General features: G+C 32.9%; 6 protein-coding genes and 2 long non-coding RNA genes across 10 annotated transcripts; 4 read left to right on the top strand and 4 right to left on the bottom strand.

Annotated features, from left to right (window-relative positions):
* Positions 1-245: 245 nt before the first annotated feature.
* Positions 246-484942, top strand: LOC126886960 (dentin sialophosphoprotein). 3 transcript variants are annotated; one of them, XM_050654147.1, is made up of 8 exons: positions 246-431; positions 38357-38619; positions 369491-369667; positions 373061-373118; positions 389552-389623; positions 425431-425546; positions 460750-460945; positions 484571-484942. In XM_050654147.1, exons 3-8 carry the CDS (start codon positions 369539-369541, stop codon positions 484783-484785), a joined length of 786 nt encoding a protein of 261 aa, XP_050510104.1. In that variant the 5' UTR covers positions 246-431; positions 38357-38619; positions 369491-369538; the 3' UTR covers positions 484786-484942. The 3 variants fall into 3 exon arrangements, 2 of the variants coding, with proteins under 2 accessions (XP_050510104.1, XP_050510105.1); XM_050654148.1 differs by having other exon boundaries at positions 251-376; XR_007698843.1 differs by lacking the exons at positions 246-431; positions 38357-38619; positions 369491-369667; ... (1 more) ...; positions 389552-389623; positions 425431-425546 and adding an exon at positions 443281-446474 and having other exon boundaries at positions 484571-484584.
* On the top strand, positions 227404-325780 carry LOC126886067 (triadin-like). Its single transcript, XM_050652909.1, has 3 exons — positions 227404-227616; positions 234720-235663; positions 325639-325780. Exons 1-3 carry the CDS (start codon positions 227404-227406, stop codon positions 325778-325780), a joined length of 1299 nt encoding a protein of 432 aa, XP_050508866.1.
* Positions 484943-594489: 109547 nt separating the features above from the next.
* On the bottom strand, positions 594490-776618 carry LOC126886957 (activin receptor type-2A). Its single transcript, XM_050654145.1, has 10 exons — positions 775671-776618; positions 745089-745285; positions 733396-733555; positions 726970-727106; positions 698411-698569; positions 691283-691505; positions 623940-624141; positions 618415-618670; positions 606845-607013; positions 594490-596826 (listed from the first exon to the last, which is right to left on the bottom strand). Exons 1-9 carry the CDS (start codon positions 775762-775764, stop codon positions 606852-606854), a joined length of 1590 nt encoding a protein of 529 aa, XP_050510102.1. The 5' UTR covers positions 775765-776618; the 3' UTR covers positions 594490-596826; positions 606845-606851.
* Positions 667596-669751, bottom strand: LOC126886956 (uncharacterized). Its single transcript, XM_050654144.1, has one exon. The coding sequence runs from the start codon at positions 669669-669671 to the stop codon at positions 667911-667913; it is 1761 nt and encodes a 586-aa protein (XP_050510101.1). The 5' UTR covers positions 669672-669751; the 3' UTR covers positions 667596-667910.
* Positions 683993-684689, top strand: LOC126886958 (uncharacterized). Its single transcript, XM_050654146.1, has 2 exons — positions 683993-684462; positions 684521-684689. The coding sequence occupies exons 1-2, from the start codon at positions 684211-684213 to the stop codon at positions 684671-684673; spliced, it is 405 nt and encodes a 134-aa protein (XP_050510103.1). The 5' UTR covers positions 683993-684210; the 3' UTR covers positions 684674-684689.
* Positions 776619-785117: 8499 nt separating the features above from the next.
* Positions 785118-787158, bottom strand: LOC126886959 (uncharacterized). Its single transcript, XR_007698842.1, has 2 exons — positions 786522-787158; positions 785118-785400 (listed from the first exon to the last, which is right to left on the bottom strand). It is a non-coding gene; the product is annotated as an uncharacterized LOC126886959 (long non-coding RNA).
* Positions 787159-806952: 19794 nt separating this feature from the next.
* On the bottom strand, positions 806953-920617 carry LOC126886954 (transmembrane and ubiquitin-like domain-containing protein 1). Its single transcript, XM_050654142.1, has 6 exons — positions 920312-920617; positions 903897-904028; positions 869356-869628; positions 847720-847948; positions 832466-832777; positions 806953-807271 (listed from the first exon to the last, which is right to left on the bottom strand). Exons 1-6 carry the CDS (start codon positions 920379-920381, stop codon positions 807109-807111), a joined length of 1179 nt encoding a protein of 392 aa, XP_050510099.1. The 5' UTR covers positions 920382-920617; the 3' UTR covers positions 806953-807108.
* LOC126886955 (uncharacterized) lies at positions 850921-852212 on the top strand. The gene is made up of 3 exons (XR_007698841.1): positions 850921-851133; positions 851232-851500; positions 851847-852212. It is a non-coding gene; the product is annotated as an uncharacterized LOC126886955 (long non-coding RNA).
* Positions 920618-920839: the final 222 nt, after the last annotated feature.

The following is a 920839-nucleotide window of genomic DNA, read 5'->3' as shown; positions in this document are numbered from 1 at the left end:
TAGTCTAGCCAAAATCTGCAAGCCAAATACTTTGTGTATAATATGTATGTAAATTCAGTGCGGAAAAGTAATGCGGAAAAGTTAAACTTTATAAACTAAAACGCGTGCGGAAAAGTAGACTTATTTGCACGCTCGTAGAAAAAAAACATACATATTTTGATATGGGTCACCTTTCTAAATAATTAAGAAGAAGATTATGACCATATTTCTTAGGCATTTTGACATTAATTATGTCATATTAGCTGTAGTCGAAATTTTTGTTAAACATTTTCCTTTTTGTTTTATAAAAATTCCAAATTGAACAAGTTTTTAAGAAAATTGGACATTAGTAGGAGACTTATCTGTGATTTCTGTGAAAAACATTGTAAAAAAACTGGTAGGTCTATGTTAAATAGTTCCATCAGCCTTTTTAAAAAACAAACAAAATTTAGGTAAGTACTTAACTTCCATTCTATGTGCAAAATTTTAAAATTATGGTTGGGGTCACTGTTTTATGTAATTTGATGATTGGTATATCTAAAATTAAGTCTTTTTTCCAACAAATTTAATGTCTTTAAATAGGTAGAAGATAGAAGGTTTTTTATCCGTCACTTCATACAGCATATTCAGTTTGCCGTTTACCACATCCCAGTCGCCATTCTTCTTTAGTGAGGTCTTTTTTTTTAATTGCTGTTTTTATTTGTTCATTCCGCTATAATCTAGGACGTCCTATTCTCCTCCTTCTATGTGTTTTTCATTTACATTTTACATAATTACATTTCTTCATACGTTTCTATCTTGGGTAATACCAATATCTGTTAATTCCCTTTCCCGAGAGGTCTTGCTTGATTGTCTCTCACTAGATTTTATTTGGTCTTCCTCACCTATTTACAGACATGTTCAAATCAGCACTTTGACATTGAACTTATTCCAACCATTATAACCTATGCTCTCTTATTCTGGCATCAATTTGTGCCACTCGTGTAAGCTTTCTGTTAGACACTAAACAGCAAAATTAACGCACCACCTTAAAAATGGGACATTTTTGATGTCTCGAACTTCCTAAACATATAAACATATTGTGCGATTTTAGTGATTTTTTTAGTATGTTATAGGGATAATAATATCGATGTAGCAATATTGTTGCTGAACAGGTAAATGTCATTGTATACCAGGTGTAACAATAATACTGTATTTTTCTTCAAAGTTCGAAACACCCTGTGGAATATTCTAGCATTTAAAAAATATTGAAATTATACATGATTGTAGCCTTAGGTTTTCTTAACATTATTTTTTTACTTATTCACTTATGTTGGAAAATAAAAAAGTTAGGTACGTTGACAACTAGCCATTTTATTTAATAATACTTGTGTTTAATAGCGTGACGTTTATAGCTTATGATCATTTAGGTATATTCTTCTTCTTGTCGGTTCAGAAGGAAGATAACTGTTGTCTAGGGGTTGTACCGTCGAGGAATCGACTGGCGCCCGTACTTTATGGTTTTCTTGAGGTCGTCTTAAGGCCCACGACCCATTGCGCTGCCTGACAAGGTAATAGCTGGCCGGTCACACCCCTTGTTACCCCATCCTGTGCGTTAGCTGAGGAGTGGGGGTAGGAGTATTTATTGCGCATTTTTGGACATACCATTAACTATTTTATATTTACCATTGGGGATCATACGGGTCATATTACCCGATCCTATTACCTGCATGCACGCCAATGGTGAATATAAAATTTTTAGTTGTATGTCAAGAAATGTGAAATAACTACCTCTTAAAACCCACCAAATTTCATTTGCACATTTAGCTATCGCCAGTTTATGAGAAAATTTTCAACACCCCTATCTCGGAAACGAGGAATTCACATGTCTTGGATCGCTAGTAAACTCAATAAACACGACAAGCGATGAAATAAAAAGACGCATAGCAATAGCAAAAAGAACTGTTCATGGTCTCCATAAACATTTAAAAAATAAAAATATAAAACGTGCAGTAAAGCTCAATATATACAAGACTTTAATAAGACCGGTTTTGATATATGAAGCTGAAACGTGGACCCTATCTCAAAGTGATGAAAGACTTCTTGGTATTTTTGAGAGAAAAATTCTTAGAAAGATTTTTGGGGCAGTAAATGAAAATGAGCTATGGCGTCGAAGATACAACTTTGAACTGTATCAGTTATACACCGATCCAGATATTGTGAAATTCGTTAAAGTGCAGAGACTTAGATGGGCTGGACACATTGCTACACCGAGAGAACAATTTGTTTTCTCCTAAAACACCGATTTCTTTGAGCAATATTTCTTAAACGTTAACATATCCTATTAACTTAAACATACCGGTTCACATATAAAGAAACGAGTTTTTTTAAACACAACTCAATAATTTCTTACAGATAATTTCTTCAATACTAAGAAATGCATTAATGGTTATATTTAATTTTCTTATCCTAAAGTTTTTATTTCTTAAATTGAAAACTACAAATATTTTGCAGTATAAGAAATATAATGTTAAGTTAATCCATATTTATATTTGTGAACAAGAAATTTTCTTACAATCAAATAAATCTTTTAAACCACAAAAAATAATCCTTCAGAAATACCCTCTGTAGTAGCTGTGGTTATAAAATAAAAACTTTGTCATTAATGCCGAAATGTTACTTGCAAAGAGATTTTCTTCCACAAAAGAATTGCGCAGATGCGCAGATTAACTATTTATGATTTAGTCGTCAGTGTTTGTCAAGATGGGGTGATAATATGTTCATGTTCATATAGATGGATTTTTGATTTATTGGTGTTCCTTAAAAATTAACGGATATTTTGAAGGTACGTACATATATAGGTATTAAATAAAAGTAAATTGAGTAATTTAAGATGTAATAATAATATTGTTGCGTATCCGAATGGTTAAAAAAGAAACATAATAGTATCTTTATATTATGCTTTTTAGGTATAATGATGGACGACTCTGAAATAAAGGAGCTTATTATTCTAACTGGGAAATATGCCACAATTCAAAGCAGGGACAGAATGATATTAATATATAGCTTCAGAGCTATTAATATATAGCTAACAATATTAAGAAAGGAGTTATTAACCAACTGCGGGGCCTTCCAGAAATGGTAGAACTTTATACATGTAAGTACCCTTTTAAAAATGTGTACCTATACTTATGTATCAACTATAATAGGTTTCTTGAATGTATCGTCTTCTATAAAAATATACAATACAACGCTATATCAAACATGGCGGGTGCAACGCTGAGGATGCTTTCTGTTAATTTATTTGAGATAAAGAAATCAGTTAGTCTAAAAGAAATATATGTTTATGGTTAAGAAATGTTATTGCCGAAAACCGTGAATTAGTTAATATATATTAAATGACTTAGATGTAAACTAATAATACTTTCCCGTAACAAAAATTTCTTAATGATTAGGTATGCTGCCTCTTTTAGATGATAAAAATTAAGAAAACTACATATTATTATGTCTGCTTCAATGTTTTCATTGGTTGTATTTTCCCTCTTGTTTTAGCTAAACAATGTTTATTGTGTGACTTAATATTATACAGATAAATAATTAATATTTCATTAACAAAAAGAAAAAAATAAACAAAGATGTGTAGGTTAAATAATGCCATATTTGAACTAAATATGATTGATTATTATTAGTATTAATAGTTCTTATGTGGGGCCGTGTATTTGTTTTTTTTGTATTCCCTAAATTTGTCAAAATAAATATCTATATCTTTATAAAAAAATTTTATTATAGTAAGTTTACTCTTTCTACATAACGATTTTGTTTTAGTGAATTGCTGATATACAAAGTGCTATTAACAAAAGAAAGAAAATTTGAGGAAGTTGGATTTGCCTCTCCATCCTTTTATTGTTGTGTAAAAGCCAGTGGTTTAAGAGTGGAGAAAATATTTGTATGTAATAATAACGTTTTATATATTGTTTTATTAATAAATAATGATTTTACCTTAACACAATGATTTATTTCGCCGTATATAATATCACTTTATTTTCAAGAAATATTAACTTAACTCTAAATATACGTTTATCTCTGCGAAATATATTTCTTAACATTAAATACATTAATTATTAATAGTAAAATAATAATATTCCTTACTAAGAAATATTATTGCTCGGAAAGAATAGTTTTGTAATGTGTAGAAAATATATTTTTATGGCTAATAAAATTAATTAACATCAAGTGTAATTTCTTTCTGATAAATGGGTTTGAAGTTTGCCAGAAAGTGATAGTTAAATCATGTTTAACATATATTTCTTTGGCTATAGTAGAATTTATTTGAAATATTTTAGAAAATTATATCTTACATACAAAGATATATTTCTTAGGCAATATGCCAAGTCGATCTTTCTTAAATATTAATAAAGTTTCTTTATGTCAAGAATTTTTTTCTCTCGGTGTAGGATGTCAGACCACGAATACACTAAGAGATTAACATTTTCAAAACCAGAGGGCACAAGAAGTAGAGGACGACCACGAAGAAGATGGATTGATGATGTTGAAGAAGACCTAAAAATTCTAGGGGTCAGAAGATGGAGGGAAGTTGCCAGGAATCGACAGCAGTGGCGACTTCTTTGTGAGCAGGCCAAGATCCACAACGGATTGTCGAGCCACTTATGATGATGATGATCTCGGAAACGAAGCATTTGCGGACATACGTTTATGAAACAAACTGTCTTTATTTTTTCATGAAGAATTACCCCCTAAAGTTTGTCGCACTTATTTAGAAAGAAACACCTTGTATTGATGAAGAACATGGCTAGTTGTCTAAGAACCTAACTTTTTTATTATCCAACATCAAGGGCGCCCATATAAAAATTTTTAGGGGGGGGCCAAACGTGAAGATGTTACACATTACATTTTGTATATTTCGGATGACAATATATACAGTAGACTCTCTCTATAACGAACACGGATATAACGGGGTTTCGCTTATAACGAGGTACATTAGGTGTCCCATGAAATTCCTATTGAACTATAACGCTCTATAACGAGGCATATTTGATTGCAACGAGGAAAATTGAAATCGAAGAATACGTGTTTTTACCTATTTTAGCGTTGTAATGGTCATAAATAAATAAATGCCCCAACTGCCTGTACATAGAAAAGCCCAACATCTGTATTATTATCGAGGCCAGTGCTGTAATAAACTCGGCCACCTGTAATAAACTTCTGCCTGTTTATCGACCGATATTGAATATTATAGGAAATTTACAATTTATGACGGCCAAGTCTCATTGTTCACTGTTCAGGTTGACCATCGACACCTAATAAACTACGTAAGAGGCATCAAAACATTTCAATATTATTGTTGTTTGATATAACGAGATCCGCTTATAACGAGATAATTAGTCCACCATTTCAGTTCTCATTATAGAGGGAGTCTACTGTAGTTTAAACCACCTAAAAAACCTAGTTTGAACCCTGTTGTGAGAAATTATTCATACATTTAAATACTAGACCAAGTTTTTAAATGGAAATGTCGTGGGTACCACAAAAGTTGCGCCTCTCTTTAAAACCCGTTTGAAAAGAATGCAATGCTTGCAAAGCCCTGCCTTCAACTTTGGCGAGTAGACTAACCATGAGTATGTGTCAAACCAAGTTTTTACTTTAAAATCTTAAAAAGGATCCCCTTTTATTTTTGCAGATTTAGAATCCTTATAAAAAATAAGTCACATATATTCCAAACATTTTTAGAATCGTTGATAGATGGGCGCAAATAAATCGCATTTTCCGATTATAGCGCCATCCTTCAACAATTCTAAAAAAAGTTTTGAATAAATGTTACTTATTTTTTGAGGAGGAAACTCAATCTGCAATAAAAAACGGGGGTTCCTATTTAAGATTTTAAAGTTAACTCTCACCCCACCTCCAGAGTGTGGAATGAAAAATCCTGTTTGGTGTCATTCTATAGATTTTTGAAAAATATTAAACACGTGTTTTTTAGTTTTTCATTTGGAAGTAGGTATATTTCTTGAGATATTAGACCGTTTCTATAATTTTGCTATAGTATCACAATATATCGTTTTTTCCGATTATAGCGCTATCTATCCACAATTCGCAAGATGGCTCGAATAAAATTTGCTTATTTTTACAAGGAAAATCCAAATCTGCAACAAAAATTAGGGATTCCATTTAAGATTTTAAATTTACTCCCCGCTCCACACACAGGGGTTGAAGTCGTGGACTTGTTTAGTGCCATCGCATAGATTTTTGAGAAATATTTAACACATATTTTTCAGTTTTTCGATCCGATGTTCATTTCGCGAATTATTCGACCTTTCCGCTACTTTTGGGACACCCTGTATATAACACTCATTCGTCATGAAAGATCACCTGTTTTTCATTTAAATAAAATTTTTCTGTTCATCATAATGTACACTTTAAAAATAATCTACTTACTAAAAAAATACTTTTGCAAACTAAAATTTGACTATGTTCAATAAATTTAAAAAATTATTTTTCAATATGAATTTATTTCTGCTTATGAAGATTGTTCTATTCCGTGTAACACACCACACTTAATATAGAAAACAAATATAATCACTTCACAGATTTTACACTTTATCTTTATAGTGCCAGTTCTCAAAGACAAATGACTCATTAGTGATTATCGGTCAGAGATCGGATTTCTTGCTGATATCAGTTTCTTTGCAGTATTATAAATGATTCATTTAATTTGTAATTTTGGGTGTCGATTACAGTATATATTATGTTCCCACTTCCCACGTTTCTAATCTCTTTCAATGTTTTCGTTAATAGCACACCGTGATTGTGCGAAATGTGTATTATGCACATTCCATATAGACCGCTGTCGCAGACATACAGACACACATATTTTCTGTTAAACTATTAATTACCCAATACGTGAATTTTTTTTATTAATAAATATGTTGTTTCCAATTTATCTCTTAAAATTATCCAATAATTTTTTGATAAAAATACGTTTATGTAATATAAATTAAATTTTTGTTATCAAGTATATTCAAATGGGAAATAAGCCACAATTTTACCTAAAAATGATTTTATTAACGTTTCGACGCCCAAGTCGGGTGTCGTTGTCAAAATACAAAATAATACTAAATAAACAAAAATGTTGTTGCTTAGTAAAAAATTCTTCTAATAATTTATTTAATCTGACTCATTTATATCGGCAATTCAGACACGTATTAATTTTAAAGTAGACGACTTTAAAATGATATTGCCAATATTGATGAGTTGCGTTCCTGGGACGACTTTACTAAAATATAGTTCATTCGATTACATGAAATCAATCCCAACTCAAGAATATCCGCCACAAAAATCATAGCATGTGATCTGTCTTTAAAAAGACAACCAAATGCAACGGTGGCACTGAAATTCTCGCGTTAGAGATTCCATAGTAAATCACAAGGGAAAACCAGGAAAAACCTCGTGATACTATCCCGACCTCGTAAGTATTTGGGTTTACATTTAGTTTACTCTCAAAACTAATACCAAATTCTGACTTGATATTTTAAATTTTAAATAATACTAAAATACTAAATATGTACTAACTCGATATGTTACTGATTTAATAATTGTGGTATTTTCTTTCTATTGACTTCCTCCTTTAATGTGGGTAACCACATCCTACTGCATTTTACCGAGGAATTTGCGACACAATTGGTTTCATTTAGCATAATTAGAGCCGCTTCTTTGATTTTTCTCTTTTTACTATCTGCTTCTTTTAGGACTATACTTGAATCTCTCCACTGAACTCTATGTTCATTATCCCATGCGTGTTGACATATTTGAGATCTATTAAATTCTCTATTTTTTATATAAGACTGATGTTCATTTACTCTAACGTCTAATGGTCTTGACGTTTCACCTATATAAAATTGTTCGCATTCACAAGGTATTTTATAAATACAATTCTTTGTTCTTGTTCACTGTTAGGTTTAGTTTTAGATAGAATAGATCTCAATGTGTTTGTTGTTTTGAATGTTGTTGATATGTTAAATTTATTTCCTATTGTTTTGAGTTTCTCGGATAGTCCTTTTATATATGGTATTGATATTTTCCTCGTATTAGTTATTGTGAATGTTGTAGGATCCCGTTCTAAGTTGTTCTGTTCCATTCGATCCAATCTTGACAATTCCTTATTTATAAACGATATGGGATAATCATTTTTTAATAAAACAGATGTTAACAATTGTTTTTCTTCTAAAAATGAATTTTCGTTAGAACAAGTAATTTTGGCTCTATCATATAAGGATTTAATGATTCCCTTTTTAACGTTGATGTTATGATTTGATTTGTAATTGAGATATCTGTTGGTGTGTGTTGGTTTTCTATACACTTGAGTCTCATATCCAGTATCCTTCTTTGAGACCAAAACATCGAGGAAAGGTAGGGTGTTATTGTATTCCTTTTCCATTGTAAACTTTATTGTCTCTTCTTGACCGTTTATAATATTCAGGAACATATCCAACAATTCCGATCTATGAGGCCATATGGAAAACACATCATCTACATATCTCCACCATACTGTCGGTTTTAAATTTTGTTTAGAAATGATATTAGTTTCGAAATCCTCCATAAATATATTAGCCAATAATGGAGATAAAGAAGAGCCCATTGCGAGACCAAAATTTTGTTTATAGAATTCATTATTTAGTTGAAAATAGGTATTATTAGTACATAATGTCAATAACTCCATTATAGCTGATACATTTAGTCTTGTCCTAGTTGTTAATGTATTATCATTTTAGATTTTATTAATTTCGTTTTGATTATGTTTAAAGTTTTATCTAATGGTACATTTGTAAATAAACTGTTGGATACGTTCCTGAATATTATAAACGGTCAAGAAGAGACAATAAAGTTTACAATGGAAAAGGAATACAATAACACCCTACCTTTCCTCGATGTTTTGGTCTCAAAGAAGGATACTGGAGTGTATACTCAAGTGTATAGAAAACCAACACACACCAACAGATATCTCAATTACAAATCAAATCATAACATCAACGTTAAAAAGGGAATCATTAAATCCTTATATGATAGAGCCAAAATTACTTGTTCTAACGAAAATTCATTTTTAGATGAAAAACAATTGTTAACATCTGTTTTATTAAAAAATGATTATCCCATATCGTTTATAAATAAGGAATTGTCAAGATTGGATCGAATGGAACAGAACAACTTAGAACGGGATCCTACAACATTCACAATAACTAATACGAGGAAAATATCAATACCATATATAAAAGGACTATCCGAGAAACTCAAAACAATAGGAAATAAATTCAACATATCAACAACATTCAAAACAACAAACACATTGAGATCTATTCTATCTAAAACTAAACCTAACAGTGAACAAGAAAGAACAAAGAATTGTATTTATAAAATACCTTGTGAATGCGAACAATTTTATATAGGTGAAACGTCAAGACCATTAGACGTTAGAGTAAATGAACATCAGTCTTATATAAAAAATAGAGAATTTGATAGCTCTCAAATATGTCAACACGCATGGGATAATGAACATAGAGTTCAGTGGAGAGATTCAAGTATAGTCCTAAAAGAAGCAGATAGTAAAAAGAGAAAAATCAAAGAAGCGGCTCTAATTATGCTAAATGAAACCAATTGTGTCGCAAATTCCTCGGTAGAATGCAGTAGGATGTGGTTACCCATATTAAAGGAGGAAGTCAACAGAAAGAAAATACCACAATTAGTAAATCAGTAACATATCGAGTTAGTACATATTTAGTATTTTATTATTATTTAAAATTTTAAATATCAAGTCAGAATTTGGTATAAGTTTTAAGAGTAAACTAAATGTAAACCCAAATACTTACGAGGTCGGGATAGTATCACGAGGTTTTTCCTGGTTTTCCCTCGTGATTTACTATGGAATCTCTAACGCGAGAATTTCAGTGCCACCGTTGCATTTGGTTGTCTTTTTAAAGACAGATCACATGCTATGATTTTTTGTGGCGGATATTCTTGAGTTGGGATTGATTTCATGTAATCGAATGAACTATCTTTTAGTAAAGTCGTCCCAGGAACGCAACTCATCAATATTGGCAATATCATTTTAAAGTCGTCTACTTTAAAATGTATAATACGTGTCTGAATTGCCGATATAAATGAGTCAGATTAAATAAACTATTAGAAGAATTTTTTACTAAGCAACAACATTTTTGTTTAGTTAGTATTATTTTGTATTTTGACAACGACACCCGACTTGGGCGTCGAAACGTTAATAAAATCATTTTTAGGTAAAATTGTGGCTTATTTCCCATTTGAATATACTTGATTATAAAAATGCCACAAGAAAATAGCTTCACAACAACATTAATTTTTGTTCTTTCCCGAAAAGCTAGGGGGGGGCACGGCCCCCCCTGTCCGTGTGTATGGGCGCCTATGTCCAACATAAGTGAATGAGTCAAAATGAGAATATTAAGAAAGCCTGAGGCTACAATTGAGTTTTAATTTCAATATTTTTTAAACGCTAAAATATTCCACAGGGTGTTCCGAACTTTGAGGAAAAAATACAGTATTATTGTTATACCCGGTATACAATGACATTAACCTGTTCAGTAAAAATATTACTACATCGATATTTTTAAAGAATAAGGTTATAACATACTAAAAAATTATTAACATCGGATAAGAGGTTTGGGAAATTCGAGACATCAAAAATGTCCCATTTTTAAGGTGGTGCGTTAATTTTGACTTTTAGTGTATAATTATTCTTAATTTTATTCTTTTTTATCAAAAATGAATAGCCATTTTCAATCCGTAGTAGCATCCGTATGGCTTGCAAATTGTAGAAGCCTCGGAGGTGTAACCAGAGATTGTTTTCATTCTGGTGGGATGTAGAATAGCATTATTAGTGGAGTCAATGAAGCTTTTCACCTCCGATTTCGTTGAACCTCCATCGATTTGCATGAAAATTGGTACGTATGTAGAGGATACCTCAAGAAAGAAAGGTGACATGGTGCCAACTTGCGCTTTTACCCTGGGGGTGGATGCCACCCCTTCTCGGGGGTGAAAATTATTTTATTAAAAATAATACCACTAATCGATAGAGGGATAAATTATAAGTAAAATTTGTTATATAAAGTTATTTCAGTAAATCAATAGGTTTTGAGTTATTAAAGATCAAAAGTTTTGATTTTTCCTGAAAAAATTCCATGTTTTAAAGCAGTTTTTCATAAATAACTCAAAACCAATAAGTTTCTTCAAAAAAGTTGTTGTTACCAAAATCGAAGATAATATAAAAATAAATAAGCTCCTTATTCGAAAAATCCTTTATTACATATACAAAGTGAGTTATATGCAATTGAATGTATATTTTTTTTCCGCGAGTACTCAAATCTTATTATTCAAGCTTAAATAACAGGAAAACGATGCACTTTGTTAAATAGAGATACTAAACATTTTAATAAAGTACTTAAAGGTAAGTATCAAAAAGCTATATAAGAAGTCGATAGCATCAAAATTAAGCAAGTTATGATGGAAATAAGAGGACCTTTTCAGATTTTTTAGGGAAGAATGAAAAATGAAACCTACGTCATTTCCACAAAAATTAAAATTTATAGTAACCCATATAAAACTTTATTTATTTTATAATGAGTAATAACTTCAACAATTTTGACCGGTTTAGAATGCATATTTTTGAAAAAAAATACGAATAAAAAAATTAGAATTTTTCAAATTTTCGTGAAGTTCATTTTCTTTTGATAATAACTCCAAAAATACTCGATATACTTAAAAAATGGTAGAGAACAAAATTTTAGTTTTAACTTTATTTAAGCTTTTTCTTTTTTTAATATTTTTTTATGACAAAAAATAACCCAGATAGAAATATTTAAAACGTAAATTTTACTGCGAGAACCATGTAACCGGGGCCCTTTCACCTTGTATTAAAAAAAAATAAAGGATTTACAAAATTATGTTTAATACAGTGTCATAGACCTTTCACTTAGCTTTGTAATGGTTTTTGGATAATTCTCATATTTCAAAAATTAACAAAGTTATTTAAAAAAAACCAATAACATTTTCTTTGAAAAAATTTTATAGCGGAGATTTTGTATGTATACAGGTTGTGGGAAGAAGTCCAATTAGTCGTTTGTTGTAGGAGATATAAAAAAAGTTTGTTTAGGTGAGATTGGGGCATATATAATATCAGAATTTAAATACATTTCCAAATATACAGGGCCACCCATATTGACAGGGTGAAACAAAATTATCTTTTGTTTAATGGAACAGCCTGTATATTTTTACATTTTTGGATTCTCCTTTATGTTTTATTTCTTAAAATATCAGGTTTTGTGATGTTATACGAAGTAGTTTAAAAGATAATTACGTTTTTTTTTCAAATTTCATAGCAATATTCACCCCCTGTATAATTGTAGTGATTTGATATCAGAAAATCAATTTATGTTCAAGTGATTTTTAATATGGTCTATTATTGTTAAAAATTATTAATCTAGCAAAACGTTTAATTTTAGGTAATGCAGGGTTGGTCGAAACTGAATGAGTGTTTTCTCAAAGTTTGAGAGTATGAGTTTTCTGAAACGGAGCAGCCTGTAATGCCTGTAATGTGCATTGTAATGAAATGCTATTGTATGGCACTTTATTATTTCCCACCCTGCCAATGAGAACTGAATTTATTTTTGAAATTCCTAACTTTATATCTTTAATTATTTTAAATATTGTAAACGATTAAAAAACTGAATTGAATGAAATATAATAATTGAAATGAATAACCAGTGTATATCTTCCACATTTACTTCATATTTAACGTAGCCTGTACCATAACATTGCACAGATTATTATCCCTGTATAGCAACGATATACCATGAATGTGAACTCATACTTGAGAAATGTCCTATATCCAGTCTCGCAAAAAAAGGGATTCCTCAAACATAATATATATGCAGACAAAATCAGCCAAAGTGATTTGCGATATCTAATGAAAGGTATGTTCCGTTTGTTTGTAGAATTTTATTTGATTGGCTTTAATTACTAAAATAAATAAATTTTCAATTATATTTTATGTATTTGTGGAAAAGGAAACCTAGCATTAGTGGCCACATTTCCATAACGGCCAATTGTTTTTTATTTTTAGTTGCCGTTATTGACAGGTTTTACTGTACCAATAATATTTTATTAAATTATGAAACATTATTTAAATAAAAAATTTATAAACTTGATAAAAGAAAGTTTGTTTAGAATTTACTCCTCTATCTAATTATGGGGTTATTTTTAATAAAATAGTGTTCACCCATGAGAAGGGGTAACATCCACCCCCAGGATAAAAACGCAAGTTGGTACCACATCACTTTTGTTTCTTGAGGTATGCTCTAACTACTTACCAATTTTCATTAAAATTGATGGAGGTTCAACGAAATCAGGGGTGAAAACCTTCAGCGACTGCCTTTTTGGAAATATAAAAGAATAATTTTTTTCGTGATTGTCAATTTGCTAATTTTCTGATTTTTGGTTCCTATAAGGTTTGAAAAATTAACAAAAATTATAAATCATGCACATAAATGTAAAGAAATATTTATTTTACTTAATTAAACGAGATTTCTTGAGCCAGAACGCTGAAATCTGCATTTTATCATTAAAAAAAAAAGGTAGATTTCACCCCTAAAATGCAGAAAGCGCAACTTGGTGCCATATCACTTTTGTTTTTTGAGGTATCCTCTAACTACTCAACAATTTTCATGAAAATCGATGAAGGTTCAAGGAAATCGTGGGTGAAAACATTCAGTGACTACACTTTCAGAAATATAGAAGAATAAGGTTTTCGTGATTTTCGACTTGTTAATTTTCGGAATTTTTGGTTGCTATAAGGTTCAAAAAATAAAAAAAAAATATAATTCATGCACATAATTATAAAAAAAATATTTATTTTTCTTAATTAAACGAGATTACTTGCGCCATAATGCGGAAATCTGTATTTTTTACAATTTAAAAATTAGGGGTGTATTGCACCCCTAAAAAGCAAAAGCGCAAGTTGATGCTATATAACTTTTATTTGTTGAGGTATCCTCTAACTACTTACCGATTTTCATGAAAATCGATGAAGGTTCAACGAAATAGGAAGTGAAAACTTACAGTGACTGCACTTTCAGAAATCTAAAAAATAATTTTAAAAATGGGGTGTATTTCACCCCTAAAATGCAAAAAGCGCAAGTTGGCACTATATCACCTTTGTTGCTTGAGGTATCGTTTAACCACTCACCAATTTTTATGAAAATCGATGGAGGTTCAACGAAATCTGAGGTAATAACTCATATCCACCTTCATTGACTCCACTATATGTTGTTTTATATGCCATTAGAGTGAAAACTCTTTTTTATCAGTTCACTCACCCACCATTTTCTTTTTCCATGAGGAAACCATCCTCATTTCTTTGTCTATCACAACTTCACAGGACCTAATCTTCACACTTAAACTTAACTTATTTTTTTTAGTTTTAGGGCCTAATCTTCACAACCTTAACTAACAGGTCCCCATAACGCTTTAGTAACTGCACATTTAACATCCAATGTTCCCCTACTATTGCTTTTAAATGAACACGAGACTAAAATTATCCCGAATAGAATACTGATGGTAGGGGAGCAAAGTATGCTAAATGTGCAGTCACTCGAGCGTTATGGGGACCTATTGGGTTGTGAAGAGTAGGTCCTAAAACCAAAAAAAGTTAAGTAAAGTTTTCCATTTTAGTGGGGATTTTCTATGTTTCATTTAATTTTCCATTTTCAACAATCGTTTTTTTTTTAGATTATAGCGCCATCTATCCATAATTCGAAAAAATATCTCGAATAAAACTTACTTATTTTTACGTAAGAAATCCAAATCTGCAATAAAAATGGGGCTCCCGTTTAAGATTTTAAAGTAACCCCCCACCCTATCTCCGTGGGGGCTCGTGTTTGGTGCCATTCGATAGATTTTTCAAAAATATTGAATAGGTGTATTTTTCAGTTTTTAGATCTGATGCTCATTTCGCGAAATATCGCGGGATTCGTATTTAAAATTTGAAGTTTACCCCCTACCCCTCTCTGTGGGAAGTCGTGTTTGGTATCATTCGATAGATTTTTGAAAATATTGAGCATGAATTTTTTAGTTTTTCGATCTGTCATTCATTTCGCGAAATATTCGCTATTGTTTTGTGAAACTCTTTGACTCCTATTTCCTGACTGATTTTCCTGACCTAACCTATTTCCTCAAATCGTCAGATTTTTGAAATATACTCGTTTTGTATGTACTTAACTTACCTTATCTTAATCTGACGATTTCGAGTTTTTCTAAGGATAGATATTTTTTTTTCGGGCCCCCCTTAACAGACTCCCCTAACAGTGTACAAGGTGTCTCCCCATGTAATAATCTGACGCGCTCGAGTAACTGCAAAAATCCCCGCTTGGGCTCCCCTTCCCCTACCATGATTATTAAGTGCAGGAAACGAAAATAAAAAATACGCATAATAACTGGGAGTGTTAACTAATCGCAATGAACGTTTGATAAATTGAAAGTATTCTCCCTGCAACACTCGGCTCAGCCGCCAAAAAGTTTGTTTAGAAGACGTTAATGCGACACGTGCAGCGCTTAGAAGGATTTGCGAACGATATCGGGAAATATAAAACCGCTAAGTGAAAATTACCAGTGGTTGGCTGTCTGTACTCCATAATATAATAATAAAATGAAGTATAAAAACTTCCTTTTTTGTAATTAATATATTTAAACGAACAATTATACAAAAGAATTAGAGCTACAGCTAGAGAGCTTTAGAGCTAATTAGAAATTAGAACTAAAGCTAGAGCTTTTTCCTAGAGCTAAATCTAGCTTTTTATGTAAGTTCTAATTGTTTCACTTAACAGCTCGTCCACATGAGCGCGGTTTGCCAACGTCGACGTCGCGGTTTACCTGTTTTCCTTGGTAACTTCAAAGGCGGCATTAGGATGTGATCAGGAAAAACAGGTAAAACGTGACATAACCGCTGACAAACCGCCCTCATATGTACAAAGCGTTAGGCTACCCAAGGTGCACGCTGGTTTTCGAAATCAGCACTGTTTCCGTGTGCGAATCCTTCGTATTTAAACGGGCCTGTCCAAAGTGCACCTGCACCATCCTGCACTCTGACAACTGAATATAAAACGTTATTTGCACACGGACTCAGCGCTGAGTCAGAAAACCAGCGTGTACCTTGTAGTGATGTTGATTATAGTTACTTTCGAGTATTCGTTACAAATCGTTACTTTTGTATAAAGTAATCATTTACATTATTAGTTACTTTGATTACTATGATTATTTTTGTTACTTTTGTATTTGAGTACCGGTAATCATATCTATCCCGGTGTGGGATGCGGGCCGCTTAGTAGAATACACCCACAGGATCTCCTACTAGTCGTAAGAGGCGATTACAGGAGCAGCTGACCGCTGTCCCTCCCTAACATTCCATCTCAACCTTACCCATTTTCTCTATCCTCAAACCTATCTCATCCACACCCCGAGTGACGGATGAGTCCTATTGACCGTGTTGGAGTGGGAGGGGTCCACTTTGCGTGGGGGGTGTGTATGGCATATTGTCGCACACCCTACACAAAAACTGCGTAACCTGCGCCTCTCCCCATTCAAACACTCCTAATTCCCCGCTACCAACCCGCACTGGCCAGCGTGGTAGTGAAATGGCTAATTTTCCCCCGTAAATGACATGACACAAACTAGAAAAAGGCCCTTAGTCCCCGGCGGCCCAACGGTCCCTGGTGACGGTAGCCACCAGATCGGGCCAAGGGCAGAGGGTGCAAAGAATCACCGGGATAGACACGGCTACCATGGACAACGAACATTGCATATTGCCACTTATAACGTAAGAACGCTTGCAACTGAAGATAAGCTCATTGAATTACAGGAAGAACTTAACTGCATAAAATGGGATGTACTGGGACTTTCCGAAATACGAAGAAAAGGAGAAAACCAATTAGTTTTAAAATCAGGGCATCTGTTACATTCCATTGGAGAAGACGATAAGGCAGTTGGCGGCGTAGGTTTTCTCGTCCACAAGAAACACCTAGATAAAATTATAAAAATAGATAGTGTAAGCTCAAGAGTTGTGTACCTCATACTAAAATTGAACAAGAGATGCTCTATTAAAATTATCCAAGTATATGCACCCACGACGAGTCATAACGATGAAGAAATAGAAAACTTTTATGAAGATATAAATAGAGCTATGGAAAAAGATAAAACCCACCACCTAATCTTAATGGGCGATTTTAAAGCTAAACTTGGATATAAAGAAGATAGCGCAGAAGTGGCTATGGGCTCATTTGGATATGGTGAGCGAAATGATAGAGGAGGTATGCTACTAAATTTTTTGTTGCATCATCGGCTATACGTGATGAACACATTTTTCAAAAAGAACCAACAACGTAAGTGGACGTGGGCTAGTCCAGATGGCATAACAAAAAACGAAATTGATTTCATCATCACAAACAGAAAAAATATTATCCAAGATGTTACAGTAATCAATAAAATCACGGTTTGGAGTGCCCATCGGTTGGTTAGAACAAAAATATTGATCAACATTAGACAAGAGAGGACAGCAATGATAACAGAGAGGCATTCTAATAAATGGGAATCGATAGAAGATAGTGTAGCTTATCAGAATCTCATAACTTCAGAATTGAAAGAAGTAGAATATCTAAATGAAAATGCATTAGATATAGAGGTGACAAACATGCGAATAAACAGTGCGATTCGAAACGCTCATAGCAAATATAAGGAAAAAAGAAAAACCAAGATAGATAAACTTACTCAAGCTGCTAAAGACCTTATAAACAAAAGAAGAGAATTGAAAAACAAATACACAGATAATTTTGCAGCACTTAGACAGTTAAACAAAGATATCACAAAATCCATTCGAAAAGATATCAGAAATTACAACACTGAACACATAACTCAAGCCATTGATAAAAATAAGAGTTTAAAGGTACTGCGCCGACAAATGACTGAAGGATCGAAAAATATTTGTAAACTTGTAAATAAAAAAGGAGAAATAACAACAAATAGGGAAGATATTTAAAAAATTGCTCAAGATTTTTACTCAGAATTGTATAAGCGAGAAGAACTTCCAGATCCTGATCAAAGTCAAATACCAAAAGTTCAAAATGTAGGCTCAGAAGACATCCCAGATATCACAACAGAGGAAATAAAATCAGCTCTCTCGGAGAAGAAAAACAATAAATCACCTGTAGAAGATGGGATAGTCATTGAACACATCAAATAAGGAGGAGAACCGTTAATAAATGTGTTGAAAAAGATGTTCAATGTTTGTTTGACAAGAGGCGTAACCCCCTCTCAGTGGCATAATGCAATAATAACCATAATGCATAAAAAAGGTGACATTTCAGATCTGAAGAACTACAGACCTATTAGTTTGCTCTCCCATACGTACAAACTATTCATGAAGATAATAACAAAACGGCTTGTGAACAAACTGGATAGTTACCAACCTTGTGAACAGGCTGGGTTCCGCTCCAGATACGGAACAAACGATCATCTACAAGTTATAAAAACGCTAATAGAAAAGTGCACAGAGTATAACAAGCCTATATTTCTTATATTCGTGGATTATGAAAAGGCGTTCGATACTATAGATTATCATAAAATGCTTCGAGCATTGGCGGACTGCCGCATTGACTACCGATATATCGCCTTGATTAAAAGTATCTACGAAACTGGTACAGCTTGTGTTCGACTTCATGAAGATACCAAGAAATTTAGAATAGAACGTGGAATTAGACAGGGTGATACTATCTCCCCGAAATTGTTTACAGCTGTTCTTGAATATATGTTCAAGCAAATGGAAGGAGAGGATAATATGGGAATCAATATAAACGGGGAGAATCTGAACCACCTAAGATTTGCCGATGACATCGTTTTAATATCTGATAGAGTTGATAAAGCTACAAAAATGCTGCACACGCTCTATAAAGTGTCAAAAACAATTGGTCTTAAAATTAACACCTCAAAGACAAAATTTATGACCAACCTTGTAGTCAGCGATAAAATTCAGATTGAGAGTCATAGCATCGACCAAGTAATAGCTTACAAATATCTAGGGCATGAGATTCGCTTAGGCCGAGATAACCAGACAACTGAAATACAAAGAAGGATAGGTCTCACATGGGCTGCCTTCGATAGATTAAATAACATTTTCAAGTCTAATATTCCAGTTTGTTTAAAAAGAAAGGTTTTTGACCAGTGTGTTTTGCCGGTTCTTACATATGGTGCAGAAACACTAACTCTGACAAAAAGAACAATAAATAAAATAAGAGTTACACAACGCGCTATGGAAAGATCAATGTTAGGTATTACCATCAGAGATAAAGTACCAAACCTAGAAATAAGAAGAAGAACAGGAGTCACGGAGGCAGTTGAAAGAATAGCCATGGCTAAATGGGCTTGGGCAGGACATGTTGCCAGACTGACGGATGACAGATGGACCAAAAAGATTCTGGAATGGCGACCAAGGCAGGAGGCATATCGAAGCAGAGGACGACCACCGACTAGATGGACGGATGATATCAAGCGCATCACCACAAATTGGATGCAAGAAGCTCAATATAGAAATAGGTGGAAATTTTTACGGGAGGCCTACGTTTAGCAGTGGACAAATATAGGCTAGTTGATGAATCATATCTAGAATCGTATTTCTCAGTAGGTAGGTATTCTGTATAGGTATTCCGATACAACAACGACCTTCGCCAATCTGTTTAAGGGATAAACATGATTTGATTACTATGATTACTTTTGTTACTTTTGCATTTGAGTACCGGTAATCATATCGAGAATTGTATTTCTCAGTAGGTAGGTATTTTGTATAGGTATTCCGATATAATAACGACCTTCACGAAGTACGAAGTAATCAGAGTAATCAAAGTAGATATAATAGTCGTTACTCGCTCTGATACGATTGGTACGAAGTAACGAAGTAATCAGAGTAATCAAAGTAATCAAAGTAGATGCAATAGTCGTTACTCGCTCTAATACGATTGGTATGAAGTAACGAAGTAATCAGAGTAATCAAAGTAATCAAAGTAGATACAATAGTCGTTACTAGCTTTGATACGATTGGTACGAAGTATCGAAGTAATCAGAGTAATCAAAGTAACGATTTGTCTCTCTGTATAGTAATCGTTACTTTCGGTATTCGTAAGTAATGAGTACTTTGTAACGAATAGTTACTTTTTCAACATCACTAGCACCTTGGACGTGCCCTAGGGATGCGTCCAAGGTACACGCTGGTCTCACAAGCCACAGAAGATGCGGATACACAAATCATCAATACCGCAATAAATGTTTTACCAGCATTCGATACCGTAATAGTGGTCGGCGAGATATAGATCTACTGATTCTTTTCACAGCTCTATGTACACGTACATTATCAAAAGTGTACTTCCTCAAACCAGGAAAATGACAATTTCCCAACAAATATATTCCACTGAAAGTTTCATACATAAAACAGCTGCAGATCATATTTTATTTTTGCCTGCCTTCATTGGCTGTGATACAACATGTGCACTCTTTAACCAAGGGAAAATGAAATTCATTAATGTACTCCGAAAAAACCCTGATTTGAACGAGGTTATTGAGGTATTTAAAAATCCAAACGTTCATCCGGAGGTCATTGCTAAATCAAGAAACGTTTCCCCATTCAATTATACGGTTACGGTGATGTCAAAAGTAAGAAAAACATGTCTTTAAATTAATATAGATATGTATGCTTTACAAAATCAGCAGGACCGTGTCGTGCTATGATGCGGTGAGGCAGTCGCATCAGGCGGCATTACAAGGGGGGCGGCATAATCAGTAAACTCAAAAAAAATTTGTCAGATTGTGTAAAAAATGTCAGAAACTATAGCAAAAATGAAAAGTTACAGACAATATGGCTAACAACCACATGAAAATTTAATGAAATTGCAGAAAATCTTAATATAAGTTCCCAATTTGCAGCTTAAAAAGAAAATTCGAGTCAGGAGAAAAAAGCGTTTATTTGATTACGAAAAATCTGTGGACGAGCTCTTAACAGATGAAACTAAACTTGTTACTAAACTTGAAACTAAACAAACATAAATTTGTTCATCTATATTTGAAGTCGGCCACTCACAGTACTGCGGTGTCGTTCGACAAAATCGTCAATGATATCAATTCTGCAATACTGCAGCAGACAGGCCGTGTGTCTGCGGTAAAATTGTACGTTTTTCAAGGATGCACAATTACGATTGTGCGGTGTGTTGGTACGATTAGGTCGAATTCGACAAAATTAAATGACACCGCAATATCGTGAGTGGCCGGCTTTAGACATTGCTGTTAAGTGGATAGGCGCAAAATTTGCTTGCTTACTTTACTTTTTCGTGTCTGGATCCGACTACAGTTTTTCTGCCCAATATCGGGCTACGTCTACACCCATATTTGCGAGCCATAAATCATCGAGGGTGCACTGTGATGGGCAAAGTCTGCATACTCTAAGATGCTCCACGCTCTGTAATTCCCCACACTCACAAAGTGCGTCGTTATCTGTCTTGATGCCCCATTTAATGAGGTTCTGTTTTACAGGGGCAACACCTGTACATATTCGGTTCAGTGTCCGCCAGGTTCTCCAGTCCAGGTTCATTTCATTAGGTCGTTCTGGATGTAGGGGGAACAGTTCGGGTGGTTCGACGCTGACATTTCTCATAAACCTTTTCCTTGATTTAAGTCGGCTGATTCCTGGCGGTTCATCAAACCCGTATAATTGGTGCCTTTCATCGAAAGTTTGCCTGAACTTCTCCACATATTGTGAGGCGCATCTACGGTCGTCTGGTGATGCGAATCCAGCTGCCCGGTACAGTAATGGTAGAGGGGTAGGCTTCATACAACCGGTAATTATTCTACATGTTTCATTTAACGCCGTGGTGACTTGTTGGGCGTGTCTAGATCTACCCCAGACGGGACAAGCATATTCCCCTGTTGAGAAACATAAGGCCTCAGCTGTTGTCTTTAAGACCTGGGGGTTTGCACCCCACTTGCTCCCTACGAGTTTCCGGAGAAGGTTGTTTCTCGTAGAAACCTTTTGTCTTGTGCTCTTTGCTTGCAATGTTTTTAAATGCATTCATTTTTTTCGAATCCTGAGAAAAATTTATTAGTATTTTTAAAAAATTTAAACGCAGAATAAAAGATTTCATTATTACCGAGGGCTACCGAGGGCTGAAAGTACATGAAAACCTCTATAATGTTTACTTGAATAAGTTAGAGGGGTAAAAAAAAAGAGAAAATTGAGTGTAATTTTTAATTTCACATATTTTATTCAAAATAAACCTTTTGTTTATTCTAAGGGACTTTCGGCCCTCGGTAATATTGTAATCTTTCAATCTGAGTTTAAATTTTTCAGAAATATTTATTAGCTTTTTCAGAATTAAAAAAAAAATGATTGCATTTAAAAAGCATTGCAAGCAAATTTGCGAATAAACTCTTAATTCTTTGATTTATCGATTTTCGCTTCTAGAAACTCATAGTCAAAATTTTAAATTTTTATGATGATATTTTTAAATTGACGGAAATAAATGGTAAAACACTAAAAAAAATATTGTATCAATCTTGATTCAATACTTTCAATAGAAAAAGAATCTGATATAGGTAGAGGCAAATGATCATCTGGAAGAATTGCGTGATATATCCCAAATCAAACCATTATCATACTCCATGAAACATTTAGAGGTTTTGAACTATTTGTGCCAAAATGACCCAATTTCTTTGTACCCAAATGTAGTTGTATTACTAAGAATTTTATTAACACTCCCTGTCTCGGTAGCTAGTGGGGGAAAAAGTTTTTCAAAATTAAAAAGTAATGAAAACTATTTACGAAGCTCCATAAGACAATCAAAACTAACAAATTTAGCACTTGTTTCAATAGAGTTCTCACTAGCTGCTACACCTACCTATCCCCACTAGATTACACCAATTTGATTGATGAGTTTGCCAAAATTAAAGTCAAAAGGGTACAATTATTTTTTTTTGTAAAAAATGTTACTTAATATAATGTGAATACATATTTCATTTAATTTAAGTGTTTGTAAAATAAAACCATTTAAAATAAAACGCCACTGAGATATTTCAAATTCAAAACAATTTTTGAATTCCTCGTTCAATTTGTGACAAAATATGTATCTTCCTTTTTTTTTCATATGATGCGACGTTTTCATGCAAAAAAGCATCTTAACGCTTACAAAGCATTCGATTTAAGTTTCTGCATGAATGATACAGAATCTTATCGTTTGTAAGAGTTGATATTGTTTGCATGAAAACGGTGCTTAGTATGAAAAAAAGGGAAGATATATTTTTCGTCACAAATTAAACAAGATATTCAAAAAATATTTTTAATTTGAAATATCCCAGTGGCATACTATTTTTTTCTATAAAAAAATTCAGGCCATTGCCCGTATGCACGCCAATGGTGGCTATAAAATTCTTAATTGTCTTAATTACCTCTTAAAATTTGTTATACTTATTTCGAAGACTTGCATCATATTGAGAAGATGTACAGCACGGCTCTGTAAAATCAGCATATAAAAGAAAATTTAATATAGCGTCGCTACCATCAACAGAAGCAGCAGCACGGCAACATTCATTCCGAACCTATCATCAGGTTCAGCAGTGGTACTAGAATGAAAAAAAAAATAATAAAAAATAAATGAAAAAAAAACAGAAATAAAAATGGACTAATTCCTACGATGCTCCAACCCCCGCTCCAGAATCGTTATTGAAACTTATTTCTTGTAAGAGTTAAAAAGAATGTCAGAAATCCTGTGGATGCAGAAAAGCTGGATTAAAATGCTCCGTTATATCATGTTATATGCACAAATTGTAGTGATATTTGTAATAATTCGCAAACTCATATAATTACGATGAACAAAAAGAAGAAACGGCGACTATTTTTAAAAAAACTTTTGATAAAATCGAAAACGAAGAGGCCTGTGATGAGTCTGAGAGTCACATCGCAGATAATGCGGACGAAATCTCGGTTTGCGATGTCTCGATTCATGCTAAGAACGAAGTTGTAGCACCTGGTCCATCAGAAACGGCAAAACGAAGAAGATTGCTCTAAATTTCTAAATTAATAAATGCATCATATGTGGATTGGGCCTACAAGGGAATCACAATAAAAAGAAAACCCCGCCTACTCTACCTCTAGGTGGTGTGGGAATGAGTTTTTTTAAACGTCTATGGAAATATACTTTGCAGCGCTCGTACGCCAAAAACGATTGATTTTGTGAAAAAAATAAATCGTACCAGTCATCGTAGTATTTATCAATCATTTCCTACATAAATTGTAGAAACTTTTTTCTAGTTAAATTTTATACTTAAATGTTTTTTTCGTAAAATGCGTCGGAAAGGAAATATTCTCAAAAAACTGTTATTAGGCGCCATTTGTTTTCAATATGGCGGCGCAATCGGCAAGATACGAGGTAGCAAAGTTGAAATTCGAAAAGAACATACAAAAATCCATAAAATTACCAATTTTCAAAACTCCCAGAAAACTTTCCAGGTAAAACTACCAAATGATTAGATTATTTAGATTTTAAGTAAAAATTAATTTGTGCTAAAATAGTATAATAATTAAAAAGTACGTTTGACTTTTGCTTTCTTTCTAATCATGTTAGATAATAATTGTATTATTACTAGCATTGTAAATATAATTACAATGTAAATTTCATTCAAAATATAGTTTGCATTTTCTAAATTCATATTATTATTTAGTTTAAATGTATCTGTGCCATCTAAGTTACAGACAGTATTAAGGAGATTAAGCTTTATATAATAGAATTACAGCGAATGTACTTATACAACTCCAAAGGAGAAACGTAATTTTAGAAGTAACTTTCTCCCTTAAGGTCAATATGTAGAGAAATACGGCGACCCAAACTTTCGTAGTCTCGCTAAAATCTTATTAGAAGACACATAAAAAAGAAATAAACCAAGTAAAAAAACAGTAGGTCAAATACAAATAATTTCATTTTCACAGATGAAACAATATTGAAATATAGAAAAACTATATCGCTAAAACGCTAATTATATTTTCTTATGATTTAATTTTCTAAAATCTAAAAACGATGAGTGACCAAAAAGCAATTGAATGTATCTGTAAACTTATTGGTCCAAAATTAACAAGTAGGTAGTAAATTATATTCATAGACGCAATACCTGCAAAAAACAGTGAGTAGTAAATTAAATTTATTAAGGCTCATAATGCAGGGCAAAATTAAGGGAAAAAGATCCATAGGTAGATGAAGGAATTTCCTGGCTGAGAAACTTAAGAGAGTGGTATAGTTGCAGTTCAGTAGATCTTTTCAGAGCCGCCGTCAATAAGGTATGGATAGCTGTGATGATAGCCAACCTCCGATAGGAACTACAAGAAGAAGAAGAAGTAGGTATATTAAAACCACATACATAATGGCTGCTAATCTAGTGGCTTCGATAAACTGTGATTGTAAAAATTAAACACATAATTAAATATATAAATATTTATTTATTTATAAATTCATGGATTTATTTATTTATATACAGGGTCTCCCAGACTAATTTATCCAGGCTATATCTCTTAAACGAATAGAGATTTTCGAATGGGACAAAAACAGGTCTATTCCATTTGTAATCCACTTTAATATGGCGTAGAAAAATCATCCCCTAAATATTAATCCCTTAGTTACAACTCCTAACTTTAATTTTTTTAATAGCACTCTGTACATTTTTTTATAATTTTGGATGTGGTCTTCTATCGTCTATTCAACAGATTCTTTAAAAATAAAATCGGTTCGTAAATAACCAAGTAAATATTAGTTTGTCCTTTTATTTTTGTTATGTGTCCCAGACTAATTTATCCAGGCTATATCTCTTAAACAAATAGAGATTTTCGAATGGGACAAAAATTGATAAATTCCATTTGTAATACACTTTAATATGGCGTAGAAAAAATCATCCCATATATATTTATCTCTTAGTTACAACCCCTAACTTTAATTTTTTAATAGCAACCTGTATATTATTTTATAGTTTAGGATGTGGTCTTCTATCGTCTATTCAACAGATTTTTTTAAAATAAAATCGGTTTGTAAGCAATCAACAAAATATCAATTTATCTTTTATTTTTGTTAATTATTATGGTATAGTTAATAAAAATTAAAGTTATGGGTTGTAACTAAGGGATGATAATTTAGACACCCATTCGAAAATCTCTATTCGTTTAAGAGATATAGTCTGGAAAAATTAGTCTGGGACATAACAAAAATAAAAAATAAACTGATATTTTCTTGATTATTTACAAACCGATTTTATTTTTAAATAAAAATCTGTTAAATAGACGATAGAAGATCACACCCAAAACAATAAAAAAATGTACAGGATGCTATAAAAAATTAAAGTTAGGGGTTGTAACTAAGGGATAAATATTTAGGGGATGATTTTTTCTACGCCATATTAAAGTGTATTACAAATGGAATAGACCAGTTTTTGTCCTGTTTGAAAATCTCTATTCGTTTAAGAGATATAGCCTGGATAAATTAGTCTGGGACACCCTGTATTGATAGGGATTAACATAATATGTTCTCTTCTTTGTTCACAAAAGAATTGCGAACAGAATTGTGTCAATAAACCAAATATCAACAAGGGTGGTCTACTTAAACATCAAAATGAGCACCAGATATATCCTAAAGTTCATTCAAGTATACGCACCTACTACAGGCCATTCAGATGAAGAAGTCCAAATATTCTACGAACAAATATCCTGTGCAATCAAGGAAAATCCTGGCCACTTCTTAATAATAGGCGGTGATTTCAACGCCAAAATAGGTACCAAGGAAGACCCCTCTGAAATAATATTGGGAAATTTTGGAAGCGAAGGCAGAAATGATAGAGGCAAACAACTGTTAACTTTTCTTTTGGAAAACAATCTCTATCAAATGAACAGCTTCTTTAAAAAGAAAAAACACAGAAGATGGACCTGGGAAAGTCCAGATGGAAAAACAAGGAACGAAATCGACTATTTCTTAACAAATAAAAAAGAATTATTTAAAGACGTAAATGTGTTAAACCAGTTCAGCACAAGCAGTGATCACAGGTTAGTAAGAGCTAAAATAACGATATCGATCGAAAAGGAAAGACTCAAAATGATAAATAAGAAACACACAAAGAAATGGGTAAAACCAACTAATATTCAGGAGTTCGAAAAATATATTAATGATACATTGAAAGATACAACAACAACAGACATTAATATACTGAACAAGCAAATAATCACCACAATACAACAGGCTCAAACTAAATACTGTCCAACAAACCAAAAAGATGAAAAACTAAGTCAACCTACTAAAACCCTTATAGAACTAAGACGACAGATGAAAGGAGATACAAGTTCCAGCAAAGAAGCGCTAAATCAAATAAATAAGACTATCACAAAGTCAATAAGAAAAGACATAAGAAACTACAATGTAGAAAAAACAAAACAAGCAATAGAGCAAAATAAGAACATGAAAGTTTTGAAGAACGTAAGCGTACAAAAAGGAAAAATAGAAATCAACAAACTAAGAAACAGAACTAGAAAAGAAACTACAAACAGAGATGAAATATTAACAATAGTCGAAGAGTTCTACACAGAGTTATACAAATCAAGAAAAAAAGATGACAATGCGCAACCTCCAATTACAGTAAAAACTGGGGTATTAAATCAAGGATCGGATTTAATGCCCGATATAACAAAATCAGAAATCAAAGAGGCTCTGAAGAAAATGAAAAATAATCGAACCCCAGGTGAAGATGGAATAGTATCAGAAGCACTAAAAATTGGAGGAAATATACTACTTGAAAAAATTAAACAACTTTTCAATATCTGCCTTCACAACGCCAATATTCCAACAGACTGGAACAACGCTACTATGATTCTATTACACAAAGCAGGAGACAAAGCCAATTTAGAGAATTACAGACCGATTAGCCTCCTCAGCCATTTATATAAGTTTATATAAGTTATTTACGCGAATAATAGTTAAGAGAATGGATAGAAAGTTAGAGACTTATCAACCAAGAGAACAGGCAGGATTCCGAAAAAATTACGGAACAAATGACCATCTACAAAGTATAAAAACCCTGATAGAGAAAGTAGTGGAATACAATAAGCCCCTAGTTCTACTTTTTATCGATTTTCATAAAGCCTTTGACACAGTTGAACTTAGCAAAATATTACAGGCGCTTAAAGAATGCAGGCTAGATTATAGGTATACAAAATTATTACACAAAATATACTTACAGGCAACAACCACTGTCAAATTACATACTAACAGTAATCGCATAAAAATAGAACGGGGGGTTAGACAAGGAGACCCAATGTCACCTAAACTTTTTAATACGGTCTTAGAACATGCTTTCAAGAGTTTGGATTGGATGACAAAGGGAATAAAAATAGATGGAGAATACCTAAACAACTTACGTTTCGCCGATGATATAGTCATAGTAGCTGAGGATCTAGGTATGGCAAGAGAGATGGTACAAGAACTCGTTGTAGCTACAGAAAATGTAGGTTTAAATATAAACATCTCGAAAACAAAAATAATGACAAATTTGGTACCCAACCAGAACATCAGTATTGGTGGGAAGGAAATAGAACTCGTAGATAGATATAAATATCTGGGACATGAAATTACGATTGGCAGGGATAACCAGACTCATGAGCTGAAGAGAAGAATCGGTCTTGGGTGGGCAGCATTTGGAAAACTGAGAGAAACTTTTAAAAGTGAGTTACCCACATGTCTAAAGAGAAAGGTATTCGATCAGTGCGTCCTCCCAGTCTTGACGTACGGATCAGAAACACTTACCTTAACTAAAGCCTCGGCTACTAAACTAAGATTCACGCAGAGAAGAATGGAGCGGTCAATGTTAGGAATAACTCTGCGAGACAAAATCAGAAACGAAGAAATCAGGAGAAGAACAAAGGTGACTGACGTCATCGAGAGGATAGCCAGGTTGAAGTGGAGATGGGCAGGACACGTAGCCAGAATGACAGATGGGCGATGGACGAAGAGGTTATTGGAATGGAGGCCAAGAGAAGACAAGAGAAGCGTCGGTCGACCGCCTACAAGATGGACTGACGACTTAAGAAAGGTAAATAAAAACTGGATGAGGGCGGCGCAGGATAGATGGGGTTGGAAACGAGGGGAGGAGGCCTATGTTCAGCAGTGGACTTTTGAGGCTGGATGATGATGATGATGAACATAATATGTTAATTATGTTATTTTAAATTAACACAGCTATTGGGTATGTCGATTTGGGTGCCTTTTACTTGATCCATAGGTTTTGTTATATTGTATTTGGCGCTTACTATATATACCCCAGGCTGTGGGTGAAAAAACGTGATATAACTCAGGAATTTTTGAAACATATCAGATGTTGTAAAGGACGATGCCAGGAATAACTTCTACTAAAATGTAACCAAAAATATTGTGCGCTTTTTTTTAATTGCGATTTTCATTTGTTAAATTTGCAATTTTTATTGATTTTTAATTTTGTAGCCTAGGATATTGATTTTAGAGAAAAACTTTTTAATAGAAAGTTGTAGTAAATTAAAAAACCTACAATTTGAGCTATGGTAACATGGTAAGTTTAATTTTGTTAATTGGTTATTGCAAAACAGCCTGCGAAAGGTCCAAAATGGCCGTTTTTTACAATTGCATTATTTATTGTACAAATAATTTTTTTTTATTTTTTGAAGCTTTAAAATGAAGATCTTTCAATTCCAAACATAAAAAATAATTGTAAGGCCAAATTAACGAATTTGTTGCTTAGATATTATCAATTGTTTATCCCAAGAGGTCAAAATGTCGAAGGCTATAACTTTTTAAAAAAAATCGTAGAAAGTTGGTGAAACATCACATCTCCTTCTAAAGAGTTATTTTTTCATATTCTGATGTAAATAAATGCGTAAATCATTTTTAAACCTCTAATTTTTGGATTTGAAAATAAGGGGGGCAAATTTTGTTATAAACATTTAGAACTGAAGCGGCCCTGTACATCCTATAAGTTTTTAACTTACATATTATTGTTGCTGAACATGAAACGAAGATTTATAAAAAAATAAAAAATTTCTACGACCAACTGAAGCCGAGATAATTTTTGGGTTTGAAAATAAGGGGGCAAATTTCGTTATAAACATTTAGAGCTCAAGCGGCCCTGTATATCCTATGAGTTTCTAACTTACAGATTATGGTTGCTAAAGACGAAACGAAGATTTATAAAAAAAAAATAAATTTTCTACAACCAACTGAAGCCGAGATAATCGTTTTTTTTTTCTTAAATCATAGTGCCGTCATTTATAATAATTAAGAAATTATTTTACAATCATTGACTAAAGAAAGACTTATATTATCTTAAAATAAAAATTGTTATAAAATATAATTATATTTAATTATTAAAAATTATTTTTTAAATCGGTGCTTTTGCAAGCGGCCGAATTTTGCAAATCGCCCGGCTCGCTTCAAATCCGCGCGCTCGGAAAATTTTTACGTAACTTGTATTAAATTTTGACAGAAAACAATTTAATAATATTACCATTATAATATACAGTCTATTTACCACTGTATTTGTTTTTCTTGATAAACTTTTATATGTGAAATCCAAAAAGAATAGTCACTACAAGAAGAAAAAGTTTTATATTGTATATTATAGTAAGAAGTAACATTATTATTATTATATTTATATAATAATGAAAAAATTGAAAATATAGTTATATATTTCATATATATGTATCATTTTTGTAATATTATTTCTTCAGAAATGAAATTTCACCTATAAAAGTTTATCAAGAAAAACAAATACAGTGGTAAATAGACTGTATATTATAATGGTAATATTATTAAATTGTTTTCTGTCAAAGTTTAATACAAGTTACGTAAAAATTTTCCGACTGCGCGGATTTGAAGCAAACCGGGCGATTTGCAAAATTCGGCCGCTCGCAAAAGCACCGATTTTAAAAATAATTTTTAATAATTAAATGTAATTATATTTTATAATAATTTTTATTTTAAGATAACATAAGTCTTTCTTTAGTCAATGACTGTAAAGTAATTTCTTAATTGTTATAAATAAAGGCACTACGACTTAAGAAAAAAAAAACAATTATCTCGGCTTCAGTTGGTCGTAGAAATTTTTTATTTTTTTTATAAATCTTTGTTTCATCTTCAGCAACAATAATCTGTAAGTTAAAAACTCATAGGATGTACAGGGCCGCTTCAGCTCTAAATGTTTATAACGAAATTTGCCCCCTTATTTTCAAACCCAAAAATTAGAGGTTTAAAAATGTTTTACGCATTTATTTACATCAGAATATGAAAGTATAACTCTTTAGAAGGAAACTAGATGTTTCACCAACTCTATACGATTTTTTTTCAAAAAGTTATAGCCTTCGACATTTGACCTCTTGGGATAAACAATTTATAATATCTAAGCAACAAATTCGTTAATCTGTCTTTACAATTTTTTTTTACGTTTGGAATTGAAAGATCTGCATTTTAAAGCTTTAAAAAATAAAAAATTATTTGTACAATAAATAATGCAATTGTAAAAAACGGCCATTTTGGACCTTTCGCAGGCTGTTTTGCAATAACCAATTAACAAAATTAAACATACCATAACTCAAATTGTAGGTTTTTTAATTTACTACAACTTTCTATTAAAAAGTTTTTTTCTAAAATCAATATCCTAAGCTACAAAATTAAAAATCAATAAAAATTGCAAATTTAACAAATGAAAATCGCAATTAAAAAAAAGCGCACAATATTTTTGGTTACATTTTAGTAGAAGTTATTCCTGGCATCGTCCTTTACAACACCTGATAGGATTCAAAAATTCCTGAATTATATCCTGAATAATTATTTATATGGGAAATAAGCCACAATTAAAATGAAAAAATAATTTTATTAACTTTGTATAATAATTTTATTAGCACCCGATTTGGGCGTCGAAACGTTAATAAAATTATTTTTTCATTTTAATTGTGGCTTATTTCCCATATAAATAATTAATCATAAAAATGCCACAAGGAAATAGCTTCAGAACAACATTATATCCTGAAATCGACCTATTTTTCACCCACAGCCTGGGGTAATAGAGCAAGGACGCTGTTTTTGTTACCCACTGGATTGTTATGAGTATATGATTCTGGGGCACAACAGTCCTTTCCCTCTCCTATATGTATAATAGGGAACTTGCATAAAATTTTAAATTCGAAAAAAAAATGTTATAAATAAATCACAGAATATAATTTAAAACATGTATCAAAGATAAAAAAGTTTTGTTTGTTTTTCGTTTGGCCCCTAAAGACGATTAAAAATTCAAATTATACGAGCCAGACCAAAACGCGTCGTGACGTCATCGGGGAATGTTTACATTCTGAACCAACAAAGTACACAAAATTGTATATAATTTTAAATTAGACATTATAAACGTCAGAAGAAAATACATTTATGTGACGTCACAAGTGTTTTTGATCGTTTGAACTATTCATAGAAAATTTGTACTTTTACAAAATGGTTTTATTTTCCATAGCAAACCTTCTTTCCTTTCCTTCAATAAATATATCAAACTCCAATCTCAACAAACTGGAATATACTCCATCTAATTTACTTACCGTTGCACGTCATCCGCGTCATAGCCCGTGACGTCACATGATACCAACACGAAATATTTAGGCGGTAGGTGTGTTCTTTTTTAGAATCACTTTGCCGAGTACAGTGGCATTACAGCCACTAGACATATTTTATTATATACGCGTAGAAATAATGATTAAAGATTTCTATTAATGTTAACTTAAAGAAATACACAATAATATGTTTAATTTAATTTGTATAAATAATGGATTATAAAGCGTTTTTATGAAGCACATTTGTTCGGAATACACTGTAACTATAATCGAACGAAGGTGATATTTTGGCATAAATTGGTAACATTTATTTTACAGTTGCGGTGATGACACTTCATATTTGTTTATATTCTTTACTATAAGAATTTGTTTCATTATATTTATTGTTTTTATTTCTAAAGTTTTTATTTATTTACATTGAATATTAATTTGTTTTGCTGTATAATTTACTTCCGCAAAAATTGTGTGATGTATTTGATTTAAAATGAATTCAAGAATCTTTTGTAATTGGGCAACAATGTCAGCTTAGATCTCTGACATAGATAATGACATGCAACGGTAACTAAATTAGACGGACTGTATATTGTTACAATGACATACGATAAATGTCATTAGAATATAAATATTTTTCCTTTATTCCGCGACGACGAGCTGGCCAAATACCCAAGTAGGTGGAGGCCAATAAACTAAAGAAGAAGCAGAAGAATATACCTAAATATAACCATACACGGAACAATATAGTTAAACTATGTGACGTCACGGATCGTTTGAACTATTTTAAAATACAGAAGACTTTAAATTTGTACTTCTAAGTTATTATGAGTTTTTAAAGGGTGAAATTTTGGAAATCTCATTTTTATACAAAACTAAACATTATTATGTAATAAAAAATGTGAAAGTTCCCTATTAAGTTAGCGAGCACAGAAAACTACACCTGCTTATTTTACGCCAATTGTAGGATAAAACACTCTTAAATTATAACAGAATCAGCGGATATTGATACAAACGGCGCCCGAATAGTAAAAATCGTCTACGAGGACGCTGCACGTCGCACATAAGCTATGGACGGCCGGAGTGATGACGTAGAAATGTCAATTTTTATTGACATATGCCATGTCAGATTTTTCCAAACCTTTCCAAACAAATGTTGTTTAATGTGGCAAATTTGTATTTTTTATTATTTTTTCAGTTTTTACAGAGAATATTTCCGTTTTTTACAATATGTAAGTATTGTTAGAGTTACTACAACAAGTTTACAAGGTTGTGTAAATAATAAAGCATGATGTTTTATATAAATAGCAATAAAATGTATGTATGGGTGAAATAAGGTTAGAATTTATTTGATTTTTAGAAATTTTAAATTTTATATTTCATTTTATTTTTTTTTTTAGATTTTATACTAATTAAAAAGTCTTGAGATTCGGTAAAACCTTACTTTTCAACGTGTTTACAATTTTTGTTTGGAAAGTGATCATAACACTGAATATAGCCGCAGTTGGCCATGACGTCACACTCCAGCCATCTAGAGTCAGGTGCGTTGGTATTTGATTATGTAGTACCTGATCTTTTTCACGTACCCATGTCAGAATTATCTGACGTTGCCTTAGAATATAAAATTAGAATATAAAATAAACGTTTATTTTATATTCTAAGAACGTTGCCGATCATGCAGTTACTCAAGCGCGTCATATTATTACATGGGGAGAAACATTGTTCCCTCAAAATGTACCTCTACCATATATTGGCTCTTAATGCAGGGGAGTTCGTAAAGAGGGGGCCGAAAAAAAAACCATCCTTAGAAAGACTCGAAATCGTCAGATTAAGATAAGGTACGTTAAGTACATGCAAAACAGTCTACATTTGCATGATATCAAACACGACTTTCCACGGAGAGGGGTGGAGGGCAAATTTAGTATTTTAAATACGAATCCCGCAATATTTCGCGAAATGAACTTCAGATCGAAAAACTGAAAAATACACTTATTCAATATTTTTCAAAAATCTATCGAATGGCACCAAACACGACCCCCCGCGAAGGTTACTGTAAAATCTTAAATGGGAGCCCCCATTTTTATTGCAGATTTGGATTCCTTACGTAAAAATAAGTAACTTTTATTCGAGACATTTTGTTGGAAATGGAAAATTCAATTAAAAAATGGAAAGTCCCCACTTAAATGGAAAACTTTACATAATTTTTTTGGTTTTAGGACCTACTCTTCATAACCCAATAGGTCCCCATAACGCTCGAGTGACTACACATTTAGCATACTATACTCCCCTACCATCAGGATTCTATTCGAGATAATTTTAGTCTCCCTAGAAGATAATTTGCTCCCCTACCATAAACAAGAAACTTATTTTCTTCCTACACTTCTACGGCCTTCCATTTTGCCTTTAAGATCAGTTGTAGTATTCTATATCAATTTGTAACATGCAAAAAATTTGATACCTGATACGAGTTGTAAATTGCAAAAACAATATTAGTCCAGGGCGGATCTGTTTTGAGATGGACGAACAGAGGTGACTTTAATTTTTTTGCAGAAATTGCTTCAGAAATTGCTTGGAATTAACTCATATAATAATAATTGAATTATCCTCCCACTCAAAAAGTTCCGGAACATTGTTTAAATAATCAAAATGTCAAAAAATGAAGGAAAAATTCGATTTTTTTCTTGGTTTTTTGATTATAACTTTAAAAGTATTAATTTTCGAGAAAAGTTGCACTACCATAAAAGTTGCGTAATTAAATTTCCTATAATACAGGATTGGTTGCAAATTTTAAAAATTGTCACTCTTGTTGCAAAATAGCAATAATTGCGAAAAAACATGAAAAAACAAGTATTCGCATTTTACGTTTTTTAACCCTTCCTGTTATACATAGGACCTTCATATTTCACCCAGAAAAACTATATGATATGATAAAATAATACTGTAAATTTAGTTAAGATCGGTTAAATAGATTTTGAAAACTAAATTTAGCAATCCAGCTTTCGCAAAAAAAAATAATTTTTTCAAAAAATGTTGCAGGACTGAAAATAAAGCAGATAGCCAGTTAAAATTTTTCTTACAAATAGAAGAATACTGTACCTTTCATTTGCAATTTACAAAATTAAAATCGGTTGACAACCGCGGCGTCAGGAATTTTTTTAAATAAACATTAATTTTTGGTGCTACGCGCAGGACAGCGGTGTTCGATTCACACAAGTTGATTTCCACCAAAATTTCTTCCAATGTTTATCTAATATATTATTTTCTTACTCTATATTTTGTTGTATGTTAATATTTTAATTCCACAAAAATCAAACTAATTTGATTATTGTTTGAGAAAAATTGTTTAAACAATGCATAGTATGCTTAAAAATTGCATATATGCACTTTTATTTTCTAAGTTAAAATATACGAACAAATAAAGTTTTTGCTAAGAAAAGTGTTATTTCAAAGGACAGAGTATGTGTTTTTATTTTGCAATAAACAAATTTATTTATTTATTTCGAAATGTACAATAAAATAAAATTTATCAATTATCAAAGTTCATTGGACCTAATCAGAGCGAACGTGTCCGCTCTCCTGCGCGTAGCACCAAAAATTATTGTTTTATTTAAAAAAATTCCTCTCGCCGTGGTAGTTAACCGATTTTAATTTTGCAAATTGCAAATGAAAGATACAGTATTCTTTTATATCTAAAAAAAATTCTTTGCTTTATTTTCAGTGCTGCAATATTTAAAAAAAAAATTAATTTTTTTGCGAAAGCTGGATTGCAAAATTTATTTTGCAAAATCTATTAAACCGATCTTGATGAAATTTACAGTATTGTTTTATCATATCATAATGTTTTTCTGGATGAAATATGAAGGTCCTAAGTCTAGCATAAATGGTTGAAAAACGTAACATGCGAATACTTGTTTTTTTATGGTTTTTTCGAAATTATTGCTATTTTGCAACAAGGGTGACAATTTTTAAAATTCTCAGTTAATCCGATATTGTAGGAAATTTAATTACGCAACTTTTATGTCGGTGCAACTTTTCTCGAAAATAATACTTTTAAAATTATAAACAAAAAACCAAGAAAAAAATCGAATTATTCCTTCATTTTTTGACATTTTGATTATTTAAACAATGTTCCGGACCTTTTTGAGTGGAAGGATAACTCAAATATTATTATATGAGTTTTTTTCAAGCAATTTCTGCAAACAAATATGAGTCACCTCTCAACATCCAAATGTACTAATATTTTTACAGATGCTCCCTCTATATACTCAGCTGATCTTTGCACCAATGAATCAACCAAATAGAGAATTTGGGAGCAAGTTCAAAAAAAATTTAGGGGAACATTTGGTAATAACACTGAACTTTGGTTAAAATTAACAAAAAAATTTAAGTGTAATTTTTTTATGGATAGATGCTGACAATTGCGCGTTGACCGGACCTGAAAGGAAAGATAAGATGATGAAGGGACTGGTTTAAATGTAGTTCAATAGAACTTTTGCGGGCAGAGATAGATACAACGAAGATAGCGATCATTATATCCAACCTTATAATATATCTATACTGATAAGTAAAAAGGTCTTAAGTCAAAAACTATCGATTTGGACTAAATTTTTTAGTAAATAAAAGAATCGATAAAAAGAGACGAAAAGCGATTGAATTTCAACGCTTTTTAACGCATTTTTTTTAATATTAAAATAGAGATGAAAATCATTCGCTTTTTATTACTTTTTATCGATTTTATTGAGTCATGACTACTATGGTTTCTTTTTAACCAGGAGGAGAAAACTAAAAAGACAGATTCACACCCAAGAAAGTCACTAGAAAAATCACCAGATACATCTTCTTTTTGGTTGATCATATCGGCCTTCGACGGTAATCCATACATATTATATTATATTAATACGTCGCTAAAGAGTTCTAGAAACAACTGTTTTTTATATAAAAGTAGACTAACAATCTAAAAATTAAAGGAATAACACACAAAAATCGCTGATATAACTTCATTAACCTATGAAATGCCACTAGTGTCAAAATTTCATAAATGTCATTAGTGTCAAAATTTTATAACAGTGGAGTAAACTTGCCTGAGGTTAGACTAATTACAAACAAGCATTACGGCGTGGTAAATTTGAATTACTCCTCTTGGTTTAAAAACAGACCATAGTTTTGAGTTAAGATCTTTATATTTTTCAGTATAGATTTAAGCTTTTACTTTCTGAACTTTAAATGGTGAGGCCCTCTTATGCTTTCTGTAGATGTTATATCATTTTTCTCATGTGCAAAGCTTTTCTCAATGTAATTTTTACACTTATTTTTCCTCTGATCTACTTCGATTATTACATTTTCCTAATTTTAAGTCAATATTCCAAATTTTCTGAGCTTAAATAAGTATAAGAACTTCTGGAATACTACACTTTTTTATGAATACAAAAGGAGTAATATCAAATTCAAATTACTAAGGTAGGTAGCTTCATTTCAAGTGATTGTATAAGAATGTAAATTCTGCCTTTCATTTCTTTTCCGATATTTTTAAACTAGTTTAAAACTTCTGGTTAATAGTAAATATTTACTCATAATTATTTCTCCTTGATGTTTCGTTGAATTTTGTACTCTTTTTTCTTAATTTTCTCATAGTTTTCATTTTTCCAGGAAAATCCTTACTACCCTGTACATGAAGAACCACAATCCATATCGATCTCGCGCTACTACCGGAGGCGGTATTTTGACGGCGGCGCTGCCACACGAAACACAAACGACCAACAAGAGCGCCGCGATGCCAGTAGACCTGTTGGCATAATCGCAACAACACGTTCGGACGCAATCACTTTAAGGCCTAAAGTTGACAGTTTACCGTTTTGTGCTCTTCGTTTTGGTATATTTACACCAGATCATCTTCGAATACATCTCAATAGGTGAGTAATTTTCACTTCATGGTAAAATAAATATTGATTTGCTACGGACCCGATTGCGGGTCATAAAATTTAGGGTTAGTGTTTTGTTTTCTTTTGGAAAATATGCATGCTCTAACGACTTCCTTATGGCTTTCGAGCACGGTTTCATTGAATGGTCAAAAGTACAGCGCAATAAAAACTTGTCTTGGAACTTTTAATGTAGATTATTTGTCTTGTTAAGTTGTACAACCACCAAGATGAAAGTTTAAATCAAATATTTATCTCAAAAATATATCGATATTTTTATTTACAAGTCTCTTTTAAGACAAACATATATTTTTTAATACTATCTTATGCCCATTATAATAAAATTCGAGACAGGTATCAAGGAAAAGAGTAACATTTCAGTGGTGTATTATGATAGTCTTCTTGAAATACGCACCAAAAAGACTATTCAATTCACGATTTTGATAATGCATGATAGCACTGTTTTCATGGCCTTTATTATGAACGATTCAAAACAAGTTTATAAATATCGCTACCTTTTTGTCTCAGTTTTGTACCACAATTTATAAAAATATTATGACTACCCCAACAAACTTCAAATAGAATACAACATAAAATGCAAATGCGAAATGCGATAAAAAGAGTGCTATCAATCATTTTCAAACGAAGCATAACTAACATATTAGGAAAATATGTCAAAAAATAAAATATTACCAGAGAACGGCAGTTCTCGCCAGTGGCATTATACATATATACGACACTATATATACGAAATTTTCGATTTTCTAAATCTGACGGAATTGAAAATTATACCAACTCCCATCTTAAAGATCAGGAAAAGCCTCATCCATTCATATATCAACCATCCATTTTGGTCCAAGGGTGTGGATTTTACGCCCCTTCCTATTTTGGGCCTGTTTTTCGTTCTCGTCCCCAAAACTCCCACAAACTTCGAAATTTTAAGTCCGACCTTATAGTACTGATCATTACCTTTCCAACGCATGTCTAATTGTGAAAATCGGTTATACCATTTAAAAGTTACCGAGCTCAGAAATATGACTCAATTTTTATTTAAAAATGGGCAAATGTTTGTGGATGTGTGGCTGGAAAAGTTAAACCGATCTGAATTTTTTTCTGTGTTTGTAGAGAGGGGTCCGCGCCGATTCAGAATCGGTGTAGTTTGTGACTTTTGACCACCCATAAGCCAGCTATAGGACTTGGTAGGTACAGAACGGCATATTTTTTGGGGGTATATATCTTCGGTTCAAGAAGAGACAGAAGAACAGTAAATACACCAAATCAATAGTGTTGAGTTAAGCTTTAAAGTAGTGTCTAAGCCGTTAGGATCAGACATACACACGGCTCAGTATAGCCGAAAAACTGAAAAACTAAACTTTGAAAATTTTGGTTTTTCGACAATTACTCAAAATTTCAACCTACGAAGTGCGCCAATAACTGAGCGTTTGTAGAAAGACTCGAGACGAATCTGACGGTGTATATCGGTGTATAAAATTTTTTGATAACATTCATTTTGAGACGATTAGCACTACTGATTTAGAAAAAGCGTTTTATAAATTGAAACCGAAAAGGTCTTCTGGCCCTGACAATATTCCTTGTTATATTTTTAAAGGATGCAGGGATTGTTTGATGTACCCATTGATGGTAATATTTAATAAATCATTAAGCTCCGGTGTTTATCCAAACGAATTTAAACAAACCAAGATTGCGCCAATATTTAAAAATGGTGATAAAAGATATGTCAAAAATTATAGACCAATTGCGGTCCTAAATTGTATAGCGAAAATTTTTGAATTCATTTTACATGATAAGTTGTACAACAGTTTTAAACATTTGATCTCAGCTGAACAACACGGCTTCTGTAAAAGGAGATCAGTTGAAACAAATCCCTTGACATTCGTTAATAAAGTAAGGGAGAATATAGACAATAAAATACAGGTAGATTGTATATATACAGACTTTGCAAAAGCTTTTGATAAAGTAAGTCACGAGAGTTTGTTATGTAAACTAAAGTACTATGGAATTAGCGAACATTTATTAAATTTTTTTATCTCGTATCTAAGATTACGAACTCAGGTAGTATCATATAAAAGTTAATTGTCACACATATTTTTAAGTGGATCAGGAGTTCCTCAGGGATCTAATTTGGGACCACTCCTTTTTTCAATATTTATAAACGATTTACCTTCACAAGTAACATCTGATTGCTTGTTATACGCAGACGACTTCAAACTATTTCGTAAAATTGAAAACATAAATGATTACTTAGAGCTTCAAAATGATATAGATAATATTTGTGAGTGGTCCTTACGGAATAAGTTGTTATTTAACTTATCAAAATGTAAAGTATTAAAATTTAACACAAATAAAAACCCTTATCATTATATATATTTTATGCAAAATTCACAGTTAGAAAGAGTGCTTTCTGTATGTGACCTCGGCATTTGTTTTCAAAATGATTTGAAATTTAATCAGCACATAAATAATATTGCTAAAAAATCGCACCAGTTACTAGGCTTTTTAAAGAGGACAACATATGCATTTACAAACACTGAACTAATACAATATTTATATTTTCTCTAGTGCGTAGTTAACTTTAATTTGCTAATGTAATATGGAATCCTACACAGCTAAATTTAAACCGTTCTTTAGAAGTAGTCCAAAACAAATTTTTAAAATATTTGTACTTTAAAAAACATAGAACCAATCTCGAATATGCTTCATATGATCCTATCAGAAAAGAATTTGGTATAATGAAACTTGAGTATAGAAGAAGAGTTTTTGCCATTACGTTTCTTTTTAAAATATTGAATTATTTAATCGATAGCTCCTATCTTATGTTTCAAATAAACCTTTATGTAAAACCACGTAGTATACGCCCTCGTCAACAGACTTTTTTGGTAAATGATGATAGACCGATAACTCGACTATGTCATATACACAATGACTTCTTTTTTTCTGTAAATATATTTGACACAAATCTACCAAAATTTAAGCGTGAAATCAAAGGGATATACACTAATGATTAAATGTTGTCGCATTAGTACCTCACTCTTAATATTATCACATGCTTATGTTGAATATTTTATTTTAAGTTTGTGTTAACATCTATATATACTTTCAAAAACAAAACATCAAAAACCAACCAAATATGTGGGTAAATACTTGCTGTCTTGGTGAGCTCCCTATGCACGAATAGGTATACGCAGGTTATTTCTGTTCTTGATATAAATGCACTTTTTTTTTCTTTTTTTTTATTATTAAACGTTTTTTTTGTTTTGTTTTTATATGTATACGTTTACACCTTATAATATTTATAATATTTAAGTTCTTTACGTTTTTTCTTTTTTTTTTGTTATTTGAATTCAATATAATCGTTGTAATAATGTATAGAAACATGTAATTAGGCTTTGCCTGTTTGTTTCTTAAATAAATAAATAAATAAATAAATAAATAAATAAATAAATAAATAAATAAATAAATAAATATCTCATATCCGGAAAAATTCGAATTTTTAAGTTATAGGCTTCATAAATATGATCAAATCTATTTCCTATGGGAAAAAGGGTTTTTCAAGCTCAATAATTCCTATAATAGCTTCAGTTATCATAATTGACCTTAGATGCATCAGATACAATTTGTCGATACGTTTCAAAATCATGTTTAGTGATCAAAATCGGTTAAGCCGTTTAGAAGTTATTAAGCTACAAAAGTATAATAAAATTAACGATTATTCCCGAAATGGTTTATGTAGTTGTAGTGGTTAAGACGTTAAATTTTATCTGGCAACGGGCAATCCGAGTTCATTAATCGGCCATCCCAATATGTTTTTATTCGATGGACACTAGATCATTTGGGAGATAATGCGACAAAGGTTACCATTTATAAAGCTTAAGGTGTAATCGAGAAAAATTGCATTCAACTTCATACATTTAATTTATAAAAAAAAACCTTGAAAAACTCCTGATACAAGAATAAAAAAACATTAATCGCCGTAAAAATGAGTGGCGCATACAATATTCCAGCTACAAAAGATCTGGTATTAATATTACATGGCGTGAAAATGTATTTTCATTTTGATGCAAAATAAAATTTTAGTTTTATTTAAAAGATTTTTCCATAATATTTGCTAAATTTGAAGTAAACGCGACACAAAAGAGTTTCAAAATTCAAACTGTATCAAAGTTACTCATTTGTGGCGCGTTTTAGTTCAAATTTAGCAAATATTATGGAAAAATCTCTTGAAAAAACTAAAATTTTATTTTGCATCAAAATGAAAACACATTTTCGCGCCACGTAATGTTTATATCAGATCTTTTGTAGCTGGAATATTGTATATGCCACTCATTTTTACGGCGTTTAGCGGTTTTTTACACTTGTTAATATATTCAGCAAATATAATTTCGTTAATATCATCATCCAGCGTTTTCTTCCAAAGTTAAATATAGGTTTCCCCTAATTTATTCCAGTTTTGTCAGTCTTGAGTCTTGGGATTCCTGGAGCAAATTTCCAGCGATTCTTTTGACGTCGTCTGTCTATGGTGTAGGTAGTCCACCTCTGCTTCTTTTGTCTACTCGTGGTATCCACACTGTACTTTTTTGGGTTTATCACCCATCATTCATTCTGGTCACATGGCCCGCCCATTTCCATTTCAGCCATGCTACAATTATTTGCTTAAATGTTCATTATGATATCTATCCATCGACGTCCATACAATTATAAAGATATGGTACGAAATGATGACAAATACTTTGAAGGATTTCAGTTGATAGTTCTTCCAATGAATTGGGATTGATATTATAAATATTGCTTTTTAAACAGCCACCCATAGGAATCCCTTATACCTTTATAATGGAAAGAAATCCAGTGGAGTTAAATCGTGGGATTTAACTGGCCACAATCTCTTTTGTAGACCTGTTGGCAAGACCGCAACAACACGTTCGGACGCAATCACTTTAAGGCCTAAAGTTGACAGTTTACCGTTTTGTGCTCTTCGTTTTGGTATATTTACAGCAGATCATCTTCGAATATATCTCAATAGGTGAGTAATTTTCGCTTCATGGTAAAATAAATATTGATTTGCTACGGACCCGATTGCGGGTGATAGAATTTAGGGTTAGTGTTTTGTTTTCTTTTGGGAAAATGCATGCTCTAACGACTTCCTTATGGCTTTCGAGCACGGTTTCATTGAATGGTCAAAAGTACAGCGCAATAAAAACTTGTCTTGGAACTTTTATTGTGCAATAGTTATCTTGTAAAGATGTAAAACCACTAAGATGAAAGTTTAAATTAAATATATTCCAAAAATATACTGAGATTTTTATTTAAAACTCTCTTTTAAGATAAATATACACTCGCAGTGTATATGAGCAGGCTCGTTGTATTCTATTTATTGTTCATTTTTTTTGCCTTAAATAAAGACGGCATATATGTGCAAGATCTGCCTGATCCATATAAGGTTATTAATCTTGCTTATAATAATCTTTGTCGTAAGTTCTATTGTTATTATTAGTGAGTTAAGCTTATTTCTCTATAATTCGAGGAAAGTTGCTTATTTCCCTGTACGATAACTTGGACATATGTGAGAGTATTAATATACTTTCAGAGTGTGTGGACTTTATTTAGGACTATTAGGTTCAGAATCCACAAGGAAAGAAAAGTTTTCCTGTAGTTGGCTGTATACCATCAATCACAAAAATTGGAATAAATCCTTTGTAAAAGGTATAAAATTTATTAAAATCCCTAAAGGGCTACATCAGAACAAAACGTTTTCGATTTTATTACAAAATCATCATCAGTGTAAGACCTAAAAGTAAGTATAACCTATTTTATGAATGTAAAATTGATATTTAAATTCTGACTAAGGTTTAAAACAAGTGGTTATACTCACAGTCTGGATGCTAGCTGAGCCACCAAAGAAATATAGGGGTAATAACCCTTCAAATATAAAATGTATGCTTTACAGATGCATATTTACTTAAAATGCCTTGTGATGGGCAAAAGGCAACAGGAATAATGCCCTAAGGTAAGGTATTTAAATTCCCAACATGTGGGATGCAAAAAAAATTTGAGTTTACATTTCGATGACTTTATGGCAACTGAACGAAAGTTGAGTGATGTTTCTGAAAGGTGTCAAAGAGCAAACCGAACAAAGTGACATAATGGTTACCATGTATTACCTCAGCCAATTGATTGTGATATGATATTTTTTAAAAAAATTTTCCAACAGTAATAACTAACATCAACAAAGATGTGGCTATAATAAAGTTTACCCCAATTTTGTAGGTTGTATTAAATGAATTTTATAATGTGGATGGAGCAGTAGCCAGATTGTATGCAACCAACTATACATAATAATAATGAAAATAAATAAATTAGCGGAAATGGATCCATTTATGTATAGGAACATCTGGGACCCAGTAATTAAGTGGGAAAATCTTTTGCTAAAATGTTTTATTTATGTGTAAAGGTTGATGATTGTGGTTCGAATTTAAAATGGAATCGAGTCCAAATGTGTTGATGAAAGTTGAGTTTACTATGAATGAAAAATGATTTAAATGTACTAATTGTAAGAGTAAATTGGGTAGTCTATTGTGTGTGGAGGTCTGATATCACAGTAGTGTTGAAATTATGATAAGTAGTATAATTTACAAGAGGAGATTGATATGATATAAAGATATGTAGGTTGGTTGGCTAAAGATAGGTGTGTGTATTAAATTGAAGTGAAAACAAGGTATCAATTGAACTCGTAACTTGGGTAGAAATGATAGGTCCTTTTATGTAACATAAACATCTAGGACTAAAAAAGTTTCAGAATTAGGGTATATTTTTAACAAGTTACTGAGTTAAATTGAAAAGGTTTAAAATTGGATGGATGTATGAGGGTGTTTTGGAATACAGCTGGCATTGTTGGTAAATATCAGTTAATAACTAATGAAAAATATATGGTTAGATATCAAAATTATTTACTGTAATGAGGTGTGATGAGAAAGGCTGGGAGACCCAGAGATCATACTTTAAACTCTAAGGGTAAAAGAGTGGAAGTATTATGATATGAACGAATTTTTTTGTTTCGAAGTTAAGTTGGACCTAGGGCGAAAACTTGAAACGAATGATGATATGTTGTGAAAATGGGGGGGGGGGGGAAGAAATCAAATAGTGTCAAAGTTGTGACTTGCAGATTTAACAAAACTGTGAGAAATAAAGTTGAAGTAGATTAATTTGGAAGGCTAGTAGAAAATAAGGGGTAATGAGTTAATGTTTTAAATGTCAATGTGAGACAAGTAGATATGGAGGAAAATTAATATAAATGAAAAAAGGATTTATAAACAGCAAAGAAGTTCAGAGATTTAAGTTAAGAAAAAAGTTGACGATGTAAGGGATTGAAGTCACGATTGAAGGACACATGGCGGTTGTCTCACTTGGACACACAACTATGGGAAGTTGTCTATCTCCTCTCTTAGCTGATATATTTATGGATCATTTAGAATCCACACACATTATGAAAAATCCTGAAATTCTACATTGGTTTCGATATGTAGATGATTGTTTAGTTTTCTTAACAGGACCTCCCACATCAGCTGATTTATTGCTTTCTAAAATTAATCAAATCCACCCCAACATTAAGTTCACTATGGAACTGGAATCGTCCAATTCAATTAACTTTCTCGACCTCACCATCACCAGATTAAATGACCACTTCGATTTTAGTATTTATAGGAAACCAACACAGACTGATCATGTCATATCCCTTTCTTCAAACCATCCAATCTCACACAAGTACTCAGCCTTCCACAGCTACATACACCGTCTAGAAACCATCCCCCTATCTCAATCCAACTACACAAAAGAACTCAACACTCTGAAACAAATTGCTTTCAATAGCGGTTATGAACCGAACCTTATAACCAAACTCCTCCATAAGAGACAACTGAAGGTTCTGAGGGAGGCTGCGTTTCCCAGGGACCTTACCACCAGACCCATTTATGTTTCATTGCCTTACCATCAAGAGAGCCTTTCCGGTGATATCAGTAATATTATCAAGAGATCAGTTGACAACATACACATCTCTTTTAAAGTTTCCAATAATTTAGGACAATGTCTTTCCAACTCCAAAGACCCTATTAACTACATGAATCGTAGTGGGGTTTACAAACTTCAATGCTCTGACTGTGATGCTACGTATATAGGAAGAACTTGTAGGTCACTAGCATCTCGTTCCCTTGAACACACAAAAAGAGAGAACACTTCCACCTTTTCTCAACATTTAAAACAAAACAGTCACACTCTTAACATTCCGGAAAATGTATCTCTAATTCACAACATACCACAAAAGAATTTTTTAAAACTGGATCTATACGAAGACTTGGAAATAATTAAAGAAAAGCAAAGAAGCCCTAATTGTGTCAACCACCATGTGTCCTTCAATCGTGACTTCAATCCCTTACATCGTCAACATTTTTCTTAACTTAAATCTCTGAACTTCTTTGCTGTTTATAAATCCTTTTTTCATTTATATTAATTTTCCTCCATATCTACTTGTCTCACATTGACATTTAAAACATTAACTCATTACCCCTTATTTTCTACTAGTCTTCCAAATTAATCTACTTCAATTTTGTTAAATCTGCAAGTCACAACTTTGACACTATTTGATTTCTTCCCCCCCCCCCCCATTCTCACAACATATCATCATTCGTTTCAAGTTTTCGCCCTAGGTCCAACTTAACTTCGAAACAAAAAAATTCGTTCATATCATAATACTTCCACTCTTTTACCCTTAGAGTTTAAAGTATGATCTCTGGGTCTCCCAGCCTTTCTCATCACACCTCATTACAGTAAATAATTTTGATATCTAACCATATATTTTTCATTAGTTATTAACTGATATTTACCAACAATGCCAGCTGTATTCCAAAACACCCTCATACATCTATCCAATTTTAAACCTTTTCAATTTAACTCAGTAACTGGTTAAAAATATACCCTAATTCTGAAACTTTTTTAGTCCTAGATGTTTATGTTACATAAAAGGACCTATCATTTCTACCCAAGTTACGAGTTCAATTGATACCTTGTTTTCACTTCAATTTAATACACACACCTATCTTTAGCCAACCAACCTACATATCTTTATATCATATCAATCTCCTCTTGTAAATTATACTACTTATCATAATTTCAACACTACTGTGATATCAGACCTCCACACACAATAGACTACCCAATTTACTCTTACAATTAGTACATTTAAATCATTTTTCATTCATAGTAAACTCAACTTTCATCAACACATTTGGACTCGATTCCATTTTAAATTCGAACCACAATCATCAACCTTTACACATAAATAAAACATTTTAGCAAAAGATTTTCCCACTTAATTACTGGGTCCCAGATGTTCCTATGCATAAATGGATCCATTTCCGCTAATTTATTTATTTTCATTATTATTATGTATAGTTGGTTGCATACAATCTGGCTACTGCTCCATCCACATTATAAAATTCATTTAATACAACCTACAAAATTGGGGTAAACTTTATTATAGCCACATCTTTGTTGATGTTAGTTATTACTATTGGAAATTTTTTTTAAAAAATATCATATCACAATCAGTTGGCTGAGGTAATACATGGTAACCATTATGTCACTTTGTTCGGTTTGCTCTTTGACACCTTTCAGAAACATCACTCAACTTTCGTTCAGTTGCCATAAAGTCATCGAAATGTAAACTCAAATTTTTTTTGCATCCCACATGTTGGGAATTTAAATACCTTACCTTAGGGCATTATTCCTGTTGCCTTTTGCCCATCACGAGGCATTTTAAGTAAATATGCATCTGTAAAGCATACATTTTATATTTGAAGGGTTATTACCCCTATATTTCTTTGGTGGCTCAGCTAGCATCCAGACTGTGAGTATAACCACTTGTTTTAAACCTTAGTCAGAATTTAAATATCAATTTTACATTAATAAAATAGGTTATACTTACTTTTAGGTCTTACACTGATGATGATTTTGTAATAAAATCGAAAACGTTTTGTTCTGATGTAGCCCTTTAGGGATTTTAATAAATTTTATACCTTTTACAAAGGATTTATTCCAATTTTATTAGGTTCAGGTTAAAGTGGGAGTATAAAGTATAAGGTTTTATACAGAAAATATTAATATGTGTATAAAGTCTTACCAAACTGTGAACGTTGTAGATCATTAGAGCCGTGGTCACACACGAATTGATTGTTCTCGTACCACGATTTGCGAAATCAGGTATGGCGTCACTCCCGAATTACTGTTCGGCACGTAACGTAACACGTATTATTGCTATTTCGTTTCAGCCCAAAAGGAAGGCTGGACCGTCCAGAGTGAAGAGATGAGCGGTACCGACTTTTCAGTGGAACCGCTGATGAGAGAGAGAGAGAGTTTCTTCTGTGCCGAATCCAAAATTGTCTGTCTGTATGGGTAAGGGTAAAATTGGGAGGGGATGAAATGGTACTATTTAACAGGGCTGGCTTGAAATTTATCTAAAATAAAGGTTGTACTAAGAGATTTAATGCAGTAAAAAATATAAGAATATTTTTTGCATGTGAAAATTGAACATTCCCTTTTTAAACATGAGTATTGTCACCATTCAATTGGGATTCGTTGTATGGTAAAATATTTTCTAAACTAATCCATTTGCTATATTAGTTTCTGTCCTTTATATTTTAGCAGTTCATTTGAAATTCCCTTCTACCCGAAGCTTTTTCTCTTCATTATTCTGGTGAGCTTGTTGTTTGGGCAAAACCAAACGGACCACTCTGTGGATCCACAGAGTGGGTGAAACAGACGATTTTCTAGAGCCAGATACTACGCTGCGAAGTGGATCATTTGGAAAGGTGCGGCGTTTAATGTAATGAGTGAGAAAAAAGTACAGTAGCAAAAATGAAAGAATACCCATGAACGAACATATAAAACACGCTGTATTTTCCTGTCACCGTGTCACACAAAAAATTGGCCAACGTAAGTACATGTAATAATTATTGTTACATGTACTTGCACTGGACAATTTTCTTTGTGACACGGTGACAGGAAAATACAGCGTGTTTTATATGTTCGTTCATGGGTATTCTTTCATTTTTCCGACTGTAAGTTTGTTCAAATGATTAAAAACTTGCCGGCTAATAATTCTTAAAAAAAGTGTGTTCGTAAAAGTCAGTGTTTGCAATGTCCATAGTTTTAAATATTTTATAAAATTTCAACCTTTTTGAAAAAATACCAATAAACTCCACAAATGGAATTAAGAAAAACCAGACAAAAGCAGCTATATCACAGAGAGAAGCACATAAAAAATCAACCAGTACATCTGGTATCCTTCTTCTTCTTCTTTAAGTACCGTGCCCAAATTTTTAGGCGTGGGTAGCTTCCATAACAATTTGCCGATATCGTTCTCGATCTTGTGCGGCATGTAACAATAATTGATCTGCTGATAAGCCAGTCCATTGAAGAAGGTTTCGGAGCCATGAATATGGCTCGGTTTTGGCTGGTATCCTACAGCCGTAAAATAAATTGATACAATTCAACACAAAAAACATACACAAATAGTAAGATTTCCAACATTACAACTGAGTGAACTAGGTCCATTTTCAAGGAGATGAACATTAAATAATATATCAAAACATGTTAACTTGCAACCCTCTTTTAAATGATATCTTATTTTGTTTTATTTTCTACAACAAACAATAAAACCTTTTTTGGCCTAGAATGGGATCCCACTATTTAACATATATAAACAAACAAGATTGTGAGTATTCCTTTTGTTCAGTTCAATGATGGATTCAGACGAGGAAGTTCTCCTTAATAATTCGAATAATTCAAAGATCTCGTCCCACGCTTTTCCTTTCAATGCCCAATAACTATACTCTCGGGTTCTTGGATCCCATATAGCCGGTCTGTTTTGGACATAAATTAAAAATCTTTCGGAATCAAAATTCATTTTACGTGCTCACCGTGTAAACTCTCGTCAATATCTGCGGCAGCTACAAAAGTGGTCCGTATAAATGGGTTTTGCGACTAGTGGACGCCACTAGCAGTGAGGCTCGGCGACTGTGGCTGGCCACAGTCGCTCGTCTGGGGTGTAACGTCCACTCCACATAAGAACTGTATTAACCCTTAAACGCCCAACCTTTTTTAGGTTCCATGTACGCCCAAGGGTGGGTAAAAAATGTCCACTTCGAAAATAGCTAATATATTTATTGAGAGTTGTTGGAAATGGATTAAACTTGAGAATATTATGCTTAATAAACACAGCATCTTCTAAAATATTAATATAAACAATTTACAAACCTTACAACAAAATTACAATGTACATCAAAATTAACATAACAGTAAAAGTCATTAATTCAGATTTGTCGATTTTCTCCACATTCTTCCGTTCAGCCTCGTCATTGGCGGGTAATTATGTCGATAATGTAATTAAACATCGATAATTATATGGATTGTGTTCCTACCAACGAGAAATTATAGAGAAACCTTTAGTAACAAGTTTTACCAAGGGTGTACTTTTTATGCCCACCCATATTTAACTCAAGATATTACTTTTATTTTCAATAATATCGGTAAAACCAAAATAACATTCGATAAAGGGCTGTACTTTTAACAATAAATAAATTTTCAAAAATTTTTAAACACATAATAAATATGTTACAAGGATATATGCATTAGGTGGACATTTTTTACCCACCCTTGGGCGTTTAAGGGTTAAAAGTTACTCTTGCTTTAAATCGATAAAATAAACTTTTTTTTTGAAATTTTTTTACAAATTTTTTTAAATTTAAAAAACCAAAAATTTTCAATAGGATTTTTCTAGAAAACGGTGCACCCAACCGACTTGACAAGAATACCTTTTAGTACTACAACAGAAATCTACCTTATAATTTAATAATCCAGTGTCAAAAAGTTAAATACAAAAAGTTATGCGATAAAATAACCGTTGCCCTATCCAAAACGGACGCCTGTGACCGATACTAGAAATTTGCAATTGATAGAGTCGATTTATCTCTGGAAGATACCAAGTTTCTGGAAGACGTACCAGTTTTCGTCTTTCTAAATAGAAACGTTCTGGAGCTGTTTAAAAAAAACTAATTACAAGGCGCCATCTTTGAAGAGCTTTAGCTCCCTTAGGAAACGTTTTCGTACTAGATGAGTTGGGTTAAATTATCTTAAAATTATCTAAGGATCTCCGGTCGACGTTTGCCGGGAGAGTTTCTGGACACCCTGTATATAATTGACATTATTAATTGAAGTCTTTAAATTATATATAGACATAATATATATTCGTAATATTTTTATTAACTTTCTTATGATCCAATAAAATTGTGTTTTGACTAAGAAAGTTTTGGGGTAGTTCTGATTTCTTTCATTATATATATGGATTTTGGGCTGCTGAATCCGAATATGAGGTTTGCGGACAAAATTTCTTGCCGGAACATTGAAAAAATCGCGAAAAAGGAGAAAAATTTCAGCTTTTTCCGCTTTTTTGCTCAAATCTTGAAAACTATTAACTTTTAGTAAATGGTCTGTTAACAGAAATTAAAGTACTTAAAATTATCTACAAATATCACTATTTACTTTCTTTTTCAGACGAACCGTTCGGTCTAAAGTACAAGTTGAAAATTGCCAATTTTTAACGGTCTCGGCAAAACCCACTTTTTACATTCCAAAACTTTATTTTTATTAGAATGCTGTCATTTGATAAATTTCTCCTAGTTTTCTGTACAAATAATAAATGTTAGTTCATAGGTATGGTATGTCTCTTGTGACAGCTTCAGAGTCACAGTTTCAGTTGGTTTGAACATTTCCTTCGGATCTGTTATCTTGATTTCTGATAAACCTTTAGGTTTCTCTTTTATCCGATGAATGGATTGCTTAGAAGCTACTGCATGTTTTGGTGTAATACAAGAAATGCCACATATGACGTGAAAAGTGTGGTATTCGTCGATTGTATGTACGTTAAAATCAGCGTTATCGTACACCTGCTGTGTAAAGCACGACAGGTCAATTTTCTGCGGATCCCCTGCGAATGCTGACACTTCCAGGCGAACAGCTTCTGTATAGGATGAACAAAACCCTAAAGAGGAAACTACATCAACCTATTTTCTTGAGCCGTAATTTTTGTAGAGAAAACGGCCAACCCTGCAAGGAATGGTGAGACCAACTATATGGGCCTTACTGCCGCTACAAGACTAAGCAAGCGTTGCTTATCTGGAAGTGTCAGCAATCCCAGGCGATCCGCAGAAAATTGACCAGCCGTGCTTTACACAACAGGTGTACGAAAACGGTGATTTCAACCCTTTCTATGCCAGGACTTAATTTGCATGTTGGTCCCTCAATCCCAAAGGTTTTTCATGCTTAGAGTCCCATTTCTTTATATATACGTCGCATATAAATAAACAAATAAATGACCAAAACATGTTTTTTGATGAGTTTTTTTAACCAACTTAAACGTTTTCTTTTCAAAAGTACTCATCAGAGAGCAAAACGAACTTGAAAAAATGTAACTAACTTAAAAATAATGTAATGTAAATTAACATTAAAAGTTTTCTTTTGTGTGGTACTCCTCAAAACATGACACTACGCAAAGGCCGACTCCGCAACTTGCACAACGCTTCACCTTCTAGCAGCTACCTATAAGCGTGCCACCAGTGCTACAATATAGCATATATCTAAAATATGTGAACAAATATATACGGCAATGGGTCCGCATGACCTGTCTTAGGTGCCAACATTTTGAGGCTTTGGGAACAATAATCTAACATTTTCGGACATATTTCTACGGCATTGGGACACCAATGAGTCTAAAATTGTATAAGCAACGCATATTTTTGGCTTTGGTAAATTGAGACCATAACGCCTTGAACGTATATATACGGCGGCTGGGAATACAGACCCACTTTTTCAAAAACATATTGTAACGGTCACGTTACGAAAGTAGCTCTTTAATAATTATTATTATTATTTTCCCTCGGTCTCTCATTTAAATTCTCGTATAGGACCACTGAGGTGACGTCATACCTCGGTGATGGAACGTACTCCACCTATCGAGAATTATTCGGGTTCTGAGAGAATTTGACGTTTACCTTGGCGGAGAAACGCCTCTCGTTCTTTACTTGACTGTGAGCTGTGGTGTCGAATAGATATACCATATAGAATGGCGGATGATTTCCTCCAACTTATTTTATCACATAAGAAATTTAACGTAAAGTAAAAAGTTACCACCAGGGATTGTCTGGAGTGAGGAGACATGTGGGTGACAACTCCTGTTGGAGTATAAATAGGAATCATTCGGTGAGATCTACTTTTTCATAGTAATTTTTTATGTATAGTCTTGGTTTTTGTGATGGAACCTTTGAGATATTAGGTTCATTGTTAAATTTCTTAGTCAACTCATTATTTGGATTTTATGTAGATTATTTCGATTATTGAATCTTCATTCAAGGAAAATTATATATTAATATATTTTTTGGTTAGACATAACCAAACATATGCAATTCTCAATTAATATTAGAAATAATTATCATTTCTCTGTAGGTTTTAAATTTATTGAACCTCCAATATTTTTATAAATTCTATATATTTTTACAGATATTCCCTCAGATAAATCATATTCAAATTTCACATTTATCATTATTTGTTCATGTGTTCACACTCAAAATAGTTCAAGGTTACCTGAGATTAGTTTTTGTTCCATCTTAATGATCGGTTTTTCTATGTTAATGCTTCTAAAAAGTTTCCTCAATTATTTCTTCTTCCCTTTACTTTTTGCTAATGTTTAAAATGGGAAATAAAACTGGGAATGTTTTTAGCCATTTGAGAGAAACCCTACCATGAAGTCCTAGACCTTATTTGACCACCTTGGGAAACCACTACAGCCACAGTCAAGTCATCATTGGGTAGTAATTTTGGGAACAAGCTATGGGAGCGTTCCAGCTCAATTTTCGTCTTGGCACCTGGGCCTACAGGAGTCATGGGGTCGCACCATCCTGGTGCATCATTTTCTAGGATGCAACCGCAACCTCGTTTGGGAACATTTAGTGAGGTGTTTTAGTAACTATTGGTTTTTTTATATTTCAGACTATCTGTTAAATACACTATGTTTTTTTCCAGATTTAGGTTACCTCTGGTTTTTTTTGACATATTTGTATATTAGATTATTTGGTTCCCAAACTTTGTATCTACGGTAACTTCTTGTGCACAGGAATAAGCCTAGAGAAAATTAGGTTTTTAATACTTTATTATTGCTTTGATATTGGTTTATGTAATTCGGTTAAATTTATTTTGTAATATTACTTGCTTGTTTCCCAAATATTTTACTGTTATTCGCTTTATTCCATTTGTTCGGTTAATTTAGGTCATCGTCAGTATTTATCTCAACTTCATTTCTACTTTAGTCAATTGTATATTTAACTTTATTTATTCATTATTGTATTTTCCCTTAGTGAGGCTTGGGCCTATTTATTTGTATTATTTTCATCTTTGTCGGTTTCAATTCAGTTGTACGTAGCAGGCGTACTATAACCATTTGGTAGAAGACTTATGTAATTTTGTACCCTATATGTAAGTAAGAGGTACTTATACCTGTAATTTTGTAACAGATAACATTATTGTTGTTATCTTAGATATAACTTTTTGTATAACTTATGTCATTTTAGTGTCACAGGATATACACTTTGTGTAACTCAGAGATTGTCAAAAATCTAGCAGTTATTTTTAATAAATATTTATTTATTTTGTATATCAGTTATTTTATTACTCCTTTATGTTCATTATTACAGGTTTGATATATTTAATATTTGACAGCAGTATAAGATACCTGGGAGAATGATCGAAGATCATTTTCATGGCGCCCATGATTTGTTAGTTTATTTATTTTGTTCGTCTTTAGTCATTAGTCATCTCCATTCATTTTCAGTACATTATTCTTATTTTATTATTTCATCTTTTAGTCATCATTACTATCTATATAGAGCTACTGTTCTTCGACAGGCATGCAAACGAGCCGTATCCATCCTTGAGTGTCAAGTGGTTTTCTTGCATCTCTTGCTAGCCAACTCTATTCAGTTTGCCTCTGTCTCTTCCCCCTCTCTCTTCCTTTTTATTACTTAGTTTTTTTTTCCTTTCTTCTGTTGGGAGTATATCTTTCTTTTTACTTTCACTCCAACAGAAGTTCTCTTATTTTTGTTACACTGGCGCCCAACGTGGGGCCAACCGTTTTATGGTTCTAAGACAGTAGTTCTTTTAGTTCAATTTTCTTTTATTGGAATTTTCTGTATTATTACCTTCTTGATATCTTTGTATACATGTTATTTCTGCTTTATTTTTGGTCTTTAAAATTTTATTAATACTAAACATGTAGACTTATACTGCTTTTGGTTTTGATTGGTTTATTTCGATACCTCATTTTTAGTTTTAGTGGTACAGCTCATATCTTAGTTTGGATTTTGTATTTTTATTGGAAACTTATTTGTGTATTTAGAATGAGTATACATGACTGACATTATGTTCTATTATTATGGATTTTTAGTCCTTCTACCAATGGTAGTATGTTTGCACGTACAATTAATTATTGAATATATGCATACATTTTTTTCTAGTATGGTTATATTTTATACATAACTAGAAATCATTTTCAGTATTTAGGTATTTTATTTACGCTATTGATTTGATTATTTTTATATATTTGCTGGCATTTTTTATTTGTTGGTGTGTCGCTAATATTTTCTCCATATGTATATTTGTCTTACAAACTTTAGATTATATTTTATATTTGTTATTTTTGATATTTGGATTGTTTGGTAAGACAGGCACACACCACAAAGCAATATCAGTCCAGAACATTAGCGTCTATACATGATACGTTGAATTCGCATGGTTCGGATGATTACAGATGGTCATCCAAATTATTTTTCTTTAATTGGTAGTGTTAAACATAACAATTATAATTATTGTATAGTAAAGTAGTTCCATTATCCATCTCAGTTTCTAGTTTTATTATTGTTGATAATAATATTATATCAATGTGGGTACCATAATGTACTTAATGCTTTTATAAATCAGATACTTTAGGTTGAGATTCAAATATAAATTCTTTATTAGTTAGGAAACATTGATACTATTTTTCTATTAAGTTTAGAACAATCCTCAGAGGAAGATTAACTTAACGGTGTCGTTCAAGCTAATCTCTTCTTCTGTTTGTCTTTAGCTTAGCTCAATCGTTAGTATGGTTAGAAATTTTAGTCTGATTTTTTTTTACCATCTGATAATGCAGGTACCTACATACATTGCTTGATTTCATCTTTGGCTTTGTTGTTGATGACTTTATTTATGAATTTATTACTTATTGGTTTAAGTATTATGTAGTACTTTATGTATGAGTTTATTTTTTTTTGGTATTATACATGATGCATTTTAATTATTATTATGAGTCAATATTATTAATTGCTAATCTTGTCAGTAGGATTATCCAATTAATAAAAACTTCACTTGTATTTTTGTCTAGTTTTTGCACACCTAACCCCTAAGTTAGAAGGGTTGTTGATTATTATGATATTTAGGTATATATTGGGATAGGTAAGCTCATACAAGTACTCTTGTTTGTAGCAGATGGATTTCTACTACAATATTTTATAAAAAATATCCATTAATTTTAATCCTATCCCAAGAAAAATATTAATTTTTCTAATATATTTTGCGAGTTTATATATCTTTAAAATTTCCAAGCCGCTCCTGTTCGCATTGTAAAGGTTAGGAAATTTCCTATTTATTTGTGTAGCAATAACCAACTACGTAGATTGTTATTGAAAACATCCATTATTCGAGAATGAATCCTCTAAAAGGTTCAGTGTTTTTCCTTTAAGTTTTGAGCGCTAAAAATCCCATGTTATTATTGGTCTGCATTTTGAAAGATCCTTGAGTTGTAGTTGACGATTGGTCAATACTTTTGGCGGAACGATCGAGAAGAAATGCATCGTTTGGACGCGAGAGAGACGTGACGATGTAAAGCCAGTTCTAAAAGTACATCACTTCAGTAAACATCTTTTTGTTAGAACTCAACCAACAGACTCGTAGAAAGTCGCACTTTGCCGGCAAAATGGTTTTATTTTTATGGTAAAAGAAGTGAAAGACTGGCAGTTTGCCCAGTAAATGTCAACGAATATAATGACAATAGTTTCACGGCATTTTAATGGATATATTATTGTGAAACAGTTCTATTGTTATGCAGTTAGATTTGCCGGTGGTATAAAAAAGAAGTGCGTGGTTTCCTGGTTCCTGTCCTTTATGTAGCTGTTGCTATTTTTATGATATATGGATTTGTTCATGTTCCAGTAAGAAATGCCCGGATGATATTATTTGGTATCGATTTTATCCAGTTTAGTAATGATTTGAATATCTTCCCTCCCTCCAATCTCGAATGGAAAGTTTTGAAGTTCCAAGTGTTGTGACATGGATTTTTGTTTTAAGAACAGAAGAAAATATAATGGCATAGAAGCCAATAATGATAAATAAGTAGCCCACTATAACCCCAACGAGGAATCTACGATGAATGTCCCCCAGTTGCTTTCCAGTAAGTACTCGATATGAGAATTTGAGGATTTTTCGAACGGCGTCCCAATTTGTTTAAATAGTAGGAAAGTCCTCAAGTCTGTGTAAGTATCCTTTGCTTATTTGGTTATGTAGTTAGTCTTCTTTAAACCCTCCTACCCCTCCCAACGAATCTACGACCCGCCACCGCACAAAAAAAATGAGCTGCCGTTCGCATGAAGGTTTGCGTGTCTGTTCCTTCTACTAGCCCCATTTCTACCCCACAGTATCTCTATAGATAGTCTTTCCTTGTCCCCATAGAGCAGACATGTAAAACGCTTCAACTGGCGCCCAACGTGGGGCTTAAAACGCATCAAATGCCGCCCAACGTGTGAGGCCGATTCATTTTTCTGCCTCCTTCAGTATCCAGTTGTTGTCTTGTCCAGTTGACCGCTTCAACTGTCGCCCTAGAACGTGGGGCATGTCTTTTTTGCCTCCCTCAGACCCCATTTGCATGTTCCCACTACCATGTCCTTTTAGCCTCCTTTCGGTCTCATTTGTACTACAACTGTTAGGCAGTGCCCGTCCCCTTGGGCAGCCGATCTCAGTTTGTGGTGCAGGTGTTTCCGATAACATGGAAGCTTGACTTTTGTCATATTTTGTGTACGCCCACTGTTACAAGTCTAGCTTGTAGACATGTTCAACTAGTAGTTAGCCTATCTACTAGTCCCCAATGTCTTTAGCCACCCCCCACTTAGTGTTACATTTGTAACATACACCCTGAAGTTTGACCTGAGTAAATATCGCCCCAGTCTTCCCCAGTAGTTTAGCCCAGATTCCTCTTGTCTTGCCCCCAGAAACTGTTTCATGTCTTCTAGTGCCCCCGAAACTGTTTCAGTCTGTTAGTCCCCATGAAAGAGCCCATTTTTGTAGTTTTTGTTGCAGAATGTTAATAATTTTTTCCGAAGAGGTATAAGTACGTACACATAGTATTGTGGTGTTGATTTGGTCGTACTGTTGTTTGTATAAGTATGTACCATTTCATACATCATAGTGTATTTACATTGTAACCCCATATTATGTAAACCGTAGTATACTGGTATTGTATTTTATGTATCGTACAACAGAATAGTATGCTAAATATTGTAGCGTACTTACTATATTGTATTGATATTGTACCCATGATGAAAGCATTGGTTAAATTTTTTGGAAAAAATTTGATGAATTTTATAGACAAACGGATGAGTAAAAAATAAAGTAAAGTAAAAATTTTTTTTAGAAAATTTTGGTATAAGTAACGTTGAGATTTTTTTTTGAAAATTTTGCTAAAAGTTACAATTAGAATGTTTTTAATATTGAATACACTTATAGAGTATAACAATATGTTGTATTTTTTTGCATGTATTCTTATAGATCAACAGTTTTTTTTACAGAATAAACGTTTTTTGTGATTATTGATTTGGTCGTTTGAGTAGATGTGTGATAATAGTTGGTATGGTCCGTGTATGAGCTAATTCGGTATGGTCTGTGTGTGTAAGTCCCGTGATTTTCCAGCGAAGCCTATCTATATTTGGGTATATTATTGCCACAGGTTAGTTGGAGAAGTCATCCTTGAAGAAGTAACCCCATGAAGAAGTGAAGAGGGAAACCGTGGCGAGGCCCCTCCACTTATTAATGAAGAAGTAGACCCCTTGTTTTTTCAAGCAGCCAGGAGAAAAGCTATCACTTTTTGATTTGAAGATAGCGTACTCTGTCGACACTGTTTTGAAAATAACCCTTGATATATGGATTTGTTCATGTTAGAAGTGAAGAAAAAGTAACCCCATGAAGAAGTGAAGAGGGAAACCGTGGCGAGGCCCCTCCACTTGTTCATGAAGAAGTGAAGAGGGAAACCGTGGCGAGGCCCCTCCACTTATTAATAAAATGATGTATGTTTTCTTGTATCTGGCATATCACAAGTGTAATACTCGTGATGAGGAAGTGTTGTTCAGTTGTCTGGGAATACTCCCATTAATAGTCGGAGCAAGAACAGTTTTATTTGTGTAAGCTCATATAAGAACCAAATTTCAATATTTATTTGTGTTTGTAAGCCCATGTATATGGAGTATGACTAAGAACCAAGTTTCAATATTATTTGTGTTTGTAAGCCCATGTATATGGAGTATGACTAAGAACCAAGTTTCAATATTATTTGTGTTTGTAAGCCCATGTATATGAAGAATGTCTAAATGTCTTATGAATCTGTTTGTTCCCTGCTTGTTTGTCTATCCCTGTTTAGTCTGGAAATTTTAGAGTCTGTTATCCCGTATTGTTCTGTTAGCCCCTGTCCATGATAGAGTTTGATTTTTTTGGCGAATAGTTCGTTGACCTCTCTTGTGTTTGTTTATTGAAAGTAGGCTAAGAGCAGAAGCTGTGACAAGGCTGGTGAGCTTAGGATCTGGCCGCGTTGAGTACAGGTGAAGTTTGCTTTCGGTGGATAAATGGAAGTGGTCGTTCGTCGGAACTGTCATTCTTTCCAATGTCCCTTAGGTCTTTCCCTTGTGTTTGCTTTCATCCCTGTTTTGAAAAAGTAGTCTAACCCCAGTTTGGAAGAGTGAAGTCTACTCATGTTTTGGAAAAATAAAGTCTACCCATTGTTTTGGAAAAGTAAGATCTACTCATGTTTTGGAAAAGTAAGATCATATCCCCGGTTTTGAAAAGTGAAGAATATCCCAGTTAGTGATTTGAAAATGAGAAAGTTGTCTGGTGAACTTTCATGAAAAGCTTTTATGTCCTAGATTGGACTTTGGATTGGAAACGTAATGATGTAGTATTTCCTATGTCATGTGTTACGTTATTTTTTTTTGATCTTATTAAATGGTTTGATATCCCGTTTGAATCCAGTATACTAGTTTTTTTTGGTCTTTTATGTTGTCACACGCATTCCCCCCTGTTTGGTCTTGTTTGAATGAGTTGTTGAGATAAGTTATTTGTGACATTTTATCTCAACGAGGTATTTAGAATGGATTGTCTAAATCCTCCTTTTGCAGAACCGTTGCCGAATGCCCCGTGAAAGTCGCTAGGTGTTTAGAGTTTAAGCAGATGCCTATCTGCTGAGCCAGAGCTCAGAAAGATTTTTTTAGTTTTTGAAAACCGCTCCCGGTTAGGCAACGAGGTGATGAGGCTGTGTCTGCCCTGCTATATGGTATATATTATATGGTATATATAGTATATATGTCACTTGTGTTACTGCAGTGGATGTCAGCGAGGTCCACACAGGGCACAAGATTATTTCTTTCCCAAGACACAGAAACTCTTATCACCTACAGTTCTTATTAGAGTCTTAACATTTAAGTCTACTCGACTTTAAAGAGTCTGGCGATTGATGGCACGCTAGCCCATTCCCTAATGATGTTTTGTTTTTGTTTAATCCCCATTAGCCATTATTTAAATATTTTGGTATTGTTGTCCTGTCACACCCAAGAAGTCAATGTTGGATTTTTGTAGTTATCGAAAACTGAATTGGTAATCCAGTTTCCTCTCTTCCGAGGAGGCTATTGTAGCAGATGGATTTCTACTACAATATTTTATAAAAAATATCCATTAATTTTAATCCTATCCCAAGAAAAATATTAATTTTTCTAATATATTTTGCGAGTTTATATATCTTTAAAATTTCCAAGCCGCTCCTGTTCGCATTGTAAAGGTTAGGAAATTTCCTATTTATTTGTGTAGCAATAACCAACTACGTAGATTGTTATTGAAAACATCCATTATTCGAGAATGAATCCTCTAAAAGGTTCAGTGTTTTTCCTTTAAGTTTTGAGCGCTAAAAATCCCATGTTATTATTGGTCTGCATTTTGAAAGATCCTTGAGTTGTAGTTGACGATTGGTCAATACTTTTGGCGGAACGATCGAGAAGAAATGCATCGTTTGGACGCGAGAGAGACGTGACGATGTAAAGCCAGTTCTAAAAGTACATCACTTCAGTAAACATCTTTTTGTTAGAACTCAACCAACAGACTCGTAGAAAGTCGCACTTTGCCGGCAAAATGGTTTTATTTTTATGGTAAAAGAAGTGAAAGACTGGCAGTTTGCCCAGTAAATGTCAACGAATATAATGACAATAGTTTCACGGCATTTTAATGGATATATTATTGTGAAACAGTTCTATTGTTATGCAGTTAGATTTGCCGGTGGTATAAAAAAGAAGTGCGTGGTTTCCTGGTTCCTGTCCTTTATGTAGCTGTTGCTATTTTTATGATATATGGATTTGTTCATGTTCCAGTAAGAAATGCCCGGATGATATTATTTGGTATCGATTTTATCCAGTTTAGTAATGATTTGAATATCTTCCCTCCCTCCAATCTCGAATGGAAAGTTTTGAAGTTCCAAGTGTTGTGACATGGATTTTTGTTTTAAGAACAGAAGAAAATATAATGGCATAGAAGCCAATAATGATAAATAAGTAGCCCACTATAACCCCAACGAGGAATCTACGATGAATGTCCCCCAGTTGCTTTCCAGTAAGTACTCGATATGAGAATTTGAGGATTTTTCGAACGGCGTCCCAATTTGTTTAAATAGTAGGAAAGTCCTCAAGTCTGTGTAAGTATCCTTTGCTTATTTGGTTATGTAGTTAGTCTTCTTTAAACCCTCCTACCCCTCCCAACGAATCTACGACCCGCCACCGCACAAAAAAAATGAGCTGCCGTTCGCATGAAGGTTTGCGTGTCTGTTCCTTCTACTAGCCCCATTTCTACCCCACAGTATCTCTATAGATAGTCTTTCCTTGTCCCCATAGAGCAGACATGTAAAACGCTTCATGTTTAATAATGGATATTATGATGGAACTATGTTAACTACCATATCTCAGGTTATATCATTTTGAATATTTGATTACTTACTAATTTTTTATTATTTTTATATCTTGTTATTGGATTTGCCATTTTAGAAAGATGGTGTATTTTTTAATTTGTTATTGGGTTACTCTATTGACATTTGTCTCCAATATCTTAAATGCTTTATAATAATTCAGATCCTTAGTTCCTACACAGTATGATTCTGGAATTAGTTTGGAATGTTGATGTATATGTGAATTCTTGAGTCTTCCATATTTCTACTTATGAATTAGTCTGTTGATACTCTGATTTGTGAATGCGTGGGTTCGAAGTTGTTGTTCGGTAACTGGCCAGTGCTGTTCGATTAAATTTCGTAATCTATGTCTTTCATGGCTGAGTATGCAGATGTTTATTTATCATAATATTTCTGGTCAGGAAATGTCTGCAACAGGTCCTAATCATTCTAGTGTTAGTCCAATTATTCCAGTTACATTTTTACCCTTTGATAGGGAAGTGTTTAGTTGATATTACGTCTCGTACTTCATAGTATGTCTGTTTGTTGACTATCCCTATACATCGTAGATCCCTTAATTTAGTATTTGAGGTGTTTAGACAAATGAGTTGTTCATTTGAGTATATTCCCATTTCTTTCCTTAGGCATTAGTTTTGTTATTTAGATTTTGGAACATTTCCTGAATAATTCCATGTATGTGAGAACGCATGAATCTGCAGTTTTATTTAAAACTTGTTGCTCGTTCTCATCAATTTTTTTTTCTTATCACTTATCCTATTTTTTTTTCCTATCCACCTATCACATATTTTTTTTGCCTATCACTTATCATAGTGTCATAGAACTTATGAGTTCATCATGTATTCTTTTTCTTTCTTACTTATTCTTACATTATTGGTACTTTATCTACGTCTGGTTATTCTCACATATCTGTTGTAGCAACATGCTATAGTTCGCGAATACCAGCACGAATTAGTTTATGTAGTTTCTATAATATTTTAGTCAATACACATTAGGTATTTATCTTACTTTTGATTTAGTTAGGTTACATCTCTGTTACTTAGTCTGTTAGCAATATTTATTCTGACTTATTTTGATTACTTAGTTTGGATAGGTTCATATTACCGGATGAGGGTGTATGTAGACCTAATTTATTTATTTTGTGCAGTATTAGTTACCATTGGATCCAATAATTTAGTTTATTTAGTATTAGTAAGAATTGGTCCATAAATTTGCCTGATCGTTCTTCTTTGGATATACTCTTATATAAATCTGGTGTCCATTGATAGTCCGATTCTGGATAAGTGTCCGATTCTTCATTTATTTTGTGTATTTGGTTGGATAGGTTCGTATCACCGGATGTGGGTGTACGTAGACCTGATCTGTTTATGTGGTTTAGTATTGGTGTGAATTGGTCCATAAATTTGCCTGGTCGTTCTTCTTTGGATATGCCTTTTATGAATCTGGTGTCCACTGATAGTCCGACTTTGGATTAAGTGTCCGATTCCACATTTATTTTGGTTATTGAGTTTTGGATTCCTTTGGTATGTTTATTATTGGTATTATTTGGCATTAGTGAGAGTTGTTCCATAAATCTTCCTGATTGTTCTTCTCTGGATATACTATTATGAATCTAGTGTCCATTGTTAGTTCAATTTTGGATTAAGTGTTCAATTCTTTACTTATTTTAGTTACTGATTTTTTTTATTCACTTTGGTACATTTACTTTTGATATGGTTCGAATTGGCTCACACCTTTTCCTGGTTGTTCCCTCCTTGGATATATCCTTTATAAATCTGATGTCCATGGATGGCTCAATTTTGGTTTTAGTGCCCAATTCGACACTTAGTTATTATTATGAACTTTAGTACAATATTTAGTTTGTTTGGTTTTTGAAGCAATATTAATATTGGTAACAGAGAGTAACATAGTAACATTTTAGTATGAATTTGAGTCATATATTTATTTTTCCTTGATCATTAGTTTATATTTAGAAGTAATCTTGCGAATCAACGTGGATTGTTAGACTATGTATTGCAAAGTTAGTTGTTATTATTTTGAAGTTTAGAAAAAAAAAAATTTATGGATAAAATTTTTTTTTCCCAAGTAGAAGGGGATTGTAACGGTCACGTTACGAAAGTAGCTCTTTAATAATTATTATTATTATTTTCCCTCGGTCTCTCATTTAAATTCTCGTATAGGACCACTGAGGTGACGTCATACCTCGGTGATGGAACGTACTCCACCTATCGAGAATTATTCGGGTTCTGAGAGAATTTGACGTTTACCTTGGCGGAGAAACGCCTCTCGTTCTTTACTTGACTGTGAGCTGTGGTGTCGAATAGATATACCATATAGAATGGCGGATGATTTCCTCCAACTTATTTTATCACATAAGAAATTTAACGTAAAGTAAAAAGTTACCACCAGGGATTGTCTGGAGTGAGGAGACATGTGGGTGACAACTCCTGTTGGAGTATAAATAGGAATCATTCGGTGAGATCTACTTTTTCATAGTAATTTTTTATGTATAGTCTTGGTTTTTGTGATGGAACCTTTGAGATATTAGGTTCATTGTTAAATTTCTTAGTCAACTCATTATTTGGATTTTATGTAGATTATTTCGATTATTAAATATTCATTCAAGGAAAATTATATATTAATATATTTTTTGGTTAGACATAACCAAACATATGCAATTCTCAATTAATATTAGAAATAATTATCATTTCTCTGTAGGTTTTAAATTTATTGAACCTCCAATATTTTTATAAATTCTATATATTTTTACAGATATTCCCTCAGATAAATCATATTCAAATTTCACATTTATCATTATTTGTTCATGTGTTCACACTCAAAATAGTTCAAGGTTACCTGAGATTAGTTTTTGTTCCATCTTAATGATCGGTTTTTCTATGTTAATGCTTCTAAAAAGTTTCCTCAATTATTTCTTCTTCCCTTTACTTTTTGCTAATGTTTAAAATGGGAAATAAAACTGGGAATGTTTTTAGCCATTTGGGAGAAACCCTACCATGAAGTCCTAGACCTTATTTGACCACCTTGGGAAACCACTACAGCCACAGTCAAGTCATCATTGGGTAGTAATTTTGGGAACAAGCTATGGGAGCGTTCCAGCTCAATTTTCGTCTTGGCACCTGGGCCTACAGAAGTCATGGGGTCGCACCATCCTGGTGCATCATTTTCTAGGATGCAACCGCAACCTCGTTTGGGAACATTTAGTGAGGTGTTTTAGTAACTATTGGTTTTTTTATATTTCAGACTATCTGTTAAATACACTATGTTTTTTTCCAGATTTAGGTTACCTCTGGTTTTTTTTTGACATATTTGTATATTAGATTATTTGGTTCCCAAACTTTGTATCTACGGTAACTTCTTGTGCACAGGAATAAGCCTAGAGAAAATTAGGTTTTTAATACTTTATTATTGCTTTGATATTGGTTTATGTAATTCGGTTAAATTTATTTTGTAATATTACTTGCTTGTTTCCCAAATATTTTACTGTTATTCGCTTTATTCCATTTGTTCGGTTAATTTAGGTCATCGTCAGTATTTATCTCAACTTCATTTCTACTTTAGTCAATTGTATATTTAACTTTATTTATTCATTATTGTATTTTCCCTTAGTGAGGCTTGGGCCTATTTATTTGTATTATTTTCATCTTTGTCGGTTTCAATTCAGTTGTACGTAGCAGGCGTACTATAACCATTTGGTAGAAGACTTATGTAATTTTGTACCCTATATGTAAGTAAGAGGTACTTATACCTGTAATTTTGTAACAGATAACATTATTGTTGTTATCTTAGATATAACTTTTTGTATAACTTATGTCATTTTAGAGTCACAGGATATACACTTTGTGTAACTCAGAGATTGTCAAAAATCTAGCAGTTATTTTTAATAAATATTTATTTATTTTGTATATCAGTTATTTTATTACTCCTTTATGTTCATTATTACAGGTTTGATATATTTAATATTTGACAACAGTATAAGATACCTGGGAGAATGATCGAAGATCATTTTCATGGCGCCCATGATTTGTTAGTTTATTTATTTTGTTCGTCTTTAGTCATTAGTCATCTCCATTCATTTTCAGTACATTATTCTTATTTTATTATTTCATCTTTTAGTCATCATTACTATCTATATAGAGCTACTGTTCTTCGACAGGCATGCAAACGAGCCGTATCCATCCTTGAGTGTCAAGTGGTTTTCTTGCATCTCTTGCTAGCCAACTCTATTCAGTTTGCCTCTGTCTCTTCCCCCTCTCTCTTCCTTTTTATTACTTAGTTTTTTTTTCCTTTCTTCTGTTGGGAGTATATCTTTCTTTTTACTTTCACTCCAACAGAAGTTCTCTTATTTTTGTTACAATATGCAGTGTTGGGACAGAAAGGGTTAACGTACATACAATCGACGGATACCACACTTTTTACGTCATGGGTGGCATTTCTTGTATTGCACCAAAACATGCAATAGCTCCTAACCAATCCATTCCTCGAGCATAACTCGGTTATTTTTAATGCTAAAACTTTTGTTAACAATTAAAACAAATATTTTTATAAACACTTTAAAAAAGTTTAAATGGGTTTTTCCCGAAAAGTGCTTAATTTTTCGGTGATTTCACCTTGAAATATTCGATTTGGAATTAGACGAATAAGAACGTATTTTTCATGAGATACAACTTTGTTTTTATTTGATTGATAGACTTTACTGATACACCGTTTTTTTGGGATTTTTATAAGCTACACTTTTGCTAAGGATATTTTTTTCGATTAAAATATTTACTTTTTGAGTTATTTGCGAAAAACCGTCTGAAAACGTAGTTTTGTTGTCGAAAAATCAACATTTTCAATGGCAAATAACTCGAAAAGTATTGACTTAAGTAAAAAACTCTATAGAACAAAAGTTGCTTAAAATCAGTCAATTTATCCACTTCCGGTCTCATCTTGAACGTATGTTTTTCACCCCGAGAAGGGGTGACTGTCACCCCCCAAGTAAAAGCAACCAACGGCACAATTTCAACTTTGAAGTGGAGGGAAAGTAGAACCTAAATTCAAATTTTCATGCAATTCGGAGTTGCCCCTGAAAATTACACGGTATCGCCGGATTTCCCGTTCATTTACTGGGCTATTAGACCGAACGGTTCGTCTGAAAAAAAAAAGTAAATAGTGATATTTGTAGATAATTTTAAATACTTTAATTTCTATTAACAGACCATTTACTAAAAGTTATTAGTTTTCGAGATATGAGCAAAAAATCGGAAAAAAGCTGAAATTTTTCGACTTTTTCGCGATTTTTTCAATGTTCCGGCAAGAAATTTTGTCCGCAAATCTCATATTCGGATTCAGCAGCCCAAAATCCATATATAATAAAAGAAATCAGGACTACCCCAAAACCTTCCCACTAGGGAGCTCGTAGAGTAAAAATACACTGATTCATTAATTTTAACTATTTTAGAATCATAAATATTATTGTACCCGTTTTCGTGAATATTTTTTTAAATGCCTCAAACTATAACAATAAATAGAAAGTTCATCTTCCTCAGTCAAACAGGTTTCGAATAATATTCTAAGAATGTTTAACCCTTGGATTAAATTTTCATTAGAGAAGTTTGGAACACCTTAATGTTTCTCAACTTTACAGGGATCCCTTTGAACGTATACGATTTGATCTAACAAGATATTTACTTTAAGGGTAAAATCGCTTTGAAAATTCCATAACAAGGTTACATACCAACGAATCAAAACTGAGAACAAACAGAATCCAATTCCTAAATCCCTTCAAATAGAAAATTGACCCACTTTTCTGTCTGGATATTAAATTGAAAGCTATATAGCCTACTGTTGCCGTTGTTTTTTTTATTTGTAAAATAATGAGAAGCAATATATATGTACTCAGAAACTGTTTCATGCACTTACTATTGAGACAGTTGTGTTAAATTTTGCCCTTGTGGTAAACTACCACCAAGGTATTCTGTGTTCTGGATAAAAGCTAGCAAGTTTCTTTTATGCTGGGACCACACTAGCGTCGAATGCCGTTAATTATCGCATTACATATTTGACATCATATCTCCAATGCAAACAGTACGATAATTAACGGTAATAAACGATAGTGTGGCCACAGTATTAGAGTTTAATAATTTTCTCTCTTTTCATTCCTATTTTATTACATATTGCCGTTTCTTTCGCTGTTTGAACTAACCTGTTCATTTAACAGTGTACAGTCAGTGTACAGTACTTAACAAGACATTGATTTTTTTTTTTTCATTATACTAAATTTACGATCAAGATGCAGTAGAAATAAACAAACCAAGACACGTTAAATGCTACTAGAAGCACTTCCGAATCATAATTTACACTGTATACACTTTGAAAAACATGATTTGGGATTTAGAATGTATATACATTGTAAATTATGATTCGGGAGTGCTCCTAGTATCATTTAACGTGTCTTGGTTGTTTATTTCTACTTGATTGTACATTTAGTATAAATTAATTTAAATTTTTATCCGAAAAAGTAACAAGCCCCAATTTCAGTTTAAAACAAGTTTATTTGACGTTTCGAATTCTGCTTCGGAAGTATTTTTTAAATTACAAAATTATTGTTTTGAAATTCACATTTTTTTAGTATATGAGATTTTTAGTATCACTTATAATTTTTAATTTATTTTGAAAAAAAAACGCATTTTTCCAAAATTATAAATAACTTTTACACTAAAACCTAATTTTTAAAAAATAAGCACTTTGAACCGTTGAAACTTTCAGATCATATAAAAAAATACCAAAGTAAAGCAACTTACTAATTTTTGTCTTACAGGAAAAATACAAATTTCGAAATATTCAGAAAAGTAAAACCTACATTTTTGTACAAATGAGCACTTTGAACTGATGCAACTTACAGTTTATATAAACTATACATAACCTGTGGGCCGAAATAAAGGAGTACATTTTTAGTTGAAAATATTTTTTTTGTTTTTCGGTCGACTTAATTTATATTTGCAGAGCTAATAGCCTAACATGTTCTCAATATGACTGCAAATTTGGAAGCAAAAATAGAGTACAGGGTCGGCCTTATAAAAAAATGTATGTAACGGTGCATTTGAGCTCGTTGCAAATGAAAACTCTCTCAGCTAAAATTAAACTGATATGATCTTTTGGTAGGTTAACTATCCAAGACACTTCAGTAAAAAGGAAATTTTTCAAAATTACCGGATTCGCGAAATATCATTTTTTTATTTAAAAATGTTCAGAACACGCCTTCGCCATAAAAAAATCCCGAATTTGTAAAATAATATCATTTTTTACTTAAATGAGGAAATCTTATTCGAGTACTTTTCTAATAGTTTTACCATAATGAAACCCTCTTAATACTTAATTACATCTTTTCCATCGTTTTTGCCTCATATTAGCAGTAATTTTTGTTACATGTCTCAGACATTTCAAACATCTCAGTCTCAGACAAGAATTTCTCAAACGCTTAAATATCTCAATCAGGGGCGGTTTCTCCATTGGTTCACTTGTGCAGTGAACACCCAATCAAATTTCATTAAAATACATATTTTTAAAAATCTTATAAATATCATTAAAATATTTTTTCTTAAATCTCATAAATATCATAGTATCATTAAAATATAACTGTATTTATTAATCACATAATTTGTTTGCACAACACCGCTACGCTAGATGCACGTGGTAAGTGCAGAATTCAAATTGAACCCAGCTATAGTATTTTTACTACAAAAACGTTATTACGTAGGTCAAAATTTTTGACGTAAGAGAACTGTCAAAACATTAGAATGTGACTTTTCATTATTGCTATGTTTATTATAAACACGGCAATAATAAAAAGTCACATTCTAATGTTTTGACAGTTCTCTTACGTCAAAAATTTTGACCTACGTAATAACGTTTTTGTAGTAAAAATACTATACTATACAGTAGCCCTATAGAAGAACGAGAGCTCTTAAATCCGTGAACCAGGGATTCTCCTATCTTAAAACATTGACAATTTGTGCACTGCACACAGAGACCGGGGCGAAGCGTTTCGATTCACAGTTTGGCATTTTCTGTTGTGGGATTTTATTAAATACAATATTGGTAGGTAGTTTTTTTAGGATGGTGGAGCCCTTATTCAGTGAAGTTTATAAAAGAAAATGCAAATAGTTTTGAAAATCGACTTCTTATAAAAGAATGGACTAACTTGGCCGGAGATAAACTTGGTACAAGAATGTGCAATAAGAAACAAAAAGTTTAAACATTGTTTTAAAGTTGAACAATATAGAAAAACTTAGTGATTATGTGGGTGTGATTAACTACATTCTTTATTTTGTTTTCCATGTTTAGTATTTTCAAAGAATAAAAATATAATTTCAATCTCGGTCTTTGGATACCGTTAAAATAAACGGATTTTTAAACAGTTTTGACAAAGCCATTTCATTATTCGTAACTTCTGCCTCCACCTTCACCACCGAAGAAGCGCCATCATTCAGTAGGTATCATATTCTGCACAAAACAAAAAAAGTGTGTGACATCCTGACTAATCGGGTCAAAGATAGGTTTCATTTTACAGAACATCTTTTGGCGAGGCCCCAAAAATTTTTCGCCTGCGGCGCGTATTCACCGTTCGTATAATTACATTCTTTAATTGAACACCCTCCTTAAATTACCACGAGCCGCCACTGATCTCAATTTTACTTAAGCCATGACTCCTTAGGTTGCCATGGAATTTGTTTGACATTTATAGTTAAATAAGTAAATTGGCCAGTTCATAATGCCATTTTTAAGCAAAGAGGATAGAATATTAATTAAATATTACCGTGGAAATTATAATTATGGTGCAAAAAAAATTGCAAATGCATTTCCGGAGAAGAATTGGCAAATTGGAACGATAGACAAGTTCTTAATATATAAGGGAAACCCATGGGTCTATTGAACGTAGAGGTAGAAGAGGAAGGAAGCGAAGCTCAAGAACTGAAGAAAATATTGCTAGAGTAAGGGTTTAGGAAATTTGCAACCCGGCCAATCTGTTGGAACCAGGAAAATCGCAAAAGAAACTTGGATTTCCCGCACACCAGTTCGAAGAATCATTAAAGAAGATTGCCATCTTAAAGTATTTAAAAAAGGTTACTATCAAAGACATACTGCCAATGTAAGAGAAAAATGACTGGAAATATGTAATTTGCTACTAAGAAAATTCAGCTCTCGTGGAGACATTAGAAAAATATGGTTTTCAGATGAAAACATGTTTTATTTACGGCCTCCTAAAAATACCCAAAATAATAGGGTGTATTCTGACGTACAGTTTAAGAGAGAAATTCCTCTAAAGCATCTTTTAATTGAAGAAAGTCATTTCTCAAAATGTGTAATGGTCTCTTTTGCAGTATCCATGTTGAGAAAATCTCGTGTGATTTTTGTTGATTCCGGGGTAAAACTTAATTCAGAAACATATCAAGAACATATCTTGCAGCACCTATTACCTGAAATTGAAAAAGTATGTGATGATTACACTTTCCAGCAGGATGGTGCTCCTTTTCACACTTCTCACAATACAATGATATTCTTGAGTGAAAATTGACCGGACTATATTGAGCCAGAGATGTGGCCACCTAACAGCTCAGAGTTAAGTCCGATTGACTATTCAATTTGGGGAATTTTCGAACAAAATTTATATGACGGGCAACAATTTAAAACAATCGAAAAGCTCAAAGAAAGAATGCAGTTTGTTTGGAACACTTTTGAACAGGGTGTAATAAATGGGGCTACCAATTTATGGCGCAGACGACTTCAAGAAGTGGTAAACAATAATGGTGGCCACATTCATAATATTTTAGTCTAAGTTTTAAAATTATTAAACTGTTTTCATAAATGTGTTATTTGTTAAAATGTTATATTTCCCTAATTTAATAAAAAGAATGATATTTTGCGAATCCGGTAATTTTAAAAAATGTCCTTTTTACCGAAGCTTTCTGGATACTTAACCTACCAAAGAAGCATATCAGTACCATTTTAGCTAAGACAGTTTGCATTTGCAACGAGCTCAGATGCACCGTTACATAATTTTTTTTATAAGTTTGACCCTGTATGTTATTTTCCTCCCAAATTCGCAGTAATGTTGAGGACATGTTAGGCTATTAGCCCTACAAAAAGAATTAAATTGCCCAAAAAACAAAAAAGTTATTTTCAACTAACATATATACTCCTTTATTTCGGCCCACAGTGTACATATCTAAGTAAAATATCTAAGTAATTTCATTTGGGATGCTAATTAAGGGGTGATTTTTACGATTTTTAAACCCAAAAAAAGTTGGTAACAAAAACGGATCAAGTTTATTTTGTCGTAACTTACTTAATTTTGGTGCTGGAAACTTAAAAAATAAATAAATAAAAAATTTTCAACATTTCCTCGAGATTTCCCCTAAAAGTGCATAATTTTTTGGTTATTTCACGTTGAAATATTAAATTTGGAATTTGACGAATAAGAACCTTTTTTTATTAGCTATAACTCTGCTTCTGCTAGGTCTACAGACTTCATATATACAACATTTTTTTCACTTTTTGATAAGCTACGTTTTTTTTTATGCAATATTTCCTTTTCGAGTTATTTGCTAAAAACCGTCTAAAATATGTTTTTTTTTTGTTGAAAATGAACATATTCCCTCGCAAGTAACCCTAAGTCTTAGAACTACTCAGTTTATCCAATTCCGGACTTATTTTGAACGTACAGATGATCCCAAATCCTTTTTTCAGTGGGTCATAGTTTGAATTCGCTCTAACGCAATAAGCTCAAAGTGACAGAAAAAAACGTACGTCCGTGATTATTATACATAGAACTTCGAAAATTATGTATTCGTTGAAGGATATTTCCATATTAGATGTATAATTGGTTGACAGTACTCTAAATAGATAACCAATCCATGATGCGAATAAAGATAATTTGAAACAAAAGTAATCTATTGTGACAGTAGGTTTCACAATTTTAACGGATAAAATGACAATTGTAATTCTAGGTTAAAAATTTGTCAACGACGTAGATATAAATATGTCATTGGTATATTCGGACATTGATAGTGAAATTTTATTCCATATTTATTTAAATGGCCACATTATCAGTTTTACTATACAGATGGACCCAAAGTACAAAACAAAGTAGGATGTGCAATAATCAATATTCAAAGTAGATTTAAAAAATTATTCAAATTGCCTCGTGAATCATCGATATACACCGCTGAAATGATAGCGATACTTTTTGCTTTAAGACACATATTTAGTAACGAACCCTATAGCTGCATAATATTTACAGACAGTAAGAGTGTCGTTGATAGACTAACTAACGTACATAAGTCCCAACAACTCGATCATATAGAACTAGAAATTATGACCCTTTATAATAAAATTGCAAATTTAGGAAAAAACATCATTATATCATGGATAAAGGGACACGCAGGCATTGGGGGTAACGAAATAGTAGACAGGCTAGCCAAATCCGCCCTAGAAATAGGCGAAGAACTTCCCATGAACTTACTACCCATTTCGGATATTGATATTATTAGTAGACGACACCAAAAAGAAAATTGGCAAAGGTATTATCGAAACACGAGAACTGGTAGTAATTACAAACAAATGCATCCTGAAATTCCCATTAAAAGATGGTTTCATTCTCTATCAAATCGCCATTTCATAAGAGTTATAAATAGATTGAGATGTAATCATGCTCTTACCCCCCTTCATATGTACAGTTTGGGTCTCACAGGGTCACCTAACTGTGAGTGTGGAAAAGAAGGTGATCTACTACATATTCTCCTCGAATGTTCACATCAATCAGTAAATATAAACAAATTTTATGATAATCTTAATATATTAAAAATTCCACTTCCCGTCTACCTGAACAATTTGATATTTTCTGAAGATATTAATACATTAAAAACAATTTACGAACATATCAAAAACTGTAAGTATAGATTGTAGCAAAAAAATTTACCCTGTATTTAACAAATTTTGTTAAAACAAAGCAGGCATGTTTGTTAAAACAAAACAAACATGTTTGTTTTGTTGTTATTTTTTTTAAACCCTGTAGATTTAGGTAATTATTGTATATTATATTTGAAAAAAGAAAAGAACAAAAAAGAGAAAAGGAAAAGCAAAAAAAAAGAAAAAAAAACAGAAAAAGCAAAAAAAAGCAAAAAAGAAAAAAAAACTAAGAAGATGTAAACCTCCGTGAGGTTGAATCGGGTTTACGTCTTAGCGTAGTAAAAAAAACAATTTATAAAAAATAACAATAAAAAAAATAATAAAAAACAAATTAACAATATAAAAAAATACAACAAAAAATACAAAAAAAAAGAAAAATTTACAAAAAAAAAATGAACAACCAAAACAGAGTATTATTTAGATAATAATTGTAGATTATAATGTTAGTTTGTTATGTATTTAGAGTTAGAAATACAGAAAAAATTCCTCTGATTGAAAAATCAAATTTGTTTGTTTTTAAAATAACAAAATGTCTGGCTAATTGGCTCGGCCAAGGCCATCAAATTCACACATATTTATTTATTTTTGCTTTAAAATGTTTTAAATATTAATATTCTGGCAACTATTTAATAATATTGATATTTATATAAACAGAAGTATAAATATTCTGACAACTGTCAGATTTAACTAAAATGTCATGCCTCTATTTGCGACAGTATTAAAATCTTATATGACGTCAAAATTAATGACACTGAAAAAAGGGTTTGGGATCATCTGTATGTCCTTTGGGTCGCCTGCAGTTTCTCAACTGTCATTAATACGCCTAACTTCACGCCTAACTTTAATACGAGAATTATAAAAAAAATATGCATTGAAATCCAGATCCCGTAAGTTTTTAAGCATTATAAAGTGAGTACAAAGACATACATTTTTTTGGAATTGCACCTTCAATTTACCGTGCACTTCTCGTAGACTCTACCCATAAGGTAGAGTCGTTTTGAGGAACTGCAGCGTGCCCATGTTTTTTCACCGCCGAGAAGGGGTGACACCAGGGACATGTTAACAATAGACCAGGCTAGTTATATGCCACTCAATGCATCGGGGTGTAACGCCAATATCAAGTACGATGGTCTAGATATCTTTGTCTGTCGTGCGAGTGTGAGCGTATCTACCAAGAGACCAAGATATGGGAGTAACGGAACGACACAAACACAGAGGCGGAGGCCATCATATGCTAGAGAGAGAAAGCTAAGCGCCGGTAGAGAGAGATAGATAGACCAACGACCCGAACTGCTCCGCGTTGCGCTATTTTTCGGAACTGGCCTAATCTACTTGTTATTATATGTATGGGTGACACTCATCCCCAGCGCAAAAGCACACATCGGCACAATATCACTTGTTTTTTTTTGACATAATTAGCTATATGTATGTCAAATTTACAGCAAAATCCGTGAGTAAATATACTAAGAGTTTAATTGGACAATTAAGTATAAGAACCGAAGCGAAATTTTATCAATTATACAAATACAGATATTAAATAACTCAATATAACGAGCGATCCACAATTATTGGGATCAAAGCTATCCATGCAAAAAATTACGTAGGTCTTGTTTTAATCTGAAAGACCGCCGGAGTGTGACGTCACGGCCAACTGCGGCTATGTTCAGTGTTGTTATGATCACTTTTCCAAATAAAGAATAAGATTGAAAACACGTTGAAAAGATACCAAATCTCAAGACCTTTTAATTCGTATAAAGTTAAAATTTGGCTTCCTCTGCTACTTTTTATGTTCAATTATAGTGTTTTTTAATTGACATATTGTACACTGACAAGTATTTGTCAAAGTTGACGTGAACTGAAATGTATATCTGAATTAATAATAGACCTGCACTGTATAGATATCTCTGTCGTTCAAAGCCACCTATGGTGACAATAATTTTGGATCCACGTTATTATTTTTGTTCTACTATTAATCTAAATGTCAAAGGTATTATTCCAGAAAGCAAAATGGGCATTTAAATTTACATACATTTAAGATCAGAATTCCTTTATAGACCCAAATCGTGTACGTCACGAGAAGAAAAATTATCCTCATTATATGCCAAATTCACCTTTAGCAGCGGTAAGCTGTCTACTCCAGAAGGATGAGGGTATTGGGATGCTTAGTACAGTTTCAGTAATAGATGGGTATTTCTTGTCAGCTCTTATTGATTTATGTTGCTGTAGCAAACATAAAATAATGCTTGAATATAAAAAGAGTTATGTTCTCTAACAAAGAATTTAAGTCAGTGGGGTAATATTATGAGGTATAAAAGCGTAGGCGCAAAATTTCGTTCCAATGCTTTTTAAATACATTCATTTTTTTTTCGAATCCTAAGAATACTAATAAATATGTTTGAAAAATTTAAACTCAGAATGAAAGATTGCATCATTACCGAGGGTAGAAAGTCCCTGAAAATTTGTATGTTTATTTTAATAAGTTACAGGGGTGAAAAAGAAGAGAAAACTGAGTGTGATTTTTAATTTCAAATATCTCATTCAAAATCATTTTTTTGTTTATTCTAAGGGACTTTCTACTCTTGCTAATAATGTAATCTTTCATTCTGCGTCTAAATTTTTGAAAAATATGTATTAGTTCTTCCAAAAAATCGTTTTGTGTTGTGGTTGGGGGGAGTACCCTATACACTCTAACCACGCTGACTGCCTATTTTATTTTATCTATTTTACTTTTTAGCTGATTTTATCCTTTATTTATTATTTTATCGGATTTTATTAATTAATCTATTTAATTTTATTTTTAACTCTTACCGTTCTTTAAACATATATATTTTCACTTTCCGCCTTTTCCTGTTCATATTTTCTATATTTTCTTTCTATTCTCTGTTTCTCTCCCTTTTATATTTTCTCTTCTTTTCTCTCTCTGCTCTTTTTCCTTTTCTCATCTCTTTTATTCTTCTTTTTTCTTTTATTTTATATTTGTCTGTATCGTTGTGGGGCAGTCGGTGGGGAAGGACCTTTTACATCCGACCTTCATATACCCCATATTAATATAAGAATGAATTGGTGGATAAGAAAGCGTGCATAGATGAAAGCATGAATGACTGGAGTTGCTCGTAACTGTCAACTAGCATTCTTTGGTTGGTTCCTGGAGTGCCGGAGACGAGTTTTGAGTAAGGTCGACGGGTCAGATAAGCTCGCTAAGAGCGGTTCCAGACCTGTCGGCTGGAGAAAGAGGGGGTGGGTTTAGTCAGTAGGCGGCCCGGCAAGATACAGATAGGACGGATTGAATCCGACACACCTGGGATACCTTCCCAGACGGTCTTAAGAAGATTCCCACCTCCAAAAAAAAAACAGTTTTTCCAGGATTCGAAAAAAATTAGCACCATGCTCATGGTGATATCGTGATATTCTCCAAATTAAAGATTCGCTATTTTTGTCATAAAGTGCACTCAGTCGAACAGAATGAGGCAAAAAAACAGTATTCTAAATGGGAAATAAGCCACAATTTAACTAAAAAAACGATTTTCTTAATGTTTCGACGTCCACATCGGACGTCGTTGTCTAAATACAAAATATTAATAAGTTGAACAAAAATGTTGTTGCTTAGTAAAATTTGCCGATATAAATGAGTCAGAATAAATTATTAGAAGATTTTTTTTAAGAATTTATTAATATTTTGTATTTTGACAACGACATCCGATGTGGACGTCGAAACGTTAATAAAATAATTTTTTTAGTTAAATTGTGTCTTATTTACCATTTATAATAGTTGATTACAACAATGCCACAAGGAAATAGATTCAGAACAACAAAAAGACAGTCACAAACAAGGCTACTAAATATTTGACACGGCTTCAGAAATATTTTGAGGTGTTTATCGAATAATACCTATTGATAGTGTATTTTCTTTTTTTTTTCTTTTTTTTTCGTTTTTTTTTCGTTTTTTTTTTCTTTTTTTTTAAGAAGAGGATATAGAATGGGAGAAAAGAAAATAAATATAATCTGCTACGCCGACGACGCCATAATAACAGCCGAAAATGAAGATGACCTAAAAAAATTACTCAACAGGGTTATCTCAACAGAGAAAACTAAATCGATAGTAATATCAGTGGAACCGAGACCATGTAAATTGGTCGTAAATAACAAAATAATGGAACAAGTTATGAAAACGAAATACTTTTGAATAAAACTGTCAAGATATGGAACAGTGGAAGAAGAAATACAAAAAGAAGTGAACATGGCGAACAGAGCAGCAGAATATCTCAACCACACAATCTGGAGAAACAAATACCTCACAATGGAAACGAAAGCCAGGATATATAAATCAACAATAAGACCGATAATGACGTACACAGCGGAAACAAGAGCAGATACGGCGAAAACACAAAGACTGCTGAAAACATGGAAACAGCAGAAATGAAAGTCTTACGAAAAATAACAAACCAAACTCTAAACTCTAAGAGACAGAGTAAGAAGTGAGGAAATACGAGCGGGATGTGGTATAGAAAAAATAAACATGTGGACCAAAAGAAGAAAAATAGAATGGAATCAACACTGAAAGAATAACAGAAAATAGAATAGTACGAATAGCAAGAGACAATTCGCCAAATGGAAGAAGATCATTGGGACGACCGAGGAAAAGATGGTTAGACAATGTCAATTGAGGATAACAATCGTAGTAAAACAGGCATTGAGCCTATTTATAAAGTGGGAAAAAGAAGAAGAAGATGGTGTATTTGATAAATAATTAATTTAAGACGAACTTGAAATTAATAAAAAATTATTAACTGTTTATTATTTATGAAAGATCCAAGCACAGAATACACCAGGGTTTCTGATGTGATCGAAGTACTTTTTTTGTTAAAGATGTTCAAAATTTATCTAAGCGTTCCATAGTAACAATATATTATTAAAATCACTTTATTATTTTTTCTCTTTTCTCGATTATTAGTTTTTATTGTATAGTATATAAATTATTGTAAGCATTGATCACATAGTTAGTGAAAAAAATTAAATTAAATTAATTAATAATTTAAGAAATTATATAAGTAACAGTTATCTGAGAACATTCAAAAACTGAACTAAATAGCCATCTCTATATAAATGATGACAATGTCAATGTCAACTAATGTTTACATCTCCATATCGGTGAGAATTTTACTACACGTAATTTGCCGTGTAAAGAAATAAAAAGTAGGGATAGCCGTAAAATATTTCTGCCTAGGCTCTTAATATTATACAAAACAACCATATAGTAGTTATATTTTCATAAAAAGGACCAGGATTAAATTTTGTCAATACTAAAGATATGTCACGACGAATCTCCGACGAATGTTGGTAGTATATGCTTTGAACATGATGCGAACATCATTGTTATATGGGAAGAGACTGGAGAGGACAAGTACAGGACCGCAAAAAGTGGAAGAAATTAGTCAAGACTATCGAAGCCAAGGGCCTCTAAGGCCTGTAGGGCTGTTATATATAAAGTGGAGTTGGGCAGGACACGTTGCCAGATTGTCAGACAACGGACGGATAAAACGTATTGCCGAGTGGAGGTCACAAGAAGAAGCACTACGGAGCAGAGGACACCCACCAACTAGATGGACTGACGACCTCAAGCACGATATCGGTAACTGGATGCAAGCCGCACAAAACAGAGATAGATGGAAAGAGCTGAGGGAGACCTAAGTTCAGCAGTGGACGCGTTTAGGTTGATGATAAAACATTTGGTGTTATGTACTGATTGTAACCTTATATTTATTTTATTTTTGTTTCCATCTGTTTCCCTCCAAAGCTATGTTTTCTGTTGGCAAATATAGTATTAATCTCCTTCTCACAGGCATTTTTCAGTGCCCAGTTTTTTTTATTTCTTTCTAACTCATTGAGTTGCAAGTGACAGAAAAAAGGGTACGTCCGTGATTAAAATCATTTATAACATTTATTCTAGTTGTTGATAGATGGCGCTATAATCGAACAAAAAATGATTTATATGATATATTATAATAATATTATTATCTATGCGCTGTGAGCTCGTACGTAGAGGGGATATTTACAAATTCGCGAGAGTCAGTAGTGGCAAGTCTGTAAACGTTTACCGGAAATTTGACATAAATGTCAAAGTGATTAATTTAAAATTAAAATTAAAAACATTAATTATAAAAAATATTAGTTGGTCAAAGCTGTGGTATATATTTTTACCTTAAATAAACTTACGTTTTAAATACTGAATTTAAGTTTTTTAATGTTCCGTAATATGTAATTATAATTTAATCTAAAAATTTTAGCGCCATCTACACGATAATTGTGAAAGTATCCGAAGTAAGAAATTCATATTTTATCAATAGAACGTCAAAATGATTAGCAAAATCTTAAAAAAATCGATTACAATTTAATTAATTTTTTGCGTTGTAAATGTTAAGCGATAACAATTAAATAATCAATTTAAAAATTACCGGTGAAAGTTGAATTAGTAATCCGCTAGGAGCGCCACCAGCGAAGCTCAGAGCGTATACGACTATAATCTGTACAATTTATAAGACTATACAAATCAAAGCACATGCTTTTTGTAAATAAAATAAAAACAATTGATTTGTTTTTATACCAAATTACGATTACGATTCTGACAAGTGTCAGATTTAACTAAAATGTCATGCAATGATTCTCTACATTCTTACAATCATAAATACGTCATTAATGACACACTGAAAGATTGAATAGTCGTATAGATATGTAATAGGTAAATAATGGGTAAATACCTAAATCATTTCTTTCCGATTATAGCGCCATCTATCAACAACTGGAATAAATGTGTATGTATCCCGGACGTGCCTTTTTTTCTGTCACTTGTGTCGCACTTAAAAATGCCTCTGAGAAGAACCATAATAGAAAATTTGATTAGGTGCAAGATTTGAATATTTTGTTACTAAACTCTCTTAAATCTGAAGCAACTAATATTGAAACTGATTAAGAATCTCCATAATTAAATTTAATTACTTCAAAAGTTCGAGAATTAATAGAAGTGGGAGATTCGCAGCATCTGATATCACATCACCCTCTAACTGAAGTTCGGAACTGATTTTCCAATTATAGTTTAACCTTTTTGTTATTCAAAATCTACTAATTGCATTAGATTCGATTTTCGTTGAGTTGCACTATCTTGTTTTAGGGTTTGTTTTAAGTAAACCTAGTTGAACTAAGTTTTATAGAAATGGTTAGGTACATTGGAAATAGCTGACGACGATAATTTGAATTTGGTAAATTTATTTTGTAATTAAAACATTGAAAATTACTATTTTTTAATAATTCTTGTAATATTTTTTGACAAAACATCACAAAGCTGATTGAATCCCTTTGTTAACTTAATGTTAACTGTTGCTGTCTATTGTTTGACGTTGCTTATTTTTAGGTCTTTGCATCCATTTTTTCCGATATATTATCAGTAGTGATTAAGTTGACAGTTTTATTTTGATGACCCGAAGGGGAGTGAAATTATGTCAAAGTGTCACGAGGGCAAACCAAATCGGTAATTTTTAAGAGCTCGAGAGTAATTTGGTCAGATTATTTCATGAGCAAAACTGTCTTTTTAAATCATTTTAACTAATATTTTATTGATATCTTCGCCTGAATATTTGCTAAACATGTTCATGGGGTTCTCTTTGACAAGTTATTAAACATGAATTGACATTAATGTCACTGAATGTTCATTTTTGCATAGGAACGAAGGGCGTTTGACATCATACTTGAGAACGGGAAATTATCGAAAAAAATACCGCTGTAATTTTTATTTTTGTAGCTTCCTATTGGTCAGAATCTCTATAAATGAAATAATCGGCATCTTCATTTTTATCTGCCTTGTCTCATTTCCCGAATATTGGGAATTATTCTGGCGTAGTTTTCTTACTTTTCGCAAGTTTGAAGAATTGGTCGACACTGTTCAGACACAAATGTTCTTCAACTATGTTACTTGTTTTCTACCAACTACACTTCGTCCTTCTATCTTGCCATTAATATTGTCCTCTATACCCATGATATCAGAATCCTTTTTCTGTAAACTGTCACTCTTCTATGACTTTTGGCTACATACTTTTAGAGTTCAAATTTTAGTACAATACCAGAGCGTTGAGCAAATAGTTAGAGCAAACAATATATGTCAAGTAGTTGGTAAGTCTATAGTCTATAGTGACACTACAATCTATGATTAATGTCTTCCGTTATAAAGTTGTCCTCTTTTTGTAATTAGCGTAGTAGCCGAGTTGTAATTAGCGTTGTAGTCTCCACGTCCCAAGAATCTATTTCCAAAAGATCTGAAGAACTAGACTAATTGTTGCTTCTTTATATTATTTGTGGTGAGCAGTAAAATAGTTTGTGGGTAGTTTATATTATATCTGGCTGTTATTGCTACTGGTTTTTTTTTCCAATTTTCAACTTTTACACTATCTTTAGCGCTACAGCCCAGGTAGTACCCTGGGCTCCCCCAATATCTTTCTCCAAGCATCGCTTTCCGTGGCTGTCCTCCTCCAGTTATCCACCCTCAATATCTCTTTAGCATTCTTTCTCACTTCATCTATCAACCTCTACCTTGGTATTCCTACTGATCGACGTCCCACCATAGTTCCACTTAGCGCCCTACTATGTGTTCTGTTATTATCCATTTTTACATGGTGACCTGCCCAGCGCAATATTTGTATTTTTGGATAATTTTCTATAGAAAGTTCTTTATAATATTGATATAACTCATAGTTAAACGTTATTCTTCCCAAATCAGGTCGCAGATGGGTTATAATATCCTTCTGAATATTCTTCTTTCAAAAGTATTAATGCAACTGACTGATCTTAAATGAAAATATGGGACATCTGCGCTGAGCATCTGCTCAGCGCTGAGCAGATGGGACGTGAATTATAAATTGTAAAATTCCCACATCTTCCTAAGTCTCAGCATCCGTATGGCTTGCAAATTGTAGAAGCCTCGGAGGTGTAACCAGAGAAGGTTCTCATTGTTTTCAGTCTGTTGGGATGTAGAGTAACATTATGTTGTTTTATATGCCATCAGAGTGAACATATGTGCCTCCTGATGAGAGACTAATTTTCGAAACCGGTAGAGGTGCTTGCTGCACTCTCTGATTGGACTAGAATATGGTGAGGCTCTATTTTCGTTTTGCAACGAAATTGAAAGTGGTTATTCATTTTTGATTTACATGTTTACTCTGATTGGAGTACGAAGGGAACCATTCTCGTTGGAACGTGAATTATAAATTGTAAAATTCCCTCATCTTCCTTAGTCTCAGCATCCGTATGGCTTGCAAAATTTAAACAATTGAATGAATCGCTTTGAAATTTTTATCACGTATTAAGCACCAAATAACCCTCATTTGTCAAAAATTTCAAAGCTGTACACTTATTTTTACAATAATTATTGCGAAATTAACTTTTTTGCAATTTCGACCTTCTTTCGCAATTATAATATTAACAATAAATGAGTATATCAAAATTTGTAATACGCCATTTTAAAGCTTTTTCAATTCTCTTGAAGATGCCTTTACTAAAAGAAAACCATAGTTCTTACTGTTTTCCATTAATTTGAAAAAAAATTCAAGCACTCGTGGGAGTGCCGACAGAAGTGAAAACTTCTTATAGCATATAAAATATGAGATCAATGCTTTTTCCCCATCCAAAAAGAAGTGTTATACCTCTATTATATACGAGTTTCGCACGTTCTATGCTACTTATGTATACATACACATGATACTATAAATAAGAAGAAAATATATTGCGCATCCTGAAGGGAGGGGGAGTCGAGACGCAACTGGAGACCGCACGTTCGTAATGGTTCGTAACGTCTGATTAGTTTGAATCTTTCGCGGTTGTAAGATAATTAAGTGTATTTTATATTTTATCTTTGTAAAAGTGAGAAGTCTTTTATAAACAAATAACACAGATAAGTCGTTTAATATTATTTTGCTAATTGAATAATTTCATGACAGAATGTCTACAAATCCCATTTAACTTTAACAAGAATTCAAATTCAAATTGGTCTCCAGTTACGTCATCATGCGCGAACTCGGACGTATTTGGGCTCCGGGAAGCTACTATCTGGTTATTTTTAATATCATGTACATACACCACATAATGCATATGAAGAGTACAGGGGAAAAACAAGGAATGTCACATTTTATACATATTGAGATAAACACCAGTAAAGGTTTAATTCTTATGATATCTTAAAACTACTTAAAAGATTCTTAGCAGAATTCTAGCAATTATTAGTCTATAATCTTAATGTAACATTAATCTATATTAACTTATTAATTTAATAATGCACAAAAAAACTGCTAATATTCCTTATTTTTGCCCAGTGGCGTGCGGACAATCCTGGTCCATGCATCGCCTGGATACAAATTCTTAAAAAATTTATACAGGGTGTTTCATTAATAATTGTCCATATAGTAACTGGAGAAACCTTAGCACAAAATACGAAGATTTAACCTAAAACACTTAAATAAAATGTAGTTCGTTACTGAGTTACGGAGTGTTTTATCTAAAAATTTAAAAACTATTTTTGTTCAGAATTTTAAAACTATTCGACGTATCCTTTTCATACTTAGCAGAAAGTATAAGTACTGTACAAACTACTAAATTACGTTAAACAAACGTTTCTGGCTATTACCAGAGGCGTACGACGGGGGAAAGCGAATGGTTGACCCTTTCCAAATTCTACGTTTACTATATACAAATTACTATTTTAGTTCAATTTTTGGATTCTCCAATACTTTCTATGAAAATAATATACTCTTCATTCGTAACGATAAAGTCATTAGTTTTCGAGATATTTGAAGTTAAAAATTAAACGACACGGTTATTTTGATTAATGTATTGTGTCGCTTCATTTTTAATTTCAAATATCTCGAAAACTAATAATTTTATCGTTACGAATGAAGAGTATATTATTTACATAAAAAGTATTGGAAAATCAAAAAATTACACTAACACAATTTCGTCAGTTGCGTAGAATTTGGGAAGGGTCAACCAGCCACTATCCCCTGTCGTACGCCTCTCGTAGTAGCTAGAAACGTTTATTTATCTTAATTTAGTAGGGTGTACAGTACCGACACTTTCTGCCAAGTATGATAAGAATACCCCAAATAGTTTTAAAGTACTGGGTACAAATAGATTTTAAATTTTAATCGTATGAATCATATCATAAATAATTAATCAAAATAACTGTGCCGTTTCATATTTAACTTCAAATATCTCGAAAACTAATAACTTTATCGTTACCAATGAAGAGTATATTATTTACGTAGAAAGTATTGGAGAATATAAAAATGGCACTAAAATAGTAATTCCTCCAGTGGCGTAGAATTTGAGAAGGATCAACCATTCACTATCCCCTGTCGTACGCCTCTGGTAGTAGCTAGAAACGTTTGTTTATCATAATTTAGTAGACTGTACAGTACCTATACTTCCTGGTAAGTATGAAAAGGATACGTAAAACAGTTTTAAAATGCTGAGCAAAAATAGTTTTTAAATTTTTAGATAAAACACCCTGTAACTCAGTAAGGAACCACATTTTATTTAAGTGTTTTAGGTTAAATCTTCGTATTTTGTGCTAAGGTTTCTCCAGTTATTATATGGACAATTATTAATGAAACACCCTGTATAGACTGATATTTCTGGTTATTGTTCTAAATCGATAGTCTAGTCGATAGTACTCCGTTTTCGCTACCACATGGCGAGAAAAGCCAAAATTCCAAAAAAAGCCAAAAAAAGCTTGTTTTTCCCCTGTACTCTTCATATACGTACGGAATTTAGTTCGGCAAAGTGATGACGGTCGCAAACTCAATATTTTTTCGTCATCTAAAAAGTGCACATCGTTCCTCAAGAAATTTTCATTTCAAAAATTTATTTTGCCGAAGCGATGACGGTCATTAATTCAACACTTTTTCCCCATCTAAAAAGTGTATAACGTCTCTAAAAAAGTTTCGCTTCAAAAATTTATTTAGTCGAAGCAATCACGGGCGATGACGAACGCTAATTCAATACTTTTTCTCCATCTAAAAAGGACCCAAGGTCCCTAAAGAAGTTTTGACTTCAAAAATTTATTTCGTTGAAGCAATGACGGTCGCTAATTTAATACTTTTTCCCCATCTAAAAAGGGCACAACGTCCCTAAAGAACTTTTCACTTCAAAAATTTATTTCGCCGAAGCGATGATGGTCGCTAATTCAACACTTTTCCCCCATCTAAAAAGTGCACAATGTTCTTAAACAAGTGTTCACTTCAACAATTTATTTCGCCGAAGCGATGACATTCGCGATGATGGTTGAATCAATCCTTTTTCCCATCCTAAAATAGGTTTTACATTTATTTTAAATTTAAATACCTTTACCGCGATGACGGTCGCAATGACGGTCGCGAATTCAATGCTTTTCCCCTATCCAAAAGTCGCGATGATGGTCGCGAATTCAATGCTTTTTCCTCTATCCAAAAATCGCACAACGTCCCTAAAGAAGTTTTCACTTCAAAAAAGGAAAAAAGGTCATTTTTGGCACTAAATTGTTTATAAATAAAAATGGCCGCCAGATCCTACGCAGGAAATAGTTACAATTTGTTCTTATAGGTACTACTACCTGTCGAAAAAAAAAACGCTTCAGTACCCTGGCTTTTGAAGTGTCACGAACAGGGTATATTTTTGTCTTATTACCCTGGCCTAATATCGTAACGCGAGTACTTAGATTAGCCTTAGTGTGTCTTTAAATAACAAAACAAGTGTTTTCAATCTATCTTTACAATATACAAACTTTTAAATAACTTTTAAAAACAAATTTTATAGAAAAATATTTCTCCAAACCAAGTATCGATCACTATGAGATCTTTCGCAGCTTTCGCGAGTTTTAAGGTCACGAAGAAAACTTCTAAGAATTAAGTAGCATTGGATTTATGAGATCCAATTAATTTGACTAATCCTTATGAGCTAATAATAGATCTATAGATACAGGATAATAATTTTCCTATTTTCTGTGATCTACTTTAGTGTACCCTCGAATAAAACCTGTCATAAAAGTTGTTTTTGTCTCAAATTTATTAGCCTGTGAGCAAAATAACAAGAACTGGATTAACAAAGCAAGAAACAAACCATTTTGATATCAAACTTGTGTTTGTTTTAAAAGCAATTAAATAACCATTTTATATTTTGTGATTTAATACTTTTTTCGGTATTTAATAGTTGTAGAAAATATCTAATTTAGTAATTTAATTATCAGAGAATGCGCTATGCTATTAATTACAAAAACTTTTCAAAATTATTGTAGGTACACTTGTCATAGGCGTAACCAGGATGATCCTAAGGGGGGGGTTACATCTACCTGAAAGGGGGGGGGGGGGTTACAACAACTGGAAATATCTGAGGGATATGATGTTAAGCGTATAGAGCTGAAAGTACATCCCAATGGGGGGGGGTTACAACCCCCAAACCCCCCCTGGTTACGCCTATGGGTACACTTGTTTAAAATGTTTTTGCGTTATTAGCCCGATCAATGAACAATCTGACCCAAACAAAATAAAGGAAGGATGGAAATTTGGGAATAGGTAGTTGAAATTGTCTATTATTATATAAGAAAAAGTTTACAATTCTATATCCCCCCATTTTACAAAAATGGAGGGGATTACCCCTTCTCGGAGGTGAAAAAATATACATTCAAAATAAGTTCGGAATTATATAAAATAACTAATTCTGAGCATTTGTTTTTTAAAAAAACTTTTATCATTAAAAGTAAGTGAGTTACGCTTAAAATATTGTTGGTCGCTTTTATTTTTTGGTAAAAAAATCGCGAAAATCATCCCCGAATTAGCATCCAAAATAAAATTAATCGTTACCGCCTCACAAGTTACTTTGCATATGTATTCTTTATATGATCTATAAGTTTCGTTGGTTAAAAGTGTTCATTTTTGAAAAAAAAAAATGGTTTTAAATAAATTACTTTTCTAATTTTGAAAAAAATTTCATTTTTTTTTCAAAATAACTTAAAAATTATTAGTAATACCAAAAATTTCAAAGAGTAATATAATGTACGTTTTGCATTTCTGAATATTTTGGATTTTTTGTTTTCCCGATAGACAAAAATTGGTTATGCTATGACTGTTCAAAATTTGCATACACTCTTGATTAGTGACTCGTTCAAGCCATTTTAACTACAGCCTTTTCAAACACACGCACTTTGAACCGATGAAACTTACAGATCATATAAAGAATTTATAAGCAAAGTAACTTGTGAGACAATAGCGATTAATTTTTATTTTAGATGCTAATTAGGGGGTGATTTTCGCGATTTTTTTACCAAAAAATAAAAGCGACCAAAAATATTTTGAGCGTAACAACTTACATTTAGTGGTACAAGTTTTTTAAAAAACAAAAATAAAACTTTTTTTAAGCACTTTAAAAAAGTTATAATGAGTTTTCCCAGGAAAGTGCTCCGTTTTTTTGTCATTTCACTTCGAAATATTCGATTTTGGAATTGACCGAATAAGAACCTACTTTTCATTAGCTATAACTCCGCTGCTGGTGGGTATGCAGACTTTACGTACGCATACACTATTTTTTTTCACATTTTTATGGGCTATATTTTTGCTAGGAATATTTTTTTCGATAATATCCTTACTTTTTGAGTTATTTGCGAAAAACAGTCCAAAAACATATTTTTTTTTGTTAAAAATGAACATATTCACTTGCAAATACATAACTCGAAAAATATTGAATTAGTGAAAAAACTCTATAGAACAAAAGTTGCTCAGAATTAGTCATTTTATCTAATTCCGAACTTATTTTGAATGTATATTTTTTCACTCCCGAGAAGGGGTAATTCCCTCAATTTTTGTAAAATCGAGGGGGTGTAGAATTGTAAACTTTCTCTTATATAATAATAGACAATTTCAACTACCAATTCCCAAATTTTCATACTTCCTTTATTTTTTTGGAGGTTTTCGTAAATGTATATTTCAAAAATCTGACGATTTGTAAGGAAATGGGTCGAGTCCCAAAGTTTCACAAGAAAAAAACGAATATTTCGCGAAATGAATGACAGATCGAAAAATTAAAAAAAAGTTCTCAATATTTTTCAAAAGTCTATCGAATGATACCAAATACGACTTCCCACGGAGAGGGGTGGGGAGTAAATTTAATATTTTAAATACGAATCCCGCGATATTTCGCGAAATGAACATCAGATCCAAAAACTGAAAAATACACTTATTCAATATTTTTAAAAAATCTATCGAATGTCACCAAACACTATCCCCCACGGAGTTGGGGTGGGGGTTACATTAAAATCTTAAATGGGAGCACCCCTTTTTGCAGATTTAGATTTAGACATTTTTTCGAATTATGGATAGATGGCGCTATAATCTAAAAAACTGGATTGTTGGAAATGGAAAATTAAATTAAAAATGGAAAGTCCCCACTAAATGGAAAACTTTACTTAACTTTTTTTGGTTTTAGGACCTACTCTTCACAACCCAATAGGTCCCCATAACGCTGGAGTGACTGCATTTAGCATACTTTGCTCCCCTACCATTATTAGCATATATAGTATGGGCAATATGTGTGGATTACCTCTAATTTGGTAGTCTTCGGCTTTTAGAGCAATCGCTTAAATGTAAATTTAGTTTTTAAATTCACTACATTCTAATAGAATTCAAAATAATTGGTCGAAAATATTATGACATCATCAAAATTTTTCTTGAAATCCATTTTATATTTTTAGATTGTGTGATTCTGTTTTTTTTTTCTTTACTGGCCTAACAGTTGTAAATTCTATGCAATTGCACATTAAAAGTTAAAAGCTCCTTTTATTTTTAAAAGCTTCGGCATCAAATTATCTTCGAAAAATGTAAAACATGGAGTACAGGAATGAATATAAAAAAATACGAATTAAATGTTTCAGAACATACTACGACTGAACATATTTCCAAACCGGATGAAAAATATACGAATGTAGAAAGTAAAAATATTTGAAACTGAATAAATTATATGAATAATTAAATTATTTTTGGAACAATGAACAAAGCAAACACCTCCGGATTTGAAATTGTTTTCAGAAAATATTTATATTACTGAAATGTCACATAAAAATCAGTTTTCGGGAAATATTCCCTTAGATTCTCATTAACAATAAAAAAAATAAACTACACTTCTAATAAAAAAATTAAGGACACTTACCCAGGAAGTAAACATTAATAGTAAAAAACGTTCATTCATAACAATAAAAAAGGTTCTTTTAATATAATATAAAGGATTTAAATGATCGCGTCACCATAGAATCAAAATTTTGGCATTTAGCAAAAAATTATATAGGCCTGGATCACGCGTACCAAAAAAAAGTTGATTGCTGAAAATTTGTTAATAGCTTACCGGTGTCTAGTCGGACAAACTTTGATGTACGGGAACACTGGAAGAGGGGAAGTTTTAATTGTGGAACAGGTTAAAAATTTGGAACGCCAGACTACGAAAACGTCCCATATATTTTGTCGGACAGAACTTCCAATTTATTTGTTACCTTTTCATTAAACTCTCATGCAAAAATCAGATTGCTATTTATCAGCTGTCATAATTCCTGTCATTTGACATGTTCTACGTGCCGGACTTATTAAAATTCTCAGTTGGTGATAAATACCAGTCTGATTTTTGCATGAGAGTTTAATGAAACAGTAGCAAATCAATTGAAAGTTCTGTCCGACAAAATACATAAGACGTTTTCGTAGTCTGATGTTCCAAATTTTTAACTTTTTCCACAATTAAAACTTACCCTGTTCCAGTGTTCCCATACATCAAAGTTTGTCCGACGAGACATCGTTAAGCTGTTAACAAATTTTCAGCTTGCTATTAATCAACTTTTTTTGGTACGCGGGATCCAGGCCTAATACTTTATCTTGTTTACTAGCAACACATTTTTTGCATTTTTAATTGCATTTACGATAAGTTCCACGTTTATTCTGATAAATTCAGATCACTATTCATTAGTGTTGTCAAATCATGTTAGTATGAAACACAAAATAATACAAAATAGTTGTGGCACTGTTGTTGCAAAATAGTGGTGGCGTAAAAGTTATGTCATTACATGTAGATGGTCGCAGTATACGTTATATTACACATCATTTGAATACTGCCAAATGTACCGTCCAAATAGACTAGACACTAGACTAAAAGACCAGGATCAGACAGAACAAGGTGCAAAGATAATCGTGATGAACGTTTTTTTAATATTTCCGTATTACGGAACCCATCTTTAACGTGAAATGTTTTGACTACTCGTTTGTTAGATGCTCGAGAAACTCATATTTCTGCACGAACTGTAAGAAGAGACCTGCATGAAAGTGGTTAAGTTCTCATAACCATGCCCTAAATTGACAGCAGCTCATCGAACTATCAGGCTACAAACACTGGACTGTTTAGCAATGGAGTGCTGTATTGCTTTCTGAAGGATCCCGTTTTTGCTTAAAATCTGCAGACGGACACGAACGTGTAGGGGAGACCGGGGCATATGAGACCCGCGGGACATATAGGAACATTGAGAGATTCAAATTATTAATTTGAATTTTGCGCTGAATTTGTTAACAAATTTGTTGGCAACAGTAAACCGTGCTTCAGCACAGAGTCAGTGGACGCAAGTAATGCAAAGTGTCAATTTTAGTGTCAAAAGAGATAATTTGATAATTTAAGGTAAGTTTTCTAATTTTTACTAATCTTTTATAGTCCGTTCTTTAACGGTAAAATATTGCAAAACCTCTAAATTTTAAAGAACCGCTTGGATTGACATGAAATTTGGCATACACATAGCTAACAAATCAAAGAAAAAAGTGGTATTGTGCCGATATGTGCTTTTGCCCTGGTGGTGGTTTTCACCCCCTCTTGGGGGTGAAAAAATATTCGTCCAAAGAAAGTCAGGAAATGGATAAACTAGCTAATTTTAAGTAACTTTTGTTCCATAGAGTTTTTTCACTAAGTCAATACTTTTCGAGTTATTTGGCAGTGAATATGTTCATTTTTTCAACAAAATAACCACGCTTTTAGACGGTTTTTTGCAAATAACTCAAATAGTAAGTATTTTGTCGAAAAAACATTCTTAGAAAAAATATAGCCTATAAAATATTTAAAAAAATGGTGTATATATCACGTCTCTACACTTAGTAGAAGCAGAGTTATACCTAATCAAAATTAGGTTCATATTCGTCAAATTCCAAATGGGATACTTCCAAACGTGAAATAACCAAAAATGAAGCACATTTCAGGGAAAACTTATTAAAACTTATTTAAAGTGTTTAAAAAAGCTTCATTTTTGTTTTATAAAAAAAAATTCTAGCATCAAAATTAAACAAGTTACGCTCAAAATAAAGTTAGTCCTTTTGGTTTTGGTAAAAAAATCGAGAAAATCACCCCCTAATTAGTATCTTAAATGAACTTAATCGTTACGACTTCACAAGTTTCTTGACTCCTGTATATATTGTTTATATGATCTGAAAGTTTGATCGGTTCAAAGTCCTGATTATTGAAAGGGCTGTAGTTAAAAGGGGTTGAACGAGTTACTGCTCACGAATGTATGCAAATTTAGAAACACCAAATCTCAATCAATTTTTGTCTAACAGAAAAACAAGAAAATACATGATATTCAGAAAAGCAAGTCTGACTTTTTTTATTTTTCCAGATTTTTAGCATCTCTAACAATTTTTAAGTTATTTTGAAAAAAAGCATATTTTCAAAATTTTAATTTTTCAAAATTTTACTTTGAAACCAAATTTTTTCAAAAATAAGCACTTTAAATCGATAAAACTTACAGATCATATAAACACAACATAATTAAAATAATTTGTGGAGCGCTAACGATTAATTTCATTTAAGTTGCTAATTAGGGGGTGGTCTTCTCGATTTTTTTTGCAAAAACAAAAGGGACCAACTTTATTTTGAGCGTAACTTGCTTAAATTTAATGCTAGAAACTTTTTGTAAAAACAGAAATAAAGCTTTTTTTAAACACTTTAAAAAAGTTATAATGGGTTTTTCCCAAAAAGTGCTAAATTTTTTGGATATTTCACGTCGAAATATTCTATTTGAAATTTGGTGAATATTAATCTATTTTTCATTGGCTATAACTCTGGTTCTACGAGAGCCACAAACCTAACGTGTACACCATTTTGTTTACTTTTTTATAGGCTATATTTTTGCTAAGTACGTTTTTTTCGACAAGATACTTACTTTTTGAGTTTTTGCGAAAAACCGTCTAAAAATGTGGTTATTTTGTTGAAAAATGAACATATTCACTCGCAAATAACTCGAAAAGTGTTGACTTGGCGAAAAAGCTCTATAGAACAAAAGTTACTTAAAATTAGTCAGTTTATCAATTTCCGGACTTATTTTGGACATATATTTTTTCACCCCCAAAAGTGGGTGAAAGTCACCCCCAGGGCAAAAGCACACATTAGCACAATATCACTTTTTTTCTTTGACATGTAAGCTATACGTATGCCAAATTTCATGTCAATCCAAGTGGTTCTTTAAAATTTAGAGCAACAACCGTGAAAGAATGGACTATTATATTTTATTACAAAATACACTATGCAACGTACACATCTCTCACCTTCATTTCAAACGTTAATCGTTAATTTACCTAAACTTTTTGCAATGTTATGCCTGATGTTTTTCGCATGAAATGGGGTAATGAAGACCACCGTTGGGACAAATAGGACCCCTGATCATATATGCCCCTGTACATTTAGCAAAATAATTGTTTAGTGTATGATATCTTCGAATTGCAACTGAAAAATTCAACATTCCAACAACCTGCTTGATACGAGGCTTAAAATTAGTAAGGGCTGACAACGGTTCCATTGAGGGGCCAATTGAATAAGCAGGCTGATGCAGATATCAATGTTAGTTCTTTCACAGACATACTTCAACTGCTATCTTCAAAACCTAGCCAACGTAAAAAAAGCACGAAATTAATACTAAAAATGAGATATAGAAAATTTTGACAAACACCCTAAATAAAGATGATCTCGAGAAACAAAATGAAATTAGGAAAATTAGAGGCAAGATAACAAAACCAAAACCACGCAAAGAATTGCAGAAACCTGCTCAAATTTTGAAGCTTTTGTAAAAAAAACAGCCAGTGAAGGATAGCGGTGACAGTAGTGAAGATTCAAATTCGGAATGTATCTATGAACCTTATAGCTGGAACAAGGAGGAATAGGGCTGGATAAAGTGTCAGCAATGCAATAAATGGGCACATGATGCATGTGCTGGTGTGGAAGGAGACATGTTTCTATGCGAATTTTGCATATACTAATAGACCAGGGCGGATCTGTAAAAATATTAGTACATTTGAACGTTGAGAGGTGACTCAAATTTTTTTGCAGAAATTGCTTGAAAATAAATCAAATAATAATATTTGAGTTATCCTCCCTCTCAAAAAGGTCCGGAACATTGTTTAAATAAACAAAATGTCAAAAAATTAAGGAAAAATTCGATTTTTTTCTTGGTTTTTTGATTATAACTTTAAAAGTATTCATTTCCGAGAAAAGTTGTACTGACATAAAAGTTGCGTAATTAAATTTCCTATAATATAGAATTAGTTAAAAATTTAAGAAATACTCACAATTGTTGCAAAATAGCAATAATTTTGAAAAACACATACAAAAACAAGTATTCGCATTTTACGTTTTTCAACCATTTATGCTACACTTAGGACCTTCATATTTCACCTTGAAAAATTTTATGATACAGTAAAACAATACTGTAAATTTCATTAAGATCGGTTCAATAGATTTTGCAAAATAAATTTTGCAATCCAGCTTTCGTAAAAAAAATTCATTTTTTCAAAATGTTACAGGACTGAAAATAAAGCAGATAGCAAGTTGAAAATTTTTTTGCACATAGAAGTGTACTGTACCATTCATTTGCAATTTTGCAAAATTAAAATCGCTTAACACCACGGCGTCAGGAATTTTTTTAAATAAGCATTAATTATTGGTGCTACGCGCAGGACAGCGGATAGGTTGCTCTGATTGGGCATTTCAATGACCTTTTATAATGATTGATACATTTTAATTTTTATGACATTTTGATATAAATAAATAAATTTGTTTATTGCAAAATAAAAACACATACTCTATCCTTTGAAATAACACTTTTATTAGCAAAAACTTTCTTTGTTCATATATTTTAACTTAAATAATAAAAGTTTATTATTTTTAAACATATTCAATTGTTTAAACAATATTTCACAAACAATAATAAAATTAGTTTGATTTTTGTGGAATTAAAATATTAAAATACAACAAAATATAGAGTAAGAAAGTAATATATTAGATAAAGATTAGAAGAAATTTTGGTGGAAATCAACCTGTGTGAATCGAACACAGCTGTCCTGCGCGTAGCACCAAAAATTATTGTTTATTTCAAAAATTTTCTGACGCCGTGGTAATTAATCGATTTTAATTTTGAAAATTGCAAATGAAAGGTAGAGTACATTTCTATAAGCAAAAAAAAATTCAACTTGCTATCTGCTTTACTTTCAGTCCTGTAACATTTTGAAAAAATGAATTTTTTTTGCGAAAGCTGTATTGCAAAATCTATTGAACCGATCTTAATGAAATTTACAGTATTGTTTTACTGTATCATAAAGTTTTTCAGTGAGAAATATGAATCTCCTAAGTGTAGCATAAATGGTTGAAAAACGTAAAATGCGAATACTTGTTTTTGTATGGTTTTTTCGCAATTATTGCTATTTTGCAACTAGGGTTACTATTTTTTAAATTTTTAACCAATTCTATATTGTAGTAAATTGAATTACGCAACTTTTATGTCAGTACAACTTTTCTCGGAAATGAATACTTTTAAAGTTATAATAAAAAAACAAAGAAAAAAATCGAATTTTTCCTTCAATTTTTGATATTTTGATTATTTAAACAATGTTCCGGACCTTTTTGAGAGGGAGGATAACTCAAATATTATTATTTGATTTATTTTCAAGCAATTTCTACAAAAAAATTTGAGTCACCTCTCAACGTCCATCTCAAAACAGATCCGCCCTGGACTATAACTGATGGTCCCGTTTGCCTCGCATACTGGGGTATATAGGATCGGACGCCACTTTCACTTTATGTTGTAGTTTTTTTTAACATGTTACTTTATTTGCATTTTTTTAAGCATTATAATAAAAAATATCTTTCAAAACTTTGGTTAGGGTGGTGTTTTCATTATTTCTTTCGTTTGGCAGATGCAAGTAAACCTTTTTGCCTCGGGTCATTTCTTTCAACGGACGCACCGAATTAATTTTCATCGAACATGTTACTCTAACAGAAGACAGATACAAACAACAGTTTCTGGAGGACAATGATGTCCCCTACGCCTCTATCTTTGGGGATAATAATTTCTGATTTATGCAGGATAATGCGCGAATCGTCATTAGTCCAGAAAGCCACTGCGCATCCGCTAGGAAAAATATTCTAATTCGGATTTTTTGCACAATCTTACTCAAAAAGGACCCCTTTTAACAAATTTGCATGTTGCCAGGACCAAAAGTTGGTCAAAAATTTTTTAAACGTTTTTTTTTTGTTTTTTTCCTAAAATTATTTTTTTTGCATGGAACAAAATTTTTTTAGGTTTTTTGGATCATTCCAAACAGAAAAGGTCTTTAGTGACTTTTCTCTAAAGTTGATAGTTTTTGACATATCAGCGATTAAAAATTGAAAAATTGCGAAATCGGCCATTTTTAACCCTCAAAAACTATGTGAAAAACTGAAAATTTGAATGTTGCCAAGGTAGGTAGATATTCTTTAAACATCGATTGATGAAATCCCGAAGAGTTTTTTGCAATACAATATTCAAAACTCCTTTGTTTCTTAATTTTTAATCAAGCGTGCGCGACACTATTTTCCACCGTTGCATGTGTATGCAGTGTAGTGCAAATGAAAGGAATAAATTCGTTATTTCGTAAACCGGCGACTTTAAGGGAAAATCCCGAGACAGGTCGATTTTTATTTTTAAGTTATGATATTGTGACATATATGGTATACTAGTGACGTCATCCATCTGGGCGTGATGACGTAATCGATGATTTTTTTAAATGAGAATAGGGGTCGTGTGCTAGCTCATTTGAAAGGTTCTTCAATTCTCTATTCATTAATATAAACATTTACATAATTATTTATACAGGGTGTCCAATAATTAAATTTTTTTGTCAATTTGCCAAATGATTTAATTTAATAAAAAAATTTTGGACACCCTGTATAAATAATTATGTACATGTTTATATTACTGAATAGAGAATTGAAGAACCTTTCAAATGAGCCAGCACACGACCCATATTCTCATTTAAAAAAATCATCGATTACGTCATCACGCCGAGATGGATGACGTCACTAGTATACTATATATGCCACAATATCATAACTTAAAAATAAAAATCGACCTGTTTTGGGATTTTTCCTTAAAGTCACCGGTTTACGAAATAACGAATTTATTCATTTATATTTAATACGGAAAATAGTGTCGCGCACGCTTGATTGGCAATTAAAAAGCAAAGGGGTTTTTGATATTGTATTGCAAAAAACTCTTCGGGATTTTATCAATCGATGTTTAATGAATATCTACCTACCTTGGCAACATTCAAATGTTCAGTTTTTCACATAGTTTTTGAGGGTTAAAAATGGCCGATTTCGCAATTTTTCAATTTTTAATCGCTTATATGTCAAAAACTATCAACTTTAGAGAAAAGTCACTAAACACCTTTTCTGTTTGGAATGATCCAAAAACCCTAAAAAAAATTTGTTCCATGCAAAAAAAAATAATTTTAGGAAAAAAACAAAAAAAAAACGTTTAAAAAATTTTTGACCAACTTTTGGTCCTGGCAACATGCAAATTTGTTAAAAGGGGTCCTTTTTGAGTAAGATTGTGCAAAAAATCCGAATTAGAATATTTTTCCTAGCGGATGCGCAGTGGCTTTCTGGACTACATGGACTACCTCTAAATGCTGCTGCAATTCTCGTTTTGAATTGGCCCGCTTGCAGTCTTGACATCAATTTAGTACAACATATATGAGATATGAGGAAAAACGATTAAAAGACGCAACCATTATCAGAAACGATTCAAGAGCTGAAAATAGCGTTGAATCAAGAATGAGAACACATACCGCAAAAATAGATTCATCAACTTATGGCATATAAAAATAGATTCATAAAGTCCATGCCATTAAAAAAAACAACTTATGGCAAGTACTACACTACTATACTTTCTACTATACTTCCTGTTGGGTTACTTATTATTTCTATTATTACATTCTAGTGTTTAAAAAACCGAATTCTATTATCAGTGTTTGCTTCCTTCCCATTTAAACCACTTAACACCTACAGAATTAAAAAAAAAATAATGTTTGTGTACTTTGTACGCACGTAAGAAGTTATACTTCTATTATTAAACTAATTATTAAACTAATTTTAATACTTACTAGTTTCGAAAAATTTTTATTAAAACAATACGAAAAATTAAAAAAAATAAAAGAATAAAACACATGCAAACACATTGAAAAATGAAACCAAAGAAATTATTTCTGAACAATTGTTGAGAAAAGGGTACCCCCCGTTAAGATACGCAAAATGCCCTCACTCTCAGAATTCAATCTTTTTAATTTTTTTAAGTTCTGTGCAATTAAAAAATGAGATAACGCGGATTTTTAGCTCGCCACCCCCTTACCCCTCCCCCCACAGCCTAAAACATCGATTTTTAGATTTAATTTTTTTTTAGTTGGGTTGCAATTGATTTAAAAATTTCAAAAAAATCACACGTATAACTGAGGCGTTTACAAAACATGTCCATTTTTTATGGACCCTTAGGTCGAGTGTACATAACCTCAAATTTTTTTTAACTATTTTAAAACCTATAACTTTTTTTTGGAGGTGGCTGCAGGTCCAATTTTTTTTTGCATTTTGTGTATTTTCTCAAAAGCTATCTCTCTGATTTTTTTCAGATTTTTCCGTCAGGTGCGCCATCTTGAAAAATCCAGAAAACTGTTTTTTAGGGGGTTTTTAGGGATTTTCTCCATTTTATAGACTGCAACATAGATCAACTCAAGGTTTTGTTAATAGATTATGTATAATTTGAAATAAATGAGTATTTTAGGATTATCAAAAATTGGGCAAAATACCTTTAAACCCCCCAAAAAACATGTTTTTTTAAGTTATGTAAGGGTTTTTGCGGGCTTAATGATATTTTTTGAGGTCGATAAAGCCTGAATATATTTTTTATTTTTTTACGTTCTATATGATTTTAAAAAAGTAGGACTCACCGCAATTTTAGCTCACTTCTCCTATTCCCCATCCCCCACAGCCAAAAATGTCAATTTTTCGATTTTATTTTTTTTTAAGTTGGTTTGCAATTAGATTAAAAATGTTCTGAAGCTATTTATTTGTGGCATTTTTGTAATTAACTATTCTAAATGGGAAATAACCAACAATTTAACTAAAAAATGATTTTATTTTCCATCTGCAATGCGATAGAGAGAATTCGATAATCTGTGACGCACTGAAAAAATGGTTTGGGACGATCTATATAAATAAGTCAGATTAAATTAAATTATTAGAAGATTTTTTTACCAAGCAACCTTTTTGTTTAATTTATTAATATTTTGTATTTTGACAACGACGTCCGTGGTGGACGTCGAAACGTTAATAAAATCATTTTTTAGTTAAATTGTGGCTTATGTCGCATTTATAATAGTTAGTACCTAATTATTAAATTATAAATTACAAAAAATTCACACGCAGAGCTGAGGCTGTTACAGAACGTCTATTTTAATGGACCCGAAGGTCGAGCGTACATATTATAACCTCATTTGTTTTGTTTTTAATAGGTACGTATAACTTTTTTTGGCGATGGGTGCTAATTGTTTTTTGTTTTTTGTGTATTTTACAAACCATCTACGTTTGACTCCTAATGCAAATAGTAAATTTGTTTTGGATTCTCTGGATCAAGCTGAGCAAAAAAGGTATCTTGTGATTTTTCTATAAAATTGACTGTTGTCGAGTTACATGCAATTTCAAATTTGAAAAACGCGAAAATGGCCATTTTCAAGGCTTAATAACTCGATTAAAAATTATTATTATGAAAGTCATAAAGTGACCAACTTAAAGTTTAAAGCCCCCCTGCAATAGCCTAAAGAAATTTTTGTCATTATTTTATTGCTAACTATTATTTTTAATAATTAAAAATGAGCGCTAAGCATGTATTGAAGCGGCCGTCCGCGAGAGAGAGATGTACAATATTCATTGGACGTTTTAAAAAAATATCGATTGGAAGTCAAAAATACGTTTTAAAAAAATAAAATAAAATAAAATAAAATAAAATAAAATAAAATAAAATAAAATAAAATAAAATAAAATAAAAAAAATAAAAAGGAATTTTGAGGTTATATGTATTGTACACTCGACCTACACGGGTCTATGGGCCATTCCACGAACATACGCCTGTTTTGGATTACCTCGACAACGAATATTTTACTGTGCAACATAAGAAGTACGAAAGTAAATGGCGCTAATAATTATTCCAAAAAACAACAATGTAATTTGCAATTTACTTTCGTTTTTCTTATTTTGCACAGTAAAATATTCGTTGTCGAAGTAATCTAAAACAGGCGTATGTTCGTGGAATAGGGTATATAAAAAATAGATATGATTTGTAGACGCCTCATAAAATTTTTAAATTAATTGCAACTTTAAACAAAAAAAAAATAGAAAAATTGACGTTTTTGTGGGGGCAGGGGCAACGTAAAAAAAATAAAAAAAAAATATTCAGGCTGTATCGATCTCAAGAAATAATATCATTAAGCCCGCAAAAACCCTTACATAACTTAAAAAAACATGGTTTTTGGGGGGTTTAAAGGTATTTTGCCCAATTTTTGATAATCCTAAAATACTCATTTATTTCAAATTATACATAATCTATTAACAAAACCTTGAGTTGATCTATGTTGCAGTCTATAAAATGGAGAAAATCCCTAAAAACCCCCTAAAAAACAGTTTTCTGGATTTTTCAAGATGGCGCACCTGACGGAAAAATCTGAAAAAAATCAGATTTTGAGAAAATACACAAAATGCAAAAAAAATTGGACCTGCAAAAAAAAGTTATAGGTTTTAAAAAAGTTAAAAAAAAATTTGAGGTTATGTACACTCGACCTAAGGGTCCATAAAAAATGGACATATTTTGTAAAAGCCTCAGTTACACGTGTGATTTTTTTGAAATTTTTAAATCAATTGCAACCCAACTAAAAAAAATTAAATCTAAAAATCGATATTTTAGGCTGTGGGGGGAGGGGTAAGGGGGTGGCGAGCTAAAAATCCGCGTTATCTCATTTTTTAATTGCACAGAACGTAAAAAAAATTAAAAAAATTGAATTCTGAGAGTGAGGGCATTTTGCCTACCTTAACGGGGGTACCCTTTTAACTAAATACGTATTTTCTGAAAAAAAATATAATAAATATACTTACAATCATAAAATGTATAAAAAAAAATTTAAAAATAAAAATTTTCATTGGGAATTGAACCTGCGTCTATCACGTTTAGATTATTTTGAACTCACCCCACGCAGAATTTAACTACCGAGACATTGTGAATGACGTGGGAAGATATACTTAGCAAGTAAACGTTTTAAATTTTTTTTTGACAGTTTGTTGCCTATTCTGTTAGTTTAATCAAATAAGTTTGATTTTTGTGGAATTAAAATACGACAAAATATAGACTAAAAAAGCAATATATTAGATGGAGATTTTTGTTGGTAATCAAATTATGTAAATCAAATCATTAACTATACTTGGTACATTTTCCAAATAGGTATTTACTTAATTTGTAATTTTTTATTACAATACTGAAACATTTAAAATAAGGTACGTACCTGTTCCTTTTAAAAACTATTTAAAAAGTCACTACAATAATTATAAACTTGCTTTTGTCTCTGTCATCACAACAATAAAAACTTATATACACAACATTTTGTTTATCCAGAATCTTTATTTGAACAATTATTGACAGATGATTTTAACACCCAATCAGATCCCGTATAACGTTTCATACCATACTGTCAGTGTGCGCATGCGCCCAGTAAAAATAAAAGTTTACCCTCGTGCCTAAAGAAGTACAACTTCAGAAAAAAAACATAAAAATTCAAATGATATATTTTTACCAGGACTGTATTTCAAATTCATTTATAAGATATAAATAGAGGGGAGTAAATACACGCTAGAATAAATATGAAAAGATGTTTTTCCCTAACTTTTTCATTTATTTCCAATAAAACCTTAAAAAATAATTAAGTGAGCAGATTGGAGTGTTTCAATTATTGTGTGTCTGTCGTTGCACAATTTCCTGTCCATGCCAACTCTAACATCGATTTAGAGAGAGAACAAACTCGAAATAAAGCCAAACAGATAGCTATTTGCTAAACCTGTATGAGCAGAAAGTAAACTAAGTTAAAAACAATTTAAATGTTAGACTTGAAGCGATTCATCGTTTTCTGTTACGTAAAGTGGCAGAGAAATTGGATGTTTTGTAGTTTTATTTTCTTTATGTTACCTGTATGAAAGCATTCATTAAACGATCGGTTTCCTTTATTATATTGTTCTGTTGGTTCAGAGAGTAAAGTATAGCACAACGTGGTTTAATGAACTCTATTTAACTTAAAAACTCACTTAATTATAAATATTACAATAGGGAACTTGCACTAAAAAATTTTTTTGCATAAAATTGTTAATTTATGTTTTAAAATGTTATATTCAAAATATTACGTCTTAACAATGAATAGTGTACATACAACATCTAATCAAAGTTTCGCGCCTAAAATTTCCGTTTTAAACAACTTCAAAAGCGAGACCTGGGGTCTGACGTCACAGACCACTCGTATCGTTTGCCCGTTCGGGGTGGGCTATTGCATTTAATGCAGTTTGCCCATAGATAAATAATATAGTTGAAATATCTTGTTTTACTCTGTGGCAAAAATGATTTTTTCTATGACAGGCAAAATATTAACATTTTATCTCTGTTGACATGTATCAAAAAGTTCTTTTTTATGAAATTACTTTTGTCGTTTCTTGTGTTGAAGAACAAAGAAATAAACAAGTAACTTAAAAATAAACAAAACTTTTAGTAATAAAAGTAAGAGTAACTAAAAAGTATTGGTGCTACTATAGTATGCGGTCTACAGTCGGGTTTCTACTATAGCTTGCGGTCTACCGAGGAATGCGGTGTAAGTATAAGCTGAGATGATAAAGATATTAACTTGTAAAATTACAATAATGATTCTAATTATTTATGCGTATTATTAACTTTGTAAAGAAGGATTTTGTTGGCTATGTACACGTTCTATCGGTACGTCTGCTAATCACCATAATCTTTTCTCAGAAGGCTTTGAACACAATAATGAAAGGCTCCAGTAGGTACTAATAAACATTACAATAAAATATAATCTTTATTATAATGCAAATTACACCGTAATTTTTCCAGGATATACGAAATCCTTCGATTAGAGGTAGGTAGATCAAACCCACGGGGTAAACCGTATACTATAATATAATGGTACCAAACTATTGTTATAAACGGTTTAAACATGCTTATTATTAACTCTTACTTATTTGCCTTGACACCTCGCATTTCTCCAATAGAATAGCTTTCACTACTTTCTATAAAAGTTGCCACGATGAAGACATCAACGGTAGGTAAGTTAGTCAGATTGACCTTTTGAAAAACCCTCGTCCGTCATATTTTGCGTTTTAAACTCTTTACAAAGTAGCACTCAACTTTATCAATTTCAGTTTAAAACTAAGCTAATTGGGGAACTACTTATTACAATATATAAGATGAACATAAATAATACCTAGGAATTTTCCATTAAAGACGATTAAAATGTAATATACCCGTGATACCTACCCTAATCGCGTTGTTTCCGACTAGCTAGCCCGGTTGACGGTGGCCCGTGACGTCGAACCAATAGAAGGACGTTCAAGAGCCTCCTAAGATATTTGAATTTTATAGCATTTTCAAAGCATCGTAATTAGCGTACGGGTTAAAAATATTTGTTTTTTTCGCATGCAAGCGTTTTAAGATCATGTTACTTTATGTTTTTTAATATCATTTTAATATTTAAAAATTTATGCAAGTTCCCTATTACTAATAATGACTATTATTATAATAAGAATTTTTTGTAATCTATTGTCAAAGATTCACATAATATCAGGAACAGATCCAGAACGACAAATGCCGATGTGGATGTCAAGCCCAAGAAACCATTCAATATCATACCGGGAGCTGCCAGGCGTTTGTCGGAACTGATTAGAAACAACGCCATTACTCAGTAGGAAAGATTGTCCAGTTTGGCCTAGGCCAAACTAGTTTGTCCTAAACGCGATAGGATAAACCAATTTGGCATAGGCCATACTAGTTTGTGCTAAACGCGATAGGATAAACTAGTTTAGCTTAGGTCAAACTAGTTTATCCTGATATTAATACGAACACTGCAGGATAAACTAGTACGGCCTAAGATAAACTTTATAGTATACCTACAAAGCCAAAATAAATATATAAACTGAATAAAATACTCTTTAATTGGAAAATGATTATTTTTATTAAAACGATGCCGATGATTCGTTGTTCAAACTAATGGACAATTGGTAACACAAACAATCATGTTATAAAAAATAATCAGTATTGTTTTTTATAAAAACAATAATTATACCTTAATTATAAAAATTATTATTGATTTTTCCATGGAATGCTTTGGTGACACTTAGAATCGCCGAGTATCATTACCTTCTTGCATTGCATTTTAAAGCCTTAGTTTATATCTGCTACCTCTAAAAAAGTTTGATGGCAAATAATGTCGAATTCTGATCTAGAAATAAAATTAAAAACGTATTAGAGACCTTAGTACCCCAAAAAGTTAGATAAATTATTAAGTAAAAAAAATAAAAACCCAGAATATAGATTTTGAAGCACCCCAAGTTTGTTACCAACTTTTTAAAATACTTCGTCATTTGTCTGAATAATAACTCAAATGATGTTTCTGAGATCACCTTTGCCTTTGTTAATGTCTGAAATAGGTGTATTCAACTTATCTACAATGTTGGGTGGTGGATGAGATTTGTCAGAAGTTGCTTTTATTTTGTTAGCCTATTTCACACAATTTTTGTCCACTATTCTTCTATATTTTTGAATATCATTGTCAGATAAAGAAAGTTTTTCTTGGTTACTAACTTCTCCAACGTTATCATCACTGTCTTCTCTTAGATTAACGTTGCAATTATTCTCTATTACCTTCCTTAATCTGGGTTTTATTTTTTCTTGCTTAATAATTTATCTAACGTTTTGGGGTATTAAGGTACCCAATAAGTTTTTAATTTTTTTTTCTAGATCCGAATTCGACATTTGCCATCAAATTTTTTAGAGGTAGTAGATACAAACTAAGGCATTAAAATGCAAGTGCAAGAAGGTAAATGATACTCCGCGATTCTAAGTTTTACCAAAGCACTCCATTGAAAAATCAATAATAATTTTTATAATAAGTATTGAGGTATAGTTATTGTCTCTATAAGAAACACTGATTAGTTTTTATAATATGATTGTTTGTACCAACAATTTTCCTTTAGTTTAAACAACGAATCACTATCGTTTAATAAAAATTATTATTTTCCAATTCCAGAGTATTTCATTCAGTTTATTTATTTTAGATTTGTAGGTATAATTATTATGTTTATCCTATGCTGTACTAGTTTATCCTGCAGTGTTTGTATTAATATCAGGATAAACTAGTTTGGCCTAGGCTAAACTAGTTTATCCTATCACGTTCAGGACAAACTAGTTTGGCCTAGGCCAAATAGGATTGAAATCGGGTTTGACCGATAACAATATATACATAGATGCTTAAGGAACTTTTCCAATGATTTATTTCGCGAGGCTACATTCCTGTTTAAACAACATCGACCTGCATCATGCTACAGTTGCAGTAACAAATAGAAAGGCAGAAAGCATTCGCATTTAAATAGTTAATTTCCTAACTAGTGCGGAAAGTGATACTTTCACGCACGAGACTGCCGTTGACCCGAACGACGCGATAGCGGAGTTCGGGCAAGCAGTCGAGTGCGGGGAAAACACTTTCCGCATGAGTTAGGAACAATATTTCTTCTAGGGCCACAAAAAATTGGAAAAAAAAAGCTACAAAAAATAGAGTTATATAAATTTTTATTTAGAAGTGAAAATACACAAATTAATTCTTTGACAAGGATGTCAAAACCAAACTTTCAATATAATGGGTTACCACGACGAAGATATTGGTTTCCATGACGACGATTTAAAACCATTGTAATTGTCTACTGATCTGACTTTTAAATATTATGTCAAAATAATTTTATTTTATCGAATTATCAGTAGTAATTGCACAAGAGCTCTAAAATTATTGAATTTTTCCCGAGTGTCACTTTGGCAGTTTTAATTTCACGAGCCGAAGGCGAGTGAAATTATGTCAAAGTGTCACGAGGGCAAAAATTCTATATTAATTTTAGAGTTCGAGTGCAATTTGTTGCGATTATTTCATGAATAAAACTGTTCAAAACCAAAATTTTATTGTAATTTATATATGTAAGTACCAATTAGTGAAATTAAACACACAGTTGTTATAAATATGTATTTGACGGTTGAAAGTCATCACTTTTATAATTTTTAAAATATTTGTCATTAATGTCACTGAATGTATTTTTTCGTAGCAACGAAGGGCATCTGACGTAATATGCTTAACGACGGGAGATTATCAAAAATTATCACCTTAATTTGCATGTCTGTAGCTTTCTATTGGTCAGAATCTCCTATGAATGAAATAATCAGTAGTAATTGCACAAGAGCTCTAAAATTATTGAATTTTTTACGAGTGACACTTTGACAGTTTTAATTTTACCAGCCGAAGGCGAGTGAAATTATGTTAAAGTGTCACGAGGGCAAAAATTCTATATTAATTTTAGAGATCGAGTGCAATTTGTTGCTATTATTTCATGAATAAAACTGTTCAAAACCAAAATTGTATTATAATTTATTTATGTAAGTACAAATTAGTATCTACAATTAAACACACAGTTGTTAAAAATATTTGACGGTTGAAAGTCATCACTTTTATAATTGTTAAAACATTAATTGACATTAATGTCGCTGAATGTATTTTTTCATAGCAACGAAGGGAATCTGACGTAATATACTTAACGACGGGAAATTATCAAAAATTATCAGTTTAATTTTTATTTCTGTAGTTTTCTATCGGTCAGAATCTCCTATGAATGAAATAATCGCGCTAATTTCATTAAAACATGAACACAATAAGATAAATTTGAAATAAATTAGTAAATAATATCTAAATATTAGTTTATTGCATGTATTATAATATATTATAATGCCATATTACAAGGTATTTTACTTTCACACACGCCGTGCGGGAAAGTGCAACTTTCGGAAACGAAATGCGTGCGTGAAAGTGGCTCTTTTAGCACAGCCGTAGAAAATAGTATATTGTACAACAAGAGAGAAAAAAGACATATTTCTCACGAGCGCAGAAGTTTGTTGGCTGCCGCAAATCAAGCGAGGGAGAAGTATGTCGTTTTCTCACGTGTTGTACACTGTACTTTTTCTATGGATGCGTTTTTGTCAAGAGTTCAAACTTCGAAATTAAATAATTTAGGTGCTTTTAGGTAGATTATTGCCAAAATTAAAATAAAATACATATTATACACATATTATGAAGATATTTAATATTCTTAATATTTATATACTTTTATTTATTTAAAATTATAGTTACCAGTTATATTTGAACAGTTTTTAAAGGTAATTCCTGGTAAGTTTTGATTTGACACATTTTATTTGACAAAAATATTTGTGTTTGTATTGTGCATGTTACCAAGGAAACCGCGATTCTACGTATAGAACCCGTGAGAAAAAATATTTCTCACTGCAATGGCCGACTTTTCTCACAGCCTGAGAAATTGTTCGTTTTGAATGTATGGTAAGTAGTGAGAGAAGTTGCACATTGTATAGCATCCATAGAAAAAATAAATATCGTCTAGTTTCAGCCTTATTTTAAAATAAATAAAATGTCAGAACGCGCGTTTGAAAATCGTTGATTCATTGGATTCGTAATTTTTTCTCAACTCAACGAGATACGACATAATTAATTTACTTCTTTTATTTGCATCGTACGAAGTACATGAGTTTGCATCAGGGAAAAGAATAAAAAGGTTCCTACTAGTAAAATGTATATTAAATTTTTTATTAAATGGATAACTACCAATAGAAAAAAAACGTTTTTTATTTAACTGTACAAATATATTTACTAGACTGATTCCTAAAAGTCTATCGTCTTTATATTATATAGTTGGTCTCTTTCTGGTATTTACAGAATCCATCAGAACCTATTTCGGTGTTAATGTTACAGTTCAAGTTGATTATCCAGTTGGAGTTGACTCCAACTAGTTGGAGTCAACTCTAACGGCTGGTTTCAGTAAAAGTTGATTATAAATATAAAATGAAGATTTATATTCAACATTTACTAGTAAAAGTAGACTCCAACTAGGAAAAGTATACTCTCCCCAATGCCATTTAGTAAAAGTTGATTCTGATTCACACAAACAGCCGATTCTAGAAATTAAATGTTACTGAATATGTTCAAATTAGTCTAGGCTGTATCGTCGCCCCCGTTAGGTAAATTACTCCGATTCAAATTTTTTGCACAAACTTACTCAAAAAGAGGCCCTTATAACAAATGTACTGGGTGCCAGGCAGTACCTTGATCGATAAATTGTTTAAACAATTTTTTTTAGACAAATTCACAAAAATAATTTTTTCACTTCGAACAATTTTTTTTAGATCATTTGGGTTATTCTGAGCAAAAAAGGTATTTTGTGATTTTTCTCTAAAATTGATTGTTGTCGAGATATACGCGATTTAAAATTTGAAAAATGCGAAAATATCCATTTTCAAGGCTTAATAACTCGGTTAAAATCCATTATTATGAAAGTCAGAAAGTTACCAAATTAAAGTTTATAGCCCCCTCTACAAGATGCAGCAGAAATTTTTGTCACTATTTTATTACCAAGCTTTATCTTTAATTATTAACAATGAGCGCTAAGTGCGTATTAGGCGGCCGTCAATGGTGAGTGCTAAAGAGATGCACCATTCCAGCCGTCCAATGGTGCATCTCACTCGCATTCACATTGACGGCCGCCTCAATACACGGTTAGCGCTCATTGTTGATAATTAAAAATAATATCGTATTAATGAAATAATGACAAAAATTTCTTCAGGATCTTATAGAGGTAGAATCTTTGATTTTTTTAGTTTCTGAGTTTCATAATATATAATATCGTATGGCATTTTTGCCTTTCGGACAGTTCCGGCGCCAATTACATCTTTAACCCTGTTTCAAGTAACTAGTGTCGATGTACCTACACTAGCCCAGGGGGACCGACGGCTTAACGTGCTCTCCGAGGCATGGTGAGACGGCTCGTGTCATTATTGAAAATGAAAATGGTTTGTCTTTGGCAGGGCTCAACTCGAACCCACGTGCACTGGCTTATGAGGCCAGCGATTATGCCGTTACTCCACGGCCGCTCGCTCGACTTTCACAATAATTATCTTTAACCGAGTTATTAAACCTTGAAAATGGTTATTTTGGCGTTTTTCAAATTTTAAGTCGCTAATAACTCGACAACAGTCAATTTTAGAGAAAAAAAGGCCCAACGGATCTAAAAAAAAAATTGGTACGAAGTGAAAAAATTATGTATTTTTGCGAATTTGTTTAAAATCATTGTTTATCGCCAAACTTCACTAAAATCATTCATTATTGTACTCATTTGCCCTCATTTTCGGCAGTAAAGTAACACTTTGTTGTATTGAAAGAAGAATGTTACTTTACCTGCCGCGATTATTAATCAAATTACCCGAGATTGAATGTAAGTGGTCAATGGCAGCACTCGATTATTTATTTGAGTGAAATTAAAATTTATTTACTTTAATTATTAAAAATATTGTATAAAATTTATCTTATTATTAATAAAATTTATGTCAAAAAGTAAAATTCTGTAGTGTTTCGCAATTATATTCATACAAAATAAATCAAAACTTTACAGATTTAGTAATTAGGTAGGTATACAATATTGATAACTATCGATTAAACATCAAAACCGGCCATCATGTAAAAGTCATCTGTCATTACTGTCATACGAATTTTTTATTTCGTCTAAAATTAAAAAAAAATCCTCAAAGTTGTAAGTAAGTGTTAATGTTTTTTATGATTGACGATACAATTTTGTACGCACCACCTCAATACTCTTTATCGAACGCGTCTGTTCCTCTGCTCGTAATATCAGACTCGTTCGATAAAGAGTCACTTTACTGACTGACTTTACTGTAATTGGTTAAACAATTTTTCGACCGCGGTACCGCCTGACACCCTGTGTATTTGTTATAAGGATTGTTATACGGATGTATTTCTTTGAGTAAGTTTGTGCAAAAAATCAAATCAGAATAATTTACCTAACGGGGGCGACGTTACAGACTATACTAATAAGTAGTTGAAACAGTCAAAACAAAGAAACGCACACTCATCAAAAATGCACTTGAGATTCTCATATAATCAACATTTACTGAATCGATCCAGGAAGAGTCAACTCCAACTAGTAAAAGTTGATTTAAATTTTTAAAATCAACTTTTACTGCTCGTTTCAGTTGGAGTTGACTCCAACTAGTTGGAGTCAACTCTAACTGAGAATCAACTTGAACTGTAACATTAACATCTTCTGCGAATCACCTAGTAAATTCTATCAGGGGCGTAGCAAGGCTTGTAAGACTGCTTAAAGACACTAAACACATTTAATATTTATAAATGTAGGTACAAGATAAATCATCTTTATTTATTAATTAATTAGCTTGGTCTACGATCCACTTCTCTATATTGTTAAATGCTTTTCATAGTCTACGAAGGCAAAAATACGGATAGTTCGTATTTATTTGCTCTCTTTATAATTTTCCTCATTGTTAGCAGATATTATGATGTACTAATAAAGCAATTCATAGATTTGTAATTATTATAAACTATTGGTTTAAAAACATGGCTAGTTGTTAAAGTACCTAACTTTTTTATTAAAAACCTGAGGCTATAGTTGGGTTTTATTTTCAGTATTTTATGAATCCTAGCATATTCCACAGGGTGTTACTAACTTTGAGAAAAAACACAGTTTGATTGGTACACCCGGTATACAATGACAATAATTTACCTGTCTAGCATTAATTTTATTAAAAGCTAAATAAGGATAACATATTAAAAAAAATCACTTAAATCGGACAACAGGTTTAGGAAATTCGAGACATCAAAAATAACCGATTTTTAAAGTGTTGCGTTAATTTCTTGGTGAAGTGTATTATTTGGTCATTAGCGAATTGCAATGTGGTATCCAATGATATGCGCATTCTGTGGCACCTTTTTTTCCAATTTGTGAATTCATATTGAACATACATTTTAAACATTTAAGCTGGCCATACACGGTACTGCGGAGCCGTTCAATTTTGTCGAATGCGACTAATTGGGAAATATTTTGATCATGTGTGAGCGTGCATCTAATAAAATCGTACAAATAATTGACCACAGAGGGACTGGCCTGTCTGCTGCAGTACTGCAGGATTGATCTCATCAAGGCCGTCGATAACAAGCCTCATCGCAGGCGGGCGCCGTTGTTTAGGGGGCGCCATGATGAGCTTTATCTGCTGGGGTTATACAATACACAAATTTTAAAAAACCGAAGGGCGCCTATGCTAATTTTGCAGGCGGGCATCTTATACCCTAGCACAGGTACTGGATCTCATCGACGATTTTGTCGAACGACACCGCAGTACCATAAGTGGCCGGCTGTAGTTGTGTGAAATATTTTTGTTGTCTTATTTTCAATTTTTGTTTTGATTGTTCTATTCTGATGTTGATTATTGCATATCTCCTTGACATATTTAATTAACCTCTGATTTCCATTGCATAATACTGCTTTCATATTATTGAAAGCGCTTCTGGCCATCTCAATGCAGTTTACAATCCCATTGTTCACTTATGTCACATCCCAGGTAATTGTATCTTTGTACCGGGTCTCCCAATAAGAATGGCCCTCGGCCATATCTCAGGAACCGTTTATAGCACAGCATTAAGAAAAAAATATTTATAACAAAAGTTGCCTTGGGAAAAGCCTAGAAATTATTTTCATAATTGTAGGTCCACCGCTAGAGGGCCTAATTGAATATCAAAAATTAAAAAATCAAAGTTTTAAAAAAATTTGCTTAATGACAGGGCACTAGAAATCCTATCATCGTATTCTTCATAAAATTCTGCTTATATTTAATTTCACAAATTTAAGTCTACCTTTGCTAATAAGAGGTGGGGTTGAGTGGGAACCTTCTTATATAAAAATGGCTGTAAGTCCGGGTCTGCTAAATCGAATTTTTCATACTTGGTCTTGTTAAAACGGCTCTTTTTCGTCAATGTAATTGTCTTATTTTTGAAATAGCCTAATAAGTAATATGCCTGCTAGGAGGCATTATTTAATTATTTTGGGAAATCTAGTTTTCTTTGGAAAATATTAAATACAAGTAGACATTTTTAATCCTGTATTACAGAATTAGACCAAATTATCAACAGAATATCGAAAACCGCATGTCGATACCTTTTTTGTATCTCGAGATATCTTAAGAAATGTGTAAATTTTAAACATAACTGTTACTCTCATCGGTAAACGAAGTTAAGGAAAAGTAGTATGCTATGGAAAAAACAAATAAACTTTTTCCAGATGTAAACGTATATAATTAATTAAAACAACAATAATACAAACAACACCACAAAATATAACAAAAAAAAAATAAAAGCAACTACTTACTTAGTGACGGCCTAAATGTTCAAATTGTTTTACTTCTTCAAGAGTAGATTGAACAGCAATAGATTTACCTGTTTTAGACTTTTATTTATGGGAAGGGATTAAAGACCTTGTTTTTGCCGCTAGGCCCACTACTCGAGAAAACATAATTTAGCTAGAGAATACGAAACGCCATTCAAAGCATTGCGTAAGCAGAAATTGAGACTTCTGTTCAAGCTGCTCTTGAAAGAGTAAATGCATCGAAAATGATGGGCAACAATTTGAACATTTAGGTCGTCACTAAGTAAGTAGTTGCTTTTACTTCTTTGTTATATTTTTTAGTGTTGTTTGTCTTATTGTTGTTTTAATTAATTATATACGCTTACATCTGGAAAATGTTTCTTTGTTTTTTCCATAGCATACTACTTTTCCTTAACTTCGTTTACCGGTGCCATTAACAGTTGTTTAAAATTTACACGTTTCTCAAGATGTCTCGAGATAGAAAAAAGGTATCGACATGCGGTTTTCGGTATTAATTTGCTAATTTGATCTAATTTTGTAATACAGGATTAAGAATGCATACTTGTATTTAATATTCTCCAAAGAAAACTAGATTTTCGAAAATAATTAAATAACGCCTACTAGCTGGCATATTACTTATTAGGCTATTTCGAAAATAAGATTCTTATATTGACGACGAAGAGCTGTTTTTAACCAGATTAAGTATGCAAAATTCGATTTAGCAGAACCGGACTTACAGTCATTTTTTCATATGAAGGTTCCCACTTACCTCCACCTCTTATTTGCAAAGGTAGACTTAAACTTGTGAAATCAAATATGCGCAGAATTTTATGAAGAATACGATGATCGGATTTCCAGTGCCCTTTCATTAGGTAAATTTTGTAAAATTTTGATTTTTTAATTTTTGATATTCAATTACGCCCTCCAGCGGTGGACCTACAATTATGAAAATAATTTCCAAGCTTTTCCCGAGGCAACTTTTGTTATAAATATTTTTTTCTCAAAGCTGTACTATAAACGGTTCCTGAGATATGGCCGAGGGCCATTCTTATTTGGACACCCGGTACTTTCTCTAAAGCTTTTCTTTTAATGTAGGTTCTTTCTTTCTAATGTATCTACTGGGATAAATAAAAATAAAGTTTTTTCTGATTTTTTAAATAAATGTATTGCAGATAAAATAAAGAACTACTTAAACACTCTCGTATTTTATTATACGTAGTAAAAGGAAACCAAAAGGTGTAATTGTCCTAAATGGAATAAAAGGCTTTAACGGTAAATAAGAGTACTACAACTGGAAATAGCACGTTTCTCTTTTATGGAACATATATATTATTAAAAAGTCATTTACTGTCCAAATATAATCTGCCAAAAGAATGTTTATTCGCTGAAAAACCCTTGTCAAGCAACTAATTTGAACATCAAAGTAGTCTCTTTGGTTATTTTGTATTCAGAGCATTTAAAAGTTTCATTGCTAAATAGATGAGAGGATAAAGCATTTCACGTAACGTACAAAGCATTTTTTATCTGTCGAATTAAATCTGAATTAACAGAACTCACATGAAAACTCGAGCTAAATTTTGTCCTGTTTTTAATTTCTCTTATAAGGATGTAGAGGTAAATTAAAAATCAAAGTTACAGTACAGACATTATATCGTTGCCTTAATACTACAGTCGAACCCGCTTATTGGAATAGCCGTCGTGCCAAGAAAAAGTATTCCTATAACAGGGATATTCTAATAACCGATCATATAAGCCTAGTAAAAACGTTTTGGGACCTCAAATTTCTATACCTTAAACCGGGATATTCCTTTAACCGGTATTCTAATAAGCGGGTTCGACTGTATAACTTTTTAAAGTTATGAACCATGATTTGGTAAATACGGAATTCACTCTGCAGCTCTAAAATACTGTTCCTTAACTTTTTGGCTACTGATCTATTTAGGAATACGGTGAAAATTTGTTTTCCAATATGGAAAATAACAGGAAAAATTAAAGTTATCAACTTTTAGCACTATTATAATGTTAACATTTGGTAATGTCGCATGTCGTGCCAAGTTGCATCTAAGTGAACCTTTTAACAAAACTAATATTTTAAGCATTATTTTGGTGAAAATGAGCCCTCTGTCATGGGGGTTGCCAGATCTGCTAACAGTTCTCGAATTTTTGCATTAACATGAATCGAATAAACAGATATAATAGCAATTACGTGGTAAGCTCAATTAGGGCTTACAATACCGGGATTTCGGGATACCGGACGATTTTTATCCGGTATTAAAAACCGGTATTTATCTAAAAACCTGATATTATATATATATATATATATATATATATATATATATATATATATATATATATATATATATATATATATATATATATATATATATATATATATATATAATATATATATTAGTACTATAACGAGTATTAGCCAATGATTTTGCTTATTTATTTTTATATTTGTACTCGATTATCCAACATCATTTTATATATATATATATATATATAATATATATATATATATATATATATATATATATATATATTTACAGATGTTTTCGACCGTACTGTGTTAAATTGTAGTTTTATATATCGGCAATTCGGTCTTCGAGAAATGAAACTCTATTTGTTATATCTCAATATTTCGTCACTCTTTTTGTGACTTCGTCAGGAGAAACTGTAAATTTATTATGATTAGAAACTAACAAAAGATTAAATATTTCGGTACTTACAACTATAAGAGAAATAATTTAGGTTTGGAACATATCATTATTCTTCTTCTTCTTGTGCCACTCCTATCGGAGATTGGAAATCATCAAGGTTACCCTGACTTTGTTTACAGCTGACCTAAAAAGTTCATTAGTGGTGCAGCCAAACCACTCTCTCAAATTCCGCATCCATGACATTCTTCTACGGCCTGGATTCCGTTGATCGGAACATATGGATCGGAATGTAACATATGTAACGTTGATCGGAATGTAACATATCATTACATTGACTTATAATAGTACATTATATACCGCGGGACTGAAGTAGTACATTTAATCCTGAAGGTAAAGTTTATGGCCCGACCGCAGGGAGGGCCATAATTTACCTGAAGGATTAAATGTACTTCAGTCGCAAGGTATATACGATACTTTTCGTACTTCCGGTATGATTTTATTAATTATTTCAATAATTTCAATCAGTTTTTTCTCTCTTCAACTCATTTAATAAACTGTCTTTAAAATAAGTTACCATAGTAACATTGCGTTGTGACAGTTATAATTTAGAAACATTGTCATTACTAGTGTCATTGTAAAGAAACATTGTTATTGATAATTATTGGTATCATGAGTGAAGAAGGTGTATCTGATATTGATAAAAGAGCAGCCGAAGTAGGTGAAGAATTGTTACCACCGAAATCTAGAAAACTATACGAGCAGCAGTACGATGCTTTTAAAAAGTGGTGCCGCTTAAAAAATGTGAGACAACCCCTTAAATTCGTTTGTTTGTGATTTAATCGTTCCGGGAGTTTCGTCAATATTTAATCCCGGAGGGATTAAATGTGACACTTTAGTACCTGTCACAAGGGAGTGAAGTTGTCACTTTAGGCCCGGAAGTACGAAAAATTATTTTATTTTATTTTGGCCATCGGTAATAATGCAATCTTTCATTCTGCGTTTAAATTTTTTCAAAAATATTTATTAGTTTTCTCAGGATTCGAAATAAATGAATACATTTAAAACACATTGAACATTTTGACCGGCGACATTTTGCGCCTATGCCCTTAATAAATTCAAAAGCAATACCCAATAAGATCATTGACACAAGTCAATTTATTACACAAACAAAAAAAAACAAATCACTTAGAGACATATCAATATTTCCCTATCTTGATAAATTAAACTGCGCAGCCCAAGTTAAATTAGCCGTAAGTAAATAAAAGCTAATACTTTACAGAAAATTAACAAAAATTTTATAATACTTTTATTGTACCGTTTGGTCTCAAAAATTTATGTAAATAAATAATAGTCTCCCGTTTTATAACGCTAACGCGGCTTTGGGATTATAGCTGGGTAGTCTGCTATATATAGGGTCTATGGCCTATGGTATACAAGGAAGGTAACAGGGCCAGTGCTATGCTTCAACCGCCTATTATTACCCCTTGGTTTACCCAAGGTACTCATTTTATTCAGGCTGAGTCGACCTGGGGCCTATAGACATTTTTAAAAATGTCTAGATATTTTCGCCGGCGCTGGTTCTCGAACCCCCGCCTACCAGCTTGCGAGTCAGACATCCTACCGCTGAGCTACGCCGGCCCTAAAAAAATTATGTCTTTGAAAGAATATTGTTCTCGAAAACCAGTTAAATTTCAATTATGTATTTCAATTCCAATGCCCATGGTTTCTTTACATATAGATTTTAAACATAGAAATGTTCTTTTATCATAATTCGCTAGCTAAAACTCCTTCCTTTGTTCTGCTTACACGAAATCTAGGTCAAATGCTTTAACAATCCTTCTTATCTCTTTAGACTGCCAAATTATACTTGTCTAAGGTTCTCCAGATAAATAATAACTTATTTGTAGTTACAAATATTAAAATACTGAAAACTTGTCCCAATCAGTAGGTACTCATAGGCCAGAACTGCTACCACTGTTTAACCTCTTACTCACAAGGTTACTTTTACACCATCCAAAAATTGCTGGCACTAATTCACTTATAAGAATTCGATGTTCTTCTTTTAAAGGTCAGGTAAAACATAAAATAGAAACGATTATTTAAAACCGACAGAAAATTTCAACCACATATTTTGTGTAGAGTTTCGGCTCAGTTTTAGGATCTATATCCGATATTAAAACACCAAATTAAAGATGAAACTTTATTTCTGTAACTACACTGTATACCCGGGAGACCTTAAATATCTACTTAATGACGTAGATTTACTGCCCGATTCGTTTGACGTTTGAATTGATAATTATTGATGATGCTACATGTTGATTGTTTGTAGTTAATCGAAGGAATGATTTAAAGCCACATGTGGACTATTTGAATTGACTCGAAAGAATGAAATTTAAAAGCACATCTTGACTGGTTGAAACGACTCGAATGAATGTTTTTTAAAACCACATCTTGACTCGTTGAATTTACTCGAAAGAATGTGTCTAATGTATACTCCTTATTAGCGGCAAGATGAATTGAGTCATAGCCCACGCGACTATCAAACAAAGGATTTTATTTAGTCATCAATTTAATGTGCAATTGCCCAAAAATATTGTTTATGCTTTGCAATTAGTTAACGAAATTAGTACCCCGCACATGTGTAAATATAATAACAAATTACGTTAGTGTGATATACGGGGTGATAAGTATATACTGTTTAATATCGAATCTGAAAATTTAATGTTTGAGATTAAACATTTTGCCATCCGTCAAAACAAAAAATATTGTTAGAAAACCAAAAAGTATACGATATTTGGTGTGGAGACTGTGACAAATCGTACATTAGACAGACCCATTAAAGAATCCACGTTAGACGAGAAGAGCATCGAAATGCCATCGAGAAGAGAGAAAATGTCGTAGCTTGTATATGCCTCAAATACACAACTTAAAATAAACCTGAACCAAACGACGATGCTACCTAAAAAATCCCAACAATATAAACCCAAGTCAGACCTGAAAATATTGTCTGGAATTTGATGTGTCTTTTTTATCAGTCTCATGCATAGCACAATTTTACACAAAATAAAGTGCAGTATTGTTTGTTATAGAATGTCCACTTAAACGATGTCTACATGCCAAACGGGAAACGCTTTAGGATCCGTTTATAAAATTGACATTATAGCCTAATAAATCCACCATAATTATTGCCACATACTACCTAATTTATACACTATCATAATAGTCCTAAGCCAAAATTAAATAGGTCAAAGGTATTGTCATAAAATAAACGCTGCAACGCTAGTACATTAGTCCTGGATCCCGCGTACCAAAAAAAGTTGATTAATAGCAAGCTGAAAATTTTTTAATAGCTTAACAGTGTCTTGTCGAACAAACTTTGATGTACGGGAACATTTAAACAGGAAAAGTTTTAATTGTGGAACAGTTTGAAAATTTGGAACGTCAGATTACGTCAGACTGGTGTTTATCACTAACTGGGCAGTTTAATGAGTGGAACACGAAGAACATGTCAAATGACAGGAATCATGTTGGTTAATAATAGCAGTCTGATTTTTGCATGAGAGTTTAATTAAAGGGTAACAAATTAATTGGATGTTCTGACCGACAAAATACATGGGACGTTTTCATAATCTGACGTTCCAAATTTTTAAACTGTTTCAATTAAACCTTCCCCTGTTTCAGTGTTCCCGTACATCAAAGTTTCTCCGACTTGACATCGTTAAGCTAAACAAAGTTTTAGCTTGCTATTAATCAACTTTTTTTTGGTACGCGGTGTCCAGGACTAAATCGCTTGTATTTGATTAGTATCCGTTAAACATAGTTTCCATTTTCCGTACCTATTTATGAACCTCATAAATGAAAATAACGAGAAAGTATTTTACATTTTTGTCGGGTAGTATATTTTAGGGTTAGAGCTGATAAATGAGGTCGCAATTTAATTAATGCTTCCTCGCATAAAATATGTAGTGGCAACCATTATTAGTTAGATACTGGTTGGCTAATTTGTTTTATTGTCAGCAATAATAAAAGACAAGGCGACTAAAATTTACTTATATGGGTGCCAATGATTAATCCTTGAAGATTAATATAACCTCAGATAAAATTTTAATTCTGTTTTTAATATGGCTTACAATTTTCAAAGGATATACAAATCCATGTATATTTGTACACAGCTCAACAAGCCTTAAAGACCCATAACTTGGAATTTTTCCACTGTTTTCCTCCACTTGTAGCCACTTTTTCCGTGGTCCTCTTCTTCTCTTCTTTCCTTCTCCTCTCAGCAACGAGTCTTCTGCCCAACTTCCGTCAATCATTCTTTTAAGATATCCTCACTATCTAAGTCTCTTTGTTCTGACCTCACGATCTGCCTAATTTCTGGTTTACGGTACAGCTGTATGACCTCTGCATTTGTTCATCTTCTCCAAGTCCAAACGTCTTCACCGACTTTAACTTTCCCGAATATCTTCCTTAGCACAATCTGCTCCCAGATGTTCAGCATATTTGCTTGATTTTTGTTTATAAGCCATGTTTGAATGTCATATAGGACTGTGGGCTGAATCACTGTTCTGTATAATCACAATTTTAGCCTCTCTGGAAATGTGTTTTGCTCTTAGTAGTTTCTGTGGGGTTCCGACAGTCTTCCTTGCTCTCGAAATTCGCTTCTTAATTTATTGGCTTTTTTTCCCTGTTGTTGTTAGGGTTACTTCTAGATACTCACTCTCACCAGGAGATACTCACCTTTTTGAAGCAACACTCTTTACTCTCCTTGTTTGTGGTATCCTTTAATTGTGTGTCTTCATAATATGTCATCATCATCATCATCAGCCTCTCTCAATACACTGCTGGACATAGGCCTCTCCTGTTTGTCTCCAAAATGTTCTATCTTGTGCTTTCTGCATCCAGTTTTTTGTTGTCTTTCGTAAGTCGTCTTGCCATCGTGTTAGTGGTCTTCCTCTGCTACGTTTATCGGCTCTTGGTCTCCATTTAACTAGTTTGCGAGTCCATCTTCCGTCCTTCATTCTGGCAATGCGTCCAGCCCATTTCAACTTTAAGTTACAGCTTCTTTCAATGTTCCTCAATTGAGTTCCTCAATCCTCCCACTCAAAAAGGTCCGAAACATTGTTTAAATAATTAAAATGTCAAAAAATGAAGGAAAAATTCGATTTTTTTCTTGGTTTTTTGATTATAACTTTAAAAGTATTCACTTCCGAGAAAAGCTGCATCGACATAAAAGTTTCGCAATTAAATTGCCTACAATATTAGCGTGGTTAAAAATTTTAAACATTGTCAGCCTTGTTGCAAAATAGCAATAATTTCAAAAAAACCATAAAAAAACAAGTATTCGCATTTTACGTTTTTCAACAATTTTTGCTACATGCAGGACCTTCATATTTTACCCAGAAAAAGCATATAATATATTAAAAGAATACAGTAAATTTTATTAAGATCGGTTTAATATATTTTGCAATCCAGCTTTAGCAAAAAAAAATTCTTTTTTCAAAATGTCGCAGGACTGAAAATAAAGCAGATAGCAAGTTGAAATTTGATTTTTTACATATAGAAGAATACTGTACCTTTCATTTGCAATTTGTAAAATTAAAATTGGATAACTAACACGGCGTCAGGAATTTTTTTAAATTAACATTAATTTTTGGTGCTATGCGCAGGACAGCGGTGTTCGATTCACACAAGTTGATTTCCACCAAAATGTCTTTCAATCTTTATCTAATATATTATTTTTTTACTCTATATTTTGTTATATTTTATTATTTTAATTCCACAAAAATCAAACTAATATGACTATTGTTTGTGATATATTGTTTAAACAATTGCATATGTTTAAAAATAATAATCTTTTATTCTCTAAGATAAAATATATGAACAAAGATAGTTTTTGCTAAAAAAAGTGTTATTTCAAAGGACAGAGTATGTGTTTTTTTCCAATAAACAAATTTATTTATTTATATCGAAATGTACTAAAAATAAAAATTTATCAATCATTATCAAAGGTCATTGGAATGCCCACTCAGAGTAAACGTATCCACTGTCCTGCGCGTAGCACCAAAAATTAATGTTCATTTAAAAAAATTCCTGACGCCGTGGTGGTAAACCGATTTTATTTTGCAAATTGCAAATAAAAGGTATAGTATTCTTCTATATGTGAAACAATTTCAACTTGCTATCTGCTTTATTTTCAGTCCTGCAACATTTTGAAAAAATGATTTTTTTTGCGAAAGCTGGATTGCAAAATTTATTCTGCAAAATCTATTAAACCGATTTTAAGTAAATTTACAGTTTTGTTTTATTATATCATATAGTTTTTCTGGATTAAATATGATGGTTTTAAGTTTAGCATAAATGGTTGAAAAACGTAAAATGCGAATACTTGTTATATTATGTTTTTTTTTGCAATTATTGCTATTTTGCTATATAGAACCAGCTATATAGAACCACTAAACGTCTTGCAAACAAGAACTTCAACAGTGACAAACCACTAAAAGACAAACAAGGACAACTGCTTACAACAACTGAAGAGCAAACACGAAGATGGCATGAGTACTATAGCGAGCTTATGACAGAAGAAGAAAATGAGCCGCCGTTCCAAGAGGGTAACGACGTAGAGCCAAATGAAAATTATCTAAGGATAAACAAGGAAATTCCAACGAAAAAAGAAATAGCTGAAGCAATCCGGCACCTGAGGAACAACAAAGCAGCGGCAATGGACGATATCCCAGCAGAACTGTGGAAAGCGGACACTGAGAGAACCGTGGACCTAATAGCACCATTATTAGCAGATGTATGGACTGGAGAAATCCTACCTAAGGAATGGAATAATGGAATTATAGTCAAGCTTCCAAAAAAAGGGGACGTACAGCTATGTGAAAACTGGAGAGGAATAACGCTGTTATGTTCCATAAATAAAATAGTAGCATTTATTGTTCATCAAAGAATCAACAATATAATAGACAAAACTCTCAGAAAAGAACAAGCGGGTTTCAGAAGGGGAAGATCCTGTATAGACCAAATCTCGACGGCAAGAATCATCATAGACGAAACTATAGAGAAGAACGCAGCCTTGATAATGGCCTTTATAGACTTTGCTAAAGCCTTCGACAGCATAAAACATACAGCCCTGTGGAAAATCTTAAGACTAAATAGATTACCTCCAAAGATCATTGGAATAATCAAAATGATGTATCAGCAAACAACATGTCAGGTATTGCATAAAGGGCAAATGACAGATAAAATACCAATTGAAGTAGGTTTAAAACAAGGTTGCATACTGTCACCTTTGCTCTTCAATATATGTCTTAATCATATACTGGAAAAACAATTGAAAGAAAAAATGGGATCCCTTGGAACTACCTTCAGAACAAGAAACTAGCAGATATGGAATACGCAGATAATATCTGTTTCGTAGCGAACACAATAGATGATATGAAGAACATGTTAAGGAAGCTAGAGGTGAAATCGGCAGAAGTGGGTCTTAAAATCAACACGAACAAGACAGTAGAGATGAGAATAGGGGTAACTAACTGTGACAAACTATACATCAACCAACAAGAAATAAAACAGGTTCAAGAATTTTGCTACCTAGGCAGTATAATCAGTGCAAAAGGGGGAGCTCAAGCAGATATTAAACAGAGAATACGAAAAGCACAACAAGCCTTTGGAACCCTCGCAAATATATGGAGATCAACACAGATCAGCCAAAATACTAAAATAAGGCTATTTAATAGTAACGTGAAAACTGTGCTACTTTATGGGAGTGAAACATGGGCAATAACTGATGGAAATGTAAATAAATCCAAGTTTTTGTAAATAGATGTCTACGTAAAATTCTAAAGGTATACTGGCCCAATATCATAACAAATGTAGCACTATGGAAAAAAACCAAACAAGAACCCATCAGAACAACAATAAAGAGGAAAAGATGGAACTGGCTGGGACACACACTGAGGAAAGAAAATGCAGACATAACAAAACAGGCACTCAAATGGAATGCAGTAGGACGAAGAAGCAGAGGACGCCCGACCAAAACATGGAGGAGTACCGTTGAAGAAGACCACAAAAGTATGAAGAAAACCTGGGGAGAAATAGCAACCATGGCCAGAAATAGAGGAGAATGGAGAAGTTTCGTGGATGCCCTATGCTCCTTCACGGAGTAACGGGATTGGATATATATATTGCTATTTTGCAACAAGGATGACCATTTTTAAAATGTTTAGCTGATCCTATATTGTAGGAAATTTAATTGCGCAACTTTTATGTTAGTACAAATTTTCTCGGAAATGACTACTTTTAAAGTTTTAATCAAAAAACGAAGATAAAAATCGAATTTTTCCTTAATTTTTTGACATTTTGATTATTTAAACAATGTTCCGGACCTTTTTGAGTGGGAGAATAATTTAATTATTATTATATGAGTTATTTTCAAGCATTTCTGCAAAAAAATATGAGTCACCTCTCAACATCCAAATGTACTAGTATTTTTACAGATGCCCTGTTCTACTAGAAGAGTGATAGTTTTCATTTTTTTTTCGTACCTATTTATGAGCCTCATAAATGAAAATAACGAGAAAATATTTTACGTTTTTGTCGGGTAGAATATTTTAGGATTAGAGCTGATAAATAAGGTCTCAAGTTAATTAATACTTTCTCACATAAAATACAGTAGGAAAAATGAAAGAATACCCATGAACGAACATATAAAACACGCTGTATTTTCCTGTCACCGTGTCACACAAAAAATTGGCCAGCGCAAGTACATGTAATAATTATTTTTACATGTACTTGCACTGGACAATTTTCTTTGTGACACGGTGACAGGAAAATACATCGTGTTTTATATGTTCGTTCATGGGTATTCTTTCATTTTTCCGACTGTATGTAGTGGCAATCAGGATCAGTTGGCTACTGGTTGACTAATTTGTTTTATTGTCTGCTATAATACAAGATATTATGGCGACTAAAATCTACTTATATGAGTGCCAATGATTAATCCTAGAAGAATGTAACGTCATATAAAATTTTATTTCTGTTTTTATTCTTGGTTACAATTTCCTACGATTTTATGAAGAAGTTTTTAGACGTATGAAATCGTGAACTTGTACTTAAAACGGAAAACATATTATCTTGGACATACTTATAATATTCTGACACGAGAGATATAACTTCCTTCAACTAATAATGAAAGAAAAATAGAAGAAAAGCGCATCCCAAGTTCTGTGAGCTAGTTACTTTAACTAGTTAAGTTCATTTCGACCTGAAACAAAACACTGCTGAATATTATGGTAACGGAACCCAAGCGGTGATTTTTGCAGTTACTCGAGCGCGTCAGATTATCACATGGGAAGAAACCTTGTACCCTGTAAATGTACCTGTACCATATCATCATCATCATGGCATCTACACTCCTAGCGGAGTGATTGCCGTCCTCTTTGGGCTCTTCCGATTCGTTTGTCGCGGTGAATCAATCCGCATTAACATTTTGGTTTTACAATTGGTTGTGTGACTTGGCATCTTCTACAATTTTCCTCCATTCGTTCCTGTTTTTGCTTCTGGTTACCCATTCTCTGACTCCCATCTTTTTAAGGTCCTCCACTATCTGGTTCTCCCGTCTAGTTTTGGGTCTTCCTCGTGATCTGCCTGATACAGGTCTCCATTTGGAAATTTTCTTGATAACGGCTTCTGGATTCCTCCTTTCTATATATCCCATCCATTAGAGTCTTTGTGCCTTGATAAATCTGACGATGTCTTCTTCTTTCAGAAGTTCTCTTACTTCGTGGTTCATGAGTTTTCTAAATTCATTATTACCTAAGTTTAGTGGTCCTGCTATCCTCCGAATTATTTTCCTTTCTAGGATCCTCAATCTGTCTTGCTCTTTCTGTGTCAGACACATTACTTCAGCACCATATGTGATTACTGGTCTAATTGCTGCTTTGTAAGTTTTCAGTTTTGTATTCTGCGTAAGTTTTTTATCTTTGAGGAAGTTACTGTATTTCCAGTAGGTTCTGTTTCCTGCCTGGATTTTTTCATTACACTCTTTTCATTACTCAAAACTCCAAGATTTTTAAAATGTTTTACCTTTTCAAATTCATATTCACCAATATTTAAGCTTATCATATTATTTTTAATTATCATTTATTTTTATTTCAATTATTCTAATTGTTTAAAAAGTAGTAAACTTTGTATCTGGGGCTTTTCGTTATTTTCCTCGTAATACGAGAGATGTCGCTAGATTGCGTCTCAAAAGGTGGGTTCATTGCATCGCGATGGTTTGCCTTAAAAGAGGCAAAATGTTTATATTCCCTTCAGAGTTGTGACTGCATAAACTTCACTGATGATGCATAAGAATGCTGAAATAGTTGCTATATGGAGATGGTAGTCCAACTCTGAATCGAATATAAACAAAACCTGCCTTGAACCCTTTTTTATCTTTTTCATTTTACTCAGTTTTTGAGTATTTAGAAACTGCCTTTCGGTCCTTTTCCTAGACGAAGAGAAGGTAAATGCGTGGCCTAAGTGTCCTCTATTTGCTTTCTCCTATTTTCGTCGTCTCTACGTGATTATATATTGTAAAATCCGGAGATATGGGATGCAGCCAGAAAGCAGTTTATTAACGAAAAGTCTTAGATTTAAAATATTGTTTATTATATTTTTATTTCAATTATTCTAATTGTTTAAAAAGTAGTAAACTTTGTATCTGGGGCTTTTCGTTGTTTTCCTCGTAATACGAGAGATGTCGCTAGATTGCGTCTCAAAAGGTGGGTTCATTGCATCGCGATGGTTTGCCTTAAAAGAGGCAGAATGTTTATATTCCCTTCAGAGTTGTGACTGCATAAACTTCACTGATGATGCATAAGGATGCTGAAATAGTTGCTATATGGAGATGGTAGTCCAACTCTGAATCGAATATAAACAAAACCTGCCTTGAACCCCTTTTTTATCTTATCATATTAACTGGGTTTTTTCTCGAGCATATTAGGTATTTTGTTTTATTTTGATTTATTTCTAAACCTCTTTTGGATGCTTCTTTGCATAACTTCGTAAATTCTTCCTTTAAACTGTTTAGGTTTCTGCTAATTAATGCTATGTCGTCAGCATACGCCACAAGTTGCGACGTCGATGTTATAATCGTACCTTTTATTTCTGTGGCTCTTATTGTTCCTTCTATAGCGACATTAAATAGTGACGTTGATAGAGAGTCGCCTTTTAAATTTAGCGTCCAAATCATGCACATCCAACGGGTTGTATAAATTCCACTGATGTAGAGTAAGAGTAAGAGATAGAATAGGATTTATTCGGTGAGACATTCTGTATAGTAACATCTGATGACATATTGATAATTTATTTACGGTACTACCGAAACTAATTACTTTCGTTTCCCGCAAAAAACAAACTGGTAATTTGTTTGTAATCCATAAACCTGTGTCTATTTACAATAACTCATGTACTAGACAGGAATATAAACTAATAGTGAATATGGAAATTTCAACGTTAGTAAGTAATCGTGGTAAAATTTTGCTCAAAGTGAACAGTTTTACTTTTTCTCACGATAAAGTACTAAAATCGGGAGAAACGTATTGGAGCTATACACAATGCTGCGCGTTTTGAATTTCCAAATGTGCACATTAAAGGGTGCCGTTTTCATCTTATGCAAGCTTGGTATCGTAATATCGGCAGTTGTGGCTTAATTCGGGAATATAAATTGGCAGACAGTGAAATATCTAAATGGCTGAAATATATTTTTGGGCTGCCATTTTTACCTCCCTCAGAAGTCGAAGAATCTTTCATATATGATTTTATGGCTATTCAACCAAAGGATGCAAAAATTGAAAAGTTTTCTGACTACTTATTGGACAACTACATTGGCGACCACGCAACATTTCCGCCGGAGATGTGGGCTACGATGAGTGAGAGTTTAGAATTAACAACTAATGCTTGTGAATCGTTCCACTCGCGTTTTAATGATAATTTTTACCATGCTCATCCAAATATTTTCCATTTTATTGATGTTTTAAAAAATTTTCAAACTGAAACTTACATTAAAAATTAATAGTGTCCATGAAAGTAACAGACTTAATGATCCAAAGAGTAGAAAAAAAATTATGTTCGTTAGAGATAGGACACATGAGTATTAAACTAACTGTATCGATCGATACCATTTCGTAATAGGTCTGGATCCCGCGTATGAAAAAAAAGTTGATTAATAGCAAGCTGAAAATTTGTTAATAGCTTAAGGGTGTCTAGTCGAATAAACTTTGATATGTGTGAACACTGGAACAGGGGTAGTTTTAATTGTGGAACAGGTTAAAAATTTTGAACGGTCACAGCACGAAAACGGCACATTTATTTTGTCCGACAGAACAGACTTAAACTCTTCGAACAGAGATTAAACTCTCATGCAAAAATCAGACTGCTATTTATCACCAAATGGGCGTTTTAATGAGTGGAACATGTAGAATATGTCAAATGACAGGAATTGTGACAGGTAATAAATAGCAGTCTGATTTTTTCATGAGAGTTTAATCTCTGTTCGGAGAGTTTAAGTCTGTTCTGTCGGACAAAATAAATGTGCCGTTTTCGTGCTGTGACCGTTCCAAATCTTTAACCTGTTCCATAATTAAAACTACCCCTGTTTCAGTGTTCCCATATATCAAAGTTTATTCGACTAGACACCCTTAAGCTATTAACAAATTTTCAGCTTGCTATTAATCAACTTTTTTTTCATACGCGGGATCCAGACCTATAAAATGTATGTCGTATTTATTTCAAAGTGACAAATAAACCTTATCAAGCTTAATCTCTAGAATTTTATTACCTGACTTTCCATTTACATTTCAATTAGACCCAGCGTCCAAATCATGTATGCAGAAACAGGTAATTTTATTTTTCAGCGTCGAATTTTAAATTTAGCGTCCAAATCATGCACGCCCGTCGTACTCCACTTTCTATTTCTATATTTTTGGTGATTCCGTTATCTGTAATTATTGCTGCAGTCGATCCTTTCATTGTCATTTTCGTAAGCTTTATAAGTTTCATTGGTATATTTAGGTTTTTCATGTCTTCTATTAGGTCAGGTCTTGTTAAGCTGTCAAAGGCTTGCTTGAAATTTATGAAAAGGATGTGTAAGTATCATGTTCGTAGCATTTCTCAATTGACTGTGTGATTATGTGAACCGCGTCTATTGTTGACCTTCCCTCTCTTGACCTGTACCATATATTGGCTCTTAATACAGGGGAGTTCTTTAAGGTATGTCCGAAAAAAACCCGTGTTGAGCTGCCCCCCCCCCCACTTGCAAAAACCAAAAAACAAATAGCCCTGATTTATGAGCTATTTATGAGCTCTCATATTCCGCAAACTAAAAATTTTGAGCTCGTTCCACTGAGCAGGAATTTGATACTTTAGTGGGGGGGCTGAGTCAGCCCCCCCCCATGTAGATCAATAAATTACAATTTATTTTGTATAGTGCAGTCACTGAAGGTAAAAATCAACGATTACCTTCAATTTCGGTGAACCTTCATCGATTTTCACGAAAATTGGTCAGTGGTTAGAGGATACGTCAAGAAACAAAGGTGACATGATACCACCTTGCGCCTTTACTCTGAGGGTGAATACCGCCCCTTCTCGGGGGTGAAAATTATTTTATTAAAAATAACTTCACAAATCAATAAAAGAACAAATTAAAAGCAACATTTATTATATAAAGTTAATAAAATAAGTCAGTACTTTTTAAGCTATTAAAGATCAAAGATTTTAATTATTCGTGAAAAAAATGCATGTAATGAAGCGGTTTTTCGTAAATCACTGAAAAACTGTAAGTTTTTACAAAAAAGGTTATAGTAGTTTAATTCGTAAAGCTTATATTCTAAGAATAAACTCTTAAATCACGCGCCTTTCGATTATAGAGTTACAACCCCTTCGCAAGAAAACCATCCCATATTCCCGGCTTAAGAGAGAGTTGTACTTAAAATAATTTAATTTAATTATTTGGAGACTACATATCGTTTAATAATTTATGAGCTTGCAAAATATACGCATGTCAATTATTGAATTGCCATTTTCTTTCTATAGTGCAGTCACTGAAGGTAAAAATCAACTACGACCTTCGATTTCGGTAAATCTCCATTCATTTTCACGAATTAACAATAACAACTTGGGGTTTTAACCTGGGGTATATGTCACCCCTTCTCGGGGGTGAAAATTACTTTATTAAAAATAACCCCAAAAATCGAGAGAGGGACAAATTGTAAGCAAAATTTGTTATATAATGTGATTAAAATAAATTAATACTTTTTGAGTTATTAAAGATCAGATATTTTAATTTTTGTGAAAGAAAATGCATGTTTTAAAGCGATTTTTCATAAATTACTCAAAAACTGTAAGTTTTTACAAAAAAGTGTTCATCACTAAAATTGAAGCCAATAAAAAATATAATAAATTCCTTACTTGAAAAACCCTTCAATGTTAATTTAAAGTAAGTTATTGGTAATTAAATGTATATTTTTTTCTGCGACTGTTCAAATCTAAGGATTCAAGCTTAAATAACGGGAAAGAGATGCATTTTATAACACTTAGGTACTAAATACTTATCAAAGTACTTAGAAATACCTATCCAAAATGAGCTCCAGAAAAAGTTTATAGCATCAAAATCCGCTCACCAATTTTGGTGAAAATGAATGCAGATTTGCCGAAATCGAAGGTCATAGTTAATTTTTACCTTCAGTGACTGCACTATAGAAAGAAAATAGCAATTCAATAATTGAGATGCGTATATTTTGCGAGCTCATAAATTATTAAACGATATCTAGTCGACAAATAATTAATTTAAATTATTTTAAGTACAACTCTCTCTCTTAAGCCGGGAATATGGGATGGTTTTCTTGCGAAGGGGTTGTATCTCAATAATCGAAAGGCGCGTGATTTAAGAGTTTATTCTTAGAATATAAGCTATACGCATAAAACTACTATTAACTTTTTTGTAAAAACTTACAGTTTTTCAGTGATTTACGAAAAACCGCTTCAAAACATGCATTTTTTTCACGAAAAATTAAAATTTTTGATCTTTAATAACTTAAAAAGTATTGACTTATTTTAATCACTTTATATAATACATTTTGCTTATAATTTTTTATAAAATAATTTTTCACCCCCGAGAAGGGGCGGTATCCACCCTCAGGGTAAAGGCGCAAGGTGGTATCATGTCACCTTTGTTTCTTGAGGTATTCTCTAACCACTGACCAATTTTCGTGAAAATCGATGAAGGTTCACCGAAATTGAAGGTAATCGTTGATTTTTACTTTCAGTGACTGCACTGTATAAAATAAATTGCAATTTACCGATTTAAATGCGCGTAATTTGAAAGCTTATAAATTATTAAATGATATGTAGTCGCCAAATAATTAATTTAATGCATTTCAAGTACAACTTTCTCTTAAGCCGGGAAGATAGGGTGGTTTTCTTGCGAAGGGGTTGTAGCTCAATAATCGAAATGCACGTGATTTAATAGTTTATTCTTAGAGTATATACGCTGTAGGAATTATATCCTCAATACGATATATTTTAAGTTTTCTCAGCATTTTTCTCTTAAGTTAAATCAATTAAAGGGTTGTTTGCCGCAAAAACCGATTCAATATTCCTATTTTTAAGTAGTGGGGGAGGGGGGGGGGCTTTTTTGTAAAAACTTACAGTTTTTCAGTGATTTACGAAAAACCGCTTCATTACATGCATTTTTTTCACGAATAATTAAAATCTTTGATCTTTAATAGCTTAAAAAGTACTGACTTATTTTATTAACTTTATATAATAAATGTTGCTTTTAATTTGTTCTTTTATTGATTTGTGAAGTTATTTTTAATAAAATAATTTTCACCCCCGAGAAGGGGCGGTATTCACCCTCAGAGTAAAGGCGCAAGGTGGTATCATGTCACCTTTGTTTCTTGACGTATCCTCTAACCACTGACCAATTTTCGTGAAAATCGATGAAGGTTCACCGAAATTGAAGGTAATCGTTGATTTTTACCTTCAGTGACTGCACTATACAAAATAAATTGTAATTTATTGATCTACATGGGGGGGGCTGACTCAGCCCCCCACTAAAGTATTAAATTCCTGCTCAGCAGAACGAGCTCAAAATTTTTAGTTTGCGGAATATGAGAGCTCATAAATAGCTCATAAATCAGGGCTATTCGTTTTTTAATTTTTGCAAGTGGGGGGGGGGGGGCAGCTCAACACGGGTCCGAAAAAAATCTATTCTTAGAAAAACTCGAAATCATCAGATTAAGATAAGGTAAGTTAAGTACATGCAGGACAGTATCTATTTAAAAAATCTGACGGTTTGAGCGGGGCGTAAGGAAATGGGTGAGTCACAAAGTTTCACAAGAAAAAAGCGAATATTTCTAGAAGTAAACGTCAGATCGAAAAACTGAAAAACACGTGTTCAATAGTTTTGAAAAATCTATCGAATGATGCCAAACACGAGCCACCACGGAGAGGGGTGGGGGTAAATTTAAAATTTTAAATAGGAACCCCGCAATATTTCGCGAAATGAACATCAGATTTTTCAAACATATATCGAGTGGCACCAAACACGACCCCACATGGGGTTGGGGTGGGGTGTTACTTTAAAATATTAAATAGGGGAGCCTGCAATTTTAATTGCAGATTTTAATTATTTACGTAAAAATAAGTAACTTTTATGTCGAGACATTTTTTTCGAAAAATAGATGGCGCTAGATGGATAGATGGCACTATAATCGTAAAAAACAATTGTTGGAAATGGAAAATTAAGTAAAAAATGGAAAGTTAGCACCACAATCTTTTACAGGTTTTAGGACCCAATCTTCACAACCCAAAACCCTCGAGAAACTGCAAATTTAGCATACTTTCCTCCCCTACTATTATATACGTTTCCGATTTAATTATTGATCAAATATCAGTTTTCATTTTTTTTGTCCTTTACTTACGTGTAATTATATTCTAATTACCGACTAACATTTTTGCACGAAAATAAAACACAAATATATTATGAACTCCTTTTTCGGTACGGATAAACATTAAAATATACTGCAGATATCTGAAACAAAGTAGGTGAAATAAAACATTTGGCAACGATACGTATGTATGTACATCCAAACTTACTTATTTTATTTTAGCTAAGTTTAAACTTTTTGACAGGAGAAGTCGGTATATCAACTTTGCAGAAAAGTTCAAGTGTATAGAGTAAATAGATATCGAAACAGTACGTGCAATAAAATGCATGTTTATCAAAAACTAGAAGCGAACAGAAAGTTATAAAAGTAATAATGAATTATTAAGTATGCGCCAAAAGCGAAGAAAAGTATCTGTGATAGACTGCGTCAAGAAAACTAGGCTGCAGGTGATATTTTATTGCCATATAAAGCATTATAAATGAATGCATAGTAAAGACCAAAGAAACGATTCGAAGCTTTAGAAAATAAAAATTTAACTTTATACAGTTGTTCCATTTTATCTTTGCTCATGAGTCATGATTCATTTTCAAAAAAATTAAATCAAAATATAATGTGAAACGTACGTCGATGTGTAGTATCATTGATTACTGTCAGTGGTAATAATAATTAGTAAATGGCTATTATCCCCTGGACGTATTTTATAAAGTTATTACTTGTATAAACATAAGCTATAACTAGCATAAACATAAATATCGAACGACAATAAACAATTTAAAAAAAAAAAGAATGTGTGTGTACTTTGTACGCACGTAAGAAGTTATACTTCTATTATAATATAATCTAACTTCATACCATGATTTTCACGAATTCAATATACCAAATCAACGAATAATATCAATATATATTATTGTGGATCAATCTATCAATCAAAGATAGAATAAAAAATTTATTTTTTTATATAACACGGGCACATAAATTTGATCCACCCTGTATATTGATTTGTAAATATTTATTAGAAGTTAGCTTGCATGTAAGTGGGTCTCTCCTTTAATGAGCTTTTCGATGAAGAATTAAAGACTTTTGTGAATAATTAAAGGGAAAGGAAGATTTGTTTAGGATCATAATGTAAAAAGATTGTTTATTACGGGAAAGGTAGAATCTACAGGTAGAGGTAATTATTAGTTTCTAGAAAAATAGTTTAAAAGAAAGTTTGGAATTTTAATCTCTTTTTGTTTAACCCCTAGTAAATGTTGTAAAATTCCCTGAAAGTAATTATTATGATGGTAGGAATATTTTTGAAAGAATGACTGTTTGTTTTCGAATGAAAAGAGAGGAAGGTGGGGAGATAAATGTTTCTGATTGGCTAGGCATTTTGGAATGGGGAAAGAGAGGCTTGAAAGTTGAGACAGTTTGAGAAAAAAAGATTATTATGTTATTGGCATCGCTGAAGAGCAGTCAACGTTTTCGTGGATAGTTAGATAGCAAGTACCAGTGGGTGTTTGATAATGGAGAACAGAGCTGAAAAGTGGAACGAGAGACAGATCAAATTGAGACGAAATACCTCTTTGATTCTGTATTATTGTGAGAAGGAGAGGAGAGAATTTTTGGAGTTTGTTTTTGTTGGAGAATTGGTGCTGGTGTGCTGCTAGATTGAAACTTGAGAACGGAGAGGGCTTTGATTGGTAGCCTAACATAGTCAACAAGGGAGAGCTGTTTTGGGTCAAGAGAAGACGTCAGAGTGAGTGAAGCAAAAGGTCAGTCAATTTATGTGAAAGATATTTTTATGTTCGGAAACTAAAATTTTGAGTAAAAGCATATGAATTAAGATTCCAATATTTCAAAACTTAAAGAGGAAGTATAAGTAATTTTGCGAATACCTAAATTTGTTTGTTTAGCTTGTTTTATCAAAGTCATCGGGACCAAACCGATAAATTGTTATTTGAACTAGAATAAATTTAAGTGGTAAAAATTTCATTCGGACAGCTGTGTCCACAGGTTTTAATTTGATCAATTTTTAGAGTATTGATTTTGATAATAAACGACAATTCTGTATGCTTATTTTATATTTCTATTTAATTCCTTTTCCAAATATTTTTTCCCGATTAGAACCCACTAAGAGATACTGAAACCACGAGAGAAGATAAGTATAACATAAGATAATTTAGATATTTTTTTTGTATTATAAAAAGGCACCCTGAGATTTATAATATTTAAGATCTTAATATTATATAGATTAAGATAATATTAAAGATCTTAATATTTTTGTATGATCTGTGACAATTGGATAATTGATTAAATAATTAATTGGAGTAATCAAATAAAGACTAATTGATATAAAAGTAATAAAAGGTAGATCATAACAATATAAACAGTTTTTTTGTATATTATTTAAATATTAGATAAACTAATTTTAGAAAGAACAAAAAGAATACCAAAAATTAAAAACTCTCGATCCCTAGGCGAATGCTCTACCGATCAGCTACCACCGCTTTTGTATTCAGTCGATCATTTCTCGGACATAATTGCAATCACGGTGACAGATACATTAATTGAAAATAAACATTTTCAATAATACTTATAAGGAGGAAGACAAATCCACAGACATAAAAATTATAATAAATATATTTACTAAAAACACTAATAATATATTCTTTTCACGCACACCTTATTTGCGCTACATAACTGAAAAGATGTAGCGACTAATACGATACTATCGGTGTGCGCATGCGCCAGGGAATGTAAAAATTCACCCTCGTGCCTAAAGAAGTATAACTTCAAAAAAAAAGTTAAACAGTAATTTCGAAAATAAAAAAACAAGTAAGTCGTAAGTTTCCATTCGACAGAACTATAGCCGCACTTATAAATTTACTGGTCACGTTTTAGGTAAAAAAGAAATAGGTACTTACCGGAAGTAATTAAATTAAGAGAGGACAGTATTTAGTCGTTCTAACAATAATTAATTAGGATTTAAAATTAAAAGTACAATAAACATACATATACAGAATAAAACTTAAACAATTTGAAAAACCAAATAAACAATAAATTCAAATAATATCCAACAAAGGGGAAGCTGTTACGCCACTGTGTTGATAAACAACGCAATTTTGAGTGCTCTGATATTTCATCCGAATTTCGGAAATATCGAGAATTAGAAATTGTAAGAGTGAACTGTGAGCAAATAATATACTACAACAAAGTGCTGAGAGTGTTAGTGACACAATAGGACTAATAATATTCGAGGTAGGCTGAAATCAAAATAACGTGGCGTCTTATCTGTTGGTAGCGATTTATCTATCCGCAAGGTTGAATTGTAGATGATCGTTGGCGCTAGCAGATAGGCAACACATATTACACATTCCATAGGCGTATCAGAGGAATACGGAATGGATGAAATGAGCGAGATGGTTAAAGAAGTAACAAACGGAATGAGAGAGATAGCAAATGAAATGAAAGAAATGAGAACTGAGCGTAAAGAATTAATAAAAATTGTCAAAGATTTAACAAGTGAATGGAAGCAGAGTTTGGAAGAAGTAAAAGAGATTAGAAGAGAAAATGAAGTAATGAAAACTAAAATCAGGGTGCTAGAATATAAACTTGAAGCTATGGAAAAGAAAGAACGTCGAAATAACATTATTATCACCGGATTTGAAACTGCTGGAGATACTATAGAGCTAAAAGAAGATATAGAGAATCAGTTGCAAACTTTTCTTGGAACAAAGTGTGAGATAAAAGAGATAACGAAACTGAATAAGAGAATGTGCAAGTTAGAATTGAGTACATATGGTGATAAAGCAGACATAATGAAAAATAAGAACAAGTTAAGACATATTAAAGGAAGAAAACTTTTTATTGATGATGACTATACGATCCAAGAAAGAGAGATTCAAAAACAACTAAGAGAATATGCAAATGAACAGAGGCAAAAAGGTAATGTTGTAAAAGTTAAATACCAGAAGATCATTATAAATGATGAAATATGGAAATGGAATATGGAAACTGGCACAATTGAAAAAGAGAGCAACAGAGCTAATCCAAAAAACTAATAAAAGCAGAGGCGGACAAAACGACGACAAATTCGGCAATGAAAACGGAAAAAGAAATGGAACTGAAAGTTATAGATAAGAAAGGAGAAGCATGGAGAACAGCGACATGGAATGTTAGAGGAATAAGTGGAAAAGAGTTAGAATTAGTAGAAACCCTTAGCAACACAAACTATGCTGCAATAGCCATCACTGAGACAAAAAAAAAGGGAGCTGGGACACAAATAATAGGAGATGGAAATCTATTAATATACAGTGGTGTAAAGGAAACTGAATGGGCCAGAGCAGGAGTAGCCTGTTTGATACCCAAAGATAAAGTAAAAGGTATAAGAAATTGGGAGTTCATCAATGAGAGACTATTGAAAGTATCAATGAATTGTAGTAAAAGCGATATTATAACTCTGATTGTAATATACGCACCTGGCGAAAGTGACAAAGCAAACGACAAAAATCAATTTTGGGAACAACTACAGCAGACAGTAGAAGATTATGAGGGAACACTCATAATATTGGGAGACTTCAATGCTAGAGTGGGAAACGAAAACATGAAATGGCAAGGAGCTATAGGTAGGCACGGAGAACACACAATTAATAAAAACGGGAAAAGATTGCTAGAGTTTTGTATAGATAATGATTTAGTTATAGCCAACACTTTCTTTGAATACAAGGAAATACACAAGATAACAAGAGCAATGCCCCAGCGAAATGAAAAATCAATAATAGACTTCATAATTGTTCCTCGGGAAAAAAGGAGTAAAGTTAAAGATGTCAGAGTGAAAAGAAGCTATGATATAGGTAGTGACCATTATCTACTAGAAGGAGTATTCAAGAATAACAACAAAGTCGAGGACCGAAAACAGATACAAAACAAAAACTATAGCGGAAGAATAAGAACCTATAAGCTGAGAAACTTGCAAACAAGAAATGAGTATATAGAAAAAACAGAAAAACAGTTTGCAAGGATTGAAAAGAGAAGACAAAGTAGAAATGTGGAAGAAAAGTGGATCAGATTTAAGGCAATACTATTAGAAACAGCAGGGCAAGTTTGCGGGTATACCAGAAGAAATAATCATAAAAAGCAGACAATCTGGTGGAACAACGATATTAAAAAAGAAGTCAGAGAAAAGAAAAGGCTATGGAAAATGTACATACAAAAAAGAAATCAAGAGGCATACGATAAATACAAGGAACAGCGCAACAAAGTTAAAGCAAGGATAAAACAAGAAAAGCAGAACGCCTGGGAAGAATTTGGAAGAACTATGGAAGAAAATAGTACCCAAAATACAAAATTATTTTATAGAGTATTAAAGAATATGAGAAGTAAAACGGAAATTAAACTACAGCAGATAAAAGATAGAAACGGAAATATAATAACTGAGGATGAGCCCATTATAGAAAGGTGGAGAGAATATTTCAAGGAGCTTTTAAACAATGAAAATACAACAGCAGAGAATTGCACACAGATAACAGACGAAACACCTGAAAGAGGGCAAGAAGACGTTTATGAAACTAAAATAAAGATGGAAGAAGTTGAAGATGCACTAGAAAAACTAAAAGTTGGTAAAGCAGCAGGGATCGACGGAATAGATGCTGAATTATTGAAATATCTTGGACAACAGGGTAAACAAGAATTACATGACCTACTAAATTTAGCGTGGACAAACAAAAAAATCCCAGAGGATTGGAACATTTCAATAATACTGCCTATACACAAAAAGGGAGACACGAAAGAGTGCAGTAATTATAGGGGTATATCACTTCTCTGCTCAGCGTTGAAAATCTACGAAATTATCCTAGAAAAGAAACTACGAGAAATAGTTGAGCCTCGACTGGCGGATATACAAAGTGGATTTAGACCATCACACAGCGTACAAGATCATATATTCACACTACAGCAAATTACTGAAAAAACACTGTTAAAAAATGATACACTGTACCTGGCGTTTTTAGATATGAAAAAGGCGTTTGACATGGTCAATAGAGAAGGAATATGGCAAAGCCGGATAAACAAGGAAGTAGATGAAGAACTTGTAAGTGTAATAAAAAGTTTGTATGTCAACACAAAAAACCAGGTCAGGACAAGTAACTTAATCTCCGGCGAATTCTCTAATAACGGGGGTTAGACAAGGTGGAGTGTTGAGCCCACTGTTATTTATTTCCGTTATGGATGAAGTTATTAAAAAGTGTTGGAAAAAAACTAAAAAATGCGCTATAGGGTATAGAAATTTGCAACAAATAAAAATTGAAGCCTGTGCATTTGCTGATGACATTGTATTAGTTGCAAGAACTGAAAAGGCTCTCGCAGATAACATTAGAATCTGGGCTGAAGAACTAAAAAACTACAACTTAATAATAAATATGGAGAAAACTAAAGTAATGACAATAGCCAACAAAGAAGCAACTGTAAATATTGAAATCGAAGGGCAAAAAATCGAGCAAGTAGACCTCTTTAAGTATTTGGGAATAATGTTAAACAACAAAGGTACACAAGAAGATGAAATTGGAAACAGAATAAAATTGGCAACGAGAACTTATTATTCACTGTATAAAAATTTCCTAAACAAAAAAGAAATATCGAGGAAAACCAAAATGACAGTATATAAAACTGTATATATGCCAATTACAATATATGGGGCAGAAAACTGGGTACTTAATGACAGACAAAGAAAAAGATTACAAGCTACAGAAATGAGATACTTAAGAAAAGTGGTGGGAGCAAGAAGATTAGACAAAAGAAGAAACGAAGATATAAGACATGAATTACAGGTAAAATCGCTCAACGAAAAAGTTGAAGAAAAGAAGTTAAAATGGGCTGGACACATGATAAGAATGAGTGGTGAGAGACAAGTAAAAATGACATGGGAGGCCAAAGCAGTGGGTAAAAGCAGGAGGGGCAAACCAAGGAAAAGCTGGAACACTAGTGTAAACGAAATACTCAAGAAAAGAGGAACATCGTGGCAAGAAGCAAAAGTTTTAGCAGCAGATAGGAAGAAGTGGCGTAAATTTGCAGAGAGTATTATATAAAGGAGGAATCCTCGACACCTAATGGTAAAAGAGGCAACCGATTATGTATGTATGTAATATCCAACAAAAATTGCTAATGTCACTGTAACTTAAAATCATAAACGTCAAAATTTATAGTAAACAAGGTATCAATGACATGCCATATTGTTTGTCCTTGTTTAACGTATTGTGGTTTCTATTGACAAGCGGCTTAATTTTGGATACTAGTTTCTGTGAGTAAAAAAGAGACCTAGTATAAAAAGTAATTCGTGAATAATTTCATGCATGGGAAAAGTTAGAGTGGAAGAAATATGGAAAAGACATCAATTTACTAAAAAACTTGTCATCATCATCATCGGTGACCGCTGACAGCCCATGGAGGGCCATGGTCGCCCGTTGGGGTTTCTAGGCTCTAAATTTTTACATGGTGTGGAGGCCAGCCACACGCATAACTCCTCAAAAGTTCTAAACGATATTTATCTAAAATATTACTTTCTTGTTTCTTTTTTTGAGGAGGTCTTTTCGGCGTTATGTGTGCTTTGCTTGTTTGACTATAGCTGCCCATGTTTTTCTTTCCTTTGCTTGTTTTTCCCATTCTCGTATTCCTAGGTCTTTTAAATCCTGGTTAATACCATCAATCCATCTCTTTCTAGGCCTACCTCTCGGTCTTTTCCCATTTAATTCTTTTCTAAGTACTTTTTTTGTATTTCTCTTATCATCCATCCTTTCTACGTGTCCTAACCAACTCAGTCGTTTACTTCGTATTTCTTTTGTGATAGTAGGTCTGTTAAACACTCTGTTTATTCCGTGGTTCATTCTTATACGCCATTCTCCATTCTCCTGTATAGGTCCATATATTTTCCTTAAGATTTTTCTTTCCCATCTAAGAAGTTGTTCCTCTTGTTCACTAGTCAAGGCCCATGTTTCTGATGCATACATTACTACAGGTCTCATTATTGTTGTGTATATTTTTACTTTTGAATTAATCGATACTGATTTTGACCTTATGATATTTTGTAGGCTGTAGAAGCATTTGTTTCCAAGCGAAATTCTTGCTGTTACCTCATCACTGTTTTTATTTCCTTCTGTTATTGTTGATCCTAAATATTTGAAACGGTCCACTCTTTCAAATATTTGCCCGCTCAGAGATATGTTGCCTTTCGTTTGTACTTTTTCCCGAGTTGTTATCATGTACTTTGTCTTTGAGACATTAACTTCTAGACCCATAGTCTGTGCCGCTTCTTTAAAATATGTATAAATTTTTTCTAGGTCTTTTAATGTCCAGCTGATTATGTCTATATCATCTGCGTAGGCAACGATCTGATTGAGCTTTGTAAATATTGTACCATCCCTATCTATAGGAGTTTTCCTGATTACTTGTTCCAACGCAAGATTAAAAAGTGTTGTTGACAGTGCATCCCCTTGTGTTAGACCTTCATTAATGTTAAATTCATCGGACAGTTGATTTTGGATCCTTACTTTTGCTTTGGTGTTGGTTAGGCATAGTTTTACTAATCTGATTAGTTTTTTTGGTACATTTAACTCTTGCATTGCGCTATATAATTCCTTTCTAATTATTGAGTCATACGCTTGTTTGAAATCTACAAATAGATGATGTAGTTCGGTATTCCGCTCGTAGAATTTTTCCAGCGTTTGCCTTACTGTAAATATTTGGTCTATAGTTGACCTGCCTTTCCTGAAACCTCCTTGATAATCCCCTGTTGTTTGTTCCATTATATTATTTAGTTTTAATTCCAATATTTTGCTAAATATTTTGTATCCAACATTTAGTAGTGATATTCCTCGGTGATTATTGCAATCTAACTTATCTCCCTTCTTATGTATAGGGCATATCACTGCAATTTTCCATTGTTCCGGCATTATTTCTGTGGTCCATATTTCTAGTATTAACTTTGATATTTCACTCTGTATTCTATGTCCTCCATATTTTAACATTTCTACAGTTATTGTGTCGCATCCTGGGGCTTTGTTATTTTTCATTTTTTTTATTACCTCTTTTATTTCTGCTTCTGTTGGTGCATATTGGTCTACTTCAATCTCTCCTACTAATCTTAGCTCTTCTGTTTCGTAACGTTGATTTGGTGATTCAACAGTTCATTAAAATGTTCTCTCCACCGTTTTAGCACTCCTTTTTCGTCTGCTATTAAGTCCCCATTTTTATCTTTGCATAATTTTGTTCTTGGTTGGAAACCTTTTTTTTCAAGATTTATTTCCTTATAAAATAGTTTTATTTCACGTTTTTGTTCATATTCTTCTAGCCTTTCAATCTTATCTTTATTGTGTTTCCTCTTTTTAAATCTTAGATGTTTTTTTAATTGTCGTCTTCTTGTAGTATATTCATATTTGGTTTCTTCCGTACTGTTGTTCAGCATTTTAAGCCTAGCTTGGTTTTTTTGTTCCATTAGTCTCTGGCAGTCTTTGTCATACCATCTTTTTTGGCTAGGTTCTTTGCTTTCCCCCACTACTTCTTTTGCAGCTGTTATCACTGCTTCTTTTAAGACCCTCCATTTATCTTCGATATTTCTGACCTGATTTTCATTTACTTGATCATATTGTTCAATTATGTTCTCTATTTTCGTTTCATATCTTGCTCTGTTTTCCTCATTAGAGGCCAATATATCTGAGGCGTATTTGATCTTTTTTTCACCTTCTTCTGTTTCTTTGGCAATAATTTTTTGTTTATATTTAATTAGCACAAGGTGGTGATCGGAGCTGCTGTTTGCCCCTCTATGACTTCTCACATCTGAAATGTCTGAAGCATGTATTGCTCCTATTAAGACGTGGTCGATCTGGTTTCTTGTTTTCATATCGGGAGAAACCCATGTTTCTTTGTGGATATTTTTATGTGGAAATTTTGTACTGCTTATCACCATTTTTTTGTCTGTTGCAAAATCTATAATTCTTTGCCCGTTGTCATTACTTATTTCGTGCAGGCTATGTGCACCTATTGTTCCCTGATATAATTCCTCTCTTCCTATTTTTGCGTTTAAATCTCCTAAAAGTATTTTAACGCTATAATTGTTTATATTTGACACTTCTTGGTCTAATCTGGCATAGAAATTTTCTTTTTCTTCTGCTTCTTTGTCCTCTGTAGGTGCGTGCACATTAATGAAATTAATATCAAAGAACTTGCCTTTCGTTTTCAGAATAGCTATCCTTTCGTTTATATTAGTAAAGCTTTTTACCGCATGTTTGTATCTTTCACTTATTATGAAGCCCATCCCACCTTGTCCACCTTTTGAATTACCATGACATATTAGATATTTTCCATATTCCCAGATATCTTCGTTCTTCCATCTCATTTCCTGCAACGCTAAAATATCTATTTTGTAGATTTCTATTTGTTCAATAAGGTTTTGTAGTTCTCCTATTTCTCCTAATGTTCTTATATTCCAAGTTCCAATTAAAATTTTTCCACTTTTCTTATTTTTCTTTTTCCTGTTGTACTTATTCACCTTTTTGTTTGTTTTATCCTGTTTTCTACTCTCTTCCGTACATTCAGTCTCTATGTCGCCATCGAGGCCACTTTTTATTTCAGCATTACTTGTATTTTGATTTTTTGCGTTAATTTGACTAGAGCTGGGAAAATCCCCCGATGTGCCCCCAGCGGTCAACCTATGATGACGGTCCTTTCCAATACTCTTTGCTCTATTATTGCCCTGACTTTCCCTAACATTACAAGTATGAGGAGTTATGTCTTGGTTTATTATTGCAGTTTGCTCGTTTTTCTGACCTACCTTTACAATTCTGTTATCTTTACCCCTATTCTTAAAATTAAAGTCTACGTCACTATTAAAAACAAAATCAAAATTATCAAATGTTCTCATAAAAAAATCATCATTTCTCTTATTGTACCTATAACTATTACTATTTTCACCCTCAATGCGGACGCCGTCGCCATAATAATAATTAATCACCTTAACATTACTGTTACTATTAAGTACGCTGCAGGCGTCCGCACCGACAGTGAGTATTTCTTTCTCTCTTCGGTTTTCGGTAGTGTCTTCTTCCATTGCTGTTTTCGTACTATTTTCTTTTTTTCTTTGTCTCCGTCCAACTTGCTTTAGTTACTTGTTTTTTGAGTACGCTGTTTTCGTTATTTTCGTTGATCTTTCTGTAGTAGAGCCCATTGATAACTCTTCCTCCGAGAGGGATCTATCACCATATTTTCTAGCTCTATTCGTCTTCTGGTCTTCTATTACTATAGCTTCATTTTCTTGTGATAAGGTTTGCAATTGACTCAAAGTGAATAATTCGCCATTTAGAAGCAATTTGTTATAACGGATACCTGCATTTTGACCTTTCTCTCTTGCTTCTTATTGATATTTGCGAAGTTCATTTCTTTGAATTTGTATGTGTTTTGGATAGTCTTCATTTATGAATATGTCTGTACCTTTTAATTTCTTTGTTTCTTTAAGGACCTCGTTTTTTTTACTCCAATTTTTGAATTCTATGAGGATCGGTCTTTTCTTATTAACAGTTTTGATACCAAGTCTTCGTATCTCTATAATATCCTGATCTGTATTTAGTTCTACTTGCAATTTTCTTGAAATTTCTGAAATCTTATGCTTGATTTGCGTTTCGTCTTCATTTTCGATCTCTTCTATTCCTTGGATGATCAGATTCTTTTTTCTTACTTCTCTTTCTAATACTTCTACCCTTCTTTCTTGAATTTGCAATATTGTTTGAAGTTCTTGATTCTTTTCTTTTAACTCTGTATTTTCTTCTGTTAGTTCTGCCAATTCTTTAGTGATTGTGTCGATTTTGTCTTCCATTCTCATGTTTTGTTTTTCCAGTAGGTCTAACTTTAGTAGTTTTTCAAGGATCGCATCAATTTTCTGTTCCATATTTTTTCTTCGGTAGATTTTAGTGTATGGTCACCTTTATTTTAGCTGACCGTAATTACTGTTTTGAACAAAAACGTTACTTAAAATGCAAAAAGTTAATGTATTAAAATTGGTTATACTAAAAACTTTTACTTTAATTTTAAGGAATAATTTACTAATTTTGAACTTTTCCTTTTATTAGAAGAATAGAATGATATTTTTTGAAATCTTTCTTCTCAAACTCTTCTTTGCATCTATTGGTATATGGTTGACAGTTCTTCAGTTTAAATATAAAGTGTACATACCCAAATTCACATTTTTTCCGAGAGAGCACTTTCAAACCGACTTGCTTGTAACAGGCGGCCACACACATTCCACTAAAAAACTTGTACTGGAACCAAAACGCCAGAGTTAGGATCGAAGGTTCCATATCCGCAGAAGTAGAAATTAGGAGCGGAGTTAGACAGCGATGTGTCCTGTCACCTCTGCTGTTTAATCTTTACTCTGAGTTTCTATTTAAAGAGGCACTGGAGGACTCCAAGAATGGAGTCAAGGTGAATGTCGTAAATATCAACAGCATCAGATACGCCGATAATACTGTGTTGATTGCGGATTCCGACTTGGGTCTACAACCACTCATCGACAAGACCAACTCGACCTGTGAGCAATTTGGTATGAAAATAAACATTAAAAAACCAAAGTGATGTCAATCCGAAAAAACCAAAACGTACCTCAACCTTGCACAATAAACGGGCACATTTTAGAACAAGTCAATAGGTTTAAGTACTTGAGATGTTGGATTGATAGCAGCCTAAATCCTAATCTAGAAATAAGATCGATAATAGAACAGAATCTTTCGAAAAAATCAAAAACTGCTTTGTGATTCTCGAATAAAACTTGAAATTCGACTACATTTATCCAAATTATACGTCTGGTCGACTCTTCTCTATGCAGTTGAGATATGGACCCTTAAAACATCAACCGTAAATAAGTTGGAGGCCTTTGAAATGTGGATCTACCGGAGAATCCTCAAAATTTCACGGACATCGCATACCTCAAACAAAGAAGGGCTGCATAGAATAGGCAAGGCAAGAGAACTTTTCAACACAGTGAAAGTTAGAAAAACATCATACCTAGGCCACATACTGAGAAATAATAAATACCAATATGCTCAACTTATAGTGAAAGGAAAAATCGAGGGAAGGAGCGGACTAGGAAGAAAAAGACTATCGTGGCTCAGAAACATCCGACAATGGACAGGGCTAAATTTTGAACAGCTAATAAGAACAGCTGAAGACAGAGAAGAGTTTGCAATTGAGCCAACCACTTTAAGGAGAAGAAGGAAGAAATATAATAACGTTATACCAATTAAAGGGTTTTCACCCAGATATTTTAGGTGACTCAAAGCATATATAAGGTCTGTAAGCAGGATTGATGATGGAATTATTATTCCGAAAACGTGCGGTGATGTAGCCGAAAAGGGTTTTTTCAATAAGTATACCTTTTATAAATGATTTTTAATTATTTTTTGTGATTTATGGTATACAGCCAACTACAGGAAATTCTTTTCCTTGTGGATTTTGTAGTGTTGGTGTTAAAAGACTGTAAATAAAAATTAGATACTGTAAATAAATAGTTATTTATGTACCAAGTCAGTAAAGTGGCTCTTTATCGAACGAGTCTGATATTACGAGCCGAGCGAGTGTTAGCGAGCGAGGCGAATAACAGATGAGTTCGATAAAGAGTCTTTACTGACGTGGTGCATACAAAATTTTATCGCCAATCATACAAAACATTAACACTTACTTAATTACATCCTAATGAAAAAAGAGTGTGTGTACTTGGTACGCACGTAAGACGCTACACTTCTATTATTATGATTTCAACGAAATAAATATATTTTAAACAGTTTAATCGTATTTTTATTTAAATATGAAACCAATTTTAGCACTTAATGTAACATACCAAAAATTAAAAATACCGTTAATAGTTACGTTATGTTTATGAAGTGTAGCCTCCCGCGGCGCAGTTGCTTTTTCCTTGATGAATAGTAGAAAATCTAAATAAATATATTTGCTAACAAATTAGCATTAATATCTGTCACCGTCCTATATTACAGATAATCGAATTAACAAAAACAAAATTTCATAATATACAATATTTATATTTGCATTAATACAAAACTTATAGTTATTAAGGTACCAAGGGTATTATAAGGATAATAACGCTTGAGGTTAATGGTGTATAGACCGAGGGCCTTCGGCCCGAGGTATATACGTTGACCGAAAGCGTTATTATTATAATACCCGTGGTGCCTTCAACGTTTAATGTCCGACTAAATTATTCTTTATATGCAAAAAATTTGAATGAATTTTGAAATAATTAGTTTTCAAATAAGTACATTTACCAGAAATAGTCGTTTTACTTAGGGTATTATTTGTCAACTTGTCAGTAGTTAACTCGTTATTTAAATTTAATAGGCCCTAGCGGGTTATTTTTCAATAACACGCCCTTGGGCGTTATATCGTACTTAATAGACTTCGAAATAATGTCATTATTTGTCAAATAATAGACCAGTCGGACATTAAAAGATTTAAGAATTTTATTAATTTTAGACGAAATAAAAATTTCGTATGACAGCAATGACGATGGCAGAAAGCTTTTGCATGATGGCCGATTTCGATGTTTAATCGATAGTTGTTGTTTTCCATATTGAATAAGTACCTAATTACTAAATCTGTAAAGTTTTTATTTATGTTTTATGAATATAATTGCAAAATACTACAGAATTTCACTTTCTGACATAAATTTAATTAATAATAACGTAAATTTTGTACAATATTTTTAATAATTAAAGTAAATAAATTTTAAGTTCACTCAAACAAATAATCGATTACTGCCATCGACCACTTACATTCAATCTCAGTTTATTTTGATTAATCGCGCCAGGTAAAGTAAAATTCTAATTTCAGTACAATAAAGTGTTACTTTACTGCCGCAAATGGCGTCAAATGAGTACAATAATGAATGACTTTAGTGACGGTTGGCGATAAATTAAATTAAAATAAAACACCACACTATATATTTTTATTACTTATAATTTACTGTTTTTTAATTCACATAGCATTTGCATCTTTTTTTTTTTATTAATAATCTTGTCTTTTGTTTCAGGGGTAAGTCTTTTATTATACAGTTCATGGTAAGAAAAAAATACGTACTTTTCTAGTGCTACAAGAAAATATTTATATGGTCTGGCATATAGTTTTTTAATAAAAAATATAGGAGTATAAAATCACAATATTCAAAAGTTTCTTGACGAAATTTGAATTCAATCAATATAGGGCAAAATTATTTTTGAAAATTTTAAAAATTCCAAAGTATATGACGAGTTGTGGTTGGAAAATCGACCACATAGCTGCCATGTTACTGAGTTTTGTTCTGTGGTGTTCATTTTGGGTAAAGTTTATTTACAAACAGTAAGTTTGCACTTCAGTTCAGAGACTGAACTTCAGTTCTGAGACTGGTTGTTTAATCAATAAAAACGTGACTAGCAGCATTAGGGATTGGGAATGTATCACCGAAAGGATCCTGAAAATAAGGATGACAACCGATGAGAACAAGCTAGTTAACATCTTTGTCATATACGGACCAAATGATACCGAAAGAGCGAACACCAAGGACATTTTTTGGGAAAAGGCGACAGAGATTATAGACAGCGCAGAAGGGAACACAATAGTAATGGGAGATCTTAATGGTAGAGTAGGCATAAAAGACAACGACTCCTCGGATGTACTAGGGCAATACGGAGAACTAACAAGAAATAATAATGGAGAACGTATTATAGACTTTTGCAGAGATAATGACCTTTTAATAATGAATTCGTTTTTTCAGCAGAAAGATGTGCATAAATTCACCAGAGAAGTTAAAAGCAAAGGAGCAAGATCTATTATTGACTATGTATTGGTGAACAGATCTTTAAGACAATATATTAAAGATGTCAGAGTGCGAAGGGGAGCAGAAATATATAGCGACCATTACTTGGTAGTATCCCGAACAAGTATAGGAAAGGAACAAAAACTAACACAAAGGAAACCGAGAAAAGAGATAAAACCCCAAAAAAACTCACAAACGTATCTATTAAGCCATATAAGCTAACAGATAAAAAAATAGCACAGAAATACAAAAACTATGTAAACAATAGTCTACAAAAGCACTTAAACCAGAACTATGACTTAGAAGAAACTTGGCAAAAACTTAAAGAAGCATTCCTAGATGGAGGCAATCTAAGTCGTTATTTAAATTTAATGCCCAAGGGCGTTACTTTTCAAAATATATCGTACTTAACAGACTTCGAGATAATGTCATTATTTGTCAAATAATATACCAGTCAGACATTAAGATAAATAATAACACAAAACATACACATACATACACAATAATACACATTCAATGATCAAAAATAATTTAAAAATATGGGCTTGTATATACTTGTGACGTAAAGTCAAAAATTTAAGTGTCACCACCACCGTCGGACAAGACAACCGTAGTTAAAAGTCTAACAACCGTGGGTAATACCAGCACAATGTAACCTTTTTCGTTTATGGCCAGTTGAAAATTATACATAAAGTGTTCTGATTTGCATATTTCACCAATTTATCTCCACGTAGATAAAAAGTACTTTTTATCGCTTGAGTTTAATTTTCCGTGAAACCATTTTAAATGAAAACCGATTGTTTATTCGAAAGGTTACGCTACTCAAAATAGCTTTCAGGAAGAGATGCATCAAACTGAATGCTAATAGTGACCTCCTATGAATTAACTGCAGGGTATAAAAGAGAACAATTAAGTTAAAAAAAAATAGTTACAGTGGAACCCCGATAAGTCGTCCTCTGATAACTCCTCTGATAAGTCCGGCTGACCCGTACGGATTTTCATCAGACAAAACAAACATTTTGTCACTTTGACTGAGTTTTTTACCAAGAAATAAACAATACTGTATACGAGGGGTCCCCAACCTTCTAGCAACTGCGTACCACCTGAAATATTTTGAAGATTTCAACGTACCACCAAACACCGTAGGGGGGAGAAGGGTATGAAATGGAAGGAAACTACCCCCCAATCATTATTTTTTAGAAATATTTCTACTAATTATTTCTAATTCTAATTCTTCTCGGTGTATGACACAATGTGTACTTCGGCATTCAGGAGCAATTTTCTTTATGTTTGCTGCTAGCTCTGTCAATTTACGTGACATATCAGTTCCTCTGTAGTGTTCAAGTAGTTTGCAGAACAAAATCTCTTATATAACTTCTTCATAAAAATCAAATTGTACAAATTCGAGTAGCTGTGCTATGTTCGTTATATCGGTGAGTTCCTCTACTTGAAGTGCAAAATGTTTGCATTCTTGAAGTTTTAAACAAGGTTGTTCTTCAATATTGAAAGATATATCACTAATTCGCCTTTTCACTATATTGTTTGACAATGGTATTTTTTTAAATTTCTTTGATTGCCTTTTCTCCTAACACGGTTTGGGCAATTTTCACAACGGCCGGTAATAAAAGGGTCTCACCTATTGTGTCAGGCTTTCCATCCTTTCCAATTCTACATCTAGCAAGGTAGGATACATTTATTAAGTTAGTATCTTATTTACAAAGCTAGTCATGAATTTATTTTCTTTCTTAAAAAAAGTAGATTTAAAAAAAAATCGATCAGCTTACCAACCACATCTGAGTGCTTTGTGTGTTGGTAACGCATCGGCAAAGAAGGCTTCATGCATTGGTTCGAAAGCGTTTCGAAACAAGCAACGCATTGAGCAATAGGATTGTCACTATTTTTTGTGCCAGACTTCACTATAAAACCACACTCTAAGTAGCTTTAGTGGTAGTTCCGATTGGCCTGCAGTTTCGGTTTTTAACACCATCCTTTGAAGTCCCAGGATTCACCAAAAACTTCTTCATAGCTTCATATGGAAGCATAATAACTTCGCTTGCACTTTCGCAGACAGAGTCTCAGCGTAATCGCTTGTTCCACCCACGTGACGCATACCACCTGAAATCTTCGCTCGTACCACCGGTTGGGAACCCCTGCTGTATAGAACTGTACGTAATTTAGATGTACTATGCCTATGTATTTCATGTTTTTGCAATTATAATGTGTATTTGTTTATTTATACAGAGTGAGTTTTATGTATGGAAACACTCAATTATCTGGGAAAGGGCTTACACAATTGTTATTGGTTTTGGTGGGTAAGGGTTTTCTAATGCGGCCTATATTATAGTGCTAATTACATTGTTGTCAGATATTCCGTTTTTCTGGAAATCTACTGAACTTTCTTATTTCAAATAGAACACCCTGTATATTTTTTTGCGTTTTGAAGTCCTAAAGAAATACTGACTATTTTTCATGTTATATTCCCTATACCTAAATGCCATAATTTCGGAGTTATTGCTACATTTATTTTAAAACACAATTTTAACAAATTATAAAAATCAATTTTTTGGCCCTGGTAAACATTATTTTAGATTATTTGGATCATTGTGAACAAAAAATATCTTTTGTAATTTTTCTCCAAGATTAATAGTTTCCGAGTTATAAACAATTTAAAACTGAAAAAAATCGAATAATGACGATAATCAAGGTTCCAAAACAGAAATAACAAATATTATTTTTGAAACTGCGAAGTACCCAAATTCAACTTCAATCTTTATTTTATTAGTTACCAATAAGTAATTTGAGCTTGTTTCATTTTAAAACAATGCTTTTTAATTGTTAATGCAGCCCGTCGTCTCATATGCAGTTCATTAACAATTAAAAAGCAATATTTTAGAATAAAACGAGCCAAAAAATCTTATAGCAAGCTATTAGAAGAAGAGTTGAGCTTGAATTTAGGTACTTCGTAATTTCAAAAATTGTATTTTTTACTTGTGTTTTTGAACCTTGAAAATCGTCATTATTAAATTTTTTTCAGTTTTAAATTGTTTATTACTCGAAAACGATTAACTTTAGAGAAAAATTACAAAAGACTTTTTTTGTTCCCAATGATCCAAAGGACGTAAAGTAATGTCTACTCGAGTCGAAAAAATTGATTTTCTATAATTTGTTTAAAATTTTTTTTTTAATACATGTAGCAATAACTCCGAAATTATTGCATTTACGTATAGGGAATATAGCATGAAAAATAATCAGTATTTCTTAAGGACTTCAAAACGTAAAAAATATACAGGGTATTCCATTTGAAATAATAAAATTTGTTAGATTTCCAGAAAAACGGAAAATCTGACAACAATGTAGTTAGCACTATTATGTCGGCCGTATTAGTAAACCCCGACCTGCCAAAATTTATAAACATCGTGCAGGCCGTTTTCGAGATAATAGAGTGTTTCCGTACATAAAACTCACTCTGTATGTATTTTATTAAGCTTTACCATCTTCTCTGGCTAACCCGGATTTTTGATAACCCGGATCGGCCGCTGTCCCGATTAATCCGACTTATCGAGGTTATACTGTATTACTATATTGATCTTCTTCTTCGTTCCATGGTTTAGGTATTTGTTGTCTGTTGTGCCACCAAACTTCACTCTATTTTTGAGAAGCGACCCAAGAAATGAGGATACACACTTCTTTCGCTTACTAATTATTTAATATTTGTTTATTCAGCCGATTTTCATCAATTCTGTTTAATATGTTGTTTACATGTTGTTCTTTTATTACCAATAGGAGATACGACCGTGTATACTCTTTTTTTTGCTGACGAGTAGGTTATTAGGTATAACAGCTCAACATGGCCTAGCAGTTGTAAGAAAAGTAGGCTCAATATGGCTTGCAAATTAATCTAGAAAAAACAGAACATTATGGTGATCGGTGATGAGCCAAATATATGATTTTCAATATTTATTACCTATATCAGATATATAAGGTGATATAGATGTATGTATGTATGTATGTATGTAGATAGGGGTGATAGGTACACTGCGACCCGTAGGATCTATTGTGTCCCCCTTGCTTGCCATGAGTCTGATGTTTTCTCAGACCTATAGCAGCTCTTCCAGTCCTATTTTCCTAAGAAAGATTAGGACATCGTCGGGCTTCAATTCAGGCAGGTTCTCCTCTTCTATTTCATGTGCCCCTAGGTATCTGGCCCTGGAGTTCTGCAATGCAGGACATTCTGAGAGTATGTGTATTGAGGTTTCGTCCTCTTCCTCACAGAAGGTGATATAGATTCTATACAGTATGTTATTTTGCCATATCTGTTATACTAGTGACGTCATCCATCTGGGCGTGACGACGTAATCGATGATTTTTTTAATGGGAATAGGGGTAATGTACTAGCTCATTTGAAAGATTATTCAATTCTCTATTCAGTTATATAAACACTAACATAATTATTTATACAGGGTATCCAAAAAAATGTTTTTAATTAAAATATATGAACAAAAAAAGAAGACTATATGTAATTTATTTAATTCCAATACATTTTACTGTTGCCTGAAAACAGAAAAAAAATTTATTTCACAAATAAACATTGCTTGTCTAGTAAATTCAATGATCAAGCCAGTTTCCGCGAGCCACTTGCTTCTTGGAAGTTTGAACATTTAATTTAAGCGAAAAGCAATGTTTATTTGTGAAATAAACATTTTTTTCAGATTTCTGACAGCAATAAAATGTATTTTTAGTTAAATAAATTACATACATTCTTCTTTTATTTGTTAAATTATTTAATTTCAAAAAAAATTTTGGACGCCCTGTAAATGGTTATATTACTGAATAAAGAATTAAATAACCTTTCAACCTAATAGAGCCTAGTGTCATTTAAAAAATCATCGATTACGTCATCACGTCCAGATGGATGACGTCACTAGTATGACATAATATACATATGCCAAAATATCATAATTTAAAAATAACAAGCTGAAAATGTGAGCATTATCATAACGAAAACTTTGTTTATTTACGTATTTAAATTCATCATATGGAAAATTTCTATTATGAAAAGTTGTTTAGTATTAAATGCTATGTTTTAATATGCAATTATATCCTAATTTAAATATTGTGAACTATAAAGGTACTCTACTCTCGAACGAAATTCATATTTTTTGACATACCTCGAATAAAATTGATAAAATTTGATATATGATGATTGCATCTTAGATTTTAGACCATGCAGATCTTTTTATGAAGAATAACTTTTCTTCGTAAAATTAATAATAAAAGAGTTATGAATGAAAATGATATTGGTATCCGTAATTTGAGAAAAATTTTCAAATATTTTTTTATCTTTAGAAGGATGTACAAGTAATTATTGCATATTAGAACATAGTTTTTAACTCCAAACAACTTTTTATAATAACACTTTTCAATATTGTGAAAAATAAAGATACTTCAGTCTTGATCGAACTTCATATTTTTTGACATACCTCGTATAATATAGATTTGATATCTAATAAAAATAAATAAATACCAAATAAACAGTTTTCTTTGAACATAGTGAACTGTAATTTAACATTACATTAACATAAATAAATAAAATTTGTTTATCTGACATTTCAATTTTTTTAAAGGAGGCTTGTGACGTCACAATGACGACTTTGAGGTCGGATATCTCGAAGATGGTTAGAGATAGCGAAATGCCGTTTTCAGAATTGGATTCAGAAGACAAAACTATATAGGAATCCATCGCTAGGTGGCCTCTAGATATTTCAGGAGCGGCAACGCAATAACACACACACTTTTGCGAATTTATAAACGAAAAGTTTTCGTTGAAAATCGATCTGTTTTGGGATGTTTCCTTAAAGTTTGGCTTACGAAATAACGAATTGATTCCTTTCATTTATACCTTTCCTTTCATTATACATGCCACATATTTATTACATGGCGTTCCTGTAAACTAATTGGAGAATCTTCTGTAAGGAACAAAGATGGCGGCACCAGCTTGGAAACGAAGACGGCGAAAACTGACCAGGACCCAGGAAGAATATAGGACCCCAACCCAGTGAAAAGACAAAGTGATAAAATGTAAGTAAGAAATTTAGTCTATCTTTATTGAAAATGCTTCCCTCGGTTTTTATATACATATTATTATTGAATATTGAATATTTATCTTTGCTGATTTTTGAATAATTTATGAAGTATCGATTTTTTTTAAGAATATCTATGAATTTTGAAACATGAAGTGATTTTTGAATTGAATATTTTTATCAAAGTTTATTATATATGCTATTCTTGAATTTTTATTGAATTTTGAATCTTTATTGAATTTATTTGAAAAATTTCTATCCGATTTCTATTTTTAGTACGGTTATTTTTGAATATTTTATGGAATATCGAATTTTTTTTTTAATTTCTATCGAATTTTGAGATATGAACTGATTTTGAATATTTTTATCTAACTTTTGCATATGCTATTGTGAATTTTTATTCAATTTTTGTCGAATATGTATACTATTATTGAATTTTTATTAGCCAGTTATTTTTATTATTGATATTTATTGATTCTATAGATACATTTTAATCGATTTTGTGTTAAATTTTGTATGATATGAACCTGAATTAATATTTTTGAGTGATAAATGATATTTTTTTAATAAATAATGATTAGTGATGACATACGATAAACATTGCTATAAGCAAGATATATATTTTTAACGAACCGACCTGATGCGTCGAGATAAGGAATTTGGAGAAGAACTATATAGATAAGAAGAAGAACTAACAATATTATAAGCTAAATATTGTGAGGCAACTTGAGACAATAAGAAACCCACGGCTCTTGTCAAATTAGGAAGGTACTAAGTGATTTATAGAAGCTTGAACGCTTATTAGAGACCCACTCTGTGTTTTGAAGGGTACCTATTTTATTCATGATTATTCGTGAATAAACAACGGCCTCAAAGCAAGGGATTGAAGTTGTGATATTTTTAGAAGAATTTTAACCGCATAAAATACCTATTTCGTGTTTTGAGTTAACTATACCACCTCAATGGTGCGCACAGATCAGGGCGAAAATTCGGGTTAATATTGGCGGAGAACTAAGACATCCGAGTGAAACCTCTTATTAAGGTAAAACGAAGGTATCGGAGCTAGTATATGAAGTGATGATTATGATGTTATATGAAATGATATATGAGATAATTGATATATGATTGTTATATGAAATATGTATATGAAGATGAATGAAGATGAATTATATACACTGTAGAAGTGCTATTATATGAAGAAAAATTAATTATATGAGTTGTAGTACCAGACAAGAAGAAAATAAAGAAAAAAGATAATTTTTAGTAAAATATGTGGGAAAATAAAAGAAGACACATAAAAATTGCAAGAAAAGAAGCAAAATTAAGAAGATACTAAGCAAATAAGTAGCTAATTATTGAAATATGTCTAAGAATTAAAGCTGTAAATTTTTTTCTCTAAAGTAACGTAAATTATAAATAACTTATTTTTAAATGTAGATAATGAATTCAGGTTAAATTTTCGCGGAAAATGGAAGTGTTTGAATTAAGGATAGACAATATCTTACAATAGTGTTAGTGGATAGTAAGCAAAGGGACACAAAAAGTGAAGTTCTTAGAGAGATTAAATCTTTATTATAGGTAAAAGAGAGTTATTAGAAGTTTTTTAGAGACACATTAGAAGTTTTTTAGAGAGATTACATTTTTATTATAGGTACAATATTTTAAAGTTAGTAAGGCGTATATAAATAAATCAAAATAAGACTGAAATAATAAGATGAAATAGTAAAGTAACGTTAAATTCTTTTTTTATATACCATTTAATAGAAGTTTAGGTAATATTTAGCTTAGCTTAGGAAGTATTAAATTCGAGATTTTATTACAATTAGATTAGTTACGGCTTATAGGCACTAAAAGACTATTTAAAAGTTAGGATCAATTTCATTCACTGTGGACACTGTTTTGATGAAGTGAATTAGTGAACGAAAAAAAAAGGACGAAAAGACACGACATGAAAGTACGTGAACTAGTGATAGGTTATAAAATACCAGTTTAGTATAGGGAAAATATAAACTTTTGTGTAGAATAGGATTTTTTTAACTATATAAGTAATATAAGGTCTATCTCCTAAAAGGCGATGATGGACAATCACTCTCATTTTAAAAATATGTAATTTTAACAAAACGGGGAGGTGTGGTATTATAATATCACCCTGTACAAAAGATGTTTGATTGAAAGTAAAGCATATCATAAATTGTCCGCCCTTGACCAAGGCCGACGCGTGAGGTTGCAAAGTTAAGTTCATTCTAATATATAAGTTAACGCTCGATGATATCATCATCATTATTATTTGTAGTAGTAATGTAAAGGTAGGTCGTTACTGTGATATGTAAACAATTTATTATGGTTAATCGTTGATGGAGTTAAAAGTAAATATAACGTATTTGAACCAAGAAGAGAGTTTTAATTAATTGAGACCTAGAAGGCAGTAACCACACACTTATTTACGACAGCACCATACTGTACTATATACAAAAACACAACCAAACTTATATGGAATTACCATGTATTTAAAACCAATATTTATTTCTTTTGAATAAACTTGTTATTATTGCGAAGAATAAAAGCTTTTGTTGAAAATAAACAAACCCATAAACTAACTTTTACTTTCAAAAACGAAAATATGCCCTCTGTTGGATTAACGCACGTACAAAAGGGAAATATTATTGGTCTTGTAAAGCAAGGAATGTCTAAGAGGAACATAGCTTCAGTTAGTGGTAAGTCTAACACAGGCTGCTATGTCAAAAACGTATGTTAGGTATCAGGAACTAGGAAAGCTTGCAAATAGACAACGACAAAGTCGCCAAAAAGTAACAACGGCTCGCCATGATAGTTTTATTGCCCGAGCAGCTAGAAATCACTCAACAATTTCTCATCTACAGCTCCAAAGGCAGCTTTTGGAAGCTACAGTTGTAACTGTTTCAGTGGAATCGACAAAAAAAATAGTTCGTGTGGACAGGACTATACAGCAGGACACAGTTACGGCTTCCCTAGTTATCAAGACAGCACAAGATTGATCGTCTAAATTGGTGTCTTTAACACCAAAACCAAAACTGAAACATTGGAAATTGAAAAAATTTGCTATATTCAGGCAAATTCAGAATTTTTGTAAAATCAGATAACCGACAAATTTGTGTACGTGGAGAATAAGGAAGACCAAAAAGAAAATTAACAGATCTGTTTACAAATATGAAGTAGGAGGTATCGTGTTCTGGGGAGGCATAGTGACCGTTAAAAAACTCATTTAATTTTTATCCAACCAGCTTTAACAGCTCGCAGGTTTTATTGATTTGGTTCTAGAACCTACAGTTAGGTACAGGAGAGAAAAAATGAAAGAAAATTTAATTTTTATGCATGATAATACACCTCCACATACGTGCAGAGTAACTACAGATTTTCGTGTTGAAGAAAATATCACTGTTCTGGAGTGGCCTGCTTGCTCACCCGACCTTAACCCTATAGAGCATTTATAAGATATGTTTAAAAGAATAACTAGAGCTCGGCGGGATAATCCACAAAATACTGCACGGCCAGTACAAGCTGCTCTTGAAGAATGAAATTATCTGCCACAACCAAATGTTGCCAATCTGATTAGGAGCATGCTCACGCAAATTGTAGCTTGGATAAGGTTCAGGGGCGGTTTACACTGACTACTAAAAAAACATAAATAAAAACAATTTAAACATTATTCGTTTTACATTGAAATTTTTCATGCTATTGACTTTAAAACAAGTAGTTTCAATTTGTTATTCCCAGACTTAGTGTTTGCTTTAATTTGTATACAGGGTGAGGCAAATAAAGGGCCTATTAGAAATATCTCGAGAACTAAAGGCAACAGAATCATGAAAATTGGAATAAAGGGGTTTTGAAGGATGATCTATCAAATGAAAATATTTTCATCTCTTTGAAACTTCCGGTTATACCGGAAGTTGCTTATAACTTCGTTTTTTTAAATGGGACACCCTGTATATTTTTACATTTTTGGATTCTCTTCAATGTCTTCTTTCTTAAAATATGAGGTTTTGTAATATTATACAGGGTATTTAAAAAGATTATTACGTTTTTTTATTAATTTCGTAGCAAAATTAACACCCTGTAGAATTGTAGTAGTTTGACATCTAAAACTCTACTTACGTTCAAATGATTTTTAATATACTCTACTATTGTTAAGAATCATTAGTATAGCTAAATTTTTAATTTTAGTATACAGGGTTGGTCGAAACTCGGAATGAGTATTTTCTGAGTTTTCTTAAATGGAACATATTGTATTTTAGTATTGTAATTAAATGATATTTTATGGTACTTTTTTATTTCTTAAACATTCTCTGTACCTAACTGCTTTAATTTGTGCTTAATTGTCAATCGCACCAACAATCTTAACTAAGTAGGTATTTCGATAGCTAAACCATTATTGGTAATTTTAAGGACCAGTCTGGATTAATATGTATTTAATTCTGAAAAATTATTTGGGATTGAGTATTTTCACGGCCAACCTAATAAAATTTTAGGTATTTTTTGTTGCAATTAATGTTTAGCTTGAATCACCAATAACTCACAAATTAAAGCAGTTAGGTATAGGGAATGCTTAAGAAATAAAAAAGTACTATAAAATATCATTTCACTACAAGACAAAAATACAAGGTGTTCCATTTAAGAAAACTCAGAAAATACTCATTCCGTGTTTCGGCCAACCCTGTATACTAAAATTAAAACTTTAGCTATACTAATGATTCTTAACAATAGTAGAGTATATTAAAAATCATTTGAACGTAAATAGAGTTTTAGACGTCAAACTACTAAAATTATACAGGGTGTGAATATTGCTACGAAATTAATAAAGAAACGTAATTATCTTTTAAAATACCCTGTATAATATTACAAAACCTTATATTTTAAGAAAGAAGACATCGAAGAGAATCCAAAAATGTAAAAATATACAGGGTGTCCCATTAAAAAAAACGAAGTTATAAGCAACTTCCGGTATAACCGGAAGTTGCAAAGAGATGAAAATATTTGCATTTAATAGATCATCCTTCAAAACCCCTTCATTCCAATTTTCATGATTCTGTTGCCTTTAGTTCTCGAGATATTTCTAATAGGCCAGTTATCTGCCTCACCCTATATATTGGGGATTAAATTGCTTTAAAATATTGTTTGACTTGATATCTTGCTTTTTTTAAATTCGCTTGAAATAAGAAATATCAGATGATTCCATATAACTTTGGTTGTGTGTATGTATATTATACACAGTGTATATCTAGTGTAATTTATCTTTACTACGTAATATAAACGTATATTTGTATCAAGTATTTCAACCTTATGACATGAGATTTAAGCTTTTGATTATTCCACCCCTAATTCAATTAAAAAGTTACCATTTCTAAAGGCTGGTTAACCATTAATATCACTTTTTTACAAAATTTCCATCATGTAATCTCATTCAGGCTTATGATGCTTTAAATGAAAAAAGCATAAAACTCGGTGTTTTTCCTTAGCTTGATAAATGATGACGGGCGGTTTAAACAAGACCTCAAGAAATCTCTGCCTCTGACGCGGTCAACGAAATATGGTGCGAAAATGGTCCATGACTTTTCATAAATTTCCACCAGCCCTAGCGCGCTCGGGCTCTTATTTGTTATTTATGAAGGTAATAGAAGTTTAACGATTTATCCAATTAGTTGTAAAATGAAACGTTTTTATCGAATTGATATTGGTAGGTACAATATATCTAGAAATATTATCAAGCATGGAATTTTGAGAATTATTTTGTTTAGGCATTTACGAACTATAAATAACTCAAAATAATGAGTAATACATATAAAAAGTATCATAGAAATATATTTTTTCTATGCAGCGTGCAAAAATGTCTACTTTTGCGCACGCGTTTTAGTTTAGAAAGTTGTACTTTTCCGCATTACTTTTCCGCACTACTTTTTCGCACTGAGTTTCGATATTTTAATATTATGGCCTTAAAATAATTATAATACATGCAATAAACTAATATTTAGATATTTTTTGCTAATTTATTTCAAATTTATCTTATTGTGTTCATGTTTTAATGAAATTAGCGCGACAATTCGATGAAATAAAATTATTTTGACATAATATTCGAAAGTCATATCAGTAGACAATAACAATAAGTAGTGGTTTTGAATCGTCGTCATGGAAACCAAGATCGTCGTCATGCTAACCAATTATGCTGAAAGTTTGGTTTTGACAACCTTGTCAAAGAATTAATTTGTGTATGTATTTCCATATTAGTTAAATTAATTGATTTGGATTAGGTCATTTTTTAAAGACTCGTAGAAAAAATATTTTTCCTAACTCTTGTAGAAAGTCTTTTTTTTTCTACAACCACTATTCAAAGTGCACTTTTCTGCACGGTTTTATGTTAGCAAACTTGATATTTTCTCACAGTATAAGATATTTGACATTAGTGTGCAGAAAAGTGACGTTTCTGTGCCGCAAAGTGACGTTTCTGTGCCGCAAAGTTCTTTTCTGCACAGTTGACTACCTCATTCTGAGTAACGTTATATTCTGTTTACATCCGTGGACTACCGCATTCTGAGTAACGTTATATTCTGTTTACATCCGTGGTTAAACTTTAGACAAATATATAACCTATAAGACAATTATTATATTTAACTATAGCATAGAAACTAAATTATGGAGGTTACAACTGTTTTATTTTACAATTTTATTCTTATTAAACATTTTATAATTATCAAATAACCAATAAGGATTTAGCAACCTGTGCAAGAGACGTCGAATGACGTAGGTTTTATGTAAATCCGTGACTGCATAAATATAATGTCAATAATGTGTAATAATTGTTTAAATTTAAACAAATTAAGGCAGTGCATTAATTTTTTAACTGATTTCTGTGCAATTTATTTAGGTATAAGGAATTTAAATTGATTAGTAGGTATTAATTAAATACAGTTTAAAATTTATCACATAGGTACCTATTGTAATTAATCGTCGTTTGGAAATTGTGATTTTTATTTTTAGGAAAAACTGTGCTTGTAGAAAAAGTATAGTGTGAAACACGTGCAGAAAGGTAATTTCTCACTCGTTTGAATTGCGGCACTCGCTTGCGCTCGTACCGCAACTTTTCAAACTCGTGAGAAATTAGTACCTTTCTGCACTTGTTGCACAATATACTATTCCGCACTCGACTGCTTTTTGAACTCCCGCTTCGCGTCGTTCGGCAAACTGCAGTTGCGTGCGGAAAAGTATGACTTTCTGCACTTGTTAGGAAATAGTTATTTTCCTAACTAGTGCGGAAAGTGATACTTTCACGCACGAGACTGCCGTTGACCCGAACGACGCGATAGCGGAGTTCGGGCAAGCAGTCGAGTGCGCGGAAGACACTTTCCGCATGAGTTAGGAACAATATTTTTTCTAGGGCCGTACCTTTGGAAAAAAGCCACAAAAAATAGAGTTATATCAATTTTTATTTAGAAGTGAAAATACACAAATTAATTCTTTGACAAGACTGTCAAAACCAAACTTTCAATATAATGGGTTACCACGATGACGACATTGGTTTCCATGACAACGATTTAAAACCATTGTAATTGTCTACTGATCTGACTTTTAAATATTATGTCAAAATAATTTTATTTCATCTAATTATCGCGCTAATTTCATTAAAACATGAACACAATAAGACAAATTTAAAATAAATTAGTAAATAATATCTAAATATTAGTTTATTGCATGTATTATAATATATTATAATGCCATATTAAAAGGTATTTTACTTTCCCGCACGCCGTGCGGGATAATTTACTTTCACGCACGCCGTGCGGGAAAGTGCAACTTTCGGAAACGAAATGCGTGCGTGAAAGTGGCTATTTTAGCACGGCCATAGAAAAATAGCTGTTGTATAATAGTACATATTATGATTCAGAGCTTTGGGTGATAAATAAAAATACGCATCCAAAATAAAGCAATGGAAATGAATTATTGGCGTAGATGTTACCATTTCACTAAAAGATATAGTAAGGCATTCTTAAATCAGAGAGGGTATGGGAATAGGCATTGATATCCTGGAAGCTATAGAATACAAAAAGTTGAAATGGTATGGAAATGTCGACAGGATGAATCAATAAAGATGACCAAAGAGAATGTTACAGTGAATCCTCACCAACCGCAAGTAAAATTGAAGACATAAAACATCGTGGAGACAAGAGAGAGGGATCCACAAGCAGTTGGCTGGAACAATCGCAGCGTTGGACGCTAAATATATTGTTACACTTCTTTTAAATTAATTAATTAAACACTGACAACTATAAACTTAAAAAATGAATTACAACTATTCTATAAACTGTTAATTATCTATGTTTATATACATTTTCTAACGTTCCAGACTTCACTAGACATTTCAGGATTTTTTGATGGCATCTCAAATATTCTCGAAATTTACTATTTCTTATTCTTCGTCAAAGGACTGTTTCTATGTGGGATCCTATCTTATGAAACTGTCTTAACACTACTCCCTCCTTTATAGTTATTCGCCTCGATTAACTGGTGTATTATGGACAGGTAGGCCGGTCAAGTAGTTTTTGAGTTATAATGTCTACAGTCTATGAAAAAATCAGTTTTGAGGAAAAAGCGTTTAAAGTATTGTCAACTTTTACTTTCAATTTCTGTTTTATTTTCAGTTTGTCTGTCAAATCGTAAAATGATGCACACCGGAATATCTTTTCGAATCGCGGAGTAATTTAAAAAAGAAAATGAGGACAGCTGTTGACCGTTGTTCATTACATTCAAGCGTGCTGACGCGAACCTGCTGCAAAGCAAATCGAAGATAGGGATATTTAACACTATCTTCCTACCTTCGACTCGCTTTGCAGCATCTTCGTGCCAGCGCGCTTGAGCGTAGTAAGAAACGTTCAACAGTTGTTCTCATTTTCTTTTGTAAATTACCCCACGATTCAAAAACATATTCTGGTGTGCATCACTTTACGATTTGAAAGACAAAAAAAAATTGAAAATAAAAGTTGACAGTACTTTAAAAGCGTTTTTCTCAAAACTACACAAAAACTACTTGACCAACTCACCTGGAATTTTGTACATATTTTCTTTAGACATTCCTTGAGGTAACACCACAGTATAAAGAGGTTCCAACCAGAGGTTGGAACCTCTTTATACTGTGGTAACACTGTCGAGATATTTTTTGTTTTATGCTTATATTTTATTTAACAATAATAAATATGTTGATTTTCACCATTTTTTCTGTAAAAAATTTCGTTGTTTCGACTTCTGAGTGTTACTAAAAAGTCAAAGATCATTAAAACTAAAAGAGACTTGACAGCGTTTATTACCTCGAGAAACTCATAAGCTAATAAAATCTTTTTGAATTTTTTATCTGCCATGATCCAATGATGAATTCTGATGTCCACCGCAAAAGTCATTGTTTTTTTGTATAAAACCGTAAAAAATAAAATAATTCTTTAATACTTGAAAAAAAATCACAATTATGTGCTTAAAATGTTGGTTTCAACCCCTACGGCTCCCCCTTAAGGATAGCTATGACACGATTTTGATAGGCAACCCATGCTAGTCGTGTTTGTCTATGTATGAAATTTAATAAAAAAAATGTTTCATCCGGCAACCAGATGGGTACATTTCGACCTCTTATTTGGATCCCGTACTATAACATCAGAAAATGTATACAGGGTGAGGCAGATAAAAGTCCTATTAGAAATATCTCGAGAACTAAAAGAAACAGAATCATGAAAATTGGAATGAAGGGGTTTTGAAGGGTGGTCTCTTTAATGAAAATATTTTCATCGATTTGCTACTTCCGGTTATACCGGAAGTGGCTTATAACTTCGTTTTTTTAAATGGAACATCCTGTATATTTTTACATTTTTGGATTCTCTTGGATGTCTTCTTTCTTAAAATATGAGGTTTTGTAATGTTATACAGGGTAGTTTAAGAGATAATTACGTTTCTTTTCTTAATTTCCTAGCAACATTCACACCCTGTAGAATTGTAGTAATTTGACATCAAAAACTCTATTTATGTTCAAATGATTTTTAATATAGTCTACTATTGTTAAAAATTGTTAGTATAGATAATGTTGAATTGTACTATACAGGGTTGGTCGAAACTCGGAAAGAGTATTTTCTGAGTTTTCTTAAATGGAACACCCTATATTTTATTATTGTAATGAAATGATATTTTATGCTACTTTTTTATTTCTTAAGCATTTCCTATACCTAACTGCTTTAATTTGTGAGTTATTGGTGATTCAAACCAAACATTAATTTCAACAAAAAATACGTGAAATTTTATTAGGTTGGCCGTGAAAATATTCATTCACAAATAATTTTTCGGAAATAAATACATATTAGTCTAGACTGATCTTTAAAATTGCCAATAATGGTTGAGCTATCAAAATACCTACGTAGTTAACATTCTTGGCGCGATTAACAATTAAGCACAAATGAAAGCATTTAGGTATAGGGAATGCTTAAGAAATAAAAAAGTACCATAAAATGTCTTTTCATTGCACTAAAATACAGGGTGTTCCATTTAAGAAAATTCAGAAAATCTTCATTCCGAGTTTCGACCAACCCTGTATAGTAAAATTTGACATTTAGCTATACTAATAATTTTTAATAATAGTAGGCTATATTAAAAATAAGTTTAACATAAATAGAGTTTTTGATATTTAACTACTACAATTCTACAGGGTGTGAAAGTTGCTACGAAATTAATAAAAAAACGTAATTAGCTTTTAAACTACCCTGTATAACATTACAAAATCGCATATTTTAAGAAAGAAGACATCGAGTAGAATCTAAAAATGTAAAAATATACAGGGTGTCTCATTTAAAAAAACGAAATTTTAAGCAACTTCCGGTATAACCGGAAGTGGCAAATTGATGAAAATATTTTCATTAAATAGATCACCCTTCAAAACCCCTTCATTCCAATTTTCATGATTCTGTTGCCTTTAGTTCTCTAAATATTTCTAATAGGCCAGTTATCTGCCTCACCCTATACAGGGTGTTTCATTAATAATTGTCCATATAGTAACTGGAGAAACCTTAATACAAAATAGGAAGATTTAACCTAAAACACTTAAATAAAATGTGGTTCCTTACTGAGTTACAGGGTGTTTTATCTAAAAATTTAAAAACTATTTTTGCTTAGTATTTTAAAACTAACCGACATATCCTTTTCATACTTGGCAGGAAGTATAGGTACTGTATAAGCTACTAAATTATGTTAAACAAACGTTTCTGGCTATTACCAGAGGCGTACGACGGGGGAAAGTGAATGGTTGACCCTTTCCAAATTCTACGCCACTGGCCGAATCGCTATTTTAGTTCAATTTTTGGATTCTCCAATACGTTCTATGAAAATAATATACTCTTCATTCGTCACGATAAAGTCATTAGTTTTCGAGATCTTTGAAGTTAAAAATGAAACGACACGGTTATGTTGACTAATGTATTGTGTCGCTTCATTTTTAATTTGAAATATCTCGAAAAATAATCATTTTATCGTTACGAATGAAGAGTATATTATTTACATAAAAAGTATTGAAAAATCAAAAAATTACACTAAAATAGCAATTTCGTCAGTGGCGTAGAATTTAGGAAGGGTCAACCAGCCACTATCCCCTGTCGTACGCCTCTGGTAGTAGCTAGAAACGTTTATTTATCTTAATTTATTAAGGTGTACAGTACCTACACTTTCTGCCAAGTAGGTAAGGATACACCAAATAGTTTTAAAGTGCTGGGTACAAATAATTTTTAAATTTTAATCACACGAATCATATCATACATTAATCAAAATAACTGTGCCGTTTCATATTTAACTTCAAATATCTCGAAAACTAATGACTTTATTGTTACCAATGAAGAGTATATTATTTACGTACGAAGTATTGGAGAATCTAAAAATGGCACTAAAATAGTAATTCCTCCAGTAGCGTAGAATTTGAGAAGGATCAACCATTCACTATCCCCTCTCGTACTCCTCTGGTAGTAGCTAAAAAGGTTCGTTTATCATAATTTAGTAGGGTGTATAGTAGTCACACTTTATGCCAAGTATGAAAAGGATATGTCGAATAGTTTTAAAATGCTGATCAAAAATAATATTTAAATTTTTAGATAAAACACCCTGTAACTCAGTAAGGAACCACATTTTATTTGTTTTTTAGGTTAAATCTTTGTATTTTGTGCTAAGGTTTCTCCAGTTACTATATGGACAATTATTAATGAAACACCCTGTATACAGGGTAGCGAGAATGTATGGAAACACGGTAATTTCTCGGAAACCGCTAGAACGATTTTTATATATTTTGGTGAGTAAGGGTCTTTTAATGCGGCCGATATTATATTAGTAATTACATTTTTTTCAAATCTTTCGTTTTTCTGGAAATCTAATGAACTTTGTTAATTTAAATAGAATACCCTGTATATTTTTTACGTTTTAAAGTTCCTAAGAAATACTGATTATTTTTCATGTCATATTACCTATACCTAAATGGTGTAACTTCGGAGTTATAACTACATTTATAAAAAAATGAAATAAATTTTAAAAATTAATTTGTTTGACCCGGGTAGCCATTATTTTTAGGTTCTTTGGATCATTGGAAACAAAAAAGGTCTTTTGTAATTTTCTTGTAAAGTTAATTGTTTCCAAATTATAAACAATTTAAAACTGAAAAAAAAATGAAAAATGACGATTTTCGAGGTTCAAAAACATAAGAAAAAAACATAATTTTTAAAATTACGAGGTACCTAAATTCAAGTTTAAACTTTCTTCTATCAGCTATCTATAAGAATTTTTGGCAAGTTTTATTCTAAAACAGTGTTTTTTTAATGGTTAATGAAGCGCATATGAGAAGACGGGCGATCGGGCTGCATTAACAACTATAAAACAAAAATACCAAGTTTCTTGTAAAAGGTATATATTAAAATACCCTAAATAAGGGTCACAATACAAAACGTTTTCGGATTAAGGAATCCATCATCAGTGTTTAAAAGCCCTAAAATTAAGTATAACCTAATTAAATGAGATAAAAGTTAAAATTGACAGAGGTTTTCAAGAACAAGAGGTCATACTTACAAAATTTGCATGCCTGAGCCACCAAAATGTATCGGGTAAAAACCCTTTAAATGTAAATAATAAGGATGTTTTACATATTTATATAAAATTCATTGGATGATATAGATAAACCTGGATGTTACCCAGGGCAACACAGGACTCTCCCCACGTGGTTGGAACTTTTTTTGGAGAAACCTCACATATTGGATTTCAATGGCCAACTGACAAGTGAATTCAAGAGCAACCCAAAATGACATCAAGAACTGTCAATGTAACCTAGTTGTAATATTACTTCAGCCACAACATTAAAGATTAATTTAAATGTTTTAAGATAAAAAACAGTGTCAAATTTACAAATAGTAAAAATAAAAGATGTTCACAAAATATGAAAGATTTTTTTTCTAAAAATAATGCATTAATTAAGTATTCAAAATAGGGAAATGAAATGTTTACGTTACAGGAAGTTATGCAGTCAACAATACCAATAGGTGTTGTATTAGTGGTATAAAATTGTCAATACGATTAGACAAATAATGGTAAAGGCCTTATACTAGGAACACAAAATAGTATGTAATGTGTACATATGTATACGATTTTAAGAGTATTGATGAAAAAAATGAATGAAAAAATGAATCTCCAAAAAAAGTTCCAACCACGTGGGGAGAGTCCTGTGTTGCCCTGGGTAACATCCAGGTTTATCTATATCATCCAATGAATTTTATATAAATATGTAAAACATCCTTATTATTTACATTTAAAGGGTTTTTACCCGATACATTTTGGTGGCTCAGGCATGCAAATTTTGTAAGTATGACCTCTTGTTCTTGAAAACCTCTGTCAATTTTAACTTTTATCTCATTTAATTAGGTTATACTTAATTTTAGGGCTTTTAAACACTGATGATGGATTCCTTAATCCGAAAACGTTTTGTATTGTGACCCTTATTTAGGGTATTTTAATATATACCTTTTACAAGAAACTTGGTATTTTTGTGATTTATGGTATACAGCCAGCTACAGGAAGTTTATTTTCCTCGTGGATTAACTATAAAACAATGTTTTAAAATGAAATAAGACCAAATGACTTATCGGTGTCTGATACAATAAGGTTTGTACTTAAATTTAGGCTCTTCGCAGTTTTAAAAATAATATTTTTTACTTGTGTTTTTGAACCTAGAGGATCGCCATTTTTCGATTTTTTTCAGTTTTAAATTGTTTATAACTCAGAAACGATTAACTTTAGAAGAAAATTATATAAGACCTTTTTTGTTCCCAATGATCCAAAGAACCTAAAATAATGTCCGAAAAAAATGAATTTTTATAGAATAGAAATATGCTTTATTGCCATGAAAAATTTTACAATTTTATCGACAAAGCTTATAAATAGTAAAAAAACAAAATAGTAACAATCCAATTTACTAAAATTACATAAATCGTCAATAAGTTAAATGAAATAAATAAATCGAAGTTAAAACAGAAATAATCAATTGCAAAAATTTAAATAAATTGCAAATTCATAGTCTACCTAATAATTAATAAAAAAGGTTTAAAAGTTAAAAAGTTAAGCTGCTGCATATGACACCCAAATATAGATAAAAAAAATAATAAAAATACTACTTGTGCAAAGGGTACTGTAATTTCTTAGTTATTGAATAAAATAATCTTCTACTGAATAATATGGTCTTTCAGACAGGTAGGCTTTTGTCAGTTTACGGAATTTGGGAAAAGATAATGCAGATTTTAGTTCTAATCGTCGGCAAATAGACGTCAAACGTAGAATTTCTCGTGAAGTAGTGATGATTAGGTCTTGGTGGAAAGACATGTAGATGTTTACGAATTAAGCAAACAGTTTCTAAAATATACAAAGATGGAAGGGTTAAAATTCCGTGATCTTTGAAGTAACTTCTGCAGTGTGTTGTTCTTCTGAGGCCAAACAGATATCTTATAGCTCTTTTTTGTAATTTGAAAATAACATCGCATTGGGCAGCTGTACCACAACCCCAAAAAGGAAGACCATAACGAAGATGTGACTCGAACAAAGAAAAATATGTTATTTTGGAAGATGCTAAATTGAGTTCATTCGAAACAGATCTTATAGCATAGCAGGCTGAAGAGAGTTTCTTCCGTAACAAATCGATATGGAGGGACCATTTAAGGTTGCTGTCTAAAAAAAATGCCAAGAAATTTTACAGAATCAACGGTACTGATCTGGCTGTTATTAAGAGGTAAGGGTTGAAGAGCTCCTTTATAAGACAATGCTACTGTTTTATCTACGTTAAACGAGAGTAAATTTGAGTCAGACCAGGTTTTTATTGTAAGTAGATCAGAAGTTATAGTAGCATGAAGAGTTGCAATATTTGAGTTGCTCCAAGTGATACTGGTATCATCAGCAAAAAGAAAGATGTTTCCATCGATTTTTAAATTAGTGATGTCATTAATAAAGATAAGGAAAAGTAGAGGACCCAATACTGAACCTTGAGGTATCCCACATACAATGTTTTTGAGACTAGAGTCTTTATCATTTGCTCTAACCAGTTGTTTCCTATCTTCCAAGTAAGATTGGAACAAATCTAAAGAAATGCCTCGAATTCCGTAGAAATTTAGTTTTTTTATCAAAATGTTGTGATTTACACAATCAAAAGCTTTGGCATAGTCAAAAAAAACGGTGGCCGTGTAAAGATTATTGTTCAGTGCTTGATAAACCTCATGTAGTACAGAAAACATGGCATCAGTGGTGCATTTATTATTTAAAAAGCCGAACTGATTTTGTGATAAAATGTTGTTTTCAACTAGAAAGGACATAAGTCGGGCTTTTATGAGTCTCTCAATAATTTTGGATAATTTATAATTTGTTTAAATTTTCTTTTTTAATAAATGTAGTAATAACTCCGAAACTACGGCAATTAGGTATAGGGAATATAACATGATAAATAAACAGTATTTCTTAAGAACTTCAAAACGTAAAAAATATATAGGGTGTTCTATTCAAAATAAGAAAGTTCATTAGATTTACAGAAAAACGGAAAATTTGACAACAATGTAATTACCACTATAATATCGACCGTATTAATAGACCCTTACCCACCAAAATCTATAAAAATCTTGTTAGCGGTTTCCGAGAAATTATCGTGTTTCCATACTTTCTCGCTACCCTGTATACATACATAATTAACAGTTTATAGAATAGTTGTAATTCATTTTTTGAAGTTTATAGTTGTCAGTGTTTAATCAATTGATTAAAAAAAAAGTGTAACAATATATAGCACTCTACGATTGTTTCAGTCATCTGCTTGTAGACCCCTTTCTCTATTGCACTATTTTCTTCTTGTCTCCACGATCTTCTAGGTCTTCAATTTTTCCTGCGGTCATTTAGACATTTAATGTTTAAATTTTAGTCACAATGCACAACCCGCCCTGCATATCATTAGACAATGGGAGCAGACAATTTTTAATGGTCTTTTTTATTCCCCATATGGACCTACATACGAGGTAGGTACAGTTCCTCATAACTCACCCTGTATGTATGTTTATCTTTTTGTTTGCTTATTAAAACGTCCTAATGGTAGGGGATTTTTGCAGTTACTCGAGCGCGTCAGATTATTAAATGAGGAGAAACCTTGTGCTCTGAAAATGTACCTCTACTGGGGCCGAAAAAAATCTATCTTTAGAAAAACTCGAAATCATCAGATTAAGTAAGTTAAGTATCTGCAAAACAGTGTATATTTAAAAAATCTGACGATTTGAGCGGGGCGTAAGGAAAAGGGTAAGTCCCAAGATTTCACAAGAAAAAAGCGAATATTTCGCGAAAAGAATAACAGATCGAAAAACTAAAAAAACGTGCTCAATAGTTTTTAAAAATTTATCGAATGATACCAAACACGATTTCCCACGGAGAGGAGTGGGGGAAAATTTAAAATTTTAAATACGAACCCTGCGATATTTCGCGAAATGAACATCAGATCGAAAAACTGAAAAAATACACTTATTCAATATTTTTGAAAAATCTATCGAATGGCACACCATACACGACCCTCCACGGATGTGGTGTGGGGGTTACTTTAAAATCTTAAATGGGAGCCCCCATATTTTATTGCAGATTTGGATTGCTTACATAAAAATAAGTAACTTTTATTCCAGACATTTTTTCGAATTATGGATTGATGGCGCTATAATCTAAAAAACGATTGTTGGAAATGGAAAATTAAATTAAAAATGGAAAGTCCCCACTAAAATGGAAAACTTTACTTAACTTTTTTTGGTTTTAGGACCTACTCTTCACAACCCAATAGGTCCCCAAAGCGCTCGGGTGACTGCACATTTAGCATACTTTGCTCCCTTATCATAAAAAATTTGCAAAATATTACTCTTGGCATTATTGAACCTACTTTTCACTGAATGCAAAATAAATTACTGATTTTCTTCTCACCAAAACTACTTCGTGTTTATTAACAACTTTTACTGAGAGCAAATTTAAATTTTAAATTACTTTAACAATTTAATCATACTGCTGGTAGCACTTAAAATCTAATTATGAACAAACATGTTTTGCTCATGTTAAACCTCTAAGGCCCTAAGGCACAATACTACTCCAGTTATGAAGTTTTCGAAAGCGTGGACAAAAAATAGTGTTTGTTGTGCTGTTGTGTAAAGCCTATTTGGAGTTCTAGTTTAGATCTCACAACTTCGTTATAATTTAGCGAAGATAAATGGTAATAAAGGATACAGACTACTAGCGAATTTTACATATTAAGGGCGTAGGCGCAAAATTTCACGTCGATGTGTTAAAATGCATTCATATTTTTCGAATCTTAAAAAAACTCATAAGTAGTTTTGAAAAATTTAAACGCAGAATGAAAGATTACATTATTGCCGAGGGCCGAAAGTCCCTAGAAACTTATATAATGTTTATTTTAATAAGTTACAGGGGTGAAAAAAACAGAAAATTTAGTGTGATTTTCAATGCCAAATATCTCATTCAAAAGAAACTTTGTGGTTATTCTAAGGGAGTCTTGGCCCTCGGTAATAATGTAATCTTTCATTCTGGGTGTAAATTTTTCAAAATTACGTATTACGGTAGGGAAGCCCAAGCGGGGATTTTTGCAGTTTCTCGAGCGCATCAGATTTTCATATGGGGAGAAACCTTGTACCCTGTAAATATACCTCTACCATATATTGGCTCTTAATACAGGGAAGTTCGTTAAGGGGGGCCTGAAAAAATCTATCCTTAGAAATACTCGAAATCGTCAGATTAAGATAAGGTAAATTAAGTACATGCAAAAGAATGTATATTTAAAAAATCTGACTATTTGAGCGGGGCGTAAGAAAATGGGTGACTCACAAAACACAATATTAAACTAAACTAAAAAGCTAAACTGAAAAATACAGGTTCAATATTTTTCAAAAATCTATCGAGTGTTGTTCTGAAGCTATTTCCTTGTGGCATTTTTATGATTAATTATTTATATGGGAAATAAGCCACAATTAAAATGAAAAAAATAATTTTATTAACGTTTCGACGCCCAAATCGGGTGCCGTTGTCAAAATACAAAATATTACTAAAATAAACTAAAGTGTTGTTGCTAAGCAAAAAAAATTCTTCTAATAATTTATTTAATCTCACTCATTTATATTGGCAATTCAGACATATATTATACATTTTAAAGTAGAAGACTTTAAAATGATATTGCCAATATTTATGAGTTGCGTTCCTGGGACGACTTACTGAAAGATAGTTCATTCGATTACATGAAATTAACCCCAACTCAAGAATATCCGTCATAAAAAATTATAGCATGTGATATGTCTTTAAAAAGACAACCAAATGCAACGACAGTAAAATTCTCGCGTTAGAGACTTCATAGTAAATCACAAGGGAAAACCAGGAAAAACCCTGTGATACTATCCCGACATCGTACTATACTGGTTATGTCATTGACTTACTAATCATGGTATTTTCTTTCTATTGACTTCCTCGTTTAGTATGAAGTAAAAGGCCTATAGAAGGATGTGGTTACCCATAATAAACGAGGAAGTGAATAGAAACAAAATACCACGATTTGTAAATCAAAAACATATCGAGGATAGTACTTCTTCTTCTACGGCACTACAGTCCAAATTGAGCCTTGGCCTCCTTTATTTTTTGCCTCTACTCTTGCTTGTCTGTGACTGCTCTTCTCCATACACGGACTCCTAAAAGGGCTTGTGGGTCGCTGTTTACTATGTCTTCCCAGTGCATTCTTGGCTTTCCAACCGGTCTCTTTACCTGCATTCTAGCATTCAGTGCTCTTTTTGGTAGCCTATCCTCTCCCATTCTTATCACATGTTCGGCCCATTGCAATCTTTGTATTCTAATGAAGTCTGACAGGGGTGCTTCCTTATAAAGTTGATAAAGTTCGTTGTTGTATCGACTTCTGAAGATTCCGTTTTTCCTCATAGGTCCTAGTATTCTCCTCAGTACTTTCCTTTCAAATGTGTCGAGTTTGTTTTTGGATGTTTCTTTCAGGACCCAGGCTTCACTGCCATAGCATGTTAATGGTCGAATTAAAGTTTTATAGATTCTCATCTTTGTATTTCGGTGGACACTTTTAGACCGAAATATATGGGAGAGGGTAAAATTTCTGTTTGCCTGCGTTATTCTCTCCGTATTTCACCATCTCCTGATCCGTCGGCATATATTTCTACTCCCAGGTATGTAAACTTTCCAACCGTTTCAATGCCATCCTCATGTATAATGTTTTGTGGGACTATATTTCTTCTCGTCTGAGGCATTATTTTTGTTTTTTCTGTGTTAATTTCCAGACCTGCTCCTGTTGATGTTCTACTCATAATATTAATATCATCGGCATAAGCGGCCAGTTGAACCGTTCGGTTGGTCAGTAGGTTTCCTCGTCCAGTTTGCATTTGCCTAACCGCATACTCCAGTGCCAGTGCCACACAATGTTGGCGCCAGCCCATCTCCCTGCTTTAGTCCCTGCGAAATTTTAAAAAAGTCTGTCCGGTGGTTTTGTATCCGTACACATGCCTGAGTTTCATCCATTGTGGCTTTAATGAGTCTTATTAGCTTGTGTGGTATTGCCAATTCAGCCAATATATCGAGGATAGTACAAAATTTATATTTTAGTATTATTTGTTATTAATATTATTTATAATTCAAATTAAAATATATAAAAAAACAAGATTTGGTGTTCATTTTTGAGAGTAAACTGAATGTAAGACCAAATACTTACCATGTCGAGATAGTATCATGAAGTTTTTTCCTGGTTTTTCCTCGTGAATTTTACTGTCACCGTTGCATGTGGTTGTCTTTTTAAAGGCATATCACACGCTATGATTTCTTTGTGACGGATATTCTTAAGTTGATTTCATTTAATCTAATGAAAGTCGTCCCAGGAACGCAACTCATAAATATTGGCAATATTGTTTTAAAGTCGTCTACTTTAAAATGTATAATATAATATGTCTGAATTGTCAGAATGAATGAGTCAGATTAAATTAAATTATTAGAAGAATTTTTTTTACCAAGCAACATAAATAAAATTGGTTTAATTTATTGATACACACACCGGCAAAATTAGCCGAACACTTTAAAAATGGGACATGTTTGATGTCACGAATTTCCTAAACCAGAGGTCCGATTTGAGTGACTCCTTTAGTATGTTATAGCCTTATTATTTAAGAATATCGTTGTAATAATATTGTTGCTAGACAGCTAAATATCATTTTATACCGGGTGTAACAATAAGACTGTGTTTTTTTCTTAAAGTTTGGAACACCCTGTGGAATATTCTAGCATATATAAAATATTGAACTTCAAACTCAATTATAGCCGTAGGCTTTCTTAACATTTTCATTTTTGATTCATTTGCTTATTTTGGAAAATTAAAAAGTTATGGGCTTTAACAACTAGCCATGTTTTTCATCGATAAATTCTCATAGTAGGGGAGGAAAGTATGCTAAATTTGCAGCTACTCTTGCGTTATGGGGACCTATTGGATTGTGAATAGTATGTGCTAAAACCAGAAAAAGGTTAAGTTAAGTTTTCTATATATTGGGGGACTTTTCATTTTTTAATTAATTTTTCATTTGAAACAATCGTTTTTTTTCGGATTATAGCGCCATTTATCCATAATTTACAAAAATGTTGCGAATAAAAGTTGCTTATTTTTACGTCAAGAATCCAAATCTTCAATAAAAATTGGGGGCTCCTATTTAAGATTTTAAAGTAGCCCGCCATCCCCACCTCCGTGGGGGGACGTGTTCGGTGCCATTCGATAGATTTTTGAAAAATATTGAATACGTGTATTTCGCAGATTTACGATCTGATGTTCATTTCGCGAAATACCGCATTTAAAATTTTTAATTTACCCCCACCCCTCTCCGTGGGGTGACGTGTTTAGTATTATTCGATAGATTTTTAAAAAATATTGAACACGTATTTTAGAGTTTTTCAAACTGACGTTTATTTCGTGAAATATTCGCTTTTTTTGTGAAACTTTGTGACTCACCCATTTTTTTACGCCCCGCTCAAATCGTCAGATTTTTTAAATATACACTGTTTTGCATGTACTTAACTTACCTAATCTTAATCTGACGATTTCGAGTTTTTCTACGAATAGATTTTTCTCGGTCCCCCTTAATGAATTCCCCGGTGTTAAGAACCAATATATGGTACCTATAGGTACATTTACAGGGTACAAGGTTTCTCCCCATGTGATAATCAGACGCGCTCGAGTAACTGAAAAAATTCCCGCCTGGGCTCCCTACCATCATTATCTGCTTAGTTTAATAAACAAGCTTAAAGTAATTCAATAGATGTATTAAATAAATAAATTAATAAGCGATGTCACAATGACGAACTCCCGTGGATTTCATCTGAACTAGCTGAACATCAGATCGAAAAACTGCAAAATACACGTATTCAATATTTTTGAAAAATCTATCGAATGACACCAAACACGTCCCCCCACGGAAGTGGGGTGGGGGATTTAATTTAAAATCTTAAATAGGAGCCCCCAATTTTTATTGCAGATTTGGATTCTTTACGTAAAAATAAACAACTTTTATTCGAAACATTTTTTCGAATTATGGATGGATCGCTCTATAATCGGAAAAAAACGATTGTTTCAAATGAAAAATAAATTAAAAAATGAAAAGTCCCCCAATATATGGAAAACTTAACTTAACCTTTTTCTGGATTTAGAACATACTATTCACAATCCAATAGGTCCCCATAACGCTCGAGTAACTGCAAATTTAGCATACTTTCCTCCCCTACTATGAGGATTTATCGATGAAAAACATGGCTAGTTGTTAAAGCCCATAACTTTTTTATTTTTCAACATAAGCAAATGAATCAAGAAACAAAATTTTAAGAAAGCCCAAGGTTATAACCGAGTTTTAATTTTAATATTTTATATATGCTAGAATAGTCCACAGGGTGTTCCAAACTTTAAGAAAAAAACACAGTATTATTGTTACACCCGGTATAAAATTATATTTAGTTGTCTAGCAATAATATTATTACAAAGATATTCTTAAATAATAAGGCTATAACATACTAAAAGAATCACTCAAATCGGACCACTGGTTTAGGAAATTCGTGACATCAAACATGTCCCATTTTTAAGGTGTTCGGCCAATTTTGCCGGTGTGTGTATTTTGTATTTTGATAACGACGTCCGAAGTGGAAATCGAAACGTCAATAAAATAATTTTTCAAGTTAAATTGTGACTTTTTTCCCAATTAGAAAAGTAAATCCTCATTGACTGCCCTAATAAAAATTTGTAGATATGTATATGTATATCGATTACAAACAACCGTCTTAAAATTGCTTTCAAACAAACATAAATCCAATTCTGTTAACAGATGGTCTTTTGCATCCACTTCCTCCAAGAACCTACTTTTGACATTCCCTTTAATTATGTCAGAGCTCGTAAGTTTATATCTGCCCTAGGATATGTCATCGTCGTCGCCAATTATAAAGGAGAAGCTAATTAAAACCCACTCATACACGAAAGTGACATTAATAAAGAAGAATTATGCCCTACGGCAGCCCCACGTGAACTAGACGAGTTGTTATTCAAAACAGCGTTCATTTTGGTTGTGTTTGATGATGCAAGTATTACGTATTTCAATAACATCTGGAACTGTAAAACGTTTAAATTAGCCTAGGCGCCTAATAGGTCTGGATCCCGCGTATGAAAAAAAGTTGATTAATAGCAAGCTGAAAATTTGTTAATAGCTTAAGGGTGTCTAGTCTGACAAACTTTGATATATGGGAACACTGGAACAGGGGAAGTTTTATTTGTGGAACAGGTTAAAAATTTGGAACGGTCAGACCACGAAAACGGCACATGTATTTTGTCCGACAGAACAGACTTAAACTCTCCGAACAGAGATTAAACTCTCATGCAAAAATCAGACTGCTATTTATCACCAAATGGGCGTTTTAATGAGTGGAACATGTAGAGTATGTCAAATGACAGGAATTATACAGGTGGTAAATAGCAGTCTGATTTTTACAAGAGAGTTTAATCTCTGTTCGAAGAGTTTAAGTCTGTTCTGTCGGACAAAATAAATGTGCCGTTTTCGTGGTCTGACCGTTCCAAATTTTTAACCTGTTCCACAATTAAAACTGCCCCTGTTCCAGTGTTCCCATATATCAAAGTTTATCCGACTAGACACCCTTAAGCTATTAACAAATTTTCAGCTTGCTATTAATCAACTTTTTTTCATACGCGGGATCCAGACCTATAATTCAGAACTAGCTTCCTAGCTTCAGAGCAATTATTATTTTTTATGTTATTTAATTACAAAAGATTATAATTAGGATTTTTAGTAAAAATGCTTATTTTAAAGATATGTTGCTTATCATTGTTTATTTTACTTCTTATGATAAACTATAGTGAAATTTCATGTTACTTCCTGTCTTAAGCAAAATTCTATGAAGTATACAGAGCTATAATAAAACTCTAATAATTCAATAAATCATAAGAATTTTAATCCCTTAGGCTTAGGAGATTAGCGGGAAAACCCATCCTTATACCTGCCATGTAATAAACTAATATTTGTCTGCAGAAAGCCCAAATTTATTATATCGTTGTAAAATAGTACCGGCACATTTGTCTAAATTTAAATACGCACCAATCACATCTGCAGATGTTCAAAGAACTTTTTCTACGTATACATAATATATTATGTATAAATAATAAATTTTTGCTCGATTCATTCTACGCCGTGTGCTCTTTACGACAATAAGATGAATACTGTCGTAAAGTGTGAAAGTCCGATGAGCACGACAAACGGTCGTACGACCGTTTGTCGTGACGACCAAAGTCGTAAAGTGATATAGGTCTAAGAGTCACAGTGGCTGTTTCAATTTTGATGGGTCCAACCGAGTTTTTTTATGTATTTTGTCTGCTAATTACGAATTTTGAGGGTGAATTTCGATCCGAACTTTAATCCAATAATTTGAACTCGAGATGTAAAATTAGTGCAAATGTTTGCAAATAAGTGTTTTTCGAAGTTTTTCAATCGGAACTCGGCTTTGACGCATGCAAATGAGCTTTACAAAGTTTAATTTTAATTTATATACTTTCAAACAAAATTGCTAATTTACTTTGTCTTAATTTGTATTAAAGTTATACTCCTTTAAGGCCATCGGTACATAATTCGCAAATATTTTACGGCTATCCCTACTTTTTCTGTCTTTACATGGCAAATTACGTGTAGTAAAATTCTCATTGGTATGGATATGTAACCATTAATACTTGACAATGTCATCATTAACTTTAAAGAGATGGCTTTTGAATGTTCTTGGATAACTACTGTTACTTGTATAATTGCAAATTATTAATTCAGTTAATAAATATTCAGTGATTGTAATAATTTATATACTGTACAACAAAAACTAATACTCAATCGAGAAAAGAGGAAAAGTATTAAAGTGATTTTTTAATAATATATTATTACTATGGAACTCTTACAATTTTCAACATCTTTAACAACAAAATACTTGGATCACAGAATATATTTTGGTCAATTATCTGCTTGGATCGTCCATAAATAACAAACAATTGACTTTTTATTAAGTTCGCGTCTTCAATTAAGTTCAATTATTTATCAATACACTATCAATATTATTAAATTAACAACTCAAAATATTCCCGATGCCATGTCATATATTTAAAATTGTCACAGTCGTGTCATCATATTCTATTTGACTAAGTGCGTTGTATGACAAAGATAGCGAATGTTCGATTTGGAAAATATCACCACGGACATGGTGTCCATTTTTCTTTAAATCCTGAAAAAACTAATAAATATTTTTAAAAAATTTATACGCAGAATGAAAGACTAAATTATTATCGAGGGCCGAAAGTCCCTTAGAATAAATAAATAGTTTCTTTTAAACGAGATATTTAAAAGTAAAAATCACACTACATTTTCTCTTAGTTTTTCACCCCTGTAACTTATTAAAATAAACATTACAGAAGTTTTCAGGGACTTTCGGCCCTCGGTAAGAACGTAATCTTTCATTCTGCGTTTAAATTTTTTAAAAATACTTATTAGTTTTCTCAGGATTTAAAAAAATAAATCCCATTTAAATAGCATTAGGCCGAAACTACGTACCCATTTCCTTAGAGGTGCAATTCTCAATTTTTAGCAATGAATATTTTAGGTATTTAATTTCAATTATAACTTGAATTAACAGTGAGGGTAGAAGAACTCAAAAGAAAAATGTTTTACGTTTGGGAAAATTTTCGTAAATTCATTTTTGGTCAAGGTATCGATATTTTAATAGAGGCCCAAGATCGGATCGCAGCGAAAAGGTATGCGCGCGAAACACTCGATACAGATATTATAGTTAGTTTATAAACGTTATCTTCACTTTTGAAAATGAATTTTCTCATATAATTCTTGTAATTAAATTAACATAAAGTAGATCCCTTTCATTCTATTTACTTTTTCTTAGATTTTTGGTACTAATTGAGATTGATCGTAGTTATCGATTCAAGCAAATCTTAAGCTAGCGGAAGAATGTTTGGTAAAGATTCTGAACATCTCGGAAAATGTGAAATGTTTTGACAAACTACGCTTTTGTTTATATAACCATGAAGGTGTTTCTCTTGTTGACGATATGCCACCAACCTCTAACTCAGTCTAATTACATATAAAACGAGCATTTTATATTGTGTAGCTACAATTTATTGATGTTTCTTGAAGGTGCTGCAAAAAACTCAATCCACTTTTATGTGGATCTCACTGTAACGGGTAGCTCTTCAGACAGACTCAGTAAAACACAGGTTAAAAATAAAATAAATGTACTTAAGATAATTATATACAGTTTAACATAAGTAAAATAAAATATAATTCTATCTATTGCAAAGGAAAAACAATATTATACTTGTCACTGCCATCCGAATATAATAGTAATTATTAAAATGATACGATAAACAACACAATATATACAATAACAATCTCGCTACGTTAAATCAACATAGCCATGCATTCGGACCCAGAGACACCGCAATTCAATTCAATGCTGCAAGGTTGAACAGCGACACGCAGTTACTCGTTCATCGTTACTACCGCCCACTGCGGTAACGGTCTCGGTAAGACGCCACGTCACTACTGAGGCGCCCACCTAGGCAAAGTACCGACTCAAAGAACGCCGCATTTTTGCCATCCAGCTATTGTTAATTCAACACGTTAGCAACAACTGATTTTCTCATTCTCCTGGCTCGTCTTAAATATGCTCTCGATGCCCTCTCCTTCGGTTTCCCCCAGCGGTAGTATGAAGAGGGGATGCGTCAACTCGGATACTCCTACGGTCGTCTCTGGTCGACCGGTCCATCGCCCGCTGTGGCGTCATATCATTACATCACATCGGTCACTTATATAGTCGATCTTGACCCGCTTCCAAGCAAGCAAGCAATTTGATTCAACCCGACCTGTGGGAGATGTCCACCCTATCGAAAAAGTACATTCGGGTGTAACAATTCATTGGGGCGAGGTGTTTTGACCCGAGTAAAACAGGGATCACCCCACCTCGCTCCAATGCCCCAGGCCATCCCTTCCCCCCCCCCCCCATAGCACGCTGATGCGCGATTGGGGCACAACTATCGTAGCCAAATGCCCTTTACAATGGAATCCTGGGTAATAAGATTCCATGTGGTACCCTAATCGAATGCAAAAAATACTAGGCCAGCGTGAAGCGCTCTATGCCTTTATCTTCTTAATTACTTATCCGCGGAACTAAAATTGCTTGCTTGGGCCCCAAGTCATTGTACCAAGCCCCATTAAGCTCAGTCCAATGGCTTGGAACTCAAGAATTTTATGATTTTTTTGTTTTTGTGATTTTTTTGGTGGCTTACGCCTTTTTTAAAAAAATTTTTATATCTGATTTACCTTAAAAGTGATCGTGGTATTGGACCTACGTGTGTTACGTTTTCTTCGGCACTTGTTTTCGAGCTACGAACCGTTCACTGTTTACACTATTTTATTTATTTATCCCACTTTACAATATTTGTTGTTTTGGACGTTTGTGCTTCCACCGATGGAAAGCGTCGTACCTTAACATCTCTCGCAGTATTGGGCTTGGATGGTGTTCCAGTTCTGCAAATTTTACCCTGGCCTTGTCTGTCATCATCTCCGTGACTCTTACTTGCTGTAGTTCTCTGAAGAGGAATCGTTCGGCTACGTATTTTGGGACTTTGGCTGCTTCTCTTAGGCTGTTGTTGTGGACTGCCGTATCTTCTTTTTTGTTGTATTACACACGTGTCCTTATGCGAGAGATGCGTACGTTAGTATCGGAACTATTATGCTATTTATGAGCCTTATTTTAGTCTTCAGTCTATTACGGTTGAAAATTTAGTAGTAACGTTTGTTGAGTTTTGGTTGTTTATAACCGATTATTTTGTCCTTGGAGGATGTATAATTTGTATGTTTGGATGTATATGCTTTTTGTGTGAGTCAGTGAGAGAAGATTTTTGTTGTAGAGTTTTTTGTTTTGAACGCCTTGTTAGCAAATCAACAACGTTCATTCTTTTCAATAAACATTTTTGAGAAAGCACTTGAAGCCTGGTCGGCGATTTGGATTCCCAGTTTTTTTAATTGAAATGGTACTTTTTCAATCCTTTGGTGGGATGTACTGGGAATTCTCTCATTGAGGTATCCGTTGGTGTGCTGGAAATTTGGGGCACGTAAAGATTTGTCTTGGAAAATCCTCTAGAGATTAATTCGATGTTTATTGATGGCCAGGCTGAGAGTCGTGTAATAGACCCTTTTGTATGTTAAAGGTAAGCTGAAGTCATTTTTGTTCAGTTTATTGGTTCTCAGTTTTAAGAAGTTAGTTCAGTTATTTTTATTTTCTTTTTCTTTTGCTAGGGTGTTCCGGTATTCAGTAATTGTATGTATTTATCGATCCTGAGGCTTTAAAGAAGTAATAGAAGTACATTTATTTACCAGATTTACATTTATTCAGTATATTGGAAATAATAAATTTGGCAGATTTATTTAGAAGTTCGATATTTGACGTGACATTTTGACAAAATTTAAGGAAGATTGCAGTGTGTTTCTCCAGGCAAATGATTTTTTTTTATTGAAGGAAATAAGGACGGTAATAGATTTTATTTTATTTTATGGGAGAAAACAAGAAAGAACAAGGTACAATTTAGATTGGGTTAAGGGGTCTAAAAAGGGGACTAAAATACAATGATTTTTATATTTATGTGAAGGAAACAGCTGGTTCTGGTTTATTTTTTTTTTAATTAATTACTTACTTTTGTTCTTATAAACTATTGAAATCAAAATTAATATTTGTATGTAAAAAGGGACTTAAAATTTTGTTGACATTATATTCTCTATAGTTATCTAGTGTTTTATTTGAACTGTCATGTCTCATGCTCATCTAAATCAAACCAACTAATTAAAAATAATAATTCCGACTGAGAAATAGCTGTGGTACATTTTTGGCGCCCAACGTGAGGCTTTTCAACCACCCGAGATTTTTATTTTTTTTTTTTTAGATAGTTCAAGTAAGACATAGGTTACGTAGAGTTACAGGAGTTGAAAATTAATAATCAAAAGTTAAATGTACTTTTATTTAAAGTGAGGTAGAGGTTTTCTTGTCTTATTTTTTTGTGTATTTTAATTTCTCTAAAAGAAAATGTCGTTTAAACTTGATGTTGACCGTTTGGTCAAAGACGAACTTGAAGTTGAGTTGCAAATGAGAGGTATTGTTTTGACTAATTGTAAGGTAGAAGAGTTAAAGAGTACTTTGCGTAGTTGCCTAGTTTTAGAAAAATCTGGCAAAATCCCTAACTTTGATTTACCCCCTGATATTCCTGCTGAGTTGACAAATTGTGAAAATAAATTAAAAGAGATTCAGGATGTTGTTAATGTTTTTACAGGTACTGCAAACCAAGTAAGAAGAATTGAGACTAAGTTTGCACATCTTTCTGGTAGATTGAACCGTATTCACAGTACAGGCACTGATGAAATGTCAAAGCGTTCTGCATTGTTAAAGAAATTGATGGATTTGATAGGTGAATATACTACTAAGTCTAATGTTTTGAAAACTAGTAATGTTGTTTCTGTAGAGATGCCTACTGATCCTAATTTTTATCGTCATATTGATTTATCAGGTCTTAATTTAAATGATCCTAATGGTAATTCTACCCCTACTCGAAATATTTCTGCACCGAATGTGAGTAACCAAACAAATCAAACTTCGAATTCAACAGTTAATCCCATTGTTTCCTTGTCATCTAATAATTTTCCTTCAGAACCTGTATATAAGTGGGGAATTAAGTATTCTGGTAAACCACAAAATTTTTCTGTTTTTCTTGAAGAAGTTGAGGAGTATTGTAGGTCACGTAATGTAAATAAAATTCAGTTATTTTCTTGTGCTAGAGATTTATTTACTGGTAACGCTTTAGGTTTTTATAAATTGTATAGGAACTATGCTAGCAACTGGGATAGTTTAGTGAGCTTAATGAAGGAAGAATTTACCCTTTCTGCAGATGAGATCTGGCAGGATATTCTTCATACTACTCAGGAATCTAACGAATCTATTGGTATGTTTGTTGCCAAGATGACCAGTAAGTTCGAACAAATGCCAACACCAGTTCCGGACAGTTTAAAAATGCAGGTGTTACTTAAAAACATTTTACCTTTTTATCAGGAAAGATTAACTTTAGTCGAAGTAAAGAGTCCTTTTGATTTAATTGACTTGTGTCGAAAAATTGAGCAAACTCGAATTAATATTGAGTCGTTTAAGCCTTCTTCTAGTAGTAGAGCTAATTCTTCTCGTCATCACGTTGTACAAGAAGTAGAGGCGTTTGTACCTAAATGCTGGCGCTGTAATGAGTATGGTCACGTGGTTAAGGACTGTAAGAGGCCAAAACGTGTGTTTAGATGCTTTGGTTGTAACAAGGAAGGTTTTACTAAAAATACTTGTCCTCAATGTAATTCACAGAATCGTAACAATAATAATTCTAGAACTGGAAACAATTCTGGAAATAATTCGGGAAACGGCAACCGGAGATAGTGGACGACCGGGCTATCTCGAATCGGAACGGACAGTTAACGGTCGATAAGGAAGAAGGTAATGATAATTTTTATTCATTTAAGTTAGTTTTAGATTATATTTTAGCACAGAGTAATGACAGTGAATGTCCTTATGTAGAAGTTGATATCTTAGGTAAGACAGTATTCGGTTTATTGGATTGTGGAGCCAATAAAGTTTTTGTAAATATGCCTACATGGGAGATTTTACGTAGTTTAGGTGTACATTTAAAAACTGTTCCAGATGGGTCTTGCAGAGTTGCGGATGGTAGTCAGAGTCCTTTATTAGGTGTAGCTTCGGTGCCTATAAAACTTCGTGATGTTGTTAAGGTAATTGATGTTTTCGTTTGGCCACAGTGTAGACACTCTTTAGTACTAGGTGTAGATTTCTGGGTGCGAATGGGTATTGTACCAGATTTACGAAAAGGAGAGTGGTTTTTCTCTTCGGAAGTTATGAGTGTTCCAGTGGTTAATTCGATACAATCGGAATCTGAACTTCTACCAGAGCAACGTAAACAGCTTAACGAACTCGTTGATTCTTATTTTTCTAGTATCGACCCAGACAAATTAACTTGTACTAATGTAGTTCAACACAAAATTGTAGTTAGTCAACAAGAACCAATCAAGCAGAGGTTTTATCCGGTATCACCAATTAAGCAGGATATGATCAACAAGGAGCTGGACAAAATGCTGAAGCTTGGTGTTGTCGAACAGTCACACAGCGGATGGTCTTCACCAGTGTTGCTGGTACCTAAAAAGAATGGGGAATGGCGTTTTTGCGTTGATTTTAGGAAAGTAAATCGTGTTACTGAGCGTGATGCTTATCCTTTACCCTATATAAATAGCATTTTAAGTAAGTTAGGTGGAGCTAGATATTTGTCAACAATGGACATTAAGAGTGCCTATTGGCAGGTGGGTCTTACTGAAGAGAGCAAGCAGTACACGGCGTTTACTGTGCCAGGGCGTGGACTTTTCCAGTATTGTCGTATGCCTTTCGGATTGCACAACGCTCCAGCTACGTTTCAAAGATTAGTAGATAATCTATTAGGTCCTGAACTCTCTGAGTATGTTTTTGTGTACTTAGATGATATATGTCTGGCTACGTCAACTTACGATAAACATGTCGAAGTCTTGACAGAAATCTTTGCCAGATTGAAAAAAGCCAATTTGACCCTTAATAAAGAAAAATGTTCTTTCTGTGTGTCAGAACTTAAATACTTGGGTTATGTTGTTAACTCTAGTGGTCTGTCTGTAGATCCGGCAAAAGTAGAGGCCATTGTGAATCTTCCACGACCCACCAATGTAACTGAAGTCAGAAGAGTCCTTGGAGTTATAGGATGGTATCGTAAGTTTGTAAATAGTTATTCAGATCTTATTTCACCTTTGTGTAGATTATTACAAAAGAACAAGAAGTTCGTTTGGGACAAAGCTTGTGAGGAAGCTTTTCAGAGTATTAAAGACGCTCTTGTCTCAGCACCTATTTTGTCTAGTCCTAATTTTGACAAACCTTTTTACGTACAAACTGATGCGTCAGCGTATGGTCTTGGAGCTGTCCTTACTCAAAAGTATGATGAAACTGAACATGTAATTTGTTATTTGTCTAGAACTCTAAATAGAGCCGAGAGAAACTATAGCAGTGTTGAGCGTGAATGCCTCTGTGTTTTGTGGGCGTGTGAAACTTTACGAGCTTATCTAGATGGTTATAAGTTCTACGTAATCACTGATTGCTACTCGTTGTTATGGTTGGACAATTTGAAGGACCCTCAAGGACGACTTGGTAGATGGGCCTTACGTCTGCAACAGTTTGACTATGAAGTACTGCATCGCAAAGGTAAGGATCACATAGTTCCTGACACCCTTTCGCGAGCTTTAGAACTCCCTGTTGATAGTGTACATATGATAAATTCTGTAGAAATAAGTAATGTTCAAGCAATAAACCCCGAATGTGACGAATATGATTTTTCTTCTACCAGTGATAAATGGTATAAGAAAATGTGTAATAATGTAAATAAAAATCCTTTAAAATTTGTCAGATGGAGACTAGCAAATAATAAGTTGTATAAATATATTGATCAAGATTTTCCGAGTTTAAGAGATAATTGTGAATATTGGAAACTTGTAGTTCCAAAAGATTTTCGAGATAAGATACTTCAGAGGTGTCATGATTCTTGTGTTTCAGGTCATTTAGGTATCTACAAAACATTTCATCGTGTATCTCGCCTTTTCTATTGGCCTTTTATGAAAATGGACATTACGAAATATATAAGGAAATGTGAGGTTTGTTTAAGGACAAAGCCTGAACAGAAAAGTCCTGCAGGACATATGGGACAGGCTGTCGAACCCACAAAACCTTGGGAGATTATCAGTATGGACTTATTTGGACCATTGCCCAGAAGTTCAGCTGGTAATACTTGGATTTTGGTAGTTACTGATAAGTTCAGTAAATTTCCTCTTTTATTCCCTCTGAGAAAGGCAACTGCCACTTCTATAAGTAAAATTTTAAAAGAAAATGTATTTCTTTTGTTTGGTGTTCCCAGAGTCTTAAAATGTGATAATGGAAGTCAGTTCAAAGGTAATATTTTAAGATCTTTTTGTCAAGAGTTTGGAATCAGATTTCTTTTTACTCCAAATTTTACCCCTCATCCAAACCCTACTGAACGAATTAATCGTATCATGAAAACCATGTTGATGGCTTATGTTAAAGATAATCATAGGTTGTGGGATGTTAATTTACCTGAACTAGGTTGTGCTATTAGAACTGCCAAACATGAGGTGACAGGTCAAACACCATACTTCATTAATTTTGGTTGTGAGATGATGACTCATGGAAGTGAATATCATCTAAAAATAGGGAATGAAGAAAATAAACAACGTGTGTATGATCGTTCTAAAAATATGAATAGGTTGAGAGACTGGGTTAAGAAGCGGATTGATAAAGCTTCAGATAACACCAGAGAAAGATATAATTTAAGAAGAAGGGATGTTCATTTTAAGGAAAATGATTTAGTTTGGAAAAAGAACTATGTTCTTTCTGATAAAGCTAATTATTTTACATCTAAGTTTGCTGATAGATTTGTTGGACCTTTTAGAGTAAAGCGTAAGGTTGGTTATTGTACATATGAATTAATAAATGATAATGGTAAGTCTATTGGTCACTGGCATGTGAAAGACTTGAAACCTCACCCACAGAACTCTGATAGCCACGTTGAATCGGATTCTGATGTAGATAGTGTAACATAGTATGTATTTTTAACAAGTTTCTTTGGGATTCAATTCAAAGAAACTTAATTTTCTTTCCGGAAGGAAAGGTGGAGTTATTACGGTTGAAAATTTAGTAGTAACGTTTGTTGAGTTTTGGTTGTTTATAACCGATTATTTTGTCCTTGGAGGATGTATAATTTGTATGTTTGGATGTATATGCTTTTTGTGTGAGTCAGTGAGAGAAGATTTTTGTTGTAGAGTTTTTTGTTTTGAACGCCTTGTTAGCAAATCAACAACGTTCATTCTTTTCAATAAACATTTTTGAGAAAGCACTTGAAGCCTGGTCGGCGATTTGGATTCCCAGTTTTTTTAATTGAAATGGTACTTTTTCAATCCTTTGGTGGGATGTACTGGGAATTCTCTCATTGAGGTATCCGTTGGTGTGCTGGAAATTTGGGGCACGTAAAGATTTGTCTTGGAAAATCCTCTAGAGATTAATTCGATGTTTATTGATGGCCAGGCTGAGAGTCGTGTAATAGACCCTTTTGTATGTTAAAGGTAAGCTGAAGTCATTTTTGTTCAGTTTATTGGTTCTCAGTTTTAAGAAGTTAGTTCAGTTATTTTTATTTTCTTTTTCTTTTGCTAGGGTGTTCCGGTATTCAGTAATTGTATGTATTTATCGATCCTGAGGCTTTAAAGAAGTAATAGAAGTACATTTATTTACCAGATTTACATTTATTCAGTATATTGGAAATAATAAATTTGGCAGATTTATTTAGAAGTTCGATATTTGACGTGACATTTTGACAAAATTTAAGGAAGATTGCAGTGTGTTTATCCAGGCAAATGATTTTTTTTTATTGAAGGAAATAAGGACGGTAATAGATTTTATTTTATTTTATGGGAGAAAACAAGAAAGAACAAGGTACAATTTAGATTGGGTTAAGGGGTCTAAAAAGGGGACTAAAATACAATGATTTTTATATTTATGTGAAGGAAACAGCTGGTTCTGGTTTATTTTTTTTTTTAATTAATTACTTACTTTTGTTCTTATAAACTATTGAAATCAAAATTAATATTTGTATGTAAAAAGGGACTTAAAATTTTGTTGACATTATATTCTCTATAGTTATCTAGTGTTTTATTTGAACTGTCATGTTGTAGCGTTCCGCTACGTTTACGAGTAGCCACTCCCGACAACCGTAATAATTAACATCGAATAACAAAAAGTTACCTTACGATCGAGGTAGGAAAATGAAAACAGAATTAGTGCTAGCTAACCAACGACTTAAGAAGGTCAAATACAGACAAATATGTGTTGGAGAAAAAACGGCAGATGTCATACATAAAAGAATAGGAGATATTCAATAAATCTATTTTGGAATTGCAATTACAAAGCAAGCTAAATATATCTGTAAAGATATAATATACCTAAAATGAACGTCTGGTAAGTGATTTTATTTTAAAAATTTCTTTTGGAAATTTAGGAAACACATATATCAAAATGAATAATTTTATACCTTAAAAAGTCAAATCTAGCAAAGCTACTTTTAGAAATATATTACTTAAGTAATAATGTAATTTCATTTTGGATAAATGACCTTCCCATTTATGTGGAAGAATATGTTCGGTTATCTTTTGTAACCGGTCTGTCTCACCTTGTATCCAGGAAAAAATTTCTAGATACCTAATGAGAACCTCTCTTTTTAGCCGTACCTAGAGAATTATAAAATAGAACCAAGCTTTTAATATCCCACAAAGACAACTTATATGGAAAATGCATTAAGAATAACATTCCTATTAATTATCTGGAACGTAAATCTTCCCTAAGATGTGTATACTCATAGAGCCGCTTACCGTCTGATAAACCGGCACGTCCATAAGCCAACACTTGGAATTAGAGCTGAAGGAATTTCATCTAGATTGGAACAAAGATAAGTGTACTTAATTAATGTTCTCATTTATAGACCGAATTGTGTTCCGCAATATATTATATATTTATTCTACATTTGTTGTTAAGCATTAGATTATTTTTTAACTTCCCTTATCATATCTTTTACTATCGGTTGTGTCTACACAACAAATAATATTTTGTCAATTTTTCATCTAAATCTCAATGCATGTAAGGGAACATAAGTACTTATAGACCTAGAGCATTGGTCTCTATAGGGTTCATTACATAATAACTTAGGTATTGTGGTAGATAATATACAAGTATATTAATACGGTATTATGAAGAATATCATCTGGTTCTGTTGACTAGCACTCACTATTGTTTTTCTGTCTCTTTATTGTTTGTATCTGAAAGAAACGTAAACTCATAGAAATCATTTAATAGTCGGAAACTTTTACGTTATCTGCTTATATCTTGGCAACCAAAATTTTAACATTACTCATATTCATTATTTATATTATTAATTAAATTTTACTATTATATATTCATCTTGCAAGCCAATGTTTTACATTATTATACATTATTTATATTTTTAGCTAGAAATTTTACATTATATATATATATATATATATATATATATATATATACATTAGTTACCAAAATCTTACTTTACATATATCTAGGTATTTTTTTTACACAATAAAAATAAGGTATACCTATTGGGTTTGTATCATTTCACCTGCACCTGATATCTCTCAACTATATGTGTTCATATAATATTTTATTTCAGGATTAAGTTATTTGGATTGTTTATATCTTTCTCCTTATTTCTCTCTCTCTCTTTCTCTCTCTCTCTCTCTTTCCCCCCCTCTCTCTCTCTCTCTATATCTCTCTCTCTCTATATATATATCTCTCTCTATATCTCTCTCTCTATATATCTCTCTCTCTATATCTCTCTCTCTCTTTTCTAGTCTCCCACACTGTTCTATCAACGAAGTAAAGGCTCTAAAAGGCATTTACTTCTGGCGCCCATCTTTGGTTTATTGATCATTGGTCAGTTCTTTTCTTTTAAGTATTTCATTACTTTTTAATTTTTCTGGTTTCTTCCTTTATCACTATCTCTTTCTCCCCTAAACAACAGCACGAAAATAAGCCGATCTCCACTTCCTGAGCTTTTACGTCTCATCCTCATCCTCATAATTAATTTGTTATCTTCATTCTAATTTTAACTTGTTAAGCCGTTTCTCACTACTCCTTTCTCTTCATCAATCAAATTTTTGTACCAAAAAAAATATAACCCTACTATAAGGGTTACAAAGTGGCGAGCCCATCGTGGAGCCGTTGTTTTCATTTAGGTGGTGATTTAGTGTTAGTTACACTACATTCTCTTATTCAATTTGGTTATTGCGAATTATCACTTACAGTTTGTTGTTGTTTTGGAAAAAAAAAAAGAAAAAGTTGATAGTAGCAGTGTATCATTTTGTTTTTTTTTTTGAGAGAGTATACAGGTGTAAGGGAAATTATTTTAGAATTGAGGATATAGCATGAATTGTTGGGTGGTATACGAACATAAGTTAAAAGGTAATATATAAATGTTTATTGAAGGTGACGTTAATATTTAATAAACTGAATTTTTACATTTTTATACGTTACATATTTTTTGGTATCTTATAATTATTATGATATCCTGTACTGGCACTTGTATCCACACAATTATATATTTTGGGTTATAGGTATATGTTTATTAGGTTCTGATTTCTATCTCAATTTTAGATTACTGTATGCGATTAAATTTGCGGGCTTTGTGCCAGTTGTAAAATTTTTTTTTATTGAGTTTATCTATCTAACCTTCATTGGGGTGTTTTGTCTTGATACTGAAAGTTTCTTTTTTAAAATGTCCACTTTTAAAGTTGATCATTTACTGGTAAAAGAGTTAGATTACGAGCTTAAAATCCGAAGTATTGATGTTACTGAATATCCTACCGTCGAGGCTAAACGCAAAATATTGCGTGGAGCTCTGCGACAGGAGAAGGAAAATAGGAGTTTTCGGCAAATTTCTTCCTCCTGTATTCCCTTTGACAAACATAAGGAGGAGATTGAGGACACACTGAAAGACCTTACCCAGAAAATCGGGATATTCAGGGGTACAATACTGGATCCTACCTTTGCTAGATTGTCGTCTAGAGTAGCTCATTTATCTGAACGAGTAAGTCGCTTAGAGTGTGATACCGATGAACAGGAATTATACCAGAAAACCGTCGCAGTCAAAATCTTGGATATTGAAGGTGACCTCGATGCTCGGGGAAACCCAGCTGCTACCTCCACTCCAAATGCACCCATACACAATGCGTCACCCTTCCCATTTTCTAAATCTGCCCAAGTTCATAAATGGGGTATTTCTTTTTCTGGTACAGGTGATCGTGATACTGTTGTCGCTTTCTTAGAGAAAGTTGAATGTTTGCGAATCTCTAGATGTATTCCAGAGGATGACTTATTTGCAGCCTCCGCTGAGTTGTTTACCGGTCCTGCGTTCACTTGGTTTATGAATAATCGCTCTAGCCTTTCTTGCTGGAAAGATCTGGTGCAAAAACTTAAAGCTGATTTCCTACCATATTCCTACCAAGATGATCTTTTGGATGACATTAAAAAGCGGAAACAACTCCAGAATGAACCCGTTACTATGTTTATCAACAACATCCTTGGGTTGTGTAGTCGTCTTGACATTCCTCTCACGGAATCCGAAAAGGTAAGAATCATCATGAAATCTTTGTTACCCTCATATCACTCTCAACTAGCTCTTGTAGAAATCCGTAGTATCGACGAACTTACGGAAAAATGTAAGCGGTTAGAAGAAACATTTTCTTGGTCTAATCAACCCTCAACTGTAGTTTCGTCTCGTCCTTTCCCGTCTTCTAGTCAGAATTCCTTTTCACGAAATCGATCATGGCAAAATAAAGTACCGAAACACAATGTATCTACCGTTACCTCCACGATCGTATGTTGGAATTGTTATACTCAGGGACATGCCTTCTCTGCATGCCCAAACCCCAGATTGCGTCCCTTTTGTTTTGGGTGTGGCCTTGAAAATACCACTAAACCCAGGTGTAGGAATTGTCAGGGAAACGGTCGTTTAGAGGATTGTACCCTGAGCCCTCCTCTGACAGTCTCTCCATCAGGGAATTCCGTAACTTCCATAAACAATACAGGACTCAACACGTCAAGCCCTCCCGTACCTTCTACCAGTCGAAAAGGGAAAGGTATTTCGTCCAAAAAGACAACAACTTCAAACAACAACCTATCTCAAGATTAAGTTATCTGAAGCAGACACCCTTTAATGTCGAATCAGATAATGATAGTGTTTCTTTCTCAGTATCTTCATTAAATCTCCCATCTCCTTGTCTCGAGCAAGAACTTAACTCTGCGTTAATTCCGTTACCTTTACCTTCTTCTTCCAGAAAAATTAAGGAAGGAGATACCTGTCTACCTTTATCTCAATTTTCTGGCAACACCATAGTGATTGATAAAACAACCTTAGATTTAAATTCTCTATTAGTTAGGAAACATAACGATAATCGTCCGTATCTCCCTATCGAAGTATTAGGTCAATCTTGTTTAGCACTTCTAGACAGTGGTTCAAACATATCTTTACTAGGTTCTTTATCTCTTCGTTTAATAGACAACGATAAAGTCAAAGTTAACCCGATTTCTTCTCTTCAAGTATCGACTGCTGATGGCACTGTACAACCCATCACGGGAAAATTCGTAACAAAAGTCTCTGTAGCGAATATACGCAGAAATGTTACTTTTTATGTTATCCCCTCAGTGCAAAATTCAGTTATCCTTGGAATGGACTTTCTTAATGTTTTTAATAGCACACTTAACTGCTCTGATTTTTCTATGTCTATATCTTCATTTAATATTTCGAGCTTGAATGCCGTACAAGATTTTTCTAGTTTATCAAATGAGGAACAAAATCAGTTACAAGAAACTATCTCCAAGTTTAATTCTATCTCCTCTACGGATAAGTTAGGCCGTACTACCTTGCTTTCCCATTCTATTGAAGTGAATAATCCCACACCATTTAGGCAATACCAATATCCGATACCCCAAGCGTGGCAAAAAGATTTAGACCAAGAGATTGATGAAATGCTTAAACTTAATATCATCGAACCGTCTACCTCTTCCTATAGTAGTCCATTATGGCTCACGAAAAAAAAGAATGGATCATTTAGGGTCTGTTTTGATGGACGTAAGTTAAACAGCATCACAGTAAATCGGGATGCTTACCCGATCCCTCGAATTGATATTATCTTGAGCAAACTTCAAAACTCGAAGTTCATATCGTCTATAGATCTTTCAAAAGCTTTTTTACAAATACCTCTTAGTACTGAAAGTAGGAAATATACCGCTTTTGCCGTCAATGGTAAAGGATTGTTTCAATTTGTAACAATGCCTTTTGGGTTAGTATCTGCTCCCCAAACTATGTGTCGTCTCATGGATATAGTAATAGGTCCTCAGTTAGAGCCCTACGTGTTTTATTATCTTGATGATATCTTGGTAGTCACCCCGGATTTTTCTACTCATATCGAAATTTTGAATAAATTATTTGTCCGGTTAAAAGAGGCCAATTTAACGGTTAATCTTGATAAATGTCAATTTTGTCGACCAAGTTTGAAGTTTTTAGGCTATATGGTTGATAACCAGGGTCTTAGGACAGACCCTGAAAAGGTCGCCGCTATAAGAGATTTTCCCATCCCAAAAACTACCACCCAAGTTCGCAGAATTTTAGGCATGTGTGGATATTATCGTCGGTTTGTTCCGTCTTATTCTACCTTACTATCACCCCTTACTGATCTTCTGAAGGATAGGAAAAAAGGCCAAACGATTATTTGGACTCCTGAGGCCGATGAAGCGTTTAGGCGCGTTAAAGATGCACTAACGAGCGCTCCAGTCATGATCTCACCTAATTTTAACGAACATTTTTATCTGATGACCGATTGTTCTAACACCGCTTCTGGTGGCGTGCTATTTCAGGTGAAAGATGGCTCTGAACACCCAATAGCTTATACAAGTAAGAAACTGAATAAGGCGCAGAAAAACTATTCGACTACGGAGAAAGAACTATTAGCTATTATTCAGGGTTTAGAAGCTTTTCGTTATTATTTAGAGGGTCGTAATTTCACGATAATTACGGACCATAGTTCTTTGGTATGGCTTCACAGCATGAAAAACCCTTCTCAGAGACTTTCCCGATGGATATGTAAACTGACTGCCTATTCGTATAAGATTGTCCATCGAAAGGCAGCCGGAGTAGTGGTTGCTGATGCTCTTTCCCGTGTTTTTGATATTAATGTTTTAGATCTATCTTCGTTAACTCCTGATGCGTGGTATCAAAATATGGTCGATAAGGTTACTCAAGACCCACAAAGATATCCCGATTTTAAGGTGGAGAACAATGTGCTGTACAAACACATTTTAAGTCCTGTTGAGGTATTATCGAATATGACCGAATGGAAAATAGTTGTACCTACGCCAAACAGGGAAAATATTTTGCGTATGTGTCATGACGAAGTTACTGCTGGCCATTTTGGTTTCTATAAAACTTACCACCGTATTGCTGAGTTATATTATTGGCCTGGCATGCGCAAATCCATTAAAAGGTACATCTCTAAATGCATAGTTTGTGCTACTTGTAAACCAAGTAACTTACCACAAGCTGGTCTTATGGGTTCTTTTAGAAATATTAATTTCCCTTGGCAGATGATTTCTCTCGATTTAATTGGTCCATACCCTCGTAGCTATACAGGAAATACTTATTGTCTCGTAGTAGTGGACTATTTCACCAAATTTCCTTTGGTTTGCCCTCTTCGGAAAGCCACAGTCCCAGCAATTATTAAGTATTTGGAAGAACAAGTATTTTTAGTATTTGGCGTTCCTCAAATTGTCTCCTGTGACAATGGGCCCCAATTTATCTCGAACGCTTTCAAGACTCTTATGTCCAAATATAGGGTGCAGAAGATTTTCTATAATGCTGCATATCACCCTCAAGCGAACCACTCAGAACGTGTAAATCGTAGTATTGTTACCGCTTTAAGGTCTTATACATTTGAGGACCATAGGTCGTGGGATCAATACATTCATTCTGTTGCCCAAGCCATAAGGACTTCCACTCACGAGGTCACTAAATGTTCTCCCGCGTATCTTAACTTTGGTCGAAATGTTCCTCTCTCAGGCGATTATTTTGGTTTAATTTCCGATAATGCAACTACTTTACCACAAGTTTCTGAGAATCTTCATCGACTAGAGGATCTCCAAAACCTACCCCCTATATTTGCCGATATTCGGAAGAGATTGAAATCTTCTTATTTACGTTCCCAGAAATATTATAATTTAAGGAAAAGACCGTTACGTTTTTATCCTGGAGACCGAGTCCTAAAACGAAATTTTGTGAAATCAAGTAAAAATGATGCCATAGCGGCGAAATTTTGTCAGAAGTATATTCAATGTACGGTTTTAAAAGTCATATCGCCTCTTGTCTATGAACTAAAAGACAATTCGTCCAATAAACGAATTGGTCGTTTTCATGTCAAAGATCTCCTACCTGATAAAACAGTCATGGATTCTGAGTCCTCGACCTCAGAGGATGATTAGGTATTAACTTGCGTTCTGCATTAATTTTGGAACCTTTTATCGCAGTCTGCAACTTGCTAGTTTCCTAAAAAAAAACTCTTATTTTTGCTGTTTGGTAATTATTATTTTTACCTCTGCTCTTGATTTTACCTTTAATAGTTAAGTTGTTCACATATATTATGGACTCAGCGTTTGCACAGGGAATGTCATAACATTTGTCTGGTGTAATAAATGCATTATACAGGGTATTCCATTATTATCACTTCTCAAAATATTAGACTGTTATAGGTAAATTTCTTTTAAATATTGTCCTTTCACTTTTATTAGTAAATTTTGTTGTATATGGGTATATAGGTGTATCTAAGCATAATACGTGGGTTCGAATTCGTTGATCAAATTCCGGACTAGATCGTTGGCGGATTTCGTAATCCATGCTATATTTTGTGATGGATGTACTTTTACCTGGAGTCGCTATGTGGCGAATATGGTCGTTGACCATCTTCGGTTCAGTAGCATAGGTTAAGTCTTCATCAAGTTATACAATGGATTTTTTTCTTGTACAAGGCGATAACCCAATATCTTTAATATTAATTTCGTTGATGGTTGTTATATCAATAATTTTGGAAAATACATTCATTAGCTGTTGTTTAGTGACTACTCTAATATTTGGTTTTCGTTTTCTTACGCATTGGTCCACTATAGTAGTCCAGTTCGGACCTCTTCTGTCATTAATTTTAGGAACTGATCTATAAATATACGGTTTCAGATGAAATTGTTTGATTTTGGTTCTTAAATTTTAGTTTTACCTTTGAGAAATTGTAGTTAAGAACTTACTTGTGTTGATGCTTATACATGTGTTAGTATAAAAATACACTGATTATCAAACGTTTTGGTATATCGTACACTGAAATCAGCTGTAGCCTTAGGCTATAGATTTATCGGATACAGATATTAAGTTAGGTTATCTTTAGGTTACCTTTCAATGATTATTACCTGTGATTATATTAAGTCAATTCGGGAATGGATTATGAATTATACTGACGGAACCATATTTGGATGGATACGATAATGGCTATCCATTTGTGGAACTGTTTTGTTTGTCCATTTTTTGTTTTGCTGTGCATTCTTAACTACCTGGTTTATATCTGCATTGGATATATAATATATTTAACTTAGCGTATCGTACTTCACTTTATCTTATCTTATCTTATCTTATCTTACCTAAGAGAGTTATGTTACATCTCTATTTCCTTACCTTAAGTTATCTTTGATACCATGTTTTGAATCGGTTGGAGAATATCCTGGTTACTCTCGGTTGAATATGTCAACAATAAATTTTGTGTTCATCTTTGGATTAACTTAGGTGCTAATATCCAAATCGATAGTGAGTCCGATAGTGAGTAAGGCCAAATTTAATGGTTCTTTATGTAGTTGGGTGGATACTTTGTTTTAGTCAGGAATATTTTTTTCTAGTACCTTTAGTTCACGTTGATCACAATTTGGGGTTACGTGTAATCTAAGCCTTTAATGTGAACGATTTAATAAGTTTAATTGATGTAAGTAATGGTACAACAAGAATAACTATTAGTAAACTTTAAGATACCTAGTATACGGTTCATTCGTAAATAAAGTCTGGATGCAGATCATCAGACTAGTCCTTGTCTACGTTAAGGAAGGAAAAGTTCCTTTCTCGCGATCTCCGTAAACCATACCGGTTCCGGAATCTTGGGAACTTACCTTGATGCACTCTTGTGTTGGATCCACACAAGTGTGTCATACTTTTGTGCCCGCACTCTTCCATGCTCGGAAGCATGAGAAGTGTTGCCTTTTATTTCCCTTGTGTAAATATGTGGTATAATGTGGATGTTTACCCACTTTGAGCCAAATTCAAAATTAATGTTTTAGGTTAGATTAGATTAGTTAGTTGATGTACTAATCCTATCTTTAACTTTGTGGAGTGGTTGTGACTGTAACTACAGCTACAACTGCTAGGAGCTACTACTCCTGACCCATATTAAAGTACTAACCCTGCCAAGAATAAACTTCGTTTTGGTTTTTGCCAGAATAATTTTCTGAAGGAAAATTATATCGAGTGGAGGGGGAATGTAGCGTTCCGCTACGTTTACGAGTAGCCACTCCCGACAACCGTAATAATTAACATCGAATAACAAAAAGTTACCTTACGATCGAGGTAGGAAAATGAAAACAGAATTAGTGCTAGCTAACCAACGACTTAAGAAGGTCAAATACAGACAAATATGTGTTGGAGAAAAAACGGCAGATGTCATACATAAAAGAATAGGAGATATTCAATAAATCTATTTTGGAATTGCAATTACAAAGCAAGCTAAATATATCTGTAAAGATATAATATACCTAAAATGAACGTCTGGTAAGTGATTTTATTTTAAAAATTTCTTTTGGAAATTTAGGAAACACATATATCAAAATGAATAATTTTATACCTTAAAAAGTCAAATCTAGCAAAGCTACTTTTAGAAATATATTACTTAAGTAATAATGTAATTTCATTTTGGATAAATGACCTTCCCATTTATGTGGAAGAATATGTTCGGTTATCTTTTGTAACCGGTCTGTCTCACCTTGTATCCAGGAAAAAATTTCTAGATACCTAATGAGAACCTCTCTTTTTAGCCGTACCTAGAGAATTATAAAATAGAACCAAGCTTTTAATATCCCACAAAGACAACTTATATGGAAAATGCATTAAGAATAACATTCCTATTAATTATCTGGAACGTAAATCTTCCCTAAGATGTGTATACTCATAGAGCCGCTTACCGTCTGATAAACCGGCACGTCCATAAGCCAACACTTGGAATTAGAGCTGAAGGAATTTCATCTAGATTGGAACAAAGATAAGTGTACTTAATTAATGTTCTCATTTATAGACCGAATTGTGTTCCGCAATATATTATATATTTATTCTACATTTGTTGTTAAGCATTAGATTATTTTTTAACTTCCCTTATCATATCTTTTACTATCGGTTGTGTCTACACAACAAATAATATTTTGTCAATTTTTCATCTAAATCTCAATGCATGTAAGGGAACATAAGTACTTATAGACCTAGAGCATTGGTCTCTATAGGGTTCATTACATAATAACTTAGGTATTGTGGTAGATAATATACAAGTATATTAATACGGTATTATGAAGAATATCATCTGGTTCTGTTGACTAGCACTCACTATTGTTTTTCTGTCTCTTTATTGTTTGTATCTGAAAGAAACGTAAACTCATAGAAATCATTTAATAGTCGGAAACTTTTACGTTATCTGCTTATATCTTGGCAACCAAAATTTTAACATTACTCATATTCATTATTTATATTATTAATTAAATTTTACTATTATATATTCATCTTGCAAGCCAATGTTTTACATTATTATACATTATTTATATTTTTAGCTAGAAATTTTACATTATATATATATATATATATATATATATATACATTAGTTACCAAAATCTTACTTTACATATATCTAGGTATTTTTTTTACACAATAAAAATAAGGTATACCTATTGGGTTTGTATCATTTCACCTGCACCTGATATCTCTCAACTATATGTGTTCATATAATATTTTATTTCAGGATTAAGTTATTTGGATTGTTTATATCTTTCTCCTTATTTCTCTCTCTCTCTTTCTCTCTCTCTCTCTTTCCCCCTCTCTCTCTCTCTCTATATCTCTCTCTCTCTATATATATATCTCTCTCTATATCTCTCTCTATATATCTCTCTCTCTATATCTCTCTCTCTCTTTTCTAGTCTCCCACACTGTTCTATCAACGAAGTAAAGGCTCTAAAAGGCATTTACTTCTGGCGCCCATCTTTGGTTTATTGATCATAGGTCAGTTCTTTTCTTTTAAGTATTTCATTACTTTTTAATTTTTCTGGTTTCTTCCTTTATCACTATCTCTTTCTCCCCTAAACAACAGCACGAAAATAAGCCGATCTCCACTTCCTGAGCTTTTACGTCTCATCCTCATCCTCATAATTAATTTGTTATCTTCATTCTAATTTTAACTTGTTAAGCCGTTTCTCACTACTCCTTTCTCTTCATCAATCAAATTTTTGTACCAAAAAAAATATAACCCTACTATAAGGGTTACAATGTCTCATGCTCATCTAAATCAAACCAACTAATTAAAAATAATAATTCCGACTGAGAAATAGCTGTGGTAAGTCTTAGTTTACTTCTCCTTCCTGTTAGTCCTCTTAGTGTTGCTCTTGCCATGTTGGTTTTTTGGACTGTGGCTTCTACGTGTTTCTTGAAGGTTAATCCTTTGTCCATGATGACTCCTAGATATTTGGCTTCGTCTTTCCACTCGATGGGGGTGTTCTGCACCGTCAGTTGTTCTTCTGGCTGTTGTCTTCCTTTCTTATATAGTACCGCTTGCGTTTTCTCGGAGTTGATAGCTATCTTCCACTTTATACTCCATTCTTCTATGTCTTCTAACGCTGTTTGCAGATTGGTCACTGCTATGTCTACGTTTCTATGTTTGGCCGCTATCGCTGTGTCGTCTGCGTAGAGGCTCATAATGGTACCCGGAGTTCTACGCCCGGAGTTCTAATGGTACGTCTGCGGTATATATTGTGTTTAATAGGGGTGACAGGACTACTCCCTGCGGTACCCCAGCTTCCGGGCTCCCGAGCTCGGACAGGACTTGTCCTATCCGAACTCTGAAGCTCCGGTCGCCCAAGTACGAAGAGATCAGCCTCGTCATCACCCCGCTGTACCCATAGCCTCGCATTTTATATATGAGCTCCTTATGCCATACTCTGTCGAAAGCTTTGCTTACGTTCAGGAATGCTGCTCCAGTGTACTGCTTGTCGTTGAACCCAGCTGCTATGTACTCAGTTAGTCTGAGTACTTGTAGCTCACTGGAGTGCTCTGCTCTGAATCCAAATTGAGCTTCTGGGATTATCTCTAGTCTGTTTGTTTCCGCTTGCAGTCTTCTGGGGATGATTCTTTCCACTATTTTGCTGATCGCTGGGAGTAAGCTGATTGGCCTGTAGTTCTGTGGGAACGTGTAGTTTTGGCCAGGTTTTGGGATCATGATGACATGGGCCTTTTTCCATCTGTTTGGGAATCTTTTGTATCTTAATATCCACAAGGATCAGTTTGTGGACCTATGTTCTGGGATGTAATGCTAGAGGAACTGTTGGAACAATTGACTATAGATCCTGAAGTACTTGGAAGCATAGCATATGCAGATGATTTGTTGTTGATCATAGATGCAAACTCAAGAAGAGAATTAGAAAATAAATCAAATGAAGTATTAATAAGAGTAAATGATTGGATGAATAAAGTAAAATTAACAATATCAGATTCAAAAACAACATATAGTTTAATAAAAGGAAATTTAGAAAGAGATCCAATTATAAAAATTAGAGGGAAAACAATAAAAAGAAAAATGGAAACAAGATATTTAGGTATTATAATAGACGAACAAAAATTATTTACAAAACACATGAATTGTGTCTGTGAAAAGGCAACAAAGATCATGCATAGCATTGCTAGTCTAGCACAGAAGGAATATAGAATTTCGTTCCGACAGATGAGAATATACCTAAGTACAATACTTGCATCAATTTTAGGGTACGGTTCAAGTGTATGGGCACATAGATTAATAAATAAAAAAAACGCAGAAAAATTAAATAGAGCTCAGAGAGGATTTCTTGTAAGAATGACGGGAGCATTTGGAACAACTGCAACACAGGCACTCACAGTTTTAACTGGAGTAATGCCAATGCATTTAGAAACACAAAAAAGAGCATGTAATTATTGGCTAAAAAAAGAAAAATATGAAAAAATAATACAAATAATAGGATTAGATATAAGAAATAAAAGAGAATTAAAAGAAATAATAAATAGAAAAAGACAAAATGAATGGGAAAATTCAACAAAATCTAGACGTTTATACAATTTTATACCAATATTAGAAAACATTCCAAATTATTTTAATCCAAAACAAGGTTTAATACACTTTTTAACAGGACATGGACCGTACCCAACATATTTGGAAAGATTTAACTTAAAAGATGATGCATATTGTGAATGTGGAGAACTAGGTACACCAGAACATATAGTGTTACATTGTGAAAATACTATAGAAAATGAAGAACACAGAGAAATGAGAAGAAGATTAGAAAGAATTGAAATAAGAGATATATTACAAAATGAAGAATATTTTGAAATATTAAACAATCTCACACAAATAATATCTAAAAAACAACAAGAAATCTATAATAATAGAAGAAGACAACCAATAATCCAACCCTGATGAAGTTGAGTAAGATAAAGTTAAAATAAATAAAATAAAATATAAATTCAAAAATAGATATTTACAATTATAATAATAATAATTAAATATAAAATAAATAAATAAAAATAATAATTCAATACATAATTCATAAAAATAAAAAAAAAAAAAAAAACTACCAACTCTCTTCTGAAAATAGAGGGACTGTCTTTATAACTTAGAAGGGAGTTGATAGTACCAAAAATATTTTAAATTGTTTATTTAAATTTGTTTGTTATACGTAATTAAGAGATTATGGCAAATTGTTATTGTTGAAATAGATTTAATAGTTGAGTAAAAAATGTAAAAATATAAAAAAAAATATCTGTAATCCCATCAGGAAAAAACGACCTGGATTAGTCACTAGAGGCCAGGTCATATGTATAAATAATAAATAAATAAATAAAAAATAAATAAATAAATGTATCTTAATATCGCATTCACTATGTTTGTAAAATACACTATAGCTCTTCTGGGAAGGTATTTTAGGGCTCTATTTGATATTTCGTCTAGACCAGGCGCTTTTCTCGGTGAACTGTTTCTTATGTGTTCGTTTATTTCTTCCGGTGATGTTGGGGGGATGATGTCTTCTGGACCCTCTGGTCTTTCTTCTTGCTCTTCGACTTCTTTTAAGAAGTCGTCGTCCTCGTCTTCATGGAAGTTTAGCCTGCATTCACTTTCGAGTGTGGATCTTATCGCCTCAGCTTCTTCTTCTATGGAGTATACCATGCCGTTTGCTCCATGTAATGGGGGGATAGGTTTTCTGTCGCCTCTTAGCATTTTCTGGAGCTTCCAGACGTTTTTCATGTTTTGACCCGCTTCCCCCGAATGGTTCCTGGCTCTTGCTATTGGCTCTGTACAGGTTGGAGGGTCAGGAGGGGTAAGACTCCTGATGTCGATGTCGTTGCCTGATTAATTTTGGTCTTTTTCTTCAGTTCCGTTTTCTATGTTTAGACTATGGTTTAGACAATTTTTTCTATTTTATCGATTCTCTGATTTCACTTTTTCTTCTGATTTCTGTGTTAGTCTCGTCTCTTGGTTCAGGATTATTACATATACTGTATTTGCGACATGTTGCACTCAGAGTGCTGAGAAAATACAAAATAAAAACGACATTTAACATGGACAGAAAAATCTCGACTATTTTACCAATAGCAAAAACCAAAATATCGTTAGAAAATCAAGAAGTATACGAGATTCCATGTGGAGATTGTGAAACCAACCAAAAAATCCATGTTGGACAAGGAAAACACCGAAGTTCCATCGAAAAGAGAGAAAAACGTCATCCCTTGCACAACACGTTGCAAATACAGGACATACAATAAACCTGAACCAAAAGACGATGCTAACTAACATAGAAATCAGAAACATAACACAGAAAAAGTGAAAGCAGAGAATCGATAGAAATAAAAAAAATCCCAACAGTCTAGGGATGGGAAAAACCTACCGGTTTAAACCTAAAACCGGTTTTTTACTTAGCAATAACCGGTTTTACCGGTTGTTTTTTTGTCCCGGTTATAACCGGTTTTTTCTTTTTAAGGTAAAAACCGGTTATTAGGTTTTTACGGTGATTAGGATTAGGTTATTTATTATTTTGGATCCCAATCATAATTATTATTATCAAGTAATTATTCCAAACAAAACCATAATTCAAATTATATTTTATAAATACAGAAGCAAACTGAAAGTGCAAACTCACATCAGCCAGAAACAGTCAAGTTTTATAATAATATTTCGTTGAAGAGGTATTTGTAATCATAATATTTACATAAGAAGTGATCTGGTCGAAGTAGACGCAAGCATCATCTATTTTTAACACTTGACTCTCGACATTGAAAGTGGGTGAATGACTTTTTCTGATTACCAAAATAATGTTCTGACTATGAATATTGAATTACCGATTACGAATTCGAATCTCCAAGGATTTCCCTACGTTTTCAAAACGATACACCCATACAGGAAGTATTAAATGAGTTAAAATGTACCTATTGTTTACAAATATACAAACTTGTTAAAAGATATAGATGATAATTTTTTTTGATGGTATAAAAATAAAAGATAAATTGCATTATCCCATTTATTTTTAAGTAAAATATTTATGTTGATATTATTTTTTTTAAATCCCATTTGAAAGAGTCTGGGAATTTTTTTTTGAAATGGTTATATATTGATCTTACGCTATATTATATTTAATAACAATATAATAATAAAATATAATAATTAATAGAATAAAGTGGTTTTATTAAAAATTGTGTTTTATTTATATTGATATTGATGTTCTTTCGATAGTACTAATTTTGATCACATTTATGTCGACTATCGAGTCGAGTGGAGTATCTCAAACTAAAGTGCATTGTAAATGTAACATTGTAACCTATTGGATTAAAAAAACCGAAAACCGGTTTTTTTGGCCGGTTATAAACGCCAGGTTAAACCGTAACAAAAAAAACCGGTATAACCGAAAACCGGTGTTTTGTCAAAAACCGCCATCCCTACAACAGTCTAAACCAAGATGACCCTTAATGGCTTAGCCCCCCCCCCTAATGTATAACAAGAATATTAATATTATCGCTTCTGAAGTTTTATTTTTAATAGCTCTATTTTCTGTAAATAACATTACCGTTTTCAAGTTATTCTCGTTGTCTTTTTCTCTATAAATAAGTATATGCTCAAAGTAAACAGATCCTTTGCTCTGCAATCTACATATTTGTACTATTCAATCACAGTAGGACAAATCGTAAATTATTGATCACGTATATTTCGTGAATTTGTTATCACGAAACATCATCTGATTTCTAATGAAATTTCATCACATTCGGCCAATATCGTATTCGTAGGCATGCATTGATTTGCTCCAATAAGTACATTTCTCAAACATTCGCATTGAATACGGTTTATAGATTTGACATTTACGTTGCTCGCAGATTCGTACAAAATGCATTTATAATCCAAAATGGAACATACAATACGCATTAGCTAAAAATGTATACTATGGTATAAAAGTCAGCCTACAGGAGTTTAATGAAAAATGAAACTGGAATTGGTACAATTTAGGAATTTTAAGAGCGTAGACGCAAATATTTTACGGCTATCCCTACTTTTTCTTTCTTGGCACGGCAAATTTAATTTAAAATTCTCACTCGTATGGAGATTAGTTGACAATGACATTGTCATCATTAACTTAGAGATGGCTTTTGAATGTTCTTGGATAACCGTTACTTATTTAAGTGCTTACACTATTAATTCAGTTAATTAATATGATCATTTTTTCACTAATTATGTATTACACCAATACTACACAATAAAAATTAATACTCGAGAAAAGAGACAAAGTTATTATTTACTAATATATATTGATACTATGGAACGCCTAGATAATTTTTGAGAACATCTTTAAAAACAAAATACTTGGATCACAGAATATATCCTGGTGTATTCTCTGCTTGGATCTTCCATAAATAATAAACAATAAATTTATTTTTATTCATTTCATGTTTTAAATCAATTATTTATCAAAAACACTATAAATATTATTTAATAAACAACTCAAAATATTCCTGTAGACGTGTCAAATATTTAGTGTTTGTCACTTTCTTGTCACCACATTCTGTTTGATTGAGTGCATTGTATGACAAAGACAGCGAATGTTCGCTTTGGAAAATATCACTACGGACATGGTATTCATTTTTTTTTAATCCTGAATAAACTAATAAATATTTTTGAAAAATTTAAACGCAGATTAAAGGTTTACATTGTTACCGAGGGTAGAAGGTCCCTTAGAATAAACAAATAGTTCTCTCTCTTCTTTTTTACCCCTATAACTTATTATGGTGTATTCCACGAATATACGACTGTTTTGGATTATCGCGACAACGAATATTTTAGTGTGCAACATAAGAAGTACGGAAGTATTTTGCTCTAATAATTACTCCAATAAACAACAATATAATTTGCAATTTACTTTCGTTATTCATATTTTGCACAGTAAAATGTTCGTTGTCGCGATAATCCAAGAGGGTCGTATATTCGTGGAATGGGGTAAAAATAAACATTATATAGAAATTTTCAGGGACTTACTACACTCAGCCATATCGTTATCTTTCATTCTGCGTTTAAATTTTTCAATAATAAAGGGTGATTCAGTGAAACGGTACGATTTGACAACGCTGCTAACGATAAAATAGAATAGCCGCGTGCTTGCGACGTAAACGTTGTAAATCTAGAGAGTGGGAAGTTTAGTTATCATGGAGACGTGGTCTGGTGAACAACGCGTATTTGCTGTGAAAGCTTATTACAAAAATGGTGAAAGTGTTGTGCGTGTACAACGAGGATTTCGTTAACACTACCATTTGCCGCCCTGTTCACAAGACCAAGTTACAAGACTTGGGTTAGGAACTTTGAAAGTAGTGGTTCAATATCACAAAAAAGAGGTGGCAGTGTCAGAACTGCTCGCACACCAAAGAATATTGAGGCGGTGCCAAATTCATTACAAGCGAGTCCTCGAAGATCCCTGCGACGACTCGCATGTAATGGATTTCGTACCGCTTTAATATTTTGTGGTGTGCGAGCAGTTTTAACACTCTTCTTATCTGTGATATTGAACCACTACTTTCAAAGTTTCCAACCCAAGTCTTAATAGCCATGTTAGACGGAACTGCAGCGCGGGGCGGCAAATGATAGTGTAAACGAAACGCTCGTTGCACACGCTTAAAACTTTCATCACTTTTTTAATAAGCTTTCACAGCAAATGCGCGTTGTTCACCCGACCACGTCTCCATGATAACTAAACTTTCCACTCTCTAGATTCACAATGTTTACGTCGCAAGTCTGCGGCTCCTCTATTTTATTGTCAGCAGAGTTGCCAAATCGTACCGTTTCACTGAATCACCTTGTACTTATTAGTTTTCTGAAGATTCGAAAAGTAATGAATGCATTTAAATAGCATTGGAGCAGAAATTTTGCACCTTTCCCTTAAATATATTATGTTTGAGACAGAGTAGGAATATTCGAAAATATTCTTGCCTAAGGTATTACACGAAAATGAAAATATGAATAACATTCGTTATGTCGACGATACAGTCAATATCGCTGAAAATGATAAAGAATTTGTGATACTTGTGATGGTTAGTTCTTCTAAGACGACAGACTCAATAAAACAAAGGTTAAAACAAAATAAATCTATTCAGTCTAATTATTTACAAAATAAATAAAAAATTATATCTCATTCTATTCGTCGCAGCGAAGTCCTCCTCCGGGTAGACTTCTGGAAAAGAAGAACTACTACTACATTGTTTGATTTGCTTGTCTAGAAAAATGCTTTAGAAGAAATGCGTACAATGTGTTTCCCTGTTTAGGATTTTGTCCTCTTCAGGGTTTGAGGTGAATGTTTAGTGTTGGCAGCAAAAGCAAACAGTCCGAAAAACACACTGGGGCAAGCGCCGTGTCCTGGTGTTCTTGGATCCTTGGTTATGCCGGACGGTGGTGTCCAGAAGGCTAAGAAGTCAACAGAGAAGAAAGTTTGATGGATTGTTGTTGGTTCCATAGACATTTACGTGTACTGTCCGTGCTTTGCTCTCGACCAGTCTCCCTAGAAACCATTGTACAACGACAGGCGAACCTGCGTCCCTCGTCGGCGGTCAGGAGGTGGCTTTGAGCGTAGCGTGGACAGTGAGCGTTCGAGTGGAGAAAATAGTTGCGGCTATTTTCTTGGGACGAACAGGTATAATTGTGCAATGAAGTTGGGAAACCGCAAAAAACCAACTTCTCCCTGTTCGGGGTAGGGAAGAGGAAATGTTAGAGGTGGGTACGGTAGGCTAACGGGGTAGCCTCAAGGATGTTTTCGTACTCCACCGGGAGTTCGTCAATGCATGTTTGCATTAGAGCGGACGGAACATGAATCTTTTTGCGTTTGGGCTTTCGGTGGAGTACGTGGCCGGAAGATGAACAGGAACATTTGAGAGATTCTTGTGTGTCGGAAGGGGGGCCGTTGATTACTTTGATTGTGAAGTTCCTGTTCAGAGAGTTTATTCTCTCGGTGATTTTGGGGGTGTTCGAGATGTTATGGATTTCGTTTGAGGGATATCGCCAGTGCTCATAGTTACATCTACGCAAGACTCTGCGCTCTGTCCTCAACAACCTCTCTTGTTTTCGTCTAGAGCAAAGAGAGTAGATACATGATTTGTACTCCATGACGGGTCGAATAAAGGTCTTGTAAGTGTGAATGAGAGTCTTCTTGTGTGTCTTGCCAATTTTTCCCGAGAGAGCGTTGAGAAGTCTGGCCCTGTTCCTTACCCTATCTAAAGTTGCCTTTAGATCTGCGTCCCAATTGAGAGTCCTGGTAAACAGTACTCCCAAATAGTTCACAGTCGGGCTAACAACAAGCCTTTCTCCCAACAGACTCAGAGGATGTTGGTCGTCATCATTGCAAATGATTCTATTTGACACAGAAGGGGCGCGAAACACAATTGTTGTTGTTTTGTTCGCATTCAGCGTGACTCTCCACTTACAACACCATTCGCCGACGCCGTCCAACAGAGCCTGGGCTCTTCTGAAGAGGAGTCTTGGGTTGTATCGAGAGGTAGTTGAGAGCAGAGTCGTGTCGTCCGCATAGAGAAACAGCCGAGTACCTGGGATATTTTGGTTAGTGATGTCGCTGTTGTAGATGATGTACAACAGCGGCGCTAGGACTGAACCCTGGGGAACTCCAGCTTGTGGAGTGAAGGGGGTGGACTTTTGATCGCCTATTTTAACTCTGACAGTACGGTTGTGGAGGTAGGAGTGTACAATTTTGGTAAATTGCAATGGTAGCCCGATGTCCAGAAGTTTCCGAACAAGCCCGTCGTGCCAGACCTGGTCGAAAGCCTTCTGCACATCCAGAAATGTGGCTATGGCGATTGAACCATCGTTGATGGTTTGAGTAACTTTGGTAGTGAAATCTATTAATGCATGTTTAGTAGATTTACCTGACTGGAATCCATATTGGAATTTTGGTATGATATTGTGGTTTTCGAGAAAGTTATTGAGCCTCTCTTTTAGGATTAGCTCAAGAACTTTACCCAGAGTATTGATTAATGAAATTGGTCTATAGGATTCCACGTCGGTTGGGGGTTTGCCTTTTTTCAAAAGCATGATGGTGTTGGCCACTTTCCAAGGAGTAGGAACAAAAAGAAGAACAAAATTAACAATGTTATATACGTTTATCGGGGGCCCGCCCTCTACACGGGCCTCCGTTTACTTATGAGCCGCAAATCACTTCACTACGGTGCGCCTTGCGGCTAGAGTTGGTCTGCCTAAGTTTGCGACTCACGTCAGTACGGTGCACCTCGCTACTCAGGTCGGCCTGCCTAGCTCACCTCGCATGGCTGGTATTTGGAGCCCAGAACGGTCGTTTCAGGATCTCTGCTTGCGGTCTCCTTAAAAATATCCGTGTGCCGGTGTTGTTTCGGAGGGTGGAACGGGGTGGGGGCATCTGCGCGGTTTGAGAGAATCGCACGGTTCCAAGTGTCGATGTGTGTTCCGCGTATCAGCGTATCATTACTACTGGGGAACAGTTTTGTTTTACAATTAACAAAAAGAAATCTAAAACCATGGTGATCAGTAAGAGGGGTGAAGTCATAACAAGGATCCAGATAATAAATGAAGATATCGAACAATTGGACAAAATGAAATACTTAGGTGTCTGGATTACGGAAGATCGAATCTCTGAGTAATCAAAGACTCAACCTGTAAATCCGATATCGGATTATAAAATGTTATATACACTATATAGGAGAATTTTGGAAATACCATGGACCGATCATATTACTTAGAAATGATAAGTACGGAAATGATAAGGCACATACTTAGAAATGATAAGTACGAGTTATTACAGCTGATTATGAAGGGTAAAATCCAAGGAAAAAGGGGTTCTCGTAGATGACAAATATCCTGGCTGAAAAACATTCGCCACTGGACCGGGTTAAACAAACGTTTAAGAACACAGTGTCCGGGTTAAACACACACACACGCTTTTAAGAAAAGTAGAGGATAGGGACGAATTTGCAATGGTTGTAGCATTTCATTAATGAAGTCGGCACTAGAAGAAGGAAAAAGGTGTTACATAATTCATTGCAGTGAAATGTATCTTCTCTATCCTGTCACTCTTCTTGGAGTACATATATGGTACTTTTGTGTTTTTATCAGAGCAGTTTAAGTTACACAGATAGTTCTGTCACTTCTGTGTAGCATGTTTATCGTCTTCTTCTTATTTATTTAGAAAATGTGTCTGTTAGTTATAAAGTTAGCAAACATCTAATTTGCCACTACAAGTGGCTTTGAGTGGATGGATGGTTGAATGGATAGTATGGTCGTTTTTGAATATGAATCATTTAACTCTTAAGGTAGACTTCCGCACCAAGCGACCGAGACAGGAGACCGCGACAGGCGACAGATAGGCGAGGTCTCCCCACGACTGCTCTCTATGCAATTATATCAGGGTAGTTCTGCAGCCTGCGACCGAGACCAGCGACCAACTATGGTCTATCGCGACCTATCTGTCGCCTGTCGCGGTCTCCTGTCTCGGTCGCTTGGTGCGGAAGTCTACCTTTAGGGTCGATTTCTCATACCTGCGTTAATCTATGGTTCAGTTGAACCAGGTTCACCGGTGATCTGTAGTTTTGTTTGGAATGTATTTCTCATTGCACGTTCATGTCAGCGCTCGTTCTACCGCTTTCGAGAAAGGCCAATAGATGGCAAAAGGTACAAAACTGTCGCCATTTTGAACTACCTTTTTTACGCTGTTCTTGAATAAAGTTAAATATAAGTATTTATAGTCAAATAGTCATTTTAATAATTATAAATAAATATTATACAAACAAAAATAATGTTATCGTTTATCGTTAGGCTTAATATAACAAAATAGGATATATTTATATTATGACAGCGTTTCGTGTTAATACAACGCATGCGTAGTCCATGAAATCATCTGAACTGAGTTCTGAAATCTTTGAACGGCCGAATTCCACCGTTCAAGCATCGTTCAAGTTTAAACTGCCATCGGTTGAACGTGCGAATTGAGAAAGACGATTTTGACTTTAAACTGACGTTTACTAGAAGTTCAGGTTAAACTGGAGTTGAACTCGATATGAGAAATTGGCCCTTAATCATGAAACTCTATATCTTCGAAAGACAGGGATGCGTGCTGTCGCCACAATTATTCAATGTGTACTCCCAACTAATATTTCAGGAAGCACTATGGGAAAGAACTGAAGGTGTAAGGATTGGAGGTAGCATCATTAATAACATAAGATTTGCAGACGATACCGCAATCATGGCAGAGAATATAGACGATTTACAAATTCTCCTAGACTCCTAGATATCATTAACAGAGAAATCAAGAAGATGGGACTAACAATGAATATAAATAAAACCAAATTCATGGTGATCTCAAAAAACCCTGTTGACAACATACATCTGACATTGGAGGAAAAACTGATAGAAAGGATCGAGAACTATAAATACCTAGGAGCAATTATAAACTCACAATTAGATCAAGATCAGGAGATAAAGGTCAGAATAGAAATAGCTCGAAAAGGATTTATAAAATTCAAGTCACTGTTTACAAAATAAGAAATTGAGTATGGACATTAGATTGAGGTTCGTCGAATGTTATGTTTGGTCGTAACTACTATATGGGGTAGAAGCTTGGGCTCTAAAAGCACAATCCGTAAAAAATTGGAGGCATTCGAAATGTGGCTATATAGGCGTATTCTGAAAATTCCTTGGACTGCAAAAGTCTCAAACGAAGAAGTGTTAAGAAGACTTGGACATGGCAGGAAGCTTATGAACACAATTAAAATAAGAAAAACATCGTATCTGGGCCACATACTTCGTAACGATAAATACTCTCTTCTACACGTCATCATACAAGGAAGAGTAGAGGGGAAGAAAGGTTTGGGAAGAAAGAAGAAATCCTGGCTGAGGAATATCAGAGATTGTACTAACCTCAGTTTTGAACAGATATTTCACGTTGCAAAAAACAGAGAAGCGTTTAAAAAAGTGATCGCCAACCTTCATTAGAAGACGGCATAAGAAGAAGAAGAAGTCGAATTTTCGAAATCGAAATCGAAAGCCAAATGCTGTATTGTGGATGTAACAAAAAGAAACTTCTGTTGGAATTTATGTAAAGGAAATGAGGTTGAAAAGTTGGTTGAAAAATAAACTCCAACAGAGGTAGGAATTAAAATAACTAATGTAGTAAAAAGAATGATGGACGGTGGGGCCGATGTAACACGATACTACTTTTGCAGTAGTATTATGTTTATATTTGAGGGGATTAGATTCTAAGGGGTACAAGTGATAAAATGGTTTATTTGAGAAAAACGAAGTCAAAGTTAAATATACATTACCAGAGAACGGTCCAATTTTGGTCCAAGGGTGTGGATTTTACGGCCCTTCCTATTTAGGGCCTGTTTTTCGTTCTCGTCCCCAAAACTCCCAAAAACTTCAAAAATTTAAGTCCGACCTTTGCGGCTTCTAATATTTAATCTTTGATCGTTACCTTTTTAACGCATGTCTAATTTTAAAAATCGGTTATACCATTCAAAAGTTACCGTGCTCAGAAATATGATTCAATTTCTATTTAAAAAAGGGAAAATGTTTGTCGATATGTATGTATGTATGTGGCTGGAAAAGTTAAGCCGATCTGATTTTTTTTTTCTGTGTTTGAAGAGGGGGTCAGGACCGATACAGAACCGGTGTAGTTTGTGACTTTTGACCACCCATAAGCCAGCTATAGGACTTGGTAGGTACAAAACGACATATTTTTTGGCGGGTTTCGGTTCAAGAAGAGACAGGAGAACCGCAAATACACCAAATCAATAGTGTTGAGTTAAGCTTCCAAATGGTGTTTAAGCCGTCAAGATCAGACATACACACGACTCAGTATCGCCAAAAAACTGGTTTTTCGACAATTACTCAAAATTTCAACCTACGAATTGCGCCAATAAGTGAACGTTTGTAGAAACACTCTAGACGAATCTGACGGTGTATACCTCATATCCGGGAAAATTCGAATTTTTAAGTTATAAGCTTCATAAGTATGATCAAATCTATTTCCTATGGGAAAAACGGTTTTTGAAGCTCAATAATTCCTGTAATAGCTTCAGTTATCATACTTGACCATAGATGCATCAGATGCTACTTGTCAATACGTTTCAAACTCATGTTTAGTGATCAAAATCGGTTAAGCCGTTTAGAAGTTATTAAGCTACAAAAGTATAATAGAATTAACGATTATTCCCGAAATGGTTTATGTAGTTGTAGTGGTTATGACGCTAAATTTGATCTGGCATTGGGCAATCCGAGTTCATTAACCGGCCATCCCAATAATTTTTTAAATCTCTTTCGAATAGAAAAAAATGTAGTGTACATTCGATGGATACAAGATCATTCGGGAGATAATGCGACAAAGGCGACCATTTATAAAGCTTAACGTGTAATCGAGAAAAATTGCATTCAACTTCATACATTTAATTTATAAAAAAAGCTTTGAAAAACTCCTGATACAAGAATAAAAAACCGCTAAACGCCGTAAAAAATGAGTGGCGCATACAATATTCCAGCTACAAAAGCTCTGATATGAATATTACGTGGCGCGAAATAGTTATTTTTCTACAACCACTATTCAAAGTGCACTTTTCTGCACGGTTTTATGTTAGCAAACTTGATATTTTCTCACAATATAAGATATTTGACATTAGTGTGCAGAAAAGTGACGTTTCTGTGCCGCAAAGTGACGTTTCTGTGCCGCAAAGTTCTTTTCTGCACAGTTGACTACCTCATTCTGAGTAACGTTATATTCTGTTTACATCCGTGGACTACCGCATTCTGAGTAACGTTATATTCTGTTTACATCCGTGGTTAAACTTTAGACAAATATATAACCTATAAGACAATTATTATATTTAACTATAGCATATAAACTAAATTATGGATGTTACAACTGTTTTATTTTACAATTTTATTCTTATTAAACATTTTATAATTATCAAATAACCAATAAGGATTTAGCAACCTGTGCAAGAGACGTCGAATGAAGTAGGTTTTGTGTAAATCCGTGACTGCATAAAAATATAACGTCAATAATGTGTAATAATTGTTTAAATTTAAACAAATTAAGGCAGTGCATTAATTTTTTAACTGATTTCTGTGCAATTTATTTAATTATAAGGAATTTAAATTGATTAGTAGGTATTAATTAAATACAGTTTAAAATTTATCACATAGGTACCTATTATAAATAATCGTCGTTTGGAAATTGTGATTTTTATTTTTAGGAAAAACTGTGCTTGTAGAAAAAGTATAGTGTGAAACACGTGCAGAAAGGTAATTTCTCACTCGTTTGAATTGCGGCACTCGCTTGCGCTCGTACCGCAACTTTTCAAACTCGTGAGAAATTAGTACCTTTCTGCACTTGTTGCACAATATACTATTTCCTAACTAGTGCGGAAAGTGATACTTTCACGCACGATACTGCCGTTGACCCGAACGACGCGATAGCAGAGTTCGGGCAAGCAGTCGAGTGCGGAAAAGACACTTTTCGCATGAGTTAGGAACAATATTTTTTCTAGGGCCGTACGTTTGAAAAAAAGCCACAAAAAATAGAGTTATACGTGAAAATACACAAATAAATTCTTTGACAAGGTTGTCAAAACCAAACTTTCAATATAATGAGTTACCACGACGACGATACTGGTTTCCATGACGACGATTAAAAACCATTGTAATTGTGACTTTTAAATATTATGTCAAAATAATTTTTTCTTCAAACGTCAAATAATGATGACATTACTTATCTAACTTGATCCTGTCAAAGTTTGATGTCTCCGCCGGCAGCAGTTTTTTTTCCCATTTCTTTACGGCGGAGGGAAAAATGTTGTCATGGCAACAATATGAAACATGTCACAAAGCAACAATACAAATGTCATTAACAACAATTAAACATCATTTTTATTTATAGTAATATCATGTAATATTAAAAGTACAATTAGTTAATGAGGCATTTTCAAAATTGAAACCGTGCAAAAATGTTCCCGACTCTTGATACGCATTGGTAATTGTTGATGATACTGATGGTCGAGCACAACTTTCAGCAGTCATTCCCGATGTTGGCGAATCATGAGGGTTTAAAATTTTTTTGAGCATTATCGTTCTTATTTCTTATTGAATCCTCTATATATCCTTGGACAACCGTGCTTGATTTCCAGCCCCCATGTCGTTTGAGACATTCTAGATTTTGCTACGTTTGAAGAAATAATAGTATACTTTATTCGGCAAAGAAGCGACTTTTCTTGACTTGCCCTGATCGGGCGCGTCAAGAAAAGTCATGCTTCTCCGCCTCATAAAGTAATATACTATTATTTCATCGAATTATCGCGCAAATTTCATTAAAACATGAACAAAATAAGATAAATTTGAAATAAATTAGTAAATAATATCTAAATATTAGTTTATTGCATGTATTATAATATATTACATATAATGCCATATTACAAGGTATTTTACTTTCAAGGTATTTCCCGCCGTACGGGAAAATTTACTTTCACGCACGCCGTGCGGGAAAGTGCAACTTTCGGAAAAGAAATGCGTGCGTGAAAGTGGCTCTTTTAGCACGGCCGTAGAAAGAAATAGCTATTTGTATAACAAGGGAGGAAAGTGCTACTTTTCCTCCCGAGAATGAAGTTTACTGCCCGACTCGTAGCGGAGGGCAGTAATCATTCAAGGGAGGAAAAGGCACTTTACTCCCATGTTATACATATGGTTTTTCCACCTTCCTCAAATTAATACCAAGTCATTTTTCATTTTTACTCAATTTATTTATGTGATTAACCAACAAAATTTATTAAAACTAAAACTAACAAGTAGGTACAATATAACTGTCAACTGTCAAATATAAGTCAAGTTTTATCAATATACTGTTTTTTACCATTCTGCAAAATACAGGTTGTTTTATAAATACACTTTAAAACGTATAGATACTTACGTAATAGAAAATAGATATTGTACAGGGCGTCAATAAGTTATATTTCATGAATGAAATACCATGACGTCACTTTTACTTTTCCTCCCTAGAGAGGAAAAATATTTTAGGAAAAGTACAACTCTGCTTCCTACAATCAAATCCGGAAAAATATACTTTCGGTAGAGGTAGGTGAAAAAAGTATTTTACATAATTTCCGTACGGAAATTGATTAATGTTTGTTCATATAAAAATGACTAGGGGGCGGTACACAATCGTTTGTCGACAAGTCGGTACGTAGTAGTTTGTGATTTTGAAGTAACGGTAATAAAGTAATTATGGTGCTTGTTCTATGACTCAGCTAAACCTCATAATTTATTAGTATTTTTTGCCAATATTGTATAATTATCATCAAGAACAAAAAGAGATAACAAAGAACCAGTGGTAAACATTTCTATTTTTAATTAATATTGGAAGTGATCAAGTTGATATCAAATTTTGTGTAGTTGCTTGTCATTTCCTAAAAACTTACTCGGATGTGAGGCAAAAGAGGCTAAAATAGCACTCGAAATATCTTTCACCATTTCTTCTTCAATTCTTAGGAGAAATTGAGATTTATCGTTAAACAGCATCCTGCCATTTGCATTCCAATTTTTAATACTTTACACGGAAAACCAATAAACATAAATCATCTTCTTCTTCTGGTTCCTATCCGATTCGGATGTTGGAAATTATATTGGCAATCATAACTTTGCTCGCTGCTGCCCAAAACAGTTCCATTGAGGTTGTCCTTAACCATGTTCTCAAATTCTACAGCCATGATATTCTCCTTCTACCGGGTCCTCGCTTACCTTTGACTTTACCTTGCTGTCCATGATATTCTCAATATTCTTTTAAAACTTCCAGATAAGCTCTCACATGATGTCATGCTTGTGAAAAACAATGCTCATGTTGTTAAAGTAGTGAAAGAAAATTAGAGTAGGGCGGATCTGTTTTGAGGTGGATGTGAGAGGTGGCATTCGGATTTTTGCAGATAAAGTTAGGTGACAACTTCAATAATTATAATTGACTTATTCTCATTCTCAAATATGCCCGGAACATTAATAAAAAAATTTAAATATTTAAAAATTTCGAAAAATATCGATTTTTTTCTACTTTCATTGCTTATAACTTTAAAACGATTCATTTTGGAAGAAAGTCGTAGGGAAAGAAAATAAAGATAATTGAATTTTGTATAATATACGGCTGTTTTAAAATATCTTAAATTATTACCCTTTCTGCAAAATAGCAATAAATAGAAAGTAAGGGAGCAAAAAAGACTGTTTTTATTCAATGTTTTTCAAGCACTTTGGTTGCACTTAGAACCTTCATAATTCTACCTTCATAATAATTTTGCAATCTAACTTTTTTTTAAGTTCAAATTTTTTATAAACTTTCTGAACAAAAAGTAGACCATTTAATAAGTTTGATAATTTTTTACATATAAAGAGGTTCTCTACCTATCTAATACACTTTATTACAGAATTAAAATCGGATTATTTAAGCGGCCTCAGCACTTTCTTAAAGTTATAAACAATGTTTTGGCTTATAAACAAATATAGTGAGGACGTTTGAGTTGGAATAAATTCATTTTCTTGAGAATGGGCGACTCTGGAGATAAGTCCCGAAACAGATCAATTTTTATTTTTAAATTATAATTTTTTGGCATAAATATCATACTAGTGACGTCATCCATCTGGGTGTGATGACGTAATCTAAATATTGGAATTAATTTAATTCAAAATTATTTTCAAACTCCGTATAAATAAATGTTAATGTTTATATTAGTGGATACAAAATTGAATAGCCTTTCGATTGAGCAATCACACAGCACCTATTCTCATTTTAAAAAATCATCAATTACGTCATCACGCCCAGATGGATGAAGTCGCTAGTATGATATATATACCAAAAATTTAGAATTTAAAAATAAAAATCGACTTGTTTCGAGATTTATCTTCAGAGACGCCTATTCTCGAGAAAATGAATTTATGCTAACTCAAACGTCCTCACTGTATTTGTTTATAAGCCGAAAAATTTATAATTTTAAAACAGTGCTGAGGCCGCTTAAATAATCCGATTTTAATTCTCTAAAGTGTATTAGATAGGTTAGTCGAGGAAATGAAGCCTTTTGGCTCGCAATTTTTTCGTCCAGCATGGATTTACTTGAAATTTTCACAGAAGGTAGGGAATAGTCCAAGGATCATTTTCTATATCATGCCGCTGTACGCTAAAACCTTGGGGGTGGTTGCCACCCCATCTCAGGGGCGGGAATTTTTTATTCCATTTTAACTATGTAAATCGATGTAAAAAGTGATTATAAGAAAAAAATGTTTTTTACATTTTCTTCGTAAAACTAATATTTTTCGAGTTATTCGCGCTTGAAAGTAACAGTTTTTCGATGAAAAGATCGACTTTTTTAGTGGGTTTTTTGAGAATACCTCGAAAAATACGCATTAAGTCAAAAAAACTGTAAGTTCCAAAATTGTGTCTTTTAGTAACACAAACCAAATTATTTTTCTGTAATATCGCTAAGACCAATACAAACCAAGATACGGCATGCTAAAAGTAAGCTTTTTTCGTCAAATGCATAATTTGAAATATTCAAAGTAAAATAACGGAAAAACTTTGCATTTTTCGAGGAAAACTTACACAATCTTTTTTCAAGTATACAGTTAGGCCTTTCAAATAAAATAATAAAAAGTTTCTAGTCTGAAAAGTAAGCGACTTATGATCAAAAAAATGTCGGCACCTGCTTTTCTCTATGAAAAAATCAGTGAAAACAACCCCCTAACTACCCTCCTGATTAAAAATTGGTCTTCACCTTTCTGTAATTCCTTTTATATTTATATTATCAATATATCCAAGAAGTTTGACCTATTTAAAAAGCCTAATTTTAGAAAAATTGGAGTTTAAAGAAAAATTAATTTTTTGGAATTTCCCTTTTTTAACCTTTTACTTCAAAATATCTCCAAAAATACTGGAGATACGAAAAAAATTATAGATCATTAAATTGCAGCCTCTTTAATAACTAAAATTCTGTTGTACATACGTTTTCATTACGTTAGCGAAATATAGCTGTTTAAATCCTTTACTTAAGAGCAAACACTCCCTTATTCAAACCCTTTAAACCCACCCTAATTAAAATCTGAGGGATCTTACGAAATTTAGTGTACACAGTCTTATAACTCTTTAAAAATCCTATAAAGTCATTTTTGAAAAATCTTTTTACCGCCAAAAATGAACAAGCTATGTTTATAAAACCAATTTTTTTTTCGAAAAATTCGAATAGTTCGCTTATGGATAATTTTCAATGTATGTATAATACCACAGAACCCGTTCGTATACTGGAAGATGACTAAAAAACTATTTTTATTTGTATTTGTACATACAGTGGAACCCCGATAAGTCGGCCCCCGATAACCCGGAAGTCCGGCTAACCCGGACCGATTTTCATCAGATAAACATTTTGATTTTCAATATTTTGTATTTTTCAATTTAATTGTGGCTATTTCCCATCAAAATAGTTAATTATCAGACAAACCTTTCAACAATAAAAATGTATGTAATATAATATTTGAGAGATAATGTGTATGTGTGTAATTTGAACTATACGATATTAAAAATGACTCATAGCACACGCCGCAGAAACAACAGCCACCTGTCTGTAGTAAAAATGCCTATTCCTTTTTATTTCAAACTGTCTTAGCATTGTTTAGGAAAGACTATTTAAAAAAATTCTTTTATAAACAATGATCTTTAGTTTTCACTGTTCTTAAATAACGTTACATCGTTGTGACTGTATTGTATTGTTCGCTTCCGTTTGCTTATGTTTGTGTTTGGTGTTTTTTTTAGTAATTTTAATGAGTAGGTACTGTGCATATTTATAAATATATTTCATGTTATTTCAATTCTAACGGAGTTTATCTGTAAGTATACCATATTTTATTAATTTTTACCATATTCTCCGGCTATCTCGGATTTTCGATAACCCGGATCGGCCGCGGTCCCGATTAATCCGAGTTATCGAGGTTCCACTGTACTTGTAAATTCATATTTTTGTGTAAATAAATCTTTTTGTAATTCTTTAATTCTACTTTTTTTTCTGTATAGACCTATTAAAATATCTACTTATAAAAACTGTAATGTTATTAAGGGTGGTTTTTAAGGGTTGAAATATTATGATATTAAATACTAAAGTATAAAAAAAATCATTATGTAACCAATCAAAACCAAATTTTACTTATATTAAAGTATACAATATTTTTATATAATTTTTGAAATTAGGGGTTGTTTACGCCCCTAAAAATAATCAACGCCCTTAAGCATGATATAGTTATATAGAATATAGAATATAAAGTACAGGGTGAGATGGTCCTAATCCCAAATTTTTATGTAAATCGACGCAAGCCGAAATTATTCTTTTAGGATAAGTAAATTTTTTTATATCTAGCTCCAACAAGGGTGGTTTTAAGGGTTGAAATATTATGATAGTATATCCTTAAGCATAAAACATTCATTATATAACTACTAAGAACCAAATGTTGACAATATTAAAGTTTAAAATGTTATTTTATAATTTTTTACAACTAGGGGTAGTTTTCACCCTTACAAAACCAAAAGCGTACAACGGCTCAATATAGAAAATTAACTAGAAGGTGTAATGAGCCTAATCCCAAATTTTTGTACAAATCTATGCTGGACGAAAAAAATGCGAGGTTTTGCCATTTTTTCAGCTTCATTTCTTCGACTAGGTAGAGAACCTCTTTATACGTAAAAAAATTAGCAAACTTCTAAATGGTCTACTTTTTCTTTAAAAAGTTTTTAAAAAATTTGAACTTCTTTAAAAAAATTTAGATTGCAAAATTATTCTGCAAAATCTATTAGGTCGATTTTAATGAAATTTGGCGAACGATTTATGTATGCTGTAAAAATTTCCCAAGCGAATTACGAAAGTTCTAAGTGCAACCAAAGTGGTTGAAACACATTAAATAAAAACAGGCTTATTTTGCCCCCTTATTTTGTATTTATTGTTATTTTGCAGAAAGGGTAATAATTTAAGACATTTTTGACCAGTCGTTTATCACACAAAATTCAATTATCTTTATTTTATTTCCCTACGACTTTGTTCCAAAATGAATCGTTTTGAAGTTATAAGCAAAGAAATATAGAAAAAAATCGATGTTTTTCGAAATTTTTAAATATATAAATTTTTTTATTAATGTTCCGGGCATATTTGAGAAGGAGCATAAGTCAATTATTATTGTTGAAGTTGTCACCTAACTTTATCTGCAAAAAACCGAATGCCACCTCGCATATCCAAAAATATACGTTTTTTCACAGATCCGCCCTGGTCTAAATCTACAACGAAAGAGATGGAGGATATTAGAGCATCCACCCTATAGTCCCGATTTATCGCCTTGTTATTTTCACATATTTACCGTAAAAGAATTCTTCAAGCAATAGCCACAATAATTCTTTAAGCAGAGTATACATTGGTTGGTGAAATAATGGGATATGCGCCTTAATAATTGTAGTGGTAATTAGTTGTAGATATGTTGCCAATAAATTTTTTCTGGGTCAAAGATGGGTTTCAATTGAACAAGCCTCGTAGTATTAAATTTTTATAAATTGCAAAGTCTTTGATTGCTGAAATTTACTGTTACTATCGTTTAGTAATTAAATTATTTTATGAGCACCATAACTCATCCGGTATTCAACTTTAATACACCTATATCTATGATCTCCTATCACCCAAAATTGTGCTCCAAATTTGGAGAACTGCCGAAACAATTCACGTGGATTTGAATGTCAGCCTAACCAAACTATAAATTTAAACGTGGGGTTGCAAGGCTTACGTTAGTTAATATTAACTTGATGAATTGCGCATAATGCTTAGGTAAAAGTTCATATAGTGAATATAATACGTGATTTTTGTGTTCAAATAGAAACTGTAATTTGGACCTAATGGCAGCAATGCGCCGCACGAACGAACTGAAAATAAATAATATATTCTTCAATCATAAACTGTAAATGATAAAGCGTAAATCCACATTTGAGTATACATGAGGACAAAGATCTGCTAGTATACATACGTATACAAATATATATATAGTATACATACGTATACAAATATATATAGTATACATACGTATACAATACGTACCTACCAAACAAATATTAGAATTAAGAATACCTTAAGTAAATGGAGGATTTGATCATTGCTTAGTAGTTGGCAATATCTTGATCATTATGTTATCAGAGAGATGTGTATACCCGCTAAGGCGGAAATTAAACAGGGTAAAACTAACATCAAACATATTAGAAACAGCTCACGAAGTATTGAAACCTAAATCAATATGCATAAATGTTAAAAATTAATTCAAAAAACGCATTTTTTTACAAAGTAGATACGTTAAAGAAACATGTCAGAAGAATAAAAACGCATTTCGAAAGTGCAGGGTATAAAAACCACGGAAGCTTAACTTATTAAATAATATGAAAACACAAAAGCAGCTCTCAAAAACAGTTATCTTCTTCTACTTCTTATACTTGTTGTATATCTGTTGATCTGTTAATTCCGACGTTGAAGTATTTCTTGAGAGGTAGACTGCCAGCTATCTCTTCATCTTTTTGGTGGTCTCTCCGGTGGACGCTTGTCTGCTGGTTTTACTTCTAGCGCAATTCTTGGTAGTCTGTGCTCCTCCATTCTTTTTACATGACTGAACCATGCTCTTCGTCTTTGCCTACCCCATCTTACTACATTTTGCACGTCACATTGTTCCCTGATGATGTTATTTCGTATTCTATCCCTTCTTGTCTTCCCTGCTATTGCTCTTAGTGTCTTCATTTCGTCTGTTCGTAGCATGCTGTTGGTTTTATTGATGTCTTCTCTTGATTCAATACCATACGTCATAACAGGTCTGATGCAAGTTTTATAAATTCTAACTTTGCTGTCCATTTTCTGTCCATAATAACTTGAAAAATCTACATCTAGATATTTGAACTAGTTTAGCTGTTCTATGGATTTCCCCTCTACCACGAGCTTGAATTTAGTTGGATTTTTCGCAGTGGTAATGCATTTTGTTTTCTGCGTGGATATGTTCATGTTGAGTCGTCAACATGTTGGTAGAATCGATAAAGTTGTCTTGGTAGGTCATCCTCATCCTCTGCAATCAGGACTGCATCATCTGCATGGCACACTGTACTGATTCTACTGTGACCGAGTCTGTATCCTAGTTGTAGCGATTCCACATCTTCTATTATTTCATCCATTAGCATATTGAATAGAAATGGGTTGAGACTGTCTTCCTGCCTGATTCCCCTTGGTGTTGTTATGTTGGTCGTAGTGGTGTCGTTTATTTAAATTTTTGTCGTGTTTTTATTGTTTATTTGTTTTATGACTTCCACATTGTTTGCCGGTATCCTTTTTTGCTTCATTTTCTGTTATATATCGCTATATGAAGCAAATATATTCAGGTTTGTTATATTCTATCGACTTCTCTTTCACTTGTTTCATGACAAATATTGCGTTCGTCGTCGACCTGTCTTTTCTGAATCCTTGCTGTTCTTCTCTGTTCTTTATCTGTGATTCCAATTTATCCTTGATTATGCCTGTGAATAACTTTATTGTCGTATTTAAGAGAGTTATTCCCCTGTGGATGTCCGGGACATGTTCTTTGTCCTTTCTCAAAACCGGTATTGTGGTATCTCTGCTCTGTCTAAGATTTTGTTAAACAATGTTGCCAGACAATTACTGAGTTCCTGACCGCCGTATTTCAGCAGTTCTTTCGGTATTCCATCAGTGCATGGCGATCGTCTATTATTTAAGATCTTCATTCTCGCTTCTACTTCAGTTTCCTTAGTGATATACCTGCCTTCTGTTTTCTAGTCGTAAAAACAGTTGTAAAAAGATTAAATCTGGATTTCTATAGTCAATAAAACAAATATGGAGTGAACTAAAGTGTGGAATTTACTTACCTACATTAAATAAGATGGATGAATTTGCTTTCTTACAAACTATATAGAGTTAAATGTAATCCCAGAACGTTTTTTAATATCAATGGCAATTATTCTGACCTTTCAGGTAGCTGCTTTGAGCTGCAACCAAACCATTCTCTCCAGTTCTTCAACGAGGAAACGAGTCTCCATCCTAGGCTTCTCCTACCCTCTATTTTTCCTTGAATTAAAAGTGTCTCAAGATATTGTATCTTTCGCCTCGCATCACATGTCCGAGCCATTGCAATTTCCTTTCTTTTATTGTGTATTCCATTTCCCCCTCTCTTAACACTTCTATATTCGTGACTCTATCTACCCATGAAATCCGCTGTTGGTTAAAATTACGCTGACTCTTATTTTTCAATAAAATAAAACTTATAACACTGAAAAAAAATGAATTCTGGGAGGAGGAAGGGTACTCTTTAATTTATTTATCCCGTCCATAAGTGGAGAGTTTGATACGCCACTGTCGACGAATGTGCCACTAAAAAGTGACAGCATAGTGCTCATATGTTTTCTTTTAAGTTCTGCTCATAAATATACTATATAATAACTCATATTATATTCTTATGGTGCCTAAAATGATTAGCAAATTTCACCTATCGGCTTTTATTGTATATGTTACGGTAAAAGTAGATAATTTAGTAATTGTACACAATTACCGGTAATTGTATACAATTACCAGAGTCGGCGGTAAATGTAGGAAATATTCTTTAAAAACCCATTATCTTCTACTTTTACCGGTAATTGTATACATTTCCCAGAGGATCTTGGTAAAAGTAGGAGATTTAAATTATAACGATCGACACGCAAGCGAAATACCTTAAACTTAACAAAATTTGTACAATTACGGCCGTTAAATCTAAACGTGCAGAAGAAAAATCATTAGTTCTTCTTGACATATTTTGTACCTTTGGAGCTCCTAGCATTCTTCAAAGCGACAATGGACGAGAATTATCCAACAGAATTATAGAAGAACTGTGTTCCACGTCGAAAGATTTGAAGATAGTGCACGGTAAGCCAAGACAGTCAGCCACAAGGATCTGTTGAACGTGCGAATAAAGACATTGAAAATATACTAAGTTCCTGGTTGGAATGCAACCAAACAAACAATTTGTCAGAGGGTCTTCGATCTGTACAATTAGCCAAGAACTGAGTTTACCCTTCTGGCATCCGTCAAGCCAAGTGCAGTCCGTATGAAGCTATGTTTGGGGTTACTTCCAAAATTGGTTTCAAAACTTCATCACTGCCAGAAGATTCTCTAGAAAATATTTCGACTGAAGAAGATTTGGAAGTAGAAGAACAAATAGAAGAAACCCAGTCAGGTCCTGATTCTGAACAACGTGAAGAAGCAGAAGTGGACGGACCAAATGAGCTTCTAATACCACAAGAACCAGAAAAACCTGAGCAACCATCAGTGAATGAATCTAATGCGAGATCCTGTTGCAATTAAACGAACACGTGCAAAGGAAGGTCTTCAAAAGCAAGCTAAGAAAATGCGTAAAACACCAAACTTGAAATTTCCCCCAGTAATGTCGGTGATACGGTAAAATTAAGAGTGCCAGATGTTGACAGGGCATGAAGTGATTCTAGAAAATGTTATGCTGTTTTTATGAGTCTTGAAAATTAATTATACCAATTGGGTACTAAAGAAGCGCGACTGCCACAGTTGTATAGCAGAAATCAATTTACCATCTACAAAGAATCATTCATTTCTCAGACATGGTTCCAAAACTAAACATTTCATTGCGCGAGTATGTTAGAAAAAGTCTTTGTCGGGTGAGCAAGGCTATCATATTAATTCAGTTCAATAAAAATCACACTTCTTGAATATAGCTGTTGGAATTTATTGCTATTTTTTCACCAATTTGCTTACTTTTACCGCTGCACCTTGGTAATTGTATACAATTACCGGTAAAAGTAGATAACTGAAAATAATTTCCAGCATTTACCGTCGACTCTAGTAATTGTATACAATTACCAATTATCTACTTTTACCGTAACATATAGATATTATAAAGCCGTATTTTTTAAAAATCTTTAGTCGAGATCTTTGAATAAATAAAAAAGGACCGTTAGAATAAGTATTATATAAATATAATTGTTGAAGAGGGTCTATTAACCCTGAAGGTTTTAGTATACACCTTAATTATTATTATTGATGTATTCTCGGTGTGACTGCCTGTTATTTCCCCTAAAGCCCTAAAAGATGGACTAAAGAAAACTTTTAAACAATTTAAGATCCTTTGAAAAATTAATTGCGATTTCTCTTTGACCCTTGACATTTGGATACCTATTTCCATTTTCCGACAGAGGAAATCCTTCGCTTCTAAAAATACCTTTTTCTTTGGAACGCTCTGATGTAAGGTATGATATTTTTTAAGATATAATTTTATTTTATAAGCATTTCCAATTTAAAAGTGTAAATGTGTCCTAGAAATAAAAGTAAACAATAAAAAATATTTATTTATTGTTTATACATATGACCTTTCCTCTAGTGACTAATCCAGGTCGTTTTTTCCTGATGGGATTACAGATTTTTTTTTATATTTTTACATTTTTTACTAAACTACTTAATCTATTTTTACAAGATACTAATTAATTTGCCATAATCTATTAATTACATTTAACAAATACATTTAACAAATTTAAACCATATACACCATAAAAAATAATAAGATATAGTTCAAAGGCATTAAAAATGCTGGAGTCGGGATAAGCCAGGCAACACATTTGCATTAAGAGAAAAAAATTGTAGCGCCAAAATGAATGTATTGGAAGAAATTACAAAAAGGGTTAAAAAAAAGGTTACTGTAAGTATTCAAATTGATGCCCAATTGATCAATGCATTTATTGCAACGTTTCGCAACGGACAGGCAGATCCAGCAAAGCACGTCAAGCTGTCAGCGGAAATTTTCAAATTCTTCTTCAATTGCAGTTCGGTGGTCGGGAAGGGTGGGCAGTCCTCTTGCAAAAACTCGGTTCTTGAGAAGACCCCACAGAAAGAAATCACATGGTGTCGGGTCACATGACCATGCGGGCCACTCAACGAATCCTCGTCTGCCTATCCATTCTACAAAATGAACAAAGAGCCCCCGCAAACTGCAGACTTTTTATCGGCCGATAGTTTGGTCGGGTTGGGCTGTTAGTGCGCATACCGAGCCAACTAAACAGTCGGGTTGGTGAAGGGGGCGCAGACTAGCAACAACTGTCGGCAAACTATACTCGAACGATTTACTAAAGTTCGTATTTGACTGTTGAAGTGAGTGGTTGCATAATGAAAAAAATCTCCAGAAATGTGATTATTGCTCTCATACAACGGAGGAGAAAACCAAGAAAAGATTCCGACAGTATTGGGTGCATCCAATTCTCAATGATAGATAATTGAGTGGAAAATTTTACACGATGCATACTAAATTACTTGTTTACCCAAAAAAGTTTTTCGCCTTTTATCGGAGTTAGGCAGGGATGTATTATGTCTCCATTACTCTTTAATGCATATATTAATGAAGCCATTTTTGAACAAGAATTACTATCTCAAAGTGAAGGAATAATAATTAACGGAAGATCTATTAACAGCATAAGATATGCAGATGACACTGTAATTATGGCAAGCTCTGCTGAACAACTCCAACTACTACTGAACAAAACAAACAGATTCTGTGAAGAATATGGACTAAAAATGAATATAAAAAAGACCAAATACATGATAATAACTAAGAATAAAACAAGCATACAAACAAGCATACATTTGGGAAATGGGCCGATAGAAAAGGTTGACAATACAAATACCTAGTAACCTGGATTTCAGGATTTCAGAGAAAAATGATCAGACAGAAATAAGGACCAGGATAGGAATACCAAGTAAAAATGAAAACAAATCTCTGCAACAAAGACTTTATATTAGAACTGAGAGTAAGAGCTTTGAGATGCTACGTGTTCTCGATACTGCAATATGGACTTGAATGCTGGACATTGAAGCAAGAACACATAAATAAGCTACAGTCATTTGAAATTAGGTGTCACAGAAGGATGCTTAGAATAGCATGAACACAGAAGAAAAGGAACACGGAAGTATTGCAAGAAATGGGCAAAGAATGCGAAATAATAAACACAATAAAAATAAGAAAGTTACAATATCTGGGACACGTAATGTGGGGACAGCGATATAAATGCTAAAACTGATAATAGAGGGAAATATAAGAGGCTGAGGAGTGTAGGAAGAAGTAGAGTGTCATGGTTGAAGAATTAAAGTGACTGGTTTAAATGCAGTTCTATAGAACTCTTTAGAGCAGCGGTAGATAGAGTAAAGATAGTAATGATGCTATCCAACCTCTGATTAGGAGACGGCACTTAAAGAAAAAGAAGGAGCCAACTTCGGTAGACCTACCGAAATTTCGGTATCCCTAAACTATATTTCTATTTTTTCTCTACAAAAATTTAATGGGAATTTTGGCGTGGAATCGTGGAAATACCAAATTATATTGTCAAAGCAAAAGACGCTAATATATTTTCTAAAGAAAGGCTACATTTTCTTATCCATTGCCTCTTTGTAGTCTGGGCTGATTATCGGAGAATAGGCCATTTTTGGGAAAAGTTATTTACCAGCAATTTTATTGCTTAAATCGAAGCTTATGATTATATATATTAATAATATAGGTATGCAAAGTCCGCAGATAGTGTGTTACTTTTTTTATAAACAAAATGGCGCCCGAAAATCGTGTTTTTTTCAATTATTGCTCTATAACTCCGAAGATTTTAACTTTACAACAAAAACACTCAAATAAAAATTCACCGCAATTAAATTCTGCATAGAGATATGTTTTTTCCGATCTGCTCCGACGAAAATTTTCCTCGAAAAATCCGGGTTTTCCCAACAAAATCTTTAATTATCAAATAAAGTTTTAGATAAGTAATTATCTACCAATAATTAAATAATTTGGTGACTTAAAAGCCTTCTTGGTTTGGATTATAGTTTCAGAAGCTGGTGAAAATTTAACGAATATTTTAGCAACAATTCAATTGTTAGTTAATAATTTACCGTCGCAATAATAACCAACATAATTATGATACACTGATCAAACTTTGAAATCTTATAAAGATGAAATGCCTTTTTAACATTTTGTCGACAAAATATAAATTTTTTATTTTTTTGCATAATCTTTAAATGTTTTAAAAAAATAGTTATAAACAAATTAACGTTTATCAGAAAGTTTTTATTATATTCTAATTTTAAAAAATGTTAAAATGCGTATTTCAAATATCTTGAAAATGAATGTTTTAAAACTTTTTTACAACCATTTGCAAAAAAGTTATGAACCAGCAAAGTAAACATACGATTAATGCGTTGTTTATAATTCTTTCAAAGCGTAAAAGTGGGTTTAAAGTACAAGCTAATTACTTTCAAAAAATAATGATTATTAGTTTAATGGTTATATTTTAATTAAAGATTTTAAATATTTTTTTTTTGTAATTTACACGCGCGAAAGTTGACTAATACAGTACCGTAGCTATGTATTATTAGTATTATACCCGTCCACATACACAACTCGCGCGAGTTTAAAGCGTGTCAGTCGCTTCGAGTGAAATCTCCGGCTCTGTATCAAGCCTCATTTCGCGCTAAAAATTACAAAAATAAGTATTTTTAATCTTTGATTAAAATAGAAACATTGAACTAATATGTGATTTTTTTGTGAGTAATTAGATTGTACCACAGACTTACTTTTAAGCTTCAAAACAATTAACACAAATTGAAACAAATTAAAACAATCGAGTATTGTTATTTCTATTTATATTGTTAACATACGTGACTTACAACAATGGAATAGATATGAGGATATTTACATTTTTGTTTACATTACTGTAGTTCTCTACTTATACTGAAAGGATAACAAAAGGGTACCTTCCTTCTTTGTCTTAAACATGACTGTATTCAAAAATTCAAACAGTCATTTACATTCCGAATCCGAAAATTGTTAGAGAATGCTCTACTGTCGGCCTACAATACAATCGTCCTGTGTGCGCACGGCGTAGTTAGCCAATACTGATTAAACAGTCGGCCGACTTTTTAGTTTGAATGCAATCGGGAAGCCCATCAATCTTTTTTATCGACCGAGACCGAACGGTGTAACGTGCGCATCCGCATACCTCTTTGTACTGATTAAGAAGTCGACCAAACTATCGGCCGATAAAAAGCCTGCAGTTTGCGGGAGCTCTAAAGGTACTCCCGCACACATGCCACGTAGCTCGACGCCCACGTCCAATCATGACACCGATACAACTGTATCTTCAGTCTGAAGCACGAACCTGCTTCATTTTAATCGTTTTCGATAGCTTTGCCAGACTTATGAGCGTTGCCGGACTTATGCAGATTTTTCGAGAGCGTTGCCCGACCCGTATGAAAGAAATATGAAGTATGAAGAAATGAAGTATGAAGGATGAATAACTCAATCAAGAAAAAACTTGAATGGGTAATAAAAAATATAGGTTAGGAAATTTATTCAGAAAAGTACATACAGTGCGGTGGAATAAGTGTTGCCCCCCCTGTTACTTGTTTATTTTAAGAACATAAGCAAAACGCTCGGACAGGTCGATTTTTAAACTAACCATAGTATATTATAGCATCAACGTGTCGAACTTTACGTGATCCCTCTTCAGGTGACAGCCATAACTTTAATTTTTTTAAATGGGAAAGTACATCATGTGACACCTCATTTAAAAGCTCTTAAAATACTGATTTCAAAAATGTAAGTGTACCTAATTTGGGCACTGCACCTATAATGGGCACCCCGTGAATATATTGATAAAATAACGTTACTGTGCTTTTAGTCACAAAAAAAGTAGTGCGGGAAGTAACCTTGAATCTTGGCTTGCCATTCATCTAAATACCGCCCTCAGTTTGACTGGGAATTTTGCCGTGTGTGGTTTGTTGTTAGCGGTTGTGAATTTACGCGCCAAAATAACCTCAAATTATGCGATTTACTAAGAGGTAAGTTTTTTTAATACTTATTTTTCATCAACTTTATTTAGTTTTGCATTGTGGTATTGGCTTTGTTTGTATACTTAATGTATAAAATTATTAAACACATCTCCAAGAATATAAAAAACATTATCTTATTGGTTTTGAACATGGGTGCCCAAATTAGGAACAAAAATTTTATCAATGTACCAATAATGGGCAGTGTGCCCAACTTGAGAAATGTGGTATAAGGTGGGATTGTGCTTGTATGTAAAAGTCCACTGGATATAAAATACATAGATACGGTCGTCAGTATCACATAAAAACTGGTTCCAATAATGGGCACCCATGCCCAATATAGGGACATTGCCAGTGCCCATCATAGGAACTCCAAATCATATTTTTATTTTGTCTTGCAACTTGTCTTATTTTGTTTCAGGATCACTATGTCGTACAAGAAGTACTCTGAAGATGTAACCAAATTAGCCATACAAGAAGTAAGGGAAGGAAATTCGATAAAATCAACGGCCAAGAAACATAATATATCACGTCCCATACTTCAACGGAGGTTAAAGACAGATGTTTTTGTGGCAACGCGCATGGGTCCCTCCACTGTTTTTTCTCTCGATAAGGAGCTAGTTTTTGTTCGCTGGATCAAGGAGATGGCTAACAAAGGTTTCCCAGTGACAAAAGACACATTTATGTTTAGCGTTGCTAAAACTGCAAAAGAATTAAATATCACTTTTGGAGATGGAAGCGGTGACCCTGGAAGGAAGTGGTATGAAGGGTTTATGAAGCGCCATCCTGACGTTTCCATTCGTACCAGTCAAAACTTAACAGTTCAGAGACGAGCAGCAACTCAGGCAGAAATAGAAAAATGGTTTCAGGAGGTGCAACAATATGTAACTGACAATAATTTGAGAGGAGCATTGGAAGATCCAAAAAGAGTTTTTAATTGTGACGAAACTGCATTTTATCTCAATCCGAAACCTGGAAAGGTTCTGGCCGCAAAGTTCTCTAAATCTGCATACACGGCATCCGGTGGCGATGAAAAATTAAATTTAACTGTGCTCCTTACAGCCAACGCAGCTGGAGAACTTGCTCCACCGATGATTGTGTATAGGTATGTAAGATTACCACAATTAATAGTTTCAGCCATGCCCCCCGAATGGCCCATTGGTAGGTCAGAAAATGGATGGATGACCAATGAGACATTCTATGAATACATAGTAAATTTTTTTCATCCTTGGCTGACAAATAACAACATCGCACGGCCCGTTTTACTTTTTATGGATGGTCACAAGTCCCACATCTCGATGCCATTGGCTACCTTTTGTGCAGCCAACGAAATTGAACTTATATTACTTTTACCAAATGCGACCCATGTACTACAACCTATGGACGTTGCTGTTTTCCATTCAATTAAGTTGAAATGGAGACAGGAAGTTGCTGATTGGCGCATGGCAAATGAAGGTCGGCAAGTAGAAAAGCATAATTTCCCGATTATTTTAAATAGCATATTACAAAAACTTGCACTCACAATCATTCAAAATGGTTTTAAGGCATGCGGTTTAGTACCTTGGCATCTAACGGTAGTTAAAATACCAGAAGTGTCAAAACATAAGGCCCAGCATCCATTTCAACAGTTGCAGTCTGTTGGTGTCCCTCATGATACTTTCCTTAAGACACTTGAGAAAAAAATAGGACTAGCTAAAATGCAAGAATTTGAAAAAAATGTAGGAGACTGGCGAGGTGATATAAGGGATTTTTCTTTATATCACTTGTGGCTTAATGAAAAACAATCTAACATTCAGAAATCTAGAGAATGTATGATGGTTCAAAATCCAGAACAGCAGGAGGAACTAAGGGGTCTTAGTGTTTCCCCAACTCAAGATGATCAGTTAGCGGGCCCTTCTACAGCACCATATTATGCACCAGATGCTTTGATTGATGCTGGTATGACTTCGTCACCTCCTCCACCCATTGGTCATTCATCTGGATCCAAAGTAGACCCAATGGTACCTTCTCCATTTAAAAGAACTCTGTTTTGGCCTGGTGAGACTTCAGAAGATAAAAAAAAACGATCAAAAAAAGAAAAGCTGCCAGCGGTAGTTACTTCTCCTCAAATGCTTGCCTATTTTGCAAAAAAGGATGAAGCTAAAAAAAGGTTAGAGGACGAGAAGCAAAGAAGAAAATTAATACGTGAAACCAAAAAGAAAGAAGCCGAAGAAAAGCGCAAATTAAAACAAAAGGTTGTAGTACATTCATCTCCATCTAGTTCTTCTTCTGAATCAATCATTTATGAAGAGTCAGGGATGTCTTCTTTTGATTCAGAAAGTAGTGAGGACGAAAATACTGAATTAGTCAGCCAGAGTACAATTAAGGAAGGAGACTTTATAATTGGCCAGTTTTTAATGGGTAAGAGGGAAACAGCTGTATACCAGTACTTATGCATAGTACAACAAAAAGGGCCTGAACCAGGAGAGTTTCTTGTCCAAGGCTTAAGGTATGTGGAAGAAACAAAAAAACTTTTTAAGGTTGTGGACAAAGACATTTCCTCGATTAATATTAATCAAATAATTAGAGTAATCTCTGCTCCTGATATTACTCATAAAGATAGTCATTTAATTTATAGTTTTAAGAAAAAAATAAGTGTATTGGAAAAATAACAAAATACTTAAATACCTTAAAATAAGTTCTGTTTTTATTATGTATTGTTTTTATTGTTATTTAACAATATTAAGTATGCAATTACTTAAATACTTACGAAGAAGTTAAAAATAAATCATTGTTCGATTATTAGGTTATACATATTTGTGTTTTAATACTTTATTTTCCTTGGTATTGATAACATATAAAATCATTTCCACCTTAAATTACATTTTATAGGTGTCCAATATAGGGGTGCCCAACATAGGGTGGTGTGAAAAATTGTGTGCCCATTACTGGGGCAATGAGGGCACCATATATAATTTTTTTTCTAAAATATATCAGACAATATTTTACCACCATAGTCACATAATACTTTAAAGTAAACATAATATAATAAAAAAATAAAACAATCGAGACCTCAATATTACCTGGAGGCGAGAAAAACAAGTTTGTTTGCTTAAGGTGCCCATTATTGGTACACTTACCTTATAATACTTTAATCCTGTTTGAGAGCGTAGGAGCAAAATTTCGGTCGAATTCTTTCTAAATGCAATAATTTTTTTCGAATCCTGAAAAAACTAATAAATATTTTTGAAAAAATGTAAACGCAGAATGAAATATTACAGTATTATCGATGGTCCAAAGTCCCTGAGAACTCCTATAATGTTTATTTTATTAGGTCACAGTGGTGAAAAAAAAAGAGAAAATTTAGTGTGATTTTTAATTTCAAATATATCATTCAAAAGAAACTTTTTGTTTATTCTATGGGACTGTCAGCCCTCGGTAATAATATAATCTTTCATTCTGCGTTTAAATTTTTCAAAAATACTTATTAGTTTTCTCAGAATTCGAAAAAAATAAATGCGTTTAAAAAGTGTTCGACCGAAATTTTGCGCCTACGATCTCAAAAAGGATTAAAGTATTATACATTTTTGAAATCAGTATTTCAAAAGCTGTTAAATGAGGTGTCACATGATGTACTTTACCATTTAAAAAAATCAAAGTTATGGCTGTCACCTGAAGAGGGATCGCGTAAAGTTCGAAACGTTGATGCTATAATATACTGTGATTAGTTTAAAAATCTACCTGGCCGAGCGTTTTGCTTATATTCTTAAAATAAACAAGTTAACAGGGGGGGGGGGGCAACACTTATTCCACCGCACTGTATAGTAACAAATGAGCCAAATTAAATTAACCAGAAACTTAAGGTAATAAAAAAAAATTTTGGTACAAAAATAAAAAAAAAACAAAGATAAAAAATGGTAAAAATTGAGATTTGATAAAAAAATATTAATTTTTGAGCGGTATCGAAAACCTCAGAACATTTTATATTTGAAAATTGTGGAAACTACATCCCTAAAATAAGTCGTAGAAACAGACGTTTTTATTTTTCGGATGTATTTCGGATATAAATTCAGGATGAAATATTTAATGTCTTTAGAAGTCTTATTTTTTGGACATGCCTATTTCCAACGTTCATGAAGTTTTGAAATATTACATTTTAAAATTCAACTATAAGGGAGGCCGCACACCAAAGAAACATGAAACATAATATATGAAAAGCGAAACACGTTTCATGAAAATAAGACACTGCTAAACAAATAGAAGTCCGCCTGCCAATGAAACGAGTGTGATTCATGCGCGTGAAACATTTTTATCTTCGAGAAGCCGCATACTAAGGCAGAGGCCGCACATCAAAGAAACATGAAACGTAAATTACGTTTCATGGAAATAAAACACTGCTAAACAAATATACGTCCGGCCATTTATGAAACTTTCCGAAAATAAAAATGTGTCATGAGCATGAATCACACTCGTTTCATTGGTAGGCGGACTTTGAAATTTGTTTAGCAGTGTTTTATTTTCATGAAACATGTTTCACGTTTCATGTTTTTCGTTTCATGTTTCTTTGGTGTGCGGCTTGCCTAAAGAAACATGAAACGTGAAACACTTTTCTTGAAGGTAAAACACTGCTAAATAAATAGGCGTCTGCCCTTCTAAGAAACGAGTGTGATTGATGCCCATGAAACATTTTTATCTTCTTGAAACGTGTTTCATGAAATAGGTCGTGTTCTATTTTTCGGTTTCAGTTTCATTGTTTTGGACAAATAATTACGTGCATAAAATGAGTGCCGACAAAGAATTTAATATTGTATTATTTCCTTCTGTGGTGAAGCAGAACGAAGAGTTATACAATTATATCCTGGAAAGGTACTCGAATAGACAATAACAAGAAAATACCTTTTTTATTTACACCAGGATCCACAATAAAACATAATGTAAATGTTATGTGAATACGCCTTCCTTTCTATAAAATAATTTAAATTTGGCAAGAAGAATATTTATTCGCTTGCAACCAAATATACGTACTATGGCTAAGATTTATATCATTGTATGGATCCCGCCAATAACGCTGTTTTATTTTTTTGTTTTTGGATAGAAATAAAAGAGTTGCCACAACAGCAACGACCTCGTCACTTTTCATTGTTGACTGTACAAATTTTATTTTTGATTCTTTGATTAGTATATAACATGAAAAGGTTTTTTGGTTTTTCACAATTTATTTGTATTATATTTCACGTTTCATGTTTTATGTTTCACGTTTCTTTGATGTGCGGCCTCCCTTAGAAAGTGGTAGTTGATACTGCTTAGTAACTGCCATAATTAGATGTAGCGCCCTAAATTAGTAAAACAAATTAATCATTAAAAACTCATTATCACGAAACTTAAATTTAGCCGCAAAAACAATCAAGGAACAGATAAGGAAATGTTTAACTAATTTTTAACAAGAACTGGAACGAGGAGCTAAAACTGGCGCTTGAAAATGTTGAGAAAAATTTCCAATTTAAAATAACAAAAAATTGATTTTAAAGTGTAAACTATTAAAATAATTAAATATAGGGGTTGATGGCTGAATTATCAGTCCCACGACAACGGTGTGTAGGTACTGATCTTGAAATGTGCCTTAGTAAGCACTGTACTTTATTGAAGTTATAGGTACTTCTTTAGGCACGAGAATGAATTTTTATTTTGCCGGGCGCATGCGCACACCGACAGTATGGTTTTAGTCGCTCAAACGTTATACGGGATCTGATTGAGTGTTAAAATCATCTGTCAATATTTGTTCAAATGGATATTATGCATAAACAAATGTTGTGTATATTAGTTTTTATTGTTGTGAGGACAGAGACGAAAAGCAAGTTTATAATTATTGTAGTGACTTTTTAAATAGTTTTTAAAAGTGACAGGTACGTAATAATTGTAAATGTTTCAGTATTCTAATAAAAAATTACAAATTAAATACCTATTTGGAAAATGTACCTACCTAGCTAACCTAGCTAGAATACAGTTGAGTCCGCGAGTCTTGATCCGTGCGTCATTAATACCTGGCGAGATAAAACATACTTTTTATTTAGCATCATTCTCTTCCACGCCTGAAATTAATGACAAACCAGCTGCCGCCTGTTATTAAGTAAAGACACATGTTATTTTTATGAACGATTTAGACTCAGTGCATTGAAAAGAGATAGGTACAAAGAGAGACGATTGGGGATGTCTTCACATATTTTAAGTAAAATACAATTTCTGACGTTTTGGTTTGTTTACTTTTGTGGCTGTCAATTTGTTGAATTTTTTGCTGATATTGCGTCGAATTTTTGCATTTTGAAGTTTTTTATAGTATACAAACAATTGTTTTCACAACTAATTTTATATTGGAGTTAGAAATTTTGTAATAAGTTTATGTTATTTTACGATAAATTTTGACAACGTACAAAGCTAACCTCATTGTTGACACAGTTGAATGCTTGTGTTTAAGGTTACGCCAAAGTGAATAAAATAACAAAAAAAAAATATGTTATCGAATTTTTTCATAAATTGTTTATTTATTTATTAATCAATGATAATAAAATAATTTATTAAGCTACTTCAAATGTAGCTGTAATTATGCACCAAAATTTTAAAGCAAAACTTAAATTTGACATTCCATTTATTTGATAACGTCAAATTTTATACTATAACCCGTGATCGGAATAATATCCACGTGCCGTTGCGTTTAGTAAATTTCCGACTTATTTCGTATGCTTTAAATGATGACGCACGGGTAAAGACTCGCGGACTCAACTGTACTTACCTACCTAGGTAATGCTTTGATTTACCAACAAAAATCTCCATCTAATATATATTTTTTTTAGTCTATATTTTGTTGTAATTTAATTCCACAAGAATCAAACTTATTTGATTAAACTAAGAGAATAAGCAACTGTCAAAAAATTTTAAAACATTTCGATGCTACATCTTCCCACTTCATTCACGTGTCTCGGTAGTTAAATTCTCCGTGGGGTGAGTTCAAAATAATCTAACAACCTGATAGACGCAGGTTCAATTCCCAATGCAAACTTTTACTTTTTTTATTTTTTTTATACATTTTATGATTGTAAGTGTATTTATTATATTTTTTTCAGAAAATACGTATTTAGTTAAAATTTTCTCAACAACTGTTCAGAAATAATTTCTTTGTTTCATGTTTCAATGTGTTTGCGTGTGTTTTATTCTTTTATTTTTTTAATTTTTGGTAGATATTGTTTTAATAAAAATTTTTGGAAAGCAGTAAGTATTAAAATTAGTTTAATATTTAAATAAAATATAAATAAACTGTTTAAAGTATATTGATTTCGTTGAAATCATATAATAGAAGTGTAACTTCTTACGTGCGTACAAATTACACACATATTCTTTTTTTAATATCACTGTAACGATATACATGTTATAGAAGACACACAAGATGAAGGATGACGATGGCCTATCTGGAGATGCAATACAATAATAGAAAAAATAGAGCAAAAAACGAAGAAATTTTCTTTTATAGAAACCAAAAAAACAAGGCAAAAATCATAAACAAGAGAAAAAACTTGAACACTGGTTAGATATTATGATTTAAAACTAATCAAAGTAAACACCGTCAATCAAAGTAAACAATTATTACACACAAAATAATATATCCTATTCCACGAATATACGACTGTGTTGGATTATTTCGACAACGAATATTTTATTGTGCAAAATATGAAGAACGAAAATAAATTGCAAATTACATTTAGTATAGTATAGTTGATCCAAAAGATGGCATAACCCAGACATCCAAAATGAAAGTTATCCTTTAACACCAAATTGTTCTATATGCTCCACACAATGTCCAGAAAAAAGTCACACCATTTTGAGCGTCGGGTTTGGGGGGGAGAGGGGGGAGAAATCGGTAAATTCGTAGTTTTTTAAGTTTTTCGCCAATATTTCTAAAACTATGCCGTTTAGCATGAACAAATTGTTCTACATTAAATTTGAAATAAAAAAGGCCCTATGCATAATCTTTCTAAAATGAATAATAATAATAATAATAATAATGTTTATTTACTTCTCATTATGCTCTCATATATAACAATATTATAATAGAATAATTCAATACTAACATAATTACAAATTAATTTTAAGTTAAATATTTTCACATATAAATAAATAGTAAATAAACCAAAAGAAGAAATTCCCTGAAGAACCAGAGGTTGTGCTCAGGGATTACATTATTCAAATATTAAACATTAACAATACAAAAACGCATACCAAATATTAAAAATTAACAATATATAACGCATAACAACTCATAATGCATAACAAATTATTATATATTAGTAGTTATATTATAAATTTAATTAAAGATCGCATTCAAAAATTCAGTTCCAGTGTTCTTAATAAATTTTTTAAAAATGGATTTAATCATGTTGAATGAGTTTATTTTTCTCAAATATATTTTATAAATTTCGGGTAAATAATTAAATATTTTAGGAATATAGTATGTGAAATTATGTTTACCAATTGATTTAAAATTACTAATAATTTTTACATAGTCATGAAGTTTTCTTCCAGTGTCGTAATTATGATCAATTGATTTCAATATTTGTTTATTTTTGTATGTATGCAAAATTATGTTTAATAAATATAATTGTCTAATTTTAAAAACACCAGCTTGCTGATAAAGAAGTTCTGATGAATATAAGCGAGTTTTTTTAACATTATTTTTAAAAATCTCCTTTGAAGTATTTCGAGTTTAATCAAATGTGAGGAATATGTTCCACCCCATGCTATAATGGCATATCTAAGACGTGATTCTATTAAGGAATAGTATACCATCTTTAAGAAAGATAAATCAAGAATGTTGCTGAGATATCTAAATCTGTATAGTATCATTCTTAGAGTTTTACATACCATATCAATATGTATATTCCATTTCAAGTGACAATCTATATAAACGCCTAAATATTTTATGTATTCTTTCCTATTTATTTTAATGTACGCCTTATTATAGTTTAGATTTAATTCCATGAATTCGGGTAAATTATTTTTATATATTGAAAATGGTATAAAGTAAGTTTTATCTGTATTAACTGTCAGTAGTTACCTACTTAGCCAATCTAGAACCTTTACAGTTTCTGTTTCTGCCAAAGTTTTAAGTTCATTCCAAGAATTACTAGTGTAAAGTATAACTGTGTCGTCAGCAAAACAAATAATCTTTCCATTTATTTTCATTGCCGCTAGATCATTTATATATATTGAAAACAATAAAGGGCCTAAAACAGTACCTTGAGGCACACCATACTCAATGCTTTTTTCAGTACTAAATTTGTTATTAATTTTGACAATTTGCAATCTATTTTTTAAATAACTTTGAAATAGTAAATATGGTATTTCTCTTATCCCAAGATCGTTCAAAGCACTTAATAACTGTTGATGACTAACAGTATCAAATGCTTTCGCTAAATCTAAAAATATTGCTAAAGTAGGAGAACCACTGTCCAGCATCTTATATAAATAATCAGTAGCAGATGTTATAGCATCTGAAGTGGAATATCCTTTTTTAAAACCAAATTGGTTTGTAGAAAGCAGGTTAAACTTTTTAAGATATTGATTAACTCGTTCGGCTGATGCCTTTTCAAAGATTTTTGCAAGGCTGGTAATAAGTGATATTGGACCATAATTTTGCACTAATTTTTTATCACCTTTTTTAAATATAGGTATAATTACAGCTTTTTTAAAATTGTCAGGACATGTACCTTGTTCAAATATTATATTTATTAAATTAGTTATTGGATCAACAACATAATGGGAAATTATCTTTAACAGATCAGCAGAAATGTTATCTATGCCAGGAGATTTTTTTGGTTTTAAAGAATGAATAATACACTGAATGGTTCCAAAGTTACGGAGGTAGTATAGTATAACTGGTCCAAAAAAAGGCCTAACCCAAACATCCAAAGTAAACGTTTTCCTCCAACACCAAAATGTGCTATATGGTCCACATATTGTTCAGTAAAAAGTTACACCATTTTGAGCGTCCGGTTTGGGAGGGAGATGGGAGAGAAGCCGGTAAATTAGTAGTTTTTTACGTTTTTCGTCAATATTTCTAAAGCTGTGCTTTAGTGTAAGCAACGTTATATACAAAAATGTTCTACATGAAATTTAAAACAAAAACTTATCTATACATAATTGTTATAAAATCAACGGTTCCAGAGTTACGGAGGGTGAAAGTCGAGGTTTTCGATACTTTTTATATTTTTTGGGCAATATTTATGATATAACTATACCAAAAACCCAGACATTCAAAGTGAAAGTTATCCTCCAACACCAAATTGTTCTAGATGGTCCAGATAATGTTCAGAAAAAAGTCACACCATTTTGAGCGTCGGGTTTGGGGGGGAGAGGGAGGAGAAATCGGTAATTATAAAAAGTATCGAAAACCTCCACTTTTCACCCTCCGTAACTCTTGACACCGTTGATTTTATAACAATTATGTATAGAACCTTTTTTGTTGTAAATTTAATGTAGAACATTTTTCTATAGAACATTTATTACGCTAAAGCACAGTTTTAGAAATATTGACGAAAAACTTTAAAAAACTACTAATTACCGACTTCTCCCCCATCTCCCCCCCAAACCGGACGCTTAAAATGGTGTAACTTTTTACTGAACAATATGTGGACCATATAGAACAATTTGGTGTTGAAGGAAAACTTTTACTTTGGATGTCTGGGTTAGGCCTTTTTTGGACCAATTATACTAAACTACCTCCGTAACTTTGGAACCGTTCATTTTAGAAGGGTTAGGCATAGGGTCTTTTTTATTTCAAATTTAATGTAGAACAATTTTGTGTGATGTGTAATGTAGAACAATTTTGGACCAATTGTACTATACTACCTCCGTAACTTTGGAACCGTTCATTTTAGAAGGGTTAGGCATAGGGTTTTTTTTATTTCAAATTTAATGTAGAACAATTTTGTGTAGAGGGTTGTTCATGCTAAACCGCTTAGTTTTAGAAATATTGACGAAAAACTTAAAAACTACGAATTTGCAGATTTCTCCCCCCTCTCCCCACCAAACCCGACGCTCAAAATGGTGTGACTTTTTTCTGAACATTATGTGGACCATTTAGAACAATTTGATGTTGGAGGATAACTTTCACTTTGGATGTCTGGGTTTGGGTCTAACTATATCATAATAATTGCTGTTTATTGGAATAATTATATTAGAGCCATTTACTTTCGTACTTCTTGTGTTGCACACTGAAATATTCGTTGTCGCGATAATCGAAAACAATCGTATGTTGGTGGAATGAACCATAGCTCACATTATATTATATTTAAGAATAGACTTGTTAATTATTATTGTACACAATCAAAACTAAACATCAAGTTATTGCAATGACGAAGAAGTTAAGTATGTATTTAGGTGTACGTTTTGATCAGAAACTAACCTGGAAAGTTCGCATTAAAGCGAAAAAACAAATAAAAACAATATAAAATGAGACAGTCGACGAAGTATCTTCGAATCCGTCAGGAAAAATATCCGGATTTCGTTTTTTACAAGCTTATTCAAAATACACCCCTTAATAAATTTGCATGTTGGCAGTCAGAAAAGTGGGCAAAAAATAATTTCAATAAAGTTTATAATAAATCTAAAAATACGTATTTTCGCCAGACATGTTTTTAGATTGTTTCGGTTATTTTCAACAAAAAAAGGTTCTTGTTATTTTCTTCTTCTTCTTAACGTGCCCTATCAAGTCCCCTTGACGTTGGCGATTAACATGGCGAAACTGTCTCTGTTTCGAGCTATTCTAACTAGGTGTTCTGCTTTCTTTATTCCTGTCCACTCCCGGATATTCTTCAACCAAGAGGCCTGCTTTCTACCAATTCCTCTGTGTCCTTCGATTTTACCCATCATAATAAGTTGAAGAATATTATACCGGTCTCCCCTTACTACGTGTCCAAAATAGGCCATCTTTCTATATTTGATGTTATCAAGCAGCTCGCGGGTAGCATTTGCTCTCTTAAGAACTGCCACATTTGTCAGCATAGCCGTCCATGGTATTTTCAGAATACGTCTGTGCAGCCACAGTTCAAAGGCCTCCAAACGGTTAATGGTGGATATTTTTAATGTCCATGCTTCGACGCCATACAAGAGGACTGACCAAATGTAACATTTAATCATGCGCTTTCGAAGTTGAAGTTGCAAGGTATCATTACAGAAGAATGACCTCATTTTTAAAAATGTCGTGCGAGCTATCTCGATTCTACATTTTATCTCTTTATCTGGATCTAGTTGTTCAGTAATATGGCAACCAAGATATTTAAAACTGGGTACTCTTTGAATTATATGACCGTCAACATATAACCGTGAATCTTGATGGGCCAAACGGCTAAATACCATGTATTTTGTTTTTGAACAGTTTATATTTAGGCCAAACTCTCTTCCCACTCTGTCAATGGCATTTAAAAGGTGTTGTAATCCATTCATATCATCACTTAAAATAATTGTATCGTCTGCATATCTGATTGTATTTATCACAATTCCATTAACCTTCACACCCCATTCCAAATTATGCAGCGCTTCCTTAAATATTCTATCTGAATACAAATTGAACAACAGTGGGGACAGTATACAACCCTGTCTAACGCCTCTTTGTATTTTGCATATTTCTGTTGATTTTCCATTTATGCAAGCTGTCGCTGTTTGACGCCAGTATAATTTTTCTATGATTCCTACATCTTGACTATCAACTCCTTTATCCTTTAGTATTTTAATTAATTTATGATGTTGTACTCGATCAAAGGCCTTCTCATAGTCAATAAATACAGCAAAGAAGTATTTCCTTTGATCACAGCATTTCTGCAATAACACATTTAGTGCAAAGAGTGCGCGTCCCGTGTTCCTAGTCCATTTCTGAAGCCAAATTGTGTTTCATCCTTGTTATTTTACAGTTGATAATTTTCAAGATAATAGTAGATATAGTATTCAACGAGCGTGTAATGATGGCTATTACTCACTATGATGAAGTTTGCGAGAAAAGCCGAATCATCAGAGTGAGTAATATCCATTACATGCTAGTAGAATACTATACTTTTTCTACTACCTTTTTTATTTTAATTATTAAAAAAATATATAATTATCATTATCAACTACTCGAGATTAAAATTATATTTACAAAAATAAATGTTGTTTACCAATAGTTCACGGCAGAATAATAGGTTGCCTACTATATAGTGGAACCCGCTTATTCGAATGCCGGTTAGAGGAATACCCTGTTTCAGGAATAGACATTTAAGGACCAGAAACGTTTTTACTAGCCACCAATGATCGGTTATTAGAATATCCCGGTTGCAGGAATACTTTTGCTTGGCACGAAGGCTATTCCAATACGCGGGTTCGAGTAAAAATACAACAAGAAATATCAAGTTTTATTCATTTCCGAAAAATTATAAGCACACATTTGTTCCTACTGTCAATGTAAAAAATAGGAAATAGCTATTATCGGTGGACCTATTTTATGAAGTTATAATGTACCTATATTTATATCTAAATATTATAATAACCTGTATAAATTATATAATAATATACAAAAAACCTAAATTACAGGGTGTAACAAAAATACAGGTTATAAATTTAATCACATATTCTGGGACCAAAAATAGTTCGATTGAACCTAACTTACCTTAGTACAAATGTGCACATACAAAAAGTTACAGCCATTTGAAGTTACAAAATGAAAATCGATTTTTTCGAATATATCGAAAACTATTAGAGATTTTTTATTGAAAATGGACATGTGGTATTCTTATGGCAGTAGTATCTTAAGAAAAAATTATAATGAAATTTGGACACCCCTTAAAAATTTTATGGGGGTTTTGTTCCTTTAAACCCCCCAAACTTTTGTGTACGTTCCAATTTAATTATTACTGTAGTACCATTAGTTAAACACAATGTTTTAAAAACTTCTTTGCCTCTTAGTACTTTTTCGAAAAGTCAGTTTTTATCGAGATATGTTGAATATTTGTCAAATCCACCACATATTTGTATATGGTTAAGTACGATTATGGAGACTTGGTAATACATAATATGAAAATTTATTTATGGTTTACATTTTTAGGTATATTTTGAACCATATTAAAAAAGAAGCCACATCTCGATAAAAGGTGCCTTATCGGAAAAATACAAAGAGGCAAAAAAGTTTTAAAAACACTGTGTTTAACTAACGGTACCGCAGTAATAGTTTAATTGGAACGTACACAAACATTTGGGGTGTTTAAAGGCACAAACCCCCATAAATTTTGTATGTAAACATAATAAAAAAGAAGTCGCATCTCGATAAAAACTGCCTTATCGAAAAAATACTAAGAGGCAAAAAAGTTTTGAAAACATTGAGTTTAACTAATGGTACCACAATAATAATTTATTTAGCACGTACACAAAAGTTTGGGGGGGTTTAAGGGAACAAAACCCCATAAAATTTTAGGGGGTGCACAAATTTCACTATAACGTTTCTTTAAGATGTTCCTGTCATAAGAATGCCACATGTCTATTTTCAATAAAAAATCTCTAATACTTTTCGATATATTCGAGAAAATCGATTTTCATTTTGTAACTTCAAAGGGCTGTAACTTTTTTTATGTGCATATTTGAACTAAGTTAAGTTAGGTTCATTCGAACTATTTTTGGTCCCAGAATATGTACTTTAATTTATGACCTGTATTTTTGTTACACCCTATAATAATAAAATAACCTGTTGTCCGATTTAAGTAATTTTTTAATATGTTATAAATTAATATGTTCTTAACAATATCGCTGTAATAATATTGTTGCTAAACAGGTAAATTTTCATTGTATACCAGGTGTACGAATCAAACTGTGTTATTTTCTTAAAGTTCACAACACCCTGTGGAATATTCTAGCATTTATAAAATATTGAAATTAAGACACAACTATATAAGTTTTCTTAACATTCTGTTTTTTTATTTATTCGCTTATGTTGGATAATACAAAAGTTAGGTACTTTAACAAATAGCCATGTTCTTCATCAGTACAGGGTGTTTCTAAATAAGTGCGGCAAACTTTAAGGGGTTCTGCATGAAAAAATAATGACCGTTTGCTTTATAAACATATGTCCGCAAATGCTTGGTTTCCGAGATACGGGATGTTGAATTTTTTCTTACAAACTGACGATTTATTTATTGCCCTAAAACCGGTTGAGATATGCAAATGAAATTTGGTAGGTTTTTAGAGATAGTTATTGCGCATTTTTTGACATGCAACTAAGAATTTTATTTTCACCATTGGCGCGCATACGGGTAATATAACTGATCATATTACCCGTATGTACGCCAATGGTGAATATAAAATTCCTAATTGTATGTCAAAAAATGTGCAATAACTACATCTTAAAACTCACCAAATTTCATTTGCATATCTCAACCGGCTTTAAAGTAATAAATAAATCGTCAGTTTGTTAGAAAAAATTTAACATCCCGTATCTGGGAAACGAAGCATTTGCTGACATACGATTACAAAGCAAACTTTCATTATTTTTTAATGCAGAATTACCCTTTAATGTTTGTCGCACTTATTTAGAAACACCCTGTACTGATGAAAAACATGGCTAGTTGTTAAAGTACCTATCTTTTGTATTAACCAACATAAGCGAATGAATCAAAAAACAAAATGTTAAGAAAACAACACAGTTCGTACTGTTGGATTTTTGCAACACCAAGGAAATAATTTTACACTGGTTTTACACTTCTGAAGCTAGGAATAACTAAAGACACTTTTCACAACTAATATTTTATTACAATAACACAAACTTTTGGTATTAAAGTAATTTTTTGTGTGGGATCGGACACACGCCCTACTTTCCCGTTTTTTATTATCTTATTATTCTATATAACAACACCTTGGCAACGAACTTTTTTTTTGAATATTGCGCCTTTGTGTACACTTTGAATTATAGAACATAAAAACATAGAAACATCTTTGTGAAGTGTACACAAGGCGCAAACCACTAAATAAAATATTGAAACAAAATATAGTTTTACTAAATATTAATGTTGGGAATTTATTTCTCCAACATGCTGGGGGGCCTTGGTTTTGATACCAAAACAATATATTCCACCCCTTTTTTTTACACATTTTTTAAAGAATTTATTGCTTATATAAGTATAAAACTTTTACAAAGTTTTAAATTTAAATAGAAATAGTTATAAAGTTAAATTTTATTTATTATTATAAATTGAAAAAAAAAAAAAAAAAAAAAAATAATTTAAATTTGTTCATCGTTAATTGGAAGAACAGCAATTTTTGTGACAGAACGTAAGTATGTTCCCTTTTTAGTTTTTACTTCCACCACTCTTACCTTTCCGTCTTTACCAGGAATAACTTTATTAATCCTTGCTATAGGCCACCCAAAAGAAGAAACATTGTCCTCCTTTACAAGCACAAGCATGCCTTCTTGTAAATTTGGCAACGATTTTCTCCATTTAGGTCTGTTTTGAAGTTGTGTTAGATAATCTTGGTACCACCTTTGCCAAAAATGCTGCTGCATTTGAACACACAACCTCCAAAATTTTAATCTATTTTCAGGAATCTCAGTTAAATTAGTTTCAGGGAAAGTTGTCAAAGGAGCACCTATTAGAAAATGACCTGGGGTCAAATATTCTAAGTCAGAGGAATCATTATTAATTGCCATAAGAGGCCTTGAATTTAATATTCCTTCAACTTGAGTAATCAAAGTATTAAACTCCTCATATGTTAAAATATTATTTCCCATCACCCTTTTTATATGATATTTAGCACTCTTCACCCCGGCCTCCCATAGACCCCCAAATACTGGAGAATAACTTGGGATGAAGCAAAATTCAATTTTATCATCAAGGCAAAAGTTGTTTAACTTAATGTTGTCGTTTAGAAGTTTTTGAAGTTGATTATTTGCTCCCTTGAATGTGGCACCATTGTCACAAAAGATCTTGGATGGTTTACCCCTTCTAGAAATGAATCTTTTTAATGAAGCTAAAAAAGTATCTGTTGTTAGATCAGAGAGTAACTCCATATGAATTGCCTTCACAGAAAAGCAAACAAACAATGCTATATATGCCTTTGTCGTTATAGACTTTCTAATCCGTGACTGTTTAATTTGGAAGGGACCACAGAAGTCTATACCAACATTCTGAAAGACCCTCGATGAACGTACCCTTTGTTCAGGAAGAGATCCCATTAACTGTTCACTGCACTTGGCCTTACATTTAAAACAGGTTACGCATTTGTGCAAAATCCTTTTAATTTCTTTAGTGGCACTAATAATCCAAAAATTTTGATTTAATGAACTTAAAACTTGTTTCGGACCTGCATGTAAAAGTCTTAAGTGCTCTCTGTGAATCAAAAGATCAGTGATATGATTGTTTTTGGGAACGATCAAAGGATGTTTTTTATTAAAAGAAATATCTTAGTTCTCCAGTCTACCACCAACTCTTAACAGTCCCTGAGAGTCCAAGAAAGGATATAAAGAATTTAAATTAGACTTAATTGCTGTGTTGTTGGTTAGACATTTTATTTCCTCAGAAAAATGAAAACTTTGTTCATACTTAATAATGGTTTTAAGGCTATTTTCTAGTTCTACAACTGTTAAACTTCCAGTAATCTTTTTATTTTTATTTTTTATATTATTTACAAATCGTAGGCAATAAGCCACTATTTTTTGAAGTTTTGTTAAGCTAGAGAATTTTATGAAAAAAGATTCTGGTTTGACCTTAGCTAAAGTGACAACTTTATATTCAGGCAAATGGTCTGGAGTAGAAAATGGAATTTCAAAGTGCAAGAATTCAATATTTGAAAGAATTTCAGGACCATTAAACCAAAGATTGTTTGAATTAATTTCATGAGGTTCAAGTCCACGAGAAAGACAATCTGCTGGATTTTCCTTAGTGTTTATATACAACCATTTAAATTCGGATGTCATTTCTTGAATTTTAATAATTCTATTGGCAACATAGGGATTCAATTTCAAAGGTTCGGATTTTATCCAAGCTAAGACAATGTTTGAATCTGAATATAAAAATACCTTACTGACTTTATCTTTTAACAGTTCAAAAACCTTGTGAGATAGTTTTGAAAGCAACAAAGCACTGTTCAGTTCAAGTCTTGGCATAGTTAGTTTTTTGTTTATAGGAACAATCCTAGATTTGGAACAAATCAAATTTACATGTACTTTATTTTCAAAAATAGTCCTCGCATAAATAACAGCTCCATATGCAATCAAGGAGGAGTCACAAAAGCCAACTATTTCAATATGAAGAGCACCAGTAAAATTTAAATTTCTTTGGACAGTCACTGTGGGCATGCTCATTAAGCTTTCAACAAAATTTTTCCAAGTGTCAAGTAACTCACTGGAAATTATAGCATCCCATTTGACCTTACTTAACCAAAGTTTTTGCATAATTACCTTAGCAGCTACTAAAACTGGGCCCACTAATCCCAAAGGATCATAAAATTTGGAAACAAAACTGAGAATCTGTCTTTTAGTTACACATTCATTTATATCAACTTTTGGACAACTAAATTTAAAATTATCTGTTTTTGTATCATAAGTCAATCCCAGAGTCTTTACCGTTAAATCGTTTTTGCTGATGTTAATTTCATCAAAATTTTGTTTATTTTTAGGAATATCATTTAAAATTTGTAAATTATTTGAGCACCATTTGTGCAACTCGAAGGACCTTAATTTGAGCAGCGAGATAAGTTCATTTTTTAGTTTTATCGTTTCTTCGATTGTGTCACACCCACACAAAATATCATCAACGTAGGTGTTATTAAGAAGAGCTTTAGAAGCCAAAGGATAGCGTTTACCTTCAGTTCGGGCTAATTCTACCAAACATCTGGTAGCTAAAAAGGAAGAACTTCTTAAACCATATGTTACAGTTTGAAGTTGAATACATTGTAAACTGCCATTTTTCTCTCGCCACAAAATATTTTGTAACTGGCAATGGTCTGGATGTACCAAAACCATTCTATACATTTGTTTAATATCTGTCAAAAGGACGTAATTATATTTTCTAAAAAGAACAAGAATATCGAAGAGCTCATTTTGAACTACAGCACCATTATAGAGATAATCATTGATGCATTTTTTCTTTTTTGATTTCATGCTGCCATCAAAGACTACTCTTAATTTTGTTGTTTTTTTGTCTTCACGTATCACTGGATGGTGAGCCATGAAGTATAAAGAACCACTATTTAAGTCATATGTACTAAGACTTACTATTTTTGCATGCTTTAGAGCTAAATATTCATCAATAAAACTTTTGTATTGAGAGTACAGCTCAGGATTGACTTTAAATCTTTTTTCTAGATTTTCAAAGCGTTTTAATGCTACAGAAAATGAATCTCCTAAATCCAAATCAGGTAGATTTTGTTTTAATGGTAATTTAACTTGGTATTTATTATTTATTACTTGCAAAGAATTTTCAAAATTAATCTCACAAGCTTCCTGCTCTGTCGAATATTCCGGAAAAATTTCTGGAACCTTCTCGGTTTCCCAAAATTGAGAAACAATATTTTCTAAATTATTTTTCATGCTTAAATGAAAAGCAGAAAAATTACAAATTTGTAGTGATGGAGCAGAACCACTAACTATGAACCCAAATAGAGTATTTTGTAATATAATCTGGTCTACTTGTATTTTATCGGAGAGCAAAATATGAAATGAAATATTTGCCCCAAACAATATATCAATTGTGCCAGATTTATTGAAGTCATCATCAGACAATTTAATATTTTTAGGAATATTTAAATTTGAAACATTGAAATTTGTTTGTGGTATATCACTAGTAATTTTATCAACCACAGAACATTTTATATTTGTGCTATAATCAAACACACATGACTCAATTTTTAAATTTACAGCCTTTTGCACATTGGTAATATTCTCAGAAATACCTAAGATATTGACATTATTATTAAATGTTTTTAAGTTTAATTTACTTACCAATCTACTTGTTACTAATGATATTTGAGATCCTGTATCCAGGAGACCTCTGGCAGTGATATAATCACCCCTTTTTGTTCTAATTTTTACCTTCACTGTTGGTAACAGAACATTATTAATGTTTTCATTTATTGAACCAAATGTAGTCACCCTATCGTCTGCATTACCACTGTTACCCTGTCCAGTGCTGTCTAATGGAGTTTGTCTGTCCACATGCAGAAGAGAATTATGTTCTTTTCGACAAACTGAACACCTGAAACTCATTTTACACCTACCAGGATGATTATTCAAACAAATTCGACAAGCCTTATGACTGTCTATAAAAGACACTCTATCATTTACTGAAACAGATTTGAAACTGGAACAATTATAAATTTTATGGCCTGAGGATGAACAAAAGCTACACCTGGTTTCTAATTTGACTTTACTTGTAGCCAAGTGAGTTTTTTGATACCTTTCTTTGTTAGTGCTACATTTTTTATCTGGAGTGGTTACAGTTTCTAAAGCTGTAGCCCTATTTTCAATATAAGATAAGAAATCTTTTAAATTTGGCAATTTTGAGTTGTCCCTATCAATTTGAAATGATCTATTAGTATAGTGATCTAGTTTTTTAGTTAAAATGCAAATAAGGATCATATCCCAACTTTCTACGGGTTGCTTTAAGTTTTTTAGTGCACCTAACTGCTGTCTCACTTTACTAATGAACTCACGTAAGGCGGTGGAAGTTCCTTTTTGAATGGAGGGAATGTCAAGTAGTGAATAAATGTGAGAATTTATTAATATTGTTTCATTGTTATAACGGTTATCTAACATTCTCAATGCATCATTATAAGAGTCATTTGTTAGAGGTAGATCATTTATTAGGCTTCTTGCCTCTCCTTCCAAATGATTCTTTAAATGAAAAAGTTTTTCAACATTTTGCAGTGACTTATTTCTATCAAAAACAGCTAGAAATAAATCTATAAAAGGTCTATAACTTGTTAAATCTTTGCCGTCATAACAAGGAATTTCTATTCGTGGAATATTTGAAGAATAAAAAGAATTATTTACATCTTGTGGATTAGTACTTACGCTCTGTATTACTGTTTTTGAGAGTTGACTATTAATTTTAGCTAATGTGTCAAAGTATTCCTCTCTAATATTATCAATGGAATCTGCATACCCCTGTTCACAACATAAAATTTCACAATGAAGATCTTGAAGTTTATTAAAATTTTCTATTAGTAAGTCTTTCCTAGTTTGTAATTGATTAATTATTAATTCAGAAATTTCTTTGTCCAAATGTTTTTCAACAAACCTTGTAATAGTTTTAATAGACTGAATTTCTTGAGATTTTTTAGTTTTTAGCATTTCACTATCCTTTTTAGCGGGCATTTTTTTTTTTTATATGAATCTACCTAAAACTTAAAAGGTAAAAAAAACTATTTTAAATATCAAAATAACAAAAATGTTGACGATTATTTACAAACCAAAACACAAACAGTCAATTTATTTAATTTTGTATTCACTGTCAATGTCAGTTTTCTGTCACTTCATGTATGATCGATTTCATAAAACATCGATTATTTCTCTCGATCGCTTGATAACCATTCGACGTCGGTCGTTCGCCCTCTTTTACATAGATGGCGCTATTGTATGAGCTTGACGTTTTACAAAATTAATTTTTTAATGATTTTTCTTTTTTGTAATTTCTTTTCTAATAATTTCTTTTTTGTTCAATAATTTCTTCTTTTTTTTTTATTAGGTGTGTTTCTTACCTTCTGGAAATTGAGTAATTCCTAGCTTCTTTTTATTTCCGGCTCGACTGGATCAAACTTGATGTTGGATTTTTGCAACACCAAGGAAATAATTTTACACTGGTTTTACACTTCTGAAGCTAGGAATAACTAAAGACACTTTTCACAACTAATATTTTATTACAATAACACAAACTTTTGGTATTAAAGTAATTTTTTGTGTGGGATCGGACACACGCCCTACTTTCCCGTTTTTTATTATCTTATTATTCTATATAACAACACCTTGGCAACGAACTTTTTTTTTGAATATTGCGCCTTTGTGTACACTTTGAATTATAGAACATAAAAACATAGAAACATCTTTGTGAAGTGTACACAAGGCGCAAACCACTAAATAAAATATTGAAACAAAATATAGTTTTACTAAATATTAATGTTGGGAATTTATTTCTCCAACACGTACACCTGGTATACAATGAAAATTTACCAGTTTAGCAACAATATTATTACAGCAATATCGTTAAAGAAAAAGGCTATAACATATTAAAAAAATAACTTAAATCGGACAACAGGTTTAGGAGATACGAGACATCAAAAATGACCAATTTTGTGGGAATCAGTGATAGTTTTGAAGAAACGCAAAATTGAGCATTTTCAATCTCGAAAATCAATGGATAAAGTACACAATTTTACAATTGGCAAATTTCATAAATATTGTTCAAATTTTCATTAACAGATTCCTAAAGCAGTTTAGGTGATAAGGTTATTACAGCCGGAAAAATGAAAGAATACCCACGAGCGAACATATAAAACACGGTGTATTTTCCTGTCACCGTGTCACAAAGAAAATTGCCCAGCGCAAGTACATGTAATAATAATTATTACATGTACTTGCGCTGGCCAATTTTTTGTATGACACGATGACAGGAAATTACAGCGTGTTTTATATGTTCGTTAATGGGTATTCTTTTATTTTTCCTACTGTATAAACCTTTGCTTTTTAATTGTTAATCAAGCGCGCGCTGGATGGTTATCAGCCGCCGCGCTTGATTAACAATTATAAAACAAAGGTTTATTCGCTGGAAGGGTTGACATGAAGGGGATATAATATTTCTACAGTGCTTCTCATGGAGGTGAAAATTTTACAAAATGGAGGACGGTCTTACGTACATTATAATAAGTTTATTTTTTTAAAATGACTTATCACGGCTCTTGTGTCGTTGTTAATTGTTTACTTACATGGAGAAATCATGGAGTTAAATTCTTTCATTTGATTGGGTCTACATCTAAAAGTAGGTTGGAACACAAAGAAAAACTGAGTTAAAGCTGTGTGCGATTGTGTGATTTCTTATTATAAAGCCCGGCTCGGCAAGCCGTCCCCAGATTGACGATTTGCTTGTAATAAGGAGCTATGGAATATTAGCCGATAGGCAACCAATTATACATATCCCGTATTCATTTGAACGGCAAGTCCGGCAGATACCAATCTGCCGATCGGTGATCTGCAAACGGCAGCAAGGCACGTACCTAGCCACGTACCTTGCTATTGCTCCCGGGATATTATGAAATAGGTAAGTAGTTTTATGTCGTTTAATTATTGATATTGTAATTTTTTTAAGTTGTCAGGAATTACCATTTAGGGGACAGAGTGAATCGGAGCATTCGTTAAATCAAGTTAATTATACAGAACAAATAAAATTGTTTAACAAATACGATCTGGAATTTTCTAATTTACTTTCTGACTCGAATACCTAAAACAGCACAGAATGAAAGAATCAATTAGTAGTTACATTTTGATCATTTTCGGTAGAAGTAGACGAAACTACTGATAGAGGTAACATGTCATTCACAGTTATCAATTGTTCTTCGATACGCGTTACGTCTAATATTTATGAGAGGTTTTTAGCTTTTCAGACGTAGGTAGAAGCCATAAGGCCGATGCCCCATTATGCGTTTTGACCGGATGCGTTGAAAACGCATCCGTTTCCACGCAACCGGACCGACCTGTCACACTATGCGTTTAGTCTGGTGCAGTTTGTAAGCGCGTACCGATGACTCAAAACGCATCCGTTTCCAACGCAACCGGACCGATCTGTCACACTATGCGTTTTCACCGGATGCGGCGGAAACGCATCCGGTCAAAACGCATAATGTGGCATCGGCCTAAGACAGAATATATTTTTGGAGCCTTAAAGGACAGATTAAAATGTTTTGATATAAAAAATAAATTGGTAAGACAAACTTATGACGGCGCTGCCTTGATGTCCGGTGAATTGTATGGTCTCTAGGCAAAATTTAAAACTATTGCACCCCCGCTTTATTTACAATGTCATAAGTTATTGTCATAAGTTATTGTCGTACTCAATGTCATAAGTTATTAACCTCTTTGACGATTCAAAATTTAAAAGTTACGCCAAAGAATTTTCAAAATATCTATTAGGCAAGTTCTTTAAAAATTATCCATAATTCTTTAATCAAATAAAATAAGAAAATGAATTAACAGTTTTATATGCTGATCCAAATATTTTCGGAAGGTGGGGTAAGTTACAATACAAAATATGTATAATTTTATTTACTGCAATTCATTAGATGCAACAAACTGTTCCCGAAATTAATAAATAATTATCGTGATCAAATGTGGACAAATTCTGCCTTAAATCAACGGGATTTCTCTTGTCTCAAAAGAGTCAAAACGTATTGTCGAAATACCATAAAACAAGAGAGAATAAAGCAATAATATATTTTACAATGACGTAATAACCCATTTTACTACTTCAAAACAACATAGACTAGAGTTAATTTATAAACAGGTTTAGGTTCTAAATTTAAAGGAAAAAACAAAAAAAAAATAACAAAAAAACAACAACCAAAAATCTCCTATGAAATTGAAGACTATTAATTAGATGGCATACCTACCTGAAGAGACAAAACCTTGCCGACCCTGTCTCTAACGCCACGAGCCGCCACTGGCAGCTGAGAAAGAGTGCGACGTGTTTGGAGAAATCTATCAACATTACCTTACACATCAACTCTCCCGCGCTATTACCTCACCAGTTTTGCCTCGCTGCATTGCTCAGTGTCGGCCTAGCATCCTTCGAAGATGGAGGTCCAGGTCGTTGTTATTACCAATGTGAAAATCATGCTGTGATACGCTTTTTAAATGCAAAATGGATTTCACCTATGACATTCATCGTCATTTCATATCTGCTCAACATGTTCGCAAATGGTGTAGGCCGAACAGAAATTCGCGATGAAGATCGGATTAACTCTGTTATCGTACATATAGTGCAGTCACTGAAAGTGGATATGAGTTATTACCTCCGATTTGTTGAACCTCCATCGATTTGCATGAAAATTGGTAAGTGGTTAGGGGATATTTCAACGTACAAAGGTGATATGGTGCCAACTTGCGCTTTCACCCTGGGGGGTGGATGCCGCCCCTTCTCGGGGGTAAAAATTATTTTCTTAAAAATAACCCCATACTTCGATAGAGGGACAAATTCTAAGCAAAATTAGTTATATAAAGTTATTAAAATAAATCAAAACTTTTTGAGTTATTAAAGATCAAAGATTTTAATTTTTTCGTGAGAAAAATGCATGTTTTTAATCGATTTTTGACAAATAACTCAAAAACTATAAGTTTTAACAAAAAAGTTATTTTTACCAAAATTGAAGCCAATAGAAAGTGAAATAAAATTCTTACCAGAAAAACCTTTTATTGTTAACTAAAAGTGAGTTATAGGTAATTTAATGTATATTTTTTTCGTCGAGTACCCAAATCTAAGTATTCAAGCTTAAATAACGGGAAAATGATGCATTTTATAACATAAACTTATTAAACATTTGTCAAAGTACTTAGAAATATCTATCAACTGAGCTCCCGAATAAGTTGATTGCATTAAAATTTATGCTCCAAAAATTTTTCAAAATGTATCTTTTAGACATTTTTCCAAAAAATGTTATTGTCTTTTTTTAAATAACTCCGTTAATGTTTACGCTATGCTATCAGGTTCACCTGAAAACTGTTTGAAAGATAATTCTAAGGGCGATTAAACCGCGTTGAACTTGATTTATAAAACCCTTTACTTTTTTAAAAATAAAAGGTTAAATGGCCCCGTTTACATGGTTCTCGCAGCAAAATATAAGCTTTAAACGTTTCTATCTCGGTTATTTTTTACACTACAGAAATAGTAAAACATGTAAAATATTTAATACAGAAAAAACTAAAATTTTGTTATATGTATATCATTTTTTATGTATATTGAGTATTTTTGGAGTTATTATTAAAAGAAAATGAAAATTAAGATAATTTGAAAAATTCTGATTTTTTTAAATTATAGGTACCTTTTTTTCAAAAATATACATTCTAAACCGGTCAAAATTGTTGAAGTCATTACATATTATGCTAATATAAAGAAATTATAGTAAGGATTACTATAAATTTTAATTTTTGTGGAAATGGCGTACGCTTTATTTTTCACTTTTTCCTAAAAAATTCGAAAGGTTTCTCTTATTTTCATCATAACTTGCGTAATTTTAATGCTATTAACTTCTTCTGGAGCTCATTTGATAGGTATTCCGAAGTACTTTGGCAAGTGTTTAATAGATGTATTTTATAAAATGCATAGTTTTCCCGTTATTTAAGATTGAATACTTAGATTTGAGTACTCGTCGAAAAAAATATACATTCAATTACCCGTAACTCACTTTGAATTAACATTAGTTTAGTTCTTCAAGTGAGAAGTGTATTAAATTTTTTAATATCTTCAATTTTGGTAATAATAACTTTTTTGTAAAGACATATAGTTTTTGAGTTATACGTGAAAAACAGCTTTAAAACATGAATTTTTTTACGAAAAAATAAAATCTTTGATCTTTAATACCTCAAAAAGTATTGATTTATATATAACAAATTTTGCTTATAATTTGTCCCTCTATCGATTAGTGGTATTATTTTAAATAAAATAATTTTCACCTTCGGGAAGGGGTGGCATCCACCCCCAGGGTAAAAGCGCAAGTTGGCATCATGTCACCTTTTTTCCTTGAGGTATCCTCTAAACTCTAACTACTCACCAATTTTCATAAAATTTGATGAAGGTCAACGAAATCGGAAACCGTGCAGTAACTGAAAACCTTCAGTTACTGCACTAATAAGGATGTCATGTCGGTGCGTAGTTCTGAATGATTCATGTTTATACTTTTTGCTGATTTGAAATATGAAAAAATACCAGACTGTGATACCTATGCAATATACAGAATGTAGCGGGGTAATTTTTCCTTATATACTTTTATATAATCATGTTGTATATTGGGCACAACTCTACGATATCGCATGATAAAATGCTAAATCCACAGTGTTCTACATGTCATGGAAGCCTGGACGCTGACAATTACCTCGTCACGACGCGACGCGACGCCTTCACATGTGGATATTTCGCCGCATTCTAAAAATTTCATGAACTGATCATATTAGAAATTAAGAAGTTTTATGACGTATTAATATAGATAGCGAACATAAAAAATTATTTAAAAAAACGAAAAACGTCTTGGACATATATTCAGACAGGAGACATACAGTCCCTGTCCATATTATTATGACCACCTACAATACCAATGAATTTTTATAAAATCAACTATTCCACTTAGTATGTACATAGGTACATTTTGTTTAAAAATCATTTCTGAATTTAATTTTGTTATGTAATATTAATGTTATTTATTAACTATAATATATTTAATATTAAACAGCAATAAAATATTTTAAAATATTACCTATTTTTATATTTTTTAATATTTTGTTGAATTCCTGACATTAATACTATAGAAAATATTTGAGAGCTTTTACAACGAGAAATTTCCAGTGAAAAGGTCACCAAAAAACTTATTTCGATTAAAGAACTAATATGTCATTGGAACCATAATGACAAATTGAATTAAAGTGAATTTAACTGCATTCAAAGTATTTCAAGACGAGTACTAGCAGTAATCAAAGTTAAAGGGGGTTTAACAAAATATTTTAAAAAATAAATATGTGATATTGTCAAATGTTTTATTGCTGTTTATTATTAAATATATTATATGTAGCAATAAAACAATTTTATCCCATATTTTTATATTTTTTAGTATTTTGTTGAGCCCCTTTAACTTAGTTTACCGCTAGTACCCTTCTTGGCATACTTTGAATGCAGTTAAATTAACTTTGTTTTAATTTGTCATTGTGGTCCCAATGATATATTAGTTCTTCAATCAAAACAATTTTGTTTGTGACCTTTTCATTGAAAAATCGTTTAAAAAGCTTCCAAATATTTTCTATGTGATTAAGATCAGGAATTACATAAAATATTAGGAAAAAAATATATAAATATGTAATATTTTCAAATATTTTATTGCTGTTTATTATTAAATACAGTCGGAAAAATGAAAGAATACCCATGAACGATAACATCAATCACATATTATTCAGATTATTAATAATCTATCTCTCTCGTTTGTTATTAAAATAAAAAAACAGCAAATACAAAATATGTGATTGATGTGATCGTTCATGGGTATTCTTTCATTTTTCCGACTGTATATTATAGTTAATGTATAACCATTGTTTATATAGGGACCTATATATAGGAACCCTATAATATAAACCATGGTGTAACATTAATATTACATAACAAAATTAAATTTAAAGATAATATTTAAACAAAATGTACTTAGTGGAATAGTTGATTTTTATAAAAATTCATAGGTGGTCATAATAATATGGCCAGGGACTGTAACTTCCTTCAAGTAATAATCGAAGGAAAAATATAAGGAAAGTGTGGTCCTGACAGAAAACAAATAACCAGGCCATCCCTAAGAGGTCTAAATAATCAGAACTTTGCTTAAGCTAACGGTTTTAGTACGTAATCACTTTGGAGGTATTGTCGCAAACAAAACTTAACAGCAAGTTGGTGAAAGCAGGTAGTTGAGTGATCCGTGAATAAATTATTTAACGGTAAGCGGTACAGAAGACAATCGTAAATTGATAAATCAAGGAATATTTAGATAAAAATTACACTGATCTACTGGATGTTTTACAAAATTTAGTAAAATAAACTAAAATTATACAAAATATAACGTTCGGCTTTTCAAGTCATTAGAGAGTTATTGCCACCGGCAAATAAAGGATCCTTTATTACAGGATACTTTAATAAAGGACAAATACAGGACGGGTCTAAAAGAGTGGTATTGCAAACGCAGTTAAAGAATCTTTTATTTTGACAAATGACATGAAATATTTTTGTAAATATAAAAATAACCTATAAAATTCCATTTGTCGATATAAATTAAAATAAGATAATTGAAGAGTAAAACGTTAAATTTAATTATTTTGTCATTTAAAGATGTTTACAGAACAACATAATATATCCCATAATACTCATCGTTCAATAATATGGAAGTGCAATAAATTGGAAATACTATTTTAGGAGTTTTTAAATACTTTTGCATTATGGGTATATGTAATGGGGAATTTTTGGAGAATATATTATTAGGGAATAGTGGATATCCATTCCTCAACTACAACTACCGAATGACACCATTCCAGAATTTTCAGACAGAAGTTGTGTTTTTATAATCCATCACAAATCCCTTCAAGAATTGTTATTGAAAAAACATTTGGTATTGTGAAGAGATTTCCCATTTTACCATATGTAATGAGATGCAAGTTACCTTTTATTCAAAGAATAATATCAGCTTGTTCAGTTTTACATATTGCAGTAGTACATAATAGAGAAAACGTTGAAATACTGGCAAATGAGTGTGCTGTTGATATTGATATAGAAGCTGTGGCAGTACATTTTCAACCAGGAGCTAATCTAATGCGACTAAATTGTGTGTGTGTTTGTTTAAAATTATTGTTCGCCATTTAAAGCTAGCGCTTAAACTAATTTTATTTTTATTGGACTGCAGTTTGTTAATAAATTTATAAATAAATATAAATATTATATTGGTGACTGATTTTAAGTATTTTATGATCATTAGCAGGTTTTAAATAATAAATTTATAAATATATACATACATGCTATTGGCGTTTGATCTTTTATCCATTATGGCCCTCTCTTTCTTTCTTTTCACCTCTGGATAACTAGTTATCAGGAAGTTTATCTGACAGATTAGATAATAATAGATATCTGACAGAGAAAAACTTCCCGTTAACTAGTTATCCGGAGCTGAAAAGACAGATACTAAGGATACTGTTATATAAACTTCCCAATAATTAGTTATCTGAAAATGAAAAGACCTCTAATCTTTCAGATAAACTTCCCGATATACAAAAAGATAATAGAAGAATTAAGCTTTATGCTGGTTTTTATTAATTTTTTTGGCAATGTTTAAATAAACAAATACTGATGGCATGAAATGGATCACGAACAAGGAGGAATGAAGAAGGAATTGGAGATTGTGTTTACCATTAAACGCATAAAACTGCAGTATCTGGGACACATATGATAAATCAGCACCGTTACTCCCTGCTGCAGTACATATTGCAAGGTACAGTCAAAGGTAAGCGAAGACCTGGTAGAGGGAGAATATCAATGGAACTGTTTCGAATCGCAGCTAGCAAGTTTACGATTGCTACATGATTTCCAACATTCGAAACGGATAAGAACCAAAAGAAGAAGATGGCATGAAAATGAAAGTGTATTAATACTTTTGATTAAAAACTTTATAAATTCTAATCTATAAAAGATTAAATTTTCAAAAATAAATACTTGAACCTTTGTTTTATTTTGTTAACCTGTTGTTATATATCTGTTGAATAGAACTCTATTTTGAATCTAGAATTTTAACAAATCCTAACTTTCATTAAAATTTATTGATCTTATATCTTCAATCTTTTATATCTTCAATCTCTTATATCTTCAATAAATATTTATTTCTATAGAAAAATGTAAAATATATTGAGTTTAATAAATGAGTTACTGATATTTTAAGTCTGATCATTGTAATTAGTAACAATTTAAAATTATTTACGTAATATTCCTTTTTATAACTTCTTGTAATAACTCAAGCTTCAATAAAATGTTCTTTTCTATATTCGTTTGGGTCAAAACATCAATAATCTATATCTCAGAATATTACTTAGAGTTGTTTTTAATAAATAAAACCCAACATACAACTTTAATGATGAAAGTTTAATCAAATATCAATCCCACAATACATAAATTATCAATCCAAAGAAGCGACAAGATAAATTCAAAATACAAGTGCAGTTAGAACTTTCTTCACATTTTTGACACGTTATGTCAAAATAAAGGAACTTTTATTAAAATAAAGGTATCCTCTAATTTTCCTTAAATACAGGCGGCCTGTATTTTATTAAAAGACAAAAATAAAAGACGCAATACTGCGCATGCTTATATGTCAAAATAAAGGATCTTTTATTACAGGTCGACTTAAAAGACGTTGGCAATAACTCTCTATTGCAAGATGAGAGGCATTCTCCCATCCAACCAACTAGGGACGCATCAAAAGAACTAGCTCTTGCGAGATTATTAGTATGTATCTATAAATAATATACACTCACGGACAAAAATTTTGCATATTTTGAAATTAACGTGTGAAATAAAATTTTTTGTACTGCCCCCAGTGTCATAGGAATATGATTTCTTTTCCGAATGTAATGGTTTTAAGTAGTGTTGCCCAAAATCGGTCTTGGTCTTGCAGTCTTGGTCTTGTTCTTGCGTTTTCACAAGACCAAGACCAAGACCAAGACCGCCTAATTTTAGCAAGACCAAGACCAAGACTTACCGTGCAAGACTTGAGCAAGAACATGACTAAGCCTGCGAGACTCTTGCGTCTTGCAGTTAGAACTGAGGGTCGTTTTAGGGAGTATGTAAGTTCGGCTATATTCTTAGATACTCTATGAGAAACAAAAAAAATTGTAACAAAAATTTTGAAAACTGGACTTATGCGCATTACGAACAATACCATAAACATACATAGCGAATCAAAATATCCATTAAAAGAACACTCGACACATTTGACATGTACCTACTCAGAGGTCATTATTATAATTAAAGACTGGATTATATGCAAAATGCATATGCATATATATGCTGCATATTTCTCATGTTTTTCATAAATGCATATGCCTTGCATATTTGGAGATTTAAGAGCATATAAATGCATATTTTGATGGGAATTTACTCTACCCCATTTAAAAATAAGGTATATATTAGTAACATCAACATCCATTAAAATAAAATGTGAAAGTAAATATTTTGCTGTTAAGCTCCTTTGTTGTTGTACCCATAAACATAATGGGCGTTATTTATAGCTGCAGGTATCATTATCCGGATATTTAAGATTTATAGACTTCTCAGAATTTACAAATTACCTAAGTAAATACCGATTATATTTTGAATAACATTACAAATATACCTGTACTTTCTGCTGGTGTCGGCCAACTATGAATTATTCTGGGAAAACCAACCAAAACGAAATTTTAAGCATTTTAAGGGTAGGATAGATTATTTTATTTTATGAATGGTTAGTCTTAAATCAATCGCCGATTATTCAACTTTTGTGATTGCAAGTTATTGACTATACTGTGTAAAAAAATCATTTTATTATTATTGTGAAAATGCCTAAAGTAGCAAGGGAAAAATCAAGTCTTCTCAGAAGTTGGATTGGAAGTAACAATCATCTAAAAGTTATCGACAGTGAAAGTATGTTTTGCACCATTTGTGATAAAAAGGTAAGTTCTCCACTTCAATAGATTTTTAAACTTATCAAACTTCTTTGCACATCTATGTGTCTGTCTATTCTAAAATGACAAACCGTCCCATTTCTTCAAAAACTGTTTTTTAAAGTTCGCAACGGTTTGGCTTATACAGAGCGAGGTGTTGAGAGTGGCCCACCCTGTATACTACGGTACACTGACTGTACTTTATTGTTTGACGATTTCAATTTCACTTTGAGAAATAAAAAAAAATTGGGGGAGGTTTAAAAAGTTTGATCATTTTAATGTAGGTATCTATTTACGAAAACATCTAAAACATCATTATCATTATATTCCAGATTCCATGTCAAAAGAAATTCCAAGTAGTTCAACACATAAAAACTTCACTTCACCAAACTAAGCTATCAAAAAATGATAATAAACCTCGCCAGCAGATTCTACAGAACAGTTTGCAGATTCAGAATACGTCAGTTGGGCAAGAAACCTTTGCAAAGGATTTATGCCATTTTTTTTTAACTGCAATATCCCTCTGCACAAGTTAGAACATAAATCGTGTCAAAACTTTTTAAAAACTTATTGCAAGATTAAAGATAAACCAGCTCAAATACCAAGTTCTTCAACTCTTCGGAAAAAATATGTCAGTGCATGTTACAAAGATGTGATGACGAGTATTAAAAATCAGTTAAAAGCCGAATATCTTTGGATTTCCGTCGACGAAACAACGGATACAAAGGGTCGACAAATTGCGAATCTAATTGTTGGAGTTCTTAACGACTCTGGCGATTTTAAAAACTCATACTTAATTAGTGTAAAATGTTTGGAAAAAACAAACTATGCTACAATAGCTAGATTTGTTAACGAATCCCTAACAAATTTTTTTTTACCTGATCAAGTACCATTTGAAAAAATATTATTAATGCTTAGTGATGCCGCCTCATATATGATGAAAGCTGCATCCAATCTTAAAATCTTTTTCCCTAATTTAATTCACTGTACATGTTTGGCGCACGGCCTAAACAGAGTTGCAGAGAAAGTTAGAATTGAATTTCCCAATGTAAACACCTTAATAAATAATGTAAAAAAAGTATTTCTGAAAGCACCACTACGTGTACAGGTATATAGGGAGATGCTTCCCGATATTCCTTTACCACCAGAACCAGTATTAACCAGATGGGGAACTTGGCTTAAAAGTGCTATATTTTTATCTGAACACTACGACGACATCAAAAGCGTTATTTCAAGTTTTGATCCGACTTGTACCGCTATTGATAACTGTCAAAATATTTTTAAAGAAAAGTCTATTAAAAATCAATTGTTGTATATAAAATCGAATTTCGATATCATTGAAAGTTCAATTACAAAATTAGAGGCTCAAAATTTATGTCTTCACAATAGTATGTCTATTGTTGATTCGGTTAAACAGAAAATAACAAATCTGAATGGGGAAATTGGAGTAAAAATTAAAGATAAACTTGATGACGTTTTAAACAAAAATGAGGGTTTCACTTTATTGCGTTCAATAAATAATATAATCAATTTTGGAAACTTCGATGAAAATATTAATATGGATCCGTCTCTAATAGCAAAGTTTAAATATGCCCCAATTACATCTTGTGACGTTGAGAGATCTTTTTCTGCCTATAAACAAATATTAACAGATAGAAGACATAATATTAGTTTAGAAAATATGAATCAATATATGATTATTTATTGTAACAATAAAAATATGTAAATTTGTTTTATTGTACTCTTTTTATAATATTAGTTTAGAAAATATGAATCAATATTGTAACAATAAAAATATGTACATTTATTTTATTGTACTCTTATTTATCTTGTGGTCAAAATAAAATATTTTGCCGTTTTATTTGTCACAAAACCTGAAGTTAAAAAAATATATTAAGAAATAATAATACAATTTGGTTTAAATTCAAACCTATTTATTTATTTTTATTATTTTTTATTTATTTATGTATTTAACGTAAACCATAAAATTATTCATATAAAAATAAGTGCATATATAAATGCATATTTGCATGTTAATTGTGCATATTCAGCTTGTTTTAAAATGCATATTGCATGCATATTTTAGACATTTTTTAGTGCATATTTTCCAGTCTCTAATTATAATGTAAAAATAAACTATTTTGTACATCCTTTCCCAGCAGCCGGCTTCGTTACTCTGAAATTAATTGTCCTGGTTTTGAGAATAGTCGTCGTCTAATCATATTCATATAACACAACATTCCTGCGTTCCGACGACTACAGTAATATCGAATATCGTATCCAAACTTTTTAAAAGTATGTCACCTTAGCACTTAAATAAATTAAATAATTAATTTTTTTCATTATTAGTTTTCTAGGAATCTAAACACCAGAAATCTTATCAGTATACATTATTATAGTAAGACTATTATGTATTGTTTCTGCTAAATGTGTCCTATGTTATGAGGTCACTCGGCTAAACAAAATTTGCCGAAATAGCGCGGCTATTATTTATATGTATCATAACCAGACAAAAGTATTACCGAAATATTATTTTAACGACATATACTTCTCCAAGAAATTAACGCACCACCTTAAAAACGGATCATTTTTAATGTCTCAAATTTTCTGAACCTGTTGTCCAATTTAAGTGATTTTTTTTTTAATATGTTTTCTTATTCTTTATAAATATCGCAGTAATAATAGATATTGTTGCTAGACAGGTCAATTATTGTCAGTGCATACCGGGTGTACCAATCAAACTGTGTTTTTTCTCACTCTGTGGAATATTCTAGCATTATGCAAACTTATTATTCTAGCATGCAATAGCATACTGAAATTAAAGCCCAACTATACCCTCATATTTACTTACCATTATGTTTTTTTATTCATTCACTTATATTGGATAATAAAAAAGTTAGGTACTCTTTTTACTAGCCATGTTTTTCATCAATACAGAATGTTTTTAAATAAGTGTGACAAACGTTAATGGGTAATTCTGCACGAGAAAGTAATAACAGTTTGCTTCATAAACGTTTACTTTATAAATGCTTTGTTTACCCAATAGGGGGGTTGAATTTTTTCTTACAAACTGACGATTTATTTATTGCTGTAAAACCGGTTGAGATATGCAAATAAATTTTTTTGAGTTCTAAGAGGTAGTTTTAACTTTAGTTAGTTAGAACATATGCAGGGATCACTTAGATCGTGAGTTCAAACCCCACCCGGTGTTAGTTGTTTAGATATTTATCAAGACCAAGACCAAGACCAGGTGTACTGGCCCAACGGCGCAAGACCAAGACCAAGACTGTCTAAGTCTCGTCTTGGTCTTGCATTTGGGCAACACTAGTTTTTAAGTATCATAAATGGTATAATCGGATTTCAATTTGATATAGGCTATATGGTGGCCAATATAATTTTTAGATTGAATCTCTTCAAGGTAAGTATTCAATATTCTACCGAGATGAAGACCTGCGTCATTGTGCAATAACACGAATTTGTTATCCAAGATGGCTGGCAAATGGCAAAACATGATCTAAAATGTTTTTCATGTTCATATCAGCTGTCATTCACCCAGTCACCTCCACAAGTTCGGTATCTCCTTTCCAAGAAATACCACTCCATAGCATTATGCCGCCTCCACCAAAACACTCTGTATGAGGTTACATCTGGCATAGCTTTCATCATATGGAAGCAATATTTATAAAACTTCGTCTACGGAAGAGTTATCGAACAGTATGTTAGTTGTAACCTCTTACAGAGCGTTAGTTTTGGTGGTGGCGGCATAATGCTACGTAGCGGTATTGCTTTGAAAGGACATACCGAACACGTGGATGTAGTTAGGCGAATGCCAACTGATGTGTACATTAAAAACATTTAAGAATATCATATTTTGCCGTTTAATAGCCACATTGGAGATGACATATTGGTTTTAGTGTATGTCTTCATGTCGCTAACATAGTGAAAACTTACCTTAATGAGATTCAGTTTAAAAATTATACTGGAAACATAAAGCCCAGATCAGATTTAAATCCGATTATAGCATTTATACTACGAAGAGTTATTTAAGGCGAGAGAAAGTTCTCTCGAATATACAGAGGATACAGACCTTGATGATGAAATTGAAATCGAAAAGCCGTCATATGAGGACTTTTTACGTGTGATAAGAAATCTAAAAAAAAAAGAAAGCAGCAGGCCCAGATGAAATCCCAAACGAGCTAATAAAACGAGGCGGAGAAGAACTACAATGGAAAATATACGAGCTAATAACAAGGATTTGGGAAGAAGAAAGAATGCCCGAAGAATGGAAAACTGGATGGATATTTGCGATTCTAAAGAAAGGTGACACTACAAAATGCAACAACTATAGAGGAGTAACACTGTTAAACAGCTGCTACAAAATATTGACAGCACTAATCAGACAAAAACTCTCAAAACACATTGAAACTAAAATAGGAGACTACCAGCACGGATTTAGAGAGGGAAGGTCAAAAATGGACGCAGTTCACATAATCACACAGTCAATTGAAAAATGTTACGAACATGATATCGACTTACACATCCTTTTCATAGATTTCAAGCAAGCCTTTGACAGCTTAACAAGACCCGACCTAATAGAAGACATGAAAAGCCTAGATATACCAATGAAACTTATCAAACTTATGAAAATGACAATGGAAGGATCGACTGCAGCAATAATTACAGATAACGGTATCACCAAAAATATAGAAATAGCAAGTGGAGTACGACAAGGTGACTCTCTATCAACGTCATTATAATGTCGCAATAGAAGGAACAATAAGAGCTACAGAAATAAAAGGTATAATATCGACGTCGCAACTTGTGGCGTATGCTGACGACATAGCATTAATTAGCAGAAACCTGAACAGGAAGAATTTACGAAGTTATGCAAGGAAGCATCCAAAAGGGGTTTAGAAATAAATCAAAACAAAACAAAATACCTAATACGCTCACAAAAAAATCCAGTTAATGTGACAAGTTTAAAGATTGGTCAATATGAGTTTGAAAAGGTAGAACACTTTAAATATCTTGGAGTCTCAGTTAATGAAACTAATGATAAAAGCTTCGTAATCAGTGAAAGAATCCAGGCAGGAAACAAAGCCTACTGGAAATACAATAAATTCCTCAAAGATAAGAAGCTTACTCAGAATACTAAACTGAAAATTTACAAAGCAGCAATTAGACCAGCAATCACATATGGTGCTGAAGTAATGTATCTGACCCAGAAAGAGGAAGAAAGATTGAGGATCCTAGAGAGGAAAATAATTCGGAGGATAGCAGGCCCACTAAACTTAGGTAATAATGAATTTAGAAAACTCATGAACCACGAAGTAAGAGGACTTCTGAAAGGAGAAGACATCGTCAGATTTATCAAGGCACAGAGACTCAGATGGATGGGACATATAAAAAGGAGAAATCCAAAATCCGTCATCAAGAAAATTTCCAAATGGAAACTTGTATCAGGCAGACAACGAGGAAGACCCAGAACTAGATGGGAGAACCAGATAGTCGAGGACCTTAAGAAGATGGGAGTCAGAGAATGGGTAACCATAAGCAAAAACAGGAACGAATGGAGAAAAATTGTAGAAGATGCCAAGTCACACAGCCAATTGTAAAACCAAAATGTTAATGCGGATTGATTCACCGCGACAAACGAAGCGGAAGAGCCCAAAGAGGGCGGCAATCACTCCGCTAGGAGTGTGGATGCCATAATGATGATACTTTTATTTATATGATACTTTTAAACATCGCATTCGGAAAAGAAATCCTATTTCTGAGATAAGGGGGCTAAGGATAACAGCACAAAAAATTTCATTCCACATGCATATGCAATATTTTTGTCCGTGAATATTGTAAATAATAGATAAATAGCAATAAAATTACCTGCAGACGCTACTAAACACAATTTATGATACTGGGCAATAGTTTGGTGTAACCATAAATATAAAGAAAACTAAGACCATGGTTATTAGTAAAAGGGGTAAACTCATAACAAAGATTCAGATAAAATATGAAGATATTGAACAAGTGGACAAAATGAAATACTTAGTGAGTCTGGATTACTGAAGATTAAATCCGGAATCAGAAATTCGATCAAGGATAAAACAGTCAAGAGAATACTTTTTGAAGATCAGGAAATTTCTGAATAACCAAGGACTCCATCTTCAAATCCGATATCGGATGGTAAAATATTATATCCACTCTATTTTTCTTTACGGTGCCGAAGCTAGGACTGTTAATGTTGACTTAATGAGAAGTCTGAAAGCTTTTGGGAGATGTGGCTTTTTAGGAGAATTTTGAAAATACCATGGACCGATCATATTACGAACGAAATGGTGCTGCACAGAATGAGACCGAAAATTTTTGACCACCATTAGAAGGAGATATACAGCATATTTTGGGCATATGCTTAGAAATGATGAGTACCTACGATTTGTTGCAGCTGATTATGAAAATTAATATCGAAAGAAAAAGTGGTCCTGGTAGAAGATAAATATCCTGGCTGAAAAATATTCGCAACTGGACCGCGTTAAACACACCGACGCTTTTATAGTCTGGTCGGATTATCGGAGAAGAGGCCATTTTTTGGGAAAATTATTTACCAGAAATGTTATTGCTGGAATCGAATCTTATGATTGTATATTCTAATAATATTGGTATGCAAAATACGCAGATAGTGTGCTACTTTTTTATAAACAAAATGACGCCCGAAAATCGTGTTTTTTAAAATTTTTACTCTATAACTCCTAAGATTTTAACTTTACTCCAAAAACACCCAAATCAAAATTCACCGTAATTAAATTCTGCATAGAGAAGTGTTTTTCCCGATTTACTTCGATGAAAATTTTCCCCGGAAAATGCGGGTTTTTCCAACAAAATCTTTAATTTTCAACTAAAATTTTAGATAAGTAATTGTTTATCAATCATTAAATAGCTTGGTAATCTAAAAGATCTTTCCGTATCCAGAAGTATCCAGAAGTCGATGATACATAAAAATAACTATGATTGTTGTATAAAAAGACACTGTACCTATCTAGTATACTTTGCAGAATTGAAATTGGACTATTTAAGCGGCCTCAGAAATATTTTAAAATTATAAACAATTTTTTGGCTTATAAACAAAAAGAATATCTCAGGAAATATTATATTAAATTAAATCACGTATAAGCTATTGGAAAAAAAGCGGCAGGTCGCTTCTTTTAAAAGAAGAAACGTTTAATTGTGATGAGTGGTTCCTGAGATACGACCGGTCAAAGTTGACCGGCATTTACGGCAAAGATATAAACAATAGGATCACAATTTTTAAACCATCACCTTTTTATTTTTGTCCTCTTTTTCCACACCAATTTTCATATCTTTAAAATACTCATAACATATATTATTATAATAAAAACTATCGATATTACGAATGAAAATTGACAAAAATGGCAAAATTCCAATCAAAAATTAGGTTGGAGAAAATGTAATCTCAAAGTTCAAAATCGGTATACGTTAAAAAAAATGCATTTTCTCGGCTTCTCATGGAGCAATTTTCTTCATTTTTTTTTTGTTCTTAAGTAACTCGAGTAGAGCCATTTAACTAATGAATTATTAAATGTCAAACTTGCTTTTGTTTTGTTATAATAGATTAATTTATTTACAAGAAAAAAACTACATATTTTTTCCAGTTGTAGACTTTTTTAGATAAACTTACTGCAAGTGTACCTTTTAACGTTAAAAACACAAATATTCTCATTTGAAAGCTGTATAATTATTTAAACAATCTTTATTGAAAAAAATTAAAAATTTTGTTATAATAAATAGATTTATTTATTATAACAAAACAAAAGCAAGTTTGACATTTAATAATGCGTTAGTTAGATGGCTCTTCTTGAGTTACTTGGGAACAAAAAAATAATAAAGTAAATTGCTCCATGGGAAGCCGAGAAAATGCATTTTTTTAACGTATACCGAATTTGAACTTTGAGATTACATTTTCTCCAACCTAATTTTTGATTGGAATTTAGCTATTTTTGGCAATTTTCACTCGTAATATCGATAGTTTTTATTATAATAATATATGTTATGAGTATTTTAAAGATATGAAAATTGGTGTGGAGAAAGAGGACAAAAATAAAAAGGTGATGGTTCGAAAATTGTGATCCTATTGTTTATATCTTTGCCGTAAATGCCGGTCAACTTTGACCGGTTGTATCTTAGGAAACACTCATCACAATTAAATGTTTTTTCTTAAAAAAAAGCGTACTGCCGCTTTTTTTCCAATACCGTTGTCACGATTTAATTTAATTTAATATTTCTCGAGATATTCTATTTATTTATAAGCCAAAAAATTGTTTATAATTTTAACATATTCCTGAGGCCGTTTAAATAGTAGTCCAGAGAAATAAGATTTTTCTCGTGACACATCCCCCTCCAGGCCGAAACCAAATTTTTTGAGTAGTATGGACACCTATATTAATAACCTATATGTTTCCTGCAGCGGCTTTTGATGATATACATAGTTATAAACAAATGAAGATAAAAAAAACGGTAAATTTTCGCTTTTTTCGTCTATTACCAAAAAGTTAAGCATTTTAAACAAATTTGAGGGTAAGAAACTCATAAATCGTATAAAAAAATTCAATATGGCGTTCGCTGAATATGTCTATCATTATTGGTTCCTTATAAAATTGCAAAATAAATCATAAATTTTCAGTTTTTTTAAATATCCATAACTTGTGTAAAAATTAACTTAGAACCTTCTTATTACACGGAATGCTGAGACTTCTTGTGTTTAAAGTATATTTTAAATTTCAAAGGAATTGGTCAAATAGTTTAAAAGTTATTTAATTTGTTTATCCCAAATTCATTTTTTTGACAACACTATAAGTCAGAAAATCATGAGGCTACAGTAATACTTCGAACAGTTTATAAAAGAAGAACATTTATACTATTAACTTAATAAAAAAAAATGACAAAAAGTAATTTTGAACAGTGTAAAATTATTTTCCAAAAACATGTCGATTTTTTGCTTACTTATAAACAATTAGAATAACTTTTTAACCGTTACCCGTAGAAACATTATTTTTTTCATATTTAGAAAGACTGAATTTTTATACACATTTAGAAAGAAAAACATTTGTCCTATTAAAATTAGGGACGAAGTTAGCCCCCCCCCTTTTTAATTCACATGTTCTTGCAAAATAATTTTGCAATATTTAGAATTATTTTTTGTCATTTTTTTTAAATTAAGTTAATAGTGTAAATCTTCTTCTTTAATAAACTATCCAAAGTATTACTGTAACTTTATCATTTTCTGACTTAAAGTGTTGCAAAAAAAATTAATTTGGGATAAACAAATTAAATAACTTTTAAACTTTTTGACCAAATGCGTTGAAATTTAGGGTATGATTTAAGCACCAGAAGTCTCAGAATTCCGTGTAATAAGAAGGTTCTAAGTTAATTTTTACATAGGTTATGAATATTTATAAAAACTCAAAATTTATGATTTATTTTGCAATTTTATAAGCAACCAATAAGGATAGACATATTCAGCGAAAGCCATATTGAAATTTTTTAGACGGTTTATGAGTTTCTTACTCTCAAAATGTGTTTAAAATGCCTAACTTTTTGGTTATAGACGAAAAAAGCGAAAATTTACCGTTTTTTGATCTTCATTTGTTTATAACTATGTATATCATCAGAATCGGCTGCAGGAAACATATAGGTTATTATTATAGATGTCCATACTACTCAAAAAATTTGGTTTCGGCCTGGAGGGGGTTGTGTCACCAACAGGATATTTTTTTCCCTTATTTCTCTGAACTATAGTCCAATTTTAATTCTGTAAAGTAAATTAGATAGGTGCAGTGTCTTTTTATACAAAAATCATAGCTATATTTATGTATCATAATTATTGTGGTTATTAAAGTGACCGTAAATTTTTAATTAACAATTCAATTGTTGCTAAACTGTTCATTCAATTTCCATCGGCGTCTGGAACTATAATATACAAAAAGAGCTTTTACGTTACCAAGTTATTTAATTATTGATAAACTTATCTAAAATTTTAGTTGAAAATGAAAGATTTTGTTGGAAAAACCCGCATTTTCCAGGGAACATTTTCGTCGAAGTAAATCGGGAAAAACCAGTCTCTATGCAGAATTTAATTACGGTGAATTTTTATTTGAGTGTTTTTGGTGTAAAGTTAAAATCTTTGGAGTTATAGAGCAAAAATTGAAAAAAAAACACGATTTTCGGGCGCCATTTTGTTTATAAAAAAAGTAGCACACTATCTGCGGACTTTACAATTACATACCTCTATTATTAATATATACCATCATAAGATTCGATTTCAGCAATAAAATTGCTGGTACATAACTTTTCCTTGTATTTTGCTAATTAGCCCAGAGTATTTAGGAAAAGCATAAATAAAAATGGAGATGAATTTGCAATCGTTATAGCCAACTTTCATTAGTGGAGTCAGCACTAGAAGAAGAACAAAAAGAAGAAGAAGCAATAAAAATGTTGAGGTATATTTTTTATTTTTCATAAAGAGCTCTTATTAGTAGTAGAAAACAATAATTATCACGGATCTATTTAGAAAACCTTTTTGGCCGCATTCAATATTTTTTATTTATTTTTCTTAGCAAACTTGTCATAATTTAAATAGGACGGCTGCTGTCTGATAAAGTGAAATTCGCGTTTTCATTGTAGTCGTAGTTTTAAACTTCAGCATCTGGCACTTCTTGAGATATTTACAAGTACATTCAGACATGTTGCAGGATGAATAATTTTGAATAATATAAATTCATAACTTCGTTCCACTTCTCTTTACTTGTATTGTTAGGGAAATTTAAATTGTTCTTTGAATCGGACAAAGTATGATAGTTTTGTATGAAAAGTAGGGGTTGTATTTAAATATATTTCTGAAATAGACTATGTATAATTTATAAATATTATAGTCCAGTCGGGTTAGACGAATAACAGGCCTAACCTTACATTAGGAGCTGCCCCAAATTTTATTTTTTTAATCTTTAGGGGGAGTCAATAGTAGTGTAAATTAAACAAAACAAAAATGAAGGGAATTAATATTTTATACAATTTTTGAAACTTCCAATGAAACACCAACCAAAGTAAGTACATAAAAGACATAAATAATAACTTATATGCATTAAGTTCACTTAATTTTACTAACCAGCGGGTTTTATTGGTTGAATTTGTCTGTCGATAAGTAAGTTTCATGTCAGCTAACATATTTTAATATTTCAACAATTATTTTTTTAATTTTGGACCCCGTTGGGGGGAATTTTCCCATTCCCCCCTCTATACCCGCCACTGGTTCTCTCGAAAAATTGTAGTAAATCGTAATTGCAACAATTTCAGTCCTTATACTTTTCGTCGAAAAGTTGAAAATGGGGAAGATATTGAACAAAAACAATTGCTTTAAAATCAATCGGGTGTTACGCTCGCGCCTTTACCGCATACGTACTACCTTAAATATTGATTTTGTCAAAAAAATGAAAGAGATCAAAATTATACAAAATTTAATTCTCTTCATTTTTGTATAGAATAAAATTTGTTGTAAAAGTAATAATCAATGAGATAATTCAATAAATCAATAATTATGCTTTAACTGACACCGTTTTTCCCCATAACTCGGAAAATATGGACCGCACGAAAAAAATTACAATAAACGAAATTTTAGAAAATCGCATTTTCAACAATTTCAGTTTGTATATTTTTTGTCGAAAAGTTGAAAATGGCGGAGATATTGAGCAAAAACAGTTCTCGTTTAAAATCAAGATGGCGGCTAACGCAACGGTCAAATTCAGTCGAGATTTTAAATTTATTCTACTATTGAGCCCCCCTAAAGATTAGAAAAATAAAATTTGGGGCAGCTCCTAATGCAAGGTCAAATGCTATCCCGATTGGGCTATTAATGAAATGATCTAAATGGAAATTTTGAATATTTGAGAATAAACCACAATAATAATTATTGTTTTTATGGTCTTATCAACATTAATATCACAAGAAAGTGAGAATAAATTGACGATAATGCCACCATTTTTCGAAATCTTGTTGTGTGGCAATAGACACGACAGCTCGCAGGGCTCAAGTGACTATTTCCGAACGGAAACAAGATTTAGAAAAAAATTGGAGCATTATTTTCCTATTTATTCTTACTATCGTGTAGTATTCGACAGAAAATTTTTATGGTAGGGAAATTAAAAAATGGAAAGTATCCACTAAAATGGAAAATTTTACTTAACTTTTTTTGGTTTTAGGACCTAATAATCACAACCCAGTAGATCCCCATAACGCTCGAGTGACTGCAAATTTAGCATACTTTGCTCCCCTACCATTAATACTTACATACAAAATTCAAGTCTTTGTATAAAAACATTCAGTGACATTTATCCTAATTAATGTGAGACACATTTTTCAACTTGTCAAAGTGAACAGCGCACTTTAGCAAATATTCAGACGAAGATATCAATAAAATATTAGTTAAAATTATTTTATTAAAAGGTTTTTCAAGTAAGAAATTTATTATATTTTTATTAGCTTCAATTTTGGTAATGAAAACTTTTTTGGGAAAGCTTACAGTTTTTAAGTGATTTACGAAAAATCGCTTTAAAACGGGCTTTTTTTACGAAAATAAAAATATTTGATCTTTAATAAGTCAAAAAGTATTGATTTGTTTTAATAATTTTATAAAACAAATTTTGCTTATAATTTGTGAAGTTACTTTTAATAAAATAATTTTCACCCCCGAGAAGGGGTGGTATCCACTCTCAGGGTAAAAGCGCAAGGTGACACCACGTCAACTTTATTTCTTGAGGTATCCTCTAACCACTCACCAATTTTCGTGAAAATTGATGAAGGTTCACCGAAATTGAAGGTAATAGTTGATTTTTACCTTCAGTGACTGCACTATACAAAAGAAATTACAATTTACTGATCTAAATGCGTGTATTTTGGGTGCTTATAAATTATTTAACGATATTTAGTCGCCAAATAATGAACTCTTTCTTAAGCCGGGAAGATGGGGTGGTTTTCTTGCGAAGGGGTTGTAGCTCAATAATCGAAATGCGCGTGATTTAAAAGTTTATTGTTAGAATATAATATAAGCTATACGAATTATATCCACGATAGGATGTATTTAATTTTTCTCAGCATCTTTCTTTTAAGTTAAATCAATTAAAGGGTTGTTTGGGGGTGAAAGGGATGAGCTCAAAAATCGAAACTATGTCACTTAGAGAGCTCATAAATAGCTTGTAATTCTGCCGCAAAGATTGATTCAATATCCCTAGTTTTAAGTACCCCGCACTAAAATATTAAATTCCTGCCCAGGGTAACGAGCTCAAAATTTTTAATTTGCGGAATATGAGAGCTCATAAATAGCTCATAAATCAGCGCTATTTGTTATTTTAATTTTTGCAAGGGGGGGGGGGGGCAACTCAACACGGGTCTTTTGGCCAGAATCTTCTATGAATGAAATAATTGCTGAAATTTTTATTTTTGAAGGTTTCTATTAGAATCTAAATCTGTGGGTTTCTGTTAGATCTTCAATTCATTAAACTTCATATTTTAAGAACAGGAATTATGAGAGGAATGTTAATATGACAAAATATACAGAATATTCAATTTACACAATTATTGTAGGTCATGTTTGCTTCATTTACCTACCACATAGTTATTAACGACCCTGTAGAATTCGGTATATTCTTTAGGCCTGGAGAATATAATTAAAAACACTTTAAAAAAGTGTTGTTCAGAATTTTCAACTTTAATTTTATGTTAACAGCGAGTGTTAGAAATTTAGTAGTTCTTCCGTTAATTTTTAAGGTCATTTCTTCTAGTGTAGTTAATTGCAAAAGTTTTTAAAGTTAACATCTCTAACGACCTTTAAATGTTAATCCTCTATCTTAAATAGCGAATGAGATTATTTTAAGGCTTCAGTGAACTTTTCTAAAAGAGATTGACGTTCTGCATTAAATTTTACTGCAAATAGGACCTCCTGATATTTTCATAATGCACATTAGATTTATACAGGTAATATGAAGTTTGATGTAATCGAATGTGGTGGATAATTTTTGATTATTTTGGATGAAATATAGGACAAAAGTAAAAAAGTTAGGAAATTTATGCTCCAATGATATTTAGAAGAACTAAAAATAGGCGAAGAACTTCCCATGAACTTACTACCCATTTCGGATATTGATATTATTAGTAGACGACACCAAAAAGAAAATTGGAAAAGGTATTATCGAAACACGAGAACTGGTAGTAATTACAAACAAATGCAGCCTGAAATTCCCATTAAAAGATGGTTTCATTCTGTATCAAATCGCCATTTCATAAGAGTTATAAATAGATTGAGATGTAATCATGCTCTTACCCCCCTTCATATGTACAGTTTGGGTCTCACAGAGTCACCTAACTGTGAGTGTGGAAAAGAAGGTGATCTACTACATATTCTCCTCGAATGTTCACATCAATCAGTAAATATAAACAAATTTTATGATAATCTTAATATATTAAAAATTCCACTTCCCGTCTACCTGAACAATTTGATATTTTCTGAAGATATTAATATATTAAAAACAATTTGCGAACATATCAAAAACTGTAAATATAGATTGTAGCAATAAAATTTACCCTGTATTTAAGAAATTTTGTTAAAACAAAGCAGGCATGTTTGTTCAAACAAAACAAACATGTTTGTTTTGTTGTTATTTTGTTTTAAACCCTTAGATTTAAGTAATTATTGTATATTATAATTGAAAAAAGAAAAAAACAAAAAAGAGAAAAAGAAAAGAAAAAAACAGAAAAAATAAAAAAGCAACAAAAAAAAAGAAAAAAAAAAACTAAGAAAATGTAAACTTCCGCGAGGTTGAATCGGGTTTACGTCTTAGCGTAGTAAAAAAAACAATTTATAAAAAATAACAAAAAAAAATAATAATAAAAAAAAACAAATTAACAATATAAAAAAATGCAACAAAAAATAGAAAAAAAAATAAAAATTTACAAAAAAAATGAACAACCAAAACAGAGTATTATATAGATAATAATTGTAGATAATAATGTTAGTTTGTTATGTATTTAGAGTTAGAAATATGTACAGAAAAAATTCCTCTGATTGAAAAATCAATTGTTTGTTTTTAAAATAACAAAATGTCTGGCTAATTGGCTCGGCCAAGGCCATCAAATTCACTAATAAAGTTCATACGTTGTTCTTCCACTTTAGGCTATTGATTATGTTCAAAATAAGAGAGCTAAAAGAAACTACAACGTTAACGGGATTTTATTGTCTTATATGGTCAATGTAACTCTATATTTGAAAAAACCGTGGAGTGCTACCATTTAAATGGGTGGGTTTTTGAGAAAGGGGTGAATTAGTCCCTAGGCACAGGGTGAATTAGGGTGACTTTTATGCACTTTTGGTACAAACACGTATATAGGAAAATTGTTCCAAATTAAATTTACTATCGAAATATCACATCTTAAATTCCAAAATATTTTTTTTACAAAAATATACTCAAAAGAAGAGCAAGAAAAAAACACGAAAGAAAGAAATTTTGTTTTTTGCCCCATAACTTTTTTCCACTGAGATAGAGGTATAGGCATTGCTTCAGCGAAAAATAACTTCCATCCTTCCTATTTAAAATGACGTTTGGGTAAAAGTCTCTAGGATTTACAGTTTTCGAAACTGGCTTTTTCAAAGTTCGCCGCTCACATCATTTTTGGGCCATTTTCCCAATTATTTCGCAAACATTGTTCTGTAACTCTTTTCTACGTATTTTTAGGTATATACATTGGCATATTTAGTAGGAAGAAAAGTTAATTGCCTTTAAAATGGTCTATTGTATAATGCTGTGTGACTATTTTTAAGCAAGTTATGCTTTTTCAAGGATTTATACTTTTAATGATTTTGGATATTTTTTGATTATTTTTTAAATTTTTCATTATGACTCTCTTTTTTTTGTACATTTAGGTATTATACATTGTGAAATAAAAAAAAGCATATTTTCTTTACAAAATAGTGTATTGCAAAAAATTCTAGGACTTTTTTTAAACAAGATACCCGTAGAATACCCAAGAGTATCCATAAATTGGGAAAAATTTTAAAAATTTTATTTTTTTTTTTAATTGGAAGAATATAACTGCACATTATAACATAATTTGTAATTACAAATAACTTTTATTAATAACACTGTCCGATATTGTTAAATATAAAGGTACTTTACTCTTGAGCGAAATTGATATTTTTTAACATACCTCGTACACTATTGATAAAATGTTATATCTGATGATTGCATCTTAGGTTTTAGACTATGCAGAGTATTTTATACAGAATAATTTTTTTTCATAAACTTAATAAAAAAGTTTTCCATATGGTTCCAACTTAGTGGGACCTATTGCATGTTTATATGTCACATTTTGAAAAAGCATACCTTGTTTACAAATAGTCTTAAAATTTTTTACAATACACCACTTTAAAGTAAAGAAAATAAACTTTATTTTATGTTGCACAATGTATATACCTAAATATACAATAAAAAAGTTATAATGAGGAATTTAAAAATAATCGTAAAATATATCAAAAATCATTAAAAGTATAAAACCTTGAAAAACCAAATCTTGCTTAAAAATAGTTATACATCATTTGTATATGGCTAAGTACGATTATGGAGACTTGATAATAATAGGAAAATTTATTTATGATTTACATTTTTAGGTATATTTTGAACCATATTAAAAAAGAAGCCACATCTCGATAAAAAGTGCCTTATCGAAAAAATACAAAGAAGCAAAAAAGTTTTAAAAACACTGTGTTTAACTAACGGTATCGCAGTAATAGTTTAATTGGAACGTACACAACCATTTGGGGGGTTTAAAGGAACAAAACCCCCATAAAATCTTTATGTAAACATATTAGAAAAGAAGCCGCAACTCGATAGAAACTGCCTTGTCGAAAAAATACTGAGAGCCAAAAAAGTTTTAAAAATATTGAATTTAACTAATGGTATCCCAATAATAATTTAATTGGAACGTACACAAGAATTTGGGGGGGGTTTAAGGGAACAAAACCCCCATAAAATTTTTATGGGGTACACAAATTTCACTATAATTTTTCTTTAAGATATTCCTGCCATAAAAATGCCACATGTTCATTTTCAATAAAAAATATCTAATAGTTTTCTATATATTCGAAAAAATCGATTTTCATTTTGTAACTTCAAAGGGCTGTAACTTTTTTTATGCGCAATTTGTATTAAGGTAAGTTAGGTTGATTCGAACTATTTTTGGTCCCAGAATAGGCGATTTAATTTATGACCTGTATTTTTGTTACACCCTGTATAGCTATGTTTTCTTTTCTTTATTATGAAGAGAATATACTTATTTCATTCAAAAGAGTCGATAAAATATTTACTGAGCGTGAATAAAAAAAAAAGTTTACTATCTACTAAAAATGGAATATTCTCTGAGATTTTCTCATTTCTTCCTAATTTATATTTAAATTATTTTCCTGAAATTTTTTCCTTAAAACATTGTTTCCATTAAAATTTGTACTTGTTTTCATTTTTTAATTTTATAAATTCATTTTACAATTATAATTACAAAGACCAATGTGCTTTGATAAAAACCTGCGTGAACTAATATAGTAGAAAGGTGAAGCTTCCAAGTAATATTCTTAGCGACATAAGGGGCGGCAAAGAGTAAATTCAACCGCTCCTTCATAATCCTAATTGAAAGCAACGGTGTGTCTACTCCGTTAGAAATTTGCAATTTAATTTTCACCATTTTCATTTCAATTCGCCGTATATATTCTACCTGTGCCTGCTCGACCGAAGGAAATGCAAAACTGTTGAATAATTGAAATGTACCATTTTAGCTCCAAGTTTCTGATAAGAAATAAATAGATTTTTGATTGTTTTAAGTTTTCCGATAGAAATTTTGTTACATAGGCTCTTCTGAGACAATTAAATTATTTTGCGTAAAATAAAGATCTAGAAAAAACTATTTTTTTTTTCTTATAGGTATGAAATTAAGGGGATGTGTACGTATTTTCGGCTGCAATGCTATTCAAATGGGTATTCATTTTTTTCGAATCCTGAGAAAACTAAAAAGTATTTTTAGAAAATTTAAACGCAGAATGAAAGATTACGTTATTGCCGAGGGCCAAAAGTCCATGAAAACTTCTATAATGTTTATTTTGATAAGTTACAGGGGTGAAAAACTAAGACAAAATGTAGTGTGATTTTTAATTTCAAACATCTCATTCGAAAGAAACTTTTTGTTTATTCTAAGGGACTTTTGACCCTCGATAATAATTTAGTCTTTCGTTCTGCGCTTAACCTTTAACTACCCGCGCATCAAGTTATGACATAACTACACGCGTGGCGTACTTTATACGCCACAAGAAAATACACAATAACAGCGGATTTGTTTATTTTTTTTTTGAAAAAATAAACATAGTTGTTTGTTGTAAACCTTATTTGGCATCAGTGAATACTTGGAGTTCCTTCTCTAAGCCAATTGGGATTTATAACTGGAATTATGGAATAACTGGATTCCATGATAAATAAAATTGCTAATTAAAAATTTTTTGAAATGTGATTTTTTACGGAAGAAAAAGTATTGTTTATAAAGAAAAATATATTTTGTGCCATAATGACTAAAAAACAATTGAAATATGTACTTATATTACTACTTATATTAATATAATCGTGGCGCATATTGTGCACCACCGGAAACAACAAATAATAAACTGAAAATTACGATCTTCCCAGAACGCCGATTATAACGAAACTAAAACCAAATTATAAAGCACATTCCAGTGATAGGTTAGAGACAAAAACAAGGTCAAAAATTAAATTTTTAAATATATTTGCAGTAGAATTCTTATATCTGGCGTACAAAGTACGCCAGCGCGTGTAGTTAAAGGTTAAATTTTTTAAAAACATTTAATAATTTTTTCAGGATTCGAAAAAAAAAATGGACACCATGTCCGTGGTGATATTTTCCAAATCGAACATTCGCTATCTTTGTCATACAATGCACTGAGTCAAATACAATATGATGACAAGACAATGACAGTTTTAAATATTTGACATGACATCGGGAATATTTTGGGTTTTTGATTAAATAATATTAAAAGTGTATTTGATGAATAATTGACTTAAGATGTGAACTTAATAAAAAGTTATTTGTTGTTTATTATTAATTTATGGAAGATTCAAAGAGAATATATCAGGATATATTCTGTGATCCAAGCATTTTTTGTTCAAGATGTTCAAAATTGTAAGCGTTCCATAGTAACAATATACATATTATTAAAAAATCACTTTAACACTTTTCCTCTTTTCTCGATTGAGTTTTAGTTTTTGTTGTACATATAAATTATTACAATCACTGAATACATAGTAAAAAAATATCACATTTATGAATTAAATTAATAATTTGCAATTATACAAATAACAGTTATCCAAGAACATTGAAAAGCCATATCTTTAAAGTTAATGATGACATTGTCAAGTAGAATGGCATTCTAGTATTGTTTACATATCCAAATCAGTATGAATTTTACTACACGTAATTTGTCCTGTAAAGACTGAAAAAGTAGGGATAGCCGTAAAATATTTGCGAATTATGTACCGATGGCCTTAAGGAATTGCAGTTTTCACTCCACATCCCTCCATTAGTACCCTTCAACTCAGCATTTTTCGGATTTTCGGCAGGATACATTGAGCTAGCTTTGGTTCCCATCATGACTTTCCCATTGACTGTATACGCTCTGAGCTTCGCTGATGTCGCTCCTGGCAGATTACTAATTCAACTTTCACCGGTAATTTTTAAATTTATTATTTAATTGTTATCGCTTAATATTTACAACGCAAAAAAGTAATTAAATTGTAATCGATTTTTTTAAGATTTTGCTAATCATTTTGACGTTCTATTGATAAAATATGAATTTCTTACTTCGGATACTTTCACAATTATCGTGTAGATGGCGCAGATTAATTTATAATTACATATTACGGAACATTAAAAAAACTTAAATTCAGCATTTAAAACGTAAGTATATTTAAGGTAAAAATATATACCACAGCTTTGACCAACTAATATTTTTTATAATTATTGTTTTTAATTTTAATTTTAAATTAATCACTTTGGCATTTATGTCAAATTTCCGGTAAACGTTTACAGACTTGCCACTACTGGCGCTCGCGAATTTGTAAATATCATTATCATCATCATTCTCTTTGCATTATCCCTAAGCGGGATCGGCTTCCCTAATTGCATTTCTCCACACAATTCTATCTTGGGTCATATTAATGTTAATCCCCTTTACCAGCATGTCTTGCCTTATCGTCTCCCCCCAGGTCTTCTTTGGTCTTCCTCTCCTACTCCTTCCAGGAATCTGCACTTCAGCTGTTTTTCGTATTGGAGGATTAACGTCTTGACGTTGAACATGACCAAAGCATCTTAACCTATGCTCTCTCATTTTGGCATCAATTGGTGCCACACCTAGACTTCCCCTAATACACTCATTTCTAATTTTATCCTTCTTTGTCACTTCACTCATCCATCTAAGCATTCTCATTTCCGCCACATGCATTCGTTGTTCCTCTTTCTTTTTCACTGCACAACATTCAGTTCCGTACATCATAGCCGGTCTTATGGCTGTTTTATAGAATTTTCCCTTCAGCTTCCTTGGAATTTTTCTGTCACACAACACACCACTCGCTTCTTTCCACTTCATTCATCCAGCCCTAATCCTACTGTATGCATCTCCATCTATTTCTCCATTGCTCTGTAATACCGATCCTAGGTACTTAAAACTATTACTTTTCACAATCATTTCACCATCCAAAGATAACATTTTATTTGTAGTAACTCCATCTTTATCCATCCATCCATAGAACATGCTGCACATAGAAATAATGCAGAAACACACAGAATAATCAGAAGGTATTGTACCATCATGGGTCATAGGGCATAAAACATCCACCCTCAGATCTTTTCAACCAAAGCATGGCTGTTGACTACAACACCATGGCCAAGTCTGTCAACTGCAATTGTGACAAGATATAACCTCCTTAACACCTTGGCGGATATAGACTTTTTCAACACAATTTTCCTAATAATCTGTTTTGAAAACGATTTCTGGAGTGGAAGTCGAAACGTCAAATTTTTTAGGTAAAAATGTAATTGTCATTACAATTAACTGTCACTAATCCCATATAAGTACAATATTTAACTACAGTTTAATGTCAAAGAATCAGTTAATTTTACTGTGATTTAACTTGTAATGACATGTAACAAGAAAACAGTATCAGTAGATACCTTATAGGCCATTAAAATTTACATTTTTTAAGCCATACCTTGCATTTGTTAGAGGAGTCAATTTTATTTCTTTAATGCGTAGGGGGGATCAGTAGAATCTTAAGTTCAAGTTTTTGGGGTCGCCACCCTTGTCCCCCTGCCGCCATCTTGGAAATGGGGTGCAAAGGGGTTTCGCGCTATATCTCGTAAACTACCAACCCTACGGAAAATCTAATTAAACATAAAATGTAGCAAATTAAATTTTCTATAATTTTGTTTTTATTACTTTTTATCGTCAAGGATATGACAAGAACCATATGCAGAATGAGATTTAACCACTGTCTTACACCCCCATATATATTTAAACTTAATATAGCTGATAGCCCTCAATGTATTTGTGGTCAGTTTGGTAACCTACAACACACAATTTTGACATGTTCTCTTATTTCTAATAAAGTTAATATGTTTTTAAATTCACTGTATTCTTTGTCTGATGTCCACCATCCCATTAATTTAAATTATTTATTAACATTAGAAAATAATGTGTTGGTATATCGACTATTGTATAAACATATGTTAGATATTAAACTTAAGTTGTAATTGTAAAATATAGTTTAAGTATTTCTTGCAAATTGTTATATATTAAAAGAAAAAAGAAAAGAAAAAAATGTAAATAAAAAAAAAGAAAAAAAAATAAAAATAAAAGAAAAAAAAAATAAAAAAACGAAAAAAAAAAAATAAAAAAAATATAAAAAAAATAATAGAAAAAAATATATAATAAAAAAAATATATAATAAAAAAAAATGAATGACGAACTTGTACAGTCCATAGTAAAAAGCTTTCGAATGAAGTAGAGGGCTAAAGAAGAAAAGAAGAATGTTGCAGTTTTTACTGTGGAACTCTGAGAACATCATTTAGAAAAAAATAAATAAAAAAAAAATATAATATAAAAAATTATTAAAAAAAATCCAAAAATAATTATTTATTAGTAGAATTGTTTATTAGAGATTAATATTAGTATTAGTTTTAGGATAAGATACGAAAAAATGACTAATAAAATAAAAAATAGTAAAATTGGCGAATGGATTTAGTGTCCGCAGTCATATAGACCCAAATAAACAACAACAAATCGTCAAGTGACCAACAAAAAAGATATAAACAAAAATATGTAAAAATTTTTTAACAAGTTTCCTTTTGGAGGTTATAACTTTTTTTTCAGTTCATTTTAAAATAAAATAATATGTTAGCAATTTTATAGAGGGTGTTTCAGCGAACAATTTTCACTATAAAGTTGTTTAATTATAATTATTTATATAGATTTTACAGCGCTCCAAATTTGACTAGATTCTCGAATGCTCATAGGGATACAATAAAAACAAAAGTTAGGCTTACTTTTCTATCTATATATATTTTTTATTCATACAATTTATTATGATTTTAACATTTCTATCCTATTATTAATCTGTTTCTGACCTTTCTCACCACTATAAAACTTATAACCCTAAGCATATATAGAAAAGGCCCAAGAAGTTGTTTGAGGACAAATTCGCCGGTTCACAAGAAGAATGACGCAACCGCAAAATGCAAAATTCTTAAGAAGAGCAAAAAAAAACGATTTTTGATATCAAAACCATAAAGTATGATCAAAATTAGCCATTCACCACACCATGGTCATGATCTCGAGATATAAGCGTTTTTTGGGGTGTGCCGCTTGTCTATGAAGTATTGTCTATGAAATTTTTCAGAAAACTTCTTCATGAATTATATTTTATTGTTGTGTTGGTTAAAATTTTAAACTAAAAAGTTTGTCACTCAACTTTTTTAAGTAAACATGAAACTAACGAAATATGATGACAAAATGTTTAAAATTTACCAACTCCTTTTTTTAATGTGTTTAAACATTTTGGACAAATTTCATTGTTATCTACATACTTCAAAGATGACACTGTAAAATCTTCAAAAGGAAATATTTACAGCGACCAAAGATACAGCGAGGTAAATTTGAAAAATCATCAGAATTGATTCTTGGCATTTTTGTATAAAATTTTATTTTTGAACATGTTCCACCAACTCTAGATAAAAATAAACTTCATATTCGAATTCAGCTACCTCTAAAACATAAAAATAGACCAAAATTGGTCATTCACCTTCAATTTGATTTTCGTGGTCGGCATAACGGTTGCGATATAAAAGTATTGTTTTTATTGTATTCCTATGAGAATTAGAGAATCTGGTCAAGTTTCGAGCGCTGTAAAACCTAGATAATAAATAAAATTAAACAACTTTATAGTGAAAATTGTTCATTGAAAAATCCTCTACAAAATCGCTATGATGTTATTTTATTGTGAAATGAGCGGAACAAAAGTTATAACCTCCAAAAGAAAACTTCTTACAAAATTGTCTCTTACTTTTGTTTATAACTTTTTTGTTGGTCACTTGACGATAAAAAGTAGCTAGTTTGCTAGTTTAGGAGATACAGCGAGAAAGCCCTTTGCACCCCTTTTTCCAATATGGCGGCCGGGGAACAAGGGTGGCGACCCCAAAAACTTGAACTTAGGCTTCTACTGAACCCCCCTACACGTTAAAAAAATAAAATTGACTCCTCTAAGAAATGCAACCCCAAATGTAACATTTCAATGGACTATTACTGAAAATATAGTTTGGAAAACACTTTTCATCAAGGACAAAACATTTAATCTTTCACAATTTAATATTGTATAAAAAAGATAGAGATGAAGGCAATTTTTGTTTTTATTTGATTCAGAGTTGAACCACCATCTCCATATAGCTGTTTCAGCATCTATGCATCCTCAGTGAAGCTGTGCAGTCACAACTCTGAAACAAATATCAACAATCCTGTCTATTTAAGGGAAAACTTCGCGATGCGATGTTTCTACCTTTTGAGACGCAAAGCAGCGACATCTCTCGTAATACGAGAAAGACGAAAAGCCCTGGATACAAAGTTTACTACTTTTATACAATTAGAATAATTGAAATAAAAATAATAAACAATATTTTAAATCCAAGAATTTTCGTTAAGAAACTGCTTTCTGGCTGCATCCTGTATCTTCGGCTTTTACAATATACAGTGAGCACGTAAAGGTTGGAATAAATTCATTTTCTCGAGAATGGACGATTTTGGAGAAAAATCCCGAAACAGGTCAATTTTTATTTTTAAATTACGACTTTTTGGCATACATATCATACTAGTGACGTCATCCATCTGGGCGTGATGACGTCATCGATTATTTTTTTAAATGGAAATAGGGGTCGTGTGACAGCTCATTTGAAAGGTAATTTAATTCTCTATTCAGTAATATAAACATTTACATAATTATTTGTACAGGGTGTCCAAGAAAACATTTTTTTAATTTAATTTATTGACATAAAAAGAAGAATGCATGTAATTTATTTAATCCAAAATACATTTTACTGCTCTCAGAAACCAAAAAAAAAATGTTTATTTGAAAAATATTCATTGTTTTTTGCTTAAACTAAATGTTCAAACTGTCCAGAAGAAGGTGGGTGGCGGCTTTGATATTGAATTTAAGCAAAAGCCAATATTTATTTGGCAAATAAACATTACTTCCTGTTTTCTGATAGCAGTAAAATGTATTGTGAGTTAAATAAATTACACACATTCTTCTTTTTATGTCAATAAATTTAATTAAAAAAATTTTTTTTGGACACTCTGTATAAACAAATATGTTAATGTTTATATTATTGAATAGAGAATTAAATTACCTTTAAAATGAGCTATCACACGACCCCAATTCTCATTTAAAAATTTTTAAGATGACGTCATCACGCCCAGATGGGTGACGTCACTAGTATGATACATATGCCAAAAAGTCGCATTTTAAAAATAAAAATTGACCTGTTTTGGGATCGTCCATTGTCGAGAAAATGAATTTATTCCAACCTTTACGTGCTCACTGTATAAGCACAAGAGACGACGAATATAGAAGAAAGCAAATAAAGGACACTTTGGCCACGTATTTACCTTCTTTTGATAAGGAACTGAAATGTTTCTAAAATAATAAAAATTCAAAATACCCACATATTGATTTTCTGTTACGTCCTTAGAGATAACAGAAATAGAGTCTACCCACAAGGGACTCAAGCGATACGACTGATCGCTGATGGCATCAAAAATCACCGCCACTAAAATAGAAGTGAAGTTATCCGGCAAAAAAATATTTTCACTTCTTTGAAGTTATCGTAACGTTGAAAGGAGAATCCCTGTGAAATGAAATATAAAGAAGGTTTTTTGACGTCTCCCTTGATTTAAGTTTAAAATGTCTGTCAGTCTATTCTATTATAATTCCTGTTAAGGAATGTGAGGATCGTCAGCAGTAATTATTCTCTCGTCTTGGAAAGCCGTTTTGAATTTTTTATCAGTTTTAAATTTTAACAAGGATGAACTGTAAAGTGTTATGCTTAAAAAGTTTTTAATCCTAAACGGTTATACACAAGTTTGTATTCGCTTCGTGCATGATTGACGCGACACCTAGCGTAGTCGCCTGAAATTTTTAGCTACCACAATTTGACGTTAAACATATGATACACATATGACGTATTTGACGTTAATATGTAATATTTATTTATCATTTTTGATAGAATTTACAAACAATAAGTTGGACTGCCAAATAGAGGTCAAATTAAAAAGCGGATATTTGGAAGTTCTCTGAAGAAAATATCAATTTTAAGGGTTTTTCTTCACTTCTTCGTTATATACTTCGTCTAGCATACTTACCGTTGCACGTCATCCACGGCATAGCCCGTGACGGCACATGATACCAACACGAAATATTTAGGTGAGAGGTGTGTTCTTTTTTAGAGTCATTTTTTCGAGTACACTGGAATTATGAATAAATGTTAACTTGAAGAAATACACAATAATATGTTTCATTTAATTTGTATAATGTTGTTCTGAAGCTATTTCCTTGTGGCATTTTTATGATTAACTATTTAGATGGGAAATAAGCCACAATTAATTTGTATAAATATGGATTATACGCTCTGAGCTTCGCTGGTGGAGCTCCTAGCGGATTACTAATTCAACTTTCACCGGCAATTTTTAAATTTATTATTTAATTGTTATCGCTTAATATTTACAACGCAAAAAAGTAATTAAATTGTAATCGATTTTTTTAAGATTTTGCTAATCATTTTGACGTTCTATTGATAAAATATGAATTTCTTACTTCGGATACTTTCACAATTATCGTGTAGATGGCGCTAAGATTAATAGAATAATTTTTAATTACATATTACGGAACAATAAAAAAACTTAAATTCAGTATTTAAAACGTAAGTATATTTAAGGTAAAAATATATACCAAAACTTTGATTAACTAATTTTTTTTATAATTAATGTTTTTAATTTTAATTTTCAATTAAACACTTTGACATTTATGTCAAATTTCCGGCAAAGGTTTACAGACTTGTCACTACTGGCGCTCGCGAATTTGTAAATATCCCCTCTACGTACACTTCGCGTCAAAAAAAACTGGTACACTTTTTTTTCCCAATGTAAACATGTGTTCAGACTGGACACAATGGCTCGTGAATCACGGCGTTGTTGCCAGCACAGATAATGGAATTGCACTAAATCTAAATACAAAAAATGACGTTCAAAAATCATGGTGGTGAATCGTAAAACGGGCCATAGGTAACTCAATGTAAAATTCTAAACTGTTAAATTCCTGCTTCCCTAATCATTTTACAACAAAAATCATGAGAAGCTATTTGTATGGGATTAAAATCTATTAAAAACAAAAGCTAAAATTGTTCTAGGATTTAAACACATTCCAACATTTTGAAAAATACCTACATTTGCCACAGTAGGCATGTGTGTAAAAGTTAGGCCCACGTTATTATTTAGCTTATTGTTCGCACACTATTGACTGAATAAAACACCTTTATTATTATTACTTTGTCCTTAACTGAGGCTATCTTATCAATTTTATTATTTTTTAAACAAGAAATGATAAAATAAAAATTTTGACAGTTCAAATTGTCAATATTTATAATAACTTCACTGTGACGGAACGCAACCGATACACATAATGGTAATGTGTGTAGCCTAACTTTGGCGTATTTCTGTGAAAAATTCTTATTATATTTCTCATGATTCGAAAAAAAATGAATACATTTAATAAAACACATCGAACATTTTGACAGGCGACATTTTCCACCTATGTGCTTAATATTTCAGCAGTTTCGAATTTTATTGTAATACATAATATTTAAGTTTCACAATTGTTCACTGTAAAAGTTATTCATTTTGTATTAATTTCAAATTTTAATTTTTCCAGTGTGTTTTATTTATTAGTATCCCACAACTTTACGAGAAACCCTTGACATTTCTCGATTTTAAATTAAACATAATAATTTAATGTCATGTCTAGAGTTATTATCTGTCATTCATGTCATATCTGTCATAAATTATAATAGAACACGAATTAATTTATGGGTACTTAATTGAGATGATGGAACATTACAAAATTAATAAGAGAATTTTTTAGGGTGCATGTTTAAATAAATGTGACTGACTAATCGAGAATGCTCGATGTTGTTTTAATTTTTAGTAAACCTACTAAAAACTTGCGGTCTGCCGCACAGCCCTGCTTTTACCTGGTTTGGTATAATATTTTAGTTGAACTGGCAACGTTGCCTAGAAATAAGAATGACATATGTGACAAGACCAATTTACACAACTAGAAAAACACGATTTTCGTTTATAAGACTTGTACCAGTTTTTTTTGACGCGAAGTGTACGAGCTCACAGCGTATAAAGCTTTTTTATGAAGCACATTTGTTCGGAACACACTCTAACCGTAATGGAACGAAGGTGATACCTATTTTGGCATAAATTGGTAACATTTATTTGACAGTTGTGGTGATGACACTTCATATTTGTTTTTATTCTTTACTATACGGTGTGAGCTTCGATGGTGTCGCTCCTAGCGGTTACTAATTCAACTTTCAGCGGTAATTTTTAAATTTATTAATTAATTGTTATCGCTTGATATTTACAACGCAAAAAAGTAATTAAATTGTAATCGATTTTTTTAAGATTTTGTTAATCATTTTGACGTTCTATTGATAAAATATGAATTTCTTAGTTTGGATACTTTCACAATTATCATGTAGATGGCGCCAAGATTAATTTATAATTACATATTACAGAACATTAAAAAACGCAAATTCAGTATTTAAAACGTAAGTATATTTAAGGTAAAAATATATACCACAACTTTGACCAACTAATATTTTTTATAATTAATGTTTTTAATTTTAATTTTAAATTAATCACTTTGACATATATGTCAAAATTTCCGGTAAACGTTTACAGACTTGTCACTACTGGCGCTCGCGACTTTGTAAATATCCCCTCTACGTACGAGCTCACAGCGTATAAGTATTTGTTTTATTATATTTATTGTTTTTTTAAACGTAAGATTATAACTTGATTCTTCTTTTCTATTTCTAAAGTTTTTATTTATTTACATTGAATATTAATTTGTTTTGTTGTATAATCCACTTCCGCAAAAATTATGTGATATATTTGATTTAAAATGAATTCAAGAATTTTTTGTAATTGGGCAACAATGTCAACTCAGATCTCCGACGTAGATAATGACGTGCAACGGTAAGTATATTAGACGGACTGTAGGTTAGTTGTCGGTGTTAACATTAATTAAGTGTACATCGAAAGCAATTAGGCAGTGTGAATTATTAGTACCAGATTTCAACATTAGCTGGGTCAATGTATATTGAAAAAAATTATTATTCAATCAGTGGTCGCCAATATTGTTATATTTCGCCGCTACGGACGCTGGCATAGTTTTGTGTATCCCCACAATGGTCACGCACGGAGAGAATAGGATTTGGAGATATATTTATACAGTGATGAGCGCGCTAATAACTGGCAAAATAACGCAAAAAATGGAAACCATAGGTAATACATTGCAAAAATGAGATGAAACTAGTGGAGGTAGAAATTATCAGTAGTAATTGCACAAGAGCTCTAAAATTCTATATTAATTTTAGAGATCGAGTGCAATTTGTTGCGATTATTTCATGAATAAAACTGTTCAAAACCAAAATTTTATTGAAATTTATTTATGTAAGTACAAATTAGTACAATTAAACACACAGTTGTTATAAATATGTATTTGACGGTTGAAAGTCATCACTTTTATAATTTTTAAAACATTTGTCATTAATGTCACTGAATGTATTTTTTCGTAGCAACGAAGGACATCTGACGTAATATACTTAACAACGGGCAATTATCAAAAATTATCGATTTAATTTAGATTTCTGTAGCATTCTATTGGTCAGAATCTCCTATGAATGAAATAATCGTTATAAACGTAAAAATAATTAACATTACATTACCTAGTTTCCCACTTGTCTAGGCGCCAAATAGAGGTCACCGTGTCATTTTCAATTCTGATGGACAAACTTAACTGTTTCTTATGGATTTTGGGCTGCTGATTACGAATTTCGAGGGGGGATTTCGATCCGAATGGTCAAAAAATTGTTATAAACAATTTAATTGTTTATAAATTGTTTATAAAGCTCTGGCTCATAAACTAAAAGAGATAAAAAAATGTTTCAAATAAAATTTGTTCCCTAATAAAAAACGAGGAAACAACCGTTTACTAAACTTAAATCCGACAATTAGAACTCAAGATATTGTAAAATTAGTGCACAATGTAAATTGAAAATTGCAAAATAAGTATTTTTCGAAGCTTTACCGATCGTAACTCGGTTTCTACGCATGCAAATGAGCCTTATAAAGTGTCCTTTTAAAGCTTAATTAAGAGGTTTCCAAACAAAGTTTGTTAAATTATTTGATCTTCATTTGTTTTAAAGTTATACCCGTTTGAAGTTATAACTTTATTGGTTATATAATAAAGGTTTCAAGCAAACTTGAGCTATAAACATTTATACTTTAATTAACAATAATGATAAAACAACTGAAAAGGAACAATTTGAGCTTACGAAAATGTTCGTAAGTTTATTTTTGGCTAAGATGTCGATATTTTAATGGCGCGCTATGAGGCGCAAGATTGGCTCACAGTCAAGTAAGTATGTATTCTTCGATGCTTTATCGATAGTAACTCGGCTTCTAAGCATGAAAATGAGCCAATATGTGATATCCATATAAAAATGGATCGAGTTCTTTTGCATCATCATCATTGCATATAAAACGAGCATTTATGATGTGGCGGCATACACAAAATTGACGGGCCTTGATGATGCTGCAAAAGAACTAGATCCACTTTATATGGATATTATATAGATAATTAGACTCTGCAGCCTCAAAAAGTTTTAGTTTTACTGCCTACAAGAACAGACTTGTACCACCATGTAACTGTTAAAATTTCGCTAAGAACTTATGCAGATGTAAAAAAAGCTGATATTCCCTGTATATCTCTATGCAGATTTGCAGATGCATGAAAAAAATGTTTGTAAAAATAGTATTAATAAATAATATCAACTTACTTTTTAGTTACACTTCTGAAATATTAGTTTTTAATGTTTTTTTCTCATTTAGTGCAAAAAATAGAAGACAATGTAAATAGAATGAAAGGTGATACGAGGTACAGTATGATGATTTAATTATAAGAATTATATGATACAATTTTATTAGGATCTTCAAAAATGAAAAATGAAGATAACGTATGTATACATAGAAATTATAATTTGCATCGAGAAGTTAGCGAGTGAACCTTTACGCGGTGAGCCGATCTTGCGCCTCATAGCGCGCCATTAAAATATCGACATCTTGGACAAAAATAAACTTATGAACATTTTCGTAACCTCAAATTGTTCCTTTTGAGTTTTTCTATCATTATTGTTCATTAAAGTATAAATGTTTATAGCTCAAATTTGCTTGAAACCCTTATAAACAAATGAATGTACAATATTTTTAAGAAAATTGTAACTTCAAACGGGTATAAATTTAAAACAAATGAGAATCAATTAATTTAACAAACTTTGTTTGGAAGCCTGTTAATTAAGCTTTAAAACGACACCTTTTAAGACTTATTTGCATGCGTAGAAGCCGAGTTACGATCGATAAAGCTTCGAAAAATACTTATTTTGTAATTTGCAATTTGCATTGTGCACTAATTTTACAATATCTTGAGTTCTAATTGTTAGATTTAAGTTTAGTAAACGGTTTTTTCTTCGTTTTTTATTAAGGAACAAATTTTATTTGAAATATTTTTTTTATCTCTTTTAGTTTATGAGCCAGAGCCTTATAAACAATTTATAAACAATTAAATTGTTTATAACAATTTTTTGACCACTCGGATCGAAATCTCCCCTCAAAAATCCATAAGAAACCGTTGAGTTTGTCCATCAGAATTGAATATGACACGGTGACCCCTCTGGCGCCTAGACTACGCCTTTAGACGTCTGTTACAGAAGTATTTTATTAAATTCTAATGTCACAGTGACAGTTGTCATACTTAGCCCAATAAATGACCGCTTTGGAGTGTAATTTCCAGGGGCAACTCCGAATTGCATGAAAATTTGGATTTAGGTTCTACTTACCCTCCACTTCAAAGTTGAATTTGTGCCGTTGGTTGCTTGGGGGGTGACATTTACCCCTTTCCGGGGGGGAGAAAAACGCGTGTTTAAAATAAGGCAGGAAATGGATAAATTTACTTATTTTAAGCACCTTTTGTTTTATAAAGTTTTTTACGTAAGTCAATACTTTTCGAGTTATTCGCGATTTAAAATGTTGATTTTTCGACAAATAAATTACGTTTTCAGACCGTTTTTCCCAAATAACTCAAAAAGTAAATATTTTATCAATAAAAATATTTTTAGCAAAAGTGTAGCCTATAAAAAAGCGAAAAAAGTGGTGTACCAGTAAAGTCTACAAATTGAGAAGAAGCAAAGTTGTAGCTCATGAAAAATACGTTCTTATTCGTCTAATTCCAAATCGAATAATTCAACGCGAAATCACCGAAGAAAGAAGCGTTTTTCGGGAAAATCTTATTAACATTTTTAAAGTATCGAAAAAAAGCTTATTATTTGGTTTTTACAAAACTTTACAGCATCATAAATAAACGAGTTACACTGAAAAAAAGTTGGCCCCTTTTTTTTTGGTAAAAAAGATCGTGAAAACCTCCCTCTATTTAGCACCCTAAATGAAATTAATCGTTTGGCTTTACCATCTATTTTAACTGTATGTGTATTTTTTATATGATCTGTAAGTTTGATTGGTTTAAAGCGCTTATTTTTGAAAACATTTGGTTTTCTAGTAACAAGAAATTTACTACAAATTTTTGAAAAATTTCATTTTTTCAAATTAACTTAAAAAGTATTAGTGATAAGAAAATTCTTAAAGAGTGAAAAAATGTAGGTTTTGCTATTATAAATATGATAGTTTCATTTTGTTTCTCCGTAAGACAAAAATTGGTTATGATATGGCTGTTCAAAATTTGCATACACTCGTGATTAGTGACCGATTCAACCCTTCTCAATTATAACCCTTTCAAAAATAAACACTTTAAACCGGCGAGACTGACAGATAATATAAAAAATAGATAGGTAAGTAAATTGTTTGTAAAGCGGTAGCAATTAATTTCATTTGGGGAACTAAACACTTCGAGATTTTCATGATTTTTTACAAAAAAAAGAAGGCCAACTTTATTTTGAGCGTAACTCGCTTATTTTTAATGCTAAAACTTTTGTTAACAATTAAAACAAAGCTTTTTATAAACAATTTAATAAAGTTTAAATGGGTTTTTCCCGAAAAGTGCTTAATTTTTCGGTGATTTCACCTTGAAATATTCGATTTGGAATTAGACGAATAAGAACGTATTTTTCGTGAGCTACAACTTTGTTTTTATTTGATTGATAGACTTTACTGATACACCATTTTTTTGGGTTTTTTGTAAGCTACACTTTTGCTAAGGTTATTTTTTTTCGATAAAATATTTCCTTTTTGAGTTATTTGCGAAAAACCGTCTGAAAACGTAGTTTTTTTTGTAGAAAAATCAACATTTTCAATGGCAAATAACTCGAAAAGTATTGACTTAAGTAAAAAACTCTATAGAACAAAAGTTGCTTAAAATCAGTCAATTTATCCATTTCCGAGTCTTATCTTGAACGTATGTTTTTTCACCCCCGAGAAGAGGTGACTGTCACCCCCCAAGTAAAAGCAACCAACGACACAATTTCAACTTTGAATTGGTAGAACCTAAATCCAAATTTTCATACAATTCGGAGTTGCCCCTGAAAATTATACGGTATCGCCGAATTTCCCGTTCATTTACTGGGCTAACTCCTCTGATATTACTAAAGGTGGGAAACTATGTAATGTAATGTTAATTTATACGTTTATAACGATAATTTTCACCTCCACTAGTTTTATCTCTTTTTTTGTTTCGCAATGTATTATGTTTTCCATCTTTTGCGTTATTTTACCGGTTATTAGCGCGCTCATAAAATTTTAGGGAAGTGCTTATTTATCAATAATTAAATAAATTGGTGACATGAAAAATTTTTTATAGTAGATTATATATCAGGAGGTCGACAATCTAACCAATAGTTTAGCTATAATTAAAATGTTAATTAAAAAACTTCGGTCGAAATAATAACCAGAAAGTTTATGATACATCAGAATAACTACGATTTTCGTATAATAAAGCACTATACCTATTCAACGTACTTTACAGAATTGAAATTGGACTATTTGAGCGGTCTCGCGGTCTCAGGAATATTATAAAGAAACAATTTTTTGGCTTATAAATAAATGGAAACCCCTCAGAAAATATTAGATTAAATTAAGTTAAAGCTATTGAAAAGGGCACAGCTTCTGTGCCATTTTCGAAGAAAAAAAATTTAATTGCGATGAGTGGTTTCAGGTATAACCGGTCAAATTTGACCGGCATTTGCGACAGAGTTATAGACAACAAGATTTCAATATTTGAACCATTACCTTTTTATTCCGTTCCTCTTTGTACATACAAATTTTCATATCTTCAAGACACTCACAACAAAAAATATTTATGTCACCAAGTTATTTAATTATTAATAAACTTCTCAAAAATTTTAGTTGAAAATTAAAGATTGTGTTTGGAAAACCCGAATTTTCCGAGGAAAATTTCCGCCGAAGCAAATCGGAAAAAATATCTATGTGCAGAATTAAATTACACTGAATTTTTTTGTGAGTGTTTTTGGTTTAACGTTAAAATCTTCTGAGTTACAGAGCAATAATTGAAGAAAAGATTTCGGACCGCTAATTTGTTTATAAACCAAATGGCACACTTTCTGCGGACTTCGATAGCTATATTACTAATATAATATGAAATCTTAAGACTTGATTCCAGCATATCCAATGTCCAGCAATAAAATAGCTGGTACATAATTTTCCTGGTTTTATACTAATTTTCCCAGATTATTACCTTACATCTTTCATTGAGTTGATAATTAATGTTGTGGACATTCCATGTGTCTATCCAATTCCTCCAAAACCAACAAATTTCCATAAAACCCAGCCATATTAATACTTTTTGCTTTAGTTTTTCTTGCAAGAAACAAACAAAACACATCTCCTAAACTAAACCTAACCTCGCTTTCGGCCATTCATTCATGTCCGTGTCACAATAATTTCGACTCGAAATTATAATTTCAACCACTTTTGAGAAGTCTAAATTAATTGCGACCTATCGAAAGGTAATGACGTCTTTTAGTTAGTTCAACTGAAATTATGGCTTACAATACCGGGATTCTGGGATCCCGACTACCGGAATCTCGGACGATTTTTGTCCGGTATTATAAACCGGTATTTATCTAAAAATACCGGTGTTTTGGTATTACATTAGTTGATAAAAATTGAATTTATGTACAATATAAATCTAATTTAAAATAATATTAATTAATTACAAGTTTGAAGATAAACAAACAATTTCGTTGTATTAAAATCTATATCAGGCATATTTATTACACACACCGAGCCGAGTATGGCACCATCGAGATGCGGCGGTGTCGGCAATATAAAGCGATTGTTTATGTTTTACATCTACTACCCAATGCCCCATTTTCTTTCGAAATGCCAAATTGTGCAAGAAAAATTAACCCGGTGGAATTTTGGAAAAAATACAAATCCACTTTTCCTGAGCTTTACTATTTGGCTATAAAATATTATTTGTCAATACCTGCCACATCAGTACCTTCCGAAAGAGTATTTTCAAAGTCTGGGCAGTTAACAAACCTAAGTATTTTTTAGAAATTAGACTATACATTAGATAGACTATACCGGTAGACTATACCGGTTTTAATACCGGTATCCCGATATTTCAAATTTCAAATATCAAATCCCGGTATTCAGATTTTAGTTCGGTATTGTAAGCCCTAACTGAAATCCACAAGGATCGCAAAGTCGCATTTCAACGTCCGTCATATTGATTGCGACCTGTTTTGAGTCTAAATTTGAATTAGAATCAGGGCTCTGATTTGAATAGCAGTTTGAAGGATGTCAGAAACCGTCAATGCAACGGGAAGTATGTATATATGTATGTATTTTTGCTCTAGCCAAAAATTTGAAAAATTAGTGATACTGAAACTATATATAGGTAACAATCACAAACATCAATGTGTTGGGGTTGAATATTAAAGATGGAACCCTGAATATTAAAGGTGGAAATTATCAATGATTGTAAAAATCAAATAGGAATAAGTTAATATTTGTATCTTTTTCTAAAATAAATAATGTTGAGGTCCTTTATGTTGAAAATTAGCATTTAGTAGGTACCGGGAAAGATTGTAATATGTGTATAATTCTAAGCTATTAGTTGAATTGGAAGTGGATATTGACATTATGAGTTTTTTAAGTAAAAGTACACCCAACAGAATTGATGAATGATAAAAGGCTTAGTTTAGCTAAAGAACAAGTTATTATTTAATATGAGGACAGATGAGACGAGTAGTAACTTCTGTAATTAATAGTATACATAGTGTGACCAACTAGCCCGAATTACGAAGTCGTGTCCCGGCGTCCCGGACAAGACTTCCAGGCCATCCGAATTTTCAACGTTTTGGTAAACTTCTATTTTCAAATTTTGACTACGTTAATCTTCTAAAATTCACATCAAATTGAATTGGTGGGACGACAAAAAGTCGATAATTTCTAGAGTGTAATACTAATACCACATCCACAACACATGCATTTTATATCGTGGTATTATAGTTCTACGAAAACTAAAGCTCTCGACTTTTGCCCGTTTCTGTATTTTAATAAATAATTATTGTCTTCTGAAAAGACAATTCGAAAACACGAATATGTATTTTTATAATTTTTTTATAATTATATTTTTATATTAAATTAAGGTTCTATTTACATGGAAGTCCAACATCAGTTAATCAATAAAATGATGATATTAATGTTCTATACAGTGTGTGCCAAAGAAAACAGTCCACCTCGATATTTAGCAGTAGTTATTAGATTTTAAAAAACCGAAACAGGTCGATTTTTGATTTAAGGGAGACATATTTTTACAGTAAATACATCTGTCATTTATCGACCCCCTCCCTTCCACTTCTCCTACCCCTAATTTTTAAACAAGGAATAGGGGTCATGTGCTAGCTCATTTGAAAGGTTATTTAATTCTCTATTCAGTAATATAAATCTTAACATAATTATTTATGCAGGGTGCCCAAGAATAAAAATTTGTAATTCAATTCAATAACACAAAAAGAAGAAGGTATGTAATTTATTTCATTCAAAATCAAAATACATTCTACTGCTTTCACAAAACAGAAGAAAATGTTTTTTGATAAATAAACATTGCCTTTCGCTTGATTTCAGTGTTCAAACTGCCACCCTGTCTCTTGGTAGGTTGAATATTGATTTTAAGCAACAAACAATATTAATTTTAACTATTTAGAATGGGAAATACGCCACAATATTATTAAAAAATGATTTTTTATTAACGTTTCGACGCCCAAATCGGGTGCCGTTGTCAAAATACAAAATACTATTTATAGTATTTTGTATTTTGACAACGGCACCCGATTTGGGCGTCGAAACGTTAATAAAAAATCATTTTTTAATAATATTGTGGCTTATTTCCCATTCTAAATAGTTAAAATTGTAAAAATGCCACAAGAAAATAGCTTCAGAACAACATTAAACAATATTAATTTATGAAATAAACAATTTTTCTGTTTTATGTCAGCAGTAGAATGTATTTTGAGTTAAATAAATTACATACATTCTTCTTTTTGTGTCAATTAATTTAATTCAAAATAATTTCTCTGGGACACCCTTTATAAATAATTATGTCAAGTTAATATTACTGAATAAAAAATTGAATAAACTTTCAAATGAGCTAGAACATGACCCCTATAAGAGGTGGTGGAAATGGAAGGGAGGGGGTTTACAAATGACAGATGTATGTCCGTAAAAATGTGTCCCCCTTAGATCAAAAATTGACTTGTTTTTTTATTTCGTTAAAATCTAATAGCCAAATATCGAAATGGACTGTTTTCTTTGGCCCACACTGTATTAAAAAAAATTGCCCGATTTTCATTTAAATGTCCCGAATTGCAGGTATTTTTTTCAGCCTTGTCCCGAATTCGACTGAATTGGAGTTGGTCACACTAAGTATACAATACAGTCAGCTACAGAAAATTATTCTCCTTGTGGATTTTATAAACAAATTAATACGTAAATATATGATACTCGAATAAGTACATAATATATAGGGTGAGGCAGATAACTGGCCTATTAGAAATATCTCGAGAACTAAAGGCAACAGAATCATGAAAATTGGAATGAAGGGGTTTTGAAGGATGATCTATTAAATGAAAATATTTTCATCTCTTTGCAACTTCCCGTTATACCGGAAGTTGCTTATAACTTCGTTTTTTTAAATGGGACATCCTGTATATTTTTACATTTTTGGATTCTCTTCGATGTCTTCTTTCTTAAAATATAAGGTTTTGTAATATTATACAGGGTATTTTAAAAGATAATTACGTTTTTTTATTAATTTCGTAGCAACATTCACACCCTGTAGAATTGTAGTAGTTTGACATCTAAAACTCTACTTACGTTCACATGATTTTTAATATACTCTACTATTGTTAAGAATCATTACTATAGCTAAACTTTTAATTTTAGTATACAGGGTCGGTCGAAACTCGGAATGAGTATTTTCTGAGTTTTCTTAAATGGAACACCCTGTATTTTTGTATTGCAGTGAAATGATATTTTATAGTACTTTTTTATTTCTTAAGCATTCCCTATACCTAACTGCTTTAATTTGTGAGTTATTGGTGATTCAAGCTAAACATTAATTGCAACAAAAAATACGTAAAATTTTATTAGGTTGGCCGTGAAAATACTCAATCCCAAATAATTTTTCAGAAATAAATACATATTAATCCAGACTGGTGCTTAAAATTACCCATAATGGTTTAGCTATCGAAATACCTACTTAGTTAAGATTGTTGGTGCGATTAACAATTAAGCACAAATTAAAGCAGTTAGGTATAGGGAATGCTTAAGAAATAATAAAGTACCATAAAATATCATTTCATTACAATACTAAAATACAGGGTGTTCCATTTAAGAAAACTCAGAACATACTCATTCCGAGTTTCGACCAACCCTGTATACTAAATTTAAAAATTTAGCTATACTAATGATTCTCAACAATAGTAGAGTATATTAAAAATCATTTGAACGTAAGTAGAGTTTAGATGTCAAACTACTACAATTCTACAGGTTGTTAATTTTGCTACGAAATTAATAAAAAAACGTAATTATCTTTTAAAATACCCTGTATAATATTACAAAACCTCATGTTTTAAGAAAGAAGACATCGAAGAGAATCCAAAAATGTAAAAATATACAGGGTGTCACATTTAAAAAAACGAAGTTATAAGCAACTTCCGGTATAACCGGAAGTTGCAAAGAGATGAAAATATTTTCATTTAATAGATCATCCTTCAAAACCCCTTTATTCCAATTTTCATGATTCTGTTGCCTTTAGTTCTCGAGATATTTCTAATAGGCCCTTTATTTGCCTCACCCTGTATAACGCATAACTACATATATTACTGGTATAGTAAAATATAATCACATTACAACAATGGAATTCGAAAGCAGTTGATTAACTTCATAACACCAAATTAACATTCTCGTCATGCATTCGACATAGGGTGGCTAATCTGTGTAGATACCATTACACGACAGTTTAGATTTGTGTAAATGGTTTTCATTCCTAAGATATAGATGGTGTATACGCAAACGATGGAATTTTTTACGTGACCATCTGGATCTTAGTATACACATACCTACATAAATTTGAAATAATATCGGTAGGAATAATAACTGTTGTACGCCATGTTTCTTCTAATTGCCATTTTACGCCAGTCAATGACAGCAAAATAGGTTATTACCTCCGATTTCTATTCTAATGTAGGGATTTTAATGAAATTTTGGGAACAGGCTCTACTTACCTCCTAATTCAAAGTCTACCCAATGCCGATATACGCTTAATATTTTTTTAAGGGTAAAAACTACCCCCTTATTGCCAAAAATTGAATAAAACTTTGAAGTTTTAAAAACTTCAAATTTAAAAATTTGAAGTTGAGCTTTAATATATTTAAAGACGGGTTTACATTACTAGTGAATAATAAACGTGGTTCACACTAAAAAACAAGATCTACACTTATGTGCAATGTTTCGAGAGAAACGTTATTGTGTTTACACTGGGCACGAGAGTTTTATCTGTTAGTAGTGGACATGGCATTATCATTTGTAACAGAGGATAATATTACAACCTGCGAAATAATAGCTAAGTACATGTTTTGCCGTAAAATTTTCAATTTCTTTCTACTACTGCGTTTCGTGCGTCATTATTTTTATACCTTGGGTCCGAATCATTCCAGAGTACAGGATCACTTTCGTACAATTCTATTAATCTAACATGACCGCGTTTATTCAGACACTCATTTTTGAGGGTAAAAGCACGTGCTTTCAAACACAAACTCTCTACGACTGTCTTTAGAGCGTGAAATATTTAACATGTTTTATGTCTATCGTGGCGTGGCGTGAGACAATCGTGCTGCACGAACATATGTTTACATTAGTCGTGTAGTGTAGTACGGGCCAACTACGTAAGCGTGAGCCACGTTCGTTATTCACTAGTAATGTCAACCCGCCTTAATACAGTGATATGACTCTATAAGTACAATATAAACTATCACTGTTGTATAATCGTCATCGTCAGTTGTATGAAGTATGTATTTATTAAGAGGCTAGAGTAGCGTGTCATAAAAACGGAAAACGCTTTCCAAGAATGCGGCTTTAATTTTGAGTATTTTGTCGAGGTATTTGGCACACATATTCGTAATATAGTAAAGAATGGCAGTACAAAGCCCGATTTGAGAAATATGTTAGTACCTATGTGGAAATTGCTCTATAATTAAATACAATATTAAAAATACGAGCCTGTACCGCCATTAAGAAGAACAAAAAAAAAACACTTTCTTCAAATAAACTTTTTTATCCCATTCCTAGATTTTGTGTCACATTGGAACTACTAAAAATTTTTATCTCTAACAAGAAATCGAACATATTGTAACTAATAACTGATTAGGCAACATAGAGAAATAGTCACTATCATTTTGACAACCATGCGTTAGATTTCTAAGTGTAATAGCACGATTCTGTTATCTGTTCTGCTATCTGTATCGATGTTACAGTTCAAGTTGATTTTCAGTTAGAGTTGACTTTTCCTAGTTCGAGTCAACTCCAACTGAAACGAGCAGTAAAAGTTTATTTGAAAAATTTAAATCAACTTTTACTAGTAGAAGTTGACTCTTCCTAACCCTTGTTAGTAAAAGTAGATTATACAATTTATACGAGTATAATCTCACGTGCATTTTTGATGAGTGTGCGTCTCTTTGTTTTGATCGTTTCAACTACTTATTAGTCCAGTCTGTAACGTCGCCCCCGTTAGGTAAATTATTCCGATTCAATTTTTTTGCACAAACTTACTCAAACAAATACATCCTTATAACAAATACAGTGTCAGGCGGTACCGCGGTCGAAAAATTGTTTAACCAATTTTTGTTAACCAAATTCACAAAAATAATTCTTATCTACTCTACCTCATATTATGTATAAATTTTTATTGTGTGAAAATTGTAAATATAGATAGCAGTACATGAAGGGTTTAAAGTGTGCCTGAAGTAATAATGTATTTTAAATGGGATTTACTTTTTCGCACTGTTTTTTAGCACACTTTCATATAATCAAATATCCTTAACTTTCGCCTTGTCATAGTGATGACATGTGAGCAGTAAATTACAAAAAAAGTTTTGACAGTTTTGTGGTTTGACAGAAGTTTGAATTTTTAAATGTCAAAGTTCTAAAAAATTGTAAAATAGGAATGTATTCCAGTGACGAAGAGTTGCAGTTTTTTTATTTGTTTTTTTGGAGATAAAATATTGTATGAAACTGTGCGTGAAGTACTTTTTGCGCACTTAGGCGATGTATAGCACTCGGCCCGCTCGTGCTCTAAACATCGCGTGCGTGTGCAAAAAGCATACTTCACGAACTGTTTTATAAATAACTAAGTATTTCACTCCGGACAAATTTTTTTAGATTATTTTGGTCATTCGGAGCAAAAAAGGTCTCTTGTGATTTTTCTCTAAAATTGATAGTTTTCGAGTTATACGCGATTTAAAATTTGAAAAATGCGAAATGGCCATTTTTAAGGCTTAATAACTCGATTAAAAACTATTATTATGAAAGTCAGAAAGTCACCTAATCAAAGTTTAAAGCCCCCCCTAAAAGATCCTGAAGAAATTTTTGTCATTATTTTATTACTAAGCTGTTATTTTTAATTATCAACAATGAGCGCTAAAAGCGTATTGAGGCGGCCGTCAATGTGAGTGCGAGTAAGATCCTACATTCCGACCGTCCAATGGTGCATCTCAGTCGCACTCACATTGACAGCCGCCTCAATACGCTCCTAGCGCTCGTTGTTAATAATTAAAAATAACAGCTTAGTAATACAATAATGACAAATATTTCTTCAGTACCTTGTAGGGCGGGGTCGTTAAAATTTGATTTGGCGACTTTCTGACTTTCATAATAATAATTTTTAACTGAGTTATTAAGCCTTGAAAATGGTCATTTTCACATTTTTCAAATTTTAAATCGCGTATAACTCGAGAACAATAAATTTTACAAAAATCACAAAAGACCTCTTTTGCTCCGAATGACCCAAATTAGTTATGTAAAAAAATGTCCGAAGTGAATTTTTTTTGTGAATTTGTTTAAAAAAATTATTTAAACAATTTTTCGATTACGGTACCAGCTGACACCCTGTGGATTCGTTATAAGGACCACTACTTTTTGAGTAAGTTTGTGCAAAAAAAATCGAACTGGAATAGTTTACCTAACGGAGGCGACGATAAATCCTGGACTATAAATATCACGATTTGAACATAATATACAGTAACATTTAATTTCTAGAATCGGTTGTTTGTGTGAATCAACTTTTACTAAATGGCATTGGGAAGAGTATACTTTAACTAGTTGGAGTCTACTTTTACTAGTAAATGTTGAATAAAAATCTTCATTTTATATTTATAATCAACTTTTACTAAAACCAGCCGTTTGAGTCGACTCTAACTAGGAAAAGTCAACTCCAACTGGATAATCAACTTAACTGTAACATCGATATCTGTTCAGTGCAGTAGTGTATTATTTTAAGAATTCGTTAGTGTTGATCCACAGGGAAGTAGTGTTTATTTATTATTAATTTATTATATTTTTGTGTAATAGAACTAAATTTTTGGAATATTTGAAAAAATAGATTATTTTTAATTGTGAGTTTTGGGTATAGGTAAGTATATTTTACGTAAAAATATTTCGAATTCTAATGCGAGTATATAAAGTTTTAGGAGGATTTTTTAGTCTAAAAATATCATCAATAGTTTAAAATTTAAATTTACTTAAAAAAATACACGCTTTTAATAAAATTTTCACGTATTTTGGTTTATTTTTATAAATATTTATTTACTTATAATAAAATTGTTTTTTATTACTTACATTTAGCGCGCCTATGAGTATAATGTCATTATATTCAGCCTTCATCTTAGTTATGTCAAATAATGACGACGCACTGTTGCCAAAGTTTTGCAGAACTTTCGAAAAAAGGTGTGCTACTATCTCCCGAAGTCATATTGATGACGCGCTACTGTTGGCTCTTAAAGCCCCACATTTTGATTGTATATGGATTTTTCTCGTAGCTCTATCACCTCTATAACTAGTCCATGATCACTTGGGAAATTGATCGTAATTTCTTCATAATTAAGGGCGTAGGCGCAAAATTTCGGCTTCAATGTTTTTCAAATGCATTCATTTTTTTTCGAATCCTGAGAAAACTAATAAATATTTTTGAAAAATTTAAACGCAGAATGAAAGACTACGTTATTACCGAGGGCCGAAAGTCCCTTAGAATAACCAAAAATATTCTTTTGAATGAGATATTTGAAATTAAAATTCACACTTAGTTTTCTCAGGATTCGAAAAAGAAATGAATGAATTTAAAAAGCATTGGAGCCGCAATTTTGCGCCTACCCCCTTAATTCGTAGTAGGCCTGGATCCCGCGTACCAAAAAAAGTTTATTAATAGCAAGCTGAAAATTTGTTAATAGCTTAACGGTGTCTAGTCGGACAAACTTTGATGTATGGAAACACTGGCACAGGGATGCCCAACATATTTGTCGGACAAACATTTTTTCATATATTATATAAAGGTTGCCATTGAATAAACTTAAAAACAACCTGCTAGTTTTCACAATCATAAACTTGTCAGGATGACACGTTCCATAATTAAAATCACGTTCCACAATTGAAACTTCCCCTGTTCCAGTATTCCCATACATCAAAGTTTGTCCGTCCCTTGTTGAGCTGCCCCCACTTACAAAAGTTAAAAAACAAATAGCGCTGATTTACTAGCTATTTATGAGCTTTCATATTCCGGAAATTAAAAATTTTGAGCTTGTTACACTGGGTAGGAATTTAAAATATTAGCAGGGGGCTACATAGTAGGTTCGATTTTTGAGCTCATCCCCTTAACCCCGAAACAACCCTTTAATTGATTTATCTCAAGGAAAAAATATATAATTCATATAGTCCATAAATTCTAAAAATAAATCTATAAATCTATAAATCTAATAATCCATAAAAATACGCGCATTTCAATTATTATTGAGCTACAACCCCTTCGCAATAAAGGGCAATCTTCCCGGCTTAAGAGGAATTGTACTTAAAATTAATTTAATTAATTATTTTGCGACTACATAATATCGTTTACTAATTTATGAGCTCATAAAATACGCGCATTTCGATTATTAGCCAGACCCGGAATATGAAAGCTCATAAATAACTGGTAAATCAGCGCAATTTGGTTTTTAATTTTTGCAAGTGTGGGGGGGGGCAGCTCGACAGGGGTGTTTGTCCGACTAGACACTAAGCTATTATCAAATTTTAAACTTGCTATTAATCAACCTTTTTTGGTACGCGGGATCCAGGCCTAAGATACTCTGTTTCTCTGGTGCTTTATTGAATCACACTTGTTCATTATAATATATCATATTTTTATTCGTATAAATTTTATCTTCCCATGTCTACGAATACATAAAATATGATTTACCAAAGATCTATTAAACCTCAATTTCTATTAGCAATATATTACCTCCGTATCTAAAAGTGAGGTTAATAAATAATTGAAAAAATACCTGTGGAAAAGTAAACTGTTCGGCGGAGACCTATTTAAATCGTGTTGTGAATTTAAATCGCCTAAATTTAGCTGAGATTAAACGAAATAAACGTGGAAATAGTGTGTGGAAAGTAAAATTAATCTTCACTGGACATAAATTCTCGCCAAAATAGCTATTCAGTAGCGGGTTTAAACTACAGTAAAGGTATTTACCTACATAAAGTTTATACAAGAATCCACAAATCGCTAGAATGTGTATGTGCATTTCAATTTCTAACATTATATTCTGGACACCAACGTAAATACAAAATGGGAACTGGCCACAGAAATTAAGGCGAGCATAGAACGAGCTAGAGTAGCATTAAAAAATATGAAAAAACTCCTCATCAGCAAGGATTTGTCTCTTCCCCCAAAACTACGTCTAGTTAAATGATACATTGTTCCGATCTTACTATATGGTGTGGAGGCTGGTAGACCAAGAGGCAGCGCTGAAAAATATCTTTGAATTTACTAAGTCTTTACTTTTTCACAGTTGATTACTGTGATTGTGTAGAGAAACATACTGCGGTCGGTCAAGCGAAACGTAGAACAGGGGTTACTGAGAGGGTATCAAAATTGCTTTCGTACGAAGGTAATTAAATCCATTTACTGAGGCTGAAAATCAGTACACAAATTCTAAATTAAATGTAAATAAAAGTTATTATAGTCAGTCAGCTGTATGACGGGGTCGGTCGGCCCCAATAATCGATTGAGGAAATGAAGCATTTTGGTTCGCAATTTGTACGTCCAGCATGGATTTACTTGAAATTTTCACAGAAGGTAGGGAATAGTCCAAGGATCATTTTTTATATCATGCCGTTGTCATACGCTAAAACCTTGGGGGTGGTTGCCACCCCATCTCGAGGGTGGGAATTTTTTTTACATTTTAACCATATAATTCGATGGAAAAAGTGATTCTAGGAAAAAAATGTTTTTCACATTTTCTACCTAAAACTAATATTTTTCGAGTTATTCACGCTTGAAAATAACAGTTTTTGGACGAAAAAATCGACTTTTTTAGAGGGTTTTTTGAGAATACCTCGAAAAATATTCTATATATTTTTGGCGATCAAAAGTTTCTTCAAAAATGATTTTGTAGGATTTTTAAAGAGCTGTAAGACTGTGTAAATTAAATTCCGTAAGATCCCTTAGTTTTTAATTGGGGCGGGTTTAAAGGGCTCGAATAAAGGGGTGTTTGCTGGTAAATAGAGGTTTTAAACAGCTATATCTGGCTAACTATTCACTGTAATGAAAATCTAGGCACAGGGTAATTTTAGTCATTAAAAAAGCTATAATTTACTAGTTCATAATTTTTTTCGTATCTTCAGTATTTTCGGAGATATTTTTAAGTAAAAGGTGAAAAATACCAAATTGCAAAAAATCAATTTTTCTTTAAGAGGATGGGTACGTATTTTCGGCTGCAATGCTATTTAAATGGGGATTCATTTTTTTCGAATACTGAGAAAACTAATAAGTATTTTTGAAAAATTTAAACGCAGAATGAAAGATTACATTATTGGCGAGGGCTGAAAGTCCCTTAGAACTTCTATAATGTTTATTTTCATAAGTTACAGGGGTGAAAAACTAAGAGAAATATTAGTGTGATATTTAGTTTAAAATATCTCATTCAAAATAAACTTTTTATTTATTCTAAGGGACTTTCGGCTCTCGGTAATAATATAGTCTTTCATGCTGCGTTTAAATTTTTCAAAAATATTTATTGGTTTTTTCAGGATTTGAAAAAAATGAACACAATGTCCGTGGTCATATTTCCAATTTTATCTTTGTCATACAACGCACTCAGTCGAATAGAATATTGTCAGCCTACTGTCAGTCAGACAGTGACAATCAATGACAATTTTAAAAAATATTTGACATGCCATCGGGAATATTTTGAGTTGTTTCACGCTAGAAACTTTTATTACTTTTTTTGAAAGGTCTAATTGTATACTTGAAAAAAGATTTTTTAAGTTTTCCTCGAGAAATGCAAATTTTTTCCAATATTTGGCTTTGAATATTTCAAATTATGCATTTGATGAAAAAAGCTAACCTTTAACATGCCGTATCTCGGTTAGTACTGGTCTTAAAGATATTTTTGGAAAAGAATTTGGTTTGTGTTACTAAAATATACAATTTTGATATTCTTAGTTTTTTTATTAAATGCATATTTTTCGAGGTATTCTCAAAAAACCCTCTAAAGAAGTCGATTTTTTCGTCGAAAAACTGATATTTTCAAGCGCGAATAACTCGAAAAATATTTGGTTTGCGAAGAAAATGTTAAAAACATTTTTTTTCTTAGAATATCTTTTTCCATCGAATTACATGGTTAAAATGTAATAAAAAATTCCCACCCCCGAGATGGGGTGGCAACCACCCCCAAGGTTTTTAGCGTATGATAGCGGCATGATATAGAAAATGAACCTTGGACTATTCCCTACCTTCTGTGAAAATTTCAAGTAAATCCAGGCTGGACGAAAAAAGTGCGAGCCAAAATGCTTCATTTCCTCAATCGACTGTTGGGGCCGACCGACCGGCTCTGTCCCGTCTGACAGCTGACCGACTATAATAACTTTTATTTATATTTAATTTAGAATTTGTGTACTGATTTTCAGCCTTAGTAGGAAAGCAACTTTGATACCCTCTCAGTAACCCCTGTTCTATGTTTCACTTGACCGACCGCAGTATGTTTCTCTACACAACCACAATAATCAACTGTGAAAAATCCAGCATTAGTAAATTTAAAGAGATTTTTCAGCGCTGCCTCTCGGACAATTTCCACGAGGTGCATACACAGCAACCGCAAAAATTAAATGTATGGGCTAGTATTTATGGTGTAGACAGGTGGGACCATTTTTTTACCTGTCAATTTGACTGGCGATATGTAGGTATGCATAGTTACTCAAAGACGTGATTAATCCTGATTTAACTGATATTATTGAAAATGATCAATTGGATTGGGAGGAGAGGCACCATCGAATCGCCTCCTCGGTTTCAAGTTTGTCTCCCCTGAATTTTTTGGGGATGCGTAAAAAGTAAAATACATTAGAACACCACTGTTATCTTTAGAAGATTTACGTCAACTAATTGTCAAAGAATGCTTACGAATCAATCCGCAAATTGTAACGATATGATGCCAACGACAAGCGATGATGGGGGAAATCGAAGGAGTAGTGGCAGCGAGCGCATATTTAAGGCGAGCAAGAAGGATGAGAAAATCAGTCGTGGCTAGCGTATTGAACTAGCCATGGCTCGATAGCTGCTGCTAGCGGGTTGAACTAGCATTAGCTGGCTTGGCAAAAATGCACCGTTTGTAAGGTGGAACTATGCCTAGGCGGACGCCACAGTAGTGACGTGGAGTCTTGTCATGGTCGTTATCGCAGTAGGCGGTAGTAGCGAGGAACGAATGACTGCATTGCAGTGAAATGCGGTGCCTCCAGGCTACGTTGATTTAACGTAGCGAGATTGATATTGTATATATTGTTTATCGTATTATTTTAATGTTGCTATTATGATCGGATGACTGTAATAAAGTTTAATATTGTTTTTCCTTTGCAGAAGATGGAATTGTATTTTATTTTATTTGTTTTAAACTGTATATAATTATCTTAAATATATTTAATTTATTTTTAACCTGTGTTTTACTGAGTCTGTCGTCCATTGAAAGAACTACCCGTTACAATGGCGCCCGAGCAAAAATTAGAATATACGCAAGTAAACGTCGTTACTCGACGCCCGGAAAATACCAAAAATGCCGAGAGATAAAGACACAGACTCAGTAACAGGTCCACGTCGTGGATATATAAATAGAACCCGTTCAAAGTTGATTAAGCTTCTTTGTTTTCAGATTCTTAAGGAACCGAAAATGAACCGAACCGAGAATGATCCGAAAATAAACGTCGCCGATGCAACGTGCAGGAAGGATGCGGCTATCTGCTGTAGAAAAGCCTTGGCACACTGTGCCAATGGATTTGAGGTGACCACGCCCAAGATTTACATAAGAAAGCGGCTTCTAGCCAGTCATCCGAGACCAATTTACGAATCACCTAAAAAGACGACACTGTTGATGGAACCATCGAAGATGAAACCAGCAAGAAAAATGTGACCATTTGCTGTAGACAAAACCTTGGCAAACTGTCCCAATGGATTTGAGGGGACCACGAACAAGATCTACAGAAGGAAACATCTTCTTGACAATCATCCCAGACCAGTTTGCGAAAAGAAAACCGACAGAAAGTACATGCCTTAAGAGTAAACCGTCGCAGATGCAGCCAGCAGGAATAATGTGACAATTTGCTCTAGAAAAGCCTTGGCACACTGTTCCAATGGATTTGAGGGGACCACGAACAAGATCTACAGAAGGAAACATCTTCTTGACAATCATCCCAGACCAGTTTGCGAAAAGAAAACCGACAGAAAGTACATGCCTTAAGAGTAAACCGTCGCAGATTCAGCCAGCAGGAATAATGTGACAATTTGCTGTAGAAACGCCTTGGCACACTGCTCCAATGGATTTAAGGGGACCACGTTCAAGAGCTACAGAGGGAAGCATCTTCTTGATAGCCATCCAGGACCAGTTTACGAAGTAAGGAAGAACCAACCAAGACCACACCGTTGATGAGTCCAAACCGTGTTGCACACACGGCACAAAAAAAATGTATGCTACATTTTTTTGTTTTCCAAAGAGAAGGGGGTGTAATGATATGATACCAACGACAAGCGATGAGCAGATCTACCACAGACGACCGGAGGAGCATCCGTGTTGGCGCATAGCACCGCTGGGGGAAATCAAAGGAGTAGTGGCAGCGAGATCATATTTAAGGCAAGTCAGAAGGATGAGAAAATCAGTCGTGGCTAGCGTATTGAACTAGCCATGGCTCGATAGCTCCTGCTAGCGGGTTGAACTAGCATTAGCTGGCTTGGCAAAGATGCACCGTTTGTGAAGTGGAACTATGCCTAGGCGGACGCCACAGTAGTGACGTGGAGTCTTGCCATGGTCGTTATCGCAGTAGGCGGTAGTAGCGAGGAACGAAAGACTGCATTGCAGTGAAATGCGGTGTCTCCAGGCTACGTTGATTTAACTTAACGAGATTGTTATTGTATATATTGTTTATCGTATTATTTTAATGTTGCTATTATGATCGGATCACTGTAATAAAGTTTAATATTGTTTTTCCTTTGCAGAAGATGGAATTGTATTTTATTTTATTTGTTTTAAACTGTATATAATTATCTTAAATATATTAACTTTACTTTTAACCTGTGTTTTACTGAAACTGTCGTTCATTGAAAGAACTACCCGTTACAAAATGCTTCGAAATGTAGAAAAAAGTCTTTCAGTATCTCAAAACGTATGTAGCTTTTAATTTGATGGTAAACAGGCAGAAAGAAAGAGAGAGAGAAAGAGAGAGAGAGAGAGAGAGAGAGAGAGAGAGAGAGAGAAATAAAGCAGTCTCATAATTCAGAACTTATTTATTTCTACTTATAAAGCTCCAGGATAGAATATGCCGCTCAAAATTCATTTTTGAGATTTGCACTTTTTTTCTTAAAAATGTTGTTGCCGTCTCAAATTAGTACGATTAAAGGCTTTAAATAATGTACCTACATTGAAAAACGCTAAAATAGGAAATATTTTTGTATTTTTGTTAGCCAGTTTATCGAGAAACTCCAATTGAAGCAATGAAAAAGAAGAAATCTACAAAACAGCTTTTTTATTATCATACTGAGATAGATTTAGTAAAACTTTCATGACCTATACCTGAAAAAATAGTATTTTTACTGTAAAAATGTAGTAGAGCACCCAAAATAACGTTATCATGCATAAAACCGATAAGACACAATTTTTTGTAGAACAATGTATCAATATTAATTATATTATTAATAATAATAATCATTAGTGGTATTAATGATATTGCGCCATATTCCTAGTTTCCCATTGCTAATGATATTAAATCTAAATTTATTATTTTTAACAATAAAATAATTGGGTAGGTATTTTAGTAATATTAAAAATTCGTAGGATTTATGCTTTTGTAGAAGTTGGAGAATAGACTATTTGTGAGATACACCAACTATAGGGAAACCGGTGCTTTCCAAGATAATAAAATAACTAAAACTGCTGTAGTAGCAATCGGCCAACCAAAGCGTCCGACGCAGCATATAAACTACTAAGTGGCTGCAAGCTCAATGGCGGCGTCTATAATAAAAACGTATGACATAGAAACTTCTTATTTTCGCCCTAAAATGAGCATTCAATCTAAAAATCAGAGTTATATTTATATAAATTTAAATATAATAGTATATTTAATCATAATTATTTTAAATATTGAAGGAGAATCAATTTGAACCATTAAAGTAGAAAGGTAACTTAAGGGGAACGGAGCAAAATGCAAAATTTTGACGCAGGTCAAAATTTTTAATGTGTTTTAAATGTATTATTTTTTTTTTTCGAATCCTGACAACACTAATAAGTATTTTTCAAAAATTTAAGCGCAGAATGAAAGACTGCTTTATTAAAGAGGGCCGAAAGTCCTTCAGAATAAATAAAAAGTTTCTTTTGAATTAAATAATTGCAATTAAAATTCATGCTAAATTTTCTCTTTTATTTTTACTCCTGAAACTTATTAAAATAAACATTATAGAAGTTTTCAGGGACTTTCGGCCCTTGGTAATAATGTAATTTTTCATTCTGTGTTTAAATTTTTCAAAAATAATTATTAGTTTTTTTAGGATTAACAAAATGAATACATTTATAACACATTGAAAATTTTGACATTCGTTAAAATTTTGCAATTGGCTCCGATCCCCTTAATACTAGTCATTTGCATAGCACATGGGAATATAAAAACTTTATCACTGCTTAAATTGATATTTTTGTCTGTATAAAGAAAATAAAAATCATAACTAATAAACTACGTTAAATCATTACTCAAAAAAAAACTTAAAAAAATGTATTTATTCAATACTATAAACATACAGACAACATGAATAATCTTATCACTAACTAGATTGCAGTCCTTGATTAGAACAACTAGGTCTGGATCCCGCGTATGAAAAAAAAGTTGATTAATAGCAAGCTTCTCTCTCAACAAGACAACAACGGAGGAGGAGGAAAAGAGAGAATTCTCGTCGTTTCCTCCTCCCAGGGGAAGTTTTAATTGTGGAACAGGTTAAAAATTTGGAACGGTCAGACCACGAAAACGGCACATGTATTTTGTCCGACAGAACAGACTTAAACTCTCCGAACAGAGATTAAACTCTCATGCAAAAATCAGACTGCTATTTATCACCAAATGGGCGTTTTAATGAGTGGAACATGTAGAATATGTCAAATGACAGGAATTATGACAGGTGATAAATAGCAGTCTGATTTTTGCATGAGAGTTTAATCTCTGTTCGGAGAGTTTAAGTCTGTTCTGTCGGACAAAATAAATGTGCGGTTTTCGTGGTCTGACCGTTCCAAATTTTTAACCTGTTCCACAATTAAAACTGCCCCTGTTACAGTGTTCCCATATATCAAAGTTTATCCGACTAGACACCCTTAAGCTATTAACAAATTTTCAGCTTGCTATTAATCAACTTTTTTTTCATACGCGGGATCCAGACCTAAACATAAATAGTAGTCCAGAGAAATAAGATTTTTCTCGTAGCACATTCCCCTCCAGGCCGAAACCAAATTTTTTGAGTAATATGGACATCTATATTATTAATATCATATATGTTTCCTGCAGCCGATTTTGATGATATACATAGTTATAAACAAATGAAGATCAAAAACGGTAAATTTTCGCTTTTTTCGTTTATTACCAAAAAGTGAATCATTCTAAACAAATTTAAAAATATCAAAAAAAAAATTTTGAGATTTTATAAATGTTCATAACTTATGTAAAAATTAAGTTAGAACCTTCTTTTTACACGAAATTGCACGAAAAACTTCCTGTGCTTAAATTATGTTTTAAATTTTACAGGAATTGGTCAAATAGTTTAAAAGTTATTTAATTTGTTTAAGTATCACAAATTCGTTTTTTTTTTGCAACACTATAAGTCAGAAAATTATGAGGTTACAGTAATACTTCGGACAGTTTATGAAAGAAGAACATTTATAGTATTAACTTATACTAATTAAAAAAGACGACAAAAAGTAATTTTAAACAGTGTAAAATTATTTTGCAAAAACATGTCGATTTTTTGCTTACTTATAAACAATTAGAATAACTTTTTAACCGTTACCCGGAGAAAAATTATTTTTTCATATTTAGAAAGACTGAATTTTTATACACATTTAGAAAGAAAAACAATTGCCCTAGGACAATAAGGGACGAAGTTAGCCCCCTTTTTTTAATTCACATGTTCTTGCAAAATAATTTTGCAATCTTTAGAATTATTTTTTGTCATTTTTTTAAATTAAATTAATAGTGTAAATCTTCTTCTTTCATAAACTATCCAAAGTATTACTGTAACTTCATCATTTTCTGACTTATAGTGTTGCAAAAAATTAATTTGGGATAAACAAATTAAATAACTTTTCAACTATTTGACGAATTGCTTTTAAATTTAGGGTATGATTTAAGCACCATAAGTCGCAGCATTCCGTGTAATAAGAAGGTTCTAAGTTAATTTTTACATAAGTTATAAATATTTATAAAAACTCAAAATTTATTATTTATTTTGCAATTTTCTAAACAACCAATAAGGATAGACATGTTCAGCGAACGTCATATTGAAGGTTTTTATATAATTTATTAGTTTCTTACTCTTATCACTAAATTACAAATTAATCTCAAAAGTTTTCAAAAAAAACCTAACATTTAAATGATTTGAATTAGTACGAATTAAAGACAGTAGAGCGTCGATTAACCGAACTAATTGGGGGGACATGGGTGTTCGGAAAACCGATTTGTTCGGATAATCGAACTATATTGAGATTGTCATACATATTTATCTATAAGTGAATAAAAACCATATTTATATAACTGTAAATTTGTTTACACCTTGATAATGAGTATAATGACAAATAGCAATTAAACAAACAAGTGCAGTCTTTGCAACAACATATTTTTGGATACACAATTGAAGAAAATTGAAGATATTTTAAGCGTTAATTACTAACGCTTGCTCAGTACTCGAGTGCGGGGAGCGGGAGTCGGGAGTTCGGATAACCGGTCGTTCGGTTGATCGACGTTCCGATAATCGACGCTCTACTGTAATAATATTATCTCGATACATACAAGATGCCTTAATACTTCTAAAGTCGGTGAACTCTACCAAATATGTTATAAAACGCTGGACGGAAGGGCCGCCCGAGAACTTTATCGTACCGATCTATTATCGTACCGATCTATTATCGTTATCGTACTAGATACTGCCATTCTATAAAAATAACAAAGTCACTCGTTATTTTGATATTTTAGAAACACCTTGTATACTTGAAAATATTTTATGGTTCTACGCATCATTAATTCCCGCATTTGAGAAAATGTTCGGGGACACACTATAGATTATTGCATAAATCAATAGAATATTAGTCATACTTTCATTTCAAATTAGTCCATTTTTCTGAGAAATTAATAGTTTACAATATTTGCATTTTACTGCATGGATTGTAATGAAATTTTGGGAGTAGCACAAAGCCCAATCGCCTAATTCAAAGTCTATCCTATATACTATGGCGCTTTTATCGTGGGGGCGGTTCTCACCATAGGCGTAACCAGGATGATCCTAAGGGGGGGTTACAACTACCCGAAAGGGGGGGGTTACAACTACTGGAAGGTCTCTGAAGGGTATGGTGTTAAGCGTATAGAGCTCAAAGTACATCCCAATGGGGGGGGGTTATAACCCCCAAAACCCCCCCTGGTTACGCCTATGGTTCTCACCACTTCTCGGGGATAGAACATTTTTATTTGCGAATTGCATGGAGCAAAAGGAAGAATTTTAAGAAAATTTAAAAATGCGCCCTATAATTTGATCTTATTTTTTTCACCCGTCCAACTTTTTGAAAGTAGAAATAACACTATTGCAAAAGAAAAACAATGCATTTAAATTCTGGTGAATGAGGGGTTAAATGTATGTACTTCTCATTTTTCCTTAAAGTACATTAGTCATATATTTTTTTGCACCATATCTCGCTTAGTTTGAATGTAACCGACATTTAACAGTGCTCATTTTAAAGGCCTTTTCAAACACTACAAAAGCATGAGCATTTTGAGCATGCACCAAAAACCAAACTCTTTTTACCTACCATATCTCTTTTTGTATTATATATAGAAAATTTACGAAGGAACGAATCTCTTTGTTATTTATAATTAAAAAAAAAATTATATAGTGTTTTTAGTTTGATGCATAGTTTTTAAGGTATTCACAAAAAACCGTCCTAAAACGTGTCATTTTTAAATGAAAATGGCCAATTTTCAACTGCGCATAACTCAAAAAGTATTGAGTTCTCAAAAAAAAGTATAGATCAGTTTTTGCTTAAAAATAGGTTCTCTAGCCACTTCCATGCTTATTTTGACCAATAAATTTTCCACCCCCTTGAAGGGGTGGGAATTGCCCCAAGATAAAAGCGCCATAGTATATAGGGTAGATTTTGTTTCTTGAGCTATTCCCTACTTACTGTGAAAATATCAAGTACATCGATGTAGTAGGATGGAATTCGGAGCCAAATACCCTCATTGACTGCCCTATAATAATGCTCTGCTATGATCGCGTGAGAGGACACACACAAGATTCTAGCAAAATTTCAATTTTCTGTAACTTTTCGAGTTTTTGAGTTACAGCAACAAGTTTTATGTCATTGGAAAGATAATTTTACATTCTTTCAAAATATGTAAAAATATACAGGGCGTATGTAAAAAATTAAGATTTATTTTTCATTTCCGGTTAAACCGGAAGCCATATTGTGGGTAAAATTTATTGTGCTAATAGATAATAAAGTACTATATATGTCTGCCAAATTTCAAATTTTAGTTTCTATTACAGAGGTAGTTACGGGCACTCGAATATTTTTTAATAAAAAATTCATAACTCCCCTCCTATGAGGAGTTAAGAAACCTGACCAATGTTATTCAATTTACCGATAGGATATCAAAAATATATCAAAAAATAAACAAATTCCTTGGAGTCATTTTTGAGAAAATTTAGTTCAAATTTATGTCAAATTTTGACCCCTTAAATATAGGCAACCCATAACTTTTTCTGAAAAACGATAATATTCTTGTTATAGCCCCATCTTTAGGCTATATAAATGTTTTTTCAAATTAAATTTATCAAACAAATTTTTAGATTGGTAGGGAAATGTGTCGGGTGGGCGGTCGGCCATGCTGGCCGCCATTTTGGATTTGGAAATGTCAAATTCCGTATTTCTATTTATCTATCGATGAGCTAACTTTAAGTTAAATTTCATTCGTTTCGGTCAAAATTTGCAAAAATGGGCCCCAAATAACCCCCCTATTTCGGCCCCCCTTTGAGAGGTTTTTTTTAAAAGCTTAGTTTCTCGACAAAATTCTCTTAAACTTACTCATACCGAATTTCATCGAAATCGGTCCAGTAGTTTTTGCTGGGCGGTGGCGACATACGTACGTACATACGTACGTACATACGTACGTACATACTTCCGACATGTTTTTTTTATTTGCTTTTTAGACTCAGGGGGACTCAAAACGTCGAAAAAAGGTGAAATCTGAAAAAAATTTTTTTGCACGATCCTATAACTTTATCTATTATACTCATACTGCGTATGTAGTACGATAAAGTAAAAAAACGGGTAAGCGATGAGAGGTCGACAAAAAATAAGAGCATATTAATCCTTAGGTATAAAGCGGTAGAAAATAGCTATGCAGGGCCAGGGCTCAAAACTGGTGTCAAAAAAAACCTGCAAGGATGGAAATATATTCCTTTTACATCATGTTAAATTTATTAAAATGGAAACTTACCACAGTTTATTGGTTTTTTCGCCACTTAAAAACATAAATTAACGTTGTGTGCCAGCTCTGCAACAAACTCACAATGGCAATATTCTATTGTTTCATACTCATAACAAGACGATCAATAGTAACAGATGTAATCCAAAAGATTGCCATTTTACAACGGAACTGGGCAGGACACAGAAAAATGTAAAACAATCGTTTGGACGGAGCGAAACATTTAATACCGACCAAGAACTAATAAGAGAAGTAGAGACAGACCTTAAATCAGATTATTTGTCATTCTCATTACTCTTGTGATTTTAGTTTTTCAACTTGTAGGGGAGTGCATATAGATTTTCACTTCGGAAAAAATCAAACAAGATAGAACTTTTTGTGATTTCATTAAGAAATGTTTAATAAACAACATGTCAAAAAGTTCTACTCGAGAAGTGGGTGCTTCATTTTTTAATAAACAAATGAATTACGAAATTAGATGTTTTTTTAAATAACTCAAAAAATATTAATTTTAGAAAAAAACTGACTTGACCATTGAAAAATTCAGAAAATTCTTATTATTGTTTTTAGTCATCCTTGCCTCTTATCTATGTAAATTTCTAATTTTACTGTTCAAATTATTTTGTTATTTTTGTTACTTTGATATAAACAATCACAATTAGGAATATGATTCTAAATTATTGTGGAGTATTATTGACTATACTTAATAAAAATGCATAACCAACAAATTATCGACGCTGATTGCTTTGTCCATGCAACAATAAAGTGGTATTTGTAGTTATACTAATTAGCATTGAATAATTAATTAAATATATGTGCACGAATAAATAATTAATTGAACATTAATAATACTTTCCATAATTATAAAGCTAAAATGAACTTTATCACCTATTTAAAATATTACGCTTTTCTGGCCATGACAGAAATTATAGCCCGTTATTGGTGGAAATTATTATACATCAGACACCACGTAACTCCAAATCAAAAAAATTGACCAGATAGTAAACAAATGATACACAGTTGAAAGACATAAATTTGTACACACTTGAATGAATAAATGAATGAAAAGATAGTATATCACATTGTGTAAGAAGTTCTTCTTCTACACTTTGGTGTACTATTTTGTCACTTCCTTTAAATATACTGAAATTGGAATAAAGTCGTATTTTTGAAACCATTTCATAAAATATATAAACCGTATAAATTACACAAACGGTTTAACACAAACTTTGAAAAACTCTTGAGAAAAAGAATGTAATCTTCAATCTAATAAAAGTAGTACATAATTTATAAAATGACTATTCTTTGATTAAAATAGAAAGCAAAATCTGAATGAATCCATTTGAAAAAAATACTAACGTTCCAGACGAAAATATATATATTATGTATTACATACATGGCTTAAAATAATTTTGTAGTCTCCCTTCTATAAGTTTGACGAATGTAACAATTTTCTTTATTATTCTCTACAACATCTGAGTGATAGAGTGATTTCCATATTGTTTTGCATATTTTTTAATGTTGTCATTGTCCAAACTCATTTAATATCTTTCCGGTGGTTTTTATGCTGCAAAAGACCGCCAGTTTGGCGAGTCAATTTGTGATGAAAAATTGGTTGGTGAGTAGCATATCTGTTGTTGACTAGTTTTGTAGTGATGTTATAAATTATAATCTCATATTATATTGATGTTCATCGGCGACCCGCTTCAGGAGACACGCTTTTTAAACAAGAGCTTCAGGAGACATAAGGTCGATTCTCACTATACCTTTCGTTTACTTTCCATATCCGTGGCATTCCGTTTCCATAAAATATTATTAAATACAAATCATATAGTATATGCCCACTTTCCGTTACGTTTACCTACCATTCCCGAAGCCTTGCGTTCAATATTGGCCACGTATTTTTCGGCGACGTCTCAGGTACGCTATGGATAGTGTGAATATTGCGGTGTCGGTAAGTTGGTCGAGAACACTTCGTCGACGGAAAATTGGTCGACAGCATTTGGTCGACAAACAGTTGGTCGAATGCACATGCACAATTCATCGAATGGACAATTCGTCGACGAACATTTGATCGAATGGATTTTTCGTCGACACACTGTTATTTATCTTTAGGATAAAGGGATTAATGGTGACAAACGACGGGTTGTTGGTTTTTATTTTGTTAACTGGAATATTGTATTATACATTTTATTTTTTTTGAGGTTTTATTAATTTTTTTTCTAAATCTTAATTATTTTTAAATTTAATGAAAAAGTTGGCTGCGGTGGGAGAGTAGACAGCAAATATAAACCGATATTTTAATTAGTGATGTTGTACCGTTCTTCTTTTTGGTGTCGGCGTACTTGCGAATAGGGATGGACACAAGCTCGAGCTTAGCTCGGCTCGGCTCGAGGCTCGGCTCGTTTGACGAGCCGAGCTTCGAGCTCAAGCCTGTTTGTTTCTTGCGAGCCGAGCTTCGAGCCGAGCCAAATTTTTTTCGAGCCGAGCCGAGCTGAATTGGAAACGAGCCGAGCTTTCCTTAACGAGCTTGTCAATATTTTAGCTAATACTCTAATATTTTTTCTATTTATTTTTGATACCACTGATACTTTTGTTTGAGAATAAGTAATTTAGACTACAAATATGTATTTGCAATATACAGTGTGTCCGTAATGTATTAAATAAATGGGATATTTCCTAAACTAAAAGTCTTTTGAAAAAAATCTAAAACACGTCGATTTTTAATTTTAATGATCTACATTTTACAACCAAATTTAATTACACAGAGTGATACACATAAAGGTGATGACGCCATCGGATTTTTTGTAAATATAACAGCTTCATACACAATACCTGCAAAAGGTAAATATGTGGGCTAACAATTATCGGACCCTACTTTTCAAAGGTAATTGAAACGAGTCGCATAACATCAGTCTTTAACGGGGTATCTCGCACCTACTTTAATTTATTTATTTCCCAGTAGAATTAATCCTGGAGGTTTTGATGAAAGTTTATGGTTTCAACAGGATATTGCGCCTCCGCATTATGCTGTAGATGTTCCAAGGTACGTAGACGAAATTTTTCCGAACAGGTGGATTGGAAGACGTGGGAGTGTGAAAATTTAAGATAAAGTCATGTATCAATTACTGTATTACTTTCAAATTCTTAGATTAATAATTTGAAATCAATAAAATTTATTTTCATAGCGCATATCTTTGAAATTCTGTCCGTTAGACCCCAAGTATCATACCTTTTTAACATCAGCTCATTTTTATCGATCTAAAAATGTCACAACGTAGGTACAGAGTGTACATTTACCTCATACATATCAGCTTAATGTATATCACCCTTTATAATCAAATTTTATGGTAGAAGGTAGAACATTAAAATTAAAACTCCACGAATTCCAGATATTTTTAAAAAGGATTAAGGAAGTATCTAATTTATTACATATTTTACGGACACTCTGTATAAATTCCTTTTTAAATAATATTCTTGCATTTCGATTATCCCTAATATCGTCACTAAATATTTGAATAGGATTTATAAAATGCAGTTATGTACTTCTCATTTTTACTATAGTTACTCGGAAGAGGTAAAAATTTTAATGTAGGTAGAATCCCAATTTTATAATCCTCCATAAACTTAAACTGCCTCTTGTAACCTTCTTAAGAATTTGTTTATCAAAAAGACTAACTTCTAGGAATGCGAATATTTACATTTTACCATAACAAAAAAATATGTTCATAGGGTAATATAATCTACCCAAAAATTTGAATCTCTATAATAATTTTATTAAAGGAAAGGTACTACTACCTCGTACCTCCATACTTGAATGGTTTTGGACATAATGATATGAATTTAACAATAGAAATTTACTGTTAATCTGTACAGTTGAATGTTTTATTGTAACTTATTTCTCAGTATAAACTTTGCTAAATCTGTAGGTATTAAGAAAATAATTCCGATTTTAAGAAAACTAGCACGTTTGTATTTTACGGGTAGTAGGAAAGAAATCTAATAGTTATTACAATCTTTTCAGTCTTGAGAAAGAAGTTGAAGTTGCTGTTCGTCCATTTCTGTTTAGGAACCTAATTCCAAATTTTTCGCGTTTTTAAAATGTTTAATTACGATACTGATGATAGTTTTATGGACACAAATCTTCCTTCTCCAAGTCCAAGTGAAAATAGTGAAGTGTCAACTAAGTCGACTGAAAGCGTTAGCGGCGATTATACTCTTGACGAAACTTCGACATTTCGGAGCAAGTTTACATGCTTTTTTGAGTTTAAAATTATTGACAAAATAAACAAATTAGCGACATGCAAATTATGTAACAAACGAAAAATTAAAAGTGAGTTTAAAGTAAAACTTTCCGTTACAACTACTTTAAAAAGGCACTTATTAAGTAAACATCCAAAGGAATATGGTACTATTTTTCCAAAGCTGTCTCAACCTGGAACTAGCAAAGCTGGACCACTTCATAATTTCTTAACAATTAAGGTAAGAATACATTTTACTATTGTAATGTCAATATTCAAAGTATTAACGCCAAAGTTTTCGATGTGCCAAAACAATGCAAATATTCAAAAATAATATTTTATTATTTTTTTGCATGATGTTTCAGTTTTTATTTATTATTGTTGGAAAAAAAAGTGTAATAAAATTTTTTGTTCATAACCAGTTTTTTTGGGAATTTTCTTAATAAAATTTTGGTCGATGTAATAATCTGATAAATATTTGGCATTAAATAATTGCTTAACGTTAAACAATGTTGTCAAACTGAGTAAAATTATAAAATTTTAAGCTGTTAGTTTTCAGTACTAACAATTGCATTAATTATAATGAAAATTGATATACCTACTTAACCTAAAATGCAAATCCGAGATCCATTGTCTAGTCGCAACAGAGGGGGTCCCGTGGGAAAGTTCGAGCTCCCCGTGATGTAATGGTGGTATTATAAGTTTTTGGGTCGCTGAATCCAATGGAAGTGGTCTGGAAGCCCAAATATGGTCCGTTTAATTGTTATTAACAAATTATGGTAAAATAAGGGCTTTATGAGAAGCCCTGTAAAGAAATTGATAGTATTAAGGTCTTTTTAGATTCTTTGGATAATTCTGAGCAAAAAAGGTCTCTTGTGATATTTGTCTAAAATTAGTTGTTGTCGAGTTATAAGCGATGACCTCTGCCAAACGTCATTTTAACGAGGAAGGATGAATTTGCATTTTTTTAATATATTTTTGTAAAAAACACTTTCAAACTTTAAAAGGTGATAATTCAATAGTAAATTTAATTTCGAACAATTTTGCTGTAGAAATGTATGTACTAAAAGGGCATAGAACTCATACTATGCACCTTAGTTCATAGGGGTTAATTCACCCCTTTCTCAAAAACGCAACCCTGTAAATGGAAGCACTCCGCGGTTTTTTCATATTTAGAGGTCCATTGACCATATGAAACAAGAAACAATAAAACCCCGTGAACGTTGTAGTTCCTTTTAGCCATCTTATTTTGAACATAATCAATAGCCTAATATATTCTCTTCTATTACATCATCATCATTATACATATTTGCCTTTTTTGTCTTGAGCCACATCAGAATAAATTTTAACTATTTAGAATGGGAAATAAGCCACAATATTATTAAAAAATGATTTTTATTAACGTTTCGACGCCCAAATCGGGTGCCGTAGTCAAAATACAAAATACTATTAATATAAACAAAAATGTTGTTGCTTAGTAAAAAAATTCTTCTAATAATTTATTTAATTTGACTCATTTATATCGGCAATTCAGATACATATGATACATTTTAAAGTAGAAGACTTTAAAATGATATTGCCAATATTTATGAGTTGCGTTCCTGGGACGACTTTACTGAAAGATAGTTCATTCGATTACATGAAATCAACCCCAACTCAAGAATATCCGTCACAAAAAAAATCATAGCATGTGATCTGTCTTTAAAAAGACAACCACATGCAACGGTGACATTAAAATTCTCGCGTTAGAGATCTCATAGTAAATCACGAGGGAAAACCAGGAAAAACCTCGTGATACTATCCCGACATCGTAAGTATTTGGTCTTACATTTAATTTACTCTCAAAATTAATACCAAATTCTGACTTTACTATAATTTTGTTTAAATTATAAATAATATCAATAATACATGGGTATATAAGTAATACTAAAATATAAAATATATACTAACTCGACTATTGACTTACTAATTGTGGTATTTTCTTTCTATTGACTTCCTCTTTCAGTATGGGTATCCACATCCTACTGCATTCCACCGAGGAATTTGCGACACAATTGGTTTCGTTTAGCATAATTAGAGCCGCTTCTTTGTTAGAAGTCAATAGAAAGAAAATACCACAATTAGTAAGTCAATAGTCGAGTTAGTATATATTTTATATTTTAGTATTACTTATATACCCATGTATTATTGATATTATTTATAATTTAAACAAAATTATAGTAAAGTCAGAATTTGGTATTAATTTTGAGAGTAAATTAAATGTAAGACCAAATACTTACGATGTCGGGATAGTATCACGAGGTTTTTCCTGGTTTTCCCTCGTGATTTACTATGAGATCTCTAACGCGAGAATTTTAATGTCACCGTTGCATGTGGTTGTCTTTTTAAAGACAGATCACATGCTATGATTTTTTTTTTGTGACGGATATTCTTGAGTTGGGGTTGATTTCATGTAATCGAATGAACTATCTTTCAGTAAAGTCGTCCCAGGAACGCAACTCATAAATATTGGCAATATCATTTTAAAGTCTTCTACTTTAAAATGTATCATATGTATCTGAATTGCCGATATAAATGAGTCAAATTAAATAAATTATTAGAAGAATTTTTTTACTAAGCAACAACATTTTTGTTTATATTAATAGTATTTTGTATTTTGACAACGGCACCCGATTTGGGCGTCGAAACGTTAATAAAAATCATTTTTTAATAATATTGTGGCTTATTTCCCATTCTAAATAGTTAAAATTGTAAAAATGCCACAAGAAAATAGCTTCAGAACAACATCAGAATAAATATTCTTTACCGCCATGTCATTCCTAACTTTACCATAACGGCTTCTTCTTCCTCTCTTACTAGCTCCAGGTGCGACACACATTTTCGCTTTTTGGATGAAATGGTACCTTTGCGCATTGTACGCGCCATAACCACCTTAAACTTATCTCATTTTATCTTTAATAATTGGTACCACACCCAAACTCCCTTTTATGTTTTTTACCATGTTTTATCACTTTCATTTTACTTTTATAAAACTTTTCCGTCTGCGACAAGTAATTCTTGCCGTTTTCGTCCATAATTTAGTTTTTAATTACTTCTATTTTTGTGTTGTTTGAAACCAAAGCTTACAAAAGTCTGAAAGGAACCAAAAATTAAAATATAAAACACGTAAAGAACATTTAACACTTAACAACCATTGTCTCCTTATTCTTGCTAATATTCTTGTTTGTTCAATTGCCGTAAAGTTGATAAAAATAATTTTGTTTACCCGCTGGGCTGCTATAATAATTCTAAACAATTAGATAATTTCTCATTATCTATTACTACTTTTCTCAATGATTTAGTTTTTTAACAATGTAAATGATATTGACTTAAAGAACAAATAAAAGTTATAATTAAAATATTTTATATTTCATAATTTTCTAAAAGACTAGGTCAATTTAATTTGTTTATTTATGGAAAAACCAAAAAAAAAGTTCAAAAAATTCAGCGCCCAATTCGGTAATCCCTTTAGTGTGCAGTTCATTGTACCTACCCAACGACCTCCAATTCTATTTTAACTATTAGCGGGCTCTGGTAATTTAGTGTGAATTCATGTTGGCTGGGAAATAATAAATAGCAAAATAAATACAATAAAATAATAGCTTTATTTTAAAAATAATTCAAATTTACATTCAAATATCAAGTAATTTACACTCGTTTATGTTTATTGCAGAAATCCGTGAATGAACCTAAAGATGAAAACTTTATCGTTGATTGGGTGGCCACTAAATACCTATCTTTTTCGTTTTTTGACGACGAAGCAACAAGGAACTTCTTCGATCAAATCAAACCTGGAATAAACCTGCCTGGACGAAAAGCTTTAAAGAGAATGGTTGTGTCCCGTTTTGAACAGGATCAAAAAAAAAGTTATGCATATACTACAACAAAACACATCAAGAATATCTTTTACCATTGATGGCTGGACGGCAATTAATGGAAAATCTTATTATGGGATCACCGCCCACTTTATTGATGACCATTGGCAACTCCAGTCTGTAGTTATTTTTCACCTGTAGTGATTTCTCACTTTCATATGGGCTTCATACTGGGAGAGATATTGCCAAGTTGTTTTATGAATCTATGCAGAGCTATGGCATCACATCGAAAATTCAAGGCATAACTGTTGACAACACTGCAGCAAATACAACGTTCATGCAGGAGTTAAAAAAGTTTATTCCTTCTTTTGATGACGTTAATCAACATTTTAAATGTGTAGCACATATTCTGAACTTGGCTGTTCAAGATTGCTTAAAATCTCTGAAAATAGAAGAAGACGTAGGAGGGGAGGCTGAAGATGAAGAAAGCAGTAACGTAGATGAAGAGGTTGAGTTCGAACACAACGATGTTCTAGATGAAGATATTCAAACACCAACTAACTGTTTGGATAAAATTCGTTATATATTTAAGAAAATAAAAAAATCTGAAAAATTACGGATCCGTTTTAAAAGTGCGTGCCAAACTGCTGGGGCATCTACACAGATTTTACCTATTCTGGATGTTCCAACAAGATGGAACTCCACTCATGATATGTTGGATGTCGCATTAAAGTTAAAAAAGGGGATCGACTGTCTATGTGCAAGCGACAGTGTCAATAAATTAAACAATTTTCGACTACACCAAAACGAATGGCAGATGTTAGCTTCCGTCTGTAAATTTTTAAAGATGTTTAAAATAGTAAGCGAAAACCTTGGAGGAGACAAATACGCAACGCTTCCATCAGTGATAGTCAGTTTAAATATACTGTTAGACAAAATCGAATTACAATCAAAGTTGCTTGACGATAAACCGAATCGTTCCTGTGTAGATGAACAACTTTTAACTGCATTTCAAAAGGCCAGAGATAAAATTTTAAAACATTACAGACAAACAAATTGGATTTACTGTGCAGTACTTATTTTAGACCCAAGACATATTCTTGAAGCATTTGATAACTCACTTTGGGGAAGGGACTTAAAGAACGAATCGTATTCAGTGTTTAAAAAACTGTTAAAAAAGTATGAAGGAAATCAGCAAGCTGTAGAAAATATAACGCAAAGTACATCTGAATCGTCGGTGGTCATGGAAGTACAAGATGAGCTTGAAATCAATTTCGAAAGCTATTATCAATCAAAGGTCATAACAAAACCAAAAGACTTAAGTACTGAATTCTATGACTACATAGCACTCCCGCAAAGTACTGGCAACGAAGATATTTTAAAGTGGTGGCAGGTAAATAAAGGAAGATTTCCTGTTCTTGCTGAAATGGCCAGAGACTTACTAAGTATTCCTGCTACGTCCGTACCATCTGAGCGATTGTTTTCGAAAGCTGGCTTAATTATTCGAAAACAACGCAATAGATTGACTAATGAATCGGCTAAGTGCCTCTTATGTCTAAACTCTTGGGTAGAAAACCCAATTTTGAAAAATGTGTAAAACAATTTTTTTTTTAATTTTTATCGTTTAAATTAGTTCTAGGTTTAATTTTATTTATTGTTGAAGTAGAGTCGTATATGTATAATTTGGTAAGAATAGAGTTATAATGTTATTTTTAAATATATACCTACACTTTCCTCCTTTCCTCTTGTAAATGATTTTTATTAACAATGTAATTTTTTTTTACATAGTATCTCCGATATAAAATGTTAATGGAGATACTATGTACCTATTTACAATTGACTATAAGTGTACAAAAATATTTTTCAGGTGACACAGGTTTTTTAGTTACTTAAATTTAAAAAAAAAAAAGAGTTACAACTCATCTGTATTAAGTTTAGTGAAAGATTTATTTTATGCGAATCTAGTAATATAAGACAATAAAATACTTGATACTTTTTATTTATATTTTTTATTTATTTATGCAGGCCTTTTAGGTGGTAGGTACTACATTACAATATTACCAATAGTATTATACAGTGTGGCAAAGCCAAATGGAATAAATTCATTATTTCGTGAATGAGCGATTTTGGAAAAATATTTCAAAACAGGTCGATTTTTATTTTTAAATTACGATTTTTTGGCATATATAATACCTACATATATCATACTAATGACGCCATCCATCTGGGCGTGATGACGTAATCGATTATTTTTTTAAATGGGAATAGGGGTGATGTGCTAGCTCATTTGAAAGGTTATTAAATTCTCTATTCAGTAATATCAATATTAACATAATTATGTATACAGTGTGTCCAAAAAAAAACTCGAATTAAATTAATTAACACAAAAAGAAGAATGTATGTAATTTATTTAATTCACAATACATTTTACTGCTGTCAGAAAACATAAAAAATGTTTATTTGACAAATAAACACAGCTTTTCGCTTAAATTAAATGTTCAAACTACCAAGAGGCAGGTGAGTGGCATCTTGAACATTGAATTTAAGTGAAAAGCTATGTTTATTTGTCAAATGAACATTCTTTCTGTTTACTGACAGTAGCAAAATGTATTTTGAATTAAATAAATTACATATACATTCTCATTTTTGTGTCAATTAATTTAATTAAAAAAAAAATTGGACACCCTGTATATTATGTTAATATTTATATTACTGAATAGAGAATTTCATAACCGTTCAAATGAGCTACTATCATATACGAGTATATGCCAAAAAATTGTAATTTAAAAATAAAAACCGACCTGTTTCGGAATTTTTTTCCAAAAGCGCTTATTCACGAAATAATAAATTTATTCCATTTGGCTTGGCCACACTGTATGTACATATGAATATTGATATTTAAAAAAATGTTTTCATAAAATATGCTGCTTTTTCCTACTCCGATTATTTATGGATTAGTCTGGTCGTATTAGACTTTACTTTTTATTGTTATTTGTATTATTTATTATCACTACATTATACGAAATCCGGGTGTTATCAAACAATTCATCCACTATCTTGTCATAATACTTAATACAAATATGCCATCCTATTTGAAATTTATATTAAACTATCGTAATATATCTACCTATATAGTTTCTCAGCGATAAAACTATTTTCTTGGCTTCCTTTAAATCGGGTTATTTTAAAAAGACTGACATTATTTCAGGACGAACACTAAAATCATACATTATCATAGCTTTTTAAACAGAAATTAAGACAAACTGTGAAATAAACATTTTTAATTTCTCCTATTTGTTCATTAATCTAAGAAAAAAAATATCTCACTCTTCTTGTCTCCTAACGTTACTATGACAGAGTATGTAGCTATTATGTGAAAAGCATTTAGTGAATTTCTTATTATTTCTTATATTTGACTATTATAAGTAAAAAAAATTACTACGAATGTTATATTTTACATTCATTATTATGTTTTTGAGCTCGGCTCGGCTCGGCTCGAACTATTCGAGCCGAGCCGGCACGAGCCACGAGCTCAACCTGCAAGCTCGAAGTTCAAGCCGAGCTTCTATCTCGAGCTCGGCTCGAAATTTCGAGCCGAGCACAAGCTTTTCAAAAGCTCGGCTCGGCTCGGCTCGAGTCCATCCCTACTTGCGAACGCAGCATTTCTGGACAAGTCAAATTTGGGGGCACTTGCGGACAAGACGAAATATGCGAGATGCTGAGGTAAATAAATTGTTAGGGAATCGAGGCATTTCCGTACAATGTTTTCGACTGCAATAAACTTTCTTTCTAAACGGGGCTTTCTTTATAAACATTAGAAAATTTAAAATGCAAAATTTAAATGACTGAAAGATCATGTTTATACAAAAAAAAATTCAAGACGATTCTTGTAAAAATGAGCCATTCATGATGCGCCAAAAGTGGAGGGTTTAAAAGTAAAGCGATTCTTACCATCTTGATTTTATTATCAAAAACAATTTACAACTACACATTATTTAAGTACAAAAGTCGCAATACGTCCTGTTCTAATCAACGGAAAGCGATGTTCATTTTGAAGTGAATACTTCTTATCGCTTGGTATGGAAATTTGTCGCCAAATACTAAATTCGTATTTGGCGTTATAAAAAAATCGTGACGCGATTGGTAAGCGTGCGGTATACCGTAATTACATATTTATATTACACCGTAATATACACTTATTTGAACTTTCATAGTATGATCCTGAATTTTCTACTGTTTGACTGGTTTCAGGGTGATTTATTATAAAAACGTGTGTGTCGTATCTACTATAATCTTTGAAAAATTTTTACAAATTACCCCTATAGTGTTGAAACCACCCCGAATACAGCCGATCATAGAAAATTTGGAATCTATATTTAGTTTTACCATAAAAGCATGTGTCGCACTTTATTTTTAAGAAAAATTTAATACATCAATCCTCTAGGGTTGAAACGACCCAATCCCAATTAATTATTTAAAATTCGGGATCTATAGTTGAAGTCACCCTGAAACCAGTCAAACAGTAGAAAATTCAGGATCAGGTTTACTATGAAAAAAATAAGTGTTATATATGTACGGTATACCGCAAGCTTAGCACTCGCGTCACGACTTTTGAATGACGCCAAATACGAATTTAGTATTTGGCGTCAAATTTCCATACCAAGCGATTAGAAGTATTCACTTCAAAAAGAACATCAATTTTCGTTGGTAATAACCGGAGGTATTGCGCCTTTTATAAATGTGTAGTTGTGAATTAAGTTTTTGATAATAAAATCAAGAGGGTAAGAATCGCATTACTTTTAAACTCTTCACTTTTGGCGCATCATGGACGGCTCATTTTTAAAAGAAACGTTTTAATTTTTTTTTTTTGTATAAACATGATCTTTCAGTCGTTTCAATGTTGCTTTTCAAATTTTCTAATATTTACAAACAAAGCCCCGGTGAATTTTTGAAAAAAAGTGGCTAACTCGGGTTTAAAGGGTTGTAGGGCATTAAATAACATTTTGAGAGAAAAAAGAAGAAGAAGATTTTTTGACCTTAAATATCTTATTTTTACGTCCCACAGAAGCTATACACCAAGTTTCAGAAAAACCGGAAATCCAAACGTTTTTTTGATCCAAAATTGAGTTATTTGAAATGGAATCACCCTAATACAATATTCCAGTTAACAAAATAAAAACAACAACCCGTCGTTTGTCACCATTAATCCCTTTATCCTAAAGATAAATAACAGTTTGTCGACAAAAAATCCATTCGATCAAATGTTCGTCGACTAATTGTCCATTTGATGAATTGTGCATTCGACCAACTGTTTGTCGACCAAATGTTGTCGACCAATTTTCCGTCGACGAAGTGTTCTCGACCAACTTTCCTAGACCCGAATATTGCTATTACCTCGCGGTTCAGTCATCAGTCACGTATTTTTTCGGCGACAAGGTATGACTTGTCAGGTAGGGTAGGGTATGGATAGGAGGAATATATTTACATAGTGGTTCAGTCGAAGTTGTTGACATAAATTTGAACGACAAAAATTTATAAAACTTGTCTGGCATGCCTTTATAATTTTGAACATAAAAAATACAGTGATAATACATTTAAAGACAACATAATTTTGCCGGCTGTTGTCAAGGAATTAAAATATTTTCTTCATATCAATATCTTCTTATTCCTCTTTATAAGCAATTCTGCTTGTTCATTGGCAGATTAATAACCTCTATGGAAGATTATCACTCCATCTTTTGCTTGGTCGGCCGATGCTTCTTCTACCAATTGGTGATTTATTTCTTGTTATTTTGACCACACGTGTCCCTCTCTTCTGCTATGTGGTTGTTCTTTTTTCTTTTATTTAATGTCCATTTGTTTACACATTGTACGTTACATTTTATTCTAATGTCTTTACTCCTCTTTCGATCTCTCAGCATATTTCCTGTAATTCTTCTCAGTACTCTCATCTCTAGTAGTCTCCTTTCCAGTAGTCTTTGTATTGTGGCTGTATCGGGTCTTGTTTCTGATGCAGTATATCATTATTGGTTGTACACTTGCTTTATAAATTATTGATTTCATCGCAGTGTTAATATGTCGGTTTCGCCATATGTACAATCTTCTTCTTCAAATGCAAATCCACTAATGGATGTTGGCGATCACATTTTCCATTAACTCTCTGTTTCTTGCAATGTGTATCAGTGATTGTATGTCGTTAATCCCTGTCCATTGCCTTATGTTTCGGAGCCAGGACATTTTCTTGCGTCCTATTCCTCTCTTGCCTTCAATTTTACCCTGGAGTATAAGTTGAAGGAACTGGTATTTTTCGTTTCGCATGATGTGACCCAAATACGCCGTTTTTATTTTCTTGATATTTTCGAAAAGCTGACGTTCTTGGTTGATTCTTTTAAGGACATCCACATTTGTGACTTTCGCCGTCCATGGTATCTTTAGGATACGGCGATAAAGCCACATTTCGAAGGCTTCTAATCTGTTTATATCCCTCGTTTTGAGCGTCCAGCCCTCTATGCCATATAGCAGCACCGACCACACGTAGCATTTAGTAAACCTTAGTCTCAGTGTAAGGTCGAACTCAGAGCAGGTTAGTACCTTCCTGAATTTTACGAAAGCTTGTCGAGCTTGCTCAATGCGACATTTTACTTCCGTGTCCGATGCCCAGTCTTCAAAAAGCCACGTTCCTAGGTATTTGAATTTGCTCACTCTCTCAATGGACTTAGTATTCAGTGTTATGGTGGAGTTTTCAAATGCATCCAAGTTTCTGGAGATGATCATGAATATGGTCTTTTTGGTATTAATCTCTAATCCCATTCGCTTACTGTATTCTCCGATTATAGTGACAAGTTGTTGAAGATCTGCTATGTTGTCGAAAATTAAGACAGCATCATCAGCATATCGTATGTTGTTGATCAATACTCCATTCACTTTGATTCCCATCTCTGCATCTTCCAAAGACTCTTGAAATATGGCTTCCGAATAAATGTTAAATAAAAGAGGGGAAAGCACACACCCTGCCGAACATCCCTTCTTATATGTATGGATTTGGATATAGAATTGTCTATTTTTAATTGTGCTGCCGGATACCAGTACAAGTTTTCAATGCATCTTATGTCTTTTTGGTCTATATCAAGCTTCTTGAGGATCTGCATTAACTTGTGATGTTGGACACGATCAAACGCTTTCTCGTAGTCTAGAAAGCACAGGAATACGTCCTTCCTCTGATCGTAACAATTTTGGACCAACACATGTGTTGCTACTATTGCTTCTCTTGTTTTCAAATCTTGCCTAAACCCAAACTGAGAATCACTGATGTCCCATTTACATTTTTTGTATAATCTTCGATGTAGTATTTTTAAGAATATTTTTAAAGTGTGACTCATCAGGCTAATGAGTCTGTGATCCTCACATCTTTTTGCATTGACTTTTTTGGGTAGGGGAATAAATGTAGAGAGCAACCACTGCTGAGGATAGCAACCAGTTTCTATCTGCTGAGGATAGCAACCAGTTACTAAAACAAGAGTAATCAGTAAAGAACCAATCAGATGTTAAATAGAACTTGATGGTATCAGTATTGAAGTAAAATAGCTTGGAATTACATTGTCAAGTCACGGAGACCTGGACAAAGAAGTGAGAAATCAAGTACAAAAAGTAAATAGACTGGGGCAGGATGCCTTAATAAGACTATATGGCGAAACCGACATATTAACACTGATATGAAGTCAGGAATTTATAAAGCCAGTGTAAGACCAATAATGACATAAATATGCATCAGAAACAAGACCAGATACAGCCACAACACAAAGACTACTGAAAACAGCAGAGATGAGAGTACTGAGAAGAATTATAGGAAATACGCTGAGAGATCGAAAGATGAGTGTAGATATTAGAAGACAATGTAACGTACAGTGTATAAACGGATGGACACTAAATAGAAAAAAAATATGGAATAACCGTATAACCAGAATGGGGGAGACACGTGTGATCAAAATAACAAGAGATAATCACCAATCGGTAGAAGAAGTATCGGGCGACCGCGCAAAAGATGGAGTGACAACCTTCCATAGAGGTATCAATCCGCCAATGAGCAAGCAGAATTGCTTATAAAGAGAAGGAAGAAGAATAAGATCATTATTTCAATCCAATATAATATTAAATTTTCTTCGGTCCATATTTTAACAGACCGGAAAAAAAATATGCGTATTGCTGTCAATACGCATATTGAGAGAGAGTGGATATGATATGCGGTGAACTAGATGGGATCGATTTCACAGACAAAAGTGGAAAGCAATATGGCGGAACAACTCTTTAATAGTATATTCTGTTCTACACTGCGTGAAAAGCATGTTTTAATCCAATCTTAAAAAATCTTGAAATATTTTACGTTTATAACCAAAAATAAGTATAAAAATATAGTGTCATAAGTAGACTTAGGCAAATATGCAAATAAAAACATATGAAATAAGCGCATAAATATGCAGTATTTTATACAAAAATATGCATGTTTATCTAGAAAATATGCATATAAAAATAAATATAAGTATGTATATTTAAACAACTCAGAAAGTATTATCCGTTTTATTTACAAACATATTTAAAATATCTTCATAATTTATAGTAATTAATATGATTTGAAGTTTTTAAATCCTATTTTTTTCATCACAAGAAATTAAAAAAATGCCTGAGAAAATAAGAAATATATCGATTTATTGCGAACTTGGCTTGTGTCAGCACATATTAGAAAATATTCTCGTATAAAATATAAATATAACACACAATTATGTAGTACTTCCAGTTTTACCACAAATTGAGCAGTAAACTTTATCCTTATCGGTAGATGTAGGTTTTATAGAAGTTGGAAGCAGTGTTTATTTTCGGTAGTTTCAAATTGCAATTCCCAATATTATTACAATGACAGGTGTTACCGGTTCCAATTTTACAACATAATTGATTTCTAAAACTCACCATCCCAATAAAAGTTTTTACCTAGAGGTATAAACTAGTAGATTTTGGAACCCTTATTCAAGGACAAAACTACAATAAATATCTAGAGATATTGAAACAAAATTAAATATTCGGATTTCCATGCACTTGATTTATTTGATGAATATCTATACACCTAAAATTTCAAGTTATATGCACTTTATGCACACTTTAATAGAAATATGCAAAATTTGACATGTTTGCATATTTTATGCATAATATGCAAAATATGCAATTTGCATATTTGCCTAAGTCTAGTCATAAGCAAACTATTGACAATATCAACCCACTTCATTCAGCGTGTAGACTAAACTACCAACAAGCTATACAGTGATGAGCGCGTAATAACCAGCAAAATAACTCAAAAGATGGAAAACATATTAAGTTGTGAGATAAAAAGAAATGCAACTTGTAGAGTAGGAAAATTAGCCATAAATACCTATAAATTTACATTATAATTATTGTTTCCCACCTTTAGACGTATCGGACGAGTTTGGCAACTGCCACTGTCACAGTGACAATTTTAGTTGACATACTCCTCTGATACGTTTAAAGGTGGGAAGCAATAAATAGAATGTCAATTTATACGTTTTTATCGCTAATTTTCCCAACTCGCTTAGTTTCATTTCTTTTTATCTCACACCTTAACATATTTTCTATCTTTTGCGTTATTTTGAAGGTTATTGCGCGCTCATCACTGTATAAATAAGTGATTTCATTTTGAAATTTACCATTTTTTCGACAGCTCTATCTAGATAATATTATGATAGTATAGGGTTTAGTGCATATTTAGAACTTTATGAGTTTAAACTGTTGATCCTAAAAATGTTTACCAGCTCGTAATGAAATTTCGTATTTTATAACCTATTATTAACTAGTTTTTCGTTGTATTTTTTAGATGTTATTGCTTAAATTGTTTGCTCAATAATTAATCTTCGAGCTCAATAAAAACGCCCTATAAAAAAATTACAACCGAACTACATTATATAGTCCTCTATGCCTAACTCAGAATAAAAACGTCAGTACTAAACTTTTATCGCCAATATTATGGAGTATTACTTTGCAGAGTATAAAAACAAAAACATTTTATCAAATATCGGTAATAAACTTTTTTCGAAGGCTTTGTCTTTAACGGATTTTTGTTATGGCGTATAAAAGTTATTACACCTAGTTTTTTACCAATACATAAAATTGCAGAGACCAATTTTGTGAATACGTTGTATTTTTAAACTGAGTAATAGTTGGTCATGTTTAATTTTTTGGTTACGTATTCCATGTTCTGTAGTAAAATTTGGTTATATAGTCCGTTCTTTAACGGTAAAATATTGCAAAACCTGTAAATTTTAAAGAACCGCTTGGATTGACATGAAATTTGGCATACACGTAGTTAGCAAGTCAAAGAAAAAAAGTGATATTGTGCCTATATGTGCTTTTGCCCCGGGGGTGCTTTTCACCCCCTCTTGGGGTGAAAAAATATTCGTCCAAAGTAAGTCCGGAAATTGATAAGCACACTAATTTTGAGTAACTTTTGTTCTATAGAGTTTTTTCACTAAGTCAATACTTTTCGAGTTATTTGCCAGTGAATATGTTCATTTTTTCAACAAAATAACCACACTTTTAGACGGTTTTTTGCAAATAACTCAAATAGTACGTATTTTGTCGAAAAAACATTCGTAGCAAAAATATAGTCTGTAAAAAATTTAAAAAAAATGGTGTATATATCACGTTTCTATACCTAGTAGAAGCAGAGTTATAGCTAATTAAAAATAGGTTCATATTCGTCAAATTCCAAATGGAATAATTTAACGTTAAATAACCAAAAATCAAGGACATTTCGGGGAAAACTTATTACAACTTATTTAAAGTGTTTAAAAAAGCTTCATTTTTGTTTTATAAAAAAATTTCTAGCATCAAAAGTAAACAAGTTACGCTCAAAATAAAGTTAGTCCCATTTTTTTGGTAAAAAAATCGGGAAAATCACCCCCTAATTAGTATCTCAAATGAACTTAATCGTTACGACTTCACAAGTTTCTTGACCCGTGTATGTATTGTTTATATGATCTGTAAGTTTCATCGGTTCAAAGTCCTTATTTTTGAAAGGGCTGTAGTTAAAAGGGGTTGAATGAGTCACTCATCACGAATGTATGCAAATTTAGAAACACCAAATCTCAATCAATTTTTGTCTAACAGAAAAGCAAAAACTAACTGATATTCAGAAAAGCAATGCTGACTTTTTTTGTTTTTCGAGATTTTTGGTATCTCTAACAATTTTTAAGTTAAAAAAAAAAAGCATATTTTTCAAAATTAAAATTTTTAAAAATTTTATTTTAAAACCAAATTTTTTCCAAAATAAGCACTTTGAATCGATGAAACTTACAAATCATATAAACGCAACATAAGTAAAATAATTTGTGGAGCGGGAACGATTAATTTCATTTAAGTTGCTAATTAGGGGGTGGTCTTCCCGATTTTCTTTGCCAAAACAAAAGCGACCAACTTTATTTTGAGCGTAACTTGCTTAAATTTAATGCTAGAAACTTTTTATAAAAACAGAAATAAAGCTTCTTGTAAACACTTTAAAGAAGTTAAAATGGGTTTTCCCCTAAAAGTGCTTAATTTTTTGGATATTTCACTTCGAATTACTCTATTTGAAATTTGGTGAATATGAATCTATTTTTCATTGGCTATAACTCTGGTTTTACGAGGTCCAGAGACCTAACGCGTACACCATTTTTTTTTACTTTTTTACAGACTATATTTTTGCTAAGAAAATTTTTTCGACAAAATACTTACTTTTTGAGTTATTTGCGAAAAACCGTATGTAGTTATTTTGTTGAAAAATGAACATATTCACTCGCAAATAACTCGAAAAGTGTTGACTTGGCGAAAAAGCTCCATAGAGCAAAACTTACTTAAAATTAGTCAGTTTATCCATTTCCGGACTCATTTTAGACTTATATTTTTTCACCCCCAAACGGGGGTGAAAGTCACCCCCAGGACAAAAGCACACATCGGCACAATATCACTTTTTTCCTTTGACATGTAAGCTATGCGTATGCCAAATTTCATTTCAATCCAAGCGGTTCTTTAAAATTTAGAACAAAAACCGTGAAAGAATGGACTAATAAGGAATTATAAAATAAAACATACTTTTTATTAAATTGCTTGGACGATTTACTAGACATTCGCAAAGGTGTAAGTTCTTTTTAGCTCTTTCCCGGGAACTAACCATATTATTCTTTATGCAATGTTGCATTAAAAAATAGAATACTCTACTATGCTAACACTGAAATTCTTACTCTTCTTCTAGTTCTTCTCTTTTCTTTTAATATATACTTTCCAGCGAAGTGTGATACCTAAGTATTTTGCGGAAAATTTGATTTTCCATTTTTTAGTACAATTATGGATTTTATTTATTGACAACTGGATTTTTCTGCTGCTTTTTCGCTAAATTGGCTACTGCCAGTAGCCAAAACAGGAAAAGAGACGAATGGATCCATAAAAAAAACAAAAGTGAAAGATGTCTCAACCCAAGTAGCAAAGCTTAAAAATGGAAGTTCGTCGAGCACACCCTAAGGTAGAAGGATGAAAGTTGGATTAAGACGATAATACATTGGAGACCCTGGAACCACAACGAAAAAGGAGAAGGCCACAAATTTGATGCTCAGATGACCTAAAGAAACACGCCAGGTCAAAATGGATGCAAATTGCCCAAGATAGAATTGGAGTGTAGGGAGGAAAATAATGTCAGAAATAAAAATATTATGGTAGGGGAGCCCAACAGGGGATTTTTGCAGTTACTCGAGCACGTCAGATTATCACATGGGGAAAACCTTGTACCCTGTAAATGTACCTCTAACATATATGAACTCTTAATACAGTGGAGTTTGTTAAGGGGGGCCGAAAAAAAAAATAAAACTTTAGAAAAACTCGAAATTGTCAGATTAAGATAAGGTAAGTTAAAAACATGCAAGAGAGTGTATATTTAAAAAATCTGACGATTTGAGCGGGGCGTAACGAAATGGGCGAGTCACAAAGTCTCACAAAAAAAGGCTAATATTTAACGAAATAAACGTCAGATTGAAAATCTAAAAAATACGTGTTCAATGTTTTTCAAAAGTCTATCGAATGATACCAAACACAACCTCCCACAGAAAGGGGTGGGGGTAAATTTAAAATATTAAATACGAACCCTGAGATATTTTGCGAAATGAACAACAAATCGAAAAACTGAAAAATACACGTATTCAATATTTTTGAAAAATTTATTGATGACACCAAACACGACCCCCCACGGAGTTGGGAGTATTTGGTCGATTACTTCAAAATCTTAAATTGGCTCCCCCAATTTTTATTGCATATTTGAATTATTTTCGTAAAAATAAGCATCTTTTATTCGAGACATTTTTTAGAATTATGGATAGATGGTGCTATAATCGGAAAAACCGATTGTTGGAAATGGAAAATTAAATTAAAAAATGGAAAGTCCCCACTTAATGGAAAATTTAACTTTTTTGGTTTTAGGCCCTACTCTTCACAACCCAATAGGTGCCCATAACGCTCAAGTAACTGCAAATTTAGCATACTTTCATCCCCTACTATTACTTAATATTTTTCGAATTCAATTTAATTAAATCAATTATTCTTGTTGTTGTCCTGAAGCTATTTTCTTGTGGCATTTTTATAATCAATTACTTTTAATGGGAAATAAGCCACAATTTTACCAAAAAATTGATTTTATTAACGTTTCGAAGCCCAAATCGGGTTTCGTTTTCAAAATACAAAATACTACTAAAATAAACAAAAATGTTGCTAAGTAAAAACATTCTTCTAAGAATTTATTTAATCTGACTCATTTATATTGGCAATTCAGACGTATAATATACATTTTATTTAAAATTTATTTCAAATGTTTAATATACGTCTGAGTTGCCAATATAAATGAGTCAGATTAAATAAATTATTAGAAGAATTTTTTTACTTAGCAACAACATTTTTGTTTATTTTGGTAGTATTTTATATTTTGACAACGAAACCCGATTAGGGCTTCGAAACGTTAATAAAATCATTTTTTTGGTAAAATTGTGGCTTATTTCTCATTAAAAGTAATTAATTATACTTGTTAGTAGATCTTCACAAAAATCCTATCAAATAAAATGCCTTTCTTAATTTGATATTTTTTTAGTCGTTGTTTGTAACACATCACTTTCGCCCTATCATCTTCTGTTGTAATCAATGAATAACTTTTATATTTCTTAAAGGATGTGCCTGACTCTGCGAACTTGTACAAATCATTCTGTTCCATTTCTCATTTTTCCATTGACATGTGAAATATATTGCAGCTCACGTTATAGAGATCAATTCTTTATCCGTTCATTTTCCGTACATGTAAGCCGGTAATTGAAAACCTTTTATAAAGACCCAATAGAGAAGTAATAGATCTAACAATTCTAGGCCTTTATAATGGAATCTTATTAAATAAATAAAATACAGGGCGTTTCATTAAGTATGTCCAATCTCTAAGTTGTAGATTATATACCTCAAAATATTAAGATTTAAGCAAAATTTATTGGGGATCTAGAACGAGAAAACGTAATGGTTTTGCATTTAGATGGATTCAGACTCATCCCATTTCTTGTACACCACTCCAACAAATTGATTAACTCATATTGAAGTTTATCACAGTCATTGGAAGATTTAATCAAACAGCTCAATTTTAAGTCATCGGCAAACAGCAAAAAAAGGGAAGAAGAAAAACATTCGTGAATATCGTTTTTAACATTTTCACGATATTTCACGACACTTTTACGATTTCAAACGATATTCACGAATGTTTGTCTTTTTCCCTTTCTTTGCTGTTTGCCGATGACTTAAAATTGAGCTGTCTGATTAAATCTCCCAATGACTATGATAAACTTCAATATTAGTTAATTAATTTGTTGGACTGATACAAGAAATGGGATGAGTCTGAATCCATCTAAATGCAAAGCCATTACGTTTTCTCGTTCTAGATCCCCAATCAATTTTGAATACAAGATTGGACAGCGTTGCCTAGATACTTTACTTTTCATCAAGGATCTTGGTGTTACTTTGGATGCAACTCTAAAACTTTCTGATCACTTAAATAATGTAGTCAACAAGGCATTTCAGATGCTTGGCTTTATCAGAAGAAGCACACAGGATTTTACTGGGATTACTGCCTTAAAAACGCTTTATTGCTCTCTTGTCCGTCCCCATCTTGAGTATGCGTCCTGTGTATGGTCACCTTTTTATGGTGTGCATATTGAGACCTTGTGTCGTGTTGAGCATAAATTTCTTAAACAGATTGCTTTCAAATTAAACATCTTGGACAACTACAATGATGCAGATTTACTTGTTACAATAAATATGCCACCCATTTCTATGCGTCATAAGAAGAGAGATTTTATTACTTTTTACAATATTCTGCATGGTAGAGCTGCTGCTTCTTCTTTGCTCAATAAAATTAATATACATGTTCCATCTAGACCTACCAGACCTATAGCTAGTTTCCATTACCCTATACATCGCACTAACTATGTAACAACTTATTACAAGAACTGCTATACTAGCCAATCAATATGACAACATAGATTTCTTTGCAACCTTTTGCTCATTCTTGCGTCAGGTTTTGTGTACTCTTGGCTCGAGTAATAGATATAGATAACTTTTGTATTGCATTGTATCATAATACAGATTAACTTTTTGTATTGTAACCGCACATATAGTCAGTATTATGAGTTTATAGTTTAACATTAATTGTAATTGGGCTTGCCCGTTGACAAATAAAATAAAATAAAATAATAAAATCACTTAACATAATATGACTCCTTACCGGTTACCGAGTTACACGACTGTTTTATTTAAAAATTTAAAAACTATTTTTGCACAGTATTTTAAAACTTATCGACGTATCCTTTCATACTTGGCAGAAAGTGTAGGTACTGTACAAGTGTACACCCTACTAAATTAAGATAAATAAACGTTTCTGGCTATTACCAGAGGCGTACGACAGGGGATAGTGAATGGTTTAACCTTACTAAATTCTACGCCACTGGCGGAATAGCCATTTTAGCGCAATTTTTCGATTCACCAATACTCTCTATGTAAATAACATACTCCTTACTCGTAACGATAAAGTCATTAGTTTTCGAGATATTTGAAGTTAACATGTAATGGCACAGATATTTTGATCAATGTATTGTATCGCTTAGGTAATTTTTTATTTCAAATATCTCGAAAACTAATTATTTTATCGTTACGAATGAATAATATACTCTTCCGTCTTAACGATACAATCATTGGTTTTCGAGATATTTGAAGTTTAAAATTAAGCGGCACAATACATTAATTATATAATATTAATTAATAATAATGTTATTTACATAGAGAGTACTGGAGAATCGAATAATTGCGGTAAAATGGCAATTCCGCTAGTGGCGTAGAATTTGGGAAGGGTCAACCATTCACTGTCCCCTGTCGTACGCCTCTGGTAATATCCAGAAACGTTTATTTAACGTAATTTCGTAGGGTGTATAGTAACTACACTTTCTGCTAAGTATGAAAAGCATAAGTTGAATAGTTTTAAAATACTGAGCAAAAATAATTTTTAAATTAAAAAAAACCGATATTCAGTAAGGAGCCACATTTTATTTAAGTGATTTAGGTTAAATCTTAATATTTTGAGGTCTAGACTCTACAATCACATCATGAAAATTCTTAATGAAAGACCCTGTATATAATACAGTGTGTCTACTTAAGTTGGAGACATATGGGAAACTTTTTTATTAGCAATTTTACGAAAAGAAAGTTATTCTGCATAAAAAGTTCTGCATGGTCTAGCTAGAACATAACATTCAACCATCAGATATAAAATTTTATCAATATACGAGGTATGTCAAAAAATATGAATTTCGTTTAAGAGTAAAGTACCTTTATGTTATTCTGAAACTATTTCCTTGTGGCATTTTTGTAATCAACTGCCTATTCTAAATATAAAATCATTTTTTTAGTTAAATTGTGGCTTATTTCCCATTTAGAATAGTTGATTAAAGTACCTTTATTTTCCTCAATATCGAAAATTGTTCTTATGAAAAGTCGTTTGAGATTGAAAATTATGGTCAAATATGCAATTACATGTTTCTAAAAAAAATTCTCAAATCATGGATACCCAACAGTGTTTTTATTTATTAAACACATGATAACTCTCTCATTATTAATTTTACGAAAAAAAGTTGTTCTTTATAAAAATCTCAGTATATTTTAAGACCTAAGATACAACCCTCAGATATCAAATTTTATTAATTTTATACGAGATATATCAAAAAAAAGTTCTGTCAAGAGTAAAGTATATACCTTTATTTTTCACCATATTGAAAATTATTATATGAAAAGTTGTTCAGTATTAAAAATTATGTTTTAGTATAACTATTATATAAATCAATATAACTTATATTGAACTATATAGGTACTTTACTCTTGAGCGAAATTAATACCTCGTATCGAGGTAATTTTTTGACATATCTCGTATCAAATTAATAAAATTTGATATCTGATGGTTGCGTCTTAGGTACATATAGACTATATAAAGCTTTTTATTAAGAATAACTTTTTTTTCGATAAAATTATCATAAAAAAGTTGGCATAATAATATGTGAAATAAATAAAAATGATGTACCTATCCATAATTTGAGAAACAGTTGCAAAATTTTTTTCCGACATTTTGACGGAAAATATCGGAAATCGGAATCGGTGGAAATCGAAACGTGAAAATAAACATATTTTAAACTAAAATTGAGGATTATTTCCAATAATAGTAAACATTCAATAGAAATTATAGCATAATTACTGCAATATGTACAATTTCCTTAGAATTTTTTTATCTGGAAATCATAAAGTTATTTACACCCTATATAGGGTGTGGCAGATAAACGGCCTATTAGAAATATCTTGAGAACTAAAGGCACCAGAATCATGAATATTGGAAAGAAGGGGTTTGGAAAAGTGATCTATTTAATGAAAATATTTTCATCTATTTGATACTTCCGGTTATACCGGAAGTTGCTCATAACTTCGTTTTTAATGGGACACCCTGTATATTTTTACACTTTTGGATTCCCTTCGATGTCTTCTTTCCTAAAATATGAGGTTTTGTAATGTTATACAGGGTAGTTTAAAACATAATTACGTTTTTTTATTAATATCGTAGCAACTTTCACACCCTGTAGAATTGTAGCAGTTTGACATCAAAAACACTATTTATGTTTAAATGATTTTTATATAGTCTACTATTGTTGAAAATTATTAGTATAGCTAAATGTTGAATTTTAGTATACAGGGTTGGTCAAAACTCGGAATGAGTATATTCTGAGTTTTCTTAAATGGAACACCCTGTATTTTAGTATTGCAATGAAATGATATTTTATGGTACTTTTTAATTTAATTTGTGCTTAATTGTTAATCGCACCAACAATCTTACTACGAAAAAATATTTGTGATTGAATATTTTCACGGCCAACCTGATAAAATTTCACGTATTCTCTGTTGCAATTAATGTTTGGTTTGAATCACCAATAACTCACAAATTAAAGGAGTTAGGGAATTAAAGGTATAGGGAATGATTAAGAAATAAAAAAGTACCATAAAATATACTTTCATTACAATGCTAAAACACAGGGTGTTCCATTTAAGAAAACTAAGAAAGTACTCATTCCGAGTTTCGAGCAACCCTGTATATTAAAATTAAAAATTAAGCTATACTAACAATTCTTAACAATAGTAGACTATATTAAAAATCATTTGAACATGAATAGAGTTTTTGATGTCAAACTACTACAATTCTACAGGGTGTGAATATTGCCACGGAATTAAGAAAGAAAAACGTAATTATCTTTTAGACTACTCTGTTTAACATTAAAAAACCTCATATTTTAAGAAAAAAGACATCGAGGAGAATCCAAAAATGTTAAAATATACAGGATGTCCTATTTAAAAAAAACGAAACTATAAGTAACTTCCTGTATAACCGGAAGTAGCAAATAGATGAAAATTTTTCATTAAATAGATCACTGTTCAAAACCCCTTCATTCCAATTTTCGTGATTCTGTTGCCTTTAGTTCTCGAGATATTTGTAATAGGCCGTTTATCTGCCTCACCCTATATATACAACATGAACTTTTCAAAAAATTATTATGGTCATAAGGTCCTCTCGACTTTGTGGGAAGTTTAACATCAGTATCTGCTCAACTTTTCAAACTTTAAAAGTTTCTTAACTTGATTAAATGTTTTTTTATTAGATTAGAGTTTATTACAGCCATTATAAGCTTAATGGAAACTTTTTTAAAAGAAACCCCAAAGTGTCACAAGACAACTTTAATAAAGTAATTTTATTAGTCAATTAGTTATATGTATAAATGTATTGTTTAGAGAAACTTAAAACGATAGGAAATAAATTCAACATTTCAACAACATTCAAAACAACAAACACATTGAGATCTATTCTATCTAAAACTAAACCTAACAATGAACAAGAAAGAACAAAGAATTGCATTTATAGAATACCTTGTGAATGCGAACAATTTTATTTAGGTGAAACATCAAGACCATTAAACGTTAGAATAAGTGAACATCAATCTTATATTAAAAATAGAGAATTTGATAGATCTCAAATATGTCAACACGCATGGGATAATAAACATAGAGTTCAGTGGAGAGATTCAAGTATAGTCCTGAAAGAATCAGATAATAAAAAGAGAAAAATCAAAGAAGCGGCTCTAATTATGCTAAATGAAACCAATTGTATCGCAAATTCCTCGGTAGAATGCAGTAGGATGTGGTTACCCATACTGAAAGAGGAAGTCAATAGAAAGAAAATACCACGATTAGTAAGTCAATAACATATCGAGTTAGTACAAATTTTATATTTTAGTATTACTTATTGTATATCTATGTAATATTAATATTATTTATAATTTAAACATATTAAAATCAGAATTTGGTATTAGTTTTCTTGAAGGTAGATTAAATGTAAGACCAACTACTTACGATGTCGGGAAAGTATCACGAGGTTTTTTCCTGGTTTTCCCTCGTGATTTACTATGGAATCTCTAAAGCGAGAATTTTACTGTCATCGTTGCATTTGGTTGTCTTTTTAAAGACAGATCACATGCTATGATTTTTTTACGACGGATATTCTTGAGTTGGGATTGATTTCATGTAATCGAATGAACTATCTTTTAGTAAAGTCGTCCCAGGAACGCAACTCATAAATATTGACGATATCATTTTAAAGTCTTCTACTTTAAAATGTATAATATACGTCTGAATTGCCAATATAAATGAGTCAGATTAAATAAATTATAGAAGAATTTTTTTACTTAGCAACATGTTTGTTTATTTTAATAGTATTTTGTATTTTGACAACGAAACCCGATTTGGGCTTCGAAACGTTAATAAATTCATTTTTTAGTAAAATTGTGGCTTATTTCCCATAAAAAATACGTAATTAGAAAACACCATTAAAGGCTTTTAAAAATATGGTATATACCTTATGCTAAAATCCTTAATGGCTAACTTAATAATGACCCGCAATTTAATAATTAAGGGGGTAGGCGCAAATATTTTACGGCTATCCCTACTTTTTCTTTCTCTACACGGCAAATTACGTGTAGTAAAATTCTCACTGGTATGGAGATGTAAACATTAGTTGACAATGACATTGTCTTCATTAACATAGAGATGGCTATTGAATGTTCTTGAATAACCATTACTTGTATTATCGGATAAATTATTAATTCAGTTAATTAAAAAAGCATTTTTTCACTATGTATTCAGTGATTACAATAATTTATGTACTATACAGAGAAAAAGTGATAAAGTTATTTTAATAATTATATTTTTATTGTGGAACACTCAGATAAATTTTAAACATCTTTAACAACAAAATACTTGAATCGCAGAATATTTCCTGGTGTATTCTCTGCTTTGATCTTCCATAAATAATAAACAGAAAATAACTTTTTATTAATTTCACGTCTTAAACCAATTAGGTAGGTATTTATCAAATACACTATTAATATTATTTAATAAACAACTCAAAATATTCCTAAAGCCGTGTCAAATATTTAGTAGCGTTGTTTGTAACTGTATTGCCATCACATTCTTTTCTACTGAGTGCGTTGTATCACAAAGATAGCGAATGTTCGATTTGGCAAATATCACCACGGACATGGTGTTAATTTTTTTGGAATCCTGAAAAAACTAATAAATATTTTTAAAATATTTATACGCAGAATGAAAGATTACATTATTTCCGAGAGTCAAAAGTCCCTTAGAATAAACAAAAAGTTTATTTTGAATGAAATATTTGAAATTAAAAATCACGCTAAATTTTCTCTTTTTCTCACCCCTGTAACTTACTAAAATTAATATTATAGTAGTTTTCAGGGACTTTCAGCCCTCGGTAATAATATATTCATTCATTCTGCGTTTAAAGTTTTAAAAAATATTTATTAGTTTTCTCAGGAAAGCTGATTAGGGGAGTGCAATTAGAACGAAAACATGCATTGTTTCGGAAAAATTCAAACAAGCTTATATTTTTCTAAAACGTTTTTGTTAGTTTATATCAGCGTTTCCCAACCGGTGAGTCGCGACCCACTAGTGGGTCGCGGACGGTTTTCAGGTGGGTCACGGTGTGGCTCTTACAGTAGCTGTGTAGCGTATAGTGACCGTGTTCCTTATTTTTTTCTATCATCATGGGTGAGGGATGGGTCGCGAATATGAAAAACATCAAGAGGTGGGTCGCCAGACATAAAAGGTTGGGAACCACTGGTTTATATGCATGTTAAAGTAAAAAGTTCTACTCGCAGATTTGGCCGATACTTGTTTATTAATTGTTTAATCAATAACAATTTTTTTGTATAAATAATTTTAAAAATATCGTTGAATTCATCATTTTACTTTGACCAAATATGTTTCTATTTTGTTTTTGGTCATGCTGAATCCGAATATGACATTACAATTCGAAAAATTTTTATACAGAAGCTCTTATACAGTATGTTTGCGTAGCTAGGTACCACATGGAAAACTTTTTTAATGTCAATTTTACAAAAAAAAGTTATTCTTCATAAAATGCTCTACCTGGTCTATAATCTAAGATACAATCATCAGATATCAAACTTTTTTAGTTTTATACGAGGTATGTGAATAATATGAATTTTTCTTAAGAGTTAAGTGCCTTTCTTATTCACAAAATTTTAATTAGAAGGATGTAATTGAAAATTGAAACATGTTTTAATTCCAAACAACTTTTTTTAATAACAATTTTCGATATTGTGAATTATAAAAGTACTTTACTCTTGAGTGAAATTCATATGTGACTTTAGCGTTAAAAATAAAAAATTATATAAGCTACAGATTTAATTTTAGGAAAATCTTTATATAAGGTCTTTTGTAAACTTTTCTGAATTTTGCAACGGTCAAGTCAGTTTTTTTCTAAAATTTATATTTTCGGAGTTATTTAAAAAAACATCTAATTTCGCAGTTCATTTGTTTAATAAAAAATGAAGCACCCACTTCTCGAGTAGAACTTTTTGATATGTTGTTTATTATCTATCTAATCAGTCCTAAACATCCATCCTTGGATATAGGCCTCCTCTTCCTTCTTCCATGCCTCTCTATCTTGGGCAATTTGCATCCATTTTGACCCAGTGTGTTTCTTCAGGTCATCTGACCATCGCATCTGTGGCCTTCCCCTTTTTCGTTTGTGGTTCCATGGTCTCCAATGTATTACCATCTTAGTCCATCTTTCATCCTTCTGCCGTAGGGTGTGTCCGGCGAACTTCCATTTAAGCTTTGCTACTTGGGTAGAGACGTCTTTCACTTTTGTTTTGTTACGGATCCATTCGTTTCTTTTCCTGTCTGATAATTTAATGTTCAGCATTTGTCTTTCCATGGCTCTTTCTGTCTTTGCTATTTTTTCCATATTCTCTTTTGTAAACGTCCATGTCTGAGAGCCATATATTAAAACAGGGAGTATACATTGATTGAAGACTTTTGTTTTTAGGTATTGCGGGTATTTTCTGTTCTTTAGAATATAAGACAGTTTTCCGAATGATGCCCAGGCCAACCTTATTCTTCTCTTTATTTCTTCGGTCTGATTTTCTTTATTTAATCTAGTGATTTGTCCTAGATATATATATATATATTCTTTTACTTGTTCTATTCTTGTTTGTGCCACTGTAATTACTAGTTCTTCTTGTTGATTGGTCATGGTTTTTGTTTTACTGTAATTCATCTTCAGTCCTATCTTTGTCGATTCTCTATCTAGTTCTTCCATCATTCTTTGTAATTCTTCACTTCTTTCTGCTATTAATACAATATCATCAGCATATCGTAAGTGATTCAGATATTGCCCGTTTATGTTTATACCCAAACCATCCCAGTGCAGTTGTTTGAACACATCTTCTAGCGCTTGGTTGAATAGCTTGGGCGAGATGGTATCTCCTTGTCTTACTCCTCGGTTTATTTTAATAGGCTCCGTTTGTTTCATTAGCTTGATAGTTGTTGTTGCCTTATCATATATATTTGTAATTAAGTCGGTATATCTGTAGTCTATTCTGCTGTTTTGTAGGGAATTCTTTACTGCCCAGTGTTCCACACTATCAAATGCTTTTTCGAAGTCAATAAATGCCATGTATAGCGGGATATGATATTCGTTAGCTTTTTCGATTAATATCTTCATCGTTAAAAGGTGGTCACTTGTACTGAAGCTTTTTCTAAATCCGGCTTGTTCTCTTGCCTGGTATTCATCTAATTTAGTTGTTAATCTGTTTGTTAATATCTTGGTTAATAGTTTGTACATCACATTTAGTAAAGTTATGGGTCTGTAATTCTTTAGATCCTTTTTATCGTTTGTACATCACATTTAGTAAAGTTATGGGTCTGTAATTCTTTAGATCCTTTTTATCTCCTTTCTTAAATAGTAACAATGTTACTGCTTCGTTCCAAGTGTTGGGTATTTGTTTTGTCATTAATATTTTATTCATAAGTGTGTACAAAACTTCTCTAGTTGTTTTCCCACCATTTTTTAGCATTTCTACAGTTATCCCGTCTTTTCCTGGCGATTTATTATTCTTCATCTCCTTGAGTGCTCTTTTTATCTCATTCTTACTGATTTCTGGTTGTAAGTCGGAATTGACATTTTTCATTTTTATTTGTAATTGCTTAAGGATTTCTTGTGTTGGTTTCTGTTTTGTATTGTAGAGGTTTTTATAATATTCTGGTGTTATTTGTATAATTTCTTCTATATTATTGGTCTCTATGCCTTCTTTGTTCTTTATACTATTAATCTGTATGCTTCCAAGCTGTGGTTTTAAGCACTTCATATTTTTATTTTGTTCAATGGTTTTTTCTATTTTTTCTTCCTGTACTCTCCTTTGACTTTCCTTGATGTTTCTTCTGATAGCTTTGTTTACCTCTTTGTAATCTACTGCGTTTCTCTTATCTTGTTCTATTAATGTTGTTCTTTTGCTCATGAGGTTTTTTGTTTCCTGGGATATATAGTTTTCCTTTTTTATTCTTGTTTGTGCTACCTCTTTTCCCGCCTTTGCTAATGTATCGGTTAATAGCTGATTTATTTCATCGATATTTTTGTTTTCCAAATCTCTAGTGGCCGGTATACTTTCCCTTATTTTTGTTTATATTCCTCTTTTGCTTTCTTAAGTTGTTTATTAACCATTAATGTTGTTTATTAACCATTTCTTAATGAAATTACAAAAAGTTCTATCTTGTTTGATTTTTTCCGAAGTGAAAATCTATATGCACTCCCCTAGATAAGATTGTAATGATTTTTTAGACTAGACATAAGTTAATAGTTAGTTTATCATTGGCTCTGGTGAGTAATGTGTAGTGTGTGTGTATGTGTGTGTGTGTGTGTGAGTGTGTGTGTTGAGTAAATGTCACTAAATACAGAGTAAAAGATTTTAAAGACTCATCTTACATCATTTTCTCACTTGATATAAAAATTACGAATTATTATTTAACGAGTGAATACTGAAGTTTTAATTTCTGTTCTCCCTTCTTTGCTATAAAAAAAACTTAAAGTTTTTTTTTTTTAAATAACAATAACCCCAGTCACGATAGAAAATTATAACTGCATTTACAAGTTTTCTTTTAGCAAACAAACTAATTACTACGTACTTATATTGAAAAAGTACGTCACTAGAAAATTTCTCTTTTTATGTATGATTAAAAAGCCGTTTTGTGTTCGAATTATGCAGTTTCATAAATTTTAAAACGTACAAAGCTGCATATTGTATCGATCTATACGGGGTTGTTATACTCTTCTTGCTATTTCTAAACAGTCCATTTACTCACGGTTTTTGCTTCGAATTTTAAAGAACTGCTTGGATTGACATGAAAGGCATTACACATAGCTAACATGTCAAAAAAGTGATATTGTGTCGATGTGTGCTTTTGCCCTGGGGGTGAGTTTCACCCCTTCTCGGGGTTGAAAAAATATACGTTCAAAATAAGTCCGGAAGTGGATAAAATGACTAATTATAAGCAGCTTTTTGTTCTACAGAGTTGTTTCACTAAGTCAATATATTTCGAGTTATTTGCAAATAACTAAAAAAGAAGTTTCGCAAATAACTCTAACCTATCAGGTGATACCTTTGTCCTACTATTACTAGTAAAAAAAATGGTCTTGTGGTATTAACAACTTTTGAAAGTAGAACCAGGACAACATACCACACAATTTGTAGGACATTATGAGTGTTAAATTATATAAAGATTAACTAACCAACTAAAACAATCAGGTGGTTAGTAATCATTTTTTATGACCTCGTTAGTGATACATGTTGAAAAGGTGAGACTATTTTATAAAACCTTGCATTTTTAGGGCAAATATTTTTTCCTCTAATTTAGATAATTACCTTGAAAATTAACAAAAAAAAACAGTTAGTAATAAATTTTTGAGAATAGTCAAATCAACATATTTCATCCCTGCTACAGAAATTGTTGTAAGGAAAAAGTTGGGCGTCCCGTCAAAATGAAGCTACTCAACATAGTCCAGAGAAATAAGATTTTTCTCGTGACACATCCCCCTCCAGGCCGAAACCAAATTTTTTGAGTAGTATGGACATCTATATTAATAACCTATATGTTTCCTGCAGCCGATTTTGATGATATACATAGCTATAAACAAATGATAATCAAAAAACGCTAAATTTTCGCTTTTTTCGTCTATTACTAAAAAGTGAAGCATTTTAAACAAATTTGAGAGTAAGAAACTGATAAATCATATAAAAAACTTCAATATGCCGTTCACTGCATATGTCTATCCTTATTTGTTGCTTAGAAAATTGCAAAATAAATCATAAATTTTGAGATTTTATAAATGTTCATAACGTATGTAAAAATTAAGTTAGAACTTTATTATTACACGAAATACTGAGACTTCTGGTGCTTAAATTATATTCTAAATTTCAAAGCAATTGGTCAAATAGTTTAAAAGTTATTTAATTTGTTTATCCCAAATTAATTTTTTTTGCAACACTATAAGTCAGAAAACGATGAGGTTACTGTAAAACTTCGAACAGTTTATGAAAGAAGAAGATTTATGCTATTAACTTAATTTAAAAAAAATGAGAAAAAATAATTATAAATAGTGTAAAATTATTTTGCAAGAACATGTCGATTTTTTGCTTATAAACAATTAGAATAACTTTTTAACCGTTACCCGTAGAAAAATTATTTTTCCATATTTAGAAAGACTAAATTTTTATACACATTTAGAAAAAAAAAACAATTGTCCTACAACAATTAGGGACAAAGTTAGCCCCCTTCTTTTTTTAATTCACGGCAGCTTTGTTTATAACAATTAAGAAATAAAATTAGCCGCATTTGAAAGAACATACTTCAAAGTTTTAACGTACCAAGTATACAGAAGATTTCCTTTCAAGGAAATCGTCCACAAAGCTTAAAAATGTGGCCCTTAAAATCGGCCGGCGTTGAAACTTGGGATAGCGATGAGAGGGGGGAAGGAGCTGTTAACTGTATCTCTGGTTCTCGATTATTTATTTCGTTGTTTCTTTTTTTTAATTTGTATGTACTATTTACGTACATTACGAATATGCGTTATTTAAATAAACTAATTGTTATATACAACATCAAATTTGTTTAAACAATTTATTTTCAATTTTTTTAATAATATTTGATGTAACTTTTATTGTAAAACGTACATATTAGTTAAACAGGGTGTAACAAAAATACAGGTCATAAATTAAATCACATATTCTGGGACCAAAAATAGATCGATTGGTCCTAACTTACCTTAATACAAATGTGCACATAAAAGAAGTTATAGCCCTTTGAAGTTACAAAATGAAAATCGATTTTTTTCAATATATCGAAAACTATTAGAGATTTTTTATTGAAAATGGACATGTATCATTCTTATGACAGGAACATCTTAAAGAAAAATTGTAGTGAAATTTTTGCATCCCATAAAAATTTTATGGGGGTTTTGTTCCCTTAAACCCCCCAAATTTTTGTGTACAACCCAATTAAATTATTATTGTGGTACTATTAGTTAAACTCACTGTTTTTAAAACTTTTTTGCCTCCTAGTATTTTTTCGATAAGACAGTTTTTATCGAGTTGCGGCTTCTTTTTTAATATGTTTACATAAAAATTTTATGGGGGTTTGTTCCTTTAAGGCAAGCGTCCACAGACCCGCATCGTACGCATCGGACGCATCGTACGCAACGGATTTTAGTTTGCCTTGTACAGAAACTTATGTAACCGCGTCCACTGATCCGCATCGTACGGATCGCATTATCGATTGTCAAACTAAAATCCGTTGCGTACGATGCGTACGATGCGGGTCTGTGGACGCTTGACTTTACACTCCTTAAATGTTTGTGTACGTTCCAATTGAACTATTACTGCGGTACCATTAGTTAAACACAATGTTTCTAACATTTTTTGTCTCTTAGTATTTTTTCGATAAGGCACCTTTTATCAAGATGTGGCTTCTTTTTTAATATGGTTCAAAATATGCCTAAAAATGTAAATTATAAATAATAAATTTTCATACGATTACCAAGTCTTCATAATCGTACTTAACCATATTATACAAATATGTGGTGGATTTGACGAATATTTAAAATATCTCAATAAAAACTGACTTTTCGAAAAAGTACTAAGAGGCAAAAATTTTTAAAAACATTCTGTAGTACCACATTAATAATTTAATTGGAACGAACACAAAAGTTTGGGGGAGTTTAAAGGAACAAAACCCCCATAAAATTTTTATGGGGTGTCAAAATTTTACTATAATTTTTTTGTAAGATGCCTCTGTCATAAAAATACCACATGTCTATTTTCAATAAAAAATCTCTTCTATATATTGGACAAAATTGATTTTCATTTTGTAAATTCAAAGGGCTGTAACTTTTTTTATGTGCATATTTATACTAAGGTAAGTTAGGTTTAATCGAACTATTTTTGGTCTCAGAATATGCGACTAAGTTTATGACCTGTATTTTTGTTACACCCTGTAATTATTATATTACTAATCCTATTCAATTATTCCTAAATCTAAAATTGGCTTATAATATTAAACTGAAAATAAAAAATCTCAAATAATCTAGGATTTATTTCTTGATAAACATGCTACTAGATAAACGAAAAATGAAATGTAACAAAATTAGAGAGAGGATAAAAAGAACAAAATTATTTTCAGAAATTTTCTACAATATCATCAAGTCACCCTAAAAATATCGTAAAAGAATTTCCAAAAATTGTTTACACAATTTACATAGTTAATTAAATAACCACTTTATTAACAAAAAACATATCCGTAACGTACGCAAAGAGTACATACAGATTAAAAAAAGAAACTCCAAAATAGATAATAGAGAAAGATTGAGGTTTTGATAATCGAAGTCCATACACTATTTATATCTCTGTACTAACAAGTACTCGGTGCAACCAGTTTTGCAAGAGCAGATAGTTATTTTAATAAAATATCTGATATAAAGAAGATCTGTTGATCGGATCGGCACTAAAGGTTCTTAGCTTAATTTCCAACCCCAATCAATTACGTTTATCTCTTTTTTGGTGGTTCTGTAACTTCAGTTTTTCATTCATCTAATAGCATGTTTACTAAAAAAAATAAAACCTAGTTTATTTGAGATTTTCTGATTTCCATAGACCAATACGAATTTAGAAACCAATTTACCAATTTAGAAACCATCGAATGGGATAATTTGTTTTTTCATACTTTAAATTATTACTTTAAGTTTAATAAAAACTATGTATTATTATATTATTCATAAATATGTATGTTTTGTGATTAAAATTACTTCAAATTTTATTAAAAAAAATTTAAAAAAATTGTTTAAACAAATTTGATGGTGTATATAACAATTAATTTATTTAAATAATGCATACTCGTACTGTACGCGAAAAGTACATATACAAATTAAAAAAAGAAACGTCGAAATTCATAGGCGAGAATAAGAGATACAGCTAACATTTCCTTCCCCCTTCTCATCGATCTCCCAAGTTTCGAGGCCGGCCGATTTTAAGGGTCACATTTTAAAGCTTTGTGGACGATTTGTTTGAAAGTATATATTTTTTATATTTGGTACATTAAAACTCTGAGGTATGTTCTTTCCAATGTGACTGATTTGATTTCGTAATTATTATAAAGAAAGCTGCTGTGAATTAAAAAATGGGGGGCGGCAACTTCGTCCCTAATTGTCCTAGGACAATTTTTTCTTTTTTAAATTTGTATAAAAATTCAGTCTTTCTAAATTTGAAAAAATTATTTTTTTACGGGTAATGGTTAAAAAGTTATTCTAATTGTTTATAAGCAAAAAATCGACATGTTCTTGCAAATAAATTTTGCGATACCTAGAATTATTTTTTGTCATTCTTTTTAATTAAGTTATTAGTATAAATCTTCTTCTTTCATAAACTATCAAAAGTATTACTGTAACTTCATAATTTTCTGACTTATAGTGTTACAAAAAAAATTAATTTGGGATAAACAAATTAAATAACTTTTAAACTATTTGACCAATTGTTATGAAATTTAATGTATAATTTAAGCACCAGAAGTATCAGCATTTCGTGTAATAAGAAGATTCTAAGTTTATTTTTACATAAGTTATGAATATTTATAAAAACTCAAAATTTATGAATTATTTTGCAATTTTCTAAGCAACCAATAAGGATAGACATATTCAGCGGGAGCCATATTAAAGTTTTTTATATGGTTTTTGAGTTTCTTACTTCCAAATTTGTTTAGAATGCTTAGCCATTTGGCAATAAACGAAAAAAGCGAAAATTTAGCGTTTTTTGATCTTCAATTGTTTATAACTATGTATATCATCAAAATCGGCTGCAGGAAACATATAGGTGATTATTATAGATGTCCACAAAACTCAAAAAATTTGGTTTCGGCCTGGAGGGGGTTGTGTCACCAACAGGCTATTTTTTTTCCTTATTTCTCTGAACTAACAAAAAATTAACTTGTTAGTAGTAAATGGTGAAAATATGCCTGGGATCCCTGATCCCAGCTCCCTAAAAGCTTTTTTAAACACTTTAAAGTTGTAACTAGATTTCCCAGAAAAATGTTTATTTTCTTGGTTATTTCACGTTGAACTATTCGACTTGGATTTGAAGAATAAGAACCTATTATTTTTCATTAGCTTCTCTGCTTCTAGTGGGTCTACAGACTTCATACATTAGTACACCGTTCTTTTTTACTTTTTTACTAGCTATATTTTTGCTAAGAGTATTTTTATCGATTCCTTAACCTTATTCTTCCTTATTAATTCCTTATGTAATTCCTAAGGCATTACATAAACTAAATGCTAAAATCAGCCAGCAGAGAAAGCAGCACAAGATAATGATCTACGAACACAATACACAATTATACGAAACCTAACAGGCAATCGAGTAAGAAATGTAAGAGAAATAAAAGATAAACAAGGAAAATTAATTAAATCTGAGAAAGAAATAACTCAGAGATGGAGAGAATACTGTGAAGAAATATACGCCAAACATGACCGAGCCCAAGAATTGAATGATCAAATTGAAATACAAGTATTAGAGGTTAACACTGGGGCAATTATAAGAGAAGAAATTGCCAAAGCACTTAAATTATTAAAGAATGGCAAATTCGTAGGAACAGATAATTTACCTATCGATCTGATAAAAGCAGACACCGAACAAGCCATAGATATGCTACATAAACTTCTAAATAAAATATGGACTAACGAAGAACTGCCACAAGATTGGAAAGATAGACTGATAATAAAAATGCCAAAGAAGAGAGATCTGAGTAACTGTAAAAATTGGCGTGCAATAACTCTATTAAGCGCCTCATGCAAGGTGCTAACAAAAATTCTGCTCGAAAGAATGAAAGAAGAATTGGACAAGAAACTGAGAAGTAACCAAGCAGGCTTTCATGCTAAACGCTCCAGTATAGATCACATATGCACCGTAAGAATCATCCTAGAATAAGCTAATGAATGGCAGAAAGACATAAATTTAAGTTTTATTGACTTTGAAAAGGCTTTCGACCGAGTCAATAGGGAACAAATGTGGAAAATTTTAAGGCAGTATGGTCTACCAACAACAATTATTAACCTGATCAAACTGTTTTATCATGGATATAACGCTAGACTAGAACACGAGGGAGCGATCACAGAAGAAATAGCTATTGAAAGCGGTGTTAAACAAGGTTGTATCTTATCTCCTACTTTGTTCCTTATCTTGGTAGACTGGATTATGAGGAAAGTAATGGATGATCGGACAGGCCTTAGATGGAACCTCTTTAATCAGCTTGAAGATCTTGAATTTGCTGACGACGTCTGCCTGTTAACAGAACACAGATCTCACATGCAAACAAAAGTCGATAAGCTAACACAGTACTCTGACATGATTGGTCTCCGGATAAATACAGAGAAGACAAAAATGTTAAAAAATGATAACCCGCAAATTAATAAAATGAAAATAAAAGACAAAGAAATTGAAGAAGTAGATAAAGTCACTTATTTGGGATCAATCATGGAAAGAAAAGGAGGATGCATGAAAGACATACAAGCAAGAATAACGAAGGCACGATTCGCCTTCAATGCGTTAAATAAAATCTGGCAAACAAGTGAAATAACAGAGTCAACCAAAATCAATATATTCAATACTTTTGTAAAAAAGAATATTACTCTACGGAGCAGAAACTTGGAAGCACGACGAAAGCACAACAAAGAGGCTACTGACTTTTGTAAATAGGTCCTCAAGAAAGATCCTAAAAATTTACTGGCCTAATAAAATAACGAATGAAAAACTATGGAAACTAACGAAACAAACCAGTATAATAACAACAATCAGACAGAAGAAATGGAAATGGATCGGCCATACGTTAAAAAAAGATCCTAGTAACATCACAAGACAAGCACTCGAATATCAACCTGAGGGAACAAGGAAGAGGGGACGACCAGATAATACTTGGAAGAAACCAGTATCCAGAGAACACAACAGAATCGGCTTAAGTTGGGGGGAAGTGAAAAACATAGCAAGAATTAGAGGAAAATGGAAGGAACTGGTACGCAGAATAACCAGAGAATAAACACAAGAAGACGCGCTAAGCTGGCCACCAGCCGTCTTACACTATCGGCCAAGAAACGTAGATACGCCCAATACTCCACTAGGAGTGATGGTCCAAGAGAGAGAGAGATTTTTTTCGATAAAATACTTACTTTCCGAGTTATTTGCGAAAAACCGTCTAAAACTTGTTTTTTTGTTGAAAAATGAACATTTTAACTTACAAATAAATCGAAAAGTATTTACTTAAAGAAAAAACTCTGTCGAACAAAAGTTGCTTAGAATTAGTCAGTTTATCCAATTCCAGATTTATTTGGAACGTATGTTTTTTCACCCCCTAGAAGGAGTGTAACTCACCCCCAGGGCAAAAACGCATAGTACAATTTTTTCTTTTACATATTAACTATGTGTACCTATGCCATGTCGATCCAAGCGGTTGTTTAAAATTTGGAGGTTTTGCCATATTTTACCGTGAGCGAATGGACTAAAAATTACAATGACAGTGAAAGGAAAAAGCAGACACACTGGCATAAAATAAATCATGAGAAAGTTGCATGTGTTCCAGATTGCGTGGAGATAATTTCCATTCAATGCGCCTATTCGTTATCTAATATATAACTGGTATCAGCTAAATTCTTTATTCGGTTGAAGGAACAAGGAAGAAGCAATTTATAGGCACTATTTGTTTGTAATGTTGCATTAATCGCCTTTGGAAAATACTTGGGTATTACTCAATATAAAATGCAAAAATGCATTACTGTTTTTTTAATTCATGATTTAGTTATTAGGGTAGTGAAGATAGAACGAAAACATGCATTGTTTCGGAATAATTCAAACAAGCTTAAATGTTTCTAACTTTTTTTGTTAGTTTATATAATATTATTACGTTACCGGCCAAACCCGATTTCAGGATAAACTAGTTTGGCCTAGGCCAAACTAGTTTGTCCTAAACGCGATAGGATAAACTAGTTTTTCCTAGGCCAAGCTAGTTTATCCTGATATTAATACGGATACTGCAGTATACCTACAAAGTCAAAATAAATAGCTATATTGAATAAAATACTCTGTAATGGGAAAATAATCATATTTATTAAAACCATAAATTCATCGTTAAAACTAATGGATAATTGGTAATACAAACAATTATATTATAATAGATAATAAATGTTTTTTTATAAAAGCAATAATTATACCTCAATTATAAAAATTATTATTTATTTTTCCATGGAGTGCTTTGGTAATACGTAGATTGCGGAGTATCATTGCCTTCTTGTACTTGCATCTGTTGGTGGAACAGTTTCTGTTGCAGCTGCATTTGACAAAACCTTGTCCTGATCCAATTGAAAATCTCGTTGCTGAAACCCTTAACGATATTTTAGAGCCTTAGTTAATATCTGCTACCTCTAAAAAGTTTGATGACAAATGTCGAATTCTGATCTGACAAAACAATTAAAACGTATTTGAGCCCTTAATACCCCAAAAAATTAGATACATTATTAAGAAAGAAAAAATAAAACCCAGAATATAGTTTTTGAAGTACACCAAGTTTGGTGCCAACTTACCAGATGAAAAACAAGGCTCTGAAATATCGTTAAAGGTTGCAGCCACGAGAGATTCAGTTGGATCAAGACTTTTATAAGTAAATAAAATAAATTTCGACCAAGAGTCAGGATTCTGTTAACCGAGATACGATAGTATCAAGCGGCGCCGCTAGGAGGAGCTTCTCCAACAATGCGTCTCAGAATACCTTAAGAACACTTGGTCATTTTGTACTCTAAACCGAGTAAAGCATGAAAAAGAAAAAGAAAATAATCGTTTTCGTTTTGATTCAATTCGAGTCTCTTGCCATCCTCTGACACAGTGTTTCTGGGTCTCTACCCTTTATCGAAGAGGCTTCAGTCTTTTCCAGACTTCAGTCTACTTGCAATAGCCTCTTCGATAAAGGGTAGAGACCCAGAAACACTGTGTCAGAGGATGGCAAGAGACTCGAATTGAATCAAAACGAAAACGATTATTTTCTTTTACTTTTATAAGTCGCAGATTTGAGTAATAGGAAGTTTCTTTCTGTCCTTTTCCTAGACGAATGAAAACGGAATGTGATTGCAAGGAGTCCTTTTAGGCCAGAAACCGAAGCTTTTCACCTCGCAATTTTTACGGAATGGATAGATTTGCTTGAAAATTTAAAAATAAGTAGTAGATAGACCAAGAATCAAAATCTATATGATGCGGAAAGGCGCTTTTATCATGGGGGTGGTTGTCACCCCATCTCGGGGGTGGTAAATTTTTTATTATATTTTGACCGGAAAAGTTGATAGAAACATTCATTCTAAGCAAAAAATGTTCTATACATTTTTTTGATAAAATTAACAGTTTTCGATTTATTTGCCATCGATGCTAATCTTTATATTCTGAAGAAAATGGCATTTTTTACCAAACTATAAAAATTCGTTATTCGCTTTCAACTCCTGTTTTTAAAAACGAATCATTCTAAGCCAGTCAAACATCTAGAATCTATTAATACTACATAAATAAATAAGAATGAGTAAGGCCAATGACTAAAAACACCGCTAACTTACATTATTATGCTTCCAATTGGATTTCTCCTTTTTTTTTCAAAAAGATACATTGATTTTTTAACCCTAACATTTTTAATTTTGATCCTAGAAGTTTGGAAAAAAAGAATTTTGTAGGTTTTTATAAGGTCTATAAGGCTATTAATATTAATTATTGTTAAAATCCTCAGTCGCAAAAAGAGGTGACTTTGAAAGGGTTGGTAAAGGTGGTTTTTGCATGTTAGTACAAGTTTTAATTGTCGATAGCTCACTCAATTTTTGCCGTAGAAAAAATTTTTGCAAACCAGGTTTTTGGAAATTAAATCGGCTACAATTTCATATTTAAACATTTTTTCGTATCTCTGATGCTAATCTTGCTATTCTGAAGAAAAGGCAATTTTTTCCAAACTACAAAAATTCGTTATTTGCTTTAACTCCATTTTTTAAAACTATTCATTCTAAGCCGGTCAAACTTCTAGAACCTATTAATAATACATAAATAAAAAAAGACCAAATAAGGTCAATGAATAATTTTAATTAGAGTGGTGATTAGGAGGTTGCTTCCAATCACTTTTCGCTGAAAAAAATAGGGACTGACATTCTTTTCATTATAAGTTACTTAATTTTTGAGCTACACTAGGTTCCCTTTCAAGATGCAGTAGAAATAAACAAACCAAGACACGTTAAATGCTACTAGGAGCACTCCCGAATCATAATTTACAATGTATAAACTTTAAAAATCATGATTTGGGATTTACAATGTATATACATTGTACATTATGATTCGGTTGTGCTCCTAGTGGCATTTAACGTATCTTGGTTTGTTTATTTCTACTGCATCTTGAAAGCGAACCTAGTGTAGAGACTTTTTTTTATTTCTGGAGATGGAAATCTAAAAACACGTTTTTGTTTATTTTTTCAAAAAGTACATTTTTGTTTTGTAAAGTTGTTTTGATAAAACGAAAACTTTTGGAGTTATTAGCAGAAAACTTATCAAAAACATTGATTTTTTCGATATAAAACCAACACTTTCGATAGCGAATAAATCGAAAACTATCAATTTTATTAAAAAAATGTATAGAATGTTTTTTGCTAAGAATGAACGTTTTTACCAACTTTTGCGATTAAAATATAATAAAAAATTTACACCCCTGAGATGGGGTGGCAACCACCTCCATGGTAAAAGCGCCTTTCGGCATGATATAGTTTTTGATCCTTGGACTATCCACTACTTATTCTCAATTTTTCAAGCAAATCGATCCATTCTGTAAAAATTGCGAGGTTTTGTCCTATTTTAAGCTTCATTACTTGGACTATTTTTGTGTTCTACATTCGTCGTCTGCGGTCTTATAAATTGTAAAAATCTTTATTGTCTCATTATTTTAACTATACTAATATCCATCAACTAATTTACAATGGTTGATGAGATGTTAAAATATCTTATCTTTAAGCGGTTTCTAAAATTTCTTAAACATATCGAATTGCATATACCAAACATTGATACTGCCACTTTGTTGCCCATCATGGCGGAATTCCGTTTCGATTATACAGTTTTATACCACTTAGCAACAATTAATCCAAGTGGAAACTCTACCGGTGTAAATAGAATCACACGGATAAATGGGACAACGCGGGATATGCAGAATCCATTTTATTTAAATAGACCAGGGCCCATCTGTAAAAATATTAGTACATTTGGACGTTGAGAGGTGACTCAAATTTTTTTGCAGAATATGCTTGGAAATAAATCAAATAATAATATTTGAGTTATCCTCCCTCTCAAAAAGGTCCGGAACATTGTTTAAATAATCAAAATGTCAAAAAATTAAGCAAAAATTCGATTTTTTTCTTCGTTTTTTTGATTATAACTTTAAAAGTGTTCATTTTCGAGAAAAGTTGTACTAAGATAAAAGTTGCGTAATTAAATTTCCTGCAATATCGAATTGGTTAAAAGTTTAAAAAATAGTCACCCTTGTTGCAAAATAGCAATAATTGCGAAAAAACCATACAAAAACAAGTATTCGCATTTTACGTTTTTCAACCATTTATGCTACACTTAGGACCTTCATGTTTCACCCAAAAAAACTTTATGATACATTAAAACAACACCGTCAATTTCATTAAGATCGGTTGAATAGATTTTGCAAAATAAATTTTGCAATCCAGCTTTCGCAAAAAAAATTCATTTTTTCAAAATGTTACAGGACTGAAAATAAAGCAGATAGCAAGTTGAAATTTTTTTTGCATATAGAAGTGTAGCGTACCTTTCATTTTCAATTTTGCAAAATTAAAATCAATTAACACCACGGCGTCAGGAATTTTTTTAAATAAACATTAATTATTGGTGCTACGCGTAGGACAGCGGATAGTTTGCTCTGATTGGGCATTCCAATGACCTTTGATAATGATTGATACATTTTAATTTTTATTACATTTCGATATAAATAAATAAATTTGTTTATTGCAAAATAAAAACACATATTTTGTCATTTGAAATAACACTTTTATTAGCAAAAACTTTCTTTGTTCATATATTTTAACTTAGAGAATAAAACTTTATTATTTTTAAACATATGCAATTGTTTAAACAATATTTTTTTGTTTTTTGTTTAAACAAAGAATAATAAAATTAGTTTGATTTTTGTGGAATTAAAATATTAAAATACAACAAAATATAGAGTAAGAAAATAATATATTAGATAAAAATTGTAAGAAATTTTGGTGGAAATCAACTTGTGTGAATCGAACACCGCTGTCCTGCGCGTAGCACCAAAAATTAATGTTTATTTACAAAATTTCCTGACGCCGTGGTAATTAATCGATTTTAATTTTGCAAATTGCAAATGAAAAGTACGGTATACTTCTATAAGCAAAAAAAATTTCAACTTGCTATCTGCGTTATTTTCAGTCCTGTAACATTTTGAAAAAATGAATATTTTTTGCGAAAGCTGGATTGCAAAATTATTTTGCAAAATTTATTGAACCGATCTTAACGAAATTTACAGTATTGTTTTAGTGTATCATAAAGTTTTTCTGGGTGAAATATCAAGGTTCTAAGTGTAGCCTAAATGGTTGAAAAACGTAAAATGCGAATACTTGTTTTTGTATGGTTTTCTCGCAATTATTGCTATTTTGCAACTAGGATGACAATTTTTTAAATTTTCAACCAATTTTGTATTGTAGGAAATTTAATTACACAACTTATATGTCAGTACAACTTTTCTCGGAAATGAATACTTTTAAAGTTATAATCAAAAAACGAAGAAAAACATCGAAATTTTCCTTCATTTTTTTACATTTTGATTATTTAAACAATGTTCCGGACCTTTTTGAGAGGGAGGATAACTCAAATATTATTATTTGATTTATTTTCAAGCAGTCTCTGCAAAAAAATTTGAGTCACCTCTCAACGTCCATCTCAAAACAGATGCGCCCTGGACTAAAATGTCAATGCAATTACTCAATCTAATGGAAACGAATTGGTAACAAGTTTGGAAGCACAAAACTATTTTGTAACTATCGCAGCTCTAACTGAATTTATGTCTTTTGTTTCAGACGCACCGATAGAGAGGACCGAGCTGTCTCGGAATCCTTCCTGAAAGGATGACGGCAGAAGATAACGGCAATATAATGGCTGGACTATTGAAACCTACTTCGAGTAGCACTGAGGATCTAAGCGAGTATACCGATGCCGATGAGAGTATTTCCGCACCTACCGAAATACTTGCCGAGGTAAGCAAAAACAATTAATTATAATTAACTAACATTAACTGGACGTCCCATTTGAGATAAATGCTAAAATGTTTATTGTCAGCTAAGACATTTTTTTTTAATTATAAGCTTCTGAAAAATTCGTTTTGGTAAAACAAATTAGTATAATAGTACAAGAATAAAAAACCGCTAAACGCCGGCGCCGTAAAAATAAGTGGCGCATACAATAGTCCAGCTACAAAAGATCTGATATAAATATTACGTGGTGCGAAAATGTATTTTCATTTTGATGCAAAACAAAATTCTAGTTTTATTTTAAAAGATTTTTCCATAATATTTGCTTTACTTGAAGTAAAACGCGCCACAAAAGAGTAACTTTGATACAGTTTGAATTTTGAAACTCTTTTGTGGCGCGTTTACTTCATATTTAGCAAATATTATGGAAAAATCTTTTAAAATAAAACTAGAATTTTGTTTTGCATCAAAATGAAAATACATTTTCGCGCCACGTAATATTCATATCAGATCTTTTGTAGCTGGACTATTGTATGCGCCACTCATTTTTACGGCGTTTAGCGGTTTTTATTCTTGTATCAGGAGTTTTTCCTGGTAAGTTCTTTATAAATTAAATGTATGAAGTTGAATGCAATGTTTCTCGATTACACGTTAACCTTTATAAATGGTCGCCTTTGTCGCATTACCTTCCAAATGATCTAGTGTCCATCGAATGTACACTAGATTTTTTTTCTATTCGAAATAGATTGAAAAATAATATTGGGATGGCCGGTAAATGAACTCGGATTGCCCGTTGTCCGATTAAATTTAGCGTCGTAACCACTACAACTACATAAACCATTTCAGGGATAATCGTTAATTGGATTATACATTTGTAGCTTAATAACTTCTAAACGGCTTAACCGATTTTGATTACTAAACAAAGTTTGAAACGTATTGACAAATAGTATCTGATGCATCTAAGGTCAAGTATGATAACTGAATACAGGAATTATTGAGCTTGAAAAACCGTTTTTTTTCATAGATAATAGATTGGATCATACTTATGAAGCTCGAATTTTCCCGGATATAAGGTATACACCGTTAGATTCGTCTAGAGTCCTTCTACAAACGCTCAGTTATTGGCGTAATTCGTAGGTTGAAATTTTGAGTATGTAATTGTCGAAAAACCAAAATTTTCAAAGTTTAGTTTTTCAGTTTTTCGGCTATACTGAACCGTGTGTATGTCTGATCCTGACAGCTTGTACACCATTTGAAAGCTTAACTCAACGCTATTGATTTGGTGTATTTACTGTTCTTCTGTCTCTTCTTGAACCGAAGATATATACCGCCAAAAAATATGCCGTTTTGTACCTACCAAGTCCTATAGCTGGCTTATGGGTAGTCAAAACTCATAAACTACACCGGTTCTGAATCGGCCCTCACCCCCTCTTCAAACACAGAAAAAAATTCAGATCGGTTTAACTTTCCCACACACATACATACATACATATCCACAAACATTTTCCCTTTTTTAAATAAAAATTGACTCATATTTCTGAGCTCGGTAACTTTTGAACGGTATAACCGATTTTCTAAATTAGACATGCGTTCTATTAGAAGCCGGAGTTAAATTTTCGAAGTTTTTGGGAGTTTTGGTGACGAGAACGAAAAAGAGGCCCTAAATAGGAAGGGCCGTAAAATCCACACCCTTGGACCAAAATGGATTGTTGACATATGAATGGATGAGTCTTTTCCTGAACTTTAAGATGGGAGTTGGCCCAATTTTCAATTCAGTCAGATTTAGAAAATCGAAAATTTCGTGTATATATAGTGTCGCGTGTAGGGGGTGTAGGTGTGCGCCACTGGCGAGAACTACCGTTCTCTGGTAATTTTCAAAATTAGACATGCGTCGGAAATGTAATGATCAGTACTATTAGAAGCCGCAAAGGTCGGACTTCAATTTTCAAAGTTTTTGGGAGTTTTGGGGACGAGAACGAAAAACAGACCCTAAATAGGAAGGGCCGTAAAATCCACACCCTTGGACCAAAATGGATGGTTGACATATGAATGGCTGAGTCTTTTCCTAAACTTTAAGATAGGAGTTGGGCCAATTTTCAATTCAGTCAGATTTAGAAAATCGAAAAGTTCGTGTATATATAGTGTCGCGTGTAGGGAGGTGTGGGTGTGCTCCACTGGCGAGAACTGCCGTTCTTTGGTAATAAGAGTAATAGGCGAGGAAATAAAGCATTATCATTTTTAAAGTAAAACGGATCGTTATGAAATCTTTTGCATTCGATTCGGGAGAGCTTTATGAAAATTCTTGAACAATTGGCATGAGGGACAAATGAAAATTGCATTGTTGTAGTCGGAAAATACATTTTCCAAAATACATCTCAAAATTTTCAAAAAATAAAAATTTATAATTCGGAAAATAATCATGGAAATGAGTTAAATTTTCATACTCGAAAAGTATTTTGAGGTCGTTGAATAGAAATATGTGGTCGCCGAAGCTGTAAGAGGTACCTGGTGCCCGGTATCCCTGTATGCACGTCCTCTCCGAGATTTTTGAGGTCGCTGAACACGAATATTGCTTCATTGATGCTGTACAAGGTACCTGGTGCTCGGTATCTATCTCGGGCACCAGGTACATCGTACAGCATCGCCGAAGTAATATTGGTGTTCAGCGACCTAACTCGGGATAACAAGTTTAGAGAACATAATAGTAAAAGTTTATCAAAAACAAACAATAAAAATTATTTATTAATTAAGGAAATTTATTTTATACTACAGTATTTCTCATGATCATCTTTCAGTGCGTCACAGTTTTTCGATTTCTTTCTAACGCATTAAATTGTATGTGACAGAAAAAAGGCACGTCGGTGATTACATTTCGTCGGTGACATTTTTATAACATTTATTCTAGTTATTCTAGTTGTCGATAGATGGCGCCATAATAAAAAATATTTTTTTTAATTAGATAATAATATCACAAATATAATCTGTATAATTTATAAGACTATACAAATCAAAGAAAATACCATTTTATAAATGCAAGAAACACATTTGATTTGTTTTTAGTCCAAATTGAAAATAAAATGTGACAACTGTCAGATTTAACTAAAATGTCATGTTAGAATAAATGTCATAAATGTGTATTATCACGGACTTACCCTTTTTCCTATCATTTGTTACGCACTGAAAAATGATCATGAAAAGGACAATAAATACATTCATTCAACTTTAAGCAGTCTTTTAGACTCTTTCTGAAAAAAATATGGTGATTTATTATAAAAGTCAACAAACCGAGAATTCCACACGAACGTCATATTACACGCAGCCCACGCGTCCAAACATTTTTTAGCATGTTTAGGTACATCATAAAATTTGTGTGTTATAACATTGTTTCATTTATTTCAGTTCCTTTCGTCTGTGATGCTCAAGGACTATGAAACTGCACTGAAATATTGTAAAATAAGTAAGTATACAAAATAGTTCATTAAAAATCACTATGTTATGTTGTCTTATTGTTGATTTTTATTCAACGTCTTAAACGAATTATGGAGCTGTTTAAATTATCTGCTTAATATAGGCCGCCTTATCTCAATAATAAAAATGTTTTAGCTCGTCGCAACCAAATTTTAATTTTTCTTTTTATGGCGCCTTGTTAGCGCATTCTTCTTCTTTCAGTGCCATGTCTGTTTGCAGGCATCGGCTATCTACATGAAAATTTCGTTGAATTGCTACACGGAACAACTGGTCTACTGGTTGTCCGTTCAAATATCTTAACCATGAGAGTTTTTTACGGCCTATCCATCTTTTACCCTCAACTATACTTTTGATAGTCAGGCGAGGCATGTTATATTTATTACCTCTTTTGTAATGATAATGCCAAATATTATGCTCCTATTCCTGCCAAGTTTTGCTCACATAACCAACACAAGATTAATGAAGTTATAAGTAAAACTATGATTACTAATTACCTACTGATAATCCCGTATTGCTAAACGTAGAAAAAATGTTAAAACTTTAAAGCAAGAAGGAAAATAAGAAACTGAAAATGAGAAAGAAGTGTAAAACAAGAAAGAAAATATTAAAAAGATAAAATCAGAGGCAATAATAATTATTATTATATTGAATTATATTAAATCTGAGTAAATTGAGAACACAACGAAGTAAACGGGTTATAAAAAAAATTTAAAGCACTTATGGGTGTGCCGACAGAAGTGAAATCTTCTTATAGTATATAAATTACGAGTTCAATGCTTTTCCCCATCCAAAAAAAAGTGCTATACTTATAATATATACGCGTTGCGTACGTTCTATGCTATTTATGTATACATACACATAATATATATATATATATATATATATATATATATATATATATATATACGTACGAAATTTAGTTCGGCACAGTGATGATGGTCGCAAACTCAATACTTTTTCCCCATCTAAAAAGTGCACAACGTCCCTAAAGAAGTTTTCACTTCAAAAATTTATTTCATCGAAGCAATAACGGTCGCTAATTTAATATTTCTTCCCCATCCAAAAAGTGCACAACGTCCCTAAGGAAGCTTTCATTTCAAAAATGTATTTCGCCGAAGCGATGACGGTCGCTAATTCAACACTTTTTCCCCATCTAAAAAGTGTATAACGTCCCTAAAAAAGTTTTCGCTTCAAAAATTTATTTCGTCGAAGCAATGACGGTCGCGATGACGGTCGATAATTTAATACTTTTTCTCCATCTAAAAAGGGCACAACGTCCCTAAAGAACTTTTCACTTCAAAAATGTATTTCGTCGAAGCAATGGCGGTCGTGATGGCGGCGGTCGCGATGGCGGTCGCGATGACGGTCGCTAATTCAATACTTTTTCCCCATCTAAAAAGGGCAAAACGTCCCTAAAGAAGTTTTCAGTTCAAAAATTTATTTCGTCGAAGCAATGACGGTCGGGATGACGGTCGCTAATTCAATACTTTTCCCCATCTAAAAAGGGCACAACGTTTTTACAGAACTTTTCACTTCAAAAATTTATTTCGTCGAAGCAATGACGGTCGCGATGACGGTCGATAATTCAATACTTTTTCTCCATCTAAAAAGGGCACAACGTCCCTAAAGAAGTTTTCACTTCAAAAATGTATTTCGCCAAACCTATGGGGGTCGCTAATTTAACACCTTTTCCCCATTTAAAAAGTGCACAACGTCCCTAAAAAGCTTTGACTAAAAAAATTTAATTCGTCGAACCAATAACGGTCGCTAATTCAATACTTTTTCCCCATCCAAAAAGAGCAAAACGTCCCTAAAGAAGTTTTCACTTCAAACATTTATTTCGTCGAAGCAATGACGGTCGGGATGACGGTCGCTAATTCAATACTTTTCCCCATCTAAAAAGGGCACAACGTTTCTACAGAACTTTTCACTTCAAAAATTTATTTCGTCGAAGAAATGACGGTCGGGATGACGGTCGCTAATTCAATACTTTTTCCCCATCTAAAAAGGGCACAACGTTTCTACAGAACTTTTCACTTCAAAAATTTATTTCGCAGAAGCAATGGCGGTCGCTAATTCAACATTTTTCTCCATCTAAAAAGTGCACAACGTCCCTAAAAAGTTTTCGCTTCAAAAATTTATTTCGTCGAACCAATGACGGTCGCTAATTTATACTTTTTCCCCATCCTAAAAGTGCACAACGTCCCTAAAGAACTTTTCGCTTCAAAAATTTATTTCGCCGAAGCGATGACGGTCGCTAATTCAATACTTTTTCCCCATCTAAAAAGTGCACAACGTCCCTAAAGAAGTTTCCACTTCAATAATATTAGTATTATTATACGTATATACGTACAAAATTTATTTCGTCGAAGCGATGACGGTCGCGAAATAAATCCTTTTCCCATCCTAAAATAGGTTTTACATTTATTTTAAATTTAAATACTTCTATACAATTTATATATACATACACATAATATACCTATATATGTACAAAATTTATTTCGCCGAAGCGATGACGGTCGCGATGATGGTCGCGAAAGCAATCCTTTTTCCCCATCCTAAAATAGGTTTTACATTTATTTTAAATTTAAATACCTCTGTACAATTTATATATACATACACCTAATATATAGCATAAGCGATGACGGTTGCAATGACGCTCGCGATGACGGTCCCCAATTCAATGCTTTTTCCCTATCCAAAAATCGCACAACGTGTCTAAAGAAGTTTTCACTTCAAAAATGTAGGCAAGAAAATATAAATAAAAGGAAATGCGTTAATCACAAATTAAAAAATAATAGATGGAAAATAACATCAAATAAAGAAGGATTGAAATATGAACGTATAATAGGCAACTAGGGCTTACAATACCGGGATTTCGGGATCCCGAATACCAGAATCCCGGACGATTTTTGTCCGGTAATAAAAACCGGTATTTATGTTAAAATACCGGTATTTTGGTATTACATTAATTGATAAAAATTGAATTTATGCACAATATAAATCTCATTTAAAATAATATAAATTAATTACAAGAAACAATTTCGCACCATCGAGAAGCGGCGGTGTCTGTAATATAAAACGATTTTTTATGTTTTACGTCCCACATTTTCTTGCAAAATGTCACATTTCGCAAGAAAAAAACCCGATGGAATTTTGGAAAAAATACAAATACACTTTTCGTGAGCTTTATTATTTGGCTATAAAATATTAAATATTGACAAATTTTGCCAATACCTGTCACATCAGTACCTTCCGAAAAAGTATTTTCAAAGTGTTGGCAGTTAACAAACCTAAGAAGAGATCGTTTATCGCCCAAAAATTTGGATAAAATTTTATTTTTAAACAGCTTGTTTTAAAATCCATGTCATTATACACACTAATAGTAATAATATAACTAGTAAATTTTTTATTAATAATACCGGTTTTAATACCGGTATCCCGATATTTCAAATTTCAAATATCAAATACCGGTATTCAGATTTTAGTTCGTTATTGTAAGCCCTAAGGCAACTGTTGGCATTTTTAATGAGGGAAATATGCCGCCCTAATTCGGCTTACCGTACAGGGTAAAAAACCGAAAGGAAGACAAAAATCTCATAGTTAAAATTTTTTCTGAAAATAGCTCCATTGATTTCTCTTGTATTCACTTGTCTTATTATAAATATAGCATCGGCTAATTCGGCTTACCGTAGAGGGTAAAACCCGAAAGGAAGACAAAAATCTCATAGTTAAAAATTCGCATCGGTGCATGATTTTCCTGACCTAAAACCTTGTTCTCTTGCTAGCGTTATACTTTCATTTTAGTTTATTTGTTATCACTTTGGTTGTTAATGTTGTGTTTAATAAATTAATTTGTCTTTAGTCCTCGGGTCCGATTTTTCTCTCATTTTAAAAAATTAGGCTGCTTGATTTCCATTCTTGTGGTATTCTATTTTGTTCTATTACTCGCACCTATTTGAATTAGTTTTAATAGTTGTTTAGTTAGATCTGATTTTCCGTACTTCATTAGATCGTTCGGTATTGTGACCCCCCCGTTGATTTTTTATTTTTTAGTTTCCTTAATGCTTGCTTTACCTGTCCCTATCAATACTTCTTCCTTCATTTGTCGTCACTTCTGGTGTTAGTGGTAAATATTAATTTTTTATAAAATTTAATATTAACTGTTTCCAAAATATACCAGTATTTGAACATTCACAAACGGAATGCAACAACATAATTCGTTTACATATTTTGCCGCATATTTTTCAAGTAAAATGTGGTTCGTCACGAAACAGTATTGAAAAGGACAGAAATTTTAGACTTCCATTGGTAGATGTACTTTCAACATTGCATTTTGCATACGTAAACCGAGTTATAGGAGTATTATATAGCACACGCAATTTGGAGGAAGTATCTAGACGACCGATTCGACATTTCGATTTTTTGAAAGGCAAGAGACAGTGCAGAATTGTATGAACGTCGAATACAGAAATGTTTGTAGGATTTTTTGTTTGCAATAAAGTTAAAATTGAAATTCCTCGAACAAGTGGGAAAAGATAGACAACAAGGATGATGTTGCGGTATTGCAAAATAAAGGCGGGTTTACATTACTAGTGAACAACGAAAGTGGTTCACACTAAAAAACAAGCGTTATCTACGCTTCTGTGCAATGTTATTGTGTTTACACTGACCACGAGAGTTTTATCTGTTAGTAGTGGACATGGCATCGTCATTTGTATTAGAGGCTACTATTACAACCTGCGAAATACATAATGGCTATTATTTCTCTAGTACATACCTACATGTTTTGCTGTAAAATTTTCAATTTCAAAGCTGAGCAACAAGTCTTTCTACTGCTATGTTTTGTGCATCAATCTTTTTATACCTTGCGTCAGAATCATTCCAAACTCCAGAGTACATAAGTACCTATAGGATCACTTTCGTACAATTCTACAAATCTAACATATAACGGTCTCCCGTTCATTCACATACTCATTTTTGAGGGTAAAACTTTTACCGTAAAAGCACGTGCTTAATCAAATACAAACTATCTACGACTGTCTTTAGAGCGTGAACTATTTAACATGTTTAATGTCTATCGTGGCGTGGCGTAGACCATTCGTGAGACAATCGTGCTGCACGAACATCTGTTTATATTAGTCGTGTAACAAGAGCAAACTACGTAAGCGTGAGCCACGTTCGTTGTTCACTAGTAATGTCAACCCGCCTTGTTTAATGTCTATCGTGGCGTGGCGTAGACCATGCGTGAGACAATCTTGCTGCATGAACATCTGTTTACAATTTATTAGTCGTGTAACAAGAGCCATCTAAGTAAGCGTGAGCCACGTTCGTTATTCACTAGGAATGTTAACCCGCCTTTACTATGTAGGTATGTGAAAACAATATTACATTTTTCAAAAGTTAAATAAGATAAAGGTGTCTGTGAAGTGGATTCAGATAATTCATCGTCATTCTCAATTACATTAAATTCCTTTGTTAATAAACCAGAGCATTTAAGGCCACCGGTACATAATTCTTAAATATTTTACGGCTATCCCTACTTTTCCTGTCTTTACAAGGCAAATTACGTGTAGTAAAATTCTCACTGGTATGGATATGTAAACTTTACTTGACAATGTCAAATGTCATCATTAACTTTAAAGATGGCTTTTGAATGTTCTTGGATAACTGTTACTTGTATAATTAATTGCATTAATTATTAATTCAGTTAATTAATATGATAATTTTTTCACTAACTATGCATTCAGTGATTGTAATAATTTATCTACTGTACAACAAAAACTAATAATCAATCGAGAAAAGAGAAAAACTGATAAAGTGATTTTTTTAAAATATATTGTTACTATGAAACGCTTACAATTTTGAACATATTTAACAACAAAATACTTGGATCACTGAATATATCCTAGTGTATTCTCTGCTTAGACCTTCCATAAATAATAAACAATAAATAACTTTTTATTAAGTTCACGTCTTAAATCAATTATTTATCAAATACACTATCAATATTATTTAATCAACAACTCAAAATATTCCCGATGTCATGTCAAATACTTAAAATTGTCACTGTCTGACTGACAATATGCTGACAATATTCTATTCGACTGAGTGCGTTGTATGACAAAGATAGATTTGGAAAATACTACCACCGAAATTGCGTTCATTTTTTTTGAATCCTGAAAAACTAATAAATATTTTTGAAAAATTTAAACGCAGAATGAAAGACTACATTATTACAGGGGGCCGAAAGTCCCTTAGAATAAATAAAAAGTTTATTTTGAATGAGATATTTGAAATTAAAAATCACACTAAATTTTCTCTTAGTTTTTCACACCTGTAACTTATTAAAATAAACATTATAGAAGTGTTCAGGGACTTTCAGCCCTCGCTAATAACATAATCTTTCATTTTGCGTATAAATTTTTCAAAAATACTTATTAGTTTTCTCAGGATTAAAAAAAATGAATCCCCATTTGAATAGCATTGCAGCCGAAAATACGTTTTATACGGATGGAATTATATAAAAAGTTTTTATACGGATGGAATTTGTTCTTTAGAATGGTTTGGACGCTGGCTGGTTCCTTTGATTCCAGATATAGCTGCTCCTTGTCTCTTACATGGAATCTATGAACATGTTCTAATACTGTAACTTCACTAGATTCGTTAACTACAGGTCCTTCAGTTTCTCATTTTTTAATACCCACATAACCAGCTTCCTGAATTTTTTTTTACTAAATCCAAAACGTACTTCCTCCTTACGTGTTTATCTTGATGTCGTTCATTAAATTACTAAGCTCCTATATTGGCATATTTTTCATAAAATACAGCGAAACGATATCTACCCTTTTCGGAATGGAATAAACGATGGTAATAAATTTTCAAAGACTACAAATTTCATGTTTTTTATGTGTTTAGATCATATTATTTACTTAGTGTGACACATGTGACAAAAAACAAAAGCTATACAAAGACAAAATTAAAATCTAAACCAATGGCGTACTAAATTAATTAAGCAAGTGAATACAATTTAAAGTTTAAAGGTCTTTTTAAATAAATAAAGTAAAGTATTGGACCAAATTAAAAAAAAATTAAAGACTAATGTATAGGGAATTGTAAGGGCTATCTTAATTGACCCCCACTCAATGCCTCGCCGTCCACGTGTGCAATGTGTGCGGCGCACACAGGCGCCAGCAATTAAGGGGCGCCACTAGAGTTTTCACAAAAATTTTAGGCGTGTGATAATAGGTTTGTTCTAGCAAACAGTCAAACTAGTCAGAAACCGTCATCAAACAGTTGGTCAGTGAGAGAACATAATACAGTCACCAGTACTATTCCCTCTAGTCGCGCTGGTCGAGTATTCGCTGATGGTTTCAAACCGTTTGAAACTGATGCTAGAACAAACCTAATAATATTTGCCCATTTTTTTCAGCTTCTACCAAACGTTGGGATATCATAAAACAACACTTTGCAATTCTGGCTTTAAAGCATTTATCTAATACACGCTGGTCCAGCAGAATTGATGCTTTGAAGCCATTATACCAAATTTTACCAGAAAATTATGCTTTATGTAATATAACACATTCGGATAAATATCGTGATTCAAAATATCAATCTAGATGTTTAGGAGATAAAATATCAACATTTACATTCATATGCTCAGTTACTCAGTCTACATACCTATGGTATAAAGTTCTGATGAAAGTTAACTTCGTTAGCAAAATGTTTCAATTAAAATCAATGAATACGCTGGTGGCCTTAAATGCTTTACACGAGATTGATAAAACAATTGTTGCTCGAGTTTCGGACAGATAGCAAATTTAATGATTTTATTACTACAGCAAATGAAACTGCAGAGAAACTGGATGTGGAGCCCAGTTATCAACCAGCCACACAGTTACGGCTTCGGAAAAAAGCTGACAGTTCGATTACGAACATAAAGACGAACCGATTTTGGATCCTTAGGCTGTAGCGTACAATAGCTGTTCAACTTTTTCGGCTACTGGCAAGTCAATCGCCACGTATTTCGTAGCTCCGAACAAATCGTTTGATTTTGTATAATATACTAATTATTAATTCCTTAGACATAAACTATCCTATTAAGTGCAATAAACTCTACAAAAAGTGCTAATTAGTTAGTGTAAAATTTGCAATCTAAAGTGCCTTTTGGAACAGTTTTTGTGAGTACATTTTATCATATTCGTAAACCTTATCAGCATATTCAAAGTAAAAACTTTACAATGCCTACGTCACCTAATTGTGGGAATTGTTTAAAACCGATACCTGCCAACGATCGAAAACTTCAGTGCGATGGATGTAAACGACAAATTCACATGGGCTGCACAGAGGTTTCACTTGACGATCGGGTAACCAGACAGAAAGTTCGTGGTATTTGTATTCTGTGCAACTCTTGTAACACAAACGTTGCTAACATTTCTCAAATTAAGGATCTTTTATCTGATCTCAAATTAGATATTAACAGTAAAATGGATGCATTTGATAATAAACTGGCCGAATTAAATGAAAAATTAAAGCAGATTGACTCTCTTAAATCAGTAGAATTTGCGGATAATATAGCTAACGAAGCTGTTGATCGTATTACAAGAGCCAAAAATGTGTTAATCAGAGGCGTCCCCGAAGTGGGTTCTACATCTCAGGCTAAAAAAGATCATGACAATAATGTTATTACATCGGTATTAAGTTCTGTTGGGTGTCAAGAAACTCCGCTGAGTTTTTACAGGGTTGGCAAACCTAATCAACGTTTCCCTCGTATGTTAAAAGTGGTTATGTCTTCCGACTATTTTGCTAAACAAATTCTACGCAACAAATTCAAGCTTCTAGAAGATAAAGACACTGAATCCTTCTCCATAATTGACGACAAAACTCCAATTCAACAACAACGTCTGAAAGACCTTCGAAGCGAACTGGAAACTAGAAAAAACAATGGTGAACTGGACTTGACAATTAAGTACATCCAAGGCATTCCTAAAATTACTACATTTCGCCATTGACCCAAACTCCTCTATGTTCAACGATTGGCTACTTCTTTATACAAACATTGCTTCACTTAATGCTAAATTTACTGAATTTGTATGTAATATTCAATTAATAACACCTCATATTATCTGTATAGCTGAAAGTTGGTTGAATAATAATATTCCTGACTCTTTAATTGCCATACCTAGTTACACTATTTATCGTAAAGACCGACAAAATCGCGTAGGAGGTGGGGTCTGTATTTATCTTTCGGAGTTAATTACTAATAACTTTTCTATTTGTGCTAAAGATATTCAGACTGCCGGATTAGATATTCTTCACCTGACTATCACCAGAAATTCATTTACCATGAATCTAATTTGCTTGTATCGTCCCCCTGATACCCAACCAGGAACTGATAATCTTTTTATTGAATTACTTGAGGAAATATCACTTCTTGACAATCTTGTTATCGTAGGTGACTTTAACTTTCCCGATATCTCATGGCCAGCTATTTCGTTATCTGACGGTGTTAGCTCTCATAATTTATTTAAAAATTTTATTATAAATTCCAACCTGTCGCAACTTATCACCAAACCTACTAGATTTAGACTTAATAATCAACCATCAACGGTCGACCTGGTAATTACAAACGAAGAACAATTAATTTCAACGATAGACATATCTTCTCCAATTGGAAAATCCGATCACGCAGTGATAACTTTCCACATTCAGTTTAACTTATCGAAAAGTCTTAACAAAATGTATACAAAGACTATAACAGTTACAGATTTCTTTAAAGTTAATTCCGCTTTACATCAACTTAATTGGAATAACCTTTTTCATAACTTAATCGATCCCTCGTCAATGTGGGACACTTTTCTTGACACTACAACTAGAACTATTTCAGTTCACACAACTGAACGTCAGCTGTTTAGAAATCAATTAAAACCTTGGATCAACCTTGCCGCTACACGCTTAATTCGACATAAACGGAAGCTTTGGCAATCTTATAAACGCACAGGTTCCCTTGATGATTTTCTTGTTCACCGTAGATTTTCCAATAGAGTAAAACAATCTTTGCTAAACCTAAGGAAAGATTTTGAAGAATCTATCATTGCAAGTGATAATACTAAGAAAATTTTCCGGTACATTCGCACATCTTTATCATCTAAAGTCTCCACACCATTGCTTCAAAAAGCCGACGTGTCTTTATTGTTCCTCGAATAAAGAATCCTCTGATGCTTTATCGCTGTTTTTCACTCAGGTTTTTACAGATGAACCTAATGATGCCGTTCCTCAAATAATGTGTCCACGTTTGCATGCAACTCTTAATGACATCTCTTTCACACCGGAGGTAATTAAACAACATTTACGGAAACTACGCAACAATTCATCGCCTGGTTTGGACGGACTAACCTCCTTTTTCCTAAAACAATGCGCAGATTCTGTAGCAATCCCTCTATCCCTTATGATGAATACTTCCTTTAATCAGGGTTATCTCCCTTCATCGTGGAAATTGGCTTCGGTTACTCCTATTTTTAAGAAAGGCAATAAACTTGATTGCAATAATTATCGCCCAATCAGCCTAGTACCTATTGTCAGCAAGATCATGGAAGCCATTATTTCCGAAGCTATGTCTGAGTTTCTCCTTCACGAAAATGTGATTTCTCACCAACAACATGGTTTTATTAAAGGTCGTTCAGCAATCACGAATTTACTCCATTGTGTTAACGATTGGTCGTCATCTTTAAACGATCGGCATCCTGTTGACGTAGTCTACTTAGACTTCTCCAAAGCTTTCGACCGTGTTCCCAAGCGTCGACTACTAGCTAAATTGGATCACTTTGGTATCCGCGGAAAGTTAAACCTTTGGATTCAGAATTTCCTATCTGATAGGTATTTCCGAGTTCGTGTTGGGGAAGCATATTCATCAGATAAACCTGTCAAGAGCGGAGTTCCACAAGGATCGGTACTTGGACCACTTCTCTTCTGTGTCTATACAAGCGATCTTCCACTCATTATATCTAGTAAGTTTTCCATTTACGCTGATGATACCAAGTTGTACGTTAATCCTATTGTTAACCAACATGTTCTTCAACATGATCTCGATACAATATTGAAGTGGTCCTTGGAATGGTTACTTCCTCTAAACATTGAGAAATGCGTTGTACTACACATTGGCAAGAACAACCCGTCACTACCGTACTTTATAAATGGACATCCCTTAAGCTCGGTAACCTCCCACAACGACCTCGGAGTGATAATTAACAGTGACTTAAATTGGTCGGAGCATATTGTGTCGGTGTGTAAACGTGCAAACTCGAAACTATTTCTGATACGTAAGTGTTTTACACGTATTTCTTTAAATTCCATGTGCAGACTTTATTCAATATACGTCAGACCTACTCTTGAGTTTGCAGGACCGGTTTGGAATCCAGATCTCGCTCGTGACAAGGTATTAATCGAAAATGTGAAGCGTAAAGCTACAAGACTCGCATTCGGCCGCGTAAGACCTTGTTATGAAGATAGACTCACCATGGCTCATCTAACGACTTTCGAGCGTCGACGTCTTCGAGGTGATCTAATTTTGTGCTTCCGAATTCTGAAATACAACTTTGGAAACCTAAATACCATGTTTACCATAAACCGAGATGATAGATTAAGAGGCCACCAATACAAATTAAAGAAGTAGCAGGCAATAGCACGGTCCAGAGTAAACTTCTTGCCTAACAGGATATTTAATATTTGGAATAATTTAGATCGAGACACCATATCAGCAACTACAGTGAATACGTTTAAAAACAGACTGGATACGACAATATTTCATACATAAAAATTGCACGATGTTAAATTTTCTATGGATATTTTACTAATATCTCTTATTTTATGTAACTGTCAGTAGTTATTATACATTGTTATTTTTCTTTGTTTTTGGGCATAATAGGAGCTTGCTCCTCTGCCCTTACTTGTTATGTAATAATAATAATAATAATAATAATAATCTGGATAATCAGCTAACTTTAGAACTTATTTTCAGATGCAGGCTGAGACATCTACTCTACATCGCGCTAACTGCGCAGTAGATGACACAACACCGATTAAACTGAGGGAACCAGAAATGCGCATAAACCACCTCACTAAAGACGAAAAACTGCGCACCTGGATGGGTAAACCTCTACACGGGCGACATCCCAATGAGGTCAGCCAAGACTATGTCGACAATACAGCGTCGAACTATTGGTTGACATCAGGAAAGATGTTCCCTGAAACGGAGGGATCAATACTGGCCATTCAGGATCAGGTTATACCAACCAGAAATTACCTGAAATATATCGTCAAAGACCCTCAGGTTCAAAACGACAGATGCCGATATGGATGTCAAGCCCAAGAAACCATCCAACATATTACAGGGGGCTGCCAGGCATTTGCTGCAACTGAATACAAGGAACGGCATGACGCAGTGGGAAAAATCCTTCATCAGGAGATAGCTATCAAGCTGGGACTTCTCCAAACGGACCATCTCCCGTATTATCAATACGTCCCTGAGAGTATGCTTGAGGATGGCAACTACAAGCTATACTGGGACCGCACTGTGCTCACAGACCAAACAGTGGCACATAATAGACCAGATCTCGTACTAGTTAATAAATTAACAAAACAAACAACACTAATTGATGTGGCGATACCTAACAACAATAATCTCCGTAGTAAATTTACTGAAAAGATCGCCAAGTACAGAGATCTGGAAATTCAAATACGAAGGCAATGGAGAATGCAAAGTACCCAGACGATACCGATTATCATGTCTACTACTGGAGTCATTCCGAAGACCCTCCTCGAAAGCATAAAAAAGCTGGGTCTGAATGAACATCTTTATAAGACCATGCAGAAAGCTGTACTACTCGCGACGGCCAGAAGTGTACGAAAATTTTTGGGAGATACACCTGCATTCCAAGTCACCTAGGGCTCGATAACACGGAAAGAGTCCCACCAGAGCTCAATCCTTTTGATACCGTAGGTATCTGGGATGAGTCAATTTTCCCCTTAGAGGGAGTGTGAGCCGTATGGCTAAATCTGGATAATAATAATCTCAATCCTTTTGATACCGTAGGTATCTGGGATGAGTCAATGTTCCCCTTAGAGGGAGTGTGAGCCGTATGGCTAAATCTGAAATAATAATTTACGCAACACTCGCAACGGCCAGATGTGTACGAAAATTTCTGGGAGATACACCTGCATACCAAGTCACCTAGGGCTCGAAAACACGGAAAGAGTCCCACCAGAGCTCAATCCTTTTGATACCGTAGGTATCTGGGATGAGTCAATTTTCCCCTTAGAGGGAGTGTGAGCCGTATGGCTAAATCTGGATAATAATAATACACGCTGTACGCAGCCTATGGCGTCTACTGGTGGTAACCGGCTAAGTCTGTGCTCAATTTAATTCACCCCGTAATTTGAAATTGTTTTAGAATTACTCTTTTTAACTATTTCGGTTGTAAGATAGTTTTTATCCTTCAAAGTTTATTAAAAGTAACGAAAATGAACAATTTTTCCACGGCGTGGCGCTGTACGCAGCCTACAGCGTCTATTTGAGGCCACCGCCTAAAATGTCATACAAAGTTAATTTCTTTTATTGTGTTCTCGCGCAAGCATTAATGTCAGTAAATGAAAGATTTTCATGTTGGAAAATCATGTTAATTCTTTCAAATTTTTACATAATTTTAACGACAGTACAGAAAACTCACAATAAAACTCCTGTGTAGAAATTTGGAAAAAAAACAGATTTAATGATCATCTAGATAGGTATGGAGGGGGACGATTTTTTTGAAGAAATATATGAATTATACAGCTTCAGCATTTGTTAAAAGAGTTAAATAATTATGCACGCATGATTTTCACGTATTCGTTGTGTGTTCACCATTAACTCTGAGGTTTGCAGTCTGATTCCAGTAAATGTTTTTAATTATTTTCAGATCTTTTCCTTTTGTTAAAAGGAAATAACAAAGAAAGCCAAAATAGTAATATGTTTAACGATTTACGTACCTATCACTACATATGGAGCAGAAAATTGGGTATTGAACGACAAACAAGATTGAAAGCCTCGGAAATGAGGTATTTAAGAAAAGTCGTGGGAGCTAGAAGAACTGATAAAAGACGTAGCGAAGATATTAGAAGAGAATTCAAAGTAAAAACAACAAAGGAATAAATTCATGAAAAGAAATTAAAATGGACTGGACACCTATTTAGAATGAATGACAACAGACTAGTAAAAATGACATGGGAAGCGAGGCCCGATAGGGAAAAATAGGAACCAAGGAAAACCTGGAATACAAATGTAATGGAAATATTGACGAATAGAGGAAAATCGTGGCAGGAAGCCAAAGAATTAGGTAGCGACAGAAAAAAGTGGCGTAAGTTCGCAGATAATAAAGAGTAAAGAAGACACCTCGACACCTACCGGTATAAGAGGAACATCGATTATGTATGTATGTATTTTCAGATCTTGGTTGTTAATTAGTGCTTCTTTTAGTATTTACATTATTTTGGCGTGCTGTACCCGATCAAACGCTATCTCGTAATCAACCGACATGCGTATATGTCACAATTGACGTCTCTGCATCTCTGGAATGATAGGGGAGAGTTGGATAAAACGGGATAGTTGGATAAAGCGGGATACCTGGTCTAGAGACCCAACTAGTGGTGCTATCAATCGAACAACGACGAAAACTTGTTATCAATATGTTTAACATTCTCAGTTCGTTTTACCTCGATGCCACTATTTGATGAAAAGTTGTTGTGTTTAGAATTGTTTGACTCTATTTTTTTGATACTTTGTACTTTTAAGTACGTTGTTTTCTACATTATACTGCCTACATATATAAAAATATAATTCCGGTGACTATTACATTTAATTAAGCAGTCATTAACGAATATTCTCATGTGAAGTCTACCTAATTTTACTTTCACATTTAGGCAGCAGCCATTTTGGTTTTGAAAAATGTTTGAGTTTGACAAAACGGGACACTTATAAGTTGGATAAAATGGGATACAGTTTCTTATGTCCCGTTTTATCCACCTATTTATTTGTTGGCCTATTAATTTTTTAAATAGAGATATGAAGCGTTTTCTCATACCGCAGAGAAGAACAACATATTTTTATGTGACTTTTGTTCTGATATACGTATCTAGTCCTAAATAAAAGGTCTTATTTCCCATTTTGCCATAAAACATAAAAAACGCCTATTTTTAAGTTTCTGACTACTGAAGGTATTATTATTTCAAGAGTAAATTTTACTATACAGTTTAATGTCTACTTAATTTAGACATAAATTAAGTTTTAGATAATTGTATACAAAAAATTAAATATTATAAACCTATCCCGTTTTATCCAACCTTGGTTGGATAAAACGGGATGTGTATGACTTTAATAAATATATTTTTTACTATTTACCAGTTATTAAAAATAGCTAAAGATATGTATTTTGTGTGCTGCAATAAATGTTATACCTATAAAAAATAATATTATGATAATTTTTTTAACATATTTTCCGTAGTAAAAGTAAACACGAATGGTATCCCGTTTTGTCCAACTCTCCCCTACTTGTATTGAGAACTGGAATAATACTTGAATTAACTTTACCCGAATTTAACAACAGCTATTCGCATTCTGCCCATATCTGTTGCAACTGCTGAACGATTTCTTTCTAAACTGAAACTTATAAAACATTATTAAAGATCGACCGTCAGTCAAGATAAGAGCGGTTGACAAATGTATCTATCATCTCTATAGAGTCGTCAATATTAGATGATATTCACCATGTTATAAAAAGATTTCTCGAACTGAAGGCGCGAAAAGTGAATTTTTTCTGAAATAGATATTTATTTTCATGTTTACCTGTATCTTTGGTTTTTTATGTTGATACGCCAAAGATTTATTTTTACTTAATTATCTTAACTTTTTCCTTTGCATGTATGAAAATTTTTAGATATTTTTGTTTGGTTACAATAAATAATTGTTCATTTTTATTCACATTGTTTATATACAACGGGTATTTTTGGGCGCCATTAAATGTTTTGCACACAGGCGCTAACACGTGCTGGCGCGGCACTGCCTCCATTGATATTAAAAAATATTTGGAGTGATTCTTATCCTTGCTTGAGGATGAAAGTAAAATAATCGAACATGCCGGAAAAACGCGTTGGCTTTTAATCAAAACCTGTCGCTGAGTTTTTCAAAAATGTTATCGCGGTTTCTGACAATCCTCTGTTTCATTTTCTTCCGGCCGTCCTGTATTTTCATGACCTGATTTATACTAATCTATGCATTTATTCGTTTTAATTAAATGCTTTCCAAAATAATTACCCATTGTTAATACGCCCGTCAAAACGAACATTAGCCATTTTCACGTCTGCTACCGCTGATATTAATTAATTTTCTTGCAGTTCTCCAGTACGAACCCAACAATAGTACAGCAAAGGAATTTTACCCGTTGATACTCGAAAAGCTCCAGTTGAGTAAGTATTGCATTTTATAGTTGATTACACTCTAAACTCTAAACCAACAAAACGAACAGAATACGAGTGAATACAAAAATCAATGTTTATTTTCATATGAAAGCATCAATAAATAAAAATAATCATTTTCCAATTCTCTATCGTGTATTGTTGTTTTTAGAATTATATATCTATAATATACTATTCTCGGTATAAGCATAGTCGTAATGCTATGGTTTTTCTTTAGAAGGCTCACAAATAATTTCATTACCATAATAACCTCTTAAAAATGATGATAAAGTAATAAAGAAATCCCCACTTATACCCTTTTTACTACAAAAACACGCTTACGTCATTCAAGATTTCTGACGTCAGCGCATTGCCAAAACATTAAAATATGACTTTTTATCATGACCATGCTTATACAGTAAGAAGCTAAGCATCATTTATTTTCTATCGGAGATATTTTCTTTGTTTTTGTTTACTGTAGTACAAATAATAACTGTAATTCCTAATTCTGATTAATGATGTCAATGGATTTTCATTACTTGCCAAAATATATTAATTAACAACAATATCATAGTGCGTAACCAATAAAATACATCATTTATTATTTTAAGGTTAAAAATGACAGGTGCATGCACCGAATAGTATTATAGTAGTAGTAGCATAATAGCAGAATACGAGTAAAATATTGTAGGTATAGCACAAGGTTGTTTACAAAGAAATTAAGGCTTTTAATTTTTTTTTCTCAATTACGTGTTTACAGGTATAGTCGGTTCGCTAATTTCAGACACAACTGGTTAGTGATTTTAGTAAGTAATTTTGCTAATTTAGTCAAATTGGCAAAAAAATCATTACTAAATAGGTAATTATTATTAAATAGTTAGTAATTTTGCCAATTTTGGCAAAATTGGCCAAAACCAAAAAAGTTACATACTAAAATCACTAGCCAGTTGTGTCTGAGTTTAGCGAACCGACTATACCTATTAATTTTAGTGTTATTCTTTATTTAACTAACCTTCATCATCATCATCTTGGTGCTACAGCCCATAGAGGGCCTCGACCTTCTCAAGCTTTCTACGCCATTCTGTTCTGTCCCTTGCTTGCATTTTCCAGTTGCCGACTCCGATCTTCTCGGCATCCTGTGTTACCCCGTCCATCCACCTCAGCTTTGGTCTACCCCGTCTTCTCATTCCCACGTGTTGCGCTGTTAGAATCTTTTTTATCATGTTCGATTCAGGGGCCCGGGCTACATGTCCTGCCCACTGCAGGCGGTTTCACTTAATTATAGTGATAATATCTTTTCCACCAAACGTATGCTTGTAGATATTCTGCAGTTCAAAGTTATATCTACGCCTCCATATTCCGTTCTCACAGACTGCTCCGAATATCTTACGTAGCACCTTTCTTTCAAAAATCGACAGAGCGGATTCATCTGTTTTAGTTAACGTCCATGCCTCTGATCCATATGTGAGAACGGGGACTATCAATGTTCTATACAGCCTTATACGAGTTTTTTGAGACAGACGTTTGTTAGCTAAGTACTTTGATAGACTATGATAACACCTGTTTGCAATTATTATTCGTCTTTTTATTTCCTCTGATGTGTTCTTATTGGGGTTAACCGATGTCCCTAGATATATGAAATTTTTTGACCGCTTCGAAGTTTTGGTCATTGATGATTAGATCTGCGTCAATATTTCCAGCTCTTGTGTTTGTGTTAGTCGCCATGAATTTTGTTTTATTTCGATTTATATGTAACCCCATTTGTTCTGCTGCTGCTACTAGCTCGGTTAGGATTTCCGCAGTTCTCGCTCTGGTTCTTGTTATAATGTCCACGTCCTCTGCATATGCTAGGATTTGGACAGATCTATTGAATATTGTTCCCCTGCTATCTATATTTAACTAACCTTACCTAACACTAAAAAATAAAAAAATACTAAAGTGTAGTTATAGAAATAAAAATACTTTTTATTCGTATTATTCTACTGTATTAAAATATTTTTATTCATATTATTTATATTTTAATCGTCTATCTATCTATTAGCCTTGCGACATCCAATATTGGACATAGGCCTCCCCTTCGCTCCTCCATCTTTCTCTATCCTGAGCCATGTGCATGTGCATCTGTTGTTAAGGGAACTTGGTTATAATCAACTTTTTGATTAGCGTTCGAACAACCAGTCCATAATCTAATGTTCTGACGTCAGAAATCATGAATGACGTAAGGGTGTTTTTTAGTAAAAAGGGTAGGTATACAAATATTTTATTGTTGTAAATTTGTAAGTTATCAGGATCAATTTAAATCATAATTAAACATTTCTGGAAATTTTAAAAGGATTTAAATTCTGGAATTTGAACTTTGTAAACTATGTACATAGAATTAATAATCTTCACGATCATATTACTAGGGTTAATAATTTTGGGGTCTTCAGGGAGTTAGTATTTATAGATTCATCATTGAAAAACAACCAGTTAAAAAATAGTCTTTGAGTCAACAGGTTGTTAGAAGTTGTGTATTATTAAAATATTGTTACGATGTGGGGTGCATGAATTGTTATAACGATAACATAGAAGAAGCTCCTGTTGAAGCCGTCGTGGAAAATTCACTGCAAATATCAGAAAGGCGTCAAAGTTCCCATCTTTTTTATAAAAATTAGTAATAATTTTTTTAACTCTCTGTAAACTTTAAATCTGGATATCTCGTATAAAATTTGTGCGGTCTTTGGGCTTAGCACGGCCCTTTTAAAAAAGTTCAAAGCTGCAGCCTTTCCTTCTAAAAGCTCCTCTGTGTTTATCGCTTAGTTTGCCGCGTACCAAAATTATACATAAGTCAACGTGTTATATTTGTGAATATACATTAATAAAATTTAATGCTTAACTGAAATCTGGAATTAAACACAAATACCAAATGAATGGCGTCTCGCTATTATAATCCCAATATTCCAAAAGGGAGACTTAATGAAATGTAATGACTAGTGAAGCATTGTCCTGCTAATTTAAGATTATTAAATGTAATTTACCAAAGACTACAACCGCACACAGAGAAGATAATCGGAAAATATCAGTGTGGCTTCTGCAGGTAAAAGTACAAAAAAATCAAATTTGGGGACTCAAATTAATAGAGGATCCCGCGTACCAAAAAAAAGTTTATTAATAGCAGGGCATGGTGGACAAAAGACTTAGAAAAAGTAGTACAAGAAAAGAAACAACTGTGGAAAAAATACTTAACAGACAGAAATCAAGAAAGCTATGACAAGTACAATGAAGAAAGAACAGAAGTTAAAAAGATGGTTAAAAATAACAGAGACAGAACGTGGGTAGAATTTGGAAATAAATTAACAAAAGCATTTAGTGAAAACCAGAAATTGTTCTATAACACTCTTAAGAGCATGATAAAACCAAAACCAAATACATTGAAAAACGTGAAGGATAAGAATGGAACCATACTTACAGAAAAGAATGATATTATGGAGAGGTTGAAATAATACTTTAAAGAACTCTTGGAAGGGGAACAGGTAGAAAGAGATAAGATAGAACAAAACAAGAATCAACACGCCCCACAAGAGCAACAGGAACAGAAATTAAACAAAAAATGAATTAAGAAATACAATCAATAAAATTAAGATGGGAAAAGCACCGGGACATTTCGATATAACTGCAGAAATGGTCAAATACATGAATGAAGAAAGACAACAAGAATTACTAAATATCATCAACCAAGCTAAGAAAGAAAAGAAAGTACCACCGGCAGATAGGCATTGTAACACCATTGTATAAAAAGCGAGATAGCAAAAAATGCTCAAACTATAGAGGAATAACACTTGGAAGCACAGTAGGAAAACTTTATGCTAGTATACTAGAAAACAGGCTAAGAGAAAAACTAGAAAACACCTTTGAGGAGAGCCAGAGTGGTTTCAGAAAAGAAAGAGGGACGAACGATCAGATTTTCCTAATAAGACAAATAATAGAAACTACTCTTTAACCTAGTACTAGATGACGTAATAAAAGAATGCAAACACAAATGGAGAAAATATGTAGGATATTGGAAGTTGAGAATGATACAAATAACAGAACTATGCTACGCAGACGACATAGTGATCATTGAGGAGTCAGAAAAACAATTACAAGAAAATATAAACATATTGTATGAAGAGCTAAAAATCAGAAACATGAAAATAAACAAAGAAAAATCAAAAACAATGATAATTGGAAGACAAAAAGGAAAACATGAAATAGAAGTAGATGGCAAGCAACTTGAACAGGTAGACAGATATAAGTATTTGGGGGTAATCATAAGCCAGGATGGAAAATTAGAAGTTGACATAAATGAAAGAATTGCAAATACTGGTGAGCTGTACAATATTATTAAGAGTAACTTTTTAAAAAAGAAAGAAATACCTAAGAATATAAAAACGGAAATAGTAAAAAAGATTGTGAAACCCACTCTAACCTATGCCTGTGGATCTTGAACATTAACAAAAAGGCAAAGGAACGGACTAATAAGAACAGAAATGAGATTTTTGAGAACAATAGAGGGAAAAACAAGGAAAGATTAAATTAGAAATCAAACCTTTAGAGAAAATCTGAAAATACACCCAGTTACAACAGCAATCGAACAAAGACAACTTAGATGGCTCGGACATGTACTGAGAAGAGGAGAAGAAAAAATAGTAAGACAGATATATGAAGCGAGAGATATGGGCAGAAAAGAAAGACGTGAACAGAAGAAGTGATTTTTCCAAATGATAAATTAGTGCTTGTCCTCCTTATTTGAACATTTTAGCTGTTACTTCATCCTTTCCTGTTCTTCTTCTTCTTCACATTCTGTTGTAGGTATTTCTTTTAGAAGCTCTTCGAAGTGATCTTTCCATTTGTTCAGTATTTCCTCGTTGCTTACTAAATTTCTTCCATTTTTGCTTTTATAATGTACAGGCTTTTTTGGTAACACCTTTTCTCATTGTTTACTCCTGGATATAAGTTTTATTTTCTCCATTTTTAATCTTGTATGCATTTTAATTTATCTTCATTCCCATTTCAGAAGCCAACGAGTAAAGTACTCCTCGCTTATCGTCTCTGCTAATAGTGTATCATATAAAAACTAGTTAGTTAATGTGCTGTGTTTACCAACAAAAATACTGGTAAGGCGATTTTTAATTAACAGCAAATATCGACAACCAAAAAATTAGGCCAGTTCTTACTGGCCATACATATTTAATATTTTGGCATCCAGAATATTAAAATCAAATTATGGCATCAACATCATCTCAAACATCATCACAAACAGTACAACCCAGCTTCGCCGCAGTAACAAAAATCACACCAAAAAAACCTACAACAGCAATATCATGTCCCAGTAGAAGTTTCGCCATCGTTATGAACGCTCTTCCTGACGTCGTGCTATTTGAATACATCAAGGCAATCGGCGAAATTGTTACCCCTAAAGAAATAACCTTTGCTTCACGAATTTCTAACCAGCGTATATGCATATATCTTTCTTCCTTATCCGTAGTGGATAATCTTCTGCAAAATTATCCGACCATTACTGTTAGAAATCAAACAGTATCTATTCGCAGACTTATTACACCTGCAAAGAGGCTACTACTGTCCAACGTGAGCCCTTCGATCCCGAATTCACTCATAGAGCAAGCACTTAAAGAAGAACTTCGATTACAACTTGCTTCTCCTATCTCTTTTATCCTATGCGGCTCACCTGAGGACGAATACGCTCACATTTTCAGTTTTCGACGCTCTATCTATATTATACCGGATAAAGAAAACTTTGAATTAAATACCTCAATTTTAATATCGCATGAAAATAACAATAATAGAATCTTTATCACTTCGGATAAACTTGAATGTTTCTTATGTAAACAATCTGGACACACTGCAGACTCCTGTTCTAACCCTCAAGAAATATCTACCAATCTTTCTCAAAATACAACTTCTAGCCTAATCCCATTTGAAACTCCTTCTACTATGTCTCGTCCTTCCTCCTCCTCAAAAGAAGAAATCAATCCAACTAATAACGACTTAATAATTCCAAATGAACAGTCTCTAATGTCAGTGTCCTTACCTTCAAATCCTTGCATCAAAAGAACTTATTCTACCGACACAAGTCTCGAATCACCCACTTTATCGGTTACTGATAACCCCCCAGACTTAAACCCTATAAATGATAAATCTCCCACAGCCTTTGCAACTCCTAAAACAGCTCCTAAAAAGAAATTAAAAACTGATGACAAAGAACTTGGTAAAATTACTCCCTCTGCTCAATCAACTATTGAACAATTAATTAGTGCTAACCCAGAGAGATTTTCTTTGACAGCATTACAGCTTATTGCCTTCCTGGAAAATTCCTTTGATAGCAGTGATCCTCTCAAAGAAGCTCATAACTTTACCACCAACATTAAGTCTCTTTTAGAAGACCTTACGCAAATATATCAAGCTGTATCTGATAGATCGCTTAAAAATCGAATTACAAGATTATCTAAAAAGCTTAAGATCACATTAAATCCCGTAGACGCTGACGAAGTTGCAAGCCTTTCATCCAATAATTCATGTACCTCCAACACCAATGATACCGATCTTTTCTAAAAATAATACAAAAGTCACTTTATTATGGGTACCATCCCATGTTGGCATTAGTGGTAACGAAAAAGCCGATTGCCTTGCCAAAAAAGCTGCATCATCGATGGATACCATACTTAATGTACAAATCTGTAATGATCTAAAAGCCAGACTGAAGAAGCACACTCTATCCACCTGGCAAATTCACTGGAATAAAATTACTTCAGTGCTGCATAAAATTAAGCCCTCAGTGAACCTATTTACCTGCCCTAGTTTATCTCGGAAAAACATGGCAATCTTACGAAGACTGCGTATAGGACATACCCGTAACGCCAACAGCTTGGTATTAGTCCTAACTTCAAAGATGTCCTCAACAGTACAGACCAAATCAACAAGGTTATCAAATTCCTCGAGAAGAATCAACTGTTAAACAAAATATAATTATTGTTAACTGATCTTTTTTTACTTATGTTAACTACTACTAATGTTAACTATATATTTATAATTTGTAATTTATAATATTACCATGTAAACTGTAACTCGTGCTAATGGCCATAGATGTCACATGCACGTTAATTTAAATAAAAAAAAAAAATTTATCTTCATGGTATTTTCTTTTCTTTAATCGTCTGATCCTTTTGGCTCGCTTTCTTTGTTCGTTGTATTTTTTCTCCATCTCAGTGTTTTAATTTGCATCATTCTGATTCTTAACTTATTTCGTTCACCTAGTTCTATTTTACATTATTTATCAAACCATCCTTTGTATTCCTCTTTTTTACCTCTATTACTGTCTCGTAGATTAGTAAATTTGTAGATTATTATTTATATCCCCTAGAATAATAAATCCCACGCTAATGATCACTTTTACTAGAAAAACAACTGCAATTAATCTGACAAAAGATTTTATTATTTCCATCACACTTTTGGAAACAGCCAAACGTAAATGATATGATATCGGAAATTGTTCAACGCACTGGAATTTCACAGTGAATCTAGCACTAATATCAGTGTTTAATGAAAAGAGCAATTTGGTGGTATATTGGAAAGCAGTAAATGGTGGAACGATAAGCGGTGATAGCCTCATACTTTCAAATTAAAGAGGATCTCTTCTTCGCATCATTCCAGCTTTGCAAAATTTGAAATTATGGTTTTACGTTGGCGATTTTATTAAGGATAATCATATATCTATATCTGGATTAAAAATAAATTAAATTTTAAAATATATTTTTTATTTCATATTTATTTTATGTCAAAATTAGATGTAGGTAGTAATAATAGAGAGTTATTGCCACCGGCAAATAAAGTATCCTTTATTACAGGATAATTTAATAAAGGACAAATACAGGACGGCTCTAAAAGAGTGGTATTGCAAACGCAGTTAAGGAATCTTTTATTTTGACAAACGACATGAAATATTTTTGTAAATATAAAAATAACCTATAAAATTCCATTTGTTGATAAAAATTAAAATAAGATAATTGAAAAGAGTAAAACGTTAAATTTAATCATTTTATCATGTAAAGATGTTTAGAGAACAACATATATCCCATAATACTAATCGTTCAATAATATGGAAGTGCAATTGGAAATACTGTTTTAGGAGTTTGTAAATACTTTTGCATTATGGGTAATTTCTATGAAGAATTTCTGGAGAATATATTATTAGGGAATAGTGGATATCCAGTCCTCAACTACAACTACCTAATGCCACAATTATTGCAGAATATTCAGATAGAAGTTGTGTTTTATAATCAATCACAAATCCCTTCAAGAATTGGTATTGAAAGAACATTTGGTATTTTAAAGAGATTTCCCATTTTAACATGTAATGAGATGCAAGTTACCTTTTGTTCAAAGAATAATATCAGCTTGTTCAGTTTTACATAATATTGCAGTAGATTAGTAGATAATAGAGAAAACGTTGAAATACTGGCAAATGAGTGTGCTGTTGATATTGATATAGAAGCTGTGGCAGTACATTTTCAACCAGGAGCTAATCTAATGCAACTACATTGTGTGTATGTTTGTTTAAAAATATTGTTCGACATTTTAACTTAAACTAATTTTATTTTTATTGGACTGCAGTGTGTTAATAAATTTATAAATAAATATAAATATTATATTGGTGACTGATTTCAAGTATTTTATGATCATTAGCAGGTTTTAAATAATAAATTTATAAATATATACATGCTATTGGTGTTTGATCTTTTATCGTTTAAAATATATGTTCATTACGATCCATTATGGCCCTCTCTTTTCATCTCTGGATAACTACATAGTTATCAGGAAGTTTATCTGACAGATTAGATACTAATAGATATCTGACAAAGAAAAACTTCCCGTTAACTAGTTATCCGGAGCTGAAAAGACAGATACCTACTAAGGAAACTGTTATATAAACTTCCCAATAATTAGTTATCTGGAAATGAAAAGACCTCTAATATCTAATCTGTCAGATAAACTTCCCGATAGACAAAAATATAATAGAAGAATTAAGCTAAGAAGAATTAAATTAAGAATTAACCACTTATGGTGGTTTTTTATTAATTTTTTTGGCAGTGTTTAAATTAACAAATACTGATGGCATGAAATGGATCACGAACACGGAGGTTCTAGGAGGAATGAAGACAGAATTGGATATTGTGTTCACCATTAAACGCATAAAACTGTAGTATCTGGGACACATATGGGAAATCAGCACTGTTACTCCCTGCTGCAGTACATATTGCAAGATAAAGTCAAAGGTAAGCGAAGACCCAGTAGAGGGAGAATATCAATGGAACTGTTTCGAATCGCAGCTAGCAAGGTTATGATTGCTAATATGATTTCCAACATTCGAAACGGATAGGAACCAAAAGAAGAAGATGGCATGAAAATGAAAGTGTATTAATATTTTTGAATAAAAACTTTATAGATTCTAATCTATAAAAGATTAAAGTTTCAAAAATAAATACTTGAACCTTTGTTTTATTTTGTTAACCTGTTGTTATATTATCTGTTGAATTGAACTCTATTTTGAATCTAGAATTTTAACAAATCCTAACCTTCATTAAAATTTATTGAAATTACCTCTTATATCTATAATAAATATTTATTTCTATACAAAAATGTAAAATATATTGAGTTTAAATGAGTTAATGATATTCTATGTCTGATCATTGTAATTAGTAACACTTTAAAATTATTTACATAATATTCCTTTTTACAACTTTTTGTAATCACTCAAGCTTCAATAAAATGTTATTGTTTATATTCCTTTGGGTCAAAACATCAATAATCTATATCTGAGAATATTACTTAGAGTTCTTTTTAGTAAATAAAACCCAACATACAACTTTAATGATGAAAGTTTAATCAAAATCAAATAATTATCAATTCCACAATACAATTCCAAAATCCAAAGAAGTGACAAGATAAATTCAAAATACCAGTGAAATTAGACCTTTCTTCACATTTTTGACACGTTATGTCAAAATAAAGGAACTTTTATTAAAAGAAGGGTGTCCTCTAATTTTCCTTAAATACAGGCGGCCTTTATTTTATTAAAGGACAAAAATAAAAGACGCAATACGTCGCATGCTTATATGTCAAAATAAAGGATCTTTTATTACAGGCCGACTTAATACGTTGGCAATAGAGAGATATCGAAACTCGGAGTTAAAAGTTCCTTTATTACAGGATCTTTTAATAAAGGACAAATACAGGACATGTGCAATGAGAGTTATCGAAACGCAGCTTTAAGAAATCTTTTATTTTGACAAATGACATTAAATAATTTTGTAAATGTAAAAATAACGTAAATAACCTATAAAATTCTATTTGTTACCTCCTTTAATAAGATCTTATAAATAAAAGATAAAAATTAAAATAAGATCGTTGAATTTAATTATTTTGTCATTTAAAGAACAACATAACCCATAATACTCATTGTACAACATGGAAGTGAAAAAATTAGAGATACTATATTAGTTGTTAAATACTTTTGCATATATATGAAATGGAGAATTTATGAACAATGTATTTGCTAGGGTATATCCAGTGCTCAACCACCTAATGACACCATTGCAAAATCTTCAGACAGCAGTTGAAGTGCTGTATAACTATTAATCACAAATTGCTTCAAGAATTATTGTTATTGAAAGAACATCTGGTATTTTGAAGAGAAGATTTTAAATATTAATATGTGAAATAAGATGCAAGTTACCTTTTATTCAAAGAATAATACGAGCTTCTTCAGTTTTACATGTACTAACAAATATGAAGGTGCTGCGATTTAATCGAACAAGCTGTGGCAGTACATTTTCAACCAGGAGCAAATCTAGTGCAACTGCAACTAAATTTTGTGTGTGTTTGTTTGTGTTAAAATTATTCTCAATTTAAGGCAAGTTTAAATGGTTAATGTTGATAATTTTATTTTTATTGGACTGCAGTTTGCTAATAAGTTAAAAATAAATAGGTATAGTAATATAGTATATATAGTTTAATATTGGTGTCTGATTTTAAGTATTTTATTATTAGCAGTTTTTTAATAAATTTATAAATACATATTGGTGTTTGATTTTATGTATCCGTTAAAATATGTTATCACTTTCCGTTAAAAGGACTTCCACAACTAGCAAAAATATATGAACAAACAAATTGTTTTAACAGGTTTTGTAGAACCGTTGATACACAGATGCGTTGCAGAGCACATAAAGGAAATTAAACAGATTGTGGATGAGTGGAATGCCCTATACAAAGCTCGAATGCCACAAAAGCGACTAAAATCCAGGAAAAGCTTCCTTGGAACAGTGCAGGATGAGTATTTTCCTCTTCCCTAGGTTCAATGGACCGGCCAATCTCTAGACCTAGACTTTAAAACAAAGGAAACTATGAATAGGATAAGAACAGGGGTCGCTCCAGTAAAATCAAACGTTCTAAAATGGGGGAAAATAGACCAAGATGATGTGAACTGTGACTGGAGAAATACAGAATATGGAACATTGTCTTACATGCAGCAACTATCCTTGTACCCTCGAAGATTTGTGGCTCGGCAACAAAGATGGAACAGACATAGCCCAAACCCAAAACTGGGCTGAAATTCTATGTCCGGACACGATAAAGTAAAGTAAGTGTTTTAAAGGACAAAAATAATAGAGGAATTAGCTTTATGGTGGATGAATTATTTTGACAGTATATTTAAATAAACAAAAGCTGATGGCACGAAAATGAAAGTGTAATATTTTTGGTTCAAAACTTTATAGATTCTAATACATAAAGAATTAAAATTTCAAAAATAAATACTTAAACCGCTTAAACCTTTGATTTATTGTATGAACCCGTTTATATTTTAATACCATTTATGTTATATATCTGTTGAATTGAACTCAACCTTTGAATGCAGAATGTTAACTGTTAACAAATCCTAAACTTTTCCACAATGTCTCAAGTACCATGTATGATGATATATTTGTGCATTCAAATTACCTAATTGAAATTAGGTAGGTATATATTATATTATATCTATACTAAAAATATTTATTTCTATACAAAAATGTCTGGACTTTAAATGAGTTGTAAAGAAATTCTATGTCTGATTATTGTAATTATTAAACACTTTAAAATTATTTACAAAAATTATAGGTATGTATTTAAATTCCTGTTTACAAACTTTTTGTAATAACTCAATGCTCTTAAATATTCTTTTTTATATTGATTTGGGTCAAAACATTAATAATCTATATCTGAGAATAAACTTTTGTCCCTTTCTTTAGGAGTTCTTTTTAATAAACAAAACTTCAACTTAGATCAAAAATATCCAAAGATGTGGGATGTGATAAAAACATAAATATAAATGAAGTTAGACGCCTTACGCCTTTCTTTTCTTGTTTCTTCTTTTTTTGACAAATTTGTCACATTTTTGACACGTTACGTCAAAATAAAGGATCCTTTATTAAAAGATTTTTGTCCTTTATTTTTCCTTAAATACAGGCGGCCTGTATTTTATTACAGGACAAAAATAAAGGACGTGATACTGCGCTTGCGTATATGTCAAAATAAAGGATCTTTTATTAAAGGACGATGTTAAATAGGGTTTCGATATCTCTCGGCAATAACTCTCTAATATTGTTAAGGATTGTTTCACATTTCAAATTTTGGTGAAGGTTCCTTTGGTGGAAGTTTAATTTTTTTGAGAAGAATACTACTAAATAGGAAAAAGGAAAAGGCAGTTTCTGTTTTTATTTGATTCAGAGTTGGACCACCATCTCCGTATAGCTATTTCTGCAACTCATGCGTCCTCGGTGGTGCTATGCATTCACAACTCTAAACCAAATATCAACAGCCTGCCTATTTAAGGGAAATCACCGCGAAGCAATGATTCCATCTTTTGAGACGCAAAACAGCGACATCTCTCGTAAAACGAGGAAGACGAAAAGCCCTAGATACAAAGTTTACTACAATTAAAATAACTGAAATAAAAATAATAAACAATATTATTTTAAATCCAAGACTTTTCGTTAAGAAACTGCTTTCTGGCTGCATCCTGTATATCTGGCTTTTACAATATATAAGCACAGAGACGACGAATATACACACACCGGCAAAATTAGCCGAACCCCTTAAAAATGGGACATGTTTGATGTCACGAATTTCCTAAACCAGTGGTCCCATTTGAGTGATCCTTTTAGTATGTTATAGCCTTATTATTTAAGAATATCGTGGTAATAATATTGTTGCTTGACAGCTAAATATTATTTTATACCGGGTGTAACAATAATACTGTGTTTTTTTCTTAAATTTTGGAACACCCTGTGGACTATTATAGCATATATAAAATATTGAAATTTAAACTCAATTATAGCCATAGGCTCTTAATATTTTCTTTTTTGATTTATTTGCTTATGTTGGAAAATAAAAAAGTTATGGGCTTTATCAACTAGCCATGTTTTTCCAAAACCAGAAAAAATTTAAGTTAAGTTTTCCATACAGTGGGGGACTTTTCATTTTTGAATTTATTTTCCATTTGAAAGAATCGTTTTTTTTTTTTCGATTATAGCGCGATCCATCCATAATTCGAAAAAATGTGTAAGTTGCTTATTTTTACGTAAAGAATCCAAATCTGCAATAAAAATTGGGGGCTTCTATTTAAGATTTTAAATTAAATCCCCCACCCCACCTTCGTGGGGGGACGTGTTTGGTGCCATTCGATAGATTTTTCAAAAATATTGAATACGTGTATTTTGCAGTTTTTCGATCTGATGTTCAGCTAGTTCAGCTGAAATCCACGGGAGGTCGTCATTGTGACATCGCTTATTAATTTATTTATTTAATACATCTATTGAATTACTTTAGGCTTGTTTATTAAACTAAGCAGATAATGCGATGGTAGGGGAGCCCAAGCGGGGATTTTTTCAGTTACATGGGGAGAAACCTTGTACCCTGTAAATGTACCTATACAATATATTGGTTCTTAACACCGGGGAGTTCATTAAGGGGGGCCGAGAAAAAAATATATTCTTAGAAATCTAAAAAATCTATTCTCTTGGGGGGTAAATTAAAAATTTTAAATACGATATTTCGCGAAATGAACATCAGGTCGTAAAACTGCAAAATACACGTATTCAATATTTTTCAAAAATATATCGAATGGCACCAAACACGTCCCCCCACGGAGGTGGGGTGGGGGGTTACTTTAAAATCTTAAATAGGAGCCCCCAATTTCTATTGAAGATTTGGATTCTTGACGTAAAGATAAGCAACTTTTATTCGCAACATTTTTTTAAATTATGGATAAATGGCGCTATAATCGGAAAAAAACGATTGTTTCAAATGGAAAATAAATTAAAAAATGAAAAGTCCGCCAATATATGGAAAACTTAACTTAACCTTTTTCTGGTTTTAGCACATACTATTCACAATCCAATAGGTCCCCATAACGCTCGAGTAACTGCAAATTTAGCATACTTTCCTCCCCTACTATGAGGATTTATCGATGAAAAACATGGCTAGTTGATAAAGCCCATAACTTTTTATTTTCCAACATAAGCAAATGAATCAAAAAATAAAATGTTAAGAAAGCCTGAGGCTATAATTAAGTTTTAATTTCAATATTTTATATATGCTAGAATAGTCCATAGGGTTTTCCAAACTTTAAGAAAAAAACACAGTATTATTGTTACACCCGGTATAAAATGATATTTAGCTGTCTAGCAACAATATTATTACAAATATATTCTTAAATAATAAGGCTATAATATACTAAAAGAATCATTCAAATCGGACCACTGGTTTAGGAAATTCGTGACATCAAACATGTCCCATTTTTAAGGTGTTCGGCTAATTTTGCCGGTGTGTGTAGAAGAAAGCAAAAAAGGACATGATCACGTATTAACATTCTTTTCGTCTAGAAAAAGGGCCGAAAGACAGTTTCAGGTACTCAAATCTGTATAGATTACAGATTACATTATAGAATCTGTTAAGATGAAAAAGGAAAATGCAGTTTCTGTTTTTATTTGATTCAGAGTTAGACCACCATCTCGAGATAGCTATTTCCGCATCTCATGCGTCCTCGGTGGAGCTATTCAGTCACAACTCTAAACCAAATATCAACAGCCTGCCCATTTAAGGGAAATCACCGCGAAGCAATAATTCCACCTTTGAGACGTAAAACAGCGAAATCTCTCGACTACCAAATAATCTTCTTCTTCTTCAGCCTGTTTGCATCCACTACTGGACAAAATTCAGAACTGAAGTCTCTTGGACAAAGTTTAGGACTGAGTACTCCACTCTTCTCTGTTTTGTGTTATTTGAGCGAGCACAGTGTTCTACGACTGTGCTCGCGTGGCCTCCAATGTAGGTACAATGTTTCTCATCCACCTGTCGTTGTTTTGTCGTGCCACGTGTCCTACCCAGCTCAATTTCATGTTCGCAATTCTCCCAATTACATCTTCCACCTTTTTCCACTTCCTCATTTCGTATACAGTATGGTGCAAATGATTGGATTAAATTCGTTATTTCGTAAGCCTTTATTGAAAAATCCTGAAACAGGGTCGATTTTTATTTTTAAATTATGATTTTTTTGGAATATCTATCTTATTAGTGACGTCATCCATCTGGGAGTGATGACGTCATCAATGTATTTTTTAATTGAGAATAGGAGTCGTGCGCTAGCTGATCTGAAAGGTTATTCAGTAATATAAACATTAACATAATTTTTTATACAGAGTGTCCAAGAAAAAAATTTTGAATTAAATTAATTGACACAAAAAGTAGAATGTATCTAATTTTATTTAATTCAAAATACATTCTACTGCTGTTGGAAAACAAAAAAATGTATTTTGATAAATAAACATTGCTTTTCGCTTAATTTCAATGTTCAAGCTGCCACCCATCTGTCTCTTGACAGTTTGAACATTTAATTTAAGCGAAAAACAATGTTTATTTGTAAAATAAACATTTTTTTTTATTTTCTAACAGCAGCAGAATATATTTTGAATTAAATACATTCATACATTCTTCTTTTTGTGTCACTTAATTTAATTCGAAATCATTTTTCTTAGACACCCTACATAAATAATGATGTCAATGTTTATATTACTGAATAGAAAATTGAATAACCTTTTAAATATGCTAGCACACGACCTCTATTCTCATTTAAAAAATCATCGATAACGTCATCACGCCCAGATGGATGACATCACTAGTATCTATGATAATGTATGTCAAAAAATCATAATTTAAAAATAAAAATCGACCTTTCTCAGGATTTTACCTTAAAGTAGCTGGCTTACGAAATACCGAATTTATTTCAAACATTTGCACCATACCAACGAATATATACTCTGATAGAAAGGTACGGCCTGTAACGTTTTAGCATAGGATTCTGCGTTCCAACTGAGTAGGTGCCATGGAGGTGCATAGACCTGACAGCGACTACGGACTACCAGCGTCCGCACTGCGGCCGCAACATCCCTCGTCAACAAGCCTGATTATAAACGTGACCATCTGTTTCATATAAAAGCTTCTTCTAGGAGCTGTATATTTGTTGACCATACTCAGGGCCGTGCCGTGCTATGATGCGGTGAGGCAGCCGCCTCAGGCGGCATCACAAGGGGGGCGGCATCACAAGGGGGCGGCATCACAAGGGGGCGGCATCACAAGGGGGGCGGCATAATCAGTAAAATCTAATATAATAATAGATAATGCAACATTATTGGAGAGAAGTTTTGAAAAGAATTAGACTTTTGGCCTCACAATGTTTAGTTTCTCGTGGTACAACTGATCATTTGTTTCTACCTAATAATGGAAACTTTTTTAAGTTAGTATAATTAAATTGCTCTCTGAGTTTGATCCAGTAATGGAAGAACATATCAGCCTAGTTCAAAGCGAGTCTGATACATGGTTTGTGACTTATTTAATTAACAGTAGGCAAGATGAATTGATAAGTTTAATGGGTAATATTATCTTACAAAATTGTCGAAATAACAAAAATCGCCAAATATTTTTCGATAATCTCCGATTGTATCCCAGACGTAAGTCATATTGAACAGCTCGCATTGACGATACGATAAGAGTTTTTAAGTCGCTTTTAATTCTTGTCAGAACAAATAGGTACCTATAATATCGAAGGACATTTTTATTGGTTTTTTTGAAGCTAGTGATTCAACCAGTGAATAAGTTCCGTTGTTTTGACAAATTGGGAAAATTTAGGTCTTGAGTTAGAATGGCTTAGAGTTTAGAGGACAAAGCTATGATAACGGGACCGATATGAAAGGAATAAGAAAGGGTGTGCAAAATAGAATACCTGCTTGAAAAATATCCGAGGCGCTTTAGGTACCATGCGCATGCCACTCTTTAAAATTAGTCATAATTGACACAGCGTCTTTTTCTATAGAAACGAGAACCTTTTTTGTATTCGCAAAATTAAATTCCGACAGAGTGCGCTTAAAATTTCAAAGATGGACGATAACTCTAGGAAAACAATTCATTCTGTTATTTGACCTCACAGTTCTAAAACGTTAAATTAAAATCATTTACACGAGTGTTTTGCCAAAATAACCACTAAGTTTTGCCACTAAAACATCTTATAAGTTAAAGACGACTCAAAATTATGTTTCATCTGTATCTATTCATTAAAATTTGATGCTAACTACTGATATGTTTTTACCTTTTTTTCATAAAAAAATCTGGCCCCCCGATAATCACACAGCATTTTAAAAATTATTAATCTATCTTAGAATTTCTAATTTTGTTTTTAATTTAAATAATAGGTACACTACAATTTATTTTAGACCAACAGATAACAATTTTTAATTAAATAAAATGGAAACTAAGTAGGTGAATTTATTTTATAATAAATGTGTTCTAGAAATTACGAGGTGGTCGGAATATTTTGCATAACAATGGACATTCTATGTACAGAATATATACTACATTTTATTTATTTATTTAATTTTACAGTCGCTTAAACATTAAAAAATACTACGTTTAATACCAACGTTAAATTAACAAAATGTGTGATTTGGCATTGGTTAGTTGAGGTCATTACGTAGAGTATAATAGGAATGAATACTGAGGAACACTGCCATAGTTTTTTTTAAGTCGCAATCATTGTTAATTACAACATAAACTGACCGCAAATATGTACACAACTTAATGGCAAAGTCAATGTTTTCCTAGAGTTGATGCTTTTCAAATTCGCCACCAGGCGTCGCCCACTTTGCGGTTCCTCGCCAATTAGATATACAAGAACTGTAGGTGCACTTTTTTTCTGGTTCTACAAAGCGTTGGAAAGTTCTGAAAAAACCTGTTTCAAACTAACTCTAAAACCATTGAGTGTTACTAGATGGTCAAGTCGAATAGATGCATTGAAATCTTTAAGATTTAAATTTTGTAAAATATATGATGCCCTATTCGAAACAATAGAAGATATCAACAAAGATCCAGAAACTAAAGTCAAAGCAAGAAGATTAGCAAAAGCTACTTATTAAAAATTATAAATGTTGTTCTGAAGCTATTTCCTTGTGGCATTTTTATGATTAAATATTTATATGGGAAATAAGCCACAATTAAAATGAAAAAAATAATTTTATTAACGTTTCGACGCCCAAATCGGGTGCCGTTGTCAAAATACAAAATATTACTAAAATAAACAAAAGTGTTGTTGCTAAGCAAAAAAATTCTTCTAGTAATTTATTTAATCTCACTCATTTATATTGGCAATTCAGACATATATTATACATTTTAAAGTAGAAGACTTTAAAATGATATTGCCAATATTTATGAGTTGCGTTCCTGGGACGACTTACTGAAAGATAGTTCATTCGATTACATGAAATCAACCCCAACTCAAGAATATCCGTTATAAAAAATTATAGCATGTGATCTGTCTTTAAAAAGACAACCAAATGCAACGACAGTAAAATTCTCGCGTTAGAGACTTCATAGTAAATCACAAGGGAAAACCAGGAAAAACCCTGTGATGGAAAAATATCAATACCATATATAAAAGGACTATCCGAGAAACTTAAAACAATAGGAAATAAATTCAACATTTCAACAACATTCAAAACAACAAACACATTGAGATCTATTCTATCTAAAACTAAACCTAACAATGATCAAGAAAGAACAAAGAATTGCATTTATAAAATACCTTGTGAATGCGAACAATTTTATTTAGGTGAGACATCAAGACCATTAGACGTTAGAATAAGTGAACATCAATCTTATATTAAAAATAGAGAATTTGAGAGATCTCAAATATGTCAATACGCATGGGATAATGAACATAGAGTTCAGTGGAGAGATTCAAGTATAGTCCTGAAAGAATCAGATAGTAAAAAGAGAAAAATCAAAGAAGCGGCTCTAATTGTGCTAAATGAAACCAATTGTGTCGCAAATTCCTCGGTAGAATGCAGTAGGATGTGGTTACCCATACTGAAAGAGGAAGTCAATAGAAAGAAAATACCAAGATTAGTAAGTCAATAATATCGAGCTAGTACATATTTTATATTTTAGTATTACTTATATATCTAGTATTATTAATATTATTTATAATTTAAACATGTTACAAGTCAGAATTTGGTATTATTTTTTGAGAGTAAATTAATGTAAGACCAAATACTTACGATGTCGGGATAGTATCACAGGGTTTTTCCTGGTTTTCCCTTGTGATTTACTATGAAGTCTCTAACGCGAGAATTTTACTGTCGTTGCATTTGGTTGTCTTTTTAAAGACAGATCACATGCTATAATTTTTTATAACGGATATTCTTGAGTTGGGGTTGATTTCATGTAATCGAATGAACTATCTTTCAGTAAGTCGTCCCAGGAACGCAACTCATAAATATTGGCAATATCATTTTAAAGTCTTCTACTTTAAAATGTATAATATATGTCTGAATTGCCAATATAAATGAGTGAGATTAAATAAATTATTAGAAGAATTTTTTTGCTTAGCAACAACACTTGTGTTTATAAAAAAAAAAAAAAAAAAAAAAAAAAAAAAAAAAAAAAAAAAAAAAAAAAAAAAAAAAAAAAAAAATGAATAACCATTTTCAATTTCGTTGCAAAACGAAAATACAGCCGAACCATATTCCAGTCCAATCAGAGAGTGCTGCAAGCACCTCTACCGGTTTCGAAACTTATTAGTCTCTCATCAGGAGGCACATATGCTGCTCTCCCTGATCCAACCAAAACAAACCCCAGCGTGCAGTCCCGAATTGCAACGAACGAAATGGCATAGATGCCCTAGCGGCAACTGCTAACAAAAGACTAAGTTTTCACTCTAATGGCATATAACATATCCCACCAGAATGAAAACAATGGGAACCTTCTCTGGTTACACCTCCGAGGCTTCTACAATTTGCAAGCCATACGGATGCTGAGACTAAGGAAGATGAGGGAATTCTACAATTTACAATTCACGTCACATCTGCTCAGCGCGGTAAAGTTCCAACGAGATTGGTTCCCTTCATACTCCACACAGAGTAAATGTAAATAAAAAAAAAAAAAAAAATGAATAACCATTTTCAATTTCGTTGCAAAACGAAAATACAGCCGAACCATATTCCAGTCCAATCAGAGAGTGCTGCAAGCACCTCTACCGGTTTCGAAACTTATTAGTCTCTCATCAGGAGGCACATATGCTGCTCTCCCTGATCCAACCAAAACAAACCCCAGCGTGCAGTCCCGAATTGCAACGAACGAAATGGCATAGATGCCCTAGCGGCAACTGCTAACAAAAGACTAAGTTTTCACTCTAATGGCATATAACATATCCCACCAGAATGAAAACAATGGGAACCTTCTCTGGTTACACCTCCGAGGCTTCTACAATTTGCAAGCCATACGGATGCTGAGACTAAGGAAGATGAGGGAATTCTACAATTTACAATTCACGTCACATCTGCTCAGCGCGGTAAAGTTCCAACGAGATTGGTTCCCTTCATACTCCACACAGAGTAAATGTAAATAAAAAAAAAAAAAAATGAATAACCATTTTCAATTTCGTTGCAAAACGAAAATACAGCCGAACCATATTCCAGTCCAATCAGAGAGTGCTGCAAGCACCTCTACCGGTTTCGAAACTTATTAGTCTCTCATCAGGAGGCACATATGCTGCTCTCCCTGATCCAACCAAAACAAACCCCAGCGTGCAGTCCCGAATTGCAACGAACGAAATGGCATAGATGCCCTAGCGGCAACTGCTAACAAAAGACTAAGTTTTCACTCTAATGGCATATAACATATCCCACCAGAATGAAAACAATGGGAACCTTCTCTGGTTACACCTCCGAGGCTTCTACAATTTGCAAGCCATACGGATGCTGAGACTAAGGAAGATGAGGGAATTCTACAATTTACAATTCACGTCACATCTGCTCAGCGCGGTAAAGTTCCAACGAGATTGGTTCCCTTCATACTCCACACAGAGTAAATGTAAATAAAAAAAAAAAAAAAAAAAAAAAAATGAATAACCATTTTCAATTTCGTTGCAAAACGAAAATACAGCCGAACCATATTCCAGTCCAATCAGAGAGTGCTGCAAGCACCTCTACCGGTTTCGAAACTTATTAGTCTCTCATCAGGAGGCACATATGCTGCTCTCCCTGATCCAACCAAAACAAACCCCAGCGTGCAGTCCCGAATTGCAACGAACGAAATGGCATAGATGCCCTAGCGGCAACTGCTAACAAAAGACTAAGTTTTCACTCTAATGGCATATAACATATCCCACCAGAATGAAAACAATGGGAACCTTCTCTGGTTACACCTCCGAGGCTTCTACAATTTGCAAGCCATACGGATGCTGAGACTAAGGAAGATGAGGGAATTCTACAATTTACAATTCACGTCACATCTGCTCAGCGCGGTAAAGTTCCAACGAGATTGGTTCCCTTCATACTCCACACAGAGTAAATGTAAATAAAAAAAAAAAAATGAATAACCATTTTCAATTTCGTTGCAAAACGAAAATACAGCCGAACCATATTCCAGTCCAATCAGAGAGTGCTGCAAGCACCTCTACCGGTTTCGAAACTTATTAGTCTCTCATCAGGAGGCACATATGCTGCTCTCCCTGATCCAACCAAAACAAACCCCAGCGTGCAGTCCCGAATTGCAACGAACGAAATGGCATAGATGCCCTAGCGGCAACTGCTAACAAAAGACTAAGTTTTCACTCTAATGGCATATAACATATCCCACCAGAATGAAAACAATGGGAACCTTCTCTGGTTACACCTCCGAGGCTTCTACAATTTGCAAGCCATACGGATGCTGAGACTAAGGAAGATGAGGGAATTCTACAATTTACAATTCACGTCACATCTGCTCAGCGCGGTAAAGTTCCAACGAGATTGGTTCCCTTCATACTCCACACAGAGTAAATGTAAATAAAAAAAAAAAAAAAAAAAAAAATGAATAACCATTTTCAATTTCGTTGCAAAACGAAAATACAGCCGAACCATATTCCAGTCCAATCAGAGAGTGCTGCAAGCACCTCTACCGGTTTCGAAACTTATTAGTCTCTCATCAGGAGGCACATATGCTGCTCTCCCTGATCCAACCAAAACAAACCCCAGCGTGCAGTCCCGAATTGCAACGAACGAAATGGCATAGATGCCCTAGCGGCAACTGCTAACAAAAGACTAAGTTTTCACTCTAATGGCATATAACATATCCCACCAGAATGAAAACAATGGGAACCTTCTCTGGTTACACCTCCGAGGCTTCTACAATTTGCAAGCCATACGGATGCTGAGACTAAGGAAGATGAGGGAATTCTACAATTTACAATTCACGTCACATCTGCTCAGCGCGGTAAAGTTCCAACGAGATTGGTTCCCTTCATACTCCACACAGAGTAAATGTAAATAAAAAAAAAAAAAAAAAAAATGAATAACCATTTTCAATTTCGTTGCAAAACGAAAATACAGCCGAACCATATTCCAGTCCAATCAGAGAGTGCTGCAAGCACCTCTACCGGTTTCGAAACTTATTAGTCTCTCATCAGGAGGCACATATGCTGCTCTCCCTGATCCAACCAAAACAAACCCCAGCGTGCAGTCCCGAATTGCAACGAACGAAATGGCATAGATGCCCTAGCGGCAACTGCTAACAAAAGACTAAGTTTTCACTCTAATGGCATATAACATATCCCACCAGAATGAAAACAATGGGAACCTTCTCTGGTTACACCTCCGAGGCTTCTACAATTTGCAAGCCATACGGATGCTGAGACTAAGGAAGATGAGGGAATTCTACAATTTACAATTCACGTCACATCTGCTCAGCGCGGTAAAGTTCCAACGAGATTGGTTCCCTTCATACTCCACACAGAGTAAATGTAAATAAAAAAAAAAAAAAAAATGAATAACCATTTTCAATTTCGTTGCAAAACGAAAATACAGCCGAACCATATTCCAGTCCAATCAGAGAGTGCTGCAAGCACCTCTACCGGTTTCGAAACTTATTAGTCTCTCATCAGGAGGCACATATGCTGCTCTCCCTGATCCAACCAAAACAAACCCCAGCGTGCAGTCCCGAATTGCAACGAACGAAATGGCATAGATGCCCTAGCGGCAACTGCTAACAAAAGACTAAGTTTTCACTCTAATGGCATATAACATATCCCACCAGAATGAAAACAATGGGAACCTTCTCTGGTTACACCTCCGAGGCTTCTACAATTTGCAAGCCATACGGATGCTGAGACTAAGGAAGATGAGGGAATTCTACAATTTACAATTCACGTCACATCTGCTCAGCGCGGTAAAGTTCCAACGAGATTGGTTCCCTTCATACTCCACACAGAGTAAATGTAAATAAAAAAATGAGAGACTAATAAGTTTCGAAACCGGTAGAGGTGCTTGCAGCACTCTCTGATTGGACTGGAATATGGTTCGGCTGTATTTTCGTTTTGCAACGAAATTGAAAATGGTTATTCATTTTTTTTTTTTTTTTATTTACATTTACTCTGTGTGGAGTATGAAGGGAACCAATCTCGTTGGAACTTTACCGCGCTGAGCAGATGTGACGTGAATTGTAAATTGTAGAATTCCCTCATCTTCCTTAGTCTCAGCATCCGTATGGCTTGCAAATTGTAGAAGCCTCGGAGGTGTAACCAGAGAAGGTTCCCATTGTTTTCATTCTGGTGGGATATGTTATATGCCATTAGAGTGAAAACTTAGTCTTTTGTTAGCAGTTGCCGCTAGGGCATCTATGCCATTTCGTTCGTTGCAATTCGGGACTGCACGCTGGGGTTTGTTTTGGTTGGATCAGGGAGAGCAGCATATGTGCCTCCTGATGAGAGACTAATAAGTTTCGAAACCGGTAGAGGTGCTTGCAGCACTCTCTGATTGGACTGGAATATGGTTCGGCTGTATTTTCGTTTTGCAACGAAATTGAAAATGGTTATTCATTTTTTTTTTTTTATTTACATTTACTCTGTGTGGAGTATGAAGGGAACCAATCTCGTTGGAACTTTACCGCGCTGAGCAGATGTGACGTGAATTGTAAATTGTAGAATTCCCTCATCTTCCTTAGTCTCAGCATCCGTATGGCTTGCAAATTGTAGAAGCCTCGGAGGTGTAACCAGAGAAGGTTCCCATTGTTTTCATTCTGGTGGGATATGTTATATGCCATTAGAGTGAAAACTTAGTCTTTTGTTAGCAGTTGCCGCTAGGGCATCTATGCCATTTCGTTCGTTGCAATTCGGGACTGCACGCTGGGGTTTGTTTTGGTTGGATCAGGGAGAGCAGCATATGTGCCTCCTGATGAGAGACTAATAAGTTTCGAAACCGGTAGAGGTGCTTGCAGCACTCTCTGATTGGACTGGAATATGGTTCGGCTGTATTTTCGTTTTGCAACGAAATTGAAAATGGTTATTCATTTTTTTTTTTTTTTTTTTTTATTTACATTTACTCTGTGTGGAGTATGAAGGGAACCAATCTCGTTGGAACTTTACCGCGCTGAGCAGATGTGACGTGAATTGTAAATTGTAGAATTCCCTCATCTTCCTTAGTCTCAGCATCCGTATGGCTTGCAAATTGTAGAAGCCTCGGAGGTGTAACCAGAGAAGGTTCCCATTGTTTTCATTCTGGTGGGATATGTTATATGCCATTAGAGTGAAAACTTAGTCTTTTGTTAGCAGTTGCCGCTAGGGCATCTATGCCATTTCGTTCGTTGCAATTCGGGACTGCACGCTGGGGTTTGTTTTGGTTGGATCAGGGAGAGCAGCATATGTGCCTCCTGATGAGAGACTAATAAGTTTCGAAACCGGTAGAGGTGCTTGCAGCACTCTCTGATTGGACTGGAATATGGTTCGGCTGTATTTTCGTTTTGCAACGAAATTGAAAATGGTTATTCATTTTTTTTTTTTTTTTTTTTTTTTTATTTACATTTACTCTGTGTGGAGTATGAAGGGAACCAATCTCGTTGGAACTTTACCGCGCTGAGCAGATGTGACGTGAATTGTAAATTGTAGAATTCCCTCATCTTCCTTAGTCTCAGCATCCGTATGGCTTGCAAATTGTAGAAGCCTCGGAGGTGTAACCAGAGAAGGTTCCCATTGTTTTCATTCTGGTGGGATATGTTATATGCCATTAGAGTGAAAACTTAGTCTTTTGTTAGCAGTTGCCGCTAGGGCATCTATGCCATTTCGTTCGTTGCAATTCGGGACTGCACGCTGGGGTTTGTTTTGGTTGGATCAGGGAGAGCAGCATATGTGCCTCCTGATGAGAGACTAATAAGTTTCGAAACCGGTAGAGGTGCTTGCAGCACTCTCTGATTGGACTGGAATATGGTTCGGCTGTATTTTCGTTTTGCAACGAAATTGAAAATGGTTATTCATTTTTTTTTTTTTTTTTTTATTTACATTTACTCTGTGTGGAGTATGAAGGGAACCAATCTCGTTGGAACTTTACCGCGCTGAGCAGATGTGACGTGAATTGTAAATTGTAGAATTCCCTCATCTTCCTTAGTCTCAGCATCCGTATGGCTTGCAAATTGTAGAAGCCTCGGAGGTGTAACCAGAGAAGGTTCCCATTGTTTTCATTCTGGTGGGATATGTTATATGCCATTAGAGTGAAAACTTAGTCTTTTGTTAGCAGTTGCCGCTAGGGCATCTATGCCATTTCGTTCGTTGCAATTCGGGACTGCACGCTGGGGTTTGTTTTGGTTGGATCAGGGAGAGCAGCATATGTGCCTCCTGATGAGAGACTAATAAGTTTCGAAACCGGTAGAGGTGCTTGCAGCACTCTCTGATTGGACTGGAATATGGTTCGGCTGTATTTTCGTTTTGCAACGAAATTGAAAATGGTTATTCATTTTTTTTTTTTTTTTTTTTTTTATTTACATTTACTCTGTGTGGAGTATGAAGGGAACCAATCTCGTTGGAACTTTACCGCGCTGAGCAGATGTGACGTGAATTGTAAATTGTAGAATTCCCTCATCTTCCTTAGTCTCAGCATCCGTATGGCTTGCAAATTGTAGAAGCCTCGGAGGTGTAACCAGAGAAGGTTCCCATTGTTTTCATTCTGGTGGGATATGTTATATGCCATTAGAGTGAAAACTTAGTCTTTTGTTAGCAGTTGCCGCTAGGGCATCTATGCCATTTCGTTCGTTGCAATTCGGGACTGCACGCTGGGGTTTGTTTTGGTTGGATCAGGGAGAGCAGCATATGTGCCTCCTGATGAGAGACTAATAAGTTTCGAAACCGGTAGAGGTGCTTGCAGCACTCTCTGATTGGACTGGAATATGGTTCGGCTGTATTTTCGTTTTGCAACGAAATTGAAAATGGTTATTCATTTTTTTTTTTTTTTTTTTTTTTTTTATTTACATTTACTCTGTGTGGAGTATGAAGGGAACCAATCTCGTTGGAACTTTACCGCGCTGAGCAGATGTGACGTGAATTGTAAATTGTAGAATTCCCTCATCTTCCTTAGTCTCAGCATCCGTATGGCTTGCAAATTGTAGAAGCCTCGGAGGTGTAACCAGAGAAGGTTCCCATTGTTTTCATTCTGGTGGGATATGTTATATGCCATTAGAGTGAAAACTTAGTCTTTTGTTAGCAGTTGCCGCTAGGGCATCTATGCCATTTCGTTCGTTGCAATTCGGGACTGCACGCTGGGGTTTGTTTTGGTTGGATCAGGGAGAGCAGCATATGTGCCTCCTGATGAGAGACTAATAAGTTTCGAAACCGGTAGAGGTGCTTGCAGCACTCTCTGATTGGACTGGAATATGGTTCGGCTGTATTTTCGTTTTGCAACGAAATTGAAAATGGTTATTCATTTTTTTTTTTTTTTTTTTATTTACATTTACTCTGTGTGGAGTATGAAGGGAACCAATCTCGTTGGAACTTTACCGCGCTGAGCAGATGTGACGTGAATTGTAAATTGTAGAATTCCCTCATCTTCCTTAGTCTCAGCATCCGTATGGCTTGCAAATTGTAGAAGCCTCGGAGGTGTAACCAGAGAAGGTTCCCATTGTTTTCATTCTGGTGGGATATGTTATATGCCATTAGAGTGAAAACTTAGTCTTTTGTTAGCAGTTGCCGCTAGGGCATCTATGCCATTTCGTTCGTTGCAATTCGGGACTGCACGCTGGGGTTTGTTTTGGTTGGATCAGGGAGAGCAGCATATGTGCCTCCTGATGAGAGACTAATAAGTTTCGAAACCGGTAGAGGTGCTTGCAGCACTCTCTGATTGGACTGGAATATGGTTCGGCTGTATTTTCGTTTTGCAACGAAATTGAAAATGGTTATTCATTTTTTTTTTTTTTTTTTATTTACATTTACTCTGTGTGGAGTATGAAGGGAACCAATCTCGTTGGAACTTTACCGCGCTGAGCAGATGTGACGTGAATTGTAAATTGTAGAATTCCCTCATCTTCCTTAGTCTCAGCATCCGTATGGCTTGCAAATTGTAGAAGCCTCGGAGGTGTAACCAGAGAAGGTTCCCATTGTTTTCATTCTGGTGGGATATGTTATATGCCATTAGAGTGAAAACTTAGTCTTTTGTTAGCAGTTGCCGCTAGGGCATCTATGCCATTTCGTTCGTTGCAATTCGGGACTGCACGCTGGGGTTTGTTTTGGTTGGATCAGGGAGAGCAGCATATGTGCCTCCTGATGAGAGACTAATAAGTTTCGAAACCGGTAGAGGTGCTTGCAGCACTCTCTGATTGGACTGGAATATGGTTCGGCTGTATTTTCGTTTTGCAACGAAATTGAAAATGGTTATTCATTTTTTTTTTTTTATTTACATTTACTCTGTGTGGAGTATGAAGGGAACCAATCTCGTTGGAACTTTACCGCGCTGAGCAGATGTGACGTGAATTGTAAATTGTAGAATTCCCTCATCTTCCTTAGTCTCAGCATCCGTATGGCTTGCAAATTGTAGAAGCCTCGGAGGTGTAACCAGAGAAGGTTCCCATTGTTTTCATTCTGGTGGGATATGTTATATGCCATTAGAGTGAAAACTTAGTCTTTTGTTAGCAGTTGCCGCTAGGGCATCTATGCCATTTCGTTCGTTGCAATTCGGGACTGCACGCTGGGGTTTGTTTTGGTTGGATCAGGGAGAGCAGCATATGTGCCTCCTGATGAGAGACTAATAAGTTTCGAAACCGGTAGAGGTGCTTGCAGCACTCTCTGATTGGACTGGAATATGGTTCGGCTGTATTTTCGTTTTGCAACGAAATTGAAAATGGTTATTCATTTTTTTTTTTTATTTACATTTACTCTGTGTGGAGTATGAAGGGAACCAATCTCGTTGGAACTTTACCGCGCTGAGCAGATGTGACGTGAATTGTAAATTGTAGAATTCCCTCATCTTCCTTAGTCTCAGCATCCGTATGGCTTGCAAATTGTAGAAGCCTCGGAGGTGTAACCAGAGAAGGTTCCCATTGTTTTCATTCTGGTGGGATATGTTATATGCCATTAGAGTGAAAACTTAGTCTTTTGTTAGCAGTTGCCGCTAGGGCATCTATGCCATTTCGTTCGTTGCAATTCGGGACTGCACGCTGGGGTTTGTTTTGGTTGGATCAGGGAGAGCAGCATATGTGCCTCCTGATGAGAGACTAATAAGTTTCGAAACCGGTAGAGGTGCTTGCAGCACTCTCTGATTGGACTGGAATATGGTTCGGCTGTATTTTCGTTTTGCAACGAAATTGAAAATGGTTATTCATTTTTTTTTTTATTTACATTTACTCTGTGTGGAGTATGAAGGGAACCAATCTCGTTGGAACTTTACCGCGCTGAGCAGATGTGACGTGAATTGTAAATTGTAGAATTCCCTCATCTTCCTTAGTCTCAGCATCCGTATGGCTTGCAAATTGTAGAAGCCTCGGAGGTGTAACCAGAGAAGGTTCCCATTGTTTTCATTCTGGTGGGATATGTTATATGCCATTAGAGTGAAAACTTAGTCACTTGTGTTTATTTTAGTAATATTTTGTATTTTGACAACGGCACCCGATTTGGGCGTCGAAACGTTAATAAAATCATTTTTTTCATTTTAATTGTGGCTTATTTCTATAAATATTTAATCAAAAATTATAAATTTATATGTGGTGTTGTTCTTTGGCACTTGGCTATTTCATATAAATTCAGTCCCGAAGAGTTGTAACATATAACTATAAATTTGTCAGATTGTGTAAAAATGTTGTCAGAAACTACAAAAAAAATGAAAAGTTACAGACAATCTGGCTAAGACCAAATGAAAATTATTGTTAATGGAATTGCAGAAAATCTTGATATAAGTTCCGAATTTCCAGCTGAAAATGTAATTCGAGCCAGGAGAAAAAATCGCAAATTTGATTACGAAAAATCTGTGGATGAATTCTTAGCGGAGGAAGATAAATTTAAAATAAATAATGTTTCATCTATATTTTAGACATTGCCATTAATTCTTTGAATGGCCGATTTGCGCTTCTAGAAACTCATAATTAAAATAAATATTTTAAATTTTTATTTTTAATGGAGGAATATAGATGATAAAACACTAGAAAAATATTGTATGAATCTTCATTCGATACTTTCAATATAAAAAGAATAAGAATCATATATAGAGTCAAATAATATTCTAGAAAAATTGCGTGATATATCTCTATCTATACCGTAGTCCATGAAAACTTTTTTAAGGTTTGGAGATTTTGAACTGTTTGTGCCAAAATAACCTAATTTTGAAGGGCATTAAAGAAGGGCAAAATTGTAATTTTTGTAAATGTTATTTAATGTTAATACATATTTCATTTAATTTAAGTAGGTTTTGTCTTCAAAATATAAGTTGTCCTTCATTTTGTGTAGGTTCATTTAATAAAAATAAAAGTTAAGTTTCAATCATACGTAAGGGGCGGCATTTCGATGACTTGCATCATATTGAAAAGATGTACCGCACGGCTCTGACCATACTGTATGTTCTCTCAGAGATACTCCTAACACAGCATGTTCGATGTGCCTCTGTGTCGTGACAATCTATTGACTGATAACTCTGTGTCACGGTCTCCATTCCATAGGTCATAAATGGTAGAATGAAACTGTTCATTACCCTTTTTAGTAAAAGGGCTAGGACAGTTCTGGCCATTTGGTGGAGGTGCCCCATGTTATTTCTTATGGAAAAACGAATAAAATCGCTAAGGTCCATTCTGGTCATTTTTGTCTTGTTTTGTGGTGGAGGCGTGACCGCTCGTCGGATCGTGACGTGTGAGGGTTCGTTGGAAAGCGGAGGGGGTAACAAATATGCTAACACAGAAAACAAAGATGACGGCAGGTCCAAAACTGCATTACAGCATATCTCCGTTGTTATTGGTCCGATAGTCGCGCAAGTGGTCTCGTTGGAAAGAGGGGGGCTTAAATAATATGCTACCAAAAAACGATCACAAAGATATTGCCAAAACGGCATTACAGCATATCTCCGTTGTTATTGGACCTATTTTAACGTGTGAGGTGTCAAATTAATGGAGGATTAGATTTCGTCTATCATAGTTCATCAAATCGTAAAACAAATCGCCTTTTCATGTTCCCTATCGATTACAACCTTCAACTATGTCCAATCCATCTAGCACATAGCTGTTATCGTAGAAAAAAACACTCCTTCAGTCTGCACTATTATTCTGAATATGCATATCATTTTTATGAAAATTACCGAATAAATATTTTCGCATTTCGCAGCCGTCAATTCTTCTTCATTGTGTCGAGCCTTCTTCTTCTTCTTTTTCGTTTGTCATGTTGCTGTCAATTCTTCTTATACCTAGGCCACATACTGAGACAATATGCTCAACAGATTACGAAAAAGCTCTTCGTGCCTAACATTCCTACAACAAGGCTATTACATCGTATCGTTGCTGTTATCGGTTCGATTTTGACGTATGAGGCGTCAAATACACAAACCCACCGTCCACTACTCGACATGTGGCTACCCATTATTGTTCTTTTAAATAAATGTCCGCTTTTCTAGAAAGAACTTTAATTCTTTCGTCTATAAGTAATTTTTGATCAACCCCGTATATACAATTACTAATATTTCGCCTCATACGTCAAAATCGAACCGATAACAGCGAAGATACGATGTAATAGCCTTTTGGCAATCACAGTAGAGTGTAACAGCAATGTGTGGTATACTGTTGTAGGACTGGTAGGCCGAAGAGCTATTTCGTAATCTGTTGAGCATATTGTCTCAGTATGTGGCCTAGGTATAAGAAGAATTGACAGCAACATGACAAACGAAGAAGAAGAAAAAGAAGGCTCGACACAATGAAGAAGAATTGACGGCTGCGAAATGCGAAAATATTTATTCAGTATTTTCATAAAAATGATATGCATATTCAGAATAATAGTGCAGACTGAAGGAGTGTTTTTTTCTACGATGACAAATATGTACTGGATGGATTGGATATAGTTAAAGGTTGTAATCGATAGGGATCATGCAAAGGCGATTTGTTTGACGATTTGATGAACTGTGATAGACAAAATCTAATCCCCCATTAATTTGACACCTCACACGGTAAAATAGGCCCAATAACAACGGAGATATGCTGTAATGCCGTTTTGGCAATATCTCTGTGATTGTTTTTATTTTTTGTTAGCATATTATTTAAGCCCTCCTCTTTCCAACGAGAACACTTGCGCGACGATCGGACCAATAACAACGGAGATATGCTGTAATCCCGTTTTGGCACTACCGCCATCTTTGTTATTGTGTTAGCATATTCGTTACCCCCTCCCCTTTCCAACGAGCCCTTACACGTCACGATCCGACGAGCGGTCGCGCCTCCACCACAAAACGAGGCAAAAATGACCAGAATGGACCTTAGCGATTTTATTCGTTTTCCCATAAGAAATAACATGGGGCGCCTCCACCAAATGGCCAGAACTGTCCTAGCCCTTTTACTCTTTTCATTAGATAGATTTGATATATTTTTGTTTTTCAACACATCACTGAGTCTTCCTACTGTTGCTCAAGTCATTCGTATTCTTCTAGTTATCTCTGCCGTTCGATTCTGTTTGCCTAGTTTGATCGTGTGACCTCTGTATGTATATAGGTATATATGTAATTATGTATATACTCTTCGACACTTTCGATTGCACTTCCATCTAAATCGACTGTGACATTTTGATTTGTCAATACTTTTGTTTTGTTTTTTGTACTGCAGCATCCATATGACTTGCAAATTATAGAAGTCTTGGAGGTGTTACCATGAAAATGTACCAATAAGTTTTCAATTTAAAAATCTTTTAGTGATTTTTAATATTTTTCAATATTATTAATTTACTATTAGGATTGAAAACTTGCTTCGTCTTTCAATTGCCAGATGGCCTAGCCACCTATTATCATCCATTTGGTTGCGATGTGTGGGAAAACCTCTCGATGCAATTTAGTTGGATTATGGAGAACAGTACCTACGTTTCTTCTGATGAAGCTCCAATAAGAGCAGAAAATCGCGGTTAAAGGAACTGGACTGCACTCCGTATTCTAATTAAAAAGTAAGATTGGTTTGCCTTCGCATCGCAACCGAATAAAAATGGTACACATTTTTATTTTATTTTCGTATTACTCCGTAGAGTAACCAGGTGCATCTTTCAGTTGGAATTTTGCCGGCTGCAGACGGGGGATGTGAATTGCAAAGTGTAGAATTCCTTCCCTCTCGTCTTCACTGCAGCATCCATATGACTTGCAAATTATAGAAGTCTTGGAGGTGTTACCATGAAAATGTACCAATAAGTTTTCAATTTAAAAATCTTTTAGTGATTTTTAATATTTTTCAATATTATTAATTTACTATTAGAATTGAAAACTTGCTTCGTCTTTCAATTGCCAGATGGCGCTAGCCACCTATTATCATCCATTTGCTTGCGATGTGTGGGAAAACCTCTCGATGCAATTTAGTTGGATTATGGAGAACAGTACCTACGTTTCTTCTGATGAAGCTCCAATAAGAGTAGAAAATCGCGGTTAAAGGAACTGGACTGCACTCCGTATTCTAATTAAAAAGTAAGATTGGTTTGCCTTCGCATCGCAACCGAATAAAAATGGTACACATTTTTATTTTATTTTCGTATTACTCCGTAGAGTAACCAGGTGCATCTTTCAGTTGGAATTTTGCCGGCTGCAGACGGGGGATGTGAATTGCAAAGTGTAGAATTCCTTCCCTCTCGTCTTCACTGCAGCATCCATATGACTTGCAAATTATAGAAGTCTTGGAGGTGTTACCATGAAAATGTACCAATAAGTTTTCAATTTAAAAATCTTTTAGTGATTTTTAATATTTTTCAATATTATTAATTTACTATTAGGATTGAAAACTTGCTTCGTCTTTCAATTGCCAGATGGCGCTAGCCACCTATTATCATCCATTTGGTTGCGATGTGTGGGAAAACCTCTCGATGCAATTTAGTTGGATTATGGAGAACAGTACCTACGTTTCTTCTGATGAAGCTCCAATAAGAGCAGAAAATCGCGGTTAAAGGAACTGGACTGCACTCCGTATTCTAATTAAAAAGTAAGATTGGTTTGCCTTCGCATCGCAACCGAATAAAAATGGTACACATTTTTATTTTATTTTCGTATTCTTCCGTAGAGTAACCAGGTGCATCTTTCAGTTGGAATTTTGCCGGCTGCAGACGGGGGATGTGAATTGCAAAGTGTAGAATTCCTTCCCTCTCGTCTTCACTGCAGCATCCATATGACTTGCAAATTATAGAAATCTTGGAGGTGTTACCATGAAAATGTACCAATAAGTTTTCAATTTAAAAATCTTTTAGTGATTTTTAATATTTTTCAATATTATTAATTTACTATTAGGATTGAAAACTTGCTTCGTCTTTCAATTGCCAGATGGCGCTAGCCACCTATTATCATCCATTTGGTTGCGATGTGTGGGAAAACCTCTCGATGCAATTTAGTTGGATTATGGAGAACAGTACCTACGTTTCTTCTGATGAAGCTCCAATAAGAGCAGAAAATCGCGGTTAAAGGAACTGGACTTCACTCCGTATTCTAATTAAAAAGTAAGATTGGTTTGCCTTCGCATCGCAACCGAATAAAAATGGTACACATTTTTATTTTATTTTCGTATTACTCCGTAGAGTAACCAGGTGCATCTTTCAGTTGGAATTTTGCCGGCTGCAGACGGGGGATGTGAATTGCAAAGTGTAGAATTCCTTCCCTCTCGTCTTCACTGCAGCATCCATATGACTTGCAAATTATAGAAGTCTTGGAGGTGTTACCGTGAAAATGTACCAATAAGTTTTCAATTTAAAAATCTTTTAGTGATTTTTAATATTTTTCAATATTATTTTTTTTTATTAGTTTTATTTAAATCCATTTTTATACCGATTTTCTCAGATTCTTGTTTAAGTTCCTTTAGCATGTAGATTAGATTCGGTGTATTGTTGCTTATGAGTACTATGTCATCGACGAATCTTAGATGACTTAAAAATCTGCCATTCTTTAACTTTTTAGTGGCAAAAGTTTAACCTTTTGAACAATCTTCTAATGCAGGAGTAAATAATTTTGGAGAGATAGTGTCTTCCTCTCTAACTCCTTACTTCGTTCTTATTTTGTTTGTTGTTAGACCTTCTGCTACATTTGTATGCATAATTGCATTGTCTTGTATGTATTTTAGAAGTATTCAATATCTGGAAACAATCCTTATGTTATTCATTCCTTCTAATACGGCCCTCAGTTTCATGGAACGGAATAGCTTATTGTAATCCACAAATTCCAAATGAAAAAGTTCATTATATTTTTGAGTTATTTGTGGAAAACCCAGTTAAAAGGGTTTTTATTTTTGTTGACAAATGAACATATTCACTCGCAAATAACTCGAATAGTATTGACTTAGTGAAATAACTCTATAGAACAAAAGTTACTTACTTATAAGTAGTCAATTTATCCACTTCTGGACTTATTTTGACCGTATGTTTTTCGCCCCCGAGAATGGGTGGTACTCACCCCTAGCACAAAAGTACACATCAGCACAATATCACTATTTTTCTTTGACATGTTAGCTAGTATGGCAAATTTCATGTGAAACCAAGCGGATTTGCAATATTTTACCGCATGTGAATGGACTAAAAGAGCTTAATCCTTGCGGTGGAATTAATTTGGTGATTTCAGTTTAGAGCTTTAGAGTTTAGGGTTCCATTAACAATTAGGTTTCCGTCGACTTCAAAGTTTAAGAACTGCTATTATAAAAAATATATACCTAAAGTAGTGATCATATTTACATACAAATTATTTATTTATCAGAGAAGTAACATGGTATTATTTCTTTAGTGAGCAATGAGGATCCTGGTAGTAACAACGATAGTGACGAAGAAGAAGTAAGTGAAGAAAGTACTAGTTCCAGTGATTCGGACAATACAACGTCAGAAGAAAGTAGTGAAGGTCAGGTAAGTTGACAACGTAGTTTTGTATCTACTACTGTTACATACTTATTTACTCCGTGGCAATACAATTCTTCGTGGGGTTCAGCCGACTTGACAACATGTCTCCATTCCTCTCTGTCTTGAGCAATCACCATCGAGTTCTCCACGCCCAGCTTTAAGGTTTCCTGCTATATTATGTCACCACCGGAGTCGAGGTCGCCCACATGCTCTTTTTCCAATTGGAACTTTTTCCCGTAACAGCCTTGCTATTCTTTCGTCATAATGTCTTTTGGTTCATATAGTAGTGTAGTATAGTATGAAGTATTTTTTAAATTGACATGGTAATCGTATTTTTTCGAAATTGTCGCTCCATACCTCATTTTATTTTTGAGACCACCTTTTCGCTTTAAGGCGGGTTGACATTACTAGTGAATAACGAACGTGGCTCACGCTTACGTAGTTGGCCGGTGCTATACGTCTAATGTAAACAGATGTTCGTGCAGCACGATTGTCTCACGAATGGTCTACGCCACGCCACGATAGACATTAAACATGTTAAATATTTCACGCTCTAAAGACAGTCGTAGAGAGTTTGTATTTGATTAAGCACTTGCTTTTACCCTCAAAAATGAGCATCTGAATGAATAAAAGACCTATATATGTTAGTGAAAATTGTACGAAAGTGATCCTGTACTCTGGAATAATTCTGACGCAAGGTATAAAAATAATGACGCACGAAACGCAGCAGTAGAAAGAATTTTTGCTCAGCTTGAAATTGAAAATTTTATAGCAAAACATGTACCTACTAAAGAAATAATAGCTATTATTTTGCAGGTTGTAATACATAGTAGCCTCTAATAATGATGATGCCATGTCCACTACTAACACATAAAACTCTCGTGCCCAGTGTAAACACAATAACGTTTCTCATGGAACGTAACGCACAGAAGCGTAGATAACGCTTGTTTTTTAGTGTGAACCACGTTCGTTGTTCACTAGTAATATAAACCCGCCTTAATACGAAAAACAACATATTTTCCAGGCTGTCACACTGGTATAAAATGTGCTGAAGATCTACGAAGACATCGAAAATCATGGTTGTAGTACACTTGTTAAAACCGAACAGACAAAAAACTCAGTAGTAAAGAAGAAGACGATAAACTGATCCTAGTCTGTCACAATAATTATGAATCACCCTTTAAATAAAGCTTAATTAACAAGATGGTTCAATGGTGAACACAAAATCTTTTATGGCTGAAAATTTTATTATATGAATTTTTTTTCCTCTGATTCTGGCTTTGGTTTAGAACTAGAACCTTTAGCCACGTAATTGTATAACTTATCACTAAGTCAGGGGAGTAATGTGTAGTGTGTGTGTTGAGTAAGTGTCTTGTTACTTTGCAAAGTCGACGTCATTGTCTTTGCAAAGAGACGCTAATTGTTTCCGAACGTCTGCGGTCCCTCCGGTGAGTACCGATCCCACAAGGACAGAAACTATTTTCCATTTATTAATTTATAATAAATGAAAAATTTATTTAAATAGGCGCTCTTACCACTGCGCCACAGAGGGGGTATTTATTTGAATTTGTCTATTTAATTTGCCATGTTTAATAAAGCACCATATTTTGATAGCCTTTTGGCATACAGTATTATGTATGATATCGATTTATTTTTGAAAACCTCGTACACTCCACCGTGCAAGATACGTTAACAATTTCCGTCACATTTTACGTCATTTTAAAATCCGTCTTTGTAGTAAATGGGATTTTTACGGAGATTGGAAAACTATTATAACCAACTCTCCTGCTTTATCCAGGTTTAGAACTAGCAACTACAGTTTGAGCTCGGCTTAATCCACAGGCGGGTCTCGTTTCGTATGCTGGTATATTTAATGAATAACTATTATTTACATAATAATTATTATAAACAGCTTTGTTCGTTTCAAAAAAGGGTATGTAAAAAATAGCGGTGTGTTTCATAACTTTTGTCATAAATAATGTGGTGTATCTTAATTTTTATTATCTTGCTTCTTCGTCTTCTTCTGTTAACAGCTCTTGACTGACCAAGCCTGAAGAGAAATCTTTTTGGTGTTTCCATTTTCATTTGTCTTTTGCTACCTGGTGCTTTTCTCTTTCTGCCTTTTCTTTCACATCGTCCAGCCATCTTATTAGAGGTCAATCCACCCTTCTCTTAGGTATCCTCTTTACGATATGTTTAGTCCACCTCGTATCATCTTGTCACGCAACATGTCCAGACCACTTATATACAGGGTATTTGGTAAAGAATGGGATATAGCTTAACCTTAGATACCTGAGGTTAAAATAGGTCGATTTAAGCTAACTTACCTTAGTACAAAAGTTGATAATAACTATTTTTGAATATTTTTTGATTCCTGACAGGCATGGGACAACAACACGAAATTTGGTAAGTGGTGCTAGTACTGTACATCCTACTAAATTATGTTAAACAAACGTTTCTGGCTACTACCAGAGGCGTACGACGGGCGAACGTGAATGGTTGACTCCAATACGTGACGTGATTCTCCAATACTTTCTATGTAAATAACATACTCTTTATTCGTAACGATAAAGCCATTAGTTTTCGAGATATTTGAAGCTAAAAACGAAGGAGCATAATACATTAATCAAAATAAGTGTGCCTTTTCATTTTTAACTTCAAATATCTCGAAAACTAATGACTTTATCGTTCCGAATGAAGAGTATATTATTTGCATAGAGAGTATTGGACAATCTAAAAATTATGCTAAAATGACAATTTCATCAGTGGCGTAGAATTTGGGAAGGGTCAACCATTCACTTCCCCCTGCCGTACGCCTCTGGTAGTAACCAGAAACGATTAATTAACATAATTTAGTAGGGTGTACAGTGCCTACACTTTCTGCCAAGTATCCCACGGATCTGTCAAATTATTTTAAAGTATTAATTTTTTTTTAATTTATTGTCTATTTAAAGCTTTAAGAACTATGTGTGCCCGGTACTATAAAACTATTTGACATATCCTTATTATGGTACTTGGTAGAAACTGTAGGTACTGTACACTGTACACCCTACTAAATTATGTTAAATAATCGTTTGTGGTTAATACGAGACCGTACGACAGGGGAAAGTGAATGGTTGACCCTTCCCAAATTCTACGCCACTGATGAAACTACTATTTAACATAATTTTTAGATTTTCCAATACTTTTTATGCAAATAATATACTCTTCATTCGTAACGATGAAGTCATTAGTTTTCGAGATATTTGAAGTTAAAAATGAAAAGGCATACTTATTTTGATTAATGTATTATGCTCCTTCGTTTTTAGCTTCAAATATCTCGAAAACTAATGGCTTTATCGTTACGAATGACGAGTATGTTTTTTACATAGAAAATATTGAAGAATAAAAAATTGCACTAAAATAGCAATTCCGCTAGTAGCGTAGAATTTGGGAAGGGTCAACCATTTACGTTCCCCCGTCGTACGCCTCTGATAGTAGCCAGAAACGTTTGTTTAACATAATTTAGTAGGGTATATAGTACCAGCACTACTTACCAAATTTCGTGTTGTTGTCCCATGTCTGTCAAGAAATATTCAAAAATAAATAAAATAAAAGTTTAATGTTCTGAAGCTATTTCCTTGTGGCATTTTTATGATTAACTATTGATATGAGAAATAAGCCACAATTAAATTTAAAAAATCATTTTATAACGTTTCGATGCCCAAATTGGGTGTCGTTGTCAAAATACAAAATACTACTAAATTAAACAAAAATTTGGTTGCTAAGTAAAAAAATTCTTCTAACAATTTATTTCTTCTTACTCATTTATATAAGCAATTCAGACGTATATTATACATTTTAAAGTAGAAGACTTTAAAATGATATCGCCAATATTTATGAGTTGCGTTCCTGGGACGACTTTAGTAAAAGATGGTTCATTCGATTACATGAAATCAATCCCAACTCCGAAAATCGAAGAATATCCATCACAAAAAAATCATAGCATGTGATCTGTCTTTAAAAAGACAACCAAATGCAACGATGACAGTAAAATTCTCGCGTTAGAGATTCTATAGTAAATCACGACGGAAAACCAGGAAAAAAAAAGTTAATAAAATTATTAAATAATAAAATATTAATAATATGAAATATTATTAATAATACATTTTTACATACCTGTAGTCTCCTTATTTTGGGATTGTCACAATAATTTTTCTTCGATTCTTCGGGCATTGTTTCCTTATTCCATATTATATTCTGTATTAGTTCATAAATCTTTCTGTATAGTGCCTCACCCCCGTATTTTATAAGTTCTGCACATATTCCGTCATCTCCCGCTGTTTTCCCGTTTTTCAGTTTTGCATATTTTATCTATTACTTCTGTATAGGTCAATTCTTCTTCTTCACCTTGTTCCGGGTTCATTATTGTTTCTCTTTCTTCTTCTATATCCGTTTCTTGATACATTTCTTCGAAATACCTCTGCCATGTTTCTGCTTCTATGGCTACATTAGCTGTCCGTTTTCTACTACCCAGCTTTAAGTATTGGTACAGTGGTTTTGAATTGTGTCTTTTATTTTCTGTCTCGAGTCTCGATCTACTATAATTTCGTCTACTTTTTTATTTTTCTTTGATTTAAACAATTTCTTTGTCTTTTTCCGTTGATCTTGGTATTTTTCTCGTTTCTCTTCTTTGCCTGTGCTTAGCCATTTCAACCTTTTTTTATTCTTTTCGTCCACTGCTAGTTTGCACTCTTCGTCAAACCAACTGTTTCTTCTTTCTTTTTGCATTTTTCCAACCACTTTCTTTGCTGCTTTGTTTATTCCTTGTTTGATTTTTTTCCAGTGTTCCTCCATTTCTTGTTTCTCCTTGAACTGCATCTCTGCATTTACTTCTTTTACAAATCTTCTTTTTACTCCTTTCTCTTTCAATTTTTATCTACGTCCCATCTTCCCTGTGCTTTTCGTCTTTCATTATTTGTTGTTTTTATTTTACATTTTGCAATCACTAGCATATGGTCCGAATCGATGTTGGCCCCTCTGTGAGACCTAACGTCATTTATCGACTATTTGTGTGACTTTTTAATAAGTACATGGTCTATTTGATTCTCCTCCAGACTGCCTGGTCTCATCCATGTTATCTTGTGTATGTTTTTGTGTTTGTATCTCGTGCTACTTATGTCCATGTTTAATGCCGCTGCTAAATTACATAGTCTTTCTCCATTATTGTTTGTTGGGCTATGTAATGAGTTTTCCCCTGCAACCTCCCTAAAGCATTTTTCTTTGCCTTTTTGTGCGTTGAAATCGCCTATAATAATTAGTATGTCTTCTCCCGGGATTTTTTCGGCATTTTCTTCTAGTGTTTCGTAGAACTGTTGTTTTATTAAGCTGTTTATATAACCATCGTATTACAAAATGATATTTACCTAACCAATAACCTATATTCATACTTAATTACATACATATTATTACCTATTTTATACCAGAAAGAATTTTTTATACGGGTGATTTTATTTCAAATCACTCAATTTTGGATCAAAAAAACTTTTGGATCTCCGATTTGTCTGAAAATTGGTATATAATAGCATCTGCGGGATGTAGAAATAAAACATTTAAGGTAGAATTGTCTTCTTCTTTTTTTCTCAAAATGTTATTTTAAGCGATTTTACAGTGATTTGGTATTTATTTAAACAATTTTGCATATTCTATCATAAAGTATCAATGGAAAACATAATATTTTAATAGAAGGGACTCAATTCAAAAATATCATTGTACGGCATTATAACAAGTTATTTTGATTCAAAACAACTTTTTAATCAAATTTTATAGTGTAGAAATCGTTAAAATAGCGTTTTTTACATTTTCCTCCATTTCCAAAATACATCATAATCGATTTGGATGAAAATTTGCCCACAGATAGCCAAAGCATAGGACTTTAAGTGGTTAGAAGGATTTGAATTATATTACAATACCAAAAAAGTTACATGCAATATAGACCAGTATAATTTTAAGTGGATGTGAGAGGTGGCATTCAGATTTTTGCGGATAAAGTTAGGTGATAACTTCGGTAATAAATAATAATTGATTTATGCTCCTTCTCAAATATGCCCGGAACATTAATAAAAAAAATAAGATATTTAAAAATTTCAAAACATTTCGTTTTTTTTTTCTACTTTTTTTGCTTATAACTTTAAAACGATTCATTTTGGAACAAAGTCGTCTAGGAATAAAACAAAGATAAATAAATTTTCTATCAGATCCGATTGGTTAAAAATGTCTTAATTTATCACCCTTGCTGCAGAATAGCAATAAATATAAAATAAGGGGGCAAAACAAGTCTGCCATTATTCAATGATTTTCCATCACTTAGGTTACACTTGGAACCTTCCTAATTCGCTTGGAAAATTTTTGTAATGTGCTAAAACCGTACACCAAATTTCATTAAAATTGACTTACTAGATTTTGAATAATAATTTTGCAATCTAAACTTTTTTAAAAAACTAAAATTTTTTAAAATCTTGCACAACAAAAACTAGAACATACAAAGATTTGTCAATTTTTTTACATATAAAGAAGCACTCCACCTATCTAATACATTTTACAGAATTGAAACCGGATTATTTAAGCAGCCTCAGCAATGTTTTAAAGTTATAAACAATTTTTTGGTTTATAAACAAATTAGTGCCGTGGCCAGGAGGGTGGCTCCTTTATTTAGATGGACTTACCCAAGATTTTTATGTATTTTTTGACCCGTAGAACACGATTTTTTTGGATAACAGTTGATCCGGATGTCGATAAGATTGTTATAAACAAAGAACTTGAGGAATTACATAACATCGATTTTTCGCAAAATAATATATTTTTTTGTATTTCTTGGGTAATTCTAAGCAAAAAATGTTCTTACAAGTTTTTTCGTAGGATGCATAGTTTTCGAGATAAACGCAGTGGAACTTTCAAAAAATCGAAAAATTGCAATTTTTGAACGCGAATAACTTTTGATTAAAAAATAAAATAGCAATTCTGCTGACAGCATTTGAAAGGTTAAGTCAAATTATACCGGTTTTAATTATTTGCATTGCTAAAAATTAATTTTTTATTATTAAACAAAGCAATTTGTTTATAAGCCAAAAAATTGTTTATAAGTTTAAAACATTGCTGAGGCCCCTTAAATAATCCGATTTTAATTTTGTAGAGTGTATTAAATAGGCAGAGCACCTCTATTAAAAAAATTAGCCAACTTCTAAATGGTCTACTTTTTGTTCAGAAATATTTTTAAAAATTTGAACTTTTTTAAAAACATTTAGATTGCAAATTTATTATGCAAAATCTATTAGGTCGATTTTAATGAAATTTGGTACACGGTTTAAGTATGTTACAACGAATTTTCTAAGCGAATTACTAAGGTTCTAAGTGCCACCAAAGTGGTTAAAAATATTGAATAACAACAGGCGTATTTTGCCCCCTTATTTTGTATTTATTGCTATATTGCAGAAAAGCTAATACGTTAAGACATTTTTGACCAGTCGTATATCATACAAAATTCAATTATCTTTATTTTATTTCTGTACGACTTTGTTCCAAAACGACTCGTTTTAAAGTTATAAGCAAAGAAAGCAGAAAAAATCGACGTTTTTCGAAATTTTTAAATATTTTAATTTTTTTATTAATGTTCCGGGCATATTTGAGAAGGAGCATAAGTCAATTATTATTACTGAAGGTGTCACCTAACTTTATCTGCAAAAATCCGAATGCCACCTCTCACATCCAAAAATAGACGTTTTTTCACAGATTCTTACTGGTCTAATATAATAGTCAAAAATATAGGCGTCTACTGTAAGTACAATTAACTCGGAAAATATCGACCTTACGACAAAAATTGTTAAATAGAAATAATTGTAATAATTGTAAAAAGAATTTATTTGGAACAATTTCAGTTCCTACCATTTTTGTCGAAAAGTTAAAAATGGCGGAGATATTGAGCAAAAACGGTTCTCCTTTAAAATCAAGATGGCGGCTAACGTAAAGGGGGAATTCATTCGCAATTTTAAATTTAGGCTACTACTGACCCACCTAAAGATTAGAGAAATAAAATTTTGGGCAGCTCGGCATGCAAGGTCAAATTCTATCCTGACTGGACTAATATACTTTTGAGTCTGATATTATTGCATGTATCTTTTTTGGTATTGTAATAGATGTAATTCAAATCCTTCTAACCACTTAAGTGCTATGTTTTGGCTGTCTGTGGACAAATTTTCAGCCAAATCGATTATGATGTATTTTGGGAATGGAGGAAAATGTAAAAAACGGTATTCTACACTATAAAATTTGACCAAAAACTTGTTTTGAATCAAAATAACTTGTTATAATGCCATATAATGACATTTTTGAGTCCCTTCTATTAAAATATTAGTTTTTCCATTGATAGTTTACGATAGAAGATGCAAATTTAATTAAATAAATCACTGTAAAATCGCATAAAATAACATTTTGAGAAAAAGAGAAGAAGAAGACTTTTTGACCTTAAATATCTTATTTTTACGTCCCGCAGAAGCTATACACCAAGTTTCAGAAAAATCGGAGATCCAAAAGTTTTTGCCTGAGTGATTTGACATGGAATGTACCCATACTACATTTAGGTAACATACTACATTTTAGTAAGTGGCCTGTAATTCTGACATTCCCTCTTATCTCCTATCTTATATATTGGCTATATAAAGCCAACTGCCCATTCCTCTGGCATTTACTCCTTGGTTCATATGTTATTAGATATTGCATTCTTCCCCAGAGTTGGGGTACTAAATGTTTTAATAATTGTGCCGAAATATCTGTACATTTTAGTGCACCTGGTATATTTCTAATTTAGGTACCTAAATGGTTGACTTTCAGAAAATGCAGACAACAAAGAATACTTTTATTTCATATGAGGTGTCTAAAAGCCAAGTGGTATAAGTGCAATTTTGGTCAAGTTGGAGATAATTACAGTAATAGATAGTCAATGCCCATTTTAATGTTGTGGTCAAAGGATACAAGTGAATTTAAAAACCAGTAGTGACATCTATGGATATTTCACTTATATCTTGAAAATAGTTTGTTTATCATTTGGCAGCCATTGGATATGAGTACGCTTATATCCCTTGACCTCCAAACAAGTGTTAGTTATATCGTTTGGCAACCAACTCTTTAATACTTGTTAGTAATTGTCTAGTAACACTAAACTAAATATTGTCTATACATATCTAGTAATTTTAGTAATTATATTTTTGCGAACTTAGTTACATTTTAGACGTGAATGGAAATTACTCTACAACCAAGCACACTTGTTCATAACCAATATTAAGAGTAAACAAACATAAATAACAAAAATCTTACGTTGATTAATAATAATATAAAGATCATCCTGATACATTGTTTTTCAAGAACAGTGTAGGAACTAGGAACTAAATCTCTTCTCGAAAATTTGAGCATGAAACCGAATCGTCGGGGAAAACCTCAGATATTACAAAATAATCTACCACGTGAAACTAGAAAGCCGAAAGCCATTATTAAAACAGGCAACATATGGTAATATTATGGAATTAGTGTAGTTTGTGCCTCCCATCCATCACAACTTCCACAGAAATTTGCCTTACCAACAACGGGAAAGACAACAAATCCTAGGTCAAGGTACTCAGGATCATATTCAGGAAGAACCCGACGAACCAGATAACTGCTTTGAAAGCGATGATGACTAATTAATTGTATTTCTAGTGTGTTTCCTACTTTTTACATTTTATATGGCAATTGTTCACTTTTTTACAAAAATTCGGTGTTTCGTTAATTAAATTGTATTTAAAGGAATAAAGGTACAAGTACAGTCCAAGTATTTAATTGGAAGACAATGGGTATAAGTGCTGTTTCTTTTTCTAGAATATCTTATAAAATGCTAAGTTTTTTCAATCTGATATAAATATACTATTACATAAAAGTTTTTAAAGTTAAAAAGACCAGCCAATCACTAATTATTTTGAAAAACAAGCGGTATAATTTAGGAAAAGTGTTAAACTTCAAACTTGATTTTCTCAAAAGTACCAAAAATGCACTTGTATCCCTTGGCTTCTACACGCCTTATATACAAGGTGTATCATTAAGAATAAAAAAACAGTAAAATCCTGTATAAAAGGTATATTTAAAATCCCTCAAAAGGGCCTTGCCGTCATACTTTTAACATGTGAACAAGTCATATCCATAGCTCAGATGTTACCTGGGGCAGATTAACCAAATATTTTAAACATCCTAGCTTAATTTAATATTTATACCTTGACGGACAACTTTTACTGGGCTTTGACCCACATATTTTTGTCAAGCAATATCTTGGTGGTTAGCATATACATTGCACGTAAGCACTGATGATGACTGGTAAACCAGTCGAAAACTAGTTATGTTGTGATTTTGATGTGGCCCTTTTGAGGGATTTTAAATATACCTTTTATACAGGATTTTACTGTTTTTTGTATTATATGGTATACAGCCAACTACAGGAAAATTTTTCCTTGTGGATTTTTATCATTAAGAATGTCCAATCTCTGAAAACTATTTGACATACCCTTTTCATACTTGGTATAAAGTGCGACTACTATACACCCTACTAAATTATGATACATAAACGTTTCTAGCTACTACCAGAGGCGTACGACAGGGGATAGTGAATGGTTGACCCTTCCTAAATTTTTCGCCGCTGGGGGAATTACTATTTTAGTGCAATCTTACGATTTTCCAATACTTGCTACGTAAATAATATACTCTTCATTGGTAACGATAAAGTCATTAGTTTTCGAGATATTTGAAGTTAAAAATGAAACGACCCGGTTATTTTGATTAATGTATTGTGTCGCTTCATTTTAAATTTCAAATACCTCGAAAACGAATCATTTTATCGTTAGGTACGGATGAAGAGTATATTATTAACATAAAAATTATTTAGACCAGTAAGGATCTGCGAAAAAACGTCTATTTTTGGATGTGAGAGGTGGCATTTGGATTTTTGCAGATAAAGTTAGGTGACACCTTCAGTAATAATAATTGACTTATGCTCCTTTCAAATAAGCCCGGAACATTAATAAAAAAATTAAAATATTTAAAAATTTCGAAAAACGTCGATTTTTTTCTGCTTTCTTTGCTTATAACTTTAAAACGATTCGTTTTGGAACAAAGTCGCACAGAAATAAAATAAAGATAATTGAATTTTGTATGATATACGACTGGTAAAAAATGTCTTAAAGTATTAAATTTTCTGCAATATAGCAATAAATACAAAATAAGGGGGCAAAATAAGTCTGTTATTATTCAATATTTTTAACCACTTTGGTGGCACTTAGAACCTTAGTAATTCGCTTAGGAAATTCTTTGTAACATACTTAAATCGTGTACCAAATTTCATTAAAATCGACCTAATAAATTTTGCATAATAAATTTGCAATCTAAATGTTTTTAAAAAAGTTCAAATTTTTTAAAATCTGTCTGAACAAAAAGTAGACCATTTAGAAATTGGCTAATTTTTTTACATATAAAGAGGTGCTCTACCTATCTAATACACTTTACAGAATTAAAATCGGATTATTTAAGGGGCCTCAGCAATGTTTTAAATTTATAAACAATTTTTTGGCTTATAAACAAATAGCTTTGTTTAATAAAAAAAATTAATTTTTAGCAATGCAAATAATTAAAACCGGTATAATTTGACTTAAACTTTCAAATGCTGTCAGCAGAATTGCTATTTTATTTTTTAATCAAACATTATTCGCGTTCAAAAATTGCAATTTCTCGATTTTTTGAAAGTTCCACCGCGTTTATCTCGAAAACTATGTATCCTACGAAAAAACTTGTAAGAACATTTTTTGCTTAGAATTACCCAAGAAATACAAAAAAAAATTTTTTGCGAAAAATCGATGTTATGTAATTCCTCAAGTTCTTTGTTTATAACAGTCTTATCGACATCCGGATCAACTGCTACCCAAAAAAATCGTGTTCTACGGGTCAAAATACATAAAAAACTTGGGTAAGTCCATCTAAATAAAGGAGCCCGTAGCACCCCCTCCTGGCCACAGCACTAATTTGATTATAAGCCAAAAAATTGTTTATAACTTTAAAACATTGCTGAGGCTGCTTAAATAATCCGATTTCAATTCTGTAAAGTGCATTAGATAGGTAAAGTACTTCTTTATATGTAAACAAATTGACAAATCTTTGTTATGTTCTAGTTTTTGTTGTGCAAGATTTTAAAAAATTTTAATTTTTTAAAAAAAGTTTAGATTGCAAAATTATTATTCAAAATCCAGTAAGTCAATTTTAATGAAATTTGGTGTACGGTTTTAGCATATTACAAAAATTTTCTAAGCGAATTAGGAAGGTTCCAAGTGTAACCTAAGTGATGGAAAATCATTGAATAAGGACAGGCTTGTTTTGCCCCCTTATTTTATATTTATTGCTATTTTGAAGCAAGGGTGATAAATTAAGACATTTTTAGCTAATCGCGTCTGATAGAAAATTTAATTATCTTTGTTTTATTCCTATACGACTTTGTTCTAAAATGAATAGTTTTTAAGTTATAAGCAAAAAAATTAGAAAAAAAACAAATTTTTTGAAATTTTTAAATATTTTATTTTTGTATTAATGTTCCGGGAAAATTTGAGAAGGAGCATAAATCAATTATTATTAACGAAGTTATCACCTAACTTTATCCGCAAAAATCTGAATGCCAACTCTCACATCCACCTAAAAACAAATCCTTACTGGTCTAATTGGAAAATCTAAAAATTACATTAAGTAACAATTGCGTCAGTGGCGTGGAATTTGGGAAGGGTAAACCAGCCATCCTTTGTCGTACACCTCTGGTAGTAGCTAGAAACGTTTATTTATCTTAATTTGGTAGGGTGTACAGTACCTACACTTTCTGCCAAGTATGATAAAGATACGCCAAATAGTTTTAAAGTACTGGGTACAAATAGTTTTTAAATTTTAATTATATGAATTATAACGTGTGATCCAAAATTATTGTCACCATAGGTGGCTCTGAACGACAGAGATACAGTGCATGTCTATTATACTTTCCAGTTTACGTCAACTTTGCAGTGTACGTCAACTTAACAAGAAAAGTTAAGTTATGTAGAGATGTTGGTGGTGGACATATTATGCAGCATCTTGTTTGATTTGATTTAGTATTGTTACTTATAATTTTGTTAATTCTTTTTATTTTTGATTAAAGTTCTGTGTTAAAGGTTTTGACTGATTTTTTATGTTTTATAATGTTAATCAAAATTAATTAATAAACCAATGATATAAATTCAGATTAAAACAAGACATACGTAATTTTTTGCACGGCTAGCTTTGATCCCAATAATTGTGGATCGCTCGTCATAAATTATATTAATCAAAATAACTGTGTCGTTTCATATTTAATTTCAAATATCTCGAAAACTAATGACTTTATCGTTACCAATGAAAAGTATATTTGTACAATAAATATATTATACACGGCTCACTAAAATAATTAGTTACGCCCCTGTACTACTGATTACTTAAAATTCAAGTAGTATTTATGTAACCTTTCTGGAAACTCCAGGTTATTGTCGAGACTCGCATTTGAACCCCTCGCCGGGGCAGATCGTCAAAAGCTTCCTAACGAGAATCATCTCTAATCTATCGACGCTCCCGCTATTCGTAAAAAGGCCGCATTTTACCGGCTTTTTTTGCTATCGTTTTATACCGCTCAGATAATTCAATCTGCTCAGTATTATCGACGATGATTTATTTAGCGTATTAGTGAGTGCCTTACAAATGAACCAAATGGATTATGGAATTCAATCAGAGCTCTGATGTGACACGTCATCAAGGAATAAAACTGTAAGTACTCTACATGTATGTGAACATAACTTATTAGTCGTGATACTGTATGCATTTTGAACCATATACCTCTCGTAGCAAATATTCTTTGTGCCATTTATGCAGATAATACTTTAAATTACATATGAAAAATCGTTATCTACTCTTAACCAGCTTACCTATGGGAATATACTCTATAACCGTACAATAAGTATAGGTTACTATTGTTAAGGATACTTTACGTATTGCCTAAACATTTCTGTTCCATCGAGCCGTATCATATTAATTATTTATTAATTAAATCCTCAAGGTCCTTCGTATTTGCATATTTTGATAATCTCTATTCTGAGAATAACGGTTTTTCATTTATAGTGTCTTTCTGTTGCATTTGGAAATTTCCAAGCCACGCCGCCCCGGCACAAAAATAAAATATTCCTCTCTTTCTGCACTCAAATTCTCAGTATTTAACCCAGCACGTCTCTACAATAGCTGGTAGGTTGTTAAGCCCGGTCTACACGTGCAATTTCAGAAACTACTTGCTTTGTTCAAATAAAGGAGTCGTTTTGTTTGTATGAAAAAATATTTGCATATATTACATTATTTTATTTTCGTAAATATATTTTTCTGTTTATAGTATACAAAAAGTGTACTCATTTCTTGGCTGATAGTACGGGTGTTATAATTTTAACATTGTTTGTTCAACCTTTTGATTTAAATTAAATTTATAATTTTGAATCCGATTAAGCCTGGTTCACAGGTTACAAAAATTATTAAAAATAATTTTGTTTTCTTGCATAAATTGTAAGTTTTTGCTACATTTAGCTTCGCTTAAGCTCATTTTACACTTCTAGAAAACTATAGAAAATAAATAATTGTTTTTTCCTTCAATTTAATTAATTTAAATACTTGTTAAGGGTGTCTCACACTTGCTGAAAAATACCCATTTTGGAAAATTGCATATATTTTGAAATTTTATAGTTTTGCATTTCATATACTAATCTGCGCTCATACAGGGTGATACTATTAAGCCAATCTCACACTATTAAACGTGTAATATATAGTATATTGTACATATTCTCTCATTTTCGCATCGATTTATAGGTTTAGACATTTGCAAATAATCTATCTAATCTCACATTCTCGCAACATGGCTGACCGATCAAAATATAACCGACAGAGGCTCACCGCAAAACTTGATATAACCAAGTTGGCTGATTCGGTTCCCACAACTCTTAATTCTCTAAACAAATATAAAATTCGTGAAATAATTTCACAACTCAAACATTCTTACGGACTTTTCCGCGATGCTCAAAATGTGCTGGAGACGATCCCCGAGGAACCTACCCCCTCTACTGATTCCTCTGTGGTTTTTGATAAATATTTGGATACAATTTCTCTATTGGAAGAAAGGTTAGAGGTCATTGAAAGTTCTAATGTGACTGCTACCCCCTCCCTCCAATTTGACCCTAATTCTTCTCTAACCTCACAGTCTATGGCTAGGCAACGAACAGTAAACCTCCCTCGTATTCAGTTAAAACCATTTAGTGGCTTAGTTACTGAATACAATTCATTCATTGAGACCTTTGATACAATAATAGGATCTGATACTACATTAAGTGATCTGGAAAAACTCATTTACCTCAAAAGTTTTCTAACTTCCGAGCCTTTGACGCTTCTCGAGCATATCCCACTCACAGGTGACAATTACAAAATAGCCCGGGATAACCTGACACAAAGGTACGCCAACTCTAAATCGCTTATCAAAACTCTCATCTCTCAAATTCTTGATGCGCCTCCTATTTCTGGAAACGCAAATCACTCACAATTAAGAAATTTTCATACGGTCATGTCAAATAATTTCAAGGCCCTATTGAACTTGAATAGGCCCCCTTCAGATCTCTTGCATTTACTTCTCATACATATCGCTACTCAGAAACTCGACGCACCTACCATTAGGGCTCTTGAGTTCCAATCCGGTGGTAGCCAAGCTACCCCTGATTTTGTCCATTTTCTAGGGGAAATCGAGACACGCGTTGTTCATCTTGAGAATATTCAATCTCAATCAAAACCAAAATCGACTACTACTTCCAGACACTCTTTACACCTAGCCTCAGACACTTCTACCAGTAACCTTTCGCCTCGCTTAGGTCCTAAGAAATGTTCCTATTGCAACGACTCTCACTCGATCTACTCTTGTCCTCAGTTCAAGCAGTTGAATTCTAAAGAACGTTTTAGTTTTGTCAAACAAAATAAATTTTGTATTAATTGTCTTGGGTCTCACATGCTCGATCAGTGTAAATCCAAATTCTCTTGCATAGTTTGTAAATCTCGTCATCACACGTTGCTCCATTTCGACAAAACGGGTCATAGTAACCCTTCCGCGGCTGTTGGCCAACACAACTCAAATAATCATAATAAAACCGCTATCTCAAATAACTCCCATACACAGGGTAATTCACAACAGGGGCCCTCACATGTTAGAGCTCCTGAAACGGAAGTTAATCTTCAAAATTCGACTCCACATTCAATGGCTCTATCTGCAGCCTCGCTTGATAATCATTTGGTGTTATTAAGCACACTCCAGGTCTATCTTGTCGCTCCTAGCGGCAAGAGGGTCTTCGCAAAGGCACTTTTAGACTCGGCCTCACAGGTTTCATTTATTAGTGCTGACCTCGTAAAGGAACTGTCACTCACCACTAGAGATGGAAAATTACGGATCAATGGAATTAACTCCACCTCATCCTCGTCTCAATCTATTGTAGATACAACAATTTTCGCTGTCGCTAACGACGTTCCTTTTGACATCTCGTGCTCTGTACTCCCAAAGATAACAAATCCGCTTCCTCAAATTTCTATTTCGGCGAGCAAACTAAACATACCCTCAGAGATACCATTAGGTGATCCGATGTTCCATGTAACATCCCCAATTGGTATCCTGCTCGGTGCAGACCTGTATAACGATATCATTCAACCTGAAATAATTCGTTTGGGAAAAGGTCTTCCCGTTCTTCAACGCACTCTACTCGGGTACACGATATCAGGGTCAGTTCCAGACTTTGCTCTTAAGTCGAAAAATACTAAAAAGGCTTTGGAATTTTATTCAAACTCTCTCGTTACTTGTTGTTCTCATAACACTCCTTCCGCCGTAAATGAGCCGGTAGTGTCCAACGAGGAACTATCCGATCATTTACAAAAATTCTGGGAGCTGGAAGAAGCCGCTCCTCAGAACACCGATCTCATTAATGATCACCCCGCTGAAATTAATTTTGTAAAACATGTTAATGTTCTCCCCAATGGACGATATGAGTCCACACTCAATCTCAAACTCCCTATCGAAGATATAGACATGGGAAATTCGTTTCTCTCGGCAAAAAGACGTTTTCTCAGTCTCGAGAAACGTTTTCAACTCAACCCTGATTTATTGGAAAAATATCAGGACATTATATCGGAATATCTCAATAACGGACAAATAATTCAAGTGCCGTTAAAAATGCTAAATGACTCAGGTAAACCTAATTACTTTCTCCCTCACTTTCCCGTTTTCAAATCCAACTCTACTACTTCCACTCGTATAGTTTTCGATCCAAACAATAAATCGTCTACGGGAATCTCCCTCAGTGACGTCATAGACAAAGGTTATGTCGTCCAACATGAACTTTTTGACATTCTCGCTAAGTTTCGTCAGTTTAAATTCGCACTAGTAGGCGACATCAAGGCTATGTTCCTACAAATCGCCATTTGTCCCACTGAAACATTTCTGTTAAATTTTCTCTTTAGGGACAATATTCAGCAGCCTTTACGGTGCTATCAATTTCAAAGATTACCCTTCGGGCTCCCAAGTAGCCCATTTATCGCTCAAAGAGTTATCAAGCACATCGCTGACAACAACAAACATACCCACGAACTTGCTACTAGTGTTCTGCAAGAATCTATCTATATGGATGACCTGATCAGCGGTGCTGACAGTCTTCATGAATTAAGTTGTCTTTTCGAACAATTAACTTCTTTGCTAGAAACCCATGGTTTCCTCCTCCACAAGTGGAACTGCAGTTCTTCAGAATTTCTGTCTCAACACAATTTAAATCCCGTCTCTGAAGTCAGTCTTAACTTCACGGGATCTGATAAAGTCTTAGGCATATTCTGGGATTCAGAACGCGACCACTTTTCGTTTAAAACTCCTATCTTCAAATTGGCTAATGTTGTTACTAAACGTACTATTCTCTCCTACATTGCTACTTTGTATGACCCGCTAGGATGGTTATCCCCTGTCCTTGTGAACGCTAAGCTCTTGATACAGGAAATATGGTCCCAGAAATTGGACTGGGATCAACCCATTGACTCACCCATCATTATGAAAAATTGGCAAAACCTCTTATCGACATTCAAAACTATAGAAGAGGTCAAGGTACCTCGATGCTTACTTTTACAAAAGAAAGTTGTTGATGTTCAATTAATTATTTTCACCGACGCATCGGAAAAAATATACAGCACTTGTGTGTATCTCAAAGCGACATACTCAGACTTTTCTGTATCGTCGCGGCTTATCGCTTCTAAAAACAAAATTTCTCCGCTAAAAAATAAATTCACCATCCCCAAATTGGAACTTTGTGGAATAGTGTTGGGAGTCACTCTGGCTCATAGACTTTTTCACATCTTCAAGAAAAATTTGAGTATATCTTCATCTCATCTCTTTGCTGACTCTACAATTGCCTTGTCTTGGATACTTTCTAAAAAACACATTTGGAACATTTTTGTACAAAACAGAATTCAAAAGGTCAATTCCTTGTTGGAAACTTTTCCTTGTGATTTCCATTTCGTCAGAAGTCACGAAAACATCGCTGACCCCGCTTCCAGAGGGATAAATGTCTTTGATAATCCCCAGACCACCGAAGACTGGTTATGCGGACCTAGCTTTATTAGAGACAATCCCATCGATTTTTCTCTTCATCAAATTCCTCATTTTCAGGATGATCTTCCTGAATTAAGGAAGTTAGTTGTCTCAAACATAGCAACAAATCACGAACTCAACGACACCTTTGAAAATCTATTCGCTAAATCTTCTTCTTTTCGTAAAATTCAAAGAATTGTCGCTTATCTTTTTAGATTCATCAGTAATATTAAAAAGAAAATAAATAACTCTCCACGAGATACGGATATATTGACGCCACCCGAAATGGAGATCGCTGATCACGCGATCATCAGGTATATCCAAAGTATCTACTTTAAAAAAGAGATTCTTGAATTGAAAAATGCTAAACTCGTGACCAATAAAGCCATTCGTAAACTCAACCCCTTCCTACAACATAATGATGGGCTGATTCGTGTGGGAGGACGTCTCCGACACGCCCCCATATCGTATAATCAAAAACACCCCATTCTACTTCCTTCTAAATGTCGAGTTGTAGAACTAATCTTGACTCAAGCTCATCATAAGTTATTACATTCAGGCGCGCAAACAGTACTTTCGTATGTCAAAATGAAGTACTGGCCAATTGACGGATTAAGACAGATTAAACGCTTAATTCGTAAGTGTGTAAACTGTTTCCGATTCATGACACCCAATTCTGTTCAACAGATGGCAGATATGCATCCCGATCGTGTACTCCCCACTAGACCCTTCCAAGTCGTCTCAGTGGACTATGGGGGGTTCTTCTTAATTAAGTCCTCACATTTGAGGAAGGCACCGCTTTACAAAGCATACGTAGCCTATTTCATTTGCATGAGCACTAAATGTGTTCATATCGAACTCGTCACAGGATTAAGCGCAGAAGCCTATATTCTTACTCTGAAAAGGTTTATTGCCAGAAGATCCACGCCCAGTATTATTTGGAGCGACAATGCCACAAATTTCCATGGGGCAAAAAATGAAATGCGCGAATTCTATGATTTTTTCTTAAATCAAAATAATTCGGAACAGATTAAGGAATTCTGTACTCAAAACTCCATAACTTTCAAGATGGGTGTTCCCCGCAACCCCCATCAATTCGGCCTCCATGAGGTAGGAATAAAGAGTGTGAAGTATCACCTCTATCGAATTATAGGAAATTCCCACTTCACCTTTGAAGTGTTTAACACAGTATTATGCCAAATCGAGGCTATTCTAAATTCGAGACCCATCACTAGGATGTCGTCTGACGCCAATGACTTCGCTTTCCTATCTCCAGCTCACTTCTTAGTTCAAAGAAGTTTAACCGCGCCCCCTGAACCAAGTGTTTCAGAGATACCTGAAAATAGGTTGAATCTTTTTCAGCGTATTAGTAAAATTCAACAGCAATTTTGGAAATTGTGGAAAAAAGACTATCTTTGCCTCCTGCAGCAAAGAAATAAATGGACCGACCCTACTGACCCTGTCAAGATCGGGGATTTGGTTCTGTTGAAGGAGGATGGTACTCCTCCACTCTTATGGCCAACTGCCAGGGTAATAGATGTATTGCCTGGTAAGGATGGTCTAGTTCGTACTGTCAAGATTCACACTACTCACGGTGATTTTCTTCGTGGTATTACGAAAATCGCTGTGATTCCCCTGGAAGATTAAAATCTATCCCTAGGGGGAAAACTTATCGTTTTCCTCCATTTTATCGTTGTTACCCCTTGTGTATATAAACTCTAATTTCTTCAAACATTTCTTATCGTTGTGCACATCTTTGCCAATCCCCTCTCTTCGAGGTGATATAGGCCATCTCTCTCGCCTGTCGCCCCCGGCAATATGTACAATAAATATATTATACACGGCTCACTAAAATAATTAGTTACGCCCCTGTACTACTGATTACTTAAAATTCAAGTAGTATTTATGTAACCTTTCTGGAAACTCCAGGTTATTGTCGAGACTCGCATTTGAACCCCTCGCCGGGGCAGATCGTCAAAAGCTTCCTAACGAGAATCATCTCTAATCTATCGACGCTCCCGCTATTCGTAAAAAGGCCGCATTTTACCGGCTTTTTTTGCTATCGTTTTATACCGCTCAGATAATTCAATCTGCTCAGTATTATCGACGATGATTTATTTAGCGTATTAGTGAGTGCCTTACAAATGAACCAAATGGATTATGGAATTCAATCAGAGCTCTGATGTGACACGTCATCAAGGAATAAAACTGTAAGTACTCTACATGTATGTGAACATAACTTATTAGTCGTGATACTGTATGCATTTTGAACCATATACCTCTCGTAGCAAATATTCTTTGTGCCATTTATGCAGATAATACTTTAAATTACATATGAAAAATCGTTATCTACTCTTAACCAGCTTACCTATGGGAATATACTCTATAACCGTACAATAAGTATAGGTTACTATTGTTAAGGATACTTTACGTATTGCCTAAACAATATTATTGACGTAGAAAGTATTGCAGAATCTAAAAATGGCACTAAAGTAGTAATTCCCCCAGTGGCGTAGAATTTGAGAAGGGTCAACCATTCACGATGCCCTCTAGTACGCCTCTGGTAGTAGGTAGAAACGTTTATGTATCATAATTTAGTAGGGTGTATAGTAGTCGCACTTTATGCCAAGCATGATAAGGATATGTCAAATAGTTTTGAAGTACTGGGTAAAAATGGTTTTTAAATTTTTAAATAAAACACCCTGTAACTCAGTAAGGAGCCATATCTTATTTAAGTGATTTGGGTTAAATCTTAATATATTGAGGTCTAGAATCTATAACTCAGACTACTACCCTGTATAGGTACTTTGGAATGCAAATTAGTATTATTATAAATTACTGGAAACTTCACAAACTTGTCTTGTATTATGTTCTGCAATAAATAATTATTCTCTTGTATAATTTTCCGTTTGATGTTTCAAACAACCACACTGGAATGTTTCTTTATGCGCTTTTTTCCACATTAACATTTTCTATCCCAAAAGCTGCGGCATAAAAACGTGTTCAGAGAGTTTCTGTGTGAAAGCTTTCGTAGTTTCCATGTGGATAAAACTTGGTGCTTAACATGGAAGGTTTCGGATTGCCTTTGTTAAACTTTGAAGAAAATAAAAAAAGTTACAATGGTTTGGAAAATAACTATGGCTCAGATATATTTCCGAGTAAAAGACGAAAAAACTTATTCCGTAATCGTTATATTTCCTTTGTTGAAATGGTGTATAAATAATATGTAAAGGTATATATTTTTTCAAATACAAGCTCTGTTTTATAAATCTGCGACGGTTTTATTAATACATTAGTTTTACATTAATAGTTTGGGCAAGTTATAGAAAAAAAAGGCCATCTTTGGGAAAAGTTGTTTAGCAGTTATTTCTGGAATCGAATCTTAAGATTGCATATTAGTAATATCGGTTTGCAAAATCCGCAGAAAGTGTGCTATTTTGTTTATTAACAAATTAGCGCTCCGAAATATTCTTTTTTTTTTAATTGTTGCTCTGTAACTCCAAAGATTTTAACTTCAAACCGAAAATACCCGAATTAAAATTCACCGTAATTTAAGACTGTCTAGAGATATTTTTTTCTGATTTCCTTCGACGAAAATTTTTCTCGGAAAATCCGGGTTTTCCCAACAAAATCTTTTAATGTCAACTAAGATTTTCGGGAAGTAATTATTTATCAATAATTAAATAACTCGGTGCCATAAAAGCTTTTTTGTAGTAGATTAGGTATATTTCCAGAAGTCAACAACAATCGAACAAATAGTGTAGCAACAATTAAATTGTTCATTAAAAATTGACGATCGCAATAATAACCAGAATAACTATGATACACGAGAATAACTATGATTTTCGTATAAAATAGCACTCACTAGGTATACCTATCTAACGTATTTTACATAATTGAATTTGAGCGGCCTCAGGAATGTTTTAAAGTTAAATAGAGTATCTTGGTAATCATTAAATTAAATTAAATTAAGAAAAAGGACTAGGCAAGACGCTTCTTTTAAAAGAAAAAAGTTGAATTGCAAGGAGTGGTTCCTGAGATATAACCGGTCAAAGTTGACCGGCATTTGCGACGAAGTTATAAACAATAGGATGGTAATCTTTAAACCATTAAAGTATGTGTGTGTGAGAGAGAGAGAGAGAGAGAGAAAATGGCTTGGATGCAGGTCCGTTAGCCACATATTTTTATTTGTTTTTACCTTAGTCTATTAGTTTTGTTATATTTATACCTATTTAATTTAAATAACTATATTTGTTTCTTTTAAGTAGTTAATGAGTACTTTAATTATTTCTATTTCATGACAACTTAGTATATACTCTATACCTGCGTTTCCCAACCGGTGGGTCGCGACCCACTAGTGGGTCGCGGGCGGATTTCAGGTGGGTCGCGGCGTGGCTTTTACAGTAGCTGAATAACGTACATATATTATATCATCATGGGTGAGGGATGGGACCCGTGTTGAGCTGCCCCCCCCCCCACTTGCCAAAATTAAAAATCAAATAGCCCTGATTTATGAGCTATTTATGAGCTTTCATATTCCGCAAACTAAAAATTTTGAGCTCGTTCCACTGAGCAGGAATTTAATACTTTAGTGGGCCCCCCCCACTACTTAAAAATAGGAATACTAAATCGGTTTTTGCGGCAGAATTACGAGCTATTTATGAGCTCTTGAAATAATATAATTTCGATTTTTGAGCTCATCCCCTTCACCCCCAAACAACCCTTTAATTGATTTAACTTAAGAGAAAAATGCTGACAAAACTTAAAATATATCGTATTGCGGATATAATTCCTATAGCTTATATACTCTAAGAATAAACTATTAAATCACGTGCATTTCGATTATTGAGCTACAACCCCTTCGCAAGAAAACCACCCTATCTTCCCGGCTTAAGAGAAAGTTGTACTTAAATGCATTAAATTAATTATTTGGCGACTACATATCATTTAATAATTTATAAGCTTCCAAATTACGCGCATTTAGATCAGTAAATTGCAATTTATTTTGTATAGTGCAGTCACTGAAGGTAAAAATCAACGATTACCTTCAATTTCGGTGAACCTTCATCGATTTTCACGAAAATTGGTCAGTGGTTAGAGGATACCTCAAGAAACAAAGGTGACATGGTACCACCTTGCGCCTTTACCCTGAGGGTGGATACCGCCCCTTCTCAGGGGTGAAAATTATTTTATAAAAAATAACTGCACAAATCTATAAAAGAACAAATTATAAGCAAAATTTATTATATAAAGTTATTAAAATAAGTCAATACTTTTTAAGTTATTAAAGATCAAAAATTTTAATTATTCGTGAAAAAATGCATGTTTTGAAGCGGTTTTTCGTAAATCACTGAAAAACTGTAAGTTTTTACAAAAAAGTTAATAGTAGTTTAATTCGTATAGCTTATATTCTAAGAATAAACTCTTAAATCACGCGCCTTTCGATTATTGAGCTACAACCCCTTCGCAAGAAAACCATCCCATATTCCCGGCTTAAGAGAGAGTTGTACTTAAAATAATTTAAATTAATTATTTGGCGACTAGATATCGTTTAATAATTTATGAGCTCGCAAAATATACGCATCTCAATTATTGAATTGCCAGTTTTTTTCTATAGTGCAGTCACTGAAGGTAAAAATCAACTATGACCTTCAATTTCGGTAAATCTCCGTTATTTGTTGTTTTATAAATAAATACCTAATGGATTGCTTTAGTTAATTTAAGTATTTTTAAAAGATCTGAATAATGAGTTAAATCCTGTTACACCTGTATAATTATCTAAACAATGTAAATCAAAAATGAATGACCATTTTCAGTTTCGCTGCAACACGAAACTACAGCCGCATCATATTCTAGTTCAATCAGAGAGTGCAGCAAGCACCTCTACCGGTTTCGAAACTTATTAGTCTCTCATCAGGAGGCTCATATGCTGCTCTCTCTAACCCAACCAGGACAAACCCCGGCGTGCAGTTACGGATTGCAACGAACGAAATGGCAGGGATACCCTAGCGGCAACTGCTAGCAAAAGACTAAGTTTTCAATCTAATAGCACATAAAACAACACCAAAAATATCACTCTACACAGCAGATTGAAAACAATGGTAACCTTCTCTGGTTACATCTCCGAGGCTTCTAAAATTTGCAAGCCATAAGGGATGCTGAGACTAAAGAAGATGAGTGAATTTTACAATTTATAATTCACGTTCCATCTGCTCAGCGCGTTAAAGTTCCAACGAGAATGGTTCCCTTCGTACTTAAATCAGAGTAATCGTAAATCAAAAATAAATAACCATTTTCAGTTTCGTTGCAACACGAAACGTTTCGTTTGTCCTGGTTCAATCAGAGAGAGCAGCATATGTGCCTCCTGATAAGAGACTAATAAGTTTCGAAACCGGTAGAGGTGCACTCTCTGATTGAACTAGAATATGATGCGGCTGTAGTTTCGTCTTGCAACGAAACTGAAAATGGTCATTCATTTTTGATTTACATGTTTACTCTGATTGGAGTACGAAGGGAACCATTCTCGTTGGAACTTTACCACGCTGAGCAGATGGAACGTGAATTATAAATTGTAAAATTCCCTCAACTTCTTTACTCACAGCATCCGTTATGGCTTGCAAATTTTAGAAGCCTCGAAGGTGTAACCAGAGAAGGTTCCCTTTGTTTTCAATCTGGTGGGGGTAGAGTAATATTTTTGGTATTGTTTTATGTGCTATTAGATTGAAAACTTAGTCTTATTTAAACAATCTTTGTTTACACAAATTAAAAATTTTTGTTAATACTTTTTTTACTGGACGGCGCGCGGACTGAACGGTTTCAGCCACACTTATTTCGCTCCAGAACAATATTATGTCCTTGTTTGTAGAAAATGTCCAAAATTTTCATTGTTTTCTCCTAATTTGCCAAAGTTTAAGTCAATGACCAAGTTACTTTTGGTCCAGGCAATGATAATAATTATCGTTCTGATATTATTTTTTAGCCGTTATGATTTTTTTTGTCATTCGATCGCTATAAGATAAATTACTTCAGTTTGAAAAATTTACTTTTGATGTTATAAATACAATGCGCCATTTTACAGAAAACCAATAATGTCGCTGCCAATATGGGCGACAATTAGACGCTGAACCTTACCTGCCAATTCTGTCGACAAATTTTTAACAAAAGCTTGTGTTACTGTTTTATATTGCCAAACTTTGCCAACTGTATGTCCACCGTTAACCCAAGTCTCGTCCAGTCAATAAATCTTTCTTTTTGCCGCACGATATTCCTGAATTTATTCTAGATAATTAATAACGTCGTCATATTATTTCCTCGTTACTATTTGTTAAAATCGAATTCCTGCAGCATTTTATACATCGAAAGTTAAGATCACGTAATTTTTTTACATGTAATGTTTGAACATCAGAGCGTATAGAATAAAATTAGAAATGATCCACAATATTATCTATTTGGGCGCCAATGTTAACGATAACTGATTACGAAATAACTAGTTAACTACGAAATAATGCAGAAGAAGAAAAAGAATACGCATTAAAAAAGCCAGAGCCGCCATTTATAAACTAAAGAAAATCCTCATTATTAGAGATATAGTTCTTCCATTATATCTTTGCACATGCATGAAATTATTTAGAGATTATTTTTTATACTAGGTCTCTTTTTACTCACAGAAACAAAATTAAACCGCTTGTCCATAGAAGCCAAAATAAGTTAAACAAAGATAAACAATACGGCATGTCTTTGATACCTTGTTTATTACGAATTTTGACGTTTTGTCATTTTTAGTGACAGTGACCTTAGCGCATTTATCGTGTTTATTGGAAGTTATATTACAGAATACACCAGCGACAAGAAGCGACAGCTTGGTCGGTTCCTATGCATTTCCTATGATGTTAGCATGTACTGAATTTTAGTATTCATTCGACAGTTACGTAAATAGTACACTGAGAAAAGTCTTACTCATTTCTGATGTTTATCACCAAAATTATAGTTGCGCTGAAAAAAAGGTTGCATGCAGGGCCGGCTTGGTATGGTACATTATTATAATTTACCATAACACTTGTATGTCTTTGTACTCACTGTCTTATGATTACAACAAAACTCGTGTCACTATACTGCAGGATTACCATTATGTATGCATAACAAACTTCTCTATTGAGAAAAAATAATGTATAAATCATTTTACATAATGTATCAAACATTTTAACAACATTGCTGCATACCTTTCCTGGTTTTTTGGGATTGAAAATAGACTTAAACCACCTCCACTATAGTTTGTATAGTTTGAGACACGTTTATACTGGTTCAGGACGTCTTTTCTGCGACAAAACATATCATAGCATTCGGTATCCCACCATATTGGACGTTGAGTTACTTGTTGTCTTGCTCTTTTTAGGGGAATAGTTGCAGATGCTGCCTCTGAGACCTTTTCCATGAAAATAGAGAAGCTTGGTACATTGGAGTTTAGATTTTGGTTTGTACTAATTAACGAATTTTCCAGTATAGTGGAGTATGCAGACCAATCAGCTAATTTATCATTCCATTTAGATGCTGGATTTTTATTTATTATAACTCTATCCCTAATAATTTCAAATTTGATTAAACAATGATCTGAACCTAATGCATCTGGTACGACATCCCATACACAACAATCATTAGCCAAACTAGCAGAGCAAAATGTAATGTCTACCGCCGAAGGTAGCTCTTCTGGACGAGAAATTCTAGTTGGTTTACCATTATTGAGAACAACATAGTTATTATCATCTAAGGCTTCTACTAATTGATTACCACAAGCTTTATTAATGTGAGATCCCCAAAGTGTATGATGGCTGTTAAAATCGCCACAGAAAATAACAGGAGAATTAAATTGCCGAAAGACATTTGACCAATCTGATTTAGAAACATTTAATTTAGGTGGTTTATACACCGATACTAGTATGATATTTAAGGATGGAAATTTAACTGCGCAAAGTTCTAAATCTTTTTTATATGCAAAAGTAATAGGAAAATTTATAAATTTAATGTCTTGGCGAACTGCAATTCCCAACACCGCCAAAGCCATTTGCACGATCCTGTCGGATAATCTTATACCCTTTAAGTTTAAAAGAATGGTTTGGTTCTTTAAAGGTTTCCGATAAAGCTATAATATCTACAGGATTATTGTGTAAAAAATTTAGTAAACTTGGATGGTTTTTAGAGAAAGAACGAATATTCCATTGGATAACTTTAATGTTTTTACTATTGAGTGTACTTATCTTATTAATGGATTGAATCATCAGAACAAGATTCAATATCGATTTCTGGAATTAGATTTGAAGGACTTAATATAGAAGAGACCATATTTCAATATTTTCTTCTATATTGTAATGTGTTTTGGATGAATCTGAATTACTACTTGTTTAACTACGGATATTATCTGACTTGTTAGTTTTTCCTTATATTGGATAAAGTCATCTCTGTAAGGATTTGGTATGATGTGATTATGTGAAGATTTGGGTTTTTTTTATTGAAAATGGGAAGAAGTAGGCAGAGACTGAGAAATAGGTGGAGACTCCGGAGCAGATGGTTTACGTTTTTCACTTGTCTTTTGGGTGAAGTATTTCGAACAATGTGTTTACGTAGCAAAAAGTTAGAATTTGGAGTTTGGGACGTACTAGGAAGTGGCAGAGAGGGAAAATTAGTGGAATTATTAAGAACTGAAAATCTATTATTTGTAGAAATCTTGGCATAAGATGGATTATCATGCAATATCTCAGCTTCTTTAAATGTAATATTTTCCCTGGCCATGAGTTGTTTGATATTTTTTGTTTCTTATATATTGGACAATCTCTGGATGTAGAGCAGTGTTCATTATTTTGGCAATAAATGCAGAATTTTTCGCAAGAAGAGTCTGACGTATGATTTAGGCTAGAACAATTTCGACAGTGAGAAGGTTTGGTTTTACATTGCTTGGCAGAATGTCCATATCGCAAGCAATTAAAACATTGAAGAACGGGGAATATATATGGTTCTACAGAGAAATTGCATAAATTAATTTGTATATTTTGAGGAAGTTCATTTCCTACAAATTGAACAATAACCATTTGTCTGTTTACATATGAGATATTACCGTCTTTAACAAATTGAAGAGTCTCAGATGCAGAATCCACTAATTTAATAAAAATTAAAATGGTAAATAGTAGTTAAAACCTGAGACTTTTCGCGTTGAAAGTTCTTACTGGTACATCCTTAATCTGCGACTTTTTCAATTAATAAGACAGCAGACGACGAATATAGAAAACGAAAGGGAAACGATCACAGTCCGCCTTCATTCGTCTAGGAAAAGGACAGCAGAGGAACTTTCAGTACTCAAACCGAGTAAAGGAAATAAAATAATAAATGATGGTTTTGCTTCTTTTCGATTCAGAGGATTGCACACCAGCTAGACAGGCTGTTTCTACAATTTCAGGCGTCTTCAGTAGCTTTTATTAGCGTGCACACCTCTGAATCGAAAAATAGCTCCACCATCATTTTTAAGGGAATCTGAAAAATAATTCAAATTTCCCATTAGACGCGATACAGCGACATCTCACAACAAATTGAAGAGTCTCAGATGCAGAATCCACCAATTTAATAAAAATTAAAATGGTAAATAGTAGTTTAAACCTGAGACTTTTCGCGTTGAAAGTTCTTACTGGTACATCCTTAATCTGCGACTTTTTCAATTAATAAGACATCAGACGATGAATATAGAAAACGAAAGGGAAACGATCACATTCCGCCTTCATTCGTCTAGGAAAAGGACAGCAGAGGAACTTTCAGTACTCAAACCGAGTAAAGGAAATAAAATAATAAATTATGGTTTTGCTTGTTTTCGATTCAGAGGGTTGAAAAATTTTTCATATTCCCTTTAAAATGATGGTGGAGCTATTTTTCGATTCAGAGGTGTGCACGCTAACAAAAGCTACTGAAGACGCCTGAAATGGTAGAAACAGCCTGTCTAGCTGGTGTGCAACCCTCTGAATCGAAAACAAGCAAAACCATCATTTATTATTTTATTTCCTTTACTCGGTTTGAGTACTGAAAGTTCCTCTGCTGTCCTTTTCCTAGACGAATGAAGGCGGAATGTGATCGTTTCCCTTTCGTTTTCTATATTCGTCGTCTGCTGTCTTATTAATTGAAAAAGTCGCAGATTAAGGATGTACCAGTAAGAACTTTCAACACGAAAAGTCTCAGTTTAAACTACTATTTACCATTTTAATGTTTATTAAATTGGTGTATTCTGCATCTGAGACTCTTCAATTTGTTATGAGATGTCGCTGTATCGCGTCTAATGGGTTTGAATTATTTTTCAGATTCCCTTTAAAATGATGGTGGAACTATTTCGATTCAGAGGTGTGCACGCTAACAAAAGTTACTGAAGACGCCTGAAATGGTAGAAACAGCCTGTCTAGCTGGTGTGCAACCCTCTGAATCGAAAACAAGCAAAACCATCATTTATTATTTTATTACCGTCTTTATCTGTTATCTTTCGTTTCATACGTTGTACTTGAACCACCTCTTTACTAGATATTATGGAATTTTTTAAATATTGCTCAGAAAAGTATGTGTCAATATTCCTCAATACACCCTTCTTGTGTGTGAAAAATTTGGGTATATAAGCTACTAAGTTATTATTAGAAATGATTTTAGTATTAACTAGATAATTTGCTTTTTCATACGACTTAAAAATAACTTTAACGCGATTTAGACCAACTGATTGAATGATCTGATATCAATGACATCGGATTTTATGTAATTCTCAGTCAACAAAACGTGACCAATCCGGATTGGGAAAATTCTTCCCAAATGCTTATCAGTACTCTCAATATATACAAAATATGGACCTTTATCCTCAGTTCTATATCTATTATTTAAATCTATAAAATTATTTACATACATATCCTCCTCTACGTCCTTATTTTCGGGTGGCGAAGTGCCACCCGATGTGTCATCCATTATATATATATATATTTTTTAATCACTTACCTAACCTACCTATTATAAACAATAAAGAAAATTAACAAAAGGAACACTAATTAACACAATAACGCACAATACACCTAGAACTGCTCGTTTGTATCGTTAAAATCAAACTATTAAAATGCGGAGAATGAAAATTAGTGTCCACACTTTGACAGTTATTTTTGAAATAATCGGGTATAATATCACAAGAGAGTGAGAATAAATTGAAAATAATGCGACAGTTTTTCGAAAATTTGTTGTCTGGCAATAGACACGACCCGCAGGGCTCGAGTGGCTATTGCCCAATGACAACAAATTTGAGTAAAAATGAAGCATTATTTTCTTATTTATTCTTACTGTCGTGTGATATTCGTAAGATTATTTTTTAATACGTATATTATGGATATTTTCTTAAATATGACAGTTGTCAAAACTAGGAAACTGGTTGCCATTAAACAGAAACAATCTACTTAAAAAAATTCTATCGGTAATTTTCTACAGTAGATAATTCTCAGTAGTAATTGCACAAGAGCTCTAAAATTATTGAATTTTTGCCGAGTGACACTTTGACAGTTTTAATTTCACGAGCCAAAGGCGAGTGAAATTATGTCAAAGTGTCACGAGGGCAAAAATTCTATATTAATTTTAGAGTTCGAGTGCAATTTTTTGCGATTATTTCATGAATAAAACTGTTCAAAACCAAAATTTTATTGTAATTTATTTATATAAGTACAAATTAGTACAATTAAACATAAAGTTTTTATAAATATGTATTTGACGATTGAAAGTCATCACTTTTATAATTTTTAAAACATTAATTGTCATTAATGTCACTGAATGTATTTTTTCGTAGCAACGAAGGGCATCTGACGTAATATACTTAACGACGGGCAATTATCAAAAATTATCAATTTAATTTAGGATTTCTGTAGTTTTCTATTGGTCAGAATCTCCTATGAATGAAATAATCAGTATAATTTTAATCTGATTGGACAGAATTAAACACGTGATCAAATAGCTTACTATACGATTGGAAGTTAAAATCATCAAAAAATAATCAGTTTAATGTTTATTTCTGTAGCTTTCTATTGGTCAGAATCTCCCATGAATGAAATCATCATCATCATCCAGCCTCAAAAGTCCACTGCTGAACATAGGCCTCCTCCCCTCGTTTCCAACCCCATCTATCCTGCGCCGCCCTCATCCAGTTTTTATTTACCTTTCTTAAGTCGTCAGTCCATCTTGTAGGCGGTCGACCGACGCTTCTCTTGTCTTCTCTTGGCCTCCATTCCAATAACCTCTTCGTCCATCGCCCATCTGTCATTCTGGCTACGTGTCCTGCCCATCTCCACTTCAACCTGGCTATCCTCTCGATGACGTCAGTCACCTTTGTTCTTCTCCTGATTTCTTCGTTTCTGATTTTGTCTCGCAGAGTTATTCCTAACATTGACCGCTCCATTCTTCTCTGCGTGACTCTTAGTTTGGTAGCCGAGGCTTTAGTTAAGGTAAGTGTTTCTGATCCGTACGTCAAGACTGGGAGGACGCACTGATCGAATACCTTTCTCTTTAGACATGTGGGTAACTCACTTTTAAAAGTTTCTCTCAGTTTTCCAAATGCTGCCCACCCAAGACCGATTCTTCTCTTCAGCTCATGAGTCTGGTTATCCCTGCCAATCGTAATTTCATGTCCCAGGTATTTATATCTATCTACGAGTTCTATTTCCTTCCCACCAATACTGATGTTCTGGTTGGGTACCAAATTTGTCATTATTTTTGTTTTTGAGATGTTTATATTTAAACCAACATTTTCTGTAGCTACAACGAGTTCTTGTACCATCTCTCTTGCCATACCTAGATCCTCAGCTACTATGACTATATCATCGGCGAAACGTAAGTTGTTTAGGTATTCTCCATCTATTTTTATTCCCTTTGTCATCCAATCCAAACTCTTGAAAGCATGTTCTAAGACCGTATTAAAAAGTTTAGGTGACATTGGGTCTCCTTGTCTAACCCCCCGTTCTATTTTTATGCGATTACTGTTAGTATGTAATTTGACAGTGGTTGTTGCCTGTAAGTATATTGTGTGTAATAATTTTGTATTTCATCATCACAAAAAAAATGAATGAAATAATCAGTAGTAATTGCATAAGAGCTCTAAAATTATCGAATTTTTCCCGAGTGGCACTTTGACAGTTTTAATTTCACGACCCGAATGGGAGTGAAATTATGTCAAAGTGTCACGAGGGCAAAAATTCGATAATATTTTAGAGATCGAGTGCAATTGGCTGCGATTATTTCAAGAATAAAACTGTTTAAAACCAAAATTTTATTGTAATTTATTTATGTAAGTACAAATTAGTACAATTACACATACAGTTGTTATAAATATTTGACGGTTGAAAGTCATCACTTTTATAATTTTTAAAACATTAATTGTCAATAATGTCACTGAATGTATTTTTTCGTAGCAACGAAGTGCATCTGATGTAATATACTTGAAAACGGGATATTATTAAAAATTATCACTTTAATTTTTATTTCTGTAGCTTTCTATTGGTCAGAATCTCCTATGAATGAAATAATCAATGATATTACATGTCGACGTATGTTTCACTTAATGTTTCGATTTAACTTGTTTGCAAATGAATCATGACGTTTGTGCCAAGATATAATGGAACAACTATATTACATTAAACCTTAAATTCAGCTTAGAAATCTTAAAAACGAGCACAGAACAAGCAAAAACAAAAATTCTATTCGGCTTAGTTATTTGAGAGTATAATTTATGGAATTAGCAAAATTTTGTTGGCCATATTGTTTTACAGTTTTTCCGTGTATTTCCGTTTTCCTTAATACATCCCTGAATGTTTCAAGTTCCTAAATCACTCTCTTTTGGAAGTTAAGAAACAAAGATCGTAAGTTGCGGTTTGTATAAATTTTCTAAAGCGTAGTACTAAGGCTTTTGACGCTGCATAATTTACAAAGACCCGCTTTGTAGAGGCAATCTTAAAATTAGGTCAACTTATGTATACCTCTCCATGCTTTTGCCTTTCCTCCTTAGTGTTTTATGATTTTACATACACCTCCAAAAGTCTTGGCCCTTCTAGATATTTTATAAGCCGTTGTAGATATATATCTTCACATTATTTTAATACCAAAATAAACTGCGCTTCAGAGGAAACGGGCCACCCACAAAATTTGGGAAATTTTATATATTTTTGTATATTTCTCCATGTTTCTTTAATTTGTTTTATGATAATTAAATTTAATGAATTATTGCGTGTACTGAGAAGCTAGACTGAGCGTTCAAACAGAATAAATAAATTCGCTAAACATGATTTGTGAATCAACGAAGCTTCACGAAATTGATTGTTTTGAGAACTGTGTGAACTATTGTAGTGTTCTAAAGAGTTTCTGAGATATCTTACTGTTACACTGGCCTCTTTACAGTAAATTGTATTTTATATTGCTTAATAATAATAAAAAAATAGTAAAAATAGTAGATGGAAATTCCGTTCAGATTATTACATTACATACAGACAATCCTCTCTGATCCTCAGCATTCTTCGATATGTCCACATTTCAAATGCTTCCAATCTATTAAGACATTGTTTATTAAGAGTCCATGTCTCCACACCATACAAAAGAACAGAAAATACATAACATTTTAGTACTCGCTTTCTAAGATTAAATATTAGTTAATATAGTGCCTAATTCAGTAAATAGCCAACTAGACGCACGAAAATATTGGCGAGATTATGTGAATCCGTTGCACGTTATTATACGTTGTTACCACTTTTGGTTGTGGTAACGCAGGAGGATCCTCGCTATCGCTCGGGACTGGCTCGTTTCTGAAAATTTTGAAGGAGCAGCGGCTCTAGCGACGGCTTGGGCACGCTGTATATATCAGTATTGTTACCATTTTTTTGTTTGGTAACGTTAGTTTAGTACCTATTACAGATTACAGTGTGCGTGCATTTAAACATGGAAGAGTGTTGCTGCCTAATCGATCAACTACTTGAAAAGTCATTCTCCATGTATATTTTTTTTTATATATAATTTTGAAGAAAAAAATGAGAATATTGAAAATGGAAGACTTTTATTAAAAATATAAACAATAGTTTCCAAAATATGATCTTTTTCCTACTTGTTCATTTTTTTATGTTAATTTTATGGTAGAATAATTTGTTTAGTTTGTTTATTATTTATTGTTATACCTATTACAACATATACCTACATAATTACATACATATAATTTGGGAATAGTGATTTGTTTAATTTTATCCCACAGGATTGAAAACAAAAACTTATATTTGGGTGGTTCAAAATATTTTTTTAAATAAGATTTTTTACATCTGGTTTTGGTAAGACTTTAGATAAAGTCAGGCGTCGACACTGGTATCGGAGCAGGTGCTGTGATATATTTATATATTGCCCCGATATATTTATAATATATTAACTATAATAATTATAGTAGTATAATACAATTATTGTATTCATTTGCAGGAAGAAGAAGAGGAAGAAGGTATCGAAGCAGGTGCAGGGGAGGATAAAAGGTCCAAAGGATCTTCAGAAGGAGATGGTACTACTGGTAGTTATTCTAGTTTAGAAGACGACGAACCTGAAGCTGTAGATCAGTTAGCAGCCCTTGCAGCTCGATACCAAATTGACAACGTCGACCTTGGAAACGGAAATAAAATATGTAAGGATTTGTTTCATGATCATCTTTCAAGACAAGATCAAATGTCTACTTCCGGTTTTTATATATCACTTCGGGTTAACAAATTTTTATTGAAAATTCCAAGATGCAGTAGCAATAAACAAACCATGACACGTTAAATGCTACTAGGAGTACTCCCGAATCATAATTTACAATGTATAAACTTTGAAAATCATGATTTGGGGTATACAATGCATATTCATCGTAAATTATGAATCGGGAGTGCTCCTAGTAGCATTTAACGTGTCTTGGTTTGTTTATTACTACTGCATCTTGATTGTAAATTTGGAGGTAAATTCCTCACCAACCAGTAGAACCATATAATCCGACAGGTATTTTCCTCACCAAGTTTAAGGGTTCGTATTAATCCGATAGGTATTTTCCTCACCAACTCACTCAGGTAATAAAATAAAAAATATAGATGTAATTTAAGAATGAAATCCGAATAAAAGACATTCATTTCCTTACGTTGTAATAATGGTATATAATATAGATAATGTGAAAACACACTTTACAAAATTCATTATAGTCATTTGATTAGACTGATAACTTAGTATAGTTATTACGGTACCAAGGGTATTATAAGGATAATAACGCTTGAGGTCAATAGTGTATAGACCGAGGGCCTTCGGCCCGAGGTATATACGTTGACCGAAAGCGTTATTATTTTATTATTATAATACCCGCGATGCCTTCAACGTTTACTGTCCCGCGTATGAAAGAAAAGTTGATTAATAGCAAGCTGAAAATTTGTTAATAGCTTAATGGTGTCCAGTCGGATAAACTTTGATATATGGGAACACTGGAACAGGGGCAGTTTTAATTGTGGAATAGGTTAAAAATTTGGAACAGTCAGACCACGAAAACGGCACATGTATTTTGTCCGACAGAAAGACTTAAACTCTCCGAACAAAGATTAAACTCTCATGCAAAAATCAGACTGCTATTAAATTTATCACCAAATGGGCGTTTTAATGAGTGTAACATGTAGAATATGTCAAATGACAGGAATTATGACAGGTGATAAATACCAGTCTGATTTTTGCATGAGAGTTTAATCTCTGTTCGGAGAGTGTCTATTCTGTCGGACAAAATAAATGTGCCGTTTTCGTGGTCTGACCGTTCCAAATTTTTAACCTGTTCCACAATTAAAACTGCCCCTGTTCCAGTGTTCCCATATATCAAAGTTTATCCGACTACACACCCTTAAGTTATTTACAAATTTTCAGCTTGCTATTAATCAACTTTTTTTTCATACGCGGGATCCAGACCTATAAGTACATTTACCAGAAATAGTCGTAACGTAATTGTGGTAACCATAGTTTTACTTAGAGTTTTATTTGTCAACTTTGTATTTAACTCGTTATTTATTTTTCTATAACACCCCCTTTGGCGTTATATCGTACTTAATAGGCTTCGAAATAATGTCATTATTTGTCAAATAATCGACCAGTCGTACGTAAATTTTCTACATTTTTCTCAGCTTACTTGCAGACTGCAGTAATAAAAAAATTAATTTTATAGTTTGCATGCCATTAAATCAAACACAAAACAATCTGATACGTTTTCCGGTTTTATATAATGTAAGGCCAAAAGTATGTTTGAGCCTACTTCAGAATCATTTGTACAGTTGAGTTCGCGAGTCTTTACCCGTGCGTCATTATTACCTGGCGAGATACAACACATACTTTTTATCTAGCATCATTCTCTTCCACGCATGAATCTAATGACAAACCAGCTGCCGCATGCTATTAAGTAAAAACACATGTTATTTTTATGAACGATTTAGACTCAGTGCATTGAAAAGAGACAGATATAAAGAAAGACGATTGGGAATGTTTTCACATATTATTTTAAGTACAATTTCTGACGTTTTGGTTTGTTTACTTTTGTGGCCGTCAGTTTGTTGAACTTTTTGCTGTTATTTTGTCGAATTTTTGCATTTTGAAGTTTTTTATAACATATCATCAGTTGTTTTCACAACTAATTTTATATTGGAATTAGAAATTTTATGATAAATAAGTTTATGTTATTCTACGATAAATTTTGACAACGTACAAGATATGCTTGTGTTAAATGTTCCGTCAAACTGAATAAAATAACAAAAAGAAAATATGTCATTGAATTTTTTTACAAATTGTTTATTCATGTATTAATCAATGATAATAAAATAATTTATTAAGCTACTTCGAATGTAGCTGAAATTATGCACCAAAATTTTAAAACAAAACTTAAATTTGACATTCTATTCATTTGATAACGTCAAATTCTATACTATACGTTCTGAGCTTCGCTGGTGGCGCTCCTAGCGGATTACTAATTCAACTTTCACCGGTAATTTTTAAATTTATTATTTAATTGTTATCGCTTCATATTTACAACGCAAAAAAGTAATTAAATTGTAATCGATTTTTTTAAGATTTTGCTAATCATTTTGACGTTCTATTGATAAAATATGAATTTCTTACTTCGGATACTTTCACACTTATCGTGTAGATGGCGCTAAGATTAATAGAATAATTTAAAATTAAATATTACGGAACGGTAAAAAAACTTAAATTCAGTATTTAAAACGTAAGTATAAATAAGGTAAAAATATATACCACAGCTTTGACCAACTAATATTTTTGTAATTAATGTTTTTAATTTTAATTTTAAATTAATCACTTCGACATTTATGTCAAATTTCCAGTAAAGGTTTACAGACTTGTCACTACTGGCGCTCGCGAATTTGTAAATATCCCCTCTACGTACGAGCTCACAGTCTGTCACTTGCTATTGCGTTTAGTAAATTTCTGACTTATTTCGTATGATTTAAATGATGACGCACGTGTAAAGACTCGCGGACTCAACTGTATATTCTGATGTTAAATCAAGAGACTGAATTTTCTATACCAAATTTGGTGTACTTAGGTGAAATCTTCAATCATGTATTTCAGTGTTTGGACACATTTGAATGATTGCATTATGTATAAATATAGCCTTTTCAAAATCTACAAAAACTTTACTAGGATTAAACTCAATTTCGAGAGCTTTAAAAATTTTAACAAATAGAAAATATTGTTTTAAGTTTCTGTTTTTTTTTTGTTTGACAGTAAACAGTATAATAAAGAAATATAATGCCCATTAATTGGCCCATGAATAGTGAATAATTGCAAATAATATGTGGTACGGTAATTCTGCCATACATATAATATACGAGAGGGGCAAAATTATGGAATAAATAAATTTTCTCCAAAACGGACGATTTTGGAGAAAAACCCCAAAACAGGTCGATTTTTATTTTTAAATTACAATTTTTTGGCCTATATTTTCATAGTAGTAACGTCATCTAACTGTGCGTGATCACGTAATCAATGATTTTTTTAAATGGGAATAGGGGTCGTGTGGGCTTATTTGAAAGGGTGTTATATTCTCTATTCAGTAATATAAACATTAACGTAATTATTGATTGATTCATGACGTCACTAATATGAAATATAGATATGCCAAAAAATTGTGATTTAAAAATAAAAATCGACGTGGTTCGGGGTTTTTTGTCCAAAATCGTCCATTTTAGAGAAAATGAATATATTCCATAATTTTGCCCCTCTCTGTATAAAATTCAATGTTGCTAAAAATCTTATATTTGTTTCACATTCACAACTAAATACAGTTATCTTACTTTTGACACAGTTTATAAAGAGAAAATTTTCCTCCTTGGTTGTTTTTTGAGCACAGCTCTTCACAAATTCTTGAACCTCATTAATATTGGAAGGAAGTCCACCAGGCATCATTTTCGTCGATAATTGTATATATATATATTTTTTTATGTAACAGACATCAATCGTAGTAATTGTTTCAGACAAATTAGCTGCAAGCTCTTGGCGAATGATTTTTGGCGGTTTTTCAGTATATTCTCTTCGGCTTTACGTTTACAAGAGTTAGAAACAATTTTTCGATCTATCTTCTGCAGATCTGGTTCATGATTATGTTGTAGTCTACTTCTAGTTATTGTAAAATTTACCCCAATAGTATTCAATTTCGCACTAAAAGTTATTTTATTGCCTCCAGAACACTTCTTCACTTTCTAAAACTTTCACCTTATAAAAAATAAAATTTTCAAATACCGCGATTACTTTCTATTAAAAGTATTAAACATGCCATTTTTGTCAAAATTCCAATTATGACTAAAAATAAAATACTATAAAATTAATTAATTAATTATTTTAGGTACCTACTGTAATTTTATAGTAGATAAATAATTTTCTTGAATGCCTTTTAGTAAAATCTACCTGAAACAACTAGGTCTGGATCCCGCGTATGAAAAAAAAGTTGATTAATAGCAAGCTGAAAATTTGTTAATAGCTTAAGGGTGGCTAGTAAGATAAACTTTGATATATGGGAACACTGGAACAGGGGCAGTTTTAATTGTGGAACAGGTTAAAAATTTGGAACGGTCACACCACGAAAACGGCACATTTGTTTTGTCCGACAGAACAGACTTAAACTCTTCGAACAGAGATTAAACTCTCATGCAAAAATCAGACTGCTATTTATCACCAAATGGGCGTTTTAATGAGTGGAACATTTAGAATATGTCAAATGACAGGAATTATGACAGGTGATAAATAGCAGTCTGATTTTTGCATGAGAGTTTAATCTCTGTTCGGAGAGTTTAAGTATGTTCTGTCGGACAAAATAAATGTGCCGTTTTCGTGGTGTGACCGTTCCAAACTTTTTAACCTGTTCCACAATTAAAACTGCCCCTGTTCCAGTGTTCCCATATATCAAAGTTTATCCGACTAGACATCCTTAAGCTATTAACAAATTTTCAGCTTGCTATTAATCAACTTTTTTTTCATACGCGGGATCCAGACCTAAACCATTTCAGTTTTGGTGAGGAAAATACCTGTCGGATTATGACATACCCTTCCAAACTCAGGTATAAGATTATTTTGGTGAGGAAATTACACCCGCCGCCGCCCGCCGGTAAATTTGGTATAGTCGCAGAAATCGTGTATGTGATACCTATAACAATTGACGCGTATTGAGAAGTCGTGCTCGCATATTTAGTTCCGTTCTTGATGTCATTTCCGGTTAAAAAGTTATGACTTGTGTTGATCTGGGGTAATAAATTCAGTCGAAGATAGGATTCGTTTTTATAAGACATTTATTTTAAAACCAAACATACAAAAGATAAGATAATTACTTATTAATATTATCAAAACATATTTACAATATACATATCGGACTTTCGTAAATCTCAGGTCGACGTGACGATATTTAATGATAATGACATGAATAATGATATTAAACGACGATCGAGTGGATTAGGAATCGCAGTTATTTGTGAAACGTGAAATAGATATATGACAATGATATTGAATCACTCTATCTATAGTCCATTAAACTTAATCTAAAAAAGAACGAAATCATTATATTATTGGAGATTTTAACGAGAAAATTGGTCAAGGACGAAGATCTGACCTGGTAGGTGAATATGGACTAGGGGAGAGCAATGAAAGAGGCGATAGACTATACCAGTTCTGTCAAGAAAATGACATGATAATCGCAAATACATGGTTCAAATTACATAAAAGAAGATTATACACATGGATGGGACCAGGAGGTAACTCACTTCATGTAATTAGAAATCAGATAGATTATATTCTAGTAAACAAGAGATTTAAGAATGGTGTCAAGAGATCAACGACATAGTCTGATGAAGATATCGGTTCAGACCATAACCCTCTAATAGCTGACATCCAAGTGAAGCTCAAAAAAGTCGAAGAAATATCTCAGCATCCAACAAAACACCACAATTACATACATATCTCAGCATTCAACAAAACGCTAATAGAAAATGACCTGAATAATCAGCTAAAGAATTCAACAAATAAAAACAAAACAGAAATATGGAACACGTTTAAAGATCTTACCTGGAAAGTAACGGAAAAATATACAACAGCGATGCAGAGGCACAAAAAACAACAATGGATGACTGATGAAATCCTGGAATTAATGAAGCAGAGGAGAAAACTGAAAGATAACAAGACAGAATACAAAGAAAAACAGAAACTAATTAAACAAAAAATAAAGGTAGCTGAAGAAAAATGGATGGAGCATAAATGCAAGGAATTAGAAAAGTTGAATGAAAAACATGATACGTTTAACATGTTTAAAAAAGTTAGAGAAGTAGCTGGTCTTGATCATAAGAAAACTCCACATACTATAACCGATTCGTCGGGAAAAATGATAATAGACGAACACGAAATTCGAACTACCTGGTATATTTATATAAATGAGCTGTATAATGATGATAGACCCGAAGAACTGGAGACTTTAGATGAAGGTGAAGGACCAGAAATACTAAAATCAGAAATGCTATAAAATTGGCAAAAAACAAGAAATCCGGTGGTCCTGACAACATACCTACAGAAATGTTAAAGCTCATAAATGAGGAAAACATTGGAATACTAGTCAAACTTTTCAATGATGTTTATTCGACTGGTGATATCCCTGAAGATTGGTTAAAGTCCGAATTCATAACCCTACCAAAAAACAACGTCCGAAAAACTGTAGCGATTATAGAATGATAAGCCTTTGAGCTACACTTTGAAAATCTTTCTACGTATCATCCACATGGCTTCAGAAATAGACTGGGAACCCGGGACGCACTCTTTGCACTAAATGTGTTATTGCAGAAATGCCGAGATCAAAGGAAAGACGTCTTTGCTGTATTTATTGACTATGAGAAGGCCTTTGATTGAGTACAACATCACAAATTAATTAAAATATTAAAGGATAAAGGAGTTGATAGTCAAGAAGTACGAATCATAGAAAAATTATACTGGCGTCAAACAACGACAGCTTGCATAAATGGAAAATCAACATAAATATGCAAAATACAAAGAGGTATCAGACAGGGTTGTATACTGTATGTATGTATGTATCGGTTTTAGAACGTCTTTCGACGTTGTCCGATGCCTAACTTCCACGTCCTTCTATCATCCCATGCCATCTCTAAGATCCCTTGTACTCATTGCTTTGGTTACCCCTTCTTTCCATGTCTTTTTGGGTCTTCCTCGTTTTGTGCGGTTTGGTGGTACCCACTGCATGATCTTTTTGGGCAATCTTGTGTCTTCCATTCTTTGAACATGACCATACCAAATCAACTGTTTCCTCTCAATGTCTGTTGTTAAGTAACCATCTATTCCAATTTGTCGTCTTACTTCCTCATTTCGAAGTGTTTCCCTACGGGATATACCTAACGATCTTCTAAACACATCCATTTCTACAGCTTCTAATTTTTTCCTGTTGTTCTCGGTTATTCTCCAAGTTTCTGCTCCGTAAAGTAGGCTGCTTTTAATAAGTGTTTCATAGATATTGTATTTTCGCTGTATTCCTATTTCGGAGCTCCAAAGTATTCCATTTAGGCAGCCAATTGTTCTTCTAGTTTGTGTTACCCTTTTCTTTATTTCCTCATCGTCTTTTTCCGTTCTATCGAAGATTACTCCCAGGTACGTGTATTCACTACAGGATGTGATTTGTTCATTGTCCTCTAGTTCGATATTGGATAGCTCAGCTCCTATGGGTAGGTATTTAGTTTTTTCCACATTAATTTCCAAGCCCCACTGTTCATATTCCTCCTTTAGTTTTCTTGCCATATACTGTAGGTCGTCTTTATCATTAGCTATGATGACTTGGTCATCAGCAAATTGTAAGGTATGTAAACAAACCTCTCCGAGGTCTATACCCATACCGTGGCATTTACGTTTCCACTGGTTTAGTGCTTTTGCAACATATATCTTGAACAAAGTTGGTGAAATACAGCAGTCCTGGCGCAGACCCTTGTTAACTATGAACTTTTTAGATAGTGTGTTGCCAATTTTTACTTGTGATGTAGAATTTTCATATAGATTTTTTAAGGCTTTGACTAGAGTGTAGCTGATGTTAGTTTCTTGTAGTGATTTTCACAATTTAGTGACAGGAACGCTGTGGTATGCTTTACGGAGGTCAACAAACATGAGATGGGTCTCTTGATTGGTTGCTGATTTTTTTTTCAATTAATTGTTTTGGGCAGAAGACATTATCTGTGCAAGTCCTTCCAGCGCGGAAACCAGCCTGTTCTTCTTCTTCTTGTTCCCTATACTCCATCTCAATGAGATTTCTAAGAATGCGCCCGTACACCCGGCTTAGTGTACTAGTTATCGATATTCCTCTGTCATTTGAGCAATCCAACTTATTTCCTTTTTTATGAATGGAAGAAATATAAGCTACTTTCCATAAACTGGGTGGTGTGACACCGTTTATATATTTGTTCATACACCAAGTAAGTACTTGAAAGAGTTTATCTGTGCCACATTTTATTAATTCGGCAGGAATATTTTCTGGCCCTGGAGCTCTACCATTTTTTAGTTCATTTACAGCTTTCTTCACCATATCAACTCCCACCACTATCTCTTCGCCTTCAACGAATACTTCTGTTGGTGATTGTGTGGTATATTCGGCTCTACTTTCTGTTAGCAAACTCTCGTAGTATTCTTTCCATTTTTCTGTTGATATTAACTGAACAGAAGTAGTATTTCTTTCTGTGTTCTTTATTTTGTTTAAAAATTTCCATGTGTCTGAACACTTCCTTCCGCCTATGTAAGTGTTGATCTCTTGGCATTTCCTACCCCACATTTCTTTTTTTTTGACGCTGTTACTGCTCTTCTTGTTGTTCTGCGTAGGTCCAAATATTTGTCTTTGTCTACTTGATGTTTAGTACTTAGCCACCGTGCGTACGCTTTCTTTTTCTCCATTATTAGGTTTTGTATGTCTTCGGTCCACCATAGCTTTTTACTGTGGCGCTCGGATTTTAAACTAAGCGCTTCTTTTGCGGCTGTTTGCATACTGTCTATTATATTTACGTACACTTCTTCCACGGATACATTTTGGATTATATCTTCTAATTTTTCATTTAGTCTTCGTTGATATAGTGTTCTCGTACTTTCATGTTGTAAGCTGTCCAGGTTGTAATTTGTTGTGTTAAAAATTTCTGTGGCTTCAGGTGGTTCTTTTGTTTTCTTGGATCTAAACGGAAAAACTATTTCGGACTTTACCATAAAGTGATCCGAATCACATGATACTCCTCTATATACTCTTGTATCCATTACTTGTAATGTTGTATTTTGTTTTGTAATCACGTAATCTATGATCGATTTTAAATTTCTGGTTACCTGAATCCATGTATATTTGTGTATCTCCTTGTGTTTAAAAAAACCGTTTGTTATTTTTAGCTGATGGTTTTCGCATATTTGAATTAATCTTTCACCATTGTCATTTTGGGTTATTTCTCCATGTGGACCTACCACTTTGTTGTTTACTTTCTGTCCGACTCTACTATTCAGATCTCCTGCTATGATCACTTCCCTAGTACTTCCAAGAGTTCGTCTTTAATAACATAAGGCTGATCATCAGAGACTGCATATATACCGAGAATAGTGACAGGTTTTTGGTTAATTGCCATGTTGATTCTTATGATATTTTCATCTACGGCTTCAAAATCTGTTATTTTGCGTTGATGTTTTTTATGTATCATTACGGATACACCTCTTTTTGCTCGCTGATGTTTCTCAACCCCACTATATATAAATATGTACATAGTTCTTCAATATCTCTATACCACATCCTTTCTTCTTTGTTTCAGTCAAGATAACTATGTCCATGTTCAATTTGGTAATTTCTTGGATGACTTCTTCCACCTTTCCGCTAATGCTCTGTACATTCCAAGTGCCGATGTTCATTGTCCATTTTCGTAGCTGTTGTCGTTGTCTGTTTAATCCATCCGAAGCTCCGAGGCAACTTTTAGGCTTTTTGGTAAATGCGGTTTTTTTACAAGTGACAGGGAACCAACTTGACGTCTCAACCCCCAACCTGGAGGACCAGGTAATTCTTTGTTTAAGGTATTCTTCGTTTATACTGGTTGTCTTTCAGGACTCTGGAAACCGAGGCAACTTTTAGGCTTTTTGGTAAATGCGGTTTTTTACAAGTGACAGGGAACCAACTTGACGTCTCAACCCCCAACCTGGAGGACCAGGTAATTTTTTGTTTAAGGTATTCTTCCTTTAGACTGGTTGTCTTTCAGGACTCTGGAGACCAGTCTTCCCCTTTAGGAGTGCGTGTCTGGTTTGGACGTTCTGAACGCAGTTTGATAGGTTGCGCGACATATACATGCCCCGCTTCCCCCACGCCTAGACGGCCCTTGCCACTCACCCAGGGACAAAAGGACTCCAATCTCACGCGGGGTGAGTTGGAGGTGGGTATCGGGGTTTGGTCGTTGAGGGTTAGGTGTCGACAGGATTTCAAGGAAGAGGACAGCGGAATGCTGCTCCTATTAGTCGCCTTTTACGATCAAGTCAGTAGATACTGTGGGTGAATTCTACTTGGGCGGCCCGCATCCCACACGGGGTCTCAGGGAGGTTGTATACTGTCCCCACTGTTATTCAATGTATATTCAGATGGAATATTTAAGGAAGCGCTGAATAATTTGGAATGGGGTGTGAAAGTTAATGGAATTCTGATAAGTACAATCAGATATGCAGACGATACAGTTATTTTATGTGATGATATGAATGGATTACAACACCTTTTAAATGCCATTGACACAGTGGGAAGAGAATTTGGCCTAAACATAAACTGTTCAAAAACAAAATACATGGTATTCAGCCGTTTGGCCCATCAAGATTCACGGTTATATGTTGATTTGATAGACATATAATTCAAAGAGTACCCAGTTTTAAATATCTTGGTTGCCATATTACTGAACAACTAGGTCCAGATAAAGAGATAAAATGTAGAATCGAGATAGCCCGGACATTTTTAAAAATGAGGTCATTCTTCTGTAATGATAACTTGCAACTTCAACTTCGAAAGCGCATGATTAAATGTTACATTTGGTAAGTCCTCTTGTATGGTGTCAAAACATTGACATTAAAAATATCCACCATTAATCGTTTGAAGGCTTTTGAAATGTGGCTGCACAGACGTACACTAAAAATACGATGGACGGTTATGCTGACAAATGTGGCAGTCCTTAAGAGAGCAAATGCTGCCCGCGAGCTGCTTGATAACATCAAATATAGAAAGATGGCCTATTTTGGACACGTAGTAAGGGGAGACCGGTATAATATTCTTCAACTTATTATGATGGGTAAAATCGAAGGATGCAGAGGAATTGGTAGAAAGCAGGCCTCTTGGTTGAAGAATATCCGAGAGTGGACAGGAATAAAGAAAGCAGAACAACTATTTAGAATAGCTCGAGACAGAGACAGTGTCGCAATGTTAATCGCCAACGTCAAGGGGACTTAATAGGGCACGTTAAGAATAAGAAATAGATATATGAGGAGAGGAAATCTAGCTCAACTCGCCAGAAGATAAGACATGTAAGGATCTCCGCTCAGCTCGTGTATTTTTGGATCGGTTTGTGATCAGTCGAATTAATTCAGCTCGCCAAGACGATGGGGTTCGGAAGATTTAGGAATATGGTTGGGATACGTTTGACTCACTTACTATACCTGGTTGGTTATTCTCAGTTCAGCACACAGAGAATAATCAAATGGATTTCCGATTCGTCTTTTATACTCTCAAAGACGGTATAAAACACGTTTTAAGTAATACAAAGGCGTACTCCAGATGATAAAATTGTATTATCGTCACAGACTGAAAGTTTTGCAAAAATTACTAAAAATTAGTGAAATCGTATATCAAGCATCCAAAATTACACGAAGAGTTCAAATGTCAGCTTCCTTCTTCTTCCGATCACGATGGGTGAAAACGAACAAGTCTATAATAATTTCTTGTTACGGTTTTAAACAAAAGACAATCTTAGTAAAAGCATATTCCCCTTATTAGTGGAGTCACTGAAGGTCGATATGAGCTATTACCTCCGATTTCGTTGAACCTCCATCGATTTGCATGAAAATTGGTGAGTGGTTAGAGGATGTCTCAAGGAACAAAGGTGGCATGGTGCCAATTTGCGCTTTTACCCTGGGGGTGGATGCCACCCCTTCTCGGGGGTGAAAATTGTTTTATTAAAAAGAACCCTATAATTCGATAGAGGGACAAATTTCAAGCAAAATTTGTTATATAAAGTTATTAATATAAATCAAAAGTTTTTGAGTTATTAAAGATCAAAAATTTTAATTTTTCTTGAGGAAAATGCATGTTTTTAACCAATTTTTCAGCAATAACTCAAAAAGTGTAAGTTTTTACAAAAAAGTTTATTATCAAAATTAAAGCTAATAAAAAATTAAATAAATCCCTTACTAGAAAAGCCTTTTAATGTTAACTAAAAGTGAGTTATAGGTAACTGAATGTATATTTTTTTCGGCGAGTAAAAAACTCTAAGTATTCAAGCTGAAATAACGGGAAATGGATGCATTTTATAACATAAACTTATTAAACATTTGTCAAAGTACTTAAAAATATCTATCAAATGAGCCCCCTAACATGTTGATAGCGTTAAAATTTATGCTCAAAATTTTTTTTCAAAATTTATCTTTTAAAAATTTTTCCAAAAAATGTTATTGTTTTTTTTTAATAACTCCGTTACGTCTTTTATGTGTTTACTCCGTTCGTGTGTACGATATCAGATTCATCTAAAAACTATTTAAAAGTTAATTCCAAGTGCTATTTAAGCTCTTGGAGCTTAAGAAGCTATGAACCCAATCTTCTAAACCCCTAACTTTTTAAAAAAATAAAAGGTTAAATGACCCCGGTTGCATGGTTCCCACAGCAAAATTTAAGATTTAAACGTTTTTATCTCAGTTATTTTTTACCCTATAGAAATAGTAAAACAGGTAAAATATTTGGCACAGAAAAAACTAAAATTTGGTTATATACAGGGTGTCCAGAAACTCTACCGACAAATGAAGACAGGAGATTCTTCAGATAATTTTAAGATAATTTAACCCAATTCACTTAGTCCAAAAATGCTTCCTAAGGGAGCTAGAGCTCTTTGAAGATGGCGTCTTGTAATTAGTTTTTCTTAAATACCTCCAGAACGCTTCTATTTAGAAAAACAAAAATTAGTACGCGTATTTATCTACAAGATATAAATCTAATCCATCCATTGCAAATTTCTAGTACCTATCATAGGCGTCCGTTTTGGGTAGGGCAACGGATATTTTATCGCATAACTTTTTATCTTTAACTTTTATGCATTTCTGACACTGGATTATGAAATTCTGAAGTATTCTAGTACTAAAAGATACTCTTGTTTTAAATCGGTAGGACACACCGTTTTCTAGAAAAATCGATTTTAAAAATTTTTCGCTTTTTAAATAAAAAAAATTCAAAAAAAAACTGTTTAGAAAGACGAAAACTGGTACATTTATGTATATTCCAGAGATAAATCGATTTCATTAATTGCGAATTTCTATTACTGGTCATAGGCGTCCGTTTTGGGTAGGTCAACAGTTATTTTATAGCATAACTTTTTTGTCTTGAATTTTTGAGCATTTTTGACACTAGATTATTAAATTATGAGGTATTCGAGTACTAAAACTTACTCTTACTTTATGTTGGTAAAATACTTATTTTTTTGTTGAAAAGATCTTTCAATTTTTTTTCAAATTCCAAAAACGAAAAACTTTCAAATCGATTTTTCTAGAAAACGGTGTGTCCTACCGACTTAAAATAAGAGGACCTTTTAGTACTAGAATACCTTACAATTTAATAATCCGGTGTCAAAAATGCATAAAAGTTAAGGACAAAAAAGTTATGCGATAAAATACCCGTTGCTCTACCCAAAGCGGACGCCTATGACCGGTACTAGAAATGTGCAATGGATGGAATCGATTCATCTCTGAAAAGTAAATATGCATACCAATTTTCGTTTTTCTAAATAAAAGCGTTCTGGAGGTATTTAAGAAAAACTAATTTCATGGCGCCATCTTCAAAGTGCTCTAGCTCCCTTAAGAAGCATTTATTTTCGGACTAGGTGAATTGGGTTAAATTGTCTTAAAATTATCTGAAAAATCTCCTGTCTTCGTTTGTCGGTAGAGTTTCTGGACACCCTGTATAATTGTTTACGTATATTGAGTATTTTTGGAGTTATTATCAAAAGAATGAGAATTACAATAATTTTAAAAATTATGATTTTTTTAAATTATATCTTTTCTTTCCAAAAATATGCATTCAAAACCGGTCAAAATTATCGAAAACATTATTTATGCTAATATAAAGAAGTTCTTGTACGGATTACTATAAATTTTAATTTTTGTGGAAATTTCGTATGTTTTATTTTTCACTTTTTCCTAAGAAATTCGAAACGGTTCTTTTATTTTCATTATAACTTGCTTAACCTTTAACTACCCACGCATCAAGTTATAACATAACTACACGCGTGGCGTACTTTATACGCCACAAGAAAATACACTTAAAACAGCGGATTTGTTTATTTTTTTTTAAATACACTTAGTTGTTTGTTACAAACCTTATTCGGCATCAGTGACTACTTGGGAGTTCCTTCTCAGTAAGCCAATTGGGATTTGTAACTGGAATCATGGAATAGCTGGATTCCATGATAAATAAAATTACTAATAAAAAATTTTTTGAAATGTGATTTTTTACAGGAGAAAAAGTATTGTTTATAAAGAAAAATATATTTTGTGCCATATTGACTAAAAAACAATTGAAATATGTACTTATATTACTACTTAGATTAATATAATCGTGGTGTATATTGTCCACCACCGGAAACAACAAATAATAAACTGTAAATTACGATCTTCCCAGAACGCCGATTATAACGAAACTAAAACCAAATTGTAAAGCACATTCCAGTGATAGGTTAGAGAGATAAACAAGGTCAAAAATTAAATGTTTAAATATATTTGCAGTAGAATTCTTATATCTGGCGTACAAAATACGCCAGCGCGTGTAGTTAAAGGTTAATTTTGATGCTATTACCTTGTTCTGAAGCTCATTTGATAGGTATTCCGAAGTACTTTGACAAATGTTTTGCAGGAATATTTTATACATTGCATCGTTTTCCCGTTATTTAAGTTTGAATACTTAGATTTGAGTACTCGTCGAAAAAAATACACATTCAATTGCCAATAACTCACTTTGAACTAACATTAGTTTAGTTCTTTATGGGATGAATGTATTAAATGTTTTATTATCTTCAATTTCAGTAATAATAACTTTTTTGTAAAAGCTTATATTTTTTGATTTATACGTGAAAAACCGATTTAAAACATGCATTTTTTTACGAAAAAATAAAATCTTTGGTCTCTAATAACTCAAAAAGTGTTGATTTATTTTAATAACTTTATATAACAAATTTTGCTTATAATTTGTCCCTCTATGGACTTATGGCATTATTTTTAATAAAATAATTTTCACCCCCGAGAAGGGGTGGCATCCACCCCCAGGGTAAAAGCGCAAGTTGGCATCATGTCACCTTTGTTCCTTGAGGTATTCTCTAATTACTCACCAATTTTCATGAAAATCGATGGAGGTTCAACGAAATCGGAGGTGAGAACCTTCAGTGACTGCACTTACTGTTTATGTGAGTGATATAATATTTTCTTCTTCTTCTTCTTCAGCCTGTTTACATTCACTCCTGAACAAAGGACACCCCATGAGTTCTCCATTCTTCTGTTTTTTGCTATTTGGTGCCAATTTCTCCCCACTTTTGCTTTGATGTCGTCTAGCCATCGGTTTTGTGGTCTTCCTCTACTATAACTGTGCTCGCGTGGTCTCCAATGTACCTACTTACATTTAATTTGCAAATGATATGAAATACAATATTTTACGGTTTCGAATATAAAATATTCTTTTCAAATTGTTTAGTATTGTAACGCAACTGGGCCTCGATTTTTGACCCTTCGCTTCGTTATCGAACTTACTCGCTTCGTATACTAAACAGATACGAAGCAAATGCGTTCGATAACGAAGCGAAGGGTCAAAAATCGAGGCCCTGCATAGCTGTTTCTATTTTCTACGTGATAAAATATTTCGTAGAACTTCTCGCCACTTTATTTGAAACCAGCTGTACATTCCGTTATTAGTACTTGTTGAGGTTGAAGTCTAGCAAGCCATTATGTTCATGTTTATCGTCTAACTAAGAAGTTTAAAAACTGCAATTCTATCCGAAATGGGTCAAACTAAGTTACTACTATACGTCTTTGTTAACTATTACGCATACATCGATTTATATAACTTTATACATGCTCTGTACATTCGAATTGTCTATAGTTAGTACTATTTTTATACTTTTGGTGTTGTTTTTTTCTTATTACGGATTCAGTCCCTCTTAAAATTATGAGATATAAAATGTATAAACTAATACAACTATAAGAGTGAATGCATAATTGAAGGCAGAACAAAAAAGAACAGATACTCAGAAGCTTGGAGGTTCATTCGAAATCTAAGAAATGAAAACAGAAATAATACAAACCTTCAAATGATTGATTTAAAGAAATGGAAAACCCACTACAAAGAAGAACTTCAAGAAAATAGACAGGAATACATAAATACATCACCAAAGCACTACAATTTAAATTGGCAAGTCGTAGAATTAAATGACGAATTCGTTGAGAGAATGAGTAAATCACTAAAAAAATAAAAAAGCATGTGGTCCAGTAGGAATCCCAGCAGAACTTATAAAAAATGGAACTGCAAAATTGATCAAACTAATAACCTTAATTTTCGACAACTACACAAATGGAGAAAACATACCAGAAAATTGGAAAACAGGATGGATAACCCCAATATACAAAAAGGGTAACAAGGAAGACTGCAAGAACTATCGCTGTATTACTGTAACCAGTACCTTTAGCAGATTATATGGAAAAACTTTAAAAACTCTAATAGAAAATGAATATGCACCTTTAGAGATCGAACAACAAGCAGGATTCCGAGCAGGAAGATCCTGTATCGACCACATCTTCACACTCAACCAACTCAACGAAAAAAAAGTAGCCAGAGACAGAGAAATACATCTACTATTCGTCGATCTAACTAAGGCATATGATACCGTACCACTTCGTGAATATTATTTCTATTATATTATAATTATAATTCGTCCTGGAAAAATTCCCTATTAATATAACTTTAATAAAAGCAGTGCAAAAATTCTATAACAACATAAAAACATGCAAACATAAAAATCAACAACAGATTATCCGATAGCTTCATGGTGAATAAGGGACTACGACAGGGATGCAGCTTATCTCCAACACTGTTTAAAAGCTATATAAATGAGGTCTTGAATAAGAGGCGGAAATCGTGTTCTGGAATGGGGATACAGCTAAACGACGACTCAACACTATACACACTGCATTTTGCTGATGATCAGGTGGTGATTGCTCAGGATAAAGATGATCTAATATTTATAACAAACCGGCTGTTTCGAGAATTCAAAAAAATGGTCCTATACATTAATATAGAGAAACCCAAATATATGTGTATATAAGGACAGAAAAATGAGTTACAACTAGAGGATGATATGATTATCGAGCCAAGCTCTGATTATGTATACCTTGGAACGAGAATTCAACAAAGTGGAAGGACAGAATTCGAAATAGAGGAAAGAATTATGAAAGGAAAGAAGGTACTAGGAGCTTCGAACTCATTACTTTGGTCAAAAACCATATCAAAAGAAAAGAAAACACAGCTATATAATAGCATCCTTAAAAGCGTGGTACTGTATGGATGTGAAACCTAGCAACTGAATAAGCGAACAGAACAGAAGTTGTTTGCACTGGAAATTAACCTCTGGTAAAGATCAGCCTGCATCTCCAGAGTCTCACATATAACGAATGAACGGAAACGAGACATTATGAGTAGAAAAACAAACATAATAGAAGAAGTCCAACAAAAACAACTATGTTGATATGGCCATGTACAAAGAATGGAGGGACATCGACTCCCAAAGCTAATAATGGAATGGCAACCCCCCGGAAAGAAGGAAAAGGGGCAGACCGAAAACAACCTGGATAAGTGGAATCCAGAAAACCATGTCTGAAAGATCTCCGACCAGGAGATTGGACAGATCGACGCGGCTGGAGAATAGGAACCGAAAGGCGAAGGACGCTATAAACCGGTGTTATATATTATATAACAAAAAAGTCATGGCTAAGAAACTTACGTCAATGGTATGTAGTTGACACCAGTTTTCTATTCCTAGAAGTATTAAAGCTTGTTACGCACAGAGTAAAATATAATATACAAGGTATACAAATAAGCCTGATAAATATTAAGGTAATTCTATATGAAAAAATAATGACAGTTTGCTCTATAAACATATTATGTCCGCAGATGCTTCGTTTCCGAGATACGGGGGTTCAATTTTTTCTTGCAAACTGAAGATTCATTTATTGCTCTAAAACTAGTTGAGATAAGCTAAGGAAATCTGGTGGGTTTTAAGAGGTACTTATTACGCAATTTTGTATTCACCATTTGCGCGCATACAGGTAATGGTCTGAAATTTGTTTAAAGGAAAAAATTTATGATATTTCAAAATAAAAATCATTTTTGTATTCCTCGTTCAATTTGTAACAAAAAATCTATCTTCTCCTTTTTTATACGAAGCTCCTTTTTTATGTAAAAATAAAACATCTTACCGCTTATCTTGTATTCGACAAAATTTCTATAATGAATGTATAGAAACTTAATTCGAATACTTTGTAAGGGTTAAGATATATTTTTTTGCATAAAAACGGCGCGTCGTATGAAAAAAGAAAGTTTTTTTGTTACAATTTGAAGAGAAATTCAAAAATAATTTTTAATTTGAAATATCAAAGTGGCGTACTATTTTTTTTTAACATTTGAGACCATTACCCGTATGTCTTGTGTTTGTAATTCAAAACACGGGCAATATTATAATAAAATAAAAAAAATTGTGCATGGATATTGATAACTCAAGAAGTAGGCTATTACCTCCAAAGAAGCTTAGAAAAAGATTGATAATTTGCTTGCCAGTTTACGAAGAGAATAGGCAAAAAGTGCCAAATCGGCGAATACAGGACAATAAATTTACGTTTATTTCATGTTCCAGTTCTTTAATTAATGCTTAATATGTTTCTATAATAATGACACCAAAACGTTTTTGTAACATCTAAGCAAATATTGTAAACTGTCTATATGAGTCTCCTGTCACTAAAAACCACAAAGTAAGCGATCTTGAAGAGGCCTAGCGTTTCGAAACGTTGTATATTTTCATGCAATTGTATAACCTACTAGTACTAGACGTATTAGTTTTTCAAAGTCTTCTGCAGATATTCGAGTAAATTTTCAAATGAAAACAGTCCATATCTCCCAACAGCGCTGTTTTGTTACGACTTACAAACAACCAATGTCTTTTTGATGATTTTTTTATTTTTTCTATTGGTAATAAATTAAGTCCTTACCACGCTATGAATGAGTTGGGAATTCCAAAAAAACTCATATGTTTCATAAAAATGACAATAGCGAAGATGCTATCAGCAGTAAAAAATTCAAAACGACTCGTCAACCTCATTTGAAAAACTCCCATAGGAGGTTAAAGTAGGGAGATGCGCTGACGTGTCAGCTTTTTAATGTAGCCTTAGAAAAAGTTGTACGAGACGCCATTTTAGATAGCAGGGGAACAATATTTATTAGATCAGTCCAAGTTCTAGCATATGCAGACGACGTGGACGTTATAACAAGAACCAGGGCGAGAACTGCGGAAATCCTAACCGAGCTAGTAGCAGCAGCAGAACGAATAGGGTTACATATAAATCAAAATAAAACCAAATTCATGGCGACTAACACAAACACAAGAGCTGGAAATGTTGACGCAGATCTAATCGTCGGTCGATGGCCAAAACTTCGAAGCGGTTAAAGAGTTCATATATCTAGGGACATCGGTTAACCCCAATAATAACGCATCTGAGGAAATAAAAAGGCAAATAATAATTGCAAACAGGTGTTATCATGGTCTATCGAAGTACTTATCTAACAAACGTCTGTCTCAAAAAACTCGTATAAGGCTGTATAGAACATTGATAGCCACCGTTTTCACACATGGATCAGAGGCATGGACGCTAACTAAAACAGATGAATCAGCTTTATCGGTTTTTGAAAGAAAGGTGCTACGCAAGATATTCGGAGCAGTCTGTGAGAACGGAATATGGAGGCGTAGATATAACTTTGAACTGGAGAATATCTACAAGCATACGTTTGGTGGAAAAGATATTATCACTCTAATTAAGCGAAACCGCCTGCAGTGGGCAGGATATGTAGCCCGGTTCCCTGAATCGAACATGATAAAAAAGATTCTAACAGCTCAACCCGTGGGAATGAGAAGAAGGGGTAGACCAAAGTTGAGGTGGATGGATGGGGTAACACAAGATGCCGAGAAGATGGGAGTCGGCAACCGGAAAATGCAAGCAAGGGACAGAACAGAATGGCGTAGAAATCTTGAGAAGGTCGAGGTCCTCTAAGGGCTGTAGCACCAAGTGTGTAGGTGTGTGTGTGTGAAAAAATGGCTTGGATGCGGGTCCGTTAGCCACAGATTTTTATTATATTTTTACCTCAATTTATTAGTTTTGTTATATTCCCACCTATCTGACTCAAATGACTATATTTGTTTCTTTCAAGTAGTTTATGAGTAATTTAAATATAACTCATAAACTACTTGAAAGAAACAAATGGTGTATGTAAACAAATAATAATAAACAAATGTAAATCATCATCATCTTGGTGCTGTAGCACCAAGATGATGATGATGAATAAATTAAGTAAGAAAAAAACTCCAACATAACCAGATTCTCTGCTTCCATAGTCGAAAGAACACTGAAATAATGAGCAGAATGTAGGAACCCGGCGAATCGAACGAACCCTTCGAATAACCTGAGGATTTCCTTGTTTGTACGCGCTCAGGTCGTTCTGTTCGTTGGGGAGAAAATGCTTTAGTCAGTATTACACACTGTCATCGCCAGTTAACTTGGCGAGACGCACAAACCCAAAATTGCAGAGTGGCTTAGGGGATAAGGGGATGATCATCAGTCTCTGTGACGTTGTGCGTATTCGCTGTCGCCAAGTTAACTGGCGATTGCAGTAGTCCAAGTAATGAAGCTTAAAATAGGACAAAGCCTCGCAATTTTTACAGAATGGATCGATTTGCTTGAAAATTTGAGAGTAAGTAGTAGATAGTCCAAGCATCAAAATCTATATGATGCCGAAAGGCGCTATTACCATGGGGGTGGTTGCCGCCCCATCTCGGGGGTGGAAATTTTTTATTATATTTCGACCGCCAAAGTTGGTAAAAACATTCATTCTAAGTAAAAAACTTTCTATATATTTTTTTTGATAAAACTAACAGTTTTCGATTTATTCGCTATCGAAAGTGTTAGTTTTATACCGAAAAAATCATGTTTTTAATAAGTTTTCTGCTAATAACTCCAAAAGTTTTCGTTTTATCAAATAGTTATTTTCCTAACTAGTGCGGAAAGTGATACTTTCACGCACGAGACTGCCGTTGACCCGAACGACGCGATAGCGGAGTTCGGGCAAGCAGTCGAGTGCAGGGAAGACAATTTCCGCATGAGTTAGGAACAATATTTTTTCTAGGGCCGTACGTTTGGAAAAAAGCCACAAAAAATAGAGTTATATCAATTTTTATTTAGAAGTGAAAATACACAAATTAATTCTTTGACAAGGTTGTCAAAACCAAACTTTCAATATAATGGGTTACCACGACGACGATATTGGTTTCGATGACGACGATTCAAAACCATTTTAATTGCCTACTGATCTGACTTTTAAATATTATGTCAAAATAATTTTATTTCATCGAATTATCGCGCCAATTTCATTAAAACATGAACACTTAAGATAAATTTGAAATAAATTAGTAAATAATATCTAATATTAGTTTATTGCAAGTATTTTATTATATTATAATGCCATATTACAAGGTATATTACTTTCCCGCACGTCGCGCCGTGCGGGAAAATTTACTTTCACGCACGCCGTGCGGGAAAGTGCAACTTTCGAAAACGAAATGCGCGCGTGAAAGTGGCTCTTTCAGCACGCCGTAGAAAAACAATTTTACTTAACAAAAATGTACCCTTAGAAAAAAATAAACAAAGCCGTTTTTTTTTTAATTTTCTCTAAGACCAAGAGTAATCGAGCTATACTTTATTATATGTTTGCTCTTCTTCGTCGAATGCTAAATATTGTAGTTTCAAAGTCAAAAGACGGGAACACCATGCATTTTTCGAGGATAACTACTTATTAAAGCTAATTTAAAGTAATTAAAAATATCTATCTCCAGAAATAAAAAAAAAGTCTCTAGCTCAAAAATTAAGTGACTTATAATGAAAATAATGTCAGTCCCTATTTTTTTCAGCGAACAAGTGATCAGAAGCAACCACCTAATCACCACTCTAATTAAAATTAGTCATTGACCTTGTTTGGTCTTCTTTATTTATGTATTTTTAATAGGTTTTAGAAGTTTGACCGGCTTAGGATGATTAGTTTTAAAAAAAATGGAGATAAAAGAGAATAACGAATTTTTGTGGTTTGGAAAAAAATGGCATTTTCTTCAGAATAGAAAGATTAGCATCACAGATACGAAAAATATTTAAATATGGAATTGTAGCTTAGTTAATTCCCAAGAACTTGATTTGCAAAAAATTTTTCTACTGCCAAAATTGAGTAAGCTATTGACAATTAAAACTTGTAATAACATGCAAAAATCACCTTTACCAACCCTTTCAATGTCACCTCTTTCTGTGACTGAGAATTTCAAAATGATTTAATATTAACAGCCTTATAGATCTTGTAGAAACCTACAAAATTCTTTTTTACCGAACTTAAGATAAAAAATAAAAAGTCACGGTTAAAAAATCAACATATTTTTTGAGAAAAAAAGGAGAAATCCAATTGGAAGCATAATAATGCAAGTTGGCGGTATTTTTAGTCATCGGCCTTATTCATTCTTCTTTATTTATGTATTATTAATAGATTCTGGAAGCTTGACTGGTCTAGAATGATTAGTTTTCAAAAAAATGGAATTTGGTAAAAAATGTCATTCTCTTCAGAATAGAAAGATTAGCATCAGAGATGCGAAAAAATGTTTAAATATGAAATTGTAGGCTATTTAATTCCCAAGAAATTGGTGTAAAAAAAATTTTTCTACGGCAAAAATTGAGTGAATCGTAAATGAGAATACCATCGAAAAACATTGATTTTTTAAATATAAAACTAACACTTTCGATAGCGAATAAATCGAAAACTATTAATTTTATGAAAAAAATATATAGAACGTTTTTTGCTTAGAATGAATGTTTTTATCAACTTTTGCGGTCAAAATATAATAAAATATTTCCACCTCCAAGATAAAAGCGCCTTTCGGTATCATCTAGATTTTGATCCTTGAACTATCCACCACTTATTCTCAAATTTTCAAATAAATCGATCCATTCTGTAAAAATTACGAGGTGAAAGCTTCGGTTCCTGGACTATATGCACCTTTAGATAAACTCCAGCAATTGATAGTCTACATTCTAGAAGGATAATTCTCTTAAAGGAGAAGAAAATGTTTTAAATTTTTTATTTATTTTTATACCGACTAGATATTTATACTGTGTTCTCTGATTTCAGATAACACTCAACTGGCATCAAACATGACATTCCAAAACAAGGCAGCAATGTCAAATTCCAAAATAAAGACGGCAACCATAACTACAAACGCGAATACGACTCCCGGAAGCCAGTTCCCCTTCGGAACCAGCTCCGATTCAGAGTCTCCTACAGAACCAGTCAGCCAACAAACCGTTGCAATGCTCAGGGCTAGAGTTGTGCCAAGCAAAATATAAAGTAGAGGTTTTCATTGGGTTTTCGTGCATGATATTCTGTTTCCTGTCCCATCCTATTCTGTCCATTCCATAAATAGTGTAGGAAACAGAGGTTGAACCTTGCAAAATGGACACAAGTCCGGTTTTATTTTTTTTCTGGTAGATCAAGGGGTGCTTATTATAAGACTAACTTTTTCTGAAAAAATTTCGCCCCGGAACCCCCTTTTTCACCCCTTTAAAGGGGGTAATTTGTGGTTTTTGCGGAACGTAGCCCTTCCTGTACCTTTTACAAAAAATTTTTTTTATAGAAATATGAAGAGGACTAGATTTTCTATGATTTATTTCCCGACAGCATATGTCTATCATCCACCGTTTAGCGGGGGTGGCGCCCCAAAGTTGACAAGTTTTTAAAAAAGATGTTTTTAAAAAATATATATTTTTCCCTAACTGTAACGGAAATCAGGAAGAAATCCTACGACAAGTATTCACAAATAAGTGACTGATTTTTTGGTATAGGTTTTACTTAAGGATAATTAGCCTATTTTTAATTACAGGGTGTTACATTTTAAAAAACTCCTTTTTATACCATCTGAACCGTTTATGCTAGAGTAAAAAGACTTTCAGCGATTACCCACGTACTGGTGCTATTTACAAATTTGTATAATTTACCCCCATTTTTTCCTCGAAACCACCCCAAAAAAAGAAGAATTAATAAATAAAGTGATTTTCTTGAAATCCTTCACACACAATGCCTTTTATTAATATGCTTCATATATCATTTTGTGCACGTTATTATTATTCATGCATGGACACCAAAAGCGATTTCCTAGTGCAACCCCTGTAGCCAAAAATAAATAAATAAAATGGGGGTTGAAACTTTTTTTTGTTTTTTGCTTTTTGATCCATACGGGCATATGCTTCATCAATAGTGCTTTTTAAAAATATATATCGTTATTGCAACATTCCTGCGGAAACCACCCCTATCCTTGAAAATATACTGCAGAAACTACCCCTATCCCTTGGCGAGCATGTTTTTACGATTTCCTCATTACTTATGCATTCTTTTTAAACAAAACTTATACAAGATTAAAGACCACAATTTACTCTAAAAATTAGGTTCTATTCATTTTTTTCGTATAAGCAACCGTTACGGCACAGTGGCGCCGTAAACTTCGTGATATGCTTTGGCGGGCTCCAGTTTTTGTTTTTTATTTCGCCACTTGTTTGTTTTAATGATAAAGTACTTATGTAAAATAGAACAACACAGTGTAAGCTACAAATTATGACCTATACACATTTTACATTATTTGCCCCCCAAAGCCACAGTGGTGGCCCAAAATCAATTTTTGCATATTTTCGCCACCTACACGCATTTTATTTCATTAATGCTACCTTAATAGCACAATATTTACCCTTAAGTGGTCGCTAAGCAGTGGCGTATCCAGGGAGGGTTGATGGGGGCGATCACCCTCCCTCAAACCAAAAGTGATATTATATTTAAAGATTATAAAATTATTCATGTATTTTTATAGAAATACTTATATTATTATTTTTATAATGATGGCGTACTTTTTATGTTTTAGCGACAGTGGCGGATCCAGCATCGTTAAGGGGGGTGCCAATTGGCTAAATTTCTATAAAAATAAATGAATATTTTTATAATCTTTAAATATAATATCACTTTGGGTGTGAGAGGGGGGGTGATCGCCCCCATCACCCCTCCCTGGTTCCGCCACTGCTTAGCGACCACTTAAGGGTGAATATTGTGCTATTAAGGTAGCATGAATGAAATAAAATGCGTGTAGGTGGCGAAAATATGCAAAAATTGATTTTGGGCCACCACTGTGGCTTTGGGGGGGCAAAGAATGTAAAATGTTTATAGGTCATAATTTGTAGCTTACACTGTGTTGTTTTATTTTACATAAGTACTTTATCAATAAAACAAACAAGTGACGAAATAAAAAACAAAAACTGGAGCCCGCCAAAGCATATCACGAAGTTTACGGCGCCACTGTGCCGTAACGGTTGCTTATACGAAAAAAATGAATAGGACCTAATTTTTAGAGTTAATAGTGATATTTAACCTTGTATAAGTTTTGTTTAAAAATAATTCATAGGTAATGAGAAAATCGTAAAAACATGCTCGCCAAGGGATAGGGGTAGTTTCTGCAGTATATTTTCAAGGATAGGGGTGGTTTCCGCAGGAATGTTGCAATATCCATATATATTTTTGAAAAGCAGAATTGATGAAGCATATGCCCATATGGATCAAAAAGCAAAAAACAAAAAAAAATATTCAACCCCCATTTTATTTATTTTTTTTTGGCTACAGGGGTTGCACTAGGAAATCGCTTTTGATGTCCATGCATGGGTAATAATAACGTGCACAAAATGATATATGAAGCATATTAATAAAGGGCATTGTGTGTGAAGGATTTCAAGAAAATCGCTTTATTTATTAATTATTCTTTTCTTTGGGGTGGTTCCGAGGAAAAAATGGGGGTGAATTATACAAATTTGTAAATAGCACCAGTACGTGGGTAATCTCTGAAAGTCTTTTTACTCTAGCATAAACGGTTCAGATGGTATAAAAAGGGGTTTTTTAAAATGTAACACCCTGTAATTAAAAATAGGGCAATTACCCTTAAGTGAAACCTATACCAAAAAATCAGTCACTGATTTGTGAAAAATTGTCGCAGGACTTTTTCTTAATTTCCGTTACAGTTAGGGAAAAATATATTTTTTTTAAAAACATCTTTTTTAAAAACTTGTCAACTTTGGGGCGCCACCCCCGCTAAACGGTGGATGATAGACATATGCTGTTGGGTAATAAATCATAGAAAATATAGTCATCTTCATATTTCTATAAAAAAATTTTTTTGTAAAAGGTACAGGAATGGCTAGGTTCCGCAAAAACCACAAATTACCCCCTTTAAAGGGGTGAAAAAGGGGGTTCCGGGGCGAAATTTTTTCAGAAAAAGTTAGTCTTATAATAAGCACCCCTTGATCTACCAGAAAAAAAATAAAACCGGACTTGTGTCCATTTTGCAAGGTTCAACCACTGTTTCCTACACTAAAAGGTTTCATTTTGTATTATAGAGATTTTTGAGAAAAATATTTTATTGATGTTGAAATTCCAACTAATAAATTTTTAATACGAATATTGTATACTTTTTTGGTTTTAAATCTTGGATAAAAATGTGTACTTTATTTAAATTTGACAACATTAGTCTAACACATCTTAGTATATATTTTTACATACTCATAAATTAGACGGTCTTATTCAAGTTCTATTTTTTCTTTTCTAAGAATCTTCTAATAGAAATGATATCTTAAAATGATCTATGTATTTTATTTATCCATTGGCACATAGGTAATCGGTAAAGGAGTCATTACTGAAAAACCTAATTGTTTGACTAGATGTACTGTATAATTTTTGGTTTTATTTCAATAAAACGTTTTTTCTTATCAATCACATAGGTTCTCTAATAAGCAATCTCATGATAAATACACTAGTCTAGGCGCCAAATAGAGGTCACCGTGTCCTTTTCAATTCTGATGGACAAACTCAACGGTTTCTTATGGATTTTTAGCTGCTGATTATGAATTTCTAGGGTGGAATTCGATCCGAGTGGTAAAAAAATTATTATAAGCAATTTAATTGTTTATAAATTGTTTATAAGGATCTGGCTCATAAACTAAAAGAGATAAAAAATAATGTTTTAAATAAAATTTGTTCGTTAATAAAAAACGAAGAAAAAAACGTTCACTAAACTTAATTCCAACAATTAGAACTCAAGATATTGTAAAATTAGTGCACAATGCAAATTTCAAATTACAAAATAAGTATTTTTCGAAGCTTTATCGATCGTAACTCGGCTTCTACGCATGCAAATGAGCCTTAGAAGGTCTTATTTTTAAGTTTAATAAATATGCTTTCAAGCTAAGTTTGCTAAATTACTTTGTCTTGATTTGTTTTAAAGTTATATCCGATTGAAATTAAAATTTTCTTAAAAAAATTGTACATTAATTTGTTTATAAGGGTTTCAAGCAAATTTGAGCTATAAACCTTTATACTTTAATTAATAATAATGATAGAAGAACTCAAAAGGAACATTTTGAGCTTAAAAAAAGTTCATGTTTATTTTTGGCCAAGATATCCATATTTTAATATCGCGCTCTGAGGCGCGAGATTGGCTCACCTCGTAAAGGTTCACGCGCTAACTGCTCGATGCAAATTATAATATCTATGTATATATACTTTATGTTCATTTTTCATTTTTGAAGATCCTTATAAAATTTTATCATATAATTCTTATAGTTAAATCATCATACTGTACCTAGTATCACCTTTAATTCTATTTAACTTTCTGGGGCCTCAGAGTCTAATTATCTATATTGATGTCCATATAAAGTGGATCTAGTTCTTTCGCAACATCATCAAGGCACGTCAATTGTGTGTATGCCGCCACAACATAAATGCTCGTCTTATATGCAATGATGATGCTATAAAAGAACTCGATTCATTTTTATATAGATATTACATATTGGCTCATTTTCATGCGTAGAAGCCGAGTTACGATCGATAAAGCGTCGAAAAATACTTACATACTTGACTGTGAACCGATTTTGCGCCTCTAGCGCGCCATTAAAATGTCGATATCTTGACCAAAAATAAACTTACGAACATTTTAAAAAGCTCAAAATATTCCTTTTGAGTTTTTCTATCATTATTATTTTAGTGTAGTGCACTAATTTTAAAATATCTTGAGTTCTAACTGTTGGATTTAAGTTTAGTAAACGTTTTTTTCTTCGTTTTTTATTAACGAACAAATTTTATTTAAAACATTATTTTTTATCTCTTAGTTTATGAGCCAGATTCTTATAAACAATTTATAAACAATTTAAATTGTTTATAACAATTTTTTGAGTACTCGGATCGAAATCCACCCTCGAAATTCGTAATCAGCAGCCAAAAATCCATAAGAAACTGTTGAGTTTGTCCATCAAAATTGAAAAGGACACGGTGACCCCTCTGGCGCCTAGACTACACAATCGAAGTCGAAATATAAGTATTTATTTAGCGTTTGGTAATAGTTATTTTCCTAACAAGTGCAGAAAGTCATTCTTTTCCGCACGTGACTGCAGTTTGCCGAACGACGCGAAGCGGGAGTTCGGCAAACAGTCGAGTGCGGAAAAGAGACTTTCTGCAAGAGTTATGAACCATATTTTTTCTAAGAGTCTTTAAAAAATTACCAAATCTTAATCAATTAATTTAATTAATATGAAAATACATACACAAATTAATTCTTTGACAAGGTTGTCAAAACCAAACTTTCACTAGTAATACCACTAGAGGTCAAATTATTTCCGGAAATTTTTTTGAGATCATGAATATTTTGAAAATTTCCCGAGTCGCAGACGAGGGAAATTTTCTAAAAATATTCATGATCAAAAAAAATTTCCGGATATTAATTTGACTTCGCGTGGTATTCGGTAAGAAAATTCCACACCAAAATTTGCATTTGAAAATCCAAAGCTGCATGAACAGATTAATAGCGCGCCATAGCTTTGTCAGCAATTATTTAGGCTTTCAAATTCGTAATTTCTACTCATTGTAGTTGCATGGGAATACCATTTCAAGATAGAAAATAGTATATTCTTCAATTTTACATAAGTTTTGAGTAACTACAAGTGATAGAAAATGAATCAAAACTAAATTATGTAAACAAATAAAAACCAGTCTGTCAAAAATGTTCTGTTATTGTAAACGTCAAAAAATTTCCACTATAATTCGCTGTTGGGTACCCCACGAGCAAAAAATTTCCGATAAAATACCTCCGTTGCCATGGTGATCTGTCAAAATAACGTATTTTGATTGGTTCAAAATTACAGGTGTGGAATTTTCAATATAATTAGTTAGCATGACGACGATCTTGGTTTCCATGACGATGATTCAAAACGACTGTTATTGTCTACACCGATTTGACTTTCGAATATTATGTCAAAATAATTTTATTTCATCGAATTTTCGCGTTAATTTCATTAAAACACGAACACAATAAGATATATTTGAAATAAATTAGTAAATAATATCTAAATATTAGTTTATTGCATGTATTATAATTACTTTAAGGCGGAAAAGTAACACGCGTGCGGAAAAGTAACACGCGTGCGGAAAAGTGAAACTTTCTAAACTAAAATGAGTGCGCGAAAGTAGACATTTTTGCACGCTCGTAGAAAAAATAATAACAAAAATATAAAGTCAGTACAAAAAGTAAAAACAAGAAATTTCCCTTAAATAGATGGGCTAGCTGGTTTTCGTTTCAGAGGTGTGCACACTGTTCTGCTGAGGAAGCCTATAAGGCAGAAATAGCTTTCCAGGGATTTTGCATCCCTCTGAATCGAAAACAAGCAAAAGCCATCTTTTACTTTTTTATCTTTACTCAGATTTGAGTACTAGGAAGATTCTGTCTGTCCTTTTCCTAGACAAATGAAAACGGAATGTGACTGCATATAGTAGAGTCCTTTTTGTTTTCTATATTCGTTGTCTGCTGTCTTATAAATTGTAACAGTCTCAGATTAAGGATGTACCAGAAAGAACTTCCAACAAGAAAAGTTTTAGATTTGAATAACTATTTACCATTTTAATTCTTAATGTTGTTCTGAAGCTATTTTCTTGTGGCATTTTTACAATTTTAGCTATTTAGAATGGGAAATAAGCCACAATATTATTAAAAAATGATTTTTATTAACGTTTCGACGCCCAAATCGGGTGCCGTTGTCAAAATACAAAATACTATTAATATAAACAAAAATGTTGTTGCTTAGTAAAAAATTCTTCTAATAATTTATTTAATTTGACTCATTTATATCGGCAATTCAGATACATAATATGATACATTTTAAAGTAGAAGACTTTAAAATGATATTGCCAATATTTATGAGTTGCGTTCCTGGGACGACTTTACTGAAAGATAGTTCATTCGATTACATGAAATCAACCCCAACTCAAGAATATCCGTCACAAAAAAAAAAAAAAAAAAAAATCATAGCATGTGATCTGTCTTTAAAAAGACAACCACATGCAACGGTGACATTAAAATTCTCGCGTTAGAGATCTCATAGTAAATCACGAGGGAAAACCAGGAAAAACCTCGTGATACTATCCCGACATCGTAAGTATTTGGTCTTACATTTAATTTACTCTCAAAATTAATACCAAATTCTGACTTTACTAAAATTTTGTTTAAATTATAAATAATAGCAATAATACATGGGTATATAAGTAATACTAAAATATAAAATATGTACTAACTCGACTATTGACTTACTAATTGTGGTATTTTCTTTCTATTGACTTCCTCTTTCAGTATGGGTATCCACATCCTACTGCATTCCAGTAAAGTCTTTAAAATCTTTACTTTCAGTAAAGTCGTCCCAGGAACGCAACTCATAAATATTGGCAATATCATTTTAAAGTCTTCTACTTTAAAATGTATCATATTATATATCTGAATTGCCGATATAAATGAGTCAAATTAAATAAATTATTAGAAGAATTTTTTACTAAGCAACAACATTTTTGTTTATATTAATAGTATTTTGTATTTTGACAACGGCACCCGATTTGGGCGTCGAAACGTTAATAAAAATCATTTTTTAATAATATTGTGGCTTATTTCCCATTCTAAATAGTTAAAATTTTAATTCTTGTTATAATGGTGAATTCTGCATCTGAGACTTCAGTTTGTTTAAGAGATGTCGCTGAATTGTGTCCCAATGGGGATTTCAATGATGTTTGAAATTTCCCTTACATAGATGGGCTAACTGGTTTTCGCTTCAGAGGTGTGCACGCTGCTCTTCTGAGGAAGCCTGTAAGGCAGAAACAGCTGTCCAGGGATTGTGCATCCTTTTGAATCGAAAACAAGCAAAAACCATATTTTACATAGAAACAAGTATTTATAGAGAATTAAAAACAAACAACACGTATGGATATTAGACGCTGATGTCGAGACTGCCTATCCAGTTTGTGGCCTTTGGTGCTGCTTCAAGGAAGTCCCGCCATCATCGTCCTGGATATAGTCGGAGAGGGCTTTCAGAGGTAAAGTGTTGTATGATTTGTCTTAGATAACCCTAGTCACAAGATGAAGATGGAACCTTATTCCCATTTCTCTTGGATGTCAGCACATCTACCACAACCAGACCTGATTATATGTAGTGGCACCTATCAGCCTAAATATTGCTATTTAGATGATCAGCGACGAACTGATCAAGATCAAGTACTCTAGGAAGATGTGCTATGTTCCCATATATTCTTCTAATAGGCTTTCATCTCAAAATTGACCGTTAGTAGGTAGTGACGTGGAGGTTAATAAAGGCGGGTTTCTAGATTTCAGCCTGTTCCTTACCAAATCGGGAATATCTTGGTGTATCGGTAATTCTGAATCATCATTTATCTTTTTATGTTCTCTTAATAGGGAATTTCGTCATTATGTCCTCTTACTATATATCAGGTGGGACTAATAGCCTGACCATAAAAATGATACCTTAAGAGCCCTTGGCAAGTCATCATTTGCCTTAAATTTATTTTATTTTTAAAAAAGGGGAATCTTCGCTCGTTAGATTTAAATCGGAGAATCCGCTTGATTTTCTTAGGCTGGAGAGTGTTTTCACTAGTAATACCACTAGAGGTCAAATTATTTCCGGAAATTTTTTTGAGATCATGAATATTTTGAAAATTTCCCGAGTCGCAGACGAGGGAAATTTTCTAAAAATATTCATGATCAAAAAAAAATTTCCGGATATTAATTTGACTTCGCGTGGTATTCGGTAAGAAAATTCCACACCAAATTTGCATTTGAAAATCCAAAGCTGCATGAACAGATTAATAGCGCGCCATAGCTTTGTCAGCAATTATTTAGGCTTTCAAATTCGTAATTTCTACTCATTGTAGTTGCATGGGAATACCATTTCAAGATAGAAAATAGTATATTCTTCAATTTTACATAAGTTTTGAGTAACTACAAGTGATAGAAAATGAATCAAAACTAAATTATGTAAACAAATAAAAACCAGTCTGTCAAAAATGTTCTGTTATTGTAAACGTCAAAAAATTTCCACTATAATTCGCTGTTGGGTACCCACGAGCAAAAAATTTCCGAAAAAATACCTCCGTTGCCATGGTGATCTGTCAAAATAACGTATTTTGATTGGTTCAAAATTACAGGTGTGGAATTTTCAATCTAATTTTATATTTAACAAAACATTGTAGAACTCCATAATATGAATGGGTTTATGAACTGAAACTCTACTTTAAATAGACAAAAGATACAGAAAAAAACTTTTCATTTTGTTAAACTTGACATAACAAAACTCGGAAATCGAACTACCAATATAGAAATAACTTTTTAATCAGTTAATAGCATACGGAATTTGAATACGGGAGTATACAAAAAATAAGTGAGAATAGAATCGAGATAAATGAAAATTTAAAATGAAGAATTATCTATGTTTATAAACAGAATATTTAGTTGATAGAAAAGTTAAGCGTCAATTATTTTTAGAATAAAAATAGTGAAACAAAACACAGAGTTAACAAATTAATAAAATGAACATAAATTGGAACAGGATATTTTATATAGATAAGTAAAAACCATTTGACGTTTATTGCGGTAAAAATAGTTAGCTCAACGAGCGCTTCTCGCTAATACAAATAGCATCATTCGTATAGCAAAAGTTTGTTAAAGATCAAAGAATATTTATTTTTCTTTTATACTTCCTTTTAAAAGTATATTCTGTGAATGTGCATTGGGTTTCGTATTAAGTAAATAAGCCACGATTCAATTGCTCTTGGTACGCTAAGTATAGCGTTACGCCGTACGTCGTATGTATACTTGTACAGTAGTACAAGAAGAGACAGCATCCATTATTTATTATATAAAGCATATAACAGACGTACCGCTATACGCGGTTATACACGACTATCCGCGTATGGCGTGTATTTGTATTGGTATATTAACTGTTTAATTACGTAAGTAAAGTACAGATTTTTATCCAATTATTTTAAATCTAATTACTATATCCAATAAATAAAAAAAAATACTTATTTGTAGAAAAATAACCTTTTGTATATGTTATAGTCAAAGCCCGAATTTCAGGCACTCCTAGGTTTGACTAGGCAATCCTCAGGTCTGACTGACGGTCTTAGTCAAAGTCCGAAATAAATTCCAGTTTCGGCCTTTGACTAGTCAAACCTAGGAGAGACTGAGTTGGTTAGGCAAAGGTCGAAATTTCATTTTATGAAATCGGGGTTTGACTAGTCAATCTAGACCGATCTAGACTTAAAATGTCGTAATTTATTAGATTAGGTTTAATAAAACGTCATTTTTTAATTTTAATGTTTATTATTTTTACATTGTCCTAATTAAATAAAAAAAATAGTGTTTATTCTCACATGCTGGGACATTATGGCATTAAAGTTGTACAATACGTTAGATTTAAACTTGCACAACTTTGAAGAGCATTTTTTTTTATTGCAGTAGCTGTTTATAAAGCCTTGTAATCCAAATTTAGAGTCTGTTTTGTACTAATTTCTCTTAGGCAACCCGCACACCAAAGAAACATGCGAAAAACATGAAACATGAAACGAAAAACATGTTTCATGAAAAGAAAACACTGCTAAACAAATCTCAAAGTCCGCCTACCAATGAAACGAGTGTGATCCATGCTCATGACACATTTTTATTTTCGGGAAGTTTAATAAATGGCCGGACGTATATTTGTTTAGCAGTGGTTTATTTCCATGAAACTTAATTTACGTTTCATGTTTCTTTGATGTGCGGCCTGACCTGCCTTAGAGAATCGTAAAACGATGTTTAGGTGTGTAAATATGCCTTAGAGACAACTTAACGTCTGAAACATCTTCGAAATTAAGAAAATTCTCTTATTTAATTTCTTGAAAAAAGTGTGTTTATTGTTCCGTATTTCGTACCAACTCTATATAAACCATCAATTATTATTGTTTTATCTTGTATGATACACAAAATTATTTGGGCATCTCCTTTGGCTGTATAAAAGCTAGGGATCGGTATTGTTACAGTTTTTCCGATCGAAATTAGAGGATTTTTTTTTCACTTAATTGTTCCATAGCATTAGCCGGGCATAAAGACCTTCAATCGCCTTTCCTTTATTTATTTTAATCTTTCCTGCGTGTGCAAAAAGCATGCATGTAACTTTTCTTTCAAAACCTTCATAGTATGCACCTTCACAAGTGTGCTGTCAGCGTATACAACATGTACCACCAGACTACAAATTATGCACGTATGTGCTTCATAGCTCTCTTTTTGGCAAATACAACAAACCATATCTAAAGAAGTAATCTGAATTGTTTGACAATTTTCTTCCTCCCCTAGTGACGCCCGTCCATGGGCTTCGTTAGTATTATGGTGATACATATTTAGTTTTTTCTCCGATTGCAATATCTTCTTTCACAGTTGATGATAAAACAATTGACGGTTTATATAGATTTGATACGAAATAAGGAAAAATAAACACACTTTTTTCAAGAAATCAAATAAGAGAATGCAAAGAGATTTTACTTAACTTCGAAGATATTCTAGACGGTAAACTGTCTCTAAGAGAAATTAGTACAAAAGTTTCTAAATTTGGAGGACAATGCTTTATAAACTGCTACTGCAATAAGAAATTCTCTTCAAAACTATGCAAGTGTAAATGATCTAACGTATTGTGCAAATCTAAATGCCATAATGCCTCAACATGTGAGAATAAACACTAATTTTTTTATTTTAATTACGACCATATAAAAATAATAAACATTAAAATTAAAGAATGACGTTTTATTAAACCTAATATAACAAATTACGACATTTTAATAGCTGATCGGGGTTGGACTAGTCAAACCCCGTTTTCATAAAATTGAATTTCGACCTTTGCCTGACCAATTTAGTCTCTCCTAGGTTTGACTAGTCAAAGGCCGAAACTGTAATTTATTTCGGGCTTTGACTAAGACCGTCAGTCAGACCTGAGGATTGCCCAGTCAAACCTAGGAGTGCCTGAAATTCGGGCTTTGACTATAACATATACACTAAAAGTACTTAAAAAAAACAATGAGCTCCGTTTCTTTAATTAAAAATCAATAAAAATTCACAAGGAAAAGTTTTCCTGTAGTTGGCTGTATACCATATAATACAAAAAACCAATAAAATCCTTTATAAAAGGTATATATTAAAAATCCCTAAAAAGGGCTACATCACAGAACTAGTTTTCAATTGGTTGACCAATCATCATCAGTGCTTACGTGATCAAACATGCTAACCACTAAAATAAAATATTACAAAAAATATGTGTGTAAAAACCCTTTAAAAGTAATCCGTCAAGGAAACATCGATGAAATATGCGAACTTGAGCATGGATGTTTAAAATATTCCATGTAATACGCTCTAGGTACCATCTGAGCTCTGATTCCTTGATGATTTAAATATATACCTTTTAAAGGATTTTATTGGTTTTTTTTAAATCAATACTCATTACATCTCTTTTTTTTCTTATAAAACCATAGTTCATTGTGGCCTAAATGTTAATCTTACCCCTATTGATTTATAATGTATCCTAATATAATTATTATTGTATAGGTAATTCTGAACGTTGGATAATATCCAAAATGGCAGTTTTAAATCATTGTCTTATTATACTATATTTGGTATTTTTTATGGCAATACCTTTTAAAATAGAGATAATAATATAAAAAATATATAAAAATATAAACATAATAAATAGCAAATCGCATAGTTGAGAATATCTTTTATAAAAACTAATAAATCTAAAGAACTATAACTTTGTTCTGGGTTTAGCTTCCTGTAGTTTTCGGGAGTGAAGATATGGAACATGAACTCAGAAGACTGGCGATTTAAGTAAATTGTAAATCCTAGCTTAGACAAAAGCTATACGAAGCTATATATCAGTAGTTTACTCATGTAAAACACCATCATTTGAACTTAGGTAGTAAGCTAAAATCGCGTCAATTTTTAGTTGGCCTACGCCGAGCTTTAGACGTCCTCTCTGAAGTCTTTATCAAGGGGTCTCAGTCTCCTGAGCCATCGAAATAAACATATTTTAAACTAAAATTGTGATTAATTCCCAATAGAAATAGTAAGTTATCGTTTTTGTTGATTATGACTATACGTTTTCCTAAAACTTCGATTCTTGCCTCCTCAATGTTCAATTTTTTCCCAGCTCTCATTTATATCGTCGATGGATCTGTTTGTTTCAGTTGTATCTTCTGCCACAGTATTTTTTGATATATTTCTCTTGTAGATTCATTCCTCAGTGATTTTCTCTTAGTCCAGAAAGCCACTGCGCATCCGCTAGAAAAAATATTCTAATTCGGATTTTTTGCACAATCTTACTCAAAAAGGACTCCTTTTAACAAATTTGCATGTTGCCAGGACCAAAAAGTGGTCAAAAATTTTTTAAATGTTTTTTTTTGTTTTTTTCCTAAAATAATTTTTTTTGCATGGAACAAAGTTTTTTTAGGTTTTTTGGATCATTCCAAACAGAAAAGGTCTTTAGTGACTTTTCTCTAAAAATGATAGTTTTTGACATATAAGCGATTAAAAATTGAAAAATTGCGAAATTGGCCATTTTTAACCCTCAAAAACTATGTGAAAAACTAAAAATTTGGATGTTGCCAAGGTAGCTAGATATTCTTTAAACATCGATTGATAAAATCCCGAAAACGTTTTTGCAATATAATTTTCAAAACTTCTTTGTTTTTTAATTGCTAATCAAGCGTGCGCGACACTATTTTTCACCGACAGTATGGTGCAAATGAAAGGAATAAATTCGTTATTTCGTAAACCGGCGACTTTAAGGAAAAATCCCGAAACGTCGATTTTTATTTTTAAGTAATGATATTTTAGCATATATGGTATACTAGTGACGTCATCCGTCTGGGCGTGATGACGTAATCGATGATTTTTTTAAATGAGAATAGGGGTCGTGTGGTAGCTTATTTGAAATGTTTTTTAATTCTCTATTCAGTAATGTAAACATTTACATAATTATTTATACAGGGTGTCCTTCTACTCCTTTTTTTGTCAAATAATTTAATTTAATAAAAAATTTTGGACACCCTGTATAAATAATTATGTAAATGTTTATATTACTGAATAGAGAATTGAAGAACCTTTTAAATGAGCTAGCACACAACCCCTATTCTGATTTAAAAAATCATCGATTATGTCATCACGTCCAGATGGATGACGTCACTAGTATACTATATATGCCACAATATCATAACTTAAAAATAAAAATCGACCTGTTTCAGGATTTTGCCTTAAAGTCGCCGGTTTACGAAATAACGAATTTATTCCTTTCGTTTGCTCCATACTGTCGGTGGAAAATAGTGTCGCGCACGCTTGATTAGCAATTAAAAAACAAAGTAGTTTTGAATATTGTATTGCAAAAAAACTCTTCGGGATTTCATCAATCGATGTTTAAAGAATATCTACCTGCCTTGGCAACATTCTAATTTTCAGTTTTTCACATAGTTTTTGAGGGTTAAAAATGGCCGATTTCGCAATTTTTCAATTTTTAATCGCTTATATGCCAAAAACTATCATTTTTAGAGAAAAGTCACTAAAGACCTTTTCTGTTTGTAATGATCCAAAAAACCTAAAAAAACTTTTTTCAGTGCATAAAAAAAAATAATTTTAGGAAAAAAACAAAAAAAAAACGTTTAAAAAATTTTTTACCACCTTTTGGTCCTGGCAACATGCAAATTTGTTAAAAGGAGTCCTTTTTGAGTAAGATTGTGCAAAAAATCCGAATTAGAATATTTTTCCTAGCGGTTGCGCAGTGGCTTTCTGGAATATCTAGATTATGCTCCGCTGCTATTCTCATTCTCCGATACTTCTCATCTGCTGAGCTTCAAGTTCAAATATCTAATATCTGCGTTGGGTGAATTTTCCTGTTAGGATTTATGATTAAAAAGTCTATTATTTATTCTCAGCTCTTTTAAGTGTAAAAGATTGTTATGAGTTCTCCATTTGCGTTGACATAGGTACTCTACATTGAATCTTTGTGTTACTCTTGGAACTAATTCTTTTCTATTCGTTCATTAAAGTCGCCCAAAAAGGACTCATGATTCTTCATAAGCGATTTCGTCTAGGAAAGTTTACAATTTTTGGTAGAATTATCTGTTTCCTCTTCAATTTTGCAGGCCTCGAGGCTATAGAGAGATATATTATGGTATTTAATTTTTGTTATAGTAGGGGAGCAAAGTATGCTAAATGTGCAGTCACTCGAGCGTTATGGGGACCTATTGGGTTGTGAAGAGTAGGTCCTAAAACCAAAAAAAGTTAAGTAGTTTTCCATTTAAGAGGAGACTTTCTATTTTTTAATTTAATTTTCCATTTCCAACAACCGTTTTTTCCGATTATAACGTCATCTATCCATAATTCGAAAAAATGTTTCGAACAAAAGTTACTTATTTTTACGTAAGGAATCCAAATCTGCAATAAAAATGGGGGCTCCTATTTAAGATTTTAAAGTAACCCCCCACCCCACCTCCGTGGGGGTCGTGTTTGGTGCCATTCGATAGATTTTTCAAAAGTATTGAATAAGTGTATTTTACAGTTTTTCGATCTGATGTTCATTTCCCGAAATATCGCGGGATTCGTATTTAAAATATTAAATTTACCCCCCACCCCTCTCCGTGGGAAGTCGTGTTTGGTATCATTCGATAGATTTTTAAACAATATTGAGCACATATTTTTTAGTTTTTCTATCTGTCATTTATTTCGCGAAATATTCGCATTTTTCTTGTGAAACTTTATAGACTTTATGACTCACCCATTTCCTTACCCCCGGCTCAAATCGTCAGATTTTTGAAATATACACTCTTTTGCATGTACTGAAGAGTAATTGGTCAAATTGTTCGGAATTGCTTAGGCTCAAATCATATCGTTATCTGGTCAAAATACCTTCTCATGTTTCAAAGGCGGCAAGCAATATAAACACTATATAAACAGTGTCGTCGTCATAACTTACAATTATTTTATTTTTATAATACATTTTTTGTCTCATTTCTTTAGTACTTAAAAAATGAATAAGCACATTAAATTGCATTTGTAAGTATTATATACTTTTAATGATCAATTTTAAATTTTAATAACTGTAATGTTTATACAGGATGTCCCATATATTATGCGAGATTTAATGACGTCAATTTGCTCAGTCCGCTGATTGGATAATGTAATTAATGGAATTTTTCATGTTTCATATTTTTATTTTTTCCATATTTTCCTTTGTATGTGTCCATGTCTAAGAGCCATATATGAGGAGAGGGAGTGTACATTGATTGAAGACTCTTGATTTTAGGTATTGGGGGTATTTTTTTTTTCTTTAGAATAAAAGACAGTTTTCCGAGTGATGCCCAGGCCAATCTTATTATTTTTTTTTATTTCTTCGGTCTGATTTTTTTATTTAATTTAGTGATTTGTCCTAGAATATCTCTTTTACTTGCTTTATTCTTGTTTGTGCCACTGTAATTATTGGTTCTCCTTGTTGATTGGTCGTGGCTTTTGTTTTACTGTAAGCGATATTCAGTCCCATCTTTGTCGATTCACTATCTAGTGCTTCCATCATTCTTTGTAATTCTTCACTATTTTCTGTTTTAATACAATATATATACTTACAAGTCAAAAGTGACATTTGGAAAAATTGTGTAGCTCATGTTCAAGTAAAATAAAAATATTATCTTGCTTTGTCACCAATATTAATGTCTTCTTCTTCTTTTCCTTCTTCTTCTTCTTGTGTAGACATGACTCTGTCTGTTTTTCAATGTGCCTCCAGTAAGTTGTCATTCCATCGTTTTCGTGGTCTTCCCACTTAGGTTTGGATCCCGCGTATGAAAAAAAAGTTGATTAATAGCAAGCTGAAAATTTTTTAATAGCTTAAGGGTGTCTAGTTGGAGAAACTTTGATATATGGGAACACTGGAACAGGGGAAGTTTTAATTGTGGAACAGGTTAAAAATTTGGAACGGCCAGACCACGAAAACTGCACATGTATTTTGTCCGACAGAACAGACTTAAACTCTCCGAACAGAGATTAAACTCTCATGCAAAAATCAGCCTACTATTTATCACCAAATGGGCGTTTTAATGAGTGGAACATGTAGAATATGTCAAATGACAGGAATTATGACAGGTGATAAATAGCAGTCTGATTTTTGCATGAGAGTTTAATCTCTGTTCGGAGAGTTTAACAGCCGGTTTCCGAAACGTTATTCAAATCTCCGATCATCTAATCGGCTGTCAGATTTGATCAACTCTTAACCTGTGATGGGTTTCTCAAACACCAATTATTGTAAAATTGCATGATCATAGATCATGTAATCGATGATCTGACATACGATTTGGTAGCAATACTGTCACAATTGACTGTTATCCTTCAAAATTTTAATTATATTAACCTCTAAATCCAAACTTGTATCTTTAGATTCTAAAGGTGCATTCTCTCTTACGTACTGTCACTTTTGTTTGGGGCAAGAATTGAACGAGAGCATTTTAAAAATGAGGCTAGGTAATGTGACGAGAGTTGGAGATATAAAACAGTTTATTTATGATCTATAATATTTTATAATCGTATTTTTATTTTTGGTCTATATATTTACTTTTTATATTTATTTTTTATTTATTTACCGGCTGTTTGATTGTCTTCAAAGTTAGCTGCTATAATTTCTCACACGTTTTCCCTCTTATTTACATCGCTATAATCATTTAGGTCCTGCTTTTTAGAGCTCTGGCCTCTCAAAAAATAGTTCTATGAGTCTAGCATCCTTGTTATCTTACATTTTTAAAAGAAAAAAAAATATAAATTTTATAATCAAATATAAAAAATGTCCGAGATATCCATGTTCTGCAAGTTAAATAAATATTTTAAATTATTTCTTCCATAAAAAATCTTATTTTTATTGAATAATATGATTTATATCATTTATATATGTGTTGTTTGACAATTTTTTCCCATTATTTGTTAATTACAGTAATTAAAAAACTAAAAAAACTCTTAACAGCCCGTTAATCGACGGATAGTCGCAGATTAGGTAACAGTCCATTTTTACCGCCGTTTGACAAGCGAAACTGGTTAATCGACCTTTCGGAGACTCAAAAAACTCATGATCGACTGTTAACTAACGATTAATCTTATGTCAGGTGATCGACTGTTGTTAAAACTAGTTTGGTTGACGTTTCCGACGCATTTAATCTATTGTTAATCGTCGATTATATAATTTTTGAGATGATCGTCCTTTCGGAAACCGGGCGTAAGTCTGACCGTTCCAAATTTTTAACCTGTTCCACAATTAAAACTGCCCCTGTTACAGTGTTCTCATATACCACAGTTTATCCGACTAGACACCGTTTAAGCTATTAACAAGTTTTCAGCTTACTATTAATCAACTTTTCTTTTCATACGCGGGATACAGACCTAACTGATCGTCTTTCTATTGGGGAACCGTCTCTCGCCGTCCTTACTATTTTGTTATTTTGTCATTTGGCTCATGTAGTTGTTCCATTATACTCTTCTGCTTTTTACCCAGTTATTAATGTTGTCCACCTTGCATATCTGTCGTATATCTGCACTTCTAGCTCTTCCCATATCCCATCGATCAAAGTATTTTCATCTCTGCTGTTTCTAGCATTCTTTCTGTCCTTTCTGTATCAAGTCGTGTTTCTGCCGCGTATTTATGTCATTATTGGTCTGATAACTGTTATGTAAATTACGCCTTTCACTTCTTTTCCAATATTGGTGTGGTAGTTATAAACACAACAAGTGTCGAATGAAGTTCTGAACACACGGATAGTGATATATTTCAACTTGTCAAAAATATGTCCCATGTACAGTAGTAAAAGTGATCTCTCCATTAGTCATGAATTAAGACAATTCGACTGGAAGACGAATTGTTCGTTTTCATGTAAGTATTTTATGTGTATATTCAAAGTGTAGTCTTATTTCTTTAGTTCTCAAATTAATAAGCACCTTAAATTTCATTTGTATTATGTATTTTTAATTATCTTTGGTGTCAATTTCATAAAGAAATGTGAACAATTAACAACATTATTACTGTTTAACAAATATTGAACCATAATTTAAAAATAAAAGTTTACTCATTAATTTCTATTGCGCCGCCTATGTTTTACAAACGATGCCGACAATCGGTGTCGAATTTTGTTTTTATACTGGTCCAACTGACATCGTAAGAACAGTACTTAACTTACCTTATCTTAATCTGACAATTTCGAGTATGTTTAAGGATATACTTTTTTTCGGGCCCCCCTTAACGAAATCCCCTGTGTTAAGAGCCAATATAGAGGTACATCTGCAGGGTACCAGGTGTCTCCCCATATGCTAATTTTACGCGCTCGAGTAACTGCAAAAATCCCCGCTTGGGCTCCCTACGATTAGTTCATTGTGATTTTAATTGTTCTTTTCACCATTTGAAGAAACACATAATATACCTATGAGCAATTACTTATTTATAAACAATAAAAAATATGTTGCTTATTATATTTTAGGCTTTATTTTGTAAATACCTATATTAACACAAAAAATGATTTGAAACTGCCTAAATATATAGAATTTTAGTGTTTTAAATTACCATTTATTGTAGTATATAGGTATTCTATCTTGTTGAAACCTTTTGAGGAGTGTCAGCGATATATTTTTGTAATTTTTGTATGTAGACTGGTTTAAGAATAATTGACCAACATTGTAGATGGACAGTTACTCCTTTCTTTCTAGATTTCAGTCCTACCGAATTTTAGTCAGTAATAGCGTGAAGACTGAATGTTCTGATATGTAGATTAGACGATATAAATCTTTATAACATATCTATCAACTTTAGTGCTTAAACATTGATATACTATGTACAGGGTGATGCATTTTATTTGTAGCTATTGTTAATATACAGTATATTATACATTGTATCTTGTATATTGTATGTTTTATTTATTTCAAGAAGGCATTTGATAAAGTCATACATAGGAAACTAATCGATATCCTACAAACATTAGGACTCGATGGTAAGGATGTAAGACTAGTCTCAAACTTACCTATATCTCCAACAGTTCTATTCGAATATGAACTGTCCGAAACCTTCACAGTCAGAAAAGGAGTTAAACATGGTTGCATACTGTCACCAACATTATTTAACATATACTCTGAAAACATCTTTAGAGAAGCCTTGAACGAATCAGAAGATAGTATTGCAGTAAATGGACAACGTATAAACAATATTAGATATTGTTTTGAAGCTATTTCCTTGTGGCATTTTTATAATTAAGTATTTTCTATGGGAAATAAGCCACAATTTTACTAAAAATTTACTATGGAATCTCTAACGCGAGAATTTTACTGTCATCGTTGCATTTGGTTGTCTTTTTAAAGACAGATCACATGCTATGATTTTTTTGCGATGGATATTCTTGAGTTGGGATTGATTTCATGTAATCGAATGAACTATTAGTAAAGTCGTCCCAGGAACGCAACTCATAAATCATTTTAAAGTCTTCTACTTTAAAATCTACTTCTATAATATACGTCTGAATTGCCAATATAAATGAGTCAGATTAAATAAATTATTAGAAGAATTTTTTTTTACTTAGCAACAACATTTTTGTTTATTTTAATAGTATTTTGTATTTTGATAACAAAACCCGATTTGGGCTTCGAAACGTTAATAAATTCATTTTTTAGTAAAATTGTGGCTTATTTCCCATAGAAAATACTTAATATTAGATATGTATACAATAAAGTATTGCTGGCAGATAGTGCGCAGAGGCTCCAAAGGATGATTGATAATGTTGTAGAAACATGTAACAAATACGGCCTGAAACTAAATTGTAACAAGACAAAAATAATGATCGTTAGTAAGAACACCAACATAAATGCCCAAATTACAATAAATTATACACCGTTAGAAAGAATAGTTAAAGAAAATCTGCTATTTGGGCTGCAATATTAAGGATATTTGGAATCATAGCTACGAAATAAAAACTCATATTGAGAAAGCCAGAAGCTCTTTTAACAGTGTTAGGAATATTCTGTACAAATTATCTTTAAGTATCAATATGCGCATAAGAATTCTTAGATGTTACGTCTTTAGTGTCCTCCTCTACGGAGTAAAAAGCTGGAGTCTTACAGAAGCTGCCATAAAACGATTAGAGGCGCTTGAAATGTGGTGCTACCGACGTATGTTGAGAGCCTCATATATACACCAGACAACTAACATAACTATTCTCCAGACGCTAAGAAAAGACAAAGAAATTATTAACACCGTAAGGCTTTTTTCATACTTTACGACTTTGGTCATCACGACAAACGGTCGTACGACCGTTTGTCGTGCTCATCGGACTTTCACACTTTACGACAGTATTCACCTTATTGTCGTAGAGAGCACAGGGCGTAGAATGAATCGGGCAAAAATTTATTATTTATACATAATATATTATTTATACGTAGAAACAGTTCTTTGAACATCTGCAGATGTGATTGGTGCGTATTTAAATTTAGACAAATGTGCCGGTACTATTTTACAACAATATAATAAATTTGGGCTTTCTGCAGACAAATATTAGTTTATTATATGGCACTAAAATTCTTATGATTTATTGAATTATTAGAGTTTTATTATAGCTCTGTATACTTCATAGAATTTTGCTTAAGACAGGAAGTAACATGAAATTTCACTATAGTTTATCATAAGAAGTAAAATCAACAAAGATAAGCAACATATCTTTAAAATAAGCGTTTTTACTAAAAATCCTAATTATAATCTTTTGTAATTAAATAACATAAAAAATAATAATTGTTCTGAAGCTATTTTCTTGTGGTCTCTTATGAAATTTACTATTTTACTTAGTTGGGAATAAGCCACAATTTTATTTTATAATCAAGTTTATTTGACGTTTCGATTTCCACTTCGGAAATCGTTATCAAAATACGTCTTCTTCTTCTTCTTGTCTTTATCTTTATGCGTATTACATTACATGCCATAATTATTTCAAAATATTTTATTAAATTTGTACTTTATGTTCTGTTTTAAATAAAATGTAGCAATAAAAATATTATTCAAGTAGTGATACATTAAAAATAATACAATCAAAAATGTTGCGTTTACATAACGTTGGAAATTAATGGGCTAAAAAATTCAGGTTTGTAATCTACGAGTATACTTTAAATGTAAAATAAAGTAAGTACAACTTACCAAACTTAGTTTTCTCCTGGTCCTCTAAGTTTTCAAAATCAGGGTTAACCTCCACTAAAACTTCACGCCATGCATTTCTTGTCACATTTTTGTCTTTATACATATCCAAAGTTTTATCCAACAACACTGGTCTACTTTGTACCAGTGCAATTAAAAATTCCCCATCTATATTTTCTGTCATTATGTACGTGCGACTGGATTCACTGATACTACACGACTACCTGTCGTTAAGTATGGAAGTACTAATTTATGCCCGTGGTTCACTGATAGCACGGCACGACACGATCGTCGTCCATTGCAGTGACATTGGACGACAGGCGAGGAGCAATGGCACGACAGTTAGTCGTGGTCGTCCTGTGTGAAAGACTCCGTACATTGCTGTATTGGACTGATGGAATGTACGACTAACTGTCGTTACGACCGTTTGTCGTGACGACCGAAATCGTAAAGTATGAAATAGGCCTAAAGAACAGAAAATTGGCTTGTTTCGACTATATAATGCGTAATAATAAATACCGACTTCTACAGTTGATTCTACAAAGCAAGATTGAGGGCAAGAAAGGCCCTGGACGTAGAAGTGTATCCTGGCTGGCCAATCTTAGGAAGTGGACTGGTCTAATGGCAACTCATATATTTCGAGCTGCTGTAAATAGAATAAGATGGGTCAATGTGGTCGCCAACATCTCTAGAAGATAGGTAACCTTTAGAAGAAGAAGTCAACAATGTTCATTACTATGTAAACCCAGATAATCTAAATGTGCCAGTAAAGATTGATGTATATTTTCGGAGTAATATAGTCATGGTATGAAAGTGCTTCGATTTTAATAAAATGAGCAAAAGACAAAAAAGGGTATCCGTGTGTCAGTTGTCAAGTTTCATTAAAGAATCGAAACATATGGAAGAGAGTTAGGTACATAATACATATAAAACAATTATTCAGTTTAACTTTCTTGATCTAAATACCCATATGTCAAATATTTGCATCACCCAGTAGTAACATGTTTTTAAATAATTTTGTTTTAAATAGGTAAAAAAAATTTAACTTATTACAAAAATTAAAGTGACACATTATACACTTACGTTGTTTGAAATGCTATTGATTAAAGACAGGTTAAACATAAACATATTTATTTAATTATTTGTTTATCTTTTAATGATTATCACAATATTTTATTATAAACAAATTAGAAATTTATTAAGACAATAACTTTTTAATTTTACAAAAATGTGTCACTAAGCAATAAATTCAAAATACAGACCGTGTAGTTGCAATGTACAGTGTGTTAACCAATTCACCACACCAAAAATAACCGCAAAAATATTTTTCTAACGATTTTGCATAAATTATCTACTGTTCTGTAACTATTATTTTCTATGTATACAGGGTGTTTGGTAAAGAATGGGCCATAGCTTAACCTCAGGTTGCTGAGGTTAAAATAGGCCGATTTAAGCTAACTTACCGTACAAAGTTTATAATAACCGAGATACAGGGTGTCAAAGTTAAACTTTTTTTTTATTTATTATTGAATATTTCCTGACAGGTATGAGATAACATCATGAAATTTAGTATGTGGGGGTTTTTTGGGCCGAGAAAACTAAATTCCCTAAACGAAAACTAAATAAACGCATTTTAAATCTGCGATACACCATCATTTTTAGCATAATATCATTATAGTTCCACCCGAAAAATAACTTAAAACCATAATAATTGTGCCAGTTCTCAAATTTATGTCATTGCATCGCAAATTCCATTTGAAGAAATTTGCGATACATTTTTCAATAATTATATGGTTATACGATACAATAATTTTATGGTTTTAAGTTATTTTTCGGGTGTAACTACAATGATATTATGCTAAAAATGATGGTGTATGGCAGATTTAAAATGCGTTTATCTCGAAAACGGTTGAGTTTAGGGAGATGAAAGTAGTACACCTTTTTTAAGTAAAACTAATAGGAGAATAAAAATTTTAATGTCAAAATTATACAGAGTGAGGGATAAAAAAATTGAACGTAATAAATGAGTGCTGAAAGGCGTATGTGGCGCCCTCTGGGCAATAAATAACTTTTGGTAGAGAATTTATTTTTCACGACCCAAAAAACCCCCACATACCAAATTTCATGTTGTTATCTCATACCTGTCAGGAAATATTCAATAATAAATAAAAAAAAAGTTTAACTTTGACACCCAGTATCTCGGTTATTATAAACTTTGTACTAAGGTAAGTTAGCTTAAATCGGCCTATTTTAACCTCAGGAACCTGAGGTTAAGCTATGACCCATTCTTTACCAAACACCCTGTATAAATCATCTTTATCCGTTGTTAGCAAAACTGTGTCATGAGCATATCTTAAGTTGTTGATGACTACTCCGTTCAGTTTTGAGAAAAACGCCTTTAAAGTTTTAAAAGCTTTGTCTTCGTTTTTGTCAAATCGTAAAATGATACACATCGGAGTATGTTTTTGAATCGCGGAGTAATCTACAAAAGAGAAGGGGAACAGTTGTTAAACGTTTCTCACTATGCTCAAGCGTGTTGGTGCGAAACCGTGGCAAAGCGAGTTGAAGGTAGGAATATTCAACATGCTGTATCTCTGGTAATTTTACTCCGATATATCTGAAATTTTCAGAGAGTATTCCTCTTCCTTTAAACCTTCGTTTAAAATAATAAACAAATGAAAATTTCAGTCGAATTACATATATAATAACAATAAGCCGAAAGAAAACAAATAGAGTACTAAGGATAGCAAGATACGGTTCCCAATAGGAAGACGATCAGTGGGAAGACCACGAAAACAATGGAACGACAACTTACTGGAGACACATTGAAAAACAGAGTCATGTCTACACAAGAAGAAGAAGAAGAAGAATTTTCAGTCCATAACCCCCCCCCCCCCCCTCCAAACTGATTTACTGGGGGTTATTTTTATAGAAGCGGAGATTTTCTCTCTTATTTTAAATGTTACTGGTTGCTCATTTAAGAGTCATTTTGACCAGTTGTATGTATATGTTACCGTTAAAACCCGATTTCAGTTAAAACCCGAATTTACTAGGAAAAACTAGTTTTAACTATGAGCTTTAGACAATTCTAGTTTTAACTAGTCAAAACTAGATTTGACTGCTATATTCAGTTAAAACTAGAAATCCCGAACGGATTTCATTTAGAGTAGTTTATACTATGGTTTGTTTTTAAACCAAGAGGAGTGATTCAAATTTACCGCGCTGTAATGCTTGTTTGTAATTGGTCCAACCGCAGGCAAGTGTACTCCACTGATATAAAATTTTGACACTATTGACATTTATCACATTTTGACACAATTGACATTTCATAGGTTAATTAAGTTATATCGGCGATTTTTTGTATTTTCTGTGTTATTCCTTTAATTTTTAGATTTTTAGTTTGCTTTGATATAAAAAGCAGGTATTTTTAGAACTCTTTAGTGACGTATTAATATAATATAATATTTATGGATTACCGTTCAGGGCTGACATGATCAACCAAAAAAGAAGATGTATTTGGTTATTTTTCTAGTGACTTTCTTGGATATGAATCTGTCTTTTTAGTTTGCTCCTCCTGGTTAAAAAATAAACTATAGTTCAAAATAGCTTTTTTGGAATTACTGGCGAATACCAGTTACAATTATTGTTGCAAGAGAAAATTACGGCTTGGTCGGAGTAGTGTTAATGACGAAGGCGGCCGGTCGGTAGCAAAGTAGTGTGTGAGACTGTTGATTGTTTTGCATCGTTTTTATTGGTTATAATATTACAGCACTGTGTATTATTCACCATTAGTGATAATATAGAAGATCAGAATGAGAGCAGAGATATAAGAACGTGAAAAGAACGTGTTTTGGAAATGATTTTACAAATGGAAGAGACAGAGAAGAAAGAAAGTCACTACAATGTTGTGACCAAAAGCATATATAATAAATTAATGGTCGAAGTACAAGATGCGGAACTGTCTGCCAAGAAAACTGTCTGCAATTGTTGAAGTTGGCGAAATAAAAAAGTTAGCTTCTAAAATTGATCCCATCAAATATTGTGTACATGTCGAAAATATTTTGTTGCTATTTTTCATGGAAATCGGGATAGGTTCAAGACTGAAACCGCCAGAAACTAGGCAAATATAACTTTTTATTGATATGATCAATACTTTTATACAAATGTGTGAAACCTACCAACGAAAGAAGAGTAAAAATATACAAACGAAGAGAGGTCTTGTGTCCAAACCTATATTGCATTCAGAAATTAATTGTCGCTGTCAGGTAGATTTGATCGATATGCAATCACAAGAGAATCGCATATAAACTACTCTAAATGAAATCCGTTCGCGATTTCTAGTTTTAACTGAATTTAGCAGTCAAATCTAGTTTTGACTAGTTAAAACTAGAATTGTCTAAAGCGCTTAGTTAAAACTAGTTTTTCCTAGTAAATTCGGGTTTTAACTGAAATCGGGTTTTAACGGTAACATATATATTTCTGCGGAACGTCAAATGAATCAAAATCAGTGTTCTATATAGATATCCTTATACAATCGTATGCTTTATTGAAGTCTGTGTTTACCTACATATGTACCTACTGAGAAAAAATAAAAAAAAAACAAAGAGGAAAAAATATGCAAATAATAAATAATACGTAAAAATAGTAAAATAAACAAGACAAAAATGAAGGCACTAGATAAATCGCGCTAATTGTAATCCTAATGGTCTCACAAAAACGTGAAGATAGAAAGGACTAAAAATGGATATATTAGTGCTATGTGAGATGCTGCCAAAGAGGTTGGGTAAAGCAGTGGGTATGTCTATTTTAGTCCAGGGCGGATCTGTTTTGAGATGGACGTTAAGAGGTTACTCTATTTTTTTGCAGAAATTGCTTGGAATTAACCCATATAGTAATAATTGAGTTATCCTCCCACTCAAAAAGGTCCGGAACATTGTTTAAACAATCAAAAATGTCAAAAAATTAAGGAAAAATTCGATTTTTTTCTTCGTTTTTTGATTATAACTTTAAAAATATTCACTTCCGAGAAAAGTTGTACTAATATAAAAGTTGCGAAATTAAATGTCCTATAATATAAGATTGGTTAAAATTTTTTAAAATTGTTACCCTTGTTGAAAAATAGCAATAATTGCAAAAAAAACATAAAAAAAAACAAGTATTCGCATTTTACGTTTTTCAACCATTTCTGCTAAAGTTAGGACCTTCATATTTCACCCAGAAAAACTTTATGATATGATAAAACAATACTGTAAATTTGGTTAAGATCGGTTTAATAGATTTTGTAGTCCAGCTTTCGCAAAAGGAATTCATTTTTTCAAAATGTTGCACAACTGAAAATAAAGCAGATATCAAGTTAAATTTTTTTAGCTTTTTACAGATAGAAGAATACTGTACCTTTCATATACAATTTGCAAAATTAAAATCGGTTGACTACCACGGCGTCAGGATTTCTTTTAAGTAAACTTTAATTTTGGGTGCTACGCGCAGGACAGCGGTGTTCGATTCACACAAGTTGATTTCCACCAAAATTTCTTCCAATCTTTATCTAATATATTATTTTCTTACTCTATATTTGGTTGTATTTTAATATTTTAATTCCACAAAAATCAAACTAATTTGATTATTGTTTGTGAAAAATTGTTTAAACAATTGCATATGTTTAAAAATAATACACTTTTATTTTCTAAGTTAAAATATATGAACAAAGAAAGTTTTTGCTAAAAAAAGTGTTATTTTAAAGGAAAGAGTGTGTGTTTTTATTTTTCAATAAACAAATTTATTTATTTCGAAATGTACTAAAAATTTAAATTTATCAATCATTATCAAAGGTCATTGGAATGCCCAATCAGAGCGAACATATCCGCTGTCCTGCGCGTAGCACCAAAAATTAATATTTATTTAAAAAAATTTCTGACGCGCGCCGTGGTAGTTAACCGATTTTAATTTCGCAAATTGCAAATGAAAGGTACAGTATTCTTTTATATAAAAAAAAATCAGCTTGCTGTCTGCTTTATTTTCAGTGCTGCAACATTTTGAAAAAATGATTTTTTTTGCGAAAGCTGCATTGCAAAATTTATTTTGCAAAATCTATTAAACCGATCTTAATAAAATTTACAGTATTGTTTTACCATATGATAAAGTTTTTCTGGGTAAAATATGAAGGTCTTAACTGCAGCATAAATGGTTGAAAAACGTAAAATTCGAATACTTGTTTTTTTATGGTTTTTTTTCGAAATTATTACTATTGTGCAACAAGGGAGACAATTTTTAAAATTTTCAGTTAATCCTATATTGTAGGAAATTTAATTACGCAACTTTTATGTTGGTGCAACTTTTTTTCGAAAATGAATAATTTTAAAGTTATAATCAAAAAACCAAGAAAGAAATCGAATTTTTCCTTTATTTTTTGACATTTTGATTATTTCAACAATGTTCCGGACCTTTTTGAGTGGGAGGATAGCTCAAATATTATTACATGAGTTATTTTCAAGCAATTTCTACAAAAAAAATATGAGTCACCTCTCAACATCCAAATGTACTAATATTTTTACAGATGCGCCCTGGTCTATTTCTCAGTTGAGATTACTAGATCTCGAATTATTGAGGTTATTAGAAAACATTTTTTGTGTAGGTGATTTGTTAACACACTGACTATATATTAGCCAATTATATTAACCAATTAATTTACTCTTAGCTTAATAAAATATATCTACCTCTATATTTGTGCAGTCCATCCAATAAACTTTTGATAGCAGTGGGTTTGCAAATATAATACAACTTTTAACAATTTTAACACTGCATGCAGACGTAGAAAGTTTCCTAATGCGTGTTTTCAGATTTTATACTAGCAAAAATAAATATGAGTTTATGAAATCCTTGTTATCGATGTGCGAGTCCAAATTTACTTGGGCTGGTAGAATCTTATGTTTAGTATTTACGTATCTTTGATACTTAGTTTTAACTTAGACTTAGTTTTCTTTAATATAGTTACTTTAAGACTAATGTTTTTCGAGAATAGACTGCGTTATGGAAAATATTGAGTTTAAAAAATCAGGGCATATGAATCTATAAGATGCCACAAAGTTCTAGTTTCGGGTAATGTCTAATTATGTTGAAAGAAGGATTTTTTATTATCCACCCACAAAACCTCTCCAATAACCCACACTGTGATCGGATATATCTTAGCGGTGTTCAGATGGATTTGATGAAGGAAGATCTATAGTCAGTACCCAAAGACGGTATAGAAGAAAGAGTATATAAGGCAATTTTATTAAATTTAATACAAATGTAAACATATTAGTATAAGATTTTAATAAATGTAGACTTTTTACCTAAATTTTTGCTAGTTTATTTAATATTTCGATGAATAATAGTTTGTATTCGGTGTCTACGTCCTCGTCTTGAATTTAGATTATGAATTGAAATGAAACTAGAAATGAAGCTTACATCAGGTATTTAAAGTTGTACTGTATGATTGTTTCAAGCCGGATGGAAGGTTGGCCGCTCTTATCTAGAGCTCTCTGATTCGCGTATTTCGGTGAATCACTCGGCATTCCACTTGTGTGTTGTTAAAGTTTGTTGTGTGACTTGGATTTCGTTACAATGTTCTTCGACTCATTTCGATATGTGCCCATATTCTGGTCCTCCCATCTCTCTCTGGGTCTTCCCCTTGGTCTTTTAGTTTCTGGTTTCCATCTGGTGATTTTCTTAATAAGTAAGTCGTTCTTCCTTCTCTCTTAACAAATCTAACTATATATTCTCCCTTCATTATGTCTCTTAGTTCATGTTTCATTCTTCTTCTCATTTCTCCGTTGTCCATTCTTATCGGACCCATAATCCGTCTAAGGATTTTCCTTTCGAATATTCTCAATTTTGCTTCATCTCATTGATACATTCTCTCAGCTGCGTGCAACTACTGGTCGGAATGCAACTCTGTATATTTTCAGTTTTATGTTTCTGAATAAGTTCTTGTCCTTCATTAGGCTATGATACCTCCAGTATGTTTTGTTGCCTGCTAGTATTCGCTCCGTTACTTCTTCACTTCTTTTATTTTGGTCATTCACCATTGGTCCCAAATATTTAAATTGTTGAACTCTTTCAAAAGTGTAGTTTTCTATCTTTATTTCTCTCGTCCTGTTATCTTCTCTTCTAGAGCAAAGTAGATACAGTCGGAAAAATGAAAGAATACCCATGAACGATCACATCAATCACATATTATTCAGATTATTAATAATCTATCTCTCTCGTTTGATATTTATGGAAAAATAACAGCCAATACAAAATATGTGATTGATGTGATCTGATCGTTCATGGGTATTCTTTCATTTTTCCGATTGTAGTTTGTTTTTCCTTCGATAATTTCTAGACCTCTTTTCCGTGCTTCATTTGCCAGGATTGTTGATGTATTATAACATAGCTTCATAATAGCTGTCTACTGTCTGCATCAGTTAAATTTTGAAAATTATTACTCTCAACCTGTTTTTACAATGTTCCGAAACTAAAACTTGCGCCACCTTATGTATTACATGCCACATTTAGGTATACATAATCAAAATTAAGCTAAGTTTAAAATATTTGGAAAAAAAATTAATAGTAATACTTTACAGACCTTTAATATAACAGAATATTATAACATCCTTACAAAAATTTGTTTAGAATACTTAGTTTGTTTTTCAACATTAGTAATTTTAGATTCCGATCTCAATACGACTGCTATGTACGTCTTTATATATTAATTTTGTATATAATAATCCAATAATTATTTGTTCGAAGTAATTATTGTAGCATACCTTATGACTATATGATACCAGTTTCGTAAGAGTAATTTAGCCTGAGTATTTATTAATGTATTCGTCCCTTGTATACACATGTATATGTTGGTATTTAATACTAAATCTCTTATTTTTGGCATTTCTAGCTTTGTCATAGTTCTTGCGAAGTGCATAATTTTAATTTATTAAGTAGGAGGCTTCAATAACAAATGCACGTATATTTGATACGTCAAATTAAAGTTAAAATTAAAACTGCCGTAACTTTGGTTCTCAACCACCTAAAGGGTTGCTTTAAACGCTTAAAATTTAGGTTTTGGTATCTGTTTTAATAATTTGTCGAGTTCTAACATTGATGAATAATCACACAGATGAGAGAAATCATTAACGATAACCTATGTTGGCTTACTTATGAAACAAAAAAGCTCAATTTTTTAGAGGTAAAAAAATAGTTAAAAAGGCTCGGGCCAAAATCCAATAATTAGAGATTGTTGTATACATCTAGAACTACCGTCACTTAATTTTTTAGGCAATTTGAGATTGTCAGGCAAAAGTACTCTCACTTTACAAATGTCAAAAAATTCGATTTTCAAAAAACTGACTATTTTTAAACAGATATCTTTGAATATACTAAATAGGTTACCAAAATAACTATTTCGTAAGGAGTAAAGCTAAGAAGAGTTCGACCAAGGATGAGGTAGAAAAAGACGGAGGAAGACTTAAAGAAACTGGGTATTACAAATTGTAATCGCTTGCAATAGATAAGAACGAATGGAGCCATATATTTTTACAGACAAGGGATGTATTAAGACAATAATATCTACTAAAGTTCACTTCCAGAATCCAGAGATGAAATACTACGATGGGCAAGTTGGACACTATATATCAAAGTAAAACTTAAATTAAATTGATACGTTTAAAATATCTATTTTACTAGGCTACTGGGAGGAACTTATCAGTAGAGGAATATCAAACCATGGGGCAAAATGCATACATGTATAACCAGTTTACAGTCCGTACAATATAGATACCGTTGCACGTAATCCCCGTCATAGCACGTGACGTCACCTGATACCAACGCGAAATAATTTAAGTGGTAAGTCTGTTCCTTTTTAAAATCGTTTAGCCGACTGCACTGGAATCACAGCCACTAAACATATTTTATTATATACGCACAGAAATATTATTGGAAGACTTCTGTTAATGTAAATTTAAAGAAATATAGGTAATACCCTAACTTGTTTCATTTAATTTGTATAAGTGGAATATAAAGCGTTTTTATAAAGCACACTTGTTCGGATTACACTCTAACTGAATTCGAACAAAGAAGACATTTTGGCATAAATTACATTACATTTGACATTTATTTGACAGTTGCGGCATTGACACTTCAGATTTGTTTTTATTATTTACTATAAGTAATTGTTTTATTATATGTATTGTTTTTATCATTTACTTTAACGTAAGATTATAACTTAATTCTTGTTTTCTATATCTAATGTTTTTATTTATTTACATTGAATATTAATTTGTTTTGTTGTATAATCATCCGCAATAATTGTGTGATATATTTGATTTGAAATGAATTCAAGAATTTTTTGTAACTGGGCAACAATGTCAACTTAGATCTCTGACGTAGATAATGGCGTGCAACGGTATAGTCGGTTCGCTAAACTCAGACGCAACTGGCTAGATATTTTAGTCGATAATTTTTTTGTTTTTTGCCAATTTTGCAAAAATTGGCAAAATCACTAACTATTTAGTGATTATTAACTGTTTAGTAATTATTTTTTGCCAATTTTACTAAAATTGGCAAAATTACCGACTAAATTATCTAGAAAGTTGCGTCTGAGTTTAGCGAACAGACTATATCTATATTGTACGGACTGTACTTGAAGAGGCGAGAACACTAAACTATATTTTGAATTGTCAACTGTATGATCTAATTACAAAATGAAAATTAAAAAAAGTTGAAGCCAGGAGATTTCATTAACAGGAGATTCGTTAAAGAGTATAGCTATAAACTTTCAGAAGATAAATATATTTCTTTTTCAGAAAGTTTTGAATATGGGTTACGCTTCTGGTTGTTGTGTGTTTATCTTGAATTTATAAGCCACACGTTTCACCATGGGTCTGAAAATTGGACAATAAATAAGAAAATCAAAAACAAAATAAGAGCAACAGAGATGGAATTCCTAAGGAGAAGCTGCAGAGTAACAATAAGAGATAGAATAAATAACATAGCGATTAAGAAAAGAATGGGAATGAACTCAGATATAATAGACTATATCGAACAGAAGATATTAACCTGGTCTGGTCAGACATGTCAGAAGAGCAGAGTCAAAATCGTTGAATAAATAGAGTAAGAGTGGAGCCCGATTGGAAGAAGGAAGAGAGGCAGACCCCGAAGATCTTTCAGAGATGAAGTGGACGAAGCAATGGAAAGAAGAAATCTACAGGAAGGGGACTGGCAAGACAGAAAGAACTGGACAGAACGGTTTAGTGAAAGAATACAGTGAAAACTGTGGAAATCATTACTATATATACATTTCCCTAACCAACACTGTACCTTTACCATTATTCTGACGAAAAATCTACTTATACTTTTTTTCCATATAAATATATTGATGGAAGTCGCTCAAATAAATTTGCTCTATGTAAACAAACTTTAAATGATTAGATAATTCCAGAAATGAGAAATTTTAGTATTTTAATATTAACGTATACATTATAATCTTCTTAGTTTATATTTATATATATAAGCTCATCTGTAGAGAGTGAAGTTTGAATATTGGCTGTCAGTTTACTTTGAAATTATATACATATTATTTTTATTTGTATCGTATGATATAATGTAAAGACATTTTTATTTGTGACGTTTTGCTAACATAGGTATATTTTGTAATATTTTTATAGAATTCTGTATATAACAAAGTAGCCTTCTAGTAATCATGCAGGAGTCTTAAGTTTTTCAATAATTTCGAATTTACGATATTTTACATGACCAAATTTTCACCAGAAATTCTAAACGGTTTCTAGATTTTAAATATCTCCAATACAATAAGAAAGCAAGCAAAAAGACTTCGAACAGCGGCACCTACAGAAAATTTAAAATCTAAAGATCTAAGAAACGCATTTGAAAGGTTGATAATCAAGAATGATATTCATTGGCTTTTGGATTAAGCGTTACTATGATATACCATCAAAGAGTAGAACATCTGGATGACTATACTTTGCACCGTGGCTGAAAACCTATATAAACTCGGCAACAGCTTCAATGTTTTCAAGGAAATTGCTGGTATCTTCAGGATAAAACAAGTCAGTGGTATACATAATGACCAAGATGAACTAGTAACGGACCCTAGCGATATACTTAATACCTGGAAAATGTAGAGAGCCAATTTGTTCAACGATCACGGAACCCAAAATCTACCACAACTGGGAGACCATTTGTATGGCCCAAGTATTTTGAAAGCTGAGGTTGAACAAACTACTACGTTCTCAAACTATTAAAAGGTAACGAAACCCCAGGACCAGATGATATGTATGCAGAAACAATCAAGTTGCTCAATGAAGAAAACTTATACTAAATTTACATTCAAGATGCAGTAGAAATAAACAAACCAAGACACGTTAAATGCTACTAGGAGCACTCCCGAATCATAATTTACAATGTGTAAACTTTGGAAATCATGAGTTGGGATTTACAATGTATATACATTGTAAGTTATGATTTGGGAGTGCTCCTAGTAGCATTTAACGTCTTGGTTTGCTTGGTTTGTTAATTTCTACTGCATCTTGATTGTAAATTTAGTATAGACATCATTGTGAAGCTCTTTAACGACATCTACGATACAGGTCAGACTCCAAAAGATTAGTTTCGCTCTACATTTATCGCTCTACCCAAAACACCATGTGCGAATTTCTGCAAGGACCACCGACCAATAAGCCTAATGAGTCACTTTTTAAAACTTTTCTTGAGAATACTACACACTAGATTATGTATTGTTTTCACCCATTTTGAAAAAATGTGAAATCTTTGTATTATCCACGTCCGTCTGTCCGTCTGTCCGTAACCACAACTCCTCCGGCAATATAGCAGCTAGAATGACAAATGAGGTGTCAAATGAAAGCTGATAATCCAAGGATGGTACTAAAGGTGAGATATTTGACCTTGGCGGTCTGTCCGTCGGTCTGTACGACCGCGAATATAACTCCTCCATCATTATACCAGGTAGAATGACAAATGAGGTGTAAAATGAAAGCTTATAATCCAAGGATGGTACTTAAGGGTAGAGATATTTGACCTAGGCGGTCTGTGCGTCGGTCCGTACGACCGCGAATATAACTTCTCCGTCATTATACCAGGTAGAATGACAAATGAGGTCAAATGAAAGCTGATAATCCTAGGATTGTACTAAAGGTGAGATATTTGACCTAGGCGGTCTGTGCGTCAGTCCCTCCGACCGCGAATATAACTCCTCCGTCATTATACCAGGTAGAATGACAAATGAGGTGTCAAATGAAAGCTGATAATCCAAGGTTGGTACTAAAGGTGAGATATTTAACTTAGGCGGTCTGTACGTCGGTCCCTCCGACCGCGAATATAACTCCTCCATCGTTATACCAGCTTGAATGATAAATGAGGTGTCAAATGAAAGCTTATAATCCAAGGATGGTACTAAAGGTGAGATATTTGACCTAGGCTGTCTTTCCGTCGGTCCGTACGACCGCGAATATAACTTCTCCGTCATTATACCAGGTAGAATGACAAATGAGGTGTCAAATAAAAGCTGATAATCCAAGGATGGTACTAAGGTGAGATATTTGACCTGGGCAATCTTTTCGTCGGTCCATAGGACCGCCAATGTAACTCCTCTGCCATTATACCGGGTAGAATCACAAATGAGGTGACAAATGTCAAAGTTTAGTAAGAATGACTCAACATTAGTAAATTCGTATATCAATCCACGCAAAGTTACACGTAAAATTCAAATATCGTCTTCCAGTTCTACTTTCGATTACTTTGGGTGAAAACCTAGGACTTACGAAGTCCAATTACTTGTTTAAGAAATGTGAAAAGGTAAGTGGCTGGTGTCATTTTCATTTTAAAAATGGACTTGACACGAGAAATGGGATCTTCATTATGCAAACATTAATAGAGAATTGTTTAGATCAAAAAAAGTATGACGTCTGCCATGACGGCTCAGTTGGATGAGGCGCAGTCGATCGATAAGTTTAGTGGATTTGCAAACGAGGTTCGAGCCTCAGCCAGGTCATTTGAAATTAATAAAAGGCCAACGTCGTAGTAAAAAATTCAATAGAATCTATGACTTGGTCTGGAATAAACTGGTGTCTTATCGGCCTATGGAGGAGCGGTACAGCAAGGGATAAGGGCTTGCGGCTTGGTGATACTCCTCCATAGATCCCTGCCGAAGGGCGTTAACGCCTAATAACGGTGTATATATAAAAAAAAAGGATGCGTTTTACCGATTATGAGAAAGCATTCAATAACGTAAAATATGAACTAATGATAAAATATCTGAAAGAGTTGGGATTGGATGCCAAGGATATAATAGTTATTGTCAATATGTACCTATTCTAACCACCCAGCAAAAGTACGTCTTCAAAATTTTAACGAAAAGGAAAATTTCTCAATAAAAAAGGGGAGTATACTTTTAAGGCTGTATACTTTCCCCAATATTGTTTAACTAATAGGTAGAAAAAGCTTTCGCAAAAGCCATCTTTCTACTAAGGGTATTAAGGTAATGGTAAAATAATAATATTTATTAACAACATTAGGTACGCAGATGATACAGCGAAAGTGGCAGATAACATAGAAGATCTTCAATGTCTTTTAAATGATCTTGCAACTATTGCTAGTGATGCTTTTGGTTTGGTAATAAATATCAAGAAGACAAAAACAATGATTATAGGCGGAAATAATTACCCAAATGCAAAGATATATGAGCAGAACAAGGTAGTTACTACTTTTTTGAAAGTTGTTTTCTGATTGATCCTTAGTTGGATTTTAACCTGAAATACAAGATGTCAAGGTATTACGTTTGGCATGTTTTCTTATCCATATTCCACAGGAATGTGGATCTGATCATTATTTGGTTGCGGCTAAGACTCTGATTCCATTTAACCGGCATGTTAAAAACATCAATACTAAAAAAAAAGGATATAAATCTGAAGAGATATCAAGTCAGAAGCCTACAAGAATATAGCACTAAAATCTTATACCAAAACAGATTAAACGAGAAACTACTCGACGAATACCTAACTGCTGAAACCAACCAATTATACGAACATATAACGGAATGTATTCATAACGCAGCCCAAGAAGCTCTAAGCGAAGAGACCAGTACAGTCCACAGATCAGCGGGAAAAATCACTTGGAATACACAGTTGGAAGAGCAAAGAAATAAGAAACAGGAAGCGTACAAAAGATGGCTGAACACTAAGAACCCTGAAGATAAAGTGATATACAAATATCAACAAAGAATATTTAAAGAAATGACAAGGAACAACAAAAACGAAACATGGGATGCAAAATGTAAAGAAGTTGACTGTTACATCGGAGGAGCGCGATAATCAGCGGTTTGGAAATTAATAAAAACCTTGAAAACCAACACATCAAACAAAAGTCGAGTACAGCCCATCCAGATAGATGCATGGAAGGAGCATTACGCAAGGGAACTAAATGAAGACAGAGATATCTATAACACTGATTCACCCCAACGTATACGAGTACACGGCGAATATGTAAACGTGGAAGAAGAACAAATAAAACAAGCACTTAAATCCATGAAGAACAACAAAGCATTCGGGCCGGAGAACATACCAGTAGAACTTCTAAAACACGGAACACCAAAACTAATAAGGTATCTTAAAGTGCTATTCACAAGATACTTGAATGGGGAAGAAATCTCGAATAGTTGGAAAGAAGCATGGACTACTCCAATTCACAAAAAAAGTACAAAAGATATCTGCGGAAACTATAGGTGTATCTAGGTCACTAGTACTTTTAGCAGGCTGTTTGGTAAAATCTTAAAAAACATGATTGAGAAAGAATACGAAACTCATGAAATTGAACAGCAAGCAGGTTTTAGAGCTGGAAGATCTTGAGTAGACCACATATTTACCCAAACAAAACTTAACGAAAAAAAAGTTGCAAGAAGCCAGGAAATACATCTTTTATTTGTGAATCTCACAAAAGCATATGACACGATTCCTGTGAGAAAACGTTGGCAGTCTCTTGAACGATCTTCCTTAAATAACACGATCATCGCCGCGGTCAAACAACTATACAATAAAGCCACATCAAAAATCAAACTAAACAACACCTTATCAGAAGAATTTCCAGTAACAAAAGGATTACGACAAGGATGTTGCCTCTCCCCAGTACTAATATAGATCTATTTAAATGAAGCACTAAAACACTGGAGAGGATCTTGTTCAGGGATGGGAATTCAACTTGACGATGATACAACTTTGTATACTCTACATTTCGCGGATGACCAAGTCGTAGTAGCAGCGGATAAGGAAGATTTAGAATTCATGACGAGACGGTTATTTCAAACATATGAAGAGTGGGGCCTTTCTGTAAATAGAAACAAAACGCAACACTTATGCATCGGGACTGAAGTAGAAGATCTAATAGTTAACGAACAAGAAACAATCAAGAACTGTGAGGAATACGTATATTTGGGAACAACAATCAACAAGAGTGGGCGCACCGAAAAAGAGATAGAGCAAAGGATCGTGAAAGGAAAAAGGGTGATTGCGGATGCCTAAACCCGATGCTATGGTCAAAAGAACTATCTAATCAAAGAAAACATCTTATCTTTAACTCCATCTTTATAAGTATAGTGCTCTATGGATGCGAAACATGGCAACTTACTAAATCCCTGGAACGACGCCTACTTGCATTGGAAATGGACTTCTGGAGAAGATCGGCTAAAAAATCAAGACTATCAATCAAATCAGAAATATAATGGGAGTCAAGTCAACCATCATAGACGAAATTCAAAGGAGTCAACTGATTTGGTATGGCTATGTAGAAAGAATGGACGACGACAGACTGCCAAAACAAATTCTAAAATGAACGCCAAGGGAAAGAAGGAAGAGAGGGAGGCTGCAACAATCCTGGCTAGGCGGCGCGTTCAGAAGGCAATTTCGGAAAAGAATCTTCACCTTGGCGAATGGAACGACCGACGAAGCTGGAAACTGGGAACCGGAAGGCGAAGAACGCTATAAATAACCGGGATAATAAAAAAAATGTTCTCTTAGACGGAATGCAAGCTTGAAGATCTATTAACAAACTTAGTAAAACGTAGTTTTTGAATTGTGGTCATCATCAACTAGCCTATATTTGTCCACTGCTGAACGTAGGCCTCCCGTAAAAATTTCCACCTATTTCTATCTTGAGCTTCTTACATCCAATTTGTGGTGATGCGCTTGATATCATCCGTCCATCTAGTCGGCGGTCATCCTGCCTTGGTCGCCATTCCAGAATCTTTTTGGTCCATCTGTCATCCGTCAGTCTGGCAACATGTCCTGCCCAAGCACATTTAGCCATGGCTATTCTTTCAACTGCCTCCGTGACTCCTGTTCTTCTTCTTATTTCTAGGTTCGGTACTTTATCTCTGATGGTAATACCTAACATTGATCTTTCCATAGCGCGTTGTGTAACTCTTATTTTATTTATTGTTCTTTTTGTCAGAGTTAGTGTTTCTGCACCATATGTAAGAACCGGCAAAACACACTGGTCAAAAACCTTTCTTTTTAAACAAACTGGAATATTAGACTTGAAAATGTTATTTAATCTACCGAAGGCAGCCCATGTGAGACCTATCCTTCTTTGTATTTCAGTTGTCTGGTTATCTCGGCCTAAGCGAATCTCATGCCCTAGATATTTGTAAGCTATTACTTGGTCGATGCTATGACTCTCAATCTGAATTTTATCGCTGACTACAAGGTTGGTCATAAATTTTGTCTTTGAGGTGTTAATTTTAAGACCAATTGTTTTTGACACTTTATAGAGCGTGTGCAGCATTTTTGTAGCTTTATCAACTCTATCAGATATTAAAACGGTGTCAACGGCAAATCTTAGGTGGTTCAGATCCTCCCCGTTTATATTGATTCCCATATTATCCTCTCCTTCCATTTGCTTGAACATATATTCAAGAACAGCTGTAAACAATTTCGGGGAGATAGTATCACCCTGTCTAATTCCACGTTCTATTCTAAATTTCTTGGTACTTCATGAAGTCGAACACAAGCTGTACCAGTTTCGTAGATACTTTTAATCAAGGCGATATATCGGTAGTCAATGCGGCAGTCCGCCAATGCTCGAAGCATTTTATGATGATCTATAGTATCGAACGCCTTTTCATAATCCACGAATATAAGAAAGATAGGCTTGTTATACTCTGTGCACTTTTCTATTAGCGTTTTTATAACTTGTAGATGATCGTTTGTTCCATATCTGGAGCGGAACCCAGCCTGTTCACAAGGTTGGTAACTATCCAGTTTGTTCACAAGCCGTTTTGTTATTATCTTCATGAATAGTTTGTATGTATGGGAGAGCAAACTAATAGGTCTGTAGTTCTTCAGATCTGAAATGTCACCTTTTTTATGCATTATGGTTATTATTGCATTATGCCACTGAGAGGGGGTTACGCCTCTTGTCAAACAAACATGGAACATCTTTTTCAACACATTTATTAACGTTTCTCCTCCTTCTTTGATGTGTTCAATGACTATCCCATCTTCTCCAGGTGATTTATTGTTTTTCATCTCCGAGAGAGCTGATTTTATTTCCTCTGTTGTGATATGTGGTACTGAATTGTGGTACCCTGCGCCAAATGCTTAGAATATCATAGAAGAATAAAGTGAGAAATTAGGAAGTATTAAGGAGAGTGGGCCTACAAGATAAGGAACTTTTTGAATAATATGTAAAAAGTAGAAAGACTATATGTTTAGGGCACATATAACGAGGAGAACGATACACTTTTCACTAACTAGTACCAGAAGAAAAGATGGACGGTAAGAGAGGCCTAGGTAAAAAGATGTCATAGCTGGTTAAAATTCGTCAATGGACTGGAGTCCAGTTATGAAACGCTTCGCAATACTGCTAAAAATAGAATAATTTGATCCTGAGTATCTAACATTTTACCCGACAAGACAATGTGAAAGATTTAAATAAAAAATCTTCTTTTTAAAATTTTTAAATAAATTCTTATATATAATTTGCATACGTAGTTTAAAAAAATGATACAATTTAGAATTGGCATTAGAATAAACAAAAAAGCATAAATACAAGGTGATTCAGTGAAACGGTACGATTTGACAACGCTGCTGACGATAAAATAGAGGAGCTGCGGGCTTGTGACGTTAACGTTGTGAATGTAGAGAGTGGGAAGTGTGACCATATTTAATAGAAAACTACTTTTTTAGTAGATTTTTCTATGTAAATTAATAGTTTTTATAGGGAAAAAATCTTTAGTAGATTCTAGTAGTTTTTACAGAGTAGTTACATCTATGAGTAAATTCCAGATTAGATTTCAAAAGAAATTGTCAAAATTCCTGGTTTCTTAGTAAAAATACATTTTATGTCGTGAATAAACATTCACGATATCTAATGATCTATAATACCAATTTAACCGCGAATTTGTAATAGGGGGCGCTAATATGAGTTCTCACGTCAGATAGCATATTAATAAACCATTTTTGTAATAGTTTTTAGTAGATTTTTGATCTGGCTGTTGGTAGATTCACTAAACAATATATTATGGTCACCCTGGTGGGAAAGTGGGAAGTTTAGTTATCATGGAGACGTAGTCGGGTGAACAACGCGTATTTGCTATGAAAGCTTAATTTGGCACCGCTTCAATATTCTGTGGTGTGTGAGCAGGTCTGACACTGCCACCTCTTTTTTGTGATGTTGAACCACTACTTTCAAAGTTCCTAACCCAAGTCTTGTAACTTGGTCTTGTGAACGGGGAGGCAAATAGTAGTGTAAACGAAATGCTCGGTGTGCACGCACAAAACTTTCACTATTTTTGTAATAAGCTTTCACAGCAAATGCGCGTTGTTCACAAGACCACGCCTCCATGATAACTAAACTTCCCACTCTCTAGATTCACAACGTTTACGTCGCAAGCCCGTGGCTCCTCTATTTTGTTGTCAGCAGCGTTGTCAAATCGTACCGTTTCACTGAATCACCCTTTAGCGCCGGACTCCACTTGCGATTTGTAGTCGCGCGATTGTTTTGTCGCGAAGATTGAACACATTGTTTCAAATGCAGGTCAATCCATTTGCGACTAAATAATCGTGAATTGACTTGTATTTGAAACAATGTATTCAATCTTCGCGATAAAACAATCGCGTGACTAGAAAATCGCAAGTGGAGTCCGGCGCTTAGTTTCAAAATTTATCGCAAAGTTAGCTTTCAATACCCTTAAGCTATTTGGTAAAAAATAGCTTAAGAAAAAGGAAAAATAATTAGTTTACCAGTTACCTATATGATTTATTATGAGTCTCTATAAGAGATGTGTTTTTTTTTTTTCGATTAGACTTATACGCTGTTAGCTCGTACGTAGAGGGGATATTTACAAATTCGCGAACGCCAGTAGTGACAAGTCTGTAAACCTTTACCGGAAATTTGACATAAATGTCAAAGTGATTAATTTAAAATTAAAATTAAAAACATTAATTATAAAAAACTTTAGTTGGTCAAAGCTGTGGTATATATTTTTACCTTAAATATGCTTACGTTTTAAATACTGAATTTAAGTTTTTTTAATGTTCTATTAATCTATTAATCCATTAATCTTAGCGCCATCTACACGATAATTGTGAAAGTATCCGAAGTAAGAAATTCATATTTTGTCAATAGAACGTCAAAATGATTAGCAAAATCTTAAAAAAATCCATTACAATTTAATTACTTTTTTGCGTTGTAAATATTAAGCGATAACAATTAAATAATAAATTTAAAAATTACCGGTGAAAGTTGAATAGTAGTCCGCCAGGAGCGACACCAGCGAAGCTCACAGCGTATATTTGAAAGATGTGTAAAATGGAAATGTAAATTTCAAGAATACTTATCTACACATTCATGACTATGAAAATATTATGATAATTGCTATAAACTCACAGTACGAGCTAATAAAATGAGAAAAATTGTTGAAGAACTGTAAACAGCTCCAATGAACAACTACTATATTTATTAAATTCAAGATACGAAGTAAATAATCCTTTGTTTTATTGTAATCACTTACTGCAACATTGCAAGAAAAATAAAATGTATATTTATAATATTAAGACAATATCTAAACTACTGCAGAAAATAACTAGACAGTAATGTAGTTCAGTGGTTTCGAATGTTCAAAAAGTACATATGATGGTAAATACATCAACAAATCAATGTGTTAGAAGTACCTACATTAAAAAATTTCGTTATATTCTTATTTCGTTGTACTTCTCGCATTAATCCGTAATATTCCATCTCCAACTGCTCAACTTTTCTTATACTGTTCAACTGCGACAATTTTATTTTGTTTCATTCGTATATTACTTTTATACTCTTTCGATATTAATTATAAAAATTATATTTTTAAATTTTGGTTTCAGTTTTGTTATTTGGTTTGTATTTGGAAAATTCCCCTTTCTATTTGAATATCTAGGTTTTCAAATATCATGACCTGTTAGCTTTCAGATCTACTTATCTTAAATAGTACCATCAATAAAGTATTCTTGATATTCGGTATCAGTCACTCAATACCAACGTTTAATGAAAATTAAGGTAACATTTTTGTAAACCAATTAATTTGTCAAAAGGGGATTATTTACTTTGTGAGTTGATTTTTAGAAATTTGAACAAAAATTATACTAGATTTCTTATGTAATTTTTAATTATTAATTCTAATAACTTGGAATGAGAGGCCTTGTATACTTAGTGTGTACTAATAGTATATAAATAAAGCATATCAATATAGTTTGAATATTTTATTTCATAATTTAATAATACATATTAAATTTTATGCGGAGTGTCAATTTAAAAAGGTGCCACACTCTTAGGGGTGGCCAAACTGTGGCTCGCACTCGCGAGCCACACGTGGCTCTTTGAAGGATTATTTGTAGCTCTCAATAAATATACTTGAATGACTTTTAATTTTTGTGTTTCAAAATGTCGTAAATTACTGATAACAAATAATATAAAAGAACAAGTGTAACATCAGAAAGAACATATACAAGGAGACCCCTTATCGCTGTTGCTATTCAATTTGTCCTTAGAATATGTAATAAGAAAAATATCATCTAGCTGACAGGGCGATTTGCGAATCGAGGATCAAAACTATTGTTTGCCTTTGCTGATGATCTAGGTGCAGTCGCTCCAGGCCCGGACTGGGCCGCCGGCCCACTTTGCCTTCGTTAGTATATATCCATTAAAAAAATTAAACGCTGAAAAATTTTTTTAACCTTTACACAAAGACTAGGTGGCAACCATTCCCCTAAAAACTGTTTTTACTTAATGAAGAAAGAGAAACTGCTATAGAAACCTATATAATGAAGCCAGTGGGTACAACAAAGTATAACTTTTACCAGGTAAGATAATTAAATAGCACAGATACGACGCGCGGCGCCCTCGAAGACCATTTTTACGATTCGGACGTCTTTCGTAGGTATCAATATCCGGTGTTTCTATTATAATACATATGTAGCTTAGATACGACGCGCGGCGCCCTCGAAGATAATTTTTACGATTCGGGTGCCTTTCGTAGGTATCAATAATTTTCGCTGTTTCTGTTATAATAAATAGCTTAGATACGACTCGCGGCACCCTTGAAGACCATTTTTAGATTCCTTTGCCTTTTGTAGGTATCAATATCCGCTGTCTCTATTATAATAAATAGCTTAGATACGACGCGCGGCGCCCTCGAAGATAATTTTTACGATTTGGGCGCCTTTTGTGCGCCAACTTGTCAACTTTTGTCAGGTATTAGATTGTTGCGCCCCAGAATCCTAAATAATGAAGCCATTGGGTACAACAAAATACAAATTGTCAACTTGTATCAGGTATTAAAAAATCAAATGGCTTAGATGCGACGCGCGGCGCCCTCGAAGACCAATTTTACGATTTAGGCGCCTTTCGTAGGTATCAATATCCGCTCTTTCTATTATAATATAAGAGTGTTACATCTCACAATTGGCCTAAAACATATATGGAGTGCAGTCTTCAGCGCTCCATAACTACATTATACATGTAGGATTGTTGCGCCCTAGAATCCATAATGAAGCCCGTGGGCGTAGTAGAAACGCAAGTTTGTCAGAATGCCTTTCTACTACGCATTATCCTATCATCCCATTAATCATTTACATCCCATTTATACTCCGGGCACTGAAGTGAGGCAAAAAGTCGCCTCACTACTGGACTCTCGTGCCTGATGGCCTCCCTTGCCACATCTGTAGCAGGAGTCGCTCTGTTTTCTCCCTTGCAGTCGGTTTTACCATGACCGAACTGTAGGCATCTGAAGCATCGGTGGACATGCAGTCTCTCTTTCGTATCTTGCACGAGTTATAGCCAATATGTTCTCTTTATAGTGCTTTTTTGGCTGCGATGCGCATCAGTCTGACTGTGACGTTTGTGTTGCCTTCTCTCTTTTCCCTTATAGAGACGAGTTTGATGTGTTAGATTTTCTGCTGCTGGTATACCTGCGAACCTGTCTCAGGATTAATTCCTTTCTGACATCACTGTCTATATTAAATATATCCACCTGGTCAGGGCCGGCGATAACGGGCCTGCAAGGGATGCACTGCAGGCGGGCGCCCCTGTTTGGGGGGCGCCAGAATAAGCTTTTTTCTGCTTCTGTTATGCAAAATACCTAATAGAAAAATTCATTTTTTAGATGTGGTTTAAATTCGTCATAATACCCTAATCTGTGTTTGTTTATTTTTGCATATCACACATGTAAAATATACAAAAATGTGCAATGCCGCACAGAATTCTTACTATTAGGTAGTAATATAATTTATTGGTCAAATATATCATATTTCAACCAAACAACGTTGCTCTTAATGAGAATGCTTTGTTTATTTTCTTCAAATTCCTTGCAAGTTGTTAGTTTTGTATCAGCAGTTATGAGAGGAAATGAATGATTTCTAGTAAAATAAACAAGATTGTAATACTGTTTTCTTGGGGCCTGTCTAATTTACGTTTAAGTATTATGTACCTATTAATAGGTACCAAGTTAAGTATTAATCCCATATAAAAACATAATATTTAAAATAAACATTTAAAGCCCGCACTTCACTCTCGCCGAAGTCGATCGAGGTTCAACAAGTACGAGAGTGTAGACGGCCACCTTGTGTAACTTTGCCTAATTTCGTTCTACTTCCGAAATCTGTCGGTCAAACGGGCTCCACACTCTAGGCGAAGTTACTTCGCCAAAGTTGACCGAAGTCCGAAGTACCCTCTCTACACACTCGTTCGAAATGCGATACCGACAAAGAGCGGTGCGATTACGACAAAGATCCCTTTGACCAGACCGACAGAGAATGTAAGTAGAACGAAATAGAGCGAAGTTACACAAGGTGGCCGTCTACACTCTCGTACTTGTTGAACCTCGATCGACTTCGGCGAGAATGAAGTGCGGGCTTTACAAAAAATCTAGTTTAGAGCTCTTTAGATTTGGTATTATTTCATGTGATTATAATACCGAATAGTTTGTCAGTTGTACTCTGCAGTTAAAGAATCTAGTGTTGTATTCAATTAATATAAAATTTTATTTGTTAATTACTCAGTCAGTACTATTATTAATTTACAGTTTCACATTACTGCAGAAGCATAATCTTGAGGTTTTAAAGTTATTATTTTTATTTAGTTAAAAATAACAGTGGATTCAAAAAAATATCTGGGGTACAAATCGAAAAAGAAAAGCCGAAAAAAGAAGAAATGACAAAAAAAACATGCTTAGTTCTCTTAGCCAATTTCTTAAAAAAGTTAAAGTGAAGTTGTTTTGTCAGATGATGGGCCCAATAAAACTGTAACCGAACTTTATTTTTCGTGGATATTTGCGGATAGCGGGACACCGGCTTTAGTCGGTGCCTCGTTGCCCGACACGCACATTTTTAGAACAAAAGTCCAAAATTAAGCCATTAATGGGGAGAAAAGCTCTTCTAGCTACCCCTAAAATCAGGTGGTATAACGTATAACCACATAGAGTAATACACAGGATGTCCCTTTACCCAGGACATCCAAGGTAACGTTTAGTACAAATCCTCCTCATTCGTTATGTACTGCGATGGGGAGTGGTGGTGGTATAGCTTGGGGGTCAGATAGATACCACTCCAGGTTATGGGCGGTCAGATAGGTACCACTCCAGGTTACGCAGTGTGACCGGTTTGATCTTCGGACATGTGGGCCTCACTTCACTGTTCCATTAGAACACACATAATGTCCCTGAGGCTGGGGTTGTACGAGTATTTGTGTGTATGTGTGTGTGTGTGGGGCGCCAGTGCTAGTTTTGCAGGCGGGCACCTTATACCCTAGCGCCGGCACTGCACCTGGTCCTGATAGCCCCGGACGTTCTCTACTACGTTTTCCTCCGTGCGGGCCACGCTTATCTTCTTCAGGTGTTCGGCCTGTTCTTTCCATGCCACTTCGAGCTTTAGGTCCCTGTACCTAATCTTCCTAGCGCGTTTGACACCAATTTGACTCTTCCTCGTGTCTGCACTGCCTTTGTTTGGCTTTAGCAACTCGGCGTAGGATTTTCCACCTCCCTTCACGATCACCTTCTGCGTCACCACGTTCATACTCCTCCAGCGCGAGGTGGAGGTCCATGCCCATAAAGGTGACTTCGAGGAGCTTCCTGACGTTCCTACCTCTGTAGCCCCCCTATACTCTTAGGGACGCCTCTCTGGTCTCCAGTGTATCTATGTCTTCCCTCAATAATTTAGAGATAATTGCCAGTAGTCTCTTGTCCCCTTCCATTTCCGTCACCCCTTTCTCTACAGGGATCATGAAAATAGTCTGACGATTTCCCTGGTTCTCTTTTTCCTAACTCTACCTTGTAATTGTGATAATAGAATTAATTGGGAGGTCTCTTGGTCTGTATGTACCTGCTGCACTTACTACCAGTTTCGGTTTTTCCTGGTCAGGTCGTCGGACCTTTCCCTTTCACCTAGAAGTCCAGGTTCCAAGACCTTTACTAAGTCGCCTGGAGGTTTATTTCCTCTTCCCGGTTTGACGACCGTAAAGTAAAGTGATCTTCCTATTCTAATTTATAATGTTAATTTTTTCAAAGCCTCTTTCCCTTGAGTTCAGGACCGTTGCGATCATTTGTATATTTCTTTCACTAAGTTATTCGGGAAAGAACTCTTCGAAGTCCATTTGTGTGGACACGCTTGCCGCCTCTTAGTCGTTCCTTCCTCACCGCTTTTCTCCACTATCATATTTCGGTTCTCAATGCTGCCGAGGGCGACTTCTCTGAAAGTGCCCTCCATGTCTTCGGTGGACAGTGGTCTTCGATAGTTTAAGGACAGCGCGAGACGGTTCTCCAATAGGAAGACGATTAGTGGAAAGACCACGAAAGCGATGGAACGACAACTTACTAGAGGTACATTGAAAAAACAGACAGTCATGTCTATACAAAAAGAAGAAGGTGTCTTTGGTGACTCTTTTAAGGTTTTTACCTCATTCTTGATTTCGACTTTCGTGTTCTTATGGTCGGACATTACTTTCACTAAATTATTTGTAACTCTGGTAAGTTTATGCATTGCTCTTACCATAGCCGTTATTTCGGAACTCTACTCCTTCTCTCTAGATCTTTTCTCCTTAAGTGAGGAGCTCTTTTGCAAGGTTGCCTCCGCTGGAAGCTCCGTCTTGTTCAGGTCCCTACCCCTGACCGGAATTCTTTCAACAGATCCCCTTTTCTTCCTCTTTTCCTCAAGTCTCCTTCCTATTTTCTTTTTTGCCGAGTTTCCTTTGTTCCCTTCACTACTGATGAACACGATATTATCATCTCATTCATAGCTTGTTCCAGCTTGCATCACCACCGGTGACTCGCTCCATTGTCCCTTCGTTTTGTTTTATTTTTTCCTGCGTGATTAAATACTTATCCATATAGTTCCCATGAGTAGGGGCGATTTATACTGTCCGGCGAGGCAGTGCGCCTTTACCCACGTTAAGGCTTGAATTTCAAATTTCAAAGGGTTTCGTCAGTTCTCTGAGGGCTCCGTTTGCGGCTGCCTGATCTATGTCATTCACTTCACCACTCAGGCACGGATCGCCTGACACCGTGTGGTTGCGGATATTTTATCTAGGTTTACTCTTCTATTATATCGAGTGTTAGAGCGCTCTAAAAATTTGAAAAAATTCAAAAAGTGACTTATATTCAACACCAATCATGATTTTCGTTAATTGTTTTCGAACCAGTAGATTCCTCTGTAGAAGCAGTTGAAACATTTACTCAAACTTTTCAAAAATTTGTTTTAAATCTCCAGAGATCACCAAAAAATGTAACGGAGTAAAAGGGATACTGGGAAACTGAAGCTATATTTTTATGGCATCTTAATATAATTTATTATTTTCAATAAAAATAGTAATTTACTTTATGGATTTAAATTGAAATTAACGTAAAAAAATCACAAGTAATATTTATAGCGTTACTTGAAAATACATGCGTTAGGATTTGAAAAAAGTTTGATGTAAAGAAGGGGGGGGGGGGGGTCTGGTGCCTTTTTTAGGATTTGGGTTGGCGCCTTTTTTATGTGCCAGTCCGGCCCTGAGTCGCTCATTCTACAATACAAGAGATGTGAGAGAGGTGTTTTAACAACTCGAGGAAGAAACAGCTAGTCTGAGCCTTCGAATAAAAGAGAAGACAATTTCCTTTTTTATTTCAGCTACAGTCGATATCTTTGTTTTATGATTTTATTGAGGGGAAATAGATATAAATAAGAATACTGAAACTGATTCTCAAGTGAGAAGTGTAGGAAGAATGCAAGTTTATTGCACTCAAAAACACTGAAAACAAGAAATACTGTGCAACTTCTTCCTACAACAGAATTTTCTGTAACCTTCGCTGTGACTATCTCCAACTTCGAATAATTATGATATGATGTAAAAAGGAGAAGACAAAAAGTGGGTATAATAATAAAGTAAACAACTAATATTTAGTTACAACCTATATATTTATTATTCCTTTTAATGTTTTACAAAGATAAAAATAACAAAGTTAGTACATAAGTCCGACTACAAACTTCACAGAACTATAAACTTACTATTAAAAAGATGAAAAATGATTTATAAAATCAATAGCGACCAAAATTTCATAAAATATTTTTGGTCTCCCAAGTTTATCAGTGCAGTTTTTCTTTTAGTGTTTCTTAAGAATTTTTAATCAGATTATTTCGGTAAAACAAGTTTATGGTGTGTCACTTTCAGACGTAGTATCAGTATTTATACTATAAACTTGTCTTTAGTAGCATCAAAAATGAAAGAAAGTAATGGAAAAGTCAGATGTTTACAGTATTAGAAAAACAAGAAAACAAAAAACGAATACACAGTTTAATTTAACAGAAAATTTTTTGCTCAATTAGAAATCCAATGAAATCAAGTAATTTGTGGTCATCTGATTGAATACAACCAATAAAACCAACATTATACTGAAAACAGATCCCATGGGCTGTTTTCACTCAATCATGTAGCTATGGATACCTACATTTCGTTTCATTTCGATTTTGACATTTCAAATATTCAATATTTCAAAATGTCACGATTTGGTTGTAATACTGATGAGAATATTAATAAAATTATCCAATCAAATATACCAAAGAATACTGTTTACAGTAAAAAATTTTCTATCCGAATAACCCTCGAACATTGATAAATGCTCAAAAAATTTTTAACAACTTTCTCAAGCTTGTTGCTTACAGGCAACAGACCTCCGCCTACGGCGTCGGTCTATTTCCAAGCAACAAGCTTTCGAAATCTGTTATAAAATTTTTTCGAACAATTATCAATGTCCTTGGGTTATTACTACTGAAAATCGTCAACTTGACATGGTTCCGTGGTAATACGTTTTGGGCACTTGGGCGCACACTTTTTCGTAAATTTGTCGGACAATATTAGGTACCAGTTAATTGTAGGTAAATATTTTTATCCAACAATCCTGCAAATATCAGCTGTGAGGGTATTAATTGTATGAATCTTTATGATCTGAATACGTTTCCTGCAGTACGAAAATAAGAATTTATCATTCAGTCAAGACCTAATCAATGGCCTAGTCATAGCCGACATAATAACTGCAAAGGCAACCGAAACATTGGGGAAAACCAAAACAATTAAAATTGGAATGGTTTGATAAGGAGGGCCAAGAAGCCACACATTATAAAAATGGAGCATACCTAAAGACAAATCAAGCAGGATGCATAATTAGAGCAAAGAAGGAATACCAGAACAAGAGAAGAAAAATATTACATAGAAGAAAAAAAAGAATGTGTGTGTACTTTGTACGCACGTAAGAAGTTACAATTATATTATGTATATGATTTCAAAGAAATAAATATACTTTAAACAGTTTATTTTTATTTTATTTAAATATTAAACTAATTTTAATGCTTATCACCTTCCAAAAAAAAGAATAGGAATGGTCCGGATTTGAACCCAAGACCTCTCGATCTGTAGCCAAATGATCTACCAATAACGCCACGAGCTCTCTGTTTATATAGTTTCTCCGACATAATGACAATTCACGGTAACAAACAGACGAAGTGAAGTATAATAAATATAAAAATGTGTTTAATACTTATCTTACAAAGACACAAAAATTATAATGAATATATTTACTAAAAACACGAATATATTCTTTTCACACCTTTTTTTGCACTTAAAAATACATAACTTGAAAGATTTAGCAACTCACGCCATAGTGTATGTGTGCGCATGCGCGCAGAATAATAAAAATTTACTCCTAATCGCGCCTAAGATGTATAACTTAAAAAAAAGGCAATTTGAAAAAAGCAATTAGAAAGTATAGAAGGGCGAAGAAATCAAAACGAAACTAGAAAGTTCTATAGAATGAGCTAAGAGTTCAAGCCAAGAATATGGAGCTATAAAGATGGAAAATTAAAAAAATTGTTTTACATTTATATGCTTAGCCTAAATTTCTGTTAAGTAACTAACTGAATTGTATATGTACATCCAACTTTTCACAAAGACGTGTTCGCTTCTTTGGCATTTATTTTATACTCTTACATTTTTGTAGCGCTGCTTCAGTTGATTAATAATTGTTTTCATACTTATCTTTTTCAAAAATATTTATTAATAGGTAAACAAATATTTTAATAATTATAAATTCCAGTAATACACTAAGCAGCAAAATTAACGCACCACCTTAAAAATGGGATATTTTTGCTATCTCGTATTTCCTAAACCTGTTTTCCGATTTAAGTGATTTTTTTAATTTGGCAACAATATGGCTGTAATATTGTTGCTAGACAGGTAAATCGTCACTGTATACCGCCGGGTGTACCAATGAGACTGTGTTTTTCTTTTCTCAAAGTTCGCAACATCCTGTGGAATATTCTATCATTTATAAAATACTGAAATTTAAACCCAACTATAGCCTCAGGTTTTCTTAACATCTTGTTTTTTGATTCATTCGTTTATATTAGAAAATAAAAAAGTTAGGTACTTTCACAACTAGCCATGTTTTTCGTCAATAAATCCTTATTTTCTGCTTAGTTTAATAAACAAGCCTAAAGTAAGCTATGATAAATTATCAATTTGATAAATATAAAATTTTTAACAGACTCATAGAAAAAAGTGTTGTGTGATAACAGACTGTCAAACTAACGTCAGAACGTGTATGTATCCATCTGTAAATTGGTGCCGAATTTTGTAATTATTACTGTAAATACTAGTTATTAAAATTAGTTTTCGCGCAAATAGTGACTAATAACAATTGTGGTACGTGTAAATCATCAAGAACAAGCCGTAACTTCGTTCAGTAAGAGATTTTTTACTTAATAATCTTTCAACTTAAACACATTCAGTGTCAAACTGTCAATAGTTTTTCACTGTTGCTATACCGAATCAAACGACGCCAACGGTTAGGCAACCAATATTGCAGTGATGTATCCAAGGTTATCACTTATTTCCAGACATCCAAAGTTAATATAAACAAATTCACGTTACCTTTGACTACATGAGTAACAATTTAAATCAATGTTTCCCCACTGTTAGCAACACCATGTCTGGACCCAATTCTTCCAGTAATCTTACTAGTTCATATGCAACTGCTACTAAACCGCGTCCGAAGTATCCCAAGAAGACCGAAGCAATTTTAATTCATGCAGAACCAAATTTAGTACTACTCGACTATGGCAAGGCCATAGGTAATATTGTTAATCCGAAAAACATCTGCTTCGCCTCAAGAATTTCCAATAACAGAATCTGTATCTACCTCACAAATTCTGAACTCGTCGATCAAATTATAACTGAACATCCTACAATTAAAATAAATACAGTTGAACTACCAGTACGCAGACTAGTAACCACAGCTAAAAGGCTTATAATCTCCAGCGTTTGTCCATCAATCCCACACGACATCATAGAAAAACATCTCAAGAATCTAGGTCTACAACTCGCGTCACCAGTCTCATATCTAAAGGCTGGAATCCCCGGTGATGTATTTACTCATATTATGAGTTTCAGAAGACAAGTATATGTTACTCCATCCACAGAAAACTTTGAGCTCCAAACTTCAATAATAATCCCTTTTGACAACAACTCTCACAGGATATTTCTCTCTACGGATAAAATGGTCTGTTTTCTATGCAAACAACAAGGTCACATAGCAAACAATTGTCAAAATCCTCCTAGAAATCCTTCTCTAAATGAACAATCGTGCCCTACTGAACCCAATCCCACTTCCCCAATATCAAATAATGACACACTTTCAAACCCAACAAATAATCTAGATCTTAGTCAACAAATAAATACAGTCGATGTTCCCATTACTTCCATAACCCCAAATAATGATTTTCTTCCCCCATCCACCAGTCAGAAACGAAGTCGTTCTGACATCAGTGATACAAGCTCTTTAGAAACACAAACTTCTAAAAATACACCCACTAAAATCAATGAAATGCCCACATCAGATGTAATTGTTCCCACTAAGCATAAAGCCAAAAGATCTAAGAAAGACTCCCCCGATAAGTCTAAATTAACTAATTCCACAATTCACACTATCCAAAATCTTTTTCAAGAAAATCCAGACTCATTTTTCCTTCCTGTTGAAAATTTCCTAGCCTTCCTTGAAAATACATTCGGCAGTGATAACCCCTTGCACGAAGCACAGGAGTTCACTCAAAATGTCCAGGCACTCCTTGACGATATGTCAAAAATATACCCCTCATTTGAAGACAGAACAGCGAAAAATAGATTCACAAGAGTCTCTAAGAAAATTAAAAAACAGTTAAATATATAGAAAACACAGAAACAGAAAGTACAGCATCTCAATCCTCAATCAACCAATAATGATAACGATTATCTCTCAGACTCTTCCTTAACTACCTAAAGCCATTACTTTCACGCTAGTTAAGTGGAATTGCGATGGGTTTTACCCTCGCTTAGAACGCATACAACAGCTAATCAACAATACAGAAGCCGATATCATTTGCTTTCAAGAAACTAATTTTAAAGACTCTCATAAACGAGAGCTTAAAAACTTTGAAGATTACCATTTTCTTCGAACAACATTTACTAGAGCAAGTGGAGGAACCTCTATTTTCGTGTCTAACGATTTATTTTCTTTACATCATATTCTAACCACTAATTTGGAGGCTATAGCCGTAACTATCTGGTGTCCTGATAAAATAACTATACCTATGCAGTATTTATATTCCACCTAACTATAACCTCACTGAAATCGAGTTAGATGATTTAGTCCGCCAACTACCTAGCCCATTTATACTAGTCGGAGACTTCAACGCCCATAATACTATGTGGGGCTCCAAGAAAACATTCGGAAGAGGAAAAATCATAGAAACCGTATTGAATTGCAATAATGTTTGTTTGATGAACAGTGGAGCTAACACATATTTTAATATCGCATCAGGAAGTTACTCGTCTATTGACTTAAGTATATGTGATCCCAAGTTAGCTGATTCACTCTCATGGTATGCGCTAGATAGCCTATACGATAGTAATCATTTCCCGATAGTCATAAAAAACATTGCACCGTCACTAAGTGGAATATTGCTAAAGCAGACTGGAATATTTTCAAAAGTAGTGCCGAAAACCTACTCTCGTTAGTACAAAAGTCTGAAGATATTGACGAGACAATAACTCTTTTTAATAATTGTATTATCATGGCTGCAGAAACTCATGTCCAGAAAATATCAATATGCCCCTCTAAAAAGGCTGTACCATGGTGGAATCCAGAATGCGAACAAATAGTACAAGAATGTAAAACTGCTCTTAACAGATATCGAAGAAAGAGAAGTCAAGAAAACCTGATTTGCTTCAAAAGACTAAAAGTTAAATCTAAATATGTTGTTAAAAAATGTAAGAAATATTCCTGGCAAAATTTTGTTTCGACTCTTACCAGTGATACTACTCCAACACAAGTGTTATGGTGGTAAGTGGATATTTACTATACTGGAATGGGGTTGACTATCAGGAATACACTATGTTCTCATAACTCCTTTATTTGGTTAAACTAATACCATATAAATGTATTCAGTTGATAGGTGATTACATAATTCTGCTCTAACGGCAGCAAACTCCCGAACCTAACTAACTACTTCGACTGACCCACTAATGACTCAAATCTTATCGTGTTCCCATATTTATCAAATACTTCGTTTTGTAAATATGTTTGTGTATATGTATTCTCGTTAGTGTGTCAAAATGAATAATCCCAACCTTGTTGAGTAAGCAAAACGTGGACTTTAACTAAGGTGTTCTACTTTGCAATTATTATAACAAATAGGCGTAATATTTATTGTTTTATAAATAAATATCTAACGAATACTTTAGTTAATTTAAGGATTTCTAAAAGATCTAAATAATGAGATAAATCCCATTATATCATCCCCCTTAGAAAAGAAAATTTTCTGAGCCATGTACCGTGGTTCCTTTTTCCTCCCCGAAGAGAAGAAAATTTTCTTATTATCGTTGTTCTGAAGCTATTTCCTTGTGGCATTTTTATAATTACGTATTTTTTATGGGAAATAAGCCACAATTTTATCATTAAATATTCTTATTATCATCATCAACTGACTACGTTATATGTATAGATTTATACAAATTTTTACAAAAAAAATATATAAACAAAATTTACAAATATATACAATTTATTTCACTAATTATAAAACATCGTCTATTCTTAGTTAATTCTTTTCTTGTGACTCGCGAAAATCTATACTTAGAAATTGTATTTTATACTTTACTTTAATTTCAGAGGTTTAAAAAAAATTACAACTCCTTCATTTGAACTTACTTGTTAATTCTACTTCTTTACTAGACCCTTAAGACAAATCTTTTGATGTTCTTCAATTTTTAATATTCTTCTATTAGAAATTATCTCTTTTTCTTATTCTTCTTCTTGTCTGGTACTTCACAATAACTACATATTTCTTCATTTTCTTTATACCTAGTACTTTCTTCATCGTGTACTATTAAACAAAAATCTTCTTCTTCTTCATATTTCTTCATTATTTCTTTATCATTTACTTTATAAATTCTTCATTTTCTAACCCTTACTCACTCGACGGGTAGTTTTTCGCAACTTTATACCCTTGAATTTGCTTCCGGTCCTTTTGCACGTCGTTAGTCGTGAGAAGGTTAGTTCCAAAAAGACAAAATGGATAGTTGTGCGCTTGAAAAATCTTCTACATCTTGCATCCCTAAATTCCTGTCTGATCTGATATACTCAGTCTAGGTGAGATTCAGTTAGTTTCAAAACACGAAATGGGTATGCTAATATCTTCTAATTTTCATTTTGTGCCTTTTCCTTGACAAGAGTTGGTTTTTATTGTCTAAATTGTCTTTAATTGTACTTTATTATAAAATATTTATACTAAAATTCGACCGATATTTAAAAAATTTAAATAAAAAGTCGGTATCAAAAAAAAATTCAGCATTCAATTATGAAAAAAAAATCGAAAGAAAGTGTGAATAAAAATAGACCATATTCTGTTAAAAAATATATCATGAAAATCTCCTACTAATGAAAATCTCCTGAAATATCATGAAAATCTCCTATACATAAAGAAAATTTCAGCTTGCAATTGCTGAGTAATTAATATTAAGTCTGGACGTCCATTAAAATATTTACATAAAAACTACTAATGAGAAAAACCTACAACAGCTAAATTTAAATTAAATTAAATTAAATTTTTGTTACTAGTTAAATAGAAGTTCAGTTTCTTCACGCGAATAGTCACTTTTAAGTCACAAAAATAATCTCTATTTCTCTAATTGAAATACAGTCTTACATGACCTCATTCGAATAAAATAAGTATATCTATATTATAGAAATTTAAAGTTATTTTATATATTTTCCTAATAATTATGTTACTTGAAGCAATACAAAGTATTCTTCTTAAATAGTAATTTTTTCTGTAGGTGCTGTAACTTTTTGTACTGTAGATAGAAAATTCTCTTCAATTCGATTTTTCCATATCTTTTGACATTAATCTTCTTCAAATTATCCTTAGTACTTGTCTTTCTCTAGGGTAACTTTTTAAGTCATAATATTTAATCTTTTTTTGTCTTTTTCCACAGATGGGATTTTCTTTTCCTTTATAAACTCCGTTACTTCAACATATTTTTATAACTTGTTTTGTCTTTATTTTTCTTCTTATATCAGTTCATCATAATTTCTTAACTGACTTTCTTTTCGTCACAAATCATTGTATATAAATAATATAAATAATATAAATAATTCATAGGATATGTTTCTTTGTCTTGTCATATTTATCATAAGTAAAAATCTTTGCATTTACGTGCATTTCTCAACAAAAATTTCAATTGATCGAGACATTTCCGTCTCTAATATAAGTCCTTTATGCTGGATTTTTCTATTTCTTTCCAACATCTTAAAATATTTTCTTTTATCTTTACTTTCCTTATAAACATATTGTTCGAATACTAATATATTTTTCAGGCTAATTTTATTTATCATAAACTGTATTCGTAAAATTTTGTTGCTTTAGCGAATTCCTATGTAGTTCATTCGTTTCAATTTTCAATGTCAAACACATTATACTCGAAGTCCTTAGTTTAAAAATAGTAAATACTGTTATAAACAAAATAACTTCCTTATGCAAAAAGTGCATTTTCATCAAGTATAAATTACATCAAAATCAAAATAAACTTATTTACGTACTCGTATGGTTAAAAATAATTATATTATTTCTTACGATATAAAATATAAGAATTGTTATATTTCTATTAAAATAAAACTATCGATTAAGATTATCTATATATGATATATGTAATTCTTAAAAAAAATCTTCTAAATTAGTGAAATACTTTTAAAACTTAATAATATACGAAAAAAATTTTACCTAATTTACTTATATTTAAGTGAAAATTAATAATTCTAGTTCTTCTTAAATGATTATATTTATATTATATTAATAAAAAAATTCATATCTGTGAGACTGTATATGCAATTTAAAAAAAATAGCTAAAAAGTTACTCACGATTAGGTACACATTTGTCCACTAGGCATTGTCCATTTCTTTCCATTTGTCCTCTTGACGTTTGGGCGTGGTCCCAAGTCTCCAAACCTTCGTCCATGTCGACGTCTACCATTTGGACTGCCTTATCGTTCGTTGGCCTCTCCAGCTCCATATAGTCCGTCCCATTCCTTACACCATTCTCCATCTAACGATACCAATTAATGTGAGGATTGGTACTTTACCCCAAATTTTCTTCGTTTCCTCCAGTTCTTTGCCATCTTTCCTGTTTTCTACTGCTTCAGAAGTCCTAGTTCGTCTCTCAAAAGGTCGCCATATGGTGGTAATCGAGGATTGATTAACAGGAAGGCACTATGTTCTCATAACTCCTTTATTTGGTTAAACTAATACCATATAAATGTATTCAGTTGATAGGTGATTACATAATTCTGCTCTAACGGCAGCAAACTCCCGAACCTAACTAACTACTTCGACTGACCCACTAATGACTCAAATCTTATCGTGTTCCCATATTTATCAAATACTTCGTTTTGTAAATATGTTTGTGTATATTCTCGTTAGTGTGTCAAAATGAATAATCCCAACCTTGTTGAGTAAGCAAAACGTGGACTTTAACTAAGGTGTTCTACTTTGCAATTATTATAACAAATAGGCGTAATATTTATTGTTTTATAAATAAATATCTAACGAATACTTTAGTTAATTTAAGGATTTCTAAAAGATCTAAATAATGAGATAAATCCCATTATAGTGTGGACAAAAATAAGACAAATGAAAGGACAGAAATCTTCACCAAAAATCCCAGCAATCACACAGGAAGGAAAAGTAATTACAGATAACCAAACAATTTCGCATATTATGGCTGAAAGTTTCGCACTGAAATTTAGATATGAACTCGAGCATAACCAAAGTCTAAATGAGCAAAATTCGTTAACTTCTCACACTCCTCAAATTAGTAGACACGATATAGCCGCTATCAACCTCCCTTTTACACTAGAAGAATTAACAGTAGCTCTAGCGTCTTGTAAAAACTCCACAGCCTTGCAAAACTTCTAAATCTGTACAATAAAATATGGCTTACTAAGAAATTTCATCGTATATGGTCCGAATCAATCATCATACCAATAAAAAAACCGATCAACCCTACAATCTGCCAAAATCAAATAGGCCAATTTCAGTGACCTGCTCGTCATGCAAACTTCTCGAGAAAATGATTATCAAGATTAACCTGGCTTCTAGAAAAATATGCTATAATTAACGAAGCCCAATCTGGCTTCAGACGTCACCGTTCTACACTTGATAATTTAGTGTTATTGCAAACACAAATAACTACCGTCTTTTCGAATAAACAAGATGTTATCGCTACCGCTTTTGATATATAGAAGGAGCCTTCGATAACATTTCACGACCAGCCATTCTTCAAAAGCTTCTTCAATACAATATTACAGGAAATATTTATTTCTTCATACAAAACTTTTAAAAAAAAAGAACTTTCAAGGTAAAAGTAAACGGTGAAATAGCTGCAACATACCCGCAAAATAATGGAGTCCCACAAGGTTCCGTACTCAGTACAACCTTGTTTATACTCGAAATAAATGACATCTTGTCAACCAGTCAAATATGTAATGTATGCGGATGATCTTATTCTATATTGTCAAGGAAAAAATACAACCGCCACATGTAAAGTACTGCAAACCGCCGTAAATCAACTTAACGAATGGGCTAAAAAGACAAGATTAATACTAACTATCACCTTCCAAATCAAAATTAATTCGATTTAGCAGAAGACCTTGTAGCCAAAATCCTATTGTATATCTCAGCGAGATTCTACTGCAAACTGTAATACACTACAAAATACTTGGTTTCATTTTTGATAGTAGACTAACTTGGAAAGAGCATATTAACAAACTAAAAGGAGATACCATGAAGAGGCTTAATATAATCAAGGCATTGTCACAGTATACTTGGGGTGCAGAGGAAAGTATTTTACTCAATGTCTATAGAGCCTTAATTCGCTCCAAACTGGACTACGGTAGTTTCATTTACATGTCTGCGTCAAAGTCTGACTTAAAGTTACTCAACTCTGTGCATAATACTTCCATTCGTCTCTGTTTAGGCGCCTTCAAATCCAGTCTTGTAGAGAGCCTTTATTGCGAGGCTAATGAACCACCCCTCTGGATTCGACGAGAGTATCTCCTACAATCTTACTTTGCTACAGTATCCGCAAATCCATCTAACCCCGTCTATCGTCTAATAAATTCAAAACCTCTCTCGGATTTACCGAAAACGATCCAATCAATTATTGGAATCCAGAAATCAACTTTAAGAAATCCCATCGATCTTACCAAAACACTTCCATATCCAATTCCAGCTACCCCTCCTTGGAGCAGATCAATCCTACATTTAAATACTTCTTTGTTGACCTACAACAAACACGAAACTCCGAGCATTGTGATAAGACAATACTTTGAAGAAATCATAGAGAACAACCAATTCCAAAAAATTTTATACACAGATGCTTCCAAAAGTGAAATAGGAACTGGATGTGCTCTTACCACAGTTGATATGACTATAAAATCATTTTTATTACCAGATTTGTGCAGCGTATATACTGGAGAATTATACGCGATATTAGAGGCTTTTAAATCCTTAGAAATCGATAGTAAAAACCAAGCAATATGCACAGATTCCTTATCATCACTCTTATCCATAAAAAGTTTATATGTTCAACATCCTTTAGTTCACGAAATCCATAACATCTATAGTACACTTGCTTCTCAAGGCGTAGTTGTTACTATCATCTGGATACCATCCCATATCGGTATCCCCGGTAATGAAAAAGCAGATCACGTCGCCAAATTGGCCTACCCTAAATGGTCAGCACTCAAAAGAACATGTTCAAATCCGTAGTGATTTGAAGCAAATTTTTAAGCAGCTACAACATATCTCTTGGCAAATCCACTGGAACACAATCAAAAACACATTACACGAGATCCAGCAGACTGCCAATATATTTGAACTCCCAACTATGACTAAAAAAGAAAAAGCAGTCATTAGAAGGTTGAGAATTGGACATACCCGATACACACACGAATACTTAATGAAGTCTGAACCGAAGCCTAATTGTCAAACTTGCTTTAGTGTTTTAAGCGTGCAACACATCCTTACTGAGTGTCCTCAGCATGTGACGCAGAGAAATCGACATAAACTTGTCAAATATTAAAGATATTTTAAACTCGTCCGATCAACTTCGTAACCTATGTAATTAGTTTCTTGAAAGACATTCAATTACATATTTAACACAATTTATGATCTTTTGTCTTTATAATCTCTACCTGTTATTCAAAATTCAGTGATTAATAATTAATCATTATAAGTATTAATTAATAGTTGTTGTACGTCTCTATAGTATCCAATGATTGTATATCCAATTTTTTTTCTTCATAATTTCTACCTAATGTTATTTAAGATTTAGAAATTAACTGTTATAATAATTAGTTTTAAGTCCTTATTGTAATTAATTATTGTATAACCAATATTGTTTGTGTCAATGGCTATTGCAGCCGAGACACATAAATTTAAATAAAAAAAAAATTTTAACAGACAAAAAGTGTCTGATTTGTTTTAAAAATTAGTAGATTTATTAAGTCCGTAATTTTTTTTTGATGTATGATGGAAATGGAACGCGCTACAAGGAATTTGACCAGCGATGAGTTTGTTCAAGCAGTGACCTTACATAGCGAAGGACTTAGCTACCATGCTATCAGCTCCTTACATTGGTAACAATTTTTTGCTAATGCACGATTGCAAGACCTCACGTTGCACGAACTGTAACCGAAAATTTACAATAGGTAAATCTTCGTACTTTTGTATTGGCCACCGCATAGTCAGATCTTAACCCAATCGAACATTTGTGGGACATAATTGGCAGAAGACTACGACAGCGTTTTAGACTGAGCCGCTATAGGTAAAAATTCTTAATCATTTTAGGCACGACGGGACCCTATAACTTAAATAGTAGAACCTAAAAGAAAACGTTTGAGCACTGTGCCGTCACTTTTCAGTGGCACATGCGTCTACAGTGGCGCATCAAACTTTCCACTTATGGACGGGATACATAAATTAAAAAATACCCTCCCTCATTACCAGAATTTAATTTTTTTCATTTTTTAAAGTTTTATGTGATTTAGACATAAGATTCATCGTAATTTTAACCCACCACCCCCTTCTCCCTACCCCCACCATAAAAAACTTTATTTTTCGATTTTATTTTTTTTTGTGAGATGCAATCAATTTTAAAATTTCAAAAAATTTACACGCATAGTTAAGGCTTTTATAAAACACGTCTATTTTTTATAGACCTGTAGGTTGAGTGTACATAACCTCAAAAAAAATTTAAAATTTTTTTTTGAAAAAAAGTATTTGGGGATTTGGGAAACTTTTTTTTGGGGAAAGCTGCAGATCTAATTTTTTCTTAGTCTTGTGTATTTTATCAAACACTATATTTCTAATTTTTTTCAGATTTTTCTGTAACGTTAGTCACCTTCAAAAATCCAAAAAACTGTTTTTAAGGGGGTTTTGGGGGGTTTGAACGTGTTTTTCTGATTTTTAAATATTCTAAAGAACTCAGTTACTTGAAGTTACATATAACCTATAAAAACAAAATTGATTTGATATATTATGAAGTCTATAAAATAGGGAAAATCCCCCAAAACCCCCCAAAAAAGTTTTTCGGATTTTTGAAAGTGGGGAGACTTACGGAAAAATCTGAAAAAAATTAAAAATATAGTGTTTGATAAAACACACAAGACTAAGAAAAAATTAGAGCTGCAGCTATTCCTCAAAAAAAGTTATACGCTTTTTTGAAAAAAAAAATTTTCTAATTTTTTGAGGTTATGTACACTCTACCTATGGGTCTATAAAAAATAGGCATGTTTTATAAAAGCCTCAACTATGCGTGTGAATTTTTTGAAATTTTAAAATTGATTGCAACCCACCAAAAAAATAATAAAAACGAAAAATGAAGTTTTTGATGGTGGGGGCAGGGGGAAGGGGGTGGGGGCAGGGGGAAGGGGGTGGTGGGTTAAAATCACGATGAATCCTATGTGTTAATCACATAGAACTTAAAAAAATAAAAAAAATTAATTCTGTTAGTAAGTTCCGTTAACTTTTAATTTATTTATCCCGTCCATAAGTGGAAAGTTTGATGCGCCACTGTCGACGCATGTGCCACTGAAAAGTGACGGCACAGTGTTCAAACGTTTTCTTTTAGGTTCTACTATTTAAGTTATAGGGTCCCATCGTGCCTAAAATGATTAAGAAATTTCACCTATAGTGGCTCTTAGTCTATTTGCCACCTACTAGAACTCTACAAAAGGTAGAAACAGTAGCTCTCGAGATTTGGAACGATATTGTTGAAGACCAAATAGCAAACCGCATTTGTAATATAAAAAGACATATCTCTTTTATTATGGAACATAAGTGAATGAATCGAAAAAAAAACTGTTAAGAAAGCCTAAGGCTACAATTAGGTTTTAATTTCAACATTTTATAAATGCTACAATATTAAACAGGGTGTTCCGAACTTTTAGAAAAAAACACAGTATGATCGGTACACCCGGTATACAATGCAACTTACCTGTAAAGCAACAATATTATTACAGGTATATTGTTAAATAATAAAGCTATAACATATTAAAAAAATCACTAATCGGATAAGAGGTTTAGGAAATTCGAGACATCAAGAATGTAAAATTTTTAAGGTAGTGCGTTAATTTTGCTGCTTAGTGTATATGAAAAGGGTATTAGATAAAATTGAGAGACATAAATAAGAGTCATATCTTGCATATGTAGACTTGTTTCGTCATATACATAATCGAATAACGAGACAAATTTTCAAAATAAAATATATATTATATTTCTTTATGTATATAAACGCAACTTCTTGCTCAAGTTTGTATTTTTTACTTTAAGATTGTTTTCAATATAAGAACAAATATTATGTAAAAATATAGAGAACGTGTAGTACGTTATTAATAATTACATTTCTTGAACTTACCTTACCTTAGTTCAACCCTAGATAAGAAAAAGGATAGAGTAGCTCAATTCATCAATTAGATCAGTTTTCCTAAAGTCTTTCCATAATTTTAGCAACGAAATACCGGACTTATAAGACATACAGAGTGGAACAGCCAAATGCCTTCAAACGGGCGCCGCCCGATTCATTAACGACGCTACCTTATCGGTAATTAACGACTCTACCTTATCGGTAAGCATCTAAACATTCCGTATATGTATTTGGCATCTAGGAGTTTTCTATTGGTTCCTTGCGGCACGCGGTCATATTTCAACCAATACGCGGCGAGGTGCCAAACGCATATACGGAATGTTATTCGGTGCGAAATTCATATACGGAATGTTAAATATTCGTAGACGGAAAAAAATAACTTTTTATTATTCAGTTAAAAGGAGATTGATTTTAAAATACTTGTTAATGTATTATTAAATAAAAATAAAACAATTATAGTATTTGGAATGTTATTTGCTGCGAAATTCATATGTGGAATGTTAAATATTCGTAGACTAAAAAAGACGACTTTTTATTAAGTCAGTTAAAGAAGACTGATTTTAAAATATTTTGTTATTGTATTATTAAATAAAAATAAAGTAAGTATAGCATATACTGTTATTTGGTGCGAAATTCATATACGGAATGTTAAATGTCCGTAGATAAAAAAAGACGACTATTTTCGTCTGGTAGCACACAGCCCTAAACTTCAACAGAATTAAATAGCTGAAACACATCTAAACATACTAAACAACACGTGCAAGCCATTAAAAAGCGAAACCTTAGTCAGATACAAAAATAATAATGTCTCTCAAATCTATACCATTCCGTTTATAAATTTCGCTTCAAATAACATTCCATATAGGTAATATAATTATTGTTCTATTTTCTTTAATATACATTAACAAAATATTTTAAAATCAGTCTTCTTTAACTGACTTAATAAAAAGTCGTCTTTTTAGTCAACGAATATTTAACATTCCCCATATGAATTTCGCACCAAATAACATTCCAAATACTATAATTGTTTTATTTTTAAATATTGAGGATCCTGAGGAAATATCAGGATCCATTCCAAATTCAAAAATTTACTTTGTTTTGACCTGCGTAACATGTCTGTTTACCGTATAACCCTACCAGCAAACCAATTAGCATAAGTTGGACGAATTAATATGATAACAACTAAGTGGCAACGCATCCTTTGTAACGGCATGTAAGTAGGTTTGAACAATATTACTATCTATTTGTTATTATTATTTTGAGTTTGGATGCATATTTAAGTTTGCTTAATGGTTTAATTTGTTTTTAATTGTTAATAATTTAAATTTCAACACATATTCACAAACTACATGCACCCATTTACTCATATATGCTTATGAGCATTTTAACTCATAGGTGTGCATTTGTAGGTATCAATATTCTGAAATGTCAACAGTTGAAAACCTTTATTTCAAAAAAATTTTTTCGAATTTGGCTTTCTGTTAACACTTGTGCAACCAGATAATGTTCTAACTCTGGTTTTCTTTAATTGTAGCATTTAACTACTTGTAACGCCGACCTGAAGATGATCTGTATAATGTAGAGATCGAAACCGGTCGTCAAAGTATAATTAAATGATTGTGAGTAAGTCTGTGTTTCATTACTACATTTTGTTTTATTTTTATTTAATAATACATTAACAAGCATTCTAAAATCAATCTCCTTTTAACTGACTAATAAAAAGTTATCTTTTTCCGTCTACGAATATTTAACATTTCGTATATGAATTTCGCACCGAATAACATTCCGTATATGCGATTGGCACCTCGTCGCGTATTGGTTGAAATATGACCGCGTGCTGCAAAGAACCAATATAAAACTCCTAGGGCCAAATACATATACGGAATGTTTAGATGCTATCGGTAAGGCCCCGTTCTCATGGCAAGCGCTTAACGCGCGTTTTAATAACGCGCGATTACAACTACATATACATTTTACTTGAGACTGTTCACATGCTCAGACTGTTTTGATAACGCGCGATTACAACTACATGCATTTTACTTAAGACTGTTCACATGCTAATGAACGTTTCAAGTCATTAAAACGCTCGTCGGCGTGTGAACGGTCTCAAGTAAAATGCATGTAGTTGTAGTCGTGCGTTATCAAAACACGCGTTAAGCGCCTGTCACGTGAACGGACTCTAAGAGTCAACGAGAAGTGCACGGTAAATTGAAGATGAAATTACAAAAAAAATATGTGTCTTTGTAGTCACTTTATAATGCTCAAAAAATTACGGGATCTGGATTTCAATGCATATTTTATTTATAATTCTCGTACCAAAGTTGCGCGTGAAGTTAGGCAGTTAATGACAGTTTAGGAATTGGGATCCACCCTCTTCAAACAGTCTTTACAGGTCTGCTAATTGTCAGAATTGCCACTATTGGTCTAAGGATAATCGTCACTGGACGAGAGAAGAAAATACACAATATCCTGAAAAAATTAATGTATGGGCTACAATTGTTGAATATCATACCATAGGTCCCATTTTGATTGATGACAGTTTCAATGAAATAATTTAGCACTTCTCCAAAATAATGTCATATTCACTTTAACAAACTTATATCCTGATCCAGCAAGACTCACAAGTGATATATGACGATAGTTTCAGCAAGATAGAGCACCACTCTATTACCAAATCAATGTTCGACAGTGCCTCAACCGAATACTTCCAAATCGTTGGACAGGAAGGCGAGGATAGATGGAATTGTCAGTAAGTTCTTCCTGATCTAACGCCATTAGACTTTTTAAGGATTTTATATTAATAACTTTGTTAATATTTTTCAAGTTCTGGCCACCTACATTCTTTTATATTAATCGCAAGCATCCTCTGAAGTACTTTTCCTATTAGTCTACCAACTTTTATTCTACCAACTGCTATTACAGGTTTCATTGTCGATAATAAACTAATATTTTTTTAAAAATTAATGTTTATTTAAATTCACAAGTAACTTAATTATTAGTACTATAGCAAGTCCATAATCTGTCCTATACCTAAGAAAAATATCGATTGGAAGAACAAATAATAGGTTATTTTAGTTGGCATGTGGTACTAAAATTCTTCTGCTTGTCGTTGTTTTACTGTTATCAGACCGTAAATTTTTAATTATGTTTAATTAGGCATATAATAAAAACAATTCTTAAATATGAAATATAAAGATTGTGCTGATATTCTATACTAAATTCACAATCAAGATGCAGTAGAAATAAACAAACCAGGACACATTAAATGCTACTAGGAGCACTCCCGAATCATAATTTACAATGTATATACATTGTAAATCCCAAATCATGATTTCCAAAGTTTATACATTGTAAATTATGATTCGGCATTTATGAGTAGCATTTAACGTGTTTGTTTATTTCTATTGCATCTTGATTGTAAATGTAGCATTTAAAATAAAAGTCAATTTATCATATACAACAGTGAACAAAATCATTATCCGACTTTTTAATTTTTTGACAAGAAAATAATTTATACTTGAATGTAAGGACTTAAAGGCAATAGTCAATAAAATTGTAATACATCAACATACTACGTCGGTCAATAAGTCCCGAGACTAACCATGAGATGGCGACTCTAATTAGTAATCCACATGATATTTCGGTAGTGTCATCCTTCAAAAGCATACTGTCAAAATTTCATGTCATTCGGATTATTATTTACACTATATGTCAAAAATTACATAAGAGCAGATAAGTCAAAATCTAGGTAAAATAACAAGACATATACAAGATGAGAAAAAACGGAAAAAATACTTAGACATGTTATAAAACGAAGAATTTAACAGAAAACCAGTTGAATTAACGGGAACAGTACTATAAAGCGTTTCACGTTAAGAATAGAACATTGCGGAGATAGCCCAATGTATTTCTTACGAACGATAGAAGCGCGCCGATGCTACGCCGTACTGATTAGAATGAATTGTATATCGGCAGGCGAGTAGCCAACCGTGCCCGAGAGGTTTGGCAACACTGATCTCCATAAGCGTAACGTTCTATTCTTAACGTGAAACAGTGAAGTATAGTTAGTTGACTTAAGGGAGAGAGCAATGGTCACCAAAATAACAAACGGAAAAGCTGCTCAAGCTCTTCAAAAAATAAAAATAAATAAAACAGTATGACCAGATAATATTCCTGAGGAAATGTGGACAGCTTTAGGACAGGATGGTGGAGACCATTGGTTAACAGATCTCTTCAATATAATTGTGGAAGTAGATTAAAAATACCAGACGAACCGATGTATTATTTCTGTGTCCAAAAACAGGTTTGTGAAACCTGTTTTTGTACACAGAAATATGTGGTTATGGGTTTATAAAACTACTTACACCATGAAAATATGGTAAAGAGTAATTGATAGACGGATACTTAAAAAAAAGTTTTGGAAATTTGCACAATCTAGTAATTTCATTTCTAAAAGTATGAAAAATATTAATGGTATACAACATCTAGTGGCCCAAAATGTAGTCTTTTAACAAATTCTGCACAATCTAAAAATAACAACTGCTAATAGGTGATTATTTTATCAATAATGGGGATTGTTTCTATAATGAGCGATTACTTAGCAAACAGAAGAATTTAAGTACTGCGTTAAGGAACATGTTAGAAATTATTGAGAGACTTACTACACAAAAGAATAAATAAACCTTTAATAAAAACTAACCATATTACATTAAATTTTCATACCATTAAAACTAAGTCTAATATTAGTTCTTATCAAATTAAAAATGTTTTTGGTTGAATATTATATAATAATAGTTTAAATGTCTTAAAATCAGTTTATATTTTACACAAAAAAAAACAAAAATAAGATTCAAACTCATACATAAAGTTGCGTTTACAATTTACTATATAAATATGTCGATTATTAAATAAAAAGGAATGCTGTTATAATCCATGGATAACTTGTACTGTAATTTGAACTGTATTTGAGTAATGAGGCCATTACAAGATTATCGTTGGTAAGCTACTTCAAATAAGTGTTTGGTGTGGAGATTTGGATCTGTTCAAGATTAATTTTAAATCTCCATAGTGAAGATTCGTTAACACTTTCAAGTCCACCGACACGGCTCCCGTGTTCACACTGTTATCAATCAGGTGTCACCGACACGGCTACCGTGTTTACATTTGACAACGATTGATAACGGTCATGGAAATATAAATAGTGCATAACTCTTCGAATACGATCCCATTATATAATTATACCTTCCCAAACGGAGGTAAAATCCATAGCTGCCCTTAACGCGACTCACGCAAAAAACCAACACAAATATCAATAAACAAAAGCTAAATGTAACCGTTTTACAAACAGTATGTCATATCTTCGTAACATTTCGTACCTCCTTCACAAGGCGCCTAATCATCAGCTATCGACGCTAGAAATCAAATACATACGAGAGCCTACATTACAACTACTAAAAACACGCCCCGAAGAAGCAGATGCCAAAATGGGTCGCCTGGAATAAAGAAAAAATCCACAACAAAGAGGCATCCACTAAAGAATCACAAGGTCATTCAACTTTTCAAATAAAGCTAATTTTCCGGTAATTAATACAATGTATCTGTGTAAGATAAAAGGGACTTACGAATAATAACAAACCTTTACTGGTATCAAAGAGCACAAATTGTAAGAGATAAGGAACCCAGTCCAGAAATTGAAATCAGGGGAGGAGTTAGGCAGGAATTTATTATGCCTCCATTACTATTTAATGCATATAATAGTGAAATCATTTTTGAAGAAGCATTACTATCTCAAAGTGAAGCAATAATAATTAACGGAAGATCTATTAACAACATAAGATATGCAGATGCCACCGTGATTATGGCAAGCTCTGCTGAACAACTCCAATTACTGCTAAATAAAACAAACAGTTTCCATGAAAAATATGGACTAAACAGGAATATAAAAAATCAAATACATGATAATAACAACGAAAACAAATATACAAACAAACACACATTTCGTCGGTCTAATAAGCAAATTGTTTAAGTCACATATTGAAGATTTTACAGGAGAGGCAAAAACTTTGGAGCTTGCCTATGTCCAACAGACAACAAAAGTATTAAAAGAGAAAATTGCCTAACTCCAAGCAATACATAAGTGACCAAAATTAATTAAACAAAATATTTACACAAACTTTCTATTTATATACAATATTTTCAATTAAAACAACTTCAGAAACACTGTTGTGTAATGTCTAAGATCATGGAAAAAATAATAGAAAAAAGACTTCTACAAATACTAGCAGACAGAAATATGATACCCGACCAGCAATTTTGCTTTAGGAAAGAGCATGGTACCGTCGCACAGTGGTTCCAAACGCCGAAAAAGTGGTCATGAACCTTTAAAAGCGTATATTGTTTATATATTTTGGAATTACTTTCGTTCTTAAGGGTTTTTGGCATCGCTGATTACGAATCTGGCATTATTTTTTCTGAAAAACAAAATGGCGGATTCAACAGGGCGGAAAGAAATTGAAAATATCAATCAAAAAGGAAATTTTTTTGCCAAATTTGGTAGGTTAAGGTCGCTGATTACAAATCTAACGTCACTTTTTTTTTAAACAAAATGGCGGATCCAATATTGACGAAAGAAATTCGAATATTTTATTTTAGCCGCATTTTTGTTTAAAATTTTATATTATAAGGGACTTTTGAAACTGCTGATTACCAATACATTTTATTTATGAAGTACAATATTCAGAACCTATTAATTATGTACAACTGCCCATACATACGCAACAATCGCCAGAATTATGTAATATGCGTCATTTCCCACTTTTGTATTCAAACAACTGCCAGCAATGCATAGGCAGTTATAGGCAGTTAAACAGAAGTGATTCTGTATCTCCGTACTATATACTTTAAGATTAATAAACATTAGTCGCAGAATTATGCAGCATTTTGTACTTTTTGAATGCATCTTTGCAAAATTTTAATTATTTATATATATTTTCACTATTTATGCATTAACAAATTTAAGGCATTTATTGTTAATAAATGTTGATTTAAGTTACATCTTACATTACTACATACTTAAAAAAGAAGAATCTGATTTACAACGATAAAATTGATAAACCACAAAACGTTTTACAGCGTTTTCAATATAGCGTTCTTTTTCACTTTCTCTGCCGACCAAAATAACCCCGGACATGACCCACTTGTTCCTTCCTGAGTTGTGAACCAGAATACATCTAGTCTAATCGTCATACCTGCATATTAGGACTCTACGATAGTATGAGAAAACAACTGTAAACATGAAAATCCCTAAATAGGGACTCCTTTTTTTGCCTCATGACCACATTTTCAGCATTTGGAACCACTGTGCGTCGAACAAGTTCACAGAGTGGTCAACGTTATAAATCAAACATTTGAAGAAAAAAGTTACTGTTCAGCAGCATTCCTCGATGTTAACCAGGCTTTTGATAAAGTTTGGCATCAAGGACTGTTGTATAAACTGAAAAAGAATTTACCAGAGGAACTATATACACTCCTTAAGTCGTATTTATCAGAAAGATACTTTCGAGTGAAGTTTGAGTCAGCCTATACAACACTATATCCCATCAGATCAGGGGTACCGCAAGGAAGCGTTCTGGGACCACAACTGTATCTGATTTACACAGCCGACTTACCCACAAATCGTGATACAACGACCACCACCTTTGCAGACGATACTGCAATCCTAGCAGTACACAAAAATCCCGTCGAAGCTGCTGCAAAACTCCAGAGTATTAAATCAAATAAATACATGGGCACAAAATTGGAGAATTAAATTGAATGAACAAAAATCAAACCATATTGTTTTTACAAAATGTCACGGTGAATCACCTACAGTAACAATAAATAATAAGGTCATTCCCTCAGTTACCTCTGTAAAATATCTGGGCATGCACTTGGACAGGGGATTAACCTGGACAACCCATATATGGAACAAACGGAAACAACTTGACATAAAAAGTAAGCATTATTGGCTTCTAGCGCGTAAGTCTAAGCTCACGACAAGAAATAAACTGCTAGTCTACAACACAATATTCAAATCAGTCTGGGCATATGGTCTGCAGCTCTGGGGAACAGCATCCAAGTCGAATGTATCCATAATTGAGAGATTCCAGTCCAAGATGTTACGTTCAATAATCGATGCTCCGTGGTTTGTTACTAACAGGGATATTTACAATGATCTGGAAACGAAAACCGTCAGTGAAGTGATAGTGGAGTTAAGTGCAAAATACATCGTACGTCTTGAAAGCCACGCGAATGTGCTTGCAATTAATTTGTTAGACAACAGTCAGGAAACAAAACGGTTAAAGAGACAGACACCATTAGATTTACCGCACAGACATTAATATTTTTACAGTAGCTAAGTTAATATATGTAATACAGTAATTTAATATTATCTCTATAGAGATGTGTGGCGCTGGTCACAATCTCTTCATGTCATTATTTCTCAGATAAAATGTGCCTATTGTTATATGTTATAACAGATTGCCTAATAAACATATAAAAAAAAAAGAAACACTGTTACGTACGAGCGAACATCTGATTAAACAATGGACATAGGCAATATTCGTATGAATGTGAACAAAACGTGGGACTTCAGCAAAATTCGTTTAGCGAAATTGGAGCGAAATAAAAATAATCATGGCGTTTGTGGGAATTGTCAGACGGTAGCTTTTACCGTCTACTACTAGATGACACCAAAAAACAATGTTCGCAAAAAATGGACTTAGGCAATTCGCTTATTAGACCGACGATTTGGGAAATGTAGCGATAAAAGGGTGTTGATTAATACAAATACCTAGGAACCCGAATTTCAGACAATAACGATCAAACAACAGAAATAAAGGCCCGGATAGAAATAGCAAGAAATGTGTTTGTAAAAATGAAAACAATTCTCTGCAACAAAGATCTTAGATTAGAACTGATGGTAAGAGCTTTGAGATGCTACGTGTTTTCGATACTGCAATACGGACTTGAAAGCTGGGCATTGAAACAAGAACACATAAATAAGCTACAGTCCTTTGACATGTGATGTTATAGGAGGATGCTTAGAATAGCATGGACACGGAATAAAACTAACACGGAAGTATTGCGAGAAATGGGCAAAGAATACGAAATAATAAACACAATAAAAATGAGAAAGTTACAATATCTGGGACACGTAATCAGCGGACAGCAATATGAACTGCTAAGACTGATAATACAGGCAAAGATAGAGGAGGAAGTATAGGAAGAAAAAGAGTGTCCTGGTTGAAGAATTTAACGGACTGGTTTAAATGCAATTCTGTAGAACTCTTCAAAGTAGCGGTAGATAGAGTAAAGATAGTGATGACGATATCCAACCCTTCGATTGGGAGATAGGACTTAAAAAAAATGTGTTTTAAAAAGTTGAAGTTTATTTATGATCCACAGCCGATTATATTATGCAGTAATATAAAATTAGTAACCCTCCAAGTGTTTATGCAGCAAAACTTCATATTGTTCTGAAGCTATTTTATTGTGGCATCTTAATGCAATTTACTATTTTTGGTAGGAATAAGCCACAATTTTATTTTACAATATTAAGTTTATTTGACATTTCGATTTGCACTTCGGAAATATTTTGAAAACGATGTCCGAAGTGGAAATCTAAACGTCAAATAAACTTAATTGTAAAGTAAAATTGTGGCTTAATTCCAGCAAAAGAACCAAAAATAGTAAATACCAAAACTTCAAATGTGTTTGTACATCACAGAAGCTATACAAGCAAATTTTACTCATAATTTAAAGATATAAATTTGATGAAATAGCTTTCCAAAGATATCTCAATGTTATAAAAAAAATGTGGCCCATGGCCGATAGTTGGCTTATTGCAAACATTTAATATTTTGTACTATTTTATCGGTTGAAGGATGCATTGTCAACAACGGAAATTACATACTTTTTACATACAATAAACAAAATAAAACCTACACAAAACGAACAATATAAAGGAAAAAAGTTAGTGATATGTTTATATTAAAAATAGGATTGTTACCTACTTACATAATACTTATACAAAACAAAATATATAATTGATTGTGTGTATACAAATACAGTGTAAATGACAGAAATTGTTTTCTTATGGAGAGTGTTGCTTTATTAATCCAAAGCTTAGTTTTAAATTAACAAGTTCTATCAATTTTTGGGTGGGCGGTATTCATTTCTACGCATTGAATTTCGTACCAATATCCTCCTATATACATCCTATATCTTGAATTCTTGACTTCGACCTTTATTTGTCTCCCTAAGAAGAAAAACGCTAGAGAATGCAGAGATCATCGTCCCATTAGTCTAATTTCCCATACCTACACTAAAAATGTTCCTAAAGATCATAATATGTACACAAACTTATACAGAGTGGGCCAAATAAAAGCGTCCACCTCGATATTTGGCAGTATTTATTAGATTTTAAGGAAATGACGAAGCAGATCGATTTTTGATCTAAGGGACACACATTTTTACGGTACATAGGCATTTGTCAACCCCCTCCCTTCCACATCCCCACCCCTTATTTTTAAATAGGAAATAGGCGTTGTGTGTTAGACATTTGAAAGGTTATTCAATTCTCTATTCAGTAATACAAACATTAACCTAAATATTTATACAGGGTGCCCAAGAAAAAAAAATTGAATTAAATTAATTGACATAAAAAAGAAGAATGTATATAATTTATTTAATTCAAAATACATTCTACTGCTGTCACAAAACAGAAAAAAATGGTTTTTGATAAATAAACATTGCTTTTTGCTTAATTTCAATGTTCAAGCTGTACAAATAATTATGCCAATGTTAATATTACTGAATAGAGAATTGAATAACCTTTCAAATGAGCTAGCACACGACCCCTATTCCCTATTTAAAAATAAGGGGTGGGGGATGTGGAAGGGAGGGGTTGACAAATGACAGATGTATGTACCGTAAAAATGTGTCCACCTTTGATCAAAAATCGACCTGTTTCGTCATTTTCTTAAAATCTAATAAATACTGCCAAATATCGAGGTGGACACTTTTATTTGGCCCACTCTGTATATCACAAACTCGACATAGATACGACTATATATTTTATATAGTTCAGACAAATAAGCAAAAGAGTACACTGTTTGTGACACTGGCACGGCTAGACAAACGACATTTGTTATGAGTAGTATAGACCTCTACAACAAGAACCTATTCGCTGTGAGTTTCGCCGGTAGCGCTCTCTTGCGGTTTGAAACTTATACTTTTCTTGTAAAATTGGTGTATGTCAAATATTACAAAACAAGAAAAATAGATATTTATCTAGATAAACACAAATTATGAACTGAAATATTATTGTAAACTGTAAACTGAACAAATACACATAATTAATAGTAAAAGTATTAATGCTTTTTTATTTTATTCATTAAGTATTTAATACCACACGTTTAGTTTTCGATTTGATATTGGCGACTAAAGAAAGCACTAAATCGGCAACGCTGCTATTGAGAATGAGCTGCATTACCACTTTAGAATCGAGGAATGACTGAATAAATCCTCGCGACTTGGGTGTGGGAAGCGGGGAAGCAGTGTTGCCATGGTTTGGATGTAGTCCTATATCTAATTTCCAAGTAAACACACGGTATATAAGTTCCTGCGACTGGATAACTGCTTACCCAAGAGGTCATTGAGAAAAAGAAGTTTATATGAAATTTAAAGCTTATCTCTGTTTTTACTGGCGTGAGTTTATCCGGTAGCCCTCTTTCGCGGTATGAAACTTGTACTTTTCTTGTAAAATTGTTCAAGTTAAATGCACAAAACTGCCACTAACAGCACTGGCGAAAACTATTTAATCCCCTCTACTCATCGGCTCACAGCGAATAATATATTTCCTGCAGTCGATTTTTTGAACTTACTTGATTATTGACAAATTAAGGTCAAAAAATGGTAAATTTTCGCTTTCTATCTGTCAGCAAAAAGTGAAGCATTTGAAACAAATTTACAAATTTAAGAGTAAGAAACATATGTCATATAAAACCCTTTAAAATTGGAGTTTTTTAAATGTTTCTTTCCTTATTTGTTGCTTAGAAAATTGTAAAATGAGTCAGAAATTTCGGTTTTTATAAACGTTAATAATTTTTTTTAAATGAACTTAGAACCTTCATATTACACGAAATGTTGGGTCTTGTGGTGCTTAAAATATGCTCAAAATTTCAAAGCGATCGATCAAATAATTTAAAAGTTATTTTATTTGTTTATCCCAAATTGATTTTGTTTGCAACAATATAAGTCAGAAAATAATGAAGTTACTTACAGTAATGCTACGGGTAGCTTATGAAAGAAAAAGATATTCTATCAATATTATTTAAAAAAAAAAAATGAAGAAAAACAATTTTAAGTATTGCAAAATCATTTTGATGTCGATTTTTTGCTTATAAACATTTAAAATAACTTATTAACCATTGTCTGCAGGCAAATTATTTGTTCATATTTGGAAAGCTTACATTTCTTCACAAATTTTAAAACAAGAAAAGTTGTTCTATGACAATTTGGGACGAATATAGTTTTTTTTACTTCACAGCAGCTTTGTTATCAAAATTAAGACATTTAATTAGCTTATATTTGAAAGAACACTAAAGTTTTATTGTGCCAAATTCTAAAAGGATTGCCTTTCAACGGAACCGTTCACAAAGCTTCAAAACGTCGTCCCCAAAATCGGGCTTTGAAACTCGCGGGAGCGATAGAGGGAGAAGGAGCTATTAACGTTAAGAGGGGGATAGAGCTGTTCTGTTTCTGGTTTGGCATTCATATCAGCTTTTCAAACTTACTTGTACAACAAAAATGGTCTTATTTGAATTGGATATGATTTGATGGATAAAATGAAGATAAACTACAACGTCTAGAAGACCAAATCTTCTTCCTCTGTACTTCGTGCTATTGTTTCACTTACCTTTTATAAGAATCATGGCTTTTCGTCTTATATTTTGATATATTGTGGCTCCAATACAAAAATAACCTCCCCTCTTTTTTTGAACTATTTTTCTTTTAATAGTTCCTCACGCTGATCTTTAATTTCCGTACCATCGTGGTCTACGAATTTTGTTATTGTTCTATTAATATTTTTCAACAAAGTCTTTCTTTCCTTCCTTCCTATACATTTAATAAGACGCTTTTCCAACTTTTTTTATCCCCTCAAAAAGAAAAAGGTTTTCAGTTTTGTATTTTTTGGAGTTTCTCCAATCTCAAAATTACCACTTAGAGCATAAACTAAAATATTTTGTAAAAATTGTACGAAAAAATCGAGTGCTGTCACTTTTGTTGGAACGGTTTGTATGTAGCAGAATCATAAATTGAAGGCTATGGAGTAACGAAACAAGAAATACATTCACTTACCTATTTGAAAACAAACTCCATGTCCATGGGAAGGTAAAAGTGCTGAGCTAGACCGAAGCTAGGACAAATAATCCCCAGACAAATAATCCCGGACAAAAAATCCCCGGACAAATAATCCCCACAAACTTTTTTGGACAAAATATCCCCACAAAAAATCCAGGACAAAAAATCCCCAAGAAATATTTGCTCTCGAATAGTTCTCTAAAAGTTTTCCTGAAATTTTGAATTCCAATTTCATGCTGAAAACTTTAAATTATACATGACAAAAAAGTGTGAGTTTTTTCAAAAATCGTGGAAAATATGGGGAATGAGCTAAGGTCCCGTTTTCATGACAGGTGCTTAACGCGCGATTACAACTGCATACATTTTACTTAAGACCGTTCACATGCCAACGCGCCTCTTAATGACCTAAACGCGCGTTAGCATGTGAACGGTCTTCAGTAAAATGTATGTAGTTGTAATCGCGCGTTATCAAAACTCGCGTTAAGCGCCTGTCATGAGAACGGGGCCTTAGCTCATTCCCCATATCTTCCACGATTTTTGAAAAAACTCACACTTTTTTGTCATGTATAATTTAAAGTTTTCAGTATGAAATTGGAATTCGAAATTTGTTAAAATTTCGGAAACATTTTTAGAGAATTATTCGGCAGCAAATATTTCTTGGGGATTTTTTGTGGGGATATTTTGTCCAAAAAAATTTGTGGGGATTATTTTTCCGTGATTTTTTGTGGGGATCTTTTGTCCGGGGATTATTTGTCCAGGGATTTTTTGTCCCGAGATTTTTTGTCCGGGATTATTTGTCCGGACCCCGCTAGGCCATCTAATAAAGCCTGCTCATTTCATGCTGACATATACAAAACTGTCACAGGATAAAACTACACTATGAGTTATTGTATAAAACTGGACATGTCAAAATTTTAGAGCAATATAGGCCATCACATTCTCCACATTTATTACATTAGAAAAAAGAACCTAGTCTAAATTATTTTAAGGTTAGTCAAGAACAAAATCAATAGGAGACAATTTTGCAATATTAATAACGTTTATTACATAACATTTTATTATATGTATAAAGTTGAAATAAATAAAATAGGTTGGAGATATCATTTCAGTTTATTGAGCTGCCCACTTTTGGCACAATCCCAGCCCAAATTAAAATCTGTATTTGTATACACGTGTATATTTTGCATCAATATGTTAAGAAGCACCAAAATACATTAAATAATATAAAATACAGAGGTAGTACACGGTAGGATAAAAACAACTAACACTACGAAAAACGGATTTCAAAAATTGGCAAGATATACATAATCGGGTATTGTTAGATAACCTGAGGGAAGTCTATTTTTTATCTGGTGTAAAGAAAAAGATAAAAATCATTGCAAAATACACCAATTAAACTACTGGATGGCGACGAAAGTTAGTTTATAAAAAAACACCCTGTAAAAATAAATCCGACATTTTTTCGAACCCTGTTTAGAAAAAATCTGTCTTGAATTCAAAACAAACGAACGTGGCCACCCTGTATACAAATCGTGAGCAAACAAATATTTTTCAATATAAATTCCAGGCTACATTATTTTATCATTCAACAAACAGATTAGTAAGGATATTCCATATTATAAATGATTTTACTGCAGAACAACAGAATATTAATAGTAATAGCAACATATATTGCGATAAAAAATTATCTAGTCTTATAAAAGCCTGATGCGACAAGTCATACAGTCTGTCCGGAACACTTGTCGATATGTAAACATTAAATGACGTTGCATAAACGTTATTTTATTTTTGTTATACCTTTTCTACAACACCTTCAGAATAACTTAACCGATTTACCTAATTTCGATTTGAAACATTTTGTAGAAATCCAAGGTGAGAAAATGTGATGGAACTTTAAAGAAAATGCTAAAAACAACAGTTTTCATAAATAAAGTTTCAGTTTTCATATACGGTAATATTTTCATATACATATACAGTTATAATAAACCCCGTTAGATTGACGTCACTAAATACTGCAGCTATCTTCGCGTCTATTTATTTTTAACGTTGACCGCGAATGAGTTATAATCCCAACCAGTGAGAACGTGTTTTATTTTTTAAATCCCTAACTTTTTATCTTTTATTATTTTAAATCTGATTTTTAAATTTAAAAAATCAAGCAAATTAAAATGAAATAAGTAAGTAGTGTATGTATATGTTCCACATTTACTACCTCTTAGTACCTTTACTACCTTTAAGCGGCGTTATCTAACTGCCCCACGAACTACCTGGGCCCATTAATCCCAAGTACCTGCTGCCCCATCGCCGAGAAAGTTGGGGATTAAGTCTTAATGGCCGGAAATTCCAAATTTGATTATACAGTGGAACCTGCTTAATTCGAACTTCCATAATTCGAAATCTGCTTTAATTCGAATTTTTATTCTGGTCCCTAGCATTTCCTATATAAATAATGGTAAAAAGTCGTGAATAATTCGAATTATATTTTGGATAATTCGAACTTTCTGCTATCTTTTCTGAATATCTTAGAATCTTTTGTCATTACTGAGAAGCTAAATTCTAAAAAATAGCTAAAAATTTCGGATCTCTTTGAAAAAAATAAAGTCGGTCTTTTTTATAGCTTGCAAATGTTTTAGTTGGTATTTTTGGCCGAATTTTTTTAGCCCATTTTTTTAGGTTGACAAAACTCGGGCAAGCATAGGAACAAAAATATTTCCAAGCGATAAAAATGATCAACTACTGTTTTTTTGCTGATCAACTACTGATATTTTATCATATGCAGATGTTTTTGTAGGTAATCCTTGTTTTTGTAGATTTCTTTTTTAATTCGAATTTTTGGATAATTCGAATTTTTTTAACAGTCCCCTGAGATTCGAATTATCCAAGTTTTACTGTAGTTGAAAGTAAGAATATAAATATTTTCAATTATTCACTTCAGTTGCAAGTATTACGGTATAGTGTCCGGTTTTGTCCGTTAGTGTTTAACTTTTAAATGGCGAATCCAACGACTATGTTTAGTCAAAGGGGAGAACTTTTATTAATAATTAATGAATATAAAAATTGGAATAAATCCTTTGTAAAGGTATAAAATTTTATTAAAATCCCTAAAGGGCTACATCAGAACAAAACGTTTTCGATTTTATTAAAAAATCATCATCAGTGTAAGACAGTCTGGATGCTAGCTGAGCCACCAAAGAAATATCGGGGTAATAACCCTTTAAATATAAAATTTATGCTTTATAGATGCATATTTACATAAAATACCTTGTGATGGGCAAATGGCAACATGAATAATGCCCTAAGGTAAGGTATTTAACTTCCCAACATGTGGGATACAAAAAATTGAGTTGTTTACATTTCGATGACTTTACGGCAACTTTACTGTTTTTTTTTTTATTATTGATGGTATACAGCCAACTACAGGAAAAATTTTCTTTCCTTGTGGATAATGAATATAAATATTCAAAGGCCCATGTCTCCAAAGATGGAAAAGTTAGATGGCGATGCATCAAAAAAGGGTGTCAACAAAAAGTGTACACAAAGGAAGGTGATGAAAATTACGTTATTCTTGAAAAAGCATCGGTGGTGCATAATCATGCTCCAGATATCCACGTTGACCGGCAAATTTTTAGTAATTCTACAAAGAGGAAAGCTGTAGAAGATATATGTGTAATACCTTTAAAGATTGTCCACGAGGAATTGAGGAAGGAAAATTTCAGCAATTTACCGCTGACGACGGAAGACATTTCTTGCGTTCGAAGAAATATCTATGCTGCAAGAAGAAAATCCACACCATCATTGCCCAAGTCACAGGAAGAAGTTCTACAAGTGTTAGTGAACTTAAATTTAAAAACAAATACAGGTGAAAACTTTTTATTATCTACGAAAAATAATTCCGCAATTTTTAGTTGTTTCACAAATCTTTACTTTTTGTGTACTGTAGATTCTTTGTAGACGGAACTTTTCAATACTGTTCTAAATATTTTTGTCAGATGTTTACTATACATGGCTACAAAAATGTTTTTTGTTCCTCTAGTATGCAGCCAAGTTAATATGGCCGGACATTATTATTTTTTGTTCCAAATTTCCTTATTAAAATTTACCACAAAATTGGTACCGAAAAATTCAAAATTTAGGTTTGTCCTCGGAATATAAAAATCAAACTGTTATTGGAAAATATTTAAAATTGTTTTTCAGCATTCCTTATTTAGATCCAAATGATGTTGGTGACTTTTTTTTCTGATGTACTTTTTAATATTATGCCAGAAGATGACAGAGTTTTGCAATTTTGTGATTACCTAGTTGATAATTATTATTTAACGGAAGATATAAAATTTCCACCTTACATGTGGGCTTCAAATTCATCATCTCTTATATTTACTACAAACGCATGTGAATCATTTCACTCGAAATTTAACGAATGTTTTTTTATAAATCACATCCTGACATATTTAAATTTACAGACATTTTGTTAAATTTTCAAGCAGAAGTATATGTGAAAATTAGAACTGCGCTTAGATTCGAAAAAAAAAACTTGATAAAACGGCAAAAAGTTGATTTTATTGAAAATAGGCTAAATGAATATTACGTTAATCAAAACATTACTAAATTAGACTTCATTAAGTTTGCAATTATTATGCAGCTAACTTTTAAAATCTAAAATATAGTGTTCACTCTTACTTATTTTAATCACTAATCAGACATTAGAATTAAGCATTGTTATTGTTTAACTGTAGTTTTTGTTATTGTATATAAGTTAATGTAGATTTATAAATAAACTTTATTCGATTATATTGTTATAGTTTCATTATTTAATAATTTTCGCTCATGCTTTGGGAATTGGGTTCCTTTTTGAATACAATAAAGTAAAATAAAAACTATATATGTTCACAAAAATATTATCTATTAAGTACCTAGGTAGCTTGGGGCAGTTCGTAGTCGCTTTTAATCCTACTATAAAACTGAACCCATTAAAATCTAGGTAGCGTGGGGGAGTTCGTAGTCGCCCCCTTTTAGTACCTCAAAATTGAAGAACACACTGGAGACTGGATAAAAGCAATTACCAATCCACAAAAAAGGAGACAAACTCAGCTCCAAAGACTACAAATGCATATCCTCACTCTGTGTGAGCTGCAAGAGTTTACGTTGATTGTAAAGAGGTGACTGAGTCACTTCACAGAGCAAATCATAGGGGAATACCAGGCCGGATTCAGACCTGGGCCTAGATTCCGTGCACTCCGCGGAGATATCTACAGTCGCTTTCTATCGATGGCAATTGTCATGAAAATATTTGAATTTTTAGTTTTAATTCAAATATTTTCTTGTTTTACTAAGTGTCACTTCAGCATCAATTAGAGTATAACCTAGCAAAACTAGAAAATAATTCAATTAAAGCTAAAAATTCAAATATTTTCATGACAATTGACATCGATAGAAAGCGACTGTAGATATCTACAGTGCACGGAATCTAGCCCCTGAGGTGGGATCACGATCGATAGAATTCTATTTTGCTGACGTCACAAAACGAATCTTACAATGGGAGAATCGACGGTTTCTAGGCAACGTGACGTCAGCAAAATAGAATTCTACTCATCGTAATCCCACCTCAGAACGGTCTACTATTTACCAACTATTCAGCGTTAACCAAATATTAGCTAAATCCTGGAAGCACGACATAGATATCTACCAAATCTCTGTAGATTTTCGACAAGCAGAAGAAACGATAAACAGAGATATAAAATATGCTTAATTATGCGAGAATTTGGTATATTTAATAAATTAGTAAAATTATTTATGATTCATACAGAAGCGTAAATACGAATCCAAAACCAATTGACAGATCCCTTCCAGATAAGTAAAGGGCTAAAACAGAGAAATATGTTTAATATCTGTATAGACCATGTTAATATCTCTGCAGATACGTATACCATGCATGCAAATGATTCTAAAGAATTTTATAATGTATAGATGTTTCGAGAAATACTTAATTTGTCAACATTTTGTGAACATTTTATCGGCAAACCTAATCAAAATCTTAATCAACTTTTATTACAACGGAAAACGCTGTAGTGTTAATGGAGCTGATTCAATGTTAAAATATCATTTTTATTTTTATTTTTATAGAGCAGCAAAACTGCAATAGATGCTTAAAGATTTATAACGGTAGTAATGTTCTGAGAAAGTTAGATAAGTTTCAAAAATAATATAGGTAGTTAAGAAGAATATTGTTCTAAATCTAATTTTTTGTGACATCATAATACAATTGACTATTTTTATTGGTAATAAGTCACAATTTTACATTAAAATAAACTTATTTTCTGTAAAATTGTGGCTTATTCCCAAATAGTAAATTACATAGGGAGAAGATGTATGTGAAGTATTCTCCCTCCTTCTTGCTAACACCAATGAGTTATGCAAACTATTATACACTTTCAAGATTCTAGTTGGAAGAAAATATATATGATACTTCGGCCCTTTACTTTACTAATCTTGGTTCTGCAACAAATCACATATAAAATTAAAAATATCCTTACCATCATCAGTTGTGAAATGAGTGAACCTAGCTTATTAGCTGCCTTACTACTAATAAAATTTCTAGATCAAAAATATTTTAAACGACCTTTTCAAAAAATTCAATTTGGAAGTTCCGAAATGTATTCAAGTTGATAAAATTTTTAAAACTATGCTTTAGAAGCCAATCGTTTTCTTTTTCTCTTTTAAATTTAAATTTCTTGCGGGTTACTGAACCCTATATGTCCGAATTTCAGTCTTAAAAATTCCTTTACTTCATATTTTTAGTTTCCTAATCAAAGTTACGTATATTCTTCGACTCAATGTAGAAAAGTGGACTAGATCGAGAGACATGAAAAAGTATTCTACTAACGACCAATATATAAATGCAATAATGTAAGGCAAGTATACTTAAAAATAAATCTTAAAATTTACGAAACATATTACGAAATTTGATATTTTGTAATATCTGTGAGACATCGATTTTAACCTGAGAAAGTAAAAATATAAACCAAGGCAACTTCAGCATCCGTCTTCTTATATTTATGTAAATTATTATCATACCTTCCCTCCCTAAATCCGTGCTGGTAGTCTCCCATTTTAGTTTCAATGTGTTTTGAGAGTTTTTGTCTGATTAATGATGTCAATATTTTGTAGCAGCTGTGTAACAGTGTTACTCCTCTACAGTTGTTACATTTTGTGGTGTCACACAGTCAATTGAGAAATGTTACGAACATGATATAGACTTACACATCCTTTTCATAGACTTCAAGCCCCGACCTAATAGAAGACATGAAAACCCTAGATATACCAATGAAACTTATAAAGCTTACGAAAATGACAATGAAAGGATCGACTGCAGCAATAATTATAGATAACGGAATCACCAAAAATATAGAAATAGCAAGTGGAGTACGACAAGGCGACTCTCTATCAACGTCACTATTTAATGTCGCTATAGAGGGAACAATAAGAGCTACAGAAATAAAAGGTACCATTATAACATCGACGTCGCGCGTCGCAACTTGTGGCGTATGCTGACGACATAGCATTAATTAGCAGAAACATAAACAGTTTAAAGTAAGAATTTAAGAAGTTATGCAAAGAAGCATCCAAAAGGGGTTTAGAAATAAATCAAAACAAAACAAAATACCTAATATGCTCAAGAAAAAACCCAGTTAATATGATAAGCTTAAATATTGGTGAATATGAATTTGAAAAGGTAGAATATTTTAAATATCTTGGAGTCTCAGTTAATGGAACTAATGATAGAAGTATCGAAATTAATGAAAGAAACCAGGCAGGACACAGAACCTACTGGAAATACAGTAACTTCCTCAAAGATAAGAAGCTTACTCAGAATACAAAACTGAAAATTTACAAAGCAGCAATTAGACTAGTAATCACATATGGTGCTGAAGTAATGTGTCCGACACAGAAAGAGGAAGAAAGATTGAGGATCCTAGAAAGGAAAATCATTCGGAGGATAGCAGGATCACTAAACTTAGGTAATAATTAATTTAGAAAACTCATGAACCACGAAGTAAGAGAACTTCTGAAAGGAGACGACATCGTCAGATTTATCAAGGCACAGAGACTCAGATGGATGGGACATATAGAAAAGAGGAATCTAGACGCCGTTACCAAGAAAATTTACAAATGGAGACCTGTATTAGGCACGAGGAACGAGGAAGACCCAAAACTAGATGGGAGAACCAGATAGTGGAGGACCTTAAGAAGATGGGAGTCAGAGAATGGGTAACCAGAAGCAAAACAGGAACGAGTGGAGGAAAATTGTAGAAGATGCCAAGTCCACAACCAATTTTAAAACGAAAATGTTAATGCGGATTGATTCACCGCGACAAACGAATCGGAAGAGCCCTAAGCAGGCCGCACATCAAAGAAACATGAAACGTAAATCACGTTTCATGGAAATAAAACACTGCTAAATAAATAAACGTCCGGCCATTTATGAAACTCTCCGAAAATAAAAATGTTTTATGAGCATGAATCACACTCGTTTCATTGGTAGGCGGACTTCAAGATTTGTTTAGCCGTGTTTTATTTTCATGAAACGTGTTTTACGTTTCATGTTTCATCTGTGACATGTGTTGGGCGCCAATTGTATAACAATAAAACGACACATCAGTCATCAAACTATAAAAAGATACTTGAGATGCCAATTTTATTGTTACCGCTTCAACTAGCTCTTTCTCAGATGTAAATACTTCTTATATTAATGCCAATTGTACTGATCAATTGATCAGTGTACAATTGGCAATTATTATTTTCAACATTTTCTAACTATAGAGAACCTATATATAACATTCACCAATTCCCGCATTTTTCTAAATGTTGGTTTTGAGAAGGTAATTTAGAAATTTCGTTAAATCACAACAAAACCAGTTCTTATGAAAATGTTTCTGGCTTAGCATCATAACTATGTAGTTGTTTGTCGCAGCTCTGACTCATTCTGCCATTAAATTTAATGAAAAATTTGTCTTGGTAAAAGGTGTATTTATTTAAAAAGCCCATAAAAAGGCTACAAATTAAAACAAAACGTTTTCGCTCAGTAACAAGAGCATCATCAGTGTTACAAGAACATGGTGAGCCACCCAAAAATACTAAGGTTAAAACCTTTTAAAAATAGACTAAATGTCTTATATAAATAGATACATAATAAAATCCAAAGGATGGATAGACATAATTCATATGGATATGGCCTTTTAGGGCAACATATGACTCCCACACGTGGGTTGTTAGGTATTAATTAATTAGGTCATTACGTTGAAAGAGATGAAAGACCTATTTATTTTATTTAGCGTATGGCTAAGTACATCACAGAATATATTTAGATTTATGCATTATACAATGCATCACAAACAGATGTCCAGTTTTTTATATATTCGATTGACCCTTCGGTTGCCATTACAAAGTCTATAGGGTCGCCTGTGTATGCTCTGCGTGGGCAGTCCTGAACAAGGTGACTGATCGTCTGTCTTGCAGCGCCGCAGTCACAAGAAGGCGAGGGAAGTTTACCCCATCTGTAGAGGGAGTCGGCGCATCTTCCACAGTTTGTTCTAATTCGATTAAGGGCTGGGTTTTCCTATGATGTCCGGTAGACTATACAAGGGCGGATCCAGGACCGATTTTCGGGAGGGGCTATGAACTTTTTTTGGGGAGGTGTACCGGGGGACAGGGGGTAATTTTTAAAAATTACCGTTAAAATGGTGAGTTTTAACGCACTTTTTACACACTTTTGAGTTCTATAAAGACAATAAAAAGTTATCGTTATTAAAGTATTATTAAAGTTGTTACCGATACATCCACATTTCTTCGAATCCAAGTGCAGTTCTTTCAACAAGTTTTATACTATTTTTTCCAATGCTTCTCCTGTCACTCTGTCAGGCCTTGTTCTTCCCCTCTTTCTTGATTTTCACTAATAATTGTTTTTATGTTCTCATACGCGTCAATTAACTTGACAAAGTTTTCACGAATGTTGTTATTGTGTATGTATTTCAAATTTAGATAAAGCTGTTCTACGTGGGATACGTCGGTTATTTCGTCAAATGTGACAGAGTAATAATTTGCATTTTGAACCTGATTCATGTCTTGTTCAATTATTTCTTCACCACAACATGTTATTAATTATTTATTTTGACTGATGTTACTAATGTATGTTGCTGCGGATAGGTGTCGTTGAATAGTCTTATCTCCTGATGAGATTTTAAATCTTAACAATTCCCCTCATTGCTAGGTCCAGCATCTTCGTCCAGAAGCAGAAGGCCATCATCACGACAGCCTCTTAGAGGAATATTTTGTCGACCTAAGAACACTATAGACTCTACTATTATAATATAGTCTTTCTTTATTTTATTGTATTGTATCTGTTTAGACCTTTGAGAGTCTTTCTGGTTTGACTGACTTTTGCGGGTTGTGATAACTTTGTAGAAAATCCACCTAAATTTCAACGCACTCCTTGTGATATGATGTTTTTTCATGGATTAGTATGGCTCCGTCTTTGCCCATGAGTTTGGCGAAAGATGTTAAAGGTTTCATGAAAAGGCTTTCGGCTGTCATCCCTTTATTATGACCATATTTTTCATTAGAAAAATAAAATTCAATACTTATAAAACAATCCCTTTTGACCTATTCGAAAATACCAACCAACTCCTTTGTTGTAAGTTCTGGTGATCCAAGTAACGCTTCATTTCATTTTTATTCTTTGTGTGTATAGAATATGGAAATCGATAGGATTTTGATGGCTGCCAAGATCGTTCTAACAATTGCCACTTATCTATATTTTGATTTATAAGACATCCTATGTCATTCTTGAAGCTTCTGTTACTGCTTTTGTTCAATTCTAGTCCAGAAAACATATTTATCACCTGTTTTATAGATATTATATGTGTTTGAAACTATGTTTGAAACTGAAGAACATTTAAACTGCCAATATTTAAATTTATATTTTTTTAAATTCTCGGAGGGGGCCATGGCCCCCTCCCTGGATCCGCCCTTGCTATGGTAATACGGATTTGTCTTACTTTCCTAATCTTCTCTCCATCGGGTATTTATGTCAAAGTTGGATTGCTGCAGCGCTTGAGCAGATTGTAGAGGGGGTATAACCTGGATCGGAGACGGTTTACAATAATATCGGGGATGTCGTTGTGGACTAGAAGCTGGCGACTGTCAATTATTTTGTTATATTCTTTAACCAATGCATGTTCGCGGCATAGGTTGGGTGGTGCTATATTACTAAGGGCAGGTAGCCATATTGTAGGAGTGAGCTTAATTGTGCCTGTTATCATACCCATAGCACGGTTTAGTTGGGTGTCGACCAGGTGGGTGTGCCTGCTATTTTGCCACACTGGTCACAGTATTCTGCCACCGGATATAATATCAGGCCAACAGCAGAGGATCTTAAAGTTGATGCTGTGGACCCTCATGTAGTGCCGCAGAGTTTCTGTATTATATTGTTGCGTGTTTTCAATTTTGCTACTGTTTTTGTCAGGTGTTCTCTGAATGTGAGCGTTCTGTCTAGAGTAACTCCAAGGTATTTCGGGTATTTATTGTGTTTCAACAGCTTGTTATTAAAATACACTCGCAATTCTCGGTTTGCCAGCTTGTTGTTGAGATGAAAAGCTGATACTTCAGTTTTTGTCGTACTTGGTTGTGGTCTCCATTTCTTAAGGTATTCGCTGGATAAGTCATTCGTGAGAGTGATTTCTGTAGTTTCTAAAGATTGGTGGCTTGTTGTAAGGGTCCAGTCGTCAGAATATCCAAACTTTCGAGATTCGGTTTCAGGCATGTCAGCAATATAGAGGCTGAAAAGAAAAGGAGCAAGGACAGAACTCTGTGGAAGGCCATTGTTAAGTTTCATCTGTCTACTCGTCTCATTTCCCATGTGAAAGACCTAATTTCAACGTAATGACCTAATTAATTAATACCTAGCAACCCACGTGTGGGAGTCATATGTTGCCCTAAGGCCATATCCATAGAGATTATATTCCATCCTTTGGATTTTATTATGTATCTATGTATATAAGAAATTTTGTCTAATTTTAAAAGGTTTTAACCTTAGTATTTTTGGGTGGCTCAGCATGTTCCTGTAACACTGATGATGGTCTTGTTACAGAGCGAAAACGTTTTGTTTTAATTTGTAGCCCTTTTATGGGCTTTTTAAATAAATATACCTTTTACCAAGACAAATTTTTCATTAAATTTACTTGTAATTAATAGTATACAGCCAGCTACAGGAAATTCTTCCTTGTGGACATTCTGCGATTGTGAACATAACATTATAATGCATCTATGTTGCAGACAAAATGTATCAAGTTGTATATTTTTTATGGGATTTTATTCATTCTTCCTAATATATGTGTGGTATTTAAACCCTTTGAAGAGTTTCATAATTTATTTTGAGTTTTATTTCTTTTACGAAGTCTATTGGTGGTGTTTACCTTAGATATAGCAATACTAGATGACACACCAAATTAATAGTCAACGTTACTCTACAGCACTTTGTAGGCTGTGAGCTACAGATGATAATTTTGTTTTTCAATGATTTTATAAAGTTTCCTAGAGCTGTACGTAGCCTTGTGAGAGCCAATAGTAGCGCAGTACGGTCTACACCTACCCAAACATACTCAGTGATAAGTGTAAAGTTTCATTAAAACTAAGATGACCTCTCTTTTTGAATGGGCACACAAAGTTACTAGCAATGAGATACTTCGGCGCATGAGTAAACAAAATAATTACTAAGAATAATCAGAGAGGAAAATACAATACTTGAAGCATGTGTTTATAGGTGAAAGATAGGAATTCCTCCAAATCATATTGGCAAGTAAAGTACAGGGCAAAAGATCAGTCGGAAGATGCCAGGGGCCTGATTCTAATTCATTTCGAGGTCGCAATTTAATTTCGACTCCGCCATGACAGTCGCCATTTTAGAGTGATTCTTATTCATTTCTATATTAGTTCCAACTATTAACGTTATCATTTTGACACTGCTCGGAATTTGGGTTGGTCCTCCTGTTTATTGGATTTATTGGCTATGCAACCACCGCAACGTTAGTTGATAGTCTCGAGCAAATTATCGAAAAAATGTCATTTTTGGGAAAAGATATTTACCAGCTATTTTATTATAAGTCCGCAGAAAGTGTGTTATTTTATTTATAAACAAATTAGCACTCCTAAATCTTCTTTTTTTTTTTCAATTAGTGCTCTGTAACTCCTAAGATTTTTCCTTTAAACCAAAAATATTCAATAAGATCTTTTTGAAAATGGATCATTATATTTCATAAAACTATTCAGAACTCTGTAAATTAATAGATTTTAAAAATTTCATAATGCATCAAAAACACTTTTTAACAAACAAATTGCAACTTTGGGTCTAGGGTTGATAAACCTCCACTACCCTCCAGCCAGGTCTTCTTGTTTACCTTGTGTTTCTTACTGATTGTTTACTCATTGATAATATTATTGTAATTTCATGGAAGCCTGATAAAATCAGCAAATTAAATGCATCTAGTAGAAATACTTTTTCATGTCAATCAATCCTTTAAAAAACTAAGTAGTAAAATATGTTTCGATAAAAATTATTTACAATGAATGGAAAATATCACCAGATTAACCTTAACAAATAGAAAAACTGTACAATTTTCTCTTTCTAAGTTTTCTCTCTAAACAGATATGGTTATTAAAAATATATAATTGTTTTTTTTTCTCCTTTTTTTCCAAACTTAACACTTAATTGCACAAATATAACCTTAAAGAGAAAATTCATTAAAAGTGCACAAAATAGATTTTCTATGGCACAATTATCTGCTACGATTTACAACTACAAAAATTATGAAACAGTTACAATAATATACCTTGTTGAGTAAGATCCATTTTTTAAAGATCAATTTGTTTTTGCTTTACAATTTAAAATTTTATTTTAATTTTTAATATTTCCAAATATTTTCATTTAGGTCCCACCTTCCTTAGTATATTATTTAGTGACTTTCACAATAAGTATGTAAAATAGAACATATTTAACCAACGTCCATTAGAGCTATCAGTAAATCTTTAAAACTGTCAAAATATACACCACGGGTAATTCAGAAATTCCTATTCATCTGTCATAAATGAAAATAGTAAAGAGCACTACTTTACTATTATAATTTAAAAAATCACTCTTTTAAAAGTGATTTAATGAACATAAATCAATTCACATTTAAACCGATGTTTTTCACAATTTTTTTTCAATAGTTGGTAACACATTTATGTCAACGTAGTGACTTTCAATAGTTGGTACCACAAAAATTGGTTGGTGCTGACAATTAGGCATTCCAATGAACTGTCAAACATGGCCGGAGGAGGGCAAAATCTAATGTTTACATCGACATTAATTTGTAAAGAAAATCCTGTTTGGTTGTTTTTTTTTTTGTTAATTGTGTAGGGAAATCTGCGAAATTGTGATAACAAATTAAATATGAAGTGGTTTATCGCCTACAGAACTGAATTATCCCATAGTAGTTACCAGTTTGTGCCAATAACTACTATGGGATAATTCAGTTCTGTAGACGATAAACTACTTTATATTTATTTGCTATCACAATTTCGCTGCACAATTAACAATAAAAAACAAAACCAAACAGGATATTCTTTACAAAAACTTATGTAAACCCTGCCCTATATTATTAAATTTTTGCCCTCCTCCGGCCATATTATATCACGTGATTTGGAATGGTCAATTGTAAACCAGCCATGTCACCAATAGAGTATGACAGAGAACTCCAGAGCGCAATGTAGTTCTTCTTCGGCAATGTTTTTATCTGTAGAGATTTAAGTATTGCCCAGCAGATCTAGAAGTCTTCGAGTGATGGGCCTACAGAAGGATATTAAGAATAAGTTGGGTGGATAGAGTCACGAATGTTGAGGCGTTGAGAAGAATGGGAAAAGAGAGGTTTTAAATTCAATTAAAGTTAGAAAACTGTAATATCTGGGCCATGTCATGAGGGACGGGCGTTACAACTTGTTGCAATGAGTAATACAAGGAAGAATACAGGGTAGAAGAAGTCGTGGAAGAAGGCGCATCTCCCGGTTAAACAATTTGAAAGCTTGGTTTAACTGCGCTTCTGCTGATCTCTTTAGAGCAGTGGCATCGAAAGTGCGAATTGACATGATGGTTGGCGACGTTCTTAGAGGAGATGGCACATGAGGAAGAAAAAGTAGATCTCTTTCCACGACAAAATCAGGAGAAAATGTGGGACTCTAGATGGTAATGTTATCGAACCATCTGGTACTCTTAGCGGTAGTGCTACAGTAAGAGGAGGCAGTATATTTTTGCAGCTCTGGGAGACGCCGAAAAAAGATGAACTACTTGCTACAAATGAGAGTGAATTGAAAAAAATGAATGGCCTTATTCAACAGTTGAGTGGTCAACAAGAAAAGTATAACTACAAAGAACTACTCATCATAGAGAACATGAAGAGATTAATAATCTTAAAGGAAAAAGTAAAGAATGGCAAATAAATCGAAACACAAGCCAATAAAAAGCTAAAGAATGAGAAGCAAAAATCCACGATCTGTTTAATATCCTCTATGTGCTCTGCTACTCCTCTGCGTGTTGAGGGTTCTGCAAAACCCGCTGCTTTATATAGATTTGAGAGTGACGTTGGTTTCATGCACCCCATTACTATGTTGCATGTCTCATTTAGTGCAGTGTCAACTTGTTTGATGTGGGCAGATCTGCCACTTTTTTTATTAACATGCCACCTAACAGAAAAGTAGTCAAAGTGGAAGTGGATGCTGCAACTCAATCTTCACAGGCAAAGCATGTTAAACAGAAGAGAGGAAGGAAAGCTAACCTAGAAAAAGTAATAGCTAATGACAGTGTAGATGATGAAAACCAGGATGAAGTTCCTGAACTATAAAAACGTAATGAAAGAGCTAAGAAAACTAATGGAACTGTAGATGATGATAATATTTCCGTAGTTCTGGAACGTCAGGATGAAGTTTCCAAACGGTCCCCAAAAGGAAGGTCAAAGAAACCAGTCAAAAACGAAGCTGTAGTTAAGAAAGCCAAACCTGAGAGATCCAAACGTACTCCCAACAAACAGGGAGCAAAAAAAGGGGAATCTCCTGTTCCAGAAGAAGTTGCAGAACCAGAGGAATCTGATGCACTAGAAGAAGAAGAGCCAAAGCTTGCTAAGAAAACAAAGAGGAAGCTGCAGAAAAGCAGAAAAGTCCCCAAGGAAAACAAAGAAAGCTGCTGCTTCTTTGTTTTCCTTGGTAAATGGTTGTAAATGGTGGTAAATATTCTAGGTTTATTCTTTTAAACTGTTACCACCGACACAAGATATGTTATTTTAATGAGCAATTTGTTGAAGGAAACAGGCCATTTATTGCACTAGGATTTTTTGAATGCCTACTTTCAAATTAAACTTAAATACAGGGTGTCCCATTTCGAAACATTTGACAGCGCTATTTGAACCACGAACCTCTCGAAGAAATATATATACCTGGTTGCACCAACGGATCTTAAACGTTGCACCATGAGTCTTAGATTTTTGCGAGTCTTAGATCAACTTTCAGCTTGCCATAATGGTTTCCCACGTGGATTGCATCTTAAATTTCGTCTCAGTTAGGACATGCTTAGATAGGAATCGAAAATTATGATACAACGTAAGTGAGACTTAAAGCCTATCTATAAGCTGAGCTGGGCTAAGCTGGAGCTTAAGATTTGTTGGTGCAACCAGGCATTAATGTATACCTTTTAATTGTACAAGATTTACTAATTGCTAACGAACGTTTTACGACCAACACGTTATCTAATATTCTACGTTACAGAACGTTTCTGTTATATTCGTATTTTTTAAACATTTCAATAGGAGTCGTTACATACACCGTTTTCAAATATAAATATTTAGAAAATAAAGAAGGTCCACATAAAAAAAATTGAAACGTAAATAATTTAAAGCGATGTGATTGTTTGGTGAAATTTCATCTTTTTTTAAATAATGTTTATTATATGGATTTCCGCATTTTGTTTGTTATTGTTTTTTATTTTTCATGGATTCAGACTGAAAACTATTTTTTGCTATAGCTGTACACATAACCAAGTTGTTTTCATTTTCAAATATATTGAACACTTAAAGATTTTGCAAATCCCCAAATCTCTACACAATTCTACAACTTCGCCATAAATTATTCCAATAAAATGTATCTCCTCTTTTATCTAAAACCGTTCCATTTAGTTACTATTTGCGTTGTAGCTCTCCCAAAGTAATTTTGAAGTCGACCCCAGATGTACTCCAGCAAAATATTCATGATTACTACAGTATCAATATAATAATCGCCAGCTATAAATAATCAGAAACGCCTAGGAACGCGTGAAGCTCTTTTTTCACTTAATATACTAATACAAAGGTGCCTGGACGTCCATCAAGATATAAATGCGTGTTTTATTGATTATAATAAAGCATTCGATAAAGTGCGACATGGACAATTAATGAATGTCATGAAATTAAAGAAGATAGACTACAATGACCTTTGTACTGTAAGCAGGGAGCAAAAGTACGTGTTATCGAACATTTGTCAAAGGAAATTGAAATTAGACGTAGGGTGAGACAGGGATGCGTATTGTCGCCAATTCTTTTTAATGCCTATTCGCAAGAGATGCTAAAAAGAAAGGTAAATGGAGTTCCCATTAACAACATTAGATATGCGGATAATACAGTCATCTTAGCCGAACATATTAAGATCTTCAGAGATTTGTGACTAGAATAGCTGAGTATGGACAAGAATACGGTCTAACAATGAACGTTAAAGAAGACAAAATTCATGAAAATATCGAAAACTTAAAGAAATAACGAGAATCTTCTCATAAACGGAACCACTGTCGAATGAGTGGACCAATATGTATATCTTTCAACAATGATCAACTCCACAAATGATTACTTCCAACAAATTCAAATCAGAATAGAAAAGTCTAGGGCAGATTTTAACAAGATGAGAGGAATGCTCTGCACAAGAGATCTGAAGTTGGAGCTAAGAGTTAGGTTGGCTAGGTGCTATGTTTTCTCGATTCAAGGAAAGAGAAGCTTAGGAAGATGTAGAAGAATGGTACGGATGTGCATCAAATGAATGAGCTTTTCAGAGCAGCCGTCCCTTAAGCCCGAATAGCAATGATGATTGCCGACCTCCATCGTGTAGATGGTACTTGAAGAAAACGAAGGAAGAATCAACACAGCGAATCTCTATTATTTCCGAATGTTGCGATAAGCAAGTTTCATGTGATTTTCTTAATATAGGGTCTGCTGGCATGTCATCAATGAAATGAAAACGAAAATCTGCGTTTGTTGTTCATAACTGGCACGTACAGTAACAATTATTGTTCCAATAAACGATTTCTTAATTGTGCATAATATGATGGTATTATCATCTGATACACTGTTACGTATGTTTGGAAAATTACGCAGGCATACATTCACAGGCTACACAGGCACAGGCTACAAGTTGTAGATATGTGCCGCCGATACACGATATTTAAAAATTACTATAATGGAAATACATATTCATTTTTTTGCAGATAGTGATTTAATATTTTAAGTTTTTTTAGTTAGATATTAATTTTGTACATTTTTTTTTGTTTGTCATTCAACAACTGATTGACAAAAGCAATCTTATATCAGGTTCGATTGTCAGGACCAAAGGTCAAACTCTTCACCAAAAAATCACATCGAACATAAAAAGCTTATGTATAGAATTAAAGACAAACTAATCTGGAAGGTAAAATATACAAATAACCTTAAAACGACAATAAGGTTAGACATCAAAAGTTTTTCACACCATAATTTAAAAAATTTCAATGTCACCACACAAGTTAATAAAGTAAGAACATCTGGAGCAATAGATTCTGTATAAAAATCTCGGTATAAAACAAAATAATTTCCATTTGTCTTCTATTGGCACAATTGTTATTTCGGTGATTCCATATAGGGATACTCTTATAGCAAAATATTCGTTTTCGGTAACAACAACTGTTTTGTACATAATTTAAGTTAAAATATTCTATATTGTTTGTATTGCAAATTTTATGATTTTAAAGAAAAAATTATCTTTTTTGATATAATTTGTGTAAATTAAACCTCCTATTATATTTGGGAAGACTTACAGATATACCTTCCGCAGAGTTATCTGGTTCGAAAATAATAGAAAATAAATTTGAATTAAAAATATTACTTTCTAGAACTGCTCCAAGACCACACTGCAACTGGTATTTCATTCCTGTATAAAATTGCACTGAGTTCCTCAACCCAAGGGTCGTCACAAACAGGAGGGATATCTGCACAAATTGTTGGTTGATCTAAGGCATCAAAAGAACAAGAGAAAGCGCCTTCACTCGCAGTTACCCCGTACAATTTATTTCGTTGTTTGGAAGTGCTTATATGGCCAAATCATGGCATTTTTCCCTTCTCTTAGCAGAAAACCCCATTTCTTGCGTGGTACGCTGTAAAATACATGTTCTCTGCGATCCAGTGTCAATAAGTGACCTTACTTGTATAGTATCATGTGCACTTCGTATAGTTATTCACAGAGTTTGCAAAAAAACCTGTGTACTGTTCAAATTAGCAAGCCTCTGATCCTCAGTTCTATATTATTCCGAGTAGCTAATAGGTGCCTATGGTATATGTATCAATTTTATTTATTAATAGGCAAATCACGACACATCGAAACAGCATGGGATATTGATGACATTTCATGAATGACCTTTTTTGAGATATCGAAAACAGGCTTTATTTTCAAGCAATAACAATGAAAACAACTTTTAAGCACACCCGTATATAAGTGCTATCACGGTCGCCAAACGTTTTGGGAAGTCTCGCAGATACCTTTCGCGGAGATCCCTGGTTTAGAAAATAAATTTCACTTGCATAAATTAGTTTCATACAAAAAATACACAAGTAGCTTAAAAAATTTTATTACTATATCGTTTGGTGGTAAAAACTGAACTGCTTCCTCACATTTAGCGAATTCTTCAGCTTTCCGATGCAGGCTGAAAGAATCCAATAAGTGCTTCATGTCATTGCCTATTTCATTCTGTAAAACATCTCTTATAAACACATTTATAATACTAAGAGCTGTAATCTGGCAGTGAATATACACCTGGAAATTTTCTGCTATGTTGAGCAAACAAAGCTTTATGCTTCTTAATTTGTGTTCGTCTTTCTCTGCTGCAACGATTTCTGTTGTAATGGTCATAGCAAATCTTCAATGGGCGGAGCTGCATCAATATTAGCAATAGGAGCCCTTGTACTATTCAGCATGCTTAGCATTAATAGGTTTGCTGTTCCCACTAACATCTTTGATTCTAGGTGTTCTTATATCCAATACTCTTTTTACAAATTCGTCGTGTTCATTATCATTTCTTTGGGGGGTAAAGTTGGATTTGTAACTCTTTGTCTTTACAAGAGTAAATATTTGTACCATTAATATGTAACGCTCAAAGAAATATTTTCGGATGTTAGGTAACAATATTAGCTTTATGAACAGGTTGGATACCAATATGGTTGTTTTAACTAGGTTTTGATTATATTCTATAGTGTATGTAACTAGACAGATACGCTTTTACTTGTCCGTCCATATTCCTTAATTCATCTTGTCTAGTTCATCAAATTTTCTAATTAGTTCTTCTAAAGGCGCATTTAAATCAAAGCGAACACGAACGAACGAGCGAATTCGTTCGTTAACTTTATTGTATTTGTACAGCGAATCGAGCACGACCGAACAAATTCGTTCGCATTCGCACATGTTCCAACCGATGTCGGTAAGTGAGCGAATCATCAAAGGATGATCGTTGTTCAATGTGGACAGTGGATAGACGGTAGCGAACGAATTCGTTTAGAAGTACTGATTTAATTTATTTACAAACATTAGTTTGAGAGGGTTGTTTATTGTGTAGTTGTGAAAACATAATTTTGCAATATGGAATATGCCTATGAAACCCAAAATCGAAGCTATATAAAATAATAAACAGAAAAACTAATGCTTGTTTTAACATTTCTATAGGAATGGGTTGTGATGTCTCTGAACTAAAAAAATGAATTAGCTTCTGGCATCATTTAGACGAGAAAGACAAAAAGAGGGTTCGAAGTGGTTTGCTTTTAAAAGCCTAATGTTTTTATTGGATAAATTTCAACCCAGAAACACTAATGAGGTAACCAAATCAAATTAATTGCTAAAATGAATTAAAAGCAAATTTATTTTGATACACCAATTTTACAATTTATTATTTGAACATAATATAGTCATAATATCAAGAGCAAGTAACTTTTTCGAGGAAGAATTTTAAGAAAGCTGGTTCTTTATTATGTTATTTTCTAAGCTCCCTCAAACAGCGTATAATACCTGCTATTTTTGTAAGCTATTATTGTATTAAAATTTACCCAGCAAGATACACGAAAATAAACTTAAACACAATGTGTGACTGGCACTGGCCCATCTTAAAAACATCTGCGGGCAATATGCACTCCCGATCATCAACGAATGCGAACGTTCGCTTCAAAGTAAATGGCCCTACTTTGTAGCGAACGAATGACCAAGCGAACACCTACGAATTCGTTCCTTCGTTCGTTCCTTCGTGTTCGCTTTGATTTAAATGCGCCTTAAGAAAACATCTGAATCTAATGGTACATGAAAACGAAATTCAATTAAATATTTTATACCAGTTTAGTTTTTGATTAGAGATACGCGACTGAAGGAAACGCTAAAATCGGCAACATTGCTTATGAGAATGAGTTGCATTGCCACTGTACAATTGACGATTGACTGAATAAATCCGCGTGGCTCGGGCGTGGGAAGCGGGGAAGCAGTGTTGCCATGTATTGGGTGTACTCCTATATCTAATTTAAAAGTAAACACATTGTATTTTGTTTTCTTAAAACGTTCAGCCCCGTCATGACATTTTTTTATGAGATCTGCTGACGGAAATTAATTTTACTTAAATTATCAAATATTAGCCTTTAAATAACCAACAATATAATTTCCACTGAAATGTAGTCAATTGTATTTCATTTATATAGCAATAAAAGTGGACACGGATGGCTCACCCGGTCTGGAGTGCAGATGTTGTCGATGATTGTGGGAAGCGGGAAAGCAGTGTTGCCATGTATTGGATGTACTCCTTTATCTAATTTAAAAGTAAACACACTGTATTTTGGTTTCTTAAAGACATACATATATGTAGATATTCCTTACGCCTAAAGATTTTCGTACGTCATTGTTAGACTCATAATAACTCCGAAACGTCATCATTTCTGAGAATCGAAATTACTTTACCGTTTTCGTTTTAAGTTTCGAAAGAGGCTGCTACATTAGTTACACGTTAACACTTAACAATTTAACTCCCAGGCCATAATTTGATTTTTTTGACACCCTGGGAAAGTTCGGCGACCGCGCCTGCCCCCCTCCCTAGATAAAAATTGGCTGTTGTCTAAATTTTGCTATCCCTAAAAATGTGGGGCCGGCCTTGGACCCGTGAGATACACAATAAAATGAACAAGAACAAGTTGTAAGCCACCAGTGGCCACATGGGTTGGACAGAAAACTTACTGTGCCCATGGGTGGTGCACATGGGAGCTAAACTAATCGCTACTCTTTGTCACATTGTAACGATTGTTTTTATAAAAGTATGTATTTGTAGAGGCTCATCTTTAGACATGTTATAGCACTAAACCAATTTTCAACAGGTAGCGATACAGAATGTTAAAAGCCTCAATAGAAATTGATCTTGGAAAAGAGAAATTTCTTATGATCAAAAAGAAGTCTACACCTATTTGAACAGAGCCTAATAATATACTTTTGAAGAACATAACAACAGCATCCTTGAAAGCAATAAGAATAGAGACAACCCCAAGAACCTCTAGAGCCTAGAACAAGAGCCTCAAAGTTCTAAGGATAAAATCAACAAATAGTAAAAAAGAAATAATGAACTTAAAGAATATATATATATATATATATATATATATATATATATATATATATATATATATATATAACAGCGCTAACAGGCCTTATAGGCCTACGGCTTCTAAATTCTGGATAATATTTCTCCATTCTTTTCGGTCCTCTGCACTCTTTCTCCAGTCCTTCACCCCGATTTCTTCCAAATCCCTCTCTGCAGCCTCTAACCATCTCTTCCTTGGGCGACCTCGTCTCCTTTTTCCCAATGCTCTGTCATTCAATATTCGTTTGACGTTTCTAGTTTCTGGCATTCGAGTAATATGTCCCAGCCATCTAACTCTTTGGGCTCGTATTTTTGTCGTTATTTTTGGTCTCCCATACATCCTCATTACTTCTTCATTTGTTCGTCTCCTCCAGGTTTTCTCCGCTATCTGTATACCTCCAAAAATTTTTCTCAGGACCTTCCTTTCCCATATCTGCATCTTCTTCTCCTCTTGTTGATTCATTACCCACGTTTCGCTCGCATACAACACTGTGGGCCTTTTTATCGTTTCATACATTCTGATTTTTGCGTTTATTGATACATTTTTTGCTTTTAATATCGTGTTTAAGGCACCCACAACTCGACTTCCCTTCAATAATCTTTTATCTATTTCTTTTTCTTCCCTTCCAGTACTGGTTACAGTCACTCCCAGGTATTCGAATTCTGCTACTTCCTTAAATTTATATTCATCTCCTTCTCCTTTCATTTTTATATAGTTATCCTCTTTATTTATATCTCCTTTCATTACCATGTATTGTGTTTTTCCTTGGTTGATTCTTAATCCATACCTTTTTGCTTCCGCTTCGAACTTTTGGAATATTTTTTGGAGATGTTCCTTTGTTCTTGTTAGGATGACTAGATCATCAGCGTAAGCTATAAACTGTTGTCTGTTGTTAAATATAATACCGCTTGTACTAATTTTTATCCTTCTTACTATGTGCTCTAGTACCAAGTTAAATAAGTCTGTAGATAGAGGGTCACCCTGTTTCAGTCCTTTATTCACTGTAAATTGTTTTGAAAAATTTCCTTCCAGTGTTATCCTGTTTTTTGTATTGTTGAGCGTCATTCTCATTAATTTAACCAGCTTTCCTGAAATACCCAAGGATCTCATTGCTTCATATAGCATATCTCGGTCTACTGAGTCGTAAGCCTGTTTAAAGTCAATGAACAACATGTGTAGTCCCAAATTTTGTTCGTAGCTGTTGTTCTGTATTAGTTTTAATAAACATATTTGATCTGTTGTTGATCTTCCTGGTCTAAAACCTCCTTGGTATTCTCCAATGATCTTATTTACCTCCTTTTGCAATCTATTTCGGATGATTTTTGCAAGTATTTTATAGGCCACTTCTAATAGCGATATTCCTCTATAATTTTCGAAACTTGTTTCATCACCTTTTTTGTAGATTGGAAAGATGAGTGCATTGTTCCATTGTTGCGGCATTTCCTCTTTTTGCCAGACTGTTAATATTAGTCGGAAAATTTTTTCTTGCAGCTTTTCTCCTCCTGCTTTAAAAATCTCTGCCGGAATTCCGCTTTCTCCTGCGCTTTTGTTATTTTTTTGCTTCAATATTGCTTCTTTTACTTCTTGTAGTGTAGGTTCTTCTTCACGTTGTTGTTCTGTGTTATCCTGTTCATGTTGTTTTATTTCCTGGGGTTCTGCTTGTTTATTTGCATTTAATAGTTCTTCAAAATACTCCGCCCATCTGTTCAATTTTTCTGTTGTTTCTCCTAAAAGCACACCGTCTTTACCTCTACAATAACTTGTTCTTTGCAGTTCCTCGGGATTTTTTTACTTCTTGGTAGAAATTTCTTATTTCCTTGTTTATGTATGATTCTTCTATTGTTTTCAACTGTTTGTCAAGATGTTCTCTTTTCTTTTTTCTGCAGATTTGTTTTACTTCTCTTCTTGCCATTTTATATTTTTCTGTAGTATCCTGTGTATTATTTTTGTCTTTTTCTATTTTTGCTTTATTTCTACGTATCAATGCTATTTTACAATCCTCGTCAAACCAGTCTCTTCGTTTCTCTGCTTGTACTTTTCCTAGACATAGTTCCGTTGCTTTTGTCATCGCTATCTGTATATTCCTTCATTCTTCATCAATATCTTCTGCGGTGGGGTAACGAAGTCTTTTATTTATCTCTGCCACAAATCTGTTTGCCGTTTTTTCTTCTTTAAGTAATTCTATCTTGTATGTTAATCTTTCTTTTGCTGTTCTTGGGTTTCTTGGCAGCTCTTGTTTAAGTTTGGCTATCGTTAGAATATGATCGCTATTGGTATCTGCCCCTCTGTAGCTTCTGGAATCGGTAATTGCTCTGATATGTTTACTTTCTATTAATACGTGGTCTATCTGGTTTTTTGTCCTTCCATCTGGAGATATCCAAGTTATCTTATGAATATCCTTATGGTCAAATATTGTGCTTACAATTTTCATTTTATTTTCTGTTGCAAATTCAATTAATTTTTTCCCATTTTCATTTGATTCCTTATGCAAACTTTTTCCACCCGTTATACTTCTGTAAATCTCTTCTCTTCCTATTTTGGCATTCATATCTCCTACGATTATCTTTATGTCATATTTCTGAATTTTATCCATCAAATTACTTAGCTTCTCATAGAACTCTGTCTTGGTTTCTAGGTCTTTTTCTTCAGTGGGGGCATGTGCATTAATGATGCTAATTTTTCTGTACTTTCCTCTTATTCTTAAATAACATATTCTATCTGATATTGCTTGGAAGTCTATAACTAATTTACTTATTTTTTCTGTCACCATAAATCCAACTCCAAAACCTAAAGAATAACGATGGAAATATCATCACCAACAGAGATGAGTTACTGAGGTTAGGAAGTCAAAAAACCATGATGAGCAACTGACAGAAAATTTGAAACTTCATAAAAAAGATTAGTCAACCAGGAATCGAAATTGATGTCTGATATATCAACAGAGGAAATAGGAACACACTAAAGAAAATGATAAGAAATAAAGCTCCGGGAGAAGATCATATCGTGATACAAGCCGCAAAGATTGGAGGAGACAGATTTTTACAGAAGATAAAGGAATTGTTCAACTTATGTCTACACCAAAGTAAAATATGTACAAGATGGAGAGGGACAACGTCACAAAAATCGCTTGAAATTTGCTGCAGGAAGTTCAAGACCAATAAAACAGGAAGAAATGATGTTTAACTTTGGACGCAGAAGGCTGGATGATTGTTAAAAATAATGTAACCAATATAAAACGACTTAATTGGTTTTAGTTTTCATGTATTTCAACTAGACAAAAATGAATTACGGAATATGTATGGACAAGTAAAAGCATATCTGTCTAGTTAAATACATTAGAATATAATCAAAACCTAGTTAAAACCACCATATTGGAATCTAACCTGTTCAGGAAGCTAACATTGTTACCTAACATCGGAAAATATTTCTTTGAGCCTTACATATTAATGGTACAAATATGTAAAGACAATAGTTACAAATCCAACTTTACCCGAAGAAATGATAATGAACTCGACGAATTTGTAGAAAGAGTATTGGATATAAGAACACCTAGAATCAAAGATGTTAGTGGGAACAACAAACCTATTAATGCTAAGCATGATGAATAGTACAAGGGCTCCTATTGCTAATATTGATGCAGCCCCGCCCATTGCAAGATTTGCTATGACTAGACCAACAGAAATCGTTGCAGCAGAGAAAGACGAACACAAATTAAGAAGCATAAAGCTTTATATCCTCAACATATCAGAAAATTTCCAGGTATATATTCACTGCCCCATTACAGCTCTTAGTATTATAAAAGTGTTTACAAGAGATGTTTTACAGAATGAAATAGACAATAACATGGAGCACGGTTTTGATTCGTTCGGCCTATATTGGAAAAATGAGGAATACATTAGATTTGGAATTAACGGTCTTCCTCCTCCTCCTCAGTCGTTTCCTCATTGCTGAGTGTCGTGATTCCCTATAATACGAGCAACTATCTCTTTCCATCGGCTTCTGTCCTGAGCTTCCCTCATGGATTCAGAAAATGTTTTTCCACTGGCTTTCTGTACTTGATCCGTCCATCGAGTAGGTGAGCGACCTCTACTTCTGCGCCCTTCAACGTTTCCCAAAATTATAAGTCTCTCAAGATTATCATCACTTCTTGCAATATGGCCGAAAAATTTTAAGACGGTGGAGAGGCAAATAGAGGAAAGTCGAGTCTGAATATTAAGCTCTTGGAGGATTGAGTGATTTGTTCTGTGTTCCGTCCATGAGATCCGAAGGATTCTTCTCCAGCACCACATTTCAAAGGCGTCAATTCTTTTTGTGTCGTCCGATTTCATTGTCCATGTTTCGGATCCGTAATTAAATATGGGAACAATTAAGGCACTAATCTTATTTTGGTGTTCTTCGACAAGGAGCGATCTTTCCAGATTTTCGATAATCGACTCATAGCGTTTTTGGTCATGCCTATTCTCCTACGTATTTCTGTTTCACAAGATCCTGTATTACTGATGTAGGATCCTAGATAATTGAACTCGTTAACCACTTCAAACTGGTCTAAGGCTCCTGTTGTCTGAAGTGAATTTGGATAATCTACTATCATAATTTTTATTTTTTGTTTATTGATCTTGAGATCACATCTATTGCTTTCGGCTTCCACTGCAGCAGGCTGGACATTCCTTCTTTGGATGCAGTTATTAATGTTGTATCATCTGCATATCTGAGATTTGAGATCTTCTTTCCTGCGATAGAAATACCGGCATTCCATTTGTCGAGTGCTTTTCTCATTATATATTCCCCATAGAAATTAAAAAGACTTGGAGATAGAATACATCCTTGTCGGACTCCTCTACTTATTTTGAAAGGATCGGACTTATGGTTTTCAATTCTTATTCTGGTTTCACTGTTCTCATATAGGCTTTTCACCAGAGCTGACAGATGATCAGGAACCCCCATCTCACGTAGAAATTTCCACAAAACTGTCCAGTCTACACAGTCAAATGCCTTCTGATAATCCAGAAAGCAGATGATCATCGGAATTTTGAATTCTCGTGCTTTCTCAATGAGTTGACGCATATTACGAATTTGATCCCTTGTGCCTTTACCCTTCACGAAGCCTGCCTGTTCTTGTGCTCTTACGGTCTTAAAGACAGGTTGCAAAACTTAAATGGAACTCTGCGCCGGTCATACTCTGCGGCAAAAAGATGAAAAATGGAATAAGCGAATTCTATGAGAACAGAAAAGAAAAGGAGGAAGACCACAGATGAGATGGACGGACAACCTTAAGAGAACGGCAGAAAAGGACTGGATGCAGATCGCCCAGAATAGAGATCAATGGAAATTAACAGGAGAGACCTAGGCCCAGAAATGGGCGTTTAAGGCTGATTAGATAGATAGATATAGTTTTTTACGATAAGAATGAAATGAGTCATTTTAGTAACTTTTACATGCCCAACCATACACAAACTCCCTATGCATAGATTCTGATAATCTAGTGACTTAGTGAATTATCAGTTGGCAAAATATTGCAGTATAGGGCTTTTCATCGACTGTCATTTGTTTCGAGCTTCTGTCATGTGTTATATAATCTGTGTATAATATTAATATATACGGATTATACGACATATGACAGCAGCTCGAAACAAATGACTGTGAATGAAAAGCCCTATTGCCAGTACATTTCTCACGGCTTTTTGTTATTGTGTTTGTGTGAATTGGAGGTTAGGTCGTATTGGTTATTTACTTTGTCATTTCAATTTTTGCTGCCAAATTAAACTAAAAAATTTATTTTGAAGAAAACTAATAAATCTTAATAAATTTTCAAAAATGCTAACAGCTTTAGGAAGTTGTACTCAGAAAATGGTTTTTAAAAGAAGAAAACGAAAAGTTAGGTTATGTATGTTTAACCTTTAACTACACGCGCTGGCGTATTTTGTACGCCAGATATAAGAATTCTACTGCAAATATATTTAAAAATTTCATTTTTGACCTTGTTTATCTCTCTAACCTATCACTGGAATGTGCTTTACAATTTGGTGTTAGTTTCGTTATAATCGACGTTCTGGGAAGATCGTAATTTACAGTTTATTATTTGTTGTTTGCGGTGGTGGACAATATACGTCACGATTATATTAATATAAGTAGTAATATAAGTACATATTTCAATTGTTTTTTAGTCATTATGGCACAAAATTTATTTTTTCTTTATAAACAATACATTTTCTCCTGTAAAAATCACATTTCAAAAAACATTTTATTAGTAATTTTATTTATCATGGAATCCAGTTATTCCATGATTCCAGTTATAAATCCCAATTGGCTTACTGAGAAGGAACTCCAAGTATTCACTGATGCCGAATAAGGTTTATAACAAACAACTAAGTGTATTTAAAAAAAAAATCAAACAAATCCGCTGTTTTTAAGTGTATTTTCTTGTGGCGTATAAAGTACACCACGCGTGTAGTTATGTTATAATTTGATGCCCGGGTAGTTAAAGGTTAAGAAGAATATCGGAAATGGAAAAATAGTTTGACAACGACGCACCTGACCACTGTGTGACGCCATTCCATTCTTATCGTAAAAAACTGTAGATATACATTAAATTTGAGGACGCAGTTAAGTTTGTATGGTGTATTCCACGAATATACGACTGTTTTGGATTATCGCGACAACGAATATTTTAGTGTGCAACATAAGAAATACGAAAGTCTTTTGCTCTAATAATTACTCCAATAAACAACAATATAATTTGCAATTTACTTTCGTTCTTCATATTTTGCACAGTAAAATATTCGTTGTCGCGATAATCCAAGAGGGTCGTATATTCGTGGAATGGGGTATACTACCAAACGATCAAGAAATAAAACTGTTTAAGTCACTTGTGTATTTTTATAAGAAGATAATTTGTATGTAATTGAAATTTACTTTCTATAGTAGTGATAAAATACGATTGTATTGTGTGGTTATCAATGTGACAAAGGGTAATGATCAGTTTATGTAGTTTTAACACCTAAAGTGTTAACGGGATATGCTATGTAAGTGATCTTTTTAAAATTCCTTTATTGGCTAATCTTCAGTGGGTACCCATCATCGTCTCGTGAAATTCAAGTACAATTAGTTAGTTATCGCACTTTGTAGTGAATAGTGCATACTTCCACGTGATATAACGGAGTTTCTGTTCAGGAACAAATTCTGTTCTGTTCAAACAGTTCCTACAATTCAAATTAAGTCGTATACGTCTATGAAATGTACAAAATGTAAGGCATTCACTTATAAACGACATTCTAAATCTAATATTGTATGAACAAATCGTAATGATCAAATAAATTCAAGTTATTTTGTTCAATTTATTAAAATTAGTTTAATAAAGCTTTTTTATTTTTTGGCAAAATAAATAACGATACAGTTGTTAATCGATAAGAAAAAAAGTGTCGAAAATAATAAGGAACTACATGGCAGCTGATTGCGCTGCGCGCCCGAAGTTGTAATTTTTTAACGCGCGCCCGGCCGAAAGTTAAATGATATCGTGCAACCAAATGTAGCAGCCTCTTTCGAAAACAACAGTAAAGTAGTCTCCATATAGACGCTCACTTCTCAGAAATGATGACGTTATGATAAAGTATGCAAATTAAAAAGGATTATTGACATTATTATTTGCGATCATTATTGAAACGCAGATGAATATAAAATAAAGACTACAATTTACAATTTACTACAATAAAATAAAGAGTTGGTAAAATGGAACATGGAACCAAGTATTTCAAACGAAACAAATGATATTCATGAAACTTTGCGTACAATGAGACATAACGCATCTGATGTCACATTTTTTGTTATGACGTATCTATCTAACGTTGTTCTGCTGTCTTTTTCTACTTGTCATAAGAACCACGATGTACGCAGTATGTGCTGGTCACCGTGTCATTTTCAATTCTGATGGACAAACTCAACGGTTTCTTATGGATTTTGGGCTGCTGATTACGAATTTCGAGGAGGGATTTCGATCCGAGTGGTCAAAAAATTGTTAGAACCAATTTAATTGTTTATAAGGCTCTGGCTCATAAACTAAAAGAGATAAAAAAAAATGTTTCAAATAAAATTTGTTCCCTAATAAAAAACGAGGAAACAACCGTTTACTAAACTTAAATCCGACAATTAGAACTCAAGATATTGTAAAATTAGTGCACAATGCAAATTGCAAAATAAGTATTTTTTGAAGCTTTACCGATCGTAACTCGGCTTCTACACATGCAAATGAGCCTTATAAGGTGTCCTTTTAAAGCTTAATTAAGAGGCTTCCAAACAAAGTTTGTTAAATTATTTGATCTTCATTTGTTTTAAAGTTATACCCGTTTGAAGTTATAATTTTCTTTAAAAAATTGTACATTAATTTGTTTATAAAGGTTTCAAGCAAACTTGAGCTATAAACATTTATACTTTAATTAACAATAATGATAAAACAACTCAAAAGGAACAATTTAAGCTTACGAAAATGTTCGTAAGTTTATTTTTGGCTAAGATGTCGATATTTTAATGGCGCGCTATGAGGCGCAAGATTGGCTCACAGTCAAGTAAGTATGTATTCTTCGACGCTTTATCGATCGTAACTCGGCTTCTACTCATGAAAATGAGCCAATATGTGATATCCATATAAAAATGGATCCAGTTCTTTTGCAACATCATCATTGCAAATAAAACGAGCATTTATGATGTGGCGGCATACACACAATTGACGGGCCTTGATGATGCTGCAAAAGAACTAGATCCACTTTATATGGATATCATATAGATAATTAGACTCTGAAGCCTCAAAAAGTTTTAGTTTTACTGCCTACAAGAACAGACTTGTACCACCATGTAACTGTTAAAATTTCGCTAAGAACTTATGCAGATGTAAAAAAGCTGATATTCCCTGTATATCTCTATGCAGATTTGCAGATGCATGAAAAAAATGTTTGTAAAAATAGTATTAATAAATAATATCAACTTACTTCTTAGTTATACTTCTGAAATATTAGTTTTTAATGTTCTCTTCTCATTTAGTGCAAAAAATAACAGACAATGTAAATAGAATGAAAGGTGATACGAGGTACAGTATGATGATTTAATTATAAGAATTATATGATAAAATTTTATTAGGATCTTCAAAAATGAAAAATGAAGATAACGTATGTATACATAGAAATTATAATTTGCATCGAGAAGTTAGCGCGTGAACCTTTACACGGTGAGCCGATCTTGCGCCTCATAGCGCGCGCCATTAAAATATCTACATCTTGGCCAAAAATATACTTATGAACATTTTCATAACCTCAAATTGTTCCTTTTCAGTTTTTCTATCATTATTGTTCATTAAAGTATAAATGTTTATAGCTCAAATGTGCTTGAAACCCTTATAAACAAATGAATGTACAATATTTTTAAGAAAATTGTAAATTCAAACGGGTATAACTTTAAAACAAATGAAGATCAAGTAATTTAGCAAACTTTGTTTGGAAGCCTGTTAATTAAGCTTTAAAACGACATCTTCTAAGACTTATTTGCATGCGCAGAAGCCGAGTTACGATCGATAAAGCTTCGAAAAATACTTATTTTGCAATTTGCAATTTGCATTGTGCACTAATTTTACAATATCTTGAGTTCTAATTGTTAGATTTAAGTTTAGTAAACGGTTTTTTCTTCGTTTTTTATTAAGGAACAAATTTTATTTGAAACATTTTTTTTATCTCTTTTAGTTTATGAGCCAGAGACTTATAAACAATTTATAAACAATTAAATTGTTTATAACAATTTTTTGACCACTCGGATCGAAATCCCCCCTCGAAATTCGTAATCAGCAGCCAAAAATCCATAAGAAACCGTTGAGTTTGTCCATCAGAATTGAATATGACACGGTGACCCCTCTGGCGCCTAGACTAACTGATTAAAATGTCATTTCATATTTCTGAAAATTTAGTGCCTACAATTTTTAAACTATAATATAGCATTCTACATTTTCGGGAAAAGTATAACAATGAAAAACTGAAAATCTTGACAATTGTAGTAGTTGGCTACACATTAGATTTGTTTTCGCCGTGGATCCTGTTAAGCTCTTTACAGTTGATAATGGCTTCATACTAAAATTCTTACAAAATATACTTACACAGTTCTCTAAAACAAGTGTTTTCGAGTTGTCCTTTTAAATATATGTCTACAAATCAATCATTGAGGTGTTTAATCTATCTTGGGATTGTCTTAAGTTTTCTGACTTTGGCACAGTTGCGATTTTATTTCACTTTATACTAAGATCGACATAATTTCTGAGGTTTCAACCGACGGTTCCCAGGTTTTTATGATTCCCAAAATCTACCAAAAAAATATTTTTGGTGTCTTATTATTTGAAGCTTCTGTTTGTTTTAGAATTTGAAATAAATATGTTATTTACCTCAACATCCGATTTTAACGATTATAATTACATATTTAAAAAATTCGATTAAAAATATATGCTTTATTATACATATTGTATATGTAGAATAGAAGATATTTAAAAAGATAAAATATAAAATTTGCAACACAGTATTCTGTATTTTACGCTGTTACCGCAGAGTATTCACTATCAGGAATCACCTTGTAATTAAAAAAGAAACTTAGTCAAGGTGGAGAGGAAAAATACTCCTAAAAACGTACAAATATTTTCGCTGGAAGTTATTGACTATGTTTCTTTTTGGACAATACTGTAATCTGCTATTTAACTTAAGCTATGTTAAAGTAGGCAAGTGTGGTAACAGGCTGCAGGCGCAGGTACTTTAGTTATGCAGGTACGGTTCGTTCAAAATTCCGAATCCTACTGAAAATAGATTAATAAATTAAATAGATTTATTAAAACATTTTTATCAAAGAACATTTTTAATATTGCAGAATTAAGGTTAGATCAAAAATATGTATGTACATATGCAATAAATATTTTATTAATTTCTCGAAGAATTTGCTTACACATACAGGGCACACATAAAGTAACCCTCCAAAATATTTCCTGAACCATAAAACTGTGTTCGTTAATTTATGAGATTTCAACGATTTCAATTTACCAGAAATAGAAAATGTCAAATACTAGCATTCTTTAAATAATTGATGGATTCGACCGTTACTTGATGGAAGTTCATTTTATCTCACAATAAAACATTGAAAACGTTTGTTTTCTATACTTCCACAAAATTTATTACAACTATGTGACTACAGCTGTTTAGGCAGAGTGCCTTTCTCAAGTGATTTAGATTACTATGGGTTTGCCTTTTTAAAAGTCTTTAACTGAAGAGGTTGAGGAATGGGGAGCTGTTTGTCTCGAGTTGGTCATTCAGAATTATATCTGTATTTTTCAATTTATTAATTTCCATTGATTCTAAAAGTGATAGCTTAAGGCCTTTATTTTGAATATGTAGAATTTGAAACTCTTCATTGAAAGAATGATTATGATCTAGAAGGTGAAGTGCGTATGTAGAAGTGTCTGTTTTTCTATTGTTGAAAGCCCTTTTGTGTTCTGCTATCCGTTTGTCAAAAGTTCTGCCAGTTTGACCGATGTAAGTTTTCGGACAGTCACCACAAGTTAGTTTGTACACACCACTCTGTAGTTGCTTTCTCTTTCGGCTTTTATTGTTTTTAATATGTTTGCTTAAGTTGTTGTTAGTTCTGAAAGCTGGTGTTATTCCTTTCTTTTTTATGTATCTGGCTATTTTTGTTGTTATCTTGCCAGTATATGTGAGAGAGCAGAAGGTACTGGGTTCTTTCTGTGGTGGTGGATACACTAATTCAAGGCTTTCTTATGGAGTTTTTGGTTTAAAATGTTGTTAACTGTTTGTTCGTTATAGCCATTGTTTACTGCTATTTGTCTAATGATATTTAGTTCTGTCTCGAAGTTATTTTTTGTCATAGGAATTTCTGTCAGTCTATGTATCATGCTATGGTAGGCTGCTAATTTGTGTTGTGTAGGATGGGATGATGAATTGTGTATAGTTGTGTCAGTATGGGTAGGTTTATGATATACGGAGAACTCATGTTTGTTGTGTAGTCTGGTAATCGTTACATCTAGAAAGTTTATGGAATTATTCTGTTCTGTTTCTATTGTGAACTCAATATTACTATGAAGTGACAGGAACTAACAGACAACTTGACCAATTTCTATCATACATTAATTCACTTCATAGTAATATTGAGTTCACAATAGAAACAGAACAGAATAATTCCATAAACTTTCTAGATGTAACGATTACCAGACTACACAACAAACATGAGTTCTCCGTATATCATAAACCTACCCATACTGACACAACTATACACAATTCATCATCCCATCCTACACAACACAAATTAGCAGCCTACCATAGCATGATACATAGACTGACAGAAATTCCTATGACAAAAAATAACTTCGAGACAGAACTAAATATCATTAGACAAATAGCAGTAAACAATGGCTATAACGAACAAACAGTTAACAACATTTTAAACCAAAAACTCCATAAGAAAGCCTTGAAATTAGTGTATCCACCACCACAGAAAGAACCCAGTACCTTCTGTTCGAAAAATTATTCGACCATGTAAAAAGATTGAAAATATTTTTATAAATAAGTCCATCTTTGAAATGCAACACTGTCAACAGTGTAAATGTAAGGACAATTTAGTGTTATGTGTGTGCCACAGCACTCAGCTCAAAAGACATATGGTTCGGGAAGACTTTCTCTTCGAGACCTCAAGTGTCACCCCCGCTTCCCTCTTGGTCCCATTGATGGACCAGGGCAAAATCGCCTTTTTATGGCAGTGTGTGTCACAAGCTGGGGTCCATGGGACATGCCTGTCGCTCCCTCAAGAAATTGTACAGTGTCTCAGTACGAGATCTCAGCAACACACCGTTGCCAGACTCGACTCTCAAAAGTGTAAGTTGTGTTCCAGTTCGAGGTGGTTGCAACACGCTGTTTTGCTCCCTCAATCCACGTAAAAGTGGATTCAATAGGTCCGGTAGGGACTCACCTGTTTCTCAACTAGAAAGAAGAAGACGCAACACTCTGTTGCCTTCACCCACATCGTCTCCAGACTGGATCGTGGAACAAGTGACTTTTGGACAGACAATATAGTGCGTACACGGACTGAAGGACTCATTGGTAGCTCGTAAGTAGTTTTGTAGTAGGTATTTTGTTTTCTCTGGATCAACGCTAGTGTTGCATCCACGCATTTATGTTTTATGTATGTTTTGTTCTCTTTCTCTCCTAGGTTTGCTTACTCTATTTTGTATATATTTCCTCTTAATAAAATGTTAGTACTCATGGTAAAAGCTCCTTTAAACCTTAGTGTTTAAATATCCCTCTCTCACCCCCTTTATTACAGGTACAGGTAGATAACCTCATACATTACATTTAGAACCAGCACCTCTTTAGTAGTACAGTCTCTCTCTCTTTGTTAGGACGATCTTTATGACGTCCTATTGTCATGTTGTGATAGGTATTATCTCAACAAGTGTTCACTTCGAGCCGGATCCTCTTCTTCTTTCTCGCAGCCTCTCTGTTGCGCAGCAACTGGTATATCTTTTAGAGCCAAACCTCTCTCTTTCTCTCTCTCTCTCTCTCTCTCTCTCTCTCTCTCTCTCTCTCTCGAGTGGTCCTTCGATTTAGTTCTCTCGAGGCGTATCTACCTGTAATCGCTTTTATCACTTTAGTTAAAGTCTCACAAAAATATCTTAAATTCTTTTCCCGTAATTTTTCGCACATTTTTAGATTTTCTGCAGATCTCGAAATTCTCACAAAAAATCGACAACGTCGCAATATCTAGTTCACCAAACATAGTTTTGAGGTATTTTCGACCTGATCTGATTTTTGTATGCCATCTGTCCTGTGTCCATTGTTCTCAAAAGTCTTTTGCAAAGACCACCCTCTCGGCGTCTTGGACGACACTAGTAGCCTGTGATGCAAAACAGATGGTTACAGCCTCTTTATATCTTTTTACAAATTTGGGTTGATAATTCACTTGTTATCGGTACTTGCCTTTTGAATGGTTTAAGTAAATTTTTTTGTATTGTAGGGGTATTTTGCACAATACAACCACTTTCACTCTCACTTTTTTAGCTATTTGTGTTGTGTGGCTATTATTCATTGTAGGGGATAATGTTTATGGGATATAATCGCTCTCTAATAATTTACCTTTTTTGAATACATACTTGAGTTTTAAATATTGTCGTATTCTGAAAGGAATATATTAATTTGTAAGAAATTGATTTTTTATTCTCTAATTGTTTGTTATATTTGTTTGTATTTTAACAATCAAAGATGGATTTATTTTATAGAAATAGATCTTTGGCAAAGACAAAGTTACATAATTTGCATAATTATCTTAAAAATAATTTGACTAATCTAAGCGTTTACTCAACTTTAGATCGTTTGAAACATTTGAAAAAGGTCTATAATTTTTATTGGAAAGCCCAAGATGAAATAGAATTCTCGGAAATTGCAGATAATGAAGACACAGATATCATTGATGATCTTTATTTAAATATGCTCACCACCTTGGAGTTTAATTTGCTTAAACTTAGTAGGTCAGAAGGTAGCAACAGCTCTCCGGAGATTGTTATTGCTAGCTATAGCTCTGAAGATTCTTCTTCGTCTCTCTCGCAACCGCCAAAGTTGTTCACCGGTAGCAAAAGCTCTGCTCCGGAGATTGTTGCTGGCCATAGATCTGAAGATTCTTCTTCTTCTCTCTCGCAACCGTCAAGGTTGCTCACAGGTAGCCAAACCTCTGCTCTTGAGAATGTGGCTGCCTATAGTTCTGAAGATTCTTCTTCTTCTCTCTCACAACCATCAGGGTTGCTCACAGGTAGCCATAGCTCTGCCCTTGAGAATGTGGCTGCCTATAGCTCTGAAGATTCTTCTTCTTTTCTCTCACAACCGTCAAGGTTGCTCATTGGTAGTGTCGTTTTCGTTCCTCGAAAAGTTGCTACTTATAGCTCTGAAGCTGCTTCGTCTCTCTCGAAACCATCAAGGTTTCTCACTGGCAGTTACATTTCTCACTCTGAAAATGTTGCGGCCCATAGCTCTGAAGCTTCTTCTTCTCTCTCGCAACCGTCAAGGTTGTTCACTGGTAGTTTCGGGTTTGTTCCTCGAAAAGTTGCTGCCTATAGCTCTGAAGCTGCTTCGTCTCTCTCGAAACCATTACGGTTTCTCACTGGCAGTCAAATTTCTGACTCTGAAAAAGTTGCTGCCTATAGCTCTGAAGCTTCTTCTCTCTCGCAACCGTTAAGGTTGCTTACTGGTAGTATCGGTTTCGCTCGGAATTTTGCTACCCATAGTTCAGAAGCTTCTCACTCTCAAACAACAAAATCTCTTAATGATAGCTCCAATTCTGATGCTCAGAATTCTTCTTCTCTTAGTTCATCAAGTTTTTTACCGGCAGCTAAGGCTCGGTATCTCCAATTAGAAAAGTTGTCATCATTTCTCTCCACTAAGGTCCACGTTGCGGACAATAATACAGATGATCTTCCTCCAGCACTTTCGTTATCTCAACTTGAGATCGTCTTAGATAAGCACGGTTTCATTTTCTACAAAAGTTTTTCGAACAATGAAGAGTTCTTACAAAGACACAGTCTTCACTCTTCTACCCACTCAACTCTTAATTTTGGTGAACCTCCTCCGAAAGTACTCAGAATCAACTCGAATCAATTTTCAGATTCGTTCTCATTCTCACCACCACACTTTAATACAGGCCAGTTAATCACCCAGAGAAAGGTCCTAAGTGTTTTTAAATCTACTTTGCGGCAAATGAATTTAGCAGATTTTCTCACTGCCTCTTCAAAATTGCTCGTGCTACGTTTATGGCAAGCCAAGCTTAGTTGGGATGAACCTATCCCTGATCCAGAATGGTCACCTCATTGGAACGTCTCACTTAATGTGTTTCAATCGATTCACCGTTTAAAGTTCACCCTTATGTGTTTAGTTTTAGATGAAAGAATTATAGAAATTCAACTCCACACCTGTAAAAGCTCTCTCGCAGCGACATATGCTTATCTGCTTGTAGCATACGAGCCCTGCAACAGATTTATTAATTTTGATTATTCTCTCTTGAACTTATTACAGTTATCGACAGCTACTGTCACCTCTGACTTGTCAAAAGTCGCCCAACCTGCTCTTTTACTACCCCTGCAAACAGTGGCGTGTCTCAACGGCTATTTACGGCATATGTGGTCCGATGCTTTCAACTCAGCCTCTATCTCTACACTCTACACATTTAATAGATATGTGAAAGAGATTCTCTCTCTGATGTAATGTTACATTACTGCTACTTTAGTTTGTATTCTAATTATACCTATTGGATTAAGTTTAGGATAAGTCTACATACTTTAGAATAACTTCACTATAGTCATTAGTCACTCTCATATTTGGTATCACTCTCTTGTGCATTTCTCTGTTATGGACTCCTGCTCAGTTACTCTTTTCTCCTTTCTCTTTACTCCTTGGCATGTTTAGCCTTTTTCCCGTTGGCCGGGAGTATGTTCGAACAATTATTCGACCATGTAAAAAGATTGAAAATATTTTTATAAATAAGTCCATCTTTGAAATGCAACACTGTCAACAGTGTAAATGTAAGGACAATTTAGTGTTATGTGTGTGCCTCAGCACTCAGCTCAAAAGACATATGGTTCGGGAAGACTTTCTCTTCGAGACCTCAAGTGTCACCCCCGCTTCCCTCTTGGTCCCATTGATGGACCAGGGCAAAATCGCCTTTTTATGGCAGTGTGTGTCACAAGCTGGGGTCCATGGGACATGCCTGTCGCTCCCTCAAGAAATTGTACAGTGTCTCAGTACGAGATCTCAGCAACACACCGTTGCCAGACTCGACTCTCAAAAGTGTAAGTTGTGTTCCAGTTCGAGGTGGTTGCAACACGCTGTTTTGCTCCCTCAATCCACGTAAAAGTGGATTCAATAGGTCCGGTAGGGACTCACCTGTTTCTCAACTAGAAAGAAGAAGACGCAACACTCTGTTGCCTTCACCCACATCGTCTCCAGACTGGATCGTGGAACAAGTGACTTTTGGACAGACAATATAGTGCGTACACGGACTGAAGGACTCATTGGTAGCTCGTAAGTAGTTTTGTAGTAGGTATTTTGTTTTCTCTGGATCAACGCTAGTGTTGCATCCACGCATTTATGTTTTATGTATGTTTTGTTCTCTTTCTCTCCTAGGTTTGCTTACTCTATTTTGTATATATTTCCTCTTAATAAAATGTTAGTACTCATGGTAAAAGCTCCTTTAAACCTTAGTGTTTAAATATCCCTCTCTCACCCCCTTTATTACAGGTACAGGTAGATAACCTCATACATTACATTTAGAACCAGCACCTCTTTAGTAGTACAGTCTCTCTCTCTTTGTTAGGACGATCTTTATGACGTCCTATTGTCATGTTGTGATAGGTATTATCTCAACACCTTCTGCTCTCTCACATATACTGGCAAAATAACAACAAAAATAGCCAGATACATAAAAAAGAAAGGAATAACACCAGCTTTCAGAACTAACAACAACTTAAGCAAACATATTAAAAACAATAAAAGCCGAAAGAGAAAGCAACTACAGAGTGGTGTGTACAAACTAACTTGTGGTGACTGTCCGAAAACTTACATCGGTCAAACTGGCAGAACTTTTGACAAACGGATAGCAGAACACAAAAGGGCTTTCAACAATAGAAAAACAGACACTTCTACATACGCACTTCACCTTCTAGATCATAATCATTCTTTCAATGAAGAGTTTCAAATTCTACATATTCAAAATAAAGGCCTTAAGCTATCACTTTTAGAATCAATGGAAATTAATAAATTGAAAAATACAGATATAATTCTGAATGACCAACTCGAGACAAACAGCTCCCCACTCCTCAACCTCTTCAGTTAAAGACTTAAAAAGGCAAACACATTGTAAAATATATCACTTGAGAAAGGCACTTTGCCGAAACAGCTGTAGTAATAACATAGTTGTAATAAATTTTGTGGAAGTATAGAAAAACAAACGTTTTTCAGTGTTTTATTGTGAGACTAGCATTCTTCTTTTTACCTCCTAATTTCTAATACTACCCTGTTACTCTCCAGCTTCTTATTCTTCTCCATGTCGCACAGTGGTTCCAAATGCTGAAAACGTGGCCATAAGGCGAAAAAAAAAGTCTCTATTTAGGGATTTTCACAGTTATAGTTGTTTTTCTCATACTATCGTAGAGTCGTAATACGCAGGTATAATGATCGAACTGGATGTATTCTGGTTCATAACTCAGGAACAAGTGAGCCCGGTCCAAGGTTATTTTGGCAGGCAGAGAAAGTGAAAAAGAACGCGTATATTTCAAACGCTGTAAAACGTTTTGTAGTTTATCAATGTTATTGCTGTAAAGCAGATTCTTCTTTTTTTAAGTATGTAGTAATGTAAGGTGTATTTTAACTTAAGATTTAGTAACAATAAACGCCTTAAATTTGTTAATACATAAATAGTGAAAATGTACTTGAAATAATCAAAATTTTCTAAAGATACATCCAAAAAGTACAAAATTCTGCATAATTCTGCGACTAATGATTATTTATCTTAAATTGTATAGTATTAAGATACAGAATAACTTTGGTTTAGCTGCCTATAACTGCCTATGCGTTTCTGGCTCTTGTTTGAATGCAAAAGTGAGAAATGACGCATATTACCTGATTCTGGCCATTGTTGAGTATGTATGGGCGGTTGTACATAAGTAATAGGTTCTGAATATTGTACTTCATAAAGAAAATGTATTTGTAATCAGCAATTTCAAAAGTCCCTTATAATATAAAATTTTAAACATATATGCGTTTAAAATAAAATTTTCGAATTCCTTTCTGTCATATTGGATCCGCCATTTTGTTTTAACAAAAAGTAATGTTAGATTTGTAATCAGCGACCTTCAACTACAAAATTTGACAAAAAATTTGCGGTTTGATTGATATTTTCAATTTCTTTCCGCCATGTTGGATCCGCCATTTTGTTTTTCAGAAAAAGTAATCTCAGATTCGTAATCAGCGATGCTAAAAACCTCTAAGAACGAAATTAATTCCGAAGTGTATAAACAATATACGTTTTTAAATGTTCATGACCACGTTTTCGGCATTTGGAACCACTGTGTGTCGGTTGCTGCAATCTTAAATCTATTTCGTTTGTTTGTAACCCAATTCTTTGCTCCTAAGTCATAACACTACATATCAAGGTGTTATAATACATCCTCCTCTTTGTATTTCTGGTAATCTGCTGGTTACATCTTGCTACAATCATATTAGTAAAAAAAAGTAAAAAAACATACTGGTGTGTGAGAGGAAACTTTCCAATTGGCGACACATAAGCAAAAATGCAACCAAACTGCCAACATTAAAGTGGATGACCAGTTGACAGAGGCAGTCTCCATAGATAGAGGAGTGAGACAAGGATTGATTCTGTTCCTGGTGTTATTTAAGATGTACTCTAAACATATGAGAACTACATGAAGGCGTATTAGTCAACGGAGTGCGTCTAAATAACGTTAGATTTGCCGACAATGCAGTACTTTTTGTATACGGCTTAGATAGATGATTTGCAAAGAATAATATCGCGCATATCACAAATAAATAGAGAACATTGACTTGATCTCGATACGAAAAACACCAAGTAATACATGGTAGTCAGTAAGCGCGAAATATTAAATACACGGCTTTTGTTTAACCAACAACCAATTGACAGGGTGGACAGCTACACACACCTTGGTACCAACATAAACAACCAATGGGAACACTCTACTGAAATAAAAAACGCATATGAAAAGCAAGATGTAATAGAGTCTCTTCAGAAGTCACGATTTAGCACTTGGTACCAATATCTTTATCATCAGATGCTATTTATTGTCTGCGTTATTATATGGAGCAGAGGCCTGGACACTACTTTTCGAAGCCTATTTAAGAAAACTCCAACATTTGAGATGTGGTGTTACAGACGCACTGTAACAATTTCATGGGTGGATCATATGACTACTGTAGAAACTAACTAGAATGGGCAAGGAATGCGAGATTATTAACACAATCAAAGAGCTCAAACTAGAATAGCTTGGCCATGCTATGAGCAATGAACAGAGATATGGCTTGTTGCGACTCATTCTTCAGGGCAAGGTATTTGGAAAGAGGGCCAAGGAGAACTTATCTTTAAGGCTTTAAAACCTGAGAAACTGGTTCAATACATCTACACCGGGACTATTCCGAATAACAGCAAACATAGTTAGGATAGTCATGCTGATCGCAAGCAACCGGAACGGGTAGGCACATTAAGAAGAAGAAAAGCAAATATTTTTATAATACCGGTGTAAGTCAACTATGGTCACCACATCTGAGGTGAGGAGAAGCTAAATCGGATTACATAAAAATACAAATTTCAAAATAACGTACGACAGAATAATTGGAGCTCTATGACGCTGTAGTAACAAGGATATTTACCGAGATATTAAAATTGATTATGTTAAACCTTCGAAATTGTTTAAGTGTGAGGAAAAATCGGAGAGAAAGATTGGTAGATTTAGAACTTACAGTAAAATTGATGATTAGGCACATTTGGCAAATTTAAATCATAAACAAACTGAAATCAGGTATTTTTCTATAAAAAAAGTTTGTTTTTATAAAAATATTGCATATGTACTGAAAAACAAAAAACACAAAACAAACTATAAAGTACGAAAAGTATTTATAGTTATGTACTTCTTGGTGTACATTTGACATCTTAATTACAGCATGTAAATAATGTGAAATGTACACTTTTGAATGCATTTATTATATTTGATATTTTGAGAGATTATTAAAAGAACTTACCTGAGCCCTACATACTATTCTCTTTTAAAATATCGATTCTCCATCCGGCGGATTGTTGTTGGTATTTCGCCTGCGAGATTATTCTTTCCATTACACAAGACGCTGACAATCTTGCTTCGGCATCGTGATCCCAACATTCTTCCATGGTGTCACAAATTACTGCCAGACCCTAGAAACAATTTAGTTATTCAATACGAATCTTCAACTATTTTTAATTGAAGGTGTTTCATTGGCAACATCGCACTTAAAACGAGTCACCAATAGTTCTCTTGTCAGCTTTGCAGTGGCGTACCAAAATAATATTTTAATTATTTATTATTTATATAAACAGGTAGGTAAGTAATTACGTAAAAGTTAAATCTAAGATCTATGTAATTATTAAATTATCATGTATGTTTTGACAGGTATTTTCTAGTTTTCTAACAAAATAAAGTAAATATTCTTCTGAATCTATTTCTTTGTGGCATCTTATGCAATTACGTACAGTATGATGCATGTTTGGAATAAATTCGTTATTTCGTAAGCCACCGACTTTAAGGAAAAGTCCTGAAACAGGTCGATTTTTACTTTTAAATTATGATTTTTGAGACATATATCGTACTAGTGACGTCATCCATTTGGGCGTGATGACATGATCGATTATGCCAAGTTAATTGAAATACTCAAAACTCCGGAGTTTATAATCGAATAATACAAGTGATAAAAAATTTATTTGATCCAAAAAACAAATGTAAAAGTTGGCAATTACCCATTACAAGTTGGAATGCACAATAGAATGCTGTGACATTCCAGTCAAATTCCACTTAGAGACACCCTTTAAAGTGGTCATAAAAAACCACCAAATGGGTGAAGAAGTTGAACCGAACTGGAAGAAGGTTCACTCGTATGGTATACGGGTGGATCTAACATAGATGTAAGGGCAAGAGTAGGAGTTACTGGACCCAATTTCAGGCTAGATATAGGCAGCGGAATAAGACAGGGAGACTCATTGAGTCCTATGCTTTTCAATTTAATCATGGATGAAATCATCAAAAACGTCAACAAAGGAAGAGGATATAGAATGGGAAACAAAGAAGTAAAAATGCTCTGCTACACAGACGACGCAACATTGATAGCCCAAGATGAAGATAGTTTGCAAAGATTAGTCCACAGATTTAACATAAAAGCAAAAGAATTCAATATGACAATTATTTCATCTCAGAAAACCAAAACACTAGTAATCAGTAAAGAACCAATCAGATGCAAAATAGAAATTGATGGTATCAGTACTGAACAAGTAATGGAAGTAAAATACCTTGGAATTACATTGTCAAGTTACGGAGACCTAGACAAAGAAGTGAGAAATCAAGTACAAAAAGCAAATAGATTGGCAGGATGCCTTAATAACACTATATGGCGAAACCGACATATTAACACTGAGATGAAGTCAAGAATTTATAAAGCCAGTGTAAGACCAATAATGACATATGCATCAGAAACAAGACCCGATACAGCCACAACACAAAGACTACTGGAAACGGCAGAGATGAGAGTACTGAGAAGACTTACAGGAGATACACTGAGAGATTGAAAGATGAGCGAAGATATTAGAAGACAATGTAACGTACAGTGTATAAACGAATGGACACTAAATAGAAAAAAAGAATGGAACAACCACATAACCAGAATGGGGGAGACACGTGTGATCAAAATAGCACGAGATAAATCACCAATCGGTAGAAGAAGTATCGGCCGACGCGCAAAAGATGGAGTGACAACCTTCCATAGAGGTATCAATCCGCCAATGAACAAGTAGAATTGCTTATAAAGAGGAAGAAGAAGATCAAAATCTCTTGGAAACGCCCCAACTATCATTCAGGCAGAAATACATGTCATAGACATTAGTGCCCAAGAATCTCTCAACCGAGACCTCGTAGGGCAAGTCTTTATTTTATCAGACAGCCAGGCTGCCTTAAAGCTCTAGTCATTTACTTGTGAGACAAAGTTGGTTTGGAATTGCAGGAAGTGAGAAAGCTGATAGCCTGGCAAAAAAGGGACTAAAACCCCATGCCAAGGTCCAGAACCCTTCTGTGGACTATCAAAAAGCCACATCAGAGAGGAACTCCGGACCTGGGAACTCAATCAACTACAACTGCGGAGAGGCTGCATAGCGCATAGCCTTAACGACCTCACACAATCTAATCTAAGACAGGTGCAGGAGAGACTAATAAATTTGACTTGAAAATAGGATTGCATCCGGACTCGGTACTTGATCCTTATTTATTCTCATTAGTATTGGATTATATAACAGATAAACTACAGGGTGACATCCTGGTGCTTTATGTATGCTGATGATGTAGTTTAGTGGTATATGCTAAAAGGGATTTGGAACAAAAACGGAAACAGTAGAGACAAGTTTTTGAACAAAAAGATTTAAATTAACTTATGCCTGGTTGCACCAACAGATCTTAAGCTCCAGCTTATGGTTGCACCATAATTTTAGATTCTTACCTTATTATCAATTATATCTATTATTATATTATCGTATTCTTATTGTAATATATTATAATTATATTATATTAATTCTTATGATATTCTCGACTTAAGCCTAAGATCTGTTGGTGCAACCGGGCATTAGTAAGACAAAAACAGAGTATTTGAAAGGTTTATTTAAAGATTGAGTTACTGCTACAAATAAGATAACTTTGGAATAAGGAAAGGAAGATAACTAAGGAAAATTCTATAAGACTGTCATAAGACCCCACGATGTACGGAACTGAATGTTGAACAACTAAAAAGAAAGAGAAACAGAGGATGCATGTGGAGTGAATAATGGATGAATGATGAAGAATGAATGAGTGTAGTGACAAAAAGGAATAAATACTGGATATATTAGGGAAAGTCTAGGGTAGCAACAATTGTAAAAATGAAAACAGTTCTCTGCAACAAAGACCTTAGCTTAGAACTGAGAGCAAGAGCTTTGAGATGCTACGTGTTCTCGATACTACAATATGGACTTGAAAGCTGGACATTAAAGCAAGAACACATAAATAAGCTACAGTCATTTGAAATGTGGTGTTACAGAAGAATGCTTAGAATAGCATGGACACAGAGGAAAACGAACACGGAAGTACTGCGAGAAATGGGTAAAGAATGCGAAATAATAAACACAATAAAAATAAGAAAGTTACAATATCTGGGACACGTAATGAGGGGACCGCGATATGAAATGCTAAGACTGATAATGCAGGGAAAGATAAGAGGCGGAAGGAGTATAGGAAGAAGGAGAGTGTCATGGTTAAAGAATTTAAGGGACTGGTTTAGATGCAGTTCTATAGAACTCTTTAGAGCAGCGGTGGATAGAGTAAAGATAGTGACGATGATATCCAACCTCCGATTAGGAGACGGCACTTGAAGAAGAAGAAGAAGAAGAAGGGTAGCAACAATTATTACCAAATTGAGAGAGCATTGGTTAAGATGATTAGACATGTTTAATGTCGAGATGCTCAGCACCCAACACGAAGAATTGCTGGACTTAAGGTTCCTGGGAGGAGTAGGATAGCACTATGTATTTGTCGGATCAAGAAATCCATCGAAACTGACTGAATGACAAAGGAAAACATAGAATATTAGTCAAAAGCTATATGCCCAAAATATACCGTTCAAACATTTGAACACAAACACACGAGAATTTGACTTTTAGAAGATGTTGTAGAGAGCATAAATAGGATTTCTGCACCGTTTTATCACTATCGATAAAATTTGGGTATATCATGATCCTAAAACAAAAGAGCAACAGAGTTTGAATGCTAAGTAGTTTGAACCTGGTACTTTGCCTCCTAATGGTAGGGGAGCCTAAGCGGGGATTTTTGTAGTTACTCGAGCGCGTCAGATTATTACATGAGGAGAAAACTTGTACCCTGAAAATGTAGCTCTACCATATATTGGCTCTTAATGCAGGGGAGTTCGTTAAGGGGGGGACGAAAAAAAAATATATCCTTAGAAAAATTCGAAATCGTCAGATTAAGATAAGGTAAGTCAAGTACATGCAAAACAGTCTACATTTCAAAAATCTGACGATTTGAGCCGGGCGTAAGGAAATGGGTGAGTTCCAAAGTTTCACAAGAAAAAAGCGAATATTTCGCGAAATGAATGACAGATCGAAAAACTAAAAAATACGTGCTCAATATTTTTTAAAAATCTATCGAATGATACCCAAACACAACTTCCCACGGAGAGGGGTGGGGGGTAAATTATTTAAAATTTTAAATACGAATCCCGCGTTATTTCGCGAAATGGACATCAGATCGAAAAACTGAAAAATACACTTCTTCAATATTCTTGAAAAAACTATCGAATGGCACCAAACACGACCCCCATGAAGGTGGGGTGGGGGGTTACTTTAAATTCTAAAATGGGGGCCCCCAATTTTTATTGCAGATTTTAATTCCTTACGTAAAAATAAGTAACTCTTATTCGAAACATTTTTTCGAATTATGAATAGATGGCGCTATAATCTAAAAAAACGATTGTTGGAAATGGAAAATTTAATTAAAAATGGACAAGTACCCACTAAAATGGAAAACTTTACTTAACTTTTTTTGGTTTTAGGACCTACTCTTCACAACCCAATAGGTCCCCATAACGCTCGAGTTACTGCACATTTAGCATACTTTGCTCCCCTACCATAAGCAAGTTATATTCAGTAAGCATTAGTTTTTGCGACGTAAAATAAATTTTGCTTAAATCTTGTAAAAATCGAACAAGTCAGATTATTACTGTAAACTTTTGTTTATAGTAATACTGGATATACAAATTCGTGACAAAAGACGTGATTTAAAAAAGAACAAACTAATTTTTCATCAAGACAATATTATAGCCTCTCACAAAAATTAAAAAATTGGTTAACATTCAATAGTACGCCAGTCAATGGGAACAAGAATAGGATATTACCAAAGAATACTCCATCCAACAAGAAGCGAAAGCATCGACTATTTCACGATCCAAATTTCTTTGCGCATGTACGATCCGCCATGTTTCATGTATTATTTATTATTTCTCAGCCTAACCCCTAACAACTGTTTGTTGAACCTGTTGAACAAATAATTTAAATTTATTTCTAAAATTATTGTGTTGTTTAATCTTTTCTAATTGTAGAAGAAAGGATAATGCTATTAAAGATCTATTGTTAAAATAAACTCTCATTGTGATGGCTCCACGCAAAGGTGGATTTTCTTGTGTGGTTCGTACTGGGATGCCCCACTAGATCGTGAACAAATAATTCTCTTTTCAGTACCGAGAAATTGTAGCAGGTAAACGATAGTAGGGCAATGAGAGAAGTTCCTTTTAAACATTTACATATGTTATTCATTTTCATTCATTTTCAAACATTTATGTGATTCCATATACGTACCTATCTATTAAAATTATTTTCCGCAAATCGCCAGGAAATTTTGACATTCCTGTCAAAATTTCTTGAAGAAAAAGTCAGGACTTCCTTACTGTAAGGAAATGTCATTTCCTTACTGTAAGGAAATGATATTTCCGTACAGTTGTTAGTGTTCTACATAAATGATAGAAAACACATTGCTATTAAAACCTTGTAAATTACCTTAATCATTAAATTTTCTTTATCTGGAGCTTCCTGGATAAATTTTTCAATTTCTTCCTTCGTTAAAATCTTAGATTTCTTTGCCCTATAACCTTGAGCTTGCCGTTTCAATAAAGAACGAAGTTTTGAGTATGTAGATATATCTACATTGTGTTTAAGTGCAAGGGTTGACTTCAGCATTGAATAATTGGCCCATAATGTTGAAGATTTCATCTTTAAACAAAGGTCTAGGAAGTATGCCATTACAACATTTTCTGAGAAAGAACTCGTATTTTTACTCATGCGATAATCCATAAAACGTCTGTATGCATTTTCGTACTTTTCTCTTGATTTCTTTGGCAATAATTCTAATGAAGCAGCATTCACTGCCTCAACCAGCTCTGGAGGAGTCCCAGGAATGGAAATTTCATCATCACTTATCATTTTACTTTCGAGAACACCAGCAATTAAATTTATAAGCGTCAAGTTTGACAATTCAACCTCAATACGTTTCCATAGTAACCCAAGTAATTTTATTAGGAATTTCAAAGCACCATTTATTTGGGAATAAAATTATCGCGTTTTTTTTAAATCAATCAATATCTGTCGAATTTTAAACGATTTGCGGAAAAATAGTATGTTTACCTCGTAGGAAAAGCCACATTCCTGGACTCTGTGTTGCTAAGTCTCGGCTTGCGCCTCGACTTAGCAATCTTCACAGTCGTCCAGGAATGTTAAGCTTTTCCTACCCGGTAAACAATGTACTATTATTTCCATATTTTGAATAAAGAATAAAAACAATTTAAACGTAGCTATTTAGTGATTTATTTAATTTGCAATAGTATTATTTTATCTCCAGTAAACAAACATTTGCTTAATTTTGTTCAGATCATTAAGTCTTAGTACCCTATTCAAAATAAGTTTTCGTTCTTCTTCTTCTTCGTCTAGCCAAGTTTTCGTTATCGTAATACATTTGAAATCTACAAAATTTAGTGTACGGTTCTAGAAATAAAAGTCATTTTGAATTTATACAAGGCAGGTCCACAACATCAATTTTTATTTTACGACAGCTGAGGGAAAAACTTATGAGTGGAAGAAAGACTTGCACATAGTGTTTATTAATCTTGAGAAGGCATATAGCAAAGTTACCAGAAAACTATTGGTACTAAGTAGGAAAGGAGTGCCGGCTGAATATGTGAGAGTGGTATTAGAGATATATCAGACGGTAACAATTAGATAGCGAATGCAGCTGAAACTGGAAAATTTTGTGTGAAAGCAGAGCTTAGATTAGGGTTAGGTTAAGTTCCGTATTAAACCCGTAGTTATTAATAACTAGAACTAGCGAATAACTAGAAAAGATAATGTTAGGAATCAGTATATACGAAAAAATTGGGTGTGGATCCTATTGGAAACAAAATAAGAAACAGGTTAAGGTGGCTGGATGCTAGATCTGATATCTTCTTTCTTTTATATAGGCAGTACTGCCTGTTTTTCTTCAACAGTGCATTTCATTCTGTCCCTAAATTGTCATTACAGCTTTTTCTTGGGCGTCCTATACTTCTCCTGCCTAATAGTGACTTGTCCCGGGCTATTCTTACTATCCTTGATTCAAACATCCTGCTTATATGTTGAGTCCACTCTTCTTTTTCTGTTCTTTACCCAGGTATTTATATTGTCCACCCCACATATGCGTCTGATTTCCTCACTTCTTACCCTATCCTGTAGTCCTTTTCCAGCAATCCTTCTTAAGATCTTCATTTCGTTGGTTTCTTTGGTTGGTTTTTGTGTTTTGCTTGTATCTGGTCTTGTTTCGGCCGTATAAGTCATAACTGGCCTAATAACTGACTTATATATTCGGGCCTTTGTTTCCACTCTTACGTGTTTGTTTTTCCAAATTGTGTCGTTTAGGCATCGAGCCGTTCTACTGGCTTTAATTATTTGTTCTTTTACCTCTTCTTCGATATTGTTGTCAGCTGATAAATTAATTCTCAGGTATTAGATGCTAGATGTGATGGGATAATTGTTATATATCCAGGCGAGTTGAATTTGGTACAGTACAACCAAAGTTTCCAGAAACCTCAGATGCACAGAAAGAAATCGAAGGTAAATAAAGTCATTCTAGCCTCAGCCGCAGAGTTTCCTCGTGCATCGAGAATATGGTGGCACTGGAGGTCAATATACATTTAAAAAAATTTCTCAAAAGGAAACAAAAAAGTTATCAACCTAAGACAAAGTTAATAGAAAATTTGAAAGTCCAATTCTGTACTAAGTAAAACGGTCGTGGGTCAAAAATATCTATTTTAACAAGTTTTAGTACGAAAAAAAGTAATAGAAATTTGAATCTCTATTTTGAAATTAACTATTAATTAAATTCAACTAAGTATTAAAAATCCATTATGTTTACATAAGTTTACAAAACTTAGTCAAAATCGATATTTTTAACTTAAAACCTATTTACTTATAAGTACAAAATTGATATATGGGTTACATTAAATTTTACAGAAAAAAATACAATTCATATTAAATAGATCAACTTAAAAACACTATAGTTTTAATTATTACTTTGTTTCTCAGTGTAACTCAAATTTCCTACTGTTTTGAACGAATTCCTCATTACTTTTCTTAGTGTAGGGTGAAGTATTACCCCTACCATTCTCCGACCGATATTTCTGTCCCCTGAATATCAAAGGAGCCGACAGGTGCTTTCGCTTCTTGTTGGATGGAGTATTCTTTGATATTACCTCCGAATTCTATCCTACTGCATGGATTTTAATGAAATTTTGGGCCTAGCCTCTACTTATCTCTTAATTCAAAGTCTACCCTATGCCGATGTGTGTTTTTATCTTGGGGGTGGTTCCCACCCCTTCTTAGGGGTGGAAAAATTTTTGGTTAAAATTACCACGGAATTCGCTACAGAACCTAATTCTAAGCAAAAACTGTTCTATAATTTTTTTTAAAACTCGATTTTTTGCGAATACCTTAAAAACTATGCAACTAACTAAAAAAACTATACTAAAAAACTAAAAAAACTATATTAAACATTTTTGTAGGTTATAAAAAAGCAAACAGAACTTGGCTTCATAAATCTTCTAGTTATAATACAAAAAGAGATATGGTAGGTAAAAATAGTTTGTTTTTTGGTACATTCTCAAATTGGTGTATTCAACTTGAAATAACAGAGAAACGGTCGATTTTAGGTGTATAATGCTACTAATACCTTTTGTAGTGCTTGAAACGACCTCTAAAATGAGCTATATTAAAGGTCCATTACATTAAAACTAAGCGAGATATGCTGCAAACAAAATTGATAACTAATGTATTTTAAGAAAAAATGAGAGGTAATTTTAAACCCCATCCATCAAAATGTAAATGCATCGTTTTCCTTCCACAATACCTTTTATAATAGTGTTATTTCTATGTTCAAAAAGTGGTACGGGTTTAAAATGAATGGTTTTTGAAAAAAAAAGATCCAATTGTAGAGAGCATTTTTAAATTTTCTTAAAAATTTTCCTTTTCTCTATGTAACTTGAAAATAATATGAGATACAGCAATGAAAAATAACAAGGAAATTTTTATCTGAAGAAGCCCTACATTTTTGTTCGGTATCTTTTTTCGTATCTCTTATTTTTTTCGAGTTACATGGAGGAAAGGGAAGATTTTTAAGAAAATTTAAAAATGCGCTCTATAATTTGATCTTATTTTTTTCAAAAACCATTCATTTTAATCCAGTCCAACTTTTTGAACCTAGAAATAACACTATGATAAAAAGTATTGCAGAAGGAAAACGATGTATTTAAATTCCTGATGGATGAGGGGTTAAATGTACTTCTCATTTCTTCTTAAAATACATTAGACTGCAGAATATCTCGCTTAGTTTGAATTTAATCGACATTTAGTATTGCTCATTTTAAAGGTCTTTTTAAGCACTACAAATGATACTACTATCATTATACACCTAAAATCGACAGTTTTTCTGTTATTTCTAGTTGAATACACCGATTTGAGCATGCAGCAAAAAAACACTCTTCTTACGTACCATACCCCTTTGTATTTTAACTAGAAGATTTATGAATGAACGAATCCCTTTGTTTTTTTATAACCTACAGAAATATTTTATATAGTTTTTTTGTTAGATGCATGGTTTTTAAGGTATTCGCAAAAATCCGTCCGAAAAGGTGTCATTTGTCAATGAAAATGGCCAATTTTCAACCACGAATAACTCAAAAAGTACTGCGCAATTTAAAAATAATTATAGAACAGTTTTTGCTTAAAATTAGGTTCTTTAGCCTTTTCCGTGGCTATTTTAACCAAAACATTTTTAACCCCCGAGAAGGGGTGGGAACCACCCTCAAGATAAAAGCGCACATCGGCATAGGGTAGACTTTGTTTCCTGAGCTATTCCCTACTTACTGTGAAAATATATGTATAAATAATAAAGTAAATCGATGTAGTAGGATGGAATTCGGAGCCAAATACCCTCATTGACTGCCCTATAGGTACTTATATTAAAAAAATTCTGAAACTGTTTTCTTGTCGCATGTCTAAGTTAAATATTGATTGATTGTAATAACAAAATAAAAGTTTTGTAATCAAACAAAACGATTTCTGGAGTTGAAATCGAAACGTCAAATATTAGTTAATAATTTTCATTACAGTCAATTGTCGCTTAATCCCATATCCCTATACACATCTCTCCCTATAGTTATCCATGAAAATAACCATGGAGTAAAATGTCATTTATACATTAACGGAATTAAATAAGACTAGATAAAATCTAATTGATTTTTTCGGCCTCTCGCTAATTACACTCTGGGCCAAAATTAACCGCTCACCTTTTAAAATAGGTCAATTTTTATGTCTCAAATTTCCTAAACCTTTTGTCCGATTTAAGTGATTTTTTTAATGTGTTGTAGCCTTATTCTTTAACAATATCGTTGTAATAATATTGTTGCTCATCGGGTAAATTTTCATTGCATACCGGGTGTACCAATCCAACTGTTTTTTTTTCTCAAAGTTTTTCTCAAACCCAACTATAGCCTTATGTTTTCTCAATATTCTATTTATTGATTCATTCGCTTATGTTGGACTATAAATAAGTTAGGTACTTTAAGAACTAGTCATGTTTTTTATCAATATAGGGTGTTTTTTAAATAAGTATGGCAAACTTTAAGGGGTAATTCTGCATGAAAAAATAATGACAGTTTGCTTTATAAACATATGCCCGCAAATGCTTCGTTTCCGAGATAGAAGTGTTGAAATGTTTCTTACAAACTGACGATTTATTTATTGCTTTAAAACCGGTTAAGATATACAAATGAAATTTGGTGGGTTTTAAACCGTACATTTTTGACATACAATTAAGAATTATATATTCACCATTGGCGCGCATACGGGTGATATGACTTGGTAATATGACGCGTATGCGCGCCAATGGTGAATATAAAATTCTTAGTTGTATCTGAAAAAATGCACAACAACTATATCTTAAAACCCACCAAATTTCATTTGCATATTTCAACCGGTTTTAAAGCAATAAATAAATCACCAGTGTCTAAGAAAATTTTTAACACCCCTTATCATGGAAAAGAAATATTTTCAGATATACGTTTTTAAAGCAAACCGTCACTATTTTTTGATAAAAAACATGGCTAGTTGTTAAAGTAGGTATCTAACTTTTTTATGTTTCAACATAGGCGAATGAATCAAAAAACAGAATGTTGAGAAAACATGAGGCTATAGTTGGGTTGTAATTTCAGTATTTTACAATTGCTAGAATATTCCACAGGCTGATACGAACTTTGAGAAAAAATATTATTACAGCGACATTGTTAAAGAATAAGGCTATATAACACATTAAAAAATCACTTAAATCATACAACATGTTTAGGAATTCGAGATACCAAAAATGACCCATTTTTATGGTGGGCGGTTAATTTTGGTCCAGACTGTATTAGAATACTTATAAATCGTGTTAATAATTTATTGAAAAATATTATATTACCGGATGATGCCTCCAATGTTCTTGAATCAAAGGTCGAACTTTTTGTTGAACAACAGATTCTTGCATATCCTCAAGAGACGGATGTTGGCCCACTTCTTCTTCGAATGGTAGTCTGTATTCTGGTATAGGTCCGTCCTGTGCTGTACACCTTGAGACCAACTCCCAGAGAACTAGACCACAAGCGTACATATCGATTCTTAGGAAGGCGTCTTGAGTGAAATTTATAGCACCTTCCAAGACTTCAGGAGCCATGTACCTAGTAAACAAAATACGATTATAATAGATTTTAAAGAGCCATTACATCCAGCCATATGAGAAACCGAATTGCGATAAACTGCGCAATTTAAATGTTTTGAGTTGATGCTTCTATCACCTCCTCCTCTATATTTTCTCCTTCATAAGGGTGTAGTGGCGTAATATAATGTGTTTGACCACTTCTGTCCAATTACCTCTTTCCTGTGAGTGTTGTTTTGCTTCGGAGATTGAGTACTTAACCATTAACCAGGTGACAAAACAAAATACGTGAAGTATATAGGAATTTCACTCCTAAACACGGCATATAAAATCCTCTCAAACATATTAGTAGACTAACCACTTGTGCTGAAAATATCCTAGGAGAATATCAAGTCGGTTTTAGGGCAAACAGATCAACAATAGATCAACTATTTACGCTGAGACATGTTCTAGAAAAGGGATAGGAGTATAACAGACCCATACGAAATCTCTTCATAGACTTTTGACAGGCATATGATAGCATAGAAAGAAGCCAAGTATGGAATGCCATGGCGGAGTTCACAATACCAAAAAAAACTCATTCGGATGACCAAAGTCTACAGGGTGTTTGGTAAAGAATGGGCCATAGCTTAACCCCAGGTTCCTGACGTTAAAATAGGCCGATTTAAGCTAACTTACCTTAGTACAAAGTTTATAATAACCGATATACAGGGTGTCAAAGTTAAACTTTTTTTTTATTTATTATTGAATATTTCCTGACAGGTATGAGATAACAACATGAAATTTGGTATGTGGGGGTTTTTTGGGCCGAGAAAACTAAATTCCCTACCAAAAATGATGTATTGCCCAGAGGACGCCACATACGCCTTTCAGCACTCATTTATTACGTTCAATTTTTTTATCCCTCACTCTGTATAATTTTGACATTAAAATTTTTATTCTCCTATTAGTTTTACTTAAAAAAGGTATACTTCTTTCATCTCCCTAAACTCAACCGTTTTCGAGATAAACGCATTTTAAATCTGCGATACACCATCATTTTTAGCATAATATCATTGTAGTTACACCCGAAAAATAACTTAAAACCATAAAATTATCCAAAAATGTATCGCAAATTTCTTCAAATGGAATTTGCGATGCAATGACATAAATTTGAGAACTGGCACAATTATTATGGTTTTTAAGTTATTTTTCGGGTGGAACTACATACAATGATATTATGCTAAAAATGATGGTGTATCGCAGATTTAAAATGCGTTTATCTCGAAAACGGTTGAGTTTAGGGAGATGAAAAAAGTATACCTTTTTTAAGTAAAACTAATAGGAGAATAAAAATTTTAATGTCGAAATTATACAGAGTGAGGGATAAAAAAATTGAACGTAATAAATGAGTGCTGAAAGGCGTATGTGGCGCCCTCTGGGCAATACATCATTTTTGGTAGGAAATTTAGTTTTCTCGACCCAAAAAACCCCCACATACCAAATTTCATGTTGTTATCTCATACCTGTCAGGAAATATTCAATAATAAATAAAAAAAAAAGTTTAACTTTGACACCCTGTATCTCGGTTATTATAAACTTTGTACTAAAGTAAGTTAGCTTAAATCGGCCTATTTTAACCTCAGGAACCTGAGGTTAAGCTATGGCCCATTCTTTACCAAACACCCTGTATATGGAGGGTGGAATATCTAAAGTACGTGTAAATAATACACTCTCTGGCAGCTTTGAAATCAACAGTGGACTCAAGCAGGGTGATGCGTTATCTCCACTACTTTTTAACCTTCTTCTTCTTCTTTTTGTATAGACATGACTGTCTGTTTTTTCAATGTGCCTCTAGTAAGTTGTCGTTCCATCGTTTTCGTGGTCTTCCCACTGATCGTCTTCCTATTGGGGAACCGTCTCTCGCTGTCCTGACTTATTATTTGTTGTCATTCGGCTTATGTGGTCATTCCATTCTATTCTTCTGTTTCTTACCCAGTTATTAATGTTATCCACCTTGCATCTCCGTCGTATATCTGTACTTCTAGCTCTGTCCCATAGAGTCTTACCATCGATTTTTCGAAGGGTTTTCATCTCCGCTGTTTCGAGCAATCTTTTTGTCCTCTCTGTGTCGGGTCGTGTTTCTGCCGCGTATGTCATTATTGGTCTGATGACTGTTTTGTAAATTCTGTCTTTCATTTCTTTTCCGATATTTTTATTTCTCCATATTGTGTCATTCAGACAACCTGCGACTCTGTTTGCTCTATTCACTTGATCTTCCACTTCTGTTTCGAGTCTTCCGTAGCTAGATAGTGTGATGCCTAGATACTTAAACTCCATCACTTGTTCTATTATTTGACCTTCCAGCTCCAATTTACATCTTATTGGATCTGCTGTTATAACCATGCATTTTGTCTTTTTTGAGGAAATTAACATGTTAAATTTTCTGGCGATTATGTTGAATTGGTGCGGCATACGTTGTAAATCATCTTCACTTTGAGAGATTAGTATTGCATCGTCCGCATAGCAGATTATTTTAAGTTGTTTTTCTCCCATTTGGTATCCTTTTTTAGTTCTTACTTTTTCTATTATTTCGTCCATGATCAGGTTGAACAATAAAGGACTCAAGGACTTTTTAAACTCTAAACAAGTACTAGAGAAAGCCATGAGGTCGGCCGAAATAAAAACAGAATTGCTATCGATTCAAGATCCCAAGCTATTACTAGCATATGCAGATGACATTGATCTCGTTGGAGACTCCATCCTATCCATAAAAGACATTTTCAACGAGGTGGAAAGAGCAACAAGTGAAGTAGGGCTGAAGATTATTGAAAAGAAGACGAAATATATGTGTATAAACAGAACGACACGAAGAGACAGGATGGGACAAAATGTGACGGTCAACACGTTCAATTTCGAAAGAGTACAACGTTTTAAGTATCTGAGGGCCGTAATCACAGCTGACAACGATGTTACTTAAGAAATAAGAGACAGAATCCAATCAGCAAATCGCTGTCTATTCGCACTGGATAAGCTTATAAAATCAAAAAATCTTACAAGAAGTTCAAAGATCAAAATCTATGAATCCATAGTCAGACCCGTACTAACATATGGATGCGAAACGTGGACCATGACCAAAGCAAACGAAGAAAAGCTCAGAAGTTTTGAACGAAAGATACTTGGAAACATTTTCGGACCTTACCACGACATCAGACATCACCACAAACCAGTATGGAATCAGAACCAATATCGAATTAAAAGCACTTTACAAGGACGCCGATAACGTCCAAGAAATTAAATCACAGCTACTAAGATGGGCAGGCGACGTGCACAGACTTCATAACGAGAGACTTGTAAGACTGGTATGGGAGCAGATTCCAGGCAAAAGACCATTCGAACGTCCCAGAATGAGATGGAGAAATAACATCCAAGCAGATCTCCAGAAAATGAACATTCCATTTGACCCTAGGTTGATGAAAGACCGCGAAAATTGGAAAAAAGCTGCACAGTCAGCCAAGACCCACCCAGGGTTGTAGCGTTACGTGATGCAGTCAATTATTTGGTCCGACCATCCTCCTGGAGCTCTTCCTCTGGATCTTTTGTCCGCTACGTTGCCTTCAGCTATCATTCGTACCATGCCTTCTCTTCTTCTAGTTATATCCTTCACACATTCACCCACTCATCATCCAGCCTCAAAAGTCCACTGCTGAACATAGGCCTCCTCCCCTCGTTTCCAACCCCATCTATCCTGCGCCGCCCTCATCCAGTTTTTATTTACCTTTCTTAAGTCGTCAGTCCATCTTGTAGGCGGTCGACCGACGCTTCTCTTGTCTTCTCTTGGCCTCCATTCCAATAACCTCTTCGTCCATCGCCCATCTGTCATTCTGGCTACGTGTCCTGCCCATCTCCACTTCAACCTGGCTATCCTCTCGATGACGTCAGTCACCTTTGTTCTTCTCCTGATTTCTTCGTTTCTGATTTTGTCTCGCAGAGTTATTCCTAACATTGACCGCTCCATTCTTCTCTGCGTGACTCTTAGTTTGGTAGCCGAGGCTTTAGTTAAGGTAAGTGTTTCTGATCCGTACGTCAAGACTGGGAGGACGCACTGATCGAATACCTTTCTCTTTAGACATGTGGGTAACTCACTTTTAAAAGTTTCTCTCAGTTTTCCAAATGCTGCCCACCCAAGACCGATTCTTCTCTTCAGCTCATGAGTCTGGTTATCCCTGCCAATCGTAATTTCATGTCCCAGGTATTTATATCTATCTACGAGTTCTATTTCCTTCCCACCAATACTGATGTTCTGGTTGGGTACCAAATTTGTCATTATTTTTGTTTTTGAGATGTTTATATTTAAACCTACATTTTCTGTAGCTACAACGAGTTCTTGTACCATCTCTCTTGCCATACCTAGATCCTCAGCTACTATGACTATATCATCGGCGAAACGTAAGTTGTTTAGGTATTCTCCATCTATTTTTATTCCCTTTGTCATCCAATCCAAACTCTTGAAAGCATGTTCTAAGACCGTATTAAAAAGTTTAGGTGACATTGGGTCTCCTTGTCTAACCCCCCGTTCTATTTTTATGCGATTACTGTTAGTATGTAACTTGACAGTGGTTTTTGCCTGTAAGTATATTTTGTGTAATAATTTTGTATACCTATAATCTAGCCTGCATTCTTTAAGCGCCTGTAATATTTTGCTAAGTTCAACTGTGTCAAAGGCTTTATGAAAATCGATAAAAACTAGAACTAGGGGTTTATTGTATTCCACTACTTTCTCTATCAGGGTTTTTATACTTTGTAGATGGTCATTTGTTCCGTAATTTTTTCGGAATCCTGCCTGTTCTCTTGGTTGATAAGGCTCTAACTTTCTTTCCATTCTCTTAACTATTATTCGCGTAAATAACTTATATAAATGGCTGAGGAGGCTAATCGGTCTGTAATTCTCTAAATTGGCTTTGTCTCCTGCTTTGTGTAATAGAATCATAGTAGCGTTGTTCCAGTCTGTTGGAATATTGGCGTTGTGAAGGCAGATATTGAAAAGTTGTTTAATTTTTTCAAGTAGTATATTTCCTCCAATTTTTAGTGCTTCTGATACTATTCCATCTTCACCTGGGGTTCGATTATTTTTCATTTTCTTCAGAGCCTCTTTGATTTCTGATTTTGTTATATCGGGCATTAAATCCGATCCTTGATTTAATACCTCAGTTTTTACTGTAATTGGAGGTTGCGCATTGTCATCTTTTTTTCTTGATTTGTATAACTCTGTGTTCACCCACTAATCAACATTAAACTAATAAATAACTTACCTCCTAGTACCAACTTGACCATGTGTATCCCCACAAGATTTACCAGATTCAAAAGTAATGGCCAAACCGAAGTCAGCTATGCACGCAGTCAGATCGCTTTTTAGGAGAACGTTTTTGCTTTTGAAATCTCTATGAGCAATTGCAGGTTTAGACAGTTCTCCGAGAATTCTTCCTGGAATGGCTTCATGAAGACGCATCAAACCTGTAACATAACAAAACACTTGTTGATACTTGTTGATTATTGATGTGTCTATCTACAATCACCACATTGATTTCTGAATATTAATGTTTGATTCATCTTACAGTGAAAAATATCAGATAAAATCTCTCAATATTGAGAGTAAACTCAATATAAGAGCGAATCCTCACTACGTAGAGATAGTATCGGAGTTCTTTTTAAATATTCGTATCCTTTTTAAATAATAAATGCACCACTGATGCCATGTTTTCTGTACTACATGAGGTTTATCAAGCACTGAACAATAATCTTCACACTGCCACCATTTTTTGTGACTACGCCAAAGCTTTTGATTGTGTAAATCACAACATTTTGATAAAAAAACTAAATTTCTACGGAATTCGAGGCATTTCTTTAGATTGGTTCCAATCTTACTTGGATGATAGGAAACAACTGGTTAGAGCAAATGATACAGACTCTAGTCTCAAAAACATTGTATGTGGGGTACCTCAAGGTTCAGTATTGGGTCCTCTACTTTTCCTTATCTTTATTAATGACATCACTAATTTAAAAATCGATGGAAAAATCTTTCTTTTTGCTGATGATACCAGTATCACTTTGAGCAACTCAAATATTGCAACTCTTCATGCTACTATAACTTCTGATCTACTTACAATAAAAACCTGGTCTGACTCAAATTTACTCTCGTTTAACGTAGATAAAACAGTAGCATTGTCTTATAAAGGAGCTCTTCAACCCTTACCTCTTAATAACAGCCAGATCAGTACCGTTGATTCTGTAAAATTTCTTGGTATTTTTTTAGACAGCAACCTTAAATGGTCCCTCCATATCGATTTGTTACGGAAGAAACTCTCTTCAGCTTGCTATGCTATAAGATCTGTTTCGAATGAACTCAATTTAGCATCTTCCAAAATAACATATTTTTCTTTGTTCGAGTCACATCTTCGTTATGGTCTTCCTTTTTGGGGTTCTGGTACAGCTGCCCAATTCGATGTTATTTTCAAATTACAAAAAAGAGCAATAAGATATCTGTTTGGCCTCAGAAGAACAACACATTGCAGAAGTTATTTAAAAGATCACGGAATTTTAACCCTCCCATCTTTGTATATTTTAGAAACTGTTTGCTTAATTCGTAAACATCTACATGTCTTTCCACCAAGACCTAATCATGACTACTTCACGAAAAATTCTACGTTTGACGTCTATTTGCCGACCGCATCCTCGGAGTTAGTAAAGAAATCGATATTATATTCCGCAAAAAAAATGTACAACCATCTCCCCCTACAACTAAAATCGGCACCATCTTTCCACAAATTCCGTAAACTGACAAAAGCCTACCTGTCTGAAAGACCATATTATTCAGTAGAAGATTTTTTTAGTCAACTAAGAAATTACAGTGCCCTATTTGCACAAGTAGTATTTTTATTATTTTTTTATCTATATTTGGGTGTCATATGCAGCAGCTTAACTTTTTAACTTTTTAACTTTTAAACCTTTTTTATTAATTATTAGGTACACTATGCATTTGCAATTTATTTAAATTTTTGCAATTGATTATTTCTGTTTTAACTTCATTACTATTATTATTTAAATATATTGACGATTTATGTAATTTTAGTAAATTGGATTGTTACTGTTTTGTTTTTTTGACTATTTATAAGCTTTGTCGATAAAATTGTAAAAATTTTCATGGCAATAAAGCATATTTCTATTCTATTCTATTCTATGAGTTACCAATTATAAGTTAATTTTACTGCCACGATTGCTGTGCCGGAAATAAGCCGCAATTTAACTAGAAAAATGATTTTATTGACTTTTCGACTTCCACGTCGGATACTGGATATCAAACTCAAGTGTATAGAAAACCAACACACACCAACACAGCTATTTAAATTATAATTCAAATCACAACATCAACGTCAAAAAGAAAATCATTAAATCCTTAAATGATAGAGCCAAAATTACTTGTTCTAACGAAAATTCATTTTTAGAAGAAAAACAAGAGATTCAAAAACAGAAAGATTCAAGTATAGCCCTGAAAGAAACAGATAGTAAAAAGAGAAGATTCAAAGAAGCGCAACGGCTCTAATTACGCTAAATGACACCAATTGTGTCGCAAATTCCTCGGTAGAATGTAGTAGGATGTAGTTAGGTACCCACACTGAAAGAGGAAGTCAATAGAAAGAAAATACCATGATTAGTAAGTCAATAACGTGTCGAGGATAGTACATAATTTATATTTTAGTATTATTTATATATTTATGTATTATTAATATTATTTATAATTTAAAATAACATACATATAAAATCAGAATTTAGTGTTAGTTTTGAGAGTAAACTGAATGAAAGACCAATGTCGTATCATGGGTTTTTTCCTGGTTTTTCCTCGTGATTTCCTATGGAATCACTAACACGAGAATTTCACTGTCACCATTGCATGTGGTTGTCTTTTTAAAGACAGATCACACACATGCTATGATGTTTTTATTATGGATATCGTTGAGTTAAAGTTGATTTCAGGTAATCGAAAATTGAATGAACTATCTTTCAATAAAGTCGTCCCAGGAACGCAACTCATAAATATGGACAATATCATTTTAAAGTCTTCGACTTTAAAATTGATAATATATGTCTGAATTACTGATATCAATGAGTCAGATTAAATTAAATTATTAGAAGATTTTTTTTACTAAGCAACATTTTTGTTTAATTTATTAATATTTTGTATTTTGATAACGATGTCCGAGGTGGAAGTCGAAACGTCAATAAAATCAATTTTCTAGTTACATTGTGGCTTATTTCCCAATTAGAATAGTAAATTACATAAATGCCACAAAGAAGTAGCTTCAGAGCAATATCAAGATAGAAACTTATAGAGTGATTGTGTCCTATAAAAGATACAAAAACTCTTGAAAAAGAAACTCGTGGATCATATGATTTTCGATTTGATGTACATGGAGAAATAGATACTTTTGGAGAAGCAACGATAATAAGTTTGTTACTATAGCACCTAATTTTGAAAATGTAGAACCTCACAAGCTAGTATCAGAAAAAACAAGTTCAAAGGAGAACATTTATTTCTTAATCGCAAGTATACAGTATGGTGCAAATGTTTGGAATAAATTCGTTATTTCGTAAGCCATCGACTTTAGGAAAAATCCTGAGACAGGTCGATTTTTATTTTTAAATTATGATTTTTTGTATATATATCGTACTAGTGACGTCATCCACGTGGGCGTGATGACGTAATCGATGATTTTTTTAAATGAGAATAGGGGTCATGTGGGGTCAATTCTCTTTTCAGTAATATAAACATTGACATACATAATTGTTTATATAGGATGTCCAAGAAAAATGATTTCGAACTAAATTAATTGATACAAAAAGAAGAATGTATGTAGTTTATTTAATTCAAAATACATTCTACTGCTCTCAGAAAACAGAAAAAATGTTTATTTCACAAATAAACATTGTTTTTTGCTTTAGTTAAATGTTTAAACTGTCAAGAGGTAGATGGGTAGCAGCTTGAGGCTTGAACATTTAAATTAGGCGAAAAGCAATGTTTATTTATCAAAAAACATTTTTTCCTGGTTTCTGACAGCAGCAAAATGTATTTTCAATTAAATAAATTACATACATTCTTCTTTCTGTGTCAAATAATTTATTTCAAAAAATTTTTTCTTGGACACCCTGTATAAATAATTATGTTAATGTTTATATTAGTGAATAGAGAATTAGATAACCTTTCAAATGAGCTAGCACACGACCCTATTATCATGTAAAAAATTCATCGATGACGTCATCACGCCCAGGCGGATGACGTCACTAGTATGATATATATGTCAAAAAATCATAATTTAAAATAAAAATCAACCTGTTTCAGGATTTTTCATTAAAGTAGCTGGCTTACGAAATAATTTATTCCAAACATTTGCACCATGCTGTATAATACCGGGTGTCCACTTATATTTTCCCCCATTTTAACTGCGTATAACTTCTAAACGGCTCAAGATAGAAATATGCGGTTTTCGCTGAAATGTTTTATTTTAGTAAAAGTTTTGTCCGAATGGATTGAATTTTTTATATCGCTTTCAAATACGAAAAGAAAAATGGCGGATTTTTGAAAAAAACATTGTTGACTTTTTTTAATGGAACACCCAGTATATTTTTTTGTAAATTGAAAGAAAAGTCATTCACCTATCAAGCGATATAATAAAGTTTTTCAAAATCGGTTGTCAAATCACAAATTAATTTTTAAATTGAGAGATGCAACGTGGATATCACATACCTAAATAACATAACTAAGCAAATTGATATTATGTATGTGATTTCCACATTGCATAACTCATTTTAAAAATTAATTTCTCAGTCATTTGACAACCGATTTTTTAAATTTTTATATCGTTGGATAGGTAAATGACCGTTTTTTCAAGTTTTTGGATAAATTACTATTTTTTATATCACTTTTAAATAAAAAATGGTGGATTTTTTAATAAAAAAACGTTGTTGACTTTTTTCATTGAAACACCCAGTATATTTTTTTGTAGCTTGAAAAAACGGTCAAAAAACCTATCCATCGAAATAAAATTTTTAAAAATCGGCTGTCAAGTGACTGAGCAAATAATTTTTAAAATGAGAGATGCAATGTGGAAATCACAGAAAATAATATCATTTTGCTTAATTATGTTATTTAGGTATGTGATATCCACGTTGCACCGCTCATCTTAAAAATTAATTACTCAGTGATTTTCCAACCGATTTTGAAAAACTTTATGTCGCTGGATAGGTGAATGACCTTTCTTTCAATTTACAGAAAAATATACTGGGTGTTCCATTAAAAAAAAGTCAACAACGTTTTTTTCAAAAATCCGCCATTTTTATTTTTGTATTTGAAAGCGATAAAAAAATTCAATTCATTCAGACAAAACTTTTACTAAAATGAAACATTTCAGCGAAAACCGCATATTTCTATCTTTAGCTGTTCAGAAGTTATAGGCAGTTAAAATGGGGGGAAAATATAAGTGGACACCCGGTACATGCATAGAAGGCAGAGTCAACACTACTCATGTGTTGGAAAATATGCCACTAAAATCAGAGCTAAGAAGTGATATTGGCCAATATTCACACGACTGATTGATATGGCATTAGTAAATTCATAGCTTCTCTAAAAAGTCCAATAAGTCAAATATTACGTTATTAGATTTTCGTCGATATGTAGTAGTTCCCTACCTAAACCTCTTAGTACAAGAAGTATAGTCAAAAGATTGAGAACATAAACATCGAAATTATTTAGGGACACAAAATTCGATGGACAACATAGGCGTAACCAGGGAAGGTTTTGGAGGTTATAACCCCCCCATTGGGATCTACTTTGAGCTCTATACGCTTAACACCATAACCCTCAGAGACCTTCCAGTAGTTGTAACCCCCCCTTAGGATCATCCTGGTTACGCCTATGATGGACAAGAACACTTCAGAAGGCGAAGAGCAGAGACGACGTCCAGGAGAAAATTGTTAAGCCAAACCAGTAACAGATCATGGAAAATGTTCTGTAACATTATATCAAAATTGTTTTATAAAATATTATTAGTCCAGGATCCCAGGCCCATTTTCACCATTTATTACTAAGCCAATTTTTCGTGAGTAGCTTAATTTTGACAAGACGCCCTTTTGTTTTTACAATAATTTTTTTTGTGGTAGCTAACAAGGGTAGCAGGGGTGAAATATGTTGATTTTACGATTCTCAAAAATTTATTACTAACTGCGCTTTTTTTGTTAATTCTCCAGATAATTATCTAAATTAGCCGAAAAAATATGTGTCTTACAAAAGCAAGGTTTTGTTAAAGAGTCTACCCTTTTCTAACATGTATCATGAACGAGGTCACGAAAAATAATTACCAACCACTTGTTTTTTTTTTCTCTTGGTTAGTTAATATTTATATAATTTAACATCGACGTTGTCCTACAAACTGCATGGTCCGTTATTCCGTTCCTGAATTCATGAAATTAAAAATCAATTTATTTTCTGCTATTAGAGCTGAGTCACACTGGTACAGGTACGCATGCGCACTGCGTTGTTTACAGTGTGTTAGCAAAGAATATAGACGCATAGGCCTTTTCATCACGTTTTTTGTGCGCATGACAATTCTTGTCAAACTAGCAGTACATACCTGTTTTCTTGTAGGACATTGTTTTATGTGGATGAAAAATACACTTACCTATCACGTGATACATTTGTCCTACACTTACTAATAAAAAAAATGGTCTTGTGTTATTAACAACTTTTGAACGTATGACCAGAACAACTTACCACACAATTTGTAGGACAATATGGGTGTTAAATGATATAAAAATATTAACTAACCTACAAAAAAAATCATGTGGTTAATAATAATTTTTCATGACCTCGATAATGATACATGTTGGAAAGGGTACAAACTCTTTGATAAAATCTTGAATTTTGTACGACAAATATTTTTTCGGCTAATTTAGATAATCAACCTGAAAATTAACAAAACAAAAACAATTAGTAATAAATTTTTGAGAATCGTCAAATCAACATATTTCATCCCTGCTACCCTTGTTAGCTACCACAAACGGAAATTGTTGTAAGGAAAAAAGTTGGGCGTCTCGTCAAAATGAAGCTACTCACAAAAAATTAGCATGTTAATAATAAATGGTGAAAATGGGCCTGGGAACGGACTATACAGGGTGAGGCAGATAAAGGGCCTATTAGAAATATCTCGAGAACTAAAGGTAAGAGAATCATGAAAATTGGAATACAGGGGTTTTGAGGTATGAACTATTTAATGAAAATATTTTGGTCTCTTTGCTACTTCCGGTTATACCGGAAGTTGATTATAACTTCGTTTTTTTAAATGGGACACCCTGTAGATTTTTACATTTTTAGATTCTGCTCGATGTCTTCTTTCTTAAAATATGAGGTTTTGTAATATTATACAGGGTAGTTTAAAAGATAATTAAGATTTATTATAAATTTTGTAGCAAACTTCACACCCTGTAGAATTGTACTGATTTGGTATGAAAAACTCCATTTATGTTCAAGTGATTCTTAATATAGTCTATTATTATTAAAAATTAATAACACAGCGAAATTTTTAATTTTAGTATACAGGGTTGGTCGAAACTCGGAATGAGTATTTTCTGAGTTTTCTTAAATGGAACACCCTGTATTTTTGTATTGTAATGAAATGATATTTTATAGTACTTTTTTATTTCTTAAGCATTCCCTATACCTAACTGCTTTAATTTCTAAGTTATTCGTAGTTCTTTAAGCCAAACATTAATTGCAACAAAAATTGCGTGAAATTTTATTAAGTTTGCCGTGAAAATGTTTAATCATAAATAATTTTTTGAAAATAAACACATATTAATCTCGACTGACCCTTAATTTATTAATTCTGGTTGATATATTATCAAAATACCTACGTAGTTAAGATTATTGGTGTGTTTAATATTAATAAAAACATACAATATTCTATCTAGTTGGCTATGACTCTGACACTAAATATGCTTAAACTAAAATAGGCTTTGCTTAAACATTCTACTAGTTTTGAATTTCCAGTTGCTTTGCTACCATTACTAATATGAATTTTTCTAATGAGGAACTGATTCAGATGTTTTTTTGTTCAAGGATAGTAGAATAAATAAAAATGTGCTACTAGCAATAATAATTTATCATCAGCAATTCCATGATAGATGACAACCAAAAAGAGAAACTATTCAAAATTTACTAGAGCGATTTCAACGAACTGGACATTTAGATTACGAGAAATCTGATCGAACAAAAACTATTGTAAATGATTTAAATGAATTAAATGTTAGTGTCACTGAGAATCTGCATATTAGTATGAACGTTCTCATAATCTAAGTGTCTATGGTTTATTTTTAATGATTTAAGGATCATTCTAGATTAACATGTATTTATTTTCAAAAAATTACTTATGATTGGATATTTTCACGGCAATCCTAATAAAATTTCACGTAATTTTTGTTGCAATTAATGTTTGGCTTAAAGAACTACGAATAACTTACAAATTAAAGCAGTTAGGTATAGGGAATGCTTAAGAAATAAAAAAGTACTATAAAATATCATTTCATTACAATACTAAAATACAGGGTGTTCCATTTAAGAAAACTCAGAAAATGATCATTCCTAGTTTCGACCCACCCTGTATACTAAAATTAAACATTTCGCTATATTTTTAATTCTTGATAATACTAGAATATATTAAAAATCATTTGAACATAAATGGAGTTTTTAATAGCAAATCAGTACAATTCTACAGGATGTGAAGTTTGCTACAAAATTTATAAAAAACTGTAATTATCTTTTAAACTACCTTGTATAATAATACAAAACCTCATATTTTAAGAAAGAAGACATCGAGCAGAATATTAAAATGTAAAAATCTACAGGGTGTCCCATTTAAAAAAACGAAGTTATAATCAACTTCCGGTATAACCGGAAGTAGCAAAGAGACCAAAATATTTTCATTAAATAGTTCATACCTCAAAACCCCTGCATTCCAATTTTCATGATTCTCTTACCTTTAGTTCTCGAGATATTTCTAATAGGCCCTTTATCTGCCTCACCCTATATAATTTCAAAACTTATTTTTATTAGATGCAAATAAAAATTGTAATTCCCATAACTATTTTTAACTCGTTCATACATAATTGCAATTATAATAACACTAAGGAACAGTGATCCATTTATAAGACGGGTCAAATTCCAAAATTGCAAAAATATAAAACAATTCCATGAATATTTCCATATTAAGAACAATATTACTGATAATTATGAGTAAGTAAAATTTTTAAATTTGAAAAAAAAAATAATTTGGGCGTTAATGTGTTAATAAATTTATTTTATTTTGTTCATTTCAATAACTAACATTAACCTCTCCAGTTTAATAGAAACATGATAACCTTTCCGTTTCTTAAAGTTTCCGATTTTGCAATTTTAATATGTAACGGATGCATGTACATACATTTATTTTGGAAACATCAAATACACAAAAAATAATATGTTTTGTAACTAGCGTAACAATAATAACTACTGTAAACCACGATTATCCGTGCACCACGGGACCAGACGTGGCACGGATAATTGAAAAGCACGGATAATCCGTACCTAAACATTTTTTATGCATATGTTCAATCTCAAATTAATCCCTTAATTTGTAATCTCACATTATTTTTAACTTCTTAAACTTTTATAGTTTCACCGTGTATAATTGAAACATTGGGAAAATATATCGAGTAATACTTTAATTATTAGAGTCCAGTGAACCTTTTGCAACCTAAATAAATCGCCAAATCGTGGTATTTCCAATTGTACTTCCTAGTACATGTTGCAATAGTTTCCTCAATAAACTGTAGTTGTAAGCTTTCAAAAGTTCGTTGCTGTTGTCATGCAAGTTATTGATGAATTGTATATTTTGACGAGATTATAAATTAGCCAAAGGGACTATTTTGGGTCGCAGTCTATTATAGAAAGTTACTTGAACAATATCTATAGTGTAATTATCAGTAGCTGTTAATAAAACCATATTTTTACTCCACACTCAAACATTTATTTACCATCGTCGATCGAGAAGAATCGGACAAAGGGGCATTAGAAAACAATTCGATCCTTATATTTACATCAAACTGTCCACATATGTGCATACGTACATAATATATATAAACAGACATTTACATAAAGATGTTATTTATATATTTTAGGTAGCTATATGCTTTTTAAAAAGTCAATCACTTTGGCCTATGTTAAAAGTCTTCGATTTTTTAATCTGCTATTCTAGCGTATTCTGCGCAAAATTCAAAGTGTCGAGAAAGTGCGAAGGTTCTCCTTGCTCAAAATAGTCTATTAGTAGAAATGCATCAGGGTGAATTAGGTTGTGATTTACCGGGTTGATTCAAAACTAGTTCGACAATATCCACGCTGCTGAAAAGTTGAAAAACTGGCTCATCTTTTTCACTCTCTGTCCACAACTCAATCTTGGTTTCATCAATTTCTTTAAATACATCGTTGTTGGTTTTAAATGAATATTGGTGAGGAGTCTTTATTGTAACATGGGAATTCTTCACGTATCACCAGCGATTGATAGCTGAATTTAAAGAAAATGTTGCCTTATACCTTATACTTTAATATATATAAATTTCTCCTGGCTATGGTAGAATTTCAAATACTGCTTCGTTTTATTCAACTAACTGAACTTACATCCACAGGAGCAGAGAGTATGATCAGAATCAAGAACCAAATTTCAAGACCCTTATATTGCAAAATAGACTAATACAGTGTAGTGGACTATCGTGTCTTTTATTTAACCTTACTTTAGACAAGGTATTTCGAGATTCCCAGATTAACACAAATGGCACCACGGGCGCCCATATAAATATTTTTAGGGGGGAGGAGGGCAGACGTGAAGATGTTGCACATTATATTTTGTATACTTTGGATAGCCATATATAATTTAAAGCACCCGAAAAGCCAGGGGGGGCCACGGCTCCCCCTGCAATGAATGTCACTATATTCAACAAATCTGTACAAATTATCGGATATTCAGATGATATCGACAACATACCTAGGTTCGGAAACTGTTTTCTTATTGCACGTCTAATTTAAGTGTTCCGATGGTGGTTTGGGAACGGTTAACTTAAATTGAAATAAGTGTAAACAACGAACAATAATATATTTATTTTATTTTGGTTAAAAGGCGTGCTTATTCATCTCGTAAAAGGGTTTGTTATTGTTTGAGGGCAGCGAGGGTGCGTCTGACCGACCGAAGCCTGCTGGGAGGTGTGTGAACCGACCCGTGGTTGTATATCGACTGCCTGTGGCTGAAAAAAACCACAAACCAGAAAGGCGATAAATTATTTAGATCTGGCGTTTAAAAGTTGAAACATTTCTGCAGTGTTAAGAAACGTCTTCGAATGCATTTATATGCAAGGTCTGATAAGGTAATTAATTTATGGGGAATTCAGTTTGTTAAACTGAACACACCAAAAACATCTGGTTAGGGATACATTTCGTTTCGTAAAACTTAACGGGCCCTTCTTAGCACCTGGTTTGTATATTAAATGTGAATTTATATGACCCACATTATTTCGTTTTGAGAAAAGTTATTAAAAATTAAAATTAGCAAAAATAGTAATTAAAGCGTGTCGCCACATAAGTATTATGTTCATATGGGATTGAACCACAATTATTGGTTTAATAAAAATTACATTTTTAATTCACTAAATGTTTGACGTATCGATTTCCACTCCAGAAATCGTTCCTCCTGTGAATGAAACAATTTTTACGTAAGAGAAACTGTTAAGGTAAACGAGCATGAAACATACATCAAGAACAGAGACTTCAAAAATCCCAGATATGTAAAAATGCCTGGGACAACCAGCATAAAGTACAATGGAAAGATGCATCAATAATCATGAGAGAAACAGACATGAAAAAGAGAAAAGTCAAAGAATCAGCCCTATTCCTACTTGATGAAGAAAAATGTGTAGTAAACCCATCAGCAGAATGCAGCAGGTATTGATTGGCAATACTAAAAGAAGAAGTCCACAACAAGAACATACCAAGGATAGCGGAGTAACAGAAATCGAAGAGCAGATCTCAATAATTTTATACACAATACATATGCAGCCCACAATACACAAACACACTTCATGTACAGAAAAACTTATTTATATAACCAGATCTATGATACTTACTTCACAATACTGATTTCATACTCGTAACACAGAAAAACATTCAGAATTTGATACCCCTAGGACCCGGGGTATGTAATAACATCACCTTCAAACAATTTTTAAAGCACACACTTACAAGTGTCATAAGATCTAGGCCAAATCTGTCAAGTTTTGAAAAGACATAAATCATATCTAGGCTATAAAATCTCTTATGATATAGTACAGGGGTGGCCAAACTGTGGCTCGCGAGCCACATGTGGCTCTTTGAAGGATTATTTGTGGCTCTCAATAAATAATATCCTGAATTACTTTCAATTTTTGTGTTTCAAAATGTCTTAAGTTACTAACAACAAATTTAAATATCTAACTGTAACATTAGGACTTAGACAAGGAGACCACTTCACCGTTGCTATTCAATTTGGCCTTAGAATATGTAATAAGTAAAATATCATCTATCCCGTGGACTTACCGGGTCACAAATGAGGAGATTCTTAGAAAAATGGGGAAGAACCGAGGGGTACTAATCACCATCAAATCTCGAAAGTTGGAATACTTTGGACATATGCGAAATGAATCCAGATATTCCTCCTACAAGCCATCCGGCAAGGAAAAATATTTGGAATGCGAGGTCCAGGATTAAGAAGAAGAAGAAGAACATCCTGGTTAAAGAACCTCAGAATCTGGTTCAACACAACATCTGTGCAGCTTTTTCGAGTTTCTGCAGATAAAATAAAGATTGCCATGATGATCGCCAACATTCGTCACTGACTTGCGAATCGAGGATCAAATTGCTGGAATTTGATGATGATCTAGATGCAGTCCCCCATTCTACAATAGACGTGAGAGAGGTGTTTTCACAACTCGAGGAAGAAACAGGTAGAGTCTGAGCCTTCGAATAAATGAAGAGAAGACGAAATCCAACTGAATTGGTGACTCTGTATGGTACTGAAAACATTGTCAGACATATAAAAGCTTAGATAACATGGACTGGTCATGTAGTAAGATCAGAGGAAGACAGAGTGTTAAATACAGTGTTTTTTGAAGATCAGTGTCTTTTGATTTCGGTAGATCAGTAGGCTGTCCCAGTCCCAGAAAAAGATGGAAGGATGATGAAGAATCGAAGTACCCTGAATTAGTAAAGGCGGCTTATAGCATTATTTGAAACAACGATGTGAACCATTTTATTTCACTTTAAATTTCGTGAAATCCAAACAGTGAAAAAAATTTGATACCTTTTTGCACTTTTGAAGTTATACTTCTTTAGGCGCGATTGAGATTGAGGATGAATTTATTGTTGATCCGCGCGCATGCGCACACCGACAGTATGGTATTGTATTAGTCGTTATACGGGCTCTGATTGGATGTTGAAATGATCTGTCAATAATAAATAATTGTTCAATATGGAGGTAAACAAATGTTGTATAATATATTAGTTTTATTGTTGTGAGGACAGAAACAAAAAAGTTTTATAACTGTAGTGACTTTTAAATAGTTTTTAAAAGCAACAGGTACGTAATAATAATTGTTAAATGTATCAGTATCCTAATAAAAAATTCCATAGGTAGGTACCTATACCTATTTGAACCTACCAAAATACATAGTATCTATGATTAGTATGTAATACTTTTATTTACATAATTTGATTACCATCAAAAATTCTATCAATATTCACCTAATATATTGTTTTCTTACTCTATGTTTTGTTGTATTTTTTCAATTCTAAATCATTTCAATTCAAAATCAAAATAATTTGATTTACCTAATTCAAAATGTCAAAAGTTTAATCCGTTTAGTTAGTCGATCTTCGCAAATAATGACGCATTGCCTCCGTGGCGAAGCGTTCAAGGCGAATGAACCCCAATACCAACCGCACTGATAAAAGCTGGTTCGAATCCCAATGGAAACTTTTATTTTTTTTATACATTTTATGATTGTAAGTATATTTATATACTGTCCCGAAAAGAATGGTCATAAATTATACCACAGATTCTGGGGTCAAAAATATGTTGATTGAACCTCACTTACCTACATACAATAGTGCACACAAAAAAAGTTACAGCCCTTTGAAGTTGCAAAATGAAAATCGATTTTTTTTCATATATCGAAAACCCTTCGAGATTTTTCATTGAAAATGGAGATGTGGCATTCTTATGGTAGCAACATCTTAAAAAAAAATTAAAGTGAAATTTGTGCACCCCTTAAAATTTTTAAGGGGGTTTTGTTCCTTTAAACCCCCCAAACTTTTGTGTACGTTCCAATTAAATTATTATTGTGACACCATTAGTTGAACAAAATATTTTTAAAACTTCTTTGCCTCTTAGTACTTTTTTGATAATCCAGTGTTTATCGAGCTATTTTGAATATTTGTCGAATCCACCATATATTTGTACATGGTTAAGTACGATTATAGAGACCTGTTAATAATCTGAAAATGTATTTGTAAATGTAAATTATTTACATTTTTAGGTATATTTTGAAAAAGAAGCCATATCTCGATAAAAGGTGATTTGTCAAAAAAAGACTAGGAGGCAAAAAAGTTTTAAAAACACTGTGTTTAACTAATGGTATCACAATAATAGTGTAATTGGAACGTACACAAACATTTGGGGGGTTTAAAGGAACAAAACCCCCATAAAATTTTTATGTAAATATATTAAAAAAGAAGCCGCATCTCGATAAAAACTTGCTTATTGAAAAAATACTAAGAGGCAAAAAAGGTTTAAAAACGTTGTGTTTAACTAATGATACCACAATAATGAATTAACTGGAACGTATACAAACGTACGGGGGGGTTTAAAGGAACAAACCCCCATAAAATTTTTATGGGGTGGACAAACTTCACTATAATTTTGTTTTAAGATGATACTGTCATAAGAATGATATATGTCAATTTTCAATAAAAAAATCTCTAATAGTTTTCGATATATTGAAAAAAATAGATTTTCATTTTGTAACTTCACAGGGCCTGTAACTTTTTTTATGAGCACATTTGTACTAAGGTAAGTTAGGTTCAATCGAACTATTTTTGACCGTAGAATGTGTGGTATAATTTATGACCAATCTTTTCGGGGCACCCTGTATAATTTTATTTTCAGAAAATACGTATTTAGTTAAAAAAATTTCCGACAATTAATGTTCAGAAATCATTTGTGGCATTTTTAATGTGTTTCTGTGTGTTTTATTCTTGTACAAACTGGAACATGAAGTAAAAAACCACTTCGATGTAAAAGGTATATTTACTAAAAATTTTTTGGAATCCCAATGGATTCAATAAAATGAGTTCATCAGAACGTTTTCAAACCTATCGGTCCATCATCAGTGAATTTGAATACTTACAAAATAGCCCCAGAACCAAACAATGGTTGTGATTATAAATAAATCTACATTATGTTAAAATAAATTTAAAATGGCTAAACGCCGATGTTCAGGGATTAAACCTCTGGGAACATGGTGAAACTCTACCCGAGGACCCAATCAACCCTCTTCGGTCAACGATGACTACTAAGTCTTACGACTACTTATGACTACTAAGTCAACGATGACTACTAAGTCTACGATGACTTAGTAGTCATCGTTGACCGAAGATGGTTGATTGGGTCCTCGGGTAGAGTTTCACCATGTTCCCAGAGGTTTAATCCCTGAACATCGGCGTTTAGCCATTTTAAATTTATTTTAACATAATGTAGATTTATTTATAATCACAACCATTGTTTGGTTCTGGGGCTATTTTGCAAGTATTCAAATTCACTGATGATGGACCGATAGGTTTGAAAACGTTCTGATGAACTCATTTTATTGAATCCATTGGGATTCCAAAAAATTTTTAGTAAATATACCTTTTACATAGAAGTGGTTTTTTACTTCATGTTCCAGCTTGTTTAACTATAAGGTATACAGCCAACCCAGGGAACTACCCCTTTTTAGTTTTTATTCTTGTATTATTTTAATTTTTGGCACTGTTTTAATAAAAATGTTTGAGAAGTAGTAAGTATAAATTAGTTTAATATTTAAATAAAATACAAATAAAAAGTATATTAATTTCGTTTAAATCATATAATAGAAGTAGGTATAACTTCTTACGTGCGTACAAAGTACACACACATTCTTTTTTTAATTAATTGTTTAGTTGCGGCTCCCGAAAAATTTCAAATTTTGAAAAATGGCTCGGACTATCAAGGAGCTTGGCCACCCCTGATATAGTATGACAGTGTTTCACAAACACAAAACACAATTTATTTTCTCTCTAATATTTTTTGAAATCTATTTCCGGAGCTGAAATCAAAACTTCAAATTTTTAGGTCAAAATGTAATTGTTGTTACAACCAACTGTGGCTAATCCCATATTAACATAACTTAATATTTATCTAATGATATTCGCTTTCTTCTCTTGATTGTGTGAATATCTCCTTTCTGTTTTTTTTTTTATCTAAAATAAGTGGCGCCCTTTTATTTTCAATGGGTTGTTCTTTTCCCTGTTCCTTTTTGTTATTTTGTACCTATTCTTTCTCGTGTTTCGCACCTCTATGAATGACCTCACCCATAATCTATCAGGACTGAGCAACGGTGGCTTCGAGCATAGTGTTCAGTGTTCTAAGTTTGATTCTTCCTTCATAATCTACACTTGAGAGCAAAATAATCGACTCACTTGCTGAACTGCACACGTTAGAAGTCTCAAATTTCCTAAACCTGTTGTCCGATTCGAGTGATTTTTTTAGTATGTTACAGCCTTATTATTTAAGAAAATCGATGTAATATTATTGTTGCTAGACATGTAAAGGCCATTTTATACCGGGTGTAACAATCATATGGTGTTTTTTTTCTTAAAGTTCTGAACACCCTGTGTAATATTCTAGCATATATAAAATATTTAAATTAAAACTCAATTGTAGCCTTAGGCTTTCTTAACATCTTGTTTTTTTCAGTCATTCGCTTATGTTCGATAATAAAAGAGATTTGTACTTTTATATTACAAATGAGGTATGCTATTTGGTCTTGATCAATATCATTCCAAATCTCGAGAGCTACTGTTTCTACGTCTTGTGAGGTTCTAGGAGGTGGCAAACGCTGTCGTAGTCTTCTGCCAATTATGTCCCACAAATTTTCGTTCAGGTTAAGATCTGGACTATGCGATGGCCAATGCAAAGTCCGAAGATTTACCTGTTGTAAATATTCGGTTACATTTCGTGAACGTGGTCTTGCATTATCGTGCATCAGCAAAAAATTGTTACCAATATAAGGAGCCGATAGCATGGTAGCTAAGTCTTTCGCTACGTAAGATCACTACTTTAACACACCCCTCGCGGGTCAAATTTCTTGTAGCGCGTTCCATTTCCACCAAATAACAAAAAAAAACTACGGACTTAATTGAAAGTTTAAATAATAAATCTACCAATTTTCACAAAAACTAGACACTTTTTGACTGTTAACCATTTGACGTCCATTAAATTGGTAATTTCTCATAGCCTACTTTAGGCTTGCTTATTAAACCAAGCATAAAATGAGGATTTATTGAGGAAAAGCATCGCTAGTTGTTAACGTACGTAACTTTTTTATTAACCAACATAAGCAAATGAATCAAAAAAGAAAATGTTAATAAAGCCTAAGGCTACAGTTGAATTTTAATTTAAATATTTTTTATATGCTAGAATATTCTACAGGGTGTTCCGAACTTAAAAAAAAACACAGTATGATTATTACACCCGGTATAAAATGACCTTTACCTGTACAGCAACAATAATACATTGATTTTCTTAAATAATAAGGCTATAACAATAACATACTAAAAAAATCACTCAAATCGGACAACAGGTTTAGGAAATTCGAGACTTCTAACGTGTACAATTCAGCAAGTGAGTCGATTATTTTGCTCTCAAGTGTACAGGGTGAGGCAGATAACTGGCCTATTAGAAATATCTCCAGAACTAAAGGCAACAGAATCATGAAAATTGTCATACAGGGGTTTTGAAGGATGATCTATTAAATGAAAATATTTTCATCTCTTTGCAACTTCCGGTTATACCGGAAGTTGCTTATAACTTCGTTTTTTTAATGGGACACCCTGTATATTTTTACATTTTAGGATTCTCTTCGATGTCTTCTTTCTTAAAATATAAGGATTTGTAATGTTATACAGGGTATTTTAAAAGATAATTACGTTTTTTTTATTAATTTCGTAGCAATATTCACACCCTGTAGAATTGTAGTAGTTTGACAACTAAAACTCTACTTACGTTTAAATGATTTTTAATATAGTCTACTATTGTTAAGAATCATTAGTATAGCTAAATTTTTAATTTTAGTATACAGGGTTGGTCGAAACTCGGAATGAGTATTTTCTGAGTTTTCTTAAATGGAACTCCCTGTATTTTAGTATTGTAATGAAATGATATTTTATGGTACTTTTTCATTCTAAAGCATTGTCTATACCTAACTGCTTTAATTTGTGCTTAATTGTTAGTCGCACCAACAATCTTAACTACGTAGGTATTTTGATAGCTAAACCATTATTGGTAATTTTAAGGATCAGTCTGGGGGTGTAGCGATGGATCGCCTCCACGTGGTGCACCCTGGGTAACGCCAAATGATCCATCCTCCCAATCCTAAGGTGTAACACCATCGTGCCGACGGGATGCATGGTACAGGGAGTAAAGTGTATCTAAAGCGATGCCCTAGAGAGATGGCGAACTCTGGGGGATTATAGCCTTAGCATGGTAAGGGCGCACTGCCGTGCCTGACAGCATTTCGTCCCAACTCGTGGGAACAAATATGGAGAACGAGATTGAAAAAACAAACACAAAAACGGGAACGGACACAGAGGCGACTTCAGTCGTGGATTCTGTATCTGTCCCAAATACTGAGCCAGAAGTTGTTCCAAGCGGAACAGACTCTGCACAAAGTAGTAAAAAACGCCTTTCTGGAGCTCAAAAAAGAAAGATGACGAAAGAGGCAAAAATGGCTGCTGGGACATGGACCACAGCAAATCCCCATAAAAACAAAACGGGAGTACTGGTAAAACCCGAGGGTAAAAAGAGACCGCGGGAGAATACCATTACCCCCCCGCAACAAAGGGTTGCTAAGAGACCAAGGAGCTCTCATGAGCAGACTAGGTCATACAGCAATGTCACAAAAGTATTCAGGATAGCGGTGGCACACAGACACCATCCGGATACTCAACTAGATCAGGCTCACGCAGACCTGATCATCAACAAACTAAAGCTAGCAGTGGATGAGGCTCCTGTTGGAAGTCAAAATCAACTGCTACAGTTCCATAAAACATCGTTTAGCGCAGGTACTCTGTGGGTAAACTGTGCTAACGAACATACCAAAAAATGGACCACTGAGGTGGTAAGGACTATGGAGGGCCTGTGGGAAGGAGTCAACTTAAATGTGGTCGATCCCAGCCACATGCCCAAACGCCCTATGGTCCTCGCCCGCATCCCCGAGAAAGAGGCTGAAGAATCAACAGTCAGAACCCGTTTAGAGAGGCAAAATGAAGACCTTAAGACGGAAGACTGGTTGTTGAAAAATCGGAAGGTCGGAGAGGACATGCAAATCCTGGTATACACGATCGACGAGCTCTCCTATAAAACATTGAAGGCTGCTAATTTCAAGACGTATTACAGACTTGAAAAGATATCCTTCAAAACCATCAGAGGCATTGATGGCTCCAATCAGAATCCTGCAAGCGAATCTCCAGCACAGTAAGTCAGCTTCGGCAGAACTTACTGTCGCCATGACAAGGTTTGATGTAGCCTTGATACAAGAACCCTGGGTTTACAAGGGAAAAATAAGAGGTCTATCGGGTATTGGTGGGGAGCTTATATATAGCCGATCTGCCGATGTCCCGAGAACTTGCATAATAGTCAAACGAAACATCAAAACACTGCCGTTGTTAAATCACTGTTCCAGGGATTTAACCACGGTAAAGATGAAGATCATGGATGGAGGAGGGGTGAAGCAGATAGTTTTCGGATCAGCATACCTCCCATATGATGATCCCGAACAACCACCATCAAGGGAATTGGAGCAGCTAGTGAGAGATTGCAGGAAAAATGGATTGCAATTGATCATTGGCTGTGATGCGAATGCGCACCATCTGACTTGGGGCAGTACAAACACCAATGCAAGAGGTGAGTCAGTACTACAGTTTATAATGCAACATAATTTAGACATATTAAACGTAGGAAACAAACCAACCTTCGTGACTTCACGACGGAAGGAGGTGATTGACATAACAGTTGCCACGACTAACGTGGCTAGAACTGTGAAAAACTGGCATGTCTCAGATGAGGTGTCCTTTTCAGACCATCGACACATTTGTTTTGAAATGACAGGCAATGAGCTTATCAAGGAAACTTATCGTAATCCTCGTAAAACAAACTGGGAAGCATATCAAGCAGACATAGAATATAGCTTAGGCAGGATTAACGGGAAGATAAGGCATACATTGGACCTAGACATGGCTGCCGAACAATTTCAAGAGATTGTCACGTCAGCGTTCGAAGACAACTGTCCGGAGATAGTGAGGAATTCCAACAGGAAAGTTCCCTGGTGGAATCATAATCTTGCAAATCAAAGGACAGAGGTTAGACGAAAATTTAATTTCGCCAAAAGGTCAGGCGAGTGGGGCGATTATCGCAAAGCTCTGACTGACTACAATAAGGAACTGAGAAGGGCAAAAAGAGAATCGTGGAGAAGGCATTGTGAAGAGATAGAAGGGACTTCAGAAATGGCAAGGCTCCATAAAGTTCTCTCAAAGGACCCTCAGATAAGTATTCCCTCGCTCCAAAAAGAGTCAGGTGAATACACTCAGAATGGTGAAGACACCCTGAAAGAGCTTTTCAGGGTGCACTTTCCTGAGTCTGAGACAAAACTGATACCACTAGACACATGGCAAACCGGACTGGATATCATGAATTATGGTTCTAGGGAAAACTGGCATGTGGCAAAAGAAGTTATAAACCAGGACAAAATCAAATGGGCAATAAACTCATTCGAGCCATATAAATCACCGGGTTCGGACGGGATTTATCCAATACTTCTACAGAAGGGAAACGACCTTCTTTTCAAAAAATTGTGTAAGATACTGCAGGCTAGTTTAGGGCTGGGGTACATACCAAAAGCATGGAGGCTGATAAGGGTGGCTTTTATACCCAAACCTGGCAAAATCGGACAGGAAAGGGCCAAATCTCTGCGGCCATTAAGTCTGATGTCATTCGTACTAAAGACCTTAGAAAAACTGCTCGATAGGCATATCAGGGACGGTGTATTGGTTGAAAGTCCGATACATCAGGGACAATATGCATATCGAGCGGGAGTCTCCACAGAAACGGCACTGCACCATCTTGTACAGAGAGTGGAGTACGTTCTAGAAAACCAAGAGGTGATGTTGGGTGCATTTCTCGATATTGAGGGAGCATTTGACAACACCTCCTACGAAGCGATCACAAGGGCGATCCGTCTAAAAGGAATAGACGAAACAAGCTGTAGATGGATAGACTGCATGCTGAGAAGCCGTGTGATATATGCTACGTTGCTAGGGGATACAGTGTCAGCTCAGGTAGCCAGAGGCTGCCCACAGGGGGGAGTCTTATCTCCTCTATTGTGGAATCTGGTCATGGATGGCCTGATCGCTAGACTCGACAACGATAGGCATCACGTCCTGGGCTATGCGGATGACCTAGTCATCTTAGCCCACGGAAAATTTAATGGTACAGTCAGAGATCGAATGCAACAGGCTCTGACCGTAGTTACAGAATGGACTTCAAATGTAGGGCTTAACATCAGTCCTCTAAAGTCCAAAATCATGAAATTTACTAAAAGAAGGAATTCAGAGGAATTGGGTCCTCTAAGTCTAAATGGTGTACATTTAAATCTGGTGAGTGAAGTAAAGTATCTCGGGATAATATTAGACTCAAGACTTACTTGGAATCAGCAGATAGAAAGAATAACGAAGAGGGCGGTATCTACGTTAATGGTAGCCAGACGTACTCATGGAAAAATGTGGGGTTTGAGACCAGACATGGTATATTGGACTTATAACACGGTGGTAAAACCCACAATTACATATGCATCAGTGGTATGGTGGCCAAAAGTGCAGCAAAAAAGTGCCATCATCAAATTAAGCAAGGTGCAAAGACTTGCTTGTCTCGGGATCACGGGGGCTATGAGGGGCACACCTACGGCAGCTATGGAGGCACTACTGGATCTCCCTCCTTTACATATAACAATAAGAGGTGAGGCGAGAATGGGCTATTATATACTGCGAGAAAACCTGAGCAACGTACCAGTTAAATCAGGACATAGTAAAATAACGAATGAAACTAATGATGCCGAATGGATGATGATTTCTGACCATATGACATCAAGATATATGCCTGAAGTACCTTTTCAAGTGGACATTTGCCCACGAGATGAATGGGACAGAGGAAACTCTCGACCCAGACTGCGGGGTTGCACCTGGTATACGGACGGGTCTAAAACTGCAGACGGTTCGGGCGCAGGAATATTCTGTAGTGGTGGAAATTTCAACATTTCTATTCCACTGGGAGAATGTACCTCCGTATTTCAGGCAGAGATTTTTGCAATCTTGCAGTGTGCAAGAGAAAACAACCTGAGGGCATTCGAACTGCAGCGGGTTAACATATGCACAGATAGCCAAGCAGCCATTGGGGCTCTTATAAGCCCTAAGGTGAACTCTAGGCTGGTGTGGGAATGTCGACAAGAACTTGATAGACTGGCACAACATAACAGTGTTATACTGGTATGGGTTCCAGGTCATCGGGGCATATACGGCAATGAAAGAGCTGATGCACTTGCCAAGAGAGCATCAACTACAAAATACCTGGGTCCAGAGCCGGCCGTGGGAGTGCCAAAAAGCACCGTCCGTGAACGAAAAAAAGCCTGGATTCGAAGCCAACACAACTCACACTGGGAGAGTGTACCCGGTCACACACATGGCAAGATGTATATCGGACGGACATGTGCTAGTAGAGCTGAGTTACTGCTGAAAACAAGCAGGAATCAGCTCAGAGTCATAACAGGTTTCCTCACTGGACATGCGCCAGTTAAGGGTCACCTGCATACAATGGGGCTGTTTCATGGAGACTTGAGCTGCAGACTCTGTAACAGAGAACCTGAAACAGTCAACCATATTTTGCATGACTGTGAGGCATTGGATCGGAGGCGGCAAACACTTTTCGGAGACATCGAAATGACTCCAAATTTATATGGCACCCACCCACTAGACCTGTACAAGCTGGTACAGGGTTCCAGAATTCTGGAATGGGTTTCATAAACGAATGGAAGATGTACAATAAGCCAAGTGGCTGCAGTACAACCGGTTCACAACAGACGGCTTCCAGGAAAAAAAAAAAAAAAAAAAAAAATTTTAAGGATCAGTCTGGATTAATATGTATTTATTTCTGAAAAATTATTTGTGATTGAATATTTTCACGGCCAACCTAATAAAATTTTACGTATTTTTTGTTGCAATTAATGTTTAGCTTGAATCACCAATAACTCACAAATTAAAGCAGTTAGGTATAGGGAATACTTATAAAATAAAAAAGTACTATGAAATATCATTCCATTACAATACTAAAATACAGGGTGTTCTATTTAAGAAAACTCAGAAAATATTCATTCCGAGTTTCGACCAACCCTGTATACTAAAATTAGCTATACTAATGATTCTTAACAATAATAGACTATATTAAAAATCACTTGAACGTAAACAGAGTTTTTAATGTCAAAAATATTACAATTCTACAGGGTGTGAATGTTGCTACGAAATTAATAAAAAAAACATAAATATATTTTAAAATACCCTGTATAATATTACAAAAACTCATATTTTAAGAAAGAAGATATTGAGGAGAATCCAAAAATGTAAAAATATACAGGGTGTCCCATTTAAAAAAACCAAGTTATAAGCAACTTCCGGTATAACCGGAAGTTGCAAAGAGATGAAAATATTTTCATTTAATAGATCATCTCTCAAAATCCCTTTATTCCAATTTTCATGATTCTGTTGCCTTTAGTTCTCGAGATATTTCTAATAGGCCAGTTATCTGCCTCACCCTATATATCACTAGGTAAACTAACAGTACCTACTTAAAAATTTCTTAACCCCTTATATTTAGAGAATTTTCAAGGACTCCTATCTTCTATAGAAATCCCTAATATTATATCGATGGCATAGTGCACAATTGTGGTAAGTGCAAAAACTAACATTTTACAGTACAGCCATTTGAAAGTTATAGGTATGTACTTACCACGTGTGGAGTTTCTAATATTGTACATAACCCATTTGACAGGTATATACTACAAGCTTCTAAATGAAATTAAATAACAAATATCAAGTAAAAATTGTGTAATTCGCAAAAAGAATGAATACAAATTATTATATCTGCAGATTGAATAAGTAGGACATTTCGATAATATATTTTGACACCTAATAAAATATGAACTGACATAACTATATATAACATAACATAACAACTACTATAAATAGAGGAGGATACTATATTCTCCCACGCTACTTTGAACTTAAAAAAATAGAAAAGAATTTAAAACCTAAATCTAAAGTCGACTTGAAAAGTGGAATCCGTTCAGATCTTCTTAACTGTGGAAGATAATTACGTTCTTCAACAGCAGGTTCATTAATGGCTACCAGTTCATTATCAGGATGATCAGGTTCTATCATTGGATCTACATTTTCGTTGATAAGATTTGGATGTAAATGGACTGGAGGTTGGATAGATGGCAGAAGATGCAGGGGGGGTTCTTTATACTGTGGCTGATAATGAATTACTTCTGGTTCGTTTACAAAGGTTACATTCTTTTTAGGTACCATGGTTTTACGAATTTGGTCAATGTGACGTTTTAAACAATAGCCATCATCAAGTTTGACTTGGTAATGTAACAATCCATACTTTTTAACAATTGTGCCAAATTTCCAAAGTTCCTGGTTACCTTGGTAATACCGTACTTGTACTCTCTCCCCCAAATTTAATTGTCTTGCACCATTGGGTTGATTTTCTGATCTGCTAAGTTTTGGTGGACGTAGTGCGTCGAGTTTGATTCTTAAACATCTGTTTAGGTACATTTCAGGTGGTGATTTTCCACAGGAAAGTGGTGTCGCTCTATATTTTAAAAGAATTTCTTGTACTTTCTTACTCATGGGTAAACGATCAGTAGACATAGCTTTTAGTCTCATTTTTAGGGTTTGAACTTTTCGTTCAGCTAAGCCGTTTGTAGCAGGATGGCCAGGAGCAATAAACTTTTGAAAAATACCATGAGTTTTTGAAAAATTTTTAAATTGATCACTTACAAAAATTGTAGCGTTGTCTGACACCATAACTTGAGGATATCCGTGAGTAGAACATATCTCTCAACAGAAGATCGATGGTTTTTTCTGATGTTGGCGCATCCCTAAGAACTTTGATTTCAGCCCATCGTGATTTAGCGTCAACCACAACAACAAAATAAAAACCTTGGAATGGACCCGCATAATCAATATGGATGCGGTCCCAATTTTCTGTTGGAATATCCCAGTGGTGTAGTGGAGCTTTTGAAGGTGATTTTCGAATTTCAGCGCAAGGTTGACATGACTTGACCATAATTTCAATGTCTTTGTCTATGTTTTTCCAATAGCAATACTTTCTTGCAAGTTGTTTCATCTCTGTAATGCCTATGTGAATTCTGTGGAGTTCTGATAGGACCAGTCGTTGGAGTTGAGTTGGAATAACAATTCTCTGACCTTTAAAAAGGATCTCGTCTTCTAAAGTGAAATCATGTTCATTTTGATTTTGTGATTTTAAATCAGATTTAATTCTTGATAAAATGGGATCTTTGTCTGTGGCATATTTGATATTTTGATAGGTTAGATCGTATGTTGAAATTTCTTTTATTGACTCATGACAGATAGATTTAATTTCTTCGTTGAGAATTTTTTCTAAAGAAGATGAAGGTTGATTGATAGAAGCTCTAGAAAAACAGTCGACGTTAACGTGATCAGAAGATTTTCTGTATTCGACTTCGTAATCAAATCCTGATAAAAATGATGCATATCGAAGTAGTCTAGCAGAAGTCATTGAAGGTAATTTTGAATTTTGATGAAAAATTCTCGTTAGAGGGCTGTTATCAGTGATGAGTTTAAACTTACGCCCAAAAAGATACATGAAGAAGTGATTTACTGAAAACATAATTGCAAGTGCTTCTCTGTCTAACTGACTATAATTTTGTTCACATTTGGTAAGAGATCTTGAAGCAAATGCGATAGGCCTTTCGATTCCATCAATAACATGAGATAGTACCCCTGCAACACCGGTTGGACTTGCATCACAAGCTAATACTACGGGCAAACTTGGATCATATGGAATTAAAACTTGATCACTCGCAATTTCCTCTTTTAATTTGTTGAAAGCTGTTTCACATGAATTATTCCAAATAAATTTTGCTCTTTTCTGTAGAAGTTTCCGTAGAGGGTACGTTTTAGTTGAAGCATTAGGAATGAATCGGGTATAATACATTACCATACCAAGAAACCTTCGAACTCCATCCACATCTATAGGTCGTGGCATGTCGAGAATAGCTTGAATCTTTTTTGGAGACTTTAAAATTTCGTTGTGCTTGATAAGATGACCAAGATATTCTGTACTGGTTTCGAAAAAAGCACACTTTTTGCGATTAAGGTGTAGATTGAACATTTTTAGTCGTTGAAGGCATGCGTCAAGATTTTGTCGACATTCTTGTTTACTGGATCCATGAACAATTATGTCATCAAAGTATGAGTGAGTTTTTGATAGACCGGATAGAATTTGATCAATAATTCGATTGAACTCTGAAGGGGCAGTTTTAATTCCAAAAGACAGTCGATGCATTCGATATGTTCCTCGATGTGTTGATATAGTTTGGATAATATTGCTCTCTTCGTCTACTGCTAGATGAAGTATGCTTTGAACAGATCCAATCGACAAAAATATCGTGAATTTTTTAAGCTGTTCAATATATCTTCGATTTTTCTGATTGGATAGTTTGCGGACACAATTCTCTCATTAACACCAATTTTGTAATCTACACAAAGTCTCACACTTCCATCAGCTTTTGGAATAACAACCAGTGGTGAACCCCAATCACTATGGTTGACTTTCGATATAATTCCTTGAGCTTCTAAGTTGTCAAGTTCTTTCTCAACTTTCTCCCTAAGTGCATACGGTACATCTCGTTCTTTAAAATAGACTGGCTTGGCATTTTTACGCAATTGCAAATTTACTTTAAAATTTGATACAAGTCCAATTGATTCTTCAAATATGTCTGAATATTTTTGAACAAATTCTTCTTCATTAGCCGGTATATTTTTGATTTGTCTGATTCCTGTTGAGCTATCGATGTCTTGAAGGTTAATGTTTAAATGTCTTATCCATACACGCCCTAATAAGGAGTCTAATTCATCAGGAACTACGTAAAATTCTTCTGTTGAAATTTTATTTTGATATTGTATTGATGTTTTTGCTTTCCCTAGGGGATAAAATACGTTTTTTGTATATGATCTAAAAGCAATATCGGATTTTTGAAGTGGTAAATCAAGATCTAGTTCTTTAAATTTTGATTCTGAGATGAGTGTAAATCCTGCTACAGAATCAACTTCAAATGTTGCCGGTTTGTTTTTAATAAGGACTGTTACATAAAACTTTTGAGCATCCGTGTAAGATTGATTTTCATAAATATCTACAATTTTATTAATGCCAAAAGTATCCTCTGGTTCTGTTTCGCTGGTTGATGGTTGATATTCATTAATTAGATGATGGGTCGAGTTAGTTTTATCTTTGTTTGTTAAAAGCGTTGAAATACAGACTGAAATGACGTGACCATATTTTTTACAACCTTTGCAAAGAAGTCGTTTAGGATTGATTTTACAGTTTTTAACAAGATGTTGCTGACCACATCGTAAACATCGATTGTCTATCCCCAATTCTTGAAAATTGATTCTTGATCTAGACTGGAAACGCTTCCTATTATAAGACGCTGAATTTGGTCTCTGTCTAGATTGATTGATTTGGTTGATATTTAAAGAATTGTTACTTGATGAAAATTCTTTACTGTCGATAATTGAAGATTCTGAGATTAAAGCCTTTTCTTCTAATTTTTCAAATGATTTTTCATTGGATTCCAGCAGACGTTATCTAATTAAGTTATCTTTGATGCCTCGAATAAACTGAGCTCGTAAAAAATGTTCAGAAATGTTTGCCTGGCATTTGCACGTAGAGATAAATTCACATTCAAAAGTAGCTTGCTTTAGAGCAGTAGTATATTCGGAAATTGACTGATTTTCTTGTTGATATAAGGAAAGAAATTTATGCTGCAACACAAGAATATTTTTCTTTGGATTCAGGCGATTATCAAGTTTCTTTACAATGGTGCTGTAATCAAAATCTCTAATTTTGTGAGGTGCAACTAAGGATGAAAGCATTGAAAAAGTTGCAGAGCCAATAGAATTCAATAGCAAGTCTAAAGCAAATTTCTTGTCATCGAAAACGTGTTTGATTTTAAGGTAGTTTTCGAAACGTTCTATGTACATTGTGAATTTTTCTTTTTGTTCATTAAAATTTTCGAATATTTTGGTTCTACATCGTATAAAATTAAGAAAAAAGAGTTTGTTCAAAAAAATTTTTAAAAATTTCGGGGGGGCAAGCCCCCTTCTCACTTAGGTAGATCGTACCACTTCAGAAACCATCCCGGGTTGATGCACAACAACTTTGATTAAGGTCATTTTACGATCAAATGCATAGTTTGTGAGTCTATAGAGTCTACATACATACATACAAACATTCATTTTTATTTATATAGATGTAAAATATTTAAATGGCTATTAAAAAATAACGGTTAAAGATAAAAAAGTGTCTTCAGATTGAATAAGTAGAACATTTCGATAAATATATTTTGACAACTAATAAAATATGAACTGGCATAACTATATATATATAACATAACATAACAACTACTATAAATAGAGGAGGATACTATACAAATATTTATTCATCATCAGAATTATCATAATATTAGAACAGTGAAGAGAAATCATTTGTGGTAAGGGCACATACAACATTTGGCTTATTTAATTTTTCTTATATTTAGCAGTTACCACATTACGTCAACTTGTATTTCTTACACGTTTCATTATTTGCTTACCACATTTGTGCGCAATAAACTTTCGAGTCAAAATAATGTACTATGTGTACTTAACTAATTTTCTAAAAAAGTTGTACTTACCACATTTGTGCACTATACCATCGATATATGGGTCGTTAAAGTTTTAGACAGCTCCCAGTATAACCAAAAGTGGTAGGAAGCTCTAAATATTTTACAATAATTAAGCAAATCTAAAAACCACTCATCCTAAATGTTCAGATATTAATTATGTAAGTTTCTGTAAAACGTCTATACGGAACTCGCAAGCATCACCCCGTATAATATTAATTACAATAATTGTAACACCATACACGATAACATTTTCAATTTTTCGATTATTTTATCGATTTTCTAATAAATGAAGTTAAACATTGTTTGCATAAAATTGTTTATCACATGAACATTATCAATATAAATATGTACTAAAATTAGTACAATTATTAAAATTACTGCAGGAAATTAAACACTTTCGTTGAAATTTATCTCTTTATCTCTCAAAATCGTGCCTGCAGGAAATTAGAAATAAACACAAATTATTGAGTATAATTTAATGATATTGAAATATCAATACAATAACTAATTACACATTTTATGTGATCGATTCATTTCCATGGATTTCCATGAAGACTTTGTAAAACTTTTTTTATTTTTATTTTTAAAAAAGATTTCTTTTTATTATATCTGCATATTTTTATAAAAAATAATGTTTAATGCCAGTATTACTTGCATATTACCCGCGCAAACGTATGTCAAAAAATGTGCAATAACTACGTATTAAAACCCACCAAATTTGATTTGCATATCTCAACTGGTTTTAAAGCAATAAATAAATCGTCAGTTTGTAAAAAAAATGAACATCCCGTATCTCGGAAACGAAGCGTTTGCGGACATATGATTATAAAGCAAACTGTCCTTATTTTCTCATGTAAAATTACCCCTTAAAGTTTGTCGCACTTATTTAGAAACAGCCTGTACTGATGACGAACATGGCCAGTTGTTAAAGGACCTAACTTTTTTATTATCCAACATAAGCGAATGAATCTAAAAACAGAATGTTAAGAAGACCTGAGGCTATAGTTGGGTTTTAAATTCAATACTTTATAAATGCTAGAATAGTCCACAGGGTGATGCGAACTTTGAGAAAAAAACACAGTTTGATTCGTACACCTAGTATTGTCCAAGTAAAAAATACTGTGGAATAGCTTTAAGCCGGTGAAATATGATACTCTTCAAATATAGATAATAGGTCAAACGTTTAAGAAGCGGCCCTTTGAAAGCATCTGTGTTTTTACGGCATATCTATTCACAAGTTTCGTGCAAAACCTTAGTTTTAGTTCGGTAGCTAGCAGTGTGTTAGTACTGGAGTGTACGTGTGTTAAGTGATACGAGTGTTTTGTTTGCTGTAATTATTTTGAATATTGGTTTAGTATTTCGTTTGGAGAGTGTCAAGTGTTAATTATTGTAATTTAATTAATGTGAATAGTGATGTGGCGCCCGTGGGATAATGTAAATATCGCGTACGATAACGCTGATATTGTAGAAATTGCCAGTGCTAGTGTGAATGTAATTACTAAAAAAAAGAGCTCGTAAAGAAGATTCGAATGCATTTAGATGCAGAAACACAGCAAGTATGTTTGAATGTATACAAAAATCTACGTACGAAGTTCGGCTTCGATGAAACACTATTGGCACAAGCCACCTCTGATTTAACAGAAATTCCACTTTCTATTGTATATAAAATAGTTAAAAATGAACCCTATCATCGCAAGAAACGATGTGACTACAAATTTTCAAGATCTTTAAATCCTTCACTCGTAAAACTATTGAAAACCACAATATACGACTGCTACGAAAGCAATGAAATACCTACAATAGAAATAATAAGAAAGAAATTGGAAACAACCGGTCGAAATATGATCTTCTGTGAGAAAACTCTTCAAAATTGGATAAAAAAATGGGCTTTAAGTTCAAAAAAATAAATAAACGTCAAGCAATTATGGAAAGTCAAAGAATAGTTAACAGACGTAATATGTACCTAGAAGAAATTACTAAATATAGGCAAGAAAATAGGAGAATTTACTATTTAGATGAAACTTGCTATGATACCCACGATACAGTAAAGAAAGGATGGACAGATGGTTCAAGCATGTGCATACCAGAAATGCCTGCAAATAAAGGCTCGCAGCTAATTATTGTACATTACGGAGGAAGTGAGGGATGGGTTCCGAATGCTTTAAAATTATGTGGAAAAAAATGGAAGATTTTAACGTTGACTACCACAAGAATATGGAAGCTGACATTTTTGAAGATTGGTTTGAAAACTCGCTGATCCCAAACTTGGAGAAAAACAGCGTAATAGTGCTTGACAACGCTTCCTATCATTCCCGACAGCTCACTAAAATACCAAATACATCTTCAAAGAAAGCTGACCTGCAAAATTTTTTAATGGAAAATGATTTGTATTTCGAAGATTTTTACACAAAAAAACAACTAATTGAAGTTCTACACACGAAGCAATTTAGAAAATTATACGCTCTAGAGAGTATTGCCGAAAAGCATGGACACACTATATTGAGACTTCCCCCCTACTTTTGTGTTTTCAATCCTATTGAGTTAATTTGGGGACAATTAAAACCAAGTATAAGGCGTTCAAATACATTTCCTAAATTTGACAAAAAGGTAATTGAGATAATTAAAAAAGAAGTAGCCAATATTACCAAAGTAGACTGGCAGAAAAGAATCGCCAAAGTGATCAAAGTAGAAGAATATTATAAGAAGATTGGGCACTTCCACATTAATGGTGGAAATAAATTTATTATTGAATTGGGCGATGATAGTGACGAAGAAAATACGGAAGAAGGAGAAAATGAGTTAAGTGTATCAGTATTTTAATTGTTGTGTTGTGCAATTCATTTTCCAAGCATAAGTGTACTAATGAAAAGACTCGGTTAAAAAAATATTTTTAGATTTTGTATTTTTAATAAAAAAGAGCGGGGACATGCTTGCATTTTGTGCTGAATTTTAAAAGTTTTGAGCTGTATACCTAAAGTAATTTTAGATCTAACTGTGTTTTTATAAAGTTCTTTTAGTATCAGTAATTCTAACAATAACAAGATTAATTATAAAAGCTATTCTACATCAGTTATTAATGCAAGCATGCGGTAAGAGGGAGGACCCTGTGAGGTTAAATGTTATTAAAAAATTGATAAAATTAATTTTAACACTTACAATATTATGTCCTGCTTTAACGGTATTTACCTAAGTATAAATAAATATTTTTAACTACATATTTAATTACCAGAATACACCAGCTGCCGGCCTAATATTAAAGAAGAACAACCCAAAGCTACAAAAATCTTACCCATTACACTATATAGATTGCTTGAACTATATACATGACAGTTTACCTGTCTAACAACAATATTTTTACAGCGATATTGTTAATGAATAAGGCTATAACATGGTAAAAAAATTACTTAAATCGGACAATAGGTTTAGGAAATTCGAGCATCAAAAATGACCAAATTTTTAAGTGGATCGATTTTTTTGCACCCGAGTGTAGTTAATAATTACTAAATAGTTAGTAATTTTGCAAATTTTGGCAAAATTGGCCAAAAACAAAAAAATTACCTACTAAAATCACTAGCCAGTTGTGTCTGAGTTTAGCGAACCGACTATATGTATAAAGTCCCTGAAAGGTAGTGTTGGAAAATTCTCGAGAATGAAAAATCGGAGAATATTCTCGATATGGAGAATTTTCTGAGAATAACCCCATGAGGCACTTAAGAATATTGTTGAATATTGAGAAGATGAAAAATAATGTTTTAAAAAATCATGATCTTATATACAAAATTATGAGACGAAACAACAGTGTTCTTTGTATATAAAAAAAAAATACAAACACAACAGAAAACACAAAATTTCTTTGATAAAAAAATTAAATTTTCTTCTTAACAGCAAATAATCGATGTGGTATGATAAAAGATGAGACCTCAGATTCAGAATCTATTTCTATCATTAGCTCATCCTAGTCATCTACAATCTACATTTCAATGTACTGATGAGTTGTGGGATTTTGTTTTTCACGAGTGGCCAGCTCAGTCATGGATTGGTATACGTCCAACAATTGTGAGCAATAAAAGTTACCTTACGAGCCCGTTCAGCAGTGAGCCGGTTTCTTTTAGAGGAGTGGATAAAAAAAAGAATGTGTGTGTGTGTACTTTGTACGCACGTAAGAAGTTATACTTCTATTATAATATAATTTCAACAAAATAAATATACCTACTTAACAGTTACAATACAAAAAATTAACAATAATTACCAAAAATGAACCAAAACTTAACAATGCCAAATATTAAAAAAAAAAAACAAAAAAGAAAAAATATGAATCGTCCGGGATTTGAACCCGCAAGCTCGCGATTTTTTTATCTCTGGTCCAACGCTCTACCAACAAGGCCATCAAGCCGCATGCTAGTTACCTTTCAGATATACATAATTATACATCACGGTGACAAGTGAAATATAAAAATAGATGTTTTATTATTTTACGCACAAGGAAGACAAATCCAAAGACACAAAATTATAATAAAAAACCTTTTAAACCACCTTTTTCAAATTGCGCAAGTTGTATTATTAATATTAATGTTAATAAATGAAATATACATATTTTGACGTTTCACAATTTGACAATTCACTTTTAACTGCAGTGCCTTAAAATTTTTAAAGCCCTAGTGCCTTAAAGTAGCATTTTTAACGCTCCTATGGAGTCCTAAAAATTGCATTTTTAACACGTTTGTAGAAAAATATATTTAAAAACACTAATATATTCTTTCCACACCTTTTCTGGACTGATACATACATAAATTAAAACATTTTGAAGTATAACTTCAAAAATATAATATGAAAACTATTTAAAAAGGCAGTATAACTATTAACTAACCTTTGTTGTTTCTTTTCCCACAAATTTTAAAACGCAACAACCATACATAACCAAACCGTCAACCGTCCAAACCACAAACAAAGTTATAATGCGCATGCGCCGGGATCGTAGGTTTTAACATATAAAAATTCACCGTCATATCGCGCGTAAAGAAGTATAACTTCAAAAACCATAAGTACTGAAACTTTTTTCAGTCGCTGCACTGGATGAAGGCATGCTTAATATATCAACTACTATTTTAGTTAATTTTGTTCCGAAACATGTACCTTTTCACCATATGATTAAGTCTAGTTTTTCAATTGATTTTACAACGTATGGTTTTCCAAAAAATCCCTCCTTAGACCAATAAAGTGCCAAACCTGCCATTATTTCAGCCGACTCATCACCTTTAAAGTTGATAAATTATCTACAAACTCAGTTTCCTCAACTTGTTCTTCTCTGCTTAAATGAACACCATTCTAAATATTTGCACGTTAATATTGCACCAAAACAATAAATATTCACACTGTAAACACCCTTGCTAGTGGTTCATGGGATTGGCAAAAACAATATACCTACATATTTTTTAAATTATACTAATTTGACCCGTATCTAATTTTTATTTTTGTTTCGGTTTTTTTAGAAAATATAGAAAAAGTTTAGCCGAGAATATTCTCGAGAGAATTTTCTGGCCGAGAATATTCTCGTTCTCGAGAATATTCTCTTCTAACATAACTACTGAAAGCAATAGGAAAAAAGCCAAAGAAGACATGCTGGGAGATAATATTGATATGACTACTATGAAAAACAAACTGGACAGTTAGTGAGAATATAAAATAAATCGGAAGATGAATTATATAGCGAAGATCTAGAAATATCAAATAAACTCAACAATAACGTACTATAGGTCAGTGTAAAAAGACAAAAATATACCCTGTTCGTGACACTTCAGCAGCCAGGGTACTGAAGCGTTTTTTCGACAAGTAATACCTATACGCTCTGAGCTTCGCTGGTGGCGCTCCTAGCGGATTACTAATTCAAATTTCACCGGTAATTTTTAAATTTATTATTTAATTGTTATCGCTTAATATTTACAACGCAAAAAAGTAATTAAATTGTAATCGATTTTTTTAAGATTTTGCTAATCATTTTGACGTTCTATTGATAAAATATGAATTTCATACTTCGGATACTTCCACATTTATCATGTAGATGGCGCTAAGATTATTAGAATAATTTATAATTACATATTACGGAACAGTAAAAAAACTTAAATTCAGTATTTAAAACGTAAGTATATTTAAGGTAAAAATATATACCACAGCTTTGACCAACTAATATTTTTTATAATTAATGTTTTTAATTTTAATTTTAAATTAATCACTTTGACATTTATATCAAATTTTCGGTAAACGTTTACAGACTTGCCACTACTGGCTCTCGCGAAGTTGTAAATATCCCCTCTACGTACGAGCTCACAGCGTATACGAACAAATTGTAACTATTTCCTGCGTAGGATCTGGCGGCCATTTTTATTTATAAACAATTAACTGTCAAAAAATGTCATTTTTCCCTATTTTTTCAAATCAATGGAAAACAGTGAAACTTATGATTTTTTTAATACAAATATCTTTGAGATTATGTAAAAAGCTTTAAAATGACATATTACAAAGTTTGATATACTCATTTATTGTTAATATAATTGCGAAAAAAGGTCGGAATTGAAAAAAAAATTATTTTCGCAATAACTGTTGTAAAAATTAGTGTACAGGTTTGAAATTTTTGTCAAATGAGGGTTCTTTGGTGCTTAATATGTGATAAAAATTTCAAAGCGATTCATTCAATTGTTTAAATTTTATTCGAAATGTTTATCTCAGAGAGCATTCTTTTTGCAATAACATAAGTCAGAAAAAAATGACGTTAAAACCATTCCACAGGTGTCAAATGAAAGAGCATGAGCTATATTTTCAACTTGGTTTAAAAAAAAGTGAATAAAAAATGCATTTATTAGTAAGAAATAATTATGCAAAAGTATCGTAAATCTTTCCTTATACACTTTTTGGATAACTTTTTCCAAAAAAATTAACTTTTTTACCCTGTTATAAGTGCACAACTACCAAGTAATGTTATTTATATCATAATTGATAAAAAATTGTAATAAATATATATAATTTCTTAAATAAAATGATCTTGGATAATCGAGTACAAATATAAAAATAAATAAGCAAAATAAACAAAAAACTAAATTCGCATTCACTTTACGAGTATTAGCCAATGATTTTGCTTATTTATTTTTATAATTTCTTATATAACAAAATAAAAAGTTTATAAGGAAAAATTTACGATACTTTTGCATAATTATTTATTACTAATAAATGCATTTTTTATTCACTTTTTTAAACCAAGCTTAAAATATAGCTCATGCTCTTTTATTTGACATCTGTGGAATGGTTCTAACATCATTTTTTTCTGACTTATGTTATTGCAAAAAAAATGCGCTATGGGATAAACAATTTGAATAAAATTCAAACAATTGAATGAATCGATTTGAAATTTTTATCACATATTAAGCACCAAAGAACCCTTATATGACAATAATTTCAAAGCTGTACACTAATTTTTACAATAGATATTGCGAAATTATATTTTTTTTGCAATTCCCCATAAGTTTCACTGTTTTCCATTGATTTGAAAAAAAACGGAAAATGCCATTTTTTGACACTTAATTGTTTATAAATAAAAATGGCCGCCAGATCCTACGCACGAAATTGTTACAATTTGCTCTTATAGGTATTACCTGTCGAAAAAACGCTTCAGTACCCTGGCACAGTATAAATAGGTTCCACAGTAGAACCACTCTCCGAAAAATTGGAAGTAAAATGTTTCAACGCGCAGGGCGGCTGCGCATATTTCCTGGCCGCGCGAGAACCATTCTTCCCTTGCCAGTCGAGTAGAAACGTACGGGTTAACAGTGCCGTATTTTGCTTAAATTGAGTTAGTTTTGTGAATAATTGTTGGTATTGTGAAGTTGAACATGAGTAAAGTTCGAAGTGGTATTAGTCGGTGTTCAGCGAAAATGTGCACGAACAATTCAAAAAATTGTAACTACAGTTTTTTCCGATTTCCCAAGGAAGCTGATAGGTACGTATATAATTTTGAATTTGCTTATTTAACCACCTTAACAGAATAGCATCATTAATATTGGAAATAGTAAAATGTTACGTGCAGTTTTTTAAATACTTATGATACAATAATTATGTTTACAAAGAGGAAATATTTTCTAAAGATTTTTGATATATATTATATGTTTATATATATAAATTCGGGTTCAAAACGTCCTCCGATGTTGTCCGATGCCTTGTTGCCAATATCTTCTATCATTGCAATTTTCATCTTCTAATTCTCGTACACTCATTGATCGTCTTACTCCTTGTATCCACGTCGTTCTTGGCCTTCCTCTTTTCCTAATGTCTGTAGGTATACATTTCATAATTTTGGGAGTCTCTCCTCTCCCATTCTCTGAACATGTCCGTACCATGTTAATTGTTTCTTCTCAATACATCTATGACCGTTTCCTGTAAACTAATTCTTCGCTTTACTTACTCATTTCTAACCCGGTCCAATCTCGATGTTCTACTTGCTCTTCTTAGGATGTCCATCTCGGTAGCTTCTATTTTACTTTTTTGGTGTTCCTTTACTCTCCATGTTTCTGATCCCTATACCAATGTGCTCTTAATCATGGTGTTGTATATTCTCATTTTTCTTTGTTTCCCTATCTTGGTACCCCACAAAACTCCGTTCAATGATTTAATTATATCTCTAATTATCGTTCTTTCTTTATTTACTCTGCTCTTAATTTCTGCATCTTCCGTATCTTCTTTGCTGAAATTAATTCCCAAATACTTACATTTATCACAGCTAGTGATTTTCTGATTATATTGTCCAATATCATATTAGTTGAATCTTCACCTAAGCATAAATATTGTGTTTTTTCTACATTCATCTGCATATTATATTATATATTTATGAAAGTTAATAATAGTCGGAAAATTTAGTGTTGTCTAAATAGTAAGTAAATTTAATTTATTTTCAGAGCACGAAATTGGGCAATGTTGTGCCAGAGAGAAGATTTGTTAAAGAAAAAAAACTTAAATTTGAACAGATTATGCAGTGTTCATTTTGAAAATACTATGTTTTCAAATAAAACTCGGAACAGGTTATGTAAAAACGCAGTACCACGTTTATTTCCTTCAATGGAAGAGAGTCCAAACCAACATTCAAATGTTGATCAAGGTGAGTTTATATGTTTGAAAGCTGCAATTTCTATGTAAACCCAAGAATCTTCTGCTATTTATATTGTTGACGTACAAATTTGTTGCATTGTAGTATTGCAATAAATTATAGCTTGTTTACTATGTAAACAACTTTACTATTTGTTATTCAAAACATATCAAACTTATTTTGAAACTATTTCTTGTGTCATGTTATAGTTTATTAGTTTTTGGTGTAATAAACCACAAATTATGAAATTCAATATTATCAACATTAAAATCGGAATTGTTTGTGTGACCACATTATTCCTTCACTCAACTCATTTTAAATCCCCTCGAAATTAAAGGTAATTTGTGATCTGGAAATACCAAGCTGCCCCTTGCAATCTGTCTGCTCTATACAAAAATATTTAAGCGGAATTTTGACGTGGAAATACCACAGTATATAGAGGGAAATTCCCTCGATATACTGGGGAAATACCATATATTGTCGAAATAAAAGACGGTACGCAACTTTCTAAGAAATTATAATCCATTTCCTGCTATTCTCTTTGCTATTTCTATTGTTAGAATACAAATTTGTTGGATTTGCATTTGTTAAATATTTTTGATTCCAAATAACAAAAGGCTTCCTTGTACTTTAAAAAAATAATTCAGCTTGGTAATAAAAAATTAAATGTTGTAGATTGTAGATATTTTATGTGTAATACGACACGTTCTTCATATAAGGCAACCTATAAACTTCTGTTGTAGATGATGAAAACAGTTTTGATCCAGTAAATGAGGAAGATGAGGAACAACGGGAAGAATTAGCTACCGTACTGCTAGGTGGAGAGGACGACAGCGAAGTTGTTCTACAAAAAAATCAACAAACTCAAACTTTGGAAAGTGTATCGACCTATAGCCCTAGAAAAAACAAGCTAAGAAAGACTATAAAGGAATTGCAAAACAAGAATTTTCGATTAAAAAAAAATTGCAAAAACTACAAGGTTCTGGAAAACCCGATTATCTTAAAAACATTACATTGGAAAATTATAAATCACTAACGGATAAATTTTGTTCTGCCAATAAAAATTTAGCTAATTTTATTAATATTCAAATTGAACAAAATCTGAAAAAAAAGAACGGTCGGAGATACTCAAACGAATACAAAAACTTTTGTTTACAATTATATTTTAACGGTCCAAAACTGTATAGGAAAAAATTAGTTAAAGAATTTTGCTTGCCCAGTGTTACAACATTACACAAATTTGTCACACATATATCTGTCAAACCTGGAATAAATGATTTCATTTTTGATATACTTAAAAAAAAATGAATAATGTTTCTGATCTCGATAAATTATGTATTCTTTGTTTTGACGAAATGAGTATTAAGGCACATTTATTTTATAGTATTAAAAAAGATAGGAAAATAGGTTTTGAAGACTTTGGAGATGAAAATACTAGTTTTAAACCAGCATTATCCGCAACAGTAATAATGATAAGAGGCGTAAAAACCAACTGGAAGCAACCAATAGCTTACTACCTTGTTAATTCAACTTGCCCTGCGGAAAAGCTACAAAATATAATTTTAGATATTATTGCAAAATTACAAAATATTTCTTTAAAAGTGGTAGGAGTAGTATGTGATATGGGCTCTAATAATCTTAAACTTTCAAATTTGTTAAATATATCTGCCGATAGACCATATTTTTATCATGAAAATAATAAAATTGTCTTTTCTTTTGATACACCTCATTTATTAAAAGCACTCCGCAATAACTTCCTAAGACACAAATTTGTTATTGATGATATTATCGCTTCTTGGGAATTCATTAAAAAATTTTACGAACATGATAAACAATATCCTATACGTGCAGCGCCAAAATTGACCGAATCACATATATCTCCTAACAATTTTGAAAAAATGAAAGTGAAATATGCTTCTCAGATATTTAGTAACACTGTTGCTGCCGGTCTGCATCTGTATATTAGATTTAATGTATTCGTCGAGGAAGCAACAACAACCGAAACATTTATTAGGAACATTAATAATTTATTTGATATGCTCAATTCTTCTTCATTAAGAGGAGCAACTGAGTACCAAAGACCGTATAGAGGAACCGATACTCAGCAAGAATTTCTTAATACGTGTTTCCGATTGTTTAATAATTTACAGGTAATTAATTTTAAAGGTGAAAATGTAACACCAAGAATAAAATGTGTTAATGGTTGGAAAATAACCATTAATGGAGTGATTCATTTGTGGAATCTACTACAGTCACACGGAATGGATTATTTTTTCACAAGGCGGATGAATCAAGATTTTCTAGAAAACTTTTTTGGTTCAATCAGGCAGCAAGGTGGCAATTGTGTTAACCCTACTCCGGTACAATTTACCGCAGCATTCAAAAGATATTTTTGTTTAAACACGATGCATTCCGGTACAGAAAATTGCGAAAGAGATGCCGGCAATATTTTGTTAAATTTAACCGATATATGTAACGACGAATCACTGCCCGAAACCCCTGCTTTGGTTCCTGAAAACACTTTGGATGACCAAGAATATCAAACATCAGATAAATTACAGAAAAACTTCACAAGATATATATGCGGTTATTTAATAAAAAAGTGTCTTAGGAAACATGTTTGTCAAATCTGTGAAGCATATGGAAGAGAGTACGATGAACTAGACGATTCGTCTCTGTTTTGTTACGTTAAAGCCTACAGTGGTAATGAAACAAACGTTTTTGGCAAGCTCTATATGCCGAGCCAAAATTTTGTGCAGTATATTACAGATTTGGAAATTATTTTTCAAGAAAATTTTCAAATTTTTAGTCATCAACCGAAAATCTTACAAAACTACGTTAGTTTATTCGAAAAAATACCATATACGCATCCTTGCAGCAATTTTCCAAAGGGTTATCTCATTAGATTATATGCTAGAATAAGAATATATTACACATTAAAAAAAATTAATAGAAATTTTAAAGTATTTAAGACAAAAGGACATAGGAAATTAATAATTTGGAAACATAATTAGCTTTAAAACTTGTTGTTTGTTTGGGTTTATATGACTGCGGACACTAAATCCATTCGCAAATTTTAATTTTTTTTTACTTATTAGTCATGTTTCGCATACAATTTTATCCGTAAACTAATACTAACATTAATTTCTAATAAGTAATCCTTTTTATATTTTTTTGATAATTTAGTTAGTTAAGTAATTCATAATTTAGTTTTAAAATGTATTTTTTGATAATTACTTCTTCTATAATATTATATAATAAATTTTTCTGCAGCTCTATACTTAATTCAAAAGCTATTTTGCAATATATTGTTTAAGTTCCTCATTTTTTTAGGGGGAGAATAGGAATCACCCGGTACTCTCTCCAACTATCTGAAATATCTTCTGATAGCCATATTTGAATAAAAAATTTAATAGTGTTTTTTTTTATTTTGATATAAATTTGCCAACATAATATAAGGTATATTCCTATTCCTGGCGAAGTATTTTTCTTATTCTTAAGACTTATTTTTAATTCATACAAACTAAATGGCACTGAAAGTGGATAATATTGTGTAGTGGATAACACTGGACATAATTTTCTTAAAAACGCATCAACCAATTCTCCTTTGGTCACTGGATTTACTTGTGGTTTAAAAATGGATTTGACTAGACTATGTCCCGCAGACATCCTGACAATGCAGATGCTTTGTTGATCTGACTCCTCAGGTCCTTAACTGGGCCACAATTAACTTAAAAAAAATAATTTTATTAACGTTTCGACTTCCAATTCGGACGTCGTTGTCAAAATACAAAATATTAATTTATTTTTGTATTTTGAAAACGACGTTTGAATTGGAAGTCGAAACGTTAAAAAAATTATTTTTTCAAGTCAAATTGTGGCTTATTTCCCAATTAGAATAGTTGATATTCGTTTAATTCATTAAAAAAATTGTTGAAATTGTTAAAAATAAGAAAGACGAAGAGAAATTTTTTTATTTAAATTTGTGGCTAAAAATCACCATCATAAATTATAAAAGGCTTCTCGAGACTATTAAAAAACTTTTTCCGTTCATTTACTGTGATTTTAAGATTTGGTTTTACTGTAAAACCATGTAAAACTTTTACATAATATATAGAATAAATGGTTAACTTTTTAGCAGTTTGAATTTTAATTGATAATATACTCTTGCACATTACGCGATTGATTTGATGAAAAGTAGGACTATTGCAAAATTTAATTAATATTTTGCAGACTACAACTGAAACTAAACGAATAATGCAGAAAACACAAAAATCTCCGATATAACCAAATTAACCTATGAAATGCCAATAGTGACAAAATTTCATAAATGTCAATAGTGTCAAAATTTCATAACAGTGGAGTAAACTTGCCTGCCGTTGGACGAATTACAAACAAGCGTTACGACGCGGTAAATTTGAATTACTCCTCCTGGTTTAAAAACAGAGTATAGTAATGCCGTGAGAGCTTCGAGATTAACCTACTTTTTATTTGACATTTATATGACGTGTACAATATATTAAAAACCATTGCGATATAAAACTTGCGCAATACCGTTGATATTTTAAATACCGTTGAAATATAAACATTGAATTGTAATATTGTTTTTCATTTATTAAACCCTTTAGTTTTGTAATATTAACATTTAGTAAGAACATCTGGACAGTTAAATATGGGAAACCGCATTTTTTATTTTAATAAATAATAATAGTAGTAGGCCCAGAAAGTTTTAGTACGGCTCTGTAAGGTTAACCAAAGGAGCGTGCGGCCTCCGCCTGCATTCACCACTGGTGAATTACCAATTTCGTACTTTGCCGGTATTACTTTCAGAGATTAAAGCGCCGACAGACGAGTGATTTTACTGTGGAACCTCTATATACTGTGACCCTGGCTGCTCGAGTGTCATGGGAAAAACCTTATTACCCTGGACTACTATAGGTACTTCGTTTCGCGGTGACTTTGCAGAACAGTCTCTTATGACGAACAGTGTTGCCTGTTCTACGCTTGTACAACACTTTACCTACATTTAGCTTATCAGCGATACTCGAACATTTTAAACACTCATTTAATTTAAGTTTAAAATAGATTAAATAATAAATTGTTAGAAAATAAAGTTATCTTAGAACAATAAAAAAATGATAAAGGTGTCCACGAAAAATAATTAACTGTGGACCTAATAATTATAGAAAATAAGGTAGAATTATTGTAAATATGAATGTATGTATGTATTATGTATGTAATTACAAACATATAATCTACGTTATACATTTTAAGAATAACGTTGTCGCCAAAACCAAATTATATTAAGTTAAATTTAATTTAAATTACTCATAATATGCTGCATTCAATTAAATTTTTTTACAGTTTACTTTCACTGCCGTCAAGAAAATTAGAAAATGGATATTTAGTTAAATATTAATCACAGGCTAATTATAATATTCAAATGCTATATGGTTAATATCCTATAAATACATTTCACAGTATCTATGAGTTACTTAAAAATAATAAAACCGGCAACACTGAGCTCCAAGGATCCATAAGACGCGCATAGACGGGTAGAGTATCTAAAATAAAGAGTGAAGAACAGTTAAAAGTACTGTAGAACAGAGAACCACTCTAAAAATAACGTTTATTATTATACTTTATAAAACTTATGAAATCATCGTAACATACTTCTACGATGACCTACGTAAAGTTCCACCAGAAAGATTAAAAAAGCTACCGCCCATATAATTCCACATAACTGAAACAGAGGTATGATGTTCTTTAATGTAGCAGTTGCAGTAGTGTCAATGCTATGTGCATACTTGTGAATATCATTTTCCCATTTAGCAATAAAACCACTACTTATTATTTGAACTAATAAGTCATTGATTATTTCATATAGTGGAAAACCTTTCCTCATTATAAAATTTACGGAAAAAGGAAGTCTCTCCTTATTTAGACAGTAAATATTCTTGATAGTACCATTCTTGATAATATAATTTTTATAAAAATTGGTAGTGCATAGGGCAGAATCTTGGTCTACACTTACATACTTAAGACACATCTTCAAGTCAACACAAGTTTTTATTCTAGGTTTCATTTTAACAAAAGTTTGATCGTCGATGAGGTTTGCAAAAAGTTTTTCTTGGGCAAAACTGTAAGCTTTTAAATTATTGTCGTATATATCCTCGACTTTAGAATACTTTGGCTGGAAATAGGTTCTTGAACTAAAACTTATCAGATGAGTGTTGAGCGTCACAACAGAGAAAAATCCAAAAAAGATAAAGAGCAGCAAGAAATATCTAACTTTATGAGTTCTTGCAGCTACGGGCATGGCACTGCCAAGGAAAAACGCAAAGCTATGCACAAAAGTATTTACAAAATTCTTGTAAATGTGGTGTTCTTCGCTGTAGTTTAAACTGGACCACCAGATAGATAATGAAAGCAATAAGTGAGCCAACGCCATTAAAAATATGCATCTGATTTCCATTAGTTCAAATAAATTTTGAAAATCATCCAACAGTGGTACACTTGGAGCACACCAAATAACTGCATCTTGAGTGTAGGAATGGCTTGCATCAAAAAGTATACTCCACAAATACTCTTTGGGATATCCACCAATGATAATATCAGCCGTTTTGTTCTCTAAATTTTTAAAAGCGCCCATCACTTCTCCGTCAGAATTAACGTGGCCTATTTCATCAACCGAGGTTTCTTCGTATACCATAGTTAAGCTTAATTGATGAGCTATTACTGACAATAGCTCAATTTCTAAACCTTTTAACTGGTTTTCTTCCTGGTATATTAAAGGAGGAGCATGAGCATACTTGACTCTAACCGGACACTTATTAAATGTTTTAGGTATTCTGTGTTCAAACCAATTAATCTCATACTTGTACTTTCCAAATGAGCACGAATCAACGGCTTTCGCTGCAACTTGAAAATTGTCACCACATTGTCCACTTTTATAGGGACCCCAACTATACACATGAAAAGTTGTCAATTCTCTTGGATCAACAGTCATTATCACAGAATGCACAACGTTCTCATAAAACATATATTTGGAAACATAGAGTGCGAGATCTGCTGGATCTTTAAATATCGTGGATGAAACTAAGAGAAATTTGGCATGAGGGTTGAACAATTTTCTTTTTTTCAAACTGTCTAGCTGCTGGTGCAAATGAACTCGGGTTCTGAAGTGTAAAATGAAATTTTTGAATATAGTTTTATCTTTGAGTCCTTTGGTATGAGATTCAAAACTTTTTATTAGTAATGTAACATTTTGCAACGCATGTAAACTTGGCAATGCGTATGTTTCTAAACTAACTATATCATTAGTGTCGACTAACGGTAGAGAATAGTAGACAGTTTGATAGTTATCTATAAGAAAACTATTTGTTGCAGACACAACACATTGAGAGAGCGATATACGCATATTTATTTTCTCTGTAGAAAAAGGTAATAGTTCTAATTCTGTTTTTGTAATGAACAACAATATTACACTTAAAATCAACATCATGAATTACTCAAGTGAGTGGTGAACAATAAATTATTAAGACTTTGCATGACTTACACATATTATAAATGAAATAATTATAACTACTACATTTTTCTACGATATGTAGATTAGGAGATAAAACTCACAGTGGGTATTTATACAGAGTGGACAATTAGTGCTTAGTTGATTACTTAATGCTAGTGTCATTATCAATATTATTACAATCAGTGGCGGTTGATTTAATCCATTTACTATTTTTTAGGAAATTAAAAAATGGGAATTTCATATATCCACTAAAAATTATAGGTGATTACCAGTATGGCTTCTAACCGGGAATGTCAACAATAGACCAATCTTTATTTTGCGCCAGATTATAGAAAATAGTGAAAATGAAAGACAGAGATAAAAAACTTTACTCAAAGATAGAAAAAGAACTCTACAATATGCCGTCATATTCCGTCCACTCTTCTAGGAAATAAATTCCAATGAAAGTTGGTTCTCTGTATTCACAATATGAGTAAACTGAGAAAGATAACTTATGTTTCATTTCGGTTCAGAGATGATCAATCATCCCCTTACGTGGTTTACTGTAAAAAGGCCGAAATCATTAGACCGAACTCATTAGACCGAAAAGCACTTTACCGAAACCTCACTAGACCGAACAGTAGGAGACAGAAAAGCATTAGGTAGGTACAAAATACTGGGTGCTCAAACAGGTTTGTAATCTGAGCAAGAGCTAACCATGAATATCAACCTCCCTTCACCCTTTATCCAAGCTTAGGACTGGCAGCACAAAGTACTAGCGAGTTAGAGGTTTTTTTTGTTTATTTTTTTTGTTTTTATTTGTTTTCGGTTTATTTTTTATTTATTGTGTACAATACTAAAAATTAAATACTAAAAATAGTTTAGAGATTGTTTTTACCTTTGTTTTTTGTTGATTTTTCCGTTTTTATTTGTTTTTGGTTTATTTTTTTAGTTATTATGTACAATTCTAGAAATTAAATATTTTATGTAGATAAGGACACACCCTTAAACTTGATAAAAATAATAAACTTAAAGATAAAACCCATAACTAAATTAAAATTCATGGTGACGTTTCAATTATTACTTTAATCATCGTCAGAATAATAAGCTTCTTGAGCGGATGCTTTTAAATAATTTTAAAGGAACAAACATAATTAATGAAAACGTAAAAAATGACATTGACAATCATTGGGTTAAGTTAATAATTTCAAACACGTCATGTCTTGTTGCGTGTTTAAGGGTGGCTTCAAAAGAAATATGGATAATGCCTCCTTGATGCTGAGTTCTGTTGGAGAACTTGCATGACCAATGATTGAGAAGTCCTTACGACTAATAGGGTGGTCAGAATCAGTCATATGTTGGAATACTGCTGAATTTGGAACTGTTGTTGATCGTCTTCCTAAGTGAGGAGTGATACCTAAGTGTTCGCAACATCTGACATTAAAGTGACGTCGAGTCTTCCCGACGTACGTAGCTGCACAGCTACTACATTTGAATTTATATATAATGTTAGATGCGAGATCACTAGGAATCATGTCTTTCACATGGAAACGAGATCCTATCCTTTCCAAAGTCGTGATAGCAAATCTTAATTCTATAGAGGGAAATGCTTTTTTAATTATTCTACGGATGTTGCGTCAGATCCATATACTGGTTACCACAGCTTACAAATCCGACGCAACATCCGTAGAATAATTAAAAAAGCATTTCCCTCTATAGAATTAAGATTTGCTTTCACGACTTTGGAAAGGATAGGATCTCGTTTCCATGTGAAAGACATGATTCCTAGTGATCTCGCATCTAACATTATATATAAATTCAAATGTAGTAGCTGTGTAGCTACGTACGTCGGGAAGACTCGACGTCACTTTAATGTCAGATGTTGCGAACACTTAGGTATCACTCCTCACTTAGGAAGACGATCAAGAACAGTTCCAAATTCAGCAGTATTCCAACATATGACTGATTCTGACCACCCTATTAGTCGTAAGGACTTCTCAATCATTGGTCATGCAAGTTCTCCAACAGAACTCAGCATCAAGGAGGCATTATCCATATTTCTTTTGAAGCCACCCTTAAACACGCAACAAGACATGGCGTGTTTGAAATTATTAACTTAACCCAATGATTGTCAATGTCATTTTTTACGTTTTCATTAATTATGTTTGTTCCTTTAAAATTATTTAAAAGCATCCGCTCAAGAAGCTTATTATTCTGACGATGATTAAAGTAATAATTGAAACGTCACCATGAATTTTAATTTAGTTATGGGTTTTATCTTTAAGTTTATTATTTTTATCAAAATTAAATATTTAATAAAAATAGTTTAGAGATTTTTTTGTTTTATTTTTTGTTTATTTTTTTTTTTTTGTTATAAAGTTATGGCAATCCCCCTTAAGTAATCGAGTATGTTACCATGAATATCAAAGTTACCGACGGGGCGTTTGAATCTGTTAGCATATTTTTATCTTCACTAATTAATGGATGAAAGTTATTTCATATCAGACTGTACAGAGTAACAATGTACACAGTGTACAGGGTGAGGCAGATAAAGGGGCCATTATAAATATCTTTAAAACTAAAGGTAAGAGAATCATGAAAATTGGAATACAGGGGTTTTGAGGTGTGAACTATTTAATGAATATATTTTGGACTCTTTGCTACTTCCGGTTATACCGGAAGTTGATTGTAACTTCGTTTTTTTTAATGGGACACCCTGTATATTTTTACATTTTTGGATTCTTCTTGATTTCTTCTTTCTTAAAATATAAGGTTTTATAATATTATACAAGGTAGTTTAAACGATAATTACGTTTCCTTATTAATTTCGTAGCAACATTCACACCCGGTAGAATTGTAATAGTTTGAAATAATAAACTCTATTTATGTTCAAATGATTTTCAATGTAGTCTACTATTGTTAAAAATTATTGGTATAGTTAAATTTTTCATTTTAGTATACAGGGTTGGTCGAAACTCGGAATGAGTTTTCTTAAATGAAACACACGTAATGAAATGTTATTTTATGGTAGTTTTTAATTTCTTAAGCATTCCCTATACCTAACTGCTTTAGTTTGTGAGTTATTGGTGATTAAAGCCAAACATTAATTGCAACACAAAATACGTGAAATTTTATTAGGTTGGCCGTGAAAATATTCAATCACTAATAATTTTTTGGAAATAAATACATATTAATCTAGACTGATACTTAAAATTGCCAATAATGGTTGAGCTATCAAAATACCTACGTAGTTAAGATTGTTGGTGCGATTAACAATTAAGCACAAATTAAAGCAATTAGGTATAGGTAAGAAAGTGCCATAAAATATAATTTCATTACAATACTAAAATATAGGGTGTTCCATTTAAGAAAACTCAGAAAAAAAATACTCATTCCGAGTTTCGACCCACCCTGTATACTAAAATTAAAAATTTAGCTATACTAATAATTCTTAACAATAGCAGACTATATTAAAAATCGTTTGAACATAAATAGAGATTTTGATCTCAAACTACTACAATTCTACAGGGTGTGAAAGTGGCTACGAAATGGATAAAAAACGTAATTATCTTATAAACTACCCTGTATAATATTAGAAAACCTCATATTTTAAGAAAGAAGAAATCAAGGAGTACCAAAAATGTAAAAATATATAGGGTGTCCCATTTAAAAAAAAAACAAAGTTATAAGCAACTTTCGGTATAACCGGAAGTACCAAATAGATGAACATATTTTCATTAAATAGATCAGTCTTCAAAACCCCTACATTCCAATTTTCATGATTCTGTTGCCTTTAGTTCTCGAGATATTTCTAATAGGCCCTTTATCTGCCTCACCCTATATACAGTGATGAGCGCGCTAATAATCGGCAAAATAGCGCAAAAGATGGAAAACAATACATTTCGAAACAAAAAGAGATGAAACTACTGGAGGTGGAAATGATCGTTATAAACGTATAAATTAACATTACATTACATAGTTTCCCACCTTTAGACGTCTGTGACAGGAGTATTTTATAAAATTCTAGTGTCACAGTGACAGTTGTCATAGTCCTCTAATACGTCTAAAGATGGGAAACTATGTAATGTAATGTTAATTTATACGTTTATAACGATAATTTCCATCTCCACTAGTTTCATCTCTTTTTGTTTCGCAATGTATTATGTTTTCCATCTTTTACGCTATTTTGCCGGTTATTAGTGCGCTCATCACTGTATATAAAATAATACAAAAAGAATATAATAAACAAAAAGACACATATACAAAATCTTAGAATAATTTACTGCAATATGTTTTAATTTATGTACCATTTCGGTCTAATGCTGTTCGGTCTAGTGAGGTTTCGGTAAAGTGCTTTTCAGTCCAATGAGTTCGGTCTACTGCTTTCGGTCTAATTGTCGTGTACCCCTTACGTATGTTTCAGTCTCCCCAGACGTCATCAGAGGGGCTACATGGTCACCTCTGAATCGAAACGAAACCAAACTGTTTGTTTATGCCGAATTACAAAAATAGCTCGTGCATCGCACGATGTAGCGATATCTATTTAAATAAATCAGAAGTCCCAGATGCGTAAATCTGAAACCTCTCGTGGGACCAATGTCTAGTCACTTCTTTTGTCTCTGCCTTTTACAATTAGTACGGCAAGGAGACGACGAATAATGGAGACAAAAGGAACTCTACAATATGCAGTCATATTCCGTACATTCATCTAGGAAAAAAATCCAATGAAATTTTATCTCCACATCTAACATTTCATCACTTTATTTCAGTTATCACAGTTAAACTCAGTCATTCTTTAATCAAATTATAACAATATTCATTCTCTTAATTTTGTTTTATTAATTCTATTTTATTCATTACACCTATTGTTTTCTATACTAATTAAATTTTAGTTTGTATCAACTGGGCAACCTATTATCCTACAATTATTTATTATCAATTTTACATATTCACCAGTTTGTCACAAGAATTTTCTCAATTTCATAAAAATTGTTCCATAATAATTGCATTCCTGAATCATACTTTCTACTATCAGATTGACTATATCTTAACTCTAATCTATTTAAGTTTTTTAATTTTCACCTACATCCAAATAATAATTTCCCTTCTACCTATACAACCATCAATACACATACTGTGGACATATAAATTTCTTGATATAATAATATCCCTTTTCAAAATTTAAAACTTCTTCTATATCACCACTTATTTAATTTTATTTCTGTCATTACTACTAATCAGCTCACTTTATCATATTGAAATTTTTTGATCAGGTTTATTTTATTTGATACAGTCAATTTGTAGTTACCTACAGTTAAAATAATTTTTATTTTGTAAAACACATTTTCTTTTAATTTTAAAAAACAATAGATTTAATTAACAGACATTTTCAGATATTAAAATCTTTACCATATCTTCGTCTTGGATCATGACTTTGTTTTTTAATTTGCCTTGAAAATCGACTACCTTCTTCCTCAACTGTCAATGTCACATCAAGCATTTCCTTACATAGCTTTGACACTTAGTAGTCATCGTTGACTGAAGATGGTTGATTGGGTCCTCGGGTAGAGTTTCACCATGTTCCCAGAGGTTTAATCCCTGAACATCGGCGTTTAGCCATTTTAAATTTATTTCAACATAATGTAGATTTATTTATAATCACAACCATTGTTTGGTTCTGGGGCTATTTTGCAAGTATTCAAGTAAGTAATCATAACCACATTTTTTAACTTTCACAATTTCAACCATCTTTTCAATTTTAATAGTGGGATTACTTATTTGATTTTAGATTCACTGATGATGGACCGATAGGTTTGAAAACGTTCTGATGAACTCATTCTATTGAATCCATTGGGATTCTAAAAATTTTTAGTAAATATACCTTTTACATAGAAGTGGTTTTTACTTCATGTTCCAGTTTGTCCAATGAAAATTGGTTCGCTGTACTCACAGTATGAGTAAACTGAGAAAGATAGCTTATGTTTCATTTCATTCAGAGATGATCAATCATCCCCTTACGTATGTTTCAGTCTCCCCAGACCTCATCAGAGGGGCTACATGACCACCTCTGAACCGAAACGAAACAAAGCTTTCTGTTTAAGCCGAATTATAAAAATAATTCGTGCATCTGACCCTGTAGCGACATATATTTAAAAACATGAGAAGTCCCAGGTGCGTAAATCTGAAACTTCTCGTGGGACCAATTTCTAGTTACTTCCTTTGTCTCTGCTTTTTACAATTCATACGGCAAGGAGACGACGAATAACGGAGACAAAAGGAACTCTAAAATATTCAGTCATATTCCGTACTATAGGAATACATATCTAGGAAACAATTACAATGAAAATTGGTTCGTTGTACTCACAATATGAGTACACTGAGAAAGATAGCTTATGTTTCATTTCGGTTCAGAGATGATCAGTCATCCCCTTACGTATGTTTCAGTCTCCCCAGACCTCATCAGAGGGCTACGTGATGACCTCTGAATCGAAACGAAACATAAGCTGTCTTTTCCCAGTTTACTCATATTGTGAGTACACGGAATCAACTTTCGCTGGAATTTTTCCTAGAAGAGTAGACGAAATGTTACTGCATATTGTCCTTTTCGTCTTCTTTATTCGTTTTATAAACTGTAAAAGGCAGAGATAAAGGAAGTAACTAGAAAGGGCCTAGCCGAGTAAGATGATGAAAACTGCCCCCAACTCGATTCGAATTCCATATAGGTCACCGTTTAGCATATACATATACAGGGTGTAACGAAAATACAGGTCATAAATTAAATCACATATTCTGACACCAAAAATAGTTCGAATGAACCTAATTTACCTTAGTACGAATATGCACACAAAAAAAGTTACAGCCCTTTGAAGTTACAAAATAAAAATCGATTTTTTCGAATATATCGAAAACTATTAGAGATTTTTTATTCAAAATGGACATGTGGCATTCTTATGGCAGGAACATCTTAAAAAGAATTATAGTGGAATTTGTGCACCCCATAAAAATTTTATGGGGGTTTTGTTCGCTTAAACCCCCCCAAACTTTTGTGTACGTTCCAATGAAATTATTATTGTGGTACCATTAGTTAAATTCAATATTTCTAAAACTTTTTTGCCTCTTAGTATTTTTTCGATAAGGCAGTTTTTATCGAGTTGCGGCTTCTTTTTTAATATGTTTACATAAAAATTTTATGGGGGTTTTGTTCCTTCAAACCCCCAAATGTTTGTGTATGTTCCAATTAAACTTTTACTGCGGTACCATTAGTTAAACACAGTGTTTTTAAAACTTTTTTGCCTCTTTGTATTTTTTCGAGAAGGCACTTTTTATCGAGATATTACTTTTTTTTTAATATGGTTCAAAATATACCTAAAAATGTAAATCATAAATAAATTTTCATATTATTACCAAGTCTACATAATCGTACTTAGCCATATACAAATATGTGGTGGATTTGACAAATATTCGAAATATCTCGATAAAAACTGACTTTTCGAAAAAGTAATAAGAGGCAAAAAAGTTTTTAAAATATCGTGTTTAACTAATAGTACTAAAATAATAATTAAATTGGAACGTACACAAAAGTTTGGGGGGGTTTAAAGGAACAAAACCCCCATAAAATTTTTATGAGGTGTCCAAATTTCACTATAATTTTTTCTTAAGATACTACTACCATAAGAATGCCACATGTCTATTTTCAATAAAAGATATTTAATAGTTTTCGATATATTGGAAAAAATCGATTTTCATTTTGTAACTTAAAAGGGCTGTAACTTTTTTATGTGCACATTTGTACTAAGGTAAGTTAGGTTCAATCGAACTATTTTTGGTCCCAGAATATGTGATTACATTTATGACCTGTATTTTTGTTACACCCTGTATTATAGTGAAACTCACTTTCTGAAATTTTTAGCCCCCTAAGTGGTCATGTGACCCACCTAGAGCCTAATTAGGGTTTTTATGTTTTTATTTTTTATCTCAGCCACATCGAGAACTAGCGAAAAACTTTAAATTGCTATTAATTATTTTTCTTCTCAAAATAAATTTTGTGGAACGATCTTTTTCTAATTTTATTAAAAAAATATGTCTGTTAACTCTAAAAATATGGATTTATTTGATGACGAGCTTTTAATATTTTCGTTTTTTATGATCTTGGAACTAATTTACACAATATGTGTGCAATCGCAAAGGTTTGTCAGCATAAAGATAAAAAGCACATTCAAATATTTATATTATTATTGTATCTAATTACCATATATATATATATATATATATATATATATATATATATATATATATATATATATATATATATATATATATATATAAGTACCTACGTACTATGATCTACATCAATCATACGGATGAGGACATTTTTCCAATAAAGAAATCAATCGTTCGTCATTTATTTTAATGCAAAATGTATAAAAATTGTCACTAAAACTTGGTCACACACTTCTAATAACAAATTTTTATTGGGCATTCGACAGTATTTTTAATACTGCCTTCTGATTGGTTCCGGGAATACAACGGGAACGAAAAAGTTAAAACATGGTCAACTTTCCCGTCCCCGTTACCGGACAGCTTCTCGTTCTCGGTTATTGTGCATCTACAACATTAATTTACGCAGAGGTTAACTTTTTTCCCGTTCCCGTTTCCGTTCTCGTTCCCGTTCCCAGGCAATCGTGCAGCCGCCTTAAGACATTCGTTTTCACGAAAAAAATATATAACGTGTAATTTTTCATGTTTCACCCAGAATTTTTCAAATTTTTAAAATTGGTGAAACGCACCACGCACCTTTAAAAATAAAAAACCGTATTTTTTCGGTATTTTTTTTTTCGTTGTTTGATATAATTTTATACATATTTTTCAAAAAAGGTAACACCGTCACTAGAATAGTTAAAAAACTGAAAAATAATTGGGGTTTGTTTAATAAAAATTTTTTGTAACGCCATCCATTTTCAAGATACAGGGCGTTGAAGAAAACAAAATTTTACACATTTTTTACGATTTTGTCGAAACTACTGGCAACATTGTAATAAAACTTGGCGGGTTTTAAGAGGTAGTTATTGTGCATGTTTTGACATACAATAAAGGATTTGATATTCATCATTGGCGCGCATAGGGGTAATGGTCTGAACTTTTCAAAGAAAAAAAGATAGTACGCCAGTGACATATTTCAAATTAACAATCATTTTTGAATTCCTCGTTCAATTTGCGATAAAAAAGCTATCTTCTCATTTTTTCATACGACGCGCCGTTTTGCTGCAAAAAATAAAATATCGTAACGCTTCCAAAGTATTCGAATTAGTTTTTATAATGGATATACGAGTTTATGTAGATGTAGAAACTACTAGAAGTTCGAATACTTTGTAGGGGTTAAGATGTTTTATTTTTTGAATAAAAACGGCGCGTCGTATGAAAAAATAGGAATTTTTTTGTCACAAATTGAACGAGGAATTCAAAAACGATTGTTAATTTGAAATATGTTAGTGGCGTACTATCTTTTTTCTTTAAAAAGTTCAGACCATTACCCCTATGCGCGTCAATGATAAATATAAAATTCTTAATTGTATGTCAAAAAATGCACAACAACTACCTCTTAAAACTCACCAAATTTTATTACAATGTTGCCAGTAGTTTCGGCAAAATCGTAAAAAATGTGTAAAATTTGGTTTTCTTCAACCATGTTGTATCTTGAAAATGGATGGCATTACAAAAAATTTTTATTAAGCAAACTCCAATTATTTTTTAGTTTTTTACCTATTCTAGTGACGGTGTTATCTTTTTTGAAAAACATGTATAAAATTGTATCAAAAAACGAAAAAAAAAAAACGAAAAAATGCGGTTTTTTATTTTTAAAGGTGCGTTTCACCAATTTTAAAAATTTGAAAAAATTCAGGATGAAATATTATGCAAAAATACACGTTATATATTATTTTTGGGAAAACGAATGTCTTAGTTATTTTTGTATACTCATTTAAAATTTTAAAATCGTTCTAAAATTTAAATTTCCCGCCAAAAATTAAAAAAAATTCGGACAGAACTTTTTAAAGCTTTCAACTTTTTTATTTAAAGTTTTTCGCTAGTTCTCGATGCGGCTGAGATAAAAAATAAAAATATAAAAACCCTAATTAGGCTCTAGATGGATCACATGACCACTTAGGGGGCTAAAAATTTCAGAAAGTGAGTTTCACTATAATATGTATATGCTAAACGGTGACCCATATGGAATTCGAATCGAGTTGGGGGTAGTTTTCATCATCTTACCCGGCTAGGCCCTTTATGTGAAATTTCACTAGAAATGTGAAGAGGTCAGTTACTGCAGGGAAATAAGGTTTTTGTCGGGACACTTCAGCAGCCAGGTTGCAAATAGGTTTTTTGGGTACTATATACCTAATACATTATACATACAAAAATGCCCGTCACAGTTCTGACGAGAATTTTAGTTATTAACAAATAAGTGTCAAAAATGCAGCTTTTTCGTTTAAACAGCTACAGGTAAAGATAGGATAATTAATTATCTTATTTATAGTATTCTTATTTTAGTAGATGAGCCAATGTTTAAAACGGCAGTTTTTTAATTTTGGTCCGATCATTTGTTGCTTCGAAAATTGCAAAATAAAACTAAAATTTCTAAAATAAAAAATTTGCTATAACTTTCGCGAAAGTGACCTTACGATTTTTATATTTAACAAAAAGTTGAGTCAAAGAGTCCATATACTGCACAAAAAAATTTAAGACGATTCGTCAATTGATTTAAATTTTATTCAATTTGTTTATCCCAAAGAGCTTTTTTTTGTAATGTTATTGTTCAGAAAATAATAATTATATAGAAATTCTGTGAAAACCACATGAAAGAACAATAGTCTTGTTTTAAAATTATTGAAGAAAATCTTTAAAAAGTAATTTTTGTCACTACGAAAACATGTTACTAAAGTAGAGTCATTTTTGGCTTGAAAACAATTGAAATAGCTTTGTTAATATTGACTGTAGAGTAAATTTACCTTCGAATTTCAAAAGCTGGCATTTTTACACAAATTTTCAAAAAAAAAACGTTTTGCCTATGTTATTTACGGTCAAAGTTAGCCACTTTTATTATTTAATTCACAGTTACTTCAATATACATAAAATTCTCCTGTAACAGTGTTAGTTACCATACTACTCCGAAACGGCTTGGCCGATTTTTATGAAATTTTACAAGTATATCCTATGGGACTGAGAATAGGTTTTAATCTATTTTTCATACCCATAAGTTTTAAGGGGGGTTGTCCCCTGACATTTTTTTAAATTTTTTTGGACAAAATTGTCTATCTCAATTTTATATAATGTAGGATTAAAAAATACATACAACCCTTAATTTACACTTTTTCATCACCAACCCCTATTTGTTAATACCCATCTATATATTTACATCTATAAAATTCTCCTGTCGCAGTGTTAGTTGTCATATTCCTCCGAGACAGCTTGACCGATTTTTATGAAATTATATATGTATATTCGGTAGGTCTTAGAATCGGTCGTAATCTATTTTTTATATCCCTGAGTGATAAGGGGAACTCCCCCTAACATTTCGAAATGTTAGGTGGGGATTTACGTACATAACGTACTCTACAAGACTACGAGTACATACAATTTAAAAAAATTATGATCAAAATCCATCAACAAGCTCTGGAGATATTAATCGCAGCATATGTTTAAAGAATCAGTTTCATTTTTTGAGTGCACGGATTTTAATAATTCATTTCCACCGACCACAAATCGATTTCGTTAGCACGTTACCTTTAAAGCTTTATTAACAACTCTGTTGAAGTTTAAAGTTTACTCAAACTTTTACACATAAACTATATACCTTCAACTTCGAAATGGCGCTAGTTGGGTTGCTTAATTGTTATAAACAAAGTAGCTGTCAATTAAATAAAAAAGTGGCTAACTTTGACTGTAATTAACCTAGGCAAAAAGTGTTTTTTTTTTGAAAATTCGTATAAAAATACCAGCTTTTCAAATCCCAAAGTAGTTTTAATCTACAGTGAATATTAACAAAGTTATTCAAATTGTTTATGAACTAAAAATGACCCTACTTTAGTAAAATTTTTTCGGAATGATAAAAATGATTTTTTAATGATTTTTTTAAAATACTTTGAAAACACGACTTTTTTTCTTTCATATGGTTTTCACAGAATTGCTATTACATTACTATTTTCTGAACAACAATATTGCGAAGAAAAGGTTCATTGGGATAAACAAATTGAATAAAATTTAAACTAATTGACGAATCGTCTTAAATTTTTTTGTGCATTATATGGACTGTTTGTCTCAACTTTTCTTGCAATATGAAAGTCTTAAGGTAATTTTCACAAAAGTTATAGCAATTTTTTTATTTTTGAAATTTTAGTCTTATTTTGCAATTTCTGAGGCAACAAATGATCGAACCGAAATTCAAAAACTGCCATTTTAAACATTGGCTCATCTACTAAAAGAATAACAGTATAAATAAGATATTTTACCCTATTTTTACCCGTAGCGATTTAAACGAAAAAACTGCCATTTTTGACACTTATTTGTTAATAACTAAATTTATCGTCCGAACTGTGACGGGCATTTTTGTATGTATAATGTATTAGGTATATAGTACCCAAAAAACCCATTTGCAACCTGGCTGCTCAAGTGTCCCGAACATGGTATATTTTTGCCTTATTTACCTGGAGTAAGTGGCTCGAGTCAGTTTGGTTTCAAGAGTGGACTTGGCACGAGAGAGGCGACCTTTAGTAAGCAAACATTAATACAGAATTGTCTAGATCAAAGAAAAGACGTTTTTCTCTGTTTCAGTTTGATTACGAAAAAACATTCTACATCATAAAACACAAACTAATGATAAAATATCTGCAAGAGTTGGAATTGGAAGCCAAGAATATAAGAGTTATCGCCAATCTATTGGAACCAGAGAGCAAAAGTACGTCTTCAAAATTTCATTGAAACGGATGATTTCTCAGTAAAAAGAGAATAAGGCATAGTTGTATAGATTATGTCTAAATCCTGACCCACTACTTTGCGCCGTGTAATTTGGGTTGCCTATATGAACTTGAATCGGCGAAATGGGCCTTCGAGTTATTTAAAAAATATTACATACAAATAGAAATTGGAATAAAATAGAAATGGGAAAATTATTAATTTATAGATATTGCAAAGAGAAGGTATCTAAAAATGGTTTTCGAGCAAGTCATGCTGTGTGAAAGAATTTTATAAATAATAAAATTTTGCTATATTACCCAACCACTTTAAAAATTCACATTGTAAGGCATGAATAAATTAAATTATGTAGGTAGTACCTATTTAGATGTATGTACTTAAAAATGAAACTGAAAAAGTTATTACTATAAAGATTGATCTGTGGCCATGCTTGGCTTAAATAAAACAACGATTAGATAAAATAAAAAATCACAAATGTTAAATTTGGGAAAGTATAGACTCAAAATTCAAAATCAATTGATGTAAAGTCACTTGAAGGTCGGTGAAAAGTTAGGGCTGACGAAATTTAATTAGTTGTTTAAACTCTAGATTTTAATTGCGAAGCGCATTCAATGAATCATGTGTGATTTGCTAATTATGTCATGTGTGAATGATTATATATGTGACCGTTAAAATTGTTTTTAGAAAAACACTGAAAAGACTATTTAGTGATAATAAAAATCGATATTTACTGCAGTTACACGATATTTAATATTAAAATAGTATTGGATGTGGTAGAATGTAAACTCTTTGTATAATTACCAATTGAATAGATAAATAGAATAGCTGTTAGATAAATTTTCCGATTCAATCATTTCTACTGTTCACAGTTCTGTGTTTGCTTTGTGAGTAGATATTTCATTTTCTTGACAACGAAAATGTTCGGTGTGGAAAGAATTAATAAGTGCGTGGAATGCGGAAAAGTGTAAACACGTAAACATGGTTTAAGAAGACATGTAAAAAGTTCGCAGTAGGCAACCCAAATTACACGGCGCAAAATAGTGGGTCGGGATCTAGAATCGAGTGTTGTATATTTTCTCCGATGTTGTTTAACGTATACATAGAAAAGAACTTCGCCGAAGCAATGGCAGACTCTAACAAGTATATTAAAGTAAAGCGCATATTTATTAACAAAATTAGTGCCCAGTTGCACCAACAGACTGTAAATCAACTGATTTGCTAACCGTCCATTCGACGATTTAAATCAATGATCAATGGTTTTTTTTCAAACGGGTTGCACCATTCAAAAAAACTGTTGGTTTACAAACCGACAATATATAAGTGGCAACATCGTACTTCATTCGATTATTTCATTCGAATCCGAGTGTCGTCTGTAAACAAGATTGTCAAAGAAAGTTTTGTAAGGTTATGTCAATTGAAATTTGAATTTGAAGTACATTGTTTTCTTGCAATTCTGTTTGTATTATACTTAAGTATCATACTTGCGATGGAAAATAAAGGAAGCCACTTCTCTAGTTTAGAGAAAGATATCATTTTAGATTTAGCTATTAAATATAAATGTATAATAGAAAATAAACAAACAGATGGAGTTACAAATAAACAAAAAGCCATTGCATGGGAAAATATTAGCAAAGAATTTAATGCCATGAACGTGAATACACACCGAACCTCGAAACAAATTAAGACCTTTTATGAAAACATCAAAAGAAAAATTAAAAAGAAACAAGCAATAGAAAAGGTAACAATACAACAATCATTTTAAATAGTTTTTAATAGATGCAATAAAATTTGTGTAGGTAGAAAAATACAAGACAGGAGGTGGTCCAGAAGAAACTACAACTGTTTTATTACCTGGTGAGGAAAGATTAGTAGGAGCACTGAAGGAACAATTTAAACCTGGCCAAAATGTGTATGATTCCAGTACTTCATTTTATGAAGGCAGGTGGTAAAATTTTGTTTACATTACAATATACTCATAATAATTTTTTTTAAGATCTACAAATAACATTAATTTTTTTGGAGTTTCTATTGAAGATATAGAAATAGTAGAACATTTAGGTAATTAAGTACTACACGTAGCTATGGGTCATTCAACGAATATATGACTTATGGGCTATCTCGACAATGAATATTTTACTGTGCAAAATATGAAGAACGAAAGTAAATTGAAAATTACATTGTTGTTTATTGGAACAATTATTAGAGCCATCTACTTTCACACTTCTTATGTTGCACAGTAAAATATTCGTTGTCGAGATAATTTAAGAGTCATATATTCGTTTAACGACCCATATCTGAGAATATATTTCTGCATATTCAGATTGAAGCAAAAATTCAAAAATTAATACAAATTTATTTTAGACGACTCTGAAATAAATATGAGTAACTCAGCAGAATCTCAAAACTGTTCGCAAATGGTTCACAGTGCAAGCCAGTTACAAACTTCAACTGCTGGTGATGCACATATTATTGCTCCAGTGCCAGTACTAGATACCCCAGGTCCCAGTACTAATAAAACAAAAATGCAAAAAGAAAAAAAATTAGGTAATTTCATTTGACCTGAGGATTATTTATATTTATAATAGATTTTATTTCAATTTTAATTAATTTAGATCCGGTTTCACCAATAACAAATAAATCATTGAATAGTTATTCGTCGAATTAAATTGATTAGACATTTATATTTTTATTTCGTTTCAATATAATTTTGATAATTTAAAGTTAAACTGAACAATTTACTTTCTCATAGATATTTACAGCGAGATTAATATACCAATTTATTGAAAGAGTCAAAAGACGTGGATCACACGTACCAAAAAAAGTTGATTAATAGCACGCTGAAAATTCGTTAATAGCTTAACAGTGTCTAATCGGACAAACTTTGATGTACGGTAACACTGGACAGGTGAAGTTTTAATTGTGGAACAGTTTAAAAATTTGGAAGGTCAGATTATGAAAACGTCCCATGTATTTTGTCAGACAGAACATCCAATTGATTTGTTACCCTTTCATTAAACTCTCATGCAGAGAGTTGCTTCATAAATTCCAGTCAGTATGAAGATGGCCATGAATGTGTTCTGGATATTTTAACTGATTGAAGTTTATTATGTGTATCAGGTTTCCTAGAACTGGAAATTTATTTTCCCAGTATTTCTTGCTTGCTAGTAAGTGATATTCAAACATTTATTAACATTTGAAGAGTCCTTTCTGTATATAAGTGAGCTGATGTATGGTCTATGTTGGTTAATGATAATGCACGAAAATATCAATGTTATCTATGATTAAAAACCATTTGAACATCATCAAAAAGAAAAATTTTATTATTTCAATACTAAAATTTTAGAATAATATTTATCACTAATATAATGTTATGGTCTTACCAAGGCCATATGACATGTATTTTTTTAATGTTTTGATAGCAGATACTGTAACTCTAGAATCTGTATTTGGGATTCTTTAACTAAAATTACTTATTTTCTAATCCAATATTTATACTTTTTTAAAATGTATATAATGAGTACATTGATACCTATATTAGCATAATTTTGACTATTAGATTACAACACAAATATCAGTTGATGATGATGATACTAAAAGTACTTATTTTGTAATGCAATATTTATACTTTTTTAAAATGTAGAGTATAATATTATATTTACATAATTGTGGTCATTAGATTACAACAGAAATCCCAATCAACTTTGATTTTTGAAGGATATAATTTATTGCCAATTTTATTCTGTTTCCAATTTCATCTTCTTGTGTACCTTTGTTGTTTAACATTATTCCCAAATACTTAAAGAGGTCTACTTGCTTGATTTTTTCCCTTCGATTTCAACATTTACAGTTGCTTCTGTGTTGGCTATTTGAATGTCAGTTTATTGGTTGAATAACTTTATTTATAGAATAAACTACTATTTGTCGTTGGTGAAACTTACTGTTAATTAATTAATTTTAATTAATATGTAATTAGAATACAATTTATAATTTTAGCAAGCAAACGAAAACTTTGTGATATGTATGAAGACATTTCGTCTCTTACAACAACAAAAAAAATAAAATGAAGCTAAAGGAGGACTATATAAAGGACAAAACTTTATTTGAGCTAGATGAAGCAATAAAGAAAGAAGCTTTAGAAGTAGTGAAATTAGAAAAAAAGATTAAACAAGTTGAACTGGCAACCAAATTGGAAGACTACAGACTCCGTTTTGGAAAAGAATTTGATGTTTAATTTTATATTTTTCCTATAGTCGATTTGCTAATCTGAGACACAACTGTTTACACTACAATCACAATAAAGGTGCACTAGAAATAAACAAGCACAAGGAACACTCCCAAATCATGATTTGGGAGTGCTCCTCGAACATTCAACGTGTCTTGGTTTGTTTATTTCTGTATAGTGCATTTTTATTGTGTTTGTAGTGTAGACAGTTGTGTCTCAGATTAGCGAATCAACTATATTATTTTTGTTTAATAAATAAATTTAACCATTTAATACCTCATTTTATTTCTTATTTAGTGGGGTTTAAGCACAATGTCATGCATGTTTTCATTATAAAATTCACATAATTCTTTAAGAAATTTATTTTACAAACTTTTTATTCAAATCAGTGTTAACAAATAATAAGATTGTTTTTAATTAAAAATATGTTGTATTAAATGTCTTCTAACAACATTTTCTGCATTGCCTCCTACAGGAATTTCATTTTCAATGATTTCTTCAAGAGCTTCTTCCTCCCATTCATCTCCTTCTGCAATAGCAATATTATGTAACACAGATGTTGCAACAATGACTCTGCCTACATTATTAAGATCGATTTGCATTCCTGTAGCTAAAACTGGAAATCTTCTTTTTAGAACACCATTCAACCTTTCTATAACATTTCTGGTTTTTATGTGGGCATTTTGGTAGCGTTCTTCAGCTTCAGAATTAGTTCGACTAAGTGGAGTCAATCAAAAATTTGTGCAGGTGTAACCACTATCACCAAGTAAATAGCAATTTGGATATTCACCAGCTTCAAATTGGACTCTCAATAAACTTGAGTTATATATGGTACTATCATGTACACTACCTGGCCATCTAGCAACTACGTCCATGATACGTAACTTGGAATCACAAACAATTTGTACATTCATGGAGAACCACCCCTTTCTGTTACGATAGAGTTCCGAGTTTTCTCCACCAGGAGAATTAATTCGTATGTGTGTACAATCTATAGCTCCTATTACTCCTGGAAAGTTTGCCACTGCATAAAATCCTTGCTTTGCCATAGTTACATCTCTGGGATTTTTGGCATAGTTATATACTCTTCACGAAGAAGTGCTATATGATGACCAACTCGATGCACAATTCTACAGACTGTACTTTTATGTATCTCTACAAGATCACCAATAACTTGTTGAAAGCAACTAGCTGCATAATACCGTAAGGTTATTAAAATTTGTGTTAATGGAGACACGGGATTATTCCTTTCTGTCCTATAACCTAAATGTTCATGAAACCGTTCTAAGAGGATCAACACTGTTTTCTTGCTTAGTCGATATCTAAAAATAATTAAAAATGCATTTCTAGTCATTCAAATAAATAATGGTATATACCTTCCTTTAAATTCATCTTCATTATACTTGTTATACAAATCATTGCGATCTCTTACAGATCTTATATTTGGTAGCATATGCATTATATCTTCCAAATCGTCAGAAGATGAACTCGACGACGACGATGATGATAAATCCATTTTTATAAATTATAATCTATGATGATACTATGATAAATACTTTATTAGATAATTATAAAATAAGAACACTTTAACAACATAACCACAATAAACGTCAAATGTCAGGTAAAAAACAGTCGATTTTTTAAATAACCGCAGAAAATCGGATGGTTAATTTTGACACATCAAAAACTGTCGGTTTTAATCGAGTAATGGTCGGTGCAAGGCATTTTGAAATAAACGGGCAATCCAAATCAAAACATCAATCGTTTATTTGTTGGTGCAACTGGCTATAGATATGTCAATGACACAACAATAATTAAGAATACCTATAAAAAATGGGATCTGTAAATTACCTACGATACAACACAATACCTGGTCATTGAGACAAATTATAATAATTTAGTTAAGCTGACTGACAAAGAAACTGAATAAATAAAGATAATATTACTGCTATCTTAAAAATGTTTGTGACTCACAGCAGCAGAAAACAACTTAAGACTGATACTGCCCTACTAACAAAATATCAAATTTTATGATGCTGATACATATCGGATGTAACTATGTACATATTCTAAACCGTAATACCGCAGTATATATACGATTGTAAATTAGATAAACTACATAATTTCAAACGATACTTCATAACGCCTACGCCTATGGCTCAATATAAATTTATGGGCAGATCTTTGTTGAAGGCGCTAATATACTAAAATTTGTCTTCATATACTGTTCTGTACACACATCAAAATATATTATCTTATCTATCATTATTTTATTAACTTTGTTTAATATATAATTTTTTATATTATTTTTCTGCAGTGTGAAAAATACTTGTATAACAAAACTTATTAATTGATGGATTCGACCGTTACTTGATGGAAGTTTATTTTATCTCACAATAAAACACTGAAAACTTTTGTTTTCTATACTTCCACAAAATTTATTATTTACAACTAAGTGACTACAGCTGAAATCTATTTTCACCAGATTTCACAACGAATACAAATTTATACAGGGTGGGCCAAAGAAAAGAGTTCACCTTCATATTTGGCAGTTATTAGATTTTAAGGGAATGCCGACACAGGTCGATTTTTATTTTTAAATTACAATTTTTTTATGTATATATTTCATACTTCTCCATGACGTCATCGTCAGGGACGTCATCCATCTGGGCGTGATGACGTAATCGATTATTGTTTTAATGGTAATAGGGGTCGTATGTTATCTCATTTGAAAGAGTGTTCAATTCTCTGTTCAATAGTATAAACAATAATATAATTATTATTTATACAGGGTGGCCAAAAAATAATTTTTGAATTAAATTAATTGACACAAAAAGTAGAATGTATGTAATTTATTTAACTCAAAATACATTTTATTGCTGTCAGAAAATAGAAAAAATGTTTATTTCACAAATAAACATTGCTTTTCGCTTAAATTAAATGTTCAAACTGTCAAGAGGTACGTGGGAGGCTGTTTGTGATTTAATTTAAGCGAAAAGAAATGTTTATTTGTGAAATAAACATTTTTTCTATTTTCTGACAGGAGTACAATTTATTTTTAGTTGCCACAAGACTCCTATTCCCATTTAAAAAAATTATCGATTACGCCATCACGCTCTGATGGATGACGTCACGTAGTATGAAATATATCCCAAAAAGTTGCAATATAATAAAAATAAAAATGGACCTATTTCGGAATTTCCTTAAAATCTAATAGGTAACTATTGCCAAATATCGAGGTGGACTCTTTTCTTTGGCCCACCCTGTATAAATTTGTATTCATTGTGAAATCTGGTGAAAATAGATTAATTTTTATTTCATTAGACAGTTTATTTGAATTTTAATTACCCTGCCCGCAAACGCTCAAATTTTGACCATTTTGATTTTTGACCATTTTTTCAGGACTGTAACTCCTATATGACGTAAGTCTGCAAATTTTTACTCCTTATTCTACTTGCTAGGGGCTAACATTCAGCCAAATTTCAAATTTTTTCATCCGTGCCCATCAGAGATATAAGGGGTCAAACTTTGAGATTTTTCAAAAAATTACGTTTTTGAGATTTTTTTTGAAAACATTTACTCAAGTCTCAAACTTTTTTTATTTAAAGTATGTACGTATGTCTTTTCCAGAAAAAAAATACAAACCAATATCGGCTTGCCCTATGCTGTTAAAAAAATGCTGAAAATGGAATTTTATCAGTTTACCTATTCAAACTTTGAGGTTCATTTAAGGCCTTAAGGGTAGTTTGAAATTAGATAATGCTACAGGCTGTTTTTTAGAGCATACTTTTCTAAAAAGTTTGGTTTTTGATTTATTGTTCTGGGACAAACCTCAGAAAAAATATTGGCTAAAGAGCGAAGCCATGTTTTCCGTGAAAATGATCGACACGCTTTAACAAAAATGGCCGTCACCGGCAAACTAAATTTTTTAAAAATAAAATAAATGCAATTTTGTACTCTATAGACTGCAGTTTAAAAGGTAGAAAAATAAAAAATATTAAAAATAGTCAAGCAACCACCTTTGGACCACTTGGCTTGGATTGACCCTGCAACGAAATTCGGGCTGCGCCAACCCAACCGACGGAATGATGCGCAAAAAATGGTAACAATTATTTCGCGTTCCTGCAGAGTAAACCGATTCATGGCTTGTCTATTTGTATTATGCGTGCAAATGTCAAAACTGAATTAACAGTATGAGCCATTTGCAAAAATTCTGTAGCGTCTTCGAAATTGGGTGAATACTTTTGCCGCACCTGTTAGAACCTGACGTTGTATAAAATACTCTAAATAATAATAATACATTCAAAATTAACTAATTTAACTCATCTGTACATACCTTTAGACAGTGTTTCTGCAACTCTGCAAAGTTCACTCCAGGTAAGTGTATGAGCCTTAAGAAAATCACACAGGGATCCTCTTTCATGGTATGCAGTAATCAACCAAAATTCGGTTTGCAAGTTATCACCGTGTTTCTCGACTCCTATAAATTGTAGAATGTTCGGATGATCCATGTGAGGTAATTTAAATATATCTTGTTCGGTCAACCATGATTGCTTGTCCTAAAACATACCAATTTGTACAATCTGGTAATTGCTTTAGAAAGGTTATACAGTCGACTCTCGTTAATTCGAAACTCTAGGGACTCTTAAAATATTACGAATTATTGAGTGTTTGAAATATCAAATGGTTCGAAATTTGTGAGAGAAAATAAATAACACTTCGAATTATTAAGTGTTGATTATTTATTATCTGCTACATATTTTATAACGATGACAAAAATTTAGAGGTACGTTCGTGTACATACATACATGTATGTATTCCTAATGTGATTTAATCAATCTTTGGAAAGAACTGTATTATACGGGTTTGCTTCAAACACATTGCTGCTGCTCAGACTGCTCAATATTTTTTTTTAAGATAAAAAGTGCCTAAAATGCTTTTTTATCACTTTCGTTTTGTAGACAGAAGGTTTCTAAGGTATCGAATGAGGATCTTGCTTCCTTAAGAGGAAACAGTAGCGATCAACAGGTAGCGAAAACGCGTTCCAAGATTGCGGCTGTAATTTTGAATATTTTTTCGAGATATTTGGCACACGCATTCGTAATATAATAAAGAATGGCGGTACAGAGCCCAATTTGAAAAATATATTAATATGTGGAAATTACTCTGTAATTAAATACAATATTAAAAAAACGAGCCTGTACCGCCATTAAGAAGAACAAAAAAATACACTTTCTTCAAATAAACTTTTTTATTCGATGCCTAGATTTTGTGTCATTTTAGAACTACTAAAATTTTTTATTTCATTAGTAGTTCCAAAATGACACAAAATCTAGGCATCGGATAAAAAAGTTTATTTGAAGAAAGTGTATTTTTTTGTTCTTCTTAATGGCGGTACAAGCTCGTTTTTTTAATATTGTATTTAATTACAGAGTAATTTCCACATATTAATATATTTTTCAAATTGGGCTCTGTACCGCCATTCTTTATTATATTACGAATACGTGTGCCAAATATCTCGAAAAAATATTCAAAATTATAGCCGCAATCTTGGAACGCGTTTTGGCTACCTGTTGATCGCTACTGTATCACCTTAACTGACATCTCTGCCAAAGCTTCTGATGTATCGTACTCATCTTCATCGTGACTTTTTTCATTCGTATATGTCGCAGATAAAATTTCGCCGTCGGTTAGTGAACCTGAGACAGCAACATCTTCATCCACTTGAACAAAGTCAGAAAATCACACCGCTGATGTCAACTTATGGTTCTATTGCTGGTTCGTCATCATCCATAAGTAGTGGAAGATCTTCCTGATCTTCTTTTAAGAAACCGGATTTTTTTAAGCAGTTGAGAATAGTTATGAGTGTTACACCTCTCCATGCTTTGTCAATCAGTAAAATAGCTGTCAGAACCGTGATATTTGCAGTTAGCTGCTTGTCACAATTTTTGTAACTTGAATTGTCGAGTGTTGGACGCCGATGAGTTCGAATTAACGCGTCGGTTTGTTATGTAGTAATGATATTTTTCGTTCGAATTACCAAGTGTATAAAAATGTATTGATTTAGTTCGAAATATAAAGAGATTTTGTAGGGAACTCGTGATAACTTTGAATTATAGAGAGATTCGAATTATCGCAGGTTTGAATTAACGCGAGTCGACTGTAGCAGGATATGGTGAAATATGCACTCGATTGGATTCTTATTTGGGATTGGGCACTCAAAAGTACATATTTAAAAAACTCCTTATCCGAATTTTTAGCTCCATAGATGGCCCCAAGGATCCCCTATCGCAAAACATGTGTTTTTTCGACAAAAAGAATTTCCTGCTCGATCCCTTCCTCTAAAGCCGGATTTATGTTAGGACGGGGACGTGGACGACACGGCTGTCTTACGGAGCACGTTGAAGATCGTCTCATATGAAAAGCATTGGCTAGTTTATGCTACAACGGGACGGAGCGACAACGGGGCGTGGAGGTGCGCTTTCTTTTGTTCTACGGCACGTATCGTGAAAGCCCCGTTGTAACATAAATCAGCCTTAACCCGGGAGCAGTTGCGCCGTTAGAAAAAATCTAACCTTTTATCCATTTTCCGTGATAACATAATGAAAAATTTTGCAACATAATTTTCTGCTTGTAAGTGCCTCGAGGAAGATTGTAGTAATGCTTAGGTATTTTTTTAATAAAAAAAAATATTTAAATTTTTTTTGTGGAATTTATAGCTTTGGTGAGAAACAATTAGCTTTAAAATTGTTAGAAATAGATATTTTTAACATAACAAGTAAATAAAAATATAAAATAGAAATTGGTTTTAAATTCGTATTGTTGTTACGAATCGCGAATCACGCATAATGTGTAGCCAGCTTATTTAATCTATCGCGCGACTGCTTACGTGACAGAAGAGAGCGCAACTGTTCCGGGTTAAAAAAAATCTGACAAAAATTAAGAAGATACATTTTCATGCTCACAAAATACCCTTGTTATTTTTTATCAAAATTGAGCTCATGAAAAATATTTGAGCAAACTTACAAAAGTACGTGAGAAGAAAATCTCACTGTAAGTGAGGTTATCAGTCAAGAAGAAATACAGAATTAAAAAAACTATTTGAATCTTTTAATAGAATACGTTTCGTGCAGTATGGCTGCACTTCATCAGTTCTACTGATTGTAAAGATACATAAAGATTTCTCATGCTGAGATTTCTTATGCTATAAATATTATAAAAACGCAAAAAATGTCACAAAGATATTTAGGGGTAAAAATCCTAAGTTAAAAAGCTCATACAATTTATCTGAAACATGAGGCCAGGAGACGAAATATTTTGTTAAAGTAAAAAGAATTATTTTCAATAAGATTCTTGTTCTAAACAAAAAACACAAAAACCTAGGCAAAAAACATCTGTTAGTTGTCTAAAAATTACAGGATTTTTTGAAAAATAGATGTGAAAATTTAAACCAAATTAATGAAAATTACTAAAAACCTAGTTTTATCAAAAAACCTTCTTGGGACACACTAAAGATAAACAAAATTAAGGATATAATCAGAACGCCACGAAAATGGTAGCAAAGTATGATGTTATTACAAAAAAGCCTTCAAATGAAAACCCTTTTTTTTTCGTCTTTAAAGAGGGTGGGTCTGGAATCTTCAAAAGACACCTCAGTCCAGAACGCCGCCTGACTGACCTTAGTGCAGGATTCATTCTTCGTAGTACCAGCGATAGTTCCCAAGGTGCTTTAAAAACGCTCTCTCGTCGCCGAGGCTACGCCGAATGCCTACCTGCTAAAACAGCCCCTCCTCTGTCATCCAGCGCTCCGAAAACGGAATGGCCGCTGCAAGGTCGACATCGCTTCCGAAGCACTTTACCTTCATTTATCCACAGACTGTAAGCAAGGAGGCCCTTCATTTTCCCCGTTCCCCCCTTTTTTGGTCCCAAGATTGGGCTTTTTTTTTTAGTTAGAGCTTTTTTCCCACAGTCTGTCTCATACAATATATCTCACTTATTCGCCTCTCGTCAAAACTTACTCCCTCTGCCTTCTACTCACCATATATTTCCCTCTCACCCCTATCGTTGGTACAGCTGTTTTTCCTCCTCTTCTTTCTTCTTGATCACTACACGGATATAGTTGTGTATGCTAGTCCAACCAGTTTTATTTTCAATCATTCTCTCAATCATTTCTCGCACTGTCACAAAATTCACACCTGTCTCTTTCCATTCTATTTCTTTCTACTATCCATCTGTTGCACTCTAGCATCGTATGTGTAACAGTGTCCGGGTGTCTGCAGTATAGACATTCATCAGTGTCAGCCTTTCCAAACCTAGACTCTAAAACACCCGTGTCCTGTGAGCACCTGCGTCAGGAAATAGTCCAGTCGCCTGTGACCACAGTCCATCCAAACTTTTAAGTTAGGAAGCAACATCTTTGTCCACTGTGCCACACGCTCCATGTTGTTCCATTCTTGCTGCCATCTTTCAATTGACCTTTCTCTTTCCTGTCTTCTCTCGGCCATAGTCTTCTCTCTCAAATGAAAACCCGGTTGATAGGTTGACGATACCGCTTGAATTATATCTGATTTTAATTTAACTACGAAAAATGCAATTGATGTTTAGTATAGTATAGTTGATCCAAAAGATGGCATAACCCAGACATCCAAAGTGAAAGTTATCCTTCAACACCAAATTGTTCTATATGGTCCACACAATGTCCAGAAAAAAGTCACACCATTTTGAGCGTCGGGTTTGGGGGGGATAGGGGGGAGAAATCGGTAAATTCGTAGTTTTTTAAGTTTTTCGCCAATATTTCTAAAACTATGCGGTTTAGCATGAACAACCCTCTATACAAAATTGTTCTACATTAAATTTAAAATATAAAAAAGGCCCTATGCATAATCTTTCTAAAATGAATGGTTCCAAAGTTACGGAGGTGGTATAGTATAACTGGGTCCAAAAAAAGGCCTAACCCAAACATCCAAAGTAAAAGTTTTTCTCCAACACTAAAATGTTCTATGTGGTCCACATATTGTTCAGTAAAAAGTTACACCATTTTGAGCGTCTGGTTTGGGAGGGAGATGGGAGAGAAGCCGGTAAATTAGTAGTATTTTTAAGTTTTTCGTCAATATTTTTAAAACTATGCTTTAACGTAAACAATGTTATATACAAAAATGTTCTACATGAAATTTAAAACAAAAAATGTTCTATACATAATTGTTATAAAATCAACGGTTCCAGAGTTACGGAGGGTGAAAAGTCGAGGTTTTCGATACTTTTTATATTTTTTGGGCAATATTTATGATATAACTATACCAAAAACCCAGACATCCAAAGTGAAAGTTATCCTCCCAACACCAAATTGTTCTATATGGTCCACATAATGTTCAGAAAAAAGTCACACCATTTTGAGCGTCGGGTTTGGGGGGGAGAGGGGGGAGAAATCGGTAAATATAAAAAGTATCGAAAACCTTAACTTTTCACCCTCCGTAACTCTGGAACCGTTGATTTTATAACAATTATGTACAAAACCTTTTTTGTTTTAAATTTTATGTAGAACATTTTTCTATAGAACATTCCTTACGCTAAAGCATAGTTTTAGAAATATTAACGAAAAACGTAAAAAAACTACTAATTTACCGACTTCTCCCCCCCATCTCCCCCCCCCCCCCCAAACCGGACGCTCAAAATGATGTAACTTTTTACTTAACAATATGTGGACCATATAGAACAATTTGGTGTTAAAGGAAAACTTTTACTTTGGATGTCTGGGTTAGGCCTTTTTTTGGACCAATTATACTATATTACCTCCGTAACTTTGCAACCATTCATTTTAGAAGGGTTATGCATAGGGCCTTTTTTATTTCAAATTTAATGTAGAACAATTTTGTTTAGAGAGTTGATCATGGTAAACCGCTTAGTTTTAGAAATATTGACGAAAAACCTAAAAAACTACGAATTTGAAGATTTCTCCCCCCTCTTCCCCCCCCCCCAAACCCGACGCTCAAAATGGTGTGACTTTTTTCTGAACATTATGTGGACCATATAGAACAATTTGGTGTTGGAGGATAACTTTCACTTTGGATGTCTGGGTTTGGGTCTAACTATACCATACTATTTAGGGTTGCTGATAATAGTTAGTAGTTAAAATCCAGGAACCTAGAAATAGGTGTGGATTAAGTCGACTTTACATTACATGATTTATCATGTGATTTGTCATATGATTTGGTCATGGAGTGAAATTTACATGTTTACACTGTGTGATTTGTCATATGATTTTGCATTGTTTATACGGCTCGTTTTGTCATAAGCATTGTCATGCGGCTCGTCATGGAAAAAATCATATGACAAATCACATGATAAATCATGTAGTGTAAAGTCGACTTTAGTTATAAATTAATCATACAGAAGACTGATTTACTTCCCTCATGATTAATGGATACAAATCTCCAGACCTTGAGTTGTTAAGCCATGTTGAAAGAAAGGAGCTGGGTTGACATAAAATTATATTAACTTTCATACTAACTAAACCAAGTATTGGTGATTAGTAAGTTGGGAACTTTTTGAATGAAGGTAAAAACGAATGAATTTAGGCCATGCCTTGAATTGCCATGGATTAATATGCCGGTCATGGATTAATATATGAAAAATAAATTTGAAATTTGATAACTAAATGAATTCAAGGATTGTTTAAAAGTATGAAGTGATATGAAGTGGCACATTTTCTGGAAGGATCTCTTATAGAAATTAGATTCTGAGACTAAGGTTTTAATGTTATCAAAATCCATTTTCATAATAAGTGCGATGGAATGTGAGCTGAGGGCACAAGAATGCTTATTACATATAATATCACGTTTGTGGGAAATCACACGCCCTTTTATGGTACTTTTTGTTTGACCAACATATTTCAAATAACAGTCTTTTCGTGGAATGGTATAAACTACATTAGATTTCTCCCAAATATCTATCGGTGTTTTGGTACGAGAAAAAAGATTTCCGACTGTTTTACAATTCTTGATACCTATTTTGGTGGATAACGGTTTAAACAATTTCGTAAATCAGTTAAATAAGGTAAGTGGAAAATAAGGTAAGGAGCAGTATCTCTGAGGGGACTCAGATGTGGAGACTTCTGCTCTTTGAATTGCGTTATGTACTTGTGAGGAATCGTGAACTCCTCCGATCGACATCCAAAAATTACCTACAAAACCTAAAATTTTTTTGCAACATTCAGAGTGTTTGTGGGCATGAAAATTTATGTTCATTGATTTTTAAAGCAAAGGATCGATCAGGAATCTTTTTTTTTTTTTTGAAAAAATACATTTCTTGGGATAGGGGACCGCTGAGTCCACCTAGGGAGCTAAAAATTTGGCCAAGAGGACTTTTAAATAATTATGTACTTTCGAGTGCCCAGTCTCAAATAAGAATCGAGTAGAGTGCAGATTTTAGCATATTATCCCGCCATAGCCTTTAGAGAGAATCTTACCTGAATGGGAAATATCTTGACAGCAACTTCCTCTCCCTTAAACTGTGCTTTCCAGACTGCACCAAAACGTCCTCTAGCTTTGATCTCGATCAGCTTGATTGGTCTGTTATCCAAAATTGGTGTAGAAGGTGGTAAAGGATGGGGCTCAGACGTCGGTAACTTTAAACATTGTAAAACGTTAGCAAAAATGGTCAAATTTAATAATATGCATGCATTAAAAGTTTGGTGTGCTATCATTATTTAGTTCTTAAATATGCGCGTGCGCGTGGTGTTTGAACTATATTAGGTACATGCAAATTAACTCAAAGGAATAAATAATTTTTATTATTCAATATTCAATCAATAAATTTTTAACAATCCCAGTATAGTACGAATCCTGACATGTAAAGTAAAATATCAGTTTGTGCGAGGTAATATTTCACTCTCGTTGCACTTGTAGTGTGTTCGTAGACATGATACCGATAGAAGAAGCATTCGGGCATGAACTGTCTGAAAATCGGTTCATCTGTACGCGTCCATTGCTGGACATAGGCCTCCCTCAGCTCTTTCTATCTGTCTCTGTCTTGCGCGGCTTGCATCCACTTAATGCTAACGCACTTGAGGTCGTAAGTCCATCTAGTTGGTGGGCGTCCTCTGCTCCGTAGTGGTTCTTGTCTTGGCCTCCACTCGACAATACGTTCTGTTCTTCGGTTGTCGCATAATCTAGCGACTTGTCCTGCCCAATTTCATTTTAACGAAGCGATTTTTTTGATATACGGCTGCTGTTTTTGTTATACGGCGTATTTCTTGGTTTGGGATTAGGCCTCTCAGAGAGACACCCAACATCTGGCGCTCCATAGCCCTCTGAGTCACGTCAATATTGTCCATTGCCTTTTTTGTGAGTGTTAATGTTTTCCCTCCATAAGTGAGTACAGGTAACACACACTAATGAAAGAGGCCTTTTCCTTTTGAGGCCTATGGATAGTCCGATTTCAATACATAGTTTAATTTACCAAACGCTGCCAAGACTAATCCTATGCGACGTGATAGCTCACATGTCTGGTTATCTCTTCTTCTTCTTCTTAAGGTGCCTATCCGTTTCGGATGTTGGCGATCAGCAACTTTGCTTGCTGCTATTCTGAATAGTCCGGTTGTCGATGTATTAAACCACTTTCTCAGGTTTTGAAGAAAAGATATTCTTCTTCTCCCTGGTCCCCTCTTTCCAAATACCTTGCCCTGAAGAATGAGTTGCAACAAGCCATATCTCTGTTCATTCCTCATAACATGGCCAAGATATTCCAGTTTGCGCTCTTTCATCATCATCAGTAGCGCTCTTTGATTGTGTTAATAATCTCGCATTCCTTGCTTATTCTACGTAGAACCTCAACATTAGTCACACGATGCACCCACGAAATTCTTAAAATGCGCCTGTAACACCACATCTTGAATGCCTCGAGTTTTCTCAAAGAAGCCTCGGAAAGTGTCCAGGTCTCTACTCCGTACAACAACGTAGAAAATACATAGCATCTGATGATAGAGATTTTGGTAGCAAGAGGTAAATCGTGGCTTCTGAAAAGAGACTTCATCATTATGAACGCTGATCTCGCTTTTCCTATGCGTTGTTTTATTTCACTTGAGTGGTCCCACTGGCTGTTTATGTTGGTACCAAGGTATGTGTAGCTGTCGACCCTGTCAATCAGTTGTTGGTTAACCAAAAGCTGTGTATTTAATATTTCGCGCTTACTGACCACCATGTTTTTTGTTTTTTTCGTATTGAGATCAAGCCCGTATTCTCTGCTTATATCTGATATTACCGACATTATTCTTTGCAAACCATCTAGACTGTCTGCAAAAACTACAGCGTCGTCGGCATATCTAATGTTGTTCAGACGCACTCCATTGACTAATACGCCTTCCTGTAGTTCTCCCAGCGCTTGTTTGAAGATGCATTCAGAGTATATATTAAACAGCACCGGGGACAGGATGCATCCTTGCCTCACTCCTCTATCTATGGAGAGTGCCTCTGTCAATTGGTCATCCACTTTAATATTGGCAGTTTGGTTGTAATACAAATTATATATGATTCTCAAGTCTCTATCACCTACTCCCGCTTCTTTCAAGATGTTTATGAGTTTATCATGTTTTACTCTATCAAACGCCTTTTTGTAGTCGATAAAACAAATATACACGTCACAGTTAACATCCCTGCATCTTTGCATAAGCACTTGGACAGCGAATAGAGCCTCTTGGCATCGCGGAATCCAAACTGCGTCCATGATACCTGTTCTTCGCATTTTTTATATATTCTGCCGTGTATCACTTTCAGAAACGTTTTGAGTAAGTGGATCATAAGGCTAATTGTTCTGTAGTCTTCACATGTTTTGGCATTTACTTTTTTGGGTAAAGTTAGGAAGGTCGACTTTAACCAGCGTTGGGGTATTTTTCCAGTTACGTATATTTTTTGAATACAGTTGTTATCCATTCTATTCCTTGTTCATCCATAAGTTTTAGGAATTCTACATAAAACTGATCAGGCCCTACACCTTTACCATCTTTAGTTGTTTTAATAGCTGACGTGACTTCTTCAATGGTAATCGGGGGTCCTGTTTGGCATTCAGTGTCTTCAATGGTATTCAGCCATTCATCTGCAAAAGTTACTTCCACATATTTCTTCCACGTGTCTAGTTTTTCTTCCACACTTAACAGTGGTTTGCCTTGATTATCTGCCAAACACCCAACTCTTCTAGGTTTGTATAAGCCTGCAGCTTCTCTAACTTTTTTGTGCATATGGTTATCTCTGCCCAACCGAATTACATGTCCTAAGTACTTGTACGATGCAGTCTGCTCAATATCTCTTGCATCAACAGCAATGTTACGATTCAGCACCAGAATAGTCATTTTTGCGTCTTGTCCGTGTTAATCTTTAGTCCGACCTCTAAGGAAGCGTGATATGTTTCCAACATTATTATTGCATCATCCATATGATCGGCTATTAGGAAGATGTCATCTGCGTATTTCACATGCCTGAACTTTTCTCCATTTATGTTGAGACCATACTGTTTAGATCTGCCTTCTCTTACAAGTATGTTCTAAAAACGTCATTAATAGCTTTGGAGAGACGGTGTCTCTTTGTCATACTCCTCGCTTTATGAAGTTCCTTTAATAAATTGAAATGCTAGTGTATTTCTTTTCAGGAGCCAACTTTTTACTCCATCTACTTCTCCTTTTTGGTGGTTTTTTTAGTGCTAAGCACAACGCGATCGCAATTAGGGTATCTTCGTCCATCACTGAACTGTGCAAGACAAATGACAACTGACAACTAAACTGATCGTCTAACAACCCAAACTGAACTGACAACTGTACTGAAACTGACATTGAACGGAGAACTGACCTGACCGTCCAAAAGTACCATTAGTCGCAGACGCGACTCAACTCGTCGCGTACTAGTCTAGCTCCAGATTCTTTACGTTGTTTTTAACCCTCTTCTTGGCAATGTAACAAATTTGTAGCATTTTCATTTTAGCTCCTAGGTGAGTTCTAGGTAACTTGAGGTATATTTTGTTAGTCATATGTTGTACTAATAATATGAAACTATCCCTAAATGGCAATAGTTGGCTTATATTTTTATTATTACCGATTTCTGATTATTTCTAATTGATGCCATCTGTCATTTGTTGGATATATTTGATAAATTTTTAAGAAGGTCCTCGACTGCTTTTAGTAACTTTTTTAATTTTTTGTAAGAAATAGTGTGTTTTTTTTATTTTGGTGATTGTTTTTTATTGTGCAATTATCCTATAAATAGAAAGTGTACATTTTAGTTGTTTTTAGTTTATTGAATTATAAAAAATCGTCGCATATTTAGAAATGTAACAAATTTGTAATAAATTCAAATTTGGTACTTAGCAATAAATTAAAGGTAAAATTTCTATTTCCTATTTCATGAATTTTTAAATTAATCTAGAAGCACCAGAGCGGTCATTTTGACTGCTTTCTATTTTTGAATCTCTGTATCACTTATTCCTAGTTGTTTTGGAAAGTTGATAATTTAGGACTTTCCTAGATCTACTTGAGGATTATAATTCCTCCTTTACAGGTACTTAGTGTAATTACTTTTTGAGATGTGTTAATATATACCTAGAAGCACCAGGGCGGTCTTTTTGACTGCTTTCTATTTTTGACCCTCTGTATTACTACTTATTCATAGTTATTCTAGAAACTTACAAATTTAGGACTTTGCTACATCTATTTAAGGATTACAAGGTCTCTTTTGCAGGTAGGTACTTATTGTAATTACTTTTTGAATATGTTGATTACCTAGAAAAAATGCGGTCCTTATTACGGAGGAGAAGTACCAGATCTGAGCTATGATCAACAGATAAATTTGCACTTGCGTCGGCAATATGGAACCTATTTATATAGGGTGTCCCGAAAAGATTGGTCATAAATTATACCACAGATTCTGGGGTCAAAAATAGGTTGATTGAACTTCACTTACCTATATACAATAGTGCACACAAAAAAAGTTACAGCTCTTTTAAGTTAAAAAATGAAAATCGATTTTTTTTCATATATCCCAAACTCTTAGAGATTTTTGATTGAAAATGGACATGTGGCATTCTTATGGCAGTAACATCTTAAAAAAAAATTAAAGTGAAATTTGTGCACCCCATAAAAATTTTATGGGAGTTTTGTTCCCTTAAACCCCCCCAAACTTTTGTGTACCTTCCAATTAAACTATTATTGTGGCACCATTAGTTAAACACATTGTTTTTAAAACTTTTTTGTCTCTTAGTACTTTTTCGAGAAGACACTTTTAATCGAGATATTTTGATAATTTTTCGAATCCACCACATATTTTTACATATATGGTTAAGTTCGATTATACAGTGCGTCCATAAAGTAACGCATAAATTCATTATTTCGTAAACCGGCGACTTTAAAGAAAAATCCCAAAACAGATCGATTTTAATTTTTAATTTCTGATTTGTTGGCATATGTATATATCATAGTAGTGACGTCATCCATCTGGGCGTGATGACGTAATCGATGATTTTTTAAATGAGAATAGGGGTCATGTGATAGCTCATTTGAAAGGGTATTCGATTCTCTATTCACTAATGTAAACATTAACATAATTATTTATACAGGGTGTTAAAAGAAATATTTTTTTAATTGAAATAATTGAGACAAAAAGAAGAATGTATATAATTTATTTAATTCAAAATGCGTTTTCTTACGGTCAGTAAACAGAAAAAAAATTATTTGACAAAAGATTTTCGCTTGAACGAAATGTTCAAACTGGCAACAGGCAGGTGGGTGGCAGCTTTAACATTGAATTTAAACGAAAAACAATATTTATTTGTCAAATAAACATTTTTTCCTGTTTTCTGACAACATAAAAACGTATTTTGAATTAGATAAATTACGTACATTCTTCTTTTTGTTTGAATTATTTTAATTAAAAAAATGTTTTTTGAACACCTTGTATAAATAATGTTGTTAATGTTTATATTAGGGAATGACCCCTATTCTCATTAAAAAAAAATCAACTATTACGTCATCATGCCCAGATGGATGACGTCACTTGTATGATATATATGCCAAAAAATCGGAAATTAAAAATAAAAATCGACCTGTTTCGGAATTTTTCTTTAAAGTCGCCGGTTTACGAAATAATGAATTTATGCGTTACTTTATGGACGCACTGTAGAGACCTGTTAATAATCTGAAAAAATTTTTATAACTTACATTAATAGGTATATTTTGAGAAAGAAGCCACATCTCGATAAAGACGACTTATCAAAAAAAGATTAAGAGGCAAAAAAGTTTTAAAAACACTGTGTTTAACTAATGGTACCACAATATTAGTTTAATTGGAACGTACACAAACATTTGGAGGGTTTAAAGGAACCAAATACCCATACAATTTTTATGTAAATATGTTAAAAAGGAAGCCGCATCTCGATAAAAACTGGCTTATCAAAAAAATACTAAGAGACAAAAAGTTTTAAAAATATTGTTTTTAACTAATGGTACCACAATAATAGTTAAATTGGAACGTACACAAAAGTTTGGGGGGGTTTATGGGAACAAAACCCCCATACTTTTTTATGGGGAGGGCAAATTTCACTATAATTTTTTTTTAAGATGCTCCAGCCATAAGATTAATACATGTCCAATTTCAATACAAAATCTCTAATAGTTTTCGATATATTGAAAAAAATCGATTTTCATTTTGTAACTTCAAAGGGCTGTAACTCTTTTTATGAGCACATTTGTTAAAGGCGGGTTGACACAATCCAAGTGTACTTGGTCCAAGTCCACTTGGATGCAGCGCGCGCAATACTTGGATGCTACTTTGATCGCATGAGGGGGTTGACACGTTCCAAGTGTTTTTCATCTTCATCCAAGTCCACCCTCCTAGTCTACTTGGACGCTGCGCGCGCAACGCTTGGAAGCTTCTTTGACCGTGTCACCACCCTCGTCAAGTATATTTCCATCAACAGGGTCTATCCAAGTCTAGTAGGACGGTGGCCAACTTTCTTCCAAGTAGCATCAAAGTATAGTTACAATGGCGTGGCATCGGAAAATATAAAACGGGATATAAGTACAAATAGAAGAATATATTATAGTTAAATACAGCACCTAGAGACTTGCAGTTTTTTGCTTTATGTTCAGGATGACGTCAGAAAGAAAGTCTACTAATCAAAAATGGATGGAAATGCATATTTGCACTTTAAAGTGCATAAAATGCATCCAAAGTGCATCAACATGTCAAAATCAGTATACTAAGGAGCAAATTTTGTTATTCGGGGGTTTTTTGGGCCACTGAACACGGGTACGCCTCAAAACCGACCCACGGATCATCTGGTGCCCAAGGTCACTGCAAGGGCGTCGTCTTCTGAAATTTTGAGGATTTTTGGCACTAAATTGATGTGAACGGATTACTCATGGGTTTTTAAGGTCGCTAGAAACGAATATGCGATCAGAATTGATCTCCGAAATAAATTAAGGAAAAACGCTGTCAGATATAAATTGAGTTTATATTTATAAAGAATTAAAAAATTGTATAGTACAACATAGTTATTTTAATAAACAGTCTAAGTAAAATAAAGTCCAAAAAAAATGTTACCAATTTGAACGTTTTCTTTGAACAGCAACTCAAAAAACATCCGAGTACTCGGTGTGTACCAATTTAGTGTCGGAATGCCTCAAAATTCTAAAACATGATGTGCAAAGCAGCCACTCTGGCCACTAGGAAAGTGAGGTTCGGTTCTGATTTGATATTCGTGTTCAGCAAACCCAAAAACCTATGAGCAATTTGTTTGCATCAATTTAGCACCGAAATTTCTCGAAATTCTATAAGATGATATACCTTAGCCACCAGGTGCTCTGGTGTCTGTTCTAATGATGTATTCGTATTCAAAATGTGTTTTCGATCGAAAACTCTCGAAAATCCAGACGATAACGTGCCTTAGGCTTATAGGTACTCAGATGTCTCTTTTGATGGCGTACTTGTGTTCATCCACCCCAAGAACCCGTTAGTAACCCGTTTGCATCAACTTAGTACCGAAAACCCTCGAAACTCCAGAAGATTACCTGCCCTAGGTTCCAGGTGCCCTGGTGTCTATTCTGGTGGTGCATTCGTGTTCAACAACCCCAAGAACCCATGAGTAATCCGTTTGCATCAATTTAATGCCGAAACCCTCCGAAACTCCAGAAGATGAGCTGCCTTAGGCACCAGGTGCTCCGTGGGTCAGATCTGATGACGTATTCGCGTTCAGCCATTCCAAAAATCCTCCAGTAATCCATTTTCATCAATTTAATGCCGAGATCCCTCGAAACTCCAGAAGATGACGTCCCTTGCAGTGGCCGTGGTCACCAGGTGCTCTGCGGGTCTGTTCTAATGGCATATTCGTATTTGGCGACCTCAAAAACCACCGAGTAATCCATTTTATGCCAAAAATCCAGAAGATGACGTGCCTTAGTAGCGATCAAGGACAACAGGTGCTCCGAAATTAAATTCTGATGACATATTCGTGATTAGCGACCCCAAAAACCCAAGTAATACGTTTGTATCAATTTAATACCGAAACCCCTCGAAACTCCAGAAGATGACGACCCTTGCAGTGGCTTTGGGCACCAGGTAATCCGGTGGTCTGTCCTGATGGTATATTCGTGTTTAACGACTTAAAAACCCCCGAGTAATCCATTTTTATCAGTTTAATGCCGAAATATCTCGAACTCCAGAAGAGGACCGCCTTGCAGTGACCTTTGGGCTCTAGGTGCACAGAGAGTCGGGTTTGATGGCATATTCATGTTTAGCGAATTCAAGAACCCGTAAGTAATCCGTTTGCTTCAATTTGATACCGAAAGCCCTCGAAACTCCAGAAGATGACGTCCCTTACACTGACCTTGGGCACCAGGTGATCCTCAGGTCTGTCCTGATGGCATCTTCGTATTTAACCACCTCAAAAAACCCCCGACTAATCCAGTTACATCAATTTAGTGCCGAAATCCATTAAAGCTCCAGACGATGACGTGCCTTTGTCGTGACCCTGGGCACCAGGTACTCCGGTGGTCAATTTTGATGGCGTAATCGTATTCAGTGACCCCAAAAACCTCGAAATTATAATAAATTGTGTTCCTTAGTATACTGATTTTGACTTTATTTTTATATTTATGCAATTTTGGATGGATTTTATGCACTTTACAGTGCAATTATGCATTTCCACCCATTTTTGAATAGTAGACTTTTTTCTGACCTGCATCATCCTGAACATAATTTAAAAAACTGCAAGTCTCTAGGTGCTGTATTTAAAAATCTATTTATTCGGGTGTTTTTAGTGCTAAATGGCCTGGTCTATTTATACTTTGGGTATTGTTATGTACGTACAAATATCCGTTACTTGACGTTACATTACATGAGTTACGCTACATGATAATTGAATGGTTTATGCACATGTTCATACAATTTTTTTTCTCTCATATTTGTATCAACTTTTTAAATTTTTGGATTGACCATTTGCAATAGTTGTTCAAATTATTCGGTAGTTATTTTTAAATAGTTTTTAAATGTATCTTAATCTTCATTTTTACTACTTCACTTAGAAAATTAGACGAAGCTCCAAACGCCTCACGTATCCAATTAAGAATCCAAATTTTCCTTTTTTTCTTTTTAATTTCTTTTTTCTGGATCTCAAGCTCATGTATAACATATCAGCAGTCAGCAACCACTTGAATATCATCCATAATCACTTTCGCCATCTTTGCAATGTTTATTTGTTACTTTTATTTGACATCCAAGTAATTTACACGATCAAAGTAGCTTCCAAGTAGCGCGCGCAGCGTCCAAGTTGACTTGGACTAAGTACACTTGGATGCAACTTGGATCGTGTCAACCCGGCTTAAGGTAAGTTAGGTTCAATCGAACTATTTTTGACCCCAGAATGTGTGGTATAATTTATGACCAATATTTTCGGGACACTCTGTAGAGAATTGTATATTTTGCTACACCTACAACTGGCTAAAATATATCTATCGACGAACAGTTTTTTCCCACAAAGGCAAGATGTCACTTCACCCAGTACATGGCGTATAAACCCGATAAGTTTGGAATCAAATTCTCGCTTACAGCTAATTTCTAGTCCAAATATTTATTGCACGAATTTCCTTACCTACGAAAAGATGAACAACGACCAGACAATCAACTTCTAGAGGAACATGTAATTAGCCGCCTAATGGGCCCATTTATGAATAAGGGAAGAAATGTCACAACACATAAAAAGTATTACGAAAGAAGGCTACCAGCAGTACTGGAACAATAAATCGAGCAAGAAAGGATATTTCTCCGTCAATAAAAAACGAAAAGATGGAATTATACAAATCAAAAATTTTCATACACGAAGACTTGAGCTAACCAGGGAAACCAGGTGTACCAGAGAAAAATGATCAAAAATGTTCTAGCGCTGAATTCTCTATACTCAAACAATATTGAAATAGGCATATACAAAAAGAAGAAACCTAAAACCATTACCTACTACAACCATACAAAATACGGAGTAGACGTTGTAGATCAGATGGCCATACAGTGCTCAACCAAATCAGCTTCAAGAAGATGGCCGTTGCAGGATTTTTTTTATTAATCTTAGATAGGGTAGGAATAAATGCTTGGATTCTGTATAAGGAAGTTACTGGTTGTCAAATATCTGGGCAAACTTTCCTACTTCAGTTAGCAGAAGAATTCCGACAAGGTCATCTGACTAAGGGCAGGACAACATCAACGGAAGCAAATCAGAGATACAACACCTCAATCAAAATAATAAACGTAGGCAGTGACAAAAGCTACAATATCTCGGACATGTGATGCGGAGCGAGAAGTATGGCATCCTATGACTCATAATGCAAGGAGGGGTAGATAGCAGAAGAAGCATCGGAAGAAGACGAATTTCATGGCTGAGTAACCCGAGGGAATAGTTTGGATGGAGCTCAAAACAACTATTCAGAGCTACTGACTCAAAAATTAAAATAGCTATGACGATTGCCAACCTCCGTAGCAGAGATAGCACCTGAAGAAGAAGAAGTGGAAAACTGGGAACTAAAAAACTAAAATAAAACATGTGGAAGTCATATAGGTACCTATGTAAAAAATGTGTGTGTAGGTCTTGTACAACAAAATTAAAAAACTTTGCTACTACATAAATTTTGCTTATAATTAAATAATTTATTTAAATTAACTAAATGTCGTTTGTTAGTAGGTATTAACTTAAGGCTATGGGTACATAATTCGCAAATATTTTACATGTATCCCTACTTTTTCTGTCTTTACACGGCAAATTACGTGTAGTAAAATTCACACTGGTATGGATATGTAAACATTACTAGAATGTCATTCTACTTGAAAATGTCATCATTAATTTAAAGATATGGCTTTTGAATGTTCTTGGATAACTGTTATTTTTATAATTGCAAATTATTAATTCATTTAATAATAAATGTGATAATTTTTTCACTAACTATGTATTCAGTGATTGTAATAATTTATTTGTACAACAAAAACTAATACTCAATCGAGAAAAGAGGAAAAGTGTTAAAGTGATTTTTCAATAATATATTGTTATGGAACGCTTACAATTTTGAACATCTTTAACAACAAAATACTTGGATCACAGAATATATTATCCTCATGTATTCTCTGCTTGGGTCTTCCACAAATAATACACAATAAATAACTTTTTATTAAGTTCACGTCTTAAATCAATTATTTATCAAATACACTATAATATATCAATAATATTTAATCAATAACTTAAAATATTCCCGATGCAATGTCAAATATTTAAAATTGTCACTGATTCTCAGTGTCTGACTGACAATATATGCTGACAATATTATATTCGGCTGAGTGCGTTGTAAGACAAAGATAGATTTGGAAAATATTACTACGGCATTTAGTTCATTTTTTTCGAATCCTGAAAAAACCAATAAATATTTTTGAAAAATTTAAACGCAGAATGAAAGATTAAATTATTACCGAGGGCCGAAAGTCTCTTAGAATATAGTCCTGTCGCCAGGGGGGGTACAACGGCCTCCTTAATTCAGATGGACTTACCCAAGTTTATTTTATGTATTTTGACCCGTAGAACACGAATTTTTTGAGTAACAGTTGATCCGGATGTCGATAAGATTGTTATAGACAAAGAACTTGAGGAATTACATAACAGCGATTTGTCGCAAAACAAAACATATTTTTGTATTTTTTGGGTCATTTTAAACAAAAAATATTCCTACAAGTTTTTTCGTAGAATGCATAGTTTTCGAGATAACCGCGGTTGAACTTTCAAAAAATCGAAAAATGGCAATTTTTGAACCCGAATAACTTTTGATTAAAAAATAAAGTAGCAATTCTGCTTACCGCATTTGAAAGTTTGAGTCAAATTATATCGGTTTTGATTATTTGCATTGCTAAAAATTAATTTTTTTACTGCTGAACAAAGCTATAAACACATAGTGTTTCCCGTGCCTAATACATGCGTTTTAACGCATGCTACGTAGAAATTGCCTCGCTTGCACTTGTAGCTACTCTACCTACTCGTTAGATTTTAAATGAGAAATCATTGAAAACATCACTCACGCACTAGGTGTTTATAGCTTTGTTTACCAATAAAATAATACATTTTTAGCAATGCAAATAATCAAAACCGATATAATTTGACTTAAACTTTCAAATGCGGTAAGCAGAATTGCGACTTTATTTTTTAATCAAAAGTTATTCGGGTTCAAAAATTGCAATTTTTCGATTTTTTGAAAGTTCAACCGCGGTTATCTCGAAAACTATGCATCCTACGAAAAAACTTGTCAGAGCATTTTTTGCCTACAATGACCCAAAAAATACAAAAAGATGTTTTGTTTTGCGAGAAATCACTGTTATGTAATTCCTCAAGTTCTTTGTCTATAACAATCTTATCGACATCCGGATCAACTGTTACCCAAAAAATTCATATTCTACGGGTCAAAATAAATAAAAAAAACTTGGGTAACTCCATCTGAATTAAGGAGGCCGTTGTACCCCCCCTGGCGACAGGACTAATAAATAAAAAGTTTATTTTGAATGAGATATTTGAAATTAAAAATCACACTAAATTTTCGCTTAGTTTTTCACCCCTGTAACTTATTAAAATAAACATTATAGAAGTTCTCAGGGACTTTCGGCCCTCGCTAATAATGTAATTTTTCATTCTGCGTTTAAATTTTTCAAAAATACTTATTAGTTTTCTCAGGATTCGAAAAAAATGAATCCCCATTTGAATAGCATTGCAGCCGAAAATACGTACTGATCCTCTTAATATAGGTTTTTTTTTCAATTAAAAAACGATACGAAAACGGCTGGCGATAGAAAATTCTAATATCCGTCATCTTGACCGCTCCGGTGCTTCTAGGTATGCAAAAATGTTGGTGCTTCTAGTGTTAATAGAAAGAAAACACACTTTTCACATTTTTATTTTGGTTTGCTAAGAAAAGGATTAATCTTCATGAACGCATTTGGAAGTCGCGGAGGCGACGAGGACTTGATTCAATTTTTAATGAGAATCTCAAGTCTTCCACAGTCTTGTTCGCGACGAGTCGCGTCCGCGACTCTCACTCTAATGCGTTTCTGCCTTAACTGTTTATGCTCGTAGCCTACAAAGAACGCTAGAACGTTCACACGCAGGTCGAATAATTTTGGATAAGGGCGCATACAACATATCAATTATTACAATATTATATTCTATTATAACGAAAATGTATATTAAAATAAATGCATAATGATAAATGCTATATAGTTTATTAAAAAACTACTGGAAGACTGTTTATGGTTTTCATTTTTGCTAATGCTATCACACTATTTGAAGGTGTGTACGTTTTATATTTCAAATAAAAAACACTTTGTTATTGTTATGATCTCAAATTATCTATGGTTTATGTTAATGCAGAATGCAACATCGTCAGAATTTAGATAATACACATAAAACGACAAAAAAATAACTAAACATACTCTGGTTGCAAAACATGGTATGGTATGGAACTGATTTTTGTGACGTGAATTTTGTAAGAAAACAGATTTACATTTTTAATCATTGGTAATTTAAGAACGTTTAAATTATCATAGACGTCAGCTGAAATAGAAAGTTAATACTTTCCATGATAACATTCTATGATAACATTCTAACTATGATAACATAACATTCTCATGGAATGTCTAAAGCTCAAAGTATGTACTTTACAAAAACGATATTAACATACAGTTTATTCTTTTTTCAGGGCGTCATGCCGTCATAGTTTGTCGAATTCGCTCTAACGCATTAAGGTGAAACAGTAGCGATCAACAGGTAGCGAAACCGCGTTCCAAGATTGCGGCTGTAATTTTGAATATTTTTTCGAGATATTTGGCACACGCATTCGTAATATAATAAAGAATGGCGGTACAGAGCCCAATTTGAAAAGTATAATAATATGTGGAAATTACTCTGTAATTAAATACAATATTAAAAAAACGAGCCTGTACCGCCATTAAGAAGAACAAAAAAATACACTTTCTTCAAATAAACTTTTTTATCCGATGCCTAGATTTTGTGTCATTTTGGAACTACTAAAATTTTTTATTTCATTAGTAGTTCCAAAATGACACAAAATCTAGTCATCGGATAAAAAAGTTTATTTGAAGAAATTGTATTTTTTTGTTCTTCTTAATGACGGTACAGACTCGTTTTTTTAATATTGTATTTAATTACAGAGTAATTTCCACATATTAATATATTTTTCAAATTGGGCTCTGTACCTCCATTCTTTATTACATTACGAATACGTGTGCCAAATATCTCGAAAAAACATTCAAAATTACAGCCGCAATCTTGGAACGCGTTTTTGCTACCTGTTGATCGCTACTGTTTCCTCTTAAGCTCGAAGTGACAGAAAAAACGTACTTCTATAATTATTATACATAGAACTCCGAAAATTATGTATTCGTTGAAGGGTATTTCCATATTAAAGCGACTTAAACTTTTAAATGTATAGTTGGTTGACACTTACAATACTCTAAATAGATAACCAATCCATGATCCGAATCAAGATAATAGGAAACTTGCACATTTTTTTTACCTATTACATAATAATGTTCAGTTTTGTATAAAAATGAGATTTCCAAAATTTCACGCTTCAAAAACTCATAATAACTTAGAAGTACAAATTTAAAGTCTTCTTTATCTTAAAATAGTTCAAACGACCCGTGACGTCACAGAGTTTAACTATGTGGTTCAGTTTATGGTTATATCTTAGACAAGGAAAAAAGAGAGGACGGGTAACACTCGTTTAATACACATTCAAAAAGTGAAGCCAGTTTTGAGTTTGTTTGGCACCAAAAACATGGCGGTCACATCAAATATAACAATGAGTTACCAGTGGTGGGTGTTCGTTGAGGGTTAAAATGTCATAAAAAATAAAGTAAATCCTCATCTAAAATTCGTAATAAAAACATATGTACGTATTGAAACATATGTACGTAATATGAGCAACTTAATAAAACATTTACTGTACACAAATTTTTCATTTTATATACATTTCATTTTTTCATTTTAAATACTCAATCCATAACAATACCATAAAGATACGTCGCTGATCAAAATCTCTGGTGTCAGTTCGGCTTCACTTTTGGTCATAGGGATTACTCGTCCTCTCTTTTTTCCTTGTCTAAGGGTTATATGTACGTATATTCTTCTTCTTCTTCTTTAGTTTATTGGCCTCCACCTACTTGGGTATTTAGCCAGATCCTCGTCAGGGAATAAAGGAAAAATATTTATATTCTAATGACATTTATCGTATGTCATTGTAATAAAATATACCAGTCTGTTGAGATTGCAGTTTGATACAGTTTTTGAAGGAAATGAAAGAAGGTTTACTATTGAAAATAAAACAGTTTTGTAAAAGTACAAATTTTCTATGAATAGTTCAAACGACCAAAAACATTTGTAACGTCATATAACTGTATTTTCTACTGACGTTTATAATGTCTAATTTAAAATTATATATACAATTGGTGTAGAATGTAAACGTACAACGGTGTGACGTCACGACGCGTTTTGGAGTGGCTGATATAAGTTGAATTTTTAGTCGTCTTTAGGGGCCAAACGAAAGACAAACAAAACTTTTTTATTTTTGATACAGGTTCTAAATTATGTTCTGTTCTAAATTATGTTCGAATTTAAAATTTTATGCAAGTTCCCTATTTGAAACAAAAGTAATCTATCGTGACAGTGGTTTCACAATGTTAACGGATAAAATGACAATTGTAATTCTAGGTTAGCAATTTGTCAACGACGTAAATATAAAAATATTTTGTCATTGGTATATTTGGACATTGTATAGTGAAGCTGAATTCCATATTTATTTATTTTTTCCTTAAAATATTTTAAATATTAATATTCCTGGCAAATATTTATATAAATATTGATATTTATATAAACATAAATATAAATAATATTCTGACAACTGTCAGATTTAACTAAAATGTCATGCAGCGATTCGCGACATTCTTAAATCTTATATGACGTCAAAATTAATGAGCACTGAAAAAAGGGTTTGGGTTAAACTATAGTGAGAAATCTGTATTGGAACCAACATGTTCTGGTAACATTAGATGGAAATAGCACGGATGCACAACAGATAAGTAGAGGAGTGAGACAGGGCTGTGAATTTTCACCAATACTATTGAATATACCGATTGGGAATTTTCTCATGGTTGGTAAGCGCCTTTAATGAGAGCGACAAAGAGACATGTATTTATTATACCTTTAAAACGGGCTAGAAGATATACGCCGGCAAAGCGAGGTAGCGCGAACAACCCACTTCATGTCGTAGGTAGGGCTATCTCAGCACAGCGTTGCCAAAGTAGATTTAAAAAAGAAAATAACTAAGTAGAAAAAATTATAATATTTAACTTATTGTAAAGGAATATAATAAACAAATTATTTAAAAGAAAAAAACTAAGTAAAAAAATATTGTTTTCACCCATTTTAAAAAAAAAGTGAGTGAAAAAGGTTGAATTATATTTCAACGTTTTCACATTTTTTTAAAATGGATGAAAACAATATTTTTTACTTAAGTTTTTTTCTTTTAAATAGTTTGTTTATTATATTCGTTTACAATAAGTTAAATATTATGCATAACTGTTTCTACTTTGTTATTTTCTTTTTTAAATCTACTTTGGCAACGCTGTGCTGAGATAGCCCTACCTACGACATGAAGTGGGTTGTTCGCGCTACCTCGCTTTGCCGGCGTATATCTTCTAGCCCGTTTTAAATGTATAATAAATACATGTCTCTCTGTCGCTCTCATTAAATGCGCATACCAACCATGAGAAAATTCCCAATCGTATACATACTCCGAAGAGTTATTTACTCAAGCACTAAAACTGTAGACAAGGGATCAAGATAAATGGTGAAAATGTAAATAATAACATTGGTTATGTTGACGATACAGTCATTATCGCTGAAAGTGTGAGAAAGACCTGCAGACTCTACTAAACGCAATTTGTAATACTGGGGAACAGTTTGGTTTAACAATAAACATAAAGAAAAAAACATGGTTATCAATAAGAGGGGCAAAGTTATTAGAGGATCCAGATAAAATGAAGATATTGAACAAGTGGACAAAATGGAATACTTAGAAGTCTGCATTGCGGAAGATCTAAATCCGAAATCAGAAATTCGATCAAGAATAGAGCAATCAAGAGCAGCCTTTTTGAAGATAAGGAAATTTCTGAGTATTTAAAGACTCAATCTGCAAATCCGATATCGGATGGTAAAATGTTATATCCACTCTATCCTTCTTTATGGTGTCGAAGCCAGTACTGTTAATGTTGACTTAATAAGAAAGCTGGAAGCTTTTGAGAAATTGCTTTTTAGAAGACTTTGAAAATACAATGGACGGATCATATTTATTATGAACGAAATGGAGTTGCACTGAATGGTGAAGAGACAGAGAACTTTTGACCACAATTAAAAGGCGAAAGATAGCATATTTGGGGCACATACTTATAAATGATAAGTACCAGTTGAGTTGTTGCAGTTGATTATAAAGGGTAAGATCGAAGGAAAAAGGGGTCCTGGTAGTCCATTCTTTCACGGTTTTTGCTCTAAATTTTAAAGAACCGCTTGGATTGACATGAAATTTGGCATACGCATAGCTTACATGTCAAAGAAAAAAGTGATATTGTGCCGACGTGTGCTTTTGCCCTGGGGGTGACTTTCACCCCCTCTTGGGGGTGAAAAAATATATGTCCAAAACAACTCCGGAAATGGGTAAACTGACTAATTTTAAGTAACTTTTGTTCTATAGAGCTTTTTCGCCAAGTCAACAATACATTTCGAGTTATGTATTTGCGAGTGAATATGTGCATTTTTTCAACAAAATAACCACATTTTTAGACGGTTTTTCGCAAATAACTCAAAAAGTAAGTATTTTGTCGAAAAAACCGTTCTTAGCAAAAATATAGCCTATAAAAAAGTAAAAAAATGGTGTACGCGTTAGGTCTCTGCATCTCGTAGAACCAGAGTTATAGCCAATGAAATATAGATTCATATTCACCAAATTTCAAATAGAATATTTCGACGTGAAATATCCAAAAAATTAAGCACTTTTTGGGGAAAACCCATTTTAACTTTTTTAAAGTGTTTAAAAAAAGCTTTATTTCTGTTTTTACGAAAAGTTTCTAGCATTAAATTTAAGCAAGTTACGCTCAAAATAAAGTTGGTCCCTTTTGTTTTTGCAAAAAAAAAAATCGGGAAGACCACCCCCTAATTAGCAACTTAAATGAAATTAATCGTTGCCGCTCCATAAATTATTTTACTTATATTGTGTTTATATGATCTGTAAGTTTCATCGATTCAAAGTGTTTATTTTTGAAAAAATTTGGTTTCAAAGTAAAATTTTTAAAAATTTAAATTTTGAAAAATATCCTTTTTTTCAAAATAACTTAAAAATTGTTACCAAATAGAGATACCAAAAGTCTCGAAATACAAAAAAAGTCAGATTTGCTTTTCTGAATATCATGTATTTTTTTGTTTTTCTGTTAGACAAAAATTGATCAAGATTTGGTGTTTCTAAATTTGCATACATTCGTGATCAGTGACTCGTTCAACCGCTTTTAACTACAGCTGTTTCAATAATAAGGACTTTGAACCGATGAAACTTACAGATCATATAAACAATATATACACGAGTCAAGAAACTTGTGAAGTCGTTACGATTAAGTTCATTTAAGATACTAATTAGGGGATGATTTTCTCGATTTTTTTACCAAAACCAAAAGGGACTAACTTTATTTTGAGCGTAACTTGTTTAATTTTGATGCTAGAAATTTTTTTTATTAAACAAAAATGAAGCTTTTTTTAAACACTTTAAATAAGTTTAAATGAGTTTTCCCCGAAATGTGCTTCATTTTTGGTTATTTCACGTTAAAGTATTCCACTTGGAATTTGATGAATATGAACCTATATTTCATTAGCTATAACTCTGCTTCTACTAAATAAAAAAACGTGATATATTCACTATTTTTTTAAATTTTTTATAGGCTATATTTTTGCTAAGAATGCTTTATCGACAAAATACTTACAATTTGAGTTATTTGCGAAAAACCGTCTAAAGGCGTGGTTATTTTGTTGAAAAAATGAACATATTCACTGCCAAATAACTCGAAAAGTATTGACTTAGTGAAAAAACTCTATAGAACAAAAGTTACTTTAAATTAGCCAGTTTATCCATTTCCTGACTTTGTTTGGACGAATATTTTTTAACCCCCAAGAGGGGGTGAAAACCACCCCCAGGGCAAAAGCACATATCGGCACAATATCACTTTTTTTCTTTGACTTGTTAGCTGTGTGTATGCCAAATTTCATGTCAATCCAAGAGGTTCTTTAAAATTTAAAGGTTTTGCAATATTTTACCGTTAATGAATGGACTATGGTAGACGACAAATATCCTGGCTGAAAAACATTCGCGACTGGACCGGGTTAAACCCACAGACGCTTTTAAGAAAAACAAGATACAGACGAATTTGCAATGGATATAGCCAACCTTCACTAGTGGAGGCAGCACTAGAAGAAGAATGATGATGAACTATACACAGTGGTACAGTTGAGTCCGGGAATTTTTACCCGTGCGTCATCTTTAAAGCATACGCAATAAGTCGATGATAAGTCGGAAATTGAAATATACTAAACGCAACAGCAAGTGACAGTAAGTGACTTGCTGTTGCGTTTAGTAAATTTCAATTTCCGACTTATCATCGACTTATTTCGTATGCTTTAAGTGATGACGCACGGGTAAAGATTCCCGGACTCAACTGTACCTCGATATACGAGCGCCCTAATATACGAGTGTTTTGAGATACGAGCCGCCGAGCAAGCGATGTTTTGCTTTGAGATAAGAGCAAAATTTGAGATACGAGGAACAGCTTTTATTAAAATTCGTGCCTCTTTTTGACTACCTATTTCTAACTTGAAGGTGATAAATGGTATAATGCCAGCTAAGGGCGTTACAATAATTTCCAAGCTCCGGACCTCTCTCTATGAAAAGATGGAGAAACTACTGATGGTGTGGGTGACAGAGAAGCAGCTTTAAGGAGGAACCTTAACACAAAGCATCATATGTGAGAAGGCACGAGCGATTTATGAAAGGGAGGAAGAAACAAACCTATTTGGACAGTTTTTTAAACGAACTGCAGATGAAAATGAGCAAAGTGTGACGAAAATAGTGAAGACAACTAACGAAAATTAGCGCTTCCGCAAGCACCTCACTTTTTCTTATGTTTTTACAGAATATGTATGTATTTTTTGTTATTTATAAATAAATGTTTCTTCTTGTAAAAACATTTTTCTTATTTAAAAACACAACAACAAGGTGATTTTTTTGGGACTGGAACGGATTAATAACATTTCAGTTAATTTCAATGGGGAAAATTGCTTTGACATACGAACAATTTGACATACGAGCAAGGTTACGGAACGAATTACCCTCGTATGTCGAGGTACCACTCTAGTTTACTAGTTCCTAGTTCAAGAATGTTTCAAGGTGTTGATCATTGAAGGATTTTGTAAAAAATTGCAAAACATTTCAAATCAAGTTTCGTTTATTTAAACATAGACCTAAAAACTCAAATTGAACAAAAAATCGTTTAAACCAAGAAGAATGCCGTAGTTACAGTTATTTCGATGAATACAGCAGCTGCTTTAAAATAAACAGTGGACTGAAGCAAGGTGACGCTGTATCAGCGCTAGTTTTTAATACCGTAAAAAAGGCTGTAAAATATGCCTAAGTAAAAATAAAACTAGCGACTCAAAGTACCAAGCTGTCATTTATTAGGTCTGTTATAACTGAACAGATTTAACTGAAACCCTCAAGTTCACTTGCACCGCATAAACAAACGTCTGTCGTGTCTTTTCCTTGCGTTTGCTAATAAATGGGTTTTACTGTATGTACTTATAAAAGTTTATGAAGTAAATTAGCTTTCTCAGACATAAAGCAAGTCAAATCAAACTATATACAGTCTCCCAGATTTATTATAAAACTAGCAACTACCTTAAATAGGTAATAGCCACTTACACCCCACTGGAGGAAAGCAGCATGAAAAATTAAGAAATAAATTATTCAGATTCACTCACTATTTCATTTGCATTAAACATTTTATCAAATTTAGTTACACAATTAAGTTGTTGAACCTGCTGTAGTGTTAAAAGTAAAACATGTAGTTTTTCCAAAAAAAAATCTAATACCTAGATCATTTAAAAGGCGTTGAAGATATTCGATATTATCTGCCACTATATCTGTGTCGTCGGCATACCTAACGTTGTTAATAAATATGTCGTTCACTTTAATGCCCTTATTAGTGTCTGCCACTGCTTCTGCGAAGGATTTATCTACGTATAAGTTAAACAACATTGGAGAGGGTATACAATAGGGTGGGCCGAAAAAATTATTTGTTTAGTTTTAATACACAATACCCCCAAAAAGATGCCTTTTGGTAAGTATAATCACTGTATTTTTTTTAGGATTTTTAAAAAAACATCTTCAGCCCTCTACCACCCCTAAAGTGAACCCTAAATCAAAATTATTTAATTTAATTAGCAATACCTGTAAAAAGTTTCAATTATATGCAAAGAGTTCATGTTATTTTTTTTATACATTTAGAATAAGATATTCTACCCTCTACCAACAGATAATGATCTTGAATCAAAAATAAAAATAATAAATTCACAATTATTTCTGAAAAATTGTGTGTAAATATGGGAAACTACTGCACATTTTATAGGGTGTTGGGAAATAAAACAAAATTTGAACTGAACTAAAAGTTTATTGGAAACCGAAAACAAACAAAAATATAAATATCCTATTTTTAAACACACTAAAATGCGAAATAAAAATCAATAGAAAAATGCGTTCATTCAATTTTAAATTGTGCTTTGTTATCGTAAGTTACAAGAAAGTCTTTTGATTTTATTTTAGATCGAATAAATCCGTCTCTGCGTTCTGGCCCTGTAACTAGCAAAGATGATTCCGAAACCAATTTCACACATCTCTCCACAGCTTGCGTGTGGCATGGATATTTTGGAAAGTCAAAGTCTGCAATTATAGAGCTATCAATTAACTGTTTCAGCTCATCATCTGGTATGTCAGCTAACATTGGTGGGGCCGTTACTTCACATTCACTCCAGTTTATTAACTCAAAATACTCCGCAGCATTAAAGTTTATTTCTGGTATTTTAAACTGCCTTATTCCGACTTTTTTCTCTTTTCTGGCTTTAATAATTCTCCGTAAAGCTAATTCTCGTACCCATTGACGATTATCTGTTAACATACATAAGAGAAGATTCTCCGGATGAATATAATAGGAGTTTCGTTGGATAACTGCATCTATAATATTTTTAAGATCATCTCTTAAATATCTTGATAGTGTAATGGATTTGAAAACATGCAAACTGGCTTGTGTGCAACTTGGATTAAGCTTTATAAAAAACCACATTGGTGCATAGACTTTAATTATAAATTGAACAAGATCTTTCAATCTTGATGTAGGATGTTCGGTTCCAACGTAGAGGCGGAGAACTCTATTTGCCATTGTCAGCCATCTGGAATGAGCTAACTTTCCAGGGCTACGATTTGCTAAATTTTCATAGACGTTGCCATTTGATATTGCTTGGCATATGTCGTACAGATATGACTGGTCTGAGCTTAATTCTTTAGATGGTATTGTTAGTTCTGGGAGATCACTTTCAATTATTTCAAAATCTACGATTGGAAGGTGTTCGCATTTTTCCAATAATTTCCCGATCACTCCAGAGAATTGACGAGGTCCAGTAGTAGCTCCATCCAAACGTTGAAATAAATGTCTCAATGGCAACTCATTAGCATGTAAGGCACACACAAACCATTGCAAAGGTCGCTTAAGTTCATTTTCGATATATGTTATAACTCCATTTTTATGTCCAGTATTCACTATGGTTCCGTCACAACCAATCGCCACTAAATTATCCAAACAGAAGTTATTTGAAATGAGAAAGTCTATTATTGCCTTTCCAATTGACTTGGCTGAGCCTGCAGATGGGGTAACGTGCCCCAAATAAACAGAATTCGGTTCTTCTATCAATGACACATGTTCTTCTGCAATAGTTCTTTTATGATATCTCTCACCTTTCTTTTCCTGCACTAAGGTTTTGTCCTTCCTGCCATCAAAGTAAATACTCTTAATGGGTTTATTTGTAGACTGAAACTCATTACTAAGGATATTTCTGTTCTTTTGACGAGCTCTTCTAACTTTATTTTTATCGATTACTTTTGAGGTATCACTATCGCAAATAATTCCCACATCTTTTAATACAGCTGTGGCAACAGCAGCTGCTGACCTGTCAGAAATTCCATATTTGTCACATATGGTACCTAATGTGGGCAACTTTATCCTCAATTGACTACAGGATGGTTTCGACGGTAAATCAATATTTGCAACACTAGGTGAGGCTTCAGATGAAGAAGAATTGTCAGAGTCTGTTGATAACCTAGTGACCTCAGTAGAACAGCTGGGCATAGAAATATTGTGAAATTCAGATTTGAATTTTTGTACTCGTTCTGTTTCTTTTGTTTGTCTCTCCGTCCTTACATTCAACTTTTTAGTTGTTTCACGATCAACAGTTCCTATAGCCATATCTCTAGTGGACCGTTGATCCAAAAGAAATTCCTGTTCCTGCTTTGGTACTTTTCTTGATTTATCACACTTGCATGCAGAAAAATCACACTTACAGGCAGCAATGTCGAACAACTTATCCCTTGTTTCCTCTTTGAAGCTGGTAATCTTTAACTCATATTGAACATTTCTTTTGCTTTTTGGATATCTGATAAGGTTTAAATATTTATTATGATATTTACGTAATAATTGCATGATGCGGTCCTTTGACACGGTTGGAATTGACGCTGATTCCCATATACTTTTGATTTTTGGCACAAGCACTTCACAAACTTCATTAAAACTTGGTTCCTTTCCAAAATATTTAGTAAACTTCAGTTCATAACGAATAAACAAATAACATCGAAGCACATGTTCTATCGTTGGTAAAACATGACAGTTTAAGTCGACTGGGTTACCGAAAATTGGACATTCTACTTTACTTCTTGTAATATTTAATTTTAAAGCAGCCATATTTATGGTCGTGCTAGGTATTCACGCAAATACAACAAACACAATCTATTCGTCTTGGCTTTCAACAAATAAACAATAAACATGCGTTTCACCCGAAAGCTTATTTCGCACTAAGAAGATAAGCGACGACAAGTACCATAACTCTCGACGATCCATCTCAGCCGGGACTGTTCGATTGTATCCGAGGCTTCACGACCAAGACCATCAGTATTAAATACTTTTATATTATATTATTATACTTTTTATGCTTTAAAGTTATACGGAGTTAATTTTACATTTTGTGTTTGGAAAAAGTTGGAAAATTGAGATTTTATTTTAGTTAGAGGGTGGTAGAGGGCTGATAAAATCATTTTAAAATAATAAGAAAAAAACAAAAGATTTATACACGGTAAAAGACAAACTTTGAGCGGTATTGTGTTCCTAATTTATTTATTTATTTTTCAAGGTCACTTAAGGGCTGGTAGAGGGCTGAAGACATTTTTTCAAAATAAAACAAAAAATCACAAGTATTTTTTACACATATACGCATCTTTTTACGGGTATTGCGTTCCTGTTTGATTCGTTTTTTTTCTGAAGTCCAGTTTCGGCCCACCCTAGTATACAACCTTGCCTTACTCCATTTTTAGTACATAAAGATCTATATCGCACCCGACGTTAAGTTAGTGCCATAACCCTAAAAAAATGGTTTTTTGGCCTAACACCTTTCTTTAGACGTTGCCTTCATTGTGGAATAATGTCATATAATTTAGTTATATTAGAATCTGCATAGTACGCCTGTGTCGTTACTACCATTTTCGGTTATGGCGCTCTGGGAATTAGCAAGCACGCCACAAGGCAGTTTGCGATACGCTGTGGTCGAGATGCGTGATAAATACCATTCATTTTTAAATACTGTCCTAAGATGTGATAATGCATTTGTTAGCCAAGAAAAATTACTCAAGTAAAACTTATCTCGTGCCATAACCTGTGATATTCCAGATTGATATGCTCTAAGCCTCGAATTTTAAATATGGGTGCTTTAGCAATAGCGCCTTATCATATTTTAAGGGTGAATTTCAGAGTAAAGCAATGTCAATAACTAAAAATAAATACTAGCATTAGATAGCTACACAAATAATCAACACACCTAAGAGAGTGGCACCAACACAAACAAAAATCAAAGTCGAAGGACTAAGTACGGAATCCACGGAGTACTTATATAGAAAAAGAATATCAGAGAAGATTGAAAAGAGGAAAGCTGGGAAAAACTCAAAAGTAACATAATTAACGCAGCAACAGAATCACTTGGAGAGAGGAAAGTAACGAATACCAATATATCAAAAAAGATAACCCCATGGTTTCGAGAGGAAGTGAAGATAAAATGTGAAGAAAAGAAGAAAGCCTTTTTACAATACAGAGCACAACAAACACAACAGGCATACAACCACTATAAAAGAATTAGAAACGAAACAAACACTTTAGCAGACAAATAAAAAGAGAACACTGGGAGAGTTTCTCAAAACAGATGGAACACGACTTCTACGGAACACAAAAGGAAATATGGAGAATGATCAGAGGACAAAGAAAAGACATGAACGAACTAATAAAAACGAAACACATTCAGAAGGAAACTTGGGCAGACGATTTTCGATCTCTGTTTGCTAAAGATAACGATAACGAACCACCAACACCTGAAGTGACAATAAACGAAGAAATAAATATTGAAGAAGCAGAGGTAACGGAAGCATTAAGGAAATTAAAAAATAGAAAATCACCATGAACGCCTAAAGTATGGAGGACAAAACCTGACCAAACAATTATTAAAACTAATCCAAAAAATAATAGAACAAAACAGAATACCACAAGAATGGAGATCAAGCATCCTAATACCTCTCTTCAAAAAGGGAGAAAAATCGGACCCGGAGAATTACAGAGGAATTAATTTATTAAAAACAACACTAAAATTAACGACCAAAAGTGATAACAAACAAACTAAATAAAATTATAACATTAGCAGAAGAACAACAAGGTTTTAGGTCGGGAAGATCATGCACCGACGCTATATTTATAATGAGGCAGATTCAAGAAAAATCGTTAGAATACAACAAACCGGCATACTTATGTTTCGTGAACCTTAAGAAGGCATTTGACAGGGTCAAATTAAAGGACGTTATCCATTTATTGTACGCAAGAGAGGTACCTCTAGGAATAATTAAAACGATCGAAAATATCTACCAGAACAACACAATAAAAGTAAAAATAGATGAAGAACTAACTGACCCAATTGAAGCTGGCAATGGGATAAGACAGGGAGATTCCCTGAGTCCTCTGTTGTTCAACCTGATCATGGACGAAATAATAAAAAAAGTAAGAACAAAAAAAGGATACCAAATGGGAGAAAAACAACTTAAAATAATCTGCTCTGCAGACGACGCAATACTAGTCTCTTAAAGTGAAGATGATTTACAACGTATGCTGCACGAATTTAATATAACCGCTAGAAAATTTAACATGTTAATTTCCCCAAAAAAGACTAAATGCATGGTTATAACAGCAGATCTTATAAGGTGTAAATTAGAGATGGAGGGTCAAATAATAGAACAAGTCATGGAGTTTAAATATCTAGGCATCACACTATGCAGCTACGGAAAGCTCGAAACAGAAGTGGAAGATCAGGTGAATAAAGCAAACAGAGCCGCAGGTTGCCTGAATCAAACAATGTGGAGAAATAAAAACATCGGAAAAGAAGTGAAAGGCAGAATTTACAAAACAGTCATCAGACCAATAATGACATACGCTGCAGAAACACGACCTGATACAGAAAGAACAAAAAGAATGCTAGAAACAGCAGAGATGAAAACATTGCGAAAAATCGATGGTAAGACGCTGTGGGATAGAGCTAGAAGTGCACATATACGAAGGAGATGCAAGATGGACAACATTAATAACTGGGTGAAAAGCAGAAGAGTAGAATGGAACGACCACATAAGCCGAATGACAGCAAATAGAGTAGTAAGGACGGCGAGAGACGGTTCCCCAATAGGAAGACGATCAGTGGGAAGACCATGAAAAAGATGGAATGACAACTTACTGGAGGCACATTGAAAAACAGACAGAGTAATGTCTATATAAAAAGAAGAAGAAGAAGAATAATCAACACGAGTACAGAATTTAATTAACTTAGATAAGGAAGTTGCAGAGAAAAAAGAGAAAAAGAGAAAAGTTTGCGATTTCAGGGTTATGCACAGTGGTTCCAAACGCTGAAAACGTGGTCATCAGGTAAAATAAAAACTCCCTATTTAGGGATTTTCCTGTTTACAGTTGTTTACTCATACTATCGTAGAGTCATAATTCACAGGTATAAGGATCAGGCCGAATCTATTCTTATTCATAACTGCGGGACAAGTGAGCCATGTACGACCCTACTTTGGCCGGCAGTGAAAGTCAAAAGACGCGTACCTATATTGAAAACGCTGTAAAACGTTTTGCGGTTTATCAATTTTATTGCTGTAAAGCAGATTCTTCTTTTTCAAGTATGTATTAATGTAAGATAAAAGTTGACTAAAGATCTGATAACAATAAATGCATAACATTTGTTAATGAATAAACAGTAAATATATACTTGAAATAATCAAAATTTCGTAAAAATACATTCAAAAAGTACATAATTCTGCGATTGATGTTTATCAATCTCAAAATGTAGTCAGAAGATACATAATGACATTGGTTTAGCTGCTTTTGCATTGCTGACAGTTTTTTTTAATACAAAAGTGTGAAATGACGCATATTACATGATCTGGCGATTGTTGCGTATGTATGGGCGGTTGTACATAAGTAATAAGATCTGAATATTGTACTTCAAAGAGAAAACGTATTGATAATTATCAATTTTAAAAGTCCCTTGTAATATAAAATTTCAAAAAAATGTGCGTTTAAAATAACATTTTTGAACTTCTTTCGGTCATATGGTCCGCCATTTTGTTTTTCAAAAAATAATGTTAGATTTGTAATCAGGGACCTTAAACTACTAAATTTGATAAACAATTTTGCGTTTTGATTGATATTTTCAATTTCTTTCCACCATGTTGGATCCGCCATTTTGTTAAAAAAAAATAATGTCAGATTTATGTAGAACAATATACGCTTTTAAAGTTCCATGACCATCTTTTCGGCATTTGGAACCACAGTGTTATGGCACTAATGAAGTCGGGGTGAGATATATTTAAATTCAGTTGTATATTTATTGCGAACAAAGTGTTTAAAATTCTCTTCATGTATTACATTCCGTTGCACTACTAAAGACATTCTGATTATACAATTTTTAATGCAGATTCAGATTTACATAATTTTTGAAAAGAGAGTTTGAGCTGGTACTTACCCCATTGAAGTAATGCTTATTCCTCCTGGTCCAGTAATATGCTAAAGCAGCAATCACGCCGAAAGCTACTAGACCGACGCTAATCCAAATACCATAGTAGAAATTGTAGCCCGAATTTTCATGCATTGGCACTGATGCTATAATAAAAGAAGAACATTGTTAACAATTTCATTTTGTACTTTTTGTGTTTCGTTAATTTAAATATTTACAGAAACGACAAATTCGATGTTTTTTATGAAAAATAAAACGCTTTAAACGTGGAACATAAATATTAACAATAATCTTGCTAAAAGTTTGGGAACAGTATAAAGAGGGACAGTAAAACCACAGTATAAAGAGGGACAGTAAAACCTCTTCCATGTCGGCACTTTGATCTCAAGAAGTAATACCAGCAGTACGAAATTGGTAATTCACCAGTGGTGGATGCGGGTTTTCCCTGTTAAAACCCATACGTTTCTATGCGTCTAGCAATGCGAGAGTGGGGCAAAAGCGACTAGGAACATTGCGCGGTCGCCATGCACGACTAAAGATTTTACTTCCAATTTTTCGGAGAGTGGTTCTAGTGTCCCTCTTTATACTGTGGTAAAACCTCTTCCATGTCGGCACTTTGATCTCAAGAAGTAATACTGGCAGTACGCAATTTGTAATTCACCAGTGGTGAATGCGGGTTTTCCCTGTTAAAACCCGTACGTTTCTATGCGACTAGCAATGCGAGAGTGGGGCAAAAGCGACTGGGAACTGAAGAAATTTGTTTCATTAATTTATTACTAAGCTGTTATTTTTAATTATTAATAATGAGCCGTAAGATCGTATTGACGCGGCTGTAAATGTGAGTGCGAGTAAGATGCACCATTGACTGCCGGAATGGCATCTCTCTCGCACTCATCATTGCCGGCTGCCTAATACGTGCATGGCGCTCATTATTTTTACTTAAAAATAACAGCTTAGTGATAAAATATTGACAAAAATCTCTTCAGGATCTTGTAGGGCGGGCTTTAAACTTTTATTTGATCACTTTCTGACTTTCATAATAATAACTTTTAACGAGTTATTAGCCTTAAAAATCGCCATTTTTCGTTTTTTTCAATTTTAAATTGCTTATAAGTCGAAAACGAGCAATTTTAGAGAAAAATTATAAGAGACCTTTTTTTTGTCCAGAATGGACCAAAAACCTAAAAAAAATGTGTCCGGGCCGAAAATACTGATTTTTGCAATTTGATTAAAAAAAAATTGAAAAAAAATTTGGACCACTTTTCACGTGGGCGACTTCTTGAACCTTATTCTGGGATGTCTCACGAATATGATTATGCAAACAAATCTCATGGGAATATTTTCTCCAACGAACCCGCCGGTTTCGCCTTGTCTAGAAGGAGTTAAGGATCTCAGGGAGGAACACAATAAAACTTGGAACATCATAAGTCTGTATGAAGCAGGAAAGTAAGCAAATGTGTGACAAGAAATGAACAGACTAAATATAGACTTTCGAGGTTTGAGTGAAGTACCTAACACAGTAACTACAAAAGTTATGAAAACGTTTCAGTTTCAAATTTTGGATCGCTCTCAGACAGAGCAATGTTGTTACAAAACAAGGGATTCTCCCTTTAACGTTAATATTATTCAGGTGTATGCACCAAACGCAGATAAACGAAATAGACAAGGCGAAAAGGGCGGGTTCGTTGGAAAAAATATTCCCATGAGATTTTTTTGCATAATCACATTTGTGAGACACCCCAGAATGAGGTTCAAGAAGTCGCCCACGCGAAAACTGGTCCAAATTTTTTAACAATTTTTTTTAATAAAATTGTAAAAATTAATATTTTCGGTCTAGACAATTTTTTTAGGTTTTTTGGGCCATTCTGGATAAAAAGGGTCTCTTGTAATTTTTCTCTAAAGTTGGTCGTTTTAGAGTTATAAGCAATTTAAAATTTGAAAAACGCGAATATGGCCATTTAAACTCAATAACTTGGTTAAAAATTATTATTATGAAATTTAGAAAGTGACCAAATCAATGATTAACCTTCGGATGACCAAGCGGGGGAAATTGTGACCCCAGCGTATGTTTTTCTTTAATAAATTCAAAAGTATTTTCAATTTTTAACTCATTATTTTTTTATTTCATTCATTCTAGATATCCTCATATTTTGAAATAAAAAAAATTCCCTATATTTTACGAATAAAACATATATTCTGAAGTTGAAATTTAGTAAAATACCGTCTATTATGTGTAATTCCAAGTAGTTTTACGCTAATGACGTCAACTTTGCAAAGTAACAAGACACTTACTCAACATACACACTACACATGACACTAATACTCAAGTTGTGACTGGCTGAATGACATAAAGTCCATGCCATAAAAAAACTTCATTTTTTTGTTGTCATTTTTGACATTTTTGACCTGGGGTCATTTCCCCCCCCCCCCTTGGTCATCCGTGTAACAAAAAAAGGTTGGTCATCGGAAGGTTAAGGCCTCCACTACATGATCCTGAAGAAATTTGTGTCATGAATTTATTACTAAACTGTTATTTTTAATTATTAATAATGAGCCGTAAGATCGTATTGACACGGCTGTAAATGTGAGTGCGAGTAAGATGCACCATTGACTGCCGGAATGGCATCTCTCTCGCACTCATCATTGCCGGCCGCCTAATACGTGTGTGGCGCTCATTATTTTTACTTAAAAATAACAGCTTAGTGATAAAATAATGACAAAAATTTCTTCAGGATCTTGTAGGGCGGGCTTTAAACTTTTATTTGATCACTTCCTGACTTTCATAATAATAACTTTTAACGAGTTATTAGCCTTAAAAATCGCAACTTTTCGTTTTTTTTTTTTAATTTTAAATTGCTTATAACTCCAAAACGAGCAACTTCGGAGAAAAATTATAAGAGATCTTTTTTGTTCAGAATGATCCAAAAAACCTACAAAAAATGTTTCCGTGACCAAAATGTTGATTTTTGCAATTTGATTAAAAAAAAATGAAAAAAAAATTTTGACCACTTTTCCCGTGGGCGACTTCTTGAACCTTATTCTGGGATGTCTCACGAATATGATTATGCAAAAAAATCTCATGGGGAGATTTTTTCCAACGAACCCGCCGGTTTCACCTTGTATAAAATGACATACTAGTCCAAGTAATGAAGCTTAATATAGGACAAAACCTCGCAATTTTAACAGAATGGATCGATTTGCTTGAAAATTTGAGAATATTAGTGGATAGTCCAAAGATCAAAATCTATGTTTCCGAAAGGCGCTTTTACCATGGGGGTGGTTGCCACCCCGTCTCGGGGGGTGGAAATTTCATATTATATTTTGACCGCAAAAGTTGATAAAAACATTCATTCTAAGCAAAAAATGTTCTATACATTTTTTTGATAAAATTTATAGTTTTCGATTTATTCGCTATCCGAAAGTGTTACGTTTTATATCGAAAAAATCAATGTTCTTCGATATAGGCTCATTTACGATTCACTCAATTTTTGACGTAGCAAAAAATTTTTCAAACCAGCTTCTTGGAAATGAAATACGCTACAATTTCATATTTAAGCATTCTTTCGTATCTCTTCCAATTGGATTTCTCCTTTTTTTTTTTTCAAAAAAATATATTGATTTTTTAACCGTAACTTTTTTTTATTTTTTATCTTACAAATTTTGGTAAAAAAGAATTTTGTAGTTTTTTGCAAGATCATTAAGCCTATTGATATTAAATTTTTTTAAAATCCTGAGTCATTATGTTAAATTATGTAAATACAAGTTGTAAACGTAATATAATAGGCATAATTTGTTAATGTGGTTTGAAAAAATTAAAAAAAATTAAAAAAACAGTAAAATAATTAAAAAAAAACAAAACAAAAAAAAAGCTACACAATGTACCAATGTATCTATAAAAATAATATTGTAGAATGTACTTATGTTTATAAGAAATTTATGACTATGAATCTGCAATCAATCACAAACAAGTCTGGCTAATTGGCTCTGCCAAAGCCATTTCTCAAAATAAAAAAAAAATCCTGAGTCGCAAAAAGAGGTGACTTTTTTGCAAATTTTTGCAAATCAGGTTCTTGGGAATTAAATAAGCTACAGTTTCATATTTAAACATTTTTTTGTATCTCTGATTCGAATCTTTATATGCTGAAGAAAAGGCCATTTTTTTCTAAACTACAAAAATTCGTTATTCGCTTTTAACTCAATTGTTTTAAAAACTAATCATTGTAAGCCGGTCGAACTTCTAGAGACTATTAATAATACATAAAAAAAGAAGACCAAATAAGGTCAATGACGAATTTTAATTACGGTGGTGATTAGGCGGTTGCTTCCGATCACTTTTTCGCTGAAAAAAATAGGGACTGACATTCTTTTCATTATAAGTCACTTAATTTTTGAGCTAGAAACCTTTGTTTTATTTCTAGAGATAGATATTTTTAAATAATTTAAATTAGTTTGAACAAGTTATCCTCGAAAAATGCATAGTTTTCCCTCCCGTCTTTTGACTTTGAAACTACAATATAGCATTTGACGAAGAAGAGCTAACATATAATAAAGTATAGCTCGATTATTATTGCTCTTAAAGAAAATTAAGAAAAACTGTTTTGTTTATTTTTTCAAAAGGTACATTTTGTTAAGTAAAGTTGTTTTGATAAAACGAAAACTTTTGGAGTTATTAGCAGAAAAATAATTAAAAACATTGATTTTTTCGATATAAAACTAACACTTTCGATAGCGAATAAATCGAAAACTATTAATTTTATCAAAACAATGTACAGAATGTTTTTTGTTTAGAATGAAAGTTTTTACCAACTTTTGCGGTCAAAATAAACTGCGCGTCATAGAAAACGGGCACCCTAAAAAATGGGTCATTTTTGATGTCGCGTATCTCCTAAACCTGTTGTCCGATTTAAGTGGTTTTTTGAATATGTTATAGCCCTATTCTTTGTCAATATCTTTGTAATAATATTTTTGCAAAACAGGTAAATTTTCATTGTATACCGAGTGTACGAATCAAACTGTGTTTTTTTTCTCAAAGTTCGCAACACCCTGTGGATTATTCTGGCATTTATAAAATACTGAAATTAAAATTCAACTATAGCCTCAGGTTTTCTTAACATTCTGTTTTTTGATTCATTCGCTTATGTTGGATAATACAAAAGTTATGTACTTTAACAACTAGCCATGTTCTTCATCAGTACAGGGTGTTATAAGTCTAAAGTGTTTTAGGGACTAAATAAGTTCGACAAACTTTAAGGGATAATTCTGCATTAAAAATAATGACAGTTTGCTTTATAATCATATATCCGCAAAAGCTTCGTTTCCGAGATACGGGATGTTAAATTTTTTCTTACAAACTGATGATTTATTTATTGCTTTAAAACCGGTTGAGATATGCAAATGAAATTTGGTAGATTTTAAGAGATGGTTATTGCGCATTTTTTGACATTCAACTAAGAATTTTATATTCACTATTGGAGCGCATACGGGTAATATGACCGAACATATTATTCGTATGTACGCCAATGGTGAATAAAAAATTCTTAATTGTATATCAAAAAATGTTCAAAAATTACGTCTTAAAACCCACCAAATTTCATTTGCATATCTCAACCGGTTTTAGGGCAATAAATAAATCGTCAGTTTTTAAGAAAAAATTCAACATCCTGTATGTCGGAAGCATTTGCGGACATATGTTTATAAAGCAACCGGTCATTATGTTTTCATGCAGAATTACCCCTTCAAGTTTGTCGTACTTCTTTAGAAACACCCTGTACTGATAAAGAGCATGCCTAGTTGTTAAAGTACATAACTTTTGTATTATCCATCATAAATGAATGAATCAAAAAACAGAATGTTAAGAAAACCTGAGGCTATAGTTGGGTTTTAATTTCAGTATTTTATAAATGCTAGAATATGCCACAGGGTGTTGCGAACTTTGAGAAAAAAACACAGTTTGATTCGTACACCCGGTATATAATGAAAATTTACCTGTTTTGCAAAAATATTAATACAGTGATATTGACAAAGAATAGGGCTATAACATATTCAAAAAATCACTTAAATCGGAGAACAGGTTTAGGAGATACGCGACATCAAAAATGACCCATTTTTTAGGGTGCCCGTTTTCTATGACGCGCAGTTTATAATAAAAAATTTCCACCGCCGAAATGGGGTGGCAACCATCCCCATGGTAAAAGCGCCTTTCGGCATCATATAGATTTTGATCATTGGACTATCCACTACTTATTCTCAAATTTTCAAGCAAATCGATCCATTCTGTAAAAATTGCGAGGTGAAAAGTTTCGGTTCCTGGACTATACTTGAGAGATGAAGATCTGATGGTATAAAAACATGTAAAAAATTATTAAAAAGTGTGACAGTACTGTTAATTAAATTCTTATGTGTATTAAATATCAACTTGTAGCAGTAGGTACTTACTACTTGGTGGGGCAGCTTCAGTTGGCCTAGGTTCCCAAGTGAAGTTCCTATTACACATATGTCCCTCACAGCAGCAGAAGAGTAGGTTATTTTTGGGAGCTACAGAAGTAGCCACACATCTTGTCTGGTTAACGCAATCAGCTCCATTTACGAAACAACCCTGAGAAAATAAAAGTACTATGTTTGAACAACTCAATACAAGCTTACTATGAATGCCCATGGTAGGGAGCCCAACAGGGGAATTTTACAGTTACTCGAGCACGTCAGAAAATTACATGGGGAGAAACCTTGTACCCTGTACATGTACCCCTACCACAGGCGCCCATACCCATGGGCAGGGTGGGGGCGTTGCCCCCTATCTTTTCGGGTGCTTTAAAATATATATTGTCATCCAAAGCATGATACTATAAATAACAAGATAATATATTGCGCATCTCGAAGAGAAGGGAGTCGTGACGTAACTGGAGACCCAAGTTCGTAATGACCGAATGATTTCTGATTAGTTTGAATTGCTCGCGGTTGTATAGTCCAGGATGTATGGTCGCCCCCGTTAGGTAAATTATTCCGATTCGATTTTTTTGCACAACCTTACTAAAAAAGAGTTCCTTATAACAAATCCGAAGGGTGCCGGAGGTGCCGCGGTCAGAAAATTGTTTAAACAATTTTTTTAAACAAATTCAAAACATTAATTTTTTCGATTTGTTCAATTTTCTTAGATTTTTTGGATCATTATAATAGACCTGGATCCCGCGTATCAAAAAAAGTTGATTAATAGCAAGCTGAAAATCTGTTAATAGCTTAACGGTGTCTAGTCGGACAAACTTTGATGTACTGGAACAGGGGAAGTTTTAATTGTGGAACAGTTTAAAAATTTGGAACGTCAGATTACGAAAACGTCTCATGTATTTTGTCGGACAGAACATCCAATTGATTTGTTACCCTTTCATTAAACTCTCTTGCAAAAATCAGACTGCTATTACTAACCAACATGATTTCTGTCATTTGACATGTTCTTCGTGTTCCACTCATTAAAATGCCCAGTTGGTGATAAACACCAGTTTGATTTTTGCATGAGGGTTTAATGAAATGGTAACAAATCAATTGGAAGTTCTATCCGACAAAACACATGGAACGTTTTCGTAATCTGTCGTTCCAAATTTTTAAACTGTTCCACAATTAAAACTTCCCCTGTTCCCATACATCAAATTTTGTCCGACTAGACACCGTTAAGCTATTAACAAATTTTCAGCTTGATATTAATCAACTTTTTTTTGGTAAGCGGGATCCGCTTACCAAAAATACCGCTTACCGTAAATTTTAAATCGAATATAACTCAACAACAGTCAATTTTAGAGAAAAATTACAAGATACTTTTTTGGCTCATAATGACCCAACGAATCAAAAAAAAATATATGAAGTGAAAAAATTGATTTTTTTGAAGTGAAAAAATTGATTTTTTGAATTTGTTTAAAAAAATTGTTTAAACAATTTTCCGACCGCGACACCTCCCGGCCCTGGGTATATTTGTTATAAGGAACTCTTTTTAAGTGAGTTTGTGCAACAAAATCAAATCGGAATATGTTACCTAACAGGGGCAACGATACAGCCTGGACTATAAGCTAACAACAAGAATTCAAATTCCGGTCTCCAGTTACGTCATGCGATGCGCGAATTCGGACGTATTTGCGCTACGGGAAGATACTATCTTGTTATTTATAGTATCATGATCCAAAGAAGACAAAATGTAATGTGCAAAATCTTCACGTCTGCCCCCCCTAAAAATTTTTATATGGGCGCCCATGACCCCTACCATATATGGACTCTTAATACAGGGGAATTCGTTAAGGGGGTCGGAAAAAAAAAGACTACTTATCCTTAGAAAAACGCGAAATCGTCAGATTAAGATAAGGTAAGACATGCAGAACAGTGTATATTTCAAAAATATGATGATTAATTTGAGCGGGGCGTAAGGAAATGGGAGAGTCACAAAGTTTCACAGAAAAAAAACGAATATGAAAGGAACGTCAGATCGAAAAACTAAAAAATACGTGTTCAATATTTTTCAAAAAAATACAGGGAATTCGTTAAGAGGAAACAGTAGCGATCAACAGGTAGCCAAAACGCGTTCCAAGATTGCGGCTATAATTTTGAATATTTTTTCGAGATATTTGGCACACGTATTCGTAATATAATAAAGAATGGCGGTACAGAGCCCAATTTGAAAAATATATTTATATGTGGAAATTACTCTATAATTAAATACAATATTAAAAAAACGAGTCTGTACCGCCATTAAGAAGAACAAAAAAATACACTTTCTTCAAATAAACTTTTTTATCCGATGCCTAAATTTTGTGTCATTTTGGAACTACTAATGAAATAAAAACTTTTAGTAGTTCCAAAATGACACAAAATTTAGGCATCGGATAAAAAAATTTATTTGAAGGAAGTGTATTTTTTTGATCTTCTTAATGGCGGTACATGCTCGTTTTTTTAATATTGTATTTAATTACAGAGTAATTTCCACATATTAATATATTTTTCAAATTGGGCTCTGTACCGCCATTCTTTAGTATATTACGAATACGTGTGCCAAATATCTCGAAAAAATATTCAAAATTATAGCCGCAATCTTGGAACGCGTTTTGGCTACTTGTTGATCGCTACTGTATCACCTTAAGGGGGTCGAAAAAAAAAAGACTACCTATCTTTAGAAAAACTCGAAATCGTCAGATTAAGATAAGGTAAGACATGCAGAACAGTGTATATTTCAAAAATATGATGATTAATTTGAGCGGGGCTAAGGAAATGGGAGAGTCACAAAGTTTCACAGAAAAAAAAACGAATATGAAAGGAACGTCTGATCGAAAAACTAAAAAATACGGGTTTAGTATTTTTCAAAAGAATACAGGGGAATTCGTTAAGGGGGTCGAAAAAAAAAAGACTACATATCCTTAGAAAAACTCGAAATCGTCAGATTAAGATAAGGTAAGACATGCATAACAGTGTATATTTCAAAAATATGATGATTAATTTGAGCGATGCGTAAGGAAATGGGAGAGTCACAAAGTTTCACAGAAAAAAAAAACGAATATGAAAGGAACGTCAGATCGAAAAACAAAAAAAATACGTATTCAATATTTTTCAAAAATCTATCGAATGATATCAAACATGACCGTGGTAGGTAACTTTAAAATTTTAAATATCAACCCGGCGATATTTAGCGAAATGAACATCAGATCAAAAAACTGAAAAATACGTGTTCAATATTTTTTTAAAATCTATCGAATGATATCACACACGACCACGGAGGTGGGTATGGGGTGACTGTAAAATCTTAAATAGGAGCCCCCATTGTTTAATAGGGAGTTTTTGTAACTACCTAACGTAACGTATCTCCCTATATGTAAAGCACTTACGTATCGTAAGAATGATGAACGCTAATAGGGAGTTTTTGTAACTGCCTAACGTAACGTAAAGTCATTTTTAAATTCTGTTGACATTAAAAAAATAAAACAATATTCACACAATATACAATTCATATACAAAAATGTAAAAAAAAAGATAAATGTGAATGATGAAATTGTATGGTTTTAATTGCCCTATTTAAATGTAAAAATATTATTTTTCCTTGCTTTTAAATTTTTTATTTTTGTTTATACCCACTTTTTAGTTGTAAATTATTGTACCTACATCAGAATTCCAGTATAATGTAAAGAGTTGGTTCACATTTATTTGAAAATTTTACTGAAATTAGGACATTTGTTTATCTAGTTATTGCGGTGAGTGGTGATCACTATCTGTTAAATACAAGATTTGTTTGTTTCGCTTTATTAATAGACAACTTAAAAAACAAGCAAATTTTAAATCTACTATGAAGTTCCACTTTCCAGTAACAAGCAAAGAATAATTTTACTCAAATAGACTAAACCAATATAGCCTTAAATGTTAAATGTTTATACACGCCATACACGGGCGGTGCGCTGACGAAATGTTGATTTGATAATTGGGCAAGATCCCCTTGTGCATTCGGTAACTTTCGTCTCGATAGGGATGCGTCTGAACGTACGTATCAGAGCGTTACGATAGGTAATACGTATCTCGATGCGTTAGTTCAACCATTAATGCGCATGCGTATATGTCTAAAAGATACGTTTCGTTTACGTATTTGTGTGCACAAAAACTCCCTATTGCAGATTTGGGTTCCTTACGTAAAAATAAGTAGCTTTTATTAGAGATAATTTTTCGAGTTATAGTTAGATGGCGCCACAATCGAGAAAAACGATTTAAAATGGAAAATTAAATTAAAAAATGGGAAAGTCCCCACTAAAATGGAAAACTTATTTAACATTTTTTTTTTGGTGTTAGGATCTAATCTTCACAACCCAATAGGTTCCCATAACGCTCGAGTAACTGCAAATTTAGCATACTTGCCTCCCCAACTATCAGAAATATTTTTAAAAGCTATTTAAAAATAATTTTCTTTGAATTTTTGCGTCCATAACATTTAATTTGAAATACAGTTGACTCTCGATAAGGTGACACTAGTTAATTTGAATCGCTGAATAATTTCAAGTTTTTGCCGATTCTTTGAAAAATAATCAATAAATGGAATAAAATCAATATTAATTGGTACCCTCGGTACATAATTTGAAGTTGAAGAACGATATCTGGTTCACAAAGGTTGGTGCACATATATGCAAGCCGAACTGTTTGCGAACGCTAATTTGTACGGCGGGACGAACCGCTTGCGAGCTGTTCGTTCTTCGCTCGTCTCGAACCACGGCCTGTCGCTTTTTGGGGACGAACACAAAGGATATTCGCAGTTCAATTTGGACGGCGTAACGCAGCGATATTGTCTGTTCGTGTCGTCGCATCGATATTGTATGAATGACGTGTTCCTAGATATAACAAACGTGAGAAACACAATGTAATCAATACCCAAACTAGACATTAAATGCGCACAAGTAACTTCGCACAAGTGTTGGTTTGTAGTTGGTTCGTCCCTTTCCATGGATCGTGATGAGATTGCGATAAGTTCGCTGTAAATATATTTTCAACGAACAGATGTGTATCGTCCTTTACCCGCCGGCATTCAATAATTTGAAATTGGAGGTTCTTTATTCGATAATTTGAACTCGTTTGTTTGTTTACAGACATGTAAATACATACATATAACATGTACAGATCTGTCGATTGTTTACATTAATGAGATATGACCCTCTAGAATTTGCACTGTCGTTTGTTTGCGAAACATTGTACAGACTTGTCGATTGTTTACATTAACCCATTAAAGGCCGAATTATTAATTTTCGAAAATTGTCGGTATTTTGCTAAAGTTAATCCACAATGAGTTAAATTAAACCAAAATATTTATTATTTTCAAAAAAAGTTTCGTAGTTTTTTCAAAAATGCACGTTACCATATGGCAACGCTAGATCTTTATGAGATCGCACAGACTATTTCAGAAAATTACTACACATGCATGTTAAAACCATTTATTCAGCTTTGTTACTCAATGTTGATGAAATATAAAATTACATTCTAAACGTAACGACATTACATTTTTTGCACATTGTACAAATATTTGACGAACATCCTTCACCTGTACATCTCTTCTTTTTTCTCTGAAGTGGTTACCAAAAGGTGATCTCTTCCATCATACCTGAAATCATCACTAATTCTGTTCAAGGAAATATTATTTCTTGATGTAGCGGATCTTCCACTCCTTTGAGGCGCAATTCCATATCTAGCCACAACCATTTTTTCGAACGTATTGCAATCCTATATTGACTGACATCTCCGTCCATTATGTCAGTTCCACCCGTTCCACTATTATACTGGCTAATGGAAAAAGGTCGTGGTACTCGAATATGTTTGTGTTCGGCTATAGAATCTTTTTTGAGACAAAGGCGTTCGAAGCAACTGTCACTGCATTGTTGTCCAACCACCTTATGAATATAATGCCATTATTTCTTTCAATCGAAGACAAATAATCTCAGAAGGTTCAATGAATATCTGATTCACATCTAAATCATCCTCATATGTTTCTTGGAGTCTCAAAGTGAAAACCCGTCTGAAAAAATATATAGAAATAATTAAATAATAGTAGCGTATTGACCTAGCGTTGCCACATGGCAACACTGAGATCACAGTCACTATAAATGCACCTCAAATAATAATTTTATGTATTTTACAACATTATTACTAAAGTTTCATCTGTTTGCTTAATATTTATTACGAAATTACGCGAAAAAGTTATAACTTAACCAAACAGTATTACTTACTTGAAATGAATGTCCATTTTGAACGTAACACACAAAAATTCGCTGTTTACAAACGTCTTTTGCCAACGTGTAGATTCACAATAAACAACTAGATTAGAAAACACGTGTTCGGACAATCTTACTGAAGCGACCTTCAGCACCATGTGTGTTAAAAAGACAAATTTTATACACTAGGAATATTTTTATAGACACCCGATTCGCGATGCCATATGGCAACGCTGTAGCGATGTTGATTATAGTTACTTTCGAGTATTCGTTACAAATCGTTACTTTTGTACATACAAACAATAATACAGTATTCGTTACTTTGATTACTATGATTACTTTTGTATTTGAGTACCGGTAATCGTATCGAGAATCGTATTTCTCAGTAGGTAGGTATTTTGTATAGGTATTCCGATATAACAACGACCTTCACCGATCTGTTTAAGGGATAAAAATGATTTGATTACTGTGATTACTTTTGTTACTTTTGTATTTATGTACCGGTAATCATATCGAGAATCGTATTTCTCAGTAAGTAGGTATTTTGTATAGGTATTCCAATATAACAACGACCGTCACCGATCTGTTTTTACTCGCTGGGATACGATTGGTAGAAAGTAATCAAGTGTACTGGTTGTAGATAGAATAGTCGTTACTCTCTCTGATACGATTGGTACGAAGTAACGGAAGTAATCAAAGTAATCAAAGTAGATACAATAGTCGTTACTCGCTCTGATACGATTGGTACGAAGTAACGAAGAAATCAAAGTAATCAAAGTAGATACAATAGTCGTTACTCGCTCTGATACGATTGGTACGAAGTAATCAGAGTAATCAAAGTAACGATTTGCCTCTCTGTATAGTAATCGTTACTTTCGGTATTCGTAAGTAACGAGTACTTTGTAACGAATAGATACTTTTTCAACATCTATACAACGCTGGGCTAAAATGGGTTAATGAGATATGACGCTCTATAATTTCAACTGTCGTTTGTTTGCGAAATATAAACTTGTACAGACCTATTGTAGCTTACGCTTGAAATGTTCTGTATATACTGAATTGAAATTGAAAGACACTATAAATGCTATGTATTTATTGCAATTTACTAGCGACAACATGTACGATGTGAACTATTGTGTAGTCGGATGAATACTGTGTTTTCAACCCTCACCCTCAGGCAGGGCGAAGTGCGTACGCATATATGATGCGCTCTGACTTAAATTAAAATTGGGGGTGAAATTAATGAGATAATGAGTTAGTTAGCTGTTCACAGTCTAGTCTTCCTTTAACTTTCCAACGAAAGTGAGTTAAGGTCGATTCTCACTATACATTCCGTTTACTCTCCATATCCGTGGATTTCTGTTTACATAAAATATTATTAAATACAAATAATATAGTATATGCCCACTTTCCGTTCCGTTTACCTACCTACCATTCCCGAAACCTCGCGTTCAAGATTATCGGCCACATAATTTTCGACGATAATAGCTGTAGCTGTAGCAGCATGAGATAAGCTGTCAAAGGCACGTTAGAAATCAACAAAAACCATGTACAGGGATGTGTTCCATTCAACCGTTACATTATTACCCTCACAATATTAATGTGGTCTATGCAGGATTCTGGACTAAAACCTGCTTGATTAGCTCGAAATTCAACTTTGTTCGTTAATCTTTTAAGTATGATGGTCGTGAAAATTTTTTATGGAGGTAAGCAAGGTTATTCCTCTCCAATTTTTGCACAGTGTGAGATTGTCCTTTTTTGGAAGCTTAATAATCTTACTTTTTTCCAGCCTGCTGGAATGCGGTTTTCCCCCACACTCTTCGGATTATGGGGAGCACAAAATAAAATAATTTCCATTATAAAGTCACTGTACACTGAGGCGAAATGCAGCGTGGCACACAATGGGATCAACAGTGACGAATTTGACGTACTTACTGGAGTCAGAGAGGGATGCGTGCTTTCTCCGTTTGTTTTTGACATATCTATAGACTATGTTTATATGATATTTGACATATCTATAGACCACATGCCCAAGCGATCTAGAATACGCCGAGGATATCTGCCTATTAGGGCAAAGGTTCCAAGATGTGGCTGACCAATTGGAAACACTTTCCACTGAAGCCAATAAAATAGATTTGAAAATCAATATTAGTAAAACCAAATCCATGAGAATAAATGCAAGGAACAACACGCTATTTACTATCGACAACACGCAGATTGAAAATGTGGAAAACTTTACGTATCTTGGAAGTGTCATAACAGAAAGCGGAGGTACAGAAGGCGATATTCGTATGAGGATAAGCTCCACAAGCATTCAGCATGCTCAACCCTGTTTGGAGGTATGGCGAGTATACTACAAGGACAAAGATCCAAATATTCCAGTAAAACGTCATGTCTGTTCTACTCTACGGATGTGAAACCAGGAAAGTGACAAAAATCCTTACAGACAAACTGCAGGTCTTTGTTAACAAATGTCTACGAAGAATAAATTGTTCGTATTGTCTGGCCAAACATCATCAGAAACGAAGATCTACTACACCTGAGCCAACAAAAGAGGGTAGAAAATGAAATAAAGTCCAGAAAGATAATTCCAAAATTGCAAATACTGCCCTAGAGTGGAATCCCCAAGGAAAAAAGAAAAAGAGGTCGCCCAGCGCAAACCTGGAGAAGATACATCATGGACGAGATAAGAGGTCAATGAAAGTCTTACTCTATGCTCCACTTAGGAGTTCAAGAACACTATATAAATTATGGATATTGAAATATCGAGATATGGTCGATTTGCTAATCTGAGACACAACTGTCTACACTACAATCACAATAAAGATGCACTAGAAATAAACAAGCCCGAGGAGCACTCCCAAATCATGATTCGGGAGTGCTCCTCGAACATTCAACGTGTCTTGGTTTGTTTATTTCTATACAGGGTGAGGCCTATTAGAAATATCTCGAGAACTAAAGGTAAGAGAATCATGAAAATTGGAATACAGGGGTTTTGAGGTATGAACTATTTAATGAAAATATTTTGGTCTCTTTGTTACTTCCGGTTATACCGGAAGTTGATTATAACTTCGATTTTTTAAACGGGACACCCTGTATATTTTTACATTTTTAGATTCTGCTCGATGTCTTCTTCCTTAAAATATGAGGTTTTATATTATTATACAGGGTAGTTTAAAAGATAATTAAGGTTTTTTATAAATTTTGTAGCAAACTTCACACCCTGTAGAATTGTACTGATTTGATATGAAAAACTCCATTTATGTTCAAGTGATTTTTAATATAGTCTATTATTATTAAAAACTAATAATATAGCGAAATGTTTAATTTTAGTATACAGGGTTGGTTGAAACTCCGAATGAGTATTTTCTGAGTTTTCTTAAATGGAACACCCTGTATTTTTGTATTGTAATGAAATGATATTTTATAGCACTTTTCTATTTCTTAAGCATTCCCTATACCTAACTGCTTTAATTTGTAAGTTATTCGTAGTTCTTTACGCCAAACATTAATTGCAACAAAAATTACGTGAAATTTTATTAAGTTTGCCGTGAAAATATTTAATCATAAATAATTTTTCGAAAATAAACACATATTAATCTCGACTGACCCTTAATTTATTAATACTGGTTGATATATCAAAGTACCTACGTATTTAAGATTGTTGGTGTGTTGAATATTAATAAATACATACAATATTATATCTAGTTGGCTATGACTTTGACACTAAATACTTATGCTTAAACTGAAATAAGCTTTGCTTAAACATTCTACTATTTTTGAAGTTCCAGTTGCTTTGCTACCATTACTAATATGAATTTTTCTAATGAGGAACTGATTCAGATGTTTTTTTGTTCTAAGATAGTAGAACAGATAAAAATGTGCTACTAGCAATAAGAATTTATCATCAGCAATTCCATGATAGATGACAACCAAAAAGAGAAACTTTTCAAAATTTACTAGAGTGGTTTCAACGAACTGGACATTTAGATTACGAGAAATCTGATCGAACAAAAACTACTGTAAATGATTAAAATAAATTAAATGTTAGTGCCACTGAGAATCTGCATATTAGTATGAACGTTCTCGTAATCTAAGTGTCTATGGTTTGTTTTTAATGATTTAAGGATCATTCTAGATTAACATGTATTTATTTTCAAAAAAGTATTTATGATTGAATATTTTCACGGCAAGCCTAACAAAATTTCACGTAATTTTTGTTACAATTAATGTTTGGCTTAAAGAACTACGAATAACTTACAAATTAAAGCAGTTAGGTATAGGGAATGCTTAAGAAATAAAAAAGTACTATAAAATATCATTTCATTACACTACTAAAAGACAGGGTGTTCTATTTAAGAAAACTCAGAAAATGATCATTCCGAGTTTCGACCCATCCTGTATACTAAAATTAAACATTTCGCTATATTAATAATTTTTAATAACAACAGACTATATTAAAAATCACTTGAACATAAATGGAGTTGTTCACATCAAATCAGTACAATTCTACAGGGTGTGAAGTTTGCTACAAAATTTATAAAAAACCTTAATTATCTTTTAAACTGCTCTGTATAATATTACAAAACCTCATATTTTAAGAAAGAAGGCATCGAGCAAAATCCAAAAATGTAAAAATATACAGGGTGTCCCATTAAAAAAAAACGAAGTTACAATCAACTTCCGGTATAACCGGAAGTAGCGAAGAGACCAAAATATTTTCATTAAATAGTTCATACCTCAAAACCCCTGTATTCCAATTTTCATGATTCTCTTACCTTTAGTTCTCGAGATATTTCTAATAGGCCCTTTATCTGCCTCACCCTATATAGTGCATTTTTGTTGTGATTGTAGTGTAGACAGTTGTGTCTCAGATTAGCGAATCGACTATACCAGCGGTATCGAAAAGTTAGCAGACCAAAAATAAAATAAAAAGTTGAGCGAAAATTATTTTGGTTTTTAGGATAAAGACAAAACAATTAACAAAAATAAAGGATTATTATATGTATTAAATTATTTAAAAATAGAAAAAGAGAATAATTGATAGAAAATTAGGGAAATGTAACATAAAGAAGCTGTTACGTTTTATAGAACGTAACAACTGATAGATGAAAGTAGCTGTTCAAATAAAAAGTACGAACTTCTTTTCAGAATAAACATTCTTTTACACCTTATACAAAACATTCTTATACAAAATAAACATTCTTATATATAATAAACTGTACAAATGCTTCATATACTAAATCACGAATGTTAATCAAATTCTTTTGTATTTGAATTTTTTCCTCCCTCCCTCGTGGCTATTTAAGCTCTTGTAATTTAAAATTTGTCTCTGATTCATTGAGTTTCACATTATCGAAAGTCAACTGAAATTAAAGCTAATGAATATAAATACTAAAGCCATATGAATAAATACTGTACCTTTAAAGAAACATTAACTGTTCCATTTTCTGAAATGGACCACAAAACATAACAATTATGTTTCTGGTCATCTACAGGGCATATTTCTTCAGTTACAGCAGCATCTGCAGGCTTGTCTTTGAAAGTATTATTGTAATACTCACAATGTAAGGCAGACGAGGAATTTGGTACAACAGCAGCATTTACCAAGAACAATTCTAAAACAATAAAATGTTTTTAAATTTTTTATTTTAATAAATTTTAATTTCTAAAACAACAAATAATTACAAGGGGATTTTACTTTCGAAATTGGAAAAAAAGGCAATTTTTAAAGAAAAAACTATTATATTTATTTATGGCTATAATTTTTTATACATTGTTAAGGTTTCGAGGTATTTTCGAGGTATACATTTTGGAACTTTTAGTTGTTGTTCACCATTGCCGACTTCTAAAAGATGAAGTTTAATTTGGGAGACACTTTTTTGCCTTAAGGGCAGCCAAAGTCCAAAAATTGAATTTTTTAATCTGAAATCTTCTCTTTCCAACGATATATAACACATTATAGTAGAAAATATCCATGGTTACAAAATTATTTGTTTTTTGAATATCCGCATTCAACTTACCGTGTACCGGTCAACTAAGGGGGACGAGGTTACAACTACTGGAGGGTCTCTGGGGGTACGGATTAAGCTCAAAGTACAACCCAATGGGGGTTAAAACCCCCAAAACCCTTCCTGGTTACGCCACTGGTACCGGTAGCTTTGTTTAAAGCCTACTAGAGTGTTTTATGTTTTTACGATTTCCCGAATACTAGGTTTTTTAACTTTTGATGTCAAATATCTCTGGGTCCTTAGATGATAGAAGGTCCAAATTTTTACAGTAGTTTAGATAGACAATATCAAGTTCCACGTAAAGTTTTATTGAAAAATGTACAAAAACAAGTAAGATAAAAAATAAAATCTAAACTTTTTTGGGTTTTTTTGTAACAGTATTTTAAAAATTTTAAAATAAATGTTTTATTCACTCAAAAATCTACGCGGCACTAAAAAATACATCTAGTTTTAAAATAAAAAAAAATTAGGTCTCTAAGTGCTTTGGTAACAGAGCTATGTGACATAAAGTTAACATTGTCGTTAAATGGGACTTCGGGCGCCCTTTAATTTTTACACAAACATTTAACATTACACATTTAATAACAATTTTTTAATTCCAACGGGATTCAATTTATGAGACTTAAAACTAATAAAGATAAAAAGTTAATTTTTCATAGTTGTATGGCCTTTATACGCGATTTTATTAATAGTTCTAAAAACGTCTGTTTTGGAGGTGAAATTACTCCTGTACTAAAAAGATGGGTTTTTTTTTAACTTTTTGGGGATTTACTTAGTAGTCGTATATCTAAAGTATCAAACAAAATTTAGTAAGAGATAAAACGTCTCCCAGTTTTGAAAAATGTAATTTCGAGAAAAGCATGTTAAGTATTTTTACTGTAGTGTTACCGAATATTTTTATTTATGTTTTACCTCTAATCAGCCATTCCTAGTGCGTATAGGGGGCCCTCATTGTCCACCAGTAAATTCTATAAAGATCCACTACTGCGAATTTGATTTTAGCTCTTTCATTAAGAGCGCAGGCGCAAATATTTTACGTCTATCCCTACTTTTTCTTTCTTTACACGGCAAACTACGTATAGTAAAATTCTCACTGGTATGGATATATGTATATAAACATTACTTGACAATGACATTGTCGCCATTACCTTATAGATGACTTTTGAATGTTCTTGGATAACTGTTACTTGTATAATCGCTAAATTATTAATTCAGTTAATTAATATGCTATTTTTTTTTCACTATGTACTCAATGATTTTATTAATTTATATACATACTATGCAATCAGTACTAATACTTAATTGAGAAAAGAGGAAAAGTGATTTTTTTAATAATATATTGTTACTATGGAATGGAACGCTTAGATTAAATGTTGAACAGCTTTAACAACAAAATACATACTTGGATCACAGAATACAGTGATTAGCTCGCTAATAACCGGCAAAATAGCGCAAAAGATGGAAAACATAAAGCATTACGAAACAAAAAGAGATGAAACTAGTGGAGGTGGAAATGATCGTTATAGACGTATAAATTAACATTACATTACATAATTTCCCACCTTTAGACGTCTGGACAGGAGTATTTTATAAAATTCTACTGTCACAGAGACAGTTGTCATACTCCTCTGATACGTCTAAAGGTGGGAAACGGGAATGTAATGTAATGTTAATTTATATGTTTATAACGATCATTTCCATCTCCACTAGTTTCATCCCTTTTTTGGTTCGCAATGTATTATGTTTTCTATATTTTGCGCTATTTTGCCGGTTATTAGCGCGCTCATCACTGTATATCCTCGTGTATTCTCTGCTTGGGATCTTCCATAATTAATAAACAATAAATACCTTTTATTAATTTCACGTCTTAAATCAATTATTTATCAAATACACTATCAAAATTATTTAATAAACTCAAAATATTTCTGAAGCCGTGTCAAATATCTAAAATTGTCATTGTCTTGTCAGCACATTCTGTTCGACTATGTGCAACTGAGGACAAAGATAGCGAATGTTCGATTTGGAAAATATTACCACGGAAATGGTGTTCATTTTTTTTCGAATCCTGAAAAAACTAATAAATGTTTTTGGAAAAATTTAAACGCAGAATGAAAGACTAAATTATTACCGAGGGCCGAAAGTCCCAAGTCTGTTAAAGTGTGTCTATAACATAAAATGATATAAGAAAATGGTATACTAAATTTTGTCACAATGTAAAACAGGAAACAAAATCTGTTAACAGAAAATGTTATACAAATTAGAACATGTCCTATTTGATAACAATTTTTAGTACACAGGCATGCGCAGTTAGGTTATTTTCGTTATACTGTCACATTGGTTCTTTTAAGGTTAACTTTTCTTTTAAGAAATGTTGCAATGGAAGCAGCTGATAATAATAGAGTTTTCTTATCCATCATATAAAATATATCTTTGTAATATAAAATATCAAAGGTAAAACTAACTAGTTAAATGTTGAGAAAATGAGGTTAAAATATTCTTAAAAGAAAATAAGAAGAAGAAAATTGAGGTTAACAGTACATGTACCATCACAAAAATATAACAAAGTACTTTTTAGGATGTAATGCGCAGAATCACATAACATATTTTGATACCAAAATGTGACAATGTATTCATATAAGTTTTTGTTATACCATTTTCTTATATCATTTTATGTTATAGTCTAACACAGACTTTAGAATAAATAAAAAGTTTCTTTTGAATGAGATATTTGAAATTAAAAATCATACTAAATTTTCTCTTGGTTTTTCACCGCTGTAACTTACTAAAAAATAAACATTATAGAAGTTTTCAGGGACTTTCGACCCTCGGTAATAATGAAATATTTGATTCTGGGTTTAAATTTTTCAAAAATACTTATTAGTTTTCTTAGGCAGGCCGCACATCAAAGAAACATGAAACGTAAATTACGTTTCATGGGAATAAACCACTGCTAAACAAATATATGTCCGCTCCGAAAATAAAAATGTGTCATGAGCATGAATCACACTCGTTTCATTGGTAGGCGGACTTCGAGATTTGTTTAGCAGTGTTTTCTTTTCATGAGACATGTTTTTCGTTTCATGTTTCATGTATTTCGTTTCATGTTTCTTTGGTGTGCGGCTTGGCTTAGGATTCGAAAAAAATGTTTTTCATCAATACAGTGAGACAAACATGAAAGGGTAATTCTGCGTGAAAAAGAAATGACAGTTTGCTTCATAAACGTATGTCTGCAAACGCTTCGTTTCCGAGATACGGGGTGTTGAAATTTTTCTTACAAACTGACGATTTATTTATTGCTCTAAAACCGGTTGAGATATGCAAATCAAATTTGGTGGGTTTTAATTATTGCGGTGGTAGTTACTGCGCATTTTTAACACAAAATTAAGAATTTTATATTCACTATTGGCGTGCATACGGGTAATATGTCCCGTATGCGCGCCAATGGAGAATATAAAATTCTTAATTGTACGTCAAAAAATGCGCAATAACTACCTCTTAAAACATACCAAATTTCATTTGCATATCTCAACCGGTTTTAGAGCAATAAATAAATCGTCAGTTTGTAAGAAAAATTTCAACATCCCGTATCTCGGAAACGAAGCATTAGCGGACATATATTTATAAAGCAAACTGTCATTATTTTGTCATGCAATTACCCGTTAAAGTTTGTTGCACTTATTTAAGAAACACCCTGTATTGTTGAAGAACATGGCTAGTTGATAAAGTACCTAACTTTTTTATTATCCAACATAAGCGAATGAATCAAAAACAGAATGTTAAGAAAACCTGAGGCTATAGTTGAGTTTTAATTTCAGTATTTTATAAATGCTAGAATATTCCACAGGTTGTGGTTAACTTTGAGAAAAAATTACAGTAAAAAATCACTTAAGGCACTTAAATCAGACAACAGGTTTAGAAAATTCGAGACATCAAAAATGACCTATTTTTAAAGTGGTGCGTTAATTTCTTGGAGTAGTGTATTTCGAATTTCTTAATAAAATTTTAAGTAAAATTTAAAGAGACAGTATTTATATGATACTAAGTAATGTTACAGGTAGATGTTGTTTTAATTTAAGTCAAAGTTTTCTTAAATTTTTTATTTGACTAAAATTTCATTCCAACAAGATCAGTGATCTAAACAATATTTGTTAATAATTCGTTTTTTATCTCTGTATCTATAGCTATTTGCATCTCTATTTATTTGTGTACTCCAAAAGAAGCTCCAATTTAGTCTAGTGAAAGATTAAAAAGTTAAATTGGTTGCTGAAAAACAACAAGGCCCAACATAAACAATTCGTAAGTATCGCAAGTAAACAATCATTAGAAATTGACCTAGATAAATTGTACTAAAAAGGATACATTAAAAAAACTATCAAAAATATGCCTTAAAAATAAAAGACATTTATTGATTTATTTTGCAGTCAGTGTTTTATAATTTTATAATAGAGTTCACCGTTTTCGGGATTTATAGGTTGTAGCCTAGAAATATTTCTTGTGACGTTTCTACACCAGGCTTCGGCTGGAAAAGCTGGTAAGTGAAAGGAACTCTATTGTCATCAGACTGACAAATCGAACTCAAAGGATGATGAACCAAGCAAATAGTCAACGACATAAGGATGGACAGAAACCATTACATTGGGATACAACAGGATATCTCTAATGTCACTTAGAAATACGGACACCCGTTATAAATTATTTATATTTAAGACTATGGGTACATAATTCGCAAATATTTTACGTGTATTCCTACTTTTTCTGTCTTTACACGGCAAATTACGTGTAGTAAAATTCACACTGGTATGGATATGTAAACATTACTAGAATGTCATTCTACTTGAAAATGTCATCATTAATTTAAAGAGATGGCTTTTGAATGTTCTTGGATAACTGTTATTTTTATAATTGCAAATTATTAATTCATTTAATAATAAATGTGATAATTTTTTCACTAACTATGTATTCAGTGATTGTAATAATTTATTTGTACAACAAAGACTAATACTCAATCGAGAAAAGGAGAAAAGTGTTAAAGTGATTTTTTAATAATATATTGTTATGGAACGCTTACAATTTTGAACATATTTAACAACAAAATACTTGGATCACAGAATATATTATCCTGATGTATTCTCTGCTTGGATCTTCCACAAATAATACACAATAAATAACTTTTTATTAAGTTCACATTTTAAATCAATTATTTATCAAATACCAATGAACTGTCAACACGGATGGAATGGCCCCATCCCATTCAAACAGTGAAGCGAGATTGCGGCCAACATACAAGTGAGAGGTCCTAGAGAGAGACAGAGCTTGTCAGGGAAAATTTGACTTCTTCATTGGTTGGATATTATCATAATGACCAGAGTTGCCAGATGTGATTTTATAAATCCCCCACTTAGAAACTGAAATTCCCTCAAATTGAAGCTCAAACCCCTTAAATTAAAATTTTTGCCGCATTTTAATAAATTAGTAGTCAAATGTAGAGAACAGTAAACCAAAATTATACTACTTATCAACAGAAGGCCCTGGAAATAATTCATAGGTCCTATCGTCTTCGATTATATGAGAGTATAATTATACAGTTCTACGTATATACGCAAATTTAATTTACCATGACCCCTTAAAATATCTCATAATTGTCCCTCCCCAACCATTTCTGCTTAGAAAAATTCCTCTAGACGCTTTCAAATTACTCCAAAATTATGGAAAGATACCCCAAGCTGGCAACGCTGACTAGCACTATAAATTTTTTGTTTACGAAAGATGGCCATTATCTTCCCTCCTTCCCTGACTAGCGCTATCTCATCCTGGCGTCACTAAATTCACTTCTTGCCCATTCCATGGGTGTTGACAGTTCATTGTCAAATACACTATATGTATTTCAATAATATTTAATCAATAACTCAACATATTCCCGATGCAATGTCAAATATTTAAAATTGTCACTGATTGTCAGTGTCTGACTGACAATATATGCTGACAATATTATATTCGGCTGAGTGCGTTGTAAGACAAAGATAGATTTGGAAAATATTACCACGGCATTGTGTTTATTTTTTTCGAATCCTGAAAAAACCAATAAATATTTTTGAAAAATTTAAACGAAGAATGAAAGACTAAATTATTACCGAGGGCCGAAAGTCCCTTAGAATAAATAAAAAGTTTATTTTGAATGATATATTTGAAATTAAAAATCACACTCAATTTTCTCTTAGTTTTTCACCCCTGTAACTTATTAAAATAAACATTATAGAAGTTCTCAGGGACTTTCGGCCCTCGCTAATAACGTGATCTTTCATTCTGCGTTTAAATTTTTCAAAAATACTTATTAGTTTTCTCAGGATTCGAAAAAAATGAATCCCCATTTGAATAGCATTGCAGCCGAAAATACGTACCGATCCTCTTAATACGTGAGTCTTTCTTGCCGTTTCTCTCATCCTAATTTCCAGCCTTTTATGTCGAAGCAATCTTTAGCTTTTAAATATCTGGCGGTCATTGCATCTTTGATATCTTCTCTGCAGGACCATCTTTCTTTTTCTTTTATTTTCTTTTTTTTCTAATTGGCTGAGTCGACTTTTCTATCATCTTTGGTCATATACTTATTTACAGGCATTCTCTGCAGGTGTCCATGCCAGTTTAATCTCTTGGTTTCAGTTGTGTCTAGATCAATTTCCATTTCTCTCAAAATATCTTCGTTCCTCACTCTATCAAATCTAGTGAGCTGGCAAAGTCATCGCCAATAGTTCATTTCCTTGGCCTTAATTTTTTATTTGTTTCTTTGCTTTATTTTCCAGAGTTCGGTGCCATACACATACAACCCAATCTTTTCTACTATTGTTTTATATTATGTGTTTTTATCTTCTTTTATTTTATTAACCTATAACAGTCCGTGTAATTGTCTAGTTTCTGATCTTGCTTGGTCAATCCTGGAATGAATTTAGGTATCTATTAATTTCCTAATGATTTGTTTCTTGGTAATTAATAAATTGAGCATACCTATTAGGTATGCAAACCATCCAACACCAAAATACTACAGACATTCCAGTCAAAAACTATTCGTATGTTAGCTAAAGCCCCATGGTACCTGTCAAACCAAACCCTTCATGCAGACCTCAACATCCCCTTGATCAATATGTGATTGCTGACACTCCAGAAGATACATGCATCGCAGCGCAGACCATCCAAACCATCTCATAGACGAACTATTCAACCCCCCACTGGTTGATAGACGCCAGAAAAACACTTTGGCCAGAAGACCTAGCTGCTAGGTATATTCCAGAGAGTCGTCAATGAACGACACCTGCCACAAGCCAAGACTATACATCATATTTACTTATTACTGTATTGAAGTAGATTGTAAATTAGCAATAAATAAATAAATAAAAAAAACCTATTAGGTATGTTTAGATACTATCAAACATGGTCAACACACTTTAGTTAACAGTGGGTATTTTTCATTAGGTATAAGTAGACTGATTCCCTTTTGATTGATTTTAATTAATTATTGCAATGAAATATAAGTGGATTTATTCCTTTATAAGAGAATGTCACAAATGCGTTTAAATTCAATAAATAATTCACTTAATCATTACTAAGAACTTATTTGTCAAAAGGTCATAAATAAGTACCATATACATATATCTGGCTAGAAAAAAAATATATATTTTTTATTGTAATGTATTTTTATCAAATAATAGTACTAATACTAAATTGTCATCAATAGCCTGATTAATTTTATACAAACTACAATAATTTCACAGAATATTGTGAAATTTTGATTTAATTTTACTAAAAACATTAAATTTGTACTTATGCCCTTTAATTAAAGTGTATACTACAGAAATGTAAAAAATCAGTCACTAAAGGGTCCCATTCACGTTGAAATCAGTATCGATACATGTTGCAAGTATCAGTATCGCGATACAAATCTCATAGTGTATTTGGCTGTCTCAGTATCGCTGTATCAGTATCAGAAGGTATCGTCGTTTGTATCACTGTAGTGATAGACCGGTCTACTTAGACTCAAAAATAGGAGTGAGACTACAATAATTACCATCAAGCTGAAAATTGGCAGGACTGTTCAAAATACCATCATAAATGAAATCTAAAAAGTCCTCATAAATCCGACCCGTGGTAAAAAATTTACGCGGGGTCAAAGGTCAAAAAATATGGTTTTTAGCGATTTTCAGCGAAACGGTAAGTTTTATCGTAAAATTAGCTCTAACAAAAAATGTAGGTTAGATAATTATCTATAAAAAATATCTTAATAGTTTTTTTCCTAAGAGCCACTGCTTTTGAGATACAACGATTCAAAGAGTTGAAATACTTCTAATCGTCATAATATATGTATGTATTAGTACACCAGGTATATACATCACTGCACTGAAGCTGTAATACAAGTAAACATAATATTCTATCGGTCAACTTAACTTATATTACACATAATAATATAAGATTATAAATATGATGTTTCTACTATACAGCTTGCGCGGTCTACCGAGGGATGCAATGTATAAGCTGTATTATATTACAGTGCCAACAAAAAAATACAAAGTGAATGTAACGCGAAAATAATAAGAATTATTTGAATTTTGCGGCTTAATCCCAACAAAAATAGTAAATTGATATGACAAAGTATTAACTTATAATAATTATGTTTATTTATGCGCCTTAGTTCAATTTATTGTAAAGATGGGTTTTGTCGGAATAAACACGTTCGTCGGCTAATCTAATCACCCTACCTATTCTTTTCTCAGAAGGGTTTGAACATAATAATGAAAGACAACTTTCTAGGCAAAATGTTTATTGCTAACTACTAATAAATACTTATGCAAATTACACCGTAATCTTCCTGGGTGGCGAAATCCTTCAGGTAGATGACACCCTCGAGGTATTAATTAGTCTTGAGTACTACTCCGGAGTGAAAATAAGTGTTAAACCTATATTTTTTAACCTATTTCGTGTTATTTTCATTGTTATAACAAAAATGTCAGAATATTGTTTTATTTGCGCTAAAATTTTGACTGAAGGTTAAATTGTTACCGTTGAACGTGGTATAAAAACATTAATCAATGCAAGTACTGAAAGAGCTGATTCATCTTCTAATATTTTATTTGATCAATCTATGACAGTATCTACCACTCAACAGAAATTTCTTGCAAATACTCACAAGAAAATCTCGGTTCATTTCAATGCTGAAAGATAAGTTTAATGCTGAAAATATATCGGTAAAACAAGCTAATAATGATGCTGACGTAATGATAATTGAAACAGCCATAGAGCAATTCAATTTAACAAATACAACTATTGTTGTAGGTGAACATGTAGACTTGCTCGTATTACTCACTGGTAGAACTCCAATCGAAAAAACTATCTTTTTTTTAAAACCTGGAAAAGCTCAACACCAATCGGAAATAAAATATATTCATCGAAAAGTTTATCTACTTTTGCAAAATGTCAAAATCATATACTATTTTTACACGCAATAACTGGCTGTGATACGATATCTGCATTTTCAGGAGAGGTAAAACGACTGTTTTTAAAATGTTTGAAAAACAAGATTTACTTGAATGTGCTGAAAAAACTAATTCAACTACACAAGAAGTTATTTCCAACGGAATTAGCTTTCTTCTCTCTATGTATGGAGCGCCTAAGAAAACTACGTGCTTAGATAAGTTTCGATATGCATGTTTTTTTAAAAGTACTCGAAACAAAAAACAAGTGCAGTTATCTTGTCTTCCTCCAACCTCAGCGGCTGCTCATCAACATCTTTTTCGGGTATTTTACCAAGTTCAAGTGTGGCTTGGTTATCAGCTAGATCCAAAAGACTGGGGATGGAAATTAGTCGACAGTTCATTAGAACCAATTCAAACTTTACTCCCCCCTGCGCCGGAAAAACTCCTGAACACAATTTTTTGCAACTGTAAAAATGTGGTTGCAAAAAAGTTTGGACTGTTTTGTTCGGTAGCATGCACTAATTGTCAAAACCGGTCGTGCTCCAATGTTGAATCACCAACAATTGAGGATTCATTTGATTCTATCGAGGAGCCATGCGATGTGTCATTATTGGGACAATTTACTTGCACCCAGTATGAACAAGAAGATGAACAAGAAGAAGAAGAACAAGAAGATGAAGAAGAGGAAGAAGAACAATGAGAAAAAGAACAAGGGAAGCAGAAGTATTAGAAAATTATGAACCAGTTTGATAAATTTCCCTTTTTTTAATTTATACCGCTTTATATAACTGTTATCATTTTAACCCTTGCCAATATCAATTATTAAATAGCTTTAAATTAAACAGAATCATAACAGATCCGTGGAATAGGCCTACTGGGGAAGCCACGTTAAAATAACGTGCTAAGTACACTACCTCAAAGGTGGTGTGGAAACGTGTGCGCATATTATGACGATTACCAATTTTTGAATCGTTATATCTCAAAAACGGTGGCTCTCAGGAAAAAAAGTAATATGGCATTTTTTATAGATAATTATCTAATCTACATTTTTTGTTAGACCTAATTTTACGATAAAACTTACCGTTTCGCTGAAAATCGCTAAAAACCATATTTGGTGACCTTTGACCCCGCGTAAAATTTTTAGCACGGGTCGGATTTATGAGGACTTTTTAGATTTCATTTATGATGGTATTTTGAACAATCCTGCCAATTTTCAGCTTGATGGTAATTTTTGTAGCTTCGGATGCGTAAGTTGACCGGAGTATGATACCTTTGTAATGAAATTGTATCAATGTTTATGGAACTCAAAGTGCAAATTAGATAATTTGAGTCAGTGCTGTTTTTGTGACGGTACGCGCCGGTACGCCGTACCGGGACCTTTTGGGAAAAAGATAAAAAAACAACAAAATTATAGACATATTAATTAATTTTTGCCGTGATTCCAAACAGCTTTAAAACGCCCCCTTATTGAGGCTAAATTTAAAAAGTTTTCCCGGGGGTGGACCCCCTATATGAACACACCCTAGACCCCCCGGAACATTGCGTACCGGAACCTATATTGTTACAAAAACAGCACTGATTTGAGTCATCCATGATCTTGCGATACATGTATCATTACCGATCTCAAATCCATAGGCGTAACCAGGGGGTGGTTTTGGGGGTTATAACCCCCCCCCTTTTGGATGTATGTACTTTGTGCTCTACACGCTTAACACCATTATTATTCCATAACCCCCAGAGACCTTCAAGTAGATGTAACCCCCTCCCTTAGGATCATCCTGGTTACACATCTGCTCTCAAATCTGCATTTGGAGAGAAGTGAATGTCAATGTTGATGGTTAAAATTATCAAATTTGATTTATTAAAATTTAGTTAAAAAAGAAATGGGATATAACATAAAAATGCACATTTATTTTTTAATCAGTGAATTTTTTGTATTGTAACCCATCGCGGACTGCATATGCACTTACAAAAGGAAATCACTGTCTGCATGTGCAGTCGTGTCTGCGAATGGGTTAAGATATGTAAAAAATTCTGTCAAGAACATTTGTTTTTTATATAGAAACACAATGGAGAAAAATTTAATAATTTACATTGTTTAAGATACAAAAGTTTTGGCAAACTAGGCAGAAATATAATCTTTAATGGTGAAAAAAGGTTTATCAATTTCATATAAAGTAAAGTAAAGACATACAAATATCTGGGAACCTGGGTTGATGACAAAAATGACCAAAGCAAAGAAATTAAAGTCCGAATTGAAACTGCAAGGCAAGCATTTATAAAAATGAAGACACTGCTTACAAACAAAGACCTTCAGTTGCATCTCAGATTGAGGGCTCTAAGATGCTACATATTTTCTATATTACTATACGGAATGGAAGGAAGGATCCAAGGAAAAAGAAGCATAGGAAGAAGACGCATCTCCTGGCTGAGGAACCTTACAGAATGGTTTAACTGTAGTTCATTACAACTGTTCAGAGCAGCAGCCAACAAAGTGACCATAGCCATTATGATATCCAACCTCCGCTAGGAGATGGAACTTTAAGAAGAAGAAATTTCATATATTATTAAATTCTTATCTCTGCTAATAATTATCCAACATTGGTTAGAATATTTGCACTAATAACAGATATAGAACCACATAGTGCAGATATTGAATACTAATCAGTTGTAATATTTTAAAATCTAGTGATAGAAATTCTTTTTCCGTGAAACCAGAAAATGTATACATGTATATGTATTTTAATGTAAGTACCTCATTTGGAGTCATACAACCCCCACCCAGCTATATTTCAATGGATGCAAAATAAAGATAGACGAGATAAAGGGCATCTAAAGACAAATCAACAATATCAGTTCCTTGGTATATTGAATTATTTGAGTATAGTAAAAAATACTGCTTGAGGACAAAGAAGATGTATCAAAGAAAAAGCAAAAAAACTTTAAACATTATTTATTTAGTATTTCTTTTACAACCTTAATTTATAATAATTTAAGTATTGTTCACCAAAAAATGCATTTCTGTATTTTCTAAGTACATATTTGATTAAAAATTGTTCTAAAAATGAAAGTATTTATTTACTTCTAATATTTAATCTCTTAAAAATAATAACAAGAAAGTTACTTATCAATTTCCAGATTATTTGGTAAATTACTGGACTAACTGGATTTAAATTAACTGTTATCATTTCATATCGCTTGATTTAGCTTATCATAAGATGATTAAATTTGACTGTGGTTTTTAACTGACTATTTTCAGTTTTTCAATTTTTTTTAAACTGACTTTTTGGGTAGTACTGACCAAATTGATTTAACTGTCCTGTGGATTATACCTAGCCTAACACCCAATTTCTAAGCTTAGGGCATGTATAATATTTGTCATTTGCTCCTAGTATCAACAGTGATGCCACTCGTCAGGATTTATCATGAGATCTCAGATCTCAGGATTGGCCTTATGATTTTTTAAATATCATCGAATACTAAAATGGGTAGCTAGTAATAGATAATCTAAGATCCGAATAGGAGGACGAAATGTACCCATCTGCTTGCCGGATGAAACATTTTTTTTATTAAATTTCATACATAGACAAACACGATCAGCATGGGTTGCCTATCAAAATCGTGTCATAGCTATCCTTAAGGGGGGCCGTAGGGGTTGAAATCAATATTTCAAGCACATTTTTGTGAATTTTTTTTTGAAAGTATGATAAATTTATTTTATTTTTAAATTAAATAAGAGTATTCAGTATAATTCAAAGAATACTCAAAAAAATCAAGAAAAAATATTGAAAAATAAGCCATTAGTGGCAAATCTAAAGACACCTAGAAAAAAAAATGGATTTTGCGGTGGACATCCGAACTTATCATTGGATCATGGTAAACAAAAAATTCAAAAAGATGTTATTAGCTTATATGTTTATCGAGATAACTCTGTCGAGTTTTTTTAGATATAACGATTTTTGACTTTTTGGTATCCCACGTTAACCCGACGTTTAGGTAGGATTTTTTCCGTCCAGAATTTTCGTAAATTCCAAAATTTATGCTTAACTTCTGAGTGGCAATTTCCTTCTATAGACGTGGACTATAATTTCAGTGTTTTTCTAGATAAGCTTCTCCACATCTTCAATAAGGCATTTCCTTTAATTCCTATTAAGCCAAAACATCGGAAACCTTGGGTTACGAAAGGTATTCGCATATCAGCTAAGAATATGCGTTCACTACTATACATCAAGAAATTTACTACCAATGTTGCTGTCACTGAATATATCATGAAGTACAGGACAACATATCTAAAACTTGTCAGGTCAGCTAAAAAAGCCTATTATCAAAATCGTCTGGGAAGCTCTAAAAGTGTTGCAAAAGAAACTTGGTCTATAATAAACGATCTTCGAAATAAAACTCACACAGCTCAATCATTTTCCCTTCCAAATCCTGAAAGTCTAAACGACTACGTCGTTAATGTGAGTAAAATATAACATCAACAATTTTGCCGCAACAAGATCCCATTTCCTATCTTCCTAATTCAAGACAGGTCTCGAATTCATTCTTTTTACGACCAGTCGATAACTCTGAACTGATCCAAACAATCAATAGTATCAAAAGCAAATCATCCTGTAGTACTGATGGACTATCTATAAAAATTTTCTCTAATCTCACAGAAAATGTGTTGGAAATTCTTCTCTCACTAATTAATGATTCCTTCGAAAAAGGTAAATTTCCAGAGTGCCTAAAGACAGCCATTATTATTCCTCTTCATAAGGGTGGCGAAAAATCTGATGCCTGCAACTATAGACCTATTGCCTTACTACCGGTACTCTCCAAAATTATTGAGAGACTCATTAAAACTCGACTTATGTCCTTTATCGTTGATAACAACATTTTATCACAAAATCAGTTCGGCTTTTTAACAAATAAATGTACCACTGATGCCATGTTTTCTGTACTACATGAGGTTTACCAAGCACTAAACAATAATCTTTATACCGCCACTGTTTTCTGCGACTATGCCAAAGCTTTTGATTGTGTAAATCACGACATCTTGATTACAAAACTAAATTTCTATGGAATTCGAGGTATTTCTTTGAATTGGTTCCAATCCTACTTGAATAATCGGAAACAACTAGTTAGAGCAAATGATACTGACTCTAGTCTCAAAAACATCGTATGTGGAGTACCACAAGGTTCAGTATTGGGTCCTATACTGTTCCTTATCTTTATAAATGACATCACTAATTTAAAAATCAATGGGAAAATTTTTCTTTTTGCTGATGATACCAGTATCACTTGGAGCAACTCAACTATTGCATCTCTTCATGAAACTATAACTTCGGATCTGCTGACAATAAAGACCTGGTCTGACTCTAATTTACTCTCTTTTAACGTAAATAAAACAGTAGCATTATCCTATAAAGGAGCTCTTCAACTTTTGCCTCTTAATAACAGCCAGATCAGTACCGTTGATTCTGTAAAATTTCTTGGTATTTTTTTAGACAGCAACCTCAAATGGTCCCTTCATATCAATTCGTTAAGTAAGAAACTCGCCTCAGCTTGCTATGCAATACGATCTGTCTCAAGGGAACTCAATTTAGCATCTTCTAAAATAACATATTTTTCGTTGTTCGAGTCTCATCTTCGATATGGTCTTCCTTTTTGGAGTTCTAGTACAGCTGCTCAATTTGATGTCATTTTTAGATTGCAAAAAAGAGCAATAAGATATCTGTTTGGCCTCAGAAGATCTACACATTGCAGAAGTGACTTCAGAGATCACGAAATTTTAACACTTCCATCTTTATATATTCTAGAAACGGTTTGTTTAATTCGTAAACACCTTCATGTCTTTCCATCAAGGCCCAATCATCTTTACTACACCAGAAATTCAATCTTTGATATTTATTTACCGATTCCATCCGCTGAGTTAGTAAAGAAATCTATATTATATTCCGCAAAGAAACTGTACAATCATCTTCCGTTACAACTTAAATCTGCAACATATTTCCCAAAGTTCCGTAAAATGATAAAAGCTTATCTATCCAAAAGACCATATTATTCAATAGAAGAATTTCTTAATGAATAACTAAGAAAATTGGGTTCCATACGCAGTAGCATAAACTTGTCAGTTCCTTATGTTGTACCTATTTTATTTTATTTGTTGTATGTTCAATTTGAAATTTATATATATTTTGCAATAAATTGTTTTTGTCTTGGCTTTTATATCTTATACTGTACATTATTGACGATTTATCTAATTTTAGTAAATTGTAGTTTTTATTTGTTATTTATATTATGTTTTTCTTTTGACTGTATGTAAGCTTTGTCCATAAAATTGTAAAAATTTTCAGTGACAATAAAGCATATTTCTATTCTATTCTATTCTATCACTCAGAAATCAAAACAACGAAATGTTTTGCACAAAAACGGGCGAAAATCAACATATTTATTATTGTTAAATAAAAAATAAGCATAAAACAGAAAATATATCGACAGCGTTACCTCAAAGAATGTCTAAAGAAAATATATACAAAATTCCAGGTGGGTCGGTCAAGTAGTTTTTGAGTTACAATGCCTACAGCTTTTGAAAAAAGCAGTTTTGAGGAAAAAGGCGTTTACGGTATTGTCAACTTTTATTTTCAATTTCTTTTTGAAGTTATACTTCTTTGGGCGCGATTGAGAGTGAATTTTTATTATTCTGCGCGCATGGGCACTCAGACAGTATGGAGTTAGTTACTAAATGTTTTAAGTTATGTATGTATTAGTCCAAAAAAGGTGTGGAAATAATATATTAGTGTTTTTAGTAAATATATTTATTATAATTTTTGTATCTTTGGATCTGTCTACCTCGGAAATAAGATAATAAGTAATAATATTTAAAATATTTTTATACTTCACTTGGTCTATTTGACACAATGTCTGAGAAATCTTGTAGTCCGCACATGCACAAACAAAAGAAGTATAGCTCGGTGGTAGAGGTTCGACTGGAGATCTAGAGCTCCCCGGTTCGAATCCGGGTGTTTTCTATTTTTTTTTTTATTTTTGCTATTGTTTTAATAAAAATGTTTGAAAAGTAGTAAGTATTAAAATTAGGTTAATATTTAAATAAAATATAAATAAACTGTTCGAAAGTATATTTATTTCGTTGAAATCATATAATAGAAGTATAACTTCTTACGTGCGTTCAAAGTACACACACATTCTTTTTTTGTCTGTCAAATCGTAAAGTGATGCACACCGGAATATCTTTTCGAAACGCGGAGTAATTTAAAAAAGAAAATGAGAACAGCTGTTGACCGTTGTTCATTACGTTCAAGCGTGCTGACGCGAACCTGTTGCAAAGAGAGTCGAAGATAGGGATATTCAACACTATCTCCCTACCTTCGACTCGCTTTGCAGCATCTTCGCGCCAGCGCGCTTGAGCGTAGTGCCTTTGTCTTTTGTAAATTACCTCGCGATTCAAAAACATATTCCGGTGTGCATCACTTTAAGATTTGACAGACCAAAAAAATTGAAAATAAAAGTTGACAATACTTTAAAAGCGTTTTTCTCAAAATTGCTTTTTTCAAAGCCTGTAGACATTGTAACTCAAAAACTACTTGACCAACTCACCTGGAATTTTGTACATATTTTCTTTAGACATTCCTTGAGGAAACACTGTCGAGATATTTTTTGTTTTATGCTTATATTTCGTTTAACAATAATAAATATGTTGATTTTCACCCTTTTTTCTGTAAAAAACTTCGTTGTTTTGACTTCTGAGTGATACTAAAAAGTCAAAGACCATTAAAACTAAAAGTAACTTGACAGCGTTACCTCTAGAAACTCATAAGCTAATAAAATCTTTTTTAATTTTTTATCTACCATGATTCAATGATAAATTCTGATGTCCACCGCAAAATTCATTGTTTTTTTGAGGTGTCTTTAAAAATTTGCCACCGTTGGCTTATTTTTCAATATTTTTTCTTAAATTTTTTTTTAATATTCTTTGAATTATACGTAAAATATGCTTATTTAATTTAAAAATAAAATTATGCTCTTATTCTTTCAAAAAAAATTCAGAAAAATATTGATTTCAACCCCTACGCCCCACCCCCTTAAAGAACGCTATAACACGATTTCGATAGGCAACCACCCATGCTGGTCGTGTTTGTCTATGTATGAAATTTAATAAAAAAAGAATGTGTGTGTACTTTGTACGCACGTAAGAAGTTATACTTCTATTATATGATTTCAACGAAACTAATATACTTTAAACAGTTTATTTATATTTTATTTAAATATTAAACTAATTTTAATACTTACTACTTCTCAAAAATTTTTATTACAACAGTGCCAAGAATTAAAATAATAAAAGAATAAAACACACACAAACAAACACATTGAAAAATGCCACAAATAATTTCTGAACAATGTAGGAAAAAATTTTAACTAAATACGTATTTTCTGACAAAAAAATTATATAATAAACTTATAATCATAAAATGTATAAAAAAATAAAAGTTTCCATTGGCGTTCGAACCCGCTTATCAGCACAGTTAGTATTGAAATTCATTCACCTTAAACTTTTACCCACGGAGACCATGTGTCATCATGTGCGAAGATCAACTAACTAAACGGATTAAACTTTTGACGGTTCTGAATTTAACCAAATTATTTTGATTTTGAATTGAAATTATTTAGAATTGGAAGAAATATTAGAATACAACAAAACATAGAGTAAGAAAACAATATATTAGGTGAATATTGATAGAAATTTTGATGGTAATCAAATTATGTAAATCAAAGCATTACATACTCTTTTAGTAGGTTCTTTTTAAATTTTCCAAATAGGTAGGTCCTACCTATGAAATTTTTTATTAGGAAACTGAAACATTTACAATTATTAAGTACCTGTCGCTTTAAAAAACTATTTAAAAAGTCACTACAATATTATAAACTTGCATTTTTCTCTGTCATCACAACAATAAAAACTAATATACACAACATTAATTTGTTTATCCAAAATCTCCATATTGAACAATTATTGACAGATGATTTTAACACCCAATCAGATCCGGTATAACGTTTATACCATACTGTCTGTGTGCGCATGCGCGCAGAATTATGAAATTTTACTCTCAATAGCGCCTAAAGAAGTATAACTTCAAAAAAATGTTTCATCCGGCAAGCAAATGGGCACATTTTGATCTCCTATTTGGATCCCCTACTATAAAATGTATGAGAGAAAATCAGCATTTATTTAAGTGCTCTTAGATTGTCCCCTTGAAATATTCATAAATCAACTGTACTTTTATATCTGCACCTACAATTGACTCAATTAATATACACAAAATAATATAAACAAGGCTTAAAAGGTTATTTATTGCTTTAAAAGTGTAAATTAAAATATTGGTCCATAAACAACTCAATTTTATGCTTACTGTCTTTGATAAATATGAAGAATTAGACAGACCAAATTTTGTGTTAGTTAAAAGGAGGTACAAACAGATCTAGTAAAAACATATTGATTTCAGTGTGTGTTTGAGATAAAATATAAATCAATTTACTATTTTGTTTGGAAATAAGGGACAATAATTTAAGTTTTGACTTCCACTTCTGAAATTGTTAACAAATGTTGTTTTTGTTGCTTTAAAAAAATCTAATAATTTAATTTTAATAAAATAGTAAATTATGTAAGAGGTACAAGGAAATAGCTTCAGAATAATAATATGAAACAAATCAGCAATTTCATAAATATAAATAATAATGACTTGTATTTCATCTTCAATAACTTTGAAATCCAACAAGTGGGGAGAAAATGTTAAATCGTTAGAAAATAAAATTAGCTTTATGTATACCCATTATATTGTTGTTCCATTTTATCTTTGCCCATGCGCCACGATTTATTTTCAAAAAAGTTAAGTCAAAATATAAAGTGAAACGTATGTCGATGTGTATATGTTACAGTTCAAGTTGATTCTCAGTTAGAGTTGACTCCAAGGAGTCAACTCCAACTGAAACGAGCAGTAAAAGTTGATTTGAAAAATTTAAATCAACTTTTACTAGTTGAAGTTGACTCTTCCTAACTCTTGTTAGTAAAAGTAGATTATACAATTTATACGAGTATAATCTCACGTGCATTTTTGATGAGTGTGCATCTCTTTGTTTTGACCGTTTCAACTACTTATTAGTCCAGCCTGTAACGTCGCCCCCGTTAGGTAAATTATTCTGATTCGATTTTTTTGCACAAACTTACTCAAACAAATACATCCTTATAATAAATACACAGTGTCAGGCGGTACCGCGGTCGAAAAATTGTTTAACCAATTTTTGTTACCAAATTCACAAAAATAATTCTTATCTACTCTACCTCATATTATGTATAAGTTTTTATTGTGTGAAAATTGTAAATATAGATATCAGTACATGAAGGGTTTAAAGTGTGCCTGAAGTAATAATGTATTTTAAATGGGATTTACTTTTTCGGACTGTTTTTTAGCACACTTTCATATAATCAAATATCCTTAACTTTCGCCTTGTCATGGTGATGACATGCGAGCAATAAATTACAAAAAAAGTTTTGACAGTTTTGTGGTTTGACAGAAGTTTGAATTTTTAAATGTCAAAGTTCTAAAAAATTTTAAAATAGGAATGTATTCCAGTGACGAAGAGTTGCAGTTTTTTTATTTGTTTTTTGGTAGATAAAATATTGTATGAAACTGTGCGTGAAGTACTTTTTGCGCACTTAGGCGATGTATAGCACTCGGCCCGCTCGTGCTCTAAACATCGCGTGCGTGCGCAAAAAGCATACTTCACAAACTGTTTTATAAATAACTAAGTATTTCACTCCGGACAATTTTTTTTAGATTATTTTGGTCATTCGGAGCAAAAAAGGTCTCTTGTGAATTTTCTCTAAAATTGATAGTTTTCGAGTTATACGCGATTTAAAATTTGAAAAATGCGAAATGACCATTTTTAAGGTTTAATAACTCGATTATAAACTATTATGAAAGTCAGAAAGTCACCTAATCAAAGTTTAAAGCCCCCCCTACCAGATTCTGAAGAAATTTTTGTCATTATTTTATTACTAAGCTGTTATTTTTAATTATCAACAATGAGCGCTAAAAGCGTATTGAGGCGGCCGTCAATGTGAGTGCGAGTAAGATTCTCCATTCCGACCGTCCAATGGTGCATCTCAGTCGCACTCACATTGACAGCCGCCTCAATACGCTCCTAGCGCTCATTGTTAATAATTAAAACTAACAGCTTAGTAATACAATAATGACAAATATTTCTTCAGTACCTTGTAGGGGGGGGGGGGTCGTTAAAATTTGATTTGGTGACTTTCTGACTTTCATAATAATAATTTTTAACTGAGTTATTAAGCCTTGAAAATGGTCATTTTCGCATGTTTCAAATTTTAAGTCGCGTATAACTCGACAACAATAAATTTTACAGAAAAATCATAGAAGACCTCCTTTGCTCCGAATGACCCAAATTAATGATGTAAAAAAATGTCAGAAGTGAATTTTTTTTGTGAATTTGTTTAAAAAAAATTTTTTAAACAATTTTTCGATTACGGTGCCACCTGACAGCCTGTGGATTCGTTATAAGGACCTCTTTTTGAGTAAGTTTGTGCAAAAAAATCGAACTGGAATAATTTACCTATCGGGGCGACGATACAGCCTGGACTATAAATATCACGATTTGAACATAATTATATACAGTACATTTAATTTCTAGAATCGGTTGTTTGTGTGAATCAACTTTTACTAAATGGCATTGGGAAGAGTATACTTTAACTAGTTGGAGTCTACTTTTACTAGTAAATGTTGAATAAAAATCTTCATTTTATATTTATAATCAACTTTTACTAAAACCAGCCGTTTGAGTCGACTCGAACTAGGAAAAGTCAACTCCAACTGGATAATCAACTTGAACTGTAACATATATACATTGTGTATATTGTGTATACTATAGACATCGACGTACGTTTGTTTCACTTTATGTTTTGATTTAATTTGTTTGAAAATTAATCATGAGGCATGGGTAAAGTTAAAATGGAACAACTATATTATTACTATGTTCTTGGGTAAAATACCTCATATCATAATATGTCTTTGACTGATGTTGATAATTTTCCTTGATGTTTAAACTATAAAGAATGTTTATAATCACTGCTTAATATTGAATGGATAAATCCATAGCTTGCATACATATATTGTAAAAGTTCCCCTAGTAGGTAGGTAATTCCCTAAAATTATATCTGATACTGGTGGTTCCCCTAAAATATAAATATATTTCTAGGTAGATATATAACAAAAAATATTTTAAACACTCATTTTTAAATATGTACATACTTATATATTATATAATATATGACAATATAATGTAATTAAAATAGTTTGGTATAATTATTTATCATTTAAAAATCCCTAACTATTGACTATTGACGATTTATGTAATTTTAGTAAATTGGATTGTTACTGTTTTGTTTTTTTGACTACAGTCAAACCTGCCATAACCGGATCAATGTGGCGACAGACCGATCCGGATACGAAAAAATCCGAATATCAAGACCACTACTTCTTTTATAGTCTCTGAAACGTTTTCTCCTTCATACATTCCAGTAATCAACGCCGTCGATAACTTTCGTCGATAGACACGTTTTATATTTATAGATTCTATAATACATTATTTCGCCATCTTTTAGTTCTTCTTTTAGTGCGTTGTCCAACAGCAGGACTGCCTTTCTCGGCAGATTTCCGTAGATCTGGCGCAGAACTGTCCGGATATGGGGAGGTCCGGATATGACAGGTCCGGATATGGCAGGTTGTACTGTATTTATAAGCTTTGTCGATAAAATTGTAAATTTTTTCATGGCAATAAAGCATATTTCTATTCTATTCTAACATTCAACTGCAGTGAAATCTCATGATTTATTTCTCTCCATCTTATGATTTCTCTTTGACTTCATGTGGCATCATTGAGTATCAATCTTTAGTCACGGAAGTAATACACCTAAGAGGAAGAAGTACAAGGCTACAACTTTAGTGGGCTAGATATTAATGTGTCATTTAAAGTCCATGACTCACAGTTGTATATTAGTAATACTAGTATGTAAATAATAGTCAAAACTTTTGTTTCAAAACTGGAATCTTTTCTTATGAGTGTGTTTAAAATATAGCAGACCCTATTGGCATTCACAGAAATATCACCAACTGAAATATTATGTTAAAATAATGCTACTGTATTAACTTCATCCTTCAAAAAATACTGATTCTTGAAATATTGTTTCATATAAGGCATTTTCATGTTGTGACTTAGTTTATATCCTTAAAATCTCTGTAAAGACTTTGAAATCTCTATATTAAATTAATAGCTGAAGTATGTATTTAATCTTTCTGATACCCTAAGATGTAGGTGAATACAAGAATGACCAAAATTTGACAATACAACTGTGTAATCAAAACAAGCAAAAGCAACAGTGTAATAACATTTTGAAACTGCTTAAAAATGAAATCTTATAATAATAGTAAGGATATGTTTAAATTTATGTACCAAAAGATGCTGTAGTTTTCTTAATTTATGATAAAATGATACCATGTTAACTTAAAACAAAGTGATGACCTATGTAAAATCACACCTTTTTGTATTACTAACAGGACCAAATATGGAAAGCATGTATTCAAAAAAACCTTTAGCATTGAAATCATGTCATAGTCCATGTTTCTTCCCATAATAGAAATATGCTTTTAGTATCAGTCTTGTGTCACGAAAGTCATACACCCAAGAGTAAGGAGAACAACTTTCCTGGGTTAGATATTAATTTTTAATGTGTCATTTAAAGTCCATGACTCAGAGTTGTATATTAGTAATACTAGTAGGTATGTAAGTAAATGATATTCAAAACTTTTGTTTCAAAGCTGAAATCTTTTCTTATGAGTGTGTTTAAAATATAGCACACCCTATTGGCATTCACACAAATATCACCAACTGAAATATTTTGTTAAAATAATATTGTATTAATGTAATGTATTAACTTACTAGTAGTTTAAAAAATACTAATTCTTGGGATATTGTGTTACATAATGCATTTTCATGTTGTGGATTTTTTATATACCGGGTGTCCACTTGTATTTTCCCCCATTTTAACTGCCTATAACTTCTAAACGGCTCAAGATAAAAATATGCGGTTTTCGCTGAAATGTTTTATTTTAGCAAAAGTTTTGTCTGAATGGATTAAATTTTTTATATCGCTTTCAAATACGAAAAAAAAAAATGGCGGATCTTTGAAAAAAAACGTTGTTGACTTTTTTTTAATGGAACACCCACTATATTTTTCTGTAAATTGAAAGAAAGGTCATTCACCTATCCAGCGATATGAAGTTTTTCAAAATCGGTTGTCAACTCACTGAGTAATTAATTTTTAAAATGAGGGGTGCAACATGGATATTACATACCTAAATAACATGACTAAGCAAATTGATATTATGTTATGTGATTTCCACATTGCATCTCTCATTTTAAAAATTAATTGCTCAGTCATTTGACAACCGATTTTAAAATTTTTTATATCGCTGGATAGGTAAATGACGATTTTTTCAAGTTACAAAAAAGTATACTGGGTGTTTTAATAAAAAAAGTCAACAACGGTTTTTTTTTCAAAAATCCGCAATTTTTTATTTAAAAGAGTTATAAAAAATGGTCATTTACCTAAAAACTTGAAAAAACGTTTATTTACCTATCCAGCGATATAAAAAATTTTAAAATCGGTTGTCAAATGACTGAGCAATTAATTTTTAAAATGAGAGATGCAATGTGGAAATCACATAAATTGATATTATGTTATGTGGTATTCATGTTATACCTCTCATTTTAAAAATTAATTACTCAGTGATTTGACAACCGATTTTGAAAAACTTTATATCGCTGGATAGGTGAAGGACCCTTCTTTCAATTTACAAAAAAATATACTGGGTGTTCCATTAAAAAAATCAACAAAGTTTTTTTCAAAAATCCGCCATTTTTGTTTTCGTATTTGAAAGCGATATAAAAAGTTCAATCCATTCAGACAAAACTTTTACTAAAATAAAACATTTCAGCGAAAACCGCATATTTCTATATTGAGCCTTTTAGAAGTTATAGGCAGTTAAAATGGGGGAAAATATAAGTGAACACCCGGTATTTAAAATCTCTGTAAACTTTAAAATCTCCATATTAATTTACTCTACCAGGCTCTGCCACCTCTCTAATAGGCCTCTGTTGGGCACTTCCAGAATATACAGGGTGTCCAGAAACTCTACCGACAAATGAAGACAGGAGACTCCAGATTATTTTAAGACAATTTAGCTGAATTCACCTAGTCCGAAAATACTTCCTAAGGGAGCTAGAGCTCTTTGAAAATGGCGTCTTGTAATTAGTTTTTCTTAAATACCTCCAGAACGCTTCAATTTAGAAAAACGAAAATCAGTGCGTATATTTATCTTCCAGAGATAAATCGATTCCATTTACTGTGCATTTCTAGTACCGATCATAGGCGTCCGTTTTTGGTAGGGCAATGGTTATTTTATCACATAACTTTTTTGTCTTTAACTTTTAAGCATGTTTGACACTGGATTATTAAATCGTGAGGTATTCTAGTACTAAAAGGTACTCTTGCTTTAAGTTAGTAGGACACACGGTTTTCTAGAAAAATCGAAAAATAATATTGAAAAATATTACTAAAAGATTTTTAAATTAAAAACTTATAATTTAAATATTATATTGTTTAAAATACCGAAGTTTTGTCAACATTTTCTATATCTTTTAAGATTTAGTGTCCATTCAACTTCCCTTGATTATATCTAGCCTTACGCTCAGTTTCTAGCTTAGGACAACATGTATAATTTGTGATTTGCTGTTATTAACAATCTTAAATTACTAAGATATATCTGAAGTGATACACCTATACTAAAATCACAATCAAGATGCCCTAGAAATAAACAAAACAAGACACGTTGAATGTTACAAGGAGCACTCCCAAATCATGATTTACAATGTACATACATTGTATAAATCCCAAATCATGATTCGGGAGTGCTCCTGGTAACATTCAAGTGTCTGGGCTTATTTCTAGTGCATCTTAATTGTGATTTTAGTATAGGAGTAAAACTTTTGTGGCTTAATTACTTTGTATTGTGTCATTTAAAGTCCATGACTCACAGTTGTATATTAGTAATACTAATACTAGTATGTACTTAAATGATATTCAAAACTTTTGTTTCAAAACTGGAATCTTCTCTAATGCTAATGTGTTTAAAATATAGCTCACCCTATTGGCATTCACAGAAATATCACTAACTGGGATATTTTGTTAAAATAATGCTACTGTATTAACTACCTAGTTCAAAAATACTAATTCTTGAAATATTGTTTCATATAATGCATTCTTATGTTGTGGCTTATATCCTTAAAATCTCTGTAAAGACTTTGAAATCTCTATATTAATTTAATAACTGAAGTATTTAATTACCTTTCTGATACCCTAAGATGTAAGTAAATAGAAGAATGAGCAAAATTTGATAATACATCCAACTTTGTAATCAAAACAAGCAAAAGCAACAGTGTAATATCAATTTGAAGCTGCTTAAAAATGAAATCTTATAATGATAGTAAGAGTATGTTTAAATGTATATACCAAAACATGCTACAGTTTTATTAATTTACAGTAAAATGATACCATGTTAATGTTAAGTTAAAACAAAGTGATGACCTATGTAAAATCACATACCTTTTTGTATTAATAACAGGAATAAATATGTCAAGCATGTATTCAAAAGAGTCTTTGGCATTGAAAGCATGCTGTAGTTTTTGTTTCTTCCAGTGGCGACACATGACTTTTTCTGAAGTGTTACCAAAACCAGATGCAAAAAATCTTATTTAAAAAAATGAAGATATGGCTAAATGTATATATACACTCACCGGCACAAAATTCCGCCACCCAAAATTTTTGATTAAGTTTGACAATCTATCTATAACTTTATTATTTGTACTTCGATTTTCAAGATTCTTGCACGAGTTTGTAGGTACATGTATTGATGTCAATTGCTATTATTCCGGTAACAAAAATTTTTTGCTTAGATGGCATTATATGGGAGTGAATGTAAGCGTTGTTTTTTCTCCTAACTTTAAAAAATTCTGTGGAAAAATTGGAGGGCTGATTTTGTTTCATACCCTTTTTGTATTATCCTGGAGGTATCACTAAGGTCTTGTTTTTTGAATTATCTGAATCTCTTTTCTTGTAAGAGCTGTAATTAAAAACACTGCTTTGAAGGTTTATTTAATTGAAAATATCAAACGCACTAAAATTAACAAAACAAAACAAATTTAACAAGAAAACAAAACAATTCAATAGCGGTTATGTCCACCTCTTGCAGCAACGACTGCTCGCAATCTGTTTAGCATCTAATAAAGATGTGTTTTCCTTGCTTGGGGAATAGCCCAATATTCCTCTACAAGGGCCATAAATGTACCAACTTTTCTGGAGGCCTAGGATGACTGCAGATAGCTTTTTTATTCATCCCAAAAATGCTCAATATGATTGAGATCTGGGCTGCATGCGGGCCATTCTAATCTTATCAATCCAACCTCAATTGTATGAATCAATCAGTGTTTTTATTTACAAAAAATGGTACAGCTCTTACAAGAAAAAAGATATTCGGATGATTCAAAAAACAAAATGTTGGTGATGCCTCCGGGAAAATATGACAGGACTATGAAACAAATTCAGCTATTCCATTTTTCCACAGAATTTTTTAAAATTAGGAGAAAATACAACGCTTCCTTTCACCCCTGTACAATGACATGCAAGCAAAAATTTTTGTTACCGGAATAATACCAAACAATATGCATACATGTACCTACAAACTGGTGCAAGAATCTTGAAAATCGGAGCACAAATAATAAAGTTATAAATTGTCAAACTTAATCAAAAATTTTGGGTGGCGGAATTTTGTGCCGGTGAGTGTAGCTTCAATAATATCATTTTGTATATGACTTGAAACTCTCAAAAAAACAGATGTTTCTAGATGTTGACAAAATTTTTGATCTTTTTTGGCAATTAATGTTAACAATTCCCTGTAATTGCCTCGATTGTCAGAGTTGTCGCACTCAAAATGATCACACAACGCTAGTTCTTGTTTGGCCCAAAAACATACAGTATCTCTTATAAGTGTGCTAAGGATATACCATATACCTATCTATTTTTGAACAAACTCATTATGTTTAGCAATATTTGCTTTAAAAGCTTGGTTAAGAGAACTTTTGATTTTTGTTTGGCCAAACTGAATCAAATTGGGTATACATCTTACATGTAGGTAACGGAGAAATTTCATGTCTCCTTTTCAAAAATCTAACACCATTTAAATCGTGAACCTGGTCCACCCATTTTTCTGTAGAAATCAGAAGACATGCCCAGCAATACAGTATATTTTTCTTGCAACGATAATATAACCAAGGATTTTCACTGTACCAACTAAATTTAAAATATCGAACTACTTTTGTTGATTCCTTTTTTAAATTGTTTAAAATAGGTCTTTCATTTTTAATAATCTCATTTTTTTCTTCAAAATTATACAAGGAGAATTACTTTTCAAGTAGTTGATCGATTAAGAAGTGTGACACTCATCTATTTTTAACTACACGCACACTTTTTATAGGTACTGTCACCAATTTTAAATTTGGTAACAGCCCTACTGATACACAGCAGGCTTATGCCGTCGCTTCTTCAAAATTTTCAGTCACTACCCGTCCCGAGCGCCAGCGTGCGTATATAACCATTATCACCAGAAATGAGTCTGGTAACAGAGTATAATAAAGTGCAACGGAGTCACATAAACTCGCCAATATTTTCGTGTCTACGAGTAGTTGGCTATTTAGTGAGATATTTACTGAGTTAGGTACTATTACCACATAATATAATAATATATTTCTATTGGTAAAAATATTGGTAAATAGAATTATTCATCGTCATAAAATATTTATTTGCAAGATTTTTAACTGTTACCAATGGTAACAGTGGCTACATGGACGCTTCGCCAGTGGTTTCTTCCCATAATAGAAATTTACAGAAAAAATGTATTATTTTTATGAATATCATTTTTGAGATATATAAAATTGTATACAAAATAGTTTTGTATAATTATTTATCATTAAAAAAGCCCGGTTCCTTTCAGAATTCAACTGTAGCGGAATCTCACAATTTCTTATGATTTATTTCTCTTGATCTTACGATTTCTTTTGACTTCATGTGGCATCACTCTTAAGTCATGAGTATCAATCTTAACTCATGAAAGTGATACAGCTAAGTGGAAGGAGTACAACTTCCATGGCTTAAATATTAGTTTTTATTGTGCCATTTAAAGTCCATGACTCACAGTTGCATATTAGTAATACTAGTTTGTAAATGATATTCAAAACTTTTGTTGAAAAACTGGAATCTTTTCTTATGAATGTGTTTAAAATATAGCTCACTCTCACCCTATTAGCATTCATAGAAATATTACCAACTGAGATATATTGTTAAAATAATACGGGATACATACTAAGTAGTGTTAACTTACTAGTTCAACAAATACTACTTAATTAAATAAAATAAATTAAATAAATTAAATACTTAATAAAATATGGAAAAAAGAATGGAAAAATATTACAAGCATGTCAAAAAATTTATATTTTTCTTTACATCAAGAACTTCCTCCGCCACCTGAATACATATTTAAATATAACCTGCCAAAGCAAGATATTTCTACTATCGTCAGATTAAAAACTCGACACGGGAAATATGAGGCACATCTGCACAAATTAGGAATAATTAATTCATCAGTATGTTTTTGTGATAATGTTTCAATTAGAGATTTAAACCATATTTTTTGGAATGCAAAATTAACGAGAGATATATAAATCAATTATATTACAATTTACGACAAACACAAGTTCATTTTCCAATTAGTATAGAATATCTACTAAGTTGTCATAAAATGGAAATATTTAAATTACTCATAAACTACTTGAAAGAAACAAATATAATCATTTAAGTGAAATACGTATAAATATAACAAAACTAGTAAATTGAGGTAAAAATAAAATAAAAATCTGTGGCTAACGGACTCGCATCCAAGCCATTTGTTCACACACACACACACACACACACACACTACTTAATTCTTGAAATATTGTTTCATATTTGAAACATGTTCATGTTGTAGCTTTGTTATTTCTTTAAAATCTCTGTAAAAACTTTGAAAGCTCCATATCAATTTAATAGCAGAATAATTAATCTTTCAGATACCCTAATGTAGGTAAATAGAAGAATGAGGAGAATTTGACAATACAACTTTGTAATCAAAACAAGCAAAAGCAACAGTGTAATAACATTTTGAAACTGCTTAGAAATGAAATCTTATGATAATAGTAAGAGAATGTTTAAGTTTATGTACCCAAAGATGCTACAGTTTTCTTAATTTACGTTAAAATTAAACCATGTTAAGTTAAAACAAAGTGATGACCTATGTAAAATCACATACCTTTTTGTATTAATAACAGGACCAAATATGCCAAGCATGTATTCAAAAGGGTCTTCGGCATGGAAATCATGTCGCAGTTCATGTTTCTTCCCATAATAGAAATTTAAAGAAAAAGTGTCTTATTATTTTTGTTGAAATCAAACATGGACAACAACTTAACCCAGGTCAAGAAAGTAAAAAATAACAAATGGAAATGATAAAGAACATTTTCACTTTTCGTTAGATAAACACTAGTAAGTCATAATCTTCATACAAAATAATCAAATTGTATGTAAATTCTTTGAAAAACTCAACAAATGCGTCTTTACACACTTTTTTTACAACTCTACTACAGATAGGCGAGTATTTTAATCACTAAATAATCAGTTAGATCAGAAAACTAGAAGTAGAAAATAGACTCAGCTCAGAACATAGAGGTATATATTAACATAGAGTGAGCCCTCACTCCGCCACCACTGACGACAAGATCTCTTCGACTGGTTTGCGGTATCTCTTTCTAGCACAATGTATCGAGAAACATAACATGAAACTAAGTGGGGGTACGGGACGGCAACTGAAATAAGGAGAATTACTTTATTCTTCTTTTTTCTTTAATTATTATGACAAATGACAAGACAACATAACCCAAATAATTTAATGCGGCCCTATTTCTATTTTTGAACAAAATGTTGGAAATATCTTAGTTTATTTTTAGTTCTAGCTTATTTACGGCTAGATTGAAAATCTGAATTTTCTAATATTGGTTCATGATTATCATCAGAGACTTGATTCGGTTCTTAAACAGGTAAATTTTTTGTCTCATCTGATATTGATTTGGTAGTGGAATTCTTTAGTGTATTATTTGGACTTTCATTTTCATCTTAATCACTATTGTGATTCAATAATTTTAGGTCACTTTTAGGAGCTGAGTACTTCGTTGCAACTGTACTTTTCTTTCTGTTTGGATACTGCATTAAGGCATAATCTGCATTGGCTTCTAAAAGATAATCCTCTTCAACTAAAGGATCAAACTTACTCATTCATACAAATTTTCTTAGTAATACTTTGTCTGAATCCTTCATGAAGAAATAGAATTTCTGCTAGTTGATCTTCATTGAAAAGTAAACACATGTTCATGATGTGTACAATTGGTTGCTGTAGACAGTAAACTTCATATAGAGTGCAGAGCATCTGGTATATAGAACATTTTTCCATTTAGTGATGTCTAAATTTCTGGTTTTCAATGCTAGATTCACTGCTTTCCATATAACTCCATTGTATCCTTAGACAAGGAAAGAGAGAGGACGAGTAATCCTATGACCAAAAGTGAAGCCAAACTGACACCGGGGATTTTGATCATCGACGTATCTTTGGGGTATTGTTATGCATTGAGTATTTAAAATAAAAACATGAAATGTATTTAAAATGAAGAATTTGTGTACGGTAAATGTTTTATTAAGTTGCTCATATTACGTACATATGTTTCAATACATACATATGTTTTTATTACGAATTTTAGATGATGATTTACTTTATTTTTTATGAAATTTTAACCTTCAACGAACACCCACCACTGGCAACCCATTGTTATTTTTGACGTGACCGCCATGTTTCTGGTGACAAACAAACCAAAAACTGGCTTCACTTTTGGAACGTGTGTGTTAAATGGGTGTTACCCGTCCTCTCTTTTTTCCTTGTCTAAGATTGTATCTTTTAACTTAACCATTTCCTTCAATATGGTGTTGTTCTACTTGAAGATATTCCTTTAGAGTGTAGGTAATTAATAAATTCTTGGTAAGTCAAGCTAGTCCCCCGGTCTGACTGGACGTATCTTAGCATGGAAATCTTGAAAATTCATCAATTTTTTTTTTTGTTCAGAATCTGTGAGGATACGTGAGAAAAAAGTAACGGGTCTTCCAGATTGACTCAGCATGATAGAAATAGCAAATTCATTCATGTATCTGTTTCAACAATGAGAATTTATTTTTCATTAATTACTGTCCATAGAAGTGCAATATTGTATATCCCAAAATATTTATAACTTTTGATTGTAGTGACATTTATTTTGATTTAAAGTTAACCCATATTTTTTAACGGCATTTAAAAACTTCTGTAAATTCAAATCATAGCTATCTTGATCCTCACCACTAACTGTTATGTCATCTAAATAAGCGTAAACCCCTTGTAGATTTTCTTTTTTATTGATAGAATCAATGGCTCTCTGAAAATATGATAATCCATTGGTCACCCCAAGAGGAATACGACAAAATTGGTAAAGGCATCCACTTTCCTCAAAAGCTGTACATGGTTTGTCAGATTCATGAATTGGTATTTGATGATACGCGTTTTTTAAATCAACTTCCATCTGACGTTTATAATTTTCGTTTTTGAAAAAAATGATGTATCACAGACTTAAAATGCGTTTATCTCAAACACAGTTAAGTTTAGCGAGATGAATGTAGTATACTTTTTTGAATAAAAATATGAACATAATAAAAATTTTGATTCAAAAAATTGAATGTATTAAATGAGTGCTGAAAGACGTATGTAGCTCCTTTTGGGAAATATTAAATTAATATTTATTGACAGAAAACTCCATTTTACAATTAAAATTAAAAGTCAAAATTAAACATTGAACACAAGTTAACTTACATTACTTACAATTAAACTAACGACATCAAAAAATTAAAACCAAATTAAAATAATTCACGTGAAATAGTCCTTTTAAAAGCATTTAGTGTGACTCCCATAAAGTCTATATTTGGAAACTCATTTACACTAGAAACAATTCTATTTAAAGGCATATTTTCTGCATGACGTGTATTGCACGATCTAGCGGATAGCAAGGGACATCTTCTCAAATTCCTAGCTGGAACATAAAAATCTATTCGACCCAGAATGCCAGGTGCAACAATAATACCATTTAACACCTTAAATATGAAATTAAGGTCAAAGTATCGCCTGCGATCCTCTAGACGGTGCAAATGAAACATCTGCATGACCTGACTGGAATTCAATTGCATTCCTCTAGTTCCTAATCTATACCGCAGATATATAACGAATTTATTTTGAATCGATTCAATTCGATATTTGTGATTCTCATAACTTGGACTCCAAATCACTGAACAATACTCTAGTAATGAACGAACATAACTCAAAAACAATCTCACAATTACAAACAAATTATTAAAATCATATGACATTCTGATGACTAACCCTAATGTCCGATTAGCACGTGCAATAGTGGCATCATAATGGTCCACGAAACTTAGCTTACTATCCAGTAACACACCTAAATCCTTAATTACCTGAACCCTAGATAAATCCACATCTCCGATCTTGTATTTAAAATCACTGGTGGTCTTATTACGTGAAAAAATAATATATGAGCGTTTCGAAGCATTCAATCTAAGATTATTTTCCTGGCACCAATGTACTAAAGAATCCAAGTCTCTCTGCAAACCCTCACAATCAGATTCTGACCTAATGCATTTAAATATCTTTAAGTTGTCTGAAAATATCAGGTATTCAGATTTAAAGTTCCTACCAATATCATTTACCAACAACAGAAAAAGCTTAGGACCCAAATGGGAACCCCTGACATGGTTTCAAATCCATTAGAAACACATCCTGCTGATCTTACTTGCAATGTTCTTCCTTGCAAATACGAAGTAAACCAAGCTAATAAAGAACCAGTGATACCAGAGTTTCTCAGCTTTGTAATTAAGACATTATGATCTAGTAGGTCAAAGGCCTTACTGAAATCGGTGTATATAGAGTGCACCTCGTAACCCTCATCCATTGCTGTACCTATACTATCGATATACAAAAAAGAGGTTAGTGAGAGTAGAACGTCTGCCTACAAATCCACGTTGGTTGTCCGTAATAAAGTTCCTAAAACAATTATCCAAACTTGGCAAAACCATTTTTTCAAATACTTTAGATAAGGCTGACTGAATACAAACTGGCCGATAATTTTTGATATCACTATGATCTCCTGCCTTGAAAATAGGACACACAAAGGAATGTTTCCATCTGTTCGGGAAAATTCCCGTCTGGAGAGATTTATTAAGAACATATACTAATGGTTCACACAAGGACACTGCACTTTCTCTTAGGAACAAATTCGGTATCAAATCAGGGCCAGCCCCTTTATTGACATTTAATGACAACAACACATTCAGTAAATTGTCAAAAGTGACTTCGAGGTTACTAATTTCCACCTCCATCTGTTGTGAGAAAATTTCATTACTCTCCAGGTTATCCAGAGATTTACCATTAAAAGTGCTGTATACAGTACCAAAATGTTTCGCAAACAACTCTGTTATTTTTTGTTTGTCATTCTCACTTTCCTCACCTAGAAACATAGAGCCAGGGAGAGCACCATGTCCGTTGGTTTTATTTTTGATGAACTTCCAAAATTCACCAGCGTTCTCATTTATTCTCACTTCCATATTTGAAACGTAAGCATAGTAAGACTGCTCAGTGAGTGATGAGCATTCATCTCTCAAATTTTTAAATTCAATATAGTGGTGATACTTATTTGTAGTTTTATATTTTTTATGCGCAATCTTTTTGGCAATGACTTTACTCTCAAGTTCAGATGAGAACCAAACAGGAAAATTCGATCTTTTTATAGATATCTTTGGTACAAAAAGTTCAATTGCGTTCCAAATAATGGAATAAAAAGCATCTAAAATGTCATTTACATCCTCTAAACAGTACAACTCAATCCAATTGATCTGAAGCAAATAATTATTCAAGGCACAATAATCCGCCTTGTGAAAGTTATAATAAATATTAGTTTCCAAACTGATATATTGATTATCAAATAATATTAATGCTTCAAGTGAGGGATGATACCTGTCACACGTCATTAAAGCTTCCGCTTTTTTTAGATTTAAATAAGTATCAGAGAAACACAGATCAAGAATTGAGTCATACTGGTTTTTAAAATAATTATATTGACCTAATCCTAAAAAAATTGAATTCGTCATAAAACAAAATTTCAGTATCATACTTATATTGTTAGCAGTCGTCTCACCGTCCCATATCAGATTTGGTAGATTATAATCCCCAAATAATACTAGTTTAGAATCTTTATACTTATTCATAATTAGTTTTACAGTATCAATGTGATTGGAATAAACATCCAATCTAGATCTGGGCGGAATGTAGACACAGCCAAAAACATATTTAATGCAATTAATAGTAATTCCAGCAAAAACCTGTTCTACATTTGAACTGGCAATTTCCACTAGACAAGAACTGATATCACTTCTAACTGCAATTAACACTCCACTTCCTTTTGATTTCTCGCTGGAAATATGATCACGGTCCCGACGGTATACGGTATATAAATCACAGAAAACTTCATTACTTTTAATTTCAGGACCAAGCCAACTCTCTGTTAGGAAAATAACGTCATATATAGCTGAACAGGATGTCAAATATATGTCCTTTAGCTTCGTACGCAGACCACGCACATTTTGGTAGTAAAGTGATATACTATTCATACTTATGTTCGCATTTGGGAGTTTTTTGGATTCTGGTGGTTTTGTTCTTTTACCTTTGAAATAAACGGGTTACCATTCTTGTATCGTATTGCCAAGTTTGATTCACCATTTCTTCTACGCCTATCAAGTTCTTCATATAATTTCTTGAGATGATTTCGTTGCATTTGAGTAAGATCTGATTTAATCAATATGCTCGATGGCTTCAACTTATGTTTGTTTTTAAGACATGCAATCACTGTGGTATTATTTTGAAAAATTACCTTAAGTGGTCTTGGCCTGTCACTACTGCTATTACCACGTCATACCCTCAAAACCTTAAACTCAGTTGCTCCAACCTCCAGTTTCGTTAGTACTTCTCGAGTATTTGCCTTGTCATGATCTATTCTCTCATTAGTAACCTTAGATTGGCTCTCATCAACATTATAGATTAGTATATTTTTAGATCGACTACTTCTATCTTCTAATTCCAAGAACATATCTTGCTATATATCATTTTTGGTGGCGAATTTAGATTTCTCGTCCCAAAAAACCCCCGCTTACCAAATTTAGTGTTATTATCTCATGCCGTTAGGAAATATTCAAGAATAAATAAAATAAAAGTTTAACTTTGACACCCTGTATCTCGGTTATTATCAACTTTCGTACTAAGGTAAGTTAGCTTAAATCGAACTATTTTAACCCCAGGAATCTAAGGGTAAGCTATCGCCCATTCTTTACCAAACACCCTGTTATCGTACTAGTGACGTCATCCATTTGGATGTGACGACGTAATCTACTATTTTTTTTAAATTGGAATAGGGGTCGAGTGCTAGCTCATTTAAAAGGTTATTCAATTCCCTATTCAGTAATATAAACATTAACATGATTAATTATACAGAGTGTCCAAAGAATTTTTTTTAAATTAAATTAATTGACACAAAAAGAAGAATGAGCTAGCACACGATCGCTATTCTCATTTAAAAAAATATTTGATTACGTCATCACGCCCAGATGGATGACGTCACTAGTATGTTGTATACAGTAGAACCCCGAAAATCCGAACTAATTGGGGGGGCAGCCTGTTCGGATTCTGAAAAGTTCGGATTATTCGAAATTCAGCCTAACCAGTAATTCAAAGCTCTCCTGCAAAACTGGTAACCTGACTATGAGAAAACCGAAGTAAATTTATGTTTAACCTTTATAAGCACTACATATAAAGTACCTACGTATTTATTTTTAAGAAATTTTAAATGAAGTCCTACTAATCCAATATTGTTCAATTTTCTGGTTATACTCTGTATAGGGGAAGTATGCCCGAGACGGCATACTGGCTGAGATGGCATATCACGTGTTTTTCGTAAACTATTCCAAATTTGGTGCCTAGTATGACAGTTTTCAGTTCCTCAAGTTAAAATTTGTCGACATTGTTGAACTTATGCATGTTAGTTTTATTTTGACAGCAGTAGCCTTTGGAATGTTAATTAAGTAGGACAAAATATTTATTGACTTTTTTGTATCACATTATAATTCGCGAGTCTTTACACCTGAGTTAAGTTTTTAAATTTTGTGATGTTCCTTTACCTTATGCATGCCTATCACGCCTGTATCGATTTATATCTTAAAAATGTGCTTAAGAAAAATTAGGTTAAAAAAACGGTATGATTGCAATGTTGCCTGAGATGGCATAGTAAGCAGGTGGATAAGATGGCATAGGTATTCCATCTCACCCTTATGCGTTTTTACACTGCATTAATTTTGTTATATGATTGAAGTTTGTCGTTACAGTTATGGATCGTTTTAAGAGGAATTCGAACCAACAAAATCGATTCCGTCGATATTGAGACAAGTGACGAGGAAGATGCTGCTTGCATTTTTTGTATTGGCCTCTTTTCATTATCTCGTTCTCGAAAAACCTGACGAAGATGTGCCAAATGACTAACCTTGCCAAATTTGTGGCAAGTGGTCATATTCCGAATGTGCCGGTGTACCCAAGACTACAAAAAAAATTATTTGTGACTTATGAGTCGAGATTAGTGCCTTTATTTCAAGGGTATGCCATCTTACCCACATGTATGTGGGTGAGATGGCACATGTAATACTTTATAATTTATTTTCTCAGAAAAAAACTATAATATGTACCTTGTTAAAAAATAATGTTATATTTATGTAAATGTTCCTAGCACTGACTTTGATTTTTATTACATGTCTAACTCTATCGATTATCGATTACAAAATATTAAAAAAAAAAGTATGCCGTCTCAGGCATATCTCCCCTAATAAACATGTATTTAAGTTTTTGTCTTGAATTTTTAAAAAAAATTTCACTTTCCGTTAGTTCGGATTTGCGGGGTTCTACTGTATGTCAAAAATATATATGGGGGGGGGGTCAAAATATAAGTGAATAACCCTGTACATCAAGAAATTTACTACCAACGTCTCTGTTACTGAATATATCACTAAGTACAGGGCAATCTATTTAAAACTTAAAAAATCAGCTAAAAAATTATACTATCAAAATCATCTGAGAAGCTTTAAAAGTGTTGCAAAAGAAATTTGGTCCATAATAAACAATCTTCTTCAAAATCAAACTCACAAAGCTCAAACATTTTCCCTTCCAGACCATGAATACTTTATTAATGTGAGTAAAATTATAACATCAACTATTTTGTCACAAGAGATCAATTTTGTTAAGATCCGATTTCCTATCTCCCTAATTCAAGAAAGGTCTCAAATTCATTATTTATAAGAGTTGATTAATCTGAACTGATCCAAACAATCAATAGTATCAAAAGCAAATCTTCCTGTAGTACTGATGGACTATCCATAAAAATTGTCTCAAATCTCCCAGAAAATGTGTTGGGAGTCCTCATCCCACTAATGACTCTTTTAAGGGGCTATCCTAGTGTAAAAGAACGAAATTCACATACTTTTTTGGGAATATCTAAAATAAAAAGTACTGTACCAATTGTTTTGAAAATTTGCATGACTATTTATTATAAAAAGAAGTACATACAAGTAAAACAATTTTCATAAAAAAAAATAATGAAAATTTAACGATTTATGCCCTATCTACTGGCACAGTGAAAATAAAAAACATGGCTCCACTGCTGCAGCGATTGGGAGTAATAGAGATCCTGAATTATAAAATTGCAAATACATATTGATTATTGAAATATAAGTTATTTCCTATACCATCAATTAGGATTTTTGGAAAAATGACGAAGTGTTGAAATTTTTTTAAATTAGCTAGAACATTTTCAGTTTCAAAAACCTCCAAATTGACATTTTTTATCCGATTAAAAAAATCCCTATTTGATGGTATAGAAAATAACCTATATTTCAATAATAACTTTGATATTTTATGTTTCAGGATCTCTTTTATTCCCAATCACTGCAGCAGTGGAGCTATGTTTTTATTTTCACAGTGCTAGTAGATGGCGAATAAATCATTTAATTTTCAATATTTTTTTATGAAAATTGTTTCACATGTACTTTTTATAACAAATGTTCATGCAAATTTTCAAAATAATTGGTACAGTACTTTTTATTTTAGAAATTCCCAAAAAAGTATATGAATTTCATACTTTTACACTAGGATAGCCCCTTCAGAAAGGTAAATTTCTAGAGCTGCCTAAAGACAGCCATCATTATTCCTCTTCATAAGGGTGGTGAAAAATCTAATGCCTGCAATTATAGACCTATTGCATTACTACTGGTACTCTCAAATAGGACTCATATTACACAAGTATAAAAACTTGTTGCTGGTATGAGCACATTGTGTAAATGTTAGGATTTAAAGAGGATATAAAAACCTTCAATACGATTATGAGGATTATGAGCGTTAGTCTCTTTATATCCTAACATTTTTTTGTTATTGTTTTAGTTTATTATTGTTTTATTGTGTTTATTATTGTTTTTTATGACTCTGTAAGTTTTGTGTATAAATTGTACAATTTTCCATGACAATAAAGCATTGTTCTATTCTAAGTTGTCTATTTTGTTAAACCAAAGCATTGATTATTATTACAAAATATTAATATAATCAATTAAATATAATATTAATCTCACAAACAATATAGGAAGTATAGTTAAAAAGAATAAACATAGTAATCCACAAGGAAATAAATCTGCACATAGCTATAGCCCAAAGTAACTTCTGTTGTTTATCCAAATCTTCAATAGTCAAAAACATTTGTGTAAAATTAGGTTCCAGCAGTTTCTCCTTTTCCTACATTTAAAATAGCTGGTGTTTATTCCTAAAAACAACAAATACATAAATAAAAACTCTAAATTGTATACCATAAAAATATCATACAAATATGACAAAATATCACAAGAGTATTTTAACATTATTTAAGGACAATTGCCATAATAAGCCACAACAAAAATGTATTAAGCGAAAAAGCTATAGAGCTGAAACAGGAAGTTGCTATGTTTGGTCTATATATTAATGAAAGTAAAAAAAAATACATAAATGGAGTGCACAAAGTCAAATCCACATGAGAATCTGAAGGTAGACAACCATACCTACGAATATGCCTCCACTTTTCCCTACCTAGACTCAATCATAAAAAATGACAACAACACCTGTCAAGAAATATAACAACGGATTCTTATCGGTAATAAGAAGTGTTTTTATGCATACAAAGACGTAATGAAAAGTAAGTTACTGTTACTGAATCGTGAGTATAAGCTTAGAATCTACAAAACAGTAATTACACCAGTGGTCACATATGGATGTGAAATGTGGACCATCTCAACCACTAATGAAAATCAACTGAGAATATTTGAGCGTAAAATACTAAGGAACATATTTGGACCAACACATTGTAGAGATGGTTCATGGAGAATTAAAATGAACCACAAGCTGAATGAACTAATGCAGAGCGCAGATATTGTTAGATTTGTAAAGTCTCAAAGATCAAACTTTCTTGGTCGCTTAGAAAAAATGTCAGATAATCGAGCTGTGATGTCAGAGATGGGAAGCCCCAAGGAAATATAACAAGAGGAAGGCCCTGTAACAGATGGATAGACGATGTAGAGAAGGATCTTAAAACCATGAATATCAGGCAGTGGTGCAGGAAAGTAGCCGACAGGGCAGAATAGAAGAATGCTGTTAAGCAGGCAAAGATTTACAAATGGTTGTAGTGTCATTAGAAGAAGAAGATTTAAGGACAGTTTAGGCAGGCTATATGCATTAAGGCATTATTAAGCTTTGCATTTAACCATATTGTAATACACTATATCTTACATGGTCAAGCATGATTTTCTTTACATAACCCTTGTTCTAAACTAGAACCGAATTGGTAAGTACATATATATTATTATTGTAGACATTTTAAGAACTTATTACTTAGTTGAATTACTTTAAACTTACCACTTATTAAATGTTTACTGCATACTGTCATATTTTAATTTGTGGTCTGTTCTCTTTATTGCTTTTATCCAATGTTCCTGCCTTTGTTTGGATAAAATTCATTTAAATGTATTGCATGGGGGAAATGTATAGCCTTGGGAACAGTAAAAAGTGAGGATTTTATCCCTGTCTGTCCTATTCCCGCAATTTACAGGCTTCTCAAGAAAGCCCTTGCTACAAGTCGGTCAAACACAAGGAAAAGTGTTTTTTCTTTTTTACACACAAACAAATTGACACAAACTGATAATTACTATGGGATAATTCAGTTCTGTAGGCTATAAACAACTTTATATTTAATTTACTATCACAATTTCGCTGCACAATTAACAATAAAAAACAAAACCAAACAGAATATTCGTCTAAAAACATTTACAAATAAATGTCAATGTAAACAGTGACGTCAGTGACTAAATAAAAATAACAGGAAAGACATCAGCTAACTTCGTACTTCTCCTAACTTAAAAATGACGTTTATCATACTGTCGCAGCTTTACTATGTGTAAGAGTGAAGTAGCACTAATCCAAAGAAAAAAGATGGTGTCGTCACTTCGCTCCGAATGACACTCTCTCTATGTCAATATATACCTCTATGGCTCAGAAGAACCTCGAATGACAAGACAAATGACATGGAACACAAACATTAATCATTCGAATTGAAGTGAATCGATTGTTAAGAAAGCATTTTACGGGGGTAGAATAAATAGTTGATAAGTGTAGTTCAAAATTTTGATTTCTTTGAAAATAATAAATTAATGTCCAGTTATATCGCTAGTGTAGTTTAGTATTAGAGAAGAATACTCTGCCATTTATTAGGCATTATGTTTAACAAGGCAGATAACGGGGCAGTATTTTTTATCCAAGGTACTGATGCATGAGTTTATTCATGCTGAGTCGATCTGAATATTTTTGAAAATATCTAGATGGTTTCACCAAATACTATTGACTATAGTATTTTTACTACAAAAGCGATATTACGTAGGTCAAAATTTTTGACGTAAGAGAACTGTCAAAACATTAGATTGTGACTTTTCATTATTGCCATGTTAATTATAAACATGGCAATAATGAAAAGTCACATTCTAATGTTTTGACAGTTCTTTTACGTCAAAAATTTTGACCTACGTAATATCGCTTTTGTAGTAAAAATACTATATATATTTATATAGTCCATATTATTTGGTTTCACTGACACCAAATTTTACTTTAACGTTAAATTTGTTTGACGTTTCGATTTTCAATTCGGAAATCGTCCGCAATTGATACCGGAAATTTTAAATATATTATTTTTACCATAGAGTTATATATTAGCATAGAGAGAGTGTCATTTAGAGCGAAGTGACCACACCATCTTTTTTATTTGGATTAGTGCTGTTTCACTCTTATGCATAGTAAAGCTGCTACAGTTGTCCTCCTCTTCCGTGCCTATATTCACACTGAATGTCATCATAGATTTTCGATACAATGTGTTAGAAAGAGATGCAGCAAACCAGTCCATGAGATCTTGTCGTCAGGAAGCGCGGAAGGTAGGCTCCCTCTATGTTAATATATACCTCTATGATTTTTACTACAAAAGCGATATTACGTATACCTCGTCCAATTTACTTACCGTTGCACGTCATCCGCGCCATAGCCTGTGACACGATACCAACACGAAATATCTAGGCGGTAGGTGTGTTCCCCTTTAGAATCATTTTGATTCTAAAAAAGAACACACCCACCGCCTAAATATTTCGTGTTGGTATCGTATCACAGGCTATGGCGCGGATGACGTGCAACGGTAAGTAAATTGGACGAGGTATATAGTATTTTTACTACAAAAACGTTATTACGTAGGTCAAAATTTTTGACGTAAGAGAACTGTCAAAACATTAGAATGTGACTTTTCATTATTGCCATGTTTATAATAAACATGGCAATAATTAAAAGTCACATTCTAATGTTTTGACAGTTCTCTTACGTCAAAAATTTTGACCTACGTAATAACGTTTTTGTAATAAAAATACTATAGGTCAAAATTTTTGACGTAAGAGAACTGGCAAAACATTAGATTGTGACTTTTCATTATTACCATGTTTATAATAAACATGGCAATCATGAAAAGTCACATTCTAATGTTTTGGCAGTTCTCTTACGTCAAAAATTTTGACCTACGTAATATCGCTTTTGTAGTAAAAATACAAACCCCGCGATATTTCGCAAAACGAACATCTGATCGAAAAACTTATAGATTTGTAATTTTTATGTCATACCATCGATTGTCCAGAAGTATACATTTTCATTTTGGTAGGGGAGCCCAAGCGAGGATTTTTGCAGTTACTCGAGCGCGTCAGATTATCTATGGAGAGAAACCTGGTACCCTTACCACAGGGAAGTTCGTTAAGATGGGCCGAAAAAAAATTTATCCTTAAAAATACTCGAAATTGTCAGATTAAGATAAGGTTAAGTACATGCAAAAGAGTGTATTATATTTGAAAAATCTGACGATTTGAGCGGGGCGTAAGGAAATGGGTGAGTCAAAAAGTTTCACAAAAAAAGCGAATATTTCGCGAAACGAACGTCGGATCGAAAAACTAAAAAAAACGTCTTCAATATTTTTCAAAAATCTATCGAATGGTACTAAACGTGACACCCCACGAAGAAGGGTGGGAGGTAAATTTTAAATTTTAAATACAAACCCCGCTATATTTCGCAAAATGAACATCTGATCGAAAAACTGCAGAACACACTTTCAGATGTTTCTGAAAAATCTATGGAATGGTACCGAACACGACACCCCACGAAGGTGGGGTGGGGGGTTACTTTAAAATCTTAAATGGGAGCCCCACATTTTTATTGCAGATTTGGATTCTTTAAGTAAAAATAAGCAACTTTTATTCGAGACATTTTTCGAATTATGGATAGATAGCGCTATAATAGGAAAAAACGATTGCTGGAAATGGAAAATTAAATTAAAAAATGGAAAGTCCTCATTAAAATGGAAAATTTTACTTAACTTTTTTTGGTTTTAGGACCTAACAATCACAACCCAATAGGTTCCCATAACGCTCGAGTGACTGCAAATTTAGCATACTTTGCTCCCGTACCATTATGTCTCTTCAATTAGTACTTGGATACTTAACAGGGCCTCTCTTGTATCCAAGTTATTCATAAAGCCGAATTGAGTGTGTATTTGTAATTCTCTCTTCTAATATCGTGTATATAGTCTGCTATGACCAAGTGGTAACGGCTCAAGAAGAAGATGATCTGTCCTATATGCTCCGAAAATTAGAAGTAGAAAAGCAATAAGTACACAAAAAATGGACTGGAAATAAACCGAGAAAAGACCGAATACTTAACAACAGAACAAGAACCAGTGAGAAACTTGTAAATGGACGATTACATAGGCGTAACCAGGATGATCCTAAGGGGGGTTACAACTACTGGAAAGGGGGGGGGGGTTACAACTACTGGAAGGTCTCTGAGGGGTATGGTGTTAAGCGTATAGAGCTCAAAGTCCATCCCAATGGGGGGTTATAACCCCCAAAACCCCCCCTGGTTACGCCTATGGACGATTATATGGAAATTAACGGCACCGAAAAATTCAAATAAGTACTTAGGATTTATATACTCTCAAAGAATGGAACCAGCGAGCAAGAGATAACCAGTAGATTTGCACAGACAAGAAAATGTATTAAACAAATGAACGGGGTATTGTGGGATAGACAGATTACCAGAACTACAAAGAAAAGAATATACCTACAACAACTTGGTACGTATAGTGTAATGATCTATGGAGTGTAGAATTGGGTAATAAACAAAAGAAACAGGTCCAGAATTACAGCAATTGAAATGGAGTTCATGAGAAGAAGTTGCAGAGGGAAAAGAATAGATCGCATTAGAAATGAGGAGATAAAACGAAGAATGGCAGTAGAACAAGACATTCAGCTACATCGAAGAAAAACGTTTAATTTGGTATGGACATGCGAGAAGAACAGATCGTACAAGGTGGATATCAAAGATTTCGGATTGGAGCCCAATAGAAAAGAGAAGAAGAGATAGACCCCGAAGATTATGGAGGGATGTAGTGGACGAGTCCATGGAAAGACGAGACCTTAGAGATGGAGAATTGCAGAACAGAAATGACGTTGGAGACCAATGGAGACGTTGGCTGAAAGAAGTAAGGCGGCGACAGCTGTAAATATCCTTATACAGATCGATAAATTAGTCTACTATAAGATTGCTATAAGTATATTGCTCGCAGAAGCTTCAATATTTAATAAGATCATCTTCAAAACGCAACTCATCAGACATATTGTCCGATAACCACTGCATACTGTATACTTTTGCACGATGTTTCTTTGGTAGTGTGACAAAGGTCGACCAGTATCATAAATTCTGGTTAAATTAAAGAGATCACATAGTGCTTTAATTCAATTTTCTCCCAAAAACTTTATATAGTATTCCAGCACGTACTTCATCGAGACCAAGTGGTTTTTCATTTTTGCCGATTGTATTGCCCTTGTAATCTCTTTTTCTATTATATGTAGATGAACCTGTTATAGTAATCGGTGTACATAAGTACATATAGTGTTCTACTCTTTCATCTTCAAATAATTCACAAAGACAGTTTTTCCATTCTTTTAACTTTTTAACTGTTCAATCTGTCTAATATTATGTATCCGTTTTTGTCTTCTATGCTTTGGGATAGTTGTTTCTATTTGTTTCTAGGCGATTCCTTTTAATTTCTTATGTAGATAAAGTGAATCGTGTTTTTTAAATAGTATTCAATTTCATTACATTCTTTACTACGAAATTGTGTTTTCGCGTGTCTTACCTACGCCACCTGAATATAGCGTGGCTCCTCTTGTATTTGTTTTTATCTTTGTTTCTGACTTCTTTTCTTTGGTTCATGGTCCAAGTGCCCTATCCGTTGCGAACTTTGGCTATTAATATAGTGTAATAAAACGAGCGATTTCGTATTTATATACGACTTTATTAATTTATTTATACAAGTTTTCTTTGCAAATCTCTAGCTTAAACTAAACTCAAATAAATGCGCGCTCCGCTTAAATAACAAATAACGTTATTCTCGATCATTCCAGACTTCGCCACCTCTAGCTATTGTGTGACCTTCCACAAAGACCGTGATAGTCGTGACGTCAAAACGTCAAAAAAAGTTTTCCAAACACGTTGTGTCTAGGTACACGCTAAAATGTACGCAAATAAAAAAGTTAAACTTCATCAAGCTAGTGACTATTTAGCGTGGGCAGTGACTGTATATTTTGATACACGCTATTTTGATATGTTTAGTGTTTGTTTGATAGAAAAATATTTGTTATGATGTTTAATTAATTTAATTCTACCTAACTTTTTTATTTGCGTACACGGTAGCGTATACCCTAGACACAACGTGTTTGGAAAAATTTTGACGTTTTGACGTCACACTATCATGGTCCATTCCACGTATATCATGCTTCCGCCAGAATGTGAAGATGGAACCGTTTGGAGCTGCTACCTGCGGCCGGTGATTCATTCTTTTGCTACAATAGCAATTCTAATCTTGCTGAACTTCTGAATAGTTCGACCGATGTGAGCCCGAACCATTTTAGCAGATTTTGGAGCCACGAGTGTCTTCCCGTGCCTGGCCCTCACTTACTACATATATATTCCCCTGGACAATCAATTACAGTTAACGGTACTTATCGTGTCTCAATATGTAGCATAGATATTCAAGTTTTCTTTATTTAATTGTGCTCACGGTGTCTTTACCTTTCCCGATTATGTGGATTGGAAGACAAGAAATACACTAGAAATAAACAAACCAAGACACGTCGAATGTTATTAGGAGCACTCCCGATTTCATGATTTAATAGGAGCACTCCTACGAAACCATGATTTATATACAATGTTTAAACAAACATTGTAACTCATGTTTTGGGATTTATAATATTATTATACAGGGTGTCCAGAAACTCTACCGTCAAACGAAGACAGGAGATTCCTCAAAAAACGAAAATTGGTATACATATTTACTTTCTACAAATGAATCGATTCCACCCATTGCAGATTTCTAGTACCGGTCATAGGCGTCCGTTTTGGGTAGAGCAACGGTTATTTTATCGCATAACTTTTTTGTCTTTAACTTTTAAGCATTTTTGATACTGTATTATTAAATTGTGAGGTATTCTAGTACTAAAAGATACTCTTACTTTAAGTCGGTAGGACACACCGTTTACTAGAAAAATCTTATGTTTTTAGTTTTGGGAATTTGAAAGAAAAATTGAAAAAAATTTGAAAAAAGAAAACGATGTATTTTACCAACTTAAAACAAGAGTAACTTTTAGTACTCGAATATCTCATAATTGAGTAATCTAGTGTTGAAAATACTTAAAAATTAAAGACAATAAAGTTATGCTATAAAATAACTGTTGACCTACCCAAAACGGACGTCTATGATCGGTACTAGAAATTCGCAATAGATGGAATCGATTCATTTTATGAAAGTAAAGAAGCATACCAATTTTTGTTTTTCTAAATAGATAGTCCATTCTTTCACGGTATTTGCTCTAAATTTTAAAGAACCGCTTGGATTGACATGAAATTTGGCATACGTATAGCTTGCATGTCAAAGAAAAAAAGTGATATTGTGCCGATGTGTGCTTTTGCCCTGGGGCTGACTTTCACCCGCTCTTGGGGGTGAAAAAATATATGTCCTAATTAAGTCCGGAAATGGGTAAACTGACTAATTTTAAGTAACTTTTGTTCTACATATAGAGCTTTTTCGCCAAGTCAACACTTCTCGAGTTATTTGCTAGTGAATATGTTCATTTTTCAACAAAATAACCACATTTTTGGACGGTTTTTCGCAAATAACTCAAAAAGTAAGTACTTTGTCGAAAAAACGTTCTTACCAAAAATATAGCCTATATAAAATTACAAAAAATGGTGTACGCGTTAGGTCTCTGGATCTCGTAGAACCAGAGTTATAGCTAATGAAAAATAGATTCATATTCACCAAATTTCAAATAGAATATTTCGACGTGAAATATCCAAAAAATTAAGCACTTTTTGGGGAAAACCCATTATAACTTTTTTAAAGTGTTTAAAAAAAGCTTTATTTATGTTTTTACAAAAAGTTTCTAGCATTAAATTTAAGCGAGTTACGCTCAAAATAAAGTTGGTCCCTTTTGTTTTGGCAAAAAAAAATCGGGAAAACCACCCCCTAATTAGCAACTTAAATGAAATTAATAATTACCGCTCCACAAATTATTTTACTTTTATGTTGTGTTTATATGATCTGTAAGTTTTATCGATTCAAAGTGCTTATTTTTGAAAAAATTTGGTTTCAAAGTAAAATTTTTAAAAATGTTAATTTTGAAAAATATGCTTTTTTTCAAAATAACTTAAAAATTCTTAGAGGTACCAAAAATCTCGTAAAACAAAAAAATCAGTATTGCTTTTCTGAATATCATGTACTTTTTTGTTTTTCTGTTAGACAAAAATTGATTAAGATTTGATCTTTCCAAATTTGCATACATTCGTGATCAGCGACTCGTTAAACCCCTTTTAACTACAGCCCTTTCAAAAATAAGGACTTTGAACCGATGAAACATACAGATCTTATAAACAATACATACACGCGTCAAGAAACTTGTGAAGTCGTAACGATTAAGTTCATTTAAGATACTAATTAGGGGGCGATTTTCTCGATTTTTTTACCAAAACCAAAAGGGACTAACTTTATTTTGAGCGTAACTTGTTTACTTTTGATGCTAGAAATTTTTTTTATAAAACAAAAATGAAGCTTTTTTAAACACTTTAAATAAGTTATAATGAGTTTTTTCCCAAATGTGCTTCATTTTTGGTTATTTCACGTTAAAGTATTCCATTTGGAATTTGACGAATATGAACCTATTTTTCATTAGCTATAAATCTGCTTCTACTAGGTATAGAGACGTGATATATACACCATTTTTTTAAATTTTTTACAGGCTATATTTTTGCTAAGAATGTTTTTTCGACAAAATACTTACTATTTGAGTTATTTGCGAAAAACCGTCTAAAAGCGTGGTTATTTTGTTGAAAAAATGAACATATTCACTGCCAAATAACTCCAAAAGTATTGACGTAGTGAAAAAACTCTATAGAACAAAAGTTACTTAAAATTAGCCAGTTTATCCATTTCCCGACTTACTTTGGAAGAATATTTTTTCACCCCCAAGAGGGGGTGAAAACCACCCCCAGGGCAAAAGCACATATCGGCACAATATCACTTTTTTTCTTTGACTTGTTAGCTATGTGTATGCCAAATTTCATGTCAATCCAAGCGGTTCTTTAAAATTTAGAGGTTTTGCAATATTTTACCGTTAAAGAACGGACTAAGAAGCGTTCTGGGGATATTTAAGAAAAACTAATTACATGATGCCATCTTCAAAGAGCTCTAGCTCCCTTAGGAATCATTTTCGGACTAGGTGAATTGGGTTAAATTGTCTTAAAATTACCTGAGGAATCTCCTATCTTCGTTTGTCGGTAGAGTTTCTGGACACCCTGTATATATTAATATACATTGTAAATCATAATTTGGGAGTGCTTCTCGTAACATTCAACGTGTCTTGGTTTGTTTATTTCTATAATCTTAATTGTGATTTTAGTATGTTGCTGACATATCCGGTGCAGGCTATACAAAGAAAGAGTCGTTACCATAGACCATAACCGAGACATAACCGACCATAATAGAGTCGTTACCATAACAATAGACCAGGCTAGGGATATGCCACTCAATGCATCGGGGTGTAACGCCAATATCAAGTACTGTGGTCTAGCTATATTTGTCTGCCGTACGAGTGTGAGCGTATCTACCAAGAGGCGGGAGTAATAGAACGACACAGACACAGAGGCCATAATATGCTACTACAGAGAAAGCTAAGCGCCGGTAGAGAGAGATAGATAGACCACCGACCCAAACTGCTCCGCGTTACGCTATTTTTCGGACCTTGCCTAATCTATGTGTTATTATATCTATGGTCGTTACACCCACATTTCGAATGGTTCCAGTTTTTTCATGAGCGTCATCAGCGTCCAGGCCGCCGCACCATATAGCAGGATCGGAAAAATGTAGCATTTAGCTAGACGTAGTTTGAGGCGAAAGCGAAAAGACAAATCCTTGTTTATGATGAGCTTTTTCGTATTGTGAAATGCTACTCTAGCTCGTTCTATTCTCGCCTTAATTTCTGTGACTTGTTCCCACTTTGTATTTACGTTGGTTCCAAGGATCACTGAATACGAATTTCATGACGGCGATGGTCTCCGAGGTACCTGGTTCCCAGGGTGGAACTCGTCGCCTTGGACTACCGAATAATTCGCGGGACGATCTAATAATTCGCGGAACGAAGATTGGATCGAAAAATTGAAAAATATTTGTTTCCTATTTTTCAAAAATCTATCGAATGACACTAAACACGACCACCCCACTCCACCCCCTGGAGGTGGGGTGGGGGAAACTTTAAAATCTTAAATGGAAACCCCATTTATTATTGCAGATTTGGATTGCTTACGTAAAAGTATGTAACTCTCATTCGAGACATTTTTTAGAATTGTGGATAGGTACCATAGGTAAATTATAGAAACGGTCTAATATATCGAGAAATACACTTCCAAATAACAAAACCAAAAAATACGTCTTTTATATTTTTTAAGAACCTATCGAATAACATAAAACACGACCCTCCACTCCACCCCTTGGAGGTGGTGTGGGGTGTAACTTTAAAATTTTAAATAGGAGCCCCCATTTTTTATTGCAGATTTGGATTTCTTACGTAAAAATAAGTAACTTTTATTCGAGACATTTTTTCGAATTATGGATAGATGGCGCTATAATCGGAAAAACACTATTTATTAGCGCCATCTATTAACAATTCTAAAAAATGTTTCGAATAAATATTACTTATTTTTTCATGAGGAATCCAAATCTGCAGTAAAACATGGGACTTCCAATTTAAGATTTTAAAGCTAACCCCCACCCCACCTCCAGGGGGTGGGTGGAGTGGAGAGTCGTGTTTGATGTTATTCGATAGGTTCTTGAAAAATATTAAATACGTATTTTTTGGTCTTTTATTTGGAAGTGTATTTCTCGAGATATTAGACCGTTTCTATAATTTACCTATAGTATCACGATAAATCGTTTTTTCCGATTATATCTATCCACAATTCGAAAAAATTTCTCGAATAAAGTTGCTTATTTTTACGTAAGCAATCCAAATCTGTAATAAAAAATGGGCGTTTCCGTTTAAGATTTTAAAGTTACCCCCACCCCACCTCCAGGGGATGGAGTGGGGGTCGTCTTTAGTGTCATTCGATAGATTTTTGAAAAATATTAAACGCGTATTTTTCAGTTTTTCGATCCAATCTTCATTTCGCGAATTATTCGATCGTCCCAGCCGACGAGCTCCACCCTGGGCACCAGGTACCACGGAGGCCATCGCCGTCATGAAATTTGTGTTCACTGCCCTCCAAAACCCCCAAATATAAAAATCGAACTTATTTCCGTCAATATTTCCTGAGTTCTAAATTTTTCATTTTCCATCTATTCGAGATGCACTTTGAAAATGCATTTTCTCATGCAGAAAATTTTTTGCCGGAGATCAATTTAGTTCACAAAATTGCCTGACACTCTCTCAAATTGAATTCAAAAAGTTGCATGACGATTCATCTTACTGCACAAAATTCTTAGGTTTTGCGCTTTTTAGTGCTTCGTTGCTTCGTCTATTAGAATTTTTGTGGGAATAAGCCAGAATTTTACTTTAAAATTAAGTTTGACGTTTCCATTTCCACTTCGGAAATCGTTCTCAAAATTAATGTTAATTTTATATTTACATACCATTTTTAAAACTCTCCTCGTAATTTATATTCTGAAAAGTTGGAAATATTTCACACGTGTCATTTTTTGTTTTTATTTTTAAACATCAACATTCCCGACTACAGGGTTTTCTAAATTTTTGTGTAGTCTAGACGGTCACGTTTCTTATGCCACATCCTTACAATAAGAATGGAAATAGAATTTTTACTGCTAGGAATTGAAAATAAAACAGCCTAATTGATGCACTTATGGGTTCAAAATTTTTTCCTATGGTGTGAATATTTCGTAAATGATAAAAATTTAAATTTCAATTCCTTCTTTTTTGTCTGTATATCATTGCTATTTGCTTCATGATGTTTAGTTCTATCTCGACAGACAGAAATTCCATGACAAAAAATAACTTCGAGATAGAACTAAACAGTAAACAATGGCTATAACGAACAAACATAGTTAACAAAATTTTAAACCAAAAACTCCATAAGAAAGCCCTGATATTAGTGTATCCACCACCACAGAAAGAACCCAGTACCTTCTGCTCTCTCACATATACTGGCAAGATAACAACAAAAATAGCCAGATACATAAAAAGGAAAGGAATAACACCAGCTTTCAGAACTAACAACAACTTAAGCAAATATATTAAGAACAATAAAAGCCGAAAGAGAAAGCAACTACAGAGTGGTGTGTACAAACTAACTTGTGGTGACTGTCCGAAAACTTACATCGGTCAAACTGGCAGAACCTTTGACAAACGGATAGCAGAACACAAAAGGGCTTTCAACAATAGAAAAACAGACACTTCTAAATACGCACTTCACCTTCTAGATCATAATCATTCTTTCAATGAAGAGTTTCAAATTCTGCATATTCAAAATAAAGGCCTTAAGCTATCTTTTTAGAATCTATGGAAATTAATAAATTGAAAAATACAGATATAATTCTGAATACCAACTCGAGACAAACAGCTCCCCACTCCTCAACCTCTTCAGTTAAAGACTTAAAAAGGCAAACACATTGTAAACTATACCTATCACTTGAGAAAGGCACTCTGCCGAAACAGCTGTAGTCACTTAGTTGTAATAAATTTTGTGGAAGTATAGAAAACAAACGTTTTCAGTGTTTTATTTTTTCCAATATGACAAAAACTGTTATGGTTTGTTTTTAAACCAGGAGGAGGAATTCAAATTTACCGCACCGTAATGCTTGTTTATAATTGGTCCAACCGTAGGCAAGTTTACTCCACTGTTATGAAATTTTGACACTAATGATATTTATGAAATTTTAACACTTGGCATTTCATAGGTTAATTAAGATATATGTATCAGCGATTTTTTTTGCGTTATTCCTTTACTCTTAGATTTTTAGTGTGCTTTTTATAAAAAGCAGCTGTTGTACGACAGTGTTTAGCCACGTGTACCTATAATGTAGTATATTATAATTATTTGTGGATTACTGTCGAAAGCAGATATGATTAACCAAAAAATAAGATGTATTTGGTGGTTTCTCTAGTGACTTTCTTGGATGTGAATCTGTCTCTTTGGTTTACTCCTCCTGGTTTAAAAAAACATACAGATTTTATATTGAAAATGGACATATGGCTTTCTCATGGCAAGAACATTAAAAAACAATAACAGTGAACTTTTTAATGTTTTCCATAAATTTGTTCTCTTAACCCTCCCCCCCCCCTCAAATTTTTTGTGTAAGTACCAGTTAAATTATTATTGGGGTACCATTAAACACAATGTTTTTAAAACTTTTTGGCCTCTTGACTCTTAGTACTTTTTCGATAAGCCAGTTTTTATCGAAATATTTTGAATATTGAAGATTATAGAGGCCTGGTAATAATATTCTACAATCTTACTTAACCATTTACAAATAAGTGGTAGATTTTACAAATGTTCAAAATATCTCGATAAAAACTGGCTTATCGAAAAAGTACGAAGTGGCAAAAAGTTTTAAAAACATTGTGTTTAACTAATGGTACCATAATAATTTAATTGGAACGTACATAAATATTTGGAGGGGCTTAACGGAACAAAACTCCCAGAAGATTTTTATGGGAGTTATTGGCACGTACCTTGGTTCTAAATTTCACTGTTACTTTTTTTAAGATGCTCCTGCCATAAGAAAGCCACATATCCATTTTCAATATACAATCTCTAACAGTTTTCGATTTCGATATATTGGAAAAATAGATTTTCATTTTGTAATTTCAAAGGGTTGTAACTTTTTTGATGTACACATTTGTATTAAGGCAGTGGCGGCTAGTCAGGGTCGGCAGTGCCGACCCACACATTTATGGACACATTATAGATTTTTTTAAATATTTAATTTAATCAGAGTTGATGATATTCGTTTCTGTGAAATAAAAAAAAATCTGAGATAATACAGACTAAATTTTATTCATTGTTTTTAAAAGAATTCGATCGATCCCATACGTTAAGTGATCCCTGTGCGCTGTGCGTAAGAGACTTTTCAAAAATGATCCTGTAGCCATGCACCCGATTGCGATTGTGTGTTTTCGGCAAGCCATCCCCAGATTGAAGATTTGCTTGTAATAAGAAGCTATGGAATATTAGGCGATAGGCAACCAATTATACATTTCCCGTATCTATTTGAATGGCAAGTACGGCAGAAACCAATCTGCCGAGCGGTGATCTGCAAACGGTAGCAAGGCGCGTATCTAGCCACGTACCTTGCTATCGCGCCCGGGATAAAATTATGAAATAGGTAAGTAGGTAGTTTTACGTCGTTTAATGATTGATATTGTAATTTTTTTAAGTTGTTAGGAATTATCATTTGGGTGACAGGATGAATCGGAGGATTCGTTACATCAAGTTAATTGTAGAGAACAAATAAAATTGTTTAACAAATTTTCCTTTTTTCGCTTTCTGACTCGAAGACATTTAGCGGCGTACCTAAAACAGCACAGAATGAAAGAATCAATTAGTAGTTACATTTTGATGCTTTTCAGTAGTAGACGAAACTACTGATAGAGGTAACATGTCATTCACAAGTATCAATTATTCTTCGATACGCGTTACGTCTAATATTTATGAGAGGTTTTTAGGTTTTCAGACGTGAGTAGAAGCCATAAGACAGAATATATTTTTGGTGTTTTAAAGGACGTATTAAAATTTTTTGATATCAAAAATAAATTGGTAAGGCAAATTTATGACGGCGCTGCCTTGATGTCCGGTGAATTGTATGGTCTCCAGGTAAAAGTTAAAACTATTGCACCAGGAAAACTATTATTTACTCACTGTAATAAGTCATTGACCTCTTTGACGATTCAAAATTTAAAAGTTACACCAAAGAATTTTTAAAATATCTATTAGACAAACCTTTCAGTCTTTGCATTTTTTATTGTCTCACTAACTACTCTTTTTTGCTTTTTATACTTCTCATAACTATTTCACTAAATTATTTCGTTGTCCTAGAAAGGTTTTCGAGGTTTCTTTAACTGTACTTTCATTTTTATTTGGTTATTCCACTATGCTGTACATTTTTTGTTATTAACACTTTCTGTTCGTTCTTGATATCTGTATGTTCGTTTCAATTTATGCTCTCTAGCTTCTCTGTAAGTCTATCTGTATATTTTCTCCTGATATCCAAGTTCAACAATTTGTACGCTTTTATATTAGGAACTTGTATCTGCTATTTTCTTTTTCTATGTCTCCTAAAGGAGTGTTGTCTTAAATATATTGAAGGTAAAGTTTTCCTTCTACTAAATAATGATCAGAGCCGATTTCATATCCTATCTTCTGTTTTTTGTCTGAGGTTCTTATTTTATTTAATGTTCTTGTGTTTGATTATTTCTATTATGTCACTACCCAGATATCACTGAACAACAAGATTTTTTTGTGTCACTTTAACTACAATGGCTGTTTGTAATGAAAAAATACAGTACATGGCTTAACAACTCATGTGGGGTTTCGCCGTTTTCGCTTTCTAGATTCATTTTACGGGGTGGATCAGTTCCCATGATCATTGTATTTGTTCACTAATATGTCTCCATTTCTTCCGGTCTATTCCCTTCTCGTTCCATTTTGTAATTCCTGCCTCTCTTATGGTCTAAGAGCTAGCAACGTTTTCGAGAAATCATTTTAAGACGGCTGATTCGTTCATATATTGTTCCCTATGCTTCCTAGAACACCGTATCGGCCATCTGGCTGCTGATACAGGTTGCGTTCATTACTGCGCAGCACACCTGTACAGGTAAACACAAAATCAGGGTGATTGATTAGTGTGAAAAAGCTTAGTAGATCTGCTATAGTAATAGATAGCAATAAAAGTTAATAACAAAAATTGTAGCTAACTTTGAGCTTCACATTACAAAATTAGTTAGAATGTTACAGGGTGTTCGATAACATAGTGGCAGACCAAACTTTTGTTTTTTTAAATGAAACACCCCATATTTTATTTTATATTCGAAATCTTCTTAACTTCCCCATCACAAAAATATAAAGGTTTGTTATGTTATACAGGGTATTTAAGTTATAACCAATGTTCTATGAAAATCGTAATAAGTTCAGCTCCCTGTATAATTAAAAATATAAGCACAACAGCAATAGTTTATTGGTGCCATATTTTTTGTTGATTGTCAAAATTTATAAAAATGGTTGATATTGCTAATTTTCTTTATATAGAATACAGGGTGAGTCAAAACGCAAGTACATTATTTTCACAGTAATTTTAAATAGAACACCCTAATTAATAACTTGCTATGAAAAATGAAAATATCTCGAAACCTGACAAATTTAGGCATAGAGAATATTATACAAAAATTAAAGTACGGTAATGATATTTTTCGATAGTAATATAAAATACAGGGTGTTCCAGTTAAAACTTCTGAGAAAAGAATGTACTTGCGTTTTGACTCACCCTGTATTCGATATAAGGAAAATTAGCAATATCAACAATTCTTAAAAATTTTCACAATCAACAAAAAAATATGGCACCAATAAACCATCGCTGTTGTGCTTTTTTTATTTATACAGGGAGCTGAACTTTTTACGATTTTCATAAAAAATTGGTTATAACTTTGTAAAAGCCCTTATATAACATAACAAACCTTTATATTTTTGTGATGGAGAAGTTAAGAGGATTTCGAATATAAAATAAAATATAGGGTGTTCCATTTAAAAAAACATAAGTTTGGTCTGCCACTATGTTATCGAACACCCTGTAACAATCCAACTAATTTCGTAATGTGAAGGTGAAAGTTGGCCACAATTATTATTATTAACTTTTATTGCTATATCTATCTATTACTATAGCGGATCTACTGAGCTTTATCACTCTCAGCAATCACCCTGTAGGTATATTGAAATTATTTTAGGACGAAAAATTTTTTTGTCATTACTTTTTAAACCACAGAAATGTCTGGCAATAGAGAACTTGCATAAAGTTTTAAATTCGAAAAAAATGTTATAAATCACAACAGAACATAATTTAAAACATGTATCAAAGATAAAAAATTTTTGTAGGTCTTTCGTTTGGCCCCCAAGGGCGATTAAAAATTCAAATTAAACAGGTGGCCTAAAACGTGTCGTGACGTCATTTGTTTGTACATTTACATTTTTCCAACAAAGTAAACAGAATTTTAAATTAGACGTTATAAACGTCAGTAGAAAATACATTTATTTGACGTTACAAGTGTTTTGATCGTTTGAACTATTCATAGAAAACTGTACTTTTACAAAATGGTTTTATTTTCCGTAGTAAACCGTCTTTCCTTTCCTTCAATAACTATATCAAACTCCAATGTCAACAAACTGGTATATATTATTACAATGACATACGATAAATGTTAATAGAATATAAATATTTTTCCTTTATTTCGCGACGAGGTATACCAAAATAGGTGGAGGCCAATAAACTAAAGAAGAAGAAGAATATACCTAGTTATAACCATAAACGGAACCATATAGTTAAACTGAGTGACGTCACGGGCCGTTTGACCTATTTTAAGATACCGAAGACTTTAAATTTGTACTTCTAAGTTATTATGAGTTTTTGAAGCGTGAAATTTTGGAAATCTCATTTTTATACAAAACTGAACATTATTATGTAATAAAAAAATGTGTAAGTTCCCTATTACAGTTCATATTTCTAATAATGTTTAAAAGTAATGACAAAATATTTTTCGTCTCATAATAATTTTAAATTCGACATGTTTACCTGTACAAGTGTACTGCGCAGTAATGAACGCAACCTGTATCAGTAGCCAGATGGCCGGTACGGTGTTCGAGGAAGCATAGGGAACAATATATGAAAGAATCAGCCGTCTTAAAATGATTTTTTTTCCAACGTTGGTCCATTAGGTCCTCCTCTACTGCAGTTAATTATTTCGATCTAGGTCGACCACGTCTCTTTTTTCCTCCTGGTTGCCATATTATAGCTTTTGATACTGATTTTGGTCCTTGTCTCCATATATGACCCGCCACTTGGTTCTTTGTACTTTTATTTTCTTTACTAAATCTTCTCCATTTAATTCTTCTAAAATTTCTTTATTCGTTCTCCTCATACTTACTCTTGTTCTTCGATTCTCACCGGACCCACTATTGTTCTTATTATCTTTCGTTCATTTATCCTTAATTTGTCTTCTTATTTTTTTGTCATGGTCATCGTTTCTGCTGCGTACATCGTTATTGGTCTTATTATTGTTTTATATAAAGTGATGAGAGCGCTAATAACCGGCAAAATAGCACAAAAGATGGAAAATGTATTAAGTTGTGAGATAAAAAGAAACGAAACTAGTCGAGTTGGGAAATTTAGAGATATTAACCAATTAATTTAGATAATATTGTTTCCCACCTTTAGACGTATCAGAGGAGTATGTCAATTAAAACTGTCACTGTGACTCTGTGACAGTGGTAATTGCCAAGCTCGTGCGATACGTCTAAAGGTGGGAAACAATCAATATTATGTAAATTAATTGGTTAATATCGCTAAATTTCCCAGCTCGACTAGTTTCTTTTCTTTTTATCTCACAACTTAATACGTTTTCCATCTTTTGTGTTATTTTGCCGGTTATTAGCGCGCTCATCACTGTATATATTCATTTTTGTTTGTTTGGTTAATATTTTACTCTAAAGTAGTTTTCTATTTGTTTGGTATACCCGGTTTGTCGCAGTTATTCTTTCTTTGATCTCCGTTTTTCTTTCCCCTTTGTTGTTTATCATAACGCTCAGGTATTTAAATTTCTGTACCTCCTCGAATTTTTTATTTCTTATCCTTATCTCTCTGTTTTGTTCTGCTTTCCCGAGTCTCATTAATTTTGTTTTCTTTTCATTAATTCTTAGTCCCATCTTCTTTCCCTCTTCTTCAATCTCCATTAATAATTATTTCATGATTTTTCGTGTTTGTGTTATTATCGCTATATCATCTGCATAAGCGATTAGATGATAACCTGATAATGAAACAGTATCCTTTGATTTTAGATTTGAAGATTTTTTTGTATCGGGCATTCTTATGTTTAATATTTTATCAATTCTACATTGCGTTGTAACGGTGCGAAGGTCAATGACCACCCCTTAATTTTTTTGTGTTGAGACAATATTTATATTACGACCCCGGTATAGGCATTTTGTCTAATAGTTTCGTATTCCGAAGCCGCGAATTGTCTCATAATTTATATCTGAAGTAGGATGTTTACATGAATATTTTTAAGTTTCTCACAGACGTATGATATTGCGTAATTCTTTTTACATTGCAATGTATTTTTCGTTCTTCATAGTTGTGGATCATTCGATTTTTCTTGTTTATCTTCGGCGAGTTATCAAAGAAGTTTAATGGTTTCCCGAGACGAAAGTCTAGAGTTTGTTGATAAGTAGTACCCATTAGACTCAGATTACTGCCGCTACCTACTTTGGGACTGTGGGAAATGTTTATCTAAGAGATAAGTGGATCAGCGATAAAGTTTGTCAAGTGTTTTGAGTCGACAATCGTCGTTAGAGCTGACTTAAGCATTTTTCATGGGAAGAATAGGCGGTACGAAATATTGAGATCTGCTTGTTTGTTTTTTTGTGATTGGTCGAGCTGTTTTGGTATACGCCAGAGGGTTCAACTTGAAGCGTAAATTGCAACTTCTTATTGGCAAAGATTTAATTGATTAAGTGTTTTGAATCTCTAATTGGTCGTTGGATTGTCGATGGGAAAGATCGTGTAATGATTTTGGATAGAGCGTTTTGGTTAGAGTCTGAGGAGAGAAGATTAAGTTCTGTTAGGCCCGTCTTCAAGTTCAGTTCTGTTAGGGCCGTCATGGAATTAAGTTTTGTTTGGCAGGGAGTTCTGCTATAGTCGTCATCAAGTGAAGTTTAGTTTGGAGTTGCAGTCAGTTCCAGCTTAGTAAAAGTAAAATGTAGTTACAAGTTCTTCGGCCGGCTGATAGAACTCAGCCCGGCGATGCATTGCGTGACAACGGAACTTCGGCAATTTTAGCTGCTATTAGGCGATTGTCGATATTGTTTACCACTTTTGGTATCATTTTTTTTACATGCAGTCAGATCCAGGAATTATGCAGAAGAAGTTTTCGTTTTGTGTTACTAGATTCAACACCCTAGTTAAAGCATGAAGTTTGCTTCCATTCTAATATTTTTTGATTCAGTTAAATGAACTATAAAACAAACCACTTTTAATATTTTTGTTCGAGTAGAACTAATTTGTTTTTGAGAATGCAGAATGCATACAATGCTGAATTTTTCTATGAACTATGGTTTCATTAATTATGTACTGTTGCTGTATCAATCATTTATAAAGTGAAGTGAAATCGCGCCTTGGATTTAACAACCACCAAGAAGAACCAGGACAATGATTGTAACACAAGGTATAATTTTTTGTTATGTAGAACTTTCTTTCATTTTTTTTTGTCAGGTAATCTCGATCTCAATTTGTAACACCATGAGATCACAAATTCATAAATTCATTTTTTTTGTTCTAATAAATAAGGTTTGATTTTCAAAATACAATCTTATTATTTCTCTTTTCCTTCTCTCTTGTATCGTAAGAACAATAAAGAATTGGCTGAGTATAGAGTAGATAAGGTAAGTCACGATATATTTGTTTTCACACCATATTTGTTTTCATATAAAAATATTTTACATATTTTTTTATTTTGACTATGTTTTTGTTTTATTTTGATTTAGCTATCTTTCTTTTAATATTTCTATTTTTTGTATATTTTTGGTTCCCATAAGGTAACCAGTGGCGCCCAATATTTTATTTTTTTTTTGACATCCTTACTTTGATTTTTCTATGTTTTTTCATTTCTAAGCTAACAACATCCCTTAAAAATCCACCCCACATCTCTTACGATTCTGAACAACTAGTAGATCTCCTTCATTGTGTAACATCCCCTAATATGACATTACAACATCTTGTCAAAATTCTATTCCCTTTTCATGTTATACAAATGTCACCCTCTTTTGGGGCATGTTACAGCATTTAGAACTAATACAGAATAGAAGAAAATAATTTCTCCTATTTTTAGTTATTGTTGTAAATAGAAACATAACCTACAAAACAAAAGCAATAAATAGTAATAAAAAAGTAATAATTAATAAATAATTTATTTTATAAGTAACTAAAATATAAAATTTCAACTTAAATAATATTATACAAAGTTTATAATATAAACTCAACATGTTCCTGATCACAAAGTAAAAAGTGAAATATTAAATAGAAAAAAAAACAACTTAAGCACATTATTTTTTACTCCGTTTGTGGCGTCGTTCTCTCCCTTATGTGAAACGCAGGATTTGGGAACTGTTCAGTGTCTGGAAAGTACATTCCTACTAAAACTATGGTAAAAATACCAGTTATTAAAATCAAGCCTACTGTAGCTGTTACTGTGTACAAGTGAGCATAGACGTACCTAAAAAATGTTTCGATTAATTGGGGGTATACTAAAACAACATGCAATTAAAGTTTATTTTAAAAATCAAACACTTCCAGCTATTGCTTTCTAAATTTTCACATCATTTATTATACAGGGTGATATTAACGAAAAAACTCGTTTCTTTCTTTTCCACCTCATTGTACTATTTCCTATTCTTTGTTCAATCTTTCCATCACTTCTTCATTTGTAATACGAGCTATGTAAGTCTGATTTTTTAACGTCCATGCTTCAACTGTATACCAAAATGTGATTGTGATTGATTTTTTCACAAAGATTTTGATTGTTGACGAATTTGGAAACCCCGTGATTTATTACCGGATCTTGGGTTCTGATCTCCATGATCAGTAGGATCATATAGTAGACTAAAGTAGACCATAGCATTATTGTAAATTCCCAAAAAACTTTTAAAAACGTCACTACTACGCTCGATACATACATAAACAAATATATTGCTGTTTACTGAGTAAGAAGTGACACCGGTAGACGCCTGGTGGGGATTACTGGTCTAGTCATAATTGGTCAATTATCGAACACGGTTAAAAATTATTAAATTACTAATATGACTATTAAAAAATGGGGGTAGGTGATAAAAGTGAGAAAATTAAGTAGTGTATGTATTTTTAATTATTCTTCTTCTTTTGACATCATAACCATGGATGGGTCTTTGCCTGTCTTCCATTTAAACCTTCCTTTTGTCCTTTTTATCTATTGTTTTACATTCATAGTTTTCAAGTCGTCTTCTACGTCAAACAACCATCTCGATCTGGACCTTCCTTTTTTTCGGCTGCCTGTTAACTTCTATCGTAATATTTTCGTTATTGTCTTTGTATCTTCTTGTCTCTAGGTATACCCCAGCTATAATCGTCTTTACTTTTCACAAATCTTACAATATCGCACAATTTATTTAATTCAACTCCGGGAAACGTAAAATTTGCTTAGGTCATCATATGATGAAATGCATTGTTTGCGAGTTTATAAGGTACATACATACATACAAACATTCATTTTTATTTAAATAGAAGAGGCAATATTTAGATAGCTATTAAGAAATAACGGTTGGAGACAGAAAAGTGAAAATTTAGGGTTGAATGTATATTTTGGTTTTACATCATACAAAATTAAGAAAAAACAGTTTGTCCAAAAAAATAAAAAATAATTATGGGGGTGGGAAGCCCCCTTTCACTTAGGTTGGTCGTACCAACTCAGAAACCTTCCCGGGATCATGTACAACAACTTTGATTAAGGTCATCATATGATGAAATGCATAGTTTGCGAGTCTATAAGGTACATACATACATACATACAAACATTCATTTTTATTTATATAGATGATTTCAGTCTTCTTGCAATAAGCCTCTTTGGTAACGGGTAAATCTAGAAACACGTGTCACGTGTCAGGGGATGGCAAGAGACTCGAATTGAATCAAAATTGAATCAAAACGAAATCATTTATTTTTATTTTCCTTTATTATTTGTTATGTATTTGTACTTGTTTAGATTACTGGTCGATCCTATAAAAAGCTATCCATTTATATGTAATTGCGATATCATAGTTCTATGTTATCTGCATATTTTATGTTCTAATTGTTGATGCAGATAAACAAGATTGTGGAGCTTTTTATGCGTGGAAGCAGGTACAGGGATGTAAACTAAGAATAATATTTGTGAAAATTTAGAAAATAGTAGTATTTGGTGTTTCATCTAATCCATTACCGTAATAAAAATATTACTACAAAGCGAGTTGGCAAGTCAAATTAGTAATTATAATCAAGTTGCTGTTGTAATTATGTTTATAATTATTTATTTGAGAAGACCAAATTGTGCATGAATTCCTAAAGTACGTTACATCTACACTAAATAAATAATACTATGACAATACTTATAACAATACTAGTCCAAAAAGTACACTGCGGAATAGCATTTATGTTCTAAAAGGAAGAATTTGGAAAAGATCCAAGCAATAATAGTGGTAAAATCATAAGAATTATAGGTATAGGATTAATAGTCCATTGAAATGTTACATTTTTTTAGGCCATTCCTTGCATTCGTTAGAGGAGTCAATTTTATTTTTTTTTAATGTGTAGGGGGGATCAGTAGAAGCTTAAGTTTAAGTTTTTGGGGTCGCCACCTTTGTCCCCCGGCCACCATCTTGGAAAAGGGGTGCAAAGGGGTTTTGCGCTATATCTCGTAAACTACAAACCTTACGGAAAATCTAATAACACATAAAATGTAGCAAATTAAATTTTCTACAATTTTGTTTCTATTACTTTTTATCGTCAAGTGGCCAACAAAAAAGATATAAACAAAAATAAGTAAAAATTTTTTAATAGGTTTCCTTTTGGAGGTTATAACTTTTTTTCAGTTCATTTTACGTTAAAATAACAAAGCAATTTTGTAGAGGGTTTTTCAGCGAACAATTTCCACTGTAAAGTTGTTTAATTCTATTTATTTATCTAGGTTTTACAGCGCTCCAAATTTGACCAGATTCTCGAATGCTCATAGGGATACAATAAAAAAAAACGTTGGGCTTACTTTTCTATCTTAAGGGGGTATGTAAACGCCACAGTCAAAATGGTTGGTGATCAAAGGAACTAAACGTTTAACAATTCTTTCAGTAGATGGCAGCACGTATATATATTCGAACATTTTAATAACGACGAATTTTAATTCTATTAACGACGGCGCTGTTGCCATTGCCAAGTACTAAATAGAACTTATGATCGTTACCGATCGATCGGTACCGTTCGCCTTCAATCGTACTTTTATTGTATTTACAGATGAGGGTGTTTAATTCTTTACCTGGAAATGGTAAATTCTTACTATTAATAGATAGCATTGTATAACTAGACAAATTTTTATCTTTTTTTTAAACAATGCTAATAGATACAAAACGTTTCGTTTGGAAATATTGTATCACTTATTGTATTTAGATTATATTTGTAATAATGTGATTTGTAATTTTGTGACAATTATTAATTCTTTACCTGGTCAAAAATATTTATTTCCACCTACCTCTACCGAAAGTATACTTTTCCGGACCTGATTGTAGGGAGCAAAGTTGTACTTTTCCTCCCTAGGGAGGAAAATATTTTTCCTCCCTAGGGAGGAAAAGTAAAAGTGACGTCATTCATGAAATATAACTTATTGACGCCCTGTACAATATCTATTTTCTATTACGTAAGTATCTATACATTTAACGTTTATTTATAAAACAGAATTATTTTGCAGAATGGTAAAAAACAGTAAATTGTTATTTTGATTTAACAATGTTTACATTAATAATTTGACTTATATTTGACAGTTGACAGTTATATTGTACCTACTTGCTAGTTTTAGTTCTAATAAATTTTGTTGGTTAGTTACATAAATAAATTAAGTAAAAATAAAAAAATGACTTGTTATTTGAGGAAGGTGGAAAAACCATATGTATAACATGGGAGTAAAGTGCCTTTTCCTCCCTTGAATGATTACTGCCCTCCGCTACGCGTCGGGCAGTAAACTTCATTCTCGGGAGGAAAAGTAGCACTTTCCTCCCTTGTTATACAAATAGCTATTTTAAACTGATAAAGAATTTTGAAATTGTTTGAAATACAAGTAGTAAATATATACATTGAATCACAGTTTTTGCTCTAAATTTTAAATAATCGCTTGGATTAACATGAAATATGGCATACACATAGGTAACATGTCAACCAAGAAAAGTGATAGTGTGCCGATGTAAGATTTTGCCCTGAGGGTGAGTTTTACCCCATCTCGGGGGTGAAAAAATATACGTTCAAAATAAGTCTGAAAATAGATAAACTGACTAATTCTAAGCAACTTTTGTTCTATAGGATTTTTTCACTAAATTAATATTCGAGTTATTTGCGAGTAAAAAACACGTTTTTAGGCGGCTTTTACAAATAACTCAAAAAGTAAGTATTTTATCCGAAAAAAACATTCTTAACAAAAATATGTAGCTTCTAAAAAAGTATAAAAAAATGGTGTATTAGACCTGGATCCCGCGTTCCAAAAAAAAGTTGATTAATAGCAAGCTGAAAATTTGTTAATAGCTTAATGGTGTCTAGTCGGACAAACTTTGATGTATGGGAGGGAACACTGGAACAGGGGAACTTCGTAACAGGGGGTTACGAAAACGTCTCAGGTATTTTGTCGGACAGAACATCCAATTGATTTGTTACCCTTTCATTGAACTCTCATGCAAACATCAGACTGCTATTACTAACCGACTTGATTACTGTCATTTGACATGTTCTTCGTGTTCCACTCATTAAAATACACAGTTGGTGATAAACACCAGTCTGATTTTTACATGAAAGTTTAATGAAATGCTAACAAATCAATTGGAAGTTCTGTCCGACAAAATACATGGAACGTTTTCGTAGTCTGACGTTCCAAATTTTTAAGCTGTTCCACAAATAAAACTTCCCCTGTTCCAGTGTTACCATACATCAAAGTTTGTCCGACTAGACACCGTTAAGCTATTAACAAATTTTGAGCTTGCTATTAATCAACTTTTTTTAGATACGCGGGATCCAGGTCTATATATTATGAACTTTATGGACCCAGTTGAAACAAAGTTGTAGCTAACAAAAAATAGTTTCATATCCGCCAAATTCCATTTCAAAGTGAACATTTCAACGTGAAATAACCAAAAAATGATGCACTTTTTTGGGGAAAAGTCATTACAACTTTTTTAAAGTGTTTAAAAAATATTTATTTGTTTTTTTTTTTTTAGTTTGAAGCATCAAAACTAAGCAAATGCTCAAAATATAGTTGGTCCCTTTTTTTTTGGTCAAAAACCTCGGGAAAATCACCCCCTAATTATCATCTTAAATCAAATCAATCGTAACCACTTCACAAGCTACTTTCTATCTATCTTTGAGCCTTAGGACCGGTATTTTATGTCCTGGTTAGCTAATCGGGGTTTAATCGGGACAGAAAACTACCTCTTAGGGTCTCTTGCAACGCAAGAGTGCCTCCTCCTCCTCCTAAGTGCCTTCTCTATTGAGGATGGCGATCAATATGGCAAATTTCTCTCTGTTCTGGGCTTGATGTATTAAGTCATTCTCTGTTGTGTGGGTCCAATCTCTGATGTTTCGGAGCCAAGATTTTTTCTTTCTTCCTATGCCCCCTTTACCTTCGATTTTGCCTTCTAATATTACCTGAAGCTACTCAAATTCCCTATGGCGCATTATGTGTCCTAGATATGCCGTCTTTCTAATTTTGATTGTATTGACCAGTTGAGGACGTGTGTTCATTATTTCCAGTACTTCTTCATTTGTAGTTTTGGTGGTCCAGCTTATTCTTAGCATTCGGCGGTACATCCACATTTCGAATGAATTCAGTTTGTTGACATCATACTGTTTTAATGTCCAGGTCTCACAGCCATATAGTAATAGACACCACACATAACACTTTAGTGTCCTCAATCTTATTGTGACTGATTGCTTGGGGTTACAGAGCATTTTAAGCATGTTCATGAAGCCATATCTTGCTATTTCAATGCGTCTTCTAATTTTTTTGAGTGGTCTAGCTGACTGTTTAGCTCTGTGCCCAGGTATATGAAGCTTTGGGAACTCTGAAGGGTGATACCATTGATTTGTATGTTGGAATGTCAACACGGGAAGTTTTTTTCCTCGGAAAATTTTACATTTTCATCTCATTTCTAATTCTTGTTCTTCATGTGCCTTGTCCGTTGTGGAAGTTGGCTATCATCATAGCAATTTTAATTTTGTTTACAGCGTGTCATAACTCGATCGATGTTAGTCCAAACCATTGGCGTAAGTTTTGAAGCCATGAGTGTCTTCTTCTTCCGGGTCCACGTTTACTCTCTATTTTACCCTATATTATCAGCTGCAGTATACGATATTTATCATGTCTCATAATATATGACCGAGGTGTTCACGTTTTCGTTTTTTAATTGTGAAAGATATTTCTTTTTGCTTTCCCATTCGGCGCAATACCTATTCGTTGGTGGTGTGAGTCGTCCAGAATATTTTGAGGATACGTCGGTACACCCACATTTCGAATACCTCTAGCCTTTTCGATAATGTTTCCGTTATTGTCCAGGTCTCTGCTCCATACAACAAGACTGGAAATACATAGCATTTTAGCAGCCACATTTTTAGTGGGACAGATATGTCGCAATGATTGAATATATTTCTCATGTTAAATGTAGCTCTGGCCTTTTCAATTCTACATCGTATTTCGGTTTTTTGATCCCATTTCGAGTTGACGACTGTTCCAAGGTATACATATAATTCTACGTGTTGAATTGGTTTTTTATTTTCAATTGTCTGGCAGGTTTTTGAGTTTTGCTCACCATTGTCTATTTTTGTTTTATTTATGTTGAAGGTTAAATTCTCTTTTTTCACTCGCTCTTTGTAGGTACCCTGTCCATAAGATGCTGAAGTTCATCAATACTGCCAGCAACCACAACTGTATCGTCTGCATATCGGTTTATCTAATTATTACTTCAGTAAATTTCAATATTTTTTTTTCACTTACGGAAATATTTGACATAAATTAATCAATGATTATATAATATTGTTTTGTCTACAATTTTTTTATTAGGATAATGCCTCAACAAATACTAATGGCCATTGGCATGTGTAATGTGTGTAAAAATGTCGATGTCATCGTCTTTACAAAAAGCTAATTGTATCCCAACAATGCATTATTTGCGTTATTATAAAAATTAAATTTGCCAGAAAGTGAATAAAACTTAAATTATTTTTAGATACGCCCCACATAACATACTAGAGCTTAGGTTATCTATGTATTATGTCAAAACTAGTATAATCCCCCAGTAAACACTTTAAGACATTTTGAGCCTAGTTTAACTTTCAACCATTTGTATAACGTCACGGTTTCAAGCATAAAATATGTATATTTGTATTGTAAAGACACTGTGACGTTATACAATCATGATTGAAAGTCAAACAAGGCCCAAAATGTGTACTGGGAGGGGGTGGGGCCACTTTTCTAAACAAAACCGCGTGATTCATCGTATTTCCGTGGTTACAAAACTCGTTTTCAATTGTTTGCAGATTTTCTTAAAATCCGGCAAACGCGCATCTGTCGCCATTTAATACATCACTGCTGCTATCTACTAAATGACACGTGAACTCGTCTTCTCATCTATTAAGTGACAGCGGAACTAATTTATCACTAGAAAAATGCCAACTTATTGCTGTAATATGAACAAAATCCCCAGATTGCAGCTTTTAACAATAATTTTTACCTTTAGGTACAGTTAATTTAAAAATTATAGCAGTACGGACAATGAAATTTTGTTTAAAATAAAGCTTTTTGCATAGTTAATCGTTTCTGATAGTTATTTTCTACCCAAGTTCAAAAATTATTATGCAAAACGAATTTTTACAACAAGTTACTAACTAAGTTATGACATCGACTCCTTTAAGTACAGTTATAAAAAATATACTACTTTCTTTGGAAATTTTAACTAGATACTATTCAAATAGAAAGTCTACAGTTCACGTACATACCACTAAGTTGAAGATTGGTTTTGAAATAGTGACGGTAACTGTACCTAAAAACTATATAAATTTTAACATTGTGTCATACCACCTTAATATTTTTTTATTCATATAATTTATTATGATTTTAACATTCCTATGCTATTTTTAATCTATTGTCAAAGATCTCAAAATATTGTAGTGAAAAATCAAGAGTCAATTCTTCAATGGCAGTGAATGATTCTGCGAGTCTCTTGTAAAACAAATGATGTTAACGTTTTAACTGCAAAAGCACGCATTGTCCCAAAAATGGTATCGATAGCAATACACATACAAAAATAAAAGTAATTAAATAAAACTGCCATGTCTTTTGTATTTTAAATGAATCGCCACGTTAGTGGTGAGGTTAAGGCGCCAGAATGTATTTGATATTTAATTCTAAACAAACATAATATACTCTCTTGGTCCTTTGCACATGTGCGGAATTATCCACGAATTCATTTTAAGGGGCTATCCTAGTGTAAAAGTACGAAATTCATATACTTTTTTTGAGAATTTCTAAAATAAAAAGTACTATACCAATTGTTTTGAAAACTTGCATGAGCATTTATGATAAAAAGAAGTACATGTAAAACAATTTTCATAAAAAATATTGAAAATTAAACGATTTATGCGCCATCTACTGACACCGTGAAAATAAAAACATGGCCCCACTGCTGCCATGATTGGGACTAATAGAGATACTGAAACATAAAATTTCAAAGTGGTTATTGAAATATAAGTTATTTCCTATACCATATCCTATACCTTATACTATAGCAATTAGCTAAAACATTTTCAGTTTCTAAAACCGGCAAATTGACATTTTTTATCCGATCAAAAAACCCCCAGTTGATAGTATAGAAAATAACTTATATTTCAATAATAACTTTGAAATTTTATGTTTCAGGGTCTCTATTAGTCCCAATCACTGCAGCAGTGGAGCTATGTTTTTATTTTCACGGTGCCAGTAGATGGCGCATAAATCGTTTAATTTTCAATATTTTTTTTATGAAAATTGTTTTATATGTACTTATTTTTATAGTAAATGCTCACGCAAATTTTCAAAATAATTGGTACAGTACTTTTTATTTTAAAAATTCCCAAAAAAGTATATGAATTTCTAAATTTTACACTAGGATAGCCCCTTAAGATTATGTCTCCTTTGTAATCATATCAGTTAAAACCATGAAATTAAGCCGCATGTCTTCCTAATATACAATAAATTCAACAAAGAAGCCCAATATGACGAAAGACTGGTTGATTCCCACATTGGACGTTGGAATTTAGATTTTTGATAGCGTGTTTGTTGTATTTCTGAAACAGGAAAGTAATGTGAAACACAATGTAGGAGCTAGTAGTAGCAGGAAAACTAGTACAGGTGATATAAAGTACGTACCGCAGAGATATGTGGGGAGGCACAAGATCATGAGAATTTAGAATGAAAAAAGGCATAAAACACTACCTTTAATAGAAGATATTTTTGCGGCATTGAAAGGTGGAGAAAAGTTTACTAAACTAGATTTCAAAAATGCGTATAATCAGTTAGAATTAGATATTGAAACATCACATTTACTATCTTGGAGCACACCTTACGGAATTTTTAGAGTTAAAAGACTCCCTTATGGAACAAAACCAGCTTGTTCTATTTTTCAGTGTATAGTGGAGAAAGTTTCGCAGGGATGTAGGGGTACAGTCAATTATTTAGATGATGTAGTAGTTACAGGGAAAGATAACAAAGAACATTTAGAGAACTTGGCCGAGGTTTTTGAGAGACTTTTAAAAGCAGGATATAGATTAAATTTGAGTAAATGCGAATTTGCTAAATATTGCATTTTTCATTTAGGACATAAAATTTCAAATAGGGGGCTGGAAACAGATAATAATAAGGTAGAAGCAATTGTGAAATTGCCAAAACCAAAGAATTTGACAGAGTTAAGATCATTTCTTGGTATGATAAATTATTATTCTAAATTTATTCCAAATTTAGCAGATAGGGTGAATCCATTGTATAAACTTTTAGAAAAAAATAGCAAATATTTATGGACAGATAATTGTCAAAAATCATTTGATGCTATTAAGAAGGAGATAACTTCGAGTCAGGTTTTAATGCATTTTGATCAAAATAAACCTATTAGACTAGTTTGTGACAGTTCAGAATATGGATTAGGTGCGGCATTATTGCATGTGTTGCCAGATGGATCACAACGCCCAGTTTGTTTTATATCGAGGGTCCTAAATAAGGCAGAGAGAAATTATGCAATGGTCCATAAAGAAGCCTTAGCAGTTGTTTGGGCAGTACAGAAGTTTTATCATTATTTAGCAGGTAGAAAGTTTGAAATTTTGAGTGACCATAAACCCCTGCAGGCACTTTTTGGCGAGTTTAAAGGTGTCCCCAAAATGGCCTCAGCAAGATTACAACGTTGGTCATTGTTTCTATCAGGATTTGATTATGTTTTTAAATTTATTAAAGGAGCTGACAATGTGCAGGCAGATGCGTTGAGTCGACTTCCTCTAGAGAAGACAGTAAGAGAAAAAGAGGAAGATGTTGATTATCTACATTTTATAGAAGGGTTAGCTCCAATCGATACCCTCAAGGTAAGGGCAGAAACCAGGACTGATCCGGTGTTGGGTCGTTTGTTTAACCATATTAGGTATGGATTCCCAGAGACAACAGATGAGATAATGAAACCGTTTTTTAATAGAAAAGAGGAACTATCTGTGGAGAAGGGGGTGATTATGTGGGGATTTCGAGTAGTTGTGCCAACAAAGTTACGAAAACAATTGCTGTTAGAGTTACACAATACACATGAAGGAATTTCCAAGATGAAAGCAAATGCACGAGCTTATTTTTGGTGGCCAACTTTAGATACAGATATTGAATCTTATGTAAATAGTTGCAAAATTTGTTTAGGTTTGAGATCAGAACCAAGTAAAGCTAAGCTTATATCATGTGAAAAGGGAACATGTATGTTTGAGAGGGTGCATGCTGATTTTCTAGGTCCCATAAGAAATAAAATGATTTTGATAATCATCGATACTTTTACAAAATGGCCAGAAGCATATATTATGAATAATTTAACTGCTGCGGAGACTATTGAAAAATTTAGAGATTGTTTTGCTCGGTTTGGGTTACCTAAAGTAGTTGTTACAGACAATGGCCCTCAATTTTCATCAGGTGAGTTTTCACGGTTTTTACATAATAACGGTATCAAACACTCTACGTCACCACCATATCATCCAGCAACAAATGGGTTTGCAGAGAATTTTGTTAAGACATTTAAAAATGCTGTTTTGAAGGGATTGAAGGATGATGACAACTGTAATAATTCATTACAAACTGTAATCAGTAAATTTTTGTTCCATTATAGAAATTCAGTACACTGTACTACAGGTGTATCACCCTCCAGTCTTGCATTTAAACATAAAGTTAAAACTCGATTAGATTTGTTGTGGACAGGTAGTGGGAATCAGAGTTCTAAATCAATAGATAGTAATAAATTAAACAGTAATAGACGAATTGAAACTTTTCAAGTGGGGGATAAAGTTCTTTGTAGAGATTATCGTTATCCTAATCGTAAAACATGGGCAAAAGCAATAATAGATGAAATTGTAGGTGACAGGATATATTTGTGTAAGTTAACACACGAGGGTTTAATTTGGAAAAGACATTTAGACCAGATTTTGAGAGATAAGGGTTCTGATTCTAACTATGAGAGTCTTAATGAAACCATTGTAACTGATGTAACTAATAATAATAATAGAATTAGTAGCAGTGTTGAACCCTTCGCAGCTTTAACAGAAGGGGAAGTGTTAAAACAAAGTGATATGGAAGCGAGAAATTTTGAAGAGTCTGGTAATGCAGTAGCAAGTGAAACAGTGGTTAGTGAGGGTAATGTGAAACCAGAGACCAAAGGAAGTGTGGCAGAAGTTCCGAGTAGGCCAAAAAGAAATATAAAACCTCCTGTGCGTTTAAACTTGTAGTGGGGAGGTATTGTAGTATATTATAAAAGAAGAAGAAAAGAATTATGTCGATTGTCAACGGATAAGTTAGGTTAGGTTATAATTTTCTGTCAGAATATAAAATGTTGTAATTAAAGTTGATTTTTAATAATTCACATTTTCCCTTGCATCACATCAAAGTTCATCTAAGGATTATTGCATGCACACGACCTGGCACTTGTTGGTACTCATAACGGATAACCAGAGAATGATGCAGCGACTAATAATTGATATATGGAATGAAGAAATAGAAAACAGTGAAGTTAGAAATAAACATTAACAAATGCAAGACTATGACAAAGGGTCACCAGGAAAAGAATATTGGAGATGAAACCCAGAGTGTTATGTAAAAGACAAGAATTAGAGATGGTGACAAGAGCCTACGAGTATCTGGGTAACATTTTATAAAACGATGGAAAGCTAGACTTAGAAATTGCAAATAGTACAAAAAAAGGATCGAGAAATAAAAAGAAAATCAACCAAAAACTAATAGGGCAGTCAATGAGGGTATTTGGCTCCGAATTCCATCCTACTACATCGATTTACTTGATATTTTCACAGTAAGTAGGGAATAGCTCAAGAAACAAAGTCTACCCATTGCCGATGTGCGCTTTTATCTTGGGGGTGGTTCCCACCCCTTCTCGGGGGTAAAAATGTTTTGGTTAAAATAGCCACGGAAAAGGCTAGAGAACCTAATTTTAAGCAAAAACTGATCTATGATTATTTTTTGAAAACTCAATGTGTTTGAGTTATTCGTGGTTGAAAATTGGCCATTTTTATTGAAAAATAACACCTTTTCGGACAAATTTTTGCGAATACCTTAAAAACTATGCATCTAACAAAAAAGCTATATAAAATATTTCTCTAGGTTGTAAAAAAACAAAGAGATTCGTTCCTTCATAAATCTTCTAGTTAAAATACAAAGAGGGATATGGTAGGTAAGAAAAGTTTGTATTTTTGCTGAATGCTCAAATCGGTGTATTCAACTTGAAATAACAGAGAAACTGTCGATTTTAGGTGTTCAATGATACTGATAACTTTTGTAGTGCTTGAAAAGATCTTTTAAAATGAGCAATACTAATTGTCGATCACATGCAAACTAAGCGAGATATTCTGCAAAAAAGTTAATGACTAATGTATTTTAAGAAGAAATGAGAAATATATTTAACCCATCATCCATCAGAATTTAAATACATCGTTTTCCTTCTACAATACTTTTTATTATAGTGTTATTTCTATTTTCAAAAAGTTGGGCTGAATTAAAATGAATGGTTTTTGAAAAAAATAAGATCAAATTATAGAGCGCATTTTTAAATTTTCTTAAAAATCTTCTTTTCCTCCATGTAACTCGAAAAAGATAAGAGATACGAAAAAAAGATACCATACAAAAATGTAGGACTTTTTCAGATAAAAATTTCTTTTTTATTTTTCATTACTGTATCTCTTATCATTTTCAAGTTACATGGAGAAAAAGGAAGATTTTTAAGAAAATTTAAAAATGCGGTCTATAATTTGATCTTTTTTTTTTCAAAAACCATTCATTTTAAACCCGTCCAACTTTTTGAACATACATAGAAATAACACTATATTAAAAGGTATTGTAGAAGGAAAACCATGCATTTACATTTTGGTGGATGGGGGTTAAAATTACTTCTCATTTTTTCTTAAAATACATTAGTTATCAATTTTGTTTGCAGCATATCTCGCTAGTTTTAATGAAATGGACCTTTCATATAGTTCATTTTAAAGGTCTTTTCAAGCACTACAAAATGCATTAGTAGCATTATACACCTAAAATCGGCCGTTTCTCTGTTATTTCAAGTTGAATACACCAATTTGAGAATGTACCAAAAAACAAACTATTTTCACCATCTCTTTTTGTATTATAACTAGAAGATTTATGAAGGCAAGTGTCTCTTTGTTTTTTTTAACCTACAAAAATGTTTAATATAGTTTTTTTAGTTAGATGCATAGTTTTTAAGGTATTCGCAAAAAACCGTTCGAAAAGGTATTATGTTTCAATGAAAATGGCCAATTTTCAACCACGAATATCTCAAAAGTATTGAGTTTTCAAAAAAATATATAGAACAGTTTTTGCTTAGAATTAGGTTCTCTAGCGAATTCCGTGGTAATTTTAACCAAAAAATTTTCTACCCCTAAGAAGGGGTGGGAACCACCCCAAGATAAAAGAACACATAGGCATAGGGTAGACTTTGAATTAGGAGATAAGTAGACGCTAGGCCCAAAATTTTATTAAAATCCATGCAGTAGGATAGAATTCGGAGGTAATATCCTATTCTTGCTCCCATTGACTGGCGTACAAGTTGCGTGCATATAACACAATCCCAGTACCAACACAATTAATGCAAGTTAGATTTGGATACAAATAAAAGACACGAAAGTAGCATAAATGCAGCAAAAATGAACTCGATAGATGATAGATTATTGACATTTTTTCAAAACATCTTCACCATTCTCTTTGTACATTAGTGTGACAAAGTCCAATTACTCGTTTGTCGTAAGAGATACGAAAAAAGTTATTTAGGTAAAAGTTGGGGCACATATAGTACCATAATTTAAAAATACTTTCAAATATACAGGGGCGTCCGTATTGACAGGGTGACACAATATTATGTTTTTTTAAATGGAACACCCTGTATATTTTTACATTTTTGAATTCTCCTCAATGTTTCCTTTCTTAAAATATAGGGTTTTGTAATATTATACGAGCTAGTTTAAAAGATACTTACGTTTTTCTGTTAATTTCGTAGCAATATTTACACCCCACCCCGTAGAATTGTAGTGATTCGACATAAAATATTTATTTTATGTTTAAACGATTTTTAATATAGTCTACTATTGTTAAACATTAACAGTACAGCAAAATGTTTAATTTTAGTATACAGGATGGGTTGAAACTCGGAATGAGTATTTTCTGAGTTTTCTTAAATGGAACACCCTGTATTTTAGTATTGTAATGAAATGATATTTTATGGTACTTTTTTATTTCTTAAGCATTCCCTATACCTAAGTGCTTTAATTTGTATGTTATTCGTGATTCTTTAAGCCAAACATTAATTGCAACAAAAATTACGCGAAATTTTATTAGGTGGCCGTGAAAATATCCAATCAAAAATAATTTTTCGAAAAAAAAATACATAATAATCTAGCCTGATCCTTAATTTATTAATATTGGATGAGATATCCAAATGCATTCGTAGTTAAATTTGTTGGTGCTTAAAATATTAATCAAACATACAAAATTCTCCCTAGTTCGCTATGACACAAAATTTGCTTAAACATTTGACATTATACTATTTATATAGTTTCAGTTGATTTATTATCATTACTTATATTAATTTTTCTAATGAGGAACTGATTAAAATGGCTTTGTGTTAGGAGAGTATAACAAAAATGAACTACTTGCAATAAAAATTTATCATCAGCAATTCCCTGATAGACGACAACCACGAAGAGAAACTTTTGCAAGTATACTAAAACGGCCTCAACAGACTAGCTACTTAGATTGTAAGAACGGTTGTACTAATATGCAGATTCTCAGTGACACTAAGGATTACATTTAATTCCTGTTTTCTTCATTTACAATAGTTTTTGTTCTATCAGATTTATCATAATCTAAGTGTCCAGTCCGTTAAAACCGTTCTAGTATATTTTCAAACGTTTCTCTTCTTGGTTGTCGTCTATCAGCGAATTTCTGATGAAAAATTCTTATTGCTAGTAGCACAATTTTGTTATACTCCACTAGCACAAAAATCTTATTAATCAGTTCCTGATTAGAGAAATTCATATTAGTAATGGTAACAAAGCAACTGGAACTATAAAAATAGTATAATGTCAAATTTTTAAGCAAATTTTGTGTCATAGCCAACTAGGGAGAATTTTGTATGTTTTTATTAATATTTTGCGCACCAACAAACTTAACTACGAATGTATTTGGATATCTCATCCAATATTAATCAATTACGGATCAAGCTAGATTATTATGTATTTTTTTTTTCGAAAAACTATTTTTGATTGGATATTTTCACGGCCACCTAATAAAATGTCACGTAATTTTTGTTGCAATTAATGTTTGGCTTAAAGAATCACGAATAACTTACAAATTAAAGCACTTAGGTATAGAGAATGTTTAAGAAATTACAATACTAAAATACAGGGTGTTTCATTAAAAAAACTCAGAAAGTACCCATTCCGAGTTTCGGCCAACCCTGTATACTAAAATTAAACATTTCACTATACTGTTAATGTTTAACAACGGTAGACTATATTAAAAATCGTTTGAACATAAAATAAAAATTTGATGTCAAATCACTACAATTCTACAGGGTGTAAATATTGCTACGAAATTAACAAAAAAACGTAATTATCTTTTAAACTACCTCGTATAATATTACAAAACCCTATATTTTAAATAAAAAAACATTGGGGAGAATCCAAAAATGTAAAAATATACAGGGTGTTCCATTTAAAAAAACATAAGTTTGTGTCACCCTGTCAATACGCACGCCCCTGTATATTTGAAAATATTTTTAAATTATGGTCCTATCTGTGCCCCAACTTTTATCTAAATCATTTTTTTTTCATATCTCTTACGACAAACGAGTAATTAGACTTTGTCACACTAATGCCCCACCCTGTATGTGGGGTCGGCTTCCCTAATTACATTTCTCCATAATCTTCTATCTTGGCTAATATCAATATCAATTTTAATAACATCTCCTGCCTAAGCGTCTCCTCTAGGTATTTTTCTCCTGCTGCTTCCAGGAACTTACATCTCTGCAATTCTTTGTATTGGGTGATTAGTATCTCAAGTTGAACGTGCCATAACCCTCTTAACGTATGCTCCCTCATTCACGCTATGTGGTGCTATCCCGAGACTTCCCTGATATATCCATTTTTAATATCCTTTTTTGTTACAATACTCGTCACAGTGTCGGCATATTCGTTGGTACACTTTCATTAGAATCTTTTTGTTACACAACACATAACAAAAGCTACATAATTTTTTAAAAGAAAATAAAAAATTATAAAAGTGAAAATATTTTTTTCTTTTCTGAAGATTCCAAAATAAACTGACGTGGAAATAGCATAATATAATTCAGTTTGTTTAGAATCAAGTTACCAAAATTTACTACGTGACATCACACTAGCATATGCTATGTATTGCGTTTATGTTGCGAACAATAATGTAGTTGTACCATTCCACTCGTAGTAGAAATAACATGAGACCTTACCCTTTATCCATATATAGCATCCTTATAATAGCATCATTTAGTACTTAAAAAGAAATCTTAAATTGTTCAGATTTTTTTAAACTATTCATCATCAGTACAAATAAATGATGCATTTTCAAAGGTCATAACGAAGGGCCATCCATAAAATAGAAACTAAAGACAAACATTTCAATTAGAAAAAAGTATCGATTTAATTTAAAACATCAGCCTGAAAAATCAAATCTACTAATTTACTAAATAGGCAAGAATAAAAGTCTACAAATACATTCAAACGTTGAGAGTTCTAATGTGATGTAATACAAACTAACTACTGAGATGTTAAACCACGCATAAAACTGGAAAATAATTTAAAACAAAACAATTAGTAATAAAGATATGAGTTAAGCTTATACTGATACGCTTATAAATGTACAGACTAAAAAGGATCCATGCAAGAATTTAAAATAATGTTGCCGGAGTGTTAGAAAAGGTTCAGGGAGCATGAAATCAACGATAATACTAGTAATGGAGAAGAAGAAAACGGTAATGAGGAAATACATCATAACGAGACAAATCATATAGGAATAGCGACATGGAATGTGACATCTCTAACAGGCAAGGAAATAGAAGCTACAGAAGAAATGGAAAAAATGGATGTACAAATATTGGGAATAAGCGAAACAAAAAAGATAGGCAGAGGACATATAGATATCAACGAGAAATATAGCCTATATTCCCTAGTACTGCAGGGACAAAGAGCAAACGAAGAAGTTGGTATAATGGTGAATAAAAGAAAAGAATCAAGGATAACAAATTACGAAGCAGTATCATCTAGAATAATTACAGCCCAAATAGAACTAAAAGATAAGATGGGGATAATACAAATATACGGACCAACAGAAGGTAGTGAAGAAGAGGCTATGATAGAATTCTACAACGAACTCCAATATACATTAGATAAGTTAAGAGAGACAGGAGAAAAAATAATAATTTTAGGAGATTGGAATTCTAGAGTACGTAAGGACGTTAATAGGGGATTAGGATGTATTGGACAATATGGGGAAGAAACATTAAATAGAAACGGAATTAAAATGCTAGAATTCTGCCAAACGAATGACCTGATAATAGGAAACACATTCAGTGAACAAACCATTGAAGACAAATATACATTTGTGGCTGAAGAGAGAAATGCAAAGAGTTTAATCGACTATATAGTATATACGAGAAATTTGGAACAAAAAATACAAAATATCTTAACGGAAAAAGAGCCGGAGCTGTCCACACAACACAGGCTTGTCACTGCAAAACTGAAGGATGAAAAAATAGAGGAGGTGGAAAGAAAAGAGTACAAGAAAGTAAAAGTAAACAAACTAAAGATAGAACGAGTGCGAGAACTTTACAACAAGGAAACCCATAAAAGATTGAGGCAGATAGAGTGCCAAAAAGAAACATGGACAATGGAAGAAAGATGGAAAACTTACAGGGAAGTATTAAAGAAAACAGCAGCTGAAGTATGTGGAATCAAAAAATGTAATAATCAATTGAAAAGGACAAGATGGTGGAATAAAGAAGTGAAAACAGAAATAAAAAAGAAGAAAATGGAATGGAAAAAATACATCGAAACGGGATTAGAAGAAGATAAAGAAGAATATTACAAGCAGAGACGAATGGTAAAAAAGACAGTCACACAAGCAAAAGCAAAATCATGGAAAGAATTTGGAGAAAAACTACAAGAAGGATATATAACAAATAATAGAAACTTTTGGACGACAATACGACACATGAAGGGGGGAAAACGAAAGGAGATAAATGCAGTAAGAGATACATCAACGCAAATTCAAATAAACCCAGAACAAATAGCTAGGATATGGAAAGAATATTATGAGGAAAAATTTGATACGAAGTAACACAGGTTGACAATGTAATAAATGAAGGCCAAGAAAACACAGAGATAGACCAAATAAGTAGAGAAGAAGTAATAGAAGGAATATCAAACATAAAAATAGACAAGGCAGGAGGAGATGATGAAATTGAACCGGAAATGGTAAAATACATGGGAGAAGAGGGAATAAACTGGCTATGGACAATATATAAAGAGGCGTAGGAAAAACAAACAATCCCTAGAGACTGGCAGAATAACATAATTGTACCAATATACAAAAAAGGAGAACATATAAACTGCGAAAACTACAGAGCTATATATCTGTCATCGGTATGCTTTAAAATGTATACGAAAATAATAGAGAAAAGACTAAGGCACGAAGTAGAAATGAAATTGGGAGATGAACAAGCGGCCTTTAGAACAGGAAGATAAACAAATGACAACATATATACCATCAGGAACCTAATCGAAAGATGCTTAGACACGGGGGGAAAACTGGTATTAGCATTCATAGACCTAAGAGCAGCATTTGACACGATAGAAAGACAAATTATAGGGGAATGCTTGAGGAAAATAAATGTACCAAACGGATTGATAAAAATTATAGAAAGTACTTACAAAGAGGTAAAAGGAAGAGTACAAATAGCAGGGGAACGATCAGATGAATTTAATTGGAATAGAGGTATTAAACAAGGAGATAGTCTCAGCCCTTTGCTATTCATAATCGTAATGAATGAATTATGTAATAAGAAAAACTAGAGCAAGAACCAACCAACTACAGACAATAATCGGATACCATAGATTACAACCGGTAACAATAGAGTCCTTAATGTATGCGGACGACATAGTACTAATAGCAGATTCCGAGAACAAAATGCAGAAACTAATGGATATATGGGTAGAGAAAATAGAAGAGCTAAAAATGGAAATAAACGAGGAAAAAAGTAAGATAATGATAATCAACGGCAAAGAAGATAATGAAATAAAGATAAAATGCAAAAACTCAGAACTGGAAATAGTTACAACTTACGAATACCTGGGAAGTATCATTACTAACGACGGAAAAATAGACTGGGAAATAACAAATAGAGCAAAGAAATCAAACAAGCTATACTATGCCTTAGCCCCAATACTGGGGAAAAGAGAACTTGCAAGAGAGACAAAAATAATCATATATAACACAATAGTGATACCGACTGTGCTCTACGCAAGTGAAAACTGGACAATTCTGGAAAAAAATAAGAGCAGAATAAATGCAATGGAGATGAGACATTTAAGAAGGATAGTTGGAAAGACAAAATGGGATAGATTAAGCAACGAGACTATTAGGAGAATGGCCAACCCAGAACCAATAATGAATAAACTAAAAAAGAGACAAATGAATTGGTATGGGCATTTGATGAGGATGCAACCCAACAGAATTACGAGAAGAATCCACGAAGCAAGGAACATTGCAAAAAGAAAAAGAGGCAGACCAAGGAAAAAATGGATACAGCAAATAGTAGAGGCGGGAAAAGTTAAAGGAAAATCACTCGAGGAATTAAAAATAATGGCGGAAAACAGAAAAGAATGGAAGAGATGGGTGAATGTAAATTAAAATAGCGATCCCAAATCCGACACCCTGATAGGGTACAAGAAAGGGGAGAAAGAAAGAAAAAAAGAAAGAGAGTTAAGCTTATACTGATACGCTTATAAATGTACAGACTAAAGAGAATCCATGTAAGAATTTAAAATATTGTCGGAGTGTTAGAAAAGGTAGAGAAAACAAGAAAACCGTGGTTACCAGGGTATTGTTGTGGTATAGATTAGTGATTACAGTGGAAAACCGTAAGAGGAAAGACAGGAGTTCCTTAACTCCCTTTAAGCAGCGCAATAAGTGAGCAGATTACCAACAGTAACCCAGAGAGAAAATTAAGTTGGAGATAGTTATCAGCAGGAGGAAGAAACGAAAAAAGGTAATATCGTCGGCCTCATATGAAAAATGCCCAAATCCAAATTAACAAATTTTACAGGAGACGCAAAAAACTGATTTCAATAACCATTAAAAGAATGAGTTTGTAGAATTCTTTTTTGAGGTTCTAGCGACATCTATTGACTTTTTAAAACTTTTTTGTGTTGCTATGCATGCGTACCATACATATTAATTAGATGGCGCAAAAATCTCATTTTTGCTTATTTTGGGACTTAGGCACTTTTCATATGAGGCCGACGATATGTTCGTTCACGGACCCTGTCGGTGACTTTTAGTCCACGACAACGCATGCGCACTTTAATTCCATATTATATTTATTTAATGTATTATCGTTTATTGATAAATATACCAGTATATTAATAATTAATAACTAATTAATAATATTAATTAACAGTAAATATACCTTGTATATTTATCTATCAACGGTATTATTATGTTATTTTAAAGTGCGCATGCTCCACTTGTCGTGGATTAGTCCCTGACTGTGTCCGCGAACACACACGAATATATTAATAGGTATGTGGAATAAATTGAGTAAGATACAGAAGAGCCGAAACAAATAGTGAACAATATCTTTTGATAGCAAACTCTGCAAAAAACAGAGTAATATGGACATACAAAGCTAAATTAATAAAAATTACAGAAGTATGAAGGGAATTCGAGAAATTATCAAGAGTTTTATATCAAAAGGTGTGTCTAAGAAAACTAAAGTATGTAAGTAAATAAGGTAATATTATACACCTCAGTGATAACGCTGGTTACGTTTTATTACTGCGAATTATGGATCTTGATGGAAAATCATTATCGCGAATGTCGTTACAACCCTCGAGTCTTTGCGCGTTTACTAAGCATTACTTTCCATACCTGTCGATTTTGCGCCACTATTTCTTATTACTTCACTCGCATTTTTCCTGATCCCCTCTATCTACATCTAACAGAACAGAAAGTGCAGGTACAGGGGAGTAAAATGACAGGTCTAAAAAATGTGAGGTAGGGTCACATGGAAAATTTCGGCAATACAAAGTGGTACGAAAGAATGAAGCAGAACATTGACAGAAAAGATAAGAAACGAAATACCAAAAACCAAATGTCTAACGTTAATAGAGGTAGACCTAATAGTCCAAGAGGCAGCGCTGAAAAATCTCTTTGAATTTACTAAAGCTAGATTTTTCACAGTTAATTACTGTGATTGTGTAGAGAAACATACTGCGGTCGGTCAAGCGAAACGTAGAACAGGGGTTACTGAGAGGGTATCAAAGTTGCTTTCCTACGAAGGTAATTAAATCCATTTACTAAGGCTGAAAATCAGTACACACATTCTAAATTAAATATAAAAGTTATTATAGTCGGTCAGTTGTATGACGGGACAGAGCCGGTCGGTCGGCCCCAGTGAATGTACAAGGGTTATTCACTATATTTTGACCCCCTTGTGCTCTGCTTTATTTACAGAATTAGAAAAAAATGTAAAATACAAAAGTTATTCGATTTTTAAATTATGATTTTTTGACATATATCGTACTAGTGACGTCATCCATTTGGGCGTGATAACGTCTCGACTATTTTTTTAAATGGTAATAGGGGTCGAGTGCTAGCTCATTTGAAAGGTTATTCAATTCTCTATTCAGTAATATAAACATTCTTCTTCTTCTTCAAGTGCCATCTTCGTTCCGAAGGTTGGCGATCATCAGGGCTATACGTATTTTCGAAACTGCTGACCGAAACAATTCGTTGTTGCTACAGCTATACCATTCCCGTAGATTCTTTAGCCAGGAGTTTCGTCTTCTTCCTATGGACCTTTTTCCTGCTATCTTCCCCTGCATAATTATTCGAAGCAGTTCATATCTTTCGCCTCTTGTAATGTGTCCCAAGTATTGCAGTTTTCGTTTTTTGATCGTAAATATGACTTCCTTTTCTTTATTCATTCTTCTAATATAAACATTAACACGATTAATTATACAGGGTGTCCAAAAATTTTTTTTAAATTAAATTAATTGTGTAATTAATATTTCAAAAAAAAATTTTTTTGGACACCCTGTATAAATAATGATCTTAATGTTTATAGTACTGTATAGAGAATTGAATAACCTTTTAAATGAGCTAGCACACGACACCTATTCTCATTAAAAAAAATAGTCGATTACGTCATCACTCCCAGATGGATGACGTCACTAGTATGATATATATGTCAAAAAATCATGATTAAAAAATCGAATAACTTTTGTATTTTACATTTTTTTCTAATTCTGTAAATAAAGCAGTTTACAAGGGGGTCAAAATATAGTGAATAATCCTGTACATTCATTGGGGCCGACCGACCGGCTCTGTCCCGTCATACAGCTGACCGACTATAATAACTTTTATTTATATTAAATTTAGAATGTGTGTACTGATTTTCAGCCTTAGTAAATGGATTTAATTACCTTCGTAGGAAAGCAACTTTGATACCCTCTCAGTAACCCCTGTTCTACGTTTCGCTTGACCGACCGTAGTATGTTTCTCTACACAATCACAGTAATCAACTATGAAAAATTAAAGTAAATTCAAAGAGATTTTTCAGCGCTGCCTCTCCCTCTATAAAGTTACTATAGGTTAAGAGCTGGCAGGACGAAGCTGAAAACGGGAATATTTATGGAAACGGGAACCCTCATGTGCAGAGAGTGTAAGGAATTGTGCTTTTGTATTATTTATTTGGTTCAATCAAGAAACCAGTCGATTTACATATAATCACTGAGACATGTGAGGCAAGGCAGTCAGGTAAAAGGCTGTGTCTTAGTTGTTTCGGGGATGACATACTAATTGTCTAATAGCTACGACGTGATTGGTTACGTAGTACCTAAAGAATATTTGGTACAGAAATTTCGACGGGGAAAAGTCGATAGAAAGGTTAACTTTATATGAGTGCTAAGGAAAGTTATTTTGCCAATTTATTTACTTATTTTTTATTTTCAGACAAACTTTTTAAATCATTTCTAATAGTATTCCTGACAAACTTAAAGCACTCTAACTCATTTAGAACATTTATATTTTTATAATTTAAGCTAAAATATAAATAGGTCATCAACACATAATATATTATTTAGAATAGGGTCTAAATGTCATCAATACTGTAGATATTTATATAGAGTGGACCACTGAAAACAGTGTACCATGATATTTGGCAATATTCATTAGGTTTTGTGAAAATGGGGAAAAACAAGTCGATTTTTTATTTCAATAGGGATACATATTAACGATAGTCATCTGTTATTTGTCGACCCCTCTACAGACAAGGCGAAAACGGCGGGTTCTTTGGAGAAAATACTCCCATGAGATTTTTTTGCATATTCACATTCGTGAGATATTCCAGAATAAGATTCAAGGTCACCCACGCGAAAAGCGGTCCAAATTTTTTTCACAATTTTTTTTAATCTAATTGCAAAAATAAATACTTTGGCCCGGACAAACTTTTTTTACGTTTTTTGGTCTATACTGGATAAAAAGGGTCTCTTATAATTTTTCTCTAAAGTTAATAGTTTTCGAGGTAAAAGCATTTTAAAATTGGAAAAAACGAAAAATGGCGATTTTTAAGGTTAAAACTTCTCGGTTAAAAGTTACTATGAAAATCGTGACTAAATCAAAGTTTACAGCCCCTCCCCCCCCCCTACAAGATCCTGAAGAAATTTTTGTCATTATTTGATTACTAAGCTGTTATTTTTTAAGTAAAAATAATGAGCGCCATGCACGTATTAGGCGGCCGTCCATGATGAGTGCTAAAAAGATGCCATTCAGGCAGTCCAATGGCGCATCACACTCGCACTCACATTTACAGCCGCGTCAATACGACCTTACCGCTCATTATTAATAAATAAAAATAACAGCTTAGTAATAAACTAATGACACAAATTTCTTTAGGATCATGAAGGGGGAGGGCTTTAAATTTGATTTAGTCACTTTCTGACTTTCATAATAATAATCTTTAACCGAGTTATTAAGTCTTAAAAATGCCCATTTTCGCGTTTTTCAAATTTTAAATTGCTTATATCTCGAACACGATTAACTTTAGAGAAAAATTACGAGAGACCTTTTCTGTCCAGAATGGTACGAAGAATCAAAAAAAAAATTGTACGGGCCGAAAATATCGATTTTTGCAATCTGATTAAAAAAAAATGTTAAAAAAAATTGGACCACTTCTGGGGTGATTATGCAAAAAAATCTCATGGGAATATTTCTTCCAACGAACCCGCCGTTTTTGCCTTGTCTACTATTGCCGTTTCACAGCCCACAATTTTTATAGCGAATATACCGTGTGTGGCAACATCTTTAGAGGGGCATTTTAATGTAATATTCAGGAACCCCTGATTTTATTTCCATATTAACGATAAATAGTAATAAATTCCTGAAATATTCTATAAGTAATAAACTGAGGGGCACAAAAATAATATGGATTGAAGGAAACTACATAAAAGAACTATCTATCTAAAAAAGTACTAGCAGAAGCAGAAGTTTTAACTCTTCCAATCAAGCAGAACTAAAGTTAAAGTGCATTAATTTGTCCGAAAATCTATTAATAATTAAACTTACCTAAAATACCAAGCCGCTAAGAGTATAATACTAATAAAGCCAAACAGGAAATTCCCTAAGTCCCAATCCCTATTTTGATTATTGTTATTGTTGGCCGAACCATTTGTGTTTGGGAAAGAATAACCTTCCCTTCTGCTTTCGGTACCACTAGACCGATTCGGTTGAGACCTCTTCTGGTGTATCAAACAGTGGACGACACAATTGTCAAACAGTCCACAATTTTTCAGGGTTTGCGTGTCTGGTTGAAGGACCTGCCCGTTGAATATCAACCGTATCAATTTGTTGGAGGATAATTCTGGCACGAAATTTCTCCTAAAATTCATAATTTTATTAATTTAGAAAATCACAAAGAAAATACCTTGTAATTTTAAACAAATAAACAATGCCGCAGTCATGTTCGGATGTTTGAGAGATGTGGTCTGGAATAACCCATGTATGAGAATGGACAGCAAAGTTAGAATTTATAAAACTTGCATCAGACCTGTTATGACCAGTGAGTTATGTATTGAATCAAGAGAAGACACCAATAAAACCAAAAACATGCCACGAACAACCGAAATGAAGACACTAAGAGCAATTGCAGGGAAGACAAGAAGAGAATACGAAACAACATCATCAGGGAACAATGTGGCGTGCAAGATGTAGTAAGATGGGGTAGGCAAAGATGAAGAGAATGGTTCAGCCATGTAAAAAGAATGGAGGAGCACAGACTACCAAGAATTACGCTAGCAGGAACACCAGCTGGTAAGCGTCCACCGGGGAGACCACCAAAAAGATGTAGACATAACTGGCAGTCTACCTCTCAAGAAATACTTCAACGTTGGAATTAAGAGATCGACAGATTATCTTGATACTGGGGGTTGTTACCCCCGATGATGGGGTTGATTAAGTTGAAAACACTATTTACCAGACATATATTTATTTGGAACACTAGATACGCCAGTAACTAGTTGGTGGACAAAGTCTATGATCTAACCCCGTCCATGTCTGAATAATGAATCAATCCCTTCTTTACTTTCTCCGTATCTATAAATAAATCGTAATTGTTTTGTTATGATTGACGACACCCGAATGTGACCGTGAATTACTAATAATATTAGAATCGCTGACTTTGGAGTTTTCAAAACGAGTGGCCTACATTGCAACATCAATGTCACCTATTTATGTAATGTAAACAATGCATGTAGACAATGTTTGTTTAAGACGATTAATTAATTAAATCAATATGGATTACTCTTATTTTTTTATGCTAATATAAATCCTGTACAAGATGTACAACAAGTATAAGAAGAAGAAGACAAAGAAAATACCCCTTAGAGGACGGAAGGGGCTAAAGAAGCTAGTCCTAAGAATTGCAACGCTAAATGTCGGAAGTCTAACAGGCAAAGAAAGAGAGCTCGTCAATTTCGTGCGGAGAAGGATTGGTTTACTTTGCAAAGGTAATAAGTCGAGAGATCTTGGAGATGGATGCGAGTTAATATATTTAGTAGTTCGAACGATCATTGTAGAAATGGAGTAGGTATTATTTTGAAACAGTGGAAGGAACATCTTGTAAGGGTAACCAGAAATAATAGGATAATGAGCGTCCATCTGAATGCAGGCAACACCAACGTGAACATCATTTGTGCCTACGCCACACAGGTAGGATGTCAAGAACAGAAAAAGGAGGAATTTTGGAGTGACCATGATTGCGAGATGCTCGAGACTCCTGAAGACGAAAAGTGTTTTATTGAAGGTGATTTAGATAGAAATATTAGTAGAGAAAGAGCGGGAATAGGAAAAGTTCGTGGAAGTTTTGTGATGGGAATGAGAAATATTGAAGGACATAGTGTGATTGACTTTGCAGTGGCTTGGGATTTGTCTGTGGTTTGTCTATAGTAGCTGGGGAAGGGAAAGTCAGATAGACTTTGTGGTGTGTAGAAGAAGTCAGCTAAAAAAGGTTACCAACTGTAAAGTGATAAAGGGTGAGTGCGTAGCTAGTCAACACATACTACTGATAATCTGATAAGATAAGTCGATAGATGGAAGTTAAGGGATAAGGATTTGGCAAGGGTTTCTAAGAGTAAAGTGTTGAAAGAGCTTGAGGAAAAAGATATGGTTAATGACTGTTGGGAAGGTAACAGCAACGTTGTAGTACGAGTGAGAGAGTAGGAAAAACATCTGGTAAAAGGCATTCTAAGGACAAAGAAAGGAGGAAGCAAAAATGGTAGGAGTAATTTATAAAGTTGCTAAATGTAGGCTTTAACCTATTAATGCCCAAAATTAAAATTTTATCAAAATGAAAACAAAACTTCAGAATGAAATAAAGAGAGGTTGTTTTTAATAGCAATGTGTAAAATTTACTTTTTTTTCTTTGTAACTGTCTTTTTTTGACGTATGATATATCATACGCTGGGCAACGAAGGAAACAAAATATCATAAGGCATTAATTTATTTTAAAGTTTTTACAACTTGTGATATTTAACGAAACATTGCTCGGGATGAAGTCCTACATTACATTTAATGCACCGATATTTGGTACACTTGCCACATTTGCCGCACCTTCGTTGTTTTTCAATTTTATCCACCAAATGACCCATATTATCCAAGCGAATTTCCCCACCAACATGTTTTGAGGAGTTTTGACGTTCACCACGTAGCGTTGGAATTTGGAATATATGATCTGAAGTTGTCAGCAGGGCCTCCACAATTCTCTGGGAAAATTCTAATAAATAAATCAGTGGCGGCTCATGACCTCAGTATGCGGGTAGGCTACACATATACTTCGGGTAGGCGACAAAAAATATCCTACAGTTTGTAATACATTTTGAGCCGTCTTGCAATACTAAATGTAATCTATGAGCGCAACAATGTGTAAAAATTGCTTTTGGAGCATCTACTTTAATTTTTGATTGTAATCCGTTTAAAGAGCCAGCCATTACACTTGCACCATCGTAAAATTGAGCAATTAATTTATTTTTGTAATCATATGGCTCAAGCACGTTTGAAATTAAACTATATAGAGCGTCTGCAGATCTATTATCGCTAACATCAAAAAACCCTAAATATCTTTCTGTTAGCTGACCAACTTTGTTAACAAAACGGATTGTTAAAGTACACTGTGATTTTTCGGTTATATCAGTAGTATCGTCAGCTAGTATAGAAAAAAATTGACTTTCATTAATTTCTGTTGAAATTTCATTTTTTACGTAATCGGCAAGACAATCTATTAAATCATTTTGTATTGTTTTTGACAAACCCGTGAACACCCCTTCTATTTTTTAACATGATCCTGGATTTCCTGATCGCGTTTAACTACTAAATTAAAAATTTCTTTAAAATTACCCATGTTTGAAGAATTATGGCTCTCATCACGACCGCGAAATGTAAGTTCTTGTTTTGCTAAAAGAATTGAAACATCAATTTCTTCAACTTCTTCAATCTTTTTCAACTTCTTCATTATATATCTTATTAGATAGAGAAATATGTCCAGCGAAAGCACTGTCAGTAGTTTGTTTATTTTTTTCTAACCATTTTAAATCTAAGCAATTGTTTAAATGTTCTTTCGAAGATTCATGTTTTTTTACACTAGCTGATAAATTTTTCAAATCTGAATATCCCTGACTCACCCAAACATTTTGCTTCAAATTTGAGAGCAACAGACAAGGCCAACAGAAAAGTGAATTTTTAAAATAACTTCCGCTTAGCCATTTATGATGTTCATACCATATTGTTTTAAACGATCTCGAAAATGGTTGATTGTCTTTTGTCTTATCTGTGGATAAAATTGTTAAATTTTGTAAAGGCCGGCCCATTGAAATAATTACTAATCTTTCTTGATTTTGGCGTCTTGAAAAAGGCGTCTCGATCAAACTGCATATTACATCGTTTAAAATATTCATATTCGATGACTAAAGTTTTTCCACCAATAAAACTAACACACCTACGTTTCAACAACGTCAAATATTACTTATTTTATTTATGTATCAAATAATAATTTACTATTCGAATAAATTGATAAGTTAACAATTAACCTCGATTTAAATTTTTAATTATCTATATAATCTAATAACACATTATTCAGTTTTCATAAACAAATTTAAATTGTCCTACCTAGTTTTATTCAATACTTAACCTACTAATAACAGCCAAAATCAAAAAACAATTATTTTAAAACAGTTTCACAAGACACAAGAGAAGCAACTGATAAAATTTTGTAGGTCCGGCTATAAGACTCTGTGCCTATCCGCCCGTTCAAAATCGTAGAATATGGTCGCTACGAGCAGACCTGCAGCAGGCCTGCTCGCGTAAACAGAGAGAGATCGCACGTCAATTCGGTGTTGGCGTCGTTCTATTTCAGGCTACGTTCCCGAGTGCCTGACCAAGGAGAATATAGAATCTATACAGTACTACTGATACTACAAGGAGCGTACAATAATTATAACTACGGAGAAAAATTTTTGGATATTTTTAAAAATAATTTGGATAATTTCTGCTATTTTATTGTAGATATTGTGTCAAAATTTATAAATTACAATTTTGAAACAAGTAATTTATATTAATAATTTATATTATTGTACTACATTTGAAGAGGGTAGGCGGCGCCTACCTTGCCTACCCCGACGGGCCGCCCCTGAAATAAATTGCGTTATTTTGCGGTAAAGAAGCCATATATTCAGTATTGCCCCATTCAATCAAAATCGGAATGTCGCCCAATATATTTTAACTTATCGAATAAATCTACACCACCCATTCTCTTGTTATATATTTGCACAACGTTTGGTTGAGGAACCACCATCTGTCTCTGGACCATTTCATCGGTTACAGCTTCCTATAGTAAATACATATTTCTGAAATTGAAATATTAGTTGCCATAGTAACTTCATTATTACTTATCATTCCAGCGAATAAAAGTGAGCTATTGTTTTTCGGTATGTGTAGAGCATGAAAAGTTCCACGAATTTTTTATCTCTTTGAGTGGGGTTCTTCCAATCCTGTCTTATCTAATTTTGCCGGTACATTGAATCTCTTGATCCCTCAAACTTGTCAGTAAAAGTAAAGATGTAAAAAAATTAAAAAATACCTATGTAGATAACAGATTCCTGTGGTATAATAAAAAGCCTACGCAGCTTTTCTGAGACGAAACTTCCTAACGAGTTACCCTGTAGTTAATCTCCACTTTCAGTATAGGGATGCAATTGTGCAAGGTAACCTTTACTGGTTGCAATACACCGGAATTTATATCCATAATGGATGGGTTTTCCCCGAGTAGACCGCTGCGTTAAATTATGTCCATAATACGGCTCCATCGCTTCTTCTACTGAACAACTTCCAGTCACTACTGGAGGTAATAACGAAAATTTTAATTTAGATTTCCGTTTGGACAATGCAAAGGGAGTTGAACTTCGTTACACTGGTAAATTTTCTGTTCCAAAGTATCGTCATCTATTAAACTCATTTCTACATTACATTCTACATTAAACTACATTTTCAACAATTCAACACATCCTTGTAATTGTTAGGATCATACTTTTTCGTCATTTTTTTCTAAAATCGAAACAATGTTGATTAGTTACCACGAGTGCCCAGCGTTATATCATACGCAAAAATCAATAATCTTCAAAATACTCACCGGTATAAATTTCAACAATATTTATATCACTATTCGATATTTAGAAGCCTTACTAGTTGAGTATTACAAAAGTTTTCTCAAAATAAGTCGAAAAAGTCATACAAACTCATTTGACATGCAACTGGTGCACTATAATGTAACCTAAGAAAGCTTAGCACAAATCTAATCACGCTTTACCGCCAAACGATAATAAATTTTTAATAATACGATAAACAGTTACCTTCTAACATCTACTCTGTGCCGTATATTAGGACAACAACTATTGTTTACTTTTTTTCTGATAATTAGATGACGAAATATGTAACAGTGTCTTGCGTATTACATAAAATACGGTGGGAATTAATGGGTTAATGGGGGGTATGGTTTGAAATCAACATTTCAAGAACATTTTTGTGATTTCTTTTTTGAAACTATGGTACAATTATTTTAGTTTTAAATTAAATATGCATACCAAGTATAATTCACAGATTAATCAAAAAAAATTCAAGGAAAAATATTGAAAAATAAGCCAACAGTGGCAAATTTTTAGAGACAGCTTAAAAAATGGATTTTAAGGTGGACATCAGAACTTGTCACTGGATTATATGAAACAAAAAATTCAAAACGATTCTATTAGCCTAAGGGCCGGTTGTTCGAACGCTAGTCAAAAATGATCATTATCAAATATTTAATTACTGTCACAACTGTCAATGTCAACTTTGATTGGGTTGCTGAAAACATAATTATTATATAAAACCCCAAAGTTGACATTGACAGTTGGTGACAGTAATTAAATATTTGATAGTGATCATTGTTGATTAGCGTTCGAACAACCGGCCCTACGAGTTTCTCGAGGTAAAGCTGTTGAGTTTTTTAAATTCAACGATTTTTGAATTCTTGGTATCACTTGGAGATAAAAAAAACGAAATTCCTTGTAACAAAAGAGTGAAAATCAATATATTTATTATTTCTAAACAAAAAATAAGCAATAAAAACAAATATATCTCGACAGTGTTAGCTCACGACATGTCTAAAGAAAAGATATGAAAAATTTCAGGTGAATCGGTCAAGTAGTTTTTGAGTTACGATGTCAACCGCCTTTGAAAAACAGTTTTGAGAAAAACGCGTTTAAAGTTTTGACAACTTAATCTTCATCTTCTTATTTGTCTGTCCAATCGTACAGTGATGGAAAACGGAATATTTTATGTTTTTTGAATCGTGGAATAATTTACAAACGAGATGGCGAACAGTTGTTGAACGTTTCTCGAAAGCGAGTCGAATAGGAATATTATCCTAGTAATTTATATCCTAGTATCCTAGTAATTTTATTCCGATCAATCTGAAATTTTCAGAGAGTATTCTTGAAGTTATGCTCGTTTATTTAAAATAATAAAAAAGTTTAAATATGTCAAACCATGCCCCCCCTTTAAATAGGCTTTTAGTGGCTAAAAAATGGGAGACTAGTTCGACAAATTTTCCACAAGATACAGGCTGGTTGGTTTAACTGTGTTGCCTGAAAAGAGGGTTCAGGAAAAGAAGATGGAGGTAGCTGAAATAAAAATGTTACGGTGAAATATTAGGTAAAACAAGAAGAGACAAAATCAGGAACTATGTAATTAGGGAAAGAGTCGAGGTGACTTTAGTCCCAATAAAGGTTGAAGAACAAGGACTGACACGGTTTGGTCACGTTAGATGTAGAAATGAGAACTATGCGGGGCAAAGGATAAAGTGTTAGAAGTTGAGGGAAACAAAAGTAAATGAAAACGGAGGACAAGATGGCAGAAGACTTAGAAAGAATTAAATGGCATGATAGAGAAAAATAAGAGGCGAAGAAGAGTAAGGAACAGGGACCCCTGAAAAGCGAAAAGCTGAGGAAAAAGAAGAACAAGGCTGAATAATGAAAGATAACGAAGGTGACAAGTGATGTTCGAGAAGATGAATCTTGGTAATAATCAAGAAAACAGAAGGAAAACGGCACCGAACAAAAAGGAAAAGAAATAATTCATGACTTGCAACGGACTGCAAAGGAAATTAAGTATACATGCAGATCTCAATGCTCTATGTTCACAATGGGTGCAATAACTGCTTTTAGGCAAAACTAACATGATCACAAAGTTATATCAGGTTAAAGTTATCATTTTATTAGTTTTACTTGAAATTTAATTATAGCTCACGAGCCCGTGACCGCTAGGCATTCCATATTTAATAAAAGCTGAAAGTTTCTCTGCGCATGTCCCCAACATACAGTCGGAAAAATGAAAGAATACCCATGAACGAACATATAAAACACGCTGTATTTTCCTGTCACCGTGTCACAAAGAAAATTGTCCAGTGCAAGTACATGTAACAATAATTATTACATGTACTTGCGTTGGCCAATTTTTTGTGTGACACGGTGACAGGAAAATACAGCGTGTTTTATATGTTCGTCCATGGGTATTCTTTCATTTTTCCTACTGTAGGTAAAAACGATCAGCGAGGCGGGCTTCGGATCGTGGTTACTTGGGCAGGTAAGCAACAGGAAGCAATGGTGTGTAAAATATTGCATTACTTACCTTAAAGTATAAAAGCTGAATTTTATATATGTTACTTGGACTACTATTAAAAGATAATATCTCAATAGCCGGACAGTTTCAATGGTTTTTTCACCTTCTTGTCGGACACATTGAAAGTCTACTGTAGGTACGAGCGCGAGACAATAATACGTGTATATGAACGAGTGAGATAGTGAGTTCCGTCTACTGCGATCTTTTACTGCGCACTATCAGTCGTATTATTTATATTTATACAGGGTGACTCACCACTAACGCGACGGAAGATTACAGCGAAATGGTAAAAGATTTAAAAAAAAATTTAATTAGTGGTTTGTAAGTTGATAAAATCTACATTTTAAAATTATATTGAAATATACACGGTGACCCAATAAATGGCGGCGTATCAAAGTTATATTTTTTCTTATGAAACACCCTGTATTTTATTGCATTTTTTAATTGTCCGTAAAAAATAAGGTATAGTTTCATAAGGCTTCCCTATACCTATGTACAGAGTGTTCTGAGTTATGTTGACTTTTGAAAGTGTGAAGTTTTAAAAGAAGGCTTATTCTCAAGTTATTTAAGAAATTATAAAAAAAATACTTTTACATCTAAATAGTTGGATATTGGTTGAATGTATTCCATAATCGATTATTACACATTTAATTATGATTATTAAATGTGTCATATGATGCTTATTTTAAATGGAACACCATGTATATTAATTATATTAAATGAAGTCACCTCTTTTGATTGGTATATGGATGTCCTATACCTAGGTCAAATAGTTTTTACGTAATTTACAATTATTTAAATTCTTAATCTGTAAATCGATTTTAAAACAAAAGATGTATCTCATTGTATGACATCGTCATTTTGTGACAGTCCGGTCTGGTAATTATCAAAAATTTAAACATCCATGTATGATATTCAAATTTAATTGTTCTTAAAAATGAATAACCACGTTATCTACGAAAGAGTAGACATGGTACTTTGCATTGGGGAGTGTTTGCAAAATTGTATCTTACTTTCTAAAGTTTACGCTCAAAAGTAGGTATCCTGATAGAAGACACCCAAAAAAGGACGTCTTTGAGAAATTTCGGAAAGTTAAATAAAAATAAACCAGTTATTTGTGATCACGTCAAGGAACTTGATGTCCTGCTTTCTGTTAGGGAAAACCCAAATACTAGTAAAGAAAGAAAAAATTTCGGGTAAATCAGTCAAGCGACTGTTAGAATACTTAAGAGAAACCACTATTATCCGTATAAAACTCAGCTACACCAATAATATACCGAACAGGATTATGATAAATATTTAACTTATCGTTTATGGACTTTAGACTTTGGAGCAGATCCTGATTTTTATTAATGTATTGTATACAGACCAATCTACCTACTTTTCATAATAATGGTCTAGAAAATAGACATAATTTTCATTTCATTATGATACAGTAAACAAACATTTATTTCGTACAGTTTAAAAATCGAGAGTGTATAAATATTATTTTTAAAATCAATTTACCGTTTACGTAATAATTTAACATAATATATAATAAGTAATAATTTAACATCCCTATACCATTCGAAAGAGGAACCTGTGTTTAGTATAATAATTTATTAACATATATTGTGTTTTATTTAAAATAAGCATCATATGACACATTAAATAATCCAATAATGAAACTGTAAATTTTGAGCACCCTGTAAATAAATGTGTAATAATCAATCATGGAATACATTAATCATAAAATAATTACCAGACCGTACTGTCATAAAATGACAATGTCATACAATGCCATTAATGAACTACATCTTTTGTTTTAAAATCGATTTACAGATTAAGAATTTTAATAATTGTAAATTACGCAAAAACTATTGATACCTATGTATAGGACATCCATATACCATTCGAAAGAGGTAGATTTGTTTAGTATAATTATTTATTAATATACATGGTGTTCCATTTAAAATAAGAATCATATGACACATTGAATAATCCAATAATAAAACTGTAAATTTTGAACACCCTGTAAATAAATGTGTAACAATTAATCTTGAAATACATTCAACCAATATCCAAATATTTAGATGTAAAAGTATTTTTTTTATAATTTCTTAAATAACTTGAGAACAAGCCTTCTTTTAAAACTTTACAAATTTAAGAAAAGTCACCATAACTCAGAACACTCTGTACATAGGTATAGGGAAGCCTTATGAAACTATACCTTATTTTTTGCGGACAATTAAAAAATGCAATAAAATATAGGGTGTTCCATAAGAAAAATATAACTTTGATACTCCGCCATTTATTGGGACACCCTGTATATTTCAAATCTTTTACCATTTCGCTGTAATCTTCCGTTGCGTTAGTGGTGACTCACCCTGTATATTACCTATATATTATTACTACAGCGTGTCCGAAAAGTAGCGGGACGGTCGAAGTTTTCGCGAAATGAACATCCGATCGAAAAACTGAAAAATACTTGTTCAATAGTTTTCAAAAGTCTATCGAATGATACCAAACATGGCACCCTACACCCCCGGGAGGTGGGGTGAGGTTAACTTTAAAATTTTAAATATAAATTCCCGTTTTTTATTGCAGATTTGGATTACTCATGAAAAAATAAGGAATATTTATTCGAGACATTTTTTTAGAATTGTTGATAAATGGCGCTGTAATTGGAAAAATATAATTTATTAGCGCCATCTATCAATAAATCCAAAAAATGTGTCAATAAATCGAATAAATGTTACTTACTTTTTTATGAGGTATTCAAATCTGCAATAAAAAATGTGGGTTCCTAGTTAAAATTCTAAAGTTACCCCCACCCCACCTCCAGGGTGTGAAAGGGGGTGTCGTGTTTGGTGTCATTCAAGAGATTTTTGAAAAATATTGATAACGTATTTTTCAGTTTTTCGATCGGATGTTTATTTCGCGAAATATTCGACGGTCCCGCTACTATTGGGACACCCTGTATTATAATATATAATATATAAATACACTGTGGTGCAAAAAACTCGATCCACTATAAATTTGGTCATTTTTGATGTTTCGAATTTCCTAAACCTGTCCGATTTAAGCGATTTTTTACCACGTTAAAGCCTTATTCATTGACAATATCTCTGTAATAATATTATTGCTATACAGTCAAACTGTCATTGTATATCGGGTGTACGAATCAAACTGTGCTTTTTTCTCAAAGTTCGCATCACCCTGTGGATTATTTTATCATTTATAAAATACTGAAATTAAAACCCAACTATAACCTCAGGTTTTCTTAACATTTTGTCTTTCGATTCATTCGCTTATGTTGGATAATAAAAAAGTTAGGTACTTTAACAACTGGTGTTTTCTAAATAAGTGCGACAAACTTTAAGGATAATTTTAGATGAGAAAATAATGACAATTTGCTTTATAATCATATGTCCAACAAACTCTTCGTTTCCGAGATACGAGATGTTCAATTTTTTTTTACAAACTGACGATTTATTTATTGCTTTAAAACCAAATGGAATTTGGTGGGTTTTAAGACGTAGTTATGGCACATTTTTTAACATACAATTAAAAATAGTATATTCACCATTGGCGTGCGTACGGGTAATATTATCGGTCATAATACCCGTTTGCGCGCCAATGGTGAATATTAAATTCTTAATTGTATGTCAAAAAATGTGCGATAACTACGTCTTAAAACCCACCAAATTTCATTTGCATATCTTAACTGGTTTTAAAGCAATAAATAAGTCATCAGTTTGTAAAAAAATTGAACATCCCGTATCTCGGAAATGAAGCGTTTGCGGACATATGATTATAAAGCAAATTGTCATTATTTTCTCATGTAAAATTACCCCTTAAAGTTTGTCGCACTTATTTAGAAAACACCCTGTACTGATGACGAACATGGCCAGTTGTTAAGGTACCTAACTTTTTTATTATCCAACAGAAGCGAATGAATCGAAAGACAAAATGTTAAGAAAATCTGAGGCTATAGTTGGGTTTTAATTTCAGTATTTTATAAATGATAGAATAATCCACAGGGTGATGCGAACTTTGAGAAAAAAGCACAGTTTGATTCGTACATCCGGTATACAATGACATTTTGACTGTATAGCAATAATATTATTACAGCGATATTGTCAATGAATAAGGCTATAAAGTGGTAAAAATCGCTTAAATCAGACAACAGGTTTAGGAAATTCGAAACATCAAAAATGACCAAATTTTTACTGGATCGATTTTTTTGCACCGCAGTGTATAAATAATACGACTGATGATGGCCGTAGACGGAACTCACTATCATACTCGTTCGTATACACTCGAGTACATATTTATCTTGCGCTCGTATCTACAGTAGACTTTCAATGTGTCCGGAAAGGTGAAGAACCCATTGAAACTGTCCGGCTACTGAGATATCATCTTTTGATAGCAGTCCAAGTAATAACATATTATATAAAATTCAGCTTTTATACTTTAAGGTAAGTAATGTAATATTTTACACACCTTTGCTACCTGTTACCTACTCAATGGTAGGGGAGCCCAAGCGGGGATTTTTGCAGTTACTCGAGCGCGTCAGATTAGGATATGGGGAGAAACCTGGTACCCTGCAAATGTACCTCTACCATATATTGGCTCTTAACACAGGGGAGTTCGTTAAAGGAGGCCCGAAAAAAAAACTCTCCTTAAAAAAAACTTGAAATTGTCAGATTAAGATAAGGTAAGTTAAGTACATACATGCAAACAAGTGTATATTTAAAAAATCTGACGATTTGAGCCGGGCGTAAGGAAATGGGTGAGTCCCAAAATTTCACAAGAAAAAAGCGAATATTTCGCGAAATGAACGACAGATCGAAAAACTAAAAAATATGTGACCAATATTTTTTAAAAATCTATCGAATGATACCAAACACGACTTGCCACGGAGAGGGGTGGGGGTAAATTTAATATTTTAAACACGAATCCCGCGATATTTCGCGAAATGAACATCAGATCGAAAAACTGTAAAATACACTTATTCAATATTTTTGAAAAATCTATCGAATGGCATCAAACACGACCCCTCATGGATGTGGGGTGGGGGGTTACTTTAAAATCTTAAATAGGAGACCTCATTTTTTATTGCAGATTTGGATTCATTACGTAAAAATAAGTAACTTTCATTCGAAACATTTTTTCGAATTATGGATAGATGGCGTTATAATCGGAAAAAACGCTTGTTGGAAAAGGAAAATTAAATTAAATAATGGCAAGCGCCCACTAAAATGGAAAACTTTACTTAACTTTTTTTGGTTTTAGGACCTACTCTTCACAACCCAATAGGTCCCCAAAGCGCTCGAGTGACTGCACATTTAGCATACTTTGCTCCCCTACCACAAGTAACCACGATCTAAAGTCCATACTCGCTGATCGTTTTTATCTTTGTTGAGGACATGCGCTGAGAAACTTTCAGCTTTTATAGTGGAGTCACTGAAGGTGGATATGAGCTATTGCCTTCGATTTCGTTGAACCTCCATCGATTTGCATGAAAATTGGTGAGTGGTTAGAGGATATCTCAAGGAACAAAGGTGACATGGTGTCAACTTGCGTTTTTACCCTGGGATGGATGCCACCCCTAATGGGGGGTGAAAATTATTTTATTAAAAATAACCCCATAATTCGATAGAGGGACAAATTTCAAGCAAAATTTGTTATATAAAGATTTTAATTTTTCTTGAGAAAAATGCATGTTTTTAACCAATTTTTCATCAATAACTCAAAAAGTGTAAGTTTTTACAAAAAAGTTATTATTATCAAAATTGAAGCTAATAAAAAATGAAATAAACCTCTTACTAGAAAAACCTTTTAATGTTAACTAAAAGTGAGTTATAGGTAATTTAATGTATATCTTTTTCGGCGAGTAAAAAATTCTAAGTATTCAAGCTGAAATAACGGGACATTGATGCATTTTATAACATAAACTTATTAAACATTTGTCAAAGTACTTAATCAAATGAGCCCCCGAACATGTTGATAGCGTTAAAATTTATGCTCCAAAATTCTTTCAAAATTTATCTTTTAAAAATTTTTCCAAAAAATGTTATTGTTTTTTTTTAATAACTCCGTTCGTGTTTACGATATCAGGTTCATCTAAAAACTGTTTGAAAGTTAATTCCAAGTGCTATTTAAGCTCGATGAACCTAATCTTTTAAACCCCTTACTTTTTTAAAAATAAAAGGTTAAATGGCCCCGGTTGCATGGTTCCCACAGCAAAATTTAAGATTTAAACGTTTGTATCTCGGTTATTTTTTACCCTATAGAAATAGTAAAACAGGTAAAATTTTTGGCACAGAAAAAACTAAAATTTGCTTATATATAATTTTTTACGTATATTGAGTATTTTTGGAGTATTATCAAAAGAATATGAGAATTACAATAATTTCAAAAATTATGATTTTTTTAAATTATATCGTTTTTTCTAAAATATGCATTCTAAGCCGGTCAAAATTATCGAAAACATTACTTATGCTAATATAAAGAAGTTCTTGTAACGATTACTATAAATTTTAATTTTTGTGGAAATGGCGTATGTTTTATTTTTCACTTTTTCCTAAAAAATTCGAAACGGTTCTTTTATTTTCCAATAACTCACTTTAAGATAACATTAGTTTAGTTCTTTATGTGAGGAATGTATTCAATTTTTTATTATCTTCAATTTCAGTAATAACAACTTTTTTGTAAAAGCTTATAGTTTTTGATTTATACTTGAAAAACCGATTTAAAACATGCATTTTTTTACGAAAAAAATAAAATCTTTTGTCTTTAATAACTCAAAAAGTATATGTTAAGTAACTTAATATAACAAATTTTGCTTATAATTTGTCCGTCTATCGACTATGGTATTAATTTTAATAAAATAACTTTCACCCCCGAGAAGGGGTGGCATCCACCCCCAGGGTAAAAGCGCAAGTTGGCATCATGTCACCTTTGTTCCTTGAGGTATCCTCTAATTACTCACCAATTTTCATGAAAATCGATGGAGGGTCAACGAAATCAGAGGTGAAAACCTTCAGTGACTGCACTATCATTAAATATGGAATGCCTAGCGACCACGGGCTCTTGCTCTATTAGAATTTTTTCATGTTCTACTAGTCACTTACTTTTTAAATTCTCCAAGGGATTCATTTAAATTTCCTTCCACTAATTTCAGATCGTCGTTTATGTATTTTAATTTCACTGTTATTCTATTACTAGTAGTATCTTCATTTTTGGGAGGCACACTTTCTTCTGTTGGAGGGGCACTAGGCTCTACATCTTCTGAAGAAGTACTAGAGTCTTGTGGCGAACTAGTATTTTGTCTAAACGATTCTGTGTGGGAACTAGTTGGCTCTGAAACATTTTTTTAGTTAATCGGGAAGTATAATAATATGAAGATTTAATAAGAAATAAAATAAAGATACAGTACCGGAAAAAAAAAATCTTTGCATTGCCAAATAAATCACCAAATTTGAAGACAATTTGCATGCGTTCTGTCTGCGCTTGGAGGGGAGGGTAGGGGAGGGGGGATAGCGTACTTGCAACGGAAATTATCTGTAGTTTAGGGACCGCTTGGCTTATTTAGGGTATTCTGCGCGTTTGCACTGTAAACAGTTGGCTTTGTGGGGGTAGTCAGTGTTAAGCTTCTTCTCATCTACCGCGTAAAGTTTGAGATCGTCAAATTCTAAATTGAACTGACAAATATGTGTCAAAAGAGACTCACAAAAGAGGAGAAGGTTCGTGCTTTACCATTACTGGAGAAATTAGACTCTGTAATTACCGTACCACGTGACATTGGTGCTTCAAGAGGGGCTATTTATCAACTGAAACGTTGCAGTCGAACGTGGCAAGATTTTTTTTGCCGGCACTGTACTAATGGCCGGTTTCACCAATGACAAACCAAGACACGTTGACTGTTACGAGGAGCACTTCCGAATCATAATTTACTTTGTTGTATATATGTTATAGTCAAAGCCCGAATTTCAGGCACTCCTAGGTTTGACTAGGCAATCCTCAGGTCTGACTGACGGTCTTAGTCAAAGCCCGAAATAAATTACAGTTTCGGCCTTTGACTAGTCAAACCTAGGAGAGACTACGTTGGTCAGGCAAAGGTCGAAATTTAATTTTATTAAATCGGGGTGTGACTAGTCAAACCCCGATCAGCTATTAAAATGTCGTAATTTGTTAGATTAGGTTTAATAAAACGCCATTTTTTAATTTTAATGTTTATTATTTTTATTATGTCGTCATTAAAATAAAAAAAATAGTGTTGATTCTCACATGTTGAGGCATTATGACATTTAGTTTTTCTTAAGTATCCCCAGAACACTTCTATTTAGAAAAACGAAAACTGGTACGTTTATTTATCTCCCAGATATAAATCGATTCCATTAATTACAAATTTCTAGTACCGCTCATAGGCGTCTGTTTTGGGTAGGGCAACGGATATTTTATCTCATAACTTTTTTGTCATTGACTTCTAAGCACTTTTGACACTGGATTATTAAGGTTGTTCTGAAGTTATTTCCTTGTGGCATTTTTATAATTAAGTATTTTCTATGGAAAATAAATAACGAAATGTTAATAAATTCATTTTTTAGTAAAATTGTGGCTTATTTCCCATAGAAAATACTGGATTATTAAATTGTGAGGTATTATAGTATTAAAAGGTACTTTTGCTCTAAGTCGGTAGGATGCACCGTTTCTAGAAAAGTCGATTTGAAAATTTTTCGTTTTTTTTTTTAATTTGAAAAAACAAAAAAAAAACTATTTAGAAAAACGAAAACTGGTACGTTTTTTGCGAAATTGTAGTACAGGTCATATGCGTTTTGGGTAGGGCGACTCAGGAAACAAATTGATAATTTTAGAGCTCTCATGCAGTTACTACTGAAATTTTTTTCCAAATTCAAAAAACTAAAAATTTTCAAATCGATTTTTCTAGAAAACGGTGCATTTTATAGACTTAAAGAGTAACTTTTAGTATTAGAATGCCTCAAAATTTAATAATCCAGTGTCAAAAATGCTTAGAAGTTAAAGACAAAAAAGTTATGCGATAAAATAACCATTGCCCTACTCAAAACGGACGCCTATGACCTGTACTAGAACCAGTTTTCGTTTTTCTAAATAGAAGTGTTCTGGGGATATTTAAGAAAAATTAAATGCCATAATGCCTCAACATGTGAGAATAAACACTAATTTATTTATTTTAATTACGACAATATAAAAATAATAACCAATAAAATTAAAAAATTACATTTTATTAAACCTAATCTAACAAATTACGACATTTTAATAGCTGACCGGGGTTTGACTAGTCACACCCCGATTTCATAAAATTTAATTTCGACCTTTGCCTGACCAACTTAGTCTCTCCTAGGTTTGACTAGTCAAAGGCCGAAACTGTAATTTATTTCGGGCTTTGACTAAGACGGTCAGTCAGACCTGAGGATTGCCTAGTCAAACCTAGGAGTGCCTGCAATTCGGGCTTTGACTATAACATATACACTTGAGAGCAAAATAATCGACTCACTTGCTGAATTGTACACGTTAGAAGTCTCGAATTTCCTAAACCTGTTGTCCGATTTGAGTGATTTTTTTAGCATGTTACAGCCTTATTATTTAAGAAAATCGATGTAATATTATTATTGCTAGACAGGTAAAGGTCATTTTATACCGGGTGTAACAATTATAGGGTGTTTTTTTTCTTAAACGTACCCAACTTTTTTATTATCCAACATAAGCAAATGAGTCAAAAAAGAAAATGTTAATAAAGCCTAAGCCTACAATTGAATTTTAATTTAAATATTTTTTATATGCTAGAATACTCCACAGAGTGTTCCGAACTGTAAGAAAAAACACAGTATGATTGTTACACCCGGTATAAAATGACCTTTACCTGTCTAGCAATAATAATATTATATCGATTTTCTAAAATAATAAGGCTATAACATAGTACAAAAATCACTCAAATCGGACAACAGGTTTAGGAAATTCCACGTGTACAATTATTCAGCAAGTGAGTCGATTATTTTGCTCTCAAGTGTACATTGTAAATCCCAAATCATGATTTACAAAGTTTATACATTGCAAATCACGATTCTGGAGTGCTCCTTTCAACATATCTCGGTTTGTTTATTTCTAGTGCATCTTTAGTATAGTCGATGAATAAATTTATTTGACCAATAAAACAGACAAATTTATGTTTCACTCACGTCAAATAATACTTATTCCCCTCTATATTTATCAATCAACGCTTATTCTATGAATAAACTCAAAATAAGTTATTCCTTCTTTATCGGTCCAATAAATATTTATTCTTCGAATTAGGCAATCCAAACCACGTGACCTCTGGTTGGCACACAAACTAACAAAGAGGTTATGTTTGCATCTATTTTTCAATGATTTTTCATTGTTTATCGTCGTATTTTGGATTCATTTGGATTTCGTTTCCTGTTTTTGTGAACTTTATAAACTTTACCACAATGCAAACTGATTATTTAAGGAAATTATTATTGGAAACTCCAGATGTTGCGAGAAAGGTAGGCGAAACAATTTTTTTTACTGTTCATTTTGCCCCGATATTTATCAATAATGATGAATTTTGCAAGCAATAACATTATTTCTTTTATTGTTCTAGATATTTATTGAAGCTGAAAATAATTGGGGATTTAGATCCATACGCAATTCAGTCAGAATTGGATTTTACAGTAAAGTGCAGTCCATCAAGTTACTATTATAGATATTTATACATATCTGGTGGAATCTGATATGTCACAGTTGCTACTCTAAGCAGCAGATGAAAGCATACAAAAGCCTTCAGGCACATAAATATTTTACAGCTGGATTTGTTTTGAATGGAGTAAAAATTGTTAATGATTTCCTGATTTCCATATTATTGTCGGAAAGGTATGCCTTTATTTTATTTATTCACCATTAAGAAATATATGGATAACAGTATTAGTGTCTTTTGGATAAATTGGTTTTAAATATTAGATTTATTTACGTTTATATATCTGTATGAAACCAGACATATCATCGTCCTAATCTGTAAACTGCGAACTCCATAATTCTCTGAAAATGATTTATTACTGCCATATATTTGAATTACTGTCATGATTGTTCTAAAATTATATTATATGAATGTCTGATTTTAAATAAAATATTCTCAATCATTGTAAAGAACGCAAATACTCTAATAAAAATAAATTTTTGTAGTTGAAGAATTTCCAAAAAAATAAAATATTTTTTTTAGGTGAAGCATTTCCAAAAATCTAATGCTAAACGACTAAATGCTTGGGTGGGGTGATAGCCAGTTCTGATGACATAGCAAATTTACATTGTATGCGTATGGCCGGTAATAGTGAAGTCTGCAGCCATATTGCAGCAATCCTATTTTTAGCTTAGTATGCTCAGGGCAAGACAGACGAAGAAGAACCCAATGTATGTACATATGTTACAGCTACATGGTTTGGAGATAGCAACATATGCATTCTCTGATGAAAAACTAATGAGTTTTGAAACTGTTCAGTCAGAGTGCTTGTTGCGCTCACTAAACGAATTGAAATATAAGATGGCTTTGGCATTGTGTTGCAGCGATATGAAAATGGTTATTTTTTTTTAATTATAATGTTCTTCTTCATCATGAGTAATTATGTATTGGTCTTTTAAATGTGTATTTATTTTTGTAATTAGTATCAACTTGTAATGATAATATACATTTATCGTTTAAGGTATGACTATGTTTTGACTCTAAAATAAATGTTTGAAAAACAAAAAAAAACAAAAGATGTAAATCTTTGAAACACACTCAGTGATCAAAAGATCTAAGTTATTGGTTTACCGACCAAACGTAACTAAATCAAACAAATGAAATAGAGAATGTGGAAAAATCCCCTTACGAACAATTCACATATCCACCATTTCAGGTTGGGAAATTTCTTGAATAGAATCAAAGATCCAAACACCTGTTCTTAGAAGAGGGCGAAACACATTTCTAAGAACAGGTGTTTGGATCTTTGATTCTATTCAAGAAATTTCCCAACCTGAAATGGTGGATATGTGAATTGTTCGTAAGGGGATTTTTCCACATTCTCTATTTCATTTGTTTGATCTAAAATAAATGTTTTAAAAATCGAATCCTGCCTCTTTCTGTTAGTAACTACTCATGGATATCACAAATTGTGCTTACTGATAGGTTTGTTCGTAGAACGATCAGCAACTCTTGCCAACCATCAGACACATGTGCATTCGTAGTCTATGAATGCTAACTATTAACTGCACAACGCTAACTGTTAACTGCTCATGCATCTGATGGTTGGCAGCAGTTGCTAATCGTTTGTGTCGTACTATGAACAAACCTATTAGGTCTGGATCCCGTGTACCAAAAAAATTGATTAATAGCAAGCTGAAAATTTGTTAATAGCTTAACAGTGTCCAGTTGGACAAACTTTGATGTATTGTGACACTGGAACAGGGGTAGTTTTAATTGTGAAACAGTTTGGAAACTCAGATTTGGAACATCAGATTACAAAAACATCCCATATATTTTGTCGGACAGAACATCCAATTGATCTGTTATCCTTTCATTAAATTCTCATGCAAAAATCAGACTGCTATTACTAACCAACATGATTCCTGTAGTTTGACATGGTCTTCGTGTTCTATCATTAAAATGCCCAGTTGGTGATTTTTTCACCAGTCTGGTTTTTGCATGAGAGTTTAATGAATTGGTAGCAAATCAATTGGAAGTTTTATCTGACAAATTACATAAACATTTTCGTAGTTTGACGTTCCAAATTTTTAACCTGTTCCACAGTTAAAACTTCCAGTGTTCCCGTACATCAAAGTTTGTCGGACTAGACACCATTAAGCTATTAATAAATTTTCAGCTTGCTATTAATCAACTTTTTTTTGGTACGCGGGATCCAGGTCTATATGGAATAAATAAATAACAAAACAAATTCCCTGTCAAAACTGCATTTATTTTGAATAGAATGAAAAACAAAATAATATTGTTTTAACAAAATAGGGGATAAATGTTAAAATTTAGTACTATTAATAAAGTTTGTCACATTGGCCTAAAAATGAATGTCACTAGTTACGTTAGTGTCACATATAAATACATAATTGTAATAATATTAATAAAAACCATAATTCCTAGCATGAGTGCGTACTGTTATTTGACAATTTAGTTAGGTGAGGAAACATAAATGCGTTTCTAATACGGCTTTTCATCGATTACTATACACGGATTATACGACATATGACAGAAGCTCAAAACAAATGACTGTGAATGAAAAGCCCTATAGAGGGAACACGAAAAAAATTAACATTATCCAATCAGCTCGACTTCCACAGTTCACTACTATACAGATTACAGGCATGTTTTCAGCACTTAAAATCACCACAAACGAAAAGTTTATAAAATAATCAATCTAATGAATGTCTTTAAATACTATATTAAGCTCAAAATCACGACAAAAAACAAATTAAAATTAACATTATTCTGATAAGTTGGACTTCCACAGTTCACTACTATACAAGTCACAGGCATGTTGTCAGCACTCAAAATCACCAAAAACGTAAAGTTTATAAAATAATTAATCTAATGAATGTCTTTAAATACTATATTAAGCTCAAAATCACGACAAAAAACAAATTAAAATTAACATTATTCTGATCAGTTGGACTTGCACAGTTCACTATTATACAAGTGACAGGCATGTTGTCAGCACTCAAAACCACCAAGAACGTAAAGTTTATAAAATAATTAATCTAATGAATGTCTTTAAATACTATATTAGCTCAAAATCAGGACAAAAAACAAATTAAAATTAACATTATCCCGATCAGTTGGACTTCCACAGTTCACTAATATACAAGTCACAGGCATGTTGTCAGCACTCAAAATCACCAAAAACGTAAAGTTTATAAAATAATTAATCTAATGAATGTCTTTAAATACTATACTACCTCAAAATCACGACAAAAAACAAATAAGAAAAATCAATAATTACATTGAGTTTAGGTTAAGAACAGTTTTGTGTGCCAACCAAAGATCACGTGATTTAACTTTGACAGGTCGATGGATTCCCTAATAAACTGACAAGTTAACCTCACTTTAATAACCATAATAAAGAAAATTTGTCAGTTTAACTTAAAATTATCAAAATTTTATTGCAGGTAAACGTAATTATATTATACCCTGTTTTTAAACCAGGAGAGTAAACTCAGAAGACAGATTCACACCCAATAATGTCACTAGAAAAATCACCAAATACATCTTCTCTTTTGGTTGATCATATCGGCCTTGGGAAAGTAATCCATAAATATTATATTATACTAATACTTCACTAAACAGTTATAAAAATTGTTTTTTTTATATACAGAGTGAGTTTTTAGTGCGGGATCGGTCAATAATTCCATAATGGTATATAATATCGAAAAAAGTTATTGAGAAAAAATGTAGGCAATGATATTCTCCAGGCTTCGAAAATATGTTCATTTCTACAGGGTGATCAAGAACTGCGTGGTATATCAAACATATAATTTTTGAAGTTATACTTCTTTACCGGCGATAGAGGGTGAATTTTTATATGTTAAAACCTATCAGCCCGGCGCATGCGCATAATAACTTTGTTCTGATTGGATGTTCAAATGACATGTCAAAAATTATCCGATATGGCAGCTGTAGGACCGCTGTGGTTTGGAGGTAAAGGTAAAGGTAAACAAATGTATAATATATTAGTTTTATTGTTGTGAGGACAGAAACAAAAAAGTTTATAATATTGTAGTGACTTTTAAATAGTTTTTAAAAGCAACAGGTACGTAATAATTGTTAATGTATCATGGGTATAAACTTACCTATTTGATCTGCCAAAATACATAGTATGTAATACTTTTATTTATATAATTTGATTACCATCAAAATTTCTATCAATATTCACCTAATATATTGTTTTCTTACTCTATGTTTTGTTGTATTTTTTCAATTCTAAATCATTTCAATTCAAAATTAAAATAATTTGATCAATTTTCAAAATATCAAAATATCACAAGTTTAATCCGTTTAGTTAGTCGATCTTCGTAAATAATGACACATAGTGTCCGTGGCTAAGCGTTGAAGGCGAATGAATTCCAATACCAACCGCGCTTATCAGCGCTGGTTCGAGTCCCAATAGAAACTTTCTTTTTTGTTTTTTTTAATACATTTTATGATTGTAAGTATATTTATTATATAATTGTATTTTCAGAAAATACGTATTTAGTTAAAAAAAATTTCGACAATTAATGTTCAGACATCATTTGTGGCTTGTTTAATGTGTTTGTGTGTGTTTTATTCTTTTATTATTTTAATTTTTGGCACTGTTCTAATAAAAATGTTTGAGAAGTAGTAAGTATAAATTAGTTTAATATTTAAACAAAATATAAATAAAAAGTATATTAATTTCGTTTAAATCATATAATAGAAGTATAACTTCTTACGTGCGTACAAAGTACACACACATTCTTTTTTTTAAATGGGACACCCTATATATTTTTTCATATTTATATTGTTCTCATAATTCTTGTTCATATAATATAGGGTTTTGCATTACTATACAGAGTATTTAACAAGTTATGACCATTTTTATTTCGAAATCCCTATGAGATTAACACCATGTAGAGATAAACAATATACTGTAGCTTTTAAATTAAGTTTATTTGTAATCATTGACGAATATTTGTATACAGGGTAAACTACAAAACCAAATGACGATTTTCTCAATTTTTTTAAATGGATCACCCTATATTTTATTTTCTCAAAACATTATATTTTTGATACTATTTCATTTTTATATAGCATTCCCTATACTTAAACTCATTACTTTTCGAGATATTTTTAGTTTTCTTCAAATATCGGGAATACAGTGGAACCTCGATAACTCGGATTAATCGGGACCGCGGCCGATCCGGGTTATCGAAAATCCGGGTTAGCCGGAGAGCATGGTAAAAATTAATAAAATATGGTATACTTATAGATAAAGTCCCTTATAAGCAAAATAATATGAACTATATATGCACAGTTACCTATAGTTGTATAGAGTTTAGTATAGACAATATAGAGTATTATTCATTTCTAGGTAAAAAAACTCAGTCAGTTTGGTTATGTCAATTTCGTCTGGTCTGCCATCGGAACGATGTTTTGTAATTTAAGAACAGTGACTCTTTCATTGTTTAAAAGACCATTGTTTAAAAAACAATTTTTTAAAAGACAGTTGAAAATCAATAAAGGAATAACAGGTGCCTGTTGTTTGCGATAATGAATGTCGCTCTGCCGCCGCCGTGTGCACGAGTCATTTTTACTATCATATAGTTCAAATTACACATATACCCATTATCTCTCCAATATTATATTATGACTGAACTTTTATCAATGAAATTCGATATTTTTAAGACATTCCAGAAGCGGCTGCAGATAAAATGTTTTAACATAATACATACATTTTTATTGTTGAAATGTTTGTCCGATGAAAATCGGTCCGGGTTAGCCGGACTTCCGGGTTATCGGGGGCCGACTTATCGAGGTTCCACTGTACATTCAATTTTTCTAGTAGAAATAAGTTAGTATTGAGCGATAATTATACAAAATTATTTTTATTCAATAAATAACTAACACAAAATATAAACCATAACAATATGCAGTAAATGTACCAATAAATTTGATATTAAGAAATTATCATATTTCCCTAATATACAAGAATCGTAAAATTCATACAAATAAAAATTTATTTTGTATATAATACTATAACGAGATTATTTTTATTCAATAAATAACTTAAACAAAACATAAATCAAAACAATATACAACTGATGTAACAGTTCAGTCTTCTAAGCCAAGAAGTGTTTAGTGAAACATTCAATTTTATAAGCACTTTTAAACTACAAAAAAATTACGATTTTCTCATGTTTTTTTTACATAAATTAGCCTATAGTTTATTTGTTAGGAATGTTGTATTTATGATGCTCTTTCATTTTTATATAGCATCTCCTATACTTAAACTTATTAGTTTCTGAGATATTTTTAGTTTTCTTTATTTGCCGGGAATACATTCAATTTTTATAAGTAGAAATAATTTAACAAATAAGTATTGTGTAATAAAATAACAAATATTTGCATTCAATAAATAACTAACAAAATATATAAACCATAACAATGTTTAATGAATGTACCAATTAATGTGATGTTAAAGATATAAGTCTAAAGTAAATGTTGAAAATGCCCATCTTCAACGTCTATGCAATTTTGTAACCGATATTCAAATGGCCGAGCCACATTTTTTACCATTTTTGTAAGTCAATATTATTAAAAGCTCCACCTATTCTTTTTTTCATATCATCAGGCGTTGTTGGATGCTTCTGGTATACAAGATTTTTTATATAGCCCCAGATGAAAAAATCAATTTTGGAAGAACTTGAGCACCGTTGTCGTGTAAAAACCTCAACTGTCAAAAAAATGTGGGCCAATCACATAATCGCCAACAATAGCATCTTACAACATTTATAAATCACCTAGTTTGACTATGAGTGTTAACCAAGTAGGGATTTCTTGATGCATAGTAATGGAAAATAGTATGAGAATTATATTATTAATAACTGCGCGCCACAATCTACAATTAGGAATGTGTTACTAAAAACTTCTTGGCTTAGAATACTGTTGATATAACAATCTAAAAACTATTACATCAGTTGTATATTGTTTTGATTTATGTTTTGTGTGAGCTGTTTATTAAATAAAAATAATCATGTTATATTATTATACACAAGACATATTTTTTTTGTAGGAATTTTACGATTCTTGTATATTAGGGAAATACGATAATTTCTTAATATCACATTTATTGGTACATTTACTGCATATTGTTATGGTTTATAATTTGTGTTAGTTATTTATCGAATAAAAATAATTTTGTATAATTATCGCTCAATACTAACTTATTTCTACTAGAAAAATTGAATGTATTCCCGATATTTGGAGAAAACTAAAAATATCTCGAAAAGTAATGAGTTTAAGTATAGGGTATATATAAAAATGAAATAGTATCATAAATATAATGTTTTTAAAAAATAAAATATAGGGTGATCCATTTAACAAAAATTGAGAAAATCGTAATTTGGTTTTGTAGTTCACCCTGTATACAAATATTCGTCAATGATTTCAATTAAACTTAATTTAAAAACTACAGTATATTGTTTATCTCATTATATAAAACAAATTATTGTTTATGAATTACTTCTTTATATACATGGTGTTATCTCATAGGGATTTCGAAATAAAAATGGTCATAACTTGTTAAATACTCTGTATAGTAATGCAAAACCCTATATTATATGAACAAGAATTATGAGAGAAATATAAATATGAAAAAATATATAGGGTGTCCCATTTAAAAAATTATATGTTTGATATACCACGCAGTTACTGATCACCCTGTAGAAATGGACATATTTTCCAAGCCTGGAGAATATCATTGCCTACATTTTTTCTTAATAACTTTTTTCGATATTCTATACCATTATGGAATTATCGACCAATCCTGCACTAAAAACTCACCCTGTATATAAAAGCAAACTACAAATATAAAAATTAAAGGAATAACGCAGAAGTATTTCGGACACATTCGACAATGAAAATAATAGGCCTGGATCCAGCGTAAGAAAGAAAAGTTGATTAATAGCAAGCTGAAAATTTGTTAATAGCTTAACGGTGTCTAGTCGGACAAACTTTGATGCACGGGAACACTGGAAAAGGGAAGTTTTAATTGTGGAGCATGATAAACGTGTCGTCCTGACAAGTTTATGATTGTGAAAAATAGCAAGTTGTTTTTAAGTTTATTCGATAGCCAACGTTATGTAATATATGCGAAAATGTTTGTCCGACAAAAATGTTGGGCATTTTAACGAGTCCGACACGTAGAACATGTCACATCACAGGAATTATGTTGGTGATGAATAGCAGTCTGATTTTTGCATGAGAGTTTAATGAAAGGTTAAAAAAGCAATTGGAGGTTCTGTCCGACAAAATTAATGGGAAGTTTTTGTAGTCGGACATTCTAAACAGGTAAGATATAGACAAAAATTCTGGTGATAAATAGCTTTCCGACAAAGATGAAATTTAATTAAGTAAATTATTCGTTACCAAGAATGACTGTTGTCGGAAAAAAATAAGGGGTAGATTTTGTAGTCGGACAATTTAAAAAAATAATTTTTGAAATTTCAATAAGGGGTGATTATTCTATGTCAAAAGTACCTGCAATCAATTACAATCGATATCTTTCGATTTATCTCAACATCATTTAGATACCTCACTGTAATACATTTATAGTAGATCAGGCAAATTATATTATGGATTGAGTGGTCTAGCTATCTTTGTCTGCCACATGCGCGGGATCGCTTGGTTAAAAGAGATATATAGATCACCTATCGACTTTTTGCACTGTATTCCCTGTCTACCCTTATGTCTATGAATACATTTCCATTTAAGAAAAACTGTCACTTTTGACAATAATTCATAATTAAATTGCAATCGTAACTTCAAATTTAAACTAATCGATTTATTTTGGCAGCAAATTATTTCTTGTCATGTGACATATTAATTACATTATTTCATTTGTAGAAAGTTGAGAAAAATTACGTTATACAATTTTAGTAATAATTTATTTAGGTACCCTTTTTCAATCAGGCAAAGCATTATAGCACGAAGAATGATATTCAATAGAACTTTCACAATTATCTGGCAACTGAACCTCATTGAATTGATGACCAAGTATTTTACTAACTTTGTAAAATGTTCGAAAATTACTCAAAAATGTTCCGTTGAATGGTTTCACTTTTGATCTGGCGACTTAAAATTTAAACTGTTGACACTCAAAAATAGACACAAAAACACTCCATAGTTAATATAAATTTTAATTGCCAACACACGTGGCAAACAGAAACTCAGAGACCATGTACTTTCAAAAACTACTTTGTATAGCACAAAGTGTCACACTGACAAATGCAGCCTTCTAATACATACTTCTAAGCATAATGTGTCAATTTACGTCTATTCTTATAAGCACCGAAGTTTTAGACTCTTCACATTTTTCAATGTCGTTTACAGGGTTAAGATTTGAGTATGGAAAAAAATGTATACAACGTTTTTTGTAGGAAATTTTCCGTACTTTCTGATGCGCCCAATTAGAAAAGCCTAAGAGATTGCTTTCACATGTTCTTTGACATTTTTTATTGTCATTTTGAGAATATCTAGAACAAACTCCACCCAAAAAAATAATTCTTTTGCAATATATACATGCATTGATACTTAGCTTACTGTTTTTGGAGTGTGCATGTATATATATGCATATGCAAATATGTGAATATAAATAATAATGTACAACTAAAATAGCTTTATCAATATGTGACTAAGTCATTCTGAAAAAATGTTTTTTATTTATTTCCGTCGATTTGCCCAAACTTTTTGTCCGACATATAACTTTTTGCGTTACAAAATATAATTTCTACATAAACAAATCAAAATTAGCTTGCTATTTATCACCAACATTTTTGTCTATATCTTACATGTTTAGAATGTCCGACTAGGAAAATTTCCCATTCATTTTGTCCGACAGAACTTCCAATTGCTTTTTTAACCTTTCATTAAACTCTCATGCAAAAATCAGACTGCTATTTATCACCAACATAGTTCCTGTGATGTGACATGTTCTACGTGTCGGACTCGTTAAAATGCCCAACCTTTTTGTCGGACAAACATTTTTTCATATATTATATAACGTTGGCTATTGAATAAACTTAAAAACAACTTGCTATTTTTCACCATCATAAACTTGTCAGGACGACACGTTTATCATGCTCCACCATTAAAACTTCCCCTGTTTCAGTGTTCACGTGCATCAATGTTTGTCCGACTAGACACCGTTAAGCTATTCACAAATTTTCAGCTTGCTATTAATCAACTTTTTTTTCTCACGCGGGATCCAGGTCTATAACCATTTGTATTGTTTTCTATTTTTTTTGTGCGTTGATTTAAGGTACTTTTATTAAGTAAAGGCATAGGAAATACTTTAAACTACATGCATTTTAGATGATGATGGTAATGTAAAAAATAGGCCGATACATTTAAAAATACATACTGAGCAAATAATAAATTTGTGTTTTGATTTGCCCTTAATATAAACTAAAAAGGGTAGTTCCCTAGGTTGGCTGTATATCATACAGTTAAAAACTGTAACATGAAGTAAAAACCACTTCTATGTAATTGGTATATTTATTAAAAATCTTAAAAATCCCAATGGATTGAAAAAATGTGTCCAATTCAGAACGTTTTCGGACCCACCAGTCCATCATCAGTGAATTCAAATACTTGTTATAGCCCCAGAACCAAACAATGGTTGAAATTATAATTCAATCTACATTATGTTGTAGTAATATTGAACAGGCTAAACGCCGATGTTAAAAGATATAACCTCCGGGAACATGTTGAAACTCTACCACGAAACTCAATCAACCATCTTCGGCCAGCGTTGACTACCAAGTGTCAAAAGTTTGTGAGATATTAAAGATACTTTTATTAAGTACAGTAGAGAGTCGATTATCCGAACTAATTGGGGGACATGGGTGTTCGGAAAACCGATTTGTTCGGATAATCGAACTATATTGATATAGTCATACATATTTATCCTCAAGTGGATAAAAGCCATATTTATATACCTACATATTTATTTATATCTTGATAATGACAAATAGCAATTAAACAAAAAAGTGCAGTCTTTGCAACAACATATTTTTGAATACAATATTGAAGAAAATTGAAGATATTTTAAGCGTTAATTACTAACGCTTGCTGGGTACTCGAGTGCGGGCGCGGGAGTCGCGAGTTCGGATAACCGGTCGTTCGGTTGATCGACGTTCGGATAATCGACGCTCTACTGTACAATCCGACAAGCGAGAGCTGGCGGATGACCTTAATCGCGGGTGTCACAAATGCGTGATTGCCGTATAAAAAATTTATTTGGGATCTGAAAATTACGTTAGTAGATATTATTCACTACGATGTGAACTCCTAGCCGACAGCAATAGAAATGAGCAATCCCTTCCACTTTTCAATTTCTTCTACGCGCAACCCGCCAGCACTCACTTGTCGGATTGTAAAGGCATAGGAAATACTTCAGACACATTAAACTACATGGATTTTAGATGATGATGGTAATGTAAAAAGTAGGCCGATACATTTAAAAATACTGACCAAATAATAAATTTGTGTTTTGATATGCCCCTAATTGGATTTAAAGAGCAGTAGGAAGATAAATTATTTTTATGAATTTTGACAATCATTTAAAAACTACAGTTACAACAGGTCGTTGCATTTGTGCCCCTTTTCAATTATACAGGGAGCTGAATTTGTTACGATTGTCTGGTTATTCTTTGTTTGGTTATAGCTTTTAAGTACCCTCCTATTGGGACCGTGCAAGTTCGGCAAAGCGACCTCTATTTCTACGCTCTGTACTTTTATTCGCACTTTTAATTAAATTGGCCAATTAAATTAGTCCTGGTTGCTGGATAATTGTCAAGGCCATAGTCCAAAAAAATAATAAGAAGAAAAAATAATATGCAGGTTATGTTATGCAAATGTAAACAATTGTATGTAGTAAATAAAATTAGTTATTAAAATGCAGTACTGCAAGCAAAATACAATTAATTAAATTTACCTTTATATAATAATTGCATATCATATCAATATTGTGGAGCAATATATAATTTTTCTGCTTCAATGACAGAAGGTATGAAATATACGTAAATTTGACAATTTCAATTGACAATATGAATTATTTATTATTTAAGATGTATATTTTTAAGACAATATTTCTCCGCAACTCGCGCACGGTCGTTTCTCGTTTCCCTTCCAAGTACTTGCACACCGCGAATATCACAAAAAACAACTATGTATTCTTGTAATGAGAAAGTGAAACGGATCTTAAATTTAAAATAAAAACAAAAAAAGTATTTTAATGTTTTTTTCATTGGTACAGTGTTATGGAAGACCCTGTATATTTGTAACTAATTTTAAAATGTTAAACTTACAGCTACTCCCTATTTTTGTAAAACTTTGTACCTCCTAAAATAGCAGATGTAACGAACTTTGATCACGAAAGTTGATTACCCTGTATACAGGGTGTTTCATTGATAATTGGAAATATTTTAACTGTAGAGTCCTGGGCTCAAAATATTAAGTTCTAACCCAAATCACCTAGTCCGAAAATGCTTTCTAAGTGAGCTTGAGCTCTTTGAAGATGGGGTCTTGTAATTAGTTTTTTTTTTAATACCTCCAGAACGCTCATATTTAGAAAAACGCAAACTGGTACGCTTATTTATCTTCGAGTGATAAATCGATTCCATAAATTGCCAATGTCTAGTGCGAGTTATAGGCGTCCCTTTTGGGTAGACCAACGATTATTTTAACGTATAACTTTTTGTCTTTTAAGCATTTTTGACCCTGAATTATTAAATTGTGAGATATTCTAGTACTAAAAGATACTTTTACTAAAAGTCGGTAGGCTACACCGTTTTCTAAAAAAATCGATTTAAAAATTATCCCTTTTTGAATATCTGAAAAAAATTTTCAAAAAAAACCAAGTAGGTATATTACCGACTTAAAGCATGAGTAACTTTTTGTACTAGATTACCTCATAATTTAATAATTTGGTGTCAAAAATGCTTAAAAACTAAAGACGCAATAAACAATGTGATACAATAATCCTTGACCTACCCAAAATGGACGCATATGACCGGTACTAGAAATTCGCAATTGGTGAAATCGATTCATCTCTGGAAGATAAATATACGTACCAGTTTTTGTTTTTCTAAATAAGTATTTTTTTATTTTTTGTTTCAAATTAATAATAATATGAAAAATTTTCATTCTGTTTTCCAGAAAATGGTGTATCCTACCGACTTAAAGCAAGAGTAGCTTTTAGTACTAGAATACCTCACAATAGGCTATTGATTATGTTCAAAATAAGAGAGATAAAAGGAACTACAACGTTAACAGAATTTTATTATCTCATATGGTCAATGGACATCTAAATTTGAAGAAACCGCGGAAACTACAATTTAAATGGGTGCGTTTTTGAGAAAGGGGTGAATTAGTCCCTAGGCACAGGGTGAATTAGGGTGAGTTCTAAACACTTTTGGTACAAACACGTCTACAGGAAAATTGTTCCAGGTTAATTTACTATCGAAATATCACATTTTAAAGTCAAACATATTTTATTTTACAAAACATATTCAAAAGAAAAGCAAGAAAAAAACGAAAGAAAGCAATTTTGTTTTTTGTCCCATAACTTTTTTCCACGGGGATATAGGTATAGGCATTGCTTCAGCGAAAAATAAGTTCCATCCTTCCTATTTAAAATGAAGTTTCGCAAAAGTCTCTAGGATTTACAGTTTCCGAAATATGATTTTTCAAAAGTTCGCCACTCACAGAATTTTTGGGCCATTTTCTCTATTATTTTGCACACATTGTTCTGTAACTTTTTTCTGCGCATTTCTAGGTATATGCAATGGTACTATTAGTAGAAAGAGAAGTCAATTACCTTTAAAATGGTCTTTTGCATAAGTCTATACGGCTCTTTTTAAACAAGCTATGCTTTTTTAAGGTTTTATACTTTTAATGATTTATATACATTTAGGTATATACATTGTGGAATAAAAAAGGTTATTTTCTTTACTTTAAAATGGTGTATTGCAAAAAAATTCTAGGACTATTTTTAAACAAGATATCTGTAGGATATCCAAGGGTATCCGTAATTTGAGAAAAATTTTGAATTTTTTTTAGAATGTAATTGCATATTATAACATAATTTTTAATTACAAATAACTTTTCTTAAACACACTTTTTGATATTGTGAAATATAAAGGTACTTTACTCTTGAGCGAAATTCATATTTTTAGCATACCTCGTACATTTTATGAAGAATAATTTTTTTTTTCATAAAGTTAATAATAAAAAAGTTTTCCATATGGTTCCAACTTAGTGGGACCTATCGCATGTGTATATGTCACATTTTGAAAAAGCATATCTTGTTTAAAAGTAGTCCTAGACTTTTTTACAATACACCATTTTAAAGTAAAGAAAATAAGATTTATTTTCTATTGTACAATGTATATACCTAAATATACAATAAAAAAAGTTATAATGGGAAATTTAAAAATAATCGTAAAATATATAAAAAAATCATTAAAAGCATAAAAGTTTGAACAACCATATCTGGCTTAAAAAATAGTCACACAGCCTTCTACAGTAGACCATTGTAAAGGTAATATTTCTTCCTATTAAATGTAACATTGCATATACCTAAATCTACATAGAAAAAAGTTACAGAACAATGTTTGAGAAGTAACAAGGAAAATGGGCCAAAATCGCTGTGAGTGGCGAACTTTGAAAAATCATATTTTGGAAACTATAAATCATAGAGACTTATACCTAACGCCATTTTAAAGATGAAGAATGAAAGTTTTTTTCCTGAGAAGCAATGTTTGTACCTATATCCTTGTAAAAAAAAGTTAAAAGGGGCAAAAAACAAAATTGCCGTCTTTCGTGTTTTTTTCTTGCTTTTCTCTAGAATATATTTTTGTAAAAAAAAATATTTTTGAGTTTAAAATGTGATGCTTTCATAGTAAATTTAACCTGGATAATTTTCCTGTAGACGTGTTTGTACCAAAAGTGCATAGAACTCACCCTAATTCGCCCTGTGCCTAGGGACTAATTCACCCCTTTCTCAAAAACGCACCCCTTTAAATGGTAGCACTCAGAGCCTATTTCACTTCAAATCAGGCCCGAGACACTACACAATTTTCGGGCCCCTAAATACCTATAAACGAAATAAAACGAAATGGACGAAATGAACATAAGATCGAAAAACTGAAAAATGCGTGTTCAATATTTTTTAAAAATCTATCGAATGGCACCAAACACGACACGAGTTACTTTAAAATATGAAATAGGAACCCCCATTTTTTATTTTTCAGATTTGGATTCCTTACAAAAAAATAAGTAACTTATTCGAGACATTTTTTCGAATTATGGATAAATGGCGCTATAATCGGAAAGAACGATTTTTGGAAATAGAAAATTAAATTAAAAAATGGAAAATCCCACTAAAATGGAAAACTTAACTTAACTTAACTTTTTTTTTAGAACCTAATCTTCACAACCCAACAGGTCCCCATAACGCTTTAGTAACCGCAAATTTAGCAACCAAGGCTTTCCTACTATTTGTATCATTTTTTGTAATACATCATTTTCTATATTTAAAATAGCCAAAAACTACAGACTTTGTTGATTTAGAGAATTTCTTAAATACGACTTTACTCTTTTCAGTACCGATAAAGATCTTTCATCTGAAGCGTTGCTATTATGGGTATCTATATTTAAATACATTGTAAGCAACGTTTCCTCATTTGTAAACGTTGATATGATGTTATTTTCAATAAAATAGATCATCATACTTTGCGGATTTTGTAAGATATTAGATGTGCTGCAAAGTTCTTTAAAATGTGAGACTTCTTCCACCAAAGCATCAACATCGTAACATCGATATAATTCTCATACCTAATATTCGCTAATAGTTTTTAAGTTTACTGTTTCACTATTGTCTGTGAACAAGATGTTTAAAATATCGTTTCCAGAATTATAAGCATTTTTTCTTATAGATAGTTGCATAACTAAAGTATCACAAATAGGTAAACAAATATTTATTTTAAAATTTTCAAGTCCTTTTAAAAAAATCGTTTCGAGAACTTTTCCTCGGACGGAAAAATTGTTTTCCGTCCTCAGGAAAGCTCATCTTTATATAAAAGGCTTAGGTACCGACTACAATTTTTTAGCATTATTTTCAATTTCTGAAAATTTCTGTCTTTTCTTTATACATAATTTGATTAAGCTATTATAAAGTTCACACACTACTGTAACTTTTTATGGTTGCATTTACTCGGTCCCAAATTTTATCCCAAATCGTCGTCATAAGAATAGACTCTAACTCTAACGTATTCATTTTCCCTGAAAAATCATTTGCTTCTACTGACGTCCTTTTTGGTTTGAATCTCCGCTTAATTGGCCCAACGCAATTTTAAATGAATGGAATGAAAGAATTTTGAAAATTTATTTTGTTATTGCAATAAAATTTTTTTTAGTGATCTTTCCGGGCCCCTTAAGAATGCGGGCCCGAGGCAGGTGCCTCATGGGCCTAGTGGTAAAATAGGCCCTGGTAGCACTCCGCGGGTTTTTCATATTTAGAGATCCATTGACTACCGTAAAATGGGGTGACTTTGACCGATTTTGTACTTTAATCCTATAAAAATCATATTTTAAATTTTGCTACATTTTTCTATATGCAAATATGTTATGGGTTTAGGCGTCTACTTTCAGTAGCTTAGATTATAATTACAAGAAAATAATCATGACTTATAAAAAAAAATAAAAAATGCCTTTGGTCAAGTTCACCCCATCTGGGGGGAAGTTGACCGTATATGCATTTTGCCTGTAAAATTATTTTTCTTGTAAGTGGGGTTAATTTGACCGTTAACCATTTTTTCTTAATTCGTTATATCGGTGGATTTAACAACCATTGGAATATTAATTCTTTTTTTTAATTAAAAATGAATTCTTACATATTTATAAATTTGAATCGTTAAAAATAATTTTAAAAATTATACAGGGTGGCTGAAGCATATCACAATAGATATTTTTCTATGTTTTCGGTCAAATTCACCCCAGCGGTCAAAGTAACCCCATTTTACGGTATATGAAACAATAAAACCCCGTTAACGTTGTAGTTCCTTTCTAAAATACATAATCAATAGCCTACAATTTAATAATCCAGTGTCAAAAATGCTTAAAAGTTAAAGATAAAAAAAATTATGCGATAAATTAACAGTTGCCCTAAGCAAAACGGACTCCTAACTGGTACTAGAAATTCGAAATTGATCTAATTGATTTATCTCTATGGTTTATTTTTTAACCAGGAGTAGTAAACTAAAAAAGACAGATTCACACCCAAGAAAGTCACTAGAATAATAACCAAATACATCTTCTTTTTTGGTATATCTAGTCGGCCCTCAACGGTAATCCATAAATATTATATTAAATTAATACGTCGCTAAAGAGTTCCAAAAAGAACTGCTTTTTATATAAAAGCAGACTAATAGGGCTTTTCATCGATTGTCATTTGTTTCGAGCTTCTGTCAGATGTTGTATAAACTGTCTATAATATTAATATACACAGATTATAATAAATATGACAGAAGCTCGAAACAAATGACTGTGAATGAAAAACCCTATAATGTAAAAATTAAAGGAATAAAACAGAAAATACAAAAATCGACGATATAACGTAATTAACCTATGAAATGTCACTAGTGTCAAAATTTGATAAATGTCATTAGTGTCAAAATTTTATATCAGTGGAGTGAACTTGCCTGCGGTTGGATCAATTACAAACAAACAATACAGCGCGGTAAATTTGAATCACTCCTCTTGGTTAAAAAACAAACCATAGAAGATAAATAGACGTACCAGTTTTCGATTTTCTAAATAGAAGCGGCCTGGAGGTATTAAAAAACTAATTACAAGACGCCATCTTCAAAGAGCTCTAGCTCCTAATACATTTGTACATCCATTACCATAGTTTTACTAAACTTTTGAAAAACTACTATAACGTATTTACCTTGATTTTCATTTGAAAAACCAGTATAAAAAGCTAATCTTCTTTGCCTAACGATATTAGCATCAGCATCCATGGTTTCAATTATACTTTCTTCTTCTTCGCCTCGACTATCTTCTAATATAGTACTGGGAATATCGGGAGCGATTAAATCTTCTTCTGATCTAGGCTCAGGGGGTTTATTGCCATTTGGAGCTCGAGCTCGTTCTAATGCTGCATCGGTTTCAGCAGAAAGGTCAGGTGTACTTTCTTCAGTCTGAGAGGTACTACTTGATCCTACAACATAAATAAATATCATATAGTTGCTAAATAAAAAATAGTTAATTTTATAGAAAAGAAAAAAGTCCCAGATACAAAATTCATTATAGTCTGGGCAGATTATCAGAGAATAGGCCATTTTTGGGAAAAGTTATTTACCAGCAATTTTATTACTGGAATCGAATCTTGTGATTCTATATATTAATAATATAGGCATGCAAAGTTCGCAGATAGTGTGCTCCTTTTGTTATAAACAAAATGGCGCCCGAAAATCGTGTTTTTTTCAATTTTTGCTCTATAACTCCAAAGATTTTAACTTTACACCAAAAACACCCAAATAAAAATTCACCGTAATTAAATTCTGCATAGAGACATGTTTTTTCCGATTTACTTCGACGAAAATTTTCCCCGAAAAATGCGGGTTTTTCCAACAAAATCTTTAATTTTCAACTAAAATTTTAGGTAAGTAATTGTTTATCAATAATTAAATAACTTGGTAATATCAAAGCTGTTTTCGTATAGATTATAATTCCAGAAGCCGATGGAAATTGAACTAACAGTTTAGCAACAATTGAATTGTTAATTAAACATTTACGGTCGCTATAATAAGCACAATAATTATGATGCATAAGAATAACTATCATTTTTATACAAAAAGACACAATATATGTCTAATGTACTTTACAGAATTGAAATTGGACTATTTAAGTGGCCTCGGGAATATTTTAAAATTATTAACAATTTTTTGGCTTATAAACACATAGAATATCTCGGGAAAAACTAAATTAAGTTAAATCATGAAAAGAAAAAAACGGAAGAGCGCTTCTTTTAAAAGAAAAAAAGTTTAATTGTGATGAGTGGTTCCAGAGATACAAATACAACCGGTCAAAGTTGACCGGCATTTACGGCAAAGATATAAATAATAGGACCATAATTTTCGAACCATCACCTTTTTATTTCGGTCCTCTTCCTCCACACCAATTTTCATATCTTTCAAATACTCATAACATATATTATTATAATAAAAACTATCGATAGTACAAGTGAAAATTGCCAAAAATAGCAAAAATCCAATCAAAAATTAAGTTGGAGAAAATGGAATCTCAAAGGTCAAAGTCTACATACGTTAAAAAATGCATTTTCTCGGATTCCAATGTAGCAATTTTCTTCATTCTTTTTTTGTTCCCAAGTAACTCGAGTAGAGCCATCTAAATAACGCATTACTAAATGTCAAAGTTGCTTTTGTTTTGTTATAATAGATTAATTTATTTATAAGAAAAGAAAACTACATATTTTTTCCAGTTGTAGACTTTTTTTAGATAAACTTACTACAAGGATACTTTTTAACTTTAAAAATACAAATATTCTCATTTGAAAGCTGTATAATTATTTAAACAATCTTTATTTAAACAAATTAAACATTTTTGTTATAATAAATAAATTAATTTTTTAAAACAAAACAAAAGCAACTTTGACCTTTAATAATGCGTTAGTTAAATGGCTCTACTAGAGTTACTTGAGAACAAAAAAAGAATGAAGAAAATTGCTCCATGGGAAGCCGAGAAAATGCATTTTTTTAACGTATACCGATTTTGAACTTTGAGATTCCATTTTCTCCAACCTAATTTTTGATTGGAATTTTGCTCTTTTTGGTAATTTTCACTCGTAATATCGATAGTTTTTATTATAATAATATATGTTGAGTATTTTAAAGATATGAAAATTGGTGTGGAGAAAGAGGACCGAAATAAAAATGTGATAGTTCAAAAATTGTTTTTTTTTGGTACACTGCATTTTTACAATCTACTCTAAACATAAAGTAATAAGTAAATAGTCTGAAAGTAAATTAACGTGAGTTAGGTACCATCCAGTGACGGTTCTCTAAGTCTTATTCTTTATTGTGGTAGGTCGTCTGACCATATTCTCTTTAGTCTTCTTTCAGCAAGTGGTTGGGTGAATAAATTGTTTATCAAGTCGTTGGTGTGGTCAGTGCGATTTTGATATTTTATTGAACGATTTTTTATTAAGTCCTTGATTAGTGGGATGTCCAGATCATTGTGGAGTGTCTGGTTGGATACATACCATGGAGCTTTACTTATCATACGGAGAATTTTGGATTGGAATGTTTGGAGTATCTTCGTATTTGAAGGTTTACTGCAGCCCCATAGTTCTATTCCGTAAGACCAAACTGGTATAATTATGAACCTATTGTTTATGTCTTTGCCGTACATGCCGGTCAACTTTGACCGGTTGTATCTTAGGAACCACTCATCGCAATTAAACGTTTTTTTCTTTTAAAAGAAGAGTTCTCCGCTTTTTGTTTCAATATCGTTTTCATGATTTAATTTAATTTAATATTTCCCGATATATTCTATTTGTTTATGAGCCAAAATATTGTTTATAATTTTAAAATATTCCTGAGGCCACTTAAATATGTAGTCCAATTTCAATTCTATAAAATACATTAGATAGATATAGTGTATTTTTATACAAAAATCATAGTTAATCTTGTGCATCATAATTATTGTGGTTATTATAGCGACCGTAAGTTTTTAATTAACAATTCAATTGCTGTTAAACTGTTAATTTAACTTCCATCGGCTTCTGGAATTATAAAATAGTGAAAAACGCATCAATCTCTATGCAGAATTTCATTACGGTGAATTTTTATTTGGGTGTTTTTGGTGTAAAGTTAAAATCTTTGGAGTTATAGAGCAAAAACTGAAATAAACACGATTTTCGGCCGCCATTTTGTTTATAAAAAAAGTAGCACACTATCTGCGGAGTGTGCATACCAATATTATTAATATATACAATCATAAGATTCGAGCTCTGGCAACTCTGTCTCTCGCGAATTGACGTGCAACGTGCAGTGCAACGAAAAAGAAGATTCACTCTCTGATTTAACCTTCACCAAAGAAAGACGAAGCTATGTGCATTGTAAAAACTAAATGTTTGATTTTATGTATTCAAGTAAATTTGATTTAATAAAGTATTATTTTTGCGATTACTACAGTCCATTAAATCGAAGTAACCAACCCCTTTCCGGTAACAAAAAGGTCCGAAAGAAAGTTCCTAATACTCAAACTCTGAGTAAAGATAAAAGTGAAAATGAAAGACAGTTTATGTTTCCTTCCGACTCAGAGGCGACAGACAATATCCAGACACTTGTTTCTGTCTTACGACGTCCTTTGTGGAACTGCGTGCACACCTCTGAACCAAAACGAAACCAAACTGTCTATTTAAGTGGAATTTCAAAAATAGTTTAAATTCATCACTAGTTTAAAATCCAATTTTTGGGACGCTGTAGCGACATCTCTTAAAGAAAAGAGTAAGACGCTAGTGCTGTTGAAAAAGCCTGAAATGGTGGAAACAGCTGTCCAGCGATTGTGCATCCCTCTGGATCAAAAACAAGCAAAACCATCTTTTACTTTTCTATCTTTACTCAGATTTGAGTACTAGAAAGTTCCTCTTCTGTCCTTTTCCGAGACGAATGAAAACGGAATATGATTGCAAGGAATCCTTTTTGTTTTCTATATTCGTCGTCTGCGGTCTTATAAATTGTAAAAGTAGCAGATTAAGGATGTACCAGAAAGAACTTTCAACACGAAAAGTCTCAGATTTAAATAACTATTTACCATTTTAATGGTGAATTCTGCATCTGAGACTCTTCAATTTCAAAAGAGAAAGAGTTTTTGAGGAAGTGTTTCCATCGTCATCTTTATCATCCTGAGCATTTTACTTGATATCTCCAATTCTTTCATCAGTTCGTGCATCTGCTGTCTGTTTACTGTGTCGTGCTTAAAGTCGATGAACAAAGCATATAGTACTTATGTTCGTAACGGGTAGTCTTGTATTTCTTTTAAGACAAAATTTGTCTTTGATATTTAATATATGGTCATTGGACCATACTTCTTTGAAAATGAGGCTGGTGAAGCAGTTATTCTTACTGGTGAGAGTTCTTGCTGCCAATTGGATGATATTGATGTGAACCACATGTGGTTTCAACAAGACGGTGTCACATGCCATAAACTAAGTGAAACAATTAAATTACTAAAAGAAAATAATCGTTTCGTTTTTGATTCAATTCGAGTCTCTTGCCATCCTCTGAAATTAAATTACTACTGAATGAGACATTTCCTAGACGTGTATACTCTCATTTCGGTGATCAGTGTTATTTGAAGTCAAAGGTATATGTCAACAAGCCTACAACCAGCCGTGCATTGAAGGAGGAAATGCAACGTTGCATCAATGAAATTCAGCTTTTTATGTAAAATAGTCATGGAAAATTTTGACAAGAGTCGTATGTGCCAGTCAAGCTGTGGCGGACTGGAGGTCATTTGCCTGATGTGTTATTATACATAACCCTATCCTATTAGGCGAGCGGGAGATACCCCTAAAATGACCAGGTACTGACCACGGAGAGGTGAATTTCTAATTTTATTCATACTTTATATTTTTGAAGGTGCTGAAAACGAAAATGAGGTTTATTTTAAATTTTATGTGGGGGAACATTGTCAAAATCGCAATTTTAACCTAAAAATAAAAAAAAAGAAATCACGTTTTTTTGCGTTTACCTCGCTACATTTTAACACTTTTTTCTGAAATTTTTACAGTGTATATTTCTCACCTTTCTTAAGAGAATGGTACTTACTTCAAGCTTTCAGTCTTATTTTAATAAAAGTTCTGAATTTTTTAAAGTGAAAGGTGCAAATTTCTGAATTGCAAAGTTCAATCGCAAAAATTGAGAGACGAAGTTTGAAATTTAGCTTTTTAATCACGTGTATGTTAAAGTATAGAGTGCAAAGAAGTTTTTTGGAAAGTTTTAGATCAAAATGTTTTATTGAAAAAAAAATTGTGCAACTTTTAATATCAACGTTATAAATCTCATCTCTAAAATATAGCTTATTTTTCGAGATACTGACCATAGTGACTATCGGTGGTGAATAGTTAATCTTAATCTTACTTTATGTTTTTGATGGTACTGAATACGAAAATTAGGTTAATTTTGAATTTTAAGTGAAGAAATATTGTCAAAATCGCAATTTTACCTTAAGAGGAAACAGTAGCGATCAACAGGTAGCCAAAACGCGTTCCAAGATTACGGCTGTAATTTTGAATATTTTTTCGAGATATTTGGCACACGTATTCGTAATATAATAAAGAATGGCGGTACAGAGCCAATTTGAAAAATATATTAATATGTGGAAATTACTCTGTAATTAAATACAATATTAAAAAAACGAGCCTGTACCGCCATTAAGAAGAACAAAAAAATACATTTTCTTCAAATAAACTTTTTTATCCGATGCCTAGATTTTGTGTCATTTTGGAACTACTAAAATTTTTTATTTCATTAGTAGTTCCAAAATGACACAAAATCTAGGCATCGGATAAAAAAGTTTATTTGAAGAAAGTGTATTTTTTTGTTCTCCTTAATGGCGGTACAGGCTCGTTTTTTTAATATTGTATTTAATTACAGAGTAATTTCCACATATTAATATATTTTTCAAATTGGGCTCTGTACCGCCATTTTTTATTATATTACGAATACGTGTGCCAAATATCTCGAAAAAATATTCAAAATTACAGCCGTAATCTTAGAACGCGTTTTGGCTACCTGTTGATCGCTACTGTATCACCTTAAAAATAAAAAAAGGTAAATAACGTTTTTTTGCGTTTTACTCGCTACAACTCTGGTTTATTTTAATATTTTTTCTAAGGTTTGTACACTATATGTTGCTCACTTCTTTGAAGACAGTGGTATCTATATTAAGCTTTTAGTATTATTCTGGTAAAAGTTATGAATTTTTTAAAGTACAAGGTGCAGATTCATGAATTGCAAAGATTAATCACAAAAGTTGAGTGGCAAAATTTGAAATTTATCTTATTAATTAGGTTTATGTTAAAACATAGAGTACAAAGAAGTTTTCTGGAAAGTTTTAGTTACAAATGTTTTATAGAAAAAAAAAATGGCGCAACTTTTAATATAGACGTTATACATCCCAAAAATAACGCTTATATTTCGAGATACTGACCATGGGCGGTAAATGGCTAATTTTGGTCTTATTTTATGTTTCGATGGTGCTGACAATGAAAAAGAGGTTTATTTTGAATTTTATGTGACGGAACATTGTCAATATCGCAATTTTAACCTAAAAATGAAAAAAATAATGAAGTCACGAATTTTTACGTTAACTCACTACAACTCTGTTCTATTTTAATATTTTTTTCTGAAATTTCTACAGCGTATATTTCTCACCTTTGTGAAGAGTATAAAAGCAACTGTAGCCTTTTAATCTTTTCTTCATAAAAGTTATGAATTTAAAAAAATCAAAGGTGCAGATTCGTGAATTGCAAAGTTAAATGGCAAAAATTAAGTGACAACATTTAAAATTCATTTATTTGACTACGTTTATGTTAAACCATAGAGTCCAAAGAAGTTTTATGGGGAGTTTTAGATCTAGATGTGTTATAGAAGAAATATGGTGCAACTTTTAATTTTAAGAAAACGTGGTTTAATTTTTTTTATTTTTAGGGCAAAATTGCGATTTTGACAATGTTCTCCCACCTAGAATTCAAAATAAACTTGATTTTCGTTTTCAGCACCATCAAAAACATAAAGTAAGATCAAAATTAGCAATTCACCACCAATGATCAGTATCTCGAAAAATTAGTGTTATTTGGGGGATTTATAACGTCGATGTTAAAAGTTGCACCATTTGTTTTCTATAAAACATTTTGATACAAAACTTTCCAGAAAACTTCTTTGTACTCATGTTTTAAAAATAATTTAATTTAAGATCTATATTTCAAATTTTGTCAGTCAAATTTTGTAATTCACGAATCTGCACCTTGTACTTTAAAAGATGCATAACTTTTACTAGAATAAGACTAAAAGCTTAAAGCAGAAACCATTGTCTTCAAAAAGTGAGCGATATATATAGTGTATAAACTTTAGAAAATATATTAAAACGGACCAGAGTTGTAGCGAGCTAAACGCAAAAAAACGTGATTTCATTTTTTTTTTATTTTTGGGGTACAATTGCAATTTTGACAATATTCCCCCACCTAAAATTTAAAATAAATTTTATTTTCGTTTTCATCAGGGTCAAAAACATAATCTAAGGCCAAAATTAGCCATTCACCACCCACTGTCAGTATCTCGAAAAACAAGCGGTATATTGGGGATTTCTAATGTCCACATTAAAAGTTGCACAACATCTTGATCTGAAGAAAATGAAATTTCTTGAAGAAAACTTCTTTGTACTCTCTATTTTAAGATAAACGTAAATAAGAAGCTAACTTTTAAACTTTGTCACACAACTTTTGCGATTAAATTTTGCAATGCACAAATCCGCACCCTTTCCTTTGAAAAATTCATAACCTTTATCAGAATAAGAATAAAAGCTTGAAACAGGTACCGTTGTCTTCGGAAATGTTAGAGCTATACACTGTAAAAAATTTTAGAAAAAATGTTAAAATGGAACAACAGGGTTGTAGCTAGGTAAAGGCAAAAAACGTGATTTTATTTTTTTTATTTTTGGGGTAAAATTGCGATTTTGACAACGTTCCCCCACATGAAATTCAAAATAAACCTCATTTTCGTTTTCAGCACCCTCGAAAATATAAAGTATGAATAAAATTAGCCATTCACCACTCCGTGGTCAGTATCTCGAAAACTAATGAGCATCAAGTTAGCTAAACACCTATCACAAATCGATTCGAAAGTAGGTGGATAATTTGCCGCTAATTAGTCGTTAATTAGTTGTGAAAATACCGATTTTGTCGTTTCTGTTTTTTTTTTATTTTTTTTAGGTGCTTTGCTAACTTGATATAAAGTTAGCAAAGCACACCTCCGAAAAATTACTTTAGAGCGTTCGTAGGAGAATCGGAATAGGATTAGTTTTTGCCGCTAATTAGTCGCTAATTAGTTGTGAAAAAATTAATTTTCTAAATTAATTTTTTTTTTGTTTTTTTGGGTGCTTTGCTAACTTGATATAAAGTTGGCAAAGCACGCTTCCATAAAATGATTTTAGGGATTTCGTAAAAGAATGAAAATAGAATGAGAATTTGCCGCTAATTAGTCGCTAATTAGTTGTGAAGAAATTAATTTTCTAAATTAATTTTTTTTTGTTTTTTCGGGTTCTTTGCTAACTTGATATAAAGTTGGCAAGCACACCTCCGAAAAATCATTTTAGGGTTTTCGTAGAAGAATAGGAATAGAAAAAAAATTTGCCGCTAATTAGTCGTGAATTAGTTGTGAGAATACCGATTTTGTCGTTTATTTTTTATTTTTTATTTTTAGGTGCTTTGCTAACTTGATATAAGGTTAGCAAAGCACACCTGCAAAAAATGACTTTCGAGCGTTCGTAGAAGAATGGGAATAGAATGAGAATTTGCCGCTAATTAGTCGCTAATTAGTTCTGAAAAAAATAATTTTTTTAATTAATTTTTTTTTTGTTTTTTTGGGTGTTTTGCTAACTTGACATAAAGTTGGCAAAGCACGCCTCAATCAAATGATTTAAGGGTTTTCGTAAAAAAATGAGAATAGAATGAGAATTTGCCGCTAATTAGTCGCTAATTAGTTGTGAAAAAATGAATTTTCTAAATGAATTTTTTTTTCGTTTTTTTGGATGCTTTGCTAACTTGATATAAAGTTGGCAAAGCACGCCCCCATAAAATGATTTTATGGGTTTCGTAAAAGAATGAAAATATAATATGAATTTGCCGCTAATTAGTCGCTACTTAGTTGTGAAGAAATGAATTTTCTAAATTAATTTTTTTTTGTTTTTTTGGGTGCTTCGCTAACTTGATATAAAGTTGGCGAAGCACGCCTCCCTAAAATGATTTTAGTGTTTTCGTAAAAGAATGAAAATAGAATCAGAATTTGCCGCTAATTAATCGCTAATTAGTTGTGAAGGTATTTCATCCATAAATTCTGTTTTTTTTTTTGGTTTTTACGGTGCTTCGATTACTCAACATTAAGTAGGCAAAGCACGCATCTTTAAAATGATTTAAGTTTTTTCGTAAAAGCATGGAAATAGGATGAGAATTTGTCGCTTATTAGTCGCTAATTAGTTGTGGACGAATTTTTTTAGCAATTTTTTTGATATTATTTTTGTTGTTTCAGGTTCTCCGCTAACTCGATGTAAAGTTAGTAAAGTACACGTTCAAAAAATGACTTCAGAGCGTTCGTAGGAGAATGGGAATAGGATTAGTTTTTGCCGCTAATTAGTCGCTAATTAGTTGTGAAAAAATTAATTTTCTAAATTAATTTTTTTTTTGTTTTTTCGGGTGCTTTGCTAACTTGATATAAAGTTGGCAAAGCACGCTTCCATAAAATGATTTTAGGTATTTTGTAAAAGAATAAAAATAGAATGAGAATTTGCCGCTAATTAGTCGCTAATTAGTTGTGAAGGAATGAATTTTCTAAATGAATTTTTTTTTTGGGTGTTTTGCTAACTTGATATAAAGTTGGCAAAGCACGCCTCAATAAAATTATTTAAGGGTTTTCGTAAAAAAATGAGAATAGAATGAGATTTTGCCGCTAATTAGTTGCGAAGGAACTTCATTCAGAACATTTTTTGTTTTGTTTTTTACGGTGCTTCGTTACTCGATATAAAGTTGGTAAAGCACGCCCTGATACAATCTTTTCAGGGTTTTCGTAAAAGAATATGAATAGAATAAGAATTTGTCGCTAATTAGTCGTGCAATAGTTGTGAGAATACCAATTTTGTCGTTGTTTTTTTGTTTTTTACGGTTCTTTGCTGACTTCATATAAAGTTTGCCCGACCGCCCGCCTTTTTACCACTCATATATAAAAGTTATTCTACAGTAGTAATTTTTAAAAATGAATAGATTTTGACTTCGATGGTCATCGACCACCAAATTCTTATTATGTGTAATTTCCAATCTAATCTCAAAGTCCCAAGGAAAAACAAAGAGTAAAATAACAAAATAGTTATAAATGAAATTTAGTGGAACGTATTTCATTATAAACAATTTACCATTTTTGACAATAAAAAGTTAAAAACTTTTATTTTCTCTGATATTGTGTTGTATTTTTTAAAAAAACACGAAATGGTTCAAAAAAAATTTTAGTTGACTGATGTTTAGTATAAGAAAATAGTTGTTTACAACAAAATAAAGTTGTAGACATTGTCTCTACTCAATATAGTAGTCATACGAGTCCTTGGAAGAACACGAATGGATGATTCTCTGAACTATTTTACGTGTAGGATTATATCTGACTATCCCGAACGGAAATTCTGGATTATTCTTTTGTATGTATCTCTGAAAATGCATGGTCAACGACCCAGTGAGCCCGCTGCTCCCTGAGGACCAAGCCGGAAAAGCTAACCATTGGTTGCACCTAAGAAGAATGCATTCTTCTTAGTCGCATCGTTTCCTTGAGACAGTTTGCTTCGTCAAAGGCCTAGCTGTGAGTCTGATTTCACAGAGTTCGACAATTTATTTCTTTCCGTGTTTTCAAAGTGTCCTGCAAAATGAATCCTTTTATATTATTACGTGTGACATTACAAATCAATCACGATTAAAAAGTACATTTTCCATGGTGCAAACGATTTTTTAATCATAATGGGAGAAAAAGCCGATTTTTGTCCACTAAGCGGGCAAAAAAGGAGGCTTTTTGGACCGCTTTGATAAAAAATAGTTATTTTCATTCCTTGGGGAAAAAAAATTTCTTGCGAAGGAAATATTCACTTGAGGGAAAATAGCTATTTTCGTACGTGTGAGCAAGAAGTCGATTTTGGCGAAGACGTGATTTTTGAGGCGAGGCGAAGCCAAGCCGTAAAATCGTCTGAGCCTAAATCGACGATTGCTCATACGTACGAACATAGTTTTTCATGTTGAAGGCTCAAAAAACGTGATTTTGCGTTACGCACACGTACAAAAATCACGCTTTTTGTGCCTGAAGCACACTGAGAAAAAAAATGTTCGGTTATTCAGCATAAGTCTTCTACACATTACTACATTGTCCACCAAAAAGATACCAAGACGGTGAATCTTGTATAGGTTCCAATTCATATCGAACATCTTAACAGCCATTTATGAATTTTCGAAACGCTATCCTGTCATAATCGCGATACTCGTATTATGAATAACAGTTTGAATGTTGTATAAATTAGAAGATATAAAATTTGCAACACGCGTCAAGTTTTCTGTTGTGCTGAAGAGTGGAGAATATGATTCTACATTTTATGGATGCGTGCTTTGCGAACTTTATATCAAGTCAGCAAAGAACCGTCAAAAACAAAAAAACGACAAAATTGGTGTGTTCACAACTAATGCACGACTAATTAGCAAAGAATTCTTATTCCATTGCTATTCTTCTCCGGAAACCCTAGAATGATTGTATGGAGTCGTGCTTTGCCAACTTTATATCGAGTAAGCGGAGCACCGTGAAAAACAAAAAAAAATTTTTTGTGAATAAAATTCCTTTACAAATAATTAGCGACTAATTAGCGGCAAATTCTCATTTTATTCTCATTCCCTTACGAAAACTCTGAAATCATTTTATAGCGGCGTGCTTCGCCAACTTTATATCGAGTTAGCAAAGCACCCAAAAAAACAAAACAAAAATTAATTTAGAAAATTCATTTCTTCACAACTAATTAGCGACTAATTAGCGGCAAATTCTCATTCTATTTTCATTCTTTTACGAAATCCCTAAAATCATTTTATGGAAGCGTGCTTTGCCAACTTTATATCAAGTTAGCAAAGCACCCAAAAAAACAAAAAAAAAATTAATTTAGAAAATTAATTTTTTCACAACTAATTAGCGACTAATTAGCGGCAAAAACTAATCCTATTCCGATTCTCCTACGAACGCTCTAAAGTCATTTTTCGGAGGTGTGCTTTGCTAACTTTATATCAAGTTAGCAAAGCACCTAAAAAAATAAAAAAAATAAAGAAACGACAAAATCGGTATTTTCACAACTAATTAACGACTAATTAGCGGCAAATTATCCACCTACTTTCGAATCGATTTGTGATAGGTGTTTAGCTAACTTGATGCTTATCGAAAACTAAGCGCTTTTTTGAGGGTGTCCCGCTCGTGTATATGTACTCATGATTCTACGTGTGATTCAATAAAAAAATTACAACCTAAAGAAAGAAAGTGTTTTCTATAAATTCAAATATTCTATAAATTATGGGACACTCTTTATATAACGTATTATTGATGCCACCATGTTTTGCGAGTTCGTGAATCTAAACAAACAAATAAACAAATCTATTTCCATATCAGTTTGTTTTTAAACTATTTTTGTCAATATGTTTGTGATGTATTATAAAAATACCCAGAGCGAAACATGTTATCAGTATGGAAATACAAATTATTTTCCTAAGAGATTATTTACCATGAAAATTGAATAATTGTTTTTAGATTTCAATGATTTTATATAGAAACATCTCTGTATGAACATACTTAAATAATTAGTTAAATTGAATTTATTTTTTAATATTCGGGGGATTTTTTAATTTATATCATCACTTACCACGCGGTTCCAATGGACCCATCATTAGAATATGTGGAAATAAGCGGTTTTAAACATATGAGTGTTTATTTATCTAAATTATTTGCACCTGCTGTCTAATCATAACAAAGCAGTGTGTAAATTTATAGTATTTATGATTTTCATGTATTTTGTAAACATTTTTTATTGTTTGGTATACTGTATACTACATAATAAAATATAATACATACATTGACGGGAATTTATCATAAACAATCAAATTGTTTAAATTTATAATTCGTAAAAATTATAATTTTTCAGCTTTTTTTGGTTTTCAATTCATTAGGTATATGACGCGATATATACTAGAAAATACATAGTCAAGGACGGAATGGGACGTTTCATCGCCGCCGGTTCATCGTCGCCGTTTCGATGCCGCCGGTTCATCGCCAGTCCATTTCATCGCCGTCCGTTTCATCGCCAGTTAGTCAGTTGATTTTGTATTATGGGAAATGACACGACACGACGTTAAAATTCAGTTCAAAACTTATGACAAATAAATAGATAAAAAATATTATTATATTAATTTACTGTTCTATTTCTACTTCCCCTAAATTTGATACTAAACAGTATTAAATTTGTAGTGTTAAATTATATTTTATATTATAAAAGTTTAAAAGTCTATTAAAAGATTAAGTATGGCAACGGGAATGGTCATATCTCGCATTTCCTAGAATTCCTAATTAATACTAAAAATAAATAATAAATGTAACTGTCGAAAATTGGTCGAAAATTAGGAAATATATCAGTTAGCGATTAACTGACTGGCGATGAACCGGCGGCATCGAAACGGCCGGCGATGAATCGGCCGGCGATGAACTGGCGGCATCGAAACGGCGGTGATGAACTGGCGGCGATGAAACGTCCTAGACCCGTCAAGGACTATGGAATGGTACTTAATCAATACATAAATCCTAAAACTAACACGACACAATAAACAATTACTAATTATTATTAAATTACGACGATAACGCAGACAATCACGAGGTAAACATTGTTTACCTACTTGGAATTTGCTCGTTGAATTAAATATATACACACACCGGCAAAATTAGCCGAACACCTTAAAAATGGGACATGTTTAATGTCTTGATTTCCTAAACCACTGGTGCGATTTGAGTGATTCTTTTAGTATGTTATAGCCTTATTATTTAAGAATATCGTTGTAATAATATTGTTGCTAGACAGGTAAATAACATTTTATACCGGGTGTATCAATCATACTGTGTTTTTTTCTTAAAGTTTGGAACACCCTGTGGAATATTCTAGCATATGAAAAATATTAAAATTAATACTTGATTGTAGACTTAGGCTTTCTTAACATTTTCCTTTTTGATTCATTTACTTATGTGAGATAATAAAAAAGTTATGTGCGTGCGTTAACAACTATCCATGTTTTTCATCAATAAATCCTCATAGTAGGGGAGGAAAGTATACTAAATTTGCAGTTACTCGAGCGTTATGAAGACCTATTTAATTGTGAAGAGTATGTGCTAAAATCAGAAAAAGGTTAAGTTAAGTTTTCCGTAAGGTGGGGGACTTTTCATTTTTTAATTTAATTTTTCATTTGAAACAATAATTTTTCTCCGATTATAGCGCTATCTATCCATAATTCGAAAAAATGTGTCGAATAAAAGTTGCTTATTTTTACGTAAAGAATCCAAATCTGCAATAAAAATTGGGGGCTCCTATTTAAGATTTTAAATTAAATCCCCACCCCACCTCCGTGGGGGGCTCGTGACAGGTGGGGGGTAAATTAAAAATTTTAAATACGAACCCTGCGATATTTCGCGAAATGAACATCAGATCGTAAAAGTGCAAAATACACCTATTCATTATTTTTCAAAAATCTACCGAATGGCACCAAACACGACCACCCACGGAGGTGGGGTGGGGGGTTACTTTAAAATCTTAAATAGGGGCCCCCAATTTTTATTGCAGATTTGGATACTTGACGTAAAAATAAGAAACTTTTATTCGCAACATTTTTTCCAATTATGGATAGATGGTGCTATAATCGGAAAAAAATTAAATTAAAAAATGGAGAGTCCCACACTTTATGGAAAACTTAACTTAACTTTTTTTGGTTTTAGCACCCACTCTTCACAATCCAATAGGTCCCCATAACGCTCGAGTAACTGCAAATTTAGCATACTTTCCTCCCCTACTAGGAGGATTTGTTGATAAAAAGCATGGCTAGTTGTTAAAGCACATAACTTATTTATTTTCCAACACAAGCAAATGAATCAAAAAAGAAAATGTTAAGAAAGCCTAAGTCTACAATCGAGTTTTAATTTTAATCTTTTATATGTGCTAGAATATTCCACAGGGTGTTCCGAACTTTAAGAAAAAAACACAGTATGATTGTAACACCCGGTATAAAATGACATTTACCTGTCTAGCAACAATATTATTACACCGATATTCTTAACTAATAAAGCTATAACATACTAAAAGAATTACTCAAATCGGACAACAGGTTTAGGAAATTCGAGACATCAAACATGTCCCATTTTTAAGGTGTTCGGCTAATTTTGCCGGTGTATGTAGTTTATTATTTCATATTTACGATTCTAACATTGAAAAAATAATAACCATTCCAAAATTTTTGAGTCATCTATTCTTTCTTAGTACCCAATGGCCTCTCGTGCTGTGCGGATGTATTGCCTTAATCATCAAGCAACGTACACCACGATAAAAATTTCGAACCGGAATTTTTGTTAAAAACCGATACCTACAATTTAAAAACAATTAATGAAATATTTATTTTCATTTACATTGAAATTTAATGAGTTTTTGAACCCAATGCTAATTTAAGTGAAATAAAAACATGAATGTGTTACCAGCTAGTAATGGACCTGGAGATTCTTATAGCCAGCCAGTTTCGCAAACCAACATACAGGGTGTAGCAGATACAAATATGCAAGTACAACAATTTATTAATTCTCAACCAATAACTCAAGCAGCATTGAATAATAATAATTCTTGTTTATCTCAACAACATTTTGATGCTTCTCAAGCAAATTATACTAAGCAGGTACCAGTTAATCAACAAAATTACATACATCAGGTACCAATGATCCAAAAATCACAACATATACCATCAACCAGTCAGAAATATTATCACAGATTGTCCTCTACAAGTGACGATGAGGAGCTAGAACAACACGCAGCCAACGAGAACGAATGGCAACAAGTAACGAATACAAAAAGAAGGAAGATCAGAGATATAAGCAATACCGACATAGATATAAGCAATAGATATAGTCAGCTTCCTGTAGAAGAAACTGTAGAAGAGAGTCAAACAGACCAACAAATAGATATCACCGAAGCTAAAACTATAAAACCTCCTCCAATATTTGTGTACGGATTAATAGATTACCAGAAAATGATACTAAGTTTAAGAGATGCCATTGATGATGAGCACTACAGTACAAAAACACTTGCAGATAATAAAATTAAAATAATTAGTGATACTGTTGAGTCTTACAGGCAACTAGTAACGTATATGCGTGAGAAAAAAATTGTACACCGCACATACCAACTCAAAGAAGAACGTGCATTCCGAGTAGTGATCAGACACCTTCACCACACTATGGATACAAAAGAAATAGTGAAAGAACTCAATGCAAAAGGCCATCAAGTAAGAAATATCCTCAATGCCAAGGACAAAAGAACTAAGGAGCCTCTTAATCTGTTCTTTGTGGATTTAGAGCCTGCGGTAAATAACAAAGACGTATATAAAATACAAAAAATGCAAAATTTAATCATACAGGTAGAACCTCCAAAACCTAACTATGGACCAGCTCAATGCACGCGATGCCAACAATATGGACACACCAAGGGTTACTGTTATAAACCTTTTGTCTGCGTTAAGTGCGGGGGAGCCCATAGTACATCAACCTGCACAAAAACAAGGAACACTCCAGCAATATGTGCACTTTGTGGAGGTGCCCATACAGCCAGCTATAAAGGTTGTAGCTACTATCACAACATAATGAGACGCCCTAATAATCAAAATAATATAATAATTTCAGTGATTTTTTCGATACACTAGGATCCAAATTTATTGCGGGCGGTGATTACAATAGCAAACACATTTTATGGGGGTCTAGGCTTACAACAACCAAAGGTAGAGAATTGGCATCAGTGATTCAAGAGAAGCATTACGCATACCTGTCAACAGGAACTCCAACTTACTGGCCAACTGATCCTGCTAAAACTCCTGATTTGCTTGACTTTTTTGTGACAAATGGGTTACCAGCTCCTTACTTAGACGTAATACCAAGCTATGATCTTTCTTCTGACCACTCTCCGATAATAGCTTCAATAGGAACAACAGCGTTACATAGAAAAACTCCCACAAGACTACATAATAAGAAAACCAAATAGGAAGAATATCGTACCAGAATTGAAGAAAAAGTAAAACTCGACATCAGACTAAAGGAACCCAATGAAGTCGAAGGGGCGATCACAACTTTTAATGACCTCCTAATAGAATCAGTACAACAAGCCACTCCTCGTCCCACCATCCAAAAGAAAGACATTTCTGTACCTAAAGAAGTGAAGGAACTCATAGCTCTAAAACGAAAAGCAAAAGCTAGATTACAACGCACGCAAGCCCCTGTTGACAGAACAGCGTACAACCGAGCCAGTAGTCGACTAAAAGCAAAAATTAAAGAACTGCGTGAAAGTTCATTTAATGAATATTTGAAGGGTCTTAACCGAAGTGATAACTCCATCTGGAAACCATGCAAATTCAAAAACAAGCCTCAAATGCAGAATTCTCCTGTACGTGACTCCAGAAATCCTGCAGCTATATGGGCAAGAAGCGATAAAGAAAAGGCTTCAATATTTGGTGCATACTTATCCAATGTATTCACACCGAACTGTGATGTAGTTGATGACGAAATAGCTAGACATCTCTCAAATATCCCAAACATACCCGCAACCAAACAACTTTCTGTAAAGGAAGTTCAAAATGAACTAAACTTCCTAAATCCAAGAAAATCTCCAGGGATCGATAAAGTAACCTCCAAAATGTTAAAAGAACTGCCACGCAGAGGAGTCATACCCATGATGTACATTTTCAATGCTATCCTGAGACTAAACTACTGGCCGACGTAACTCAAAACCGCAGAAATAATTTTAATACTGAAGCCAGGCAAAAATCCAAAGGAAGTTTCATCTTATCGGCCAATCAGCTTATTGCCAGTTATGTCAAAACTACTAGAAAGACTCGTACTTCAAAGAATAAATAAGGAAGTACTCCCTGAGGATTGGATTCCATCACACCAATTTGGTTTTCGACAAGGCCACTCAACAGTTCAGCATGTACACAGAATAAAACATTCAATACATTTAGCAATAGAACAAAAACAATATTGTCCCTCAGTATTCTTGGATGTTAGCCAAGCCTTTGACAAGGTTTGGCATGATGGACTATTATACAAAATATCTAAAATCTTTCCACTATCCTTCTATCGACTGCTCGAATCATATCTTCATGACAGACAGTTTCTTGTAAAAGTGAATGATGAATATTCGCAAAAATTCCCAATCAAGGCCGGAGTTCCGCAAGGCAGTGTCCTGGGTCCCATTCTATATGTATTATTCACATCAGATATTCCTACGTCTCCACACACTGTCATAGGAACCTTTGCGGATAACACCGTCATCATAGCAATTCACCAAGATCCAGTAGAAGCTTCCAACATCCTACAAAATGACTTAGCAAACCTAGAAAATTGGGTAAAAAATGGAAAATTAAGATAAATGAGGCTAAATCCGTCCATGTCAACTTTACTACAAGAAAACATCAGTGTCCATCACTATACATAAATAACAAAATTATTGCTAAAACAACTCTGCCAAATACCTCGGCATACATCTAGACTCTAAACTTACTTGGAAAGTGCACATAACAAAGAAGAGAAAACAAATAGACATGAAAGTCAAAGAACTCTACTGGTTGATAGATAGAAAATCAAAACTAAGTTTGGAAAATAAACTGCTGATATACAACACCATAATCAAACCAATATGGATGTATGGTATCGAAGTCTGGGGATGTGCAAGCAAATATAATATTGCTATCATCCAAAGGAGCCAGTCAAAAATACTACGCATGATCACAAATTCACCTTGGTTCGTGTCGAATTTAACATTACACGAAGATCTGAAGGTTCCATTAATCACAGATGTCATTAAAGACAGGTACAACAAACACCACGAGAAAATGGAAACACACCCCAAAGCAGTAATACAGCCGCTAGTACAAGCTCCAATTGCCAGAAGGTTGAAGAGATTATGGCCAGCTGACATGAAGACTATCTAGGACTCCTTCATTGGAGGAAGTCCCTTCACGCCAATGAGGGGCCCAGCTCCCAAGCCAACACTTTAACTTATAGGATGCTAATGTATTCTGATTGTTAAATAAAGCATAACAAAAAAAATCTATTCTTTCTGTAAATGCTGTTTTTCAATTGAAAATGAATGCATACTCGTATAATAGTATTATTTTAAAACATTTTTATAAAATAACGATCACGTGGAAAAAATGGCAAGATTTAATGGAGGAAGAGTGAGGGTGAGAGAAATGAATATAGAAAAGAACATCTACAAAAATGTGAAACATGTCCCTGACTAAACTGTTTTCAAAAAACTAAACAACTCAGGGTAGTTCAATTGAACTATTCCACCACAAAAATAAACAAAAAAAGACCCTATTCGTCTTAGTAGAAAATGGGGTATGGACGAAAATGCCAGCGTAATTCAGACTGAACTAGCTGATAACTCCATAGTAGAAAAAGAGATAACCCGGAAAGGTATAGCTGGTATTCTTTTTCTCATGATCATCTTTCAGTGCGTCACAGTTTTTCGATTTCTTTCTAACGCATTAAATTGTATGTGAGAGAAAAAAAGGCACGTCCGTGATTACAGACATTTACAACATGTATTCTAGTTATTCCAGTTGTCGATAGATGGCGCCATAATAAAAAAAATAATTTTTTTTAATTAGATAATAATATTACAAATATAATCTGAATAATTTATAAGACTATACAAATCAAAGAAAGTACCATTTTATAAATGCAAGAAACACATTTGATTTGTTTTTATTCCAAATTGAAAATAAAATGTGACAACTGTCAGATTTAACTAAAATGTCATGTTAGAATAAATGTCATAAATGTGTATTATCACGGACTTACCCTTTTTCCTATCATTTGTTACGCACTGAAAAGTCCTCATGAAAAGGAAAATATAACTATAATAATCTGCACAGACAACAGACAAGCGCTACTGGTTCTAGGTCAATTGCTCGAATGCAATTGCTCGAAAATCAATTGCTCGACATGAAAATTGCTCGAATAAAATAAAAAAAAATAAAATAAAAAAGAGAAGTATATATCTAAAATATTTATTTACAATAATCCACAAAATATCCACAAAAATCCAATACATACCCAATAAAGAAACATTGGTAATGGGTAAGCATGTTAATGGGTATTTAATGATTTTAATCTTTCCCTAATAGTCTAAGAGCTGGGAGCGGATTTTGTGCGTGATAAGTAGTATGGAAAAACTATACGGGGATATGTTGAATTAGTTGTGTACATGACTTTCACCAACGGCCGGAAACCAGAGTTGGGGCCGAGGGTAGTTATAAGGGGTCAAAGTCGCGGAATTTATTATTTTTTTTTATGACGCTCATGATCGAGATAGTGCACCAAAATTTGGGAATAAGTAGGTCATGACGTACTTAAGTAAAATCTCTAGGGGCTCAACGCTGCGTTGCCGACAAAGAGGTGGGGGTAGGGGTGAATATAAAAAATATAAGGGGTTTTTTGCGATGTTCGTGGTAGAGATAGTGCACCAAAATTTGGGTATAAGTAGACCATGACATAAATAATTAAAATCCCCAGGGCCGGAAACCAGAGTGGGGAAGGAAGGTAGTTGTTATAAGGGGTCAAATTTCCGTTATTTATTATTTCTTTTTTTGACGCTCATGATCGAGATAGCGCGCCGAAATTTGGGAATAAGTAGGTCATGACGTAACTAAGTAAAATCTCCATGAGTGGAACGCTGCGTGGCCGACAAAGGGGTGGGCCAGGGGTGAATATAAAAACATGTAAGCGGTTTTTTGCGACCTTCGTGATTGAGATAGTGCACCAAAATTTGGGAATAAGTAGACCATGACATAACTAAGTAATATCCCCAGAGGCGGAAACCAGAGTGGCGGACGAGGGTAGTTATAAGGGGTAAAATTAGCGGTTTTTATTATTTTTTTTGTGGCGCTCATGATGGAGATAGTGCACCAAAATTTGGGAGTAAGTAGGTTATGACGTAACTAAGTAAAATCTTTAGGGGCGGAACGCTGCTTGGGGTACAAAGGGGTGGTAGGCAGGGGTGAGTATAAAAATATATGGGGGTTTTTTTGCCGTTCGTGATCGAGATAGTGCACCAAAATTTGGGAATAAGTAGATCATGACATTACTAAGTAAAATCTCCAGGGCGGAACGCTGCGTGGGGGACAAATGTTGTGCCGGATCACAAAAAAATAATACACACTGCGACTTTGACCCCTTAAAACTACCCTCATCCGCAACTCTGGTTTCCGGCTCTGGGGATTTTACTTAGCTAAGTCATGGTCTACTTATTCCCAAATTTTGGTGCACTATCTCAATCTAGCACGTCTCAAAAAACCCCTTATATATTTTATATTCACACCTACCCCCACCCCTTTATCGGTTACGCAGCATTCCACCCCTGGAGATTGTACTTAGTTACCTCATGACCTACTTATTCCCAAATTTTTGTGCACTATCTCGATCATGAGCGTCACAAAAAAATAATAAAAACGGATTTTGACCCCTTATAACTACCCTCATGCCCAACTCTGGTTTCCGGCTCTGAGGATTTTACTTAGTTATGTCATGGTCTACTTATTTCCAAATTTTGGTGTACTCCCTCAATCACGAACGTCGCAAAAAAACCCCTTATATTTTTTGTATTCTCCCCTGCCCCACCCCTTTGTCGGCCACGCAGCGTGCCACCCCTGGAGATTTTACTTAGTTACGTCATGACCTACTGATTCCCAAATTTTGGTGCACTCTCTCGATCATGAGCGTCACAAAAAAAAATAATAAAAACGGCGACTTTGATCCCTTATAACTACCCTCATCCCCAACTCTGGTTTCCGGCTCTGGGGATTTTACTTAGTAATGTCATGATCTACTTATTCCCAAATTTTGGTCCACTATCTCAATCAAGAACGTCGCAAAAAAGCCTTTATATTTTTTATATTCACCCCTACCCCCACCCCTTTGTCGGCCACGCAGCGTTCCGCCCCTAGAGATTTTACTTAGTTACGTCATGACCTACTTATTCCCAAATTTTGGTGCACTATCTCGATCATGAGCATCATAAAAAAATAATAAAATCCGCGAATTTTACCCCTTATAACTACCCTCGGCCCCAACTCTGGTTTCCGGCCGTTGGTGAAAGTCATGTACACAACTAATTCAACATATTCCCGTATAGTTTTTTCATATTACTTATCACGCACAAAATCCGCTTCTATCTCTCCGACTATAATACCTGGAAATTATTATAATACCTAATTATCATAATGAGAGAAAATCAAAACCGTTATTTTTCTTATTATTTTAAAAGTTCAAAGATAGTTTAGATTTGTAATAAATACTTTTTCAGCATAAATTAATATACTATTATATATGAAACATATTATCACATAATTTGTCCTAATTCAAGAATCATTCTTATGTCTATATTTTGTATTTCATGTCGAGTAATTGATTTTCGAGCAATGGCAGCTAATCTGGAAAGCTCAACGTAGGTGGCGCTCGTGTAGTTGGAGGTCAGGTCAACTTACGTCAATACTTCAAATCAATCTATTTCCAAGTAAATATTGCATATTTGTTTCGCTGTGTGAATTAAACTTGAGAAAATAAAATCCCTCAATGTTGTGCTGTGCATTTGTGCTCATCGAGAACATTAGGACACAGGTTTCCCAAAGATATTCTGATGAGAAACAAGTGGATTGTAGCAATAAGTAGGGATAAATATGTGCCTAGAATAAATGCACGTATCTGCAATAACCATTTTGTTGAAACAGATTACGTATTGCCCCCAGATTATACTAAAATATAGAATACTTCACTATAAAATTCAGATCAAAATTGATTATAAACGCACGGATTAAGATATGCAACTTTATATACATTCACACTGTTGCCACATCTACAATCGCTTTTATGGAGTGAACATGTAAAAAAATTTATATTTGAAGTAATAATATAGAAAAATGTGAAATACTAATTTTAAATAATTCTTAAGTTCTCAATATTTTTTAGTGACTAAAACATAACCTGACCAAACCTAACCTAGCGTCATCGAAAATAATATAAAAAAGTTAATAACTGAACATTTTAGTGACATATTATCTTTAAAATATGCTTTAAAATGACTAAAACCAACCTGAGCAAACCTAACCTAATCGAAAATAATATAAACAAGTTAATAACTGAAAATTAAAGTGACCTAGTACCATTCAAATATTCTTTAGTGCCTAAAACATAACCTAATATCTCGAAAAATATTCAAAATTACAGCCGCAATCTTGGAACGCGTTTTCGCTACCTGTTGATCGCTACTGTTTCACCTTAATATATGACGACGAATATAATTATTTACGTTTCTGTTCTTGCGGAAAAAATAACTACTCTAAGATTTGCATTAAACAAAAATTATTTTCCAGTAGAGTAGCTACGAAAATAAAATTTTCCGTCGCTTATTTAGGATTATTCTTTTCGTCGCGCATTATTAGGATTCATAATCTTCACAAACATAGAAATAGAAATGATTTTTTTTGCTGTCATTCATCGAAGAGTAATTATTTGGGCCGAGAAACTTTTAGTAATATTAATTTTCGTGGAAACATAATCAGAAATAATTCTTTTTACAGGTAATTATTGTGAACTTTTTCTTTTCACCGCACCGTACTAGAAGTTATGGTCTTCGAAAGTATAGAACAGAAAAAATATTTTTTATACGAGCGTGCAAAAATGTCTACTTTCGCGCACGCATTTTAGTTTAGAAAGTTTCACTTTTCCGCACGCGTGTTACTTTTCCGCACGCGGTTTTTACTTTTCCGCACGCGTGCTCATTTAGATATGTTAATATGGCCTTAAAGTAATTATAATACATGCAATAAACTAATATTTAGATATTATTAACTAATTTATTTCAAATGTATCTTATTGTGTTCCTGTTTTAATAAAATTAACGCGACAATTCGATGAAATAAAATTATTTTGACATAATATTCGAAAGTCAAATCGGTAGACAATAACAGTCGTTTTGAATCATCGTCATGAAAACCAAGATCGTCGTCATGCTAACTAATTATATTGAAAGTTTGGTTTTGACAACCTTGTCAAAGAATTAATTTGTGTATGTATTTTCACTAGTAATACCACTAGAGGTCAAATTATTTCCGGAAATTTTTTTGAGATCATGAATATTTTGAAAATTTCCCGAGTCGCAGACGAGTGAAATTTTCTAAAAATATTCATGATCAAAAAAAAATTTCCGGATATTAATTTGACTTCGCGTGGTATTCGGTAAGAAAATTCCACACCAAATTGTGGTGGGAAATCAAATATTTTTAAAATTTATTTCAACAATGCAAATTATTTTCTTTTACGGTTACATACCTACAGGAACAGATTACATAATAATATTCAGTTTGTTTTCACACCAATGGACTCTTAGCCTATTAAACTATTGATTACCACTGATTGTAGTAGCTCAAAAGTGCCATTTAGGGACAAAAAATATAATATTATTTTATTTTATAGTTACTTGAGCTTAGGACAAGTGGTAGAAAATTATAATTTTAGAGGTTTTTCGGGAAGCTGCATGAACAGATTAATAGCGCGCCATAGCTTTGTCAGCAATTATTTAGGCTTTCAAATTCGTAATTTCTACTCATTGTAGTTGCATGGGAATACCATTTCAAGATAGAAAATAGTATATTCTTCAATTTTACATAAGTTTTGAGTAACTACAAGTGATAGAAAATTATTTTTTGGCGTTTTTCTTAACGTGCGTTATGCGCGTTTTAATGGTATGGAATTCATAACCAGCGTCAGGAAGCATCAATCATAGGAGGCTGTGATCATTATATTTTGACACTTCAAAACATCAAAAAAAAACTCGCGTTTTGTTACAATAAATAATATTGCACAGTCAGTAAAACCAATAAAATTCTTTGTTTAAAAAATGAATCGATTTGAAAATCATACAATATGCAAAATATGCGTGAAATTATCTGATGTAAAGATCAATCATCGTACCATGGCTTATTTATTTGAATTAATAGAGATTGTGGCTTCAACTTGAAGAAAGAAAATCTGTTCCAAATTGTCCACGAATATTTGCGTCTAAACTACGCAAAATTGAAAGTACTGAATGGGAAAAAGGTAAATAAATTAGTGTCTAAATATTATATATATTTTATTAGACATAGAAACTTAATTGAAAACATTCAAAGTCCTGCATTTTCGCCATTAAGAAGAGAGGAGGTGTCCGAAGAATATAGAAAACATCTTAGCTTTGTAACTAAAATGAATCAAAACTAAATTATGTAAACAAATAAAAACCAGTCTGTCAAAAATGTTCTGTTATTGTAAACGTCAAAAAATTTCCACTATAATTCGCTGTTGGGTACCCCACGAGCAAAAAATTTCCGATAAAATACCTCCGTTGCCATGGTGATCTGTCAAAATAACGTATTTTGATTGGTTCAAAATTACAGGTGTGGAATTTTCATATTAATTAAATTAATTGATTAAGATTTGGTAATTTTTTAAAGACTCTTAGAAAAAATATTGTTCCTAACTCTTGCAGAAAGTCTCTTTTCCGCACTCGACTGCTTGCCGAACTCCCGCTTCGCGTCGTTCGGCAAACTGCAGTCGCGTGCGGAAAAGAATGACTTTCTGCACTTGTTAGGAAAATACTATTTCGCTCTCATTCAGGATCATATTTTTCACCGCGCATTGTTAGGAGTTATAATATTCATGAATACAGAATTAGAAATAATTTTTTCAATGTTATTGATCGAAGAATAATTATTTTGAATGAGAACTTTTTAGTAATTAAAATTTTCGTGGACCCACAAATAGAATTGTTGTTTTTTGCTGATACTCCTAAAAAAATATTTTTTTTCGCTAACACTTTATTAGGGATTATACCCCAGGCTGTGGGTGAAAAAACGTGATATAATTCAGGAATTTTTGAAACCTATCAGGTGTTGTAAAGGACGATGTCAGGAATAACTTCTACTAAAATGTGACCAAAAATATTGTGAGCTTTTTTTTATTGCGATTTTCATTTGTTAAATTTGCAATTTTTAAAGATTTTTAATTTTGCAGCTTAGGATATTGATTCTAGAGAAAAACTTTTTAATAGAAAGTTGTAGTAAATTAAAAAGCCTACAATTTGAGCTATGGTAAGTTTAATTTCGTTTATTGGTTATTGCAAAACAGCCTGCGAAAGGTCCAAAATGGCGGTTTTTTACAATTGCGTTATTTATTGTACAAATAATTTTTTTTTATTTTTTAAAGCTTTAAAATGAAGATCTTTCAATTCCAAACATAAAAAAAATTGTAAGGCCGGATTAACGAATTTTTTGCTTAGATATTATAAATTGTTTATCCCAAGAGGTCAAATGTCGAAGGATATAACTTTTTGAAAAAAAAAATCGTAGAGAGTGAGTTGGTGAAACATCCAATCTCCTTCTAAAGAGTTATATTTCAATATTCTGATGTAAATAAATGCGTAAAACATTTTTAAACCTCTAATTTTTGGGTTTGAAAATAAAGGGCAAATTTCGTTATAAACATTTAGAGCTGAAGCGGCCCTGTACATCCTATGAGTTTTTATCTTACAGATTATTGTTACTGAAGACGAAACGAAGATTTATAAAAAAATAAAAAATTTCTAAGACCAACTGAAGCCGAGCTAAACGTTGGGTTTGAAAATAAGGGGGCAATTTCGTTATAAACATTTAGAGCTGAAGCGGCCCTGTACATCCTATGAGTTTCTAACTTACAGATTATTGTTGCTGAAGACGAAACGAAGATTTATAAAAAAATAAAAAAATGTTACAACCAACTGAAGCCGAGATAATTGTTTCTTTTTTCTTAAATCGTAGTGCCTTTATTTATAACAGTTAAGAAATTATTTTACAGTCATTGACTAAAGAAAGACTTATATTATCTTAAAATAAAAATTATTATAAAATAAAGTTACATTTAATTATTAAAAATTATTTTTAAAATTGGTGCTTTTGCGAACGGCCGAATTTTGCAAATCGCCCGGCTCGCTTCAAATCCGCGCGCTCGGAAAATTTTTACGTAACTTGTATTAAATTTTGACCGAAAACAATTTAATAATATTAACATTATAATATACAGTCTATTTACCACTGTATTTGTTTTTCTTGATAAACTTTTATATGTGAAATCTCATTTCTGAAGAAATAATATTACAAAAATGATACATATATATGAAATATAACTATATTTTTAATTTTTTCATTGTTATATAAATATAATAATAATAATACTATTTTACTTCTTACTATACAATATAAAACTTTTTCTTCTTGTAGTGACTATCCGTTTTGGATGTTGGCGACCATCATGGCAATTTGGTAAACCCCATTTGGAAACTGAGAACCAGAAAGGCGAAGGATTACCTTGCTAGAAAATTTACGTACGTCGTTTAACACAACAACTACAAATCTTTTTAGAGCAGCAGTACTGATTTAGTGTGCAAGTACAGATTGCCATGATGGTCGCCAACATTCAAAACGGATAATCACTACAAGAAGAAAACATTATTATTATTATATTTATTTAACAATAAAAAAATTAAAAATATAGTTATATATTTCATATAGGTATATGTATCATTTTTGTAATATTATTTCTTCAGAAATGAGATTTCACATATAAAAGTTTATCAAGAAAAACAAATACAGTGGTAAATAGACTGTATATTATAATGGTAATATTATTAATATTATTAAGTTGATTATACAGGGGAAAATCCAGGGCAAGAGAAGTGTAGGAAGGAGACGAAATTCGTGGTTGCGTAACTTGAGGGAATGGTACGGATGCACATCAACCGAACTGTTTAGAGCAGCAGCATCTAAGATCAGAATAGCCATGATGATTGCCAACCTCCGTCGCGGAGATGGCACGTGAAGAAGAAGAATATTATTAAATTGTTTTCGGTCAAAATTTAATACAAGTTACGTAAAAATTTTCCGTACGCGCGAATTTGAAGCGAGCCGGGTGATTTGCAAAATTCGGCCGCTCGCAAAAGCACCGATTTTAAAAATAATTTTTAATAATTAAATGTAACTATATTTTATAATAATTTTTATTTTAAGATAATATAAGTTTTTCTTTAGTCAAGGACTGTAAAATAATTTCTTAATTGTTATAAATAAAGGCACTACGATTTAAGAAAAAAGAAACAATTATCTCGGCTTCAGTTGGTTGTAGAAAATTTTAATTTTTTTATAAATCTTCGTTTCGTCTTAAGCAACAATAATCTGTAAGTTAAAAACTCATAGGATGTACCGGGTGTCCCAATAAGAATGGCTCTCGGCCATATCTCGGGAACCGTTTATAGTAGAGCTTTGAAATAAAAATTTTTATAACAAAAGTTGCCTCAGGAAAAGCCTGGAAATTATTTTCATAATTGTGGGTCCACCGCTAGAGGGCGTAATTGAATATCAAAAATAAAAAAATCAAAATTTTACAAAATTTTCCTAATGAAGGGGCACTGGAAATCCGATGATTGCATTCTTCATCAAATTCTGCGCATATTTAATTTAACAAGTTTAACTCTACCTTTGTAAATAAGAGGTGGGGGTGAGTGGAAACCTTGTTATGAAAAAATGGCTTAAAGTCCGGTTCTGCTAAATCAAATTTTGAAAAGTGGGTCTTGTTGAAGACAGATCTTTTTTTTTTCAATGTAAGCGTGATAACTTTGAACCATCCTAATAAGTAATAAGCCAGCTGGGAGGCGTTATTTAATTTTTTTCAGAAATCTAGTTTTCTTTGGAAAATATTAAATACAACTATGCATTTTTAATCATACTTTATAAAATTAGATTAAATTAGCAATAGAATAGCGAAAACCGCATGTCGATACCTTTTTTCTATCTCAAGATATCTCGAGAAACGTGTAAATTTTATACATAACTGTTACTATCACCGGTAACCTAAGTTAATGAAAAGTAGTGTGATGTGGGAAAAAACAAAATAACATTTTCCAGATGTCAACGTATAAAAATATAATTAATTAAAACAACAATATAAAGAGAGACAATACTATTAAAATTAAATATAACACAGAACAAAAAGAACTACTTAGTGACGACCTAAATATTCAAATTGTTGCCCATCATACACTACTCTAGGATACATTATTCAGAGAATACTAAATGCCATTCAAAGCATATCGAAAGCAGAAATTGAGACTGCTGTTCAATCTACTCTTGAAAGAGTAAATGTTTGCAACGAAAATGATGGGCAAAAATTTGAACGTTTATGTCATCACTAAATAGTTGTTTTTATTTCTTTGTAATAGGGCTTTTCAACGCTTCTCATTTGTTTCGAACCTCTGTCATATGCCGTATAATCCGTGTATAATATTAATATACGAGATATGAACGAGGCTCGAAACAAATGAGAAGCGTTGAAAAGACCTAATATACAAAACATTAAAAGGGTAAACCCTGTAGTTGGCTGTATACCTTTGTTAAGACAACGTAGAATGAAGTAAACACTTCTGTTGTATATAGGTATATTATAAATTTATTAAAAAATTTTAAAATTCATCCACAAGGGAGTGGTTGTACAAAACGTTTTCGGTCAAACTGACCATCCTCAGTGTAAACCTGGAAATAAGTGAACCACTTAGATTGAAATGCAAAAGGGTGAAATTTTGACAGTTAAAAAAGAAAATGTGGTTACTTACGTCCAGTGTACAAGTAATTGAAACTAGCCACTTGAATAGGTGTAAAACCTCAAAATAACATTATTGCTACATTATGAGCTGTATAGTAATCGACAATAAGTCGATGTCTTAAGATTAAAAATGTATCACATGTGGATGTATGTCATCCTTGCTCGGAATTAGCACAAGGTTGTGATCAGGTGAGAGGTTAACAACCAACTGATTAGACAGATTGGTGCCTGAAAATTCATGACAAGATGTCAAAGAAGATAGGTGGATTTCTCAAATGTCAACCGAAAAATTTTTGACAATGTGCATTAATATTTAACTTAATTATTCAATTGTGAATATGCAACTATTAAATTTGTTTGATATGAATTCTAAATTGTAAATAAAGGTTAATAAGCTATAATGATATATTCATTAGTGCACCGTAAACAAAAGCAAAATTCTACTCATATGCTGTGACGTCATAGACTGTTTGTCTACTGTATAGGACTGATAATAATTATATTAATTTGAGCAAAGTTATAATGAATGAATATTATTGAAAATTATATAGAAAATTTTTAAAATTTTTTTATCAAAATATGATATTTTAATAGAGTAGCAGCTGTAGAATTGGAAGTAATGCCAATAGTGAATGGTCGGTTGCATATGTTTCAGGGAACCAACGAATATAATGAGAAAATACCAATCTATAGATCTGTAATGTGAATTATTGGAGGTATTAAAGGAAATGATCTTTTCGGATATGACATTCTAATATAGACAATAACCAAAAATTTTGTTGAATTTCCAACATTTTAATTGATTCACTCTATTTTTCATTTAGATTAAAATAAAAAATAAATCTCAGCTATCAACATTTAATAAATTTACTTAATATCAACTTTGGTCAATACAATATTCAATCTAGAATTTCAATAGTTTAATATGTGACATATTCTTTTTACATTTAGAGCTTACAATCAAAATTAATTTTCTTCTTTGATCAAAACATGTACATTTCTTTCAGCGCAGTTTTCCTAATTTAATATCAGTCTTTATCCATTTAACAATTCACACAATTTAATTTCAAAACAGTAATTATATTTCATTTATTTGTCCACTGAACATAGGCAACTTACCTTATCACCTTTTTAATAATTTTTCTAAATTTAGATTTTCAATAGTTCTATATGGGACAAACTCTTTACATTCAGTCATAACAAAATATTTTTAGAGAAGATTTCTTGATTAAGATATGTACATACATTTTTTCAATTCCACTTCCCTTTTTTAATATCATTTCCTTTAATACCTCCAATAATTCACATTACAGATCTATAGATTGGTATTTTCTCATTATATTCGTTGGTTCCCTGAAACATATGCAACCGACCATTCACTATTGGCATTACTTCCAATTCTACAGCTGCTACTCTATTAAAATATCATATTTTGATAAAAAAATTTTAAAAATTTTCTATATAATTTTCAATAATATTCATTCATTATAACTTTGCTCAAATTAATATAATTATTATCAGTCCTATACAGTAGACAAACAGTCTATGACGTCACAGCATATGAGTAGAATTTTGCTTTTGTTTACGGTGCACTAATGAATATATCATTATAGCTTATTAACCTTTATTTACAATTTAGAATTCATATCAAACAAATTTAATAGTTGCATATTCACAATTGAATAATTAAGTTAAATATTAATGCACATTGTCAAAAATTTTTCGGTTGACATTTGAGAAATCCACCTATCTTCTTTGACATCTTGTCATGAATTTTCAGGCACCAATCTGTCTAATCAGTTGGTTGTTAACCTCTCACCTGATCACAACCTTGTGCTAATTCCGAGCAAGGATGACATACATCCACATGTGATACATTTTTAATCTTAAGACATCGACTTATTGTCGATTACTATACAGCTCATAATGTAGCAATAATGTTATTTTGAGGTTTTACACCTATTCAAGTGGCTAGTTTCAATTACTTGTACACTGGACGTAAGTAACCACATTTTCTTTTTTAACTGTCAAAATTTCACCCTTTTGCATTTCAATCTAAGTGGTTCACTTATTTCCAGGTTTACACTGAGGATGGTCAGTTTGACCGAAAACGTTTTGTACAACCACTCCCTTGTGGATGAATTTTAAAATTTTTTAATAAATTTATAATATACCTATATACAACAGAAGTGTTTACTTCATTCTACGTTGACCTAATATACGTTGACAGCTGGAAAATGTTTCTTTGTTGTTTCCATAGCACACTACTTTTAATTAATTTCGTTTACCGGTGACAGTAACAGTTATGTTTTTAAATTTACACGTTTGGTAAGATATCTCGAGATAGAAAAAAGGTATTAACATGCAGTTTTCGCTATTCTGTTGCTAATTTTGTCTTATTTTGTAATATGGTATTAAAAATGCATGTTTGTATTTAATATTTTCCAAGGAACACTAGATTTCTGAAAAAAATTAAATAACGCCTTCTAGCTGGCATATTACTCAGTAAGTTGGTTGGAAATCATAACTTTTACATTGACGAAAAAGATCTGTCTTCAACAAGACCAAGTTTGCAAAATTTGATTAAGCAGAACCGAACTCACAGCCCGTTTTTCATAACAAGGTTCCCACTCACCCCCACCTCTTATTTCCAAAGGTAGACCTAAACTTGTCAAATCAAATATGCGTAGAATTTTATGAAGAATACGACGATCGGATTTCCAGTGCCCCTTCATTAGGAAAATTTTGTAAAATTTAGATTTTTTAATTTTTGATATTCAATTACGCCCTCTAGCGGTGGTCCCACAATTATGAAAATAATTTCCAGGCTTTTCCTGAGGCAACTTTTGTTATAAAAATTTTTATTTCAAAGCTCTACTATAAACGGTTCCTGAGATATGGCCGAGAGCCATTCTTATTGGGACACCCGGTACAGTACCGCTTCAGCTCTAAATATTTATAACGATATTTGCCCCCTTATTTTCAAACCCAAAAATTAGAGGTTTAAAAATTTTTTACGCATTTATTTACATCAGAATATGAAAATATAACTCTTTAGAAGGAGATTGGATGTTTCACCAACTCTCTACGATTTTTTTTCAAAAAGTTATAGCCTTCGACATTTGACCTCTTGGGATAAACTATTTATAATATCTAAGCAACAAATTCGTTAATCCGGCCTTACAAATTTTTTTTATGTTTGGAATTGAAAGATCTTCATTTTAAAGCTTTAAAAAATAATAAAAAAAAATATTTGTACAATAAATACGCAATTGTTAATAACGGCCATTTTGGACCTTTCGCAGGCTGTTTTGCAATAACCAATAAACGAAATTAAACTTACCATAGCTCAAATTGTAGGTTTTTTAATTCACTACAACTTTCTATTAAAAAGTTTTTCTCTAGAATCAATATCCTAAGCTGCAAAATTAAAAATCTTTAAAAATTGCAAATTTAACAAATGAAAATCGCAATAAAAAAAAGCTCACAATATTTTTGGTCACATTTTAGTAGAAGTTATTCCTGGCATCGTCCTTTACAACACCTGATTTCACCTGGTTTCAAAAATTCCTGAATTATATCCTGAAATCGACCTATTTTTCACCCACAGCCTGGAGTATTATAATTTTCATGATCATATAATCGAAAATAATATTTTTCGCGGCGTTCATTGAAAGTTATACTCTTAACGGCATTTTTCGGAGTTATACTTTTCGTAGGCGGCGGCGATATAGGTTATTATGATAGATGTCCATACTACTCAAAAAATGGTCTGCTGTGGCGCGTTTACTTCTCAAATTTAGCAAATATTATGGAAAAATCTTTTAAAATAAAACTAGAATTTTGTTTTGCATCAAAATGAAAATACATTTTCGCGCCACATAATTTGCATATCAGATCTTTTGTAGCTGGAATATTGTATGCGCCACTCATTTTACGGCGTTTAGCGGTTTTTTATTCTTGTAGTATTATATACAGTACAAAATGAAAAGATTGGTCAAAATTATATTTCAACGTGGAATGAAGTAAACACTTCTGTTTTATATAGGTACATATATGAATTTATTGAAATTCTTAAAATTTATCCACGAGGGAGTTCAAGTACAAAACGTCTTCGGTCAAACTGACCATCATCAGTGTAAACCTGGAAATAAGCGAACCACTTAAATTAAAAAGCAAAAGGGTGAAATTTTAACAGTTGAAAAAATAGAAAATGTGGAAAAAGTTCTTAAAATCTTAAGACATCGACTTAATGTCCACTACTTTTTAATATATAATGTAACAATAATGTAACTTAGAGGTTTTTACACCTACTGAAGTGACTAGTTACAACTGCTTGTACACTGGAGGTAAGTAACCGCATTTTCTATTTTTTCAACTGTCAAAATTTCACCCTTTTGCTTTTTAATTTAAGTGGTTCCCTTATTTCCAGGTTTACACTGATGATGGTCAGTTTGACCGAAAACGTTTTGTACTTCTACTCCCTCGTGGACAAATTTTAAGAATTTTAATAAATTCACATACCTATATACAACAGAACAAAGGTATACAGCCAACTAACTACAGGGTTTATCCTTTTTAAAGTTAAAATTATATTTGATCTCTTGGAATGCCTTCTAAAAATTCTAAATTACCGCCAATTTTATAAATTATGTCTAACGAAAGTACTTACCTTCAGTAATAGTAACAGATTCAGTATGGTTTGTTAATCGCCGATGGGCTCTATGTCTTCTTCTTTCTAGTAACACTACAGTCCTAATATACCTTTGTTCAGATATGTTAGTAGTCCACCAAGCAACAGTTCCTGAAATAAATTGTTATAATCAAATGTATGCTAATTTGAACAACAAATACCAAGTTTTTATCAAAATACTTAAGTATAATTTAATGTGCATATTTTGTTGAAACATTGTCTGCTTTCTTGTCTGCTATTTTATGGTCCGAGAGGTGTTAGAAATTTTTGAGTAGATATTTTAGGCAATCTGAAAGCTAGCCTAATACAAAAATGCCGGTCTGGCTGGAGGGTAGCGGTTATTTTCCCCTAAATTGCCCCCCCCCCCTCCAAAGTTAAAAAAGGGTAACAATTGTTGTTACAAAAAATATCATTGACGTGACTTTAAAATAAATTTAAATATTTAAATATAAAGAAAATAAAGAAGTCAGGACCTCGATTTTTGACCCTTCGCTTCGTTATCGATCATTCGCTATCTGTACACTAAACAGATACGAAGCGAATACGTTCGATAACGAAGCAAAGGGTCAAAAATCTAAGTCCTGGACCTCGATTTTTGACCATTCGCTTCGTTATCGATCATTCGCTATCTGTACACTAAACAGATACGAAGCGAATACGTTCGATAACGAAGCGAAGGGTCAAAAATCGAGGCCCAGGCGATTTGCGAGAGATTTTAACTCTGCAAGGTGCTTGCATGGGCACCCCAGGATTATTTTCAGGGGGTGCATCTGAACTCCAGAAGATTGCATCTAAATCTGTACATACTATTAACCAGTATAAAATATACAACTGTCTGGATCCCGCGTATGAAAAAAAAGTTGATTAATAGCAAGCTGAAAATTTGTTAATAGCTTAAGGGTGTCTAGTCGGATAAACTTTGATATATGGGAACACTGCAACAAGTGCAGTTTTAATTGTGGAACAGGTTAAAAATTTGGTACGGTCAAACCACGAAAACGGCACATTTATTTTGTGCGACAGAATAGACTTAAACTCTTCGAACAGAGATTAAACTCTCATGCAAAAATCAGACTGCTATTTATCACCTGTCATAATTCCTGTCATTTGACATATTCTACATGTTCCACTCATTAAAACGCCCATTTGGTGATAAATAGCAGTCTGATTTTTGCATGAGAGTTTAATCTCTATTCGGAGAGTTTAAGTCTGTTCTGTCGGACAAAATACATGTGCCGTTTTCGTGGTCTGACCGTTCCAAATTTTTAACCTGTTCCACAAACTTCCTCTATTCCAGTGTTCCCATATATCAAAGTTTGTCCGACTAGACACCCTTAAGCTATTAACAAATTTTCAGCTTGCTATTAATTAACTTTTTTTTCATATGCGGGATCCAGACCTAATACACGCATAGCTATGTACTTTATTTCCGGACAGGGGGTGCAATTGTTATTTTGCAATTAATATTAAAAATAAATATTCTAAAAAAGAAAAGTTTTTTTTGGTGAAATTTTCTAATTGCCATTTGGTGATCAAACAAATTACGCGTGCATTTAAATGAAAAGTGCTATAGGTAAGCTGCAGTGTGCGAAAGAGCGTATACCGATAGCTTTTTGCGTCCTCTATCGCAGCGAGTCCGTTCGCTCAAGCAAAATCACGTAACCTGGCGATACCCATGTTGTTGTGCCTTAAAATGTTAGAGTAATTATTATACACTCAGGTGCAAAAAAATCGATCCACTTAAAAATTTGGTCATTTTTGATGTCTCGAATTTCCTAAACCTGTTGTCCGATTTAGGTGATTTTTTTACCATGCTTTAGCGTTATTCATTATCAATATCGCTGTAATAATATTGTTGCTAGACAGGTAAACTGTCATTGTATACCGGGTGTACGAATTAAACTGTTTTTTTCTCAAAGTTCGCATCACCCTGTGGACTATTCTAGCATTTATAAAATACTGAAATTAAAACCCAACTATAGCCGCAGGTTTTCTTAACATTCTGTTTTTAGATTTATTCGCTTATGTTGGATAACAAAAAAGTTAAATACTTTAACAACTGGCCATGTTCGTCATCAGTACAGGATCTTTCTAAATAAGTGCGACAAACTTTAAGGAGTAATTTTACATGAGAAAAAAAATGACAGTTTGCTTTATAATCATATGTCCGCAAACGCTTTGTTTCCGAGATACGGGATGTTCAATTTTTTTTACAAACTGACGATTTATTTATTGCTTTAAAACCAGATGAGATATGCAAATCAAATTTGGTAGGTTTTAAGACGTAGTTATTGGACATTTTTTGGCATATAATTAAGAATTTAATATTCACCATTGGCGCGCAAACGGGCACAAACATGCACGCCAATGGTGCATATAAAATTCTTAATTGTAAGTCAAAAAATGTGCAATAACTACGTCTTAAAACCCACCAAATTTGATTTGCATATCGCAACTAGTTTTAAAGCAATAAATAAATCGTCAGGTTGTAAAAAAAGTGAACATCCCGTATCTCGGAAACGAAGCGTTTGCGGATATATGATTATAAAGCAAACTGTCATTTTTTTCTCATGTAAAATTACCCCTTAAAGTGTGTCGCACTTATTTAGAAACACCCTGTACTGTTGAGGTACATTGCCAGTTGTTAAAGTACCTAACTTTTTTATTATCCAACATAAGCGAATGAATCTAAAAACAGAATGTTAAGAAAACCTGAGGCTATAGTTGAGTTTTAATTTCAGTATTTTATAAACGCTAGAATAGTCCACAGGGTGATGCGAACTTTGAGAAAAAACACAGTTTGATTCGTACACCCGGTATACAATGACACTTTACCTGTCTAGCAACAATATTATTACAGCGATATTGTTAATGAATAAGGCTATATAACATGGTAAAAAATCACTTAAATCGGTTAACAGGTTTAGGAAATTCAAGATATCACAAATGACCAAATTTTTAAGTGGATCGATTTTTTGCACCTGAGTGTATATTTTAGATTTTTAAGTAACTTCTTATTAATTAAAGGAAAATAATTTGTACTATACAATAGATTTTGCAAATATGGTAGAAAAAGATAAATTTATAATTATAAATATATAGGTAGGAAAGTATAAAAATATAAACTAAATTAATTCTGTGTCCGAATCTCGTACTTCCTCTTCAAACTCTTCATCTAAACTAAAATATTCATTATCTTCTTCTTCTTCGTCGGACACTCCTCGAGACTCGGTCTTCTATATTCTATATGATCTATAAATAGTCATATGGGTTTATTGAATTAATTACACAATAATAAATGAATTAATTGAGTTACTACGTATTTTTCGTCATCTTATATGGAGTCGAAGCGTGGACAATCACGGACGCAAGTGAAAAATACTTGTAATTTTTGAGATGTGGTGTTTTCGAAGAATGTAAAAAATATCATGAACACACCACGTAACAAACATTAACAAAAAGGAAAAAATAAATACTCAACACTATGAAGGAAAGAAAAATGAGCTATTTTGATCACGTACTAAGAAATGAAAAACATGAGTTGATGCGATTAGTTAAACAAGGAAAAGTGGAAGAAAGAAGAGAACCGGGAAGACTACGCATATCCTGGTTGAAAATTTTAAAGCAGTGGAATGTAAAAACAAAAATAAAACCCTTCAGAACCGTTTTAGACACAATAAAATGGGCCGTGATGATCGCCATCGTCATGAAATGATGAGGCACACGAAGAAGAATGAATTTATTCAATAAACACATAACTATTTATAGATCTTGTAGAGAAATACGAGTCTTGAAGGGAGTCTAACGAAAAAGAAAATGAATTTTCTAGCAAAGAAAATGAAAAGTTAAAAAAAAGTACAAGATACGGACACAGATTTAATTTAATTTATATTGTTGTACTTTTATACCTATATATTTATAATAATAAATTTATCTTTTTCTACCATATTTGCAAAATTTATTTTAGAGTATATCGCTGGTATTACCTATGATTAATGTGATTACTAATACATTTCCAGTGAAAAAAATAACAGTGATAAGTGTTGGCGATACAATTGTTTTTTATATGCATGTCCGCGAAGATTATAACTCCCAAAATATTTATACCGAAAAGATTTAGTTCATTAATAATTGATGCCGACGAAAACAATTATTTCCTTTTCTGTTTCTGTTTGTGCCGGCAAAAACAATTATTTTTGAGAACTTCTTAGTAATTATAATTTTCGTGGACCCAAAAACAGAAATGATGTTTTTTGCTGATTCTCCTCAAAAAATAAATTTTTTCGCTAACACCTTATTAGGGATTATAATGTTCACAATCATATTATAATCGAAAATAATATTTTTCGCGGCGTTCATTGAAAGTTCTACTCTTAACGGCATTTTTCGAAGTTATACTTTTCGTAGGCGGCGGCGATATATTATATTCCTTTAATTAAAAAAAAGATATCTAAGAAATCTAGACTATATAATAATTACTTTAACATTTTAAGGCACAACATGGGTATCGTCAGGTCATGTGATTTTGCCGGAGCAAATGGATTCGCTGCGAACGAGGACGTAAACAGCTATCGATAATACGCTCCTTCTCACACTGCTGCTTACCTAAACGCTTTTCAATCACATGCACGCGTAGTTTGTTTGATCACCTGGCAGTTGGAAAATTTCACCAAAAAAAAACTTACCTTTTTTAGAATATTAATATTAAAAAACACCCTGTCAAAATAACAATTGCACCCACCTGTCCAGAAAGAATTTTGGGGTGTACGAGTGTGTTATAGAGGTAGCACCTTTTATTGGAACGACCACATCAAACGTCATAGACGGGAGATTGTTTTTGATAACTGGTACTCAACTCTGACTTATGGCTCCCCATGCCACATCCCGGGCAACTGCATTGGTCTGCAGGCTAAACTAAGTGAGAGTAGCCAGACATGGTGATAGGTTGGACAGTGGTAGCTGGCTGTTACAAAACTGACCATGCGGCGAGAATGATACCCACAGAAACGGCACATATACAGCGGTGCAGAAGGCAAAGGGAAACCACTGCACTATTTTCCCAAGAGAATGTCTTCCCATAACGATGACAATTTTGGTAAGTGAAGATGGAATGTGTAGCCAATGGAGAAACATTGTTAGGAATATTGGAAGAAATCACGATCCTCAGTCATGGGGAAACGACAGGAGAGAGAGAGAGAGAGTCCAGAAAGAAAGACAAAGCTATGCATGTATAGTTGTATATTTTATACTGGTTAATAGTATATACAGATTTAGATGCAATCTTCTGGAGTTCAGATGCACCCCCTGAAAATAATCCTGGGGCGCCCATGCAAGCATCTTGCAGAGTTAAAATCTTCACAAATCGCCTGGTCTCTTTATTTTCTTTATATTTGGATATTTATATTTACTTACAAGTCACGTCAATGATATTTTTTGTAACAACAATTTTTACCCTTTTTTACTTTATCGTACTATATACGTAGTATAGTATAATAGATAAAGTTATAGGATCGTGCAAAAAAAATTTTTTCAGATTTCACTTTTTTTCGACGTTTTGAGTCCCCCTGAGTCTAAAAAGCAAATAAAAAAAACATGTCGGAAGTATGTACGTACGTACGTACGTACGTACGTATGTCGCCACCGCCCAGCAAAAACTACTGGACCGATTTTGATGAAATTCGGTATGAGTAAGTTTAAGAGAATTTTGTCGAGAAACTAAGCTTTTAAAAAAAATCTCTCAAAGGGGGGCCGAAATAGGGGGGTTATTTAGGGCCCATTTTTGCAAATTTTGACAGAAATAAATGAAATTCAACTCAAAGTAAGCTCATCGATAGGTAAATAAAAGTACGGAATTTGACATTTCCAAATTCAAAATGGCGGCCAACATGGCCGACCGCCCCCCCGACACATTTCCCTATCTATCTAAAAAGTTTTTGAAGATAAGTTTAATTTGAAAAAGTCGTTATATAGCCTAAAGATGGGGCTATAAGAAAGATGTTATCGTTTTTCAGAAAAAGTTACGGGTTGCCTATATTTAAGGGGTCAAATTTTGACATAAATTTGAACTAGATTTTCTCAAAAATGGCTCCAAGGAATTTTTTTATTTTTTGATATATTTTTGATATCCTATCGGTAAATTGAGTGACATTAGTCATATATCTTAACTCCCCATAGGAGGGGAGTTATGAATTTTTTATAAAAAAATATTCGAGTGCCCGTAACTTCCTTCTTAATAGAAACTAAAATTTGAAATTTTGCAGACATATATGGTATTTTATTATCTATTATCACAATAAATTTTACCAAAAACATGGCTTCCGGTTGAACCGGAAATGAATAAAAAATCTTAATTTTTTTGATACGCCCTATATATTTTAACACATTTTGAAAGAATGCAAAATTACCTTTCCAATGACATAAAATTTATTGCTGTAGCTTAAAAACTCGAAAAGTTACGGTAAATAGAAATTTTGCTATAATCTTATGTGTGTCCTCTCTCACGCGTTCATAGCAGAGCATTATTGTAGAGCAGTCAATGAGGGTATTTGGCTCCGAATTCCATCCTACTACATTGATGTACTTGATATTTTCACAGTAAGTAGGGAATAGCTCAAGAAACAAAATCTACCCTATATACTATGGCGCTTTTATCTTGGGGCGGTTCCCACTTCTTCAAGGGGGTGGAAAATTTGTTGGTCAAAATAAGCACGGAAGTGGCTGAAGAACCTATTTCTAAGCAAAAACTGGTCTATACTTTTTTTTGAGAACTCAATACTTTTTGAGTTATGCGTAGTTGAACAAAAATGACACCTTTTCGGACGGATTTTTTGTGAATACCTTAAAAACTACGCATCGAACTAAAAACTCTATATAAAACATTTTTTAGATTATAAATAATAAAGAGATTCGTTCCTTCGTAAATGTTCTATTTATAATACAAAAAGAGATATGGTAGGTGAAAATAGTTTGTTTTTTGGTGCATGCTCAAATTGGTGTATTCAACTTGAAATAACAGAGGAACGGTAGGTTTTAGGTGTATAATGCTACCAACACCTTTTGTAGTGTTTGAAAAGGCCTTTAAAACGAGCACCATTAAATGTCGGTTACTTACAAACTAAGCGAGATATGGTGCAAAAAATATAATGACTAATGTACTTTAAGGAAAAATGAAAAGTATATACATTTAACTCCCCATCCACCATAATTTAAATGCATTGTTTTTCTTCTCAATACCTTTTAATATAGTGTTATTTCTACTTTCAAAAAGTTAAACGGGTTTAAAATGAATGGTTTTTTTAAAAAATGTGATCAAATTATAGAATGAATTTTTAAATTTTCTTAAAAATCTTCCTTTTTCTCCATGTAATTTGAAAATAAAAATATTTCACCCCTGAGAAGTGGTGGGAACTTCCCCCATGATAAAAGCGCCATAGTATATAGGATAGACTTTGAATTAGGAGATTGGGCTACTCCCAAAATTTCATTAAAATTCATGCAGTAGGATAGAATTTGGAGATAATATCTTGTTCTTAATCTCGCGCATTGACTGGCGTAATCGAAATAGAATGAAATGCAAATATTGTAAACTATTAATTTCTCAGAAAAATGAACTAATTTGAAATGAAAGTATGACTATAATATTCTATTGATTTATGCAATAATCTACACATCTATAGTGTGTCCCCGAAGTATGGCATCGAACATTTTCTCAAATGCAGGAATTAATGATGCGTAGAACCATAAAATACTTTTAAGTACAGTAGGTGTTTCTAAAATATCAAAATAACGAGTAACTTTGTTATTTTTACAGAATGCCAATATCTAGTACCATAACGATAATAGATCGGCACGATAAAGTTCTCGGGCGGCCCTTCCGTCCAGCGTTTTTTTTTAATTTGGGGGTGATTTTTGGGGAAAATAACTGCTATCCTCCAGCCAGACCGACATTTTTGTATTAGGCTGTCATGGAAAAGTTACCTGAAAAATTTTCAGATTGCCTAAAATACCTACTCAAAAATGTCTCACAGCTCTCATGCTATTATGGGCATGTATGTAGAATGTATTTTTAATGCTCAACAGACCATGTAGGCCTGAGCTACAATGCAAATAAATGATTGCATATTACAAAAATATACCTCTAATATAAGGGAAAATTCCAGTGGTTGGCTGTATACCATAGTCACAGTATAAAGAGGGACAGTAGAACCACTCTCCGAAAAATTGGAAGTAAAATCTTTAGTTGCGCATGCCGACCACGCAATGTTCCCAGTCGCTTTTGCCCAACTCTCGCATTGCTAGTCGCGTAGAAACGTAATGAGTTTTAACAGGGAAAACCCGCATCCACCACCGGTGAATTACCAATTTCGTACTGCTAGTATTACTTCTTCAGATCAAAGTGACGACATGGAAGAGGTTTTACTGCCCCTCTTTATACTGTGCCATAGTCTAAAAAACTTAATCAAGAAAAAATTTCTAGTGTAAAATAATATACAGGGTGATTGATTAGTGTGAGGAAGCTCAGTATATCTGTTTTAGTAAAAATTAAAAAAAAAGTTATTGACAAAAATTGTAGGCAGCTTTAAACTCCACATTTTAAAATTAGCTACAATCTTACAGGGTGTTCCATAAGATGGTGGCAGACCAAACTTACGTTTTTTTAAATGGAACACCCTGTATTTTATTTTAAATTTGAAATCTGCTTTACTTCCACATCACAACAATGTTAAGTTTTATTATGTTATACCGGATATTTAAAAAGTTATAACCAATATTACCTGAAAATCGAATTAAGTTTAACTCCCTGTATAATTAAAAAGAGCATAGGAACATTGATCTATTGCAACCATAGTTGTTTAATAATTGTTAAAAATTATAAAACATATTCGTTTTCATAATATTCGTTAAATCAAATACAGGGTAAGTCAAAATGCAAGTACATTATTTTCTTGGTAATTTTAAATAGAACACCCTGTATTTTATATCTCTATCAAAAGTACTACTATCGTACTTCAAATTTTATGAAGTACTCCCTATACCTAAAGTTATCAGTTTTCTAGATATTTTTATTTTTCCATCAAAGTATTAATTTGGTAGATATTTTAACGTTTACCAATAATTGTGAGTTGGCCATGATTGATTTGTCAGAAACTGACAATTTGACATTATTGTTTATTAATTCAATATTGGGGTACACCGTAAATTAGCAACAATTATTATTTAGTAATTCAGTAATTAATTCAATTTAAATTAGCAATAATGAATTTTACTACTGATGAAATGGTAGATATGATCTGGATTTTGGGGGAATGCAATAAAAATTCATTACTATCAGCTAGAATTTATCAAGAACGGTTTCCAGATAGGCGGCAACCTAGACAAGATACATTTGAAAAATTAAAAGATCGATTTAACCGCACTGGTTCAGTGAATTATGAAAAACATGAACGAAAAAAAACTAGTGTGACAGAGGAAAACGAAATGAGTGTGTTGATGGCAGTTACAGAAAACCCACACACAAGTATAAGGAGTATTTCCAATGAACAAGAACTTAGTTACTACTCTGTTCAAAACATTCTATGTAAAAACAAGATGCACCCTTATCATATTCAAAAGCACCAAGAAATAAATAATGATGATTTTCAGAAACGAATAGTATTTTGTGAATGGGCCTTAGAAAAAATTAATGAGCAGAGAGATTTTTTTGATTATGTCCTATTTGGTGATGAAACTACATTCCATCGAAACGGTTCTGTTAATAGGCATAACTTTCACTACTATTCAACAAGTAATCCATACCACATAGTAACACATAGTCAAACAAGATGGTCTCTAAATGTGTGGGGAGGTATCGTCGGTAACCATGTAGTAGGACCATATTTTTTTGAAGATAACTTAAATGGTGAGATTTATTTAGATTTTATCGTAAATCAGTTACCTATATTATTAGAAGAGGTTCCACTTAATATACGTGAACAAATCGCTTGGTGAGAACATTAGTGACGTAACTTCAAAAACATTTTGTAGTAAAGTGACTTCAAAAACGTAGTTTGTAGTAAAGTGACTTGCGTCACTAATGCATGCAGAAGTGGAACTAAAAGTCAAAGAGTATTACTGACGTATCGAGACTTCTGTCATTAAAGCATAATATCAAGTTCAATATTAGGAGTATGTTTAATAGATTAAGTCACAATTGGTATTTTTTGAGTTACGTCACTAATGTTATCAGCGAGCGAAATGTGGTTTCTACATGGCGGTGCTCCTGCGCTCCACAACGAATTAGTACGTGGTGAACTTAATGATCAGTTTGGTGAAAGATGGATCGGAAGAGATGGACCGGTAAGGTGGCCCCCAAGATCACCAGGGTTCAATAAAATGGACTCATTTTTTTGGGGTTACGTTAAGAACGAAGTATATAAAATACCTCCAACAACAAGGGATGATATGAAAAATAGAATCCGAATTGCATTTCAAAATATTTCTTTACAAATGCTTAGTAATGTAAGCAACTCTTTCAATTACCGCTTTCAAGTATGCATAGATGTTTTGGGAGGTCATTTTGAACACCTTACTTAAGTAAGATAAGTTAAAATTACTCTTTTTTATTTTTTTGTGTTGTTATTTTTTTTTAATTTTCCGTCGGTTATTTTTTATAAATTTTATTTGAAATAAATTGTTTTCTTTTTTGTGTTGTTATTTCGTTACTGAATTAATAAACAATAATCTCAAACTGTCACTTTCTGACAAATCAATCATGGCCAACTCACAATAATTATTGGTAAACGTTAAAATATCTACCAAATTAATACTTTGATGGAAAAATAAAAATAACTAGAAAACTGATAACTTTAGGTATAGGGAGTACTTCATAAAATTTGAAGTACGATATTAGTACTTTTCGATAGTGATATAAAATACAGGGTGTTCTATTTAAAATTACCAAGAAAATAATGTACTTGCATTTTGACTTACCCTGTATTTGATTTAAGAATATTATGAAAACCAATATGTTTTATAATTTTTAACAATTATTAAAAAACTATGGTTGCAATAGATCAATGTTCCTATACTCCTTTTTAATTAAACAGGGAGTTAACCTTGATACGATTTTCAGGTAATATTGGCTACAACTTTTTAAATGCCCGGTATAACATAATAAAACTTTATATTGTTGTGATGTGGAAGTGAAGCAGATTTCAAATTTAAAATAAAACACAGGGTGTTCCATTTAAAACAACATAAGTTTGGTCTGCCATTATCTTATGGAACACCCTGTAAGATTGTAACTAATTTTAAAATGTGGAGTTTAAAGCTGCCTACAATTTTTGTCAATAACTTTTTTTTGTAATTTTTACTATAACAGATCTACTGAGCTTCCTCACACTAATCAATCACCCTGTATATATTTATCTTTATCATAACTTATTTACATAATTGTTAATTTTCTTCTCACAAACATAACCATAATGCACAAGTAAGTTTTAAGTTCACTTTAAAATTAATCACTTTATTTACTTTAATATACCTAACTTGGCTTACTGCCGATTTCAATGATGCTGAACTTGGATTGACAAATTACAACATTTTCAGACAAGATCGTACACCTGAATCTAGCAAATTTGTAAGAGGGGGAGGAGTTTTAATAGCCACTAAGAAGAAATTTTCCGTAAAAATTATTCCGTCAGATTCCTTCATTGAGCAACTTTTTGTTCACTTGTGTGGTAAGTTTATCTTGGGAGCATTGTATATTCCACCAAAGTCTACACCTAACAAGTACCAAGTGCACTTCGATCAGCTTATTAGTATAGGTGAACAATATTCAAATTCTAAATTATACCTCTTTGGTGACTACAACCTGCCATCAGCTGATTGGGAACTTGAAGACTTTTGCTCATCTGCAACTGCTAAACCTAATACATCGTTTGCAGAAACGGAGGCGATTGGTGTTATCTCAAATTCTAGAGGCGCTATTCTAGACCTTGTTCTCTCATCAGAAGAGCTTGTGATAACCTCGGCAGTTGATATATTGATTCCTCCAGACTTATATCATCATCCACTTGAAACTATCTTACAGCTACACTTTGATCAAAACACTACTGCAGGTGATGGTGAATACTATTATGATTTTTATAAAGCTAATCTTCCTTGCATTTATCAATACTTAGAAGCAATTGATTGGGACAGTCTTATAAGTCCACGAGGAAAAATTTCCTGTAGTTGGCTGTATACCATTACAAAAACATAAAATACTTTATAAAAGGTATATTTGTTAAAATATACCTTTTTATTTTAACAAATATACCTTTTATAAAGGATTTTAAGTCTTATAAGTGATAAAGAACTTTCCGAGATGATAGGTACTTTCTATGATATTCTTTACTGTGTGCTTAATATGTATGTTCCATTGAAAAAAGTTTGTACAAAGAAATTTCCTGGTTGGTATTCTAGTGAACTTACACAATTAATACGTGACAAAAAGACTGCCCATTTAATTTACAAGAGTAACAGGTCTCCTGAGAGTTACGCAGGTTTTAGTCAACTTAGAGCTCAGTGCAAAATTTTATCAAAAAATTGTTATGCTAATTATATACATTCAACTGAGATTTCGATCCAAGCTAATCCAAAAAATTTTTGGAAATTTGTAAACAGTAAGAAAGAAAATAATAGTATGCCTGTCTCAATGTCACTCAACAATACACTAGCCTCTAATGGCAACGATATTGCAAATTTATTTGCTAGCCATTTCTCTTCAGTTTTTAGTAATAAAACTCTTAAGCATAATGACAATTTAATACAGTCTAAGGTCTGTGTATCTTCCTATATTATACCAATTTCAAAAATATACGAAAAACTTTCAACTCTTAATGTCAATAAGGGACTAGGCCAGATGGTATTTCTCCCATTTTTCTTAAACGATTCTCTTTTATTCTGTCTCGGCCGCTTTATCATATTTTTAATAAATCCCTTCAGTTGGGGGAATTTCCTGACTTTTGGAAACTATCCTGTCACTCCAATTTACAAAGCAGGTAATAAAGCTGACATAACGAATTATCGTCCTATTTCTATTCTCGGCACAATTCCCAAGGTATTTGAGAGTATTGTTACTGATTACCTTAATTATGACTGCTCTTGGATACTAAATTCTCAACAGTTCGGATTTTCTTGTGGTAAATCAGCAGAACTTAGTTTGTTGCTTTATGCTGATACCTTGTCTGAAGCTTTGGAGAGAGGGTTGCAGATTGATGCAGTGTATACTGACTTCTCCAAGGCTTTTGATAGGGTGAACCATGATCTTTTGTTACATAAGCTCAAATTATATGGCATAGAAGGTTCTGTGTTGAAGTGGTTGGGCAGTTACCTAACAAATAGAGCACAGCACGTTAGGGTTAATCATCATTACTCCAACACTTTTCTAGTAACCTCTGGTGTACCTCAGGGCTCTCATTTGGGTCCACTTTTGTTTAACCTGTATATTAATGACATCGTCACCTGCTTCTCTAACACTTCTGCTCTCTTATTCGCTGATGATCTTAAATGTTATCAAATCATTAATAATCAAGATGATGCAATATCATTGCAATCAGATTTAGCCAACTGGTGTCTTGATAATGGGATGGATTTGAATGTCAACAAGTGTCACATTATCCAGTTTTGTCGGAATCATCATTTATCAGTATTTAATTATACCATAAATGATCAATTATTGGATACGGTAGACTCAATTAAAGATTTAGGTGTTGTTCTTGATTCCTCTCTGAGCTTTAACCATCACATCAACAATATTACTCAAAGATCCATGAAAATGCTTGGCTTTGTTAAAAGGACAACTCGTGATTTCACGAACGTGTTCGCTATTAAAATGCTCTATTGTTCTTTAGTCAAGACGCACCTTGTCTACTGTTCTCCAGTTTGGTCCCCACATTATTTACACCTCAAGAACAAACTTGATAGTGTTCAACATAATTTTCTTAGATATATTGGGTTCAAAAAACACATCAATTATAATTATACAGATATGGAACGATTTTTGAATATCTCTTCTCTGGATGTCCGTAGGAAGCGTAAAGATCTTACAGTATTGTTTAATATTATCAATGGCATATATTACTGCCCTGAACTCCTTGCTAAAATATTGTTGTTTGTTCCACCACGATCAACAAGACAAATTCAAACCTTTCATATTTCTTTTCATAGATATAATTACTCATATTTTACTTTTGTTCCTAGAACACTAAGACTTGCTAACTCCCTAGGTGACCTTTTACTTTTTGGTAACTCTGTTGATGTTTTTAAGAACCATTTAACCAAATTAAATATTTAGCAATGTCATAACCTTGTTATTTGTTAGTAATTAATGTTTTGTAATTATTTTACTTTGTCATGTCTTTTTAAATGTTTTGTACTCTCTCATTTTATTCTTATATATTCAACACTGTAATTATCAATATCTTATTAATGTATTACCGAATTGGGCTTGCCCGTATAAATAAATAATTGTTTTTATTGAAATTATCATGTCTCGACAGCTATGGCCATTGACACAGGCACAAGAACGTATGGAGTATTACATTATTTAAGATAAATACAGTAAGTTACTTAAGGTTTGGTAAAACTACAGTGTTACAATCTTTGTTTTTTTTTTAACAAACAATGTTACAATATTTTTTTATATACGATGAGATAATCTGCAATCTTTTAAAAAATCGATTAGGGCACTGTACACATTCTGCGAACTAAGTATCTGCTTGAGTTTATATTATGTACTAGTCTATACAGTCTATGTCTATAATAACTACAATCAACCATAAGTGTTCTACTGTAAGGCAGTTAGAATCACAATGTTCACAAGCAGGTGGATTTTCAGAAGTCATCAGGTATCCGTGAGTGAAGCGGGTGTGTCCTATTTGGAGTCTTTGAATGATGAGTTTGTCCCTTCTGGTCATTGTAGGTATCTTAAATGAGTGAACAGTGCGTTGGATTATATGCAGTTTTGTGTTTTGTCCATTCCAATGAATTTGCCAGATTTTAATAGTGTTTTGTTTCATAGTTGCTCCTAGATCTTGATGAAGTTGAATTTTTTCTAGGCAAGTCAGAACAACATGCTTTTCTTGCTGCGATATCTGCAGACTCATTTCCACTGATCCCCACACGAGAGGGGTCCAAAGGATGGTTATTGATGTTCCTTTGATGTGGTGTTGGTGACAGATATGTTGAATTTTTGGAATATCGGATTTAATGAGTATATGTATTATATTGGCAATGGACTGAATTGAAGAAAGAGAATCAGTGCATATTGCTAGGGATTTCGTATTAGGAGAAAGCCTTTCAATAGCTTTAAAGATTCTGTATACCTAATTCTGCAGTGTGGATACTACAATTGATTGGTAACTGATATAGAGCTAAGGTTATGTTTTCAGTATAGACAGCACAGCCAGTACTCTTTTAATCTTTTGAGGCATCTATATACAGAACTTGGTTGTATTGTTTGGCATTTACTGCTTCTTGAAATAATTTTCTAAGAAGATGGCTAGGAGTTTCTTCTTTTTTGTGTCGAGTTAGGCTAGTATTGAAAGCAGGTAGTGTTTTGGTCCATGTAGGAATATTAGAGGTGGGGGGGGGGGGTAGTTATATTCAGGTCCATACTTGCTAACGGAGGATTTGCTAATTGTGAAAAACGGTAAACAGATCTGTCTCTATTATTTTCAGGAACTTGATTGATGAGTTTGATTACTTGGTTTTTTGGATTAGCAGAAACTCTAGTGAAATAAGAAGAGAGTAAAAGCTGATGTCATTTCAAAAGGGGAGGTTCCAACACTTCAATGCACATGCTTTCGGCAGGGCTAGATCCAAATGCACCTAACTATACGTAAGGAGGTCGTTTGTATTGAACTGAGAGATTTGAGATGTGTTGCAAGCACTTTCTCTTAAAATATAAGTTTATCACAAATTATATATTAGGTATACACATAAAATTTAATGACATGACATGAGCTGTGACATTGATTAAATATTAAAAATATGTACAATCAAACCACTTATTTATTGTTACATTGTATTTAACATTGTTTTCAATAACATAACAACAATAAAGTACTTGATACAAAAACTTCCTATAGCAATCTCATTTATTTTATATCCTGAGGCTCATTGGACATAAAAAGAATATCAAGGCTATCATACTGTTCCGTCCTTATAACCACAAATAAAACTTAACTAAACCAGGATATGCATTTATATATTGCACAATAGTCGCAAATATTCATAAGTTCATAACGAAAAACGTATCATATTCATATATCATTATTTCCAGCCATAATTACAGAATCCGAAAAATCAAATAATTGAAGTAAATTAAAAAAGTATTGAGGCAAATTATTTATTATTATTATTTTACTTACCTATGACAATAACAAACAATGCAATAAAAAAATGTGTAACTTCGTCGCCTATCCCCTCAATAATGGTCATCTCGTTTTTAGATCACCTGATGTAATTTTTTATTTATGATTCTAGAAAAATCCTTATGCCACTTTTTACTTGTCATCAATACCAACTGGACACGATCATTATTCAGAATAATTATTACTATTTTGATTTTGATTTACCAACAGCTTGAAATAATAATACACGTATTTTTAACCTTCATGAATTATTTATTTAATCCACCTGACGACTGACACAATCACAATCTGACACTGACACTGACATCTGACATCACATCACACTTTAACCAACGTTGCCATTTGTACGCGTCCCAGACCCCAGACGATGTATGGGTCTATGAGTATGTATGGTTTGTGATGTATGGTGCCAGCACACAAACATGAAATTAATGATAAATATGAAGTAATATAATAATTTAATTATTAAAGGTAGTAATATAAAGTTCTAGTCAATCTTAAAGTCAATATAAAGTTCAAAACATA

Source organism: Diabrotica virgifera, chromosome 6 (genome assembly GCF_917563875.1).
Source record: "Diabrotica virgifera virgifera chromosome 6, PGI_DIABVI_V3a".
In the NCBI taxonomy this organism is placed as follows: Eukaryota; Metazoa; Arthropoda; class Insecta; order Coleoptera; family Chrysomelidae; genus Diabrotica; species Diabrotica virgifera.
This window is presented reverse-complemented; position numbering and strand designations above follow the sequence as displayed.

Bases quoted from the DNA above. Each gene is read 5' to 3' on its own strand.
- LOC126886956 (XM_050654144.1), bottom strand. From the start codon at position 669,671: ATGCGTATATCGCTCTCTCAATGTGTTGTGTCTGCAACAAATAGTTTT.
- LOC126886067 (XM_050652909.1), top strand. From the start codon at position 227,404: ATGTTTGGGGTTACTTCCAAAATTGGTTTCAAAACTTCATCACTGCCA. The intron at 227,617-234,719 runs GTGAATGAATCT...AATGGTTTTAAG, and splicing joins AAAAACCTGAGCAACCATCA to GCATGCGGTTTAGTACCTTG. The intron at 235,664-325,638 runs GTATGTGGAAGA...ATTTCCCAGTAG, and splicing joins TTTCTTGTCCAAGGCTTAAG to AATTAATCCTGGAGGTTTTG.
- LOC126886954 (XM_050654142.1), bottom strand. From the start codon at position 920,381: ATGACCATTATTGAGGGGATAGGCGACGAAGTTACACATTTTTTTATT. The intron at 904,029-920,311 runs GTAAGTAAAATA...AATTTATTTCAG, and splicing joins ATTGTTTGTTATTGTCATAG to GAACTGTTGCTTGGTGGACT. The intron at 807,272-832,465 runs GTAAGTTTAATT...AACATTTTTTAG, and splicing joins TTAGCGGCTTGGTATTTTAG to GTACGTCTATGCTCACTTGT.
- LOC126886957 (XM_050654145.1), bottom strand. From the start codon at position 775,764: ATGGGAAGAAACATGAACTGCGACATGATTTCCATGCCGAAGACCCTT. The intron at 698,570-726,969 runs GTAAGTACCAGC...CAATGTTTAAAG, and splicing joins ATAAGCATTACTTCAATGGG to TTACCGACGTCTGAGCCCCA. The intron at 624,142-691,282 runs GTATGTACAGAT...GTTATGTTACAG, and splicing joins TGCAGAAACACTGTCTAAAG to GTTTGATGCGTCTTCATGAA.
- LOC126886958 (XM_050654146.1), top strand. From the start codon at position 684,211: ATGGAAAATAAAGGAAGCCACTTCTCTAGTTTAGAGAAAGATATCATT. The intron at 684,463-684,520 runs GTAACAATACAA...AAATTTGTGTAG, and splicing joins AGAAACAAGCAATAGAAAAG to GTAGAAAAATACAAGACAGG.
- LOC126886960 (XM_050654147.1), top strand. From the start codon at position 369,539: ATGACGGCAGAAGATAACGGCAATATAATGGCTGGACTATTGAAACCT. The intron at 425,547-460,749 runs GTAAGTTGACAA...ATTCATTTGCAG, and splicing joins AAGAAAGTAGTGAAGGTCAG to GAAGAAGAAGAGGAAGAAGG. The intron at 460,946-484,570 runs GTAAGGATTTGT...CTCTGATTTCAG, and splicing joins TGGAAACGGAAATAAAATAT to ATAACACTCAACTGGCATCA.